The sequence below is a fragment of the Histomonas meleagridis genome (genome assembly GCF_020186115.1).
Source record: "Histomonas meleagridis strain 2922-C6/04-10x chromosome Unknown scaffold_61, whole genome shotgun sequence".
NCBI lineage: Eukaryota > Parabasalia > Tritrichomonadida > Dientamoebidae > Histomonas > Histomonas meleagridis.
In genome coordinates, this window is record NW_027150931.1 from 1 (window position 1) to 1,032,500 (window position 1,032,500).

General features: G+C 29.3%; 330 protein-coding genes across 330 annotated transcripts; 171 read left to right on the plus strand and 159 right to left on the minus strand.

Annotated features, from left to right (window-relative positions):
* Positions 1-732: 732 nt before the first annotated feature.
* Positions 733-2,076, minus strand: GO595_010046 (leucine-rich repeat protein; the record flags this gene model as incomplete). Its single annotated transcript, XM_067912682.1, has 1 exon — positions 733-2,076. One exon carries the CDS (start codon positions 2,074-2,076, stop codon positions 733-735), a length of 1,344 nt encoding a protein of 447 aa, XP_067768784.1.
* A 345-nt stretch (positions 2,077-2,421) lies between these two features.
* On the minus strand, positions 2,422-3,738 carry GO595_010047 (uncharacterized protein; the record flags this gene model as incomplete). Its single annotated transcript, XM_067912683.1, has 1 exon — positions 2,422-3,738. One exon carries the CDS (start codon positions 3,736-3,738, stop codon positions 2,422-2,424), a length of 1,317 nt encoding a protein of 438 aa, XP_067768785.1.
* Positions 3,739-5,559: 1,821 nt separating this feature from the next.
* GO595_010048 (putative basic transcription factor 3b) lies at positions 5,560-5,988 on the plus strand (the record flags this gene model as incomplete). Its single annotated transcript, XM_067912684.1, has 1 exon — positions 5,560-5,988. The coding sequence occupies one exon, from the start codon at positions 5,560-5,562 to the stop codon at positions 5,986-5,988; it is 429 nt and encodes a 142-aa protein (XP_067768786.1).
* A 29-nt stretch (positions 5,989-6,017) lies between these two features.
* Positions 6,018-6,899, minus strand: GO595_010049 (uncharacterized protein; the record flags this gene model as incomplete). The annotated part of the gene is made up of 1 exon (XM_067912685.1): positions 6,018-6,899. The coding sequence occupies one exon, from the start codon at positions 6,897-6,899 to the stop codon at positions 6,018-6,020; it is 882 nt and encodes a 293-aa protein (XP_067768787.1).
* Positions 6,900-9,697: 2,798 nt separating this feature from the next.
* Positions 9,698-10,696, minus strand: GO595_010050 (macrophage-capping protein; the record flags this gene model as incomplete). The annotated part of the gene is made up of 1 exon (XM_067912686.1): positions 9,698-10,696. The coding sequence occupies one exon, from the start codon at positions 10,694-10,696 to the stop codon at positions 9,698-9,700; it is 999 nt and encodes a 332-aa protein (XP_067768788.1).
* A 1,214-nt stretch (positions 10,697-11,910) lies between these two features.
* Positions 11,911-13,572, minus strand: GO595_010051 (TPR Domain containing protein; the record flags this gene model as incomplete). Its single annotated transcript, XM_067912687.1, has 1 exon — positions 11,911-13,572. One exon carries the CDS (start codon positions 13,570-13,572, stop codon positions 11,911-11,913), a length of 1,662 nt encoding a protein of 553 aa, XP_067768789.1.
* Positions 13,573-13,755: 183 nt separating this feature from the next.
* GO595_010052 (Prefoldin subunit 6) lies at positions 13,756-14,103 on the plus strand (the record flags this gene model as incomplete). The annotated part of the gene is made up of 1 exon (XM_067912688.1): positions 13,756-14,103. One exon carries the CDS (start codon positions 13,756-13,758, stop codon positions 14,101-14,103), a length of 348 nt encoding a protein of 115 aa, XP_067768790.1.
* A 5,464-nt stretch (positions 14,104-19,567) lies between these two features.
* On the minus strand, positions 19,568-21,709 carry GO595_010053 (Sodium:sulfate symporter transmembrane region family protein; the record flags this gene model as incomplete). The annotated part of the gene is made up of 1 exon (XM_067912689.1): positions 19,568-21,709. One exon carries the CDS (start codon positions 21,707-21,709, stop codon positions 19,568-19,570), a length of 2,142 nt encoding a protein of 713 aa, XP_067768791.1.
* Positions 21,710-22,653: 944 nt separating this feature from the next.
* On the minus strand, positions 22,654-23,040 carry GO595_010054 (Histone H2B; the record flags this gene model as incomplete). The annotated part of the gene is made up of 1 exon (XM_067912690.1): positions 22,654-23,040. One exon carries the CDS (start codon positions 23,038-23,040, stop codon positions 22,654-22,656), a length of 387 nt encoding a protein of 128 aa, XP_067768792.1.
* A 301-nt stretch (positions 23,041-23,341) lies between these two features.
* On the plus strand, positions 23,342-23,743 carry GO595_010055 (Histone H2A; the record flags this gene model as incomplete). Its single annotated transcript, XM_067912692.1, has 1 exon — positions 23,342-23,743. The coding sequence occupies one exon, from the start codon at positions 23,342-23,344 to the stop codon at positions 23,741-23,743; it is 402 nt and encodes a 133-aa protein (XP_067768793.1).
* An 898-nt stretch (positions 23,744-24,641) lies between these two features.
* GO595_010056 (uncharacterized protein) lies at positions 24,642-25,280 on the plus strand (the record flags this gene model as incomplete). Its single annotated transcript, XM_067912693.1, has 1 exon — positions 24,642-25,280. One exon carries the CDS (start codon positions 24,642-24,644, stop codon positions 25,278-25,280), a length of 639 nt encoding a protein of 212 aa, XP_067768794.1.
* A 3,346-nt stretch (positions 25,281-28,626) lies between these two features.
* Positions 28,627-29,684, minus strand: GO595_010057 (uncharacterized protein; the record flags this gene model as incomplete). Its single annotated transcript, XM_067912694.1, has 2 exons — positions 28,627-29,168; positions 29,234-29,684. 2 exons carry the CDS (start codon positions 29,682-29,684, stop codon positions 28,627-28,629), a joined length of 993 nt encoding a protein of 330 aa, XP_067768795.1.
* A 242-nt stretch (positions 29,685-29,926) lies between these two features.
* Positions 29,927-31,144, minus strand: GO595_010058 (Lecithin:cholesterol acyltransferase family protein; the record flags this gene model as incomplete). The annotated part of the gene is made up of 1 exon (XM_067912695.1): positions 29,927-31,144. The coding sequence occupies one exon, from the start codon at positions 31,142-31,144 to the stop codon at positions 29,927-29,929; it is 1,218 nt and encodes a 405-aa protein (XP_067768796.1).
* A 96-nt stretch (positions 31,145-31,240) lies between these two features.
* On the plus strand, positions 31,241-31,984 carry GO595_010059 (uncharacterized protein; the record flags this gene model as incomplete). Its single annotated transcript, XM_067912696.1, has 1 exon — positions 31,241-31,984. One exon carries the CDS (start codon positions 31,241-31,243, stop codon positions 31,982-31,984), a length of 744 nt encoding a protein of 247 aa, XP_067768797.1.
* Positions 31,985-32,080: 96 nt separating this feature from the next.
* On the plus strand, positions 32,081-32,494 carry GO595_010060 (M-phase phosphoprotein 8; the record flags this gene model as incomplete). Its single annotated transcript, XM_067912697.1, has 1 exon — positions 32,081-32,494. The coding sequence occupies one exon, from the start codon at positions 32,081-32,083 to the stop codon at positions 32,492-32,494; it is 414 nt and encodes a 137-aa protein (XP_067768798.1).
* A 534-nt stretch (positions 32,495-33,028) lies between these two features.
* GO595_010061 (Clan MH, family M18, aspartyl aminopeptidase-like metallopeptidase) lies at positions 33,029-34,285 on the minus strand (the record flags this gene model as incomplete). Its single annotated transcript, XM_067912698.1, has 1 exon — positions 33,029-34,285. The coding sequence occupies one exon, from the start codon at positions 34,283-34,285 to the stop codon at positions 33,029-33,031; it is 1,257 nt and encodes a 418-aa protein (XP_067768799.1).
* Positions 34,286-34,558: 273 nt separating this feature from the next.
* On the minus strand, positions 34,559-35,713 carry GO595_010062 (tetratricopeptide repeat protein; the record flags this gene model as incomplete). Its single annotated transcript, XM_067912699.1, has 1 exon — positions 34,559-35,713. One exon carries the CDS (start codon positions 35,711-35,713, stop codon positions 34,559-34,561), a length of 1,155 nt encoding a protein of 384 aa, XP_067768800.1.
* A 356-nt stretch (positions 35,714-36,069) lies between these two features.
* GO595_010063 (DNA polymerase delta small subunit) lies at positions 36,070-37,263 on the plus strand (the record flags this gene model as incomplete). The annotated part of the gene is made up of 1 exon (XM_067912700.1): positions 36,070-37,263. One exon carries the CDS (start codon positions 36,070-36,072, stop codon positions 37,261-37,263), a length of 1,194 nt encoding a protein of 397 aa, XP_067768801.1.
* A 3,149-nt stretch (positions 37,264-40,412) lies between these two features.
* On the plus strand, positions 40,413-41,600 carry GO595_010064 (Ser/Thr protein phosphatase; the record flags this gene model as incomplete). Its single annotated transcript, XM_067912701.1, has 1 exon — positions 40,413-41,600. The coding sequence occupies one exon, from the start codon at positions 40,413-40,415 to the stop codon at positions 41,598-41,600; it is 1,188 nt and encodes a 395-aa protein (XP_067768802.1).
* Positions 41,601-46,195: 4,595 nt separating this feature from the next.
* On the minus strand, positions 46,196-46,678 carry GO595_010065 (GNAT family N-acetyltransferase; the record flags this gene model as incomplete). The annotated part of the gene is made up of 1 exon (XM_067912703.1): positions 46,196-46,678. The coding sequence occupies one exon, from the start codon at positions 46,676-46,678 to the stop codon at positions 46,196-46,198; it is 483 nt and encodes a 160-aa protein (XP_067768803.1).
* Positions 46,679-51,575: 4,897 nt separating this feature from the next.
* On the minus strand, positions 51,576-51,941 carry GO595_010066 (uncharacterized protein; the record flags this gene model as incomplete). Its single annotated transcript, XM_067912704.1, has 1 exon — positions 51,576-51,941. The coding sequence occupies one exon, from the start codon at positions 51,939-51,941 to the stop codon at positions 51,576-51,578; it is 366 nt and encodes a 121-aa protein (XP_067768804.1).
* A 1,459-nt stretch (positions 51,942-53,400) lies between these two features.
* Positions 53,401-56,187, minus strand: GO595_010067 (eukaryotic translation initiation factor 3 subunit A; the record flags this gene model as incomplete). Its single annotated transcript, XM_067912705.1, has 1 exon — positions 53,401-56,187. One exon carries the CDS (start codon positions 56,185-56,187, stop codon positions 53,401-53,403), a length of 2,787 nt encoding a protein of 928 aa, XP_067768805.1.
* A 1,628-nt stretch (positions 56,188-57,815) lies between these two features.
* On the plus strand, positions 57,816-59,788 carry GO595_010068 (uncharacterized protein; the record flags this gene model as incomplete). Its single annotated transcript, XM_067912706.1, has 2 exons — positions 57,816-58,755; positions 59,775-59,788. 2 exons carry the CDS (start codon positions 57,816-57,818, stop codon positions 59,786-59,788), a joined length of 954 nt encoding a protein of 317 aa, XP_067768806.1.
* Positions 59,789-61,684: 1,896 nt separating this feature from the next.
* On the plus strand, positions 61,685-62,377 carry GO595_010069 (uncharacterized protein; the record flags this gene model as incomplete). Its single annotated transcript, XM_067912707.1, has 1 exon — positions 61,685-62,377. One exon carries the CDS (start codon positions 61,685-61,687, stop codon positions 62,375-62,377), a length of 693 nt encoding a protein of 230 aa, XP_067768807.1.
* A 3,332-nt stretch (positions 62,378-65,709) lies between these two features.
* On the minus strand, positions 65,710-66,306 carry GO595_010070 (Stromal cell-derived factor 2-like protein; the record flags this gene model as incomplete). Its single annotated transcript, XM_067912708.1, has 1 exon — positions 65,710-66,306. One exon carries the CDS (start codon positions 66,304-66,306, stop codon positions 65,710-65,712), a length of 597 nt encoding a protein of 198 aa, XP_067768808.1.
* A 102-nt stretch (positions 66,307-66,408) lies between these two features.
* Positions 66,409-67,011, plus strand: GO595_010071 (flagellar associated protein; the record flags this gene model as incomplete). Its single annotated transcript, XM_067912709.1, has 1 exon — positions 66,409-67,011. One exon carries the CDS (start codon positions 66,409-66,411, stop codon positions 67,009-67,011), a length of 603 nt encoding a protein of 200 aa, XP_067768809.1.
* A 295-nt stretch (positions 67,012-67,306) lies between these two features.
* Positions 67,307-68,098, minus strand: GO595_010072 (F-actin-capping protein subunit alpha; the record flags this gene model as incomplete). The annotated part of the gene is made up of 1 exon (XM_067912710.1): positions 67,307-68,098. One exon carries the CDS (start codon positions 68,096-68,098, stop codon positions 67,307-67,309), a length of 792 nt encoding a protein of 263 aa, XP_067768810.1.
* A 383-nt stretch (positions 68,099-68,481) lies between these two features.
* GO595_010073 (thioredoxin peroxidase) lies at positions 68,482-69,153 on the minus strand (the record flags this gene model as incomplete). The annotated part of the gene is made up of 1 exon (XM_067912711.1): positions 68,482-69,153. One exon carries the CDS (start codon positions 69,151-69,153, stop codon positions 68,482-68,484), a length of 672 nt encoding a protein of 223 aa, XP_067768811.1.
* Positions 69,154-72,083: 2,930 nt separating this feature from the next.
* On the minus strand, positions 72,084-72,833 carry GO595_010074 (Cyclin, N-terminal domain containing protein; the record flags this gene model as incomplete). Its single annotated transcript, XM_067912712.1, has 1 exon — positions 72,084-72,833. The coding sequence occupies one exon, from the start codon at positions 72,831-72,833 to the stop codon at positions 72,084-72,086; it is 750 nt and encodes a 249-aa protein (XP_067768812.1).
* A 4,142-nt stretch (positions 72,834-76,975) lies between these two features.
* GO595_010075 (uncharacterized protein) lies at positions 76,976-77,590 on the plus strand (the record flags this gene model as incomplete). Its single annotated transcript, XM_067912714.1, has 1 exon — positions 76,976-77,590. The coding sequence occupies one exon, from the start codon at positions 76,976-76,978 to the stop codon at positions 77,588-77,590; it is 615 nt and encodes a 204-aa protein (XP_067768813.1).
* A 3,362-nt stretch (positions 77,591-80,952) lies between these two features.
* GO595_010076 (uncharacterized protein) lies at positions 80,953-83,483 on the minus strand (the record flags this gene model as incomplete). Its single annotated transcript, XM_067912715.1, has 2 exons — positions 80,953-80,965; positions 81,388-83,483. 2 exons carry the CDS (start codon positions 83,481-83,483, stop codon positions 80,953-80,955), a joined length of 2,109 nt encoding a protein of 702 aa, XP_067768814.1.
* Positions 83,484-84,598: 1,115 nt separating this feature from the next.
* On the plus strand, positions 84,599-84,955 carry GO595_010077 (Myb-like DNA-binding domain containing protein; the record flags this gene model as incomplete). Its single annotated transcript, XM_067912716.1, has 1 exon — positions 84,599-84,955. The coding sequence occupies one exon, from the start codon at positions 84,599-84,601 to the stop codon at positions 84,953-84,955; it is 357 nt and encodes a 118-aa protein (XP_067768815.1).
* A 23,309-nt stretch (positions 84,956-108,264) lies between these two features.
* Positions 108,265-108,864, minus strand: GO595_010078 (Proteasome subunit beta type-6; the record flags this gene model as incomplete). The annotated part of the gene is made up of 1 exon (XM_067912717.1): positions 108,265-108,864. One exon carries the CDS (start codon positions 108,862-108,864, stop codon positions 108,265-108,267), a length of 600 nt encoding a protein of 199 aa, XP_067768816.1.
* Positions 108,865-115,240: 6,376 nt separating this feature from the next.
* On the plus strand, positions 115,241-116,191 carry GO595_010079 (metal-dependent protein hydrolase; the record flags this gene model as incomplete). The annotated part of the gene is made up of 1 exon (XM_067912718.1): positions 115,241-116,191. The coding sequence occupies one exon, from the start codon at positions 115,241-115,243 to the stop codon at positions 116,189-116,191; it is 951 nt and encodes a 316-aa protein (XP_067768817.1).
* Positions 116,192-116,913: 722 nt separating this feature from the next.
* GO595_010080 (Leucine Rich Repeat family protein) lies at positions 116,914-118,644 on the plus strand (the record flags this gene model as incomplete). Its single annotated transcript, XM_067912719.1, has 1 exon — positions 116,914-118,644. One exon carries the CDS (start codon positions 116,914-116,916, stop codon positions 118,642-118,644), a length of 1,731 nt encoding a protein of 576 aa, XP_067768818.1.
* A 251-nt stretch (positions 118,645-118,895) lies between these two features.
* On the minus strand, positions 118,896-120,425 carry GO595_010081 (ThiF family protein; the record flags this gene model as incomplete). Its single annotated transcript, XM_067912720.1, has 1 exon — positions 118,896-120,425. The coding sequence occupies one exon, from the start codon at positions 120,423-120,425 to the stop codon at positions 118,896-118,898; it is 1,530 nt and encodes a 509-aa protein (XP_067768819.1).
* A 1,073-nt stretch (positions 120,426-121,498) lies between these two features.
* GO595_010082 (uncharacterized protein) lies at positions 121,499-122,299 on the plus strand (the record flags this gene model as incomplete). Its single annotated transcript, XM_067912721.1, has 1 exon — positions 121,499-122,299. The coding sequence occupies one exon, from the start codon at positions 121,499-121,501 to the stop codon at positions 122,297-122,299; it is 801 nt and encodes a 266-aa protein (XP_067768820.1).
* Positions 122,300-124,653: 2,354 nt separating this feature from the next.
* Positions 124,654-128,934, minus strand: GO595_010083 (ATPase, AAA family protein; the record flags this gene model as incomplete). The annotated part of the gene is made up of 1 exon (XM_067912722.1): positions 124,654-128,934. The coding sequence occupies one exon, from the start codon at positions 128,932-128,934 to the stop codon at positions 124,654-124,656; it is 4,281 nt and encodes a 1,426-aa protein (XP_067768821.1).
* Positions 128,935-133,800: 4,866 nt separating this feature from the next.
* GO595_010084 (CCR4-NOT transcription complex subunit 10) lies at positions 133,801-135,480 on the plus strand (the record flags this gene model as incomplete). Its single annotated transcript, XM_067912723.1, has 1 exon — positions 133,801-135,480. The coding sequence occupies one exon, from the start codon at positions 133,801-133,803 to the stop codon at positions 135,478-135,480; it is 1,680 nt and encodes a 559-aa protein (XP_067768822.1).
* A 1,556-nt stretch (positions 135,481-137,036) lies between these two features.
* On the plus strand, positions 137,037-140,681 carry GO595_010085 (putative protein serine/threonine kinase; the record flags this gene model as incomplete). Its single annotated transcript, XM_067912726.1, has 1 exon — positions 137,037-140,681. The coding sequence occupies one exon, from the start codon at positions 137,037-137,039 to the stop codon at positions 140,679-140,681; it is 3,645 nt and encodes a 1,214-aa protein (XP_067768823.1).
* Positions 140,682-141,086: 405 nt separating this feature from the next.
* GO595_010086 (Auxin Efflux Carrier family protein) lies at positions 141,087-142,091 on the plus strand (the record flags this gene model as incomplete). Its single annotated transcript, XM_067912727.1, has 1 exon — positions 141,087-142,091. The coding sequence occupies one exon, from the start codon at positions 141,087-141,089 to the stop codon at positions 142,089-142,091; it is 1,005 nt and encodes a 334-aa protein (XP_067768824.1).
* Positions 142,092-142,681: 590 nt separating this feature from the next.
* On the minus strand, positions 142,682-145,993 carry GO595_010087 (TKL family protein kinase; the record flags this gene model as incomplete). The annotated part of the gene is made up of 1 exon (XM_067912728.1): positions 142,682-145,993. One exon carries the CDS (start codon positions 145,991-145,993, stop codon positions 142,682-142,684), a length of 3,312 nt encoding a protein of 1,103 aa, XP_067768825.1.
* Positions 145,994-146,559: 566 nt separating this feature from the next.
* Positions 146,560-146,952, minus strand: GO595_010088 (uncharacterized protein; the record flags this gene model as incomplete). The annotated part of the gene is made up of 1 exon (XM_067912729.1): positions 146,560-146,952. The coding sequence occupies one exon, from the start codon at positions 146,950-146,952 to the stop codon at positions 146,560-146,562; it is 393 nt and encodes a 130-aa protein (XP_067768826.1).
* Positions 146,953-149,630: 2,678 nt separating this feature from the next.
* On the minus strand, positions 149,631-150,341 carry GO595_010089 (uncharacterized protein; the record flags this gene model as incomplete). Its single annotated transcript, XM_067912730.1, has 1 exon — positions 149,631-150,341. The coding sequence occupies one exon, from the start codon at positions 150,339-150,341 to the stop codon at positions 149,631-149,633; it is 711 nt and encodes a 236-aa protein (XP_067768827.1).
* Positions 150,342-157,425: 7,084 nt separating this feature from the next.
* GO595_010090 (threonine ammonia-lyase) lies at positions 157,426-158,673 on the minus strand (the record flags this gene model as incomplete). Its single annotated transcript, XM_067912731.1, has 1 exon — positions 157,426-158,673. The coding sequence occupies one exon, from the start codon at positions 158,671-158,673 to the stop codon at positions 157,426-157,428; it is 1,248 nt and encodes a 415-aa protein (XP_067768828.1).
* A 453-nt stretch (positions 158,674-159,126) lies between these two features.
* GO595_010091 (STE family protein kinase) lies at positions 159,127-160,224 on the minus strand (the record flags this gene model as incomplete). Its single annotated transcript, XM_067912732.1, has 1 exon — positions 159,127-160,224. The coding sequence occupies one exon, from the start codon at positions 160,222-160,224 to the stop codon at positions 159,127-159,129; it is 1,098 nt and encodes a 365-aa protein (XP_067768829.1).
* A 3,662-nt stretch (positions 160,225-163,886) lies between these two features.
* Positions 163,887-164,459, plus strand: GO595_010092 (Casein kinase II regulatory subunit family protein; the record flags this gene model as incomplete). Its single annotated transcript, XM_067912733.1, has 1 exon — positions 163,887-164,459. The coding sequence occupies one exon, from the start codon at positions 163,887-163,889 to the stop codon at positions 164,457-164,459; it is 573 nt and encodes a 190-aa protein (XP_067768830.1).
* A 7,018-nt stretch (positions 164,460-171,477) lies between these two features.
* GO595_010093 (phosphoenolpyruvate carboxykinase) lies at positions 171,478-173,277 on the minus strand (the record flags this gene model as incomplete). The annotated part of the gene is made up of 1 exon (XM_067912734.1): positions 171,478-173,277. The coding sequence occupies one exon, from the start codon at positions 173,275-173,277 to the stop codon at positions 171,478-171,480; it is 1,800 nt and encodes a 599-aa protein (XP_067768831.1).
* A 3,763-nt stretch (positions 173,278-177,040) lies between these two features.
* Positions 177,041-178,234, plus strand: GO595_010094 (uncharacterized protein; the record flags this gene model as incomplete). Its single annotated transcript, XM_067912735.1, has 1 exon — positions 177,041-178,234. The coding sequence occupies one exon, from the start codon at positions 177,041-177,043 to the stop codon at positions 178,232-178,234; it is 1,194 nt and encodes a 397-aa protein (XP_067768832.1).
* Positions 178,235-183,154: 4,920 nt separating this feature from the next.
* On the plus strand, positions 183,155-184,438 carry GO595_010095 (Huwe1 protein; the record flags this gene model as incomplete). Its single annotated transcript, XM_067912737.1, has 1 exon — positions 183,155-184,438. The coding sequence occupies one exon, from the start codon at positions 183,155-183,157 to the stop codon at positions 184,436-184,438; it is 1,284 nt and encodes a 427-aa protein (XP_067768833.1).
* A 2,255-nt stretch (positions 184,439-186,693) lies between these two features.
* GO595_010096 (putative ras-related protein Rab-6) lies at positions 186,694-187,335 on the plus strand (the record flags this gene model as incomplete). The annotated part of the gene is made up of 1 exon (XM_067912738.1): positions 186,694-187,335. The coding sequence occupies one exon, from the start codon at positions 186,694-186,696 to the stop codon at positions 187,333-187,335; it is 642 nt and encodes a 213-aa protein (XP_067768834.1).
* Positions 187,336-190,115: 2,780 nt separating this feature from the next.
* On the plus strand, positions 190,116-191,185 carry GO595_010097 (uncharacterized protein; the record flags this gene model as incomplete). The annotated part of the gene is made up of 2 exons (XM_067912739.1): positions 190,116-191,105; positions 191,183-191,185. 2 exons carry the CDS (start codon positions 190,116-190,118, stop codon positions 191,183-191,185), a joined length of 993 nt encoding a protein of 330 aa, XP_067768835.1.
* Positions 191,186-192,656: 1,471 nt separating this feature from the next.
* Positions 192,657-193,316, plus strand: GO595_010098 (Synaptobrevin family protein; the record flags this gene model as incomplete). The annotated part of the gene is made up of 1 exon (XM_067912740.1): positions 192,657-193,316. One exon carries the CDS (start codon positions 192,657-192,659, stop codon positions 193,314-193,316), a length of 660 nt encoding a protein of 219 aa, XP_067768836.1.
* A 10,048-nt stretch (positions 193,317-203,364) lies between these two features.
* Positions 203,365-204,372, minus strand: GO595_010099 (tRNA (guanine-N(7)-)-methyltransferase non-catalytic subunit wuho; the record flags this gene model as incomplete). Its single annotated transcript, XM_067912741.1, has 1 exon — positions 203,365-204,372. The coding sequence occupies one exon, from the start codon at positions 204,370-204,372 to the stop codon at positions 203,365-203,367; it is 1,008 nt and encodes a 335-aa protein (XP_067768837.1).
* A 1,324-nt stretch (positions 204,373-205,696) lies between these two features.
* Positions 205,697-208,549, minus strand: GO595_010100 (uncharacterized protein; the record flags this gene model as incomplete). Its single annotated transcript, XM_067912742.1, has 1 exon — positions 205,697-208,549. The coding sequence occupies one exon, from the start codon at positions 208,547-208,549 to the stop codon at positions 205,697-205,699; it is 2,853 nt and encodes a 950-aa protein (XP_067768838.1).
* Positions 208,550-208,986: 437 nt separating this feature from the next.
* Positions 208,987-210,102, plus strand: GO595_010101 (serpin family protein; the record flags this gene model as incomplete). Its single annotated transcript, XM_067912743.1, has 1 exon — positions 208,987-210,102. The coding sequence occupies one exon, from the start codon at positions 208,987-208,989 to the stop codon at positions 210,100-210,102; it is 1,116 nt and encodes a 371-aa protein (XP_067768839.1).
* A 4,585-nt stretch (positions 210,103-214,687) lies between these two features.
* GO595_010102 (AmmeMemoRadiSam system radical SAM enzyme) lies at positions 214,688-216,238 on the minus strand (the record flags this gene model as incomplete). Its single annotated transcript, XM_067912744.1, has 1 exon — positions 214,688-216,238. One exon carries the CDS (start codon positions 216,236-216,238, stop codon positions 214,688-214,690), a length of 1,551 nt encoding a protein of 516 aa, XP_067768840.1.
* A 157-nt stretch (positions 216,239-216,395) lies between these two features.
* GO595_010103 (histone deacetylase Rpd3) lies at positions 216,396-217,658 on the plus strand (the record flags this gene model as incomplete). Its single annotated transcript, XM_067912745.1, has 1 exon — positions 216,396-217,658. One exon carries the CDS (start codon positions 216,396-216,398, stop codon positions 217,656-217,658), a length of 1,263 nt encoding a protein of 420 aa, XP_067768841.1.
* Positions 217,659-218,519: 861 nt separating this feature from the next.
* On the plus strand, positions 218,520-220,721 carry GO595_010104 (uncharacterized protein; the record flags this gene model as incomplete). Its single annotated transcript, XM_067912746.1, has 1 exon — positions 218,520-220,721. The coding sequence occupies one exon, from the start codon at positions 218,520-218,522 to the stop codon at positions 220,719-220,721; it is 2,202 nt and encodes a 733-aa protein (XP_067768842.1).
* A 378-nt stretch (positions 220,722-221,099) lies between these two features.
* On the minus strand, positions 221,100-221,516 carry GO595_010105 (histone H3.2; the record flags this gene model as incomplete). Its single annotated transcript, XM_067912748.1, has 1 exon — positions 221,100-221,516. The coding sequence occupies one exon, from the start codon at positions 221,514-221,516 to the stop codon at positions 221,100-221,102; it is 417 nt and encodes a 138-aa protein (XP_067768843.1).
* A 587-nt stretch (positions 221,517-222,103) lies between these two features.
* Positions 222,104-222,757, plus strand: GO595_010106 (putative ribose-phosphate pyrophosphokinase; the record flags this gene model as incomplete). The annotated part of the gene is made up of 1 exon (XM_067912749.1): positions 222,104-222,757. One exon carries the CDS (start codon positions 222,104-222,106, stop codon positions 222,755-222,757), a length of 654 nt encoding a protein of 217 aa, XP_067768844.1.
* Positions 222,758-228,893: 6,136 nt separating this feature from the next.
* GO595_010107 (enkurin domain-containing protein 1) lies at positions 228,894-229,346 on the minus strand (the record flags this gene model as incomplete). Its single annotated transcript, XM_067912750.1, has 1 exon — positions 228,894-229,346. The coding sequence occupies one exon, from the start codon at positions 229,344-229,346 to the stop codon at positions 228,894-228,896; it is 453 nt and encodes a 150-aa protein (XP_067768845.1).
* Positions 229,347-230,931: 1,585 nt separating this feature from the next.
* On the minus strand, positions 230,932-232,035 carry GO595_010108 (transcription initiation factor TFIID subunit 6-like; the record flags this gene model as incomplete). The annotated part of the gene is made up of 1 exon (XM_067912751.1): positions 230,932-232,035. One exon carries the CDS (start codon positions 232,033-232,035, stop codon positions 230,932-230,934), a length of 1,104 nt encoding a protein of 367 aa, XP_067768846.1.
* A 264-nt stretch (positions 232,036-232,299) lies between these two features.
* Positions 232,300-233,154, plus strand: GO595_010109 (alpha/beta hydrolase; the record flags this gene model as incomplete). The annotated part of the gene is made up of 1 exon (XM_067912752.1): positions 232,300-233,154. One exon carries the CDS (start codon positions 232,300-232,302, stop codon positions 233,152-233,154), a length of 855 nt encoding a protein of 284 aa, XP_067768847.1.
* A 495-nt stretch (positions 233,155-233,649) lies between these two features.
* GO595_010110 (small GTP-binding protein) lies at positions 233,650-234,222 on the plus strand (the record flags this gene model as incomplete). The annotated part of the gene is made up of 1 exon (XM_067912753.1): positions 233,650-234,222. One exon carries the CDS (start codon positions 233,650-233,652, stop codon positions 234,220-234,222), a length of 573 nt encoding a protein of 190 aa, XP_067768848.1.
* Positions 234,223-234,453: 231 nt separating this feature from the next.
* GO595_010111 (Pkinase-domain-containing protein) lies at positions 234,454-235,845 on the plus strand (the record flags this gene model as incomplete). Its single annotated transcript, XM_067912754.1, has 1 exon — positions 234,454-235,845. The coding sequence occupies one exon, from the start codon at positions 234,454-234,456 to the stop codon at positions 235,843-235,845; it is 1,392 nt and encodes a 463-aa protein (XP_067768849.1).
* Positions 235,846-237,053: 1,208 nt separating this feature from the next.
* On the plus strand, positions 237,054-238,697 carry GO595_010112 (protein RRNAD1; the record flags this gene model as incomplete). Its single annotated transcript, XM_067912755.1, has 1 exon — positions 237,054-238,697. One exon carries the CDS (start codon positions 237,054-237,056, stop codon positions 238,695-238,697), a length of 1,644 nt encoding a protein of 547 aa, XP_067768850.1.
* Positions 238,698-238,738: 41 nt separating this feature from the next.
* GO595_010113 (Fumble family protein) lies at positions 238,739-239,623 on the minus strand (the record flags this gene model as incomplete). Its single annotated transcript, XM_067912756.1, has 1 exon — positions 238,739-239,623. One exon carries the CDS (start codon positions 239,621-239,623, stop codon positions 238,739-238,741), a length of 885 nt encoding a protein of 294 aa, XP_067768851.1.
* A 457-nt stretch (positions 239,624-240,080) lies between these two features.
* Positions 240,081-241,010, plus strand: GO595_010114 (exosome complex component RRP45A; the record flags this gene model as incomplete). Its single annotated transcript, XM_067912757.1, has 1 exon — positions 240,081-241,010. One exon carries the CDS (start codon positions 240,081-240,083, stop codon positions 241,008-241,010), a length of 930 nt encoding a protein of 309 aa, XP_067768852.1.
* Positions 241,011-243,989: 2,979 nt separating this feature from the next.
* Positions 243,990-250,544, minus strand: GO595_010115 (GTPase-activator protein; the record flags this gene model as incomplete). Its single annotated transcript, XM_067912759.1, has 2 exons — positions 243,990-247,270; positions 247,337-250,544. The coding sequence occupies 2 exons, from the start codon at positions 250,542-250,544 to the stop codon at positions 243,990-243,992; spliced, it is 6,489 nt and encodes a 2,162-aa protein (XP_067768853.1).
* A 1,210-nt stretch (positions 250,545-251,754) lies between these two features.
* Positions 251,755-252,441, minus strand: GO595_010116 (EF hand family protein; the record flags this gene model as incomplete). The annotated part of the gene is made up of 1 exon (XM_067912760.1): positions 251,755-252,441. The coding sequence occupies one exon, from the start codon at positions 252,439-252,441 to the stop codon at positions 251,755-251,757; it is 687 nt and encodes a 228-aa protein (XP_067768854.1).
* A 2,230-nt stretch (positions 252,442-254,671) lies between these two features.
* Positions 254,672-255,793, plus strand: GO595_010117 (Kelch motif family protein; the record flags this gene model as incomplete). The annotated part of the gene is made up of 1 exon (XM_067912761.1): positions 254,672-255,793. One exon carries the CDS (start codon positions 254,672-254,674, stop codon positions 255,791-255,793), a length of 1,122 nt encoding a protein of 373 aa, XP_067768855.1.
* A 532-nt stretch (positions 255,794-256,325) lies between these two features.
* Positions 256,326-258,110, minus strand: GO595_010118 (AMP-binding enzyme family protein; the record flags this gene model as incomplete). Its single annotated transcript, XM_067912762.1, has 1 exon — positions 256,326-258,110. One exon carries the CDS (start codon positions 258,108-258,110, stop codon positions 256,326-256,328), a length of 1,785 nt encoding a protein of 594 aa, XP_067768856.1.
* A 1,575-nt stretch (positions 258,111-259,685) lies between these two features.
* On the minus strand, positions 259,686-260,069 carry GO595_010119 (40S ribosomal protein S17-B; the record flags this gene model as incomplete). The annotated part of the gene is made up of 1 exon (XM_067912763.1): positions 259,686-260,069. The coding sequence occupies one exon, from the start codon at positions 260,067-260,069 to the stop codon at positions 259,686-259,688; it is 384 nt and encodes a 127-aa protein (XP_067768857.1).
* Positions 260,070-260,269: 200 nt separating this feature from the next.
* On the minus strand, positions 260,270-261,274 carry GO595_010120 (Zn-dependent hydrolase of beta-lactamase; the record flags this gene model as incomplete). Its single annotated transcript, XM_067912764.1, has 1 exon — positions 260,270-261,274. The coding sequence occupies one exon, from the start codon at positions 261,272-261,274 to the stop codon at positions 260,270-260,272; it is 1,005 nt and encodes a 334-aa protein (XP_067768858.1).
* Positions 261,275-261,439: 165 nt separating this feature from the next.
* On the plus strand, positions 261,440-262,522 carry GO595_010121 (DegT/DnrJ/EryC1/StrS aminotransferase family protein; the record flags this gene model as incomplete). The annotated part of the gene is made up of 1 exon (XM_067912765.1): positions 261,440-262,522. One exon carries the CDS (start codon positions 261,440-261,442, stop codon positions 262,520-262,522), a length of 1,083 nt encoding a protein of 360 aa, XP_067768859.1.
* A 2,437-nt stretch (positions 262,523-264,959) lies between these two features.
* On the minus strand, positions 264,960-266,276 carry GO595_010122 (orf1ab polyprotein; the record flags this gene model as incomplete). Its single annotated transcript, XM_067912766.1, has 1 exon — positions 264,960-266,276. One exon carries the CDS (start codon positions 266,274-266,276, stop codon positions 264,960-264,962), a length of 1,317 nt encoding a protein of 438 aa, XP_067768860.1.
* Positions 266,277-266,955: 679 nt separating this feature from the next.
* GO595_010123 (26S proteasome non-ATPase regulatory subunit 2) lies at positions 266,956-269,469 on the plus strand (the record flags this gene model as incomplete). The annotated part of the gene is made up of 1 exon (XM_067912767.1): positions 266,956-269,469. One exon carries the CDS (start codon positions 266,956-266,958, stop codon positions 269,467-269,469), a length of 2,514 nt encoding a protein of 837 aa, XP_067768861.1.
* A 304-nt stretch (positions 269,470-269,773) lies between these two features.
* On the plus strand, positions 269,774-271,381 carry GO595_010124 (T-complex protein 1 subunit epsilon; the record flags this gene model as incomplete). The annotated part of the gene is made up of 1 exon (XM_067912768.1): positions 269,774-271,381. The coding sequence occupies one exon, from the start codon at positions 269,774-269,776 to the stop codon at positions 271,379-271,381; it is 1,608 nt and encodes a 535-aa protein (XP_067768862.1).
* Positions 271,382-273,712: 2,331 nt separating this feature from the next.
* Positions 273,713-275,905, minus strand: GO595_010125 (MIF4G domain containing protein; the record flags this gene model as incomplete). The annotated part of the gene is made up of 1 exon (XM_067912770.1): positions 273,713-275,905. One exon carries the CDS (start codon positions 275,903-275,905, stop codon positions 273,713-273,715), a length of 2,193 nt encoding a protein of 730 aa, XP_067768863.1.
* A 1,186-nt stretch (positions 275,906-277,091) lies between these two features.
* GO595_010126 (uncharacterized protein) lies at positions 277,092-277,556 on the plus strand (the record flags this gene model as incomplete). The annotated part of the gene is made up of 1 exon (XM_067912771.1): positions 277,092-277,556. The coding sequence occupies one exon, from the start codon at positions 277,092-277,094 to the stop codon at positions 277,554-277,556; it is 465 nt and encodes a 154-aa protein (XP_067768864.1).
* Positions 277,557-279,042: 1,486 nt separating this feature from the next.
* Positions 279,043-279,672, plus strand: GO595_010127 (haloacid dehalogenase-like hydrolase family protein; the record flags this gene model as incomplete). The annotated part of the gene is made up of 1 exon (XM_067912772.1): positions 279,043-279,672. One exon carries the CDS (start codon positions 279,043-279,045, stop codon positions 279,670-279,672), a length of 630 nt encoding a protein of 209 aa, XP_067768865.1.
* Positions 279,673-279,931: 259 nt separating this feature from the next.
* Positions 279,932-280,975, minus strand: GO595_010128 (CMGC family protein kinase; the record flags this gene model as incomplete). The annotated part of the gene is made up of 1 exon (XM_067912773.1): positions 279,932-280,975. One exon carries the CDS (start codon positions 280,973-280,975, stop codon positions 279,932-279,934), a length of 1,044 nt encoding a protein of 347 aa, XP_067768866.1.
* A 427-nt stretch (positions 280,976-281,402) lies between these two features.
* GO595_010129 (nuclear transport factor 2 family protein) lies at positions 281,403-281,771 on the plus strand (the record flags this gene model as incomplete). Its single annotated transcript, XM_067912774.1, has 1 exon — positions 281,403-281,771. One exon carries the CDS (start codon positions 281,403-281,405, stop codon positions 281,769-281,771), a length of 369 nt encoding a protein of 122 aa, XP_067768867.1.
* A 1,755-nt stretch (positions 281,772-283,526) lies between these two features.
* On the plus strand, positions 283,527-287,336 carry GO595_010130 (Adenylate and Guanylate cyclase catalytic domain containing protein; the record flags this gene model as incomplete). The annotated part of the gene is made up of 1 exon (XM_067912775.1): positions 283,527-287,336. The coding sequence occupies one exon, from the start codon at positions 283,527-283,529 to the stop codon at positions 287,334-287,336; it is 3,810 nt and encodes a 1,269-aa protein (XP_067768868.1).
* Positions 287,337-287,694: 358 nt separating this feature from the next.
* On the plus strand, positions 287,695-288,900 carry GO595_010131 (NlpC/P60 family protein; the record flags this gene model as incomplete). Its single annotated transcript, XM_067912776.1, has 1 exon — positions 287,695-288,900. One exon carries the CDS (start codon positions 287,695-287,697, stop codon positions 288,898-288,900), a length of 1,206 nt encoding a protein of 401 aa, XP_067768869.1.
* Positions 288,901-289,456: 556 nt separating this feature from the next.
* GO595_010132 (uncharacterized protein) lies at positions 289,457-289,951 on the plus strand (the record flags this gene model as incomplete). Its single annotated transcript, XM_067912777.1, has 1 exon — positions 289,457-289,951. One exon carries the CDS (start codon positions 289,457-289,459, stop codon positions 289,949-289,951), a length of 495 nt encoding a protein of 164 aa, XP_067768870.1.
* A 545-nt stretch (positions 289,952-290,496) lies between these two features.
* On the plus strand, positions 290,497-291,186 carry GO595_010133 (Polyubiquitin-B; the record flags this gene model as incomplete). The annotated part of the gene is made up of 1 exon (XM_067912778.1): positions 290,497-291,186. One exon carries the CDS (start codon positions 290,497-290,499, stop codon positions 291,184-291,186), a length of 690 nt encoding a protein of 229 aa, XP_067768871.1.
* A 317-nt stretch (positions 291,187-291,503) lies between these two features.
* On the plus strand, positions 291,504-293,240 carry GO595_010134 (Ser/Thr protein phosphatase; the record flags this gene model as incomplete). Its single annotated transcript, XM_067912779.1, has 1 exon — positions 291,504-293,240. The coding sequence occupies one exon, from the start codon at positions 291,504-291,506 to the stop codon at positions 293,238-293,240; it is 1,737 nt and encodes a 578-aa protein (XP_067768872.1).
* Positions 293,241-296,680: 3,440 nt separating this feature from the next.
* GO595_010135 (RhoGAP domain containing protein) lies at positions 296,681-297,484 on the plus strand (the record flags this gene model as incomplete). Its single annotated transcript, XM_067912781.1, has 1 exon — positions 296,681-297,484. The coding sequence occupies one exon, from the start codon at positions 296,681-296,683 to the stop codon at positions 297,482-297,484; it is 804 nt and encodes a 267-aa protein (XP_067768873.1).
* Positions 297,485-297,502: 18 nt separating this feature from the next.
* On the minus strand, positions 297,503-297,835 carry GO595_010136 (uncharacterized protein; the record flags this gene model as incomplete). Its single annotated transcript, XM_067912782.1, has 1 exon — positions 297,503-297,835. The coding sequence occupies one exon, from the start codon at positions 297,833-297,835 to the stop codon at positions 297,503-297,505; it is 333 nt and encodes a 110-aa protein (XP_067768874.1).
* Positions 297,836-303,128: 5,293 nt separating this feature from the next.
* GO595_010137 (uncharacterized protein) lies at positions 303,129-304,388 on the minus strand (the record flags this gene model as incomplete). The annotated part of the gene is made up of 1 exon (XM_067912783.1): positions 303,129-304,388. One exon carries the CDS (start codon positions 304,386-304,388, stop codon positions 303,129-303,131), a length of 1,260 nt encoding a protein of 419 aa, XP_067768875.1.
* Positions 304,389-304,463: 75 nt separating this feature from the next.
* GO595_010138 (FG-nucleoporin NUP57) lies at positions 304,464-305,222 on the plus strand (the record flags this gene model as incomplete). The annotated part of the gene is made up of 1 exon (XM_067912784.1): positions 304,464-305,222. The coding sequence occupies one exon, from the start codon at positions 304,464-304,466 to the stop codon at positions 305,220-305,222; it is 759 nt and encodes a 252-aa protein (XP_067768876.1).
* A 1,327-nt stretch (positions 305,223-306,549) lies between these two features.
* On the minus strand, positions 306,550-307,679 carry GO595_010139 (actin; the record flags this gene model as incomplete). Its single annotated transcript, XM_067912785.1, has 2 exons — positions 306,550-307,370; positions 307,457-307,679. 2 exons carry the CDS (start codon positions 307,677-307,679, stop codon positions 306,550-306,552), a joined length of 1,044 nt encoding a protein of 347 aa, XP_067768877.1.
* A 1,801-nt stretch (positions 307,680-309,480) lies between these two features.
* On the minus strand, positions 309,481-310,434 carry GO595_010140 (step II splicing factor slu7; the record flags this gene model as incomplete). The annotated part of the gene is made up of 1 exon (XM_067912786.1): positions 309,481-310,434. The coding sequence occupies one exon, from the start codon at positions 310,432-310,434 to the stop codon at positions 309,481-309,483; it is 954 nt and encodes a 317-aa protein (XP_067768878.1).
* A 316-nt stretch (positions 310,435-310,750) lies between these two features.
* On the minus strand, positions 310,751-315,595 carry GO595_010141 (uncharacterized protein; the record flags this gene model as incomplete). The annotated part of the gene is made up of 2 exons (XM_067912787.1): positions 310,751-312,942; positions 313,825-315,595. The coding sequence occupies 2 exons, from the start codon at positions 315,593-315,595 to the stop codon at positions 310,751-310,753; spliced, it is 3,963 nt and encodes a 1,320-aa protein (XP_067768879.1).
* Positions 315,596-321,407: 5,812 nt separating this feature from the next.
* GO595_010142 (uncharacterized protein) lies at positions 321,408-321,749 on the plus strand (the record flags this gene model as incomplete). The annotated part of the gene is made up of 1 exon (XM_067912788.1): positions 321,408-321,749. One exon carries the CDS (start codon positions 321,408-321,410, stop codon positions 321,747-321,749), a length of 342 nt encoding a protein of 113 aa, XP_067768880.1.
* Positions 321,750-321,858: 109 nt separating this feature from the next.
* GO595_010143 (uncharacterized protein) lies at positions 321,859-322,962 on the plus strand (the record flags this gene model as incomplete). The annotated part of the gene is made up of 1 exon (XM_067912789.1): positions 321,859-322,962. One exon carries the CDS (start codon positions 321,859-321,861, stop codon positions 322,960-322,962), a length of 1,104 nt encoding a protein of 367 aa, XP_067768881.1.
* A 119-nt stretch (positions 322,963-323,081) lies between these two features.
* GO595_010144 (actin-related protein 2/3 complex, subunit 1) lies at positions 323,082-324,176 on the minus strand (the record flags this gene model as incomplete). The annotated part of the gene is made up of 1 exon (XM_067912790.1): positions 323,082-324,176. The coding sequence occupies one exon, from the start codon at positions 324,174-324,176 to the stop codon at positions 323,082-323,084; it is 1,095 nt and encodes a 364-aa protein (XP_067768882.1).
* Positions 324,177-324,615: 439 nt separating this feature from the next.
* Positions 324,616-325,863, minus strand: GO595_010145 (uncharacterized protein; the record flags this gene model as incomplete). Its single annotated transcript, XM_067912792.1, has 1 exon — positions 324,616-325,863. The coding sequence occupies one exon, from the start codon at positions 325,861-325,863 to the stop codon at positions 324,616-324,618; it is 1,248 nt and encodes a 415-aa protein (XP_067768883.1).
* A 1,028-nt stretch (positions 325,864-326,891) lies between these two features.
* Positions 326,892-328,139, minus strand: GO595_010146 (uncharacterized protein; the record flags this gene model as incomplete). Its single annotated transcript, XM_067912793.1, has 1 exon — positions 326,892-328,139. The coding sequence occupies one exon, from the start codon at positions 328,137-328,139 to the stop codon at positions 326,892-326,894; it is 1,248 nt and encodes a 415-aa protein (XP_067768884.1).
* A 198-nt stretch (positions 328,140-328,337) lies between these two features.
* On the minus strand, positions 328,338-329,453 carry GO595_010147 (39 kDa initiator binding protein; the record flags this gene model as incomplete). The annotated part of the gene is made up of 1 exon (XM_067912794.1): positions 328,338-329,453. The coding sequence occupies one exon, from the start codon at positions 329,451-329,453 to the stop codon at positions 328,338-328,340; it is 1,116 nt and encodes a 371-aa protein (XP_067768885.1).
* A 9,448-nt stretch (positions 329,454-338,901) lies between these two features.
* GO595_010148 (putative G-protein beta WD-40 repeats containing protein) lies at positions 338,902-339,960 on the plus strand (the record flags this gene model as incomplete). Its single annotated transcript, XM_067912795.1, has 1 exon — positions 338,902-339,960. One exon carries the CDS (start codon positions 338,902-338,904, stop codon positions 339,958-339,960), a length of 1,059 nt encoding a protein of 352 aa, XP_067768886.1.
* Positions 339,961-344,187: 4,227 nt separating this feature from the next.
* On the plus strand, positions 344,188-345,192 carry GO595_010149 (malate dehydrogenase; the record flags this gene model as incomplete). The annotated part of the gene is made up of 1 exon (XM_067912796.1): positions 344,188-345,192. One exon carries the CDS (start codon positions 344,188-344,190, stop codon positions 345,190-345,192), a length of 1,005 nt encoding a protein of 334 aa, XP_067768887.1.
* Positions 345,193-345,520: 328 nt separating this feature from the next.
* GO595_010150 (ribosomal protein L21e) lies at positions 345,521-346,006 on the minus strand (the record flags this gene model as incomplete). Its single annotated transcript, XM_067912797.1, has 1 exon — positions 345,521-346,006. One exon carries the CDS (start codon positions 346,004-346,006, stop codon positions 345,521-345,523), a length of 486 nt encoding a protein of 161 aa, XP_067768888.1.
* Positions 346,007-346,704: 698 nt separating this feature from the next.
* GO595_010151 (dedicator of cytokinesis protein 9-like) lies at positions 346,705-350,868 on the minus strand (the record flags this gene model as incomplete). Its single annotated transcript, XM_067912798.1, has 2 exons — positions 346,705-348,293; positions 349,272-350,868. The coding sequence occupies 2 exons, from the start codon at positions 350,866-350,868 to the stop codon at positions 346,705-346,707; spliced, it is 3,186 nt and encodes a 1,061-aa protein (XP_067768889.1).
* A 1,004-nt stretch (positions 350,869-351,872) lies between these two features.
* GO595_010152 (Clan SC, family S28, unassigned serine peptidase) lies at positions 351,873-353,231 on the minus strand (the record flags this gene model as incomplete). Its single annotated transcript, XM_067912799.1, has 1 exon — positions 351,873-353,231. The coding sequence occupies one exon, from the start codon at positions 353,229-353,231 to the stop codon at positions 351,873-351,875; it is 1,359 nt and encodes a 452-aa protein (XP_067768890.1).
* An 873-nt stretch (positions 353,232-354,104) lies between these two features.
* GO595_010153 (uncharacterized protein) lies at positions 354,105-355,379 on the minus strand (the record flags this gene model as incomplete). Its single annotated transcript, XM_067912800.1, has 1 exon — positions 354,105-355,379. One exon carries the CDS (start codon positions 355,377-355,379, stop codon positions 354,105-354,107), a length of 1,275 nt encoding a protein of 424 aa, XP_067768891.1.
* Positions 355,380-360,480: 5,101 nt separating this feature from the next.
* On the plus strand, positions 360,481-361,257 carry GO595_010154 (uncharacterized protein; the record flags this gene model as incomplete). Its single annotated transcript, XM_067912801.1, has 1 exon — positions 360,481-361,257. One exon carries the CDS (start codon positions 360,481-360,483, stop codon positions 361,255-361,257), a length of 777 nt encoding a protein of 258 aa, XP_067768892.1.
* A 438-nt stretch (positions 361,258-361,695) lies between these two features.
* Positions 361,696-362,241, minus strand: GO595_010155 (C40 family peptidase; the record flags this gene model as incomplete). The annotated part of the gene is made up of 1 exon (XM_067912803.1): positions 361,696-362,241. One exon carries the CDS (start codon positions 362,239-362,241, stop codon positions 361,696-361,698), a length of 546 nt encoding a protein of 181 aa, XP_067768893.1.
* A 358-nt stretch (positions 362,242-362,599) lies between these two features.
* Positions 362,600-364,282, plus strand: GO595_010156 (GTPase-activator protein; the record flags this gene model as incomplete). The annotated part of the gene is made up of 1 exon (XM_067912804.1): positions 362,600-364,282. One exon carries the CDS (start codon positions 362,600-362,602, stop codon positions 364,280-364,282), a length of 1,683 nt encoding a protein of 560 aa, XP_067768894.1.
* Positions 364,283-366,316: 2,034 nt separating this feature from the next.
* GO595_010157 (uncharacterized protein) lies at positions 366,317-367,861 on the plus strand (the record flags this gene model as incomplete). Its single annotated transcript, XM_067912805.1, has 1 exon — positions 366,317-367,861. One exon carries the CDS (start codon positions 366,317-366,319, stop codon positions 367,859-367,861), a length of 1,545 nt encoding a protein of 514 aa, XP_067768895.1.
* A 4,353-nt stretch (positions 367,862-372,214) lies between these two features.
* On the minus strand, positions 372,215-373,333 carry GO595_010158 (WD40 repeat-like protein; the record flags this gene model as incomplete). The annotated part of the gene is made up of 1 exon (XM_067912806.1): positions 372,215-373,333. One exon carries the CDS (start codon positions 373,331-373,333, stop codon positions 372,215-372,217), a length of 1,119 nt encoding a protein of 372 aa, XP_067768896.1.
* A 168-nt stretch (positions 373,334-373,501) lies between these two features.
* Positions 373,502-374,419, plus strand: GO595_010159 (uncharacterized protein; the record flags this gene model as incomplete). Its single annotated transcript, XM_067912807.1, has 1 exon — positions 373,502-374,419. One exon carries the CDS (start codon positions 373,502-373,504, stop codon positions 374,417-374,419), a length of 918 nt encoding a protein of 305 aa, XP_067768897.1.
* A 464-nt stretch (positions 374,420-374,883) lies between these two features.
* Positions 374,884-375,414, minus strand: GO595_010160 (Vacuolar protein-sorting-associated protein 25; the record flags this gene model as incomplete). The annotated part of the gene is made up of 1 exon (XM_067912808.1): positions 374,884-375,414. The coding sequence occupies one exon, from the start codon at positions 375,412-375,414 to the stop codon at positions 374,884-374,886; it is 531 nt and encodes a 176-aa protein (XP_067768898.1).
* A 243-nt stretch (positions 375,415-375,657) lies between these two features.
* On the plus strand, positions 375,658-376,242 carry GO595_010161 (ankyrin domain protein; the record flags this gene model as incomplete). The annotated part of the gene is made up of 1 exon (XM_067912809.1): positions 375,658-376,242. The coding sequence occupies one exon, from the start codon at positions 375,658-375,660 to the stop codon at positions 376,240-376,242; it is 585 nt and encodes a 194-aa protein (XP_067768899.1).
* Positions 376,243-376,623: 381 nt separating this feature from the next.
* Positions 376,624-377,556, plus strand: GO595_010162 (omega gliadin; the record flags this gene model as incomplete). Its single annotated transcript, XM_067912810.1, has 1 exon — positions 376,624-377,556. One exon carries the CDS (start codon positions 376,624-376,626, stop codon positions 377,554-377,556), a length of 933 nt encoding a protein of 310 aa, XP_067768900.1.
* Positions 377,557-377,721: 165 nt separating this feature from the next.
* Positions 377,722-378,090, minus strand: GO595_010163 (uncharacterized protein; the record flags this gene model as incomplete). The annotated part of the gene is made up of 1 exon (XM_067912811.1): positions 377,722-378,090. One exon carries the CDS (start codon positions 378,088-378,090, stop codon positions 377,722-377,724), a length of 369 nt encoding a protein of 122 aa, XP_067768901.1.
* Positions 378,091-378,380: 290 nt separating this feature from the next.
* Positions 378,381-379,847, plus strand: GO595_010164 (TPR Domain containing protein; the record flags this gene model as incomplete). The annotated part of the gene is made up of 1 exon (XM_067912812.1): positions 378,381-379,847. The coding sequence occupies one exon, from the start codon at positions 378,381-378,383 to the stop codon at positions 379,845-379,847; it is 1,467 nt and encodes a 488-aa protein (XP_067768902.1).
* Positions 379,848-380,282: 435 nt separating this feature from the next.
* Positions 380,283-381,176, minus strand: GO595_010165 (uncharacterized protein; the record flags this gene model as incomplete). The annotated part of the gene is made up of 1 exon (XM_067912814.1): positions 380,283-381,176. One exon carries the CDS (start codon positions 381,174-381,176, stop codon positions 380,283-380,285), a length of 894 nt encoding a protein of 297 aa, XP_067768903.1.
* A 1,706-nt stretch (positions 381,177-382,882) lies between these two features.
* Positions 382,883-384,091, plus strand: GO595_010166 (Leucine Rich Repeat family protein; the record flags this gene model as incomplete). Its single annotated transcript, XM_067912815.1, has 1 exon — positions 382,883-384,091. The coding sequence occupies one exon, from the start codon at positions 382,883-382,885 to the stop codon at positions 384,089-384,091; it is 1,209 nt and encodes a 402-aa protein (XP_067768904.1).
* A 1,912-nt stretch (positions 384,092-386,003) lies between these two features.
* GO595_010167 (uncharacterized protein) lies at positions 386,004-387,623 on the plus strand (the record flags this gene model as incomplete). Its single annotated transcript, XM_067912816.1, has 1 exon — positions 386,004-387,623. The coding sequence occupies one exon, from the start codon at positions 386,004-386,006 to the stop codon at positions 387,621-387,623; it is 1,620 nt and encodes a 539-aa protein (XP_067768905.1).
* A 4,147-nt stretch (positions 387,624-391,770) lies between these two features.
* Positions 391,771-392,295, minus strand: GO595_010168 (uncharacterized protein; the record flags this gene model as incomplete). The annotated part of the gene is made up of 1 exon (XM_067912817.1): positions 391,771-392,295. The coding sequence occupies one exon, from the start codon at positions 392,293-392,295 to the stop codon at positions 391,771-391,773; it is 525 nt and encodes a 174-aa protein (XP_067768906.1).
* An 87-nt stretch (positions 392,296-392,382) lies between these two features.
* On the plus strand, positions 392,383-393,828 carry GO595_010169 (F-box-like/WD repeat-containing protein TBL1XR1; the record flags this gene model as incomplete). Its single annotated transcript, XM_067912818.1, has 1 exon — positions 392,383-393,828. The coding sequence occupies one exon, from the start codon at positions 392,383-392,385 to the stop codon at positions 393,826-393,828; it is 1,446 nt and encodes a 481-aa protein (XP_067768907.1).
* Positions 393,829-394,569: 741 nt separating this feature from the next.
* Positions 394,570-396,585, minus strand: GO595_010170 (uncharacterized protein; the record flags this gene model as incomplete). Its single annotated transcript, XM_067912819.1, has 1 exon — positions 394,570-396,585. One exon carries the CDS (start codon positions 396,583-396,585, stop codon positions 394,570-394,572), a length of 2,016 nt encoding a protein of 671 aa, XP_067768908.1.
* A 198-nt stretch (positions 396,586-396,783) lies between these two features.
* On the minus strand, positions 396,784-397,368 carry GO595_010171 (small GTP-binding protein; the record flags this gene model as incomplete). Its single annotated transcript, XM_067912820.1, has 1 exon — positions 396,784-397,368. One exon carries the CDS (start codon positions 397,366-397,368, stop codon positions 396,784-396,786), a length of 585 nt encoding a protein of 194 aa, XP_067768909.1.
* A 731-nt stretch (positions 397,369-398,099) lies between these two features.
* On the minus strand, positions 398,100-399,890 carry GO595_010172 (RasGEF domain containing protein; the record flags this gene model as incomplete). The annotated part of the gene is made up of 1 exon (XM_067912821.1): positions 398,100-399,890. One exon carries the CDS (start codon positions 399,888-399,890, stop codon positions 398,100-398,102), a length of 1,791 nt encoding a protein of 596 aa, XP_067768910.1.
* Positions 399,891-404,039: 4,149 nt separating this feature from the next.
* GO595_010173 (Endonuclease/Exonuclease/phosphatase family protein) lies at positions 404,040-405,998 on the minus strand (the record flags this gene model as incomplete). Its single annotated transcript, XM_067912822.1, has 1 exon — positions 404,040-405,998. The coding sequence occupies one exon, from the start codon at positions 405,996-405,998 to the stop codon at positions 404,040-404,042; it is 1,959 nt and encodes a 652-aa protein (XP_067768911.1).
* Positions 405,999-406,204: 206 nt separating this feature from the next.
* GO595_010174 (PAP2 superfamily protein) lies at positions 406,205-406,933 on the plus strand (the record flags this gene model as incomplete). The annotated part of the gene is made up of 1 exon (XM_067912823.1): positions 406,205-406,933. One exon carries the CDS (start codon positions 406,205-406,207, stop codon positions 406,931-406,933), a length of 729 nt encoding a protein of 242 aa, XP_067768912.1.
* Positions 406,934-410,794: 3,861 nt separating this feature from the next.
* GO595_010175 (60S ribosomal protein L7-2) lies at positions 410,795-411,514 on the plus strand (the record flags this gene model as incomplete). Its single annotated transcript, XM_067912825.1, has 1 exon — positions 410,795-411,514. The coding sequence occupies one exon, from the start codon at positions 410,795-410,797 to the stop codon at positions 411,512-411,514; it is 720 nt and encodes a 239-aa protein (XP_067768913.1).
* Positions 411,515-412,739: 1,225 nt separating this feature from the next.
* On the plus strand, positions 412,740-413,813 carry GO595_010176 (serine/threonine-protein phosphatase 2A 65 kDa regulatory subunit A alpha isoform; the record flags this gene model as incomplete). The annotated part of the gene is made up of 1 exon (XM_067912826.1): positions 412,740-413,813. One exon carries the CDS (start codon positions 412,740-412,742, stop codon positions 413,811-413,813), a length of 1,074 nt encoding a protein of 357 aa, XP_067768914.1.
* A 166-nt stretch (positions 413,814-413,979) lies between these two features.
* GO595_010177 (uncharacterized protein) lies at positions 413,980-414,375 on the plus strand (the record flags this gene model as incomplete). Its single annotated transcript, XM_067912827.1, has 1 exon — positions 413,980-414,375. One exon carries the CDS (start codon positions 413,980-413,982, stop codon positions 414,373-414,375), a length of 396 nt encoding a protein of 131 aa, XP_067768915.1.
* A 3,883-nt stretch (positions 414,376-418,258) lies between these two features.
* GO595_010178 (CAMK family protein kinase) lies at positions 418,259-419,242 on the plus strand (the record flags this gene model as incomplete). The annotated part of the gene is made up of 1 exon (XM_067912828.1): positions 418,259-419,242. The coding sequence occupies one exon, from the start codon at positions 418,259-418,261 to the stop codon at positions 419,240-419,242; it is 984 nt and encodes a 327-aa protein (XP_067768916.1).
* A 1,513-nt stretch (positions 419,243-420,755) lies between these two features.
* GO595_010179 (viral A-type inclusion protein) lies at positions 420,756-427,579 on the plus strand (the record flags this gene model as incomplete). Its single annotated transcript, XM_067912829.1, has 2 exons — positions 420,756-426,478; positions 427,375-427,579. 2 exons carry the CDS (start codon positions 420,756-420,758, stop codon positions 427,577-427,579), a joined length of 5,928 nt encoding a protein of 1,975 aa, XP_067768917.1.
* Positions 427,580-427,684: 105 nt separating this feature from the next.
* On the minus strand, positions 427,685-428,245 carry GO595_010180 (TM2 domain containing protein; the record flags this gene model as incomplete). Its single annotated transcript, XM_067912830.1, has 1 exon — positions 427,685-428,245. One exon carries the CDS (start codon positions 428,243-428,245, stop codon positions 427,685-427,687), a length of 561 nt encoding a protein of 186 aa, XP_067768918.1.
* Positions 428,246-432,989: 4,744 nt separating this feature from the next.
* Positions 432,990-433,640, minus strand: GO595_010181 (uncharacterized protein; the record flags this gene model as incomplete). Its single annotated transcript, XM_067912831.1, has 1 exon — positions 432,990-433,640. The coding sequence occupies one exon, from the start codon at positions 433,638-433,640 to the stop codon at positions 432,990-432,992; it is 651 nt and encodes a 216-aa protein (XP_067768919.1).
* Positions 433,641-434,221: 581 nt separating this feature from the next.
* GO595_010182 (uncharacterized protein) lies at positions 434,222-435,484 on the plus strand (the record flags this gene model as incomplete). Its single annotated transcript, XM_067912832.1, has 1 exon — positions 434,222-435,484. The coding sequence occupies one exon, from the start codon at positions 434,222-434,224 to the stop codon at positions 435,482-435,484; it is 1,263 nt and encodes a 420-aa protein (XP_067768920.1).
* Positions 435,485-435,558: 74 nt separating this feature from the next.
* On the plus strand, positions 435,559-436,284 carry GO595_010183 (putative E3 ubiquitin-protein ligase RNF5; the record flags this gene model as incomplete). Its single annotated transcript, XM_067912833.1, has 1 exon — positions 435,559-436,284. One exon carries the CDS (start codon positions 435,559-435,561, stop codon positions 436,282-436,284), a length of 726 nt encoding a protein of 241 aa, XP_067768921.1.
* Positions 436,285-436,885: 601 nt separating this feature from the next.
* GO595_010184 (60S ribosomal protein L19) lies at positions 436,886-437,422 on the minus strand (the record flags this gene model as incomplete). The annotated part of the gene is made up of 1 exon (XM_067912834.1): positions 436,886-437,422. One exon carries the CDS (start codon positions 437,420-437,422, stop codon positions 436,886-436,888), a length of 537 nt encoding a protein of 178 aa, XP_067768922.1.
* A 312-nt stretch (positions 437,423-437,734) lies between these two features.
* On the plus strand, positions 437,735-438,736 carry GO595_010185 (uncharacterized protein; the record flags this gene model as incomplete). Its single annotated transcript, XM_067912837.1, has 1 exon — positions 437,735-438,736. One exon carries the CDS (start codon positions 437,735-437,737, stop codon positions 438,734-438,736), a length of 1,002 nt encoding a protein of 333 aa, XP_067768923.1.
* A 968-nt stretch (positions 438,737-439,704) lies between these two features.
* Positions 439,705-440,163, minus strand: GO595_010186 (uncharacterized protein; the record flags this gene model as incomplete). The annotated part of the gene is made up of 1 exon (XM_067912838.1): positions 439,705-440,163. One exon carries the CDS (start codon positions 440,161-440,163, stop codon positions 439,705-439,707), a length of 459 nt encoding a protein of 152 aa, XP_067768924.1.
* A 341-nt stretch (positions 440,164-440,504) lies between these two features.
* Positions 440,505-441,965, plus strand: GO595_010187 (WD repeat-containing protein 60; the record flags this gene model as incomplete). The annotated part of the gene is made up of 1 exon (XM_067912839.1): positions 440,505-441,965. One exon carries the CDS (start codon positions 440,505-440,507, stop codon positions 441,963-441,965), a length of 1,461 nt encoding a protein of 486 aa, XP_067768925.1.
* Positions 441,966-442,231: 266 nt separating this feature from the next.
* On the minus strand, positions 442,232-442,765 carry GO595_010188 (Mitochondrial import inner membrane translocase subunit Tim17 family protein; the record flags this gene model as incomplete). Its single annotated transcript, XM_067912840.1, has 1 exon — positions 442,232-442,765. One exon carries the CDS (start codon positions 442,763-442,765, stop codon positions 442,232-442,234), a length of 534 nt encoding a protein of 177 aa, XP_067768926.1.
* A 320-nt stretch (positions 442,766-443,085) lies between these two features.
* GO595_010189 (RhoGAP domain containing protein) lies at positions 443,086-443,892 on the plus strand (the record flags this gene model as incomplete). Its single annotated transcript, XM_067912841.1, has 1 exon — positions 443,086-443,892. One exon carries the CDS (start codon positions 443,086-443,088, stop codon positions 443,890-443,892), a length of 807 nt encoding a protein of 268 aa, XP_067768927.1.
* A 1,185-nt stretch (positions 443,893-445,077) lies between these two features.
* GO595_010190 (Sodium:sulfate symporter transmembrane region family protein) lies at positions 445,078-447,192 on the minus strand (the record flags this gene model as incomplete). Its single annotated transcript, XM_067912842.1, has 1 exon — positions 445,078-447,192. The coding sequence occupies one exon, from the start codon at positions 447,190-447,192 to the stop codon at positions 445,078-445,080; it is 2,115 nt and encodes a 704-aa protein (XP_067768928.1).
* A 1,786-nt stretch (positions 447,193-448,978) lies between these two features.
* GO595_010191 (histone H4-3) lies at positions 448,979-449,284 on the plus strand (the record flags this gene model as incomplete). The annotated part of the gene is made up of 1 exon (XM_067912843.1): positions 448,979-449,284. One exon carries the CDS (start codon positions 448,979-448,981, stop codon positions 449,282-449,284), a length of 306 nt encoding a protein of 101 aa, XP_067768929.1.
* A 381-nt stretch (positions 449,285-449,665) lies between these two features.
* On the minus strand, positions 449,666-452,638 carry GO595_010192 (uncharacterized protein; the record flags this gene model as incomplete). Its single annotated transcript, XM_067912844.1, has 1 exon — positions 449,666-452,638. One exon carries the CDS (start codon positions 452,636-452,638, stop codon positions 449,666-449,668), a length of 2,973 nt encoding a protein of 990 aa, XP_067768930.1.
* Positions 452,639-452,829: 191 nt separating this feature from the next.
* On the minus strand, positions 452,830-453,921 carry GO595_010193 (radial spoke head protein 3-like; the record flags this gene model as incomplete). The annotated part of the gene is made up of 1 exon (XM_067912845.1): positions 452,830-453,921. One exon carries the CDS (start codon positions 453,919-453,921, stop codon positions 452,830-452,832), a length of 1,092 nt encoding a protein of 363 aa, XP_067768931.1.
* A 1,228-nt stretch (positions 453,922-455,149) lies between these two features.
* Positions 455,150-455,920, plus strand: GO595_010194 (GDP-fucose transporter-related protein; the record flags this gene model as incomplete). The annotated part of the gene is made up of 1 exon (XM_067912846.1): positions 455,150-455,920. One exon carries the CDS (start codon positions 455,150-455,152, stop codon positions 455,918-455,920), a length of 771 nt encoding a protein of 256 aa, XP_067768932.1.
* A 246-nt stretch (positions 455,921-456,166) lies between these two features.
* Positions 456,167-456,538, minus strand: GO595_010195 (vacuolar ATP synthase; the record flags this gene model as incomplete). Its single annotated transcript, XM_067912848.1, has 1 exon — positions 456,167-456,538. The coding sequence occupies one exon, from the start codon at positions 456,536-456,538 to the stop codon at positions 456,167-456,169; it is 372 nt and encodes a 123-aa protein (XP_067768933.1).
* Positions 456,539-457,324: 786 nt separating this feature from the next.
* GO595_010196 (CAMK family protein kinase) lies at positions 457,325-458,416 on the plus strand (the record flags this gene model as incomplete). The annotated part of the gene is made up of 1 exon (XM_067912849.1): positions 457,325-458,416. One exon carries the CDS (start codon positions 457,325-457,327, stop codon positions 458,414-458,416), a length of 1,092 nt encoding a protein of 363 aa, XP_067768934.1.
* A 3,318-nt stretch (positions 458,417-461,734) lies between these two features.
* Positions 461,735-462,664, minus strand: GO595_010197 (NAD-dependent protein deacetylase sirtuin-2; the record flags this gene model as incomplete). Its single annotated transcript, XM_067912850.1, has 1 exon — positions 461,735-462,664. The coding sequence occupies one exon, from the start codon at positions 462,662-462,664 to the stop codon at positions 461,735-461,737; it is 930 nt and encodes a 309-aa protein (XP_067768935.1).
* Positions 462,665-462,779: 115 nt separating this feature from the next.
* GO595_010198 (ADP-ribosylation factor-like protein 2-binding protein) lies at positions 462,780-463,298 on the plus strand (the record flags this gene model as incomplete). The annotated part of the gene is made up of 1 exon (XM_067912851.1): positions 462,780-463,298. The coding sequence occupies one exon, from the start codon at positions 462,780-462,782 to the stop codon at positions 463,296-463,298; it is 519 nt and encodes a 172-aa protein (XP_067768936.1).
* A 4,259-nt stretch (positions 463,299-467,557) lies between these two features.
* GO595_010199 (DnaJ domain containing protein) lies at positions 467,558-468,502 on the plus strand (the record flags this gene model as incomplete). Its single annotated transcript, XM_067912852.1, has 1 exon — positions 467,558-468,502. The coding sequence occupies one exon, from the start codon at positions 467,558-467,560 to the stop codon at positions 468,500-468,502; it is 945 nt and encodes a 314-aa protein (XP_067768937.1).
* Positions 468,503-471,323: 2,821 nt separating this feature from the next.
* On the minus strand, positions 471,324-472,232 carry GO595_010200 (uncharacterized protein; the record flags this gene model as incomplete). The annotated part of the gene is made up of 1 exon (XM_067912853.1): positions 471,324-472,232. The coding sequence occupies one exon, from the start codon at positions 472,230-472,232 to the stop codon at positions 471,324-471,326; it is 909 nt and encodes a 302-aa protein (XP_067768938.1).
* A 90-nt stretch (positions 472,233-472,322) lies between these two features.
* Positions 472,323-473,357, plus strand: GO595_010201 (L domain-like protein; the record flags this gene model as incomplete). Its single annotated transcript, XM_067912854.1, has 1 exon — positions 472,323-473,357. One exon carries the CDS (start codon positions 472,323-472,325, stop codon positions 473,355-473,357), a length of 1,035 nt encoding a protein of 344 aa, XP_067768939.1.
* Positions 473,358-473,904: 547 nt separating this feature from the next.
* On the minus strand, positions 473,905-474,966 carry GO595_010202 (uncharacterized protein; the record flags this gene model as incomplete). Its single annotated transcript, XM_067912855.1, has 1 exon — positions 473,905-474,966. One exon carries the CDS (start codon positions 474,964-474,966, stop codon positions 473,905-473,907), a length of 1,062 nt encoding a protein of 353 aa, XP_067768940.1.
* Positions 474,967-475,790: 824 nt separating this feature from the next.
* On the plus strand, positions 475,791-477,041 carry GO595_010203 (major facilitator superfamily transporter; the record flags this gene model as incomplete). The annotated part of the gene is made up of 1 exon (XM_067912856.1): positions 475,791-477,041. One exon carries the CDS (start codon positions 475,791-475,793, stop codon positions 477,039-477,041), a length of 1,251 nt encoding a protein of 416 aa, XP_067768941.1.
* Positions 477,042-477,439: 398 nt separating this feature from the next.
* GO595_010204 (uncharacterized protein) lies at positions 477,440-478,636 on the plus strand (the record flags this gene model as incomplete). The annotated part of the gene is made up of 1 exon (XM_067912857.1): positions 477,440-478,636. One exon carries the CDS (start codon positions 477,440-477,442, stop codon positions 478,634-478,636), a length of 1,197 nt encoding a protein of 398 aa, XP_067768942.1.
* A 2,960-nt stretch (positions 478,637-481,596) lies between these two features.
* Positions 481,597-482,532, plus strand: GO595_010205 (uncharacterized protein; the record flags this gene model as incomplete). Its single annotated transcript, XM_067912859.1, has 1 exon — positions 481,597-482,532. One exon carries the CDS (start codon positions 481,597-481,599, stop codon positions 482,530-482,532), a length of 936 nt encoding a protein of 311 aa, XP_067768943.1.
* Positions 482,533-482,872: 340 nt separating this feature from the next.
* Positions 482,873-485,584, plus strand: GO595_010206 (TKL family protein kinase; the record flags this gene model as incomplete). The annotated part of the gene is made up of 1 exon (XM_067912860.1): positions 482,873-485,584. One exon carries the CDS (start codon positions 482,873-482,875, stop codon positions 485,582-485,584), a length of 2,712 nt encoding a protein of 903 aa, XP_067768944.1.
* A 5,552-nt stretch (positions 485,585-491,136) lies between these two features.
* Positions 491,137-492,171, plus strand: GO595_010207 (interferon-induced, double-stranded RNA-activated protein kinase; the record flags this gene model as incomplete). Its single annotated transcript, XM_067912861.1, has 1 exon — positions 491,137-492,171. One exon carries the CDS (start codon positions 491,137-491,139, stop codon positions 492,169-492,171), a length of 1,035 nt encoding a protein of 344 aa, XP_067768945.1.
* A 2,342-nt stretch (positions 492,172-494,513) lies between these two features.
* GO595_010208 (Pkinase-domain-containing protein) lies at positions 494,514-495,515 on the plus strand (the record flags this gene model as incomplete). The annotated part of the gene is made up of 1 exon (XM_067912862.1): positions 494,514-495,515. The coding sequence occupies one exon, from the start codon at positions 494,514-494,516 to the stop codon at positions 495,513-495,515; it is 1,002 nt and encodes a 333-aa protein (XP_067768946.1).
* Positions 495,516-496,181: 666 nt separating this feature from the next.
* GO595_010209 (uncharacterized protein) lies at positions 496,182-498,920 on the plus strand (the record flags this gene model as incomplete). Its single annotated transcript, XM_067912863.1, has 1 exon — positions 496,182-498,920. The coding sequence occupies one exon, from the start codon at positions 496,182-496,184 to the stop codon at positions 498,918-498,920; it is 2,739 nt and encodes a 912-aa protein (XP_067768947.1).
* Positions 498,921-499,012: 92 nt separating this feature from the next.
* On the minus strand, positions 499,013-500,884 carry GO595_010210 (anaphase-promoting complex subunit 2; the record flags this gene model as incomplete). The annotated part of the gene is made up of 1 exon (XM_067912864.1): positions 499,013-500,884. The coding sequence occupies one exon, from the start codon at positions 500,882-500,884 to the stop codon at positions 499,013-499,015; it is 1,872 nt and encodes a 623-aa protein (XP_067768948.1).
* Positions 500,885-502,118: 1,234 nt separating this feature from the next.
* GO595_010211 (uncharacterized protein) lies at positions 502,119-503,360 on the plus strand (the record flags this gene model as incomplete). Its single annotated transcript, XM_067912865.1, has 1 exon — positions 502,119-503,360. One exon carries the CDS (start codon positions 502,119-502,121, stop codon positions 503,358-503,360), a length of 1,242 nt encoding a protein of 413 aa, XP_067768949.1.
* Positions 503,361-507,081: 3,721 nt separating this feature from the next.
* On the minus strand, positions 507,082-510,289 carry GO595_010212 (uncharacterized protein; the record flags this gene model as incomplete). The annotated part of the gene is made up of 2 exons (XM_067912866.1): positions 507,082-507,086; positions 508,192-510,289. 2 exons carry the CDS (start codon positions 510,287-510,289, stop codon positions 507,082-507,084), a joined length of 2,103 nt encoding a protein of 700 aa, XP_067768950.1.
* A 1,058-nt stretch (positions 510,290-511,347) lies between these two features.
* GO595_010213 (zinc finger protein, C2H2 type family protein) lies at positions 511,348-512,400 on the plus strand (the record flags this gene model as incomplete). Its single annotated transcript, XM_067912867.1, has 1 exon — positions 511,348-512,400. The coding sequence occupies one exon, from the start codon at positions 511,348-511,350 to the stop codon at positions 512,398-512,400; it is 1,053 nt and encodes a 350-aa protein (XP_067768951.1).
* Positions 512,401-513,999: 1,599 nt separating this feature from the next.
* GO595_010214 (HEAT repeat domain containing protein) lies at positions 514,000-516,600 on the minus strand (the record flags this gene model as incomplete). Its single annotated transcript, XM_067912868.1, has 1 exon — positions 514,000-516,600. The coding sequence occupies one exon, from the start codon at positions 516,598-516,600 to the stop codon at positions 514,000-514,002; it is 2,601 nt and encodes an 866-aa protein (XP_067768952.1).
* Positions 516,601-516,730: 130 nt separating this feature from the next.
* On the minus strand, positions 516,731-517,891 carry GO595_010215 (sugar phosphotransferase; the record flags this gene model as incomplete). Its single annotated transcript, XM_067912870.1, has 1 exon — positions 516,731-517,891. The coding sequence occupies one exon, from the start codon at positions 517,889-517,891 to the stop codon at positions 516,731-516,733; it is 1,161 nt and encodes a 386-aa protein (XP_067768953.1).
* Positions 517,892-518,202: 311 nt separating this feature from the next.
* On the plus strand, positions 518,203-518,736 carry GO595_010216 (Myb-like DNA-binding domain containing protein; the record flags this gene model as incomplete). The annotated part of the gene is made up of 1 exon (XM_067912871.1): positions 518,203-518,736. One exon carries the CDS (start codon positions 518,203-518,205, stop codon positions 518,734-518,736), a length of 534 nt encoding a protein of 177 aa, XP_067768954.1.
* Positions 518,737-518,922: 186 nt separating this feature from the next.
* GO595_010217 (UDP-glucose 6-dehydrogenase) lies at positions 518,923-520,281 on the minus strand (the record flags this gene model as incomplete). The annotated part of the gene is made up of 1 exon (XM_067912872.1): positions 518,923-520,281. The coding sequence occupies one exon, from the start codon at positions 520,279-520,281 to the stop codon at positions 518,923-518,925; it is 1,359 nt and encodes a 452-aa protein (XP_067768955.1).
* Positions 520,282-520,498: 217 nt separating this feature from the next.
* Positions 520,499-522,223, minus strand: GO595_010218 (proline-rich extensin-like protein EPR1; the record flags this gene model as incomplete). Its single annotated transcript, XM_067912873.1, has 1 exon — positions 520,499-522,223. One exon carries the CDS (start codon positions 522,221-522,223, stop codon positions 520,499-520,501), a length of 1,725 nt encoding a protein of 574 aa, XP_067768956.1.
* Positions 522,224-530,913: 8,690 nt separating this feature from the next.
* GO595_010219 (Thioredoxin family protein) lies at positions 530,914-532,158 on the plus strand (the record flags this gene model as incomplete). Its single annotated transcript, XM_067912874.1, has 1 exon — positions 530,914-532,158. The coding sequence occupies one exon, from the start codon at positions 530,914-530,916 to the stop codon at positions 532,156-532,158; it is 1,245 nt and encodes a 414-aa protein (XP_067768957.1).
* A 373-nt stretch (positions 532,159-532,531) lies between these two features.
* GO595_010220 (Profilin A) lies at positions 532,532-532,906 on the plus strand (the record flags this gene model as incomplete). Its single annotated transcript, XM_067912875.1, has 1 exon — positions 532,532-532,906. The coding sequence occupies one exon, from the start codon at positions 532,532-532,534 to the stop codon at positions 532,904-532,906; it is 375 nt and encodes a 124-aa protein (XP_067768958.1).
* A 686-nt stretch (positions 532,907-533,592) lies between these two features.
* GO595_010221 (Profilin A) lies at positions 533,593-533,967 on the plus strand (the record flags this gene model as incomplete). The annotated part of the gene is made up of 1 exon (XM_067912876.1): positions 533,593-533,967. The coding sequence occupies one exon, from the start codon at positions 533,593-533,595 to the stop codon at positions 533,965-533,967; it is 375 nt and encodes a 124-aa protein (XP_067768959.1).
* A 469-nt stretch (positions 533,968-534,436) lies between these two features.
* GO595_010222 (V-type proton ATPase proteolipid subunit) lies at positions 534,437-534,937 on the minus strand (the record flags this gene model as incomplete). Its single annotated transcript, XM_067912877.1, has 1 exon — positions 534,437-534,937. The coding sequence occupies one exon, from the start codon at positions 534,935-534,937 to the stop codon at positions 534,437-534,439; it is 501 nt and encodes a 166-aa protein (XP_067768960.1).
* A 392-nt stretch (positions 534,938-535,329) lies between these two features.
* On the plus strand, positions 535,330-536,361 carry GO595_010223 (CAMK family protein kinase; the record flags this gene model as incomplete). Its single annotated transcript, XM_067912878.1, has 1 exon — positions 535,330-536,361. One exon carries the CDS (start codon positions 535,330-535,332, stop codon positions 536,359-536,361), a length of 1,032 nt encoding a protein of 343 aa, XP_067768961.1.
* A 7,334-nt stretch (positions 536,362-543,695) lies between these two features.
* Positions 543,696-544,790, plus strand: GO595_010224 (Kelch motif family protein; the record flags this gene model as incomplete). The annotated part of the gene is made up of 1 exon (XM_067912879.1): positions 543,696-544,790. One exon carries the CDS (start codon positions 543,696-543,698, stop codon positions 544,788-544,790), a length of 1,095 nt encoding a protein of 364 aa, XP_067768962.1.
* Positions 544,791-547,369: 2,579 nt separating this feature from the next.
* GO595_010225 (Clan SC, family S9, unassigned serine peptidase) lies at positions 547,370-548,383 on the plus strand (the record flags this gene model as incomplete). The annotated part of the gene is made up of 1 exon (XM_067912881.1): positions 547,370-548,383. The coding sequence occupies one exon, from the start codon at positions 547,370-547,372 to the stop codon at positions 548,381-548,383; it is 1,014 nt and encodes a 337-aa protein (XP_067768963.1).
* Positions 548,384-548,685: 302 nt separating this feature from the next.
* Positions 548,686-549,168, minus strand: GO595_010226 (putative ribosome biogenesis protein RLP24; the record flags this gene model as incomplete). The annotated part of the gene is made up of 1 exon (XM_067912882.1): positions 548,686-549,168. One exon carries the CDS (start codon positions 549,166-549,168, stop codon positions 548,686-548,688), a length of 483 nt encoding a protein of 160 aa, XP_067768964.1.
* Positions 549,169-549,331: 163 nt separating this feature from the next.
* Positions 549,332-549,616, plus strand: GO595_010227 (uncharacterized protein; the record flags this gene model as incomplete). The annotated part of the gene is made up of 1 exon (XM_067912883.1): positions 549,332-549,616. One exon carries the CDS (start codon positions 549,332-549,334, stop codon positions 549,614-549,616), a length of 285 nt encoding a protein of 94 aa, XP_067768965.1.
* A 201-nt stretch (positions 549,617-549,817) lies between these two features.
* Positions 549,818-551,497, minus strand: GO595_010228 (uncharacterized protein; the record flags this gene model as incomplete). The annotated part of the gene is made up of 1 exon (XM_067912884.1): positions 549,818-551,497. One exon carries the CDS (start codon positions 551,495-551,497, stop codon positions 549,818-549,820), a length of 1,680 nt encoding a protein of 559 aa, XP_067768966.1.
* Positions 551,498-552,440: 943 nt separating this feature from the next.
* GO595_010229 (SEL1-like repeat protein) lies at positions 552,441-554,000 on the plus strand (the record flags this gene model as incomplete). The annotated part of the gene is made up of 1 exon (XM_067912885.1): positions 552,441-554,000. The coding sequence occupies one exon, from the start codon at positions 552,441-552,443 to the stop codon at positions 553,998-554,000; it is 1,560 nt and encodes a 519-aa protein (XP_067768967.1).
* A 1,522-nt stretch (positions 554,001-555,522) lies between these two features.
* GO595_010230 (Auxin Efflux Carrier family protein) lies at positions 555,523-556,521 on the minus strand (the record flags this gene model as incomplete). Its single annotated transcript, XM_067912886.1, has 1 exon — positions 555,523-556,521. One exon carries the CDS (start codon positions 556,519-556,521, stop codon positions 555,523-555,525), a length of 999 nt encoding a protein of 332 aa, XP_067768968.1.
* Positions 556,522-565,286: 8,765 nt separating this feature from the next.
* On the minus strand, positions 565,287-566,543 carry GO595_010231 (CAMK family protein kinase; the record flags this gene model as incomplete). Its single annotated transcript, XM_067912887.1, has 1 exon — positions 565,287-566,543. One exon carries the CDS (start codon positions 566,541-566,543, stop codon positions 565,287-565,289), a length of 1,257 nt encoding a protein of 418 aa, XP_067768969.1.
* A 1,732-nt stretch (positions 566,544-568,275) lies between these two features.
* On the plus strand, positions 568,276-569,622 carry GO595_010232 (Polynucleotide 5'-hydroxyl-kinase NOL9; the record flags this gene model as incomplete). The annotated part of the gene is made up of 1 exon (XM_067912888.1): positions 568,276-569,622. One exon carries the CDS (start codon positions 568,276-568,278, stop codon positions 569,620-569,622), a length of 1,347 nt encoding a protein of 448 aa, XP_067768970.1.
* Positions 569,623-569,758: 136 nt separating this feature from the next.
* GO595_010233 (uncharacterized protein) lies at positions 569,759-570,298 on the plus strand (the record flags this gene model as incomplete). Its single annotated transcript, XM_067912889.1, has 1 exon — positions 569,759-570,298. One exon carries the CDS (start codon positions 569,759-569,761, stop codon positions 570,296-570,298), a length of 540 nt encoding a protein of 179 aa, XP_067768971.1.
* A 161-nt stretch (positions 570,299-570,459) lies between these two features.
* Positions 570,460-571,245, plus strand: GO595_010234 (protein phosphatase 2C; the record flags this gene model as incomplete). Its single annotated transcript, XM_067912890.1, has 1 exon — positions 570,460-571,245. The coding sequence occupies one exon, from the start codon at positions 570,460-570,462 to the stop codon at positions 571,243-571,245; it is 786 nt and encodes a 261-aa protein (XP_067768972.1).
* Positions 571,246-571,583: 338 nt separating this feature from the next.
* Positions 571,584-572,471, plus strand: GO595_010235 (serpin family protein; the record flags this gene model as incomplete). The annotated part of the gene is made up of 1 exon (XM_067912892.1): positions 571,584-572,471. The coding sequence occupies one exon, from the start codon at positions 571,584-571,586 to the stop codon at positions 572,469-572,471; it is 888 nt and encodes a 295-aa protein (XP_067768973.1).
* A 355-nt stretch (positions 572,472-572,826) lies between these two features.
* GO595_010236 (ribosomal protein S19e) lies at positions 572,827-573,276 on the plus strand (the record flags this gene model as incomplete). The annotated part of the gene is made up of 1 exon (XM_067912893.1): positions 572,827-573,276. One exon carries the CDS (start codon positions 572,827-572,829, stop codon positions 573,274-573,276), a length of 450 nt encoding a protein of 149 aa, XP_067768974.1.
* Positions 573,277-573,778: 502 nt separating this feature from the next.
* On the minus strand, positions 573,779-574,675 carry GO595_010237 (cell cycle control protein; the record flags this gene model as incomplete). Its single annotated transcript, XM_067912894.1, has 1 exon — positions 573,779-574,675. The coding sequence occupies one exon, from the start codon at positions 574,673-574,675 to the stop codon at positions 573,779-573,781; it is 897 nt and encodes a 298-aa protein (XP_067768975.1).
* A 2,521-nt stretch (positions 574,676-577,196) lies between these two features.
* Positions 577,197-578,675, minus strand: GO595_010238 (TBC1 domain family member 15; the record flags this gene model as incomplete). Its single annotated transcript, XM_067912895.1, has 1 exon — positions 577,197-578,675. One exon carries the CDS (start codon positions 578,673-578,675, stop codon positions 577,197-577,199), a length of 1,479 nt encoding a protein of 492 aa, XP_067768976.1.
* Positions 578,676-582,512: 3,837 nt separating this feature from the next.
* Positions 582,513-583,067, plus strand: GO595_010239 (pre-rRNA-processing protein esf2; the record flags this gene model as incomplete). The annotated part of the gene is made up of 1 exon (XM_067912896.1): positions 582,513-583,067. One exon carries the CDS (start codon positions 582,513-582,515, stop codon positions 583,065-583,067), a length of 555 nt encoding a protein of 184 aa, XP_067768977.1.
* Positions 583,068-583,346: 279 nt separating this feature from the next.
* Positions 583,347-585,284, minus strand: GO595_010240 (AMP-binding enzyme family protein; the record flags this gene model as incomplete). Its single annotated transcript, XM_067912897.1, has 1 exon — positions 583,347-585,284. One exon carries the CDS (start codon positions 585,282-585,284, stop codon positions 583,347-583,349), a length of 1,938 nt encoding a protein of 645 aa, XP_067768978.1.
* A 4,982-nt stretch (positions 585,285-590,266) lies between these two features.
* On the minus strand, positions 590,267-592,810 carry GO595_010241 (ankyrin repeat protein; the record flags this gene model as incomplete). Its single annotated transcript, XM_067912898.1, has 1 exon — positions 590,267-592,810. The coding sequence occupies one exon, from the start codon at positions 592,808-592,810 to the stop codon at positions 590,267-590,269; it is 2,544 nt and encodes an 847-aa protein (XP_067768979.1).
* A 345-nt stretch (positions 592,811-593,155) lies between these two features.
* Positions 593,156-593,740, minus strand: GO595_010242 (small GTP-binding protein; the record flags this gene model as incomplete). Its single annotated transcript, XM_067912899.1, has 1 exon — positions 593,156-593,740. The coding sequence occupies one exon, from the start codon at positions 593,738-593,740 to the stop codon at positions 593,156-593,158; it is 585 nt and encodes a 194-aa protein (XP_067768980.1).
* An 895-nt stretch (positions 593,741-594,635) lies between these two features.
* Positions 594,636-595,820, minus strand: GO595_010243 (putative transposase; the record flags this gene model as incomplete). Its single annotated transcript, XM_067912900.1, has 1 exon — positions 594,636-595,820. The coding sequence occupies one exon, from the start codon at positions 595,818-595,820 to the stop codon at positions 594,636-594,638; it is 1,185 nt and encodes a 394-aa protein (XP_067768981.1).
* A 1,019-nt stretch (positions 595,821-596,839) lies between these two features.
* On the minus strand, positions 596,840-600,433 carry GO595_010244 (structural maintenance of chromosomes protein 1; the record flags this gene model as incomplete). The annotated part of the gene is made up of 1 exon (XM_067912901.1): positions 596,840-600,433. One exon carries the CDS (start codon positions 600,431-600,433, stop codon positions 596,840-596,842), a length of 3,594 nt encoding a protein of 1,197 aa, XP_067768982.1.
* Positions 600,434-600,907: 474 nt separating this feature from the next.
* On the plus strand, positions 600,908-602,068 carry GO595_010245 (leucine-rich repeat protein; the record flags this gene model as incomplete). Its single annotated transcript, XM_067912903.1, has 1 exon — positions 600,908-602,068. One exon carries the CDS (start codon positions 600,908-600,910, stop codon positions 602,066-602,068), a length of 1,161 nt encoding a protein of 386 aa, XP_067768983.1.
* Positions 602,069-613,458: 11,390 nt separating this feature from the next.
* On the plus strand, positions 613,459-614,622 carry GO595_010246 (Adaptor complexes medium subunit family protein; the record flags this gene model as incomplete). Its single annotated transcript, XM_067912904.1, has 1 exon — positions 613,459-614,622. The coding sequence occupies one exon, from the start codon at positions 613,459-613,461 to the stop codon at positions 614,620-614,622; it is 1,164 nt and encodes a 387-aa protein (XP_067768984.1).
* A 7,794-nt stretch (positions 614,623-622,416) lies between these two features.
* GO595_010247 (Stromal cell-derived factor 2) lies at positions 622,417-623,001 on the minus strand (the record flags this gene model as incomplete). Its single annotated transcript, XM_067912905.1, has 1 exon — positions 622,417-623,001. The coding sequence occupies one exon, from the start codon at positions 622,999-623,001 to the stop codon at positions 622,417-622,419; it is 585 nt and encodes a 194-aa protein (XP_067768985.1).
* Positions 623,002-623,077: 76 nt separating this feature from the next.
* On the plus strand, positions 623,078-623,677 carry GO595_010248 (40S ribosomal protein S8-B; the record flags this gene model as incomplete). Its single annotated transcript, XM_067912906.1, has 1 exon — positions 623,078-623,677. The coding sequence occupies one exon, from the start codon at positions 623,078-623,080 to the stop codon at positions 623,675-623,677; it is 600 nt and encodes a 199-aa protein (XP_067768986.1).
* A 218-nt stretch (positions 623,678-623,895) lies between these two features.
* On the minus strand, positions 623,896-625,236 carry GO595_010249 (uncharacterized protein; the record flags this gene model as incomplete). The annotated part of the gene is made up of 1 exon (XM_067912907.1): positions 623,896-625,236. The coding sequence occupies one exon, from the start codon at positions 625,234-625,236 to the stop codon at positions 623,896-623,898; it is 1,341 nt and encodes a 446-aa protein (XP_067768987.1).
* A 13,793-nt stretch (positions 625,237-639,029) lies between these two features.
* On the minus strand, positions 639,030-639,611 carry GO595_010250 (small GTP-binding protein; the record flags this gene model as incomplete). The annotated part of the gene is made up of 1 exon (XM_067912908.1): positions 639,030-639,611. The coding sequence occupies one exon, from the start codon at positions 639,609-639,611 to the stop codon at positions 639,030-639,032; it is 582 nt and encodes a 193-aa protein (XP_067768988.1).
* Positions 639,612-639,849: 238 nt separating this feature from the next.
* Positions 639,850-641,079, plus strand: GO595_010251 (asparagine synthetase domain-containing protein 1; the record flags this gene model as incomplete). Its single annotated transcript, XM_067912909.1, has 1 exon — positions 639,850-641,079. The coding sequence occupies one exon, from the start codon at positions 639,850-639,852 to the stop codon at positions 641,077-641,079; it is 1,230 nt and encodes a 409-aa protein (XP_067768989.1).
* Positions 641,080-644,616: 3,537 nt separating this feature from the next.
* On the plus strand, positions 644,617-645,033 carry GO595_010252 (histone H3.2; the record flags this gene model as incomplete). The annotated part of the gene is made up of 1 exon (XM_067912910.1): positions 644,617-645,033. The coding sequence occupies one exon, from the start codon at positions 644,617-644,619 to the stop codon at positions 645,031-645,033; it is 417 nt and encodes a 138-aa protein (XP_067768990.1).
* A 6,318-nt stretch (positions 645,034-651,351) lies between these two features.
* GO595_010253 (uncharacterized protein) lies at positions 651,352-651,975 on the minus strand (the record flags this gene model as incomplete). Its single annotated transcript, XM_067912911.1, has 1 exon — positions 651,352-651,975. The coding sequence occupies one exon, from the start codon at positions 651,973-651,975 to the stop codon at positions 651,352-651,354; it is 624 nt and encodes a 207-aa protein (XP_067768991.1).
* A 6,116-nt stretch (positions 651,976-658,091) lies between these two features.
* Positions 658,092-658,871, plus strand: GO595_010254 (glycosyl transferase family 2; the record flags this gene model as incomplete). The annotated part of the gene is made up of 1 exon (XM_067912912.1): positions 658,092-658,871. The coding sequence occupies one exon, from the start codon at positions 658,092-658,094 to the stop codon at positions 658,869-658,871; it is 780 nt and encodes a 259-aa protein (XP_067768992.1).
* Positions 658,872-659,091: 220 nt separating this feature from the next.
* GO595_010255 (Hsp20/alpha crystallin family protein) lies at positions 659,092-659,412 on the plus strand (the record flags this gene model as incomplete). The annotated part of the gene is made up of 1 exon (XM_067912914.1): positions 659,092-659,412. One exon carries the CDS (start codon positions 659,092-659,094, stop codon positions 659,410-659,412), a length of 321 nt encoding a protein of 106 aa, XP_067768993.1.
* Positions 659,413-659,746: 334 nt separating this feature from the next.
* GO595_010256 (uncharacterized protein) lies at positions 659,747-660,772 on the minus strand (the record flags this gene model as incomplete). The annotated part of the gene is made up of 1 exon (XM_067912915.1): positions 659,747-660,772. The coding sequence occupies one exon, from the start codon at positions 660,770-660,772 to the stop codon at positions 659,747-659,749; it is 1,026 nt and encodes a 341-aa protein (XP_067768994.1).
* A 1,417-nt stretch (positions 660,773-662,189) lies between these two features.
* Positions 662,190-662,651, plus strand: GO595_010257 (TM2 domain containing protein; the record flags this gene model as incomplete). The annotated part of the gene is made up of 1 exon (XM_067912916.1): positions 662,190-662,651. One exon carries the CDS (start codon positions 662,190-662,192, stop codon positions 662,649-662,651), a length of 462 nt encoding a protein of 153 aa, XP_067768995.1.
* Positions 662,652-663,635: 984 nt separating this feature from the next.
* On the plus strand, positions 663,636-664,097 carry GO595_010258 (uncharacterized protein; the record flags this gene model as incomplete). Its single annotated transcript, XM_067912917.1, has 1 exon — positions 663,636-664,097. One exon carries the CDS (start codon positions 663,636-663,638, stop codon positions 664,095-664,097), a length of 462 nt encoding a protein of 153 aa, XP_067768996.1.
* Positions 664,098-668,090: 3,993 nt separating this feature from the next.
* On the plus strand, positions 668,091-668,525 carry GO595_010259 (potassium/sodium hyperpolarization-activated cyclic nucleotide-gated channel 1; the record flags this gene model as incomplete). The annotated part of the gene is made up of 1 exon (XM_067912918.1): positions 668,091-668,525. One exon carries the CDS (start codon positions 668,091-668,093, stop codon positions 668,523-668,525), a length of 435 nt encoding a protein of 144 aa, XP_067768997.1.
* A 479-nt stretch (positions 668,526-669,004) lies between these two features.
* On the minus strand, positions 669,005-669,910 carry GO595_010260 (SDR family oxidoreductase; the record flags this gene model as incomplete). The annotated part of the gene is made up of 1 exon (XM_067912919.1): positions 669,005-669,910. The coding sequence occupies one exon, from the start codon at positions 669,908-669,910 to the stop codon at positions 669,005-669,007; it is 906 nt and encodes a 301-aa protein (XP_067768998.1).
* A 207-nt stretch (positions 669,911-670,117) lies between these two features.
* Positions 670,118-670,948, plus strand: GO595_010261 (putative esterase; the record flags this gene model as incomplete). Its single annotated transcript, XM_067912920.1, has 1 exon — positions 670,118-670,948. One exon carries the CDS (start codon positions 670,118-670,120, stop codon positions 670,946-670,948), a length of 831 nt encoding a protein of 276 aa, XP_067768999.1.
* A 257-nt stretch (positions 670,949-671,205) lies between these two features.
* On the minus strand, positions 671,206-672,552 carry GO595_010262 (Thioredoxin family protein; the record flags this gene model as incomplete). The annotated part of the gene is made up of 1 exon (XM_067912921.1): positions 671,206-672,552. One exon carries the CDS (start codon positions 672,550-672,552, stop codon positions 671,206-671,208), a length of 1,347 nt encoding a protein of 448 aa, XP_067769000.1.
* A 1,183-nt stretch (positions 672,553-673,735) lies between these two features.
* Positions 673,736-675,280, minus strand: GO595_010263 (cation channel family protein; the record flags this gene model as incomplete). The annotated part of the gene is made up of 1 exon (XM_067912922.1): positions 673,736-675,280. One exon carries the CDS (start codon positions 675,278-675,280, stop codon positions 673,736-673,738), a length of 1,545 nt encoding a protein of 514 aa, XP_067769001.1.
* Positions 675,281-675,971: 691 nt separating this feature from the next.
* GO595_010264 (transforming protein RhoA-like) lies at positions 675,972-676,514 on the plus strand (the record flags this gene model as incomplete). Its single annotated transcript, XM_067912923.1, has 1 exon — positions 675,972-676,514. One exon carries the CDS (start codon positions 675,972-675,974, stop codon positions 676,512-676,514), a length of 543 nt encoding a protein of 180 aa, XP_067769002.1.
* A 707-nt stretch (positions 676,515-677,221) lies between these two features.
* On the plus strand, positions 677,222-678,526 carry GO595_010265 (CK1 family protein kinase; the record flags this gene model as incomplete). Its single annotated transcript, XM_067912925.1, has 1 exon — positions 677,222-678,526. One exon carries the CDS (start codon positions 677,222-677,224, stop codon positions 678,524-678,526), a length of 1,305 nt encoding a protein of 434 aa, XP_067769003.1.
* Positions 678,527-679,831: 1,305 nt separating this feature from the next.
* On the minus strand, positions 679,832-680,494 carry GO595_010266 (IS3 family transposase; the record flags this gene model as incomplete). Its single annotated transcript, XM_067912926.1, has 1 exon — positions 679,832-680,494. The coding sequence occupies one exon, from the start codon at positions 680,492-680,494 to the stop codon at positions 679,832-679,834; it is 663 nt and encodes a 220-aa protein (XP_067769004.1).
* Positions 680,495-681,020: 526 nt separating this feature from the next.
* On the plus strand, positions 681,021-682,448 carry GO595_010267 (nuclear poly(A) polymerase 1-like; the record flags this gene model as incomplete). The annotated part of the gene is made up of 1 exon (XM_067912927.1): positions 681,021-682,448. One exon carries the CDS (start codon positions 681,021-681,023, stop codon positions 682,446-682,448), a length of 1,428 nt encoding a protein of 475 aa, XP_067769005.1.
* Positions 682,449-690,402: 7,954 nt separating this feature from the next.
* On the plus strand, positions 690,403-691,932 carry GO595_010268 (ThiF family protein; the record flags this gene model as incomplete). The annotated part of the gene is made up of 1 exon (XM_067912928.1): positions 690,403-691,932. The coding sequence occupies one exon, from the start codon at positions 690,403-690,405 to the stop codon at positions 691,930-691,932; it is 1,530 nt and encodes a 509-aa protein (XP_067769006.1).
* Positions 691,933-692,578: 646 nt separating this feature from the next.
* Positions 692,579-693,490, plus strand: GO595_010269 (Serine/threonine-protein phosphatase ppe1; the record flags this gene model as incomplete). The annotated part of the gene is made up of 1 exon (XM_067912929.1): positions 692,579-693,490. The coding sequence occupies one exon, from the start codon at positions 692,579-692,581 to the stop codon at positions 693,488-693,490; it is 912 nt and encodes a 303-aa protein (XP_067769007.1).
* Positions 693,491-694,535: 1,045 nt separating this feature from the next.
* GO595_010270 (CAMK family protein kinase) lies at positions 694,536-695,360 on the plus strand (the record flags this gene model as incomplete). The annotated part of the gene is made up of 1 exon (XM_067912930.1): positions 694,536-695,360. The coding sequence occupies one exon, from the start codon at positions 694,536-694,538 to the stop codon at positions 695,358-695,360; it is 825 nt and encodes a 274-aa protein (XP_067769008.1).
* Positions 695,361-695,649: 289 nt separating this feature from the next.
* On the minus strand, positions 695,650-696,690 carry GO595_010271 (WD repeat-containing protein 92; the record flags this gene model as incomplete). Its single annotated transcript, XM_067912931.1, has 1 exon — positions 695,650-696,690. One exon carries the CDS (start codon positions 696,688-696,690, stop codon positions 695,650-695,652), a length of 1,041 nt encoding a protein of 346 aa, XP_067769009.1.
* Positions 696,691-697,077: 387 nt separating this feature from the next.
* GO595_010272 (TKL family protein kinase) lies at positions 697,078-699,471 on the minus strand (the record flags this gene model as incomplete). Its single annotated transcript, XM_067912932.1, has 1 exon — positions 697,078-699,471. One exon carries the CDS (start codon positions 699,469-699,471, stop codon positions 697,078-697,080), a length of 2,394 nt encoding a protein of 797 aa, XP_067769010.1.
* Positions 699,472-699,561: 90 nt separating this feature from the next.
* Positions 699,562-700,500, plus strand: GO595_010273 (Cyclin, N-terminal domain containing protein; the record flags this gene model as incomplete). The annotated part of the gene is made up of 1 exon (XM_067912933.1): positions 699,562-700,500. The coding sequence occupies one exon, from the start codon at positions 699,562-699,564 to the stop codon at positions 700,498-700,500; it is 939 nt and encodes a 312-aa protein (XP_067769011.1).
* Positions 700,501-701,448: 948 nt separating this feature from the next.
* GO595_010274 (phospholipase A-2-activating protein) lies at positions 701,449-702,705 on the minus strand (the record flags this gene model as incomplete). Its single annotated transcript, XM_067912934.1, has 1 exon — positions 701,449-702,705. The coding sequence occupies one exon, from the start codon at positions 702,703-702,705 to the stop codon at positions 701,449-701,451; it is 1,257 nt and encodes a 418-aa protein (XP_067769012.1).
* Positions 702,706-703,307: 602 nt separating this feature from the next.
* Positions 703,308-703,733, plus strand: GO595_010275 (trafficking protein particle complex subunit 2-like protein; the record flags this gene model as incomplete). The annotated part of the gene is made up of 1 exon (XM_067912936.1): positions 703,308-703,733. The coding sequence occupies one exon, from the start codon at positions 703,308-703,310 to the stop codon at positions 703,731-703,733; it is 426 nt and encodes a 141-aa protein (XP_067769013.1).
* Positions 703,734-703,932: 199 nt separating this feature from the next.
* On the plus strand, positions 703,933-704,874 carry GO595_010276 (CMGC family protein kinase; the record flags this gene model as incomplete). The annotated part of the gene is made up of 1 exon (XM_067912937.1): positions 703,933-704,874. One exon carries the CDS (start codon positions 703,933-703,935, stop codon positions 704,872-704,874), a length of 942 nt encoding a protein of 313 aa, XP_067769014.1.
* Positions 704,875-706,270: 1,396 nt separating this feature from the next.
* On the minus strand, positions 706,271-707,341 carry GO595_010277 (uncharacterized protein; the record flags this gene model as incomplete). Its single annotated transcript, XM_067912938.1, has 1 exon — positions 706,271-707,341. One exon carries the CDS (start codon positions 707,339-707,341, stop codon positions 706,271-706,273), a length of 1,071 nt encoding a protein of 356 aa, XP_067769015.1.
* A 17,677-nt stretch (positions 707,342-725,018) lies between these two features.
* On the plus strand, positions 725,019-726,011 carry GO595_010278 (DHHC zinc finger domain containing protein; the record flags this gene model as incomplete). The annotated part of the gene is made up of 1 exon (XM_067912939.1): positions 725,019-726,011. One exon carries the CDS (start codon positions 725,019-725,021, stop codon positions 726,009-726,011), a length of 993 nt encoding a protein of 330 aa, XP_067769016.1.
* Positions 726,012-726,383: 372 nt separating this feature from the next.
* GO595_010279 (EF hand family protein) lies at positions 726,384-726,878 on the minus strand (the record flags this gene model as incomplete). The annotated part of the gene is made up of 1 exon (XM_067912940.1): positions 726,384-726,878. The coding sequence occupies one exon, from the start codon at positions 726,876-726,878 to the stop codon at positions 726,384-726,386; it is 495 nt and encodes a 164-aa protein (XP_067769017.1).
* Positions 726,879-727,104: 226 nt separating this feature from the next.
* Positions 727,105-728,484, minus strand: GO595_010280 (microtubule associated protein; the record flags this gene model as incomplete). Its single annotated transcript, XM_067912941.1, has 1 exon — positions 727,105-728,484. One exon carries the CDS (start codon positions 728,482-728,484, stop codon positions 727,105-727,107), a length of 1,380 nt encoding a protein of 459 aa, XP_067769018.1.
* Positions 728,485-737,856: 9,372 nt separating this feature from the next.
* On the minus strand, positions 737,857-740,064 carry GO595_010281 (Sulfatase; the record flags this gene model as incomplete). Its single annotated transcript, XM_067912942.1, has 1 exon — positions 737,857-740,064. One exon carries the CDS (start codon positions 740,062-740,064, stop codon positions 737,857-737,859), a length of 2,208 nt encoding a protein of 735 aa, XP_067769019.1.
* Positions 740,065-741,873: 1,809 nt separating this feature from the next.
* Positions 741,874-743,340, minus strand: GO595_010282 (uncharacterized protein; the record flags this gene model as incomplete). The annotated part of the gene is made up of 1 exon (XM_067912943.1): positions 741,874-743,340. The coding sequence occupies one exon, from the start codon at positions 743,338-743,340 to the stop codon at positions 741,874-741,876; it is 1,467 nt and encodes a 488-aa protein (XP_067769020.1).
* A 1,572-nt stretch (positions 743,341-744,912) lies between these two features.
* GO595_010283 (CK1 family protein kinase) lies at positions 744,913-745,782 on the plus strand (the record flags this gene model as incomplete). The annotated part of the gene is made up of 1 exon (XM_067912944.1): positions 744,913-745,782. The coding sequence occupies one exon, from the start codon at positions 744,913-744,915 to the stop codon at positions 745,780-745,782; it is 870 nt and encodes a 289-aa protein (XP_067769021.1).
* Positions 745,783-746,504: 722 nt separating this feature from the next.
* Positions 746,505-746,954, plus strand: GO595_010284 (cupin domain-containing protein; the record flags this gene model as incomplete). The annotated part of the gene is made up of 1 exon (XM_067912945.1): positions 746,505-746,954. The coding sequence occupies one exon, from the start codon at positions 746,505-746,507 to the stop codon at positions 746,952-746,954; it is 450 nt and encodes a 149-aa protein (XP_067769022.1).
* A 350-nt stretch (positions 746,955-747,304) lies between these two features.
* Positions 747,305-748,633, minus strand: GO595_010285 (eukaryotic peptide chain release factor subunit 1-2; the record flags this gene model as incomplete). Its single annotated transcript, XM_067912948.1, has 1 exon — positions 747,305-748,633. One exon carries the CDS (start codon positions 748,631-748,633, stop codon positions 747,305-747,307), a length of 1,329 nt encoding a protein of 442 aa, XP_067769023.1.
* Positions 748,634-749,025: 392 nt separating this feature from the next.
* On the minus strand, positions 749,026-749,766 carry GO595_010286 (uncharacterized protein; the record flags this gene model as incomplete). The annotated part of the gene is made up of 1 exon (XM_067912949.1): positions 749,026-749,766. One exon carries the CDS (start codon positions 749,764-749,766, stop codon positions 749,026-749,028), a length of 741 nt encoding a protein of 246 aa, XP_067769024.1.
* Positions 749,767-750,087: 321 nt separating this feature from the next.
* Positions 750,088-751,812, minus strand: GO595_010287 (dnaJ-like subfamily C member 21; the record flags this gene model as incomplete). The annotated part of the gene is made up of 1 exon (XM_067912950.1): positions 750,088-751,812. One exon carries the CDS (start codon positions 751,810-751,812, stop codon positions 750,088-750,090), a length of 1,725 nt encoding a protein of 574 aa, XP_067769025.1.
* Positions 751,813-753,460: 1,648 nt separating this feature from the next.
* Positions 753,461-756,433, minus strand: GO595_010288 (CRM1 C terminal-domain-containing protein; the record flags this gene model as incomplete). Its single annotated transcript, XM_067912951.1, has 2 exons — positions 753,461-753,602; positions 754,545-756,433. The coding sequence occupies 2 exons, from the start codon at positions 756,431-756,433 to the stop codon at positions 753,461-753,463; spliced, it is 2,031 nt and encodes a 676-aa protein (XP_067769026.1).
* A 356-nt stretch (positions 756,434-756,789) lies between these two features.
* GO595_010289 (cupin domain-containing protein) lies at positions 756,790-757,605 on the minus strand (the record flags this gene model as incomplete). Its single annotated transcript, XM_067912952.1, has 1 exon — positions 756,790-757,605. The coding sequence occupies one exon, from the start codon at positions 757,603-757,605 to the stop codon at positions 756,790-756,792; it is 816 nt and encodes a 271-aa protein (XP_067769027.1).
* A 12,814-nt stretch (positions 757,606-770,419) lies between these two features.
* On the minus strand, positions 770,420-771,745 carry GO595_010290 (AGC family protein kinase; the record flags this gene model as incomplete). Its single annotated transcript, XM_067912953.1, has 1 exon — positions 770,420-771,745. One exon carries the CDS (start codon positions 771,743-771,745, stop codon positions 770,420-770,422), a length of 1,326 nt encoding a protein of 441 aa, XP_067769028.1.
* Positions 771,746-771,940: 195 nt separating this feature from the next.
* Positions 771,941-774,211, minus strand: GO595_010291 (EF hand family protein; the record flags this gene model as incomplete). Its single annotated transcript, XM_067912954.1, has 1 exon — positions 771,941-774,211. One exon carries the CDS (start codon positions 774,209-774,211, stop codon positions 771,941-771,943), a length of 2,271 nt encoding a protein of 756 aa, XP_067769029.1.
* A 2,202-nt stretch (positions 774,212-776,413) lies between these two features.
* Positions 776,414-777,013, minus strand: GO595_010292 (uncharacterized protein; the record flags this gene model as incomplete). Its single annotated transcript, XM_067912955.1, has 1 exon — positions 776,414-777,013. One exon carries the CDS (start codon positions 777,011-777,013, stop codon positions 776,414-776,416), a length of 600 nt encoding a protein of 199 aa, XP_067769030.1.
* Positions 777,014-781,429: 4,416 nt separating this feature from the next.
* GO595_010293 (uncharacterized protein) lies at positions 781,430-782,002 on the plus strand (the record flags this gene model as incomplete). Its single annotated transcript, XM_067912956.1, has 1 exon — positions 781,430-782,002. One exon carries the CDS (start codon positions 781,430-781,432, stop codon positions 782,000-782,002), a length of 573 nt encoding a protein of 190 aa, XP_067769031.1.
* Positions 782,003-784,231: 2,229 nt separating this feature from the next.
* GO595_010294 (uncharacterized protein) lies at positions 784,232-785,242 on the plus strand (the record flags this gene model as incomplete). The annotated part of the gene is made up of 1 exon (XM_067912957.1): positions 784,232-785,242. The coding sequence occupies one exon, from the start codon at positions 784,232-784,234 to the stop codon at positions 785,240-785,242; it is 1,011 nt and encodes a 336-aa protein (XP_067769032.1).
* Positions 785,243-786,347: 1,105 nt separating this feature from the next.
* Positions 786,348-786,806, minus strand: GO595_010295 (uncharacterized protein; the record flags this gene model as incomplete). Its single annotated transcript, XM_067912959.1, has 1 exon — positions 786,348-786,806. The coding sequence occupies one exon, from the start codon at positions 786,804-786,806 to the stop codon at positions 786,348-786,350; it is 459 nt and encodes a 152-aa protein (XP_067769033.1).
* A 2,668-nt stretch (positions 786,807-789,474) lies between these two features.
* GO595_010296 (PIKK family atypical protein kinase) lies at positions 789,475-789,969 on the minus strand (the record flags this gene model as incomplete). The annotated part of the gene is made up of 1 exon (XM_067912960.1): positions 789,475-789,969. The coding sequence occupies one exon, from the start codon at positions 789,967-789,969 to the stop codon at positions 789,475-789,477; it is 495 nt and encodes a 164-aa protein (XP_067769034.1).
* A 9,355-nt stretch (positions 789,970-799,324) lies between these two features.
* On the plus strand, positions 799,325-799,714 carry GO595_010297 (intraflagellar transport protein 20-like; the record flags this gene model as incomplete). Its single annotated transcript, XM_067912961.1, has 1 exon — positions 799,325-799,714. One exon carries the CDS (start codon positions 799,325-799,327, stop codon positions 799,712-799,714), a length of 390 nt encoding a protein of 129 aa, XP_067769035.1.
* A 638-nt stretch (positions 799,715-800,352) lies between these two features.
* Positions 800,353-800,922, plus strand: GO595_010298 (Myb-like DNA-binding domain containing protein; the record flags this gene model as incomplete). Its single annotated transcript, XM_067912962.1, has 1 exon — positions 800,353-800,922. The coding sequence occupies one exon, from the start codon at positions 800,353-800,355 to the stop codon at positions 800,920-800,922; it is 570 nt and encodes a 189-aa protein (XP_067769036.1).
* Positions 800,923-801,081: 159 nt separating this feature from the next.
* Positions 801,082-801,366, plus strand: GO595_010299 (uncharacterized protein; the record flags this gene model as incomplete). Its single annotated transcript, XM_067912963.1, has 1 exon — positions 801,082-801,366. The coding sequence occupies one exon, from the start codon at positions 801,082-801,084 to the stop codon at positions 801,364-801,366; it is 285 nt and encodes a 94-aa protein (XP_067769037.1).
* Positions 801,367-801,806: 440 nt separating this feature from the next.
* Positions 801,807-802,586, minus strand: GO595_010300 (RING/U-box superfamily protein; the record flags this gene model as incomplete). Its single annotated transcript, XM_067912964.1, has 1 exon — positions 801,807-802,586. The coding sequence occupies one exon, from the start codon at positions 802,584-802,586 to the stop codon at positions 801,807-801,809; it is 780 nt and encodes a 259-aa protein (XP_067769038.1).
* Positions 802,587-803,162: 576 nt separating this feature from the next.
* GO595_010301 (NGG1p interacting factor NIF3) lies at positions 803,163-803,501 on the plus strand (the record flags this gene model as incomplete). The annotated part of the gene is made up of 1 exon (XM_067912965.1): positions 803,163-803,501. One exon carries the CDS (start codon positions 803,163-803,165, stop codon positions 803,499-803,501), a length of 339 nt encoding a protein of 112 aa, XP_067769039.1.
* Positions 803,502-806,824: 3,323 nt separating this feature from the next.
* Positions 806,825-808,427, minus strand: GO595_010302 (CAMK family protein kinase; the record flags this gene model as incomplete). Its single annotated transcript, XM_067912966.1, has 2 exons — positions 806,825-807,664; positions 807,819-808,427. The coding sequence occupies 2 exons, from the start codon at positions 808,425-808,427 to the stop codon at positions 806,825-806,827; spliced, it is 1,449 nt and encodes a 482-aa protein (XP_067769040.1).
* A 589-nt stretch (positions 808,428-809,016) lies between these two features.
* GO595_010303 (DHHC zinc finger domain containing protein) lies at positions 809,017-809,610 on the minus strand (the record flags this gene model as incomplete). The annotated part of the gene is made up of 1 exon (XM_067912967.1): positions 809,017-809,610. One exon carries the CDS (start codon positions 809,608-809,610, stop codon positions 809,017-809,019), a length of 594 nt encoding a protein of 197 aa, XP_067769041.1.
* A 2,955-nt stretch (positions 809,611-812,565) lies between these two features.
* GO595_010304 (heat shock protein 83) lies at positions 812,566-814,704 on the plus strand (the record flags this gene model as incomplete). Its single annotated transcript, XM_067912968.1, has 1 exon — positions 812,566-814,704. One exon carries the CDS (start codon positions 812,566-812,568, stop codon positions 814,702-814,704), a length of 2,139 nt encoding a protein of 712 aa, XP_067769042.1.
* A 3,022-nt stretch (positions 814,705-817,726) lies between these two features.
* On the plus strand, positions 817,727-818,728 carry GO595_010305 (Deoxyribonuclease II family protein; the record flags this gene model as incomplete). The annotated part of the gene is made up of 1 exon (XM_067912970.1): positions 817,727-818,728. The coding sequence occupies one exon, from the start codon at positions 817,727-817,729 to the stop codon at positions 818,726-818,728; it is 1,002 nt and encodes a 333-aa protein (XP_067769043.1).
* Positions 818,729-818,888: 160 nt separating this feature from the next.
* Positions 818,889-819,569, plus strand: GO595_010306 (uncharacterized protein; the record flags this gene model as incomplete). Its single annotated transcript, XM_067912971.1, has 1 exon — positions 818,889-819,569. The coding sequence occupies one exon, from the start codon at positions 818,889-818,891 to the stop codon at positions 819,567-819,569; it is 681 nt and encodes a 226-aa protein (XP_067769044.1).
* Positions 819,570-819,576: 7 nt separating this feature from the next.
* Positions 819,577-820,512, minus strand: GO595_010307 (CMGC family protein kinase; the record flags this gene model as incomplete). Its single annotated transcript, XM_067912972.1, has 1 exon — positions 819,577-820,512. The coding sequence occupies one exon, from the start codon at positions 820,510-820,512 to the stop codon at positions 819,577-819,579; it is 936 nt and encodes a 311-aa protein (XP_067769045.1).
* Positions 820,513-820,813: 301 nt separating this feature from the next.
* GO595_010308 (MIZ zinc finger family protein) lies at positions 820,814-822,025 on the minus strand (the record flags this gene model as incomplete). The annotated part of the gene is made up of 1 exon (XM_067912973.1): positions 820,814-822,025. One exon carries the CDS (start codon positions 822,023-822,025, stop codon positions 820,814-820,816), a length of 1,212 nt encoding a protein of 403 aa, XP_067769046.1.
* Positions 822,026-822,765: 740 nt separating this feature from the next.
* GO595_010309 (protein RRP6-like 2) lies at positions 822,766-824,073 on the minus strand (the record flags this gene model as incomplete). Its single annotated transcript, XM_067912974.1, has 1 exon — positions 822,766-824,073. The coding sequence occupies one exon, from the start codon at positions 824,071-824,073 to the stop codon at positions 822,766-822,768; it is 1,308 nt and encodes a 435-aa protein (XP_067769047.1).
* A 315-nt stretch (positions 824,074-824,388) lies between these two features.
* On the minus strand, positions 824,389-825,174 carry GO595_010310 (uncharacterized protein; the record flags this gene model as incomplete). Its single annotated transcript, XM_067912975.1, has 1 exon — positions 824,389-825,174. The coding sequence occupies one exon, from the start codon at positions 825,172-825,174 to the stop codon at positions 824,389-824,391; it is 786 nt and encodes a 261-aa protein (XP_067769048.1).
* Positions 825,175-832,368: 7,194 nt separating this feature from the next.
* GO595_010311 (uncharacterized protein) lies at positions 832,369-833,826 on the minus strand (the record flags this gene model as incomplete). Its single annotated transcript, XM_067912976.1, has 1 exon — positions 832,369-833,826. The coding sequence occupies one exon, from the start codon at positions 833,824-833,826 to the stop codon at positions 832,369-832,371; it is 1,458 nt and encodes a 485-aa protein (XP_067769049.1).
* An 863-nt stretch (positions 833,827-834,689) lies between these two features.
* On the plus strand, positions 834,690-835,496 carry GO595_010312 (CAMK family protein kinase; the record flags this gene model as incomplete). Its single annotated transcript, XM_067912977.1, has 1 exon — positions 834,690-835,496. The coding sequence occupies one exon, from the start codon at positions 834,690-834,692 to the stop codon at positions 835,494-835,496; it is 807 nt and encodes a 268-aa protein (XP_067769050.1).
* A 9,637-nt stretch (positions 835,497-845,133) lies between these two features.
* Positions 845,134-845,805, plus strand: GO595_010313 (uncharacterized protein; the record flags this gene model as incomplete). The annotated part of the gene is made up of 1 exon (XM_067912978.1): positions 845,134-845,805. The coding sequence occupies one exon, from the start codon at positions 845,134-845,136 to the stop codon at positions 845,803-845,805; it is 672 nt and encodes a 223-aa protein (XP_067769051.1).
* A 3,022-nt stretch (positions 845,806-848,827) lies between these two features.
* Positions 848,828-851,056, minus strand: GO595_010314 (Leucine Rich Repeat family protein; the record flags this gene model as incomplete). Its single annotated transcript, XM_067912979.1, has 1 exon — positions 848,828-851,056. One exon carries the CDS (start codon positions 851,054-851,056, stop codon positions 848,828-848,830), a length of 2,229 nt encoding a protein of 742 aa, XP_067769052.1.
* A 1,309-nt stretch (positions 851,057-852,365) lies between these two features.
* On the plus strand, positions 852,366-853,289 carry GO595_010315 (Serine/threonine-protein phosphatase PP-X isozyme 2; the record flags this gene model as incomplete). The annotated part of the gene is made up of 1 exon (XM_067912981.1): positions 852,366-853,289. The coding sequence occupies one exon, from the start codon at positions 852,366-852,368 to the stop codon at positions 853,287-853,289; it is 924 nt and encodes a 307-aa protein (XP_067769053.1).
* A 218-nt stretch (positions 853,290-853,507) lies between these two features.
* GO595_010316 (uncharacterized protein) lies at positions 853,508-855,829 on the plus strand (the record flags this gene model as incomplete). Its single annotated transcript, XM_067912982.1, has 1 exon — positions 853,508-855,829. The coding sequence occupies one exon, from the start codon at positions 853,508-853,510 to the stop codon at positions 855,827-855,829; it is 2,322 nt and encodes a 773-aa protein (XP_067769054.1).
* A 1,792-nt stretch (positions 855,830-857,621) lies between these two features.
* Positions 857,622-858,269, minus strand: GO595_010317 (uncharacterized protein; the record flags this gene model as incomplete). Its single annotated transcript, XM_067912983.1, has 1 exon — positions 857,622-858,269. One exon carries the CDS (start codon positions 858,267-858,269, stop codon positions 857,622-857,624), a length of 648 nt encoding a protein of 215 aa, XP_067769055.1.
* A 6,084-nt stretch (positions 858,270-864,353) lies between these two features.
* Positions 864,354-865,778, plus strand: GO595_010318 (serine/threonine-protein phosphatase 2A regulatory subunit B'' subunit beta; the record flags this gene model as incomplete). The annotated part of the gene is made up of 1 exon (XM_067912984.1): positions 864,354-865,778. The coding sequence occupies one exon, from the start codon at positions 864,354-864,356 to the stop codon at positions 865,776-865,778; it is 1,425 nt and encodes a 474-aa protein (XP_067769056.1).
* Positions 865,779-866,493: 715 nt separating this feature from the next.
* On the minus strand, positions 866,494-867,564 carry GO595_010319 (Pkinase-domain-containing protein; the record flags this gene model as incomplete). Its single annotated transcript, XM_067912985.1, has 1 exon — positions 866,494-867,564. The coding sequence occupies one exon, from the start codon at positions 867,562-867,564 to the stop codon at positions 866,494-866,496; it is 1,071 nt and encodes a 356-aa protein (XP_067769057.1).
* Positions 867,565-868,546: 982 nt separating this feature from the next.
* On the plus strand, positions 868,547-869,182 carry GO595_010320 (uncharacterized protein; the record flags this gene model as incomplete). Its single annotated transcript, XM_067912986.1, has 1 exon — positions 868,547-869,182. One exon carries the CDS (start codon positions 868,547-868,549, stop codon positions 869,180-869,182), a length of 636 nt encoding a protein of 211 aa, XP_067769058.1.
* A 635-nt stretch (positions 869,183-869,817) lies between these two features.
* On the plus strand, positions 869,818-871,266 carry GO595_010321 (uncharacterized protein; the record flags this gene model as incomplete). Its single annotated transcript, XM_067912987.1, has 1 exon — positions 869,818-871,266. The coding sequence occupies one exon, from the start codon at positions 869,818-869,820 to the stop codon at positions 871,264-871,266; it is 1,449 nt and encodes a 482-aa protein (XP_067769059.1).
* A 3,209-nt stretch (positions 871,267-874,475) lies between these two features.
* On the minus strand, positions 874,476-875,039 carry GO595_010322 (RAP1B, member of RAS oncogene family; the record flags this gene model as incomplete). Its single annotated transcript, XM_067912988.1, has 1 exon — positions 874,476-875,039. One exon carries the CDS (start codon positions 875,037-875,039, stop codon positions 874,476-874,478), a length of 564 nt encoding a protein of 187 aa, XP_067769060.1.
* A 598-nt stretch (positions 875,040-875,637) lies between these two features.
* On the minus strand, positions 875,638-876,597 carry GO595_010323 (TBC domain containing protein; the record flags this gene model as incomplete). The annotated part of the gene is made up of 1 exon (XM_067912989.1): positions 875,638-876,597. The coding sequence occupies one exon, from the start codon at positions 876,595-876,597 to the stop codon at positions 875,638-875,640; it is 960 nt and encodes a 319-aa protein (XP_067769061.1).
* A 7,714-nt stretch (positions 876,598-884,311) lies between these two features.
* On the plus strand, positions 884,312-884,743 carry GO595_010324 (uncharacterized protein; the record flags this gene model as incomplete). Its single annotated transcript, XM_067912990.1, has 1 exon — positions 884,312-884,743. The coding sequence occupies one exon, from the start codon at positions 884,312-884,314 to the stop codon at positions 884,741-884,743; it is 432 nt and encodes a 143-aa protein (XP_067769062.1).
* A 234-nt stretch (positions 884,744-884,977) lies between these two features.
* Positions 884,978-885,973, plus strand: GO595_010325 (putative trichohyalin; the record flags this gene model as incomplete). Its single annotated transcript, XM_067912992.1, has 1 exon — positions 884,978-885,973. The coding sequence occupies one exon, from the start codon at positions 884,978-884,980 to the stop codon at positions 885,971-885,973; it is 996 nt and encodes a 331-aa protein (XP_067769063.1).
* Positions 885,974-886,398: 425 nt separating this feature from the next.
* GO595_010326 (small GTP-binding protein) lies at positions 886,399-887,046 on the plus strand (the record flags this gene model as incomplete). The annotated part of the gene is made up of 1 exon (XM_067912993.1): positions 886,399-887,046. The coding sequence occupies one exon, from the start codon at positions 886,399-886,401 to the stop codon at positions 887,044-887,046; it is 648 nt and encodes a 215-aa protein (XP_067769064.1).
* Positions 887,047-887,379: 333 nt separating this feature from the next.
* Positions 887,380-887,922, plus strand: GO595_010327 (RhoGAP domain containing protein; the record flags this gene model as incomplete). Its single annotated transcript, XM_067912994.1, has 1 exon — positions 887,380-887,922. One exon carries the CDS (start codon positions 887,380-887,382, stop codon positions 887,920-887,922), a length of 543 nt encoding a protein of 180 aa, XP_067769065.1.
* A 6,905-nt stretch (positions 887,923-894,827) lies between these two features.
* Positions 894,828-895,694, minus strand: GO595_010328 (uncharacterized protein; the record flags this gene model as incomplete). Its single annotated transcript, XM_067912995.1, has 1 exon — positions 894,828-895,694. The coding sequence occupies one exon, from the start codon at positions 895,692-895,694 to the stop codon at positions 894,828-894,830; it is 867 nt and encodes a 288-aa protein (XP_067769066.1).
* Positions 895,695-897,926: 2,232 nt separating this feature from the next.
* Positions 897,927-898,706, plus strand: GO595_010329 (uncharacterized protein; the record flags this gene model as incomplete). The annotated part of the gene is made up of 1 exon (XM_067912996.1): positions 897,927-898,706. The coding sequence occupies one exon, from the start codon at positions 897,927-897,929 to the stop codon at positions 898,704-898,706; it is 780 nt and encodes a 259-aa protein (XP_067769067.1).
* Positions 898,707-899,121: 415 nt separating this feature from the next.
* GO595_010330 (HMG box family protein) lies at positions 899,122-899,742 on the minus strand (the record flags this gene model as incomplete). The annotated part of the gene is made up of 1 exon (XM_067912997.1): positions 899,122-899,742. One exon carries the CDS (start codon positions 899,740-899,742, stop codon positions 899,122-899,124), a length of 621 nt encoding a protein of 206 aa, XP_067769068.1.
* Positions 899,743-900,405: 663 nt separating this feature from the next.
* Positions 900,406-901,212, minus strand: GO595_010331 (RNA-binding protein; the record flags this gene model as incomplete). The annotated part of the gene is made up of 1 exon (XM_067912998.1): positions 900,406-901,212. One exon carries the CDS (start codon positions 901,210-901,212, stop codon positions 900,406-900,408), a length of 807 nt encoding a protein of 268 aa, XP_067769069.1.
* Positions 901,213-903,530: 2,318 nt separating this feature from the next.
* GO595_010332 (leucine-rich repeat domain-containing protein) lies at positions 903,531-906,221 on the minus strand (the record flags this gene model as incomplete). The annotated part of the gene is made up of 1 exon (XM_067912999.1): positions 903,531-906,221. The coding sequence occupies one exon, from the start codon at positions 906,219-906,221 to the stop codon at positions 903,531-903,533; it is 2,691 nt and encodes an 896-aa protein (XP_067769070.1).
* A 365-nt stretch (positions 906,222-906,586) lies between these two features.
* Positions 906,587-907,108, minus strand: GO595_010333 (uncharacterized protein; the record flags this gene model as incomplete). Its single annotated transcript, XM_067913000.1, has 1 exon — positions 906,587-907,108. One exon carries the CDS (start codon positions 907,106-907,108, stop codon positions 906,587-906,589), a length of 522 nt encoding a protein of 173 aa, XP_067769071.1.
* Positions 907,109-908,051: 943 nt separating this feature from the next.
* On the minus strand, positions 908,052-909,275 carry GO595_010334 (major facilitator superfamily transporter; the record flags this gene model as incomplete). Its single annotated transcript, XM_067913001.1, has 2 exons — positions 908,052-908,993; positions 909,165-909,275. 2 exons carry the CDS (start codon positions 909,273-909,275, stop codon positions 908,052-908,054), a joined length of 1,053 nt encoding a protein of 350 aa, XP_067769072.1.
* Positions 909,276-909,427: 152 nt separating this feature from the next.
* GO595_010335 (mannitol dehydrogenase family protein) lies at positions 909,428-910,867 on the plus strand (the record flags this gene model as incomplete). The annotated part of the gene is made up of 1 exon (XM_067913003.1): positions 909,428-910,867. The coding sequence occupies one exon, from the start codon at positions 909,428-909,430 to the stop codon at positions 910,865-910,867; it is 1,440 nt and encodes a 479-aa protein (XP_067769073.1).
* Positions 910,868-912,336: 1,469 nt separating this feature from the next.
* On the plus strand, positions 912,337-912,903 carry GO595_010336 (uncharacterized protein; the record flags this gene model as incomplete). The annotated part of the gene is made up of 1 exon (XM_067913004.1): positions 912,337-912,903. The coding sequence occupies one exon, from the start codon at positions 912,337-912,339 to the stop codon at positions 912,901-912,903; it is 567 nt and encodes a 188-aa protein (XP_067769074.1).
* A 6,396-nt stretch (positions 912,904-919,299) lies between these two features.
* On the plus strand, positions 919,300-919,614 carry GO595_010337 (ER lumen protein retaining receptor; the record flags this gene model as incomplete). The annotated part of the gene is made up of 1 exon (XM_067913005.1): positions 919,300-919,614. The coding sequence occupies one exon, from the start codon at positions 919,300-919,302 to the stop codon at positions 919,612-919,614; it is 315 nt and encodes a 104-aa protein (XP_067769075.1).
* Positions 919,615-919,793: 179 nt separating this feature from the next.
* On the plus strand, positions 919,794-920,723 carry GO595_010338 (uncharacterized protein; the record flags this gene model as incomplete). Its single annotated transcript, XM_067913006.1, has 1 exon — positions 919,794-920,723. The coding sequence occupies one exon, from the start codon at positions 919,794-919,796 to the stop codon at positions 920,721-920,723; it is 930 nt and encodes a 309-aa protein (XP_067769076.1).
* Positions 920,724-924,343: 3,620 nt separating this feature from the next.
* Positions 924,344-924,961, minus strand: GO595_010339 (metallophosphoesterase domain-containing protein 1; the record flags this gene model as incomplete). The annotated part of the gene is made up of 1 exon (XM_067913007.1): positions 924,344-924,961. One exon carries the CDS (start codon positions 924,959-924,961, stop codon positions 924,344-924,346), a length of 618 nt encoding a protein of 205 aa, XP_067769077.1.
* Positions 924,962-925,184: 223 nt separating this feature from the next.
* Positions 925,185-925,568, plus strand: GO595_010340 (40S ribosomal protein S17-B; the record flags this gene model as incomplete). The annotated part of the gene is made up of 1 exon (XM_067913008.1): positions 925,185-925,568. One exon carries the CDS (start codon positions 925,185-925,187, stop codon positions 925,566-925,568), a length of 384 nt encoding a protein of 127 aa, XP_067769078.1.
* Positions 925,569-931,316: 5,748 nt separating this feature from the next.
* On the minus strand, positions 931,317-932,471 carry GO595_010341 (oxidoreductase, FAD/FMN-binding family protein; the record flags this gene model as incomplete). Its single annotated transcript, XM_067913009.1, has 1 exon — positions 931,317-932,471. One exon carries the CDS (start codon positions 932,469-932,471, stop codon positions 931,317-931,319), a length of 1,155 nt encoding a protein of 384 aa, XP_067769079.1.
* Positions 932,472-933,822: 1,351 nt separating this feature from the next.
* Positions 933,823-934,791, plus strand: GO595_010342 (WD repeat domain phosphoinositide-interacting protein 3; the record flags this gene model as incomplete). Its single annotated transcript, XM_067913010.1, has 1 exon — positions 933,823-934,791. One exon carries the CDS (start codon positions 933,823-933,825, stop codon positions 934,789-934,791), a length of 969 nt encoding a protein of 322 aa, XP_067769080.1.
* Positions 934,792-935,361: 570 nt separating this feature from the next.
* GO595_010343 (DUF882 domain-containing protein) lies at positions 935,362-935,769 on the plus strand (the record flags this gene model as incomplete). Its single annotated transcript, XM_067913011.1, has 1 exon — positions 935,362-935,769. One exon carries the CDS (start codon positions 935,362-935,364, stop codon positions 935,767-935,769), a length of 408 nt encoding a protein of 135 aa, XP_067769081.1.
* A 206-nt stretch (positions 935,770-935,975) lies between these two features.
* On the plus strand, positions 935,976-937,895 carry GO595_010344 (uncharacterized protein; the record flags this gene model as incomplete). The annotated part of the gene is made up of 1 exon (XM_067913012.1): positions 935,976-937,895. One exon carries the CDS (start codon positions 935,976-935,978, stop codon positions 937,893-937,895), a length of 1,920 nt encoding a protein of 639 aa, XP_067769082.1.
* Positions 937,896-944,104: 6,209 nt separating this feature from the next.
* Positions 944,105-944,689, minus strand: GO595_010345 (small GTP-binding protein; the record flags this gene model as incomplete). Its single annotated transcript, XM_067913014.1, has 1 exon — positions 944,105-944,689. The coding sequence occupies one exon, from the start codon at positions 944,687-944,689 to the stop codon at positions 944,105-944,107; it is 585 nt and encodes a 194-aa protein (XP_067769083.1).
* A 793-nt stretch (positions 944,690-945,482) lies between these two features.
* On the plus strand, positions 945,483-946,106 carry GO595_010346 (ubiquitin domain-containing protein UBFD1; the record flags this gene model as incomplete). Its single annotated transcript, XM_067913015.1, has 1 exon — positions 945,483-946,106. One exon carries the CDS (start codon positions 945,483-945,485, stop codon positions 946,104-946,106), a length of 624 nt encoding a protein of 207 aa, XP_067769084.1.
* Positions 946,107-946,311: 205 nt separating this feature from the next.
* Positions 946,312-949,794, plus strand: GO595_010347 (DNA-directed RNA polymerase II subunit RPB2; the record flags this gene model as incomplete). The annotated part of the gene is made up of 1 exon (XM_067913016.1): positions 946,312-949,794. The coding sequence occupies one exon, from the start codon at positions 946,312-946,314 to the stop codon at positions 949,792-949,794; it is 3,483 nt and encodes a 1,160-aa protein (XP_067769085.1).
* Positions 949,795-952,447: 2,653 nt separating this feature from the next.
* GO595_010348 (Flavodoxin-like fold family protein) lies at positions 952,448-953,173 on the plus strand (the record flags this gene model as incomplete). The annotated part of the gene is made up of 1 exon (XM_067913017.1): positions 952,448-953,173. The coding sequence occupies one exon, from the start codon at positions 952,448-952,450 to the stop codon at positions 953,171-953,173; it is 726 nt and encodes a 241-aa protein (XP_067769086.1).
* A 153-nt stretch (positions 953,174-953,326) lies between these two features.
* On the minus strand, positions 953,327-953,887 carry GO595_010349 (DNA replication complex GINS protein psf1; the record flags this gene model as incomplete). Its single annotated transcript, XM_067913018.1, has 1 exon — positions 953,327-953,887. The coding sequence occupies one exon, from the start codon at positions 953,885-953,887 to the stop codon at positions 953,327-953,329; it is 561 nt and encodes a 186-aa protein (XP_067769087.1).
* A 67-nt stretch (positions 953,888-953,954) lies between these two features.
* Positions 953,955-954,611, plus strand: GO595_010350 (uncharacterized protein; the record flags this gene model as incomplete). Its single annotated transcript, XM_067913019.1, has 1 exon — positions 953,955-954,611. The coding sequence occupies one exon, from the start codon at positions 953,955-953,957 to the stop codon at positions 954,609-954,611; it is 657 nt and encodes a 218-aa protein (XP_067769088.1).
* Positions 954,612-955,174: 563 nt separating this feature from the next.
* On the plus strand, positions 955,175-957,610 carry GO595_010351 (uncharacterized protein; the record flags this gene model as incomplete). The annotated part of the gene is made up of 1 exon (XM_067913020.1): positions 955,175-957,610. One exon carries the CDS (start codon positions 955,175-955,177, stop codon positions 957,608-957,610), a length of 2,436 nt encoding a protein of 811 aa, XP_067769089.1.
* Positions 957,611-963,128: 5,518 nt separating this feature from the next.
* On the plus strand, positions 963,129-963,740 carry GO595_010352 (Bromodomain containing protein; the record flags this gene model as incomplete). Its single annotated transcript, XM_067913021.1, has 1 exon — positions 963,129-963,740. One exon carries the CDS (start codon positions 963,129-963,131, stop codon positions 963,738-963,740), a length of 612 nt encoding a protein of 203 aa, XP_067769090.1.
* An 853-nt stretch (positions 963,741-964,593) lies between these two features.
* GO595_010353 (Bromodomain containing protein) lies at positions 964,594-965,241 on the minus strand (the record flags this gene model as incomplete). The annotated part of the gene is made up of 1 exon (XM_067913022.1): positions 964,594-965,241. The coding sequence occupies one exon, from the start codon at positions 965,239-965,241 to the stop codon at positions 964,594-964,596; it is 648 nt and encodes a 215-aa protein (XP_067769091.1).
* A 7,431-nt stretch (positions 965,242-972,672) lies between these two features.
* Positions 972,673-974,712, plus strand: GO595_010354 (uncharacterized protein; the record flags this gene model as incomplete). The annotated part of the gene is made up of 1 exon (XM_067913023.1): positions 972,673-974,712. One exon carries the CDS (start codon positions 972,673-972,675, stop codon positions 974,710-974,712), a length of 2,040 nt encoding a protein of 679 aa, XP_067769092.1.
* Positions 974,713-974,951: 239 nt separating this feature from the next.
* GO595_010355 (60S ribosomal protein L6) lies at positions 974,952-975,416 on the plus strand (the record flags this gene model as incomplete). The annotated part of the gene is made up of 1 exon (XM_067913025.1): positions 974,952-975,416. The coding sequence occupies one exon, from the start codon at positions 974,952-974,954 to the stop codon at positions 975,414-975,416; it is 465 nt and encodes a 154-aa protein (XP_067769093.1).
* A 36-nt stretch (positions 975,417-975,452) lies between these two features.
* On the minus strand, positions 975,453-976,067 carry GO595_010356 (charged multivesicular body protein 6-A; the record flags this gene model as incomplete). Its single annotated transcript, XM_067913026.1, has 1 exon — positions 975,453-976,067. The coding sequence occupies one exon, from the start codon at positions 976,065-976,067 to the stop codon at positions 975,453-975,455; it is 615 nt and encodes a 204-aa protein (XP_067769094.1).
* A 387-nt stretch (positions 976,068-976,454) lies between these two features.
* On the minus strand, positions 976,455-976,913 carry GO595_010357 (Bromodomain containing protein; the record flags this gene model as incomplete). Its single annotated transcript, XM_067913027.1, has 1 exon — positions 976,455-976,913. The coding sequence occupies one exon, from the start codon at positions 976,911-976,913 to the stop codon at positions 976,455-976,457; it is 459 nt and encodes a 152-aa protein (XP_067769095.1).
* Positions 976,914-978,119: 1,206 nt separating this feature from the next.
* Positions 978,120-978,713, minus strand: GO595_010358 (ankyrin repeat protein; the record flags this gene model as incomplete). Its single annotated transcript, XM_067913028.1, has 1 exon — positions 978,120-978,713. The coding sequence occupies one exon, from the start codon at positions 978,711-978,713 to the stop codon at positions 978,120-978,122; it is 594 nt and encodes a 197-aa protein (XP_067769096.1).
* Positions 978,714-980,704: 1,991 nt separating this feature from the next.
* GO595_010359 (protein phosphatase 2C) lies at positions 980,705-981,523 on the plus strand (the record flags this gene model as incomplete). Its single annotated transcript, XM_067913029.1, has 1 exon — positions 980,705-981,523. The coding sequence occupies one exon, from the start codon at positions 980,705-980,707 to the stop codon at positions 981,521-981,523; it is 819 nt and encodes a 272-aa protein (XP_067769097.1).
* A 1,969-nt stretch (positions 981,524-983,492) lies between these two features.
* On the minus strand, positions 983,493-985,046 carry GO595_010360 (apoptosis inhibitor 5-like protein API5; the record flags this gene model as incomplete). The annotated part of the gene is made up of 1 exon (XM_067913030.1): positions 983,493-985,046. The coding sequence occupies one exon, from the start codon at positions 985,044-985,046 to the stop codon at positions 983,493-983,495; it is 1,554 nt and encodes a 517-aa protein (XP_067769098.1).
* A 748-nt stretch (positions 985,047-985,794) lies between these two features.
* On the plus strand, positions 985,795-986,298 carry GO595_010361 (ras-related protein Rab-6B; the record flags this gene model as incomplete). Its single annotated transcript, XM_067913031.1, has 1 exon — positions 985,795-986,298. One exon carries the CDS (start codon positions 985,795-985,797, stop codon positions 986,296-986,298), a length of 504 nt encoding a protein of 167 aa, XP_067769099.1.
* Positions 986,299-986,714: 416 nt separating this feature from the next.
* On the minus strand, positions 986,715-987,257 carry GO595_010362 (rho GDP-dissociation inhibitor 1; the record flags this gene model as incomplete). Its single annotated transcript, XM_067913032.1, has 1 exon — positions 986,715-987,257. One exon carries the CDS (start codon positions 987,255-987,257, stop codon positions 986,715-986,717), a length of 543 nt encoding a protein of 180 aa, XP_067769100.1.
* A 3,988-nt stretch (positions 987,258-991,245) lies between these two features.
* GO595_010363 (serine/threonine protein kinase) lies at positions 991,246-993,303 on the minus strand (the record flags this gene model as incomplete). The annotated part of the gene is made up of 1 exon (XM_067913033.1): positions 991,246-993,303. One exon carries the CDS (start codon positions 993,301-993,303, stop codon positions 991,246-991,248), a length of 2,058 nt encoding a protein of 685 aa, XP_067769101.1.
* Positions 993,304-994,051: 748 nt separating this feature from the next.
* GO595_010364 (uncharacterized protein) lies at positions 994,052-994,696 on the minus strand (the record flags this gene model as incomplete). Its single annotated transcript, XM_067913034.1, has 1 exon — positions 994,052-994,696. One exon carries the CDS (start codon positions 994,694-994,696, stop codon positions 994,052-994,054), a length of 645 nt encoding a protein of 214 aa, XP_067769102.1.
* Positions 994,697-995,540: 844 nt separating this feature from the next.
* Positions 995,541-996,233, minus strand: GO595_010365 (putative Rap/Ran GTPase-activating protein; the record flags this gene model as incomplete). The annotated part of the gene is made up of 1 exon (XM_067913036.1): positions 995,541-996,233. The coding sequence occupies one exon, from the start codon at positions 996,231-996,233 to the stop codon at positions 995,541-995,543; it is 693 nt and encodes a 230-aa protein (XP_067769103.1).
* Positions 996,234-1,001,521: 5,288 nt separating this feature from the next.
* GO595_010366 (cell surface protein) lies at positions 1,001,522-1,002,175 on the plus strand (the record flags this gene model as incomplete). Its single annotated transcript, XM_067913037.1, has 1 exon — positions 1,001,522-1,002,175. The coding sequence occupies one exon, from the start codon at positions 1,001,522-1,001,524 to the stop codon at positions 1,002,173-1,002,175; it is 654 nt and encodes a 217-aa protein (XP_067769104.1).
* Positions 1,002,176-1,002,289: 114 nt separating this feature from the next.
* Positions 1,002,290-1,002,727, plus strand: GO595_010367 (F-box only protein 10; the record flags this gene model as incomplete). The annotated part of the gene is made up of 1 exon (XM_067913038.1): positions 1,002,290-1,002,727. One exon carries the CDS (start codon positions 1,002,290-1,002,292, stop codon positions 1,002,725-1,002,727), a length of 438 nt encoding a protein of 145 aa, XP_067769105.1.
* A 106-nt stretch (positions 1,002,728-1,002,833) lies between these two features.
* Positions 1,002,834-1,003,991, plus strand: GO595_010368 (uncharacterized protein; the record flags this gene model as incomplete). Its single annotated transcript, XM_067913039.1, has 1 exon — positions 1,002,834-1,003,991. The coding sequence occupies one exon, from the start codon at positions 1,002,834-1,002,836 to the stop codon at positions 1,003,989-1,003,991; it is 1,158 nt and encodes a 385-aa protein (XP_067769106.1).
* Positions 1,003,992-1,012,210: 8,219 nt separating this feature from the next.
* GO595_010369 (uncharacterized protein) lies at positions 1,012,211-1,013,632 on the plus strand (the record flags this gene model as incomplete). The annotated part of the gene is made up of 1 exon (XM_067913040.1): positions 1,012,211-1,013,632. The coding sequence occupies one exon, from the start codon at positions 1,012,211-1,012,213 to the stop codon at positions 1,013,630-1,013,632; it is 1,422 nt and encodes a 473-aa protein (XP_067769107.1).
* Positions 1,013,633-1,016,101: 2,469 nt separating this feature from the next.
* Positions 1,016,102-1,016,941, minus strand: GO595_010370 (leucine-rich repeat domain-containing protein; the record flags this gene model as incomplete). The annotated part of the gene is made up of 1 exon (XM_067913041.1): positions 1,016,102-1,016,941. One exon carries the CDS (start codon positions 1,016,939-1,016,941, stop codon positions 1,016,102-1,016,104), a length of 840 nt encoding a protein of 279 aa, XP_067769108.1.
* Positions 1,016,942-1,021,031: 4,090 nt separating this feature from the next.
* Positions 1,021,032-1,021,709, plus strand: GO595_010371 (syntaxin-16; the record flags this gene model as incomplete). The annotated part of the gene is made up of 1 exon (XM_067913042.1): positions 1,021,032-1,021,709. One exon carries the CDS (start codon positions 1,021,032-1,021,034, stop codon positions 1,021,707-1,021,709), a length of 678 nt encoding a protein of 225 aa, XP_067769109.1.
* A 1,823-nt stretch (positions 1,021,710-1,023,532) lies between these two features.
* GO595_010372 (Tousled-like kinase 1) lies at positions 1,023,533-1,024,768 on the plus strand (the record flags this gene model as incomplete). The annotated part of the gene is made up of 1 exon (XM_067913043.1): positions 1,023,533-1,024,768. The coding sequence occupies one exon, from the start codon at positions 1,023,533-1,023,535 to the stop codon at positions 1,024,766-1,024,768; it is 1,236 nt and encodes a 411-aa protein (XP_067769110.1).
* Positions 1,024,769-1,026,392: 1,624 nt separating this feature from the next.
* GO595_010373 (uncharacterized protein) lies at positions 1,026,393-1,026,677 on the minus strand (the record flags this gene model as incomplete). The annotated part of the gene is made up of 1 exon (XM_067913044.1): positions 1,026,393-1,026,677. The coding sequence occupies one exon, from the start codon at positions 1,026,675-1,026,677 to the stop codon at positions 1,026,393-1,026,395; it is 285 nt and encodes a 94-aa protein (XP_067769111.1).
* A 1,153-nt stretch (positions 1,026,678-1,027,830) lies between these two features.
* GO595_010374 (uncharacterized protein) lies at positions 1,027,831-1,030,560 on the minus strand (the record flags this gene model as incomplete). The annotated part of the gene is made up of 1 exon (XM_067913045.1): positions 1,027,831-1,030,560. One exon carries the CDS (start codon positions 1,030,558-1,030,560, stop codon positions 1,027,831-1,027,833), a length of 2,730 nt encoding a protein of 909 aa, XP_067769112.1.
* Positions 1,030,561-1,031,729: 1,169 nt separating this feature from the next.
* GO595_010375 (uncharacterized protein) lies at positions 1,031,730-1,032,011 on the minus strand (the record flags this gene model as incomplete). The annotated part of the gene is made up of 1 exon (XM_067913047.1): positions 1,031,730-1,032,011. The coding sequence occupies one exon, from the start codon at positions 1,032,009-1,032,011 to the stop codon at positions 1,031,730-1,031,732; it is 282 nt and encodes a 93-aa protein (XP_067769113.1).
* Between the last annotated feature and the right edge of the window lie 489 nt (positions 1,032,012-1,032,500).

Consider the following 1,032,500-nt stretch of genomic DNA (forward strand, 5'->3'; position numbering starts at 1 on the left):
ATGTTAACTATTCAATAATTCATAGAACATCCGAATATAAAGAATTTTCGTCAAAAAAACACAATATTTCATCAAAGAATTGCCTCATTTATATTGATAATAATTTTTAACTTTCATTTATTATTAACTAAATTATGAAAATTATTCTTATTATTATATATTTTACATATTGTTAATGATTTTCTTTCACAAAAATCGATCGTCTATTTTAAACCATCGTATAGATATTTATCATCCTTTTTTGTTTTCTTTTCCATGATTTATTATCACATTTTTCTTTATTTTTATTCATATTAATATTTATGATATATTCATTAAAAGCATGTGACTTATTTAAAAATCAAATCAGAGTGAAAACAAATGAGAAATTTATATTCATCATATTTTTTTTAATTTATTTATTTTTCATACAATACAATTTTTTGATCGCAGTCCGCAAACAATAACGATTTAGGATTCGGATCAATTTACAATTGATTATCAAAACGATGCTATACATGTTATTATTTCAATTCCAAATTTTGAATTTTCTTAATAGAAATCATTGATAACAACTTCAATTAGTGACACCATAACTTCAATTGTTTTCTGTGCATTTTATTATTGTTATTACAGATATTGATCAATATGATTTAAATATTTTTCCTCATTAAAAAATATAACAATTGTAAATCCTCTTACAACAAATTTAGAAAACGAGTGTTTTACTACCGCAATACCAAAAAAATTAAATCAAATCCATTGGTCATCTTCGCCAAGAACCAACGTTTTGATTGAGTCATCTGCAGCTTCATTTTTCCCACCGCCACATAATGATGTTCGATGTGAACTTTTGGTAAATGATTTTGATACTGATTTTTTGTTGTTATGTCGAACTACAAATAGTATTAAACCAACTGCAATCAAAACAAATGCAATCGCTCCACATATAATGCCAACAAGTGCATTAGTGGTGAGTTCATTGACTTGTTGTTGTTCACTGTGTTTAAGCATTGTGAAGAAATCGGAATAAAAACTGATAACTGTGGAGTATTTGATGGCTTTGTAGTCATAATAAACAAATTCAGTGTTGACATATGTAAGTGTTGTCTCGTAATTAGATAAATAAAATGTGTTCGATACGTATGAATTCTGTGTGATCGTCTCAGTGATCGATACTGTGCAAGTTAATATCATAGAATGAGATATAGTTACATCAGAATCATATGTGAAAAACGTATTAGATCGTGTAAATACATTCGACTTAGTGAATGAATTACTTTGTGTAAATGAATTTGATTTAGTTAATGTATTACTTTGTGAATATGAATTTGATTTAGTGAATGTATTACTTAGTGTAAATGAATTCGATTTAGTGAATGTATTACTTTGTGTGAATGTGTTAGATTGTGAAAATGTATTACTTTGACTAAATGTATTTGATTGTGAAAATGTATTACTTTGTGTTAATGTATTTGATTTTGTAAAAGTTTGTGTTAATAATACCTTAGAAACAGTGTATCCACCAAAAGAAGTACCTTCAAATTCTGTTGTTGCATATACTGTAACATCATTGCTAGCTCCTTCGAATGCATCCTTATCAATCTGAATTTCTGATTTTCCATAAAAATAAATGCTCTCTAACCCTTTACAATCATGAAAAGCTTGTTCTCCAATATATTTTACATTACTCCCAATAGTAACTGTCTTCAATCCATAACACCTTTCAAAGGCATCTTTAATAATTGTTGTGACTGAATCTGGTATAATAATTTCTTCCAATTTTGCACAATCTTCAAACGCATCATCTCCAATTATTTCTAGGTCCTTTCCTAGAGTCACATTTTCTAAATTTTTACATCCACTAAATCCTCGTTCTCCAATTTTGGTTATACGAGGCCCAACCAATGCTGTTTGGAGGTTTTCGTTGTTTAGAAAGGCATCTTTTGGAATTACACTGAAACTTTCAGTTCCGTAAATTATTACGGATATAATATCCTCATCCGCGTTTTGGCATTCACCATCTTGTGTTATTACTAATGTACTGTTTTCGACATAACCTTGATAAGAGATTGCGAAAAATAAGGAGACAAACATGATTTTTGAAACTTTGAAACTTTCTTTTTAATTTCCCGCGTTCATTGAAAAAGTTTTTTTCAAACAACATATCACTTTTTGAACCACTTGCAAAATATGATGATTGAATGGCTGTAAACAACATTTTGAGTAGCGCAAACCGTCGTCACAAAATGATGGGTGTGAAATTATCGGATAATAAAATTAATTTTTGGACGGTGAGTACCTTATGTGCAACTTAGAGGGGTTCGGAAAGAAGAGTTGAAGGCATTCTGCCTCAATTCTCCCATATTTCATATAAAATAAAAATTTGAAAATTGTAAGATTTTTTTTAAAATAAGAACCAAAGTATAATTTATTTTTATTTTAACATCCAAATACGAAGCTTAGCATTTCTTGTGCAGCTTCAATAGTTTCGGGTTTTTCATCTTTTTCGAGCAGCGATTGCAGCGATTCTACGGCTGCCTCCTGATCGATTATGTTAACGATTGCGTTATCGTTATCGTAAAGCTCTCTAAAAGTTTTAATGAAAAAATATGTGAACGTTGAATCCTTTGCAGCCTGCAACAAATCGAACGCGTCGTCCAAATAGTCCTTAAACTTATCTTCGAACATTTCCTTTACTTCCTTTGGGAAATTTGCCAACAAATTTAATATGATTATGAATGCGTTTTCCTTTTCCGAAAGTGAATATGATGACGATTCTATGTACAAACTCGGAATAGTATTGAGTTCGAAGAAAATCTCGGAAAAGTTCGGGAAAAACGAAAAATTGGAAAGAAGAAATAATATCTCCAATTTAACCGATTTAAGTTCATTTCGATGGTCACATAAATATTCGATTATGGACTTGGGATCGAAAAAATTATCTTTCATCACAAGTAACATTCGATTTAGAACTCGTAATACTTCTTTGTAAACATTGCGATCGAATTGAAAGGGATGAAATACTAAGTACTCGACCTCGTTAAGGATATCATTCGTAAAAAATGAGTCGCATTCTTCTGGCCAATAAAATAAATACATATCATATAAACGTAAAAGTGGTATAATGATCTCTTTGGTAAAAAGCGAGTTTTGTTCTTCGCTAAAACTAAACTTTTTGAGTATTAATGGTCGAAGTTTATCTTGAATAACAACAATGAGCTCCGGTGGTATTTGTGATAAATCAATACGCCTTAAAAGTTCAATGATTAGCGTTAAAAGTATTTGAATGTATTTGGGTGCGCCAATTTCATTAGCAAGTTCACTGATTTTGACAATAAGATTTCGTTCAATAACTACATATTGAGTCATATCGGGTATAGCATCAATGGTTAACATAAGAATGGTTATAACAAACTTTTGAAGGTCTGGAGAGCGTATTAATGGAATAAAACGTTCAACATTTTCAGCAATGAATGGGAAAACAGAATTAGAATGGGTAGATATAAGTACAAGAAAAACTCTGAGTGTAAAATAACATATCTCTGTAAATTCACAAAGACCTATTAATAATATGTTTAATCCATCATTTGCACCAAGCATGTCATCAATTGGTACCCCAGCACTCTCTATTAATCTACTAAGTTCCTGTATTGGATATAAAATATTATCAACTTCTGGAATAGCGCGAAATGTTTGGTCAATCTGGTTTAAAAGATCAATATCAACGATTTTTTGGCTACTTTCAACTGACCTCATATCAACAGGTGGTTCGTCTAAAGATAATTGAAGTTGATCAATTCCTAAATTCTCTTCCTTGTATCCTTCCAAAATATTATTGTTCCATTTGAATAAATTGAATGTATAAATGGCCCGATTCCAAATGTATAAGAAGAGGCAAAGTTCAACAAAAAGTTCATATTCATACAACTTTGTTGTAAAAGATATAAACGCTAAAAAAACCACATTTTTAAATTTAGCGAATGAACAAATTGACAATTAATTGTCGATTTCTCATTAACCCAAAAATTGTATAATTTGTATTATTTTTTCTTTCCCATTCCGTTAAAAGCTAAGCTTTTTGTTGTTATAAAAAGGATTAACTCCATCTTTTTCAGAACAAAATATCATTTTTATTAAATTATTTCTAATTTGACACAGAAAAAGGTTAGTCGTTCTTTGTGTATGTATAACTCGAAGCCGTATAGGTTGTATAATAAGATTCTTCGTATTCGTATTCACTATCTTGATTATCGTCTGGCTTGTTATTTGCTTCTTTGTTATCTTCTACAACTTTTGCATTCCCTGCAGTGTTTGGAAGTTTGCCCACATCATCATTCTTGACAGAGCTTTTTCCGCAACCCATCGAATATTTGTCCGCTTTTTGACAGCTACTTCTCTATCGTTCTGATTTGACGATAGTTATTTCAAAGGTGGAGTAGTCATTTTTTCAGTGGTAAAACCTCCTTATAAATTGAAAATTTCATCGGCATTATTCCCAAAAAAACTGGTTTTGAAGGTGAAATTATTCTATGAAATTCATAAACAACTATCTAATATTAATGAAGATTAATTTGGACAGTTTTTTGTTTCACATTCATTTATAAGTGTTACATTTCTTTTTTTTTAATTCCTTTTTGTTTAAGAAGTAATTTGGTGATTTGTTTGTCACAGGTTCTATGTGATATTAAAATTGCTGAAATTATTAAATTCATTTATAATTCTATATATCACTCTGAAATTTTAAATTATTAAAATAAATATCAGATAAAACATAGAAATATTTTTTGTCTTAACATCAATTCCTTCTTGTTCAAACAAGTTCTATGGGGTGCTGGCCACATTAGTTTATTTATTGGGAAAGATGACATAGAATTGGGTTCCTACAAATTTTAAAAAGATAGCAGTACATTTTTTATCTTTGGTTTATTAATGAGAAATATAGGGGTAAATGGTGTTTTTACACTGTTTCATTATGGATAGTAAATCGAGAACTCATCCGTTACAGCTTAATACATAACAAATTATGTTAATTATTGTGATAATTTTACCAATGACATGCGTACGACAATTGGAAAGATGAGAAATTAAAACCATAAACCACTTTTCAACTTTTATTTTAGGATTTTTATTTGAACTCTTCGAATTATTAATCCAAAGTTCAATAAGAGATAAAGAGTAGTTCCGACTCAACATTTTTCAAAAGATTTCTTTATGATATTAATATAGCGATATGATGTATCGCTATATTTATTCTAGGTATTAGGAATTTTTTAAATTCTTCTGATAGATTTCAAGATATAATAATTTATTTTGAGGAACCTTTTTCCCGTTAAAAAAGATTTATTGAAACACTAAGTCTCTTTTTTTCCTTCAATAATCCAATCACTTATGAAATATCATGCAAAACATTTCTTATGGCTGTTTGATTTCTCATAAAAATAAAAAAACACATTTAAATATTTAATGGAAATGTAAGAAGAAAACGAACAAGTGCTAACTCAGGCATCATGGCACTTTTTTGAAAAGAATGGAGCACCTTTAATCAGCGGCGGTTTTGGTCTTCCTTTTTATCGGGAGATGTCACCAGGTGTGGGTATGAAAACAGGAGGCCGTGGTTCATGGCGTCGCAAAGCAAAGAAAACACAAAAGAATGGAAATCAAAATGGACTCAAAGTTTGGCTTGCAGCACAACGTCTTGGCTGCCGTGAATTTGGTGAATTAGACTCTGCATCAATTATTCTTCAAGGAAGTGAAGAAGCTCTTTCATTCCAAAAACCAGAACTTGCTTTCAACATGCATGCTAACACATATGCAATCATGGGCAAAGTTGAAAAGAAGCCAATTGTTGAAGTATTAACTGATCTTATCTCTGGAATGAATCTTTCTGGTCTCAAGAAGCCAACTGAAGAAGATAAAGATGACCTTGGAGAAGTTCCAGCAGATATCGACTTCTCTAAGACCGAAGAAGAAAAGCCAGCCGAAGAAGAAAAGCCTGCAGCAGAATAAATAAAAAATTATTAAGACCAAATTTACTTTTATATCTCATCTTCATAAAGATCATCATAAAGGCCTTCATCAACAACAATCGGTTCCTTCTTCCTCAGGTTGAGGAATGTGAAAATCCATGCTGAGAGGAGGGCAATTGGTGCAATAGAACCTAATAATGGAATCCACCAATCATTCAAATATTTCATTTCTGAAGTTGCTGTCTTAAACCTTTTAGGTTCACCTTCGAAAGCGTTCTGAAGCTGCATGTCAGATGGATCATCTGATTTGAGGTTAATTGTTATGTTTCCATAATTTTGATCAGATGAGGTTGTTGTGGTTAATCTGAAAAGTAATGGAGTGGATATTTCTGAATCGATTCCACCTGTCTTGCCATCACTGATGAATGTGTCAAAAGCATTTTCATTGATTCTTTGTTTGAAAATTGTAAGGCGTGTATTACCTTGGAGGTTATTAGATATGACATTGTACTTACGCTTTGCCTCTGATGTAGCATAGAAAATGCATAAGTCTTGATTATTTGCGCTTCCCTGCATAGTCAAATTTTTTGAATAAATGTCAACTATTGATGAAACACCCGACGAGCAGAAGCCTGAAGGGATAGTAACGGTAGAGAATTTAATAACGGAGTTTTGACTAAATTTCACCAAAATTTTGGAATTATCTGATAGGAAGAAAAGAGGGGCATTTTTATCATAATTTTGTGGATTGCTATTGACTGGGACTTCAACCTGAACTTTTGCTTTTGTTTTATCAATCTGTGTAATGGCAACAAGTATTTTCTCATTTGTTGTATAAAAACTAACGTCAGATGGCGCATTTGTTTCTGTATACGTAACTGTGTTAATTCCACTTTGGAATGCTATCAATTCCTCACAAACTATTGGAATTAAATAGACCAACGCAAACATGAGGAGTTGATCAAACGCTACTGAAAAGTGACGTTTTTTGTGAAGTGAGAATACGTTTAGTAATCGATATCATTAGCAACTTACCAATTTTTGCATAAACCTTATAACTAAAGCTATTTAGCTCTAGTATACTCACAAGTTCATGATTGTTTACTCACAATTTCCTAGTTTTGCTTTTGCAAAATGACTTTTCTATTCTGATTTCAAATAGTCAAAAATGCAAACCTTCTCTCCTTGTTGTGTGAGGGTTTTGTCTTTGAGTTATTTGTTTATACTTTGGAAATGCAGCACAATCACTGAGATTTTTATCTACAATGGAAACACCAAAATGTCACTTTTACAATAAAAGTGATGTGGGCTGCATGTTTTGAATATGTTCTCAATTAATGCGATCGTTTTCTTTACAATTCACGACAATAAGTATTCAATTTGCTACCGTCTTCTTCAATCCTTCAAAACCGAATTGAAAAATGCCGTTGTTATTGAGCGGTTGAAATACTCAATTTCTGTTTAAATAAATTCATTGGTTTTTATGGTCAAGATCTCTACATTATACAAACTAAATCTATTTCATAGTTTGCCTATTTCAAGTGCTTTAAAGTGCCTCGTTACTGTATCCTACGTTTCTAAAATAACAATTTTAAATAAAAATTGTCAGAATTTATCAAAATATTTCCTGAATGCCAACTCAACAAATGTGATGTGCATACTCCCCTGTATTCTCATTATTCTTTTTGTCCTTAATATCATTAACTTATACAAAAGAATAATCAATTTTTTCTTTCCAAAAAAATTCATATTTAAATCAATTCTTCTTGCTTTTTCCCTCTTTTTTGCATTTTCATATCAAGAATTTAATAATGGAACTCTTATTATTTCTAATTCTGAAGATTTTACAGAAGAATACAAAACAGAAACTATAAATTTAATAGTTAATCAAGTAACTTCAATTCCATCTAATGCTTTCTGTGGTTGGAATATCTTAAAATATGTTGAAATAAATGGATCAGTAACAACCATAGGAATTGCTGCATTTTCTGGTTGTATGAAATTAGAAACATTAATACTCAAAGAAGGAGTTCAGATAATAAATTCGGATGCTTTTCATTCATGCACAAGATTATATAATGTTTCCATACCAAATTCTTTAACATATATTGGTGGCTATTCATTTTATCAAGATTATAAATTGCAAACATTTAATTTCGGAGAAAATTTACAAACTATTGGAAGTTATGCATTTTGTCGATGTAATTTGACAAATGTGACAATACATAGTTCTGTTACTTCAATTGGGATTAATCCTTTTGTTCATTGTGTAAATCTTTTATATGTTAATGTATCTAAAGATAACAAATATTACTCAAATTTAGCTAATGATGGTATTCTTTATAGTAAATCTATTACTTCTATCATTTGTTATCCATTAAAATCTGAAAACAGAACATTCGAAATTCCAAGTACAGTTACATTCATTACAAGTTATGCATTTAATACATGTAGTAATTTAGAATCAATTATTATTGGAGAACAAGTTACAAGTATTGGTGATAGAGTATTTCAAAGATGTTATTCATTAAAAAGTATAATAATACCTAACACACCAACTTCGCTTCGAGAATTTTCATTTTCTGATTGTTATAATTTAACAAAAATTACAATCGGAAAAAATATCAAAAGTATTGGGTATGGCGCATTCCAAGATTGTAATAATCTTTATTGTATTTTCTTTCTTGGAGATACAGAGCCAACATTCTCAAGTTCTGTCTTTAGTGGTGTTCCAGCAACAGTTGTTATGACACTTCCAACGTATCAAAGCTCAAAATTCTATAATCGTAATGTAACTAATGGAACTATAATTGATGAATGTTTCCCAGAAACATTAACATTTACACCATCTCGTATCTTCTCTAAATCTAATGTGTTTACTCAATCAAATACTTTCTCCAAATCAAATTCTTTTACAAAGTCAAATAATTTTACAAAATCGAATACTTTTACTGAGACTTTTCGTAGTGATTTAACTTTTCTACATTCTTTTGTGTTGACTTATTACCAATCAATTACAAATTCATTAATAATAAAAAACTCGACTTTATTTGCTTCTTTTACTCTTTCTATCATTGATTCCACACTTACTTATATATATTCAGAATTCATTTATTATAATTATACTGTTGTTATATATTCAACATATTATAGTTTTTATTCTGATTTTTATAATATTATTACTACTCAAACTGAAACACCTCAAAAAGATCATAAGACAATTATAATTATAACTGTGATTTGCGTTGTGATTGTTATCATAATTATAACTTTACTCGTTATTTTGTTAATCCGGATCAGGAATAAAAATATTTTGGAAGAAAATTCTAATGATGTCGAGCAAAATGAAACAAGTTATAATAACAGTTTCATTGGAGATAAATATATGAATGATATTGATGAAGATCCTTTTGCAAATGATTTTAAAGAAAATGATTTTGTTAGTAATATGTAGATTTTAAATAATATATACTTTTCATAGTTATCCATCATTGAATTTCCGGTCTTTAAAAATTCAAATTTTGGATTTTTTACTTTAGAATTTATTATTAATAAATAGTCATATCTTAATTTATCTTTTTTTACCTTTAAAAGCATTTTTGCTTATTTCACTGTAAATAATAGATTTTTTAATAAAAATTATCCATTCTATATTTTAAAATGAAAATTTGCAACTAAAATGTAACAAATTTATTTACATATGGAAATTCCGCTGTTATAAATTTTTATTCATAAAAACATTTATTTTCTTAAGCTATCCAATTTTTTGAAAAAGATTCACCACTCCTAACAACTCTAATATGTACATTTCTTGTAATATTCATTTTGCTCATGAACACAATTCCGATTACAATACCAAATCCCATTGCCTTTTTAGGCTGATTTTTTCCGAACCATACATAAACAGAATCATTATCACATAAAATATAAGCATTTTCTTCAGAGCATGCACTTAATCTTGATGCATTACCAGTTACAACTAAATGGAACTCGATTTTTGTTCCATCCATATCCACTTGATAAATTTCTTTTTTATTTCCTTCTTTTTCAAAAATAATTCCAGCTCTTTTTGGCGTAGAAATGATCGAAGAACTTAAGTAACGAATGAAATCCGAATCATCGACACCTTCATGAACAAGTTGTATTTGATCATCTCGTCCAGTTGAAGCTCTAAATGCGCCGCATAATTCTGCTGCACGAATTTGAGAGTTATAAAGTGAGTTAGAACCAAGCCAAAGCATGAATGAATCACGCGTACGAAGTAAAAGAACATCATCAGACATTAGATATGATGAACATGCTGGTACTTCGTCCCAATGTGGAACACGTGTTGTGTTCATTCGAAAAAGAGATGAGTAACCGCGCTTAGTAACATACTCAAGACCTGGCGTGCGATGACAAACACCACCATAAGGAATGAATGTTTTAAGAAATTCTTCGCATTCGTATCCCTCATATTCATGATGAATAGATGCTGGCGGTGTTATGAGACTATGTAAAACTTGAATGAGTTCGTTTAATGGTGTTTCATCATCAGGATTGGAAAATGTACCACACCAAAGATAGATTGTGTAAATTGATGATTGATTCATTTTATATTTAACATCGAGAATTAGATAAACAAATTGAGTTAAGAAAGTTCCTAAATTTGAAACATTAAGAACTTTGCCGTTTTCAATACGCCAAACATGTGTACCGCTCTTGTTTTGGGAAAGGGTATTTGAAAACAAAGAATAGCGTTCATCCATCTTTTAGAATTAGAACCTAGTTTCAATAGTTTATCTATCATACGTTAATTTGGGGTGTCCTTAAATTCTTCATGCTTGGATCAAATATATTTTTGTTTTTTTTATCATCTTTAATCTATTCCAAAATTTCCTTCTTTTAGCGAAATGTGTTACATGACTTTTCGGATTTAAAGATAAAAAAGCATATATCTTGAACAAAATTATCTGATAACTCACTACTAAAAAATTAACATAATCAAATATTTATTTCCACACTAAAAACTCGGTGTATAATTAAAATCATCAGAAGTGTAATTCATTTTAAAATTAATTTCAGCAATGCTTTTGTTAATTTGCAACTAAATCGCACCACCAACTCTAGCATTGATTTATTTTGACCAAGTGCATTCCATTAACTGTGACTTAGTCATTATTTTGCTGAAAAAAAATTCATATTTTTATAAATAAAAATTCTTCTGTGAATTACTGTCCTCATCTTCTTGCATCTCTGGAAGTGATTTTGATCTCCTTATGAATACCTCTTGCTCTTCGCTACTCATTTCCATCCATTTTTCTCTAGCAACTTTTGATACATCATCAAACTGTGCGTGTGGATTCTCTGCTTGGACTGCTTCAAACATTTCATGAGCGAATAGAAGATATCCAAGATTTGAATCCGAATTTTTTTGTGCTTGTTGTTTTGATTGCTTAGGTGGCTTTGTATTTACTACCTGGAATTTCAATGCATAATTTAGTACATCAATTGGGTTATATTCAATATCAGCTGTTTCATTTTTGTGGTCGATTAAACATGGTTGAAAAGGAGAAAAAAACTCTGAATGATTAATTCTACTTACGGCATTTTTATCGTATGATAAACCATATTTAGGTGAATCCAAATCCATTGCAGAGAAATCAGCATCAGAAGGGTTCCACCTATACATAAAATTTCGAATTGTATACTAAACGATTATTTTGGATTCAAATAGAGAAAAAAATTTCTCACCAAATGTTTCTTCAAATCATTTTACAAATGCAATTCTTTGGCATTATTACACGCACCGTACTGAAAATTAGTATAGTTCTTATAGAGATTATGAATTCAAATGCAGATCTTCTGATCTGATGTATAACTAATTTTAGTATCATTTTCGTTGGAGTAATTCATATATTTTCTTCTCAGAAAGAACACATTAATAAAATTAATAATTTTTATTGAATGTTAACAATTCATTTCAATAATCATCAAATTCACCAGACTGTATAGCGTATTGGTGCACAACTCTTGCGACGTCAGCAGCGTCAGGTTCACTTGCCAACACGGTCAAAATTTCGGGCAACTTATCCATAGTTTCCTTTCTTGTCAGCACGCTTCTAAACACACCTGCCGCGGAAGCTATCATTCCTTGTTTCAGTTCTGGGTCCGTGTCGAACTTGGACAATACGTCGTATGCCTTCATTGCGAAATAGAACTGTCCAGCGATGTAGCAATCGCTTGCTATGATATTCAGTAATGTTTTTGATTCTTCCGTTGATGTTGAATCCTTATATAAGTTCCATGCGAGTTCTGCTTTACCGTTCTTAATATAACATCTACACAACCAAGAAATGTAAAATATCTCTTTTGTATATTTCGGGCTCTTTACGAGTAAGAGATATCTTTCAGCTTCAGCCCATCTCGATAAAGCTGCAAGTGTCATGCCCTTATTATAATTAAACTCATCACAATCGCCAACATATTCTTCAATTGTAGCTAACACTCGAAGTGTTTCATCATATTCATTATTAATGAACTTCGAACTTGCAAGCGCTTCTCGTCCTGGTACAGTATCTTTGATCAAATCCATGTTACCCACTTCGGAAAATATTTCATTCGCTTCTTCAATTGGTCCAGTGTCTGAATTAAGTTGTCCAATTGCTAATAATGTCGAAGCTTTAAGGACAGTCTCATTAAACTCAATGGGCGTATAATCTTTAAGCAAATTATACGCTTCAACTGCATTGTTCTCACGCATATATAAAATGGCTAAATTAAATCGGGCTTCAGTTAAAGATGGTACTAATTTGGGTAAAATTTCAAACCCATTTTCACCATCTTGAAAGATGCACATGTTATGTGTAACTAATAAATCAACAAAATCATATGATGCAGAGGAAAATTTCTTGATTTGTAGTAATTGTGATTGGGCAATCTCAGAATCAAAGATCTTTAAATAGTCACAGGATTTAAGGTTGAGGGCAACGGCTGAGTCGCTGTAGTCAGCGAGGTAAAGATCAACAGATTCATTGGATTCTTCATATTGATCAAGTTTGAATTGGCACATGGAAATGTATACGTTAAGGGCTAAGAAATCTGGATGCTGGAGTAAAAGACGTTGATATATTTCAATGGCATCTTGATAATTGGAACGCATGTAATGAATGGCTGCAAGTGAAAGTTGGTTTTCTAATGTGCCCATCAACTCAGAATGAGCTTGAAAAAGCTCTTCTTCGTTGTTGGTTTGATGAGCGATGTGAAAAATGAGACGTGTTTTAAAATCACCATTTGTACCTTTTAAAGCCATTTCTCGAGCTTCATCAAAATCCCTATTGTAAAAATGACAGGATGCAATATTAAGGTTAAGTGAAGTGTCTTCTGGATTATCTTTTAATAATTTTTCATAAATTTCTATTGCCTCCGAATAATGTCCTTGATGGAACAAGCTATATCCATGCCACAATCCCATTTCTTTTGTATATGGTTGCTTTAGATCATCTCTTAAAAATGTAATAAAGGTTGATGCTCCTTGATAATCACGATTTTCAATAAATTTTTGAATTGTATCATTATCAGATTCAGGTTGAGCTTCTTTTTTCGTTTCTGAACTTCTGGTTTTCTTTTTTGCACCAACAATCATTTCCGAAATAACGTTTTTATATGAAAAGTGTCAATTTCAACATCTTTTTTGACATGTTTACAAACCAAAGTTCGTAGGTTTGATATATTCTATCGGCGTTGATTTCAATTAAAATAATAATGCCAATTATTTTTATGTTCTTTTATACTTGTCAAAAGCCAGACAAAAGTGGCCAGATTTGAGATGCCTTTAGATCTCCGTGCACTCGAAGAAGCAGGAAAAAGTGTTGAAGAAGCTAAAGCAAATCTTCAGACACTCTTAGAACAATGCACTCAGCTCTTTGTTCAACAAAAAGAAAACGAAATCGTTCTTGAAGAATTCGAATTCTTAAATGAAACAGATGTCGTCATGAAACAAGTCGGCCCAACACTTATTACACAAGAATTGTCCGAAGCTAAGCAAAATGTTCAACAACGTCTTGAGTATATCAAGGGCCAAATTAAAACAATCGAAACTAAGATCGAAGAAGGTCAAAAGCGTCTTCAAGAATGTCAGCAAAAGCTCAATCAAATGCAAAGCTCCATTCAGTAAAACTCATTAAATAATTTTTAATCAATATTGAAAACATATTTTTTTTCATTTTATATAATTTAAATAGATCTAAGGTCAATAAACAACATATATACACTGTCCAGAACTAATTAATTGCTTAAAAAATATTTTAGGGCACCTCATAATTTGTTCGTTTTTTGATCCAAAATCTTTGATTTAAAATATGGATCCCAATGAAAAAAAAGATCCACAAATTTTGGAGCATCGTGGGATCCTAAGTTCATATAATCAATTTATCAGGAGGAAATCAGAAAATGCAGATATGAGGATTCCATCTGAATGGGATCCATCAACTGCTCAAGCATATCGTCTTTTAGTAGGACCAAACATAAAAAATTATATTCATGATAGTTCTACATCATATGAATCAAACGAAACAGATAATTCTTCTATTCAACAGTCAACTCAAAAGAAACATTTAAAACCATTAGAAGTATCACGTCTTAAAAAAGACCTTGAACCTGTTAATGTTACTGAAAAGAATTTAGAAGCCTTACATTTTCCAAATGATTTACTTATTCAAGTTTTTCCACCTGATTCTACTAAAAAACTTAATACTATTGTTAAGCCAAAAAAGCGTTCATCACCACGAATTGTTAAACCCAATCCTCGTGGAAATTTTGGTTCATATTCTCGACTTACATCATTTCATTCATCGTCATTTGGTTCATTTGGATCCTTTCAGATACCACCAGATGACATAACGCAACCAAGTGAAGCAACTTTATCGTCACCACAAAGCCCTAAATTATCATCTGATTCAGAAACAGATAAACAAAAACAAGAATTAGAACAAAACAAAGTCGAAAACATTAAAACAATTGTTGAAGAACCACAAAATGATGACAAAAAAGAGACAATTCCAAAACGAACTGATTTAAAGAAGTTACGTTCACTTGCGAATCTTCGGAAATATTTTTATGTTCTTCGATGTTGGGCTTCTTTTCAAATCAATGCACGTAATAAGTCAGCATTTGTTTTAGATGTACATCATTCGCGCATTGAGAAAATTGTCTTAACAAATTGGCGTTTATATTCAAAGCGCCAAATTAAAAAACGAAATTTTTTAACTAATTTTAATATTTTTTATTCGAATACAATTCAAAAAAAGTATTATGAAAAATGGAAAAAATTATCTGAAAAAGCAATAAATGATGCAGACATTATGACAAAAGCAATTAACTTTAATAATAGAAATGTCCAACTTTATTACATACGAATTTTTCATGAAATTTCACATTCAAAACGAATTTGTCGAATCGAAACTCAAAAAAATTTTCGTTTTACACCAAATGGACCATTTCCTAAACTTAATGAATATTATACGATGAAACTAAACAATAACATTAAATCATTACATTTTTATTTTATTAAAACAATTCCATTAATCTTAAACGAATGGAAATTAATAATCGAACGAACAAAACATGAAAATGAACAAATCGAAAAAGTATATTCAACAATTCAAAAACTTTATTTTTATAAATGGATTAAATATTATCAAAAACATTTTCATCAACAACAAATGATTAACATACGAATGAAATCCAAAGAAATTCTTCACGCTAATTTCGATAAAGAACGTGAAGAAAGTTCACAAATCGAAAAAATGCTTATGATACAATTATTACGAGATCGAAATATGTTCAACAGTAAAATACATCAATTCGATCGATTATCACAAAATCATAGTGAAGCAGTATTACGTCGTGATGAAATGCGAAGTAACATAAACAAAGCAATGAATGAATTCTTTATTCAACAAGAGAAAACATTTTTACCTATTTATTATTCACAATCGATAAAAATATCGAATAAATCATCTGAATTACGATTGAAACTTGCTGATGGATTTTTATATCATCTACAAAGAGCAGTCCGAAGTTATAACAATGAAATTCTTACGCGTGAATATTGTTATTCATTTCGTGTACTTTCAGATCCGATTGTTACGAAAGCTGTTGGATATTTCCATGAGAAAAATAGTATCAAAAATTTAATATCTATTGCTAATACCCAACGAAAGAACTTAAGAACGATTGTCGAATGTGTTAAGTTATATCATCAATTTGTTGGTTGGAATTATTGGAAGAAATTTATGAAAATTAAAACAAAAGAAATAACGGTCGGGTTAATGGAGAAAATTAGAAGAAGAAATTTGATAATGAAAAGATTCCCTTATTTCGATTGCCCCGAAATATTAAACGTAAGGCCGCCAAGGCCTTTGAAAGAAATAAGAATTAAATTCGCGGAATTACCAAAAGTTTCCTTGCAAAGAAAATTGGAAAAAGAAAAAGAACATCATCTGAAGGTGAAACAAATGTTAATCGAAAGAAGAATTTTAAGAGAATTCTTTAGAGCCTTCGCTTCGTACGTACAAATACAAAACGCAATAAGAGAAGTGATGATTTTGATGAGAAAAAGACAAAAATATCGAAAACTAAAAATTGCGTTTAATGCGTTGAAGGTGAACGCATTCGATAGTTTCGTCGAAGTGGGAAAAACAAAAATTGAAATAGAATTGGACGAGGACATAAGAGCGTGGTTCAAGCACTTCTTTAAAGATAGAATGAAACTTGCAAGAATTAGCGAAGAAATTCCTTTTTCGTAGAGAGGTGCTTCAAACTGGTTTGTTTATTTAATTGTTTTTAGTAAAACTTAAAATCGTTGTTTTATAAATAATGTAAATAAATTTTGTAAAAATCGAAATTCTAAAATTTGGTTATATATAGTCAAATTTAAATGGTATTTTAATCAAAAAATATATTATCCTAAATTGAGTCTTTTGCCTAATGCTACCAATAAGTAAAAAAAAAAGAAAAGAAATAATTTTCTTTGAAATGTCACCTCACCTTATTTTAAAACTAAAATATCTTTTTTAACAACCTTGATATTTACTTTGAATTCCATGAAGAGGTTTGTTATTCTAAAGGATTTTCAAAAAAGTGAAACAGATCGAAATCTCAAAATTCATCAGTCAAATTTGCCAAAAAATGTATATCTGTACTCACCAGAAGTTGTTTATATAATATAAATTTCAACAAAAAACAATAGAGGAATTTAGATAAAGCATCTTTTCACAGTTGTAAAAAATTTATTGTTTTCTGAACTTTATTATGATTTTTGAATAGTGTACTCAAAAATTGAATATGCTTCAGAATTTATTTGGAAAAATAAAAAATTAAAATGAAAAGAACTTGCCTAACTCTTAGGATTTACTGAGAGAGATCAGACATGGTCAGAATGACACTAATAAATGAAAGAAGTGAGGCTCCTACAAATGACATCCCTATCATGAAATAATATTTTTCATTTGTTAATTTCTTTAAACAAACAGCTTGATCAATGCATTCTCCTTTGGGACAACACTTTCCAATGATTTCTAAAGCTCTTTTAAGAGCTTCATATTTCGGGTCAATAAAAATTCCATTTACTGTTCGAATAACAAAATCTTTATTTGTAAGAAAAACTACTGCATTAAAAGTCATAAATGCAAATAATATTGCAAAAATTATTAAGAGATAAAATTTCCCTGTGGAATTATTAACAATCGAAGAAACTATTGATATAAGATAAATTATGAATATGAGAATTGTCATGGGTATAAGTATATAAAATAATAATGAAAATTTTTGGTATAAATCATGTTCAACAATTGCAAAAAGTATAAGCATTTTAATTCCGATGATAAACCAAAATAATTGTACTACTAATAAATAATATGATGTTTTAATACACGAAATAGTGCCCATTCTAAAAATTAGGTATTTTGTATGTATAAATATGATTACAGTTTTTTCATCAAATTGTTGAACTTGGAAATCCTTTCAAATCTTATTTTATAATATTTTTAACCAATAATTTATGCCTTCCCAATACAAAATTCAAATAATAAAAGACCTGCCACAAAACTAAAATTTCCCTTAGAATTATATTAACTTTTCATCACATATAATTGAATAAAACCTCCTACTTAATAAAAACATTTGGTTGTTTTGAAACCTTGTTTAAACAAAAAATCTTTCCAACGATTTATATAGTTCTAAACCTTGATCAACAAAAATGATAAATTTTGTAGATTTTTTTTATTATTAAAATATAATGATAACACTATAGGAAAACATTTTTTATAAGTCCAACCAAATAAAAAACTAATTATCAAAAAAGAAGAAGAATTCACCCAAGTTAATTTTAATAAACTCTGTATGTACTTCAAACTCGAATATCTAATCATTCATATACGCTCTAGCATAACTCATGTACCTAAGCCAAATGTTTCTAAATATATTTTAAAATAAATCCATATAACTCATTCAGGAATTTTTATAATTACTTTTACTCATTCCGAAAATAACTGCATAACATTTAATTCAAAATAAACACTTCCTTTTCCAAACGTCAGAGAAAGTCAATGAAAAACATTCACTTACAGCAACAAATCTCAATCCACACTCGAAAACAACAAAATAAATATTTTTAAATTTCCCTAATACACTCACTACGAAACAAATTGAAATCATTTCATTTCTCACTCCGAAACAATTTGAAATAACATCATTTCTCACTCCGAAACAATTTGAAATAACATCATTTCTCACTCAGAAACAATTTGTAATGATATTATTTCTCACTCCTAAACAAACAAACAATTTGATATGAATTCATTTCTCACTCAGAAACAATTTGTAATGATATTATTTCTCACTCCTAAACAAACAAACAATTTGATATGAATTCATTTCTCACTCAGAAACAATTTGTAATGATATCATTTCTCACTCCTAAGCAAACAAACAATTTGATATGAATTCATTTCTCACTCAGAAACAATTTGTAATGATATTATTTCTCACTCCTAAGCAAACAAACAATTTGATATGAATTCATTTCTCACTCAGAAACACTTTGTAATGATATCATTTCTCGCTCCTAAGCAAACAAACAATTTGATATGAATTCATTTCTCGCTCAGAAACACTTTGTAATGATATCATTTCTCGCTCCTAAGCAAACAAACAATTTGATATGAATTCATTTCTCGCTCAGAAACACTTTGTAATGATATCATTTCTCGCTCCTAAGCAAACAAACAATTTGATATAAATTCATTTCTCACTCAGAAACAATTTGTAATGATATTATTTCTCACTCCTAAGCAAACAAACAATTTGATATGAATTCATTTCTCACTCAGAAACACTTTGTAATGATATCATTTCTCGCTCCTAAGCAAACAAACAATTTGATATGAATTCATTTCTCACTCAGAAACACTTTGTAATGATATCATTTCTCGCTCCTAAGCAAACAAACAATTTGATATGAATTCATTTCTCGCTCAGAAACACTTTGTAATGATATCACTTCTCGCTCCTAAGCAAACAAATAATTTCATTTTCGCTCTCACTCAATGTCATATTTCATAGTTATTATTTATTTAGCTTTATAAACCATAAGCGTAACCAATTCCATATTGTATTGAAATAATACAAACGAACGATATCACCGTTGCTATTGATCCTGACTTTAGTATGTCGGCTGTCTTCAGGTACTCCTTTCCGTTTCTATCCTGCAGCGAGACGCAGCACAAGTTCGGGAACGACGACACTGGCAGTATCTGCGATGCAGTTGTTGCCATGTTTGCCTGCATTGCGAATAGTCTAAAGTGTGGTTCGTTCATTGAGAAGTCGCATATCAACGGCAACAAAATCGTTGCTGAGACAGTGTGCGATATGAAGATGTTAATGATCAAAACGAAGACGTCGATGATCAACAACGACACCCACAGCGATGTGTTACCCAACAGATCCCTCAGCAAGTTCGAGACGATTCGCAGCAGTTGCGATTGCTCCACAACAGTACCCAACGCATTACCGCCCATGACTAAGAACAATATGTTCCACGGTAACTCGCTCAGACGCGACGGAGGTAATACGCCTGTGCCGTAGAACAAGAGAAATGGTAAGAAGCCAACAATGCCATTGTCACCGAATACGTCCTCGCCGCCGAATGGTAATACGATCCAAAGAACTATCGACGCTAATGATACTATCGACACAAAGATTTGTCGCCACCCGAAGTCCGTCTTGACATCGGAAAACTTCGGCACTTCTTTGACATCAGACTTGTACACGAAGATGATAATCGCCCAATAGATAATGCAGCCAACAACTGCGGGTGGAAATGCGGTGGCAAGATATTCCACAAAGCCAAAGCTCTTCGGTTGGTAACTTGGGTCTTGTGATTGTAGTTGACTGTTAACGTTTTCGACTGCTTGAATTGCAATAGCGTTTTGTGGTGATGATAATGGTGTTGTTAAGCCTCCAAAGTTTCCACCAGCTGCAATGCCTAACAGAACTAACTTCGCAAAGGTCGATCCTTGTGGTAATTGTTGTAATGTTGGTGTTACTAATGTAACAACAATCATTGTACTTGCAACATTATTAATCCACATCGCAAAAAAGGCATTCAAGACAATAACAGAAAATACAAATAATGGAACTGATGACGTAGAGCGCTTGAGAATCATGGCAGCTATACGTTTATCCATTTCGGTTTCTTTGAATGCAGCAGCTATCGTAAAACCGCCAATAATCAAATAAACGGTCGACGACATTGTGGAATTTTGAATGAGTTTGGCAACGTTAGGTATCGTTTGGCCAGGGACTAAACGGGCGACTGTCGTAATGAACGGAATTGAGAGCGACGTAAGCCAAAGTGGCACCGCGGTTGTGACCCAGAGAACTGCGCAAAATATTAACATGGCTAAACAACGACGTGCTTCTGGCGTGGAATTCATGATCGGCAAAAACATAAATACCATCATTAAAACAAAACCAACAATGATCGGACTCCATTTAATCGGTGCAGCTGACATTTGAAATTCATTTTGTCGAAACGTATACGCACTCCATTTGTTAACAACTGTGGACTGTTTCCATAATAATGAGTTCTCAATGCTTTTATGAAGTTCAAGAATAATTTCTTGTCGTGGACGTTTGTCGCCTTTGGGATTGATTTCACGCTTAACTTTGATATATAACTCTTCAAGTTGACTCATTTGTGCATCAATTGTGGGTTGATGATCAAAGGCATCTTCACGAATGGTGTCGAATTCTTCAACGGCTCGTTCATCTTGCATCTTCTTCCTGAATTTTTTGGCAATACAAAATGTTCCTGTCTTGTTAATTGAAAGAAAAGAACGAATTTCATAAAGATTTAATACTGCAACAAAAACTTGCTTATGAAATGAAGTAGCTGTCTCTTCGTCTTTGCTTTCTTCTTCTTGGTCTTCTATTGTATGTTCAATTTCGGTTGAAAGTTTTTCAATTCTTTCAGTTGCTTCTGCCACAAGTGAACTAAAGAACTGAAGGCAATCATTTATATTATTAATGAGAGCTTCTTTGAAGTTTGCATAGCATTCATCTTTAAGTTTTTGAATGTCTGATTCTGATTGATTTTGCTCATGAGCTTCATTAAGACGTGTAGCAAATGATTTGATCATTTTTTTGAACTGTTTGTATTGAATATAATGAGGAAACCAGGCTTTCACAGCTACAAAGCGGAGCTGTTTCCCGAACTTCATCGCGATTGACTGATTGTTTTTTTCGAACTCAAATTTTTGAGAAGTGCTCGTTATAAAATCAACCGGCTACAGCGGTTTTGAATAGAAAAAGTTCGATGATTTTTTTGGCGATAAAAAAAAGAACTGTATCAAAGTCTTTCCTAAGTTTTACTATTGATGTATAAAAACAAAATCAAATTGTATTTCTAAAATATCCCTTATTTATTCATGAAATATATTAAAGATGTCATAATATTCATATTTTATGTTTTGCTTTTTTTCTATGCATTATTGGAAATAAACAATTCAATTTATGCGATAACGGTCCAGTAGAACTGTTATGGTTGTCATTTGTGATAATTTTAATCGTTTTGTCATAAACGTAAATTTACACTTAACCGTATTTAAACGGTGGTGAAACTGCAACAACAGTTTATAATATTTTTTCACATGTATAGTAGTAAAATTAGAAACCTAATGAAATGATCTTTAAATATTATGCAGGAAATCACTAGGCTTGAAATCATTTGCGAAATGATCAAATGATGGTGGGAAAAAAATGAAAATAAATATAATTAAAAAACTTTTACTTTAATAAGAGAAGGTAAATTGCAACTTCAAGATGTACATTAATAAACAAAAAGAATAATGATTTTTTATTATAACTAGTGTTTTTATTTTGGGTAGAAATTGGACAAAAAAGACAGAGTGTAAACAGTAGAAATCGAATAAGTGTCACTTTTATAATTGGCTCTCTATCGTTCAAATGCCAATATGCGAATGAAGTCTTCATAAAAACAATCACATTAAAAAAAGTTGACAACACCCATATTTGACATTACACGAGGGTCATATGGAAATAACAATTTTAATTCTTGAACAAAAAAAATGGTTTTAATATCCTTAATTAAGGTTTGTATTATATTTTATTAAATTTAATAAAAATTTTTAAATATTTAATATATTTACTCAGCGTTGAACTTAGCTACTGCTTTACCACCTTCGGAAACAGCATGTTTAGCAAGGTCACCTGGAAGAACAAGACGAACAGCTGTTTGAATTTCACGAGAGCCAAGAGTGTTACGATCATTCATATCAACAAGTCGAGCACCTTCTCTTGCAATACGTTCAAAAATATCTGTGACAAAGTTGTTCATAACTAACATTGCCTTGTTTGAAATACCAATGTCTGGATGAACTTGTTTGAGAACTTTGAAAATGTAAGATGAGAAAGATTCATTCCTCTTCTTATGGCGTTGCTTCTTTTCCTTTTCAGTTTCAGCTGGTGCTTCTCCTTCAACAGCTGGCTTCTTTTCTGTTGGTGTCTTTGAGGCTGGTTTTTTAGTTGACATTCTTTGAAAATGAACATCCTAAAAATCCCTCCAAAAATATCTAAAAATCAAAATGTCGTTTTACGGCTCATATATTTAAATATAAAAATTTAAAGGATAAATTTTGTCGATTCGCATCCAATAATTTTGAATGAATTTTTTGAATAGATCCCACACAATATTTTTGCCGTTTTGCACCCATTAATTTCTAATGAATGTCTTTGAAATAATCCCGCCTTAATAAAATGTCGTTTTGTTCCATGAATTTTTGTGATAAATAAAAGCGCCTATTTTCAGATGAATCCAAAAATCATTTTTTTAAATGCCAGCCAAGAAAGGTGTTAAGAAAACAGCTACAAAGACAGCAGTTGATGGAGAACGTGCTCATCCAAAGACAAGATCAAGTCGTGCAGGACTTCAATTCCCAGTTGGACGTCTTCATCGTTTCCTTCGTGAAGGTCGTTATGGCGATCGTGTTGGAGCAGGCGCTCCAGTTTTCATGGCAGCAGTTCTTGAATATCTTACAGTAGAAGTTTTGGAACTTGCCGGAAATGCAGCACGTGATAACAAGAAGACAAGAATTTCACCACGTCATATCATGCTTGCAATTCGTAATGATGAAGAATTGAACCAACTTCTTTCTAATATTACAATTGCATCTGCAGGTGTTGTTCCACACATTCATAAAGTTCTTCTCGGTCAAACAAAGAAGAAGGAAGAGTAAGCAATATAAATATGTAACTATCCTGAAAACCTTTATTAAAAATTAATTTGTTTTATTAATTTTTTTATAAGATATTTTCTTTAATCAACTTTTTTTGCAAATATTGGTAAAAGTAATATGTTTAAAGATAGAATATGATAAGTAACAAAATTAGATAAAAACACATGAGGCATGTCACAAAGTTTAGGTAACATACGTTACGTACATGTTTATAATTTCAAGGTACATTTTATCTTAATAAGAATCAAGTTTTTTTCACGCCAGATAATATAAATAATATTAAACATCGATTAATTGAAATTAAACTCAAAGATTTATATATGGTATTACAAAGAAATAAATATCATATTCCATGTGGTTTGGAATTTTTTTTAACTACGCAAAAAAGTTATTTAATAATATTTCCAAATCAAAATATTATGGAAATAATTATTAAAATACTTAAAAAAATTAAAATTACCTAATTTGAAATATTTACAAACATGTAATAGTTCTTTATATGAGGATATGGGGAATTTTTTTCAAATTTTTTGACACATTATGGATAATGAGATAGACTCGAAATAAAAAATTCCTGCGCAATAAACTTCAGAAAATTGAGCAGCTCTTAACGTACAGGAATTTTACAACCTGACGCTACCCTTAACATTATATCATATGTAGAAACGGAGATAAATCTAAAGAAATTGAACAACCATTGAATAGTGAAACATTAATTTTATCATTAAAGAAAATTGACTTGAAATAACTTTCGAATTTATTACTGAATTTAATTTCAAAATTTTCAAAACCCTCAAATTATCAAATATGGGGAACCCGTTTAAAAGCTATGTAAATAATTCAAAAAATTGTTTTACACAACAAATGGCGCCATTTTTGGTGTTTGACACTTTTTAAAATGGAGGACACAAACAAGCAAAACAATCTCCAGAATCAAAATGACATTCAAACAAGTGACCTTATTACTCTACAACATATGCTTACAGATAATGACTCACTAATAAACTTATATCATGAACAATGCATTGATCCGGTTGCATTACATTTCATACCTGAAAGTGCCTGGACCTCACAAAACTTATCTCTGCATAGTCTCCATGAAGATTACTTTGGAAGAAAGAACAATTTAAATCGCAGATTTGAACATAAGTTATGGAATGCTTTAAGAATAACATTAACATTTCCAGCAATGACAAAATTTGTCGGTGTTGTCTGGGTTACAGACTCAATTATTAAAGTTTATAAATATGCATTTGCTAAATTACTCAACATATCTGCAATTGACGGCGGTCTCTTTCATAAACAAGGGAACTTTACAAGACATGGTTTTGTTATGCTTTCCGACACAGAAGCTAAGTTGAAGGTTCCGGCTGAACAACTTGCTGATGTTGATTACCATGATGTTTTATTAATCACACATTCACAACATAACTTTACAATTTCATCAACAGAAGCGACAATATCCCAATGTAAATGGGATAATCCAACTGCTGCTACACGTGTTGCTTCTCTTAGAATCGATAACATTCAAAACTGAATAAACAATTTGAAATTCATTAGAAATGTTCCAGAAAATAAAGACACTATGGAATCATCAAATATTAGCAAAATCAAAAATTTTCATTTAAATAAATTTTTAAAAAAATTTCAAATTTTATTAATTGTTCTTAATATTTTCGCACTAGTTAGGCTAATGTGTCTAAAATAGAATCAACTCCATCACTTAAGCAAAGGGAAGTCAAACATTACCCATGACCGTTTAAAATATTATGTCTGATGAAGAATTTGAAACTCCCCAATTTCGTGTAAAAGGAATTCAACCTAACCAAAGAACAAAACAACTTACTTTAAAGAAAATTTCATATGGCTTCCCTCCAAGAACAGATTCTTTTTCATCATTAAATATTTCTGTACCAATCCAATCAGTCCCACGTTGTACATCTACACAACCCTTTCGAACTTCATTTCTTTCAGATTCATCTGATGAAGAATTAGATAATGATGAATTTGATATTAACCTTGTTCAAAATGAACTACAAAAGTTACACAAAGATCCACCAGGATTTGTACGTGAAATGACATTAAAAGCAGCTAACCACAGAAATCAAATAATCGTAGATGTTTTAGAAAAAATTCACTTTCTTCCAATATCCTCAATTTTACAAGCATACAAAAATAAGAAAGCATTGATTGTTGTTCCATCTGTTAAAATTGCCAATTGGATACGTGGTTTTCTTATAGATTCATCATCAATGTGTCCACAAGGACCAAAAGAGCAACAAAAAACACTAACTAATATGTCTCATTCTCGGACACAAGTTCTTTTTTGTATATCTGATAGAGTTTCCACGCTTCCTGTTAATAATTTTCATTTTGTCTATTTTGTAAAGTCAGAACTATATCCGAATGTATTTCCTTGCTTTTCTAACTACCATGGCACCATTATTGTTCATCATTCACCCGGATTCCAGCTTCGACTTCCATTTAAATGCGAAACGACCGTTAATCCCAATTTACGAATTCAATGTTCTCCTATCGGCTTTTTTGAAGTTGAATTTATTTCGCATCTTTCATCTAATATTAATCCTGATGAAAAGACATGTATTATTGCACCATTTAAAACCACTGTTGATCAGATATATAAAGCACTTAAAACAAAAACTGTTCGATATGATAATAATACCACATCTGAAGAAACTTTAGCTGTTATATCTACCACATCAATATTTTATTCGCCACTTCTTTATGATCATTATATTTTTGTAGAATTTCCACCTTCGTTATCCTATTTAAAGTATACATGTTATTTAAGTAAGAAAGTCAGTGTTTATGTGAACGTTGCTACTGCAAATAAAATTCAATCATTATCACATACTAAATCAATGGATTCGATTGTTATACAAAAACTTCTTTTATCATTATTTTGGAATGAAAATTCATTTCGAAAAAATAACGAGGTTACAATACTTAATATCTCTGGATTGGACCTTACAACTGATTCACTTTCCGAATTTATTAATGAAATTTCGATCTATGGTTATGTTGAATTAATACCATTTAAAAAAACTAATGTACAATTAAAAATCCTTTCGTTAACTAATGATACATCTCCTGTATTACAATATATAATTCAAGGCAAAAGTAATTCTCGTGGATATTATAATGCTTCGATTTTAAAAATATCTAATTCATTAAAACTTTCACCAAATGAAATTGATTCACAACTTCAAAGTTTAGAAGCTAATAAATCAATCGAATATAGTTATTCGGGCGAATCATTATATTTCCAAGTTAAACATGAGTTTAATGAAGATGATGAATTTATGGGATTCGAAAGAGAAATCATTGATAAACTTAATAAAATCGAAGATGAACGTGATAATGAATATAATATTATGTTTTCTTTATTAAAGAATAATAAATCATTTGATGAAGAAGAAAAAGATGAAAATATATTACAAATTCCACATGCAAATATAAATTATGAAGACATTAAAAGAATGATCTCAAGCTATCGAAAGGTGGAATGGACGCCAAGAGCTGTCGCACGAATATTACATGGAATTAATTCGCCCGTGTTCACTGCTCAGGAATGGTCGAGAACAAGTTTTTGGGGTTCCCAGAGCATGACATCGTTTAAGGAAATAATGAAATATTGCCAAGCTACAACGTGTAATCCAAATAGAATGTAAAAATAATTTTTTTGATAATAAATATATTATAGTGTTTGTTATTTTGGTAGCTGTGAAATTACAAATGAATCAAATTGTTTAAGAATTAAATAGAATTTTTATTGATACTTAATCTGAAAATTCAAACAGTTTGATGAGGAAGCCATCATTTTAATGAAAAGTTATATAAAATCACTAATTCCAACTTCAAACCAAACTTAAAAGTTTTGCTTGTCAGCATCTTATTTTTACAAAGCCAATTTTTTGGATTCGCAAACATGAAGATTAATGGAACAAAATGCAAAATTTGTTATTGAGGATGACTTTATTTAAATGTTTGTTGCTCGTATGAATTTAATGCTTTAAAGCATTCATCCACATCATTTTCTTTAGCGTATTTCTTTAATTTCTCCACTTTATTCTTATTACTTGAATCCTCTACCAAAAAAATGAACAAAGTTTTTCCTTGGTCCTCATTAATTGCTGCCTGGAACGCGTCGATTTTCTTGAATTGGTTCACTTTATATGATGCGTTAGGATCACCGCCATTCTTCAACAACTCTATTAAAGTTTCATCATCACCCTTAGAGGCAGCCATACATACTGTATGGGTGCACCACTCCTTCTTTACCTTTAGAGTTAAAGGTCTTTAAATTTGCACCGTATTTAAATAACATTTTTATTGACTTCGGATTACCTCCTTCAGCAGCAGCCACTGAATATTTATCCAAATCGTCTGGCGTAAAGTCGAAGCAATCATTCAAATATTTTAATCCATATTCTAATACATCAGGAGCATATACATAAGCGGCAATATCAAGATAACATAATGAAGGGAAGTCAGTGTATTTTCCATATATTATATAATACAATGTCAACAAAGTTATTCATTGTCGCAGCATTTAAAGGAGTTACTCTAAACTTGGTTTGGATTCTTGTTAATGATAAATTTAAAAATTCATAGACTGGGAGAATTAAGATCCAACCAAATGTACAAGCATTATAGACTGCATCTTTTTCTTCAGCATTAAAAATAGGATTAGCTTGCTTGGATGCTATTAAATACATTAATAAATCGCGATAGCCTTTACCTGCTAACATTGTAACTAAACATTCTCCAGTATATGGAAATGCTTTTTATGTTTTGCCATCTAATTCTTTAAAGCCAGTCAAGCGCATTGTTTTTCCTTCTTGATTTTGATACAATTTTGTTTAGCCATAGAATTTTTTTACAGTTCCAGGATCCGAATTTGGTGCACATTCTTCAAGTATTGGTTTGAAGCAAGAATAATTAGCATAGTTTGGATTCAATTGATCCAATGGATAACAATCAAAGATTACATGATAATTACGTACTTCAAACATGTACCATGTTATGTTCAAGTTATATACATGATCATTAAGATCCATTTGATGCTTTTCTTGTAAGTAATCAAACATTTCATATTCATTACTTAAAGTTGCTGCACATAAACATCCAGTAATGTCTTGTGGACACTTCGCTAAAAGACGTTCAAATAACTCTTTGTCTCCAATATAACATGCACAATGAATAGGACGCCAACCACGATCATCAGAGGCATCGATTGGAAGTTTCTTTTCTTCCAAAAAGAACTCAATACATTGTCGAGATTTGAATAAAATGGCCGCTGATAGAAGTGGTTGCCTTAATGCTCCCAAATCAGAAAATGCAACTGAAAAATTGGTGGTTTTGATATCATCTGTATATAACTTGCGAATAGTATCAATGTCATCTTTAATGATGGCAGCGTCAAAATCATTGCAACCGAAATAACGGCGCTTAAGTCGGAAAGCAGACCAATTATCTTACGAATATTTTCATAAGATTCTTCTGTTATCTCAAATTTATAAAGAGATTCTTTTTTCCCATATATTGTGTCAAATTCAGGTAGAATAAGTATTGGATATTTTTTGCCATAAACAATATTAAACATATTGATTGCTGTCTCAGGTGGAAAAACACCTGCATCACTGCAAACAAAGAAAAAGAACAGATTCCTTTGAATGCAAGAATAAGCAATTCTATCGCGGAACTCTTGACTAAAAATTTCAAATGTTAATGACGCAAGAGCTTCTGCGTTCTTTATTTTAAAGTTATTTACAGCTGGATCAAAGGTTTTGATAAATTTGACGATTTCTTCTTTCTCTTTTGGGTCACCTTCAAACTTCCTAAACCTTGCGCCAACAAAGATGCATTGCCTTAAAAACTTGATTATTGATTCATCTTCAAATGGTTGAGGAGAATCCATTTATATTTTTGGTTCACTTCACTTGGTGAACTCAAATTCAATATGAATGCATTCATTTTTGAATCTATCGGTGCGTCATTTCTGTGTGTGGCGGTTTTGTGGGCCTCCCGATGAAAAAAGTGTCGATTGACCAAATTAGGCTGACATTTGTCGCTCTTTTATCAATCGCAAATAATAATTATTATTTCATATTACAAACATTTGCCTTTTATTAACAAAAAACAATTTTTTTAAATTGGTTTTTACAGTTCATCTGAGAATTCATTTACTTTATCAAGTGAAGCGTCAAGTATCCACCGCTTTACCAACTTCGCAATTTCAGGAGACTTAATTAGATATCTATGGTAATACAATCTGTCATCAATTAGCACATCGTGACATCTGACGTTCTTCTCACTTTCTTTAGCCCATTTTCCACAAGCCCATTCAACAACTTTTGAGCCCATTAATGAGTCGCCATGGCCATAGATGGGTGTGCCCACGTCATCCCAAGTTCGTAATTTTAATCCCATTGGAGTCTTAATTCCGGAATTATATAATATGTTTAATGTAAAGTCCGGTGTCAATGGTAATGTACGCGAATGTTTAAAGTTTTGTTCTGCTAATTCGATTTCTTCAGGTGTCAATCGACCATGTTCTTTGAGGAAATCTATGAGCTCTGACCCATTATATGCACGCCCGTCTGGATCAATGAGTAATGTCGAGTTAGAAAATGCAACTGAATTTGGCATATGCGCATGAAATGCACCAAGTGATGCAACAAAACGTCGTAAAGTGTCGAAACGAATATGAATATATGGGAAACGTAAACGCCAAAGTGCATAAAATGCTTGGCCAGAGCCGGTAAATGATGGAGATATGTATGTAGCGGAATCAATATATTTGGATCGCCATTCTGAGGTTGTTTTCTCTGTAAGGTAAAGATGTAGAAGTGCTGCTCCAAGTCCGTGTGCAATAAAAGCGACTGGTGAATTATTCATATCATGTGCTTTTTCAATTAAGGCTGTAAGTTGTTGGAAAAAGGACTCTGGTTGCTCAAGGCCATAACGCCAGTCATAAGGCGCGGCAAAAAGATCTCTTGATTCTTGATAACCTGATTGTTCAAATTGTAAGATAAATTGTTCATAGTTTACGGGTAAGTATCTGCCTAAATATTCAGGGCCAACACCTCGGATGCCTGAAAGATTACCAAAGTTTTCTGTAGTGATGGTAGTATTTGGTCTTGATTTAAGTTTATGTGTTTCATTATCATATTCCAATGTTAAGTAATCTAAAAGGCAATTTATGTATGGTGGAAATAAATCACGAACTCGAATCCATGAATAAGCATTATCAAGTTTTGAAGGACAATACCAAAATGGTTTTCTAGTAGTTGTTACTCTAAGTTTACTACCAAAATGCCCTGGTATAATAATGACAGGTTTTAATGATTGAGAAAGTCCAAATAGAAATGAAAGCATTTGTAAAAAGTTTTTGGTTGAAGATTTGGGCCACCCCAAATGATATGACCATTTATTGAGCAAAGTATGACTATATAGTCATATTCAACCTCATTGATGAGGAAAAAGCACAATTGGAGGAAAAGAGCTTTAGACAGACTTGATGACATACGGCAAATTATTCAAGCACATATTCCTGCAGAGAAGTTAGAAGATATGTATAAATTTGCAGAAAAATTTGAACCATCTCAAGAAGAAATAGAGGAAACACCAACTTTAGAACCAGCTCCAGAAATTGAACACCGACATGCAGCAGCTACGCAGATCTTAACTTCAACGAATTCATTTCTACAAGTTGTCCATACAAAAGATGTTCCTTTTTATCTTCAAATCGTTGTTCCAAACACTCCAGGAACTGCAGCAACTAATCCTCAACAAACTTATGAAATTGCAGTTTGGGAACGTTCTCTTCTTCAAATTTTTTGCTCTAATGATACAGGTGCTATTTTCTTTGAATATTGTGATGGCTCAACTCCTTTAATTATTGACGTTTTTGCAGCTCCTACAGATGACACTACACCTCTTTACTGGAAAGCAGCATTTGAAGACACAGTTACAGAAGTTGGAAAAATAATTAATTTACACAGCAGATCAATGAAACATATTTTCCCACCAAACAGCGCTTACATCGCCGTAACATTCGATGAAGGCGGTGGTATCGGGAAAATATGGGAAGGAGGTCCTCAAGAACCTCGTGAAATGGCTATAGATGTTGTAGCGAATATGTGGAAATCATCAAATGAAACGCCACCGGAAAACTTAGAAGAAGCGATTAAATCATATGAAGGATGGCCAAAATAATGTAAATAAACGATATTACTTTAGATGTTATTTTGTTAACGGTCGTCGTGAAAGCAAACGTTATTAACGGTCACCTTAAACGGTCTTAGGTAATTAATGTCTTCATCATATGAAGAAGATGATAATGAAGATAATGTGTACGAAGTAGAATCAATTATTGACCATGCAGTTCAAGATGGAATAACATACTATAGGATTCGTTGGGTAGGATATCCACCATCAGAAGATTCATGGGAAACAATAGAAAACCTCAACTGTCCTGAAAAACTTCGAGAATACCAAGAAAAATTAGAAGAGAAAGAAAAAGAGAGAGAAGTTGGGTCTCTATCAATTGTAGAAACAGAGCAACAAATTATGGAAAACATACCCAAACCAAAAAAAATCATCAAATCTTTTGTTTTTGCAGAGCACCTTCACTATAGAGTTCAATTTGAAGATGGATCATATGGATCCTTCTCAGAAAAAAATATAAAATCAGATTATCCTTATTTGCTAAAAGATGAACAATGACTTGGGTATTTGTTATGTAAACATGTATTCATTTAATTCTTTGTTATGTTTTAAATAACTAATTTTATTTAAAATTTTCCTTAATTTCATAAAGAAGATGTGAATTTCTCTGTTTGTCTCTTCTTTAACTTAAAATATTTATTTTCGTTGACTTTGGAAAATGAAATTACTGTTCAATGTATGGCAATAACTGAATATGTTCTATATTTTATTTTGTGTGGTGATCAAAATACGTAATACTTTTAATTTTAGAGAAATTATTTATAAAACTGATTATTTACATAATTCCTTTCTTTATTTTTGCCTATGTTTTAAATATAATTGTGATGAAAATGAATTATTATAATTATTTCCTTATTGAAAAATTATTATTATCAAATTATAATTAGATATATTTCCTTCCGGTATAAAAATGAAACCTTTCAAATTTATTTAAAATTTATTAAATTTGTACATTTCGTGTAAAGAAACAACAATGTAATAAACATTTTTTACATTTAACCAATTTCTACAACAAAATTTTAAAACATGAATTTAATTTACATTTACTAAGTATTTCTTTGCATGGTTATACAATTCCTTTATAGTCTTATACTCATCGATCATATCGCTAATTGCACCAGTTTCTCTAATCGAATGCATTGCCAAAAGCGGAATTCCCAAATCTATTGTTCTAATTCCAGTGCCGCTTTCAGTCATTGGACCAATTGTTGAACCTGATGACAATCCATTTAATCCCGTTGTTATTTGTATCTTCGCTCCGACTTTCTTTGCAGCTCTCTTTAATATTTCAAGTGATATCATATCGCATGCAACAGAGTTATTATGATCAATTTCGACTGCAAAGCCTTTCCCGATGTTACAAACATGATTTTGCTCAGTTTTATCAGGAAAATTGGGATGCGTCGCATGGTTTGTGTCACAACTCAAAAAAATTGAATTGGCTTTCATTTGTCGAACTGTTTCATCGTCACCGATGACGCGTTTGAGGGCGGAGTTGATGAGTGAACTTCCCGCACCAGAACGGGTACTACTTCCGACTTCTTCGTTATCGAAGACAGCAAGGCCCGAAAAGACGCCAGATTTGGGGTTGGAGTCTAAAAAGGCTTTGAGAACGACGTACGTGTTGGATAAGTCATCAAGATTTTGACTAGTGATTACTTCATCTTGAAGTAATGTGGGAAGTTCTGTGTCGGAAAGACGTAAATCCCAATGACAAATGGAATCTGATGGAATGTTAAGTTTTGTGGCGACATAATCAACAAGATTTGTTGAATCTTTGAATCCAAATATCGCATTGAAGCCATCATAATCCGTGGAACAAATATAACCACAAAGACGTGGATCAAAATGATCCTCGAATGGAGGAATAAAGGCTATTGGAGCTTCAGAATTAAATAATTTGCATTTGACACCTTCAGATGTTTTGTAGAAAACACGACCTGCAAGTTTAAGATCATGGCCTACCCAAGTATAAAAAAGGCCTCCACCATATAAAGTACATTTGAGAATTTTTTGATTATTAATGGTTATTTCTTCAGAATTGGGTTTTATAAACAATGATGGGCTATCACAATGACTTCCTGCAATAACTGAGAAATCATGGCCATTGTCATTCCAAGCAAATAGAGCGCGTTCATCTCTAATGAAAAATCCTTTTTTTACTTTTGGAAAAGGTTCACTTTCAGAAACCTCCTGAAAGTTGGCTTTTTTAAGCAGCTCACGTGCATATGCACAAAAGTGGAATGGTGTAGGACACTTCTGAATAAAATTCGAAAAATCTTCAAACATCTGCATCAGAAGTCACTTTTCTTTATCTAATAAACTATTCAAAACAATTTCACACTTTTCACAAAGTAAGTATGATCAAATCTCATAAACGTTAAAGTTTTTATATGATACATAATTCATCATAGAATATGAGGAAAATATTCAAGATTTTTTTGATTTTCTCAAAGAATGTACAATTTTACATCAAAAAAATATACAGTACGTGAGTGATAAAATGATTATATTTTTCGATTTAAAAATAAAAAATTCTAAACATTTAATATTTACTTTGTTTTATTTTCTTCTAAAGAATCTTTTTGCCAAGAATATTCCTCCTGCAACGCAAGCAATGATACCCGCTGTGATCAAGTAGTCCACGAATGATGGTTCTTCTTTGTTATTTTCAGATTTAACATTTGCATTTGACATTTCAACACTTTTTTGTTTTTCTTCTTCCATGAATAATCTTTTCACATCTTCTTTTTCTATTCCAGACATCAACAAATATTTATATGCTTTCTTCGGATCTTCATCAACAATAATTCCTTTCAGATATAACTTTCCTAACATCGCAGCACAGTTCGGATCACTAAACTTATCTACACCTGCTTGGAAATATTCGATTGCCAAATTTTTATTCGGCATAAAATCGGGTATTTCCTTAAGATATAATAAGCCAAGATTATAATACGCCTCAGGAATATTACGTTTGGCAAGTGATATCATCATATTCTCAGCAAGAATAAAGTTCTCACGTGTGTCAGTCTCATACAAAAGATTAAACAAAAAAAGATATAAGTTATCGTCTTCGGTTAAAATCATAAGTCGAACAAACCAATAAAATGAGCTCAAAACATCTTCGTTCCGAGTAAAGTACATAGAGATGGTCGATGTGGCAAGAAGATGTGAGTTAATGGCGGATTTGATAACAAGTTTCTCGAATTGTGGAATCATATCTGACTTTCGGCATAGTATGGAAAGAAGGAAAATAGAATCAGGGTCCATATTGCTACCACCTTTGATAAGGATTGGCCAGTTCTCATTTCGAACTTTTAATTCAATTTGAACATCTAAATTATTTATTGTAATATTATGTGATTGAGGTTTTTCGAAAAACTCACCTGAAAGAAAAGGAGACGTTACGGTAGAGCCATCAATTTTAATGTCTTTATCTGTAATGTCGACTTTAGATTGATAAGAAATTTTGATTAAATCACCTTTCTGTTCCCATTTATAACCTGAATAAACAACATCAGCATTGTTAAACATACTTGGCGAAATTACGATTTCAGTTTTTTTGAGAGCAGCTTCAATTTTAATTAGATCTGTTTGATCAATTGGCTGAGAAGCTATTTCTTTAAATTTTGCATCTTGAGATAAATATAAAGAATTGGTTAGAACAGCTTTATTAATATCTTGAATTGGTTGTTGGGGAACAAGAAAAGTCATTTGTAATATTAACGTCCTCTTTCATTGAAATTTTTTTCGAAAAATAAAAGCGTTTTATTTTCTAATTCCTAATTTAGTTATCCTAAAAATCAATATGTAAAACTCTTGCCAAAGAACTCATAATCAAAATATTTTAAAGAAAGTGTGTTTTAAATGAGTTTTAATTTAATTTATAATGATCATCATTATTTTTCATCTACATAAAAATACCCCCAAAACTTTAGAGTATTTTCAAAAAAAAGTCTAAGATGAGTTAAAATATTGATCAAAAGTAGAAGATGGGAAGAAAGAATTTAATTCTTTCTTTCGATTGAATACTTTATTTATGTTGCCAGGAAGCCAAATAATAAACCGACATGTCTCTTGAGATTGATCACGATCTCTTTAATTATAATAGCAAATCCGCTAAAGAAATTGGTGTTGGTAAATTTGAAACACAATTTGACATGATCTATAAAAAAAGACTTGAACAAATTTCCCCATCAATTGAACCAATAATACCACAACCTTATTGCAAAATCAACTCAATTGTTCAAAGCGAAAAAGGTTGTTCACTTATTGGAATTGTTTACAAAGAACTTAAAAAGCGTCCAAATATTCTCAAAGAATACAAAGAACTCACAGGCGATACTAGTTCAGAAGAACTTTCACCATCCGAAAACGATATTATCTTTCTTGAAGATTTAACAGATCGCATTCAACTTATCGGTGTTGATCCTTCAAGATTAGTAACCGGCATAATAATAGGTGTTTATGGTCATATTGAAAGCTTCAAATTCAATGTCACTACTATTTTTGAACCTACTCCAGAAATACCACCACAAATTCATACAGCGTCCGGCAAGATTGTTTTTATTTCCGATCTTGCCTGCGATTCAGAGAATTTCCGTGTCAACAAAAACGCCGCCAAGCGACTTGGCGAGATTATGAAGCAATCTTCGCTTACAGTGTTACTTGGGAACAATTTTGATGCCCCGTCAAAACCGAATTCTGACGAACTTCTATCGTTCCAGTCAAAAATGCAATCTATCAAATCGATGCCTGTCCAAAAGCTAGAATCCTTTATAAGTGTTGCTCGTGTTAAGACCATATTAATTCCTGGGCAAAACGATCCTGTTTCTATTCGATTACCTCAATTACCATATCACAAAGTATTAATTAAATCGCCAAACATCGAATTATGCACTAATCCTGCATGGTTCACATATGAAGGAGTTACATTTCTTTGTGGCGCTGGTGAATCTGTTAAATCTATACAACAAACTTCTTCTTTGTCGTTCCATGAAGCACAGCAGTCAATATTAAAATGGCACCATTACGCTCCAACAGCGCCTGACTATTTACCTTGTATGCCCGTCACTAAAAAGGATTTGATGGTCATCGAAAAGTTACCAAATTTCTTCGTTTGTGGTTTGGCTGATAATTTTGAGGTTTCCGAAGTAAATGGAACAACAGTAATATCAGTGCCATCATTTAATAACACTTTGTCTGCTGTAACTTTGGATTTAGAAACAGGTGAAGCAATATTAGAAGAATGCAAAATTGATTAATTAATAAAAAATGTTCAAATATTTTATATGTGAATTACTCATATTATAAAAAATTATATCAAAATAATATCATTTTGCTTATTTTGAAAAAATAACATAATAAAACTTAAAAATATTTTCTGTTCATCAATGTTTCAAATATTAAAGACTCATCATTTTTTAGGCATAAAGAGATGAGTTATTATTGCATTAAGCTTAATGTAATTTTGTCATTTTCTAAAACCTTGCTAAAATTGGATAAATTTCAAAGCTGGTAATGTTAGATAGCTCTTTCAAACTATTAATATTGTAAAATATAAATTGTTATAAAAATCAAAATGTTTCGAGTAAGATTTATAGAAAAATCAGTTTGGGAGAGATATAAAATTATAATTTTATTCAAGAGGACAGGCCTTTCTTATGTTTAGATATATTACAATATAATATAGAATGTATAAAGTAGATGTTTTTTATGATATAGACATAGGCTTAAATTATTTTTTTTTACAAAGATATTCCGAGTGCATTTCGATTTTTTTGAATTGACGATATAATATATTGCTTATGGTGAAATATCAATTTGCAAAAGATGTTATAAATATTTATAAATTTTTTATCATAAAATGTGAACAATTAAATAACACGTTATATGGAATAATGTTTAAATAATTATTATTTATTCCTATCAGCCAAACTGTCACTTGTTGAAATCCTTTTGGATTAATTTGCACCCCCCCAAAAAAAAAAACTGATTTGCACTTTTTATATAATTGAATAGTTTATCATATCATCAAAACGATCGTATAAAAAATTTTTTGTTTTATGTCTTTTCCTCTTTCCCGAAAATGTCTTCAAATCAATTTACGAATTAAAGAGTTTATTTCTCCTACTTTGGTTTCACAGTTGCCGATTTTACACTTTCAAAATTTCAGAATCTTTTTGTTTATATGGTTAACGGTTAGAATGTTGGAAGGTTCACCACGAAAAAAATGAGCATCTGGAAGAGTAATCGCAATCTTGACCTTGCAGTTATGAAAATGCTACGAATGCATTGTTAGATATTTTACCATTAAAACTCAATGTAATGGATAAACTCATCATAATGTGTTCTTTCACCAAAATTTCGTAAGCAACCAAAATTGCAATTTTCCAATTTTTGTATGAAAAAAATTAAGAGGATTCAATTCGAATGAATCACAATTGTCATGCAGAAAAAAACCTCAACTCCAATACAAATTTGAATGAAAATTTAAAAATTTTTGTTAGAAATTTCAGATTCAATCGGGTTGTGAATAATTAGACGAATTCAAAGTTTTCAAATGCAATTTTGACATCTAATTGTTGGGATTTTCGGTATTTTTTTGAATAAAAATATATCAGCGTATAGATAGTATCTGACGTCTAGCACTTGTTCATCACGAAAGCTTTCTGTATTGTATTCATATATTTAATTGTGCTTTAAATCCCCTTTTTGCAGACGAAATCATCACTGTATTCATGAACGTTTTTTCCGATACAAACCATCTACCAAATTTAATTTGAATAGTTTACGACCAATGGTGTGTTTATTTGACGGTTTAAAATAGATTTTTCTTAAGGGTTTTGTTTCAAATATTTTGATAACATATACTCCACTATTCAAATTTTATTGAAATGCAATTTGACGGGGAAGTAAAAATTCAAAGCCCAACAATTCGGTTTAAAAAAATCAATGAATATCGACGATTTTGAAGAAATGATTGGTGGTGGGAGCGAGACATTTTTAGAAAATGATACATTTATTTTCGACTTTAATGACGTTGATATTATTCCCCCCTTCCATACCGTTGAAGAACAAGAATCAAAAGCTTCGAATAAAAAGAACATTAGGAAAAGGTTTCCACCTGAAACTGTTCAGGAGATCAAGCGGTGGATGTTTAGTCATGCTAGAGATCCTTATATGCCTTCAAACGTAAAGCAATATTTCGCTGATAAGTTTAAATTGACAATTAATCAAGTTTCGACCCTCTGCATGAATATACGTAGTAGGAACTTCCCAAAACCTATGTTTCGAGAGGGAAGAAAAATACATTATATACCAGATATTGTTTTCCGACCACATGGATGTAAATTTGATATTGTTGGAGACATGAGGCGTGCTGTGTTAATTGAACACAAGAAGCAAATGAAGAAAGCAAGTAATAATGGATCGTGAAACGGAAAAGAAGTGTCTTTCTTAACCTACGGTTATTTTTCGGTTTCGAAACTGGAAATAAAGTACCAAAAAATTCAATGCAATTGTTTTAAATTCCAAATTCCAAATTGAAATTTCAAAAGGGAGGATCATGATGGTTCAAATCCCTTTTTCTCGTTTTATTAGTGTTTTTTAGATTTTATGTCTGTAAATATGAATTTAACTATTGTGCTTAAATTGGAATTTAATTTTGATAAAATAATCTTTTCGTAAATCTTTATTGAAATAGATATAAATAATGATATATTTGTAAATTATATTATGGGAAATGTTAGTGTTAGTTTTAGACTTTCTTCTAATAATTTCAACTATAAAATCAAATATTTATGTTTTAAGTTAAAGATTTCGTTCTTTCAAACATGCATTGAAATCAGATTTTATTGAACGGCCTCATCAAAAAGTGACACTCTCTTATCAATAAATTCAAATTTTGAGAACCTTGACTAGCTGATTTTGATAAAAACGTTTTTATATATTCAAAAACTTGGAATTCTGAGGAGAAAGAGTCAGAAATTTAACACAAATTCGGTTTTCTATCAAACAAAACAGGTTTTACTGCGGCCAAAAAGCATATTCATTCCTTTTTGTATTGGAATTTCGAGAGCATATAATAAGTCGTGAAGGACCTTTCAGAATATTATCGAAACAATAAAAGAAAGTGCAAACAAAATCAATTTTCAGAATAGGAAAACATATAAATAGTATTAAAAACCATATCTTCAATTAGAATCAAATGTTAAAACAATATATGTTGACAAAAAAACTGATTTTTCATAGAATCATACCTTATTTGAAATTATTCATTATTTGACATTACTGTTGATGTATTCATTGTCTTCATGTTGAAATAAATGTCTTTTTAGTGTTTTTTTAAGAATGTTTTTCATCATTAGTTTGAGTAGCCAAATAGCACTTTTGCACTTTTCCCTCTTTTCATATGATAAATCATGCTAAGGAGCCAACGAAAGATGTAACCGACCAAATCATAAACAACTTAATGGGAGGCGACCCATCAAAAATCAATCTTACTGTTAAAGACATCATTTTTATCATCTCAAAGTCCAAACCACTTTTATTATTGGAGTCATCATTATTAAATCTTAAAGCTCCTCTTAACATTTGTGGGGATATCCATGGGCAATTCACAGATCTTATTCATCTATTCAAACTTGGCGGGATGCCACCGAATTCACGCTACTTATTTTTAGGTGATTATGTTGATCGAGGCAAAAACAGCATTGAATGCATTTGTCTTCTTCTTGCGCTCAAAATTAAGTATCCCGACTCCATATACTTACTCCGAGGTAACCATGAATGCGAAGAAATGACAGCTCTTTATGGCTTCTCATCGGAGTGCACGGACAGAGCCAACGAGACCGTTTACAAGGAATTTTGTCAATTATTTGACACTTTTCCTATCGCGGCCGTTATCTCAAACAAAATTTTCTGTGTGCATGGCGGTTTATCTCCTGAGCTTGAGTCGATCAACCAAATCAAAACCATTCAACGCCCGACACCAATTCCGGAAAATGGCTTATTAACTGATCTCTTATGGTCTGATCCTGATAGCAACACTGAAAATTGGGCTCCAAGTGAAAGAGGATTTACATCAGTTTGGGGACTAAGTCAAGCAAAGCGATTTATGAAGAACAATAAGTTCAATGTCCTAATCCGAGCTCATCAGATGAACATGCAAGGTATCGATTTCCCATTTTCACCTGACAAATCAGTAATTACTGTTTTCTCCGCGCCAATGTACGCTGGGGAATACACAAACAAAGGAGCGTTTCTAAAGATAAACGAAAAGCTCATCATAACAGCAGTTGCATTGCCAAGCGGTAAGGGAAGTCCAAAGAATGTAAAGAAGAAAGAGCCTTCAACAGCTTTGGCAACACATCCAAAGAAGTCAGAAACGCAAAACACGCAATCACAGCAAGACGAGACAATGAGAAATGTTGTTCCAATGAAACCTTTCTCCGAAGGGCTGCAAAAAAGACTAGCTGGGCCAACTCTACCGCCAAACTTTGAAGAGCTCAGTAGCAAAGTGCCCAAAAAAAGCACAAAACATTCGCCAAAAGTTAAGCCAAAGATCTCAAGAAATGTTCGTAACCAACATACGATGTGATATGAAGCATAAACGGGCCTTTTTCATAATGTAAATATCATTTATCTTTTTATATTTATTGTTTTTAGGAAGAAAATATCGATGTCATTGTGTATTGTTGCTTTATAAAGGAGAAGTAATTGAACATTTCCCAACGATAGAATCAAATGAATGAAAAATCATCGGATTTTTATTCAAAAACTGAAGTTGATGGTATATTATTTTACTTGTATTTTAGGGAAAGGGTTTTCCTTCACAATGTTTTCATCTTTCTAAAATAAGATTTTATGTGATTGTTTTTAGACAAATTCATTGATACTCTCCAAAATACGTATATGTTCCTGTGTAGAACAACAAAAACCCACAAGTAAACAAAGAGCAGTTCAACAAGTAAACAATACAAAAATATTTGAATTCAATAACCGCCAATCCTCGTCGCAATGATCTGGTTCCTCTTTTCTCTGCTCATATTGATAGGATTTTTATGGATTGCACGTTATGTCCTAGTGAAGTTTATTCAGAAAAAATATCCAGAATATCAACTTGAGGTAGGTAAGAATTTCTTCTCAATTTCTCACCTTTTTATTGATAATATTCACTTTAAAGTAGAGATATCAAATTTGAATGTACTCATAAATCCATTCTCTTTGTTGTACTTTACTTCAGATCCATTATTTTCTGTTTCATTTGATAAATTTCATTTAGAAATTAAAGAAATTCCGGAATTTACAAAATTGGAATCCAAACAATCGCGCCTTTCACTTGAGGTGTGGATTGTTCAACATATTATTGCATTTTTATGTGTTATTATTATTCGAAAGTTTTCTATTAACTTATCAGACATTAAAATCAAAATCAAATCTTTTGAACTTTGTATCCAGAATATCACTCAAGTATTCAAAAGAGGCAAACGAGAAACTCGTGATGAGTTTTTATTACTAAATACACTTCTTAAACATAACGATCAATCCCTTATTCGAATGCCACAACTCCGTCTATCCATCAATTCTACTTCTGATATATTCAAGAACATACTTGGTCTTTCGTTCAATTCCTTATCACTTCAAAGTGATTCTGTTAATATTATTTTTTCACCAGGTCAAACTCTTATATCAATTTCACCACTCATCATTACCGACACATTAAATCCAGATAGTAAATGCACGATCACAATCCAACCCATTCATATCAAGCAGCCTCAAATGTCACTTTCCACTAATGACCTAAACGTTCTCATAAAAGACGTTAACATGACCATCTTTGAAATTTCCTTAGGTTCAATAGAAATGCAATGTTCCAATAAGAAAATCATTGAAATTCCATCGTTATTATTTTCTAATAACAAACTTATTGTTCCATCGATTAAAGGTCGTATATCATTCTCATTAGTTGTCGATATAGCAACAATTTTACAATATGTACCATTACCACCAATGGATATTACTAATCCAATGCAAATAATAATTCCATTTACAATTAAAACGAAGATGATTGACTTATATTTCTTATTATCTGATGTAGATCGTTTCCATATCTATTTAAAGAATGGATTAAAAGCAAAAGAAAATACAATTTCTATTAAATCGGCTCAAGTTTTATTATTTGTAGAAAACAAGAAACATGATTTCGTATCAGTTTCTGATGCAAGTATCTCATTTATTAATCAAATTCATTTATCATTAAAGGCAAATGAAGCAAGAATTAATTTTTCATTTATGTATTCATTTGTTTCATTTGTAACAAACTTTGCAAAATGTATTATATACGTTGTATCATTAGTTCGTGGACCAAATTATCAACAAAATCGAAACATATCACCAACGCCAATAACATTAGATGCAAATGTTAAAACAATCAAAGTATCATTTCTTAAAAAGGATTTAGCTGATAATGTAATACGATCAAACGAAGCGAAACTAATAGCGAGCGAAGGAATGATTCAACGACAAATTAGAGCATTAGATATAATTAAATCTAATTCACAATATAAGTTTAATGAAGAAGAATTCGAAAAGCAATCAAAAATATTACGTTTTAAGTTATTTAAAGAAGCTATAAGTAAAATTCCGACAGATAAAAACTTTGCAACAATTATATTAACAAATACTGTAGCTACAATTGATGGAATTAAGTTTAAAGACTTCGAATCTTGTTTTGATTTAATTAGAGAAAGATATTATCCTATTGATTCATCTTTAATTAATAAACTTGACGCATTATATCTTACAGGATCAGTAAGTAAAATCGAAGTAATTGCCGAACGTTATGGTAAATTAGCTACTTTATTTGATATTAAATTTAATTCTAATTTAATAATTCCGATTCCAAAAGTATCAAAACGATTTGAAGTATTTCATACTAAATTAATAATTGAAGGAAATGAATTTTTAATACCTTATGAATCATTAAATAGTTTAATATTTATGACAATGGAAGGGAATATTAACAAAATTAATATCAAATTTACGCCGGCATTAATTGAGTTTTATCAAGATTTTATGTTATTAATTGATGATTTCATTGTTGATTCAACATTATTTAAAAGGCCAATTTCTATTGATAATTTACGACTAATGATTAAACTTATTTGTAATTTCGATATTAATAAAATATCAATATTAGTTAATAATTCAAGAAATGCATATTCACGTGAGAAAACTCAACCATTAAAACTTACTATATCCACAAGTAAAGTATCACTCAAAGGATTAGAAATCAAATTCTCATGTAAAAATATTTTAGGCACAATATTTAACAAACAATTTTTCAAAATTCCACCAATAGATTGTAAGTTAACATTTCATTCATTTAATAATTTATGTGAAGAGAATGAAGTTAAGTTTTATATACCTATAGATTCATCACAAATATTAAATAAATATTATGACCCTTATAGTAAATATCGATCAAGTCAAATCTCATTTGATGCTGATATTAACTTATCTGTAGATGGAAGTGACATTAAAGTTAATATTGATGTCGTCCAAAGTTTTATTGATTTATTTGTAGCTAAAGAGAATTGGACAAATGGTTTTAATTTCCCACCGAACTTTGCGAAACAATCAAAACATATGCCAGTGTTTACACATGGTACTATTAATATTATATTACCTACAATCACATTTTTGTTTTTCGATTCAAGGTTTGTTATTAAAATCACAAATGAAAGTTTTAGTATGAAATTTATTAATTCTGAATCGAGTAATATATCATTAACATCAAAGATGCTTCAAGTAATATTTACAAATTATCATCAAAACCTTGGAATGATTACTATTGTTGATTTTGTTTTAGAAACTATTGATCAATTTGTTAAAGTTAAATTTAATGAAATTTCTGCTGATGTTTCGATTAGTTTAATACCAATTTTATTAGAAATTGATATTAAGATTCCATCACAAGAAGTATTATCTAAACTTCAACCTGATTTAGAATTAGATTCTATCCTTAACATATTAAATATTAATATATTAAATATCGAAATAGAAACAGCAAGATTTAATGTGTTATTTAATACTTATCAATTCCCACCACAATTTGAATTAACGAAAGTCATATTTTCATTATCTAAATCTAACACAACTAAAGCACAATTAATTGGAATCCAATTTGCATCATTTAAGATCATTGTTAATTATTTATATGATTATCCATTATTTTATATGGAAAATCTTGATTTTTATTTAGCATTTTCAGATGATCGATTATTATTATTTATTAAATCTATAAATGGATTTTCATTAAATGTACGACCTGATATAATAAATACTATAATACCGGAAATAATACAAATTATTCCTGATAAATATAAAATCTCTACAAATAATAATGAAAAGATTAATATGTCATTAAGAATTAAAGTTAATATCGATGGAGAAATGATATTTAAATTTGTTTCGAATAATGATGATGTACTTACAAGTTTAACATCGAAACATATATTACTCGATTATTTAATCTTAGAAACAGGTGCAGCACATAACTATTTAGAAGTGAAAGATATCGAAGTTATCGATGAAAATACTCAAGATGAAAAGTTTAGGAATGTTTTAACGACTATGGCTAATAATGACTCAAACAAAATGTTCGTAATATTCGAAATGAACAAAAGAGAAACTATGATGAAATGTCCCGTCTTCGATTTAATCACGTTAAATGTTGCGCCAATTATTATTAACATCTCAAGAAGATTTATCGAAGATTTAATCGAAAATTTCCCTTCTGCAAAAGATTTGAATATTTTCGACTTGGAAACAGCGCCTGAAAAACAAACTGAGGAAATAGTGTTTAACTCAAGCTCATTAGAAAACATTGATAATGATAATAATCCAATTGGGTTTTATGGTCATGTTATTGTTTCGCCTATAAAAATGAAATTAAGTTATAAGCCTGCTTCTGGTTTCGTAAAGGAATTAAAGAATAGAGGCTTCGAATATCAAGGAACAGATTTATATGATTTGTTCGGCTCAATGGAAAAAATTAAATCGTTCGTGGTAAACCAATTGAAATGGTCAATATTAAAATCATTGCCGAAAATTGCTTTCGGAGCTTAAGCAATAATTATTATGTAAATTTTAAGTATATTTTTTTTTTAAGTAAAATGATCAATCGTTTATTCAGATCATGCGAGTGAATGAATCTCTAGTGGCAAACCGAAATGTTCCAGCGGAATCAAATCCACAGCGATCATAAAAACGTTTCCTTTCTTCATAATATGGTAACCTTTGAGGTGGCTCATTCAGTTCAACAGTCATCACGTCATTCTCTTTAGAATATTCAAATACTTTTTTCACTAATGCTCTTCCCAGTCCTTGACTACGTACATTATCATCAGTTCGTAAACTATCTAATTGAAGAACCTTACCTCCTGCTTGTAAACCACGATGGATGTTACATGCTGCAACTCCGACAAGTTTACCATTTAATTCAGCAACAAATACAGGCCCTTGATCTGGATGATCAACACAATTATTGAATTCTTTTTCAAAGTTCGGAATCACAAAAGAATTATCACCTCTTGCAGATGCAAAAAGCCTTGTAATTTGATCACGAACAAATGACATATCTGTTTTCTTGGCCAAACGTACAACAACAGACATTTATATTAGAAAATGAACAAAATTACCGTAACACTTCACTTTTATCCAATTTTGAATGAAAAGAACAAAACTGAACGAAAAGGAGAAGATTGAATGGCTGTAAAACAACATTTTGAAAGGCTCAAACCATCTTCATAAAATGGGTATTTTTGGTAGGTACTTGTGCCAAATCCGCGGTATTTATTCGGATGGTGAATACCTTATGTGTAATTTAGAGAGGTTCAGCAGAAAAAGCCTTTATTATTTTCGCACATGGAAAGGTCCTACTTGATGATAAAGACTGAGTAGGCATTACACTCCATATCGTAGCGGTTTTTCAAAATCCACAAATCCAAAACGATCAATTTGAACATAAAAACTTAAACCGTCGTTATAAAATCCAATATTCAATCTGTCGGTTAGAACCAAGTTTTGTGTAAAAACCGTTAAAGATTTTATCGTTCGACCATTGTTCAGAATGGATAAAACATCAAAAATAAATAAAATTAAATACCTTAAATATCTCCAAATAATTAATAATGCAATTTGGAACTTAAATGAAGAAAATATTGATAAATCAGTCGAAATGACTAAAAAATTATTTGATACTAATTTTCCTTATTCTGTTATGTTGATTTCAAGTCAATTGATATATTCATCTTTTATTTCTCAGAGGAAAGATTTAAATATATATTTCCAATTTTTAAAAACATTTTCTACTAATGACTCAGATAACATAATTGATGTATTTGTAAAATATCTTATTCATTTAAAGTCTCAAGAATCTTATTACATTTTAGAAAAGATGCATCAAAGAAACCTTATAGATTCCGATATTTTAAGAAAGGTAAAATCATTTTATTTCGCTCATTATAAAACATATGATGAAATTATTTCATTAGAAAATTTTGTAAGTTCTGCACAATATTTCAAGTCATTCATGGAGAATATAGAGGAACTTAAAAAAGATGATTGGAAATTACATAAACAATTAATTGAAGAAGGTTGTAATCAAGATGAAATCATGAAAATAATTCGAAATGATGAAATAGAAAAACTTCAAGAACTCACAGCACAAACAAATTTTGATTTTAATCAAAAAATTAAGCCTTCACTTTATGAACGATATTCATTTATTAATAAAGAAGATGTTACATTAATTGATTATGCTGCATTTTTTGGGTCAATTAATTGTTTTAAATTTTTATTGTTAAATGGTTCTGATATATATAACTCTGGTAAATACGCAGTTGCAAATGGAAACTTAGAAATGATTCATTTATGTCATCAAAATAATTCATCTTTTAATGGATCATATGAAGCAGCAATTGAATTCCATCAAAATGAAATATTTAAATATCTTTATGAAAATAAAATAAGTAAATTTGAAAACTTTAATGAGTTAAGAAAGAAATGTATACAATATAATAATTATAAAATTCTTTCTTTTTTCATAAAAGGAATAAGAAACCTAAATTTAATCTATAAAGCAGCTGCAGAAAATGGTAATGTTTTTATTTATAATTATTTTTATGAAGAAAATTTCCTATTTCCAGAAGATATTTTACTATTTTGTGTAAAATCAGGTAACATTGAATTTTTTAAATTCCTTCTCCTAAATAAAGATGCTAATATTAATGCTAAAGATGATTATTTGTCTTTTAGTCATATGTTTCATTTTTCATTATGGAATTAAATTTATTTATTTAATACTCCTCTTATGATTGCATGCATTGAAGGTTATTTTGATATTGTTGAGTTACTTCTTGCACAAAAAGGAATTTTACGAAATGATAAAAACAGATTTTCTTCTTATAATATGATATTTGATACATATATTTGGATTTTATTCATTATATTTATGACTCCTCTTTTATTAGCAATACAAAATGATAATAAAAAAATTGTTAAATTGCTTCTTGCAGAAAAAAGGATTAACATTAGTATGAAAAATATTTCTTTATTTAATAAAATTTTTACAAAAATATTTTGATATTTGATTTTAATCATTAATATTTATTTGATTTTTCCTGTACACCATTGATATGTGCAGCTCAAACTAACAATATCAAATTAACTAAGTTACTTCTAAAGCAAAAAAATATTGATATAAATTCCCAAGATTTTTGTTTCATTTATGTATTGTTTATTTTAAAGACTTAATAATTAAAAATCATATTTGGAATTTATTTAAAAAAATTCTTACTGCACTTATGCAAGCATCATGGAGAGGTTACATTGAAATAGTAAAAATTCTTCTTAAGCAAAAGCTTGATATAAACAAAATTGATATTTATATACTTTATATCGAAATAATTTTAATAATTTTATGTTTTAAAATTATATTTTATTTTTATTAAAATTATTTGAAACAGCTCTTATAATATCATTGAAAAATGGACAAACAGAAATTGCTAAATTACTTATTAAGCATGGAATTGATTTTAATAAAGCAGGTATTTATATTATATATTTTTTATTTATACTAATAATTTGATGTATTATACCGAAATATGAAATCTCATAAAATTTTTTGATACTCCACTTATGTTAGCAATAAAAAATGGTTATACAGAAATATATAAATTACTTCTTGAACAAAAAGGAATTGATATTGATGCTAAAGATTATTATATGTTTTATTTCAGATTTATTTCAATAATTTGATATTTCTAAATAATATTTGGAAATTATTTAAATTATTTAATACAGCACTTATTTTGGCAATAAAAAAAGGTGATGATGAAGTGTCTAAATTACTTCTTGAAAAAATCGACACCGGCATCAATGCTAAAGACATTTTTTTATTTTGTTCAAAGCTTATTATAATCATTTTATATTTCAAAATAATAATTGGAAATTATTAAAATCATTTGACACAGCACTCATATTAGCAACAGGAAAAGGTAATATTGAAATAGTTAAATTGATTCTTAAAAACTTTATAACTAATGTCAATATCAAAAATATATTTTTGCTTGATTTAATATTAACTTTAATGATTTTTTGTTTCTAAATAATATTTGGAAATCTTTCAAATTATTTAATACAGCACTCATAATTTCCGTTGGAAAATGTTATATCGAAATATTTAAATTACTTCTTGAACAAGAAGGAATTGCTATTAATGAGAAAAACATAATTTTGTTTAATTTGGGGTTGAATTTATTCAATTGATATTTAAATATAACTTTTGGTAATTATTACAATTATTTAAAACAGCGCTTATACTGTCAGTTGAAAAAGGTTATATTGATATGTGCATTTTGCTTATTCAAAAAGAAAATATTGATCTTAATATTAAAGATATTTGTTTGCTTAATTTAATTTTTCTTTTATTAATTTCATATATCAAAATATTATTTGGTGTTTATTCATAAAATTTCAAACGGCACTTATGTATGCAACTGAAAGAGGTTATATTGAAATAGTCAAAGAAATTATCTGGAAAAAAGGAATTGAAATCAATGAGCAAAATATTTCTTTGTTTTATACAATTTTTATTTCATTAATATTATATTTCATTATAATATTTAGAATTTTTTTTAATTTTTTTAAAACAGCACTTATTTTAGCATGTGAAAGAGGACATTATAAAATTGTTAAATTACTTCTTAATTATGAAGGAATTGATGTTAATATCAAAAATATATTATCATTTTATTTAATTTTTGTTTTAATAGAATATTATTTCATATTGATATTTGGAAATTGTTCAAAATAATTCAAACAGCAATTATGTTAGCAACTGAAAATGGATTTACTGAAATAGTCAAATTACTTATTAAAAAAGAAGAAATTGATATTAATGTTAAAGATGTTTATTTGTTTTGTTTATTGTTTAATATAGTGATCTAATGTATTAAAATAATGTTTGGAATTTAATTAAAATATTTCAAACAGTACTTCTATTGGCAACGCAAAAAGGTTTTACTGAAATTACTAATGTTCTTATTGAGAAAGGAACTGATATCAATGTAAAGAATATTTGTATATTTTATTCAAAGTTTATTTTACTTATAAAAAGTTTTTAAGTAAAATTTGGAATTTATTTAATATAATTTTAACACCACTCGTTTTTGCAATTAGAAAAGGTTATACTGAAATTGCACTATTACTTCTTAAACAAGAAGGAATTGATATTAGTGTTAAAGAAGTTTATTTGTTTTACCTACATTTTGTTTCAATAATATCGAATTTCAAAAAATTGTTTGGAAATTATTTAAAATACTTAATACAATGTTAATGATTGCATCTAATAGAGATCAAATTGAAATTGTTAAATTACTACTTGAAAAAAATGTAATTGATATAAATGCCAAAAATAATAAATTGTTTTATTTAAAATTTCCTGAAATAATTTGATGTTTTGTAATGTTATTAGGAAATTATTTAAAATATTTGAAACAGCTCTTATGCTAGCAGCCAAAAATTATAATACAGATATACTTAAATTACTTCTTGAACAAAAAGGAATTGATATAAATGCTAAAAATGATTATTTAATGTATTTAAAATTTATTTCAATGATTCGATGTTACTTATTAAAATTTGGAAATTAAACAAATTATTTCAAACAGCACTTATGTTAGCATCTCAAAAAGGTTACACGGAAATCATTAATATACTCAGCGGAAACAAATAATTGATATGCAACAACATGGTTTTGTCATGATTAAATATAAATTCATCAAAAATTGTAATTAATGAAAAAGTATTTAAATCTATTTAATTAACTTATGTGTGTTTCATGAAGTTAATAAAAATACCTTTTCTAAATATGATTTTACTATTATTCTTCAATTTTTTTTCTAAATATTCATATAAGTATCTATTTCCATTATATTAACAAATAAATGTAAGACAAAAAAATTATTTTGCTTACTTGTTATTGAGGAAGATATACAATGGATTTCTTTCACTTTAATTCTTTGATCTTATCGAGTCGTTGTTCCCAATTAATGTTAATTTCTAAGCCATTCTCAGCGAATGATACATCAATTATCTTCGTAATTGTTCGATGTGGTATATTTTCAAACCTTAATGAATCCCAATCAATATGAGTAAGAGATGTGTAATTACTATATGAACGAAGTTGTGGAGGGCCATACATATTGACATTTAATGCTTTGTCTTGTTTTTTGGTTCCATTATATTGGTCAGCCAAATCTAAATCGATGTCATCATCGTCACCTAAATTATTATGAATAACTTCAAGGCCATTCTCATCTAGTAATGCATCGTTACCTGAATCTGCTTCGCTCTCGTCAGATGATATATACATTAAATTGGTATCAAATGTAGATTGATAATATGCCTTGTATTTTTCTAGGGAGGCTTGATATAAATTACGTGGGCCACGAGCATAGAGATCTATGGCTTTATAATGAACTAGTGTTGTTTTCTTAGAGTTGGAACTTTGGGGTGGCCCATTAATATTCGTTTGTTTTTTTACAAAAATGGAAAATAAAAATCAAAACAATGTTTTAAAAGTCGAAAAAATAAATCCAAGCACAAAATCAGGTAAAACAATTCAAAGAATTATAAATAATCAAATGAATGAGATAGAGCAATTTAAAAATGAAATTAAAATTAAAGAAGAAAAAATGAAACAGATGCAAAAAGAAATAAATACTCTTAAAGAAAGGAACACTCATATTCATCAAGAGTATGTAAAAATGTTACATTTATATAAAACAATTGAAGAACAATTTCGGAATCAAATATCTGTTTTACAAAATAAATTAATAGCAACACAACAAAAATTTCATCAAAAGCTTGAAAATAGGTCAACAACTATTATTCATTTGCAAAATGAAAATGAAGAATTAAAATCAAAACTTAATCCATCTATTTCATACAATTATAATTTAAATGTTCAAGAGCTTGGTAAAGCAGTTAGTCACTTACAAGAAAAAGCTAAAGGATTAATGGATAAACTTGAAGATAAAACACTTCAAATTTCATTTATCAAAAACGATATTCAAAATCCAATTTTATCTCCAAAAACACAAAGTTCATTATTAAATGAATTTCATCAATTAAAGATAGAAAATGATAATCTTATAAAAGAACTTTCATTAATAAAAGAAAATAATAATAACAAAATTCTACTTAAAGAAAATGATGAACTAAAGATAAAAAATCAAAAACAAAACGAAGTAATTAAATATCTTCAACTTGAAAATATCAATTTAAAGCAAAAAATTAAAGAAGCTATTGAAGGAAATCATGAAATGATTCAAAGAAATAAAGAAATGAAAAAAGTTGTTAAAGAGCATATAAAAGATAAACAAAATTATAACAATGAAAATGTTGATCAAATTATTCATAATCTTCAAAGTGAAAATAAGAAACTGAGAGAAAATAATGTAAAATTATACAAAAAGACAATCCAATTACAAAACTCTCTTGCTTCAAATATAACAACAAATAGCTCAAGCTTTGAAAAAGAAATAATTTTATATAAAAAAGAAAATGAACAACTTAAACAAAAAATAAATTTAATGAAACAAAAATTAGAGAACAACACAAAAATGAAAGAAAATCAATTTGGATTATCAAATCAACAAAATGAGTTTAATAATATAAGCAAAAAATTGATTCATCAAATCCAATTATTAGTTTCAGAAGTTGATCATTAAAACAAATTTTGTTTCATAAACAACCGTTAAAAATATTTTTAATTTTGAATTAAACCGTTTCATTCAAATCTTGCATCAAAGTTTTGATTTATTAATTGATTATTTGCTAATTGATCCAAATCTAGAAGCAGCACTTTGTTGTTGTCTGTTTTGGCCAAAGTTATATCCACGTCCTCCTCTATTTCCTTGGTTACTTCCTCTACCACCTTGTTGTCTATCGCCTTGACCTCTGTTGAGTCCTCCAAACCTTTCATTTGGAGAGCGTCCTTCATTTTGTTGACGATTATCTCCTCCTCTTCCACCTCTGTTGTTTCTATATGGTCTATTATTATCATTGTCATCATTTCTTCTTGGTGGACCATATGGTCTTCTATCACCTGATGGTTTCCTATCAGTAGATGGTTGGTATGGAGCTGGTTTAGAAGTAGGTGGTTGGTAAGGAGCTGGTTTAGAAGTTGGTGGTTGATATGGAGCTGGTTTAGAAGTTGGTGGTTGATAAGGAGCTGGTTTAGAAGTCGGTGGTTGGTATGGAGCTGGTTTCTTCTCTTCTTCCTTCTTTTCTTCTTCTTTAACATCTTCTTTCTTCTCTTCTTCCTTCTTTTCTTCTTCTTTAACTTCATCTTCCTTCTTTTCTTCAACAGGTTGTTTCTCAACAGGAGGCTGTTGTAAGACACCCATAAGAGGCATAGCAGGTTGTAACTTTGATCCAAGTCCAGAAGCTTCTTGCATTTCTTTTCTTGTTTGGATCACGAATGCTTCATATATTGGTTGTAATTCCTTACAAACGTTACACATCTTTTCATATTCAGCCAATTCATCTGCGTTATTCTTTGCGCGTTGTTTATTTTGGAAGACAAGTAACTTTTGGATAAGTGGTGCTTCACCTTCATATCTTTGTTCAAGCATATGTTTTTGCGCAAGTCTTTCAAGGATTCTTTCTTTACCAATTTTCTCTTTAACGAGACTCATCTTCTTAGCGATTATATCACTTTCTGAACGCATTTCTTCGATAGCTTTCACTTTAATTTGATGATTCTTATATTTAATCCATTCAAGATCATCACTTTTAGATTTACCGGTATGATTTGGAGTATTTTCATCAGTTTCTTGTAAGAAGGAATCGAAATTAATTTCATTATCACGCGCTATAAGTTTTGCTTCAGTATATGCAAAGTTAAATTCAGCTTCACGTTTATCACGGATTTCTTTCTTCTTCTTTTCTTCTTCACGTTTACGTCTTTCTTCATCTTCAAGCATTTTTTGATGCTTTTCACGACGTTTATTCTCTTCAAGTTCAATTCTTTTTTGTTCCATTTTCTGTTTCAAAGTTCTTTCCTCGAGAGTCTTCTTACGTTTAATGAATTCTTCTTCAGTCATATAAATTTCGCCATTATAAAGACGACTTGATTTCTTAGTGAAATCTTCGGGAAGATTACGCTTAATCTTTTGGAATTCATCAAATATATTACAAAGTTGATCATTAAGTGGCGATAAAGAATTTTGTAAACATTGATTACCACGAGGACGGAAATCGACAGATTTATCCTTAAGATTAATATGTGCAGGTATTAATGAATGACGTGCAGCACTAATAATGATCGATTGAATCTTTTCGATTGGTAACCAAGAAATTATTGATGAAAGTTCTTCGAATTCAATTGTTAAATAATGATTACGAATACTTTGGATTGCTCTTAATGCTGCATAAGATGAAAGACTTTCTTCATATTCTTTGAAGTATTGTTCATTCGAAAATTCCTTCTTAAACTCAATGAATTTCTCACAGATTTCAAATGGATCTGAACCTGTTTCAGCAACTGATATTAATTCAATTAACAATGTGGTACATTTATCATGTGGAGAACTTAAAAGTTTTTCGATAAGACGATTAATTAAATCTGAACGTCTTGGAATATCTGATTGATTTAAGAAGTTGGTGAAACTAATCTCTGTTGGTAAGTCATAATCAGAAGCATTTAATGGTGACGTCGCTGTCTCAATGAGTATAATATTCGCCATTTGTTGGAGTGGTATTGGTGGCTCAAGTTTCGATTCCTTATAAAATGTATAAAGGTTTTCATGCTGAATGGCAGTGAAAAGTTTATACTCTCCTTTCTGTAACAGCGTATGTTTTGCAACTTCGATTTTCTCGCGAAGATCTAACGGAACATTATCTTTCTTAATGAACTCATTCGCTTCTGACAATGCTTGGAGCGCCTGGTTGAAAAGCTTAAGTTCGAACGCCGCTTTGTAACGCGCGTATTGGGAATCAATGAATTTTAATGCAGACGGACCCATCAAATCATTATAACTTCGATAATAACTTAAGTCGTTTGAAAACTTCTCTACATCTTCTGGGCGATTGTATTGGACACAGAATTGGAACGCTTGCTTAACAATCGAATGATACAAATCATCATACTTCGATACTTGCTTGACAAGCTCATTAAGGATTTGACGTATCGCATCGAAAAGGAAATCAATCACTGGTTTGACAATGGATTCACTTAAAAGGCGGGGCAAATCAACATGTGCAAGTAATGGAGACGCACATTTCTTTTCTTCGCCTTCCGCACGCGTTTGTTCCTCTTTGATTTTGGCGTTGCAGTTGTTGATGTACGATTGGAGCGATGTCGGAAGTGTATCTAAGGCATAGTCAACTGAAAGACGAATGTACGAATGAAGCGCTTTCGTCGGCTGGTGGAGTTCCGCTGAGAGCTTGAGCGCAAGTTGGGCTAATCGATCATGAACGGGATCCCAGGAACGGATACGAAGCTTTGAGAAATAATCGTTTAAAACTTCGAGCGCTTGGTCCTTGTAACCGGTGGCGTCAAGGTGCTGCGATTGGGAGAGAGCAAGTTCGCTTGGGGAATTTCTTGAGGCCATTTCAGAGATTGTGTCAGTTTTGTTATGGCCAATTAGTGACAGACATAAAACCTTTCAAATGTATTGGCATATGTCATGTCACATATTTTCTCAGAAATACCTAAACGTGTTCCCCAAATGAATAACTTTGGACCGGAAGAAATTTTTTCCCATTTCGCTATGATTTATTTATATGCGTTTTCTTCTATTTATATAGGCGATGCATTTTGAGGCTAAAGACTATGTTTGAGTTGTTGGTACATAGGAAACATATTAAAGAATCGATAAACATATTTTATATGAAAAAATATCACAAATTACGTCTAAAGGAAATATTAACGGTGCACCAATGGGTACTTTATTTGCAATGATATGCTGTTCACTATTCATATTTCTTTTAAATACCGGAAGTATTGTTTTCGTTATTCGAAAAAAAAAAAATTCTATTTCATCAAGTCAACTTGCAAACGCTCAAACTCAAAGTAAAAAAGAATTCAATGAACGCAGATGTAAATGGCCAATGGATTTAAGATTGCGCTAAACTTAACATTTCGGTTTATTATTTATTTCATATGAAATCATATTAATATTAATATATTAACTTTAAATAAAATCAATTTCATGTTAATTTTAATATTTTTATTGTATTATGTTAATTTTCAACTATTGAAATGTTTTTTATAATTTACTTGAGTGGAAGAATATATTTAATCATGCCGATGTATATCTTGTTGATTAGCTCAGCTTCAAAGAATTAGATCGTATCATCATAGATCGTAAATATTGAAAACAGTTTAGTCTCTTACATAAGGAATGCACCACATCCTTCGTATATGGGCACTAATTTTTTATAATTAATATATATTCATATTTACATCCGAACTCAATATTATTAACATTCAAATTTATCACAAGCACAAAATATAATTCATACAAAACTTACATGATCACTTAATATCTTCTATCTATTGCTAACGAATATTTTTTTGCATTAGAGCATTCTATGACAAACAACAAGAATTAAGTATTCAGAAGTCAAGCTTCCAAACATAATAAGTTCAATGTCATAATCAAATATATCGAACCATTTAATAATGCAATATTAGCTAATTCATTTCAATTTATTCACCGCCTGTTCGTTAAACAAATATCAAATTATTTATTAATTACATAGTTAAAGTTCTAATAAAATATTTAACCATATTTGCACAAATATATTAATTAATTTAACACATTAATAATTTCGGAAAGTAAAGAAATATGAAACAGATTTTTCAATAATCTGTAAATTTAATTTATCCCATTATTTTATGAATGCTGATTTGGACAGTATCACAATTGTTGTTATAGCGCATTAATTTTCAATTTTCTAAATTTGCGATTTCAATTTTTTATTTAATAAAATACGAAATTATATTTTTACTAAAGTACCTAAATAACAAATTCAATATCAGACTTGAACATATTTTTTTTCACTCTTACACAACTGTTACAATGCACAAAACGATATGTCACTTTTACTGCCTCGCGCGGTAAAACGAAAAATTTCAATTGAAAAAAACCCAAATTTTTTGACTTTTTGAAAGTCATGTTGGGGGATATTCAAAAGGATACATTTTTGCATTTGTCACTTTTGAAAAAAAAAACTGATGCAGAAAGAAGAAGAACCAGATCCCAACAGCGAAGATAAAGATATACCGCACAACAGCACGGACCCAATATTCGTTGGGGCTGATGGGCAAGTTTATTCTAAATATTTTGAGCCACTTGATATTCCCATTGAAGCGAATCCAGAAGAACTTCCCGAGGAATCAGGCTTAGAAAACACTTATGCTGTTTATAATTTTTACAAACGTTATAACAATTTAAGATCATATTTCGTATTACCAAATCCTCAATGCTTCCTTTATCCATTTCCCAAAAGAGGGCCTATGCCACCCATAGAACAGAGAAGTTTTTTTCCTATGCGTAACAGAACGAAAACAATGGCAGGAAGATATCGAAAATCTCAGCCATACAAATCGGGCTCTTCTGCGATTTTTTCGAGTTCTGTTAGTAATTCTCCATTAATTTCTGTTCTTAATTATGCTAATTCGGTTCCCTTAAATGATACAATAGATTCACTAAATGATATTCAAAATGAACATCTTTGGAGTGAAGACCTTATCCCACAATTTCCAATCCCTGAGATGTATGACTCATTTGAAGAATTTACAATTGCGGCTGAAAAATGGTATCAAATTGCTAACACAGTCGAAAAAATTCCTTATCACCCCACAGAGTTTCGGTCTATCCTTGGCTTAACAGAAGAAAACCCAAAGAAGCCGTACAAACAAAACACATCAAAAACAAAAGAAGAAGAACACCAAAAACCGTTTGGGGTCCAAACCGTCGGACCATTGAGTGCCCCAATCCTCACCAAAAGTTTATGCAGTCTTTCTGCTGGATATTCATCGACAATTCTCCGTCAGAAGTATTATCTTTTGCCAGTGTCAGCGCTTCGTAACAAAGGACAATGCGAAGTAATTATTAACGATTACATCAAATACGGATTAACGGAACCATCGTCTTACAGAATGATATTCAGAGGTATTATGAACACAAAAGCAAACGAAGTTTTGAATATAACTTCGGCGCAAATTGATGAGATCAAAATTCTGAAAGGTTTTATCCATTTGTATCAAATGACAAAAAGCTTTGATTGTCGATATCAAATATTTAATGCTTTTTATCAATTGTTTGGAAGCAAAAAAATGTTTTGTCAAGCGATTTTGGGTAACGTATCACTTTTCTATCAGGTGTATTTAGTATTTACGGATTTTTGTGATAACCAAAAGAACTTTGTTCCTTATTTCCAAATTGAATCCAAAATCTTTGGAGAAAGTTCTGGTGTTATATCTACCATTCAAAATATATTTTTGGTATTACATATTTGTATCCACTTAAGTAATTTTTATAAGGAACCATTGTTTTATTACGAAGGCGGATATGAGTTTTTTCAAAAGAGTATAGAGATGCTAGCTCAACCAGCGGAAATGTTTTTAAAGTTAAATATGACTGAAATCATCAAATCAATCAGTAGCATTGACAATGATTATGTTGTATACAATTTCGTGTATTTAATTATTTCATCAGGTGTAAACGATGTACCTGTAATGTTACGTGAAATGGAACCGTCGATTTTTGACAGACTCTCTGAATTGGCCAAACGGTCTCCGAAAGTTTTTCTTCAGTTTTCTAACAGAGTATTAGTCAGTGATCCAATCCGTATATTACTTATAGAGAATTTCGCATTATCCGTCGAAAATCTGAACTGGCATAAAGTCGATGACAATCCTGAAATGATACGATTCTTAGAGAACTTAATGTTAACTAAGATTAGAAGTAGTTCTCCAGCTAATGAACTTAATTGGTTGTTATTGTTTGTCTCGGGAATTACAAACAATGTTCAACCAAATGATGGAACTTATCGATTACTTTATTCCATTTTTAAGTTTTGTAAGAGAATCCTTAATCATAACAAGAAAAAGAATTATGAAAATCAATTGTCTCAACTGGAATCGGTGGTGTTTTCGGCTCTTTGTATATCTCAAACATCTTTAGCAAAGGTTACAATGCTTAAATGTATGAAGCAGCTTATCTTCCATCGCTCATCAGGTCTCTTTTTTAAGCAATATCAACTTATAATGGATACACTAATTCAACTTATGGGTCAATTTGGTGAATTAGATGTTCAAATTGCTGCGTTTAAAGTATTTCGAGATATCATAACACACCATCCAAAAGTGTTTTCTGCTTTAGTTCATGATCAATTTCTTTTTAGAAGAATTGCTCTATTAATTCCATCTACAAATTGGAGGAAAATTATCGAAGTTTTTAAGTTAATTTTATATTACTTTAGATATAACAAAGATCAAAGTAACCTTGAAATGCTTTTTTCAATCGCAAATTTCAAAATGAAGAAATCATTAGAAATAGCTAAAAGTGGTGCAAATAATAGACATATTCATGTTGTAACTGAAATAGAACAATTCTTAAAGAAGAAGACATCAGTGAATACAATGTTCTCTAAGATTGAGGGTGAAAAGAAGAGGTTTATGTCACTATCATTAAGAAGAAAATCACAGCTGTTGTATTGATTTTATTGTTAAATGCTTTTATCTTTCGATATTTGGAAATGATTTTATTTGATGTGTTTTTGATTGAGTGAATTCACTTTTAGGCGGAGAACGTTTACTTTCGATTTGAATTAAATTGGAATTGTCAAAATTATTCTTTGAATATAGTTTTAATTGAATGATTTGAGTTTTGTCAATTTTATCACGGATTTTGTAGTGTTTGAAAGAGATGACATTAAAACACTTGAAGAATTTATCATAGAAAATGATAATGTAAATGCAAAACTAGATTGCAATTCATGTGATTGGCCAATTTTAAAAAATAACCCACCATTGATTTCAATTGCTGCTTATTTTGCTGCAAAAAAATGTTTCAAATATCTGCTTAATAATGACGCTGATTTATTACTTGGTGATGATAAAGGAGTTTTGCCTTTTCACTTTGCGGCAGCAGGTGGTTCAATTGAAATTTGTGATTATTTTGATAGTGCTGGAATAGATTTTAATATAACAGACTCAAATGGAAAAAATTCATTACATTATGCTTGTCAATATGGAAATATTAAAATTGTTGAAAGATTTTGGAATCGTAATTTTGATTTAAACAAGTCTGATAATAAAGGATTCAAACCAATTCATTATGCATCATATCCTCAATGTACCTCAGTTATTAAATTTTTAATTCGAAACAATTGTAATATGAATGAATCTTCAGAATCAAATATAACACCCCTTTTAATAGCATTGAAAAACTCTATTCCAGTTTTAAAATATCTTGTTTCTATTGGTGCTGATACTCATATTCTTGTTGATGGTGATCGAACACCTCTTTTATACGCATCATTTTATGGTAACTCCGAAGTTATTAAAATTCTTCTCAACTCACCTCACTGCATTGCATCAATAGATCAAAGAGACCGTAGAGGCTGGACACCGCTTCATTACTCCTGTTCGAGAGGAGATTTCGAAATTTGCCAAATTTTGACAGAAAAAGGCGCCAATTTAAACGTTCTCTCATCTCATGGAATTTCTCCAGCTCAGTGCGCATTTAACAGAGGACACACAATGATTTACGATTACCTGGTAAGCCAAGGTGGAGATGTACAAATTAAATTAATTTGATGTTTATAAAATATTTTATAAATTGTTATTTCAGCAAACAGGCACAACTTTTAATTAAATTGTCTTGCGTTATTCAGACTTGTTAAAAATTTTGGATGTTGATTAAATCTTAATATTTATTAAATTTTATTTTAAATCATTTTTGTGCTCTTTTTAGAAAATACTTTCATGAACCACCAAATGTAATAATAGACATGAAATGTTGTAGAGAAGTCTTGTTTTGAACAAAAAAAAAAACGTTGGGTGGCCGTTTAATAGTAAACGGTCTTTGCTTATTCATGAAAAAATCACTTAAAGACAGATTCGAAGAATTTCAAGAAGAAACAAATCAAAAACTAGATCAAATTGAAGCTGAAATCAATTCATATTCTAAAGCTTTGGGTATTAGTTCAGAATCTAGTGTAAAATCAACATCATCAATATGTAGTGATATTGGCCCACCAAGTGAAATAGATTGGGACGTATTTAGTATTAAAGTTCAAGCAGATCCAGATGCAGCTATTACAGAAATTATTACATATCTTAGGTCCGCTTTAGCACAAAAGGCCTCTTCAAGATCAATTATTGAGAAAGCGAATTGCAAATATGTTGACAGCACATTTCAGAGAGTTTCTACACAACTTACAGCATATGTAAACCAAAAAGTTTTAAATAATCATAACCAATTGATGAGTGAAATAAACAATACTATTCACGAGATTGACTTACTAAAAGAACATATGACACATGAGTTTGCTGAAATACATGCCTTAATTAATGAATGCTTCCAAGAAAAAGAAAGAATACAACGTGAATCAGATTTAAATCCAAATTATCTTTATTACCATGAGCGCCAAAGGCACATAATTAACAGGAATCTTGTACAAAATACAATGAGAAGATATTCTGGTCCATTACTTCGAGATCGAAAAGATATCAAAAAAGAGGCAAAATCACTTTCATTTACACTCACGCCATCAAAACTCCAATAATTGTTGGAGTATAATTGTAAATAAAAAAGATATATATCATATGGTTTTTGTTTATGAATGATAATTTGATCAAAAAATTCTCATTATGCAAGGAAATAACATTACAAGAAATCGAGCTTTTGTACGCTTTGATCGAAATCGTAACTATGATTATATTGTCTTGATAAAAAATAAATCATAGTGTAAATGTATAACAAAAGAAGATGAATTTTTTGGTAATGGCTGAAAGAGATGAATCAAAAATATAGTCAACCGCGTAACTATTTTTACTCTATCTTCATAACAAAGAGGTTTGTAAAATACCTTTTGATTGATTATGTCAAATAAATTTGTGTGAAAGTAAAATCGTCAGCTCAACTTTTTGAATGAGGCCCTTTCCCCCATTAATAATTCAATACGATACGGTTATTAACCGCTCGTTTTCAATTAAAAGGCATCGTCTCCTGCTAACCTCGAAATCGCCAAAGTTGGATCTCCTGACTTGTGGAACCTGCAGTGCCAGCTCTGTTTCTGGGTCAAACATTACAACAATTATTTTCAAACATAACAAAATTATATGATTAAATTTAATTTGATTACACCAATGCAGTTAAATCAACAAAACCATTTTCAAGAAGTAGTTGCTCAAAATCCAATTTCATACGATTTCGATAATGGATCGAAATTATATGTTCTGCTTCCCTTCTTGATTCTGTCAACTCTGGCCTGCAGGTGATTAAAGAGCTGCTCTCTTCTGTCGATTCTTAGTCTGGTAATATACAAGTCATCAAACCTGTTCAATTGATGTTCAATGCAATCAGGTGGAAATTCGCTATTTTTGGACATTGTTTCAAATGTATTTTTCATCACTTGGCTTAGGTCGGCGTTGATTTGGCACTGACCAACTTTGGTTGAATGTTTCAATATGCCTATTCGTTCTAGTAAAAATGATACAAGGTATAGCCTACGAAGGATAGGCTTTATTTTATCGTCATTGTCAGAGAATAATATAGCTATGTCTTTGATATGAAAAGATGGAATTCCAAAATATAGAAATACGCCTAAGAAGCTATTGATTAAGTTACCGACTGTTGGGGACTTTGGAAGTGCAAATATGAATGTGGCATCTTCTCGGATTGCTCTGACCTCAATTTCGTGTGAGATACGAGGAAGCAATTCTTCGATTGATGATAAGCCTATCCATTGGTATGAATGGGTATTGTATTTGGAGCAGATTCCACATGCCACGAGTACGTTCATGAAGTCGTAAAGACGACGTTTTTCAATACCTGATTCCAAAGATAATTGATTGATCTGGATAATACTGTTGCTGGCTTCAGTTTCATGGGTTTGAAGAAAGCTCTTGACGAAATCGGAGAAATTACTCTTTTTTTGTGGCTTTGCTTTGCGATTCTCTTCGCCTTTCATTTTGATTCAATCAAAAATTCAAATGAAAATATTTCCTGACATTTTCAATATTAAAACTTTTAAACGAAAAGGAATAACAAATGTCGTATTTTAATCATAAAATGAATGTTAAAGCTTCAAATATCTCCATGAGAATAAGATATTTGTCGTTGAATTTAGCATTTTGATTTCTATGTTTTAACCGGCATAAACCGTGATTTATTCATTGAAAAAAATGGTCACTTGAAAAGCGATCAGCGTCTATCGTCTTTCTTTGAATTATCCTAAATTTACCATTGAAAATAATATTAGAAAATAAACTTCAAAGTTTTCTTGGCTTTTTTTAGGAATTTGCCGAATTTTAGAAATTATTATTTAATAATGATTTTAAAATGATGTAATATTTGTCAATTGTTTTGTTTCTTTGGAAATTTTTTTTTATAAAATTGCATTAAAATTATCAAAATAGTATCATATCTTAAATTTTATATATTAAAGTTAAGGAATTCTTTATGAAAAATTATGTTTAACATAATTTATATCCTTTTTGAAAAGTATGTATACATTTTGCAAAAATAGTTCTTTATTTCAATATAGCCATTAAAACAAAAATTAAAAATTTTAATAAATATGAAAATAAAAATAATAAAACAATTTCTTTACTATATTTTTTTTTATAAAATTTGTTCTTGTTTTTCAAAAAATTATACTGTTTATTAAAGCAAATAATTTATATTATCATAGCATTGTTGTGTGTCAAATAAATTATCCGATCTTTTCATGCAAGGAATAATGATTTGAAAATGATAATTGAATCAAATGAATTATTTAAATAAACAAGTAATGATTGATATTAAGAATATTATGAAAACTTTACAGTGAACATCCATTCGTTGAGCAAAGGGGTTAATTTCATCACTACAGTTAATGGCCGATAGATTTACAACAGTGTACCCCATAAAAACACAAGCTAAACCAATTATTTTGTTGCTTATTTCATTGTTTTAACAAAAATTATTTACAATTTTTTATAATCATGGAATCGTATAAATAATTAAACAAAATTTTATTTAAAATTTTCATAATTATTTAATAATAATATTTTTTCTCAAAATTATTTCATCATTTTCTTGATTAGATTTCTAAAAATTAATGTGCATTAATAAAATATTTTGTTACTAATAGCTCTTATTATAACTTATTAAAACATTTTCTTTGTATACAATATCATTTATTTACATCTTTTATTATTGATTAATGAAAGTTATTAAATATACTGCAGTACATAATTTACATAAATAAATATTTGACTTCCATCATTTCACTCACTTATTCTCAATATAACAGTAAGATGTTATATCTAAGTATAAAGACATTTTTATGATTTCGTTATAATATTTAGAAATTGTTGAAATTTAAATATTTAAAATATTACCTATTCTATTTTCAAAGCATAAAAAGAATATACAATATTATTAAAAAACTAAAACATTTTATACATTTGTGTTTGGATTTTGAAAAATGAATCTCACGTAAAAAATTTATAATAGTTGTAGGAATGCACATTTAAGTAAATGGGGAAAAGTAATGATGAAAAACCATTTTTTGCAAAAAGAAGGTTGCGGCAAGCAAAACAGGGGCAGACCGACAAAACTATTTTTCATTCAAAAAAATAACCAATAAAATGAAAATATCTTGATAAAAAATGAATTAATTTCATGAATTGAAATTTTGTTTTTTAACCACAATTTGTTGTTAACTTTAGAATGTTTTAAATATGTCATTGACCAAAATGTTCCATTTGAAATCAACCAATGATTTATCTCATAAATATTTTTTTTTATATTATTATATGAATGTTTCAAGCCTGAGTGACTTTCCTAAAGCAGAAAATCGAATTTTTATTGTAAAAACGCTTCAATAATAAACCAAAAGAATTAAAAAATTTAATTTTCATCTACAGTTATTGCGCCTGCAATGGACCACTCGTTACCTTCATCAATCTTTGAAGCATAAACTAAATGTTCGCCTGCTTGTTCTGCTGGATATTCGGAAGAACTATCAACAGCTAAATAATGGTCTGTAACAACGTGCTGAAGGCGAAAGGCGGAACCAGCAGTCCACATGTCGTTGCATTCAAGATACCATAGGTTTCCTTCATCGTCTTCATCAAAGCAAGAAACCTCAAATCCTTTGTTGTCTGGCGTCTTTACACGATGTGAGTGAAGCCATTTTTTGGTTGTAGCATGGTTCAAGCGAATTGTTGATCCACATTCAATAGGCTTTCCTTGGAGAATTTCTGTTTCGTTTGACATAGGAAAAACAGTCCAATATGTTTCTGCTAGGACTGGCTTACGAATTGCACGAGTCATCTGTTGGAATGATCCAGAAGGATAATTCAATTCAATTGATGATAAGAGTAAATCTGTTTCTGTGTGTTGAAGTTTTATCATTGAGTAATAAGAAATCAAAATGTCAGACTTCTCGCCTCCATATTCTTCGATTGCATTGGAGAAAAGAAATAAGGTAAAGAAGACATCCATTTTGTCACTTTTCTATTTTTGGCCAGATGACGCCACTTTTTATTTACTGAATAAAGTATTAAAAAAATTTCAGAGATACTGTTAAAATATTGACTCATACATATGATTGCTCTAGATAGATTCGCACTAAGGCATTTTGATGACCCTTTATATACCGGTGCAAAGATTACAAATGTATCAAAAGAAGAGTTCATGAATCGTGTCAATTCTTATATTGCTGAAAAAGGAGGATTTGATAAGTGCAGTGTTGGTGGTTATGCACCTTTCTGTCGTCACGTTTTCATACCAAACTTCACCGATGCTCGTGTAGATGTTGTTGAAATCACAGAAGAAATTCTACCTTTAATTAAATCTGGTTATCGTTCACGAAGACCAACAGAACTTGCTGTTCTTTGTCGTTGGATTGACGCTAATGATGTACCTGGAGGTGTTCCAACAGCTAAATATCTTGACTTAATTTTTTATTCTCATGAACAACTTATCAAAGAAGCAGATGCAATGAATGAAGAAGTTACACCAGGAACCTGGGATTGGGGACTCATCTCAATCAAGGCGCAACTCATTGAAACCGAAACACCAATGCAACCAATCACAGCAATGAGAAATGCACTTGGCGTTGAATATGGAGGATCATCCAATCCAATAAACCAAGAAGAATATCAGCGCTCAGTTGATTTTTGGGAACGCTATATTTCTATTCAATAAATAATTCTCCTCAAAGAGTCCTTTATTAAAATAAGTTGAACCTAAATTGGATTCTAATTCACTATTACAAAAAACTTACTAACTTTCCTGTGACATGAAGTAAAGACCAGAAACTTATGCACTGGAGTCTCTCCAATTCGCCGTACACAATTATTGCAAACTATGCAAGTGATGTTCATCTTGAGATGGAGAACGATCAAAATTCACTTAAATTGATATATAAACGTTATTAAACCAGGAAATTGTCTTTGCAAATGGTGTGAGCAAGTTTCGTTTATTTAGGGAAAACATGAGTTTATTGACTCATTCCTGCAATTCCACATAGTTCGGCTTCCCAATTAATCTTGGTTCCACTATATGGGAGTTTCCTTCTGAGCTTGTTCATTCCTTCGCTGTACATTTTCTCGAGAGCATCATAGTAAGCCTTGAGCCATTCTGCTTCAAATTTTTCAATTGTTGCAATAAGTTCCTTGATATCGTTGTGATGGATATCGTGGCTTAGTGTCGCGCCAGTATTACACATGACATTACCACTTTCGAAGAAGTGTTGAACAATGTTAATTTCGCCTTTAAGTTTACCACTTTTGTCTAATGTGTATCTTGAAACTATTCCCCCAGTTCTGTAATTATTGAGAGAAATGGATGAGCTCCTAATAACAATGGTGAAATTTCCCTTTGATTGCTCATAAACACCAATTCCAACTTGTGACTTATATGCTGTTTTAGCATACTTCTGCAATTGTTTTTGCATCTCATTTCGCTGGGAAGAACTTGATTCTTTGGGCTTGTCACTAATAGGTGTAGCTTTAAGATCATCATAATTAAACTTAAATAGAGTATAATCATTTGGATTAAGATAAACGCCATCAGAAACCTTGGCTTCATCGCAAAGAATAGCAATGTTACCGTTAATATTGACACCATAGCAGAATTTATGTAACCATTTTTCATGAGTTGAAGCTCGAGCAGCTTTAAGTGAATTTTTGTTGGTAAGGATTGAAAGATCATAAGAACATTGTTCATACTCACCTGGCGGTGCATCTAGTAGGAATTGTTCTACAACATGTGTGATTTTTTTTTCAGTCATTTTTTGCTTAAAAGTGACATAAATAACCAAAAATAAGAAATTTGAAGTGAAATTTATTTGCCATCACATAAAACCTTTTCATTTTAAAGAATGAGTTTTAAAAAATTGCACTTTATCATTGAAAAACTTATGTTGAGAAATTATTTACCTTTACATAAAATTTAAAAGCAGAATTTTTTTAAAAGATCAAAATTGCAAATTTGGAAAAGTTGATAGGAGGAAACTCTCATTTTTTGTCATCAAAATGCATATAAAAGTTATCAATAGTGAAATATATAAAACAAATAAATTGACTTTTAAATACAAATATTTTTAATTTGATGTAAAGATTTATAGTGAATAAAAACTTTGATGAAAAAAATTTGTTTTAATTGGAAGTGCTTTTACTTATGCTTTGCAAAGTATTCCTTGCTTTCCTTTGGATTTGGCTTGATTGTGTCTTGGCCTTCTTGCCATTGAGCTGGGCAAACTTCACCATGAGCAGCAGCAAATTGGTATCCCTTAACAAGACGAAGAACTTCTTCGATGTTACGACCAACATCAGGGAAGTTCATTGAGATGTGGCGGACAATACCTTCTGGGTCAATGATAACAGTTCCACGAAGATCATGGCCGGCATCGCACATGTAGAATCCGTACTTCTTGGAAATCTTAGCACCAAGATCACCAATTAATTTGATGTTGATTTCGCCAAGACCACCTTCGCTACGTGGTTGAGCGATCCAAGCAAGATGGCAGTAAACAGAATCAACGGACATACCAACAACTTCGCAGTTGATTGCCTTGAACTTTTCGGCGGCTTCGCTGAAAGCGATGATTTCTGTTGGGCAAACGAATGTGAAATCTAATGGATATGAGAAAAGAACAAGCCATTTGCCCTTGTATTGTTCAAGAGTGATTTCTTCAAAGTCAAGATCAGTGTTAACAGCAGTTCCCTTGAAGCATGGTGCCTTTTGACCGACTCTTGCTGGTCCGCGGCAGTTGCATTCTGGTGTGCACTTGCAGTCTGGTCCGCATGCGCAATCTGGTCCACAGCAGCACTTGTTGCAGCTCATTTTGAAAATGTGATATGAACACTTATAATGTTCACAAAATTTCCTTGGCAAACGGTTTTCATCGATAATAACCACCGGCGTTTTAAATTATTTTTGTATTCAATTTTATTTGCCATCCCGAACTTTTGAATGCACCAGCGTGATAACGTTGAATAAGCTTCTGCAAAATTGAGTTAGCATTCATTTCTAATCATCCTACAAGCAAATAAAAAATGAATGAGTTTTCGAAGAACAGTGGTATCTCCCATGATTTTATGGGAAATTTTTCACATCTAAAGATATAGATTTGAATAACTTGTATTACTCAGAAATTGTTAACTAAAAAATTAATGATATTTTTTTTCGAATGGGTAAATAAAAATAAATCTATAACATGGTTAAACAACATATAGAAACTCTCTTAAATGCCATATGAGCAACAATAACTGATGAAAAAAGTTTTAATAATAAAAAGATTTTTGAAAGGGAGTATCGTCATCCGATAATTTTCAATGAATATTCATTGAACACGTCACAAATAATTCAATCAACTGAATCAAACAAATTTTTCAATGTTGTGTATTGAAATTTTTGATTAAATCAAACAATTTTTTCAACGCGTTTTTTTTCGTTGTAAGTTCATAAGTGGTTGGATGATAAGTTTTCAAGTTTGTTATCGGCAACAGCAGGAACAGCATTCATAATCAATATTTTTGCTAAAAAAATTAACTTTGGCTGATTCTTTTTATGAACCTTTTGTTTTATAAAATTTTGAAAGATGTTATTTAACATATGTTAAATTACTTTTTCCAACCTTAATCAACACATGTTAATATATGTTGTTGACAAGTGTTTGATGTCTAATATGTAAATTCAATAATAAAACATCATTTCTTCTAAAAACATTTATTGTTATGTAATACCGATTGCAATCCCAAGTTATGTATCGTTAATGTGAGGTATTATATATTTATTAATTACGGGCGCAGGCTTTATTGAAATAATGCATTGTTTTGTATATGAATGAACAATATTGGTATCAAATTCCAAATGAGATGGAAGGTAATCAAAGTTAACTATTGTATCATTTACTTTGTTGTTTGTCGCTTTTATCTTTATGTAATATGTCGCTGGATATACATTCGTGATATCAAAAGATTCATTAATTGTAGGACCTAGATTTTTGATTCTATTGATGGAATTGATATAGCTATTTTCGTTTGCTGTGATTTCTACTTCAGCTTCTTTTTTCTTTTGTTCAAATTTAGGTTTTCTTTTCGAAGATGCAAGTCTTGTGAAAAGACAATAAGATGAAATTGTTCTAAAGGGAATTCCACTTGATATTGCAAGGTTAACTAAATAATGTCCGGAGACTGTAAATGGAGTGTTTTCATTTGAAAGATAAATACAAATTAATCGTTTTGCAAAAAACAAAGAAACCGATTCTAGAATAGGAAATTCAAATTTGTTATCTGGTGTTTGTTTAAATTCTATAAATTTAATACTTCCTTTGGGTTTTAAAACAAATATCATTGAACCAATTTTTTTTCCTACCATAGCACTTGGTGCCATCCATTCGGCATTGTTTTTGAGGTATGCAATAAATTCTTTAACTGATTCCCTTTGGATTCCATCTCTTTTCCTTTGGTACTTTGGTATCATTTAAGAGTAACGATCAAAAGTGATTGAAATTTAAGCTCCAAATAAACATGGAATTGCAATCTCATCTCTATACTAAAAAACAAGAATGAAAAACAAAATTTACTGGAAAGTTACAATTTATTTATCTATATGCGTTTTATTATAGTTATCGTAAGATTTTTTGATATTCTCTATAAATTTTTTGATGTCAGTCTCGTCCTTTTCAAAAAATGCTGCCAGTTCGAATTTTGGTGAAAGGTTGCTCTTTAAAAAAGCAAAATTACTTTCATCCATTTGATTCTTTATATATCCGACAACAAAAGGAGGATCATGCTCAACAAGTTGTGACTGTAGCCAATTTAATGTTTTTATGCTTAATAATGTTGCTGCATGTGAAGAAACATCAACAAAAAAATATGAGGCAATTACTCGTGGCTGAGAATACTGATTAACCCATTCCACCCTTTTTTCTCTTTGTTGCGGTGCAATAACAAAAGAGAAGTTTTCATTAAAGTAACCCATATTTCCTAAATATCTTTCCATTGCTTTTACAAAGATTGATTGTCCACATTCTGGCATTCCAAACACTAGGCACGTTAAGCATTTATTTTCTGTATTATTGTTTTTCTTTTTGACCGTCTCTTTGGATGGTCCGCAACCCATAAATGCCTTTAAAAACAAAAACCGTTAAAATCTGAACATTATATTGAACATTATTTTGTTTTTCTGATTGTTTTACCACAATAAACAATTCAAAATTAAATGGAATTGTGGCCGTTTGCACAAAAAATAAAAAGAATTGAATTGTGCTAAAACAACTTTTTCAATCAATATTATTTCAATGACGATAATACCGTAACGTTTTCCAAGTTTATTAACGGATCAAAAATTAAATATTTTTTTCTGCATATCATTTTTTATTTTAACTTATAAACTGAGCTTCCAATGAACTGGAAAAAATGTCTTGAATCTATTTTATAGTCCAGAGAATTTTATGAAAATGATTCTATGTAATTATAAGGAGAAAAAAAAATTGAATATATGTAAATATTTAGAGAATGCTTAAAAACAATATATTACTGGAATATGAAGACTTTCTTAGCTGGATAAAGAGATAATTCTATTTTGGGAAGAAAATCAACAAAGGCAATTAAGCATTCAAATTTAAGGGTATTATATAATTCTTTAATAGTATATAATTCAAAACGTTACAAAACCGTTAATAACCAATGCAAAATCTCTGAACTGAAATGATGATATAATTGTTTTCTAGAGTAATTATTCAAACAAAAGATTTACTTACAAACAAATTAGTGGCATCTTTGAAATGCAGTTTTTGTTTTTTCATTGATTAATGAATTTAGTGCAAGAGTATAAGCATCATTTCCATACTTTAGCCTTACACCTGATACCCAATTAGACACAGCTAATGGTGGCTCTTTGTTTTGGAATGTTTCTGCTGTTGCTGCTGCAACTGCTACTTCTGGTGGTACATCAAGGTAATACTCACTGCAAATGACTAAACATATGTCAACAATTGCTTCTTTGCAGAATCTGTCGTATACGTCTTTTGGAATTTCATTTTGAATTAATTCCTTAACAGTGTCAAAATATGCAAATGGAAGTTCAATGTCCATATCAAATCCAGAGGCGTTTAATAGTGAAATTTCTGCGTTTGTAACTGTTACCATATCTTTGTAATCAATTAAATCCGAGTTGATTCTGGGTCCTGGAATTGATCTGATAATTGGTGATGGAGCTGCTTTGCATATCTTTAGTAATTCTGAGTAAATTAATTGTATTGGTCTGAAAGAATCCTTTTGTTTGCAAGATGTAAAAAGTGCTGCCGCCATTAAAATAAAAAGATCGTATGTGCAATTATCGTCGCCTCTGAAGTAACGTTGTAAAGTTATAAAAGCAGTTGCTACTATGGGATTAAGTTCAACATGAATGCCTGTTCTTGCCTTGCATATCAACGTCCATACAATTCTACGTTGAGCATCAGTCCATTTATTTTTAACAACTGAAATCGAGTTTTGCTGATCTGATGAAGAGAACATAATAATTAATATGAACCAAATATCTGAACAATTATGCATTCAATATTGAGTAAACTCACACATTGACACAAAGAAAATCTTAATTCAAAATTCAATACTTTACAAAATAAAGCACTAACAAAAACAAAATCTAATAAGTGGTCCAGCTAAAATCTTCATTCAACGAAAATCTTCAGGATTAATTATTGTTCGCTACTATATCAATGAAACAAAATATAACAAGTTAGGGCTTGTTGATGATATTATTTTCACTATTTGCCGAAAATTAAATATCGCAATGATAAAATTTTTTCAAACTGATTCAAAAACTTTAAAGATTACATAAACGTTTATCAAAAATGTACTTGTATGGTTTTAGCTCTAACTTTTTTCTTTCATATATTTTTTCATTTAATCGAAGGAAAAGATTTTGATTTTTCGCAATTCAATAAACGTATTGGAACAAAAGAAATAAACTTCTAAGAAGGCAACAACCACATAAAGTATAAATAGCAAAAAATCATTTTAAATTAAGTTTTTTGTGTTTCAAACATTAATTAAGGAATTGGAAAATAAATTAAACGCGACATTAAAAAAACAAAAAAATGGTCCCGCAGGGACTTGAACCCTAGACCTTTGCGTTATCAGCACAACGCTCTACCGACTGAGCTACGAGACCGCACGATTATTTTCTTATAGATAAGTATATAAATTAATTTTATAAATTCAAGATTTGCCAATAACACATGATGACGTTTAGGGAAACTGATTTCTATATAAAAACGATCAAATTATGAAGGATAGCACATTTATAAATGCAAGCAGAAAGAAAATTTATTGATTATTTGGATGACCTTAAGTCAACAAACGCTGCTGTAAGTGAACAATCTGCTCAATGTTTATCTCAATTTATGCAATTCAATCCAAAAGAATTTTTAAATCAATTATATTTAATTTTATCCGAACAATCAGCGCCAGTCCCATATCGCTGTGTAGCCCTAATTCTTGCTTATCGAACCCTTAATTGGTTTCAAACAATTAATCCAATACATTTTCAAATTGACGAGACATTAAATAATCTTTTACTAAATCTTTGCAAACAAAGTGTATATCTCTTTACATCTTTTGGCATACATGCTACATCATTATTTGCTAAGATATGTGAGATATATCTCGACGCTCAAAATGACTCATCAATTATTGAAGCTTTATGTAACAATCTTCAAAACGCTACCGATATATCTTTTATTGAAAACTCACTTAATGCAATATATCAGATTACTGAAAAAGAAGATTTATATAAAAATCAATATGATCCAATTCTTAACATTATTTTCTTGTATCTTTCCAATAAATCTATTTCTTTGACAATTAAAGAACAATGTCTTAACATAATATCCGAAATGATTCAATCAATGACTGAACTATTTTCTGATTCCAATTCCTATGCAAAAGTTTCTTTGTTGAAATTAATTTGTGGAAGTCTTGAAATTCCAGAACTTAAACTTTCTGCATATAAATGTCTTACACAAATAGCTGGATTTTTTTATGACCAATTTCCGAATGATATATATATTATAAAAATATTAATTCATGATTTAACTCATACTAATGAAAATATTTGTGATGAGATTTTAACACTTATCAATGCAATTGCATATTCAGAAGATTTATTTAATATTAATGATGGAATAATTCATAAATATTTCGAACCAATATTTCAATGTTTAAATATGTTATTGATTAAATATTTCGATGAAATTGATGATAACAAACCAGAATCAACATGTGCATCAATTGAAGTATTACGAAATTTAGCAAAGCAATTTCCTATGTTAACATTTAATAGATATTTCCAAAAAGCAAATGAACTAATACACGAAAATCAAGATCAACATTTTATTGCACTTGCGTTATATTTACTTATGTTTATAATTGAAAATTATGAAATTAATGAACAAAATAATTTTGATTTTGAATTTATATTTAAGATTATTGATTCGATATTCTCTTGTACATCTATACAAACATATTTACTTAATGTTGCGATACTTATTTTAGGCGAAATTGCTCAAAAATCTGAAGTGTTAAACATTAAAGTTAGTAAATATGTACCAATTATTGTTTCTTCAATACAAATATCATTGACTACTGCATTTCATGCATTTTATACTTTGGATCAAATTAATTATTATCAACATATTAATCAATATTTCGTTTTTTTATTAAATTATTTTCATTTTACATATCCAACTTTTTCTTTTGCTTTAGCAAATATTATAAAACGAATGATATTAAAAACAATAAATAATGATGAAATACCTATGCTTGTTAAATGTTTTCATGAATTTTTCATCCAATCATTTAATCATCCGGAATTAATTCATAATCAAGAAGATATATTTACTGTTTATTCGATATTTTGTATTAAATGCCAAAAATTAATGCTGCAAGATTTAATAATTCAAAATCTTGAAGCTGATTTACAATTGTTTATTAATCATTTTCTCATTCATCATGATTCAATGATATTAAAAGTATTAACTACAATTATTATAACTTATAAATTAACTAATTATCTTGATGTATTAATGAAAATAATTTTCTCTGTTTTAGAACATTCATTAAATATAACAGATATAAAATATGTGTCTAATTCACTTGTAGCTTTAATGATGAATTGTTCTCCAATTTCAATATATTTACAACAATTAAAAACGCATATATCAAACATAAAAGAAAATGATTTAAATATTTACAAAAAATTGATAAAAATTGTTAAATGTTCTATTACATATTATTATTCTAATGATAATATAAACATTATAAATGAATTTGTTTCGGAAATGATACAAATAATTATAAATTTAATTGATAACTTCGATAATTTTGCATATATTAGCGATAAAATGAAATTTGCACTTAAAACATTAACTCTTATTATCAAAGTTTTCCAAAATATTGTCGATATAAATGTAAAAAGGTTATGTGTTGACATGTCTTATCATTTAATTTTTAGGATTTCTCAATTTGATGAAATTACTAAATATTACAAAGATGATGATGACCTTTTGGAGGTTCAAGATTTTTATGAGCCAATTGTTTGTGTGTTTTATTGCTTAATAAAATTCGATAAAAATCAATTTGCGGAAGTTTTGAATCAAAATAAAGACTTGCAAAGATTTATTGGTAACATGATAAAAGGAACTCAAGAAAATGCTAAGTTAATTTGTATCTTAAGGCAAATTGGTTTGAGTGAAGAAAATTTAAAACAGTTATTATGCTAAAATACTGTTAAAATGCTTATGATGAGGAAAAAATGGAAATTAACGAATTTTTGATTTATTTACATAAAACTGACATTAGATGCATTTCATGTCACATTTCAATTTGAATTGATCGTTCTCATGAGAACAATAACTAAATAATTAAATGCAAAAGTATTGAATTACTTCACATTTATGAACAAAATCATTTTATATTTTTTATGCAAAGGAAATAATATGTAAATTTCTTTGAAATCATATGTTTATATATTTTTATGAACAAATATTAAAATATTGTTAATTTGTAGTTTATGAATAAATTTATTTTCAATTTTATTTATGAAATTTTTGATAAATAAAAGATATCGATTTAACATTTTTAAGAGAAAATAATTTTTAGAAAATAATTTTGGAGGATTCCCTGTATTAATTAAAATACACTTAATATACTTGTCAAATATTTTTTTTTTAATATTACATTTGAAATGTTGTGGTTAAATTTTTTTTTAACATTGCTTACCATTGAAAGTAAAGCATTTTTGTCAATTTAAATTGGTAGTGATGAATTTATACACATTAAAATTTTTCCTTTTTGCACCTATACTGCTTGCAATTGGTCGGTTTTTACTCCCATTCATCACCATTTCACTTCACATTTAATTTCAGAGGAACGTCTTGGTCGATCAACTCAAATCGAAGAACAATTCTGTGGCATTTCGACATGTAATTAATCGCCACTTCATGTCATAGCCGTTTTACAATATTGTCAAATATTGAGAGCAAAGTAGTCAAAAAAGGGGTTGGCATTGGAAACAAGTCATTAAATGCTCAAGCAAAACTTTTTCATAGAAAACGATTTTGGCGGTATTCAAAAAAAAATTGAGTTCACTTAAATCAATGTCGAACGAAAATCAAGATAAAGAACAACCATCCTATTGGGGTTTACTATCTTCTTATGATCAAGAAGGTTATGTTAAACTCAAAGAAGAAATTGATCCATTGACCTACCGTGCAACAAAAGATAAATTGAAAAATCAATTCCAAATTATTCTTGATACAATTAAACATTATGTTTTTCAACATGATGGAAATGATTCCTTACGTTCTTTAGTTTGTGGTATTATATGGATATCAGATGGTATAGCAGTATGTAATAGAAATTTATCTAAGTTAATAGGGAAATGTAAGTCATCTATAAACAGTGGACTTCAAGCTCTTGGTTACATCAATTCATCGATCACTCCAAAACATGGAACAGAATTAGCAAAATTGTTTCCTTTTATGAAAGGAAATTGTGCTGAAATGAGACAGTGGACAAGTAGAATAAATCCAGCTGAAGCAAGTAATTGTCAAGCATTATTTGCTTCATACTTTGACATCAGAATTCCACAACAGACAGAAGAACAATATCATGAAACAGATTACTTCTTCCAGACAGATTCCCTTGATTTACAAAGTGATGATGGTTTCCCCAACTTCGGCTTTGATCTTAATTTCTTAGATGTTTATTAAAATATATATTATTCTTTCATTTAGTATTTTTTTTAGAAGAAATGAGAATTGATCAATTTTCAAAAACTCAAATTTTGATATTAAAATGTTTTAACTGTAATTGTAATAATGATTTCGATTACAGATATCATATCTTTCTTATTATTCCTATATCATATCTAAAAAATATTATGCTATTTAGGTTTTTGGTAATTATGCCAAGCTATTTTATATGGACCTGAAAAATTAAGTAAAATGGAAAATAATTATTATAGAAAACAGCTTCAAGATAACTATGAAGAACTTTCGAAGAATGATTGGGAACTTCATAAGAAGTATATTAAAGAAGGAGTTAATCCAAATGGAATTGCTAAAATAATACGAAATGACGAAATAGAAAAACTTCAAGAAATAACATCACAAGCAAATTTTAATTTTGATCAAACAATTCCAAAGTCACTTTATGAAAGATGTTCATTTATTAATGTAGAAAATGTTTCATTAATTGATTATGCAGCATTTTTCGGATCAATAAAATGTTATAAATATTTGTTATTGAATAATGCAAATATAAAACACAGTTAATTTATTTCTTTCGCTAGAAAGTATACATTAATACCAAAAATACTAAAAACAAAGTGATGTAAGTAAAGTTCAAATGCGAATAAATATTGATTTACTTTAATGTTTACATTAAAAAAAAATATTTCTTTACTTTAAATATATATATATATATATATATATATATATATTTAATGAACAAAAGTTAAATAATGTCATTGTTTTTCACACACAATGCTTTTTTGAAGAATCTATCCAAAAAGGGATTTTCATTTTTAACAACTTATCATTATATAATTTTTTCCAAGCAGCTCTTCGTAGTTGTATAAAACAGTATTAATATACATATATTTCTTGTTTTTCTTGATCAAAATTAAAATCTCTTAACAGAACATAATTTAAATTATTGAGTAAATTACATCAGTTATTTAATAATAATTATTAAAAAAATGCAAAAGATCAAATTCCATTTCATCGTATTTGTTCATCGAAACATTTTATGATTATTTATACAAACAACAATTTCCAAATATTTTTTTATTTAAAATTCATAACAAACCATTTTTTTTCTATTTTAATACGCGGAATAGTTCTGCACCACAATTGGTATTGGCACCTTTAATTCCTCGCTCAACGTTTCTCTAATTGTAGCCACGAATTGCAGCGGGCATCTGAATATTCTCATGTTCGATTCGTACTCTGGATGATCCTTTTTATTTTCGAAAAATATTAATCTTTTCTCATGTCGATCGAATATATTCTTCAACAATGCAAACGCTTCTTTCATCACGCACGAAGGTATGAACATGAACGCTGCCTTTTGTATCCTTTCCAACAAATAACATAAAGTTTCGGACATGTCGCAAAGATCAGAATAAGAAAGAATGATTAAATCATTTTGTAACTCTTTTACGTCCAAATCATTTTTCGATTTATAACTTAAGAATTTACAAAATGGATATTTCTTTACATATTTCGAATTATCATGTGACGGGTTAAACAAATTTAAAGGAAATGTTAATGATCGATAATTATTTGTTTCGGAAATGTTTGGGAAATTACATAAATTAATTCCTGATAGAGTAATTTGTAATAATTCTTTACTTTTACGAAGTTGTAAGTCATCGATTTTTTCATTTTTAATATTAGTTCTTAAACAAATACATTTCTTAGGTATTAATGATTCATTTCGTATGAAACGAATCACTGTTCGATTTGGAAAGAAATATTCGAAAGGTAAAAACTGTGTATATATATCAGAGATGATAATTAACACTTGATCAATGATATACATATTATGTAATTTACCTTTATTATATTTATCTAAGTTAGATAAATCAGGTATCGATGGTGTATTATGATCAAAGTTTATATTAGCAAAAAAGAGTTTACTATATTCGAGACAATGTTCAATGAAATTCTTATTAAATGTTGGAAAATTACAATGATCATGAGGTTGTGTAATGATTAATGATGTAATATTCTTAAGAAATATCGGATCAAATAAACCAGACTTTAAGATAATATCAAATGATTTATCAGTATAAGGTAATTGGATTTGTAATGGTTGAATTAATTCGATCTTAATAAACTTTGGGATACATTCATTAATAGTAATAATATGATTAAAGATACACATCGAAACTATAGTGTTTTGTAATGTAACTGTATGTGAAGGTGGTGAATTTAATGTAATAAATTTTTCGATTTCAACACATAAATTTGTATTTAATTCATTTAACTTTGTCTCTGTTAATTTCCCTAATGAAAATTGTTTAGAATTAGAATGAATCTTTCGATATAATGTAATAACTCGCCATTGTGATTGGAAATCTTTATTAATATTATTATTATTAGGTATAACTTTCGATCGTTTAATGATTGGTATAAAATCAGGATATAAATCATTCTTTAATTCATAAATTGATGGTTGTGGATTAATACCTGATGAAGTAATCTTAAGTTTAGGTTCATTAGTTTTATTTAATAATAAATGTCTTTTAATTATTAATAATTCATTTCGCCATTCAAATATAATTGGATATTTTTCCATTATATTCTTTGGAGTTGATATTAAATATAATATTAATAAATCAAAAATAAATATTAATTTATGAATTTCATATAATGATATTTGTTTTAATGAAAATGTTTTCCCTAAAAATAAATATTTCTTTAAATTAATTACTATAAATTCTAAATATTGTTTCGCTTCATCAATTTTCCCTTTAATCAAATTAATTATTCCTAATATTATTTCATTCCGTATTATCATTATTGGATCCATAATAATTTTACATAAGTTTTCACATGATTGTGCTTGTGTAGTTAAGATATTAATATAAGTTTCATTATTAATTATTAATGTTTCTACATTTTCAGTATTATTTGTATTATTTTTATCATTTAATGTTGTTAAATAATGTGGTTGTGATATAGTAATAGGTATAGCTTCAATGTTTTCAATAACTTTAGTCTTATAAAAATGATATATTAATACTTCACAATACATTAATGATGCATCTAAATGTTTCGGTGCATTACCTACTCGATCAAAACAAATTTTTGCGGATGATATTGAAGATAAAGTTTCATTTATAATAAATTCTTTTGTAAATAATAAATGTTCATCACATATAAATTTACCTATAGATGATTCTAATGTAGAAAGTTGATAATATATTTGTGTGCCTTCTATTTGTGATAATAATGATTGTGCACGTAATAAATGTGATACACCAATTTCATTTAATGAATTCGTGTGTGTAATTGCTGTATGACATAACATTTCAGCCCAAAATAATGACGTCGAATTTATTTGTTTAACAATACTTGCTTTTGTTAATAATTTTAATAATGCTACATTTAAATCAAATGATAAAAGGATAAATTTCCCAAAATTTGTACGATTTCGTGGTCGTATTAAATCAGAAGGTGTAATCATATTAAATAATTCATTAATTTTACCTTGGATAAATAATGTTTTAAATCTTAAATATGTAGTTAAACGTGTAATAGAATCATTAATATTTGTTGAATCAATTTTATCTAAAATTGATATTGCTGAAGTAAATTGATGCATTTTAATTAAAAATAAACATAACGTAGCACTTGTTAATATATTATTTATATTTTCTGGTTTCCGATTATTATTATTATCTAATAATGGATAAGAAGTATTTACTTGTCTTCGAGTATTTTGTTTTAATGATTTAAATTTACCACTTGAATTCTTTATTTGTTTTGTATTAATTGACGTTGTCTTTGGTTTCATTCCATTTAATATCGTATTAATTAATTTAATTCCTTCAAGATATTGTACATTCTCTCGATATATACCTGCTAATACTTGTGTTCCATATAACGCTTCATCATTTTGATCACTTTGAGTAAATAATTTTAATGCTTCTAAATAATAAAATACTGTTCGAATTGAATCATGATTCTTATGTGCAATTTGCGCAGCTTTTGATGTCATTTTACGACTTCGTATAGTTAATGGTAATGCACAATCATGACATAACGCACAATAATAATATTTACCAACTGATTCAAGTGATTCCCCTAATAAAAAATATGTAGAACGACACCAAATGGTTGTCTTTAGATTAGGAAATGGATGTAATAATAAATATAATGCTTCAAAACCTAGTCGCGATGCATATTCTGGATTAGTATCAATTAAACTATTTGCAATTGTAAACGCAGCTCGAAATGATAAATATGGAAAATATGTATTAGTAATATATAAATGATAAAGTGCTTTGGTACGCCATTCTCGATTAAAGATTGGATGTGATTGATCTGTTAATTTGGGTGCAAATGAATATTGTAATAATGTTAATGGCGAACGCATTTCAATCATTAAAAACGCATCAATTAATGCCATGAAGATTTTAGTGTCTTCATTTAACTCATCAGAATTTGAATTTGTAGGAAACTTTCGTTTTGGATTTAATGGACGAATTGCTGATTGTGGAATATCAGTAGGTATTATTTTTATGAGTTTTTCTAATGTATCAAGATATAATGATGAATCTCCTTTTTCAAATGATTTATGTGCTGAAAATTCTAACGAAAAAAAACGTGATTCCCCAAATGAATCTGGACATGGGATATCAGATCGTGAGTTAATATAATGTAAAATGGGTAACGATAGAGCAAAATCTGGATCATCTGGAATCGTCACTTTTTCACCAGGGTTATTGAAAAAACCGTAAATGTCATCGTAATTCTTTTCAAGTGAAGGAACTTGGTCAAGATGTATCGGAGGAAGTGAGTTAGTAGTTTCTTCACTGTATGAAATCAATGAACCTGTGTCTGATTCAATTGGATCAGATCTTGAAGAACAATCTTTTAACCAATTAGAAAAATGAATCCCATAGATTGATTCTTCACCATTTGCTAATAAAAAGGTAAAAGTAGTAGGCGCTTGTGGTAAGACTATACATGGAGGAGAGATTTGTCGCATCGATAAATCAAGTGGATTAGTGATACATTGATTAAAATCAATTTGGAAAAGTGGAGCAGCAGCACGTTGTACTTGAATGTCTTCAAGAAAAGAATCACTAAAATCATCATCTGAGTCAGAATCATCAACAACTTCAGTTAATTTTTCCATAAGTTTGGGATCAACATATGGTGATAACTTACCAATTGCTGATGGCATTAAAGGGTTTTTAGAAAAAAGACTGGAGAGAAGAGTACATATACGAACAGTAATGTATTTAAGATCAAAATTTGGAAAAAATAAAGATATTGGAATTACTGATGAACTTTTTGCAAATTCAAGGGCTGAGTTAAGACAAAAAGCAGCTTCAACTTCGGGTTCTTTGTCAATGGATAAAGCAAAATATAAAAGCGCTAAAACTCTTGAATCTGATTCATTTGATATTAAAGATTCAAGATCAATTTCTTTGTCATATATATGTTGTACAATTCTTAGCTGGCAGAGCTGTGTGTCATTTAATGATTGAATGTTAAAATGAACAAGAAAATCAGAAAGTGGTTGATAAGAATTTGATTCATAAGTTGAATTAATAGCGGTAACTAGATCCTCTGGGGCTGTGTTTTCTGGTACAAAGTCTATTTTTCCTTCATATTTTTCTGGAAATTTATAATCATTTAGAAGAGTTGATAAATTCGTTAACTGTGGTGCAACATCAATTAGGGATGTTACTTTGTTTGTTTTTTTGGCTACGTGTGTGATGGTTGAAAGTCCTGGGTTTGGAATGCTAATTGGCTGTTCATCACCATCACTTGAAAAAATATCATCAAAGTCAGAAGTCAGTTCAGGGGCTTCTGCTTTCATTCCAATAATAGGTTGGAGAGCAAATGGTTGCGTGCTTGCCATTGTTTTTGGACTTTCAAGCCAATAATGGACATGTTATGTAAAAAATTTAAATATTCGTTTTTTTTTTGGAAAAAAATCAAAGAATAAACTCATTTCGTCTTGAAGAAAAATTGTCATATTTATTATTTATATCAAAGAAAAGGTATTCTTTATACCATGGTTAAGTCGAAAAATATTTAACTTCCTTAAGGAAATTATCCTTACTTTAAACAACCAGAATTAGAAAGTCATTTTAAATCCTATTTTGTTTATAACTAGTACCTTATTCAACAGTTGTGACAAAAAAAAAAAAAATAAATATTTATTTTTAAATCAACTTTGTTTAATTTCAAAAAATGATAAAAAAAGTAGACATGCACGCACACATACAATAAAACATAGTAACTTAGTATTTAACATAAAGGAAACAGATTTACTTCTTTCGATTTTGTATAGTTAAAACAGAAAAAAATGCGATGGCTTTTTTTTTCTTTACTCGATCATCCAAAATCATTAAATGCTTAAATCAGACACAACAAATTTTTGTATCACTATTATATATGCAAGCAAATACAAATAAAGATCTAATGTGAAAAATGCTTCTTGATAAGTTTTATTAAATATTTTATTAACCAGAGTCAGCTTGTGAACTGCAATTAATTATATTGTTTTACTGAGTTGTTAACATTTTATTCTTGTCTAAAAAACGAAAACACAAAGTACAACAGAAACTAATCATCAGTATGTACGATAGGAAATTCAATAATTATAATATCGTTTTCACCAGAAAAGTAATTATCGTCATTCTGAAAGTTCTGTCCAAAGATTTTAAATGCCAATTGAATGAGGTCTGTCCAAAGTATAACCTCCGGTTTTCCTCTTTATCACCAACCACACGTTTAACTTAAACCCCCAACATTGATTCAAATTTTCTGTTAAAAACCGATGAATTTTGTCATTTTCCTTTTGAGTTGCATTTATCAGTGTTCGCTGTTCCTAATTCTACAAATGATGTCATGACATCTGATACTGGCAAGAAGAGCCATCGCAAAGCTTTCACCCCATCTGAAGACTTCCTTTTAACAAGACTTGTTAACCTTCATGGTGATAAAAATTGGGAGTTAATCGCAATGTTCATGAATGGGAGAAATGCACGTTCGTGCCGTGAAAGATGGCGTTCGTTCTTAAGTCCTAATCTTGTGAATGGTCCATGGTCACATGAAGAAGATCAACTTCTGGAAAAATTGGTTAAGGAATATGGACAAAAGTGGAAGCGTATATCACAAGAGTTTAAGGGCAGAAGTGAATGTAACCTTAAAAATCGGTGGATGCGGCATTTACGCCAAATGGTTCAAGAACCTACTGAAACTACAGAACCTACCAACAAAGAACCTGCACCTAATGTTACTGATGCTGAATCCTTCCCTGACTTTCCAGATGCTGAAACAAACATTTTTGATGACTTCATTACAAATGATTTTGAGTTTTGGTAAACAATTAATTTCTTAACTTTACATTTCAGCCGTTTATTTCAGATGAGCCAACAAATTAAAGAAAAATTCGAGAAACTTTCAGCAGAAGTCATCGATTGTCAAACAGAGTTAAACAGAGGAATTGTTAACTTGGAGAGATTGGCTTATCAAGCAGTTGAAAAAGGAAATAAAATTTTACAAAATGCAAATAATACATTAAATAAAATTGATGATTTTATCACAGAAAGTCTTAATACAACCCCACTAGAGAATGATGTAAACGAATTAATAATGCAATGCATTGTTTCTTTTAGGCCAAGAATTGAAAACTCGATTAATCAACTACAAAACTTAATAAATGATCCCCCACAAAAGCCAACCATAGGAATAAATGTTAAAAAATACTTAGGTTATGAAGAAGAAGAGGAAATTGCCGAAAAAACACATAATGAAATTGTCAAAAAAGACAATGATACAGTTAAATAAAAAATTAAATCGTTGTTTTAATCCAGAGCTTAGTGATAAATATTTTTTACTATAGATATTAAAATATCAATGTTAAATATCCCTATATTGATAATTTTTATATTCATGCACCACGCACAGATTTGCTTTTGCCAAGAATTTTTCCATGTAGTCATGCACCTTTTCATCCACGGTTCTGCATACTTTCATTTGTTTGTAGATTCCATTTATTATCGCTACACAATCTGCTTCAGATACCTCCGTCACATCATCCGGATAAATTTCTTTCAATATTTCAAATTTTCTTTTCTCCACAAACGCGTCAATCTTTCTTTTGATGTATTTGAACTGCGCTTTCCTTATTTTCCTTAATATATCGGAAAACTCAGTGCACTTGGCTGTGATTTCTTTGGAAATTCTCAGCTTGAATTCATTGTAGATTTCCATTTTTTTGATTGCGTTGGGAAGAGTTAAGTTAATTTGTGAAATAAGATCATTACGAATACGATCGAAAGATATTAATGGATCACTGATAACTTCTTTTTCGAGGAATTCGATTTCTAAATTTTCATGAATTTGTTGGAGATAACAAATTTTATCTTTGATGATTCCATCCACAAATTTGGATGACATGCTCACAAGTAAATTTTTGTTTTGCGCATTATGCAAATTCAGAATTGTTCCAATTTTTGTGGTTCTGATTTCGCCATATATTTGGTCGACTTTTTTCGCATCTTGAAGTGGAGCTTTGCTTACTTCTTCAACAATGCTAGCCAATAAGTCGCCAAAACTGTACCGGAATTTTTCGGATTGATTGTAAAAGATTAGATTTGAAAAATTGCAATCTTCAAAAAGAAAGTTTTTGGATGTCTTCAACCCAAAGTTAGTGCTTAGCTGATTCATTTCTTTCCTTATAGATTCATTGTTTATTTCATCTGCGATAAGATATTTTGAAATTATATTTGTTTGGTTGCCAAGTTTATAATCTTTGAAATATTGAAAATTATCAGCAATTTCAAGAATTGCTTTGGTGGCACAGATTTCTTCTTGTGTCATACTTGAATTTGCAAATGTGATAATAACTTTGGAAAGAATTATAGATGGAACTACTTCAGAGAGTGCTGCTAGATTATTGGTAGTAAAATCTTTAACAGTCTTTGTATCAACAAAAAAAATTTGTATATCATCTTCTAATGGATCCATAGATAACTCACTCCTGTATGAGTTACAAGAAAAAGGACCATAAATAAAGGTTCCTTCTGTTTCAGGTTTAATTTGTAAATCTCTATAAGCCAAATTAGCCAGAAAATTTAATGATATTGACTTCCCTGAATTAGATGGGCCCAGCAAAGTAACAAAAGCAAATTTCTTACCACTCGCTTTTATGATTGCATCATTGAAGTTGTTGCATTTTAAGCGTGTTTCCATTGGAACAAAAATGATATGCAAAACGATCAATTTCCATTCAATCATCTTTCAAAAAGTTTACACAACAAACAATTTTTGCCATTCGATTGAGAATTCTTAATAAGTGTATAAAATTAACGGCCTACTTCATTTTTTTGTATGATTTATGCAATTATTTTAATAATTTATTTCAGTTAATTAAAAAGAGAAAATCCGATATTATAATATCATATCAATTTTTATTTGATTAGCTATCCATTCAAGAATAATATATTTTTCCTTTCCACCCAAAATGTCAAGAAGATGTATGTTAAAATTGATCCGGAATGACATTTTTTCTTTCAGCATTAGTATAAATTTCACCAATGTAGGTATCTTAATATAAAGCGGGAATTGACATGTGCTTCGAACCAGTGAACAGAGTAGCTGTTTCGGCGCTTTTTGATCGCATGATGGGTTGTAAGTATGTCTGTTCTATCACAAAACGAGAACTCAAAAACATTAAGAATAAAAAATTAAATACATATTTAGTTATTATCAATATACACAGTATCAGGCAAGACGCAGAACATTGATGTACCGTTCGTTAAAAGTTCCTTAACAGGTACATCTGTTAGCATAGGTATATAGCAAATGAAATTATCAATTTCTCCATCAATTCTTTTTTGATTACGATCCAAAACAAATTCGCGTGAATCCAAAGTATTAAACAATTGACACATAAACATTTTTTCTGTTTTATTTCTTTTCTGGACAACATTACATACGATTTCAGGCATTTTTACGAACAATTTCTTATCATTATTAAATGTCAAATGATTTTTATCTTTATCAAAATCGCAATTCATTAAATATATACCATCCAAAGCAAGCGAATCCTCATTTTCTTTTCTAAAACTAAATTCATATGTTAAAGAATCGATTTTTAATTCTTTTTCAAATGCTTTTTGATATAAGAAAATGTTTAAAAATGTTTTTAATTTCGATATAAATTTCACATTAATTTTCGATGGAATTTTTTGTGATGAATTTATTTGATCCAAAAAATATTTCTTTTGATTAATGAAGTCCATAAATTTTGTTAAAGAATTTGATTCCGAATAAAACATTAAATTTTTCCATTTCTTTGGAATTATATTTAACTTTAAATTTTTTGTGATTTTTTCATTTGGATTTAATATATTTAAACGAATTATTTCAAGTGAATTATTAAAATTATTAATTTCATTTATAAAGTAAACCCAAATTGGCTCATTTTCGTTTTTAATACTTAAGTTAATGTTCGAAGGAATTAATTCATTTAAATCTATCAAATTAGTTTCTTCATTTTTTAGTATTTTTAGATCGAAAAATGGTTTACAAATCCATTTCGACATATTTATTTTATGTATTAAATCAGACGTATTTAAGTTTAACATTAAAACATCACATGATGAAAAGACAGACAAATTCTCAATGTTATTAATAATATTAACGAAAGAAGAATCAGATGAAATTAAAGTTTTCGTTATATCATAAAAAACATAATCATTTTCGATGTTTGAAGAAGAAAAAACTGAATATACAAAAGAACGAATTCTTCTTCTATCGAATGAATCAATACAACAAACTCCGAAATCGTTTTGTATTATATTTCGTATATTTCTTAATGGGAACTCATTATTATCATCATATTTATCAAAAATTTGTTTTATGTTATCAAATGATTTTATTATATTTAATTCATTTATTTGTTGTCTTTCATATAGCCCAAGTGGTGACATAAATTCACTGAAGTTAATCATTGAATATAATGTTAATAAAATACATAAAATCTTTTTCATTAATTTCGTGTTTATATTATTTTGTATAAATGTTGAAAAATGTTTATAAAATTGTATAATTTGATTTCGTATTGAGACAGAAAAATTATCATAAAAAATAACATTTGAATCTTGAAGGATATTTAATGGAAAACTTTTTAATGTTTTCGTAATGAAAACAATTCGACTATTTATAGATATTTCATTACTTATTTGTAAGTAATTATAAATATCATAAATAAACGATGAGATTTGTGTACTTAAATTATTGTTATCAATTTGGATACAAATTATTATATCATTTGATATTAATGATATTATTTTTTCATATAAAAAATTCAGTTTTTCTTCATTTTCATATAATGAAATGATTTCAAATGATTTGATTCGATTTTTATTAACGAAATGATATTCTATTAAAGATGTTATTTCATATGATTTAGTTAAAATTATTGTTGGAATTTGAGAATTCGTAGAAACGAATGAATCGATTTGAAGTATTGGATATAATTTACTGAAATTATTTCCAAAATATTTTTTAATGTAATTTATTATATTTTGATATATGTTTTCTAAATTTGATGTTGTTAATGTTTCGATTATATTTCCATTTAATGTTTTATCTATTTGAGTTTTAAATATAATTTGTTCTTGAATATGTTTTATTATATTTATTAAATCATTTTTCGTATGTTTTTCATAATGAAATGCAACTAAAAATAAGAAAACAAATGAAGAATTAAATGATAATGTTGGAAATACATTTTTAATTAATGTAAATGTTAAATCATTTTGAAACGAAAAACGATTTTCTTTATCTAATGATATCTTAGATTTTGATATATATTGTAAGAATTTTGGCAATGGAATGAAACTATAGTTAAAATATTCCAAAACAATTTCCCAAATGTTTTTACATACTTTTATTTGATTTTGAAGAATATTTTTAATTTCATTTCGTTCTTGTTCAATTGAATCAATATCAAATTTAAGTAAATTTTGTATAATTGAATATGTGTTGTTAATTGATTTGAAATAATCATTTTCAAATAAGAAATCGAAATTTTTTTTTATTTGTTTTTGTTCTAATATTTTGTTGAGTTGATCAATTAATTTTAATTTAGCTTTCATTATATTATATTCATTTTCAATGATGTTTAACTTTTTACTTTTTATGATTATGTTTTCATTATAATATTTTTTAATTAAAATGTTTAAAATTTGTTCATTAGAATATGATTTAATAGAATCAAATAAATTAATTACATTAACATTATCTAATAAATTTTTAGGTAATTGATTAATATCATTAATCGAAGTAAATAAAATTAATTTAAATTTTGGTGAAATTGTAATGTTTTCATGTTCAATTTCGATATTTTTTTGTGAGTTTAAAAATGATTTCAAAATTGGATGATAATAATTTATATCATTTACTAAAATAGTTTTTCCTTTTATCATTGAATTTACTAAATCATTAGTAAATTCACTTGATAACAACGAAGTTTTAATAAATTTTTCATTAATGTTACTAAAAAGTTCAAAAACAATTCCATTTTTATCAATTATTAATGGAGTTCGAATCGAATTTAACATATAAAAGTAATCAAATGTTAATTCATTAAAATATAATTCTTCGTTTTTTTCTGCTTTTTTAGATAAAATCTCTTTAAATATTATATCATAATAATTTTCTTGTGAAAACTGTATCGAATTTTGATTAAACATTTCGATTATATTACTCATGAAGTTTTTCTTTTGTTCTTTTTTCATAAAACCACAAAAATATAAATATATAAATGTAATTAATGAATTTCCAATGATATTTTGATGATCATTTTGTATTTCACTAATTTGATTTTGTAAATATTTATATATTTTATTTGTATCTTCTGAAAATTGTTTAAATTTTTCGAATTTATTATTCGTTTGTTCAAACTCATTAAAGAATTTTTCTTTTTCATTATCATCTTTATATAATTCCATTAAGTCATCAATTTCTTTCATTTCGATTTCTATTTTTTGTATTTCATTTTGAGTTTCATTTATATAATCATTAAATTCATTTTCTTTTACATTTAATTCGTTTTCTAAAGTTTCGATATCATTTCTTAATAATCCATATTTATAAATTGTAAATATATAATCATAAATATTACCTAAAACTGGTGAAATTTCTTCAATATTTTTTCTATTCATTTCTTCTTTATTAAAATAATTTTTCAATTCATTTATAACTTCATTTTGTATTAAATGTTCATTATCATTATTATTCGTTAACATTGTTATTAAATTCGGATCTTTTAATATATCATAATCAATTGGTTTGTTTAAAAATATGCATAAAACTTCAATAAATTTATTAAATATTTGTGAATTATCATGTTTTATGTTATTTAAATCTTCTTCTTTTATTTGTTTTACTTCTTCAAGATAGTTTTCATATTGTGATTTAAGATATTCGATATTTTCATTATATATTTGTACTAATTTTTTATCTTTATTAATTTCATTACTTTTAACATCAATGTTTGTGTTAATTTGATTTAATTTTTCGATGAGTTTTACTTTGTATTCAGGTTTAAGCATTTCAATTTTTGGTTTCATTTGTAATATATTTTGTTCGATTTGTTCTTTATTAGAATTAACTTCATCGAAAAATTTAATTGAGTTTTCTATTGTTAATTTCATTGATTCTTCTTTTTGAATATGTTTTTGTATATTTATATTAACAGAATCAACAAAATCATAAATAGAATTAATTGAAAAAATTGTATTTTCTTCAAATGCTTTTTGTATTATTGCATTAAATATATTCGAATTTAATATTTTATTTAAAAGATTTTCAATATTTTGCTGATAAAAATCTTCAAATAGAATTGTATAAACATTATTAATATTTGGTACTTTAAATTTATTATTATCAATATTAATTAATAAATGAATTTTCATTTCGAGTTTATCAAGTAAATAGTTATAACCAAATAAATTTTGATTATCATTTTTATATATTTCTTTGATTTCATCTGGTAAAAACATTGAATAATCTTTAGTTTTTAATATGAATATTATTAATTCAATGTCTTCAATTGTGTCAATATAAATTAAAATTTTCTTATTAGAGTTAAATGTGTTTGTAATAATTTCTTTCATTTTTTCCTTAAAGTTATTTGTTATATGATAAAAATCATAATTTAAACATTTAGATACAAATTTGGATATTAATAATCGTTCACAATTATTATTACCAATTAAAAACGCATTTGAATTTGGATATGAAACTGCTCTTTGTATTAATAAAAATTGTTTAATTGATGAATATGTTACATGAAAATATGTTTTAATCTTTTCGGATATTTCGTCATATGAACTTTCGATTAATTTTATTGTCATATTTTCATTTGTATAATCAATTTGATGATATAAAAATTTTGTTTTATCATTTAAATATTGCGAAAACATTTTATGATAATTTTCATCATTAAATGCATTATAAAAAGATTTTCGAATTATTTCTTTTTCTTCTTGATTCGCTTTATGATAAAAGAAAAATTCTATTTCCGATATCAAAGATTTTATCAAATTTTCTTTTTGTTCTTTAGTTTCATATGTTTTATTTTCATCAAATATTAATATTTGAAGAATTTGATCATAACTAAATTCATTAATATTTAAATTCGATAAAAATATATAAATTTGTTGAATAAATTCTTTTGAGACATTAAAATATTCCGAATAATTATTGAGTAAATGCATTTGCGTAAATTTTAATGGACAATTTAAATGAATTGGAACAAACAAATTGATTAATCGTTGTGGATATTTAAATAATGATTTCCCTGTAATCATTATTACAAAGTTTTTAAGCTTTACATATTTTAGATGTTTTGAATCTTTTTCATTGTAAATCGGAATTTTCGAGTCTGATGTTAACATCCTTATGAATTCAATAGCATACAAATTTGAAGGTGTAACGTTATCAAAAATTAGAATATGTATTGAATTTTGTGACGAAACATAATACGGTTTTTTTGAATTTGTTGAATTGAATTTTATATGTTTTAAAATTGATTTTGGAGTGGAATATTGATTAATTGGAACAATTATTGGTATATATTTAGGAAACATTGTGAAAAAGCATTGTAAAAATTTTGTTTTTCCTGAAAATGATTTCCCTGTTAAAATCACATTTTTATGATCATTCAAAATTAGATTTAATTGTTGAAATAAAGGAAGATATTGTGCAGTATAAAAAGTTATATCAGAAACAAGTTTAAACGAATCACATCTATTAATGTTTTTAATGATAGGATCACTTTTTAATATCGAAAAATCATAAGGAACAAATTGAAACTTCTCATTTAAAGTTAAACTTAATAAAGTCGGACGCTGAAAAACATCCCAAAAATGCTCATTCACATTAAAATTATTCCAATCTGATGGTATATCAAGTTCAAAATATTTTTGTAACCAAACACAAAAGTCCTCAATATATTTATCTTTAAATAAAGAAGAATAAATTGCAACTAACGCTAACGAAAATACTTTTTTCAAATCATTTATATCATTTACAGAATATTTGCTTAAATACATTAATGAATATTCTAGTGATTTTGAAGCAAAATATTCCAAAAGTTTTTGTTTTTGTTTAAAATTATTGTTCTGTTTTATGTATTCATTAATTTTATCATATGATTCAAAAAATATATTCTGAAATGTATTTAATAAATTTTCGTTAATTATATTATTAAATTTTGTTTTATCAAAAATTGAATTTGTTTTATCTATATAAAGAATTCCACATCGTGAAAATAATGAAGGTGTTATATTATTAATAGAATTTGTTTCAATTATAAAATGTAATTTTTGATCAAAAATATAATTATCAAGAAAGTTTGTTCTTAAATTATCAAATTGTAACATTTCTTCTAAATATTTAACAATTTCTTTAGTTAATGGTCCATTAAATCGAACAATACAATGTTTCTTTGGATCACGATTTAAAAAAGAATGAAAAATTCCATATTTTTGATATTCGTCATTATTTAAATCTTTTTTAATATTTCCGAAAATATTATCAATTTTATTTGATGAATGATATAAATCGAAAATTTTTAATGGTTTTATATCATTAAATTTCGTTGATAAGTTTTGATCATTTGATATATTTTTAAAGACTTTTTTCAATAAGTTAAGTATATAAGATTTACCACATTTAGAATCGCCATAAATTATTACACAATTATATTGTAACATTAAACGATATAAATTAATTGTTTTTGTTATATAATTTTCATCATTAATTTTTAAGTTATTTCTTAATTGCTCTTCAACAATTTTAATTTTTTCTGTATAATAAGTAAATGAAATATTTTTAATAAAGTCATTTATATTATTAAATAAATTAAATGAAGAATATAATATCGAATAAAATGTATTGATTTGATTCTTTGGTATTATTGGATAAAATTGATGATGAAATGAACATGCAATTACAAACTCTTCAGTTAATTTCGGATTTTCATAATAATTAACAAATGAAATTTCATTATATGAATTTTGTATAGTTTCTTTTAGATAATTATACGCATTATCAATGATTGAATATAAGTTTTTTACTTGGTTTTTATATATCATTGTATCAAATAAATTTGTAATTGAACTTAAAGTCGAAATTATTTTATTTGTTAAATTTTTAATTGATCGAAAACCATTTGATACTAATTTAACTTCAGTAATTACATGTAAATCTAAAGCAGAATAAGAAATTGGCTTTAAAAATGTTATTAACTGTTTTGGAATTGATTTATTTTTAAAGATATTCGAATTTTTAGTAAAGAAAATTCGATTATTTTTATTAACATTATAAATATTATTTTCAATATTAATTTTATTGTTCTCAGAAAACTTTTTATTTCTTAAAAACTCAAAGATTTCACTATTGTTTTCATATGATAATTTCTCAATATTAGGAAAACATAACCAATTTCCAGTAATAACACTACCAATAAATAAACGTGAAATAATATATTTCGAAATATTAGAGAAAGAAGGAACAAAATAAATGAATTTTCCAAATAAACAAGCCAAATATTTAATAATATATTTTTTCCCAATTAATTCAGAACCAAATAAAAGCGAATAATTATCATTAATAATATTATTCGTTAAATTTAATAAAGCTTTTTCAGATGATGGAAAATATATAAATTTTGGAGTTGTACCAAAAAATTCATATCCATGTTCAATTTGATTATCATTTTGTTTTAGATAAAGCAACGTTTCATTTTCATCATATATAAATTGTAATTCTTGATCCCAATTAATTTTCGGATCATAAAATTGATAATTTTCATTAAATGATTTGATTTTTTGTAACTGATGATTTAAAAGAGTTGAAACACATGATAATTTATTTAGTTCTGTTGCATTTAATGGTGTTACCATTGTTTTAGAAATTAATTGAATCTTTTGAAGTAAATTTTGACTTAAATTCGAAAACGAATTTTCTTTAAAACATAAATTTACTTCATTTGTAAATATAATTTGTAATGATAAAATTATTATATTTGTATTAAATGTTAATAACCAATCAATGAAATTGTTTGATTGATATTTCGATATTGCTAACGAAAGATTTGACTTAAAAGAAGAACGAGAATTTTCTAATAATTGAGGAAGCCAATCTTCTAATGAATTTTTACATTGAACAGGATGATCAAATGTTAAAATATCACCAGAGTCACCAACTAAACCATATATTTTCATATTAGAGAAATCTTGAATTTTTGAATTTGTTGTTTTATCTTTTTGTCTTGCGGAAGTAATTGTTTGGAAAGCTCTTGAGTCAAAATTCTTTATATTCATAAATATTTTAGCTAAATGATAAACATAAGTTGAAAAATCTAAAGTTGAAAGTATTGTTATAATTTCATTATTACTTAAGAAGAATAATCTTGGTAAGTTATTTCTTTTATAATTTATATATTTATTCAATGAAACAAAGATTTTATTACATAATTCATTATTTTCATTAAGTATTTGTAATAATGATGGATATGAACATATGTAAAAAAGATTATTATCTCCTTTGGAATATTTCATGAAATTATTCCATTTTTCTTTTATTTCTATAATATGTTTTGATTCTTGACTTAAAATTGATTTAATATCATCTTTTTCAAAAATTGGCTCTAAAACATTCCAATTTATTTGGAACTCATTCCAAATATTAATAATTTTAAATATGTTTTCAAGTTTTGTATTTAATTGATTTACATCATTTTCAATTCGTTTCATATAAGGTGATAATAACATTTCTTCTAATTTTATTTGCGTATCTTCGATTTTTTGGTTTAATTGATTTATATTTCCTAATTTTATAATTTCTTCATTAATTTCATAATTAGATTCATTTATTGGTATTAATGTTTCATTCCAATATTTTAATATATTATTAAATTCGGTTTCGATTTGCGATTCTTTTTGTGAGATTGAAGTCATATTTGAAATTTTTTCTTTTTCTTTTAATATTCCAAATGATATTAATTCCGATATTTTAATTTGCGGATAATATTTATTTGGATGTCCACATTCATCAAATAATTTATTCCAATGATGAATTTGCATTTGACCAGAAGAAAGTTGTTCAATTTGTGGTATAAAAGAGATAATATTTTCGGTATTTTCTTTTAATTCTATTAAGAGTTGATTTGATTCTTTTAGTAATGATTCTAATGAAATTATATTTGATTTAAGTACTAATAAATCCGATTTTAATTGGTTAATATCTAATTTTATTAATGAAGTTGTTGAAATTGTTTTATAAATTAAATTCCATTTAGAAATATTATTTATTATTTCATCCATAAATTGAATGTTAAATTTAATTTCATCAAATAATGAAAAATCATTAATTTTTTGATTCATTGTTATTTGAAATTCTTTTAAATTGTTAATTTTTGGTTCCATTATTTGAATTTTGTTTTTGATTTTTGTTATTGTATTAATATAATCATCAATGTTTTGTATAGAATTCGGATAATTTTTAATCATTTTCGAATATTTTTTGATTTTTTTGTGATAAAAATCAATTTCTTGCAGTAAATTAAATTTATATTTATCGAATTTAATTTCTTTTATTGAAGCTGCAGATTTTTGTAATTTTTGATAAGTTTGAAAACGCATAATTAAATTTTTGTTTTCTTCATTAATTTTTAATAAATCCTTATCAAATTCTTTCATTACTTTAATTGCATCACCAATAAAATCAATTTCAAGAGAAATTAAAGGTGTTAAATAAGATGTCTTATCAACAAAATTACAAAAATCGATATAATTATCAAGATCATTTGAATCGTTTTTAAATTTTTTAAAACAGCCATTAAAAATCATTTGTAATTTATTTATTTTATTTTTTGTTAATTCATTAATTAAATCAAATAAATCATTTAAACATTTATTTGGAATTTGTACTAAATTATTTCGAAGTTTTCTTGAATTAATATAAAGTGAACCTCTATCAGCACAAACTCTAAATTGTGTTAAAGTTTCTTTATCTTTTTTAAATTGTTTTATATCATTTTTTACTTTGTTAAAATCAAAAATTAGTTCTTTTTGTGAATCGAATTCTATTTCATCCAAATTTTCATCATTTTCAAATAATTTAATAATTTTTGTATTTCCACCTCTTTCAAATAAATAAGAATTTGGATCCCAAATTTGTCCGACATGATATATTGGATAATATTCATTATATTGTTGAGCTAAAGCTTCTGCATCTTTATAAGATATTTCAATTGTATGTAAAACATGATATTTAATACTATCGAATAAAGTATTTGATGAAACCATTTGATTGAAATTTGGTCCATTTTCAAATAAATCATTTAAATCATTTATATTTTCTTGCAGTTGATTCCTTAATTGTTGGCTTTGTATAATTCGTGGTAAATTATTTACATGAAAAATTGTTTCATCAAATGAACACCGAGTTAAATTTAATAATTCTGTTAATGACGGAGTAATAATAATTTTTCCTTCTTCATTAAAACAAACTTCGACTTCAAAAATAGAAGAAAGTTCCGCAGTTATATTATTTTCGGCTTTTTTCCAACATTCTAATAAACCTTTCGCTAAATTTTCAAGTATTGTTATATCGATCATTCTAAATAATTGGCATTCAGTAAATATTTCTTTTTTTACCACTGAATTCCGATGTAATTCTTCGGAATATTTCTTTTGCTCGAGAATTTTTAATTGTATCATATTCGGATTTCTTCTTTTAATTTCATTAAAATCGGAATCATTCACTACAACGCGTGAAGGATCACGAATACTATCATCGAGTTGAACAAGTTCATTAATAATTTTCGCAATAAATTTTGAATATAAATCATCAAATATTTCATAATATTGTTTTTTGATTTTTATAAAATGATTTAATTTATATTTCTTTTGGGGATAAAATGGAAGTAAATAATCTTTAAGTAATGTTTCACATGTAAATGAGTTCTTTAATATTTGTAACGTTGTTTGATAATATACAGAATTATTAATGATGGAATGCGAATAAACATCATTACTAACTTGCTCAAATCTTTGCTTCAATACAAAGTTTTTCCATATTCGAAATGTACGCCAATGAAATAAATGTGAAAATGTTTTGAAGTTTCGAAGGACTTCATAATTTGATGATTCATGATACCATTGATCTAATGAAAAATGTTCAGTGTTTTCATTAGGACAAACGTGTGAAATTCCACCAGCTGAAAATATAAAATGCTCCGGATTGATTTTTGAGAACGAAACTTTGATAAGTTTGTATGGATTAAAATTGGGATCATTTTTGTCATCAGCATAATTTAAATAAATAAGTTTATGTGGATCTATGTCTGGTTGTTTGGAAAAATATTCAATTGGATTTTCAATAAATTCTTCTTCTTCATTCGAAAATTGTTGTTGAAAAATATTGATTTGTTTTTGAGGTTCTTGAGAAATATATGAAATTGGTCTTTTGGATAAAAGGGAAGTGGTAACTTGAGTTGGAATTTTTGGAATTGTTGTTTTAGGTTTCGCTGTAATTGTTCTGGGTTTATTTTGTTGTCGAAGAACTACAAGACTTGGATTTTGAGTTCGAAGGAGAACGCCATCTTTTTCTAATTCAGGTGAATTCATTTCAAATTCATGAATTGATTCATCAATATCTTTTGAGTTAAATAATCCATGAGATTTTTTGATTGGGGTTGTTATCTTTTTGTGTGTTGATTTTTTTCTTTTTGGAATAATTAATTTTGTCTCTTGGATCTTGTAGTTCATTTCCCTCAATAACGAGAAATTTTGTGAAGATTACAAAAAAATTGGAATGTAAACGTTAAGAGAATGAGTACGTTAACAAAATGAACATAAATAACCAAATCGAACTAGAAATAAATGAAATTCGTTCTTTACTTCAAAAATATAGAGAATACGAAGAAAAATTAACGAAAGGAAACGAAATATTAAAAAATATTCAACAAAATTATCAAATAAAAAAATCATTAGCAGAACAAAATGCTATGTTTCTAGAAGATAAATTCCAACATCTCAAAAAAGAGATAGTTGGTTTATATTCTGAATCTATTCCGGAAATTAGTAAAGAAGAAGCTCAATCACAATTATACGAAACTTACATTAAATGGAAAAAAATAAAGCAAAATGCCATTACACAAAAAACCAACCGGGAAAATATCGATCAAATGATGAAACAGATTAGTTTTCAACAAGAATTATTAAAAAAAGAAGAAATCGCTATTACGAATCTTCGTGATCAAGAACAAAAAATAAAAAATCAAGAAGCAAAAGAATATAGTAAAATTATGGAGGAATTGCATCGTTCATCTGATGAACTTCAAAAACTTCATGAACAAAATCAAGAAAAAAAAGAAATTTTTGAACGAATCAAAAAATCGAATGAAAATCTTAAAGAATGTCTTAATGAAGTTAATAATACAATTGATAACACAAATATTTTGCTTTCAAAGTATGAACGAATTTTAATTCGTTATGCAAAGAAACAAAAAGAAAGTAAAATTGCTCCAGAAGAAGGGAAAAAAATTAAATTCCTCAAACAAGAAAATGAACATTTATTAGAAGAAGAAAACAAATTAAAACAAGAATTGGTTTTGATTGAAAAAGAAGCTGAAACAAAGAAGAAAGAACTCACCGAATTCTTTAACCAAATGGATAATTTAAATAATGAAATTGATTCAATTATTTCTTGATGAAAACAATATCTTCTAAGCATAATTAAGTATTTCTTATTCATACACGACAATGTTGAGGTTTACAAAGAAAAGTTGTATTACTCCCACAGCTCTAAAATACTTTGAGATATTTAGATAAAAGAAATTTATTGTATGATATTGTTTAATGATTTTATTATCATAACAACAATTATTGTTTCAATATATATATATATATATATATATATATATATTCTAATTATTTAATAATATATAAAAGTTTAGTAAAATGTTTAAAACGTTTCATCAGTTCCAACAAACAATGATAATAAATCCATATTTCCTTTTTCAATAGCGATCTGGTGTGCTGTTCGCAAGAATAATAAAAAATTCCAAATAAAATTTTATAATTTTAATTCAAAAATTGAAATATTAAAGATAAAAATGAAATATCTTCGATATCTATATCTTCGATATATACTTGTTTAAGTAATAATTCAACAATTTCTTGTCGGTTCTTCAGTACAGAAATAATAAGTGCTGTTTTAAATCATCTAAATAATTCCCAAATATTATTTTGAAATATTAAATAAAACATAAAAATTTTATCTTTGGCATTAATATCAATTCCTTCTTGTTCAAGAAGTAATTTAACTATTTCTGTATGACCATTCCAAGATGCCCACATAAGTGCTGTATTAAATAATTTAAATAGTTTCCAAATATTATTTTGAAATATTAAATTATTAAAATAAATATCAAAATAAACAAATAAATATCTTTAGCATTAATATCAATTCCTTCATGTTCAAGAAGTAATTTAACAATTTCAGTATTTCCTCTGAATGATGCTTTTATAAGTGCTGTATTAAATAATTTAAATAGTTTCCAAATATTATTTTGAAATATTAAATTATTAAAATAAATATCAAAAATAAACAAATAAATATCTTTAGCATTAATATCAATTCCTTCATGTTCAAGAAGTAATTTAACAATTTCAGTATTTCCTCTGAATGATGCTTTTATAAGTGCTGTATTAAATAATTTAAATAGTTTCCAAATATTATTTTGAAATATTAAATTATTAAAATAAATATCAAAATAAACAAATAAATATCTTTAGCATTAATATCAATTCCTTCATGTTCAAGAAGTAATTTAACAATTTCAGTATTTCCTCTGAATGATGCTTTTATAAGTGCTGTATTAAATAATTTAAATAGTTTCCAAATATTATTTTGAAATATTAAATTATTAAAATAAATATCAAAATAAACAAATAAATATCTTTAGCATTAATATCAATTCCTTCATGTTCAAGAAGTAATTTAACAATTTCAGTGTTCGCATTCTCAGATGCTTCCATAAGTGCTGTCCAAAATAATTTAAATAATTCCCAAACATTATTTTGAAATATTAAATTATTAAAACAATTATCAAATTAAACAAATAAATGTCTTTTGAATTCACATCAATTCCTTCTTGTTCAAGAAGTAATTTAACTATTTCTGTGTGATTATTTCTAGATGCTAATACAAGTGCTGTTGCATATAGTTTAAACTAAAAAAATTTAAAAAATAATTTCCAAATTTTTGTTTGAAAAATCATATAGATGAAATAAATATTTGCATTAATATAAACACCATTATGCTCAAGAATTGATTTGACATTTTCAAGATTTCCATTTATGCATTCATTCAAAAATTCCAATTTAATATCCTATAATTAACATCAATAAAAACTTTGAAACATAAAATCAACAAAAAAGATATTTTGAAAATATAAAATATGGATATCTTTGTGTATATTTCTATGTTTTCATGTTGAAGAAATGATAAAACGAAATCAATAATTTGATTTTGAATAAATTCTATTGAAGGAGCTTTAATTATTAAAAATTAAATTTGATAAATGGATATCTTTCTTATCGTTATTAAAATCATGATCTTCATTAAGTAATTTTAGGATAAAATCATAGCCTTTTAGTGATTTTTTATTTGTTGATTTATATATTTATAAAAAAACATCAAATTTAGAGAATAAACATTATCATTATTATAAATATTTGTTTTCAGTAAAAATTTAACTGTATCAATGATATTACACATCGAGATTTGATTAAATAACTCATCAAATATATATAAATGAAATAAACAATTTTTTCATCAAAATTATGATACCCCTCTAATTTAAGTAAATTTTTTATAATTTCGTTAAATCCATTTGCTATAATATTTTTAAATATTGCAAAAAATAATATTAAGAAATTTTATATGTAATTTAAAAATTAAAAACTTTTAATAAATATCTCATTGTTTAAATTATTTCCTTCTTCTTCATTGTATAATTCAGTGGAATCGAAAATTCCATTCAAAAATATTTTTATAATTTGTGATTTAAATTATTTGAAGAAACTTCATATATTATATTGAAATAAGAAACCAATATAAAAAACTGTTTATAAAAAAAATTAATTTTAGTATTATTCTTAATAATTCTTTCTTTTTCAGATATCAGTTGCACAATTTCATTAAAGTTTAATTCGAATGAAATCTTAAGTGCTGTTTGAAATAATTTAAATAATTTCCAAATATTATTTTGAAAATTTAAATTATTAAAACATTATTTGAATAAAACAAATAAATATCTTTAGCATTAATATCAATTCCTTCTTGTTCAAGAAGTAATTTAACTATTTCGATGTTATTCTTCATAGATGCTTTAATAAGTGCTGTCCAAAATAATTTAAATAATTCCCAAATATTATTTTAAAATAAAAAATTATTAAAACATTATTTGAATAAAACAAATAAATATTTTTAGCATTAATATCAATTCCTTCTTTCTCAAGAAGTAATTTAACGATTTCTATAAAATCTTTTGAAGATGCTTTCATAAGTGCTGTATTAAATAGCTTAAATATTTCCCAAATATTATTTTAAAATATAATAAAATTTATAGAAAATTTGAAAAAAATTTATAATCGTCTTTAGCATTAATATCAATATTTTTATTTTTAAGAAGCAAATTAACCATTCTTATTTGATTGTTTTTGATTGAGTAAAATAAGGAAGTTTTAAATAATGTATATTATCTCCAAATTTTATTTTAAAATTTTGTAAATTCAAAAGAAAAATATTTCAAATTAACATCAATTCCTTCTTTTTCAAGAAGTAATTTTACAATATCATAGTAACCTTTTTTGATTGCCCAAATAAGAGGTGTTTTAAATAATTTAGAAAGATTCCATAAATAAAAAAGAAATTTGGAATATTTAGAAAATACTTCATGCAAAACATATAAATATCTTTAACATTTACATTAATTTCTTTATGTTTTAAAAGTGATTTAACAATATCAATTAAATAATTTTTTGTTGCATACAGAAGAGGATTTACAATTATTTTAATTTAATTCCAGATTTAATTTTAAAACATTAAATATTAAAAATAAAAATAAGCAAAATCAATATATACATCATTTCTTTTAAGAATATATTTGACAATTTCATTATTACATGATAAAACTGCAAATAATAAAATATATTTCGGTAATTTATTTTCTTCAAGATATTTTTGAATAATAAATATATTACTAATTTTTGCTGATTCATAAATAATATCATCTGTAATTGTTAATCCTTCTTCTATCAAATATGAAAACATTTCATAATTACTTGATTGAATACATTTCTTACCTAATTCTTCAAAATTATTAATTTCGACAATTTTATTTTCATAAAGATATTTAAAGATATCATTTCGATGGAATTTTATTGCTGTTTCATATGCGTCTTTAAATGTTGAATGATTTTGTTCACATAAATGAATTATTTCTTCATTTCCGCCTGCAATTGCATATTTACCTGCATTAAATGCATTTGCTCCATTCATAAGTAAATATTTAAAACATTTAACTGATCCAAAAAATGCCGCATAATCTATTAATGATACATTTTTTTGATTAATAAATGTATGTATTTCATATAATGATGGTTTTATTGTTTGATTAAAATCAAAATTTGTTTGTGATGATATTTCTTGAAGTTTTTTTATTTCGTCACTTCGAATAATTTTCGCAATTTCATTCGGATTAATACCTTTATTTATTGATTCAATGTGAGATCCATAATCATAAAATATTTCATCATTAGATGGATCTTCATTATCTTTAATATGGAATTCAATTACATTGATAAATTCTTTATAAAATTGTTTTCTGGTTATTTTATCATAATTTCCATAATTTTGCTTTTTTAAATTATATGGATTACCATTTGTAATATGATGTGCAAAATATATATTATTTTTATCTTTCCCCATTTTTTGTGTGATTATTTCATTTGAAATCAACATCTCAAGAAGATAATATGATTCTTGTGATTGTTCGAAAAAAAGAAATGTTGAGAAAATAGAAATTAGATTAGATTCAAAATGATATAATTCTTTTTCTTTTTCTTCGAGTTCTTGTAAAAATTGAAAATAAATAAAGTAATCTCCACCATGTGAAATAAATGATTCATATATCATATGAATAATAACATGATTAAATGAAAAAGGATATTCAATATCAAAATAAGTAATTGCATTTTGAATAATTTCTTCAAAATTATCATAATTCAAGTTCATCAAATCTTTTTGTAATATGGTAAGCCATTCAATATTTGTTTTTTGACTTTTCTCCATTTTATATAATGTATAGTTCTATTCTTGCAAATGAAAAGTGAAATGAAATTTGGTCGGACTTCAAGAAAGTTCGAGTTTAACGTATTTTATTTATTTGACAAAGTGAGATTCCATTCAAAAAGTGGCTTTTAATTCATATTAAAACATCATGATAAAAAAACAATTTGATTATTTTTTAATTTTTTTAAAATATTTGATAAACATTTTAGATCTAAACAACCTTGTGAAAACATGGTATCATCGAGCTATCCGCTGAAATATATGTTTGGTGGTTCTTTAATGACAGATAAATCACCATTTTTGCAACATGTATTGGAGAATTGCCACATTTATTCAATAATTGGATCAATTCCATAACGTAAAATAAGTTTTTAAGGACATTAATATCATGGATATATGAACTGCTTTAGTATTATACATATGTTTAAGATTTTTGGCGTCCAGTTTCTAGAAAAACGCAACTGAATTTTGTGTATTGAGTATAAAAAAAATTAATATCGAAATAAAATTTATTAATGTACAATATCGAATTTTTTCAATGCGCTCTTTGCATACTTAGACACCATTGCAGCTCTTTGCAATGTTTCTTTGTTACAAAACACAGTCGCGTTTGAAGCCAATTTATTCTTAAGAGTTGTGTTTATGAAATTATTTATAATATTTTCAGTAATTTTGAAATTTCTTTTTATACAAATATCCACAATATCAGCGAATTCTTTTGCAATAAAATAATTTCCAGTATCAAATTGTTCGAAAATTTGATATTTTTCATTTGATTTAGCAAATTCATTTTCAATTTTTGTTGCATCAGCATTATAAAAATAATTTTTAATATTTTTCAACAAATGAACTTCAAACGAAGGGATTTGTAATGGGTAAACATTTGGGAAATTATTAATTTTCAAATTATTTTCGAACAAAACTTTAGCAGATTCTGAATTAATAAATTTTGAGTTTTTCCGCATAACTTCTATATATAAAAAAGAATGTTCATCAACTTTCTCAGGATTAATTTTATCATTTCTAATTAACATAGCATCGATTTTATCTTTTTGATTAGCTTTAAGATTAATACCAAGTCTTCCAATGAATTGATATAACCAAAGTTTTTGTGGCATTTCATTTATAAGTTTCGAAGTTGATAATGTGAAAAACTTATACATATATTTCTTACATTGACTTCTATTTCTATATAAATGTAATGCTTCATATACGGCGAAACTTAATGTTTCTTTTTTGGGAACGGGATATCGAACTCGGAAATTATTTAAAATTTGTTCAACCGAATTTGTAGGGAATATATCATGTGAAAAGTCAATGAAAAACAAAAACAAATCTTTTCGATTATTATTAATGAAAGTCGATTCTATATCATTCATTTCGACTGCTATCCAATTATCTTTACGTGTTAGAACAGGTTGACTTAAATGTAAATGTGATAAAATCCTTCGAAGGATAATATTAACATTACCTTCGAACGTTTTATCTGATTGTAATGTTTTAGGTCCATCTTTTTCGATTAATAAATGTTGTTTTTGTGGATTTTGAAATATTAAATATGCAAAATCAGGATGATATTTAAGTATTAACCTTAAATCATTATTTCGAGGCTCGAAAAAGATTACATGTTTAGTATCAGTCTTTAGAAGTTGTTCTGCTGCTACTGTAAATGAAGAGTTATCATATTTTTGTAAAAGCTTTTCAACTTCTTTAGCAAATATAAGTAAACTTTGTTTACTTAATATTTGTGCTGCTAAACAAGTTTCAGATGGACATAAAGTTAATGAACCTAATAAAGCGTTTAATATAATTTGATCTGTTTTTGTATCATTTTCTATTTTTAATTTAGATAATAACTTTAATGCTGCTGATAATGGTGGATAAGCATTCGAAAAACTAAACATTGGATTAGATATTAAATCAGCATTAATAACTTTAAAGAAATATTTCGAATTACTAAACAAATTCTTTAATGTGTTTGTAGTTAAAAATGATGGAATCTTTTCATCAAATGATGATGTAATTACTGCTAATGACATATAAAATAATTCTTTATGTCGTTGAAGTCGATAAGGTGCCATTTGAGTAAAGAAGTTAAATGAAACTTTAATCATTGTAGGTGACATTTTATACATATCAAAAGCATCAATTAATAAATCGAATACACAAGCAAAAGGTTCATAATCATTAGTAAACCTAAATATTACCACAAGTAAATGAACATATGATACAATATTCGTTATATCTTCTGTAAAGAAATCAATTTGTTGAATGAGATGATGAATTAAGATACTTAATTTAGATTCAAGTATAGGTAAAATCCCTTTTAACATTCGTAATACTTCTTTTAATATGTTCGGAACTAATATAATCCGATCTAAAAATGATAAAAAATCATTAAAAAACGTATGGATAATAATCTTTGGTGATTTAGCCATTATCTTAATACAACTTCTTGCTATAGATGGAGTAGTAAACTTCATTCGCATAATATGAAAATATATCCATGATGGTAAAAAATCCGAAATGTTAACAAGTAATTCAATGTCTTCATTTGTGACATCAAATGGAAATGGTGAATTTAATATTTGTTCAACTTCAACTGAAATTTTGTTCTCTGAATGAAATTCATTGATAATAGCATCTAAAATCCAATGCGGAATCTTCTTCCGTAATAACATTATATCTGTTTTAGGATTTTTTAATGCTGCAACGATCATTTTTAAATATGCTGTTGAGATAACTTTGTTCTCAGCTGGCTCAAATTCGGGAAATTCTTCAATACCATCAAGGAGAATCTTTTGTGAAAACCCTGAAATAGCTAAAGATTTAAGACTAACGTTCTTTAGACTTAATAATGAAAAATCAGGTTGCGCACAACCCCATGAAATCAATAAGGAAATGCACGTGAGGCCTGACTCGGTCTCATAAAATGCTTCTTCATTCTTTGCAGAGATTATTTCAGTGCATAACATTATCATTGTTTTAATCAACTCCGGAGTTTTTGGTTTTGGGAGCTGAACTTTGGTTCCAATGTAACCAAAAAGATAAAGATCTGATATTTTAAGGTTTTGTGGATCTCTTGAATCATATAATATATGTGATAATGTACTGGGATTGGTAGAAATAATAGGGTAAATAAGCTTGAATGAAGAATTTATTTCTGGATTTTTATGAAAAACTATTGCATATAAAACTTGTGGCTTGCAGGGAATTTGACTTGCACCTCCTTTCTCATAAAAATCTGAATATGAAGTGATTTGATCAGGGCTATTTGGAACCGCATGTTTAGGAAGGCATCCTGCTAGTTGTAAAGTAACCTCTTGACGTTTTTCCATGGGAAGATAATAAAAACAAAAGCAAACACAAGCCGAAAGAACAAGTGAATATTGTGGAGATGGTGGAGCACCCATTAAAAGATAGATAAGATAGCTCATAATTCCATTTGGATCTTGAATACAAGTATAATAAAATGGAAGGCCAAGTCGAGATCGAAGTTCTAAAATATTGCTAATGCTATGTTTTGTATTTGTAATAACAGCTAATGTTTCCATTACTTCGGAAAAACATTTTTCGCGTTTTAGCATTTTTTTTATTTAACGAACGTTTTTTAAATCTAACTTTGTAAAGTATAGAAATAACGTTCTAAAAATGTTACAATAAATCTTTATGCAAATTTTTTAAAAAAAATGTTCTGCGTCACATACACATTTTACGAGTAAAAATATAAGGTTTGTTTAATCAATTCATGTTCTGACAATTGATGCATTTAATGGTTGGTGTTCTGGTTTATACCATTTTCGTGTAGCGCCATCCTTAGTAATTTTAACAATATTAATTGGACCGCCAGAATAGCCATCACGTATTGTAGCATGATTAATAGCTTTAACAGCAAATTTCTCGCCTTCTTCAAGAGTCATATTGGAGTGATAGTTATTATCACAATATGATGTTATGTAAGTACTTCCTGAGCCCCCAATTGTAAAGTCACGTTTGATTGCCATTCCACTCTGCATAACCATATAAACAGATGGTCCATCATCATCTACACCACCAACAATCATTTGAGCCTGAAGCATTTCTTTATTTGCTTGAACAAGCTTTCTTAAAATTTGTGCGACTGTGCTAACTGATGGAGTTTTTTGTTCATAAACGTTAATAATGTTTTGATAATATTTTGCAAAATCAGCAAGAGCTTGAGTGTGAGAAGCACTACCAGAATGACATGCATAAATGTTTGGAGTAATTTGTGTGATTTTATTTGTATCACGAATTGCTACAAAAGCACCTATAGTAGCTCGAGAATCAGCACCTAGAATTACTCCGTCTTGGCATTGAAAACCCATAATAGTAGTTCCGTTTGAAAGTCTTTGCATTCTTATTTTTTTGCTGTTATTTGACACTTTTCTTACTCAGTCGGCCAATTATACACAGGGCACCCCATAACGACATCCAACATAAATTTGAAATTTGGAAATAAATTTTTTTTGATTTTATACAAATCTTAGTCACTGTATCCTTATATAAATATTTTTGTATGAGTTTAATATATAAAATAATTGAAAAAACATTTTTATTTGAATTTAATACTTAAAACAATATATATATATCAAGATTAAATTCCATCTTCGAAAAAAAATTGTTTATTATAAAATAGAGTTTCGTTGATATATCTCCAAAGGATTTTATAATTCTTATAATGTATTATCATAGAAATCAACATGAAATTTTTCAGGATTCTAAGGTTTTGTTAAAAAAAAATATTCGGAACCTTTTTCAAAACTATCTCCATAAAAATATATCTATTGAGTTTTTGAAAAATTAAAATAGTATGAATAATAACTCAAAAATTACAATTAACTCTCTTTTGAAGAAAACATTAAACCATCAATTTAACATTGGAATCGAAGACGCTCATTATTGTAAAAGACAATGCCATCTAACAGGCCCTGTTTTAATTATTTATGACCCACAAAAATTAGAATATCCCTTAAATATATATCTTCCTGATTGGGAATTAAGTATGAAGAAAAGTAAGAGACATAAGTCTATTATACTACAAAATTTTGAAAATGAAGGTTTTCATGTAATAAGAATAAAATCCGTGAATTCAAATGTTATTAATCAATGGGAAAAATTAATGAGAGTTAATGTTGATCAAGTTAAAGATTTAAAAATTCGAAATATAGTTTTTAAGTGTAAAATAAATTTAAAAGGTGTTTTCCTCAATGCTCACATATGTATAAATAATGATAAAATACTTATCATACAACATGAGAAAAATGTAGCTGAATTACAACGTTACCCAAACGTCAAGGCATCAATTCATATTCATGATCCAAAAAAGATTTATATTTTTAAAGATCATGTTATAAAAAATATATTATCATGCGATAATATAGAGACATCATTAAAAATCCTTCTCGCTCTGAACGCATTCCCAGAAGATTTGATTACAGTTCCTTCCTGTATGATTGAACAAATAGATGTACCATCAATTCCTGATAATGTTTTTGAAAATCTCGAAGAAAATTATATTGGAAATGCTTCTAAAGAAAAACCAAAGGTTGATAAGCATTCTCCTTCTGATTCAAGTGAAAGATCTAAAGAAAAAAATGAAGATGATGAAGAATCTTTTATTCCTGCAGATGAAAATCCATGGCCAGAAAATGAAACAAGTAATTCTTTACAAAGTAGTAATTCACATATTAATAATGTTGATCCAATAAATTTTCAAAAAAGAATGGAAGAAAGATTACAAAATCTTTTGCAATTACCAAGACTTGAAAAACCACCAAAAATTGAAGATTTATTGAAACAGAAAACAGAACAACTTGGATTTAAAATTAAAATAGGCACAAGTCCTAAAATTGATATTCCTGAAAGCGAAGATGAATTTATTGGTTTAGAACTTCCTAAAAATCCATTTACAAATGTTCTATATTCTAACTCAATATATGACCCTATACAATCAAAAATTATTTCAATACATGATACATTTGATCCAAATAATGTATTACATTCTCTCCCTAAGGAAATAATCAATAATTTTAATAATTTAGGTTATTTACCTCAATCAAATTCTGTTAATCTTTATAAAAATGTTATGAATGATGTTAAATCATTGGATCAAAGTCAAATCCCTATTGCTGTTACAGGTCTTTTTTTACAATCATGTATTAAACCAATATCTTATATAGGAAAACAACTTGAAGAAATTCGATTTCCATCAAAATTATTACATGATAAAATTGTTTCTGCAATGATTCATGATGTTGAAAGTTTAGTTAATTTCTTTATTTTATTATTTCAAACAGGATTAACAAGGTTTTTCTTTCAAACACTTTCAAATAATCATGAATTTCAAATTAATAATTACTTACCTGATGCATTCATGAGATGTGATCGATTCTTTCATGAAATATATTCAATCACTCCAAAAATTGAAAAAGAAATCATCAAAACATCTGATTTACCCTTCCAATATTTAAATTTTCCTCACGTAATTCTTTCTTTTTCAATTTCAAAATTTAATGCATCCTTATATAAAAATTTAATAAGACAAATATCAAAACAAAAAAGATCTCCTTCTTATTTATCAATTATTATTTATTCAGTTATTCTTCTACTAATGCATGCAAGTAAAAATGATTGTCAGTGCAAATGTATAGATTATGGAATTTTATGGGATAAAATCCAATTGCTTGAGAAAGTATTCCACAGACCTAATCTATACATATTTAATTTCTTAGAATCTAAAGAATTAAAAGTTATTTATTTTATTATTAGACTCATTTTTGATCATACGCTTATTGACTTTTTGTTTTTACACCTTTCGTCTGAAATTGTAGATGAAAAAATCAAGATGGAATATATGATGTCAATTAATGAACTTTTGAAGCTAAATTTTATCATGAAATCAAATTTTAACAATAAGGAGTTTGCATTAGAAACAAAAATAGATGTGGAAAGGATACTAATGAGATCAGTTCGTTAATTTGTTGAAAGGAAAAATTCTTTTGTTGGATTGAAATGTGAAATAAAAAATATGTACGTTACTTTTTGTCTTCAAAAAAATGAAAAAAAATATTTTTCTATATGCACGTGATAATGATGTTATCAATTTAAACAAAACCCTGGATTATGGAATCGATGTAAACACAAAAGTTTATTTTATATTTTCAATGAAGTTTTTTAATTAATTTTAATGTTTTTTTACTTCTATTTATGAAACACCATTACATGTAGCTGCTCTAAATAAGTCTTATGAAGCCGCTCTTACTCTCATTACTTCAGGTGCCATGGTAAATGTATTCACAAAACATTTCCATGAAAGTCCTCTTCACTTTGCTGTTCAAGAGGGACATATTCCAACTATTACACTTCTTCTTGATGCAGGTGCAGATCCCAATTCTAAAAATTGTGATGGGTTTTTTTAATCAATTTCGAAGGACCAATTTTCACGGCAGTACGATGGGACAACCCAGAAGTTATACCTATTCTTGTAAAGAGGGGTTCCAAGATTAATGAACTTAATAATAACAATCATACACCACTTTTTGTAGCAAAAAGTTTCCAAAGTCGCGAACTTGTTAAAGTTTTAATTGAAAATGGTGCAAATGAAGAAACCGATGAAATAATACCAGATGAATCAGACGTCGAAATGTTCAATCGTCCAATTACTGCAAACAATTCACGGCGATGTGAAAAAGATGTTCGAGCAACAAATGATTCAAATGATTCATATCTTTTTGATATTGTTGCTAATAATCAATCAGAAAAACTTTTAGAAGCCATAAAAAATAGTGCTAACATTCATGTTAATGCTTTATATACTAATGAAAGTCTTTTACATATTGCTGCTTCATATGGTTCAACAGAATGTGCAAAAATACTTATAAAAGAAGGCCTTAATGTTAATTCACAAACTGATATGGTTTATTTAATTATTTTTATGTTTATTTTACATTTTTGAAGAAACGCCACTTCATATTGCTATTGAAGAAGGATATTTTGATATTTTCCATGAACTTATTCGAAATGATGCGAATATCGAGTTACAAAATATTGAAGGAGAAACGCCGATTTTTTATGCTGTTAAATTTGGAAGAATAGAAATGTTTCGAGTTTTAGCTAAAAAAGGTGCAAATATAAATGTTATTAATGGTGGAGGATTAACTCCACTTCATTATGCTGTTCTTAATGAAAATCTTTTTATGACTGATTCACTTTTATACTATGGGGCTGATCCAAATTTAGGTGATTTTAATTCATATTATCATGCATTTAGACTTGGCGATGTTGAAATCACACAAAAAATCGAAACATATTCTCCACAATTAGCATTATTAACTGCATTACCACCACAAATTTTCGATATAATTAAGAATGATGATATTGAAAATTTGAAAAAATTATTAATGAAAGAAATCGATATAAACTTTGTGGATGTTTTACATGGAGCTCCACTTCATTTTGCTGTTGAACGTAATTCGATTTTATCTGTAAAATATTTAATTTCAATTGGCGCTAATATTAATATACAAAATATCCAAAAAATGGAAACACCAATTCAAATTGCTATAAGAAAACAATATAATGATATTTATAAAATACTTATGAAAAAAGGTCCAAATTTGAATTTAAGGAACAAAGATATTTTTTATTTTATTTTGGTGTTTTTTGTATTTTATTGAAACTCCAATTTTTGATGCTGTAAGACAAAATAATGAAGAAATTGTTATTGATATTCTTAATGAAAATATCGATATAAACGAACAAAATAATGAAGGATTAACTGTGTTATATATTGCTGTTTCTCTAAAATATGATAATATGGTTAAACTTCTTCTTGAAAATGGCGCTGATCCTTCACTTGAAGTTCATTCATCGCTGAAGTTAGCAAAAGATATGAATGATCAAAGAATAATTCAATTGTTAAATAAATATGATATGAATTATTCTTCAAGAAGTGCAAGAATAAGATCAAGATGTTCAAGAAGAGGTACTCCAATAAGTGGAAGAAGAACAAATCAACAAAACGAAGAAAAAGTTAAAACAAAGAAAATTATTCAACAAAGAAATGGATATTGTTTTAAATGCGGAAAGAATAAGGCAACACAAAAGTTAATTCCATGTGGTCATGTTGTATCATGTAATGCGTGCATTAAAAAGATTATCGAAAAACATGTGCCTTGCCCAATATGTAACCTGACATTTTATGCTACTTCAACAAAAAATAAACAATAAAAACATTTTTCTCTTTAAATAACAAATTTTCATGAAATGAGATTTCAAAACTAGACGAATATGTCATGAATAAGATAGTTTTAAATGTAAATTTTTCTGTGATGAAAAAATAATTTTGAATCAGACAAAAATTTCCCATTAACTAATCAAAATACTGAAAATAACTCATCAAGGTTAATCTTGATTGTTTCATTAAATTTAGATTTATTTCATTGCATTTATATTCTTTGAAATTTTGTTTAACCTTTTGGAAACACGCGTCAAAGCCCTTGTGTGCAAAAGGCAACTTTGCGAGATTTATAAACATTCTTTGGTTGTTGTTATGATCAAAGTTTTTTGGCTCCCTCAACCCATATCGTTCTTTTGACGTTTCTATGAATTCAATTCAAAAGTAATCTCAGCTCTGAAATTTGAAAGCATACCTGATCGGTTACAAATGGAGTTTGCCTCGTATGCAAATGACCTAGCTGATTTTTACAAAAATAGATACTTATGGATGGTGTCATTTTTTGTTTTAGGAGGCATATTTCTTTTAATAGCATTGGTTTATTTCATATTAACATACAAAGAATTATGTCATAAAGAAAGAAGAAAACAGATGGAATTCTTTCCTCAGATAATATTCCTTTGCGCAGTGTTTATTAAAGGCGTTGGCAATATCTTTCAGGGATTATTTTATGTAAATTTAGAGGACACCCAAAGCGCAGCAAAAAATTATGAATTATATGATCGTTACTCGGTTTTGACAAGTGGGCTCCCTGGATATGTTATTGCACTTGCTTATATTACAATTTTCTTATCATGGTGTAAGATTTGTAATAATTATCTAGAAAATGAAGCAAAATCATTTTTTAAATGGGCTGAACGTATTTGCTACATCATGATTATTGCGATTGGTATAGTTTTTGTCGGATCAACAATTGTCATTGTCTCAAATGGAAAAGGACAAACTCGAGAAGTAGCTCATAATGTCGAAGCCATTTGTGCCTGTATCAGAGACGTTTTGATTGCGCTTTGTTTTCTTGTCTACATGAAAAGTATTTCAAAATTACTTGAATGTAAATTCCCAGATATTTGGATTTCCATCAAGTGCGGACTTTTGCTTTTCGTTCTTGTTTTACGAGCAGTATCCATTACTTTGTACACATTTTATTTCGATACAAGCCGTTTTTCAAAGCAGTATTTTGTACTGTTCCTCATTGAGCAGTTCCTTAGTGAAGTACTCCCGTTGTCATTTATTGCATTTATGAGATTGGCCCCATGTACAGTGACAAATACACAAACATCACATGAGTTATATGTTGGTGATTATGCTGACTTTGAAAAATTGAATTAACATGTTGCTAAACAATACAAAAATAATTTTTTATTTTATTATTTTATGAAGAAGATAAAATAAATAAAATTCTTAAATTCCGGCACTTTTTGATGTAAAATGCCTCATTTGGAGGCCGTTTAATATCGGTTTCAAAGATGGAAAAAAGAAAGAAAACAATTGCAACCCACAGTGGAAACTTCCATGCCGATGATGCATTGTCAATTTACTTCCTTCACAATACTAATGAATTTAAAGATGCAAAAGTTGTAAGAACGCGTGATCAATCTATCATTGATAATGCAGATTGTGTTTGTGATGTTGGTCTGATTTATGACCCAGAGAAAAGAAGGTTTGACCACCATCAAGTAGGATTTAAAGAAACATTTGCAGATGGAAATTATCCAATGGCTTCATGTGGTATTGTTTACAAAGAATTCGGGAAAGAAATTAATCGAAAAATTCTGGAAAAAAATGGAAGAGATATTGGGGAACATTCTGAATACATATACAACAAAATGTATACCAAATTTGTTTTTGAAATCGATTGTATTGATAATGGTGTTCAACAAATTCCTCCAGATGCAACACCTCTTTATGAAATTCGCACAGGTATTTCAACTCGAATCTCAATGTTAAATCTTGATGGAACATTTGAAGATGCCGTCAATTTAATCGGGAAAGAATATGAAGAAAAACTTATTCGTTTATTTGATTCCGAAATCCCAGCAATTGAAATTGCTAAAGAAGCTTATGAAAGCAGATTTACTGTTGATGCGAGTGGCAAAATTGTTTTATTTAATGAGCCATGTCCTGCCGAGCCACATCTAAAGAACATAGAAAAAGAGAAAAACGTACCAAAAACTGAACAATTGTTATATATTGTTTCACCTCGTTTAAATGGGAATTGGAGCATCAAAGCGATCGGAACTGATCGTTCTTTTGTATTAAGGAAACCATTGCCATATAAAGGATTAAGAGATGAAGAATTATCTGAACAATGCGGAATCCCCGGTGGTGTATTTGTGCACAAAAATGGTTTCCTTTCTATCTTTAAAACGAAGGATCAAGCAATTCAGTTTGCGAAATTAGCTTTGAATTCTCCCTAAACTCAACAAGAATAAAAAACATTTCTCGTGTTATTTTGATGAAATTTATTTTCTAATAAATAATGAATTTTGTTGAAGTAATTTTGAGGCAATTGATTCAAGTAGAAAATGTTTTCCGATTTAAAAACGTTTCATTAATATTAAAATAAGTTTCTTAATCAGGATAAATTCATTAATGAATTCGAACTGTGGAATATGACAAAGGAATGTCAAAAAAAAATCTTTATAATTTTAACGTATAAAATGAATAGTTTACTCGGATAGATTTCAATTTTTTAATTCAATAACTGCCGGATTCTTCAGAATTTTTTCTATAGAATTTCTGTTTGAGCTACTTTTTAAAAAGCTAATTAATGACTGAGCCAGATGTAGCTGGCCCCCTAAAAGAAATAATGAGGGGTAGAACAGAAACAGTAATTGATGCTAGGTGGGCCGAAAGGTTAAATTCGCGACATCGCTCAGAAAAAAGAATTCTTGTATTAACAGAATCGTCATTTTCTCTTCATCAAACAAAAACATTTTCCAGAATACCAAAGACAGTAAAACATTACACATGGTTCGAATTAAAAAAAATAGACTACACAGCAAATAATAATTATTTAACTTTTACTTTTGAAAATGATGAAATAATTATTTTGACAGATAGTGACTTAATCCTACCAAAACTTGCAAAGCATTTTAATGATATATTTTCAAAATCTGAAATGCCTATATTAAACTTTATGCAAGCAAAATCTATTGTACAATCTCCACCATATATGCGTGGGATTGCACGTCTCAGAGCAAGGCTTTATGCAGAACGACCTACAGTTCCCGAAGATCTTATCGAAACTTATGAAGAATTTTTGAAATCTGGTAACAATAACTTAGATTTCAGTCAGATTGCTGTTCAACACTATTATGTACCACTTTTTGATTCTCTTTTAATCATTCCACATGTTACTTCAATTGAATTACCAACCACAGAAACTGCACATTGGAAAGAAGTTGGTTCATTCTTATCCAAATCCTCATATATCAGCAGCTTCACCACCTCTGAACGAATTGATGCAGAATTTCCAATATTTTTAGAAGAAATCAAAAAGTGCAGTAATAAAGTATTGAAAAGTGTCACTTTTTCATGTCCAAAAATCACAGAATCAGATATTACTACAATAGTAGGTATTGTTCAGCAATGCGAATTAAACAATCTTACAATTGTTCATAGTCTTAATCGTCATTGTATTGATATTCTTTGTGGCCATTTATCAAAAGTTAAATCACTTAAAAGTCTAACGATTGATCATGTTGAACACATTGATCCCATCAAAGTCATATGCACATTACCAGATCTTGAATACTTTGGCTGTCCACATTCAGAGTGCGAACTTTGTTCAATCTTCCAAACTCTTTCAACACTTACAGATATCTCTTTAAAGACATTAAACTTTTCCGGGAATAGTTTTAAAGAGACATTTAAGAAACAATTTACATTACCACGTAGTATCCACACTCTTATTCTTGATGACGTTGATTTCTTGGGCACTTCTTTCGAGAATTTATTCCTTAAGATGATATTAAAGAACCCAATTCCACTATCGGTAAGTATAAAACGATTTAAAATAGATAGATCTCAATGGCTAAGTTTTCAAAAGAAAATCACACAATGCGTAGAAATGGGTAATCTTCAAATGAATCTTCAAGAATTATATTGGGAAGGAAATTCACTCTATCCGAACTTTTTCAGTTTCTTAGAAAAGTGTAAACCGTTAACGTGCCTATCGTTAAACGGCTGCCTAAACGGCTCCGAAACGAAAACGATCAAAAATTTAACGGAATTCATTTCATCAACTTTATGTGTAACAGATTTACGAATTTCAGGTTCTGATAATAAAAAGATATCACCAGAATCATTAATATCAATATTAAATGCACTTAAAAACGATAATCGAACGATACGTAAATTAGACATTAGTGGGAACAAAATGGATGAAAAAGTCTTTGAAACATTAGGTGAAGTATTAATGTCTAATCGTGCAATAGAATACATTGATTTCACTAACTCTGGAGTTACTGATTCGACAATTTTCACCAAATTTTTTTCAATACTTTTACAGCGAGGTAAACCATTGAATTTTCCATTTCCGATTTCTGATATAAATAAAATGGAAAAAGATGGTTTAATAAATAAAGACACAATAAAGAAACTAAGACTTCAAGCGGACAAAATTATAAATGGTAATCCATCAGTTCAAGTTCCACTTGAATCAATTCGAATGCCTTCTACACCTATCACAGCAACTTATCAAGTGCTGCAAATGGGTTTAGGTGACCAAAGTTCGGATTCTTCTGATGACGAAGAATGGTCGATATTCCCTGCGCCTGTTCCACCTATTGATAACTATGAGATAGAATCAGTGATTTCAGATCAATTTAGTTTACAAAAAATTGTCGAAAGAATAAGAAATCATTGAAAAATTTGATGAATAAATAAATATTTATTTAATTAAACTGATGTGACACCAAATCCAACTTTTTGAATGGTATTTCTGTTAAAAACGATCAAAAGTAGTCCCCATTTTTGAACATCAGGGCAATTTCGTTTCCAACCTCTAAAAATTGGAAATTTTCACTAACGAATTTTTTCATTACACTATAAGAAATTCAAATCGAATTCTGTATTTCATTACTTAATACAAAAGCGCCAAAACTTGAATTGAATTGTTTATTGCATCATTCCAAGTAACGAATGTATTGAGTCGACAACCACTGGTTTGTCAGCAGGTGGTAATTGTCTAATAATTATTTTTGTAACTTCTTCGGCCAAAACAGCAGCAAAAGAACCCGCAACGCTTGGGATAACATCGCCATTATATCTACAAAACTCTTCTACGTACTTTGTTAGTTCATTATTATCATCTTTTGCACCGATTTCCTTCATTAACTCGAGAAGTTTAGCTTCATCACCTTTCTTTGGGGTTCTTCCTTCTTTCTCAAGGAATTGTCTTGCGGCTATAAATAACATTTGTACAATTGCAAGTGGGCTTTTGTTATTTGGTGATTTCGCGTCTATTTGTTCTTCGATTGTCTTAAATTCGATTCCTCCAACAGAATAAATGTTATGTTTAAACCTTTCGAAAATCGTTTCATCAATTTCACATCCATTACTCTTTAAGTCTTCGCGGATTTCTTTCCAGTCTTCTTCCGATTTATGTATATAGATTTCTTTTAATTGTTGATACCATTTGAAACTAGTTTCCATGTCTGGGCAGCCTCCGTAATGTGGAATGACTCCATGCTTCTTATAGAAGCGTTGTGTGGCGCGAATCATTTCCCAAAATGGTGATTTAACTTCGCCAATCTTATCACTAAGTGAAAAGCAATCTGGAAGATTGTCAGGAAGTGTTGGTGGAATAAGAATAAACATAACTTTGCTAAGAGCTTCTTTGAAACATTCCTCTTCAGTCATAGTGTTGTTTTCAGCATCTATTTTGATATGATGCATTTTCGAGATTTGGGACTGGATGGCAGAAAGATTGCTAAAACTGAGTTTATCTACGCCTAACTCTTTCTTGACAAGTTCGGCTGCTTGATATAGAATAACAGGATATGGAATGTGGCCATGTTCAGCTTCGGATAATTTATCAAAATCAAACGAATCGAAAAAGGCTTTAAGCTCAGGGAAAGGTTGTGACATACGAAGCTCTTTGGTAAATATGGGATTGTTAGGATTCTTTGTTTCTTCATAGAAATGATGAAGACCACCATCTATGTAAAAAGCACCAAAATAACCGGTGATTTGAAGATGGGCTTGGCGAATACCAATCTCACGACACTTACGAGAAAGTGTTTTGAGGAAAGTTGGGGTTTGATTTCCGGTTGTAACAATGAAGCAATCTTTATCTTGCTTTATCTCATCAAGAAAAGAGATATCATTGGGGGCCTTAAGGATAGGCTTGATTATTGCATCAGGATTCATTTCAGTAAGAAGATCAGCAACAGCTTGTGCTCGAGGCTTGCCAAGATAAGTTTCATCGACATAAAAATTGGTCCCAAGGTCGTCCTTAGTAACAAGAGCATCATCAACTATAATTACATTCTTGACGCCATGGAGTGTCATATTTTTGAGAAATTCAGATGATACACAATCAGATCCAGTAACAACCAATGTAGCGGCAACAATAGACTGTTGGCCATTGATACCCCAAAGTCGGATTTGCCTGTCGTATCTCTCGAGTGACTGGTCTTTCGACATTTTCGCCAAATATAACTAAACAAACCTTGTCAAAACAAGTGCGATAGAATGACACTTCGGTTTTTGGCAAAAATTTTAAAGCAGAGAAGGAAATTTAATTTATCTGCTTATATGTAAAAAAATAACAAGAAGAAGAAACGTGAAAATACTTTGAAAATTATTTTAAAAAAATATTCTTTTAAAAAAAATAATAATGATTTTCAAAAATTATTCTTATCTAAAGTAAGATTTAAACAACAAATGATTTTAAGCAATGTAGTGTGAAAAAGAAAAGTTATAATCTATTGTTTAAATAAAATGAGCGTTTGAGTAGAAAACATTTGGTTGATAAATGTAATTTCTTGTGTTGAGTAAAAATAAACGGTCATATTGATATGTTGAAGTTAAAATTAATCCAAAAATGATTTATCGTCTTCTTCATTACACTTTTCTAATCTATCGTATGCAATATTAATGTCAATACCTTCTTTTTCGAGAAGTAACTCAACTATTTTAGCATTTATATCAATTCCTTTTTGTCCACATATCAATTAACTTTTATTTCCAATTCTTTCTTAATAATATTTCTCGCTCGCATTCCTCCATCTCGTCAATGATTCGATGCAGTTCACCACACCGCTCTTCGTCTGTTAAATTTTCCTTTTCCTTTTCAATTTGTTCATCTTCATATTTCCATTTTCTACTTTTTCCTTAATAATGTTTTCATTTTTGTTAATACCTTTTTTCCAAATTTTCATCTCTGCCAACGTTTTCATTTTCTTATTAATGAATTAATGAATTGGTGAATTAATGAAATAATGAATAATGAAACAATGAAATAATGAATAATGGAATAATGAAATAATGATTAATGAATTAATGAAAGTATTGAATGAAAGTATTAGAACCAAAGTGAAACTATACAACAAATAATGAAACCAAATAATATTTTAATCTTATAACATAGGATATGACTTTTTCATATGATAAATTATTCAAAAAGTTCTATCGGTTGACTGTTTAAAATAAACGTTTTCCCAGACTAAAAGTGTCAATCAATGAATTTCCAAACATCAACTCAAGCCAAGCAATTTATGTTTACACCAGAACAACTCGAAGAAAAACGCAGAAAGGTATATCAGGAAGCCAGAAGTGTTTTTTCTGTTTCACTTTCATTTGAAGAAGAAATGAAATATATTTCATATTATTGCAATAAGCTTATTGATGCTGGAATTAAAATTGGGTTTAATAGGTTTGAACGATATACTGCCCTTGCGATAATGCAGCGCGTTTACTTAACAAGATCAATTTGGGAAATCCCTCCACCTCTTGCGATGATAATGTCATTATTTATAGTTTCCAAATTTAATCACGATGTAATGATTGATTCATTTATTGTTAAGTTAGGCTTTGGCTCAAATTTTGAGGAAAAATACAAAGTCCAAAGACAAATGCCACAAATTGAAATACAAGTTCTTGAAGCCATTGACTTCAAACTTAAGATACATCTTCCATTCCATCAAGTTACAGCAATTTGTGATGGGAAACCATATGCAGATAAACAAGAAGAATGTCAACAATTTTTGTTTGAATTGCTACAGACTGATGCACTATTCCTATACACGCCAGGGCAGCTGGCTGTTGCTGCTGTTGCTAAAATTGTTGGCCATGATCAAGCTTTGGAAGCTGTTAAAGATATACCTGTTCCCGAAGACGCGCCAGACCTCGCAACAATCATCGACGAAATCATTTGGTTGGAGCCAATACAAGTCACTGAAGAAGAGATACAACACTATGAAGAAGTTCTTGGCCCTGAATACGGTCTATTCCATATAATCAGTGAAGAAAAGAAGAAAAAGAAAAATTTAACAAACCCAACAACGCTTACGCCATAAATATGTTGCAAACAATTCATATATTACATTAGAAAATAAATAAAAATATTTTTTAATAGGTGTTTTTAATAAAAAATGAAAAATAGTTTTCATAATTTTTGGTAATAATAAAAAATAAACTTTGTACAATAGGAAAACATCAAAATCAAACGAATTTATTTTTAAATAAAATTTTCATCTTCAAAAAAAAATCATGATTTCAGTTAATTATAACATAAAAATTCTATCTTTTGCCATATCTTTCGGAGGCGAATAAGGTGAGATGGTCACACCAAATGGTAATGTATAGTTATGAAGATATAATTTTCTATGTTGATAAACAAAGATTCCATTTTTTAGGAATATTTTCAATTTATTCAATGTCTTCAATCTATGTTTAGAGTATCTTTTAAAAGTTGATATCAATTTTTTGATATTTTTCAAAATAGTTCCCTATACACACCTCAAAGACAAAGATGGATAATTTACCCTTTTTACCCATGATTTTCAAGATTATAATCTTGTAACCCTTTTTGGATGTCATCTTCCCCTTCGTCCCCTTGTAATCGTAGAACAACCTAAAGAAATAACTAAAACATTGGAAAAGAAGAAGAGTGAATTCACGTAAAGTAATGAATTTCCTTTAAAAAGCATTTAAGAAAGTATGTTTGTATTTTGATATAAAACCGTAAATTGTGGGTGGCCGTTAATAGAATGAAGAAGGTTAATTCACCCTTTAATACATCGTAAGACAACATTCTCCGTCAAATTTTCCTTGATACTTGGGGTAATTAATATATAGTATAATTTATGCATATATAGCTAAAAAAAGTATGGGTTTTGTCTGTATTTAAAGTGTCACCTATGTTTTTTACCGCTAATTTGTTACATAAAAGTGTCATATTTATTAACCTCAAAATAAGTTGATATTCTCTCAAAAATTCTGTGTAAAAACAATGGTATTTTCCGTCAAATTTGTCATAAACTGTGATTCAATGTTTTATTCATGACTTAAAAAGAGGAAAAAATGCAGGGAATATTTTTGTATTTCTCGCTATCTTTTTCTTTCGTGGACAATAAAAATTCGATGAACAACAACGCAGAATTGTTATTTCAAAATTATGATAAAGAAATGACAAATGTTCTTACATTCCAAAAAATCATCGAAAATTTAAAAAAATACATATCATTTATCATATCTTTAACAACCCTTCTTGTTCTTGCTTTCAAAGGTTTATTGTTTCATGTTAAAATAAAACCAAGTCTTCAAAAGATTCAATTCACTAATCATAAGCATGAAAACATTTTCTTTATGTTCATTTTTATAACTTTCTTTTCACACACATCTCAAACATTTGAAAAAACATCACGAACACTTTATATTTTTGAACCAAAAGAGTTTACACAAGAATATCAAAAAGAAACAAAAAATGTTGTAATTGGAAATGCTATTACTAAAATTCCTTCTAAAACTTTTTATCAATGGAACGTGTTAGTTTCTGTTACTATTGGTGATTCAATTACATCTATTAGTTATAAATCATTTTCTTCATGCTTACGTTTAGAAATATTAATTATTGGTGAAAATGTTGAAACAATTGGTGATTGCGCTTTTGAATTCTGTACTCTTTTATCAATAGTTAAAATACCAAATAGAGTTCAATCAATTGGCATTTCAGCATTTTATAATTGTACTAATTTACAAACAGTTATTATTGGTAAAGATGTTAAAGTAATTAATGCAAAAGCATTTTATTTATGTATTAATTTGGAAAATATTTATTTTCTTGGCGAAAATCAACCTCAAATCAAAGAAAATTCTTTTTATAAAGTTCCTGCTATAAATATAAATGTTGTTGATATGTATCAAAGTGATACATTCGCAGGAAAGAAAACACATAAAGAAATATTTGGTAATCATTCAGAAACTCAATCATTTACTGTATCAAATGCATTTACACAATCAAGTCATCAAGAAAAAGAAAAAACAAATGAAAACTTTGGACAGATTTTAGGAATCGTTGTTATTTCATGTGCTGTTGTTGCTGTTGCCATTGGAATTTTGATAATGTATTTTCGACGTTATCAAAGAGATGGATATCAAAGTATGTATAGTAAAAATTATTAATAATCAATTATTAATTTTAAAAAACATTTTATGAGGATATTATCTATTTTGTAAATAATTTATTAAATGTGACTTTAAATCTTTTAGCACAGGCAAATAGTTATACTAAAGATATATTTAAGAATTTTGTTTCATTAAAAATTAAATTTGGATACTCAAATAAATTTATTTTTACTGCATTTTTCCTTATAAATTTAATGATTTTTCATATTTAAAATTGAGAGAGCGATCAATATTCACAACTTTTTTACTTTAGTGGATCAAAATCCGAGAATGGATTACGTTGGGGCTGCTTTTGCGGTGAGTTTCCGCCAAACTGATTTCCTCCGAATCCTGAATTATTATTATTTCCGAATTGAGCATTTCCACCACCAAATGCATTTCCATTACCATATGTATTGCCACCACCGTTAGCGAATGGGTCATCATTTCCAAACCTTACGTTAGGGTTTCCACCGAACTGATTCCCTCCGAACCCGCCTTGGTTGCCTCCAAAACCGCCTTGACCGTTACTAAACGGATCATTTTGGTTGTTGCTAAACGGGGTATTTTGGTTACCCCCGAACCCACTCTGACCGTTATTTCCGAACCCACTCTGACCGTTACTAAACGGATCGTTTTGAACGTTATTTGCGTAACGGTTTTGTGGATTCTGACTTTCTTGTTGTTGATCATTTGAAAATGAGAAAAGATTTCGGGCGGAACTACCGAATGATTCATTAGCTCCGAAGTTATTTTGGTTATTACCGAATGCATTATTTTGTTGGTTTGTATTCCCAAACGTATTTTGATTATTTGCGAATGGATCATTTTGTTGATTTGGATATCTTTCGCAGTTCGTGAGCGGCCGCTGGTTACTGCCGAAGCTTTGCGAATTACCGAACGGATCATTTTGTTGATTGCCGCCGAAACTGTTTTGGTTGCCAAATGGATTTTGATTTAAATTATTCGGATTACCGAAGCTTTGGCTTGTGTTAAATGGATTGTTTTGGTTGCTGAAGCTTTGACTGTTAGCGAATGGATCGCTTTGCTGCGTTTGGGAATTAAATCGCTTCTGTCCACTGTTGAATATTTCGCTTTGCTGATTTACGTTACCAAATGCATTTTGATTGCTGCCGAATTGTTGGTTCTGATTGCCAAAGCTTTGATTGTTGGCAAATGGATCGTTTTGCTGACTTGGTGCATTAAATCGCTTTTGTCCACTGCCAAATGAATTGTTTTGTTGGTTTGCGTTGCCGAAGCTTTGGTTATTAGCGAATGGATCGTTTTGTTGATTTGGAGCATTTGCATTGCCAAAAGTATTTTGGTTGTTTGCAAACGGATCATTTTGTTGGCTTGGTGAATTAAATCGCTTCTGTCCGCTGTTGAATATTTCGTTTTGTTGATTTGCATTGCCAAATGGATCATTTTGTTGGTTTGGTGCATCAAATTGCTTTTGTCCGCTATTAAAGATTTCGTTTTGTTGATTTGCATTGCCAAACGAATTTTGGTTATTAGCAAATGGATCATTTTGTTGATTTTGTGAATTAAATCGTTTTTGTCCGCTGTTAAATATTTCGTTTTGTTGATTTGCGTTGCCAAATGGATCATTTTGTTGGTTTGGTGCATTAAATTGCTTTTGTCCACTATTGAACGAATCGTTTCCAAATCCATTGTTGTTTATTCTAAATGGATTATTGTTTTGGGCGCTGTTACTTCCAAATCCACTTTGGCTATTAGCAAATAAATCATTTTGTTTGTTTTGTTGATTCTGATTACCAAAGCTTTGATTATTTGCAAATGGATCATTTTGTTGACTTGGGGCATTAAATCCTTTTTGTCCACTTCCAAATGAATTATTTTGTTGATTTGCATTGCCAAAGCTTTGATTATTACCAAATGGATCATTTTGTTGATTTGGAGCATTCGCGTTACCAAAAGTATTTTGATTGTTTGGTTGATTCTGATTACCAAAGCTTTGGTTGTTTGCAAATGGATCATTTTGTTGACTTGGTGCATTAAATCCTTTTTGTCCACTTCCAAATGAATTATTTTGTTGATTCGCATTGCCAAAGCTTTGATTATTACCAAATGGATCATTTTGTTGATTTGCATTGCCAAATGAACTTTGATTATTACCAAAGCTTTGATTGTTTCCAAATGAATCATTTTGTTGACTTGCATTTCCAAAACTACTTTGTGTATTAAATGGATTGTTTTGTTGACCTGCATTACCAAACCCGCTTTGAGCATTACCGAATGGATCATTTTGCTTGTTTTGGGCATTTGCATTGCCAAATCCGTTTTGGTTATTTCCAAACGGATCATTTTGTTGATTTTGTGTATTCGTATTACCAAATGTATTTTGATTATTACCGAATGGATCACTTTGTTGACTTGGAGTGTTAAATCCCTTTTGACCACTGCCAAACGAATCATTTTGTTGGTTTGCATTGCCGAATCCGCTTTGAGCATTTCCGAACGAATCGTTTTGCTTATTTTGTCCGAATCCGCTTTGATTGTTTCCGAATGAATCGTTTTGCTGATTTGCATTGCCGAATCCGCTTTGAGCATTTCCAAATAGATCACTTCCAAATGAGTCGTTCTGTTGCTTTGTATTTCCAAATGATTCGCTTTGTTGACTTTGTCCAAATCCTGTTTGATTACTTCCGAACGAATCATTTTGTTGCTTTGCATTACCGAATCCATTTTGAGTATTACCGAATGGATCATTTTGATTAGTATCCATAAATCTATCATTACTACTTTTAATATTATTATTTGAACCGAATAAATCATTATTTTGATTTGCATCGACATTAAATCTATCACTACTTCTTTTGACGGCATTATTATTAAATGGATCTTCATTAAGTCCAATGTTTTTATTGAACATATCATTTTGATCTTGTTTTTGCATATTAAATGAATCATTACTTTTCTTTATATTAAATGATTCATCACTTAATTTAATATTATCATTTTGGTTATCATTACTACCAATTTGAAATCCATCATTACTTCTTTTAGTAACATTATTACTCGCAAATGGATCATTTTGATTTTGTTGTTGATTTATTCCAAATATATTATCTTTATTTTCATCAATTTTCGGACTAAACATATTATTACTTCCGAATGGATCATCATTTTTACTTTTATCTAAATCATCGAAATTATTTTGTGCTTTAGTAAACACGTCAATATTTGCTGATGAATTAATACTTTCATTAATAGTAATTGGGAAATGGTTTAATCGTAATGTAGAATTAATAGCTGATTCATGAATCTCTTTATCTGTTGGGAATGTTTTCGTTAAATTAATGTTCTCATAAATCATTGTATAAATAGCATTATCTGTAATCTCTTCAATATCTGAACATGTTTTACCTTCTGTTGATTCGCCTGAAATTATTTTTAAGTTTTGTGGATCAAAATTAATTCCATGTGTATTTAAGTCAATGATTTGTGCACGTTGTGATGATTGTGGTAATTTAAGTTCAATCTCAAAACAAAATCGTCCAAATCGTTGTAGACTTTGATCTATTTCAGATTTAGATGACGCTGAAGCTAAGATAACGATACCTGGCTCTGATAATGATCGATCTAATAATGATATAAATAATGCAATAAGTTGCCGATGACCTATGGATGTCGCAGACTTTATCCCACACATTAAATCTGTGGCATTGTCGAAGATTAAAATCGCTGGTGATCGATCAATTACATACGCAAAACTTTGTTGAAGTCGGACAAGCGCTTGATTCGTGGGTAGCTTCATTAGGTCTGTGGTGTTGATAAAAAGATATGGAACATGTGAATCTTTGGTAATCGCATTTAATAGACATGTCTTACCATAACCTTTGCCACCATAAAAAATGACGCCGTTGGAACTTCGGACACCCAATGATTGGAGGATATTTGGGTGTTGGATGGGAAGATTGATGTATTTATTAATGAGACTGAGGGTTTCCGATGAAATGGCTATGTCTGATAGATGGCGGCTTTGTGGTGGATCAATGGCATGTGAAAATACTATGCGAGTTGCACGAGTTGTAAAACAGGGTTCAGATGGAATAGTTTTCAATATCTTAAATGTTAAAATAGATCCACGAACATAAACAGAAAAAGCAACGCCAGCTTCAACTGGATGGAAATCAGTTTGAAAATATTCAATAAGGTCGGAACTATAATCTGTATTTCCTGGATCAAATAATGGAACAATTTGGATTGCTTCTGCTTGTGATTTAGCATCACAGGCAGATATTGCAACACTGTCTTGTAGTGCTAGATCAAGAGAAAAACGTAATAACTTAGGTATTTCTACTTTTCCTTGTGGACATGTTTTTGATGGAAATACTTTTACAACTGCAGTGGACCTTTTCGAACGTAGAGAAGCAAATGAATCTCCGAGATGGTTTTGCTTGATTTGAGATGGATTCATAAGAACAGAAAAATTGAGTGGAATTGCTGAACTTGCAACTTCGTACCTGATAGCTTCTGGAATTGTTTCATCATCATAATCGGAATATTCATAATCTGATGACATTTTCGAAATAACCGGCACTTTTCGGTTGTTATCAATTACGATAGAATTAAACGGTCTCGTAGATGCAACCAAAGAAATTTTTCTTTATATAGTTTCCAGTTGGTTCTTTTACTTTATATTTAGTATTGCTTTATTGCATTATTGAGTTATGCTCTGTTTTTAATCAGGATTGATTGTATTTAATAAAATCATTTTTCATTATTCATTATAATTATTTATTCACTAATTTGGTATTTCATATTTAGAATAGTCAAATAAATATATAACGTATGACATATAAGGTAATTGATAATGGACAAGCTTGATTGCATGTTTTTGCTTTTATGATTCTAAAATTGTCACTTTTCATGAAATGAGTCTTTTCCATGTTCTTTTTTTCATCATAGGATTCATATTTCTTTATCATATTTCAAGGAGACTCATTTACTTTATTACAAAGCAAACACTATCCTATTTATTTAATGCAAAAGTTACATTTACCCCAGGATATTCTTTTTTTTCAATCCAAAATATTCAAATAGAAAATCAAAATTTTAAGGCAACCTGCAAGTCTTCTAAACTTTCTTTTGGTAAAATTAAAGTACTTGAAATCATGCAAGTCAAATGTAAATCTTTTTCAATTAAAAACTTGGTTACAATATTAAAAAATGGATTTTCTATTAGACAAAAATCAATGCCTCAGATTTGGTTTTTTAAATACATAGTAAAAATTGATGATTTTTTAATACAAAATAATGAATCAACTTATCACTTAACAGGTCTTTCTGTCAATTTTTCAACATCTCTTATTACTGGTTCATTTAAATCTTTTACTTTTAATATTTCAACACTCTCTGGAAAAGTTGGAGAATCATCCATTAAAATTCATTTCAATGATCTTTTTAGCCTGACAAAAATTCAATTTATTCAGCCTAAAATCAAAGCTCATGTGCAAAATCGATGTGTTACCATTTTCCCTTGCGAAATAATTGCATTTGCACATGAGCCATCTTTAATTAAAATCATTTTTTCATGTGGTTCGATCACACTTGAATCCAAAACATTTGCTAATTATACATCTAATTTAATTTTATCATTTCCGAATGATGTTAATTTTGATTTGATCAAAAATGAAATAAAATTTGCATCTGTTTTTTGCGAAGATGTAGAAAAAACATATTCACTTTCTATAACTAATGTAAAATACACGCAAAAAAATGTATATTTCGAACAAATAATATTAAACAATTCATTTGATACATTTCAAGAACTTTTTGGTTATAAAGATTTACCATTTCAAATTAATGTAAATAACTTTGAAATCATTTGTCGGATAAATAAATTCGAAAAGATTCATTTTATTTCGAAATCATTTTGTTTAAAGAATTGTATTTTAACATATGAAAGTTGTGATATATCATTTATAACTGATAAAGAATTACTTTCTAAGTTTACACTTGGAAAAACGAAAATATTTAAAACGAATTTAATTTCGGATAAAATAAAATTCCAACTTCATCAAAATAGAAATACAAAACATCTTATATATGTATTAAAATTAATAAATTTCTTTAATTCAACAAATTTTTCGGCGGAATTAAAGAAATTAAATATTTCGATTTTAAACAACAAAATTAATTTCACAAATTCCGAAGTTAAAGCAACAAAAATTAATGAAAACATATTAAATTTAATTGAAAATATTCCCGATTTACAATATATGGATCTTGTTATGTCTTATTCATATTCACTTAAATGTGAATTAATTAAAACGGAATTTTATGAATTAAACGAAATATATTTTAATGGGAAAATACAATTTTTATCAACTTTTAATAGTTTCCAAACTTGTGGAATGGTTTTTGGTAATATTGTGTTTGGTTTATTTAAAGATCAAAATCATTTTTTCGATTGGAATTTTTGGCAAACATATTTTGAATTCGAAAACATGAAAGTTTTCGATGATAAAAACAAATATGAAGTTTTTCATTTTAAAGGAAATTCTAAAGAATTTTCATTTGATTTTATAGAAGTTGAAGAAATTTCTTCAACAACTTCTTCTGATCTAATAAATAATTTGTTGCAAATCGATAGTGATCATATAATTGCAAATAATATCAAAGGAAAACAAGGCAAATATAAGAAAGGTAATGTCTTTGTACAAAATTTATATATAAATAATTCCGAATTCCAATCTGCTACAGTTAGTTTGAAATCATTTGTTCCGACTTTTATTGAGTCTAAAAGTTATGTTAATGAAAAGATTTTAGCGAATAATATTATTTGGGATATTTGTAATCGTTCATTAACTGTTGAATATGCGTTATTTTTAGATCATTCATTACCTATAACTATACCTAAAGATAAATATCAAATAATAAATATAAAGCAATTAAATATATATAATTTCATTATAAATGACTTAAAATTAAAAATTAACAACAAGAATAAAACTATTAATTTTAAATCATCAAATTCTAAATATGAAACTGAATATCTTAAAATAGATATAAATGATATAAGCATTGATTATAATGGTGAAAACATTACAATCAAATGTAATAAGACAATTATAAATTTAGATCCATTATATCAATTTTATTCGATATCATCATATTTACCAACAATTAAAACGATTTTATTTAATTCCGAAACATTTTCTGTTATTTTAACATCGACGAATAATACACAATATTCATATCAATTTAACACTAATGATTTTGATATATATTATCAATGTGAGCATGAGAAAATCATTGACATTAATTGTATATCATTAGCTATGTATTATATAACTAATATCTCTAAAACTAAAATAATTTCATTGTCTAAAAATAGTAGTAATTGTATTTCCGTTAATTTCGCTTATATCGATAATGTAATTACATCACTTGAAATTGGATGTAATGATGTAAGTGTACAAACTAACGAAGAAATAATGAGATCTTTTGTGGATATTGTTTCGCCTTTTAAATTGTCTAATAACCTCGGAAGTGATTCTTTGTTGTTTAAACAATGGGAATTAAAGAAATTGTTGTTCCCACAGTTTAGAATTAACTTGAAATATGAATTCTTCGATCCTAATCAAAATAATAATTATGAAATAGATATACCTGAGTTTTATTGTGAGAACGTGCCGCAAACTACAATTTCATCTATCGTGGAGGCAATAGCTCAATCAATACTTGAGAAAATTAAAATGACTTTAAATCAAGAAAATAATTCCACTGCTGATGAGGAATCTGAAAATATACCAAAGGGTCAATTCAAGATGAAATTCTTGATGAAACATAAGTCGTAATGTTGAAATGTTTATGATGTTTAATAAAAATGTTTTTTGTTTTTACTTCGTTTTATAATAAATTATATAAAAATTCCTAAAAAATATTTTAAAAATTAGTGGTGTAAATATTATAAACATTGTTCTAATTGATCAAATGATTAAAAACGATTAAGTTAAATGCTAAAATATTTATTCATACACTAAAGAATTTAATTGATATATACATAAATATATATATATATAATCTGAGAAATATGATTATTAAGTTGTTTAATAAAATAAATATAAAATTTATTTAATTTACATGTTTATTTAACAATTTTATTGTTGTTCCTTTGTTTCTTTAGGTTCTTCCTTAGTTTCTTCTTTTTTCTCTGTATTTTCTGATTTAATTGCAGGTTTTTCTTCATTTTTACTACCAATAGCTTCAATACCACGTCTTAAAGACCATTCATTTTCAAATGCATCAATTTCATCTTCACCTACACTATGCCATGTTTCTTTAGTTGTTTTCTTACCTTCTTTATCTACAACTTCATCGACTTGCTGTATAAAATTATTAAAACATATTACAAATTATTGAAACATATTTTAAATTATTCAAATGAATACTTTTTGCATTAACATCAATTCCTTTTTGTTCTAAAACATATTTCACAAGTTCAATATTTCCTGATTCTGAAGCAAATGGCAAAATATCTTTTGGAATTTGATTATCTTGAAGGAAATTTTTAACGAGATACAAATTTCCATTTCTTGCTGATTCGTTTATATTACATGCATTCACAATTCCTTTTTCTTCCAAAAATGCTAAAATTTCATAATTTTCTTTTTTAATACAAAAGCTGATCAAATCATTAGTTTTATCTGCAGACATTTTAGGTATTGATTGTGTTTTTCTAATTTATTTTCATAAATATATTTAAAGATATCATTTTGATGAAATTCAATTGCAGTTTCACATGCACCTTTAAATGATGAATGATTCTTTTCACATAAATGAATGATTTCTTCATTTCCACCTGCAATTGCATATTTGCCTGCATTATTTACATTTGCATTATTCATAAGTAAATATTTAAAACATTTAACAGAAGAAAAAAAATGCTGCATAATCAATTAATGAAACATTCCAATTGTTAATAAATGAACATCTTTCATAAAGTGATTTTGGAATTGTTTGATTAAAATCAAAGTTTGTTTGTGATGATATTTCTTGAAGTTTTTCTATTTCATCATTCCGAATTATTTTCGCAATTTCATTTGGATTATGTCCTTCATTAATATACTTCTTATGTAGCTCCCAATCATTCTTTGAAAGTTCTTCATAATGATCCATAAAGTATCTTTCTATTGGATCATTTCTAGACCCATATGCGTTTGATGAAAATTGAGATTAGTTTAACAATATTTTGATTGTTCTGTCATTAAGATACTTTCATTTACAATATTGAATAGTTTACACATTCAAACTTGTCCATGAAAAAAATAATCTCTGGCGAAAAGTGCCGAAAATCGTACGTTTAAATGAGAACGAAAAATAAACGGACTCCATTCTTTCTTGAACCAAATTGTAGGGGTTTGTTTGAATACAAACCGATCAAATGGAGAAACAAGCTGATATTTTTTATCAAGAAAAATATAATGAACTTTTAGAAGCATGGAACTCTGAGCCAAGTGAGGTTCAAGACATTCAAAATTTGGCAATCGTTCGTTATCTTAATGATGGTGATTCTCCACTTACATCATTACAAAATGCTGAAGATATAATACGTAAAGAAGCACAAATTTGCGATTCCTGGGCAATGCATCCATCCTGGACACTTATTCAGTATCACAAGTGTTTATATTATTTTGAAATTGGAAGATTTGAAGAATGTTCAATAATATTAGATAAAATGTGGAAAAATCATTCATTCATTAACAAGTTGACATTAATTTGTATATCATTATTAACATATGAATTTGCAATTCAAACCAATGATTTTCATAATGTTAACAAGGCAAACTCATTTTTTACTAAAGAATTCGACAATAGCATACAAAATCTTTCTTCCTTTCTTAAAACCACTAGTGTTAATGAAAATCTTTCTCATAAAATTATCGAACGATACAGATATTCACATTTTCGACTTGAAATATCGCAAGCCATTTTTAAGCGCGACAAGAAATCACTTGATTTTCTTAGTAAATCCATAAATGATTTTGAAGAGTCGTCAGAATTTCGAAATTCACAAAAGTCCATTTCACTTTTCAAACTTATTCCATTAGCAAACGCCTCTTTATTTCTTGAGGATTACCCCAAGTATGACGCCTATATTTCACGTAGTACTGATTCCAATAATCCGATAATTCTCAATAACAAAGGTCTCTATGAAATCATTCAAAAGAAATACTCTTCGTCATTGTTACTGTTTTCCAAAGCCTTATCCATCCGTCCCACTCCCGTATTAATACAGCCTTATCCCAAAATATTATATAACATTGGCATTTCATTATTGTCCAAACAAAAGCCACGTAAAGCGTTTCATTACTTTTATTCGATCATTGATTCAGTTCCAGATTTTCCATATCTATGGATGCGTCTAGCTGAATGTTGTGTACTTTTTTTTAAGCTTCGCGTTGCAAAGATTCGAAATGCGACGCAAATGTCTGACTTAATTTCGCGACGACTTTCGACTCCTACGCGAACATATACGATATTACCGATTAGCGACGCGAAATTGTTTTCGAGATATGGCCGATATACCGAAGGCATTGACTCCAATCTAACACTTGAATTTGGAGAGAAATGTGCGCGAAATGCAATTGCTTTATGTAATGATACTCAAACTTCATTAAAAATGAGCGCGAATCTTTTGTGCCAATACATATGCTTAGAACTCGGAGATTATGAACGAACTATAGACATCGAGAAAATTATCACCGATCCGAATGCTAAAATTAGTCCGAATAATAGCATTGATACGACAACAAAGTTTTTGTCGAGAATTTACGCAGCGCAAGCGATGTATATGATTAGAGATTATAAAAACGCGTGCTCGAAATTGAAGTATAGCTTGTTCGAGGTAACGCTTAAGAAGGAGTACGGTCTGATGCTATATCAAACTGCGTGGAGAACTTTCTTGGCAAATAATGACTTGGAAAAATCATTCAAAAATATGAATAAGGCAATGGAAATAGATCCAAACGCACCTGAAATATTGTTGACTAAAGTGGCAATAGAATTGCAAAAAAAGAGAACACAACAGGCGTTGGCAATACTCGAAAGAAAACTGGAATAAAAACTAAATTAAATTAATTTTTTTTATAAAATGAATAATTCCGCATTTACATGTTGATGTGTTATAAAATTTAAGTGTTTCGTCATCATATTTTTACTATAGATTTCGTTTTTTGTGATTTAAACAATTAAGTAAAATAAATCAAACTTATGAAAAAGCTAAAACCGGTTCCAAAAGTTACAGTTAGCGGAATATTAATTTTGGTGATTTCACAAAACTAAAAATATAAATGGGGACCTTTCAAAGCCAAGCATTAAAAAAGCTTTAATATTTAGAGAAAATAATTTTTGAGCTGAAAAATAATAACATAAAGGATTCAGCTGTATCTTCCTTAAAATATTTTGGTGTAGAGCAGTCATATTCATTTAATTTAATTGTTTGTAGAATTATATACGAATATTTTGTTGCTAAAGGTCTTAATGCGTTATGCATACAATACTTAAAAGAAATTGAAGTCAAAGAATGTGAAACATATGGTGATTTAAATAACAATATTATGGATATCTTTATAAAATATTTATTATCTATTCAAACTCAAGAGTCAAATTATCTTTTTCAAAAATTAATTGAAAATTATTTAATTGATCCAAATATTTGTAAAAATAAAGCAACAACTTACTTTGCACATTATATGAAAAATGAAGAAATTAATAATTTAAAAACAAATGAACATTACAAATCCTTTTTTGAAAATTATGAAGAACTTTCAAAGAATTATTGGGAGCTTCATAAGAAATTAATTACAGAAGGAGTTAATCCGAATAAAACTGTAAAAATAATTCGAAATGATGAAATCAATATAATAATTTCGAACAGCACTTATGTGGGCATCAAATAATGGTTATATGACATAGAAATAGTTCAGTTGCTTCTAAAACAAGAGGGATATGATATTACTGTTAAAGACATTAATTTGTTTTATTTAGAATATATTTCACTAATTTTCTATTTCAAAATAAAATATGGTGGAAACCATTCACATTATTCAGTCAACATCTTTAAAATGTCATGATGAAATTGTTTCATTACTTCTTGAGCAGAAATCAATGCTCAAAAGAATTATGCTTTTTATTTTATATTTCTTTGCATAATTTGAAGTTTCAAAATAAATTTTGGAAAACATTTAAAACAGCACTAATCTTTGCGACATTAGAAGGTTATACAGAAATAGTTAAATTACTTCTTGAATAAGAATAAATTGATATTAATGCTAAAGATATTAATTCATTTTGTTTAAAATACTTTTGGAAATTATTTGAAATATTTTTTTCAGCACTTATTTTAGCATCTCGAATAGGTTATACAAAATCGCCAAATTGCTTCTTAAACAAGAAGGAATTGATATTAATTCCAATGATATTTATTAATTAAATTTAATATTTAATTATATTAATTGATGTTTAAATATAATATTTGGTATACTTGTAACTTGCAATTAAATATTATCATCCTCAATTCATCGAATTACTTTTTTTTTAAAAAAAATTCAAATAAACGTTGTTTTCAATATTGAATAATTATTCAATTTTAAATTTGCATACACGTCAATTTGACAGATGATAATTTCTTTGTTTTTATATGCGATTTCCTCTAAAAAATCAAATTGGGATCCCAATTATTGTGAAGACTGTGAACCTTGCAAAAAGGGCGAATACTGGCCATCAGGTACTGCCCATCACTGTTTGAAATGTCCAAAGGGTACATACTCTAAAATTAGAGAATCAAGATCATGCACTAGTTGCTCTGCAGGATATTACGCAGACAAAGAAGGATCTAAAGAATGTAAGCCATGCCCAGAAGGTTATTACTCTAATTCAACTGATTCTTCATCGTTTGAAGCTTGCAAGAAATGTCCAAGTGGTACTAGTAGTGAAAAACTAACAGGCTCAACTAAGTGTGTTGCTAGCCGTTGCTCAGCTGGTTATTATTATGATCGACAATATGAAAGTTGCAAGAAATGTCCGAATGGACAATATTCCAATTCTAGTGACACACCAACATTTGACTCATGTAAGAAATGTCCAAAGGGAACTACTAGTTCTAATTCAGAAGGATCAACCACCTGCGTCCTTTGTTCAGCAGGTAAATATGCAGATGAAGAAGGTTTACCATATTGTAAACAATGTCCAAGTGGCACATATTCAGCAGCAGGATCAATTAAATGTGAAAAGTGTCCAAAGGGTACATATTCAACAGGCAGTTCATGCGTAAAATGCTCAGCGGGTACTTATTCTGATTCAGAAGGTTCTGGTAGTTGCAAGAAGTGTCCGAATGGACAATATTCCAATTCTAGTGACACACCAACATTTGACTCATGTAAGAAATGTCCAAAGGGAACTACTAGTTCTAATTCAGAAGGATCAACCACCTGCGTCCTTTGTTCAGCAGGTAAATATGCAGATGAAGAAGGTTTACCATATTGTAAACAATGTCCAAGTGGCACATATTCAGCAGCAGGATCAATTAAATGTGAAAAGTGTCCAAAGGGTACATATTCAACAGGCAGTTCATGCGTAAAATGCTCAGCGGGTACTTATTCTGATTCAGAAGGTTCTGGTAGTTGCAAGAAGTGTCCGAATGGACAATATTCCAATTCTAGTGACACACCAACATTTGACTCATGTAAGAAATGTCCAAAGGGAACTACTAGTTCTAATTCAGAAGGATCAACCACCTGCGTCCTTTGTTCAGCAGGTAAATATGCAGATGAAGAAGGTTTACCATATTGTAAACAATGTCCAAGTGGCACATATTCAGCAGCAGGATCAATTAAATGTGAAAAGTGTCCAAAGGGTACATATTCAACAGGCAGTTCATGCGTAAAATGCTCAGCGGGTACTTATTCTGATTCAGAAGGTTCTGGTAGTTGCAAGAAGTGTCCGAATGGACAATATTCCAATTCTAGTGACACACCAACATTTGACTCATGTAAGAAATGTCCAAAGGGAACTACTAGTTCTAATTCAGAAGGATCAGCCACCTGCGTCCTTTGTTCAGCAGGTAAATATGCAGATGAAGAAGGTTTACCATATTGTAAACAATGTCCAAGTGGCACATATTCAGCAGCAGGATCAATTAAATGTGAAAAGTGTCCAAAGGGTACATATTCAACAGGCAGTTCATGCGTAAAATGCTCAGCGGGTACTTATTCTGATTCAGAAGGTTCTGGTAGTTGCAAGAAGTGTCCGAATGGACAATATTCCAATTCTAGTGACACACCAACATTTGACTCATGTAAGAAATGTCCAAAGGGAACTACTAGTTCTAATTCAGAAGGATCAACCACCTGCGTCCTTTGTTCAGCAGGTAAATATGCAGATGAAGAAGGTTTACCATATTGTAAACAATGTCCAAGTGGCACATATTCAGCAGCAGGATCAATTAAATGTGAAAAGTGTCCAAAGGGTACATATTCAACAGGCAGTTCATGCGTAAAATGCTCAGCGGGTACTTATTCTGATTCAGAAGGTTCTGGTAGTTGCAAGAAGTGTCCGAATGGACAATATTCCAATTCTAGTGACACACCAACATTTGACTCATGTAAGAAATGTCCAAAGGGAACTACTAGTTCTAATTCAGAAGGATCAGCCACCTGCGTCCTTTGTTCAGCAGGTAAATATGCAGATGAAGAAGGTTTACCATATTGTAAACAATGTCCAAGTGGTACATATTCAGCAGCAGGATCAATTAAATGTGAAAAGTGTCCAAAGGGTACATATTCAACAGGCAGTTCATGCGTAAAATGCTCAGCGGGTACTTATTCTGATTCAGAAGGTTCTGGTAGTTGCAAGAAGTGTCCGAATGGACAATATTCCAATTCTAGTGACACACCAACATTTGACTCATGTAAGAAATGTCCAAAGGGAACTACTAGTTCTAATTCAGAAGGATCAGCCACCTGCGTCCTTTGTTCAGCAGGTAAATATGCAGATGAAGAAGGTTTACCATATTGTAAACAATGTCCAAGTGGCACATATTCAGCAGCAGGATCAATTAAATGTGAAAAGTGTCCAAAGGGTACATATTCAACAGGCAGTTCATGCGTAAAATGCTCAGCGGGTACTTATTCTGATTCAGAAGGTTCTGGTAGTTGCAAGAAGTGTCCGAATGGACAATATTCCAATTCTAGTGACACACCAACATTTGACTCATGTAAGAAATGTCCAAAGGGAACTACTAGTTCTAATTCAGAAGGATCAACCACCTGCGTCCTTTGTTCAGCAGGTAAATATGCAGATGAAGAAGGTTTACCATATTGTAAACAATGTCCAAGTGGTACATATTCAACAGCAGGATCAATTAAATGTGAAAAGTGTCCAAAGGGTACATATTCAACAGGCAGTTCATGCGTAAAATGCTCAGCGGGTACTTATTCTGATTCAGAAGGTTCTGGTAGTTGCAAGAAGTGTCCGAATGGACAATATTCCAATTCTAGTGACACACCAACATTTGACTCATGTAAGAAATGTCCAAAGGGAACTACTAGTTCTAATTCAGAAGGATCAGCCACCTGCGTCCTTTGTTCAGCAGGTAAATATGCAGATGAAGAAGGTTTACCATATTGTAAACAATGTCCAAGTGGTACATATTCAACAGCAGGATCAATTAAATGTGAAAAGTGTCCAAAGGGTACATATTCAACAGGCAGTTCATGCGTAAAATGCTCAGCGGGTACTTATTCTGATTCAGAAGGTTCTGGTAGTTGCAAGAAGTGTCCGAATGGACAATATTCCAATTCTAGTGACACACCAACATTTGACTCATGTAAGAAATGTCCAAAGGGAACTACTAGTTCTAATTCAGAAGGATCAGCCACCTGCGTCCTTTGTTCAGCAGGTAAATATGCAGATGAAGAAGGTTTACCATATTGTAAACAATGTCCAAGTGGTACATATTCAACAGCAGGATCAGCTAAATGCGGAAAGTGTCCAAAGGGTACATATTCAACAACGTCAAGCAGTACACCATGTGCACAGTGTCCAGCGGGTACTTACTCTGATTCAGAAGGTTCTGGTAGTTGCAAGAAGTGTCCCGCAGGTACTTACGGCATTGCGGCAGGAGCTTCAACACTTAATCTTTGCTATAATTGTCCATGCGGCACCATATCAACTGAAGGAGCAACCAAATGCACGGAATGCACTCCTGGGTACTTCCCCAATAGGGAACAAACAAAATGTATGCTCATTGAAGATGATGAGTAAATACATTTTTTTTTAAATCCCCAAGAAACAGAATTCTCTAAATAACGATTTTATATTCTATGAGTTCATTGAAAAAAATTTCTGAGAAATTTTGTATGATAAATTGTGAAAACATTGAATTTATTGTCTCAACCTTTTCTATGTTTTTATTCAGAAAATTTCTATGAGTTTCATCAAAAAGTCGAGGCTTTGGGTGCGAAAGAAATTATGTGGGAAATGATCGTAGAAAATAACAGTATCGGTTCCACTTTTTAAATGTAATTCTATTAACCGATCGAAAAGTCGCCAATCGTCATAGAAAATTCTGTGAAAATTTTTTAGAATTCCCTTTTTTGTTTTCAATTCGCATTGTGTAAATCACAGAAATAACATTCCATCGGAGGGTGGGGTTGGTCGCATACAAGAATGACTGACTACACAAACATCATTTATTCAGGAGTTTCTATTATAATAGAAATCGCTATAGGATTTATTTGTTTTAAGCTAAAGTTTTTTCCTGAAGAAACAATCACAAAGTTAAATGCATTTCTTGTGAATGTTTGCTATCTTCCCCTCATTACTAGAGCTCTTGCTACACGCGACCTTGGTAGCCTCAGTTTCCTCCCATTTCTTGTGGCAATTTTGGCGGTAATTACTGTTGATATCCTTTTGCTTGTTGTGTTTTGCATTAAAAAATTTAAAAACAGATTCTATATCTACCTTAGTACATATCTTCCAAGTGTTTATGTTAACTATCTCATTATTGGATTACCAGTTTTTAAGGCTGTATGGAGTGAAAATGAAAATGCAATGGTTTCTGTACAGAATCTCTCCGGTGATTTATTTGTTGTTCCGGTTTATTTAGTGTTGACTAAATTCTATTCGATCAACCAAGCAAATATCAAGCACAAAGAAGCTAATGATGGTATTGTTGAACACGTACAAATATCTATTATTTGGATAATAATCAAAGGTATCATTACAAATAAGTTTATCATTGGTAATGCAATTGGATTTATATATGCAGCCACAGGTTGGAAGATGTGTCCATTTCTTGGCCAGCTAATGAAGTACCTTGGTGATGCTGTTCTTGCTCTAGCTTTATTTACAGTTGGTGGCTTCTTGTCTCAGCATTCCATCATTGCATGCAATTTTCTACACTTTTTGATAACGTTAATAATCCGGGCTATCGTTTTCCCATGGATAGTCGCAATGTATTGTTTCTTCATTAAAGTGTCACCTAGACTCGCTAGGCAATGCATGATCATGGCAACAATGCCTACTGCAACAGCTGCATTTTTGTTGAGCGAACAAAACAGAACTGGAGCTGGCGTAGCTTCAACAATGATTCTTTGGTCAACAATCACAGCTATACCATGTGTTGTTCTTTGGTTTTACTTACTTGATCATTTCGGTATTTTTGTAGAATAATTTTATCATGTTTTAAATAAATTGTTACAAATATCAAAAAGGAGTGTTGGGGGGGCCGTGATTTGATAACTTTATATATGTTCAAATTTGAGTATCAATGAAAAAGTTGTTGCTTGAGTTGATATTGATCGGTTGAAGACGATCAAACATTTTTCTATATTTCAACAGGATGTTTATTAAACGTATTTAAAAAAATATGGAATTTTAAGTTGATTAAATAAATACAGTCAATTATAAAATTCTAATATCTCATATTATGAAACTATATGATATAAATGCAAGCCATCCAAAAGTCGATTTTGCCTATTTTTGGAATGAAGAGACAAATTTGTCTTGTGTTATTTATAATATTATTCCTAAGTTTTTATTAATCATCGATGTAAAAGTTCTGCCTTAGATAACCAGAGTTTTTTGCAATTAACCATGATTTATAATTCTTTCTAACTTTTGAATTGTGTAATAAAAAGCTTTTTTTTAATATTTTGTTTATTGATTTTTATGATGACATATATTAAAATTATTGAAACAATTTTTTATCATTATCTCAAAATTGCAAAATAAAAATAATTTCGTATTTAATAAACACACAATTATTCGCATTTTCTTAACATTGCTCTAATTCTTATATACTTTGGTCTATTTGAATCGTTCAGCTGTGACGATGCCAATTTTTTCTCTATTACATTTAACATATTATTTTCCTTCAACAGTTTGCATACCTCTGGAGTTGCCGACATTGTTTCTATCATATTAAACAAGATCGGCGCGTGTTCGGATTCCCACATATCCTTTACTCCCACAAAGAACTGATCAATTACATCTTTTTTCTTCAATATTTCTTTTGCTTCAGGCAACGACGCTATTCTACACGCAGTTACGATTGCACGTTGTACAGCGACAGGATCTTCATTCGTGAAATGTTTAAACAATTGTGGTAAATACTCTATACATGCCTTTGCATTTATCGGGTCCACAGTAATATTCGATAAACATATAAAAGGATAAGAACTAAAAGAATAATCATAACATGCATTAAATAACAAAGGTATAGCATCGATCATTACTGTCGAATCAGGTAAAGCTGCGCTTAATGCTGTTAATGCCATTAAAGCTAAATGAGTTAATTCCTCATTTTTAGACTTTAATAATTGTACTATGTATGTCATTAAAGACCATTTCTCTAAAAGATTTACATAGTTCATGTTACTAGCTAAAACACCGACAAGTCGAATTGCTGGTGCTGTTAATTCACTTTCTAATGATAATGCATCGATTAGAAATGTTTTAAGTTGTTCACATTCATTTAAATTTATTTCTTCGATTATATCGTTCTCGGCTAATAATGCAGCAATTGAATAAGCAGATAATATTGCGGAATATGTCGAAGACTTTAATAAGTTTAATAATGTCTTTAATAATATTTGGAACTTATTAACTGTTATCGAATTAGAACAAAACGCAAAACAAATTCGAAGTGCTGAAACTTGTACTATTATATCTTCACTTTGTATACATTTCGTTAAACATAACGCAAAGTTTTTAGTTGCATATACTTCTTTATATACTAATATATTATCCATTAACATTGTTAAAGCATTTAATGCTTCTAATTGGACATCGAAATCTGCTCTTTGTAATAACGATGTAAATTGTGATAAAAATATCGAAATCGTTCGTTGCTTTGACATTATTCCATCAAATAATATTTGTAATAATCGTAATGCTGTAACTAATATATTCGAATCTTCGTTTTCTAATAAGATACAAATTCGATCTGCACCATCGACACAACGAATTTGTGCTTTAGCTCCTTCGAATGAAGCGATTTTTATTAACAAATTTAACGTAGCTAATAATAATTCAGAATTCGATTCAGGTATAGCATTACGTAAAAGGTTTTCTACAACAGTACTAAAGATTGATTCATCTTCATAAAACTCATGATCTATAATTTGATCAAGTAAATTAATTGCTTTCTTTCGAACAACGACATCAGAAGCTAATAAAAATGATGATATTCGAGAAATATGTTGTTGTGAGAATATACAACGTTGTGATCCAACAATAGCTATTAAACAACTTAATAATTTCGGTATTGTTGTAGTTACAAATCGAGTTAATACATTTAATAATGCGATATCTCCATTATTCTCTATGAATGAAGCTACCATTGATTCATCTTTTAATAATTTCTCTAATAATGATACCAACGTCGCAATGATATGTTGATCATTACTAGTTTCGAGATGTTTAACTATAAATGGGATAATATCAAATTGTGCTATCATTGATACTATATCTTGATTAGATATTAATGTTGTTAACTTTGTTATAGCAGTTTCATCTTGTTCACATTCTTCAATAATTTTTCCGATTTGTTCTTCAGTGATTGAATTAGGATCAATACCAAAAGGTCGTAAATCATTAACAAATTCATCATTATTAAATGATGGTGAACCGAATTGTTGTATATAATTCTTATACTTTTCTAAATCAGTTCCAGGAAATGTTATTGTACAACTTTCTAATGCACGTACAATAGTCTTAAAGTCAGGTCGTTTATCAGGATCTGTATGCCAACAAATCCGTATAAACTTTGCTAAATTATGTGGACAATTCTTCGGTATTTTCGGCCGATTGTTTTGATTAATTACTGTCATTGCAACTTGTATATCTCTAAGACCTCGATAAGGAACATCTCCTGTTAACATTTCCCATAATACTATTCCATAACTATAAACATCTGATTTCTCATCATAACGTTGCGAATTTAATACTTCTGGTGCCATCCATTGGGATGTACCAATTCCAACTGTTTCACTATTAGATGACTTCGTACTCGCCATTCCAAAGTCCGAAATCTTTGGGAAGTTATCAGCATCTAATAATATGTTTAATGATTTCAAATCACGATGAAGCATTTGTTGTTCATGTAAATATTTCATACCATATGCAATACCTAACGCTATGATAGATAATTGCGTTGGCGATAATCGATCTGATGCTTCTTTTGCATGTAATCGTGAAAATAATGAGCCGCCAGACATAAATTCGGTAACAATACAAAATGGTGGTTTAGTACATGCACCGACAAATGGTAATATAGCAAAATGTTTAAGGCGTGCACAAATAGCAACTTCGCGTTTAAACATTTCTAACATATGTTCATCAAATTGTTGATGATGTAGCTTTTTGACAGCAACAATGGTGCCATCACTTTTAAGATACCCTAAAAATACTTCCGCAAAGCCTCCAGAACCAATCTTTTTTTGTAAGACTAGATCATCGGGTGATATCTCCCACTTTTCAAAAGACATAAGTGACTCTTTAATGACTGATAATTCAAGGGCTTTCGGTTTTTTAGACTCAGAATCAATGCCAGCATCTTTGGCAAGTTGATTTCGATGTTGAACAATTTCATTAATTTTGGATTCTAAACCAGGAATGTTAGAATTTTCAAGTAGTTGCTGAATAATACCGAGGTCATGAACTACTTCGGTTTTAAATTGTGTTTCAGTAAATGATATTGGTGTATCACCAAGTCCTAATTTTGAACTAATATCATTAAAGAGTTGAGATAGCCTTGTAACTTCTGTTTCGGTGTAATCTAGCGGATGATCAAGAAAGAATTGTAACCATGTACTTTCATATTGTTGCTCAAATAATTCTTTTAATGAATTAATTACATTAATCATTTGTTTAAATAATTCTTCTTGAGTTTTGTCAAGATCTGTTTCATCATTTTCTCTTGATCTTAACAATTTTGAAAAAGAATGAAATTGATTACATATAAAAGTTAATAATACACGATGAACAACCATTTGCTTTGTAGACTTTGTAAGGTTTCGAATTTCGTATTGGACATGTTGAATCCATTTGCCAAAAGATAAGGATGTTTGCATATGTTAAACCGTTTGATTCTTGAAACGCCACTTTTTGATTTTTCATTGAAATGCAAAAATGTTCCAAAATATCTCACTACCAAATGTTTTTTATTTTAGAAAAGAACCATTTACAACCTCCCTAACAAAATGTATTATATCAATTCTCCCAAAGAGTAATTATCATTATTGTAATATTTTACAAAAATCTAATGAATATTATATAAAGCAAGTAACCGATAGAACTTCATCATTATAAGCGCAACTTAATTTTATTTAAATTTATTTAGATTTCTGCTTTAAACGGATAAAAATTTTTTTCTATGAATGATTCACTCCATAAGCAATTAGGGAAATATATACGAATTGTGATTAGCATTAAATAAGCCCTTATATACTGTAGTACTATTGAGTATTCGAAGGCTTATTCATTCTAATGTGATAATCAATATTATTATTAATATCATAACTGAGTGTAAAAAAATTTGAATTTCGGAATGCCCCATCTGATTCATTTCAAGCAAATGCTGTGTAAAATTCGTTTACTTTTGAAATTAATTAAAACTAAACATAGGGGTTTTAATTGTTTACTTACCATAATGTCCCCATGGCATCTCACTTCGATATTCCCAATCTCTTTGATCTCCTGAACTATATCCACTTGGTTCATCTTCTCTCATTATTTTTTGATGAAAAACTGTTGGATGAACACTTTCTCTTCTTTCTAAGCTTATTTGTATTGGGCGATGAAGTTGTGGAGGAGGGGTAGGCAAATTATTATTGTATGGTTCATAGAAATCATTCTGTTTCATTCTTTTTTGGCTAGGTGAAGGATAGGATACTCTTTCTTGATGTACTGTAGGATATGGAGTTTTACACTTTGGATATCCCTGGTCAGATGATTCATCACTTGAACCTGATAAACTTGGTTGGATCTCTATATCACTTTCATCTCCATCATCAAATATTGTTCTTCTCATGGATGGAAAAGATGGCTGAACTCTCTTTCTTCTTGTTAAATCAGATAATATATCTCGATTTAATTTTTTAAATTGTGTTATTTCGTCACCTGAGTGAACTTCGTAGTATTGTTGAGGTTTATAATCACTTAATTTTTTTGCTAACTGATTATATTTCCTTGGAAATGCTGCTTTTCTGCCGCAATTAGCATTTGGTATCAAAAAAATGAAAATTTCTATCCAATATAACATTAAAAATGATCTGATAATTTTTTGGAGAAATAATTTTATCTTTTCATAAAAATTATATTACTCTTTTTATTAAAATTTTTAAACTTTTTTAAAAGTTTAAGTATTGAGTGCTTGTTGTTATGGAAAAACAAAAAATTCATTGATATAAGTTTAATCAATCATATTTAGTCAACAATTTTTTTTTAATTCTGATTATGAATAAAATTTCTTTTTTTATCTTGGATTTTAATATGAAAAAAAAAATAATCTTAAAATATTAAAAAATAATGAGTTTGAATGGCGAAAAATATAATATCAATCTTAAAAAAAAATGTCAATTTCATAAAAGGTTCAAGAGAATATATAATAATATGTTATTAAATTTTTTTAATTGGTCGAAAAAACAAAATAAAATATTGCAATTGCTCTTAAGAAATAAGAAAAAATAATGCAAGAAATTAATTCATGATCATGTTTTATGAATTTGAGCATTTTTGTTTTTCTTCTTTTGGAGTTATTAAAGAATCAATTTTTAGCATATTAACTATTTTATCATAACCTTTTTTTGATGCTATCATTAACGCATTATTACAAAATATAAATGAACTCCAATAACAATAAGAAAATTTTAAATCAGTAAAACAAAATTTGATTAAAACAAAATAATATTTTTTAAATTTATATTAATATTTTCATGTTTAACAAGCAATGATACAATATCGGTATTTCCATTTAATGAAGCAAAAATAAGTGCTGTATCAAATAATACAAATAATTTCCAAGTTTTATTTTGAACTTTTATTTTATTAAATAAATGAATGTCAATAGCATTGACATCAATTTCTTCTTGTTCAAGAAGTAATTGAACAACTTCTTGCTGATTATTTTTTGATGCAACCATAAGTGGTGTTTCAAATAGTTTGAATAATATTGTTTTGAAATTCCAAAACATTAAAATAATTTTCAGTTTTAGCATTAACGTTAATTCCTTTTTGTTCTAGAAGTAATTTAACTATTTCAGTGTATCCTTTTTCAGATGCAATAATAAGAGCTGTCCTAAATAATTTCCAAATATTTTATTGAAATATCAAATTATTACAATAAATCATAAGTAAAAGAAATAAATAACTTTGGTATTTTTCATGTTTTTTTGTTTAAGAAACAATTTAACTATATCAACATGACCATATTCACATGCCATAAGAAAAGTCTTAATATATATAAATAATTTTTAAATATTATTTTTAAATATCATATTACCAAAATAAATTTTAAATGAAAATAGCATAAATGCTTGTAATTTAAATCAACTTCAAATTTTTCAAGAATATTGTTGTCTAATTCATCTTTTTCTGATAGACTTGATCTTGAGGGATATTTTGGATTGAGTTTTGTTTCAACAAAATTATATATTAAAAAAAACATTTCCAAATTTAATAAGTTCATTAAATATATTTTCATTAATTTTCATTCCTTCATCTATTAATAACATAAAAATATTATAATTTGCATATAAGACACAAATTTTCCCTAATTTTCCGAGTGAATAATCTTTTAACCCTTGATTTTCATAAATATATTTAAAAATATCATTTCTATGGTATTCAATTGCTGCTTCATATACACCATCAAATGATGAATTATTTTGTTCACATAAATGAATGATTTCAAGATTTCCGCCTGCTACTTAAAGGTATTATTTACATTAGCACTATTCATAAGTAAATATTTAAAACATTTAATTGAGCCAAAAAATGCTGCATAATCAATTAATGTAACATAATTTTCATTTATAAATGAACATCTTTCATAAAGTGATGGTTTGATTTTTTGATTAATATTAAATGTTGGTTGTGATGCTATTTCTTGAAGTTTATCGATTTCATCATTTCGATTTATTTTTGCAATTTCATTTGAATTATGTCCTTCTTTTATATATTTTTTATGAAGTTCCCAATTATTTTCTTCAATTTCAAGACGAATTTTACAAAATTCATCACTAAATTTATTGTATTGAACGTTAAATAATTCATTTTTTGTTAATCGATGTGCAAAATAAAACAAGTCTTTGTTTCTTATTACACGATCAGATATTATTCCCAAATCAATAAGTCTCTCTAGTATAAAATTAGATTCTTGTGAAGGCATAAAATTATAAATAATTTTTTCAAATCTTTTAAATATTTTTGCATTACCATAAATGAATTGGGTATTTTGATATATTAGTAAGTTGACGGCATAGCTTTCTATTTGCATAGCAATTCACATCATTGAAAATTGGTTATCTTTAGATATATGTAATGAGAATATATCAATTATTGGTAAAATATTTAAAATTCATAAGAAAATCAGGATAGGACTCGTTCTGTTTTCATTTTCCCTCTAAAATTGGGAAAAATTAGCATCAATAGATGTTACGTTGTTGTTTGCATAATTAAAACACTTAGAATTAGACACACAAAAATATTTTACTTTGGTATAATTTTGAAGAGAGTTCTATTTGACACATGTTGTGATTCAAGTACTTCATCTGGTTTGAGTGTACTCATTGGTCCGACCAGATCAAATTCCCCTAAGTAAAGCTTTTTTTCAATTATTTCGTCCCGTGCAGCAACCCAAACATATACATTTTCACCTAATTCATTTGGCGAAAATTTTCTTTGAAATCTTATATTTGAATCTACTGCAAGAACTGCAATGCATATACCATTTTCAGGCTCGTTACCTATTTTAGAAAATCTATCTCGAATCATTTGTGGATAATCTTCATCTGTCGTTTCTTCAATTGTCGGATTGACCTGTGGTTGTTCAGCTTGTTGCTCACGCTTTTGAGCTTCCTCTAGTGCTTCTAAGTACTCTCTATCTTGGCTTTGAATAATTTGTTGAGTTGAGTTCAGATCATCTGAAGATTTCGATTGATCAGTAGGATTTAAATCCATATCAATTAAATTTTGAAGGCGCTGTTGGGTTACCTTAACTTTTTCAAGTATTTCTAATGCTTTCCTAGCAACAGGATTATGAAATAAAGTTGAATCATCAATTCCATCAGGCAAAATTGGGACGATTGGTCTATTTATTTGATCTTCAATCGAAGCTGCTATTGCATGTCTTAGAGCTTCATCATTATCATCATCCATATATTCATTTAAATCATTTAGATCCACATTTCCGAAGCTCATAATAACTAAACGTCCATCAGCATTTACACAAAAGTGTCATCACACAACAACAACAAAAATTTTTTTTATATAAAAAAACATTTTATATATATATATAACAAATCTACCAAAGAGGTGTCCAACCATGGAACATATAAGCCAAGTTATAATTATCCGTTGCATCTTGTATTAGTAATTCCACTTGTTGTTGTACATTTAATTCCTTTTCTTTATCGAATTCTCTTCCTGTTAATTTTTCGACTATTTTATTCATTGCAGATCTAATGTTTACCTTTACGTTATCATCCTTGTTATTACTTTCTATATTTTCATACAAATGCAAAGAATTACCTGATAATTTTCCTCTTAAATTTGTATCCGGGACAGATCTTCTCTTTTTAACATTATTATTATTTTCAGTGCATTCCAAAGGAACCTTCAAAAATATGTCCAGAACAGTCATTATACTTTCTCGATGTGCTCGACATAATTTCATTGTTTGTTCACATATTATTCGAAAGTCACCTTCAATCTCCGAAGGGCCGAAAGCGTTTCTAATCATTCTTGTTAATCTAAAAGGTACAGTTTCGGGGAAACTTTTACGAATTTTACTCACTTCGAAACAATCACCGAAATCGATATGTATAATATCACTTGAAATTCGATGTAACATTATATTCGAAGGATGTCGATCACCTAAACCTAATATATAACCAATGATTGACATCACAGCGGAAGTTTGTGCGAACCTTAAAGTTCGTGAAATCCAATTCATTGAGTTACTACTTTGTAAATATATTATATCACGTAAATCATTATTAGGTATTGTGTTCGAAAACTCATTAATATATTCAAGTCGTTGAATAGGACGTAATGAGTCAATGTTTTCGATATATATTTTATTACATTCGATTTTCTCGATAAATGGATTAATGTTTCGTTGTTTTCGATATTGACATATTAATGAGAATAATGTATCTGTATTAAGTAAATATTGGATTAATCCACAATTAGTAGTTAATGGAGTTATCGAATAACAATGAAGTTTTAATGATCGATTTTCACGTGGGAAATCATTACCAATATGCATATTCATTAACTCGAAGAATTGCATTATTTGTTGATCTAATCGTAAATCTTCATGTCCTTTTAATAATGAAGTATGTTTAGAACCATCATTGCCATTAATTATTATTAATCGTGGATGTTGTTTCGATGTAATTATTTCTAATGTTGGGTTAAATGATGAAATTGTTATTAGTTCAGAACCAATAGAATATGTACCAGGTATAGCTATGATCGAATCAGTTAGTTTACTTAATTCTGGTGATACATTGTTTAATTGTAATATACGTAATTCATTAATTTCTTGTTTTAATTGATCACTTAATTTAGTGATTAAATCAACCATTCGAGAAAACTCTTTTTGAGAATAAAACATATTAAGTTGTTTAAGCTTATTTAATATTGTTAATATTTCTGTTTTATGAGAATTATCAAAACTTTTATCAAAATTACATTTGATTGGAGCCTTTAATTCAAGTTCAATTATTTCTATCATATGTTTAAAATCACGTTTTTTAATATAAATCGGTAATTTAAATAATGTTTCAAGCCATTTCTCTAATCGTGAATTAGATGCACTTATTAATCCATTATATATTATTTCGCCTTGATTTTTAGCTTTAGGATTATCTGATTCGAATCGGTATAAAATATTTTTTGCTATTTCTAATTGTGATTCATTATTTAAATCTGGTTGCGTTAAGAAGAATAAAGGATATAATAAGATATGAAAATGATTAGGTAACATTCCAGAGATTAATTCGATGATAAATTTCGATAATTTAATATTATTCGATGAAAGTTGTGAAAATAATTGTGGAATAATTTTTAATAATAAAGAATCTCCAATTAATGAAATACATTGTGAAACATTTGTAAAGTTTTCATCATCTAATTCGATCGAAAAAAATAATGAAACAAGTTGTATCAAATCAGAAAATGAATTGTTTGGATGTAATTTTACACATTTAATAAATCCATTTATTGAGTTAATACAACTATTAATGTTTTTAATATCAGAATGATATATTTGTTCTGATGCCCAAGCCCATCTATGCCAAGCTTTATAATTATCTGGGTTTAATTTTGTAGATAACACTAAATAAGGTAATGCATTATTAATAATTGTGATTGCTTTAATAGGTGGTACACTTCTAATTAAATATTGCCCATGTAAAAATGATATTTTCGATGCAATGATTTTATTCGACTCATTTTCGATATTAATTTGTTCTAAATATTCTAATGATTTCATTTTTTCCCCTCTTTCCCATATAGAACGTGCTTGAACATATTTAACTTCATTAGTAATTTCAATATTAGAAAAATGTTTATTATATACTAAATCATATAATTTCCAATCGCGAGTTTTTAATGCGCGTTTTAATAATAATATACAATCATTAATTGATTTAGAATATAAAAAACGAATCGAAAATATCGAATCATATACTAAAAAACTTTTACGACAAAATGATAATCTTTCTTTCCATATCTTTTCATCGACTTTATTATTAATTATTTCATTTAATTCTGTTAATTCCATTGATGCTAAAACAGATGAATATAACATTGATTTATCATATTTATAAATATTTTGTGCATTTTTAGCTAATTGGATAAAACCATTTTCGATAATTTCTTTTGATTTTTCTAAATTATTATTTTTATATTCTAAATATGCTTTATATATCATATGAAATATATTCTTCGAATTATTATTAATAATTAAATTCGAATCATTCTTTAATAAATCAATTTTCTCATATAGTTCTGAATGTGTATGAATTTCATTAAAATAATTCCAATTAAGTAATGAATTTAATTCATTAAAATTCTCATCTTCAATAAACTTTTGACTTAAAATATCCGAAAATTTAATTTTTAATCCAATTACTGTTTCTCTTAAGCCTAAAATAGAAGAAAGTTTAAATATTGAACATATTGATTCATTCGATTTAGTATCATCATACCATTTATTAGCTAAACAATATGCATTTGAATATTGTCCAGAATTTTGACAATTTTTACATAAAATAATTGGCGATATATTTAATGATGAATTTGCTTTTTCCATAAAATCAATTAAATTCATCAAAAAAAATTGTGTATTACCTATTAAATATTTAGAATCGAAAGCTTTAGTTAATGAATCCCTAATAATTTTACATTTATCTTCCGACATTTCTTCCCAACAACTTAAAAAAGCAGCGAAAAATAAGTTTTCACATATTTGTGGTATATCATTCACGAATTTAGATAAACTTGAAATATAAGGCTCAGGCGAATTAACGATTGAAGAATATAATACTTTTTTAAACCATTCTTTTCGACCCCAAGGAGTTTCTTCACCATTATAAATAATAGCGAAATCTAAAGGAATATTTTGAGTTTTATATATTTTATTTTTGATAGTTTTTGTAGGTTTAATACTTATATCACTTGTATCTATAAAACAAAAATCTTCAAATCGTAATGGAGGTGATTTACTCGCGATTAATTGGAAATTATTTAAAGGAATATGAAATTGCGTTAATTTCTCTGTTATCATTTGTTGATATACAGCAAAATAAGTCCCTAAAGAAACTTGTAAAGAATATAATACTTGTAATGCTACTTCTGTTATTTGAACATCTTGTAAATTAATACAATAAATAATACATCTAACTATTGACGCACTAAAATTTATACAATCACATGATTGAATATAAACTCGTAATGCATGTAATGCATCGATTCGAGTTTGTTGTAATGTTAATGAATAAGTTATAGCATTAATAATTTCGGGTATTATTAAAAATAAATAATCATTTGATATATATCTAAATGAAACTAAAGAAATTAATGCAAATTTACTTGTGATTATATTTGTCGATCGATAAGAAAATAAACAATCTAATAATAATGATATACATTGAGGTAAAAATGGGACAAATTGATCTAATAAAACATTAGCTAATGAAGATATAACTTCTAAAACATTTTTAATCACATCTGAATTCCATAATTCATATATTATACTCATAATTTCTTCAGAAAATTCGGATAACCAATGCGGAGGAATCTTTTCACAAAACATTTTCATTAAACTTAATATCTTTTTATTCCGAATTATTCGAATTTCATTAAAAAAAAATGTTGTGAATTTCAAAAATGATTGATAACAAATTTGTTCTCCACTAGAAAATACATAAATTAATTGTTCCATTACGTTTAAATGATACATACTAAAAGATTCATCGAATAATACATTTAATAAAACTTTACATACTATTTGAATATAATATTCATGATGATTATTAAAGTCAATATCGAAACTTAATTGATAAATTTTTTCATTATCATTAATAATATCTGTTAAATCTTGATCAATAGCACCAATTAGACCTAAAAGTTTTAATATTGATATATTTAATTTTGTAGAATTCCATTTTGAAGCATTTTGAATTTTCCGATAAATTTCTTTTCGATTTATTTTAAAAATATGATTATTATTTGATATTAATGATGTTAAAGTTGAGACAACAGAAATTTTTAATTTTTTCGATGTGCTTTGTTGTAATACATTTAAAAATACATCTAAAAATTCCGAATAATGAGAAATTAATTTAATATCTTTATCAGATATTATTTTAATAGCTTTTGATAAATTAATTGATATTTTGTAATAAAATTTTAAGTCAAAATCAGTTTTCTCTCTACGAGAAGGTTGAGTAAAATGTTCAAGTGTAATATTACATATTGATGAAGCATAAATTGATAAAATTGATTCTGTTGATTTCATTAATATTAATAATAATTCACTTGTTTCTTTCCGTAATAAATTTCCTTGTTGTGAATTTAATAAAAATAAATTATCTAATAATATCCTACGAATTGTTGGTAATGCTCTAAAAGGATTGAAATTCGATGCTTTAACTAATAATTTTATTGCGATTTTACGTACTGAAAAACATTCATCATTTGCAAAAGATTCTAAAAATTGTATTAATGTACTTGATGTTAAATATTGTATATACTTTTCTGGTATTGATTTTAAGATAACTTTTCGAACAATTGTTTCTTTTTCTAATAATGCATGTTTTAATAACTTATAAATCAAATCTTTACTTTCATTTAAACTTAAGAATTCTAAATGTTTAAATATTGCTGGTGGTACATTTTTCCTTATTAAATAATTATTATATTTTAATAACGACATTAAAGTATTTAATAATTCATTGTTATTAATCGATGGACATGAATTTAATAATTTTAATTGTAATGCATTTGGCGTCTTTTTGATTTCTGTTGTTATCTTCTTCGAAAATGTCTTAAGAAATTCATTCCATAAATTAGAAAATTGTATGAACAAAGAAGGAACAAATTTAACAAAATCTTTTGTTATATTTGTTGAACTTAATATAGAACAAATCATATGAATATTCTTTGTAATATATTGTGGTTGTTTCTCTGATAATACTTTTAATAACTTAAACCCTTGCTTAATACCATTTGGACATAACATTGTCCTTAAAATTTGGAAATTGTTTTCCGCTGTTGTACTTAAATATTGTGGAAAATATGTCATAACTTTAACATATGATGACGCAGAACATTTTGTAATGTTTCGGACTAAATTATCGGCCATTAAAAGTCGTATTACATTTTCTAAATAATTCTCTTGAAATAATTTTGGATTTAATGGTATCGCTAATACAAAACAATGTAATGATTCTGTATGAATTTCATGAATGTTAACATGTGAAATTGTCATTAAGTTTTTATATAAAATTTCAGGCGACTTAAAAAGGGAATATTGTTGTTGCTTAAGGAGTTCTTTATATACTAATAATGATATGTAAAGTGAAGTGTATTCATTGGATAATTTGGAATTGGCAAATTCTAATAATTGTAATGAGGTCTGTTCTAATGCAGATTGAAGTGTGCGCTTGAGAATGCCCAAGTAAATACCTAATGTTTTGGATATTATTCGTCGGATTTCAATGTTTTTGATTTCTAATGATTTAAGTAATATCTTTAGAAAAAAGGTGGAATTAATTAAAACAGATTTGGGTGAATAAATCGTAAGATAATAAAGAAAGTATGCTGACGTTATACAGTCTATCTGTGATTCTAAATTTGATGAACATTTCTCAAGTTTTGAATGTACCATAGAACTATCAACTTTGCAATATACATGTGATGCAACATATGAAAGAAAAATTTGAGCTTGTTGATTCCTTTCTATATTTATTCTATTAATTTCTAAAATGAGTTCATTTTTTCTCTCAGGACATAACTCGTTTAGACAATAAATCATATAGCAAGTTTTAATGGTTTGCTTTTGATCATTAGAAACAGTGAATTCTTTGACTCTTTTAAATGATGCATCAACAAAAGAATTTAGTTCACCAAAGGATAAATTAGAAATTCGATTAAATTCTTGTTTTTTGAATGTTTTGCATTGTTTTATCATATCATTTGCATTTGTTGGAATTGTTAGTCCTTTGGTATTAAGATGTTTCATCTGTCACTTTTTTACAACTAAAAATGTAAAAATTTAAAAAAAGCATAAAATATGACTAACAAATTTTTATATACTCTTAGTTGAAAATAATTAATGCATAATCAAAGAAAAATTACTCTTGCCAAAATGATTTTTTCTCAGATCAATTTTTAAATATAAAGAAATAAGACCATTTAATATTATAAATAAATGAACATAATGAGTAGATATTTAATATAATTATATTTTTTTATGAGTCTGACATTAACGTTAGATAAATTTATATTTTATTATATCAATTTCTTTTCTATATATCTTAAATCCTTATTAGGAATAACATTGTTAACATTAAAATGTCATTTAACTCCATACTTTTTTAACAGCTAAAATTCCGAACATTCGATAAAAATTTGCATCACTTCACTTCACTCTTTCTCATCATCTCCAAGAACAAGACTCCTGATGCTTATGTTTCAAGAAACAACAAATGATTTTCATAACCAAACAATTATTCATTTTTCTTTTTATTACCAATTAAGGTACTTCACTATTTCAATCAACTGCAGCTGAGCTAAGTTGAGTTACCACCCAACCTTTTTCAGCGCAACTTGCCTTAACATTTTCATAGGCAGTCATGTTCGGAATATCCACAGTCAAATTATAATGTTCCTTATTTGCGTACACATCAACGTGTGGTAATGATACAGCAGAAAGAACATCAATATGATTTTGGACAAGGATACTTAAGAACTTGGAATAATTGACTGTTCCATATGGAAGAACAACTTCAATCATCAATCTTGTGCTACGAAGGAACAATGCTCGATCAATACATCTTGAAAGCATCTTAAGTTCAATGTTACCACCACTAATGACGCAACAAATGTTTTCGTTTTCTTCAAAGTAAAACTTCTTCGAATAAACGGCTGCAAATGATGATGCTCCTGCACCTTCGCAGACAAGTTTTGCGCGCTCGGCTAAAAGAGCAACGGCAATTGCAACATCATCTTCAGATACAACAACAACGTCGTCAACGTAATGGTATATAATGTCAAGATTGAGATCTCCTGGACTTTTAACAGCAATGCCATCAGCAAGTGGTGTTTTGGTTTCCTTTGGGAGAGGATCTACAATCCGCTTCTTTTGCTTGTTGAAAAGTTTGTAAGTTTCAGGGCATGAAGCCATTTGAACACCAACAATTCTGACATTTGGCATAAGCTTCTTGAGTGTGAATGCAACACCACTGATAAGGCCACCACCACCAATTGGAACAACAACAGTATCAATCTTTTCAGCTTGTTCATATATTTCAAGACCAATAGTTCCTGTTCCAGCAATGATATACTTATCATTGTATGGAGGTACGAATACCCAGTCAGGGTGTTCAGCTAGAGCCTTTTCCATTTCTCTTTTGGCATCATCAAAAGTTTCACCAACTTGAACAACATTTCCACCGTAATGTTTTGTTGCATTAACTTTAGCAATCGATGCATTCTCTGGCATGTAAATGATGGATTTACACTTACATAAAGATGCAGCAAGTGCAACACCTTGAGAATGATTTCCAGCACTAACACAAACAACCGTTGTACCCTCTGGGAGTGTCCTCATCTTGTTTAAGGCACCTCTGAATTTGAATGCCTTGCATCTTTGAAGTGCTTCAACCTTTAAGTAAAGATTACATCCACACATTTTCGCAAGATTGTTTGGATGTGTTAATGGGGTAACAACTGCCTCGTCCTTGATTCTTTCTCTTGCCTCTTTAACGTCATCTAATGTTATGCAAGAATGTTCGGACATTTTTTGAAAATGAAGTATGGGCGTCAATTTCAGAGCATCGTTTTCAAGCGGTTTTTTATCATTCAAAAAGCTTCGAATGAATAGAAAACGACAACAGATATTTGAGTGAAAACATCAGGAAATAAAATAATGTAAATATTCTGTTTTGTAATTAAAATTCGAAATATTTATTTAAAGAATAGTTTTATTTTAATTTGTTCAATAGATTAATATGATGTAGTTCCGAAGGAAAAAATAATAATATTATCAAAATTCCATCAAAATTTATCCTTTTGCTCTGTTGATAAATTGGCACATTTTATAATGTACTGAAATCATGATATAAAGACGTTAACACTGCACAACAGAAAATTAAAGTGTAAATAATAATTATAAATGTTCAAAAATCACCATTTGTTCTTTTAAAAATTAATTCAAAATGAGTTTTTAGAAAAGATTGATTTCGAAATCAAATTATTTTTTGTCTAAAAGTTTAATCACAGCAATGACCAAAATAACCAATGTAATCACAGCAACTTTAAATGATGTCTGTGACCAAACTTTGCAAAATATGAAAAGTCCAATTCCGAACGAAATGATCAATTTTGCTGGACCAATTTTTCCAATTAATCTGCCTATGTGCATTTTCTGGTTCAATTCTGCAAGGTCTATTTTTGAGTTGACTAATGGTTTCATATACATCTTACGATCCATCTTTGGAACATCTTTGAGAAACGGATGCTTTAAAAGCTCGCGAAGGTTTGGCCTTTCTGTAGGATCAAACTTTGTACACTGTGAAACAAAATCAAGAAATTCTTTGGAATGCTTTTGAGTATCAAAACTTTGGTCGTTCAGTCCTTCATCTGCAATTTTTTGTGTCGCAATAATGGGAGAAAGTGTTGAATAAGGCGGGAGGAAATCTGCAAGTTCGATTGCAAGGATTCCAACGCTCCAAGTATCTGCTGAAAATGTGTATTTCTGACCATTAATCACCTCTGGGGCCATCCAATATGGAGTACCAACAACGCTTTGAGTAAATACAGTTGTTGTCAGGAATTGACGAGAAATACCAAAATCAGATACTTTAATTTCTCCATTTGATGCAAGTAAAATATTGGAAGCCTTTATATCACGATGAAGAATTTTGTACTCTTCATGAAAGTAAATGAGAGCTTTAATAACATCATAGATAACAATTTTCACTTGTTCTCTTTTAAGAGGTTTACCAGTAAAATTCATCAAATCACGAATACTACCACATTCACAAATGTCCATTAAAATCACGGTTTTGTTGTCAATGCAAACAATTCCGTAATATTTGATAGTATATGGCGATGAAATATTTTTCATAAGTTCAACTTCGTTTTTAAAAAGCTTGTCTCCAAAGTCAGAAGATGTAACTACCTTGCCAGCAAAATGTTTTCCTGAAGGAATGTGCGTTACTCGATAAACAGATCCACAACCACCTTCTCCTATTTGCTGATCGATTTTGAAGTTTGGGTTTGGTTTTGCATTTTCAAAATCCCAGGTTAGATCTTGATCAAGGAGATCCTTTCTTTCCTTTTTCTCCATTTTTCTTGTCAACAAAATTTCTTTGAAAAAGTTTTTGATTTTTTGTTTTTGGCGGCTTTTCACAACCGCACTTACGAATAGCCGCTTTCCACTTTTTGAAATATTTTCGAACGTGTTTAGATGATCAATCCAAAGACTTCACAAGGCGGTTAGTACCCCAACTGTGAATTATCGTTCTCGCCCAAAACAGCTTTCTTTCAATGGGTCAAGATGTGTGATTTAAGAATTTTTGAATGAAGTTTTGAGTAATTTTCTTAGACGAGGTTTGTGGACAAACTTCAATTAAAAGCTCCGACTTTCTCATGATATTTATCATCTTGATACATTTTACCCAAGCAAAAGATTGTGAGCTAACCAATATTTATAGGAAATTATGCATACGAAGTAAAAATGATAAATCCGAAGAAATCAGTGCCTACCTTGATGGTTTAGAATATAAGCGTAACGAAATCAACATAACCGATACTTTTAATCAGTTTCCTGATATTAACATGATTCAAATAGATCTAGTGAAATTCGTCTCATTTCCAATAATCTCACTTTATAACTTGTATTTACCAACAAGCTTGTGTAAAATAAATTCATTCAATTATTTGAATTCTAATTTTCCACAAGCGAGAAATTCTTTCAATTTCATAAAAGAACAAAAGCAAAGTAAAAAAATAAATTATATATCCAATTATAAATTTATTTGTAATTCAATTTCTTTGGTTGCAATGCTTATTTTTCTTTTTTATTTTCTTTTTATTTTTTTAAATACAAATAAAATCAAGATAAATATATCAAAAAAGTTTTGTCCTTTTGTTTTTTTACTTATTTTCGTGCATTCATTGTCAGAAACATGGGTTGAAAGCACAAAAACGCTAACAATTGGTAGTTCAGATGTTATATCAAACTTGAATAATTACGCTACTTTAGCATCTCATCTTATTATTTCAGATGGAGTTATTTCTATACCTGATTATTCATTTTCTTATTGGAAAATACTTTTAACAGCTGAACTTGGGAATACAATTTCAACAATTGGTATTTTTGCTTTTAATAATTGTACAAGTTTACAGAGCATTATAATCCCAAAATCAGTTACATTACTTGGGAGAACTTCTTTTCAATTATGTAGAAACTTAGAAACAGTTGAAATTTATGGAGATATTCCAGAAATTAGAAATTATACATTTTCAACATGTAATCAACTAAAAAGCATTATACTGCCAAATTCAATTACATCCATAGGATTTTATGCATTTATAAACTGTTATAATTTGCAATCGATTAATTTAGGAAATAATGTAGTAACAATTATGAATTACGCATTTCAAAATTGTTCAATTTTAGAAACAATCATTATTGGAGACAAATTAGAAACAATTGGAGAATTTGCATTTAATAAATGTAGAAAGTTAAAAAACTTCACAATGCCAAATTCACTTACGTCTCTTGGAAATACTGCATTTCAACAATGTAATAATTTAGAAACAGTTGAAATTTATGGAAATATCTCAGAAATTCTTGATCATACATTTTTTAATTGTAGTCAACTCAAAAGTATATTATTTCCAAATTCAATTACATCTTTAGGAAATTATTCATTTTATTCTTGTTCTAGTTTGCAATCCATTAATTTAGGGGAAAACATCGAAACAATTATGTATAGTGCATTTGGTTTTTGTAGTAATTTAGAAACAATTATTATTGGTAATAAATTAGAAACTATTGGAGAATTTACATTTAATCAATGTACAAAGTTAAAAAATTTCACAATGCCAAGATCAGTTACATCTCTCGGACGTGTAGCATTTCAACTATGCATAAATTTGGAAACATTTGAAATTTATGGAAATATCTCAGAAATTCTTGATCATACATTTTTTAATTGTAGTCAACTCAAAAGTATATTACTTCCAAATTCAATTACATCTTTAGGAAATTATTCATTTTATTCTTGTTCTAGTTTGCAATCCATTAATTTAGGGGAAAACATCGAAACAATTATGTATAGTGCATTTGGTTTTTGTAGTAATTTAGAAACAATTATTATTGGTAATAAATTAGAAACTATTGGAGAATTTACATTTAATCAATGTACAAAGTTAAAAAATTTCACAATGCCAAGATCAGTTACATCTCTCGGACGTGTAGCATTTCAACTATGCATAAATTTGGAAACATTTGAATTTAATGAAAATATCTCAGAAATTCTTGATCATACATTTATATATTGCCATAAACTGAAGAATATTACAATTCCTATTTCTGTTACATTTATTGGTAGTCTTTCATTTTATTCATGTTCGAGTTTGGAAATAGTTACTATTCAAGGAAATGTTCAAACCATTGATACATCTGCATTTCAATTTTGCGAGAATCTTAAGTGCATATATTATGATGGAGAAAATGAACCAAATATTGCATCAAATGCATTTGGAAACATTCATGCACAAACAGTTATGGTAACTTCTTCATATGAAAATGATTCATTTGGAGATTTTAGTATAAGCAACACGACAATTGATGAATGTCTTCCACCAACACTTACATTTTCACAATCAAATACATTCTCACAATCCAACAAATTCACAAGATCAAACACATTTTCGCAATCAAATACATTCAAGCAGTCGAATACGCCGTATGATTTTGCAACTACGATTTCATATTCTATGATTTTAGTACAATCACTATCAAATTCCTTGTCATTATCATTTTTAAGAACGCATTTAAATAGTACGTATATATTTTCGATGTATAATTCTATGTATACATATGTTTATACAGAATTTATTTATTATGAATATACAATTGTAATATATACAACATATTTTAGTTTTTATTCCGATTTCTTTACTATTTTGCAACAAATGGAACAAAATGAAACAAATAATACATACATTTATATTATTATCGGTGTTGTTATTGTTGTAATTATTGTCGTTGTATTGCTTGTTGTTTTATTAATACGGATTCGACGTAACAAAGCAAATAGTGAAGACGTTGTTTCAGAAAATATCGATCAAATAGGTACACAAAAAGAAAGTTCTTTTTCAGTTGTTGTACCACAATCTAATATCGAGGAAGATCCATTTGCAAAAGATTTTAATGAGGATAATTTAATCAAAAACATGGAACTATAAAAATATTTCGGGGTTTGGTATCAATAAAATGAAAAACTAAAAAATTACAGATATAGAAATAAAATTAAAATTAAAAAAAAGTGATACTTCTAAATGATTTTCATATCACTTTTGGATGATCTTATGAAGAACTACATCGATAATTGATTATCGAGAGGTATTGTTTATCAACTTTTTAATATGGTATTGACAATAAAAGTTATATAAAGTTTTTTTTTTTTGTTGCTTTAAGTTTAATTGAGAATGGGTATGACATTTCAATTACCTGATGTTTACTTGTTAATGATTTTTTTAACACAATTTTTCACTCAACTATATAAAAAAATTAACTTTTTAAAATCTTGCAATATGATTAATCATTAATTTTGTTGATTATAATAAAATTTTTAAGGTTTTAAAAAGTCATGAGAAATTGGTATACATTTATAAATGATGTTGTCATATGGTGTATGTTTTGCACAACCCGAAGTCAATTGTTTGAATTTCTCCATATTTCAATACATTACAAAACGATAGGCAGTGGCTCAAATCATGACGCGGTGGATTGAATTCTTTTCTCAACAAAAAGGTGACTTCTTAGTAGATATCGACACAGAGTTCATTAAAAAAGAAGCAGAAGAGTTTAGAAACAAGATATCTGACTTTGATTATGCTTTAAAAGTTATTTTATCACAAAACCTTAATCCAGATGAACATGACAAAGAAATGCTCGCACAAGCAGAAATTCTCTATGGCCTTATTCATCAAAAATATCTTTTAACAGAAGAAGGTCAAAAAAAAATGATAGAAAAATTTCAAAATGGAGTTTTTCCAAGATGTCCACGTTCTTTTTGCCATAACAAGTCATGCTTTCCATGTGGAATTAGTTGTGATATTGGTGTTGACAAAATGAAAATATTCTGTCCAAATTGCACAGATTTTTATGATTATGAAGGTGTTGAAGATATTGATGGAGCCTATTTTGGTGATAAATGGATTCATTTCTTAGTTCACAACCACCCTGAAATCACTCCTGCGGAACCACCAGAGGTCTATGTTCCTCTAGTTTTTGGTTTCCAGGTTTACATTCCAACCGCTTCTTGGGCACCCCAAACCACTCAATAATAAAACATGATTATATACTTTGAAATGATGAGTTTAAATCCTTAGCATGTCTTTTAAAGCATTAAAACAACTTAGTAACTAAAAACATAAGGCACTGCATTTAGCTCAAATAATTTTTTGAAAATATTTAAGAAAAAATCAAAACTAGTTTTTATATATGTGAATAATATAGTATTTCAAAATAATATTTGAAAATTATTTCAATTATTTAAAACAGCACTTATATTAGCAAGATAATGACTTTTGGAAATTATTAAAAATGTTTGAAACAGCAATTTCACTAGCAAAAAGTAATCATCATAAAAAAATCATCAAATTACTTGGTCAATAAAAAGATAAATTTTAATTTTGCCTGAGTAAAAAATGCTTTCACACTCCTATTAATATAGTCACCATCATTAATCCCTATCCTGTAGGAAACTCCCTATCTACCCCTATTTCTTGGTAAAATAAAACACAAAAAATCACCAAAATTCCAGTGATGTTAAAATTAGCCAAAGTGTTTACTTGATAATTTTATATTATAAACGCCATTATAGCCAAATTGGAAAATTAATCACAAATTTTGAAAAAATATAGGGATTAATCACTCAGAAAGAAGTGTATATAAGATAGAGAAAATAAAATTTGGTGGATGACTCTTTTTTGACAAATTTCGGATTTTAATCAAAGTTTACTTTCATTTGATGCTTTATTTTACCAATTATTAGTTGGGAATCAAAATTTATTTACTATAATGCTTTGAATTTGTTGAATATAATTCTACATTATTCTATTCCTTCTATTTTAGAAAGTAATTCGACTATTTCAGTTTTTTCATTTTCTTCTGCATAAATAAGTGCTGTATTAAGTATCACATACAACTTCCAAATAACATTTTAGAATATCAAATGATTAATATATATTCTAAATAAAACAAAAATTATCTTTGGATCCATATACCAAATTAAACGATTTCTACATACCCATTTCGAGATGCAATCATAAGCTCTGTTTTAAATTTTTTAAATAATTTCCAAATATTATTTTGAAATATAAAATTGCTGTAATAAATATGATTTTGAATATTTTAGGGATGATAAATGGTGTTGTAGACAGAAAACATTCGAAATTATTCAATTTTTATATAAAGTATTGAAATCGAGTATTAACAGTTTGTTCTTGAAAAATATTGGTCTATGTTAGTATCTAATCTTATTCATTTATTGAATAATCGAATCGCTGATAGTGTAATGGTTATCATGTAGGATTGTCGTTCCTGTGATCCGGGTTCGATTCCCGGTCAGCGAGTTTTTTTGCTAAATAATATATTTTTTATTGATAAAGATGTTTCATTAATTGATTGTATAGCATTTTTTGGATCAATTAAATGTTTTAAATATTTACTTATGAACGATCCTGATTTATTGTATACAGGCATATATGCAATTTTTGTTTGCAAACAAAATAATATATTATTTATAGTGCACATGAAACAGCAATTATATATTTTATAAAAACCACATTATCCATTAACTTTATGAAAATGAAATTGCCGAAATCACAAGTTTCGAAGAATTAAGTTGTGTAATTTATATCATAAGATTTATTATATTAAATCTTTTGAAAAAATTATTATATTTTAAAAGACACAATACAAATGATTTATTTAGCATCATGATATATAATCAGGAGCAAACAAAATTCTATATTTCGCCAATCTTTCGGCCAAACTTGGCAGCATATGATCTGAGAAATTTGTCCAAAATGTTTTAATCACATCGTTATACAACGATTTTAATTTACAATTTTTCTGTTCGATTTCATTTGATAACGTTTCGAATGCCGAAATGATTAACTCATTTTCCTTATCGAACAAACACGCTCTACTTATTACAGCAGCCGCCTCGACGCCGGACAACTTATCGAATTTATTAACATCCGATTTAATAATAAAAATTCCTAATAGTGAAATAGCTTTAATTTTTATTTCATTATTAGTTGTCACATTGATATAATCATTTAATAACTCAATATAAATACCGAAATCTTTTTCATTCACATTTTGTAAATTTGTAGAAATTATTTCATTTAAACATAACAAAATTTTTATTTGCATTGGCGTTGCTAATTTTGTCATATTTAAAAGTAATAACTTTATCACTTTATACATCATTACAGAAGAAAAAGCAAAAATCGGATGTGTTAAGAAGTCTAAAAGCGAACTTATTAAATTTTCTTCATTCGAAACATTTGCTGAATTAAGAGCTTTTAAAATCAGTTCAATATTCTTCAAAATCACATCAAATATATTCTCAATAAACACATTCGAACACATCGAAGCATTTGTTAATATTAATCCCAAAATTATTCCAACAGTTTTATTATATGGGTCCATAGAACTTATAAAAACATCAAATTCATTTATAATAAATTTTCTTTTTTCTAAAATTTCATTCGAATACATTGGCGAATAATTTGGTAAAATTGTTGATTCGATTAAAAAGAATATAATCGAAACAATTTCACTTAATAAATTTGTTGATATTTCAGTTATGTTATTTAAATAAGGTTTAACAAATTTATTATATATATCATCAAATATTACATAAAAATCAGTTGGTCGATAAAGCCAAAATGTTGTTAAAAATGATATTAAGTTATGTGATGATATAGAACTTTTAGGTGAAACTGATGAATACTCAAAACAAAACTTTAAAAGTGGTGAACATATTTCAGGATCAAGTTTCGTACTCATTAAAATAGATCCGGAAAATAATATATCAGAAAATGATGGATAACTTGAACATATTGATATAAGTGGTAATAAAATTGATTTATAATATGTTATACTATCATTTGTATCCCATAAATTCATCGAATTCATATAATTGATTGCAAAGTTAATTAAAAAAGTCATTTGTTCTTCTGTAAGTTGTTCACTTAAATATTTCATATATAACTTTTGAAGTAATGAAATAATTTTAGGCCCTGTGATATAACTTAATATTATAATAAATTGCGAATTAAAATCTTGTTCAATATCACTGTCAATTGATAACATATTCGCTTTAAAATATCCGGGAATTAAGTCAACAATTGATGAAATATCATTAAATGGTTCATATATATTAACTTCATACGATTTTATATACATATGCCATCCATTCGTATGAATATCTTCAAGTTGAGGCTTATCCCATTTAATTATAGTTTTATCAAATGATTCAAATATTTGTTCTATTTGTGAATCGATTTGTTCTTCTTCTTCTTCGTTAAGTTCTATTTCATCTTCTTGAAGATTTTCAAGTTCTTTCTCAAGTTCTAATAATGAATCATCAACATTTAAATCGAATGATTCATCGAAATTAATTTCATCTTTAAAATAAATTGGATTTTTTGGTGGTATTAATTCAACAGATGTTAAATGATTATAAAGTTCCGGTAATTTTAATTGTTTAATATTATTAATTTTAATTTTATTAACTTTTAATTTGTTTTTCATTGCAATGATAAATGAACACATTGCAATTTCTCGAATAGTTTTATCAAATGATTGTAATTGTAATAAAATATAATCGAAAATTGTTTTCGAAAAGTTTTTCTCATATAAAAAAGCTTTAGTTATCCCTAACAAAATAGTTAATATTAAAGTTCGATCTTGATTAGTTTCATTTTTTATAATAATTTCAAGATCAATTAAAAATTGTTTAAAAGGTTTATCATTATCATCAAAAGTATATTTCAAGAAACATATATTCGTTAATAAATTACGTAATTGATCAATTGATCGTTGATCTTTCATATTTAATGAATGACTTAATTGTAATAATGTTTGACATATCATTTTAGGGTTAATAGATATAATTGATATAATTCCGGGGTTATTTAAGAAGTCTATTATTTCATCAATTGGATAATTTGATAAATTACAAATTATTTGTTCTAAATTGTTTGAAAAAATCGGTAAATATAAATAAATAATTATCGAAAATAATTGTGAAACTATTAATCTAATTGATGAATAATTTGATATTCCTAATGGTAAAAGTAACTGAAAGAATTCATTAATTTGTGTTGATAATGGTATAATTAATTGTTTCTTTCGATGTCTTAATAATGTATCAATATAATATGTTAATAATGTATTATTACATGTTTCAGAGTTCTTAGAAATACCTCCCCAAATATATGAAGGTAAAGAAGGAATTAATTCATTAAATTTCTTACCAATATGTGATGAAGAATTAAAGATTCCACAACATAATAATAATATTCGTACAATAATTTGATCATTATTTGGAAAATCTTTAATTAATCGAATAGAACATTCAAGTAATTTTTCTTTAATTGGTATTGACTTCTTAAATAGAATTGGTAAATGTTGTATTGTATTAATTAATGAATCTTTACATTCATTTATAGAACCATTTATCATTTCAGTGATATTTTTAATGTATCTAAAAAGTGGTTTCATTTGTTCTTTAATAATTTTTAAGATTTCATTTTGATCATTAGAATTTAAAAGGATATTAAAAAATGGAGTAAATAATTCTAATGCATATTCAGTTGTATCAATATTTGTTATATACCATTTAACATTGAAATTCGATATTTTTGTTTTTAATGTTTTAATTTTTGTTTCATCTTTTGGATATATTTTACTATAATATCGTTTCTTTAATGCTAATGATATTGATATCCAAGCAGATTTCCTAACTTTTTTATTATCATGTTCAACAAATGTTTTAATGAAATTAATTTTTTCTTTAATTTCATTTATATTATTAGATCGTAATGTACAACATTTTCCATATATTATTAAATGATAAGGAATTGTTTCAATCATCGAATAATTCTTTAATAACATTTCTAATGTTTCTAATAATAAATTATAATCTTTATCACTTAAATAATATGTTAACATTGACGTCATCTTAGATATAATAAAACGTGCAGGGAAAAGTTGATTATCATTAAATATCTTTAAGAAAAATTGGAATATTTTAGAAATGACAAATTCATCCGAATTTAATAACAATATTTTAAAGTTATTAAAGAAATAAAATTGTGTAATTTTTTGCATTTTAATTTGTTTCCCATTTAATGAAGGCTTCATTTTAAATGAATCGAAAATAGATGTTAATAACGTTTCGATTAAATTTGGGAAATTAACTTCTTCAATACCTTTAATTGTATTATTTTTATTAAATGGAATTGTTCCAAATAAAACGCAAAAGAATTTTAATAAACAACTTTGTAATTCTTCAACTTTATAACTTAATGCTGCTTTCATAAATATATCTTCGAAATCTTTTTGTAATATTTCATTGTTTTCGATATCAACAATTAATGCGGTCATTATACTCCAACCTTTTTCGGCGACTTTTTCTAATTCGATTAATGTTATACATTCTTTAGCAAAGTCATAATAACGTTGAAACACTGTTTTATCGAAGTTAAATTGTATGGAAATATCGACAATCGAATTTATATAACTTTTATCTACATTTGTACCTATAAACATTAAATTTACTCCGACAATTGGTTCGATTATTTGATGTAATATTTCCTGTGTTGGATATGCTTCTTTTGGTAAAATCGAATTCTTCTTCTTAAATAAATGTAAATAACTTTTAAGCTTTGTTAATAAACTTGTTATATACATAATGAAATTACTGATTAATACTTCGCCTGATTTTGATGGATGACAAAAATAATTTGCAGAAATAATTATCGATTTATATCGTCGTAATGCTTCTTCACGTGTTGTTGGTGATAATATTAATTGGATAGTACATTGCCCTAAAAAATCAGATAATTTAATTTGTAGCTCTGAAAATGGCGAATTTTCTGGTAATGAATCAGAAAATAAAAATTGAGGAAGTTTACCATTCAAAATATAGGATTCAACCAAATTGAATACATGAGGAAGCTCATTTGAAAAGTCGTCATTCAAATTGTAATGGAAAATCCGTTTAAATAACGAAATTATTTCATAAATTTTGATTTTTTCAGATGTTTCTGTTAATGCTTGAAGAATATATTTAATGTATGATTTATATTTACCATCTATAACAGGTGCAAAGTTACAAAAACATGTTAAATATATTGTGCTTCCCGTTTTTACTTGAGAAATTCGTGGAATGAATTTTTGAATTAATTCTTCTGTTGATCCTTCGGGATAATATTTCGAAAGATGTGAAGCTAAAGAAAGCATGTCATCTAGATCATAACAAGGAGAGCCTAGATAAAGATCTTGACTTTTACAATACATGTATCTTATGAATCGATAAAGTGGCTTCCATGGAATTACTAAATTAGGAATGGTTTTCTTGTTTTTTGATGTCAGCTGATAAAGAAAATTAGCCGAAGTACATTGAGCATAACTTGATTGAACAGGATAGATTGACAAAATATCATACAAAAGAATAACATATTTTTTAAGAAGAGGTATATCCACGTGAATTAAAATAGTATCTGTAAATTGTATTGTGTCCTCAAGAAGAAAAGTTAGTTTTGGATAATCTTTATCTTGATAATACTTTTCTAATTTTTCATATATCTGCTCCCAATTTTTTTTGGTGTCTTCTGGTTGGACATTAAATGGATGCGGTAAATTTTGATATAGCAAATTAAGATTGAGCGCTCGATATGCCATTAATTTGATGCCACTTTTAAAATGTTGTAAAAAAATTCAATAAATCGGTGGAACGATAGAACTTGAAAAAGTCCAAATTTGAATATCGTTGGAATTAATTTACGTCACATCATGTTTTAATCAAACACAAGAATTCATTTTCAAATAAAAATTTCTCTTATATAGGTGGAAATGAAACATCAAATATCAAAAACCACAACACATGTTTAGCATTCTTGAAATGTCAACAACGAGTTCGAACAATAGACAAAAGCTCAGAATAACCCAAAATTTGTTCATCAGATATATGCATACATTAGGTTTTGTAATATGCATTTATTTTGCAATAATTAGATATTCAAAATACACCAAATTATTTGCCAGTTATTGTTTAGTCATTTAGCACTTGGCGATGATTTGTTCTGAGACAGCGAGTAATTCTGGAGCAGCGTGGCCGATTGTTTCAGAGAGGTACTTAGTGTTATCTTGAGCGAGGACCTTAACGCGTGCTGGGTCGATCTTCATAACAGCTTCGAATTGTTCCTTAGTGTAGTTGAGACCGTCCCAGTCGATATCTTCGTAGGCTGGGATGTAGCCGAGTGGTGATTCGACAGCGTGTCCTGTGCCTTCGACGCGGCGGATCATCCAAGCGAGAACGCGTGCGTTGTCACCATATCCTGGCCAGAGGAACTTGCCGTCTGCTGACTTGCGGAACCAGTTAACGTGGAAGACTGCTGGAACTTTGCCCTTTGTGATCTTCTCCATTTCGAGGTAGTGCTTGAAGTAGTCACCCATGTGGTAGCCGCAGAATGGAAGCATGGCGAATGGATCACGACGGAGTGCGCCGACTTGACCTTCAGCAGCTGCTGTTTGTTCTGAACCGACTGTAGCACCGAGGTAAACGCCGTGTGCCCAGCTTGTGGCTTGGAAGACAAGTGGGATATCGTTCATACGACGGCCACCATAGATGAAGATGCTGATTGGAACACCTTCTGGATTTTCCCATTCTGGGTCAATGCATGGGCAGTTGTGTGCTGGGGCTGTGAAACGTGAGTTTGGATGTGCTGCAAGACGTCCGCAGTCTGGTGTCCAGTCGTTACCTTGCCAGTCGATAAGATGTGCTGGCTTTTCTTTGGTCATACCTTCCCACCAAACATCGCCATCATCAGTGAGGGCAACGTTTGTGAAGATTGTGTTGTTAGCGCATGAGTCAAGTGCGTTTGGATTTGTTTCGCGGGCTGTACCTGGGGCAACACCGAAGAAACCATTTTCTGGGTTGATGGCACGAAGTTGGCCTGTTGCGTCTGGTTTGATCCATGCGATATCATCACCAACTGTGGTAACCTTCCATCCCTTGTTACGGAGTGCTTCTGGTGGGATAAGCATGGCTAAGTTTGTCTTACCGCAAGCTGATGGGAAGGCTGCTGTGACGTATTTCTTGTTGCCTTCTGGTGTTTGGATACCAAGGATAAGCATATGTTCGGCGAGCCAGCCTTCATCCTTACCAAGTTTGGAACCAATACGAAGGGCGAAGCATTTCTTACCAAGAAGTGCATTACCACCATATCCTGAACCGAAGGACCAGATTTGACGGGTTTCTGGGAAGTGTGTGATGTATGTGTTTTCTGGGTTGCATGGCCAAGCAACATCCTTAACGCCTTCCTTGAGTGGCATACCAACGGAGTGGACGCATGGGATGAATTCGTTATCCTTTTCGATGCATTCGAGAACCTTTGGTGAAACGCGGGTCATGATACGCATGTTGACAACAACATAAGCAGAGTCGGTGATTTCGATACCGTTCTTGGCAATGTTGGAACCGATTGGACCCATTGAGAATGGAATGATGTACATTGTACGGCCTTCCATGCATCCATCATAGAGAGCTGTAAGTCTCTTTTGCATGTCAGCTGGTGCTTCCCAGTTGTTTGTTGGTCCAGCGTCTTCTTGCTTTTCAGAGCAGATGAATGTACGCTTTTCTACACGAGCAACATCACGTGGATCAGAGCGGAAAAGATAGCAGCCTGGGCGCTTTTCTTGGTTGAGTTTGATGGCTGTGCCTTTGGCAACCATTTCATCGAATAATTTCTTGGCTTCTTCTTCACTTCCATCGCACCATTGGACATTCTTTGGTTTGCAGAGGTCAGTCCAGTGCTTGACGAAATCGAGAACCTTTTGGCAAGATGTCGGAGCAGACATATCTAAAAGTGATATGACCATCTTATTTCAATTCGATTTTTGTGAAAATTATTTCACTGCGGTGGCCGTTCGCATCCTATCGGCTTTTTATCACCTCATCAAAAAATAAAAATTCTTTTGTTACAGCTTGATAAAGAAATAGTTTTCCTTATAAATTCTGAAAGATGAGTTTCAAGCAACTCATCTATCTGAGAATTTATTTGTAAGTACAATTCGTGTTTTGTAAGTACATAAGGATAAAGGGAATGTGTTGAAAAAAAGAAAGATTTTATAGCCCTAAACATTTACCGAGATATTTTTGAATATTTTTTTTTTGATCAAATGTTTTCGAGATTTCGGAATGGTATGTACTGAAATCTCCTTCTATACATCAATTAAAATCAGAATCAAATTCTACTGATTTTTTAGTTATAACTAAAAAGAAAATTGTAATAACCAAAATTTTGTTTCCATTGGAGTAAGCGTTATTGTTGAATCGAGTTTTGTTCAATTGTAATCAGTATGCAATATAGATTTTTGACTTGAGAAGGAGAAGGTCCCTAGAACCTATGTTACTATTTCCTATTTTGACTGATTTAGCATTTAGTTTTTAAATACTAACAAATAACTTCGATCAAAATCTTCAACTAATTTGTTCAAAAGTTACTGCCAATTTCATTCTGTACCATAACTGTAAAAGCTGTTGATAATCTTTTTATGTTGAGTTTAAATATAAATTTTTAGGCAATTTCGACTGCTGAATTTTGAGATCTCGCTCTGATCAATTTTTCCCTTTTTTCTAAAATTTTCGAAAATCCTTTCGAATAATAAAACTCTTCAAAGTCTCCAAAGTAAATATCAAAAAATTTGCTTGGTTGTTATTCAATATTTGGAGAAAAAGTGAAAATACGTGAAAAAATCATACATTTCAATGTAAATTCAATGAATCTTTATATATATCGAATGGCGACGTGATTTTATTTTTTAGATATTAAGATTATAAGTGATATTTTTTTCATAAATACATATATGTACATTTTTTTGATTATATAGATAAACTTATTAAAAGCACCTTTATACAAAAAGTTATTTCCCTTATCAAAAAGTCATCATTTTCTGAGAATTACTCGTGAGGTATCAAAATGTATCGTATAATCAGGAAGAAGCACAAATTAAAAAATAACTAGCAGTCGGATTTAAATAAAAATATAAACAAAAATAGTAGACTCATAATATTTTACATTTCGCTTAGTCACATTAAAAATCTAATGACCAATTTTGTCCAAATATTTATCAAAAAAATGGAGAAATTTCTCGACAACAGTTTGGTATAAAACAAAATCATTATTCATATGAAAAAAAGGTTAATAGAATAACGGTGTGTTTAGATTTGAGTACATTCACCCATAATCGTTTTGATAATTGTAATAACTACTGATAAACTTGACACTACAGATACAACTAATATGTCAATTCCAAGACCTAAAGAAACTTTGGCTGCAGAAGAACAATCTGGTCTCGATGTTTTGTCACATTTAGGGTTGACCGAAAAGTATACCAACGTGCAAGAAATACATATTTCGGCAATTGTTGTAAGGCAAAAAAGAATCACAAAAATAATCATAAATATTTTTATATTCTGTAAGAATTATTCTCATTACAATAACTATAGTGGCAAATATAGTGGCTGCAGGGAGTAGTGTGCTGGTAAGTGATAATTTATAAAGAGTATCATCAACTTTTAAGTTATTTTTTTGAAATAATTACACTACCATGAATCATAGGAGCTAACCCAAATATTTCACAGATAGCTAAAGCCATGAAAAAGTAGAAACTCATTATATTCATTGTCGAAATGAATCAATGGCTTAACCATTTAAAATTAGATAGAATTGTTCCACTGTTATTTCAAAATTTTCTCTCTGTGGTTGCAAAATGACGTCATTTTTTATACAACCGTCTGATTGTGTTGGATTTTTGGGAGAACTGGATTAGTTTTCCCAAATTGAATATTTATCGTTGTCACTTGCCAACGGTTAGGGAAATTGTGTCGAAATTGATTGTTCTATCTGCACAATGATGGTGATCATCTTGTGAATTACATCTCTAAACGATATCTGAAATATATCAAAAAGGTCAGATGATTTTTTGATGGAAGAAGGTATAATTAATATATCAAAGTTAAATACATATTTATACCTTAAAAAAAATACCAAATCTAAGTATGAATTTGAAGCAATCAAATCAAAAATTCATCTTTTTTGATCAGAATATAAATGTTTAATGTTCTATTCTTAAATAATAACTTGTAATCAAATAGAATAAATTAATTTTGAACATATTTCAAAATATTATTTAGATGAAATTTGTTGTCTTGGGTTCAAAATAATAAGTACTTAAAATTTTAATATGTTGATATATTTCGTAATTAATTAAAAATTTATGAAACAATATCTTTACCAAATTTTAATTAAAATTTTACTGATTTGTTAATGTTAATTATTTTCGTTTCTGTTTTAAAAAAAAATATTATCGATTTTAATTTTATTGCAATACCAATAAATAAAGAGGAATTAAGTTCTTTCCCCAATTTGGCTGATTCTTTTCTTCTATTATCTTTAATTCTGTTCTATGTATTAGTTTTTTAATTAACTGCAAACTTCTACATAGAGAATGATCTCGAGGAATCCATTGTGCCCATCTTTGCATACTTGGCTCTAATAAAATATTTTCTTTAATAAAAATATAACCATTTTTTGAGAGATGTTTTTTGCATTTGTTTAATAATTTAACGACATCATCATCTGTTAGATACATAAGTGTCCATTGAATCCAAATGCAATCAAATTCTGTATTTTCTTCAATTTCCCAGTCTTGAGCGCCAACAACATGAGTATGGACGATTGCCTTTCCTTCTAAATTTTTTGATGCTACATCAAGAAATTTTGAAACAGGTTCGACTAAGTCTATTTCTTTGAATATATTTGACAAAACATTTAATGAAATTCGCCCAATTCCAGCACCTAATTCTACGCAACGATTTGTTCCCATACTATATTTCTTTATATAACGATCTAGCATTTTCCGTGAAAATTTTAAGTCTGGACCATTTGTTTCAATATATCCATCAAGCATCCCATTATCTGTTTCATCAACATTTTCCCAAAATTCGGCTCCTTTGCCATAAAAATTATTTCCAAAGTAGGCAAAAATTTCATCCGGTGTTACTAAACCTTCTTTATCATATTTTGTTGAACTAAAGAAAGAGCCCATTTTGTCACTTTTCACGATGTTTTTCTTTTTTTAATCATCTTTACAGATACATACTTCATGTTTTATATATAAAACAACCAACAAAAATCACAATTTTTTGATTGCATTGTTTGACTTAATTTTTAAATTTTTTTTATCATATAACGATTTAAATCATAAAAAATTTGAAACAACATAATTCTTTTTTAACATGTAAAATGAAGTTGAGTTGTGATACCAATAACAATTAGTAAAAACTTTTCTGATCAGAAAATCTTAAATTAATTAATTATGACTAAATCAAGAATAGGAGGTCGGATACCAACATTACTTCTGTTGTTTTTTATAGAACATGCCCAAATTCTTGTGAGTTGGCTTCAAAAGACCAGAAAAGAGAAATTAACGTTTTATGCCACTATCGTACTTCACCTGCATTCAAAAGTAGTTATTTTTTCAATTGGTGTCAGGCTCAACTTCAAAGCGTCGACCGTTAGTCAGCGGTTTTAGAACGGACAGTTCTTCCTGACTTGAAATGAGTTCTATCTTTCGAAGAGAATACAAGAGGAAAGACCAAGACATTGCTCTGGAAGAAGCATCAACAATTATCAGTGATTTAAACAATTGGGAATCAGAATGGCCAACACTAATTGAAAAATTATCATCTGAAAGGAGCGAACTCCGATTATCAGCCATGCAATCCATGAACAAAATTTTGACAGCTAAGTTCATTGGGGAAGAGATAATGCAATTTTTGAATAACACTGTATTGGCACTTATAGAAACAATAAAAAATCCTGCTTCCAAAAATGAACATGATGAAGCACTTGCGGTGATTTGTAATCTTTCTCTTAATGTGTTTGATGAATTTGAATCGTGTGCAATCACACTACTCAATGAGATCATGCCAAATCTAAAGAACATAACAGAAGAACAAGCATTTCAATTTTTTGCAATTGCTTTCACTTCGTCTTTTTCTATATCTCATCATGATATCACTATCAAAGTTTTTAATAAGTTGACTGATTTCATTACCAAAAAGAAATCACCTAATTTCACACCAGAGATGATTGCAAATTGCATCAGCTCTATCCGTCTAATTATATCTTCACTTCCAGTTGAACTTGTATCAACTGAGCTCTATCCAAATTTGACTTCAATTTTAGATAATGCATTTTCAACTCAAAAACATAAAATCATAATGGCTTCAATACCTCTTTTCGGAATCATCTATGAGATACTTCGTAGCTACGAGGATGAGGCAGAGGAAAAAAGTGAAGAAATCACTCCATTGTCAAAACCGTTTTTCGACCGTTATCGTCCTCGACTTCAGAATTTAAGCAAGAGCATTACAAAGAAAGATCACAAGAAGGAAATTACTAATGAAGTTGGCCAAGCTATTGCGACCATTAATGATGACTTTGATGAAGAAATAATTCTTTCTCATCAAAGTGTCCATATTATTGGTCGAAGGAATAACTTAAAAGTATCTGCAATTCGGCGTATAACACGTACGTATTTCCTACAACAAATGACACAGAATACAAGAATACATCAAATGTTCGGATTTGAGCTAATGAGTCATACTCAAGCATTAAGAATTAAGAAGGGGAAAAAAGGCGAAGTACATAGAGAGCGAATAATTAATGCAAAAGAAAGGGAAAAAGAAATTGCAAAACAGAGGAAGAGGAAAGATATTCGGGAAGGAATGTTTAATGAAGATGATTAAACCTTATATTAAGTGCAACTTTTTCGTAATTTAACTTTCTTTCAATGGCAGAAGTTCTTTGTGTTGTAAAATACGAATATAATTTTGGAATTTATGGAAAAATTATCTGAAAATAAAGCACTTGAAAAATTGTTATTGTTGCCTTTGTTGGTTAGAACTACAAATAAATCTGGCAACAAGTTCAACACATACAACAAAAAATTAACGTTAATGAAATTTTGCCACTTTTTCACTGCCAAATAAAATTGAATAAGGGAAAAAATGACAGTAATTGCAATGGATCTTCTCTTTGAGAACTCATCTATGGTTTTCGAAAACCCTACGCCAGAAGAATGCATTAGGCAGTCAATCATTGATATAGATGACGAGTGTCCACCATTAGAAGAAGTTAAAACAATTTTTCTGAGATGTTTGAAATTGTTATTAGATCCCTCTTCAACGTCTATACAATTTCATCTTGAAGCTAATACATTCTTAAGAAGATGTTATTCACATTATCCAGAAATGTTATCCATTTTTGGCGATTTTGCTCAACAAAATAATGTTACAATCACGATGGTTATTGTAGGGATGTCTTTAGTTGTAGATGCTATCAAAGCCAAAAAAGAAGTTCCACAGACAGTTATCAAATATTTTTCAGACATTGCAGAAATTCTCAAACCACAATTTCTCGACAAGACAAAAGTCGAATTAGATTGCAACGGAGTTCATTTAAGTCGGAATGTTTCTGCTAATGTTTTATCATTTATATTTCTTAATTCTAATCCAACTGAAGACATTGCAAATGAATATTTTCCACTTCTATTTGAATGTAAAATCCACAAAAACTTCAAAACAATGTTAGTTCATTATGCTACAGAACATAAATTTTTCAAATCATATCCGAAAGATTTAATTTCTAGCATGGACTTTCTTATAATCCTAGATGCTGAGTCAGAAGAACAGATATATCCATTAATTCCTAATGAAGATTTTCAAAAGCTTTATTTACTTCTTTTTAACTTCATCATCAGGGCACCCCAAAAGCATTCAATTATATCATATCTTCGAAAAACCGTTGAGTCCAAATGTGATTTATGCAAGATCAATATTTCTAGTGTATTATCTTCATGTGATCCCACATTAATCACACCTGAAATTTGGGATTATTTATCTAATTTCGATTTCACGTTAGATCCTAACACAGCCAAGAAATACATTGATTATAAAACTAATCCGAACTTTTTCATCAAATATAATCCCAATTTTATTGATGTTATACCACTTGATGAATTATTAGATTTAATTAACAAAGATAATTCTAATATTATATATGAAGCATTATTTAGGAATAATCGTTCAAACTTTAAGACACATAGTGTTGAATTTTGGAACACATTTTTACAAAACTCAACAAATTTATATCAATTAGCAGCACAATATATTAACATGACAATTACTGATGATAAAGAATTCATTAATTTAACACATGGATTATTTGATATTAACAAAGAAAATCTTTCATATGAATTATGTCGTTTATATTATGAGATCTTAAAGAATCGACGAAATGCTAATAATGTTATTAATGAACAAGGATTTAAAGATTTGATATTATTAGCTAAACAAGGTAATTCATATTATTGGGAAATGTTATCGAATCCAAATAATTTCATACCTTATTTAAGCAATAAAGAACTTGAGCCATATATTATTAATGGGTATAGTTTATTATTATATTTACGTGGATTTAAAAATGATATTCCATCAATTACAATACAAGAACAAACACCAGAATCTATTGAAGAAATTAAGAGTTATGTATTAAAACAATTTAAAGATATATATTCATTATATGATTTTAAGTTTAATACATTAAATGCTATTTCTTTAGTTGCAGCAGCAAATTTATTTACTGTTTGTGTCTTTCGTAACAAAGGTTTACCGACAATAATTAACTTAGAAGAGAATTCATTAATATTCTTCTTATTAGTATTTAAATTCTTAAGTGTTATTCGAGATATTTATTCTGGGATTTGTAACTTAGTTAATATGAACTTCTTAAATGAAGCTAATTTTGCAGTATATTTCAAAGTGAATAAGAATGTTACTGATTTCCAAACGTTTGTTATTACTGAATTTCTTAAATTATTACGACGAAATAGTTCATCAATTTTTAATGATATTAAAACTATTACTGTTATATTACAAATGGTCTTTAATTTATTTGAATTTAATGTACCAATTATAGATATGCCTTATTGTATACCATTTGCAGATTTACTTTCTTCAATTTTAAGTATTAGTTCAGGACGTAGAGAATATACACAAATAGTATCACGTCAATTCCAAAAATATTTACCAAATATTCTTGAAATATTTGTAAATTCATCAAAAGCTATAGTTGAATCTCATTCAAATATTCAAATGAATTTATCTATTTTAGGATTTGATCTTATATTACCATATTTCCAAGATTATGCTAATAATATTTCAACTAATTTTATTATATTTTATGAGAAAATTTGTATAAACCCACCACCTATAGATATAAATGATAATAAAATATTAGAAGAATTTTTAAAGAATGCAATTAATGAAAAAGATTATTTATTAGCACGACAAATCATTAAATTTATAATTAAATTTGGTGATCCTATGGTATTAGAACCATTTATTGAATCAAAAGAAAATTTATCATTTTCTTCTACATTAATACGATTATTAGGGAAAAATAATCAAAACTTAATATATGAGAAAATATCACCTAAATATTTAACTAATATTATAATGAATAAGACTAAATTAAATACAAATCATTTTTATAATATGATATTTACAATAATATTAGATGAAAATGCACGAATTAATCATTATCGAATGTTAATTGAGAAAGTATATAATCGTTTTTCATTACAAATAGATACATTATTAGATCCATTAACCGAACAATATAATCAATATCCAGATATATTATGTAAAGCTATAAATGAAATGTATGCGATTCCTTATGGAGTTCCAAATATGTTTATATCACGTGCAGAATTATATCCATTACATCCATTTTCGAAATATTTAATTGATTTTGTTAATGAGTTATTAAATGAAGCTGAAAATAATGAATCACCAAATGCGTTTTATACATTACAAATTATAGCTAATATAATACCATTTTTATTTGTTGAGTTAGATATCGAACGAATTTTAACAATTTCATTAAAAGCTTTTGAACTTATTGAGAATTATATTGGTGACATAAACATTGATCAAAATGATGATTTAAGAAAGTTAAAGAAATCTTCTTCAGCTATTGCATTAATACATTATATTTGTTATTCACCTAAATGTTTAGATAAAGTTATACCATATTTACTTACAAACATTAAAACATATTCAGATACTCAAATTTTAATAATATTATTACTTATTAAATCATTATTAACAATTCCTACTGTACAATTTGTAATGATATCATCATTAATTAAATATAACTTCTTAAGTTTTGTCCAATTTTATTTCCACAAAGAACATCCAAACAAAACTATTGATACAATTACAAAACAAATTCTATTGCAATTAACTGATTATTTCATCCAAAAGTTAAATAATATTAATGAAACTACAGCGCCAATTATCGATGAATTAACAATTGTTGAAAATCCTTATGAAGTTACATTTTCGAATAATTTAATTGTAGTTGCAGATCAACATATATTCCCATTAATATTTATCCAAAATAATATTAAAATATATCAATTAATTAAAGATATGTTTTATGATCGATTTGAAAAACTTAAAAATCGTACATTTAAATTTAATATTAATGAATATCGTACACGTCTATTAAATAATATGCCTGAACCTTTACAACATACTAAAGGTTTACCGAAAGGTATTTCAGCTAAAGGTTTTAAACATTTAACAGAAGATTTACAATCAACAATATTATATTATTCATTACCTCGAATGCCTGATGAAATTACACCAGCTATGAAACGTTACTTAACTACTAAACCTGTTTGGGTCGATTGTTGGATACAACAAAAGCCTTCATTAATATTATTACCAGAACATTATTTAATATTATATCCGATCTTAGAAACATTAAATAAAATTAAAGAAGAGAATTTGGATGATATTGGACCTGATGAATTACTTATTGATCAATTTTGTCAATATGATTTATATAAAACTTTAATCGAAATTATATTCGATAAGCATTCTATGTATAAATCACAAGTATTACAAATAATTAAAAATATTACATATAATTTCATTGGATTAAATGGTATTATCGATTTATTGAAAGAAAAAATTAGATTTAAACCTGATGATTCGAAATCTTCTTTCAATTATACATTTTATCAAGTTATCGATTTCGTAAGTTCAATGTCAACCAATGATAAATTCATTAAACAATTCGATGAAAAATGTTCGAAATTAATTCTAAATGTTTTACGTGTACCTTCATCAACTAATTCATTCAAATTCTTAATTAAAGCTTTATCGTTATTAATTAACCCTGAATTAGAGACTTTACCCAACGCTGCTTTACAATTATTAATTAGTATCCAACTTAATTCTACTAAAGAGTTACAAATGCCAATTTTAAATTTGTTATCTAAAGTACCTAAAAAGTGCATTAGTGAACTTGCTCCTTACATCAATAAGACATTTGAAAAAGTTATATCGGCATGTCAAGGCGGCAACGATCAGAACTCATTCAAAATACTTTTGACGTATTTACATGAGTTTGATTTCTTAGTGGAAACTTATAATGTTGATTTAATTACAATGTTAAAAGATATGTTAACAAATTATAAACGAGAGAACTTACCAATCATTGGAGAATTATTATCAATATTATGTCCTAAACGGAATCAATCAATGTCAATATTAGTAAACTCGGCACAAAGTATTGATACAAATCAATCATTAGATATGACATTACATATACCTAAACCATTATTAATGCAAGCGCCAGAATTTTGGCAAATCATTAGTGATAACTTAAAATTATTCACACGTATCTTAGATGAACATCCCGATGTTTTACTTAATGAATTAAAATTCCTTCAAAATTATCCCGAAATATTATTACTTAAGCCACGAATCCAAATCTTTCATCGTATCCAATTTGGTAAAATCAATCATTCCAACACAATACGTATTAAAGTACGTCGTGATCATGTTTTAGTTGATTCATTCAAAAGCTTACAACGAAAGGCTTGTGACTTACTTAGTGAATATAACATTAAGTTCATTGGTGAAGAAGGTATTGATGCAGGCGGCATTAAGCGTAGTTGGTTCTCATTATTAATCAAAGAATTATTTAATCCAAACTATGCATTATTTACTCCTTCATCAAATCTGAGAAGTTTCCAGCCATCAATTTCATCATACTTTAATCCAGATCACATCGCATACTTTCGATTTGCTGGTAAAATGCTCGCGAGAACTATCATAGAAGGTATATGTGTCGAAGCGCATTTAACAAGAGCATTTTTAAAGTCATTGTTAAAGTTACCAATGGATTTACAAGATATTGAAGACTCAGATGAACGATTATATAAGTCATTGATTTGGATTAAGAATAATAAAGTCGATGAAGATGAATTAGATATGCCTTTCACTGTAGACATCGATGATATGGGAGTACATAAAACTGTTGAATTAGTTCCTAATGGTGAAAACATTCGAATTAATGAAGAAAACAAAGAAGAGTTCATTCGATTAATGATACAAAATAGATTGGTCACTTCAATTAAGGCTCAAACTGACGCTTTTTGTGAAGGATTTTATTCTTTGATCCCAATTGAAGACTTAAAGATGTTCAAGCCAAACGAATTGGATTTGTTGATTTGCGGGTTGCCTGAAATAGATATTGAAGACTTAAAGAAAAATTGCGTGTACGATAGGCCATATCATGCCGATCATCAAATTATCGTTTGGCTGTTTAACGTTCTCGAAAGGTGTGGCCCAGAATTTAAGGCGAAATTCCTTCTGTTCTTAACTGGTTCTTCACAAATTCCTGTTGGTGGATTCCGTGCCTTAGCTGATATGGGTAGAGAAATTAGAATAGGACCTGGAGGTGGCCATGAAAGACTTCCTTGCGCTCATACTTGTAGTAATAGATTGGACCTCCCAACTTATAGTAGCGAAAAGGAATTGGAAGAGAAATTAATGATGGCAATCCAAGAATGCAATACTTTTGGATTCGCTTAAATAAAGGAAAAATAATTTATTTAAACATATTTGTGTGGCTTTCGTTGTGCTCTCCATGGGCGCTTTCACCTACGATGTGGACGTGGAAAGGTCGGAATGTCAAAGTCGTCGTCATCAAATCCGGAATTTCTTTGTTGTTCCTCAACCTTTGAAATCGCTGTCATCATTTCTTTGTATTGTTGGGACTCTTTTCGTTCTGGTGATATTGGATCATTCCAATCTTGTGGGAATAAATTATCATAATATTCACTCATTTTGATTATTTTCATATCACATGTCTATGAACAAAAACTTAAGAAAAATATTTTAATGACAAGACCTTATAAAAGAGTAACAGAAGATATTCCTTTTCCTGGATATAGTTCCGGTAAATATGAAAAACATTTCGGAATTAATTTTCTTAAAATGGATAATTCAAATTTAATTTTATTAGGTTCATGGATATTTCATCCATTAACACCATCAGCATCACCAATTATTGGTATTGGATATATATTAATTTTATTTTATTATTATACACATTATTTCAAACATTATTATCTGATATTATTTTTTGCAATTTTCATTGATTTTTTATATCTTTCATCATTTTTCCGTACTATTCATGATGGCCCTGGCTATTATCCATTTTATTGGGCATATGAACAATCTTCAGATGATATTACAAACCAAAATGAACCTACAGAACTTGATACTCTTCTACCAAAATTTGATCCTGGTCCAGAAGGGATTATAACTACGCCCGAACAACTTAAATGGGCACGTAATCAACCACGACCTCCAAGATCTATTGTCTCCAAATCTGCAGCTCGTATAGTAATTCGACCGGATCATTATTGTAATTGGACGCAAACATGGATTGGAAAGCGTAACATTAAATTTTTCATTCTTTTTACATTTTATGGCTTTTTATTTAGTATTATTATCTGTACCACATTTGTAATTCTTTGTTATCGAGATATTAAATCTAATAACTATGGGTTATTTAATTTTTCTTTTCTAATTAAAATTGCAATATTTTATTCTGCATTTCATTTGGGTTCATTTGCATTATCGTTTTCAGCATCAACATTTGCTTTTGTGTTGCTAGGAACAACTTCATGGGAAAGAACAGCAGAAATACCAAGAGAAAAATTTACAAAGCCAACAATATTGGAGAATATCGAAGATGCGTTTGGTCCAAGAAACAAATGGTACCTTTATTTGTCGCCTTTTTATTCACCTTGGAAAAATATGTCAAATGATAAACTTGTTGAAGGATATGAAAATTATTATGAATAAATATGTTTTTATTTTTTGATGATTCTTCAGCATAAAATGCTAAACATCTAAAATTTCGAATATGTGAAAAGATATGTTTTTTTAAAATTGTATATGAGATTCAAAATGAAAAGAACTTGATTTGTATTTTTACGAACTCCAATATCAGGAGATAGAACAATCAATAATCTTTATCTCTTTTGCAAAAATGGGAAATTAATTTTCAATTCTATACAAAAAATGGTCACAAAATTTCGAACCGTTCATCACATTTTTTAACGATAGACACACAAATTTTTTATCGTCATATTTTAATTAATTAAGATTTTCTCGGTAAAATTCATCATTTTTAGTTCCAAAACGTGACCACACCATCACAATCATAAATGTCAGTACATGGTATTGTTTATATAATGTATAAACATAAATTTAATCAATTAAGCAAGTAGTTATGCGATAATATGAGATTAAATAATTTACGATGCGAAAGGTTCTTAGCTCATTCGCTTTATTTTGTAATTTATTATATTTTTTATAAGATATTATTATTTTAAATATTTTTTCTAATTGAATTATTTTTGATCTAACACAATTCAAAATCAATTATAATTGATTAAACCATTAATTAAATTATAATTATAATTAAACCATTAATTAAATTATAATTATAATTAAACCATTAATTAAATTATAATTAAACCATTAATTTGAGATCTCGAAAATGTATGAAAACTTTGAAAAATTGAGCATTAGAATTATGTCATACATAGGTTTTTTATGGCTTATTATGATTATTAATCAAGTTTATTAAGTTTTAAAAAAAATTGTAGAATATTTATTGAGATAAAAGCAAAAAAATATTTCCTTCTCAATTTTTCAAAAACTGATAAAAATGCCATTCAACAACAAAGAAAGTGACTGAATGCGTCTGAAAAAAAAAAAAAAAAAAAAATTGAATTGATATTTGGTCCGAAGGAATTTTGAGAATAAGTGCTATGGAACCTGATGGTAAAATCAAGCTCAAGGTTGCAATGGTTGGAGATACAGCTGTTGGAAAAACCGCAATTGCAGTACGCTTTGCTTATAATTCATTTCAACCCAACATAGGTCATACGCCATGTGCTGAAATTTTTGAAAAAGATTTCATCATAAATGGAAAGGAAATTACCATAGAAATTGTTGATACAGCTGGGCAAGAAGTGTATAAGTCTCTTACAAAAAATTATTATCGGAATGTCCATGCAGTTATAATCGTTTTTGCTGTTGGAAGTTATAATAAAGCACAAAAGAATGGCCGCAGTTCATTTGAAAATGTTGGTGAATGGTATAGCGATGTTGTTGAGATCAACAATACTACTAATATAGCCATTTGTGGTAATATGACTGATCTTCAAAATAGAGAAGTATCATTTGAAGAAGGCCAACAGAAAGCAAGTTCCATATCAGAATCTATACCATATTTCGAAACAAGTGCACTTACGGGCGAAGGAATCGAAGCCTTATTTCAATATATTGCGAAGAAACATTTAGAATCCTACAATTCTGAGCAACCCGTTACTGTAGTCAATCCTGCACAATCAAACGAAAAAACAGATAAGAAAAAATCAGGTTGTTTTATTTTAAGGTTGTTTAATTAGTTTTTTTGAATATGAAAATAACATTTTTTTTTTGTAAAAATCATTTCTGAAATAATTATTGTAAGACTTAAGTCGATTAATTAATGTTTTAAATATGTTCTTATTTCTTCAATTGCACACATGAGACTTCTAATAAAAAAAACTGTTGTATATTGCATATAAATGAAAGTGAATTAGTGAGGAAAATATTACCAAAATGTTATATCTTGCAGTTATTTAGTTGAATTAAATAATAAAAAAAATAGATATACAATTGCAAAGTAATAATGATAATAGTAAAGATCTAATGCCATATTAATGTAATATTATCTAAATTGTGTGTTAAATGGCTACAAGATAATTTCACGAAGCTAATTGAAAAAAATTTTTGAACTTCCACGATCAATATCGATTCAAAAAATCAACTTTTTCACTAGGGTTAATCAATAGCTTATTCATAAAAGTGACATGATGAATGAAAGCAATTTCTAAAACAAAATATGAGAATGAATGGGAAACATTACGATACATTAAGTGTTTAATTTTTAATTTAAACAACGAAAGTATTTTTCAATATGCAATATCAATTATTAACAAATTTGATAATATTCATTCAAATTCTTTTAATTTAATTATCATTAAAATTGTACATGTAGCTGTGGTTATGCGAATGAATGAAGTTGATTTATATTTGGATTTTCTTAAAGAAATTAAAAAATTAGAAGTGAAAATTTATATAGAAACAAACATTTTTGATGTATATGAACATTTTCTTCATGATGAAAAGACACAAGAATCATACTATCTTCTTACGAAAATGATTGAAAGTAATTTACTTGATCAAAAAAACATAGGAAATATAAAAAATTCATATTTTATGCAATATATGTCAAATAAAGAAATAAAAAAATTAAATGATAGATTTTCGTATTATGTAAGAGAAAATTACAAAGAACTTTCAATGAATGATGGGAATTACACAAGAAATTAATTAAAGAAGGACATAATCCGAATAAAATTGCAATAATAATTCGAAATGATGAAATAGAAAAACTTCAAGAAATATCATCACAAAATGATTTTGACTTTAATCAAATAATAAAACCTTCACTTTATGAAATATGTGATTTTGTTAATAAAGAAAATGTTACATTAATTGATTATGCAGCATTTTTTTCTGATGTTAAATGTTTTAAATATTTACTTATGAATGGTGCTAATGTAGAAAACACAGGTAAATATGCAGTTGCAGGTGGAAATGAAGAAATTATTCATTTATGTGAACAAAATCATTCATCATTTAAAGGTGCATATGAAATCGCAATTGAATTACATAAAAATGATATCTTTAAATATATTTATGAAAATAAAATTGAAGAAATTCATAGCTTAGAAAAATTAGGGAAAAAATGTATTTCATATCATAATTATGATATTTTCGCATTTTTACTAAAAGAAGGAATGCACATTAATGATGATATTATTAATGAGTCAGCAAGAAATGGAAATATGTTTTTAGTAAAATATTTTATTAAATTAAAACGAATACCAAAACATATTTTGATATTTTCATCAGAATCAGGTAATTTTGAACTTGTTAAATATATTTTAAGGAAAAAATGTATTAACATTAATGAAAAAAATGTTTGAATAACAAATTCTATCTTTACTCAAATAATTTTGGATTTCAAAACAATATTTGGAAATTATTTAAAATATTTAAAACATCATTAATAAAAGCATCTGGAAAGGGTCATATTGAAATTGTTAAATTGCTTCTTAAACAAAAAGAAATTGATATTAATGATAGAGATATTCATTAGTTTTATTTTATGCTTATTTTAATGATATAATTTTTAATAATAATATACGGGAGAAATTTAATTTCTTTTGAACAGCACTTATATCGGCATCAAAAAGTAACCACAAAGAAATAGTAGAATTACTTCTTATGCAAAAAGGAATTAATATTAATAACGAAGATATTTATTTTTTTTATTTCGATTTTCTTTCAAAGATTTTATGTTTTGAGGTAATATTTGATATTTATTTAAATTAGTTAAAACAGCACTCATATATGCTTCTTTAAAAGGTTATACAGAAATTGTTAATATACTTATTGGGCAAAAAGGAATTAATATTAATGCTAAAGTTTGTATAATTCATTAACTATTTACTCAAAAAAATTTTTATTTCAAAATTTTATTTGGAAATCATCTGAAGTATTCGATACTGCTCTTATGTTAGCATCATTTAATGGAAACAAAAAAATTGTTAAATTACTTCTTGAACAAGAAGAAATTGATGTTAATGCTAAAAACATTTGTTTGTTTGGCTTCAAATATATTATAATAATTCAATAATTTCTTATAATATTTGGAAATTATTTAAATCTTGTGAAACAGCACTTATGTTTGCATCTTTAAATGGTTACAAAAAAATTGTTAAATTACTTCTTGAACACGGAGGAATTGATGTTAATGCTAAAGATATTTATTTGTTTTTATTATGATTTATAATGATTTTTTAATGTTTGATAATAGAATGTGGATATTGTTTAAATTATTTGAAACAGCACTTACAATTGCCTCTTTGTGTAATTACACAGAAATTGTTGAATTATTACAAAATTACATAGAATTTAATTCAACGTAAAAATACCAAAATGCGCAAAGCTAATAAAAAATTATATTATGGAACTTGGATCAATGTAATCTTGAAATCAGTTTACATAAACATGTAAATCATTCAATACTTTTTAACGTATTTAAACAACAAACGTTTGTTGAAAAGGAAATTTTATGGATAAGAATGGACGCCAAAAATTAGCACCTTCAAAGCGATCCCACCCTCCAAGCCATCGCCAAGAAGTCACCAAAAACAAATCAAAAAAAGAAGCAAATACTAGACCAAATTCATCAAGGATTCAAAGTGAGCAAACCAAAAAAGATTCTCCAACTCAAAGTAAAAAAAGGCGTTCTAGTTCACCCGACAAAAATCAAAAGTCACTTCTTAAAGATGAAGAATGCATATCAATGAGACATAATCTAATCAACTCCAATAAATCTCGTGACTTCGAAGATTATGATACTGACCATTTGTATTTGTTGATGGATCACTTACATGAATACTCCACATATTGTGCAATGAATCGAAAATATGATAAAGGAAAATCGTCTAGTCTTCTTTATGAGCGTGTTCGCCAAGAAATTAACAGACGCAATGAAGGTAATTTAGCTGCCAAAGGAAATAATCTTGATCAAGATTATGAGGATCTTCTTCAAAATGCTGAAGAAAATTTTCAACGGGAACTCGAAGACTATGACAGCGTTACCGAAGAGAAATCACAAGAGCTTGAAAAGAAGCACAAAAAAGAGCGAGAAGAATTTGATCATTATTGGCAAGAAGTTGCACCACGAAAATATCGTAAGCCATCGCCACGCCTCATTGATTTGATGGAGCGTGAACGTCGTATGGGCATTACTGGAGAGTTTGATCGAGCCAAAGCCACTAAAATCGAAGTTGAAAAACTTCAACGCATCGAACATTCACGTGCACAAAAACAACTTTTGTTTGATTATGAGAATGCCAAATCTAAACTTGGCAAAACACAATCCGAAGAACGAGAGTCATTTGTTAATAATCGTCAGCATGGTCGTGAGATAATTTTATCTCGTCAAAGTATTCAACTTGGTTATCTTAAGAATCGCGAAACTGTTCTTTCACAGCGAAATAAAGAAGGTAGTCCAAAGCAAGAAGCTAAACATCGTAAGTCTAATACAATGGCTATAGTTTACAGGCGAGATTTTAAAGATGATGAGCCGCGATTATTGCCGGAACTAATGCCGCCGGGAGAGATACGGAAAAGTAAAGAAAAACAACAAAGGAGGGCGGAGAGGGATGAAAACAAAAGGAAGCATATGATGTTGAATAATAAAGCTGCAACTATGAAAAGATATAAGAGAGAAAATGATGAAAATACTTCGGCAAGAAGAGAAAAACATGGACAAAGTGCAAGAATGAAAATTCCGAATTTAATAAAAGAGAAAAGAAAAGAATCACCGAGAATGAAAAGGGAAACACAAAGAAATAATAATGATAAGAAAAACGATATAAGAAAAGATAAAAAAGAAAATAAAACAAAAATAGATTTGCAGATTACAAAGCAGAAAAATAAAGAAGAAAAGAAAATGTCTAAAACAAAATCGGATAATGAAGAATCAATAATAGTAGAAATAGATTCCGATATATCAGATAAATCACAAAAGAAAAAAGAAAAACATGTGAAAAATCAAAACAAAACAACAATTAAAGATTCGGATTCATATATATCAAATAAATCAAAACAAAATTCAAACAAAACTAAAATAACAAATAAAGATTCGGATTCATTTGTTTCAGATAAATCACAAAATAAAAAAGAATCAAAATCAAAATCAAAAACAAGTGAAAACAATTCATCAATTAAAGATTTGGATTCATTTATATCAGATAAATCACAAAATAAAAAAGAATCAAAATCAAAATCAAAAACAAGTGAAAACTTTTCATCAATTAAAGATTTGGATTCATTTATATCAGATAAATCACAAAATAAAAAAGAATCAAAATCAAAGTCTGGTGAAAACAATTTATCAATTGAAGATTTGGATTCATTTATATCAGATAAGTCGCAAAAGAAAAAAGAAAAAGAATCAAAATCAAAGTCTGGTGAAAACAATATATCGATCAATGATTTAGATTCGTTTATATCAGACAAATCACAAGAAAAAGAAGAAAAGAAGGGCAAGAGTGAAACAACAGATTCTAGTTTTATATCGGATAAATCCAAACATAAAACTAAGGAAACAAATAAGGATTCTATTTCCTTATCTTCAGATGATTTTGAAAAAGATGTTTTTAGTAATGGTTCTGATTAATCATAACGACATTGTAATAATAAATTTTTGTATACATTCTATTTTGTTTAAAATTTATTATCTTTATTTGTAATAAAAAAAAAAATTAATTTTTGATCCATCCACCACAGCGATGTATAAATTTACTTTGAAATGCTTTAAGGGGTGTTAAGAAAAGACATTTTTTTATTTCATAGACATATGTCTGTGTAAAATATTTCAAAAACTGAAGTTTTCAGATGTTTATGAAGAAAAAATGATATGAATTATAATGGTTCGCGTTTATAGTGTATCAAATAATTAAAATATTGTGAATTGATACTTTTTTGAATACAGATTTCCGGTACATTTCCCGGTAAGATTTTGACTATCTTCGACCGAATAAACCATTCAAAATCGCGTAAATTATTCAAATGTATCGTAAGTCATCACATATAATTTAAGATGAGTGCTGAAAACAACTTTCAGTATGCAATGGTCGCTAATGGAATAAAACCACTTGCCGAGTATGCAATTCTCGATGGTAATCATCGAAAAATTGCAGTAAAAATGCTTGAAAATCTGGATCCAAAAACACCAAGAGCGATTATTGAACAAGGGAATTATGTGTTTATGACATTAACAGATCCAGATAAAACAACATATCTTTGTTTAACATCAAAAAATGTGAGTCCACAGGCTCGAATTTCTTTTTTACAAGACTTACAACGGAAGTGGCGTAGCAAATACGGAAACGGAGGTGCATCGTTCCCACCAAACTCAAAAGATAATGAGTTTGGTAAAACTGAAATTGCTGCTTTGATAAGAAACTTTAATTCCGAACGCAACCAGAAATTAACAACTATTAAAGAGAACATTGCGCAAGCGCAAGAGCAAATGACCCAAAACTTGACAATGGCTTTTGCTCGTGGTGAGCAACTTGAAGTTATGGAGAAAAAAGCAGAAAATATTCAAAATTCATCATCTACTTTTCACCGCGAAGCAACAAACGTAAGGAAGAAAATGTGTTTCCAAAAGTGGAAGTGGTATTTGCTTATATTCATTATCATTGTTGTTGTTATATTGGTTATTATCCTTATTGCATGTAAAGGGTTCAAATGCTAAGAATAATAAATCTCTTCACTAAAAGCATATTGTAAAATTCAATTATTTTTGTTGAGTTTAACAAGCTTGAACATTTGGTTATGACTGACATCAGTAACTTAAAACAAAACACCCCAAAAAATATTTGATAACTTTATTTTGAAATTCGGATCATTGGCACTTTTTCATTAGTTGTGTCACTTTTGCCAAAAAAAATCAAGTTATGAGCGGTTTGTTAACTTTTTCTTATAATATTGCACTTTGAGGACATGTCGGAAGGAAACAAGAATCAAGCATTAAAACAAGAACAGAACGAATGGCAGAAACTCACAGCAATTCAGAATGTGATTTTTAACTTGGATGAAGGAAATGTTGTTACATCAGCAAATTCATTAATTAAAGAATTTGATAACAATTTATCATATTCAACCAATCTAATAGTATGTCAAATAATACATACATTAGCTACTCTCAAAGATTATAAAGCTGACCTATATTTAAATTTTATGAAAGAAATTGAAACATATGAGGAAAACAATAAAATTGAATCAAGAATTTTTGATGTATTTGAAAACTATCTTTTAGACAATGAAAGTCAAATTTCGTATTATCTTCTTGAAAAAATGTTTGAACAAAAAAATCTTGATCCAAAAATTCTCCAAAATACGTATCCCAATCCATATTTTGCACACCGTATACCATTTGAGAAAATATTAGAATTAAAACATAATTCTTTTGCAAATGAAATTATAAAAAATTATGAAGAACTTTCAAAGAATGACTGGGAACTTCATAAGAAATTAATTGAAGAAGGAATTAACACAAATGAAATTGCAAAAATAATTCGAAATGATGAAATAGAAAAACTTCGAAAAATAACAACACAAACAAATTTTGATTTTAATCAAGAAGTTACACCATCACTTTATGAAAGAAATGATGTTATTAACAATCATGATATTTCTTTAATTGATTATGCAGCATATTTTGGCTCTATTAACTGTTTTAAATATTTAATGATAAATGGTTCTAATTTAAAAAATACTGGTAAATATGCAATTTTAGGTGAAAATGAAGAAATCATTCATTTATGCGAACAAAATTATTCAACATTTGAAGGGGCATATAAAACTGCGATTGAATTCCACAAAAATGATCTCTTTCATTATCTTTATGATAATAAATAATAACTGTGTAATCATAATAAATAAATTCCGTTTCGATATAAATATATGACGAATTAATCGTAATTAACGAAATTGTTTTTGTTTGTATTTCATAATAAGTAAACGAATGCGTAATTGATAATGTAAAAGTTAATAAATATGAAAAAGTTTTCGTTAAATCATTTTGAAGTGATTCAGTAAATGCAAATGACTTTGAAAATGTATTACTTTGGATAAATGTATGCGGTGCTGAATATGTATTAGAAAGAGAAAATGTGTTTGAAACAGAATATGTATCGCTTCGACTGAATGTGTGTGATGCTGAAAATGAAATTGTTGAAATTGGATTGCAATTTCCTTCTACACTTTGAACAACTTCTAAATTCCCAAATTTTTCATCTACATATGTTGGATATGTTATAACTGTTGCTGTAACATTATAAAATGCAGATTCTCCAATACTTGGTTCAGTTTCTCCATAATAATAAATGCATTGAAGATTGTAACAATTACCAAATGCTGAATTTCCAATTTCTTTAATTCCATATCCAAGTGTTAATATTATTAAATTAGAACATAATCCAAATACATAATCGCCAATTGCTGTGACTGAATTTGGGGATTGTAATGTTTTTGATTGATGAACATAACGAAAATGCTGATCCACCAATTGTTGTGACATTTTCTCCAAAAATAATTATTTCTAAACTTAAGCATGACGAAAAAGCATAACCTCCAATATCTGATACTGATTTCCCAAAATCAACTGAAACAACTGATGACCATCCTGAAAACGAACTGCCTGGAATTGAATAAATTCCTTCACCAATAATTATAAATTTTGTGTCAGTTTTATATTGGTCAATTTCATTAAAATCATTTGAGTTTATTATTGTTAATGTTGAATTATCATAAAATAATTGAAAAGAATTTACAAAAAATATTATAAAAATATTTCCAATTTTTTTGTATTCTTTTATTTTCAATTCATAATTGGTCAATTTATTTTAATTTATTTTGAAATAAATAATTATTCAAATTATTTAATTTATTACTTCTAAATGAAATTTCGAATGGTAAAGCTGTTGATATAGTTAAAGTTCTTGTTAAACAAAAAGGAATTGATGTTAATCAATGTATTTATTTTTGTGGTTTATTATTTTAATATAAAATTTTTAATCTATTAAAAATATTTTATACCCCATTAATGCTTGCATCCATTAAAGGTAACATCGATATTGTTAAAATTCTTCTTGAACAAGAAGGAATTGATATTAACAAGAAAAATATATATTTAATTTATTTCAAGTTTAATTTGATGATTTGATATCTCAAAATTATATTTGGAAATTATTTACATTATTTAGAACTGCACTTATGTGTGCATCTTCAGAGGGTCATATAGAAATAGTAAAATTCCTTCTTGCGCAAAAAGGGATTAATGTAAATGCTAAAAATGTTTATTTGTTTTATTTAATAATTATTTTAATAATAAGATATATCAAAATAATATTTGGAATTAATTTGCATTATTTAGGACAGCAATTATGAAAGCGCTTGAAAATGGTCATATAGAAATTGTTAAATTACTTCTTAAACAAGAAGGAATTGATTTTAATAATGAAGATACTTATTCTTATCATTTAAAATTCATATAAATATTTCGATGTTTTTAAATAATTTTCGGAATTAATGCAATTCGTTTAAAACATTACTCATGTATGCTTCTATTAATGGTCAATTAGAAGTAGTTAAATTACTACTTGAACAAAAAGGAATTGATATTAATGCTAAAGATGTTTATTTGTTTTATTTAAATTTTACTTTAATAAAATGATATTTCAAAATAATATTTGGAAATTATTTAAATTATTTAATACATCTCTTACACATGCATCTCAAAGTGGATACACGCAAATAGTTAAATTACTTGTTGAAAGTGAAGGAATTGATATCAATGCTAAAAACATAAATTTTTTGATTTTAAAACTTGTTTTAATAATTTGATATTTCAAAGCTAAATTTGGAATTTATATGAATTATAAAAAACAGCACTCATAATAGCAACTGAAAATGAGGACATTGAAATTGTTAAATTACTTCTTGAGCAAGAAGGAATCGACATCACTATTAAAAACAATATTAATTACAAAGATATAAAATTTCAACATAATATTTGAAATATATTTAAACTATTTAAAACAGCATTAGATATAGCTACTGAAAGAGAATATAATGAAATAATCAAAGCAATTCAAACCAAATAATATTTGAATAAAAAAGATTTTTAATGAAATTTGAAAATAAAAAAAAATTCATTAGAAACGAACTTTTATTTATTGACTTAAAACTTCATCGATGTAATTTTTTAGTTCAATAAAAGCAGGTGAATCACTATTAAATTTATTATTTTCTAATGTTACCTTTAAAATAGCTGCGTTATCAGATGGTGAACTTGACAAACCAATCGAAATTTTTGTCATTTCGCAAATTCCGTTTAAATCCACCGACGAATTTTCCTTTAAATAATTCCAAATCAAATGTATCACATTTTTCTCATTCAAGACCTCATAAAAATGAATAATTTCCTCACAATTAAAAATGTTAATGAAAGAAGTCAACATTGAAAATGTTTTTGTTCTATTATTAATTAATTCATTATATTTCATTGACTCACAAAACTCAACCGAAATTTTCCTTTGTGCGAATTCGGGGAATTTTTCATTTCTCCAAAATATTATCGAAGCGTTAAATAGAACTGCAATGAATTCGTCGATCATTTCCAATGGTAACAAATCCACGAAAACAATATTTTCATCGAAAATATCATCAAAAATATCTTTTGTTAACTTAATATATGATTGAAATGTAACAACAATTTTAGTTTTCATTTCATTTGTCATTTTGTTATTTTTGTTCTTTAATAAATTAATTAAAATCTTCAAATTCATTGGTTTGTTATAGAAATATTTTCGTATGTTATCTTTATCAAGTTCAATTATCGATAAAATTAAGTTAACACATTGAGTTCTCATTATAATATCTAAAACTTTCGGATTAGATTCGAATTGCGATGCATTTGATGCTAAAACATCCAATTTATAACTATTTAATATAATCGATATGGAATTAATATCAACGTTTTGTAACTTATTAAGTTCAGTCGAAATTAGTTTGCAGACTTTCGATGAAAATGCATAGCGATTAGAAAATGATTTGAACATTTCAATCGATGATTGCTTCGATGTCTTTAAGTTCTTTTCTTCATTCGTTAACGCAACTTTAAATATGAATTGTGTTAATGAATCATTTGGTAAAAAGGTATCAACAGAATAATTGGAATGATTAACTTGATTTATACATCCGATGAAATAATTTCGTAATGTAAAATCAAGTTGTTTATGATCAGGTATCATTTTCGTTATCGTTTTTTGGATATCTGATATAAACTGTGTCGATATAACTGTTTCTTTCATTATAATACAACCAATTTGTGCTAATGATATTGCATGTTCATCACGTTTAGAATTAATACCATTAATTGTATGTAATGTTGTTTCAATAACTTCTGCGTACGGTTTCATATCACATGTCGGCGCAATTTCAATGAGAAGCTGAAGTAGCTGTAAACCATAGAAATACTCTAACGGTATAAAATTCTGTCGGTATTCGGCCGATGAGAATAAAGTTTTCGAAAATTGAGCAACGTTTGGAATTAAAGAGAATAATAAGTCATAAATTTGTAATTTGTTAATAACTAATTGTAATTCATGAATCATATCTTCACGAATTTCTCTATGTTTACTAAATATTAATGAAACGAACAAACTTGATTGTTTATAAAATATTGCTTTGAATTCATCAGTGTTAAGTTTGAACAATTCTGTAACAGCATGAATTAGAGCTCTTTGTTTAGCAGTGTCATTAAAATATTTTGTAGTCCAAGCATTCGGATAAACGAAATCAGTTTGTTTAATCAATTCTATGATGAAATATTCCGATGGATTTGCTTTAGAGTTTTCGATAATTTTATCGAATAATGAAAATGAATTATAAGGGTTAACAAGTTTTAACATTTTCACTAAAGATTTCGCATGTTTTTCGGATGATATAAACCATTTTAATAGACTTGGATGAGTGATTTGTAAATAATGGATTTTAATCGCTTTAAAGTAATGTATTAATCCAGTCATATCTATTAATCGTGCAAATCTTTCGAACGTGATATTATTATCTTTGTTTTGGACAAATTGTGGAATTGCTTCATTCATGAATGAGATAATAGTTGTTGTTATTTCATATTCTTGTAAATATTGAACATGTTCTTCATCAATTGAAGCGAAATTAGCAAATAATTGGAATATATCAAATGAATTTCTCCAATTTGTTAATATTATTGGGATCCAATCATAAAATGAAGTTATCATTAATAAAATGATTTCATTTTCTGTTGGTATTTGTTTAAATATTTCTTTCATTACTTTCGAAAATTCTTTATGTATAAATTTGTTGTTACAATATGACATTATATCTAATAAAATATTTTGTGTTTCTATTATAAGAGCAATAAATTGATTCAAAATTTCTTCTTCTTTTATTTTAATTTTTATATTTTCGGACATTTCTTTAAACTTAGTAATATTACTTGAATGTGTTAATGTCTTTAAATAATAATTTAATGATACATTAACTCCATCTTTAATATCTAAAAGTTTGATCATGAAATCGATAAATGGTTCAGAGAAATATATACTATCTATAACTAAATGATGATTATCTTCTTTAATTTTTTCGATTAATTCTAAACTATTATTTGATAAATTACGTTGTATATTTATATTAATTGCATCAATTCGTTCATATATTAATAAATATGCAGATGAACCAGCTTGAATACCAAACGATTCACTTTCCATTATAGATTTAGTAACAACATTAACACCTCTATCATTTAAACAAATCCATTGATCATTTTCATATACATAAGAGAAATAATGTCCAACATCAGCTTCACCTTGATGAACAACTATACCCTTTAATTTATATTTAGTCTCTTGATCATTATTATCATTTGTTATGAATTCTTTGAAGTCAATTTCATATTCAAAATGATATTCTTGATCAATTTTATTCTTTCGGCCAAGTTCAATTGAATATTCGAAACGTTTTAATTGTATAAACAAATAAGGTGGTAAACTTAATAAAGTATTTCGACTATTTACATTAATAGGTTCTAAATTATCATCGATGCGATAATTTTCAATGACTTCAGGCGTTTCTAATAATAATAATGAATCTTTAATACATTTTTGATTCATTACTACTAATGATAATGAATTAAAATCAGAGTTATGACTTTGTACAAAATTATTTTCTTCATTCGATAATGTAATTTGTGATAACCCTGAGAATAATGAATGAATTTCTGGATATGGTTCTAAACGTGATAATAAAAGTAATAGAAATTCATTTGCATCTTGTTGCTCACGTGGTTGAATAGGTACTCCATCCCAATCTCTCCAATTCGATGTAAATTTGTTCATATCAATATAATTTCTATCAGTATATTCCATTTCAATAAATAAGTCATGTAATGCTATCATTGAAGGATCATCGAATTCAGTTGAAATGATTAATTCTTTTAATGGATTAATATGATATATTTGTTGAATTACTGAATTAACATAACATGTAGCACCTAAGTTACTTAAACCACAACTAATAGTCTTAAATGAATCTGTTGGTGTATAATTATATACTGAATTTGTAGGCATTGTTATAGTTATTTCATTTAATATATTTTCTCGTATTTGATCATTGTTTTGAATAATTGATAATATTAATTGAAATGGATGTTCATCTATAGTTGGTGGATGTTTATTACATTTAATATAATATTCAATTAATGTTTGTGATATTTCTTCTGATGGAAACTCATTATAATTCTTAGATATTAATGAAAATAATGATAATATTTGATTATTAAGTGTATCAAAATATGGTAAAAGTTTTTGTATTAATGATGGATAATATTTTTCAGGTATTTTAATATAATTAAAGATTTGTAAAAATGATAATGGATCATTTTGTTCATTAAATATTAACCAAATCTTTTCGAAACTTTGTGATTTAATTAAATTCGAATTTAATGCTAATTCATTAATTTCGGAATTGTTCATTTTCAAAAATGTTTCTAAAACTTCTTTTGTTAAATCTATTTCATAATTTGATACATAATTCCAAATCTTTTTAATAATATTTATTAGATATTTACTATCTTTTTGATGATATAAATTATATAATACATTTGTAACAATTTTCTCATTCTTAATTTTAGTATTATCTAATAATAATATTAATAAATATTGAGCTTCAGGTAATATTAAATCGAAAGATTCAATCAAAAATTGTTCTAATTTTTCTTCAAATTGTAATTTAATCGAACCATCCATTTCATTAAAATGTTTCGATAAGAAATGTAATTGATATAAAAACAAATAATTAAATGAAAGATTTAAATCATTTGGTGTTAATAAGTTATAAAAATCTGGTGTTGGAATTTCAATTAATATATTATAAATATATTCAGCAATATTTGATTCTAATAATTTTAAAAGTCGTTTGAAATAATTTGTCTTCATTATGATTGAAATCGGATGATTTTCTAAAGTAAAATAAGGTGATTGTTCATAAATATTTTTAATTCTTATATCAATAATTTTATCATCTGATGAAAACTCATTAACAATTGTATTATTTTGTATAACTTTATTTCCATAATATAAAACCATTGAATTAACATCAATTTCATTCATCGATGCAATTAGTGGAAATATTTCATAAACTTTTTGTTCTTTATTAACTTTTAATATTTTGATTTGATTATTAATTTGATATTTAATTGTAATAATATTTTCGGGTATTTGATATCTATGAGATTCTAAATGAAATGCAGAAAGTGAAATATATTTAAATGATAAATTTAAACATTCTTTAATGAAAATCGCTGCATTTGAATTCTCTGAATTCATTAATATATCTAAACATTTACTTATAAAGTCACATAATATTGATGGCATTAATATTGGATCAATATTTGATAATAAAAAGTTTGATATTGTTTTACGTATTTCTTCTGATATTGGATCTAATAAAATGTTCCAAAATGAATCCATAATTTCATCTCGAAGTAATGTTTCTGTTTGTGGTAATACTAAATAAAGATGTTCTAATATTTCAAGAAGTTCTAAATTTTTAGATGAAACTCGAATTAAATTAATTATAATATCATTAGAATCATTACTTATTAATATTGGCTTTGACTTTTGGAAGAAAACTTTAAATAAAAATATTAAATTATTTGTGTTTTTTGCTAAATTATAAAATAAATTAAATGCTTCACGTGACACAATTTGTTTTGTATGAAATAATATGTTCGATATTGATTGAATAATATTTTGATAATTATTTTCATTTATAATTTCCGGATTTTTAATTAATTCATTTGTAATTAATGTGATTTGAATTGTTTGTGGTGATTTACTTATAATAGAATCAACTAAATAAATATGCATTTCTAATAATGGTACACATCCAATATTTAATATTATCTCTGGTAGTATATATGATATATCAATAGTCTTTGATGCTTCTATTAAGATTTTAAGTGCTTCGAAATTTCCTTCTTCTTCACTTAATTTCAATAATTTTTGTACTGACATTTGTTCATATTGTTTTCCTTTGATTAATTTTCCTAAGATTTCAATAGAATTAGGATCATCTGATATGGTTTCAATTACAATTTGGGGATCGTTTATTTTGAGAGCAATCTCTGAAAACAGATTCAATGCTTTTGTTTGGAACGATGCGTGTTGTGACTTCACTGACTTCCATAATGAACCAATAATTGTTTTATCGCATAAATTACGCTCTGCATATTTAAGTATCGCAGGTTTTATTATTTCAAGTGATTCATAATTTGGTAAAACTTCAATGATTCGACATAATTCTTCTTTCATTGTCATATCTTCAAGTTTTGATGATGTCAAAGCTTTAGAATATATCAATGAACATATTTTTACTGCTGCAACTTTGATTTCAACAATATCAATTTCAAGAAATCTTTGACAAAAATTAATTATGAAATTAATCATTTCATTTTCTTTGCAAATTGAGATAACATTTGGAATGATATTTAGTAGTTGTTTGATTGGAATTGACCTTGGATTATCAATTAAATTAATTGTAAATTTTGATAATGCTGAAATTATATCATTTGATAGATTAATATAATCAGGAAATACATTTGATGAACCAACTAAAGAACAAGCTCTTTGTAAATAAAGTATGGAATCATTTAATTCGACAATACTAAGATTTATATGATGAAATAATGAAAGAACAAACATTGGAGTGCGATTCTTGATTGAGGTCTGAACAAAATCAATAATATGTTTAGAATAAGCAGAATTTGTATTTCTTCCATGAGAGATATAAAATACTTGTGCTGGATCAAAAATGTCACACAACAAAGAAATTGGTCTTAAACTATTTGTTTTGCACATTATTTGTTGTGTTAAAGTAATTGCTGCATTTAAGTATGATACTGCAATATTTTCTGCGGTTTTGCAATCAGAAAGAGCAAGAACTTTCCTTGTTATTTCTGGAAAACTTGTGCTGATTAAGATATCATTAATGTCGATAATTTGATAATTTGATACGTAATTTTTCATTATATTTTGAAATTGTTGAAGATATTGACTCCATCCATTCCCCTCATCTAATGCAACAATCAAAACAGCTATTAATGATTCCAAATCAACTTCCTGGGACATTGAACAACTTAAATATTTTGACACATTTACATGTATCGTCCTAAAAATGGTATTTTTTGTGTTTATTAATTATTTGCTACTTAATGAAAGTTTTTCGGGATTCCTCCATCTTTTATATTCTTCACTTCCTTTGTCACTATTTTTTAAGATCTTTTTAGATTTAACGCGTTGGTTTTCAAGTGTGAAATCTTCTAATTTCAATCCTTCACCAAATAATTCACTTGTTATTTCTGTGACTTCGCCATTCTCAAACTTAAAGACTTCTGTTAATGTGATTCCCCAAATTGCATTTTCATGAACTGTTAATGATATTGGCTGTGATTTAAGTGATATTTTTTCTTCGATTTCGAAAGTTTCTTCATTGAGCATAGTGATTGAATTATCACCTTCTGCAATAATACCAATTTTTCCGTTGTAGAAAACGATTTTACGAATGATTGTATTGCTTGGATATATTTGTTTGGAAATAATTATTTGTCCATTAATGTCCCATTTAACTAAATTACCATCACCGTCAGATGATAGAAATATTTCGTTGTTCAAAAATAAAACAGATGAAACAAATTCTTCGTGTAAAAATGCAAATGCATGAATATCATATGTATTAGGATAATTCGAGATTCTGATACGTGCATCTCTGTCTGCATTAATGATAAATTTTTCACTAAGATCAAATGCAGTTCCTGTTGCTATTGAGCCAAGTAAACATTGCGACTTTTTGTTTTCAATGTCAATACAATCTAAATCTCCCGTATTAAGTGCAATAAGTGAGTATTTGGATTTGTATTCTACAAATTTTAATTGGATTGCCTCATGAGGCAATATAAAAGGAAATAGTTCGGACTTGGTTCCATCATCATTTAACTTATAGATAAATAAATTTTCTTTACCACTTGAACCTTCTTTTTTTATTCCAACAGCTAAATATTGGTTGATTGGATCTACATCGATAGCACAAATTGGAGAATCATAATCGACTTCCGATATCTTTTGACCTGAGAAATCAATTTCAATGAGTTTGGTTTGGTTTGGTGAGTAAAAAACAGAGTTCTTGGAACAACAAATGAAGCTAGTCATTGGATTTGGTTGTGCACTTTAAAAACGTTTATCTCACAATATTTTCTATGTGATGATTCAAAATATTCATACCAGAAAAATCCAAGTTAAGTATTATGGTTATTGCCCTCTGTATCTTCGAAACATACACACAAAAGAAATATTTAAATATAAAATTATTCCATGTTTATTCATTCTCTTTTTTATAACAAACGGTTACAATTGGTGATAAGGTAAAAACGATTGAAAACCAGGCATTCGATCATGCGCAAAATTGACAACAGTTACTTTTGGAGAAAGTGTAGAAACGATTGGAAATCTAGCATTTCAAAGTTGTAACTCATTATCAGTTTTCACTATTTCTGATTCAGTTACTACGATTGGAGAAGGTGAATTTTTAATGTGTACAAGTTTGAATACATTTAATTTTGGTAAAAATTTAAATCAATCGGAAATTATATATTTGATTCTTGTTCATCATTGACAGAAATTACGATTCCGAACTCATTTACATCAATAGGAGATTATGCTTTTAATTCTTGTTCTTCATTGAAAGAAATTACGCTTTCAAACTTAATTACGTCCATTGGAGATTATTCATTTGATTCTTGTTCATCTTTAGCAACAATTACAATTCCAAAATTAGTTACATCAATCCAGTCAACTGCTTTTATAGACTGTGTGAAACTTCAAAATATCCAATGAAAATAGTTATTACTCTGGATATAATGGAATTCTTTTTGATAAAAATTATACATCCATTATTTGTTATCCAGCAGGAATTTCTAATGAAAGATATGAAATAATAAATTCAGTTTCAACAACTTCATGACGTCTGTTAAATATATATTGATTAATTATTCTCATACTTCAAATTAGCCTTAGCTATATCGGCAAGATAACAGAACTAACCATTAAGATTATTCACATATTTTCAATAGTATACTATATATTTATATATAATTTGTTTCTTCAACATTAAGTTTTGAAAAAAGAAAATTAGTAATTACATCAAGAATTTAAGATTTGATTTTATTAGTTTCATGAAATTTTTCAAATTCATTCATAAGTTTTAAATATTAAAATCATTCATTTGCATAAAAATACATGTAACGACAAAATGACTTATTACTATATTAAAAGAATATGAGTAACTATAATCAGATATTGATATAATTACTGTGCTCAAACTGAATGTGAAATATTTTCTTTATTTAAACCAAAAATGATTTGTTGGATTGACTCAATAATTTCCATTATAGGATTGCGAAAAATTTGCTGTTGTGAAATTGTATATTTAAAAGCAAAACGTATTCCAAATTCTTTTTAGACAAATACATATTCTTTAGTCTATTTTCACCTCTGAGAACGGCACCTTTACAATTTTCTTATTCACTATGTACCCGATTTTCATCTTAATCGCATTTATTTCTGCGTCATCGAATTGCTTCGGCACCAGCGACATAATCGATGTGTCTCTGAACACGTAATAAATAACTTCTCGCGCCTCATTCACATAGTCCAACTTCCCAATGAGTGTATGCGCATACAACGCGAGTTCACTTTCGAATATTTCGCTTCGTTTCGCTTTGTACGCTTTAATTAACTCTCCACTTGTACGCTTAACAAGTAATGAGTTCGAGAGATTTCTTAACCATGACGCAATTTCGTCGTAGCCGCTGATTGGAGGTATGGTCGGTAATGCCATCATTTTTGGCAAACTTCGCTTATGGAAGTTTAATGGGTCGGATGGAATTACGCATTGGTGAGGCCCAAATCTGAACAGTTCCCAGTTATACTTTTGTAATACATTTGATAAATATGGAGATTGTGCAAATAATGATAATGAAGCTATAAGAGTACCTTCAAGTACAAACGATGACCTTGACAAAGCAGATTTGATTAGTTTCCCTGCTATGTCATTACTTTCTACAACTGGCAAATTTTCTGGTACAGAAGCAAAATGAGCTAAAGCGAAGAAAGCTGCACGTCGTTCTCTGATATGTTCAGAAGTAATTTTCTTTAATAGTGTAGGTATAGTTTTTTCAAGCTTTTGTCTTCCAACTTCAACATGAGAAAGTTGTTGAAACAGATGCGGCGGCACTTTTGTGTAACCTCCGAAATTGAATATAGCCGATTGTTTTGTATTCGTAACCGACAAATCGCCAGAAAAAGTGTACTTAACCGCCTTATCGTACACTTGTAAATACATTAAATTGCCAGTGTCCATCCACCATTTGATTTCATTATCTATTGAGGGACAACATTGTAACGCTTCTTCTTTAGATAACAACAACGAGTAGATAAATCTTGAGTTATTACAAAGTACTTCATGAAGTTGCTTATCGTTTGATATTGTTAACAACGAATGTTCATCAGATGAAACAATTTCACCAAAAAAATTCATTGCTATTTGTAATCGATCATTAATATGATTTGCGGCCAATTCTTTAATATGTGGAATTAATATCCCACAAAATCCATTAATTTGAAAGTTCGGAGTTATTAATCTTTTCTTTCGTAGTTCTTCAATCGCTACTAAGTGCACTTCATTATTCTCCGATGCTAAAAAGTTCAGATACATTGGCGTGACTAAACTTGTTTCAGGATATAAGTTAACAAGTTCCAAAACCATTTGACAATTCTTAGCTGAATTACATTTCCTTCCCATGCTTGTAATTATTTCATGAAATCCCCAACGATTTAATATACTAATTCCATTCGATTCAGCCATCAATGAAGCTATGCATTTAAACAATGTTAAATGTGGTGATGGCTTATCAAGTGATACATTATCACGTATCATTTCTAACGTTTGTAACATGCCTTGTTTGATTTCGGCATTAGTTTCGATGATTTGTATTCCCCAATTTTTCGATATTAATAATTGGACTAACGCAATTAATGGCTCGTCCATTATCGAACACTTACCATGTGTTGTGGAGAGAAATTGTCCGCCGAAAAATTGTAACAAACGTAAATATAAATTCTTCGCTGTAGCGGATTGCGCTTCTTGATCATTATGTGGTAAAACTATAACTAATAATAATAATATCGTCGTCCAGTCCCATTTTTGTGGGTCTTGATGTAATGTATAACCATTTATTGTTGTGATTTGATGTTCGGGTTGCATAGCTTGTGCTAAGTCTAATAATAATAAATTCGTTGGCTTGCTTTCAATGATTTCATCTGTTTCTTTGGGTACAATGTTTATTTTACTGGTGAATGGTAATAACTCATTAAGTAATGATGAAGCAGATGAATTAGTCGCAGCAATAACACTAAGTTTCTCAATGAGATCATGCCGAAGTAATATGGATAATAATAACCCACAATATGGATCAGTAACACATGATGGGCCGCCACTAAGCTTTAATAAATTGCGTAAAATATCAATTACATTGTCCGGATCATGTGGTAAACATAAAATTAAGTCGGCGATCGCATGATGATTAATTCCAAAATAAAAAAAGCCTGGCCATGTACGTAATAAATATGTTAAAGCTGTCATAGATCCAGAATATTGAGTGTCCTTGGTGTCGGGGGGCTGAGAAAAGATGGAAAGTAATGGTGATAAAGATGAGTCATCAGTAATTAGATGATTACGTTTCTCAATCGAAAAAGAAATAAGTGAAGCAACTTCTTGGCTACCAGTTTCGCAGATATGATCAACTATGATATGACTAATTTGTTCGATTTGTAAAATGCTATCGCAAACTGTGGTGGCTTCACATAAATATCCAATAATAAGAGACTTGTAGGTGTTGTTCGGTATTGAGTAAAGAGAAATCATGGCACGTTGAACAGGAATTGGAATATGTTTACGATAACGAAGTAAAACTAATATATATTGGAAACAACATACTTTCTCCTCATCTATACGAGGCGCTGGAACCGGAGGTTTCTTATTGAGCGATTCTGCTATTAAATAATCAAAATGATATTTCTCCGTTATTGACGTTGGAGCCATTGTTTCAAGTGTACAACAAAAACGAAGAACAGAAGATTTGATATATATAGCATGATGCCGAAATAATTTGTGTAAGCATGAAGAAACAAATTCCATATCTAGATCAGAATATGTTAGATTATCTAAATCAAATTCTAAAGCCTTTAAAACTAAGTATATGTCATTTGGAGATAAATTTTGTTGAACAAGTTCTTGGAGAGCAATTTCAAAATCAGCGGCAGAAAGCATTTACTGGAAAAGTGGCAAATAACCCATTCAATTTTCGTGTGAGGAAAAACAAAAAAACAATTTATACACGAAGAATGGGAATACCACTGCTTATAAAAGAAGATATTTTACTAAAGAATAATAGAAAATTTTTATATTCTGATTATTTATGAAGAGTCCATGCTAAAGAGGAAACGCCCTGTATAAATTTCATTAAATTTGCCATGTCTGGATTTGATTAAATTTACTATGAGTTCATTAGAACTTATATAAATTATTAACTAAATAATCTCTAAGTCATGTTTGTTATATGATTGACCAATTTCTGAATGAATTCGATTTTACTTATTTCGAAAAACGAAAAAGATATTTGTGTGTGTGTCACTTTTAATTGAAAAGTGTAACGTTCTTAAATTCTTTTGCCATATCACTTCACACTCAAATCAATTGTTTAGGAAATGGGAGGATTCTTATCATTTCCTTCAGAGCCATCCAAGAACACAAGAAATTCAAACAAGCTAGCGTTTGACATGTTTAAGTTGTTGGCAGAACCTGAAAAGAATAATATTGTTTCTCCAATCAGTGTTTATATGATTTTGTTAATGATACCATCATTATTCAAGGGGCAATCCAAATCTGAAATTATTAAAGTGCTTAAACTTGACAATGACGTTTCAGATGAGGAAATTGCTTCAGAACTTCGAATAATGATTGATCAAGAAAGTATAAGTTGTGTTAATACATATAATCAAATTTGGGTCAACAAACTTTTAAATATCCCAAACTCTTTATTTAAGTGTCTTGATGATATCGGTATTAAAATTGAACAAGAAATTTTTCCACAACCAGCAACGAATATGATCAACTCAGCCGCCAAAAGAGCCACAAAAGGTGTAATTCCTGAAGTCGTTGATAACTTAAGTATTTCTACAAGTATGGTTTTAATCAATGCAATATACTTTAACTCTAAATGGAAGACAAAATTTGATATGAAAGCTCAAAGCCCAAATGACATATGGCAATTTACTAATGATGATTCAATCCCAATGAGGTACATGGTTATCGACTCTATAAACTTACCAGTAGCCTTTCTTCCTTCTTTCCAAATGGTTCGTATTCCTTACCAAGACGACTATTCGATGGTTATTTGTCTTCCATATAAAATAACACCACAAGAAATCACTGAAGAAGAATTTATGAATGGAATTAATTCGATGTCAAACATCAAAGTCAGATTAATAATGCCAAAGTTCCAATTCTCATCCGATATAAACCTTATTCCTGTTATGAACTCACTTGGAATGAAATTAATTTTCTCAGAGATTGCAGAGTGCCCTAATGAAGAATTCAAGTATTATGTTACAGGATTTTATCAGAAGTCAAACATCGATGTTTCTGAGACATCAACAGTCGCAGCTGCTGTATCAGCAATATACTATAGGGAAGGCGGCTCTAGGTTCAGGAACGAACCAGCAATAATTTGGGTAAACCACCCCTTCTTTTTCGTGATCATGAACAATACAACAAATGCAATATTGTTTGCTGGTAATGTCTATTTACCAAAATGTGAATAAATGATTAATATCTTGTAACCATAAAACTCATTCAAGCCAACGAAATGAATTCAAAATATCCCGAAATTGTCAGGACGATTTTCAAAAATAAGGAATTTTAGAAAAGAAAATTTATAGCTATAAGGTCAATAAAAGATTTCGGTACATCTTAAAAAATAAATATTGAACTCATTTCCTAAGTTGTCTGATAGTAATAATAAAGTTGACAATGAATTTATGAATTTTATTCTTAAAGATGATCAATGAGTAAAATTATTATATAAAAGCATATGTTATGTGAAATGAAAAAACTTAATTGATGAAAATTTTTATGTGATATTTTCAAATTGTTTTATAAAGATCTATTAATTATATCAAAGAATGTAATATCAAATTTTTTTATACAGCAAAATGAAATTATGTTTACTTATTAAAAATGTTTTAAAAACAATGATGTTGCTATTGAATTTTATGAAATTTCAAATTCAGGGAGAACATGAATCACCAAATTTATCATTGTAAGGAACATACAAAACAAAGAAGAAGTACGTATTTTTAATCAAATCATGAAGATATTTTTTTGGCAGTTAGGCCTATTCAATTTTTTTGTTAGGTGGCAAAAATTAACTGTGTTTAAACCGATTTTTATTTTAAAATATATTTACCTTTGGATTAACTAGTGCTCTTCAAAAAATACTGAGATACTAGCTGCGTTAAAATTTACTGGCATTGAATAAAATAAATAAACTGATGAAATTATAATAAAATAGCAAAATACACGTTTTTTTGTTGTTTTGATGTGAAATAAAAAGTGACGACAGACTTTGCTGAACAAATTTGTACTCACAAAAATCAAAACCGTAACAAAAAAAATGGAAAATTCCTACAGAACCACAAAATCGGGTGTAAAATTTGAAGACTTCAAACAAGCTGTGGCATTTCTTTTGCTTGTTGTGCTACTATTTATAAATTTAAGCAAATCTTTTTTTATAAAAAATCGCAAATCATTTATAACTTCTGTTAAAAATCAAAATAAAACAAAGGATATATGTAAACATAATGAATAAAACATTTATATTCAAAAAGATACCTCGTTTTATATATATCTAAATTCAAAATGTTTCATAATTTTATTTAAATTCTTAAAAGTATTTTTTATGATAATATTTATTTCTTTTTATTATTTCTATCAAGTAAAATTATTTTTAATAAAATCTAGATTTCAGTCATATCAGAATTTTTTTAAATTTCCATTCGTTTTCATTATATATTTTTCAACTTCATTTCAAATTTTTAATGAAAATAATAAAACATTACAAATAACAAAACATGATGACTTTAATCATATATACTTATATAAATATGAAACAGATCATATTATTATTTATAATGTTAATGAAATAAATTCTTCAGCATTTAGTAACTGGCCATCAGTAAGAAATGTTTCCATTGGCGATTCAGTTGAAACAATAAATGATAAAGCATTTTTTTCGTGTTCTAATTTAGAAAATGTTATCATTGGAAAAAATGTGAACACAATTCAAAATTCTGTTTTTTCTTTATGTTTTAAGTTAAAGAATATCACAATTCCAAACGAAGTTAAAATAATTGGAAACAAAACTTTTTCTTGTTGTACCAATCTGGAAATGATAAACATTGGCGATGCAGTAAAAACAATTGGTGATTACGCATTTCGATATTGTTCTTCATTAAAAAATATTACAATTCCTTCTTCATTACAATTTATTTCATCAAATGCATTCATATTTTGTGTTTCACTTCAATCTATTTTTGTTTCTAATAGTAACGATTCCGATTATTATAATGAAAATGGAGGAATTCTTTATAATACGAATTCCACTGTTTTAATTTGTTATCCAGCTGGAAATGAAAATGTTAGTTTTGAAATTCCTGAAAAAACAAATTCATTAGATGATTACTCATTTTATAATTGTTCATATTTGCAAAATGTTACAATTCCAAGCCAATTAAAATCAATTGGTCGTTATGTATTTTATTATTGTTTTGAATTATCAAATGTTATTTTTAAAGGAATTGCCCAAACAATTGGTGATTATTCATTTGTATTATGTTATTCATTAATTAATATAACATTTCCAGACAGTCTCACTTCAATTGGAAGTTACTCATTTCAGTCGTGCATGCACGTTTTCTAATGACAATAATTATTACTCCAATAATGAAAATGATGGAATTCTATATAATAAAAACTTAAGTTTAATTATATGTTATCCAATGGGGAATATGAATAAATCACTTACACTTCCAGTTAATACAACAAATATATCAAATTTTGCATTTTGTAATTGCACACTAGAAAATATAACCTCAAATTCATTAATTACAATTGGAAGCTATTCATTTCAGTATTGTAATGATTTAATAAATATTACATTCGGAGAATATCTTCAAACAATTGGTTATTCTGCATTTATGTATTGTAGTTCATTACAAAATATCATGATTCCAAAATCTATTATATCAATTTGTAGTTGTTCTTTTTATTGTTGTTCTAATTTAGAATTTGTAAATATATCAGGAAGCATAACTGAAATACAAATGCAAACATTTTATAAATGTTCTTCGTTAAAAAGCATTATAATACCAAACACAGTTAAAACAATTGAAAGTTATGCATTTTATCAATGTTCAAATTTAGAAACCATTGATATATGTAATAACATAAGTAATATTAATGAATATGCATTTTATGGATGTTTTAATTTAAAGGATATTAAAATTGGCGAAAATTTAACTACTATTGGTAATTATTCATTTTCTAATTGTTATTCATTGGTTAATTTCATTACTTTAGACTTTATTGTTGAAATTGGTGATAAGGCATTTAATAATTGTAATACTTTAACTAATATTAAAATTGGGAATAGTCTTCAAAAATTGGGATTTTCTGTTTTTTCATTATGTTCTTCATTAGAATCTATTGAATTACCAAATAATTTAACTTCAATTGAGAATTATTCATTCTTCTATTGCACTAAATTAAATGTTATAAAATTTGGAGAAAATATTACAGAAATTAAAACATCTGCTTTTGAATTATGTACATCTTTAACATTTATTTCACTTCCATATTTTGTTAAATTAATTGTATCGACGTCATTTAGATCATGTTATAACTTAACAAAAATTATATTACGTGAAAATGTTTTGATCATTGAATGTTATGCATTTTCTTATTGTTATTCATTAAATTATATTAACATACCAGAATCAGTTCAATTTATTGAAGAAAATCCTTTTTCTTCATGTACAAATTTGAAATATATAAATATTTCTAAAGACAACAAAAACTATTCCAATTATAATAACGATGGAATATTATATAATAAAAACACTTCAAATATTATATGTTATCCAATTGGATATGAAAGTGATAAATTTGAAATTCCAAATTCAGTAAATACAATTGGCAAATATACATTTTATAATTCATCAAAATTAGTTTCAATTATAATTCAAGAGAATGTTATAACAATTAATGATTGGGCATTTTGTAATTGTTCTTTATTACAAAATATTATAATTCCCGATTCAGTTACTTCAATTGGTTCCATTGCATTCTTTTCTTGTCCTAATCTAACCTTAGTTAAAATTGGAGAAAATGTTAATACAATTGGAAATTATGCTTTCCAAAATTGTAGTAACCTTCGGTGCGTTTATTTTTATGGACAAAAAGAACCTGAACAAATTGGAAATGACATTTTTAGTAATGTAAATAATGTGAATGTTATTACATTGAGTTCATATCAAAACGGAACATTTGCAAATATATCTGTAAACAAAGAATATGCTCAAGATAACCAATGCACTTCAATTTTAACATTTACATTTACTAAGTCAAATACATTCACTAAATCAAACACATTAACTAAATCAAACACTTTCACCAAATCAAATATATTCACCAATTCTAATACGTTCACTAACTCAAATACATTCACTGGTTCACTTCCATATGACGCTGTGTATTCGTTCAGTTGGGTTACTTCTATAACAGTTTCGTTATCTAATTCGTATAGTATACAGCGTTCTTTTGTAACTAATACTGTTTCTGTTTTGTTTATTAATTCGAAACATATTTATGTAAATTCAAATGTTATTTTCTATGAATATACTGTTATTCAATTTTCGACGTATTATTTCGTTTATTCGAATTTCTTTACAATCGTATCACACAACGCTGATGAAAATGATAATCAAATTAGCAAATCATTGGTGATTGGAATTATTTGCGTTTCAGTTGCAGTTGTTTTAATCATTACAGGAATTGTAGTGTTTATGTTTAAGCGTAATAAAAATGTGAAGAAATCTTTAATAGAATCAAGCGCTGATATCAATGATGGAACTAAAGAAATGCAAATTGATGACGAAGTAAACAAAATGGTTCTGAATGATAACGATAATTGGATATGAATTTTTAAATTAATAAATGTTAAATTACTCGACTTAAGTAATGTTTTATATGAAAGACAATTTTTTTGTAAAGACATATTTTATTAAGTCATAAAATGGAAATTTTTTTCTTGACAATTGTTGAAAAAACGCAAATTAAAATATTTATTCATTACGTGAACTTTATTTCCGACATCCACTTATTTACTTCTATTTCATCTTCTTCTTCAGACATTTCGTCATGTTTATACATTGGCATTATTTCGATGCATTTCAATTCCAATAATTTCTGCCTTAATGCCAATGCAAACCCTACAAATGTATTAGGGAATGAAGAAGAACCACATCCTAAAATAACAAACTTTAAATTTGGTAATTCGCCATCAAAACTCAACAATTCGTTCCAAAATTTCTTTGCTGAATTTGGTGGCGCACCTCTTCCATAAGTCGACACACAAAATACAACATTATTCATTTCACATAAACTCAACACATTTAAGACACTCATATCAATTAGTTCAAATCCTAATTGATTTGCAATTTTTTCAGCAAAACTTTTCGATGTTCCATTTTTCGATGCGTAAACAACAACATTTTTTTGGGCAATTAATTTCTTATTATCATCTTCAATCTTATCTAATAAGTGTTCTGGTACTAAATCGATTTTCGGGGGAAGATTATTTGCATCTTTAAATAATCCCGGAATTATTTCCCCACATTTACACATCCCTTGTTTCATTAACACATTGGCAGTGTAGTGATCCCTTTCTATAAGTAATTTCCCGCATTTTGGACATTTCGTACTTCTGACACCAGGAGCACTAACGTTCCCCAAATATATGTAACGTATTCCAAACCGTTTCCCGATTTCAAATCCTTTTTGAAGAGTTTTCAATGGAGTCCTTCCGCGACCATGGAAATTATAGTCATCATGATACGCAGATAGGTGCCAAACAATGTTTTTATCAATAGATGATATGAATCGTGCACAATCTTCAAGTTCAGAATCACTGTCATTTTCTCCTGGAATGACTAATGTTGTTATCTCGGCATGTATGCCCATTGATACACAGCGCTGAATGGTTTTACAAACACCATCAAGATGTGCACCACATATTCGTTGATAAAATGGTTCACGAAATGATTTAAGATCAATGTTCACAGCATCGAGGTATGGAGCTAGATAATTTAGTGCTTCAACACTTTCAAAACCATTTGTAACATATATTGTATAAAGATTATTCATTTTGGCAAGTTTGAAAACTTGATAAGAAAACTCGGTGGAGATTGTAGGCTCATTGTAAGTGGAAGCTATTGACTTACAACCTGATTTAATTGCTGATTTAACCATATCTTCAGGTGTGTAATACCGTAAATTGCCAACATCGTTTTGTTTAAGGCATTTTACATCTTCAATATCAAGTTTCCACATACTTAGGCTAGAGTTTTGACAAAACTGACAACTAAAATTACAACCAACAGTACCATATGAATAAACTTTAGTACCAGGCAGAAAATGATAAAGAGGTTTTTTCTCAATAGGATCAATGTGAACAGTATAACGACCCCATACAGGTGAATAAGGTTTCCTATTTACATTTCCACGAGCTCTACAATGACCAAGTTTACCTGGAGGAATAACACATTTGTGCTGACAGCAAAGACATAAAATTTCGTTGTTTGGAAGTGGTTTAAATAATGGTGATTCTTCAAACGCTTGCATTTTAAGAAAGAAAATTTTAAGTTGCCACTTTTCAAAACACAAAAGTGCTATTGTGAAGTGATAAAAATTGCCGGGAAATAAACGTTTAAAATTTATCAAAAGTGACATTGCTTCGATTTTATGTTTGAATAGGTTTGTTTGAACATATTTATGTGAAATGCCAGGTCCCAGAGTTGATTACTTTTTTGATGAAGAGATTGGTAATTATTATTATGAGGCAGGTCATCCAATGAAACCAATAAGGGTTCGAATGACACATGCATTTATCCTTTCATATGGACTTTACAAACATATGAACATTTTTCGTCCAAACAGAGCTACACCTATTGAAATGATGCGTTTCCATTCTCCTGCTTACATAAAATTTCTTATGAACGCATCTCCAGAAAGTTTTTCAGAGAATAATCCAGAATATGTTCAATATGGTTTTGGTGATGATTGTCCAGCTTTCAATAATCTTTTCGAATATTGTCAGATTTCAGCAGGAGGATCAATTTCAGCGGCACAAAGACTTAATTATGGTTTATGTGATATTGCAATAAATTGGGCAGGTGGTCTTCACCATGCTCGCCGTGAAATGGCATCAGGTTTCTGTTATGTTGCAGATTGTGTTCTTGGAATCATGGAACTTCTTAAATACCATCCAAGAGTAATGTACATTGACATTGATATTCATCATGGAGATGGTGTTGAAGAAGCATTTTATAACAGCGATAGAGTTCTCACAGTTTCATTCCACAAGTATGGTAATGATTATTTTCCTGGCACAGGCCACGTCTACGACATCGGCACTTCACTGGGGAAATACTATGCAGTTAACGTTCCCCTCAGAGATGGAATTACAGACGATTCATATCTTAGTATTTTTAAGCCAGTAATTAAGCATCTTATGGACTGGTTTCGTCCATCCGCGGTAATGCTTCAATGTGGCGCTGATTCACTCGTAGGTGATCGCCTTGGAAACTTTAATCTTTCAACATATGGACATGGAGCATGTGTTGCATATGTTAAATCATTTGGTATTCCAATGCTTGTAGTTGGTGGCGGTGGATATACAAAAACAAGTGTTGCAAGATGTTGGACATATGAAACTTCAATTTTAGTTGGAGAAGAAATATCAAATGATCTTCCAGAAACAGATTATTATAACTTCTTTAGGCCTACATATAAATTACATCTTGTTCCAGATAAAAAGAAAAACATGAACACGCCTGATTATCTCGAAAATGTACAAATGCATGTGATAGAAAACATCAGACATTTGCCTGGATCACCATCAGTTCAAATGAATGAGCTACCTCCAAGAGAAGAGGTATTTAAGGCAATTAAAGGAAGGCCTTCAAGATCATTACCAATTAGCCATGGGTTAATGAGTCATATAAAAATCGAAGAGGAAAACGGGTTCGAAACCGAGTATTAATTTGTATTTAAAAATTTATGTGTAAATTCTATCGTTTTGTTTACATAGGAGAACGTTTATTACACGAAAAACGCCAACAAAATGTGGTTTCTCGCAAAATTGACTGACAGCAACGGATAATTATGAGAAATATATTCACTTTTAGAATAGTTGTAAACGGCCGTATGATTAATCTGCCCAGCAATGAACTTTGTTTTAGATTAAATGTGCTCATCTGCTCCAGTTTTGGTACATCAAGGAATTTTAATACCGAAATAATGCATCTGAAATTATTCAAAAATCCACAAGCAAAAAGATTTGATTTTGATTCCAACGAAAAATGTCTAAAGAACATTTTGAATAGAGTTATCAGAATTAATCAACGGTAATGATCGGTTCTGACAGAAAAAATTGAAGAGATTTTCGATATCGATACGATCATCTGTAAAAAGGGGATTTACAAATTGAAAAATTGAGAACAGAATTAACTGAAACATTATTTTGGAGAATAAAATTTGGTACGAAATTCACCTCAATCAAGATAAATATAAGGAAAACAACAACATAATAAGAGCAAGAAAGATAAAAACAATTGAAGCTATCAAAAATATTTTGATATAGTTTGACATTGAAGAGAATCTATCGAAAAAACGAAAAAGAAATCCTAAAAAATTTAAATATAATGTGTAAGCAAATCATTTATATTGCTTTTAGGCCAAGAAAAAATCTGTATTTGAAGATAGAAACAAAATGAAAAATTTCCAACAACTAAAATTGCAATCCAATTTTAACGGTTATTATATATAAAAAGTACCTTTATTCGTTGTTAAAAATAGTCGGAATTTGAATGTTTTATGTAACGTGTTTTCAGATCTTGTAGAAATGGGGTGCGGGATTGGCTCGGTCCAACCACATCATCCTCGCGTCAGCCAGGGCTCATCACGGCAAGGTGCACAATCCCCCAATTCATCAGACTTTCCAGTTAAGTTTTTTAGCGAAATTGTAAATCATGTTAGGTCGATTGCTGCTCTTCCCAATATGATGCCAGTTGTTTGCTTTTCTACTAATTCTTTCCCTATTGTTACATGTTTTCTTCACATTAATGATTCAACGCCAATTGATTCAGAGATCCAACTACCAATTGTTGCTGCTTCAGTCTATGGTCGAGGTCGCGTTATCTGTTTTTCTCAAATCCAATTTCTCACGACAAAATATATGCGCGTTGGTGATACTCGACAATTCGTATCAAATTGCATAAACTGGATAACCTATGGCCAGAACACAATGACCCCCGTTCTTGGTATCGGATTCACCAAACAACAAAAACATAACATAACACATGCACTCAAAGAAATCGGAATTTTTATTGAATACGGCTCTTTCAAGGTGAACTTCACCAGCTATAAGGCGATTTTGATTCCTTCAGATATTGTGTTAGACGATCAAAAGATCGAACAACTTGTCGAATTTGTTGGAGAAGCTGGTAGAGGTCTTGCAATCTTTTATAACCATACAGAATACAGTTCATTTTCTCTTCCAATCAATGATCTACTTTCCAAATTTTCACTTTCATATACTTTTTGTTTGTTAAATGAAGATGTAGAGGTCTCAGAAAACATACAGGTACCTTCTTCATATGTATACATAAGGGATTCAAATTTTGTAACATTACTTGATAATTTCAAAAATTTGATTAAACAACCAAATATAAACACAGTTGCATTGGATGATATAGTTACTGTTTTGCGTTGTTACATAATGGTTTGTAATGACAATTATTCAAAGGAGTTAAGTGATTTAACAGATTGCGCATGGGAATTCCTTCATCGAACTAATTACCATGCAGAAAATGGTATATGCCCAGAAGAAGTTCATGGAATAGTTGTAGTATTATTAATGTATCTTTATACAATTCTTCCAGTTAATCTTGTAAAGCCAATACCAGAACATGTTGATTTCCCTGGTAAAACAGGAGACGTAGAACTATCAGATTTCCAAAAAACCTTTAAATTGCAGAGAGATGAATGGATATCAACTGGACTTTGGTTACCTGCTGGAGTACCTGCTACAGTTATATGCGAACCTATCATTCAAGGCGCTCACGTGCAGATTGGATCGCAGCATGAGTCGCTTTTAACAAAACCTGGCCCTTGGAAACGTTGGCCTTCAATCATATCAGTGAGTCTCCTCGCCGAAAAGTGCACAAAAGTTATATCGGCTTTTGGCGGCATCGTTTATGTCGGTTACGCACCAACAAATCCTATTCAAACAGAAACGCTGACGATAGACTTAACGTTCCACAACTTTTGTGAACATCCGATAGCAGATTATAAAGATCCTTCGATATGGGAACGAACTAAAAATATCCAAGTACCTTGGGGTGAGATAGTTGCTAAGGATATTACCTTTACTGTACCAACTTCAAAGATGTTAGAGTTAGATAATTTCGATAAGATCTTTGAAAAGTTTAATATTATCATACAAGAAGTTACTAACTATATAGGCTATTCTCCACCCAAACCATACAGAATTGTTTTTGATATCGAGCTTCCGGAAGATTGTCCATCATGTGGATATCCATTAGCTTTTGATTTACAAGACATTGATAATATATTATCTAACTTTGACTCTCCTACTACACAGCTCTTTACTGCTGTTACTATGTTAACAGTTGTGTCAATTCTCGAAGATTGTTTTGATCATGTAACAGAAACTGCAATTGCTACATTAGCAGCATCAGTTGTCTTCCAAAAGCTTTTTCCTGGATTTGATCCACTAGAATTTGCTGGAATTAGTTTGCCAACATTATTTCATGAGCTTTGGGAAATCCATAATTTCGATCAAACGATCATCCCAAAGACTCTTGCGAAGTTTCAAGACCCTACGCATCCAATTTCAGATGTTCCTGAAGATATGTGGATATCATTTGTTCGCGAGATCTGTCACATTGGGGGTCGGAACTTCACAAAACTACTGGAAAGAGCACGGCCTATACCATTAAATATATCAATATCACTCCAAGGATTGCCTACATATAAGTTTGGAAGTGAATGCGGGGACCATTCGTTTAGTATTGGTGAATGATTATTTTGTTTGTTTGTGTGAATTAATAAATTGTTTATTTAATGTAAATTGTTTGATGATTTTTTTAAAAATTCGAAAATTTTTATGATGATTAATCTCAATTTTTGTTTGCTTTTTGCTTCATTTTTGAACTCGAATGTCATTTTTGATGTGCTCTTTTAAAGCGTGACCAATGATTATGCAAATTAAATGTTGACTAAATTTTCAGAAATTGCTTATGTTTAGCGATAGGGTATTTATTTAAATAAATATTCTGGTTTATTTGAATTTTATGGATTGAAGTAAAACAATAAAAGAGAGATGTCAATATTTTTTTTGTTCAAAAATTTTTCATGGGTTCATCAAAAAACATAAAAATTTGGAAACACTAAACTAGTTTTAATTACGTTCACCACGAATTCTTTGTGCAAGTTGAACATCACGTTCCATAATTGTAACACGATTTGCATGAATGGCGCAAAGATTTGTATCTTCAAAGAGACCAACAAGGTAAGCTTCAGATGCTTCTTGAAGAGCTGCAATTGCTGATGATTGGAAACGAAGATCACCGCGGAATCCAGAAGCGATTTCACGAACAAGACGTTGGAATGGAAGCTTACGGATTAAAAGATCTGTGCTCTTTTGGTATTTACGAATTTCACGAAGGGCAACTGTACCTGGTCTGAAACGATGTTGCTTCTTAGCACCTTGTGAATCAACAACTGGTGTTGATTTACGAGCTGCCTTAGCACCGAGTGACTTACGTGGAGTCTTACCACCAGTAGATTTACGAGCTGTTTGTTTTGTACGAGCCATAAAAAATAATGAAGTGAAAATGGCGGTTTTTTCCTTTAAAAAAATGTCGTTTTAATCCCCGAAATTCAAACAATACCCTAACACATTGTCACTTTTTTCATTTGTGGCTAAATTGTATCAAGCAATGAGAAAAGGACAACTTCGGATGCCTTTCTCTGATAGAATCGGATAAAAATTTATTATTAAAATGCATCTAACAAAGGTTATCCCAAAATTGTTAAATTGCTTGAAAATTGAGAGCTAACTGAAAATATTTAACAGAAATACAAACAAAATACATATAAATAGGGGATAGTGTGTGTTATTGTTCGTATCAATCAAGCATATATTATAACTTTGTGTTGAGAAAATACCTGTCAAAATCAAAAAATTTATATACATTGTTATTTACATTTCTTACACATATAATGCATATTGAATACTTCTAAGTTATTTAAAAAAATATTAAAATTTATAATTGTGTGTGAGAGAAACAGAAGGCATCATTTTGATATAAGGTTCGAGGAAGTTATTTTTCAATTCTTCATCACTTAATGAACATGATAGGAAAAGTGACAACGGTACCCTTTCTTGAAGAACGTTTATTTATGCAAGAAGCAAAAGAAGAACAACAAAACTCATCTGAATTAAATTTAATCACAAACAGTGTTGAGCCAGACAGAAACACCGATAACTCTGGCCGTTTTTTATCACTCAAAGTTTCACTTCTTTTAGCATATTTAGTACCAATCCTATTTGATTTTTATCCTTCTATCAAAGTTTTCTTAACATTATTATTTTCCACCATTGAAATTTGGTTTTGCAAAAATGTTGACGGCCTTAATCTTGTAGGTATGCGTTGGTATCATGATACATCTTCAGGAGAACCCAAATGGATTTTCTATTCACGTCCAGACCCATACGTTCCAGAAGCCTATAAGTCTAATATATTTTGGGGCGGTCTTTTTGGAATTATTGTTGTATGGTTTATCATATTTATATGGTCCATTTTTTCATTCAGTTGGTTTGATACATTTATTTGTGCCTGCATTATCGGCGTGGAGTCTTTAAACCTTATTTGCTTTCTCAAATGTAGATCTGAATCTTCTCGACAAGCAGATGAAGTTGTTCGCTCTGTTCTTCTTGGTGAAATGTTTGATAGTGACGACCTTAGTGATCATGATGAAAACCAGAAAAAACAAGATGAGCCTAATGTTGGTACAGAGGAAACTCAAAATAATACAGAAACCACGCAAACGTAACTTATGTTTCATGATAAAGTAATGTGTTTTTGTAAATCATAACATTTTATTATGTATAAATTTTTATTAGATGAAATACTTCATATTATTAAATGTTATTTTCTTAATTTCTATTTGAAATACAATAAAATATTCATATTATAATTGATTATATTTTAGATAAATGTTAATCCAGTCTGAAACACAGATGACATCGAGCAACCATTAAACTCCTACACAATGAAATTAAAGATGCAATTAAAAATCAGATAAATCATTGATTGAATTTAAAAAGATAAAAAATTTAAAGAATTTTTACTTTTGGAGTCCTCTGAGGAGATTGATGAACTTAGTTGAGTTTGTCATTATTCCATGGCACGGTAGCACTTCAGCTTCGTTGGAAAAGTCGAAAAGTTTTGTTTCGTCCACATCCAACGAAGAAAACCTTTCGATATGAATGTTTTCGTTGAATGAGAACAAATTAATTTTGTTTTTATTATCATTCCCCAACTCATTTGACAAATTTTTGAATCTAGAAAACATTGTATTTGATGATAAAAGTCCGATTTTCAACTTATCGAAATAACTAATTTTATCATTATTTTTTCCACTGAACAATAATTTCATTTTATTTGAAGCTTTAGCTCTTTTCCAATATTCGATTTCATCAACTTCTAAAAATCCATTTAATGCACATTCTAAAACAAGATTTACAACTTCTTCTTCGATCTCTATCGTCTTCAAAAATTTAACGGTTATTTTAATCAATTCCCTATCGTTTGTTTGTAAAACTGCTTTTGCTATTGAAATTTTGAGTTTTTTATCCACTTTTGAATTATACAAAAATTCAAATAATTTCAAGTATGTTTCTTTGTTCTTTTCAATACAGCATTCAATAATTGAGGAAATGAATTCGTTAACACTTATCGGCTCTGTTAAAATTTTAGATAAAAATTGATTTGGATAAATATAATAAAATAATTTATTTTCGTTTGGATTCTTTGGCTCAAATTGATCCAAGAAATAATCCAACGAAGAGTTAACATTATCAGGCAAAGGAATTTCATTAATCGGTACACAAATTTGTTTTTTCAACGTATCGAAATAATTTTTATTGAAGTTCTTATTGATATAATGTAAAATATATTTAATAACATATAAATCATTTCTATTAAATAACAATGACAATGTAATAATAGCTAATTTCGGGTTAATTAAAGATAAAATTTTATTTAATATTGCTACGTGATAAATATTTTTAATTTTCTTCATTAACACATTTAAAAACGCTGATTTAATTGGCGCGAGTTTATATATTAATTCCCATAAATCAATTGATATATTACCTTGATCCAACAAACATTCTAGAAAAGAATAATTTGAATTTGCAAAGAATAATGGGAATATTTTAATAATAACATTATATTGTATAATATAATTTGGAGTCTTAAAAGTAAATGAGTTAATATTATAATCCAAAAATGGTAAATACAATTCGATTAAATGATTCGCTACAAAATAACTTAACATTGGATGAGACAAAATCGAAAACAATGCAGTCGTAATCAATTGCTTATTATTTTTGAGTAAATCAATTTGTTTTTTATCTAAATCAGGATAAGAAGGTATTATCGAACTTATGAAATTAGATAATAAAGTCGATTGTAAAGATGATGAAAAGTTTCCATCTTTTTCGAGAAGTTTCGTATAAAACAAAATATGTGTTGCATGTGAGAAATTACATCCTTGGAATATCTTTAAGAAAAATGCGCGTGATGTCCAATTGTTTTGTATCAATATATTATATGCTTCTTTAATCGAAACCATATTTAAGAATGTGAGTTTACATTTATCATTACGATATGCTGCCATATGAATTTTAAAGATATATTTCGATTGTGATTCCATTAACATTGAACTTTCAGATAAGTTATGTACAATGTTAAAGAACTCAGTTGCTTCATTATTCCATGATTGTAAATATGGTAATAAAATCGATAATATATTTAAGAATTGTATTGATATTTGTGTTTCATTAATAACTAATGAATCTTTATACGTATACAATATTGATATCGATTTATTAATTTCTTTTTGTTCAAATTTATCAGTGGTTTGAACAAAATGATATAATATATTTATAACATGTTCATTATTGATTTCAAACTTATTAATAGCTTCTTTAAATGCATCTAAAAACATTTCACGTGGTTTATGATTCTTATTATCAGATGATTTAATAAATGAAGCGATTTGTCCAAATGTATCAAATTTATATATAATTGGCATTTGTAAATATTGAATAAAATTGGTATCATTTCGAACTACAGATATGATAAATGGTATTAATGGATAATCAGTAACTTGTTTTGACATTGTTTGTGCTGTTTCCATGAATTTATCATCAGTACATCTTAAGATAGATAATAACACTCGAATTAACTTTAGAAAATTAAATTGATATATATCATTTGAATTAATTTCGCTTGGCTTTGATTGCTCAACTATTTTATCTTTGTTATTTAAAAATATCTTAAATAATGGAATATATTTATTTTTGGTTTTGTTTCCATTGTTTTCTTCATTTATTTGCCATAATATCATATTTCTTCTTAATATTTCATTGGAGTTAATTTGGATTTGTTTGGTATCTTCGCGTAATAAATAAAATAATCCAATGATATCAATTGTTAAAAAGTTTAATGTAATTGTTGATATATTTGTTTCAGATTTTTTAGTAGTACAATTTAAGACTAACGATTTCATTAATATATGAAGTAAATTAAAGATTCGATCACCAGATAAATTATCAAAATAAAACAACAAGTTTTGTGATATTGAATTTATGGTTTTAACTATTAAATCATTGGAATTCTTGAAAAATGTTCGAATTACTTGAATCGATACTCCATTTTCAGATAAATCATAAATCACTGGCAAAAAATATGGAAATGTTTCAGCATTTAAATGTGGTAATGCATAGCGTACAAGCTTCTTTTCGATAGCATAACGTAATAATTCATTTCTAAAATTGTTTGGTAAGTTTTTAACTAATAATAATGGATATGGATAACTTGAACTTAATAATTGATGGAACTGATCAAATGATTTATCTTTCATTATTTCTTCCACAATCGATATGTTCTCATAATGCAAAGGAATAGATCCGATAATTTCTTCAAAATCTTCGATTTTAACATTCTTTCTAATTAATTCGAGAGTTATTAATAAAGTGGAGTTCGTTAAGTATTGGACAGTAACGGTCTCCTTGAGAACTTGGATACGTTTATTGTTGACTTTGCCAATTTTGATAGAAACCGCTAAAATGAGGAGACTGATGTGGATGTCAGAATGCGTTTTTCCGAAATTTGAAAAGTCTTTATAATGTGATTTGAGTGCAGCTTTTGTCTCTTTAGTGATTTTACCTTTGTAGCCAAAAAGAACATCAATAAAAACACCAATATATGGATATAAATCTCCAATATTACTTTTCTTTAACTTGATAATATTATCGGCCATGACGGAAATAAGCTTATGAAAAAGATCAGGACTATTGTTATAGTTTAATTTGGGGAAAATAAAAATTTGAACATTAACATCTTTGATCGTTTCAAAAATAAAGTTCATAACAATATCAGGACTCTTTGGAAGAACAAGCTTTAATGCTTCGAGAAGATATTTTGTAGCTGATGGTTCTAATGGAATTGTATCATATAAAAATTTCAAAAAAACTTTTAATGATTTCAAGTCACCTTGCTGATACTTTATTAGGCGTATAATGAAGAGGTGGCAAAAATGTAAAGTTGTTGGTAAATAATCAGGTCCTGCATTTCCTGAAATTATTTGTTCAAAAATTTTAGGAGAAGGTGAAGGCGTTAAAATGCCATACTTAACTCTGTTCGTAAACATTGCGTATCTAAAGTAAAAATCACGACAAATTGGTTTTGTAAAATCTGTAATTTGATAACACCTAGAAAATGTGAAAGGATTATATTCTCCCAGGATTGAAACATCGTTTTCATAGGTAATATTGTCTTTTACTTTTGGCATATAAATATTTTTGATAACTTGGTTTGAAACTTGTAAATCTGATACATTACTTTCCGATAATGACTTAAGTTTTAATGTAAGTTTTCCACCCTTTATTAAAGTTTCAATTTTTATATCTTCTTGTAATTGATTATTATTAAAAAACATTTTTAATGAATTTGGATCTTTCTTTGTTTTGTACCCCATATATCTGATTACATTTTTTACTGTTGAAATTTTTGGAACAGTTATGTCGAATGTTTCGCCGCCATATTGAACGTCAATTTCCATTCCTGAAAACAGGCAATGTCACTTTTCGACAAAAATCTTTCAATCGAACAATACAAAAATTTCAATATGCCAAAAGAATTTCAAAAATTTCTTAAGAGAAAAAAAATCGGCAGTATCGGTTTCACTTTTTGAACGCAATCGAAAAGTGCTGCTAGTATGCATCTAAAGCAAACGATTTAGCACAAAAGTGGTATTTTAAATGGAATCAAGCAAAAAATTAGATTTACATATGCAATTATTATCACACATATGAAAAATATTGATAAATATTTGGATTTTCTTAAAGAAATCAAAAAACTAGAAATGAGCATTCAAAAAGAAATTGATATTTTTGATTTATGGGAACATTTTTTTGTTGGTGAAAATACACAAGAATTATATTATCTTCTTACTAAAATGATTGATTATAATTTACTTGATAAAAAAGTCATAAAAAATATAAAAAATTCGATTGCTTCTAAAATATATTTTATACAATACATGCCAAATGAAACAATTTAAGAATTAGGTGTTGATGAACTAAATTATGAAGAACTTTCAAAAAATGAATGGGCACTTCATAAGAAATTAATTAAAGAAGGACATAAACCAAATGAAATTGTAAAAATAATTCGAAATGATGAAATAGAAAAACTTTAAGAAATATCATCACAAATAAATTTTGATTTTAATCAATTCATTGAGCCATCACTTTATGAAAGATGTTCATTTATTAATCAAAATGTTACATTAATTGATTATGCAGCATTTTTTTCTTCAGTTAAATGTTTTAAATATTTACTTATGAATGGTGCTAATGTAGAAGGCACAGGCAAGAATACAGTTGCATGTGGAAAAGAAGAAATTATTCATTTATGTGAACAAAATCATTGGTCATTTAAAGATGCATATGAAACAGCAATAGAATTTCATCAAAATGATATCTTTAAATATATTTATAAAAATGAATTAGAAAAACTACAATCAATACCGAAAATGTCTGAAGATAAAGCAAATGATTTGGCAAGTTTTTATATTAAAAAAGATAATTATGATATTCTAAAATATTTTGAAGATAAAGAAATTTATGTTAATGTTGATGTTATAAATGAATCAGCACGAAATTAAAACTTATATCTCGTTAAATATTTCCTTCAAAATAATAAAATTCCATAAAATATTTTACCATTTGCTTCAAAATCACGAAATATTGAACTTATGAAATATATTTTAGAACAAAAAGAAATTGATCTAAATGCAAAAAAAATTTATTTTAATAATTTGATATATGTTAAAATGATTTGATATATGTTTTAATAATTTGAAACAGCACTTCATATAGCAGTTAGAAATAATAATATAGAAATCGTAAAATTACTTTTAGATAAAGGAATTGATGTTAATACAAAAAATATTTATTTGAATAATTTAGAATATGTTTTAATAATTTAAAATATGCTTTAACAATATTTAACATCAATTCAAATTGCACAACAAAAAGGTTATAGAGAAATAGTAAAATTTACTATATAAAAATTTATAATTCAAAGTCTTCTTCTACAAACGTCGGGTCTTCATTTTCAATAAGAAATGGAAACGAAGCATATATTTTATAAAATGATCAAAATCAACACGAAGATCAAATGTTCGCAGAAAACAACACAAAGAAAACTATCAAAACAAAAGATGATATAAAACATATAACATATGAAACCCATCAAAATCACAATATACATATAACATATATACATATAGCAAATAAATTCACAAAGCAAAATGGAAATATGAAAAGCTTTTAGCAAATAAATGACATTGATTTACTTAAAAGAAGTAAATGTTAGTTGAGAAACAAATTTATTTAAAAATGTTCATCTTCATTTACAAATACATATTTTTTCTTAAAATGTCTTAAAGTTGATTCTATCTCAGATAGCTCTTGTCGCAATTGTCTCTCGTTTCTAAGTAATTGAGGACTTTCGATTCTTAAAGGTGCTTTAGCTAATGTTGCCTCAATTTCTTGCTTTCTTTGCTGAAGAGAAAGAACAGCTTCTTGTTTTTCTTCATCTGATAATAGCCGCATTCCTTTCGGACATTTTACATCTGGAGGAGGTGCATTTTTTGCTTTTATTTCATCTTTTCTTTGTTCAAGATATTTGGGAATTTCTCCAGGTGCATGCTTAGAGTTTACGATTCTTTCTTTCATTCCTTTGGGCTTATCTGGTTTTGCTCGACTTTTTTGTTGTGATGCTGATTGGATATTTCGTTGAACAAAATTGATTCGTGGTTCATTTTTTGTTGGCTTTTTACCCATGCCAAGCCTGGGCCCTTTTTCTAGTGTTTCATTTTGAGGAGAGTTTGGTTGAGTATTAATTGTTTGATATGATGAATTCTCACGAGGAGTTTTAATTGTTTGTCTTTGTGGGATTTTTTTGATAGTGCTTTTGATACCATTTGATTTTAATTCTTTTCGATATCGAAGTTTTGCTTCCATTAGATTTGAATTAAGCAAAATTTTAGGACGTTTAAGGCTTTTGGGTAATCCTCAAAGCAAACAATTTATGTCCACCATGATTATAATGGAATCAAAAACCTTATATAAGGAACTACAATTAAAACTTAGCGATAATATAATAAGATTATTTTTCTGATAATTAATTATTAAATATTTTATGAAATATGAAAACATTTATTCAAAAGTATATCAACAAAAATATAGCTACAGATTTGGTTAGAGCCTACAAAGGAAGATTTTATTTATTATTGATATAAATTTAATTCAGTGTTGAACAAATTTTCTAAAGGATCTGAAAAGAATAATGAAGAATCATCCCCAGAGCAGCTTGGGAATGACTCAAAAATTATTTCTTCTTCTTGTTTTTTGAGATTCTTTTTCAGATGGCTATTGAACCTGTTCTTAATTCCGTTATTGGTTCTTCTGTTTTGAAAAAACTTTGCAATCAAAGCCCAGTTTGGTCCATGCTCTTTGTATAATTCTATTATTAAATTATCTTCCTCTTGAGACCAAGGTTCCTTTGATAATCCAGGTGCCAAATAATGCTGATACCTTTCTCTGCACTGCCTACAAGATTTCCCGGGAACATGCTTTGCAATTTCGTTCCAATTTGGATACTTTTGATCTCCAACCAAATTGAAAATAATCTCATCTTCCTCTGGAGAAAATTTTTGTTTTGCAGACTTTCGCTTCTTTTCTATCCGAAGCTTTCCGTTCACGATGACCAAGTCTAGTGAGTTTAATCCTTTCAGCATAGTGTATTTTGTGATCAGTTAAGAATTTTTTTTTGTTGCTTTAACAAGTCATCCGGCCAAGAAATTGATAAGAAATATGTGGGAAACATATCACATTTGTCGTTCAATTAAAAAAATCGAAATTAATTTGAATACTTTTTCTGTGAATAGAAAAAAATTCTATATCAATACAAATTTGAATTACGAAATATGTTAAAAAGTATTGGGATTTTTATTTCGTTTTCTGTTGGAAAACGATCATTTTCCGTGAAATTTTTTATAAGTGGCCGTGGCTGTGAAAAAAAACTTTTTGAATATTAACGTATCATTGAACCAAAATTTGGCCACAGTCAATCTTTTCACATCGTTTTTCATTTTTTCATTTCTGATAAATTCATCAAACATTTTTTCTTTAATTACACCTAAAATTGTGTTTCTCTAACAAATAAATTGAAAAATCATTGTTTTAAGTTGATTTTGTCACGATAAAACTAAAAAAGGAAAAAAATTTTGGAATCGATAGAAAAATTGCATTGAAATCAATAGAAAAATTCAATAACTAAAATTTTAATTCTCTCAAAAATTCTTATCATTACATTTAAAATTCAATTGTACACAAAACTATTGTTTCAAAAAATAATTACATTTATTTATATAAATAAAAATGAATCATCATTCACAATATAAGGAACAAGGTCAGAACCAAACAAATTCATTAAATTCCTGTACTGTTCTAATGATGCGCCGATAATTGGCAACTTACCTGATGCAGCCATTTTATATGTATCTGAGTAAAGGCAAAATCCGGTCGACTTTAAAATCAAATGGTAAAACATTACACATAAATTTTGTTTTTGTATGTCCAAATCTTTGGTCTCATTTTCTAGGTTTGAAAGAATCATTTGAAGCTTAGGAAGAACATAATTCGAAATCGAATCAATTCCGAAGTAAAAGAGACCGTTTAAGGCTCCATACTTTTCTGGAAGTTTTCGCTTTTGGCTGAAGAGAACATATAAAAGCTGAGCGGTGAGCTTGGGCTGAACAAACGTATATGCATGTCTGAAGGAGAAATCAATAAGAGCTTTTAACAAATCTGCCGAATATTCTCTTTGGAGTAAAAACTCACAGAAGTTGCTCGACCCAATAGAAGAACTAAGGAGGCTGGTGAGTGCCAACGTGATAAAGTGGGGTAAATAGACATCAAAAAATCGAAGATTCCGATTCGATACCATCGTCCTTGCAACACTAATGGATGTATATATTTCCCCGTAAACATGAGGGTTGTCCCGCTGTAAGGTAAAGCAAAACCGTAAATAATAAGGAAGGAGAGATTGAATGGAAGGAGACATTTGTAAATCGTAAAGACGAGATTCCTTCTTAACAGGATCGCTGTCAATAAGGTACTCACGAATTTGCTTGTAGTATAATTGTAATTCATATGAAATTAAATGTGTTGAAGATATTTCAAGGTCAGAATCTGTTTTTTGAACTTGTTGATTCAACTGAAGCATAGTTGTTGATTCTTGTGCCATTGGAGCTTCGCTTTTGCTTCTTGAGATCAACGGTTTTCCATTAATCATTAACCATTGTATATCAAACGAAATATCCCATGGATAAGGTGCTGCCTCAAATCTTGCATAAGCATCTACTGGTCTTTGTTCATCTGAATAAAAGAGAATATCTAAAGCTGATATTGTTCCAGCACTTAATAATTGAAGTTGTTTCTGATTTGAATATCCAAAGAGTGGCTCCATACTGTTTGATTGTAGTGAATCATTTATGTCAGATATTTTTAGTCTTTTTCTTTTACATGTCGACATAATTTGAAGTGAATCACTTAATATTTTTATAATTTCTTTCTGTGTATGGTTTGAAAGATCTGATAGAATGGTTTCTTTTATATGAGTAATGCCAAGAGATTCAGCAATAGATGAAATTGTAGCACGAATCGCTTGAGACATTTGTGTATAAACAAAAAAGTGACATGCGTCAGAAAAGAACCAAAAAAGTGCCAATAAATGGAATTTGTTGATACACCGCAATTTTTCCTCCCTTCTCAAAATGGGAAAATACATTACCGTGATTTTAGAAGAGAAAACGCACCAGTTGTTTGCTTGTTACCAGGATTTACAATGCCTTCAAATCTTTATTGTCCATTAGCAAATGAATTAATGAATAATGGATTTTCTGTTTTGGTTATTGACTATTGGGGAAGGGGATTTAGTGAACACCCAAATGATGGAAATTTTGGATTATCTTCATATATCACAGAAGTTTTATCCCTACTTAGCTACCTACAAGTTAAAAAATGTCACTTAATTGGCTTTTCTTATGGTGCAGTTGTTGCAGCAGGATTAGTTTCAAAATCCCCAGAATTAATTGATAAGATGATTTTTATTTCACCCTTATTTTCAAGCAACTCTCCATCTCCTCTTCAAAAATTTACGCTTGGGACACGGTTTTTAGGTCCTCTTGTTTTGAAGTTTACATATTCATTAACTATTCCTGAACAAATTTCACAACAATTTTACTCTCCGACAAGCTGTGAGGAAATTGTAAAGTCTGTTGCTAATGTTTGTATGAAACAATTCCAAACAAGTTGGTCTAACACATGTGCAATTTCGAAATCGATTGCATCTTATGACCAAAATGAAATCGACCAAACAATTACTGTTCTTGCAAATGTCAACAAACGAATGATGGTAATTCTTGGCGATCATGATAACCTTATGGATATTGATGATTCAAAGGATTGGTGGTCAAAATGGGTTCCAAACTCTGAAATAGCTATATCTGAAGAGAGCGGACATTTGTTATTCTTGGAAAAGCAAAAAGAAACAATCGATAAGATCTTGCCATTCCTTAATGCATAATTTTATAAAAATTTCTTATAACTATAAATAAATGATCATAAGTAAATATTACGTAATACTAATGCATTTTTGACTGCGTAGTTTCACATAAAAAAATGATCAACTTCATTGTAATGTATTTCATCAATTGGTTTAACTTCTTATTAATGTTTTGCCATTTATTTTAATTTATCAGCTTTAAATAAACCAAAGTATATTGCATATTTAGCTAATTAATTTAGGTTTATTCTTCATCACGATACAATTTTTTAAAAATTATTAATGGAATTTTATTTCAGTAATATTTTATCAATAACTCAAGCTCAAGTGTTCTAAATTGTTATAAAGAGCAATTTCTCCACCGCAAGAAAAAAGTTGTTTTCAATTATCTGTCACATTAATCAATTGACTTTTAGGAAGATTTACGATCTATAGAAAAAGTCATTTTTAAAGCAAAATTTATCGTCACTGCCAATTTTTCAAAAAAACTACCGGTTACATATCATCGTTTATAAAATGTTGGAGCAGGAAGAAAACATTAAAGTTGTTCTTCTTGGAGATGCTGCAGTTGGGAAAACATCAATTATAAACTACTATTTCGGAGAGAATGAAGAAATAACACCAACAATTGGTGCCGCTTCAAAGAACAAAAAAATCGAATTTAATGGTATTACTTATTCTCTAACTGTAATGGATACAGCAGGCCAAGATGCATACAGATCAGTTGTTCCGCTTTATCTTCATGGAGCAAATGCCGCAGTAATAGTCATGGATGTTTCAAAACAAGATTCTTTAGAATCAGTAGGATACTGGTACAATTTCATTAATGAAACATCATCAGATATAAGCCTGGTTGTTTTATGTTGTAATAAGGTTGACTTACCAACTCGAGTTTATGACACAAAAGATATTGATGAAAAAGCAACTGAACTAAAGCTGACATATTTTGAAACTTCAGCTGTATCTGGTATTGGAATTTACAAGCTTTTTGAATATATTGTTTCAAAAATTTCTACTTCACCATTAAACCCTGATGCCCAAAAAAACGTGCCTGTTGTAGAGAATAAAAAACAATCATGTCAATGCTAGTAAAAGGAACTCTTTCATGATATAATACTTAATTAATTTTATCACTATATTTTAACACTCTTGTTGTATATTTGAGGTAGCACTTGGGCAAAATTCATGATGTCAAAACTATTAGAAGCCTTTTTGTTGTTTGTTTGTTCCTAATGAAGTTGAAACAAAGTTAGTCAAAATATTTTTTTAAACGTACATTTAAATTGAACCAAAAAGACGTGCGTTTAAATTTTAATCGACATGAGCACAAGAAGCGCCTTGAAACAAATTTCAAGTTCAAAACTAAATGCTCAACGGAACAAAATGGACTTAGGATCGAAAATGAAAAAACCGCAAAGCAAGATTAGAACACCCAATAAAATTGGTTCAAGTAATATTCAAGATTACGTTAAAAAGCAACCAACGCCAGCCACAAATAACTTAAAGAGATTAGGTGGGATTTTTGACCAGGCACCAAAAAGAGTTCCAGTTAATCAATCAACTAATCATTCTTTATCAATTTCAAGCTCATCCTCAACAACTCAACCATTTTCAAATCAAAATACTCCTGAACAACATCATTCCAATGGTTTCTTTGAACAATATAACATTTTTACAGTTAATAATACTCCATATCTTGTCCTTAAAAAAATTGGTAAAGGTGGAAGTTCGAAAGTTTATAAAGTTATGGCTCCTGACTCCAATATTTATGCTCTTAAACGTGTTAACATTAATAATATTAATCCACAAGCACTTGAAAGCTTTGTTAATGAAATCGCTTTACTCAAAAAACTCAAAGAATACCACTCTGACCGCATTATTTCGATGATAGACAGTGAAGTTGACAACACAAGAGGTGTTATTTCAATTGTTCTTGAACTTGGAGATATTGATCTTCGATCTCTTATTGAAAAGAATCTTGCTGAAAAAGAAGAAATTGATCCCAATTTCCTTCGTTTAATGTGGCAACAAATGCTTGAAGCTGTACAAGTTGTTCATCATGCAAATGTTGTTCATGGAGATTTAAAGCCGGCTAACTTTCTCTTTGTAAAAGGGACCTTAAAGCTCATCGACTTCGGTATAGCAAAACGTATAGCAGTTGAAAATGACACAACAAATATCGAACGATCAAATCAAGTTGGAACACTTAATTATATGCCACCAGAGTCACTTAAACTTAATGAAACAAGTCAAAAGTTCAAAGTTGGTACTTCTGGTGATGTGTGGTCTTTAGGTTGTATCTTATATCAACTTGTTTATGGAAGACCTCCTTTTCCACAAACAGATTGGCTCCAAAAGATTCAAGCAATTGTTGATGACGCATACGAAATCGAGTTTCCAGAAATAATCGATCGTTTTGATTTTCCTGATTTGTTACAAACAATGAAAAGTTGCTTACAAAGAAATCCAAAGTTAAGACCAAAAATTAGTGATTTGTTAAATCACCCATACTTAACATTTAAACCAACAAGACAATTAAATAATGAAGAATTGGAAAAAGATATCCTTCTTTTGATCAATTTCATTCAAGAAGATTATCAGGACGTGCCACTAGAATCGAAAGAAATGAGTGTTTTGATAAAGGGTATTGCTTCTAACTTCGATAATTATGGAAGATTGTGGAGATCATCCCAAATGAAGGTACTGTATTGATTATTTATGTAAACATCAATTTCAAGTTAACAGTTTGAATAGATTTTTTGGAGCTAATAACTCAATATTCAAAGTTTTCCTTGAAAATGTTTGGTAAAAAAATAAATAATTTGTTATCAAATATTATAATTAAATTTTAACACGAGTGAGAAACATACCAAAAGATTAGTAATTAAGAATTTCGTTGTTAATGATTTTTTATCTCATTTTTTTGTCAGCAAAAAAATATCATTGAAATGAAAAATGTAGAAAATAAAAATTACAACAAATATTCTAGCAACCCTTCAACAAGGTTTACAGAGGTGTTGATCAAAATTGATAGTTTAATTGATGAACTTTCAATTCGAAATGAAATTACTGAAAATAATGTACAATTTCTTACAACCATGACAAGAAGATTATATTATGATGAGATGAAAAATATTGATCGGATAAAAATCGTAAATGATTTGGAAAAAGCAATCGAAAAAATAATCAGCTTTTCAACAATTGGTGATCAGATTCTACTAAAAGGTGAACAGCTTAGTAATCTATTTCCAAATGAGTTGCATAACATAACTTTTGATTTTACTAATATTAGATCATTTAAATATCCTGCAATTAAAGATTGTAAAAATGCACTCCTTTATTTGAAAGCTCATGGCCATAGATCAGAGGTAGATCTTGCCATCAAGTTAGTCGATATTAGAATAATTGAATTTAAATTGTTTTCAAATGTATTTCTTTTAAATCCTTGTATTAATGATATGATGAAAAATGAATTCCAAAGAAATGATGAAGAGAATAAAACGGATCGTTTTATACAACTAATGAATGAACTAAATGAATATAAAGAGCAAGCAGCAAAATACCAAGAAAAATACAAAAAGGCAAAAGCAGAACTAAAGAGATTTCAGTCAATGTGTGAAAACATGTGTTATAGTCTAAATGAAAATCAAAAATGTTACAATGCAAGAATCAAAGAATTAGAAACAGAAATTGCAATGCAAGACAAAGAGATAAGAAAAATGAAATACATTTTATGCATGCAACAGCAAGAGTAATCAAAATAATTCAATATAACTTAAACTTAGAACAGATTGAATTTAATGATAAACAAAAAATAGAGTTTAAATCTGGTTGCTGTTTGATGTTGGTCTATGATTAAAAAATTAAGTATATTTTATTACCAAAACATTTTTGCAGCTGGAATGAGGTGCACCCCAAAAATGTCCAAAGTCATTACTCCTCTTCCAGGAGGAGAACTATTTGTTGGCACTTTAACAGAGTTTTTAAACATAACTGAACAGATTTTCCAAAAGTTTCATGATTATTTTCAGAAATGGATTCAACTTTTTGGTCCATTTGCTTTGGATATTTATTCAGAAAACACTGGTGGTGTTTTTGACCCTGAGTGGAAAAATGATCTCCAAAGGATATTCACTGATAAAATTTTTCATGACAAAATTTTCAATGAAAATGATTTTAGTATTATTTCATCACCATCACTTTCTTCATTCTTCCAAGAATCAACTTCACTATTTCTTCCACGGGAAACTGAAAAGAGAGAGGCAATTGACGTTATGAAATATCCATCTCTACAAGGCATGTCTGGATTTGATAAATCTCAAGAGGTCATTTATCTCACTTATGCAATTGATGTTTTACTTAATCATTGTTTTTCACTTGATGAATCTATTTTTCATGGTGAAGCCTATCACAATTCACTTTCAAAAGAATTATCACATTTACAAATCACCGAAAAAACGCCACTAAAACGTTCAAATATCTCCTTTGTAGATGTTGGCGCTGGAAAAGGGTACTTTTCTGTATTCATGTCAAGCCAAATGCGAATGCGTACTTTAACAATTGAAGCAAGCTTATCACATGCATGTCACCTTCAAAACAGAATTGGATGTCTTATATCTCAAAAGCGCGTTGATCCAAATTCCTTTGATCTCATGAACATGTGTATAGGGTACATGACAACTCAAACAAATGTCGAAGCAATTTATGTAAATTCAATGAAATATGAACAGTGGTCAGCGACCGTTAAAGATTTCCAGAAGGGTAAAAAGGGTAAATCCAAAAAAAACGAAATTCAGGATGCCCCCAACGCGGTGCCGATAGAACAACTTCGTTTTTCTGAGCAAAGCAAGAAGCCACGCGTAATCCAAGGCGAACTTGCAGTTGAAATTTTAGCAGCCAACGATGTTGACCTCAAACCTATTGAATATATTACTGTCGGTCTTCATGCATGCGGTGATTTAAGCATTGTTACTCATGAAATTGCATTAAACTCACCTCAACCACGAGGCGCTATTTCTGTTCCTTGCTGCTATCAGCACCTTTCTCATTCAAGACTTCCATTGCTTCCTGAGAATCAACCAATATGCGATCTTTTATTTGGCCAAAATGAAACCAAAAGACATAACCTGCTGAACTATGCCCTCTACGAGTATAACGTCACATTCGAAACTCGTAAATCTATTCTCGAGCAATTTCTCCATCGCTCGATAATTGAATGTTTTATTCCTTCCCGACAAACAATTAAAAAGCTCAAACAAAACAAAGATGAGAACTTTGAGGACTACGTCTTACGTCTTGCGACTCATTTTGGTACTCCAACAGATGCATCGAAAGTGCATTGGAAAATTGCCGAAATTCAGAATGAAGATTGGAAAATGATGGCGCACGCAGTCGCCAGAGAATTGTTTGGGCACGTGTTCGAGAGCTTCCTTCTCATGGAGAGGCTCACTTACTTCGCGCGCATCGTCGAGGTGAAACAAGAACATTATTTAGTCGGAATGTTCGACTTGTTTAGCCATTTGTCGCCACGTGGATTCTCACTCTTTACGTTAAAACTCGACTGACTTTAGTAAATATCAATAGATTTAAGGATAGTAGTAAAATTTTACTGATTATTAATGGCAGCACCAAAAGCGCCGAAATAAAGATGATTCTTTGGAATTACGCATGTCAAACTCGGACGAAACAAGTTCACTGAGGCAATTACGTTGTTTGAAATGATGTCGTTTATGTCCATAAAACCGCCAATCAATACGCATGTGGACATTCCTTGTGAATTACAAATAGAAGCAATTTGGCTGCCAACTACAATGGAAATGGTCTTGATAAGTGATGCGGAAGTGTCAATGTCTGATGGTCGCTCTTTACTCCAAAAAGATTTCGCCATGGATGAAGCTACAACATCGGATTTCAAGCACCCTGTGTAATCCCCTCCTACAATGTCTGATATAAGTAAGTCTAAATTGTCTGGATTTCCTTCTTTTGCCATTGAGATTAACTTTTCAAAATCTGTATTTTGGAATAGTAGATTTGACATCCCAAGAAATGTCCCACCACCAATGCTGGTGCCTCCAAAGTGTTTAATTGAGGTTTGATTAGTTATGACAAAAAATGAAACACCTGTCCCAATCATTGCTACCAAGATTTTGTCATCAAACGCAGCTTTTCCGGTGCCACCCATAGTAACGTACATTTCTGGATCAGCAAATAATTTAGGAATTGCATTTAAAATTGTTTGTGAATCATTTATCTGACTTGGTACTATAGGAAAATGTTCAAAATACTCTCTGTGTCTGTGGGAACCACAACCTGTTATTGTCCATTTTTGGATCCCATTTGGAAGAAAATCATTTAATTTTTTTCCTGTTCCTTTGTTCTCTAAGAAGTTTTGGATATCTTCAAATGAAGTTTTAACAAAATAATATTTTACAGATCCATCTACGATAAAGCAAAACTTTGTTAGTGTTGCTCCTATGTCTAAGCCAAGCATTGGTTTTAAAAAAACGTTTATTTAAAAAAAATTTATTTGCTATGAAGCAAGAAATAGACCCTATATACAAAAAATATTAGTAATTTTATTTAACACATTCCTTATAAAAAGGATAAATAAATAAGAGATTACTCGTATGTATTTGTACAAAAAATATCTCTCAAGATATGTAAAATTCGAGTTGCTATTTTATCGCTTTCCATGAACACGCATAACCAGAAAAGCTTAGGTTGTGGGTCCAAGTGCCTTATAGAATAAATCAAAACACTAATTAAATTTACAAAAATTGTTATATTGATTGTAATCTATCCTTGTCGAATTTAAAATAAAAAATCAATGTTTCATTTTGTATTTTATCATCATTAACTGAGAAAATAAAATTCTTTGTAATTGTCATTTGAACACAGATAGTCAATTCAGAAGCCAAAGAAACCGTTAAGCATCGAACCAAAATTTAATGGAAAACCCTCCGCCCTTCAAAATTACACCAAATGAAATGAGAGCAATGGAAAATATTCTGCAAACAGAAAGAAGAGTTGATGGGCGGCAACCACAAGAAACGCGATATTTTAGAATTGAATTTTCAACTAATTCAGCAGTTGTTCATCTTGGCAAAACACTTGTTACTTGTACAACCACCATAAGTCAAGAAAAGCCTGACGATGACAGACCATCTGAAGGGCGTCACGTAATTTCTATATCTTCTCCTCATAAATTAGATTATTCATTTCAAGCAGATACAGTATACCAATTAAGAGCGGCTCTTCATCACACTCGTGCCCTAGATTTAGAGTCACTTGTTATTAAAATTGGTGAATTAGTATGGAATCTCAAATCAGATATTGTCATTCAAAACAATGACGGTGGCCTAATTGAAGCATGCCACCTTGCACTTGTTTCTTCCCTTCTATCAACCAAGCTACCAGGGCCTCGTGGTCTTCGCGCGATTGTTATCCATCATCTCCCCATTGCTATTACATTTGGTTTTCTTGAAGCACATCTCATTTTTGTTGATCCCACGTTGAAAGAGTCTTCTGTTCTTAAAGGTTTTCTTACTATATTTGCAAATGCTCAAGGCGAGATTTGCGCGATTCACAAAAACGGAGGTCTTCCAGTGCGCCAAAATGTGATAGACATTGCCGTAGACAAAGCGTTTGAAATTGTGCGCCTTTGGCATGCAGAGCTCATGAAGCAAATGGGTCCAAACGCGCCGCCGCTCCTCAAACAGATCATTTCGCAAAAGAGCGAAGAAATAATGGAAACGCCGAAAACAGAGGAAGAAATACAGAGAGAAGTTGTCGAGGAATTCCAAGAGGCTGCAAAGGAAGAAGACTATGAGGACGAAGATGAAGAAGTTGATCCATCTCTGCTTTCGTTACTTCAATGAACAGTTATAATAAATTATACAAAAATAGAGAAAATAAATTATATTTCATATATAGATGTGAATCACTTTCTTTTTTATTCATTTTCTAAAAAAAATTGATTTTTTATAATAATTTATTTCAAAAAAATCTTTAAAGATTAGAGATTTGATCAATTTTAAAATGGTAGTTAAATTTATCCTATATAGGAAAAAAAAGCATTGTTTATATTCCTAAAGTTTAATAAATCAAATATGATTTATTCTTTGGATGTTGTTTCATCATAGGATTCTGTTTATGATAATCTGTATGTATTGATGCTACATGATATAGGTTAAATGAAAATTTTAAATATTTCGTGTATGTATGCAAATTATATTCCAAATGGAATAAACATGTTATTATATTATAAAAAATAATTTAAATGAGAATTTGTACAGAATTGATATTTTAAATAAATTAAATAAACTAAGAATCTTTAAAAGATAAAAATAAAATTTAAAAAGAAAAGTTGATAAAATTTAATCATCTGGTGAAATTGGTAATAAAATTACGATCGATGTTTATTTCAATACAATGTCTGAAGAAGAAAGGAAACTAAACGTGGAACAAAATGAAGAAGAACAATCAAGCGAAGTAAATATTGAAAAAGAAGAAAGGCATACGTCCGAAAATGATGAACCTAAAAAAGAGGAAATCAATGAAAATACAAAAAGAAGTGAGTTAAATAAGAAGAGTGAAGATAAAAAAAAGAAATGCAATTTGATCTAAACAAATCATTTTCTGGAATTTTTTTTGTGCTTAAATTTATTTTAATTCATGATAACAAAATGTTCAAGATACAGTAATATGTGGGAAAATTGGTATTAATGTTTTTAAAATATATATTGAAAACTTTTATATGAGTCATGAATCATTTTTAAAAAAAAAATTATTGACATGCAATTAACTTAATTTTGGGATTCTGATGTGGTTAACTGTTAATTGTTTTTATTTATGATGCATAGCAACTGTTGATATAATTACCCAAAAATTTATCAACACAATAAAAATCACATGAAATATTAATAGAAATAGAAACAATTTATTTATATAATTATTATTTACAAAATGATGAAATTTAAAAATTAAATTATATGTTATCAATATTATTATCTTCGTTGAAATCTTTTGCAAATGGATCTTCTTCAACATTCGTCATCTTAATTCCTGTCGATAAATTATTTTGTGTCTCAATTTCGTCAAGATTTACACTATTCGATTCATTATCTTTTGATTCATTTTGATTATGTTTTCGATATCGAACCAAAAAAATAACAAGTAAACAAATTATAATAATTCCAACTAAAACGCAAACAACAATGATAATGATAGTATTAGTTTTGTTATCATCTTCATTATCATTAATATTATTTTCACTCATTATAAAAAAGAAATTAGAATAAAATGAATAATATGTTGTATATCGAAGAATACTATATTGATAAAATATGAATTCTGTAAAAATATGTACAAATGATGAGTTAACAAATGAGATTAAATACGTATTTGACATAAATGTATTCGCAAATATTGTTTCTGTAATATCAAATGAATAACTCAAAACTTTCGAACATGAGAAAGTTACGTGTGGAGGAATAAACGTATTCGATTTAGTGTATGTATTACTTTGAGTAAATTTATCAGACTTAGGGTATTTATTTGATTGAGAATATGTATTCGATATAGTAAATGCATTTGACAATGTAAAAGTGTTTAATTCAACAAGAGTTTCTGATTTAGTATATGTGTTTGATTGTGAATATGTATTCGATTTAGTAAACGTGTTTGATTCTGTGAATGTATATGTGCTTGGACCTTTCACACTAATAGAATAAGCGTACGACATACCGGCTGCGTACTGTGATCCAGATGCAAATGTTGCGTTGTATGCTTTTCCTTTATAAACGCAAGATAAACGCATTCCATTTTCAAGTGTTTGTGGGAATAATAATAATGTATATGTTCTTGTTCCTTCTGTCTCATCTATATCACAATAGTTGTCTGTGATATTCCAATCATCAATTGGAAGTGAATCGTTATTATTAACAGCAGCTTCTCCTGTGAATGCATTAAAAGTACCATTATGTTGAAACCCACTTATATAAAATGACCAGTCAGAGGATATTTCATCAGGTGTAAATCCAGTAGTAAGTCGAATTGTAATAATGATTTTCGTCATCTTATGTGAAAAGAGAAAATCAATTGATTCAGATGTTCTAGATGCATTAATCATGGGAGCATACAAAAAGTCCAGCTGCTTTTGTAGTTCATGAGTATTTTGAAATCTTGTGTCCTTTTTGATTTCCCAATTATTAGAATAAGAATTAGGATCGAATGGATAATAAGCAAATAAATGCAGATCATTCCCACTTTGTGGAAAGTACATTGTAGTGCCATTTGGAACAAAGGAACCTAAGGAATTATTAGGTGTGAAATAAGGAACATTAATATACAAATTATCTATAGAGCCATTAGAAAGAAGAGTAGTAATACCAATACTATCGTTAGCTTCCCACACATTATTATATGCCAGGAGACGCCTATTCAAATTATCAATAATTGCATTTATTTTTAATTCAACAGGTCCTTGATCATCATCCACATAAACTTCATCATAAACTGAATTAATGTGTGGGTTGTTTAGACAACATATTTCTTTGATCAGAAAAATTGTTTGGAACACAACAGCAGTCACAATCATTTTCAGATTTTTTGTTGCACTTCTTGTTAATTCAATAGAAATTTGTGTGTACATTTTGGCTCCTTTTAATTTTTTAACAAACGATCGAAACTGTAACATTTTTGAATGGTTTATCATCAAACGGTTCTAACAAAACTCTTTTCAATTTTCTGTCGTTGCGATACAACTTTTTGACATAATCAGTTTCACATCACCAAATTCCATTTTCACATTGTTCATCGGATTTATTTCTAAAAAAAAAAGGGTTTCCAAGAATACTTTACTTGTATATTTCATTAATTAGTTCATCAAGTGTATCCTCATCAATACCGAACTCAGTGCCCTCGATGACTGACTTCAGTATTGCAGCCAACTTGTAAGCGTTTTTCCTTCCAGTTTGAGCGCATATTAACTTCGCGACGAAGTACGGGTTGTTAATGCCAGCCAACATAGCGCTTTCATTTTTCGATTGGCACAAGTCGAAACAGCTGAACGCGTCTTTGTCCTTTTCTATCCAACTTAGTAAGTACTCTTTCAAAGCAGATTTTGGTTCGAACCTTAACATCAATATCAAAGCGGCGGCCATAGTACCATTTCTTTCACCGAAATCGAATGACAGCTCTTCCATATTATCAATTTTATCCTTAAACAACAATGAGAATACCATTGCCACTCTTTCATTTTCATTTTGTACTATAGCTTTTAATGCTGGTAACAAATCAACAGAATCAGAATAAGCACTAAATAACATTAATGTTGAGAAAATTGGTTTTTTATGGAATGGTAAACCAGAATATTTAACGATTAAATCTAATGCCTTTGAAGATATTATTTTATTAATTCTAGATTTCTTTTTAAGTTTAGAAATTGTCGAACTAATTAAATGTAATGGTGATGAATGTTTTAGATATAATAAAATTGATACACCTATGAAATATAACTTCGAAATAATTACTTCATTATTAACTGTAATCATTGATAATGCTTCACATACTAATGATAATATAGTTTCATCTTTATAATCTTTAATAATTTTAATTGCTTTGTTAATGAATTTTTCATTTTCTGTTTGACTAAATGCTGCTGCAAATATTAATGAATTACAAATTTGTGATATATCTTCAGTACTATCGATATTTTTCATACATTTATTAAATAATGATTCTTTATCAGATATTAATTCTTTAAATAATAATGCAATAGGTTTACTTTGTGAAATATCACTAGATGAAAACATTTCACATACTTTAGGATAATCTATATCATGTCTTTGTTTAGATTTAATAATTAATTCATGTATTAAATTAGAGAATAATGTAGTTAAATTAGTTAATACTTGTGGTTGATATAATAATCGTAAATTAGAAATATAAAATACTAAATCATTCATATATTCATCTGCAAATAAATGATTAACTAATAATGATGAAATAATATTAGCTACAAATATAATCTTCTCGTCAACTTTTTCAATGCATCTTTGTAACATATTTAACCAAATCTTTGAAATTTCTGATTTATTAAGTGCTGCTAATGATATAATAATTTCTATTAATGCTTCATCATTACGATTAAAGATGTTTTCAAATAATAATTCTAATGCTTTTTGATTACCTGAAAATTGATTCCATATACTATAAGAAAATATGATCGAAACTTTTGATAAAGATTTATAAATATCTAAGAATTTATCAATTAATTCTGGATGTGATTGAATATCATTTACCCAATGTTTAATCCAATGTTCTAAATAAATAAATGATATTGGTTTAATTTGTTCTTCAATATATTCATAAGTATTAAAATATTCTGTTAAGAAATCATAATAAGATTTTGGATTATTATCTGCTACATCATAAGCTAATGATTTAACATAACCTAATAAGTTTTCAGGTAATGCTTCTTTAGGTGCCTTAAATACTTTAACATTATGTTTAAATGAAAATGATGTATATACTACATGTGTTAAATCAATTGCTGCTTTCTTAAGATGATTTGAAACTTGATCATTAATCATATTAATAAATGATAAATTTAACATTAACCATTGTAATGTAGATGAATCAATTTTAACTTTATCTTTTAAGTTATCTAATGTTAAACTTCGTTGTGTAACATTTAATATCGCTTCATATAATGTAGAATTAGCAGGTTGTAAGAATGTGAATAAATGTTTCATTGTTGTACCTATTAAGAATTCATGATAACCTGCTTTAGATGTAGATTCATGTGGTCGTGTATATTTATCAATATCTTTTGTTAATAAAACTTTTCTAGTAGCAAATTCAAATGCTTTATAATGTTCTACTTCTCCTACAAATTGTATAGATCGTTGATGTAATTGTACTGTAGTCTTCTTTTCATTAACTATAGCTGTATAAACACTATCAGGTTTAGTTAATGATTCTAATGTAGAAATTGGGATATGTTCTGATGGTGGACCTAAAGCTTCATTAAATTCCATTAAATCTTTTATGAAATAAAATCGATATTGTCGATCAAATAATAAGTTTTGATTACGTGATACAAAATTAGCAAATGCTTGATTAGGTTCAAAGAAGATATAACGTGTAATCTTTAATGCAGGCTTCATTTCACTAAACGTTTTAATCATTTGTGCTGTAGGGATTTTAGTTTCATCAAATGAATCTAAAAATATTACCATTGTAACTTTAGAACCTGATTCTTCATTTAATGCTTTCATAACTACATAAGCTACAATTGTAGGGTCTGTAATCATACCAATTTTAGATGTATATAAATATATTATAGATGTACCATCATTAGCATTATGAGTTTCATGAACTAAAAATCCTGAAACTTGTTGTAATTGATCATCTGTAAATTTCATATTTAATAATGAACTTAATTTACTTGAAGCTGAATCTCGTACATTAGATACTGTAGAACATCGTGGTCGAATAGTTTCTTTAGGTTGACCCATTGATTGGATCTTACTTAATAATCCTTCAATCGAATTCTTTAATGTAGAATCATCCGACATTTCATTAGCTGCATTAGCTAATTGTTGTTGAACTGGCCAAATTTCGGCATGTAAAGTTTTACGTGCAGTAATTTCATTAACAGGAATACTTTGATCAGGTTCTGTGATTTCAATTTCAATTATATGTTTAAACATTTTAAGGAATGATTCATGTGCTTTATTTGCTATATCATTAAATATTTGATAATCTGCTCCTTTATCTCCTAAATCTCCTTTTAATGTGGCTGCCATTAAAAATGATGAAGTTTGTAATAAGACAGTACGTGAAGGTTCTGGTAAAGTTTCTGGTAAACCTATAAATTTAGGATTTGTAAATGTAGGTAATAAGAAACGTAAGAAGAAGAATCCATTTAAGATTTGATATACAAAATCACCATATTTTTCATGTACCATTTTATATATTAATTGGATTTCTTCAATAATACCTATAGGTAATTCTTTACTTGATTGAATGACTGATTCGATAATTTCATTTAATAAATTCTTAAAATTCAAACGATTTTCTTCAATGTTTTCTCCTGGAGAAAGTTTTCGAGGTTCAATTGTATAACGTTTACCTTCATTACATGATTTAATTACACCATTAAAAATCGGTCGTAATAAATTAGTCATCCATTTAGTACCTACAATACGAGGATATTGACCTACTACTCTAGAAGGTACACTATTACCTCTAAATAATGTAGTTTTAGTAGATTCTTCAACATTACGTAATTCAATTTCAATCATTTTGCTTAATAATTTATCTTGACATTTCTTATAAATTGCTGCATTTAATAATGCTGTACCAAATATTTCTGCTCTAGAAAATGGTATAATACCAGATACAAATTCAATTAATTCTAAATCTCCTTCAAATAATAAATCAATTAAATCTACATTTTGATATTTATCTGCTTCAACTATTTTAGCTTCTGGTACTTTAAAGACAGAAGCTAAAGCACTCATAAATACTGCTCGAACTTTATCTTTCTCTGCAAATCCCATTGATAAACAATGTTCCATACCTATATCCATATTTTGTTTTAATAAACTTGCTAAAACTGGTACAAGTTCTATAACATTTTGATCATTAACTGCATCTAAACGTGATTTAATAGCTACAAAATAAAACATAAATAATGAACTTGCTTGTTCTTTAGCTGGTGTAGGTAATGAACTATCAATACAATCTAATAAGTTTAAGTTATCTAACATTGAAGCTAAAGCACTTTGTACTGCTAATATATATTGTTTTGAAGGTTCTCCTGAACTTGGTAACCAACCAATTAATGTTTTACTAATACTATTACGAATATTTGGTGATAAATATACATCATTTTCTTTTAATAAATTATTTAATGCTATTAAACATTGTGCACAAGATAATCGAAATTCTTCTCCTGTAACCATATCACAAAATGAAACTAATTGTGTAGAAATATCAGAAAATGTATTAGTAATAATCATTTGTGAATCCCATAACTTTTGGATTAAGATACCTCTAAAGATTTTCATTATGTTTCTAAATATTGTTAAGTTTTGTTGACTTTGTTCTATAGAACCTTGTTCATTACGTATAGCAAAAATCCATGTAGATAAAAATGTTATAAATGGCATAAAATGATTAACATGTATAGATGTTGGGATAGCAGCTACTATAATTTGACCTAAATCTCCTGGATCACTAATTAATTCTTTTGTTAATAAATAAAGTTGAGTTTTTTCATCAGGTGATATTAATGAATATAATACACTTGAGACACCAATCCATTCATCAGTAGCTTTTTCAATAGTTAAAGGTAATGTTTGATCATTAGCTTTAGGCTTTGCTAAGTTTGGATTAATTTTATTAGTTAATGCTTTGAAATATGATAATAATCCATCAAATGCAATTTTAATACCTTCTGATGATGTAGGTAATGTTCTTAAAGAATTACGAATACATTGATGACCAGTAGTTAATATTGGGATCTTTCTAACTTCTGTAATTAATGTTTGATATACACTTACTGGGAATACTAAATCAGGTAAATTAGTATCAACAATTTCAACTAAATTTGATAATATAATTTTTGCAATATTTCGAATTTCTTTTCTAGATGAAGCGAAAAACATTAATGATATAGATTCTAAATCAGAGACAACACTATATATATCTTTTAAGTTTTGTTCTGGTATAATTCGTGCATTAGGCATTTGGAAGAATGAATGTATAAAGTTTGCTGCACTTAAAAATATCTCTGGAACTCCATTAGAAAATTGTGATGGTTTATATACTGCTGTTGTTTGATAAAACTTCAAAAGAAAATCTAAAATAGATTTAACTGATTTCCATAATGAATCACTATGTTCAGTGATATCGAATGATGAATTATCAAAGAATCCTAATAATGGATATTGTAATGGGAAATCTATATGTTTCTTAATGATATCAGTATAATAATTTAAAAATTGTTCTTGTGTAAATACTAAGTTCCTAAAGAAGGATGGATATGATCGAAATCCTTTTAATAATGGTATGATATATGTAGCACGTTGTTGATCTGAAACAGCTTTCTCAAAAATAGTTAAAATTGTTGGAGCAAAAACTTGTAAGTCATCAATCTTTAAATGTTCGATTTGTGACATATTATAAATTTGTGATATTTGACGTAATATATTACATACAATTTTACTAAAGGATAAAATTCCTTCGTTTTTACCATTTATAAATGTTGGAATAATTTTCTCGGCAAAATATGTTGAATCATAATAAAATGCACATGCTGCAAAATCAATTGATGATAATGTGTTACCTAAAATAGAATGTTTGCCTTGAATGAAATAGTTTAACATCATGTTATAAAATGGTTTCATAAATTCATTTAACGCATGATTATTATGTGATAACATTAAGAATTTGAACCCATATAATATTGTGGTGAATGCTGCATCTTTTGTGGTCCCTTTAAGATCATTGAATTTCAATAGTTTATCAACAAAAGTCTCTTGACAACCTCTAAATCGTGCTGGTTGAAGAATAAATAAGGCCATTTGTGCAGATAAAAATGATACTTTGACGTTCTTCGAGTTCTTATTCCAATCATCAATATGTGAAAAGAATATTGAGGCTTTGGTAAGATTTTGATTATTCTCAAGAAATTGTATGAAACTTGGCGTGTCTTTCTTACATGCAAAGATAATGGAATCACGAATAATTTCACAAAAATCAGTTCGCTTCTTTTTGGGAATCGATTGGATAACATGAAGTAACTCATCAATAAGTGAATCAATACGTTTGACACTGCCTGCAAGATACTTAAAAGGCATTAAGTGAACTGAAAAAGTTTTGGATGAAACCGCTGAAATCAAATCATAGCAAAATCTTCGATATAATTCATTGGAGATAGAACCTACAGTAGTAAGGAAGATTTTGAAGTACTTGCGGAGGTACTTGGCATAACCAGAAAACTCGTTTCCAAAAATAACATTTGCTTGATTGATAACAAAACGGTTTGTTGATTCTTCAGTAGCATCAGTATCACTTTTACCTTGTTTAGCAGTCTGAAAGGCTTTGCAACATTGTTCAGCCAGACAGTAATACAAAGAAAGTGTGAAAATAGTTTGGAATCTCCATTCCTTGGCGTTGTTGTTCTTTAAGATATTTTCAGTCTGAGTCAAAAAAAGCGGCAGAATGCTATCTATTCTGAACTCACTGAAATGTTTAAGGACAAATAATTCTTTTGAAAAATAATTGTCTAAATAATTTTCAGGAGTCACCTCTTTCGATCCCATGACAGATGCTTCAGTGGCTGGATGCTTTTCAACCATAGAGTTGAAGTGGAGGATGATTTCTTCAAGAGGATCCATTTGTTCTTTTGTAAATCTGTCAAAGAGGCTCAGAAAAAGTGGTATGAACCAGGTCTAAAATTTGAAAGAAAACATCCCTTTACTTTCGAAAAATGATTACATGAAATTGTGTCTTTTATAGTTCCAATGTTAAAATAAATTATATGCTTTGAAACACAAAAAATAGTGCTTTCGTTTTTATAAAAATTTTCTATTTTCCTTGACTGTGTTTCTCAAAATTTTAAGTCTTTCTTGCGGATCAATACGTCAGTAAACAATGTCAAATATTTTTTTCACACAATTTTAAGGTGGATGAAACAGAGAACACAATTATAACAGTCAATAATAAATAATATATTAATATATTGTCTTCAATAAAGGCTCTTTGATCATGTAGCTATCTATAATATATATCATTCTATGTTTCGTTAAAGCTTTTTTATTTTCATAAATTTCAATATACATGAAATTGACATAAATCTGGTATTCAGCGACTTTTCAAGCTTTTGAATGCAAGTTCTGTGAGTATTTCGGTTTCATTTAATGATTTCAATATATTTATTTAACGTTTTTGTTGTAAACGTTTAATTGTCTCAAAATACTTTTTGATAACTATTCAAATCGTTTTTTGATCATCCGCTGAATTTTGTGCTCATTGTCGTTGGGGTGCCCTGGCATGCCCGATGGATTTGAAAAATTGCAAACATTTTTGAATTTATTTCAATCTAGATTATAGTTCAATATATAAATATTATAATATATTTCTAGATTAAATTTATTTTAATGAATATGTTTGCATAAGTTTCGAATAAAATAAATTAATTCGAAAAAAAAATTTGAGTAGAATTTCGGTTAGTAGTCAAAATGAGTCAGATTTGTTATGATAAGTATTCAAAATTGATGTATTCATCGTAAAATTATTGAAATTTCATAACTCATGAATCTGCAAATGAAGTACCAAACGAAATTTCGATAAAATCAAAATAATCAATATTATAACCATAAATATGGTATTGGTTCTCTATTGCGAATATTATGCAGTATTTTCATTTTTTTATAATTTTGTCCATTGCTTTTTTTTAATTTAACGAAATTTCTATCTTTTCATTAAAATTAGAATGAAATTGAATTTCAGCCATGTATTTAATATTTATTAATACTCAAGATTTATTTGATTAAAGTTTACAAAGTATATAATATTACCAAACAAAATTATTTTAACTAAAAACATTTACTTTTCTTGTTCTTGGTTTTTCTTTTCATTTTCTATTTGGAAAATATCAATATTAAATTCCATTTTCGCAACTACAGCCATGTCAGTGATTTGTCTTACAAATGCCTCAGTAGCTCTTGAGTTAACGAACACATCTTTTGATATTCTATTAGTTGTAACCTGTAGTGTATCAAACTTTTCGCTTATGACTGATTCTGTTGGTAACATTGTTGATTCTGGAAATAGTTTAGTACATTCTTTAACTATATCTTTTTGGAAATAATTAATTTCGAATCTTGTAATATCGCCACTATTATCAATATCTATTGCATCAAAAAAGAACAGATTTGCCCATTTTGCTCCCAAATTATCCAAAGCAATTTTGAATCGAATAAACCATTCAAAATCCATCGTTCCGTTTTGGCATAAGTTTTCATAAACTGATTCAATAAATGCTTCTGTTAAACGATATCCATTCATATTTAAAAGATCTGTAGTTTTCAAAATGCCATCTTCATCTGTGTCAATAGTGTTAAAATCTAATAGAACACTCTTAAATATTTCGATATCAAATGGATTAATTTTCTCGAAATTATCCCAAGTCGTAAGTGACGCAAAACATAAATAAAGAGGTTCGTTAACGAGTCGAGAAATTGATATTAAACCTTTGTTAAGAGGATCAATTACAAGGAGAATCCGATTCATGATAAATATAATATATTTTTCAATAAAATCGGAATTTTCATCTTGCAAAAAATCAAGTTGCTTGACAAAATGTGAAATATATTTGTACACGTTTGATTTGGTAAGAAATCCAGTTCGATTAGGATCAAGTTCCATGATAAATGAATAATGTTCAACGTTATGAACAATGTTTTCAATATGTTTGATGAGGTTTTTGTAGTCACAGTTTGATATTGATGTACCACCTATTTCAATAAATAGCCTTGTGGTTAATAATAATTTAATCCTTTCAGGAAGTTTTTCTTTCATTTGTAAATATTGGGTGTATCGAATAGTTTTTGTCAATGCTGTTCTAGTCAAAGATGGGAAAGAAGGAGATCTGCTAAGAGAGTCATAAACTTCTTTGATTAAGTCTAAATCTTTTTGTGTTGGATATTCTTCTTCTAAATGTTTAACTGATTGTGAAGTAGATTTAGTGTTAATAAGATTTTTTATATTAAGTTCATTTGATGATGTTTTAAAATAAAATCGTTTAATTGTATCATCCTCTTTTTTTTGACTAACTAATTTATTGTACTCTTTGTCTACATTTGCTAGACCAAGTTGATGTAATATCTCTGTAACCCTTGAGGGATTTTCAAAGACACTCATCTAACAGCTAAACGTACTTGAAAAAGTGACAATAATAAGTTGTTTTATCATATGTGATTTCAACATTAAATATTTGAAGTTGGAATAAATCATTATTCATTTAATTTGATGAACGAATTAAATAACCTAAATGCAAATTATTTTATTATAATTTATTTCGTTAAATCAGAAGTTATAAAATGTTGATTTTTAATATATAACAAAATTTTAATATATTTATATACAAAATAACTAACAAAAAAAATTTTTATTTAAATTTAGGGAATATAAACATTTTGTTTTTACCGATTGCCAATTTTTTACTGTTTACTAACCGATTGATATAGATTCTTGTTAACTAATCTTTATTTATAAAATATTCTACTGATTTGCTTGTTTTAAGTTAAAAAAGTTTTGATTGATTCGAAATCATTGTTTATCTTCCTATCTGCAAATTCTAATTTTAGAATACAACTTTATAATGTTAACAAATGTTCAAAATAATCAAAAATTTGGATATTAACTTTTGATTTCTATCAATTTTCATTTTGTAAAGATCTTTAAATAAACGATGGTGATTTAAGTTTTCTTCAAAATTTTCAACAACAAAATGAAATCAACATCTGTTCTTCGTGAGTTTATTGATAAAGAATTAATTTTATCTTCGCCTGATCTTGATGAAGACACACATAAGAAATTATCTAAAGTTGCTAATGCTTTTCTTCAAAATCAAATATCAATGATTTCTGCTTTAACTTCTTTTTCTGAATGTTCATGTCCTCCAACAATAATAACAAAAATTGCACATATAAAATCAATTAGCGAACAGCCTCTTCCTGTTCCAGAGTGCAAAAGCGATTTACATAATTCAAGAAAAACATCCTCTTTAAGAAAGAAAGGAACTTCATGGAGTACTATAGAAGATATGAGACTTTTAATTGCAGTATCAAGATACGGATGTCATGATTGGGTAATGGTTTCAGCATTTGTTGGTGGAGGAAGAACATCTTCTCAATGCAATCAACGTTGGACAAGAGCACTTAATCCATCAATATCAAGAAAACCTTGGAGTCCTGAAGAAGATACTCTTCTTGCTAATATAGTTGAAGAGAAAGGTGAATGCGGATGGCGAAAAATTGCTACACATTTGGAAGGAAGAACTGATTTACAATGTAGACATAGATACTTGCAAATGAAAAGAGCAAAAAAAATTGGTGAAAGAAACACAAAAATAGTTTTTCCTTTTCTACTTGCATATGATGAATATAGAAATTCAATTAAATCTGCTTCATTAGAAAGCATACCTGTACAAATAGGACCCTATTCTTCTCATCTAAATATCTCTGATTGCATCGTACCTTCATTAATTGTAAAAAGAGGTAAATTATCGTTTTCATTGTTGAATATTTAATTCTCAATGAAAAGAAAAATATATTTCCTGAATTAGTAAAACAAGTATTTCCATTAATGTTTTGTAAAAAAAAGTAACGCAAACGAAATATTAATCAAAATTTAACATATTATTTCCCAACGAAAAAAAATAACATACGATAGAACTTTCAACAACCTTGAAAAATTGATATCGTTACATTGAATTTTTTCTTTTTACAACGCAGAAAAAATGAGTTTTGGCAGTTCTCCTTCTCATGATTTTCTTCCTGGTCTCGGTTCAATACCTGATGGGAGAAGAATTGAAAATGCCCGTACACCACAACCCTCTCGAAATTTATCACCAATTATTGATGGTTCATTAGATCTTCCATTTCCTAGTGTTTGGAATGTTGTTGATACATCTGGTGAATCTCCTAAAATCCGTAGTGGCCAGTCCATTAATTTTTGGCCTGAAGATAGTTCAATAATTGCATGTTATGGCCGAAATGATGATGATACCCTTAGTGATGAATTCTGGAAATTTTCTCTTGGTGAACAACAATGGATTAGGCTTGAAGTTACTGGTGCTACTCCTCGAGCTGCATGTGGTTCAGTATTAGTCGACAATAAAATCTGGTTTTATGGAGGAATTTCCACTCTTTCCTTCACCACCGAACTGCATTACCTTGATCTCGACAAACTTGAGATCGTATATCCAATAACAACAGGGGATAATCCACCACCATGTGCTCTTCCACTTATTGCCTATTACCATCCATATCTTATAATATGGTCTGGTGTCAGCTGTTCCACTCCATCTTCGTTACATGTTCTTAACACCGATGAGATGAATTGGCAACAAATCACAACCGATTACATCTGTCGTCAAGGTGCATGTGGCTCTATCATCGACTCTACGTTATATGTTTTTGGTGCCTCGTCGCCTATGTCTGTTCTCGAGCTTGATTTGGAAACATTCGAGTTTACATTAGTACCCACAACAGGCACGGAGCCGCCGCGCGGCCTCGACTCGCTCACAACGTTTGCCGCTGGCAACGTAATCATAGCTCTCGAGACGTTTGGCTTTATGTCTGAGACGAAAATTTACATCTTCGACATTGAGCACGCGAGTTGGACATGTTACGCTGTTCCAATTTGGAACGAGAATAAAGAAAATGATAGCGAAAGTGGCGACGGGGAAGCAAGAGGCCAAACGGGAATTGTCCTGTACATTCCGGACGAAAGAAAAGTCGTCGCGCTGTCGGAGGGCAACGAAAAGTTCGAGAAACCAGTGACAGAACTGTCAATTGGAAGGTCAATTGCAATGCTGAACCAGAAGCTGGACTTTCTGGCAATGCTCGATGCGATATAAAAAGTGTTAATTGTTAAATGTTGATTTGGATTTAAGGAATAAATAAAAATTATTGATCATTCGAACATGCGCTTGTTTTTCTGCTGTGTTTAATTATGGTATTATTTGTTTGAGTTGCAACCTTAGATGGGGAATATTGACAAGTAATGCGTTTGGATGTTGAATTTTGATATTTCATTTTCTTATTCTATTAAACATTTAATGTTATTTTTTTCATTTGTGACTTTTATGTACATAAACAACAATATTGTTCTTTAGCTTCTTTGAAACTTTATTATTATAATTATTTGAAAATGATTTTGTCTTCAGTTTGTTTGTCTGAATTTTGATGTACAATAATGAGTGATTTATTTATTTTATCAAAATTCGAATCTTTGAATAAATTGCAAAGATAATATGATTCTCAAACTTAATATTTCATTTGATATTTTCTTTGTTATCATTATAAAAATTATCAAAATTAAATTATAATATAAAAGATATTATCATAAGAAATAAATACAGAAGAAACTTTTACTTATAGAATCAAATTTCACATCCGCTCCATTTCCGCAATTTCTTTCTTATATTTTCTCTCTATTCCAGGTGCTGACATCTTAAGAGAAGGTGTCAAAGTACCATCTTCGGTAGAAAATGGTTGCGAGGCGATAAATACTCTTTTTATTTTTTCGAATCCGAACAAATTGTTTTGTTGCGCCAATCGATCTAATTCTTGTAACACCACTTCTTCTGTAATTAATCCTATGCCATCTTTAGGTACAACAACAGCCACTAAAAATCTGCTTTGTAATCCTGCATGGATATATATACTTTGTATTATTGTACATTTTTCATATATATCATAAAGCTTTTGCAATGATACATATTCGCCTTGTGAAAGTTTGACAAAGTCTTTACAACGAGATATCATTATAAATTGACCTTCATTTGTAAAATGAAATACATCACCAGTCTTAAAGAATCCTTCTGAGTCCAATACAGCTTTTGTGGCTTCTTCATCTTTATAATACCCTGCAAATATAGAAGGGCCACGTATATATAATTCTCCTTTCATTTCAGATGCCTCAAAACCATCGACGCTTCTCAATTTACCTTCTGCCCATGGCATGAATGCACCGCAGTTACCATCCTTTACATCAGTCCAACTTTGTACCATACAACTAGAGCAACTTTCAGTCAAGCCATACCCTTGAATAAACGAGCAACAACAGACCACCCTTAAAAACCGCTGCGTTTCGGGAGATAGAGCAGAACCGCCCGATACGAATAAACGTACGTTTCCTCCGAGGCCCTCTTTGACAGAATTGAAGATGGAATCGAGAACTGGCATGTTTTTGATCCGTAAATGCTTGTTCAAAAAGGACTTCGTATAGAAGGCTGAGTAGAAGATGTATTGAATCAACTTCGGTTGTTCACTTATCTTTTGTTTGATCCCTTGAACTATACGATCAAAGACACGAGCAACACCACCGATAATGGTTGGCTTGAAAAGTTTGATTTCTTCAACAAGACGTGGGATACTGCCAGAATAGAATCCAATCTTACCAAGACATTTCAATCCAACAACATGTTCAACGTTCTCATAGACATGAGCAAGTGGAAGATAAGAAAGGTACGAGTCATCTTTCGTGAAGACATACGCATATGTATAGATTGATGCTGCTGTTGATATGAAATTGCCTTGAGTAAGAACACAACCTTTAGGATTACCAGTAGTACCAGATGTATACATTATGAATGCAGGCGAATCAGCTTTTGGTGGTCTTTTTGGATAAACTGTTGGGAATTTGCTGACTTCATCAAACTTAAAAAAGGTTTTGATAATACAATCTTGTGGTATTTGATTGAAATCAAATGGATGTTCTTCTGCATCAATAACAATTATCATCTTTAAGGTTGTGTCTTTTTTCAAGCATTTGATTAAATCTAATATTTTTGTTGATATTGCAAAAACTACTTGGAGACCAGAATGATTAATAACATGATTGATGTTTTCTGGGTTAAATGTATCATAAATTGGAACAGGAACGTATCCATATCCATAACATGCATATTGAACTATAACCCATTCAAGTCGGCTATATGATAAAATTCCTATGTTTTGACCAAATTCAATTCCCTGTGAAACTAAAAAAGAACCAACAGCTGTTCTTAATTCGTCAAATTTGGTACGCGAAATCCAACGCCATTCTGGAAGCCACTGTCCATTTGAATATACCCTTGTACCATATAAGTCATCATGTGGTGCAATGCTTTTTGTATATTGGAACAAATCTTCCATAGTATAAACATTTGGAAGATCTGGGAATCTTGCCATTAAACGTTCCGTAGAGAAACGTGACATCATTGGAGAATTAATTATAGGTGTTTCATTCTCTTTATGAGTATTATCCACGATAACGCACGACTGATCAGAGCCCATTGTTCAATGTTCAGTACTTTACACATTTTTCAAAAAGTTATTTTTTCATGGCATGTGAAGAGCTTTCAAACCTTTTGACAGCATTCAATTGTCTTTGGATAAGCGGTTATTTTATAGTTTGAATCAATAACCGCCAAAAAAGGGAGTTTGTTATACCAGGAACCGCAAAATTAAAAGACTAAAAAATTTTTCGCTTGTTAATTTTATTATTAAAAAATAATCTTTATTTAAATATATCTTTTTAAATTTTCTAAACATTATATTTTTCGTTAAATCACCTCCAAAAATTATGAGCTCAAATCAATTGAAGAAAGAAACACACTTTTGACAAAAACAAGTTAGAAAATTAAAATCGGTTAGCTACACAAAAATGCATGCATCATTTATGTTTCTTTCCTATATACAATGCCTAATGGAAAATAATCATGAAGAAACAATTATTGAATATTATAGGATTAGTTCATTTCTGTCTTATCATATTGAACCACAATTAAAAATAGATAAGTTTAATTAGTTACATTTATTTTTAAAAATATTTATAAAGCCGAATATTTATACAATATACAATTAGTACATATGTTTGTAACTTTCTTTGATTGAGTCAGGAAGCAAAGCATCATTGCCTAAATCAGGTTCATTCAGAAAATCATCAATATTTAATGAATCCTTATGCCAAACTTTTTGGTCCTTTTTCATATTTATGAATTCTTCGATGTTTCCTAATAGCCCTTTGTCGAAAGGATTAAATTTTTTCATTGGTCTATCTTTGAAATAGGTAACCTGTTTGAATCTAGCAAGCTCCCAGACAGTGAGGTTGTTTGAAATGTAGCACGTATGATCAAAAGTCAAAACTGAAACTTGGAACATACAAAAGCCGAATGGTATAATAAGAATCAGATTACACCAAAATTGTTCAAGCCAATTAACAAATGACAACCGGACAAAGAGAGATGATATGATGTCAAAAAGTGCAATTGCTATTGTGGTTGTTTCAATGATTAACCATTTATAAAATTCTAAATGGTTATCACGCCCAATACATTGACCAGTCCATGGACAATGATGATCTCTGCGCAGCACACAATGACCACATGTTCTGCAATGTGATGCACGTAATGGAATGTGCATTTGACATCTTTGGCAATAAAAAAGTCCTTCAGTATTTTCTGGTTCTGTTGTAACAAATCCAGGACTACATGAGCATGCAATAGAATATTGCCAAACTGATAATGCGAAAAGAATTGAAATAATGTAAAAGTAGTAAGGTTGGCCGCTACTTATTGAAGAAGAAAAGCGTGATGTTGTAAAAATGTAAAGAATATAACCAAAATAATGAAGCCATATCAATAATGGACGTAAATTAATTGAAATTCTTTCTTCTTCATCCCTTTTGGCTGGTTCAACCATTACTTATCGTTAAGACGACCAAAAATTCAGTTGATTACAAAAAAGTCGATTTGAAATCAGAGTTTACTTACGACGGCGGGTATTGTCTCTGACAGCAACACCTTCCATATTGCCAAGGCCAATAGCGGTAAGCATGGCTTTGGTGTCAGCATCAATGCTGATGGTTGGTTGATCGAGTTGTGAAACCTTTGGCATCCAGTTATCACGCTTTTCACGTTCTTCTTCTTGAAGCTTGAATGAGATACCACGAACTGGTCCGCGTTCGAGACGGCGCATTAAGTGTGTAACATATCCTGCAATCTTGTTCCTCATTCTTTTTGATGGAATTGTTGCAACTTCATCACAAACACGTTTGTTGTCTTGGAAATCGAAGCTAAGTTGGCCATAGAAACGTTCTATAATGAGACGTGAAGCTCTCTTTGTTGTCTTGGTCCTGATGCGACCCATTTGAAAAGGGCACAGCCACAACGGTTTTTTCTGAACCTTTGTCACTTTTCATGTTTTTCATGTTCATAAATCCATTCTGCTATAAAACGTTTGTTTTTTTATAAGGAAAAATTAGCTCTATTGAACATGTATAAACTTGTTAAAATCGCTTTCAAATGAAATTGCATAAAAACATTGTTTAACAAAGAATGTTATTATTTTCATTCGTTAAAAGATCCGACAACAAATTCTTGACCATTCCATTCCATAAATCCTCCGACAGGCAGAATGGATAAGTTATTTTTCTTCCAAACTCTTTTCAATAATTGAATATCATCAACTTGTGGCTTTGTTCCAAGAGGAAATGTTCCATAATGAATTGGAAAAACCTTTTGTGCATCGATTTCCAAAGACATATCATAAGCATCGCTTGGATCCAAATGCACTGCCTTCATTGTGTCCACTGGTTCTTGTGGTGCAATTGGCATCATTGCTAAATGAACTGTTCCAATGGTATTTTTAATTTCTTTAAAATGTGGACCAACTGATGTATCGCCAGGAAAATATATGCTGATGTTATTATATCGAATAAGCCACGAACACCAGAGACGTGTATTGCCATCTATCATGCTCCTGCTAGAGCCGTGACGTGCTGGAAAGCAGAAAAAGTCAATGCCTTTATACGAAAGACGCTGCCGCCAGTCAAAAGTAACGCATTTTATGCCCAATAATGCTGAAATGAAGTTTGAGACACCAATAGGAGCAAAAACAATCATGTTTGGTGAATGAGACTTAAGCTTGAAGAGAGTTTCGACATCGAGGTGATCATAGTGATCATGCGAAATTAGAACTACTGAAATTTTTGGGAGATCGTTAATTTGAAATGGAACTGGAGTAACTCTTCGCAGAATAAAACGTATGGGTGCACAACTATTAGAAAATATTGGATCTGTAATAATGTATTTATCACGTATCTTAATAAGACAAGTGGAATGACCTATCCAAAAAACACGAATTGATTCATCATTTGTGAGATATCTCTTAGTGTTAACAACAGGAAGAGGCACTGTGACATCGTATTCTGCAAAGACGAAGCGTGACCAAAGTTTAATTGATACAACTTTATTTTGTGATTCATATTTTGGTGGATTTGGATCATTTTGAAATTTGAAGCCAGTGTGGTGATTTTGATTGTATGATGGAAGTAATTGTGGGGTCATATTCATTGTTTGTAGCATTTGAACTCACTTATTTTTACAACTTTACTTGAAATAAAACAAAGAAAACATAAAAATGCCAAAGCAAACAATTTTGTGAGAAGCTTCAAAAAGTTCTTTTTTGGGCTGCCCCGTATCAACACATAACAGAAAAGTGACAAACAGTTTTTATCCATGAAACAAAAGAAAAATTTAACTTATTCGCCTAATACTTTCCAATCTTATGGGGAAAAGGAAATAAATGCAGTAAAGCAATTTCTCAGCAACAATGATTTTAATGATGAAAAAATCATTGAAAAATTTGAAGAAAGAGTTGCTTCTTTGTTTGGTATGAAGTATGGAATATTTGTTAATTCAGGAAGTTCTGCAAATCTTTTAGCTTGTTTAGCCTTGGGAATTGGTCCAGATGATGAAGTTATAACACCTACTTGCACATTTCCGACAACTTTATCACCTTTAATTTTTTTAGGATCTCAAGTTATTTTTTCAGATATATGCGAAGGCCATTATGTTCCCTCTGTTGAACAAATATTATCATTGATTACACCAAAAACAACTGTTATTCTCATTCCTGATTTAGTTGGTGATAAATTTGACTTTGCTAAACTGAGGGAAGAACTCAAAAAAATCAATAGGTCTGACATTAAATTAATTGAAGATGCTTGTGATACATTCACCACATCTGTTGCAGATTTTGCTACAGTTTCATTCTATGCCTCTCATATTATTAATGCTGGAGGATGCGGTGGTATGACTCTTACGAATGATCCGAATTATGCTCAAAAGTGTAAAGAACTAAGGAGAAATTCCACATGGGACCTCTCATGTCCTTCTTATTGTGCTGCATTTGGTTATGAAAACTCGCTTAAAATCGAAGAATTTGCAGCAGCTCGCCACAAAAACCTACTTCACTATCACGAACGATTAAAAGGCTCTCAATTTTTCGAGCTTCCAGAAAACAAGGAAGCTGTTTGGCTTTCGATGGCACTTCTTGTTAAATCGAATCGCTTTGAGATTGTTGAACATCTGGAAGAAATTGGAATCCAAACAAGGTTGTGCATGGCAGGCAATATCTTAAGGCAACCATTTTACTCACACCTTTTCCCTAACATTGACCCAGAAGGATTCCCTGTCACCGAAAAAGCGTTCTCTAGAGGAATTTTGATTGGACTTCATCAAGGACTTTCCGATGAAGATATCGATTGGATATGTGATCGACTTTTGGAACTTGCTGAAAAGTACTCGGTTCAAGAATAAATAAATTTAAAAATATGCTTCAAATTATTGATTCTAAATCACCAATAAAAATTATAATTAAATTAGAAGTTGGAAATTTTGGAATTTCCGGTGTTTGAAATGATAAAAGTGATATTGCGTATGTCAAACAAAGATACAGAACCAATTTTTATTTGGTATTTATAGTCTAAAAATATTTAATACATATGTAATTGATATTAATTATAATGAGTGAACATATTTCCAAAATAATGCTTTTTAGTTATTCCTGAATTATACTAAAAAATTATAATAAATATAAATAAACATAATATGGTATTTACTCTAGAAGCATTTCTGCACGTTTTTTTAGATTTGTATTGACTGCTTTTAAGAATTTGAGTTGCTTTTTCATTTTTTGCACTCTTTTGTTTTGTGAATATTTTGGCTTTGAAAGGAGAGAGAAAATATAGTCTGTTTCTTTCATTATAATTTCAATTTGTTGGATAATTAGTTCAATATCATTTTCTTTTTTCTCTTCATCATAATCTTCCTCTTCAAGATGAGGAGATTCTTGATCTGATTCCAACAACATTTGATTTATTGACATTGAATTTACAGCATCTAATGCTTCTTTAAATTCAGAGTAGAGAGTTCTAAGTTCTTTCTGTCTATTCATAAAAGAAATGTCGCTTCTAAGATCTGTTGATATTGTCTGAGAATCAGAAAAATCCATTTTGAAAAAGAAAAACGCAACGCATTTTCCAACCGTAAAATCTGGGGCACCCCACGTTTGAATACTTTATCATAACGGTTTGGTCATTATAATTTATGGGAAAAGTCCACGGTTCTCTCGCCCAAGCTGGTAAAGTTCGTTCAAACACACCAAAGGTCCCAAAGATGGAAAAGCCAAAGCCCCTTCGTGGCCGTGCTGCTACTCGTAAGCATTATAACAAATATTTCCTTTCTGCAAATCCAGATGCTAAGCGCAAGGTTGGTCCAAACTCACAGAGTCAGTAAACGGTAACAAAGAAGTCTAAATTGTTATTTATTATGTGTGATATAATCTGAATAAGATTTCTCATAATCTTTTATCTCAAAAAAAAAAAAAAAAAAAAAATTGGAATAGAAATTATAACAGAAAATTATTTATTATTATAAATCATGTTTAAAGTGGTTTTCTGTCTGTTTTACCGCCATGATTAGCCTTAATATTCTTGGCCTTCTTTGCACCTTTTGAAAGATGCATTGGCCCCTTGTTTTTCTTTTCAGCTTTATGTACAGGTGCATCATCATTTGCATGTGCCTTTTCGTTCTTTGATCCTGGCTTACCCATTTGTTTTTGAGGTGACCAAAATCAGTTCTGAATTTTGTGTAGGCTTTGAAACCTTTCAAAATGAATATTCTTATCGTTGTGTGTGAATTGAAAAAGATTGAATTGGCCTTGTGGGCATTATCGTTTTACAGGCCTCCCCAAAAGATTGTCTATGCTCAAAGTAAACAACATTATTAAAGATTTCAATTCTTTTTTCCAAGAAGAAATTATTCGTGAAGTTCGGTGTCATTTTAAATATAGTGGATATGATGTTTTTTCCTCTGCCCAATTTGAAAAGAAAAATATAATTTTTAATGTTTCTTCAAAAATTGACTTTGGCAAAACATTATTACTAGCTTTTGCTTCTAATGTAGACCCATACAATATTACAATTTATTCTAATAATCGATTATCTGAAAAGTATGCAAAATTAAAATTTTCTGAGAATAATCTTTGTCCACTTCAAATTTCATCTTCTATACATTGGAGTCCTTGCAATATATCTGTTTGTCACAAATCATTCTTAGTTTTTAAATACTTTCCAAGAATAATTTATAATCCTTTTTTTGATATTGGGACATCAACCCGATTTTCATATCATGAAAGCTTTCTTCGTATTGATAATTCACGTCATCTAACTCGTTTTTCTCTTGAATACATTCGAAATAATCAAATTGATAAAATTTTTGGTATTAATATTATTTTTGATTTAACAAAAAAATCATATTTTCGAATAAATGCAGTCTCGAGACAATATTTTGATAGGTTATGTTTTTCTTATTTATTATCATATCCGAAAACGCTTGCAATGCTATCACTCAAATATTCCACACCAAATAAAAATAAATTTGGTGTTTTAGTTGGAACAAAAAAAGAAAACGATATCTTTAAATTTGTTGGCAAAATCGCATCAAGCTTCGACACCAACGACAACTCAACTCTGCACTTCGTTGTCGATGCAAACAATATGGCGTCAGCGTGCTACGAGATTCAATATTCGAAGATGCTGACAATGAAATTCTCCGCTTCGCACTCATTCGACAATTGGAAACCAAATTTGGATCGATTCGGATTCGTTATATCATTCGATTATTAGTAAAATAGAGTAAACATAAAAATAAAATTCTCTAATTTGTTGTCAACCATTACTTTTATTCATGATGCTTATGCGCAAACGTTGTAGCACTTTGGTGGCATTGAAAGTGTGCAGAGTCTGCGGCACATTGGGTCCTTATTTTCTTCACCATTGAAAACGGAGACGATTTTCTTGCCGATCTTAACGACCTTTGTGACAACCTTGACGACCTTTCCAATCTTCTTGAAGATCTTCTTGAGTCTGAACTTGTTTTCGCCGAGTTCTGGTGCTTCTTCAAGAACGTATTCAACTTCTAAGTCTTCTTCATCTTCATCATTGGTGATGATGTCAACGATTTGGTCAGCCTTGTCAACAACATCCTTGATTTTGTCGATTATCTTTCCGAGTTTGATCTTGTTTTCGTCTTCATCGTTTGAACCGCTGATGATATCAACAATTTTGTCGGCCTTGTCAACAATATCTACAACCTTCTTAAGGATGTCCTTGAGCTTGTTTTCGTCATCGTCGTTTGAGCCTGTGATGATGTCAACGATCTTGTCGGCCTTGTCAACAATGTCAACAACCTTCTTAAGGATGTCCTTGAGCTTGTTTTCGTCTTCATCATTTGAACCGCTGATGACATCAACAATTTTGTCAGCCTTGTCAACAATATCTACAACCTTCTTGAGGATGTCTTTGAGTTTGTTTTCGTCATCATCGTTTGAGCCTGTGATGATATCAACAATTTTGTCGGCCTTGTCAACAATGTCAACAACCTTCTTGAAGATATCCTTGAATTTGTTTTCTTCACCATCATTGTTAGAGCCTGTGATGATGTCAACGATTTGATCGGCCTTGTCAACAATGTCAACAACCTTCTTGAAGATATCCTTGAATTTGTTTTCGTCTTCGTCGTTTGAACCGCTGATGATGTCAACGATCTTGTCAGCCTTGTCAACAATATCTACAACTTTCTTGAGGATGTCCTTGAGCTTGTTTTCGTCATCGTCGTTTGAGCCTGTGATGATATCAACGATCTTGTCGGCCTTATCAACAATATCAACAACCTTCTTGAAGATATCCTTGAATTTGTTTTCGTCTTCGTCGTTTGAACCGCTGATGATATCAACGATCTTGTCAGCCTTGTCAACAATATCAACAACTTTCTTGAGGATATCTTTGAGCTTGTTTTCGTCATCGTTTGTAACTTCGTCAATTACATCAACAACTTTTTTGGTCTTGTCAACAACATCCTTGATTTTTTTGATGATCTTCTTGATCTTGATCTTGTTTTCTTCATAATCATATTCGTCATTAAGGACGTATTTTGTAGGAAGTGAGAAAGGACCAATTGGTGTTGGTCTTGGAAGCAAGATGCTTCTGATTGCAACTAATGCAAAGAACATAATGACAGAACCGTAAAACCTCCAAGCATCTGATCAGCTTCGTATTTAAATATTGAATTGTTGGTCAAAAGTTCAGAATTCCTTGTCAAATGACGGGGTATAAATGTCAAAATGACAAGTTTGAATTTTGAAATTCAAATTTCAAGTGGTTGTTGTTGATCACAAAAAATTGAATTTAACTGCTTTTTACGGTCATGCCCGATGGTTAAAACTGACCCAATAACAAAAATGGTACAAAGATTTTCTTATAGGCAAGGAACTTTGCTCATTCTAAAATACCGCTCTATTTAAAGAAATTTAATAAGATATTTAAAAATCATATTAATTATGGTGTATAATCTCTTATATATATTTTTAAATTTTTGAAAATCATATGATTTTAAAGTAAGTTTTTAAACAAACAACAAAACAAAAAAACATTAGTTCTTGTTCCATTTTATACGATTTATTAAAAATTCAACCTTCTATGATAATACATTTTATTGGAAAATTTGATTTTTTATGTTATAAAGTGCGGTAATAAAACATTTACCCAAAAATACATTATTTTTCTTCAAGAAATGAGTTCAAAAATTATAACCCAAAAAATCATAAAAAAAAAACATTCTCTAAATAAACGGGTTCTGGAATCCGTTAGAAATATGTTGCGGTTTTAGCGGTTTGTTCGACTAACTTTCAAATGCCCGACGTTGAACATGTCCAAACAACAGATGAAATTCTTGTAGGTAAGTTACGTGATAATGTTAACATATTATGCAAAGGAAATCTCGAAGAAAGACTTCAAGCCATTGATTTTCTTATTGATGAATTAAAAAAGTCAACTTCTTCAATGGCATCAGTTCCTAAACCGATGAAACACCTTGTCCCATTTCTTGATGATCTTATTAACGCTTATAATACATTTTCAAATGATGAATTTAAAAGAAAATTAGCTGATCTTCTTTCACTTCTTTCTATTATCAAAATTGATACCAGTTACGATATGCTTGTTTACCGTCTTGCAAGTCCCATTGAAAACATTGGAAGCTGGGGACATGAATATGTCAGATGTCTTACTTTAGTTTTGACCCGTGCTTTTGATCATCCTGAAGATGTACCAGCAGGTGTTGACTTAAACCCATTAATAGAACAAATTTCAAAATATTACATGGATCATAATGATGAACCAGATGCGTGTGATCTTCTTTTAAATGTTGAAAAACTCGATGACATCATTGGGCTTGTTGATGAAGAGTCTCATGTTCGTGTTTGTACCTATCTTTTACAATGTTATAATTATCTTCCAGATCCAGTTAATATTCAAGTTCTTCACACTGTTGAGAAAATTTATTCCAATCTCCACAAGACTGTTCAAAGCATGGTCATTGCCCTTAAACTTAATGATCATGAATTAATGCATGAAATATTTACCAATTGTACTGATGAAAGTGAAAAGAAGCAACTTGCATTTCTTCTTGCTCGTCAATTAATAGTCTTTGATGACATGGATAGTGAACTTGTCGACATTGCCACAAACACCGAACTCTATCGTCGCTTCATTGAAGTCTCAAACTGTTTGGGGCGGTCCAAACCGAAAACCCCCGATGATGTCCTTCAGCTTCAAGCCACCATTGGCAATCGTAATGCACGTCAAGATAAGACATGGACGATGCTTGCCAAATCATTTGTAGCAGCATTCCATAATGCTGGCATCAAAGAAGATCTTTATTATACGACTGTTCGTGGTGATGAAAGCATAATGCGTAACAGAGGAATCTATAGATCAGTTCCAGTCGCAGGCATTGGCATGTTAAATCTTTGGGATATTGAAGAAGGGCTTAATGTTCTTGATAAATATACACGATCAGATGACTTAAATATGGTAATGGGAGCATTAACAGGCATTGGCATTATATCGTCTGCAGTTCGAAGTGAATTTGATCCTGCGATTGCACTTATTGGTGATTCACTCAAACATAATGATGAAAATGTATTAGTCGGTGCAATCTTTGGTCTTGCAATGGCATATGCAGGTTCAGTCCGCCAAGACATCTTCCAGCTATTATTACCATTGTTACAATCTGATAATCACCGAATATATTCATATGCTGCATTAGCGTCTGGATTAATATTTGTTGGATCGCCAGAAGACGAAGTATTAAATACATTGTTAAATATTGTCACGAACATTGAAGATGACTCATTCCCATCGAAATACATCCCATTGTTATCGTTAGGCTTAGGCTTAATGTTTATGGGCAAGCAAAGCCAATGTAAAAGTATCATACAATGCATCCAAGCGTCAACAAAGGACACAATACTCTCCAAATTTGTACAAACCACAATCACTGCATGTGCGTATGCCGGCACAGGTAATGTCCTCATCATTCAAGAGTTGTTACGCATATGCACTGGTGAAGATTCGATACAACACTCAGCGGCAGTATTAGGAATAGCCATGATCGCATTAGGTGACTCAGTCAGTTGCCAAATGGCGCAACGAATGTTCGAACACATATTACAATACGGCAAGCCAAGCGCGCGCCTTATGGTGCCCATAGCATACGCATTGACATCTATCTCCAATCCGTTGCCTGAATTAGTCGACACATTACACCGTATCGGCCATGACACTGACACTAACATATGCTCTAACGCTGCGATAGCCATTGGCTTGTTAGCTGCTGGCACGCAAAACACAAGAGCAATTAATACACTGAGGGCGTTGGCGTCGTTCCATAAGAGTAATCAGCAAATTGTTTGCTTGTTACAAATTGCTGAAGGTTTGACACAATTAGGACAAGGATTAATGACCCTAGCACCGACTTATGGTGACTCCACTCTATTACATCCGGTTGCGTTGGGTTCATTGTTAGCTGTAGCATTCTCTTGCATTAATACGACAGAACTGGTGCTGAACCAGGACCCGTTACTGTTGTTCTTCGTTGCGCCCGCTATCGGCCAGCGGTTTTTGGTAACGTTGGATGAGGACCTTAACGTCCTCCCGCTGCAAGTTAGAGTCGGTACAGCTATTGACGTCGTGGGTCAGGCAGGAAGACCAAGGACTATTACGGGATTCCAAACATTGGATACACCTGTGATATTGGCTTCGGGTCAAAGAGCAGAATTTGTAGATTCAACATATGAACCTTTGTCCCCAATTTTAGAGGGATTTGTAATTGTTAGGAAGAAAGCAGTAACTACAAAAGAATGAATAAATGATTACAATTGATCTATTAAATAAAAATTTATGTTAAAATTTCCTCAATTGAAACTAATGTTAAACGGTCGCTGATTCCGCACTTTTTGTGAAGCAAATGATCGTTTAGTTTTTTGATGCAAAGTCATTTGTTTTTCATTATAATCAAATAAATTATAATCAAATAATAATCTATGTCTATTAAAGTATGGAATAGTTGCAAATGAATAATAAAAATTGTTTTACTTGAGGAAGAAATCGCTTTGGAACAAATGAAGTTGATCATGAGACCGTTTATTTATGTCTGGCCACTTATAAAATGTCCCTTGCTTTTGATGAGCGCGGAAACCCATTCATTGTTATCCGAGACCAAGGAACAAAGGAGCGCCTGAAGGGAATTGAAGCACTCCGTGCAAACATTCAAGCAGCAACAGCCACAACATCTGTTCTTAAAACATCACTTGGTCCAAGAGGCTTGGATAAGATTATTATTACACCACACAATGAAGTCATAGTAACCAACGATGGTGCTACAATTATGAAAGAGATGGATGTCGAACATCAAGTTGCAAAACTTCTTGTAGATTTATCAAAATCCATGGATAATGAAATTGGTGATGGTACAACATCTGTTGTTGTTCTTGCAGGATGTTTATTAGAAGCAGCACTTGGTCTTCTTGATCGTGGACTTCATCCATTACGTATAGCAGAAGGTTTTGAACGTGCATGTGATGTTGCCACAAAGCGTCTTGAAGAAATTTCCGAAACCTTAGACTTTACACCAGAAGATCACAAACTTCTTGATGAAGTCTGTCAAACCACCCTTAACAGCAAAATTGTTTCAAGGTTTAGGAATGAACTTGCAGCCATGTCTGTTGATGCTGTTCTCCGCGTTGCCGACCTTGAGCGTAAGGATGTCAACCTCGAGCGCATCAAATTAGTTGGCAGAGTCGGCGGCCGTTTAGAGGATACAAAATTACTTAACGGTCTCGTTATCGATAAGACATGGAGTCATTCACAAATGCCACGTAATCTTGAGAATGCCAAAGTCGCAATTTTAACATGCCCATTTGAGCCACCCAAACCAAAGACAAAGATTAATGTTACAATTTCAACTGCAGAAGAATATGCCCAACTTCACAAGCAAGAACAAGAATACTTTATCCAACAGATTAAGAAGCTTCAAGAAGCAGGAGCTACAGCTGTTATGTGTCAATGGGGATTTGATGATGAAGCCAATCATCTTTTATGCATGCATCATCTTCCAGCTGTTCGTTGGGTTCTTGGCGGTGATATTGAGAAGCTTGCCATTACCACAGGTGCCAGAATCATCCAACGATTTGAAGATATCGATTCCTCCAAACTTGGTACAGCCTCAAAGATCACTGAATTATCATTTGGTACCAGTGGTGAACATCTTCTTCTTATCGAAGCAGCCGAGAAAGAGCCATGTGTCACATTCTTAATCCGCGGCGGTAACAAACTTATGGTTGCCGAAGCCGAACGTTCTATCCATGACTCGTTATGTGTTGCACGTAACCTCATTCGCGATAATCGTATTGTCTATGGCGGTGGCGCAAGTGAAATTGCAGCGGCTGCAGCAGTACGTAAGGCAGCAGAGGCCGACAGCACCATACATCAATACGCAATGCGCGCGTTCGCTAATGCACTCGAAGGTATTCCACAGGCATTGGCAATGAACTCTGGACTCGCGCCAATCGAAACAGTAGAGAACGTGAAGAAGATGCAGGCGGAGACAGGAAAGACATCGCTCGGCATTGACGCACTGTTTACCGGTACAAATGATATGAAGGAGCAGAAAGTAATTGAAACATTACACGGAAAATCAGAACAATTCATTTTGGCGACACAAATAGCGAAAATGGTTCTCAAAATTGATGATGTTATCGAAGACATTCCACTCTAAACAACAAAAGTTGATGAATTTTTGGTGTGTGAGTTTTTGGTAAATTGATCATTGTAATTGGTGAAGGTAATGTGAAAAAAAATTTCAAAAGCAGTTTCTAAAGTCTATGAATTTGTAAATGTGTTGGAATGTGATCCATGTGTATAATCGAGAAAGACATTTTTGATTTTTGATTTTGATTTTAATAACATACAAACAATCATAAAGTGCTTCATTTCCTAAATCTATAACACATGATCAAACAAATAATTTACATGACAAGTGCCATGTTTTGCAAGCATTGTTTTATTTTGAATTTTTCAGCCAGTGAATGATTTCACATTGTGTGTGCTTGATAATACGATTTCTTAAAGAAATAATCCACTCTCTATATTTATGTATGCGTTAAGATTAATAAAATGTAAAACTTCTGTTGGAAAGATAAGAAACGAAAAAAAAATGTTTCATTTTCATTTGCATGCTTAACTAAATATAATATTTTAATTTTTGTTTCTTTCATAAGCTATCTCTTACATTTTCTTAGTACATTGTACGATGCCGACTCATCGTAGCTTCATTGCGGGCTCACCAAGTTAAAAGCTGTTTTCCAAGTCTACAGATTACAATTTTTCAGCAGCTTTCCTAACAAATTGATGTGGAGAATTGGACTGTTTTAGATAAAGTAGCCGTGCATTATGTACATCACGAAAATTATAAACAGTTCCATCCGCATCACTTGTTTGTGACGCATTATATAAATATCACAACTTTATTGTTAACATTTCACGCACAATGTTTGAGAACTTAAATGATGAATTATTCAGATCGACAATGACTCTATTCACACAAGTATTAGGGATGCGAACAATATGGAAATGAAGTGAAAAAAACTCAAAAAAGCATGAATATATATCAAAAGTATAATCCCAATAGTTTCAAAATTCTCACCAAAGATAATTAATTATAAAGAACACTAAAATTTAAATAATTAAACATCAATTCAATAAACAGAATAAAATTTAAAATATGCTGAAGGTGAATTGTAAAAAATTTAAATAAAACATCTAATTGATTCGCATGTACAAATTAATTGCTAAAAGGTGGCGTATAATAAGAAAATTATTGATCATATTAGTGATTTTGCAATTAAAAAAATTTTCGAGAGAGAAAATATTTATTAACATCAAACTTAAATAGTGAAAATAAACATCGACAAAGGGACAAATCCATCTGAAAGCTCGATTATTGTTGGCGGTGGAAAAGCAGGTTGCTGGCAGAAAGGGCATGTTTGCTTAATCCTCAGCCAGTGAGTCAGACAGTGATAGCAATAGATGTGGCCGCAATCAAGTAAAACAGGCTCTTTAATACCTGTTTCCAGACAGATGGTGCACAAATGATCTTTAAGAGGCCTGGAAATCTTTATCCTCCTCTTTTTGTTTTGTCTGTACAATTTTATGGTAGAAATTAAATCTATGAATAAATAAGTAATGAATATGATCTTGGAAGATATATAAAAGATAAGCATGAAAAGACGGTGGAAAGATATTTTATCAATAAATGATACCCAAATAAAAAAAGTACCAATGCTGCGAAGAATAATGAAGATCCTTTGAAAAATTGCAAAAAAGCCAAGCCTTATAGATTCTCTAGAAATGATCTTGAGCACAATAAGAAGCGATCTAATTGTTGAAGAAAGAAGAAAAGTGGATTGTGAAAATAAAAATGAGTATAAATATTTATCAAGAATTTGATCTGATTCAATAGTTAGCATAAGCAATAATGAGAGAATGCAAAATAGTCCTGCTGCACTAGAAAAATAAAATAATTTGAATGGAACCTCATCAAAGTATTGATCAGAAATGATGATTCCATGTAAAACATTATGAATTGGTTTTTCTATAATATAAAATACAACTGTTGATGTCGTTATTATTATGAAAAATGTTAAATTTTGTGATATATAATTAATGATAATAATAAAAATAACTGTAACACCTGCAATTGTTGAGTTCCGTGTAAAAATATCCATCCTGTAGTTGTAAGCATTCTTTACATCAGTAGCTGAGGGATGGAGAATGTTCTCCTCCATTTTTAGATTTTTTCAATATTTTACACATTTATGCATAACGTATAATACAAAAACTTTCATATCACTTCATTTTTAAACTTTCAACTTTTGACTAAATTGTACAAAAACACTTCAACGAAATTTTTCTTCTTTATAACAGAATATCATATCAAAGTTATGTTGATTCCATAGCAATTTTTCTTAATGAGTTAAAACATCCAAAAAAAAAAAAAATATTTTTCAATTTAATTTACCAATTTTCTCTAACTGCGATCTTATTTACATTAGTCATTCATTTTCTTTATTAAAGATATCATTTGAACATGTTCCTCGTTACCGTTACTTTCCAAATAAGGCTTCAAATCGAAAGATGCTGTTTTAGCCAATTCGAATATGAACTTTGCTGCTGCTTCTATTTCCATACTGTACGCGCATTTCTTCTCGACCCAATTCAACATATACAACGAGTTCAACTTCAATGGTTCCAAAACGTTTTTCGCTATTTTCGTTGCGTCATCTCCACTTAATATATCCTCGTTATATAAATATTCTATGATACCTTCAGCGAAAGCAGGCATCTCCACGATGTTTGTTGGGAAGTCCTCATTAATAATTGCTTTGATTTCTTCGACATTTTGTTCAGGATCAGTTACTAAGTCTTCAAGTTGTGACATGTAATCATATAATGGGAACAATTCGAACAATGAATCGGAGTTAAGATCAATTAATATATTAACGATTTCGTTTTGTGAACATTTACCAAATGGCGCCCATTCATAGTTTCTCCAATAATTTGATTCGCGCATACTTTGGATGATTACTTTACTTGACTTGATTTCCTTGAAGAATGATTCGATGACACGTGAATCATATGTTTGGAAGACCATTGAGTATTGGTTAACATTCGCAACATTAATTTTAACAAAGCGCCCGAAGATTGATCCGAAATAAAATGGTGAATCTTTGAATTGATCAATGAGTCCTTCTTTTTGATATTCTTGAACTACTTTAGAAAGACATTCAACTGCATTTTCATTGTCAAATGTGTCTTTGTCTTGAAGGATTTGGAATATGGATAATATTTTGGTCATTTCTTTAGTAGGACGTTGTGCTATAGCATATATAAGTTGTTCAGTATATTCCTTATGCCATTGTGTCGGAAGTTCATTATCAACAACAAACATTCGAACCATTTGTTCAGCATCAAATGGTTCATCACTAACATCTTCATAATCATATTCTTCATCACTGTCACTATCCAAAAGTCCGGCAAACGAATTCTTTCCTGCAGAGATAACTGGCTTATGCGCCTTCTTTTGCACTGTGGTGGATGAATCAAAGAATGATTTGTTCTCTTTGGCTCCTTTAAGTGTATAAATTTCATTAATTAATCCTTTGACATCCCAATTGTTCTTACGGGCATCAAGAAGATCAATAAGCGGGAAACGGATAAGACCGGGTAAGCCTGCTTCCTTCTTTGTCAAGTCTTGAAGCTTTTCGAAGAGATTAGCTGTCGATTCTTTGATTTGACTTTCTAACAATGAGCCACATGGAATTAATAATTGACGTACTATTTCAATGTGCGATGGAACTAATGGGTTTTCGTTGATGACTCGAAGACAAATTTCATAGATCTTATGAATATCGATAAAATGATGCATGGCTAAAAATCCAATAAAGGAGGATAAACCAATGGCACCGGAGGTGGTGTTGACTAATTCTGCATTAAGAGCTTCAAGAGATTTGTTAATAAGAGTATTAATAAATAAATTACGAAGTTGATTATATTCTTCATTGTTTAAAACTTGTGATGTGGAACGTACCAAAAGTGAATAGAGCCTGGAGAAAAGTGGTTGAATTGCTGCTTGCTCTTGAATACAACTAGCAAGCATTGATAAATATTGTTCTGTAAAGAAGTTGTGCTCATTGACTGTAAGACAATCAGCAACACTGTTAAAGTTGTCCATTGTAAGTTTGTTAAGTTCTTTGGTGATTTTGAATTTTTGATTTTGAAGTTCATCTCTGTTGACTTGTTTGGTAATTTCATAATTCCTTTGACGTCCCTTGCCTTTGTTGTTTCCTTTCTTATTACGTTGATTTGCAACTTGGAAACGCTTCAAATTTGCATGCATTTCAGCAGTTGATTCATCACTAATTTTAATCTTCAATTCCAAAATCTTTTCTCTGAATTTAAGAATTTGTTGTTTAGTATATTTACCTTTTGCATTCTTTAAGATTGTGATTTCGATTTTTGATCCTTTATTTGGCTTTTGAACTGTTATTGTTGGATTTTGAGCTTGGCGTGGTTTTGGCTTTTCGACAGTTGTTGTAGGCATTTTTACAGCAAATTCAATTTTCACATCTTTCTTTTGTTGAGGAGGGCGTGTAATATTAAAAAGACTTGCTCCTTCTCCCTTTTGACGTCGTTCAACTTTGATTTCCATGTTTTTGGGATGAGGCTGATTTGGAGAGCTCATGCCTTTTCTATTGTAACCAAACACGGCCAAAGAAAATTGACTATTTACCACAAACAAGAAAAGTGGCTTTTTTATTTGTAAAATATTCAAATTAGTAATTACTGACTAATGTTTAAACAACGATTTATGTTTTTTGACCATATCTTTATGCTTATAATTCTAATAGTGTTAATTAAAAATGTTTATTCATAAATTTTTGTTAAAAAAATGATTTATTGTTTTAATTTTAATTTAAATTTAGCATCAACATCTTGGTCAACTTAATTTTATTATGTAATAACTTCACTTAAACTCAGCACACTTTGTACCGCTGACAATATTAAAGTAAGTAATGAAGTAAGATTTTTTATACATTGCATAAAATTTTTTTTTTCAAAAAAAAAAATATATTTATAGGGTTTTCTTAAACCACAATTTGTTTTTATCAGTTATCAAATTTTTCTTCTTTCTTTAATGAAAAATAAATTGTGATTAATTGATTTTTGAAAATATTTTTTTTTTCAAAAGAAAGTTGGTGCAAATTCATTGTACTTGTTTATTACTTGGAAACTTAAAATTGATTCTCTATGCTTCGCAACGTACATTCAATTGAAGATATCGCCCGAAAAGCATCTGCAGAACAAGCACCACCAAATCAAATTCCAATAGGTCTTTATTCAAGAACTGAAAATTGGATTTATTAATGAAAAAGAAGTTGAAGAAAATCAAGGTTTTATTTAAATAAAAATTGCATGAGCAAACAATAATTATTTTAAATTAAGTCAAAAATAATGTCAATATATATGACATTTAAATAAAAAAGAATTAATAGTATACTAATGTTACAGATTCAATTAATGTATACTAAATTTATGTAACAATGAATTTTTACAAGTTCGTAAGTCATCAAATAATATTTAATAATTCAAGTAAATTTATTATTGAATATTAGAATGAATCGTAAACTTTTTAAAATTTGTTTCTGTTCACGACAAATGAATCGATTGATTAAGGTATTAACACAGTACTGTGTTAATATATAATTAACTTTTCTAGATCGGAAAATACCAAGTCATTAGTTCTCTGGATACTTGACAAGGAAAATTTTAATTCAAAATGAAAAAATTGAGATGATTTATCATGCCACATAAATATTCTCTGAAAGGTAATACACTTGAAAAAGCTAAAAACCGTTTCAAATATCAAAATGTCGCTTAACCCTGAAGAGCAAAAAGAACTCGATGAGCTCTTAGGAAATATATCATCTCTTTCAAAAGACTTAGATAACCTGGATGTATATGATGTCACAAAGGAAAGTGCAGAAATTCGAAAAGATATATATAAAATGCAGCAAGACCTTGTAGAACCAGCAAGAATGAGACACGAGGAACCAAAAATAGATAGGAAAAAAGAAAAAAGTAAAAAACATGCAAGGCGCCACATATTACCAAATGAAAGATTATTTAAAGAAAAGCCCAAGAACGATGAAGTGAAAAAGGGGCGCGTCAAATTAGTTTATGATGACGAAGAAAAGATTGCATATCCTCTTCCAAATGAAGTAATTCCAACCGAACCGAAAATGATTGTTGCGACATCACTATTTTTCGATTTCGATGGTGAAAAGTCTGACCTGAAGCAAGGAAACTTAACATTCCCAGCAATTAAAAAATAATATTTTAGAACTCTTATTTTATCAAATAATAAAAATCGAAATGTGAAGTTGTTATATTTGTAACAAATGGAAATAACTTTTTATTATTTTAAGTCATTCATTTTATTTCATGTGCTCTAGTACAAAGCGATTCTACATAAAATTAAAAGTAGGCTTTCAAAAAAACGTATGTAGACAAAATTACAGTTAATTTTAAAAATAATTATTAATATGATGAATATGATTTTTTTTATGAATTATGAAATTTTTATGAATTATGATTTTTTTGTTTCAAAACAAGAAAGTATCGATCCCACATATGAAGTCCGATTGAAAGTATTGAACATTTATTAAGAACTCATTACATAAATCAAAACTCATACAAATAGTAATTGATAATTCATATAAATCATTAATTGATTGCATTTCATATGTATCGTTAAGTTTAGTGTTGTTATTTAGTGATAAATTGTCACCATTGTTGATTAATTGTTACAAATAATTATTATATCCGTTCAATAGGATATTACAATTCGCTTTACAAGAATAGAAAGATGCTGTTTTCAAAACTTGCTATGACACTTCAGCAATTCAAAAGAAAATAGCAAAATATTGTTTAGATAATTTTTCAAAAAAAAGTTTTGTGTTGAATATCATTTCGTTTTCTCTTGTAGAAACAACTCACTGTTTTAACAATAAAAAATTCATTTGTTAATTTCACATTAATTTTCAACATTATTAAACACACAATGAGCAATAAAAATCGAAGATTTACTTTGTGAAATGCTTGGAGTATTTTTTCGTTTTTTGTCTTCGTGCTAATTTTTTCGTTGTTCAATAAATCAAGAAAAAATACACAGATGTTTCCTTTCGTTTGATTTTGGTTCTTGTTCCACAACTTGTTTTGGTTGGTTATCACTGTTAAGAATTTGAAAAATTTTTTTGATCAATGTTGCGAATGCTTCATGAACATTAATATTTTCGCGAGATGACGTTTCGTAAAAAATAAGGTTCTCGTTTTTGCTGAATTCAATTCCTTCTTCTGTTGAAACTTCTCGAATCTTTTCAAGATCACATTTTGATCCAATAAGCATAATTACAACTCTGTTATCCGAGTGTTCACGGACATTGCTTAGCCACCGTGAAACATTCTGAAAAGAGGATTTTGTGGAAATATCATAGAGAATAATTGCTCCAATTGCTTTGCGAAAATATGCAGGAGAGACAAACCAATGCTCTGAACCATTCTGGTCCCAAACATGTGCTTTAACATGTTTACCTTCAATTTCTAAGTTTTTAAATATCAAATCAATACCAATTGATATATAATCCGTATAACGTTCAAGAAGGCAGTTCATAAAAGCTGTTTTGCCTACGCCAGTTTCTCCACAAATGATAATTTTATAAACAAATGGATTTTCTGCGCCCACGAAGAATCTCCACTTTTTGAGAGCACTCCTTACAAGGAGGTTATTAATCGGCAAATTTCACTTTCTTCTTGAAAACAATGTCGAAAAAAGTTGTTATAATCGATGCAGATGGATGTATTATCAACAGCGAGTCTGTGAATAGATCTGTTCACACTAAGCTTACAGGAAGAACGCCATCTCAAGAATTAAGAAATCGAGTCAAAGGCCTAAGTAATTTTGAAGCATGGAAAATTATTTGCGCTGAGTACAAATTAAAAGAAACACCCGAAGAAATCATCCAAAAAAGAGACGAAATTTTAAAAACAATTTATCCAACAATTCCATTGAAACCAGGAGTAGAAGAATTTGTGGCTGAACTTGAAAAACGTGCGATACCATTTTGTATCACTGCAAGCTGCAATAGAGCTCATTTAAATTTAAAACTTTCTGGTCACAAAGATATCATGGCGAAAGCAAAATTCATCATAACAAATGAAGGAGACATGTCGCCAAAACCAAGCCCTGATCTATTTTCTCGTGCAGCTCAAAACTTTCCACAAATTGCCAATCAAGATTTCATTGTTATCGAAGACTCAGTCAAAGGCATTCAATCTGCTCAAAGCCTCAATATGCAGACTGTATTTGTTTCTTCAAGTCCTGCCGAAGGATGTAATGCATTGATAATAATCAATTCATTAGAACACTTTCCATATCATCTATTAGAATAAAATATCATCAATTAGATATGATTTTCTAATGTGAAAACTGAATAAAGAAAATTCAATTTAAAATAATAGCAACTCATGACTGAAAGATAGTTAACTCATTGATAATATCACCTTTTCTCTAACAAACATAAAATATATCTCATTATTAATTAAGCACTCAGTTCATAAATATATGTAAGTAAGTACACATATTTTAAAAGTTTAGTTGTAATTAATTTAAAAGTTTAACATGTTAAAAATATTTATCAAACCATAACATTTATTTATCCTTTAGATCATGTTCTCTTATCTCCTTGAAGAATGGGTGTTCCAATGCCTCTGCCGCAGAAATTCTTTCTTTGTGATCCACATTTAACATTTTATACAGTAAATCCAGTGCATCTTTATCTCTAAAAGAAGCCCTACTATATGGAATCATATTTTCGAGTGGTATTCCCTCAATTTTCTTTAACCTTTCGCTTACTTCTTCAGATATTTCGTTTCCATATTTCATTGAGCATTCAACAATTTTGGCGCCGCCGGTAACGGCCGCAATCGCATCAATTAGCCGTTCAGGATCGTCGGAATCGAAGACATGTATCCTGTTTGAGAGAATCTCAAGTAAAACTACACCAAGAGACCATATGTCAAGTGAATAATCATAATAGCAATACTCAAGAAGGATTTCGGGTGATTTGTAATATTTGGTAGCAACATGAGAACTATATCGACGAAGTGGATGGTAAAATTCCGCAAGACCCCAATCAGCAACCACCACTTTCTCACGTGGATTTTCGCATAAAATATTAAGTGGTTTAATATCACGATGCATTATACCAAGACTATGTGCATGGTTTAATGCTTGAAGAACACGATAAATATAGAACTTAGCATCAAGAAGTGTCATTGATGAAAAAAGTTTACGATATGGAACATTTGGACATAACTCTGTAACCATGGCTGGAATGGATTCTCTTTTATCAATGACAATGTCTAATAATTTGAGTATATTAGGGCCTTGAATAATAGTAAGAATTTTGAGTTCACGACGTACACGATCAGTGTTAACTGGTTTAAGAATTTTAACTACACATTCTTTGGAATCATCTTGGAGTGCAACAAACACATCGGAATAGCGGCCATCGCCAATCCATTTGCATAGTTTGTAACGTGATATGTCTCCAAAATTTGGATTCCAATACCGAAACCCCCAATGATTAATTCCAAGATCTAAGTTCGCATTGGCAAATACTCTTGAGATATTTGGATGATCTGAATTAAACCTATAATCAACGTAAGCGCCAGAAATGCATTGAACATCCATTGGCACTTTTAGCACATTAGGCAACGATAAAAATAAACAGAAAAAGTTACTTAAACACAATATGAATTTTCTACATTGATACAAATAACGAACTTTTTTATTATTTTGTTTGATAAGATCAATTATTTTTTATGACATGATAAGCTTCAAATTGAATTTGTAGCCAAACAAGCTTAATCAGGAAAGTTCGTTTATCATTTAAAAAGACTCAGTATTAGGCCCAATCGAATTTTTTTTGTTGCTTTGAACCGACATTTTTCTATTGTTTACAATATTGTTTAAATGCTATTGACAGCAACCGTTATTAACTTTACAACAAGCTATCGTGCTGCATTTTTCGAATAAACAAATGAAAAAATTATCGTATACTTCATTTTTGGTGCCTCAAAAAAGGTGAAATGTTGTTGACTTCACATATATAATTGACATGAGAGCATCAATCGACGATTTCAATGCAGTTCAAGAAGCAGCCCAAAAGTTTGCAGATGCAGTTGGTAGTGGTAAACCAGAAATATGCCAACCAGTCTTCCTTGATAACGCAGTTATGTTTGGTTTCCTCGATGGAAAACTTGAACAAGGATCTATTCAAAACTTATACAACAATATTAATGAAGTAGGTGCACCTGAAGGTTATAGATCACGCGTCGATGTTGTTTTTATTGATGGAACTGTTGCACTTGCACGCGTTCTTGAAGATAATTGGGCAGGTCATGATTTCTCCGATTATTTAATGCTGGTTAAAATGAACAATGAATGGAGAATAGTTGCAAAGGTTTATAACCAAGTTCCTAAGTAAAAAAAAAATCAATTATTTTCAAAAAAATATTATTGAATTTTAAAACAGATATTATTGTATAACTTTTACTTAGTGAATACTAAGTGTTTGTAGTATATAATTTGATTTCATTATTTTTCAAAATAATTTTTTATAAATTTCATATTTTATTATTTATATATTCGATAAACATTGTCATAAAATGGGCTTCGATAAATTAATGTCCGCATTTCTTTTAAGTATTATTGTTTAATTATCAAAATTTAATTTTTTTACGAAAATTATTGCTGCCTATCTAAGGTTTTATTTTATCTTACATATTCCTAATTTATATTCATTTTATCTCAGAGTATGATAAAATTTTATCATTGCGAAATATTTTATACACAAATTTCGTTTGCAATGAGTAAAAATTTAATTTAAAAAAAAAAAAAACGTTTAGGTGTCAGGTTTGTATATTTTGGAATTTTGTATGACTTCTCAAATTTTGGGTTTTTGATAAGAAACGGTTCCAATTATTTGGGGGTTGCAATTCAAATTGAAAAGTTCTGAACAAGTGACAGACTTGAAAACAGCCAAAACTAAATTCAAAAAGTTATATAAAACCAAATTTCATAAGTTTACATTCTTTTCACAACAAATGTCAGAAAAAATAACGGAAATATGTCGAGTGTTCAACATTCGGTAAATGCATCCTCACTACCAAGTTCATCAACAAATGGGAGACAGCTTTCACTTACCTTTGATTCTCGAACAACAACAAATCAATCTCGTTCAAGAAACATCTTCGAATTAGATATCTTTCCAGTTATAGCAGAAGCCGGAAGAACGGTTGAAGTAGGGACCATTGTACGCTTAATAGAATACATTTTTATATTTCTTCAAATTTTATTATCAGGATTAATTAGCTTTAAAGACATTCCAGACAATGGATTTGGTATATTTTATCAAGTGATATATATTGGCTTTGTAGGTGATTACAGTAGACATCTTCCATTCATCATAGCGCTTGTAGTAATTGATCTTCTTACGTGTATTATTTTTGTGGCAAAAGTTGTAGGACATTTCTCAAACCTAAAATTCGCTAACATTCATTTAAGCATTTTGCGTAATTGGCATGGGCATCTTTTCGGAATTTTTATTATTCCAAATATCATTATGATATTTTCAGGACTTGGTATCTTTACCGAAAATGGCACCATTTGGGTCATTTGTGTTATTTTTGCTGCTATTGGTGCAATTTATACTATTTGGCATTCATATTTTATTTTACCTTTATTTTCCAGTTCGTTATACCTACCTAACACACCAATCATGCTCTGGCATCCCAAGGATGTATTTATTTATGTTATTTTATTTGGTATTCCTCCTGGATTGTTTGTATTATTCAAAACATTTAACAACATTTTAAGAATTATTCCATTTCTTGTGGTTATTGCTCTTTCAGTCTTTGCGACATATCGTTTTTTGTTCTTTCCATTTAAAGGAATCATTATGAATGCAATCTCATGTGGAGGCTTAGCTTCTACCATTATTTCCTGTATTGTCTCAATTGTCGAAGTTTCAATCAACAAAGATTTTTGGTTTAAACCATTAATTTCAGTCATCGTGTTGATAATTGGTGTCATAGTTTATTGGTTTATTTTATCAAACCGCCAAAAAACCGTTGTGAAATCGTTACTTCTTTCATCTGTATCAGAAGAAGAAGTCATTACTGATGCAGTCAAATGTGAATATATTTTTGGTCTTAATATTGACACACGGCTTAAAGGGTTCATGTACTGTCAAATCGGACTTGAACGAATGTGTGATTTATTTATAGATTGGACACTTTTCCGAGTTTTTGTAGATCTTTTTGATGCGAATAATGATATATTAATATTTATATATCGACTAGTTTCACTTATTCCTTCTGAAGATCAATTTTTACATTCATTAACAACAACATTATCAAGGAAAACAACATTATCGATTGAGAACGCAGCAATTTTCTTTCAAGCGCATCGAATTCATGTTTTACGTCAGACATCTACATCACATGAAGCAAGTCGAGATTTTGATAAGATCTCCAAACAAAACAATCAAGCCATTACATCATTTTGTAAGTTTTGGAAGGACATTGCAAATCCTAATTACAAAATTACAATTAATGACTTTATATCACTTGACAAAATTCGTACTGCATCAGAATCAAATTGGAATGTTTATTTAGAAAAATATCCAAACAATCCGCGCTTCTTTAAAGAATATTGTAAGTTCTTAATCGAATGTAAATGTCGATTTAAAGAAGCAGCAAAGATATATGAACTTGCATCTAAACTTGAAGAAGGTTATAGTGCTTCACATGATAAAGTATTCCAACATTTCGTAAGAGCATTTCCATTATATCTTAAAAAAGGTTTAATTACAGCCGATGGTGTATTACAACATAATAAAAGCGTTTATCGATCACAAGAAGTTTCATCGAATACTTCAACTTTAATGACAGTAACAAATAATTCAAATAATAATTCGACATTAAGTGACTCAAGAACTTCATTAACATCAACATCTAATGATGACGATGGAACTGAAATTGATTTAGAATCATTTAGCAAAGTTATACCTCAAGCTTCATTACGAATTACATTACAAAAAGCAATTGATGAAACTAATTCAGTTGTTGTTTCGAAAATTCGTTTTTCTTCAGTTATTCGATTAGTTTTATCTATTGCTTATGTATTATTTGCTTTTATATATTTATCAACATTATTTAATAAAGCTAAAGAAGTGTTTTCTGTTAAATGTGAATTCGAAGCTATTGAACATCCATTAAATGTAATGGCATTACAATTCCCTTGGTTTTTATATGAAGGTATTACTAATGGCGAAATGAATTATCAAAAAATAATTAACATTGTTGAAAATAATGAAGTTAATCATCTTCATTCATATGTAAATATGAATTCTACGTTAGGTATAACACTTTCAAATATATCTGATATAGCATTAACAGCTATTAATGATTTAAGTACACATCTTTATGAATTAGAATCCGAAAAATATCAACAATTAACTTATTTCTTACAACTTTATCATGAAACTTCAATACAAACAATTTTATGTCAAGTTAATCCCGATAATAATAAACTTGAAATAATTGATAATAATGATACAGAAAAAATTGGATTTAATTATTTATTAAGAGTTTATTTATTAATGGTTAAATCATTAACTCAAGATGATTATGAAACAAGAAAAAATTGGGGACATGCAAGTATTGAGTTTTGTGAAGCATATAATGCAGGAAGTAGTGTCTTAAACTTAGTTAATTCTGTTTCTACTTTATTATCATCGAAATTATCTGAATATTATAAAGATAAATATTATATTTCATATGAATCAGATTTAACTAATGGTACTGAAGATAGTGTCATATTAAGTCAATTAGCTACGTTTGATGTTCCATATCGATTTTTATTATCATTTTCTCCATGTTTTATATTATTTTGTGTGATTCCTTCAATAGTATTTTCTTCAATTAGTATTGAACTCGAATGTTATTCAATTATCCAATTACTAAAAAGTTTACCACGTAATGAATGTCTTAAAGCTAGTGAACTTATTCAATCAGGTGCATTATTAAATAATCAAACTAAAGATAAAAGTAATCATATAGCATTAGATGCAAGTGGAGGATCAATACCAAGTTGGACAATTAATTTTCTGACTTCATTAATTACAATTATATTGATAATAATTGGAATTATTTATTCTGGTACTGTACGTACTAAAGTCGAAAACATTTTAGAATATTATGTATTATATTCTGCTATACGAAATAATATATATACTACTTCTAGACAACTTGAATATTATATGATCCTTAAAGAAGCTAAAGATGGATTTAGTATTGATTTCCTTTCGATTGAATCGGATCTAGAACTTGTCAAAAGTGGTTTAGAACAGTTTAATGATTTAACATTAATATTAAATGTAGGTTATGATGAATTACCAACGTCAGTAGGCTTTGATGATACACTTGATGAATTACGATTTAAACCTATTTGTGATGACTTTAATGAAACGCAATGTCAATCAGATTTTTATCAATGTTTAGCATTCGAAAATGTGATTTCATATTTAATGAGTTTAATTCATACTGAAATATATTCAAATGATACAACATTAGATATATCTACGTCATATTTACCTACAATATTACATATACTTAATACGCGTGTCTCTGATGGCTTTAAACAAATTATGAATCATTTCGAAACACTTTATGATGATACTATTTCAGGATTTCATATTATTATAATTGTTTTAATAGTTATAACTATAGTATTATCATTAATATCATTTATAATTGAAATCCTTGTGATAATACGTATCGGTAAATTATATGAAACATTTAAATCAGTTATTGCACGAATTGATCCAATTTCATTTGTATCTTATCCACAATTAGTATCATTTATATATGGAAAAGAACAAAACACAACACAAACAATTATTAGTGCATCACATGCAATTTTCCAAACATCAAATAATGCTATTATCTCATTAAATTCTGAAGGTATTATCGAATCATTAAATCCTTCAGCTTCATTAATATTTGGTTATACACCTGAACAAATGTTAGGGCAAAATCTTAAGATATTATTCCCTTCAGATACAAAAGAAAATTCGCATTTATTTTATACAATGGACTTAATGAAAAGTGGTCAATGTGGATTAACTTATGAATCACATTTAATCGGTACAAGAGATGATCAAACAGAAATACCATTAAAGATTACATTATTAGGATTTACATCTAATAACAATTTGAAAGTTGCGAATTCATTTGGTATAATGTGTCAAGATCAAACGCAAGAAGTTAAACAAAAGCAACAAGTTGAAGAAGCCAAAAAGAACAGTGATAACTTATTATTACAAATATTACCGAAAGATATAATCACAAGATTAAATAGAGGTGATAAAGATATCTCATTCACAGTCCAATCGTCAACTATCTTATTCATTGATATCGAAAAGTTTTCCGAATATTCGAAATCTTTATCAGCGTCACAAATCATGAACAACTTAGGAATGATATTTACTGCTTATGATACATTAATTAAGAATTATGATTTAATACTAAAGATTAAATTAATCGGCGATGACTATATGGCAGCTGCTGGTTTGTTTAGTCCTGACGTACAACCAAATCAACATGCAATGCAAGTCATTAAGTTTGCTTTGGATTGTTTAAATGTTATCGAAGACCTAAACGATCAATTGGATGCAAGTCTACAAGTCAGAGTCGGCATTAATACTGGAGGCCCTTTGATTGCTGGAGTGTTGGGGACTGATAAGCCATTGTTCGATATTATTGGCGACCCGATAAATGTTGCTGCAAGATTACAAAGCACTGACATTCCAGGACTGGTACAGATATCACAGGGTACTTATGAGCTGGTGTGTAATGAGGACTTGGACATAGAACAAAGAGGTAAAATAGAACTGAAAGGAAAGGGCTTGCAGATGACATATTTGGTGCACCCAAGAGAAAGAGCGCCAAGAATGGAATTCGATGATAATTCTGTGAGTGAAAATTAATTTAAGGAAATGTAATAATGTAAATCGGTTAATGTATAAATTATTTTTAAGTCGTTTGTAATTTCTCATTTTCATTAATGAAATTTTTTTTTAGATTGCATTTGATATATCAACAGTTAATTAAAATTTAAACAATTTTAATTGCTATACGTTCATGTATTGACGAATATAGTGTAATATGGTTTGGATGATTTTATACGGCCATTGTTTGTTATTCAATTAACTGTAAATTTAAATTCAATGACGGTAACACATTCAAAATTTTGGTTTCAACAATAAAAACGGTTTTATTTTAGTCAATTGATTAATTGAAATATGCATATTGAAAAAGTTTCGCTGTCAAATTGACATTAGTAAGATGCTCGCTTTTCTTCTTCTCGCTGTTGAAGCATTAAGCTTACGCGATGATTATTCACATCATCACCACCATCACCGTCACCATCGCCATCACCGTCATCATAATATGACTCGTCAATATGTAACTCCAGTTTCAAATGATGACAATGATGCAAAAATGACAGCAATGATTAACTATGGTTTAAGCATTCAAGGAACACTTGGATACACCCAAAGCTCAAAGAGGACAGAAGTTTTCTCAGTTCCAGGATATTCTGATTGCTCATCCTTCTGCTGGAAGTTATACGAAAGATACTTCGGAATCTATGTTGGTTCATGGACTGGTGAACAAATCAATTACGGAACAAAAGTTGTTGATGGTACTGGTGGATGTGTTACATCAGCACAAATGGCCAAGCTTAAGCCTGGTGACTTACTCTTCTACGGACAAGGAACACCAGCACATGTCGAAATGTACATCGGTAATGGACAACAACTTGGTCACGGATCAGGAATGGGTCCAACACTCAAGAACACACTCACATACAAGCATTCAAAGGGATTCTTCCAAGCAAGAAGATATGTTAACACAGGTACCCCATCACAAACATTCAAATCCATCGGAACATGCACATGCACAGCTGATGGCGTTCGCGTTAGATCATCCGGATCAACATCAGCATCAATCCTTACATCAGTCAACAAGGGAACAAAGATGGAATACGACGGAACTAAATCCAACGGCTGGTACCATGTAAGAGTTAATGGAATTATCGGTTACATGCACCCAGACTATGTTTCAATTTCTTCAAGTACTACATTCAAATCCATCGGAACATGCACATGCACAGCTGATGGCGTTCGCGTTAGATCATCTGGTTCAACATCTGCCACAATCCTTACATCTGTTAACAAGGGAACAAAGATGGAATATGATGGAACAAAATCCAACGGCTGGTACCATGTTAAGGTTAATGGCATTATTGGTTACATGCACCCAGACTATGTCTCAATTTCTAGCGGATCATCATTCAAATCCATCGGAACATGCACTTGCAATGCAAACGGAGTACGTGTTAGATCATCTGGTTCAACATCTGCCACAATCCTTACATCTGTTAACAAGGGAACAAAGATGGAATATGATGGAACAAAATCCAATGGCTGGTACCATGTTAAGGTTAATGGCATTATTGGTTACATGCACCCAGACTACGTAACTATCTAAAGAAGGAAAATCCAAGTTTACATGAGTAAACCATTAAAATAATTTGCGTTTTCATAAACTTCACAAAAAATAACTTTACGGACTGTTCGACTTTTTTTAACGAGCAAAATAAAAAACCAAAAAATGTTCACCGTGGGGTTCGAACCCACGCCCTCTCGGACTAGTGCCTTAAACTAGCGCCTTGGACCACTCGGCCAGATGAACTTTCGAATAAACTCAAACAGATCTATTTATATTTTATTTTAAAATTTGAAGATTCAGATAGAGGATCTTCTTCATTCCAAATTATTTTTGTATATTGATACATGTCATTTATTTGCAATGCAGTAAAAAAAATTTTGTGTAAAAAGATAAACATAAGAATTAAAAAAAGTTTCAAAAATATCTTTTTAAATTTAGTTGACAAAATTTAATTTTATTGATTTTAAAAACCAACCTCTTTATATGATGAAAAAAGACATATATACATTCTTATAAAATTGTTTTAATATCATCATCAATTATGTTGCACGATGTTGTAAAAATACGTTTTTTTGCTAAACGTGTTTTATTGGAGATGGAAGTTTCGATTGACACAAGCAGCATTGCTCGAAAAGCTATGGATGCAATTTTGAAATCAAGTGATCTACGCGATGTTGCATGGGAAGATATAATGAATTTTCTAACAGTTTTTGGAATAATTCTTGAAGGCGATGAAGAAGTAGCATTTCGCAAAAAATATAATCCCCAAAACAAAGATTACATACCTGTTGATAAAGCTCTCCTTGCTTGGACAGAGTTCATATCAAGAGATGATTTCATTTTGATGCTTCAAAGTGAAGCAAAAATTCTAAACAGAGAAAATGGGTCATCAGTACACCACGCTGAAGATTTTAGATGGATGCTTCAACAAGTTGGGGAAGAAATTCCTGACGATCTCATCAACGATTTCATAAGGGAAGCAACAGGAAAAAGTGATGACACATTTGATCTAAATGTTTACCTCCAACATGTTTGTCAGAATACAAAGGTTGTTGAAGAACCTAAAAAGGGAGTCAAAGGAAAACGCTAATTTTTAAGGTCTTCATAGAAATAAATGTAAAACTGAGATGTGACTTATGAAAACGAATTTTTAGTTTTGTATTATTACCTTAAGGTAACATATTTTAAATGTTGATATGTGAATATTCACTCTCAATGTCATTGAATACGCTGTTAAAAACATTTCTTTAAACACCTAAGGTTTCTAATATAATTTACTAAAATTTATACTTCAAAGTTAATATTCACTTAAAAAGATGATAACAAATTATATTGATATGTGCAAAAAGAAATTAAAATATTTATATAAAACTCGATGCATTATTAACACATGTGTTGGATATTATCTTTAAAAAATAAAATATAATTTTCACATTAAAAATCACAAAATTTTCCATCTGGGCACCGTTTCAAAAAGAACTTTTCGGGTTTTAACTTTTTCACCACATCCCCTGAAAAAATTGTATGTCCTTTCGGAAAAAGTTAATACGAAATCAATGGTTTTACTGGCAATATAAAACGTGTCAGACCAAAAAATTGAATGAAAATTTTGGTCTCTTTACTTCATTTCTTTAGATGCAAATCTTCGTTAAGACCCTCACAGGAAAGCACATCACACTTGAAGTTGAACCAACTGATCGCATTGAAGATGTCAAGTCCAAGATCCAAGATAAGGAAGGTATCCCACCAGACCAACAACGTTTAATTTTCGCAGGTAAACAACTTGAAGATGGCAACACACTTCAAGATTATTCCATTCAAAAGGATTCAACACTCCACTTAGTTCTCCGTCTTCGTGGTGGTATGCAAATCTTTGTTAAGACCCTCACAGGTAAGCACATCACACTTGAAGTTGAACCAACTGATCGCATTGAAGATGTCAAGTCCAAGATTCAAGATAAGGAAGGTATCCCACCAGACCAACAACGTTTAATTTTCGCAGGTAAACAACTTGAAGATGGCAACACACTTCAAGACTATTCCATCCAAAAGGATTCAACACTCCACTTAGTTCTCCGTCTTCGTGGTGGTATGCAAATCTTTGTTAAGACCCTCACAGGTAAGCACATCACACTTGAAGTTGAACCAACTGATCGCATTGAAGATGTCAAGTCCAAGATTCAAGATAAGGAAGGTATCCCACCAGACCAACAACGTTTAATTTTCGCAGGTAAACAACTTGAAGATGGCAACACACTTCAAGATTATTCCATTCAAAAGGATTCAACACTCCACTTAGTTCTTCGTCTTCGTGGTGGTTTTTAAAGTGAATTTCTAATTAAACCCCAATCAATTTTCATTTTTTTTTTTTTTGCTCTTTATTCAGGGTACCCCAAGCTGCATTGACAAAACCGTAATTTCATGGCATTTTCCAAGAAAACGGCGTCAAAAAGAGAACGTTAATAAAATCAGCTATTCAAATGGGGCTCTTAATAATTCCGTATATTCTTTCACAATATTTATGGGTAGCGATTTTTGCGTTGGTCTTTATTGCAGTTGCGCCATTTCACGATTCACATACAACTAATGATTTTTTTTCTTTAACTGGATATACATGGAATTCTTCAAAACTTCCAGTTTGGATGGCCCATATCACTGATCCTCACTTAAGTTCAGAACGTGTAGAAAGTTATGGTAACATTTATGATAGAATGTCTAAAGTTGTCAATGTCATCAAACCACATAAAATCTTAATGACAGGTGATATAACAGATGGTTCTAGGAATAGCACCACTCCCATGTATACCTCCATGGTTAAAGCTGATTGGGATTTATACCAAAAACTTCTCAATGATCTCAACATTTCATCTGATCTTATTGTTTACTGTGCAGGTAATCATGATGTATTTGATCTTTCATCAATTGATTCTGAGCATAATTATGCCAAAGGAATTATCTACGATCCTGACACTTACGAACTTAAGAAAGAAATTTTCGAGATTGAAGGATTTACTTTCAGCACCATTTCTGTTAACACATTCCAATTCCCTGCGCCCACAGAGAAATTAGAGGACTGGGCTTTTCCAAAATATGCCCTTCGTACAGCCATAATTAATGAACTCAAAAAAGCATCTGCTGATTACACAATTCTTTTATCTCATTTTCCTGTCCTTGGTTGGTATCCTAACTTTGCGTCCACCTCAAATTATGCTCTATCTGATATATTACTCCTTAATCCAACAGCGCGTTACTTCCTCGCAGGTCATCTGCATCCTCAGACAACTCAATATTACCATCACGGGGATACGTTAGAGGTTGTGGGCACCCCACTTTTCAGACACAACAGTATCGGCCTTGTCACTTTTGACAATAAACGGTCGGCATACCATGAGATAGATTTAGATCAAGAGATTATTGCTGTTATAACAAACCCAATTCCATTAAAGCAAGCAAGTGGACTTGATGTGTTTAACGAGTTAAGTACAGAAGTTCGAGTTTTAGTATTTACAAATAAACCCATAAATCTGACTGCAAGTGTAATTGATAAAACAGAAACATTAACCTGCCACTCAATTAAAGATGGTGTTCAGTTATGTTCATGTCCATTAGAAATTGGAGAAGGGAAATATGATCTTAATATTACAGGTGATTGGAACAGATCAGTTTCATTTGCTATTGGTGAAACAATCATTGGGTTCAAGGAAAAGCAGTATGACATTCCGGCTTCAATTTCATATATATTCATCTATATCTTTCTCTTAGTTGTTGTTCTTGTCTTAGCTCTTCCTGTTAGTTTCACTGGTGTCAGCGAAGCCTTCGACAGGTGGATGCGAAGCCAAGAATCAGAAAGCCATTGGGCGATAGCAATTTTTGGCGGTTTTCTGACGGTTAAGCACCGTTTAAACAATTCTCCATCATATATTCGGATTCCCATTTTTCTCTGTGCTCTTTTCTCACTTATATTGCCTACATACTTTTTTACCATTGATGGTAAAGTAGCCATTATGTGGGCGTGGGGCTATTGTTCTGTTGGGAAGAACATATTTATATTTCGAGGCCTTCGACTTAATGTCTTTTATTTAAGCTTTGTCATCATTCCGGTGATATTATTTGCTTCAGCAATTGATGCTACGAAAGTCCGAACCTCGATATTTGTGATGGACGTCATCATTTACCTTTCGTTTTATGCCGGAATTGTCATTCTCATTCGAAACATCACCGAAATGCACGGGCTTAAGACGTCGCTGACAAGCCCGGAGTTTGTGTTTGCGCCTTTGTATTTCTTGGTGGCTTTGTGTTTCTATATAAGGAGCGCATTAAAGGAAGTCAGGAATAGAAGTAGCAACAGCGATTTGATACAAGACCAGATTTTGATTTAAATAAACAGAATGTGAAATATAAAATTTTATGAATCTTCAAACTTATAAATAAAATTAATATTACCGCTTTAAATGCCGTTATGCCTTAGGGAAAGTTACGGAGCATATTTAAGTTATAACAAAATGAAAAAAAAATTTAATGAATAAATGGCTTAAATTTAAATTTTGTTGTCAAGAAGCCATTTGTCGTCTTCGTTCTTCACCAGCTCATGCACATTTTCATCGATAAGTTCTCTCTGCTCTTTCACAGAAGACGACTCGTCCTCAACCACCTCTTCAATTTGGTGAGGATTCTTCCTTTTGAGAATGAATATGATGATGCCGACCATAATCAGAACGAATGCTATGGCCCCGCAAATGATTCCAATTAGCTCGGCTTTAGTGAGAGTGCTTTCTGTTGCTTCTCTTGTGTGCATTATGGTGAAGAAATCGGTGTAAAAGCTGATGTAAAACGTAAATATGATAACTGTGTAGTCGTAGTGTATGAAATCGGTGGTAATGTATGATCAGCCGGAATGAGTAAATGAGTTATGGTGCGATATAACAAGTGATAACGTGTGAGTAATGGTGAGTGTGAATGTGAGTGTGAGATTAGTGAATTTATTTGATTGTGTGAATGTGTTCGAATGTGTAAATGTATTTGAATTTGTGAATGTGTTCGATTGTGTAAATGATTGTGTGGGCCATGCAAGACATCCTTCAATTGTAGTGCCTTTAGAAACACTCAAACCACAGAATTTATCAGATGTATATGATTTTAGTGTCATGATTATACTCGCATTAATATTAATAAATGCTTTTATATTTTCAATAATTGTATCCCCATAATAATAAATGCATTTGAGATTATTACAATTATAAAATGAATTGTCTTCAATAGTTTTCACATTTTCTTTAAGAAAAATATTTTCTAAATTATAACTGATATCAAATGAATACTCACAAATCGTAGTGATAGAAATTGGAATAAAAAATGTATTATCTAAATATCCTGTTGGATAACATATGACTTCTGAAATATTTTTATCATATAGAATTAGAGTAGAGAATCCATCATTTTCATAATTGGAATAATTCGAATTGTCTTTAGATACATTGATTGATTGAAGTTTCATACAATTATGAAATGTTCCTATTCCAATTTTTTTGATTAATTTTGGAATTACTATATTTGATAATGAAGTGCATGATTCAAATGCTGATGTTCCTATTTCTTTAACATTATCTCCAATAGTAACATTTGTCAAATTTCCACAAAGTCGAAATGCTGAATCTCCAATGATTGTAACATTATTTGGTATTATAATATTTGATAATGAAGTGCATGATTCAAATGCTGATGTTCCTATTTCTTTAACATTATCTCCAATAGTAACATTTGTCAAATTTCCACAAAGTCGAAATGCTGAATCTCCAATGATTGTAACATTATTTGGTATTATAATATTTGATAATGAAGTGCATGATTCAAATGCTGATGTTCCTATTTCTTTAACATTATCTCCAATAGTAACATTTGTCAAATTTCCACAAAGTCGAAATGATGAATCTCCAATGATTGTAACATTATTTGGAATTATAATATTTGATAATGAAATACATGATTCAAATGCTGATGTTCCTATTTCTTTAACATTATCTCCAATAGTAACATTTGTCAAATTTTCACAAAGTCGAAATGATGAATCTCCAATGATTGTAACATTATTTGGAATTATAATATTCGTTATCGATGATTGACAGAATGCCATCGAATCAATTATCGTTATAGAACTTGGAATTGTAAATGAATTTTTGTTTCCTGCTGGTTTACATATAATTCGTGTTATATCTTTATTATAAAGAACTCCATCATTTTCATAATTGGAATAATTCTGATTATCTTTAGAAACATTTATATATTGAAGATTTGTACATCCAAAAAATACATTCGTTCCAATTAATAAAACTGATTTTGGAATTATAATGTTTGTTAATGAAGCGCATGAATCAAATAAATATTTATACATATGTTCCGATTCTTTTAACATTTTCACCAATATCAACATTTAACAATTGTGTGCACAATGAAAATGCAGATGTTCCGATTATTTTAACATTTTCACCAATACTAACATTTAACAAATGTGTGCACAATGAAAATGCAGATGTTCCGATTATTTTAACATTTTCACCAATATCAACATTTAACAATTGCGCACATGATGAAAATGCACTATCTGGAATTTGAATAACATTCTCAATAATTGCATATTTGATTGAGTTCCTGTAAATTATGATATCATTAAAATCACTTTCTTGAGATATTGTAATTGTAGATGTCGCAGAATTAAATCCTTGGAACGTGAATGTGAAAAATATTATGATAAAAAATATATTATAAATTGGTTCATTCTTCATTTTAAATATGAAAAAACATTTTTGATTAAAATATTGTTTCAATGAATTGAACATTTTTTGTAGAAGAATCAAAGAAATAACCAAAGTCATGAATAAAAATAGATATATTATATACATCGTTTGTGTATCAAAAAAATATTTAAAGTAATAATAATTAAAAAAAGAATAACAACTCTTTACATCAATAGACGCAGTGAACAGCTTACTGATGTTTGCTAAACCAATGCGAAAAAAAAGAAAGAATTTGGTGATAATTCTGTAATTACTTAGAATATTTGGGGGTTGATTAACACTAGGCGAAGATTGGAAGGTATTGGCCATTAATATTAAGTTCTTCATGAGAATAAGCTATGCCAAGGAAGTAACTTTATAGCTATCGTTCAAAAGTGAACTGTTCACCGATTAAATTCTGAACGTCGTACTGAAATTTCAATGATATTGAATTTGGAACCGCTGAAAAAACGATCCAATATTCGTAATCATCATTGATTACATTTGTTTGTATTATATTTACATAAGAAATGTTTGATTTTTTTTTGTAATTCTACATGAAGGTATTGTCATCCACTTATATATGTATTAATGTGTTCTATTCAGTCCTTCATTAAGAATAATAGCAGCGTAAAACAAATTAAATCTTCTTTAAATTCAAAGCACAATTTATATAAAATAAATGATGATAAAATTTCAAATATAATTTTCATAGATCTAAAATGTTTAGTATGATAAAACTTTATAGAATACCTCACTTCTTCTTCTGTTTTAAAACATTATTTTGGTAAAAAAACAATAAACATGAAAACTGATTTTTATCTCATTTTATATATTAAATATTTTGAAATCAAAACGATAAAAATATTAAAAGCAACTATAGAGGATATAACTTGGTTATAAAAAAATTTTTAAATTATTTGGTGTTCATGTAAAATTTTCACTTAACTTTTGGCACTTTTTTTACTATTTTTTTTTGCACCAAATCTTTATCGGTTTTATGTAAAATTGTGAAAAAAGACAAAAATATAAATAAACAAAAGTGGATAATGAGCACCTTTGATTATCCTCAGTACTTTACAAGATCACCAGAGGAATTTGGAGGTAAGATACCATTCATCGTCACTGACCTTATCGAGAGAATGAGAGAGCTTAACGCTGAAAGCGTTGAAGGAATTTTTCGATTAAGTGGTCCAACTGGTGAAGTTGATAATCTTTGCTCTCGTCTTGACAATGGAAGGGCTGACCTTTCTCACATTACTGATGTTCATATACTTTCATGCGCGTTAAAGAAATATTTTCGTGATATAGTTGAAATTGATCCACTTCTTCCATTTGAATATTTTGATGATGTAATTGCAATACCAGAAATGCAAAACGTTGAAGAAGGTATTCAAAAGTTCAAGTCTTTGTTGAAAAATCTTACGTCTGTTCGTCTTCAAACATTTGCTTATCTCTTTAAGTACTTAAAAGATATCACTCAAAATCCAACATCCAAGATGAACTCCACTAACCTTGCCATTGTTTTCTCTCCCAACATAATGGCCTCCAAGAAAAAAGTTAAAAATTATGAAAAACAAATTAAAATTAACGGAATGCAAAATAAAGCAATTGCCATGTTAATAGATCAAAGTGACAAGATATTTGAAGGTGTTGAATTGTCTCCATTCATCACAGCGGAAGATATGGTAATTTTATCATCACCACCAATCAACAAAAATGATGTTCAATACTTCATCGAAACACGCAAGCTACGTCACAAATCATTAATTCCATTTGTTCCATTCCAACTTCTCGGAAGTCCTAATTTTGTCAGGCCAAATCGTGCTGTCACTCTCCGGTTGGATGAATAAATATGCGACATAGGTAGTTTACTCAACATTTTCTTTATTTTCCATTGCTGCTCTCTTCTTTCTTTTGTTCTTAGCTTTATCAATTTTCTTTTTGTTCTTCAACTTCTCATTCTTTTCCATTTTGTCCATATATCCTTGTGCACGTTCGATTCTCTTATTACGTGCAACTTTTGCTTTGTGAGATAGTTCACTTTCTTTTTTCTGTTTTTGTATATCTTTTAACTTCTGATCTGCATCGAGTTGAGGAAAAGATGTTGGTTTTGGAATTGCATAAGGGTTAAAGTTTGGGTCAGGTTGATTTTGTTTGGCAACAATTTCGTTTAGGGTTGCTGCTAAGCTGCTGAAGTCCATCTGACCATAGAAAATTCACATCACATGTCACACCAAAGAAATATCAAAACATAAAAAGAACATTTATACTCTATTTATTTAATTAAAGCCATTTTTTCTTTCATGTTTCTCAAAAATTCTTTGACATAAAACAGATATTTTTTGTAGTTTTTCTTGATCCATTTTCTGTAACATTACTGGATCCTGTGTTCCGATAATATTTAAGAATGCCCATGCATTCTTGAGGACATCAATAGTATTTAACCATTCACATTTATCTAATTCATCATCGTCCTCATCATTGTCATCGTCTTCTTCTCCATCAATCTCATTATCTTTTGCATCTTCATATAGAATATTTTCAAGCAAAACATCGATCAAATTTCTCAGAATTATTTCTTTGTTTTCAATACCTACGATAGAATACAGCATCATCGAAGTTTGAATTGAATAAGGGTAAATTGGGTTATTTAGCCAAAAACCGAACAGTTCACCGAAGACGTTTAAAATCTTATCGTTATTTGTAATCAACAAAATATTTAAAAGTTTTGGAAGTAAATCAATTTCTTCATTTAAACTCAACATTATACATTTCAAAATTAATGAAATAAATTCATTATTAATATTTTGTACTTTCATTAAAATTCCACAAATTATTGGAATTAAATTATTAAAGTTATCACCAATGCAATCATTACTTAAAATTGGAATTAAGTAATTAAATAATATTTGTAATATATCATTTGATTCCAAGAAATTTATATCTTTAAATATAAGTAATTCGATTACATAAGAAAATTCGATATTAATTGGATAACTTAAGAATTTTATTATGTTCCAAAAGTCCTTAACGAAATGATTACTTCGAATTATTTGTTTAAATAACAACAAATATGAATCAATGAATATCATATTAAACATATTCGGTAATAATTCAAGTAAATAATTATAAATCGGTACAATTAATACTAAAGAATTTTCATTTTTCGATATTATTTTTATTAGTTCTGATATTGATTGAATTATTATAATGATTTGACTTGTTGATTCATTATCATTTGTTACTTTTGGTATTATCTTTAATAACTCGACAATTAAGTTTTGTGCAATCGGTAATATTTCATCGCCGAAGAAGTACACTAATGAAAATAATGATTGAGATAAATCAGTACTATTAAATTCATTACAAAGTTGCAAATAAATGTTTAATATATTTGGTAATGAATTTATAAATTGATTTTTAATATTAATATAATTAATTGATTTCTTCTTAGCAAATATTATTGATGAACATAATGATGAATAATATCGAACAAGATGGAAATCATCAGCAATGTGTTGTATACATAATTGTATAAGTTCAATTGGTATATTAAGTTTAGTCGCATATGATAATAACATAAATGATGAAGCACGTGCAAATGAATTTTGATCTTCAAATAATGCAAATATATTACTAAAAAATGTTAACGTCGAATTGTTGTCTTTTTTAGAAGCGCTATTAATTATTGATGAAATCAAATGAAATGAACTAAATAATTCAAATGATATAACTTTCTGTGTTATATATTCTTGGAATTTATTAAATGCAAAATTTAAACAAATATTTATAACATCATTACATTGTTGTGCTAAATGATATAATATGTTTGATATACTTGTCTTAATGTCATCGAATTCTGTACTTATTTTATGATTATCTGTAATAAATTTGGGCGCATCATGTTCCGCATTAAGTATATCTTCTTCAGTAAGAGAATAAAATGGTAAAAATAAATTACTAAGAATATTTGGGAAATTTTGTATAACTAATTCAAGAAATTGAACTTTTTCAATCATTTTGTCTAAAAATTGTAATACGGAACATTTGACTTTAATATTAGAATTTGGTAAAAGAAGGAGTTGGAAAATTATTTGGAAAAATTGGGGATAATAATCAATAGGAATTAAATAATGTGAGCGAAATAAGAATTTAAAGACTTGTTGAGAATACTCATTGAAAAACGGTTCGTTTGAATATTTCAGAACTGATATTGAATTTTGAATAAAGAAATTCAATGGTTCCGTTAAAGAAGAAAAAATTGGAAGAATACGAACTTGTAAAAGCCTTGAGATACAATGATATGAATATGTTAAATAAAGAAGATCTTGGGTATTGGCAATTAGGTGGGATAGAAGATTCAAAAGTTGAATAGAAAAATCATTCGCAAATGAATATAAGTTAGATTTCGCGTTTTTAAGTGAACCACAAATACTCCGAGCTAATGTCAGAGAACTTTTTAATTGAACTTGGTTAGTAAGACCATTTTGAATAATTGCTAATAAATTTCCCCACTCATTTCTGTAAAATGCTAAAGAAACTAGTTTTCCAGAAAAATGTGCCAAACTTTTTAACATTTCATTTGGGCAATTTTCTAAAAGAGTTGGAATAGAATTAAGAATAATTTCCTTGATATTAGGATCAATATTCTCCCAAAATGGAGTTGTACATTTTTCAAGGAAATTTAGGGCAGCAAGACGAATTGATAATATGATTTGATTGCTTTGAATAAGATTTAAAATTGATGGAAAAAATAATTGATTTTTTGTTAGCTCCCATATAGCTTGCTCGGAAGCTTTCCTTTGGTCTTCGTCTGTACAATTGAATGTGTCATATAAATACCTTGCAAGTTGTTCTTCCATGATCCTAATTTCGACATGTGATATGAAAAATTTAAACGGCTTTATTTCTTTGAGTTTCAGATAAAGGCCGTTTATTTTGAAAAATTTCGCTATGGAATTCTCACAGAAAGTTTATTGGGTTCCATTTTTATCAACATTATCTTCTTTTGTTATTTGCATATTAATCGGATGCCATAAGAGAGAGATATCATATAATGTCTTACCATTTCCATTGGACGTAATCAAAAACCCTCCTCAATGTTATATTTCTGGTGCCTTTTCTTTCATTTCCTGTATTTCTATGCTCCTTTGCTTAAGCAACGTTATTATTTATTTTAATGCACCACATAGAATATACCATCGTCCAATATCCTTTTCACTTGAAGCATTATTATTTCCAATTTTTGGAATATTTTCAATCATTTTCTTCGGAACCCTTTCTATTCCTCGAATTCAAAACGTTCATCAGATAGTAGAACTTATGTTTTTTACAACACAATTCCTCTTATTTTTCATCTGCGATCACCTCTTCAGCGTAGTTGAAAAGAAAATATCAGTACCAACCTTAATTTATGATATCTTTTGTGTAATTGTATTTATTCTCTATTTTTGTCTGTCGAAAATTTGTAAAATTCATCCACTCGCATCTTCAGCTGCATACCTTCTTTACATTGTTTTGTTGATGAAATATCCTATCCAATGGAGACAAATCAATAATCAAAAACAAAAAGCTGCAAAGCAAAAAAGCAAGTTCATTTAATTTCATTTATTGGACTAGAATAGATTTATTAAAAAATTTATCGATATTTATTTTTTATTAAAAATGATTTTTTATTAAAAAGTTCATATTGTATAGCATATTTATTATAAGATTTTATTAGAATGTCTTAAGTGAATCAGGTGTAACTTTGTCTCACTTATTCTTCATGTTTAAGTAAGATATAAAATGATTATCAACTTTCCTTGTGCTAAAAAGTGTCAAAGAATTTAAAAAGTTGATTTTCAAACAATAACGTTAATAACCGTATATTTCGCAGAAAGAAATGTTTAGTGAAATATTAGGATGGAAGTTCCACAAAAAACCAGAATCTCATATAGTGAAAAAGGAAAAGTAAAAGAAGGTTGGGCAAGATTTAGAGAAGAAGAAAAAGGAAGCTATTGTTTTGAAATATTGGAATCCCAGGATTCGAGAAAAGCAAGGTATTCATATCCTTTAAAAAGTGTTATCTCAGAAATCGATCAATCAGACTATACAACTCTTTTAATCATCACTACTACTAAAGAAGTTACAATAAAATTCGATAATTTTCCTGACGTTACTGCGTTTCATGATTTCATTTGTAAAAAATCAGATGTCCATGCAGAAAACAGAGCAATAGCTAAACTTGATGATGCGATGCGAGCGATATGGCCTTTCCCAGGAGGAAGTTTCTTTTAATTTAAATATTTTTTTGAATTACTTTTGGTGTGCTCAAACGGTCGTCAAATTTTTTTTCTTGCAACTTCAAAAATTAAAATAATTTAATATTTCATAAGGTGCTTAAGATTTTGGTTTTATTTTCAGATTATCGAATGTCCTTTTTGAAACACTATGATTCTTTTATCAAATTTTAAATAAGTTATCAGATGAAGCTATAGTCTGATTAATGTCTAACTTGTTTGGAGAAAAAAAGTACAAACCACAATTCGAAAAATCAATTTGGTCTGTTTCCATGAAAAAGAAATCATGATTACAGATTTTAGTAAATGATCTCATTGGTGTTCGAATTACTTATTTCTAAAAAAACAAACAAAAGTAAAAAATTGCATTAAACATCTTTATTTATTAAGAACTTAATATTTTAAATTAATAAAATTATTTGAGTTTTTTAAATGAGGATAAAATTTCCTCTAACTTGGCCTACTTAAAGACCATCCCCATATTGAAATGGGTAATTATCATAAAAATTATTAAATTGATAATTATCAAAATTATTTTCATCAATTGCGAAACTATCACAAAATGTTTCGTTATTACAATTGAGGAAATTTAAAGGATTTTCCAAATAAAATCCTTGGATTTCAAAATCATCAAATTTTGGTTCTTCTATCTTCTCGTTTTTTACCAATGGAAATGTAGAACCTTCTCCTTGATGTATTTTGACTGGATTAAAAAGATCATTTTTACTCAATTTACCTTTAGAATCGAGTTGATATTTCTCAATCCCTTCAGGACCTTCATATGTTATATACTGTGCACGAATATGGAACTTTGGACGTCCAGTTCTTATTCCTCTTTTCATCATATGTTTTAGTGAAATAATGGTGTTGTAAAGCAAGTGAATTCACTTCGTATTGAGACATGTCATGTGAAAATCATTTGTTTACCTATTTCGTCAAAATCCAATTTAATAATTTTTAAAAAGTTTATCACACTTGTTTTATGCGTAATGTTATGATGGTTGTATTTGCCTTTTATTTCTATAGAAGGTTCGGCATAAACATTCATTCATTTTTTTTAAATTCATTTTTTTTTATAAAAACTTTTAAAAGCAGAATTTTTTTTGACTTTAGGTAATAAAGTACATCATTAATATCTCTTAAAATCATTTTTTCAATAATAATTTAATTATTTGCTAAATTTAAACAATAAAACTTTATATGTACATGAATTTCACTTCCATGAGAAGAAGTTTGCATTAGCTGAGTTTGTTCTAGAGTCGAATCCCTTATTCATCAACACCTGACTCAATGTTTCTTTTGCGCTTGCTCTTGAGGATGCCTTTTTCATTACCATTGCATCTTTTGCTATGTCTCTTATGAATTCATACGACACATCAACGAGCATTTCGAGTGCTGTCTCTGATACCGCCTTATACCCACGACAATGCGTCATTAGCTGCTTCGAAGCGAATCTTCTTATTGCAGATTTGCACATTTCAGTCTGCGATTTATATGGAACTTCAACTTGAACACCAGTGTAAGGCATAGGCACGCAGACATCATTCATGGTGCCGAAGAGAAGCTCGAAAAGCGAATTCTTTGGCGGCGAAAGGTCTGTGGTTTGACAAGCGCGCGCTTGCTTGAGATTTTGTGAAGATTCAAGACTATAACGTTCGCCAAATGGAAGAGCCATTTGCTGCACAAGGTTAGCGGTGACTCGCTGGGTCCATTCGTCATTGTGGAATGATGATATTCGGCCTTGGCGAGATTTGTGAAGATCTAATGAGAAATGCATGGCAGTAGAAAGACAAGTACATATAGAAGGAGGGATATTAAAATCATTTATGTTGTCGATTAGTTTGTGTGAAGTGAGTGAATTGATATCTTCCGAAAGTGAATCTTTTGATGCATATTCAAAGTTGCGCATCTTTTCGTATACTTTGGAAAAGTCATATTTGGTGTCTGTGTTATGTAAAATTTTGTCACATTCAATGTAGGATGAACGGATTTCGGGAATGGGACAAAATAACCATGGCTTAAGCACCATGCAATATGAATCGAACATATAGCAAAGTGATTTGATATCAAATGGAATTGATTCACAATTCCATACACCATCAATTTTTTCCCAACCATTTATTTTAGATAAAATTTCATCAACAGCTTCACCACCAAAGCTGAAGTAAGCAGAGCATGATGGTATGCTTGGTTTTTCTTCATGAGATAAAATATTTGCCATATAGAAATCTTGAAACAATGGTGAGAGTGAAGAATATGGGAAGTCATGTGTTTTGCATGGAATTGATGCCTCCAAGCTGTGTAATTCTGCGCTTAATACTAATGGAAGTTCATCAACTCTTGACCAAAATATGTCTGATTTTGTTGTAGAAACGATATATTGAAATGATTCTCTATATTGAACTTCTTCCGAAAGACGTTCAATCACTCTTTCTTGAACATTTAATGTTCGTGAAATTTGTGTTTCTTCCATTTCGAGAAATTTTGTGCTTCGAAACTGAACACTGACTGTGAAATTAGTAAACGGCTGCCCCAAATATAACATTATATGTTTGGTCAAGCAGCACCTCCTCCTCCACCATCCGATCCGCTCCTTCAAAGGCTTTATAAGATCCGTGATTCATATGATAAAAACTCCAAGTCATTTCGTTTTAAGGTAATAGTTTATGATACAAAAACAACAACATCAACAATTGGAAATCAAGCACCAGCATGCCTAACTGCCGAACAATGGGAGCAAGCCAATGCATCAGTTCCAGAGGACACAATGAAACCAAATGTTTTACAAGATTTCACTGATCTTGAAGGGCGTGTGGGAGCACAAGAAGCCATTATCAAAGAAATGCGTAATAAGCTAGATGACATGCGTACTCGAATATGCGAATTACGAGATGAATATAATGAAGAAGTTACTAATCAATTAATTCTCGTCTCTGAGAAAAATGATCAAATCAATCAACTTCTAATGGGTGTTTTGGAAGTTGAAGAAATCAATGCTCTCCAAACAAAACAATTCACTTCTGAAGAACATCAGATGTATGATCATCTCGAAGAACTTCGTTCTGAAATCGATAAGCCAAATAAATATGTTGCAGCGCTAAACACAATTCGTCTCAAGTCAAATCTACTGAGAGAATCAATGGCCGCTCACAGCGATATTGAAGTGAGTGAAACTTCACTCACTTCGGCAAAAGACGTGCTGATGATGAACACGAAGGCAATTAAAGCACTTGCTCATGCAACAAAGAAGATGAAAAACAATGCAAATAATATGCAAAAGTTGATCGATGAAATGCAAATGAGATAAATGTGACAAAATGTACAGAAAGTAAAAGTGAATATTATATAGAATCATATTTAATAAATATCATTTGTTCAAAATTTTTTAAAATCATTTTTCGTTCCAGGTTGTAATATATCAAAAAAAAAAAAAAAAAAAAAAAAAAAAAATGTATTACATAAAAGATTTTAATTATTGTCCAACAAAGTTTATGTATGTTTTAGAATCTCTTGAAGATATTATTTTTTGGTTGAAGAAGGTGAAGATAATATTTTTGAATCCGTTTTTGTTACTATGAAACTTTTAAATGGTGATAATGTTATATTAACTTATTTATTCTTGATTATTCAGTCGATTGATATATTCATCAATTGTTTCACAAATGAAAGATTTTAATTTATATGTTAAGGTTAACCGAATGATAGAAATTGAAAACATCAAAAAAAATACGTAAAAATAATTCTGAAATAATTAATATATTTAAATGTTTTCTTCTTGATATAACCCCAAAGGGATCATGTTTTATTTTTATTTTTGAAATGAAATTAATTTCAATAAAATCAATTAAAAATAAAAATTCTTTTTTATTTTTCATCTTATTTTTCAACTAAATCATTAAATAATTTAAAAAATCATTATCTTTATTAAAATTTCAAAGAATGTTTTTGAATATCATAGGTATTTAATTACAAAAGGAGTTAATCAGAATGAATTTGCAAAAATAATTTGAAATGATGAAATAGAAAAACTTCAATAAATATCATCACAGTTAAAATTTTATTTAATCAATTTATTAATCCATTGCTATATGAAAGATGTTCATTTATTAATCAAAGAAATATTACATTAATTGATTATTCAGTGTTTTTTGGATCATAAAATTATTATAAATATTTAAAACACCAGTTACATCAGAATCCGAAAATAGTTACAAAAAAATAGTTTACATGCTTCTTCATGAAAATAAAAAATAATGATACCATAACTTTACAAGAGTTGTTTTCTAATCAAAAAGTTTTTAATTAAGGTATCTTTTCTTTTAAGCTTTGCATATTTTTCAGTGATAAAATATTGACCTATATAAAGTTAATCTTATGTATAATGGAAGAAATTAAGTGGTGCCATGGTTTAAACCATACGTGTTAGTTTAAAATGTTCCCTTGAGCTTTTAAAAACAACAAATTATCATAACTCGCATATTCTCACGTGAATGAAATATCTTTTTAACAAACCATGTGCACGTGCACCAACAGAAGAGAAATTAAATAAAACAACGAAATGCATCAGATGCAAAAATACAATTCGGCTTTTGATGGTTACAAAAAATATAAAAATTTCAGCCATATCAAATTGTTTAGAAGCACTTGCGGTGGACAATTCCTGGACCAGCTTCGTTGTATTCGTCACGTGTGATAACCATTTGTGGGAATGTGGCGAGTGATGCAAGGATGGAGCCACCGATCCAAACTGCGTACTTACGTTCTGGTGGGGCGACGACTTTGATCTTCATTGTTGGTGGTGCGAGGCGGACCATTTCCTTCTCCATACGTTCTGGGAGACCTTCGAACATTGTGGTACCACCAGAGAGAACAATGTTAGCGTAGAGATCCTTACGGACATCGATATCGCATGCCATGATGGAGTTGAAGAGGGTTTGGTCAATACCTTCGAATTCGAAGCCATTGAAGTGTGGCTTGAAAAGAAGTTCTGGGCACCTGAAGCGCTCGTTGGCGATGGTGATGACGTTACCATCTGGAAGTGTGTATGAGATATCGCATTCGGATGTTGTGGCGGCCTTGTTCATTTCTTCGTCGAAATCAAGAGCAACATATGCGTGCTTCTCCTTGATATCACGAACAATTTCCTTTTCGGCGGATGTTGTGAAGGTGTAACCACGTTCGTTAAGGATCTTTTGGAGGTAGGCTGTGAGATCACGACCGGCGAGGTTGATACGCATGATGGCGTGTGGAAGGGAGTAGCCTTCGTAGATTGGAACTGTGTGGGAAACACCATCACCCGCATCGAAAACGATACCGGTTGTACGACCTGATGAGTAAAGGGAAAGAACGGCTTGGATACCAACATAGAATGCTGGAACGTTGAATGTTTCGAATTGGAGTTGGATCATCTTTTCACGGTTAGCCTTTGGGTTCATTGGGGCTTCTGTAAGAAGAACTGGATGTTCAGCTGGGTCAACACGTAATTCGTTGTAGAATGTGTGGTGCCAGATCTTTCCATATCGTCCCAGTTGGTAACGATACCGTGTTCAATTGGGTACTTGAGGATGAGGATACCTGCCTTAGCGCATGCTTCATCACCAACATATGTATCCTTATTTTGACCACCAGCGATTGTTTGGACATACTTTGGACGACCAACAATGGATGGGAAAACTGAGCGTGGTGCTTCATCACCAGCAAAACCAGCCTTGCACATACCGGAACCATTATCGATAACTAATGTTTGAACTTCGTCTTCAGCCATTAGAATAAATGTGAAGTGATAAATTTTTGGCAGTTTAGGCGGTTTTGAAGGACAATGTGAAACGAACAGGGGTGCCCTGTTTACGAATGCCTATCGTCAAAAGTGATTAATGTCGGAATATTCCTTCATTCGTGTAATTTTCTACAATGAACACATTAATACCAAAATCATTCAAAAAAAATGGATGCTTAAAATATGATGTTATCTACATAAGTAATTTCTTATTAAGATTGAACAATTTGCGTTCAATATATTGAGCTAGCAATGAATTATTTCATAACTAATTCTTTTTCTATGCGGTTAATGTTAACATAAGCAATTTTACACTCTTTAAAGCAAAACAATGATTATATTATTCCAAACATTTTATGTCCAAAAGCGAGGGAGTGACCGTTAATTTGAATATAACGGATTAACAATTGTATGGACGAAAAAATCCAAAATTTTTCCAATTCAATTGATCAGAGAATTGCAATATTGCAAGATCAATTATTTGTACTATCTCCGAAAGAGTATGGAAATTCAATAGATTCTGATGAAGTCGATAATCAAGATTTCCAAAATATTCAAGTTTCTTCAACTAAATTCGAAATTTATGACGACAACTGGAGTGATGTTTTTGATTTAATTAAAAGACATGATACAACTAATTCATATAAAGTTTTCATCGAAAAATTTAATAATCAATGCGAAAACAAAGCTCATATTCTTGATCTACCCGACAAAGCTGACAGACATTATGTTGATAATCTTCTTCAAGAAATTAATTTATCTACTAAAGTTTTTCTTGATGAAACAATTCAATCAGTTTTCACTACAACCAGGCTTGAACTTGAACAAATCAAAAGCAATGTCAGCATTATCAAAAATCAGTTTGATCAGAACATTGATTCTTTCAAGAAAGAATTAAATTTAATCAAACGATCTTTTACAAACAATGATGACTCTCATAAATCAGATCAAAAGCAAGAATCGATTCATGAGAATCCAATTGCATTGAAGCAACTTGTGCATCATAAAACTACTCGACGATTTAATCTCGATCAAGAAGCATCGGTCATCAAAAAACCGAAAGTTATGAAGTCATCATACAAACGAAAGTCAGTTCCATTCCAACCGGACTTGTCGAAAATGATTATAGAACAAATAACATTCCAAAACAAATCAAATTCACAGAGAACAATGACAAAAAAGCCAAAAACGAATCGTACGTTCGCAATGAAATCAACGCCGTACTTGTCATCAAGGCCAATCACTGAACATTGAAATTGTATGATAAATGTTAAGCAAATAATTGTATGAAATAAATTACATTTTTTAGTTTTTTTTGGTTTTAAAATGTGATTCATTTGATAAAAGTTGAATTGGCAATGTTCAACATTTTAATCAAATCTCATATGAATAACACGTGTTGTTATATAATTTTTCTATTTTTTGGAATTATTATTTCATTTTCTTTATATAAATTACTGAACTTGCTGAAAATTAAATGAAATATAAAAAATTTAAATGCAATAACATAATCAAGCAAAATCGTTGATAACACATATTGTCTAATGATTTCATATTTATTAAAGATAATGAAGAGATTCTGAAAATTCCAAAACTCGAATTTCCAAACAATTTTAATTATTATGGTATACCAAAACATATCTCAAAATAGTAACAATTTTTTCATCCATTTAACATATCCATTTATCAAAATCTTATGAAGATTTTAAATTAATAAAGTTAACATTTTTATATATAATTCAAACAGAACTTATGAAAAGAAAACCAATTAAAAAGACGTAACAATTGTTTATGCGTCCACCGGATTTGCATTTGTACAGAAGCAGTTTTTGTCTGTTTGTCTGCAGCATGCGTATCCCCATTTCCCGTTATCGAAATATGATCCATACACCGCCGTGTGCCCATTAGTGAATTTATCTTCTTCATCGCCATACTTTTCGCTCTTTGGTATTGGCGCTTCAACAATTTCGACAATTTCATTATTTGCTGATCTGGCCAATATTTCCTTGCTCTCGTAAAAGTTACGGTAATGCTGTTGTTCAATAGCGCGTTCTTCCTTCTTCTCTTTGGGCTTGTTGGTGTTGAGCTCGTAGCCTTCCCATGCCATCAATCCTTGGAATTCTTTTTCATTACTTTTACCTCCAGGTTTTACAAAAATATCATCGTTTTCAGGGGCAACGGGTTTGTTGGTTCCTATAACTGCAATATATCTTGCAATATCTTGACGATTTCTAAATCCACTATTTCCATATTTTGGTTGAATTGGATTACTTGTTTCTATTGGCTGTTGTGCTCCACTAGATACCCTTTGGGCATAGCTGTAAGAATTTCTGACATCATGCCACCACTTTTGACTTGAATAATTGGAATAATTATCTCGTTTGGCAGCATAATTAAGATCATGCTTTTCAATTTTTTCTTCTGAGGCTATGCTGTGGGTCATAACACGAGCATTTCGCTTTCGTGGTCTTTCTGTACATTCAAATTCTGTATGAGTGCTAGAACCACAATTTTTGCAGCAACCTGGCTTCCACTTAACAGCGACACGTCTGTTTGAACTTCCGTGCTCATAAAATTCGGATAAATCAGTTTTTTTTTGAGCTGCATAAGGTGCTATTCTTAAGTAACTTAAATCACCTTCTTCGGTTTTATAATACCATGGTGATTTTTTAATGTATTGAGGGAGATTAGCTCCTGAAATATCACCTTCATCTCGTAACTTTGGCAGCTCGTATTCGTCCATGTTCATTTTCTTGCCTTCAAATCTAAACAAAGACAGTCAAATAGCCAAACAGACACTTTTCATAAAGTTTTTTTTTAATCAGTTCTTTTATCAACTTTTCCATCAATTCCAAAAAAATATGCTATTCTGCTTATAATTATCAAAATATATCTTAGTAATATGCATCACGAAATCATATGAATTGAAAAATCCAATGATTTTTGAAATTATTTGATACCAAAAATAACAAAAAAATGAAAATCCATTCGAAACTGTACAATAGTTTATGCATTAGCAAAAGTTATTAAACAAAGAAAATACCAATAAAATTGTTTAGTTAGTTCAAAATGTTATTCTGAATGTACTCGCATACCTCTGATAGCGTTGGGTTCTTCTCGTTCATCAAGAATGACGGCGTTGCCTTTTGCGCAATACATCTTTTGATTTGCCCGTTTTCTTTTACGTTCTCCAAAGGTTCGACAGTATCCACCAACGAAAACTCAGCTGAATCTCCGATGACTTCGATGAACTTCTTAAACATTTCGTACAAAGTTTCTGAAGTTTCACTATCAGCTCCGATCATTGTCATCACCAACAAATTTCTAATTTTCTCTTTTTGTGGCATTAATTCTTCGTTCTTCCAATCGTTTGTTATCATCATTATCAACTTCATCAAGTTCTTTTTCAGTGAACATTTAATTATATTTGTTTTACCTATGAAATTCGCGACACATCTTAATGCGAAAGAAACGATTTTCGGCACCCATTTATCCAATATAATTTGAGAAAGTTCTTCATAAGACTTTGGAGGACTTAAACCTAAGAATGATAATGATATCATAAATTCGATTTCATTACTTTCTAACCAACGAATTGAATCAAAAATAAACAAAATGATTGATGTATAAGAAAATGTCGCATTCGATATTGATAATAAACGTGATAATTCATATATATAAGTTAAAACATTTTTCATGTCACTCGAATTAGTTTTGTCTGGGATTTGTATTAGTTTTAATATGTTTTCAACTATAGCTTCTTCACCTCCATGTTCATCAAATATAGTTAATAATGTCGATGATATAATCTCTGATGAATCTTCATTCTCGATAACAGTATCAACGAATTTTGGTAAATGTTTGTTAATAACTTTTAAGAAGTTTAAGTCATTAGTCGATGATATTATAAACACTATAACTGCTACAAATCCAGCTATATGTGAAGGGTCTGCATTTTGTTTCACCATACCAATAAGTAATGGCAACATCATTGATACTGTTTCTAAATCGACGTTTTGTGCATTAGCTATAAATGAATTTAAGAATGTCGTACTATGTATAGGTTGGAAGAAATTAGAAAACAATACCCAAAAATCAGGTGAATACTTTGCTAATGAACTTGCTTTAGCTGCAACTGTATCTAAGAATAATTCTGCTGTTAGTTTAGAAAATGATTTTAATACATCTAATAATGAAGCAATTTGTGCTGATGTTAATTCTGTTGTATGTCTAAATGGTAAATAAACTGCACGTGCTACACATTCACTTGGAGCTAATACAAATAATGGTAAACTTGAATCAGGAACAGCTGCATGCATAATAGATGTAACTAATGGTGGTAAATGATGATGTTCATATAATGGATTAAATCGTAAGAAAATAGCCCATACTAATATAAATCGAATATGATCTAAGAAACAAACAACAAAACGTTGTCGATCAGTTTCTAAATCGAAGATGAAACTTAATACTGCTGATATTACTAATTCATTTGTTGTAGGCTTAAAATTATCAAATGATAAATTAGGATCTGTAGTTACACGTAAATTTTGTAATATAAATGTAGCTGTTTGTTTAGGATATTTAAAGAATGCTCTTGAAAATGATATACAACAAGCTGTAAGTGTTTTAGCATCAGTAATAGATTTGACTTCATTTAATATCATATTTAATATGTTCTCTAATGAATCTGGTGGATTATCAAATAATTTATCCCAGATTGGTATCAATGGTTTAATAGGTGTTAAATCACTAAATTCAGTAATAGCTGTTAAATGTAATAATGTTAAAATAGCTCGATTCTTAGTGATACGATTTAATCGATTTTGTAATAAATTAAAATGTTGAACTGTCGATGGATCACTTTCTCCTGTAATTAATAATGAAGGAATTTGTAACATTAATTTACGGACACTTTCTGGTGTAAATGAAGATGCATAAAAGCCAACAATCTTCTCTTCAAATAATGGATCAATACAAGCAAGTGGTGAAAACTTTGCATTTGATGAAGTATTTGCAATTTCTGCTGAAATAGCTCGACATATCATTGAAGGTCTACCACTTAAACCTAATGATAATATAGCTAAATCAGTACTTGAAACACCAGAACTAATAATAGCAGAAGCTACATGTGCAGTAGTTAAAGAAGAAGCTCTAAAACAGTATTGCATAATTAATGGTAAAGATTGAGTATTATTTTTAACTAATGATAATACTACATCATGACATTGTAATTGTAATATTGTTGAACCTTTAGTTTTTAATGCTATATATAAAGTCCAATCTAATACACTTTCAACGGTATTATTATCAATTGATTTTGTATCTAATAAAGCATGAATTAATTCTAATAATGCAAAGACATGTGATATATCGGGTAATGTAATTGAATCTGGATTTAACCTTGAAATGATTTTATTAATTAAATTATTAAAATCATTAAATATTTGTTCATCTTTAAATTGTTTTGATATAGTACGTACAAATGTTGCACAAAATTCTGCTCCTATAACTTCAATCGATTGTTGTGATTCAGTTGTAGGTAATTCTGATTGAATAAATGCATCAAATATTATACATAAGTTCTTACGAATTTGTTCTGATTCTAATACAGTTTTAGCAAATTTAATATGTGATGAAAGTGACCAAACATATCTAAGTTTTGTAGATAAAGGAATTTGTGTATTATTTGATATTTCTTGAATAATATAATACCAAGAATCATTTTTAGATAAACAAACAAGTTTTAAAATCTCTTGTTCAGTAAAATCATTTAAAGTATGAATTAATAAACTTACAACTTGTTGATTTAAAGGTTCATTATTTTCGAAATATTTAGTTTGATATAAAGCAAATAATAATTTTGCTATAGCATTATGGAAATTCTTTGGTAATTGTCCATTAGGTCTAACGAAATAAGCAGCTAAAGATAAATAACGAACATCAAAACCATTAAAATTAGTATGTTTTGATAATTGATATATAGTATTTTCAGTAATATCTGGTATTATTGAAGCCATTGGAGGATTTTTATCTTTATAAACTATTGTATCTTTACCTAATTGTTTCCAAGTTTGTTTAACTACATTAGTGATATTATTATCAGGGAATAATGCATAAACTAAAAGTCGACTTTCACATAATGATAAAAATTGTCCCCATAAAGCTTCATTAACGATATCTCCTGCTTTTTGTGCATAATCAATAAATGCATGAACATATGATTGATATAATTTAAAGTTCTTTGTCATATTAGGTTCTGCTACACATTCATCAACTCTTCTTAAGAATTGACCAGAAAATGTTGTTAATAATTTAGCAGGCATTGAACCTACTGGATAATGTTCCATTATATCTATAAAGAATGAAGCCGCATGACCTAAGATTGTTATATCTTTAGTTTTTGAACATTTAACCATTAAATTTGTTATTTCACTATGGAAATCTGGTACGCTTTGCCATAAAACTGATAATAATGGTACTACTAATTGTAATTCTTCAGTTGGTATATCATCTTTATTAATAATTTCTTTTATTATTGGTACCATTGCAGGTGCTATCTTAGATACAAGTTGTGGATCACTTAAACCTAAAATATGTACAACTGAAAATATGAAATATAATGTTTGTGATGGTAAATTAGAATTAAGTAACTTCAAAAAGAAATCTTCAGTCTCTTTAGGTGTGACTTTAAATAATGATGAAAATACATTAATTAATAATAAACTATCATCTCGATATGGAGGATTAATTGTAATTTGTTTCCCAAAATTAAACCATGTAGTTGTAAGTAAATTAAATAAATTACCACAGCCATTTGGTCGAACTACACATCCATCAACTAATCGTGTAATGACTTGGAAATATGATGTGCTTGATATAATAGAATAGTTCTTACTTAATATTTGTAAAAGTTTGGGTAAAAGTGTCGTGAAATCTGTTTCACTAGAAAATGGTAATATGCCAATAAATGATAGCATTGACTCCATTTTGAGATTCTGTGACATATGTACAAATTGTGCCTGAACAAATGATGATAATGCTTCGGCAGAATTGGAATTAATGGACTTGCATTTCGAAAAGAAAAAGACTAATGAAGAGGAGGCAATGGGTATAATCAATGGAAAACACCATTTGCCCTTAAGTAAGATGATGTTACTGATGATTTCTAAGAGATTAAATTCTGTACTTGAAGAATCACCTGATTCAGGATAATGTCGAACAACTTTGACGCCTTCAGTAAGGTTAATAAGTTTGCCTTTGGTTTTACGATCTTCTTTCATCTTGGAGATTTGTAAAATATTATTCCAGATCTGTGAGGAATATTGTGGAATGGAAGAAAGAATGCTAAGAATAGTGCCTTCAATACCATTGGTTTGATGACGCTTTAAAAGAATGTCAAGCATTAAATCAAAAATGTCAGTTGATAGATTTGCTAAAGATTGATATGGAACTTTCTCAAAGAGCTTTTGAATGAATGAAAGAAGCATATTCAATGTGGTATAAAAACTGGATGGAATTGATAATCCAGACTTTATGGATGTACGCTGACGAATAACTTCTTTATTGGGATTAAGAATACGTGCACCTAGGACAATTGCTGATTTCAATGCTTTTGTAATCGAATTCAAAACATGTATTAATGTCGAATCATCTAATAAATCAAGAATGATATTTTCAATAGTGATTCGATAATAAGCAATATCAGAGGTTGTTATAGTTTCATATCCTGGTGATAATTTAGAAATATGTCTTGAAAAGTTGGGATCATCAATATAAGAAAGTTGGGCATTTAGATTTGAACTAAAAGTAGAATAACTTACTTTAGATTCTTTCATAAATACAAGTAGAGCAGTTACACCCCATTGGTTTGAAAGTGATGCAAGAGTTTCTTCTTGTTTCATTCTTGATTCAAAGTATTACCCTTTTTTTGCCCTTGGATCGCTTTGATTTATTGAAGTACTCAAATTTATTTCAAAAAGCTGAGACGTTGAAAGAAAATAAAAATAATATTTTCTCTGTTTATAGTCAACATATAATAATATACTACAAATATAATATGAAACATTCTATATTATATATAAATTAATCATCAGTATTCCAAAATTTATATTGATATTAAAAAAAATATAGATGCAAATTTCAATATATTGAAATCGATGACTTTTGTAAGGGAGTCATTTGGCTCATAAACCCTTTTGCAATTCAAAAAAATACGACACTTGAAAATAAAAGCAACAATAATTTTTAATGAGAGGATTTTCTAATAATCCTATAATAATAACCTTTATAAGTTTGTTCTCGAAAATCTCTTTCATTATCGAAATTTATTAATAATATTTTGTAAAAATTATGATTTATGGATTTGAATGAACGATGGAATTTTCTATTGTTTATCATATATGAGTTCATGTAACAGCTCACACGAAATTGCGGTAGACTCGTGAAAAAATAAATCAATCAAATATCGCAGAATGAATAATATAGGAAATTTAAAATTATGTAAATGAATTTCTGGAATGAATCATACAAAAACAAATATTTTTAAAATTTCTGTGTTAAGAATTACTATTATTCAAGTGGGATATATAATTAAGATGTTGCAACAAAATGAATACACAGCATGTCATAATTAGATCTTAATAATAAACATTTTATGGAAGAAAAAAGGTTTTATTGAATTTTTATAAAATTTTGGTATTAATATGGTTTACAAGGTTTCAGTAATAGTTATGGCATATCTTTTCGACTTATGAAACACACCAATAGATAGAAACATATTATTGGCTATCAAAGTTAAATACATTTATTAAATAAATTATTCCAATCATTTCAAAGTTGCATTATGCTTATATTGATATATGCTTATCAAGAATACATTATTATCTATTTTAAAAAATAAATCAAAATCATTTTCATTATTTACAAATAATTTGTTGCAATATTAATAATGAAATAATTTTTCATAATAATTATAATTATTACTTATTCAACATTGAAAAAAATAGAAATAAGTTTGAAATGTTGGAAAATGAGCATGCCCTAAGCTAATATATGATTATTTTTTCCAAAAGTTCATTTTCATCCTGAAATTCACATCCTTCTAGTAACTTTTTAACATACCCAAAGAGAAAAAAGTCCGAAGGAGCTAGATCCGGTGAGTACGGAGGATGATCAAGTCTTTTTATGCCTAAATCATTGAATTTTTGAGCAACCAAATGTGGTCTTGCATTATCTAAATGTAAAAAGTATCCTTTTGTTTTGATTTTTTGAGCTAAATCTTCAAGAACAACTTCCGCAAAAAACTCCCTATTAAATTTTCTATCGAGCGGAAGCATTGTAATTGATTTAATACCTGTTATTCCCCAAATAACAGATATCATTGCTTTTTTCGCTCCAATAGTTTGTTTGACTTTTTGCGGACAAGGCTGCCCCGATTCTAACCACATTGTATTTCTAGGGTTTACAAAGTATACCCATGTTTCATCTTGTGTAAGAATCATCCTTATCTTTCGCTCGTTTGCAGTTGTTAAAAATTCTAATAATTCCTTTGCAATATGCACCCTTTTTGCCTTAATTTCTTCAGTAAGTAAATGTGGTACCCATTTGAAATTTACCTTCCTCATTTGTAATTTGTTTATTAAAATATTTTTCACAGTTTTTATATCAGCATTTGTAATTTTAGCAATTTTTTTGGTACTTGCATAAGGGTTTGACGTTAAAAAATTTCTGATTTTTGGCTCTAAATCGGTTCTTTCTGGTCTTCCTTTTCTGGGAAGATCAAAAATCGTACATGTTCCTTCTCGTAACTTTTTTGTTCTATCTTGAATAGTTCTTAATGCGGGTGCATCATTTTTATATACATCAAGCAACTCACTATATATGATAGAATTATCTAATCCTTTCTTCCAAAGGAAGTTGATAACTGCGCGGATTTCAACCTGAGTTTCATTCATTGAAAATGTTTAACGTTTTTTCTGACAATCCACTTTTCTTGTATGAATTTCTTTTGAACTAGTAAATAAAATGCCTTAGTTTTATTTTAAAAAATAATTCATTTAGAACATGTACTATTTAATAATATATTTCAATTTCTTATTAAATAACTTCATTACATAAAAAAAAGCTCGCGCAAAGACTTTTTCCACCCCCTATATGTAAAATTTGAGTTTATTTAACTTTAATTTGGTTGCTTTCCTTAACTTATTTTTTTAATATATTGTTTTAGGTAAATTCATTTACATCAATGGCTTGTGATGTACCCAATAAAATTTTACCAAATTCTTCTTCAATGTTCATTACAGTCAAGAAATTATTTCCTAATTTTTTAACACTTTTATCCATTTTATTATAATATAATGGATTTATTTCCCAAATATTATTTTCCTTTTTCTCAGCTAATGCAAATATTGTGTTGCCTTGCTCAAAGGGTAGAACAAACATTCGAACTTTTTATCTATTAATATCCTTTATCATCAATTTTACATCCACATGTATTACGCCCCAAATGACGAATTGCTTTTTTAAGATTAGGATGTGAATAATCAAAACGTTTTGATAGATAATAATGACCATCAGGATTTACAGAATAAACAACGCATGATAAATCAATATTTCCATTTTCCCATCCAAATGAAACAGTTATTTGTTCTGGATATGCTGAAATTTTATGATATTGTAGAGCTGCCAAAAATGATACAGTTCTTTCTGGAATGATATTAGACGTTGCCAATGAGACATTCCAAGAAATAGTACTTGAGAGATTTTTGTGTTAAAATCTTCTGTTAACTCAAATGTTTGTCGATCTGTGGCGAAATTAAGGATCTTCATCTTTTTTTTGGAACAATCAATATAAAGTGGAATCGTTGATAAAACACCTGCTTTAATATTAAATGTAAATTGCTTGACAACGACGTGCTTGGAAATTTTTTCAGGGTCAAAATTTGTTATATATTTGTATTGATATATTTGATTTGAACAACTTGTTAAATCAAGATCAAAAGTTGTAGTTATATTGGGATTGATGAACATAATATAACTATAACCATTAGCAAGTTAGGACATGGTAAATGTAGGTCCAACAGAAAAATCATTTTCATAATTAGATGAAGCATTATCTTTAGCCCAATCAAGATATTTTTGAAGACGTGAATCAATAACAGTAGTTTCATGTGAATACTCAATAGTCGAAACATAGGCTACTATTCCCAACTAAAATCTTGTTCTCGTTCTACTTTGGATCAAATCCAGAAAAGTCGTCTTTCTTAATTGCCACGTTTTAACAATTTTCTGAGTTATGGTAATGTTTAATTAAAGTTCCCTAAAAAAATAATAAATACAAAAATTTTCAATGATAATTACTTGAAAAAGTTGATCCGGCATTATTTTTTAAATGTAACCGGCATTGTCAAACATTTTGACTTCACTTTTCATGGGTGTTCATATTCCTCCATTTGTTTCATGGATCATTCTTGGCCTCGCAGGTATTTTTGCCATTTTTGATATAATTGGCCATTTAGTAGTTGAAGGTATTATAGCTTCTGATCTACTATCTTATTATGTATGTATTGCCAGTAATGCTGATAACACGGATCCCGCAATTTTTGCCGTAATGAGTGTTGTTATTTCCGTATTCACTGCCCTTGCTTTACTTTTTGTTGTTATTCAACTTTTCAATCTCATTTGTAAGAATATTTCAGAATGCCTTTTAATTACAATATATACTTGTATTCTGGATTCTTAAACTTATAGTGGTTATTGTTCAATTTTCATTTGCTTTTCCATAGTATTCAAAAAGTTGGATTCTGATCGGCAATCCAAGAACGATGAACGATACTATTATATCATGATGGGCTTATATAAGTATATATTGCAATATACATTGAAATTCACAAATCATAATGATAATTAATAATTTCAAATCATAATATATATATATATATATATATCAGAAAATCGATTTTTTTTCATCTTTTACTAAACTAAATTTAAAGAAACATAAATAAATAAGTATATACATTATATTCAATAAAATTATTTTGACCAAATTTTGTTATTTTATTTTTTTATGAACAATCTCCGAAATTTCACAATGCTTTTTTTAGCTTTAGATTAAAAAACAGAAGTTCAATTTCAAATATACATATAGAACTAATAATGGTTAATATTAATTTATATAATTTATTTTCAGTTTTCATTTTATATTATGAGTTATACAAGATTTTCAATATCTAATATATATTTTCAATATCTAATATTTAATTAATACTACCAGAGCAAAAATTCAAAAATCTGTCTTTGCAATTTTTTATAATCTATTTGTTCTATAAATAGGATAATTCTTGAAATAATTTATTCATATTTGGAGGCTCTAACAAAGAAGAAAAAATAACTTTTTGAATTCATTTTGCGGTTATGATTACATCAAGAATTCGTTCCGATACGAGTGAGTGATACTCACGAAATTAAACAGAAAATAAAAATACTTCATACATTCCTTCAACAATACTTGCATATACTGGTTTAGATGTGGCTAATTGGGAAGTCCAGTCTTTGTATAAATGACTGTTCGTGTATCGTACACAAATTTAAATGGAAAGTGACTAAATTCAAAGGAAATTTTAAAAAAATTATTATATCTTCATAATAATCTATCAACTGTTATTATATGTTAAAATCTGAAAGGTATTGAAGACACTACAAATAATTTGATCATTTGGAGCAGCTTATATAGAATATTAATCCATTTTGAATATTTTTTTCTTTAACATTTAATTATTTTTTTGATCATTTTGTTCATTGTTTGAAAGATCTCTTTTTGTTCATTGAATACATCTTGTTCATTCATTTACTGTATTTTGATTAATCATATTTTATATGTCGCTTTATAATCCACATCTCATTTGATCATTTTTGTATAAAATCTTGTTATTTCATCTCATTTATTCATTATTTTAATCTCTTTTATTCTTTTTTATTTTAACCTATATCATAATTTTTTTTATCCTAGTTGAGCAACTGTACAAAAACCAACAGACTCAACCATCAAACCACTTTCCACTTTTTGAATTTAATCGAATTAAATATGGGATAAACCAATCAAATTCCGACTTTTTGAATACTATGAAGCATAACTTTTTAAAATATACTTTTTTATATTAGATCTCTTGTTTATGATAGGATTTCACTCTTGATAAAATTTAAAATCTTATAAGATGATAGGCTTAGAAATTCAGGCATTTGTTGGTATATAAAGGAAATATGATTTTTAGTTTCTCTAGAATAGAATCAAAATCCGCATTAACAATATTTAGAAAAAGGATTTTATATCAATTAAACAAGCCAAAAATAAAATTTCATGGAAAATTAAAATTAACATAATTTTACAAAACTTCAAAGTTTGAAAAATCAATGAAAACAACTTTTTGTGATTACGATAATAACTGCTCCGATAGAGTTTTTGAATAGTCACTTTTAAAAAAAAGTATTTGCCATTTTTTTTGCATATTTTTAGAATTTTAGGTGCTAATGAAACAGTTAAATTTGAAAGATCCTACAATATTTTCCTATTAAAACAAAATTTTCTCTGCATAGCATGTCAATTACTTGGCCGGCCAATTAATGAATCGACAGAATTAATTTAAAAAGTGTCAATACAACTTCGCTCCAAAATGGAAGTTCACTCTCAGAAACGATAACTTTTTGTTCATTAAAATCATGAGCGACGATGATTCATTTGGGTCAGATTTGGAACCTTCGTCAGAAGATTTTGATGATGGAAATGAAAGTGATGATTTTGAAGATGACGCTCCAAAAAAGAAAGCTGCAAAAGCAACTAAAGCACCTGCGAAAACAGCAAAAACAACAAAAGGGAAAACTACAGTAGCAGTTACTACAAAAGAATCAATTGCAACCACGATAAAGAAAACACCAACAAAATCATCAGGTGCACGAATTGTGACAACACCAGTTACACAATCTGCCTTGCTACAGCACGCTAGGGTGTGTGGACAAAGCAGAAGTTCACACCTTCCTCCTCTTCATCGTGTTAAAGCTTAAATACTTGATAATTCTGTTTTTTGTATAAATATAAAGCGATAGAGAAACTGAGGACTGCCCCTATTTTTGATCGTTGTTATGACCACCCCATATAAACGTCTTCCGTTCAATGGCGATCTCCTCTTCGGAAGTAAATGAGAGAATCGAAGAACTACGTCTACATAAAAAGGCAGCAATTCAGGCTCTCGACTTTGACGCCGCTGAGGAGTATGATAGACAAATTCAATTGCAATTCCAACAGATCAGAAATAATGAAATTGAAAAAATTTTCAAAGAAATAACAAAAGAACTCGCCACTGTGATTGCAAGATATCTTAAACTTGAAAACGATGTGGTTGTATATAAAGATAAAAAAGAAATTTCAATAAATAAAACTTACCAAGAACTTTTGAGAAAGACCAAAATCAAACAAGAAAAAGAATTAAAAGACTTAGAAAAATCTCATATGGCTGGTATGTTACGTGAAGCAGAACGCGAAGTTCCAGAACAAATCGATTTACTTGAAAAATCCAAAGAAGCAGCAACTGAAGGTGATTATGAACTTGCTAGAAGCCTCCTTACCAAGTCACGTGAAGTTGGTGAGGAAGAACTTGTTTCTCGGCAAAAAAAAATCCACAAAGAATTTAAAGAATCACAGCCTTTACTTATTTCACGACACCAAAAAGATATAGAGCAGATTAGTAAAGGTTATGAAGATGAGATGGAAGCCCTACAAACTGAATTTGAAGATCGTCATTCCTTGATAATTGAAAGGTTCCAAAGCGATATTTCTCTCCTACGCCAACGGGCCGAGGCAAGGATGGACACTATTGAAGCAGGAATTGAAACCAAAGAAGATGCACTTTTCGAACTTAATCAATTAATTTCTGATCGAGTCCGATCAGCTGAAATTGGACAAAAAAAGCCTACACTATCGCAGTCACTAGAACTTAGCATTCGATCACAGGCTTACAGTAATAGTCCTACAAATACAAAATATTCAACTCGTAGCTCCAAAACAATACAAATTAATGCATCAAAATATTCAACAAAAAGACAAACATCACCTAGAAACATTTCCCAAAGATTATCTAGTAGCACGTCAAAATCTACAAGAAATAATCAATTTATTTCGCCTAGATCAAACTCATCCTCAAACTCAAAAAAACAAAAATCTGTTGTTGTTCCAAAGCTAAACATGCCATTGTCTCTTTTTAGTCAGACGTATGAATAGAGAAAACAAATATTTGTTTGTAAAGATTGTAATTGAATTGATTTTAATCGTTTTCTTTCAAAAGCTAAAAGTGGAGAACGTTATGTTTAGGGCACCCCATTTGTGTAAAAGATGTTTACTCAGAAGAGGTTCTTTCCTTTGAAATGGTTTTTAAGGGCACTGAATGGCCAAACACCAAGCTTACCATCATTAGCGCATGTTGAGAAAGCATCCTTTGTAAGGCGAATTCCGAGAATAATATTATTGTGAATTCCTTCATTCTTTGTGACGGCCTTTCCTCCGAAAGCAGCAGCCTTTGAAGCAAAACCACTTGATGCTGCTCCAGAAGCCTTTTCACGAATCTCTGGAATATCAATCAATCCAAGATCAGCCCAGTCATCTCCTTCGAGAACAAAGAGACGTGGAGCGCAATCAAATCCACCACCAATCAAAGCGTTGTTGCTGATGAAGCAAAGTGAAAGTAATGGAAGACCATTGATATTATGTTGTCTAACTGGAGCATCTTCTTGACCTATTTCGCTTGTTCTGACAAACCTAATGTAAGAGTCTTGGGAAGTGAAAGCAATCCATTCACCATCTGGAGATCTTGCTGTTGCATTGCACCATCCTTGACATGAGTATGTTTGGAGTGCATAGTCTATCTTCTTACTCTTGCTTCCTGACTTCTTCATATGTTCCTTAGCTTCTTTATCATCAATTGTGAAATATGTCATATGACGATCAGTACATGAGCAAATAATATGAATATTGTCTGGCATGAAATCAACTGTTAGTGAAGTTGGATGCTTGTGATCAATTGTATAAGATTGCCACCAATTTTGGTTTGGATCATATGTGCAAACACGTAATTTCTTGGAACCTGTTGCACAAACAAACTTTGTGCCATCTGGAGACCACCTTACAAATGTAGCAGCTCTATCTAACTTGAGAAGAACTAATTGTTTTTTCCATTCTGTTTTATCTTCTGATAATTTCCAGACATAAGCATTACGATCATGGGAGCATGTAACAATTGAGTCATCAACTGTGTTCCAATCACAACTGCTAATGAGTTGAGTGTGTTCTTTGAGGGTATAAACAAGTTCTGTTGTCTTACCATTAACCTTATATATCAAAAGATCTGAGGTGTTAGGACAAAGAGCAACCATTGTTCCATCTTTGTTCCACGAGTGGCATGAAATTGGTGCGTCGCAGAAATCGAGGGAATAAGCCATAATCGAAATGTCTGTAGCGGTTGTAATAACTTTTTCAAATCAATGATAAAAAGTGACGTGGACTTTTTGGGCCGGATATGTGCCAAATTTCATAACTTTATTATCAGAAAGTTAATTGTTGATTTACTGGGCTGTGAATACACCAGTACAATATTCTTGTGTACAAGAATTGCAATGCTTGGCTTTTAATCCTTTAACTTTCCTTTTTTTAAGGATATTTCAAAGAAACTCTTAAGTTGTGCAGTAAATTGAATGATGGTGCTATTCTAATTATACTTAAAAATCCTAACCACTTAAAACATACTTCTCTTGAAGTGGCATGGAATATAATATTGTAAATTACTGCTAAAAAGTTTTATTTACAAACAATTCCTAACCAAGTTCGTTGGCACTTCGTTAAGCCCATCTGTTGAACTGGTTTAGAACATTGGTCTCTTTTTCAATGAATTTCAGGATCTGATTCAAATGTTATTGATGCAGATGGGAATTCATTGGAATCAGGAAAACTTGTTTCTGAATTACTGTGATGATGTATTTCAATTTGGCTATCGCTTAAATCTTCATATTTGACTTCAACTGTTGGGAAATCTTCTGTAAAACTGGAATAGGACAAATTTTTCATCTCTTGCTCAGGAAGATTTCCTCCAGTATCCTCATATAAGATGTTTAATGTTGGAAATTCTTCACTTTTTGGTGAATCGATATTAATAATTCTATTTGCATATCCTTGGCCAAAATTGTCACCAGGTGAGTCCTCGTATGTTAGGTGTACTGTAGGGATCGCATATGGCTTGGGAACGTCGGGTGTCAAATTGACATTTCCATCCATACTTTCTTCCTTGTCGAAAGGCCAATCAGTTACATTCTTCACTTTCCTTGTCCTTCGTCTGTGCATTACAATGAAAATAGAAATAACTGAAACGACGACAACGAAAGCAGATATTCCAATCAAAATAAATCTTTTTGTGTCAGGGGGTTTGTCAATCCGTGACCCATGTAGAACACTGAACTCTTTTGAATGAACATAATCTTTGATGAAAATGCCGTTGTAATTCAGCTCGGATATGAATTTCAATCCAAGCCCACTTTCAGGGCCTAAATGATTTCCGTTTCCAACAATGAAAGCACTGTTGTTTTCATGTATGATAAGCTTGGTGGAAGAGAAAATAGGCTGTGCATTGTAATCTCCATAAAAAATGATAATTGGATTGTTCGGACTGAAACTATATTTCAGCTCATATTTATTGTTTCCAGGCGCTCCGTTGAAGTAGCAATATGTTTGATCGCCTTTTGATTTTAAATAAATGGAATCTCGAAGGGAATTAGACAAATAAATCTTTTTGCAAAATTTTGGGAAGGAAGCAACACCGAATGATATTGTGTTTGCCCTTGGTTTATCATTTTTGACTATGAAAAGCCCTTCTTCATTTCCAAACCAAAATCCTCCGATATTATCGTTCATTGTGAACGTCCCTCGATGATAATATGACTCTTGCATTTTAGTGTATGTTTCAATTATAGTATTAGCGAAAGAATTTAAGAGAATAGCTGTTTTTGTTTTTGAAATATTGATACAGAGTGCTTCTTTTTTGTCAAGATTGAATGTAAATATTTGAGCTGCCTTCGTTAAGTTAGGAGAATATGTGCATTTTGGAAGAGAATTTGCAATGACAAAAAGAAGAAACATTTTGGAACCACGAAACGATATTGTAAACTATGCAAAACCTGCAGTTGAGGTTGTAAACTTAATTTCAACAATAAAATGCAAATACTACAATTTATTAGCAAAATATTAGGAAATATAAATATTATAATATATTATATAAGAAATTTAATATTGACTTATAAATAAATATTATTCAAATATTTATATAATGCAATAAATATATTTTTTCTCTAATTTTTTTCAGAAATATTGAAATAAAATTAGATGAATTAAGAACAAAGATTCTGTCTTTTTGTAATAAACTTCAAATGACAAAAATGGTGCAAAGTGACATGAAGTAATTCATTTTTCTTGTTCATCTAACAAAGGGAAACTGATAGCAATTTATAATAGAAATCAAATAATATCATGCATTAGTCAAAAAAAATTCAATGTTATAGTTTCACAAATAAGATGCTTAAGAAAAAATATATTTGCTTAATTCTAACAATTAAAGTTTCAATAATATAATAGCTAGAAAAAAGTGATTGGTATAATTTCAAGATATCAATGATATTACCAAAAATAAGGCAAATGTAAAAGGTACATCATAAATTGTTATATGTTGAAAAGATATTTTGATGTTTGCAGTCGTAAACAATCGAAACCATACGCCCCAAAATGGTCTTCTTATAGAAACACTTTGTCAAATCCTTCCATAGCGCATTAACTTGAAGCAATTTCTTCTGTTACATTTTTTTGTATTGATTTTCGTCACTTATAGACGTGTAAAATGAGCGTTTTCTAGAATTAACCACTATGTAAATATATTTAATTTAGAATTAATTACTTGATAATATTTAATTATATTGATTTTGATATGAAATTTGGAAGTTATCATTTTATTAGAGTTTTATTTTTAAAAGTGAAGGAATTCACATTGTTAATAATAACAAAGATAGACGAAAATAGTATACATTAGTATACAATGTAATAAATAATTCGCGAAATATATTGAAAAATTAAAATTTAGAAATGAGTTTTTATTGGGTAATTTGAATTAGCATAACTTAGAAAATCAAAAAAGACATTAAGAAAAGCATGACTAATCCAGACATTAATGACTTTAATTTTAAACCATTGGATGGAGTTGAAACACTTGTAGTTGCAGTACGTGTTACAGATTTGGTAGATGTTGCAGATTTGGTAGATGTTACAGATTCGGTAGATGTTGCAGATGTTGGAGTTGTTGTAGGAGAATTAGGAGATGTACTAGATGTAGGGGTTACCGGAGTTGTAGGAATTACTGAAATATTAAATAAGGGACTTGTCTTGAATGAAGGTCTCAGATTTTTAGGAAGTTTTTCTAAATCAATGAATTTTTGATTTTCTTTTGTAGCATATAATGAAATATTAACTTGAACAGTCTTATTTGTGCCAATTGTCCAATTACCCTGAGGTTCAATAATAAGGGATGCATTTCTTTCTTTATTGTTTGTAGCATAAAAGAAAGTATTGAAATAATCTTCAAATTTATAATTTGCTAACATATAAAAAGTTTCATCAAAATATAACGAAAATGGAGGAAGTTGTGTAACATTATCTTCAATTTTCAAAACAATAGTTTGGTTTTCAAATACATAAGGAGATATTATAAGATTAACACCTGCGGGTAATGTTACATTATCAACAGTAGTTTTATTTTGTCCTAAAACAATGGTATTATTATGTGGCTTGTAAAATTTATTTGTAGCTGTAAAATTAGTATTATTTAATATTTTCATATTTGATGAAATAAGATTATTTGCTGTAAATTGTCCATATGCTTCTTTTTGAATTTCAATTGTGTTATATGTGACATTTCCCTGGAATGTCGGCTTAACATCTTTTTGGAAGCTAAGAATAGGGATTGCTGTTGAAAGATTAGTTGTGTTAGATTTAATACTTAAATTAAAGCCAGATGATAATTGATCATTAAATTGATATATTTGATTTGAACAATTTGTTAAATCAAGAACAAAAGTTGATAAATTGGATTGGACGAAAATATAATTATAATTCCCAGCAAGTTGAGACATTGAAACATTAGGACCAGCAGGAAATTCATTTTTATAATTAGATGTAGCATTAGCTTTTGCCCAAGTAAGATATTGATGAAGACGTTCATCGATTTTTGTACTATTTTTCTCTTTTTCAATTTGTTGAATGTAAGCATAATCGTTATTTATATACCCAGAAGGCAGTTGAGAAGCATTACGCCCTGGCAATATATAAGCTTTTGAAATGCTATAAATTGTTTCTACCAAAAGAAAGAACATACAAATAAGTGAAATCAATCTCACACAAAATGTGTCTCCATTCAAAATCCTGTTGGGGACAGCATTTTAAACAAGACCCAAAAAGCAATCAAAGGTCTTCCATTCTGAATTGGGGAAACGCCAAAGAGGACATGTCCACCACAGTGCATCCCTTAAGGGGACTGATCTCGATATAATAAAAACGTTATTAGTATATTTTTACTCTTTTTGTTCAATGCTCTTAAAGAACTCATCCCATGAACCATATTCAACTCCGTCACTGTCAACCAGATAATTACCGTTGGTGTCCACAGCAATTCGATTGTATACATTTTTCCCATTCAGAGTGAAACAGTTCATTTCCATTAAGTCGATGTTGAATTTAGATGTCATCAGTTCATCGATGTCTGGAAATACCAAAGAATCTTTCAACTTCTCGGGACACTTCAGGAATTGCCCGAGCTTTCTGATGGCGGTGCTGCTTGGACCAAACATCGCCATAAACGCACAGAATTGCGTGAACTCTGTCTCAGGTTGAGTTTCGGGATCAAATATAAAAGCAAGAGCTTCTCGCGCATTGGATTCGATTTGGTTTGGAAGACGAAGCTTCTCAGCAAGCTTTCGGATGAAATGTGTCGTATTGACAACACACTTATTTGGATAAATATGTCGCCAAAAAGATAAGCAATCCTTCCAAAACTCACTGACTTCGTCAGAAGAAAGGCCACCACCAAGTTTAAAGGGAGGATTTTCGGTGATGTTCATCATATTATAAAATTTCATATACTCATCCATGGCTTCGTTAAGATTGTCATTCATGTATTTACGAAATGATTCAACCTCATGAATCCCATTTAACCAGCTGTTACGAACAATCTCGCGATTATCAATGACGGCAGGACGTTTGGATCGTGGTTTCTTGGATCGTTTCCTCTTCTTTTCTTCCTGGATAGGAGAGTTTTTTTCATCATTGCTACTGTATTCTTCACTTTTTTCTTCTTCTTTGATTTCATTTTCAACAGATTCTTTTTCTTCGTCATTTTCTTCCTTTTCGCGCTCTTCCTTATCTTTCATTTCTTTTTCTAATTCTTGTCGTTGTTTTAATTGAGTTTCATAAATTTGATTATTCTTTTCTGTTCTTTCAAGAAGTCTTTCGGTGGTTTTGAGTCTTTTTTCTCCTTCATCTGAGTCCTCAATCTTAATGATATGGTTAACTTTGGTGATTTTTTTGATTTTTGCTTTCCATAGATCTATTTGGTTCTTATCAATTAAATAAATATCTTCTCCTTCGGTAAATTGGTGGTCAGCTGGTGGCAGCTCGAATATTGGTTCCATTAATGTGAAGTTAACAAACAAAGACCAAAGGGGAACTTCATCCGAATTTGTAAACAATTCAAATAATTGAGAAAAATAAAATATGTCTTATATTTCTTTTCAATGAAAATATGCTGTACAAAATATCATTTGTGTTGATATTCGGTCACGTGAGTATTCAAACATACACAAGGTATATTAACAGACAGATTACCGAAAAAAAACCATGTTAAAACAATTTAGAATGTTTTTATGGAGGCGTATGAATTAAAAATCAATCTGTTTCTTTTTGAAATATCAAATGAGTGTCGCTTGGTTTCATTTTTTTGAACATTAAATTTTGTTTTTTAGACAACTACAAATTTCTTTTAATAGGTTTTATGCTTTGAACCTTAGTTTTTATTCTTGATTCGGTTATAAATTTCTTTTACTTGATAATGTGTTACGGGATCAACTTGAAGTGCTTTGATAACTCCATCAGGGCTTATAGTGTCTGCTCTTTCTGAGAGTTTTAGAGACATCTCTGTTAGGTTCTTGATGTATTCTATAACAACTTTTGTAACTTCATTGATTGTTTCATCGTATTGTAAGGTATCACCACCGCATGTGAAAATTATGTTAGAAATAACATCTTTCAGCTGAAAATCAGTTGGTTCAACCATTCAATGGCACTTTTATTTTTAAACGTACTCAAAAATTTAATTTCATGTTTCAACCAAATTGGTATCCTACTACATCAAATAAATTAGATAACATTGTTCCAACAGAGGTTATAGATTGGGAAACAGTTTCTTCTATTGATCCTGAATTAATTAAAAAAACTGGTGATTTAACTATTCTTAAACCATTTCTTTCAAAATTTGTAGGAACCAATTTAACTATGTATGATTCATTAATTTTAAGTCATCCGCTTGCAGTTCGTTTATGTTGTATTCTCCAAATTTCTTTACAATATATGAGTGATGTCCAACAACAACTTCAATCTCAAGTTGAAGAAAAAGAAAAAGAGATTACTAAAGTCACATTGATTGCTAAAAAATATAAGCAAGCATATCAAAAAGCAGATTTGATTCTTAAAAAAAGAATGAAACCATTTGAAAAATGTCCAATTTGTCTGAAAAAGTTTGAGAATTTTGATTTTTTGGATAATCACATTAAAAGAAGACATCCTGAGCATCAAGATGAATGGCTTTCTATACGAAACAAAAGGCCAGGGTTAAAACTTAATTCATATAATGGTGAATCATCACATGAAAATGTTGATATACAAGCACTAATTACTAAAATTACTGAATTACAAAACACAATTCGGAAAGACCGTCAAACAAATCAAAATAAAGTCACAAAGAATCTACAAAAGAAACTAATAAAGAAACAAGAAGAATTAATGAAAACAGAAGACTTAGAAAGTGCTAAATCAATATCACGTAGAGAAAATATGAACAATTTGTTAAACACAGCAGTTGAAGAACTTAATTCTTCTTGGATAGAATATCACAAACATAAATCACCAAAAGGAAAAGCAAATAAAAATAATGAAATATTTAAGCAAAATAAGAATTTGATACAAATTAAAGATTCTGAATTTAAAGAAATTCCAATAATTGAACGAATTGAAGAAAATCAAGAAACATCTGATGAAAGTTTCCATTTCGTGTCATATGATAATTCACAAAAATTTGATGATGAAACAAAATCAAAGACTTCAGATAATAAATACATTCAAAAATATTCTTCATTAAATTATACAAAAACTATTAATGAAGAAGCAAATTTAATACCAACTCATACAGAAAGTATTTCATCACAAAGAAATGAAGCAAAAACAGAACAAAATAATAATGAAAAAATGAGCATTTTGATTGAAGGCGATTCATCACTTAAAATAAACATAAATAATACAAACCAAAGCGCAGAAGAAGAAATAAATGAAACTCAAAATATAGAAGAACAAACAAACAAAAACACAGAAGAAAAAACAAACGAAAATGAATGCACAGAAGAAGAAATAAATGAAGATGAAAGTACAGAAGAAGAAACAAGTGAAAATGAAAGTATTGAAGAAGAAGAAGAAGAAGAAGAAACGAGTGAAAGTAAAAGTCAAATTTCATCAAATACAAAAGAAGAAAAAACAAAATTAAAATCTTTTCAGCATAATCCATCAAATCAAGAAAATAGTTATGCGAATTCAATATTAGTACCAAAAAGTATTAACAAATCGGAAACTGATAATCCAAAAACAAAGGAAACCATGAAACTTCTGAAGCACGCAAAGAAATTCATTCAATCAATTAATCAGAATGAGCATAATTTTTCAAGCACAATTATTAATGACAAAATGAAATTAATACGGAATTTAGTGCAACAAAAAGCAAAAGAATTTAACCAAAACATTAATTTAGATAAAGTTAAACATATTCAAATGAATGAATTTAATGGAAATGCAAAAGAATATCAATCAATGTATAATAAAGTTCGTAAACAAATTAATAGTAACAATGAAACGATTAAATACCAAATTGATACTATTTCTCCAATTTTAAGAAATGTAAAAATTCCATTTGTTTCTGATGAAATAAGTATCAACACTAAAATCGAATCTGATAATTCTAATAAAACATCTGATTCGGATACATTTTATTCACCGAATGAAGAAAATAACGAAAAGTTGAGTAAAGAATCAAAAATTTCATATATCTCAAGTAAAGAAGAAAAACATAATAAAAATAAAGAGGAAAATGAAAATGATTTTTATGAAATAGAAAAAGAATTTAAAAAATCTAAAATTAACATTCCAAAAGAACAAAGTACAGATTATATTTTCATGATCGAATCTTCGCCTACATTTGCTGGAGTTAATAATATCGGATTCAGAAAGCCATCAGAAAATACATATCGAAGAAGTAAATTAAAGAAAAAGCGAAATGCGCAAAACACATTTGCTGACTCTGGACTACTAATTGTCGAAGAATTTGAAGAGTTTAACAGAGGAACATCATCCGAAGCACAAGATTCCTGTCGAATAGAAGAATGCAAATAAATACCTGAAATATTATGTTTTAAATAAATAAATAAATGCGATAAATTTTGTTACTCTTCTTACTGTAAAATGTTTAAAAAGGTTTTAACCAAACCTTGATGTGATACTGTTCAATATTCAGATTAAAATCATCTCCATCATCCTCGAACATATCGAAATTGGTACTTAAATCTCTGTCCATTGCATTTCTTCGAAGGAGCTGATGATGGTAAATTTAAGTGCTTCAATATGCTGTGTGTATTCAACGAATATTTGTCCTTTTGGTCATCTACTAATATTATTAATTTCCATAAATTGCTCTTACATTACACTCAAATAACAATAATGTGCGTGATATCAACTTTATGATTCTTCTCATTGTTCCCATTTAATATTTGGAATAGAAAATGTTATTATATACATTAAAGCAAAAAGATTTTACACATATAAAAACAATATTTAATACAAACAATAATTTTTATTCCGAGTTTCTAAACAATTTTCCTGTGTTATAATCCCAAAGCGAATTATTATTATACGACAAGAAAACGTTTCGGATTTCATTTGTTTCCACGTTTTCGAACATTTTTATTTGTTTTCTATCGCAAATTTTTCTATTTTTCATTAAATCGTTTGTTGAATTACTTCTTTTGACTTTATTTTCGTTTAATTTCATTTTATTTTTCGAATACATTTCGAATGGGCCGAACAATTTCACGTTATTTGCGAGTTTCCCATTTTGTTCATTACTTTTCGTTATATCGATTGTTATATCCTGAATTAAAGGAATTTCTTTCAGTATATTTCCAAATTCTTCTTCGTCTTCAATTTCATTATTATCATTATTTACATTTATATTATTATTTATTTCTTTTTTCGGTAATTTCTTTTTGTTTGATTTTTGTTGTTTTATTTTATTATTTTGTTTATGTCTTTTTTGGATATGTAAAACATTTCTTTTACTTTTGTTGTTGTTATTATTATTATTCTCAATGTTTTTATTTGTTGTTTCTTTCGTATTCATTTCATTCGACGTATCGTTCGTTGTTACATTTGATGTCAAATTTGATGCGTCGGTTATTTGCTGAGTTTCTTTATTTTTTTGTTCATTTAATTGTTTTTCTTGAACTGTTTTTGTTCTCCTTTGAAGTGTTCTAATTCTTTGTTGCGGAGTTCTTTTAATTTTTAATGGCATTACAGAGTATTCACCTTTTTTATATTTATTATCGACTATTTCATTTCTTTTTTCGTTTTTTTCATTATTTTTATTATTATTTTTATCATTAAATTTTTTGATTTCAAATTTTGGTTTTAATTTTTTGATTTTCTTTTCATTTTCTTCTTCTTCTTCATTAACATATTCATATTCATAATCATATTCATATTCTTCTTCTTCTTCATCGACATATTCTTCTTCTTCTTCTTCATTAAATGGCTCTAATTTCGTCGGCAGATACAAACTACTGAAACTTGAAGTTCGCGACAATTTAATGTTTTGCATTATATTGTCAACGATTTCGATTGACTTTAATGAATTCGTTTTATTTTTGATTTTATGATTTTCGTTATGTATCAGTTTCTTGTTTTGTTTTATTAACTTTTTACTTGTTCCAAGTGAATTAATTTTGTTTATTTCTTTGATTCGTTTCATTAATTTCATTTCCATATTTCTCGATTTGAAGATTTTATTGTTCGGCATTATCTTCTTCAACGCGTTTTCTGTTTTCTTTTGAAGTTTTGTTAATTTATTATTATGAAAACTCTTCTTCTTCTTCTTATTATTATTATCAATGATATCATTTGAACTATTTTCATCCAAATTATTTACATTTTCATTGTCGATGTTATAACTTAAACTGTTTTCATCCAAATTATTTACATTTTCATCATTTAAGTTATTTAATGATGAAACATTTTCATTATCAATAACATAATTTAAGTTGTTGTTAATGACATTGATGTTACTGTCGTTGCTTTGCGTTATTATGGAGTCGGAGAATGCATTTGCGTCTTTCCCAAGTTCAAATGTATTAACTGAAGTTTTCGTCGATTTACTTTTGATCAGCAAAGTTGAGTTATGTTCGAGTTGATCAGTTTTTTTAATATATTTCAAACTTTTCGAGAGTTTAATTTTGTTAATTTTATTATTTTCATCATTTTCATTAATGTTTTCCGTCAACTTAAAATGATCTTTTGTTAATTCATATTTCTTACTTTGATCATAATGAAAGTTTGGTTGCCATTTAGGTAAATTAATTAAACCATTTTCATTTAATAGTCCGACTTCTAATAACAAATCCTTTAATGCGTTAAAATCATTTTTTTGGAATTGTTCTTTAATCACTGATTGATATTGATCACTTAAATTATCATTTTTCATTTGTTGTTGATTTTGATTATTTGAATTTTCCGATTTTTCTTCATCGACTTCTTCAATTATTTCTTCTTCATAAGTATTATTACTTGAATCAAATGATTCTTCTGATATCACTGGTAATAATTCATCTAATGATAATTGGCTCTTAAACAAGGCTAAGACATCTGTAGGACGTGGTGATGCAGGTCTTAAGTTTCCATCAAATTTCGGAAGTTTCGTTAAACCTTCGAATGAAAACTTATGATTGATGTTCATGTTTTCGGGTGTTTCATTTAATGTTTGATTAGTTGTCTTCCATTGATTTAGTGTTTCAACTCTTTCTTGATTAATTTGTTGTTTAAGTTCTTCTGGTGTATATGAAGGAGAATTTTGTACCAATTTTAATATTGGATTATCATCATCATCATCATTTTCATTTTCATTATTATTATTTTTAGAATCAGTGTCAAGTTCTGATAATGTTTTTAATGATGGCGTGTTATTAATTAATTCTTTGATATCAGAGTTTTTCGATTTAAAGATATCAAAGTTATCATTCGACTTAAATTTCGGTATGAAAATTTCTTCTAAATATTCATCGATTTGTTCTTCTTCTTCGAAATTAGTTTTACTTTTACTTTTAGTTTGACTTTTGTTATTATTATTATTATTTTTATTGTTTTGTTTGTTAGTGATTTTATCAAATAATATGTTTTCCCAATGTTTATATTGCTTTTGATCAAATGAATTCGTCGATTTAATTTTAGAAATGTTTTTTAACTTATCGAAATATCGCTTTGTATATTTATCAGCATTAAAGAATCGTCGGCCATTTGCGCCGATTGATATTCCTTGTGTTGTTAATGTGATAATTGGTAATCCGATTAATTCATCATCTTGAATTAGATAAGATTTATTATGTTTATTCCTTTTTGTATATAAATCATTTAATGACTTTTGAAGTAAATAATTTGCTTCTTCTGAATTAGAACTATTTTGACTTAGTTTCGAAAGTCGTTTTAATAATTCGATTGTTAATTTTGAAGTGTTTTGATTTCCATATTCGAAATTAATATCATTTTGTTTGATGAAAGTCTTACGTTGTCCAATAGGTTTAATAGCTTCTAAATTATTTGGTAAGTTTAATATTAAATTGTTTTTCTCTGAATATGATTTCTTAATTTTAGGTTTAGGTTTTGATATTTGATAATTTTTAATATTAAAATTAAATAAATTTCGTAAATATTCTTCTTCATTCATATAATTCTTTGTTTTATTATTATTTTTCGTGGTATTTTTTTGTTTATGTGAATTCTTTTGTGTTATTTCTTCATTAATGTTAAAATTGGTAATGATTTCTTGATTATGTTCAAGTGTTTCATTAAAATTTATTGGATTTCGTGTTGTTGAAGGTTCACTTTCTGATTTTTGTTGACTTTTTACATCATCATTTTGAATTTTTAGGATTTTTTTTATTGATTTATTTAAAACCGGTTTCTGTACTTTACGTTTTACGTTTTTCTTTTCTTTTTTATTTTGTGAAAAAATATTTTTATCATTTTCTTCTAAAATTTTGGAAATTATTTCATTTTGTTCTTCATCTTCTTTTGATTCCGAATTATTATTATTATTAGTTTCATCATTATTATTTAAAATATTCTCATTTTTATTTTCTTTATCGAAATTATTTTCATTTGTTTCTTTTTTATTAATATTTTCTTTATCGAAATTATTTTCATTATTAATTTCATTTAATTTTTTCCGAGTTAAATTCGGCCAATCAAATAATCGAAGGTTTTTATCAATCGACACAATTAACATTATTCTCGAATGATATATAAAAGACACCGAATGCTCAAATGAATGTTTTGGTAATTCACACGAATACATAATAATTCCAGTTAAACAATCGATTACTTTAAATGTATCATCGATAGCCAACGAACAAACAATACCATCGATATCTAAAGAATCATAAATTTTATTACATTCGATTGAATTTTTTAAATCTTTACAAGAAATAATTTTAGTGATTGAAGTATTATGTAATCTTAAAGTTTGTACTTCTTTAACTTTAAAATTTTCATCATTAAAATTCATTTTATATATAATACCTTTACCTGATTCCATTCCAACAATAATTAAATCATTTGTAGCTAACGTAAAACAAATTGCATTTTCATATTCATCGAATTCTATTTTATAAATTATTTTTAATAAATTTTCAGATGGTTTATAAAAATAAAGACTTTCATTATTTAATGTTACTAATATATCTTTAGGTTTAAGTTGTATCATTTGGATTATGTTCTTTTGTGGTAATTTCCACGATGTTATAAAGTTATAACATATCGGACAATATATAGTAAATCCGCCCATTTTATTTGTGTCGAATAATAAATAATGTGTTTCAGGACTGTTTTGGCAATATGGATGTCGCGTAGTTAAGAAATCAGTGCCTAAACATATCGATGTTATTAAGTTATTTTTATCCGATTCGGTCATTATATATAACTTTTCTGTTTCTAAATTAAACATTTTAATGTCTCCATTCTCATAACCAAAATATAAATGTTCATCTTCAAAATGAACCGATGTAATCGTAGATGGTATAATTTGATATGTCGTTGGATTTGTGATTGACATTGTATCAATATCAAATGTTTTTCCTTCTTTACCATCTGGATAAAACATATGTAATATGTTATTTATACATAAAGCAAAGATCCGATCATGACAATCAACACATAAAAATTTAACAATATCACAACAAATGGCTAATTCACGTGGTGCATATAAACATTCATACATTTTTAATGAGTTGTTTTGGCTCTGAAAAAGCCACTCTTTCGAGCGACGGTTTGTATACAAAAGTTGGGTTTTGATCGGCGCATCATTGTCTTGATGTTCGGATGGATCAATGAGATTTATATCTAAAAATCCTAATAAACTCCCCGTTAATATGTTATAACGACGAATAATCTTTTCGTTGGATAGGGAAAAAAAAGATAAGTTATCAACTTCAAGAAGAATTGGGCCAATGTGTTGTTGTTGCTTAATTATGTTAACATTGTTGGCTTTGGAATCATATATACGCCATAGTTTAACAGTGCCATCAGAAGAACTTGTAAGTAGTAATAAATTTTCATTTGAAAAGCGAACTGAGGTAATGGCTGATGAATGTTTGGTATCAAAACGTAATAGAAGCTGTCCTGTATCAATGGAAAAAACAAAGATTTCCGTTCCTGATGAACCGAGAATTTTATGTTGTTGTTCAATAATTGTCATGTGTTGAACCCATTGACCACTTTCATGATTAGTCCAAACAGGCGTCCATTCACAAGATGGGCCTGTAACTGGTACTGTGATTTTTAATTTTAAGGCACGAATCCATCCAAATTGACCTGATACATATAATATTTGTTTTTCAAATGAATAAACCATAGATAAAACAATAATGGATGTGTCAACAGTGAGTGATTTAATTGGTTTTAAATCTTCATCAAATCCACAAATAAATCTTCGATTTTTCAAGATTAAAAATAACGTTTGATTTGGAAGGGCTGGATGTTGAATTGGAATTCCAATTGAAGCGGTACTGTTTTTAACATAATTGATTTCTTTTAAGCATTGCTGTGAAATAAAATCAAATAATCGAAGCTTAACTCCATCATGTGTCAACAAATAAGATTTGTCATTAAATGAAGAAGTCATCCATAATTGTATTGGATATGGATGCTTAAAATTATTTGTAAGTACAAAAAAAGCATCCATTTTGATTGGAAATCATTTCATGTCACATGTCGGAAGAAGATTTTAAATGATTTTCATATCATAAGAGTAGTTATTACTTGATTCCATCATAAATATTGATTTACTAACTCAATAAATGTGAAAGTATATATTTTGTTTGATTTTTTTGATTAAATTAATTTGAATATATTCTGTTTATTTATTAAGAGTATAAAAAATCAAAGCAAATTAAAAATACAGAAAAAACTTTGTGAATAAATAATCATGATATTGGTGAGAAGAGAGATTTAATTGGTTCAAAGATTTCGAACGAAATAGTAAACGGCCAGAATTGAATTTAAATGAAACGTTTATTAATGTGGAAGCAAAACTTCCAAATCAAAAGACACACATCCTCAATAAATTCAATTGACGTAAGTCCAGATTTAACTCTTTTAGCAACAGGTTCATCAGATAGAAGTGTTGGATTAACAAATCTCCAAACAAAAAAAACACAATATCTTAGAGGTCATCAAGATAATATAAAGTGTGTCTCGTTTTCACCAAATGCAATGCAGCTTGCAAGTAGTTCCAATGATGGAACAACAATTTTATGGAATTCCAAAACAACAGAAAATGTTGGTATCTTAAAAGGACATCAACTTACAGTTCGTTCTATTTGCTGGTCACCAAATGGACGTTCTATTGTGACAGGTTCTAATGACAAAACAGCTGTTGTATGGTCTCTCAATCATTTTACTAAACGCCAAGTTTTAACAGGGCTTAAAGGATGGGTTCGAGATGTAAAATGGCATCAAAACACAATTGCAGTTGCTGGAAATGATAATAGAATTCTTTTATTTGATACTCGAGTACCAAAACATTTCCAATCGATTCCAACCGGCACAACCGCTGACATAACCTCCATTTCATTTCACAATTCATCTCAATGCATTGCAGGAGGATCATTTGATCAAATGATACGTATATGGGATTTACGTACTTCCACATTGCTTCAACGTCATGCTGCGCATACAGCACCAATCACAAAAGTTGCTTTTAATCCATTTAATGATACACTATTGAGTGTTGGAAATGATTGCTTTGCAAGACTTTGGGATCTTAAAGCTGCGAGTATAATGGCAACTTTTTCACATCATGATGCACCAATCCTTAGTTGCTGTTGGTATCCTTCCGGTAAAGGATTTGTTACCACAGGGGAAGACAGAAAGATTTGCTCATTCAGAAGCGAAGACGATCCAATTGATCCAATGTCACTCGAATTTGATGGAGGAGACATCGTTCAGGCAATTGATCGAATGCGCCGACAACTCGTTGCACTTGCATCAACAATGAAGTCATTAGATAAAAGGCTTTTGCTTCAGGAGGAAAAACTACAATGGCTCTCTGACATCGAATGATTATATTTGTTGAAATTGTGTATGTTTAAAAATGCTTTTAATTATACGTGTTTTGGAATTGATTTTTAAAATGCATAAAATTTATGTAAAGTTATTTTTGGTTTATTTGACAACAAATTACCTTCATGTTGATCAAACTAAAAATGTGAATTTGCATTCAAATTTTTCATCTTTTTGAATAAATTACATATTTTTGGCAAAATTATCCATTGACAAAAACAAAATACGACAACCGTCAATATAAATGTTTTAACGTTAGAAGCAATGCTTTTGCTTTTTGCATTTTTCTTTCATCTTTCTCTTCAAAAATTCATTAAAGAAAATGGAACCTTAATTGTTAATTGTTAACAATTACTAACGACCTTGAGAAAGGTACTTATAAGAATTTTAAAAGTGATACCATCACACTTCATTTTGCAGAAGATGTTGATATTGTCCCATACAAATCATTCCATTATTGGAAAAAATTAAACACAGTTGTATGCGGGCCAAAAGTTACAATAATTGGTGATTCCTCCTTTTCACTAGCCAGTTTGGTAATAGCTGATCTCCAATCAGTCATATCTATTGGCTCCAATGCATTTCACCTATGTTTTTATCTCAAAAAAGTTATATTCGGTCAAAGCTTCCAAATCATTGGTTCAAATGCTTTTTCAAATTGCGATACTTTGACGGAGATCATATTTCCGAACAGTCTAAGGACAATAGGTGCTTCTGCGTTTGAGCTTTCTCTTCTCAATTGCACAATCAATATTCCCGAAAACGTTGAAACCATTGAATCACATTTATTTTCGTTCACAGATATTCAAGAAATCCGACTTCCAAATGCATTAAAATCGATAGGCTCATCAGCTTTTGAAAAATGTAGGAAATTAACGAAAATTATATTTAAAAATCAATTAAAAACAATTAGTGAGTCAGCATTTGAATATTGCAAAATGTTAGAAAGCATAACACTTCCAGACTCGGTCACGACAATTGGAAATGCTACATTTTGTAAATCAAGTTTAAAATGTATAAAATTATCTAATTCACTTACATCTATCAGTCATTGTTTATTTGATAATTGTAACATTATTAACATTAACATTCCTGATTCAGTTAAAATGATCAATGAATATGGATTTTCTCAATGTATAAACTTAGAAACAGTTCGACTTGGAAATGGCTTAAAGACAATTAATAAATTCGCATTTACTTCATGCGTAAAATTAGAAACGGTACAATTTGGAGAATGTTTAGAAACAATTTGTGAATCTGCATTTTATTATTGTAAAAGCTTAAGTAAAGTTATAATGAATGATAATGTTAAAACAATTGGTGATTATTCATTTTATTACACTTCTAATTTGAAAGAAGTTAAATTTGGTAAAAATGTCCAAATCATTGGTAACATCTCATTTTTCTTTTCATCCAAACTAGAAAAAATTACTTTTAACGAAAATTTGCAAACAATTTGTAGCCAAGCATTTTGTAGTTGTGAAAGCTTAAAGTTATTAACATTTGGACCTAATTTACGGTATATTGGCCAACAAGCGTTTTATAAATGTCTAAACTTAACTTATGTATCGATATCGAAATCATTAACAACAATTGAAGAAAATGCATTTGAGTTATGTAATAACATATTGTCTATTAAAGTAAATAAAGAAAATCCAATTTATTCCAATTTAAATATTTAAATAACGATGATATCCTTTGGAATAAAGATAACTCAGTGATAATTCGTTATCCGCCTTCGATTAGTAATAATACATTTGTAGTTCCAACTTTCGTGAATAAAATCGAGAAAAACGCATTCGCTTACGCATATAATTTGGTTAATGTAATTATCAGAGAAAATGTTCGTTACATCGGAAGTTCTGCATTTGATAATTGCGTCAATTTAAGATGCGTGCATTACTATGGTACTAATTCACCCGGAAATAATTATGTGTTTGGTAATACGAAAGTTAAGGAAGTGATGGTGAAACATAACTATAAAGATGTGCAGTTTTGTAATGTACCAGTTGTTAAGGGTAAAATTGACGGAGAATGAATTTTAAAAGTAAAACTTTCACTTTTGTAAATATTTTGATTTTGTTAATTTTTACATTTTCGATTTAGTGTTAATTTAAGAGAATGCAATTATTATTTTGGTTTGAAGCGATTTAACTTTTTTTAATTTAACTATTTCATTTATATTTACATCTAAAACTCCATATTTCAAATAGATGTTTGGATATGGAAAGTATTCCAAGTTATAGTCCAACATGTTAGTTACTCAAAACTAAAAATTAATTCTTGAATTACGCGATTATTTAGCAAATAGCTTAAAAAAGATTATAATCTCACTCATATTCTTCATCTAACTAATTAATGAAACTTAGTCACCTTACAAAAAATAAAAATTAATCTGTAACCATATTGCATTACATATAACATCGTTTTTATTGTTCTTATATATTCTGAAAGTACTTTTTTCATCATATTATAGTTTCGGTATTAAACATAAGTAAAAAAATGTTATACACCAAAACCGAACTATTTTTACTCAATTGTCATACTGATTTCATATATAAAAAACATAATATCTATTTACTTACAAACAATTTTTATAAAATCTTCAAACAGTATTCGAACTTTTTCCTAAACAAAATGTATCCAAGCAGCATAACAATCACAAGCAACAATACTAAAGACAAAACGACGTTATTACTTTCATTCAAGTTATCCGAGTTGTTCGTTTTCAAATGCTTCAAAATTTTGTGACCCTTAATATCGAAGAAGTTGATTCCATAAAAATTCGAGTAAGACACAGTTACCTTTGATGTTTCATCGGCCTTTATATATATGTTACTATTATTTTTAAACACGCAATGAAACATATCCACAAATGCGTTATTACTTAAGTTAACATCAACATTCTTATTACCCGAAAATTTTGTTTCTTCGATCTTCAATGACGAATTAATATTTTCTAATATTGCGCCATTCATTACATCATTTGCATTAAAAATCGAATTTTGAATGTGAACATTACTATTAAAATCAAATGACATAATAAAATCATTCATTTTATTTCTAATGAATTTTACTTTCCGAATATCAATTAATGATTTAGTACCCTTTAAGTCAACAAGTGAATTTCCAATATTTCCTTTAAAAGTAGAAGTCGTGGAAACATAGAAATTACCGCCGGGTAAATAGAAAAGTGGCATTTTGCCACTGAAGTTGTTAATAATTTCGGTTTTGTTGATGGTAACAATGGAACCAATTGAAGTCGCTAAGAAAACGCCATTGTTATTCAGAACACTTGTGTTAGTGAAATTAAACTCACATGTGCCATCACACAACATAATCTCAGGATGATTATTATTCTCAAATGTACAATTCCAAAAACCAAAACATGATCGAAACTCAAATCGATGTAATGGGGAAAAAGGAGATACGTTGTTACGAATGGTCGTGTTAGTATATTCACAAACAGAATTAATGGCAAAAAGTAGAGATTGTCGAGTATTATGAAGTACATGATTTCGTTCAATAATTGTCATGTTAAGATATAAATGTGTGGAAAACATAGAAATGAGTGATGTGTTAGTGACACTGTTTTCGGAAATATAACAATTATCAAGTTTGCATTTCCCAACACCAAAGCATAAAAGACCAATACCATTTTTTACGTGATTATGTGTAAATGTTGTATCAGAAAATACACCTTTTTCAACTGTTCGAAAACATGCAATGGTTGTATGAAAACATGTAAAATGAAAATTATGGATACGAGAATTTGTTGCACCTTGTACAATAATAAAGGAAAGACTATTGGATTGATATTCTGAACCATTAATTGTTAAATTATCGCTTAGAAATGTAACACCTTTTGAAAGTCCATAATTAAACAAATCGCCAAGCATGTTTAATTCATTTGCTCCTCCAATATAATCACCTTTAATAAATACTATATCATCATTTTTAATATTTTCTTTAGCACGTGAAAATGAGCATGGCTGTAATATATGACAAAAGTCGCTTTCATCACCATTAACTTCTGTGTATATTTCTGTTGCGAATACTAAGAAAGGAAAAAAACAGATAATCATAGAAAATTTAACGTTCGCCGATAATAAAGAACGTTATTTGTGATCATCACGTTGTAAAATATTGGTCACCCAATTAATTAATTGAATTTTCAAAGGAGAACCGTCGTATACATTGATAAGAGAATGGTCATTTCACTTTGACATGTGTGACGAACCAGTCCGTGTTGTTCTTACCGGTGCTGCAGGCCAAATCGGCTATGTTCTTGCTTTCCGCATTGCAGCTGGTGATCTTTTAGGTAACAAGAAGGTTATCCTTCATCTTCTTGAAATCCCACAAGCACTTCAAAAGCTTGATGGCGTAGAAATGGAACTTACAGATTGCGCATTTCCAAACCTTGTTGGTGTTGTCAAGACAGCAGACCCAGCAGTTGCCTTCAAGGATGTTGATGTAGCATTCCTCGTTGGCGCATTCCCACGTAAGGATGGAATGGATCGTGCTGATCTCCTTAAGATCAACGGTGGCATCTTCAAGACACAAGGTGAAGCCCTTTCCAACTATGCTAAGAAGACAGTTAAGGTTATTGTTGTTGGTAACCCAGCTAACACAAACTGCCTCATCTGCCAACACTACGCCAAGAACCTTGGCCCAGAAAACTTCTGCGCCATGACCCGCCTTGATCATAACCGTATGAAGGGTGAACTTGCTGAGAAATTCGGAATTTCATATGGTGATGTTCACAAAGTTGCTGTTTGGGGTAACCACTCTAACACACAAGTTCCAGATGTTTCACATTGCGAAGTTGAATTACCAGATGGCGTTAAGAAGGCAACATCCCTCCTTGAAAAGGAATACTACGAAGGCGAATTCGTTCAAAAGATTGCTACACGTGGTGGTGCAGTTATCAAGGCTCGTGGTTCATCATCAGCTGCATCAGCTGCCAACGCTGCTATCGATTGCATGAGAGATTGGATCCACGGAACTAAGTATGGTGATTGGGTATCAATGGCCATCCCAGTTCCAGACAACGAACCATACGGCATCAAGAAGGGAATCGTTTACTCATTCCCATGCACAGTCGACAAACAAGGCCACTATCATGTTGTTGAAGGTCTTGAAATCAACAATTTCGTAAAAGAAAAGATGCTCGCTTCCGAAAAGGAACTCATCGATGAAAAGAACACAGCTTGGAAAGAGCTTGGAATCTAAATTCAATAAAATTTGGATTCAGTAATATCTTTTTTGAATTTCTTTTTTTTAATTATTCTCAGATACCGAAATCAACAATTGCCAAAGAATTGAAGTTGAATTGCGAATGACAAGTGTTTGTTCGCCAATTTACACCAAATCACCATCAAATTTGGTTGTATTGCTCAAATTCATCAGCAGATAAGTGCATTAATTAATTCGATAAAATGGGAATCTTTCAATTAATCTGATGTGATATAACATGGCAAATTAATCCGCAAATACAGTGTTTCTACATGGAGTTCTGAATAAATTTAAAGTCAAAAAATATTTTTCGAAAAATTGCTTTTTACCATGTTTCGCGGAATGGTGTGAAGCAAACTGCTTTGATGACTTCTGGCTTGACAACATGTGCTTCCTTTGGTTGTGCTGGAAGACGCTTAAGGGCAGACTTGTCAAGTTTGATTCCCTTTTCTTTGGCTTCCTTCTTAAGTTTTTGTGTTTGAGCAACACGGTTCTTGAAGTCGTCTCTGCATTTTGAGTGTTGAATATGCTCTGTACGAACGTAGATACGTTTTGGTGCAATGTGGTTATTAACACGACGATAAATTAAAAGACCAACTGCGTGTGGTGAAACATTCCAAACAGTACCTGTGCGGCCGTTATAAAGACGGTGTGGCATACCTTTCATAACAGCAGAGTTGACATGAACATCAACAATATCTCCGATTCTGAAAGTACGAAGTTGTTGTGATGGAGCTGGCATTCCATGTTTCCTGAACTTACGAGCAAAAAGATAGCGTGTTCCCCAGCGAAGACCTGCAGTGTGACCCATTTTTCAAAAGGACGACCAAAAGGAAATAACCGTTTTTATGGCGGTTTCTGGCGGTTATAGAATGTTAACGGTCGAATTTTTGTGGGTCATTGAAATATGTTGTAAAGCTTTCAAGTTTGAGACCACTTTTTTTGTGTTAAAACGTGTTATGTGACCAAATATCTTCTGTAAGCTGGAACAACTAGAATACACATGAACCAACCAAATCTTAACAGATCGTCAAATGAACTAAGGTCACGCCATAGTTCGATTTATGATGACACGGCAACAAGCGATTTTTACTCTGTTCATGATCAATTTAAGAAACGATTAGCTATTGTCACGCTTTCAGTTATATTTGCAATCTTTGGAATGGTGCAGTCTACAAGGCTATACTTATTAATGGTTGCCAAGTGGATTATTCTCCTTGGAGTTATATATCTTCTGAATTTTATCTTCTATAAAAAAGGAGGTCGAGCAATGACCGAAACATTCATAATATCCTGTGTAATTGCTGCTATTATATATTTTATTCTCCAATCTCCATTTCCATTTTTTGTAATATCTTTCTTTGTCAGCGTGTTCTTAGCAATTTTATACAGAGCCATACCATTACATTAACTTTCAATAAACCGAAATTGTATTTGAACACATCTAATTAATAATCTGTTTGATGAGAGAATTAAAAAAAATTCATTTTCCCCACGAAAAATATTTACTTATTCCAGAGATACAATTGTTATTCCAAGTCGTTTTCGGAACTCATCAAACTGATCCTGTTCACTTTTTGAGAACGCATTAATTTTTGAGATCGCCTGCATCAAAGGAATTGTTTCGATTAAAATTTGCCAAATCTCGTCACATAACTTTGCGATTTTTAGCGGCGGCTCCACATCTATTTCGCCGATATGGTATTGATATACCAGCCAATAATAAGCGTTATCATCTTCTTGTTCTGCATTAAACACATAAGACATCAATTTTAACAAAGGCGTATTACTGATTCCAAGTATATATTGTCCCCAAACTTGCGTCGATTTACCAGTAGGTACAACAGCTCGATAATTTTCTGATATTTCTTTTAGTTTGTCTCTAAATTCGGTGAGTCTTTCTTCATAGTAATCTTCTTTCGAAATTTCTTTTTTCGTAATTGATTTAACTTTCGAAAGTGATGAACATCCGGGTAAAACATTCTCGGTTTCGAATGTATAACGCGTTAGAATCGGATCATTCCAGTTCTCTGCTTTCATCATTACGTCGCGTGTGAAAGTATTTGCTTCAAGTTTTAGAAGTTGATTATGGTCTTCATTAACTTGAATAATTTGTTGATCAAAAGGGTCATTCGTTTGTTTTGTATCACTTTCCCATGGTATAACATTATGATCTGATAAAATATGAACATCATATTTTATTGTATTATTAAAATTCTGTTTCCATTTATTCACAAATGCATCAAATTCGCCTTTAGGATAACAATGAATAACATCATTAAACTTAAGCTTGTTTGCTAATGTTTTATTTAATGTTATTCTTGCGAATTGAATTTGTGTTTCTTCACTTTTTTGTAAATCGGCGTAAACCGTTGAAATTTTGTTGAACAGCTTTTTGAGAAGCGCAAATTGTCGTCGTTTTTCCAAAAAGTCAAACAAGAAAACGGTTATGTCTCCGATTATCCAATTAATTTTTGCTTTGATACATAATTCCATAGCCTTTTGTAATGACTCACTCATTGAGTCCTCGTTAAATAGCTTACTTTCCATTACTAAATAACTCGAAGTCTTCGGGTAAACAGTTATATCGATTACAGGCTCATTATTCACGTACATAAAAGCAGATATTCCTTCTGTTGGTATTCCACCGACTTTTATACCCTTCAACTTAAATACTTCTGCAATTAATGCGCAAAGTTTCCATTGCGTTACAAAAGCTGCGCAATAATCATCGTTTTCTTCATTTATCGAAACGATTTTCTGATAAATACTTGCGCGAATTGAAGGGAAGTTTTGGAATTCTTGATAAAGTTTAAGTAAATCTTCGACAGTTCGTTCATAAGTTATTTGATTACATAAAGATTTCGATATGTTGTTATATATGTTCGATAATTTCACCGGATAATCAGGCGACCAAAATGGTATAAAGCCGGAGTTCTTAAATATTGTTTCGCATAATGAAAGTTGGAATGAGATTTCACATCTGGAACAACTTTTATTGATTTTAGTTTCAGTATTAATCAGCCAATTTAATAGTGATACAGACCCAACTCTTGATTGAAGTAATTTCATTTGTGTCATTGGAAAGATTGCATTTACTAAATCATTAATAAATTTAGTTTCCTTAACAAAAAATGAATTCTTGGACTTTTCTACAAAATACGCAAACATTTTATATAATATTGATACCGTATCTGAAGAATGTTTTGGCGAATTTAATATATGAATTAATAGTCCGAGTAAAGCATTCAAAATCGTATCATCGATTTCATTGAATTCATCAAAAAGACGTAAAAACATTAAAATTCTCCATGTGCTTTCATGTATGCAATTTAATTGTATGATTTTTTGTAATGACTTAATATTAACTTGAGATAATTTCGGCGTTAAGTCTTGTTGATATATAGTATCATTTGAAAAATCGCTACTTGTCGTAATTTCATAAATGATCATTAAGAAATCAATTAAACCAATTTGATTATCTTTCGAGAGCATTTTGAAGTATGTATAAAACATATTTCCGTCACAATTCTTAAACAAAAATAACAAAATTGGAACTAATTTATGCTTTTTCTCAAGATGTGCTGATAATGAATCATAAAATGTATATATTGATGAAAATAATGGAAATAGAATTTTTGCAATGATTTGCGCTTCTTTTGGTTGCGTATATTGTTCAAGTGTTGACGCTAAAATAGATAATGAATCAGCAGTGGCTTTAATTAGATTTGAATCATTTTCCATAAAAGCATTTGTAACTGTTCGATAAAATAATGATAAAAGTGGTACATATGGTGAAAACGGTTTTTTGATTTCTTTCATCTCTTTAAGTGCTAATGATTTAACATATGAAATATCAGAGAATATATATGAAAACACAAAAAATCGTTCTTTAGTGCTCAACAACGATATGAAGTAATATGAAATTTTGTGAGCTTTTTCATCGTCAAACGCTTTTTGAAGCTGCAACAAAAAATCACTCGCAGATTTGATGATGGTTTCATTTTTAATCTTTGCTATTGCCTCAAATAATGCATACAATGGTTCCTCAATGAAATTTTTCTCATAACACATACTTTTAAAGAGTAATAAAAAAATTGGTTGCGGCCAATCAGATATTTCTAGAAGATTTTGGGTAACATATGATGCAAACGCATGTGAAAAACCTGGTTCTGGCGTGAAGAAATGCTCAATCCATGATTGAAGTCCAGACATATCAGAATATCGAAAGAACATAAACAATGCTTTAATGTCAGTAACCGGTAATGAATCAGTTCTTATTCGTTGGTTAATGACGTATGGTGCAATTGATTTAATCATTGGATCATCAATTTTAAATTCCTCTAAAGAAAAGGCACCACGTATATTTGGTGGTGGACAAACTAATGTCGGATAAATTGATGTCATTTTTAATATATTATCACCACGACTTAAAGCTGCTTTTACATTAAATCCTTTTGATTCCATTTTGTTAACGTGCTCCTCTATCGGCTTTGAAATTTGAATGTTGGACGTTAAGACATTTGTTGTTTTTCCTTTTTCGATTATATTAACATCAATTGTTAATGTAATAGATTCTAGGATTGATGGATCTAATATAAAGTTAATTGGCTCTGGTAAAACAATTTCATCAGCATATTCAATAATTGAAGAATATCCTATTTCATTTGGCTCCTTACTTGTTGGTAATATAAAGGCATTAATACCACGAGGATCTTGACACTTCGGATCAGCAAAATTTTTCTTAAGAGAAAATGAAATAAATGCTCGTGCTTTTTTCGGAAAGAGACAATGTTGAAATTTAATTCGAATGTTATGTAAAGTAAGCAGAGGTGATGGATACATCGGATCAAATGATGTAAACCTGCATGAATCATCAGGACTAAACTCATCAAGAAACTCAAAATCAATTTTGGAATCTGCATATTCCAATTTTTCTGTTTCAAAAATCTCACAAATCGTTTTTCCGTGTTGGTAATTATACCAATCTATCTTAATTTTGCTTGGATCGCCGGAAAGAGGCATTCGTCCAACAACATGCGGGCGACCGTTAGCGAGTTGGAATTCGTCAAATTTAAATAAAAGAAGAACTAAGATAGGTTCGGGGTTGGAATCAGGTGGAAATGGTAAAGTAACTGTATTGCTTTGATGTTGATATCTTGCGAATTTTGGTGAATTTATTGGAACTTCACAAAAAATAGTTTCAGTAATTGGATAACTTGTATAAACAAAAAAATTAATGAAGCAAGTCTCTGATATATCAGGAAATGTTCGATTGTTGATTTTTATGTTTTTGATTTTAATGTATTTGAATGGTTTGTCCTCAGTATATGGAAATGCAAGTGATTTTTGCTTTGCACGTGTTGCTAAATCAACAATTGGAATGGAATGGTATTTAAAAGAGATTTTTGATGCTGAATTAAGTTCTTCTGTTAATTGTCTAACTGAACATTTTCCATCATTTTTTGGTTCTGGTTCACTCAATCCTTCCTCGCAAACATAATCAAGGATAATATCAGATTCTACTTGAGGAAGAGGATCAGGGATAATTAAATTACTTGTTGGCATTTCGGAGAGATAAGAAAGCCATCCAATGTGAGAAAGTTCTTCTTTAGATAATGAATTAAATCTCTCCTTGGTACTACGATCTTTTGTTTGGATGACTTGCTTCATTTTTTTCGCTTTGTATGCTTTATAGAACGCATTTCAATGGATTACTGGACTATTTTTCGCGGTTAATAAAAAGTTACAAGGGACAAGTTTAGATAAATTTTATTATAAATTTGAATTAAATGATAAAATATTCAATGCGAATAGTTAGGACGAAAAGCCGTGAATATTATTTGGCAAATTAATATGTGCAGAAAGGTATATTTTTATTTTGTTCTTGCTTAAAAATCAATGCATTTTAATCGTAAATACATAAAGTATTGAAATAAAAAATGCTTTTCAAAATTTTTCCATTTAAAATGCATCATAACATCATGAATTTAAGTGTATAACTCTTAATTTTGAGGAATATGAATTCCTACCATTTTATTTCAAAATTTGTCTTATGAAGTATATACTTTGGTGGATTGAAATTAATTCATATCATATTTCTGATAATTATTTATTGTAATTTATCTTTTGGCAAAAGCTTAAAGAAACCAATTGGAAATTTTTAAATTCTCATTTAGCTTATCATAAAGTAATTTAGATTGTGCACAATTCAATGCATTAATATAGTTTGATTGAAATTACATAGAATGTATGAAGGGATATATTTTTATACTTTACTCTAAGCTATGAATCTTTTTTTGATAAAAATAAGTAAAATAAACAATTATCTTTAAAAATAATTTTATAAGTTACTTCAAAACCTACTCTTGGCTAAGACTACTGAAATAATTTTTAGCAAATTCTATTGTATCCTCTGGCTTTTCAGCTAATACATTTGCAATGAAATCCTGCAAAATTGTTCTAATCTCAGGATGTTCTCTTACATATTTTCTCAGCTCCACCTTTTGTGCCTGCGACACATCTTCTGTCACCGATTTTATTAATGGGTCATTGATTTCTTCGTTTTTTATGTCTTCCATTTCTCTCAATAACGTTCTTCCTTAACGTCTCCCATCACTTCACTTCATTTCAAATTTCGTTATAAAATCGCCAAACATTCAATAAAATATGAGATTTTATTCATCATTTTCAGCCATCCAAATCTTAATCACTTCTCTCATGTGATTTCTTGTTCTTACCAAATCTATTGGATCACTATCCTTTGGCAAATGCAAATCATCGCAATGTCCAACGTTGTGACCAGTGATCGTATGTGCATATGAACCTTTTGGAACGCCAGATTCCTCTGTGACGCATGTCCATGTCCATGGGTCTTGGGAGCCAGTTGTGTAGTACACTCTTGTTGCGTTTTGGCTTAGACCTCCGTACTTTTGGTTAAACTCGTCAACTTTCGGTGATATTCCTTCGCCGAAAACGTTTGTACATTGCGCTTGGAATGCTGCCTTGTCAAGTTTGGGACTACGTAATGACAATCGGCCAGATGCTGTTTGCCAATATGCTAATTCGTTACATGTCATCCAGAGCCATGAACGCGATGCTGCATTACGATTCGTGTTCGCTAATTCAATGAGAACATCATCGCTATATGTACGCGCAATGTCGCCATCACATTGTTCGGGTATAAAATATTCGCGATTGATCTTCGCAAGTGCTGCAACTGGATCATCGCCAGTCTTAAGCGCATCAACAATTGGTCCGCAAATAAGTTCGACATTATCATATTGTATGCCGATCGTAAAAAGTTCGCCAATGAGAAAACGGAAGTTCATGTCGGTAAGTAATGAAGCATTGAACATTTCTTTGACATATGCTTTGGTGCTTTCATCTTCCATAAGTTGATCAATTAAAATTCGTGTATGACGTGCGGCAGATGCACATTCTTGCCCCATTGAAACTGCTACTTGGAGATCAAAGTCTTGATAATCATCGGTGGCTAAGACAACACCTGAGGAAGAAATGGCGGCATGGAAATTTTGTGGATAAATTTCACGGGCTAAAGCTGATAGAAGGCCTGGATATGAACCTCCAACAATAAGCCATTTGGAATTTTCAATGTGATGCTCCTTGGAATATTCTTCTTGGAAATACTTTAAATCTGCTAAGGCTTGATCAACAGTTAGATATTTGTAATCTTCAACAGTGGAAGTCTCTGTTGGCCATGATTCTCCAAAATATCGGTGCTCAAGAGATAAAACAAGTGCACCAAGATCTTTTGCATATGTTGACAAAAAGTCGGTACCATTGCCGCGAATTTTGAAAACATCACTTTCACCACCAGCATATAAAATAACAGGACCACCTTCGACGTAGTTTGTAGTAACTTCATAATATCTTTGATTGAATTTTCCGCTGTTTGGATTGAAGTGGTCTGTTATTTGACTAAAATTCTTAAGCTCTTTGTCCAAGCCAAGGTTGGTGAAATCGAGTCCATGTTGAAGTCGTGAGTTTGCAAAGATAAAGAGAAAAGAAATCATCGATTTGTTTTGGCTTGGAGGGTTTCAAAAATAACCGTTTGACATATCGTTTCGGAAATAAACGTTCGTTATTATCGTTTTTATCATTGTCTTGATCTCCTTCGATAAATGATTACATATTTAGACATAAGAATGCTACTATAAAATTATATACCAAAATATAAATACATTTTATTAATGATATCATAAATATCATCTATCATCATATTTCGATAACGATTTTTTTTATATTTTTATTGTAAAGTTAGTGATATCCCTTTAGGTATTGTGTTTTGGAACATTGAAATTTTTACAGAAATATGGAATGAAAATTAATACAAATAATATCATCGCAAACACTGAAAATCTTTATCTTCTCATACATATTCTGAAAGAAAATTCAATTCCAAAAAATATTTTAGCCGATTTTATATCATTAGGAAATTTGAATTTGTTGAATATATTTTAAATCAGAAAGAATTGATATTAATATTTCTTTTATTTAATATTTTATTTAATAATTTTATATTTCAAATTAACATTTGGAAATTATTTATATCATTTGGATAGCACTTATTATTACATCTATAGAAAAGGTTATACAAAAATTGTTCAACACTACTTATACTTTCATTTTTCCTTGGATACACGGAAACAGTTAAATTACTATTTGAACATAAAGGAATTGATATTGATGCTAAATTTATTTATTTGCTTTATTTAATAATTATTTTGATAATCTTTTTATAAAAAATTGTTTTATATTTTTCTAGACATCTCTTGAAAGATGCGAAAATTAAATATTTTTTTATAAATGGCACAACAAAAAGTACATTAGACACATAAAATTTCGCAGTTATAATTCGATTTTCTACTCATTGTTTTTACTCATGGTCATAAAAATGTTACATCTGCAATAAGAACGTAACCTCTTCTGTTGAACATGTCTATGCAATATCCGTACTCTCCTTCGATTCTCTCTATCAGTATTATATCGTTTTGCTCGCATTGAATTGCGCCTGTCATTGAGCAATTCGTTCTCGCCAACTTCGGCTCAAGCTCTGGATGCCTCTCCAGGCACTCGATGTCGACCATACCAATGCGATTTCGCTTTTCGTCGAACACTTTCCACTTGTTTGACTTCGAACTGGAATCAATTACTTTCACGAGATCGCCTTTAGAGATCGAAATATCATCAGGACCTGTCGGGTTACTGTTTGTGGAGGCAATTGCATAGAATTCTTTCAGCTCTTTTTGGAAGATGACTTCGGGTTGCAAATAATCAGTAAGTTTGATCGAGAGTGGAATAGGTACAAAGTCAACAAAGACTGGCTCTTGGGTATCAATTTGATTGTTATCAGCTAAAAGAGCATTAGCTTCTCCAACGTCGATCTCTTTCACAATTTGTCCTATCGTTTCGGCTTCGGAGGTTTTGACACTCGAAATTTTTTCGATTTTGGTAACAATGTTTTCGAAGATTTGGTTCATTCGAAAGTCTCGCTCTTTATCAACACGCTCAAATTCTGTGAGACATTCTTCCATTATAATGATGTATTGTGAATATGAATCATTAAAATTAGTGTTTTCCTGTATGATATTACTTTGCACATTGCCAAATTCGTTTTTCAGACTAGTAAAATTGTCGCGTGTTTTGTTATCCGCTTTTCCTGAATTAATTTTATCATGACAATCTTGAATCGATTGACAAAATGAATAATATTTGGAATGCGCTTTTTTATAATGTGCTTCTTCTGAGACATACTTCTTTTTTGCATCAGTAATAAGTTTTTCAATTGTGTTCATTGATTCTGCATAACTTTTTCGGATTTCTTCGAGTGGTTTAATTATGTCTTCTTTGATAATTTTGCAAATTTTTTGGATATCTGATGGCTTATTCAAATATTGTGATGTTATTTTATTCCAAATATCTGTAAAAATGGGTTCCATTTTGTCAAATGGAGAAGAACCACGCGAGCGAGCAAAAAGGCGCTTTTTCTTCTTTGTTGGAAGGCTATAATTGATTGAAGAAAGTGGTTTAATAAATTTTTCATTTAGATAAGAAACGAGTTCTGTGAAAGATGAGACTGTTGTCTCTAGCATTGCTATATTAATTGATTTTGCCTTTTCAATTACTTTAAATGAATCTGCATAAGATAAGTAATTCGGCATAATAAAAGTGACACTTTTGAGTCGAATGTGGTATTCAGACGATAAAGTATTGAATTTAAAAATTGATTTGTTTGGTCATTTTATTTCGAAGTAAAATTTTAACGTTTCCAAGACAAACAATTCGATTTCAATGTAACTATATTGAATTTTCTATCGTATTTCTGGGTTCATCGGTATACCCATTTTTTCACCAAACAAAATCTTCTGTACAAAAGTAGAGGATGAAGCTATAATGTAGAGGTCACATGTGCATATTGTAAACAATTTAATTTTCTGTGTAAACACTATTTCAAATTTTTCCATTAGAATTTAAATTATTTAAATAACATAATATTATAAGCGGGACCAAATTTTCTTTGTTTTCAAAAAAAAAAAATTCAGTTAAAGAAAAACGTCAGGATGCCGAAACATTGCAAGAAAAAATCTCTCTTCTCTTGATGGGTTTATTGTCAATATTAAGAGTCTAGCTACCACCACAGCTAGTGAAAACATAGTTATTCGGATCCTTAAGTTAAGTTTTTTCATATATATTTGGAATTGAAGGATGTCAATTTTTAAATAATTACTATCTTAATCAAGATAAACGGTTTCCACGTGTATTGTCATTTGACAAATTTCTGTTTTTTGGCAAAACCGATATAAGAGGCAAATGAAATCAGCAAACAATCAAGCTCCATAACTAAATGAAATGGAAATTATTCAAACAATCCATCAAATAGTTACTGGCTTAAATAAAGAAAACATTTCTAAATCAATAAATTCAATTATTAAAATATTTGATTATAAACATCCATTTTCTTTTAACCAAGTTATTTCCTATATGATTTCAATTCTTTGTGCAACGTCAATTGATTTTGATGTATATTTGAATTTTATGAAAGAAATTGAATCATTTCAAGAAAAAAATAATATCAGTTCCAAAATTTCAGACGTTTTTTCAATAGTACTTATTTCTAACAATGATAATACGATGTATTATCCATTTATGAGAATGTATGAAGAAAAATTGGGTGATCCAAAAATTCTAAAAGAAAATCCATATCTTTTCCAATATATGTCTAAAACAGAAATACAAAAATATAAAAACAGATATGAATTTAAGGAAATTTTTGATAATTTTCAAGAACTATCAAAGAATGATTGGGCACTTCATAAGAAATATATAAAAGAAGGACATAACCCAAGTGAAATTGCTAAAATAATTCGAAATGATGACATCGAAAAACTTCAAGAAATATCATCACAAAATAATTTTGATTTTAATCAATTAATTAAACCATCGATTTATGAAAGATGTCTATTTCTTAATGAACAATATGTTACATTAATTGATTATGCAGCATTTTTTGCTGCAATAAAATGTTTTAAATATTTACTTATGAATGGCTCTAAAATAGACGACACTGGTAAATTTGCTGTTGCTGGTGGTAACATTGAGATAATTCATTTATGTGAACAAAATCACTCATCATTTATTGATGCATATGAAACAGCTATTATTTTATATAAAAATGACGTCTTTAAATATCTTTATGAAAATGAAATTGTTGAATTTAGAAGCAGAAAAGATTTAGTTATTTTAAGTATTATGAATGGGAATAATGAAATTTTTGCCTTTTTGCAAGAAAAAGGAGTAAAAATTAGTGATAGAATTATTGATATTCTTGCAAGTATTGGGAATTTCTATTTAGTAAAACATTTTATTAAAGTAAACAAAATGCCATATGATATTTTAGTATGCGCAGCAGAATCAAAAAATATTGAACTTGTTAAATATCTTCTTAAAAAGAAAGGAATTGAAATTAATGCACAAAATGTTGATTTACTTTGTTTATAATTTGTTTTAATAATTTTTTGTTATAAAATAATAAATGGTAATTATTAAAAATATTTAAAACAGCACTTATGTCAGCATCTTCTAATGGTAATATAGAAATAATTAAATTACTTCTTGAACAAGAAGGAATTGATATTAATGCTAAAAATAATTATTTGTTTTATTTAAAATTTATTTTAATAATTTTATATTTCTAAATAATATTTGGAAATTATTTCATTTATTTCAAACAGCACTTAATTTGGCAGCTTTTGATGTTAAAACTGATATAGCTAAACTTCTTTCAGCATATAAAAAGTAAGTTGACCAATCAACAAAAAAAAGGGTTTTCAAATTTCGCAAAAATTTCATCTGAAAAAAGTGAAATAAAAGACCTTTAATTTTAATATAATATTATACATTGTAATTTCATTCCAAATAATCTATATTAAAGAATAATAAATGATTATAAAATGAGATATTTTCATTTAAAAAGTGTCAGCCCCCCTGTTTTATGAGAAACTTTTTCTATGTTTGTAACGGAATGCTCTCAAAACTTGATTTCTTGTTTGCAAACAGAATTCATGTTTTTCTTCATTCTACCATTATTTCTCAATGCCCAAACACTTGTTATTGAAAATGATGATGGATTTTTGCAAGAGTACAAATACGTGACAGAATCAATTTTGATTAATGAACCAGTTCAAGAAATTCCTAATAAATCTTTTTTCAACTGGGAATTACTCAAAAGTGTTAGCATTGGAAGCTCGGTAGTATCAATTGGTGAGTATGCATTTTGCTTTTGTTCAAATCTTCAAAATGTGATTATAGGAAGTAATGTGGCTACAATTGGTAATTTTGCATTTTTTGGTTGTGGGCTCAATGAAATTGTTATCCCATCATCAATTTATTCAATTGGAACTGCAGCATTTGCCAATTGTACAAACTTAAGTTTGATTTCAGCACCAAATAATCCAATCTATAGCATTGAAGACAATGTTCTTTATAACCATAACAAGTCAGTTCTTATATGCTGGCCATCTGGTATTAACATTAACAGCCAAGAACTCTTAAGCAGCATCATAAGTATTTCAAGTTATGCTTTTTATGCTAACTCGAACATAAAAAGCATTATTGTTGGAAACAACTTTGAAGTAGTTGGTGACTATGCATTTGCATATTGTAATAATTTGGGATATTTTTTATATACACAGGATTCTAAGAGTAGCTTACGAGAAATCGGAAAATTTTCTTTTTTCGGAAGCGGTTTAATTGAAATGACAATTCCAGGAAATGTTAAAGTTATTGGAAATGGAGCATTTGCGAATTGTCCAAAGTTAAAAAGATTTTCAACATCCGATTTAAATTCGAATTTTAAAAGCGGCGAATTAAATGGCCTTTATGATAATAATGTTTCAATTCTTATACAATCTGGTTCACTCATAGATGAGAATGACAATGTCACAATTACAAGTGGAATTAGTACAATTGGTAGTTATTCTTTTTATGGGAATTCCGAAATGAAATTTATTAATTTAAGTGATAGTGTTATAACAATTGAAGATTATTCATTTGCGTATTGTAATTACCAACGTAGAAACAAATATTTTTCAATTACATTTGGGAAGAATCTAAAAACAATTGGAAATTTTGCATTTTTCGGTTCTTATTTACAAGAAGTAACAATTCCAACAAAAGTCGAAACAATTGGAAAAGCAGCGTTTGCAAATTGTCCATATTTAGTGTTGATCAATGTCGAAACAGATAATTCTAATTTCAATTCGAATGATGGAATTCTATATGACAAAAGTTATTCCAAATTAATATGTTTTCCAATTAATAAAACTGATTTAAATGTTCAAGATTCCACTCAAATCATTGATGATTATGCATTTTATTCATCTAAATTAAATACAATTAATTTCCCTAATTCTGTTACAACAATTAATAGTTTTGCATTTTCATATTCTTCTTTAACAAGTATTAAAATTGGTGAAAATATCGAAACAATTAATGAATTTGCTTTTGCTTATTGTAATCAAAACTTTGAAGTAATTCTTACTGAAAATTTAAAAGAAATTAATCAATTTGCATTTTATAATTGTTCAATTACAGAAATTATTATTCCGTCTAAAGTTAAATCAATTGGAATTTGTTCATTTTCGAATTGTTTTAATTTAGAAATTGTTATCCTTGGAAATAACATAACAGAAATCGGTGACTATTCATTTTTTAATTGCCCGAAGCTAAAGTGCCTTTGCTTCGCTGGTGAAAATGAGCCCAAAATCGGAAAAGAGGCGTTTTCAATTGTGGATGTTAATGAAGTTTTAGTTAATGGAATTTATTCAAGTCAAAAATTTGGAATGTTTAATGTTACATATAATTCATATGAATGCCACACTAAAGATTTGCCTTTTACTTTACCTTTTTCACAATCGAATACTTATTCCAATTCAAATACATTTGGTTTCTCAAATACATTTGGTGACTCAAACACATTTTCATATTTAACGCAATCACATTCAAATGATCCGTTGTCGCAAGGAGAGTTGGCTGCAATTATTTGTTGCGCTGTTGTTGCTTTGATTATTATTGTTGTCATCGTAATAATATTAATAAAGAAAAAGAAAAAAGAACAAATTGAAAATAATATAAACGTCGACGATTTGGATGATGAAAATAAACAAGAAAAGGCTGATAAGGAAAGCGCGCGTGCTCGAGACGAAAATGATTTGCTTTAAAAGAAGTTCATTCAGTGTAATAAATTTTAAAGATATAGTAAAAAATCGGTGATTTCGGAAACTGTTTTTTATGTTATACATTACATTTATTTGATTCATTTCTTATAGAATATTCATTGGATCGTAGAATTTACGCGTAGATAATGTTTTTAAATATGCTTGATATGGAATGAAGGCAAAAAACTGTTGAAGCGGATTTTGTCAACTTTTTGGCTTTGTTTTAATCAGCTTTTCTGTGAAAAAAATGTATAGTTTACTCCATTTTTGAATTGTATGGAAAAATATTTTTTTCTATGGTCAAAAACTTTCTCTAATTTTTTATTAAAAAGAGGTTTTAATATCTTATAAACAAAAGGTTCTAAACACATGTGATGCACACTTTATTTAAATTAAGTGAGGGTAATAATGTTTTCATCCAAAACATAAAAGAAAGTGAATTCACTATATGGCCATATTGTGGTTGTGAGGTACGATTATAATCAACAGTAAAAGCCAGAAAACAAATCTATCGTACTTTTTATCGGTTTTTGGCATTTTTTTATATATGCAATCAATTGCAAAAACAATTTTCCAAAAAATTGGTTATGGTGTAAGCGGTACATTATACAATGCATCATATGAATCAGGTTCTAAAGATCCAAATTACCCAGATCCTAATTTACCACATGATCGTGAACAATGTTTAAATCTTTTTGTAAACATGGTAGATATAGCATTGGAACCGATTATATGGGAAGAAGGTCATAACATCTCGAACGCCATTCGTCCCATTCGTGCACAATTAAAAGCAAACACATGTTTATTTTTTCATGCAAGCATATTTACGTATTATTCATTAAATCCGGACATCGGAGTATTGATCGAATTTGGGACTTATGATAAACATCGTGCAGGAGAATATCATAGTCGTGTTTATTACTTAAATGAAGAAGAAAATGGTCTTAGATTTGCAGTAGTTACAAAAGAACAATACATAGCGTATCGAAGCAAATCAAAAGGAACAGAATTCTTTGAATGTCACGTCAAAAATCCAATGACTGTTGGTCAGCTTTTGGGTAAAGTACAATCTAGATACTCGTGGACAAGTGATGACTACAATTTACTGTCACAAAATTGCCAAAATTTTGTAGGCCAAGCTATTAAAGAATTAGGCGCATATCGCGAGAAGAATCAAAGAAAAGGTGCTTATGATAAAACATTAATTCCTTCTCCAATCCTTTCTGAGTTGGAGAAAAACGAAAAAGATGTAACTGAAATGGATGTAAATAACGGAAATGCCATGGTATCGTTGGCTGCATCTGCATCGCATCCATTGGAGTGATAACGTGCCTGCTCTTTTTCACTTTTAAAAATGATCACAACAAGTTTATTAAATGGAACTTATCAAAAATATTTTTAATTGCTTTTAAAATTCAAATTTCATCATGCAATCCTCTAAATACTTCAAACCACCAGTAAATTTGGTTCATTAATGTATGGTTCGATCTTTAATGATTTTTTCATTGTGGAAATTCTTCAATGGAATATATCATGTTAATTATAATTGATTGGTTCTTTTGGTTAATCCCTTGTTTGTGAATTGATTAATTGGGTTTTTCTTGTTTTGTTTTCGAAGTTATTAAACACTCTATTTAGAGTTTTTCGCTGAAATAACCGAATAAAAATGAGCTTTTTATTTGCATTTTAATCGTTAAATGGATTTTGACTGTTTGGAATTGATTTTTAAGTTCAAGAATAAAATATTTCAATACAATTACGTTTAAAAATGCCTACGTGCATAGAGTTCGCGAACATAAGTCGGTGATACCTTCGATACATAATCTTGAAGAGATGGAATGTGAATAATAGCATTTCCACCAACATATATTCCACAATGTTGTCCTCCAAAAGTGAAGATGCAATTATCACCAGGTTTGAGAAAATCACGGGAAATTTTTATGCCATTTGTATCATCAGATTGTGCAGACACTGTTGAAGTTATAGATATTTCAGCTTTCTTATGGCACCTCTTAGTAAAGCCAGCTGGACCTAGATCTGATAACTTTCCATTATGAGAAAGTGCTTCTGTAGCAATTATCTGTCCTATTGTTGAGTTACTATTATAATCTTTATCAATAACTTCTACAGATTCTTTACTGATATATCCAGTATTATCTCTGTATGTAAGAACATAAAAATTTGATTCCTCGCCTTCAATTTCAAAGGTATTATTGATTAGAGAGTAATGTGGAGATTTGTACGGCTGACAACTACCATTAGTGCATGGTAAAATTTGAGGTTCGTCTATAATTATTTTTCCAATCATAGAATTCGAAAAAACAAAGAGAAGAGTTAGCATTAATTTTATAAAGTATTCAACGTATTAAATTGAATGATCGCATACAATTCTTTATATAGATCGATAGAACAGTGGTTAATCTGTGAAGATTATCGATTTTACCTGAAAAATCATCATCGTTCTATCAACATGCAATTTTTTAGAATTATCAGTGCCACCACCTGCACTTTTCATTGAATTATTTGTTGTTTGAGTCAATTTTGAAGTTCAATTTTTTTACCACATTCCGCAAGACGGTTACACAAAGGTGATGAAACATCACGAACTCTATTTTGGTCCAAATCCAAAATTGGAGGATATTCAATCCATTCTGAACCTTCCTTCAATGTCATTTAAACAACTTTCACCAGCTATCAAGCCATTTTTAAAGCCAGCTGAAACAGGATTTTTTGAAAATGAACAAAATCCTCCTTATTCGAGCTTGGCAGAACTAAAATCTGCACTTGTGTCATGCTTTGAGTTCAAAGATAAAATTGAAGGGGAATTGCCAAAACCTGCAGAATATTTTGCAAAAATAGTTTCAAATCTTCATATTCCTGATTTAATCCAAGATATTTTTGATACCACTGTTATTCAACCAGCTGATATTCTTATGCTTATGCCACGAGAAATTTGTAATGTTTTTGTTGCCATTGCTTTAATTTTTCGAGATCTTCATGGCAGTCCAGTCTTTTTATCCTGGATTACTAAGCTTATAGTACCCTCAGATTGGCATAATTATCCAACTGTACATAATTCTCATCTTATGTATCTTGATGGAGCATATCTAAAAGGACTTTTCCGCAAGCATAAAAATCCGTCATGGCTTTTATATGACAACAACAAAGTTTTACATGTTCAAGGTATTCATCATAATTTTGATGATGCAACTGTTCCATCACCAGCAGTTGAACAAGTTATACACGAAGTTGTATCAGTTACGTCAATCGACGATCCTAAAAACACCATCAAATTAGTTTTTGATTCCCAAGCTAGTGCAGAAAATTTCTCCATCAATCTCATAAATCCGCCTCCATTTCCACATACACTTGTACCATTCCATAAGCCATATCCCACCATTGTTTTAAAAGCCTTTTCCGAGGCACTTGTCTCCACTGATATGTATGTGTTACGATCCATCTTAAGTTACAATGTGATGAGTATTATGCGAGGTAAGCAATACATACCACACTTAGTCCGAGTCTTTAGTTATCATGGTCATATGCAACGATTACTCACCGCGTTTGCAGGTCTTGAATTTACTAATGAAAGCTTAACACAAAACACAGTACTTCGAGCTAATTCACATCTAACTACGTTATTTAAGTATTACTCAGAGAATTTTGGCGCAAATTATTTTAATAATGTAATTAAGCCAATTTGTTTCATCATCGATTCAGCAGGAGATATCGGATGGAAAAGCGGATCACCTAATTTGGATCTTCCGAAACTTTCGAAAATACTTTTAGCGTCATTAGAGAAAATTGTCACATCAATACAGTTCGTTCCAATCGAAATGCGCCATATGGCACATGTCCTTAAGATGGGATTACTTGCGCGATTCCAAACGCGTCGAGCAGTCTTTAATATCTTATGCGGATTCTTTTGCTTAAGGTTCATGACGGCATCATTATTAAGCCCGAGCTCATTCGAGCCTGATATGATATTACAATCGGATAAATCATTAACGTTAATACCATTTGCGCAAATATTACAAGCGTTAATGAACTTGGAAACACTTGAAAACCAATTTGATTTCGATCCACAAACTGAGAAAAACATTCGAGTAATGTTATGTCGGATATATAACTTTGTGATGGAAATACCGGAGTTAGATGGTAAAGAAATACATTATAAAGTACCTACGGAATTAGAGACAATGGAATCATTGGAAGAATTGTTGGAATTGATAGCAGACAAGAAAAATGAATTCGTGTCAAATTATAAAAACTTAATGGCAGATACAAACGATATGTCACCGGCTTGTTGGAGAATTGCCGAATTTATTGTTCATTGTTTTGATGAATAAATATTTTTGAAAGTGTTTTTGGATTATAATAATAAATCTTTAAAAAAAAAATTCCAAACGATAATTTTGATAGAATTACTTACGTCAGAAAATTGGGTGAGTAAACATCTCAAAAAGTGTTGTGTTAATCGATGTTTACAAAATTATTTGCTCTCAATTTTGAGAAAAAGTCGATTTCGATTTTTGAATTTTTTACGAAAGAAAACCGTTTGCAAAATGATGGAAGAAGACCCTTTCGCAACTCATTTCATGTTAAATTCATTGTTGGAATTCAAGCTTTTACAAGATGACTCTAAAGATTACGCATTTTTAACTTATGATCGTGAAACAATTGTAGAAGCTTCAAAAAAAGTGGTAGAATCAATAGGTAGAAATTTGGACGCCGTATGTATCGACACAAAGAAAAGAGTGAAGATTTTAATGGAATTTATGGGAGTCGCTTTGTCATTAAATGTTCATGAAAACAAATTCATGATTATCGCTAGAAACTTTTATAGAAGATGGCTCGAAGATTCATCTCTGTTCGGGGATATTAAAAGGCAAAACAAGTTTATAAGAAGAATATTAAAACAACTTTCTCAACCATTCGAAATGAAATTCGCACCAAATACTAAATTCGATAGTGATTTCTACCAACTCCTTTTAGAAATTATTAATGATTACGCTTATATGCATGTTGTGAAAGGGAAATACTTTGAAAAAGAAACATGGATAACATTATTTTACATTTTAATTGCAATTGTTGATAAACTCTTATACACAAACTTTAACAATCAAATTAATGCTGCAGAAGTATCTGTTCTTAAAAGAAATGCTATTTCTTGTTGTTTTTCAGTCATTCAATTATCAGGAATTAAAGATGATGAAGTATGGAAAATATTCCTTAACTTTTCACATAAGTGGAGCTTTGACATTGATTTTGCAAAATGTTGGAATATCTTATCAAGAACAATATTTAAATTTATGATTGAAAAATATTATAATGTTGAAATTCCAAAGCCAATTTTCACCCAAGGCGTTTATCTTGATTCAGAACCGATTGATAAGAATACAGTTGCCTTTCTTTTCCATCAAACATTATATTCACTTGATTTTAATCAAGCACATAATCATCCTGATGTAATTGAAGAGATCTATAGAGCAATATCTTCGATCACAGATCAAGCTCTTGAGATCTCAACATCAATGCAAAAAGGATTTTACCGCATTAAATTTCCTGGCCACAGTTTTCTGAAGTTATTTGGTCGCTTCATCACATTTGCCAAACCATCTGAATGTGATTCTGGTTATTCCATTAACATTAATACCATTATCAAAATCATATCATTTTTTGAATTTGATAAAATCGATGAAGAAATTATTAATTATATTTCAGCGTTTGCATCGATTACATTAGAACAAACTCAAACGGTTTTCTCATTTATTCAGAACGCTTATACAATATTTTCAGTGCAAACAACGACACTTCCATTCATATCACATATAGCACTTAACTTTATATTAAACTTTAAACCTAAAGAACTTGAAGAAAAAGATTTACAAAACATTACTACATTATATTTATCATCTGTTGAAATCTTACGTAATGATTCATATAAATCGACACAAGAAATTGTCTCGAATTGTTTCAAACAATTATGGCAATTATCAGATAAATCACCTGAAATTCGTTTTAATTTAATGATAAATCCAATTTCATATTTAAACATTAATTGTACGATATTTGACCTTATTAAATCAAGTATCACGAAACATCCTACATTCCAAAGATTCATTGATTCTAATCCAATGTTTTGTATCTCATGTATAATATATATATCATTAGTCGTTAAATATCATGGATTATCTGATATTAATCATAACTTAATTGATTTAATCTTTGATCAATTCTCAACATTAGATATGAAATATGCACGAAGTAAATCGAAAGTTTTATATTCGTCATTACATTTATTATTAAATCTTATCGAATATACTCCGAAATATTTCGATAACTCGAAAAGCGTTGATTCTGTTTTCAGTTATATTAATTTCATGTCCAATGTAATTAAAGATCAAGAATCAATTAAAAGACATAAATCAGAAAATGAACCACGTAATAAAACATCAGCAACAATAGACTTATCACAAACAAGAGAAAAGAAATCGTCGAATTCGAAGATATCGCGAAGTGCTCAACTTAAAGTTAATGATAATGAAAGTACAAATATTAATAACAACAATAATAACAACAACAATACAAATGTTCGAGTGAAGAAAACATCGAAACATATTCCAACTGATTTAAATCATTTCTTCGATTATATCAAAGCGCGAATTAATTTACATATTCCACTTAACGATGTGTACACACGACGTATCGATTCCGACAATGAAATTAATGAAGACAACTTAATACAAAAACTTTCGTTGAAGAATACAATCATTAATTATTATACAATTGGCCAATCGTTATTAATATCATTCATCGAAAACAAAGATAATGTTAATCAATATGTAATCTTTGCACGTGGACCATTTGGTAAATCGATTTGGACATTAAATGATGATTATCAAAGTGATTTAGCAACACCTAAAATATCGACAATAACTTCAACAAATACAACAAAAGAATCTAATAATGAAATAAATATAAATAATATATTGGAAAAAATAGGTGATCCAATACAAATGTTCGAATATGATAAAATGGATCCAAATGAAATCAAAGATTTAAGTAACTTAATACATAAGAAATATGAAGAATTGGCAAAGTCGAAAATCGATTGGGAAAAGTTCGGCGAATATTATCCGTTTAATTATCATGGGCCACAACAAAGATATAAAGTCATCGACTTCTTAACGACTTTGGGCATGTTCGAACATAACAACAAATATGATATCAGACAACAAAATAACTTGGAATTGGTGAAAAAGGCAATAAGCGATTTCGATAATAATAGTATTACTTCGTTAATCCCGTTGCAAATCATTCACTTGTTACCTTCTGATAATGACATCGGATATAAAGATGAACATGTAAAGAGAATGACCCCATTGATGTTGAAATTCTTAAATTCAATTGGTGAGAAAATTATGATATCGGACGAAGCGGCTAAGAAAAGAGAATTCCCTTTGATGAAATGCCCGGTCCCTGCGTTGCTATGTTCGTCTGGTTTCATTGCGTTTATTTCTCCTGCATTGACTAACGATCAAAACGCTATTGAAAAAATTGAGAAGTTGAACGCACCGATAAAAATCGTTTTCAATGAAACAAACTTCAGAATAAATTATACAAAAAGTGAAGGAGATGAGGCGGTTATAATCGTCATAAAGCCAAATGAATTAGGAATGTATAGCGTTACTGAAGTAGCTGGAAATAAGGAAATATTGTCACCATTCGCTTTGGAACAAACAATGAGCATAGAAACGTTGGCGTTTTATATTTCTTATTATGTTGAATCAATGGAGAAATTAAATAATAAAAATAAAATAAGAGAAAGAAGAGCAGCATTCGCTGAGCTGTGTAAGAAACATAGCAACCCAGAGTTGGGTCTTCTTTCATCCCGAATGTTCGATAAAAATTTCGAAGATGAATAGTTAGATCAGCGATATTCCAGTGGTTCAATAAAAATCGCGAGAATCATTCAACGTTGCATTATGTTTTTTATTATTATTATTTATTTATTTTTTTTTTCGAAATTTGTGGTAAAAATAATCGTTTTCACATTCAATTATCGATCTTTATACAAAATTGATTTGTTTAAACGTTCTTTTTTACAATATTTTCGTTTGAATTTTTATAGGCATAAAATGGCAGTATCAAAATACATACATCACGTTAAATTCTGAGTAATGACTTAAAATTTTGGATTACGGATAGATTAATTGTATTTGTTAGGATAAAAACAGTTTAAAGAATGATGAAAACATATTAATTTGATTTCATAATTAAATATGATAAAATAAATTTTATAAAAAAATATGGAAAGCATTGAACAAAAAGCAGTAATTTGTCTGTTGGTAGGCTTAATAGTTAAAGAGTTTTTGGTTATATCATGTGAGTTGCATTTGACATGTGATATAAAAATTCATGAACTGGTTCTTTGTTTCTCTTTTTTCTTGTTTATCTTTTGAATATCTTGAGTTCGAAAGACTACTTGAAGGAAATTTTGAGTGCATTTCTGCGAAGTCATATCCATCAAATACAATTCAACCATTTAATCTTTCAATCCAACAATATTCAGAAAATGCTTATTTAACAAAAATCTTTAATCATGACGTAGAAATACACTTGAACAATGATTGGGCAAGTCCCATTGGGACATTTCTTGTTTTTGGTAATAATTACTCATTTTCATTTGAAAGAGACATTCCATTCTTTAAATCCTCAATAAACATGGGTGAGCATGGTACTTTAGAAATCATTGTTGGGACACTCGTAATTCATGTTATATTTGCAAAAGATAAAAATATTTTTTCATTTACATTCAAAAAAATATTAACATTTTCGGACAAATTATATAACCTTAAATACTTCAAATTCCAATTGCTGTTCGTTGCCATAACATTACCACTAATGTTTTGGATAATAAAACTTCAATTATGTAATTCTAAAAATGTTAAAACAGAAAATAAAACTAAAAAACAAAATGTTAAAAAAGAAAGAAGACAAAAGAAAGAAGAAAAAGCAGAAGTAAAAAATGATAAAGAAAAAGAGAATACGAAAAATACTGAAAATGAAAAGCAAAAGCCAAAAACAGATTAAAAATTGTTCAATAAATATTTTAATAAAGTTTTCATTTCGTTTTTTGTTTTTCAGTAATTCATTAAACATTTATTGTTATAGTTTTGATTTATTTTATATTTGCTTCGATAGATTTTAAAGCAGATTGTATTTTACGTTTAAATTTTTTTTTCTGTATAATTACGTAGAAGATAAATTAGATAATCAATTAGAAAATAAAATTATATGCCTTAAAAAATGATTTATTTTTCATACATTTAAAAACAACAAATATTTATTTATATGTTTCCTTTCATTATTATCTTTTTACAATCTTTTCTTGAATAATCTTTAATAATGATTCAACATTCGAATCATTTATATTTTGATATCCAATTATTTGCGAAAAAAGATTTGAAATCGTTTCATAAATTTTTTCTTTTTTGCTCTGAATTTCATCGATTTTATTCTGATAATCATTTTGCGTATATTTAATTTTTGCGTTAAGTTGTGATTCGATTGACTTTTTATCTCTTTTACATTCTGATATTATTGCATTTTTTTGTGTTTCCATTTTCTGTTTTTCAAGGATTAATTCGTTGTTTTTAAATTCGAGTTTTTTATTTTCTTCTTCGATTTGTTTTATTCTCATATTTAATGTCTTTATAACATTTTGTAACTCAGAAATTTGTGTTTTAGAACTTTCATTAAGTTCATTTAATAAAATTTCATAATTATTTTTGTGTTTGCGAATTTTTTCTTTCGATTCTTCGATTTCAGATGTATTAAAACTAATTTTATTTTTATAGTTTCGAAGTTTTTGTTGAAGTTTTTTATTGTTTTCTTCCATTATATATAATTTATCTTCATTTTCTTCATTAATTGCATTTAATTCTTCGATTTTCTTCTTAAGATTTTGATTCTCATTTAAAAGCTTTTCTTGAATTGTTTTGTTTTTATTTTCTTTATACTTAAATCGTTTCAAAAGTTTTTCATTTATGTTTTGAAGTTCATTATTTGTTACATTTAATTCTTCGTTTTCTTGTTGAATATTTTCTGTTATATTTTTATTACTTAAATTTAATTTTTCATTTTTCTTTTGCAATTTTGAAATTTGCTCATTTCTATCTTTAATTATTTGTTGGAGCTCAAAAATTTTTTGCTTTATATCATTTAATGAATTAATATTTAATATTTGATATAAATCGTTTAATTGTAATTTAACATTAGCAAATTCTTTTTTCTCTTTATCAAAAATATCAATTTTCTTTAATAATAACTTTTGTGTTTTTTCATCATCAAATGAAACATTTGTATTATTTCTCGTTTCTGGGAAATAATAACATAAATGTGAAAGGAATTTATGAATTTGTTCATTTGACTTAGAATTTTCATTTTTCTCTTTTTCAAAATCATTTTTAAGAATATTATTTTGTTCATTATAAAATTTTACAATAGAATAAAATATATTTCGAATTTTATTAGGTAATAATAACATTTCATTTTTAATGATTTCTGTTATATTTTCCTTTAATTCTAATGGAAAATCAATTGATAAAATTTCATTATTTATTTCATTCATTTGTTTCATTAATTCTTTTGATTGTTCCTTTGTTATTTCCATATCTTTTTTAAGTTTTTCATTTTCATTTATTTTTATTTGAAGTTCATATTCTGTTTCATTAAGTTTATCAGATTGCTTCTTTAATGAAGAGAAAATTTCATTATTTTTCTGTTGTAATTCTTTTAATGTTTTTTCATTTTCTTTTATTTCTATATAATTTTTATCAATAGTTTCATTTAAGTTTTTGATTTCTTCATCTTTCGTCATAATTATTTCTTTATTTCTTTTATGATCAATTTCCAAATTTTTAATCTGAAGTAAACATTCATTACAATTATTTGAATTTATTTGATTTTCTTCTTCATATTTCGCATTAGTACTTCTTAACAGATGAATTTCTTTTATATAAAATTTACATTTATTTTCATAATATTCGGCTTTATCAGAAAGTGATTTAAGTTTTTTATTAAGTTTTTTATTTTGTAATGCGCTTTTATGTAATTTTCTAGTGCTTTGTATTAATTGATTTTCGATGTTGTTTTCTGTTTCTGTAATTTGTAAATTGGAATTAAGTTTTGACTTATATTCAGATATTTCATTCATTAAAGTAATGTTTTTGTTAGATAATGTATCAATTTGTTCTTCCATGTTATGATTAATGTCTTCAATTTCACTTATTTTATTTATATAATTCGTTTCTTGAGTGTTAATGGTTGTTAAAAGTTGTTTTATCTTTTCCTTATATTTTGATTTTGATTCATTTAACTCATTAATTTCAATGATACATTCTTTAAGTTTGCTCTTTAATAAACCAATACGTGAAATATTTTTGAGATTTTCTGATTTAGACTTTTTGAAATGTTGGATGAGCTGAGTATATGTTTCGATTTCTGTGTCAAAATAATCGGTGGCTTCCTTAAAAACTTGTGAAAAATTGGTATTTGACACAGTAAGTTGTGTTTTGATTTCCTGTTTTTCATTTTCTAACTGATTTAATTTATCTGATATTTCTTCAATATCTTTTCTACACTGTTGTTGTATTTGTGAAACAAGGACCTCTTGAGTAAATTTGCTTGTATCTCTTTGTGCGCTTTCTTGTTGGAATTTTGTTGCTAATTTTAATCTTTCTTGTAATTCTTGATTTTCAATTTTGAGTTTTAATACCTCCTTTTCATTTTGTGAGTTCTTAGCATGTATTTCTTCCATAGATGAAGTTATTTGAATTGCTTTTTCAAATTGATTCTTCAATAATGAAATTTGATTTTCTAGTTCATGATTTTTGGTTAATAGTTTAGAGTTTTCTTTTTTTATCTTTTTATATTTTTTGTAATAATGGTTTGGGGAAGAATTCCCTATGTCCATTTCCAGTACGTTAAAAATCTTTTGGGGCCGTTTAAAAATTAACGTGCTTTGTGTACAAATGCATAAAACAATTTATCCATTGCAGGATTATAAATTGACTAACCACAAATCTGTTTTAACAAATGATTTAAAAGAGATATCATTTTCATAATAAAAGTTAACAAATTTCATTTAAATTAGAAAAATGAGAATTTGAAAAATTTTTTTTATTCGTTTCCTAGTATCTTAAAACATAAGAAAACATCCAAAAAAAATGATTTTATTTTTACAATCATTTCTAAAAAATACATTCATTTAATTGTTAATCTTCCTCTTCTTCCTCCTCACTTGGATGTTGTGATTCGAAATAGAAAGGAAACTCTATCAACAAATCCGGGAAATTCTCATCACCTGGCATTAATTGTCTTTTTTCAGCTTCCATCACATATGAATCGGCCAGTTTTTGTGTGAAAACGGTTTCTTCTTTCAATTCTTCTGTTTCAATGTATTTGATGTCAAACTCTTCCTCCGGTTCAATGTAAGGGAAGTTCATGAACACCATATCCTTCTGGTCGATACTGTTTCTCATGTGAACACGTGCATCTAAGCTAGCTATGTATGCATATTTAGCAAATATTACATAAAAAGTAGGCTGGAGTGGATGCACAAGTATAAAAAGAGGTGTTTCTTGAGACTTAAGTCGAGGAAACTTTTGCGTAGGAAGGATTTCTTCATACAATAGATCCCAAATGTCAATTAATGTCTTTCCGGATGTTTTGTAGCCAAATACAGCAAACTTGTTTCGACGTGAAAATGAACATGTATTATATCGAACTGGATTAACTTGGTCAATAAAGGATCGTAGGTGGTTCTTTTGGAAGTGAAAGTGACGGGAATATCCATTGTTGTCTATAAAAATGATTGACTTGTCATCTGAAGATATCGAAATTTTATTAATGCGACGAATACTTCGATTCTTCTTGGAAGAAAAAGAATATGTATCAGTGACTTCTAGATTGGGTATAGAAATGATTTGACCTGATTTATCTGTTGTTGTAAAAATGGATAATTTGGTGTTAAACCATACACATGTGGAAAATTCGCCTTCAACTTCGATAGTTGTGTTGTTTTGTTGGTTAAATATTAAAAGTTTATCATCATCAAATAAAATAAAAAGATATTTCAGATCAATTGGACTATATTGTATTGATCTAATTGAGGACTCAAATTCAATGGAGTATATTGGCTGCTTTGGTTCATAAGATTCATCAATTGGATGGATCATAAAAACACCATTTTTATCGCCAGAAGCTAAAAAACGAGTATTCCTTGAAAACGCTAATGCAGTGATTGCAGAAGAATGCCCTTCGAATTTATGAACATTAGCAAAAGAAGAAGAATGGAAGACCGATATTAATCCTGTTGAATATCCAATCCCCATTATATAACCATGATGGCTTAGTGTTGCAGCGCTAACTTTTCTTTTGAAATTGTGGATCCGAGATATTGAATTTGGGAGACAGACTGAAGACTCTGCTCTGAGTTTATCAAGAGCAGACATCATTTTCTAAACGTTTTCTTTGTGTCACTTTTTGTACGTTACCAACATATGAGAAAACAACCAACTTGTTGGGAAGATATTTTAAAAGAAAGGGAAGCAGAAAGAAATCGCCCTCCACCACCTGAAGCATACATTAGACCAGAAATTCATAAATATGAAGAAGGAGGAATTTTTTCAAAAACAGAATTTGATGATAGTGATAAAAAAAATGAAGTTGATGATATTCCAATTGATCCTAGCTTTTATACAACAGCTTCTATGGAAGGTGATGATAGTCAAACAAAAAGGCGCAAATTTAAAAAAATTCAAGATCATGATGATGCCTTCCAATGGCCTAAATACACAAAATATCAAAGACAAACAGAAAAAGCTCCAACCTGTACCACAAGGCGCGATTTAGAATCCAGAGATTTTGATGTTATTTCAGGACTTTCACATAAAGAATCCAATTTCAAATCAACAATCAAACAAATTCTTGATAAAAAGGAGACATATAAGCAATTTAAACTATCAAGACAAATAGATCCAATTTCGAATACTTTTCCCACAGAAGAATTAGAATCAACTCGTAAGCAACAAGAAGAAATGTTACACACAACGAAATATATTGAACATCTTCACAAACTTTCACCTAATGAACAAAGAGCGCATTCTAATGAGTTCAACATTATCACAAGTGAATGTACAAATGATTCATATCTAAAGGTAATCAATGATTTCCCAAATTCGTCGCTACAAAAAGCGCAATTAGCAAGGAAAAGAGAAACAGAATATGTAACCAAAAGAGAAGAAGAAAAGAATAAAACGCAACAAAGAGTGTTCCAAAGGTTTACAAATGGAAGAGAAAAGGAACAAAGAGATTATAACATTATAAATGGATACACTGAATCGAGACCATTAAGTGCTAACATCAGAGAAAAGCCGTCGGTTTGGCAGTGGTGTCAATCGGAGCGACTTGATGCGTAATAATGTTGAATCTTGTTTATATATAAATATTTTATTAAATAATTATATCATTTAGCATAGATGATTATATCTTGAAGTGATAATTAACATCAAAATGGAGTGATAATTGACTGCATTGAATGAATAAGATTCTGTTAATGCATTGAAGAATAGTTTTGAAAAAAATGAAGTTTATTAATGATTTAAGAGGAAAATAGATTCTATTAATAAACTATTCAAATTTCACAGAAACTGATCCAACCCAAATGAAAATATAATCTTAATGATTTTTTGAAGATATATAAATTAAAAACCAAAATGATATCATTTTAATGTATATTGAAACAAAAACAATAATAACATTTCGCTAAATGATTGTTGCATTAATTATTTCAAACAATGAGCAAATGATTGAAAAAATTAAACAGAAAAATGTTAAAAAAATTGCGTATTTAAAGATGCTTTAATCAAATGCATTAATGATATCAAAGGAATTTAACACCACATTCATCAAGTGACTGATTGACCATGTAATTACATTTTCCTTGTGTCTGTAGAAGTTTGATAGAGTCAGTCAGAATGTTAATGTTCATCTTGTAACTGGGTGCGTCTTCGTGATCTTCAAGAAGTTCATGGACTGTAAAAACTGTTCCGATTTGTCCATTATCAAATGCCCATTTCCACATCATTTCTCCCCATTCCTTATAGGTCCTCCAAATAATGCGAACTCTTCCTTTTGTTTCTGATATCCATTGAGCATTTCCTTTTTCGACAAGATAATCAAGAATTATTATAAGTGTATCCATGGAAAGTTGCCTGCCAAGTTTGTTGTTTTTGAATAGGGGAGTTTCCAAAGCGCTCATAAGTTCAAATTCGGTAAAGTTATGATGTTTTGTAAAGGCGCAAATTAGATTTCCCCAAAGTTCGCACTGCTTTTCTCTTTCTTGGACATTTGACTGAAGTGTCCAGAATGGTGGATATGAATATACTTCTGGGAAAACCCATTTCTTACTCATTTGGGATAAATTGTCAGTTTTAAAAACCGTTGTTTTAGTGGTTGCATAAACTATTGAAATTATTGGGATTTTTTTTCCTTATTTTTAAAGAAACAAAAATAAAATAGATTAATATAAAAAAGGAAAATTTTAAATTAATTTATTTTCTACTAAATAACTGGGAATGAAATAGAAATTATTTAATTGCTTTTGCAATAATTTCATTTTTATCCAAAACGTCACTTTTTTAAATAATTGCTAGTAATGAATCTTGTGCAAAAAGCAATGAACTTTATACAATATGATAACGCTGTCGAGTTGAAGTCATTAGTTCCAACGCAGCTAAGTCCAGATACATTGACATATTCACCAACTAATCATCTCCATACATTCCTTATGTGTGCTGCTGCACATGGATCCATAAAATGTGCAGAGACGCTTCTTCTTAATGGAGCAAATCCATCAAAGAAAAATTTCACTGGGTTTACAGCTCTCCATTGGGCAGCTTATTCTGGGAGATGCGAAATTGTTGAACTTTTACTTGAAAAAAATGCTAACATAAATGCTCGTGATCAGGATGGGAAAACCCCACTCCACGTTGCTGCTTCTCGTGGTCATATTCAATTTATCAAATTTATTCACAAGTTAGGCGCTGACCTAAATGCAGTTACAAGTGACGGATGGAGTGCTGTTCATTTTGCTATAATCGGAAATCATATACCTGTTGCAAAATACTTGGTCGAGAATCATGTGGATTTTGATGGACCTGATGTTAATGGCAAAACAATCAATGACTACGTGGAAGAGTACGGAAGAAAGTGGTTTTATGGAATTGTTCCAAATCAATAAATATTTTTTCAACATATTTAAGTCAAATTTCTTCTAAATTTTATATAAAAATAATTATTAGAAATATGATAAAAATTATATAAATTTCTCTTAAACATAATGGTCACCAAGTACAGTATAAATAACTTTAAGTGCACTAATTTTTTTTAAAGGAAAATTAAGTAAATTGATGTAATTTTATTTATTGTTAATCAACCTTTAAATATAAAATTTTGTTTCCTAAATTTAGTCGTTATGAGCACTATAATATTTTTTCAGCAATATCATATGAATTAAAAATCCCAAATAAAATTAAAATTATTTTTTTAACTTTTTTATGTTTTATGTAAAAAAATAAAAAACTTTCATTTATAATTTTCAAAAATTAAAATTATAAACTAAATGCATGAGCAATCACAAAATGTGCCTCCAATCTTCCAGAAAACTGCATTTATACGGATACGTAAAGTTTTTGTTCCTGGTAGTCGTGGAAATGAAATAAAAAATCTTTTAATTCAACTTATTCCAGATGGCTCAGGCGTTGTTTCCCCTCTCATAAAATCACAAGTTCGTAATTTTTATTTTTCAACAGCCATTCCAATATTACGTTATAGTGCTCCAACTGCTGCACAAGTTTCATTCAAAATATTAGAAGTAAAAGAAAGATATGGAGAGAGAGAGGTAGCAAAACTTTTATTACCACTTATATGGTTTCCATCAAATATGGTCACTCGTTACTTCTTTCCTTTTATGACAAGAACACCTGAAAAAGGTACGCCGATGATCGAAATAGATATTCACCTTTCTGAAAATAATTCACCACCTTTTAAAGCCCCACATGGTAATTTACTTGTTACTCCAATGTGGGTAGTACCACCAGAACTAAAAATCAACATACAACAAGTTAAAAGAAAAGAAAAATATGCTATGCCAGGATATCCAGCAGGACCACAACAAGTGCAAAAGCAAAATAAAGAAGTCAAGACTCAAAAAGTTTTCAATCAAAGTGCATATATAAAAATATCCAGTGATTCTGATGACGAATATGTAGGCCAGCAAAATGTACCACCATTACAAGCTGCATATCCACCACCTCCACAATTTCAAAGTCAATATCCAACCCATCCATTTAATCAAAGTCCACAGCCAATGGTACAATTAAGTGCAATGCCGCCAGTTCAAGTTATGACATCTGATAAGCAACCAAGTACACAACAAAAAACAATGAGAACTGAAAACACATTTGAGGGCTATGGAATATACAATTTTCCACAACTTCATACTGAAGAAAATCCAAATCAATTTCAAGATGAATCAGTCCCAAAACATACATAACTTTTTTAATGAAGAAAATAAAAATTTGCTTAATAAAGAACTACTTTGGATTTACATATGAATTATAATTGGCACATTTTACAAAAATGAAAAAATTAAAAATTAAAATATATATTGTTTAGTAAAAAATGAGGATGGTTTACGATCCTCTACATCTTGGCCTTTTTAAAGACCATCCCCATATGAAAATGGGTTATTATCATAAAAATTATCAAGTTGATAATTTGCAAAATCAATTTCATCAAATGCGATGTCCTCACCAATCACTTCGTTATTTGGAGGATATTCATGAAAATATCCTTGGAATTCAAAATCATCAAAATTGGTTTCATGTCCTTCTGTCTCATCAACCTTGGTAGGTGGCGTAGAGCATTTAGCTTGAAGGACTTTGGAAGGATTAATAAGATCAGCATTGATCAATCTACCTTTGGAATCAAGTTGGTATTTCTCAATACCGTCACTACCTTCATACGTGATAAAGCGAGCACGAATGTGGAACTTAGGACGTCCAGTTCTTATGCCCCTCTTCAACATATGTTAGCTTTAGTGAATGTGACACAAGTGAGGTCACTCGCCTACATTCAAAAATCGAACAAAAATTTTTTGATTGCATAGTTTATTTTTCAACGGTTTTTTTGAAAAAGGCATTCACTTATCAAATACAAAGTAATTTTTTAAACAAAATTTCTAAAATTAGACAGGTTGCCATCGTAGCTCAATCGGCTAGAGCATAAGACTCTTAATCTTGGGGTTGCGGGTTCGAGTCCCGCCGGTGGCTTTTTTTGTTTTAAAGTTATCAGGTTCCCTAACATTTTTGCAACAATATGGAAGAAGGGGAAGTTCTCGAAGCTATAGAATTTTCACTTCGTTTCAGGTTTTTTGAAAATGCGTTACTTCTTTGTCAAGAATTTTTTCCACAATTTCCATCATCAAATTTTTTATTTCTTTATGCGAAAACATATATTGACTCAGGTTCTCCTTCCCAAGCTGTCTTATTGATTTCACGCTATCACCAATATCTTAAAGATTCACCTGATTTATATCTTATTTATTCACAATCTTATTTTGAAAGCGGTAATTATTCAGGTGCTGAATCTGTACTTAAGCAATTAGATACGACCACAATAGTTGATGAACAAAAACGAAAAGATTTTACAATAGCAAAAACATATCTTCTTGGTCTTATTAAAATACGAACTCACCGCCAATCTCAAGCTGAGACCGACTTCATTCAAACCCTTGAAATCCAACCTCTTATGCTTTCATCTACCTCACACATTTCTCATCAACGGAATTCTCCAACACCTGTTTCTCTCACCGAAACACTTTATACCAACTCACTCAATCTTCCCGATGATATTAAAAATCTTCCACCACCACAAAACTCCCTTATTGTTACACAAAAGTCACTTGCCATCCATTATTTCAAACGTTCCAAATATACCGAAGCTGCCAATGTCTTTAAGAATCTTTACGCTGCGCATCCATACTGTGTTGATGGCATTGATATTTATTCCACCACACTTTGGCAGCTTAAAGATGAATCGACACTTAGTGAACTTGTTCAACGAACGATTTCACTTGCTCCGAATCGACCTGAAGCATGGATTGCGACAGGAAACCTTTTATCACTTCGCAAGAACAGCGAAGAAGCCATTAATATGTTTAATCGCGCCGCTTCACTCGATCGAAGTTGTTCGTATGCATTAACGTTAAGTGGGCACGAATCGTTGATGATTGACATGTTAAAAGAAGCATCGATACTCTTTCGACAAGCGATTGATCGTAACCAATATGAATGGAGCGCATGGTATGGATTAGGGAATGTGTACTTTAAACAAGACGACTTTTGTTCGGCTGAATATTACACGAGAAAAGCGATCGATATTAATCCCGAATCTTCTGTATTATATTTTGTTTATGCAACGATTTTGAATAAGTGTAATAGGAAAAATAAGGCTTTGGAGGCCTTGGATAAGGCTTTAAGTCTTGACGAAAATAATTTGGTGGCGATTTATTTGAAATCTGAGATATTAAATGAGTGTGGAAAAAATTTGGAAGCGTTGCAATGTATAGATAAGGTGTCATACGCAGTGAGAAATGAGCCGGATTTCGCTTTGCTGAGAGGAAAAATCGCTCAGCAATTGGGCGATATGAGACAGTCGCTGTATTGGTTCGTGGAAGCAATCATTTGCGGATACCCAAATTATCAGGAGGTGTCGGAGTCAGTCGATGAAATGATTGATAATTTGGTGAATTCGATATTGGAACAGAAAAGTGAAAATAGTTAATTTATATATGTTAATGTTGAATAAATAAATGAATAATATTATATTGTTATAAATGATTTGCTTTGTTTTTTTAAATAGAACAACTTTAAATTAAAAATAATATTGAAACGTTTAAAAACACATATCAAAAATCTTGAATAAGGTTTTCTGCTTTTAATATTATAATGTTTAAGTTTATCTTGAATAAAAGTCTTTATAAATAAAGAGAAAAATTACTTTTATAGCTTGTATCAAGAAATCTACAATTATTGTTTAATGGATTGAAACTTTACCCTATTCATTCGTCATTATGACGCATCTGTGTAATAAAATGTCAATCGAACTCGTCGCGTTGTGTTTCATATGTACATTTGCTTATTTCTTTTTTGTGATATCGAAAAGATAAATAAAAAATATTTTGTTCATAAAAATTTTCGTTTTTTTACATAATTAAATTCATTGGCTTCTAGTACAAGTTGAGATTGCAGAGTACCATTCGTTCAATGTTTTCCTATTTTCAAATTGTATCTGAATGGTCTTATCCTTCAACTTAATTGATAACACATTGCCAGATTTATCAATACAAACACTGTTATCCAGAAACAGTATTCCCTTGATACCATCTTGCGTTTGTTCTGCTCTCCAAACGAGACATTTGTTGTGAGGATAAAACTCGAACCATTTCTTTCCAGACGATGCATGTAAGCCACCACTTCTCTTCTTTGTTGCAAATCCTTTTAGTGGTTTTATGACAGTTGGCTTTATTTCAATTAATGAATCTGATTCTGATTGTGCTAAATATTGACCTATCGAAGCTTCATCAAGGCGCATAGATAAAGTACTTCGACGTGCCTTGAGAACTGTTGTCTTTCTTGGTGTTTGTTGGACTGTGAGGAACTTCTTTGTTCCCTTCGGGTCGACGGTTTCGAACGTTTTCTGTTCAAAAACTAAACGTGCCAAATTTTTGTAAAGTTCTGGAACTTTTTGAACTTCACTTCCGCCTTTAGATGATAATAGTAATCGGTGTAGTTTTACTGCATCTTTGTTACTTTCGTAATTTGGCATCGTTAAAATAGGGCCTGCATAAGAAAACAATTTTTCAGAAATTGATGGATTTAATTGAACAACTTTGAGAGCAACAGATAAACAAAAATTGGATATTGCTGTGTTTGGAGAAAAAACAAGTTTCATTATTGAAGTAAGATCTTCATCAGATGATGTTGAAATAAAATTAGCAAATTTTTCTGTATCTGCGCTGAGTAGTTTGAGAATATTTTCACTTTCGGTAGAATATAAAACTTTTACCAAAGGAGAATAAATATTTTTGTCAGTGATTGGTGTCGAAATCATTGACAAGAGTGGAACTTCAAAATTTTGAATGCCAACCATTCCTGAAACAAAGGCATTGATTCTTCCTGGAAGATTTTGAGATGCTATACATTCTGCAATGTATGTAATTAAAGAAAGTTTTGGTTTTTTAATTTTGCTAGCTAAAATAGCAGTATACAACAAATCGTTAAACATGTAGAAAGATATTGAATCATTTGCTCTGTTTTCCATCAAGCTTTTGAAGAATGGATAAAATGAATCAAATTCATTAAAAATTGAGGTTGGGTCTGTAAGCAGTATTGAACTTAATAAAGAGATGCCCCTATACCTTGCATCATCATTTGCAGATGAAAGAAGCTCTACAAGGGGTTGCGACATATAATGGGGGCGCCCTAAAATTAAAAAATTTTATTTGCTTATCCCTGATGCAAATTTCGCATAAAATCCAATATAGTTACTAAATAATATGATATATATAAAACAAGTCTCAATATATTTAGGAATAACCTTCAAGAAAAAATTTTAGGTGATCACTAAGGGAATTACATATTTTTTTATTCATGCTAGATGATTTAATGTTTAAATTGTTTTTGCAAAAGTAAATGAAAATAAATGTTATTATTCATTAAAGCCTAATAAATGTTGATATATCTAGTCACAAATGTAAGAACTTTTGCACTTTTTAAAGTAACGAACTTCATATCACATTTCAGATGTCAACAGAAGAAGAAAATGAATTTCTCAGTAATTTAAATCCATTTTTCAGATTAAAAGATGTAAAAATATACTGGAAGGGCAGCGTATTAAAAGTTGGCCATAACAATTACCTTCATACACGAGATTTTATTGTTTGTTCTGTTGGAATTTTTCTTATTAGAAAAAAATCATTTAATTTTCAATCACACGTAACAAAATCCATTTCTTTTTGTGATTTAACTTCAATATACACCACAAGTAAGCAAGCATCTTTTAGCAGCCAAAGTTCACAAATCAGAATTAAACATAAAGATATGGAAAGCATTGTATCTCTTGTGTTTTATATCCGACAATCACAATTTCCTACTGATATTTTACCGCTTAATATTACTTGTGCTGAAGAAAATTCAACAGATCAAACCACCGCCCAAATTATTTATAATCCAAAATCTTTATTCATAGATCGTACACTTTCATGTGCAATGCATAATAACTTAATTGTTCAAGAATCATTATTAACAGAACTCAAACAAAATTCAATCAAACATTTTAAAATTACAAAGGAACGAATGGCCTCACCATTATTCCAATCTATCTTACTTTCCATCGCATTTGAACAAGAAACAAGTCATTTAATTATCGAAAAATTAAATGTTTCGAGTTTACTCAATTTATGTCTGCCACTTTTCCGTTTTAATAGGTTTATTAAGCGTATCACTTTTGATGAAGTGAATTTTGAAGGATCGGCGAAGTACCTCAAAAAATTATACCAAAAGACACACAGTTTCACACCAAAGGAATGGCGCTTTGTAAATTGTGACACCTCAACTTCGGCATTTTCTGAGTTTTTTGAAGTTATTCCATCAATAGGAAGATCGATATCAGCATTAACGTTTTCTAATTGTACATTTACAAATGAAAGCATGCTTTATTTGTTCCAAATTATTTTCTTTAACCAATGCTTTTATCAATTAGAACAAATAACATTTGAAAAAATTAATAATCAAAGTGAATACTTGTTCTTTCATATGATGGAACTATTTTGTTGTCAATGGGTTATTGAATCCAAATGTCTTCATAAAGTTGTTTTGAATGATTGCGGAATTAAAGGATCTTCATTTCTCTCTCAACTTCTTCAACGAGACATAGGCATTGAAGAAATTGTCCTTGATAATGGCGTATTTACCTCAGCTCTTTCTTTTGATGGACCAATATTAGTCAAAGAATTATCTGTTCTTAGTCTTCGTTCATGTAAGTGTAACTCAGACTTCCTTTTGTCGCTTCTTATTGTTATTCGAGAGAACAACATTTCAATTCATTCTTTAGATTTCAGTCAAATGGAAATAAGTGATAATGATTTTACATCTTTTCTTTTAGCTCTTACAAGCATTCACTTTCCATCCTTAGAGAGTTTCTATTTTGATGACAACACACTCGATTCCAATCAAACCATTCTGCTCACCACTTTTTTAGAGAAGCAACCGCAACTCCAACGGTTGTCTCTCAATTCTTCCATCAACGTTTACGATTCGCCCAACGGTTTTTTCGCTTTTTCAAAGTACATCACCGGTCGCACGTTTACTCATTTATCGTTGCGTAATGACAAGTCAATTAATTATTCATTTGGACACTTACTATTTCCAATCTTAAAATCACAACAAAACACATTAGTTTATCTTGATGTTACAAACCAAGGCATTGGACAAGATGGTATTGAGCTAATACTTCCATCAGTTTTAAATGGTACCATTAATCGTCTCTTTTTTGATGGATCTAACATCAGTTCCTTTGATTACCTATGTAAGTTTTGCACAACATTAGTTTCCACCCAAATGAAAATTGCATCATTTCCACGAAATGACTTTGAACGTTTGAGTAAACATTTGATTACTAACGAAAGTGATATAGATGGAATGATTGAAACGATGAAAAGCAAATTCGAAACGAAATTCGGAAAGAATTCCATCGACTCGAATTACATTCCGCAAATAAAGCGATCACAGATCAAAACAATTGTTCGGACGGACTCGAATAAGACTAATGTTAAGAAAGTAATGAGCAGAGCAAACAGTACATCGGTGATTAACGAAATGTACGAAAGGCTCGTCGACTACGACATCGAGAAGATGCTGATGCAATACGGCATCGAGTACGAAAGCGATCCAATCTATGGGATGCTGGCCGAAATAGAAGAAGAGTTGTCGATAGATGAACTGACAAGAAAATTAGTCAATGAATAAAGAAATAAATAGTTTTAGAAATTCCGACTTTATAATGTTTTTGCGATGTTTCTATTAAATAATAATAATAATAATAACAAAAAAGAATTAACGCGTCATAAGAACTGATTTCCAATGCAAATTCACAAAAGATATATTCCGAAAATTTATTGATATTCTCTTTGATCTGATATTGCAAATTAAATTAATGAGTTAAGTCTCTATTTGTTATCTTTTATGTAAAAATTCATAAGTCATTAAAATATAATAAAAGGAAATTTATATCGAAAAAAATTTTATATTTTTCAAAATTGAATGACGAAACTAAAATATTAATAAAAATTAATAAAAATAGATGTATTAATGATTTAATAAATAGCTTATTGAGTATATATGAAGAGGATTTGATATAACTTCTGGCTGATGATGATGACTTGGTATTTCGAATGAATTTCTTGTAGACCTACAAGCAATTCTTTGTCCCGTTTCTATAAATTGAACTTTATCATTTGGATCCATTCCAATTGATCTTGCTTTTCTTACGATTGTGTTCCATCTATTTTTTACATTATTTTGTGTTCTATTTTGAAAGTAACATACTATTGATCCCCACTTTCTTCCATATTTTTGAATTAAATCAAATAATAATCCGTCTTCTTCGGGTGTCCATGCAGTGCGATTTACTTCAGGTGATAAATATGTAAACCATCTTTCACGACATTGTCTTGCTGTTCTTCCAGGTATGTGTTGTGCTATGATTTCCCAGTCATTTGTTCCAAACTTATTTACTAACGTTTGCAATATTTGATCTTCTCTTGTTGTAAAAACATATCTATATTTTTTGCGACGCTGTTCACACCCTTTTGGAGATATCGCATTCATGATTTTGGAACAAATTTGAACCTTTCACAATTATTCTACAGGCTTATCAGTTGATAAAAATTTAGTTGCACATACTGAAAGTTTGTGATAAAAACTTTTAGTATCATTGAAATGATGCAATCGAAATTTGTAATTTTTATTGCATTTTTTCACTGAGGTATGATAGTTTTTTATCTCAAAACAAATAACTTGAGACATCATTCAGTTCAAAAGTTCCAAAATATACTTTAATTTTTGATTGAAAAGTACAATCGGAAAATCCCGATTGAAACTTTTAGAGATACATTGTGGCATAGGAACGAAATCTTCAAATTGATCATTTAAATATCCGTTCAAAAAGAGTTTTCTTTCAAATCATCCTCAAAGTTTTGTGATTTGAAAGTAAAAATAAAATATTTGAACCCTTGTAGAATTTTTTATCATTAAAATGAACTTCTTTTGTCAAAATCCTTTTAATTTATTTCAGTTGACTTTTTTGGGAGAAGACGTTTATAAAAATGAACGTTAATTTAAATAACGTTTCATTTGTAAATGAAAGAAGAAGAAGAAGTACAAAGTTATCGCTATCAAGCACCAGTTCTTCCAGCTATTGTTGCAGCAGGACTAAATTATACATTTTATTGGATGGTTCCTTTTTGGATTTTTGAATTTATTTTTTTTTGGATGAAAGATCAAATGCTAGAAAATGGAGTTGATGGTGGAGATTGGGCTGTTTTAGCCTTGTGGGCCGTATCACAAATTATATCAAATAATCTAGCAATTCGTTCAATCAAACATCCTGAATGTTCTTTATGTTCGCCAGTTTGGTTTTATATTATATTATCTATTCTTTCTATATTTTTTACAATATATTTTATTGTTTTAAATTCAACAGTTTTGTTTTTAGAAATGATTTTTTGTATCATTACTCTAATCATACAGATTGTTTTCTTCATCGGAACTGTCATTTCTTTATTTATACAAGGACGCTCAACTCAAATCAAAGCCATGTAAACATTTTTTTTTGTTCATTTTTTTCATTTTTATCCGTTTTCCCTCAAAAAGTGTCTATATGAGTTGGGACACTTTAGGACCAAGTTTCCAATCAATAAAGGATCTTGTTAAAGCGCCAGACACAAAGCTAGAGACAGTTCTCTTGGACCCGGCATTGTTTCAATCATTACGATATGAAATAGACGAAATTGTTAAGTTTTTATTAATCCCAAACAATCTAACGCGCTTGATAAAATGGAGTTTATCAGATGAACTTAGTAATGAAGCTGGTTATTTTAAATACTCCAAGATCGCTACAGGCGTTTTAACTTCTCTTTGTTATGAATTTCAAACAAACATTTTAGAATCAAAACAATTTACCGAAACTATCAGCAATTTTTTATCCACAACAGCAGCATCCTCACCTTATATATGTGGTAATTTTCAAAGAATTATTGAACATTTTTTAAAGTTCACACATGGTGATTTTCTCGAAGCATTCCCACAACTAATTCCGCAAGCAATCAGCAAGATAAACATACTTGCCATTTGGCTTCTTTTGTTTGACATATTAACTGAATTTCAAGACAACATAAAAATCCATGAAACAATCATATCACACCTATCAGAAGCTATTAGGGATGGTGGAAACTTAGCAGGTCCAGCCATTTCTCTTATTAAGAATATTTTATCAGATAAAAGGAATCCATTCAATCCAGTTAAATCCACCATCGTTTCTCTTTTTGATTCTCTTCTTCATTTTTGTGAACTTGAAGTTAGTTCTCCCTTATGTAAGACTGAATCATTTTTAACTCTTTCAATGCTTCAGACTCGATTTGGCTGTAATGAATTTCAAGATCTTCTTGACGAGTATGAACCACGTCTTAATTTTAGCTCAAGTTGCGTTGATGGAATTTTTATCTTTCGTCTTTATCCGAACAAAGTCTCTCAAATTTTGACAAAATTTTATTCTAATGCAACAAATACTTTTATAGCGCAAATAGCACTTGATTGTTTACGAAATCTTTCTCAAGATGAAATAGCGACCACAGTTGAAACGTATAATCTAATAGATCACATTATTCCACTTTATGAATCATATGGCAAATTTTCAGGTCACATTTCACAGATAATTTTACTTCTTATCAAACAGCAAGAAAACATTAAATCCCTTCAAACTGATAAATGGAAACAATTTATTACTGATACATTTTCTGAAAAGAAACAATTATTGGAATCACCTGTAAGTTATGGCGGAGAACTTCCAAATTCGAATTCACGAATTAAACCTGTAAATAGTTTCGATATATATCCACAACAATTTGGAATCAAAAGTGTAATTTCTAATTTTGATGAAGACGAATTTGATATAAAAGATGAAACGTCAAATAATAATGATACATACCGAAGTGGACAAATGCGTAAAGATGTCATTGCAAATTTTGCGTTCTTTTCTTCAGACTCCGAAGAAGAGGAAGAAGAAGAAAACGAAGAAGAAAAAGATAAAGAAGAAGAAGAAGAAGAAACGACTGACGACATGTATAGGCGTATGATGGCGCAAGTGTACGGACTAGCTGATTACAACCCAAAGCAAAGTGATGACGAAGAAGAAGAGGAGGAAGAAGAAATAAGCGAAGATCTGGAAGAAGATGATACTGATGACCAGGAAGAAGAAGAAAATGAAGAAGAAAGTAACTGATGATAAGTCTCGGAACCAAAAGCTCAGTGATCGTATTCTTTATATAGAAAATATACTTTGTATTATTTTGTTTTTTGTTTTATTTTGTTGCGTTTTTTGATTCACGTTATTTCATTAGAATTCATGTGCACACTTTATAAATTCGACTTATAAAGTATTTATAAATTATGAAGTTTACACTTTCGATCATTCAAAATTGAATACAGCAATAGCTCATTGACACTCAGGAAGCATTGAACTCTCTCTGTGTATGTGTTTATTTATATTACCAAAAAGTCTTCGTTGTGTTCATGCATATCTGGGTCTAGCCAACCATAGATTTGAAATTTGTTTAATGAGCGAATTAGACATCCACTTCAAAGAGAAATTTATGATGATTCCAATATTGCTATCACACTAATCGAGAGAATTTCATTAGAGGTCGAGAAGTTATGAAGAAATAGAAGTTTTTTGAGAAGATATTAAATATGATTTGATCGTTTTTTATTCAATTCCGTATCGGCTGATGAATGAATTTTTGGAAAAAAAAATTTTATAAACAAGTAAATAAAATAGCACTTTATGAAAGTAAAACAAATAATTCAGCAAAAAATATTATAACTTTATTTGAATTCAAATACAAAAATAAGTTTTTCATTTTCAGCTTTCTCTATCCTTGGTACTGACTTATACCCAAAGTGTAGAAGTGAGCCTTCGTAAACGCCGCAAAAGAACCAACAATAGCAATAATAATAAAATGCTTCTTTTTCATCAACTTGAAAATTGGTAAAAAAAGAAAATGGCTTTGGTATTTTGTGCTGAAATCCTATGGATAATCGATTTTCGTTGATTTTAAACCCTGCAGTAATTGATGGTATTCCAAAAATAGCAGGTGTTAATGTTTTTGCCATAAATTCTGCAACTTCATGAATGCCACGCTTGTCTGAATTATTTTTACGAATCAGTTGCGATGTCATTGCAAATCCAGGCTTTTTCCCAAATAAATAAATATTCTGTTCAACTATTTCCCTTTTGTTATGAAAATTTTCATACTTTTTTGATAATTCTCGAATCATTTCGGTAACAATAAGGTGTGACAACAAAGATGGCTGCTCCATTATAAAATTTGAGCCGTTTTCTAAACAAAATGTCACTTCACAATTCCCAATATTTTTCAAATCAAATGTCCTTATTACATTCAATTGTTTACTTTACAAGTTGCAATTAATCATTCGACAAAGTGATTTATGTATTAAATTTTTCATTATTAAACTAATGTAATTTAGAACGAATTAATTCAGCTATTTCAGTGTGTCCATTTTCCGTTGATAAAGTAAGTGCTGTATTAAATAATGAAAATAATTTTCATTTGTATTATATAAATTTCAAAATTTATTAACAAAGATCATATAAAATAAAATAAAAATCAGTGTCATTGATATTAATTTTTTCATGATTAAGAAGTAATTTAACTATTTCTGTATAACCATATTCAGATGCTTCCATGAGTGCTGTTTTAAATGATTCATAAAATTTCCAAATATAATATCAAAATATTAAATCATTAAAATAAACAACAATCTAAACAAACAAATTACTTTAGCATTAACATCAGTTTCTTTATGCTTAAGAAGTAATTCAACTATGTTCCTTTTATTGCTTAAAGTTGCAAGAAAGAGCGCTGTAAAGAATAATGAAATAATATTCCAAATATTATATTTAAACATCAAAACAATAAAACAAAATTGAAATAAAACTATTAATCATAATCTTTTACATTAACATCAATTCCTTCTTGTTCAAGAAGTAATTGAACAATTTCTAAGTTACCATTCATAGATGCAGACATAAGTGCTGTATAAAACATAATGAATAATTTCCAAATATTTTTATTATATCCAAAATTTCTTAAATAAAATCCTTCTTGAGCATTAATATCAATTTCTTTTTGTTCAAGAAGTAATTTTGTTATTTCTATTAGATTTTTTTGAGATGCAATCATAAGAGCTGTACCAAATATTTTAAATAATTCACAAACATTATTTTGGAATCTCGAAAAAAAATAATAATACTCAACTTGTACATTGATATCAACTCCTTTTTGTATAATATATTTTACTAGTTCAATATTTCCTGATTCTACTGCATAAATTAAAATTGTTTTTGGAAGTTGGTGCTCATTTAGAAAATGTTCGACAAGATATATATTTCCAATTCTTGCAAACTCATTAATAATATTGTCATTAATTTTCATTCCTTCTTTTAGTAAAAACGAAAAAAGTTCATAGTTATGAAACTGAATACATTTCTTTCCTAATTTTTCCAAATTATTTATATCAACAAATTTATTTTCATAAAAATATTTAAAGATATCGTTCCTATGATATTCAATTGCTACTTCGCATAAATTTTCAAATAATAAATAATTTTGTTCACACAAATGAATAATTTCAATATTTCCACCTGCAACTGCATATTGACCTGTGTTTTTTGTCTTGACACCATTTATAAGTAAATATTTAAAACATTTAACAGATCCAAAAAATGTTGCATAATCAATTAGTGTAACATTCCAATAGTTAATAAATGAACATCTTTCATAAAGTGATAGTTGAATTGTTTGATTAAAATCAAAATTTGTTTGTGATGATATTTCTTGAAGTTTTTCTATTTCATCATTTCGAATTATTTTTGCAAGTTCATTTGGATTATGTCCTTCTTCAACTAATTTCTTATGAAGTTCCCAATCATTCTTTGATAGCTCCTCAATCCTTTGATTCAGCCACACATTATCATTAAATTCTCTTATTTTTTCATTTTCCATATATTCTATAAAATATAAGTTATCTTTATCTTTGATGATTTTTGAATCAATGAGATTATGTTTAACCATATGATAAAGGAGATAATATGATTCATTTGTGCTATTACCAAGTAAAATATTTGTAAATACATCAAGAATTTTAGGATTGATTTTCTTCTTCTCTTCGAATTTATCCATTTCTTTTAAAAAAATTAAAATATACGTATCATAACTATTTTTTCCTATGACAAAAGTTAAGTATATGATTTGACTAACGATCATATTAAAAGATAACGGATGAATATCATCAAAATTATTTATTAGATAATCAGCTGATTGGTTAACATTTTCTTTGTTCAAGTCAAAAATTAATCGTTCAATGAACGAAATTTTTTCAAATTCATTGCTAATTTGCATGCAAATCACTATGTGATTATTGAATTGATTTTGATCGCTTTGAATTCAAAAGCGACACTTTTTATAGCTGGTTTGTTTTGCTGGTTTTTATAATATCCAAATGAATTAGACTGACATTAGAATGAAAAACAAATAACTTCACAAAAAATTGACGAATTCAATGTTTTAAAATTTCATTTTTACCAGTATTAAGATGTGTCGAATGAAATCAAAATATTTCTATAAAAAAAATTTAAATTTCCGATATTTTTTGAGAAATTGATTCAGAAAATATCTGGTCGGGTTACCATTCAAAAACAAAAATTCTAGGTTCTAAATTTTGAATGTAATTAAAATGGAAATTTCTCAAATCATTACTCCACTCGCCGGTTTTGCCTGCACCTTCCTAATTGGCTTCATTTTCTATTGTTGTAGGAAGCGCCAACAAAACAAAAAAAAATCATCATCTTCTTCTTCTTCATCACAAAAAATGGGTAATGAATACTATCCCGAAAGGATGAATAACGAAAGTACGTCGGGTGGCTCAAATATAAATTATACAAATCCATATGGAAATTATGATCAAACATACATACCACCATATGCAATGTATGGAGTTTATCCAAACAACCAACCACAAAGACCAATATATTAGAAGACATATAAAAAAACAAATAATTGATTTGATAAAGAATTCGTGAAGGATTTTTTGAATTTGCATTAAAACTAACGTTATGGCCATAACTTTTCGAGGAATTGTGAGTAATATTATAATGTTTATGTAAAGATATGTTTTGGAGAAATTAATTTATTCCTTTTCTGCGCTCATTTTGGATTTCTTTTTTGAACTTTTTGAAATCAGAAACAGCATTTTCATTCGGTAATTCCAACGAGAAATGGAGAAATTGCTACTTATGATATCGAATATCAAAAATAAAAAGGACTAATATATATTTTTTAATATACTTTCTATGTTTTCATGAATTCATAAACTTTTTGGAAGAATTGAAGTTCTGTATCTTTTTCAGTTGGAACACTGATTGTGATATTTGGTATAGTAATATTTAAAGTTTGAAGTAGTTTTTCAACTTCTACTTTTCTAATGTCTATGTATGTTGGAACAATGCATAATTTCTTTGAGTTTTTGTACGATTTGATATATTGTAACATTGCTTGATAATGACCCTTTTCTTTTGATTCCATTGATCCTATTTCATCCAAAAAAATCAACGCGGGATTTCCATTTGATACAGCCTCTGTTGCTGTTTTAAGAACAATATCAAATGTTTCTTGTTTGAATACATAAGGACAATTCCTTCCATCGATGAATCCAACTCTTTTAGCTAATTCATATGAAACAATTGTCTTTTGGTTTGTAATTAAATCCAATTTATAATAACTTCTTTCTCCATTTTCATAAATCACTGGTTGAGTAAATCCTGCAATTTGCACATCATCTTTTGTCATAAAGAACTCTATCATTTCTTTGATCATAGTAGTTTTGCCACAGGACACTTTGCCTTCAATAGGAATACAAAACAAAGGATTCATAAAATTTTTGGTTGGGCAAAAAAGTGCCAAATGATTTCTTCTGATGAAATCAATTTCTTAATTCGACGTTATCTTCAAGAAACTGGTTTTCCACACACAGCATATATATTTTCCAATGAAGCCCTTGTTGATAGAGTAAGTTATCCTGTTAGTCAATTACCTCCTCAAGCTCTTGTTACTATCTTAAAAAAAGGAATGTTATACATGCAACTTGAAAAAAGCATAAACGAAAAAGCAAAACTTGATCAATCACCAGAGAACATTGTTTCATCATTAATCGAAGCAGTACGAAATGAGGAACCAATAGTTCCACCCAAAACCCCACCCAAGCCACGTACTCAACCTACTCCACCTACTCCACCCACACCACGTCAGCCTCTTAAACAGCCTGTTCCAATAATAGTTGAACCCACAATAATACAAGACAGTTCCATTCTAACACTTCGAGGCCATTTTTCTGATGTCTACTGTGGTTCGTGGAACAAAGATGGCACATTATTTGCAAGTGGAGGCAATGATGCAACAGCCATAATTTGGGAAATTCGTGATCATACCTACAAAACACATTACATCCTTGACCATGCTACTCAGCAAAACCGAGATGGCAAAGACATCACCACCCTATCTTGGAATCCAAGCGGCACCATCTTAGCAACCGCCTGCCTTGATGGGGTTGCACGTTTATGGACGAATCATGGCGAACTCAAATTTGTTTTAAATCTTCATCACCAAGCTATATTTACCATGGAATTTTCTCCAGATGGTACGTCATTATTAACAGGGAGTTCTGATCAAAGTGTTATTGTATGGAATGTATTAAATGGCGATGTCAAACAATTTTTCCAACATCATCGCTCGCGAGTATTAGATGTTGATTGGAGAGACAATTCCATTTTTGCGTCATGCGATGGTAACGCTACCATCTTGATCTGTAAATTAGGTGAAGCAAGACCACTTTATTTATTGTATGGTCACACAAGCGAAGTTAATAAAATCGAATGGGATCCGTCACGTAACTTATTAGCTTCATGTGCTGATGACAGAACGATTCGGATTTGGTCTCCGTTTAATAGTAATAGTCAACCAATAGTTTTGACCGGTCATACTAATAATGTTTATACGATACAATGGGCCCCTAATAATAATGGGAAGATTTTGGCCTCAGGCGCTTTTGATAATACTGTGAGATTGTGGAATATAGAGAATAAAACTTGTGTGGCTGTGTTTAGAGGTTATACTCAACCTGTTTATACTGTTTGCTTTTCGCCTTTAGGTAAATATTTGGTGTCGGGTGGTGTGGACGGATTAATTAATGTGATTAGAACATCCGATTTCGCTTTGGTGGCAAGATATGCTGCAGGAAGTAGCATATATGAGGCAAAATGGGATCCAACAGGCGAAAATATCGCATTGTGCTTGGAAAATGCTTCAATTGTGGTAATTGCTGCTAAAGATATACCATATTATCAAGAATAGAAATATTTTTTGTGTGGTGTAGATAAATAAAAATCTAAAATTAAAATAGTTTTGGAAATAAAGAAAGTATTCAATGATTTGAATAGAATCAAAAAATTTACCAAAAAATGATTCTCAAAATGGTAGTATCGATGCTGATAAATAATACCTGTTGAACAAGAAGGAATTGATGTAAATACTAAAGATTTGAATATTTTTTATTTAATTTGGAAGAGATTGAAATTCAGATGTTAAATTTAAATTTGTGAGTGCGTTAAGACCTTAACTTAAGGTGATAAAATATATGATAAGGTATCAATTTATAATTTGTCGCTATATCGTTTTAATTCTTAACTGTAAAATCATGATTTTTAATATAATTTCAGCAATACTGATTTATGGAATACATAAAATTTATCATATTATAATGCAAATAGTAATAATATTTTTTGATAAAAGAAGTGAATAATTATTTTAAAAAAAACTTTAAAAAAAATTTATAAACTCGAATTTAGTTTAATTTATTTCTTAATATTATTACATTTCAAAAGTAGGTAAGGTCTATTATCACAAAAAATTTATCATCTTTGATAACTTAACACCTCTAAAAAATTCCAAAACTCCTGTTGATAAACGATAAGAAATTGAATACAAAATTATCGTTTTCTTGTGAAACTCCCATCGTCACCAATAAACTACTGAAAATACTTACACAAATTTGTGTAATCTTTCGTGCACAAGGAAAATGCTTACTGTATGTAATTACTTTTTCGCCAGTTCATGGCAAATTTGTTGATATCTTTGAGCAGACTGTAGTATTCTGTTGGCTTTTATTTCCATTTCATTTAGAACTTCTCCTCTTTTCTGTGCTGTAACCAAAATCTGTTGCATAAGTTCTGTGGTTTCAGAGAGTTTTGCTGCTTCGCGCTGAGCTCTTTTGTGTTGGAAAGCTTCATCAGCATCTTTAAGATTGGCATCTTTCTTCCCAAAGAGCTTCTGTATTGTACTCACACGAGGTACCTTAAGCTGTGGTACTTCTGGGTCATAGATAGGTTTTGATGTAGTTGCATTATTTCTGAGATATGCATATGTTTTTCCATTTTCAAATATAAAAGCTCCCTTGTGTGGAACCAAGCATGCATTGGCTTCGGCGGAGAATTTGTGGCAAAATATTGGGGAAAAAGAAGGATCGGGCAATGTTATTAATTGAACCGAATTTTCCAATCTTAACAAAAGAGATCCCCATTCAGCAACACTGGCATCAAGTATACGACCGCCAAATGATTCTTTTCTTGCTCTTTTGAATTTATTATTTTCATTTACAAAAATATAAACGTTCTCCATTGTGACGATCAAAATAAACGGTCCCTCTTTGGTCACTTTTCCTGTTTCATCAATTGGTTCAAAAAGTAATATTTTCTCTTCAGGATCACATATTTCGATTTTGGATTTTTTCATTTTTAGTTTGTTCTTGCGTGTGATTGTTATCTTTGCATCTTGATAATCTCTCCACATAATAATGTCTTCTGTTGGATAAAAGTCATCTTCGCTCTTTTCACAAACAAATTCATCCTTTGTAAGGTCAATGTGCATTAAAATATTGTCTTTACAACAGAAACTAATAATTGAGTTATATTGATTGATTAAAGAAAACTCATCGGAAAGAAGTTGTTGTTTTTCTTGTGTGTTGATATCAACAGTTGAAACAGAATTTGCTTCAGAATCAATAATAAGTAATTTTCCATTTTTCATAGCTAAAGGAATTCCAAAGCTATTTGGCATTGTACCACAAAAGCAAAGGCCATCGAAGTCAATGATTTTTTCTTGGCAAAATATATAGAAATGATCATTATCTTCGAAAATTTTTATGAATTCAATGTTCTCCGTAAAAAAACAATCTTCTTGATGCCCATCAATGAAAACAAGTTTCCCACTTTCTGTTATAAATGAAATAAATTCTGGATCATTTCTATGATAAAAATCACCATATCTGATTATACATCCAGGAACCAAACAGCTATCATTCCCTAAGGAAACTTTCTCTTTTTCCTTCAAAAAAATTTTGTCTCCTTCTTGTGTATGGACTATTGAAACCCAATTTTTTTTCGATATGATTCCTGAAAAAACTGTCAAACCACCTTCGATAGGAGTCACTTTTTGTAATGTTCTGTTTCCTTTTATCAAACAAGCATTACCATCATAATCGATAATAGCAGCACACCCATCTGATATATCCATAGTCAATGCTTTTGCTGTGCTGTAGTCATTCATACACATTGTTTGAATATCAATTGAATCAATTTTTTCATGAGAAACATAAAATTCCAGAAAAGACTCAGAAAAAATTGAAGTTGCTGGTTTACCTTCAAACTCATTAATATATAAATTTGTGAACTTGAGATCTTCAATGGAATAACCGTATAATGCTCCATTATCAGTAAGAATTAAAGCAAAGTTAGGATTTGTTGGAGAAATTGCAAAGTCTCTTACATTGAATCTTATGCTGTTAGCCCTAGGTTCAATTGCATCAGTTCGAATAACCCAATGAACGACAATTGAAGGAACTTTTTTAGGATCATATTTTTTAAACTGCGAATTTTTCCCCTTTGTCCGATAGTAAGGATGATTTTCTATCATGCAAGGACTGCATGCCGAAAAAAAAGATGATGTATTTGGAAGTGGTAAAATTTTACAAACAGGAAATTGTGTTGAAGACTCAGAAGAATAGCAGTACTTATTAGAATTCAATACGTATAATTTACCATTTGCTGTTCCCATTCCAATTAGTTGAAATCTTGGCTCAAAAGTTATTGCAGTAACTTCCGAATCAATTGAAAGTGGAAAGCTCGTCAATTTAATTGACATTTGTTCTTCATTTGGTTTTGGAAGCTTTGTCCCGAAAATTCTTGAAAACATTTTATTTAATAAACGTACTCCTTAACGTTCAAAGTTTGAAGATCCAAAAAATTTTTATTTTTAGCAACAAGACTTGCGATCCTTCTGTGGGATAGGCTTTGGTTGTTCGTATTGTGGAATATTCAGCTCATCTTCTCGACGCTTTTCGATTTCAACAGCAAGCTTCTCAAATAATTCGTGGATTCCTTGACCTGTTTTAGCAGATGTTTCAACATATGTAACCGCTTCAATTTGCTTTGAGTATCTCATCGCAGCATCATAAGTTACTTGACGATGATCATTACAATCGATTTTATTTCCGACCAAAACTTTTAAGACGTTTTCTGGTGCTCCTTGGTTAAGCAATCTAACCCAAACATCCAGATTTTGAAATGTTTCTTTTTTGGTTATATCAAAAACGATAATAGCTAACACAGCATTTTGGAAATACAATGGTACCAAAGTCCTAAACTCTTCTTGTCCGGCAGTGTCCCATATATTAAATTTTACTGTTTCAGAGTTTAATTCTAATTCTAGTGAAAATTGTGCACCTCCTACTGTAGCTGAAATGTCTGTTGGAAATTCATCACGGGCGGCTCTGATTGCAATGCATGTTTTTCCAACGTTTGAGTCACCAACGACTACAGTTTTGATCTGGTTTAACATTTGTTTATTCCATTTTTTGAGAAATTTATTCCTATTCAGTCGCCACAAAAAAACCGAAATTTCACCGAAAAATGAATTCAAAAAGTTCAAACGATTGGTTATCAACAGGCTGACCAATCATTTTGGAACGGTTTCTGTGTTAATTCAATAGTTTATTGATAGGATCTATTCCAACTTTTTAGAATATGCCAAATTAACATGAATCAAATGTTTATATATACGACACAAATAGGGAAATAATGTCTTTGAATTGCAATAATTTATTTCTATTTTAAACGATTTGAATCACTTTATTCATGTTTTTCTTTTCTCAAATATGCAAAAAATTTCAAGTTTTTTAACACTATAACTTTTGCTCCATAACAATTTTTTGTTTTATTTTAATAAAAGCTAAAAGTGATTTAAAAAAAGGACTATAATCCAGTTTCTGGAGGTAAAAGCGCCCATCAGGAAGCAGTTTACGATTCTAAGTAAGTGTGAGCAAAATGAAAGAAATAATGATGCTGCCCTTTGGCTAAAAAAAAATTACTATGAAATTAAAATAAGAACTTATATTTTAAAAAAGAAATTAGGGAAATAATAAAATATAAGTCCATAATGTCAGTAAGTATCTTGATAATTTTGCATTCATTAAACATAACAAAAAAAAACTTATCAAAGAAATATTTCGTTAAAATAAATTTTTATTCATAACTCTAAAAAAAACTCATTAATTTTATCTAAAATTCGGTTCATTGAATTCGGTTCGTTGAATCTGTACCTGATTCATCTACCAAAATCTTCAATGTTTCACAATCTAAAATTCTTGGGTGAATTAACTTTTCCAAAATTTGGTTAATTGGCAAGAAGCAATACTTCCTTTTCTTGAATTTTTCTACTTCTTTTGTCAACTTGAACAACTTTTTGCATTTTGAGAGGTTTATCAAATTGCCAAATTTGTCAGGGACGTCGTACCTCGAGATGTCCCCCAAAAGCAGAGTTAGATGAGGCAAGCATGGTTTGTCACTCTTTTCTAATGCTTCTTTATGCATTTCTCTAATTTTTGGTGAAATACTTGGATTATCTCCGATCTTATTTTGGAGATCTGCAATGAAATTCTTTTGACTTCGAGTTAACAGCGAAATAAATGGACCGATTTCAGGCCTATCAAACCCGCCAAGGAAATTAAAAAGATCAAAGTAATTATGCATCTCATTTAAAAACATCATAACTTTGACAAAGTATTGTATAACTTTGGCCTTTTGGTTTGTGGTCTTCTCCTCTATGATTGAGCTGATAACCCAACCTCGGATTAAATTGGATCGATCACTTAGGAATACAATATTTGGGGATCGATGTCGTAAACGTGGGTTCTCCCATGCATTGTTTAAAAGTTCACTTTGTTGGATGGAGTAGTATCGTGTAGATGATATATATGTAACTTGTCGTGCAATTTCTTCTGGTGGGATATCATAAATTGAGAAATCGCCAGTAAAGATATTACATTTCCCTAACATTACAAGTGGTGCTTGTGTATAATCTATGTCATTTTTATGAGTTTTTCGAACAAATAATGCGTTTGCCTCACGTGGGAATAATGGCTTGATTTCCTTTTCTGCAAATGTTTTAATGGCATCAATAATAGGAGGTTCAATTTCAGTATCTGCTTTTTTGATCCATTGTTTGAGAAATGATATCGTCCGAAGAGAGGCGTTGCGATCGTTTGCCCTAACCGTTAGACGATAGCATTCACAAATTTTTATAAATAACGTTTGTGAAGTGATAACCGATTTGTACGTTAAGCAGAACGCAGAAACGGTCTCCGGGAATTCGGGTGGTTGGTTTTCAGAAGTAATATATAGCATGAGTTGGTTGATAGTGGCTCGCCTGAGAATACCAGATTCAAAGTAAACATTATTTGGATCACCTAAAACCTCGTTTTCAAGAGGCTTGCTTTCTTCAGTAACTGCCTGAATACCACCAATTGTTCGAGAAATCTCTTGATCAAGAAGCTTTTTGTTTGCCTCGTTCATTTCAGAAGTAAACTCCCAAAACTTTTCTGCACGAAAGATTCCGCGTTGAATTATATGATTTAGTTGTGATTGTTGAATATGAGAAGGTATATCAAACGGGCCGTCCCATTCAGAGTGTAATGCGGATTGTGTTTCAATAAGACCGAGTGTACGTAGATGATGAGATATTAACGATAATAGAAGATTTTGCGAAACTAAACGATTAAATGGAAGATAGAGCTCTGCAAACTTTGCTGCGCGAGTTATTGGTAAAACCATTTCTCGATACTCTTTGATATCTGGTCTTTCATTTAAAACACGTTGAAGCCAATCTGAGCGGTCAACGTTTGCTTCGCTGTGAAAGTGTTCAAATGCTGCATCATATTCAGTCGATATTGGAAGTGGTGGTTTTGGTATCTCTGAATTTAAAGAATCACCAAAAGGGTTATAGAGAATAGATGGTTGTGAGAAAGAGTTTGATGGCGTTGATTGTAAAGAACCTGAAAGAAGAAACTCGTGCGGTGTTGACATCTTTGAAATAGGGCACCCCAAATTTGCATTTAAATTTTTTTTGTATAATTATTTTTGGCATAAAAAAATTGTGTATTTATATTTGACATTTAAACTAACGAAAAAAAAAAAAAAAAGAGCAAAATAAAGTCAAAACCAAATGAATATGGAAAAATAAATTTATTTAACATTGATCCACCATCTCTGGTAATGCCACAAATATCAAAAATTCCTCTTGAAATTTTTAATGATCCACTTCATTTAGAAACTCCAATTCCAAAATTTGATATAGATAAAAATATGGTTGGATATTCTGGTGTTCCAATGATGTTTACTGCTACACTTACCAATAACCGTTTCCAACCATTTCAAGAAGCAACATTATATGTATCTGCTAAAATTGGAACTCGTATCCTTTACCAATCGGAACCATTTATACCACAAACAGTTAACCCACAGAAATATATTTTTCACAATTTTTCATTTAAATGCCCTGTTCAAGGAACTGTTAATCTTAATTAGAGCGTCGTTTAAATTCGATAATCAGCAGCACACACTTACAAATACTGTTAAAGTTACAATCAAGTCATCAATAGAAATTATTCTCAATCTTCATCAGGTCAAACCAGATAACTTCTTATCTGTTCTTATCAAAAATTTACTCCCATTTCAAATCCGAAATGTTGCAATCCGACAACCAAAAGAAGAGTCTGTTCCAATTGCAGATTCATTAGAACCTGGAAATACATTGTCTACATTCATCCACTTAACCAAACAAATAAATGGGATAGAAATTTCATGGACATTACCAAACTTCAAAGAGTGTAAGCAAAGTTATTCTGTTAATAAGATTGTAGAAGATAAGCCAAAACCTGTTTCAATAGCATTTGAAGAATTGCCAAAAATGGTATCTGCGCTCAAGCCATTCAAAGTTGGAGTAAGGATCGAAAATAAGACGGATCGAGAATTAGTTGGATTAGGTGAATTAGAGAAGGATCAAACCATTGGCCTAATTGGAGAAACAGATTTTCAAATAAGCCTTGGACCAAATGAAAGTAAGGTTATTGAACTTGATTTAATAGCGTATTCTCAAGGTAATTTCTTAATGCCGCCTATTAATTTCACTTTTAGAGGCCTAGAAAAATTTAGTGTATTACCGAATGAAGGTATAATTGTTGTTGGTTATGAAGAGTAAGTAATTTAAGTTTTATTTCATATCACATTTCTTATTTAAACGGTCGGTAGAAAAAAATTTTTTTTTATCTAGAAACTAACATTTACACGTTTTTTTTTCTTCTTTAGGCACAATTTCATCTTGCTGAGGATTGTATGCACCTGTAGTTGTTATTTGAGTTGAAGCAAGTGTAAAAGCTTCAATAATCCCTTGACCAGAAAATGCACTCACCTCTAAATAGGTGGCATTTATTTTTTGGGCGCAAGCTTCTCCGTCATCACTAGAAATTAGGCGTTGTTCTTCTTTGTCAATTTTATTTGCTAATAAGAATAGAGCAAGGTTCTGTGGATCTAAATGGCTGCGTAAGCTTTCAAAGTAACTGTCTACACTCTGAAAAGATTTTAAGTCATCGATTGCATAAACTATGAAAGCTGCTTGTGATCCACGATAAAACATTGGCACAATAGAACGATACTTTTCGTCACCAACGGTATCCCATATTTGCAAACGGACTGTAGTATTTTCTGTTTTTATTGTTTTTAATGAATAATTTGCAGATAATGTTGGAATTATTGCTTCTTTAAATTCATTTGAAACATAACGATTGATAATACTTGTTTTTCCAACATTAGCGTCTCCAACAAGAATTAATTTTGCTTCGATTTCCATGAACGGACCTTTGTTGGTGATAAATTTATCTAGCGGTTATATATTCAATTTACACAAAAATTGAATAATAAATTCGTTCAATTTTTTTCATTTTTATTTACTGTAACGGATCCAAACAATTGGAAATATTTTGATGACAAAAAGAAATATATTTAATACAATTTACTCAATTTGAAAAATCTGTTTGTATTATTTCCTCATTTTTCTTTAGATTATGCCATACAGTAATTATCACAATAGCAAGAGCAGCTACAAATATACAGGCGCAAATAATTAAAATCGGATCTTTAGGTTGAAAATACTTTCGCCTTCTCATTATTAACTTGACATCATGAGGTACTTTGCAAACTTTTTCAGCTTGATCATATTCGCCTGTTTCAATTTCAGCAAATTTTGCTGTGTTATATTGAAATGTTACTGATATTACTTCTAGAGGTGTTAACTCAAAAGCATGTGCCCCAATTTTTGGTTCTTTTTTTCCACAAAAAATCAAATTTTCTAAACTAAAGCATGAATAAAATGCTCTTTCTCCAATTTCAGCCAAAACACTTGGAAGAACAACATCATTCAGTTTGAAACAATAAAGAAATGCATATTTATCAATTTTTTGTAAATGATTTTTTGCAATTAAAAGATGATTTAGATTTGAACAACAAGCAAAAGTTGCTTCACTAATCTGTGTAAGGCCTGCTGGGAGTTTAACATATTCTAATGACTTGCATGATGCAAATGCATATGCATCAATTTTCAAGCAAGTTTGTGGAATACTAATATTTTTTACTTTTTTAAAACTTGCAAAAGCATTTTCTCCAATTTGTTTTAATCCTTTTCCGAACATTATAGTTACTGTGGTTTCAGCATATTTGAAAGCTTCTGTATTGGTGACAACACCATCAGCCATGATGATTCCTTTTCCTTTTTTTACGACTGTCGAATGAACTAGTTGAAATAATATCCAAATCATAATAATAGAATTATCATAATTGAAAATTTCTGAACCATTGTAATAAATATTTTATGGTTATAAAATTCGAAATTAACTTCAAAAACATTTTTTTTTATCAATAAAAAACATAGAATTTAATGACTTGTAAATATCAATATTTTTTAATAGTAAAAAAGAATCTAGTTGATAATTTATTTTTTTTATAAATTTTTTAATTAATTATGAATATGTTAAAAATTCACAATAACATTTTTCATTTTATTAAAGCTAAATTCATTAATTAGTTGCTTGATCCTTCATTTTGGGTTGTTTAGCTTAATTACTACTAAGATACCAGCTGCAACAGAAAGTACAGCTAATCCACAACACAAAATGATGATAATTGTTAATTTTTTGGTTAGATAAAAGTTTCCCTGATCTGGATCATCTTCAGTTTCTTCCTCATTAAACTTAGAAGCTGGATTAGGCTTATTTACACAATAATTCTTTGTCTTTTTGAAATTACCAGTATTAAATCCACCAAAATTAGCATTGGTATAATTTTCTAGAACTCCTACTGATCTGATGGCAGTAGAAGAAAAAGCATTTTCTCCAATTTGTGGTTGATTCACTCCACAAAAATAGATTTTTTCAAGTGTAAAGCAACGGGAGAATGCATTTTTCTTAATTTCTTTTAAGCTATTTGGTAGTACAACATAATTCAAATTATTACAAAGAAGAAAAGCATTTTCACCTATTATTTTTACATTATTTTTGATATCAATAAAACGTAATTCATTACATGACTCAAATGTTCTTTCGGAAATTTCTACAAGACTTAATGGTAGAATGCAAGAAATTAAGTTTGAACATAAAGCGAATGCCGAAACTCCAATTTTTTGACAATTATCAGGTATTTTAACTTCTGTGATTCTAATAAACTTCATGAAACCTCGTTCTCCTATTTCTTTCAATTCTTCTCTGAATATGATTATTTTTGTATTTTCTGCATATTTATTACTCTCCGCATTTGTTACAATCCCATTAGCTTCAATACAAGATTCATTCTTTACAATGATTGTTGAATGCACTGATAAAATCAAAAAACAAAACATTAGGAATAATTCCACTTTCACAAAAATAAAAAAATTTTATACTTTTTTCTATTGTTCCAATATTATTTTAATTTTTTATTTTAGAAACAAGATGAAAATATTCTTCAAACATTTAATAACATAACATTATATTCTAATCAAAAGTTTGCTTTCATTCAAATTAAAATATGATTTCATGTAATCATTAAGCAAATATATAAATACTCAAAAACATAAATTTACTTAAGCAGAGCACAAAAGAAAGTTAAATATATTTTATAAGATCGGGATATATTTTATTTAAAATTTTAGCTTTTAATTCCTAACAAAATACTCAAATTCTTTGCTTTTGAAATCACATTAATTTCAAGTGTCACCAATGTACAGTTAATGTCTCCAAGCACCACAAACACTGGATTTTTGGTGACTTTGAGCCCATGGATTTCGACCGATTTAGTATCACCAGGAAGAATTACATTGGTATTTGGGGTTAACATAACTTTTAAAATGTCCCCATCACAAGGATAAATAACTTTATACCTTGCCCATGAGATCGAATTGTTCTTTAATGTGATGGTGGCAAATTTCCCTTTTTGAATGTTAATTACGGTTTTGTCAGCAATAAGCGACGGTTTTGCCAAAATTGACATTTCATCAAGTTTACGAAGACGCATGTTTTTGAATTTCTCGAGCTTGGCAGGGTCTTCATCGGGAACCCATATCCTCATCAAACATTGGACTGGACGGTGATCACTAAAACGTGTGGAATTTCTTTGGTATACTTCAATTAATGGATCATCTGGAAATGTGGGTGGGTCACTGTCGGCTGAAAAAGAATCGCTTGAATTATGAAGAATGTTGGGCGCAAAATGTTGAACAATATCAGTCTCAAATGTGAAATTAGTTGCAGATCCAATCGCAAGTCGTTTGGGACTGGTTTTAAATAAAACTCGATCAGTGTAAGATGGAGTACGATGCTTGGAAGATGTGTCATAAACATCACTCTCAGGATCAAATTTGTATGTTGGGAGAAAATTGATTTCATATTCTTTGAGTTTGTTAATTTGAGGATCATTGACTTTAGATTTATAAAATTGGTCATACTCAAGAAGAGATTTGATGTCATTCTTTTGGATATATTTCATGGCTCTTTCATATGACATATCAAGTCTGTAATTTAAATCACCACATATAAAAAGATAATCTGTATCTGAAGGAGCCCTCCGAATTAAGCTTGCAAGTTGATGATTTCTTGCTTCTACGTTTTCAGAATGAGCGGAAAGATGGCAACCCGCAAATGTCATTAAACAATGATGTCCAACTTTCACAGGATATAGTAAAGCACTCTTGTTTGCTGTCATTCCTCTATTCCCTAAACGAACAGCAAGAGGATTACTCACAGTTACATCAATTGGTATCGTCTGCTTAACAAGAACCGCTGAAAAGACCCCCCCGAGCGAATTGGGGTACTCCAAACGATAGGAAGCGAAGCACTTTTTCAATGATTCAATGATTTGTTTTTCCCATTCGGATGAAACAACACTATCAATTCCTCCAACAGTGGATTTTAAGTTCATCGATATTTCTTGTAACACAACAAATAAGATTTCTGGTTCTGCCATAAGTATAGAGTCAAATTGATCAGCTGTTTCTGAATTTGGTCTTTTACTACCAACATTCCATGTGAAACAACAAACTCTGATTTGCATAGGAATAGTAAAATATGGTGCATTAAGAAAATATGACCTTCTTTCCCATGTAGCACATGCTTCTGAATCAGTAAGAACTGGTGTACTCCCACAAACAGCAGTGGATAAATCACGAAGTTTGATTGAAGGGGGTATTTTTGAAGGATCGATTGCTATCATTGATATAAAATCATAATTTGATGATGTGAATTCATCAATAGGATTTTGAGATATTTTTGAACATATTTGAATTTGTGAAATTAACGTTTCTAGAGCTTCTGAGTTTTTTACCTTGAAAAATACGTATTTTTCATAATCAAGAAAATTTAATAATAAATGGTTCTCATTGTATTGAACATCTATGAGCTTAGAAAGCTTACAAATACATAAGCCCATAGAAGGTGATGATATTTCTAAATAAGCATTGAAAAGGGAATCACCTTGCAAGAGAATTTCGATTTCAAAAGATTCCGTTGTTTGATAAAGACTAACAGGACACTTACACCAAATTGAGCAACTTTCTTTAAGGGCTATTAGCATCTGGTGTGGTGAAAAGCCACCAGAATCGCTTTTCCTCATTTATATTTAGCACTTTTCATGCATGATAGAGAAGACGTTTAATTTATTTTTTTAATTGTGTGCCGTTAACGGCGTTTTTTTCCTAGGAAAATAAAGTAACGATAGCTTAGTGAAAAATGTCACTTTCAGCCAGAAAATATTGAATACTTTATATTTCGAAGACACCGTTTAACTGAAGAAATCATCTTAACGGCCATCGCCAAAAGATGCTGATATTGGAAATAATTGTTGCAGTAGCAATTCTTACCGTGTCATGCGTTCTCGAATTTCAGCCTATAGAACCCAAATACATTTATCAAGAAACACTTTATATGAGTGCACCAAAGAGAAGAGAATTGATTCCCTCATATGGATTACTTGCCATTATTATCATAGTACCAATAATCCTTTTACTTATTGTTTGGCTTTATTTACTTAAAGGTTCTCAATCCATCAAGTGGTATTTTGAAGCCATTTCTTATTTGGTAATTACTGTTTCACTAGCTGGATTGCTCTGCAGCTGCATCCATCTTTTAATTGGAACACCTCGCCCAGATTCTATCGTCCAATGCGGAACAGTCAATGTAACATATGCTGTATGTTCTCAAGTGTTATCTAAATATCAAACATCACAGCAATTCAAGTCATTTCCATCCTTCGAAGCAGCTATATGTATGGCTGCAGCCGTTTCACTTCTAACATTTTTTGAAATGCCTTCTACATTTTCACCATTTGTCGAAATGATCATTAAAATGATTCCAATGACATGGGCCTTATTGGTTAGTACAATAGAAATCGCCATGTCATGCTACAGAATCCAAGACACCATCGCTGGTGCTTTCATTGGTTTTATAGTTGGAATGATAACATCAAATGCATTCACAAAATCAATGAATTCGAACCCTGACAGTGAATTTACTGACTCGAGCAAAGCACTTAGTGCAAAGATATATTAGTCTGATAATATCTAAATCAATAATTTTTATTTTTTGTTTGATGAAAAATCATAAATCGATTTTTTCTTTATATATAGAAATAATAATTCCTTTTGAAGTTCTTTATTTTTTGATATAAAATAATAAGTTGAATATGGTTATCAAGAATAATTTATGAATATCATATATTAATTCAGCAGTGAATGGAGGAAAACGTTTAAGTAAAAGACCGTTTAGCTCAAATCTTGAAATCCTCAGTTGCACAACTCATTTCCATCATCTTTTTTTTGTATTTATTAATTGGTCTTATAAACATTGCACAATTTTTTGCAATCACAAATGTAGTTAACAAATCGGATACTTTTTTACAGAATCAAACAAATCATTTTCCTGTTCGAGTTGCTGGTTCTAAATTTTTATTTCAACTTCCAGACTCTGGTTCAAACTATTCTTTCCGAATTATAGCAAATGGAGGAATAGCGTATGACTCATTAAATCGGTTTTGCCTTAATCAAAAATGTTCATTACCACTAATTTTTGGTGGCTTACAAAAAATAGATATACTTTCCAATCAAACAATAATCTCATCAACTGAAATCAATTCATCTGAAAATCGTTTTTTCTGTTTTAATGGTAGCTGGGAACGTCGCATTTGTCGTTTCCACGATATTTGCTTTGATGGTGATGTTCTCACCTTTAATTCTCCATATTACATCAAAGTTGATTCACCATTTCTTGTTTTAGGAGGGCGTCCTCCACCATACGACAAGAAGCGTGATCGTGTAAACTCCATAAATATTAATGTTAGTAATATTACCATACCAAATTCACGAAATGTTATTTCGAATACCACTTTTTATTCATCCACCTATTACAACACCCATATGTTATGGCATCAGCTCTTTGATTATTTTCTCCCATTGTTTTACACGATGTTATTAATTCCAAATCAAACATCAAGCGTTAACGTTCTCATTCCCAAAACATCAGAAAATCCGAGTTCAACATTCACCAATTTAATTTCATATAAGAAGACGCGAATTCAAAGTGGCCTATGTTATAATGATTTAATTGTTGGGCTTTATAAAAACAAAGACATTTCTGGTCAAAACTATGAATTTCCACATAATTTTACTTATTTATTACAGCCGTCACTACTTAAGCAATTTAACATTAGTCAACGAGATAAAGACAAAAAGCCATTAATGTTATTTGTTGGAAGGAAAACTACTAAACGAATAATAACCAATTTTAATGATGTTTTAAAAATGCTTAAAGAAACATTTAATGAATTTGAAGTTCTTCCGATTTATTTTGAAGAACTTGAAATGAGGAAACAAATCGAAGCAGTCTTTCATTCGTCAGTTTTAATTGGTGTACATGGAAGCGGACTTGCACATTTGGCTTGGATGAGACCGAATACAAAACTTGTGGAAATATTTCCATATAAATTTCATTGTAGAGATTGGTACGAAAAGGCTTCGGTCGTTTCAGGTATAAAATATTATAAATATTTCCCTTTAAATATGAGCGAATCACCAAACGCAAATGAAAAAGTAAAAAATTGTTGGAAACAGCCAAATAAATGTAATGGGGAATGCTTGGAATGGTTGAGAGACCAAAATATAGAAATTAACATAGAGATGTTCAAAAGTTTGATAAAAAATGTTACAAGAAAATTTTGATTAACCAAAAATTATTGTTTGCTATCATGTTTTGTTTAATAAATATATATTTGTACTTATTTATATATTCTTCTCATAAAAATGAAAGATTTTCACACTCACCTTGCCTTACTTTAAAATCCAAATGCAATAAATGCTTTACGTTGTCATGCTTTAATAAAAAGAACATATCCATCAAAGCCACAAATTCTATTATACTAAAAATTAATGAATCGAATCCATTAAATATCAGCACAAGAAGATGTCATTCCCCTTTGTTGGAGTTACCGATTTCATATGTTAAACATTATTTCCAATTCTTTTCTTTAGGGTTATAGCATTCCAAATATTTCATTTTCAGGATGGCCATCAGATATTTCAGTCAATTTTGGTAATTCTATATCATATATTGGAAATTCTGTGTTTTCGTCATGTTCACATTTAAAGACGATTATTTTTGGTGGTGAAAGTGTATTCAGCATTTTCATTGTGTTCATCAATCAAAAACATCACAATTCCAAATTCAATTACAATGATTGGAAATTCAGCATTTTCGTTATGTTCTAATTTAAGGATATTAATACTTGGATATGGAATAGTTGAAATTGGAGAATCAGCATTTGGTAATTGTCATACACTTGAACGTATTTATTATTATGGAACTAAAGAACCAAATATTGGCGAAAATGCATTTTCTAATGTTACAACAACAGTTATAACATGTCCGACATATATCGGAAGTAACTTTGGGGAATTAAATGTTAACGAATCATATGTAGAAGGAAATTGCGAACCAATTTCAACACTTTCATTTTTAGCATCACATACATTCAGTCAAAGTAAAACATTTAATGAGTCATTTCAAAATGATTTAACGAAATCTTTTTCATATTTATTAACAATCACATTGTCAATTACACATTTGTTTACTTATTATGAAACACAAACAAAAACAATTACATTAATTACATTTAATTCATCGTATATTCATATCGAAACAGAACTTATTTATGATGATTACACTGTTATTATTTATTCGACATATTATAATTATTATTGGAATTTCTTTACATTGATTTATGATAATGAAATTCAACCAAAAGATAATAAAACAACAATTATCATAATAATTGTTTGCGTTATTGTGATTATTATCAAAATGATACATTTGGAAATATGAATATTACTAAGGGAACAACACTTGACGAATGTCTTTCGCCAACACTCACATTCATCATATCAAACACATTTATCAAATCAAATACATTTACGAAATCAAAAAATAATTTTAATTCAAATACTTATTTAATGAATTTTTCTTTTGTTAATACTTATACTTTAACTTATTCTTTATCTTTTATCAAAACTTTACCAATTTATCATTATACTTTCTTAAAATCTTATTTTCTCATTTTCTGTGTTGATATTGTTATCGATTTCATTTCCATTTTCTTGATAACTTAAAATACTATTTCTTTTAGTTTGATGATGGCGAATTAAAAAGAGAATAAGAAGTGAAATAAATAAAATAATTATAACACAAACAATTACAACATTAATAACTTCATTATTAATAAATGCATAAAAAGAGGAATAATATGTAATATATGATATAAACATGATAAATTTCTTTTCAATGTAAGAATCAAAAGAGTTAAACATCGAGGGAGCAATAATATTTGAAAATAGTATTGGAAATAACTGTTTGTGCAATTGTATGTGTTAAAATCAAGGTTTGAATAAATGTTACACCAAATTGTGATGATTCTGTAAATATATTTGATTTAGAAAATATATTTGATTGTGTAAATGTATGTGTTGTTCAGACATATAAAGAACATTCTTCAACTAATGTGACTTTTCGATACATTATGTTCACCAAATGTTGTTTTTCATAAAACAATGAAGAAAAAGTGCCTTTTGACCGTTAAGAACAAAAGAAAAATATTGTTTTTCTACTGAGAAAACGTGTAAACACGTGGTTGGTTTGGCTTCACAGGACCAACGCAGGTGTTGAGAACAGAATTTGATTCTATTGGTGAGGATCCATAGAACCCATTGCCATACAAAACCGTTGAGCAAAAAATAAACGTACATTAACGTGCTCTTTAAGAATGTTTAACGTTTTCCTCATGCCCAAGGTTCGGATTACAGACGCCAATTTTTTTATTTTTAGAATTTGAAAACAAATGGCGGTTTTGGCCCTTCCTTTTCATCGATGTCGAAGCCATTACCAGAGACACTTCGAAAGATTCAAGAACGCAAACAAAAAGAATCTGCCGAATATACAAAGAAACGCGATGCACTCGCTCAAGAAGCTCAAGCACGTGCTCAACGCATTTTGGAACGTTCCAAACAATACGCCCAAGAACTTGTTGATAAAGAAAAGGCCATCATCGAAGCCAAGAACAAGGCAGCTGCCGAAGGTGCTTTCTATGTTCCAGCAGAAGCCAAGGTCGCTCTTGTTATCCGTATCCGTGGTCTTAACGGAATTGATCCAAGAACACGCAAGATCCTCCAACTCTTCCGCCTTCGTCAAAGACTCAATGCTGTTTTCATTCGCATCAACAAGGCAACTCTTGAAATGCTCAAACGTGTCGAATCATATGTTGCTTATGGCTATCCATCACCAGAGGTTGTCCGCCAACTCATCTTCAAACGCGGTTATGCTGCAGTCAATGGCCAACGTCTTCCACTTACAACTAATGATATTGTTTATGCCACATTAGGAAAGTTTGGTATTGAATCAGTTGAAGATGTTGCACACGAAATCTACACATGCGGTCCAAACTTCACTGTTGCCAACAGGTTCCTTTGGCCATTCCAACTTAACACACCAAAGGGTGGATTCCGTCAACCACGTCGTCATTATGTTGAAGGTGGTGACTACGGCAACCGTGAAAACCTCATCGATAACCTCGTTCTCAGAATGATCTAAAAAATTCAAATCACACCATTTCCAACTTTTTGGAAAATTCATTTGTTTTTCCTTTCTACATCAATTTAAATTTGTCTTTTTTAATGAATTTTTTATAATGAACAAAATTTGTTGGATAAATTTATCGAAAATTTTTCTATTAAAATTCGTACAATTTATTTAAACTTTAATTATTTTTTATGTTTCAGGCAAATTAATAATTTTATATATTCCTTTTGAAATAGTTGGTTCATTCGGAATGGATATCTTGGATTTGACGACGAACTGTTTAATGTATCCATTTGCTAAAAATTAATTTATTTGTTCATTTGTGAAGTTGGATAATAACTCATGGAAAATCCGTCTTTGTTTCTTCTTGTCATTTTTGCTTATGAGCAACAAAGGAAACAACAAAAGACAAAACCAAGTGAATCAAAGTATAAACTCCATGGAGCTAATCCTCCTCAAGTTATAAATCCAGTTTTCAAGCTATGGATCCTGGTCAGATATTAGCTAATCTTAATATGGAGGTGTTCAACCTTAATTTCCAAATAATGAATCTAAATTCGCAAATAATGAGCTTCAGCCAGCAAATTATGCAGATCAACCCTCAGAATCAACAATTAGAAAATCCACAAATGCAGCAAAATCAACCAAATTTTCCTTATCAACAAATGATGTAACCAAACCAGCCAAATCTTCTTTATCAGCAACAAATGCAACAGAACCAACAGCCAAATGTTCCTTTCCAACAACAAATGAACCCTAACCAAATGCATCAAATCCAACCATCAATACCTCCACCAAGCAACAACTAAATACATCAGTAAACAAAAGATACCTAATTTTTACATGTGTTATAAATCAGAAAATTTGCTAATTTTTGAAAAATGATGAATGATAATGTTCTTATTTTTGTTTTAAAGTTGTTTACAACTTTCCTGAAATTTATCTTTTGATTAGTTAAGGAACAATTTTCATTTTGCTGTTGAAATATTTTTTCACGAAAGAAATTAACGTATGAAAGACGTTAAGTCACTTCAATTATCGTACTTTTCATCCTCCCAAATCTATATGATCTTAAAAGAATACAACATAAATTTGTTGTCTTTTATGTTCATAAATTTCTTACTTCGAATAGGTGTGTAGTTAATCAATTGTTTTAATTAATATTATCAAGAACTCTCAAGAAATGATTTTGCAAAACCATTTGAAAAAGCAGTTTATTTCAAAATTGACAAAGCAAATGTCTGAATCGATAAAAGAAGAGCTTACAAACGAAGACGTCAATGTTCGTCTCAACGCCATTTCAAAAATATCTACTATTCCAGAACCTAATCGTGCTGAGATTTTCAATCTTGTTATAAACGATTTTAATCATGAAGTTCGTGAAGCAGCAGCCAATCAAATTTGTTTATGTCCATCCTGCTACAAAATCTTCCTTTTAGATCCAGACCCAAAGGTTAGAATTGCAATCATAAAGCATTCTATAGATATTCGTAAAGCCCTCCAAAATGATGAAGAATTCTTCAAATCATTCGAAGCTCTTCAAAATGATTCAGTTGCTGATGTACGTAGGACATTTGCTTCCATTCTATCTGATCATGCAAAAGCTGATTTTGGTGATAAAGAAAAGGTTATTCCAAAGATAGTCCAACTTATTGAGCGTCTTCTTTCTGACCGCCATGATGATGTTCGTGTTGCAGCATCTTTAAATGTCAAACAACTTACCATTCAATTTGGATTTGATTTTGTATTCGAACAACTTTACAATTCCCTCCATAAGATGCTCACTGACACACAATGGCGAGTTCGAAACAACGCTGTTGAGCTTTTATTCGGTTTAGCCATAGTATGCAATTCAGATTTTTTCGATCAGAATCTTTTCCCATTTCTCATGCAATTTCTTACTGATCAATGTTACAAAGTCCGCGAGTTTGCACTTAAGGCGTTACCAACACTTGTATCACACTTTGGTGTCGAATGGCTTAAATCGAAATTAATTGTCGAACTTCAAACTCTTGCGCAATCACAGAACTTTTTGCAACGCGAAACTTATTTGTATTGCATTTCCGCCCTCGTAAGCTTCTTCCCAGTTCAATATCAATCAAATTATGTTTTTCAACCAATGATCAGAATGTTACGCGACCCCGTCCAAAACGTCGTTTTGCTTGCCATAGAGCTACTCCAGAAGCACAAAGAGTCAATACATCCATTCAGAAGGCAATATGAATTGAAACCAATTTTGGAAAATTTGGTCGAATCGTCTCCGCAAACAGTCAAAGAACACGCAAACGCTTTTCTAGCGGAATGCCAATAAAAATTAGCAAAGGATTATTTTGTGAATTTGAGGAAAATAATTGATGTTACATAGCTGCTTTTGAAGTCATTGTAAAAATTCCACTTTCGCTATGTCATTTATATTTGAAACTCTAAATTCCACTTCAGGAAATTTGGAATTGGCTGTGTTTATTAAAAAGTGACAAATGTTTCCATCCACAGCAACTTTTGGTCAAAATACAAGTCAATTGTCGAATCCGCAAAGTCAAGCGCCGCGTCCAAACGCCAATGCCTGGTATAACGGGAGTAGCAATGATCAACAATCAAACAAGATTATTTTTGGAAGTCCAAAACCAAAAGAAACTCAATTAAAAGAAGAACGATTTAATAAATTCAAGGAGATAATTCTACCTTGCCTTCAGAAAGATCTACCAGAGAATGCTCCTTTTGATGAGATTATAGAAGATCTTTATCGTTACATTCCAGAAAATCTTAAAGAGCCCAACAAAACACCTCTTATTCACACAGTGTTTGGCGAAGTCACTCCAGCAATGTATGCACAAATCCAACAATTTGTAAATAACAATAAAATTAATAAATAAAAAAGTATCTAAACATTAAACAACACCTAATTGTTTTTAGTCAATTTTTCCAAGTTAGTCAATATTATTCTTGCTATATCCACAATTTCCTTATTGTTTGACTGCTCCAAGAACTCCTGACACTTTTGCATAATGAACTCGCACTGATTGTGAAGTTTACATATCGTTCTTGAATTTACGATACAATTATATAAACCGTCAAGAAATGGCAACATGTATTGAGGGTCATCAAACTCGAACAAGTCTTGGAAAGGCATAAAGAATATATCTTCTTGAAAATAATGATCTACGATTTCGATATTAACATATCCCATGAAATTAGCGAAACAATTTATTGCTTCTCTTTTTTCCTTCAGTTTAAACTTCGGATAACCAATTAGGAACGTTTCAATCAGTTTATGGATATCAGCTGTCGAATTCATATAAAAAGAATTCGCAAACACAAAACTGATCAATGAAATAGCTTCGAATCGTGAGTCGACATGTTCTTGTGTTAACAAATATATAATTAAATTATTAATTGTCTCATAACAACAATTTGGATATTGGATTTGATTGTTCTTGAGGATGTATTCAAGTAATATAAGTACAAGTTGTGTGGATTCGTTGTTTTGTATACCTAAATAATATAAACGATTAAAGAAACTTTCGCAATCATAATCGTTGAAATACGTTAACGACTCGGGACTCTTAATAATAACCTTAATTAATGAATATAAGGATGAATATATGATGGAGGGAGACGTGTGATTGATGAAAATAGAAAAAATAGAAAACATTTCATTGATGGAATCATCATCAATTACGGGTATAAATTGCGAGGCAAGTTCAAGGTGGATACTAAGCTCTTCGCTTTGATAAAGAGTACTGGATTTGAGATATTCAAGAAAATATGGGAAAAACGTGATTCGGAAATTACTTACTGAGTCAGGTATAGCACGGACAATGTGGTATATCGTGACTGAAATTTGGTTTTTAACACCTACAGGAAAGGTTGAGTATCCTTCAAATTGAATATTCTTGATGTTTTCATAAACAACTTTAGCAAGCTTTTTGCTGTTGGTAATAAAGGAAAAAGTTTCAAAAATATTTTGATAAATTTCAAGATGCCTTTCGAATTGAGGTAAACGAGAAATAAATCGTTCAACATATTCTTTCTTGACACTGTCAATACCAACATTAATAAAGTCATCTTTTATTTTTTCGATTTCATCAAATTGAAGAATTCGAAAACTTGATAATAAATCTTTTTCCAATTCATCAAGTTCTGCTGATTTGTCAATCTCTTCAGGTGACATAGGGGAGTTTTGAACAAAGTTAGGATCCGGAAGTTCGAATGTATTGTGATATCGATTTAATTTATCGATTTTCACGAACTTGGGCACTTCCATGAATATAACCGTTGCGTTTTCGGTTATTAAACTCTCAGCGATGATCAAGAAAAGGAAAAGCTGAAAAGCAATTTAGAAAAATAAATCAAAATTGATTACGAATTGAACCATAACTCAGGCATGTTGGTTAAAAAAATTAAAGGAAGTAACATTAAAAAAATTAAAATTTAAAAAAATTAATTTTGATTATAAATTTTTTAATCAATGTAAGGAACCCTATGGTTAGTGAAAACATAAAAATACTGTTTACTTTAAGAGTTTGAATACTTTTAATTTCAAATGCAGAAGCAAATGATGATAGGATTACTTTATACAAGCAAGTATTTACAGTTGTACGTCTTCGTTGATTTTGAGATGAAAAACCAAAAATTTTTCTGGTGCATTGCATCAAATAATTCTTGAAGTAGAAGCTAGCATGAAATTTAACCAAGTACTTAAATCCTTTGGAAATTTGCAATATATCTATTACCTAGAAAAATTTGCGCATGACAAAGAAATCTTCGGAAGGACACATTTTCGTGCACTTTTTAAATTATGAGACACTTTGGATAAATTCGGCTTCCCCACAAAAATCTACAATTATTTTGACGATCAAAGTTGGTTCAAATTTAGGTTTAAATTGATAATAATCGGCTCGAAAGTGGGTTTGTTGAAAATTGAGGGAATTTTGTTATCATTAACAAAAAAGAAATAACTTTGAAACAGGATAAAAGAATGAGCAAATACCAATATTAGAAAGTGTTGTGATAGAATCAAAAACCAAATGCTTACAAAAAATTCAAAATTTGAAATAATTCAATGTAAAAGGCTCTTTTCGTTTCCTGTTATTATTGATTTCTGCGACAGTAATCCACAATTAATGTTTTCACTGTTTGTATTAATATATTCTCGAAATTTATTTGGTCTGATTTTTTCCTTTGTTTGAATTTGCTTTTTTAATAGAGACTATTTATCTGTAATAAAAATTAATTGAAAAACTTGAAGAAAATTAAAAAAAAACTTTAATTTAAGATATTCATTTTGATTAATGAGATCATTGTTTTGTGTATTCTTTGACCCTGAAACAGAATTGAATAAATTAATCATGTTTCCGCTGATAAAGCGATAAATTTTGTATGTGAAATCATGATTTTAGCGAACTTTAAATTCTTTCAAACATCCCAGAATCCCCTCATATAATTCAATGTGTGCTTTCAAACCCAAAGTACTTTTTCAATACAATCTAAAGTCGCCGATGGTCAAAATGACTTTCATTCTGGACATAGTCCATAATTTAATTCAATTTTTCTGTTCATTGAGATCATCTCTCAATTTTGTGAATGCCTCATTTCTTCGTAAATTTTTTTTCCTAAATACAGCATTCATTTTAGGAACGTTTTTCAATAGTAATTTGTTTTGGTCTACAAAATTTCAATGCATCGTGTAAAAAATTTGAATGAACATGCTGATTATATGGCTAAAGATCTGTTTGCAGAAAATCTTTTCTGGGCATTTGTTATCCTGCGAGTAAAATGCCAAACCAATATCACCACCCACTATCTCATAAACGCAGTTACGTTTGGGTCTTCAAATCACTAAGAAAACAGATATATATAAAATTATATATTCATACATTACAGATCAGTAAGATATTTGAAACTATCCGAAAATAACATAAATAGAGTTTTGATTGTTGTCAAACTAATTCTTAATGATAATATTCAGAAATTTATATATCAAAATCATTTTTGCAATATTTTGATACTGTGAATCAGAAGCTATATCAAATTTCCAACATAATATTATTCTTTAAGGATGCATTAGATTTCGATTATATATAATATTGCTTTACATTTGAACCAATGCAGAGCACATAAAAAACTGTAGAAAAGATAAACTTTGAAGCTTATCTTTCCTACATATATTAATTTATGTTTAGATATGATATGCTATCTTTGATTCTCCAAAAATATAACCCACTTTGGGTAAATTTTGGAACCAATAAGGCATCGATATTCTGGGTCTTTTTATGCGGGCATCATCGAGTTGCATCGTTTCAATTTAGTTTATTCAATTTTTTTTTAAAAACCTCGAAACAAAAAGCAATTTCACATCGATTAAAAGGAGCCTGCTGAAACAGCTGGTATTCAATAAATTGAATGGGGACAGTAGCGGTTAGATTCTGGTCGTTGTTTTTCTGCTGGAAAACAAAAGTTGAAAAAATTCATTTTTCTTGTTATGTTAATAATTTCGGATATTGTTATTAAGTATTCTTCAATGAAGTATTTATGTGATATTCATGTTGTAATTAAGTGCTATTATTTTGAAAGCATGTCACAAAAAAATCATTTTATATCTTTGGTACCCAAAACAATATTCAAAAAGTTGTTACAACCATAGAATTTCTATTGGATTTTTTCTATATAGTTTGTGTTTAAAACTTTCAAAATTGTGAAATTTGTCCAGAATACAAAATGATGCTCAAGCCGGAACAGCAAATCAGCTTACTCGAAATGCAACAAATATTGCCTGAGCATCATTACCATTTCAAAAGGGTTATAGGCGCTGGCGGTTTTGGTTCTGTTTTTCTTGTGCATTCAGATAAATATAATCAAGAATTTTGCATAAAACGAATCAATCAGCCAAAACTAAAGCACGATGAAACTAAAAATGAAGCAACAACATTGGTAAGATTATGTCATCCAAATATCATATCAATGTATGAATTCTTTTTCGATGATCCTCATTTAAACTTATACATAGTATTAGAATATTGTGGAGGAGGTTCATTAAAAGACCTTATTGAGAAAGAAGGACCAATACGTCCTCCAAAGTTATATTCTTATTGCTATCAAATAATGAAAGCACTTTTATATTGTCATGAGCAAAATGTTGCACATCGAGATATAAAACCGGAAAACATTTTGTTGGACAATTATGGAAGACCAAAGCTTGCCGATTTTGGCTTGAGTAAAAAGTTAGGGAAAGGAGAAAAAGTAAATAGTTATACAGGTTCACGTCCATTTATGGCACCTGAAATTATATCCAGACAAAATACAGATCCGTTCTTAGCAGACATATGGTCACTTGGAATCACATTTTACACAATTGCATTCGGGAAGCTTCCATGGAATGTTCGCACGAATGAGGAATTGGATGTGGCGATTCAATTAGGATCGATAGCTTTCCCTTCATATGCCGACGCAAGGTTTTGCATTTTAATCCGTTCAATGACTGCTATTAATCCGGCTAAAAGAGAGCCGTTGTCAAAGTTGATTAGATCACCATTGTTTGATGAGATTCAAAAGCATAATTATTCTGCACTTTATCCATCCAATAAAAGACCTAACAAGGACTTGTCGTATAGGAAACAATCACTATATATTCCTATGACTGCTTCCCATGGAAGATTTATTTACAGATACAACAATAACTTGTGTGTGTCAAATAAGCCAAAGCTAAAACAGGAGTCACAGCTGCAGAAAACTTTTGCTTAATAATGTTTGAATAAATATTTTTCACAAATTGCTTTAAATTTAAATTTGCATTCACCGATCGAAAGAGCCAAAGTGATTATTTTGACGTCATTTTAAACGGAATGAAAGTTCTATAAGTTTGAGATAATTTGTTTCTTCATAAATTTTTATGATAATATTTGAAACTTTTGAGTTCTTGTTACTATAAGAGAGGAGTGGCATCTAAAGAGAAGAAGTAGAAGTCTTGGGAATTTAATGTTTCACCTCTGTTTTGGCTATTGCCTACGTAATGATTCTCCGAAAGCATAAAATTGTTGTGATGATTCTCTTTGAGAGGGAAAATTGAGTCAAACCCTTACCAGAAGATTTTGAAATTTCTGAAGTATACTTCGGGTTTGAATACTATGGTGAAAAATTTAAGTGTTAACAATAAATTCAATGATGCTTTTTCAATAGGGCTTAAATCAAAGACCCTATCGTTTGTAGTAATTATGGGTATGGTTGTTTTGCTTTGGTCATGATTTTGATAATAAATTAAATGAAAGTGAACTTTTTGCGTGCGCCCACAGGCATTGCTTCAATATTGGGAGTTCAATTTATCATAAATTTTTGAAATAATTTTTCACACTTGATTTTCGTTTTATGATAATTTAATTATTTCTTATCTGCTATTAAGATTTCATGCACCAGTGTCGTAACCTGATTCTCTATTATGACTTCTTAATATAAATAGGCAATAGCGAATACTTAAAAATTTTGATAATCACCAAAAACTTTTTCTACAATATTTGATGATTCAATAATAATACTATACATTTAAATTCGTCCAATTAATTGGATTTTATAAATATATATTCGCAAGAAAGTTGATGCTTATTCTATATCAATTTTTTTTACAATATATCAAATTTACGTAGAAGATATGTTTTATTTACAAAGAAAAATATCATGCGATTATTCGATCTGCAGAAAATTCATTAATAATATCTAAACATACAAATGCTGTATACAATATAAGCTCAGTTCTTAACATAAGTTTATGATATAAATTTTTTGAGAAAGCCAAATCTTAAATAATGAAAAAAAACAAAAATTGCATCGCCCGGGAATCGGACCCGGACCCCCAGCTTGGCAAGCTGAAATTCTACCATTAGACCAGCGATGCAGTTGTAATTTAGGATTTGTTACATTAATTAAATATTTATTTCAAGAAAAAACACTAAAATTTTTCTGAAATAATTAAGGAATGCTTAACATATCCAAATTAATTATTTGAACACCAAATAAGTTGTAATTTGTTATTACTAAATAGCATCTATACTTTTCTATTTTAAAAAGAAGGTAAACTTCAATAATTTTATTGAAATATAAGAGATTGATTGTGAAAACTGTGTAATTATTTTGAATTTTTTTGGTTTAAATTAAACAACCAATTGATTAGATGCTTTTATTGTTTGAACATGAACTTCCATGCGAAATTCACATTTTAGCTTCGAAACAAACGTTTATTATTACCGTCACTTTTCATAAGCAAATGAGCTCTGCAGATGGCGAAGAAATACCACAATTAAATGAAAAGCAGAAATATGCTCTTATAACAACACAAGCAGCTAAAGCCCTCCAAGAGGTTCATACCAAATCTAATATTGCTTTAAATGAAAAGATCAACTCTTTATTAAAACAAGTAAATGAATTACAAGACACTTTGACAATGAAAGGGAAAGAAATCCAAGGACTAGAGGAAGTTGTCAATGGTTTACAACAAAAAAAAGAGCAATTATTTCAAAGTGCCGAAGATTTCCAAAATCAGTTAAAGCTCAATGAGGAAGAAAGCAAAAATATTTATGCTAAGCTAAACAACTTTTTTAATAAATTTGATGAAATAACGTCAAATTTACTTATGGAAGGCGATAATAAAATAACTAAATTTTATGATGACTATGAACGAGTGTCATCTTCAATATTATCAAGAGTTAAAGATTACAATGAACTATTTAAGGAGGCCGAAAGGATGCTTGCTGAAGTTGAAGAAAGAGAAAAACAAATTGAAGAACTCAAACAAGCAAATAATACAAAAGAAGATGAAATCAATGAATTAATGAAAGAATTTGAAGAAAGTAATACAAGTGTCACTGAGAAAGATGAAGAAATTACAAAACTTAAAGAAGAATTATCACAAGTTAAACAGGCAAATGAAGAAAGCATTAAAACAAAAGAGAATGAAATTCAAGAAATCTTTCAAGTTGTTGAAGAAAATAACAACGAAATAGAAAAACTTAAAAAAGAACTTGAACAAGCGAAAGCAGAAAACGAATCGTTAAAGAATAATAACGAAGAAAACGCATCAAGTACAAATAATGAAATCGAAAAACTTAAAGAAGAACTTGAACAAGCGAAAGCAGAAAATGAAACATTAAAAAATGCAAATGAAGAAGCATCAGCAAGCAAAGAGAATGAAATATCTCAACTCATAGAGGAACTTGAACAAGCGAAAGCAGAAAATGAAACATTAAAGAAAAACAACGAAGAAAACGCGTCAAATGCAAATAACGAAATCGAAAAACTTAAAGAAGAACTTGAACAAGCTAAAGCAGAAAATGAACAGTTAAAGAATGCAAATGAAGAGACATCAGCAAGCAAAGAGAATGAAATATCCCAACTCATAGAGGAACTTGAACAAGCGAAAGCAGAAAATGAAACATTAAAGAAAAACAACGAAGAAAACGCGTCAAATACAAATAATGAAATCGAAAAACTTAAAGAAGAACTTGAACAAGCGAAAGCAGAAAATGAAACATTAAAAAATGCAAATGAAGAAGCATCAGCAAGCAAAGAGAATGAAATATCTCAACTCATCGAAGAACTTGAAAAGGCTAAAGCAGAAAATGAAACATTAAGGAATGCAAATGAAGAAGCATCAGCAAGTAAAGATAGTGAAATTGAAAAACTTAATAAAGAATTAGAAGCAATGAAATCCGAAATGGAACAAATAAAGAATACAAATGAAGAAAATATTAAGGAAAAAGATAACGAAATTGAGAAAATTAATGGAGAGTTAGCGCAGATCAAAGCAGAAAACGAACAGTTAAAGAATGCAAATGAAAAAACTGCTTCAGACAAAGATAATGAAATTGAAAAACTCAAAGAAGAACTTGAAAAATCTAAAGCCGACAATGAAATATTAAGGAATGCAAATGAAGAAGCATCAGCAAGCAAAGAGAATGAAATATCGCAACTCATAGAAGAACTTGAAAAGGCTAAAGCAGAAAGTGAAACATTAAAGAATGCAAATGAAGAAGCATCTGCAAGTAAAGATAGTGAAATTGAAAAACTTAATAAAGAATTAGAAGCAATGAAATCCGAAATGGAACAAATAAAGAATACAAATGAAGAAAATATTAAGGAAAAAGATGATAAAATATCACAACTTGGTGAAGAACTTGAAAAAGTTAAAGCAGAAAGCGAACAGTTAAAGAATACAAATGAAGAAAATATTAAGGAAAAAGATAACGAAATTGAGAGACTTAATGAAGAATTAACACAAATCAAAGCAGAAAATGAATCATTAAAGAATACAAACAAAGAAGCATCCGCAAGTAAAGATAGCGAAATCGAAAAACTTAACGAAGAAATTACACAAATTAAATCCGAAATGGATCAAATGAGGAATTCAAACGAAGAAATAATATCGAATAAGGACAACGAAATTAATAAACTTAATACAGAAATCGAACAATTAAAGAATACAACTGAAGAAGCATCCGCAAGTAAAGATAGCGAAATCGAAAAACTTAACGAAGAAATTACACAAATTAAATCCGAAATGGAACAAATGAGGAATTCAAACGAAGAAATAATATCGAATAAGGACAACGAAATTAATAAACTAAATACAGAAATCGAACAATTAAAGAATACAACTGAAGAAGCATCTGCAAACAAAGATAACGAAATCACAAAACTTAAAGAAGAACTTGAAAAGGCTAAAGTAGAAAGCGAAACATTAAAGAATACAACTGACGAAGCATCTGCAAACAAAGATAATGAAATCACGAAACTTAAAGAAGAAATTGCACAAATCAAATCCGAAATGGAACAAGTAAAGAGTCATAATGAAGAAATAATATCGAATAAGGACAACGAAATTTCTCAACTAAACGAAGAATTGGAAAATGTTAAAAAAGCGAATGAAGAAAATATCAAAGCCAAAGAGAACGAAATCGAAGAATTCATGCGCATTGTCGAAGATAGCGATAAAGAAAATCAGAAACTTAAAGAGGAACTTGAACATGTTAAATCAGATTATGAATTATTAAAGAATAACAATGATAACAAAGAAATAATTGCAAACAAAGACAACGAAATTAGCAAACTCAATGAAGAAATTGAGCAAATTAAATCAGAAAACGAACAATTAAAGAATAATAATAACGAAATTACAGTTAACAAAGACAATGAAATTAAAAAACTTAATGAAGAACTAGAAAAAGTTAAATCAGATTATGAAACATTAAAGAGTAATAATGAAGAAATAATTACAAATAAAGATAATGAAATAACTGAACTCAAAGGAGAAATAGAACAAATTAAATCAGACAAAGAATCATTAAATAACCAATTAATGACATCAGTTAATGAAAGTTCTGAAACAATTAAAAACAAAGCTAACGAAATCGAAAAACTTAACGAAGAATTATCACAAATTAAATCAGATTATGAAACATTGAAGAATACAAATGAAGAAACAACTACGAATAAGGATAACGAAATTAGCAAACTCAACGAACAAATAACACAAATTAGAACTGAAAATGAAGAATTGAAGAATAACAATAACGAAATTACAGTTAACAAAGATAATGAAATTGAGAAACTCAAAGAAGAAATTGAGCAAATTAAATCAGAAAACGAATTACTAAAGAATAACAACGATGACAAAGAAATAATTGCAAACAAAGATAACGAAATTGAGAAACTCAAAGCAGAACTTGAGCAAATTAAATCAGAATATGAAACATCGAAGAATAATAGTGACCAAACAATTGCAAATAAAGAAGACGAAATCAAAGAACTTAAAGAAGAATTAGAACAATGTAAATCAGATTTTGAATCGTTGAATAATGAATTTAAGAAAGCGATGCAATCCACCGACGAAAGTTCTGAAACAATTAAAAACAAAGATAACGAAATCGAAAAACTTAACGAAGAGTTGTCACGAGTTAAAAGTGAAAATGAGCAATTAAAGAATAATAATGAAGAAATAATTGCAAGTCAAGACAATGAAATTGAAAAACTTAAAGAGGAACTTGAACATGTTAAATCAGATTATGAATTATTAAAGAATAACAATGACCACAAAGAAATAATTGCAAATAAAGACAGCGAAATTAGCAAACTCAATGAAGAAATTGAGCAAATTAAATCAGAAAACGAACAATTAAAGAATAATAATAACGAAATTACAGTTAACAAAGACCATGAAATTGAAAAACTCAATGAAGAAATCGAACGAATTAAATCAGATTATGAAACATTCAAGAGTAATAGTGAAGAAACAACTACGAATAAGGATAACGAAATTAGCAAACTCAACGAACAAATAACACAAATTAGAACTGAAAATGAAGAATTGAAGAATAACAATAACGAAATTACAGTTAACAAAGATAATGAAATTGAGAAACTCAAAGAAGAAATTGAGCAAATTAAATCAGAAAACGAATTACTAAAGAATAACAACGATGACAAAGATAAAATCACAAAACTTAACGAAGAAATTGCACAAATTAAATCCGAAATGGAACAGGTAAAGAGTCATAATGAAGAAATAATATCGAATAAGGACAACGAAATTAATAAACTAAATACAGAAATCGAACAATTAAAGAATACAACTGAAGAAGCATCCGCAAACAAAGATAACGAAATCACAAAACTTAAAGAAGAACTTGAAAAGGCTAAAGCAGAAAGCGAAACATTAAAGAACATAAATGAAGAAAATACTACTGATAAAGATAATGTAATCGAAAGACTTAAAGAACAATTAGAACAAGTTAAAGCAGAAATCGAACATAACAGAAGCAATGAAATAGCGCTCATTAAAGAAGAACTTGAACAAGTCAAATTAGAAAATGAATCATTAAAGAGTAATAATGATAACAATGAAATAATTACAAGAAAAGACGAAGAAATCGAAAGACTTAATGAACAATTAGAACAAATTCAAGTAGAAAACAAAGAATTAAATAATGAATTTACTGAATTAATGAATTCACTTAAAGAAAGTAGCAAAAGTATTAAAGATAAAGAAAATGAAATCGAAAAACTGAACGAAGAATTATCGCGAGTTAAAAGTGAAAATGAACTTCTACAGAGACTTAACGAAGAAGAAGATTCAAACGATGCTGTCCAAGCATTGTATCAACAAATTAAAGATAAAGATAACGAAATCGCAAAACTTAATGAACAAATCGAAACATTGAATAATAATAACAATGAAATAATGTTCAATAAGGAAAATGAAATTCGGCAAATTAATGCACAGTTCGAATCACTAAAGAATGATAGCAATGAAACAATTTCATCCAAAGATAATGAAATTGCGAAACTTAAAGGTGAAATCGAACGAATTACATCTGAATACGAATCTTTGAAGAACAACAACGAAGTAATTTCATCCAAAGATAATGAAATTGCGAAACTTAAAGAAGAAATCGAGCAAATTACATCCGAAAACGAATCATTAAAGAACAACAACGAAGTAATTTCATCCAAAGACAAAGAAATTGCGCAACTCAAGTCGCAACTGAGTACACTTAGTAGCAGCGCCGCATTTACGTCAAGAGGCGTTCCGCAACTTACTGAAATAAACAGCGAAATCTCCGACAAAGACGAAGAGATTTCGCGGCTTCGAACAGAGTTATCATTAGTTAAGTCGCAAAACGTTAATAGTAATCACACAACAGATTCGACACTTCTAATTAACACGTTAAACACTAAAGCGGAACTTCTTCAAGTTCAACTTGACGAATCACATGAAAAGAACCAAATGTTAATTACATGTTTAGATGACATTACAAAGAAACTTCAGATATTACAAAGTAATTATAACTCAAATAATTCGCAAATTGAAGAACTTAAACAACAAATTGTTATCACTAATAACGAAAACAATTCACTTAAAAATGAAAATTCACAATTACAAAACTCATTAAATGAATTCGATGTTGTTAAAAATGAAATTAAAATGTTACAAAAGTATTTCGACGATTTATGTAATAAAAGAAATACAACAAAACCAACGCTAAGTAAAATTAACATAATAAAATTCGACGAATGTTATAAATCATTAAAATTGGAAAATGATAACTTACAAAAACAAATTAACGACATAAGAAACAAAGGCGAATATATACCGGCGGAGGAAATAATTGTAAATGTGCCCGGAAAAGGCGCAAAGGCACAAATAAGAGAAACTGTGAAACATGCACAGAATAGCGTATTCACAGTCAGAATAGCGCAGCCAAGGCCAGTGATACCAAGAAATAAAAGCAAATAAAGTAAAATATTCATTTAAATAAAAAGTTATGTAAAAAAAAAAAAATTATTTTTTAACAATTATTTTTACTATATTTTACGTAATATAGTTTGTTATTATAATAACAAATCTGTTTAAATGTGCAAATAGTGTTTTTGATCATAAATAACTTATAAATATCGAAAATTTAGAGAGATGTTTGAATCACAAATGTGCTGAATTGGATATTTTTGAGTTCATATAGCTGCTGCCTCTTTTTCTTGGACTACATAAAAAATGTTATTATACTTTTTTGTCATCATAATCAGATGTGGTCAAGTGACCATTTATTAGCACAAAATTGAGTCATTGGACGTTTGTATATTTAAGTCACTTTTTTGTGTACGTTATTGCTTGAAGAGAAAAAAATGGCTAATTTCAAGATTAAAAAGCTGGCATGCACATTTAAGCCACCATCTATTGCGGTACAGTATGTTGATGATAAAGGAGAAATAAAATACAAGCAATTTCAGGTTGTTTTTGCACAATTTTCTAACTTGGATGCATTAACACAAACATTGATCACAGATTATCCTGATTTCTTTGGTGAATCTGCAATTTCCAAAGGTAAGTTAAGAAAATTTTTGAAAATTATCATTTCAAAATCACCACCAATTGACTTAAGCATTATTTCCGCTAAAGATCCAAAGTTATACCAAATGTATAAGAAACAAATGGATCGTGAGTTTGAAATGAATCAGGTTAAAGAAGGAGATCCTGGTTTCCAATATGATCTTCGAGTTGAAGTTAATCCAACAGAAGAATGCGATTGGGATGACTGAGTTATATCATAAAATTTAATGTTTTAGAAATAATTTTTTTTAAATTCAAATGAAATTCATATGAATATACCAAAGATGCTTTTTATTAAAAATCGTTAAATTTGCTTAATATGAATTTTTGTATCGATCTCCTAAGTTTGGAGGAACTTTTCCAATCGAAACTAAAATCAAATCAACAAAATACCAAACTCCAACGCCCCCTAATGTCAATAATTTGAGTACTCCTAATAATACATAGCCGAGGTAAAATCTATCTGCTCCAAAAACACCGAAGAAAAGTGAACACAAGAACGCTGTGATATATGATTTGGTTCCTTCCTTAAAGCAACGATAATCATGTGCAATCCAATACCTTTCTCCTATGCATTCTATAGAACGTAAAGGTTGACATACAGCTATTCCATATGAGTTTATGTTTTGATAATTTGATTGGCATCCATCAGCTGGTAATTCTTCTTCTAAATCTGGGAAATACTGCTGGAATTTTTTGAGGCTAGAGCTTTTACATTCCCTAAAATCCTTTGGGAGTTGAGAACATGGAATTAATGCAGATTTTCCATCCCAGTAAAGTGTGGTACAGTTTGAAATTTCGTTGTCCGTGTGATTGCAACTACGGTATGGAATTGAATCAAGTTCTTTAGAAAGAGCTAAGAGTAAAAAGAGCATTTCTCTTATTGGAAACCGTTAGCATAAGTCGGGCGGTTTTTAGCATTTTAAATATTATTTAATTATACATGGTTTTGAGAGGATATATAACGACAAAATAATAATTGTCAAATCAGAAAAATTTTAAATCTTGTTGGATCCATGAACAACAACAAAGTTCCGACATTTTTCAAAAGATTTCTTCATAACAATAATATGGTAATATACTATAGATATTTATTCCGAATATTAGGCATTTTTGAATTTCTTCTGATAAATTTCTAGATATTATAATTTTATATTTTATTTGAATTTAAATTGATTCTAATCGTTATTGTGTCAATTTATCTTATCGTTTTTTTAATGTCGATTGTGTTTTGTTTCCCTTTTTATTTATTAAATATAATAAATTTGATAATATTATGAAGTCATCATGCAATTTGCAACAATCAAAATTTCTTCAATCTCTCTCTATTACTATATTTTAAATATTTTTTACAATACTTTGTAATTATTTTTATCATTTTACCACGAATTATTGACGTTTCTTGAGAAAAAGGGATTAACCCAAAACAAAACACCCAGAATTGAAACGTTTATAATACATATCGAAAAAGTTATTTATTTCTGATATTTACATAGATTTCATAATGGAAAAAACACTATTCTTTATGATAATATTAAAACAATTTTTTCTCAAAAATTATCATAAGAAATCATTATACACCTAAAATATAGTTTGTTTAAAATTTAGTTGATAAAATTATGAAATTATAAAAAAAAATTGAAGAATTTTAAAAATTTAATTTAAGTTGTATTTAAAAAAATGAAAAATGGAAAATAGCTCCAAACCATTATATGATTTCCAAATTTCAAGCATTAGATAGTTTTTCCCATTATGTGTAAAAAAATTGACACGGCTTTATGTTATTCTTTATTTAAAAAAATTAATTAATTTCCTAAAAATAAACAATGATCTATATTTTTATATTCCTTATGATGGCTTTCATCTAACATATTAGTAATTTGTGTTATTGAATTGCAGAACATGAGATATTATATTTTTATTTTTGATGGTTATAGTTGGAACTGCTCGACAGCAATTTAATATAAAAACACAACATTTTTTTTAAAAAAATGGAAGTAATTGAACACGAAATGTTTATTAGTTTTTATAATGTTCAAGTAGATTTACTATATTTTTGTGTCCTTTTTCAGTTGCCCTCAAAAGTGCTGTTTCAAGTGAGCGAAATAATTCCCAAACAATATTTTGAAATCCAAAATCATTTAAATAAATAGTATATAAAATATATAAATATCTTTGGCTTCAATATCAATTCCTTCCTGTTCAAGAAGTAATGCTATTACTTTGATATGCCCATTTTGAGCTGCTAATTAAGCGCCGTTTGAAACAATTTGAATTATTTCCAAACATTAAAATGAAATAAAAAATTCTTAAAATAAATTTTAAAGAAAATAAATAAATATCTTTAGCATTAATATCAATTCCTTTTTGTTTAAGAAGTAATTTTGTTGTTTCTGTATTCCCTCTTAAAGCAGCATATATCAAAGCTGTTTGAAATAAATTGAATAATTCCCGAAAATTGCAAAAAAAATCCAAATAATTAAAACAAATATCAAAGAAAACATATAAATATTTTTAGCATTAACTTCAATTCCTTTTTGTTTAAGAAGCAACTCAACAATTTGATTGTTACCACAACGAGATGACATCATTAATGCTGTACGAAATAATTTGAATAATTTCCAAATATTATATTTTATTATAAAATAATTTAATTTAACATTAAAGAAAATAAATAAAAATTTTTCGCATTGAAATCAATTCCTTGGTGTTCAATAAGTAATTTTCCTATATCTGTATAGTTATTTTCAGTTGCCCAAATAAGAGCTGTATTAAGTTTTTTGATTAATTTCCATATTTTAATATGAAACATTAAATAGTTGGTTTAAATTTTAAATAATATAAAGAAATATCTTTAAGATTAACATCAATTCCTTTACAATCAACAAGTAATTTAACAATAATAATGTGACCATTTTTACTAGCTAATATAAGAGCTGTTTGAAATATTTTGAATATCTTTTATATAATATTTTAAAATATCAAATATGTGATATTTATTTCATTTAAGATATAGAAATATTTTGAGCATTGATATCAATTTCTTCATGTGCAAGAAGTAAATTTACAATCATCATATGACAATATTTACTTGCTTCCATAAGTGCTGTATCAAATAATTTGAATAATTTCCAAATAACTTTTTGCAATAAAAAATAATATAAATTAATGATGGAAAAAGATAATGAATATTCTTAGAATTAATGCAAATTTCTTTATGATCAACAAGAAAATCTACTATATTAGTATGGCCTTTTTCAGATGCCCAAATAAGTGCAGTATTATGAATTTGAAATAATTTTGAAATAAAATTTTGGAATTTTTAATTAATGAAAGAAAAATTAAATAAAAGAAATATATATCTTTAACATTAACATCGATACCTTCTTTTTTAAGAAGTAATTTAACAATTTCAGTATGGCCATTTTCTGATGCAAACATAAGTGCCGTTTTAAATATTGTGAAAGATTTCCAAATATTATTCTCAATAATAAAATTATTAATATAAACATTAAAGAAAATATAAAAACACTATCTTTAAAATTAATATCATTTCCTTCTTTAGGAAGAATTAGTTTGACTAGTTCTATATAGCCATTAGCAGACGCATTCATAAGTATTGTTTCGAACATTTTAGATAAATTCCAAATATTATTTTGATATATCAAAATCTTAAAATAAATTTTATAAAAAAGCAAATTAATATTTTTAATGTTAATATCAATTCCTTCTTGCTCTAGAAGTAATTTAACAATATTCATTTTATTCTTATCATATGCTATGATTAATGCTGAATAAAATACTTACAATAATCACCAAATAATAAAAAAAATAAATTTCAAACAAAGTAAAAAACTATTTTTAGCATTGATATCAATTCCTTTTTGTTTAAGAAGTAATTTTATCAATTCTTTATTGCCATTTTCAACTGCATACATAAGTGTTGTGTAAAATAATTTATATAATCTCCAAATGGTGCTTTGAAATCAAAAATTATTAAAATAAATATTAAAAAATTTAAATAAAAATTCTTTTCGTTGATATTAATTCCTTTTTGTTTAAGAAGTAATTTTATCATTTCGATTTGATTACTTTTTGTTGCTAATATAAGTGCTGTATTAAATATTTTAATTAATTACCAAATCATATTTTAAAATATTATATTATTTAAATGAAAATATTCTTTAGCATTTATATCAATTCCTTCTTGTTCAAGAAGTAATTTAAAAATTTCAATATGACCAAATTTTGTTTCTATCAAAAGTGCTGTATAAAGTAATTTTTATAATCACCAAATAATATTATGAAATTTTAAATTATGAATACAAATATCAATTAAAATTTTAAAACATTTTTAGTATTAACATCAATTGTTCCCTTTTTTTCGACTAAAATATGCTTCACTAGTTCAATATTTCCTGATTCAGATGAATAAATTAAAATGGTTTTTGGGATAGGATTAGATTTAAGGAAATAGTTTACAAGAAAAATATTTCCAACTTTTGCTGATTTGTTAATAATATCATCAGTAATCTTCATTCCTTCTTCTTGTAAGAATGATAAAATTTCATAATTATGATATATAATACATAACTTTCCTAATTCTTCTAATTCATTAATTTCAACAATTTTATTTTCATAAAGATAATAAAAGATATCATTTCGATGAAATTTAATTGCTATTTCATGCCCACCTTCAAATGATGAATGATATTGTTTACATAAATGAATAATTTCTAAATTTCCACCTGCAATTGCATATTTACCTGTTTTCTTTACCTTTGATTTGTTTAATAACAAATATTTAAAGCATTTAATTGATCCAAAAAATGCTGCATAATCAATTAATGTGATTTTTCTTTGATTAATAAAGGAACATCTTTCATAAAGTGATGGATAAATTATTTGATTGAAATTAAAATTTGTTTGTGATGATATTTCTTGAAGTTTTTCTATCTCATCATTTCGAATTATTTTAGCAATTTCATTTGGATTATGTCCTTCTTTAATATGTTTCTTATGAAGTTCCCAATCATTCTTTGAAAGTTCTTTTAAATTTTGTTCGATATTCTCTATAAATTCCTCATCACCATTATTGTAGATTTCATTTAATAGTTGATATGGCATATAATGTATAAAATATGATTTATTAATATTTTTGGAATGAAGAATTTCTGGATTTAGTAAATTTTGTTCAATCATTTTCTCAATTAAATAACATGATTCTTGAGAGGTTTCATTGAAAGCAACTTGAGCAAAAACTTCAGATATTTTTTGTTTAACTTTTTGTCCCTCCATTTTTTCAATTTCCTTTATAAAGTTCAGATATATATCAGTATCAATTATTCTTATAGAGGAAAGTGTGTATATCATCTTACAAATGATTAGATTAATAGAAAATATATAATTATCATCCATTATATTAATTATAGAACTTGCTGATTGTGATATATTATTCTTTTCTAAATTAAAAATTGTTTGCTTGATTTCTTTTAATGTTTCCCATTCACTTATAGTTTGATTTTGATTCATATTTTCTTGTTTTTAAAATAATTCAAACAAACATCTCAAAGTTATGGGCATATTTTGACATAAAAACGGTTATGGAGTTTTTATACTTTACATTTGGGGTGCCTCATCACCGAATATTGACTTTATGATCTCTTCAACAAGAGGAGAATCAGCTTGAAGCTTTGGAGCAAGATCTGCAGTTTGACTCTGCTCTTCAACAGCTTCCATTATTTCTTCTGAATCGTATGAACGTCTAAGCCATTCATTCTTTAAATTCTCATCCATGTCTTCAGGAAGAGGAAAGAATCGTGGTATGTGAGGTGGAATAAATTCGCTCTTAGATCTGTCTGTGTAATCTATAATTGAATTTGCTCTGAATGGGAAAAGATCACCTTCTTGTTGAACATCAGGTGAGAAAATTCTGGCTTGTGAAACAATTGGATAATCTTTTACAACAACTTCTCCTGTGTTACCACGATCAACGATAAATGAAGAAAGAGAATTCATTGATTCACGATAACGTCTGAGAACATTGAAAACGTCATATCCATTTGGTTCTGTTCTTCCACTGAGTTCAACAATATCGCGTATTTCGCGAGCTAGCTTTGTTAAGTAATATATTGCAACATCAGCTAAAATATCAAGTGTATTTTCGGAAATACTAGCAATTGCTATTTCTTGTTCGTTTCCAGAAGATAGGTTCATTGCCATTTTTGCGATGAAATATCTGAAGAAATGACGTGTAAACTCTTCGGACATATCAATCTTGTTGTACCTTTAACGGTCAACTAGGAAAAAATTATTTCTTCAGCAATAAAATTGAACACATTTATATTATTATCAAAACATTAAAACAAACAAATATTTTTATTATAAGTTATTCGAAAGCATTATGAATAAATTGATAATTTCTATCAATAATGGAAGGATACATGTAATAACTGTTGGAATCCATAAAAGCATAACATTCCAATAGTTCACGATGGCAATTATTACTAATAATATCCCTAAAGAATGGAGAATGATTAAAATAAAATGGACGCGTATTGATTGTAAAGAAAATCCGACAATACACAAAATAGCAAGAACACCAAGACACACAGCACCTGTTATGAAACATGTTTTTAATTGTCTTGAAATTTCTGAAGTTGTCATTGATGATGAGTTCACTGATAATTCTGGAACAGAATGCCATATACATGACCATACCAAAGCATGAAAAGCCATTACTGTGTATCGTATATAAAATAACTTCATATGGGGTTTTTCCTTCGCCATTTTTTCTTTAGAAAGACGTTTATTAAAAAAACACGTTACAATGCGGAAGACGTTTTTTTCAAATGGGTTCAATAGCTCCTTATGTTTTTCTTGGAATCCTAGCTTTATTTATTGTTTTATGCATTTATGTTTGGAAACACAAAGAAGAAATCCTTGAAAAAGCTGGTATTGAATTACCTCCGGCTCTTCAAGGTTTTCGAAAAAAAGAAAAAAATCAAAGAATTCATCCAAACTCAAAAGGGCTTAAAAAATTACATAAAAGTAAACCTGCTCCTAGTCAAGAAGTTAAGAAGGCTCCCAATCCAAAACCAAAAAACATTAAAAAAAATGATGAATCCAAAGAACCCAAAAACAAAGAAGATGACAGAATCTCTGATTTAACTATACAAACTCAAGATTCACCTATATCATCTTTAATGATAAATAATCCAGGGACTCTTTTGATTTGTAATACCAAATCTCATACTTCTTTTCTTTTTGCAGTTGGTAGTCTTGATTTTGGACTTTATCCATTTAAGCAACAATTCCAACTTTCTGAAGATGATATATTAGCATTAGCATCCATTCAACTTAAAGATAATTTCCAAATTTTATATGCTCTTTCAACGCAAAAATGTATCCAGAGCTCTGCAATCACGTTTAATGATGAAGCCAAAGCAGTAACATCCAAAGGTCAATTTGAAGTTAATAATGCATTTCAAAAATCAATTCAAAAATTACTAGCTACACCTGATGGTGATCATGTGTTCGCCCTAACTGACCATGAACTCTTCACCATTTATAGTAACACAGGCCAACTCCAATTCCAACAAAGTTTCCCACAGAAAAAGTGCCACGACTTTCAAGTTAGTCGCGACTTCAAAAAATTATACATATCAACAAATTGCAATATTGAGTGTTATTCTATCGAAAATATAGGTAAGCCTAACATATCATTAAAGAAAATTTCCGCAGTTACAACTAATTCAATTATTATATCACTCACATACTTCGAAAAGACAAAACAAATCACATGTGCAGCAATAGATGGAAGCATTTCAGTATTTAAGGAGAAAATGGAACAAGGAACTGCATTAAGATTTAATTCTACTGGTGTTAGAATTATTAGAGCTTCACCAACGTCCACTTTAATGGCTGTTATTTCACAAAAATCGAAGCTACAAATTGTTGATATTAAGTCTGGAACTTTACTTGCACAACTTGATGAAGTTCATAAAGGTGATGTACATTTCATTGAATGGGCTACCAAAGGAAACTGGATTTTCGTCGCAAGTAAAACGAAACCTGGAATCGAAATATTTAGTACCTCTCTCGATAAAAAGTGATGATAATAAAAAGATAATTTATAAAATGCACTTTTTGTGATAATTGTATGGATATTTGGCCAAATAAATTTGGAATGGAAGAAACTAACAAAGAAAATGATGATTTGCATGAGGAACAACATGAAAATATAAACGAAAATGACGATGATTATTATGCTCCTTTTGATCCAACGGCATTTCTTAAAAATCGGAATACAGAATCACCTAATGACTCAAACGAAACAGAAACAAATAACGACCAACAAAATAATATCCCTAGGGCTCACATTCGCTTAAGAACACCTCCACCTGAAATTGAAGAAGAAAATCAAAAAGAAGAAGATCAAACAAACGAACAAGTGAAAGAAAACCAAACAGAAGAAATTCCTGAGCCACCTAAACAGGAGCCAAAAAAGGAATCCGAGGATACTATGTCAGAAGAAGATAAATGGAAATGTCCAATTTGTCTTGAAACACTTCAACAACCTGTTGTAACCCATTGTGGCCACGTTTTTTGCTACCCATGTATTTCCGAGTGGTTGCGTCGCTCTAACAGTTGTCCCGTTTGTCATGGACAAATTGACGCCAGTCAGCTAATTCCGATTTATGGGCAAGGAAGCGAAGCTGATGTGAGCTCTCCACCGCCACCAAGGCCAGAATATCAAGAAGCAAGAAATGATTATGCATTCAATAGATTCACTCCATTTCAATACACAGTTAACATCACGATGAACAACGTTCGTAACTTCTTCCATATGACACCACAAAAGGCTCTTTTTTTGGTTTCTCTAGTTTTTTTGGTTCTAACATTTTATGTCTAAAAATCCATAAATTTTAAACTTTAAATGTTTTTTAAAATCTAACCAAATGAAGATTGCATGAAACTTTTAGTAATTTAACGAATTCATTATGCAATGTAAATAATTTGTATTTTTTAACGAATAAAGACGCCATAAAAAACAACCTGCTTTCATACTACTAGATGAAATGCTTGGAAAAAATATATAACGATCCATGTACGAGAAGATATTTATTGCCTGCAATGCAAGAAATTTTCTTACAATTGTACCAAATTGGAAGTTGTGAAAATTGAAAATCTCTTAAACAATAGATTCTTCAAATAGCATTTTGAGTGAAACATAATGATATTATTTAACATTTATTCTGAGTATATATATATAGAACTTCAAATTCATTTTCGTTAAATTTATTAAACCAAAACAACGATCAATATATTTTCCAATGTAAATTGCATAATTATCTTTAGGTTGCTCCAATGAAAGTATAACTTAGAAAGGCGCATGAAGAAATCGCATTCGGCACAAAGATAAAGTCTGTCAGTGGCTCCATATGATATTTCGAAACAAACGTATAAGATATACATTAATCGATTTGGAAAAACAAAATATCAATAAATCGTCTTTATTGAGCAGCCTTTGCCTTTTTTTCTCTCATTCTCCTGCTACGAGCGCGGCGTGCGGCGATTTGTTGTTGAAGATTCTTTTCACGTTCGTTTTCAACTTTGAGGGTGTGGATGTGTTCCATTAAAACGCGCTTGTTACGGAATTCATTACCCTTTGCTTTGAGATATAATTTGCGATATAAGTGGGAATCGATTTCTTTCTTCTGTTTGAAATCTCTGAGTGTACGACGAAGAACACGGATACGACGGATCCATTGCCACTTTGAGTTAAGACGGGCATTACGTGTACCACGGCGTTTACCATAACCCCTATGACGACCAAGACGCTTTGCAAGAACACGCTTCGTGTGGCGAGCACTTGAATGCATGGCAACTGGGCGACGAACAATGATACCATCACCAACAAGCTTTCTGATTTGTTGGCGAGAGTTTGCCATGGCAATTGTGGATATTTCTGTTTCATCCATCCAAACACGGCCAACACCGCAGTTAAGTACTGAAGCAGCTAATCTCTTTTGGAGCTTGAGGCTGGACATTAATTAAAGGATCGGCCGTGTCAAAACCGCTATCGAATCTGGGGTGATCCAAAAAGTTCGTTTAAAAATTGCGGAATGAATGGAGAGATTCCAATTGGAACATTTCTTTCTAAATTACAATACTCAGAAAATGAAGGAAAATTACCGCAAATAATTCATGATGATCCGACTATGCCATTTCATTTCGCTGTATTAAAGTTAAAAATTGAAAGTGAAGCAGACGAATTTATGATTTACCATGTTTCTTCTTTTCCACAAATACGGAGTCTATGTGGAACTTTTCACGCAATGTTTTTTCAATTCAAAGAACTAATGGATGAAGATCCATCTTCTTTTGAATCAGAAGGTGTAAGAGCTGCCTTCAAAATCAATAAGCAATGGGACGCATTACTCATATTAATGACAGCATATCGATATCCTGAATCATTCCTTGTTAATGCACTCAAACGACTTAATTTTGCCTTAACAAAACTTTTTCCTCGTCCCTCATACTCCTCAGCCGTATTTGTACAAAAGTCACTTATATGTTTTTCTAAGTATATGTCTAGCGTTGAAGGCATTTCATCAGTTCTTGCACAATTTCCAGCAACCAACCAAACATTACCAATTCTTTCCGAAACAGACACAGAATTACGTGAAGTTGGTCCAGGTCCTATTATTTCTGGTTTGATTGAAGATTCCATTAATTCCAATCAACTTTGTGTATTTGTATTTGGCCGCGTTTTATATACTACAATGACCAGTGATCAAATTGTTATATCTGAACTTCTTGTTGCTAACCTTAGTGAGACTACATCCGAATACGAAACAGTTGATGGACAACTTTATTGTTTAGCGCGACATTATCATGTTGTTATGGTATCCATTGCGAAACCCGGCGATGGCCTTAAAGTATGTTGTGCGATGCAAGTCACATTAATGAAACTTGATCATCAACAATTGATAACTAAAATGCAACAAACATTAGGAAAGAAACTGACACCTAAAAATGCATATGACGTAATGGTCGTTTCTGGTCCATTTATAGTTACACAGCCACCATTTATCGATGCGCCAATATTCCCACAAACTTCGTCTGAATATAAATTGGCATATAAAGCAAAGGCTACAGCCGCAGAAATGTACGAGAAAATGGTAAAGTCGGGATTTTATTGCTTTGTTGATTTCAGAATTGCAGACGCTGTATTTAGAGCACAGTTCAAGAAACAAGGAGACGCATTCACTTTCATGCTTTCGAATAATGAGAAAAAGGTCGATGAAAGTGTAGTAAGCTCAATTCCACATATGCTGAAATCAATTCGTGAGACTTTGTAACTGTTTAAGAATAAATATTTTGTGTTTATATTTATTTTAATATAAAGTTATTTTAATAAGTCAAATATGTAAAGGCTTTAGATTTTATTCATTTTTAAAAATATTTTTTATTTCCTCCGAATTTGCATATTCTTATGGTGTTTTTCTTGGAATAACTTTTTCATAATCCACAAGCTTTTTATTATCTCTTTCATGTAAATCAATCCCTTTTGACATAAGATACTTTGCAAGAGGAATATTATAGATTACAGCATGCAAAAGTGTTTCCCCACATTATGTATTTACAAAAGATAAATTTTCCAAAGAATTTTCGTCTGAAAAATAGAAAAAAAGCTCAGTACCAAAATATGCTATACATCATCAGTTGAAATAAAATCTTTAAGCGAATTAGCTGGATGGAAGGGTCCTTTATAAAAGTTAATTTGATCTCTGAAATTAGTGTCATCCCTTTGGAACAAGAAACCAATCTTGTTCTGTAATATAATTCCTCGAAGGTCTAATTAAATTTTCGAATTTAAGAGGGTAATACTCAAGCTGGATATCGTAGCTTGTAACCAATATATCACCTGTTAACATGAGAAGGTCTGCAAGTAATTTGGCTTATATTCAGAAACGCAAAAAATTAAAACATTGAGTCCACGTTATGTCCCATATATGGGTTCTAAACTCATTGTTAGATTTGGGAGTTCATTGAAAGAGAAGGTTTTCATAACGAATTTGAATCTTTACTTTCCTTATTCTAAATTGTTTTCCATGTGATGTGCAAGAACTTTTCCTGAGTTAAATTATCTTTATCAAATGGAAGTACAAATTACATCTATGTGATTTTATCATTAGAATATGCATATAAAACTATTAAATTGTTTCTAGTTTTAAGAAATAGAAATAATTGATTTTTTTTTTACTTATAATACAATAATACGCTTCGAAGTGCATTTACAAAAAAATCAAACAAAATTTTATTAAGACTAAAAATCAGAATTTGTAACACGTATAAAATGAAGCTTATTGGTTGGTGGCTTTGCATCAGTGATTAATCTCTTTAATCTGTTAAAGTTTGAAGTTCTAAATGTTACCATTAGTTTTGAGTCCATTGTAAGTCTTGGAATTACAGTGTCAATTGGGAACCAATATTGACCAAAGATATGATCACCGATTTCTCTGAAGCTAGTTGCATATGATTTAGCTTGTTTATCTTCATCTTTATTATTTGACTGAAATGATTCTTCTTCATCCAATTCTTTGGGAAAGATTTCATCATCTACATCACTGCCTTCATATGCAGGTGTGTTATATTCTTCAATTTCATTGTCATCTTCTTGAATATCAACAACATTTTCATCTTCAATAATATTATCAAAATTATCTTCATCCTCTGATGGTGAAATTACCTCACTTTTTGTAATAGGAGTTGAGTCTTCTGACATTTCATCTGCATTGTCTGACGTAAATAAACTTCGTGATGATTGAAACGATCGCGTTTTTATCAAACTCTGTGAGTTATTTTGAAGAGAATAAATTCTCTCTTTTAATTGTCTTACTTTTGGTGTTTTTGCTTCTTTTTTAGGTATTATAATAGCATCATCTTCAAAAAATATATTTCCACTTTCTTGAAAAAGATTTGCTGCTGTACCAAAGTATTTAGGAATAGGTGCGCCTTGATGTAATTCACTTAGTTTCTTTTGTACGTATTGATCCCATTTATCCATTTGATGTTAACGGTTTCTTTTATTAACTAAGTTTGTTCGAAAGTTCACACGTTAACTCAATGGAAGAAAATAAAGAAACAACAGAAGATTCACCAAAATCTACACCTAAAATGCGTAGATCAAGCAAGCGTCCAGGCTTATCAAAAAATGATATATCATATGCACAATCCAGAAAAAAATACATGAATTATTTAACAATGTCTCCAACTACAATGATTTTTTCGTTGGAAACAAGCCAAATTAAAATTGGTTTTTCTAATAGAAGTACTCAATATAAATTAGAATCTTTTAATGATTCAACACAGACAGAACCTATATCATATTCCGAAAACGGAATACAAATTCCCGAATTCGAAAGCAAGCCACGATTTCCATCTCTTATTCACTTCTTAAAATCAGCAAGCATGACTATTTCGACACTTCTTGAACAATCTCAATTTCAAACATCACAATCATCCAATACACCTCTCATTAGCATACACAAATTTACCACAGATACAGTTCCTTTACAAGTCGAAACCACTGCCAATCGAACATTTGCATTAATATCAGATCCTTCTCCATTAGGTAAAATTGTTGTTTGGAACGCTACAAGTGCACAAGTTTCATACAATCTGATTTCTTCTGCTTCACCATCATGTTTTACACTTCATAATGAAGGAAGATTTGTTATTTCTGGCACTGAATCTGGATCATTACTTTTATGGGACATGCATAAAATTGACGTGATTAAAGAAAAGGGAACATCATTAGTTATCCAGCCCCATTTTTCAACTGATTCCTTATATACGAAAAATCATAATTATCCAATCACATCAATTACATCATTTGGAAATATCGGTACAAGTGTGGTCTGTGCACTTGATAAATCATCCATTGTTTCATTTTGGTACATCCAAAACGAGTCTACTGATGTTTGTTTAGTTAAAGCGGAGACCGTTAAAATCAGTTCTGGATTTTTACCTTCGTTTTCCCTTTGTATGTTTCCAGATTCTGTTAATTCCTTTTTGATTGGAAGTGGAAACAGAATATTTAATTGTTGTAGATTTGGTGGTTCTACTTCACCAACTTTTTATCATTCCAATTCTATCATTAGACATATATCCTTTTGCTTAAAACTTCCAACTATTTTTGCAACAGGATGTGATAATGGTAAAATTAGTATATATAATGTACTTGAAGCAGATCCAATTTTTGAAATTCAAGTAAATTTGTCAATGGGCGAAATGTCTCCAATTTGGTCTCCAACTCGCGCTTCGGTTTTGTTTGTTGCTGATCATAACGGAATGAGAATACATATCTATGATTTCTTAAAGTCGCTGAGATTGCCTGTGTTTACTTATAAGGTCGGAAGTGCCGCAATAAGTATAAGTGTGAAGGAATCAACAAAAGGAGTAATTATGGCGGTAGCTGAGGGAGGAATGGCTGTGAACGTTTTTAGGGTGGCTGATGAACTGTCAAAGCCATTATCGGATGATGAAATGAATAAGTTCAAATTGATTGTGTTTAATGCAAAATAAAAATTATATATAATATAGATTTGATTTTTAAATACTCATAAATTTATGATTAACAAAACAAAAAAACTTCTTAGAGCTGCATGTGAGTTTTATATTCATATTAATATGTAGATTAATTTTTTATTTCAAATTACTTTTATTCATTTGAATCAAAATAATAATAAAGTAAAGAAACAAAGTTAATCTTATTTAGTAGGTATAAAAAAGCAAAATAAAAAATTAGCATAAAAGTAATAACTTTATTTATTTCACTATAAAAAGACACCTTATCCAAGTGATTGTAATGCAAGCATTCCGACTGAATACAAAGCACCTTTGGCTGCACCACTCTTGATACCTCTAAAGCCATCAGGAATACCAAGGATAGCACCAGCTGTAGTTCCTGCTATGATTTTGTCATAGAATTTTGCTTTTCCGCGATTGCATGCTAGAGTGCTTTCTATGTACTGTGTAATACCTGCTTCAATACCTAACTGAGCTCCCGTTTTAAGGCCCGTTAGAGCGCATTCTTTAAATGAGAATTTGCTTTTGTCAGTAAATAAAATTGAGGCTGCATAAGATCCTGAGCCAATTGCAAAACCAAGAGCACCCATAGAGGCTGCTGATCCTAAAGATTTTGCGAGGTTTGATTGTCCTAAATCACGATACAAAACTTCTTCAGGAGTTATTGGTAATAGAAAACGAGCAACTTGATTAACTGTCATTGGTGATATATCCATTTTGTTAGGCTCTGGTTCTTCGAATTTAATAGGCTTTCTGTCTTCTTTTAGTGGAATTGGGCGTCTTGTTTTATTGGACATAATTCAGCAAGTTCAGATATTGTAAACGGTCATTAATAAAACTTCAAGAAGCAAAGGAAGCAGAAAATGAGCTTTTTTGTTTGTTATTGACTTATTAACCTTATACATAAATGGTTTAAATTATTGCTATCAAATTATTTTTGTATTTTTTTAATCTAAAATTAATATGTATCTGATTTCAAATTCATTATAATTTACACCAAAATTCATGGATATCTTAAATAATAGAGAAGTTGGGCAACATGGATATCAAATGATTTATCTATAAAAAACTGCAAAAAAAAAAATTTTTTTATTACATTAACGGTTTTCACAATCAAATGACACTAGCAGACCCTGCGCCTGGACCGCATTTTTTCACTAAACGTCTTGTAGAATATAATGGTAAGGTTCCTTTTATAGTCACAGATCTCATCAAAGAAATGAAAGTACTTGACTCAGGGAAGATAGAAGGTATTTTTCGAATTAGTGCACAAAAGAGTACAGTTGAAAACTTGTGCTTACTTCTTGACCGTAATAGAGTTAAAAATTGGCAAGGCTATGAAGATCCTCATATCATTGCAGGTGCACTCAAACGTTATATCAGAGAATTATCTGGCTTAGACCCACTTATTGGTGAAGATATCTATGACAAGATAAATACAGCAATGCAATGTTCTACAAGTGATGAAACCCTATTCACCGAGCTTCATAATCTTGTTTCTCAAGGATGTCCAACAAGACGAAATACTCTTGCCTATCTGATGCACTACTTCAACGTCATTACAACAGAGGTAGAATTTAACAAGATGGATGCTTCTAATCTGTCAATCGTTTTTGCGCCATCCTTATATCCACGAACGGATTCTGTTGCATCTGGAAGTTCAATGAAAGCAATTGAAGTTATGATCAAAGATTTCGACAAAATTTTCGATGCTGAATGGTATGGTCCAAATGTTGAAATGACTGATGAAGATATCGAACGAAGTTCCGAACCAGAAATCGATGAATCCGATGCAGCCCTTGAATCAGTCAGAAGGCAATTGATATCAAAGTCTCTCATGAAGCTTGATAGAGAAAACTTAGTTTCGATCTTGGGCTTACAGAGACCAGATAGGAAGCCACCTCAAATTGAGATGGAAGAATAGAAAAATATGCAATTGCGCGTGATTATTCTAAAAGAACGGAATGTATTCACAAATTTAATATTTTTTATTTACAAATTTGTGAGCTTATTTTTTTCGACTGAAACAAATACAAAGCTCACTACTATTTAGATCAAATCATTAAAGCACATTTATAACACAAGTGCTGCAAAACGAATTTGGTCGTTCTTGATTTGTTTTGTTAACGGTCACCTATCCGAACAAAAAAAAATGAAATTAGAGCATATTATCTCTCTTGAAACAAGAATTCTTCGATTGTTGATTTTTTTCTACAGATTTACACATTAATATAGAATATTAAAAAAAAATCATAATTTCGAAATAATTAAGCTTTATTATAACAAAAGATAAAACAGAGAAATTTCAATTAGAAGAAGGCGTACTTGACACGTAATCATCTGTGGGAGATTCTGAATCATCTTCATTTATAATAACTTGAAATTGTAAAAAGTCTTTACTACGCATAACATCTGGGAATCTATTAGCAGGTGGTGGAAGTGATAGTTCGTCAGAAGAGCTGAGTGCAATCTCATCCAATTCGTTGCACATTTTTTTGTGATTTTTGCTGACGGCTATTTGAAAGAGATTATTTCAGGTTTTTCAATTGAAATTATTTCAGGTCACTTTTTTCCTACAGTATCCAACACAAAATTGAATGATTAATCTTGGCAATTTGACAGACAAATTAAATTTTGTGAGTACAGTTCTGACGTTTTTCTCCATTTTATCGACTCTAATTTTTGTAGCATTCCACAAAAAAATGTAAAAACCTCAAAACTTTATAAGCAACAGTACTTTTATTGAAAAAATATATCAATAACCTGTAATATTTACAAGTAATTTGCAATTCGATCACATTTTTAAATTAATTAAATCATTCATAAAAATTATGAATATAAAAGATACGCAACAAATACAAAATGTTTGCATAAATATCCTTAATATTAATTTATTGTTTAAATCAAATCATCTGTTTAAAATTCGAAAATTGAAAAATATCAAATAGCATAACTAATGTTAACGAATGTATTTTATGTGATTTTAATAATGAATAACACAAAGAACACATAATTAACCCAAAATTCTGATCTGTAAAAATTGACTAAGTCTGTTCACTCACTTTGATGTCTTTTTGATGTTCTAATTAAAGAAGGAATTTAAATTTTACTACATTCCATAAGCGAGTCCTATTCCATAGTACACACTCATGCATGCGATCAAGCATGCTATAGTTACTATTATTCCCCACACTATCATTTCTTTTGATGTCAAATAAGCCTTTCCTGAAGTATCCTGTAAAGTTACTGTACAAATGTTTGGGAATGAAGATACAGGCAATACTTGAGAAGCTGTTGTTGTCATACAAGCGCACATGGCATAAAGAGCCAAATGACCAGAATTTGCAGCGAATGTACAAACCAAGGGCAATGTAATCATTGATGAAACAGTATGCGTTAATAATATATCTATAACCAAAACGCATGCGTTTACGACCAATATTGAAACCCATAAACTTGTACCTCCCAATAAACTTTGAAGGAGGTTCTTAGCAACGTCCATTAAACCAGAATCAGTAACAATTTTACATAGTGCATTACCACCCATTAACATAAATATAATATTCCAAGGCAACTCTGTAATTTTGGAAGGATTTAATATTCCGACTCCATAAAACATTAACACTGGAATTAAACCTACAACACCATAATCCGAAAATGCCTTATTACCACCGAATGGTAATGATATCCAAATTGCTATAGTTGCGAGTGATATAATCGAAACATACCATTGCATCCAACCGAACTCAGTTTTAGAGTTTGGTACTGGTGGAACCTTATCAATATCCATTTTATATTTAATTTGTAATATTCCCCATGCAATTAAGCAACATACTAATGCATAAGGTAACGCGGTAGCAAAGAATTCAACGAAACCTACTGATACATCTAAGTTATTTTCACGTGCAGCTTGATCAACAGCTTCAACAGTAACAGCATTTTGAGGTGATGATAAAGGAGTCATCATACCTCCGAGGTTACCACCCACTGCTACAGCGAACAACATTGCCTTAATATATTCTGAATCACGTGGAATTTGTTTCATTGTTGGTACTATTAATGCTACAACAATCATTGTACTAGTAATATTTGATATCCACATAGCTATAAAAGCATTAAGTATAATCAATACCAAAAGGAAAAATCGTTTGTTACATGCAGCCTTTTGGAGAATCACTGTAGCTATACGTTTGTCAAGTTCAGTTTCACGTAAAGCTGCAGCTATTGTAAAACCACCGATTGTAAGGAAAACGGTTGATGACATTGTTGATTGATGAATAACTTTACCCACAGTTTCAAATGAGTCAGGTAATACACCACAGACTACACCGAGAAATGGAATACTTAATGAAGTTAACCATAAAGGAACTGCCCCAGTCGCCCATAGAATTGCAGCAAAGAATACAATTCCAAGACACCGCTGAGCGCTCATCTCAAATTTCAGAGTGAATTGAAAAAATTGAAAGGCAAGTAAAACCGCGAGTGAAATCACCAACGGTATGAATTTGATACTAGCTGGTGCTAAAAGAAGCTCATTATGACGAAACGTCATAGCTTCGAACTTAGAAAGAACTGTGGATTGTTTCCAAAGTAGAGCATTTTCAACTTGGGAATGTAACTGCATGATGATATCAGAGCGGGAAACATGTTCGGTGTTTGTTGAGACACGACGTTTCATCGTGACAAACAAATCTTCAAGAGAAGATATTAAAACAGAAATCTCTGAGAGAGAGCCAAATACATCACTTTCAATGGATAAGTACTCTTCTCGGAATTCTGGTTGATTTAGAAGGCGTGCAAACTTTTTTACTATCTTTTCTCCACCGGTTTTGTTTACCTCTAAAAAGGTCCTTAGCTCATAGACAGTAAGCATTTCTCCATAGATTCTCTTATGGAATGACTTTTCGGCTTCGGCGGACCTTTCATCCGTTTCAAGCTGATCTTCAAGATCCGCTCGAATCTCTTCAATCGACTTCTCGATTTCTTCATATTGCTGGGAATAAAACGTGGCAATTTGATTGATACTTTCACGAAGCGCATGAAGAAACCGATCATAACATGCGCTCTTAAATGATTCTATGCTTGATTGAGATTCAGCAATATCGACCGACTCATCAATCTGCGTTAGGAACTGCTTTATCATCTTCTTGAATTCTTTATATGGGAGATATTGATCATACCATTGCTTAACAGCGACAAATCGCAACTGTTTACCAAATTTCATTTATCTTAAATAAACTTTTTCAATACATTGTAAATCTATTTTATAAATAAACCATTGAATTAGCAATTTTGGCTATGGTCGACCAAAATTGGTATTCAATTACCAGTTTTTGAATGTTCAGCGAATTTTACTAAAAAAACATTTTTGCGATTTATATATTTCATAGCGTAACAAAAGTTACTGCAATTTGATGTCCTTATTTAAGACTTTATGATATATAAAAATAATATAAATTATCATGGACAAAGTCACAAAAGTGAATTACTTACAATTAACGGCGTGAGTTAATTTTGTTGTAAACAGATTTGTCAAATTTCATGTAAGACACTGAAATCAGTTGAAGTAGAAAACTTTTTCTTGAAGGTTTATTAGTTGTATAATAGTGTGTATGCTTATTAAATTCTATTTCATTTCATTTCATTTTTTCTCTTTTGAAAAAAATTTTGGGTGTATACCATTTTGTTAATGAGAAACATCAACAAGAAAAGGAAATGGCTTTATTTGAACGTTAAGAATAATATTATTAAAGTTATGTAACGTTTCACATAAAATGTCAGATTCGAATGAGATCCTTCAAAACATCCAAAATAAACCAGGAGTGCTCGGAACAATTATAATAACTCCTGACGGCATCCCTATCAAAACCACTTTCAGTAATACTGAAACATCTAGATATGCTGGATTTGTATCAGACTTTATAAGACAGACAAACTCAACACTTAATGCAACAAAAACCAAAGAAAAATTACAATGTGTTCGTGTACGGTCGTTTAAGAATGAAATTCTAATTTTTCCAGACAAATCATTCATTCTTATTGTAATCCAAGACACATTTACCACCAATTAAAACTATTTGTATTTATAAAAATTAAATTAGATTAATTTTTTTTTTAGTTATTTTGATCAATTTTTTTTCTAATGAAAGCAATTGATGTCAAATTCTTTTCTTCGTAATATGAATTTGCTTAGCATAGCCCTTATTTCGAATGTGTTTTTCTTTTCGAATATTTTTTTATCGCTAAATTGTTTTGGATCCAAAAAATTCAAAATTAGAAACAAGATCTGAGGATTTGGTATAGAGCTCATTAACAAAGTGCAGTGCTCGAACTTTAATTGCTTAGCCATTTGGAAATATTTTTCGTTTGGATTTATCTCATCAATAACAAGATAACGCCATTCAATTCCATTAATGAATTCATAATCAGCTAAAAATGAATCATAATCAGTAATAAGTACATCAAAGCAAACGTAAGCTGAATCTATTTTTCCATTTTCATCATAAGCATAAATTTCATTTTGTATTGTTTTGATTCCATGAGATATAACACAATTAAGTATTGAACATTTCTCAAACTCCTCCTTCCATTTTGAAAGAGATGACTCAGGAGCAATAACTAGAAATGGGCCATTGATACCATGGCTACATGAAATGTCGGATAACGTAGATGCAAGTTGAAAAGGTTTGTTAAAACACTCTCCATCAGCAAGGATTGAATTCTTTGAGTTGTACCAACAATAACGGAGCCAATTGATCCCAGAAACTTGGCATTTTAGAAGTGGTGTATCATTGTCTGTGAAAGGCAATTCTTTAAAAGAATCTGGATTGACATTTCGAGGGTTAGTTATTTTAATTGGATTTTTGTGGAGGACTTTGTTGGTCTTATTATCCATATTATGGCATATATACACTGGTGCGGTTTTTTTAAAATTCTATTAATATTAGTTGGATTAAAATGACATTAAAATAGGAAATTTCGGCGGTAAAATCAATGAATCATTTTTTTTAATGTCTGGCAGAGGAAAAGGTGGTAAAGGTCTCGGTAAGGGAGGTGCTAAGCGTCATAGGAAGGTTATGCGTGAAAACATTCAAGGTATTACAAAGCCAGCCATCAGAAGATTAGCTCGTAGAGGTGGTGTCAAACGTATTAGTGGTGATATCTATGAAGAAATTCGTGGAGTTCTTCGTCATTTCCTTGAAAATGTTATTCGTGATTCAGTTACTTATACAGAACATGCAAGAAGAAAGACAGTTACAGCAATGGATGTTGTTTATGCACTTAAGCGCCAAGGTAGAACACTATATGGTTTTTAAAGTAATTTTTTTTTTGGAAATGATTTTTATTTTAATTTAGAATAATTTTAAAATTCCAATTACCCTTAAACTAGAAATCAATACTTACCAAAGGCACCTTGTTTTAAGTTCATGTGGTTGTAGTTGTCATGATAATGAAGGGAAAATATTTTTGATCAAACATATCAAACAATTTTTATTGTGTTGTACTATGGTAAGGACAAAAAACCTCCTTTTTAATGGAGATTTAAATTTTTTTAAATTTTAAATAATTCTTCATTACCTAAAATCACAAAAATGGCCGATCATTTATCGAATTTTATAATATATTTTGTTTATCATGATAAAAAAAATGTAGTTTGATTAAAAATATAAATGTTTAACTCATATGATTTTAATTTTTTAAACTCCAAACAATTGTGACAAAAATTGGGAAACATAAGGTGGAATATTTTGCATTTGTGATGCCAAATTCCTTATTTCCGGTCCTATTGCGTTTGCCACGTTTGGAATTTGCATTCCTTGAAACAGTTTTTCTGCAATTTCCTGCACGAAAGGAGCTATATCATTATTATTTTGAGCTTGACAGAACAATTGGAACAAAAACATGTAACCAATTTGTGCTTCTTCTATATCATCTTCCGCAGGGAACATATGTATAAACTTTGAAACTGCTTCAGCTGCATTTCCGAAGTTTAATCTTTGCTTCAACAAAATCGAATATGAACTTACAGCGTTATCATTTCCAGCATAGAATGATTCATTCTCTGTTGCTTCTTCTGTATTTACTGCGTTAAATAATATATTTAATATTTCGTCAAGTTGTTGTGAATTTAAGTTTAACCTTTCGTAAATTCGTCCAACTCCAAATAAAGCCATTCTTCGAGATGAAACATCAGGAGAGTTTACAAATGTTAAAATTTGTTGTAATACATTTCCACATTGAGCTATGAATTCGATCGGACATATTATTAAGAAATCAATCCAAAGTCCTAATGAAAATTGTATTAGAAGTGGAATAGTTTCTTCGCTTAATGGTTTTAATAATGAAGTTATTTGAGTAAATATATTTAATGCTTGATCTGGGAATAAATCATATAATGGTTTAAGTGATGTTAAAAATGCCCAAAGTAAATTAAGGAACAAATCTTCTTCGCAACTTTCAAACTCATCATTTTGTATCGAAGATCGAAGAAGTTCAAATGAAACTTTAAGTAATGCAGGAACAGTTTGGAAATAAAGAAGTTTCGCCTCATTCGGACAATCAGAATTCTCAACAAGTGAAGAAATTGATTCCGCTATTTTAGCTTGAACTTCAATTTCTGGTTCTTGAGGGAATTCATTTATTAATTGTTGTAATATCTCAAAAATATGACCTTTTACAGATATTGCCAAATCTGTTAAGAGCTCAACGCCAGCCATTCTTATTTGACTATCAAAAACAATTGCGATTGAATGCATAGCTGCCTTAAAAGATTCTTCGAAATATGGAGTAAATGCTTCTTTAACAGCTAATGCATAATCACCTAAAGATTGTAATGCTGAAGTTATTTCAGCAAATTGCTCATTTCTAAATAACATCATTTTGTTTTTCCCAGGAACAAATATCGATGAATATTCAAAACTATCTTGCCAATTTGTATCATCTTTTTCTTGGACAAATACTTCGATTTCTTGATTTGATACTTCAAGTAATTTTGGTACTATAAATTGTAAAAATTGTGCAAATGGAGGACCGATTTGTTTTGCAATTATTCTTAACCCTAACCAAGTTGATACTTCAGGACGAATTTGTGTAAGTGATAATAAATGTTGAATTAATGTTCCTAAATTTTGTTCATCCATAACTTTCGCAAACTTAGATATAGCTATCATTAATGTATAACATGTATCAGCATCAGCACCTTGAACAATCATTTCAAGTGCTTTTCCAGCAAATTGCAATGCAATTGGTGGCGCTTCATCAATAATTGCTGCTGCACATCTAATTGAGTCTGATGTATTTATACTTTGTATAAGTTGTAATAGAGTTGGAGCAATTTGTTTAAGAAATCCTTTATCTATATCACTGATTTCTTCAACAAATCGAGCAAGTGGTGCAACAGCAATAATTTTCCCTTGTGAAATAAGTTGGAAAAGAAGTGTAACTATATTAGTTGGGAAACTTTTATCTTTGGATATAATTTTACTAAGTTTATGATGAATTAAATAATCAAGTGAATAAACAGCATTTTCAAATATTACTAAATCATTATGTTGTAATAACTGAATAATTTGTGGTAGAAGATCAATTTGTGGAATCCATCGAATTACTGCAGAAAGAGATTGAAGTGGAATTTGTTGTGAGTTTTGAGTAACAATTTGAAGAAGTTGTTTTCCTGATTTTGGATCTTTGGAAACAAAATCTTCAAGAAGTTGACATGTATAATTATATACAGCAGAACGTTCTCCAAATTCATCATATGGATTAGCTAATGCAACAACAATTGATTGAGCAAAATCACCAAGATGTGATGAGATAAAACGCCAAACAGGTGGCGAACGATCAAGCATTCGACTAATAGTTTCAAGTGATGAGATACGTGATGCATCATTTCTTGCGGTGTTTTGAATGATATTAAGAAGTGCTGCGGTAAATTGCTCAAGATGTGAACCTAAGATATTTCCATGAAGTTGGAAGAAATAAAGAAAATCGGATAAAGATTCAGTTACATTTTGATCAGGAAGAGAAAGAATTACTTGTGGAATGAAATTGAATAAACCAAGAAGATTGTTGTCAAGAATCATAAGATTGTATGCAAGATTAAGGGAAGCAGAACGAGCTTCGGGATATTGAGAATCAAATTGAAGTGCTGATGAAAGAGATGCTAATAATTGTTGTGGAATTTGTTCAGGATTTGCGGAACTTATATAATTTGCAAAGAAACGTATAGATTTGAAGCTAAGTGGTGTTTGAAGTAACCTGAACATGAGATCAAATATTTCTGGCCATTCAATATTGCTTGATAAAATAACGATAATTTGATCAATAATTAGAAATATATAGTTTTGTTCACGTGGATCCCTTTGAGTGCCAAAATTAAGAAGTTCACCAAATACTTGTTTTAAACATGAATAAGTATTTGGACTTAATGTTAATGTTGAATTCATTGATTCAACTCTAAAAAGATAATTCTTGATTTGAATTAAAGCTTGAATCCTACAATTAACATTTGGACTTGATTTGACGATTTCAAGAAGTATAATGATGACTTGATTTGGGTCTTGAGTAAGAAGTGTATTAAAAGTTGTTTCTGCAGCTGCTCTTTCATCATTATTTGGGTTACCGAAGTTTATAAGAAGAGAGTTTATGTAATCTACTGGAGAAGAAGACATTTTGCATCCCGCCAACCATTGAATTCAAATTTACACGAGAATTCAATGATTTATTTTTTGGCCGGGCAAAAATCTTAACGTGCATTAAGTCAAACCCTAAGACGATACAACAAATTGAACATTTTGCATCGGTTAATAGCACACAAATTTCGATTGAACGATTATAATGAATTGAATCGATCACATCACTTTTATTCATTTTTTTCTTCTTCTTCATTTGGTTCATTTTTTTTCATTTTCTTTTTTGCTTCTCTTATTTTATTTGCTGTAATATCTTCAACAAACATTCTCCTTAATATCATTCTTTTCTTTCTTTCATCATCATTAACATTTTTCATTTGACATTCCATTTTTTGTTTCTCTTCTATTTCAACAACTTTTTCATTAACTTTTTCGGTAATTTTCGCAATTAATTCGCGCGTAACTGATGCCTCTGACATCCTTTGTGCAAGATAAGGCAAAAAGTTATCTTTGATTTCTTTTTCGACTTCGTCATAGAAATATCCATTTCTTTCCAACAAATTCATTGCATCGCTTAACAAATCCGATGCAAAGAATTCGCTAAATCCACGCGCAGCAACTTTGTTCTTAAGTTCATTTTGCGCTTGTTCAACTTTAGCGCGTTCTTCAATTCGACGTTGTTTCTCTTCGAACTTTCGACGCTCAGCTTCTTCAAGCCTTTGTACATCAGCAAGTTCGACGTTCCGTTGATGTTCAATTGCTTCTTTGTGTCGGCGTATGTTCGCAAGTTCTTCTTCTTCTTGGACTTCCATGAATGATTGTTCAAGAATTTTATTTACGATTGTGGATACTATGGGTTTGACTTCAAAATCAAAGTCAAAAAGTTCGGATTCTTCAACTTGCGTTTCAATGTCAACACCTGTTTTGGGTGGAATATATGGAGGTGTTGGAGGTCTGTCTAAAAATGCATCTGTTTGTGTCATAACACTGACTTCAATTGGCTTGTCGTTGATTTCATGAAGATAGGGCTCGGTTTGAATTTCAAGATCAATTCTATCTTCCTGTTGTTGTGGAAAACCTAATGTATTTGTTCGCTCAAGAGTTCTTACACGAGGTGATGGAGTTTTATGTGGTTTTCTTGGTTTTGGCTTTTCTTCCTCTTCAAAATTTTGTTTTCTCCTTATATAAGTTGATCCACGACAAACTCGTGGATCGACTGTGATATGACAAGGTGCTTGATTGGTGTCTGATCTATATTTTGGCTTTTGTTCAATTGGGCGGGCTCCAGCTTGGAAAGTAAATCCCCCGCTCTCACCAAGCATTTTTGTAACGTTTTTTTATGTGAATATTTTTCACTAATACTGTGAAAATAATTTGAACTGAATTTGATCGGTAAAAATTTTCACAATTAAGCAAGAAGATGATTTTTTTGATAGTTCTCTATTTTTAATATTACTAAGATTATTATTAGTATCATATTTAATAATATTTTTGTATAGTTGTATTTCATCTTGTTGCAAAAGCAGGAAACAAATCTATTTTCTTTGATTCATTCGTTGTTTTTGGTTTGCGTGGATCATCAACAACAACTGAATGATAACTTTCGGCAGGGGTATTTTCTATGTATTGTGTCTGTTTTTGGATTTTGTCAGGTTTTTTGACAATTTTTGTATCCAAATCTTGTTCGATTACATTGACCTTGGGATTAATATCGTATGGTTTGGAAAGAGGATAATCCCTTATTAGTTTTTGGAGCTTTAGTCTGGTCTTTTTAAATATATTGAGCCATAATTCATCTTTTGTCCGAGGATAATTTTCTACCTTTTTTTTAAACCAATTAGATAACTCAAGGGCCATTGCATAATGAGGTGATTTTTCATTAAATAAAATTAGTGCATTTTCCCAAACCAAATTTACATCGTATTCCCATTCTCTCATGCTTGAATATTTTTTGTTTTTTATTTTTTCGATTATTGTTTCGAGATCTATTGGGTATTTTAAAATATCGTAAATATTTCTACCAGATTCAGGAGGCATAAGATTTTGTAATGAGCAAAATGGTGCAGATATTGGTATGTCCTTGATTTTTTTCATTATGTTTAGACACCATTCTTGCTGAAATTCAGTGAGCATTGATTCTTTCCTTGATTAACGGTTATTCATTTAACGTTCTACCCAAAATTCAATTTGCATAACGTCTTCTGCTTCAAAAAATTGACACCATTGCTTCATATGACCAAAGACAATGTTGTTCCTCTTGAAACCAAGCAACTCGTAAGAAAGCAACAGCTTCAGTCATTTTTAGCTGTATCATTTTACATGTCAGTGTCAATTGCTCTTGTGTTTTTAAACAAAACGATAATGAGTAATAGCAAAGAAAAAGCTGGTGCTTTTTTCGTATCATGGTATCAATTTATTGTTGCTTATGTTTTAATTCTAATCATTACCACTTTGTGTCCAAATGTTCCCTTATTAAATCTTTTCCCTCCTCTTCATTATCAAAAAGAAATATTTATCAAAGTCATTCCAGTCAGTATTTCATACCTTTTAATGATTGGTTTTAATAACAAGTGCCTTGAATTTGTTTCGGTTTCAGGTTATCAAATTGTTCGATCACTTACAATTATTTTCAGTATTATTTTGACATACATTTTCCAGAAGCAAACCACTTCATTCCGTGCCACCCTTGCTTGTTTAGGTGTTATTATTGGGTTCTGCATGGGTGTCAAAGGAGATTTAAATCTTACACTCAAAGGTTGTATTTATGGTATTTCATCATCATTCTTTGTAGCCTTATACTCCATTATGGTCAAACGCGTTATGGGTCTTCTTGACAATAATGAATATCTTCTCATCGAATACAACACACCACTTGCCATTATTATGCTAACACCTGTAGTATGGTATAATGGTGAATTTAATGTCCTTAAAGAGAGGCGATCTTTGAATTTTTGGGGCATGCAAACACTTGCTGGTGTTGTTGGGTTTATCATTAATATTGCGATTTTCTTAAACATTAAATACACGACACCACTTACACATAACTTAAGTGGTACGGTTAAGGCTTGCATACAAACATTACTCGCGTTCGTATTTTTCCCGAAACAAGAAAGCATGACAACGCAAAAGTTCATCGGAACTGTTTTAGTTATTGGCTTCTCAGCTTATTACACGTTTGTAAGAAAGGCTGAAATGAAACAAAAAATAGAACAAGAGCATATAAAGAAAATGGAAGAAAATGATCAAACAGCATTGCTTGGACAAGATGAAGAAAAAGATGAAGAAGAGGAAGAAGATGGCAACGAGAAGCCACTTCTGTAAATAAACGTAATTTGCACAAATGTGAATTCAATAAATCAAAATTTTGATATTACACTTTGTAATTAAACTCTTTTGCAATGAAATTCATTAAAATGTCTTTCAAAATATTAAACATAATCAAATCTGCAGATTATCCCAATGTGAAAATTTTTGATCAAATTAATATATTCGTAAAATAAAAAGTTGTTAAGTTGGTTCATACTGTGAAATAAATGAGAAAATAAGTTTAAATTTATTAAAAAGGTTTTAGGCCAACCCAAGTAATGCAGAAACACGTTTGAAGACTGTGTCATCTTCGGGTTTGTATGGATGATCTTTACTTGGGATTTCAAGAATGGATGGAAGTGGTTTATCATATCTTTCAATTAATGGTCTAATATCATTGGCAATGTGTTGATTTATGAGAAGAATGGCAACATCATCACGTTCGGTAAAGGTGTTGAAAGCTTTTTCGATTTCTTCAAGCTGAGTTTTAGGACGAACGACAAGGAAATTTGAAGTTCCATCTTGTTCCATTTGACCAATTCCTGTCAATAGAAATCCGGTTACTGTATCTTCGTCACCAATCATAGCTATGTAATATCCAGTTTCATTTGGGTGAATATGTCTAAAACTCATTTGAAATTAAGAATGAAATCAAACAAAGCTGCTGAAATTGATCATTTGTTAACGGCTGCTGAACATTTTGTCTTTTTTGAAAAATTCAGAAATTTTAATGTCATGAAAATTTTATACTCAATAAATCATTGAAAACTTTACTTGACATTATGGTGTTGTTTTTCTTCAATTTATTCTTGTAAGTCAATTAATGGAATTGCTTGGTAACAATATGAAGATTTAAAAGCTTATTCCCAAATTTATATTGTGTATCGATAATTAGAGTAAATAAAAATGGGTTTTAGTCAATTCAACATTATGCTTATAAATTTAAATGTTTATTTAAACTTTGTTTTTGAAAAATATTTAGAATTAGCAAAGTTAAAAAATAAGATGTATAGGGAAAATTATCTAAGATATGTTAATATATTGTCTGATTGTATTTAATAAAATCTGGATATTGAAATTAAGAGCATAACGCCACATAAATTTTATTGGCGATACATTGTAATTGTTCGGATATAGAATCTCATATTGCAAAGGTAAATTTTGATATCAATTGGAAATTAAAACATTAAAAACAAAATATACCTCAAAATCCTCCTTCTACCCGGAGACATCCTAATGCACATAAGTGAAGATTAATCAAAAACGTGGGAAACAAATAACCTTCGCGAGAACGTAATTTGCAGATTGTGAATCGCTCAACTTTTGAATACTATTGAATGAGTGCTCTGAAAAATAACCCGTTATTTATAAATTGAATGGTTTGGCTGAATCCTTAAAAATCGAAAAAGAAAATCACAAATGGGTACCTGCTCCTCATCAACAGCTAAGGTGAGAAAGTCAGGAGATAAATCAGAGACAGAAAAAACAGAATTGGAACTCCAACAAGACACAGAACTTATCACTTCCGAATTTTCAATTGCCAATGAGCAAGTGTTTAATTCTATAAACTCTACAGATTCCGGTGGAATTTCAGCGGTGCCTTCTTTTTTTAATCCGGAAATCAAGCCAACAATTTTCGAATATGAATTTATTCGACATGTTGGTCATGGAGCCACTAGCGATGTTTTCCTGGTCAAAAACACAGAAACAGGTGAGTTTTATGCAGCCAAAGTTTATGACAGAGGTTATTTATTCCGGACTTCAATAGGAGACGCAGAACAACCAATACAGAAACTCCTTCGTGAGGCACAGATCATGTCTTCTGTCCAACATGAGAATTGTCTTTCATTGATTGAAATTCTCGAGGACGATGTAACCAATTCTATTACATTAATAATTCCATTTGCAGATGCTGGATCTCTTTCAAAGTATTCATATAAAGCAGATCCCCTCCCCGAGGACGCTGCTAAGTCAATTTTCTACCAGATTGCATCAGGTCTCCAACGACTTCATTCCATGAATATAATTCATCGCGACTTGAAACCAGATAACATTCTAAAGTTCTCAGATGGTCATGTTGCGATTGCAGACTTCTCTGTATCTATTGTTCTCGAAGATGAAAATGAGTTACTTGAAGATACAGACGGAACCCCGGCTTTTTATTCTCCAGAAGAGTGTCTTGGAGGTCCATATCTCGGCAAACCTACTGATGTATGGGCTTACGGGATGATATTGTATGTGATGATTTATGGAAAATTACCATTTTTCGACCTTGACGACGAGAACATATTTTTCTCACAGTTCTTCGAAATTTCACAGAGAATAATTAACGACGAATTCACATACCCACAGACAACTCCTATTTCAGCAGAATTAAGAGATTTATTTTCTCATGTGCTCGACAAAGACCCTAAAACAAGGTACACAATCGAACAAGTTTTGGCTCATCAATGGTTCGATGATGTTCGAGTGGTCAAAGATAATAGTATTAGTGTTGGTGATTGTAAATAAAATGTTTTTTTTGCGAATAATATTTTCATAATAGAAACCGTTAATTGCTTTTTCAATACAACTTTTTGAAAGAATTTGTGATGAAAAGTTTACAGTCAAAATTGATGAGTCACTTTTGATTCAGATTTGGGTTGCGAGACCTCATAGAAAATATTGAATGAAAAATGGAGCTTTTTGGACTTTCCTGCACACATGCTTTCACTTTTGTATGCAATTGAATGCATGCTGTCAGTATGGGATAGCTTTGATATCAAAGCAAAAAATATTTTTTCACTTGCTTTAAGATAGTGTATATTCATCTTAATTTTAAATTCTTGTTTTGGAATTTACGAAAACTATTTCATACATTTCTTACATATGCAATTTCTATACAGCATTCTAAAATTGTTGAACTTCTTCAAAATCATATAAATATTAATAAATAAAACTGTATTAATTCATGATGAATTATTCATCTTTCTAATTGACTTCTCCAGAGAATTTTTCATTACTTTAGAAGAATTTATTAATTTTTAATTTTTCAGAATTAGAGTTATTGTTTCTCGTTTGTTTTTTGATTCAATTAAAGAATCAAAATTCAAAAAACATGTATGTTATAAGCTTGTTTTAATAACGCTGGATAATAATAAGTAAAATTAATCATTTTCACATTACACTTCAAATATATTAAAATGAATAATTCAATGAATAAGCAAGCTAAAGAAAGTATATTCTATATTGATCATTGTATTCTATGTATTCACATATTCATAAAAAATGTTTATAATACGCATCAGTATAACCATCTTCAACTTCATTTTATCTGATTAAAGAATAAAAATATATAAAACAAAAATAGCATCACCATATTTATCAATATAATTCTAAATTATCAACTATTTCTTTAACACATATCATAATTTGCTTTCCATGTATAGTATACATAATCAATGTCAATCAAATTTCGGCAAAATTTCATTAAAACATTAATACACAATACTCTTTATTTTGGAATTATTATGAATATTTACATATATATAAACATAAATTAAACAAAAAACTATTTACTATATCTCTATTTATAATTAAAGATAAACAAAATTCTGTTCTTCGAAATCTTTAGCGAACGGATCCTCTTTAATATCTTTCATTTCATAAACTCCATTAACTTCGTTTGTCTCATTCCAATCATTTACATTCACTTCCTGTGCCATTTCTTCTCTACATGACGAAGATGTTATTCTGTTTTTCATATATCGATTTATCAACACCAGTGCCACAACAATAATCACAACAACAATAACAACAGCAGCTACAATTGCAATTATTATTCCAATTCCGATTTCCTTTTTAGTTTCGACTTCTTTTTGTTCCCCATATGAAAAGAAAAATGAAAAATATGAAACGTAACGAACAATTGTATATTGGTAATAAATGAATTCCGTCATTAAATGTGTATAACTTGAATCAAATAGGAAAAGTGTATATGAATATATGATTGAAGAAAATGTAATTGATAATGTTTGTATCATTGTTTGCGAATTAGAAATTGTTAATAATGAATTATATGTTTCTATTTGTTGATGTTCATTTGTTTTTGTTAGTGGAACAATTGTTGTTAATGTCGATGATATTATATTACTAATTTCAATATTCGTTAATGTTATTGTGTTTATTAATGTAATCGTTTCCTTGATAGTGTTCGACAAAACATATGTTAAAGATCTTTGCATCATTATAGTTTCATCAAATAATGATACATATGTATTGATTGGCGTAAGTAATGGTGATAAAGTCATGGAATTCGTTTCGGTGAATGATTGTGTTGGTATTTGTGTTATTGATGGAATATATGATATGGAATCTGTTGTTGTGTCTGTTTCAATTGATGTTTGAGATGGAATATATGTATAGGACGTGACAAAAGATTGTTCAGTGTAATGTAATATCGATTGTACACTGGTTGTAACAAGAGTACTTAAACCAAAAAGTTGCCCATAAGTCAGGATAAAAAATGTTGAGCTGCATGTTATCGAGTATGACATTGTTTTTGTGCTTTTCTCTATATGTGTCTGAGATTTGGTAGCAGAATTAGATAATGTATTTGATGACGTTAGAGCAGATGTTGAAACTTGAACCAACGAAGGAGATGAAGTGTCTGAAGTAAGAAACGATGTGCCATAGGATTGAGACATTGTATTAGATAAAGTAAGAGATGGAGAAAGCGTAGAAGAATTACTTGGTATATCAAAATATGAGAATGTATGCTTGCTCGAATATGAAAAAGATGGTGATAATGTATATGAAGTTACATTTATTTCTGTATATGTATTTGTGATTATGTAACTTCGTGACAATTCATTGATTTTCTTGTTTCCTTTTGCAAAAACTAAATTTCCTGAATTCAACTTCAAAGAAGGCGATGGTGATATAATTGAATCTGATTCTCTTCCTAATTGAGATATTTTTTTGGTATAATCATATGGATTCGAGGACTTGCGATATATGATATTATGATTTTTTCGTTTTACATCTCCTTCGACGGTGCTTACATGATAAAAGAACTCAACTATAATAAGAACATGCATAAACCTATCTAAGCTTTTTTGTGAAACTGTAAAATCAATTTGTTGGTCCAACCAATGAATTGCTGTTTATTGAATTTGGTTGAAAAGTTCAATGTCTTTTGTGTTCATTACGATCATTTTTGACAAAGTTTCTTTGATTTTTTGTGCCAAACCAATGTTTAATTTGAATGCATAACTTTTGGTTACATTTTAACCGCATGGTCTTAACGGTTCAATTCAATTAATATTCCGGAATTTCTTGACAAAAATGATCGTCCAGCATTCAAAAAAGTATTCAAAAAACTCTTTGAAGTTTTTGCTGATTTTTTGAACGTGATTAAACATCGACTCATGTTAATGCAAAATCTGTTTGATATGACATTTGTGTTTCATTATGTACTGTGGTAAATAGAAACGATACGCCCCAAAATGGTCATTTTTTCTAAACCTTCCATAACACAATAATTTGAAGCAATTCCTTTGGTTCCATGCACCGTTTTTGATATCAACTTCAATTTAGAAGCATACGTTGAACAATTTTTGCATAAAACAATTATGTTATATCAATCTTCAGGGGTTTTACACAAAACAAACAAGCACAAAATAACATGTTACCTAAATCATAAAAACAAAAATAAGAGCTCTCAACTTACAAACCATCAAAATATTACCCGTAATCCACGTACATAAATTTGTTGATTTTATGATACTTTAGAGTGGAATGCTCTACTTGCACAATTCTAATACACAAATCAAACATTAAAAAAATTTATTAATTATCAGTTTCCAATTGAGCAGCAACAGCGATTGGATTTTTACATTGTTTTTGAGCCTTCTCCTTTAGTGCTTCGAAATCATTTCCCCAATTTAATTTTGTAACAACATTCATAATTGACTCTTGGCAATCACCTCCAATGAAGAAATCAGATCCATTTCCGTAATCGAAAACGCCGGAATAATCAGCGTAAAACAGAGTTATAGCTGATCTTATCCAATTTCCAATAGTTCCGAAGAATCCGCTTTTTCCTCGGACAGGATCCATGTTAATTACATATCGCGGGACTTTGGCTTTGACTTTATTAACTAAGCCGGCAAACGGATACACTTGAAGAGCAGTTCCAGCGACGATTAATAGGTCACATTGTTCGAAATCATCTCGAAGGTGATCATAAAAAATTTCTGGAAGATCTTCTCCAAAAAATGTAACATCTGGTTTGACGTGATTCTTGCCGCAGTTTGGACAGATGGGAACAACAGTTTCCTCAATTTGGCCTTCTAAATTTTCTCGATTTGGTGCAACTTGTCGAAGACATTCAGCAAAAGGAACTTCGGCATGGCAGTCTTGACAATGTGCTGTTGTTAGTGAGCCGTGGCATTGAATAACTTTTTCTGGTGGAAGACCTGCTTGGATTTCTAGGCTATCAACATTCTGTGTATAATTGCGGAGAAGAATACCTTTTTCGTTGAGAAGAGAGATGAAATAATGCATGTTTGTTGGTAAAGGCCAATCATCTCTAGGCCAAAGTTTATTAAAAATCCACCAGAAAGGTTTTGGATTATCCATAAAAACATCTATGTCAAAAACAAAAGTTGGACTTCTAAATTTCAAATGTGTCATCTCTTTAATTGATGCATATAAACCTATCTTTGGTGATCTAAAATCAGGAATTCCTGCAGCAGTGGAAATGCCAGCACCTGTCATTACTATAACATTTCGAAATTGCCCTGATTGAATTTTATTTACTAAATTTTCGATTGCTTCTTGTGATTCCATTTTTTTATTTGGCAAAAAATTTTGATTGACACTTTTCAATTTTATGATATGGAAATACGTTAAAATATTAAAACTTTTTGAGAGCACAAATAACCGTACAAACTGCTTCAACTCAGAGCTTATGAGCGAAGAATTTGTAGACGAAATTATTTGTGAAGATAATAATAGCAAAAAGGAACTATCAAGAGTTGATAAAATTATTAACATACTCGAAGAAACTCTGCAAACAGAAGATTTTATTCAAAGTCAAGATGAATTTATTGATAAGAACTGTGATCTATTTGATGAAGAGGGAGATTTGCCTCCACAGTGTATGTCAATTTATAAGCAATTTGCACAATTAGTCGAAGATAAATTACTTTCTTCAGTTCAAAAAGTTTTTCCTGATTTCCAATTCGAGGAACTTATGCCATGTGTTACAGCCAAAAAAGGAAGTGATTCTTTCGTGCATGCTGAAATTTTTGATCTATTGAATGCTCTTCTTGATTTCAATGAATTCCGCTCTTTTATGGCATCTTACAAGAGAGGGAAAGGCGTTAATCTTGAAATCTTGAAAGTGTGAACAATTAAACATAAAAGTTCATTTTCTGTAATTTTCAATTTTTTAATATTTCACAAATTATTGTTTGTTTACAAAGGATTGATGACCCTTGTTTCCAAGTCATGATACAATAATAAGAGTCGTCTCTAATTAATTGAATATTTCCAAATATTATAATTAAATATCATATGATATTGAATTGTTTGTGATTATTTGAGGTATGCACTTCCATTTACATTTTTTTAGCGCAAAATATCATGCAGATCAAATTAATTATTCAACAAGTTGAAATCATATGTTCAAATCATACCGAAGGTCGTGGAGGAATATATAATAAAAGCGCCTCTCAGGTTTTGTTCACGTTTTTAAAGCTAAAATTCTTTTTTCTGCTCCATTTATTGTTACAGAATTTTTCATTTATCGTTTATCCCAAAGTATACGATTTTGTAAGTTTGATCAAATTAATGAGATAGAAAACGAATTTATTAGTGAACTTAAGTTTTTAAATTATTAAATGATTAATAAACAATTTTATTATCTAAATTTAGATCTAAGCATAGAGCTTTGCTGTTGTTTCCTCTACAACCTTACCCAACGACCTTGCCAACGAGTCCAAATTCCTTTCCATCAACATTTTCAAAAATGCTGATACAGATGATCCTTCACAAGATAATAATAATGGAATCATTAATTGTTCTATCGCAGCCATACTTTCATTTCCAATCTCTTCATGATATGTTTTCATGAGCCATTTTTCGGAATATTCTGGTGGTGATATTAATAATGATATTGCGAAAAAATCACGTTTTTCTTGTTCCACAAAAAATAGTTTTAAGCTAACCTCTGTTGGAACATTTATTGTTGACACGTCAAATGTTGATTCGTCTGAGAGATACTTTTTGAAAAATATAATATATTTCGAATATTCTTGGTTATCGATGTTCAAACCCTTCTTCAATTGAGGCTTTAGTTCATTTTCAAAGAAATTAATTTCTTCTTCGGATAAGATTCTAGGAACATAAGCGATTCTATAGTAGCATAAAACCAGAAACGATAGCAGCGTCACGACCGTTTGCGCCGATACAAAATTCATATGTTTCAATTCCATGAAGATAACGTTCGCCGCCGGTTTTGCATAAAGTAAAAAAACGTTTTCGTTATCTCTTATTAATCTTTTCATTGAAGCAACTGCTAAATATCGAATAGGATCATTTACTTCAGCCTCATGTAATATGATTTCATATCTGTATACTATATTTTGAATTTTTTCTGATTTAAAATCGATAATTTTTATTTGTTCAATTTCGATTTTATTTGACTCAATTTTATCTTCAACAAAATCGAAATTATTAATTCGCATTAAATCTGGAACAACTATTTTATTAATTCGAGGCTGTGAAATATTTTTATTTTTAATTCTTTTTTGAATCACATTAAATTTTGGAAAATCGAAATCAGGCGAATAATTCATATCATATTTTGTCGTATTTAAATATTTAGATAAAGCAGGATGTTGTAAGCAATTACACAGTAAAGGTTTCTCAGTCGCGAAAGTATATAACACATTATTAGCAAATTTTGAATTATCCAAAAAGTCAATATAACTCAAAGCTATCGGTATCTCACTATCAGTAAAAAGTGCCTTTGTGATAATGTTGGCATTTTTTTGCGTATCGTTCACTGTAAAGTGTAATTTTGTATCGTCTGCGTTAATCAAAGAAATTACTAAAAACGATGAAATTCTAACCGCTCTATCGGAGCTCTCTAAGTAACCGATAAAATCTTCCGAACCTTTATTTCGATCTTCTATAGAAATATTTCTTTGTTTAATGATATTCAACCAATATTGAATATACTCATTAGGAAATATCTTTAAAAATGGATCGGAATTATTATAAGCACAATTATATATATTCACAAAAACATATTTTAAAAAACAAAATGTCGAAACATTATTAATATATTGAAATGGGATTTTCGATATCCAATTATTTTGTTCGAAGATATTTTGTTCATTAATTATCATATCTTCTAAATAATTTGGGATCTTACATTGTAAAAACGCGTTATTTGTAATGAATTTCATTTGAGCAAATTTTGTTATATATTCAAGTTGACTGTTTTCATCAATAATTTGTTGAATTCCTTCGTCGAATTCGATTTTATCATAAATTTTCTCATTAAAAGTTGCGGACAAAAACTTTAGAATTATTTCATGGCAATTATTCGTTGCAAAAATCGCTGCACCAATAGTTTCAGGTGCAATTAATATTAATAAACAAGATAAAACTAATGCTTGAGTTCTTTGGATAATATCATTTGTAAAACAAAATTGTACAATCACTAATGACATTGTAGTGTTATCAATTATTGCTTTGTTATTATTAACTGTTTGATATTTAATAGCAGAACATAAATACGTATAAGCGAAATTGAAATAAATCGGATTCGATAAAAATTTCGATAATGATTCATCATATAATGGTAACCCAACATTAACATAATAATTAGGTAATATAATGTTTGTTATTTGTATTGGTAAATTACAATTTTGACTAACAACAAATAGAATAAAATTATGTATTAATTCACATACTTTCGAAATATTGGAATCAAATTGCGTATAATTAAATACAATTAAATATAACGAAGTTAATCGTTCAACATTTTCTTGTGGTTGTTTTAAATGTATTTGTAGTTGTGTTAAATACCCTTTTAATAATTCATATGAATAAGAAAATGTCGGCTGATAATTATGTAATTGTTCTTCAAGTTTTAATATTAATGAATTAAATTCAGGTAAACTTGAATTAATAAAGGAATTAATAAGTTGTGATAATTCATTTGTGTTTTGTTTAGTGGAATTAATTGACATGCGTGAATTAAAGATAGTGACAGCATAATTTTTATCAATACTTTCAATAACATGTAAAGCTTTTTGAAAGTCATTTGAATACTTTACGGTGTTCAACGATAGGAAGCCGTTTAAAAACATTATCGTTTTTGTATCGGAAGAATTAACTGATTGGAAAAAAAATATGACTGATTGAAATAGACGTGGAATATAATGTGGTGCATTGTTTGATATATTATCAAATTCATTTAAAAATATGGTGCGGCCTTTCGGCATTTGTAAAAAATAAACTAATGACTCTAAGGCACTAACAGAATAATTACGATTCGCAATGCTTTCCATATAACTGCTGGCATGTGATTGCATTTCACCAACTACGATCGAATCATTACTATCAAATTTAAAAAATAATTCTGGAATTTGATCTTTCTTCGGATTGGAATAATGAAAAAGTTTAAGTCGGGTTTCAGCAGATAAGAGTGAGGGCTCAAAAAAATAATGTAATTGAACTCGAACAATAAATTGTGTGGTTCTTTCAAACCTACAAAATTCTCGTGCTCCTTGAACATCACGCAATAAAAGCTTGGCCATGATAATGGGTGGGCGAGGTTCTGTTAAATAACATTGACCAAAAATCATAAACATGGTGGTGGCTAATCCTTTCGGAAGTGTACCAGAATTCATAGATTCATTAAGCATATTATGTATTTCAGGGATTTTAAAAACTTCTGGTCGTCGCTTGGCGACATAAAATAATTCTAAATGTGCAGACATGAATATAAAATCATGTTTTTTCTTTAAAAATTCAAATTTTGATCCAATGTATTTGATCATTTTAGGTGTTAGACTGTTAATTGGTAAAGAAAGCATTTTTTTTAAAATCTCAAGCCTCTCTCTGTACGAGTTACCACTCATCCCAACTAACCGGTAAATGTATTGAAATTTTGATCGGTAATATATTGAAATTATCATTTAGTAAAATAAAACATTTCGCCATTAATTTCTGATTTCAATTATATTCCAAGAGTAAAACAAAATATTTTTTATTATGGGTATCATTAAAAGAATTTAAGTATCATTTGTACAGTTCTAAGGAAAATATATTCTTGAATTAATTAAAACAAGGCATTGTTTTAAAGAAAACCATTCGTGTGTAATAAACACATTACAATAAAAGCAAATAATATCAAAGAAAAAAATCAGGTATTATGTTAAAAATGTATTATTTTTCAAAAAGCAAAAAAAAGGTATTTTATTTTTCAAACATTGCGTAATATGTTTACCATATTAGTAGTAGACAATACCTCATTACCTTCAATAGAATGGAAAAAAAATTAATTAACGTACAAAAAAGACGTTAAATCACGTCATTTTACCCTTTTTAGCCAAAGAAAAAAGTGTTGGTGTAAACTATTCATTATAAAAAATGTTAGCACCACTTCTATTTGGCTTAGCAATCATAAATAGTGGTGGCAATCGTGATTTCTACTCAATATTATCTCTTAGGCATGATGCAACAGAAAGAGAAATAGAGAGAGCTTTCCAAAAATTATCTCGTAAATATCATCCAGATAAAAACAAAGGAGATAAAAAAGCTGCTGAACGATTCTCCGATATAAATGATGCATATGGAACTCTTAAAGATCCTCAAAAACGTAGAATTTATGATCTTTATGGCGAAGGTGGTGTATCTGTCTATGAAACACCTACAAATGATCTTGATGAAGTCCTTGGCTTAGGAGGTAACAATCCAAATGACAATACAGCCAAAATCATTCGTATGAAAGGAAAGAATTATCTAATCAAATTCCCAGTAGATTTACGTGATTTTTATGAATCCAAACAATATTCACTATTTATATCCAGGAAAGCAATGTGCCGTTGTCCACAAGCGGGTTATTCATGCTCAAAATGTCGTGGCCATCCAACAATTCTTGAGAACACAACTCTTTCTCTTTTTGTTGAAAAGGGAGCCGATGAAGGCACCGTAATTTTGTTTAAGAACGCTGGTGACACTACTGAACTTAATGCGCCAAGTGATATTGAAGTTGAAATTGTTAGTAAACCACATCCATTGTTCGAGCGTAAGGGCTCAGACCTTCATATGAACCTCCGCTTGACTCTTAAGGAGGCTCTCATCGGGTTCCGTAAGACATTCAAAAATTTGGATGGATCTGATCTTGTGGTCGAATCTGATAAACCACTTGGATGCGACCAGACAATAGTACTCAAGGGCAAAGGACTGCCTCTATACTTATATCCGGGTGAATTCGGTGATATTGTTATCCACCCATTACTCAAATGGCCGAAGCAATTAACGGATGAGCAAAGAGAAAAACTTGCGAATGCACTCATGACGAAAACAGATTAAATGATTTTCTAATTTTCTTTAATGATTAAACACAATTTTTGATTAATAAATATTCTTCTTTTAAAGTAACATATCTGTTTCTGTATTAATTATGAAGAGGCAATTCTATCAGCTGTTTTAAATAATTTAATTAAATTTTTATTTATAAATAAATATCATAAAAATTACTATCGGATTTATTTTGGGAGAGAAGTAATTTGACTATCTTGTTATGATCATTTTGTGATGCATGCATATGTGCTGTATTAAATAATTTAAATAATTTCCAAATATTATTTTGTAATTTCAAATCATGTAAATAAATACAAAATAAGATAAATGGTATATCTTTGGCATTAATATCAATTCTTTTTTGTTCAAGAATTAATTTAACTATGTTTGTATAGCCATTTTTAGATGCACTTATAAGTGCTGTTTTAAATAATATGAATATTTTCCAAATATTGCCTTGAAATATTAAATTCGTAAAGTAAATTTCAAACAAAGCATTTAAATACTTTTTGCATTAATATCAATTTCTTTTTGCTCAAGAAGTAATTTAACTATTTTTGTATGTCCTTTTTCAGATGCTTTTATAATTGCTGTTTCAAATAATTTAACCAGTTTCCAAAAATTATTTTGAAATTTCAAGTCATATAAATAAATACAAAATTAGATAAATGAATATCTCTAGCGTTAATATTTATTCCGTTTTGTTCAAGAAGTAATTTAACTGTTTTTGTATGGCCATTATTTGAAGCCAAAATAAGAGCTGTCCAAAATAATTTAAATAATTTTTAATATTTTTTTTTAAATATTAAGTTGATAAAATAAATAATAAAAAATAAATTTAAATTCCTATTGCATTGATATCAATTCCTTTTTGTTCAAGAAGTAATTTTACTATTTTGGCTTTTCTCTTCAAAGACGCATAAATAAGTGCTGTATTAAATATTATTTATGATTTCCATATATTATTTTAAAACATGAAAATATTAAAATAAATTTGTAATATAATAAATAAATTCCTTTTGCATTGATATCAATCCCTTTTTGTTCAAGAAGTACTTTAACAATTTTTGTATTACCTTTCAAAGATGCATAAATTAGTGCTGTATTAAATATTATATATTATTCTCAAATATTATTTTAGAACATAAAATTATTTAAATCAATTTTAAATTTTATAAAGAAATATCTTTTGCATTAATATCAATTCCTTCTTGAACTAAAAGTAAGTTAACTATATCTACATGACCATTTAAAGCAGTTAAAATAAGTGACGTTCTAAATGGTTTAAATAAACACCAAATATCATGATAAAACATCAAATTATAAAAATATATTTCAAACAAAACAAAAAAATATTTTTTACATTAATCTCATTCATTTTTTGTTTTAAAATATAATCCACAAGTTCAATATTGCTTGACTGTACTGCATATAACAAAATATTCTTTGGAGGTTGAATATTTTGAAGAAAATACAAAATAAGATATAAGTTACCATCTTTTGCAGATTCATTAATAATTGAATCATTAATTTTCATTCCTTCTTCAATCAAATACAAAAATATTTCATAATTTTGATATAAAACACATTTAATACCTAGTTTTTCTAAATGATTAATATTTTCAAAGTTATTTTCATAAATATATTTAAAAATAACGTTTCGATGAAATTCAATTGCTGTCTCATAAGAACCATCAAATGATGAATGATTTTGTTCACATAAATGAATGATTTCAAGATTTCCGCCTGCAACAGCATATTTACCTGTGTTAATAACATTTGAACCATTCATAAGTAAATATTTAAAACATTTAACAGATCTAAAAAATGCTGCAAAATCAATTAATGAAACACTTTTTTCATTAACATATGAAAACCTTTCATAGAGTGATGGTTCAATTATTTGATTAAAATCAAAATTTGTTTGCGATGATATTTTTTGAAGTTTTCTTATTTCATCATTTCGAATTATTTTTGATATTTCATTTGTGTTTATTCCTTCATAAATATATTTCCTATGTAACTCAAAATTATTTTTTGAAAGCTCTTCATATTCATCAACAATTTGTTTTTTAAACTTTACATGATGTTTTTCTTTAATATATTTTTCTGTCATATAATGTGCAAAATACGAATGCTTTTTATTTATTACAGTTTGTGATTTGATTAAATTTTGTTCAATAATTTTCTCAAGAAGATAATTTGATTCTTGTGTATTTTTATCAAGAAGAAAGTTTGTAAACACATTTAAAATATTGGGCTTGATTTTATATATTTTTTCAATTGTTTCAATTTCCTCGATTTGATTTATTAATGTGTTTGAATCATTTACTTGAACAACAAATGAAGAATACATCATAGAACTAATAAGTAAGTTAAAAGAATAAGGAAAATTTTCATCGAATATTTGGTCAATGATCATATTGATCCTTTGTGATGAGTTTTTATTGCGTAGATCAAAAATGATTTGAATTATTGATTGAAGTGTATGTACACTAATATTTTGCATTTAAATTTTTTTCCTACCTACGTTCACAAAAGTATTATCGTTTTTTAACGATAATTTTTGAAAAAAAAATTTTCTTCTATGAAAAACATGAAAATATAATAAAATGCCACAATAATCATTCATACCAAGAAATAGTATTGATCATCATAAAGAAATCATTAAATTTCCTTGAATATAAATTATTTAAGATTAATACATACATTTAACTTTTAACATAAAATGCTATTAAACAAAAGAAATCTTGTGATTTTATTAAAAAAAAAAAAAAGATGAATTTCTCCACAAGTATACGAGTCTTTTATTGAGCCAAATTTAAATGGTTTACGTTTTGATGGGGGTAGGCTGTAACGGCCACTGCGATCTTTCTTCGGGCGTTTTAGGCTTAGGCGCGAATGTTGAACCTGTTGGATCCACAACAAGCTCACATGTGTGTTGGCCTATTGCATCTGTCTTTGCAGGTGCCGATGCGCCAGCGCGTGAAAATGATTGTCGGGATTCAGTAAATGATTTCTCAAGAAATTGTTGATATCCTTTGTTTGCGCTCTTTAGTGAGCTGTCTTTTACTAGATCAAAATATGATTGACTGATTGCTTGTTCACCACATGCAGCCGCGATTCGTCCTAAATGAGAAAGTGCTTTTTCATCTTTGACAAAGGATGGTGGCAAGTGCTCGCGAAGAAATGAAATAAGAAGATCAATTTGACCTTGTGAGAAAAGGTAAGAAACGAATAATTCAGATACAAAATTAATGCGATCTTGAACAATGGTTTTGGCCTCATCAACACTAACACTAATATCACTAGATCTAGTGCGATCATTTAGATAAATATTTTGCGATGATTTTGCATTATTAAGTAATTCATTAATTTTAATATAATGTTGGAATAACAATGTATATAAAGAAGTCTTCGACGTAGATGCATTTGTAGATGACATAAATGTAAGAATGAAGAAGTCAAAAGGAGGTGTTGGAATTTCACTGAAGATGCAATTTTTATAATCAGTTGAGCGAATGATTTCAACAAGGTTTTCAATATGTGAGTTAGCTAATTCATTTAAGCGATCAAATGTGTTAGTACGGAAATAATATAGAAGTTGGATAAATTGATATCGATATAAAAGGAAAAGATCATTTTGAGGTGCAACATACTTTAATGCAAGAATGTTTTGGTAAACATTGTTCTTAATTTGATCTAAATCCGAGTTAAATTCATTTTCTGTGTAGGTCATGATAAAAGACAAATGACGGTGAACGTTAACATTTCGACCGTTAAAATATGACATTTGATATGAAAAAAATCTGATGGCTCTTTCAATTGAATGAAAGCAATTCTTCAAGAAATTATTTCAGATCAAGATCCAGAAGAAGTGCAAAAAATCGATGTTTCTAATAGAGAAATTACAAAAATATCAGGTTTATCATCATACCCAAATTTAACACAATTAAATATATCAAAAAATGCACTTACATCATTAAGAGGAATCAACAAATCTACATCTCTTACTATGCTTGATGTCAGTGAAAATCAAATTACAAGTATTCATTCAATTAAAAATTTGGTTAATCTTCATGTTTTAAAAATATCAAAGAATCAACTAACAGATCTCAATGGGGTTAACTCATTATCTCAACTTGGAGCACTTATTGCTACCGATAATAAATTTACAGAAATTCCTGATCTCACAGGTTTAATTAATTTAAATACTATTTCATTTTCACACAATTTTATAACATCTGCGATATTTACTTTTGCTCCACCTCTTCGTAAAATTACACTTTCACATAATGAGTTAACAGAATTTCCAGATTTGTCACAATTTCCAGAACTCACTGAGCTTAGACTCAATTCCAATAAAATAACATCAATTCCACCCACAATAACTGTTCTCAGCAATCTCAGACTTCTTGAAATTGGGTGTAATCTAATTGATAGCATTTCCAAAATTTCACCAGTCTTTGAAATGGAACAAATTCAACAACTTAATGTTCAAAAGAATCCATTTTCTGAGGAAAATTACATCGATATCATCAAGGAAAACATGCCGAAACTTTTGGTTTTGGATTCAAAGCGCGTGAAACCGAAGAAAAGCCACTTCACAGAGGACCATCCGAAGTACCAAATCAAGAAAGAGCAGAGGGACGAAGCTGTGCGCGAGAAGAAGAGGGAAGAGAGAAGAGAAAGAAGAAAAGCGCTGAAGAAAGCTGTTGAAGAATCGGGAAGAAAGTTCCATCCGAATGTTCCGAAGTATAAAGTCGCGGAAAGAAGAAGAGAAGAAAGGAAAAGGAAAAAGGAAATGAAAAGGGAAAAGAAGCTGAAAGAACAGAACAAACAAAAGAAAGAAAATATTGAGTAAATAGAAATTAAATTTTGTTCTTTTTGATGTTGTATGAAATGTTTCGTGCGTTTTCATCATTTTCATCTTAAATCTGTATATGTCAAACATGGAAGAATATAAAATTAAGTTCATACTATTTTACGTAAAATCTTCTTGTTGAAAAATTCTTCATATTTGAAATATAGGGGGGTAAATAAAGATTGACCCCCAAACTATCTCAACTTCTAGTGAATAAAAAAAATTTTAATAATATTGCTTTATTATATATAAGATATGTTATATAAATAAACTATGATTAAAGATTATGAAACTATAATTTTCTCAAAAAAGAAGAAAAAAAATTTAATCAAGGAATATTAAACATTCTCCATCTTTGACCAATAAATCCATTTATTAGCTTGAAAGTAATAGACCAGTATTATTCGTATTATGCCCCAACTTCATCAAAGAAATTTCTTTGATTCAACATCAAATGCGCCGGCACTCATTTGATTAACTCATTGGATCTTTTGGCTCTCCGACAATTTATATAAATTTTCTTTTATTAAACACAACATCACTTCACCTATGGTATATGCGTATATATTATTTCCGACACTGATTTATTTGCCTTAAAGTCCGCATTTATCGCAGTTATCAAGTTCGGGTCCAAGTTATCCAGCACGTCGTACGGCACGCCCTGGTCGGCCAGCGCCATGTAGTCCATCTCTCTCATTCCGTTTTTGTTTAGCTGGTTCGGGTCGTATATTCTTCTCTTGAATCGCTTTCGCGGCACCGCATCTTCATAAATATCGAAAGAGTCCGTCGTTTTGTCTTTGAACTCCTCCGGGTCAACGGAGAAATCAGTGTTCGGCTCGTTCTTAGTTTCTTCTTCGTTATGTTCATTTGCTTTAAGTAATGTTTGTGCATCGTCTTCAAAAATTGGCTTCGAAGCACAACGAAATCGATATGAATAGCGATATTCGTCGGTCTCTTCGCGAAGTAGGCTCACTAAGTACCACTTCGGCATGGAGTTGACCATCCCTGTGTGATAGTTTCGCTTGATAAGTTCTTGCTGAATAAGCTCGATCGGAAGCGCCATCAGATCGTTGATGCCCTCTTTGATGCTGTCGTCCTTGGTGAAGCCGTCAATCGTCTTCGGCTTCTTAGGCTTCTTCGGTGCTCTGGGCTTCCTTTGGGGCTTGGGGCGTGGTGGCTTCTTGGAATCATCGTCGGGTTCCGATGTGAAAGATTCATCTATAAGATCTGACTTGAGGCGTCTGCATTTTTTGGGTGCGGGTTTTATGGATTCATTCGTTTCAGTGGGAGTGTATTCGTCATCGGATTCTGATTCGGCCTTCTTTGGCTTGCGGCCTCTTTTATTCTTTGGTTGTTCTTCTTCTTCGGATTCTGATTCGATCTTCTTTGGCTTGCGGCCTCTCTTCTTCTTTGGTTGTTCTTCTTCTTCGGAATCTGATTCGATCTTTCTTATTCTCCGTGTTGTTCTAGTTTTCATTGGTTTTGTTTCATCTTCTGATTCTGACTTCCTTAGTTTCTTTGTGTTTTTTTCTTGACTTGTTTCATTATCTGCATCTGATTCTATTTCTTCATTTTTTGAGTTTGTTCTTGGTTTTCTTCTTGGTGCCATTTTGAAGGTGAGCTAACTACAGATGAAAAGTGCCAATAAAAAACTTTTGCGCAATCTATGAGCAAAGCATTATGCTAAGCATTAACAACAAAAATGAACAAAGCTAATTTAACTAATTTTTCAAGTCTAGCTCATTTAGTGCAACAAAAAAATTGTTGGAAAATAATGAAAAAAAAAAGTTAAAAACATAAAGCATAAACAATATATGTAGTTCATAAATAAATTGTTGTTTGTATAGTCTTAAATTTTTGATCATTAATTATTATTAAAAGGAATTCCTTATATGAAGATACTTAACGTGTTTTTAGACTTCAATGAAAATTTTCCAATGCTGTTATTTTTTATAGAATCTTCAAGTTAAAATGGTACTATTCAAAGTAGATTCTATGATAAAAATTGAAATATTACAACAAATACAGGAAATAATTTCAAGAATGCAATCAAAATAAGTTATTACAAATCACACACTTTCAATTTAAATTAAAACACATTAGCATTTGTTTTTTGTTTGAACATGTTGATAAAAGAACTTAGATTTAGTTTGAGTTGCATCAAAACCAAGTTTCAAAAAACCTTTTGATTATTTTACAAAAAGTGACGACAAAAATGGTCCTCGTTCTCAGAAAAAGTTGGGAAGATGGCCACTTACCGATCATTTCATTATCATTTTTTTCTCATCGTCTTTTATAAACTTTTTCATAACTTTATCGAAGATTGAGCCGCCCTGTTTTACTTCACTTTTAATTCAAAAAAAGCCGTTGGTCGTTATTTTCAGTGGCGAAAATGTATGTATATAAATAATTCATGGTCTTCATTTTCTTTAAATGAGTCCTAAGGTTCCTGAGATTAATATACCTATTATCTCTGGGATTATTCTCATGATGGGAGGTTTTGCAATGGGTCTAACACTTGCTTATTCTTCACCAACCCTTGATGAAATCCAAACACAGTTTAAACTTTCATCCATGGGAAGGTCCATGTTTGTAGCATGTAGTCCTCTTGCAGGTTTTGTTGGATCACCATTAATATCAATTTTAGTTATTAATCGATATGGTAAAAATGTTGCAGGTGTAATCGCAGGTTTTATAGGTGCATTCGCTTATATTGGCATGGGTCTTTCCCAAGTCACATGGCTTCTTTTCTTAATGCGCGTACTCACAGGTATGAGCAATTTAGGTTTTTATTCAGCCATTTGCCCTGTTTATCTTGCTGAAATTGCACCTGAAGGGAAGAGTGGTTTCTATGGATTTCTTAACCAAGTTGGACTTTGTCTTGGATTTCTATTTTCCACAATTTTTGGCTTCTTTGCCAAGCGTTCTTTATTGGCTTACATTTGTTCCATCCCATCCTTTATCTTTATGATAGGAATTATCTTTATCCCATCCAAAGACAATCAAGCCAAAATCAAAACAAAATTTTCATTAATTTTCAAGTATAAGAAGAAGCTTGTTATTGCATTTTTCTGCATGTTCTTCCTTCAGTTCTCAGGTCTCAATGCAATTTTAGGTAATCTCCAACCAATAATTGAAAGTTCAAAAGTTGGCATGGAATCTAAATATGTTGCATTAATCGCCAACATAGTGCAAGTTATTGCCACATTTGTTGCCACATTCCTTATCGACAAGTTAGGATATCGATTATGTTGGATCGTATCAACAATTGGACAATTCATTGCATTTCTCTTACTCTTCTTCCAACAACAATTCACACTTGCAGGAGCAATGTTTATGGTTGGTCTTTTCTTGGAACAGTTTGCATATGGAATCGGTACTGGACCAATACCATTTTCATATGTTTCGCAAATATTTAACTCAGAAGTGCGATCGATTGCATCTTCATTAGCTACAGCATGCAGTTGGTTGCTGTCTGCAATTGTTTGCTTCTTGTGGCCCGTGTTAGAGGACGCAATGAACAACTATTCGTACATCTTCTTCGCGGTACTTTTGTTGGCATCCGCTATTTTCGGATTCTTCGCAATTGTTAATACAAAGAAGGACGACGAAAGCTCAAGTTCAAGCGAATCAATTACCAGAAGATTGTCTAAGAGAACTGAAGATGATGATTACCAAATTTAATAAAATATAATAAAATTTTAATAAGTAGAAATAATTAATATTTTTTTTTTTTGACAAATAATCAATGTAAAATTGTTGAATAATTTATGTATTTTGAAGAAAAGTTTGAATATGTAATAAAATCAGTATTTGCAATCCGAAAGTCATTTTTCCTCATCCATCCAGTTACAACAATAAAATTTTAATTGAAAATTCTGCAGTGTAAAAAGAGTTTTGTTGTCAAAATTGAATAGGTTAAAGTTCAATGTCAAATGTTTTTAGATACTTTTTCACAGAAATTTGACAAGATTTTTCTCAATTCTCAGAAATATAGTCATTTGTGATATGCTCGAACTATAAAAACTGCCAAATTCAACGAAACCTCCATAGTGCATTCAATTTAATGTCATTTTGACATTATGTTCTTTGCATTCCTCGCTTTAAGAACTATCAAGATCCCTCCAATCAAGCCACCAACAACAATCTATAGGCCAACAATTCCTAAGCCAGTTTTTTTCAAAACAGTTAACGATGATGAAGAAGAAAACAAGATCAAGATCAAGAAGATCATCAAGAAGGTTAAGGATATCGTTGACAAGACAAAGAAGGTCGTCGATGTTGTCGATGAAATCACAAACGATGAAGAAGAAGATGATGGATACTATGTCTTAGAATACGATCCAGAAGCTGAAGGCGAAAACAAGTTCAGACTCAAGAAGATCTTCAAGGGAATCGGTAAAGCATTCAAGAAGATTGGCAAGATTTTCAAGAAGGGAAAGGAAATCTACACAAAAGGCAAAGATATCTATGAAAAGGGTAAGAAGATCTATGACATCATCAAGAACGACGAAGATGAAGATGAAGAAGCCTACTACATCGTAGAATATGACTCAGAAGCTGAAGGCGAAAACAAGTTTAAGATCAAAAAGATCATCAAGAAGGTTAAGGATATCGTTGACAAGACAAAGAAAGTCGTCGATGTTGTCGATGAAATCACAAACGATGAAGAAGATGAAGAAGCATACTATGTCTTAGAATACGATCCAGAAGCTGAAGGCGAAAACAAGTTCAGACTCAAGAAGATCTTCAAGAAGATCGGAAAGGGAATCAAGAAGATTGGCAAGATCTTCAAGAAGGGAAAGGAAATCTACGAAAAGGGCAAAGATATCTATGAAAAGGGCAAGAAGATCTATGATATCATCAAGAACGAAGACGAAGAAGAAGAAACATACTATGAACTTGAATACGATCCAGAAGCCGAAGGTGAAAACAAGATCAAGATCAAGAAGATCATCAAGAAGGTTAAGGATGTTGTTGACAAGACAAAGAAAGTCGTCGATGTAATCGATGAAGTTACAAACGATGAAGAAGACGAAGAATTCGAAATCGAATACGTCCTCGAAGAAGCACCAGAACTTGGCGAAAACAAGTTCAGACTCAAGAAGTTCTTCAAGAAGCTCGGAAAGATCGTTAAGGTAGTTGTCAAGGTCATCAAGATCGGCTCAAAGATCATCTCTGTAATCGGCAACGATGAAGAAAACACGATTATTAAGCCAGCTATCTGCTACCACTGCAAGCTCCTTGGAAGAGACTGCCCAAAAATGTGCTATGTATAAATGCAAATAGCAGGTAAATAGTTTTTAACCAAATTTTTTTTTTTGCTTCTTTTTGCTGATTTGACTGGGTTTGTTTGGATTTGGTTTCGTTTTCAGAATGATGAAATGAAAAAAACGGAATTTTCTGAGGCGTTCGGGCAGTTTAACATGTCGTACCATGGTGGGAGATGTGTACTACTTCACGCACGCCATGAGCAGCTCTGTTTGTATGATTTTTCGTCTTTAGATGAAATAGAAAGAATTAATTTCAAAATGCCAATTTACAAAATGTTAATGTTGAACACAAACAAAAGCCTAGAAATGCGTGTTGTTGTCATTACAGTTGATGGATTTGCTCATATTATTCAAAATCAGAATAATTCATTCAAAAAAACAAAATCAATTGATTTAAAGCAATCTATACAGTCTAACTATATAGCATTTATTAACTTTAAATCACGTATATATATTTTATCAGAAAATAGAATTGTTATTATAAGTTCATCTGATAAAACAAATAGAAATCAAATATCATGGCCACCTAAAACAATGACTCGTATTCAACATTTTGAAAATTACGGTCAATTTGAAGGAGAAAGAACTGTTGCACCAAATTCACATGGATTTTTTGCATACCATTACGTTGGCGAACAATGCCATATCACATCGTGGATTTACGACTTTCGCACAGACACAGTTATCAACGGACCATACTCAATCCAAGTTTCACCATTTTCAATATATTTATCACCTTTCCACTATATTCAAGGTGATAGCATATATTCTGTACGTAAAAAACAAAAAATAGGCACAATTAGTAATGTTTCATGCATTTCATCAAATGTAATTTCCGATTCTTCAAATAATTTATTTGAAATTTCGGATAATGGAATTAAACAAATAAAATTACTAACAACTTCTCCATTTCAAATATTATCAAATGAATCTGAATACCATTGTCTAAACTTTGATGGGACAATGGATAATTTAAAAATTTTTCCTCATTACTCAATATCATCATACTTATCACTTTTTGCAATTCCTTGTACTCCAAAACTTAATATTTTCCCTACTGTTGAAGCTCCAGAACAAAATCCTTGTTCACTTAATTTTACCCAAGAAATCATTACATCCAAACCAGGTGGTAAATGGGAATCTCCCCATAAAATTGTATCATATGACTCTATTCGTGTTGGTCAATATGATTTTTTTATTGCTGCTACATCAGCCACAGTCCACATCTATAAATCGCATCTTAAGAACCCATCAATTTTGCCGATAGACGAATTTAACTGGGAATCAGCGGTTTTAGCGGTTTCTCTAAATTCCAAACTTTATTCTGTATCAAGTGTTGACAAAAGAATTAAAATACAGCAATATATTGGAGATGAATATTCATTTACATTTGAGTCATCACTTTGTGTTTCTATTTCTATGTCAGAAACACTTTTAGTAAGTGGGTTTATTGATGGATCTCTAATTGCAATATCACTTACAGATAAAACATCATTATGTTCAATTCATCCATTCCGTGTTGCGATAAATTCTATTTCACGATTATCTAACGATAATTTTCTAGTTCAATGGGATAAAGTATATGGAAAATTATCAACGACAAAACTCGAATGGGTAAAATTTCCCGAATTTCCAAGTGGATATAACATTTGTTTTTCAGATTATGGCATATTAACAATCGGGAATTCTAACTCTGTAAATGTTTATTCTTTTGCTAATGGACAAATTTTAACGACAATTCCACAAAAGTCAATTTCGATTTGTTCATATCAAAGACGAATATATATATTAACAATTTATAACGAAGTCATTGTACTTTATTATCGAAATGTACTTAAATTAGAAACGCAATTTGTTATCGACGTTGATACACCTATAAATATTAAAGCGTCGAAAGAAATTATTTATATAATTACATTAAAGAATTTGATTATGTACGATAAGAAAGGTAAAAGAATTAATGAAATATCATTAAATTATAGGCCAAGAGCTATTGACTCTATTGATAATGGAATATATTTATTGTATCAAAGATATGTTTTGTTTGTTCAGTCATTAAAAGAAATGAAAAAAATCGAATTCGACTTACAAAACATTTGTTTCTTAAGTGCGATTGATGAATTAAGATTCATTATAGCATCGAATAATAGAGTGATATATTGTGAGAAAAAAGGTCAAAAAACTTCGTTTGCACCTTTAGCAAAAACAGAAAAAAATATAATTGGAATAAAATGTTTCCCAAAACTTCCAAAGGAACCATTAAATATGATAATGATTCTTTTGGAAGATGGATCAACACATCAATTGGCTATTCCTAAATATAAATGAAATTTTGTGAATAAAAAAATAGATTTAAATTATATTTTAATGTTTTGCAAAGATGAATTTATTCAAAATTTGCTGATATTTCAATAGGACAATAAAAAAAATTTGAGGGAAAACCGATATTTTTCAATAGCGATTTTATCGGGCAATACAAAAGTTCGCAAATTGACTGCTTGACGATCGTTATCTTCTTTGGAATGGGGGTTCGATTAAGGCTTCTCAGAAGAAGTAGAAATATATTGAAATGGACAGATAATAAAGACCCGATGTTAAGGTGGGCTTTAAGATATCAACCACCAATGTACATATTAACTCATTTAGTTCAAGTTATTTTATTATTCATAATTTTATTCGCATTCATAACACCAACTGTTACAGTGACATTTTTGAAGAGAGAAATGTTCAAACGTTTTTTAATTCCAGGTATAGACATTAGAACACCAATTTCACGATTTGATTTCATAATAGATTTCTTTTCAAGTTTTAAAAAAAATCTCTACAAAATTACCAATAACTCCTTTATGAATTTACAACCTTCAGATGCGCTTCCTTTTTATATTTCAACCACATGGCTTAATGGCACAATTATTAATTCATCTGATTTTTCACATGATATATCCTTATTTCTTCACATATATCAAATGAGTATTGTCACAAATCTTAACTATGCCATAGAAGGTACCACTCAACCAGGTTGTACCAAATGGATTATTGCAACAGATATCACTCTAGAGAAAAGTTCTAACTCATTTCATGCCGCACCTTCCATTTCACAAGCCACTTGTTCCCCAGATTTTATGGCACAAATGAATTTAACTTATTTACCTCAACGATATGAGATTCGCCATTACTCATTTGATCTCTTAATTGTCAGTATAATTAGCATCACTGTTATCATTGCTGATCTTTCTAATGGTTGGAAGCATCATACGATCTGGACTGCTACTGATTCCACATATAATGATTTAGACGTCTATGATCAAATCCATTTTTCTTTAGGTTTTTGGCATCCATTACAATTTGTAATGAATATTGTTTTGATAATCCTTTCGGTATTTTTAATGATCGAATCATTTACATTAACACAATATTTATCTAGTCGAACAATTAACTTATTTTCGATTGGATTCTTCTTAGTTATGATCATTATATGCCGTTGGTTTGTTTATATGAGAAATGTGTATCAAATTGTTTTGATTATTCGAGTTTCATTTGTGCGACTTGTTTCGATATTTATTGGATTTCTTCCACTTGTTTGTGCTTTAATGATGTTTGGCATATATTTATTTGGTTTAGTGTCAATGCCAAATGTGACATTTTCTTATTATCGATTCTTCCAAATGTTTATTGGTAATGTTTTCGGTGATGATAATTTCGGATTTTACCAATATTTTACTGATGGAAGTAATCTTTTCGATGTTTTATCTTTGATTTATTGTTCTTTGATTGGAATAGTTTCGGGATATGCTGTGTTCCCTGCTTTCACTGCTTCTGTAGCTAGATTAAGAGAAACCGAAGCATTAACAGTAGGGAAAAATGTGGAAGTTGATGATGATGAAGAGATTTCTTTTGATTAAACATTTTTGTTTGTTAATAAAAAATTAAAAAATATTTTTTTTATTTTTATTTTAATGAAGAATTATATATATATATATATTTGAACTGGTTATCTAAAAATATTTATGAAATGTTATAAAAACAATAAAAAATTATATTTTATTTTAGACAAAATTTATTCCTTAATAAACAGATAATGTATAATTGAACGAAGTTTTTAATGTTCGAAATAAGAATAAATTTGACAGTAAACTTCCTCAATCGAACTTTTTGAATCCGAAAGATTGTCATATTCAAAAAAGTTAACGGTTCTTCATACAAATTCTTACAAAAACAATAGTCGCAAAAGTGACAATCTGGATGGGCGACGACATCCCCTTAGCACAACAACTAGCACCGGTCTCGAGCTTCAAAGTATCATTCTCAGATTTCAAAAAACTGAAACAAATTGGAAGTGGTGCTTATTCTAATGTTTATCTTGCAATACATATACCTTCAAACTACCAAGTCGCCTTAAAAGTTTTAACATCGAAAAAACTTGAAGGAACAGCTAAGGTTTATTTTGTTCGTGAAGTTATGATTTTAGCTTCATGTAATAATCCATTTTTAATTTCATTATTAGGTTACACAGATACATATCCATATTGCATTGCAACTCCTTACGTCGATAATGGGTCACTTTATGATGCTTTAAAGCATAATCCAGGAGCTCCTGAACTCGACAATACTGATAAAACAATTATTGCAATGTGCGTTGCATATGGAATGGCATCATTACATGCATTATCTATTATCCATCGTGATTTAAAGTCACTCAATATTTTACTTGATGGAAATTGTTTACCTAAAATTATTGATTTTGGTATTTCTCGTTTTCATGGAGAACAAGGTGAACTTGTCACAGTAACCATTGGTACACCTCATTGGATGGCTCCTGAAATGTTTGATTCATCGCATTATGACAACAAAGTTGATGTATATTCATTTGCAATACTTTTATGGGAAATGTTAACAGGTGAAACTCCATTTGAAGGTATGACAGCGTTTCAGATTATGCTTGGTGTCACACAAAACAACCAACGACCACCAATACCAGAAGACACTCCAGATGGCTTAAGGACTCTCATTGAGAATTGTTGGGAGAGTAATCCGAAAGACCGTCCTACATTTGTTGAAATTTTCCAAACATTTGCTAATCATGAAGCAGAATTTGCTGATACAGATCAAAGCAAAGTTGATGCACTTGTTGGTTTTATCCAACAAGATGAACAATCGAAGTCACAACAAAGTGAAGATCAACAAGAATTATTCCAACAGCAAATACAACAAATCCAAGAAGAGAACATGAAAGAGCCAAAACTTGTCACAAAATCTGACAAACCGAAAACCGTCAGCGATACGGCATCAAACGGTCACCGCAGGACCAGCAGAAGAGAACATCACACAAAGAAGGTCAAACGCCAGTTATATGGCTCCAATGAACCTAAAACAGATGAACACGTGTACTCAAACGAAATGCATCGAAACAAACGTCTTCAAAGACAAAATCGTGATTCAGACGATATATTATCAAATCAAATTCAATTTGTTCGACATGGATCATATTCACCGCAGTTCGGAGATCTATTACATGCGAATAGTTATGCTCCTGCTGCATTTTTAGAAAATTCATTTGGAATTGATATGTCAATAATTACTGATACAACTTCTCCATCATTTGTTAGTAATATGAGATCAATAACATCTCAGTTAACCACTTATCAAGCAGAAGAGTTCTTTCAAATTACAGCAGATAATTTACGACATGACCTTGATGAAGAAACCGCAATATGTATATTTAATTGTGTTTCTAAACTCCTTAAGAAGAACCAAACATTCTTACAAAGCTTTTTAGACACAGATTGTTTGGAATATATGTCATGCTCAACATCCCAATTATGCAAATCATTGTTACGTATTGTCCTAATTATCTCCAAAGTTGAGCCTGAACTCGTTCCATTACGAATTATTAATGAATCTTTTCAATTTGCAAATGAGAATGCGCAACGACTTGTTTGTTTATTGTCATCATTCCACACCAGCTTCTCCAACAACCCTAATTTCCAAATGATAGTCCAATTATATGTTGCTAATTATGCACAATTATTAGTATCTGACGAAGCCGTTAATTTCTTATTAGTTTTATATCAAATCTATCGAAGCCAGCCAACGTTCACATTTATATCGCAAGTTTTCTCTAAATCATTATTATCTAATGTTCCCGAAGTAATTACAACAGGTTATAAATCATTATGTTCAATGCCATTTAACTTCAAACAATTGCCTTTAGAAGTTATCGTCAGTCATTTTGAATATTTCCCTCTCGAAGCCACTTCAATCATCGCTCGAATGCCGACGATACCAAACAGCACACGTTTAGTTAACGGTCTCCTCAAAGCTGTTAATACTGTCCCGTTAGCGTTATATTTGTTATGTAAGATTACGATGTCAAACAAAGGCGCAATGATATTTGTAGAAAATGGGCAATGGTTAGAACCTCAAAGAATTAATATTGACTCACAATTAAAGATATTTTTATCTATATTTCAACATCCTGAACTTCGTTTACCATTAATTCATAAGCCTTATGTCATAGATATGTTTATCGAAGTGGTCGAAAATTGTCCAATTGAGTCAATACAAGCAATTGTGACTGCGATCAGAAGAATTAGTTCTCAATCACCAGACTTCATACAGCTCTTAAGTGAAAGAGGGTTCTTAAAGGAGTTTATTCAAACTGCTTTCGTACAGCCAAGTACCGAGATGGCTAATTGTGGATTATTGTTATTTGATAATCTGGCAAGATGTGCATATGTCGATGATTACTTGGATATCATACCTTACTTCCCAACGTTGCTACAAATGAACCAACAGTTGCAAGCAAGTACTTTGTGCACAATGTTAATTTTGACAATGCATCCCCAAACTTTGCCAGTGTTTAAGGAACATAACATACCCGAAATGGTAAAGAAAATGAACGTGCCAAAAATGGAAGAATACCAAAAGGAATTCATACAGCAATTCGAAAACTGACACGAGATATCCAAATAATAATTTTTTATATATAAATGCCATGGCGAAATAAAGAATATATTTTGAATTATAAATAATCGGTTTTAACATAAAAAGTTGTGTCGTAATTGTTTATGAAGTTTCGGAATTTTCAGTGAAATATGGAAATAGTTTAATGTTTTCATTTTTCCGAACGGGTATTGTGCTTCACAACAAGAGATGTAATGAATATGTTCAAATATTTGCGAACCTTTAATCATCTGTAATTAAATTAACATTGCATTCGAGATAAAAAGAGCATGTGGTTATACATATAATGTAGTATATAAAAATGGTTACGATCTATCAAATAATGAAACATTTTTTTTTTTGATTCAATGTTATCTTGTAACAAATTGAAAATTGGGTCTTCAAAAGATAGTACTATATTTAAGTTTATTTAGTATTTTGTATATTGTTTCGTATATAAGTAATGAAATATCAAGTGAGATTTATGTGCATTTGTTGTATGGCTTGAAAAATTATTTGTTAGTATTTTAATCGTTTTAATATCAAATTCATATTTTCCCATAAATGTCTAATGAATCGATATCAGCCAGCACAAATCATTTAGGAGAAAACACTGAACCCAAAAGCGAAATAATTATTTTAGATTTACTTATTTCACTTGAACAATTAATATATAATTTAAAAGAAGAAAATCTTGTTTTATCAATTGAACAAACAATCAAACTACTTGATCTAAATTTTCCATATTCATTTAATTATATAATAAGCAATTTAGTTTACTTTGCGTCTTTTACGCAAAACAAAGATAGTTCTCTATATATCAATTATTTACAATCAATTCAAACAGAAGAAGAAATTCATAAAAACATTCCCAAAATCATTGAAATTTTTAATGCGTACATTTATGATTTCAAGTCACAAGAATCTTATTATCTGATTGAAAAAATGATTCAAAGAAATTTAATTAGGCAAAACTTTTCAAAAAAGATTCGCTCAAAATATTTTGCTCATTATAAGACTAAAAAAGAAAACACGAAAAGAATAAGTGATGATCCATTTTGCGGTACTTTTCTAAAAAATTATGAGGAGCTATCAAAGAATGATTTTGAAATTCATAAGCAATTAATTAAAGAAGGACATAATCCAAATGAAATTGCTAAAATAATTCGAAATGATGAAATCGAAAAACTTCAAGAAATATCATCACAAACAAATTTTGACTTCAATCAAAGAATTAAACCATCACTTTATGAAAGATGTTCATTTGTTAATCATGAAAATGTTAGATTAATTGATTATGCAGCATTTTTTTCTTCTTCTAAATGTTTTAAATATTTACTTATGAATGGTGCTAAAGTAAATAAAACAGGTAAATATGCAATTGCAGGTGGAAATGAAGAAATCATTCATTTATGTGAACAGAATCATTCAACATTTGAAGGTGCATATGAAGCTTCAATAGAATTTCATCGAAATAATATTTTTAAATATATTTATGAAAACAAATTAGAAAAATTGGATGATAATGATTTGATATGTTATTGTATTAGAAGTGGAAATTATGAAATTATATCATTTTTAGAAGAAAGAATGAAAATAAATGAAAAAGTTATCATTGAATCAGTAAGAATTGGTAACTTATATCTTACGAAACATTTTCTCCAAAAAAATAAAGTGCCAAGAAAAATAATGCTTTTTTGTGTTGAGTCTAAAAATAATGAACTTATTAAATATATTTTAGAACAGGATGGAATTGATGTTAATGCAAGAAATGTTTTTATATTCTAAACAAAGTTTGCATTAATATTTTGATATTTCAAAATAATATTTGGAAATTATTTAAATTATTTTGTACAGCACTTATGTTTGCAGCTAGAAATGGTTATACAGAAATAGTTAAATTACTTCTTGAACAAGAAGAAATTGAAATAAATACTAAAAATATTTTTTCGTTTTGTTTAAAATTTATAATAGTAATTTGATAATTCAAAATAATATTTGGAATTTATTCAAATTATTTTGTACAGCACTTATGTTTGCAGCTAGAAATGGTTATACAGAAATTGTTAAATTACTTCTTGAACAAGAAGAAATTGAAATAAATACTAAAAATATTTTTTCGTTTTATTTAAAATTTATAATAGTAATTTGATATTTCAAAATAATATTTGAAATTTATTCAAATTGTTTTGGACTGCACTTATATATTCATCTTTTCATTGTTACATAGAAATAGTTGAATTACTTTTAAATCAAAAAGGAATTGATGTTAATGCTAAAGATAATTATTTGTTTTATATAAATTTTATTTTAATAATTTAAAATTTCAAAATACTATTTGGAAATTATTTAGAATATTTAAAACTGCACTTATTATAGCGTCCATGAATGGTAAAATCGAAATTGTTAAATTACTTCTTAAACAAAAAGGTATTGATATTAATGCCAAAGCTAAAATTTATTCTAATAATTTTTTGATTTAAAATAATATTTGGTAATTATATCAAATATTTTGGACAGCACTTATGTTTGCATCTAAAAATGGTTGTACAAAAATAGTTAAATTACTTCTTCAACAAGAAGAAACTGATATTAATGCCAAAGATTTTTGTTTATTTTATATAGTATTTATTTGTTTAAATTAAAATTTGTTTTAATCATTTGATATTTCAACATAGTATTAGGTAATTATTTAAATTATTTAAAACAGCACTTATTTGTGCAACTGAAAATGGTTATATAGAAATAGTTCAATTACTTCTTAAACAAAAAGGAATTGAAATAAATGCTAAAAGTATTTATTTGTTTTATTCATTATTCATTTTAATGATTTTATAATATTTCAAAATAATATTTAAAAATTATAGAAATTATTTTGGACAGCACTTATGTATGCATCTGTAAAAGGTTATACAGAAATAGTTAAATTACTTCTTGAACAAGAAGGAATTGATATTAATGCTAAAAATATTTATTTGTTTTATTTAGTATTTATTTTAATAATTTAATATTTCAAAATAATATTTGGAAATTATTTAAAATATTTGATACAGCACTTATGATTGCATCCAAAAATAGCATTGAAATAGTTAAGTTACTTCTAGAACAAGAAGGAATTGATATTAATGCTAAAGATATTTATTTGTTTTATTTAATATTTATTTTAATGATTTGATATTTCAAAATAATATTTGGAAATTATTTAAATTACTTAAAACAAAACTTATTTGTGCATCTGAAAATGGTTATATAGAAATAGTTAAATTACTTCTTGAACAAGAAGGAATTGATATTAATGCTAAAGATATTTATTTGTTTTATTTAATATTTATTTTAATAATTTGGGATTTCAAAATAATATTTGGAAATTGTTTGAATAATTTAATACAGCACTTATTTGGGCATCTGTAAAAGGTAATATTGAAACAGTTAAATTACTTCTTGAACAAGAAGGAATTGATATTAATGCTAAAAATATTTGTTTATTTAAATTAAAATTTGTTTTAATAATTTGATATTTCAAAAAAATGTTTGAAAATTGTTTGAATTATTTTATACAGCGCTTATGTTGGCATGTCATAAAGGTCATACAGAAGTAGTTAAATTACTTCTTAAACAAAAAGGAATTGAGGTCAATTCCACTGATATTTTTTTAAGTTTTATAATGTTTATTTTGTTAATTTTATGTTTTAAAACAATATTTGGTTTTTATTAAAACAATTTAAAACAGCACTTATGTTGGCATGTCATAATGGTCATACAGAAATCTTTAAATTACTTCTTGAACAAGATGGAATTGATATTAATGATAAAGATAATATTTATTTTAATAATTTTCTATTTCAAAATATTATTTGGAAATTATTTAGAATATTTAAAACTGCACTTATTATGGCATCCATGAATGGTAAAATCGAAATTGTTAAATTACTTCTTAAACAAAAAGGTATTGATATTAATGCCAAAGCTAAAATTTATTCTAATAATTTTTTGATTTAAAATAATATTTGGTAATTATATCAAATATTTTGGACAGCACTTATGTTTGCATCTTTAAAAGGTTATACAGAAATCTTTAAATTACTTCTTGAACAAAAAGGTATTAATATCAATGATAAAGAATTTCATTTATTTTCTTTAAATTTTTTTAATGCGGTTTGATATTTGTAAGTTATATTTGGAAATTATTTAAATTATTTTTGACAGCACTTATGTTAGCATCGAAAAACGGTCATACAGAAATCGTCAATTTACTTCTTGAACAAGAAAATATTGATATTGATTGCAAAGATATTTATTTATTTTTCATAAAATTTATTCGAATTACTTGAACTTTCAACATAATATTTGGAAATTGGTTAATTTATTTAAAACAGCTCTTCTATGTGCAGTTTCAAATGGGAATATAGATATATATAAATTGCTTTTTGCACGCAAGAGGGCCGATATTAATGATAAAAATATATATTAAATTTGTTTAAAATTCGCTTTGATAATTTTTTGTTTCATCATAATATTTGGGATCTATTTAAAATTATTCATACGGCTCTTATCCTTGCATCCAAATTTAATCATATAGAAATAGTTAAATTCCTTCTTGAACAAAGAGGAATTGACATCAATTTAAAAGATATTAATTTGTTTTAATTAAAATTTTTAATAATGATTTAGTACTTATTAATCATATTTGGAAATTGTTCAAACTATTTAATACAGCTCTTTTTTATGCATCAGAAAAAGGAAACATAGGAGTAATTAATTTACTTCTTGAAAAAGGCGCTAAAGAAAGTTTGTGATGTTAAATGTCGCATTAAAAGATTTAATAATAAACACAATTTTTTATTATAAAAATTTATCACATGTTAGTTTATTTACAATAAATCATCTAAAATGTCATCAAATGAGTCGTTTTCTTCATGTTTCGAAAAATTGAATTCGTAACATTTTTCATACATGAATTAAATTGAAGTGTTCTAACTTGTATTTTTTCTGCTTTACAACCATCCATTTTTTGTTCTGCCTTTAGCTTAATTGGTTTTGATTCAATGTTTTCGTTAACGAAGTTGGATATTTTCAAATTGGTTCATATATTCCTTTAAAGAATGGATGTAATAATGCTCGTTTAGCACCAATTCTTTTCAAAGGGTCCATTTTTAGCATTTGGTTCAGTAGATCTAGAGCTATTCTGATGAAGAAGTTGAAAATTTCGATTTTCTTATTTTCTCTCACATGTCAAATGAAGTAACTAATCGTTTCGATGTCAAAATGAAGCAAATAATCATTAATTTATTCCCATGGTTAAAACAGATGCATAAGTCAAAAAATAATTCGTACGTTTACAATAATTGTTAGATTTACTTTGTTATAAGATGTTTTTTGCGTATAATACTTTACGATATGGTTTAATATTCAAATAAAATCTCCTGGTATTTAAACTTCGTTACAATTGAAAAATCCCGAATTCAATGTGAATTCCATTCAAACAAAAATCGAGATTTTGGTTGTTTGGTCGACGGCTGTGTAAACAATTAAAAAAACAGATCGTAAGTGAAGTCATTTTTCATATGCTTCAAGAAGCTTCCTCGTGCCCAGTTTCCACAATTCCCAATGGAGGATATTTCAGCGAGGTACAAATGAGCTCATTGTGTGAGGCATTAACTTATTTGCAATATTTCTGCAAAAGTTTATTCCCAGATAATTATGAAGAGATGGCAAAAAACATTATCCAAGAATTATTCAAGAACAGGTACTTACAGTCGCTAAGTCCAATCAAAGGGAAATCACACAATTCGAGTTCATTATCTCGTTTTCAATCAGAATTTACAATTCTTCAAAAAATTGGGGGAGGTATGGAAGGAACTGTTTACTCGGTCGTTAATAATTTCGACAGAAACAACTATGCAATCAAGCGCATAAATGGTTCATCTTTATCATTTGATAAGATCAACCGTGAAGCAGTCATAATGTCTAAGCTTTCACATCCAAACGTCATCAGATACTTTACCTCTTGGATTGAGTTCAAGTGCAATCAAAAGAATCCACAAAAAGTCAAATTTTCTCTTTTCATCCAAATGGAGTTATGTACAAACTTAACAATTATTGATGCTTGTCGTAAAGATGTATTCAGTGATAAGCTTCAAAAAGCAATTATGATTTCCAAAGGAATTAAGTATCTTCATGACAACAAAATAATACACCGCGACTTAAAACCTTCCAATATTCTTATTGGGAAAGATGGCCTTCCAAAAATTCTTGACTTTGGTATTTCATCATTTAATTCATCCATAAATGATGATGCAATTGATTCTGCAACACCACTTTATGCTTCTCCTGAACATTATGAACAGGATAAGCTCAGTCCTAAAGTTGACATTTATAGCCTTGGAATAATTTTCCTTCAAATCTTTGGATTATTTAACACGTATATGATGGAAATGAAGGCCATAAAGAAACTGAAGGAATGTGGCGAAGTAGAAGCAAAATTTGAGGCACATTCGGATGAACTTTCATCTCTTATCGTCAAAATGACAGATAAGGATCCAAGCAAAAGACCAGATGCTGCTGGTGTCATCAGCGCACTTGAGTCTTTAGCGATTTAATTTGTTTGTAAAAATTCTTAGTTTTCATAATTTTTTTTTGTATTTTGTCACTTTTTAGCTTTGGAATCTAATGGCGAAATGTTCGCTGGCAAAATTGGCTACACGACGTTTCCTAAGCGCGTGTACGACAAAATCGTAAGCTGCAAGTGTTATGTTAGAGTGAATCCGGATTCACCAAAAATCGACATTATTGATATTGGAACTAATTCACTTATCATTTCAATAGTAATGGAAGAAAACATTGAGCAACGTTGCGAGTTAATACAAACAAAAAATTCTGTAATAGACAAACAAGCAGAAATTAATTGTAATTTACACGTAGATTCTCAAACATTAACCCCAATCAAAATCCGTCAAAAAACAAATACTGTCAAAGAAAAAGTGCCATTAAAAGATTTGCCTTCTTCCACTAAGCAAGTAATAATTCCTCATCCCTTTTTTACCTTATCAAATGTTTCAGATACGCAAATTATGAAAACGAAAATCAAGCGCACATTGGAATATATAGATAATCTTAAAAATGATGAAGAAAAGAAAGGATGTATTCGCGAATTAACAAATTTTGTAATCCGTGAATATAAAAATACATCAGATCAGAAACTTAAAGTACAAGTAGAACAGCTTCAAGCTTCAAGAAGGCAAACAAATGAAACAAAGCAAAACATGTATAATTTATTAAAAAATCTATAAATAATTTTCTTTACTATTTATAAATGAGATTCTTGATTCTATAAGGGATTATTTTATTTCTGATTTCAAAATTATCCAATTATTAAAGCAGTGTTAATAATATAAAACAAATGGTTTTCCCTTATAGATTCAATTGAAAATCGGAAATGGTATTTCTATCATAAGGATAATAAATAAAATGTCAATAGTAGGATTTACCATAAGTTAAAAGACGCACGAAATTTGGTTCCGATTAGCAACACTTAAAAATAACATTGGACTTGATCGTGATGATCCAAATTGTAAAAAAAGTTTTTTTTTAGATGTCAATAACATTTTTGGGAATAACTCTAAGAAATTTCTAAAAAGCATATATATACATATTTCCAATGTACATAGTATGTAAAGACAGTTATATTATAACTAGATTCATTTGGCAAATTTATGATTAATTTATGGGAAAATTATCAAGAATATGTCTGAAGAACAATCACCATTTCTACTCCATCTGTTTTATGTGTTAAATTTTCAAGTGAACATGAAATTATTGCTATCATAAGTGGTAAAGGCAAAACTATTCATCTTTAAATAATAATTTCATGAATTGGACATATTGCATTTAGTTCTCGTGGTGTTATGAAAATAATCTTTAACTAAAAAAATTATACTTACAATTAATCACTATAATTTTAATGTACCTTCTGTTCTATTTCAAGTTACTCGTAACACAATATGGAAATCAACATTTCTTTTTGATTTAGCGAAAAATTATATAAATCATTCCAAATTAAAAAATGCAACATTTAATAATAAGGAATTTCACATACTTATTATGTGTACTTGAAAAGATAATTTGATTTAATCCACTAATAGTTCTCAAAATTTAAACTATAGATTAATATATATTAATATAAAGCAGTATGATGAAAAGTAATTTCAAGTAACTTTGATACATTAGATGACAAGAAAGAAAAGAAAATTTTAAAAATGAAAGAAAAAAACTTTAACATTAATTATTTTTTATTTATATAATTTTTCGAAACCATTTGAAGATAAAATAAATTTTTTTATGAATATAAAGTAAGTAAAACAATTTATTGCATTCAAAAATATGTGAACATCAACAAAGTAAATTGTATCATGAGAGCTATCATGCATTGGTAGATAGTCGATTTAAATCAGATTTTCAGAGTAGGTTTAGATTCAATGCTTTACTTAAATAAACATCCCAAATCTTTCGTTTGGCAGTTACATTACAGTTGTTCCCACTTCTGTGTAATTACCGACTTTGAAATCACTTCTAGTTATTGTAAACATTTTCAAATTAATGACCTTCATTAAGATATTTTTATAATTAATCATCATCATTTTGAAAAAAAGTTATTAATTAATACATGAATTGATAAAATGTTCAAAGATATTGTGAATATAGTTTGCCTTAACCTTAAATCGAGAGTGTCTTAACAATTTGAACACTGAAATAGTTTAAAATCTAATAGAAATTTCCATGAGATCTTTTGGAAATTTTGGTACAGTTACTGCATCACTATAAACGTATAAAAGTGAACATGGATTTCAAGAAGTGTGATAGTCGTATTTTATAAGAGATTTTTTCAAACAACGAAAAAACATCTTTCACATGAACATTCCACTGAAATCCACTTTTTCAAAACATGGGTATGTTACGTAATCTTCACAATTTTTTTGGGGAGGAGCGAGAAATGAACCTTTCTCTCGATCAATTTGAAATCATCAGAACCATTGGTGTTGGTTCATTCTCTCATGTCGAACTTGCTTTTCATATTCCATCTCAGATTTATTGCGTTCTTAAAATCATGAGTAAAGAAAGAATTATAGAACTCAACCAAAAAGAGCATGTTACAAATGAAGTTTACACATTACGTGATGTTCAACATCCTTTTGTTGTTACTCTCCATGGGACCTTTCAAGACGACCGGAATGTTTATTTAATGCAAGAATTTATAGCAGGTGGAGAAGTTTTCTCTCATTTACGTACTCTCCAATGTTTTGATCTTGATGTTACTCGTTTTTATGCTGCAGAGATTCTTCTTGTCTTTCAAATGCTTCATTCCAAAGGATATGTTTATCGAGACCTAAAACCAGAAAATCTTGTTTTCAATGCCGAAGGACACATCAAATTTATAGACTTTGGGTTTGCAAAACGGATTGTTGATAGAACATATACTCTTTGTGGGACCCCAGAATACCTAGCGCCTGAGATTATTCGAGGTGAAGGATCATCATTTTGTAGTGATTGGTGGGCTTATGGAATATTAATATATGAATTTTTAGTTGGCCAGACACCATTTGTTGATGAGAACGAAAACAAGATGTATCAAAAGATCTGTCGAGGGCAAGTGTATTTTCCAGATTATATCGACCCAATTACAGCAGATTTCTTGGAAGGCCTCTTAACGGTCGACGCCACACATCGTTTAGGTTGCACAGCAATTGGAGCAGAAGAGATAAAGCAGCATCAATGGTTCCAAGGAATTGACTGGAGCAAGGTCTATCATATGAGATATCAACCGCCATTGGTACCGATTGTTGAAGATGATGGCGATTCAAGTAACTTTGCAGATTATTCTGACCCTGCTACAATACAGGACGTGGTTGCTACAAGATCTGTTGACGTTTATTTCGAGGGATTCTAAGTAAAATAAATTTGAAAAAATATTTTTCATCAAAGATTTTGTATAAAATATTTTCATAACATCTTTTTTTTTTAATTATTTTTAATTCACTATGTTATAACATTACATTTTATTTATTGACAAGCGTTACAGCAATAGAACTTTGTTAAACTCAAATATTTTTAATTTTTTTTTGATGATGGTGTTATTATTATTCGTATTTTTCATTATGGGTAGATCTCTGACCATTGACATACAGTAGGTTATTTTTTTTTTTCCAATTTAAAAAATTCTATTGAAGGCAAAATGACAAAAAAATTAATTTGAAATGATGAATTTTTATGTAAGAATTCAGTTGCAACTGAAAAGTTCCCTACCTGAAAAGTTCAAATTTGTATCTAAAATGATCGAAAACCGATGCACCCCAAAGCTGGAGTTCTAATGTAAACTTCGCAAAAAAAGCGTATCGTTCAAGGAACATCCTCCAAATTTGCTATTTTTGTTTTTGTTGTGTTTAGCATTGACGCAACAAGGCTCCTTGCCGTGAGCTTTCTATTGCTCGAAATTATTTATTTTCTTTTGAAGACTCATCTTGTTGGAACAAGTCATTTTTTTGTGGGTATGACAAAACGGTTTACGATTAATATCATCTGAAAAAATCGAATAGCAGTTTCTTCAATCTACCAGATGAACTTTACAAAAGAAAATGTTTTACAAGCTATAGAAGCAGCATCAGGACAAAACCCAAATGATATACAAAATGCTTTAAACTATCTACAAGAATGGAGGGAATCACCTCAAGGAATTCAAGTAGCTGTTGATATTTTAATATCTTCTAATAATTTAAACGCAAGACTTTACTCTGCTTCCTTAGTTAATCACCAAATTCAATATGTATGGCATAATGTACAGACAGAATCAAAAGCACAAATTCGCCAAGGTTTTTATTCTCTTATTCTTTCTAATGCTCAATTTCCACCAATATCTTCACTTCTAACAGAAGCTCTATCACAGATAGCCATATTAGATTTTCCAGATGAATTTCCCGAATTTGAATCTGTAATCTTTCCAGGTAACTATGAAGAACTTGAACAAGTTCAATGTGTTACTTCCACCTCATTACTTGGTTCTTTTGGTAACATGGTTGAAGAATCCACACAGATAACAACAGCACGCAAACAATCTCTTCGAAATTATCTATTAGACAAAAACCAAGAGCTTTCAATGGCGGCCAATTTTTGTTTTGTCAGTCAAGATGTTTCCCTCAATTTAAATGGTCTTAAGATCTTCAACATATTATTACAATTATTACCCTTAAATCAAGTCATCACACTTAAACCATTTTTACAAAAGGTATGTTTTGAGTTTGTATATAAAGACGAACTTATTGATGACAGTGCCAAATGTTTACGCACATTATTTTCTAAGCGTATTGATAGTCGAGAAATGTATCCACTTGTACCATTAATTTTATTTTCATTTACATCGCCTAATGCATTATTACCGAGCGGATTACCTATTTCATCCAAGCAACAAATCATTAATATAATTATGTTATTATTATCACAATTCTTCTTAATGATTTTACCGATATTTTATACACAACAAATGGAGCCAAGTCCAACAACACAAACGATACTTAACACATTAAATGAAGAACAAATTTCGATCAATGATTTTTATGTCAATATTATGCATATTTTCGAGGTAATCATCTCATTAAGGAAAGTCGAAGAACTTTCTACTGAATATTGGGGAATGTGGACAATATTACTCCGGACAATGATTAGTGAGAAGAAGATCTCACGCGGCTTATTACATAATTTCATTGCGCCAATTATTGGTCATATCAGGGAAAGTTTATTTGAAGTTATCCCAAATGATTTAATCGATGACTTTACATGTAGTGCACGTTCTAAGAATGTATGGAATTGTTTAGCATTATATGACTTCGAATCGATGAAACAATTTTTATTAGAAAAGACGCCATCGATATCATTATGTTATGCACTTGGTAACTTAGATGATTCATTACCAATTGGCTTTGACTTTTCTATCTTCAATCAATTAATATTTGAAACATTCCAACAATTTTCGAATGAAACAAACCCTAAGTGTCATGTAAGTTTATTATATTGTTTATCACATGTTAAAACTATTTCAAATCCACAAATATTTAATATGTTTTTCGAATATGCACTTAAATGTATATCAGAGACAAGTGGAACAATATTACCAGCTGCTGTTAACGCATTATATTATGCATTTCGGAAAGACATAGAGAATAAACTTGGTACAACATATCAAAACTTACTCGAAAATGATTGCGCTAAAATGTTATGTCAGTATAGTGAGTTATACTTAAAACAACTTGACTTTAATGACGGAGTTAAAATGTATGTAATATCTATCACTTTAACTTCTTATGAAACTGATAAAGATAAAGTCATCGAATTATTGAAGTTACTCATCGACCCGTTAATGGAAGCAATTTCGGTTACTTATCAGCCTGAAAAAACATTCGAAATCATAACGCAATGTTCAATGGCTGCTGGAAGTCTTTCGAAGAAATTCTTCGAACATTTATGGGATCCGTTATTAAGCGCATTAAGTATCATGTTGAGCTCCAACCCAAACGTTCATTATCTTGAAGGCGCTCTAAAAGCTATAGCAGCTGGAATGACTCATGAGCCATTAGACCTCGCGAAGTTCGAAATGATTTGCGGTTGGATGTCAAACCACTTCACTATTCAAGACTGCTTCTTCGACTTTTTCGCTGCTTTACGTAGAGAATTCGTTGACATTAACCGATACTTGGCCCAAATTGTGAATACGTTTGTTTTGCCGCTGGCAAACTTTGAAAGGATTTGCTTCCCCTCAATTTTCAATATGTTCTCTCAATTCGGCTTCGGTTTCTTCGATTTTGAATGCTTCTTGCCGCTGGCCGATAGAGGGCTGAGTTCACTTTTCAACGATGACGTGAAAGCCGTTTGTGAATGTTTAATAACACTTATTTCTAAGATGGATAATATGCAAGCAAAAGAAACAATTTATAGGACATGGGGCACATTCATCTCAAGGATATTCGTTTCTTTAACTGATACTTTACATCAGAACGTTATTAATTCGTTAATTAATTTGTTACGATGTTTCTTCCTTAAGGCTAACAATTTACAGATTTTAAATGATGAATTATTAAATGGAGTTCTTGCTGCGTTACAAAACGTTGTGGGACAAGAACAAGAACAAGGAATGTTTATGAAATTTATATTGTATATGAAAGATGTAGTGATTTCTTCTTCAAAATTCGCTAAAGCTGTTTGCACATTTTTGATAATTATAAGAAAGCTGTCGCCAAGTGATTATGACGCATTTGAAATCAAAATAGAAAACAAACCGTTTTCTTTCTCAGGCCCATTCAAATAATACGTTAACTTCAACGGGTTTAATAAACGTCTGTCTGTAAATTATTCAATTATGCGTATCGGATCAGTTGGCAAAAACGATCGGAAATAATCTCATTCAATTATCTTTCTATGATTTTCCAAATTTTGGATATCAGTTGCAACATTTTCATCTAATAATTTCACAACTTCTTCTTCTTCATCGACAGATATCAAACCTTTCTCGACTAAGAACATTATCATTTTCATATATTGTTCATAAGTTCGATTAAACTTAGGGAACTGAATGAACTTTTTCATAAGCTCATACAATCTTTTCAATGTGATAATTTCTTTGATTCTGTTTTGTAAAATTGACACAACAAATCTGACAAACAACGCAGCGTCTCTGATGTAAGGATCCTCTTCTTCCTCTTCTTCGACCATTTCATCGTTGTTGTTATCAAATTCTTCTTCATATATGTTCTTGAACAAAGGCTTGGTTTCACTCATCATATATTCGTTGCCATCTTTCACAAATATATTATTAGAAACCCAAAAGTTTAATGCGCTTTCAGCTAACTTCCGTGTGACTTCAAGTTCTTTAATTACGATATCAGTCGTAATTTTATCATATTCGTTCATTAACAAAATTACACTTGCATACAATGGTGAAACATTAATTTTAATTGTTTCATCCTCTTCAAATTCCAACTCTAGTTCAACAGTACCAACAGTATTATGCCATTTAAGTTTTCGTGGATGCTTTAAATGTTCAAACTCTTCAGTGTATCGATGGATTTCTTCTGATATTTCATTCGGAAGTTTTAATGATTCATTTGGTATCGGAGGCCAATACATGTGCGATATGATAAGTGGTTGGACATTGTCACAATCAAATGTTATAGCAAGGTGTTTCGAGTCTGCAACATCTTTCAGTATCACTTCACATTTCATGAAGCTTTGACTTCCGAAGCGTTTCTTCAGGAGTTCAATAGCTCGAACTTCATTGTCGAATCTAAACCCTGCGGAGGTCTCAATTCGACGCGAAAGTTCTTTCTCGAGTTGTGTTATAAATGATGAGACTGATCCGTAAACATGGAGAAGTAAGGCAAGCGCATCAGAATCAGATGCGCCATGAATAAGTGATTCCGGATCTTTGATGTGTGAGTGTAATGGTTCTGGATTCCATGAGAGATCTAAATCTTTTTGTGCATTAGCTTCTCGAATAACATCGTCGTCATTAGGCTTTTGAGCTGAGATATCTGAGGCTACAAGTGTGTCGTCTTCAAGAATTCGATTGACAATTGTATCTAATAGATCATTTCGTGTTGTTAAATATTGTTGAATAGGTGGCGAAACTGCACGTGTTAAACCACCGCTTTCATCAACAATGTTTAACGCTTGGATGGCACTAATGTATTGTGTAACAATGTCAGATGTAGAAGCACCTAAATGAAGTAAACGGGTGATAAATATTTTAACGGTCGTTTCGGCGACCGTTTTGAACGCGGACGTTTGTGAACAGCACTTTTTAAGATCAATTAAAGCGGGTTCAGAATCTGGATACAATGTAACAATATCAAAGATTTGATTGGAGCGAAGGGAAATGACCTTCTTATATATGGATTGTTTTAAATGTCTTTTTTCTTTTATTATATCAGGAAATCGGTTTTGATATTTTTTAATTAAATTTGAAAGTGCTTCAAGTGACGCTGCTAAAGCTGATTCTTCATAATTATCAGAAAATTTATCAACGACTGTGAGACATTCATTTTTGATGTGCTTAACAATTAATGAACGAAATTGTGGAATCAAACCACAAAATGTGAAAGCATCATAAATTTCTTGATTCAAAGATATATCATTGTTGTTAAAAAACTTAAAGTCATTGATTCCATTTTCAAAATTGATGAGAAGAAGTGAGAGAAGAAGAGATTGAATTTCATTATCTAAATCTGGATTAAATAAAACAACTGCTGTTTTAAACTCATGAAGGTTATTCATAAGCTTGATTGCAATTTGAGTTATGCTTTGTCCTGGATTTGAATTAATGAGATTTGTTGAAAATCTTCGGATAGATGTGAGAATTAACTTACAAACCAGATTAAAATTTTCTTCAGTAATATGGCCAATTACGTTTTGCTGAAATAGATTTGTATCAAGTTTAAGAATTGGATCAACAAAAGAGAGCATTGGAAATATTAAACGTTCTTTATTTTCACAGTGTTTGTTTGGATATTTGAGGCTAAAACAATCGTTACAAAAAAAAGAATCATTTTTTGAAAACAATTTAATTACAAATATATTACGCTCCCCAATAAAATGTTCTACATGAAGACCTGGTTCTTGTGGTTATTTCAGGTGGAAGAACCCGAGAACATACATATGGTTTTTTAGGTTGTTGATTTAGATCTGGCTGTGATGACAAAAAAGAGCTTCTTTGGCTAATTATATCTTCAATAACATGGTTGTCTTTAGAACTTCTGTTCACTTTAATTCTTTCTTTCTCTTTCTTTCTTTTCCATTTTCCATAACGAATTTTATCTTCCCATTGCTTTTCTGCTTGTTTAATTGCTTCTTGGCGTTTGATTTCGTATTTAACTTCAAATGCTCTTCTTCTACCAGAGTAAATATCATCACTTGTTGGTGCCTTTTTTGTCTCATTTTGTCTGGTTAACTTTGGTGCTGTTTTTGGTCTGCGTGGGGTTTGAAAATGATTATTATTGATATTTGGAGAAAATGATTCCAATCTGATAGGTGTCTGTAAAAAGTTTGCTAAGTCTGTTTCGAATTGATCTGAAGTATTTAAATTACGTCTCGCAGATAAAGGATATTTTTTTTTCATGATTTAGAGAGAAATGTGTTTTAACGGATTAAAAAGAAATTTAAACGGTCAATAAAAAATAATGTTTTTTGAAAACATCATAATATTTAATTCATAAATGGAAATGGTTTTCTTTAGTGTTATGCTAATAGATTTGTTAATAAAACCATAGAACTTGCCAACGCATTCTAAAATTTAGTGATTGAAATTTGTCGACAAATGCAATTTTTATTAGCTTAGGAAAAATAACACATAGAAACAGCGCATGATTATTAAGTCAATGATATATGGCTGGAATTAATAAAAATTCATATGAATTAAATTTGTACTTGAAAACTTGCCATTTCATGAAATTTCTTTTTTGACAAAACCGATAATGTTTTTCAAAAGTTTATTTTGTACTTTTTCGATCAAATGTTTCGATTTCGCCCTCCTGAAAATGATAACTTATTTGAATTTGTAGGAAAGTTAGAACTACCCACAAAAGATGAACAAAATAAAATCACAATAATTTTCCCTTCAGATGGACAAGAGTACGAAGATTTCAATGATTCCATATTAAATTTAGTGTTTCCTCTACCAAATAATGTATTTATCAAAAAGGGCGACAAAACATGGATTAACCTCCTTGAGAATCAAGTTATAAATGATCTTCCACAAACTTTATTTATTTACATTCATTATCATTTCAATGAATCAGTGTTAGAAGCATATTTTCTTGTCTCAAAATATCTTCATCCCAAGCTTCTGACTAAACTTGTTGAATTAGCACCAACTGAGAATGCAAATAATATTTTTTCACAATATCGTAATATTCCATTCAAAGCAACACCATATGATGTTGTTTGTGAAAATTGTCCCGAACCTGTAATCCAAAAGCAAGGATTTTCTGGGCAATGCGAAACCACATATTTCCTTAATTTTTTCCTATCCAATTACCCACCCTTTTACATCTGTATCTTTATTTACTTCCTTTTCTTGAAGCAAAAAGTTGCTATTGTTTCTTCTTCATTTGAACTCGCATCAAAAACCGTTCTATCGATTTTAACGTTCCTCTATCCGATAGAGCTATCGTGCGTTGGGATACCCCTTCTCAGCCTCAAAGACTTAAGTCCACTCCAAACTAAAGATCCCATTGTTATTGGAATCCATTCTTCAGCACTTCTCCAATTATACTCCGATAATGCCTTCAAGGATTTTATTATTTTCAATGCTGATGATCCATACATTTTTTCAAGGGCAAGTAACAAACATCTCTTCACAAGCAAAATAACTGAATTGATCACTACCTTCCACGACAATGTTACCTCTCTCTGCATAGCCCAAAAACCAATTTTTCCTGGAATCTTCATTTTGAAAGAGATTGACATATTTGTTGTCAATATGCTAAAAGAAGTTTGTAACGCAACTCAGACAGATTACGAAAGCATTAAGTACGATTGGAACAAAGGTGTAAATCTGTTTTGTAAATCTGATGTAATGAAATCATTAATCGATCAAGCAAGCGAAACAAGCGCAAATAGAGAAGCAAGAAATGCGTTTTGGCCCGAGAGCGACGAGTACGGAAGGAACTACAAAAACGTGCGAAGAGTACCAAATCCGCCGAAAACGAAATACGAAATCACATCAAAGAAGAAGAAAGACAAGAAAAAGTAAAATGTTTGAACTGATTTTGGTGTGCACACACAATAAATAAATAATAATTCAAGCGTAAGTTCTGTATTTGAAATTGAGGTTATTTTTGAACAATACCTGATAAGTTATGTTACAATGTGTTTTTACAGTTAATAAAAGTAAATTTGAAATATCAAACATTTGAAATTTTTAGTTATTATATTAAATTGTATCATTTTTTCATCTATAAATTAAATTAATGAAGGCGTTGCTAGAATTTGTGTTTTATGTAAAAGTGTTGGCGAATATGTGAATGCATTTGATTTCAAATTTAATTTTGAATTATTTCTTAAATCAAAATTTAATCGACTCCAATTACTAAAACAATAACCTCATATTTAACAAAATTCGATTCAATAATGTACATGATGAAATTGCCAATAGATTCAATGTTTTCATCAAATATAACGTTGATCAAATTTGAAAAAAAGAAAATGCATAATTTCCAATTGAAACATCATTTGAAACATTTACTTCAATGAGTGAATTCCACTATGTAATATTCATTATTTTCGATTTTTCTTAAGTTTTGAGAAATACAAAAACATTTGATAGATTTTTTGAATTGTATTATTTTTATATTGATCAGTTACCTAAGAAATATTTCTTGTTATCATTTAGCTGTATTCGACAAGAATATTAAATAATTGATACAAAAGTGGCAATTTAAATGGAATATCAAATAAAAAGCGAAATTCATGAAAACGAATGGGAAACATTAATATATATTAAGAATTTAATTTTTAGTTTAAACAAAGAAAATATTATTCAGTCTTCAAAATCAATCATAAGTAAATATTTATCCATTCTCTTTTAATTTAATTATTGTTAGGATTACATATGCAACTACTATCATACGAATGAAAGATGTTGATTTATATTTGGATTTTCTTAAAGAAATCAAAAAACTAGAAACAAGCATTCAGAAAGATATTGATATTTTTGATTTATATGGAAATTTTCTTGTTTGTAAAAATACACAAGAATCATATTATCTTCTTGCGAAAATGATTGAAGATAATATACTCGATAAAAAAAGCATTAAAAACATAAAACACCCATTTACTTCTAAAGGATATTTTATACAGTACATGCCAAATGAAACAATTAAAGAATTAAGGGATCATAAATTTGCTGAATATAAAGAATTATGAAGAACTTAAAAAGAATGATTGGGAACTTCATAAGAAATTAATTAATGAAGGGCATAGTCCAAACGAAATTGCTGTAATAATTCGGAATGATGAAATAGAAAAACTTCAAGAAATATCATCAAACAAATTTTGATTTTAATCAATTTATTATGCCATCACTTTATGAAAGATGTGATTTTGTTAATCAAGAAAATGTTACATTAATTGATTATGCAGCATTTTTTTCTTCGATTAAATGTTTTAGATATTTACTTATGAATGGCTCTAACATAAATAATACAGGTAAATATGCAATTGCAGGTGGGAATGAAGAAATCATTCATTTATGTGAACAGAATCATTCAACATTTGAAGGTGCATATGAAGCTTCAATAGAATTTCATCGAAATGATATCTTTAAATATCTTTATGAAAACAAATTAGAAGAAATACGACCAAAGTCAATGCTTCAAACGCCTGGAGATAGAACTAATCATTTGGTAAGTTTCTGTATTCAAAAAGATAATTATGAAATTCTAAAATATTTTGAAGAAAAAGGAATTAATGTTGATGTTGATAATATAAATGAATCAGCAAGAAATGGAAATTTATATCTCGTGAAGTATTTCCTTCAAAATAATCAAATTCCAAAAAATATTTTGCCATTTGCTTCAGAATCAGGAAATATTGAACTTGTGAAATATGTTTTAGAACAAAAAGGAATTGATGTTAATGAAAAACATATTCATTTTAATAATTTTGGATTTATTTTAATAATTTTATATATGTTTTAATAAATTGGAATATGTTTTAATAATTTTATATATGTTTTAATAATTTAGAATATGTTTTAATAATTTGGAATATGTTTTAATAATATTTGACTGCAATTCAAATTGCACAACAAAAAGGTTTTAAAGAAATTGTAAATTTACTATTTGAAAAAAGTACAAATAAAAATTCTGATTGTCTTCTTCTATAAACATCAAATATTCATTTTCAATAAGAAATGATAATGGTAATGAAGCATATATTGCTAATAATCAAATCAACTCGAAGATCAAATTTTCTCAGGAAATAATAGAAAGAAAAGTATCAAAACAAAAGTTAATATAAACATTCAAACATATGAAAATCATCAAAATTACATATACATAATAATATTTTTACATATTATCAAATATATTCACAAAGCTGAATTCATGGAAATATAAAAATACAACAATATTTTTTCAATTACATTATAAGAAAAACTTCAACAAAAAATTGTTGATAACAACATAACAAAGATCAGTATAGGGGGGGGGGGGACGGAAATGTTTTATCCTAAATATATCGGAATAAAAGATTTTAATTATTTTTTTTAAATTTACTTATTGTAGTAGTTACCTTTGTTCTTTATCACCCATTGACATCTTTCAATCCATTCTTCAAAAACTTTTGCTAAAGTATCCTTTGAAATTTCCAAAATTTCAGTTATTTTATCGTGCAATTGTCGAAAATCATCAAATTTTTCTCCTTCTAGTTGATTTTTTAAAAAATCAAATAAAAAGAAATCTGAAGTAGCAAGATCTGTGAATATGATGGCTGTGGAGCTCTTTTAAAACCATTATCAACCAATAATTTAGTTGAAGCATTCGAGGTATGGGGAGATGCATTATCGAAATGTAATACATATGGGTCTTCATTGGGTTTTTTTTTTTTTGTGGGTATACAATTTGCTTCAAGGGTTTAATTATATTATTAATAAAATACTTTGAGTTAAATTTTTCACCATCTTTCATTAGATCAACTATAATAAATTGATCAATATTCCAAAAAATGATTACCATATATTTTATCGTGTCAATTTTTGTATCGATAATTTCAGGTAAATTATCTCTCGATAGTGACCACATATGCTTGTGATCAAATGATAAGAAAAACCATGATTCATCCCCAGTTATGATTCTATGGAAACCTTTTCCCTTGCTAATTTTTAAAATATCAACAAGCTAAGTTGCTTTTCGCACTCTATCATATTTCATTTCACATGACAGTTCATATGGATCAATCCTTAAATTATGATAATGGAAGCCGAATTTATTAAGGTGATCATTTATGGTGGATCGTGGTATAGACAAGGTATCGCTTAATGTATATGTTGAATGAAATGGTTCCATTTCGAGTGCAGCTAAAATTATTGAATCAATGAAATCAAGTACAGGTCTTCCTGGACTTTGAATATTCGTTATTCCAGATCTCCCTAATTTAAATTGATGCACCCAATATTTTATGGTATTAATATTGAGTGCATCTTGGTGATAAACATCATCTAATTCTTGTTTAATTTGGCTGAGTTTAAAGCCTTTTCTTTTCAGGAAAAATATGACTGCTCTTTGTTCGACTTCCATAAAAATGATAAATGTTTAAAAAGATTGACAATATGAAAGTTTATTTTTGACATTTTCTTGATATATAAAATATTTCTGATCTCAAAAATTATATCATTATTTTTACAATCTTTTATATTTTTATATATATAATTTTTATTAAAAAAAATAAAACTATCATATTTATAAAACATTTATCTACCCTATAGTAAGCACATAAAATAGACATACTATTCGTTTACTAAAATCGCTATTGAGGATATTGCGTGAAATAATAATATGGGCCTTGAAAAGGATGTAAATAAAATGATTAAGGAAGTAGCAAAACGATGACATAGTATGTGCGATATGGTTTGATTGTTATTATATCATCGAAAAACGAAGTTGTCAGTACAACAAGAAAAGAATACGCATAAATTCATGACTTTGTAGTATAAATTCATATTGTACACATGTATATATTTTAATTTTTATAAATTTTACCATAGATTTTTTTGAATAACACGATATATTATACGATATAAAATGTCTTAATATTTAATAATGAAATTATTAAAAAATTTTTACAATAATTGTTATCAAAAATATGGTAAAACAATATATAGAACTTAATTGAATGATTATCATTCAAAAAATTAAATTAAGGATATAATGAATAAGTAATCAAGATATGGAAATCATATACATGTATTTCGGTTGTTTCATTATCAAGTTAATTATATAAATATAAATTTCTATTGTAGATATTTAACATTTAATTTATTTTTTAAAATAAATGCCATGAAAAATCCATAGAGTGACAACAAAATTATAGATAAATCACAAATTTTTATATAGTTTGTTAGCAAATAGAAATTTTAACATATTTTCGGTACCAAAAACATGAATTAATTCATGTATTCTATTTAATTTACTTTTTATAAAACATATTATGAAAACCAAATAATTTACCCGATGTATCTATTTATTTAAAATAATCCTTTATCAACTTCTTAAATCTGTTTTCGATATATGTATGATAAGGCACTTGTCCTTGTTGAATCAATTTCAACAATTGCTTTGACAACTTATGAATATTTATCACAGATCCCACAATATTAAAGAACTGAATCTTTTCATTATTTGGCAAGTTACATTCAGCTATTTCAGACAAAGCTGTTGCGAAAGGCAAATAATGCATCGGTGTCACTTTTTTCAGTTGACAAATGAATTCACTTTTGAACTTTTTGTTTGATATGAATTGTTTGAATGAAGGGTCGTTGAACGTTAACCACTTTGCGAATATATTCCAGGAAGTATAAGTAATACTTTCAGAGTCAGAAAGCATCAAATTCATCAGCTTACTAAAGTTATTTTCGTTAGTGAAAAAGAATGAGCAATCGAATTTCTCGCAGAACAAATTCAAACAATTCAAAGAAAGTTGTATTGTGTCATTATTCTTTGATATATTTAACATGTTTTCGATCATCAAAAGTGTTCCAGTGAATGCATCATTTAAAGGTTCTCCCGAAATCACTTTCTCATTCATTTCTCGGTATAACAAATCGCAGAACGAATAAAACAAAAGCAATTGTGGAATCGTCGACTTTTCGGGCGAAATTTTTGGAATTTGATATATTAAGAATGACAATTGTTCAATTGGTATATAATTCTTTGAGACTTGTAACTTCAAAATAGACGTCATGAAGTTTACCATTGGTATTTGCATACAATCGATTAACGCATGACATATCAAAACGTTGTTAAACATTTTATATATAATCATTGCATTATCAACGTCATATATCAAAAGTATTGATAACGTATGGAACATATTTAAGTCAGTTTCCGAGATTTTCTTGAACATGTGAAATATCGTTTGGTTCTCCGTATTAAAGCGATTAAAAAACCCTTCTAAATAAGGAGACTTCGAATTTAATAACAACAAAAATAATGTGCCTAAGAACGTCGGATCTTTCTCTGCGACTTGTTGCATCCATGGAATGATGATTTCATGTAATTGTCCCAACAAATTCTTCAGAGCTTCTTTATGAGTAATGTCATCCATTTGTAATTGCTGTAATAAGTTGGAATATACTTTTGGTCGTTCTTGACAATAACTTTGTAATATGTTTGTTAAATGTTGTCGAACTAATGTGTGATAGAATAAGTCAATGATTTGATCCTTGTTATTAGTTGTAATCGCTTCATAACGTGTGAACATTGGATCATAGATATTACTTTTGATGTTGGAAAACATTTGGATAAGTGTAACAACTTTGTACATCGATTTGTTGTCTTTAAGTAATTGTTTCCATAAACGAATGTCATTAGAAAAGATATAGTTAATTAAGGACCATAAATAAAGAGCATTACATGCATAATGTTTCCGAACTAATGCATTAGTTTCGATTTCGTGAAGAATTAACTTAGAATTGAAATTCTTGTCTTTGAAGTCAAATAGTTGTTTGCCACTTGACTCAATGGCGCGTACTGAGTCTGAAATATGGCGTGAAACACAAGTGATATGGAACCTTTGACGAGTGGCAAAGCAGCCATATAGTTTTAATGACGCAATGAAATCATCCGGATATACTGAAAATGAAATTCCGCGGTTACGACCAAGATTTTTCGTTTCCTTGTAGAAAAAGGTGGTCGGAAGCTTTATTGTGATGAATAGTTGTTGATAAACATTTTGATGTGAGGGATCAGATGGACGATGTGGACGAGCTGAATGACGTCTATGTGTCTTACGTCGCTTGGAGTTACGATGTTTACGATTGTATTGAACTGATACGGGCGCGGTCTCACCGGTGAATCTAAATATATCAGGAACAGAATGTCCTTGATTGTCATTGATTTCTAAGTCAATCACTTGCGGGAAATGATCTGGATGTTCTGGAATTGATCTGATGTTTTTGCAAATTTTTGTCCAATTTGTAACAGCAGTAAAATAAGAAGAATAACTATCATAATTCTGAGGATCTGGTTCTGGGGGAATAGTGTAATATAGTGATTGGTGAGGTTTTGTGAAATGCTCTTTAACTGGTACTTTTTTCTTAAATCGACCTTCAACTGGGAAAAAATTGCCTGATTTATATTCCCCACCTTGAAGTACTTGTTTTTCAAGTGAAAGTTGATTCTCGGGACCAAGGAAACCATGTGGAACTCGGTTAGGATATTTTGCATCAACGTACGGTGGAAAAGGTTTTGGAACAGAACCCCAAACTGGTAACGGAAGTGTTACTTTGCATGAAAACGTTATAGCTTTTTCTTGCCATTCGAGAATTGCATTTTTATAATCTTCGAATGTATCAAAATCTTGGGGAATAGGGAACTTGAGGTCGACTTTGGGAGTTCCGATGTTTAATGGATTGTACATTATGTCATAACATCTGCTATATTTTGTATACAAATCGGATTCCATCCTGCTTCCTAAAACCTTAACCTATGAATTTTCAGAGCTAAAACAATTTTCAGAAGATTACAAGAAAATAAAGTACGTTGAATAATTTTTGACGACTTTTGATAAATCTGGGATTTTTATTCTCAAATTTATCAGAATTGTAATATCTCATATAATTTATTCTGTGCATCAAAATATTGATCATCTTATTAAAAAGTGATATGGTGATGTGGCGTATTCCAATGTCATTTTTGCATCGAAGTTATATTTTTATAAATTTATTTTGCATTTCAAGCTATACATTAAAAATTATTTAAATAATTGATTGCATAAAAATATCGTGTCAAAAATTTCATCAAATGCAAAATTTAATAAAATTACGAATAAAATGCTTCGAATATGTATTAATTTTATCTTAATTACTTCAACATGATGTCACATACTGAAATATATCATTATCCATCATATTTCACTAAAATTATGTTACCTCCATGTTGAAAACAATTAATCTCAAATTTTCAATTGAATATACAATATTGACTGTTGTAAAACGTGGTAGTTATTTTTGTTAACTTTATGGTTGGCCAACAACCGTTGGCCAGATGGTGTGAAGTGACCCATCCATTTTGTGCATTAAAGAACGGTTTGAAAAAATCTTGTAACATTCAAATTAAACGGCTAATGGGGACGTTTAATCTTTGGTCGGAAACGAAAATTTTATGAATTCAAATCCCGAATGTGAACTTTGTTCCAAACCAATAAAATATAGAATGCTCTTCCCGTGTGAGCACAACAATATTTGCCTTCCATGTTTTATTCGTTATCGAAAACTTTATAATCATAATACTTGCTATTTCTGTCAAAAAGAATTAACTGCTGATCCAATAGTAACTACTGACATGAAAATTACTTATGCCCAAGCTAAAGCAGAAAAACCATTGAGTAGTGAATATCATATATATTATTTTGATGATGAAGTTAACGATTACATAGCATCACTGTTTCTATTTCAATGCCCAGTATGTACAATGCGTTTCAGTTCTTTTGATATTTATACTCAACATATGAAGACACATAGAATGGGAACATGTTCAATCTGTTATGAATCTGGTCGATTTCTTCAAAGCGACGTTCCAACTTTACCATTTAAGAAGTTAAATGAACACATGAAACAACATCCTAGATGTATTTGCTGCAATCAAATCATTTTTGATCAAGCTTCATTAGCCAAACATATGCTTGAATATCATCACCGTTGTGACATTTGTGCCCAGAACAACAAAATTATCTGGTTTAAAGATGCTGCAGATCTTGTTGCTCATCATGAGAAATCACATTTCATCTGTCATTACCCATCATGTTCATCAGACTCTCTTATTGCCTTTGCTACACGTGGGGAACTTTTGATGCATTTACAAGCCGTCCATCACGAAAAAGCAGAGATTGATTTCCAAACAGATTTCAAGGAAAAGAAGCAAGATGACTATAAAAAGATTGCACACAAGCGAATGGTTGAACTTAATCGACGATTTACCACTAAACTTAACACAGTATTTAATGGTAACAAGAACATAATTGACAATCTAAAAGGTATTGCACGTAAATATATGAACAACGAACTCGATGCGAATGAATTCTATTCGCAATTTAGTAAAATATGCGGAAACAAAAAAGACCAAATCTTCATTGACATGGTCGCAATATTACCAGACGCAAAGAAAAGAGCAGATCTCGTGCACATACACGACTACACGTCAAGCGCGCCTTATGTTGTCGAACAACAAAGAAAAGAAGAACAAAAGAAAACTCAAAAGAAGCGAAACAACAACAAAAAGAAGAAAAATAATCCGTTTGTGTATGTTGCTGAAGAACACGAGCACGAACTCGAAAATAAACAAGAAAAAGTTCAAGTGCAGCCGCCAAACAACAAGAAAATAACAATAGAAACGGCACATAACAATAATAATAACAATGCACAGCAACAAAATAATGAAAATGAACAAAAGAAAGAACAAAATAATGAAAATAATAATAATCAAAAGAAAGAACAAAATAATGAACAACAACAGAAACCTCAAACAGATAGAAAGCCAAGGAAAAAGAAACAAAACAAAATTTTGTTGTCTTTTTAATATTGTAAGGTGAATAATAATAAAGAATAATAAATAAAATTTAACCTGGCTCAAAAAACACAAAAAGAAATTTGTAAAATTGAGAAACTTCGTTTGCCGATAGAATATTAAGGATCTACAAAAGAAAAAATAAAAAAAAAATCAGTTTAAGAAATAATTAAATCATTTAAAAAGAGTTTCAAGAGAAAGGGTACGACGGGAATGTAGAAGGCTCTACAAAAGAAGAGGAATTCTAAACTAAATTAGATTACGCCACTTTTTTTGATCATTATTGACCACAATGTTATGTTTTTGTACCCAGAATACATAACGTCATCAAAAACAGCTTTTAAAATGTTTCTGCTTCCAATGATATTTGTAACCAATGGTAAGAGTTGATCATGAATAACATTATCATCATTTTCTCCATGCCATGGAGATATGATAATTTGGTTAAATGGTTGGAAGATACCCGATCCAGGGGCATCATCAATCATTATTGTTTTCTCAACAGGAATATGAATGATATTCAGATCTTTTACAGCAAACCCTTTATGGTTAGTGATTGACTTCTTATAGAACCGATTATCTTTGGAAACAAAAGGAGCAATTTTGTCAATAATTGCATCTGCATATTCCTTTTGAGCTGCTGTAAATATGAAAACATTATAGAGCTTTGAAACCTTTTTCATAAAATCCGAAAGGCCTGGTCTTATGTGAAGAAAGAATTTCTGATTGCCCGCATAAATTTCTTCACAAGGTTCTTTTGTTTTTATTCTTGTTGTATAAACAAGCGTTTCATCAAGGTCAAGAACCAAGTTAGGCCGGTTGTCATTGAATGTCTCGGCAACACTGGGTTTCATCCTTCGACTTGATAAAATAACGATAAGCATTGAAAAAATGAAAAAAAGACAAGAACTCATTTTGCCAAGCACAGAAAAATCAGTAAGACAAAGAAAACAATTCAAAATTTGAGGTCTCAATACCACTTTTTGAATGAAAATTAAATTGTAATCGATCAAAAGCAATTTTCGATAGCATCGGAACGTTTGCCTTTCATCACACAAACGCTTCAAAAAGTGAAATTCCGTGAAACACAGCTTTTAACCGCCGAAAACGATGAACGAATTTTTTCATCTTTTGCTCAATGACTAAACAATTTCATCATCTTCTCAATATATTAAATCCAAATCTCTTAAATTTAAACCGCGGCAACAAAAAATAACTTTTGACCGCAACGCAAATTCCTCATCAAAATGTAATTCCATTCACCAAAACAACGAAAACAAAAAATAAAATTTTTCCACAACGCAAATTCCTCATCAAAATGTAATTCCATTCACCAAAACAACAAAAACAAAAAATAAAATTTTTCCACAACGCAAATTCCTCATCAAAATGTAATTCCATTCACCAAAACAACAAAAACAAAAAATAAAATTTTTCCACAACGCAAATTCCTCATCAAAATGTAATTCCATTCACCAAAACAACAAAAACAAAAAATAAAATTTTTCCACAACGCAAATTCCACATCAAAATGTAATTCCGTTCGCCAAAACAACGAAAACATTTAAAGTTTCAGTAACAAAAAGTGAATTTTACCAAATAAATTTCGCGTTACTTCTGCCCGAACATTTTGGTGAAAGCGTTTTCGGTTTTCTGCTCCACCAAATTGTACTTCTCGAGGAGCTGCTTTAGCTTTGGGTCATTTTCCGTCATTTCGCACTTCTGCACTATCTCCAGCGTCGGCGCCACGTAATCCTTTACTACTTGGTCCGGGATGTCGCTCACGTTATACAGTGTGTGTAGTATCAGCATCATCGCCTGCTCCTTCTCTCCTTGCTCGCTCCAACTCGTTGCGCTGTTTGCGATTTCCGATACTTTTGGTATCACGTACCCCAATTGGAAGTCGATGTCCACGTCGTTCACTATCACGTTAAACACACGTAAGCATTGCAGCTTCAAATTGTTTGATTTCTCGAACCAATTGTTGAACAATTCGCGTATTGACTTGAGCACATTTATATCAGATGCAAAACGTGTCATGACGCCAGTGCAATTGATCACTTCCAATTGTAATGTCTCGTCTTCATCTGTGGACAACTTAAGGATGATCGGTAATATGTTTTTGGTTATTTCGCTTTGTTCAAGTGTCGGTAATATTTCGCTGATCACTGTGACAGCACAATTACGGATTGCGACGCGTGATGACTTACTAAGTTCTTCAATTAACTTAAAGATCATTAAACGCTTCTCAGGTTCGCGACTTGAAAACAAGTTAAAGGATGGCGCAATGAAGTCTTGGATATCACGCGACTTAAAGCCTCGTAATTCATTCGTTGCATATGTTAAGAAGTTCCGAGAATGTGTATAAAAGGTTTCACGATCACATGATGGAGATACGGCAGATAGGAATAATGTAACATGTTGACCTTTGGTTTCACCTTCTGTTTTATCAATGACTGTAAGGAACTCAGGAACAATGAACTCGGACACAAATTGTTGGCCTAAGATTTTACAGCATTGGGCAACAATTCGATCGACTTCTTTACGAATATTAATTTGGACATATAACATTGGTGAGAATTTCGGTAATTGTGGAACTAATGTATTAGTAATCCATTCATATTCCGATTTGGGGATAATTATCGAATCATTCGTTGTTGTTGTACCTTCTGGGATAAGTTGTTGATCTTCTTTTGGTGGATTTGGGACAATTGCTTTCATGGCTGTCTCTAATATTATGGCGCACGTCTTAAATCGAATGGTTGCTAACATCGATGAGCCTGTAAGGCCAAAAGTAAACGCATGTTTGATCCAAAAGTCACAAAATCCATGCCCGATATTACAACGAAGTTGAGTGAATTTCACAACCGCCGGGATGAAGTAATTCAATGCCGCTGAATGAACTGATGCGTCTTGATCGAAAGCAAATAATTTGGTGAGATCAAGTAAATCAGGGAACTTATCATTAGCTTCACTTTCGTTTTGAAATGCTAAAACTAACTTAGAGCCATCAATTGCTGCTGATGATCGGACTAATGGATTACTATGTTCACTTAATTGCTTTAATATCGATAATAAAAATGAACATCGAAGCTGAATAGTACATAATGGAGCAATACTTGCGACTATTGATGAAACTAAACATAATACATTTGGATTGGTTTGGCCAAGTAAAAGTGACACAGCAGAAAGGACTTCGGACTCAATTCGCTCGGGATCTGTACAGGATTCAAGCATTGCATTAACTATTGCATTACGTTGTTCTTCATCTGGTTCATCCCATAAACTAAATAATAATGATAAACATTGAATTCGTGTTTCTTTGTTAGGATGGAACTTAATGATTGTCTCTAAGGGTTTGATTACACGTTTTCTTTCAGAAGGTTCAATGACATTTGCTAATTGCATCATATCTGAAAAGATGGAATCAAGTAATTCTACTTCTGGTGGTGCTTGTTGTATTTGAACAACAGGTGCTACAGATGGCTCTTTGTCCTTTTCCTGTGGTTTGTTAGTTTCGTACGAATTGACTAAGTTTGTCAGCTCGGCGTTTTGTTGTTTGATGTGATTAATGTCTTGAGTGAGTTGCATGATAGTGTTCTTCATCTTGATTTTGTCATTGCGGAGAGATTTGATCTCATCTGCCATTTGTGGGGAGTTTTCAAGTAGTCGGAATGATCTAAGAAGTTGAACTAAATCAACATCTTCCGAAATATTGACTTTCTTAGTTTGATTAAAATCACTAGTTTCGTTATTAAAAGCAATTGCAGAAAGTTTGTATCCTTTGCTTTGTAAATAACGACGAATTAAAATTGTGATAATTAGATCTTCATCATTTTCAGCTGGAGCTTCAAGATTAGTAGTAGAACTTTGAACAGTTTCAATTGGGGCTGTTTCTTGTTTCTTTAATTGTGCTTTTGCTTCTTCAAGAGAATCACGAAGAACTCGAATATCATGTTCTAAAACAGCAATTCTATCATCTTTAATACGAATAGCATCATTAGATGATGCAATTGGTTCACTTGTATTGGAAGAAATCTCTGAAACACTTTTCATGTCTTCAAACATTAAAAAATTTGCTGAATCTTCGAAAAATTGAGATAATTCATCTATAGTTGTGCCTGTGCGCTCGTAGTTTTCGCACATAAATTCTAATGCTGTTAAACTATAGTTATTTTCAACAAGATATTTTGAAACTGTGTGTTCATTCATTTGTAGCTAAATACGATGTCACTTTTTGATTTGGCACTTTTGAATAACACGTTATTTGTATCGTTCTAAAAAAGAGTTCTTTTGTCATTTATTTGTACAAAAATTAAAATCGCATTTATAAACAGTTTTATTACTTTATTTCAAATTCTGAAGTTTCACTTAACCAATTCATTAGGAACTTTTGTGCTTTTTCTCTATAACTATCTGTAGATTCAGCACCTGTATTAATACATAATGTCATAAAGTCCGACGAATATTTTTTCATGCCCTTAAACACGTCACCGATGACTGCTTGCTTGTTTACTACCCATGAATACCTATTAAATAATCCAACTCTAATTCTACGACATAATTTGGGGTGGGCCAAACAAGTGAATATCATCGACCGCTGATATTGTAAGTCATCTGACAGCCGAAATTGGTGATGTATTGTTTGGTTGACATAATCCCCAAACACTTCAATGCTTTTTGCCATTAATTGAAGTGAAGATGGAAATATACTATGAACATTTGTATCATGTGGTTCAATAGATGCGAGCCGACGAAAGATACTTGCTGTGAAAAATCCTGCTGCGTTAAACTGTAGACGATCAGAATCATTACGATTAGGATCTTTCCGTCGATCTATATAGTTTGATTCTGAATTTCGCCAACTTCTAAATTTTGTATATAATTTTGGTTCACCATTAAGACCAAAAAAATCCGCTTTATTTAGTGGGCGTGAAAAAAATGTGTCGTCATTAAGATAAAGAAATTGATTAGAAAGACCAGGAATGTTAGAAAGTGAAAATTCAATAGCATTGGAATTAAAAGATGGAAGTGCTGTTGGTGGGAAAATAGTGGAATGATCAACGTATACAATTTTGGGATTGCTGGAGTTAACATAAGGAATGGTTTGGTTAGCAGTAACAATGAATATTTTTCGAACCCATGGTGTGAATTTTTCAATGCTTCGGAGAGAATAACGCATTTCTCCATAGTCAACATAACGACCTGTATTGGCTTTCTTACTGATTGAAAGCATTGGATATTTTTTCTCTGCTAATTCTTTTTTAGCTAGCCATGCTGAATCGCCTCCATTAACCCAAGTATAAACAGCATCAATGGCTAAATTTTCATTTTGAAAACCTATGGTATCAGGAACTTTAATGTATGATCGAAACCAAATTAGTGCAAAACCTAAGATAAAACAAAGTGTCTGAACCCATGGAGATTCGAAGTTTGCCTTATTCATAATCCTTACTGCTTTGCTTTGTTGATGAATTTCATCTGATTGCATGCAATGGTTCATTGGTTCATTAAAATTTATATACTTTACGTATATATTCAAAGGCAATATTTGAATGCTTTACCAATGATGGTGAACGTTAATCTAATTATTCGTTTTTAAGTAAAATTCTTTGGTTTATTACACTTTTTTTGGAAAAATTTTAATTAAAATAAACATTACAAATTTCTTGATTGGGATAAACTAGTCAAAAATTGAATTGAAATCATATCGGATCAGAAATATTTCAATATCTTCGGTTAAGCACTTTTACGGAGGTTTGAGGCGTTTTTCGACGGTTATTCTGAAGTTCAGAATTCTGAGTAAATTTTTTAATGCTGAACAACGAAAATAACCAAATTCAACAACAAGAAGCTGATATCCAAAATCAATACGCAAACCTACAGATAGATCCATCTCGGATGCCTGCGCTTTTCCAAGCGTTTTTCCAAAATCAGCTTCCTCTTGATGACGCTGGAAAGATATCAATTATGGGATCACGAGGATCTTGGACACAACAAGAAGATGACCTTCTAAGAAATGCCGTGCAACAAGTTGGAACAAGAAAGTGGAATGATATAGCTAAATTTGTACCAACCAGAACTGCAAAACAATGCCGTGAAAGATGGACCAATAGGCTTTCCCCTGAGCTTAAACATGGCCCATTTGAGCAATGGGAGGATCAAGTTATTATTCAGAAACAAAAGGAAGTTGGAAATAGGTGGTCTTTAATTGCTCAACTTTTACCCGGGAGATCATCAGGTTCCATTAAAAATCGATGGTATTCAAGTTTAAAGTCAACTTCACAAGAAATGAACATAGATCCAATATCAGAAATTCCTCCTCAACAGACAATGGACCAAATTTAGCCTAGCGCATTAACTCAGCTTGCGGTTTTAAATAATTTTCAGTTTATTAAAAATCATCATGATTTACAACAATTTTTTTTCTCACACATCCAAAAGTTCGTTAAAATCACGATCAAATTCGATTCAAAAAGTTCGGAAGAAAATTTTTGTGCAAAAGTGAAATTCACCAAGTTTGATGGAGTTTTTTTAGTAATCATGTAAGCTGTCTGGTGGACAGCCAATTCCGTGTGTGCAGAATCCAATCTTTCTTAGTTCTGCTCTGTCGAGTAAGTTACGACCATCGAATATGAACGCGGGCTTAACCATTGTCTTATAAATTGATTCATAATTATATGTCTTGAACTCTGGCCATTCTGTAAGAATTACGATTGCATGAGTAGCAACAGCGCATTCTTCAGCGTTCTTAAATACCTTTACATGCTTATTGAATACTTCTCTTGTTACTGTTGTATTATATGTTGATAATTCTAAGAACATTTGTTCTTCAGTTACTTGTGGATCATAAATATGTAACATAGCGCCTTCAGTAATTAAAAAGTCGCAAACATATATTGCTGATGATTCACGTGTATCACCAGTGTCGGCCTTAAATGCAAATCCAAAGACTGCAATTCCTTTGTTAATTAATGTATCAAACATTGTATGTGCAATGTCGCGTGAAAATCGCTCTCTTTGATAATCATTAATTGTAATAACCATTTGCCAATAATCTGCAACTTGTTTAAGACCTAATGATTCGGCAATGTAAACAAGATTCAAAACATCTTTTTGGAAACAACTTCCTCCAAATCCAACGGATGCACGAAGGAAACGTTCTCCAATACGTTTATCAGCGCCAACAGCGCGTGCAACTTCATTAATGTTAGCTCCTGTTTTTTCACATATTGCAGATATCGTATTGATTGATGAAATCCTTTGTGCAAGAAATGCATTTGCTGTAAGCTTAGTAAGTTCAGAAGACCAAACGTTTGTGAAAATAATCTTTTCGCGTGGTACCCAATGTTCATAAACAGATGAAAGAGTCTCAGCTGCTTTAACACCAAGCTCAGATTCTTCGTGGCCGATGAGAATACGATCTGGGTTATGAAGGTCATCGATAGCAGTACCTTCTGCAAGAAATTCTGGATTTGATACAATTTGGAATCGAAGGCCATTAGTTGAATTTGCGTTCAAAACTGTTTGGATTGAACGTGAAACACCGACAGGAACAGTACTCTTTTCGACAATGATTGATGGCTTTGTTGCATATTGACCGATTGTTCTGGATGCTGATTCTACGTAGTCAAGAAGAGCTGTTTTACCAGCACCGAAACCTACTGCTTTCGTTGGTGTACCGACAGCAATGAAAATGATGTCAGCGTCAGCTATTGATGCCTTGAGATCAGTTGAGAAATGAAGATTTCGGTTTCTATACTTTTCGACGATCTCTTGAAGCTTTGGTTCTTTGATTGGAATTGGAGAGTTTTTCCAAGCATTAATTTTACGTTCATCAATATCAACAACTGTTACGTCTATATTGGGACATTTCTCAGCTATTACTGCCATTGTTGGACCACCGACATAACCAGCGCCTACGCAGACTATTTTGCTCACGTTTTTCATGCAAACTTAAAAGACAATGAAAAACGTTAACTTTTTGAGGGATTATTAATCACACAATAACATGACACCGACCCATTTGTCAGATTTTTTTGTGCTGTTGTATTCAATTGAATTTGATCGTTTTGTGAGATAATTACTTTTTTATTTTCATTTAATGTGTTTATTGCATTGCCCCCATTTGCCATGAAACAAGTGCGTTTTCTAACGCTTCGAGTGCTTTGACTTGATCGCCTTCTGTTAGTTTTTGTATTGCTGTTTGTAATAATCCTTGTACAGCAGAACGAGCTTCTTCACTTCGAACTTCGGGTACTTCAGTAATAATATCAACATGTAACTTCTCAAGAAGTGATAGGCCAGCGCTGAGATCAAAACCACTGTCAAAGTCATCAAGCTCTGGAATGGGTTCAATCTCCGGTATTGGCGCATGATGTTCGTTAGAAGCAAATTTGTCTGATGGTCCTGTGAAGGGACAATTGGGTGTAAACTTAGGAGGACCTTTTCTGATGGAAGGAGCGTTCGGAGTAAATTTGGGTGGACCGGTTGCAGATGGTGCATTAGGTGCGAACTTAGGAGGGCCATTGTCGACTGGGGGCGCGTTGGGTGTGAACTTGGGTGGACCGCCAACGGGAGGAGCGTTGGGTGTGAACTTGGGCGGACCGCTGACCGGTGGTGCATTTGGTGTGAATTTAGGTGGACCTCCAACGGGTGGTGCATTAGGTGTAAATTTAGGCGGACCATTGTCGACTGGAGGTGCATTAGGTGTGAACTTGGGTGGGCCTCCTGCGTTAGCATTAGATTTTCCAGGAGGAGTGAACACTGGTGGACCTGTTAGACCTGAGCTATTGCTACTTCCGCCGCTTCCAGGAGGAGTGAACACAGGAGGACCTCCTGCGTTAGAATTCGATTTACCTGGCGGCGTGAACACTGGCGGACCGGTCAGACCCGAATTATTGCTACTTCCGCCGCTTCCTGGTGGTGTAAACACAGGAGGGCCTCCTGCGTTAGCATTAGATTTTCCAGGAGGAGTGAACACTGGTGGACCTGTTAGACCTGAGCTATTGCTACTTCCGCCGCTTCCTGGTGGTGTGAACACCGGTGGGCCTCCTGCGTTAGCATTAGATATTCCTGGAGGAGTGAACACTGGTGGACCTGTTAGACCTGAGCTATTGCTACTTCCGCCGCTTCCTGGTGGTGTAAACACAGGAGGGCCTCCTGCGTTAGCATTAGATTTTCCTGGCGGCGTGAACACTGGTGGACCTGTTAGACCTGAGCTATTGCTACTTCCGCCGCTTCCTGGTGGTGTGAACACTGGTGGTCCACTTGCGCTGGATTTTCCTGGCGGCGTGAACACTGGCGGCCCTGTCAGACCCGAGCTATTGCTGCTGCTGCTTCCCGGCGGCGTGAACACTGGCGGCCCGTTCAGCTGCGGCGCGGCGCCTCCCGCTGCGTGCCCTTCCCCTGTCACGCCGGCCTTCGCGAGCATCTTTTTGGCTTTGACGGAGACGACTTTGCATATCTTCTCTCTTTCCATTGACTCTTCGTCGTCGAGTGTTGAGTACACTTGCGCGCACATGAAGAACTGGCTCGGCATGTTCGCTCTGACTCTTCCGCTTTGGAATTGATTTGATAATTTTTCAAATAGATTGTCAGCAAATTGCTTTGTCACTTCCTGCGCGTTGTCTGGCATTTCCGGCGTTGTTGCTTCGATTTGGCGAATGTAATTCACTGCCGCAGGAGAAAGAGATCCGTCGTTCATATCTTGGATGAACATTAGGAAGCAGTTTCGCATAACATTCGATACAATCGGCTGCTCGTTTTTTAGAGCGTTGGATATTTGGAGATATGACGCGTATTGCTTGAATTCTGGTGGTACTTGATTTGCCATTAAATTTCAAGTTTTTGGGGGGGACTGGTTTAACGGTTTTGTAGAAAAGGCACTTTTCCGGTGACGGTTTTGTAACACACAATTTCGGCGGTTACAGTTTTGATCGTCTGGTGAAATCCAAATGTACTTTTTTTGATTAAAGACAAGAGTATCTCCTAATAACGCATATAAGTCAATTCCTATTCTTTCGTTATTGTTTTTCAAGGGCTTTAATCCTGATCTCGTCGGGGAACGTTAGATGAATGTAATTCATCAGCGGACGTTCACTTTTTCTGTCAAAACTTCCTCGATAGACATTTTCTGAATGACATTTTGTGTTAGAAAATTGTTAAATTTATGATTTCGTATTTTATTTACGAATTGTTGTGAAAATGATTCTTTATTAAATTTCTGGTGATTGTTTTTAATTGTTTTGTGTTTTCTAATGTGAAATTGGGAAAATGCAAATCAAATTTTTTTAAACTCACAAATGTGATTCTAACTTTTTGTGTTGTTTATTTTTTAGATTGAAAGCTCCAAAATCGGAATGGCATTTTCCTAAATAAAAACCTTTGGATTCATGATTAAAAACAGTGCAACAGACACCACAAATTGCCCTAAAAACGAAAGTAATGACTTACTTAACATGGAATTTATTGTTAAACTTGAAAAAACAATATTTTATTTGAACGAAAAAAATTTTGATTATAATTATCCCTACACTTTAAATAAAGTAATATTCATTTTAGTTTATTATGCATTTGTTTCACAAAGAAATCCTTGTAATTTATATTTCAAATATTTAAAAACAATTCAAACAAAAGAATTCGAAATTAATAAAAGCAATCCTAATATTATAGATATTTTTAGTAAACATATTAACTCTAAAATTGAATCACAAGAATCGTATTATCTTCTTTCAAAAATGATTGAAGAAAATTTAGTTACGTCAAATATAACAAGAAATATTAATACTAAATATTTTGCACAATATAAGAATGAAATAGAAAACAAACGAAAAAATCACGCAGATGTGAAATTACTCTGTTGCCGAAGGCAAAAATCAAATCCAATATAAGATAAATTATTTGCTTTGCTTTTAATCTTTTTTAATAATGCATATCTTTTATTATACCAAATTCTTAATTATTAGTTTCACATAAAATTGAATATGGTTATTATTTATCTTTTTATTTTTCATTCGCTTAAAATCTTAATAACAAATTTAAGAACTTGTTCACAATGAAATTTGGGAATTATTTAATTTATATAAATCATTTATATAAAAACAGCTGCATTAGACATGCAACTCAAAACAATCACCTTGAAATCGTCGACGATTCGAAATCCTGCGTAATAAAGGAGCAATACAATAACATACATAAACTTTCCCGACTTTATAAACAAGTAATAATATTTTTTTTTTAATTCTTTTGACGTTTTGAAGTTATATTTTTTTAAAAATTAGCACCAACAAAACAAATCGCACAAAAATTGTTAGAATTGTCGTGAAAAAGCTTCATGGTTAAATTTAACGAAAGCAACAGTTTCTATACGAATTTGTAGAAAATATTTACACAAAATATAAATACCTATCAAAAATATTTAGAAATTTGTTTAATAAAAATAAAATTTCTATTTAAATTTAAAAGTCATTTTATCCACAGAATATATTTTCGCTCGAATCTTTCTTAAACAATGCACCAATATACCAACCAAAAGCTACCGCACCAAACAAAACAGTGATTTTCATCAGTTTTGTTAACAATTCGATAGTTGATCCATCGAGTACGATATCCAAATATTTATACATTTTTGTCATCCTAACGGCAATCATTCTTTTCCTCACGAATATCGACTCTTTGTGTGAAGTCTTTGTCTTTACTTCATGTAAAGTAGATAAGTATCCAGGTTTAATTTCAAACATTTCACCTAAATCACCATTACATTCGTCGATTACCTCATAAAGGAATCTATTTTTACTTTCCTCTGGTAAATTCTCTGTAATTTCTGGGTCCAACAGTTTTGAAGCTTGAGTATATTTCTCCAACATTCTTTTCCTATGTTTTTTACCATGTTTCTTCTTATCATCAGCTCTTTCATCCTCTACCTTTTCAGCGTATTCCTGTAGTGTTGGGTCATCTTCCAAGTAAGTTTTATGTGGCAAAAACACCAAGCATATAACCGCCACAAATGGCAGAACGATAAGTAAAATCGATAGGAATTTGACTACGTTATTCGGGAGATTCAATCCTCTAGCGGTGAATAACGGATATATTCCAAAGAAAAAGTTCAGGAAGTACAGAATTATATCCAATACGTTATTCAAGTTGTAAAGGTACGGCCTGAGGATGATGTTGACGACAGCGAAAACAAAATAAATGATTGGAACAGCAAAGTATATATACTTGTTAACTCTTTGAGTTAATGTAGAAAAGAATAAAATGGACAATTTAACTCCAAACAAAACTAATTTCCATTTGCCACACTTATATTTATAGACGGCAAACAAGAAAATCGCAGTGGTTTGCATCCTGTTTACCAGGGCTTTCCATTTTTGTTCATGAGTCAAACCATAAATGTTTACATTTTTGATATAATTTCTATTTCTATAAAACAAATATAAATATAACGCTGGAATTCCAATGAATATGAATACAATAGTAAATAACATAATGCCTCCAACCGGAATTAACACGTCATTAACATAATACAAATTTAAACTATCTGCCATTCGTAATTCTGTATTCCCTGAACATGCCACTGAACATACATTCGACAGGTTAATCAAATAGTCATAACATTGTCGACATTCAGTTGTATGATTAACAAAATAAAATAATGAGTCACCAACAGATGGCACACGTTCATATTGTAAATATTGTCCAGCTCCGCACGTGTACTTAGCAGGCACTAACAATGACACAAAGTTTGTTAAAATTGGAATGTATAACATTTCCAATGCCAACATCAGCAAACGTAAGCCCCAACGCTTAATAAATCGTTTTACAGCCATTATACCTGTGCGGCCGCACTCGGTGATGGACATGAACAAATAAATTAAGAGAATGATTCCAACCGGAAATCCAATATATGGCAAAAATGCAGTGATCGATGCGGGAAACTTATAGTCAAGAATCGTAAAGACATCGCATGCGTATAACGAAATTAATATTAAAATCGCGGAAATTAAAAAAATAATTATCGTCATCCAAATCGGATTTTTGGTACGTTGGATTTCAACTGTTTTGGAATAACTCGATATTTCATCTTGTAAATCTTTCTTTGTCATAGAGGTTCGTACTCCGGGAATAATACCAGTCATATAATGTGATACAATCGCTTGCGATAAATCATTAAGTTCTAAGGTTCGCTTCTTTCGTCGGGCAAAAAACATAAAAATACGCATGATAAAATAAAAGCATGATAAGGCTATGGCGAATTCAGTTCCAAGTGTAAATTCATCAAGTATTGATCGAACAATTGAAAACGATATAACAACCATAACTAAGATGTCTAATAAATGATAAAGAGTTTGAACAAAGGGTGAAATAAACCAAACACATAAGATATCTAATAAAAATGGAATTCCAAGTGATAAAAACATTAATTGGGAACGTAAATCAAACTGTGGTATTTGTGGTATAAGGCTAATAAGATATTTAAGGAATTTTAAAATTGCTGTATAAATTGTTACAATCTCGTCTGGAAGATGTAGATCTGGAAAATTAATAGATGAGCCAATGTTTTGAAGATACGTAAGAATAGAAACTAATGCACTCGATATCGCAGACGGATTAAACATTATTTTTTATTTTTGGAGAATATTTATGAAGTTTTTGAGTAAACGATTAAAACCGTTTCAATTTTATCTTCACAAAATTTGAACGGAAAAACAATTATAGGGCTGCCCCGGCAAAAACACCGCTATTTTTTCATTCAAAAAGTGACTAAATAAATGAAAATATCTCGATAAAAAATTGTTAAAATCATTGATCTTAATCTGTAATAATCACAATTCGAAGGGAATTAAATTTTTATCAATCGATTTCAAAATGTTTTTAACATATCAATGCATAAAGTCTCATTTATGAAATTTTTGATTATTTCAGAAGTACATCTACAGATTTGGATTAGATTTCAATTGTTATAAGATATTTTACTAAAGATTTTAGATCTGAATATCATCTTGCTATCCGATGCTTATTGAATTCATTATTTTATTTTGACTATTTTACAAAATATTTTGTGTGAAAATCATTCAATATTTTGAGAATAGTAATTATCTGTCTGGCCAGACACTAACAAAAAAAACAATTAGGAAAAAGTGATGTTTCGACCGTTTAAAAAAGTACAAAGATTTATCAGTAAAAAGTGTACATATGTAAGTTCGGCTCCAAAGGAAAAATTCCGGGGCTGAGAACATATGCTTGACGCCTCTTCGGACCTGGATTACCCTTAAAGATTGGAATTTTAAGATTTTTTTTTCATAAGCTATAACTTATAATTACCATCAAATATGATGAATTTTATTGACTTATAAGTAAGCAAAGGAATTACTAAATTTCATGAAACCTATGATCCATTTTTGAGAAATTGAAAATTGTTTTTATTTTACATTTGTGTATTTTCATTTCCATATTTTGATTTTGATTTGAACTCGAAACAGGTAACATATATATTATTGAAAATTAAAAGATACTTAGAATCACATTTGTACATTCTAATGTGTTTATTTTTTTCTTAAAAAATAATATTGTTCGTTATAAGACTTTCACAACCAATTGATGAAATTTGCTAAGTTCAAAAAAAGACGTTAAGTTACTTGACATGTCAATCAAAAAGTTACAAACGACTTTATTTTTTGACCTTTTTAAACTCAATTTAGTAATCATACAAAGATCATTTTTGCCAAAGCACATGTTTAATGATGATATTCATATCACAAACATTGGAGATAAAAATTTGAACAATCCATCAACCTTCTTGAAATTACTAACTGAGCTTGGGAAGGCTGTGTTCAATTTAACTGAAGAAAACTTTCAGACGTCTATTAAAAAAGTATTGGAATTATTTGATTCAAATTTTCCCATTACATTTAATATTGTTATAAGTAACATAATTTATAATGCATTCTCATCACGAAAGCATGTATTTGATATTTACATAAATTTTTTAAAAGCACTTGAAATGAAAGAAGAAGAAATTAATCAAAATATCGTTCAACTAATACCAATTTTTACCAAATGTATATCTACAACGAGCACACAAGAATCATATTATTTAATCGAGAAAATGATTGAACAAAATTTGATTGATAAAAATATCACTAAAAATATTAAATCAAAATATTTTGCTCATTATAAAACAGAAAAAGAAAATCATTTTTCATTTGGGTCTAATAGATATGATCCAATAGAAAAATACTTTTTTGATAATTATAAAGAACTTTCAAAGAATGATTGGGAACTTCATAAGAAATATATTAAAGAAGGACATAATCCAAATGAAATTGCTAAAATAATTCGAAATGATGAAATCGAAAAACTTCAAGAAATATCATCACAAGAAAATTTCGATTTTAATCAAAAAATTGAACCATCACTTTATGAAAGATGTTCATTTGTTAATCATGAAAATGTTAGATTAATTGATTATGCAGCATTTTTTGGATCTGTTAAATGTTTTAAATATTTATTTATGAATGGAGCAAATATAAATAATACAGGTAAATATGCAGTTGCAGGTGGAAACGAAGAAATTATTCATTTATGTGAACAGAATCATTCATCATTTGAAGGTGCATATGAAACAGCAATTGAATTTCATCTAAATGATATCTTTAAATATATTTATGAAAATGAATCAGAAAAAATACAATCAACGCCAAAAATGTCTGAAGAAATACGACCAAAGTCAATGCTTCAAACGCCTGGAGATAGAACTAATCATTTGGTAAGTTTTTGTATTCAAAAAGATAATTATGAAATTCTAAAATATTTTGAAGAAAAAGGAATTAATGTTGATGTTGATAATATAAATGAATCAGCAAGAAATGGAAATTTATATCTCGTGAAGTATTTCCTTCAAAATAATCAAATTCCAAAAAATATTTTGCCATTTGCTTCAGAATCAGGAAATATTGAACTTGTGAAATATGTTTTAGAACAAAAAGGAATTGATGTTAATGAAAAACATATTCATTTTAATAATTTTGGATTTATTTTAATAATTTTATATATGTTTTAATAAATTGGAATATGTTTTAATAATTTGGAATATGTTTTAATAATTTAAAATATGTTTTAATAATTTGTAATATGTTTTAATAATTTGAAACAGCACTTCATATATCAGTTAGAAATAATAATATAGAAATATTAAAATTACTTTTAGATGAAGGAATTGATGTTAATGCAAAAAATATTCATTTCAATAATTTAGAATATGTTTTAATAATTTAAAATATGTTTTAATAATTTGAAACAGCACTTCATATAGCAGTTAGAAATAATTATATAGAAATAGTAAAATTACTTTTAGATAAAGGAATTGATGTTAATGCAAAAAATATTCATTTGAATAATTTAGAATATCCTTTAATAATTTGGACTTTATTTTAATAATATTTTACTGCAATTCAAATTGCACAACAAAAAGGTTTCATAGAAATAGTAAGTTTCCTTCATGAAAAAAGAATAAATGAAAATTTTAATTCAGAATCTCCCAATAAATATTAAATCATCATTTTCAATAAGAAAAGAAGTATATTTTACTAATCATCATAAGCAACTCGAAGATCAAATGTACTCAGAAAACAATAGAAAGAAAAGTACCAAAACAAATGTTGATATAAACACTCAAGCATGTGAAAATCATTAAAATCACAATACACGAAAATATATCAGCTGAACGATGTAATATTTTACAATTTTCATTATGTTCCACTCGTAATTATAATTATTTTATAAAATCACATTTCCGTTTTCATTACCACAAGAACTTGACAAGAACTTTTTCCAGGTAAGAATAATTTTAAAATCATATATTCCATCAATCAAATCTATAGCTTCTTTAAATCACATGAACAACTCCATTTTACTCATGATTCAATAGCTAATTTGATTATTGCCTTATCGACAACATTGAAAAAGAATATATTGGCGCCAAATCCAGAGGCGTTGTTAGATGAAATCATTGAATATCTTCTTGATTCAGATAATGCAAGGTCACAACTTGAATAACATTTTCCTAATGAACTGATCCTTTACAAACACTTAAAGAAATTACTTCTTTTAATAACAAAACAGATCCAACACAAGCCAATTTCGTTTGTTGGTTTACACCAAACAATAAAATCGACACATATTTCTTGAAGGTACACTTTCGACGTGATGACCCATACAATGAGATACCCAAACTGAGAAAATAAACATATTTTGATGAATTTTTTGATTTTTATTGATTCTCTATCGTCACTTAAGTAAAAATCTGTTTTCAAATTGAGAGAAAAATATGAAGATCAAAATGGGAATTTCGAAATCAATTTTTTCAAATATATATATTTTTTGAGTCAAATATTGATGTATATTATATTTTATAAAAGGTAGTTCTTAGATCTTATCTTCAGGATGATTTTTTCATTAAATTTACTTCATTTTTTTATCAAGTGGCGATGGTCTTTTTTTTCTTGTTAAAAAATTAAAATAAGATAAATATTAATATATATATGATGATTTATCAAGAATTTAAATTTCGATGCCATAAAATTATCGTTGAAAAAGAGGATTTGAAGTAGCTCTATAAACTATTTAAATTTGGTGCAATTAAACGGAAAGAAACCACATATTGGAAAAAAAGTGAAAGAAAAAATACTCATATTATCTTGAAAGATTCTAACTATACCTCATCAGTGAAAGAAAAAATCAATCATATAAAATTACCAAAAAAATAATTCAAACATAATTGTTCAAATAATGATTTCATTGCGAGCCACATGACGGAGTTTCTTTAAGAAGGCAATCTCATGAAAAAAAAAAATAATTATTTAATTAGGGTAAGAAATAAAGAAAGAAATGAAATTAATGTGTGAGACGATCATACCTCGGACCACGAGGACACAAGGTGCTTGAGAATCACATGTGTCGGTATTGTCTTATAGAACAGAAGAACCATCTTCCATACCCCAATACAATAACATTATGGCCCAACAATTGAACAGCTCTGTTTGACATTAAAATAATCGCCATTTGAAGTCGAAATAGCCAAATAGAAGAAATATGATATACAATTACGTGCCAGCAAACAAATATAAAATTATAAAGTAACAAAATTTGATTATCATAATAAAACATGAAAAATTCTATCGATGGAATTTTTATAAAGATTTTAAAATACACATATGAGTATTCAGACAAAATTGAGCAGAATATCAAACGTAATTAATTAAAGGCTTACAAAATTCCTTTTTATATAATGTTTTGCGATTTCGAATCTTGCTCTTGATGAAAAAGTGATTGAAGTTTATCGTTTGAAAATTGACACCAATCGAGCGATAGGTTCTGATGCTTGGATTGTTTTTGTTATGCTTCAGGATAAAATTGCCTATAGGAGAGAGCACCAACATTCCTCTTTTTGATGGAAAGGAGCTTAAAGAAAAATTAAGAAAAACAAAAAGATCGATTGTATTTTTTACAGACACGACTGATAGAATGGATTTTACAGATTTTGCAATCAAAAAATTCAAAAGGCAAATTAAATTTTTCCGGTCTAATGAAGAAAATGGAAAAGAGTACAATTGTTTGATTTTCCCATGTTTTATTGCTTTTGCAAACGGAAAGAAAACTAGTGGATACTATGAACTTCCTAAGCCTACTTCATTTGCTCAATGGGTAGAGACTACTTTAACTCCAGGATATGTTAAAATCAAAACATTAGAATCACTTCGCCAAATTATGGAAGGATTTGCACCTGCTGTAATTGGTGTTGACATTGACGAGAAGCCAGAAGATTTACCAAAAGAACTTAGTTTTTATTCAGTTAATAGTGATCTATTTTCTAATTTCAATATCACTGTCGAAAAAGGATATTATTTTTATAGAACATGCGACCATGAGTTAGTTCCAGTTCAAGACATGGCAGACATCAAAAAAGCAAATGAATCAATTTATGACATGGTTTCCATTAGCATGTTAAACACAACTTTCTTTGGCGGCTATTACATTGGCTTTGTTAACGAAACATCATCACAACTTGAATTACAAATTTTGAAGAAGATTGCACCTCAATTTCCAGACGTTGCATTTTCGATTTTTTATGGAAAATATGCCCACAAACACATCCAAAGTGCAGATTTATCAAACTTAGAAGCTCCGTTTTTCTTTGTTTTGTCTAGAGAAGACACTGATGGTGGAAGATGGATTATCTACAATACCTCAAAAATTCACGACGAACAATATATTTCCGAGTTTGTCAATGGAATTGTTAATGGAACGGAACCATATTCAATAATTAGTGAACCAATTGAAAATGATTCTGATGTCGAATTCAAAAAAGTTGTTGCGCTTAATTTCCACGAGAGAGTCATAAACAACACAAACGATGTACTCATTACGTTCACTGCACCTTGGTGTCATCATTGTCAACATTTCAAGCCTATTTTGAACGAAGCTGCAAAATTGGCATCTGGAACAAATGTTAAAATCTATTGGATTGATGCAACATCAAACGATTTGCCAGAGGAAGTTCCCTCGATTGACGGATATCCAACTTCTTTCTTTTGGCCTGGTAACGATAAAAAGAATCCAATCCCTTATGACGGTGCTCGCACTGTTACAAGCATATTCGAGTTCATCAAGAAACATAGCTCATCCCCATTTGAAATACCTGAATTTGATGAAAAAGAAATTAAGAGCAAGATTAAGATGCAGCAAGAGGCCAATGAAAATGGAGAGTAGTGTGTATAAATAGTATTAAGGAAGATATTACCAATAGGACATTCTTTTATCTAACTAAAGATTTTGATAACTGTTAGCGGTGTTTCAAAACATGGATTTTGTATCATTGATTCTCTTAATAGAGCGCTGGCTCACGGGTTAAGTTATTTTTTTAATTTGAATTAAGATTATTTGCTTATTATTGAAATTTGTGTGGATGACGTCAATGGTTTTGACCATAAAATAATCGTATAATTGAATTTTCAGATACTGGACAACCAGTGTTGAATTCACTTTTTGATTATTTTCAATTCAAAAGTGTCTTTTAAAGTGAAAAATATAAATAAAATTGAGTCAGTCGGCCAAATACTTTTAGATCATATCACATCTACAAATGTCTGGTTGGAACGCATATCTTGCTGATGTTAAAGATATCTGCTCAGGCTGTGCCATTGTTTCACTTCAAGGAGCACTTTGTGGCAAAGAAGGTAAGTGGGAAGCAAAACAAGCTGAAATGCAAAACTATGCAGCATGCCTTAACAACATTTCATCAGCACAATCAAAAGGAATTACATACAATGGTAAGAAATATATCATTGTTCGTGCTGTTGATGATTCTATTCTTGCACAACTTGGAAAAGAAGCAGTTGTTCTCCAAAAGGCCAAAACAGTTTTAGTAGCAGCCAAATGTGTTGATGGTCAAGTTCCAGCAGCAGCAGCGGCGGGTGTTTCTAAATGTGTTGCTAAGTTAATGGCAGCCAATTGCTAAATTCTCTAAAGAATTTTCCCAACTTTCTTTTCTTTTATCAAAATTTTTATGTAGTTTCACTTTCGCCAAGAAATGTATACCTTCAACCTCTTAAAAGATGGATATCCACCATTTTCGTAAGTAAAACGTTTAGGTTTTATCCTGTAAAATCGGTACTTTTTGAACGTCAGTTTCTGGAAGAGAAATAATTTCCAAGTTGCCATGACTTGCTTAATATGATGACTTTACAAGAATTGTAAACAAATAGAATGTGATAATGTTGTTATATATTCATTGTTTTCAAAGAAAAAACATTAAATCATATACAATCTTTAAACAATTTTTCAAATCGAAAATTATTTTTTATAGTTATAAAAAAAATATTGTATTGTTTTGTAATGCCATATAATAATAGTATAGCTTTTTTACTTGAATATTGTAGTTTCGTTCTGATTGAAAAGAAAATCAATAAAAAAAATCAAAAAGATTAAGAGAATTTAAACATCAATGCATATCACAAAACTTAGCATCTATTACCAAGTTTTTAATATTCAAAGTTTAATAAAATGATTTTTGATAAGATTATCTCCTTCACCTTTACATTTACATTTTATTTTTATAAAACCGCTACTTTTGAATGAATTCAAATATTTGAAATAAATCTACAGAATTGAGTGGCTGACAAACCAATCATATCACATCTACAAATGTCTGGTTGGAACGCATATCTTGCTGATGTTAAAGATATCTGCTCAGGCTGTGCCATTGTTTCACTTCAAGGAGCACTTTGTGGCAAGGAAGGTAAGTGGGAAGCAAAACAAGCTGAAATGCAAAACTATGCAGCATGCCTTAACAACATTTCATCAGCACAATCAAAAGGAATTACATACAATGGTAAGAAATATATCATTGTTCGTGCTGTTGATGATTCTATTCTTGCACAACTTGGAAAAGAAGCAGTTGTTCTCCAAAAGGCCAAAACAGTTTTAGTAGCAGCCAAATGTGTTGATGGTCAAGTTCCAGCAGCAGCAGCGGCGGGTGTTTCTAAATGTGTTGCTAAGTTAATGGCAGCCAATTGCTAAATTCTCTAAAGAATTTTCCCAACTTTCTTTTCTTTTATCAAAATTTTCTATGGTGTCAAATATTTTTGAGTTGAATTTCTATTAAATATTTTACGTTTCAATAGTTGTAAAAAAATCGAAAACTTTTCCTCTATTTAAATCTCCAATTTTTTCCAAGCAAATTACGAATGAAACTTATACGCTATTCTTATGTGTCTTTAAATATATCTAAAACATTCCGTTATGATTCATCATTTTTCATTCTTATACATTCTTTATACTTAAAGCCATCAAATTTTAGACTAAATTTCATAGGATGAATATTCGTCTGCACGCTGAACTGTTAAAGAAAAACATTTAACCTAAAAATCAAATTTGATAATAAATTTGTTCTAATTTTTGAAAATAACAAAATAACCAACTTAACAATACCCTTGATTAACACAAAACAAGTGTTTGTATTTTTCATAAAAATTTATGAATGAGATATTTATGTGCAACTTCCTTTCTTTGTGTTCAAAATGATGGATACAATGAAACCGTATAGACCTAAAACTTCTCCAAAAATGAGAATAAGCATTGCACCCATAATTAATCTTGGTTGTTCTGCAAGAGCCCTTACAGCAACATTTCCTGCAACACCAATACATATACCTGACGCCAATCCTGTGAATCCAACACTTAATCCGCCAGCAAAGTTTGCATATGCATTATATGATGGATATGGGATATTGATTGTAGGTGCTATGATAACTGATGTAACAAGACCGTAAATACCTACAATACCTGCCATAATGATTGGCAATATGCATTTAAAAACCATATCTGGATGAACAGAGCAAACAGTAAAAAGACCAATTGCAGATTTATATGTACCCACAGCACTGCCAATAGATGTTAACGCGAGCGCAAAAGCAACTCCAAGATATGAAAACATTGGTGCAATTGGTGGGCAGTCAGCTGGATAAGTTGGGGCTCCTTCTCCTCCCATTTGTTGATAAAAATTTGAGATGTTTGTTTGATTTGCTTGAATCGTATCTAAACGGTCTCCATATGGACTTTTTGGTTATTCTATGAATTACATTTGGTTTTGGGGTTGGCGTGTTTACCCGATTCAAATTTCATGGGTGTGAAGATTTCGACGATAATTTTCCCCACTTTTGCATACAATTGATCCGTTTATTGGGGTTACCCTTTGCTGTATCGGCGGTATTTTTCTGTATCGTAATGACAGTATAAAGCATTCAATTTTAATTCAAAAAGTTTAAATTGTTAAACGTACACTTTAAAGTGCCATATAAACAGACCCAAAAGTGAACTTCACTTCCTTTCAATTTTGATGCCCTCTATGGTTGATGGCCAATATCCCGACCACTTTTCACAATGTGCTTTTCCTTTCGGCAGCCTTTCCAGCCAATCCAACCTAGGGTTGTGAATGATGTTGAGACTTCTCGGACTTTAAAGCTTAATCAATACCTTTTAGCTGCAAAAATTGAATCGACATCAAATGCAAAAGTATATATAGCTATTGATGTTAAAGGTTCAAAACAGTTTGCAGCAAAGGCCATAAAAATTAACCAACATATAGAATTAGGGGGCAGTACGAGTGGCTTGGAAAGAGAAATTCGATTGATGAGAGTATTAAATCATCCAAACATAGTTAAGTTGCATGAAGTCCTTTATCGTAGCGAAATAGAAACAGCTTATTTAATAATGGACTATGCAGATTGTGGATCTTTAGCTAACGCAATTAAAACTGGAACGAATTTTACAGAGGCCCAAATCTTTACTATAGCTTATCAAATAGCTCAAGGTCTTAATTATTTACATTCCAGGGAAATTGTTCATCAAGATATCAAACCTTCAAATGTATTATTGTTTAAAAACGGAACAGCTAAACTTAGTGACTTTGGAATAGGCCATTCATTCCAAAGTGCTGAAATGGTGTTTGGCACACCTGCTTATCAAGCTCCCGAATATTTCGATGAAGAATCAGAACTTGATCCTATCAAAGAAGATGTGTGGAGTTTAGGGGTTACGTTATATGAGATGTTAACACATCGCCTTCCATTTATTGGTAACTCTGCATATGAAATTGCATTTAATGCGCGTGAAAAAAAACTTGAAATTCCTCAAAATATATCACAACAACTCAAAAAACTTGTTCAAATGATGTTAGAAATTGATCCATCAAAGAGATGTACAGTTGATGAAATTATTGATTTCTTGACACCACTCGAACATAACGATTTCCCTAAGTTACCACAAATTAAGCCAAACTATAAAAACTATAAAAAGTTTACAGACGTCTCGGCCGAAATTTGTGGAGAAAATTTCTCTTTTTCAGCAGGCCATCTTCGCTTGTCCAAAGATGGCTGCTCTCCATTGGTTCGATGTAGGAACCATTCCTATTGAAAGGTGCTGCAGAAAGTGCACATTTGAAACCAATGAAAATTTTATATAGTAAATTATAATTGAATTTCGTTTATTAATAAATCTTTGAAATGAGGTTCATCGTTTTCGTTATTCATAATTTGTGATTTAACATAAAGTACGAAAAAAAAATATTTCTGAAATACATGATGTAATTTGCTGCATCAGGTCGTTCTTTTAGTCTCTGATCAGCTTTGGGCGATGTTAAAAATAAATACATATAAGAAAAGTGTTTGTTGTGATAAGGAATTGTGGAATTGGAGAAGCACTTTAATGTTTCATCATGCGTGATTTATACATTATATGAAAGTTATTACAAATGTGCACACATGATTAAATTATGAAATCTTTTTATGACTATAGTCACGCGATTTTTTCTTTTTTTAAATTGAGATTTTGATAGTTAAAGCGAATAAAAAGACTTTTACTAAAGCAATCATGAAACGTTAATGATAGCATTAAACATTCTTTTGCCAAAAAAGCATGCTTTATTTAAAGAAACCTTCATCATTAAAAGAATTTTGGAAAAAATAATTTTAAAGTTCAATTAAAACAGTAAAAATTTAGAATAGCATTTCAAATATGATAAATTCCAAAAATTGATTCAAAACTTCATTCTTGAGGGAAACTTCAGATTCGAATCGCTAGAAGAACGTTACATAAAGTATTTAAAAAAAATGAAAACTTTTTCAGGCGAAACATATCGTACCATTCAGGATTTTTTGTGCTAAATGAAGAATCTGCACACTCATATTTGTGTTCATAATTCTTTATCACAACTCCCAACAGATTTCGAATTTACTGTTCTTTGCAGAATTAGAGCATTTAAATATTTCTCAAAATATTTTTTTTCATCACCAAATATGATTGCAGCAGGTACAAAAGATGGTCCAATTGTACTATTTACAGACTCAACCCAAAAAATTGAACAAGTTTGTATTTTATGCTCTCATATTGATTCGGTAACTTCTATTGTTGAAATGCCAAATTTCGAACGTTTTGTTTCAGCATCAACTGATGGAACAATATGTGTTTGGTCATCTGTAGATTGTACGTGTTTATGTGAATATCCAAATATTGTACCTAAAGGAGAGATCCATTTGGAATTTAATAATGATGAAGTCAATACACTATTTGTTTGGACACTAGGTTACTCATTTATGTTATTAAATATTAATACAGGAGATATCATACAAAAATTACCAATATTTGGTATTACAGGATTTTCATTTTTGTCTCCAAAAACTTGTTCCTTCATTGAATCACCATCTATTATTTGTACTCAGATAAATTGCATTCGTTCATTTAATGAAAACTTTCAACAAATTAAAGCAAGGCCAACAAATTTAAAACACAAATATTATATAAATCAATATGGTATAATTAAAACCACAGCAACCACATGGAGTTTAATATCTCCAACACAATTCTTTGAAATGACAAATTATGAGCTCCAAAATCTTCGAAAAAATGACTTCATATCTGATGTAAAGTGGTCAAATCCCACATCGTTCTGCATTGGCACTTTTATGGGGACCTTTAACGTCTTTTCGTTCAATCCCCTCACATCACAAGACACTAATGTTGAATTTAAAAATGTTTTTTCTTTAAAAATTAGAGGCTCAAATTATATTCGAGCATTTTCATTTTATGATAGTAAAATTATTTATTCACCTAAACATTCAATTGTTGAATGTCAAACATTTCTCGAACCAGGTAATAAAGCAACATCAACATATACAAAGCAACAAAAAATATTTCATTCGCCTAATGATAAATATTTGGGAATTCTATTTGAAGCCGAAAATAATAATTTTTCTATAATTGATTTAGAAAATAACAAAAAAAATACATTTCAATCAGAATCAAAAATCACATCAATGACAACACGAAAGCTTAATGATAATAAAATTAATCAAATTATCATTGGATGTGAAGATGGAACTATTTCGTTTTATGCGGAAAATATGGAAAACCCATATAAAACAATTGTTGTTCTTCCTTCTCCTATTATTGGATTTGCTCATGTTCCATTTATTTATAATGGCCGTCAACTAATGTTAGCGATTGGAAGAGATGGTTCTCTTTCATTAATTAAACATAATGATGTTTTAGTGCAACTTGCAAATTCTGAATTTCCAATTACTAATATTTATTTTCATGAGTCTCTTCGTTTAATAACAATAAAACGGATTGACGGCCTTTTTATTGTATATGAATTTAATAGTACTCAACCTGTTTATAGAACAACACAGCTTCCAATTGGCTCAAAACTTATTTGGTCATTAAATGAAACAAAAATTGGACCCGATCCCATTTCACTTAACATTTCCTGTTTCAGAAGCATTCAAATTCCGTTTATTTCATTTAACATGTCTTCTTTTGAAAGCATTGAATCAAATGTTATTGAAGAAGTTGTGGAACAACTTTTTGAAGTTCCTGTTAAACATAAAAATCAAACGCACCAAAAAACTACATCTGTTATAACTCGTTTTCATGAACGAAGTAATGATAAGAAACATTCAAGTAGTATAATTTCTATGAAAGCAATTGAGGATATATTAAGTGAAGGATTTTTATCATTTGTTTTTCTTGGCATAAATCAACATCCAACATTTTTTTATCCTAATTTCTTTGTTAATTATTCTGCAACAAGTTATGCGTCACCTCTCATTGCGACGTTTCATTATTTATCTCGTTCGCTTTTTATTAGTTCTGTTAATACTGAAAAACGTTTTGAATTTCTTCCATTTTTATGTGAATATATATTTTCACCTGGTAAAATATCATATTCAGCATCACGTGAATGTGAAAACATAATCCAAACAATTCCGTCATCAATTGCTGAGACAATTGTTTCTAATATTAATTTGGAATCACAAAACATTGAGCCGAATAATATGTTTCTGTTGTCGATGATATCATTAAAACATAATTCACTTTTCACAATTAATTTCCTACAAAAAATTTATAAATTTCTTTTGGAATATACAAGTAATGAAAATGAAATTGCTTGTCTTGCAATAACAATTATAATTCAAGGAATTTCGATTTGGTCTGAAGTTATTCATTCGAAAGTTAAAGTGTTTTCTGATTTAATAAAATGTTTCGCTGGAAAAGAAAGAACTGAATCTGTTGAAGCAATTTTCTTAAAATTAGCTGCTTCACAGATTGAAACTTACTATGAGGCTACGTATGACTTAATAGTAAAAGCACATTCAGAAAATGAAATTCGTGAAATTTTAGCGCTTTCAACTAAAATCGCAATAGAAAATCCTTTAGTTAAAAGTGGATTAAATACAATTTTAATGATAAAATTGGCTGACATTAAGGCAAACTTAATAACATTCATTAACGATGAATTAGAAATGCATTCATTATTGTTCCCTTTCGTAACGAAAAAAAATGATTTCATTGCAATTGGTTTGGAAAATGGTTCTGTAAAAGTTTTTAAAAAATTTAAGCAGACATGTGATGTGAAATTGTTCAACACAACGATAACAACGGTTTCTATCGGACCTGGAGCAAAGTTTTGCACAGCTTTATCTGTTGTTGATAAAAAGGCAAAAGTGTTTGCTCTTTCGGGAAGGAATAAAGTTGTTGGTGAAATAGAATTGGCTGAGGAAGGTAAAAATTATGGGATTTATTGGGAAGGGCAAAAGCATTGTTATTGTACAGTGCTTCAGGAATAAATGTTTAGTATTAGTTTTAATGTGTTCAAATTTTCCATTTCTTTTTTATTTTTTTACATGTTAATTTTAATCACGAAAATTATTTTAATCTAGTGTATCTTTTAAATTGTACCTGCATTTAATTAAGAATTCTTTGAAAAATGTGTTGTGAACAAGAGAGGAGTTTTAGAAAAAACTTGAATTAATTTGGAATGAGAACCGCCTTTTTGAAGGAATAAAATAAAAATATATTATTCCACAACTTACTTAATTCTGTAGCCTAATATATGGAAATAGTTTTATTTAGTATAAATATATTTCCTGAATGATGGTCTAATTTTGCTGTAATAAATAAAGTTATCATAATCATTAGTTTCAAATTTTTATGTGTATGATTTGAAGTATATGCATATCTTTCACCTATTAAAATATATTGAAATCTTTTTAACATATCAATAAAAAGAGCAAATCATAATGTAGCATGTCAATAACTCAATCTGCATTGATAATATGTATATTAATTCCATGTTAAAATTGTAAAGTTAAAATGAAATTGCTGATATTGTGCATAGTTATTCCCAGGAAAATATTCTGCATTTAAAAATCTATTTCAAATTTTTAAACTTATTTGCTATAAAATTTATTGAATAAATTAAGGATGCAATAAGATTTCATTATTATAAATCTGAGTGCTGTTGCAGTTTGATTCCTCAGTTTACTTTGTTTGATGGGCTCCTTCCTCATCTTTTTATGTAAAACAAATAATTCACAATAAGCAATGATTAACAAAAACAGAAAAAATATTTTATTACATATCAATATATTATTACTCAAATCCATTGGTCCTCATCTTCTGTTATCAATTTATTAAATTCATTGGCCACTTCTTCGTGATTTCCTCCCGTAGTTGATGACGTATTATTATTTTGATTCGACAACGACTTTTTTTCTGTTGTTTGTTTCTTATTTCTCTTCAACATAATATTACGATTCCGACAATTATCAAAACTATCACAATAGAGCCGCATATAATACCAATTAACAATTCATTTGATTTCGAATTATCTTTTGGTGTAACATCAGTTACAACTAATGTATGAAAGTCATAATAATAACTATAATACGAATAATAATTTTTTAACATTAAATCATATTTTATAGGTCATTAATAATTAATCATTAACGAAAATTTATTGAACAATGAAATTTATACTTTTACAAATGTTTCTTCTTTAAAATCATTTGCAAATGGATCATCTTCGACATAGTTTGTACTAAATACAGACTCAAAATTGTTTATTGAACTTCCTTCCTCATATTGTTTTGACTCTTTATTTTCGTATTCACTTTCATCTCCTGAACTAATCGTTTTATTATTTTTATTGTGGCGAATTACATAAACAATAACAATAACAATTACTATTAAAATTAAAATACAAACTACGATAACAATTATCATATTTGTATTCATATTATTGTTATTTTGTTCCTTTAATGGATTAATTAATGTAAAGAAATTTGAATAAAAATTATAAATTGTTGAATAGTATATAACAGTATAATTATAATAAATTATATTGGTATAAATATAAGTTGCCTTTGAATTAATTATATAAAATGTAATAGTGCTAAAATAAAATGTTTTTTGAATAATTGTTTCTGTAATTGAATATGAGCTATAATAAATAATTGAATTTGTTAATATTAAACCAAATGGAAAAGAATTCGTAAATGTATTAGAATTCGTAAATGCATATGAGTTAGTAAATGAATTCGAACTTGTAAATGTATTTGATTGTGTAAATGAATTCGAAAGTGTGAATGGAATGGACTGAGTGAAAGTGAGTGTTGGCGGAAGACATTCATCAAGAATTGTTCCCTTAACAACAGCTAAATTACCAAATTTGGTACCATTATATGATTCCAGTGTCATAACATATTGAGCTTTAATACCAAAAAAACCCATTCTAATAAATGGTTCTTTTTCCCCTAAAAAATAAATACATTGAAGATTGTTACAAAATTCAAAAGCAAGATGATAAATTGCCTTAACGCTTCTTCCGATTATGATCGATTCTAATTGCGAACAAAAAGAAAAAGTAGAGATTTCAATATTACTAACTTGGTCAGGAATTGTAAAATTTAATAATGAAGTACAATAACCAAATGCACGAGAGTCAATGGATGTAACAGAGACAGGTATTATTATATATCTCAATGAAGTACATGAGCTAAAAGCACCAGAACCAATGGAATTAACGGAGTTCGGAATTATCACATTTTTTAATGAAGTGCAAGAACTAAATGCACTTGAACCAATAGAAGTTAATTGAGGTGGGATTAAAATATTTATTAAATTTGTACATGAAATAAATGCAGATGATTCAATTGATTTTACCGATATTAAAATATTAAGTGTTTCAATTGAATTTCCTGGTGGAAAGCATACGATTGAAGTAACTTCCTTATTATAAACAATTCCGTCATTTTCATAATTAGAATATTTTAGGTTTTCATCAGAAACATTAATAAACACAAGATTTTTGCAGTTTAAAAAGGCTCCGGCTCCAATTGATGTTACTGAGTATGGAATCGTGATATTTTCTAATGAAGAACAGGAAGAAAATGCTTCAAACCCAATTGATGTTACTGAGCTTGGAATTGTGATATTTTCCAATAAAGAACAGGAAGAAAATGCTTCATCCCCAACAGAAATAACTGTATTAGGAATTGTGAAATTTGTAAATGATGAGCATTACAGATTTTTTGGAACAAAGCATTACAATCGTACTTACAGATTGCATTGTTTTTATAACAGTTATCAAACATATATTTTATTTACCATAATGGGCACCATCTACTTTTGTGCTTAACATAATTCATTGGGTCCTTATCTAAAGATCTTAGATTAGCCACATGTTCCTTCACTGATGCTTCTTCCAATGCTAAAGAATTATCTCCCCATTTTACCATACATGTTACATTTTATTCTATTCAACAAATTCTTATCTCTTGTGGTTGTTATTTCATCTTTATCATAACCTTGTAAAGGATCACATAAAAACAAAGACAATTGAGCTGAAGTCATGTCATTATTATCTTAAGACCGTCACTACATTTTGAGAGAAGATAATGCTTAAGTTTCAAGTGATTTTCCAAGTATATGATCATATCATAACTTGGGATACGAAGAAGAATTTTTAACGAATTCCACATTGGTTTAAAATCCCCGTTTCATAAATTCATAACATTAATTAATTTGTTTTACATAATTAAAAATATGATCGAAAGGACATTGTAGGACAAAAGTTCTTTCATACTAATTTTCATAAAGCTTTTGATTTTATTCATTGTGATCTTCACATATAGAATGTTATGTATATTGTTGATTTTTAACATCTAAATCAACTATTTTAGAATGTACATGTTCGAGTTTTTTTATAAGTTTGAGAATGTTTTGAATCATTTTTTAAGAGATTTTAATGAATTTCTTTTTAAATTTTAATGAAGACTTCGCTTTGATAAAACTGCCAAAGTAATCATTGGCGAACGTTAATATCGTTTACACCAAAATCCAGGCAAGGAATGGGGAATGACTTGAGTTCTCCAAATATAGAGCAAAATTTCTCTGATGTTTTCATACCAATGGGTGGTGTTCGTCTTGATAACGAAAAATCGAACGGAGCATACAAGTTAACTATCCCAATTCCTAGAATTCGAAAAAATTATATCGCTAAAACTGCCTTTGCTGGTGTTTGGTCACTTGAACAAACTGAGTCTGTTTCAGTTCCACCTCCACGCACAGGTCAATTCTCTTATCATTATAAAAATAAGAATTGGGCAATCACTGGATTTGGAATTGATAGCAATGCAAACTACTACAACGACATATGGATTCTTGATATCGAATCACACCAATGGACCCAACTCAATACATTTGGCGAAATAATATCACCTCGTTCTGGTTCTCTTGTCACTATTTATGAGGACATCTTATATATATTCGGTGGCGAATCCATGTCCACCTTTTATAATGACTTCTATGCAGTTAATCTCCTAAATGGCCAAACCATCAAAATTATTTCAAATGTAATGCCTACTCCAAGGTGCTCTGGTATATTCGGTTCTTATGATGGGCAACTTTTCCTTTGGGGTGGTTTTAATGGAATTTGGCCATCAGAATTATGTGTATATGACATCGCATCCAATCAATGGAATATCATTCCACAAGAGATTGGCGGACGCTCAAATGTTGCCTACGAAATTGTAGACAATTTCATTTATGGTTATGGCTCATCTAAAACAGGCGGTTTATTAATCATTGATATGTGTGACAAAACTGTATCTATACATCCCACAACTGGTCCAGAGCCATTTCCATCCATCACAGATGGCGCTCTTGTTCATTTTGATGAATATCTAATGTTCATTGGTGGAAAAGCGCCTTCACACACAATGTTTATATATGGGTTAAACTTAAAAAGGTTCCGTTGGTTCGTTTTTCACGTTCTACCTGATGGAACATCGGTTTCGGCTGCAGACGGCACCATAAACGAACTCGGGATGTTCACTTTGCCAAGGATGTATTCAATGGGGGCCGTTTACGACAACAGGAAAAGAGAAATCTTAACGTTCATGGGACACCCCGCATATGACCGTTTAACGCTATCTGTTGTGAATGTTGCTGAGGCTTTGGGATTTTTGCATCTAAGAAGAGATATGTATGAAATTATACAATAATATAAGAAAATAATCTTTTTTATATATGAATCTTTTTGGTTTTGAAAAAAATAATAAAGAATCTGTCTTTTATATATATATTTTTATCATGTTCTTTGTGGCACTAATGATGGAATTTACACATATAAATAAAATGTTTAATTTAAAAGAACATTTTTTTAAGATAATTAAAAAAAGCTGATTCTTAATCAAAAGCGATTTTGAATTTATATCTTGGGTATTAGACCAGATATCAATAAAATTTCGAAATATAAATATCTCGATAAATAAAAAATATTTTATTCAAGTGATAGTTCAAAATATATTTATTACATCTAATTTCAAAATCCATTTTCAATAATTTGGCATATCAATTTTTTTAGAAATATTACTGAGATTAATTTTGCTCGTTCAATTTGTTCATTGTTATATGTAAAATCCTCTAATAAATATTTTTAATGATATTTCTGTTTTTTAATATCGGTTATTTAGAACGATAGCTTTGGTAGACTCTTAAAAATGAATGATAATTCCATGCAAAAAATAGGCTCTTATCAAAAATTGATTTGGAATTTACCTCAAGAAGATTTTGGCGAATTAATCCATTCAACATTAAAAATGTTCGAAGAAACAAATTTTCATTTTTCGCTTAGTATGATTATATGTCAGTTAATATATATTTCTCTATGTTCCCATATGGATAAAATTGATATATATTTCCAATTTATGTTAAAAATCGAAGAACTAAGTCAGAACAAATATAAAATTATGGATTTATTTTATAAATATGTTAAAAAAAAGGTTTCTCAAGAATCACTTTTCATTTTTAACGAAATGATTAAACAAAATATCATTGAACCAAAACATGTAAAAGAGAAGGTTAGTTTACTTTTTGCTCATTACATGAATGATATGGAACTTAAACATATTGGATGGGTATCATTCCGCAAAGAATTTTTCGATAATTATGAAGAACTTTCAAAGAATGATTGGGAACTTCATAAGAAATTAATTGAAGAAGGAGTTAATCCAAATGAAATTGCAAAAATCATTCGAAATGATGAAATCGAAAAACTTCAAGAAATATCATCACAAACGAATTTTGATTTTAATCAAGAAATTGAACCATCACTTTATGAAAGATGTTCATTTGTTAATCAAAGATATGTTACATTAATTGATTATGCAGCATTTTTTTCTGCTATTAAATGTTTTAAGTATTTACTTATGAATGGTGCAAATGTAAGGAACACAAGTAAATATGCAGTTGCAAGTGGAAACATTGAAATCATTCATTTATGTGAACAAAATTATTCACTATTTGATAGCGGACATGAAACTGCAATACAATTTCATCAAAATGATATTTTCCATTATATTTACGAAAATAAAACTAGAGAAATCAAAAATTTTGAAAAATTGGGAATGTTATGTGTTAAATATCAGAATTATGAAATTTTATTATTCCTAATTAAAGAAGGGTTGAAAATAACTGATGTTATTAATACATCAGCAAAAATCGGAAACATATTTCTTTTAAAGGATTTTCTTGAAACGAGTCAAATTCCAAAAAATATTTTGTTATTTGCATCAAAATCAGGAAATGATGAAATTGTTAAATATGTTTTACACCAACAAGGATTTGATATTAATGTTAAAAATATTTAAATATTTTGTTTAGGATTTTAATTAATAATTTGATATTCCATAATGTTATTTGGAAAATATTTTTTATATTTCGTACACCACTTATATTAGCATCATTAAATTGTTATGTTAATATCGTTAAGTTACTTCTTGAACAAGAAGGAATTGATATTAATGCTAAAGATTTTTATTTGTTTTCTTTATTATTTATTTTATTAATTATATATTTCAACGGAATATTTGGAAATTATTTGAATTATTTTTAACAACACTAATGAGAGCATCTCAATTTGGTAGTATCGAAATAGTTAAATTACTTCTCGAAAAAGATGGAATTAATATTAATGCTAAAAGTATATGTTTTCTTGTTTTGATGATTAATTCAATGTATTACTGTTTAAAAATAAAATTTAATTTTTATACAAAATATTTTCTACAGCAATTATGATCGCAGCTCAAAATAGAAATACAGAAATTGTTAAACTGCTTCTTAAACAAAAAGAAATTGATATCAATGTTATAGATGCGTTTTAATTTTATTTAAATTTTGTTTTAATAATTTTGGGATTAAAAATCATTTTTGGTGTTTATTCATTTAATAATGGACATTACTTACAATTGCTAAATCAAAGAATTTAAGTGAGATTTGTGAATTACTTACTGAATAAAAAATATATTCTGTTTTTCTTTAGTTTTAATGTTATATTGACCTTTTTATTTTTTCCTCAATACACTCCCTTTTGGATACCCTTCATTGGAAAAAGCATTCTTCTTACTAAAAGATTGTTATAAAATGATATATGAAGAGATTATTTATCAATTTACATAACATTTAGCATTCCTTTTGATACACATGATGCAAAGATGGCGCTTTGAAATTCTTTTTAAACAATAAAATAAAATTCAAATTTACCCAAAAAACGTTTAAATTTCTCAACAACTTTCCAAATTAAATGCTTGTAAATCTTTTAGATTATGCAAATTGCTCAGCAGTAAATTCAGTTATTCGTCCTCCTCGAGCTGAGTATAATTTAAGCCGTTTACCAACTCGAAGGGATATTAATGGATACGGACCAGTTTTTCGCCAAGGTGTTTCTTTCGAAAACAACAGAGGCCAAAAGATTGTTGGATCTTACTTTGCACCAAATGGAGATATTGCAAATCCTCCATGTGTAATTTATCTTCATGGAAATGCTTCATGTCAATTAGAAGGTTTCTTCCTTCTTCCAATATTTATTCCATTTGGATGCTCCGTTCTTTGCATTGATTGTTCTGGTTCCGGGAATAGTGATGGTGAAGTAATTTCACTTGGTTATTTTGAAAGTGATGATGTTCTTTGCGCAATTAAATTTCTTAGGGAGCGCTATAAAGTCGGAAAGATTGCACTTTGGGGGAGATCGATGGGTGCCGCCACATCATTATTAACAATTGCAAAAGATCCCACGATTTCAGCAGCTGTTGTTGACTCACCATTTGCCTCTCTGCATGATCTCATATATGAAATCGGATGCAATTTGCCATTTCCCAAATTCATGGTCAAAATTTATGTTAATTTTATGCGTTTTAAGATCCGAAAAATTGCTAATTTCAACATAGATGATGTTGAACCCATCAAGTATTCTCCAAATTCCACTGTTCCTCTTTTCTTAATACATGGAGCAAACGATACGTTTATTAATTGCAAACACTCAAGGCGAATTTATGAGGCTTATAGTGGTGAGAAACACATCGAAATTGTTCCTGGAAACCATAACTCAATACGGCCACAAGATGTAATGATTTTGGCCATTCTTCATATTGCAAATCAGCTCGGCATACAAATCGATATCGAAGCAATTCCACCTATAGAAGAGGAAGACAATGCAAATTATCACTTCGAAAACGCAATGGATATGGGCGCGTCAAGAGGAAATAATAATAAGGAACAACTACATGAAGTTCTCGTGAAAAGTGAAGAAATCGATTGATAATAAATGTTTTCATGGTGTGCAAACAATTTGTTTTGTATGTATTTCGTTCATTAGTAATAAAAATAACAAATTCGGTTCTTTTTTGAGATTTAATTAAATTTAATTTTTCACAAGAAAATTCAAAATTAATATATAAAAAGTTGGTAAAATGTTGTAACTCATGTAACTTAATAACATATGTACATAAATTCATATTTAAAATATACTAAATTTTATAAAATCAAGTTATAACTTGATTTTGAATTTTTTTAAAACTTCATAACATGTTCAGATTGAAAAGAATTTATACTTAAATAATTTTATTGATTATTTTGCATGTTTTCTTGCTTTTCTTGTATCCGCTTTTGTCTTCTTTCTTCTAATATCATTGCTTTATGTTCATTGATTTCAGCTTCCGCACGTTGTGTCTGTTCTCTAACAACTTCAGGAACGTGTTCGATAAGATTAATGTTCTGTGCAATATCAAATAATTTCTGTCTTGTTTCAATTGTAGCTGCCGTTCTCATTCTTCTTTCCCAATGTGCAGCTTCACGTTGCTGACGAATTTCATCAATCAAACGAATGGAACGAAGTGTTTGAGCAACAATATTACGGTCATATTTGATTGGACGATTTCTTCTTTGTTCGAAGTCAAACGTTGAATCAACAACCAAATCTTTTCCTTGTGCTGCTCTGTAAGCTTTTGTCCATTTGAATTTACGAGGATTCTTTTTTTTCATCCAAAACTTTCTGCACTTTCCTCGACAGAAACGAAAAGTTTTGCAATCATTACGAACATACATAGTGCCATGGCCCGGCCAGACAGGTCCTCCACAAAATGAGCATTTTTCTACCCTCACCATTTTGCTCGACCAAAATCGATTTTTTTCTAAGGAATCGGCGACATATTATATGAAAAATGCCATTTATTTAAACAAACATTGTCAAAATTCCATTTTGGGAAAAATGGAAAACCAACATATTGTTTTCCGAATTTACAAACCAGAAAATGAAGAGCTAAAGAAATTGTGTCAACCAATTGAAACAGAGCCACGAGAAGCTCTTGAAACAGTTGAAAGACTAATCGAGGATTCAAAAAATCAAGCACCAGACGTTGAAGGTATTGACATTCAGCTTGCTCCACCTCGCCAAGACAACGATATCAAGCGAATTATGCAACCATCAATTGATGAACTCTTAGATGAGACTAAAGCAGCACTTATTGAACTTCGTAAAAGCAAAGCAAAATGAGCCACCAATATTAGCGTCAGACTTTCCTTTCAGATATTACACTGTAAACATAGATTTGGATTTTTCTTTTTTTTCTTCATTACTTTCTGCCAGAAAAAAATTGCCATCACAAAACAACACAATTTGTAATGTCACCTCAAAGCTCCACGATATCTATCGGATAAAATAAACGTTTCTATTTTTTTACATAAACATAAATTTCTATTTCGGAATTGTTTTCATGAATTCGATCAATTCCTTTAAAGAATCCTCATCTTTTACATTCTTTATAATTGACAACAACATTTCTGTCTTCTTCGTAGCGTCGATGTTAATTGCTTTCCACATTTCCAAATAAAATATTTTAATTTCATCGATATAAGCGTAATAATCATTTTTGCAGTCGTCGAACTTCTTTTCGATGATTGCAGCGTCCAAAATAATTTGTTCAGCTTCTTCGCTACCGAATTTTGCGGTCGGCGAAGTGTTTCGTACTTCTTTCAAAGCCTTTAACTTGAAGTACAATGCTGCGTCCTTCATCACATTAATAAATTTTTTGCCCAAAGTTTCGAAAAATTTGTTAATGCAATTTTCGCCGATTTTCGTTTCGAACGAAACTTTTTGTTTTAATTTATTCATTTCTTTTATTATATAATTTCGTAACAAATTAATTATTGACAAAAAAACAGATTTCGCAATGAATTTATCACCGCAAATATTTATAGTTACATTTGAACCAATTGTTCCATATTCGAATGTTTGGATTTCATCTTCTTCAATCGGAACAGAAAAACAATTTTCAAGAATTGTTGTTGAATTAATTCCATTAATTTCAAGTACACATAAATCATTATTTTCAATGTTGTTAATTACGTCGTTATTAACTTTCTTAAATAACCCAAATGGCTTCAAGATAAAACTCTTGTTTTCCATATAATGAGAGTTCGAAAACATTATAAAACAATTTAACGTTCCGCTTTTCCCGATTTTATATGAAAAATCAAATGCGATGCGAGTCAATGAACCATTCGATGGTTGAATAACAGTAGAAAATTGCTCCGATTTATATGATTGACATGGAATTATGACGATTTGGGAATCGTTACGTGGATAATATGTTAATGAGATAGTTGATGAAATTGAAACTTTGGATATTGGATTTTGACTTTCAATAAGGAAATTGAATTTTTGGTTGTTTAAGTCATTTCGAACTTCAACATTTGTTTTCCCTGAATATGTTACCAATTGAATGTGATTCTTTTTGGCCTCGATTTCAAGTTGTTCAATGCGAGATTTTAATTGCGATATTTCGGATTCTGTGACTTTTGGAGCTTTGCCACTTAATAATGATTTGTCTGATTTAGGTTCAATAAATAGAATTCCTACTTGCCCTGTTTGGGATGTAATAAGTGCTGAAATCATATCGGATGAGTATATTAAACCAATTCCGATGTTGGATATATTAAAACCAATTTGAATTGTTGAAACAATTTTGGGAGCATCAAGTAATGCAAGAGAAATTAATACTATAGAACAATCTTCTAATGAAATTAAAAGTTCAGTAAAACCATCGTGATCAAAATCATATGATGAAATTGCTGTAGCTGATGAATCTAATGTTATTGATGAAACATTTTGATCGTCTTTGTTGTAAAGTCGAATAACGGAATCGGAGCACCCCAAAACAATAAACGTCTCCTTATCGTCTTTTGTACGTTGTATTGTGGTGATGCAATTAATAGAGGCAGAAAGACGTGTTACAAGTTGAGCGTTATTACCAATTAAAGTATAAAGGGATCCATCACTACATGAAATATATGGAATATCATTTAAACATGAGATACCTGTAATTGTGGATGAAAGATTAATAAATTGTGAATTTGGTGTAATTAATGAACACATAGAATAAGAAGCTGAAACAAGTGTGGATTTTTGATAACATAAATAAGAAATATTATTTTCAAATGGAGAATCTTTGATTTTTGTTTGTTCACCCTTCCTTGAAAAAGATAAGATTTCGCGATTATTTGACATGATAAAAGAATTCCCATTTGAAATTAAAGCCTCTGAATTACCACTCTCATTGTTACTAACAAAGCGTAGATTTAATGTTTTGTTATCATATCGATAAGATCTTAATTTTCCATCAGAACCAACAATTCCCCATTTTTGCGTTTTATGTCCTGATTTATTAAGTAATGCAAGTCCGCAAGGTTTGATTGATGGTAAATGAAGGATTGGATAATAAGAGAGATTAATTTCCATTTTTTGAAATAGGGTACCCTAATGATAAAGAAAAAATTAATTTTTCTTTAACTAATTTTTATAGAACAGGGTAAACAATCAATCATTAAATATTGAAATATTTATTTCAAATTTAATCTATAGTCTGTTAAAAAAAATCAAATTAATTATTAATATTAATTTTTTTAAACGCAAAATAAACAAATAATACACATGAACATAGGTCAGATTTAGCATGGCTTTTTAACAGTCTTGTTTTAATATTGATAATCACAGTTCAAAACGGATTAATGTATTCATCAGCAAATTGGTTATGACCAAGAAACAGGGGAGCCGTTTAATACAACGTTTGCTGGGAATGGTCGAAAACCTTTTCCATTTTCTTCCGAAGCTAATGCAAATGTTTATGACAGTCCTAAGCAACCTCATTTTTAATATAAAAAATTATATTTCGAATTTTTTGCAAATTGGAAATACATCAAATAACCAATCACAAAGTGATGAAGAAAAATCAGAAGTGCCTCCAGAAGAAATTCCGAAGCAACTTAATTTCATTAATTTTTATTTTGCAAAAATTGGTCCAGAATTCTTAAAAGATCCTATGATAAATTTCGAATCTAACGATCCGAATGATATCTTTGAATATGCGATCAATCTTCAAAGTGAAAAATCAAAAACAAGGCAAGATTTACAATTATCGGCGGAGATAATCAAATTGCTAGCTGAAAATGGCTACGGCGAAGCTCAAATTGCTTATGCCCAGATATTAGAAATTAGCCAAAAATATGAAGAATCCGACATAATTTTTGAAAATTGCAAAGATCTCTCACCAAATGGTATGTACCACTATGGGCGAATTCTCGAACTCAAAGGCAATTACAACAAAGCCCTTGAATATTATCAAAAATCGAATAATCAATTCGCAAATTATCATTACTCTCTTCTTCTCGACCAAATGGAACACAACAACGCTCAAGCCAATCCAGACAGATCTTCTTCAACACTAGTTCATTATGGCATGAATTATTTACTCATTCAAGATTATGAGTCATCTGCCAAACTTTTTAAAGCCGCTTCCGATCTTGACAATACTGAAGCACAATATCAGCTCGGCAAAATGTTATATGAAGGAACTGGTCTCAACCGCAACATCGCACAATCAGCACATTATTTCCAACTTGCAGCAACAAAACATCACACTAAAGCACTCGTATACTATGGGCAACAACTTGAACATGGCAAAGGTATTCCAGTAGATCTTGAAAATGCGGCAATATGTTATCGACAAGCCGCACTTCAAAACGATGCCAAAGCTCAAGTACTCTATGGACAAATGATCGAATATGGGAAACTTTCATCAAGTTTTAGTATTAATCGCCGTTACATTGAAGCCATTTCTAAGAACAACGAAAGCGAGATCTTTAAATGCGAAATGTATTTTGAGTTTGGTAATGATCGCCAAAGTATTATAGCTACAGCACTTAACTATAAAGAAGCGCATAAGAATAATAACATCACATTAATGAATCGATATAAAGAACAACTAATAAAAGGAGAAGAAAAACAATCATCAATATCAAATGCAGCTAAGTATTATCATCTTAGTTCATTACAAAATGATTCCGATGGATTGTTTTTGCTCGGAATGTTAAATGAGTTTGGCGACGGGGTGCCCCAAAACTTTACAAAAGCTGCAGAATGCTATCAAGCTGCTGCAAACTTAGGCCATGATGGAGCTCGGTTTAATCTGTCACGTTTAGTGAAATATGGAGATGGAATTGAGCAAGACCAAAAGAGATATCTTCAATTGATACAAAAAGATTTCGATTTTAATTGCTTTAGACCATTCATAATATACTATAGGAAAATGGCTGAAGATAACAGAAGTTGGGCATTCGCACGATATGGGATTTTACTTCAATATGGAATAGGAATCAAACAAGATGAACATTTGGCGGCTTTATATTATAAATTGGCCGCTGACGAAGGATCTGTAATAGGTTCTGTGCTGTTCGGTCACGCGTTGGAGTATGGCATTGGCGTGACAAAAAGCCAAAAGGTGGCGGAAATGTGGTATAAAAACGCAAACTATGCAAAAATGGCTGAAAGAAAAGGAATTTTGTATGCTATATACGAGTTGCTGAAAAAATACAGTGAATAAAAATATTTATTGTAAAAAATCTAGGTTTTAAAATTCGTCCTTTTTACATCTCAATATTGTCCATCAGATTTTCCTTGAGATTTGGGGTTCTTTATTTAGTATAACTCAAGCATGTGTAGCTTTAAAAAAAGCGGTATTTGAATTGTCACCGCCTGTGTTTATATTTTTTAAATTTGCTGATGAAATATATGTTAAACGGTCGCAAAAATTTACTAGTAAAAAGTGACAGAAATTTCTCTATGTGGTTCTTCCAGCCATATCCACAGAGACAACTCCAATTTAACTTCGAACCAACAATCCGCGAAATAGACGAAAATGAAGAAAGGTGCCACCAACGTTATATTGACTCTTTGACACCTGAAGAACAAGCAAATTTCCAGAAAACAGTTTGTCTTCACTGGATACGTACTTTATGCAATAAAGGTGATCATTGCAAGTTCCTTCATGAAATTGACAGAGATAAAATGACAAAATGTTGGTTTTGGGAAAAATTTCATGAATGCAGTAATTTTGAATGCATTTTCAAGCACGATGATATCGAAATGCACAATGAAAAGTGTAAGTTTTATGTACGTGGTTTTTGCAGACATGGAAATAAATGTAGAAGGAAGCATGTTATGAAGGATTCTATATGTTTGAACTACCTTGCTGGCTTCTGTCCAGATGGTCCTAATTGTATCTTCTCTCATGCCAAGTGGGTTGAAGAAGATAATTAAAATTTGTCAAAATGAACAATAAATACGATATGGATTTCACGAAACTTATTTATTCTGATTAAAGAATGAACATTCGTTATAATAAATTTTTTTTCATCATATTTTATTTTTATTATTTTTGAAATTTCAAAAAGCTTATATAAATTTGTTGTAGAGTGAAAGACTGTCTACCGTGATAAGAATGCCATTCATATAAGCTTTTTTTACAATCAAGTTTAATGAATAAATGCTAAATAATAACATCACATTTCACTAGGGTTGCTTTTGGGGAGTCTGTCGTTTGGGGAATTTTCGTTTTTCACAACTTCTGGTTTGGTACAATTGTAAAAATATTCTGTATTAAATATCTTGGTACAAGGATCATAATACATTTTTTTTTTTCAAGCAATTCTTTGTGGTTGTATGAAATTAGACAGTTTTTCAAGGTTTTATTTTTATATATAGAAAAATTTATCTTTATAGCTAATACAGAAAGCAGAATAACTCCTGGAACAAGAAAGAAAATCATTGGAACCTTGGCATTTCAAGGAGCCTTTGATAAATTTTCTAAAATATGAATTATGTTGAAACATGTTCCCAAAGGAATAGTATCAATTTTTACAAACTTTTAGTAAGCAAGCAAACAACATCATTATTTATTTAATGCATATACAATTCACTAACATATTTCTCAACAGATCAAAAATAACTCTCCCAAAATTCGTGAGCAACTAAAAGACATTTACAACAACGAAGAAAACATTATATTCAAGAGTATTATAGATTTTTATATATATTCTATTTCTAAAATTTATTTCTTTATTTTATTACTCTATAAAAATCCCAAGTGCGTCCAGCACTGCGAACCACGCGATTATAATTGGGATGAAGAAAATATTTGTCCAAAATATCATTGTCGAAGATGCTCCAGTACCAATGTTCGCATTATACGAAAGCAAATACGATGCAACAGCAGTCGGCAATGTCGTGATTACTATTGCCTGTCTCGACTGCCTTCCCGACAAACCCAAAGCTGACGAGAATAGCCCGGTCAACAGTGGCATTATAATATGTCGTGAAACTGCGCAAATGATAAATTGAACCCACGAGCAACTCAACAATGAATGATCGGCTAAAAATGATCCAACACAAAAACAAGAAAGCGCTAAAACACATTGACTCATAATGATAATTAATCGATCAATGAAATAACAAGTTGGGATCCCAACGCCTGCCCAAAAGAAGCCGATGATATAACCGATAATAATCGGATTTTTGATGATGCCAATAATTATGTTTAAGATGATTTTAAAGGAAAATTTTTCTTTTGGCTCGCCTTTTTTAACATGTTCTCGATTATTTGATAGATATGTATTAATGCCTGATAAAATAAGATATATGGGAGCCGCAATTAAATCATTGCACAATGTAATAACTGTAAGAATTTGGTTTTCTGAGGCATCCCAAATGCTATCAAAAATTGGAATACCAATGATAACATAATTAACATATGTAGATGGAAGTGTGGTGGATAGATAATATGCAAGGCGATTTTCATTCTTGAATATAAGGACAAATAACAGAAATACATGTGTGGAAATAATTGCCAACGCACATGCGCCAAATGGCCTAAAATCAATCTTGGAGAGGTCCTGGTAAACTACATTATTGGCAATTAAGGGAACAAAACAAGGTTTGAATATAAATGTATTAATTCTATCAAAAGCATAACTTTTGATAATGCGAAACTTGCGGGCAATAAACCCAATGAAGATAAGTGTAATGACTGCGCATCCAACTGAAATAACGTTGGAGTAATCAACCATTAAATTTTTTGTTTTTCAAGAACCAGAGAGAGACCGTTTAAAAATGTTGGAGGGCATTGAAAAAGTTCAGGATTTCAATCGATGATAGATTTCTTTTTCAGAATAAATGCTGATAAACCAATCATCCATTGAATCAATATCGGCTCACTGAATTTTGATAGAGCAAGTTTTGTTCAGTTTGAATTCAATAAACAAACCAAAAGTTTTGTAAAAAAATTTACAGTAAGAGCACAAACATTAAATAATCAATTAGATATTCTTCTATTGATCAGATGCTTTATGAACGCCTAAAGAAAAATGAAAAATCCAAAAGCATTAAGTTATTAAATGATGAAATAGTTTTTGAAAAAAATGGATCCATATCTACAAGTATACAAAATCCTTAAAAAAAAATTAGAACACATAAAATTATGAATACTCTAAAGATATTCATACCTTTCGATCAAGACTTTGTCAATAAAAAATATCGGTCAAAACATTGGAAATGTGAGATGATTCTTATCGTCAGATCACATGATAAACCGCCTTTTTAAAAAGTAAACTGAAAAAATAAAATTGTTGTTTATGGAGATTCTTATTCAACTTGAGCAAATTATTTTTAATTTAGACAAGGGAAATATTAATTTCTCAGTACAAATATTAAATTTATTTGATGAAAATTTGCAATACACATTTAACATAAGTTATGACTCATAAGCAATATAATTTATTAAGCATTTTGCTTACAAAGTAAAATATCTGTTTCTTTAGCTAAAGAAAGAAATGATCGAAAAATGCTCAAAAATTATTAAACTTTTTCGATGCAATTATCAAAAATTAAATCATAGGAATCATTTTGTCTTCTTGAAAAAAAATGATTGAACAAAATTTAGATGTTTCAAATAAAACAGCAAATATCACATCAAAATATTTTACGCATGACAAAAGTAAAAGCGAAAACAAATGAATACTAAATTATGATTCACTGCCAAAACCATTTTCAAATGATTTTGAAGATTCGAATAAATTTTTTTAATACATTTTGGAAAACATTGAAGAACTTTCAAGTAATGACTATGAACTTCACAAGCAATATGTTAAAGAAGGAGTTAATGCAATTGCAATTGCGAAAATAATTCGAAATGCTGGCATCGAAAACTTTCAAGAAGCATGAACGCGAAATTATTTTAATCAAAAAATTGAACCATTACTTTATGCAAGTTGTTCCTTTATAAAGGAAATCTAGAGGATATATCATTAATTAATTATACAGCATTTTTCAGATCAGTTAAATGCTTTGAACACTTACTTCTGAATGGTGTAAATGTAAATTAAACAGGTAAATATGTAGTTGCAGGTATCAGTAAATTGCAAAAGTATTCTATAACAAAAGGTGTTATATAGAACTCACTGAGTGTTCTTTATGTTCCTTGTGTAGCTTCTCCAAGTTCTACAGCGGGAACTCTTCGAATTTCTTATTATTTCTCAATTTTTTTTTTATCATAAAATCTAATAAAGCAGTCCGGTTTCGGCATAACTTCGAGCTGTGCCGCGTTTTCATATTCCACAACCAAGAATTGTGCAATTATTTCTTTGTGTTTGCAGTGTCCAAAATTGTGTATAACTCACCAACTCTTTGCCCCTCAGTCCAAAATAGTATAAAAATTCTTCCTTAATCAAACTTAAATTATTTCATCTGAAGCCACAAAAATTGAGGTGTAATTACCTTTAAAGTTTTGATGAATATTTCAAATGAATTTGGTTTCGTTGATAATATTGGTGATTGGATCAAACTTTAAACAAAAACAGACACTTTCACCAATTAAAGATAAATCCTTGTGAAGCTTGTTTTCGTCTGTACAAAGCAAAAATCCGCGCTGCTGGAATTAAGTGTTTATTCACGTATGCTAATGCTCACTAAAGAGAGTTTGCTATGTATAACGACGCGTCCGTCTGACCTTATGGCAGGTTGACCCTACTATTATTATCCATATTATTGCTGTTCTTCGGGGTGACCGTAACGGTTTTAACTGTTTGTAAAAGTCTTGACTGATGTCTAACTTTCATTTGTTTTCGTATTTCATCAATACTTTTTCTTTTAATTATTGAATTCATCTTCGTTAAGGTATCTTCTCTTTTCTTTGTTTTGTTCTTATCTAATATAAAAGATCTTTTCTTCTATTATAGATTTATGTTTATTACCTTTTTTGATTGTTTTGTTGGGTTCTGAAATATTGTACTTATTTTCTGCTTCTTTTAATGTAAATTAAACATATTCTTTTCGTTCTTCTTCATTCGTATCTGAAGGTTCTGGAATTAGAGAAAATATCTGAGAAAGGTACTTCTTCTTATGGATTATAATTATCTTCATATATAACATTAAAATCTTCTTCTTCTCTTTCTAAATTAATGTTTAAATTATTGTTAATATTCTTATTTTTATTTTTGTCTTTCTCGTATACTTTATAAAATATTGACATTGATTCTCTCAGTGCTGCAATAACACATCTTTTAGATACTAGATGTATCAACCTTTTATTTCCATTGAATGATCTTTTCGAATCTTTAGTTGTTTGATATGGGATGATACCTAATGATGAGATAATAATTATATAAAGGTCGATTTCTATATTAAGTTTACGTTTGCATAATTCAACATAATCTTTGTATATATCTTCTTTTTCTTTACTTCTAATAACTAAAGTTAATTCTGGATTGTCATCAAGATTCCAAATTGTGCCATACGGGGAATTGACTTCAACTAGAGTCAATTTATTGTTATTGATATACCATATGTCCTGTTTTAATGTTCCAATAGTTTTGTGATCTTTGTCTATTATTTTAGTATTCCTGTTGAATATTATATTATTACCTTTATAATTATTTTCTTTGATTCCTTTGATTATTTCTTCTACTATTGCATTATGTCTTTTAGTAGTTATATTTTCAATTTTAATGCAATCATTAATTCTATGCATTAATGAATCATTTTGATTTAAGTTACATCTGTTACATTTAGGATTTATATTTGGATTATTCTTATTTAGGATTTTATTTGTTGGTAAATTATTGCATCTTGCTAGAATAACGAATTTAATAATATTATTATATGTTGATGCTCTAAAATTAAATAAAAGAAGTTTGAATCCGCTGATTTATCTATTGAACAATAAGTATAAGCTTTAAATGATAATCTTTTAAGGATTGCTGAACGTTACTTTCGTATCATTTTATTTATATATTTCGTGATATTTTATTCATTGATACATTCTTCTATTTCTTCTTCTTCTTTTTTTATTTGTTTTTAACTTGATAAATAATACAATTGTTTTCTTTTTAATTTGGCTTAAAACCTACTTCTAGATTATATAATGATTTTGTTGCTCTACATTGTGTACTATTTGTTTTTTTTTTCAGGATTTCGTATGGTTTTACCTTTCTACTCAGATGGAATTCCAAAATATAGTAAGTTTTCATCTACTTGTATTTTCCTATAATCTAATTCTTTGTACATTGTCATTCTAATAAAATTCCTAATGTTTATATCATTTGATAATAATAAACCTGTAAAGGTTATTAATTGTAATACATAATTTCTTTTTTCAAGTTTTTTATATCTAATAAATTCATCAAGTTTTTTTTATTCTTTAATAATACATAAGCCATTTAACATTTCAATATCTAATTGAGGAGTAATTATTCTTTAAATTGCATCTATTATTTGATTGATTTTTATAGGATAATTGATTATTCATATTATTTTCTGTTTAATTTCATTAATTTTGATTTGTTTTGAGTGTTTTTTACTTTTACGATTTATTGCTATTAGTGTTCCTAAATATTTAATATATTCCATTATTGGATGATTTGGTATTTCTTCATCATTAATAGTAAAACATTCATTTGGAATTGGTCTTTTGTTATCGAAATTTATATAAGATAAAGTCCTATATTTTTGTAAAGCTATTCCAAGTTTAAATATTTTACAAAATTCCTCTACTGTTTTAAGCATATTTCAAGTATTGGTGATAACGGACATCCTTGCCTGACACCTCCATCAATATTAATCCAATCCAATTATTCATTTTTCGATTCTATTCGTGTTTTAATATCTGTATATAAATCTTTAATTGATTTAACAAAATAATCTGGAAATCCTAATTGTTTTAGTGACCAAGTAATAAGTTTATGATATACTGAATCAAAAGCTTTAGCAAAATCTAATGCTGTGATATTAATTGAATCTTTTGATCTGACTGATTGTGCGATTATTTCATTTATGTCAGTAATATGTTCTGTTATACCATTTATATTAGTTTTGATTAATATTCCTAATATTTTTCTATATTTTTACCTTCAAATGAATTAATTATTATTTCATTATCAATATTTTTTAAGGCATCTTTAATTGCTTTTTCTGAATAAGATATGAAATTATTTCTTGTATCTGATTCTTGTAGTTCTCTATATTTAATTATTTTCTCCATATGTGATATTATTTTAAATAATTGATTTTCTTGTATATATTTTCTTCTTAGATTAATATTTCGAATATTATCATTACTGTTTATCTTTTTGTTATTATTTGAACTCAACATATGATTTAATGGAATTTTTAAAGCTTTTCTGATTGTTTTCCTTAATATTGAATTAATCTTACATAAACAAACTTGAAATATTATAATCCATTCTTCTTCTGTTTTATCTTTAGTTTTACATTTTTTAATTGACGGTATAAATTTTATTTTCGAAAGCGTTACTTATTTGTTTGTGAATTTTATTTTTTATATTTTTATTCATCATTGGTAGTCTAATTATATGTGATTCCTGGAATTCATTCACAAATATCCATTCCTTACATTTGTTAAGTAAAATTTCTCAATCATTAATTAATTGATTTCTTGTAACTATTTTGCCTATTGTTATTAAGTTATTGTTATTATTTTTATTAATTTCATTATCTTGATTAGTTTGATTAATTTCTAATTTTTCTGTGTTATTTATATTAGCTTTTTTTAACCTTTTTTCTGATTTTTTATTTTCATGCTTTTTTCTTTTTACTATATTATTATTATTTTTAGATTCGATTTCAATTTCTCCTTTTGTTAGCTTATTTAAATTCTCTTTTATTTCTTCTTCATTACTTTTCATTTTTTCTTCAATTACTTTGATTTTATCTTTATCAGGATAATTAAATACTCTTGATTTAAATTTTACTTGATGCATAGGGATCTTAATATTTTTTTTCTTGAAATATTGTGCGCATGACTATTATGTGAAATTATGTTATTATATGTTTATGCTAATGCTTTTTTTACAAAAATCACATATATATGCTTTATTTTTTCTTAATAATATTTCTGTTGTTGGATTTATATCATACCTTTGAATATAATTTAATACAAATGCCCACATTAATCCAAAATCTATTGTATTCTCATTATAATTGGAATGTCTTTTCACTATATAATTATTAAATGTGTTCTCACAATCTGTAATATTGTTACAATTATGTAAAGCACATGCATATATAGTTTTCGATAAGTTGAAGGTTGTTTATTATCTTTGTCATATTGTTCCCAATAGGTTTTCTTTTTTAATATCAAACCTAAACAATCATAAATTATATTTCCATTTCGTCTTTTACCATTATGTGCCAAGTTTTCATGCCTTTTTTAGTCAGTGACCGCATTGAAAGCTTGATAATCACATTTGTGACAAATAAATGGACCAATGCCTGGAAATTTATGAAAGACTAACATTAAAAAAATGGTTGATATTTTGGTTTCATTCGTTTTATTCGAAAATGAATCTTTGTCAATATTATAATTTTTCTATTTATTATTGATTGTTAATTTTAATTCTGCAGTTGTTCGAACGTTTTTGAGATTTAAATAAGATTCTTCTGGTGTATGTATTATAATTTCATTGTTAATGTAAATGTTATTATTATTATTTGGTGGAATATTATCTTTATATTGATTATAGTTATCTATTTTTTAATTCGTTTGTTGTGATTCTTGTATATTTTGCTTTATTTCATCATTGTTAGCATTTTCTTTTTCATTGTTGTTTGAACCTTTATAATCTTCTTTATTTTTATCTTGAATAAAGTTATAATTTCCGTTCGATACTACTATATCTATATCTTTGTAAATTCAATTAAATTATAATGTTTAAATATTAATTGTTTCATCAGTAAATTTAATTTCTGGTTTTGGTATATTAATCTTATTTTTAAAGAATGAAAATTAGGTAATTGAATATTTGAGTCTTTATCGATTTGATTCATTCTGAAGGTTGGAATATTAATTGTTTCTTTTATAATTTTATAATTTGGTATAATAATATTTTCTTCTACATTTTGAAGATTGAATTTCGATATTAGTACATTAACTTCGGATTTCTGTATAAGATATTTGAGTAATAAAATATTGTTAATTTCTTCTTTAAAATTAAATTTTATAATCTTAACATATTGATCTTCTTGTATAAAGTTAATTTTGGGAATTGATAATTCTTCAATTTCTTTGATTGTTTCTATTTTTGATAATTGAATATTTTCTTTATATTTTTCGATATTAAATTTTGTTATTATCTATCATTTTCTTCTATTATTTTATTAAATTGCGGTATTATGTATTCTCATTAAAATATTATAAAATTTGGGATTTAAATGTTCATATCTTGTTGTGAGTTTATGTTAAAATTTGAGTCGTTGTTTGGGTGTCTTTCTTCATTATCTCCTATAATAGTTCCTAATGTTGAGAATTTATTTTTTTTTTGATTAAATAATAAGAAAACAATCAAGAAAACAGCATTTTCTAAGTATATTGTCATAGTATACATTTGAGTTTGCATGATCAGAAATATGTAGTCCATAGACATCTAAATTGTTTGATTTTATTTTTTCACGAAATGCACATATTATATTAGAAATTGTCCCAGGTTCCTCACTTATTCCTATTGCATTATAATTAATGTCAAGTAGATTAACAATGTTTATATTTTCTAAATTCATGTATGGTGCTAATTCAATTCGTTTTCCTTCGTGAAATTCGTTTAATTGTATAAATAATCCTTCTTCATTGTCATTCTGTCAAGTACAAAAAGGAAACCATAAACAAAATAATAATTTTTTTTCTCATATTATTTTGTATCTCTATCGGTAAGTTATAGATCGTGAATCTTATTTCGTTTCTCATTAGATTTATTTCATCTGCTGTAAGTGTTCTAGGTCTAAATGCTGCATCATCAACTTCTGTTTATGTACTGGTTTCTTCATCATCTGCATAATATTCCTGTTCATTATTTATTATCTTCATTGGATTTCTAATGTTATTTGAATTATGGAGTATTATTGGTGCTGGTTGTGGTTGTGTTTGGAATTTTGGTACTCGATCAAATCGAAATCTGATTTCGGGATTTTGTTCATGATCTGGACTCATATTCTCTCTGAATGGTTCTGGACTGGTGTACGTTGTTTCTGTGTTGCTTGTTGTGTCCTCCGTTGAACTTTCTTCTGCATCCGATCATGATGGCCGGACTCAAAAAATGGTCTTTGTACTATAAAAAATATATCACTGTGTCTCCTGATGTTTCTTGTTTTGAGTTTTGTTTCATATCTCGGAGAGATAATCTGATATGTTCCGAGATTCTCCGAAAATCATCGGAACTTATATGATTCTGCTCCTCTCTCCAGTGGTGCGCTTTTCTTTTGTCTAAATTGCTCAGGTGAAAAAAATAAAAAAAATCCGCGCTGCTGGAATCGAACCGGCGACCCTTTGATGACTACTTTTCTACAGTCAAATGCTCTACCACTGAGCTAAGAGCGGCGCTGAAAACTTAGAGGTATATATTATCATAATATTAAATTTGGAACGATTCGATTTTTTACAACGAGTCAAAATCGATATATATAAAAACTTACATGCATTCAATAAAATTTACATGATGAGAAATTCAAAATTTGAATAAATAAATAACGTTTTTATTTTCATGACGAACAACCAATTCCAAAAAATAGCATTAGATCGATGCTATTTTTGGCACGGAGTTCTTACTTTGAATGACGTCGTTGTGTCGTGTATATTTATTTTCTAACATACAGCTTTTTTCGATATCAGAATTCAAAGAACTGTTCAAGATTCGCCTGATTTAATCGGACTATACACAAACGATGTGCCCCCTATTCCATTTACAATATCTGATTCTATCAGAGTTAATCTATCAATAGAAAATAAAATTTTACAAGAACCTTTTAAGTATAAAGTCGTCGAAGCCTGCACTACTGGTATGGAACTTGTTTCTTTGGTTGAAGCAGATGAACAAATGCCACCAAGTTTGACTATTGAAAATGATGGCGGAAGATGGCATTTCACCTTACAAGACAAAGTTTATATATTGCGGTCTCTTTTAGTCTATGTGCCCTCAGAACAGATTAAAAAGTATGTGAAAGATTTATGATTTCCCAAATAAAAATTTGTAAATTAGAAACTTATCACATTCATCTTGTCTTCTCTCTTTTTCATGGACACTTTCTACTAAAAACTTTCGCATTTTCTAAAATAATTTCCCTATACAAGGAATTGATATTAATTTTATCCAAATTCATACAATATTTCCAAATCCTCGTCTTAGGGAAGCAAAGGTATTAAAATTCTTTTACTAATAATAATAATTTGTTTTTCATTTCAATTTCTCATTTCGAAATTTTCAATATTATGTCATAATTTGGAGGCTAAAGCAAAAACAAATGCGCACATAACAATAGTTTTATTTAAACATTAAATGCTCCAAACATTAGTATATCCTAAAGTATCACCTGACACAAATACCTTTCCACAATGCACTGCTGTTGTTACCTTTCCTTGGTGCATATGTAATGATTGGAAATTTCCCGGTTGCATTCCTAATATTTTATCATTTCTCATACAAATCAATTTTTGTCCATCATACAATGTTACTGAAGGTCTATCTTCACAAGAGTCTATATATGTCACAGCTCTATCATCAATTGCTAACACTCCACCAAAATAAGGCAAAATCTGAGTAAACCGTCCGTTGCACGTTAAGCACACCTTCGTAAACGGCTCCTTTATCAATTCCACTTTTTGATCGCTTTGCACAAAAAACGCACAAGAGCTATCGTCGTTGGTCGCAGCGGGTGAAAGGTTTACAACGGCGCTCGTTTCAGTCATATACATAGGCACGAACATTCGGATGTCAACAAATGAAACGAGGCCCTCGGAAAAGCCTATAGCTGCTAAGGGCCGATCTGACCAAAAGCAAATGTCGGAAATGTCAGAAATTTGTCGATATTGAAGTGTAGATCGACTTTCAGGTGAACGAGTATCTATAAGTGATATACTTCTATCAGATGATGAACACAGGAATGTGGAGTTTCGATCAACTGGTCGTATGTTGGTGAAATGTATGTTATTATTTTGTGGAGGAATGATAACTGTTTTCTTCTCGTTCTTAAACTCATAGCTTTCAATGGCGCCGTTCTCAAAGCCCAAGAGATAATGCGTGCTGGAAAGAATGGATGCTGATGAAATTTGGACGCGTAAGATATGAGATCGATATTGTGATGGTTGAACTAATGAGCCATTTTCATTGTAGATACTAAGCCAACGAACTCTATTGGCTTCATTGATTGTGATACACATGGTGTTGTCATTGTTTGCAAAGATATATTTGATGGGAGATAAATCAGAATGAAAGGTGGCAACAAAGCGTGGTGTTAGTCTTGAGGCTATTGATTCTTTGGGTGGTACCTTTAATTTTATAGTCCCTTGTAGCTTTGGTCGTTCAGATTTACTGTTTACTTTTGTATTCTTTCTAGGGGCAGATATGTTTTGTCTCTTGAAGAAGAAGCAATAGTCATTACATTGTCTAATTTCAGGTGGTAAATTATTGATTAATTTTTGGACGTGATAACGAATGATAGTATTTTGAGAAAACATATATTGACTTGCAAGTCTAGAAAGTAAATACATTGTATCATTTTCTAAGAAGCCATGTTCTAATAGATAATCCATTAAGATTATGGTGTGAATTAACACATTCACCGATGGGCGACCGTTTATGATTCCCTGGGGAATTGGCAAAATATTTGTAGCGGTTATTCGCTTGAATTTTTTGATTTCATCCGGTTTGGCACTTTTGAGGTAACACATGATGATTGAAATGATCTCGAGGAAGTACTCATCATTATTATGGTTTAGAGTTGCGTAAAAAATACCCAAGAAAGAAGAGAACAGTTCAAATCCCCCCTCCTTTGCAAGGTTTTTAAATGAATTTGCGAAAACTTTGAAAATCCGAAAATTTGTCGATGCGAAAACAGATGAAAATTCTGTCGAAAAATTCTTAGCTGAATCAGGCGAAAGTCTTTTAAATGGGATAAAGAAACTTGGCAATATATCAGCTAAAACTAATTTGGTTCCTTCATCACTATTATTACATAACTGTAGAATTGCTGGCTTTAAATAAAATGGTATATAATCGGAGAAATGTTGTGGAATTGATTCGATACTTTTAAGCATTTGTAATATTGATGATAATGCAGTTCGATGTAACATTGGAACTTGACAATGCAAAAAGCAAACAAAAAATGGAATAACTTTCGCAAGTTTTGTTTCATCTGAAAATAACTTTGAGAAATCGCTTAAAAAGGCAATTAATGGAAATACAACAGAATTAACATACGTGCTCTTTAATGCTTGGTCTTCAAGATAATCAAATAAAAGAATTTTATACTCAACTGGACATTGTTGTTCTAATTGTTTGAACGTTTGGAAGGCGGTTTCGGTTTCGGTTTCAAACAAGTTTCGTTTTGATGCACTTTCTTCGAACGTTAAAGATAACCGATGGAAAAATGTGTCGAACAAATTCATGATTTTTTTGGTGGATTCAAAACGTGAATTTGGATCAAGTTGTAACATGTCTTTAATGTATCCTATAATGGTTTTGTTATCAATGGGTTCAAGTGCTGCATCTAAATCAAAATTTCCATTTTTATACTGTATTAAAGTTTGGAAACTAAAAAGATGTTTACCATTTAAATAGATGAAGGCAAGTATACAACCAAGACTAAATAAATCGGAACAAATCTCATTAATATTTGTTTGATCTTTCGTAATACGTTCGGGTGCAATGTAACATCCAGAATATGAATCAGTAACAAAGTAATGATTAAAAATTTGTGGCATTGATGGGTCTACGGTTTTTGGTTTAAATGGTGCAGGATCTGTGATATAAACTAGAAGATTTCGTTTCACAAAAATATTATTGGGTTTAAGATCTCCATGTGCAAAATTACATGAATGAAGACTATTGACAGTCATAGCTATTTGAAAAAAAACAAACATTTTTTCTGCAGGATCTAATGAAGGCTGTTGAAATGCAGCAAATTGAGCTAGGCTTCTTTCTAGTCTCGGACGAATAAGGAGAGCCATATTATCTTGAACTTGAATTGTTGTAAAATTAACAATTCTTGAATTTTCAATTTGACGTTCGCTTAAATCTTTAAAATATTGTAAAGATCGTGGAACTTGTTCCAATCTCATCAAAGGTTCATGATATTGAAAAACTTTAACAATGAATTCTGTTGAATCATTAATTTTCTTACCCGTTAATGTCATAAAAAATGTACCAAATCCTTCAAAAGCTTTTGTTGTATAACCTAATTTCTTTAATGGTGCAATATAAGAGTTGTTAAAGGATGTAATTGATAAATCGCTACCCATTGAAATGTCACTTTTGCCAAATACAATGGCCGAATCTGTTCTGCTCGAATTTAATGGAGGGATCCAATCATTTTATGGCGCTATGGAAATAACAGTTAGTAGTGGTAACCCAGTAATTCATGGCGCTGCGTTATCTCAAGGTTATTCTAATCATTTTTTTGCACCAGTATATACACTTCCAATTACTTTCGAATCAAATATTCCATTTACATTAAGGATTTCTCCTATACCAAAAGAACAAATCGCACCAACAGAAAGATCATTTTATTTCCCTAGAAACACTCCAGAAGGATTTAACAAAATTTTCGAAGGTGTTTTTCACTCTCCAATTATAAAAGGTCCTACATATCCACAAGCAACAGATCGGTTTTTAAATTCATTGTCTAAAAAAAATCCTACAAAAATTTTTGTTGCGGGAAATAAGTCATCCGGAAAGTCAACTTTCTCTAAATACATTATTAACAAACTCATTAACACTCAACAAAGTGTTTATTTTCTTGACTTGGATCCTGGTCAACCAGAGCTTTTTCTTCCTGGAACAATTTCATTAACAACAATTACTAATTATTTATTTAATCCTCCTGAATTCAATTCAATGCTTGCCAAAAAAGTTTTCTTCGTTGGTACAACATCTCTCCCAGAAAACTTAGATTATTATATGACATGTGTTTCTGAACTTCTAAAAGAAATTCCAAATGATGCTTTTGTCGTGATTAATTCATTTGGGTGGGTCAAAGACCTTGGTCTTATTTTACATCAAAACCTCATAAAAATGATAAATCCTGGAGTCACCTTTATGCTTCATTCTGTAGATGAAGTACCTGCTTCAATTAATAATTTACAATTTCAAGTCGAAATTAACCCTCGATCTGGACCTCTAAAAATATCTCCAAAAGTTCATCGTGAAACAAGAATTGCCACATTCTTCAGAAGAGGATTTAATGGAATTTCTACACAACAGCCAATCGTTGTTCCACTATCAGATGTACGTATATGTTTCCTTTGTTGCGAAGTTGCACCTTGCGAAACATTAACCGCGCTTAACGGTTCCCTTGTTGCTTTGTGTAACGATACGAGACCGTTTATGCCTCCTCGGACAAAAGTGTCACTTTTAAGGATGATCCCTCCAATCGAATGCAATGGAATGGGAATTGTCAGAGCAATAGACAAAGAAAACGGAATTATATATATTATTACACCTAATCCGAATATTGAATTTAATACATTAGTACAAGGATTAATATATCTTCCATCAGAAGTATTCACAGAAACTTTAAGAGCTGATGCTAATTTTATCGGTGTAGGAATTCTTGATAAAGTAGGTGCTTCAACAGATCCACTTCAACTTAAAAACACACCTGTATTTGACTAAAAATATAGATATATTAGCAAAGATTTTTTTTAATTTTGAAAATCAAGATTTTTGATTTGAGTGTTTTATATCAAAAGTGTACAATCCCAAAAATTCGTTGTTTCAGAAAATGCATGATGCTCGACCTCATTGGTCAATGAGCAATATTTCAAGAAAGATAATAGGGCATTATAATTCACATACACCAAATTCATTTGTTAAATCTAGAATATATCTAAAACAAAAAAAGCAACGCGCACAAACACAATCAACAAAAAAACCAGTCAACGATGATTTAAATTTAGAATTTTCAGGGTACAAACCAAGTGAGTATCTTGCTCTTCCTAAACGTCAACCTTTACATGGTTCTGCTCCACCAACCGACTTTAAAAAAATTGATGATGTTTTCGCAGATATGAACACCCCTGTTCAAATTACAAAAAAATTTAATGGAGGACCAATTTTGTATGTTCCAATAAGCAAAAAAAAGAAACAACAAAACCCAAATAAAAGAATAAACCGCGTTGAAGATTCGCCACATAAATCAAATGAATCATCTATACATGAAATTCTATTTGAACAATCCATCAATCCACCAAAACCTGATCCATCAATTTCGCTTGATAAAGCAAACTCCTTTGAAACAACATACAAAGGGAAAAAGATTGTAGTTTCTCGTCTACATAATCCTAATTAATTGTTTGTTCATAAATTTGTTTGTTAAATATTTTTATCAATTCGTTAATGTTTTTAGATAACTATGGAACTAATGGGCCATCTGTATATAGTCGGATGGAATGGAAGATGATTTCGATTAAATTTTACAAACACCAAAATTTATTAAACGGTTTTTATTAAATGTTCTTTGATAAAACCCCAGCTAACAACAAAACTTTGGTGACTTCTGGGAAGCAAATGTTTTCTTGTGGTCACGCTGAAACGATTGGTGTACGTAATACAATGGAAGATGCTTCTGCAATTATTGGTGAATTTGCAGGAGTTGGAACCCAATATTTTGCTGTATTTGATGGCCATGGAGGAAGTAATGTTTCTGCCTTTTGTGCAAATAATCTTCATCTTGAGATTTCAAGAAATTTAAAAACTGAAGCTTCTGTTGAAAAGGCTATTGAAAATGCATTCAAAAGAGCTAATGATGCTGCTTCTAAGTGGCCATGTGAAGGGTGCACAGCAGCTATTGCTATTATCATTCAAAATACAATATATTGTGCAAATGTTGGAGATTCACGTGTTATTCTTGTTGAAAATGGCCATGCAACACGTATGACATATGATCATAAAGCCAGCGATCCAACTGAGAGAGATCTTGTCAATCAAAGAGGAGGCGTCGTAATAAATGGAAGAGTAAATGGAATTTTGATGGTGTCACGTGCTATTGGTGATGCTGAGCTTGGCGATGCCTGTAGTTGTCAGCCATATATCAAAAAATCTCATCGAAAAGATGGAATGAAAATGGTTATTGCTTGTGATGGCGTATTTGATGTTATGACTGATGAAGATGTTGCTCAAATTGCAAGCAGCTGTTCAAACACAGCTGAGGCAGCAAGAATAATAAAAGATGAGTCCATCAAACGCGGATCACTTGATAATGTCACATGTATTGTTATTAATCTTACTCCAAAGTAAACAAATTTTTCACTTTATGTCATTTGTTTATTGATAAAATTATTTTTTTGCTTTCGCAACATCAGAAAACGTTTATCTATTTTTGAATGTTTTCAGAAACTGAATCTGAAGGCAGAAAATGGTTAACACTTCCTGAATCTACCCAAGAATTAGCTCAAAAAATGTTAAACTTTTTTGATAATGGTTCATCGAATGTCATCCTTTCACCTTATTCAACTTTTGTGGGACTTATCATGGCATCTTCATTTTCGGGGAACATTTCAAAAATTCAAGTTCTTGAATCCTTAGGAATAGACACTGAAATTAGCACAAGCGAGTTATTAGTTTCACTAAAAAACATGATCCAATCAATTGAAAAAGAAAATGAAAGTACTTCCATTGTCAGTGTCAATTCCATCTGGCCAAATGAAAATCTGTTCAAAGATATGAGTATTTTCAAACCATTGCTTGAAGTTTTTGATTCCAAAGTTACACCAGTCACATTTCCTCAACCAGGTCTTGACCAAATTAATCAAAATGTTTTTGAGTCAACGCATGGTCATATTACTAATCTTATATCTCCCGATGCAGTTAATCCTCTCACATCTATAATAATCACAAATGCGATATATTTTCGCTCTAAATGGCGTTTAAATTTTGATCCATCGAACACATGCACTGGTTCTTTTACTTTATTTGATGATTCAATTCAGCAGATCGATTTCATGAATGAAAGTGGATATTATCCTTACACCGAAGATTCTGCTGCACAAGTTCTTTCCATTCCGTATATTGATAATAATTCATTGATCATTTTCTTGCCGAAGAGAAATGATATAGAATCATTTAAAACGTTAAGAACCAATTTCCAAAAATATATTAATCAACTTGAATTATCAGACATTAAAATATATTATACAATACCAAAGTTTACTCATGAATGGGGCTCAAAATCACTTGTTGAAATGCTTAAATCAATTGGAATCATTGATATCTTCGGGAATTCTCAAAATTTATTCTACATATCAGATATATTACATAAAACTTTTATCGATGTAAATGAAGAAGGAACTGAAGCATCTGCTGTAACTGTAGTTATAGAGGAATTAAAAGGCGAAGAAGATGACGCTGAATTAGATTTTGATTTGGAAACAATCGAGTTTAAGGCTGATCATCCATTTATATATTTGATTAGAAATGAAAATGGATCTGTTATATTTGCTGGAACATATATCATTCCTGAATAAATGTCAAAGCTTCGAGAAATTGTTTTTGAGAATGCAATTATTTTTGGTTCTTTTGTTAAATAATACCAATAAATTTTTAAGTTTTTTATGAGTAAATAATGTTTTCGAATTGCTTTTAAACAATGTTTTCTAAATGCGATTTTGAAGCAAAAGTTTAAATTAACAATTGTTAATGTTGAATTTTAAATATTGATGTGTTAATAAAATAATAAATCTTTCACATAAAAGTTATTTATAGAATAATTTCGATTTTAATCTTTAGTTTTTTTCCAGCAAATAAAAATTAACGTTCACTGCCGGAGAACGTTAATATGTTTCCAAATTGACGGGGTCCGTTTGGTCTTCCTTTTCGCACATGATTGGAGCCCTCGCTGGATCAAAAGCAGTCAACGTTCGTGATGTTGCTGCAAACCAATTCATTGAACAACTTTCCAAATATTTCGAAACAAACCACCTCATAGAAGCACCAAAATGGGCTGATTTAGTTAAAACAGGACATCTCAAACAAATGCCACCATGCTTGATCAACTGGTGGTACATCCGTGCAGCCGCTGTTGCACGTACAGTTTATCTTCACCCAGGAACAAGTGTACAATCTCTCCGAAACAAATTTGGAGGAAACAAGAACTATGGTTCAGCTCCAAGACACTTTGCACAAGCTAGTGGCAAGGTTGTTCGTACCATGCTCAAGCAATTAGAAGAAATTGGATATGTTAAGAAAGATGAAAAGGGTGGTCGTGTTATCACACCAAAGGGCCAAAAGCAGCTCGATATTATTGCTAAGGAAATTAAGTTACAACAATAAACCGATTTCTCTTCTTATTTTCAAATGTGCATTTATTTATTTTCTTTCAAATCCATGCTTTTGAAAGTTTCAGGCTTCTCTTCTTATTGACTTCAATTATTTTTTAAAAGCTTATAACGACATGTTAAATTTTTGTAAAAAGTTTTATCAGTCTGTTTCTTCTTGATGATATTTGAATCACTTTTGTCAGCAATAGAATGAATTATCTTACACTTTATTTTTTGATAAACCAATTTGTTCTAAAAATATGCATGAAATTTATGGAAATATAATGAAATTACTTTTTTTAAACATCAATTTAAACAATTTTATGGTGACTTATATTTGACACGAAGAAGCAAATACGATGATAATAAAAATGCAATTTTTTATAATACCATATACATAATAGTTATCCTGTACTATAAACTTGAACAAATGACATTTTAAACTTTGTTACTAAAATATTTAATTTTAAACATTTTTATTACTAACAATTTATCATATACTATATACGAAACAGCTATTCGCCTTGTGTTGCGAACCTGTTCACAAAAGCAGCGACAATAGATGAAATGAGCATAACGCCAGAAAACGAAACGTACAAAATGCCGAAGTTTGATGCGCCTGTTGTGTAACTTCGCTTCGATGTGAGGACGATACTCTTTTTACCTCCGAAAGAACTCACATCGAAGTTGTTCTGTATAATTATCGTAAGGTTCTGCTTGGTGAGAGTGCCTTTTTCTGTCGTAATTCCCCATATTCGGCGAAAAATTGGAAACGCAGCAGTATCCATCCACATAGAAAAACGGTATCGGACCTGATTACCATAATAGTTTTCGAGCTGCTCGAGCCATTTTTGACCAGTCTGATAAAGATTGTTGAGATTATGAGGTGATATCCCAACTTCTGGATATCCTGGTCCATCAAGAGACAAGAGACCTTTAATCTCAAATGTGTCATTAAAGAAAGTCATGGCTTGGAGGCCACATGGTAAAAGCCACTTATTTGGAGATGGATCGTCATCAATTGATCTGTATGGTTTACAGCTAACCATTTCATCATATCTGACATATGTACCCAGGAGTTGTTTGTCATTTCTAGAGCGAAATGATTTAAGGTGGTTTTGATAAAAACCTTCGATTTCGTACAAAAGAGCAATTGGATACTCAATATCTTGAGTGACTTCAATTACGATTTCGCAAGTACTGTTTTTCCCGCACTTTGAGCCATATTCTTCTTTGAATTCAATTTCATTATTATTAGTAAATAAAAAAACAACACCAATAATTGCAAAAAGTAGACTAAATACGACAAGAATAACGATAAATAGACGAACTGTAATTTCGAAAAGTTTTGATGGAAGCTGTTGAGTTAGAAACAGCGAAGGAGGGCGAACTTCGTTTCCTTCCCTGATCATTTACATTAAAAGTGTCAGCTTCATGAACCTTTTCAATAAAAAGTACGTTAAATAACCCTCAATCATGGCACTTTTATGTACCGAACATCCTCTTCGCTATAAGTATACTGGTATTTTTGAAAATTAACTTCAAAAATGCAAACAAAAAAATGCAGATAATGATTAAAAAATATTTTTTAAATGAATACAAGCCAAATATTTATTTTCAGTTCTATTTTTTTTCATTTTATGTTTTATAGATTAATAATATTATTTTATTAAAAAAGTGATTGATGACTTAGACATAAGTAATCTTAAAAAGAATAATTAAAAATCCCAATTGGGAACTTCATAAGAAGTTAATTAGAGAAGGACATGATCCGAATTAAATTATGAAAATCATTCGAAATGATGAAATAGAAAAATTTCAAGAAATATCATCACAAAGCGATTTTGATTTTAATCAAAAAGTTGAGCCATCACTTTATGAAAGATGTTCATTTATCAATCAAAGAAATGTTACATTAATTGATTATGCAGCATTTTTTTCTTCAGTTAAATGTTTTAAATATTTCCTTATGAATGATACAGATGTAAGTAATACAGGTAAATATGCAGTTGCAAGTGGAAACATTGAAATCATTCATTTATGTGAACAAAATCATTCATCATTTGAAGATACATATGAATCTGCACTTATGTTTCATCGAAATGATATTTAAATATCTATATGAAAATAAATTTAATGAAATCGATTTGAATCACTTAGGAAAGAAATGTATTTCTTTTTGTAATTATGAAATTTTATCATTTTTACTCAAAGAAGGAATGAAAATTAATGATTTTATTATAAATAAATCAGCGAAAAAAAGAAACATATTTCTTACAAAATGTTTGATTAATCTTATACCAAATGATATTTTAGTTTCTTCAGCGAGATCAGGAAATATAGAACATGTTCAATATATATTAAATCAAGAAGGAATTGATATTAATGCTAAAGATTTTTATGTGTTTTATTTCAAATCTATTTTAATAATATAGAAATTCAAAATAGTATTTGGAAATTATTTAAATTATTTCAAACAGCACTTATATGGGCATCACAAAAAGGTTATACAGAAATCGTTAAATTACTTCTTGAACAAGAAGGAATTTATATTAATGCTCAAAATATTTATATTTTTTATTTAATATTTATTAAGATAATTTGATATTTCAATATAATATTTGGAAATTATTTAAATTATTTAGGACAGTACTTATGTTAGCATAAGAAAATGGTAAATTAGAAATAGTTAAATTGCTTCTTGAACAAAAAGGAATTGATATAAATACTAAAAATATTTCTTTTATTTATTTGGAATTTTTTTTGATGATAAAATATTTTAAACTAAAATTTGGAAGTAATTTTAAATATTTGATACAGCGCTTATGTTCGCATCTCTTATAGGTAAAACAAAAGTAGTTAAATTGCTTCTTGAACAAAAGGGAATTGATATTAATTCTAAAGATATTTATTTGTTTTATTTAATATTTATTTTAATAATTTTATATTTCATAATAATATTTAGTAATTGTTTAAATTATTTAATACAGCACTTATGTATGCATCTAGAAATGGTCATACAGAAATAATTAAATTACTTCTTGAACAAGAAGGAATTGATTTAATGCTAAAGATATTTATTTGTTCTATTTAAAATTTATTTAAATATTTTGAAATTTCAAAATAATATTTGGAAATTATTTAAATTATTTGATACAGCACTTATATTACCATCTTATTTTGACATGATAAAAACAGTATCTGAAAATGATTATGGCCATACAGAAATAGTTAAATTATTTCTTGAACAAGGAATTGATATTAATGATAGCAGCAATAATACTGAAGCATAATTATGTTTCCGCATAAACAATTGAGTTAATTCGACAAAAATCGCAAGAAAATAACAAAGATATCAAAAGTAAATAGTTCTGAAATGTATATTTGATAAAATATTCGATGAAAATAAAGATAAATGAATTCCACGATTATAAATTTTTTTATATTTGTGTATTCCCTCAACGTAATAAGCCAAAATTAATTTTTTAATAATATAATTTGAACACTTGATTAATAATTCAATAAAAATAGAAGATTAATGAACAAACATAACAATATATTATTCCAATTTTATTTGATGGCATATCAAATTTTTAAAAAACTATTGTAATATTTTGTAATTAATCGAAATATTGTTATATGAAATACAAACATGTTGAATTGAAGAATTAATTTACTCTATGAAAAAAGTAAAAATAAAAAATGAAAAATTACTTCTTAAAACAATTTGTTTTACAATTACATTTTTGTATATTCTTTCCTCAAAGCTAACATTCTTTTTTCAAGTCTTTCCAAGTATTCAGGCATCCTTGTAATGTAATGTAATATATATATATATATATATATATATTCTGTTGAAAACATATTCACATTTTCTTTATTTAAATATTATTTTTAATTTGATAAACATTTATTTAATAATTATTAAACGCATCATTTCTTTTTCTTCATCAATTCTTTTGTGTTGTGCAGCAGCACGCCCAAATCCATTTCCTTCTTCACCTTCATATATCTTCTTGTGAATTCCTCGTTGTTTAGTGGGTGCATTTCGAGTAATTTCGGCGCAAGTGAATACATCATCGCCACGATAAAGCATTTCATGAACTCGCGCGAGTCACCGGACGCCAGCACAGAAACCCACAGACGCGTTAAGTCATTTTTATCCACAAAACAAGTCGAAAACAATTTTTCACAATCCTCTCTCATGAATTCAATTGAATAAACATGTTTCTGGTTAAACAGTTGGAGCAAAACTATGAAGTCTTGCTTTAAAATATCACCTACTTCTTTAAACATTTGTTTAAGAAGTGGTTGTTTAGATGGTCGTATTAAATTCGAAAAGTTATTCTTCTCATAAAAAAGATTAAAAACAGTAAAAATGTCGGCTTCGACATTCTCTAATGATAATATTTCATCATTAAGAGTTACAACATGTTCTTCATTTGCTTCTTTGATATATGTGATAATGAATGTTGATAGAAGAGTTATCAGACCTTCAACATATGATGCATTATCCCAGTTATAAAAAGAAAGAGTAAGAAGGATATTAAAGGATATGCGTTGAACTATTTGAGGATTTGGAAAAGATTCGAAAAGTGATGAATATGAGTGAAGATCACGTTCAAGTAAACGAACAATAGATCGTAAATCAGGGTTATGACGCCACTGGTTCTTTGTTGTTGTTTGCCATTGCTTTTTGACCGTTTTGTAGAGAGAACGTTTATCGGCATCGTATTGAATTCTTTCGGCGGTTGTCATTGAAGCATAACCGTCGAACAAGAGGAACTTCCACAACTGAGGCAAAAGTGTGCAATCGATATCGCGATTGTACAGCATGCTTGGGAATTCTGAGTTGGTAATACGGCCATCTGAATCAAAGAGCAAAGAAAAATCATCTTTGGTAAATTGAGAGATTTCAGATTGTGAGGTAAAAATAAGATTCTGAGATTGAAGATCAGAAAGTAAAATGACTGACTGTCTTGGAGGAACTCTAGGGAGAATAGGAACCATATATGAAATAATTTGTGATGTTTCAAGAGAATCAATAAGAAGGACATTTGGATTGAACCTAGAATGCTCGAGTCTAGCTTTTTGACAGATGCTATCAAAAAACGTACTAACATCATGGCTATTGTTGAAGTGAAAACGGCAATCAGCATTGGATCCGCGAAGAGAAATCAACAAGTCATTGTTAGAATCAACTTCTATTAAACAAAAATCACTTAGGTGGTAAACAAAATCTGGAATTTGAGCAATTTTCCGTTTTTCTTCATTTCCAACTGAAATAAGTTGTTCAGGGTAAAAAGAAACTGAAACATTTCCATTGGTAAACTGGAGCTTGAGGACCCCTGGAGTTTCTTCTGTTCCATCGGGGGCTAAACTAACATTAATTGTTGAATCAAGGAATGCCATTTTAGAAAACTGCTTCAAGAGAAAAAACGCCTGATTTCACTTTTTGATAAAACACATAGAATTTATTATATGAGATGCATCAAAAAGTGAGCTTTGTAAGGTTTACACCGGGTTTAACACGTGTTGGTAAAATTTTTCTGAGTTTATTTGGCTGGATTCCTTTTTTTTGGAATGCAAGCAAACACCATAAAATCTGATGAAATCAATAATATACAAGCTTACGATCAAAATGAAGATTATATATCAAAATTAGAGTCACTTGAAGATATTATTTTTAATATTAATACTCAAAGCATCGATGAATCTGTTTCTGAAGTCTTTGGTTTATTTGATAAAAATTATCCATACACGTTTTTTTGTATTGTTTGCCGATTATTATATTTTTCATTTTTTTCTCAAATTCGGGATTTTAATGTTGATGCTTGTTTTCTGTTTTTAAAAGAATTTGGAAGAATTTATGAAGATATACTTAATTTGCAAATAGAAACATATTTTGCTGATTATATTGTTTCAGAAAGTTCACAAGAATCAAATTATTTATTATTATTTAAATGTAGTAATTAAATTAACACAATTACCTATTTGAGTAAAACCATGAGTAAATAATAGTAAATTATTAAATGTAGCATTAATTGAAGAATCTTCTGATAATTCTTTAACTTCTTTAATTTTACGTGGATATACTTGACACTATACTAAACCATTTTGTTTAACATAAAACTTTAATTCAATATCACCAACTAATCTATTTGTGCATATGTCAAATGCTTGTAAAGCTAATATATCTTCAAATGGAAGATTCATCTCAAATTCGTTATCATGTTTATTTCCATCTGCAATTGTTTTCAAATCAACATAAGGACCACAAACAGATTGAGAATATTATGAAACATTTTCATATAGAGAATGTGTATATTTCCTAGTTTTCTTTTCAGCATTAGGTTTTATTTTATAAAATTGTTATAACAATAACCTTCACAAGAACATACAAGTCGTTGATAATTAGTAGAAATATTATTAGACATAATTTGTAATTGATCTAATAATTGATTAGAACTCTTAAAACCTATAAATATTTTAGCTATAATTACTAGAATTATAAGCTTTTGATAATTGTACAGTTATCCTAATTATATAATTAATAAAATATTCAGTTATTTGTGAAATCATATGATCATCATGTGTAATTCTTAGTCTAGTTTCTTGAGATTGATTATATCATGCATTTTGATCATGACAATCTTCAGTTCTTAGAAATAAAAAAACGAGTACCATCATTTTTAGAAATTAAGTCTTTAAGACGAACAAAATAAGCTTCAACATTACCTTGATCATTTTGTTCATTTTTAGATTGCATATTATTATAATACATTAATAAAAATGAAAATATTTTTTCATAATTTATAAATGGACTGGGGTGTTTGAAATATAATTAAAAAAGGACTGAAAAAATTTCAGTTAAGTAAAGAACAACAAGAAAAATTTAACAAAAATGTGAAAAAAATGGTTAGAACATTAAATAAATTTATAGGCTAATAAAAATAGAATTTTATAATATAAACCTAACGATAACATAATATCTAAAGATGTAACAGAAAAAGATAGGAATAAGAAAATATTACAGGATTTAATAAATAGGCTACCTACAAAATAAGAAATAAAAAATAAAAAAAAAAATAAATAATAATAATAATAATAATAATAATAATAATAATAATAATAATAATAATAATAATAATAATAATAATAATAATAATAATAATAATAATAATAATAATAATAATAATAATAATAATAATAATAATAATAATAATAATAATAATACATAATAATAATAATAATAATAATAATAATACATAATAATAATAATAATAATAATACATAATACATAATACATAATAATAATAATAATAATAATAATAATAATAATAATAATAATAACATACACATACATAATAATAATAATAATAATACATACATACATAATAATAATAATAATAATAATAATACATAATAATAATAATAATAATAATAATAATAATAATAATAATAATAATAATACACACATAATAATACAATAATAATAACATACATAATAATAATAATAATATATAATAATAATAATAATAATAATAATAATAATAATAATAATAATAATAATAATACATACATACACACACACATAATAATAATAATAATACACACACACATACACAATACATAATAATACATACATAATAATAATAATAATAATAATAATACATACACAATACATACATAATAATAATACACACACACACAATAATAATAATAATAATACACATAATACATAATAATAATACATAATAATAATAATAATAATAATAATAATAATAATAATAATACAATAATAATAATAATAATAATAATAATAATAATAATAATACATAATAATAATAATAATAATACATACATAATAATAATAATAATAATAATAATAATAATATATAATAATAATAATAATAATAATAATAATAATAATAATAATAATAATAATAATAATAATAATAATAATAATAATAATAATAATAATAATAATAATAATAATAATAATAATAATAATAATAATAATAATAATAATAATAATAATAATAATAATAATAATAAAACAATGAACATATTTTTATAATTATTTATGGCGTGAAGTCTGTGAAACAAATTCAAAAACGGAATGAAGAAAATAGGACGTTCATCGAATTTCGAATAAATAAGGTAATCAAATTATTGAGAAAATTGTATAAGTATACGAAAATCAAAAATGATTTTTGTAGCAAGCGGAGCGAGCTGATGGTGGGGTTGGACCCTAGGGTCCCTGGGATTGTCCCGACCGCATTATCATATACCTACCGCTAAGCCCCATCTTGCGGGAGACGTTAATGGTACCTCCAGCCAAGATCATACCACCCAGCCGAAACATGTTTTGTCACATAAACGGTCTCTTTGCTATTGTAATTGAATACTTTACAAATATAAATTCAATTAATTTTGATCGGTAAAAAACGATACAAGAACGATGGTTATTTCGTAACATTTTCAAAAAGTGATCGGTGCCTTAGAAACAATTAAAGGAGGTATCTTATTGAGTCAAATGAATTAATCATTGATTAATTATTGATTGTAATTTAATATAATTAGAATTTTCTATATTTAAAATTAATTTCGATAAGTTGATATATGTATAATTATAATTGCAGATTATATATATTATTATTATTTAACCACTTATGAGGGCATTAGAAATAGGTAACATAGAAATTGTTAAATTACTTATTAAACAAAAAAAAAATTATAATTAATTCTAGAAATATTCAATGATTATATTTAAATTTTATATTGAGGTATTGATATATCAAAATTTTACTTGAAAATTATTTAATTTATCAAATACAGTACTTATTTTAGCATCTCAGAAAGGTGAAATAGAAATAGTTAAATTACTTCTTGAGCAAAAAGGAATTAAAATTAATATTAAAAATATTAATATATTCAGTTTATTATTTATCTTAATAATTTGCTGTTTCGAAATAATATATGGAAATCATTTAAATTATTTAAAACAGCACTTATAGTTGCATCTGAGAATGGTCAAGAAAAGGTAGTTGAATTTATCAAAATGAAGACGCTTCACCATGAATTAGAAAACTGTTAATTCATATTTCAATAACTAAGGCCTATTTCAATCCCACTTCTACAAAATGTTTCATATTTATGAAATAAAAATCTATAGTTATTAATAATATGTTAGTTTTAGGAGATTTTTCTCTCTGACCAGAGTTTCACATCACATGTCATATACAAATGGAAGACGAACAAGAACCAAATGAAATTAAAGATAAATCAGGGCTTGTTTATCTTTCATCTATTCCACTTGGTATGAAAGCTTCCAAAGTGCGTTATATTATGAAACAATATGGACCTGTAAATAGAATTTATCTTCGAAAAGAACCTTTATGGAAGTATAAAAAACGACTGAGTAAAGGTGGAAAAAAAGGAAGAGTTTATGTTGATGGATGGATTGAATTTGAAAAAAAGTCAGATGCAAAAAATGTTGAAAAAGCATTGAATTCACAGACAACAGGTCTAAGAGGCCGATGGCAATACAATATTTGGAATGTTAAATATCTCCATGGATTTAAATGGACCCATCTTCAGGAAGCTTTGGAAAAAGAAAGAAAACAACATTTGGACAAATTCAAAGAAGAAGATCAAAAGGCGAAGGAAACAGCAAAGAAATGGCTTAAATCCACGAAGACATCATTAATTACCAAATCACATTCGAAAGCGCCAAATCTTGAATCAGATGAAACCGAAAGTGAAGAAGAGGAAGAAGAAATAGAGCAAAATGAAAACTAAATATTATTAAATATACATAATTGATATTTTAATTTTTGCAAATTGAATTCTGTTTGAAGCAATTGTACTTTTACACTGAAATGTGCTCAACAAATTAAGCAGAAATTTAAAAAAAGAAACATAATATGAAGAAATGTTATGAAATTATATCCAAAAAAACATGAATTTATGATTTCAATTTATGTGATCTTTCTTCCATTAATCTCATACATAGTGTTATGTTTCTAAGTTAAATAAAGAGAGAAATACATTAACATTTTACTAAACACATAAAAATATTTATTCGATGTTTTCTTCATCATACAATTCCAATAAGCGCGATTCATATTTTGCCCTCAGCACTTGGTTCTTATTTTGTGTTGAGTCTTCATTTTCCTTTGATACCATTTGTATCAATTCTTGGTTTTCGAGAATCAGATTCAGAATATGTTCAGAACTCCGCAAATTCATTGCAGTAGCACGTTCTTTAAGGTATCCGAGCATTTCGCGCTTTGCAATTTTACTATCGACAAAAGACGAAATTCCAAGTCGCAAATCCCAATCTTTGATACATCGTTCAGTAGGAACTACCACTGCAACAGGATGGCTATGATGAGAATCAGCATAGACAAAGATAGATTTAACCCCATAGGCCTTGGAATAAATTTCGTGAAGATTTGATAATGATATGAATTCTCCATGGCTAAGTTTAACTACTTGTCTTACTCGGTCAATGATTTGTACTTGGCCGTCGGATGTTAATATACCAATATCACCAGTGGCATACCAGCCATCAATAAAACTTTCTGATGTTTTTTGAGAATCGTGATAATACCCACTAAATAATGGTGGACCACGAAACATTAACTCGCCTGAGGGAGATTCTGATCGTGGATCATAATTCATACCTTCAACGGCTCGGAATTTCATGTCAATTGAAAGTGAAACAGGCCCTACTGAATTGTTATGTTGTGCACCTACTTCTTGAACACAACCAGATGCACATGTTTCTGTTAAGCCATAGCCCATTAATATATTGGGCGTAATAGCAGCACGAATCAAATCGAAGACTTCAGAAATCAGGGGTGCCCCGCCGCAAATTAAAAGCTTTACTCTACCGCCAAGTAAATCTTTGAAACGCTTGAGTAAAACAATATCAAGAAAGAAAGAATGTGGATCACCGCTCATTAAAGACTCGTTTTTGTATTTAAGAGTCCACGTTATGAAAGCCCTAACTAAGAAAGGTCGTTCCTTAATGAATTCATTGATGGCGTCATAAATGCGATTAAATATTCGAGGTACACCGCACATAATAGTTGGCTGAAGTTCCTTACAATCAACAAAAATCTGACTGCTGGTGCCTGTGTAGAAGCCTATGCGAGCTCCTTGAACAAACATAATAAGCTGAGCGCTATACTCAAAGATATGAGCAAGTGGTAAGTAAGAAAAGTATGTATCTTTGGTAGTAACTGAACATCGAATTGCTCCCAAGCAAGCTGAGCCTGCAATGATTGATTGATGCGTAAGGATACAACCTTTAGGTTTATCGTCCGACCCATAATTGTACATTATCATGGATGTATCTTCTGGCGATGGGTAAAATCGTTGGAAATTTTTGTTTTCAATACCCATTTGAATGATATCATCAAATGCGTAAGATTCATTTGAAAAATGAGTAAATGTTATTTTTAACTCGACATCAATTTCTGAGAAAATTTCGTTTGTTTCTTTTGCATTTATACCATCAATTATTAATGCTTTGCATGATGCATGGGATATAATGTATTTTAATGACTTTCTCAATAATCCAGGAATTACAACTGGAATTGCTCCGATGAATTGAATTCCAAATTGTGAAATTTGCCATGGGATGCAAGACTTGGAATAAATTGCAACCTTGTCTCCATTCTTTATACCAAGAGATTGAAGTCCAGCAGCAAAGTTTAAACATTTCTTGTAAAATTCATTATATGAAATCCATTTAAACTTCCCAAAAGATCCATCTTTGAATAATGTTCTTTCTCCAACACAATCACGTTCTTTATATTTAAGCGCACCACATTCTATTATTTCTGGGATTGTGCAAACAGAAGGAAGTGTTTGAAATGTTCTGATAGGTTCTCCAAAATTTTCGTTTAAACGATTAGAGTTTATGTAAATTCCACTTTCGTTTTCGTTAGTGGGAGGCGAAACTAGTGTACAATATGCATTTGGCGTTTTTGATGGTTCGCTCCCCATGGATGATTAAAACGGTTATCGTCATTTCGGTGATAAAATTTTCATGTTAAAAAAATACAATAAAAACATCATTAAGCCTAATTTCTATAGTCAACTTGATTTGGTTATAACTTCAAGAAGATCTTAATTTTTAAAATCAATGTGAGTAAAATTTCAATTGATGAATAATATTCAAAATAATTATATCAATATAAATCGTTTAGTTAACAACATTTTTTGCCATCTTTATTAACTTCCAGCTTGCTACTAATTTGTACACTTGGTTCAGACGCAAGTCTATGCATTACATTTTGAAATAATCTATCAACATTAAGCCCAGTAAGAGCTGATGTCTGGAAAAACGTAAAGTCATTTTCTTCAGCATATTTAAGAGCAGTAGCTTCATCAACTTTTGATGATCCTTGAACCAAATCAACTTTGTTTCCGACAAGATATAGGACTGAGCTTCTTCCAACAGAATTTTTGAATGCTTCAAGCCATTTTGGGATTCCTTCAAAAGTACTTATGGAATTTACATTTAATTTTGTTAGATGTTATTCATATAAACTTTTCTTCAAAAAAAATATTCCAAATTATATTCTTTTTCCAGCTACAATTTCTCAAAATATTGAATTTGTTAAATATGTTCTTGACATTAGTAAAGAAATTAAAGACTATCCGAAAGATATTTTTTTTATTTTATAAAATATTTATTTTACGAATTTATTTTAAAAAAATGCTTTATGTCTATTTATATATTTTAATTATGTTCTGCTTTTTGCTTGCTCGATGGGTAATGCAGATATTGTTAAAATGCTTCTTGAACAAGAAGGGATTGATATTAATATTAAAAATTTTTATTAGATTTATTTAAAATCTATAAAAATAACTTAATATATCATAATAATATTGGAAATTATTCTAAATATTTAAAACGCCACTCATGATGGCATCTTTTAATGGTCACATAGATGTTGTTAAATTACTTCTTGAACAAGAAAGAATTGATATAAATGCTAAAGATATTTATTTGTTTTATTTGAAATTTATTTTAATAATTTGATATTTAAAAATGATATTTCAAAATTATTTGAAATATTTTTTTCATCACTTATGATAGAATCTTTATGTGGTCACACAGAAATAGTTAAACTTTTTCTTGAGCAAAAAGGAATTGATATAAATGCTGAAGATATTTACTTGATTTTTTTAAAGTTTATTTTTGATAATTTTATGATTCAAAATATTATTTGGATTCTATTTAAATTATATTTTATTGCGTTATGTATTGCATGTTTTTATGGTCAAGCAGAAGTAGTTAAAATATTTCTCCAACAAAAAAGTAACGATATCAATTTTAAAACTGTTTATATGCTTGATTTAATATTGATTTTAATAATTTAATTTACCAAAATTTTATACGGAAATTATTTGAATTGTTTGAAACACCACTTTCAATAGCATCAGAAAATGGTTATATAGAAACAGTTAAAATACTTATTTCTCATAAAAAAATTGGGTAATTGTTTTACCCACTAGTTCATTAAAAGTTTTAAGAGTTGATCGCCCCCGTAAGGATGTACCATCATATTTAATTCACCTGCAATTAATTTTTAAGATATTATCTTTATTTTTCGGTTTTTCTGATGAAATTTTTTTTTTCTTTTCGACCCAGCCCATTAGTGATAATAGTTTATGCATAAACCTATCAAAAACTTCGTATATCCTGCACAAATTGTCCGCGGTTATTATTTGGTCGGAGGTTGAGTAGTCAAAAAGTGACGGTTATTGTTCGGTCGCATGGCAAACTTTATTTTTTATAAATGCTTAAACCTGTGACTAAAACGTATTTTCGTACTTCACAAAAAGAAAACCGTTTTTCCCCTGAATTTGTCGATTCACAAAATCCTAGATATATTGTAGTACAACAATGTAAGTGTAAATTTAAGGATTACTTAGTATCTGATGTTTCAATTCATGCTGATTTCATAGAACGTGATCATTATGAAGATTATTTTTGTATTTATACGAATGAAAATAGAACTAAATATAAGAAATATGAATATAAAAGTAGAAAACCAAATTTTAAAATATGATTTAAAGAAATGAATGGTAAAGAAATTGAACCAGAATATTTTATGTCAGAATTATTATTGATTTATTAAATTAAAATCATTTTTTATCAATGTTTAGTATTGAGAATGCTATGAAAGGTATAAAAACTAATGTTGTTACTGCTCCTGAAATTATTGATCAAGATGACTAACAAGAAGTTCCAGAAAATTATCCAACACATGATCAAATAACAGAAAAATTTGATAATTTAACTTCGATAACAATATTTCAATTATATTATAACATATCACCATCAGATGAAAATATTCTACAAAAAGTCATACTCATAACACAATAAATAATGATTTAACAGTAAATGGGGATGTACAAGTTACTTCATTATATGGATTTCAATCATCAACTGCAGATAGTGGTAAATGGGATACAAAATTATATGTACCTTCTATTATTACATTACAAGATGACGGTGTTGTAGAAGTTGGTCAATATATTGATATGCATTATAATGCAAGTTATGATAAAAATGATACATATAGAATTACTGATAATACTAATTCATTAGATTTTAAATCAAAAACTGGTCCATCATCAAGTTTTGGAAGTAACGGGAATATTCAATGTGCGACTATAAATAATGTAGATACAACTAAAATATAGGGTGTCCAACCCTAAGTGTAGCATCTCCATATGTGAGCATATTTAATTATCAATAAATATATATAAATAATATATGAATATAACATTTTATTTTTTATGAATATGAAGTTTCATAAAAAATTAGATATAATAAGATATTTGAACTTTTTCGATAGAAAATTGGCAAAAATATACGTTTAAAATTATCGAAAAGTTCAAAATGGAACTCGATCAGAAATCAATTGCGATTTTACAACACTTACAAGGGAAAAATAAAAAATCAATATATACAGAAATGAAATTGACTCTTCAAGATCAATGTATTCCATCAATGTAAGTTTTTTCCCATTGATCTGTCATACACATAGTTAGAATGATATAACAGATATTTTTACAGCATCAAATACAGAAAATATAACATGTTCAACAATTAATGGTTTTGCTTCAAATTCATATCCTTCATATTCGAATGTAGATATTAGTGTACCCTCAATTGCAGTTATTAAAAATGATGGTGTTTTAGAAACAGGTCCATATATAGATATGCACGATAAAAATTAATATGGTGCTGATTATACTTCTGATGATAATTTATTGATAAAACCAAATTAACAGATATATGGTTTCAGTTTTATTCAAGAAAAAGATATATTAGATTGTAATAGATTGAATGTCACAGAGATAACTTGTTATCACACTTATCCAAGTCTAATAGAAAAATCAGGAAATACATAAAAATTATTAGGGAGAATTTATACAGATAATACAATCAATTATACACAATATGGAAGATTATATTTTGATTCAGTGACAAAAAAGAAACAAAATGATGATACTTATGATGATATGAGTGCTTCATCATATATTATTGCAACTACATATAGTACGTATGAAGGTGATGGATATATTGAACGAATATATACAACTATTATTCATTATGCTCCTGTTACAGAAGATTTAACACAATTTCAAATTGGTTCACCAGTATTTTTAACAGGTAATGTTTATACTATAACCAATAAAGGTAAATATGTTACAAATACTACATCAACTGATTGTATTCCATCAGTTAAAACTACAGGCACTTATAAAAAATATTTATGTATTTGTGTAGCTAAACATGTAACTGGATATAAAGCTTCAATAGGTGAACTTATTAAAAGAGAAGTAGAAATTTTACAAGATACTATTGATTACGCTTCACATGGAGATTTTTATTTTAGAGTAAATAATACCGCAGATTATGAAATTGGTGATGTAATATTATTTGATGGTAATAAATTATCAGACGATTTAGTAATAACTACTAAAATATTAAATTCAATGGTTGGTAAAAAAACAGGAAAAATAGATGACCATTTATTAAGTGTATACAAATAATAAAAAATAATTTATTTCATTTTTATTCTTTTATATGATGGATCCATTCAATAAAAGATAAAGAGAGATACGAAATTTATTCGAAACAATAATTAGGAATGAATTAAATAATCAAAATTCAACATCAAAAGGTGATTTGTATCTTCAAAATTTCATTAATTTTCTAGATGAAAAATATAATGAGGAGGTTAAATTTACTCCTGAATTTAATACTGGTACAGAGCACTTATTTGATACATACAACAATATAGTTAATTATTTTATAGATAACATTTCAGAGAGAATAACAGGTTAACAATATAACAATAAAGGTTCTATAAATTATTAACGATTTGAATATAATATTATTAAAAATTATATCGAAAATGAAAAAATAACACCTATAAATGGAAAAATTGGGCGAAAATCAATCCCAGAGCATTATGAATTTTATATTAGAACGATTATTATAAAATTGAATGATGTGTTGGCACATGAAGTTTTTGAAGCTAAAAAAAAGCCTATTAAATTTAATACATATTGTAAAGAATAAAAAAAAATTTATATGGTTATGCTGAAACCACTAAAACAGATGCAAAATATTGTTATTTATTAGCAGTAGAAGTTATATCCAGATTTTTATTTGCTACTTCTACTAATATAAAAATAAATGATAAAATAACTAGAAAGAAATCAATAGAATCTATAGCTAAAGCTTAATTATAGGGCCATAACCTCATCACACCTGAAGGAAAGAACCAACTTCAGAACCAGTTTGGTGGTCATACCAATGAGTGGATTTTCATTGAGAGCTCTTGCGACATCACATCAAGATCTCGAAACCACACTAAAACTTTAACCGTTGGCAAAATCCCAACCATATTGAAGTTAGGAAATAAATAATATTTTAAAGGAAAATATTCAAAAAGATTTTAAGAAGCTTCTTTATACTTGGATAAAAGATTCTCAATATCTTTAGCAACGCTCTTGTCTGCTGTCTTTGAATGACATACTACATCAATTGGTTGCAAATCATGGTTTTTAAGGTGTGTTGTTGCCTTGTTTTGGAGTAAGTATTCAACAATATCTTTGGCACCCATAAATGAAGCATAGTATAATGGAGTTGTTCCTTCATTTGAGAGGGCATTGACATCGAGATGTTCTTGTTCAACAAGATATTGAACAATTTGCAATGACTGTGCCATTGCAGCTTCGTGAAGGAGTGTCAATCCAGTCTTTGGATCTCTTTCATTCTTATCAAAGTGTTGAACTTGCAACAGGTAATCGACAATTTGGAATTGCTTATTTTTAATTGCATTGAACAAAGGACTGTATCCATCTGGTGTTGTCGCATGTTTGTTGCATTTAGTTTTTTCACAGAGATATTTGACAACAATGATATCACCTCTTATGACAGCAGCTAGGAATGGAGTGATTCCATTTGAACCAATCTCAGTATCAATAGAATCATATTTAATAAGGAATTTAATGGTATCAATGTTTTGATCCTTGCAGGCATTTTCAAACATTGTTTCTCCATCACCCATTTTTGCATTAATGTTAGCACCATGTTTAACAAGATATATAAATGAATCAATTCGACCCAAAATATAAGCAACATGAAGAGGGGTGAATCCTTCGTCACTTAAGATTTCAGTATCTGCACCTGATTCAACAAGTATCTCAACATTATCAATATCCTCTTCGTTCTTCATGACGGCAACGTGAAGTGGTGTGTTTCCATCTTTACCGACAATATTTGGATTTGCACCATGATCAAGCAAATACTTGACCATATCATAAAGTTCAGGCTTTTGGGCTGCAAAGTGGAGGAATGTATACCCTGCGATCTCATTCTGGTAGTTAATATCTACAACCTTATTGTCAATGTAGTAAGCAAGAATTTCCATGTTTCCACTGATTGAAGCCAAAACAGGTGGGATGTTGTGATTTGCATCAGTGCAAAATGGATCACAGTGCTGCTCTTGATGAAGGTATTGAAGAACTTCGACATGGTCTGTGATAGCAGCAATCCAGAGAGGTGTCATATTCTCCCCCGATTTCTTCTCTTTGTCAACCAATTTGTTTTCAAGGAGATATTTAACGATTTTAAGTGAGCCTGATTTGCATGCAATATGGAGGCTGTTAAGACCAACTGGATTTTCAGCGTTTGGATCCATGTGAAGTTTCTCAATTAAGTATTTTGAGATCTCAGTCTTCGAATAATTGACAGCACACATAAGGGGAGTAATGGACTCAAGTATTTGAATGAATTCATAATTTTGTTGTTCAACGAAATATTTGACAATTTCAAGAGTGCCGTACATAGTTGACCACCATACTGGAGTATCGTGACTTTCACATTGAGCATTGACATCAGAATTCTTCTCTTCAACAAGGTATCTGATGCTTTCGAGCTGTCCACCCATAATGGCAGTGAAGAGTGGAGTAAATTTCTTCCCGAAAGTTGGCTCTGAAGCACTAATGTAGTCCAAATTCATGATGTACTTAACAAATTGAGGAGAGCAATATTGAGCAGCATCATGAAGGATAGTGGTAAATGATTCATCTTCGACCGCTTTGATGACAGGAACACCCTTTAAGAGCAAGAAGAAGAATGTGCGATAGTTCTGGTATTTCAAAGGAATATTGAGTAACATTATTTTTTCAGGGAGATTGTCGAAGAGAAATTGAAGTATGTTGTAACGATGGAAATGAGCTGCAACTATGAGACAAGAATGAGAAAACGGAACGCCATTTTGAGCCAAAAAAACAACAATTCCTTCATGTCCTCCTGCGCATGCATAAAGAGGAAGTTCCTCGGTCATTTTGGCGCCTTTTTGAAGAAGGTAGTTGAAGCACTTGATTGAACCATGAAATGCAGCCAAACAAATCAAACTAACTGATTCTTCATTACAAACATTATATGACGGCTTAAGAGGACCAACTTTGATACGTGCATTAGGTGGGAGGATTTTGAATATTTGATTTGTGGGATCATCAAGGAGTATGCTGTAATGAACCGTGTCTTGTGGATAGATTTGGTATACCAATTCTTTCAGAGAACTATCATATCTGCCCTCTTTTTCATCAGGGATAAGTTTTTCTTGACTAAGAATATAAAGCAAATTGTCTTCTGCTGCCAAAACCTGATCAGCAAGTGTTACAGCTTCTGGTAAAACTTTGAAAATTTCACGAATAAGTTGTGTGCAAAACTTTCGGTGGAGAGGACGAAGATCAACATAGTTTATGAGGATTTGTATGAGGTGAGGAAGCTCTTCTTTATGTGCACTGAAGTAATTAATGAAATTAGTAATGATAGTTTTCTGCGTTTCTTCATCATTGAGACCCACATTATAAAGGCTTTCAATGAGTGTAATGATATCTTTGAATTGTTCCCACTCTTTGGTCTTTTCGACGTCGGCCAAGGTGTTTATTTCAATCCCTTCTGTGGTTGGAAATGCCTTTGATTCCATTTGTTAAGTGAAATGAAAATTAACCCGAACTTCAAAAATTCACTTTTATTTTAAATTTGAGATGGTATTGAAATAACGCAAACAGCCATTGAATAAGCGCGTATGATTCTGAAAATGATTAATCAACACAAAGAATCAAGCTGAATCCTAAGCAGTTTGTGAAGGTTCGTGGGGATGAGGTTCCCACGATAAAAAAATACAATAAAAACATCATTAAGCCTAATTTCTATAGTCAACTTGATTTGGTTATAACTTCAAGAAGATCTTAATTTTTAAAATCAATGTGAGTAAAATTTCAATTGATGAATAATATTCAAAATAATTATATCAATAGAAATCGTTTAGTTAACAACATTTTTTACCATCTTTATTAACTTCCAGCTTGCTACTAATTTGTACACTTGGTTCAGACGCAAGTCTATGCATTACATTTTGAAATAATCTATCAACATTAAGCCCAGTAAGAGCTGATGTCTGGAAAAACGTAAAATCATTTTCTTCAGCATATTTAAGAGCAGTAGCTTCATCAACTTTTGATGATCCTTGAACCAAATCAACTTTGTTTCCGACAAGATATAGGACTGAGCTTCTTCCAACAGAGTTTTTGAATGCTTCAAGCCATGTTGGGATTCCTTCAAAAGTACTTACGGAATTTACATCATAAACAAATATTGCAGCTCTTGCATTTCTATAATAAATTGGTCCCAGAGACCGATACTGTTCTTGGCCTGCTGTGTCCCAAATTTGGATGCTGAATTCTTCTCCTTTAATTTTTTTTGTATAATTATAAAACGCTGCACCAATTGTTGGTTCATAATTATCCGTTGATTCTTGTTTCAGTAAACAATTAATGAGAGCAGTTTTCCCAACACTTGGGTTACCAATAAGAATAACCCGGTTTGACTCCATCCTTCTTGTAGTTCTAAGCATTCAAAAAGTCAGAATTCTAACCATATAAACTTTTTAAATTAACCTGTTGTTGGCTGAAAAAAATATATATGAAATTAAAATTTTTATTTAACAAAGAAAATATAGTATGGCTACAATATAAAATTCAATTATATGAGTAAGTATTATGATAATATTGCTTTTTTTGCCTACATCAAAAAAATTGATGATTATATGAAATTTGTTTGAATAGCGATTTACTTTGATATTGTACAACTATAATTTGCTTATCTTCAATTAATTTTTATTGTTTATGGAGATAAAGACGTTCTAAATAAAAAATACGATCGAAATGGTTTGAAATAAGAAACCGTTGAATGTTTGAAATGTTCACATATTAAACGGTTCCTCTGAACAAATGAACTATAGTAACGTCTGATTGGTGTGAAAATGTCTGAAATGAAGTGAAAATCTGTCACTCTGACATCTATCGGCCCTTCTCAAAATTGAATGAAGGTCAAACGTACGAGCAATTTTAAGCCAGTTTTCTGGGTGAAAAAAATGTAGTTATCAATGAATAAACAATATCCATTCAATACATAATTTTTTTCCTTTATGAATGTATCATGAAAACTCAAAAATCATCAAATTTTAAGAATAATTTCGATTTTGAAAATCTGTGTAAAACTCGAGTTTTTTGATATAATTCGATTGAAACATATGAGCGCATTTATAAGCATACAAAATTTTGTGGAAATTTCCTTTACTGATTCAATTTCACTTCATTTCTTGTTGATAAATTTTTAGTTATCTGCAACATATTCATGTGTTGCTTTTCTTATTCATTTATCCCTAAATTCTTCTTCGAATTCAATGTCAATTACTTGACCATTGTGAATTTTCAATTTAAATCCTGCAGCTTCCCACGAACTTCGAATCAAATTCTCATTGAGAAGGATTGGCATGCCTTTTTGATTTTTAAAAGTTTTTGAGTAAACTTGGAATATGCTTTGTCAACAAAAATTGTTGAATATTTTCTCTTCAGTGCAGAAAACAAAGACACATCAAGCATTTGAACTATATGACTTGAGTGAGACGGAATTGGGATAAATTCGATATCTCCGATTTCATTAAGTGCTTGCTCAATTTTGGGTCCAAAATGTGCCGTGCATCCATCAGCGATTATTACACAATGCTTGTTTCCTTCTATGTTATCACGAATTAATTTAACATATGGAGCAAGGTGATATTTGACCCAAAATAGCATCGAATCCTGCGTCATATATCCCTTAGGAGTATAAATGCATGTCCCCCATCGACAAAAGAAAGTTTCTTCAAGATCTTGATCAAAAGTCTTCCTGGTAGACAGTAAAAGTGGTCGTATTGATAGACATGAAGCTGTAATTGCTGCTACAAGAGATATGTGATGCTGTTCGACTGTTGCCCTCCAGTATGGTTTTATTTCACAATCATTGCATATAAAAACGCTTTTTGTTTTACCCTTATCTGGTCGCTTGCTGAAACCCGTTTCATCGAAATTCATCAATAGATGCGGATTTGGAGGGTCAATCAAAATGCGCTCGATATTGGCAATATATTGATGAACTTGAGCAATATCAATTGAAGCTCTTTCTTCATCTACGCATGAAACTTTGACTTTTGTAATTCGATCTTGATGTCTTTTACAAAAATTAAAACACCAATCTCGACTGAAATCACGATCTATACCTGTCCTTTTCTTATATACTTCAGATGCAATATCCCTGACTTCTTTTCCTGTGAGACAAGAATTGTGGCATTGTGCATTAAAAATAGAATTAATAATGAAAATTTCTTCTTCTTCAGTTAGTAATTGTGCTGGTGGTGGAATTTTTTCTTTTATAACGTTGACATCATCACCTCTATGCGCTTTATAGTATTTGCGCGGAGATATGCCGAGAATTTGGCACAATTGATTTACAGTTATTGTTGGATGAATTTTTTTGATTAAATTAATGCGAATGAGTAATGATTTTTCGGAACGAAATTCAGCACTACGACATGCAGTGTGGACCTTCATGCCATCATCAAAACCAAGAGTATTGCAGCATTGCGTCAATGTCGGAATAGAATTTGAATTCATCTTCACAAATAAAAATAAAGTGAAATTGAATCAGTAAAGGAAATTTCCACAAAATTTTGTATGCTTATAAATGCGCTCATATGTTTCAATCGAATTATATCAAAAAACTCGAGTTTTACACAGATTTTCAAAATCGAAATTATTCTTAAAATTTGATGATTTTTGAGTTTTCATGATACATTCATAAAGGAAAAAAATTATGTATTGAATGGATATTGTTTATTCATTGATAACTACATTTTTTCACCCAGAAAACTGGCTTAAAATTGCTCGTACGTTTGACCTTCATTCAATTTTGAGAAGGGCCGATAGATGTCAGAGTGACAGATTTTCACTTCATTTCAGACATTTTCACACCAATCAGACGTTAATATATAACCATAAATTCAAATTGAACAAAAGATGTAGATTTATGTTATCTATGAATTACCACAATTACAATAATAGCTACAACAACAACACATACAGCAACAGATACTCCAATTATTGTAGCCTTGTTATTATTATTGTTAGTATTTTTACCATCTTCAGCATTATTATTTTCATTTTGTGCATTAGTTAAAATATCTTCAATTTCTTCTAATGTCTTTACTTCATTTAATTGATTCTTTTGATCTTCGCTTAAATTTTGTAAAACTTTTTGTTCAATCTTTACTTTCTTTTATGCAAAAATTAAATTAAATTTTTCAATCTCATTCTCTTTTTTAGCGTCACTTAATACTTTTTAGATTGTTTCTTTATCTTGTGCTTCTTCAATTTGTTTTTTATATTTGTTCATTAATGTTTCATTTAAATGACGAAACTGCATGTAAACGAGGTACGGTTCGACGTCATAATAAAAAGAAAAAAGTGTCGTTACTATGTCTCCAAAAAATCTAAAGAATTGACTCACAATTTTTTTCGTATGCACTACTCTCCAAATACAAAATATTTACAGTATCGCATCTAATGCATTCACAAGATCTAATAAAGTAAATCGCAAGTGATGCAAAATGACAAAAATGTTTTTATCAATTTGTTTATTCAATATCTTCCATTACAAGGTTTTGCTCTACAAAATTCTTCAAATTTAATGTAACGACACCAGAAGATTGTCTATCCATATCTTTGTAAATACCAATTAACACATCAGCATGTTCAAAGAATCGATCTCTTAACGATACGCTGATGATTTGTGCTGTTGACGCCATTTCTCTTAACGCAATCGAAGCTGATTTCAGGTTTAACTTATCCAAAGAAGCGTCAGGCTCATCCATTAATATGAATGGTGCTCCAATTTCTTTTTGCAAAGCCAAGATCAATGCCAAAGAAGCCACAGCCTTTTCTCCTCCACTTAATTGTTCCAAGTCTCTAAATCTTTTATGAGGCGGCATAGCAGTGAATTTGATTCCACCCAAATAAGGCTCTTCAGTATCATCCAATACTAAATAAGCAGTACCACCTCTACTTTCATGGCCATGTGCTCTTGTTAAATTCTTATAAATCTTATCAATCGATTTATCGACAGCATCATAAAGTTTCATGAATGTATCACGTCGTTTTCGTTTGATCTCTTCTAATGCTTTATTGTTTTCATTAGCTTTCTTCTTATATTGATCTTGATCAGCGATCATTTTATTAAGTTCTTTCTCAACTTCAGTATATCGATCATCTGATTTAAGATCAGGTCGAATTTGATTTAATTCTGTATGAATCTCTGCAAGACGATTTTGATATTCAGATACTGCTTGATTATAAGCAGATTGTGAAACTGCGGCGCGTTTAGCCGCAGAAAGTTTCGAGAAATCAATTGTTTCAAGTTCTCTTTTATCGTTAATCTCTTGTGTAAATGATGATGGCGTATTAGTCATTTCGACTTCTTCTGTTTCATTTAAATGTGGTAATTGGATATTAGTTAATTTACATTGCTGTAAAATTGATGATAATGATTGCATTGCTGTTTCTTTCTCATGTTCAATTGCTGAATACGAATCATTAATTTGTTCAAGTTGTTCTATTAAGTCTTGATTCTTTCGTCTTCTGTTCTTGAGTTCTTGTCGATTAGATTCATCTTCTGCTATAAGTGATGTTCGTTGTTGTTTAATTTCTTCATATTCTTTTGTTAATTGTTCATATTGTTCATTTAATGAGGATAATGAGTTTTGTGTTTCTTCAAGTTGTGCTTCAAGTTCATCTTTTCTTGTTAATAGTAAATCAATGGATGATTGTGGATCACGTTTCTCTTCTAATGCAATAAAGTTTTCGATTTGTGATAATCGACTTTGTAATTGAAGTCTTTTCGCATAACGCTCTTCAAAATTTTGAAGTCTCGTAACTTCGAATTCACGTATATCTTGTACACCTGTTCTGAGACAAAAATCTCTAAATATTGACTTGTCAATTTCTGCTTGTTTCAAGTCCATATTTTGGACATATTCATTTTTGATATTTAATTTCGTTTGTGCAGTTTTAATCTTTGATTGTGTTGATGTAATTTGTCTTTGTGTATTTCTTAAATTAACTTCAAGTATTTTGATTCTTTCTTCAAGATCTTTCTTTCGCATTTCAATGTGTTTTTGTTGTGGTTCAAGTGATAAAAGTTGTTCTTCATCATTTTCAATTTCATTTCTTCGCTTTTCAATCTGATCACCTAAAGTCGCTAAGTTTCTTTCTAATTGTGCAATATCATTTTCAAGTGATTCTGTTGAGATATTTTCGAAATGTGGTTCTTCTTTTGTTTTACCACCAGTCAAAACACCACTTGGATCGACAATTGAACCATCCAAAGTTACTGTTTGAATGTTTTCTCTAAATGCTAATTCTCGAGCTTTTGTTAAGTTATCACATAAAGCAATAGACCCACAAACATAATCTACTGCAGGTTTATACATTTTATCAAAGCGCATTACTGCACTCAGCATTTTAACGCTTGACTTTAAATGGATTTTAGGTTGAGCAAGAGAATTTAAAGGTAAAAATAATGCTTGTCCAGCCCCTTGTTCTTTAAGATAATCAATGCATTTAATTGCGACTTCTTTATCACGAACAATAATTGAATCCGCATGTCCTCCTGCACCTGCAAACACTGCCATATTATAATTTTGATGTGCAGGTTTACATAAGTCAAAGAATCGGCCATAAACACCTTTAAATAATCGTTGCATTGATTGAATTGCTTTTTTAAGCTTTTCTTTTCTTTTATTAGTTCCTTTCGATCGACGAATTTCTTCTAATTTCTTTTGTTGATCTCTCATCCTTTGCATCATTTTATTTTGACTTTCTACATCAACTGAATCTTCATGTTGTTTCATTGATAAACCTGTTCGAACATTTTGTATTTCTTTTTTAATTTGCGCTAATCTCGATTGAGTTTTCTTTAATTCTTCTTTTGTCGAATTGATCGAATCTTGAATCTTTCGACATGATGCTTCTTCACTATCCTTTTGTGAAATAATATCATCTAATTCGCGTTGTGCCGCATTTCGTTCTTGAACAGCTGCTCTTAAGTCATTTGTTACATCACTAAACTGTTGTGATGCTCTTTCTCGAAGTGAATTATATTCATCTATTTCTTTTTCAAGCTTTTCAACAACTGGAAGTTCAGACATTTGTTGGATAATTTGTTCTCTTTCGTTTCTCATTTCATTTAAATTGTTTTCGCGTTCTGTAAGAGCATTAGAATTGGATTCGATTTTGTTCTTTGTAGATTCGAGTCTTTCAGATATAACTGTAAACTTTTCATTCTCACGAAGTCGATTTGCACGAACATTACGAAGTTGTTGCTCAATTTCTTGATAACGTGAATCAACATTAAGATATTCATCATGTGTTTTGTTGGCTTCGTTTTCCATTCGACGAAGTTTAGCACTTGCATTCTCAACTTTAGTAGTCATCTCCAATTTTTGCGCATAATGTGCATCATTCTCTTCTTCAGCTTTCGCAACACGATTTTTGCCATGATAAAGCTGGAAAAGTGCCATTTCGATTTGGAGTTTTTCTTCTTCAGATGCAAGTGATCTGTATTTAGCAGCTTCTTCTTTTCGAGCTGAAATATGTCTTTTTTCTGAAAGTGCAGCTCGACGTCTTTTATCAAGAAGACTTACAGCTTCATGTGATGATTCTGTATCTAATTTAAGTCGATCATAATCATCAGCATATTGAGCTGAACCACTCATTTCTTCGAATAATTGTGTTAACTCTAATGGGGTCTTCCTTGCAACAACATCAACATCAGCTTGTTTAACAAAAGCTAAAGGAACAATTTGAAATTCACGTATAGCTTTGATGTAGTTAGCTTCTTCAACTTCTTGGTCATTTATAAAATGTTTGCTTTCTTTGGATTTGAAATATTGACGTTCGAATATTTGATGCATTACATCTCCTTTTTCTTTGATTTCAAAGAATACTTTAACAGAACAACTTTCAATCTCTTCTTCTCCTTGATGAATATAGTTTGTGCTTCTTGGTGATGCGTCTAAATATAGAACAAAAGCAAGCGCATCCAAAACATTTGATTTTCCTGCGCCATTAGGACCGACAATCCCTGAAAAATTATCAAATGGTCCAACAATAAATTCTCCGTTGAATGATTTGAAATCGCGTACTATTAAATGATGGAGAGAAATGTTGATCATTATTTTTGCGAATGCTTTTGGCGGGCATCTTGTGTTGTGGTACAAGGTTTGACAAACTTTGTTCAAATATGAATTTTTTGCATTTAAATTTCTTGATATAAAACTAAAGATTTAAAGAATAAAAATTCCCAAAGTTTTGAAGGTTTTATGTTTATTAAAAATATTTTCTTATTTAATGAATTTAGTTTGAATGTAATGCTCAAATTTCCCGCGCATTAATAATGTACGTTTATATTTATCAAAACTGTGAGGAACGTTTATTTTCCCAAAAAAGCTGTAACATCTCCAAAAGTCAGAAGCGTTTGAGGTTACCGGGAAATGAATGCTGTTTGATCGTCTTCACATGGAAACCTTGTCAAATTGTTTGAACGATTTCGAGCGAAAACAGTATCCGAGCTGTTGAAAATTCAAAAGGAAATTGAATGAATACGGTTAACCACATCCAAAAAAACTCGTTTGTCCGCTATTTCTTTGATGGCTTCCCTTGTTTCATTTACTTGGAGACATTGCATTCCACTTATAGTTGTATTTTGTGTATTGTCACTTCAAGGTTTTGATGAATCAACTCAAACATTTACACTCACTAACAAATATGATACTTCTTATGAAACTTATATAAACAAAACTATTCATGTTATTGTTGCTGATGGAGTAGATGTAGTTTTCGGACATGCTTTTGAAGGTTCACCTAATTTAATTTCTGCAAAAATTGGTAATTCTGTAATTGAAATAAATAATTATGCATTCAACAGATGTCCAAAATTAGAGACAGTTGAAATTGGTGAAAAGGTTGAATTAATTGGCTGGTATGCTTTTAGTCAATGTAATTTAAAAGAACTTGAAATTCCAGGTTCAGTTAAAGAAATTGATTCGTCAGCATTTTTATTATGTGAGAATCTAATTAATGTTAATATTCTTGGTGAAAGTCTACAAACACTTGGTAGTTCATCATTTTCAGGTTGTTATGCATTGGAAAAGATCACAATTCCAAAATCAATTGTTACTATTAAATCCTCAGCCTTTTTTGCATGCAAAAATTTAATAACTATCAGTCTTGGTAATAATCTTGAATTGATTGGGTCGAATGCTTTTCAAGGATGTGTGAAATTAGAAGGTTTTCCACTACCAAATTCTCTTGAAGAAATTGGAAGCAGTGCATTTGAGCAATGTTATAAATTCACTAATATCACTATTCCATATAAAATCTTAACAATTCCAAGTGGAACATTTAGTTTTTGCACTGGCTTAAAAACAATTATAATTGAAGGAAATGTAAAAGAAATTGGAGATGAAGCATTTGCACATTGCGAAAATCTTAATTGCATTTACTTTTATGGATTAAATGAGCCAAAATTTGGAAAAGATGTTTTTGATGGTGTTCTTGTACAAGCAATTTTCTCTCCATACGATTATAAAAATGAATCATTTGGTGGTTTGGGTATAAGAAGAAATACAACAATTGAAGAATGTATGGGTGCTGAATGGGAAGATCCGGAAAAAACAGAAAATATTATCATTATTGTTGTGGTGGTTGTAGTTGTCGTGGTAATCATTGGTGTGATTATCGGCGTCTGTATTTGTTGCAGGCGTAAGAATAAAAAAGTTTCCAATAAGGTAAATGAACCAGAACCATGAAATAAAATAAAACAATAAATTATTAATAATTTTTTTTAATGATAATTGGTTATATATAGTATAACTAAATATAAAATATTTATTAGTTACATAAGTAGTATATTTACTTAAAATTATTAAACATATTAAGAGAAATGTAAATTATTTCAAAAGTTATTAAAAAGAAAAAACACAAAACTAAAAGCATTTACATTAAGAATTTCATTATATATATTTATATTAATTACATATGCTCAATGAATTTATCTTCTCTGAAATCATATGCAAAAGAACCTTCTTCAATATTTGAAATAGATATTCATGTTGTGAATGTATTGTAGTTTGGTTATTATCATTTTGTTGTTAATTTCTTCTTTTTTATTTTTAATTCGAATCAATAATATAATAAGTAATGAAATTATAATAACAATAACAACGATAATACATACAATTATTATGAGAATTGTTGGTTCATTATTATCATTTGTTTGCAATCCATTGCTATAAATAAATGAGAAGAAATTTTAATAATAATTATAATATGTCGAATAAATGATAACTGTGTAAACATAATAAATATATTTTGTTTCAATATAAATATATGATGAATGTAATTGTTCATAGATATGAAAAAGATTTCGTTAATTCATTTTGAAATGATTTAGTGAAGCATAGAATATATTCAATTATTAAAAACACAAAATTCTCGATCTTGAATATCATTCTCCTCAGCCATATCAAAATTATGCTGATTATACTGGAATTCAATGTTTGCAAGTTGCAATGCAATATCTCAGTATTCAAGTCGATCCAACATATTCTTAGATCAAATGAAACAAAATGGATTGATCCAAATGCAAGATTATGAATTCAAGGAGTAACAACGGATTGCAAAATTTTCATTTATCTTTATGATTCAGCAAGTATCCAACAAAAAACACAAAGAGCACAAACAAATACATCAAAGCTGGAAGCAAAACCACCAGCTGCCCAAGAACAAGAAATTGATGAATCAAAATTGACACCATTTCATCATGCAAAGCTTGCTATACAAAGAAGACAATCAAGCGCAAGTAATCTGTTACATCACCAGTAGCTGCACATAAACCAACACCACCTGCCAAACCTCAAGTAGGTGAGATAAACCTCTCTCTATTCCAGCGTGCCAAGATTGCAGCACAAAGGGGTCAACAAGCACCAGCTCCAGCATCAGCTGTAGCAAACCAACACCTGCACCTATCCAACTGCTATAGAAGAAATTGATGAATCAAAATTGACACCATTCCAACGTGCTAAACTTGCAGTACATTGCAATTCCACCTTATAAATGGAATTAATGTTATAAATGGTTCTTTTCTATACATTAGATTTTGAAAATGTATTACTTCGACTGAATGTATGCGATACTAAATTGCATTTACCTAAGAAAATGTATTAATGCGAATTAATGTATGTGATGCTAAAAATGAAATCATTGAAATTAGACTGTAATTTCCTTCTGGTGCTTGTACTGTTTGTATTGACAGCGAATGTAGTGCTTTCATATGTTGAATATGTTTTAACTGTTGTAACATTAAAAAATGGTCCAATTGGACTCTCCATAAGAATAAATACATTCAAGTGCATAACAATTACCAAATGCTGAATCTCCAATATCTCTTATTCCATTTCCAAGCGTTAATATTCTTAAATTAAAACATAATGAAAATGCTGAACAAAGATTAATTCGGTTTCAAGACGATTTTTGCATAATTTTTGCATAAGCAATATCAACATATTTATTATAGTTCATGATAAAAGTAATGCATGACTTTTTTCAAAGTGTTAAAACAAGAATTCAAATAAACACCATTTTTAAGAAAACAGAAGCCTGTAAAAATCACAGGTTGTTTGTGTGAAATGAAAAAACGTTAGTTATAGACGTTTATTATTTTTATTTTTTAACATACATTAAATGAGCACAAACAATTCTTCGCGCTCTTCCACCCCAACTCCTGTAAAAAGGAAAGAAACAAAAGCTTGGTATGAAGCTCCATTAATGATACTGAAAAACAGAAGTGTCATAAAATTTTTGTTCATCATCACATGTATTAATGTTATAGCTTTATTGGGTACTTTTATTTCAGACAAAGTTGTAGGCTATGATGAAGAAAATCCAAAATGTGTAAATAGAGGTAAGCACACTAATTCAACCAATGATATCATTCTTGATGCTTATCTAAATAAGAGTCTCGAAACAGACTTCAATGAATTTCGCGATTCATTGAATATCACAGAAAACAAAATTAAAAGAGTATTATTCAAGAAATGTAGCATCTGTGTGAAAGAAAATAAGTTTGTTCTTTGCTACATTCCCTACTCACAAACAAGATTAATATACATATTATATATTTCTCTATTTGTTTCGATTGCATTGTTGTTGATTTCATTTCTTCTCCCAAAGAACAAAACTGATTAAATAATAAACGTTTTTCTATTTTTGGCGCGCTTTTTACCTACTTTTTCAATGCAAAATGGACGTTGAATAGAAATTTCAATTAACTAACATCCAGGTATTGATGAGTTCCTCTTCTCGTTCTTCTACACCAACACCATCTAAAACACCAACCTTTAGCAAAAAAGTTTACGAAATATGGGGCGGTGCAAGGCTTCTTGAAAAAGCAATTGTCTTTAGAATCTTCCAAATAATATCCATTTTATTAGCAATTGTTCTGATTAGTAACTTGCTTCCAAATTCACCAGCTCAAATACAATTGATGAAGATGGCTGATGAACCTAAAAAATGTAAAGATGCTCTTTTGAATTTTGACGGCAAAGATTGCATTAAGCTTAATATTGAACCTTCGGAAGTTAACTATGATGATAAAAAAGCAATTATAGCAATTTACAAACAAAATAAGAATATTGAAAACTACTTAGATTTTTTAAAGTTACTCAATGAAAATCAAACAAAGATGGCGAAAGATGTTATATTTCTATACTGTGATGTTTATGTGAACGATGATGGAAATTTGGTTTCATCATATAAACCAATTTCAACAAAATCTTTTTCGATCATTGTTTTTATCTTGCTTGTTATTTCTGTCAGTTTCACGTTATTGTCTTATTTCATACGCAAGGATGCTGCTCAAGAAAAAGCCAAATAAAACATAATTTTTCGTTTACATCATTTTTTTTTACCACAGAATTAACTCATATAAACATTTTTTTTCCTGCATATGAGTATCACATCTTCTGTACATGTGTGTACTGTTGTTTCATTTATATAGATAAAATTCAAACATAATTTTCTATGAATGTATGTATCATACACACTATTCTTATTAAATGTTTCATCCTTCGAAATGTCATCATCAAAAAATAAGGCTAAGAATGAAACACAATTAAAAGAAATAATGAATTATTCAGGTTGTTTTATTGTTCCTCTCAACATAGAGTTTTCTTTACCTTATCTATCACTTCGTGTTTTATACCTAATTTTGGCAATATATTATCTATGAAGGTCGAATTTTAGTTTTTTTATCATGGAAAAAAAAATAGTTTTGGTATACTTTTTCTGTGTATTTTTGTCAAAAAATATTGAGATAATTGAAAGATATGGGATATCGTACATATTGAAAAAAATTTCAGCAAAAAAACGACATTTTGATCGTCGTGGCAACGATATGTCAAATTGATAAAAAATATTATGCCATGGATCGAATTCAAAAAGTGAAACATCAAACTAAAATTATTTAAATAAATATAGATTTTCGAATCAATATTTTTTAAAATATAATAAACAATTAGAATTGTTTTTATGATTATAAAATATTAAATGAATATTATTTCTATCTTATAAAAAAAAATATTATGAATTCAAATTTTTTTCAACATCATTATATCTGTCACGTACGATAAAAATGTTTTTTCTCAATTTTGCATATCGTTAAATGACGATCGTGTTGGCACGGTTATAAACTCAATCAGATGTTTTTGTTTTCTGGAAACAATATTTTCACAAATAAATCCATAGTTAGCGATTTCAAGAAGCTGGTTGATTCTTTAAAAGAAGCCGAAGATCCAGCACAATGCATTGAATTTTACAATTCCAATTTTTTAGATAAAAATCCAGAAAAGCTAAAAAACGAGAATTTTGTTACCTCTGTTTTACGTTTGATCCGTCATGTATGTTATAATTTTGATCAAATTTCACAAAATAATGAATATTTGACGTCGACTTTAAATTTCCTTAACTCTTCATTATTTTGGTGTGAGCTTGACCAGGCCACTAGTGTTCAACTGGCTACAATGTTTATAAAAGTTATTTCAATTACAAATAGTAATAATGCAGAATGGATTCCTCAAATTGCGCAATTAATCCTTAGCAAAGAATCAGTACTTGATTTTCTTTTTGAAGGAAACATGCTTTTAATTATTTGGAAGAAATGTTTTATTGAGTTAACAAATGAACATATAAGAAATCAAATTATTTCTATTTCCTCATTATATACATTTAAGACCTTAAAAAAAGTGGAATTATTTCTTAAAACCTTCAAAAAAGATCTTTTTGATAATCAAATAAATGAAAGCAATGCATTTTATTCATTCACATTTCATGGCTATGTCATCCGTAAACTTAAAACAGGTAATTATCTCACACAAATCTTACCCAAAATCTTTGAAATTTCGAAGAAATTAACTGATTTCAGTTTCTTCGAAATGTACATTTCATCATCAGACGAATTAATATGGATTATAATGAACGAATTTCTACAAAACGAATTTCCCATTGACTCTTTGAAAACGTTAATAATTGCAATCGAAAAGTCACATGTTACGCCACCCGAAACATTTTCATATAAACCATTTATAACTAAAGCGATGAACATCGACTTTGATACGCAAAAAATGATTTTAACATTTTGCATAAAATGTAATTATGAAACGAAGAAAGAATTCATATTAAATTCGATGCCGATTTATGAGAAAGAAATTTCTTCATTAAATCTGAAAATTATTTTAGAGACAATTGAAACAAATGAATTTATAAATTATTTTATTTTTGATCGAACTATTGAAGAAATTACAAATTGTATTAATTTTGATAATGAATTTGTTTATATTATTTTATTGATAATATTTAATTATAAAAATATTAATTCCGAATTAATACAAAAGATATTAAAAACATTTTGTAACTGGTCAAATGAAGGATTAAACAAAACTGATTTTGAGAAATTAATGAAACCATTTTTAACCAAATATTCACCTATAGATTATATGAAAGCGTTAATTGAAGAAATTATTAATAAGAAAAATGATAATATAATTGAAGTAACTACAAATATTATAAATCCGAATTTTAATAATATCTTTTTTAAGGAAAATGGTTCATTAATATTACCAGAAATAGTAAAATCTATTTCAGGATTAAACTTTTTAGCAGTTCTTTCACCACATAAAGAAATTGATGACTTTATACAAAACAATTTTTATACTTCTGAATTATGTAATTATAAAGAACAACAATTAATTAAATTAATGTGTGGTAAAAAACAAGATTCCGAAATCTGTGGAAGGATAACAATTCCATCATTATTTCAATATCTGAAAACATTTCAACTTTTAACACCTTATGATCAATATATTTGTGGTAAATATTATTCGAAAATTTATGAACCTAAAAATGAACAAATTATGCAATTTGGTTGTCGTTATTTAACAGCTAAAGAAGCATTACAAATTAAAGAAGCAGCCGAATTTTTACCGAATATTACATCACCAAGTTTTCTTCATTCGAATTTATATCAAATGGATCCAAACATAAAAAATTTAGAATTAACTTTTCCGAAATCTTTTTGTGACTCAATTTGGTTTATGATTGATACTATATATAATAAATCAACATTTGTTACGTTAAGTAATCATTTAATAGAAATTAATAAAGATTCGGAAATATTATTTGATGATCAAATATTAATTAAATGTATAAAAAAATGTTGGCATTTATTTACGTTTTTAATTGAAGAAAAAGAACAAAATCAATTTGAATTAATATTATTTTTAGATTCGAAAAATATTTATAATGGAATTATTAATAAATTCGATAATATAATCATAAGTAGTAATGATGAAACTAAAAATAATATGTTATGGTTTTTATCACCAAATATATTTTCGATTGAACAACCTATAGATAATGAAAAAATTAATTTGTTATATAAAAAAGGAAAACATCAATTTTCGAATAAACAAATTAAAGAAACGAAATATAATAAATTAGTACCTTATCATGGGATATTAAAATATTTAAATATAATTGGAGATAATCATTTTATATTTCAATTATTAATTGATACTAATTCAGAAGAGAAATGTAATTTCTTGATGAACACATGTTTTAATTTATTTGAATTAAATGTTTTCCCTAAAAAAGCATTTTTTAATTATTTACGATATGTAATTAGAAGAAAACCTTCTTTATATAATATACAATTTGAAAATATATTATTACATCAATTATCAAAAACATTTTTATTTGATAATACTTCAATTGAAGCGATTTTAGCTGATCCTTTAATATTATCTAAAATTAATGTTTCTGATTTATTTATATCAATAATTGATCAAAGTAATATAATGTCATTAAATAATAATTCTTTGTTTTCATCTATTTTAGATGCTTATTCATATTTCGAAATTAAAAATGATAAAAACATTGAAATATATTTAAAAATTATTGAACAATATATACAAAAGAAACCAAATTTCTTATTAAAAATTGCTTTAGTTATTACTGCGTTACCATTAAATTTAGATATAATTGAACAAAAACAAAATTCACTTTTAAATATTATATTAAAAGATCAAAATCTTTTTATTAAAATCTTTTCATCTGATTATATCTTTAAATTTATGTCACAATTACCATATAAATTATCATTAAAATTTTATGAATATATATCAAAAATTATTATAAATGAACCGAATTATTATAATAATGAATCATTTAATAATTCATCAATAATATTTCAACCATTAACTAAAGAATATTCATTTTGGATAAGTAGTTTAAGGATTTTAACATTAAACGATTCGGAAGATATTGAAGACTTTTTACATTATAATATAAAGAAAAAAGAAATTTTACCAAAACTTTTAGAATATATAACTATATTAATACCTAAAGATTATCAAGAAAATCAAAAGCAATCAATAACATTTCGAGTATTAAATGTAATTTTCTCATTAATCAAAAAAGATAATTTCGATTTATTAAATATAATTCCTTCATTACAATTATTATCTACTTTAGGTTATTATGGATATTTACCAACTGTTTATCCATTTGTATTTACTAATAGTCCAATAAAACAAAATAAAAGAAGAGGTACATTAGATTTAAATGTTAAACAAGTTGATAAACAACAAAATGATGATAATGAATATTTATATATTAAAAAAGTTTTTGGTGAAACGTTTTATAAAGAAATTAAAAATTATATGAAAAAACGTCAATCGAAACTTAAAGTTAAAATTGATTATAAAAATTATATAACTTCAAATCCTGATTTCCCAGAAGATGTTGAACAATTATTTGAATATCCTATTATTGATATTATTATTCATTTATCATCTAAAGCTTTAATTAAAGTTATAGAGAATAAAAACATTAATAATCATTTTATGAAATATTTAATAAATTTAACGATACCTACAGCTGATGTATATTCAGAAATTGGTTATCGAATGCATCAAAAGATTATATTAAATATGTTTCATGAAATCGAAAAAATTTCTAATGAATTAATGGTAATATTTTTAGAATTTATAATTCCTCGAATATTAGAAGGTTGGTGGGATAATAATACAATTAATTTATTTGAAGTCGTTATAAATCATATACAAATATTTAATCATTTTATTTCGAATTTTATAATTGCTTTATTAATTAGATCAAATATAAATGAAAAAACAAAAATCATTGAATTAACTTTAAATTTAAATATTTTTGATTCTTTAACGAAAAATGAAAATTTTGTTTCTTCTTTAATTAATTTATCAATAAATAGTAAAAATTTATCAATTGAAAATGCAAAAATTTTAGGGAATTTAATATGTCAAAAAATAGAATGTCCATCATTAAAAGAAGCACTTGAAAATGATACATTAAATTATTGGTTACAATGTAATAAGAATTATGAATTAACATTTTTAAGTCATTATCAATCAATAATGTCATTAGCTATGGAGCCATCACAAAAGTTATGTTTAGAACGTATTAAAAATTCACGAAGATCATATTCTATATTAGTTCGTACAACAACTAAAGAACATTATTTAGAAATTGCTTATTTACGGAAAGCAGTTTTATTTGATTTCTTTTATCGCTTAAACAAAAGTAATATCAATCAATCAATACCGATTTTAAATTTATATAAAACGCAAAAATTATTAAAATTATGTGAAAATCCACCAGATAAATACTCAATAATTTCTACATTAAATCCTTTAGTTACACCTACAAAATTAATACCATTATTATTCCCTTATGAATCAGATTATAAGAAATCATCAAAAATCATTTTACCACCAATATCAGAACATGTTATTGATTGTAATTGTATAATACCTTCATTATCACATAAATTCCAAGCACCAAAATGTTTAGAAGGTTGGAATTTACCACCATTCTTTAATGTAGCTATATTACATTTAATTAAAATTCGTTGTGGTATTAATTCGATTGTTTTTCCATGTGATATCTTAGTTAGTCATGATGTATTATCATCAGTTGGATTAATTAATGATCAAATGTTATATATATTACTTAATGCTAAATATAAAGATAATGAAATCATTTTATTAAAAATGAGTTCAATATCACATTATGCATTTATTGAAAATAGTGTTCATGGAGTATATTGTGATTCATTTTTATTCTTAAATCATATAATATTATCGATACCTATTAAAACTATAGGTTTAATTGTTCCACGTTATTATATATTCGATCCTATTTCACTCGATTTATATTTGAAAAATGGGTCACAAATTACAATTCATACTGATCCTGAAATACGAAATAAATTAATTAATTTATGTAAAAATATTTCATATAACTTTAATAAAAGAGGTTTATCATTTACATGGTATTTAACAAGGAAACCTATCGAATCGATTACAAGATTTTGGTCAAATAAATTAATGTCGAATTATGAATATTTGTTATATTTAAACTTGGTATCAAATCGTTCATTTAATGATTATTCACAATATCCAGTATTCCCATGGGTAATATCGAATTATTCGAATGATGACATTAATAGTTATCGAGATTTATCTAAACCTATAGGTCAATTAGATCCAAAACGAGCCCAAAAATTCGATGAAGTCTTTATCGAATCGAAAGAAAAGTTTTTTTATGGTTCACATTATTCAAATCCTGCATTTGTATTTCATTATATGTTACGTATAGAGCCTTATACATTATATAATATTCATATTCATAATGGTTTTGATCATCCTGATCGAACATTTGTCTCGATTGATGAAACTTGGAAATCAATAAGTTCATTAAATCAATCAGATTTAAAAGAACTAATTCCACAATTTTATATATTTCCTGAAATGTTTACGAACATTAATAAATATCATTTCCCTAATAGAACTAATGGTGTCTCAATAGATAATGTAAAATTACCTAATTGGGGTAATACACCAATTAAATTTATTTGGGAAATGAGAAATGCGCTCGAACAAAGTCAGTCAATTCAAGAATGGATTGATTTAATATTCGGTTATAAACAAAAAGGAAATGAAGCTTTATTAGCTAAAAATATATTTCATCCATTTACATATGGAAAAAATTATAAAGATCCGAAAGATAAAATTGCAGCTAATGATACGATTATTAATTTTGGACAATGTCCAATCCAATTATTTAAGACAAAACATATCCACAGAAATAATGAAGAACATTCAACAATATTAAACAAAAACATAAATATTTGTGAATTAAAACCTGTCGCCAAGAATTCATATGATATTTATATTAATAATGAAATGATTTATACTGTACCTAAGTCATTATATTATTTTAATAATAATCCACAAAATGTTATTAATATTATTAATAATAAAATTGTCATTTGTGGAATGTCATATTTAATCGATGACTTTTATGATTATTCATGTTCTGCACATTCATCAGATAATTTATATTATACAGTCGCTACTCATAATGGTATAATCTCCAACTTTTATATCGAAAAGGAGTCAATGAAAATTATTTCTAAATCAATTGTACCAAATGTTGACTTTAAAGTTTGTTCAATTTCTTCTCATTTCGGTTTAATATGTGCTGCTACGAATGATAACATTTATTTGTTTGATATGTCCACAGGTTATTTAATGAAAAAATATAATTTCATGAATACAAAATTAATAGTTTTCGATGAAACTCATAATTTTATTATCATAGCTAACAAAAATATTGTCGTTGTGTTGTTTACTGATTTACAAAAAATTGCAGAAATATGTTTCGATATTGAAATTACTGCTTTAACTGTTGGCGATTCAATTTTATGGAATTATAACCCAATGTTTTTAACGGGTCATTCCGACGGTTCAATTAACGTTAATCGGGTGGACGTTAAGGAGGAGACCGTTAGCACAAAGGAATTCTTTTGTATGGAAAATGATGTGGAAATTACTGCAATGAAAGTTTTCTCGAATAATAAGGCTGTGGTGACTGTGAATAAAGAAGGAAAGGCTTCATTAGCAGTCGTAGAATTGATACAAAAACATGTTCTGAGAATAGAATCATTTGTAAAATGTTCAAATTGTGAATGCCCATTAGATGGAGAAGTAACTATCTGCCAAATTTGTGGTTTGCCAGTGTGCCAAAAATGTTTGTATGATGACATTTTGAGAATTTGTTTGAAATGTGAAAAAAATGATTATGCAAATTCATGTAATACAAAAAAATTAATATCAAATAAATCTCTTAAAGGACTTATGCAAAGAGATTTTTCGGCTGATACTTCCTTATTATTTGACTCACCAAAGCCACCACCTAAGGAAAGACATTCATACTCCGACATTCTGGATGGAGTTAGAGAAAAATTCTAAAGTATGTATGTGCAAAAATTTTTGTTTTTAAAATACAAATGTGATTAAAATTGATTTTTATAAAAATTCAATAAATTCATTTGTAACGAAATATTTTTTTAGTTTTTACCTTTTTTTTAATAGCAAATAAAAGATCTTTTTTTGGAGTTTTGTTCCAAAAAAAAAGTTATTACATGACAATCGTTTTCTCCATCGTTTTGTCATTTGCTTTTCAAATTCGACTTTTTCTAAATACAGTTTACATGGTATTTGTGTTGTTTACATGAAATAGATTGGACGATTGACCAATACTCAATATGCTGAAAGCTATATATATAATCAATAAAGAACCGGTTCCTATTGTTGCAAAATTACAACGTGGCGATATTGAGTCTGGACTTGCGAATGAAATTTGCGAAATTATCAGTTCAAATCCAAATTTGCCAATCGCCTCTAATCCTAATCATTCTTTTTGCATCAAACCATCTGGTGAAGTGTTTTTGGCTGCTGTTGTTGATGGTGATGGTCAAGCTCTTTTATATTTGTCCATCTTAGATCAACTCGAGGAGTTACTTCATCTTTATGTAGAAAATCCTCTTACAGACTTTGGCGTCAAAGAAAACTTTTCTGTAATATATAGACTTCTTGATATATTTATTGATTGCGGTTATCCTCTTGTTGATGACTATAATGCAATGCTTCAATTCATTCCAGCAAAAGGAAAGACTGAAAAAGGCCAACCTAATCAAATATATCCATGGCGTACTAGTGGATTTACATATAAGAAACAACAAGTTCTTCTTGATGTAACTGAATACGTAGACTATATTGTTTCATCTGCTGGCAAAGTTGATCTTAATCAAATTCGTGGTGAAATTCTTGCACACAGTGAAGTTAATGGAAATCCAAAAGTTTCATTCCAATGGAAAAACTCACCATATTTCGAAGATATCGCATTTCATCGTTGTGTTGATGTAACAAACTTCCAAACAACACATCGTCTTGAAATGATACCTCCACAAGGTGATTGTCTTATTGCACAATATCGTATGCAGCAACGCTCGAAGCCGCCAATTGAAATTAAAATTGCATTAGTTCCAATGCATGGTAAAATGGACATAAGATTAACAGTTACTGCTGAAAAAGATTTATTAGAATTACAAATTAAATGGGAAATTATTTCACCAGCTGCATCAACATTAACAACGAAAAGTGGAAACATAAACATAACTGGTAATGATGTTACTTGGAATATTGGTACATTAAAATCCACGAAAGTCGCAGAATTAGGAGGTGGTATCGAATGTGATGAAGCTTGTAGACAAACTACATTTAGAGTATCATTTAAGATAGATGGACAACTTGCAAGTGAATGTGAAATTGGTTCTGTTACATTGGATGGCGCAGAAAAAGGCGCTTTCGCTGGTGCTAAATACAAAACGGTCGCGGGAAGGTACCAATTGAGAGCAGGTCTTGCATAAACAATTTAAAAATTTTTAAACGTATTTGTGAACTTAACATTTTTTGAGGAAAAATTAAATTGACAAATTTCAAAATTCGACTTTTTGAATGCGTGTCAGAGAAAAAAATCTTTTTTGGCGCAATGCAACAGAATTCATACAAACATTTAAAACCGAATAAGGATATAATGATATTTATATAATATGTTATAAAAACTTATCTTTTAGTAAAGTTAATTTTGGTAAATTAAGATCAATTAAGTATGTGTAAATATAATTTTATTACATGTAACAACAAATAAAACTTTCGTCATTATTTGGATAAAATTGTTTGAACAAAAAAGATGCAGAAGATCTTTAAGAATATAAAAAATATAAATAAAAAACCAAAATAATATCATTTGAGATATTCCATTAATAGCATCAAAAATATGTTTCATTAATTATAGCTCTAATTAATATGCCAATAAGATAAAAAGCCAACAAAAATTTTGCAGAAGAAGACGTTAAATTGTATTTTTGGCAGTTTTTGTAAAAATGTCATATTTTGGCGATGAACCCAGAAGACGATTTTGACACATGGTCTGCAATTTTTATTTCGTCAATTGAGGTTGGTGGTCAATACACCCAACTCCTCCCAGATTGTAAGCGCCTTATGATTAGTGTGCTTAATTCTTCTCATTTAAGTGGGAATTTAGAGAAAGAAACAGATCGATTTGTTAATAACATAATCCCTGTTGCTGTTCAAAAGTTTCTTGGGTTAGGGCACATTCACCCAAATGAATTAAATGAGGTTTTTAGATTTTTATTACTTGCTTCTAAATTCATTCCGTGGTGCCATCTAAATGAAAATTACCATACTGCTAATTCTATTTTGGCTATTTTAATTAAAGATAGTCTTATTTATCAAAAGAATTCCTCATATCAAGTTAACACATATTATGAATTAATTAAGCAAATTGTCAAAAGTAACACGTTTGAGCCTCTTGTGCAACGGTGCTTAGACACTACAAAGCATAAACTCGAAAACTTTGATTTATTATATGTAATTTATTACACCATATATAATAATCTTGGCTATTTTGAAACCATTGAAACTAATGCTATTTATGATACTGCTAGTTATTTTATTTTTTATTTGAAATCTGTTGGAGATAAAGTTAGAGAATTTGATATCACAATGATAACCAGAACATTTAATGCATTTAATATACTTGTTATACCAAATCAGCCTATAGCAGATCCCATTTTATTTGACCTTATGTCTTATTCCGAATTTCTTATTACAACGTCAGTTTTAAATTTACAGATAATTGGTGGCCAAACATTAGCGAAGATTTATGAATATCATGCTTATTATGAATTGAAGTTCACAAAATGGGCCAATGAGACTACAATCGGAGACAAAATTGCCGATCAATATTTACATCCGAAACTTATTGAGGTCATAAAACCGTTTCTTCACAAAATTCTGAAGCCCGATCAAGTTGAATTGTTTTGGGAGAAAGCTCAAACCGCCCATTCATCAGAGAAGAACACATTGTTATCAATTGTTGCAATGTTATTAGGACAAACAAGCAAAGAGAAAACGTTATCATTTATTGACAGGATAACCTCAAAAGATCCTATTACACCCCAAATATTTTTATTTATATCTGAAATCATCAAATTTATTGCTAAAAATGAGAAAAAATTAGATTTATCAGTTGAATTATCTATACGTCTTATTGAATTAGGTAAAACTCATCAAGATAATGAAGGATTAATACCTGCGATAACAACTATTTCTAAAATATATCGTATGCCAAAGAAAGAAATCATTGATTATTGTGCTGAAAAACTTGATGATGAAGAAAATCAATCATATTATTTAGAAACATTACGATGTATCCTTAAAAATACGTATAATGATGAAGGAGAAAACTTAACGGAGAAATTAATTGAGAAAATACCAAAGAATACGTCGAATTTAGATAACTTTTATAAACTTATGTCGATAATATTTGATCGAAATGATCTAATAATAACTACACAAACATTTAATCAATTATTAGAATTTGGTATTGATGATCATTTATGGATATTCCTTAAGAAGATATTAGATGAAAAAGGTACATTATCATTAGATCAAGAAACAGAAACTCAAATTTATGAAGTTATCTCTAAAATTGATTATGAAAAGGTAACATTTCCATTTATATATTTTTTACGTATTTTTATATTAGTTGTAAATCTTCGAGAAGGAAAAATCGAAAGTGTTTATAAAGCATTTTATCATAGTAATTATGAACATCGAAAAGTACCAAAAGATTTTGTTATCACAGTTTTACCATTAACATTTTTTGATATATTTTTTAATCTTTTATCTAATGTTAAATCAAATGATATTTCATTTGAAATCACAAAAATTTTATTATCATTATTTACTAAAGTTTATTCAACTTTAACACATAAAAGGAATCAAATATTAGTTAATTATTTCGAAGAAACATTAAAATTGAATTATGTTTCTCAAGCACGTTCATTAAGATTAATGCAAATGATAATTGATAAAGAATCGAAATTATTTGATTTAGATGATTTAGGTATTAAATTACATAAAGAAGATAAATATGATGATGATTTAATGATAAATATTAATATGAAATATAAAAATAAAGAGTATCATATGAAAGCAAGTTTATCATTAACATCATCTGAATTTAAAGAAAGAGTTGGTACAATATTAGGAATTGATCCAAATTATTTTTATATTTATCATAAAAATTATTGTATACTACAACATAAAAGTTATACATTAAGTAATTATATTGATAATATTAATGAAACTTTCGAAATAAAAATCGATTCTACAAAAGAAATTAAAAAAGATAAAACTGAATATTTAATAATTCATTTAATAGAAAATGATTTTTCAACAGAATTAATTGATTTATTAGAAAATATTAATGAAGATAATTTGTTAGCATTTCAAATATATCAAATATTAAATCGATTACCTACAAATAAAAATGTAATTCGTACATTAAAGAATTCCGAAAATTTATTAGAAATGTTTAAAGAAATTAAAAATTCTTATTTATTTGTATATAAATTACAAATATTAATTAAAGAAAATATAATAATAACTAATGATATATATAAATATCTTTTAAGTTATATGTTAAATAGAAAACCACCATTTAAAGGATTGAAACGAATTTTAAATTTAATAATATCACAAATGGATAATTCATTATTAGAAGAAAACATCGAAAATATAGTACCATATTTATTAAAGATTTTATTAAATAAACGAGTTAGTAAAAATACAATTAAATCATCATCCGATTTATTAAGTTATATAGTTCAAATTAATCCGGAAAAAGTTACAAATGTTATCGAAAATCAAATGGAATTAATTGAAAAGATAATGGAATCAATTAATAATAAGAACAATGAATTAAATTCATTCACACATTTTATATTATGTTTAGAAAACAAAAAAGAAATATTTGAAATATGTTTAAAACATATTAAATCAATTGAAAATGTGAATAATTTCTTTATTGAAATATTTTCACATACAATAACATATGTAAAAGATTTATATAATATTGAAGAATTAATAGAAAATTGTATTTCTTTATTATTAGTATCTACACAAGAAACATTAATTGGTTTATGTCAAGTTATTATATCATTAATTAAATCAGAAATTAAAATTAATGATCGATTTTTACATTATACAAATCAAATATTATCATTAGCATTTCGAATTGATGATTCTACAACACAATATAATTTATATTTATTATGTAGTTATTTAACATCAGGAGACTTTAGTGAAGAAACATTAAGTTATTTAAGAAATATATTTAATATTACTACTGATCGATGGAATTATAAACCATCTAATTTCGCTAAAAGTAAATTAGGTTATTTAGGATTACGAAATTTAGGTTCTACATGTTATATGAATTCAGTATTTCAACAACTTTATTATACATTACCATTTCGATTTTTAGTTATAACATTTAAACCTAATGATGAATCACAATCTGAAATCCAAAAAATATTTGCTAAGTTATTATTAAGTGAAAGGAAATATGTCGACACATCTGGATTTTGTTCATGTTGGAAAGGTTGGGGTAAAGTTATAGTTAATACACATGAACAACATGATGCTTTTGAGTTTTTACAATATTTTTTGGATCAATTACCTAAAGAATTATATTCGATGTTTCAAGGAGAGATTAAACATACATTTGAAGCTATTAATGATCCTTATAAATCATCTAATATTGAACCATTTTATACAATATGTTTAGAAATTAAGAATCATAAAAATGTATATGAATCATTTAATTCATATATTGAAAGTGAACAAATATCTGATTTTAATGCTATTGATCATAAAGTTACTGTTAATAGTTATGCTAAAATCTCTAAAGCACCAGAAGTATTAGTCTTACAATTAAAACGATTTGAATATAACTTAGAGACATTCCAACGATATAAAATCAATGATCGATTTGAATTTCCATATGATTTAAATATTAATGAATATTTAAGTGAGAAAACAGATGATTCTAAATATGCATTAATGGGCGTAGTATTACATGTCGGTACAGCGAATGGAGGACATTATTATTCAATTGTACGTATTAATAATAAATGGATATTATTTAATGATACTGAAGTATCTGAAATATCTCAAACGAAATTTGAAGAAGAAGCATTTGGTAAATCAGAAAAGACTTATGATACTTATGATGATTATGATAAAGCTAATCCATCCGCAGTATTATTATTTTATCGAAAGATTAATTCAAGTATTAAAGTAAATATTAATGATGAAGAAATTAAATTACGATTTGATCAAGAAATAGATAATTTATCGGATTATTGTTCACAAGAATTAATTAAAGAAATTAATGAAGATAATGAAGAATTCATGAAAATACAATCAATCTTTTCTAAATCAACATTTGATTTTATATTAAATATTAATGATTTAGAAGTTATATTAAAATATTTCTTTAATATATTTTGTCATTCAGGTTTATCATCATATTATAATCAATTCAAAACTAAAATATGTAAAGTAATGAATTCATTTGATAATTCTATAGAATTCGCAATGAATTTCATTCTTAAAAATCAAGAAAATATTAAATCTATTTTTATTAATTCAAGTTCAACAGAAATTACTGAAACATTAAATGGATTTATATGTGAAGTATTACATAAATCAAATACTACAACATCATTTAACTTTGTGAATGAAATAATTAAAATGTTAAATACACAATTAATGAAAACTTGGAGACAAATACCAAACATTACAATAATTATAAATGCTTATTTATCAACTAATAAAGAAGCTATTGAATTAGCAATAAATAATAATTGGATCCAAATATTAATGAATTTCATTACAATTGTATATTCGAATCAACGATCAACACCAATAATACAAAACATTAATTTATCATATATATTTGAATCATTAAATCTTTTAGCTCAATATTCAAATGAATCTTTAATCGGTACAGTTATATATCATACTTCATTAATATTACAATCAGTTACACAAATTAAATCATTTGCAACTTTAATCCAAACATTATATACTAAAAGAATCATTAATTTATCAACATTTATTAATGTTTTAACTAATCCTTCACAAAATGAAATTGATTTTATCTTTGCTATAATTATTCAATCATATGTAATTAATAAAAGTCAAGAAGAAATCGTAGAAATAATTAATATATTACATAATAGTAAAAATCATTCATTTACTTTAACTAATTTCTTAAGGAAACTTGACTCACAAATAATTGAAGGTAATCGAACTTTATCTAAATTAATTATCGAACAAACTCAATTATTACTTCAATTAATTACTGATCCTAATAAAGAAATTCGATGTTTAATTGAAATATTAATATATGATATATTTAAAGACATCAAATTACTTGAAGATTTACCGAAATATATTAAAAATTTAATGAATTCAATTAAACAACGAGAAAATAATAAAACAGAAAATATTACAGAAAAAGATCAAGAAATATTAGGGAACTTATTTGAACAAATTAATAATTTCTTTATTGAAAATGTTGTTGAAGCGCCCGATAATTATATTAATCATCAAAACATTAATAATGAAGATGGGTTTTATTTACTTAATTTATTTAGAATATATAAATGGATATTAATCAAGTTGAATTTATTAACACAAGATAATACACCATTAATATCATTGTTATATAATGTCTTTAAAGAAATGCAATTAAAATTTGATTATCATTTACTTGAATGTATTAATATAATATCAATATTCCCATATGAAGTTATGAATGAAACATTTAATGAAATGTTTAATGAAGTATTTGTTAATATTAATTCATTAACTTGTAATCAAATCATAGATATTCTTAATTCATTTTTACCTTATTTAGAAAAGGCACAACTTGAAGATATTCAATTTATATGTAATAATCCAATATATCAAAAGATTAATACATTAATTAATATAAAAGATGAAAAACATTCGTTAATATTTATGAAGTTCATACGAATTATTTGTAATTATATTGATCAAGATCCTAAAATCCTTGAATCATTATTGTCATTATTTAATGAAGAAATGTTTTCGAACTTTACTTATTGTGGTGAATCATATTTCATATTATTTAAATTATTATATAAACATTTAAGTGATACATTTAAAGTCAAAATTAATGACATTTGTATGCAACAAATATTTGCAATTAATACTAATACTTATACAGCTAAAGAAAAGAATACATATGAAACAACATTAAAATTCTTACAATTATTCTTATTAGATAAAGAATTAAATATAATAAATAAATATAAACAAGTGGACATTGGTAAATTAATTGATTGTTCATGTAACTCTTTAAATTGTAATGATTTATTTGCTATCATAAATGTATTATGTGCAAACTTTGATTCTAACTTTAGATTAAACTTAAAGAAATTGGTTATTTATAGAGGTAAATATTATTCCAAGTTTCAAGCAAGTAATTTCGCTAATGATTTATACGTATTATTGTTCCATATCGAATATTATAATGAAAACTTGAAAGAACGTTCTGATAGCTACGCACAAATGCTTCTAAATCCGGAATATTCTGTGGATGCTGTACCTGTATTCGAATATATGGATGACTTATTAGAAACTGAAAACGCTGTAAATGAGGCAAATTGGACCATAGATGTTATACCAAAGATATTCCATAAGGTAGAAATGAGTTACCCCGCAGTTGTAAAGTTTTTACATTTATCTTTTAAGTTGGCAGTTTTCGATAAAGTATTGAAAACGTTCAAGAATATTTGTAAATATGCAGAAATTAAAGCAAAACAATCACATGATACAACAAAATACCTTAAACAAATCGGTATATGTTTGAATGTAAATGAAAGTAAAATAGAACAATTAGTAGAGTATTTACCTGATTTGGATAAATATAATTTCCCAAAGGAATACGAAAATATTTTGAAGAAATCTTATAATATTAAAAAGGAATTATTAAAGAATAAAGAAGCCGAAAACTAAAAAAATAAAAAAAATAAAATTGTTAAAGTGACCATATATGCATTCAAAAATAATTGTTAGTTTTACTTAACGATAGAATGCGGTTATAATTTTTTATGAATTTACTTCTGATATATTGGAAATAATTTTAAGTAAAAATTGGCTTTGCATAATGAAATTTATTAAATGATATTAAAATGGTTTTGCTTTTTCGATAAATAAAAAAAAAAAAAAAAAATAATTTAAAAAATTTTAATGTAGTTTTAGAGTTCGCTGTCATAATAGTCTTCTTTAGGCTTTTCTTCATTGGGCATTATATATACTCCTTGTGAAGCTTTCCAAATTGTATCTGCTGAAAGAGAAGAGCATGTGACATTAAACTTATTAAGTAATTCCTGTCTGCCTTCTAAAGAAGTGGAAAGGAAACATTTGTGAGCGATGTTATAAAATTGTACTTTCTCACCTTTGACCCATTCTGTACCACTTGAACATATAACTTGCCATTGAGTTGATGAATCATCATTGTGAATTGATGGAACAACTTCTACACCACCGCTACTTGGCTTAGTACTTACATATAATTTTGTTAATGGATTTCGAATTGTTATATTTCCATTACATTGAACAGGTTGACCTGAAATAAAAACACTATCACTAACAGAATCAATTGACCATGTCCAGCCATCTTCAAATGGAGGACGTGAACTATAAATTGTTGGGCTTTGGAATGATCCTGTTTCTGTTGTTACTGACAATCTATTTTTAGAGTAAACATTTTTTAATTGGATAACTGATGCATATCTTACAGTTGGTTGAATTGCTGAACATAAATGTAAAAACAAAAACATTCAGATTTTTTTTTGCTTAAGTATTGAATAGTTTATGAAAACCGTTTTATGGCGGTTTGGTCGAGCCTTTCAGCAAATGGGTATTACTCGTATGGGAGATCTTAAGCGCGCAAAATCAGGCGCACGTTCAGTCGCATGGCGTAACAAGCGTAACCATGCAGTCGGTCGTCCAGCTGCTAACACACGTATCGGTGAAAAGAGAATCCATCTTGTTCGTACACGTGGTGGTAACTACAAGCGCAGGGCACTCCGTCTTGACCATGGTACATTTTCATGGGCATCAGAAAACGTTTCACGTAAAACACGTATTCTTTCAACAGTTTATCATCCATCAGATAACGAATTCGTCCGTACAAACACACTTACAAAGGGATCCATCGTTTCCATTGATTCCGCTCCATTCAAGCAATGGTACGAACGCCATTATGGAAAAGGACTTGGTCGCTCTCAATACGAAAAGCCTGCAAATGTTAGCGAAAGAGTTAAACAAAGATGGGAAAAACTTGCTAACGAAGCCCCACTTGCCAATAACTTAGTTTCACAATTTGATCAAGGTCGTGTTCTTGCAGCAATTGCATCTCGTCCAGGTCAATGCGGTCGCGCTGATGGTTACATCCTCGAAGGAGAGGAATTAGACTTCTACATGGCACGTGTCTCCAAGAAGGGCAAGAAATAAGCACATTAAAATTTAATCCTTCACCACATTAACATCTTTCTTTCAAACAAAATGAGTTTAAAATCGCCAAAGTTCACCAAATTTGGTCAAAAACATAAATCGAAGATGAAATCACCATATCGTTCATTCAAAAAAAGAATAAAACATAGAAATTCACTTTTTGAAGTGTTTACTTTTCTTTGTTTCTCTATTAAAAAAGTTATATTTCATAATTTACTTCATTCGCTTATTCCATCCAGATTCAGGTCATTATCCTGATCAAAATTATTTGCTTCCTCTACCTGGACATACTCTGAAGAATCTGTGTAAGGCTGATGGAAGTATATAGTGAATGCAGCAGCTGTGATATGTAGGAGGGTGAATACATCATACCGAATCTTTGATGACTTTAACTCGTCATCAAAAAGACAGTAAACATTTGAAAAAGCTGAAACCGCATTTGTCAAAATTAGCAAAACGGTTATGAAAATAATCTGTCTGGATTGCTTCTCAAAGTTCGTACAGTATAATATTATGAGGCTGATGACGTTGTAGAGGAAATACAAGCAGTCAAAGTATGCATTAATATTTTCAAATGATACATCTTTTGATGTTTTTGATGAAATATTGAAGGAAAAGCGCTCATTAAGTGCAAACGAACTGATGAAAAAGTTCAAGGTAAATATGACAAGGTTGAAAATTATGGAGATAAGGCCAACGGAATTATTATTACTGCGAACTTTCTTCATAAGCATCATAAGAGTAAACCGGAAGAAAGAAACAACAAGAGAAATGGATAACGGATTTACAACTACGTAGAATTGTGGACTGGAAATGAAAAATGATAATGGATTTGAAGCAACAATTGCAAAAGTACCAAGAATTAATGAAATTACTTGATAGAACTTGTTGTTTCCTTGTGTGCTCTTTGAAAAGAAAACAAAAAGAATATATCCAACAAGGATTGTATTCAATAACCCTAATGAATCATTATATCTCTTGTAATTAGGGTTGTAGTAACTTGACTTAAAAACAACACTTGAGATTTTGCTGAAGTTTGTTTCGACGTTTGTTTTAATGTTGATTTCATCAAAGCCGTCAATAACTTGATTGATAACTGGAATCAAATTACTGGCACTGGATTTGGCAGAGAATTTGGCAGTTTGGGTAGGAATAGAAGAAACATTGAAGCTTTTAACAAGTTGATGATCTTTTAACAAAAGCACTTCTAATTTTAGTGTAACGGATAACGAGTCTGGACCACTTGCCTTATTCCTGATGAGGGAAAGACTGACATCAGCGTAGCGATGTTGTCGAGTTAAAGTTGAAATAAAAATCTCGAAATCAAGTGGAATATCATTATAATATTGTGATGTAGAATATCTGCTCTCTTTGTGAATTGTTGTTGGTGGTGATATTATTGCAGAATAAATATGGAGAATTATAAAACAAAAGAACATAATATATGTTGTTTTGAGAGATTTTGATGAAGCATTTTCAAGAAGCGTAGATGGCGTTGTATCAACATCTTCAATTTCAATGCTTTGGAGATCATTATCGGATTGTGGCCCGATCGACATAGGAAATAGAGATTTGAAACCGATAAAACTTCCATATGCTTATCAAAAAGTTTACAAAAAAAAAAATGATTAACAACTCAAGTAAGGTATAACATTATATTGCACTATGAAAAATAATTCATTGGTATACGAGATAAGAAATGCCAGTGGAAATTTATTTGTTTTGTTCAAATTTAAACAAATTAAATTTGTTCCATGGATGAATTTATCCTCTTTCAAAAGGAGTTTCTTATATATTTATGATACATGTTCATATTTTGAATGTATTTATGATTTCAAGCATTTTTACTTATTGTAATTAAACAATGGATATCATTTACTATTTTGTTTCAAATTTAATGATTAAAAATGCATCATTATTATTGTTTTGTTGTGATATGAAAATTATTTCTTAATTTCTAAATCTGAAGCAACTAATTGATATTGTAAAAATCTAGCTCCTAGAGTAGATACAGGTTCATCTGGATAATTTTGACTTGCTGTAGTCAATTGAACATTATTATAAACAGGATTTTCGAAACAAGTATAATCATCTGTTTCAACTAAATTTACATATGTACCACAAAATGATTGTGAAAAATTAGATACATTTTCATATAATGAATGTGTATATTTACACGTGTTTTCTTTTCAGAATATGGTTTAATTGTAGAATAACGATAACCTTTACCACAACATTCATTTTGTTGATAACCTGTTGATATATTATTTGACATAATTTGTAATTGTTCTAATATTTAATTTGAACTCTTAAAACCAACAAATAATTTATTAATGGCTTGGGGAGTTTGGAATAAAATTCTAAATGGTATTCAAAAAGTGGGTGCTTTATTAAAACATGTTCTACCAATTCTAAAAGAAAGTGTTAAAAAAGGTTTAGAAGCAAGTTATAAAGTAATTAAAAAGAATCGAAAAACTTTACAAAATACTAAACCTTTGAAAAAAAAATACCATTAAATAAAATCTTTAATGTAACTGATGATATAATTCAACCTATATTTAAATAAAAAATATATATAAATTATTTTTGTTAATTATTAATGGTTTGGGGAGCATGGAATAAAATTAAAAATGGCTTAAAAAAACTGGTAATTGGATCAAAAATAAAATTATTAAACCTGTAGAAAAAGTAGTAGTAAAGAAAGTTATCAATAATGTTGTGAAACCGGTTACTGAAAATATAAGTAAAATACCTTTAATCGAAAAACTACCTGGACCTGAAAGAACTTAAGTCTTCTCCGAACAAACCTTTTTGTTCTTGCAACTATTTTCTCTTTATGTTGTATTTTCCATTGACAAATTATATTTTTTATATTTATATATTTCTTCCTCTCTTGAGGAATTATTTTAGTTATTTCTTCAACAATGTCAAAATATACGTTTTCTTCTTCTTCTGATAGTTCGTTGTTCATTATTTTGAGATAAAATAAATCATTTTCATCTACAATATTTAAATATTTTAATTCATTTATAATTTTTTGATATGATTCTGATTTTCTTAAATATAATTTATGAAGATAACAAAAAATATCATAAACACAATTTGTTAAATTTGATGTAGGTTCCCATGTTGTTCCAGGATATTTTTCAATATTTATAATTGGCAACCATTTAACTTTCCAATGTCGAGGAGTATTATCATGATTATATTTTGGTTTATATATATCTACGCTCTTATGCTCATTTTGATGTTAATTTCATATGTTGCTTGGTTATTATATTAGAGTTGGTATTAGATAAGTTTTTGTTTCTTTATTTATGATTATTTATTTTTAAAGGAGAAAAATTATCTAAAGTTAGGTCTAGAAATACGAAAATCAATGTATAAAAGTAATATTTACTACCTTTATTTTTACTTCGTGCAGATTGCCTTGGCCTATTTACCGATTGTTGTATAAATGCTGTTCAATCAATTCAACTATTTCATATGCTCCCTTATTAGCTGCAATTGTGGAAGCTGTATCAATAAAATTAATGAAATTCCAAATAATATTTAGAAATATCAAATAATAAATTAAAATATTTTAAATTAAAAATGAATATTTTTGATATTTACATCAATTTCTCTATTTTGAAGTAATAATTCAATAATTTCAATATGATTATTTTTAGATGCTAACATAAGTGCTGTCCAAATTATTTTGAATAAATTCCAAATTAAAAAATCATTTATCAAATTTGAAAATAAAATATTATAAATTAATAATGAATATTTTTGATATTTACATCTATTTTTTTATTTTGAAGTAATAATTGTGTAATTTCAATATTCCCATTTGCACTTGACCAACAAAGTGCTGTATCAATAAAAATTAAAGAAATTCTAAATAATAATTAGAAATATAAAATTATAAATTAAAATATTATAAATTAATAATGAATATTTTTGATATTTACATCAATTTCTCTATTTTGAAGTAATAATTTAATAATTTCAATATGATTATTTTTAGATGCTAACATAAGTGCTGTCCAAATTATTTTGAATAAATTCCAAATTAAAAAGTCATTTATCAAATTTGAAAATAAAATATTATAAATTAATAATGAATATTTTTTGATATTTACATCTATTTTTTTTATTTTGAAGTAATAATTGTGTAATTTCAATATTCCCATTTGCACTTGACCAACAAAGTGCTGTATCAATAAAATTAATGAAATTCCAAATAATATTTAGAAATATAAAATTAGAAATTTAAATTTTATGAATTAATAATGAATATTTTTGATATTTACATCAATTTCTCTATTTTGAAGTAATAATTTAATAATTTCAATATGATTATTTTTAGATGCTAACATAAGTGCTGTCCAAATTATTTTGAATAAATTCCAAATTAAAAAATCATTTATCAAATTTGAAAATAAAATATTATAAATTAATAATGAATATTTTTGATATTTACATCTATTTTTTTATTTTGAAGTAATAATTGTGTAATTTCAATATTCCCATTTGCACTTGACCAACAAAGTGCTGTATCAATAAAATTAATGAAATTCCAAATAATATTTAGAAATATAAAATTAGAAATTTAAATTTTATGAATTAATAATGAATATTTTTGATATTTACATCAATTTCTTTAAATTGAAGTAATAATTTAATAATTTCAATTTGATTATTTTTAGATGCATTCATAAGTGGTGTAAAAATTATCTTGAATAAATTCCAAATTAAAAAATCATTTCTCAAATTTGAAAATAAAATATTTTAAATTAAAAATGAATACCTTTGATATTTACATCAATTTCTTTAAATTGAAGTAATAATTTAATAATTTCAATATGATTATTTTTAGATGCATAAATAAGAGCTGTCCAAATTATTTTGAATAAATTCCAAATTAAAAAATCATTTATTAAATTTGTAAATAAAATTTTATGAATTAATAATGAATATCTTTGATATTTACATCAATTTCTCTATTTTGAAGTAATAATTCAATAATTTCAATATGATTATTTTTAGATGCTAATATAAGTGCTGTCCAAATTATTTTGAATAAATTCCAAATTAAAAAATCATTTATCAAATTTGAAAATAAAATATTATAAATTAATAATGAATATTTTTGATATTTACATCTATTTTTTTATTTTGAAGTAATAATTGTGTAATTTCAATATTCCCATTTGCACTTGACCAACAAAGTGCTGTATCAATAAAATTAATGAAATTCCAAATAATATTTAGAAATATCAAATAATAAAATAAAATATTTTAAATTAAAAATGAATATTTTTGATATTTACATCAATTTCTTTAAATTGAAGTAATAATATAACAATTTCAATATGATTATTTTTAGATGCTAACATAAGTGCTGTCCAAATTATTTTGAATAAATTCCAAATTAAAAAATCATTTATTAAATTTGAAAATAAAATATTATAAATTAATAATGAATATTTTTGATATTTACATCTATTTTTTTTTTTTTTTGTAATAATTGTGTAATTTCAATATTCCCATTTGCACTTGACCAACAAAGTGCTGTATCAATAAAATTAATGAAATTCCAAATAATATTTAGAAATATCAAATAATAAAATAAAATATTTTAAATTAAAAATGAATATTTTTGATATTTACATCAATTTCTTTAAATTGAAGTAATAATTCAATAATTTCAATATGATTATTTTTAGATGCTAATATAAGTGCTGTCCAAATTATTTTGAATAAATTCCAAATTAAAAAATCATTTATCAAATTTGAAAATAAAATATTTTAAATTAAAAATGAATATTTTTGATATTTACATTTATTCCTTTTTTTAATAATGAATGTGAAAATTTCTGAATTCAAATATTCTGATGAGAATAAAATATTTTTCGGAATTTCTATTTTTTGATTAAAGTCTTTGAAAAGAAATATATTATCTATTTGTGCAGATAAACTTAGCATTTTTGTATTGGCTTTCATTCCTTCTTCTTCTTCCAAAAAGAAAAAAATTTCATAATTGCTATACTGAATGCATTTATTTCCATAAATAGTTAAATCCTCAACTATTACAAAATCATCAATTTCACATTCTTTGTTATCAAAAAAATAATGAAAAATATCATTTCTATGAAATTTAATTGCTGTTTCATATACTTCTTCATTTTTTGCATTATTTTGTTCACATAAATGAATAATTTCTAAATTTCCTCCTGCAATTGCATATTTTAATGTATTTTTAATATTTGATCCATTAATTAATAAATATTTAAAACATTTAATTGATCCAAAAAATGCACAATAATCAATTGCTGTAACATCTTCTTGATTAATAAAAGAATATCTCTCATAAAGTGATGGTTTAATTGTTTGATTAAATTTAAAATCATTTTGTGATGAAATTTCTTGTAATTTTTCTAAATCATCATTTCGAATAATTTTGGCAATTTCATTTGGATTAACTCCTTCTTTAATTAATTCTTTATGAAGTTTCCAACCATCTTTTGAAAGTTCTTCAAGATTTGAAATAAATTCGGTTTTGAATGGAAACTCTTTTGTTTTAATTGCTTCAATTGTTTGATAATGTGCAAAATAAAAAGTTTCAATGTTTTTTATAGTGTTTATTTCGATCATTCCTTTTTCAATCATTTTTTCAAGAATATAATATGATTCTTGTGTTTTTAATCGAAGAAGATATTTGCTGAAAATATCAAATATTTCGAGACGGTTTCTTTGAATTGTTTCGTCCAACTGAAGTATTTTTAAAGCTTCAAAATAAACACCAATATCATTCGCCTGAGATATGAAAAAAGAATATATTAACCGACAAATTGTCTGAAGAAATGAAATTGGAGATTCTGGAGTAAACATTCCCATAATTGATTCAACAGACGTTCGTATGTTTTCTTCATTGAGATTTTGTATAATCTTTTCCAAATTGATGAGTAATTTCTTTGTATGAGTTTCCATTTTTGAAGTAGGGATTATGACAAATTAATTCAAATTTCCTATGTCACTTTTTTCTTCGGGGTGGCATTTCACACCAAAAAATTTAAATCACAATGTTGGCGCCAAAGAAATCAATATTTATACATTTATGTTGTTCGTACAGTCTTTCTACATTTTTAGTCTCAACAATATCGACTTTAACTCTTACAACTTGGTAGACCCTCGAACGTTTCAAACTTCTATTTTCTCAACAAAATTAAAATTCGATATTCAATTTCATTTCAATGTTAGCTCAATCTCTAAATAAACTTGAAGGTTTAATTGGATTAATTTTATCCTGGTCTAGAATTCACTTTAAAAGAAAATGCTGGTGATAATTGTGGTTGATTTAGAATAATATATAAATTTAATTAAAGAATTTACTTGTGGTTCTAAACTTAAAAATTTAAGAATTGAGTTTATGGATGTATTTTCAAAAATACTTCATTTTGAAAATTTGAAAATATTTAATAAATTTGAAATTTGTAAGATTTTGGTAGGTGATAATTAAAATTTTAATTTATTTAGAAAAATATGTTGAGGTTTTACATGGGTATCAAAAATATTCCCCACAAATTAAAATGTTGTTTGAAAAATGGTGGAAATGAAAGAAGAAGAACAAATCAATTTATTTCGGGTTATTCACAATTGCCAAATGAAGGTTTGGCTGCTCTTGAACCTAAATTAACAATTGCAATTGTTAAAAAATCTTTCGATGATGAAAAAATGATCCAAATTCACAGCTGTCTTCTGTAATAATGTGTACACATAAATTTAATAAATTATTTCAAGGTACCCATTAATACATCAAAAGAAATAATGAGAGAAAAAATCTTGTTGGCTGTTCATGAAGGATTGAATTCTTCCAACTAACATAATTTGTTTAAATATAGAAAAATAAAGTGTTTCACATAAAGTTCGAACTTTTTTATTTATTTATGTAAAAAACACAAATTTTGGCAATTTAGCTAGGGCATGTTTAAGGTTGCTATCATTTGGATATTGTCAAAAAGGTCATGAATTAGAAGAGAATATATTTTTAATCAAAAACATAATATACGATGACAACCATGATCTTTTTTTAAAATATGAAAAAAGAAATTTCAATACCCAAAGATCAAACAACTTCCGAAAAGTTTAACCAAACTTAAGAAAACAAAAGAAAAAAATCTTGCGACAACTTGTTTCAATTTAATGCCTCAATATCTTAAAATAAATGATGATTTAGGTTTATCTAAAATAGTTTCATTAATACGTATTCTGCAAAAGAACCCGAGATTAAAATATAGACGCCTTGAGATAAGAAACTCCAACTTTATTTGTTTTGTTCAAATTTAAACAAATTAAATTTGTTCCATGGATGAATTTATCCTCTTTCAAAAGGAGTTTCTTATATATTTATGATACATGTTCATATTTTGAATGTATTTATGATTTCAAGCATTTTTACTTATTGTAATTAAACAATGGATATCATTTACTATTTTGTTTCAAATTTAATGATTAAAAATGCATCATTATTATTGTTTTGTTGTGATATGAAAATTATTTCTTAATTTCTTATGAATTAGATGAATCTTTAAGCTTGGAGAAATTTTAATTGAAATTTCAGTTTTCATCATGCAAATTTTAATGGAGTGAAGTGACACTTTATTTCCAATGAAAAGAAACAGACCCAACACCACTATAGATTTTTTTTTTAGTGCACCAAAGCCAAAACCACCTCCATTGATATCAAAACTGAGTGCAGAATCTAAAAAGCAATTAGTTGTAATAAAATCTGTACCACAGACAAAAATTAAACGAATAGTTATACCATCAATTTCATCAGATGAAAATATCCAAAAAGAAAAACTTTCGAGCGTTTTGGACTATGTGGTTGATTCAATACATATTTTGTTTAATAATGGAATTGATAAAATTAATTGTTACAAAGTTTCGCAAAATGTGGAATATTATTGTCGTTTTGGTAGCGGCGAGGATATGTTCATGAAGCTAGAACAAGAACTTAAACCAATTAAAGAAAATTTTTTAAATAATTTATATCAAAATCAAATGCTTGAATATGTTTCTCAACTTATTGAAATCTTTGAAAATAATGTTAAATGTCTTCGGAAACTATTTAATTATTTTGAAAGCACGTATCTTTTTCCAAAATTTCAATCAAAATGTTTAGCTGATTTTATTTATTCTGATATAGGAAAAAAGATCGAAAGCCAAAGTTATCCTATTATGGATCTTGTTAACTCTATTATTCAAGAAATTCAACAACTTTTGCAAGAAGAATCAATCAATACCAATCAAATCCAAATTATCATTTTATTTTTAGACTTAATCAATTTATATGATAAACCATTTGAAACGCAATTTTTATCTTCCATTGATTCATTTTACTTAGAGAAAATTCAAGAATATCCATTTGAAGTATTCTTTAAATTTATTAAAAATTCCATTTTAATATGTAATGACTTAACTCACATTGGAATAAAAGACAAAACAATTTTGATCATCTTAAACAGAATTAATAAAGTTTGCTTTGAAGATAATTCACATTATATATTTTGTGATGAATTTTATAACTTAATACAGAATAAAGAATATGAAACAATTCGAACAATTTTTTCATTTTATTATCAAAACAAAAAACTTTTTTCTATTTTTATATTAAACTTTAGTAAATATTTTATTAATGATATTATTCTTAATATCCAAAACAAAAACATAAAAGAATCAATTCGGAAATATTCCGAAATGATAGAAATTATTACTGAAATATTTAATCAAAACGAAATAACACAAATAGAAAAAGAAATTAATCAAATTCTAACAGAAGAAATCAATAAAGAATCCGAAAAAGCATCGAAATTATTTGCTGTATATCTTAGTAATTATAAAAATGAAATAACAAACAACGAAAAAGAATTTTTTATATTTATTACTTCTCCAAATATTTTCGGGACTTCTTATTTCATTCTTTTAATGAAAAAAGTTTTTTCTTTTAATAAAATTGATATTGAACGTGAAGAATTTGTTTTAACATTGTTTAAGAATATTTTTGGAGGCGAATATACAGAACGTATTGAACAATTAATTCAAGACATAAAAATGTCGAATTCGATTAATATATATAACAATGAAAATAAATTTCAAGCTATTTCTATTTCAACAACAATTTTCCCATATGAAATTGACAAAAATGTTAATTTCCCAATGTTCATTAAAGAACAAATGATAAATTATGAAAATATATTTCGTAATCAAAGTAATAATGAAAGGAAAATGTTAAAATGGTCTTCAAAGTATTCATGTGTTAAAGGAACAATTGGAAATATGAGATACAAAATGAATGGAGATCAAGCATTAATATTACTTTCTTTAAATGATAATAATAAAACATTAAACGATATAAAAAATGAAATTGGAATAGAAGAAGAAATAATATTTATGAATCTTGAACTATTAATAAAAGATGAAAATGGAAAATGCGTTTTATTCGATGGTAAATATTATAAAATAAACCCAAGCCCTTTATCAATGGGTAAAAGATTTACTCTTCCAAAAATTAAAGAAAAAAATAATGAAAATGATAAACTCGATATTAAAAGTAATATCGAATATATTCGAAATAATCAACTTTCATGTAACATCATGAAAAATATTAAAAATGATAAAATTATTACAATAGAAAAGTTGTACCAAAAAGTTATGAGAGATTTGCCATTCACACCCGAAATGAATAAATTCTTGGATTGCTTGAGGACTTTGGAACAAAAAGGTTATGTAAATAAGATAAATGAAAAAACTTATAAATTTTGATATATTTGTAGAGAATATAAATAAAGAATATTTAGAAAGAATTTGTTGATTTTTTATGTTTTAAAATTAAAAAAGGAATATTACAAGTTCATAAGTTATAAAAATTTATTTTTAACTCTTAAGGAAAAAAAAAATTAAATTCTTTCCTATTTCAATTGAGATATATCTACCGTGAAATTCATGATAGCCTAAATTTTTATATTATAATCTTTAACATTACCAATGTGAATATCGACCGATAATAATTTATCATCCATTTAATACAATAACTAAATACTTTATTAATCTTGAACATTGTTTAAATTCTTTATTCGATGATGCATTTGATAAAGAATTTAAAAATATGATTGAACAAGATAAATTGAAAGAAGAAACATAGCAATTATTACAGAACTTAATCACCACAAAGATAATTTAATGAAATATTCGAAGAAATTCGTGAACAAACTAATGATGGAGAAAAGACTTATATTTCTAAAATTAAAAGAATTGGTAATCGTTGTGTTCAAGTAGATGAAGTTATAGATAAAGAAGGTAAGAAAACAATTAAAGAAACATGATATAATGTTAATGAAAATGAATATGATGCATTCGAAAATGAAAAAAACTGTAATTAAATTAGAAAACACAGAGAAAAAGGAAGAACCGAAAGAAGAAACTAAAGAAACAAAAGAACAACAAAAAAAGGTTAAAATAACCTTTAAAGAATTTATTTATTTATATAGTTTAAATAAATTATTAATAAATAAATTATAATAATTAATTGGCCGTTAATATCACATGTAAATTAATCTTTAATAAATATATTAATCTTTATTAATCCAAATTATTGCAATTTCAATATAATTTCACATAACATTTCTTACCTTGACCAAATGTTTTATGGAAAATGCGAAAATTTCATTTGAAAATCAATCTGATTTCCATCAAGACCAACTTAATGTTTCAAAACAAATTCAAGAAATTATAAATCGAGATGATACAATTCAGCCATTTAATGATTTACTATTAAATTATTGCAATATTCCCTATGAAACAAAAGATACAACTGACTTCATAACAATGAGCGATTTAATTCCTTATCCTCAAGTCATAATTGATTTAATAACACCAACAGTTGAAAGAGTTTATTTTGGTGTTTTGCCATATTCATCATTTTACTATTGTATAATTGACAATTCAATATTGTTTTGGAGTTTGAATGTAGAAAATCCAGAAATTTTTCAACAAACAGAAAATAATACCAAAAATATATTTTCAGTTACATGTGGAGCAAAAAATCCAACTATTTTCAAGAAGATAGTAACGTCTGTTATTGTTTATGCTTTTAACAAGTCAATTAAAATTATTCCAGTAATTAATTCCAAGATTAGATTCGATAATGAAATCAAAATTCGCTTATCATTTAATGTTTCTTATGTACATATTGACAATGAAGGCAATATTTTTTTAGCAGGGGATACCGGATTTATTTATATAGTAAAATTTTCTACAAGAAAATATCTCCAAACTAAAGTTGAACAACTTACTCGGCAGAGCTTTTTTTCTCCCCTTTTATATGTTTTAAACATTGATCCTGGTCAAAACAGGAGGATCACACCTATCGTCAAACTTCTTTTTGACAACGATACGCAAACGTTCGCTTCACTTCACCTCAACTCCGAAATCCGATTTTACGAATATGTAAAATCAGAATGCAAAATCAATTTTTTAAGTTCGTTAAATCCATCAGAAATTGATATTTACTCCAACCAAACAGTCATTGACATGGCAGTAGCTTCTTTAGAATCAAAATCATCAATTCGATTTATAGCATTTCTCGAATCAGGTCAAAGAATATTCTTTATTGTCGACGCTTTTTTACATACTGTTGAACCTAGCTATATTGTTCGTAATCCTCCTTCTTTTAATGGAGATGTTTTATTTTCAGCAAATTATTTTCTTTCATATACTTTTTTTCTCTGTGAAAAGTCTTTATGTATTACTAAGGGAACATATTCTTATTATTTACAGGAAAATGCGCTGAAAGAAAGCGTTTGCAACATCCCTTTTAATGAAGATTTATTAGGATTTGCTATTAACATACCAAATGTCCCCAACTCCTGTATGTTTAATAATGAGATGTTTTGGCAACATGTGATACCTGCTCCTTCTGCTTATTTGTTAACAAATCATGGAATACGTATTTTGTCATTTAAGACACCTGCCGATAAAGTCAAAGAAATTATCGAAAATGGTGCAAAAGGCAAGTTGGAATTGTCTGTTTTAGTTCGCCAAAGTTTTCAAGAAACATTTTCTTCACTCCTTTTGTTAATTTCTAAAAATCCAATATATAGTAATTCATGCTTATTGTTGTTAAAAGAGCAATCAGACATTGTTTCGACTATGAGTCCAATGTTTCAATCTCCAGCCACAACAGCCTTTTTAATCAGAATTTCAAGAATTTTGCACTCTTTTTGGAGCACCCCAATTTTTCTATTTGAAAACGATGAATACAAATTGAATGATCTTTCCGGTTTCGTAAATCTCACAAAAAGTCTTCAACAATTATATGACGCATGTAAGGGGTATACAACATATTTACCAGAAACCAAATGTACTTTTGATGTTAAATGCATTCCCAAACTTAAAATTTATATCCAAGCACTAATTGAAACCATTAATCTTATTAAGATTTTAATCAAGCTTGACAAAAACTCATCTCTTACGCCAGCATTTCTTAAGCTGGATGTTATATATCAAAACAGGCTTTCTTTTTTCCAGTTTTCCTATGAACCATCTATCTTCAAATCACTTCGAGAACTTTTATTTTCTTACTTAAGGATTGAAGGAACATTTTACGAAGCAGTTCTCAAAGAATTAGATGAAAAATGTCCTTCATACTTCTGTAAGAAAGATTTGCTCATCTTTAACTCGATACAAAACATTGAAAAATCAAAAACAATTACTCAGTTAAACAAAGAATTCGATATATTATATGAAAACATTGAACAAGAATTTGATATCGAACGAATTTGTTTATTATTTCATCAAAAAGGATTTTATTCTGCAGTAACGAAACTTTGTCTTAAGAAAGCATATTTTTATGATCCAAATGACATTGCTATTACTATTTATTTAAAAAATGATTTTAATAACTCACGTTTTAATGAAGCAAAACATGCGTTTTCTCGAAGGAGATATTGTTATGAAATTATATTTAATGAAATCGATTATGATTTCGATGCAATGATCAATTCAAGTGATCAACTTTTCCATTATTTCCTTTACACATTTATGTTTAAGAATAATAAAATTCAACTTTTAATGAAACAAAATACTCCTTTTTTATTAGATTTCCTTATGAAAAATGGAAGGAAACATGTTTGGATGTATTATTACTTTCATAAACAATATGGAATAGCGGCAAAACTGTTGTATCAATTAGCAACTGACAAAGGTGAACTGTTAATCGACGATAGAATCGATTTTTTGAATAGGGCGGTTATGTGCTCTTTTGAATGCGCATCGGAGAAAGAAAAGGCGGTTTTTGCACTGAAAGTTGCTAAAGTTCAGAAAAAGTTGAGTTCAAGGGAAACCGATGAAATATACTATTCAAATTTTTTGATACCAACAAACGATTTGGTTATAGAACTTATTGAAATTGGGTTTTGGGACTTAATTCTTGAGTTACTTGATTTTGTTCCTTTTGTTAATGGTAACTTCCAAAATGTTCTTTCAAGTGTTTGGAATAATTTGCTTATGCATCAGTTAATGGGAAATGATATCCAAAGTTCAAAGATTTTTTTGACTAATTTCTTACTGTCTTTTGATAAAAGCAGTAGAGTTCGCGACTTAAGAATATTAGTTCCTCTTTTAGAGACATTTAAAGTTAACATGAAAGGCGAAATTTTGTGGGCGCTGAATGTGCTCAGCGAGAGCGGATTCGAAAGGGAAGAGATATGCGAAGCGTATTTGGAACTTCTTGATCACGAAATTGATGGAAACGTGAAAAAAGAATTAATTTTCTGCGTTTCGAAGATGTTACCAATTGAAGGGAAAAGAGACAAGTTGTGCGAACTACAGAAATGGTTTTTGCAAAATGCAAAAGACGAACAGTACTTCGAGGAGACAAACGAATGTTTACTTGATCATATTTAATATATATTGTTTGAATAAATATAATACTTGGTAATATAACTTAATTATTACGACAAATAAATGTGATAATTCATTACTAATAACTCTTTTGACATTTATGTTAACCATTTGTGGGTCAAATTTCCTTAAAGATTCATTATCTGAATTTTCTCTAAGTAATATGAAAATTATTTTGTTTGTAATAATGTTACAATTAAAACGTTGTCTTTCTTTGTATTAAATTTTTGGTAGTTTACATATGTAAACAATATAAAAATTCAAAGAAGCCCGAAAAAACGTAATTGAATTTTACACTTTTTCTTAATATTTCGCACGGTTTGTTTCATAACGTTCTTTTCAAGGAAAACAAAAAAATTTGACTAAATTCGATAGCTGGTGAGATTTTTAATAGGATAGTATATTAGCAGCAGTGTCGTTCGCTTTCATTAACTAGGGCTGGCATAGCCGAAGCTAAATTTACACTTTTTTCTGATACAAAATCGTTTGCAACGTTTTCGAGAATTTTATCAATATCTTTAGGTTTTTCTTTAGCGCTTGTCTCATAAAATATTGCACCTATTGATTCTGCTTTTCTTGTGCCTTCATCTGTAGAAATGCATCTATCTTCTAAATCTATTTTGTTACCAATTAATATTAATTCTGGTGCCTTGCGACACACATTTAAAACGCTTTGATTCCATTGATCTATTTCTTCAAATGATGGTCTGTTATCAACAGAATAAACAATAACCACATATTCTGCATCATGAAAATAGGAAGGCGTTAAAGATCGAAACCTTTCTTGGCCAGCTGTATCCCAAACATGTAAACGAACAGTTAAACCTTTGAATTGATATTCTTTGCAAATAAAACATGCACCAATTGTTGGTAATATAGGTTCATTATTATCCACATTAGATATTGCATTTATAAGACTTGTTTTTCCTACTGATGAATTTCCAACAAAGACGACTTTAACGGAAACAGTTTCGTTTTCCGCCATTGTCGAAAAGTGCTGTCGGCGTGTCATATCGGTTTTAAGTCAACTCCTGTGCTGAATTTTTGAGGGACTTGAATACACAACAAAAAAACATGAAAATGAAATTATTGGGTTGAATATTGGATAATAAAATATGTTTTGAAGTACAAGTGGACTATTTTTCAAATGAAATACTGGACTTTAATTATTTTAAAAATAAAAAAAATTTTTTTCTGGGCTTTCTCTTCGAAAAAAAGCTCTCATGGATCACCTTCTTTCATTCAATGTTAATTTAAATCCAGAAAAATCCAACTATCCATTTCGTAACCAATATTTACACGTTTCATGTTCTACCAATAACAGTTCTTTTTTCCATTATATATCTGATAATCGTGGCTTCTTTATTTGGAAATCACCCAATGCTGATTACCAACAAACATACGAAAAGCTTCTAGAAAATAATTTTTGTGCAGAACTTCTTGACCACGTCCAAGATAATTTTGAATTTATCTTTTTTGATTTAAGCAAACAAACTCTTATCATTGGCAAGGATTCTCTTGGCCTTTATTCTCTTGTTTATACAGAGGACCCATTTATCATTTCTTCTCATGATCTTCAAGGCAATGAGCATCCACCCGGCTTCACCATTTTTAACAATAATTCTAAATCTATTATAGCATATCCCCAGTTCACACGTAATCCAGATCCATCACTTACTATTGAATCCACAATGTCTCATCTCATGAACACATTAATCCATTCAGTTATTCCAGGTTCACCTGTTCTTTTCAGTGGCGGCTTAGATTCCACTTTAATAGCAGCTGCTCTTGCACTCTCTGGTGCTCCCGAAGTTGAGTTGATTAACTTCTGTGCTCTTGATACAGCTCCTGATCGTGCGTCATCGCGCGCATCTCTTGTTGATCTTCAGCGTTCATTTCCTAACACCAAATTTACTCTTCATGAGTATACTGGGGACATTCTTGAAATGGCTAATGAACGTTCTCTCATTAAATCACTTCTTGTTCCTACGAGTGTCACTGAAATGAATCTCAACATTGCAATGACACTTTATTCTGCTCTTAAACATTCGAATTCATCCATAGTTCATAGTGGATTAGGTGCTGATGAACTTTGTTGTGGATATATGAGAATGAAAGAAGGCGCAACTGCCGATGCAGAAATTGTCGAGCATATGAACAGGCTATGGACACGAAATGGTGGAAGAGATGATAGAGTCGCAATGCATTTAGGAAAGGTTTGCATATGTCCATTCCTATCAAAGAAATTTATAGAGGCAGCAAGTAAACTGCCTGTTGAAATGCTGATAAAAGAAGACTTGCCAAGAGGCTGTGGTGAGAAATGGATATTGAGGAAAATTGCAGAGAAATATGGATTGAAGCAGGCAGCAGAAAGACCAAAACAAGCGATGCAGTTCGGGAGTAAAGTCGCAAAAGCAAAATGGAGAGGCGATGAGGAAATACCTGAGTCTTGAGCAACTAAGTGTTGATGTAAGTAATAAAATTATACTATTAAAGTCTTTTAAGATATATATATATATATATATATATATATATATATATATATATATATAACTTAAAATTTAGGATAATGCAACTTTATTCTCTAATCAATTGTACGTATTGCAATAACGGACCGATTACATCAAAGTTATCATCAAACCATTTGAAGATGTAAGACTTTTCCCTTTTAGCATCTCGGTATAAATGAATGCCTAACCTTTCTTCAAAAATTTCGGCTACTAAGAGGATATCTTTAAATACAAGTTTATCCCATCCTTTCTTTTTAAAAGCTTCCCAGGTTTGATGTGACATGTAATCATACTTTGGATGTTGCATAGGCCTTTGATCCGTTAATGCTTGGCCACATTTATGACTGCCCAAATCTTCTTGGTACATATTTTAAATGAAATGAAATTTAACGAAGTAAAAATTGAACGCAAATTTTACAACTTTTTGAGATAACTTTTATCACTGTCAGAAATTAAATAAACTGTTGTATTTTTCACACAAAATTTCACAAAGGTCTCTGGTTAAAACACAAGCTATCAATTAAGAAATTTCTTCTTCGCAAGTAAATAAAGAAGATAGCATGAAAGAATCTGCGATAAGTTTTCTTTGGAATATTCAGTTAGTTGGATTATAGCATATTTCAAGTCGCTTGGAAATATATTAATTCCAAAAATATTTACACTTCACTGTTTCCGAAAATTATAATTGAAGGTTTTCCTTTCGAGGATATCTCATTTCTTTAAAAAGTTTTTGTAAGTTATATTAATAAAAAATAAAGATGATCACTTAAATATATTTTCTCTTTATATCATCTTGGAATAGTTTTAATCAGTGTATACACTTGATTGATTTAAATATGTTTTATTTATATGCACAACAAAATAACAAAAAAGTTTGAAAAATTTCTAAGTTTTCACATTTTTAGATTTTAATATTATTGAAGAAGCATTAAATTGGTTATATTAAAATTATCATTATGCAATTGAAATGAATATAATACATTTCCGAATCTTTTTAATATAATATGTTATTTAATCTGCCTTTTTTTATAATTGATTAGAAGTATTTGCTATTTATTTCCAAGTTTCATTTTACCTTTTCATGTCTTTGCAATGAAAATGCAATTATGACCCTTTATAAAAATTAAAGAAAAATCAATTACCGATAAACAAATTTATATACATTATTTCCAGCTTCCTGATTTGTAAAAATAAAAATAATTTATATATAAATTTTTGCTGAATAACAAAATTATGAATTAAATTATGAAATTGAGTTTTATGTGTACAATGTTTGTTTTTTGGTCTCAATAAGACCGTTTTACTGCCTAGGCCAGTACAATTGATTTGGTAAATATTTTATGTAACATTGACTTAATAATTGAGTGTATATATAAAAATCATTGAATCAATGTAAAAAATTAAATATTAAAAGTCATTTGAGAACCGAATAAAAATTGAATGAAGTAAAGCATTTAATTTCCGCAAGAATTGCAGCAGGTCACTTATGAAGAAAAAAGAGGAGACTGTTTTCCCAGATCATAAACAACTTCAGTACCTACAATGGGAAAACGTCCCTCCATTCATGAAAATATTTTATAGGCCCCATCGTCTATTATTAATTATTATTGTTCTTTCAATTTTCTTATTTATTCAACCAAAAAATCCATTGTACAAAGTATATATATTTTTTGGTGTAACTACGATAATTGTCGGTTCTTCTGTTCAAGATGGGCCATTAGTTAGACCTCATCCATTTTTCTGGCGATGCGTTATAGGCTTTTGTATAGTCCAAACTATTATTCTTTTGGTTGGCTGTTTTACAGGGCGAGAATTTAATATATCATTTTTGAAGAATCTCACTCCAACCTTAGTTGACGTAGCTCCTGATCGAGATTATAGTAAGGGCTGTGCTATTTATGATCGCAGTAATCCTACAGATCCATTTCACAATGTCAAATCTGCGATCGATGTATTTATCCCAGCCCATTTCTTTGGCTGGATTGCAAAATCAATTATTCTTCGAGACCGTACAATGTGTTGGATATTATCCATTGCATTTGAGATATTTGAATTTTCATTAAAGCATTGGTTTGTTAACTTCAATGAATGCTGGTGGGACAGCATTATTCTTGACATTCTTGTGTGTAATGCTGCAGGCATTTGGATTGGGATGAAGATTGTACATTATTTTGAGATAGTTACATGGGAAAAACATTTATATAAAACATATAGCACGAGTAAAGATAAAATAATACGTATACTACAACAATTTACTCCTTACTCATATATGGAATATAAATGGAAACCATTAAAATCACCAAAACGATTTGTTGTATATTGTATAATACTTATATTTGTACTTATTATAGAATTGAATTTGTTCGGATTAAAAATGGTAATGAAAATGAAGACGACACATCCATTCGTATTAATGTATTTGGGCATGCATATCATGTTAGCATTCCCTTCAATATTAGAAATGTATCTTTACGCTACAAGCAAAAGAGATTCCGCTGGAATATGTTCAACATGTTTCATATTCTTAGGGTTCGCAGAGGCAGTGTTCATCGCAAAAAACAAAGGAGAACATTTTAAAGAACCAATCCCTTTGAGTTCTAAAATAATTTATATAACGCTTTCTGTGGCTGTAGTAACCTTTTTCTTGGTGTGGTTCGTGATATTGAAGAAACATAAAAAAATTAAAAAAGAATAGAAAATAAACACAAAGATATATATAATACTAAAATATTTAAAAGAGGTTAAATTTTTAAGTAAACGAGCTGATCGTGTGATTTTTATTCATCCATTATTCACTAATTGAGGAAAAAATTATCTTTTTTTTCCAACCTACGATTTATTTTTTGCACGATTGTACCACTTATCAGAACGAGTGACTTGTGCGTTTATCTTTTTTAGATTTTAGCAAAATTAAAATATCTCTTAATTGAGAGACGAAGTTACTCCAAAATAGGTGTATGTTTAAATTATTTTTATATGAAAAATCTATATGTAACAAATCTTATAATTTCTATTAATTTTAATAAGATAATATAACAAGAGACTTCGAAGTTAATTTACATTTTTGAATAAATCTTAATTAATTTTGAAAAACTCTTTAAAATCAGAGTTGATCCCATAACAAAATTCATTAAATGTTATCTGATTTGATTTACTTATGATCCCCTTCTGTCTGAGCTTTACATGGTTTTTCCATTGCTCTATATGATTTTTTTTAATTCGAATACAAAAAATATATACATAACACTCTTCATTGTGGTTTATTTTTGTAGTAGATTTTTACCAAGATATCTGGAAATTAATTTCCAGTAAAAGATCTTTTACTTTTTGGCGGGCTGAGTATAAATATCAAAATGTCATATTAGACTAATAAAAATAAGTAATAAAAGATATTTTTTATAATTTAAATTATATGGGTGCAAAACGACATTTCATGACCAAAATTATTAAACCGGGAAAGCAGGTTGTTCATTTTAATAAATGGCTCGTACAAAGCAAACAGCTCGTAAATCTACTGGTGGTAAGACTCCACGTAAGTCACTCGGTGCTAAGGCAGCTCGTAAATCAACACCAGTTGTTGATTCACAAGGTGCTAAGAAACAACATCGTTTCAGACCAGGTACAGTTGCTCTTCGTGAAATTCGTAAATATCAAAAGAGTACAGATCTTTTAATCAGAAAGCTTCCATTCCAACGTCTTGTTCGTGAAATTGCATCTGGTTTCCGTGGTGATCTTCGTTTCCAATCATCAGCAATTGCAGCTCTTCAAGAAGCATCTGAAGCTTACCTTGTAGGTCTCTTTGAAGATACAAACCTTTGCGCTATACATGCAAATCGTGTTACAATTATGGAACGTGATGTTCAACTCGCACAACGTATTCGTGGTGAACGTAACTAAATTTATTAAAATGTGTTTCTTTTATAACATGCATGTACATATTTGTCTTAATTTGTGTGAAATTTATAAATTCATTTTTACTAAGGTTGAAGCAAACAAAAGTTACAAAAGTTTGAAAGTTGTGTACTTGATATCCGGCGCTGTCTCTTAATGAGTATCGGTTATATGTGCAATATATTTATCGTATAATTTTTCTGACCGAACAAAACTGATATCAATCGAGTGCCCTGAGGAAGCTCTTCCCGGGCATTTTAAATAGAATTTTCGGACTCAAAAAATCAATATTCATGAAAAAATAAAAAAATATCCTCCCGTGTGGTAATATCAGGTCTTAATTTACTAAATTCACTTTGAATTGGGATGTTATTCTCTTTTTTAACTGAATTATCAATGTAAATAGTAGGTCTCAAACCTGGTTAGTCTTTAACATGTCAACTATTTCTCTAATAACTTTATCATGTCTAATCTTAAAAATATGTAATGATTTTTTACAATCATTCAACTTATGTCTAAGAGAATCTTCAGCACCGCATAATGGACAATTTGATATAATATTTCTGTTAGCTAAACGAACATTTTGTTTCGTATAGATACTGTTAGTTCTAGCTTGAGATGTAAATTTAATTAAATTATCTTCAGCTTTTGAGGTAAATTGATTCAAGAAATAATTAGATAATTTATTATTTTTCAGTGTTTTAAATGTGTGACCTCTAAGTGGAAGACTTATTAAATCATGATAATGTTTTTCTTTGTGATAATCGTTGATAGTTTTTAAGAAATCAGATTGAAGACAAACTAATTTAAGATTGATTGGAGTAATTTCAAGAGTAATTTCATTTGAGTTAATACTGTCTTCAACATTATCATTTAAGAATAAGGCATTTTCTTCATCATCCTCTAAACAATTATAAAGACATAATTTATAATTATTTCTTTTAAGTACTTGAAGAACCCGGCTAAAAAGGTTTGATGTTCCGGTATTCTTCTTTATATTATTATTCATGATATCATCGAAAATATTTTTTATCATGTGAGTTATTCTCTTCGATATCTTTAAATCTATATGATTTTTCCTCTCTACAAAGTGAGCGGAAAATATCTTTTAGAGTTGTATCTTTCGAGAACCAAAGTTTTAAAAAACAAGAAATAATTAAATCATCATGTCTTTCATATAAATTATTAATTCCTGCACCACCATCTTTCCATGCAGTATAAAAGAAATCTTTAGGTAATGAAGAAGTTTTAAGATTTGAATTTAAAGCTGATCTAATTCTTTTATCTAATTTTAATATTTCTGATTTATTTACTGCTTCATTTAAAAATATATAATCTAATGCAGGAATAATAAATCTTTTGATTGCATCAATCATTTGATTCCATTTTAAGGGTGATGAACAAATATTACCTATATCTTCTATTGCTTTAATTATTTTATATCTAGCAGCTTTAGCTTTAGTTGATTTCATTAAAGCAGAAGTAATTCCTAAATATGTAATACCTCCTCTTAAATTTAACATTGGGATTAATTCATTATTAATTTTAAAGTTAGTAATAGCCATTTCTCTTTTATTATTATTATTAATATAATTAAAAGTTCTACACTTAGAAGTATTTATTTTCATATCAGTATAAGTACAAAATCTTTCGACTGTTTTAATTAAATTTTCCATACCTTTTTCTGTATCCGATATTAATACTAAATCATCTGCATAGGCTTGTGCACAAATTGATTTACCATTAATATGAAATCCATCAATTTTTATTATTTTCTAATGTCCTAATTAAAGGATCAATACATAAATTAAAAGCTAAAGGTGAAAAAAGGACAACCTTGTTTTACTCCACAATTTATGGGTATAAAATCAGAAGTCCCTTTAACAGGAATTTGAATTTTAGTTTTAGAATTATTATAAGTTGCTTTAATTAGATCTATAAATTGTTTATCAAAACCATAATTATTTAAAGTTTTAAATAATTGAGAATGAGGTATGGAACCGAAGGCATCAGAGAAATCTATAGAGGTAATATAAATTGCTCCTTTCTTCCTAGAAACATGTTGAATAAATTCATTAATCATTATTGCATGTTCTGTAGTACCATTAGGAGTTTGCATAAAACCTTTTTTGAGATCTAGCTATAAAGCGATTATTATTATTAACATTTTGTAATGCTCTGGTAATTAATACCATCCAAATACGATAAAAAGTAGGAGTAATAGAAATAGGTCTCCAAGAATGAGGATTTTGAGCATCACCTTTTTTGTATAACATAATTGTTTTACTTAATTTAAATAATTCAGGACATTTTTTAGTTAACATAGTAATTTTAGTAGTAATTTTAATTAATTTAATAGTAGTAGTAACTCCTAATTTCCGAATATAATTAGAAATACCATCGGGACCATAAGCAGCCGCATTAGATCTAGAAAAAATTGCATGTTTAATATTATCATCATCAAAAATATAATTTAATAATAATTCATTACTATTAGGGTTCATAATATCTTTAAAATCAAATTCCTGGAAGTCATTAATAAATTTTTCTTGACTCCAATTATTACCATATTCAATCATAAAAACTTCAGGATTTAAGTTACATTCAGGAGTCGTATTATTAGTGATAAACCAACGTAAACATCTATCAGGATCTTCCATGTAAATATTTTGTACGAAACCCTCATAGTTTTGATTTTTTTTATTATTATTACTAACTTGATTTTCTTTAATTTTAGCATCAATGAACTTAATTTTATTTTCATAATAGTCTTCCGCTGATTGTATTAGATTTATAATATCTTGAGGCTCATTAATTTCAAGAATAGATTTTATTTCATCCGGGAGGAAATTGATGGTTTTAATAATCTTTTCTTGAAGTTTAGACATTGTATTAAGAATAAATTGAGATTGAGGCTTATGATATAAATCTTTAAATTTGTTTAACCAAAACGTAATTTTACATAAATTATGTGTCTCCATTTCTTTGTTACGAAGATCTATTCTATCTTCTGTGCTAGTGACTACTGTGTTCCTTCTGTTTAACATTTTATTCAACGGAATTTTTAAAATATCTCTTAATTCATCACGAATTAACATATTAATTTTAGAAAGGCAACCTTCCCAAATATAAAAATCTTCATCATTACAATTATTATAATCTTGAGGTTTACAAATTTCTATTAAAGGTTCGATTTTATATTTAAATAAATCTGGTAATTTAGCTCTAATTTTAAATTTATTTTTACCCCAAGTTTTAGGTAATGATATAAATTGAGATTCTTGTTCTTGATTATCAGAAGTCCATTTTCTAGCTAAAATTAATAATTGGTCTCTATTTAAATTTTTAATTTTATTTAAATCAAATTCATTATTAATCCAATTTAAATTTACTGGGGGATGTATTTGATCTGGAGAAATTAAATTTAATGTTCGGGAATTTTGAATTGCTTGTAATTGTAAATCTCTATTTAAATTAATACGGTCATTTTCTTCTCTTCTTTGTCTTTGTTCCATAGCATTTGTTTGTTCATTATTTAAAATGAAAGGAATTTCTCTGACCGCTAATCTTTCTCTTTCTGTGATTGTTCTACTCATAAACACTTTATCTTCATAATCTTTGATATCTTTTTTAATTACTTCTAATTCTGTTTCATTAAAAATTTAAATACATTAAAGGACAACATTTAATTCTATAATAAGGTAAATTTGTACCTTCAATAGTATTTAATGCATGATTCTTTTTACAATGATTATGTAAACCTTTAGAATCAGAAGTCCAATATGTTTCACAATATTTACAAACAAAACCTTCTTTAAGTTTAATTATATCTAAACATGAAGGAATTTTGTCGTAAGTATTAACATATTGTAACATTGTAGACCAAAACCAACCAATAGAATTCTTCATTTTCTCAAAATCTTTATGAGAATAAGTAATATGAGAGAAAAGGGATTTATTTGTATTTGAAAAATATTTACAATTAGGTATTGGACAAACGTAAACATTATTTCGATAACACTCAGGTTTATCATCTTCTTCATAAATTAATTTCCAATATAGATCATTATTGATTAAATATTCAATACAACCATATAAATGATTTTGATCAGGTTTATGATTATGAACTTTAGTCATATGACTAATCAAATCATTACCTGATTTAGTTAATTTATAACATTCACATTGACAAGGGAATTGACCTGGTGCACACCATTTATTTTCTCTAATCATAATATGAATTAATGGTTGTTTAGCTAAATTAATATCTTCATGTTTCCAACAATTTAAGTTATTTAAATTCTTCCATTTATTAATAAAATCTTTAATATCATCAGGTAATCTACAAAGTTTTAAGTCACTAATTAATTTATTATAAATAATATCATCTGGTAATAAATCACTAATATCATCAATTCCGGAATCTGAATCATCTGAACCCTCTGAATCAGAAGGATCAGGAAAAGAAGGATTATTTGATGGATCATTATTTGAAGTATCAGTAGAAGTAATATGATTAACATTATCATCTGAATAAGTATCTGAAGCATTGTAATTTGAATCATCTGAAGAAAAAGTAGATAAATTAGTAATTTTTAAAAATTTTGGAACACTAATATAATAAAAATTACAAAATTGGGACTATAACATCTATTGTTTTAGTTTCTTTGATAATATTGATTTTCATTTGAGGAATTTCAGCATCATAAGTTAAATCCACTTCATTAACAGTAACTTTTCAAACTTTCAACATTAGCTACTGAAGTTTTACAACCTTCAATAACTTTGATATCATGAGAAAGAACAGTTGGGGGTTGAAGTAACGTTTTGATACTCTGGTATAACAACATGACTTTCAGATATAGGATTTGAAGTTTTAGTTGTATATACTGGTTCATTAATATGACTTTCTACCAAAGGTTTAGAAGTTTTAGTTATATTAATTGGTTCAACTTTATGTTCTTCATTTATTGGATTAGAAATTATAGTTTTATTTAATGGTTCAACTTTGTGTTCTTCATTAATTGGTTCAGAAATTATAGTTTTGTTAATAGGTATTACTTTATGTTCTTCATTAATCGGGTTGGAAGTAATAGTATTAATAATTGGTTTATTTATTAAGTTATCTACTTTGAGCATCTTCTGTTATAATGTTATTAACTTTGCTGATATGTAATTTATCAATTCTAGGACTAGCAGTTAAAATGTTTCTCTTAGGTATAACTTCTAATGAATCTGATTCAGTTGTGATATTTCCGGGATTAAAGGATGGAGTAACTTGAAAATCTTGAGAATCAGAATTTATTGTTGGAAATTCAAGTTCGGGTTCAAATGAAGGTTCTTCTGAATCCAAATCATAAGTAATAGCCTGAGCTTGAATATCTTCTGTTTCTTCAACAAATGGTGAATTAGTAAAATTAAAAGTTGCATTATTTTTGATTAATTGATCTGTTATCTTGACCAAATGCAATAAAACCAATTTTGGTATTGTTTTGAACTGGTGAACATGAGTTTATAAAGTTTTTCGAAAAATCATAATTGCAATTAATTTGTAATAAATTCCAAGTATTATTAGAAGAATTAATATTTATCTGTTGTTGATTAAGAATATTATACACAATGATCTGAGCTTCATTCCTAATGTGAGAAATCTGTTCATCATTCCAAAATAATCTAAACGGGGATTCTCTAAGTCTGTTTGGTCCTATAATAGGACGTAAATCGAGTAGACCTCTGTCAAATTCCTCTATCGTTGTAGGAATGGGAGGATTGTGGGTATTAATTCTTAATATATCATGTTGAATAATAGCTTGTCCTCGTGCTAGAATAGCCCCATTCGAGTCATTACATTGTATAGGTAAAAAATCTGAGAATATTAATATCTGATGAAATAATCACCCAATTTGGTGGTGGAGGTAATGGTGTTCCTTCTGGGCTTGTTGGTGTTGGGTGGTAATGACGACCTCGTATTAATAAAATTTCTTGTTGAAATGGAAGTTCTTGATTAATCTCAAGAACAAAATCTTCATCATTTTCTTTTTGTTCGAGGTCTGGGGCTTCCTCTTCAATAATCGGTTCTATCCTGTGGTCTTGTGCCGTTATTTCATGAGTAGTGTCGGATTTTTTCCGCAATATATTTATCTGATAATTTTTCCGACCGAACAAAACTGGTATCAATCGAGTGCCCTGGGGGAGTTATTTCCGAAAATCGAGTTCTCGGACGCAAAAAATCAATATTCATGAAAAATCAAAAAAATCTCCTCCCGTGTGGTTTATTCATTTATAATTATCTTTGAAAGAAATTAAGATTAAGTTCAAATTAAGTTATTCATCATCTGGTGATGACGTATGCTCTGAGTTGCCATTCTCTAAGTGAGAACCATCCGAAGTAGAATGATCTCTTGAGTTTAGAATCACCAAATTTGCATAAAGCTCATTTAGTTCATCTGTTTGAACTTCATCACCTGAACCTTCGGATATAAGAGACTGGTCCGTGTTCGCTATGCTCTCGGATTCGGATTCTTCTTCTTCTGATTGTGATTCAATAATTCCATTATTATTATCCAAATTATTATAAATTAGTCGTTGTGATTCCCTTAAAGTTGCTACAGTTATTCTCTTCGCAAATCTCTTAAACAAATCTTTAGAACCTGCAAGAGTTCTCAATTCATCTAATGATTTGTTTAACCAAGCGCCTAATGATGAAATGACTATAACATAATAGTTGACTTCTAGACCGGATTGTTCTTTGATATCCTTACATAAACTTGTATATTTATCTTTCTTCTGATCGTATCTTTCATTTAAAGAATTAATGTCATTCTCATCAACATCTCCATAAGGAATTGTTACCTCGATTAAAGTGTAACCCTGATTATTACAGTACCAGATATCAGGTTTACATCTTCTGTTCTCGCCTTCAAATAAATTATTATTATTTTTGGACATTTTTTAATAGTTGAGTCGAGGTGAATAATTGGTTTGTTACCCGGGTTTGCTTTTAACATTTCACATGCTTCTCTAATAACTTCATCATTTTTTTTCTTATATGTATTAATAACTGTTTTACAATCATTTAATCTATGTCTTAAGGAATTTATTTGACCACAATAAGGACATAAACCTATGTTCTCATCATGGTTAGCAAGTCTTTGATGTTGCCCAGTATAGAAGCTATTAGTTCTAGCTTGTATACTAAATTTAATTATATTATCTTTAATTTTACATTTATAGTCATTCATGAAATAATTAGATAATTTAGATTTATAAAGGGTTTTAAAGGTATGACCTCTAAGAGGTAATTTAATCAAATTTGCATAATGGAAGTTTTTGTGATAATTGTTCATAATGTTTAGGAATTCATTTTGATCGAATGAATAAACTTCGTTCACATCTAGAAATTTTAATGTAATATATTCTTCAGGATTGTCTGGTTCAATTTCATTTCCATTGAATTCGAAAGGATCTATATCTGAGTCATCTGGATTTAATAAATTATCTGTGAGTAGATAGTTCAAGTTTAAGATTAAATTATTATCTTCAAGTGCATGAATTACCCGGCTAAAAAGGTTTGAAGTTCCAGGTGTATTTTTTCTCATGTCCTTGTTGAAAACATTTAAGAAAATATCGTTATCATTTGTGTTTTCTTCGACATTATTATATCTAAACGATTTTTCTTCCCAACATAGAGTTCGAAATAAATCTCTTAGAAACATATCTTTCGAAAACCATAACTTTAGAAAACTTGAAATAATCAAATCATTATTCCTTTCATTTAAATCTTTCAGTCCCGCTCCACCATCTTCCCATGAAGTATAATAAAATTCCTTAGGTAAAGCGGAAGTTTTTAAATTAGCATTTGATAACGCTCTGATGATAATATTTAAAAAATTCCCTACCGTTTTGTTGGTGGTACCATTAGAGAATACATAATCCAATGAAGGAATTATGAATCTTTTAATGGCATCCAACATTTGGTTCCATTTCAAGGGTGAGGAGCAAATATTACCTATGTCTTCTAATGCTTTAGATATCTTGTAATTTGCTGATTTCATTCTCGTTGTCTTCATTAATGCAGTCATTATTCCTAAATAATTAATACCTCCATTAAGATTAGTAATTGGGATATTTTCATTATTAATTTGAAATTTAGTAATTGCTGAAAATCTTCTATCATTATGATTAATATAATTAAATGTTTGACATTTATTAGGTTGAATTTTCATGTTAGCATAAATACAGAAGTCTTCAACTACTTTAATTAAATTATTCATACCTTTCTCAGTATCTGAAATAAGTACCAAGTCATCTGCATATGCTTGTGCGCAAATGATTTTATCATTTAAGTGAAATCCATCGATTTTACAATCTTCTAATTTATGTAACAAGGTATTGATGCAAATATTAAAGGCAATAGGAGAGAATGGACAACCTTGTTTAACACCACAATTAATATTTATAATGTTTGAAATTCCTTTAGTTGGAACCTGAATTCTTGTGTTTGAATTTTGATAAGTTGCTTTAATTAAATCAATTATTTTATCATCAAAACCTTGATTTTTTAAATTCTCAAAGATCAAAGGGTGAGGGACTGACCCAAAAAAAAAAAAAAAAATCAATAGTAGTAATGTAAATAGAACCTTCTCTTCTATTTACATGTTGAATTAATTCGTTAATAATCAAAGAATGTTCTGAAGTACCATTAGAACATTGCATAAAACCTTTTTGACATCTTTCTATAAAAATATGTCTGTTATTTAAATTCTGAAAGGCTCTAGCTAACACAACCATCCAAATCCTATAAAATGTTGGGGTTATTGTAATAGGACGCCAAGAATGAGGGTCTTCTTTATTACCTTTCTTAAATAACATTATAGTTTTTCCTCTTTTAAGTAATTCAGGACATTTTTTAGATTCCATAACTATTTTAGTAGTATATTTAATCATTTTAACTGTACTTTCATTACCAATTTTCCAAATAACATTTGAAATCCCATCTGGACCATAAGCAGAAATATTTGATCTTGAATAAATTGCTCGTTTAATTAAATCACTATCAAATAAATCATTAATTAAATTAATATTATCTTCTTCATTAAGTATTTTCTTAGCTAAGAATTCATTAGAATTTTCCGAATTATTTAATGTTTTATAGGTTTCCCAATTCTTCCCATATTCTTCCATAAATTCTTCCGGATTTATTTCACACTCTGGTGTAGTATTATTAGAGATATACCATTTGTAACATCTTCGCGGATCTTCCATATATAACCCTTGTATTAAATCTCTATATTTAATGTTTTTATTATTTCCAATTATTCTTTGATTTTCATTTATTTTGGTATTAATAAAATCTAATTTGTCACTTAAATTATCAATTGTATTATTTAATAAATTGATTATATCTTCTTGATTATAAATACTTAATAAGTTATTAATTTCGTCCGGGAGGATATTGACTATATTAATAACTTTCTCCAAATGTTTATTAAATAAATTTTGTATTGCCTGAGTTGGGGGTTTATGTTTGAGATCATAAAGTTTCCAAATATGTGTAACTAGTTTGCATAAATTGTGTGTTTCGATCTCTCGTTCATGAGCTCTTTCTCTTTCTTCATTACTTCTAACAATAGTATTAGATCTATGTAACATTTTATTAATTGTTATTTTAAAGACATCTCTTAATTCTTCTCTAATTAGTAAATTAATTTTTAGATAAACAACCTTCCCAAATATAATAATTTTCGTCTTTCGGTCTATTATCTAAAGGTTTACAAATATTAATTAGAGGTTCAATTTTGTCTTTAAATAAATTGTTAATCCTAGATCTAATCTTTCTACGATTTTTACCCCAAATCTTTGGTAAAGAGACAAATTGAGATTCAAATTCATTATTTAAATCTGTCCAAATTTTAGTAACCTCAAGTAAATTATCTCTGTTTAAATCTTTTAATTTATTAAGATCAAAATCATTAGCCAATGATTTTGCATCAAAATTACGAATAATTGGATTAATAAAATTATTGTCATCATTTATAATTATTGAATCTGGATTGATAATTGTATTATGATGTGTATTATTATTTTTTCTTTGTGATTCTCTTTGAATAATATTTCTCCTATTATCTTCTCTTAAATGTCTTTTTCTGATATTAATGATTTGTTCTTGATCTAAATCAATAGGATTTATTACATTAAGTCTATTTCTATCAGTTAAATTTCTTTGAGTGAAAACTAAATCTTCATAATCATTTAAATCCCTATTGATTTCTTCATCTTTATCCTGCAAGTCCATATACATTGTAGGTAAACATTTAATTCTATCATAAACTGTATGAATACCTTCAATATTAATTAATTCATGTTGTTTTTTTGCATGATTTTAAAATTCCTGTTGCATCTGAACTCCAACAGACTTTACAATGATTTACACATATAACCTTCTCTAGGTGATAATATATCTAAGCAACTAGGAATTTTATTATTAAAGCTTAGTATAAGCTATAATAGTAGACCAAAACCAACCTATAGTATTTATATTTTCATCAAATTCTTGATGTTTATGTGAAATATGAGAAATTAACGATTTATGTGCATTAGTGAAATAATCACAATTAGGGAAAGGACAAACTATAACATTGTTCCTATAAATGTCTTTCTCTAAATTATTCGAATTATTTAATATTAACCAAATTAAGTCTTTCTCTATTAAGTTTTTAATACAACCATATAAATGATTTTTATCAGGTTTTAAACCATGTATTTTGTTCATATGATTATTTAAAGCATTTCCTGTTTTAAATTCATTCTCACATTGACATTGACATGGGAATTGGCCTGGTACACACCATTTCCCTTCTCTAATCATTATATGGATTAATGGTTGTTTAGCTAATGGTAAGTTATCATATTTCCAATTATTAAGTTCTTTTGTTGGTCTCCATTTATTAATTAAATTATAAATATCTTCTTTACTGACACATTTCTTAATATCTTCAATTAATTCATCATTCATGTCTACAGTTTCTTGAACTAATTCATGTTCATCTTCTTCTTCATCATTATTAGTTAAAGTATTAATATTTCTATGAAGTGGAATATTAGTGTCTGAACTTGATTCTTCTTCACTAAGATTATCTTCCATATCTGATTTATCTGAAGTAGAAATTGTGAAATAGTTACTTAAGTTTAAGACTTTAGGAGTATGTTTATACATAATTTCAAATTCAGGAATATCAATATTTATCGTTCTTTTAATTGGGTTAAAACAAATCTCATTTTCTTCAATATTAACAATTTGAGTCTTCAACGTTTTGTTTACATCTATTTTAAGTTGTTCAATTAACGCTGTTTCTGTTTTATTCCTAAATAAACTTTCTACAAAAAGAGATTCAACAATAGGTTTTGTGGTTTTCTTAATAGCTTCTGGTATAATATGTAAAGATTCTACATCTGGGTTAATAGTTTTATTATTTAAATTCGGAATAATTTGTAATGAATCAACATTCGAATTAATAATTTTATTGTTCATAACAGGTTTAACATTTCAAAGAATCAATATTAGGATTAACTTCAACATTATTATACACAGGGTTTGCTTTTACTGAATCTATTCCTGTATTTACTTGTATGTCATTAAATTTGAGAATTGCATGTACAGAATCAATGTTAGTTGTAATTATTTTCTCATTAAATTTTGGTTCTGCTGTTAAAGAATCAATATTAGTTGAGATTATTCTTTCATTAATTATCGGATTAATTTCTAAAGAATCAACTTGAGTATCTACTGTTTTTTCATTTTGTATTTGATTTACATATAACGATTCAATAACTGGATTTGTAGTAATTGATTTCTCGATTGGTTTAACTGAATTGATTGGAGATTCACTATAATTAACTTGATTAAGTTGATTAAATTGATTCCTCGTCATATCTGTGAATTGTAACTCATTATGTATCATGTTGTGGTTAATTTGATTAATTGATCTTAAATCGATCTGACCAATGTTATAGAAATGACATGTCGCCCATATATTTTGTGTGTTGTTATTAACTATTTCAACATTTAAATTAATAGCTTTCTGGATAAGATACTTATTTGCAATATTAAATATATTTTGAACTTTTGGATTATCACTATTTAACCGAAATGGTAATTCTCTAGGTCTGGTTGGTCCTACGAAAGTTCTTAAATCAAACACACCTCTCTTAATTTCGTCGGACGATGTGAGTCTTGGTGGAAAATTAAGGTTGATTAACAGGTTTCCTTCTTGAATAATGCATTGATTTCGGCATAAAACTAACCCTCTTTCTTCGTTGATAAATATTGGTAGTAAAAACGAAATATGTGGATCTGATGAAATAATTACCCATTGAGGTGGGACTCCTTCTTCTTTATATAAATCGGGGTTTGGATTTGGATTATAATGAATACCACTAACAAGAAGGAATTCTTGTTGAAGTGGTTCACTAAAATTAAAATCAATTTCGTTATCTTTTTTCTCGCAAATCTGAGGGGTTTCAGCAGGTGAAGGACATCGTCGTAGGTGTTTCTGTATAATAGGAGATCGTTCAAGTCGTTTACGCATTTCCGAATCGTCGATATAATTTATTGATCGAAATTTCGATTCGCCAAAAAGGGTATCATTAGAGTGCCCTGGGGGAGTTATTTCCGAAAATCGAGTTCTCGGACGCAAAAAATCAATATTCATGAAAAATCAAAAAAAATCTCCTCCCGTGTGGATCGAACACACGACTTCCAGATTAACAGTCTGACACTCTAACCAACTGAGTTAGGGAGGAAGTCTGTATACAGTAAAATAAGTGATATTTTATATATATATAGGGAAGAAGAGCTGAAATAGAAAATTGAAGAGATAATAAAAATGAAGAAAATTTTTTTTCATAGAGTACCAATAGGTTTTTGGATTGTTTTATCAGCATCACTATTATCAATTTGTTTTATATTTTTTATTGTCAACATCAACATCACACAAAATCAAAATTTTCCTTGCAATTGTCCAAAATGCAATAATTTCGAATTTGAATATAATGACATTAATGAAATGACTTTTATTTCTGTAATTAAAAACAACAAAAAAATCGAAGATTATAACAAACAAGCAATTCATTCGTGGATTTCAATTTCGCCAAAAACCCATGTTATACTATTTGCTGACCAAAGCAAAGTAGACAATGATAATTTTATCCAAAATAGTTACAAAGATCAATTAAAATTTTCTCAAAAAATTCGCCATGATTTTTCAAATGTTCCTTTTGTTGATGATTTATTCAAAGAAGGTGTGCAACAATCCCGGTCCAAATATGTTACTTTTATTCGAGATGATCTTATTCTAACTAAAGACTGGTTTAATCGTGTAAACCAAATTTTCAATTTTCTTTCCACACAAAATCCAATAATTATTAGTCAGTTTGTTAATGTCAGCAACATTACTGCTATCACTGACACAACAATTGATTATACCAGCTCTAATGCAGATGAAATTGGCTCATTCACATTTCGAACAGGTCCATCTCCATTTGATATTTCCAAGGTCCCTGGCTTCGTCTATGGTCGTGGCTACTGGAGCAATTGGATGGTTGGGTGGTTGAATAGCATTGCTGATACAGTATCAATTGGTCTTCATCCACCTGCATTCCGCTTGCAACACAGCGAGAAGCCGCTAAGTGACAGCGATAACAGAGTTATAGTGAACAAATATGTTAAAGTCTCCAATGGAGATTATTGGGGAACTAACAACGACACAAAATGGAAAGTGGAAGGAAACAAGTTAGTGAATAGGAAAACTTTACAGGAAATAGAGCTCTTAGATTTAACTAAATAATAAAATTATTATTGTGATTTTCAGAAGATATTCGTCGTTTAAAAATGAGAAAAGATGAGAAACCAAGTGGCTTAATTTAAATATCTATTGGGCGATATTGTTGTTAGAAGTGATGATAAAACGATAAAATATTTTTAGAATTACTTTTGTGTAACGTATTCAATAGTTTATCAAAATAATGCTGAGCTTCGGAAAAAAATTTAGTAGAGGATTTTTCGATATGGCTTTTGGTCCTTTAGCAGATATTTTCCAAACAAAAAAGGGATATCAAATTCAAGTTGAGCTTCCAGGTGTTAAACGCGAAGATATTTCAATTGATCTTGATCAAGGTAATTTAAAAATCACTGCAACAAAGAAACAAATTAAGGGAGATAATGTAAAGCAAATTCATTCTGAAAGAGAATTTGGTACTGTTTCTCGTTCCTTTGGACTTCCAGCAAATGCACAAGTTGAACAAGTTGAAGCATCTCTCACTGACGGAGTCTTAACTCTTTCAATCCCGAAGAAAGAAAGATCAAAAATTGAAGTAAAGATTCTTTAAATTTTAAATTTATCATTTATTTTTCTTCATTTTTCCTGGCCAAATATCCATTCTCGTGCATTTTTGGATTTCCACAACACTTTTTATTGGGAAAAATATTTTCAAGAATCTGATCTACGTTAAATGGAACAAATTTCAATACACAGTCACTTAATAATATGTAGTCATTATGTAAATCGTAATGTGCTTATGTTTAAACCAAAAAATGAAGATTTCAAATTTAATCATTTTTACTCATGGAGCAATTACAGAAGAAATATTCAAACTTCATTTGATATTCGATTCCAATTCCAATCGAAGTAAACTGTTTTATATAAAACAAAATCCTTTCACTTTACATATTTTCGATTTCTTCCAGTTCCAATTCCAGCAGTTGCAGTGCCTCATTCTTATCGCACATTCTCTGTTGCAGTATTGCCACATTATCTTCGATCATTTGCTTTTCTCTTTCCGCCTCACGAATCTTATTCTTCAGCTCATCGATTAATTCACACAATTCGATGACTGAACTTATTCTGTTCGGGTCTTTCCGCATTGAAATGTGATCCACAGAGCGCGCGCGCCTCTTTTTACTTTTCGCGCTGTCGCTGTAGCTATACTTCGCATTTATACTGTCGCCGCTCTTCGAGACAATGAGTTCTAAGCCGGTGGCGCCAATGGCCTTATGCACACGACGCTCTTCGAGGCTATGGCGCACAGCTTTGTTACGCGCTTTGGGCGAAATGTTGTTTTTGTTGTCGCTCAGAAGTTTGAGACTGTTTTTGCGCATGATCGGAAGAGTCTGGAAACCAAAAAGACTGTCAAGATCAGCAAAATCTTCTTGCGGGCTGTCGAGATATTGATAGCGTGGGTCAATAGTGTTGGCACGATATGCATTGTGAACGGAATCTGTTTCACTGGGAGGAGGGGGTGGAAGTGGAGGGGGTGGAGGTGCAGATGGGGCTTGGGTGCGCTTGTGATGGCGGCGTTTGGAACGAGTTCGATGATCTGATGATGGATTGGATACTGTATGAGGATCAATGCTGGTTGACCTGGGTCGATGGTGTGACCTATGATGAGAGTGGGTCTTGCGTGGAATGACTTCTGGCGCGGGAGTTGAACTTTTTTCAGATTTTTCTGGTGTGGAATGTGACGGATTATGCCGTTTAGAGATGCCAGTAGAGACAGTACGTGTAGGAGGTGGAGGTGGCACATTGGGAGGAAGTACAAACTTGAATGTATGTAGAGCCTTTTGTGAACAAGATTTGGGACGAGTCGGAGGAGGAGGAGCAACAGAGGGCGGAGGCATAAATGGGGGCGAAGCAGTAAATTGCTTGGGAATTGTTGATAATTCAGGAACACCTGGAATTTGGGAAAGCATGTGTTTTGTTGCTAAGATTTTGGATTTTTTGTTTGCTACAGACCGAATAACCACTCAAATACCGTTGTTTTTTGTGCTAACTTTTTCTATTAATAAACTATTGTAAACTTGGTGACGATACGTTGAATTTTTTTGTGCAATTTTCTGAGATATTTCTTATTGAAATCAATAGCAAAGATAAATTCCACGTTATATGCAATTTTAACAAAGCCATCAGTACAACTGTTGCTTCAATATGAAAAAAAATCTAGATTTGATGTTTTATAGAAATAATGATTTATTAATATTAATATATTAATTTTTTTCGTTTTGAATATTTGCTATTATGGAATTCGAAACGAAAGGAACACTCTCGAATTTTTTCCAATAGTTTTCTTCTAAAATCGAAATTACATTTTCTAATTGTGGGAAAATATCAATTTTTGAGGAACCAACAATGCTCTTTAATTTTTCCAGATCATCAATTGACATACAAGAAATGCCAAACATTGATATTAATTTTAATAATTCAATCTGCTCATTGATTTCTCTTCCATCACACATTTTGATTATGAATGATGACAAATGCTTTATTGGTGGTCTACAAAAATCCTTGGTATTTAAAATAGATAAGATATCTTCTGTGCTTAATGTTGATAGATTCCGTACATTTTCGCTGTTTCTTATGATTTGTGGGAAGTTTTCAAGAATTAGAGGTTCATTTTCAATGTTACTTTTTTGAAAGTTTACGTCTTGGCCATTTACCTTCAGTAGAAGCATGCAAGAATTGGGATGCCCCTATTTTGTAGAGGTCATCTAAACGGCTTTCCAAGCAACAGCAAAATTATGTTTTCCAAATATAACTGAACGAATTGAATGTTGATATCCAATTAGCTATATATTCACACAAATGACAATCACATGTAGTGAATACGACGAAATGGTTTAAAAAATTATATGCTTTTAAATTAAACATGATCATCTTAAAAAAGACAACCCTATATCTTTTTTAACCAAAAATATTATTTTCTCTGGCGTTGAATATTTTTGCTTAAGCACGTATATTTTGTGTACAAATTAAGATATACGGAGATGATGCGTCACTTTTTTAATACAAAAATGATCTTCATCTTATTATTTTTAATAAGCTTAAATTTCAAAAATAACCATACTTCAGATTAACTTTTAGTAGTTATTCCACAAATTGTCATTAAATTTGTAAAATCATTTAAAAATTGATATAATTCATACAATCACGCAGGAATGATCTAAATGTTATCTTACCACTGAAGCAATATATGAATTCACGAGAAACCAATATGTGATTCCTTTTCATTGAAATGATATTCACAAAAAATATCACATCGACAAAAGTATAAAAAACTGACAGTTATTAAATTGAATATGCATGTTTGAATTAACCCAACTTTCAATTTACATGTTCTTCGTCAATATTTTGCTTTTGGGTACATTTTGCATAAAGAACTGCGAAGACCTTGATGAATGGCTGTTAAACTGTTCAACAGAGGTGGCAGCTTACCATGTATTTGAATGCCCGAAATCTGGATTTTATGAAATAAACTGCAGTTCTTTGGTTACTTGTAATGGAACTGGTTACACAACTAGAAGCTTTGCATGTTATCCAACATCAGGAAAGGATCCAGCCACAGCACTTGCTTTATCAATTTTCCTCGGATTTCTTGGAGCTGATAGATTTTATTTAGGGTACTACAGTATTGGAATCTTCAAGCTATTCACTGGAGGCTTTTTCAGCTTGGGGTGGTTTCTTGATATTTTCCTCATAGCATTACGTATCTTAAAGCCAGCACATGGTGATGTGTACAAATTCATGCCAGATGGAAACTTTAGAGTTAGACTTCCTGCGCCAATTTATAATTAAAAATTTTTTACAAATTTATTTCAAATTTAAAAATTAAATTGCATTTTGCCCTTTTGACAATACCTATCATAAAAATATAGTTAAAGAAGATTAAAATCAAAACCATTTTTAACTTTGATAGATTAAAATATTGATATTAATCATTTAGATTTCCACCTCATTGAAAACATTTTACACCATAGTACAATAAAGAAACAAAATTCACTTCGTCGATTAAAAAAGATCGTGCTGCTCTACATTCTGATTTTGATTTCATTACTTTTCGCGATACTTTCTTCTGCTTCCATCTAAAACCCAAGTAGTGGTGTTGAAAACATATGCACCACAATGGATAGTTTGGGCTGTCTCACCGTCCTGTTACCCAAATATTGAATTTTAAATGCCCCTGAAATTTGAATATATAACCGTTTACAATGTCAAAATATAATATCAGAAGCGATTTTAGATAAAAGTTTTTTGTTCTTTTATTAAATATTAATTTAAAGATATCAATAAAGTAAATATAATAAACAAAAAATTATACCTTAGTTTAAAAAGCGAGTTATTAAGTTAATGGTGCATTTTGAAATTTTTCAACCCCAACTCATGTTTCGTGTCACTTTTCTATGAAGGGCACTTCGAGCTTAACGGTTTCCCACCGGGATAAAAATGCAAAAACACGTTTTTGTAAAAATCGACCAAATCGATGTTTTCAAGCTTTCTCCTGTTGATAAATATAGGGTATATGTTCATTTAATTCCAACAGAAGAAGGATCTTTTGTTGATCTCCAACAAACACCAATAAATACATTAGAAACACAAAATATTTGGAAAATAAAATGCCATAACCAAGCTACCACATCTTTGAGAATTACAATTTACAAAAATGTCAATAAAATGTTTGCAAATCTTACTTTACCACTTTCCTGGTTTCCTGTTAATAAGGTCGTTTTATATGAATATCCTTTCAGAGTTTCTCCAGTATTTTCTGAAGGAAAGCCCGTCATGGGAACTATTTTGGTTCATTTGAGTGAAAATGGCGTTGGATTATTTGGAGCTCCTCATGGAACCCTTTTAAAAAGACCAGCATGGAATATTACTGAAAGAACAAAACAAATGATTCAAAATGGTTCTTACCAATTAATTGATACAAATCCATATTCTTTAATTCCTCCTTCTCAACCTATTCAGCAAACACCAAATCCTTATACATCTCCATATCCGCCAGCACAACAATATCCAACATATTACCAAGTTCCAATTCCGCAATATGCATCAACCCAAAACAATACAAATATGTGTTACCCACAAACTACAGTAACCGCTACTCCTACTGTACAACAACATTACCAACAACAATATGTTTATCCAACACAACCAAATGTTTCGTATCAATCTTCTTCGCCTACAGAAACAAATCAAGTTGGAACATATGATACGTTTCTTCCGATCTACCCTCAAAATTAGAGTGTTTATAAACTTTGATTAATTCAATATTTGAAAAATAAATAATCAACTTTGTTTCTACACCAAGTGTTAATGACTTGTAGTTGTAGTTGAGCTTTCTTTTTGTACAAAAAATATATTTGAAATTTGTATATATGATTATGTTAGGATAAAAAAAATCGTAGGGGGCGAATTTTGCATAAAAATGATTTTGACTTTTGAAATGTAAAGTATTCAAACGAACAACTTTTACAATCGTTTTTGATCGTGCATTTCACTTTTTGTATGCTTACAGAAGTGGATACAAATCATTTGTCATATCATATAACATCAATTTTTTCGTTAATGAGTTCAAATTATAAAAATATCCCTTTGCCATCTTTTTAATTTTTATTTTTCCAAATACTTAATACATAAAATCAATTCTTTTCTTTTAAAAAGAAATTGAACTTTAAAATAATGTGTTGAGAAATTGATCTGAATTTCAATACATTGATTTTTTGAAAAAATGAATTCATTCGTAAAAAAACATATTTGCCAAAAAAAAAAATAAGTCATTTCTACTTGTCACAAGAAACAAAGTCATAATATTATAAAATATTTTATTCATATAAATAAAAAAATCTTTATAGTTTATTTTCCTTTTATTTGATTTTGAACTACGGTTTAACAGTATTAACAGTATTATTTTTTAATCGATAATACATAATCATAATGTACATCATTAAAATCAAAGAAAACTTCCATATTTATCTTAATATTTATTTTCATTTTGAAGATATTTATCAGTAGTAATTTCTTTTTTGAAGTGAAATTTTTGAAATAAAGTATTTGTCTTAGAATAATACTTTTGTGTCCTATTTTTTGGACTCACATCATTTTCACTATTATTTTATTTTCGTAGTATTAAGAATGATTGCTCTGATATTTTACTATCTAATCGTACCCACATTTGGAAAATTTGATAATCAAACAAAAACACTTACAATAGAAACCATGGAAGATTTTAAAAATGCATCTACCTACAAAAAAGAAACATTAACTTTGATTATCGGTGATAATATTACTTCAACTCCACCCGATGCATTTAGTGGGTGGGGTAATCTAGCAACTGTTCGAATTGGAAATTCATTATCTCATATTGGTAATGATACATTTTTTAGTTGCACAAATTTGTCATATGTTACCTTTGGCCCAAATGTTACTACAGTTGGTGAAGGCGCATTTTTTAACTGCATTAAATTATCAAAAGTTATTTTCAATGAAAAATTGATTAAAAATTTATAATTTTTCATTTATGCAATGTTCATCACTTGGAACAATTAAATTCCCTCAATCACTGACATTTATTGGAAATCATTCGTTTTATGAATGCCACAACTTATCGGAAGTAATTTTTAACGAAAAACTGATCAGTATTGGCGCGGAAGCATTTTCAGGTTGTTCACTTGTGCAAATTAAATTACCAAATTCACTCACTACAATTGGAAGTTATGCATTTTTTCGTTGTTTTAATTTATCAGATGTCACCTTTGGAAATAACATAACTACAATTGAGAATGGTGCATTCAGCTTTTGCAAATCTCTTAAAAAGATCGAAATTCCAAATTCAATAACTATTCTCAATGGAGAAGTTTTTGCACATTGTTTTAATCTATCAGTTGTTATTATAGGTGAAAATCTGGTTTCAATTGGACATCGTGCATTCTTTGAATGTAAATCTCTAACTTGTGTTTATTATAAAGGTCACTCAGAACCTAAAATTGCTGAAGAAGCATTTGATGAAACTCCTCTCAAATATGTAATGACATTAGATTCTTATAATTCAACAAAATTCGGTAAGTTCAATGTATCAATTGGATCCACAATCGAAAAATGTGGTCCATGGCCAACACACACAATCCCTGAATCGATCACATTTACACATTCGAATACAATTACAAATGCAAATACATCTTCACCATCAACATATACAAATTCTAACATATATTCTATTTCATTCACAGATTCAAATATTACATCAAATTCTTTTCCATCAAAAGCTGCTTCAAAAACTGTCCAGCTTGCTTTTGGCGTAAGTATTTTTTCATTATTATTTTTAATTTTATTCTAATAAACATTTCTGTGTAACCTTTTCAAAATCATATAATTACTTCAATAAATAATTTTAATGATTTCAACTTTTCGATGAGTAAATAACATCAATTCTCTTTGTGATTTTTTTGCTTAAAATTTATTGTTAATGGATAAAAAAATCATCTTTTTTTACTTCTATTAATATTATAATAATATTTTGCCCATTTTAAGATGTTCATGGTTTAATATGGTGGTATACATAATAAGATATCTTATTCAACTTTAAAAAAATTCATTATTATCCATTTTAACTAAATTTTTGAGTTAAAGAGTTTTTTTATTACAATGAGAGAATCAAAACAGGAAAGGCAAGCATGCAATGGTTATGATCATCTTGATTAAATCATTAGCTCCCTTGATGGGAGAAATTTTGTGAATGACTATTGTCTATTCATAACAAATACAACACCATATTTTATTTTGGCTTCGGTTCAGTTTCAGCGCAAGTGTTAAATCTCTGATGAAAAAAGCCGATAAACACAAAAAGTTTTATTCAAACAGAGTTTTCAAATACATGTTAACGTTCACTCCAATTCGAAAAATTCGAATTTGGAATTTTCAAAATTTTCAATTTCTTCATTTCGTTCGGGATATTCATCCAATCTATAATTCACGTATATCCAATATGCAACGTCCCTTACTTCTTTTTCAGTGAACATTGCTAGATTCAAAGGGAATGAATTCATTATTTCATAATGATCTCTAAGCTATTTTTCTATTGGATCATTTCCATATGCCATCCCATGGTTTTGATTTTCTTTTTCCGTTTTATAATGAACAAAATATTTCGATTTAATATTTTTGGTGATATTTTTATCAATCAAATTTTGTTCAATTAGTTACTCCATTAGGTAATATGATTCTTGTGTGTTAATTTTAGATATACGTTTGATAAAAAATGGGGTTAGTTTAACAATATTTTGATTAATATCTTCTTCTTTGAAGTGTTTTTAAAAAAATTAAGTAAATATCAAATTCATGGTTTGATGATGAAAAGCATTATAAATGATGTTAATTAATAAGATATTAAATGTGTAAGGAAAATTTAGATCAAAAAATCCCAATACGTTTATAACTGACGCCTGAAAATTTTCTTCGGTGAAACTGAATACAGCTTTCTCAAGCTTAATTAGGAATTTCAAGCAGGATGATAAATTATTCAATTTATTATCTCCTGTGTTTGTGATAGTATCATCATTAGGCATGTGCTTTGGAGAAATCATAGTTTCAAATAAAATACAAATAAAGATACAGAGGCGAAATTCGAAAACTCAAAATCTAAAAATTATTGATTATAATTTTTTTTGGAAATTTTCAAAGACTTTAACAAGAAATGTATTTCTATCCGAATACTATTAATAAAGATCCTATATCATATACTGAAAAAAAATAGAAATCCATATTGCGTTGAACATTAAGCCCAAAATGGCAAATCAAATTGAAATCTTCACAAATTTTAGCAAAACGATCACTAGAATAACGGTCGTTTGCCAGCTGTTGTAATATGCCGATAGCTGTGTTTGAAAAGGAATTAATTCAATTTTTCGTTTACTTTTTGATTCATATTTGACATTTTATCGTGTGTAAATGAATAGATTTTGATCGTCTGACGTGATTGTATCCAATAGTGGAGTGGGAAATTCGTTTAGTATGTCACTTTTCCATTTTAAATATACAAAAAAAAAAATAATAAACAGTCAAGTGGCGGGGTTTCTGAAACTCATCATGGACATCAAGAAAACCCAATAATACAATTCAATGTATTATTTTTTTTCTATGAGAGACTAAAGTGAGGAAGATCAAAAACTATATAATGATTTAAGGTTACGAATTGCATCACAAAATCGAACTAAAAATTCATTCAAAACTAACTTAGAAATGTTTGAAAGTGTTAAAAACTATGTTTACCGGAGCAATGTAGATGACTGGAAGCGAAGTTTGGTTTGTGGATTTTGTTTATTCGATGAAAATATTTTGGCAATCAATGTCAACCAAATTATTTATGTACTTTCTAAATCTAAGTCCACAACCAACATTATGTTCCAAAGTTTAGAATATAGTGCAATTCCAACATATAAGAGATATTTAAATAAAGTTTCTAAGTATATTCCAATTATAGAAAACAATGTATCTGAACTTCGGACATGGTCAATAAGAATTAAGAATCATGATTTTAATCAAGGCGTTAATGATGAAACTGAGAAAACAACTCATGAGCCAGAAATAGTTGAAGACTTTATTGTTTATACTCCACCTGATGCAGAGAAACAAGACGCAGAGACCAAACAATCATTTGTGGCGTCAAAAGACTAAAAAATAAATTGTTGACAACAGATGGAATCAATTTCAATAAGTTAGAAAAGTACTTTGCGTAAACTGTAAACTAATTCCTTCTGAATAAAAAGAAATGTTTTATAAATAGATTTCATTTAAACATTTATAAATGTTAATAAACAGAATCAAATTTCATTTCTATAATTGAAATCTTTTCCAAAATAATTCAAACAAAATATAGAAATCAATTCTTTTCACATGTGAATTTCAACAAAATCAGAAATTATTAAAAAATCTTACTATAGGTAAAAAAAGTTAACAGTGTTTGTAAAAATTTGATGAAAGATTAAAAAAAATTCCTATAATATGCAAATTGAAATCTTCTTTTACATACAGTAAATTTTATATATTATTACAGTAAGGAGTAATTATATAACCTTAAAATCACATTAAAAAGGAGTCCTGAGCAGTAAATTCGATAATACCAAACAATATAATTCCAATCACATCATTACTCTTTAATCAGATTTTTTAAACATATCGAAAAGCTTCTTTGCCATTGATTTCAGCACTGCGTCCATCACCGGCAATGGTACCAACCAGAAAACTAATCTCATAACTATTGTGTCTGCTCCAATATCATATGATAAGCTTGTTCCATACGTCGCGAGCATTATCTCCGCAACGCGTTGTGGCGTCATCGAAACAGGCGATATCATAGCTGACTCAAATTCCTTTGGCATGCTGTCGAAAAACCGGGTATCTTTGACGTGCCCTGCATTGTAGCACTGAACAGGAATGTGAAGTTCACTTTTAAGGAGATCAGAGTATTGCGACAAAAATCTCTTGCAGCTGACATAACTTGTGAGAAATGGAGTGGTAAGAAAAGAATTAGCGGAAGAAACAAAGGATATGGATTGCCCTTTGCCTCCCTTTTGTGTAATGAAATATTTTGATAATAATACATTACTATGAATCATCATATTGTTGTTGTTGATAACTTCTTCATCAGAAAGTTCATCATATTTAGCAATTTTACCACTCCCATGACAAACAAACATGGCATCAATATGACGATTTCCAATTCTTTCAAAAATTGTTTGAACAGCCGTGACATCAATAAAATCAATGGGTATCTTTAAAAATTCGATTTTGTTGCTTTCAAGACACTTTTTTTCTAATTCTGTTAATCTTTCTTCATTTCGACCCAAGGCAACAATATTTACTCCTTGTGAAGCAATCTGGAGAGTAAGTTCGTATCCAATTCCTGATGATGCTCCTGTTATCATTGCCCATTTAACATTACGAGATTTCAAATTAATTGGCTTGGAAAGATAGGCGCGTAGTACTTTATATATGTACCAAATAAGACGGAGAAAAGTCAAAAATCCAAAAGCAATAAAAATGTTCCTTAAAAAACTCATTTTTTTTTTGAGAGAAAGTGGCAAAAATGAAAAAAACGGATTCAGTACTTTAACGGTCTCTATAAATGTGACGGTTAACAATAAATTTTGCGAGTAATGATTAATGATTAAAATAAATTGTTGCACAGAGAACGAGGAAACAAAGAAGACGATATATATCAGTCGCAAAACATTGTTAAAACAGACGTAATTCCTAATGGATATTTAATGAAAGCACAACATCAAGGAAATATTGTTCGCTTTGAATATGAAACTTATGATTACACACGCAAAAATAAGACCAAAATCATTAAGCCTGCTTACGTTTATTTGCCATATGGCTATAATGACAAAGATACAACGACAAGATATAACATCCTATATCTAATGCACGGCTGGACAATGACTGCAAGTGACTTTTTTTACGACGGCTCAAGTCATCTCTCTAATCTCCTTGATAATATGATAGAAAATGGAGATATTCAACCTTTAATTGTTGTTTGTGCCACTTTTGATGCAGAAAATCAGTCACAAGGATTTCCTCGCTCTGTCAGCGAAATTGCTGTGTTTCATAATGACTTTAGAAATGATTTAATTGTTGCTGTTGAAAAACATTTTCATACATATGCCAAAGGAACCACCGAAGCTGAGTTACAAGCATCAAGATTGCATCGTGCGTTCGCTGGGTTTTCTCTTGGTGCTGTAACAACTTGGTATCAGTTTGTTTATAATATCGATTTTATCAAATATTTTATTCCCATGAGTGGTGATTGTTGGATTCTTGGAACATATGGAGGTATGTATCACCCAGTGGAGACAACTAGGTACCTAGAAAATGTTGTTCAAAGTAATGGATTTGAAAATGATTTTTTTGTCTATTCCTTTATCGGAACCAGCGATGCAATTTGGAATCAATCTGATACCCAAATGCGAGCAATGATTAAAAGTCATATTTTCACACCAAGAACATTTAAACACGGAATCAAACTAAACGGTCGTCACACAATACCATCATGCGAAGAGTATCTGTACAACGCATTAAAAATGTTTTTTAGCTGAATAACATAAACACTTTTAAAATTTCAATTGCTTTGTGTTTTTTTTATATGTATTTTTGATCTTATTTACTTTTACGTTTCAATTTAGAATAAAGTGATAATTAATAATATTTGTTCAATCTGAATATGTTTGATATATCCGATTATTTATATTAATTTTTTCATTAAGTATAGTTCATATGTTATTAACACAACTCAATAATTAAGTGGTAATTTACAAAAAACAATAAAGTTAAATATGTTTATAACATTTACACATTACAATTCCTCGTAGAGTTTTTTCTCTTCTTTCTCTATTTCCTCTTTTACCTTATCCACATCAAACATCGGCACGTTCACTTCCATTTGTGCAGCGCACCAATTTACAATATTCTCAAACTTAAAGAAGTCCTCAAACACAAATACACTTTGATTCACATTATCATAAAATCTCAAAATTGGCATGACTTCTTCCACGTCTATATCGAATGGTAATTCATTTTCTGATACGTCGTATGTGAAGAATTTTGCTGATTTAACATTCAGCAATTGTAATGCCTTCGAAATTGTTATGTTTAACATTTCGTAGTCATTCCCATCATGATATAAAACAAAAGTAAATTTCGATTCATTTTTCGCATTTTGCAAATTATTAAATGATAACTCATTAGAAATAGAAGTAACTGATGAAAACACTGTTAATGGTTCAGTTCCATTTTCGATTCTACTAAGAAAACTACGTAGAAAATCGATGTTATGAACATTGTTAATGTCATTAACAGCCCACCGATCATTGTTTCCAATGCGGAAAACAGCAAAGAGAGGACGGCGAATGTGTGTGAAGCGTCCGATTTCGGAAAAGTGTCTTTCCGATGAGCCAACGATGGGACCGATATTAAAGTTTTGGGCGAACTCGCGACTGAGCTTGGTAAGAAGCTCCATTTCGAGAGAGCTATTAGTATCAGACAATGTATCAATGAAAAAACCTGCGAAAAATGACTTTTGGTCAAGATCAGTTAATGCAGGATCAATGACATTTGTTTGATAATAAAGCTGATAGTTGCCTGTGGCTTTGACAAGCTGCCTGTCTTGTGGGCGGTAAACATAATGGCCACGGGAAACAGTAAGGCCAAATTGAGAAAAGAGATGAGATGGAACAACATATAAAATGTCACCTTTACGCATGTGTTTGGGTTCATCAGTTGTGTCAATGCCAATTAAAACGCTAGTTTGCCCTTCAAAAAGAAGTCTGAGCTCTTCTGGATGAGTGATGAAAACTTTGGTATTCCCTAAAATCAGATTGCATAATTTATATAAAGAAAATGCAGAATCAACAGGAATTGTTTCTACTTGTTCCTCGCCTTTTTTGAAAACAAGAATACCATTAGTTTGATTATATTTTTTCCCTTCATCTGAATTAGTAACAGCAAAAGAAATTCGATTTTTAAAGGTTTTGATAACAAAATTAAAATTATCAAATGTTTGTTCTTCTGAATTTTTGACAAAAATCATAGATATTGCTTCTTTTTGAATAAAGTTTTCAAGCTCCTCTCCGGCTAGAAACGAAAGGTTTCCAAATTCACCAATAGGCAATGAAATTCTTAGGCAAAGAACAGGCAAAAGCATTTTTTCCCAAACGTTCAGTAGCTAGGGGGCCCTATGATGTAAAACATTCAAAATGATTTCTTCTTTGTGGGGTTCCTTTTGCTTTGCATTCTATTTATATCTGAAAAGGAAATCTGAATTATACCATAATTAGAAATGTTTAAAATATTTTTAACATAAAAAGAGATTACAAAAATATTTTTTAACTCAATGTAATGAGGATATAATATTTATAATTTAGAATTACTCCTATTTCTTGCGCAAAATATTTTGTGGATAAAATAGGTTATTCTTTAAGTATTATCCAAATTTTATTGATTGTATTAAGTCTATATCTTCTACTCATTGGTAAGTCATTGCATTGACTTAGGTTACCTAAAAAAAAATTTATATACTATTATTGAAGGCTTATAAAAAAGATACTAAATTCAAAAAAAGTAGTATTTATTTTTCTCTAAATTAATTGATACTCTATTTCTTGTGGAAAATAATATGTGATGAAATTTTTCAGAAATTTTTTCTATAAATCTAAGTGTGGAGAAATAATAATCCAATCCATTTTCAGTGTATAAATTAAATTTTTAGAAAATATTAAAATAAATACAGTTTTTATTTTTATTGATTTAGAGGATGCAGAGATAAGGAGGTCAGTACTCACAATAGGGATGTTTATACAAATTAAAAATATGAATATGATTCGAATGTATTATCGAGTTAATACGCAACCTAATGTTAAATAATTAACATAACAACATATTTAACACAATTGTGAAGCTCTTGCGATTTTGGATAATCATAAGAACACTAAAACTCTCTTTTCAATATCCAATGAGATTTTTCTCATATAAGTTTTTCTCAATTTCACTACCTATTCGTCAAAAAATAATACCTAAAGGATTCTCTTACGTTCATTATAAGAATTTAATAAACATTATATTTCTTTCTTTTTTCCTTTCCAACATCTTTCATAAATCCATGAAAAACAACGTTATTGATCAATTACTTTTATCATTTAAGTACACAAATTTTTATATTTGGATAAGTAATGAGAAATATTCTTCCACATTTTAATTTGTTAAACATCTCATCTGAATATAAAGAATGAATTTGATATAAACAAATTTTTTATTATTATAAAAAACAACTAACAAAATTTGCATTAAAAATCTATTTTATTAATAATAAATCACACATCAATCAAATCTTAAGTACCAAAGTCGAAATCGGAGAAAGAATTTGAGCTAAACGAATCGTCAGATTCCGAGACTTCCGAGTTGTAAGGGTCATCCTCATCATCCACGAAGAAACCTGCGTGTACATTTGTTCTATTGAAGTTGTCGGGGTATTTCTTCCTTGCGTTATTGAAGACGATACTTTGCACTTCTTGACTTTCGTGTATCATTCTTGAGAACTTTCTTCTCTTTAGTCTCCATCCCTCTATGAATGACGCTGCGATTAATGTCTTATCTCTCGGCTCGTTAAAGAATAGTTCTCTTTCTCCATCGACAAAACCTTTTTTCGCAGTTTGAGTTCCGACAACAACGTCATCGATCACTATTTTAACAGTTCCCGAATTAATGATCAACAAGTCGCTGAAGAGGTCTCCTTGTCGATATATTATTTCGTCAGGAACAAATGTAATTGTAGTTAGTTGATCCATTAACATTAATAAATGATGCTCTTGAAACCCTTTAAAGATATCAACTTCTTCAATTACATTTCGACAGAGTTCCATAACAATGGCACATCGTAAACTTTCGGGAATCTCTTTAAATAATGTGTTCCATTCAGGCGCGCCATGATATTTCTCCCACATGCCTTGGCAATAGTGGCGAACATGTTTAAGATAGCCACGTTCGACGTTTTTGCCGTGCATGTACTTTTGCATATGATCATAGCGAACAAGAAATTTGTTGCCTTCGGGGTCCGAGATGGAAGAAATCATCTTAGCAACAATTGATGACTCAAAAACAACTCCGACAATTTGGATGATGATTGCAACAACATATTCATTTGTGTTAGTGGGATGGATATCGCCATAACCAATAGTAAGAATTGTGGTAACGACAAAGTATAACGAGGTCACATAGAGTTGGAAGTTAGAAAATCCTTGATCTAAAAATCCAGATATCCATGATGTGGGGGATGAGGTATGAGTGGCTAATAAATAATAGATACAGGCAAAGGCATGGACAATAAATACATATAACGTAAAATATGGGAAAAGATTGAAAATTGGACCATTATATAATGTGGAATATTGGATAAGTTTGTACGAATTCCAAGCTTGATGTAAACGAAGAAGACGGTTGATGGAAAGAACTACATAAAGTGTGACATCTTCTTTAATTAGACCAATCCAACCTAGTGGTAAAGAAGCAAAAACATGTAAAACATAATAAAAGATACCATAATTCTTAAGAATTTCTTTGGTTGAGGTTATAAGAATGCCTCGACGAAGAAATGGAGTTTTAAGGATCACAAAGTTGTCTATGAGTTGAATGATATCAATTAGAAAAAAAATAGAATATGATTCAACGGATATGTGTTGATCAAAAACTAAAACATAGGACATTTCAATGGGAGTAATCATGGATGCAAAGAAAATTACATATTCCCAAATTCGACGTGTAACTGAAAAATGTGCCCAATGACAACCTGGTTCAATTTCATCGTAATTTGACGATGGTGTAAAAATTTTTTCTGGTGCGGTTGAATCAATAAAAGATCTAGAGTCACCAGACTTCATGAGAATATAGGGCGCCCCATTTTGACTTTGGAGTAAAAATTGTGTGGCCTATCGTTTCTATCGTTTTTTTAATATAATTTATGCACAATGAAAGAATCTGTCTTGATATATATCATATATGACGAATAAATTATAACACAATGATGTCCTCTGTACCACTTTGAACTTGGATTTATTATATTATATATCCATAAATCAATATGACTTCTTTGTTCTTGAAAATTCATAACATCAATAATATTGCAAATCCAGTGTTCTTGTGTCTATATATTTTAATTTGATGCATGTTGGCATATTATTATCGGAAAAAAATTACTACAATAAAGTTTTTTTGAAGCAATTTCTGTCGATTGACGATAGATATAATTTGAATGATTATATTCGATTCAAAATATTTTACAATCTTGTTATAAAAGTATTTTCATTCGCAATTTCCTGACGAGAATCAAACTAATTATATATAAAAAGAGAGAATTAAAGACACCAAATTATTTTATAAATATAAAACATAAAAAAGAAAAGATTAGGAGGCTCTAGAAGCAAATATTACCCCTGAAACCAGTTTCTCAAATTTTGTGTTGAGTAAAGCATTTAATATTAGCATTTTCGTCTTGTTCCGAAGATTTTTTGGTAATTGAAAAAGTTGTTTAAATTTTTGACGGTTTCTGTGAAATTTATTTTAATTCTTGAGATGGCCAAAGAACTGAAGATCGTTGCTGTTGGTGATGGTGCAGTTGGAAAGACGTCACTTCTTATGGTCCTTAATGAAAAGCCTTTCCCAGAGCGTTACGTTCCAACTATTTTTGAAAACTATACTCAAGAAGTTATGATCAACAATGAACAATACAAGCTCCATATCTGGGATACAGCAGGTCAAGATGAATACGACAGGTTACGTCCATTATCTTATCGTGCGGCTGATGTTATATTGCTTTGTTTTGCTCTTGACTTGAAACAATCATTTGTTAACTTGACTGAAAGGTGGATTGGTGAAGTTAAACATTACTGCAAAGATGCAAAGATCATTCTTGTCGGAACAAAAGCAGATTTAAGACAACCAGGAAATGCTAACCATGTTTCTGATGAAGAAGCCAAACAATTTGTAAATGAACAAAAATGCGCTGACTATGTTCCATGCTCACCAAAGACAGGTGAAGGCATTGATAAAGTTTTCCCTGCAGCTGCCAAGGCATGCAAAAATCAAAAGAAGAAGACAGTTTGCATTCTTATTTAAAGGAGAACGCTGAATAATTTTTTAAAACTGGATAACAAAAGAAATGTGTTTTCCAAGTCCATTTTTAGGTAGGTTCCTTATCCAAAACGATATGGTTATTTGAATGTGCTACTGAAAATTGAGCCAATATTTAAGATGAATTTTCAACAAAATAAAAAGCCGATACATTCAATTCCTTTCAATTCAATTTTGTTACCAAATAATTTTGGGAAAACGTTTTCCCAAGTTTAAGTTGGGGTGAAAAACCTATCGAATTTTGTGTCTTTTGCTTGCTTTAAGTGCAAACTTGAGTCAATTGTACTTCCATCTGAAATTTCAAGAAAAGAACTTTGTATTGATTATGACTCATGAATAAATATAGTCAATAATTCACAAAAAAGTACAATTAAGTACGAAATATATCAATTCTTCAACTTGTAAAGACATATAATATCATTAAATGTGATAAATAAAATTATATTATTAAAACATACATTTTGATATTTAAGAACCCAACCATCCAACCTCAATGCGAAGGACATTTTTTGACCATAAAATTGGTGTATTTGAAGAAAGGAGAAACCCGTTACGGAATGAAATTTTCTCCAAGCAAAAGAATAATTGAAAAATTTTATTGTCAGAAACTTCATCGGTTGGATATTCTGAATAATATTTAACTTTTGATATTATCGCCCTTACTTTTTAAGACGATAATTTAAAAAAATTCAATGTGCAGTTTTCAAAAAGTTTCATACGTCAGGACCGAAAAGATGATGAAAAACATCATTGTGGCCCAAAAATATGAAGTAAAAGGAAAACTTGGCGGTGGTAGTTTCGGTATCATATACAAAGGGGAAAGTATTGAAGATAAAACTCAAGTAGCAATAAAACTAGAACCATCACAATCAAAATCACCACAACTCGAAGGAGAATCAAAAATTTATAAGTTACTAGAAGGAGGTGTTGGGATTCCAAACATTTATTTTTATGGAAAAGAAAGAGGTTATAATATAATGGTTATTGATCTTCTTGGATTATCTTTAGAAGATCTTTTAGCTGCTCACGAAGGACCATTTTCACTTAAAACAGTTTTAATGCTTGCTGATCAGATGATAAGTTGTGTTGAATTTCTTCACAGAAAAAAAATAATTCACCGCGACATAAAACCAGATAATTTTATGATTGGAACACATAAAAACAAAAATCAAGTTCACATAATTGATTTCGGCCTTTCAAAATATTATATTAACCCAACAACAAATACACATGTTCCATTCTCAGAAAACAGATCTCTAACAGGCACTGCACGTTATGCTTCAATTAATGCCATGTGTCGGAAGGAACAAAGTCGGCGTGATGACATGGAATCTCTCGGGTATATATTTATGTATCTTCTTCGTGGGAATCTACCATGGCAAGGTCTTCCTGCCAAAACACAACACGAGAAGATTCGTCGTATCATTGAAGTCAAAATGATGACTTCTGTTGAGTCACTTTGTGATGGTTTCCCAAATGAATTTGCAGATTATCTTCGATCTGTTAAAGGCCTTGGCTTTTTTGAGGAACCACCTTACGCAACATATCGTAAGATGTTTCACGACCTTATGATCAGAGAAAACATCCCTTACGACTATGTTTATGATTGGTCAGATAAAATTTCGGTTTTCACTGATGAAAAACCGCCGCTATCGCTTCCTCCATGCCACAGCTCAAACACTCAGCCTAACTCACCAAGAGTTTCAGAAAACATTAGCCAGGCTGTACAGGTTGGAAGTAATATGCAGCTTAAATTAACGGAATCTCGAGCAAAGCCTCAAAATACAGGAAGATCAAGATCAAATAGTGCTATTAACAGAGATCAACCATTACCAGTGGCACCAAATAAAAATAGGAATGTAATGATATGTAACATACCAAAGCCACCGGGAAATGTATTAAAGAAGAAATTACCACCAATCGCAAAACCTAATTTAGGTTTACATGGCTTAAGTAAGAGTCAGCTTGTGTTTAGAAGTAGCAGTGGAAGAGCATAAAATGTTTTTTTAAAGAACGAGATATATTTATATTTTTTCAATTTTTTCGAAAACTAAAGAAGAAATTTTTAAACAAAACCCTAAATTAAAGGATATGTTTAACTATTTCCAAAAAATTGGTATCGAATAGAATACCCTAATTTTTTATTATTAATTAGAATTAAGGGTAAATAGCAGGCTTAATGCCAGGACAAATGGAGTGAGTTTGTTGCTTTACCCCTCTTCCTTTTTTTAATATGAAAAAAATAAGTATGTACATTACCAATTTCTAATCATGCAGACGATAGCTGTGTGTTCCAAAGTTAGCATTATACATTTCAATAAATTTAACAATTCAAAAATTATACCAATATGTCATTTTTGCGTATTAAATTTAAAATGTTTACTAACAATATTTTATTTCGTTATGTTTTTACGCGTATTTAGTTACACCTTATCTTAGCAGCTTTGTGTGATTATGAGAGAGAGAGAGTCAATTTGCTGAGAAATTTCGAGTGGCCGTTTAAAATTTCAATATAGTTTTTCGGGTATTTAAGTTTGACATGTTTAAGGTGTTCGGGTTGCATGCTGTGGTAAGAGAAAAAGCGCCTGACTTCACTTTCTCCACTTTTTGAATGATCTCATAGAATAAATTCTATTTGTTAATAGAAAAAAATATCATACGAACTTTTTGAATTGCATTTACGACAGGGGGCCCCGAAATGATTGCCGATACCACTTTTTGAGTGCCCTCAAAACGTGGTATCAGGCCCGTCCGTGCCTGTGAACGACTATTAATCCTGCTTGTAGTCGCAACTTTTTAATGATACTAACCGAATATATTATATGTGTGCATTGAAATTTAAAAATTGAATGGTTTACAAAACATGCCGATACCACTTTTTGAATAATACATTCAAAAAGTGGTATCGGCATATATTGATAATAGAAGAAAAAATACCAATATATTAATATATAGTAGCACAAGCTAGCTGGATGCATCCAGTTCGATTAAGCACATGAAAATTAAGCAATCGTTGTTCATATCAGTACTAGGCTTATATAATATAAGTAAACATAAAAAATAATAAAAATCAAATGAGATGGAATTATTTAATCATTTCAATGCAAGCATCAGTTTGACCTGTATACTTATCCATTGTGCGCCATGCTTCATAGGGTGTTAAGGATTGGTGAGTGAGTTTTCTCAAACTTCGATGCGTCCAAAAATAATTATATTCATGAATTATGCTATTAATCTTAGGAATGCTCCATGCAACATTTGGTCCTTTGGCACGTTCAATCGTCAACCAAAAACGTTCTATCTTACCATTCTCCTCTGGAGTATAGGGGGTGAGTACGGTAATCTTCAATACCATAAAGCTGGAGTATAAATTGAAATGGATTGCCGGTAAATTCTCCCCCATTATCAATAGTCAGCATTTTAGGTCGATGTACAACAGAACCTAGAGCTTTAATAAGCGCCGTGGTACAAGCTTCAGAAGTCTTACTTGATAGGACTTCATAATAGATCAGGAAGCGAGAACGATCATCAATGAATCCAAGGAGATAAAATTGTTCTCCTTCAATGGTAACATAGTGAATATCTGCATGCCATAACTGATTAGCATATTTTGCAACGAAAAGACGGAGATGTTCTTTGGGGAGCTTTTCAGGTTTCTTGTAACAAAGCAGTTTCTGTTCAGTAAATATCTTCCTAACTGACCACTCAGTAGTTGCAATGTTATGTCGCTTAGCAGACTCAGCAGTTCGTTGGTAGCCAACATGGTATTTGTCTTTGTAGTCGAGGCAAAAATTAACTTCCTCTTCTTTGATTTCCTTTGACGGTCTCCCTCGGCTAGGAATTGCTATCCCCCTCGAGTTTGCAAATTGCATGGATCTTCTCTCGACTGATATGGAATATTTTCCGTGTATCTTCGACTCCATTGTCATTAATTGATTGACGGAATGCTTGGATATCGATGCCATTTCTCGGATCGTCGTTACTTGAGTTCTTCTTCATTGAAAAATAAACCATTGAAAAAGTGGAAACGATACAATGGGGCACCCCCTCATATAAACAACAAGAAAGTGACGGAATAAACTTTTGAATTCTCATATACAAACAATTCTATGAGTTCATTCAAAAAGTGGAGAAAGTGAAGTCAGGCGCTTTTTCTTTTGCAACAGTTCGGGTTGCATGCAACTATATGATATTTGAATGTGAAATTCGTTGTGCACCCCGAAACGCTTTGAAAAATTTTAAACTGATGTTCAAAAATGGGGCTAATTTTGATCGTTTTTAACAGAAATACCATTCAAAAAGTTGGATTTGGTGTAACCATCAGTTTATTTATGGCAAAAATTAAAAAGAATAGTTTTCTCATCTAACCTTCAACGCCCATAGAAATTTGAATGCGCGTAAGCATTGAATTTAAGAAAGTGAGTTAGCAAATATCCAAACAAACCCCTGAAATAATGTGGCAAAAAAATACAAAATTTACCCTCAAACAGCATGGCAGTTCTCGGCGTTTCTACACAAAGGCTGAAGGAATTTCTCACGTATGAAAACACTTTCGATTCATTAGAAAACACAAAGATAAGAGAAAGAGTATTTGATGAAATTGAAAAGCTTTCAAACAATTTCGTCCAAAAAGTATACTCCAAGATCTATAAGAAGAGCGACACCGAGAATAGAGCCAAATTATTTGCATTTGGTTCATACAAAATTGGATGTTATGGCCCAGATTCAGATTTGGACATTCTCATAGTGTTCCCGAACTTTATTTCCAGGGACCGCGTTTTTGATGACTTTGGTCGAATGATCCAAGAAAATCGATTTTTTAACGGTCAATTCCAAAGCATTAGAGATGCCTACGTACCCATTATTCGCTTTGAATTCCAGTCCATTCGGGTTGATTGCTCTTTCGCCATATTAGATATGCCATTTATTCCACCCTCATTAGACCTAACAGACGATAGTATTCTAACCGAGATTAATACACAATACAAGCCAGAAAGTATAGCATCAATTAATGGTGTTCGTACTACTAATCTCATACTTGAACTTATTCCTAATCGGAATAACTTTAACTATGTTGTTCGGTTTCTTAAAGTATGGGCGAAGAAACGTTTTATATATGGGAATGTTTTTGGGTATTTTGGTTGTATCAATTTATTAATAATGTCAGCATATGTTTGCATCAAACATCCGGACGCAGAACCTCCACAGCTCATCGAACTCTTCTTCCAAGAGTTTGGAGATTGGCCATGGCCGAAGCCGATATTCATACAAGAAATGAAACAAGGCGATTTACGGTCATGGGAAATGAGCACATCAGAGGACTGTATGCCCATCATTACGCCTGCGTATCCATCGATAAACTCTTTGCACAATGCTAATAATTCGACCATGTTAAGAATGACAAAAGAGTTAAAACGTGGTAAGAAAATAGTGGAAAGTAACGTCGGAGACATCTCCCAAAACTTGGTTAAGTTTGTAACTCATCCAAAGTTTTTCAACAAATACAAATATTTTTTGATGATCAAAGTTCATTCTACTAACAGAAAAAATTATCAGGATGGTAAAGGAAACGTTGAGAAGATGTTAAGGAAGCTTACAGAAATGATTGAAGAAGAATCTTTCATTCGAAATGCATTTCTATTTCCACATGCATTTCCAACTTCAACCCATGATACACATTCATCAACATATTTCATTGCTTTGTCAATAAGAAATGAAGGTAATAATCAGAGGTTCTTCAATATATCAGACCCAATTGATAGATTTAGTCATATGATTAATAAGTCGAAGTTTTATAAAGTGGACTTCGCATTGGAAATAAGAGAGAAGCTTCCGAACTATGTGTTCTTTGGTGAAAGACCAAGGCCAAGGTCGCCAAGGACAAAGTACATCCCGAAGCAAAGGGCAACAAGGAACTGAATGTGTGAAAAATAAACGTATATGATCAAAAAGTGTCTTTACGATAGAAATTAGAGTGATGTGAGTTAACGTGCGTTTTCTGAGATAAAAAAATATATATTAATTTAATTAGATAAAGAAAATAATATTTGTTTTGCTGGTGAACAGATTAAATTCTTCAAAACAAAAAATGTTCTGTGGAACTTCAGTTCGGTATATACTAAATAATGATGCTAATTTTTCCCATTTCTACAGGGATAATGTAAACCCAATCCGACTCAATGGGTGATTTTTTGAATATAACTGTTTTGGGCAACGATACGGGCTAATTGAATGATATTGAAATTTACCATCATACCACCAAACGAATTACATGAAACACTCAACTTAGTATACTAATTAATTTTAACAAAACGAATGACATATGAGACTGATAGCTAACAGTCATACCAAAATTAGTATGTTTAAATCAATAAATGCACTGAAAAATTAGCAAATTTAATCATTTCATTATTATAAATTTCGGATTTGGCAACTCAAAATTTCAAAGGCCAACCCATAATTTCAAAATTACAGATTGTTAAAACGATAAAAAATCCTTTTTCTCGCAGCGAAACCTGTTTCATTAAGGTTATATATATTTGTAGTCTGATGATGTTTGATATTTTTGCGATAGTATTTTTGTTAATAACACAAATTAAAAAAAAAATAAAATAATTGAAATTAGTTTACTTAGAGGTAAACTGTTTCTTTAGCTTTGCTGTTTGGATGACTCTTCAAAACAACCACAGAAACAATAGTGCACACAGCGAAAATCCCAATTGCTGGTAAGATTTGAGCAAAACTTAACTTCCAACGAAGTGGTTTTGAAAAGTTTTCTGGAAATGAAAGATGATGACTATTGACAATTATTTTATCATTTTTGAAATTATGCTTATAGCTGATTTTGTAGGTTAGAGGCTGAACAGAATTATGGAATATCATAATGTAATTATACGGGGAATTTGTGTCAAGGTCTATTTCATAGGAAGCACCTGTCTTAAGGTTTATAGGGTAATCAAATTGATTAAATGCAAATACATTTTTATTTGATTTCCAAACTGTCATGTATAAGACTCCTTTAATTTTACGAGATGGTGGTGGAATAATTGTTAGATTTCCATAATTATCCTTACCTTTTGGTATATAGAAATATTTAATTTGGTGTTCTGAAAAGTTGACTTCATGCTCACCTTCTTTAATTTCTTCAATTAATGTTTGGCACAAATTTCCATTGTGTTTTTCATCACATTGCATTATACCATTTACACATTTTCCATTTTTAATTTGTTGAACACACTTTGTTGATGTGAAAAATGGTAAATATTTAGGATTTGTGATTGTATCATGATGTTCAAAAGGACCTGATACAACTACAGATACTTTAGCTTTGTCACAATTATCATTGCTGAAAATATGTATTTTGTATTTTCCAATTTCTAATTCTTCAGGATATATTATAATTTTTTCATTTGTTGATAAGTGTTCTTCAATATTATTTTTTTTATGATTCCCGTAAAATACTCTCCCAGATTTTGATACTACAACTAAATCTAAGTCATTATGAATTGGAATTAAAGATTCTTCTGAAATTTCAGTATCAAGATAAGACATTGTAATCTTCAAAGGTGCTTCTTTATTTGTAACTATAATTTTTGCTGTATAATGTTTTTTAGATGTCATTTCAAATAATTCACTAATTCTTAACCCAAATTTATTACTATTTTCAAAAGGTAATAATGATGATATATTAACTAATCCATATCCTGAAGAAAATTTAGGTTCTCTATCGAAGTTTTGTGCTGAATTAATTATACATGCACGTAGTAAAGTTGAATCAGGTTTGATTTTTGCACCTAAATATTTTCCTTCTTCAAAATATTGCCTAAGAAGTATAGCTAGGCCAGAAACAAATGCAGACGAGAAATCTGTATCATGATACCTATGACTATTATTGAACTGATATGTTTCATTTAGATAGAATATTCCAGGCGCTAATATGTCTGGTTTTAATATTCCTTTCATTGAGGTTCCATCATAATAATAATGATCATAATATAAGAAAGAATTACTATTTTCTTTTATAAAGGTTAAAGATGTTCCAATGTTCTTAGATGGAGTCATATCATTGCAATAAATTATAGACATTTTGTCAAGATATTCGAAAAATATTGTATCATATGTTTCTTGATAACTAGAGTTATAAAGAATAAATATGTGTTTTGAAACATCATACATATAATACGAAACTAACCAATCTGGATCAATTTTATCTAGCAAAATAATACACGGATCTTGGGTTAGATTTACACTTTTGCTCTTAATAATTTGCTTATTATGATTATCTCCGAATATAAGAGTATCTTTTTGTGGAGTACCTCTATATTGATATCCAAAAAATGTATATTTACTATTTGTTTTAATTTTTATAGTAGTATTGTGGTATATTCTTTCATTAATAGATGAACCAACAGTTAAAATATTGCTACAAGTTGCAGGCGATCCAATAAAAGGTAATTTAATATAACTATATATGTGAAGAATATCAGAATTTTTAGCTGCGAATTTGTTATATAGATTATTAATTAATATATTATTTACAAATGATACCCAATTACTTACAAGGACATATGATCCTATTTCTTTGATTTTATTTATTATTTTTTCAATATCAAATAAAAGCATATTACACATTGATAATCCACCCATATATGCAATTTTAGCATCTGGAATAATACTCTTGAAATCATCATTTGAAGGATTTTTATATTTACCTGTGAGCATATTTGCAATATAAGTACCTCTTTCTTTTTTCATTGCCTTTTGAAATATAGATTCGTTTGTAAATTCACCATCATAACAATATTTGGGATGATAAAATACAAATTTACTATGTTTTGAAGTAATGGTATCGAATGGAATTGGGTTATCATTATTAGAGAGAAATGGATGAGTCCAATCAATAGGATTACCAATAATTGAAATGACTTGATTCATGCCTTTAAGATTATGTTTCTCTAAATTATTGATACCATATATAAGATGAATTGCGTCCGAATTCCGAATGGAATGTAAAATTGCACCATTCATAAATTCACCATATTTTTCATAATTTTTTTTAGTATAACTAGTTTTAGCATCAGAAATATTACATACTTCTGGGATCCTTGAAAGAATTTCGGCTGTTTCATTAGGTGATTTAGTTTCCACATGATATAAATTATTTTTCAATTTATAAATAATAAATGCTGATGTGTTTCTAAGTTCGGCATTTTCAGAAGTTTGAACGATAATATTGTTTGATAAAATCGGTGATATCTTTTCCTTTGGTAAGATTGGACGTAATGTTGCCATATCTTTTATAGATTCACAATCAGTTTTTTTTAAATATTGTTTATATACATTCTTATAAACCATATTTGATCTTTCCAATTGATATCGAAACAAAAATTCAGAATTATAATTTTCATTAAGCCATATATAATACCATCCATTAGTCATTGGATTTGTGTTCATATTTCTTTGAATTGTAATATGACCATTTGCTGTATCAAATGATACTTTTTGCTTGAGGAATAAGTACATCAAAAGGAATGACATAATTATTTTTAAAAATTTGAATTTCCAATCCGATGTTTGATGTCGATTTTATTCGTAACACAAATCATTTATCATATCATATAACATCAATTTTTTCGTTAATGAGTTCAAATTATAAAAATATCCCTTTGCCATCTTTTTAATTTTTATTTTTCCAAATACTTAATACATAAAATCAATTCTTTTCTTTTAAAAAGAAATTGAACTTTAAAATAATGTGTTGAGAAATTGATCTGAATTTCAATACATTGATTTTTTGAAAAAATGAATTCATTCGTAAAAAAACATATTTGCCAAAAAAAAAATAAGTCATTTCTACTTTTCACTTGATACAAAGTCATAATATGATTAAATATTTTATTCATATAAATAAAAAAATCTTTATAGTTTATTTTCCTTTTATTTGATTTTTGAACTACGGTTTAACAGTATTAACAGTATTATTTTTTTAATCGATAATACATAATCATAATGTACATCATTAAAATCAAAGAAAACTTCCATATTTATCTTAATATTTATTTTCATTTTGAAGATATTTATCAGTAGTAATTTCTTTTTTTGAAGTGAAATTTTTGAAATAAAGTATTTGTCTTAGAATAATACTCTTGTGTCCTATTTTTTGGACTCACATCATTTTCACTATTATTTTATTTTCGTAGTATTAAGAATGATTGCTCTGATATTTTACTATCTAATCGTACCCACATTTGGAAAATTTGATAATCAAACAAAAACACTTACAATAGAAACCATGGAAGATTTTAAAAATGCATCTACCTACAAAAAAGAAACATTAACTTTGATTATCGGTGATAATATTACTTCAACTCCACCCGATGCATTTAGTGGGTGGGGTAATCTAGCAACTGTTCGAATTGGAAATTCATTATCTCATATTGGTAATGATACATTTTTTAGTTGCACAAATTTGTCATATGTTACCTTTGGCCCAAATGTTACTACAGTTGGTGAAGGCGCATTTTTTAACTGCATTAAATTATCAAAAGTTATTTTCAATGAAAAATTGATTAAAATTTATAATTTTTCATTTATGCAATGTTCATCACTTGGAACAATTAAATTCCCTCAATCACTGACATTTATTGGAAATCATTCGTTTTATGAATGCCACAACTTATCGGAAGTAATTTTTAACGAAAAACTGATCAGTATTGGCGCGGAAGCATTTTCAGGTTGTTCACTTGTGCAAATTAAATTACCAAATTCACTCACTACAATTGGAAGTTATGCATTTTTTCGTTGTTTTAATTTATCAGATGTCACCTTTGGAAATAACATAACTACAATTGAGGCTGGTGCATTCGGCTTTTGCAAATCTCTTAAAAAGATCGAAATTCCAAATTCAATAACTATTCTCAATGGAGAAGTTTTTGCACATTGTTTTAATCTATCAGTTGTTATTATAGGTGAAAATCTGGTTTCAATTGGACATCGTGCATTCTTTGAATGTAAATCTCTAACTTGTGTTTATTATAAAGGTCACTCAGAACCTAAAATTGCTGAAGAAGCATTTGATGAAACTCCTCTCAAATATGTAATGACATTAGATTCTTATAATTCAACAAAATTCGGTAAGTTCAATGTATCAATTGGATCCACAATCGAAAAATGTGGTCCATGGCCAACACACACAATCCCTGAATCGATCACATTTACACATTCGAATGCAAATACATCTTCACCATCAACATATACAAATTCTAACATATATTCTATTTCATTCACAGATTCAAATATTACATCAAATTCTTTTCCATCAGGAGCTACTTCAAAAACTGTCCAGCTTGCTTTTGGCGTAAGTATTTTTTCATTATTATTTTTAATTTTATTCTAATAAACATTTCTGTGTAACCTAAAAAAATCATCTTTTTTTACTTCTATTAATATAATAATAATATTTTGCCCATTTTAAGATGTTCATGGTTTAATATGGTGGTATACATAATAAGATATCTTATTCAACTTTAAAAAAATTCATTATTATCCATTTTAACTAAATTTTTTGGTTAAAGAGTTTTTTAATTACAATGAGAGAATCAAAACAGGAAAGGCAAGCATGCAATGGTTATGATCATCTTGATTAAATCATTAGCTCCCTTGATGGGAAAAATTTTGTGAATGACTATTGTCTATTCATAACAAATACAACACCATATTTTATTTTGGCTTCGGTTCAGTTTCAGCGCAAGTGTTAAATCTCTGATGAAAAAAGCCGATAAACACAAAAAGTTTTATTCAAACAGAGTTTTCAAATACATGTTAACGTTCACTCCAATTCGAAAAATTCGAATTTGGAATTTTCAAAATTTTCAATTTCTTCATTTCGTTCGGGATATTCATCCAATCTATAATTCACGTATATCCAATATGCAACGTCCCTTACTTCTTTTTCAGTGAACATTGCTAGATTCAAAGGGAATGAATTCATTATTTCAGAAATCACCAAATTTTCCAGACACACAATTTTTGGAAATACTAATAACAATGTTGCTGCTATGAAGTAAATTAACCAGTGATGAGGATCAGGTGATGTATTGAATTGAACCCAAAATTCAAATACATTATTGAATGTGCGTTTGTAAAGGAGAACAATATCAGAGTAAACCCATAACAACCCGGACAAATTGTTTTCCTTCAGCCAAATTCCGATTAATGGAGATATTTTCGAAACTAACTGGAATACAATTCTACAAATATTCTGACAATGATAAGTAATACATGAAAGAATACTCAAATGATTAGTATTATGCATCATACTATCAAAACACCAAAAGATTTTTGGCATTTGTAAAAGAGGATCCATGTCGTTTCCTTCAGAATCTTTTGGATTTCCACAATTATCCCAATACGGAAGATATATAAGAATAAAAGGCACAAATAAATCATTCATTCCTTGTAAATATCCGATTTTTTGATTATATAAGCAATATGCTCGGAGAAGATCATCAAGTACTTGAAGAGCTTTCGAGTCATCAGATTCAAAGGGCGATGTTGCACGGTCAGTACGATCAACATCATGTGAAATTACTCTGAAAAGGTTATTCAGCTTCTTGTTGCGATTCAGCTGGAGCTCTCCGACGGTTTTCACTTGCTCGAGAAACCGTTTAAAATCCTGATCGTTCTGTGCGTCAATTTTTTGTCTTTCCTCTGGTGTGCTATTGAGGCTATAGAGACCAACAATGAAAGGAACGGCTTCAGGAAGAGCGGATTCTTCGATGTTTGAGTTAAATATTAGTTCTCTAAAATGATCTGGATCTTTGATTCTTCCAGAAGAATCAAATAAAGAATGAAATTCTTCTAAAGTAATGGGCGCCCTTTGTTGTATTTTGGATGTGAACTCATTTATTTTTTCCATGATTCTACTATGAGAAGATTCAGCTGCAATATTAAGGGGAAAAGTGGGATCTGTTGTGATTGGACAACACTTTTCAATCTCTGTAAGTAGTGAATCAAAATATCCACATACTTTATTCCAAAAAATCGGTAAAGATTCATAAGAATCTACTTCAAGTCGAATAAATGAAGGACGATAAAGATAAGTTGAAGGGCTACAATGTTGATGAAAAAATAAAGAATATGGTGTTTCATCTTTCCTTTTGATAACACAAATTCCATTACTTAACAAATTTTCTATCAACGTTGTAAGACAATAAATATCTTTAGTTGGTAGAATGAACGATCGCTTAAGTTCTTTTCCTGAAATACTGATATTAAAAAAAAGTTTGTTATTTTTCTCCATAAAATAAAAATCTGATATTTCCCTACAATTAACTCGAAAAGGTCGCTTAGCTTTCCATAAGCTGCTATTTTTTTGGAAAAGTTGAAAAGCTGTAATATGTTGATCTGATGATTTGTCAAGAATATTCCAGCTTAATTCAAAAACTTTTTCGCATCGAGTTAATGTTAATGCACCAAGCAACTGGTCTTTTTCTAGAGGTGCATATTCTTTAACAGGTTCAACAAGCGCTAATTGCACAGTTTTTTCTTGATCGTCCATATTATAAGAAGAACGTTAACATATTTAGAATTTCTTAAGAAAGAGCAATTACTTTCAAGCTACAATCTCACAAACACCAGAAGAAAAAGTTTCATCATCATATTTGAAAACATTAAATGACAAAAAATTAATTTCAAAAAATCTTAATTTTTTCAAAAACTATTTCTAATAAATAAGTAAAAATATCGCATCTTTATAAACTGAATGTGGGGATTATATTATTAAAACATGAACTAATTAGTCATTTGGCTGTATTCTTAAGATTTTTAAGATTTGTTAATTTATCAAAAAAGTGCCTATAATCATTTCCTAAGAATGACAGAAGAAAGCGAAAGATATGATAGGCAAATACGCCTTTGGGGTGTACACGGTCAAAAAGATATCAACGAAGCAACAATTTTATTTGCTGGGTCAGACTGCGTTGCTTCTGAATTCTTGAAGAATATGGTTTTACATGGAGTTCAAAATGTGATAATTGTAGACGACGCAATTGTTACTGAAAATGACTTGGGGTCAAACTTTTTTGTTGACAAAGATTCACTTGGTAAACCTCGTGCTGAAACAGTTGCGAATTTACTTAACGAATTAAATCCATCCACCAAAATTGAAGCAGTCCTTAAAAGCCCAATAGATATATCATTTATGGATCATCCAAAATTAAATGAACAAGCAATAATTTTAACGTCAGGAAATCTTCCCCCTTCATTTCTGAAGCAATTATCCAAGATATGTCGCGAAAGACATATGAGGCAAGCTCATATTCAAACCACAGGCTTATTTGGTGCCTTTTATATTGATGCTGGTCTTCATCATTTCTTTGAAGGTTCTGTCAGCGAAAAGAATCCAATCTCTGAACTTCGTATTTCAAATCCATTTGAGGAACTCAAGGAATTTTGGGAATCGATTGACTTTGATTCACTTTCAGATCAAGATCATGCACATATTCCATATTGTGCAATCCTTCATCAAGCTGCTAACATACTCAAAAAGGAACTTAACACCGATACTCTTACTCGCAAAGACATGAATCAACTTCGTGAGATAATTGAGAAAATGGAAAGAAACAGTATTAATGAAGAAAACAACACAATGAACGAGGAAGAGTGTTTTGAAGAAGCCATTAACAATATGAACTATCTCCTGAACCCTCCACGTATTCCTCTTCTCACTCAAGAATGTTTTGAATTGAGCGATACGATAGGAGACGTTAACGAACCGTTTTGGCAGTTAGTGAAGTCAACTCAGCGGTTTTATCAGAAACACGGAGTGATTCCTCACTACGGGGGGTGCCCCGACATGGAAACTACACCTTATTTCTACCAGATCCAAAAGGGTATCTACCACGACAAGTCAGATAAGGACTGGAATGAAATTGCAGAAGATTTAAACAATTTAGGAATTAATATTGACCAAGAAACTTTCGATAGGTTCAGACAAAACGTTTGGAGAATAGGTGGTGTCAATTATATGCCAATCGAACAATCCATTGAGTTAAAACCAGAAATGTATTATGATGATACTTCAAGATATTTAGCTATTGTTCAACTATTGTTTGTCGCAGCACGCGAATTCGTTGAAAGTAACGGAAGAATCCCAACAAATACAAATGAGGATAAGGAATGGCTAATCAATAAGATGAAAGATCTTTCTGCACCAGAAGAAGATAGTGATAAATTTGTGGCTGAGTTTTGTAGGGCAAAAGGTGAAGTTCTTCCAAGTGTTGTTGCTTCATTTGCTGCAATTTTGGCCGAAGAAATCACAAAAATTATAATTCACCAAGCGCATCCAGTTAAGTCTGTTGTTGTATTCGATGGTGTTCATTCTATTTTAACAACACAAGGATAAAAATAAACAAAAACTTTGATTCAATTTTATTTGGGTTACGTTAATAACCGAAAGTAAAGTATTCAATTCAGTTTTATTCCCAACGATAGAATCTAATGAATGAAAAATCATCGGATTTATATTCAAAAACTGGAGTTTGGGAAACTTCTCTTCAGGAAATTGCGTATACAAATTTTCACATGAAGATAAAATGCTTTTTTTTTTAAATCTTTAAAATTAAAATATCTGAATACATTAAATTTTTGATTTACTTTTCTTCAAATATTTCAATCTAAATATATTTTAGAATCATTCATTTTCATCATAAAGGCTAAACCTATATTCGAAAACCAATTGCATTAAATAATTCAGAATAACTTTCATCAAAATTAAAAAATATAAATTTGTTGGTTGAACAACATTATTTAGATTAAGTAAATATTGTTTTTCCATTAATAAAAGTCTTTTTCATTGTAAATGCGCGTTTTCCCGTTTTTTTTTTTTTTTTTTTTTTAAAAAAAAAAAAAATTATTTAAAAACTTGTAAAATACAAATGGAAAAACAAGAAAAATGAATTCCCAATTTATTGACTTCATCTATTTTATATGTGCTATGAAAAAATGGGTTTCGTAAACTTTGGCCGTGGTGCATTTAAACGTTCTTCAATATGGACGTAGACAAAATCATCAGTAACTTAAAACAACACCTCCCTATCACCGAAAAAGAGCTTCAAATGCTTTTCGAAGTTGCAGCAGAAATTCTTTACCAAGAAGGAGCAATCATTTCATTAAATACTCCAATAACAGTTTGTGGCGATATTCATGGTCAATTCTACGACTTGCTTCGTCTTTTTGAAGTCGGTGGTGATCCATCTGAAGTACGTTATCTATTTCTTGGTGATTATGTTGATCGTGGCTATTACTCAGTTGAAACCTTTTCTCTTTTACTTGCTTACAAAGTTAAATATCCAAATAGTTTTTACATGCTTCGTGGTAACCATGAGTGTCGCCAAGTTAACCAAATGTATGGCTTCTATGATGAGATCATCAACAGATTTGGTCACCCAGGACCATACAAAATGTGCAATGAAATCTTTGACTATCTACCAATAGCAGCCCTCATTGATGGCAAGCTATTCTGCGTTCATGGAGGATTATCTCCTGATATTCGTGCGATCGAACAAATCGGAATTTACGAAAGACGAAAAGAGATTCCAAGCAGCGGACCAATTTCCGATCTTTGTTGGAGCGATCCTGATGAAATTGATGGTTGGGGAATCAGCCAACGCGGCGCAGGATATTTATTTGGCAGAAATCCGACACAAGAATTCATTCACAACAACAATTTGAAGATTATCGCCAGAGCTCATCAACTTGCGATGGAAGGCTATCAATGGCATTTTGGTGAACATCAACTTGTAACTGTTTGGTCAGCGCCAAACTACATGTACAGATCTGGTAACAAAGCGTCAGTAATGGTAGTGAATGAACAACTTGAATGTGATTTTAGGATATTTGACGCTGTTCCTGATGATCAAAGAGTGAAACCAGATGACTCTATTCCCCCTTACTTTGCTTAAGAAATAAAGATTTTTATTGAAGAACCACATGTTGATAAAAAATTTTTGAAAGGAAACAAATTCACTTTTCTTTGCTGTATCGGTACGTTCACGCTTTTGAATTTTTCTTTAAAGAAAAAATTCTATTCAACATTTTCTGTGTTGTTGATACAAAACACCATTTTCCACCTATCAAAACTTTGTGCAAGCAATATTGAAAAACTTGTTGTATTCATTTACAACGTAAATACAACGGTATTGCCCAAAACGCATAAAACTTGTTATCTTTTGAAATTACAAAAGATTTTTTGTCTATTATTTCAATAAAACAAATAAAATTTTACAAAACTATTTGTGACGATGAAAAATGATCATTTATCCTGGCTAAGTGAGGTGAATGTCCGCCACACAATATTCCAACGTTCGTATTTACCCTTATGTGAAGTGTTTTTTTTTCTTATTAAGATAAACTTATCTCATTAATTTTTCATTGAATAACTAAAAAAATTTAATTTTCCATGTAATTATTAAGAGTATACGTATTCCTTTGTTTTAAAAGAATTAAAATCTGCGGTGAAAAATTTTATGTTCGTTCGGACGAATATTACTGTCCAAGTCCATAGATTTTCGGTGCCAATTCAATTTCCTTTTACGCTATCGAGACCTCAGAAAATTGATTTTATCAACAGCGGAGAGATTTTATATTGATTCAAATGTTCCCATTGAAAAAATTTGACATATAGAATTACTAGAATACAACCGCGGTTTCAATACTTGCATTGAATATGACTATCGTCACAAAAGTCTTCAAATTTTATATTACATGACAAACACATCTACAAAGATAGCTTCAGATGAAACCCAGGAACTTCTAACCCAGCACCATTACAAGTGTATAAAGTTTCTCAGCAAAGGAAGCTTTGGAAGTGTTTTCTTGATCAGATCTCAATATTATAACCAAGATTTTTGCTTGAAAAGAATCCAAAGCCCAGACCCAAGCGTTGCTGAAGAATCAAAACGGGAAGTATCAACCCTAATTCGTTTATATCACCCAAATATAATATCCATGTACAAATTCTTTTTCGATTCATCAGGTTGTACCTTATCAATTATTCTAGAATATTGTGCTGGAGGATCACTGAAAGATGTGGTATTAAAAGAAGGACCCATAAAACCACCAAAACTATATTGGCTCTGTTATCAAATACTTGATGCACTTTCCTATTGTCATGAGAAGAACATAGCTCATAGGGACATAAAGCCAGCCAATATTCTAATCGATTCATATGGGAGACCTAAACTAGCAGATTTTGGACTTAGCAAAATCATAGAAAAAGGAGAAAGCACCACCAGCTGCACTGGGTCTCGTCCATATATGGCTCCTGAGATTATTAACAGACAGAACGCGGATCCATTCCTTGCGGATATTTGGTCTCTTGGTGTAACCTTCTACGCAATAGCACTTGGACATCTTCCATGGTGCTGTCATAGTGGCATTGAACTCGATGTCGCAATTAATATTGGGATGCTTCCATTTCCATCGAACATAGATCCCGCTTTCCGAGAACTTATTCGATCAATGGTTGTTGTAGACCCTACAAAAAGAATGTCTTTGGCTAATCTAATGAATTTACCAATTTTCGATGAATTTCGAAATCCAAATAACACACTTAATTCTCCCCATAAACCATTCATAAGAGTTCCACAAGGAAAAGGCAAAACAATGATACCACAGGTAAGGCCATTCTTCGGCCTCAAAGGCTATGCTGCAAATACGAAATCTTATCGGCCCATCACGAAACCATTTGTGACTCCACAGAAGCCAAACATAATGCAAAGTCCTCATCAGACATTTGGAAATAAGCTATTTCCAAATAAGCCTCTTGAGTGACCATGATATTATTTTGTTATTGGAATATCAAAAACAGTATATGTTTTTGGCGTTTTTGGCTTTCGGCTCTGCCAAAACAGCCAAAATGTATATTTATGTAAAGTCGAGTTATTGGTGTTAATCAGGAAACTTTTTTTTTCTTTTATTTTGGTTAACCAAATTAATATTTTTTTAAGTCTTTTTCGAAAAAGACTTTGTTATAGTTATATTTGTTCAAATGTTCCAGAAAAATAAACACAAATTTTCGAAAAGTGCATTTGGTCAAAGACCGATGAAATTTACAGAACGTTTACTTTTCATTTAAATGCGTTACATATAAAATCCTAACCGTTTGATCAAACGCTGATGTTATCGCTAAGCCTTCTTTATCTGGGTGCCAATCGAAAGAGGATATTGGCTGTGTACTTAATTGGCTTGATGCTATCTTGTCTAGTTTGATTTCTTTTTTATCTTTTTTCCATATGATTAATTCTCCACTTCCACCAGTTGTTGCAATGATATCCTTTTTTTGTGGACACCTTTGGACTACCCATACTGTCGCACTATCTTTTATCTTCTGTGTTTTAGATGCATATCCTTTTTCTTCGGAACTATTTGTCAGATCAAAAGTAACAATTTGCCCAGAAAGACAACCAGCAATGAGACCCTTAAGTGGGCCTGCGCGGTCGTATAATTGCATTGAAACAACACCATTTCGTAAATTTGTCTGCCAACTAATACTACTTGAACGAAGGTCCCAAAGCTTAACATCTCCATTGTCGAAACCAGCAGCAACAGTACGGTCTTGTGGACCAGTTGTTCCACCCATTGATACAGTCCAACAATCACGTCGATCTCCATCTGGAACTAATGAGGCAACAACAGCATTTTGACAACGGATATCAGATACATGAACGCGCCCATCTCTAGAGCCAGTGACATATTCACAGGGACCAGGAGCACCACCTCCATCAATACAATTAATGATTTCTTGATGAATTTGTTGGGTAAAGACTGGCTTGTTTGGTTTGAGTAAATCGTATACTTGAAGATATCCGTTAAAATCCCCAATTGCGCAATGTCTTTGAATTGGATCACATGCAGCAAATGTACAACATTTGATAGCATGATCTGTTTCTACATCTGATATTTTTTCCATACGCTCACTTTGCGTTTTAGCTTGTGTATTCATCTTATAAACTTGCAATGCGCCGGTAGCACGTGGTCTCGAACCGACAACTACAAATCTGCGGGATGTTGGAACCCATCTTGCATCATGCACTGTATATGGCATTGATTCGGAAAGAAGTTCAACTACGTGAGTTTTATCGAACGCAATTTTTGGAGGCATTTCACAAAGTGGCCGAAGATACGTTAAATGCAACCGTTTATTTCCACTTTTCTTTACATTTTCAAGTTTTAATCGGCATATAAATTGAGTATGTTTGTTTGGGAAATGCGTGTTTTGATCATTTCAGATACAAACTGTATAAATATGTAATTAATAATATTTTATATTTTAAATAATTCTCGAATACAACAAGTTATATGAAAATATTATAATATAATAATTATACAAATTTATTAAAAAAAAAAATATCTTTCATATAAAGTTTCATGAAATAATTATCATTATCTTCGTTTTGCTTCATCTTTAAATTCTTAAAAACAACTTTAAGTACTGTTGTACTTCGGGGATACATGTAACATAATTAAAAAAGAAGAACAAAAACTTTATTTATTTCATCAAAACATCAAATGTTTTTTCTAATTTAGGTAATCTTTTCCTTAGTCCGTATTTTTCCACAATATCCTTTACTCTGTCATTTAGTTTCTCGTGTCTTTTTGCTACCAGCAATGCCTTTATCAAGTTTTCGCACGTTTCCAAATTTTCTTCTTCTTTTTCGATCCCTTCCAAGAACAATTCCGCGATTTTCTGATCATTACAAGCAGCGATCAAAGCGTTATAAGCGAGTGACAACTTATTTTTCCTTATGAACAATTCATCGAATAATTCCTTCGACGGATAAATTCCTTCCAACGCCATTTTCGTTATTGCGATGCAAGCGCAAGCTCTTCTTTCCTTTTTATCCGATGTGACGAAAGTCTTCAAAGCGCTTAAACTAATTCGTTTAAATTCTCCCAAAGACATTAACATTCGTAAAGCCTCAGAAGATAATAAATCGTTTGATTTTCCAAGTAATTGTACGCACAAGTCAATGATAGCTGTTTTTAATTGCACGTCGACGCCTTCGTGAATTGTAACCTCGAGTGCAAACGCGACGTCTTCAGGTTTCGTTGCATATAACGCGCAAAGGTCAGAACAACCATTTAAACATGCTGCAATTACTATGTTCGTGTCAGTATCTTCAGAACCAGTTGGTAATTCCATAACAAACTTCGACATTATCGAACTATTCACTTTGTTTTTCCCAATGTTTCGTAATAGAATTGAAGCTTCGCCGATTTTCGATGACTTCAAAAACAACGAAATGAAATTAATGACATCTTGTGTATCGAATATTGTTATGTCATTAGTTATTGTTGACCATACTTTATCAACAATATCAGTTGGGATTCCATCTTTAAGGAACTCGACGAAACTCGAAAGTGGAATTTCTTTTGAGAGAACTTTCTCCATTTTACTTTTGATTTCGTCGTTAAGTTGTTCTCCAGTTGTCGCATTCGCTTTTATATATTTAAGTAACTCTTCTCTATTAGTTCCATTAAATACTGCTTCGCATGATTGGATACGTTGTACAATCTCAGCAAATGATGGACGAACTTTCGGATCGCGATCCCAACAATGCGTTATCAAGTCCCGCATTCCAGGATTGACATCGTTAGGCATTGCAGGCCGTATATCGTTTGTTACGACTTGCGAAATGATTTGCGCAGCATCCATCCCATGATATGGAACTTGACCTGATGCTAGTTCCCATAGGAGAATACCAAACGCATAAACATCAACTTTAAATGAGTAATTAGGTGTAGATGATAATAACTCAGGAGCCATCCAATGCGGCGTACCAATGTTTTGCGTCATCGTCGATTCTTCACTTGCATGTCTCGAAAACCCAAAATCACAGATTCGTATTCGATTATTTTTGTCGAGTAATACATTCAATGATTTTAAGTCACGATGAACAATTTGTTTATCATGAAGAAATTTCATCCCACGTGCAATGTCATATGCTGCGATGCTTTTGGCAGTCTGGTCTAAATGATGGTTCATGTGTAAGTCATGATATAAAGACTTGTTGGGCATCCATTCTGTGATGATACAAAACGGTAAAGAATCAGTGGCGCCGATAAGCTTCAAAAGTGTCGGGTGAATCGCAGTTGCCAAAACCGCTACTTCCCTTTGGAATGACTGAAGTTTCGACCCGTTCAACTTCTGGAACTTAAACTCTTTAATGGCAACTTCTTGGTTAGTGCGCTTGTCAATACCATAAAAAACATTGGCAGAAACACCACTTCCAACTGGATGAACTTTTAGAAAATCATCCGGATTTACTCGCCATGATTGATAATTAACTGGTATGGGTGAAAATGAACGTGGTGCAAGATCATCGGAATTCGATTCGGTAAGAATTGTATCTATCGACTTAAGACGGGTTTCAATGTTTTTGGTAAGCTCTGGATCAATGTCTTTAAGTGTGAGATATTGTGTAAATGAGGCATGGATAGCTTGAAGATCAAGAATGTGATATTGCATCCATTGTGATGAATCAGAATCAATTTGAACACTTGCTGAGGAATGAAAAATTGAGGCTGATTTCTTAAGTTCCGAAAAAATATTTTTGAGTTGATCAAGAACATAATTACATGGATTTTCAATTGTAGGTAATGACCATGTTTGAAGAAGATTTTGCATAATAAGTTGGCATAATTCTTGAAGAAGACTAATAAACTTGTTAGACGCATTTTTTTCATCTTCTGTCATTGGTTCTGTTGGTAAATTCGCATCAAATATTGATAAGAATTTTCGAAGTTGTGAAAGAGCAAACTCAAATTTCTTACGATGCACTGCTGTTTGATCGCCAAATAATGCAATCCTTCGAAGAATTTTATGTATTGCCTCACTTTGCTCTTTGAACGACATTAAGTCAATACGTTGATTGTCTGACATGTTATGTGAAACATATATGAGGTGATATATGAGTAAACTATTTAAATAAGACGTTAAATTGGAGAAAAATGACGTTAAAATCATTTTTTAATGTTTGATTTATCATCAAACTTTAATTTATACCCACAGATTTCTCAAGTTTCTCAGATACAAGTTGCTGCTTGCTTATCTGAGTTATCTTATAATCAAACAAATACACAAAATAGTATACAAAAACCTCAATTTGCAGTTGGTGATCCAAAGAATCCACAAGATGCTTATGAATATGAACAAACAATATACTATGAAATGCTTAAAGCAGAGACTTCTTTTCCAAATACAAATTTAGTTCAAACTGAAATCACAGAGAATGATTATAATATTCTAGTTGATTGGTTATGTCGTATGCATTACAAATCACACTTAAGTACAGCTTCTTTTAGTCGCTGTATTGGATTACTTGCTCGTGTTTTTGCATTGGTTAACATTGAACTTAGCAAATTCCCATTAGTTGGATGCACTTGTATGTTAATTGCATCTAAAGTTGAAGGAACAAAGCGATTAACTTATGATAAAGTTTTGGCTTTTTTCCCATCTGAACTTAAAAAAGAAGATCTAAGAATAATGGAAACCAATATTTTAACATTACTTAATTTTAATGTCAATTTTCCTTCACATTTTTTCTTCTTAACACATTTACTTCGTAATACTGATCAAAGTGCAGTTGCAGTTCTTTTTGCTAGATATATTCTTGAAATAGCTCAAACAGCAAATATTTGGTATACAAGACCATCTATAATGACAAGTGCTGTTATTGCTTTATCAAGGCTTCTTCTTGGAGGTGTTGCATGGCCTGATCAATTAAGAGAATATACTAATTATACCATTAATGATCTTTATGTTCATATGAAATTTTTGCATCAACTTCTTCTGAAATATCGAAAACAAGAAAATATGTTCATTAGAAGAAAATATTCTTCAAAAGCATTTTATGAAGTTGCACTTATACCAATTCCAGAAATCCTTCCAGATTTATCTCTTTTGATGTAAATATTTATTTAGTTTTATTAAAAATAATTTTTCAAACATTTTTATTTATTGTATCATATTTATTAGTTCTTGTAATACGACTTGCATTTGTTGGTTCATATCTCTATCCATTATTACATCTATCGCGTCAGGTCTTAATTTTAACTCATTCAATGCCTCATTTGAGAATACGCAACAATTACCCGCAGCATAAATTAATCTATAAACAGCCTCAGTATCCAATTCAGGAGCTAAAACTCGAATAATTATACTCATTAACTCTTTAGCATCATTCTTCATATCACTCAAAAACATCGAATAATTCATTATAGCTGTACTATAAGCTATTTGAGTTCTTTTATTATAACTCTTTACATTATTCATAAACATTTTTAATATTTCTTTGATTTTTACCAAATTTAAAACCTCATTTAAATAATTCTTAAACATGTTCGAAATAACTCTCATTAACATTAATACACAATTCTCATTTAAGTCATCACAACTCATGAAAACATTTAATAACTCCACAAGTTCAATCGGGAAAATAAAATCACACGAATTATCAACAGCAATTTGACTTCTTAATATATCTAAAATAGGCCATGAATCATTCGATGGCCAAAACTTAACAACGTTAAATATTACTTCGAACATTTCTTTCGATTTACTTAATTGTTCCAATAAATCGAATTCATCTTCTTTTATAACATATTCGTTATGATTATTTAATGTTTTTAACTTTCTTATAATTGGTACAACATTAATCTCTTCATAAATGTTTAAAATGGTCATTGGAAATATCGAATTCTCTTTCGGCGGAATCGTTTCAATGATTTTCGTCTTTCGTTGTTCTTCAATAAATTGGACAATTTGATTTAAATAAGTTTTATCAAGTTCATATCGATTAATAAAATCATACGCAACAGTATACGGATTAGAATCATAATTTAAATAAAGTGGTAATGTTCAGCCATTCTCTAACTGAACATTATAACAATAATCCCATTCTTTACCATTATCATCAAAAACTTTATTCGATGTGGAGCCTTCTTGTTTAATGGCAGTGCCAATCTTAAGATAACAATTATATCCATTGCTCCATGTGCAGATAACCATTTTGTCTTCATCACGACATAATATGGCTTGACCTGGAATTGGTGGTTCATCAATTATATCGGAAATATCAGGAAGATCAAGAATATTAATATGCGCAAATTCCGGGTTCGTTAAGGTTAAATTCGATAGTTGTGTAATATACGCTTGTTCCATTTCGGAATTACAACGACGTTCTTGTGATGTGGTAAATGTACGAACAAAGCCATCAGAACACGCAATAACAATATCACTATTAGATAAAACAGTGGCTGACCAAACAGAATCTGGAAGTGGAATGGCTTCAATGACTTTTTTTATTTCACTGGAAACAATATATGCACATCGATCCTCACTTGTTGTAAGATATGAATTGTCATCTAAAAGAGTAAGAGAATAAAGGAATTTATCTGTGACATTGATTGTAGAATCAATTTTTAGAGATGTGTCATTAACAAGCCATTCTTTTATAGTACCATCATTAGCCGCAGTGACAAGAATGTTACGGGATGGTATATATAAACATGCACGTGGGACATCAGAATGTGCATTCTCAATCCGATTTAGACAACGACCGTTAAGATCCCAAACACGTATCGTTTTATCGGCACCGAGAGTGACATAACCGCCAGGGACAGCGGTTGCACTCCAAATAGCATACTTCTCATGCTCAAGAGTAATACATGTGTATGGAGATGACCATACATGACAGGTAGAACCCCAGTCACATGAAATAATGAAATGATTTGGTGTTGTTGTGACATAACAAACTTGTGAATCATGTGAAAGAGTGCAGATTGGTTGAATTAGAGTTGTGGTGTGCGTGGTGATAGTTTCAAGGTTCCATGCTTTTACTTTGTTATCATGACCTCCTGTGATTAATGCACCTTCAGAAAACCATTCACATGGTTCAATTTCTGTTATTGACGATATCCAACCACTGTGTGCACAAAATGAGTTAATACATTCAAAATCATTTTCGGATTCTGACTTTTTGAAGATATGAAGATAATTATTTCTATCTCCACATGCCCAAAACTCTTTCCCATCATATGTAAACTTAGATATTGCTCTAACCTCGGAGTCAGATACAGGTGTGATTGAAGAAAGAACATATCCAAACTCATTCATTTGTTAATCAATGATTTTAGGACACCCCAAATTAACAAAAACACAAAAAAATACCAAACAATTTATACAAAACATTTAATCCCATGTCGTTGGATAGAAAAAATAGGGAGCAGCATTAACTTCGATTGGTGGGTTGTGAAGATACTCATCTTGAATTATTTCACAAATTAATTTTTCATCTGCTAAAATATTTTTTCTTGATGTCCCATCTAGGCTCCTTTCACGTGTGCCTGGATGTTCAAATGGGCTTCTTTCTCTTGGATTATAATATTGACTTTCTGAATTATCATAATACCGACCACTTTGTTGTCTTGAAGGATAATTTTGGTTGTTATAAGACGTATATCTGTCATTACTTCTTCTGTCTTCATAATGAGAATTTTCATAATAATAATCTTGTGGATCAGATCTACCATCATTATGTCTTGAACCCTCTTGTTTAAAGTTGTGTCTTGGTCTTCTTGACTCATGATATCCATCTCTTTGTGAATGCATTTTGGTTCAATTCGACACTTTTTGATATATGTGACATTTGATATGAAATCCTTATTTATTTACCCTTTTACCCTTTCATTTTTTTGGACAAAATGACATCCCAAAACATGCAAGTTGCTTGTGTTGCAATTATTGGCCCAGACGGAAACCCACTCCTGATTGAAAAGAAGTGTGAAGAAAAACAGGAACATGAAATTGATACTTTGTTGTTTTGTTCTCTTGATTATTTTGATCAACCAACTCAAAGAAAGATACCAAAATTGTCAGATAGGTTTCTTGGAAACATTCAAACATCTGAGAGATTTCAGATATGGGGCTATAAGGCAGGATTAGGTTATAAAATCATTGTCCTTACATTTCACACTGTTAATCTCCAAGATAACTACATGAAAACAGTCTGTGAAAAAATCAAGGATGTTCTTTTTGATTCCATTCTTAATCCATTTTACACACCTTTTTCAATGATTGATTCACCATCATCTTTATCTCGTATCAACGAAATTGCTTCATCTGTTCAAGCACCTCAAGTATAACCCTATAATTTCCACTATATTAAAGGCAAATTTGAATGTTATTTCTTTTGGAAATGAGATTGAATATGTCAAAATATTTTTGAACGATAGGAAATTCAATGGCAAATATCATATTTTTCTGTGAAATGTTATCGTTCTATTGAATGTTATTCTGCAGAATGTGCCAAAATTTTCCCAAAAAGAAGCACCTCATTTGCATATGGACAATAGCAAGCGCTATGTCAAGGGACAAAAACTTGGAAGTGGTTCATATGGTAGAATTCACTTAGGAACAGATACTCAAACAGGCGAAATAGTGGCAATGAAATATATCAAATTTGATCACGAGGAAAATGGAATTTCTTCTTATTCCCTCCGTGAAGCTTCAATCTTACAGTCAGTGAATCATCCAAATATTATAGCGTTTAGAGACATTGTTTTAAAAGAGAATGAATTAGTTATTATCACAGAATATTTTGGATTTAATCTCAGATATTATATTAGCAGGCTAAGAAAGCAACACGAAGGATTTGGTGGCGAAAATCATATGAAGAGAGATCTCATTCGTTCTTATTCATTCCAACTATTATGCGGAATATTTGAATTACATTCACACCGGATCATCCATAGAGACATAAAACCAGAGAACATACTCATAAACAAAGATGGCCTTCTCAAGATTTGCGACTTTGGCCTTTCTCGTTATTACACAATTCCACTCAGAACGTACTCTCCCGGTGTCATCTCAACGTGGTATCGTCCTAATGAGCTCCTTGAGTGTAATCAACCTTACGATACTTCTATAGACATATGGAGCGTTGGATGTGTTATTGCAGAAATGTCTACCCTCAAGCCACTTTTTGAAAGCGATTCGCCGGCTGAAATGATACACAAAATGGTGGGGGTTAAGGGCACCCCGAATGACGATGAACTCACATTTTTCCCAAGTTTCTACAAACCAACAGAGAAGGTACCACCCACTGAACCAAGAATTGCATATAACTCAGATGATTTCTATTTCTTAGATTTAGTTGGTAAAATGTTACAATACAACCCTGCAAAAAGAATATCAATTGTTGATGCCTTAAGACATCCTTATTTTGATAATATACCAGCTAAATTACGTGAGATGTGTTGGCCAAAAGATTTGCCCTGTAAGTGAAATGTCATGTAAATAAAGTATAAATTTTAAAGAAATTTCAATCAAAATGTAATTTTTTTTAGAATTAAACTTTCGATTAATTTGACATATTTTTAATACATGGTTTAAGATAAATAAATTAGTCAAGTGCTTAAAATATTTTCTGTGACACAATTTCATTTATAACCACGTTGGTGACAAATGCATTTCAATGGATTAATATTAACAATTCTCTTTTTGACTACAAAATCCAGTGATAATATAACGCTTTCAAATTATTTCGGTTTCAATGGTTAATAAAATGCCACTTGATAAATGTCCACAACCGTTTTTATAATTGTGAAGAACAAAATCAACAATGGGAAGAAGAGCAAGTAACACCAAAAGAATGCAACTAATCATTTTCCGACCATCTCCTTCTGAGGCAATAACTTTTGAAGTACAAAACCAAAATTTCACTGCAAATGCATTACGAAAACTTGAACAACTTCAGAGATATTCCCAAAATATACCTCAACAAAATGCTTTTCCTAACCCCTTTCAATTACCTCAGATAAATAACTTTTACAAGCCTCGTATCATGCCTTTTATTCCTGAAACAAGTTACTATTATCCTAGAAATGATGCAATTATAAAGCAACCAAACAAGATACCACCTATGCTCCGGAATAAACCACTTAGCAATGATCTTGAAGCAAATCTAAGGTTTCAAAATCCATTGCATTATAATTTCCCTCCGATTCCAAATGATAGTATGGGGTATTTTGGTCAACAAATACCAAATTTCTTTTAAAATAGAGCTTTAGTGTTTGCACATACGAGTACATGCTTGATTTTCATTTATAAATAGAACAGAATAAAATTTTATGCTTGCACTGTATGTGAACAATTAAGCGGAATTAACTAGAATAAAAGTTAATCGTAGTGTTTTTTTCTTCTTTAAACGCTCAAATCCTTTTGAAAATTCAATGAACGTTAATTTCAAAGGATCACTCAATTTTTTGGATAACCACAGAAAAGTATTTAAATAAACTTCACAATTAATTTGGCTAGCCAAATTTGAATGAATAATTGAAATTAATTAACGTACTTCGTCTTTTTTTTCATTAAATGAATAATTTTATTAATCTTTTTGAACATTATAAATATAAGTGAATAATATTAAGTAAGTTCATCAGTGACTAAGAATGAAAAGCAGTAACAATCAAAACCTAGCATAATGATTTATTTTTAAACATCATTAACAAAGAGCATAAAAAAAATAATTTTTTCATCTTAATAAGTTGTATAAAAATAGAAACAATTAATTCCATAACAAATAAAATTTAATCCGAAAGATATTTATATAATATTACAAACCGTTTTGAGCACATTATAACATAATATTAATATTTTAGTACATTAAAATAAGAAATGATTAGTGTATTCGTTTTCCACAGAGTGCTTCTCTCACTCCTCTGTGCGCTACTTTCACTGTTCCGTTTTGCGTCAAGTACAAGTGGCCCGACTTGAGCAAGTTTTCGATTGTTTTCATTTCTTCTTTCTCTCCGGCAGCGTTCATCGTTCCGTTCATATAACAAAGCTTCGCCAGCACACTTGGCACGCCGCTGGAAAGCATCTTCCGTAAGTGTGCGCTCACTGCGCTCTGCTGCGCTTCGATGGACTCGTCGATGCCAATGCCGACTTTGAGATCCTCGAAAACGCGTTCGATTGTGCCGCCGTGGCCGCCGAATCGCTCAAGAAGCTTGCGCATTTCGACAGAACTGAAGGCGCGTGTTGACACAATCCAATCATGCGTTGGATCCCGAAGTTCACGCATCTCATACAAAATTACATAAGATGGAAGAGTGGTTAAATTAAGTCGGAAGGAAGAGTCTCGAACTTCGCAGACAATGGGAACATTGTCATTGTATATAAGGCGACGCTCAACCCGTTGCAATGCGAATTTATATAAAATTGGTGCAATGGATTTGAGATTATCAAGACCATGAATGAAGAGAACGGGATTGAGTTTCCCGTAAAGTAGTTCAAGAGTGTCGAAAAAGCTTACAATTGAGTATGGGTTGATTAATGAATTATCAAGATCTTTAGCAAGAGCTGCATAAATAACACTAAGGTAAGGATCGAGAGATTCAATTTCAAGTTGACTATTTGGTGGAAAGAGTTCTGATGCTGATCGAATCTTTGAATATGAAACAAAAGAATATGCAGATGTTAACCCATTATATATGGCAGATTTAAATAACTCAATGACATCAGCTGGGCTACGAGCTGTTGTTGCATCAACGTTGATTACAAATTGCTTATTTTTGATCATAAAGTCGGCAGCTATATTCATTGCTCGAGACTTTCCGCATTGATAGGGCCCTGTGATGAGAAAGACACCTCGTGTTGGATATGTCTGTAAATATTTTGAAATAGTTTGATTGAAATCATAATTCCATACATAAGGAAGTCTTCCTTTGTAACGAACAAATGTACGCTTCATTGTAATTATTAAATAAACAAATACTGCAAGTAAGATTACAGCAAGATAAATAAATAAATTCCTTTTGACTTTCATTTTTGTGTTGCAATATAGTCAAAAAGTGTCAAGTGGATTTGAAAACGACCGTTAATCATAGCCGTTTGCAGACTCCAACCTTCTATGGACATTCCTTGCAAAAGGCTACATGAAAAATTTGGGGATTTCTCCCCAAATTTTGATGTTGCTTTTGGTGAGCCAATTGAACTTAAAACAAATATATATCCAATTATATCACAATTAAAAGAAATATACACGTATTCTTTTGAAATCGAGCCAAAAACAGAAGACACAAAGAGCATACTTGATTCTCTTCTTTTTAAAGAAGATGGCGAAAATTCCAAAAAAATGTTAATTTTATACGATAAATCAAAAATATTTTCGACTGTTTCTGATTTAGAATGTCAAAGAAAAATTCCAATTGAAGGAGATCCATCTAAAATAGTTACAATCAAAATTGATAAAATTGATAAAATCAATGAAACAGAAATATTATTTTCCCTCATAGAAGAAATTCTTCCTGATATATATAAATCAGCTGGCTATACTTTTCTTCAATCTGGTTGGTATGATCTTTCCAGTTCAATCAAACATGTTAATTCTAACATCATTTCTGGCTTTAAATCAACTGTTGTCTCATTCAACGGTTCTCCTGCAGTAAGTGTGTCAAACATAAAACTTGTTACGCAAGGGATAGCATCTGAATTTCTTCAATCTGGAGTATCAAATGTTAATCAACGAGAAGATCTTTTTGTAGCAATCAATCAAATGACATTAGTTACTAGTTTGACAGACCCTTATTCCATCATAGTCCCTTCCAGAATAGTATGGGATCCACAAGCAGAAAATCTCCAATCGAAAATATCGCCAAACTCAGAAATTTCACTTTTTGATTGCTATCAGCAAGCATTTCACTTCACAATTCAGCCAAATGAACCGTTTATTGAAACTTCTCAAAATAAAATCCAAAAATTTTATCCAACATCATCCATTACTATTGTTGGACCTACTGTAGCTGATAAAAAGTTGACAGAAAGATTATCAGAAATCAATATAAATGTTTTTGATATTGATAAATTAAATAAAATTGATTCTAAATTCGGGATTAAGTTTAATGAAAATATTATTGTTAATGGAAATGTTATTGAACCACCACAATTACAAATGAGATCACGTCAACCTGGTAATAAAGCATGTGTTATTTCTTTAAATAATAAATATTCTATTTATCAATACACTGTATCTGTTCCACCATATCTTCGAACTAATCCATTATTTATATTTTATAATTCTATCAATAATGAAACTCGAAAATCAATACTTCAAACCTTTGATAACACATCGAATAAAATTGGAATTCCAATTCCAACACCAAATTTTATTGTAATAAATGAAAGTAATGAAAAGAATTCATTTGAAGAAAACATAACGAAATATATAATCGAAAAAGGAACTCCATCATTTATAATTGTTATTTATAAAAATCAAATTATTAATCGTTCATATTTTCGATATTTACTTAATGTTGAATTTGGAATTCCATTTTTGTTTTCTACTGAAGAAGAAATATTAACAAATATAACAAAAGTTTTATTTAAAGTTACATTAATTACTGGCGGAATTCCATTTTATATTTCGCCTAATTCTCTTCCACTTAAAAGTACAATGGTAATTGGTATTAATTCATCATCTAAACAATTAAATGCTTTAACAAGTTCATACGATTTTACTTTTTCACGATATTTTTCGACTGTTATTAAGAACGAAGAAGAAAATTCATTTATTAGTTCGGAAACATTAAACAATTTTATTCAAAAAGCAATTTCTTGTTATAATGAACATTCGGAACATAAATTAACAAGAATCGTTATATATAGAGAAGGATTAAATATAGAACAAATGGATTTTATTAAAAAAGAATTTGATACAATAATCGAAACTATTAATAATAAAAATGTTTCAGTCGTTTATTGCATTGTTGAAAGTAATTCTGATTTAAAATTATTCGGTGCTAAAAATGGAACAATTGTTTTGGATAAAGTGCAGAACGAAAATTTGGAAAAATTCTTTTTGGCAATAAACGACTCTGAAGATCCAATCAAATTTACTTTGGCCCAAAGTACGGGAAATGTTTGGAAGAAAGAACATTTCGCAAAGTTAACATACTACTTAACTTATTGTTATAACAATGATGAAACAAGATGTAATGCGCCAGCGCCTTTGTTTTGTGCTTCAAAATTGATCGAATTTTGTAAAAAGGAACTGAACGGTGAAAAGCCAAATGAGCAACTTAATATATATGAACATTATTTGTAGATAAATTGTTCTTTATTATATATATTTTTATTATAATTATTGAGAACTTTTTCTGAAATTTATTTTATTTTCAAAACATTAAGCATGAAAAAGTGAAAAAAAAAATCAATTTTAATGATACTAATTCATAACTGATTTGCAACATTAACTAAATTTGAATTCTACATTTCATAGTTTTGAAGGAATGTTGCTTGTAGTTAGTAACATTATTGATAATTATAGGAAATGATATGATTATCGCTTGTTGTTAAAAATGATTTGTTGATTACGTTTTTAAAACTATTACATGTGCATGAAAAATGGTATATTGGCATTTGAAATCTCCATAGTCTTTTAAGAATTCATTTGGATTTAATAAAATGGAAAGATCTTTTATTTTTGAATATAACTAGGAACTGGTGACAGCAAATTGATATCTTTGCTACCTCATTTGTTGGTGGGTCAGTCAAACATGAATTCACATGTGAACCTCACCTAACATTTTTCAATGCTTTTAACGTTAAAAATACCTAATATTTTTCAATGCTTTTAACGTTAAAATATTTTTCTGTAATGATGGATGATACTTATAGCCCTGTTAAGTCCCCAAAGAAAAAAGTAGCTACTAAAGACCAAACAATTTGCTTAGAAACACTTCATGAGCTTGAACAAATTATATTTGATTTAACAGATCAAAATCTTGAAAATTCAATTGAAAAAATAATGAAAATATATACTTCTAATTTAGCACATTCATTAAATATTATAATAGCTCACATGGTTTACTATTCATTTTGTTCACGAAATAACGATATTAATATTTATTTTAATTTCATTAAAAAAATCCAAGAAAAAGAAAATGAAACTGATAAAAATATTGATCCGCAACTAGGTGAAATTTTTAATGATTATATAACACATATGAATTCACAAGAGTCATATTATATAATTGAGAAAATGATACAACAAAATTTAATTGATGCAAATGTAGCACAAAACAAATATTCGAATTTTTTTTCACATTATAAAACAGAAAAAGAAAATAAAAGAAGATGGAACATACCTGATAAAATAGATGAAAATGATCATTCGAATAATATCGAGCAGATAAAAGAATTGATTAAAAAGTATGAAAAACTTTCGAATAATGATTGGGAACTTCATAAGAAATTAATTGAAGAAGGAAACAATGAAAGTGAAATTGCACAAATAATTCGAAATGATGACATTAAGAAACTGAAAAAAATATCATCAAAAAATGAATTTAATTTTGATCAAAGAATTGATCAATCAATATATGAAAGAAATTCATTTCTTAATGGTTGCAATGTTACATTAATTAATTATGCAGCATATTTTTCAGCAGTTAAATGTTTTAAATATTTAATGGAAAATGGTGCTGATCTTGAAAACACAGGAAAATATGCTGTTGCTGGTGGAAGTTTAGAGATTATTCATTTATGTGAACAAAATCATTCATCATTTGAAGGTTCATATGAATGTGCAATTAAAAGACATCAAAATGATATCTTTCGTTATGTCTTTAAATATAAATTAGAAAAAATTAAAGATACATCTAAAGGAAGAAAGAAGAAAAATAATTCAATTCTTGTAGATTTAATTGATTTAGGAAATTATTGTATTAAATATGAAAATTTTGATATCTTATTATATCTGATAAAGAAAGGATTGAAGTATAGTAATATATTAGTTAATGAAGCAGCAAAAAATGGGAATTTATATCTCATCAAATATTATCTTCCAAATAGTTCTATGCCCAAAAAGATTTTGTTTAAATCAACAAAATCCGGAAATTTCGAACTTGTTAAATTTGTTCTTGAACTAAAAGGTATTGATATTAATTTGAAAAATATCATTTTACTTTATATAAAACTTGTTTTAATGTTTTAAAATTTAATAATAATGTTTAAAAATTATTAATATTATTTCAAACAGTTCTTATGTTGGCATCACAAAATGGTTTCACAAAGATTGTAAAACAATTCCTTAAACAAAAAGGAATCGATATTAATACTAAAGATATATATTTGTTTTATTTAATGTTTATTTTAATCATTTTATCCTGTTTTATAATAATATATGAAATTTATTTAAACTATTTGATACAGCACTTATAAAAGCAGCACGATCTGGTCATATAGGAACAGTAAAATTACTTCTTAAACAAAAAGATATTGATATTAATGTACAAACTATTTAAACATTTTATTTAATGTTTGTTATAATAATAATGGGTTTCAATATAATGTTTGGAACTTATTATAATGATTTAGTACAGCATTTATAGAAGCATCTTCAAATGGTCATACAGAAATAGTTGATTTACTACTGAAACAAAAAAATACTAATTATAAAATTAAGAATTTTTATTCATTTTATACAATATTTGTTTTAATAATTTAATATTTATAAATAATATTTGGAATTTATTTGATAATTTTAATACAGGGTTCATGATGGCAACTCAAAATGGTCATTTTGAAACAGTTAATTTCCTTCTTGAACAGAAAAAGATTGATATAAACGCTAAAAATATTTTTTGGTTTTATTTCAAATTCAATTTAATGATTTAATATTTTAAATTAAAATTTGGATTTTACTTAAATTATTTGATACACCATTTATGATGGCAGCTGAAAATAATCATATAGAAATAGTTAAACTATTTCTTGAACAAAAAGGAATTGATATCAATGCTAAAAATGTATATTTGTTTTGTATAAAATATAATTTTCTTATTTAGCATTTTAATATAATATTTGGAATTTCTATGTATTATTTGATACAGCACTAATGAAAGTTGCTGAAAATGGTAAACCGAAAATGTTTAAATTACTTCTTAAACAAAAAGGAATTGATATAAATGCTAAAAATATTTATTTGTTTTATTTGAGATTTATTTTTATAATTTTATATTCCAAAATAATATTTGGGAATTATATAAATTATTTGACACAGCACTTATTTATGCATCAAAAGGAAGAGGTTCTTGGCACAACGGTGTTTATGTAACAAATAAAAATCTTTTAAAAATAGTTAGTATGCTTCTTGAGCAAAAAGATATTGATGTTAATGCTGTGAATATCAATTTGTTATATTTAAAATCTATTTTATTAGTTTAGTATTTCAAAACGATATTTGGGAATTATTTCATTAATTTAATACAGCACTTGTTGCTGCATATTCAAATAGAAATACAGATATTGTTCAGTTACTTCTTCAACATGGAGGAATTGACATTAATAGAGATAATGTTTATTAATTAAATAAGATAGTATTTCAAAATAATGTTTGGAAATCATTTAATTTATATGAAACGGCACTTATTTGTGCTGCTGAAAATAGTCATGTTGATATAGTTAAGTTTCTTGTTGAGCAAGAATCATTTGATATCAATGGTGGTAATGTTTATTTATTTTATTTGGTGTTTATATTAATAAGTTCAGGTTTCAATAAAATATTTGGAAATTGTTTGTATTATTTGGAAAATCACTTGTAAAAGCATCACAAAATGGTAATATCGAAATAGTTAAATTACTTCTTGAACAAGAAGGAATTGATGTTAATTTTGTCTATGGTATTAATTCGTTTTATATTATGTTTATATTGGAAAATCGAAATTTATAAATCAAATTTAATAATTATTTATAATATTTGACACAGCTCTTTTAGCAGCATTGAAACGAGAGAAATTAGATATAGCTGAATTACTTCTTCAACATCAAGATATTTATATAAATGATAAAGATTTTTCTTTTATTTATTTAGAGTTTATATTATTAATTTAATATTTCTTAATATTATTTGGAAATCTTATAAAATATTTGATAATGCACTTATGATAGCATTAAGAAAAGGTTATATAGATATAGCAAAGAAACTTGCACAAAAAGAAGAGCTTGATTGTAATGCTCAAAATATTAATTTTTTTAACAAGATATTTGTGTTAATATTTTAATATTTAAAGATAATATTTGGAGATTATTTAAATTATTTAAAACAGCACTTATTTTAGCAACCGAAAAAGATTATACAGAAATTGCTGAAATACTTCTTGAAAAAGAGGATATTGATGTTAATATTAGAGATATTTATTTAGTTTATTAAATATTAATTATAATAATTTAATGTTTCAAAATAATATTTAAGGATAATATATAATGTTTAATACAGCACTTATTAATGCATCGAGTAAAGGTAATCTTTTAATAGTACAATTAATTATTGATGATGGAGCTAATATTAATGATGAAGATATTCAATTGATTTATATAAAATTTGCTTCAATAACTTCAAATTTCATAACAATATTTGGAAATTGTTAAAGTTATTTAATAAAGCACTCATTAAAGCAGCTCAAAACGGTCATGCAGAAATAGTTGAATTACTTCTTGATCAAGAGGGAACTGAAATCAATGCCATAGACCAAATTTATTGATTTTATTTGAAATTGGATTATATAATTTTGGAATGTTTAATAAAGAATTTCAAAAATTATTTCAAATATTTAAAACACCTCTTATTTACGCTGCTCAAAATGGTCATGCAGGAGTTGTTAAAATACTTCTTAAGGAAAAAGATATTGATGTTAATGCTCGAGATATTAAATTATTTTATATAATATTTAATATAATAATATAATATTTCAAAATAATATTTCAAAATTATTCAAAATATTTAAAACAGCACTTATGTATGCAGTTGAAAATGGTCATGAAGAAGTTGTTAAAATGCTTATTAAACATAAGAATATATACATCAATGCTAAAGATATTTGTTTGTTTTATTTGGCGTTTATTATAATAATTTTGGAACATTTTAAAATAATATTTGGAGATTATCTAAAATATTTAATACAGCTCTTACATATGCATATAGAAATGGACATATTAAAATTGCTGATATTCTTATTGAAAATGGTGTTTATAGTAATCCTGAAAACATTTAATTTATTTATTAAGAGTTAAACAATAATATTTAAAAATTATTTTAATTATTTAGTGATACATTAGTATCAGCTGCGAGAAATGGTTATATAGAAATAGTTAAATTACTCCTTTCGAAGAAGAAATTTGATATCAATCCTAAAAATATTTGTTTAATATATTTAATATATATTATAATAATTTTGTTATATTTAATAATAATATTTAATAATGCACTCGTTAGTGCAGTCGAAAATGGATGTATAGAAGTAGTTAAATTACTTCTTAAACAAAAAGAAATCGATGTAAATACTACGAATGGTATTTATTAATTATAATTCGAATATCTTTCAATGATTTTGGGATATTTCAAAGCAAATTATAAAAATCATTTAAATAATTCAAAACTCCACTTATGAAAGCATCTGAAAGTGGTTATATTGAGATAGTCAAATTACTACTTAAACAAAAGGGAATTGATGTTAATCTCAAAAATATTTATATTTTTATTACAATATTTACCTTAATAATTTAATATTTCAAAATAGCATATGAAAATTATTTAACTTATTCGAAACAGCACTCATTTTAGCACTACGAAATAATCACCTTGAAATAGTTGAATTACTTCTTGAGCAAAAAGGAATTGATGTTAATGTTAAGTATATTTATTTTGTAGTTTTCGTGTTTCAAAATAATATTTGGAAATTGTTTGATGTTTTTAATACACCACTTATTATTGCACTGAAAAAAGGTCACATTGAGATTGCTAAATTAATTCTTGGTCAAAAAGGAATTGATGTCGATATAAAAGATATTTAAATATTTTGTTTGGCATTCATTATAAAAATTTAATGTTTAATATTTTCTTTGGGAAATTATTTTAATTATTTAACACAGCAATGGATTATGCATATGATTATGGTTATGATGAAATTATCAATTTAATAAATAAAATTAAAGAAATGGAATCAATTTCTAGCAAAAAACATAAAAAAAACAAAAAATAAATAAAAATCATTTTTCATAAATATATATGTTTACCTTTTTGATACAGTTGTAAAAATATTTTATCTTTGAATGGAATAATTGATCAATATCGGTATGTTTGTTTATAATATATAAGTTGAATGTTTTCATAAAAAAAAATTATATGATCAATTGATTTAACAACACAAGAAAATGTTTAAATTAACAGTTGTCGAAACAATGATTTCCCGTATTCTTTTAATTTTACTATTTGTTATTTGATTATTACATTTTATTCACGGTTGAAGCTTTTAGTGAAATTTTTTGCGAAATTATCGAATTCTTCTTGTCAATTGAAAAATTTGAATAGTTTATTTGTGATATGGTACACACCGAAAAAACCTTAGGAACTATTTCTTGCCACATGGTGAATAATTCACATAGTTACTAAGAGCAAAGAGCAACCCAATAAATTGCATTATTGCTATAAAAAACAAAAAACAAAAAATAAATGTGGGGAAATTTTATGCAAACATTATCATTTCCTCCTGAAAAATGCAGTTGCTGTAGCTGATACTTGGTTGGCAGAAAGAGTATTGAGGAGGAATTTGATTATTTTTCTGTTGATTTGTAGAACTTGGACGTGAGTACCGCTTAAGGCGACGACCAAGCTCAGCAGAACTTCTACGAAACAATTCTACTTGAGGTTGACAGATAGGTGCATCGAAAATAGATATTGTTTCGGAGGTCGGGCTGCTGAAATCCATTTGGATCAAAAGGAAAGTCAACCGCTCGATATCTCAAATGTTCAATGCGAAATTTTGGTTTTTTGTAACGATTTAAATCAAATAAACGGCCGAAATCTAGGCCACCCCAAAAAATTGTTACCAAATGATGCCAAACATGTGGCAAAATACATTCATTAACAAGATTTTTCCGATATAAAATTTGTGAACATGAAGGTTAAAACAAGAATTTAGTTTTTAATTTACTTTTTACTTTAATTTGAAAAAATATCTTTAATTGACCAAACGTATCTTTACAAATGCCTAAGTACAAATAGCATGATCGAGTGAACAAGGCAACAAAGAAGTTGACAAAATTTCGGTTTTGAAATGAAAATTGAAACTTAAAAAATCAAAATGATTCTAAGTAACACGAGCAAAAATAAAATATTATAGTAATCCTTTGAAAATAAGAACCTTTTAGGATCACATTCATCTGAAAGATTGAGTTTGTAAATGATAGGAAACTTCCATCCTTGTTTAATAAAATATTTTGTAAATTTTGAAGTGCTCTTTAACTTTACTTATAGAATTTGACACAAATACAGACTCAAAATTGTTTATTGAATTTCCTTCTTCATATTGTTTTCGTGTTCACATTCATCTTGAACTAATCATTTTATTATTTTTATTGTGGCAAATTAAATAAATAACAATAATGACAATTACTATTAAAATTAATATAAAAACTACGATAACAATTTTTATATATTTATTCTTATTTTCTTTATTTTGTTATTTTATTGGATTAATTATTGTGAAAAAATTTGAATAAAAATCATAAATTGCTGAATAGTATACAACAGTATAATTATAATAAATAATATTGGTATAAATATAAGTTGCCTTTGAATCAATCATATAAAATGTAATAGTACTCAAATAAAATGTTTTTTTGAATAATTGTAATTGAATATAAGCCATAAAAAATATATGAATTTGTTAATATTAAACCAAATGGAAAAGAAATTGTAAATGTATTTGATCTTGTAAATGAATTTGATCCCGTTAATGCATCTGACTAAGTGCATATGTTCGATTATGAAAATGTATTTGTAGCGAAATTAAGTCGAAATCTAAATAATTTTCCTATGTTATCTGCTTTGTCAACTGGAGCAACAAGAATATATTTTTGATTGACAATATCTTCTGTATTAAATTTGATAGTATTATTAGATATTTGATTTTATTTTTTGAAACAGCATTAATGGTTGCATCTAAATTTAATTGCACTAATATTGTCAATTTCCTTCTTGAACAATGAATTAATATCAATAACAAAACATTTCATATTTGTAATAAATATATAGTATTTAAAAATTATATATGGAATTTATCCAAATTATTTAAAGCTTCACTTATATGTGCATCTATGTATTATATTTTTTGAATTTATTTTATTGATAATGAAATTTATTGTATTTCTTCTTCTAGTGCTACTATATTGTCACTTTTTGCAGTAACGTTATTATTGGCACTTTTCCCCTCAGATGTTTTATCTGCTTTTCTCTTTTTCTCTATCAATAAATTGCCCAAGTATGCATCATCTTCATGCCACTGCGACAAAAGTTACAATTCCAAGTAATGGATGGTATTATTTTTACTCTGAACATATACCATCTGGTGATGAACAAATAATCAGAGTAAATCCAACACAAAAGGTATCTGTCTATGCGGGCAAAGGACTTATGTGTCCAAATCAAACAGACACGCCAATATTATCTGCAGATCCAAACATATTTTCAAAAGTCAGTCTCAAATTGAATGACGAAATTGGTCTCCAAATTTACGGAATTTATGCCACTCAAGAAAGTGATGTGATTGTTTCTGTTGAAGGAAACAATCCCAACACAGCAGATCGCTCAGAATGGCAGCTTATATCTTCTATATTTTTTGGAAGCAGTTTGATCTTACTTGTAATGTATTTCTTACATGCCGTATTTGCTCGTAACAAAGTACACTACCAAGTTAATTTACAATAAAAATAACATATTTAGATTTTTATGACTTTTTTTTGCTTAAAACATCTTTAAACACCATTAAGCAAATTGACTTTTATTTATAAAAACTTCACCAAATTTTAAGTAGTAAAAAAAAAAAAATTGAAATTTGATCAATACGATTTAAAAATCGATTTTTATTTAAAACTATTTTACTAAAATATATATTTTATTATTTCGCCCGACAAAAATTCATCTATTAATGTGTTTAATCTTTCCTCCGACAAAAACAATTCAGTTCCATTTTCGAAGCCGATTTCCTCATTGCCCAACAAGTCCACATATACAGAAGGCACCAAAAACAAATAAAGTTTTGGATCAAATCTTTGTCTAAACACCAAAAGTATTCTTGAATGCAACAGATTTAAATCCATTGCTACGTGTAAGTCATCTTTTGAATTTTTATAATATTCAACAAGAAGTTGATCGATTACAGTTCCGTCATGAAAACTTATAACATATTCTTTTTCTCTAGTGGAAAGTTGATAACAAAGGTTATACGGTTCTTTACCGAAATACAAAAAGTTTTTCGGAAGTTCTATGAATTTAAATGGTTCGAAATTATATTCGTTACCATCATATTTTATATTATATCTTTTACATAAAGTTTCATTTAATAATTCTGTTTTCCAATCAATATATTCATCAGAATTATTATTACTTAAAGCAAAATATTCAACTAATCTTATTCGCCTTAAAAACAAATTTAATTCTTCTCCATTAATTTCATTTATATATTTATTCTTTATCTCATTAAATTTATTCTCAGGTAAATCACATTTTACCAAATCTAAAACAAAGTTCTGGAAAATCGAATATGTTTTTATATTAAACTCAGGTTTTTTCATTAAAATAACTTTCAAATTTAAAAAGAAATTTCGCGCTAAAATTATATATTTTTTCGGTTCCAAACAATATAAATTTGATCTTAATCTTAACTCATATATTATAAATATACTACAAAACGCAATTAATATTTGATTTATATCTTCAAATTCTTTTTCGAATTCATTAACAGAATTAATTACATTTTCATCATTTAGATCAGTCCTATTATCAAGTTTAGGTAAACAAATGTTTCGTAGATATCTATCAATAGGACATGATAAGTTTAAACATTTCGAATGTATTAAATGTGTACATAATGTAAAACATTTTATTTGTTCAATTGTTCCATAATTATCATACTTTAAAGGTAATGTCGAATTATACATATAAAGTGGATAACAAAGAATTTCATTATCATTAAGACAAGTTCTGCATGCAGAACATTGTTCAATTTCTTCTGCTGAATCACTTTCATCAAGATCAATGTTATTATCTTTTTTCGAATTGTTCCATTTTGGTATTAAATGATTGTAGAATAGATGACTTTAAATCTTTTAATTTATTATTCGATGTTTTAGTTTCATTTGTTTTAGGTATTTCATATGAAATATTCATTTGCACAAGTGCATTTTGTCCAATTGGACCTAATTCACTTATTAAATCGACAAATGATTTTGGTCTATAACTTTGGAATTGATATTTTTGATACATTAAAGATTCGAAATCATTTGGAATTTTCGTAATTAATTCTTTAATATCATTAACTATAATTGTATCAGTTAAAATTTTTATTCGAAGTTTTAACATAAAATTTCGATGCTGTTAATAAAAGATTTATTATAAGTTGATTTGTTTCTTGTGAATTTTGACTTAATAAAATATAATATTCGATAGCTAATAATGTTGGCGTAAATAATAACGAATGTAAATCCATTCCAAATGGTTCTTCAGTGAAAGGTTTAAAAGGCATTAACTCATTTGGATATTTAGAAATATATTTCGAATAAATCGATAAAATTTGATTTGATTTATAAAGTGGCGCTAATGGATCCCATAATGTTCTAGACTTCAACTTAAATATTACACCATTTGGTGATGGAGAAGAAGTTGAAACAGTATCCAAATGATTTTTAATAACTTTAATGTTATTTATCCTTTCATCTTTAAATATTTTTTTAAATGACTTATATAGTTTTTGTCGGAATAATAATTTTGTGATTACCATTTGATTTATTTTTTCATTTATATTTTGATTAATTTCTATTCGATCAAATATTAAAGTAGAAATAAAATGTATAAAAATAAAATGAATTAAATCACTTTCCTGTAATGTTTCATCAAATATTCCAATAGTATATGCAATAGTATTAATCATTTTTTCTTTATTTTGTGTTAATCCAAGACAAATTTGCATTAATACAAATAAATTGGAATAAACATTTGTAGAAACCAAATCAAATTTTAAGAAATATGAAAACCCAAAACAACATGTTAACATTTGATGGCAATAAAAATCTAATGAAATCAATATACGCTGTGTATTTAAAGAAGCAAGTAATAAAAAGTTATCAACATCATTAATAGTATTATTTAGAATTGCTTTAATATTTTCTTTTGGTTGCAATAATATAGATTTAAATAAGAAAAACGTTGGTTCATATAATGAAATCGAACAACCTTTAAATAATGAAACATTAATTAAATCATTAACATAAAGTGACTTTAAATAACTTTCGAATTTTATAATTGAATTTTTAATATCTAAATTTTCACATTTCTCAAATCCGTTAAATACATCCATAGCTTCTCTGTTATAATAGTTATACAACATAAATCGATTTTCTTGTGTTAGTTCCTGAATATTTGTACATAAAATTGCATCTTTATCTAAAACTAATTCAGTTAAACAATCTAATAATCGTTGATGTTCATTTTTAAAAGTTTCTTTTGTTAAAATTATTTTGATTGCTTCAAAAAATGGGAAATCATTTTCATTAAATATAGGATCTTCATATAAGTTATTATCATGTGCAAGTGCAAATTCTTTTTGTTGATATAGTTTTGTTGTGTCTAAGAAACATTTACAAAAATCAAAATGATAATGCTCAGAACAATATTGAAATATATAATCAGATGTAAAATAAAAACCTAAATTCATTAATGGATCTATTTTTCGATATGAATCATTTCCACTTTTTATCATTTCATATGTATAATTTATGAATTTCGAAAGAACATTAAAATATACATAGCCAAATGTAAACTTAAACTCGCTGTCATTAATACAACAGCCAAATAATTCAACTAGTGAATTAATAGATTCTGAATCAGCTTCAAAACAGGAATCAATAATATCAAAATATATATTCCCTTTGCTTAATGATGCAACAATCAAACTTCGATATGCATCTCCAATTTCACAAAAAGCAAAAAGCCAATCAATCAATTCAATGGCACAATCTGGATCAGTTTTAAGAAACCCGGGGAGATGTGATGCGACGGAATCAAAAATTTGTGGAAGAATGCTTGATATTGATGTTGGAATATCGGAATCCGAGATTTGGTGATTATGAAGAATGCAATTACCTGACGGCTTCCATTGAAATTGGTCGCCACAATCACAATTACCAACTGTGTCTGTTGAAATAGAAATCGAATGACCTTCATGATTGCCATTTAAAAAACACTGAAGGCAAATACAAGATTCATCTCCTGCTAAAGTGCAATCTTCACATGCAATAGATAGTTGCGGTTTAGTCCAAGTTGCTTGGCATTTACAAACATGTGTATTATCATGGAGATATTTGAGAAGGTCAGAAAAATTTGTAAACTTTGCGTGTTCGCAAAGAATTGATTCCCAAACTTGAATCATGTATTCAGCATTATTTTCCATTTAGCTTAAAAACCAAATGATAAGAACGTTTATTTTCATAGTGTGTGAAGTGATTTAACGTACCCAAAAGTGCTACATGTTTCATTTGAAAATTTCAATGTAATAATCTCCATAAGTAAATGAGAGGAAGCCCTTCATCAGCCAAATTCAAGGAAAACCTTCAAATACTACAACAACTTGAGAAGATTATTTTTGACTTAAACGAAGGTAACATAATTCAATCAGTTGAATTATCATTAAATTATTTCACAGAAGATTTTTCATATTCATTTTTTCATATTATTTGCAGAATTATTTATTCATACTTTATTTCAAAAGGTTTTGAAAAAATATGTTTTGATTATTTACAAAATCTTGAAATAAAGTCAAATAAAAATCTAAATATAATTGATATTTTTACTCAATTTCTATTTACAATTGATAGCCAAGAATCAAATTATCTTCTCGAAAAAATGATTGAAAATCAATTAATTGATACGAAAATTTTTCATGATAAAAGGTCTTTATATTTTATTCATTACTCACAAGTAAAGGAATTTGTCGAACCTCTTAAGGAAAAATATGAAGAACTTTCAAAGAACAATTGGGAACTTCATAAGAAATTAATGAAAGAAGGAGTTAATCCAAATAAAATCTCGAAAATAATTCGAAATGATGAAATCGAACAACTTCAAGAAATATCATCACGAAATGATTTTGATTTTAATCAGTGCATTAAACCATCACTTTATGAAAGATATTCATTAGTCGATGGGGGAAATGTTACATTAATTGATTATGCAGCATTTTATTCTTCTATTAAATGTTTTAAATATTTACTTATGAATGGAGCAAATGTAAATAATACAGGTAAATATGCAGCTGCAGGAGGAAGTGAAGAAATCATTCATTTATGTGAACAAAATCATTCATCATTTGAAGATGCATGTGAAACAGCAATTAAATTCCATAGAAATGATATCTTTAAATATATTTATGATAAAAAATTAGAACAAATTAAGTTAGGTATATTAGGAGAAGTATGTATTTTATATGATAATTATAATATTCTTTCATTTTTAGAAAAAGAAGGTTTAAAAATCAATAAAACTCTTATCATTGATTCGATGAAAACAGGGAATATATTTATTTTTCTCTATTTCAAAGAAAAAGCTTCTCGTTCAATTTCTTTATATTTAGGCGAAGTTCCGAGTTTTTGTGGCAATAAAGAATTTTTTGGATACCTTATTAATCTTAATTATTTTAATAATAAAAAAAATTTATTACATTTAGCATTGAATAATATAGTTGAAGAAGGTCATACAGAAGTCGCTAAATTACTTCTTGAACAAGATGGAGTTGATATAAATATTGTGGTTATTCATTAAATTTATATAAAATTTGTTAAAATATTTTGATGTTTTGAGGCATTTCAAGAAGCATTTATTGTAGCATCTAAAAATGGACGTATAGAAATAGTTGAATACTTTCTTAAACAAGAAGGAATTAATATTAATTATCAATATATTTGTAATGATAATTTTTTGTTACAAAATAATATTTGGAAATTGTTTAATATATTTGAAACAGCACTTTCGTTAGCATCTGAAAAAGGTCATACAGAAATAGTTAAATTACTTCTTGAACAAAAAGGAATTGATATTAATGCTAAAGATATTTATTTGTTTTATTTAAAATTTACTTTAGTAATTTTGGATATCAAAATTATATTTGGAAATTGTTTAATATGTTTCGAACAGCACTTATGTTAGGATCTGAAAAAGGTCAAACAGAAGTCGTTAAATTGCTTCTTGAACAAGAAGGAATTGGTATTAATGTTAAAGATATTTGTTTGTTTTGTTTACAATTTATTTTAATAATTTGATATTTCAAAATAATATTTGGAAATTGTTTAATATGTTTCGAACAGCACTTTCGTTAGCATCTGAAAAAGGTCATACAGAAATAGTTAAATTACTTCTTGAACAAAAAGGAATTGAAATTAATGCTAAAGATATTTGTTTGTTTTATTTAAAATTTACTTTAGTAATTTTGGATATCAAAATTATATTTGGAAATTGTTTAATATGTTTCGAACAGCACTTATGTTAGGATCTGAAAAAGGTCAAACAGAAGTCGTTAAATTGCTTCTTGAACAAGAAGGAATTGGTATTAATGTTAAAGATATTTGTTTGTTTTGTTTACAATTTATTTTAATAATTTGATATTTCAAAATAATATTTGGAAATTGTTTAATATGTTTCGAACAGCACTTTCGTTAGCATCTGAAAAAGGTCATACAGAAATAGTTAAATTACTTCTTGAACAAAAAGGAATTGATATTAATGCTAAAGATATTTATTTGTTTTATTTAAAATTTACTTTAGTAATTTTGGATATCAAAATTATATTTGGAAATTGTTTAATATGTTTCGAACAGCACTTGTGCTAGCATCTGAAAAAGGTCATAAAGAAATCGTTAAATTACTTCTTGAACAAGAAGGAATTGATGTTATTGCTAAAGATATTTGTTTGTTTTATTTGGTAAATATATATTTTAGTAATTTGACATTTCAAAATGATATTTGAGTTATTTGGTGGAGAGAATCTGATTTAAATGACCATACTATATTTAAATAACGTTTTCATTAAAAATTTCAGATAAAAAATGTTTTTTTATTTATTGTTTGTAAATAAGTTTTGTTGAATCATCAGATATTAAAAAAAGTGCCACTTTTTCGATTGTATCCTAGTGTATCGTTGACATAATTTTGCTTGGGTCTATCGTTACCCAGAAAAAACGATATTTCAAGAATCAAACATGGATTGACAAATATTTCTCTATACGATAGTTTTTAACAGAATTGTTATTTTCGTTTAAATCGATTTCCATTGAATAAATAAAATTGTGAAAAACTTGCATAGTCAGTATCAAAAAGTATTCAAATGGGAGATGAAATTAATCTCCAGGAATTGGATCCTCGAGAATTTCAAGGTAAAACATACCTTATTGAGGATGAAATGCAATTGGTCCCTGAATACAGCAAGTGGAATCGAGTTTGTTCCTGTTGCTGTGGAAAATGTAATCTAGTTTATTTCCCAGCTATAAAACGATATTTTTGTAACCAATGGGAATGCAACCCATTGCTTCCTATTATTGTAACAGCTTTAATCACGGTGTCTTGTGCATTTGCATTATGGGGAATTATTGATTTCTTTTCAGGTGGTGCTATGATTGCCATGCTTGTAATCACATCTTTTATTTATGTAGTTTGGTTATTTGCCTATTATGAGGCAGTTTGTTCATCGCCAGGATATTTACCATTTTATTGGTCAGTTGACAAAAGACAAATATACACTTTAGAGCAACAGTGGGATGGAGTTATTACAGATAGGAATCAATTTGACTTTGCAGCTCATAATGATAGACCAGAAAGAGGCAGCCTTAGCGTTCAAGCTCGTCGCCTTGTTCTGAAAGCAGACCACATATGTAAATGGATTGCAAACTGGGTTGGCCTCAAAAACTACCGTTATTTCTTCACCATGGTCATCTGGACATTATTATATTTCATCATGTTTTTTGCTGATTTCATTTCAGTTATGGTTAAAATGCACAGCTGGCAAACCCGTGCTAGTGTTATTGGTCTTATTGTTTGCGCAGCGCCAGTTTTGGGTTTCTCAGGATTCACAATTGTTATATTTAGGCGTCATGTTAGATATCTTTGTCGTAACACAACAACTTTACAACAGTTCAAAGTCAAGAAGATGAAGGACAAACATAACTACTATGATCTTGGATGCTGCAAAAATATAACAGCTGTAATGGGACCAACTAAGTACTGTCCAATATGGTTTTTCCCAATACCATATAAAAGGGAGTGGAATGGATTTACATGGGAAAAGAATGCGGAGAAAAAGGATGAAGACGATGAGGCATGAGCGGTTATTAAATTTAATTTGTTTGGCGTATTTGCACTTTTTATAAACCTATCAATACAAACAAATTTGAATCAAAAATGATCATTTCACCTTTGAATCGGTTTTCTTTGAATTCTAAGAACACTGCTTCATGAGTTAAAATTCTGATATTTTCATATAAAATTCTAATAATAACATGATAAATAGAAATTATAACTATTATTCGAGAAACAGACATTTTATGTTTCTAATAGTTTTCTGAATTCATAAAAACCAAAGTAATTTCAACACTGGAGTATGTGCTAATCTTACTTAATACACTAACAGCCTTGGCGTATTCCAAAGTGATGGTGTTGTCGGATTAAAGACTGATTAATAATAGTAACATTTATTTTAAGTTGCCTGTTCATGACAATTGTCTTCTTCTGATTCATCCTCTTCACTTGATATTCCATGTTGCTGTTTATACCACTTCCAGAAATCCGAAAAATTAACTTTTCCATCTCCGTTATAATCACATTGTGTCATAATCTCTTTAACCTCTTCTTCTGTTAACTTATCACCAACGAGTTCTGCAAACGAAGTTATATCTTCCAACCCTAGATTTTGATCGTTATCTCCATCAATTGCAGAAAATAAAAGTTTAAAGAACTTTTTTGTATCGCCTGACATTAAGACCTTAAAGAAATTGATCAGGTCATCAAACCTAACGCCTTCTTCATGATTTTTTCTTAGGATTCGGAGCATTGGCGGGGCAAAAGATTCGTCAATTTCGAACTCTAATAAAAGCTTGCGCAGCTCGGGTTCATCCAACACCCCATCTTGATCTACGTCGATCTCACTAAAAACTTTTTTGAGCTCATCTATTTGCTCAGGAGTGAATTCCATTTGGTGGTTTTATCCAGACGAACATTGTCAAATTTGAGTGAAGCCCAGAAAAAACCGTGATTGCGGTGGTGCGATTCAAAACAAATCTTCTAATCGTCAAAAACCACATAATCCCCAGAAATTATTCTGTTTCGAATAATGATTTCAGTAATAGTTTTTCTGAAAAGTAACTATCGTCATTTTGAATTGTCAATTTTTTATTTGGGAAAAAACAGTTTATATTTTATTAAAACAAATATTCTTGGAGTTGGAAAGGTGCTCTTTGTGATAGCTTCATTGTTCTCGTTCTGCTTGAAGTTCTTTGCTTCACATTTTTCACTTTTGATTTTAGTAATTCTGCTTCTTCTTTTTTACGCTGTTCTTTTACAATTTCCAATAAATTCTCACCATCCCAAAGAAAAGGTTCGCCAAAAGTATCTTCATATTCCATTAACATCGGAATTAACTTTTCATGAATTTTTGGTAGATCGACAGTTATCTTTTTCCGAAGCCTTTCTTCTTCCATTAAAGCAGACGCAGCATTTGCTCTTCTTGAAGTTAGTCTATTTGGGTCTGATGCAGTTTCATTAAGTTTCTTCTGTTTGGTTAATATTTCTTCTCTTTCCATAATTAAAGCAATCATTGGAGCAGAGCTTTCTTTTATGTTTTCAAGTCTCCTCACTTCGGATTCGAGTGCAATTAGAGTTCTTTTATTGTTTTGTGTTGTGTAAATAAATGGAAAATCACTTACTGTTGGAACAGGTATATGTAACTCGCCCCATAAACGAAGAAGTTGCTTTTTAGATGCCTCAATAAACTCAGGAAGCATTTTGTCTTTTTCTTTTTGAAGATTTTCTAGTTTTTCATTAAGTGATGCAATTCGTGAATCACTAACATTTTTGGTATCAGGTGAAACAGGTGGTGAGCGACGAATAACAGACTCAATTCGAGTGATTTCATGAAGAAGATCTTTGACTTTTTGCTCATTTGTATGGCAAAGATAATCCAGATTATCTCTTTCTGTCTCAAGAGATCGTATTGTGGAATCGCCCAATGTGGCAGGAATTGGCGTTTTGTTAATCCCAAGTCGTGTTTGAAAAGAATTGATTTCCTTAATTAAATCTTCAACTTGAGGACGTCTTTCTGATATGTCCGATTGGAGATCGGCTAGAAGAGATTCCATTCGATCAATTCGTTCATAACTAAAGTCATCTCCTTCAGTAGAAAATTCACCACGATCTTTAACTTCAAGAATATTAAAACATTTTTCTAATGATTCATAACTTTCTCGAAATTCTTTTTCTTGTTCACTTGTTTCTGATTGAAGTGATTTTAGTTGTTTTTTTGCATTTTTGAGTCTTGCTCGTAATGTTTGTGATGGATCAATTTGTTCATAAATTTCATCCATATCAAATCTTTTAATGTGCAATTGAATTGCTGATTCTGTTTCTTCTGTTTCTTTCTTAATTGAATTATATTGATCTGTATAATGTTGAAGAATTTCGCCAAATAAAATACGTACTTGCTCATTGATATTTTGATATTCTTGTTCAATTTCTTCATTACTTAATCCAATTTGTTTCCATAGTTCTTCAACTTGTTCCTCAATATTTACATCTATCTTCATCTGAATTGAACGTTTAATATAAACGTACAAATTTCCAAAAATAATGATTCCAGAAGAATATTTTAAAATGATGGACTTATCTACATCTGGAAATATTCAAGAGGAAAGCTATATTGCTCTTGAAAATTTCTTTTGTTCTTGTGCGACGTTTGAATATTCAATACAAATTCTTGAAAATCCACAATATTGGATTAATAATTCTAAGTATCTAACAATGGCACCAATTATACTTAAATATACATTTGAGCATAAGTGCCAAAATAATCAACTTTTTCTTCTTAAATCACAAGAAATTTATCAAGCAAATGCGCAAAATTTTACAATGCGAATTCTTAAATTATTCTTTGAAAATAAAATTCCAAATTTTATTCAAATGGCATATGATCTTAGCACTTTATTATCACAAATGTTTGTCTCATGTCCTATCCAAGTTGTGGAACAAGTCAAAGAAATGATTTTTAATTCATTTAAACAAGAACAACAAAGCATACAATACTTGTCCATTATTTCTTATTTGTTTATTCCAATTAATTATTATTTCAGAGGGAATAATTCTGATCAAAATTTTCCATATCAATATTTTAGTTTAATGAATTTAATGTTTGATCAAGAGCGATTTCTTGATGCTAATTATTCTCAATTAATTTTGATTCTTTTTCAATCATTTACGAGTATTTCACGTTTTTGGATAAGGATTTTTATTTTTGAATTTCAGCAAATTATAAAGAAATCGCTTCTGTTATTACATATATATGAACAAAATTTATGTTTGATTTCGAATTGTGAAGAAAAGTTTCCAATTTTTAAATTATTTTCGGAATTAATAAGTTTCTATATACATTTGCATGGATGGTTTAAATCAGATTTAAATATATATGTTGAAGAAAAAGAAGAATTCTTTAAAGAATTTAGTAATGAATTTTTTAATATTTGTATCAATATTTTAATTAAATCAGATCCAAATCAAATTGAAGATAAGATAAATGAAGAAATCAAATTTAATTTACTTAAATTCGTAGCTAAAAATATTAATAATTTCATTAATCCCGAAACGTTTCAAATATTTTTTAATTTAATTGTACTTAAATATATTAACTTAACAAGAGAAGATATTCAACAAAAAGAAACAAATCCATTTTATTTTTATGAATTAGCATTTGAATTTAATGGATTTTTAACTAATAATAGGCAATGTATATTATTTATATTAAATAGTCTTTTTTCATTTGATTATAATATGTTGATAAAATGTATTTTATCTGTTCCAAATATAACAGAAGGATTAATACAAATTTGTTCATATATTTCATCATTATTTAATAAAGAAAATATTTTCCCAAATATAGAATATATTAATTATATAAACACAATTATAAATGGGACTCAATTAAATATGGATTCTGAAATCCCTATTTTGTTATTATTAGGAGAATCAATTTCATTTTTTGATGATGAAACTAAAGCTCGACTTTCAATGCTATCATTAAATTATTTAAATGTAAACTTAACAAATCAATATGACCCGAATTCAGTTATTATGTTTACTTTTGGTTGTAAATTAACAAAACTGATTTTAAAATCGGGTTATTTAATGCCTTCATCAACTAATATAGAATTAATATTGAAAAATAATATATGTGTTAATAATGATGGAATTCAATCATTATTTTTATATATATCATTATCGAATGATCCAAAGTCATTAGATTTGATTTTAAGATATATTTTTAACGTTATTGAATCAATTTATCAAGAAAATTCACAAAACTTTGTAAGTGTTACTCCACAAAATCGTTATATACTAATAAATTCATTTAGAACCATAAACTTTGTAATATGTAAATATAATGTTAATTTTGATGCTTGTTTCTTTTTGCCATTAATTACTAACTTCTTAAGTATTGATGAGATCTTTGAAGAATCTCTTTTTAATGATTTAATTGAAATCATTTGTAATATAATTCAATATGATTTACCAAATTATTTAGAAGTTTTTAATATTTATTTTCAATTTTTTAAGATAACTTTAATGGATTCGACAAATCCTTTTTTGGTATATCATGGATCAATGTTAAAACCAATGATAACATTTATAATTTATCATTATGATGATTTTAATAATTGGCCAATTAAAAACGAATTTTTAAATTTTGTTTATAATTTGTTTATGCAGTTTATAATAATGGAAGATCCTGTTGAAGAAGAAGTTTTATCTGTTGTTGTTTTAATATCGATAATGATTCAAATTAACAATTATTTCCCTAATGAAATATTGATTGAAATTTATAATAAAACTTTAAACTTTTTACAGAAAAATGAATCAAATGTAATATTTTGTATTGCTGCACTTGATATAATTTGCTCGATAAAAATTATGAAAAAAGATATTATTCTTGATAATGTTGTACTAAAATGTATGCTAACTTTGATTAAGGATAAAATTATTTTAAGGAAAATTGATAAAGTTTATTATTATTTAATAATCAACTCAATGGATAATCCGCCAATTAACAAAGTTACGTTCGGAAATTATCTCTTAAGCCTTCCTTGTAATGAGTTATTTTTGAAAAAGTTTAACTGTAAATGGATAACTGAATATGATGTAAAATATCCACTTGCGCAAGGACTTGAAAAAATAGAGGAAATATCAACATGAAATACATTTTATTATGTTTATTTACGGATACAAAGTATTAAAAATTAACAAATATTTTATTAAATATAATTAAAGTGTTGCTTCTCCATGCAATAAAACATCAAATGGTTCTGATATATTTGACGTGAACTTCAATTTCCCGTAAAAATATCCAACTTTAGTTGGCTTAAATTGAATGGGAAACATTACGTAACATTTTGGCTCTATAACAAATGAAGAAATTGGTATAAAAAATGGTTCTTCGACAGTCGATACAATATGACATTGTTTATTTGATCTGTTACAAACTTTCAATCTCATTTTTTGTGTTTTCCCAAGTTTACATGGAAGGAATTCATAATTATCAGAATAAACGCCAACAATTTTTTTCTTTTCGTTTGAAATCGATTTTCCAATTGTTCGTAAAGTTTCGGTTTGGCCGTTTGTTTCAATTTTGAATGTCTCATTGAAATTGTATGGAACAAACGGCGAAAATTCAATGCTAAATTCGGTTTTTTCCATTGCGTTTATTTTTATCGAGATCGGATATTTAAAAGGGCTTTTGCCGATTTCCCAGTTTCTTTTAAGAGGCAGAAACCTTAATATTATTGGTTTGTTACATAAATTCGTTGCAATAATATTAATTTTTCTGTTTCCTCCAACTTCGCAAATTCCAAAATCAATATTTTTTTGGTTCAATTTAAACAATTTCCTTTTCTTTATACAAAAACTTGAATCATCGTCAATCACATTTATGGGTACTTTTATGATTTCATCTTCTGATTTAATTTCAATTGATGATGTAACTTTACCAAAAATTTTGACTTCTAATTCCGTTTTAGAATAAGGTTGAATGATTATATTATTTGGTTTAACTCTAATGTTTTGTGAATACGTAATAATAGAAATTGGAATTGGTATTGATGACATATTTATAACATTTAAAAAATTTGTTTCATCTCCAAAAAACCGTAATTTTGAAGGTTGAACGATAATACTTTTTGAAGAAGATTTAATCGGAAAACAAAGAAAAAGTTTTTTTATGTGGATCAACTTTTTAAATACTGAATTGAATTCCTTTTTTTCGATTAAATTTAAATATTTCGAAATCGAACTAATTTCATTGCTATCAGTCATCCATTCGAATGTTTTAGCAAAAAAGTCATTTGGATATAAAAAAGCTTTAATTTCTCTTAAGATTTCATCACCAAAATACATTGCAATTGGAATTCTTTTGCCAGGTTCATGATGAGAATTAACAACAAATTCGAATGTTGCTGAAGATTTTGGATAAACCAAAGAAGAAATTGGATTTACATTTATAATGAAATCATTTTTTGTTTCTGCAGTAAAAACTACAAAAGCTGTTCTATTACCATAATTTTTAACTTCGATTTTTGTTGAGTATTGATTAACATCTGAATAACAAAGTTGAAATGATTCATCACAATAAATATCACTTTCATATTTATATGCAATGATTGGAATATATTTAGAAAGTGATTCTTGAGAAGAAACTTCTATTTCTTGTGCTAAAACAGAACTTTGAAATGGTTCACATTCGATGTTAATAGGTAAATCGACTTCAACATTTTCACTAATCAAAAAACATTTTGGAATCTGAAGTTCAAAAGAATTAACTCCTGAAACGACAAAAGATTTTACATTAGGTTCATTATCTTTCACGTTATTAAATAAAATAAACGATGGAACCACTTTTATTATATCTTCTAATTCATTTTCTTCTTCTTCTTCGAATAAGTCATCGCTAAATAAATTATTGTCTGTTATCATTTCCTCTTCCTCTTCTTCTTCGTCAATTGTTACAGAATAAAAATCTGTCACATCAGATTTATTATCACGAATTAATGTTATATAAAATGATTTTTGATTTTGTAAAATGTTTTTTATATTAATTGTTTCTTTTGATTTAATATCAAATAAATGTTGATCATTATCAATTTTTAACAAAAGTTTTATCGACAAATTACTTATGTTTATAATAGTTGTTCCTCTAATTTCATATGGAAGTTTTACACATTCACCTAAAAGTTCAATGTCATTATCAATTCCTTTAAGTGTTGTTTTATATAATTTTTCTTCTGTTGGTTCAAATACGATTATTGAATGTGTGTTTTCTGTAGTAAGATAAAATGGTGGGAAAATTTGATTTTTAAGTAAATTCGAATTCTTGAAATCAAAAAATCTTTTGCTAATGTTACCAACGGATATTGACCCAAAATCAATGATTGTTGTTGTTCTAGATTTGATGATTTTTAGCGTTCGTGTGATAATATCTCCAGTACTTTCACATTTTAATATAAATTTTGGTTTATTAATTTCTTTTTTTGTAGAATTAAATGTTATTAAAATAGGAATTGTAGATGAAGGACCAATATCAAAAATAGTTCGATTTAAATTAAAACATGATGATTCTATTGATGCTTTAATTCGTAATGTTGAAGATCCTTTATTAAAAACAAAAATCGTATTTTGAGAAGTTACTCCTTCATAAAAAACCCAGCATTGATCATTTTGTGGAGAGAGCTCTAATGGCGAAGAAATGCATTCTCCTATAATTGGAACTGATGTTTCTGTTTTTCCTTGAATTATTAATTCTGATAAATATGTTTTTGGTACAAGTGGAGAAAAAGAAACAAGCAAAGATTTAGTACTAAAGGGTTCTACTTTAGTGCTTGTTTCTTGAATTGAAAATGAAGGATCAAATTGTATCGATAATTTTATCCATTCAGTAGAATTTCCAGAGTTAGTGATTAGAATTTTCTGGTATGCTATTGAATTAGGAAAAATTGGTGTGAACTCAATTTTCGATGGAAAACATAAAATACATGAATCATCTCTAAAGTCTGGAATGAATGATTGGGTATTTTCTATTTCAACCTGCTTATTAATTTTTTTTGAAGGAATTTCGTGTATTTCAGAAATCATATATTTTGAGTCTGCTTCCAAGTTTGAAATAAGATTCTCAATGGAATCTTTAGTAGAACCATCACTTTCAAAGACTGATATCAAATTCATTGTTTTTAGCATATCGGAATCACTTGATACATTGTCATTTTCAGGTTTTGTTTTCCCATTTTTCATATTCCATTTTTTTTCTTTGTTCTTAAAAGTAAACGAACTTTCGAATACAAAAAGTGAAAAATCCCGTTACTGTGAAGCGGTTAATCACTTTCCAAATAACTTCTCTAAATTTTTAATGGAATTACTTTTAAAATTAGATAAAATTATTTTTAATTTAAAAGAAGAAAATTTTAGTGCAACAGTTGAACAAACAATGGGGTTATTTGATTCAAACTATCCATATACATTTAATTTAATTATAAGCAATTTGATTTATTTTGTATTTTTTTCACAAAAGAATGTGAATAATATATATTTTAAATATTTAGAAACAATTCAAACAAAAGAAGAAGAAATAAACAAAAATATTCCGAAAATTATTGATATTTTTACTAACAATTTAATTGATATCAAAACACAAGAATCATTTTACATAATAGAGAAAATGATCGGAATAAATTTAATTGATAAAGATACCACAAAAAACATCAAATCAAAATATTTTGCACACTATAAAACAGAAATAGAAAACAAAACAAATCATTCTAAAAAATTTGATAATGTATTTTTAGATAATTATGAAGAACTTTCAAAAAATGATTTTGAGCTTCATAAGCAATATGTTAAAGAAGGACATAATCCGAATGAAATTGCGAAAATAATTCGAAATGATGAAATAAAAAAACTTCAAGAAATATCATCGCAATCAAATTTTGATTTTAATCAAACAATTAAACCATCGCTTTATGAAAGATGTTCATTTATTAACTATTGGAATGTTACACTAATTGATTATGCAGCATTTTTTGGATCAGTTAAATGTTTTAAATTTTTACTTATGAATGGTTCTAATGTAGAAAATACAGGTGAATATGCTATTGCAAGTGGAAATCTTGAAATCATTCATTTGTGTGAACAAAATCATTCATCATTTGAAGGTGCATATGAAACAGCAATTATGTTTCATCAAAATGATATCTTTAAATATCTTTATGAAAAGAAAATTGAAAAATTAAATGATAAATTGGGATGTTTTTGTATAGAAAAAGGAAAATATGAAATTCTTTCATTATTGGAAGAACGTCTGGATGAAAACAAAAAATTTGTAATCAATGAATCAGCAAGTAAAGGAAATTTATATCTCGTTGAATATTTTGTTCAAAAAAATACTTTGGGAATCCCAAAAGATATCTTAGTATTTTCTTCAGGATCAAAAAATTTAGAACTTATTAAATTACTTCTCAAGCAAAAATGTTTAAATATAAATACTAAAAATATTTATTTGTTTTATTTGAAATTTATTTCAATAAGTTAAGATTTCAAAATAAAATTTGGAAGTTATTTAAATTATTTGAAACAGCACTTATGAAAGCATCTGAAAACGGTAATACAGAAATAGTTAAATTACTTCTTGAACAAAAAGGAATTGGTATTAATGTTAAAGATATTTATTTGTTTTATTTGATATTTATTTTGATAATTTGATAATTCAAAATAATATTTGGAAATTATTTAAATTATTTAAAACAGCACTTATGAAAGCATCTGAAAATGGTTATGCAGAAATAGTTAAATTACTTCTTGAACAAAAAGGAATTGATATTAACGATAAAGATATTATTTATTTTAATAATTTGATATTCCAAAATAATATTTGGAAATTATTTAAATTATTTTGGACAGCACTTATTTATGCATCATCAAATGGTCATATAGAAATTGTCAAATTACTTCTTGAACAAGAAGGAATTGATATTAATGATGAAGATATTTATTCGTTTTATTTGATATTTATTTTAATAATTTTCTATTTCAAAATAATATTTGGAAATTATTTTGGACAGCACTTATTTTGGCATCATCAAATGGTCATATAGAAATTGTCAAATTACTTCTTGAACAAGAAGGAATTGATATTAATGCTAAAGATATTTATTTGTTTTATTTGAAATTTATTTTAATGGTTTGAAATTTTAAAATAATATTTGGAAATTATTTAAATTATTTTTTACAGCAATTATTATAGCATCTTTCAATGGTCATATAGAAATAGTTAAATTTCTTCTTGAACAAAAAGGAATTGATATCAATGCTGAAAATATTTATTTATTTTATTTGAAATTTATTTTAATAATTTTATATTTCAAAATAACATTTGAAAATTATTTAATTTATTTGAAACAGCACTTATAGCTGCATCTTTCAATTGTCATACAGAAATAGTTAAATTACTTCTTGAACATAAAGGAATTGATATTAATGCTGAAAATAATATTTATTTTAATAATTTGATATTCCAAAATAATATTTGGAAATTATTTAAATTATTTTGGACAGCACTTATTTATGCATCATCAAATGGTCATATAGAAATTGTCAAATTACTTCTTGAACAAGAAGGAATTGATATTAATGCTAAAGACATTTATTTGTTTTATTTGATATTTATTTTAATAATTTGATATTTCAAAATATTATTTGGAAATTATTTAAATTATTTAAAACAGCACTTACATTAGCATCTGAAAATGGTTATACAGAAATGGTTAAATTACTTCTTGAACAAGAAGGAATTGATGTTAATGCTAAAGATATTTATTCTTTTTATTTGAAATTTATTTTAATAATTTTTTATTTCAAAATTTTATTTGGAAATTGTTTAATTTATTTAAAACAGCACTTATTTATGCATCTAAGAAAGGTGAAATAGAAATAGTTAAATTACTTCTTAAACAAGAAGGAATTGATATTAATGCTAAAGATATTTATTAATTTGTTTTAATATTCATTTTAATAATTTCGGATTACAAAATAACATTTGAAAATTATTTAAATTATTTAGAACAGCACTTATGTTAGCATCTGCAAAAGGTCATACAGAAATAGTTAAATTTCTTCTTGAACAAAAAGGAATTGATATTAATGCTAAAGATATTTATTAATTTGTTTTAATATTCATTTTAATAATTTCGGATTACAAAATAACATTTGAAAATTATTTAAATTATTTAGAACAGCACTTATTTGGGCATCATATTTTGTTCGTACAGAAATAGTTAAATTACTTCTTGAACAAAAAGGAATTGATATTAATGCTAAAGATATTTATTAATTTGTTTTAATATTCATTTTAATAATTTCGGATTACAAAATAACATTTGAAAATTATTTAAATTATTTAGAACAGCACTTATGTTAGCATCTGCAAAAGGTCATACAGAAATAGTTAAATTACTTCTTAAACAAGAAGGAATTGATATTAATGCTAAAGATATTTATTTGTTTTATTTAAAATTTATTTTGATAATTTTATATTTCAAAATAATAATTGAAAATTATTTAATTTATTTAAAACAGCACTTATTTTAGCATCTCAAAAAGGTCACACAGAAATAGTTAAATTACTTAGTAAAAAAGGTGTTCATAAAAATACAACAAATATATCAGATTTACCCAAAATAAGCATAAGCACAACACCAAAAATTAAAAACTCAATTAGTTTATCACATTCTCATTATATGACTAAAATTTATTATGTATGAATCGAACTCATTTTTATGATAAAAAGAGTTTAATATTTTTACTCATATTTGAAGTTGTCTAAGAAAAAACATATTTTAGGGAAAGAATTATTTATTAATTTATCGAAAGTTTTATACTTTATAGTTACCTTCGATTTCATGTTGAGACGAATCTTCTTCTTCGAACAATTCGACTTCGATATCGATTTTATTCTTATTAATTTTCACAGATCCATATATTGCGATTGAAGCCTCCACCAAAATTCCAACGAGCAACATAATGAGCGCTGAAGCGCCCAACGTAATAAATATGAAATAATAATCGTAAAACTTCAACTTCTTTGGTGTTGGGAATTCACATTTTCCATTTTCGACGCAAGACATGTTTCTAAATTTATAATTATATAAACGATTATGATAATTCATAAAAGTTTCCACGTTTAAATATTTGTACATTCTCTTATACATTTCCTTACCTTCATTTGTACCTAATTTCATTGGACTTTTACTTACTTTCCTTAAACATGTTGGGAAAGAAGTATCATTATAATAATGTGAACCATTTGGATCACCGCAATGTGTTTTTAATACTTTTATACCTTCTCTATATTCCAAGTTATATGTAATTAAACTGATTGATTTCCAATTACTTTTATCTATTTTCTTCATTATATTCTCATTTGTTACATTATTATTAATATCATTATATATATCTAAAGATAAATCAATTAAGTTTCGACTTCTTCGATGTGTCGGTAATAAATTAGTTCCATTAAGTTTAGAGACAATATCTTCAATAGTATATATTAAATCAGAATGATCCGTTGGTACTTTAATAGTTTTTCCTGATAATTTATCTAATCCTAATGCTTTTTTAATGTTCGGGTCATCTCCTAAATATCCAATCATACCTGAGACTACAAATAAACTATCTGTTCCTGATGAGCCATGTACACAATCTGATGAATATACAACGTCATTAATAACTTTGGAATCTTTTTCTCGTATCGGAATATCACGTGTACCATGATCACCTGTGATAATGAATATTGTATTATTATCATTTTCTTTAAGATATTTAATGACATCGCCAACTGACCATTTACTTGCGAATTTATTTACATTCTTAAATCGTTCACGTCGTAATTCTTCTTGATTTAATTCTTTGGAATTATTAATCGAATCATAATATTCTGGTTTATCATACCCTACATAAGGTAAATGTGAATCAATAGTTAACAAAACTCCAAAAATTGGAATATTACTTTTGTTTTCGCGTACAAGAAAATCTTTTTGTTGTCCCCAATGTAATTGGAATTCTTTAGATAACAATCGATCACTTGGCCATGTTGCACCTTTAGTACGTATCGAACCTTCTTCAATGTTAAGTAATTTCTCCATTCCTTGTTTCGGATAATATGCTTGTGCATAATCAAACCATTCCGGCATATCGAATCCTTTTTCAATCATTTTCATCGTAAGTGAATTAATTTCTTCTTCTTTACAATTGAAGTTAAGTTGAGGCCAACTCGAATTAGGTATTAATAAATGTTGAATAGGATCATTATACATATCGCCATAACTTTCATTACATTTAAGACGTACTTTTGCTTCTTCTTTGGCTGGTCGTCTAAAGACCCAATAGTTTTGGCCATCGAAATTAAATTCGGATGCACTAATGAATAATGTGCGATAACCAATTTGTTTCATATGACTTGAAACATCATCAGATTGGATTAATGCGCCATCCAATATGTTTAAATATGTTTGAGCTGGTGTTAAGCCTGTTAATAATGAACTAAACCCTGAATTAGTAGGTAACCCAAATGATGATACACCTGCAAATGTAATTGATATGTTTTGTATTTCGGCAAGTTCTTTAACTATTTCTGAATTATAATATTGTCGATCTGTAATTAAGCGACGGGGATCTTCTTCTGTTATATTAGAATGCTCAATGATAAATGAATTATTGATTAAATAATATGATGGTGTTAAACTTTCATATGCTATTAAAACAACATTTGGCATTTTGCTAATATTGGGTTTAACGGTCGTCGGCGGTTTGAAATTTTTACATTCGGAATGATTTTGGTTGTAGGCACAAAATGCTGCTTTGTCACCATGGACAGCAGGAAATATGGGAGGATCACGATTATCTAACCAATAACGATTAGGTGGTAAATATGATCGAGTAAGATTTACAAATTGTGAATTTGTTTCTGGGGTTAATGTCTTTTCATAGTGCGTTAATGATAAAGCTACTGACTCTAAATAGGTTAAATATGAATATGATGAAAGTTTTTGGTCGGATGTAAAAAATAAGGTTTGGATGATCATGAATAAATGAAATATAGAAAGAGTATGATAGATTATAAATATGGTGTCTGTCTTTTGGATATGAAAGATTTTGGGTTCTTTGTTCTTCTCACAGCGATATGATATGATCGTGGAAAATAAACTGTTTTCAAAGATTTGATCCCAATTTTTGATAACGATGTAGATAACAAAGCCAATCCATATTAATAGAAATACTAATAATGTAATCCAAAATTTAGGATAATCCCAAATTACGCCTAAAACAGAATCAATTGTTGATGAATCTTGCTCTCCACTACCTGGTATTTGGTTTAATGCTGGAGAAAAACTGTCAATTGGAAAAATAAAGTCTAGACTTTTTCCAACATATGTCATAAAATGTGAAGGATTACCATTTTGCATATTGTTGTGCATGAACTCAAAGTCATAGATGCTAAAGGCAAACATTAGGAAGTAAATAATAAAAAAGAAAATATTTAAAGGAATTATTGGAAAACGTATCTTTTGAATAAGAAATGAAAGCCAATAATGTAATGTCCCCATGAACCCAAGTTGACAAATTTGTCTTAGAAACATATATACACAATTACTTGCCTTTCCAAGCATTTTTAATTTCCCTGTTGTTTCGAAAATTCCTTTGCATACAATAATATATAAAATTGGAATTCCACATAAGATTGGTAAGAAGTAACAACAAGGAATGTTGAGTTTAAATCTGTTCATTGTTTTGTTCCTAAAAACAACTTTTATAAAAAAGTGACAAGAAAATTTTCATCAGAAAAAATGTTATCAAAGGGGTCTTATTTGAATAGCTTATCGATGAGTATACTAACAAAAAGTGGATGAACTTATTTGAAAAAGTTGGAACCGACCATAGGTTTTCGTGTAAAGCACCGAAACTCCATGGACGATACATCCCACAAAGATTGAGTATTGTAAGATAATCAAACTTTTTAATAAAATTTAACGGGGATCACTTCATCGCTGTAAATCATCCTATTCAAAATAATATTACCTCACAAAAACGATGGAATAATCACCGAGCCACCGGCTAATAATGTTATCATCCAAGCATCTGATAAAATCCAACTCTTATGGATAAAAAATAAAATTCCATCTTCAAAATTTAGTGAAAAGAAAATTGTCAATTAAATTTTTTAACAACTGTTAGATCAAATACCATTAATCATTTAATTTTGGTTATTTTACATCCAAGAAAATCTCCAAATTTTTCAAGTCATTTCATTTCTTGAAATTTCATGGTGTCTAATGTTATAAATTAATATATTTTATGAATGTTATTTCTTTAAATGATTATTGGAAAATTCTACACTCTTTAACTTTTAATATTAAAGGGAATTAAATTCTATCAAAAAATAAAGATCTTTATTTTGATCATCAAAGAAAGTGTTTCGAATAAAATGCTTTTATGGCTAATTTTAAATTTTAAATATTCACTAAGTCATTAAAGTGGGGCAATTTTAAAAAATTCAAAGTAAAATTGCTTTTTAAAAAAAATACAAAAAAGAGCACCGGGAAGACTCGAACTTCCAACCTTGAGGTTATGAGCCTCACGAACTAAACCAATTGTTCCACGGTGCTATTCATTTATTAAATTTTAGTAACCTTTTTAAGTTAACTTCATAAAATTTAATAATTCATTAAATTATATCTTAAGGTTATAATTACATGTATTATTATTATGGTCCCAAAAAATAATGGAAAAGATTCTCTCCACAAACTATTCAATTTTCACAGAAGCTTTTCCATCTGTATAAAACCAAATCAATCTTACAGTTCATTTAATAATCAAACATAATTATGTTATTCTTAGCTTTTCATTTTTTGTGCGCTCTTTAACTTATTTACAATTGGTAACCACGCTCCACTAAACGCGCCTATTTCCACTGTTACGTTTTGATCTCTTAATACGTCGTGGCACAGCGCCATTGTGCATAATTCTCCGTGGTCCCAGCAGTAGTTCATTTGCCATTTATATTGTTCTGTTGCATTTACTGGAAGCGCGTTTCTTTTCGCGAACACTTTATAGTAATCAACGCCCGCGACGTTTGCGGCTGTTTCGAACCAGTTCCGGCATACATATCCGTGCGGAAACAGTTCCACTAACGACGTTGGGTTATCCTTTGTTGATCTTTTCATCCATATCACATGCGAAAGGCCCGAGCCATGCACGCCGACGACCACAGACGCGTTTGCAGCCATTTCGATTTGCTCCTTAATTTTTAGCTTCGCGAAATCGATTCGTTTTACGCTACAAAAGTCGCATTTGCTCAATATGTAATCTTCGATTGCATCGACGTTGACGAATTTACGACTTTTCGTCTTACGCTCGATGATAAGTATTAATGGGTTATCGACGTCAAGTTTATGTTTTGGTATTTGAAGTTCTTTAAATACTTCGCTTTGAAGTTCCATCTGCGAACTGTTTCGGAACTTAAACTGCGCGCCAAGCATTCGCTGGACGGAATTTCCATTTGTACTTATTTCGGTCTTTTCTAAGCCGACAATTAAACGATTAAATATTCGTGTGTCCGAATCGTGTAACACATTTTTGATGGGATACTTCGAAATTGCTTTGTAGAAGTCTTTGTGAACAAATGGCTCAATATCTTTGATGAAGATGTTTCGTTCTCTGTTTGTCGTGTCGCCTTCAATACGTTCAATGGTTTGGAATACCGGTAATAGGAAATCATAGATCATATGCCACAACATTAATGTGTTCCAAAATCGGGAAATTAAATATGAAATTTGTGGATAAAATATTGAACTTGAATTAAGTTGCATCAGCGTATTATGAATTACTACTGGTTCATGTTGAAGTCGGCTCTCTGGGCGATCATTAGGAAATGATCGAGCGCTACTTGAGATAAATGGTTCTGGAAATATAAAATCGGCTGGAGTAGAAAAGACTAATAGACCTTTATGAAGTGCAACATGACGCATGTCACAAAAGCGGGTTTCAAGTGTGTTGCCAAAACATTGCATTTGGGACCAGTTGAAGGAATTTGAAAATTTATTGATTTGCAGATTAAGTGGAACATAGTTTTCTGTTTGAGCTAGAAGACTCTTTGGAACATGGAAGTTGGATCCCTTGAAATGATTGGGATCAACGCAAAATAAAGTTCCGGTATAATTTTGTATGAATGGTAAGGGAAGCTCAAATTCAAGTGAATACTGTGTAAACGATTTAAGGACAAATGTTTTTGGTTGTAACACAAGTGGAAGATCAAAAGATTTGGTTTGATAGCCAAAATAATTTATCATGGAATTTTTCATATGATGTGGAATAGGTGTATTAAAAGTAAGAAATATGTTGTATCCATTGGTGGTTATAGATTTGTTATAATGTTCACATGGATTGTAAGATTGGAAATTAGGAATTGTCTGTCGATAATTTCTAGCTACTGTGATAACGAAAATTAGTATGGTAGTGACTTCGAAAGCAAGCATTGCTTTCAGAATTTGTGAGAATTTGGTAGGAGGAAAAAATCGCATTGATCAAAACAGACTTTGTCAAAATGAAACAAATAAATTTCATAGATCTAATGAGACAGATTAGAAATCTCATTGGATCTCTTAACCATCACGAGCACAACTATGAAATAATCAAATTATTTTTGTTTATAAATAAAAAGTTAAAATATTTTTAAAATGGATAATGCAAAAAATATGTCAGCTTTCTTTAAAAACCATTTATGTTTTGTGTGATGAACTCTTTCTAGGTGGTTACATGAATTCAATTTTATTGCTTAAATATATGGGATGATCCAACTTGGATCATATGATATCAAAGAAGATAAAAATATTTTATCAGTTTTAGTAATGGTACTTGTATATTGCAAATTCAAAAAACCATTAATCACGATTGATGCAATTCAAACAATTTTTTAATTATAAAAAAGTGGTGTTATGAGTATTAAAAAATCATGCAGTTGTGTATGTTTAGTGTGCAAAGTTGTTTTTCCAGTTTTGTGTTATTCATGGAAAGAAATCAATTTTATCAGATAAATATAAGAAACAATTTTCGAATGATTTTAATCGAAATAACTTCTTAATACAGATTATTTAAGAATTTGCAGTTAATTTTATTTTAAAAATTTGTAAATAATATTTATTTCAATATTTCGGTATAAAAGTGTATCCATGATAACGTAATGTTAGCCTGCACATGGCTTTAGAAAAATCTAATGAATTTAAGCTCTTACGATTAATACCAAATTTCAAAAAATATTTTTGATTACGTGATTACGCTATTTAGCGTTTTGCAAAAATGTCAATATTTTGAAAGCATTTAACTTATTCTTTACCTAAAGTTTATTAGTTAGCCGGAAATTTGCTGTAATCTATAGATTTTGCTTAAAATGCAAAGCCACTTATACAAGTATTCCACAAACTATAAATGTTGGCAAACATCTTATTTCTTTTGGATGATTGTTGTGGAAAAAAATTCAAAGGAAAGTTTCTGGATAATTTGTGATTGTGTTTTTTTTCCAATATCAATTTCTTTGAAAAATATTCAACACAATTCTTGATCGTAAATCCGTTAGTCGATTTTCAGAGCAGGAACGTTATGGCCAAATTGAAACGCTTTACAATTTACGTAAAAATAACTTATTCAAAAATTCAGGATAACGAACGTTACTTCAGATTGAGTAACAAAGCATGCAAAGTGGTAACCACGATTTGGTTGGACAAAAAATCATAAATCGATTTATAATTCGTAGACACTTAGGTGGGGGAAGTTTTGGTGATGTTTATGAAGCAGAAGATATACAAACACAAAGGATTATTGCATTAAAGTTCGAAACAGGAAATGCAACAAATCCTCAACTCCCTAACGAATACAAAATGTACAAGATTCTTGAGGGAATGTCAGGAATCCCCAACACTTATGGACTTCTTGATTATAATAATAAAAGTCGTATTTTAGTTATGGACAAAATGGGGCCATCACTCGAAACTCTTTTTAAGCGTTGCGGCCGACGTTTTTCCTTGAAAACTGTTCTCATGATTGTTGATCAAATGCTTCGTATCATTGAGTATGTACATAACTGTGGTATATTACATCGTGACATCAAACCACAGAACTTCTTAATTGGTCGCAGTGAGCTTCACAATCGAATTTATCTCATTGATTATGGCGTTTCCACATTTTATATTGACCCACGAACACACGAGCACGTAATGTATACCAGCAACAACGGCCTCATCGGTACAGCATATTATGTTTCTATTAATACTCATCTTGGTGATCAACAAAGTCGTCGTGATGATCTTGAAAGCATTGCGTACGTCTTAATTCGCTTCCTCAAAGGCTCTTTACCATGGCAGAACTTCAAAGCCAAGAACGTTGACGAGCGTAATGAGAAAATCACGCAAAACAAAATCCAGACCACGCCGGATATGCTGTGCTCCGGCCTCCCGAAGGAGTTCAAAATCTTCCTCGAGCACATCCGAAAGCTTAAATACGACGAAACGCCGAAGTACCATACAATGCGACAGCTCTTCATGAACTTGTTCATCAAGAAGGGATATGTCTACGACGGACTATTCGACTGGGACGAGGAGGCGACGATCCATAGGCCGCTGCCGATTGTGTACTTGAACAGCAGCGCGTCACGCTGCCAGAGACACAACGAGAGACAGATATGCAACAGAAAGAGCAAAGTGCAGTTCCCTGAGCCAAGGTCGATATTCTTGTTCGGATGGAGGAAGTAACGAGAAATTGTGTTGTAAATGTAAATTTAATGTATTTGATGATGAAATATTAACATGTGCGTATTTCAGGAAAGAGAATGAGCCCTTGAAAGAAGACGCCTTCAGATGAGATTTTGTGAATTGGTTTACCAATATGTACATTTGCAATGACTTTCTTAGACTTTTGTTATTTTTCTATTGTTTTGTTGTGCAGTTATTGTTTTAACTTGAGAACTGTGCTAAATAACTAGAATATAAGTGATAGAAATCGATATTTTTTAAATATTCGGAAATTTTATATATAACATATTGATTATTTACAAAAAACACAAAAAATTCCAGATCACATACATTTCGTAGTGCTAGGACATGAAAAACATATGATCGAATATAAAAATTAAAATCATGAATATGATTTGAATTTCAAAAGACGATTCCAATAACAAAAATGTCACAAATACGCTCGATTATCGTTATAAATTATGGTACATATAATAGGGGATGATATCCCTATGTTATCATATTCATTAGTTTTTCGGTATTGAAAAAACCTCATCAGCACTTAAAAAATTGAAAAATGATCATTCAATTCAATTCAGTCGAACGGTTATTACGCAAACATTACAACGCACTTAAGTGTTCAAAAATGGTTGCTCGGCCAATTGTAAATTTCTGAAATTTTTTTGTTGTTTTTCCAAAAACGGTTTGTCAAATGAACACTGAGTTCATTTCACTTTAGTTTTATGTCCATCAAAACAATCTCTGAAGGAAGCAACTACACAGCAATCAATGTTGGTCCAGCATCAGGCATTTCAGATTATGTTTTAGAAGCCCATGGCCAAAAAATGCAAGGAAAAGTTTTCATCCAAAATGCACTCCACTTAACTGGATCTGAAATTTCATACGGATCAATCCCACCAGGCGCACAATTTCCATTCTTCCATTCACACAAAGAAAATGAAGAAGTTTACATCGTCATCAAAGGAAAAGGTGAATACCAAGTTGATGATAATGTTTTCCCAATCGAAGAAGGATCTGTTATCCGTGTTGGTACTGGAGCCAGCCGTTGCTACAAGAACACAGGCACTGAACCACTTGTCATAATTTGCATCCAAACAATTGAAAACAAGGAGCCACTCAAGACTGGCCATGATGCCGAGTTCCTTCAAACAGAACCAAAGTTTACTAAGTAAAGGAAATTTACTTAATTTTTTTTTGTTTTTTATATTGATGCTGGCATCAATACTTCCAGCGATTCAATTTTGGCATTTATCACCTACACAATTAGGCAGTGTGCACGTGTTCGTGATATTTGTTTGAGAGGAGCTTTGATTTGAATAAAATCTGATAAATTCATTATGTAATATAATTTCTTCAAATTTTCAGATTTCATTGGATAAAAAATGCTGTATCCTTTTCACAAATTACATGTTTCCGACAAAATAAAACAGAAAATTAAATAAATTTTTATATACAACAAATTACTTCTAAGTAATTAGCTCAAACAAATCGCGATTTTCATCTTCGTATATTTTATTTATCATCAAACGATAGTTTCAAAATCATCGAAATCGGAGTCAAAGCCGTTATCGAAGTCGTCGTTGTCCTTATACTCTTCGAATCCCATTTGGTACCTGAGCAACGCGCCTACGCCGCCGAGTCCCTTCACGAACTGTGCGCCTTCTGAAGATTTGTTGGTTACGAATTCCAACTTCACGCCCTTTGACTTATGGTTTTCGGCCATCCAATCTGTAAGTAACACTTTGTCGACAAGTTCTTCGTGAGCTTTGTCTTTCAAGTGCTCATTCTTCTCGAGCTGATATTCGGAGAAATACTGAATGATTTCATTACCTTCAGCGTCATGTAATGTGCAACGATATTCCTTTAATTCATCCCAAAGAATGATTGTTTCAATTGCGCCTGCTTCGAATGCTAACATTGTTTCACGTACACCAAATGCGCATGCTCCACCTGTAGAAATACTTTCGAATAACTTATTAAGTAATTCTTGTTCACGAACTAAACGGACATCTTTCATTAAATCAGCGGCCATTTTAATGGTTTGATTAAAACCATCTTCACCACCATAACAAATATCATAAATACCTAATATAATGTTACGTAAACGAGGATCTAAGATATCGGATTGACTAAGTTGGTTCTTGAAATCTGCTGCGCCCGATAGGATCAAACCGGTGACGATAGGTTCGGCCGTTTGGGGGTCGATGAAAACCGTCGTGGCGGTTTCGGCTACTTTACGCACATAGTTATGACGTGCTTCGACTCGGAGACGTGCGAAACGAATAGATGACTGACCACCTTTGGAGTGTTTCTTGGGAAGGTCGACACTGAACCTGTGTAAGATGGTACGAGAATCTCCTGCAACCATACCATAAAGGCATCCTTGACCATCCATAATGATAAAGCCGAACTTTTCGTTGGTTTCTAAAAGTTCGTATAATGGTTCAACATGGAAACGACGATCACAAATGTAAAGTGATTGATGTAACGGACGAACTGGCTCGAAATCCATCATGAGCTTCTTCTCTTTGCCTTCGTCATCAATTATGGTACCACAGAATAAACAAAGGCCATTTGGCGGTGTGGTTTGATACTGACCAAGTTTTTGAATGGATGAAGTAATGGCAGCTTCAACGGATTGACGATTCACACGGTTCTTGATGTTGGATGCTGTGCCAAGTTCATCGGTTAATTTTTGACGCATTCTATAGACTTGGTCATGAGGTGGGATAAGGATTGTAACCATTGAAGTTCCATCACCGCGTGCATCACGAAGGAAGTTGATTGTTTTCTTGAGCTTGTACATTTCGATAGGGTCGATTTCTGCTTCTTTCCTTGCTTTTGGAGGCATCTTAAAAATGGGTCTGTGGTCGAGGCCAACCGATAGTAAAAAGTGACAAAATTTTAACTTTCTTTTTCATTGAGATCTTGTTTTATAGAGTACAAGTTAATTTCTGGTGTGTAACTTGAAAATTATTGATCACATTAGTGATTTTGCAATTAACGATAAAATATTTATTAACATCAAAATTAAATAGGGAAAATAAACATCAACAAAGGGATAAATCCATCTTAGTGTAATACTTCTCTTGAAAATCATATTTAAACTATCTTGGAAAAGCAAAAGAATCAAATATGACTTGATGTCGTTTTAGTTTGCATGCAATGATTAACATTTTTTAGCATAAATAGAACTTCAGTTTTTTATTGATAAGACAAAGGAAATCTTTATACAAAACATCGTTACATACCACCATAGATGAAGCCTAAACCAAATAATGTACCAAAAAATGGAATTTTTTCAACTCCATGAATGATTTTTGTAGTGGTACTTCGATTATCCTCATTTTTTTCCAGACAATTAAGAATTTTAAATGGAATGAATACTTTGCTCAATGTTCTTGCTTGGATTTGTGTGCGATATGCGCCAAGGACTTGAACGCATTTTGATACAAATGTTTGACAATTATGGAAAATCATATCATAATTTCCTTTTTTCCATTCATAACAACTAGTTTGTCTTAAAAGTTCACCAACTGTCATTGGATTCATAATTTCGCAAGGAATTTTTAAACCATCATATCCCTTTGTTTTAAGTGTGGATAATTGATCAGCTGTCATCCTCATAAATCTTAATCCATCAGTCCCACTATAATAATGAACTTGATCTTCATAATCGCCTTCTCTACGCTCATCATATCCTCCATATTCTATGCAAATTCCTTTTCTTGAACCAAAACTATTTTCTTTTGGAACCCAAATACTTGCATGAGCAACGCTTGCGGTAGAAACAGCAGCAGGAAGAAATTGTGTAATTCCTGCTGTTGCTATTTGAACAACGCCATTGCCAAATGGTTCAATTACAATAAAAATTTTTGTAATTGGTGTATTTAACAGTTTGTTGCGATTGCTTTTCCTCGGGCGGTATGCATATTTGCATGAAATGCAGTTAGCTGATTCAACAATTGATGATGAGAAACTCATGGAAGAAATAATGAAGTGATCATTTCTGGATTATCTGAATAATATTCAATTTTATATCGGTTCTGCAGAAATTATTTATCAAAATAAATTAGATTTCCACAGAAAATGTAGAGGATGTTTTGTTAATAACGTGTTGGTGTCAGAATATTCACTTCGAAATTGAATTAGAAGTGGAAATTAATAGCTTTACAAATTATTTTATATTGAACAGTGTAATCTATAGAAATTCGGTGCTTTTTCTTATCCAACGATAGAGTCAAATGAATGAAAAATCATCGTATTTATATTCAAAATAAAAATCGATTTATTCAATGAAAATTTTCATCTTGCTGTTGCATGATTAGTTGCCTCAAGATGAGCAAACAATTTTGTCCTCGAATCAAACAATTGCCTACATTTTCTACACATGAACTTTCCAGGCGGCGGGTTTTTCATTCCCTTTGGCAGGAACACTTTTGCATTTTTATCATTTCCGTCAGCCGCCGCATTGTTCATTTCTTCTTCCAATAACTTCTGTTGTTGTTTTAACTTTAATTTTCTTTTTTCTTTTTTAGAAAGTTGCTGTTGCTGTTGTTGCTGTTTTTGAGTTTGTTCATTAGTTTCTTCTTCTTCATTTTGCGTTTGGTTTTCGTTTTCTTGCTTTTGTTGTCTCATCATGTTCTTCATTTGTTTCATTTGTCGCTTTGCTTCAAGTTCTTCTTGTTCTTGTTGAAGCTTTTTCTCTTTTGCCATTTTTATTTGCATTTTTCTCTTTTCTTTCTTGGACATATTTGCCATGTTTGGCGGATTCTTTTGGTTCTTATTCATTTTTTCTTCTTTTTCTTCTTCGTTTCTCATTGCCTTATTTTTGAGTCTTCTTTTTTCCTTTTTCGAAAGTGGTCTTTTTTGTTTTTGTATTTCTTCTTCTTCTTCATTTTCCTCTTCGTTATTTTCTTCTTCTTCGTTCTTATTGTTCTGTTTAACATCATCATCATCTAATAATATTTCCGCTGTTTCAATGTTAATGTTTTCACCTGTTGCCTTAAATATCTCTTGATTAGTTAGGCCTAACAATATATAGTTATACACGCAATGCTCCATGCACGTCGGATCATTAAGGAATTTCCTTTTCTCGGGTAACGCTGTCTTCAGGTGTTTCTTCGTTCGACAATGCGCTCGAAATGCTGCTTCTTTAGTTAATGTCTTATTACATAAGCGACATGACCATGGACTATCATCGCTATCTTCTTTCTTATCGAATTGATGAAGATATATCAAATCTTCTTCCGTGTATTCGATCTTTGGCTCGTTGTCAAGCTTGTCGAGTTCTTCTTGGATTTTTTGCTTTTGCGCAATTCGCTTTTGCTCTTCAGCTGCTTGGCGTCGTTGTTTTTCTTCCTCTACTTCGGCTAAATGCTTCTTGACACGAGGATCTCGTTTTTTAACATAGTTCGCAAGTTCACGAACAGAGAGAACAAATTCTTTTTCGGCTTTTTTACGAAGTTTCTCGTTCTCTTTACTCATATATCGGCGATACATGGCATTTGGTGCATCGCGAAGATGATAAATATCATTAAATGAAAAGCTTCGCTTGGTTGTGAAACATGTCCAAAATGAATAAAAATTGTTAACTTCTTCCCACGGAGTGTCAGCATAGCCAAAGCCTGGTATGGGAGTCTTGGAATGTTCTTCTTCTGCTAAAGTGGCAAAAGCTTTACGGAAAACTGGATAAAATCCAGCTTTGGTTTCACCAAAGCCCATGTACGCACATGCATGGAACAAAGACATGATATCAACTGAAGTGGCTGTAAATTCACCAGTTTCATCACGCGCCATATTCCGATGTCCATCATACCAAGCTCGTTCATGATCATCAGTAAGAATAGAATATGCATGTTCTATAAGTTGAAATACACGTGTTGCTTCTTCTTCTCTGCCATGGTTTCGATCTGGATGCCATTTCAATGCTGCACGGCGATATGCTTTTTTTAATTCTTCTGGTGATGCATCTGGTTCACACTCCAAAAGTTCGTAGTAATCAGTTGTCTCGCTGAAGTGTTCTGACATAAATGAATAGCTTGTTTTAAAATTTTTGGTTGGACTCTAGTTTTGATTTGAATAGTTTATATAATGTAGAAAACGCCAAATTGGCGATCCTCAAGATATTATGACTCTTTTGTTTATTTTATGTCAAGGTTGTTGAAAATAAGGAGGCTTTTTTAAGTAACACAAACTTAAATTTGATTAATTAACATAAAATTCAGTATTTAAAAATTTTCAATTTTTATACAACATATTATAGATACACAAAAGTAAAAACAGTTCAGATATTTTTTGATTTAAGTCATCTTGTTTCATACAAATATAATTTTAAAAACATATTATAAAATATGATTATTAACTTTTCCATTTTCCAATCACTGGTTGTGGTTCTGGGATCATTTCTTAAGTAACTTCAACCACTGATATAAATTAATTAACCATTACTTAAAGTCGGATGAAGACTTATAGGAATCGTTCCGTGTGACAATTCGCTCTCGGGCGCTGAATGAGGTTATGGTTCGGTTCCATTCTGATGGCTTTTTTTGTTTTTTTTTAATTTCTAAAATAAAGATCTTTATTTAATTTCTTTTCCAATTCTCTCTTTTTCGGACTCCAAATGAATGAGGTGGTAAGTGAATGTCTTTCTTTTAATTTTTAGAGAAATTATTATAAATCAATTTTCTGATTTTATAATCAATACTTTCGAATTTGGAATATTTTTTCCTTGTCATGTTTACTCCTTTCTTCTTTATGCTTCAGCTGTAATTTTTTACTAATAAATCATTATTTAGTTCCAATTCCTTTGCATAAGTCAACCTTTATGTGAAGTTTTATGGCCAATTTTGGGCAGGAATATCGTTTTTCGATGTCAAGTAGATAATTTTATAACATTTCTATCATGTTTTGAACATCTATAAATATTAGCATCAAATGGCATTAATATTTTTTACCAGCTAACTCTATTTTCAAGAGAATGCATTCCACCAGTAAAAGTATGGATGAATTCGATATATTCTATGTACTATCCCAACAAGATTTATGAAACAATGTAATACAGTTAAAATGAACTGAATAAGGGCACTTTACAAACTTGAAACCATTTTTCCAATAACAAAAAACTTTATCTTCCAATTTCTTATTCAATTCATTTATTGAAAATTCTGTTCTGACTTCAAAAGATATTCATAAATATTTTTTTATTGAGAATTATTTCAAAGACAAAATGATAATGTATCCATACTACCTATTGTTTATAATATCTTCGTTATCTCATTAAAAATGTACTTGTAATCATTTAGCAATTATGAAACAAGTTTTAATCGATGTTCGTCTTCCATTTTTTATTTGATGCATGATGAAAGCAAAATGTTAACTATTTTTGTAACAATTGTTCATGATTACAACCACCATATCATTATCATCAAATAAAAATTATTTAAATTTTGATTCATTGTTTATCTCTAATGATTTAGCAGTGCAAATTTCTACATCAATGTAGATTTTGAACTAAGATGTTCACTTATTTTGATTAATTAATATGAATTTGTTTTGAGAATTTCAACATTCCCAATCAAATACACTCACTAAACGCGCACTATTCACAGCGAATTTATACTTCAGACAAAACACCGCTCAAAATCATAAAAAGTGAATGAATTCTTTAGTGTTTACATTAGATCTGCTTCTCTCCGAACGCCTCCTGCACGTTTTTAGCGAGTTCGCTCTTTTCCCTCTCCACGAGGTCAGGGTCGTGCGGGAGGAGGTGCCTGACGTCCACCACGAAGTCCTTCAGGATTGCTCTAAATCTGAACGACCTTTCAGCGAATGTCTGGTACAGCCTGTGTATGAACTCGAGCAGCTCCTGGGGGGACTTCATTGGGAACATTTCGAACATTTGTTGTATTATTACTTCACCCATATTATTAATACCAGGTAACATCATCACTGCTCTAATTAATTCTACGTGTAAATTAAATGCGAATTTTAATGAAGTATTTGTTAATAATTTAAATGCGAATAAGAATAACATAATGAAATATTGTTGTGAAAATGTAATTATTTGTTCTTCTGATAATTTTGTTCGAATATTTCCAAGTAAATTAATTAATAAATTTGTAGCCTTTTCACATATATTATTTTGTAAATGTTCAGTACCAAATTTAATACTTTCCAAAAATGTATTAAATTCATTTGCTGGTAAATTAATAATTAATTGGAAACATGAATTAATTAAATGACTTAACATGTTATAAAACTCAATTCGTATTAGTGGATAATCATCAAAATTATTTTTGATCATTTCTAAAATAGGATAATAAATTTTTTGGAATATTAATTCTCCATTAGCAATAATTTCATTTGGACATTTGATCATTAATGTACCAAACAATGTAAGAATTTGTGGTGATTTAGCCATAGGTGGCGTTTGATAAAAATGTTCTAAAATCGTTGTGATACATATTGGAAAGATATTTGTTTTAATATATTCTATGTTATAACAATAAAAAATGGATTTCTCCATTAATGAAATAATAGAATTAGAACACATTTCCATGGAATTAATTTGTAATTGTGCTTGTGGATTATTTGGTGTCATTTGTGTTATAGTAGTAATAATTGTATTAAATAAATTCATTAATGGTTCAAAAATGGTCATGAAATACATTAAATATAAATTATTATCAATCGCAAATGAAATATTACATTTACAAACAAATGTTAAGCGATGACATATTTCTGGATTTAAACAATTGAACTCGGGTAATAATGACTTGAAATATTTGTCTAAAAATGATATAATAATTCGAAACATTTGATTTTGGACTTCATTTGAATTAATATTCTGTATTAATGAACCTGTAAATCGAAAAACTGAGATGATTGATTCTTCATCTAATGATGTTATGATTTGTTGGAAATTACTAAGGATTTGTTCAAGTTTAGAAAAGCCTTGTTGTGGCTTCTTGATCATTTGATCACTATTTGAAGCTGACAAACTTTTAATGCAATAGATCGAAGTGGATTTAATGTCATAATCATTCTCTTGTAATAAACCAAATAACCAATTAACAATGTTATCAAATAAGACATCGTCACGTAATAAAAATTTTCCGGATTGACTTACGACAAAACAAATTCCTATTCCTAAAATATGATGTAAATCTGGACTTGGTGAAGAATTAAAGATTTGGATAAGCCATTCTATCCATCGGTTAACTTGGACTCTGTCATTTTGTTCATTTAAACTTGGAATAACTGCGCCTAATGACCAACACATGGTTGTGATCGCATGTTCTGTAATTTCACCAGACATGATTGAATTTTGTTTCTCATTAAGAGCTGCTATTGTATCTTGTGGTTGAATTTCTACCAAATAATATAATGTATTTTTAATATTTGTATAAAGATCATCAAAGTTACTAAGACTTCGGATAGAACGTGTGATTGAGCCATCTTCTTCTGTGGTACTCGAAATTTCAAATGGTGATACAATTCGATTCATTAAAACTCGTCGAACTTGTGGTGCAAAAGGACCATAAATTGCTGTTGTAATCTGTGGGTTTTTAGATTCGGAGTATACCTTTTGGAATGTTTTGTAAAAGAATTCAACACATGCTTCTAAGACACCTTGCTCACAACAATCAGCAAGGAAAAGTGTCCATTGAAAAACTTGTTGAACATCAGCGGCACTTTGGGGGGTCTCAATAACCTCCGAATACTGTTCAAAAAATGAGGGAAGTGTGTCTGAAAGTAATGGGATGAGGTCGCTAACCGCCATGAAATCTGGCTCAGGACCAAGAATTGACCTTAAGGCATTAACAATAGAGGAAAAGAGAGGTACTAAGTTCGGTTGATATTCATCTGGGATAAAGTTCATACTGATAACTTCTCCAAATATTTTAATGACATATTTGGTATACTGAGGATTTGGAAGAAATTCAGTGGCAAGTAAATTGAGAAGATTCGTTTGGAAGAAAAAAACGGAATCAATCCATTTAACTAAGGTTCCTAAGGCACCAAATGAACTTTCGATTAATTGTGGATTACCTGAATGTAAACAATGATCAATTAACTGCATAACACCACTGATTTCATTTGAGAAAACACTGACAATTTCACCTGCTCGTGCTGATGTTAAAGAGTTATCAGCAAAATCAGAAACTTCTTCTGAAAAAAGTTGAAATATATGGAGAACATTGGAACATATTTCTGGCGTGCTTGTTGAAAGTGATAAGAGATCTTGAACAAATGAACTCCATATTTCTGGGTATTCGTAAGTAGCAATTGATACAATAATCAGATCAATTCGGCTGAGAATATCACTTGGAAGACCTTCTTGTTGTGCGTAATTCCACATGAATTTCTTAATTTCCTCTCTTTGTTCGGGTGGAATAATAAGCCAGGACTTGGAAACATACTTTACAAATCCATCTGCTGCAATAAATTTTGAAAGGTTGCCACAATTTGATTCAAGAATTGGTTGAATATATTGTGGCAAATCTTCTCTGTTAATAAATTGTGTACAAATCTGATTTAAATCATCACGTTCTTTTGGGGTGATTGTAGGATCATAAAATCTATGTACTGCTCTGTCATATAATTCAATATTAAGTGGTACACCTGTTTGCGCTATGGAGTGGAACATTCTGTTCAACCATAGATAATTCAATGCATTTCGATCGGCAAATTTAATGACATGATTTTGTACAAACTTCATCAAAACACACATAGAATTGATTACAAAAAGTATTTCATTATTTGAAATTAGGAGCTTTTAGAAAAAAAATCTATACTAAAATTTTTTTAAGATGGAATATTGAAATCCAAATTTAATGTAAATTTTGAAATTATTTTATGATATTTCTCTTTTTACAAGAAATAAATCAAAGAGTGAATACATTAATAAAATAATTTATTAATCAATTTATGAGATTTATAAAAATTAGTTTGTGTAATGATTGTCACTTTTAAATAAAGTTAAAAAACGTTAAATTTTTTAGTTCACTTTGGTTGAGCACTCTTGTATTGCTCATCATCAACAGGTTCTAACCAAGTATTCTTTCCTCCTGGATTAGTTTCAATTGCAACATGTGAAAACCATGAGTCAGCAGTTGCACCATGCCAATGTTCAACATTTGGTGGGATTTCGATAACTGTTCCTGGAGTCATTAATTGAGCAGGCTTATTTCTTTCTTGATACAAGCCACGGCCTGCAACGCAAAGAAGAATTTGACCTCCTGTATGAATATGCCAATTATTACGACAGCCTGGTTCAAATGAAACATTAAATGTTGGACAATTTAATTCTTTGTTCGTGGATAATGGACAAAGATATGATTGTCCAATGAAAAACTTTGAATATTGTGGAAGATTTTTCTCACCCATTGGGAAAAGAGTTGAAACTGGTTCACGTGTAACAGGAGTCTTTGGTTGTGCTTGTGCATATTCATCATCTGTAACAGGTTGAAGCCATTCTGTGTGATTTTCATGACAATGAGTTGTAATAGCAAGATGAGTGAACTCGCTATCTGCTTGAGCTCCATGCCAATGCTCAACATTTGGAAGAATTTCAACTACATCACCAGGCAATAAAACTCTTGCTTCTTTTCCTTTTTCTTGGTATAGACCACGTCCTGTGATGCAAAGAAGTATTTGACCGTGAGAGTGTTTATGCCAATTATTTCTGCATCCTGGTTCAAATGTGACATTTGAGATTGGACAATTTAAGTCTTGACGTGTGATCAATCGTTTCACGTATGCTTGGCCAACGAAATTTTTAGCATTTTCTGGTGGCATAGGATCTCCTTTCTCGAACATTTACACAAGTGAATTGTGAAATTTTCCCATAAAAATTCAATACCAAATTCTTTGTGACGATAATTCAATTTGAGAGATCAATATACAATAAAAATTGAATTGATAAACTACTTAAAAAATATCGTGTTGTTCCACTTTTGTGACTATTCGATTTATTCAAAATATTCTATGAGTACACAGAATTAAGATGTGAAGCAAATGGCAAATTCTCAAAATAAATGGAAAATTGCAAAATGAAGGCAATATAAGTGACTCAATAAAAACGTGGGAATCAGTCATTTGCCAACATACAACATGCAAACTTACCAAATTTTAATGAGCTCATCAAATATCTTCATTCAATTTCTAATGTATGTAAATGTCAGGAAGCTTGGACACAATTTCAATTGACATTTTTTTGCGAAGAGTGTTCAGTTCTTAAGAATAGTTGTATTTGTTTAAAATGTTTTTTAAATGGTAATCATCAAGGTCATTCATTTTATGTTTTTAATGACATAGCTGGAAGTTGTGACTGTGGTGATTTTGATCTATGGAAACCGGAAGGTACATGTAAACTTCATAAATGTAAGAAACTGAAATACCTAATTCAATTTCAGAAATTCTTCCAAAAAATTTTGATTCTGCTGCACACCAACTTTTAAATCTTATAAGATCCAAGTCATGTGAAGTAATTCAATTAATACAATGGCTTGTAAAATTCTGTGAAATTGGTGATAAATATCGAAATTTAATTATCACATCTATATGCAAAGATAAAATATTATTTGAACTTATTGGTTCATGTATTGTGTTAAACGTGGAGACTGTTCAAGCACTTTTGGATTTATTTAGTCATTGTATCAATAACGTATTTTTTTAGATTAGAATTTGGTTATGCATTTATAAATAAGATTAATGAAATTTCTAACTATAAATACGAAATGGAGGTTCTTCGAGATAATGAGTGCCAAAAAGTATTCTTTTTAATAGAGCTAAAACATCTTTTTTTGTTTAATTATAATATGATACATATTCATAAAAAGTATTCATTTGATTTTTGTCAATATATTTTGGATTCTACAAAGCAATATCAAAAGCATCAATTAGCATTTTCACTTGATCCAAAATTAAAAGATAGCGGCATTGCATTTTCTTACACATATTCTGATGCTTTTGCTCTCCAACAATTTCAAGTGATTATTTTAGTAATGATTATCAACGAATTATGGATGGACTTGTTGATATATTTTTAGACGAAGACGCAATTTTATTCACAAGTATAAAACAATTTTCACAAGAAATGGATTTTAACTCATATATTTATTATGGAAAAGTACCGAATATTGATTCTGATTTTAAAGAATGTATAGAAAAAATACAAAAATTGAATATTGTAAATGCACTTGTTATATACTATAAATATTTTAAATCAATTTATAGCGATAAAACTGAAAATCAAATTTTAAATGTTCATTATTTGATGGCGCTTTAAAAATCATTTGGATACTGTTTCAACTTCTTCTCCATCACCAAATGGTGTAATATTTAAGTTGAAGTCTAGAACATTATGGGATCCATTAGCGCCACTTTATAAATCAAATCAAATTTTATCGATTTATTCGAAATATATTTCTAAATATCCAAATGAGTTAATGCCTTTTAAACCTTTTTACTGAAGAACCATTTGGAATGGATTTACATTCGTTATTATTTACGCCAACATTATTAGCTATCGAATATTATATTTTATTAAGTCAAAATTCACAAGAAACAAATCAACTTATAATAAATCTTTTATTAACAGCATCGAAATTTTATGTTAAAACTTCGAATAAAATTTTAACTGATACAATTATAGTTAATGATATTAAAGAATTAATTACGAAAATTCCAAATGATTTCGAATCTTTAATGTATCAAAAATATCAATTCCAAAGTTATAGACCAAAATCATTTGTCGATTTAATAAGTGAATTAGGTCCAATTGGACAAAATGCACTTGTGCAAATGAATATTTCATATGAAATACCTAAAACAAATGAAACTAAAACATCGAATAATAAATTAAAAGATTTAAAGTCATCTATTCTACAATCATTTAATACCAAAATGGAACAATTCGAAAAAGATAATAACATTGATCTTGATGAAAGTGATTCAGCAGAAGAAATTGAACAATGTTCTGCATGCAGAACTTGTCTTAATGATAATGAAATTCTTTGTTATCCACTTTATATGTATAATTCGACATTACCTTTAAAGTATGATAATTATGGAACAATTGAACAAATAAAATGTTTTACATTATGTACACATTTAATACATTCGAAATGTTTAAACTTATCATGTCCTATTGATAGATATCTACGAAACATTTGTTTACCTAAACTTGATAATAGGACTGATCTAAATGATGAAAATGTAATTAATTCTGTTAATGAATTCGAAAAAGAATTTGAAGATATAAATCAAATATTAATTGCGTTTTGTAGTATATTTATAATATATGAGTTAAGATTAAGATCAAATTCATTATGTTTAGAGCCTAAAAAATATTATTATTTAACACGAAACTTATTTTTAATTTTAAGAATTATTTATCAAAAAAGTTCCAATTTTGAAATCGAAACAAATTCAGATTTTCAATAATATGTTCATGATTTAATTCTTTGTGATTCACCTGAAACGAAACTTAATGAAATTATCAATAAATACACAACTCAACTTAATGGAGAAGAATTAAATTTGTTTTTAAGGCGCGTTCGATTGACTGAATATTTCAGCTTAAATAATGACAATGAAGAATACATTAAATGGGAAAAAGAATTAACAAATGAAAATTTATGTAAAAGATATAATATAAAATATAATGGAAATGAATATACATTTGAAAAATTCGAATTTATTAAGTTACCAAAGAATTTCTTACATTTCGGATCTGAGCCGTATTATTTAAGTAAGGAAATTTTATCCAGTAGTATGGAATACTTATTAAGTCTACATGACGGCGCTGTAATGGATAATAATTTTAGAAGATATTACTTGAACTCTAAAGATGATTTCCATCTAGTAATGAACTTAAACTTAAGACACACAAGACTTTTGTTGATAGCTAAAAATAAACAAAATCTTTGGATCGCTTTGGTACCAACTGTGTACTTGGATGTGCTCGGTAATGAAAACATAGGATATGATAATGGATTCGAAGTGTTTTTGTCTGACGAAAGATTGGAGAAATTAACTGATGACTATTTGTCTGGTGAAGTAATGAAATATATTACGAGTTAAGTAAAATTTTAAAAAATGATTTTGTAAAGATCTAAAGTTTAAAGTTTTTAAGTTTTCTTATACAATATTCTTATCTGATCCCATTAAAATCAGATTTTAACTGCAGTGTATTGAATGCGTTGTATCCCAGCACCAAACTTAATTTCACAAACTTATATACTTTTTAGTAATTCAAATGCATTTTGTTATACAATTAGACAATCATTCAAATTATCATTAACTATGGCAAAAATGCATTTTCTTTAACTTATTTTTTTAGTTATTATTATGATACAATTATATAACGCATATTTAATTGGTATTTTATACCATTTTCATATGAGTTCAAGATTTAAAAAACCGAATTTTTTTGAGTAAATTTAAATAATTTTTTCATAAAATTTTTTTTTACAGTACAGGACAGATATCTGTCCAACGGCCTGAAATTTCTGTCCACTTCATTTAGGAAATAAAAAATCTTTATTTAATTTTATTTATTTCTATAAATATAATAATTAAAACTAATTTTGTCATCCATCATATACAATACTTAATTATGTTTATCTTGAAATAAAAAATTAAATTATATTCAGTCTCAATGATAAATTTTTTTCCGCCTATGACGTAGACCATGCACCACCTAATATGGCAAGTAACACACAAGGGAGAGAAAATATCCTATTTCTAATCGATCGATAGATGCTGCTCAAGTAAATGCAGAAATTCAAAATCAATCAGATTAGATTCATAGTTATCACAATCAAAACTTTCATTAAGGGGATTTGTTCACATTTTAGCATGTTGGGTAGAAGGTTTTGATATAAGAACTACATCTAAAATTACAGATGTATGTGAACGATCAGTAATAACATGGTTTCAAACTTTTCGATCTATTGCAGAAAAAAAATATCGAAAAGATATAGCTCAAAATTTACTTGGTGATGGAATGATCGAAATTGATGAAAGCCTTTATTTCGGTGCTAAATATAACAAAGGAAGTGTATTGGAAAAAGAAGAGATTTGGGTTTTTGGCGAAATAGACAGTAAAACAATGAAAGTTGTTACTGAGATTTGCGAAAATAGATCGAAAGAAGTTTTCATTCCAATTATTTTTTCAACAGTTAGACTCAATTCAGAAATTTAGTCTGATGAATGGATGGCATATAATACTCTTAGTAGTGATATAGGTTATGTACACAAAACAGTAAATCACTCAGTAAATTTCGTAGATCCAATTACCGAGGCAAATACTCAAAAAATAGAAGGTACATGGAATCTAATAAAAGGATATTTCATAAAAAATGGATTCAGAGATGAATATTATCTCGAATCATATATCCATCATGAATGGTGCTTCCGAAGAAATATATAAAATACATTTGAAAAATGCTGGAAAGCATTAATTGGTGAAATTTATTAATAAATTATTTTTATTGCGTTTTTTCCCCTTTCAAATTTCCTATCGTTCAAAAATTGCATAAAGGAGGGTATATACCTACCGAGGGGCGTTTTGCATCGTAACCGCGTATGTAAACTTGAAAGAATAAAATAGACTAACCTATACCCCCGGTAAAAATAGGTTATTTACGATAGAACACGATAGACATTTTATGGTAAAAATGATCGTTCGAAAAAATTCTAAAGAAATGGTTTTTGGCAGACGTTGTAAAATTTTGTATTCAATACAACCGTTTACATTAATTTTACAATCACGTAAAACCGGCATAGTTCACCATTATTTTAGCCTAAAATAATTCCAAATTTTCTGAAGGGACATCTCCAAGAGTCGGAACCACTCTACTTGAGGCTTAAGGCAGAACAGATACCAAAAATTCTTTCTATTAGGTCTTTTCTAAAATTAAAAAACATTTTCAATAATCTTATATTTGGCAAGACATTATTTCACGTGGGCTTAAAAACCTGTATTTATGTCATTAATGGACTTCCTTATTAAAAGTGTATGACATATTAAATTTAATGAAAAACAATTGTTTTTCGAAATTGTTTGTAATCTCATCAGCAAATTTTTTAAAAATACTTTGAATAATCAAAGTATGATTATTTTCATGATTGTAAAATAATTTTTTTTAGTTTTTTTATTTTGGTCAAAAATAGATCAATCTTGATCAAGATGAAAAACCGTAATTTGAAACATATTATGCTTAGTGAAACTATTTCATGTTTTACTGAAAATGGAGTCTCCTTAATTAAGCTAAAAGTGCCTTTAACTTGCTTTGAAATTGTGGTGCAAACGATGATTTTCTAAAAGTAATTTTATGACTCCTATATTATTCTTTTCGACTGCTATATGAAGTGCTGTTTCAAATTATTAAAACATATTACAAATTATTAAAACATATATCAAATTATTAAAACATATTCTAAATTATCCAAATGAATATTTTTTGCATTAACATCAATTCCTTCTTTATCTAAAAGCAATTTTACTATTTCTATATTATTATTTCTAACTGCTATATGAAGTGCTGTTTCAAATTATTAAAACATATATAAAATTATTAAAACATATTCCAAATTATTAAAATGGATAATTTTTGCATTAACATCAATTCCTTTATCTAAAAGCAATTTTACTATTTCTATATTTCCTGATTTAACTGAATATGGTAAAATTGTATTTGGAATTTGTTGACTTTCTATATCAATTTCTATTATGAATGTATTTCCTTTTGATGCTATTTTTTCTATAATTTTATTATTCATTTTCATTCCTTCTTTTTCTAAAAACATGAAGATTTCATAATTATTAAACTTTATACATTTTTTCCCAAGATATACCAAATTTTCTTTACTTAAATTACATTTATCTTGATTTTCGATATTGGAATTCGATTTTGTAAAAGAAAACATTGAAAATGAATTTTTTCTGTCATTAGAAATTTTCCCAATTTTATTTTCATAAAAATAACAAAAAATTTCATTTTGATGAAATTCTATTGCTGTTTCATATGCTTCTGTAAATGATGAATTATTTTGTTCACATAAATGAATAATTTCTAAGTTTCCACCTGCAATTGCATATTTACCTGTATTTTCTACACTTGCACCATTCATAAGTAAATATTTAAAACATTTGATTGATCCAAAAAATGCTGCATAATCAATTAATGAAACATTTCTTTGATTAATAAATGAACATCTTTCATAAAGTGAAGGTTCAATTGTTTGATTAAAATCGAAGTTTGTTTGTGATGATATTTCTTGAAGTTTTTCTACTTCATCGTTTCTAATTATCTCCGCAATTTCGTTTGGATTTTGTCCTTCTTCATTTAAATTCTTCAGATTAGCAAAATCATTATTTATAACCAATTCACAATTTTTCTTATTGTTTTATACTTCTACAAGATCTATTTCGAATAATCCTTGTTCGATTATCTTTTGAAGAAGAAAATACGATTCTTTTGTTTTCATTTGGAATAAATGTTGATTAAATATATGAATTAGGCTTTTTGTATTTTTATTAGTTTTTTCTTCTTCCAAATTTAACATCAATAAGTATTTAAAGATTGGAAAATTAACTTTTACTCGGGAAACAAATGTTGAATATATTAACCTAGAAATAAGAAGGTTAAACGTGTATGGTCGATTGTAAGTGAATAATTCTATTGTTGATTGAATTGACGATTTAATATTTTCTTCGTTGAGATTAAGGATGATTGATTGCAATGATTTTGCTTCTTCAAGGATTGTTTTAATGTATAAAATTCTCAACCTGTCACTTTTTTCAAATTTTTTAACATGAAAACCGATGAATTCATTCAAAAAGTGTACTATTTGAACATCTTGAAGATTGACGATATAAAACGGTTTGCCATACTGAAACGGAAAATAGAATCGAATTGAATGAAAAATCATCGTATTATAATCAAAAAAACTAAATCAATCCACATTAATGAATATAAGTCATTTGTGGTTTTCGTGGCAAAGCTTCAATACTAAGACAACCTATCCAAGACCCCCATGCTCTTTTCCCTGATGGTTACGTTGAACATACTTATCAGTTGATGGTATAAGTACAACACTTCACATTTACATACAAGATGGTGGTGGCGATGTTTGTCTCATAAGGGAAACACGTTTAACGGAGGCAAATGGTATCATCATTGTTTACCCCACAACTTCCAAATCGTATTTTGCAGTTGCAAAAAAAAGATGCGAGGAAACCGTCAAATATAAAATTAAGGCCCCAATTATTTAATGTGGAACGGTGTGTGATCTCGAAGATCAAAGGGAAGTTAGCCAATTCGAAGGAGAAGCACTTGCTAAAGAATATGGTGCAGCTTTCATTGAGACATCAGCAGTTGAAAACATAAACATTATGAAATATCCTATGATCTCATCAGAACGATAAGAACCACTCAAGAAAGCAAAAAGAAAAAAGAAATTTGTTTAACATATTAAACATGTAAAACTGAATAACTAAAAAAATTTTTGACAAAAAATATTAAATTGAATTTGAAGTTAATCCTCTCTGATGGATGAGCGTTTCACCGCAGATGAATAAAAATTAAAGTCTGAACAAGAACTTCTTATGCTTAAATGGAAAAATTCTCAAAAATGTTCTAAAATATTTTGTTTAAGCCTATATACATGTAAAATGTTTATTAAATTCTGTTTAGTACCATATCAAATTTAAAATCCATTGTAAATTTTTTATCACAAAAAAATCGATATAGTGATAAGAAAAAAAATTTAAAATGATGAAAAATTTTATATTTATATTATTTCACATTAATCTTAATATCACATGATAGCATTTCCCAAAATATTCGAATATGAAAAAAATAAGGTTCATCTTTTTGTGGAGTTTTTTTAGGAGAATCGTATTTCCAGGGCATAACGGTCGTCATAAACGGTCTAATCCGTGGTAAAACCCCGCCGAAAATTGGAAAACCCGCCAATAATATTATCCCTGCCAAAATTGATATCACAAAACAATTATTTGAATCTCTTATATCAGACACAGATAATCTTAAATCACAATGGATCGTAATCGCGCTATTACTCTTCAAGATTTAGAAGAGATAGGATATATTTCACTTCAACGAATTAATTATGATATTCCACCGATTATTGCAGAATATAGTAATGTTGATGAGATCAAAACTCTTCATGACGCTATGCATTCTTTTGGTATTTATACAACGATATTATCATCCTTTCTTCAATATCTCCAAATTACGAGATCATCCGAATGTGAAAACTTAACAAACAATTTCCCTCATTATTATGAATAATTTAACCTTGAAAGCTTTCCAATTTATTAATATTTTTTTCTATGAAATAACGATAATTTATATGTTTCCCCTTTCTAATGGAAATCAACACTTATATTTATTCTAAAACATATTTTTCATCTATAATTTTTTTCATTGCCAAAGTTTCGGGCAAAAATAATTAATACATAATTATCAGATATTAAAGAAAGTTAAAACACAATGGTTTTTTAAAATTATTTTTTCAATTCTGGTGGCTATATTTGTGAACTTATGTACTTTATTTCAAATCAAAAATTAATATTTGTACAAAATTTTTTTTTATTAAGCAATTTGTTTATCGCATATAACTTTTTTTATAGATAAGAATTTTTTCTCAATTTTTGATATTTTATTCCTTCTCGAGAGTCTTAAAATTTTTTCAAATTAAATCAATAAATCAACTTGGATAATATATCCATTGCTTGGCCGCTGAAATAACGTTTGAACACGAATAAACAATTGAAAAGATAATAAAAATTTGGTTATCAACTAGATGAGTATACAAGTTTTAGAAATTATCTTTATTAATATGGCACAAGACCAAATGTTCAGCAATATTGCTTGATTTCAAAGACCATGATCGATCAATTTTTTTATAATTGATATCAAAGATGTTTTTCATTATAAGGGCATGTTGCACAAAAATGACATATTCCATGACAATTGCTACAATGTATTACCCTTTTTCTTTTTTTATAATATTTTTCAGCAACTGCTGATGGAACTGTTGGTTGGGCCCCTGGGATAAAAAGAACATCATTGGCATTTGGGTTAATTGATATTTTTGATTCCTCGGCTTCATCAAAAAAGTTTTTAATTAGATTCCGTGCAGTTTCCGAACGTTGTGCTGCATCTGCTAAATATTGCATTTTGACACATGATGAAGTTGTAGCTCCAATTTTCTTCTTTATTAGATTGTACAGTAATTGTCGAATTAAATGATCGTTTATTTTCAGAAATCTCATGAAAGAAGTATATATCTTCAATTTCTTCTTCTCAGATTAAATGATCATTTTCATTTTTTGTATGAAACCTTTCATTAATAATGTGAATACATGGTAAATCTTTTCTACAGTCACATTTTTCTAATTTATAATATGCAGATTGTGCAATGCTTGCATCTATGTGTGACGCTTTAATTATTAATTTCTCACATTTATTTATCCTCTTTTGAATTTTATTAATGGCATATAATCCAAGCTTCTTACCATTATAAATTTTTTTTATCTAACTGATTATACTTTAATTTGCAATGATTATTCATCATAATTTTAGATTCATTTATGAACATTGATAAAATTTCTTTTAGTGGAAGCAACTCATGATTTGTCCACTTTTTCAAATTACCAAAACTACCTTCAGCAGCATTAGTTGTAAAATGACCTATTATACCTATTTTTTTTATATAATAAGGATTATAATGTTGAAGGTCATCAAGTAAATTTTGGAGATGTCTTAAATGATGGAATTGAATTCAATTTTGTAATTTGTTTAAATATGCATCTTCAGTTATTATTTTATCGACAAATTTCCAGAACAAATTTTTAATCATTGAATTCCTACCCATTTTATGTTCAATATTACTAGAAATATGAATTACAATAAACCAGAATTGAATTCGAATATACTTTTATGATTGCCTCTATTTGAGCAATCAATCTATCAACAATAAAGATTCTAATAGAAGTAATAATCAATTTTAAAGAATTCATGACTTCAGTGAAACTTTTTTCTTCTATTGATGTCATGATTGATATAGAAAGCATTTGAACTTTGTTATTCTCATCGAATACATAAAAGAGTAAAAAGGGATAATGAAATCTATTGGTGCATTCAGTATCATCTATTACAACAATATCTCTTGCATAAGAAAAGTATTTTATTCTCGAATTTATCATTAATAGACTATCAAATTAATTATTATTATCATTTTTCCAAATAATGTCATATTCTCCCTTACATTTTTGTGTATATTGATAAAGGTTTTCAATTTCATTTTCGAATTGTTTATTTTTATCATTTTTAATAATATTATACAATTGTCCAGGCAATACATTGAGTGCATTAAAATGGCGAATGAGATTTGTTGGCATTCCAATTCTTGCTTCTTTTTTCATTTTTTCTTTTTGATTTGAAGTTAAAAGGGGAAACTTGCTTTCTACGAAAGGATTATCGGAGACTATGACAATGATAAAGGTTTTCATAGTTAATCGAAAAAATTATATTTTTTCGTATTTCTATTGTAAAAGTCGCAGGACATTCATATAATTTCTTTGTATGAAACCTGCATACGAATTTCATATAATATACATTGACATTTTTCTTATATAGATTCGAATCGCTACATGAAAATGGGCAAATATTTTTGATTGATTCATCTTTTATTGTTGTCTTTAAATCATTAAATTCAGTGGTGTTTCTTCCTTTCAAGGTATTTTAAATAGTTAATGAAATTGGATGGTGTTTCATAGCATTCGTCATTTTTGGGCGATGGATTTGTAAGTCCTAAACTTTTTAATTCGTAATTTATTTTGTCTGAAATGCTTAATAGAGCATAAGAATCAAAATGGTTATCATTTGAAGTTTCTTCTGATGGGATGCTCACTATTTTGTTGTTCATTTCTGTGCATTCAACAAATGCTTCCATGAGCCTATCCATTATTAATGTTTGGGTGCATGGTTTCTTCTTCATTAATATTAATAAACGTCTTTTGATTTTATTTTAAAATAACGTTCTAATTTTATGTATATAAATATTTGTAACCACTCTGAACTTTAACAACATATAAGGTTAATATAATGTACTAAAAATAAATATACATATTAAATAAAGAATTCAAAAATAAAGTTCCTCATCTATTATGTAGATATTGATATTTGGTTTTTTATATAATGAATAAATAACCATAATACGAATTTCTAATGTATTGTACGTACACTACTACGTAGTATTTATACTATATATAATATGATAGTTTTAATATACACATAATAGTTATAATATATATAATAGTAATAATATATATAATAGTAATAATATATATAATAGTAAAAATATATATAATAGTAATAATATATATAATCGTAATAATATATATAATAGTAATAATATATATAATAGTAATAATATATATAATAGTATCAATATATATAATAGTATTGATATATTATTATGATACTGATATTAGCATATATCATATTAAAAGCTAATCAAAAATTCATTTACTTTATTTTATTCACTGATAAAAAAATATAATTTACACCATCATTTATTTATTTTTTGATATTGTTCACACGATAATAAATAGTAGTTTGGTGTTGTTCACACAACTATATAAAAAATCAAAATAATATCAGAAATGTAGATGTTGATATTTGCTAATGTGATAATTATATTAATTTTTTATTTGCTATATAAGTTAACGAAAACCAAAGTGATAATATTATATATTATAATTACATATAGTTAATCTTTCAATTTATTAATATATATACTGATATATATACATTTATTTGATGAATAACTATTTCATCATATTTATTTTTTATAGGAATTACTATTTATTTGACAACGTAATTGTTGATATTAATTTTTTTTTCATATAAGATACAATTCATAATCATGTGATATCACATATGCTATGTATTTCATTAATAATATATATATATTATTAATATATATAATTAATTCAAATAAAAAAAAAAAAAAAAAAAATATCTATTATACGATACATACATATATTTAATGATACGAATTAATATCCAACATTATTTTCATTATATTATATTTCATCTGTATTCATTAACAATTTTTTGCTGCATTCATATATTAATATTGAATTTTGATAACACGAAAAAGTTCACATGTTTATGATTGTAACAATAATAAAATTCTTTCAATTTTAAATATATACAAATTCGAGTAAAATGACATTTCTGAAATTCAATTTTTTTATTCAATTTTGATCAATGCAAAACGGCACATATTGTATTCAATTTTATTGATTTAATTTCATTTGGCGTAAAAAGTCACTTATCAAAATAAAACTAAAGAATTTGAAAGCATAAACTATACAATAATTAAATGGAAACGACCGTTATGCTATGGAAATACATAACGTTTAGGAATCGCTTCCTAAGTTTTTTTCTCATAAATTTATTGTTTAATCGTTCACATTTCAAAATTTGAATACAATTTGTGTTGTTTACAGTATTTGACACAATTTTCAATGAGCCGATATTACAACAAAATTTTGTCGAAAAACGTTTTATTGTCAGAAGACTAACAATTAATCGAAAGCGTTTTCTTGTGTGCAAGTGAATTCCAAGAAAGCACTTTGAGTTTCTGCCTCAATCAGTGACTCATCTTCTATTGATACCATAGCCTCTTCTCTTGTATATTCCGGCTCGAAGTTTGAAGTATCTGTTTCCGACTTAATCTGCGGTATCCACTCAGGCTTGTAACCCTTCTTTAAGACCTTATCGAAGTCCAATGGTGCGAAAAATGGGTGTTTCTTAATCTCATCAGCATCATTATTTGCGCCTAATCTAGTGGCAGGGTTCTTATCAAGGAGGTGCTCGATGAGGTCTTTAGCTTCAGGGGAGACGAATTGAGGAAAACTTACAGGATTATTCAAAATGGATCGATACAAACGATTTGCGTTCTCATCAAAGAATGGAGGCAACCCAGTGATCATTTCATAAAGAAGAACTCCAAAGCACCACCAATCGACATTTTTGTTATATGGTTGTTGAAGTAACATTTCAGGGGCTAAATACTCAGCAGTGCCACAGAATGTGGTCGTAGTATCCTCAGCTTTCATGTTAGTTTTGACAAGACCAAAATCTGTGATTTTGATATGACCATCAGCATCAACTAAAACATTCTCTGGTTTAAGATCTCGGTATAATATACCAAGGGAATGAAGGTGTCCAAGTCCTAGAAGGATTTCGGCGGCATAAAGTCGAGCACGTGATTCAACAAATTTGCCTTCTTCTTTTAGACGATTAAAAAGTTCACCTCCTGGAACATAGTCAAGGATCATGAAGATTTTGGTCTCGGTTTGGAAGGTGAAATGTGCGCAAACAAGAAATGGATATTGAGATTTGAGAAGCACTTCTTTTTCTTTAAGAGTTTGTTGTACTTGTTCATATTCTGCTAAAAGACGCTTGCTCATTGATTTCATTGCGTAAAGACGCTTATCAAATTTTCCTCTAACTAATTGAACTTTTCCAGATGTACCTCGACCAATTACTCTAATTATTTCAAAATCGTTGATAGACACCTTCTTGTTTGAAGTTTGTTTCGGAGCGGAAGCAGTTGTTGGACTCGAAACCTTTAAAGCAGATATCCATTCGTTAACTTCAGCGTCTGAATTTCCTGCCAGTATAAAAGAACGACCAGGGAAATCCACTTTAAAAGTATGATGTTTTTTATCTACGTGAATTGTATTAACTTGAGCTTGTTGAATATCAAAAGAACCCTTTTCTTTCCCATCTTGCTTGGTATAGAAATAAAGCTTCTTTCCCTTTATAACGAAGTATCTTTTTTTCCAACTTTTAAGCAAGCCACCTTGTTTTGAGAGGTATCCTTTTTTCACAACCTGCTCGCTCATATGCACCAAACGGTTTGTTTACAAGCGAAATAACACCGTAAACCACACAAAATCGGAAATATCGATATTCAATAGAATCCGATCGTCGCGCATAGAAAAATTGTCATAATTTCGAGTTTTATCCTAAAGGAACAAAATCCAAAATCAACGTTTCCAAGGGAACAAAACAGTTTTAAAAGAAATGTTTAAGTCAAATCAAATTGTTTTACTTTGGTTAACGTCATTACAAAAAGCTTTCCAATCAATTGAATCATTCATATCGACTCTATATTTCCTTACAAGTGCTTGTATTTGAGTCGCTCTTAAGACCACGTCTATTGACAATAGTCTTTTTTGGAAGTCACTTGAAGGGATTAACCGACTATTTACATCCTTGAATATCATTTCGATATTCCTATGTCTTGCCAACAACTTTTCTCTAATTTGGCAACATGCGATTATTGCTATACTATTAATATCCGCCGATATTGGGTTATTAGTTAGAGTTGCCTTACTTTCTTCACTTGTAATATCTTCTTCTTCATAAGCTTTTAAGAACAATTTATAATTAAATAATTCATTTTTCTTAATATCTTGAAACGCCGAAATTAATTCTTCGATTTCATTATGAGAGAATTCGAAGTTTACTGACGAGAAACAATTAAACACTTTGAACTTTAATATTGTACCATTTTTATATATGTCATAAGGATAAAATATAGTGATTGGATCTAACATTATTTGATGTGCAAAGTTCTTAAAACGTTTAATGAATTGATGTATAATTGGCTTTAATTCCGGCGTTTTGATTTCAGTTGATTTAATCTTTCGTTGTTCGATTTCTTTTTCTTTTTGATTCTTCCTAATCTCAGTCACTCTTGATAAGTCATAAATGAAATGTTCATAATTAATTTCGGGATTTCCTGAATCGCGATAATACGATACTAATGAACGTAATTCATTTGAAGGGATTTGTATTTGTAATGAGAAAATGAAGTTCAAAAAGTTTTGTTGGTTAATTGTACCTCTTCGATATTTATCATGAATTCTAATTTCCGAATATACGTCAATACTTTTCGCGTCAATAACATCATAAAGTTTATATAAGATTTGTAAGATGTTATCAGGTGGTTGTGTGTATAACTTTTGTTTATATAATTTCTCTGATTCTTCAAATTGGTTTTTAGTGTTTGGCTTAATTTGTTCGATATTTGGATCGCATTTGTTACATAATAATTTCCAATTTATATTACCGCGAACATTACTTGAAAAAGCATCTCGTAATGCCGCGATTTCTTGTGATGTAATTTCGAAATTTATGAATTTTAGAGATGAAATAAGTTGTTGCACTGATACTGTACCACTTCCTTCACGATCAAATCGTCGAATTGATGGTGATAATTGTTGCTTAGTTTCATATAAATACTTACGTAAGCGTTCAAGAACTTCATCAACATTAACTTCCTCCATTTTTCGTGGTGGATTTACCGAATTTATGAAATCATTGATCCGAATGTTTCCATATTTGCCTTTAAATTGGTTCGAAATGATTTCGATTTCTTCAGGTTGTAAGTCTAATTTCATCGAAGTTATTCCACGTGAAAATTGATTAAATGTAATCTCGTCTTCATTATCATTAATAACAAAATATGAACGTGCATCAATACGACGGCTATGAATGATCTCGCGGATGTTACGTAATAACGTTTCGGGACTTTCGGCCTCGCGCAATTCTTGTGGTACTTCGCCCCGGGCACGAACTGTACGTGGAGGAGGTGGTTGGAACTGTTCTACGGCTTGAATAAAGAGTTTATAGTTACACATTCCGTTCTCTTCAAAACTTTGAGCAATTTCTTTGTAGCCTGATGGTGGAATTCGTGCGCCCATGGATGATATGGTGGAATAAAATTGACGTTTGGACATACGGCCTGTGTTAAGTCGATCAACTTCGGAAAATACGATATGTGGATCTATCTCATGTGTCTTAATAAAGGTGGCTAATGATACAAATGCATCTGTGGGTTCAGGAATGGATAGTTTGACGGTGTCAATGTGTTTGGATGCTTCTTGGAGATCACGTTCTAATTTGAAATAATTGACATCTGTGCCATCTGAATAACAATTGACAATGGAACGTGTTGAAGGGCTTTCTCCAAGACATCGATAAAAGTTAAAGATAGTAACTTTACCGACATTTCGTCGATCGTATGGACCTAATATATCACGAAGATTTTGACGACGTCGTGCAAGTTCTTGAACTATCTCTTTAAGATCTTTGGAACAATCTGCTTGTCTGGTTTGAATATTAGATTCACTGGAATTTGCTATACCATCAATTAAACCACGAACATCAACTCCATTGCCTTTCTTAAAAGTTACCATTAAAAGTTGAATGCTACGATTTGTAAGATTGATTCCAATTGAAGCAATCCATCTATGTAAAGAAACAGTAGAAATCGTTTGATCTTTACTTCGATCGTATGTCATGAGTTCACTCTCGAAGTCAATTGAACGAGAAATACAGAATTCTTTGATCCTTAAGAGAACATCTTCAACACCAGTCATTCAAAATTAAAGTAAACGTATCTTAGAGAGCCGTTTAAAGTTACAACCACTTTTTATCAACTTTACACGACGGTTAGTACCGACGTTTTATATAAAACAGAATATTATTCATTCTTTTTTATTTATTACATGTTCTCATCTAAAATAACATCAATATCAGAATCAGTTATACCAGAAAAACTATTCTTTTTGTATTGTAAATCTGAGTTACCCAAAAAACTTCGATGAGATCTACTGTTAACATCAAAACTAATGCTTTTTTCTTCTTCAAATAAACCTTTATCAGTTGGAAATTCTTCTTCATTGCGTATTAAATTAAGATTTCTGTTATTTTTGTGAAGAAGATTCTTTAAAGTTATAAACTCACTAACATTGTCATCAATTAAATCACTTTCGTTTTCGGTATCATAAAACTTTTCTTCTTTTGAAATGACTGAAGAAGTAGTACTAGCTTCATCATCAAACCTGAAATTGATTTCAGAAGCATCGTCTTCTTCATATCCAATATCTTCCAATGAAGATGTTCCATATTTATTGAGTATATAAGATAAATCTTTGTTTTGTATATTTGATTTTTGTTTTTCTTTTAGTGAAACATTTGGAATATCACTAAGTGAGGAAATGTTTTCAAGTTTTAATTGATGGTGTATTCCAAAAGGAAGTGAAATTTCAAGTTTTTTATTCTTTGGAATAATTTTTTCATTTGATGATTTCGAGGTATCGTTTGATGCAATTTTTGGTTCTTGATGAATATCGTTTTTAGTAATATCATTCAAGATATTGTTTCTTTTAATATCAGTAGTTGGATGTGTATCATTTTTGTAAAATGTCTGAATATGAATTACTGTATCTTGATTTGGATTTTTATTTTGCTTTTGAGAATCAATAATTTGTTGGTTTTGAATGTTATCATTTTTAATTCGTTTTTTATTGCTCTCAAAAATTTCTTTATTTTTGATTTCATATGGTTTTATTGGCGTATCATTTTTCTCTAAATGATGTGAAGCAACAGAAGAACAAGCTTCAACAATACATTCAGAGAAATTAAATGAAAATGCTTCTACGTTTTGGATAACTCTTTGATGTACAGCTTCTTTTATTTTTTTGCATGAGTTTAAAGCTTCTTTCTTAACTAAATTCTTAATAAACCCAATATAAGGTGTTGTTATGTTTTGGACGACAATTTCGGATCTTTTTTGTACCATTATATAATTGAAAAAGTTGGAAATAGAATTCATTGCTTTTAATTCTCTTAACATTTCAATTACTTCTTTTTGCGCTTTTAGTTTCATGGAAAATCGTTTCCAAAAATTCTTAAGATCATATTCTGTTTTGAAATTAATCCTTTTCCAATTATTATATGCAAGTATTTCATTTTGGTGATTTTTGATATGAATCAGTTTACTCGAAAAATATATCCATTGATCACGAACGAATTGATATTGTTGAAAAGAATCTTTGAGAAGTGAGAGTTTATATTGATGCAAAAGTTTATTCACAATGTGATTCCATTGTGATTTTGCACGATCATTACGTGCTTTAAGCTTCAATAAGAAAGAAGAATATGCTTTGTTAAGATTTTTAAAACGAGTTTGACGACAATATCTTAAGAGCATTGATTTAAACCTTTGCTTGTTTTGATTGAAATCATTTGATATTTCGTTATTTGATTGTGTTGTTGAGCTATAACTAGATTCTAGATTTTTGGAATCATTTGAAATAGTTATTTGATTTTCTTTTTCTTTTGTTCTACTTTCTTCATGGGACTTGAGCTTTGCTTGAATAAGGCTTTCACTGGCTAGTTTGAATATTTGCTTTCTATAATTTTGAATTGCATTTGTAATCATATTTATCCATAAATTACGCATTGAACTTATATGTTGTTGATGATTTAAATCCATTTGTTTCTTGAAATTTTGTAAGTTTTCAATTCTTTTTTTATTTTGATAATGATAAATTAATAATTCCCATTTGAGCAATAATTTAATTCTTTTAATAGAATCTAATGTATTTGAAAACCATTTGGATGCCTCGAAAGCTGTGTCTTGCTGAGCTATTTCAAAGATTTCATTTGGTTTCATGAATTGATTTTTAACGTACGCAAAAAAATCAAAAGGAAAAATTTTATTTAAATGTTGTATTACCTTGTATTGTTACATTAACCATAACTTGACCAGAAAGTTTTTGCGAAGCTAGCGTCTTTGCATTATCTCTTGGTATTAATTGATTGGGGAACATTTTCCTGATCTCAAAACTTCCCACAGAATCAAAAACTTCTTTCTCCAAAAATTCATACAGCGCTGATAGTTTTTCGCTTGTTTGAAATTTGGCTTCAATTTTTCTGATATTGTTTCCATCTTGGATTTGAAATCTGATGTTAGCAATAAGTGAAGGAGCTCGTGTCTGCTTTGCGTTAACACTTGCAAAAGTTTTTGGTGCAACATTAGCACCAACCCTTAATCCTTTAACATCGCTACGACTCATTTCATAATCATCATCTGGTATTGTAGAAGGTGTTACAGCTGCTTTGTTCTCATAGCTTGTTGCTTTAATCGAACGGTTTTCTGGTCCTGGTGGAGGAGCTTCAGGTTCCTTTTTTTGTGGGGGAGGTACTGGTGCTGTTTCTTGAGCTGGAATTTTTGGCTGTGGTGGTGCTTTTTTTTCAGGTTTTGGGTCATTTAATGTCCGAGGTTTGCCTTGAAATTTGCTTTTCTTTCCAAACATTAATATTAAACGGTCATTATAAATGTTTGGGTTTAAATGGTCACTTTTTATTGGCCGGCCAATTTAAGATGTTTACATAAAGATTGAGTAATAACATTTTATATTTTCTATCTTTTAAACAAATGAATTACACTTTATACCCATTCAAAACTAAAGGAAAAAAGCAATAACAACATTTTATATTGCTGGGTTTAAAATATAACTTTCTCTAAAATATTTATAAAATTTATTTAATTGAGCTCAAAAAGGTTTTTATTGAACCGCCAAATCCACCCAACGTTAACCTGTATAAGTTTCACTTATTAATTTATGCCATTGAAAAGCATTGAAATGATTAATTTAATTGTCTACAATATCTTTATGTTTGCGAAGCATTTTAACAATTTCTTTATAACCTTTTAGAGATGCAATCAAAAGCGGTGTTCGAAATAACCAAAACAATTTCCAAAAATTATTTTGAAACATAAAATTATTAAAATAAATCTTAAATGGAATAAACAAATATCTTTTGCATTAACGTCGATACCTTTTCGTTCTAGAAGTAATTTTTACTATTTCTGTATAATCATTAGAACATGCAATCATAAGTGCTGTAAAAAATAATTTAAATAATTTCCAAAAAAGAATTTGAAAAATGAAATCATAGAAATAAATATCAAATTAAATGATTTAATAGTTCTATCATTAAATTTAATTCCTTCTTGTTCAAGAAGCAATTTAACTATTTCTGTATGACCATTTTGAGATGCCATCATAAGTGCTGTGTAAAGTAATTTTGATAATTTCCAAAAAAGAATTTGAAATATGAAATCATAGAAATAAATATCAAATGAAATGATTTAATAGTTTTATCATTAAAATTGATTCCTTCTTGTTCAAGAAGCAATTTAACTATTTCTGTATGACCATTTTGAGATGCCATCATAAGTGCTGTGTAAAGTAATTTAAATAATTTCCAAATATCTTGTTAAAATATTAAAATACTAAAACAAATCTCAAATTATACAAACGAACTGCATTGGTATTAATATTAATTCCTTTTTGTTTAAGAAGTAAATTAACTATTTCTGTATGACCATTTTGAGATGCTATTATAAGTGCTGTTTCAAATTGTTTCTATAATTTTTATTAATTTTTTTTAAAATTTTAAATGATTTAATTAAAATTTATACAAAATAAATAAACAGCTTGGATATTAATATCAATTCCTTCTTGTTCAAGTAGTAATTTGACTATATCTGTATGACCATTATAAGAAGCATTCATAAGTTCTGTTCTAAAACATTTAAATAAATTCCAAATAATTGTTTAAAATTTTAAATTAAACAAACGAATTGTAAATAAAACAAATAAATATCTTTGATATTAATACGAATTCCCTTTTGTGCAATAAGTAATTTCGCAATATCTATATATCCATTAGAAGATGCCCAAATAAGTGCTGTATTAAATAATTCGAATAATTTCCAAATGTTATTTTGAAATTAAAAGTTATGAAGATAAATTCTAAATAACACATATAAATATCTTGAGCATTAATATCAACTCCTTGTTCAAGTAGTAATTTAACTATTTCGATGTGATTAAAATGAGTTGCTATTATAAGTGGTGTTTCAAATACTTTGAATAATTTCCAAATATTGTTTTAAAGTTAAAAATCTTTGAAGAAAAATCCGATCAAAATAAAACAACATTTTTAATATTTATATCAATATCTTTTCGTTCTAGAAGTAATTTATAGGTATCTACAAAACCATTAGCGCATGCTAACATAAGTGCTGTCATGAATAATTTAAATAATTTCCAATTATTTTAATCATATTTTAAAATATTGAAACAAATAATAAATAAAATAAACAAATATCAACATCATTAATCTTTAATTCTTTTCGTTCTAAAAGTAACTTAACGATATCATTATGCTCGTAAAAAGTTGCTAACATAATTGCTGTCCGAAGTAATCAAACCAAATTCCATATATTCCTATGAAATAACAAATTTTTGGAACATAATATAAATAAAACACATAAATATCTTTAGCATTAGCATTAACTCCTTCTTGTTTAAGAAGTAATTTAACTATTTCAACAGAACCTTTACTAGCTGCATACATAAGAGCTGTAACAAATAATTTGAATAATTTCTAAGCATTTATATAAAATATTAAATAAATTAAAGAAAGTCTATACAAAATAATTAAATTTCATCTTGAACATTAATGTTAATTTCTTTTTGTTCAAGAAGTAATTTAACTATTTCTGTATGACCATTTGAAGATGCAGAAATAAGTGGTGTAACAAACGATTTAAACAAATCCCATATCAACAATTAAAATAAGAAATTATTCAAACAATCTTGAAATAAAACAAAGAAAAATCATCTTTAACATTGACATCAATTTTTTTATGATTAAGAAGTAATTTAACCGTTTCTACTTGTCCTTTAGAACAAGCGCATAATAGTGCATTATAAAGTAATATTAAAAAATCCCAAATATTATACTAAAATTCTAAATTTTTAGAAATAACATTAAATAAAACAAAAATTTATCTTTAACATTAACATCAATTTCTTCTCTTTCAAGAAGTAATTTTACAATTTCATCAAATCCCATAGAAGCTGCATAAACAAGTGCTATATGAAACTTTCAATAAGAATTCCGAAAATTATTTTTATATATCAAATTAACGAAGCAAAATTTATGTAAAACAAAAAAATACTTTTAGCATTTACATTAATTCCTTTTTGTTGAAGTATATATTTTGCAAGTTCAATATTTTTAGATTTAACAGCATATGGTAAAATATCTTTTGGAGCTTGATGATTTTTGAGAAAATATTGAACAAGGAACAAGTTTCCAGTGTTTGCAGTAATATTAATTATATTATCATTAACTTTCATTCCTTCTTTTTCTAAAAATGAAAGAATTTCATAATTTCCATATTTAACACATGTTTCCCCTAACTTTATCATAAATTTAGATTTCATTTCAGCATGAGATAATTTATTACGTTGAAATAAATATGAATTTGATTTTTGTTCTTTAGATTCATCAAGTTTTTTCTCATAAATATATTTAAAGATATCATTTCGATGAAACTTAATTGCAGCTTGACATGCATTATGAAAAGATGAATGATTTTGTTCACACAAATGAATGATTTCCTCATTTCCACCTGCAACTGCATATTTACCTGTATTTTTTACATTAGCATTATTCATAAGTAAATATTTAAAACATTTAACTGAAGAAAAAAATGCTGCATAATCAATTAATGTAACATTTTTATGATTAATATATGAACACCTTTCATAAAGTGATGGTTGAATTTTTTGATTGAAATAAAAATTTGTTTGTGATGATATTTCTTGAAGTTTTTCTATTTCATCGTTTCGAATTATTTTCGTAATTTCATTTGGATTTACTCCTTCTTTAACATACTTCTTATGAAGTTCCCAATCATTCTTTTTAAGTTCTTCATAATTATCATAAAAAGACTTGTCTATTTGATTAGTTCTATCCCACCCAAATGCATTATTGGTTTGTTCTTCATGGTGAATTTCTTTTTCTAAATTGTAATGCAAAAAATATTTCGAAATAATATTTTTTGTAATGTCAGAATCAATTTGTTTTCGTTCAATCATTTTCTCAATTAAATAATTTGCTTCTTGAGATTCGATTCCTAAAATGAAATGACTAAAAACATCTATAATTTTGATGTTGTTCTTATTTATTTTTTCTTCTTTTATTTGAACCATTTGTAAATAATTTAAGTATAAATCAACAAAATTGTTGTGAGAGACAAATGCTGAGTACACTAAATTACATATGACGAAGTTAAATGAATACAAGAAATTTGATTTAATTAAATTTATTGATTTTTGCGTAGAAGATTCAAGATTTTGCTCATTTAAATTAAATATGATTTGGACAAGCTCATTTAATATATTCATATTGCTAACTTCATCATTGCCATTTTCATCTTTTGATGAGATAAATGTTTGAATTTTTAGATTTTCATCCATGAAAATAAGCCTATAAACTGATTTCTATACCGATACGAAATTTTGTATCAAACGGTCGTCATATATTGTCTTAGGCAATCGTAATTTCAAAAAAACAGATTTTCAATTATTCATATTAATAAACTAAGTATCCATTTTATAAGAAATATAATAAGCCACGTTTGAAATGTGTTTTATTTATTAGAAAAAAGCCAAAATATTTTTTTTTTTTAGATTGATTAGAAAAAATTTAATAAATCAGTTAATGAAGTTTCATCACATGAAAAAAGCGTACTAGATGAACTCCAAGGAAATTTTATATTAAGGATATTAGATCAAGAATTTTTTTGGTTTTCATGATTTAAACGGTCTCATTGAAATGGTTTCACATGGTCTGTTCGCTAAAGTTAAATGTCAAGAAACATTAAATCATCAGCTGAATTAGTGACTTTCCTTTTTCACAATATTGTTCTTGACAATGTCCCATTTTGCCACAGAACACTTTCTCTTAAGTTCCATTTTCGACTCAATAATTTCCCAACAGATCCAACCCCTGTTGAAAATTTCCTTGTAAAATGGACTCGTGTGATTGAAATGGAAAGAACAATTTCTAGAGATTCTTCAGGCAAACCAACGCCTTCAATTGTTGATGTTACTGTTTATACTCATAGCGTCAAGGGAAGTGGAAAGGAAGAAATTGCGCATGGTAAGCTCGATTTAGCACAGATTGTACGTCGTGGAAATGGTTCCACTTCAATTCAACTGCAAAGCAATATTCTTGAAAGTGTTTTGAGATTTGATGTAGAAATTCGAGGAGGCGAATCTTTCAAAGAAGTTTCGAATGAATCTAAACAAGTTAGCTCTACCCCACTTCCAGAAATTCATTTATATACCAAAAATAGCTGGTTTAATTTCAAACATAATCCAGATCAAATCGAAGCTGATGCAAATATTCTGGTAGAAGCTGCAACTAAATCAAACTAATAAACAGTACTTGTTCTCACTTATTTTTATTTTTGTCTGAATAGCACTTACTCCAAAACATCAAAACAAGCACCAACTGATTAAAAATATTTATCATTTCCCAATACACAAAAAGACTTTTGATTTTCATGTGAATTTTATTCTATTATTAATAAAACAATCTGAATCAATGAAACACAATGAATTGGCTAAATTTATTTAAAATTGATTATCATTTAGAAAAATGACTTAAAATAAAATTTTTCATATACCTCATAATAAGAATTAAATTTCCTTAATAAAAAAAAGAGGAGAAAAAACAAGTCTTCACCATTCCCAAGTTGTATCGGGCTTAAATTTGAATATAATAACCTCCGTTTTTGAATGAAAATAGTTTCAGTTTGATTGAAAATTGCCACTTTTACCCTTCGAAAGCTTTTTTAATTCAATTAAGTAACCTTTTTTTATTTGGTCGGGTAAAATCAACCACCAGTTTTGACTCAATAACCGAATAACTCTGCTGAATTGTTTGAATAAAACATTGAAATAACCGTAATAACATCAATTAGCACCAGTTTTTGATAAAAATTTTCCAGAATCCGGAACGTCAATATAGCGCAGAATGAGCGATGAGTTTAAAATCAAGGTGCAGTGGCTACCTGGTGCTATTCTTCCTGTCCTCACTCGGCGATCATCAACTGCATCTGAGCTCTCTGATCTTTTACAATTTTCATGTTTTGAAAATGAAAAAGTTTACTTATTTCATAATGGAGAGGTTTTAAACCCTTGTATGACACTAGAGAGCCAAGGTGTTAGGATGAGTGATATTGTAGAATGCAAAATTGTTAGTCAAACAGATAATTTACCTGAAGACCAATCATTTGCGAGAGAAAAAGCACGTGTTATGGATATGCAAACAGATGATGCATACAATAGTAGAGAAATTGAAGAGGTGGATTCTTCTTCAGATTCGGATTATTACCAATTTTTAATGACAGAGGAAAATGATTTAACAGCTTCAAACGACATATCAACAGAACCACTTCCGATCATGTGGCAAAGCGAAACAATTAATTATTATAATGATGAAAATAAAACATTAATCCAAAATAATCATCAAGGAGCATCTACCTCAAAAAACGAAATGAAAGAAAGCTTTTCTTGGTGACAAAGATATTCTCGATACGAAATAAACTGTATTTTTATGGCAAACTATCTCGAAAAAATCCTTTACAGAAAAAAAATACTTTTCAAAATACTATTGAAAAATTCAATGTAATTATTATAAAACGGTTATTCTATCCGCCCACATTCAAATCACAAAAATTTAATTCAAAACATAAAATAGGAATATCTCGAAAATCATTAATTAAATTTATATCAGTCGTGAATAATTGATATAACTTTTATTTTGAGCAAAATTAATAAAAATTTTAATAAAATTAACTTTAAAATTATGCTTATACGATCAAATGTTTCCAGTAAAAAATTGAATATTTTACGCATTGTAAAGTATTGTAATAATGAAACTGAAAATATCCCTAAATTCACTTGACATATTTTTGTGCTTCTATTAAAGTTTCATTTTCTTTATATTTTTGTCATTATATGAAAAAAATTGGGGATTAGGCCTTTTTTTAGGAATCGACCCTATGTTAAAAGTGACATTGAATGAGCAACCCACAAGAACACTTTAATATCCTTCAGTTTCAATCACCAACGAAAATTCCTGAAGGCAAAGCTCTTACCACTGGCAAAGAACTTTGGGTTGTTCATAAGGATTTTCAAAATATTTCTTATTTCAATTCTTTAAATCCAAAAATCATTTCAATATCAGATTTCAAATTAACCGAAAGAGATTCCGTTTATTGGGTTGGATATGTTATAAATGAATCAGCTATTTTTGTTTACGCAACAAGAAATTTAATTCCAACTGGTTTCATTCTTGTTTTAGACGAAAACATTTTTGATTTTCCTGTTCCAAAAGTTTTATCTTTTGCGTTAAACTCTTTATTATTTCATAGACAAATTTTGGAAGCATATTCACCTGTTGATAATTGTTTATGTATTATTTCAAAAGAAGGTTTCAGTCTTCATGATTCTCACTTGAGGACAACTTTTTCTGCTATTATTCCAATTTCATCCTATTGTGTATTTGGCTCATATGCATTGATTTGCAGCACAAACGGAATTACTATTTATCATTTTTCTAGTTGTACAACTCGAAGAACTGTATATACATCGAACGACATGCCATTTGGCGCTCCAAAACAAATGGTTGTTCTTTCAGATTTCATCATTCTTTTATTTGCTGATGGCAACAAAGTCCCTCAAATCGAAAAAATATCAAGCAGTGGCACAGTCCAAAAGTTTCCTTTACAAATATTTAATATTGACATCAATATTGATAATTTGAATTTTTCAGTTTTTGATAATGCAATTCTTGTAACAGACACTAAGAAGAATCGTTCTGCGCTTCTTGATTTCCAAGACACTGAGAAGTATAAAGTTGTTGGTGATGTTTTTGACATCAAAAAAGGGTTCAAGTGCATTTTCGATGACACTTTTTCACTTTTTGATAACGAAATCTATGAAATCAAAACAAACTATGAAGCAATCGCTCAAATGAAAATATCCAAGCACCTAATTGCGTATCTTTTTAGACGTCGTAATGGTATTACATCAGCTGTTAATATGCTAATAAGAAGACTTAAAGAAACATGTACCTCATATCAAATGAAAAAACTTGTGAAAAAAATCGCACCTTCTCTTACTTCTCCAGTCACACAAATTCGTTTTGTTAGAGCTCTTCAGTTTTGTGGTATTTTAAATCCACAGCTTCTCATGATTGGGATGATCGAATTCTATTCAATTATCGGAAGTGAAATGACATGTGAAGTGAAAGAGGCGGTTTTTGATATTTTTACACATAATTCATGTAGAAATGCTCTTATTGATTTATTTAATTGCAGACCTTCACTGATAAAACTTGATGAAGAAGCTTTAAGATTATTAATGAGAAAATGTGGTACTGATATGATAATACAACCAAGAAATGTCGATAATTTATACGAATATGCAAAAGTATGTATTGAGTTTGGAATGCAAAAAGAAGCAAAGAAACTCATTTTGAGGGTAATTTTGGACCAAAACGAAATATCTCCTGATAAGAATATGCTTGATGAAATTGAAGATTTGAAAGAAAAATATCAAAAGCGTTTTCAAAGTGATATTACTTATTGGTCAAAAACAACTTCATAATTGAAAAATATATATTATCTGTGTTTTTTTAGCAAAATAATCGAAACTTTCTGTTTGCCGATAGAGACTTTTCAGGTAAAAACGATCGAAATTAATAGTCAATTCTCTATCGTCCGCGCAGAATTTTTATGGGTTAGCCCACCATAAGCGGTTGTGAACTCCGAATTCTCAAAATTTCAATAAAAAATTCTATAAGGTTTCACAAAAAGGGAGAAAGATGTTTTGATTAGTTTACACGATTTTTTCTATGGTTATTAACGGTTTTGGGAAGGAAAATGAGTGAGACAAAAACCACACAAAACATTCCAATGTACTGGGAATTAATAAATGATGTTGATAAGGCGTCATACCTTAATATTCAAAAAATGTTGTCGTCATCTGAATGCAAACATAGAAGGCATCATTCAAAGGCTATCAATAATGATATTTTGTCAACGATTAAAGCATTCATAACAAAGAATGATGCAGATGATTGGAAAAGATCAATTGTTTGTGGGATCGGATGGATTGATAATGCAATAATTATTAATACACGACAATTAAGAATTTTGACTTCAAAATGTAAGTCTTCGATAAATGCAATGCTTCAAGGTATTGGTTATATGACAGTTCCAACAAGCAATGATTTTTCTTGCAACGTAACAATATCATCATATTATCCAATTATCAAAGATAATTTTGCTGAGTTAAGAAAATGGACAATACGATGCCCGAAGCCACTTGGAACAATTTTTTTAGCCGCTTCAACTCCTATTACAAATGTTGGCGTTCCAATTATTTCAGAACAAATCACAAAAGAACAAGTAAGAACGCAATAGATAACCATCGCAATTGCATTAAACTATCTTTTATCTTTTCCGAAATATTAATTTTAAATTTTGTTGCATCAGCAAATAATTTTTTCACCAGAAAATCATGTTATTAATAACTAAACATTCCTAAAACTAGTTATTTTTTAAGTTTTAAAGGAAGTAAAGCAACAAAATTCAAGAAAAGAAATGGCTCACAATTGACCAGTTAATAATACAAAAAGTTTGTAAATAAACGTTCGCTTTTAGAATCTAGAATCTAAAACTTTTTATTTATTGAAGAATTATATCATTAATTACATTTCTAAAACATCACTTCCATCTATCACAAATTCACTGAATTCCTTCTTCTTGGTCTTTTTCTTAATAAATAGGTAAGCGCCGAAGGCGATTCCTGCAACAACAATTATTGAAACAATAACAATTGCAGCAATAGCACCTTTCGAAAGTCCGCTTTGAGGAGTTATTTCCTTCATTAGTGTATCTACAGCTAAACAAGTTTGAGTATCATTGAAATCACATCTCCAATTAAAGTTATCCTTATTCACAAAAGAATTCCTAACAAATCCATCACAATCGAAGTTACCGCAGATGATATATTTCCATATTGATTCATTCTCATTAGATTCTAATGTAAGTTTTGTTGCATCAAAATCTTGGAAACCACTAATAAGTGGAAATCCTTTTTCATTTATTTCCATGTTAACATTTTTCAATATAGATTCATGAGTATTAATTGAAGATTCACCAACCATTGTAACATTGCTAACGGTCGACTCGTAGACCGTTAAATCGCGACCGTTACTGATCTTAACGTTCTCCAAATTAACATCACCGTTAACTGACAAATTTTCTTTATCGATTGTAATGTTTGAAATCTTAATTTTTAATTTCGGATTAATTTTACCAATTTTTATATTATGAATATTATTTAAAAGTAGTTCAGGTAATTCAATTTCATTTGAATCAGAATCCAAATAAATATTTTTACCATCGAAAATTTCGTTTGAATATTTCATTGGAATTAACTTTGAAGTTTTAAATATAATTTCATCATTTATAATATTATCCAAAATTACAGCTTCATCATTATTATTCCAATCACCGATGAAATTAATTTGCTTTACATTTCTTACATGAATTGGTAACATATTTATATTTTCATTTGACTTTTGTATATTTAAAATCGGATTAATACTTCCATCAATTATTGTTTTATCTTTCATATCGAATGGAATTTTCACATTGTTAATAATCCAATTATCATTATCTACAACAATTAAATCATTATTATCGAAGTTTGGCATTAAAATTATTTTTTCTTTAGTTTCATTTAAGTTAGATAATGAATTAATTGAGTCGAATGTCATCTTAATTCCATTAATATTTCTTGCTGATATTTGTTTCGTTAATGAAGAATTGATTAATGTCATTGTATGAATGATTCCATTAATTGTTGTGTCTTCATCAAGAATATTAATCACTAAGTTTTCAACATAGAAATTACGTGGAAAGTTTTTGATGTTTTTAATATTTATATTTAACTTTTCGGATGATATAAACTTCATTCTCGTTACTTTGTTTTCGTTTTCGATTGATATTGATTGACTTGTCGAATTCATCGATTCTTCAATGATAAATGTTACATCTTTAGTAATCGACTTAACATATGTCGTCCATTCATTCTCATAATATCCTTCGTAATCAGGATATGGTATACTTATTGAGATATCTGATAATTCAGGATCATGAACAAAATATAATTTATTTGCTTCATATGATAATGATATGTTATAACGTGATATAAAATTATCTTCATAAAGTGTAAATAAACTTTCATTAAAATCGTTGCTTTGTGAATATATTAATTTGTTTTCTGTTGTGGAAAAGACATGAATTCGTTGGAAATCAAAATTTGTTGTAGGAATATAAAACTTAAAGCCATATTTGATAATGGTACTTCCTAAATATGAATTAGAATAAACTGTTTGCATAGTTATTGGTGAAAAGTCTTCTTCAATTGGAATAATAATTCCTTCAAATGTGGAATTAACATCAAAATCAGTAAGTGATAAATCACCTTGTGATAATTGGATAATATCATATATTGTTGTAACACTTTCATCATTGATATAAAATGTTTTGACTGGATCATCACACATACTGCGGAGGACGTTTACGCGGAGTCCGTTTACGTGTATCGTCGAGTTGCCGCCCGTTAAGTTTTTGACAAAAAGTGACGAGGGAAGTGAGATTTTTTGGTTGTCGCCAATGATGATAGAGTCAATCGTAGGTGTTTTAGAGTCAATGGAAATCTTAGATTCTGTTTCTGCTTCATAAAGAAGGCTATTAAATGAAAAAATACAATTTGGACAATTATTTGTAAAATGAGCATTGATATAATCCATATAAAAATTAATAGATGGAACAATGTCATTAGAAGTTGAATCAACTTTTAGATATTGAGAATATATTTGAATATCATTATCTTGATTTTGAAGTAATAAGGAATTTGTTATTGATACATTTGTATCACCATTGATGTTATTATAGTAAAAGTCAAGTGGTGCCAATTTTGGAAAAGAAAATGTTAATTTTTGATTATGAAGAATTTCAATTTGTGAATCCAAAAAATTAAGTTGGAATTTACCATTGTCAGCTTCAATTGAGATTTTGTTTTTATAAGTTGATATCATTTTTATTTCTTGTGATGATTTTAATTCTGATTTAAGTGAAAAATCAGATACTAAAATAGAATCAAACATATCTAAATTCGAACCATCAGTTGTAAATGAAATTGTTGAAAGAGAAATTTTCTTTGTTGGCTTAGAATTTGTTAATGATAATGATTTCACCTTAATATAATCAATTTCATTATTTCCATCTGTTGGAACAATGTTTAATGTATCGAATGAATAATATAAATCATATTTTAATTTGATTCTCAATGTAGGATTAAGTGATGAATTTCCAACAAATTCTAATATTGTTCCAGTCGGGAAAATATTTGTATCAACGGATGCTGGCGAATTTGTATTTCCTTGAATATAAATTCTATAATTGTCATATCCTTCATGTTCTTTAAATTGATTCCAATCAGTTATTGTGTCCATACCGCTTGGACAATAACCCCCTGATGTTTTAAAGCAAACATCATAGAACACAGAAGCACATCTTGCAAATCCAAGTAACAAAATCATTGGGATTTGCTTTAGGAATGGAGAACCTTGTATTTTCAATGCGCCTTATTGTATATCATTCAATCTGAAGGAGGTTATTATTTACACCGTTCAAAACCATTATCGGTTCTTTTATCATTCTCCAAAAAATATCCAAAATATATTACTATAGTTTTTTTTTTAAGCCTTAAAATCATTTTGTAAAATATAAAATTCACTTAAAAAACAATTTTATTATCTGTAATTACCAATAAGGGCACCAACCTGCATAATGTCTTATATAATTTTCAGGGTTAATTGCCTCTTTTATTAGCATGTCCACTTGAGTTTCTACGTTCATATCTTTTTTATCTTCGATTTCTTTGCCCATTAATTTTAATGAAACTCTTTCTAAGATATAATTTGGAGATTGATGATACTTTTCTTCATATAAAACATCTTCCAAAGGTTCATGAATGAAAATTTCGAGTAAAGCAACAAGTGAACCTCGATTATCTCTTAAAACCCACATTATATCTTCACAAGCCTTCCTAAACAAACCATATCCAGGTCCATCCAAAGCATTAACAATCATTCTAGTTAATCTAAATGGAACTTTTTCGGGATAATTTTCTCTATTGATAGCTACTTCAAAAGAGTCTCCAAAATCAATATGAATGACTTTACCGGTTTCTCTTTGTATCATTATATTAGAAGGATGTCTATCACCTAAACCTATAATGTAACCTATCATTGACATTAATGCAGTAGTTATACAAAATAAAGAACATCTATGAAACCATACGGCTGCATTTGGTGCTCTAGTCCAAAGGAAATCTCTAATTTCAGTTGCTTTAATTTTTTCATCCACCACATAAAACGCCTCCAGTTTTTGTAAATTATTCAAACAGCTTGATAAACCTCCGTTGAATTCAGAAAGTATATCAAATTCAGCGGTTTGACTTATATCTTTCAAATCTCTCATTTCACAAATTATCTGATGCAATGTATCGGCCCCAGTAATCCATTGAATTATTCCAACGTTCGGTGCTATCGGCACTATTGAATATTCTACTATCGTTGCTTCATATTCTCTTGTAATTCTTGTATGATTTAACAATGAATTAATTAACGTAAAGAATTGCATTACTCTTTTATCAAGTCTTAAATCTTCATTACCCTTTAATAAGAATTTCATTTTTTGGCCAGTGTTTGTAACTATTATTATACATCTTGGATGTTGTTGAGTATTTAACACTTGTAAAGCAGATTCGATGTAATCGATTTTTTCATTTGTGTCTTCCATTCCAGGGATACATATTGCGAAACCTCTTTTTTTTGCAAGTTCATTACTAACTTTTGGTAATAATATTAAGTCAAGTCTTTTAATTTGTTCAGATAATAATTCATAAAGTTCCTTAAAAATTTTCCACATTTTGTTCATTGATTCGGTGCTATTTTCAACAAATAAATTATAACATTCATTAATACGTTTTCCATGAATTCGTATAAATAATTTATCAAGATCGTTTTGAGGGTTTTGATATTTAATGAATTGAGTTTCTAATATATTATTCATTAAATCAATTTGACCTTCGTTTTGTGCATGTAAAGCATTATGTAAAGTATTTATCCATTGTTCGAAACATGTAATTGCAGCTTTCATCATTCCATCGACGAATATTTCGGCATCTTTTTTGATTTCTTCATTACCATAAGCCAAATTCTCGATTAATTCATTTGAGAATTTTGCTTTTTCGACATTTTTACTAAATTTATAGATATTAATTTGGAAGAATAAATGTTGGAAATGATCTTTTCCATAATTATATAATATCTTATGTACAATATCTTTAAATCGAGGATCAGGATGATTTATGTGGACAATTATTTGAGGAATAATTTGTTTTAATATATTCGAAGGTAATGAAAATAATTCTTTAATAAGTTGTGTTGGAATATTAGAACTATCATGAATCCTAAAAAATATTGCAAACATTTGACATAAATATTCAAGTGTACTTGTAGTTCTAATTTTTGCTCCTTTAAGAAATCCATCAACAGCATTAAATGAATATTTATCTTCATGTGTAAGCTCAGATAAAACTGCATTAGAATGTGCCCAACCTAACCATACTTTAGCATCAGATTCATTATTTTCTTGTGATAATTTAAATAATTTTGTGATTTTTATTAATGACTTTATTTTTGTTGGAGCATTTGATAATAAGATTGATCCTAAAGTTCGATACATTTTAGATTTAAATCGTTTATTAATTTGATTAATATTTAACATATTTTTTATTATGTCTAATATTTCATTTGAAAATGAATTCTTTTGTAATAAAAATTTCTTCATTTCTTGAATCGAATTAAATTTATTTTCTTTAGGAAATATTGTTTTAAATTTTTCTTGATTAATTAAATTAGAATAAAATAATGGAAATATAGTATCAGGTATCGAATTAACAAACAGATTTAAATTGTTCGATTGTAATGAATTTAACATAGTAATAATCGAACGTATAATATTCGCTGCATTTTCATGTTTACCTTGAGCCCATTTAATTTTAGCTCTCGAAAACTCAACATCAAATGAAAATATTTTTGAAAAAAATCGTTCGAAATATATATCTAAAAGACTCCATTTTCTTTCATTCCTTAATACAGATATCATTTTTAAATACGCTTCTAAATTAGAATCAGTTGGGAATAATGCTACGTTTCTAATTTGCATTAATTTTATCCAATTATCAGAGTTTCGTTTAAATCCTTTTAATCTTTTATTTAAGAATTCATTATGATTAATTTCATTTGGATTCTTTTTCATTTGTAATGTTTCCTTTAATTCAACAAATAATTGTGCATAAGATAAATTAACATTCGCACGATTAATATCACCAGAAGAGAATTCAGTTTTAGCTCTAGCTAATATTGAAAAACCAGAATCAATAATTTCTTTAGCTTCGTCGAATTTACAAGTAAATATTTTAAATACAGCATTAAATATCGCATCATTTAAAGATAATTGTTTTGGGAATTTCGATACAATTTCTTCTGCTTTTTCATATTCACCTGAATTATAAAATGCCCAAGCAAAATATCGCGCTGTAGAAGCTCGATCTTTATCAGACATTTTATAAAACTCAGGTTCAAACTTTTTAATTATTGACCATTGTTCTAAATGTGCATGACAACGAATTCGTCCTACTAAAGTTGAATCATTAACTTCATAATATTTTAATGCTTTAACCCAATCACGAAGTAACTCATGCCATTTAGCTTTATTATTACGATCTAATGAATAAAAATTTAACATTCCTTCAGCTGTAGCTATTTGACCTAACGAAGTATTTAATGAAAGTAATTTCTCAATTACTTTATGATCTGTTGGATTATTTCGTAATTCTTTTTGTAATAAATATAATGAAAATGGTCTAGATTCAAAACAATTTGCTAAATCATAATTCGAAATATATAATGGTATAAAAGCTCGATCTGCAATTTCAGCTAATGATAAAATTGTTTGATCAATATGTGTATGATTCTTTAATATAGATTCAATAATATTCGAAAACTTTTTTCGATCATTTTCATTCGATTCTTTATAACATGATAAAAATGCTATAGGAAATAATATATTACGAAAATTACTTTGTGAATTAGCAAAATGGATACATGATCGAATTACTGGTGAAGGTGATTGTTTAATTAATTTACGTGATAAATTATCTAACCATTGTACCATGTTTAATTCAGAAGGGATTTCTAAATCATTAAAAAACTCATGTTTAATAGGGATTTCAATATTTTCATTTATCGATGGCTTAAATTTCGGTGGTCTTAATTTAATAAATTTCGCATCAGATAAACTTCGAATATTGGAACTCATTAATTTATTTAATTCATTAATATGTGGAGATTTAAACTTTGTAGAAGTAAAATAATTATTAATCACAGAAAAAGGTATCGATGTACAAATTGCTAAATTATAAATTAATTCAATGATTTTATTACCTTTATCTATTTGAAATAATCGAAATGTTAAATGTGAAATTCTTGATTGATAAGCTCTTAAATCCATAGATTGCATTAAACAAATCAATGCGTTAGCTACAAATTTAACTTGCATTGGTTGAATTTTTTGTGTTTCGAATGCATCTATAAATTGACAAAATGGTTGACTTTGAAATATAACTGCAAATGTACAAAACTTCATTAAATATTTAAAATACATTGAATCATCAGTATTAAAATGATTTAAAGCTGGTAAATATAATGATGAAACAAATGGTATAAATGATCCCATAAAACAATAAGAAAAAGAAGCATATAATTTAATACATGAAGTTTCTGAAATATGTTTAACTAAAGTTTTAATGATTGATGGCATAAATTGTAATGTTTCTATTGGACATTTAATCGATATTAATTCAAGTTGTCCAAATAATTTCTCGCGAATTTTCCCTTTATTAGATTCAATACCACGTAAAAACATTGGTATTATTTTATCCATAAATTTACCAGCACTTTTAGGTGAACAAGAAAAAACTTTTGTAATTGTATCATATAAATGGATTGAAGGTGTCGATAAATAAGGTAATAAATGAGATAAAACAAAATTTGTAAAAAATGAAGGATTTTTTAAGTCAACTGATAACTCATTTAAATTAATATCATTTTTTGTTATTAAGTTATTCTTTGTAAATGATAATGTATCACAAGAAGTACCTAATAATTCTATAATAGATACAGCCACATCTTTTGATTGAGTTTTTTTCAAATGGTTTAATAAAACGGGTATAATCTCAGGATAATATAATCTAAGGTTTAATCCAGGTGTTAAAGAAGATACAATTTTAGTTAATGAATTCGCTGCAGTTATTAATAATTGTGGGGAATTTCTAGCCGAAAATATATTATAAAAAGCTAATAAAACATAATCTAAATAAGGTATAATTAATTGTCCTAAACATGCAAATGTTTGTAATAGATATCCATCTCTCGAATTAACATATTTCTCATTTTGGACTTGAAACACCATATATCGTTTGGGCTCATTAATTTTCCGTTCATTTAGATTAAATAAAAATGAATTTGGATCTCGATAATTATCACGATGTTTAATCGATGATATATCAAATACTTGACTCGTTAAGAATGAAGGTCGATTAGTTTTTATAGGTTTTGTAGCTTTAAGTTGATCTAAACATATTACTACAATGTTTGGAATAAATTCTTTTAATAAGTCGGAATAATGTGTAACAATTACTGGTAATAAAGAAGCAATTTTCGACCGAATTTTAGCATTAGATAATGATTGAATTGAAGATAATACATGTTCAACACATGCAGTAATTTCAGTATAAAAATCTAATGGATTACATTTAATAGCATCCGAAAATACTTCTAATGCATATCGACGTACTTTAAATGATGAATCATTTAAAGTTTGATTAATATCAGGCATAAAAGCTAATGCTTTTGTATGTGATATTGCATTTAATGCTTCATAGCGAACTCGTGGCCAAGGATCATATTGAGTCAAAAACACTAAAAAATGTAATGATTCACTTGTATCGACATGTGCTAAACATTTTACTAAATGAAGTTTAACATTTTCTTCAGTCACTTCTTTTAATGGTATAACTTTTTCATATAATTCTTTTGATGAAGAAAATAATGTCGTTGCAAATTCATTTATAAATTTTAATGCCCAAATATTATCATTTGATGAACTTTCAGGTGATAAGTTTTTATCAATAAATTTATGTAACTCTTCAATCGTTTGTTTAGGAATTGGTTTAAGTCGATGTAAGAATTGTATATATTCATCAAATGAAAATACTTTTGTAAAAATCGTCGTCGATATTTCAGTATTTGGACATTCATCTAATATATGTGTTAATATACAAAACGAAAATTGGCATTGATCCATTGAATTCGAAGTGTTAATTTGTTTCTCACAAAATTGTACTAATGGAATTATGTTTATATCTGAATGAAATACATGAATAAATTTACCTAAAATATGATAATATGGATGCGGATTATTTGGATTAGGACATTTTAAAATTAATTCCTCAATGATTTGATTTATTTGGTGATGATTAAAAATGATTTTAAAGGCTTTTGCGATATTAAATAAAAATTTGAAAGATTCAATGGATAACGGTTGATAATCGTTAACCGCATGTTCAATTAAAAGGTTTATTAAATTTTGATTCAATGTAAAGAGTTTGTATTGGATGTGAAATAAAAAACGTAGAAAACGCATAGGACCATGACAATTAATGTTATTATTGGATTTGACATATGAGAGACATGAGTTGTAAGCTTTGGAGAGAATAATTTTATTGGAATATTCAGAAATATATCGAAATTGAAATTCAAGAATTTTTGTTGAGAGAATTCGTATGTCATAATCTGAATTACAACAAAGGGAAAATAAGGACGGGAAAACATTTGCTGTATTATGCGTAATATCAATTGTTGGATAAAACCGTTTTGCTTGATTTAAAATTAAAAGACTACTAAACCAATGTTGTTCATAGCCTTCTTCTTGAACCCATTGAAATGCAATTTGTACCGGAGTTTTAAATAATGAGGCTCCTTCTGAATTTTCTTGTGCAATCCATCTTAAAACTTGCGTTGTAGCTTTTAATATTATGGCTTCCCCTGATTGAAGATCAATCATTGGATCCCAAAGTGACTTTATTTGATCAATGTCTCTTTGAAAAAAATGCAAAAGTGAAATCATCATAAGCATATTCATTCGACTTTTTATTGAAGAAGATGCTTGGTATGTTTTGATTTGTAGCTCCCATGATTCAAATGTAGTTTGAAGTTCTTGTTCTGTTTGAAGAAATAATTTGGGTCCCAATGCTGAAATTAATGGATTACGATTTTTTTTCCAAGTTGAGTAACCAAGGTTTATATCGTAATCAATTGAAGAAACAATGGTTCTAACTTGTTGCATTTTAAAATTTTATATTTTTGGTGACTTGACGAAACAAACTTTATAAAACGGTCGCTTAGAAATTTAATCAACATTCAAAAGTGTCAAAAATAACCGGTTGAATTTGTTTTTATAAGACGCTATAAAAAGGTTTATAGATAGTGTACAGTTTCTTATATGAACTTTTATTAAAACTCTTTCATGAAATATATAATTGCTCATTTGGAACCGTTTTAATAATTAAGCAAATAAATTCATCAAATCATAAAAAATAAACAAGGTGTGCTTCATCCAAACTTAGGAATATCTTCAACACCACTAACAAAACATTTATACATGGTTTATCATGTGGTAATTTGTTTCTGAATGAAAAATGCATATTCGAGAAGCTATTTAGGAGGTTCAAGCTTAGAGGCTTTTATACTTATTTACCATTTATCTATTTAAAATGATATTACTATTTAAACTAAAAACTTCAAGGATATCATTTTCCTTCCAATAACAATTTTTGAATTTTTCTTAATAGGAAACGCTCAGAAAGTGGCATATTAACGTACTTCCAATAAGTGACAAGTTTTGTAAGCTTTACATAATACTAGAAACGATAACAGCCCAAAGAACGTTTATATGATAATTTTTATAAACAAATCAATTATAGGACCTTGGCAGGGTTCTTTATCGGTTTGTGAAACAAAAATATGAAACATTTTTCATTACAAGCAAAATAGGCAATTAATAAATTTATTTTTGTTTAAAAATTACTTTCAGTGAAATGATATTAATTTTTTTGGTATATATATATAGATAACAATATGTTCACTTATAGATGCTTAGAGCATTTCCAAGCTGTGTAATTGATTTATAATTAATACATGTGTATATTTTCATTTTTGCATAAAAAACTATTTGTGTTAATTTTGCTCCAAAATTATTTATGATTTTTATATTTGAATTTATATACAATAAAAGAATATTATATGTAAAAGCATTTTCTTGAGCGTGCTTCACGACAAAACATTCAAATTTGTGTTATAGTTGCTGAATTCTTCATATTGGATATTGAGCTGGATCCTATCAGAACATTATCGAATATAAATTAACGTAGGCGTAAATTTTTGTTTTTATTGTTTCCATTTTTCAGCTTTAAAGCGCTTTCCTGAATATGTAAATCAAACAGGAGGATCATGGATGCCAGATGGGAATCGTTTTATTAGTAACTCGCGTGTTCTAGCAGTGATTCTTCATTTAAAAGCAAATTCAATCAACACAAATTTTCGAGATCAAGGATTTGGTATTCATCCAAACACTATTGAAGAAATGCTATAATCCTTTCCTGATATTCCCGATGTTAGTCATTGGAAGATCCGTTATCATTTAACAGTAGACTTTTCTGATCAAACTACTTTTGCAGAAGCAAAAAAGTTTAAATTATCAATTTTTTCTGCGCCAAGCCCTCAAGTATCGTTTTTATTTTACATCTCACACATCCTTTACAGGTCATTCTTTCGTACTGGCAACAGTGGATATGAAACAATATCAAACAATCAAACTCGATTCACATATTAATGACAAGTCAGAATGGTTCACAAGTTTAATCACATCATTAGCGATCACATGGAAAAATGATATATCACAACAACCTAAAGTTTCATTAGATGTATTTATCAAATATTTATTTGATGGTCAAACGATGTTAACAGATGAAGAGAAAATGCAAATCAAAATGAATCTTTTATACATCTTTAAATCGAACAAAAACATATATCAAAACAACGATCGCTTTATGTTTTCATCGTTTGTATATTTCTTTTTATGCTATGGATGTGTTGAAGATTTATTACAAATGTTAAAAGAAGTCACATCATTTATTACAAAATGATACGACGAAAATCAAATTTGTTCATTGGTTTTCACCCTGTCAAAACATTGATTCAAGAATTAAAAATGCCGACAATTGTCATTGATATCATTGGATGATATGTGTTACTGATATCCCAAACATATATTCATTACATTATAAAACTGATAACATATACATATATATATATCATAACCCAATGACATCAAATCAACTCGAGTTTAAAGAAGGCTTTAAATACCCACCAACTTTGCATTACTTGTTGAAAAACATTTTGCTTTTGGATTTGGAACAGAAGAAATCAATGGAAGCGCAAAAAAGACCAGTCATGTTGAAATTCGCAGATGATAAAGCAATGCGTAACATGAAATGCTCAGGTGATATAAGAGTGGACGGTATCTTTCGTGAAAGTAGTAAATATAATACAAAGTGGTTCAAGTTTTTCGATAATTCATTTGTATTTTGATCTAAAAGTTTTCTCTTTTTTGTATGACTTTATTAAAAATATAAATAAAAATGAGTTCAACAATATGAATACTAAAAATATTTAATTATTTTATTTGAGATTTATTTTATTAGTTCGATGTTTCAAAATAACTTTTGAAAATTATTTTGGGCAACACTAATAATAGCATCTAAATATATTTATACAGAAATAGTTAAATTACTTCTTGAACAAAAAGAAATTGATGTTAATGCTAAAAATAAAATTTATTTTGATAATTTTATATTTCAAGATAATGTTTGGAAATTATTCAAATAATTTGAAACAGCCCTTATGCATGCATCCGAAAATGGTTATACATAAATAGTTAAATTACTTCTTGAACATGAAAGAATAGATATTTATGCTAAAGATATTTATTAGCTCTATATTTTATTTATTTTGAAAATTTTGTACTTCATAAAAAAATTGGAAATTATTTAAATTATTATTTTTCAGAACTTGTTTGGGCATCCGAAGAATCAGCTAATTTGATTATACAGAAAAGTAAACAGTGTGATGTTGAATGAAAAAGCATGTATTGTATCATAAAGAATTAGTTTGTTTATTAAATTTTTGTCGTTTTCTTTTTATAAAACATTAAAAATAAAGTAAAAATTTGATGTAAAACCAAATTGGTTATTGGTTAGTATTTATAACTTAATTATTATCAAAAATAAAGTTGAATTTACCTTGAAGAATACAAACGAAAAAAGAACGATAGTAAATTTAGTAAATGTTTTAGTAAATTAATAGAACGATATAAACCGCTCACGACCGTTTAATTCATGAAAAAAATTCGTTAATTAGAAAAAATGGATGCAGGACAAAAAGTTCTCTTTGATCAAGAAAATAATTATAGGCTAAAAGTAATTGAACCTGAACAATTCAAAGAAACACTTAAGCTTAAAGATGTCTGCGATAAGTTTCCAGGAGAAGTAAATGAATTTATGAATTCAGTTAAAGAATTTTTGGCTTTTATGGAAACGCAAAGCAAAAGAGTAGAAGATCAAAAGCTCTTGTCTATTGCATTACGAAACCTTGTGAACGAAGAAATTGAATCTCGAAAGCAAAAGAAGATCGATCTTCAAAGTGAGATCGAATCAAAACAAAAATATCTTGAACGGCTCAATTCAGAAATACATAGCTTTGAAGAGTACGATCGACAATTGGCTGAAAATACAGAAAAATTATCAATGATTTAATAAACATTTAAATAAAAAGTTAACCATTTGTTCCGCAATTTATATTGTTTTTCTCTTATGTTTTTTCATGAAAAAAGTTATGTATATATACAATAGTCAAATAAATTTAATTAAAGGAAACCCATCTTAAAAACAAAATTGAGTTCAGTGGCTAAAATAAGGGATAATGTGAGTAACAAATCAAGTATTTGAGCAAAAGACAGACAAGGTGAGACGTTCCGGATGACGCTGGGTTTCACTTACCAAAATTCTTTTCATACACAATTTTCCGATTGTTTCAACCTACTTTTGATTCAAAAAGTTTTTTTCAATAGTGTTGTGTTCATTAACGTTTTTTAACATCTGCACTTTATTGAAAAATTTGAACAATGAAATCTTTATTTCAACGTTTTTTTTTGGAATAAAATTTGTTTCTGAATTGCCTTGTCCTTTGAATGAATGTTGTTCAGAAAGTTTCATGGATATGTTCATAGCGATGCCTCCCAAAAAAAAATTCTGTGAAGAGCATTGAAACAGTTTGGAAGGTATTCACTGAAGGGTATTGAAAAAATATCTTTACCTAACACAATAATCTGACTTTTTCAGAAGGAGCCGGTTCCCACTTTCTTCTTATCCGATTGTTTCCTAAAATCTCACTTATGCTCCAGATCAAAAAAACGCATGAGCCACAAAAAGTAAGGTGGACTGAGGAAGAGGATGAAATGTTAAGAAGGAGTGTACAAAAACATGGTCCAACAAATTGGAAACGAATAGCTGAAGAACTTCCCAATCGAAATGGAAAGCAATGCAGAGAAAGGTGGGTTAACCAAATCACACCTGGTATCAACAAAAATGATTGGAATTACCAAGAAGATTTGTTGCTTGTCAAAATGTCAAATATTTATGGACATAAATGGTCCACCATCTCAAAGTATTTTTCAGGAAGGTCAGTTAACGCAATAAAAAATAGATGGACTTGGATTAATAGACATTCTGGATACGTCATCAGTTTGTATCATGCTATTAATACTGGCACTGCTATTCAAGCAGGTAACCAGATCGTTTTAAATTCGTTTAACCCTGAACAAGAATTAATTTTCAGAGAAATCCAAAATGAGAATGAACAAACTCTTTCATTAAAACCAGGAAGAATAATATTTCCACAACTTGCAGACAAAATAGATTTCAAGCCAGATCAATTCCAAAAATTATTAGAAAATGTCAACTAGAGTTTCACCCCTAACATTTCTAGATAATAAAAAATGATAAAGCATACAATAGCTGTTTCTTCTTTAGCTGTGGATTTGATTATTTTCCGTCGTGTTGGAAGTCGGACTTTCGTTCGACCAAAATTTGAGCTTTCATACAAAAGTGCCACTTTTTGACAAATGGAAGAAAAGAAAAACAAGAAAGAATTCCCAGCATTTCTTGCTGCTATAGGGATTCCTTTGTTATGGGTAATTTTGTATGCTTTTTCAAGAAGGAAAAGATCTATTTGTATCCAACAATACGGAATCGATGAATGCAAACCTTCAAGAATATCATACATCTTCCTTTGTTTCGCAATTTGCATTGCACTTTACGGAATCATCAAAATCCGCAATGGAAAAGAAAAGGAAGAGGAAAAGAAAGAAGAAAAGCCAAAGGAAGAGGAAAAGGAAAAAGCAGAATAAATTCAAAGAGCCTTTTAAAGAAGAAGGAAACCACATCTTAGCAGTAAGGAACTAAACAGTCTATGTATATCTTTATTTTGGTTTTCAGAATTCATTAAATTGACTTCCAAAATTGGAAAAAATATTTCAAGAATTTTTCTAATTTATTAGTTTTTCACAATTACATTATAAAACTCTTTTTTACATATAGAGGAAAATATTCAATTTAATGTGAATCATGGAATTGTAAAATACCAAAAGTTGTACTGGCTATAACCAATCCAAACAAAATAAGTTAGCCTTTCATCAATGATAATTTGACTTAGTTCTTCTTTCATTTGCTGAATTTTTTGATTATACAAAAATCATGATCAAAATATTTTAACCGATTTTTACACTGAAAATTCGTTATCGTTCATTGAAATCAAAAGTCACTTCATTTTCCTCTATTATACAATGTTTTATTGAATTTTTTCTTTGCATTTAGGACACTCTTCATTTTGGGAAAGATATCGTGTTATACAATTTGAGTGGAAAAGATGTTGGCACTTTAACTTAACGATTTTTTGGTTAGGTCGCATTGGCAATTTGCAAATACAGCAGATGTGCTTTTTAGCAAGTTCTGGCATAGAAAATGTGTAAAGCGATAAGTAGATGATATCTGGACTGTGCGTACTTGGAATTTGTTCAGGTTTTGCACATATAATTCTCTTCTTACGATTCTTTGGAGATGGTGGAGTTGTTATTTTGGTTGTGTGTCCTGCTTTTTCAAGTTGCTCTTCAAGCATTTTATCAAGTTTCTGATCAATTAATCCTGTTCGTGGATCAACGCCTTCATCTATCATCTTCATAGCTTCTATCCAAGGATCCATTAGATCTTTTGTTGGACGAGCTGGCATGAGATATGTATGACATTTTGGACATTGACCTGGATAATCTGCTAACCAAAATTCTGCACAATAAGGACACTGCCAAACAGTGCGGTGATCATTTGGGTCATTGGGGTTCCTTCTTGGGCCCTTATATTCTGGGTCATCTTCTGGATGTACATATTGAGATAATTTTGGCCTTGGTTTTGCATTAGGCATTCGAACAATTTCTTGTGCCCATACTGGAGACTCAAATTCTGGTTCTGGTTTTTCATCTAACCCTTGCCATTCAGGGCGATTTTGGATTCTTTTGTTTTTTCTCATGTGACATGTGATATGAATTCCCAAATGGAGAAGCAACTTAAAAAACATTTAAAAAAATTTTTTTACAAGTGATCATCCCCAAAAATTTTCTTATCTCTATTGATTTGAATGTAAGTAAGTGTTAACACTTAATTTTTATAAAAATGAGATGATTATTTTTTGATCTTTTTTTAAAATCTAAAGGGAAATAAGTATAGAATAGATCATGTGATATAGCAACGAATTGCTGCTTGATATGAGACATTTAAATTAAACTGAATGAAAGTATGTATGATACATTTAAAAATACATCTATTTAGCGTCTTCATTAAATTTTTGAACAGTGAGTAATATTCGACATTTTGTTTTGGAAATTGATTTAATTTTTTTAAAAAAAAAATATTATTATTTTGAGTTTTATATATTTTTTTTTAAAAAAATAAATAAAATTGTAATAACTACAATTTTTTGTATTATATAATTTTTAAATTTCTTCAACTCGAGAAGATATTTCCATTTTAAACTTGATCGTTATAAAATTCATAAACTTAATGACAGACACTCAATTTTACCTTTTCCACAGAAATTTCAAATGCATGGTCAATCTTTTTCAATTGTCCGACCAAAAGGTAATCACATCTTTTCATGCAAGAAGGAGAAGCCGTCTACAAACTTGATCTTTATGTTCCCACAACACACATCAAACAAGTCAAAGATGCTCTTGCTGCTGCTGGAGCTGGTAAAATCGGTAAATATGATTCATGCATGTGGACTACAAATGGACTTGGTCAATTCCGCGCTCAAGTTGGCTCCCAACCATTCATCGGTGGAATTGGTGCTATTCACCATGTCGAAGAAGCTAAAATCGAATGCATTATCTACGAGTCAAACCTTAAGGATGCTATTAACGCAATGATCAAGGCTCATCCATATGAATGTCCATCCTTCCAATACTGGAAAATCAATGTTCAACCACCACAATAAATTTTAATAAAAATTTTGGAAACGAACAATCTCAAAAAAATTCTTTATTTATCCATTTTTGCTATAATAGGATAAATTTTTTTTTTTTTTAGATTCCAAAGTTGGGTAAATAAATCGACAATTCCGCACAGGTCTTATTTTTGACGGTTAGAGCCTGAACCAGTTTATGCCGATAAAAATACTTTCATCAGGAACTGTCCTTTGGTAAAGTAGCATAAAAACAATTATTGATGGAACGTTTTATGATGTGTCTGAGTATCATTTTGTTGATACTTATTCTTTAAAAGTTAAAATCAATAATAAAGAAATACCATTCGAAATTTCTGTAATTCCAGGTCAAGATGAATACTCAGCATTAATCCCAGGGCATGCAAAAAAAGCAAATGGATTCATAATATGTACTCTATAATTGATTATTTATCTTTTCAATTTGTAGAAGACTTTATAATACAATAAAAAGAATAAAAGGAACAACCAATATACCACTTTTAATTTGTGGCAATAAGCGTGACCTTTCAGATCAAAGACGAGCAAGTAAATCCGAAGGAGAAGAACTTGCAAAAAGACTTGGCGCGGAATTTTTAGAAACATCAGCTAAAGATAACATAAATATTAAAGAAATGTTCGAAACAATTGTTAATCTTGTACTTCAAAATCCAGAAGCAATTGACAAATAAGAGGATTCAAATACTCAAAGAAAACACAAGAATAAAGAAGTGTGTTTTATTAGTTAATATCGTACAAAAAATAAATTCTCTAAATTTTATCTTTTAAACAATAAACTTTGTAAACATCAAAATATATAATTTTAAGATATGAATGTATATATATAGATATATATATCTATTTGAAAATAAGTTATTTTATGTTTATAAAATTATGCAGTGAAAAACTGAAATCTTCTGCCTACATTCAAGATGATATGAGGTATAGAAATCTTGTTAATGCTTTTATTAGCTAGGTCAAAAGAAACCAAGTTCTATTTTAGACTTATGATAATTTAAAAAAAGATTATTAACAAGATTATAATTATCCAAAAGAAAAATCTTAGGTGATAGAGCTACATGAAATAATGAAAAATTGTAGGTCTTACATTGTTGGATTTATAAATTTATTTAATACTTTTTCAAAAAATAACTCAAAAAAGCCACCGGCGGGACTCGAACCCGCAACCCCAAGATTAAGAGTCTTATGCTCTAGCCGATTGAGCTACGATGGCACACATTTTCATAAAAATATCAAGTTTTTTTTCCTAATATGAATTAATACTTTTTTATTCATTCAATTGAATAAAACTTTCGAAAGTTATATCCATTGATCATATTCATTTTTTTCATAATTTTTAAGTTCTTTACCAAAAACTTCGATATGTCCTGAGTTTGATTCACCTACCGAAGAATTTTGAGATGATTCTGATAATTTCATATTAATTCTTTTCATTAAAAAAATTATGGTTCCTATTACTACAAGAACAATTGCAATTGAACAACATATAATACTGACAATAACTTTTCTTGAAATTTTATTTGGGTTGTTATTTATGTTAATATTTAATAATGTAAAGAAATTACTATAAATTTGAAAATATGTTGAATAAATAATATTTGTGTATTCATAATGAACAAATATAGTAATAGAATAAGTATATGATGAACTGATATTCGAAATAATAAATAAATTTGATGTAAATGAGTTATATATTGAAAGGGAATTTGTGAAAGTCAAAATATTTGTTAAAGTAAAAGTAATAGTTAAAAGTGGATTATATGAAATCGTATTTGATTTTAATAAAGTAAATGTATTTGATTTTGTAAACTTGTTTGATTGTTCAAATGTTTGGGTTGAAATTGGTTCACATGCAGCAATGGTCCCTTTAGTTACATTTAATTCTCCGAATTTTTCATCTTTATATGATTGATTTACCATAACACATGTTATAAAAGTAGCAAAAAAACAATTGTCACCTATCACTGGAGAAGTATCACCATAAAAATATACACATTTTAATGAAGCACAAAACCAAAATGTGTTATCTCCAATATATTTCACGTTTTTTCCTATGACAATTGTATCTAATTGTCTACATATGTAAAAAACTGCAGATTGAATAACAGTAACAGATTCTGGAATTATTATATTTGTAAATGCACATCTGTAGAATGCAAAATATTTAATAATATTTAATTTCGAACCAAATAAAATTGATGCTAAATTGGCGCATGAATTAAATGCATTATTCTCAATTGAAGTTATTGTGTCTGGAATTTTAAATGTTTCAGTTTTATTTCCTGGTGGATAACATAGTAGTATTGTAATTTCTTTATCATATAGAACTCCATCGTTTTCATTATTAGAATAATTAGTGTTTTTGTTTGATATTTTTATGAATGGAAGACTGAAACATTGAAGAAATGGGTTGCCTATCGATATTGATGAAATTGAACTCGGAATTGTTACATTTTTAAGATTATAGCATTTTCGAAACATAAGACACCCAATTGAGCAAACACCCTCATAGAAAAATACAGTTTCAAGATTAGTACATACACAGAATACATTTTGTCCGACTGTTGTAAGAGGACATTTAAATGTTAAATTTTTTAATGCTGTGCAATATCCAAATGCATAATCTCCAATAGTTAATATGCCTTCTCCGAATGAAATATTTTCTAAACGATAGCAATATTCAAACGCTTTATCTCCAATTGAAGTGACAGTTTTATTAATCACAACAGTACTTAATAAAGGCCATTCATAGAATGCTTCTTTGGGAATTTGAGTTATTTCACTTGTAATTACAACATGTTTTGTAACATCATGATATTCAAATGAAAATTCTTGTTGATTGTTAATAGTTAGTGTTGATGTTGTATTGTCAAAAGTTTGTATCGAAAGTGAAAAAAATAATGTAAATATTATTGTATTAATTATAATATTTGTCTTACCTTTTATTTCATAAATAATTTAAGTTATGCTTATAAAAGAATAATTTATTTTCTTTAGAAATTAACAGTATTAAATGGGATGTCTTCTACATCATGTCTCTAAAAACTATTTTGATGGAATATATTTAAATAAATATTATAGAAAAATAATATTTTGAAATACCTATAAAGAAAAAACAATTAAAACCAATTTTTTTTTTGATTATCAAATATGAAAAATATTATATTGAAAGATAAGTAATCATTCTCTTATATAAATGAATATGAAATTTATTTTTAAATTTTCAAAAAGATTAATAATCATTTCGATAATAAAATGTTAATTCCAATGATATTAAATTTTTTTTTCCAGATATATTTGAATTTATTGACAATATATCAATTTTGGAATCCGACAACGCATTTCCCGATTACCGCCAACAATTCCTGGTATTCGTTTGCGTACTGTCCGACTGCGCTTACGTTGAGCATCATTTTGCACGCCTCCATGTTCCCCTCCGTGAATCTTCCCTCGAAAATCACGTACAGTCCTAAGTCGACTCTTCTCGTTATCATTTGTATTTGGTTCGGATACAATATTTCGTATCCTCTTTGTCGCACAATATTTTGCAACACGAAAAACAAATCTTCCGGCGTTTGGAAGTCAGTTTCGAATTGCACCGAATCATTACTATTAAATTCGGGTATTGTGACGTTGCCCCAATCGGCCTTTTGCGCTAACGAGAACATTTCAGGTGACGACATCGAGTCTAATGGACTTCGACGTGCCCAACTATCGAATCCCTGCGTCGTTTGCGGTGATTGATAGAACGCTTCGTTCGGCATAGTGATGAACTCGTTAATGCACTGCTCGGATGGCCACGGCAATGCTTCGGGATTCATTCCCCGCTTATGCATCAAGAAGAAGACCTTAGCCATCGAATGTTGCGGTGACGAAAGTTCGCTGGCAATTTCTTCCCGACTTTTATAACCAATGTTTAGTAAAATGTTAATGATCTCTTCATCGACTTCATTAAGTTCAATCGGATCGGGCAGATATGGGATTGCTAAGGGAGTGGGAATGATGTACCCTTCTTTTAGACCAATGTGGAACGCTGGATGTTGCTTGATCTCGCTAATCGTGATCCGCGAATTGACATCGACAACTAACATGCGACGTATTAGGTCTTGGAATATGGCTGGAATGGTGTCCGGCATTATGTATTTGCCGCTTTTGACCTTGTTTAATAAGACTCGAATTGATTGATCATCAAATGGTAATCTTCCCTGGGGTTAGATGTTTAGAATATATTAATTATATTCTTTGAATTAATCACTTTTTTATGTAAAAAAATGATTAACTCAAAAAAATATAATTAAAAAAAATACATACTGCTAAAAGTGCATATAAAATAACACCGCAGCTCCATACATCAGCACAGCGGCCATCATATTGAACACCACGAATGACTTCAGGTGCAGCATAATGCGGTGAGCCACATGATGTATCAGCAATGTTGCTTTTCATCCATCGAGCAAAACCAAAATCGGCTATCTTGATGTTGTAATAACGATCAAGAAGGATGTTTTCGGGTTTAAGATCTCGATGACAAATGGCATGAGAATGAAGATATTCAAGACCGTAGATAATTTGGCGAAAGAAATTAATGGCAACTTGAGGTTCAAGACGACGCCTTGATATGAGGAAATCAAATAGTTCTCCATTTTCTGCATACTCAAGAACCATATATAAATGTCGCTTACTTTCACATACTTCCATGAGGTTTAATAAACTGGGATGAACAAGTAATCGCATTAATGCAATTTCACGATGGATTTTTTGCTCTAAACTTGGTTTTGAATCAAATGAACTTTTCTTAATTATTTTTATGGCAACTTGAGTTCCATTTGTTTTCTTTACTGCAAGTTTCACTTTCCCAGTTGTTCCACTGCCTAGAACTTTCGTAATTACGAAATCTCCAATCTCCTGCTGTTTGTACATTTGGCTATCGTAGTATTGAAAAAGTTGTAATAATCGAAATAAATTAGGGAAAATTATTTATTGCTGTATTTTTAGCTGTACCTATTCAATATAATAAAATGAAATATAATAGAACGAGGCCGATACATGTTGCGATTTGTTTCATAATATATACTTCGTCAAATGAAAAAAATTTTTAGAATTTTTCGTTTCTAATGTCGCTATTTTAATTCAATATGCTTTTATCTGGAGGATTTCGTGCTCTGAAACTCATAGAAAAATTGATAAAGTCAAAATTCTATTTGAATTATATGTAAAATGTTCTGCAACATTTTGGCATAAGAATCTCAAACACAGATTTTGAGATTTTGATTATATCATAATTACTTTTCTTATGGTAATATATTTTAGATGTTAATAGGTAACTTATCATTTTAATCTTCTCGAACTATCTCTGTCAGAATGAATTAATAACATGTTCCAAAATTATCCAAACGATAATTTTCCTGAACAGTTTCATGAAACATTCCTGAACAGTTTAATGATTAAACTCTAATTAAATATATTTTTTTAAACAAAAAATTCACTATTTCTTTAATCACACAAACATTTATTCAAGAGTATTTTCATCATCATCATTATATGAGATTCTTAAATCATCGCCGAATGCAGGCGTTGGTATTGCCCAAGCAAACCTTGGTCCATCACCACAAATTTCTTTTAAGTTTTCACAACATCCTTTGTTCGTAAGGTTTTGGTTTTTCCATCTCTGTAATTGTGTTTTACCCATTCGCAAATTATAGAGATTGCTTGCAAGCATTATGAGCATTCCTGAGCCAAACGATAGCTCAAACATCATCGCGACAAGGGTGAATAGGAAAAGTGTCGTTTGGGTTTTGATTGATGGAAACAAATAAACTCCCCACAAAATCAGAGCAAGACAATACAAAACACCATATATTAACATAAGCGTGAATTGCTTGTGGTTCCTTTTACCGATCCAATTGGAAACCCAAACACAAATATGATCAGCACGAATCACATAACGACCTGATCGATGTGAAAAAGATGCAAACGGAGGCTTGTGAGTCTCAGCAAATCGGAATTGATCTTCTCGGATAGCAAGACCAGAAAGTTGTTCTTCATACGAATATTTGAACTTTTTGGTCTTGACCCAGTCATACGGAAGAAAACCTGGATCCATAAACATTGCTGCACCAAGGGACCATAAAAAAAGAGCAAAGAAAAATAAAATTATGATAACAGCAATTATTTTTACACCAATTGGTGCTTTCTGAATAAATACGTTGACAAAAAACATCGCTGTACACACGAGAATAAAGAATATTTCTAGTAAGGGAAAAACAATAGAAACTTCCCAATGCTCTATAAAAACTCGATCTTGAGGCATTACTAATAAAACAGGTAAACCGCAAATGCTAGTACATTTTTTCCACCTTGTTTCTTCAGGAACTTCAATTTCGGTGTTATTTTCCAAAGAATGATTGCAGAGTGGTTCCTCTAGTTCTTCTGTGTTCTCCATTGAATCAGGGCATCCCGAAGCCGTTTAAATCCGTTATGGCCCACCCCAAACGTTGTGTGTATCGTTCGAACGAAGCATTAGAAAAAAAGTTCTTTTTCTTGACGAGCCGATATTTAAATTATTTTAGAAGTTAATTCAGGAAATAGAAAGACTTTTAATTTAAATTTTTAACGAAATATCAACAACAATGAAAATCTCAAAAACATCGGTTCGTTAAAATATTCTTCAATTTCTCGAGCTGATTCAGATGACATTAGCTTTTGGTAACAAATTAAAATGATGTCCAAGTGTTTCATATTTTGGTAGTAACATTTTTTCATTTTTTTTAACTATTTAAACTTTGTGATTAAGACACCACATAAATTATACAATGGTAAATATTTTATTATAACAAATTAACATTTTATTTATTAATAATTATCAAAGTACATAGTTTTGGATGTTTTTTCTCTGAACAATTCTTTCCAAAGCAAGAATTTCTTTTATTTTTGTTTGGTTTCCATATGTAAGCGTAGTTATTTGTCCTTTCAATTCCATAATTTCTTTCTTTGCTTTATTCAAAGCTGCTTGCAAATGTTTATTATTTGTTTCTTTATCTTCTAACTCTATATTTGTTTTCTTAATTTTATGATTTAATGCTTTAATTTCATCTTCTTTTAATTCTATTTGTTCTTGAGCTTCAACAAGTTTGGTTTTTACTTCATGATTTTTTTGCTTTAAATTCTTCTGTATTTCTTTTGGAACAGATTTTTCAAGTTTCTGATTTAATTCATTTATTGCATATTCCAAATTTGAAATTTTATTATCTTTTTCTTTATTTTGTTCTTCTGCATTTTCAAAATTCTTTTTTGATATTTTTAGTTCATTTTCATTTTCTATTATTTTCTCTTGAAGAAGTTTATTTGATTCTATAACTTTTTCTAAATTATTTGATAATTTAGTAAAAACTTTTTTAACATTTTCTTCAACATTATTAAAACTATTTGTAACCCACCACCAATTTCTACAGTCATTTTCGTATTCAACATTTGTACCACTAAGTTTTTTCCATCTATTTATAATGATTACCATAGTAATTATAGGTTTAATCATATGTGAATCAACATTAATTGCAACAGAAGAAATTGATTTGATTTTATTATGGAGAAAAGATATAACATTTTCATAAATGGGAATTATTTTCATCCGCATTTCATTCTTTTCAATTTGCTCTTTTTGTTTTTCGATTTCTTGTTTTAACTTAGAATTATATGAATTTGATTCTAATATCTTTTCTTTTAATTGTTTCATAAATGATTTGTAATGTTTGGTTTTCTCAAAGTATTCTCTAAATGCATAATTTATTTGATTATAATTATTTTTAAGTTGATTATTTTTTACTTTTAATTGTTGAAAGTAATCAACTACCTTTGGAATTGTATCAAGTCCTTTGTTAATCGAAAGAATTGTTTTGATTTCTTCATTTGCTTCAAATAATTTTTGATTTTTTTCATCAATTATTTTCTTTAGTCTCATTTCATTATCTTTATAAATTTCAATTTTATCTTCAGATTGGATATTTAATAGCTCTAATTTATGATTCTCTTCAATTTGTGTTTTAAGATCTTTTTGTATTGCTTGTATAATATTTTTAAATTTTGCATTATTTGCCTTGCATTGCTCAATGTATTTTAAATTTTTTTGATTTTGCTGAACAAGATCATTTTTTTCTTGTATGTGTGCTTTTATTTCTTTGTTGGATTTCAATAATTCTTCCTTTAAAGTATTGTTTTGTTCTTGGATTGTATCAATTGATTTTTGGAAATAGATTTTTTGCTTTTCAAATTTTTCATTGAAAGTGTTTAAATTTGATTCGTTGGCTTGTTTTAAGCTTTCTTCCATCTCCTTCATTTCACTTACTAATTTTTCATTAGCATCATGAGCTTCTTGAAGATTTTTATTTAGTGTTTTTATGTTTTCTTCGTATTTTTGGATTTGATATTCATAATCTTTAATTTGTTTTTCCATCTTTTGTTTCTCATTATCAAAATGCTCAGCTTGTTCAGCTAATTTTTCGTTTAGTTGTTCAACTTGGTTTTTTGTAGTATAAAGTTCTTGATTAATTTTTAATAATTCACCGATTTTGCTTTGTAATTCATCAATTATTGAATCCTTTTCACTAACATCAGATAATTCACTTATTGTAGAAAAAAGAGATTTCTGAATATTGGATTTTGTTTGCAAATTCTTCTCCATTATTTGGAGAATTTTTAAACGTACAAAAATTTTACCAATTCAAAATCAAAAAAAAAAAAATAATAATAATTGCAATAAACATATTCACCTTAATATTTCGTGTTGAAGAATCATTTATTCTTGTCTTCATAAGAATTTATAAATTGATAATCATTTAGATTTTATAATTGAAATGATTTGCCTCATTCAATTATAAAAACAACTCTTCATATTTATATATCATTATAAAATTCATCAAGACAAATTATTATTAGTTAAACATGAAAAAATTATCCTAGGAATTATTGGGGCACTCCACAGTTCGTTTACAATTCCATAAATGGCCGGACACCTTATTTCAGAGGGTTAAAGTGGCCGAGTAAACCGTTTTCACTTTATTTCATGAGTGAACAAGTTGAAAGCTTTGAGTTTCAAGCTGAAATCAACCAATTGATGAGCCTTATCATCAATGCATTCTACACAAACAAAGAAATCTTTTTACGTGAATTGATTTCTAACGCATCCGATGCTTGCGACAAGATCCGTTATGAATCCCTCAAGAACCCAGAACGCCTTGGTAACCAAAAGGAACTTTTCATCAAGATTCTCCCAGACAAAGAAAACCGTGTTCTTTCAATCATTGATTCTGGTGTTGGTATGACCAAATCACACTTAATCAACAACCTTGGTACAATCGCACGCTCTGGTACACGTCAATTCATGCAAGCCATTGAAGAAGGTGCTGATCTTTCCCTCATCGGTCAATTCGGTGTCGGTTTCTTCTCCGCCTTCCTTGTTGCAGATCGTGTTGTTGTTACATCACACCACACAGATGATGACCAATACATTTGGGAATCAGAAGCAGGCCAAAACTTCACAATCAGACGTGATACAACTGGTGAAGATCTTATCCGTGGTACACGTATTGATCTTTATCTTAAGGAAGATATGACCGAATTCCTTGAAGAAAAGCGTCTTAAGGACCTTATCAAGAAGCATTCCGAATTTATCGGATATCCAATTTATCTCTATGTTGAGAAGACAAAGGAAGAAGAAGTCACTGACGATGATGACGAAGGCGAAAAGAAGGTTGAAGAAGAAGGTGAAAAGAAAGATGAAGATAAGATCGAAGAAGTTGAAGATGAAAGCAAGAAATCCGAGAAAAAGAAGAAGAAGATCACCACAGTCGAACACGAATGGGAAGTTGTCAACAAGAACAAACCACTTTGGCTTCGTAACCCATCTGAAATCACCGATGATGAGTATGCCGAATTCTACAAATCCATTTCCAATGACTGGGAGAAGCATCTTGCAGTCAAACACTTCAAGACAGAAGGTGACGTTAACTTCACAGTTCTCTTATTTGTTCCACGTCGTGCACCATATGACTTATTTGAGCCAAAGAAGAAGCTCAACAACATCAAATTATATGTCCGTCGTGTCTTTGTTATGGACAACTGCGAAGACCTCATTCCAGAGTACCTTAACTTCCTCAAAGGTATTGTTGATTCTGATGACTTACCACTTAACATTTCACGTGAAACACTCCAACAGAACCGTATCATCAAGCTCATCAAGAAGAACATTGTAAAGCGTGCAATCGAATTATTCAACCAAATCGCAGAGAACAAAGAAGACTTCAAGATCTTCTACGAGCAATTCTCCAAGAACATCAAACTCGGCATTCACGAAGACTCACAAAACCGCGCCAAGCTTGCCAAGTTATTACGCTTCAACTCAACACAATCACCAGAAGAACTCACATCATTCGACGAATACATCGAAAGAATGAAAGAGAACCAAAAGGGCATCTATTGGATCTCCGGCGAATCCAAAGAAGCAGTCATGAACTCGCCAATGCTTGAGTACTTCAGACATAAGGGAATTGAAGTGTTATTCTTAACTGACCCAATCGATGAGTATTGCTTCCAACAATTACGTGAATACTCCGACCATAAGTTGATTTGCATCACAAAGGAAAACTGCGAAATCGATGAAACAGAAGAAGAAAAGGCCGAATTCGAAGAGTTGAAGAAGAAGTTCGAGCCAACATGCACAAAGATTAAGGAGATCATCGGCTCCGACTGCGAGAAAGTCGTCGTGTCAAAGCGCCTCGTCGTCACACCATGCGTAATCGTTACCGGCGAGTTCGGATGGACAGCAAACTTCCAAAGGCTTATGAACGCACAAGCGCTCAGAGATAACACAATGTCGTCGTACATGACACCGAAGAAGACATTGGAAATCAACGCAAAGCACCCAGTCATTGTGAAGTTGGCAAACCAATTGGAGAACGAATCAGAAGAAAAGGTCAAGGACATGCTGTCAATGCTTTGGGACACAGCGCTCTTGTCGTCTGGCTTCACGCTCGCTAACCCAGCAGGATTCAGCGCAAGAATCAATAGAATGGTCGCAGTCGCACTCGACGTAGCTGACCAACTCGAAGAATTACCACCAATTGTTGAACCAGAAGCCGAAAAGAAGGACGATGGCGAATCAGCCGATGCTGCTGATGTTGATAAGTTTAATGATGTCGACTAAACAAAACACAACTGAATAATTATTATGTTTTTACATTTTACGGTTGGCTGCTCGATTGTGAGCTTTACTCATACGATGTGTAATTTGATCGGCATATGAATTGTTTGTGAATTCAGCGCTTTTTGGTCATTTCAGAGCTGTGTGGATGTGGAATTAATAATAGTTCATGTTTTAAATGATTATCAATACAATAAGTTATATAAAAATATTATAATATTATAATTATAGAATTATACAAATTTATTAAAAAAAAATCTTTCATCTAATTTCATATAAAAATTATCAATGTCTTCATTTTGCTTGATCGTTAAATTCTTCAAAACAACTTTAAGTACTGTTGTACTTCGTGGATACTTGTTTTTGATGCAATCGATTGCATTTTATGTTGTGTTTAACTCAATAAATCTGTTTGTGCTGATGATGCAATACAAAAAGAATTTCTAAGTAAAAATTTATTTGTTTCATTTGAGCCATTGTTCGAATCTTTTTGCCTCATCTTCATTCAAAGAGGCGTGGACTTTATCCAGTGTGCTCTTCACATCAGAAATTCCAACTTTGGGCATTACAATGGACTCAAGACTTAGCTTGTCAAATGTCATTTCGACTGATCCTTCTTCATCTTGATTGCAAATTTCCACTTATTTCCGACAACTTTTTTGAAATACTTCGCTTCTTGAACACGAGAAACAGGTATCATTTAAATAGATTTGATTAAAAACAATAAATCTGAAAATGAAAATAAATTCGGTATTTTTCGAGATTTCTTCAAGTTCGTGATTCGAAAGTATTATGTTGTCCTTGCTAAGGTATTTTTGAAGAATTTGGAGATGAATATTTTCATTTGGCAAAGAAAAGAATATTTTCTTGGAAAATGGCTTGATTAGATTCGCATCTAAATTCCATGGTGCGTTGGTGGTTCCAATATTGCAATATTACAGAAAATTAATTTTTTTAGACTTTTTTATGATTTTGTGAATATTAATTCCTTATGAATCCATCTTTTAGAAGAGATTTAAATTTATTAAAATATTTTATATACAGGTATGCATATAATAAATAAATATTTGCGAAATTACTTCTGAAAAATAAATCACAATATAATATCTGATATCTAAATAAGATCTACGTGGTAAAAAAATTTGAGAAATCCGAAAAATTTCCTTAAATTTATAAATTATTATCTGTGTTAGAAGAAATTTATTATTCCAAAAGGATTTGAATTCATATGAAAAACATATTTCATAATAAATGTTTATTATAATTTACAATATTTTTGTTAATATTTATTGTGAAATTTGGTTCTTAAACAGCATAATAACTTCTGCTAGATCGTCATCAATCTTTGAAAGGTCTAATTCATCAATATATTTAATGAAATAGCTTGAAAACAATTTTTCATCTAACATTTCTTTTTTATTATTTTTTTGGCTTATTTCGTTCAACATAACTATTATATTCATATATTCGCAAGCCATTTCTTTATCACTTTCCAAATATTCGATTCCGAATTTGAACAAATCATAATCAAAAATGTATTTATTCAATTCGTCGTCATTCATTTCGAGCAATTTTTTTAACAACTCTAAAGAAGCCTTTTTCATATGGAAGTCGCCATTTTCCATTCCCTCATAAAGAACAACACAAATAATATCAAGATCGAATAAATCTCTAATCAAATCTAAATATTTCGGAATTAAAACACATAAAAATTCCATCGAAAATGTCGATTCCAAAATATTTTCGGAATTAAAATATTCCATTAAAATTCTTAATGTATTATCAATGTCAATTTCAAAATCAGGAAAATGTTTTACTAAAGCAAATTCAAAGCGTAAAACTGAATCATTTATATATTTAGAATGGAAATTAAATGAGCTGAAAATATTTCGAATTAAATCCCTTTCAATGATTTTTTGGATAAGTTCGGAATTATTTTCAATTATTATAGTAAATAATTTAATTAATTTAAGAATAGAATGAAGATCAAGATTATCAAAATTTAATATGTCGAGCATTTGTTCATAATAAATATTGGCTGATTCTGAATAAGAAGAAAGTGCAAAATAAAGTGAAATTAAGTCTTGATTGGTAAATAATTGTTTTGAAGATTCAAATAGATTATGATAGCCAGGATCAAATTTTTCTTGGAACGGAATAAGTGATGTTATGGTGTCAATGACCATTTCCATTGAAATTGAATTGTGATAACATTGAACAAGAAATGGAATGACAGAAAAATTTGATAAAATACTGGGGCTAATTTGTGTTACATGATAAAGAAAAGGCACAAAGCTGCGAATAAGGTTTTCATCAAATTCATTCTTTATAATTATGGATATAATTAAATCAATTTGATGTTGACTGAAAGTTTGTAACAGCGTGTCTGTTTCAACTTTATAATATTGAATGAAAGTCGCATTATTGTGGATTACTTCTGATGACTTAGAAAATAAAATTGAACATTCTTCGTACAAATTATTCAAAAAACAATAACGTAATCTATCAAATATATCATTTAATTCACCAAGAATAGAAGTACATAAATCACTATCATCTGCTTTATCCTCAGAACCGATTTGAGTTTGTTTTTTTTTCTTTTCTTGCTTTTTGTAGTGCAATTTTCTAAGATGAAATATTAAATGGTTTACAAACAAGGACACCCCTAAAAGGATGTAATTAAAAGTGGCAATTGTGTGTAACAACCTCCGATGATCGTTTTCGAAATTACAACGATGTAATTCTCATTCAAATCAGAACGATGTACATCGTCATTCAAATCAATCATGTGACGTTTTCAAGGTGTATTTGGGATTCTTAAAGTATTTAACCAATATATTCAAAATATTTAAATAATATATGAATAATATTATTAATATCTTTGGTAAAATAATCATAATATTATGTTTTTAAAAAGATATTATTATTTTTTTACAAAAATTTTGGGCTTAAATATATTTCAAATTCAATATAAATTTAAATTTATTTAAAAAGTTTTTAATTTCAATGTTCCCTGAACCGCAAAATGTTGTTTTCTTTCCTGCTTTGCTCTGCAGTCTCGAAGCTTTCATGTAAGAACATTAAAAATCAAAATGTTAACTGGTTTGCAGCATTTAAGGTACCAAAAGTATCCGATGGAGTTTCCGCACACGAATCAGGTCTTGGGTACTTTTATAGAGACTCCTCAACAACATTACAAGAAGGACCATCCGACCTTTCATCCAAAACATCCAACCCAATATATTATTCAATAGCTTCATTGTACAGTGGGTCATCTGACATTGGTTACGTACTCATTAGCGACCAACCACCAAGCGGAAAATCCGTTTCTGGTTCTCGTGCACACATGAAAGGTGTTTTCTTGTTTGATTCCTCTAACGGTATTTATCTTCTTCATAGTGTTCCAAAGTTCCCACCAGAACCATCATCAGGTTATAGTTTCCCAGCTAGCGGTACAACATATGGACAATCTTTCCTTTGCTTAACCTTATCCCATTCCGATATGGATAAGATAATGGAAATTTTGTTAGTTGATTTTCCATATCCATATGCTTCTAGCATACCAAGCTATGCATATTCTTCAATGCCAACACTTCAGAAATTCATGAATGAAAAATGGAACAATAATGATATGACATTAGTAAGAACCGTCAAAGCCGGAACAACACAGTTTACATTATATGGCAAGCATAGAAAGTGGGGCAAAGATCTTTACCATGATTTACTTGCTACCTCTTATCAAGATAATATCTATGCAAACACATGGTCAAATGGAGTTGGTACAAATCCAAGCGATTGCAGTGGTCTCTTTGCAGCATACAATGTTCTTAATTTGAACTGGGGGTCAATCTCATGGAAGCGATCCAAAGATCATTCAAAGTGGGGTGTTATTGGATCAAATGTTTGCATTGGAGATATCAACCGTCAAGAATCCCAAAAGTCACGTGGCGGTGGTGCATTTTGCATTAATGATATTCAATTTTCCAATGAAATCCATCTCCTTATTGATGATTACGAAACATGCTAAAGCATTTTTCTCGAATTAAAGTTCGTTTAGCTGAGTTATTTTAGTTTTCTTTCCGTAAATTTCATGTTTCGCTTTTAAACGGTTTCTATGTTTATAATAAAACCGCCAATTTCCAGTCAAATAAAATCTGGATTTGGCGGTTTTTGTGAAAGAACTGTCAATGAATAACAACGAAATTCTTTCTTACGTCGATTCGCTAATAAATGAAGAAGAAAGCAAAAGTAAAAAGCTTCAAGTGCAATTAGATGCATTATCGCCATCTCAGAAAACTGGTCACAATGATGTTGTTTTTAGACAAGATGTAAAATTTAATATTGGCGTTTCAAGATATGAACGTCATATTTCATGTAACTGTTGTTATGAAGAACTGTTCAAGCAGGTTGCTGAAAAAGAAGGTAAAACAGCAGTTTTTGGATACGAAGATAAATCACGGTTCAAAATTTGGATTAGAAATGATCGAGATGTCATGTGTTGCTTCAGAGAGTATTTTGGCAGTAACCTTGGGTCAATCAATTTTCTCATTCTTAAAAATGCAGAACTTAGTGGATTTACAAAACTCAATTTGATTGAAGAAATCCAAAAATCAGATGATACATTCCAATTCAAACTTGCACCATACACACGAGACTATGCAATGTTCACATCTCTCCCAAAAGGCATTACATATGAAGCAGCACTTGATTATTTCAACAAATTTGCTCCAAATCATAAACGCCTTAGTGTTATTGATCTCGAGAATGACACTATACAGATCACTTCTGATTTAGAATGGGGATATTTTCTAAATGAGTGTGAAATGTTATATCCGAAAGGTAAATATCCAATTTTATTAGTTGAATAAACAATTTTTAAGTAAAAATAGTTTCGTTAAAATCCTTAAAGTATGGGTGATGTAATGCTTCCGCTGCAGTTATCCGTTTGCTTGGATCTAGATTTAGCATCTTTTGAACCAAGTCAAGAATTAACGGATTTATTAAACGTTCGTTTCCGGGAACGATGAACTCAAAAATGTCACCAGTGGTATCAGACGCAACAACAAATTCGTCATTATAAACAGAAGCAAAATTGTTCCAGCTTTTGCTGCCAAATGTACGAATAATAAGTTGCATGATTTTGTCTTTGGAATTCCCTTCCCAATATGAGCCTAAACCAAACATAATATCAAGGCAGGCAATCCCTGCGGCCCAAACATCAGAAGAACAGTCAAAGTATGGATAACCAACAGTGATTTCTGGTGATTTAAGACGAATGCAACCAGGTTTGGGATTGCGGGGCTCAGAATGACGGTTGAATTCTGCAAGACCAAAGTCAATAAGGGTAAGTTGGTGTCTTTCAAAGTCAACAAGAATATTACCAAGCTTGACATCTCGATGTAAAACTCCACGCTCATGAATACCAGCAAGTGTAACAAGGAGCTCATGAAGCCACCACTTGAAGTTTGCTTCTGTGATATTTTCATATGCATTTTTTGTGGATGTATGATAACTATATATAACTGAGGGAAGTTTTTCATCTCCTGTAAGCCCTACGAGCTTGAGTGTATTTGGAACGTTTTCTATGGCTTTAAGAACTTGAAGTTCACGAATGAGATTTTTCTTGTTAAATATTTTGAACTCTTTAATGGCGACTTGGCGTCCATCCTTAAGCTTGCATTTTCTGACAAATGAAAAATGTCCCTTTCCGGCATAGCCATCATCTTCTAATTCAAATTTGCGAAAAGGTTCTGGATATTTATTGTAGTCAAATTGGTGTTTTGGGTATAAAAGATCTGCATCCTTACACATCGAAGTTTCTTTTAAGGGAACCTCGAATTTCTTTGAGAGGGATAAAAAAAGGAAAAGACTAATCAACATTGTCAGATGATTAACGGTCGTGAATAAACGGTTTTCAACCATCTTCTCTATCTTCTTAATTTACCTTAGGTAACAAGAACTTGAGATTTGAAGAAGGTGCTTACCAAAGGCCTTCAAGCCTCGAAACTAAAAATTATTTAATAGAAATAGATTTAATTTTTTTTATACAATAACAAATTGTTGATACAATTTCACACAATGTAGTAAAAACAAAATTCTCATTCACACAAATTTACTCTAAATCGTACAAGTTTCCATCAAACTCGTCTGAGAAATGTTCCTCTGACGCATCGAAACTGAATATGTTTTTCTGTAGCATCTGCGAGATGTATGCTTCTGTTTCCCTCGAATGTGCCAACTCGTTTAGTGGAACTTTTCCCATGCAAATTGGACACATCGGATTTTTTGTTAGATTTGTTTTTATCAAATACTGTTTTAAATCAAAGCATTGCTTATGCATACATCGGATACCTCTTCCTGGATGTTGCATAACTTGTCCTGAGAGTGGATCAAATATGCAAATTTCATCTTTGTTCAAGTTTTCATTTGGTATTGCCGATGTTTGGATAATGCGGTCAACAATCTGGTCGTATGATTCATATTTTGATTTTTTTATGTATAAGTAAAGACCTGCAGCTCGAACTTCACAGACGATACGGACGGTTTTTGCATTGAATTGTGTAATGTCGATGAAATCACTGCGAACGTTTATGTTTGACAGCAAAATCGTTCCATTAATGATTATCTTTATGCTTTGGGGCCAGGCTAATGGCTGGATTTGGTTCGGAATGCATTGGATAATGATTCTTCCAAAGGGCTCAAGATCATTAGGAATTGTGATTGTGTTGTCAATTGCACCTTTGACAACAATTGCACTGAGAATTTCAATAGAATTATACCGAAAATCACTTTCAAAATATGGTTGGATAGGCGAAGTAGTGGGCGTCTGAGGAGATGAGTTTGCTCGTTGAATCTGAAGGCGAACTTGTTCAACTGATGGGAAGCTATTGGCGTCGTGACAGTTGTCTATTATTTTCATGGCTTGATGAACGGAATTGGCAAGTTCATGATCTGTTGCTTTAATTGACAAAAGAAAATTTTGGAAATTTGCATGATCTTGTGGGAAAACATTGAACAACTGGCATAGAAATTGGATTTGTAATATATCCATAGACATAGCGCGTTGGAGATGATGAGCCTCAATTGATTCAACAGTAGCTTCTTTGAACCACTTTGAATGAGTTTTCCTACTATCGCTTTTTGGTGTGAAAAACGCAGTCCCTTTCTTTTTTTGGTTTGATTTTCTTTTGGACGATATATTTATCACAGTAAATCTTGAATTTGGGTGATTCCATTGTGTTGGAACTTGGCAATTAGGTTCAAGCCCTTCCTTATTGGGCGGTAACGCAGATGAGGTAGAAATTTGGGGCTCGTTTGGGTTCATCTGTGCCCAAGATGTTTGAGAGGAAAGCCTTAGTCAAATATCGAACTTTTTAAATGCTTTATGAATTTTATTGCCAACAAAATAACAAATCTTAATCATTTTTGAAATATCTTTAAATATATATATTCCTTACTTTAGAATGCAAGTTTTTGTTCAGAATAAATAAGCAAGTCAAGCAAATACTTTAATTTTCAATAAATTCAGTATTTAAATATAAAAAGCCTAAAATTTTAACAAATAAAATTATCATTCATGTATAGTTTCTTAGGTTAATTTGTTTCAAAAACGTAGGGCTGTTATGTTTAACCAAGTTCTTTTTCAATTATTGAAATTCTACTTCTTCAATTTGCAGTTGTTCATTCATTATTTTTATTGCTTCTTTGACATCAATCTCGCCAACTTTATTTGCGTGCCTGTTTTTTGCATTGGTAACTGCAATATCTTTACATAAACTTAATTCTCTCATCGTAGCAACGCCCAAAGTAAGAGCTCTTACTTCTTTGTACCACTCTATAAGCATTTTCTTTGCTTCTTCTGTTATTATAGGTTCTGAGTCTTCTTTTTCACACATTTTCCCCTATTTGACCAAATAACAATTCAAATGTTTAGATGGTGAAATGATGTAAAACATTGAAAAACGTTTTTTTGCCAATTACTTTAATTAATTTTTTGTTGCACATTGTTTCATTTTTGTAAAATAAGAAATGGATATTTATTTCTATTTACATAAAATTTTTTATTTACATTTCCAAAATGGAGTTGATTGCTGACACATCTTCAGTATTTGCCTTTATCATCAAAATTATATCGGACAAATAAGTCATTAAATAAGGCGTCATATCATCGCCAATACATTCCAACAGTTGCGCATCATTCGAAGTCTGTGCCAATACAATCTTTAACAAAGCATTATCCTTTACAATGAAGTTTGGTGCTTCGTCTTCAATTTCTGCCACTGAATTTCTCCATTTTATTAATTCGAACAAAATTTTCATTTGTTTCTCATCTAAATTTTCTGATTTCGAAGCAACATATTGTAATAAAGCATTTGCTTCATCATCAGTAAATGTATATGGTACTAAAGGCATTTCAAAATAATTATTTAAAGTTATTTCTAATGAACCTTCTAACGCATCTTTATATAGTAATGGAAGATACCAAATTGAATTAGATGCAATTTGAATAAGTTCTGTTGTTAGTGGACGAATTCGCCAATCAACAACACATTTAGAAAGTGAATATTTGGAAAGAACTTCTTCAATTGGAACATCGTTTGATCCAATAGTTGTTAAATTAGATAGATAAAAACCATGAGTTTCTGCAAGGATCTGAAGATCAAATCGATTATTATACATAATTTTGGGAATCTCCGAGTATAATAATGTTCGAAGGTCAGAAAGATCATTGATTTTGATAAGATCAATGATAAATAATTCGTAGTTAATGGTGAGAAGAAGTGCAACGCATGGAAATGGTCGATATGTGCGAACTCGATGTGATAGAAATGAAACAAAAAGAGGTCCACCATAATTTTGGGAAAGAAATACACACATTTCGGTAAGACTGTTTGGGTCTGCGATTATTTTGAATGAAGATGATGAAAAAGGTGGAGGGTTTTGAATTGGAAATTCTGGAGCACTGGTTAACTGTGGAACAGCTGGTGGTGGTTCAATCGTGCAAACTCGTTTGGATGGTTTCGGAATTTGTTTGGAATAAATGAATTGAATGCCATTAATAACTTTGCTTTCAACAGGAATTTCAACTTGCCTAGGCTTAGGCGGCTTGTCAAGGTAAAGCATTTCTCTTGAGTTTAATAAGTTAACAACCGCTCTATCAAGATCAAAAAGAATTGTATCTTCGTTTTCTGGAATATCTTCTCCAAGAACAAAAGACGAAAGTTTGGAACAAAGTGAAACTGTTTTTTGTACGTTAATGTCTGCTTTTTCTTGAAATGCTGGATTTAGCATATTAAATCGAAATTCAAATGATTCTGGGATTTCTTTTGCAATTATTGTTAAATCTATTAGTGCAGAAAGAGCTTCGTCCATCCCAGTTTCGTCAATCATGCTGTTGGTCAAGCAAATTGAACTGCCCCAAAAAATAAAGCTAACAATTCTTGAAGGAAAACAAAAATGAGCACATTATTCCATAAGTATCAATTTCAAAGAAACGAAACAATGTGAATGATCGCTTGCAACATTTTATATCAAATTTTATTTTTTACTAAAGAACAAAATAATTTCTTATCGCGATTAATTTCATAATCTTATTATTTAAAGTTATTGTTTATTTTTTAATCCTTTCGTAGCCACTTATTAAATACATAAAATACAAAACATGTTTACATACAAAAAATAATGAAATTATTGCATCAATTCTTCAATTTTCTTTTTCAAATTTTTGATTATCGGATCGTTCTCATTATAATTTCCTGTAGACAGTAGTGTTTGAATGTTTTCTTCTAGCATTTGAATTTTTCTATTTTTTCCTCCAATTTCGTTTCGTCCATAAAACACAACTTCATTTGTATTATTACTGACATTCACCGGTCCGATGTCATCTGATGAATCGATGTGTTCTTCGTTTTCTTTTGCAGTTTTAATATTTTGTACATCTTCTCTCATTTTACGCAAAGTTTCGATGTCTTTATCGAGGTTCTTTTGTTCGTCATTAATACAGCAAAGAAAATCAGCAAAGTAACGTTTGAAATCAGTTCTCACCTCGTTGAGACGATTTAGATCCTTTTTGCGTTCACGGATATTACGCTGTTTTCCTACTGCTGCAAGATAAAGCTGCTTATAACGGTTTGACTTTTCTGTGTTAAGACGAATTTCTTTTTGTGAATTATCAATCTTTTGTTTGAGAACTTCTAATTGGTGCTTAAGTGTGATTTCAGTTTCTTTTTCGGAGTTTTCGTCGTTGGCTTGTTGCTCTTGCACTGATTGAGCTCGTAAAATTGACCTATGAATTGAATCTATTTCTGTTTTATGATTGTTGATTAATTGTTTGGAAATCAATATTTTTGGTTCAATGGAACTGATGATATTATCAAGGCGTGCAAGCAAAGAATCATATTGAACATTTACTATTTCTTTTGATCTATTGAAAACTGCTAAATGTTCTTTCCAGCTTTTTCTCAACTCATCCATTTGTTGTTTATGTTTTTCTTCAAGAATCTGAGAAAAACGATTTTCTTCATCCATTTATTATATCTAAAAATAGCGCTTTAGATATACAAAAAGTGCTGTTTTAACGTATTTTTTACCTAAAAATTGATTTACTTCGATTAGTCTTTTTACACCCCAAAATGTATTTTAAATTATAATGATGAATTTTTTCTAATACATAATATCTAACATATTATTTTAATAGCAAAACAAAACATTCCAAACATTTTACAAATATAATTCACATTCAGCGTTTTAAATAATATTTTATTTTAAATTTAAATTTTATTAATTTATATAACAAAGATAAATATTATTTATTTAATAAACTTTTTGAAGAACGCGTCTATGTCAGAAGATTTCATATCAACATTCATAGATAATAACTTCTTTGCGAAATCGGCATATTCCTTCGGGATAATATTCTTTAGTTCCGCTTTGTCTTTATCATTGTCTGTCCGCAGCATTCCATTGATGTCCATCATCATCAAACTTGTGCACGAATGAATCGCTTCAATTTCTTCATTTAATTCTTTGATTTGGAACAATTCGAAAACATTTTTATATTCATTCGTATCGATATTTAATATCAATATACCAAATGAATTATATTTAAACTGCAAAAGATGTTCTCGAATTACATTAATTAAACGACGTCCGACTGCTGTGTAGAAACTAATTTTGTTTTCGCCTGCAATGTTCGAGCGCGTTTCATTAATTAAATTACGAAGGAATTCGACAAATGATTGGCATGCATTCGTGCGAAGTGGTTCGATCTCTTTCGCTGGTAAAAAGTCGATTTTCTTTTGTAAGTTCAGTAATATATTTTTTCGCATTAATCGCTATGACTTCGACGCAATTACTTAATCCTTCGCTAATTTCCATTTCAAGTTTACGAATAAATTCTTTACGTGAAACATTAAATTTAGAATGCGCTATCGAATGATGAAACAAAATACCTTTAAGTGATTTAGTGTATTTGTCATCAAGTGTTAATATCGATGAATTAACCATCAAAAGCATTTTAAGAAACATTCCAACGTAATTACAATCTTCTGAAATACTTAAATATTGCGAACAACATTTAATAAATCGAATGTTATATACATAAAATGTGTTATTTAAGAAACACTCCATAATGTTTTGTAAGTCTTCTTCAATGTTCTCAGGTAATGATAATAATGCGCATCGTTCCCATGTGCTGCTCGCGATGGATAATATTTGCGAACAAATCGTTTCATCAAATATTTTAAATGGATCAATGCTTTCTTCATTCTTCTGTAAGATTCGCGTAAGTAAATTTTGACTTTCGAATTTATCTAATAATGAAATCGGCCCGCGAATTAATTGTTTCATGGAATCATTTAATACAAATCGTTCTTGAATACTGTACTCTGATTGATATTCACGAAAAACTCGATCCATTAAATTTAATGTCGCATATTGTTGACTGTCTAAGCGAAATATACTTTCTAACATAACTGTGGTGCGTCGATAAAATTTCTCAAGCATTAAACAAAAGTCTAATGGCTTATTATGTGCATAAAATGATAATACTTCTGATACAAATGTACTTAAAAGCCGATCGAAAATAGATTGAAGTAACTTAAGTTTAACTTGTTGCGTCGGGTCAAAGATAATATCAATTTTGTTCCATACTTTAGTGCATTCATCTGAAATTGATCCACAAAATTTATCATAATGGTCATAAATTTCATTAAATGAATGTTTTAATATTTCTTCATTAAAATGTAAATTAATACATCGCTCTTCTGTAAAAACTGGTGACATATCAATGTACGCACGAATGGTTTCATGCCCAAGTTGAAGATACGAAAGTGAGCGCGCATAGTTATGCAATTCTTCTGGCGTGCTGTGCGCACTCGTAAGTTTGTCTTTGAATGTTCGCAATAATTCTTGTGATAAACGCGTGCGATATGACTCTAAATTTATGCGCGCGCACTCAATGTTCGCCTTCTTCTCTGAAATATCAATGATTTTAATAAGTTTGGATAAATATTCGGCAGTCTTAAATTGATCATTTAATGGAAATGTGGTGTTCTTTAATTTGGTTAAAACTGAATCTAAATCACTGTCTGACCCAAAAATTTGTATGTTTTGTATATACGTTGAAATAGTGTCTGCTTTACGAACTAATGATGTGGCTACATCTAAACGATCTGTAATTTGTGTAAAATCGACTGAAAGTTTGGAACAACTTTCTGATAAATCTTTTGACTGTGAATGAACTTCACTAAGTTCTTCGTCAATTAAACGTAAATCTGTGCAAAATTTAATTTTAAGTGATTTAACTTCTTTGGTAGATTGTTTAAGTTGCGCAATACTTCTTTCACGTTGTTCTAATAACTCTTTTTGTGAGTCAATTAAAGTAGAATAAACATGACGAAATTGAAAAAATAAATTACTACTACTCTTCATCTTGTCATCTTCTTGATGAGGTCGTGATAATAATTTATCAATCTCTCGTACTACAAAATCTGTTGAAGAAGACATTTAGATGGGGTACTCCAATGGCACTTTTATTTCAATGATTCAAATTTTTGAACGTGGAACGTTAATCTTATTTTTTTTGTTTTTATTAAGAATGGCAACATATAATGATATTTAAAATTAGAATTCTTTAACAATGATGAATTAATAATTTCATTTAGTTAAATTTCTTATTTGTCTTTTATATTTAGATAGATTAATGATAACAACAAAATGAATGTTAACATAATGAAATAGATTAAAATTATAAAAAAAGAACGTTAAAAAATGCTTATAGAGAACGTTAATAATTTATATCACATTTTTTTTTCCTTAAATTTTGGAATGGATGAAATCGAAAACAGAATTATTACATGTTTTATGAATTTGAATAATCCATTCCAAATTGATCCTATGCAAAGTACACGAGAACTTCAAATTTTATATGAAAACCCAAGTTCAATTCCAGTTTTATTTAATATTTATTCGAAGAATGAATCCATTTTTTTAAAGAAGAGTACAGCGATTGGACTTAAACGATGTATTTCACATTGTTCAGAAAAAATTTGTCAAGAAGATTTAACCATAATTTTTTTACGAATTTTAAATATTATTTATTTAGAAGGTAATTCAGAGATTATTAATACACTTCTTTTACCATTAGAAAAGATGTATGAAATTTGTGGAGGTAAATATGAATTTATCGAAAATTTTATAAATTTATTAATCCAAAACAATCAAATTGATAAATGTATTACTATATTAATTACTATTATACCTATTACAAAAGATATTGAAGGTAATATTGAAAAAATTAATCAATATTTTAATTTTTTGTTTAGGGACACCTTTAAATGTTAATATTATTTATAAATATTTTCAAGTTTATTTATCATTAATTAATTATTTAAATTTTTTACATATTGAACTTCCAGGGAACATTTTAAATAATTTATTAATAATATTTTCTAATTTATATTTAGAAACATTAAAACAAGGATCGACAGAAGAAATAGAAAAAGTTTGTAATATTATAATTAAAACATATGAAAATGATATTGAACCAATTTTATTTGACCGAATATTTGAAATGAGTATTTTATATTTACAATCACAATATAATATTATACAAAACAAAATTAATGTTATTGAAGTATTAGGTTATTCATTATTTAATACTAATATTGAACTTAATAATGAAATTCTTATTAATTTATTAGATTTAATTCTAAATTTAACTATTATATCATTTAATGAATTTATTATTAAAGAAATTGAATATATTCCGACTAAATTCATTTTGATAGCTATTTTACAACGAATTCCTAATATAATATTTCATGATGTTATTGAAGAACGAATTGAAAAAATTAATTCAACCTACGAATCCATCTACATATTTTACTGGGATATTATTAATCCAAATTTCATTACGAACACATTCTAATTTAATCATTGATTTAAAAGAACGACTTTTATTTTATTGTATTTCATCTTTTAATATTAATAATGAATTAATACGAAGTCTTTCATGTCATACTATTAAAACATGTTATTTTTCATTAAGTGAACAAATTAATTCTAAATTAGAAGATATTATTATTAAAATTATTGACATGATTCAACGAGAACATTTTGTAGAAGGTTTAATCTTAATTCCGAATATTCTTTATGATATTGAAGATATTGATCCAATATTTGAAATCTTAATAAATATTTGTAATTTATATATTAATGATCTTGAAATTTGTACTAATAGTTGGTTAATTTTAACTATTCTTACTATTCGATCAAGAAATAAAATTTGTGAATATTTTGAAGAAATTTATCGAATTTCATATGAATTTTTACAAAAAGATAATGAAATTCAACGTGGTAATGCATTACGAGTTATTTGTTCATTAAGTCGAAATTGTCACGAATTATTTCAAGATAAAATACATGAAATTAAGAATATATTAATTAAATGGTATTTAAGTGAAGATATTATTTTAGAACAAGATTCAATTTTTGGTTTTATTAAATTAATAAAATATTATCCTACAGAAATAGAAGAATTATTACCAAATATTTTACCCAAAATATTTCATAATTGTTCACAAGATTATACCGAAGAATTAATTCTAAAACTTCAAAATGAAGAAAATATTAATGAAATTTGTAATTATATTGATTATATTATTAAAAATGATCTTAAATTATTAAGTATAATCATTAAAAAATATCCACCATATTTTTTAAAACAAGAAAACATAATAATTGTTTTTTCATGTTTATTTAAAAGTTATAAAAGTATTTTTAATAATATTTTTATTGAATCTAATAAATTATTTTGTTCAATTATTCGATTAAATATTCCAAATTTTACACATATTTATGTTAATATGTTATTAAGTAATTTAAAATTTTTAGAAGAATCAGAAGATATTTTATTAGAAACGTCAAGTATTAAAACATTTAATGTTTCATATCAATATTTAGGGAAAATTATATTTAATAATAAAGAGAAATATTTTTTAGAATTAATATTTCTTTTATTAGAACAACAACGAAATAATATTATTGATGAATATTTAATTATTAAATTTCATCAAGAAATTAATGAAATTCTTAATAATATTCTTCGAAGTATTGAAATTAATGAAACATTTTTTGAACATTTCATCCCAAAACTTTATGAATTAATTCATAGTAAATATGAAACAGAACAAATTATTTGTTTTAATATTAGTATGAATATTATTAAATATTTACCAACCCCTTTTCTTGACGAACTTTATCATATTTCAATACGAAATATTTCGAGTGATGAAATTAAATATTGTCAAACATATGTAACATTTTTTAATGAAATTAATTGAAACATTTCCGAATGGATTTCAACATAATAATGAAATCCTTCAAATTATTGTTCAACGTATTAATAATTTAAAAGGAATGAATAAAACAGAAATTATCATTCGTGAATATCTTTTAGCATTATTTTCACGTATTGATGAAATTGTAAATATTACTAATGAACAAATCATTTTATGGTATTCGAACTTTTTGCCTATTACGATCACATTTGAAGTCAGTCATATTATTTATGGTTATATTATCCGACATTTTCCAGAATATAAAACGCAACTTTTCCATACGATTGTAGAACCTTTTTATCCGAATAATATTCAACTTTTGAAACATTTAATGGAATCACCACAATTAATGAAAGAAATGTATCAATACGTCTGCAACTTTATCACAGAAATATCTTCAACGGAACTTTTAAATTTGTTTAATGGTTCAATAGAAACTATTTCGAAACTTCAGAACATATTAAATGAAATTGGTCAAATTCTGACTCAACAATTAACGCAAAATATACCAATATAAACAAATAAACAAATTTGTTATTAATAAATAAAAATATTTTTTTATTTATTTATTTATTTTTATTCTTCTGTTAAAAGTCTCGTTGCTGTCTCATCAAACGTTTTCAACATTTCTTGAATCTTTTCGTTATAATTATTTCGATAATTCTTAATAAGCGATAATTGCGTATTTAATTGTTCGATGAATGATGAATGACTCAACGACACTGCGTAATTGATGCCGACGCTTTCGTCATTTGGAAATTGTTCACTCGCTGTCAAAATGCAATTTCGACCGTTCTCCCATTCTCCAATATAAAAATGACAAACACTAATTAAATTCATTAAAATTGGTGACGTTTCAAATCGTTCTGATAAATCAAGAAGTGAAAATAATGAATTTTTAACTTCGTCTTCACCCTTAAAAAATGAAATAAGTGCGCAATTAATACTATATAATATAGAATCTTTGATTTGTATAAGTTCTGTTTCTGCTAAATCAATGCGATGAATATTTAAATACATTTGAACTCTTAAAGATGAAACTTCAATATCTTCAAAATTTTGTAAAATTTCTAACCCTATTAAATATTCTTCAATCATATTATAAATAATACTGACACAAATTACATAATGTTTCGATTTTTGTATCAATGTTTGATCAAGACTTTTTAAAAGTTGTAAAATATCGTCTTTATTGTTTTGTTTAAGACTTTGTGATAAAAGATAAAGACCTTTATACATTCCTGTGTTTTGTGTTTTAGTTAAATTTAAAACAAAGTCAACTTGATTTAAAAAAAGACGTGAACGTAAAACTAAGAATTCAACTTCTTCATCCCCTTTATCGAATGTTGTCGACATTTCGATGACTTTATTGTAATATCCAAGATAGAAATATTCTTTAAGTTCAGAAAGACTCATTCCTTAATTTAAATATTTTTCAATAGAAAATAATCGTCAAATAAATTATTCATTTATTCAAACAATAATTTCTTGAAGTTGTTTCCGAAAATGTTCTTTTTCTCGTTCAATAGTTCGCTTAATTTGTGATAACGTTTCTTGATGTTCTGAAATAAGTTCAATAGTTTCATTAAAAAATAAATTTAATTTGTTTTCATCTTTCATTTCATTAATTTTGTCTTCGCACTCTTCGTAAAGTTCGCCGCACTTCTTGGTGAGCTCCTTCCATCGACTGAACATAGAAGGTTTACTTTGTCGCTTCTCTTCTTCTTCAAGTTCATGCAATTTATGTTTTAATGTCGTTATTTCATTTCGTCGCAAATTAGATTTCGTGTTATTGCGAATTCGTTCTTGTTCAATTCGTTGTTCTGTTTCAAAAATATTTTTCTTTCGTTCGTTCGTATTGATATTTAATGTCATACGTTTTACTTTGATATTCTTCAATAATTCCTTTCATCGTTTCAATGTTATTTCGATGTGTTTGAATTTCTTCTTCAAGTGAATGATATAAAATTTGAAGGCGACGTTTCTCTGAATTAATTTCTTCAAGTTCGCGCGAAATGTCTTTCTTCGCATTTTCTTGTGCTTCGTGCTGTTCTTCAAGTTCTTTGTATTCCGTTGTAAGACGTTCAAGAACTGACATTTCAATACTTTCATTCGTAGCATAAACACTTTTAAATGATTCAATTTGCGTTTGCAATGGTTCAATTAATTGTGGAATTGAACTTTTAATATTATTATAACGAAGTAAAAGTTCCCGATGCTCTGTCTTACTCGAACTGATCATAAGTTGAATATTATGATGCTCTCGTTCAAATGCGTTTTGATTAAATGTCTTCTTTTCATTTAATTTATCACGTTCATGAATAAGTTCATTTCGTTCTTTTTCTTTACTTTGAAGAATCCCATTCGCAAGTTGTCGAATTGATTCACTTCGCATTTTACGTCGCTTTTCTTTGTAATTCTGTTGATGTTGATCAATGTTATAAAGTTCTGTTTTACTTCGTTCAATGTCTTTATGAAGTTTTTCTTCTTCTTGATGAACGTTTTCATATATTTTCCGTTGTTCTTCATATTCTTGATAATATTTATCATTTTGAATAGAGAGTTCAATGATTTCTTTCTTGTTTTGTTCAAATTGCCTTTTAGAAATTTGATATTTCCGTTCTTCTTCTTGAATGTTTTGATTCGTGTCTTTAATGTCATTCTTAACATTTTGAAGTTCTTTTTCTGTAGTTAAAAGTTCTTCATCAAGTCGTTTTTCTTCTTTTTGAAGCGTTTCTTCTTGAATTTGAATGTTTTTGTATTCTTCTTGAATAAGTCCCGACTTTTCTCGTGCACTTGAAAGTTCTTCTTCAACTTTTCGTAATATTTCATTGTTGTTCGAGAATTGTTCAATTTCTTCTTTGATTTGTTCAATGTTTCGTTGTAATTTTTCTTTTTGTTCTGTAATTTTTCTGTTTCGTTCTTGATATTCTTGAATTAATAATGTCCAATTTGGATCAACTGTATTAAGAATGTTTTGATAATTTTCAATGGTTTTGGTGTTTTCTTCAACTTCAAGTTCAAAATCTGCAACTTTGTTTTGTAACTCTTGAATTCGTGTTGAATAATCAATATCTTCTTCTTCTCTTCCTTTTATTATATCTTTTGCTTTGTCATTTTTCGTGTCTTCTTCTTGAACATTTTTGTTTCCTTCTGAAATTTGTCGTTCTTCTTTTCCTTGTTGATTCTCTTCTTTACGTTCAACATTGTTTCGCTCTGCAAAATCTTTATCAATGGATTTCTCGAAATCTGAAACAAATCCCCAAAAAGACTTGAAGAGACTCATTTAATTTTCAATAACTTTGTTTATTGATCCCATTTTTTTTATTGTTTATTTAAAAATTGACATCAAAAAAAAAGTAAGAAAAAAATATTTGCCTTCTATATTAATATTCATATAAAATCCTAATTTGATGTCTGATAAATCAAACAATAAAAAAAATACTAAGATCAAATATATAAATAATCATCAATAGGAAGTTTTACTTAAAATTTGTCTTTTATTGATCCAAGTAACAAGGGTGGATAGGGGTTTTTCTGACTGATAGGGATGGGTGAATATAATATAAAATGTGATGTCGGCATTAAATTTTTTGACAAAGCAATAATCCCAGGTTTTCTGGACGACTCTTGATTCTGGTTTAATATGATCTATATTATTAAATTTACGATGGAATGATCCATTCAAGGATCCCTTGCAGCGAACGAGCGTGTTTTGGAATAGAAAAATGTGACACTTGAAACCACTTTTTATATAAATATTACAAAACACTTTTTTTGGTGGATGATAAATTCTGTACGTTAAAGCACAACATGAGCAGCGATCATGATTTACAAGACTATAAAATAAAAAAATTAATATCAAAAGGAACTTACCTCAAAACTTTTGAGGCAGAACATCAGTTTTTATCTCGAACAGTCGCAATCAAATTCATAGAAAAAGATGAAGCTAATCCATCATTTAAACATTTTAAAAATGAAATTCAAATTCTACCAAACATTCATCATCCTTTCATAGCAGAATGTTTTCAAATCATTGAACGGGGAAATAAGTATTTTTTAGTAATAGAATATGCCGAAAATGGAAGTCTTTTGGAATATATCCAAAAGAAAGGAAAACTTTCTGAGCACGAAGCAAAGCGATTGTTTATGCAATTGGTAACAGTTCTCCAATATCTTCATCATGATGCAATGGTTGCGCATCGTGATCTTAAACTAGAAAACATTCTCCTTGACAAATACAACAACATTAAACTCATTGATTTTGGATTTTCTAAGTCTTTTGCAGAGTCACATCAATTCACTTCTCTGATTGGTTCTCCAGCATATGTATCTCCAGAAATTATAACAAGAAAAACATATTCAGAAAAAACTGATATTTGGAGTTTAGGGATTATTCTTTATGTTATGACAACAGGAACATTTCCTTTTAATGGTACCACAACGCAAATGCAAATGCAACGAATTGCTTTTGTTGATCCGTTTATTCCGCATTACCTTTCTCATGAACTCAGAGTTTTATTAAAAGGAATGCTAACAAAAGATTTTACAAATAGAATTACATTGGATGAAATTCTTGATTCTAAATGGCTTCAAGGATATAAAGAGTCATCTGAAGCAGTTACAAAATTACATAATAATCTTACAAATGGTATTGACAAGCAAATTGTAGAATATATGAAAAGCCTTTCTTTGGATTGCGAACAATTGAATGAAAATTGGATCAATGTAACAAATAGCAAAGTTGTTGCAATATATAAAATAATTTTGTGCTCAAAAATATCGAGAATTGTTGCAACAGAATTAAATAAACATAAAGAAAACAACGCACAAATACAAAAACACAATTTTAGGTCATTAACAAGCTACAACAGGGAAAACAGAGAAATTAATGATGAACAACAACAATGTGTAAAAGTTTCTAAACAAGGATTCTTAGGGAAAGCAAAAATATAATATAGAAAATAAAGAAAAATAGAATATTATATTTCATTAAACATTTAGCGTGGACATTTAACTATTTTAAAATGAATTAATAATTAAAGAGATTGATGCAATTTTTCACTCGATGTGAATTAATCTCTTCATAAAAGCAGTTATCATGCAATTAAACATGAGAGAAAAATTTAACTTTGAGATTTTTGCTTTCTTTTGATTGGGAATTGTAAAATTTTTGTAATTACTTCACATATTAAAAAGATATCTTTTTAATCATTAAACACAAATAAAAAGTTTACTCTTTAATGCCTAATGCATACTGTACATTAAATTTTATACAAATAAAATTAAAACAATGCAAAACATTTGGATATGTAATTATTATTCTCGAATTTACATTTGGCCTTTTTCCATGTGTAATATTCAAACTTTATCATCTTTAGATGTAAAAAGTCCTTTAAAATTATTACAAAATACATTTTGGAATTTGAAAGGAACTTTTCCTTGTGGTTTAATCCCTATCGTTTTTATTCGTTTGTAACCGGTAACGGAAATGAACAAACCGAAAACGAAATAGTAATTTTACCACAATTTCTGAAACCAAAAGGTGACAGTTTTCATTCAAATTTCAGATTTGACAGGAGTTGTCAGCTCAAAATTTGTTGTTGACTTTGCCCAAAGAAAATCTTTCCCAATGCTTGGATGTTTTTGGGTACTGTTAAAAAATCATTTTTTGTCACCATGCTTTTTTAGTGCAAATAGTAAAAAATTATTGATTAATTACAAATTAGAAATTTTTCCAAAAAATAAAAACAATCAATTTCCCTCCAAAGAACGTTTTGATTTTACTCAGTACCAAATGAATTTTATATGTAATAACCTAACAATTATGAATTTATTTGTTGTTAGTTCATATTTTTATGTATATTTAATGGTGCTACATATTCTTAAGAAACTGTTTTCAACAAAGCTCAATTTCAGTAATATTCATATAAAAGAAATTGTAAATAGCAATTTAATTTTGGTAATTTTTGCTTGTTTTTTTAATTATTCAATGCAAACATTTGACAATACAACAGCAACTTTAATTGTAACAAGTTCAAATGATTTTACAAATGAACATAAAGACTTTACTAATAGTGTTATCATTTCTGATGGGGTTACAGAAATTCCTATGAAAGCATTTTCTTTGTGGAAATTTTTAAAAACTGTGGAAATTGGAAATTCAGTTACAACAATTGGAGATTCAGCGTTTGAATATTGTTCTTTATTAGAATCAGTTTCATTCGGTGAAAGTATTACAAAGATTGATGAATATGCATTTTCATATTGCGTTGTATTAAAAGAAGTAAAATTAAAAAGTCCTCTTAAAACAGTTGGACAAAATATTTTTATTGGGTGTAATGCACTTTCTTCAGTAACACTTGATGAAGGCGTGGAAACAATTGGGAACTTTATGTTTCAAAATTGTTATAATCTTATAGATGTTACAATTTCAAGTACAGTATCATCAATTTTATCAAATCCATTTCTTCGTTGTAAGAGTCTTCAATTTATAAAAATTTCAAATGAAAATCAATATTTCTCTAACTATGAAAATGATGGCATTTTATATACAAGTGATAATACAGAACTTATCAGTTATTTACCGGGACTTAAATCAAATAGATTTCAAATTCCAGATTCAGTCACTTATATTAGGGACCATGCATTTGAATCATGCAGTAATTTATCATCAATTTCAATTGGAGATAATGTAAAAACAATCGGAAGCTTTGCATTCTATAATTGTATATTTACAAATGTAATATTACCAAAATATTTAACAGTTATTAATCCAAGTACTTTTAATATATGTACTAAATTATTAACAATTGTAATTGGAGAAAATGTAAAAAGTATTAAAACAAACGCATTTTCATCATGTACATCACTCAAATGCATTTATTTTTATGGCCAAACTCCTCCAACGTTTGGAAGTGGCGCATTTGAAGGTGTTTCAGCATCAGTTATGACATATAAAACATACCAAGGAGATACATTTGGAGAATTAAATGTCTCTAAAGGAATAACAATTGATGGCTGTACACCAATGCCAACTCTAACATTTACGCCAACTCAATCGAATACATTTACTCAATCAAAAACTTTTACGCAAAGTAATGCATTCACTAAATCGAATTCGTTTACTCAATCAAACTTTTTTTCAAATTCAAATTCATTTACGCGAAGTAATACATTGACTAAATCGAATATATTTACAAAAAGTAATACATTTAGTAAATCAAATGAATTTACTCAATCGAATACATTTACAAAAAGTAATGAATTCACTAAATCAAATGTTTTTACGCAGACATTATCACAAAATATAAGTATAACACATTCATTTGTTTTATCACATATTTTGACATTTTCAAAATCATTAACTTTATATAATTCATATTTAATAGATTCGTATTCATTTATAATCATAAATTCAATTCCTACATATTTACAAACATCTGTTATTTATTATGAATATTCAATTATCTATTATTCTAAATATTATAGTATTTATTCCGATTTTTATATTATATTTCAAGATGAAGAAATAAATAATAATAATGATAAAAATTATATTTATATTATTATTGGCGTTGTAATTGGAATAGTAATAATCATTGTAATAATATTAATAGTGATATTAAAACGTATTCGAAATAAAAAAGAATATATCGAAGAAGAAACAAATAATAATCAAGAAAAAGAAGCAGAAATTAATGATTTTACAATTGGATTTTCACCAGCAAATACTAAAGAAGATCCATTTGCAGAAGACTTTAAAGAAGATAATTTTAATGTTCACATATAAAAAAATTAATATCAAAATAAAGCTCATTTTTGAATAATATCTCATTAATTAGTTTTTCAAACTGTTTGATAAAAAAATTGTTTTATATTTTATGATAGATATCTATTTCTGCTACTGTAAGACAACATGTAACTTTAAAAAAAAATTTTTTATGATGCAATATGTTTATTATTATTTGACTCCATTTATTTTTCAAATAAATAAGAAGTGAATAAAAAATTATTTTTAAAACAATTTTATTCTTATTTGATATAAATTGTTTTTGTATTTCATTTTAAGTTTATCAAATTTTTCACTTGTTTTGAACCTTCATTAAAATATTGCATAAATATTTGATTATAATGGATTTTGATATTGATATTAAATAAGATTATCTGAAACTAATGTTACTCATAGTTTCAAAATGAATGTTTTGCTTAAATAAATTTATCAAATTAGACTTCCTTTTATTGTTTGATTTATCAGACATCAAATTAGGATTTTATATGAATATTAATATAGAAGGCAAATATTTTTTTCTTACTTTTTTTTTGATGTCAATTTTTAAATAAACAATAAAAAAAATGGGATCAATAAACAAAGTTATTGAAAATTAAATGAGTCTCTTCAAGTCTTTTTGGGGATTTGTTTCAGATTTCGAGAAATCCATTGATAAAGATTTTGCAGAGCGAAACAATGTTGAACGTAAAGAAGAGAATCAACAAGGAAAAGAAGAACGACAAATTTCAGAAGGAAACAAAAATGTTCAAGAAGAAGACACGAAAAATGACAAAGCAAAAGATATAATAAAAGGAAGAGAAGAAGAAGATATTGATTATTCAACACGAATTCAAGAGTTACAAAACAAAGTTGCAGATTTTGAACTTGAAGTTGAAGAAAACACCAAAACCATTGAAAATTATCAAAACATTCTTAATACAGTTGATCCAAATTGGACATTATTAATTCAAGAATATCAAGAACGAAACAGAAAAAATTACAGAACAAAAAGAAAAAATTACAACGAAACATTGAACAAATCAAAGAAGAAATTGAACAATTCTCGAACAACAATGAAATATTACGAAAAGTTGAAGAAGAACTTTCAAGTGCACGAGAAAAGTCGGGACTTATTCAAGAAGAATACAAAAACATTCAAATTCAAGAAGAAACGCTTCAAAAAGAAGAAAAACGACTTGATGAAGAACTTTTAACTACAGAAAAAGAACTTCAAAATGTTAAGAATGACATTAAAGACACGAATCAAAACATTCAAGAAGAAGAACGGAAATATCAAATTTCTAAAAGGCAATTTGAACAAAACAAGAAAGAAATCATTGAACTCTCTATTCAAAATGATAAATATTATCAAGAATATGAAGAACAACGGAAAATATATGAAAACGTTCATCAAGAAGAAGAAAAAACTTCATAAAGACATTGAACGAAGTAAAACAGAACTTTATAACATTGATCAACATCAACAGAATTACAAAGAAAAGCGACGTAAAATGCGAAGTGAATCAATTCGACAACTTGCGAATGGGATTCTTCAAAGTAAAGAAAAAGAACGAAATGAACTTATTCATGAACGTGATAAATTAAATGAAAAGAAGACATTTAATCAAAACGCATTTGAACGAGAGCATCATAATATTCAACTTATGATCAGTTCGAGTAAGACAGAGCATCGGGAACTTTTACTTCGTTATAATAATATTAAAAGTTCAATTCCACAATTAATTGAACCATTGCAAACGCAAATTGAATCATTTAAAAGTGTTTATGCTACGAATGAAAGTATTGAAATGTCAGTTCTTGAACGTCTTACAACGGAATACAAAGAACTTGAAGAACAGCACGAAGCACAAGAAAATGCGAAGAAAGACATTTCGCGCGAACTTGAAGAAATTAATTCAGAGAAACGTCGCCTTCAAATTTTATATCATTCACTTGAAGAAGAAATTCAAACACATCGAAATAACATTGAAACGATGAAAGGAATTATTGAAGAATATCAAAGTAAAACGTATGACATTAAATATCAATACGAACGAACGAAAGAAAAATATTTTGAAACAGAACAACGAATTGAACAAGAACGAATTCGCAATAACACGAAATCTAATTTGCGACGAAATGAAATAACGACATTAAAACATAAATTGCATGAACTTGAAGAAGAAGAGAAGCGACAAAGTAAACCTTCTATGTTCAGTCGATGGAAGGAGCTCACCAAGAAGTGCGGCGAACTTTACGAAGAGTGCGAAGACAAAATTAATGAAATGAAAGATGAAAACAAATTAAATTTATTTTTTTAATGAAACTATTGAACTTATTTCAGAACATCAAGAAACGTTATCACAAATTAAGCGAACTATTGAACGAGAAAAAGAACATTTTTCGGAAACAACTTCAAGAAATTATTGTTTGAATAAATGAATAATTTATTTGACGATTATTTTCTATTGAAAAATATTTAAATTAAGGAATGAGTCTTTCTGAACTTAAAGAATATTTCTATCTTGGATATTACAATAAAGTCATCGAAATGTCGACAACATTCGATAAAGGGGATGAAGAAGTTGAATTCTTAGTTTTACGTTCACGTCTTTTTTTAAATCAAGTTGACTTTGTTTTAAATTTAACTAAAACACAAAACACAGGAATGTATAAAGGTCTTTATCTTTTATCACAAAGTCTTAAACAAAACAATAAAGACGATATTTTACAACTTTTAAAAAGTCTTGATCAAACATTGATACAAAAATCGAAACATTATGTAATTTGTGTCAGTATTATTTATAATATGATTGAAGAATATTTAATAGGGTTAGAAATTTTACAAAATTTTGAAGATATTGAAGTTTCATCTTTAAGAGTTCAAATGTATTTAAATATTCATCGCATTGATTTAGCAGAAACAGAACTTATACAAATCAAAGATTCTATATTATATAGTATTAATTGCGCACTTATTTCATTTTTTAAGGGTGAAGACGAAGTTAAAAATTCATTATTTTCACTTCTTGATTTATCAGAACGATTTGAAACGTCACCAATTTTAATGAATTTAATTAGTGTTTGTCATTTTTATATTGGAGAATGGGAGAACGGTCGAAATTGCATTTTGACAGCGAGTGAACAATTTCCAAATGACGAAAGCGTCGGCATCAATTACGCAGTGTCGTTGAGTCATTCATCATTCATCGAACAATTAAATACGCAATTATCGCTTATTAAGAATTATCGAAATAATTATAACGAAAAGATTCAAGAAATGTTGAAAACGTTTGATGAGACAGCAACGAGACTTTTAACAGAAGAATAAAAATAAATAAATAAATAAAAAATATTTTTATTTATTAATAACAAATTTGTTTATTTGTTTATATTGGTATATTTTGCGTTAATTGTTGAGTCAGAATTTGACCAATTTCATTTAATATGTTCTGAAGTTTCGAAATAGTTTCTATTGAACCATTAAACAAATTTAAAAGTTCCGTTGAAGATATTTCTGTGATAAAGTTGCAGACGTATTGATACATTTCTTTCATTAATTGTGGTGATTCCATTAAATGTTTCAAAAGTTGAATATTATTCGGATAAAAAGGTTCTACAATCGTATGGGAAAAAGTTGCGTTTTATATTCTGGAAAATGTCGGATAATATAACCATAAATAATATGACTGACTTCAAATGTGATCGTAATAGGCAAAAAGTTCGAATACCATAAAATGATTTGTTCATTAGTAATATTTACAATTTCATCAATACGTGAAAATAATGCTAAAAGATATTCACGAATGATAATTTCTGTTTTATTCATTCCTTTTAAATTATTAATACGTTGAACAATAATTTGAAGGATTTCATTATTATGTTGAAATCCATTCGGAAATGTTTCAATTAATTTCATTAAAAATGTTACATATGTTTGACAATATTTAATTTCATCACTCGAAATATTTCGTATTGAAATATGATAAAGTTCGTCAAGAAAAGGGGTTGGTAAATATTTAATAATATTCATACTAATATTAAAACAAATAATTTGTTCTGTTTCATATTTACTATGAATTAATTCATAAAGTTTTGGGATGAAATGTTCAAAAAATGTTTCATTAATTTCAATACTTCGAAGAATATTATTAAGAATTTCATTAATTTCTTGATGAAATTTAATAATTAAATATTCATCAATAATATTATTTCGTTGTTGTTCTAATAAAAGAAATATTAATTCTAAAAAATATTTCTCTTTATTATTAAATATAATTTTCCCTAAATATTGATATGAAACATTAAATGTTTTAATACTTGACGTTTCTAATAAAATATCTTCTGATTCTTCTAAAAATTTTAAATTACTTAATAACATATTAACATAAATATGTGTAAAATTTGGAATATTTAATCGAATAATTGAACAAAATAATTTATTAGATTCAATAAAAATATTATTAAAAATACTTTTATAACTTTTAAATAAACATGAAAAAACAATTATTATGTTTTCTTGTTTTAAAAAATATGGTGGATATTTTTTAATGATTATACTTAATAATTTAAGATCATTTTTAATAATATAATCAATATAATTACAAATTTCATTAATATTTTCTTCATTTTGAAGTTTTAGAATTAATTCTTCGGTATAATCTTGTGAACAATTATGAAATATTTTGGGTAAAATATTTGGTAATAATTCTTCTATTTCTGTAGGATAATATTTTATTAATTTAATAAAACCAAAAATTGAATCTTGTTCTAAAATAATATCTTCACTTAAATACCATTTAATTAATATATTCTTAATTTCATGTATTTTATCTTGAAATAATTCGTGACAATTTCGACTTAATGAACAAATAACTCGTAATGCATTACCACGTTGAATTTCATTATCTTTTTTGTAAAAAATTCATATGAAATTCGATAAATTTCTTCAAAATATTCACAAATTTTATTTCTTGATCGAATAGTAAGAATAGTTAAAATTAACCAACTATTAGTACAAATTTCAAGATCATTAATATATAAATTACAAATATTTATTAAGATTTCAAATATTGGATCAATATCTTCAATATCATAAAGAATATTCGGAATTAAGATTAAACCTTCTACAAAAATGTTCTCGTTGAATCATGTCAATAATTTTAATAATAATATCTTCTAATTTAGAATTAATTTGTTCACTTAATGAAAAATAACATGTTTTAATAGTATGACATGAAAGACTTCGTATTAATTCATTATTAATATTAAAAGATGAAATACAATAAAATAAAAGTCGTTCTTTTAAATCAATGATTAAATTAGAATGTGTTCGTAATGAAATTTGGATTAATAATATCCCAGTAAAATATGTAGATGGATTCGTAGGTTGAATTAATTTTTCAATTCGTTCTTCAATAACATCATGAAATATTATATTAGGAATTCGTTGTAAAATAGCTATCAAAATGAATTTAGTCGGAATATATTCAATTTCTTTAATAATAAATTCATTAAATGATATAATAGTTAAATTTAGAATTAAATCTAATAAATTAATAAGAATTTCATTATTAAGTTCAATATTAGTATTAAATAATGAATAACCTAATACTTCAATAACATTAATTTTGTTTTGTATAATATTATATTGTGATTGTAAATATAAAATACTCATTTCAAATATTCGGTCAAATAAAATTGGTTCAATATCATTTTCATATGTTTTAATTATAATATTACAAACTTTTTCTATTTCTTCTGTCGATCCTTGTTTTAATGTTTCTAAATATAAATTAGAAAATATTATTAATAAATTATTTAAAATGTTCCCTGGAAGTTCAATATGTAAAAAATTTAAATAATTAATTAATGATAAATAAACTTGAAAATATTTATAAATAATATTAACATTTAAAGGTGTCCCTAAACAAAAAATTAAAATATTGATTAATTTTTCAATATTACCTTCAATATCTTTTGTAATAGGTATAATAGTAATTAATATAGTAATACATTTATCAATTTGATTGTTTTGGATTAATAAATTTATAAAATTTTCGATAAATTCATATTTACCTCCACAAATTTCATACATCTTTTCTAATGGTAAAAGAAGTGTATTAATAATCTCTGAATTACCTTCTAAATAAATAATATTTAAAATTCGTAAAAAAAATTATGGTTAAATCTTCTTGACAAAATTTTTTTCTGAACAATGTGAAATACATCGTTTAAGTCCAATCGCTGTACTCTTCTTTTAAAAAAATGGATTCATTCTTCGAATAAATATTAAATAAAACTGAGATTGAACTTGGGTTTTCATATAAAATTTGAAGTTCTCGTGTACTTTGCATAGGATCAATTTGGAATGGATTATTCAAATTCATAAAACATGTAATAATTCTGTTTTCGATTTCATCCATTCCAAAATTTAAGGAAAAAAAAATGTGATATAAATTATTAACGTTCTCTATAAGCATTTTTTAACGTTCTTTTTTTTATAATTTTAATCTATTTCATTATGTTAACATTCATTTTGTTGTTATCATTAATCTATCTAAATATAAAAGACAAATAAGAAATTTAACTAAATGAAATTATTAATTCATCATTGTTAAAGAATTCTAATTTTAAATATCATTATATGTTGCCATTCTTAATAAAAACAAAAAAAATAAGATTAACGTTCCACGTTCAAAAATTTGAATCATTGAAATAAAAGTGCCATTGGAGTACCCCATCTAAATGTCTTCTTCAACAGATTTTGTAGTACGAGAGATTGATAAATTATTATCACGACCTCATCAAGAAGATGACAAGATGAAGAGTAGTAGTAATTTATTTTTTCAATTTCGTCATGTTTATTCTACTTTAATTGACTCACAAAAAGAGTTATTAGAACAACGTGAAAGAAGTATTGCGCAACTTAAACAATCTACCAAAGAAGTTAAATCACTTAAAATTAAATTTTGCACAGATTTACGTTTAATTGACGAAGAACTTAGTGAAGTTCATTCACAGTCAAAAGATTTATCAGAAAGTTGTTCCAAACTTTCAGTCGATTTTACACAAATTACAGATCGTTTAGATGTAGCCACATCATTAGTTCGTAAAGCAGACACTATTTCAACGTATATACAAAACATACAAATTTTTGGGTCAGACAGTGATTTAGATTCAGTTTTAACCAAATTAAAGAACACCACATTTCCATTAAATGATCAATTTAAGACTGCCGAATATTTATCCAAACTTATTAAAATCATTGATATTTCAGAGAAGAAGGCGAACATTGAGTGCGCGCGCATAAATTTAGAGTCATATCGCACGCGTTTATCACAAGAATTATTGCGAACATTCAAAGACAAACTTACGAGTGCGCACAGCACGCCAGAAGAATTGCATAACTATGCGCGCTCACTTTCGTATCTTCAACTTGGGCATGAAACCATTCGTGCGTACATTGATATGTCACCAGTTTTTTCTTTTTAGCGATGTATTAATTTACATTTTAATGAAGAAATATTAAAACATTCATTTAATGAAATTTATGACCATTATGATAAATTTTGTGGATCAATTTCAGATGAACGCACTAAAGTATGGAACAAAAATTGATATTATCTTTGACCCGACGCAACAAGTTAAACTTAAGTTACTTCAATCTATTTTCGATCGGCTTTTTAAGTACATTTGTATCAGAAGTATTATCATTTTATGCACATAATAAGCCATTAGACTTTTGTTTAATGCTTGAGAAATTTTATCGACGCACCACAGTTATGTTAGAAAGTATATTTCGCTTAGACAGTCAACAATATGCGACATTAAATTTAATGGATCGAGTTTTTTCGTGAATATCAATCAGAGTACAGTATTCAAGAACGATTTGTATTAAATGATTCCATGAAACAATTAATTCGCGGGCCGATTTCATTATTAGATAAATTCGAAAGTCAAAATTTACTTACGCGAATCTTACAGAAGAATGAAGAAAGCATTGATCCATTTAAAATATTTGATGAAACGATTTGTTCGCAAATATTATCCATCGCGAGCAGCACATGGGAACGATGCGCATTATTATCATTACCTGAGAACATTGAAGAAGACTTACAAAACATTATGGAGTGTTTCTTAAATAACACATTTTATGTATATAACATTCGATTTATTAAATGTTGTTCGCAATATTTAAGTATTTCAGAAGATTGTAATTACGTTGGAATGTTTCTTAAAATGCTTTTGATGGTTAATTCATCGATATTAACACTTGATGACAAATACACTAAATCACTTAAAGGTATTTTGTTTCATCATTCGATAGCGCATTCTAAATTTAATGTTTCACGTAAAGAATTTATTCGTAAACTTGAAATGGAAATTAGCGAAGGATTAAGTAATTGCGTCGAAGTCATAGCGATTAATGCGAAAAATATATTACTGAACTTACAAAAGAAAATCGACTTTTTACCAGCGAAAGAGATCGAACCACTTCGCACGAATGCATGCCAATCATTTGTCGAATTCCTTCGTAATTTAATTAATGAAACGCGCTCGAACATTGCAGGCGAAAACAAAATTAGTTTCTATACAGCAGTCGGACGTCGTTTAATTAATGTAATTCGAGAACATCTTTGCAGTTTAAATATAATTCATTTGGTATATTGATATTAAATATCGATACGAATGAATATAAAAATGTTTTCGAATTGTTCCAAATCGAAGAATTAAATGAAGAAATTGAAGCGATTCATTCGTGCACAAGTTTGATGATGATGGACATCAATGGAATGCTGCGGACAGACAATGATAAAGACAAAGCGGAACTAAAGAATATTATCCCGAAGGAATATGCCGATTTCGCAAAGAAGTTATTATCTATGAATGTTGATATGAAATCTTCTGACATAGACGCGTTCTTCAAAAAGTTTATTAAATAAATAATATTTATCTTTGTTATATAAATTAATAAAATTTAAATTTAAAATAAAATATTATTTAAAACGCTGAATGTGAATTATATTTGTAAAATATTTGGAATGATCTGTTTTGCTATTAAAATAATATGTTAGATATTATGTATTAGAAAAAATTCATCATTATAATTTAAAATACATTTTGGGGTGTAAAAAGACTAATCGAAGTAAATCAATTTTTAGGTAAAAAATACGTTAAAACAGCACTTTTTATATGTTTGTTTTTTGATATGCTGAAAACAAATTTTTTCTACCAGCTCATAGTTCAAAACAAAATTCATCCACTCTTCATTTAGAATCTCAAACAATAGCAAAAGAGAATTTAAATAATCAAATTGAAAAATCGTTGCGTTACTCCAATGGAATGAAATAGATTGGAAAATTAACTCAAGCATTGCATTACAATTTTGTAATAAACAAAATAGACCATTTATTAAATTTTAATTTTAACATAATAATGAAGATATAATATTTATACATATGCATTATGTAATTTAAAAAAATTTCATAAAGTTGAGAAAAAATTTCGATTTTTTATAAGGGATCATTTTTTCTAGACACTATTTTGTTTCTTCAATGTAATACATTTTTTGTGTGTATTTTATAAATATGGACGAAAATTACACATTTAGGATAAAGATAAATTCGTTTTAAAAATGGGGAACGTTAAGTTAATTCACGTTCATCAAGTCTTAATAACCAAAAAAAGTTTTATTTTTAAGGATTAAGGAAATCTGTTCACCATTGTTTTGAATGAAAACAAAAGTTGGAGCTTCGAGATCCTTTTCGCCATACCCAGCTCTGTATATTGACACTATGTCGGCTATTTTAGTTGATTTTACATTATCACTTCGCAAATAGAGAAGAATATCAATTATATTAAAAATTACGTAAATACTTTCATATGAAACCATTTTGACAACAACTTAATAACAAAAAGAACATCATTGCCAGCAATCATAGGCTCCAATTCGCATTCTTATCAAGGTAGACAATTTTCGTGAGGTAGACAGGTTTTCACTAAGTCTATATAATCATTGAATGTAAAATTTTTTTGTCTAACAAATAAATACCTTTCATATAGTGATAATTCAATAATTTAAATAAAAACAAAATCTTATTGATATTTCTTGATGCTTTTTAATTCATCGTTTCGAATTATTTGTCCAACTTCATGTGGGGAACTTGTTCCTCTTTCACATATTCTTTATAAAATCCAAAATCAAACAGCGAAAACTTCTGTAAGCTGCCATAAAACCATGATTAAGGCAAATGCAAAAAAACTATTTGCCAATTTGGTGGTTCATACGAAGAAAATAAAAACAAAAAAATTTTCTTTCTTTGTGCCTAAACATTTTCCATCAAATTATTTCGTTTATGAAATGAATGATGTAAAAATAAATTTACTTGCAGCTACTCTATATGCACATAAACATCGAAAACCATAAAACCATTAGAAAATTTGCCAAATTTTATTCATTTGACTTCGTTTGGAATTCTAATTTCAAGAACAAGTGCTAAAATAACATTATGGCTCATACCTGCCTCATTCTCTTCAGCAGCACATTGATGTTGTATGCAGCGTCGATTGCTTTCACCTGTTCATTTATGTCTGGAACAGGGATTTCTGGCAATGTGAATTTCCATTGATCCTGATTTGTCTCAGAACCCTCAGAAATCTGAAGAGGATCAAACGAGGAAGAAGACTTATCCGATGCCAATGGTCTATCTTCGTTAACCAGTGAACTTGTTCTGGATCTATGTTTTGATCTGTGGTGTTTATGTCCTATGGAAGGAGACCTTGAACGAGACCCGCTGTGTCTCATCTTTGGCCCTTCATTAAACAAATTTGAAGCATCATCAGTTGCATCATCAGTAACTTTGGCTTTAAGGTTTCCGTTGATAATGATAGCATAACAATCCATCATATGGTTAACTGATTTGCCCTTAAGAAGCTTAGCCTTATGCATATCAGTAATTTCTTTGTCAGGCCATTCCATTACAAGCTTAGGACCACGGTTCATTACTGTATCAAAGAACGTTTCATAAGCTTCTCCTGTTTCGATGTTATTGTTAGCAAAGACAATTTCGCGGAGTTTCTTATTCGCAACAAGAAATTCTCCAAGTGATAAAAGACCTTGTGAGCCAAAGTCATTATTACTAACGTCAAGGTACTTTAGGTTTTGATTCTTCTTTAATCTAGAGAATAGAATTGGAGCAGAATCGCCAAGTTGCGCTCTTTTTGTACCCTTTATAGTAACCGATTCGATAGACGGTTTTGCATTCAAAAACTCGGTTAAAACGCCGATGATTGAACTGGAGTTTGATGAGAAGCAGCCGTTAAAGACGATTGTATTAAGTTGAGGACAACTTAACAAGTACTGGAATAAAGGCGCTTGAACCTCATTCTCAGACCATGTAAGACTTGTAAGATATTGGCAAGGGGGAGTGTTTTGTACTTCGCGATAAAATTGAGACCAATGTTCGGTTTTGATCCGCGCCGATGACAAAGAGACCGTTAACTTCTTTGATGTTGGTTGGTGAGTCATAATGGCGTTCCAAACTATAGTGAACGATTGGCCTTCCCAAGTTATGTCTTCGAACGTGAATGAACTTAATTGAGGAGGTATTTTTGAAACTTGGATGCTGTTTTGCGCATATCCACCTTTAATTTCAATACTTTCAAGTCTTAACTTGGACATTAAATGACATATCTTGCCAATGTTGATATCACATTCTATAAGAGAAATCCGTTTCAGTGATGGAAGCATTTGGAAAATGATCTCCAAATTTAATTCTCTTGTCTTTTTGAGTATAAGCGATTGCAAAGATGTTAAAGCAAGTCCCATTGATTCGCTCAATAGAAGCTGTTGGAAAATTGGTCCGTTCATTGAATTATCAAATTCAAGTTCCTCGAATGGAATTGATCTAAACAATTTCTCGAGGATTGAGAAATGTTCGATTTGGAAGTTTGCGTTACGGAAAGTAAATTTGTTGAGCTTACCTTGTTGATTTGATGCTAATGCTTCTGCTACTCGTTCAATTTCATTTGATGCAGGATCATTTGTTACTACGTGGTTTAGTGTTGTGTTTCTTCTCAAGCAGTTTGCTAAAGATGTCCAGTAAGGGTTTTTAAGCCCTCTTGGAAGTATCACTGTAATTATTGTTGGCTCGATTTGGAGGCAATCAAGTAGTACATCTGTAAAACTATCAGATCCTGGTAATGCAGTTATATCTAATGTGTGTGTTCTGCATATAATTTTTGATAATTTTTTCTCCAGTTCTGATGGAAACTTTCTAACATTCAACAAACGAAGTTGGAACCTAAAACGATTCACAAAAGCTTCATGTTGATGTTCAACATTTGTAAAGGAATCATCTAAATTGACAAATTCTGGATATTCTGATGGAATTAAAACATTCTTAATATGCTTGATTATAAGCTTAAGAAGATAATTTGCACCATGATGTGTAATTCTGTGTGAACTAAGGGTAGCTCCTCCTGTGAATATGAATGTTTCATTATCGACAAGTTCAATCTTTTTGAGACTGTTCCAGAAGAATTGCCCTACTATAGAGTAGTTCTTAGAAAATATGCCTTTTTCAAGAACATAAAAGCCAAATTCTGTAGCAAGCATGCCAGCACCAGCTTTCTTTGATTTCCTTCCTGCATGAGTCACTTTAACGCAACATATAACTTTTTCGTTTTCAAGCATGCCTACAATTGGGGCAATCGCATCTAAAAGGTCCTTTTCTATTTCCATTTCCCAATAAACTTTTTAAAAGGATTATTTGATTATGTGATGTTTGACAAACAAACTTACTCAATTTTATTTTTTTTATGTTTACAACGCAGAAGATATCTCCAGGCTAATATCAAATTTAAATTCATCAGTATCTTTCTTTTGACATTTCATTGTAAAAATATTTTTATTTTCAATAAATAATATTCATTTTATGAAGATCTTCAGAAATTTAATTTGATTCTTGACTATTAATTACGAATACAAAGTAATCAATAAAATGCTTTATTGTGTTGTCTTATGTTAGTTTAATCGATTGTTCCCTTGCGTATTTTGCATACGCGAAGTTCAAGAATTGTGGCCGTTTAATTGTATGTTTGATTCAAATTTCACAGTTTCAAATTAACAGTATTGTGAATTTTTGCAAACACGAAAACATCTAAAGACAAAATGCATCACAAAAAATCAAATAATAACGTCCAGCAACCTGCCTCAAAGCAAGCAAAAAATTTTTCAAAAGCTTCACAAAAGTCCCAAGCAATTGCACAGAAAACAATAAATAATCATCTCGAAAAGATGTCAAACGTACAATCGACTTCGAATCCCCAACAGAATTTTAACCAAATCAACGAAATTAAAAGATATGTTTTTACATTTAAACCAGAAGAAATTGCTCGTCTTCCTCAAGAAACCCAATTAGCTGTTGCAAATGCTTGGATATCTTATCAACTTGGGGCAAACAAAGAAAGAGAAAATCAATTCAATATTTCATACGGAAAAGCAATGCGTTCAATTAACATGAAAATTATACGTGATCAGGGGAAAATTAATGCCACAAAGAACTCTTCAAATGTAAAACAAACAATATAAAATAAATGTGTTTCTTTCTTATTGTTTTAATTTATTTGTTATTTTTCTTTTGTTTAATTTGTCAACATTAATCAATATTCTGTTATGTTAATGACAATAAAATTGACAATAAAATTAATGTAAAGAAGAGAACAAATAAATTTAGAAATCATTAGTAGTCTATGTATTGGTTGATTATTGAAGTAGCATGAGATTTCAGATAAAGTTAAAAATGATATCGGATAACTTTTAACCAAGCACTTAAATAACAATAATATTATTGGAAACTAATATATAATTGAATTAGGGAAAATTGAACAATTAAAAAAAATAATATTTTAAAATTTTTAAATGCTAAAAGTTGGTCTTTATTACAAATAAGAAATGTTTTTCGATTAATCTAAGTCTAATTTTTTGTTTAAACAAAATTTTTTCTTTTGCACCAAAGCATCGCTGTCACTTTTCGGCTATCCGGTTTAAAATGTCTTGGCTTTCTGATCTTGATCAACTGATTGAGAAACTTCGTCGTTGTGAATATCCATCTGAGGGCGAAGTTCAAATCCTTTGTCAAAAAGCAATTGAGGTTCTTGCTGATGAACCTACAGTGAAAATGGTCCCTGCGCCAGTTACAATTTGCGGAGATATTCATGGACAGTTTTACGATTTACGCGAACTATTCTTTGTTGGCGGAAATCCTCCAGAAACAAATTATCTATTTATGGGCGATTATGTTGATAGAGGATTTTATTCATTAGAAACTTTTCTTCTTCTTCTCGCATTAAAGGTAAGATATCCATCAAGGATGACAATGTTAAGAGGAAACCATGAATCACGTCAAACAACTCAAGCATATGGTTTTTATGATGAATGTCTTAGAAAATATGGTAATCCAAATGTTTGGAAGATGTGCACAGATGTATTTGATTGTCTCACATTATCAGCCGTTGTTGAAGGTCGTATATTTTGTGTTCATGGAGGATTATCACCATCCATAACCTCATTAGATCAACTTAAAGCTCTTGAAAGAAGGCAAGAAATCCCACATACTGGAGCCATTAGTGATCTTCTATGGAGTGATCCTGAGGATATTGAAGGATTCTCAATTTCACCAAGAGGAGCAGGATATATATTCGGGCCTGATGTAGTCATGCATTTTAACCAACAAAACAACCTTGAACTTGTCGCCCGTTCCCACCAGCTTGTGATGGAAGGGTTCAAGTTGATGTTCAACGATCAACTTGTGACGGTTTGGAGTGCCCCAAATTATTGCTATCGTTCTGGGAACGTTGCTTCAATTTTAGAAGTTGATGATACAATGGCAAAGAGCTTTAAAATATTCGAGGCAGCTCCTCAAAGCGAACGAGGCGGAGTCCCAGAAAGAACTCTTCCAGATTACTTCTTATAAATGTTCATCTTTTATGAAATATACATATTTAAATAGTTCTTGCATCCATAATTCTGAAGTTTTTGTTTTACTTATATAGATAATACGTGATATGAGTTATAATTTCATAATTTTTTTTGTAGTCAACTGAATTTGACAATGTTTGTTTGCCATTAAAACTTTGTGACGTCACTTTTCTATTTTTATTTGGAATACGTTTATTCTTCTTCACTAAATTTATGGCGTCATGGAACTTGAGTCATCAATGCTTTAGAAAAATATCCATGACCCAAATAAGTTTTACTACAGCAGAGACAGATGAAAGTAATACCAAAGAACTCAGGCTTTTAGTCTTATCTCATCAGATTGCTAACTTTGGAATTCCTGCTTTTTATCTCGACTCATCTCCAGATTACTTACCAAAACGGCTAGGCCCTGTTGTTCTAGTTTTTGATATTTTTGATAAGATAAATAATTTTGAGTTCCCATTCTGGGGCGAAGTAGACAATTGGGAATGGGATGCTTCAAACTATTTTTCTTATGAAATTGCAGAAGCATTTTCAAGAGCATATACATTATACTTTTATTACCAAAATCTCCATTTAAGGCCTTTATACTTTACTTCTTACTTACTATTTCCACAAGGCGTTTCAGTTATTGAATCATTTCTTTTTCAACCAGTTGTTATCCGGAAAGATAATACCATATATTTTCGAACTATTCTTCAAGGAGGGCTTGAATGCTCGATTATTAGGAAACCGAATACTGTTGGAGCATACGTTTTAGTTCCTCCATATGAGCATCCTTTTAAAGTTACACAGATTTCAAATGATTCATTTACTGTTTTGTCAATTGAGAAAAAATTTCAAACATTTACCACTAACATACCAATAGTTAATCTCACTAATCCATCCACATTCTTACCAAGTCTTTTTGCTAGTCCACAAACGCAACCCTGTACAAATGCAAAATTCCATATTCAAAACATTGGAATTGATGAATATGATCTCTTCTCTTTTACATATGATGACATATACAATTTCTTTCGTAACAGAGAAAATGAGAAGAACAAACCCAAAGTTTTTAATGAGAATCAATCAATTGTCATTATTGAGGAGAAAGAACCAACAGTAACTCAAATACTTTCAGAACAGATTCTTGACAAAGATGTTCGCCTAATAATCTCTAAAACGCTTGGGAAAGAAGCATATTTCCCATCAAAAAGACTTGACACCCGCTGTATCGTTGCCAATTTTCTGTCGTTTTTCCGGTTTGATTTCGGTTTTTCTATCGTAGAACCGCCGCGATCGGCCTATCGTTTTCTTAATAACACTCCGATTACATATGAGCGCCTCGGGATCCCAGACATCCTTGTAAGTTGTAATGGAATCACCTGCAAAGTTAAGGCAGATGTAGTCATTGATAATTGGCTTGCAGAAAGATACCTTCCAATTTCTGGTGAGAAATCATGTCATTTTGTAGTTTTTTCATCCGATAAAATGCCAGATGTATGCGTGAAAGCCTTTATGTCACACATCTCACACATGTATCGGATGTATGGTTTTGGAGTTCTTAAACCATTTCAAGCAGGTGCATTTCATTTTGTTCCTCAAAGTAAGATGGGGAGTACCATTACAAGCTTTTTCAAGAAATATTCGCTTACCGAATTCCAACAATACCCAGTTATTTCCTTTATTATAGGTCCACCCATACATTCTCCAGATTTCTATCCTCATTCAATTCTAACGTACATTAGATCTGATTCAATTCTAAGTGCTGGTGAAGAAGAGATGAAAACCCTAACGTTTGTTATTTATTCGAGGATTCGCTTGTTTTCACCATCAGCAACAGGAATGATTAACGTTCACCCAAACAATTCGTCACCGTTTGTTTTCGGTTTCCGATACCAACCGCCGATTTTACTTCCTCGTCCATTTGAGAACTCTACACGGATATCGTTCCATTATGCGTGGGATCTTGAAACGAAGAAATTTGCCATTGTTGACGATATTGGCTCCATCCTACACGTCATAAAGATATTCACAGTTGATGAGCTTTCGGCCTTTATTCGAGATTGTTATAATTTGGTTGAAAATAATGTATCCAAGACAACTTTATCCATCTTAGCCGAAGGCATTTCGAAACAATTCCTTGATGAATGTCAGGAAAAGCTTGATCCAAGCATTTTGATCTTATCAGTATATCCATCACCATCAACACAAGCTGTCCTTAATGAAAGTATTGATGATGATGTCGTTGTCTTTGATAGCGCAGAACAAACATTTTCTTGCGATGAAGATTTTATTCAGCCAATATCAACATGTTATGTAATGTCAAGAATTCAACCATCATATAAAGCATCAATCTACAGAGGAGACAAAGGAGACCTTCTTGATTATGTTCGACTGATGTCTCACCTTTCTTGGCTATCTGTAAAGCCCGGCCAAGAAAAAAGAACAAATTCATATCCGCCACATATTTGTGTTTTACTTCGAAAGAACGAATGTAAAACAATTGTTGTGTCAAGGTTTGAGTTCCTTCCATCAACGGAACCAATCTAATCAATGAATAAACAATAGATTATTAGCGATTTTTCATAACAAAATGTTTCGAATCAATATTAATCAAAAAAAAAAAAAAATGAAGTTACGAAACTTCTTATGTAAATGTGTTAAAAGAAATTTATTTATAACGACGTTTCTTGTTTTTCGATTATATCTAACTTTAATATTTTCGAATTTTTGTCAACCTTTTCTATTCTTTCGAAATTAACCTCTGTTTTACTGAAAGCAAATTTGAAATTGTTGAAAATTCGAATGAAGCTGTTTTACAAAGGATATCATCTCACGACACGAGTGATAAATCATAGATCGCATATATTGCCATAGGAATTGGCACACAACAAATTAAGACCGCCTCTACAACACATGGAGAACCTTTTGAAAAGATCACACATCTTCTTCAAATTTACGAATATCTTAAGGAACACGACATGCTCGAGGAATAAAGATAAACATTTTGATTAAGTAAAAATTTTATGTATATATAAAACTTTGAGCTGGCAGATGAAAGCATTTATTAGACACACCATGCTTTAATAATTTCTTTATGCGAAATGTCTCATTGGAATATATATACATTTAAAATCGAACACTTGGTTTTTATCACATAAGATGGCATTGTAATACCAATTAATGAAATACATAATCGAAAAGCACTACTTCCGATTATTATTTATATTAAATTCTTAGATAATAATGAATCTGAAATTAATCACATATTTCATGTGTTTAAATCACTGTGTTGATGTTTTCTCATTTATTTTAATTCCTTCTTGCTTAAGAAGTATTTGAAATATATCTTTATGATTGTTTTGAATTGCTGAATCAAGTGCTGTATCAAATAATTTGAATAATTTCTAAATATTATTTTAAAATATCAAATTGCTAAATTAAATATCAAATAAAACAAATAAATATCTCAAGCATTAATATCAATTACTTTTTGCTCTAAAATATATTCGACAAGTTCAATATTTCCCGAATATGAAGAATATGATAAAATATTTTTTGGGATTTTATAATTTAGAAGAAAATATTCGACTAAAAATATGTTACCGATCCTTGCTGATTCATTTATAATATCATAATCAATTTTCATTCCATTTTCAAGTAAAAACAAAAAGATATCATAGTTATGATTTAAAATACAAAATTTTCCTAATTTTTCTAAATTTTACTCATATAAATTATACGCATTAAAACCCAAATCTTTACTATCTTCACTATAACCATTATCACTGTTAGAACTTTGAAGCTGATCATTTTCTTCTAATTTCTTTTCAAAAAGATATTTAAAAACAACATTTTGATGAAATATTATCGATAATATTTGCTGCTTCATTAATAATATCATCATTTACCTTCATTCCCTCTTTGAGTAAAAATGAAAATATTTCATTATTATAATATAAAATACAAAGCTTTCCTAATTCTTCTAAATTATTAATTTCTTTTAATTTATTATCATAAAAATATTTAAAGATAACATTTCGTTGAAACTCAATTGCTGCTTCATATGCATCTTTAAATGATGCATGATTTCTTCATTTCCACCTCTATTGCATATTTACCGTATTTTCTATATTAGAATCATTTAATAACAAATATTTAAAATATTTAACTGCTGTAAAAAATGCTGCATAATCAATTAATGAAACATACCAGTGATTAATAAATGAACATCTTTCATAAAATCTACCTATACGAAACAAATGGTACAAACTAAGCGGATCTCTAAGTGATGAAGATACACAAAGTAAAACTTGATTAAAATAATTAAAAACAAAATATTTTAGTCAGAATCTGATTGATTCATTTCGTCAAGTTGATTTTCAAGTCGCTTTAACAAAAGTGACAGATCGTGCATTCTTTCCTGTAGTGCCTTTTCCTCGATTCGCTCTCCAGATGACTGTGTTGTACTGATACGTGTACTTGATTTATGAGGTTTTGGTGTAGTAATGTTTATTGAATCTGAAAATTGTTGGTTTGAATTTCGTTTTGGCTTTTTATCTGTTTTCTTTGCAATGGTCATTGAGTCAGATGAATCGTTAATTGATATCTCTGTAGATTCTGACGAACTAAAATATGTTTGCTTTGGTGATGATTTTTCTACTTCTGTTTGTGTTTGCGCATTTTTTAGTTTCGCTGTATTTGACTTCTTTGATGCTTCGATTTTATCTATAATTGATATCGCATGTAATAAAGTATTTTTTAATTCATTAAGATCTGAGTCTGTTTGAGCAAATTCTTGTTTTTCTTCAGGAGAATCTATGATATCATGATCAGCACTTGAGTGGCTTTTATTTAAAACAGGTGTTGCCAAATCTCCTAATTTAAGTAAGTGGAATGGAGTATCTGCTGGCCTTGCAGTTTTGTGGGTCATAGGCGTGAATGGTTGATTTGCTGTAGCTAAAGGAGGCTTTGGTTTATTGTTTCTCATTTTTAGAAATTCGTTTACTATTGAAATATGATATGAAATTGTATCGAAGAGAATTGAAAAAAATTATTCAACACTATTTCTTTCTTCTCATTGGATTAAATATATATCTGTTATATTTAATCTCTAGAACAAATTTGTCTAATTTGTGCATTTTTCATACAATGATTTAATTGCACTTCCCGATCATTTTCCAAAACCTTTCATTTCTTTTCAACATTTTAAAATTTGAATATTCAATATATATATATATATATATATATATATATATATATACACGAAAAAAAAGAAACCCAAATCACAATTTGACATAACAAAAGTGTAAAACAACTAAACATGACACTTTTCCCAAGAGTGGACACATTGTAAAAGGTGCTTCTAATATTAATTTTAGGGTTGAATGCTCCCAACAACAGAACCCAATGAAAAATTACAGGAACACCACTTTCAGAATGAATGGAAGATGTTAATATTGATCAAGAAGTTAATTTTCAGTTTGAATGAAGAAAATATTACACAAACAGCACAAGCAATAATTGACAAATTTGATAACAATCACCCTATTTCTTTTAATTTAATAATTATCCAAATGATAAACATTATGTTAATACTTAAGAACAACAATTTTGATATATATTCGAAGTTTTTAAAAGAAATTAAAATGTTTGAAGATAAAACGAAAATATATGATCTTATTAATTGTTTAATTCTTGATAATTTTGTACGAGTAAAATATCTTATTTATAAATTACTCGAATATAATTTTATTGAATTAGATACCATAAAAAAATTTTGTGATATTTCATGTGATCCATATTTTATTCAGTATTTGTCAGAAAAAGAAACTGAAAACTTGGATCTTTCTGATCTCATTAATCAAACAAAATATTCATATTTTAAAGAAAACTTTGGACAACTTCCAAAGAATTATTGGGAACTTCATAAGAAATATGTTAAAGAAGGACATAATTAAAATGAAATTGCAAAAGTAATTCGAAATGATGAAATAGAAAAACTTCAAGAAATATCATCACAAACAAATTTTGATTTTAATCAAACAATTGAACCATCACTTTATGAAAGATGTTCATTTATTAATCAAAACAATGTTTCATTAATTGATTATGCAGCATTTTTTTCTTCAGTTAAATGTTTTAAATTTTTACTTATGAATGATGCAAATACAGAAAACACAGGTAAATATGCAGTTGCAGGCGGAAACTTAGAGATAATTCATTTATGTGAACAAAATCATTCAAAATTTGAATGTGCTTATGAAACAGCAATTAAATTTCATCAAAATGAAATCTTTCATTATCTTTATGATAAAAAATTAGAAAAAATGGATGAAAATATAATTATTAATTTAGGAAAGTTTTGCATTTTATGTCATAATTATGAAATATTTGCCTTTTTACTCAAAGAAGGAATGGAAATCAATGATTTTATTATAAATGAATCAGTAATGTGTGGTAATATTTTTCTTACAAAATATTTTCGAGGAAAAAATCCAATTCCAAAAAATATTTTAGTTAGTGCGGTAATGTCAAGAAGTATTGAACTTGTTAAATATATTTTAGATCAAGAAGGAATTGATATTAATGCTAAAAATATTTATTTGTTTTATCTAATATTTATTTCAATAATTTTATATTTCAAAATAATATTTGGGAAATATTTAAAATATTTTGGACAGCACTTTTTTTAGCATCTTCAAAAGGTTATATAGAAATAGTTAAATTACTTCTTGAACAAGAAGGAATTGATATTAATGCTAAAGATATTTATTTGTTTTATTTGATATTTCAAAATAATATTTGGAAATTATTTAAATTATTTGAAACAGCACTTATTTCAGCATCTAGAAATGGTTATACAGAAATAGTTAAATTATTTCTTAAACAAGAAGGAATTGATATTAATGCTAAAGATATTTATTTGTTTTATTTGAAATTTATTTTAATAATTTTATATTTCAAAATAATATTTGGAAGTGATTAAAAATATTTAATACAGCACTTATTTGGGCATCTTGGAATGGTCATATAGAAATAGTTAAATTACTTCTTAAACAAGAAGGAATTGATATTAATGATAAAAATATTTATTTGTTTTATTTTATATTTACATTAATAATTTGATATTTATTAATAATATTTGGAAATTATTTTGATTAGTTGAGACAGCACTTATAGAAGCATCTAAAAATGGTTATACAGAAATAGTTAAATTACTTCTTGAACAAAAAGGAATTGATACTAATGCTAAAGATATTTATTTGTTTTATTTGATATTTATTTTTGTAATTTAATATTTCAAAATAATATTTGAAAATTATTTAAATTATTTGATACAGCACTTATGTATGCATCTGATAAAGGTCATACAGAAATAGTTAAATTACTTCTAGAACAAGAAGGAATTGATATTAATGCTAAAGATATTTATTTGTTTTATATATTATTTATTTTAATATTTTTATATTTTAAAATAATATTTGGAAATTTTTTAAATTATTTTATACAGCACTTATGTGGGCATCTGAAAATGGTCATACAGAAATAGTTAAATTACTTCTTAAACAAAAAGAAATTGATTTTTATTAAAACTGTTTTATTCAATTCAAATATTGACTATACTTGTTAAACTTTTCAAGGGCACCCTGAAGCCATGAACAATATTTTTTTTAATAAAACCCGATGAGTTTGTTCAAAACACCATAAATTCAGAACGTTAATCACATCAAAATCTACTAATTTTTTTGGTTTTTATTTAAAAAAATTTAATTACAAACAGATTATATGACAAATCAGTTCGTGAACACTTTGGCAAATTTATGACGAAACTTTGCAGGACATGGAAAAGATAAAATTGTTTTGTTCTCTTCTTTTAAAGGAGTCTGCTCTTTATGAGAATTAAACTCTGATTGAATATTTGGTAGAATTGGAACAGGCAAATCTTTTCTATATTCACGGTAGCACCAAAACTTTAACTCTTCAGGGCTGTTCCGGTATACTGGTATTTTTTGGTAGAACTGATTTAATACATTTTCTGACCAAGGTTGAATGAAATATTTTAAATGTTGGAAAGAAGAATTGATAAATGAGCGAGATTCACCAATTACGTAACTTAGTGTTTGCATTTTGTAAGCAATTCCTTTTGGTAAAAAAACGATTCCACAAAATATTGAACGAATTGCTTCATTTTTTAAATGAACAAAATCTTTAATGGTTTGTAGCTTGTTTGAAAAACTAATTATAATTTCTTTTGGGTTAGCATTATCATAAGATTTATTTTTTGCTGAGATCAATCCCTTTAACTTTAAAAATTCTTCCAGTTCATCTGGCGCTATACCCCATAATGTTGGGGTTTGAAATGGAGGAACCATCACCTGACTACGATATTGAAACATTGATTATGAAGTGACTTCTTGACCGAAATAAAATCTCCTCTGAATTTTATCCGTTTATTTTTCTCAAAAAGAAAATTTACGGTTGATTTTTCAGTTTTTGAATACATCACATCACCATGATTTTGCGAAAACTTTCGCCCAATTAAAAACTTCAAATGTTTTTTAATCCTTTTGAGTGAGCCAAAACAATGAGAGGAACATGAGACTTTATGTCTAATATCATGAACCAGTCATTTTTTCTTATGTGTGTTGTGGTAGGTATTAAATTATTTGAGTTGGAACTTGTAAAATTTGTAAATTTTTGTGGACATTGTTCGCTTTAAAATTTGCCATATAGGTGTGATCAAAAGATAAAATTTGAAGCAGTTATTCCTTCTGGACAATTTTGTCATAAAACATCACAAAAAGTTGATTTTCAATACAACAAAATCAGTTTTGATTAAAAATAAGTATCGTCTTCACTTTTTGAACATGATCTACGATAAAAATCAAATCACATTTATTTTATTTTTGGAATTTATCAATGAGATGTTAGAAGAAACCAAACTTTAGAACTTTGCTACAAACACTAACAAATAGATTATAAAAATTGAATAAAAATATAATTTTATTGCAATTTAAAACCGGGAGAGAATGATAAAATAAATATATATTGAGCATATAATAAGTATTTCAAGTAATAAACAGAATATGTTGCAATTATCATGTAATCTTTGATATGAGTTGATACATATAATGAATAAAAGATGAAGTATAATAAAAACACTGTATTCAAATATTTATAATGACGCCTGAAAAGCATTGTTATAAGCAACACAATGAATAAACCCAGGAATAAAACTTTTGAAAAAAGAAAAGATGAATTTTTGTAGGAATCGTCATTGGTGAGTTCAACTTCTTTTACCTTTAAAATTTGATCTAAGTCAAGTTTCTCTCCATTTGCTGTAATTGAAAATTTGTAACCAATACTTTTATGATCAAATAAATCTGAATAAAAAATCATATCTCGAAGTTCCCGAACAGTAATTTCTTCCGAAACTCCTGTCAATACATATTTGGTATCATTTTGTGTTTTAATTACAAGCTCATCTGCTTCAGCCATTTACTGACAAATTATAAAATCTTTCAAAAAAAAATGACAGAATGAATCTCCGAATTCCAGATGAAAGAAAAAATAATCCTTTTAAGATATCAACGCAAGTGAGTCATCAAAACAAAGATGCGAAATTACTTTATGAGTTAGACAAGCTTTTAAAAAATCAATTTTCAAATATTTTTGAAATTCGAAATTCTTTATTAAATTTGGTTAGTTCCATTAGCTATTTCCCTGAAATATATCTACGTAGTTCGTTTGTGATCAAAAATATTTATTCTTTAATTAATCCAAATGTTGATGAATCTGACTTATTTCTTTTTTTAAGTGCTTTAAAAATAATTATAGAAAAATCTGCTATTGCCAAAATCCAATTAATTTATCTCAATCCATTACAGCTTTTTATTAATTTAATTAATTTCCAATCTGTTCGCGTCCAATTAATTAACTATGAAATCATAAAATGCGTGTGTCAATCAGAGGAAGGCTCTAGACTAATATTTACATCTCCACTTTTCGATCAAATTGGTGAAATGATCATTAATCTCATAAAATTTATAGAGCAATCAACAGAACCTCCAAACCATGAGATTAATGTCCTTTGTTTATTATTTTCTATTCTTAAATCTATTGTATATTTTCAAAAAACAGAACAATATGTCGATCAAATTCTTTCTTTTGTATCTCACATTTTCTCTTCAAAAGTCCGTCAGTTTTTATTATTTGACAGTATTGAAATTCTTTATTTTTTGACTACACACGAAAGAAAAGAATTCAGAACAACAATCGAACAAAAAGTTTACCAATCGCCTGCGTTCAATTATACCGTTGCACTTTTTGGCTCAAAAGAAAATAAACCGTTTTTTGCTACAATCCTCAATATTATCTCTGAAATTGTTACTTCTTATGATGATAATATTGTACTAAATTGTTTAGATAATCTTAATATTGAGAATTATATAGGTTTGTTTATTGAGAATAAAGATGATAATGAAATTTGCATTGCTATTTTGCTATTACTTTCAAATATAGTAATAACATCCAGCGACTTGGTACAACCATTTCTGTGTGATGCGTTCTTTAATGCATTAAAATTTGTATTGGAAAATTGTAATATAGAAGCTCGAAAAAACGCACAATTACTCTTATGGAATATGTTGTACATAGGGATTAGAGAGCAAAAAGAAGCGATTTTGAGTCAAACTTTCATATTGGATGAATTTGCTGATAGTTTTCAAAACGATGATGAAGATTTTTTGGAAAAATCACTTAAAGCTTCATTCAGAGTGTTAGAGACAATACGAAAATATGGGTTAAATGATGTATTCCCATATTGTAAATTCATTGAAATGATTGTTCCTGTAATTCATGAGTTTAAGAATTATCCTATCAAGAAAGTTGCCGAAGAAGCATTCATTTGTATGAGAATCTTTGAAACACAATAAAATGTTCATAAAAAGATTTTTTACATTATTCTTAAAGAAAATCATGAAAACCGTTTTTTTATACTCTGTTTCATACAAATATTGTTAATAAATAAACGTTTGTTTCAATTTTTCAATGAAATTCGGCTAGGTCAGAAATGGAAGTCGACTACGGAATCCAATTCGATGAATGCTTTGCTGGTTGGCTAACTGATCCATTCAACCAACCAATCTTCGATGCAATTAGAAAGGCAGCTGATGATCTTGATAAAGGAATCGAAGTTAATTTCGATTTTTCTGTTTTCGAACAAACAGCTAAGAATGCGAATCTTCAAAAGCGTAGAGTTCCTGCTCTTCGTCAATCTTCCCCAAGTCGTGGACTTCTTGAGCCAAATACCAAAAAAGAATCCACAGCTTCAACAGAATTTCTTGCTTCATTGGTCGGAGAGAAAATTGCTACTTTCTATGGTCCTAAGGAATCTAATGAAGAAAAGACAGCTGCAGAATCCCTTAAATCGCCAAATGAAAAAGAACTTGGACTCTTTTTACAAAGACATTGCAGACTTCCAAAGTGCTTTGCTCCTTTACTCCTTAAAACTCATGACTTTTCAGGAGACAAATTCCAAAAGTTCTGGAAAGATAATCTTTATGGCAGAGATCCTAATGAACGATTTTTCCGACTTGTCCGCAAGAAGAATCGAAACTATGTTGTTCCCAATGATCTTGCACCATTTGTTCGTACGATTGTTGAAACCCATAAATCATTAGAATTTCTATTGGACGAAGAATTATTCCTTGAGAAGTTCATTGACTTTATTGTCACCCGCTGCTTCTATATTATGGATACTGAGCTTCGAGGAACTGTCAGTCTCCAACAATTCCGAAAGATGGACATTGCAGGTGTCTTTTATAATGCCGAAAGGATGCAAGATGTCAACGACTCCCATCATATCTTCAATTACCAACACTTCTATGTTGCCTTTTGCAAATTCTGGGATCTTGATGCCGATAGTGATTCATACATCTCGAAAAGTGACTTGATGAAGTTCAACGACTCCTCCATCTCACCCATCATCATTGAGCGCTTTGTTGACGCCAAATTCTTCCCACTTACAGCAAATCCTAAGAAAGGATATGTTGACTTCACATCCTTTGTTTACTTCCTTATGAGCACTGAAGACAAGAGCAACCTCACCTCTATCAACTTTTGGTACAAGATTTGTGATCTTGATGATGATGGATTATTATCTATCAAAGAGGTCGAACAGCTTTATTCGGTCCAATATGAGCGAATGCGTATCACTGGTAATGAAACGATCCCATTTTCTGACATTTTGCGTCAACTAATTGATGTCGTAAATGCAGGTGTCAAAGAAAACACATCATACGTGGCCGTCCATGACTTGGAGAAGTCGAAGATGGCGGACGTGTTCTTTAACACACTATTTGACCTACAAAAATTCCTTGTCAGAGAATACCAATTCCCTGTCATCAACTCTAATGACGAAGTAACAAAGAATTTGACTCCTTGGGAATTGTACGTATTAATAGAATACGACCAGCTCGTGAACGATGATGAGTAAAGCATCAAATTGAATCTTTTGTACTTGTTCCGTTTGATTTAATTTCGGTTTTATCGACGTGTCCACACTTTAAATATATCAAATTGTAAATAGTTTTGTGGCTGTGTAGAAAGTGATTATCAATTGATTCATGTTGTCTTTAGGCGGCAGAAGAACATAATTTCTATAAATGTGAACTCAGCGTGCAGCGTCAAGTCCCTGCGTCAGACGGAAAAAGACATTGCTCAACACATCGTTCATGGAGCGAATCGCTCATATCTGCGGCACTTAAGTCGTACACATTAACCAACATAAAAAGTCTAAAATTCAGATTATTTTATTCAGTATAAAAACAGCAAAACATTTCCCATTTATCGTTTATTGACATCTAATTGTAATTTTTCTATAAACTTTAACCCATTCAAATATAATTCTTTTAAAACAAAAAAGTAAAAATGCTAAAAACAGCAAAACATTTCCCATTCATCGTTTATTGACATCTAATTGTAATTTTTCTATAAACTTTAACCCATTCAAATATAATTCTTTTAAAACAAAAAAGTAAAAATGCTAAAAACAGCAAAACATTTCCCATTCATCGTTTATTGACATCTAATTGTAATTTTTCTATAAACTTTAACCCATTCAAATTTAATTCTTTTAAAACATAAAAAGTTTAAAACATTTTTAAGTTAATTATCCGATATTATTTCATGGCATTGTAACACATATACACTTATGCAAAAATTGTTTTCGGCACTATCTTCGCTGGCCTCAGCATTGAGATATCATTCTCTGATATCGAAGACCGTATTGTGCCGGATGCCCTCTCTTGGTGCGACTCGTGTAAGCTTAGCTCGGGCAGCTGTGCCTCGTTGGCAAACATCTCAATAAAGGGATGCCCCAGTGCACGTTTAGCTTTGATACGTTTTGATGGGTTAAACGAAATAAGTTTCATAATTAAATCAATAGCAGCATCACACTCTGCCTGCGTGGACCCAGGTATTGTGCCGGGATTGATCGTGGATGTAAGAAATGGATGCATAGTATTGGGCGCAGAATATTTAGAAATCTGGAGAATTTTGGAATGTGGCAGCTTTAAATCTTCTGCTGTTGGGAAACCAATACGTTGACGAATACATAGAAGAGCTGAACTGATGTCACTACTAGAAACCAATGGCTTGTGCGTGATCATCTCATATAATGTGACCCCGGCACTCCAGAGATCATTGGCTTGTGACATTGGTAAACAGTTCAAAAGAGCTTCAGGTGGCATATATATAACAGTACCACCTTTGTTAGGTTGATTTGGTTCGTCTTCGCGTTGAGATATACCAAAATCAATAATTTTAACTTGATTTTGGGGTGTAACCAATATGTTACCAGGTTTGATATCAAGGTGAATGACGTGGCTTTCGTGGATGTCTCTTAATCCCATTAAGATCTGTGAAAATAAATATGAAATATGTGCCATTGATAAAAAGCCTGGTGCTGTACTTCGTATAATTCCTTGTAAATCAAATTCTAAATAAGGGTAAACAAAGTAAAGCTTTTTCCCTAATTTTGTGTAAAAAACATCATTTAAATGAGCTACGTAATCAGAATTAATGCTGTTTGCGATATCTATTTCTCTTTGACATTCTTCTGTGTTATTGCGTTGAGATGAATATTTATAATAATTTTTAATTGCTACAATAGATTTTGTAGGGATGTGAATAGCTTTGTACACATGACAACATGCGCCAACTCCAACCTGTGACAACAAAATGTATTCCTTTTCAAGATTTATCTGTCTTGAGGAATTCATTCTGCTAATTGCTTGATGCGCTATTCAATCTATCAAATGGTCAATCAAATTCCACCGTTTATTGTTTACGACCATTTGACGGAGAACGTTAACGAAAGCTTTGCCTCCCAAGAAAAGGTGATGAAATCATGCGTAATATGATGCATGTTCTCATAACTATCGTTCTGACTTCAGATTAAATACAATTGTATTTAACAGTTGATTTTCATCAAGGAATTCGTTATTTTAGTTTCAGCAATTATTGTATTTAATTTTATCTAAAATTTTAAATTTTTTCTGTGGACAAAAATAAAAAATATGTTCGCTGCTATTTTAAAATTACATATTAAATTTATGATCGGTAGGGGCCCTTACTAGTTAATACTTCAAAATTTCAAATGGGAAATAATCAAACACAAATCATGAGAAAACAAATGAATTATTAGAAACATTGTACCAAATAGAATCCCATATCTTTCAAATGAATGAAAATAATATCTCAGAAACAGTTGAAACAACAAAAAAATTTATCAACCAACAAAATCAGTTTTCATTCCAACTTATTGGTCAAATAATTTATTCATATTTTAAAACACAAAAACAAATATAGAAATAATTTTTGAATTTTTTTAACAGTTTCAAAACGCAGAAGGAAATGAAGATACACAAAATAATATCATTAATATTTTTGCAAATTTTCTTATCATTAAACCAAAAGATCTAGAGAAACTTTCTTCATTCAAACTAAAAATTGCTTGATTTATTGATAGAAGTGTTTCCCAGTCGCAATGTTCCTTCGGTCTCATGTGGAAAATGGACAGTTTGAATGCCTAAAAAACGATCAGATTTTGTGTTAAAAAGTGACAATTTTTAGCTTAATTAATCTCGACAAGGGTAAAAAAGGCTAAAATGCGGCGGTTTATTATAATTATTTGAAAAAAAAATTGCTTATAACCGTCTTTTATATAAAAATGCCACCTCATTCTGTAATCTAAATAACTCTATGCTCCCACATCACAAGACAACAATATGCGATGGCAAAGGAGAAAACAGGAAATTCAAGCATGTTCTCAAAGAATTCAAAGATGCAATGATGGAAGCACAAGGAAAGCCAATTATTTTTGTAACAATTTTTGGTTCATACCAAATTGGTAAGTCCAGTACATTAAAATTACTTACCGGCGATAAGAGTATTGCTGTTGGTAATGGGAGGGATGAAGAAACTACTGGCGCTTTTATTTATGGGCCTCTTCCTTATAATGATTTTAGGAAAAAGTTTGGAATGGAAATAATTCCAAACAACGAAACTCAAATATTTTTTATTGATACAGAAGGGTCTGATGGTTTTAATGCTGGCGATGGTCAAATTCAGGCCGGTCACTATCTTATGAGCCAACTTATTTATCCATATGCTGCATTATCCAGTGTTATTATATCTATGTTAGAAACAAACTTTTCAAATGGCGTAGCAGATACAATTAAAGAAATTCTCAAAACAATTGATCTTATAATTCGCGGAACGTTAAAAAGTGATTTAAGCAAAAATTTAATTGCACTTGTAAGAAATGTCCCTAAATATCAACCAAGTAAAGGCAAATTTGATAAATATCAGAAAAAAATCAAAAAAAAGTATCTATAGAAAGATACAAAATACGATTCAATATAATGATTTTATTCCACTTTATCCAATTGATATAAATGCGGATATAATGGCACAAGGGTTTGAATTTAATCTTGGGTTCAAAATCTTTGCGCAAAGACTTATAAATCATATTGAAGAAGCTACGAAAAGAATTCACATTTGATTGGGAAAGCGCATGTGAAATGTTTGAAAATTTAATTAATTTACCTGAACAACAAGACATCATTCAGGTTATTATTCAAATTTTTCAAGATACGCAAAATAAAAATTATGAGAACAAATATAAACCAATTGTTGAAGAAATCATTAAAAAGAAAATTCAAGAACTTGATAATAAAATTAATGAAATCGAATCATCAATTAAAGAAGGAACAATTATTGAATTACCAATTATAGATTCCGTAAAAATTATTAAAGAATTAACAGAAGAATTCGATAGTAAAATCGAAGAAGGGAAAGTTAAAGATTCAAATGTATATAAAGAATTAAAACGAAAAATTTCTGATGAAATATCAACAAAATGTAAAGTATTTAATGAACTTAGAGATCAAATGAAACAATTACAACATAAACATTTACAAGATGAAATTAATTCGTATATCGAAACAAAGAAAAAACAATCAGAACAAACTATGACTAATAGTAAATCATCAGATTTAGGTGAACTTTTAAGGTCATGTTCATTAGATTCTGATGATTGTATTAATGAATTAAATCGAATTGGATCCGAAGAAAAAATTGATTTTTCAATCATTATGGAAATACAAGAAAACATTAATACTGAAATACATCAAATAAATGATGAAATTAAACAAGAAGCGAAAAAAGTTGTTGAGAATAATAAGAAAGAATTAATTATAGAACTTAAGAAACAAGCCGATGTTATTATAGAAGAAGAAATTGAACAACAAAAAGCTGATATCCAAAACAGTGATATTTCGAAATATACACAAATATCAATTAGTTTATTAAGTAGTATTAAGCGCAAAATCTTAACAACACTTAAGAATGAATCCAAAGAAAAAATACCGAAAGAAATACGCAATAAAATTGACAATTATATATATAATAAGTTAATAGGTAAAATGGATGAATTAAACACAGTAATTAAACAAGAAAAAGAAACGCGAATTAAGAAAACTACAAAAGATTTAGAAGACAAAATGTTATCTTTTATATCCGAAAGAATGGCAATAGCACAAGAGAAAATTAATAACATATTATCGACTGATGAATCCGCAATATTAAATGAAAGTCGTATTCGTAACTTAGAAAATGAATGTCAACTTGAACTCGATCGAATATGTCTTCAATCTAATATCAATCAAACTGCACGACAACAAGTTGAAGATTTCATACTTTCACAAGCTAAAAGTATATTAATCGAAATGGGACAAAACGCGCATAAAATAGCTGGAGAAAACACAGAGAAAGTAATCGAAAGCTTGAAACAAATTGCGGAATCTATAATGAAGAATGAAGTCACAGCACAAGAATATAATATCAAACGAAGTGACTTCGAAAAGTTAAATCGAATCTCACGAAATTTAAATGATATGATAACTAATAATTGCATTAATGAATTTAAATCACGTTATTCAGGTAGTGTTAATGAAAGTATTAATAAGAAACTTGAAGATTATATCACAAGTCAAATTCAAACACATATGAAAAGTTTAAATCAACTTTCTGAAGAAGAAAGGAACAAAAGATTAATTCAACTCAAAAGCGACTTCAAGGAAAAGATTCGAATGGAATTAGAAAGAGAAAAAATGTCAATAAGAACTGAAATGCAAAATAGGTCAGGAAGTCCTTCGGATGTATTACCATGTAATGTTGTAAGTAGACTTAATCGGAAATGTGATTACGTTATATCAGATGCAAATGAAAGCATTAGAAGTGAGTTAAAGGCATACAGCGCTTCATTGTTAAGTGAATGCGTGGAAGAATTAAAAAATGAGGCAAAAGTAATCTCAAAGAAGAGCCAAAAATTTAAGAAGGGCGTAGGAAAGTTCTTCAAGACATTAGGAAAAGTTGCATCATATACTTTACCAAACATAGGTAAGATCATTTTGAAATAAGTAAAAACGAAATCAAATTGAACTTTTGTTGAAAAATTATCTGACCAAATAAGCACAGAAATACGCAAAATAGAAATGTCAAATAAGCAAAAGACAAAGAGAATAATAGAAATATAACAAAAAAAAAAATGATATTCATAATTTTTTTCAGAAAGAAAAATATAAACTAGAAATTGTGCTTCGTTTTCTATAGCATTAAATGAATTATTGATACTATATATTAAACTCAATCTGATAAACATGACTTCTCAATACATCAAAAATATTGGATCTGACCACCAAGTATATATAATATATGTACATAATTGATGATTTAATTTAATATAAATAGTATGTTATATTATAGTGAAGATGAAATAAATTTATTTCAAAATCCGAGAAGGTGGCAAAAATAGACTTTTGTGTTGTTTACTTTTTGCTATTGTTCTATATCGTTGTAACGATAGGTAGACGAACATAAAAATATTCGTACATTTCTTTATTAATCCAATTTCTCTAAAATCTTTTCGAAATTTCAACTGTTTCAAGGAATAAAGAACTTTATAATTATTTAATTACTGAAAATATTATTAAAATCAATAAGAAAAAAATTTGTTGCTATTATTTTCTATTTATTTTGATAATTAATAATTTCAAAATAACATTTGGAATTTATTCAAAATATGTAAAACAACGCTCATGGATTCTTCTGAAGGAAATAAAAGAGATATAACTAAAATACTTCTTGAACTAAGAGAGGTTGATGTTAATGATAAAGGTATTTATTTATTTTATTTGATATTTATCTTAATAATTTGAAATTTTAAAATAATATTTGGAAATTATTTTAATTATTTTGGACACTTATGTATGCATCTATCAATGGTTGTATAGAAAATGTTAAATTACTTCTTGAACAAGAAAAAATAGATGTTAATGCTAAAGATATTTATTTGTTTTATTTGATATTTATTTTAATTGTTTAGCATTTTGAAATAATATTTGGAAATTTTTAAATTATTTGAAACAGCACATATGAAAGCATCTCAAAATGGCCACTTCGAAATAGTTAAATTATTTACTAAACAAAAAGGAATTAATATTAATGAAAAAGGTATTTATTTACCTTGTTTAAAATTTAATATAATTATTTTATTTTTCAAAATAATATTTTGAAATTATTTAAATAATTTAGAACAGCACTTAATATTGCTTCTCAAAAAGGTTATACAGAAATAGCTAAATTACTTCGAGGTCATATTTTAATAAAAATTTCTATTTATATATTTAATGTTACTTCATTGGTGTTATCGTGCAAACTCATCCAAAACAATTTGTAACATATGAATTGCATGTTTCATATAAAAAATCGAAAGTAATTTACATATAATAAATTAGCATTCACATTATTTAACAAACTAAAGAAAAAAGTTTAAATTTTATTTAATAATTTGTTGAAAAAAGATCTTTTTTTGCAACCTATAATAATTAACCTAAAACAAATTTAAAATAAATTTGTTAAACACCTTTTTGATTAGACCAAGCTGACAATTCCGTGACATAAGTTGATGTTTTTTATTTTTTATGATGAAACACTCTCAAAAATTGATTTTATTTTTGTACACATAATGTCACAAAAACCCCCTTCAAAGACGTTGAGGAATGCTATGTGTTTGTCTTTGTGAGACTATTTGAATCATACACTTTTTGTAAACCTTGCAAAGAAGACACTTTTTTGGTGATGTGATATGGGCTCAAACGGAGAATATTGAGCTGGCACTTTTTCAGATGGGAGTAAAAAAGAAAGAGCTTAAATACCCAGAGGTAGGTTATCATATATTTACAACAATGCTTGCATTGGGTGCAATAATTTTATCGAAATTTGCAGAAGGTAAGCTTCCGATGTTGCTATGTGATGCATTTCTAATCTTGCTTTTTTTTAGAAGATTGAATAGCATCACAAAGCAAGTTGAAACTGTTAGTAAAGGGGAAATAGAGTATCCTTCACTTGTAAGCATTCTCGATTCTTTAATGATACCAGAAATTAGTTGTTCAATATGGGGCCTTTGGCTTTTATTTTCTTATGCAGTTTTTCAAAAGCAAAAAATGGACTTTTCTGAAGCAATTATTATTACCATTCTTATTTCACAAATAATGTTTATGATAATGATAATTGTTCAACAGATTTTTCTCTCATTTTTCTTTACTACTTGTGTTGGTCATGGGTTCTTTTTGTTTTCATTACTTCCTCGGATTATTGCTGGCATAAGATCATTTTTAACATCTTTCATTTGGTTTCAAGCCATATCAAATTTCACCATCTGTACGAAGGAGATACAAATTTCTTATTTACTTACCAAAACTATAATCTCTTTAGTATGGGTTTATGATTTTATACGCTTACTCCATTCGAAGGATTTTCCACCAGAGTTTGGTACTAAACACGAAAGTGAAGGATTTCAGTGTCCTGTTTGCTTAGAAACTGTTTTCTTCTACGTGACACTTCCATGTTCTCATCACTTTTGTTTATCTTGCTTTTGCAAATGGGGATCAATACAAAATACGTGCCCTGTTTGCAGAAAGAAATTTTTGTCATGGATACACCAAGCAAAATTCAAGAAACTTTTTCCAATATCTTTGGTGATTATGTAATTGTTAGTAAATATGTTTGTTAATTTAATCTTTCTTTAAATGATAAAGTAAAAAGAGCTTTTTGCATTTTCTAAAATGATTCGAATTATGATAATTTGATGAAACTAATTTTGTTCAACAAAAAAACGATTTTTTGCCGGGGAAATGAGTAAACAATTCAAAAGAAATCTTGATTTTGGTCATATCACAGCGCGCCTGACAAAAAATGACACACAGCGGTTATTTTTCGTTTTTGGAACGCATTAATTCGAATTAACAAAGTTTGTTTGATGATGAAATCTTGAAACTAAAGATAACATCAAGTTCAAAGCAAGTTGAATCTTGTTATCAATCGAAGATGATTTTTACAAAAAATTTCTATTTAGTTCAATATGAAAGACTGTAGAGATGAATTTTTGATCGTAATCTAACCGCTGTTCAAAGTTAAATTATTTTACTTTTTGGTGTAAAAAAACAACATCCTGATTTGAATATAAAAAAACGACACACGACTCAAAAAGTTACCATTACACGAACGATAGATTGGAAGTTTGCACAGAAATTTCTAAAAAGTAAAATGAAATCATTGCGTGCAAAATTTATTGTATTTGGCAGCTACACCCAGGTTCTGCATCCTTTTTAGTTGTTTTCTTTTCTTTGTTCTTAGAAAGTAAAAGTTTGAGAATTCCTTCATATAGTTCCTGAATATTTATATTTTCTTTTGCAGATGTTTCATAAATTTGGCAGCCGATTTCTTTTGCAAGATTTTCACCATCAGCAACAGGAACCGAATCTGGACCACGTAAGTCACATTTGTTTGCAGCAATGATGCAAGGGATAGAATCAGTACCTTTAGCAAGTAAAGCCTCACCGTGGATTTCTTTTAATGAACTAACAGAAACCGGATCCAAAATTGAATATACTAATATAAAACCTTCAACCGAGCTCATATTACGGAAACGCATTGACTGGAAGTCATCTTGACCAGCAGTATCTATAATTTCAATTGACAATGTTTCACCTTCAAAATCTATGGTTTTAATGAATTCATCTTCAATTGTTGGAATATAACCATCAGTGAACTCTCCTTTTACGAACTGAAGTGTGATAGATGTCTTCCCAACGCCGCCTCCGCCAAACATGCCGATTTTGATGGTTTTCATTGTAGGATATAAAAGCTTTTTTCAAATATTCTGTTGAATAGGAAGTTTTTGTCAAAAAGTTAAGTTTCCATTGATATTCGTTACGGTTTTATTCCAACCGTTGTGGTTATCATACTTTTATTCCATACAAATTTGAGATAAAACTCCCAAGAAACTATTGGGCGTAAACCTATGAAACTCAATCTTGTTCGGCTGAATTATTTATTCAATGACACCGAAAGTTTTTTACAAAACATCAGCACGGAACTCAAAAACACCATGCCCACTTTGATTCCACTATCACATTAATATTATCTTCTTATGTGGCAGATTATTTCTAGAATTTTTTTAAATTTGTTTTGGAAATTATTGTAAGTAATCTCTTTGTTAACGAAATTTTTATGTATATATATTGAACGAATCTCCAAAAAAGTTTTTTCTTATGAAATAGTTTTGAACATCAAAAATAAACCAAAAGATTTATGTCTTTTTTTTGGCAAAAATTTTTCTTTCAAAGGCGCTATTAAAACTTTAAAAGAGTAACGTAAATTATTTTAAACTGTTTGTAAAAACAATAAAAATAACAAAAGTCTTTATACATTTAAAAACAATTTACTTTCTAAAATTTTTTGGGTGAAAAAAATGCTTTTTCATAAACAAAGGATTGAGCAAGAATGATTTCAATAATGTCGTTTGTCCAATAATCAGGTGGTATATTTTTAAGTTTGTCAAGTAAATCACATTGCTTCAACTTCATTAGTTCTGGTGATATGTATGTCATCATTGAAGCACAAATATATACCTGTGTCATTGCAATTTTTGAGGGTTCACTCACATACAAATCCCAAATACGAAGTAACACAGAAATTGAAAATTCACGTACAAGCATACAGTTCATCCATCGAATAGCAAAGGAAGTGTATTGAACGTTCTCTTGCTCTAGATAATTATATAATTCTGGATCAACTTTCCCAATAACACGATGTAACTGATCAATCATCTTATACATCCCAGGCTGATCTTTCGTATAAAAGTCTTGAACTCCATCTAAAAACTTGTTGAAGCACCAAAAAGAATCTGCTTCAACTTCATTTAATTCTGTTGCCGATAGGCTATCGACGTCGGTTTTCAACACAATATCTTCTATCGTCATCGTTTTGAAGTGTTGTGATAAGAAAACAATAAAAAATGGAAATAAAACATCATTCATTCCTTGAACATAACCTGATGCTGGATGCCTTACTGCATACGTGAATAAAACATGTTGAAATATTGTGCTAACTTTTTCATTTCGTAATAAAGGTGATTGCATACGTGGTAAATCACGTAATATTTGTGATAATATGTCTCGCTGTGATGAGGTCCATAAAATTTGTTGTTGAGGATCAAAAAATCTATTTAAACAATCAAAATAGTCTTTACGCTTATGCTGTAATGTTGAAAATGATTGATCTGATATTATAGGTTCATAATCTAAAAAAATCCGCCACGCGCGGGGGCGATATTGTCGTGGAATTCCTGACCAAGCAATTTTTCTCATAATTTCAACATCTACAATTTGTGATGAAAGCGCCACCATGATTTGTTTATGTTGCTTAATATGTTCACTATTAACAAGTGATTCATCTGATAATTCATTGGGAGTGAATTGATTGTTGTCTTGATTACTTGTTAAATTCGTCTTTTTTTGAATGATGTACGATAGGAACCATTCAATTGACTAAAAAGAAAAAAATAACATATTTTATTTCTGCCTTCTAAATTCATTTAAACACCAAAATTAACAAAATTGAATAGCTACATGACTTTGTCCAGTCATGACCGACATGATAATTGGATGAAGTATAAATCCTTTTGTTGGGAATGCCTGACATGTGATTTGATAAACTTTTAATATGCTAACAGACTAAGTAAATTTTGACTTCAAGTTGGATTAAATAATGATTGTGTGATAAAACGATTAAATGTCTATCATTTTGTGGTCAGGTAATATGTTCGCTATTTTCAAAATTTCATGAGATTTTTTTAGAAATTTTAGTATCAGTGCAACCCCAAAAGGAAACTAAAGAAATACAACTATGATTTATTGAATAAAAAAAAATTTAATAACAAATTCTTTTATAAAATCAATTTTCACAAAAGCTTAGACTATTTAAATAATTAAAAATTTCTGACGTATTTTGCATATAAATGTTTATTATGTATGTCACATAAATTTTATTACTGAGAAAAAGAATTTTTTCGAAAAATGTGTACGTTTATTTTTGAACTTCAATGGAAGGAAGTGATTGGAAAGTTCGTCAATCCAAATATGAAAAAATTCTTGAGCAGATGAAAGATCCAGAACCAGATTTATTAAGAAACCTTCACTCCGACCTTCCAAAGTTTTTAAGTGATGATAATCCAAATTGCCTTAAAACAGTTCTTTCAGTGTGTACTGTATATTTCGAAAAAGCATCAAATATTGATTATTTTCAAATTGCAAATGTTCTCGCTGAAAAAGCATTCTCAACAAATAAACAAGCAAATTCAGATGTTGCAGCGACACTTATGATTCAATGTCTCAACTCATGCCATGATCAAGTCTTAGAGAAAATATATGAAAAACTTTCATCTAAATCACCAAAAATTGTGAAAGCAATGATTTCCATTCTTAAAACACATTTAGAACAAAATGGAGCAAACGATGCTGAGAGCATAATTGAGAACTTGAAGCCACTCACAACAAACAGAGATCAAAGCATTCGAAAGGATGCCACAAATGTGATAACAATTGCAAAAACAAAAGCCAACATATCAACTCCACCGCCAGCTACCACAAAACCTCGGCCGAAAAAGTCACCTGTAGCTCGGTCAAAACCAACAACAACAATATCATCAAAACCTCCAGTTTCACAAACCTCGCCTAGAGAGTCACCAAAACCACGAGCTCGTACTGTTAATCTTCAAAATGCCTCTTCTGTATGGGATGAATGGGTTCCTCCTGATATATTAAGTAATTTAATGCATCATAAATGGAACTGTGTTTTTGAAGGCCTTGAACTGCTTAAGAAATATTATAATGAAGACGCAAACAAAAATCCCACAGTTTGTGCGTATGGATTATCAAAAGTATTTCTTGGTCGAACATTTACACCAAAAGTAATGAACAGTATAACATCTGATATTATGTTTTATCTTAAAGAGTCAGGTGGTAATTTAACAGAAGACACCATCTCCGCCACTTTACATTATGTTTCGGACAAAATTAACGATAAGAAACTGGAGTCACTTTTATTTGAAATTTCAGACTACATCAGTGAAGTGACGTCAATATCAAATGTATTGAATACTTTTTACAACCAATTAACGGTCAAAAGCACATCTGTGCTCACCAACACATTACATTATATTAAACATTGTTATGAGCGATGTAAAAACGATAAAAGCAAAATTGATTCTGAAGAAGCAATTGAACAGATAAACCCGTTAACAACACATGCAGATCCAACAGTACGAAGAGCTGCATCAGATTGTATTTCATTTTTACAATCTACATTTGGTGTTGAAGTACCAAAAAACACAACAAAAAACGAACCTAAAAAGGCCACTAATAACATACAGAACAAAACAATTAAAAAACGACAATCAATTTCAACAGTTCCCAAACAAAATCAAAATCATGAAAATTATAATGAACAAAACAATTTAGTATCAAAACTTCCACCAAAAGTTAATCGTAGGGAAACAATTCAACCCAAGAACACAATGCAAATTGCCAAGACATTCAATGATAATAACAATATATTAATACCTAATTCATTAATCACAACATTATTAAATGATGGATCAATTCTTGAATGTCGAAAGTCATTAAATGAAATCACGAAAATATTATTAAATCAATTAGAAGCGAATAATCAAACAATGTTATCATATACAAACTTTGAACAATTATTTAAAGCAATACAACATTTATTTCATGAAAACAATTCGACAATATTAAATACATTAATACAAGTTTTAGATTATTCATTTCAACTTATTAAAGTTAATGACATATCATTAATACCTTCGAATTTCTTAAGTGAAATGTTTTTATTATTTAATTATTCCAATACAAACATTAAAACAATTTTAACTAAAATATTAACAAATATTGGTACATTATATCCGAATTTTATAGAAAGAATATATTTACCAATATTTAATCAAATTGAAGATGATAATAAAAAATCGACTTTTTTAATACTTAAGTCATTAAATATTAAAGTCACGTTACAATACATTGATATAATTCTTTATATATTAAATGATGAAACAAATGAATTTGATGAAATTTCGGAATATTTTATAAATAAATTCTTCGAAATCCCAAATTCTATTAACATAATAAAAGAAATAATTGAAACATATCCAATATCCAAAAGAGAATTTATATTAACGAAACTTTCATTAATTACAAACACAAAGAATGTATCAATAATCCAAAAATATCCAACGAAAGAAGATCAACATAACATTGATCAACAAATTGATCCATTACTTATAGTTAAAATCATAAACACTAAAACATCAATTCTCGAAATCACAAAAATCATTGAACATTATGGACAACAATTTTTTATAATTCCAATTATACAAACTCCAAATGAAACAGATTTTGATGAAATCTTTAATGCGTTAATATATACTATTAAAGAAGAGTTTAATAATGTGAATTATATCTTAAATATTATCTTTTTATATTGGGCACGTATTACAATATGTATTAAGAACATTGAAATATTTCCGAAAATATTTAATTTCATACGTGAAATATTACAAATATTAAAATATAATAAACGAAAGTTAACACAAACAGAACTCCAAATTATATTTCCAATAATCATTGAATGTTATGGCCGTAACTTTAAAGAATGTAATGATTTACCAATACAAATATTAAATTTAAGTATCATTGACATATTAAATATTGTAATATTAAATATATTTGAAAACATTGAATCAATTGATTCTATTAAAGGTATTATAATATTTTTAACAACAAATTATAATAACTTAAAAATAGATAAATTAAAAGATAAAATTTTTGGTATATTAAATAAATATCAAAATATTAATGAACTTAAAGAATTAATACAAAATCTTAAAAACAAATTCAACAACACTTTGTCAAAATGTTCAATACATCCACTTTTGAAGTTAAGCATTCAAAATCCGGAGATAATGATATATCAATGGATATCATCAATACCGAATGAAAACATTGAGTTAAGTATTCATTCATTAAAATCAATTTCATGTCAATTACAAAGTAATCCGAAAATCATTGAGAAACATAACAAAGCGTTGTTAAACAATTTGATATTTACTATTCATAGTTCATTTAAAACGAATCAAATTCGACATTCGAAATATTTATCATTTTGTTTGTTGACTTTATTTAATGAGACTTCATTATATAAAACAATTAATGAGATAGAAGTACAACAAATTATATATGAAATGATAACATATTTAAGTAATGGAATTAATGAACAAATTCTAAATCAAATGTTAAATGCAATTGTCGTGAAACTAATCGATATAACAACACTTTTAGCATTTAAATGTTTCATTAATAGTTTTAATGAATATAATAACACAAATTATAATGGAAAATGGTTAAAGTTAATGTTGAAGTGTTTCGAGGCGTGTTGGATACAGTTATGTGATAATGGAAATAGAAACGAAATCGCTGATGCGGTCGATGTCTGTGACGAATTCGCTCAATCAGTAACAATGCAAAGTCTGAGGAACGTAGAAATAGGAAAACAAATCATTGGCGGAATTAGAAGTTATCTGACGCACGTGAAGGAGAAGTTTAAGGAAATAAAAGTGGACAAATGTCTGATGAACTACGTGCAGTAATGTTATGTGAAAAATAAAATATGAAAATGTTTTGGAATTAATAAAACAAAATGTAATATGAAATGTTATAATGTAATTGTGAATTGAATGAATGAAAATGTTTTGGAATTAATGGAACGAAATGTAATATGAAATGTTATAATGTAATTGTGAATCGAATGAATGAAAATGTTTTGGAATTAATGGAACGAAATGTAATATGAAATGTTATAATGTAATTGTGAATTGAATGAATGAAAATGTTTTGGAATTAATGGAACGAAATGTAATATGAAATGTTATAATGTAATTGTGAATCGAATGAATGAAAATGTTTTGGAATTAATGGAACGAAATGTAATATGAAATGTTATAATGTAATTGTGAATTGAATGAATGAAAATGTTTTGGAATTAATGGAACGAAATGTAATATGAAATGTTATAATGTAATTGTGAATCGAATGAATGAAAATGTTTTGGAATTAATGGAACGAAATGTAATATGAAATGTTATAATGTAATTGTTAATTGAATGAATGAAAATGTTTTGGAATTAATAAAACAAAATGTGGACATGAAATGTTATAATGTAATTGTTAATTGAATGAATGAAAATGTTTTGGAATTAATAAAACAAAATGTGGACATGAAATGTTTGCAAATCTATCATGAAATAATTAATGAGTGGGAAGGAAAGAATGAATCATTTCCAAATATTTTGCTTGTATTAACAATTAATATATAAAATTAATATATTATATATTAATGAAAACATGATGAAATTTTTAAATGAAAAAAATTGAGTCATTAATAAATACAAAATATGAAATGTCATTATGAATGCAAAATCTGGATTTGAAAAAATCAAAGGAATGACCAAAAAAGAATTCTATGATTGTCACAAGATGAAATGCCAAAAACACAATAAATCTGATATAACTATGAAAAAAAATTTATTATTTTTATTAAAATTTTATTTACTTTAATCTATAATTATATTTTATAATGAATTTCTTTAAGTAGCTTTAATTTTAAGACATTTTTATTTGATATTTTTCTTCTTTCATATAAATTCCAAACAATTTATCCATTTTTCTATTTAATTAAGAATTACTTAATATAAAAACAAACTTATTTCATTACCAATATCCAATGGTATATCAGGCGATTCATCGATAATTATCTTATCCAAATCCTTCAACTTAAATTTATAAGTTGCTTGTTCTTCAATTAACCATAATGGCAATATTACTCTTCGATTATTTTGTTCTTCTTTATCAAGTGGATAAAAATCTTCATTAAGAATTTCATCACTATTAACGATAGACAAAATCGAGCCATTATTATTACATCCACAATAATCACAATTACTAAAAACTGTATAACAAATTTTGCTTTGAAATGGAAAGTCAATTCCCTTTTCACACATTTGGTGTGACCTGATCAAAGTTTTTAATGAATTTTCCCTCAAAAACATCTGAAGAACATCTTCACCAAAAAAAGAACCTGCTCCACGTGTGTTTGGTACGAAACCATTAATTGATGAATTAGGATCACTCCAAAGTAAATCGTTTATTATTTTATCGTTTTCAATGTCTTCTATTTTTGATTTTTTTGAAAGATCTGTTAATGAATGTAAATCTTCTGATATACCTCCATGAACACAAAAAATAGTTTCGTTAACAACTGCTGCAATCGAGAGATATTGAAATGTATCAATAAATTCATGATAAAGAATTCCATTATATTTTGAACAACATTCTTTAAAAAAACCATAAAATTTTGGTAGCAATGAGGTTTCATGATTCCCTCTAAGAAGAAAAATGTCATTAGGATACTTTGCTTTGAGTGAGTATAATAATATTAAAACTTCAACTCCAAATTTTCCTCGATCAATGTAATCACCTAAAAATAAATACTTGGTATATGGTGGATACCCTGATTTCTCAAATATACGAAGAACGTCATCAATGTTCCCATGAATGTCACCAACAATTTTAAGATTGGCTTTAATGTTTAATATGATTGGTTCATCTTTTAAAATTGGTTTAACAATGTAAATTAAATCTATAATTTTATCGTAACTAATTAGCTTGCTTATAGATTTACAACATCCTGTTCTCGATTGAAGAATTTGGCAAATCAAATCATTCATTTTGTTGTTCATCACATTTCTGATCGCAGAAATTTGAAACACAATTATTTGAATTTTCTGAAGCAAAGAATTATTTTCTGAATAAACATTGTTTTCTTCGTGTTTTCACAAAACCTCAGGACGAATAACCGTCACTGTTTCTTTGACATAGAATCAAGAAAACTTGTGGTGATTGGAAATTAATTTCGTCTTTGAGTCAAAAATGCAAACATGAAATTAATGGAGGGGTTCAGTGCGTATTAAGTTCATTTCGTAAAATTTTCATCATGCAAATTTTGAATTATTCACAATTATGCTATAATACACTTTCCTCATATCTGTTACAGCTGTTTGATCTTTTCACATGAAAAAAACATTATAAATATTGAATATTTTTTTGGATTGACTGTCGAAAGGTAAAACAACGATCAATAAAGTATACAACATGGCATAATGCGGACAAATAAATTAAGAAAACATTTTCAATTGATTATGATCAAAATATGCAGTTTTATAAAACGACCAGGGTTATCCTGGCCGGCCAAACAAGATCGTGTCATATAAATAAACGGTCGTTTAAAAATAAAATTATTTTTTTCATTTTCCTCTGAGTTAAATTTCATGAAATTAAAGTGAATTATCTGCGCACGATTGAGGGGAAGAATTTGCTTTTTGTCTAAATTAACTGGTTGTATAGTAATCGTATATATATTGTTAAATTACTTCTTAAACAAGAAGAAATTGATATGAATGCCAAAAATATTTATTTGTTTTGTTTGATATTTATTTTTATTATTTTGGACTTCAAAATAATGAATCAATTACACAACTGCAGACCGATTCCATAATATTCAAATTTCATGTAAAAGGACGTAAATCATCATTTGAGATTTGACTAACACATCGAGTGATTAAAAAAGATTTTTTTTTTTTTTTTTTTTGTAATTTCATTGGTAGCCGTTAACAGTAATGCGAGAAAAGCAAATTAACATGTCACAATCTGCAAAATTGAATGTATGGTCTCTATCGTACAATCAGCCATAAACTTTCAGATGATCAAAACAACAAATCTTACAGAAAACGAAGAAAAAATTTGTAAAATGGTGCGTACGCACTTCAATGCATTACGGCAAAGACAAAAGCAAAGTCAGGACTTAATGGCGCTTACAGACGATTTAAAATTTACGTTAAATTTTATTAATGATTCTTCAACAAGACCAGTTCCAATTTTAAGATCTATGGGAATAATTATTTTAAAAAAACGAAAAATCGCTCTTAATTTAAATATGTTACAATTACAATTAATGATCCCAAGAAATAGAACTATTAGCTCACTTCACCGAGAAGGATGGAAAGATGCCCAAGAAAAATATCAAAACTTGGTTGTTCCTCTTGTTGGTGAAAATACTGCAAAAGATTGGTTAATACTTGTTTATCCAGAAGATACAGAAATTGCAATGTACATATCACAGACCCCGCGACTTATAGCAACAGAAGCCAATATACGCCGCTCAGATATTAATATCCAAGAAGCTCCAAAACAACAACAAAATCAAAACAAAGAATCATTGTTTCCGCTCGTTTCCATACAATACGAAAGGGAACTATTCAACACTGAAGTTGTTGACTTTATTCCATTGGAAGAAGCAGTTAAAACGACAAAACCAAAGATGGAAATTGTAATGTGCCAAAGCTATGATTTTCGAACTGCGAAATGATTACTTGCGATTTGTGTTAGTAGAAAAATATGTGTGTGTTCAGATCAATATTGAAAAATAAAATTTATTTTTTTGGTAATTATTACTCAAAAAATATATAAAAATTGCAAATTCTTTTTTTAATCTTTTGTGTCCGTAAAATTATTTATGGTTGAAAACAAGAAAAAAGAAAATTATGTTGAGAAAAAACATGTCATATATTTTTGTGAGAAAATATTTTTGGCATTTGGTTTTATGGAAAATTTATCTGAATCTGCTCTCACACCATCAAAGGTAATTTCCATTGCCAACGAGTTAAGTGAGCTAATGAAAAAAGCTGATCTTGAAGGGCTTTATCGGGAAAAAGTGAGCTTTATTCAATTTTATTCATTTTTAAATAAACTAGATATTCCAGAAACCGAACTTCACTCGTACGAAACCATATGTCCGTATCGAGATTCTATCAACTGGGTATGGGAATTAAGCACAGAAAAATCAAAAATCACAGTCATTTTGAAAAATGTTGAGCCATCCAATGTATCTGTTACTGAAAACACAATCAGCTCACCAAAGCTTTCGGGTGAATGGTGGGCTCCAATTGAAGACATTGATATTTCGTTCAAAGACAATTCAACAATTCTCACATTTCATCCAACAGCTCATTTTCCTTTGCTCATTAGAGGAGGAAGTAACGTAGATCCACACTCGATGTTTTTCTTAGCAATGTTTTCGATCCGTCACTCACGACTCGATTTCTTTAAACAATGGGGAACAATGTCTGCTTTTGAAGGCGAACCAAATGCGCAATACTTCATGGGGAAATATTTCTTGAACGTCCAAGATTATCCAAATGCTGTTTTTTGGCTTTCACATTCTGTTTTGGATCATGGAAATGAAGATTGCACATCAGAGTTAGCAAAATTTCTTTGGACAGTTGAATCTAACTATAGAAATCCAGTCCTTGCAGAGAATCTTCTTTGCGGTCTTTGTAGAAATGGTAATCCAAATTCTTTTTTGGAACTTGGGAAAATGTATTTGCATGGATGTAAAGGATTTAAGTCACAGCCAAAGAAAGGAAAGATCCTGCTAAAGTTTGTGGTTGATGTGTACAAGAGTCAAGAAGCAAAGAAGCTCCTTGACGAATTTGACGACACGAGTCTTGTTGACTATGCCATAGCAACGGTTGCGGTTTTGGCGGTTGCCGCTTGTGGTTATTTCGGATGGAAAAAATTCATTACAAGAAGAAAGTGATTTATCATTCGAATAATTTTTTTATGTGTTTTCAATTTTAAGTAAATATTTATTTGTTTTTAAATTTGAATTAAGGTTCAATTATATTTGTTGATCATTATGATTTAATTATTGGTAACTTTTCAATTAACAATAAAAAAAAGAGAACAAAAAAGTTTACAAAACTTTAACCTCAAAATATAATAAAATTTAAGAAAAGAGCATCGATTTAATTACCAAAAGGGAAAAGAAAACGAACTTTTTTATGATAAAAATAAACGTATAGTCATTGAAATTGGAGGTTATTCTGACCATTTAAAAAGAGCTAAACAGTTGTAAAGCACGATACATTCAAAATTGAGATGTTTTTTTCTTTTTCTGAACGAAATTGTTCTTGTTGTCAAAATCTTCTGTGGATTTGGCTTGGTTTGCCTATCGTGGCGGTTATGTCGAGTTTTAGCGGTTTTTACGAAGCAAAATATATTTTTCCCATGTCAACTGTTGGAGCCCAAGAACCAGGTTCATTTAAAGTGATTTTGGTAGGATCCAGTGGCGTAGGTAAAACATCTCTCATTAGAGTTTTTTTCGGGACTGCTTTTGAAAATCAGGAATCGTCAACTGTTGCTCCAGCTTCTTTCATAACATCAATAAATTTGGCAGGTGAAAAAATTAACCTTCATATATGGGATACTGCAGGACAAGAATGTTATCAATCACTTTCTCGAACATTTTATCGAAATTCAAACGTCGCTTTGGTTTGTTATGATACACAAAGAGAAGACACTATTGAAATGTGGATATCAAGAGTTAGAGAACAAGTTCCTGATTGTAAGATATTACTTGTTACAACAAAAGTAGATATGCTTACGCAAGATCAACAAATTGACTGTGTTGCCAGAGGAAACCAACATGTTACTGAGTTTAATTGTTCAACTCATTCCATGACCTCGGCCAGCTCCGGATATGGTGTTAGAGAAATTTTCTATGAGGCTGCGAAAGTATGCAGCAGCTTAGAAAAGCCTAAAAACGAAGAACAAACAGTAAATTTGGAAAACAAAGAAAATAATAATGAAGAAAAGAAGTCTTGTTGCTAGAAATGGTTTTTGAATAAAAGTTTACAATTGTCACTTTTTATTTAAAACGTATTTTAACGGTCAACAGACTTTTGTTTTTAATTCAAAAAGTTATTCAAACTTCAGCAAAGATGTCACCATGACTACCTTTTAAAATTATTTTATATGAGAATTGATGAAATGTTAAACCTAATCTTACGATATTTCATTTCTTTACAAAAGTTTATCATTGATTAATGTTATTCCTTTTGACGGTTTTGAAATTCTAAAACTTATTTTATATATATAATAGAACCGTTATTTTAATAACCAATGGAGCAACCTGAATGCATTGAAGTACCAACTCTTTTTAAGATGCCGATTGAGCAACTCCTTCTCAACGATGATGACTTACCTGTTTTCATTCCAGTTGTATGCGAATATTTAATGAATTTTTCGCATTGTGTCGGAATTTTTAGATTATGCGGAAATCACACAATGGTACAAGATCTTGGTATAATATTCAATCTTCCTGAATGTGCTGTACCACCTTGTGCTTCAGTTCATGATGTTTCTTCATTTCTCAAGCAATGGCTTCGCGACCTTCCTGTTCCACTTATCCCTCCAAATCTCCTGAATGACATTTACAATCCGGACGATGAAGGTTCAATTGTTACACTTTTAAAGAATCTTCCTGTAACAAATCGAAAATGTCTTGCTTCAATTTTTGCAGTTATCCAGCTTGTTTTTGACCAAGCAGCAGTTAATCAAATGGGTCCAGCAAACATTGCGACATGTTTTGTAGGATCTTTTTTGCAAAACTCAAAAGGTTTAACAAAGCACTTGCCTTTCATGACGTTTTTTAACAGTGCAATGATGTATTTGAATGATGAAGGAAATGATTTTATTCTTCCATAAATTTTTCGGGTTGAATTTTTGTATTAAACGATAGAAATTTGTTGTTTTGTATAAACTGCAATAGCCAATTGATGTAACGGTTAAACCCATCCGATACGTATTCAAAAATAACACTTTTTTGGAAAACTATTGAAACTTTATAAATTAATTTATTAATCACACGAAGCATCAAACGAAATTTTGAAAATCTCAAAAAAATTAATTACATTTCGAAAATTTTACAAAGACATATCTTTGAAATTTTGCGTATATATCGTAATTCCATTAAAAAAAATCCCTCTTATGAAATTTCATATAACTTTGTTGAAATATGCTAGAACCAATGTAGGTCATATTTATGAAAAAATAAATTGATAAAATTAATTTTTGATGGAAATATAAAGTGATCAATAAAGAGAAGGAAAAATTAAAAATTGAATATTTTCATCTAAAACTTACCTTAAACATGCACACTTAAAACATGGATTTATGTAATGTATCATTTTATTTCAAGTCTTGAAAAGGCATGGAGAAAAATTAGTTTATTTTTATGATATTAACGTACAATTTTCGACCGTTTATTTATCGGAGCATGTCCTTTTCGAAAACGAAGCACAATTTCTAGTTTAAATTTTTCTTTATGAAAAAAAAAATTATGAATATCATTTTTATTTCTTATATTTCTATTATTCTCTTTGTCTTTTGTTTCATAATTTATATATTGATTTTTAATATTTATGAATTATTCTCTTAACGAATTTTTTTATGTACGCTCTTCTTCTTTGGTGACAGGTCCATGCATTGATAAAAACATTCTTTCAGAATATATGAAATGTGGAAGATTAAAATGCTTATAATCATCATCACCTGCATACCTTCTATTTGGGTCAAAACCACCAAAGAGACCTTGAATTTTGAGAATTACGATAGAAAACGGTTGGCCAACTTGAAACGGAAAATGGCCAATATGATGTGAAATGAACATCACGAATTCAAAAAGTGAGTACGATAAATTGTGATATGAAACAATTCATTGCCACTTTTGTAATATGTTTTAATGAAAAAAACTGAGCAAAAGATAAATCAAAAATCTCAAAAATTGGAAATACTTCAATATATTAAGCAAATATTTTTTAGCTTGAACGAAGGAAATATCGTTAAATTAGCGAGTTTATTAATTAACAAGTTTGATGAAAAACATTATTTTTCTTTTGATTTAATTATTAGTCAATTGGTATACACATTGTTTGTTTTGAAAATGAATGAACCTGATACATATATAAATTTTTTGAAGCAAATTCGAATATTTGAAGAAAACAACAAAAGCAAATCAAATATATTTGATGTATTTTCACGATTTCTTGTTAGAAAAGCTTCTAGTGAAGCAAATTATATGCTATTTAATATGCTAGAAGATAAAATTATTGAGCCCGAACTTATCAGACCTATGAATAATCCATATTTTGTTCAATATATGTCTGAAAAAAAATTTGCATCCATTAAATATTCTAAATATATTAAACAAATCAAAGAAAACTATGAAGAACTTTCAAAGAATGATTGGGAACTTCATAAACAATTAATTAAAGAAGGAGTTAATCAAAATGAAATTTCAAAAATCATTCGAAATGATGAAATCGAAAAACTTCAAGAAATATCATCAGAAACAAACTTCGATTTTAATCAAACAATTGAACCATCACTTTATGAAAGATATTCATTTATTAATCAATATAATGTATCATTAATTGATTATGCAGCATTCTTTTCTTCTGTTAAATGTTTTAAATATTTACTTATGAATGGTGCAAATGTAAATAATACAGGAAAATATGCAATTATAGGTGGAAATGAAGAAATTATTCATTTATGTGAACAAAATCATTCATCATTTCAAAATGCATATGAAGCAGCAATTGAATTCCATAAAAATGATCTTTTTCATTATCTTTATGAAAATAAAATAGGAGAAATCAAAAACTTAGAACAATTAGGAAAAAAATGTATTACACATTATAACTATGAAATTTTTCTGTTTTTAATTGAAAATGGTTTAACAATAACTAAAAATGTCATTAATGAAACAGCACGAATTGGAAATTTATATCTTACAAAACATTTTCTAAAAGAATATCCAATTCGGAAAGATATTTTATTCTTTTCATCTCAATCCGGAAACATTGAATTAGTAAAATATATTTTAAATCAAGAAGGAATCGATATCACTTTTATAGATATTAATTTGTTTTGTTTTCTGTTATTTTTTATGATTTGATATTTAATAATTATATTTGGTATTTATTTAAGTTATTTAAAACAGTACTTATGTTGCCATCCATGTTTGGTTACACAGAAATAGTTAAATTGTTACTTGAACAAAATAAAATTGATATTAATGCTAGAGATATTTTTTCGTATAATTTGATTTTTGTTTTGATCATTTATTATTATAATTGAATATATGGAAATTGTTATTAATATGTGAAACAGCTCTTATGTATGCAACTTGTGGAAGACAAATAGAAACAGTCAAATTACTTCTTGAACATGAAGGAATTGATGTATTTGCACAAAATTTTTGTTTTTTATGTTTATTATTTACTTTAATAATATTTTGTTTTTATTTAATATTTGGGATTTTTTCAATTTTTTTAAATCTGCACTTCTTTCTGCATATAATAGTGGTTTCACTGAAGGTGTCAACTTACTTATTGATAAGGGAGCAACTTTATAATTTTCATAAATAATGTTTTAAATATATAAAATTATCAATTTTTTTTCGAGTTAAATATATTTCATCATCACATAAATATCATCGAAACATTTCAAAAACAAAAAAAAAGTTTTTACATAATAATATATTTTATAAAACAAAATAAATCCATTTTAAGATATCAATGTAATTACGTTATTTAAATTTGTTATATTTACAGCCTTTACATTAAAGAACACTGGCGGCTCTTGTAATGATTCGCTAATTTTGTCATAACACGAATCATAACATTCGCATTCATGAGCCGCTCTTACAGTCATATTATGGAACTGTATTCGATTCTCACCTCTCAACTGATATACCACTAAACATTGGAAAACGGAATTTTTCGGTGCATGTAAACATTCGCCGAAACCGAATTCCTGCAAAGTTTTCATATGAAAGAACAACGAATATTTCATGAACAAACTTAATCCATCGAACTCATCGAAAGTTAATCTAAAGTTACCTAAAGGCGTCACAAAGTCATAATCATCCTCAGATCTCATTATCACATTAATAAAAAACAAAGGCAACAAAAAATATTCTTTTGCAGTTGCGATTAAAAAGTATTCATCAATAACATATACATGTACATGTTCTTGATTAATGAAAGGTATAGTTCTTGGCATTTCGAAGTTATTTGAGAACGATTTTAATACATTTAAATAATTTTGAGGCGAAAATATAAATTTATAAATTCGATTAATATTTGTTATGTTACAATCGTTTTTAATTGTTATATATTTGTTCAATTTCGTTATAATTAATTTCTCGTTTTGTGATGGTAATAATTCCAAAAGTTTTTCTTGTACTAATTTAATGATCGGATCAATCATTTGAATCTTTTGTAAGAAATTCGATTGGATTCGATCGAATTGTTCGAAGTCATCGATATCATTTATTAACAAAGGGAAAATTTTCTTTAAAAACTTTCCGATATAAATATACCATTGTAAAGGTAACAAAAATATGAAATATGATTGGAAATGTGTTAATTTGATTATGTTATTATTAGCTAAGTTATCAACAGATATAAATATATATTGTTGGAATTGTTCTATATAAATATCAATATCGATAACCAAATTATTTAATATATTATGTATAGATGTCATGAAATTATATTCATTATTATTCTTCATTGATCGAAAATTAGTTGAAGCTGATTCAATAGTATTTATAGCTTTAATAAATGATTGTATAAATTGATAATATTTTTGAGTAGTGTCATTAATACGTATTAATTCTGATAAACTTAACTTAATTGTACCACTTACATGTTGTGTTATGAAACAAAACTCATTTAAATCATTAATAATAATTTGACGTTTCCAATAATGTAATAATAAATCATAAACTTTTTGTTCTGTTGATAATAAATATGGTTGTTCATTAGGTTTTTTATCAATTAAATCAATTCCTTTATTTAACAATAAACAACACATTTCATAATTATTATTTTGCGCTGCTAAATGTAATGGCGTTAAACCATTCGCTGATACTTTATTAATATCTGCACCTTTATCTAATAAAAATTTTACAATTTCTGGAGAGCCAATATTAATAGCTGTATGTAATGGTGTGAAAAGTAATTTATTTGATGAATTGACTGAATATCCTTTTTCAATAAGTTTCGTAGCAATTTGCATTTTCTTGTTTTCTATTGCTGTTATTAATTTATTTTCGACTCCTAATGAATGTAAAAATTCCATACATTCGAAAGAATTCGATTTTAATGCATAATCAATAGGTGTTAATCCTTCTTTATTCGGTAATGATAATATTGAATAATCATCGATAATCGAAATAATTAATTTTAATGCTTGAATAGAACCATTTTTACAATATATATGTATAGGTGTTTCACCTTTATTATTAACATAATCAGAATTAATATGTATATTATTCGGCAAATCTTGTATACTTTTAAAGACTATAGGATCATCAACATAATGAAACAAAGAATTACCTGAATTATCTTTACAATAGATAGATGCATTCCGATTAATTAATAATGCAACAAAATTAGCTCTTCGTAACATAGACGCAAATAATATTGGAGTCCTTCCTTCTTCATCAGGAACATCAATTAATTCATTTGCATATTTTAATAATTCCGCAAATTTCCCACTTGTTAATGTGAATAATATTGCGACATGTAATATTGTAGCGCCTTTTAATACGCCATTAGTTTTCTTTAAGAATAGTTCAACAAATTGTGATGTTAATGAATCGAGATAATTCGGTGAATATAATTGAAGTTTCTTATCAAATTCAATTTCTTTCTTTTCATTAATTTTATAATCGAAATATGTTAATTTCGATTCAATTAAATGTCGCGATTCATATAATAATTTAACATTAATATTATATCGCATTTCTTTCGATTTATCATCAATCTTTAATAAGTTACTACTCATAAATGAATATAAAATCGGCGTCATACCAAAAATATCTACACAATTCGAATCCGATTTAGTTTTAATGCTTTCAACTGATGTTTGACTATCAGCTCGAATCGCATATGATAGTGGGATTAATCCTTCATTATCTTTACCATTATAATCGAAGTCTTTCTTTAATATACTAACAATATTCGATGATGAACTTGCAGCGTAATGAAATATACTTGCGCCAATTGAATCCTTTATAGTTAATATCGGATATTCTTTTAATAACGCTGGAAATAATTCATCAGATTTACGTTTTATTAAATGGACAATGATATTATCACCATCGGAATTAATATACTCGAAATCTAACGTAAAATGAAATAAACGCTCTAAATATTTGGGTCGATAAAAATCAGAAGCTAAGAAACACGCTTTAGAAGCAGTACGTGAATCAGAATGTTTTAATAAAATCACAAATGATTTATATGAATCAAAAATTACACTATAATCTAATGGCGTATGACGATATTTGTCTTCAATGTTGGGACTAGCTCCATATTGTAATAATATATGACATAAGGAATAATTGTCTTGACATGCAGATATATGCAATACTGTACATTGATTAACTTCATCAGTAACATTGGTGTTCTGATAAAATGGGGAATTTTTGTTGTATAAATGATATGAAATTGCCCGAAAATCATTGGAAAATACAGCGGAATGAAATGATGGTAAGGCATTATATTGGAGTAATAAGTTGATAATGTCGCTATTGCCGGTGTGCTTGGCTATGTCTAACGAAGAATAAAATTGAAACGTGTCTTGATAATCTGGAATTCCAATTACGGGATCACAACTAAGAACAATGGAATTAACATATGGGAAATTTTGTTCTAAAAGAAATTTTACAGTGTCAACATGTTCATAATATATGGCAAAATGAAGATTGTTCCAATTTTTCAGAGATAAATCTTCCATCATAACATCTGATTTCATAAGAATTTCAATCATGTTGGGATCCCCTTTAATTGAGGCTATGTGGCTGGGTGTAAGAAAATCATGATTATAAAAATGAAGAGATCGAAATGCGCCAACAATGAATCTCGCTGAAAACGTAGAAGAATTTGCAGCAGCATAATGAAGTGCTGAGTTTCCATAAGTGTCAATCTCCATAAGTGAGTTTGGCCCTGAATCTGCCATACGATCCATTAACTTTTCATTTCGATCTTGAAAAGCCCATAAATGGATTAACTTGGCTCCATTATTACGCTGTTTTGTTTCTTTTTCAATTTTGTAAAATGATATTATTTTTTCTCGATTGTTCATTTTTGCGCTTTCAAATCTGTTGGAATGTCAAAAAGTTGAATGGAATTTCTGGGTGACCGTTAATTTTATATCATTTATTATTCAGTATCATATTCATATAATTAATCGATTTTAGTCAATATGTTAGGACACCAATATGATATATTCTAATATATGTTTGATTCATTTTATATAAAATATTGCAGGGTAATATCGATATCATGCAAAAAAAAATGTTTTTTTGATATGAAATTTTTTTTGTAATGAACGATAATATTTTCAATACAGCGATAAGTGTGTTTCAATATAAGACATAGAAAAATCGATTTTCGATAAAAAAAAATTTTAGTTGTAACACTGTTATTCATGTGTAAACTTCAGATTTCCAATAAGACAAACAATTATCGACCAGATTTCTATATAAAAAAATTGAAGCCGTCAATTATACATTTTCATACAAAAACATTTTATTAAAATATATCAACAATTGCAAACACTCTTCCGCTTATATTTTGTTCTTCTAAAGTTTGTTCTTTCTCAATTTTTTTAGCCGAAACAGATAACTTTACATCAAATGAATCCAAAGACAATTTCTCGTCCGGAGTATTTTCATTTATTTGCATTAATACCCATACATAAACATAAATTCCTTTTGACTTAGGATCGAATCTTCGCATTACTCTTTTACCATTCTTTAATAGAACGGCAATTGTGACGCCAATTGCTGGCTCAGGCGGAAGTGAATTTATTAATTTTTGCATTTCTTCTTCTTCGTTTGCTTTTTCTTCAGCAGTTTGCTTTTCGAGTTCAGTGCGAATTTGCGCCTCTTTAAGTGCTTCGTTGTATTCGATGTTTTGCAATTGAACAATTTCTTGTGTACTCGAAAGTTCTTTTTCGATTGCTGAAGTTTTCGCTTGGCGTTCTGTAGAATTATGTTCATTATGAGAAGGAATTGCTTTGGCTGCGTTTGTGCTATCTGTTTTTCTGTCGAATTTATTGATATTTGCGGAAATTGGATTTTCAGATTCTTTCAATTTGTTTTCTGTTTCTGTTTTCTTAACAATATTTATGTTACTTCTGATATTTGAATCATTTGTTCTTCTTTCTGATATTAGTGTATTATGTTCATTTGCTTTAGCTTCTATATCAGAAATTTTATTTTTATTATTTACATTATTGATTGCTATTTTTCTTCCTGATGTTGGCGCGTTATGCTCATTTGCTTTCTTTTCGAAATTAGAAATTTTATTATTATTTGTATTTGATACATTTGTTCGTCTTCCTGAAGTTGGTGTTTTGGTTTCTGTTAATTTGTTTATTTTTTCTATTTTATCCATATGCGGAATTTCAAATTCCTTTAAATTCGTTCTAACATTTGAACTATTTGTTGTTCGTCTTCCTGAAGTTGGTGTTTTGGTTTCTGTTACTTTGTTTACTGTTTTCTTTTCAACACCAGAAATTTTATTGTTATTTATATTTGAATTATTTATATTTCTTGTGGTGGATTTTGTTGGATTATATTCATTTGATTTATTCAATGTTTTCTTTTCAGTATCAGAAATTTTATTTTTATTGTTTACATTATTGTTTGCTGTTCGTCTTCCTGAAGTTGGCACATTATGTTCATTTGTTTTTTTTTCAATATTAGAAATTTTTTTGTTATTATTTATATTTGATATATTTGTTCGTCTCCCTGAAGTTGGCGTTTTAGTTTCTGTTAATTTGTTTTCTCTTTCAGTTTTATCTGTATGCAGAATTTTATATTCCATTAAATTAGTTCTAACATTTGAACTATTTGTTGTTCGTCTTCCTGAAGTTGTTGCTTTGGTTTCTGTTACTTTGTTTACTGTTTTCTTTTCGACACGAGAAATTTTATTGTTATTTATATTTCTTTTACTATAAATTGCATTATTTGATTTTAATTCTTTTTCAAAATCCTTTTTAAAATTCAAATCATTTGTATTTTTAGTAATAGATTTTGCTGAGCCAAATTCTTTTATTTTATTATTTTCTGTTTTATTTGCGATATCAGAAGTTTTATTATTTGTATTTTTTGTTGTTGATTTTAATGGCTCTCTATTTTGAATATGATTTTGTTTAACTGATCGAACACTTGCGCTTCGCATTCGACTTCTTTCGTTTCCTTTTTCCTGCACTGTTTTTGTTGTTGATTTTTTTTGAGTTGGCTTTGATGCGTTATGAAGCAAAAATTGTGGATCTGGTATGGCTTCGAGAATTCGATTAGAACGCTTTGGTGCAGATGGATATCTTTTCTTTGAAGAATTATTATTATTGGTATCTCGAAGTAAAGATTTTTTAGTGGCTGAAATACCAACTTCATTCTGCGGAGAAGGTTTTGGTCTTAGGTGTGGTGGAATAAGCTGATCATCAAGAGATTTTTCAATCGCAATTCGAACAGCTTCATCTTCATTAAAATTTCCATTACCGAAATCCTTGTCATATGCTGTAGTACTGTTTTTCATTTGACGAGAAATCTGATTTTTATCTTGATTTGATTGGGAATCTAAAAACCCCAAAAGAGTAGCTTGGAATTCAGTATCACTCATTTCATTTATTTCTTTATCAGAAATTCCATGACTTATAAAAAGGCTGCGAAAATCTTTTCTGAAATCCATTTTTGGGTTGGATTCATCTTTTAACGTTCTCCTTTTGCTTGCAAATTTAATGGTCATAATGTTAGTTGGTTTTTCACAACAATAGGAGTTTCAATAACCCAACAAAATTTGAGAGAGAATTTGAATACATTCCAAATTTCAGAGCGCCTGTTACTAAGTATTGAAATTTTTTGGGTTCACACTGAATTGAAATGGCAGGATACGGTAACCCCAATTTTTGTTTGTTTTCGAGAGATAATTTTCGAAAATTGAGTTCCATCTGATGTTCTAAGAAAAAGTTATTGTTTTTCTTTGCACAAATAATGAATTGTATGATTTACATTTTTCTGGCTGCCAAATTTTGCTTGGTTGGAAATGAGCCTTATCCTTTATTTTTTTAGACTTTCAGCTCAATATTATGAAGAAGAAAATCAAACATTGATTATAACAAATACAAGTGAGCTAAGTAGCCGGAATGTTTATAAATCAAACACCTTGCATCTTCAGATTTATGGAATTGATAATATATCAGAAAATAATGCATTTGAAGATTGGAACATTTTATCTCTCATCATTGGGGGTGGCGTTGTAACTATTGGGCAGTCTACATTCAGAAATTGCGATAAATTAATCAAAATAAATTTTGGTCCAAATTTAAATATAATCGGACGATATGCATTCTATAGTTGTGATAGTCTTACAAGTATATTTCTCCCTGATTCAGTAACTCAAATATTAGAAAGATCATTTAGAGAATGTTATAACTTAAATACTGTTATTCTTGGAAAAAATGTGAATGTAATTGATAGTAATGCGTTCACTAATTGCAACATTAGTTGTCTATTTTACACTGGAATTACAGAGCCAGCTTCGATCTCATCATCTGCTTTTCGAAATATTAACACAAGCCTCGTTTTGGTAACTCCTGAATATGAGGGAACAACATTTGGTGGAATGCTTGTAGTCAGTGGTACTTCCATTGAAGATTGTCCTCCACCACCCACCCACACATATTCACAATCTGATACATTTTCCCAATCTGATACATTTTCCCAATCAAACACACTTTCTGATACATTTTCTCAATCAAATACATATTCACAATCGAACACATATTCACTGTCGAATACATTTTCTCAATCAAATGCATTTACGCGATCATTAATTCCTGATGCCTCACTAACAGTCAGTTATGTTCTTGTAAGTGTAATAGTTCCATCAGCAACCAAAACTTATTCATACAATTCATACATTTCCGACACTATCACATTTTCATTTATTAATTCTGTTTACACCAACACAATTTCCAAATTTATATATTATGACTATACTGTAGTGTATTATACAGTAAATGTTGTTTCATTCTCAGGTTATTACTATGTAATTGATTATCCACAAGTCGAAGCAGACAAAGACCAAACAAAAACAATAATTATTATTGTTGTTATAGCTGTTGTAGCAATAGTAATTGTCGTTCTGTTGATTGTTTTGTTGGTTAAACTTAAAAACAGAAAACCTGAAACTCAAAAATCTCAAAGTACAGAAATTGTTAATCAAGAAGAACCTGTAGAAATTTTAGAATACACAAACGATTCTAAAATAAGTTATATTAAAGAATTAGAAGAAGATCCTTTCGGCCACGATTTCGATGAAGAAATTTATTTCGATAACATGGCCAATGAAAATAAGAGTGGATCAGAGGAAGAGAGTAATTCCGATGAGTCCAAATCTTAAGATTCTATTAAGCTTAATAGAATCAATAAATGTTTATAATATGCGTACTATCAATTTATTGATTTTGTTTTGATACTAAAATAGTATTTTAAGAAATTTTTTATGTTTTCGTACCTATAAAACTTTGAAACTAATGCATTTAATGAGTTATTTCCATTTGTTGCACTTGATTAGAACGATGAGTTTTTCCAATTTGACAATTGAAAAAAACGATCGTAAAACACTCAATATAAATTTTTGTGGAGGTGTTGTGTTAATAACCGCTTGATCGTATGAATTTCTACAGTCCAATTGAAAGTTTTCAATGCTTGAAGCCGCGGTTCTTTTCGGGTTACAGGTCTGGTTTCGATTAAAAGAATAATTTTTTCAAGACTTTTATCAATAAGATTTACTCCCTTTGGCATGTTTATTTCAACTAGCTTTGTCCCATTGTGTATTGACCTATTTGATAGGAATTTTGTTGACCGACTTGCTGTGGATAGGACATTTGTTGATACTGAACCTGTGTTGGCTGTTGCGACATTTGTCCTCCCTGAACTTGTGGATTCATTAACGTCTGATTTTGTTGCATTGGATACCCAGGAATCATTTGTTGATAAAACGGCATTCCTCCAACCTGTTGATAGGCTGCGAGATTTGGGTCTATTTGATAAGGAGCCATTGGGAATACTTGAGCATTCTTAGTGAGCAATTCATTCAAAGCCCTCTTCCTACGTGCCTTACGGTATGTGTAATTTGGATGATTTTTCTTAAAATCTTCCTGTAAAGCTTGTGCCTTTTGTTTATATGCTATTTTTTGATTACTTGGTACCTCTTTCCACATCTTTCCAAGAAGCTTTGATACTTCTATATTTGACATCGTTGGGTTTTCTTGCTGAACCTTTGAACGCATTTCTTGGGAATATAAAATAAAGGCATTTGGTGGTCTGCGAGAGTTATCCGCCTCAGGATCTTGCTGTGCAACATCAACAGCTTCCTGAGGGAATTGTTGTTGAGGGATCCATGCTCCTTTACTGTTGGCGCCAACGTCGTACATTTGCTAGATTTATATGGTCAGAAAATTGAATGCGAAGTTCTGTTTCTCAATTTTTGAGTACATTGAAAATTGCTTTATAAAACAGCAATATCTTGTTTTTTATATTGATAATTTTTATATAATTAAAATCAAAGATTATCAATTTAAAAATAAATAAAATATCAAAACTATTAGAGCTATTATTCATATTCACTTAAATACAAATCAATGGTTTTAGAAATTAATTGATTAACTATTTGATTATTATTTGATAAATAAATTGTGTATTTGATATAATTATGTTGTAGCAGGTTAAAATGCATATTTAGAAAGATATTTGTATTTTTGTATTCACTACATTCAATTTTCAGAGTTATTGATTTCGATTGACAAGTTTAAATCGAGTCTTTCTCGTTATCTTTCATTTTATTGAAATGTTTTGAGATCCAACACAAAGATTGTGTGAATTGTTTTTTTTGGTTTGTTACCTGCAAACTCAATTGATCTCAAAAAAATTGCGGTCGAATTATTTCCATTAACCAAATTTTTTCGTGAGTTTTAAAATAAAACTTTCAATTTTTTTCGTGAACATCATCGAAAAAAATCCCAAATGAATAGATACAATTAAAAAAACAAAATTTATAGCAAAAAATAATTACTTAAACGCTTTTATGATAATCCGAGTTATTTTTGGAAAGCATTTCTTACAAATGGTTCAAATTTTTGTGCATTTCTCCTAAATCCACCAGGCAGGGAAAATTCAATGGATACGCGAGAACCCATAACATACTTGCCATTTAATCCATTCAAAGCAGCTTCTGATGATCTTGTGTCGAAATATTCGATGAATCTTTGGCTAGGCTTTGTTGGGGTGCCCCGAATTTGTCTGATTTCGCCAAATTGCGAAAACGAAGATTCTATATGTTGGTCATTAATTCCACTTGGTAAATTAAAGACAACAATAGTTCCATTATTTGGTGGTTTTTTCGGATCTTCAATCTTTGGAAGTGGTGCATAAACAACCATTATCACGTTCCCATGCAACATTGAGCCATTCTTCATTTTCTTAAACTGTATTGAACTTCGCAAATCATAGTATTCAATAGTAACAATGCCTTTTGATAATTTTGAGAAATTAATTGATTTAATTCCATTTTTAACAAAAAATGTATTTTCGAATTCTGCGTGACTCGTGTGTGGATTAACGTTGCTAACAATTAGGGTTCGATTTTCAATTTCATAAAAATCATTATAAGATGAATAAGATGATGGATATTGTAAGGATGGAGGATAAAGAGTAGAAGAAACAGATGTTTGTTGCGTTGCTGTGTTTATTGGTGTTTCAAAAATTTTTGCTGATTTTTCTTCTGAGATTAGAGGATATGGAGGTGGTTGAAGATAGGAATCGAAGTACTCGATAAAAGGTCTTTCTGAAGGTGATCCTGAAAAATTTGGTGGCGTCGAAACAAAATCGCTCCAATTTGATTCCATGAATCTGACTTTTGGGAAACGTTCAAACAAAGTGCCTTAAATTTTGAGTCTTAAAAATACGATAGATGAGCTTTTTATTCAAAGAAAAGAGGAACACAATTTTATTGAAATCTAAAGTTTCTGGATCTGCCATTAACCGTTGTTTCACAATTGTACACAATCTTAGCATTTCCTTCAGAAACCTTCCAAAACCATTTGAAAAACTGTTGGACACCTAAATATGACTCTAAATCATTGCAATCGAAATTTTGTGAAATCTTTTGAGGATCAAAAATATTTAATCTCGTATAAGATAATTTTTTTGATTTACAAAAAGTAGATTTAAAAATAAAATACTTTTTTTAAGTAATATTAAAGAGTTCTTATTTATTTTGTTGAAAAAATTTTATTTGTCCAATTTCCCTTCTTTAAAGTCATCTACAAACGGATCTTCTTTAATTTTGGCATATTAATTTTTAAATCAAAGAAATTTTCTTCTAAATTTTAAGGAATATTTACATTTTGTTTTTTAATAATGATAGATGGTGTCAATATTTTGCTTATCCTTTCTTATTTGACAATCATTAGTAGAAGGATTCAAGATCAATGTTGTATGAAAATCAACACTCATATTAAGGCATTGACAGAACTTTGAAGAAAATTTCTTTTTTTGATGAGCATTCAACATAACGTAAGTAAATTCCTTCTTTCTGATAAAATTCCAAATAATTTTAGATACACATAACCTCCAGTTTCAATCTGGTTAAAAATTAAGACAAAGTTAGTCATAAATATTTCAATTTTTAGTTAATATTTATTATATTATACAATGTCATTTGAAAGAACTAACAATGGATAGTAAAAGAAATTAAAAGAAATGAAATTTATCAAATTTTATCGAGATGATATAAGAATATGATAAAGTTAATTTTATCACAAATAATCACACAATTGTACGTTAAAAAACACGTTATATGCATACGATAGGTTGGTTTTTTTTACCATCGTTATAGGGTACCCTCAAATGCCACTTTTCTTAAACTAGTTAAAAAAAATTTTTGTTCCAATCCATAAATTAAAAAATTTTGGAAGAAAATTTATGAATAAATATAATTAATAGCTATTATTATACACATAAATGCAGAAATATCTTTAGAATGACATGAAATTGCATATTGTCAAATAATAAATTTAAACTTTTTCATTATACATTATAATAATATAGATGGCATTTTAAAATATTATATGAGAAATATAAACAATTGCTAAATGTTTGTTTAATTACGATATTGAACATTGAACAAGGTAATGAATACGCAAAAGTCAATATTAGTTTACTTTTTATTAGCTCAGTAAATAAACTTGATTTAGAAAATGTATTATGATTTAGTGAATGAATTTGACTTCGTAAATGAAGTAAATACATTTTAAATTGTTGTAGCAATGCAATTTTCTTATTTGAATTTATATTTACACAAATAACCATTGTTTCTTATTTCCAATTTTCAAATGCATAGCTTTCATTTGGTGGAACATTATTTGGAATAATAAATGTTTCAATAGAAAAACCATATGACATATAAATTTATTATAAAGAATTCCACTTTTAAAGTGGGTTTAACTTAAAATAGAAATTATAATATTATCTAACGATCATGAGTTGTGATAGTGTTGAATCAATAAAGTTTTGGCACAAGCGATAAATGAACTTTTCACAACGCTTTCAAATGTGCCAAAATTGTATTCAAAACAGGTTTTGTTAGCTATTTAAACGATGTATTCAAATACTTTGATCGTACGATTAACATCATTGAAATATCGAATGTAAAGTAGTCAACTATCGTTTAACATGTTACGAGATCTGTCAGATCTGCCATTTTTTTAATATGAGTTCTTCATCATCTTGCTGCTCAAGTTCTTGCTGCCACTGCTGCTGCTGCAAATGCAATTTACTATGACATCATCAATTTAATAAAAATCACTAACATGAATTTCTATATTTATTTTCTTTCAATCATTTTTAATTAATTATTTATTTATTCAAAGTTATTATTTAATGACAAACAAAATTTCTTTAAACAGAACTCAATATTCTTAATGCTTATATTAATATATCAATTTACTTAATAATCAAAAAATCTGATCAATCTTATTTATTCAATTTTAATCTTATTTCAGATTTTGTGGTGGATAAAAATAATGGTGAATACAATTGTTGTATACTTATGCACGAAAATATTATCTGATATACCCAAATACTAAATAATTTAATTCTAAAATTTTAGTTTTAATCAAAAATCGTTCAAATATTCATTAATTCTTTACAATTTACTTTGGTTTTAAATTTCAAATGCATCTTCATCAATTTCTTGTTTTTGTGTTGTCAAACTTTGTTTCTCACCCTGTGCGTTAGCTAGAGCCAAATTTCTATTTCTAAAGTATGTAAACAAGATTACAGCCACACACACGAGTACGACAACAATAGTTACTACGATTATAACTATTTCTGTTGAGCCAATTCCAGACTTTTTAACATTCTTTGCACCATAATTAGCAGGTACAAACGAATATTGATACATTGTCACGGAAACATAGTTTTCTTTTACACTATATTCATACGTTTGTGAATCAACACTTACATAAGTTTGTTTATCATCAATTAATGTAAAACTAATTGTTTGTGTAGTAAATGAATTTTTGATTTCTAAATATTTTGTAAATGTAACAGTTGAATAAGGTATAGCTGTGAGTTCCCAATTTTCTGGGGCTGAGGCAGTAAATGAACATGATGGAATAAATGTTTGCGATTTTGTAAATGTTGAGGTTGCTTGAATGCATTCTGATAATGAACCAACATGAACATTTAAATTGCAAAATGTATCTCCGTTATATTCATTTAAACATTGTACAGTTGGATTTGCTATATATGAAAATACTTCGGTTCCAAAAGATGGTTGTGATGTACCGGGATAAAATAAACATTTAAGTACAGTACAATAATAAAATGCATAATCATCAATCTTTTGAAGTTTTGAGCCTAAATAAAGTGTATTCATTAAATTACAATTTTCAAATGCATGTTTCCCGATAGTTTGAACTGAATTTGGAAGTGTAATATTAATAAAGCTTGCATAATTAAATGCATAATCTTCAATAGTTTTTAAACTTACTCCACATTCAAATTGTGTAATTCCTTTATTATATTGAAATGCATATGCTTTGATTGTTGTAACTGTATCAGGGATATAACATACGCCATTTTTTGAACCTGGATATGAAATAAGTTCTGTTATATCAGAATTATAAAGTGCTCCGTCATTATTATAATTACAATAAATTTGATTACCTGAATCAACAATTATTGTTTGCAATGATGGTGTATTAGCAAATGCTGATTCTCCTATTGATGTTGTCGATGTAGGAATATGTATAGATGTTAATGCTTTACATTCTTTAAATGCAGAATTTCCAATAGTTTTAAGTTTATCTCCAATTTTACATGTTATTAATGACGAACAATCCAAAAATGCATTCTCTAAAATCTCGTTGACATTTGTAAGATCAATTGATATCAATGATGAACATAAATAAAATGCATTTTTCCCAATCGTTTGAATATTTTGACCGGCATTGATTGTTTTAAGCCCAGTTGAATAAAATGCATAATCTGATATAGTTTTAACTGATGAAGGTAATGTAATTGTTTCAAGTGTATTGCAAGCATAAAACGAATAACTACCAATTTCAGTTATTTTTTCATTTAATGTAACTAATGATAATTTTTTGCAATTTTGAAATAAACTGGATTCAATTTTTGTAACTTCTCCGATATTAACTGTTGTTAATTGATTACAACTTTCGAATGCATTATATAAAATCGAAGTAACTGTTGGTGGTAATGTAATTTGTGTTATTGATGTATATGAAAATGCATAAGTTCCAATTGTAGTTAATTTGCTTCCACTTGATATTGTAAATGATGTAAGTGAATAACAATAACTAAAAGCATAAGAACTAATCGTTTCTGTTTTTACTGGAAGTTGAATTGATGTGATTCCAGAATATTGAAATGCATTATTTCCAATACTTGTAATTCCTGTTCCAATTGTAACTGTTGTTAATAATTCACAATTAATAAAAGCTTTTTCACCAATTGATGTTGCTGTATTAGGAATTATAATATTTTTCAAAGATGAACATCGCGCAAATAATTGCTCTGAAATAGATTGAAGTTTTTCATTCATTTGTATTTCTTGCAATTTTATACAGTCTGAAAATGCATTTGCACCAATGTCTATTGTAGATGTTGGTATCTTGAATGTTGTTATACTCGTTCTTACAAATGCTTGACTTCCAATATTTGTTACTCCTTCTGGTAAACTTATGGATTGTAAACTTACGCATGAATAAAATGCTTCCATATCGATCATTGTAACAGTTTCAGGAATATTTATTGATGTCAAATTCCCACAAGCATAAAAACAACTTGCTGGAATAGTTTTGATTTTTATATCGTCTTCGAATTTAACAGTTTTCAAATTTATACATGTTCCAAATGCTGTTCCACCTAATGAAAAAAGGTCAGCTGGAATTGTTATAGAAGTTAATGAATAACATTGAGCAAATGCATTTTGACCAAGTGTAAGATTTTTTGTAGGCAAAGAGATTGTAGCAAGTAACTCACATGCTTGAAACGCACAATTAAGGATTTCACATAACGCTGTCCCAAATGTAACAGATGTTAAATTTTTACAATCACGGAAAGCACTTTCATCAATTTTTGTTACAGAATTTCCTAATGTAACTGTTTTAAGGTATTCTGCTGCATTAAATTGACCAGCCGGAATATATGTTACACTTCCTGTAATATCGAGAGTAATAATTTCATTTTTTATTTCTATCAATATTTCATCAGAAAAATCATTTTGTTCATTGATAGTAAGTTTTTTTGAATTCTTGTCCCATTGATTATCTTGAAATGTTTGGACAGAATTTTGAAATAGTGTAATGATAGCAGGTAAAAAGATCATGAATAATATTAAGTGAAGAGAAGGGATTTTTAAATAGATAGAAAATTTCTGTATGATTCAATGTTGATAAAAATAAACCATTTATATCTTCTTATTTTGATATGTAAAGGTGTAAAAAAGTTAGAAATACCGCAGAATATAAAAATATTTGTGTGTAACTTTGAAATTTATTAAGATTATTAGACATACGACGTTGCATGACTTTAGGTTGAAGAACGATTTTTTTGTTTGTAATAACACTTTTATTATATAATAATTAAGTCACATATATAAATATTAAACTTAAAATTATTTTTATTTATTAGATAAGAAAAACATTTCATTTTACATCAAATAAAAAAAATAATTGGAAAGAAAGTATATTTTTATTCGTACACTTCAACAGCAACTTGAAATGTCTGTATCAAAAGCCGAATTAAATCATCAATGTTTTTACATGATGAATTAGAAAGCCGAACTCTTAATAGAGCTAGTGCTTGAAATGACACAAATTCGAGAGAGATAAATTTTGATGGTATATTACATCTTTTTATGAAAATTGGAACCAACGATGTGGCAATCTGTCGTTGTCCCATAATGTAATCAGAAACATTACTATGTTTATCAAGAGAAATAATCCGCCGTGATGAAGGATCTTCAATATCTGTTTTAACTTCTTCAACAATTACACCAAACCGAATGTATTGACCATCTGTTATTTCAACTTCAATATCATCTGTTACATATGCTTTAACTGTTGTATCAACTAACGCAACTTTAAATGTTCGAATAGGACGTTGTTGAACTTGAGTTGAAATAGTTTGATTAAATGGATTATAAAACATTGTTGAATATCTACGTTGTGAGTGTAACTCTGATGGGCTTGCGAAAAAAACAGGTTCTGTCATTCTTCTTTTGATTGGTGAATTATGCTGTGGAAATAAATATTGATCTGGATCCAAACCCACAAGGTTTATAAAATCTGTTGGAAGCAAGTCACTAAGTCGATGTCTTCGAATGTTTCTTCAGGTTCTTGTTCAGCCTGAGAAAATCTTCTGTCGATCATCGATTTAGTAAAATTTTGCTCATTTATTTTCTTTTAAAAAGCGTTAATTTGAAAGAAAACAAAAATGTCAGTAACGAATATTTATTTATCACATCTCGACAAGGTTTATATTTTCATTCGTTTAGATAACGTAGAAGTAATTAAAGAAAGCATAGAACATACACTACAAAAACATTACATGAAACATTCAATATGATCGTAATCATATTCAAAATAGTAAGATCATTACTATTATTTTTTTGGAAATCGCTTTCAAAACCCTATGCATACAAATGTATAATTTGTTTTGGAAATTATGTAATTAGAATTGGTTTAATGATTTTTTTTACGTTGTTTAAGCAAAAAAAATAAATTTTATGTTGGACAGTTACTATTACGAATGCTTGTCTTCATTTACAGCATAAATATTCCAAATGCATTGAACAGTCAAATCGATGAGATTTTGCACAATTTTTGTTGTTGCGAGGGGTGCACCAATTTGAATTAAATTGTTTGTGGAAAATAAGTAGCACTTTTCGATCGGTTTGAATAATATATTACGTTCAAAAAGTGGAATCTACAGTTGGTTATTTCATGGAACTCTCACATTTCTTTAATGCAAGAAAAAGTCAAAGCAATCCGCTCAAATTTGAGGTTAAAATTTGTGCAATCTTTGAATTTGTCATTTGACAGGTTATTTCCATTGTTTGGAGCGAAGGGTCGCAGTGCCACTTCAGCAGACTTAAGACATCCGACGGCCATATGAAACGAATACAATTCCACAATAAATTTTTATCTTTATTAACTTAAGCTTCTTCATCAGCCTCGTCGTCATCATTATTCTGATTTTCTGGTTCCTTAACAACAAAAATACCAAAGATGAGGCCGACGATTGAAATGGCCATGTAGAAAAGCATAGAGCCGTACATGCCCATTTTAGAGTTTCTCATTGGTGGCCATATGAAAACGATACAGAACACCAAGAGCCAATTTGCGGTGCAGTTGATTGAAGCCGCTGTACCACGGACTGAGTCTGGGAAATACTCTGGCACAATGAACCATGGGATCGGCCCAAGACCAATACCGAATCCAAGCATATACAAGAAGATGCAAATCAGAGAAAGGATGTTGGTCCAACCCAAGTAACCATTCAATGCGAATATCAACAGCGAGACGACAACAATACCTTCACTGATAATCCAAATAATTCTTCTGCCAAATTTGTTCATCAAAAATCCACCAATGATACATGTGATGATTTGCGCACTGGTACCAATACCTGCTTGATAGTTACCATCTATATCGATACCACTGTCATTCATAATCGTTGCGAGATTTGACAAAAGCGCATTAACACCACAAAATTGTTGGAAGAACATAAGGAGAACACCAATGATGAGATATTTGATATGTCTTTTCTGGCAAATTGATTCTTTTGGTTTATCATCATCTTCATCCTCATCTTTCATGTTTTCACAAGCAGGGCTTTCCATTATAAACCACACTGTGATTGATTGCAGAAGCATAATAGCAGCAGCGATGTAACATAATATCATGAAATCAACAGATGGCGCAACAAAGTCAAAAATGAGAACGCCAATTACATTAAAAATCTGATTAAGTGAGCCGAAGAGTGCAGAGTAACCCTCAGGAGCAATTTCTACAAGATACATTGGACAGATAGTTGAAAATCCACCAGTCATTAACCCTTGAAGAAACCTCGCAACAACACCAGCCCAAATGTGAACCTTTGTAAGTAAGACCAATAGCCAAGATACAAGACCAAATGCGGCGATACAAAATAGCACTTTCTTTCTTGATTGTTTAAATAGTTTAAACAATCCGCTTGTTATAAATGTCCCAAAAATAGCGGCAATGTAAGTACAAGAACTATAAAAAGCCCATGTAGTATCATCGACGTTATGCATTGCACGAATTTCTTTTTCAGTTGGTGAAGGAAACACAACAACTTGACCTAACTGTGTTGACCCTAACAGGATAACGAGAGCAGACAATAATTCTTTCTTCATACAAACTTAAAAATGAATTTGTGCACATAATCTAGCGACTTGAACTTTTTCTAAAACTTCTATAGAATTTTTTCTGAGAATGTTCCAAATTTTCTGTGAAAAATAACGCTGGAGATTTTTCATCTCATTTTTCTTGAAGGATATCATTCGCTATGAGCTCTGTCAAGTCATTTAATTATGATCGATCCAACCTCAAGGCAGGAATCGCTCACATCGGAGTTGGGAACTTCCATAGGGCACATCAGGAATTTTACATCAGCAAGTTAATGGAACAGTGTCCTGACCAACAAAATTGGGCTTACATAGGAATAGCACTTCTTCCTTTCGATGAAGCTCTTGTTAAGGCTCTCAAGTCACAAAACTGTGAATATACTTGCACGGTTTGTAGTCGGGATGGAACTAATGAAACTTATAAAATTGGTTCTCTCCTTGATATCAAATATGCTATTGATGATCCAAAAGGAGTTATTGAAACTCTTGCATCTAAAGATATCAAAATTATTTCAATGACTATAACTGAGGGTGGTTATAACATGGATAAGAAGACAGGAGAATTCGTATTAACAGAACCTAATGTAGCTCATGATATCAAAGAAAAAGATTCTCCGGAAACTGTATTCGGTTATATCGCTGCTGGCCTTCGCCTTCGTAAAGAACTTGGAAATGGCCCAGTGACCATTTTATCATGTGATAACTTGCAACATAATGGAAACACTTGTAAGAGAGCGATCACATCTTTCATATCTGCTCAAGATCCAGAACTTGCTAAATGGGTCGAAACAAATGTCACTTTCCCCAATTCAATGGTTGATCGCATCACACCAGCAGTACGTCCTGAAGATAGGGAAAGACTGAATCGTGAAAACGGTACTAATTGCGCTGCTCCAATTTATACCGAAGATTTCATCCAATGGATCATCGAGGATAACTTCATCGCAGGTCGTCCAACTTGGGAAAAGGTTGGCGTTGAGTTTTGTAATGATGTAACACCATATGAAAACATGAAGCTTAGTTTGTTAAATGCTTCACATAGTCTCCTTTCATATCCTTCATTCCTGAGTGGTTATCGATATGTTGATAAGGCTATGAGTGATCCAAGGATCCAAAAGTTCGTGAAGGACTTCATGGAAATCGATATCACTCCATATGTACCAGCGCCTGGTAATATCGATCTCGACTTATACAAGAAGACACTCATAGAGAGATTCGGTAATAAGACAATTTCTGATCAAGTAGCTCGTCTTTGTTTCGATGGAGCATCTAAGATTCCTGTTTACATTGTTCCGAACCTAAAGAAGATGGTGGCAGATAAACATGACCTTACACGTGTTGCTTACTTCGCTGCTGTGTATAGGAAATACCTGAGAAGTACGAAGGATGATAATGGAGATGAATATAAAGTGAACGATCCTTGGGTGACTGAAGATGATAAGAAACTTCTGTATGATGAAGACCCAGTTAAGTTCTTATCAGCATCAATGTGGAAGGGAGCTGACATAGAGGAGTGCGATGATTTCAAGAAATTATACCTTGACTTTGCCAGTCGTCTTGAAAAGGAATCAGCCATGAAGGTGCTCGAGACAATAATTTAAATAGTAAAGCTGAATATTATTTTTATTTTTATGCTTTAGAAAAAATTAATCAACATCACATCAAAAATACTGGAATTGGAATTTCACTTTTTGTGTTCGTTCAAAGGTTTTTGGCATTTTCTGTGCGATAGTTTACAACGATATCGGTGACGATATTTGTTTGATTGAGATTTTGTTTCAAAATGCTCTGAAAAAATTGAGTGATTATGACGTATCGGCGTGAAAAGACCGAAAATCAATTGAAATTTGAACGATATACAGAAGTTGCTCAGAAATAGAAAATGTTCATTAATGCTTGAATACGGAAACAAAATTTCGTATCAATTATTCTGATGTGTTGTGAAGAAATGTCTATCAACTCTCGATTGCGAGCATTAAAATTCAAGTTATTATTTAATATAGGAAATATATTTTTCACATCATAAGATAACTTAAAACGATTATTCAAAATATGAAAAAATAAATATTTATTAAATTGTTCATGTGCTCGTGTGGTTGGTTTCATTAAAATAAATTACTTATTTTTTTTAATTTTTTTTTTTGATTTTAGTGGGGTATTTTTGTCGATAATAAATTTATTTTTTTGCATAATTTCATCATGAAAGCATTCAATATAATGTTTTCTGGGTGTTGAAGAATGATATAACACAGAGATCTAATGTAAACAATTTGGTTTGCAAATAGTTTAATAATTATATGTTCAGACGGTCGTTGAGGTGAGGCTTTTGGAAGTATAAAGGACCTACTCACATAACCCCACAAATAGGAAGAAATTTTGAAGAATTCATGAAGAGATTAATGATATTTTTTCCATCAAAATTTACTCGAAATCGGTATATATGTATGAAAAGAAGGTGATAATTAATTTTAAAAGCAAGCATCTATTTGAAACGAAAAACACAAAACATTGTACTTGACAAAGTCTCTTAAGAACAAAAGCTTATTAACAAATTAATTATCATTTTAATGGTTAATGGAAATCTTCATTCTCATTTTCAAATTCACTTCTTTCTTTATCTTCCACATAACAAGAATAAATAAGTACAGTGATAACAAATAATAAAAACTTCCTCCAAGTATCACAGAAACTATTCTAATTTGATACTAACCACACGTACTTATGAATTTCAATATGACAATCAAAATTAGTATTAACACCATGCCAGAAAGTAAGGTGAGTTCGAACACGGAATAACTTGATTCACCTAAACCAATTGTTACCTAAAATAATGTGTATTACTTTTGAAATGAAGCAAATTTCGGATGAAAAAGAAATAATAATAGAGGTTATCAAAGTTCCAATAAAAACATAAAAGAGCATATCCCGTACATCTAATTTTTTATGAGATTCATCAGAATAATCGTCACTTTCATTTAAAACTTTACTTTTATGGGGTGGACCAAAATAAACGTTTTCTTTAACGGCTTTTGTTTCACAAATGAATTTCACTAACCGCCAATCATTTTTGATGTCTTCTCTTCTTGATTTCTTGCTTAATTGTGATTCTCCAATGACTGTCGATGGAATCGTAGAAAAAACATCACTGCCAAAAGAAGAAATTGAAAAACAATTAAATCAACTTTTAAATGATGGATCAATTCGTTCAAGAACTTTTAACAGAGATCCACCAGTCTCTGTTTTTTGGCCTTCATCACTTATTCCATTCATAGAACAAAACCCTATCATAACAAATCCATTTAATTCACCATTTGATCATCAAGAAATCCTTGAAAGATTAACTGACTCACAATTGCAACATGAAAAAACTTGGCTACAAACAAAACTCCGAAAGTTAAATTCAGAATTTGAAAATCTTCAACATTTAGCTAAAACCAAAATTACCGATGAAGAAGAAGCTAATTTAGAATCTCTAGCATCCAAATGGATGAGTGCCATCCATGAAATGCTCTGGAATCTTGAAAGTAAGATGAAGAAAATGAATCCAGATATAAACATGACAAAATTACTCAACGAACTTCGAATTGATCCAAAGTCAGTTAATTGGGATCCAGATGAAGAAGATTTCATAGAGTAACAGATTTTTCTAGATCTGATATTAATGTGTAACTTCTTTGTTTTCTCAATTTTTTTGAAACTATTTTTAATAAAGCAAATATATGTCATTCTATATATGTTTCATATTTTATTTTATTTGTATAACAAAATTTTGAGTTTTGTTATTGTGTTTTTAACGGACCGTTAAAGATTTTCTATGGTTTATATATAACAATAGCTTAGCAACATGTTTTTCAGCTCACTCCCACTCATATCAGATACTATTTGCGATTTTACAAATGTTCAAGGGACTGATAAAGAAAGTGAATTCATTCAAGATCTTATGAAAAAAATTCAATCTAATATTAATGTTAAAGATATCAAAAAGAAAATTAATTGTGTGCAGCATCTAATTTTTCTCAACACACTAGGTTATGATGTATCTTGGGCTGATTTTGCTCTTCTTGGAATAATGGCAAATGATGATCCTTCAACTAAACAAATATTTTATACGGCAGCTTCACAAATATGGAATCCTAGCTCAGAAGTGGTTATTATGGCTACAAATTGTTTTTTAAAAGATTTGGAATCAACTTCTCCAAAAATTGTTTTATGTGTTTTATCAGCTCTTCCATCATTTTTAACACCATTAATTGCTGAAACAACGTCTGAATCTGTTATCAAGCTCATGAAGTCAAATGATTCCACAATTCGACAAAAAGCAATCACAACATTTTATTTTATTTGTTTAAACTCTCCAAATTCCATTAAGACTGGATTCCAAGCATTACGTTCATGTCTTGATGATGATAATACCAGTGTTATTTACTCAACCTTAACTGTAATTTATGAATTATGTTTAACTAATCCCAGCACATTTATTCCATTAATACCCAAGATTTACAAAATGGTTGATATTTATTCCAAACATAAATATATTCTTATTCGTCTTGTCCAAATTTTAACACTTTTAGCATCAGTTGAAGCACGTTTATCCAAGAAACTTATTCAATTGTTTACAAATCTTATCGTCTCCACCGATGACGATTCACTTTTATATCAACTTGTTTATTCCATTATTGAAATCCCATTACTTAATCCGACGCTTCATAATGCAGCCATTAGTTCTGTTACTTCCCGACTTAATTCTTCTGATCAAACGATAAAAACTTTATTCACCGGATTATTCTTACGACTTCTCAAACTTAATCCGAAATTATGTAAACAACACAAAGAATTAATCAATCAAAGTCTTAATAGTTATAATTATGAAGAACAATGTATTGCCATTGATTTATTATCCACAATAACAACGACTAAAACATTAGATTCAATCATTAATAAACTTTTCGACATCTTTAAGCAAACAATTCAAGTTGATTTACGTGATCAAATCTTAACTAAAGTTATATCCATTTGTAGTACTAATGATTATACATATATCACTGACTTTAATTGGTACATAACAATATTAAATGAGTTTTTAAACATTAATGGAATTACATGTTATCAAATTGTCGCTGATCAATTTTTAGATTTATTTATTCGAGTTCCATCAACACGAAAACGAATATCGAAAGAAATGCCGAACATTATATTAAAGAATTATATATATAATGATTCTATTCCATTGTTAATAGCTGCTTCTTATATCTTAGGCGAAGAACATGAATTAAACAATAAAATATATGAAATTATTCCAAAAATTATAAATTGTAATGAAAGAGTTCAACTTTCATTTATATTATCATTAATTAAAATGTATATTAAATCAAATAATAAACCAAATGATTTTGATGATAAGTTAAAAATGTTTTTACAAAACGATTCGAAGTTCATACAAAACGAAATAAATTCAATGATTTCATTTGTTAATATAATTAAGAATAACAATGAATTTATTAATGAGTTTAATAATAATAAAATCGAATTTAATGAAGAAGAAATTAAAGTTCCTGATGAAGTTAATGATGTAATTCCATTATTTGATATGAAAACTGAAGAAGTTAATAAGAAAAATGAAATAATTAAAAGTAAAAAATCGAAAATTAATAAAAATAAAAAGAAATTAAAATCAAAACATATCCAATTAATTGGACAAAATGAATTTTATATAATCGAAACAAATAAATTCGAACCAAATAATAAACAAATTAATATTGGAATAACAATAAAAAGTAAAACAGAAAATTATAAAATTAATAACTTAAATATCGAAGTAATGAAGAAAAAAGGAATTAAACGAATTAACTCAAATGAAAACGAAAAATTCGAAAACGTAAATGAAATTAAAACTAATTTAATCATTGAACTTGAAACACCAGAATTACCACAAATTATACATTTGATATTTACTTTAAATTTCGATAACATCATCGAAAGTAAAATTAAAGTGTTTCCTTCATTCTTCTTAAGGCCAATATCGAAAATAGATAAGAACGAATTAGAAAATTGTAACAAAAATCAAAAAATCGCTTTAAAGGCAAAAATTAAAATCGAAAAATTGTTGAACTGTATAAAGGATATAATGAATTGTTTGAAAATCAATAAGAAAGATGAAAATGTTTACGAGTTCGTCGCAAAGACAACGTACGGAGTGTGCGTGGTTGCATTGTTTAACGTGAGTGATGTTGACGACTTGTTGAATTTGGAAGTGAAATCGTCAGATGAAAAATTGTTGGATTCTGTGATGAAGGAAATGAAAGTGAATTTATCTTCTTTATAAAATATCAATAAATGAATGTTTTGGTTAAATTTATCGTAGTATTTGTAGGTATAACAAATTAATGTCTTTAGTTCGAAATTGATTTTTGATATTATGTTTTAAGCATTTTTCAGGAAAACACAACAAAATTAATGTAGGACACCGTTTACTTAAATAACGTTATTTTTTACTAAAAGTGCAACGATTAGACTTCAGAAAATTGAATATATGACAAACAATTATCTCGGTTTAACACAAATTTTGATAAGCCATAAAAGCACGTTTAAAAATGTCATTTTTACACGACGATTATATATTGTCATCGGCATTGAAAAATTTCAACTCTGTTACAGTCATCCTGCGTGAGCTTGATTGATTTTTTCTATCGTTGATTGAAATAACGAAATTCTCAGAATTATTTTTCTTGTTTTGAAATTCGAAATATCAGCGAACACACTCAGGAAAAACCACAATTATATTCTTAAAAAACAATAGTATTTACCAATGATATATTTGATTCTCGCCACATTAAGCAAACACACACTCCTGCATCACTCTATATCAACTAAATACCATTTCATTGATCAGAAATTGAATTTCATTATAGAGAACTTATATGCTTTTGCACATAATTGTGATCTCATACTTCCATATTCTTGTTATTCTTCTACTGAATCAAATTTATTTCCTTATATTTCACAAAGCACTATAAATTATCCCTCGCTAATTTATTCTTTTAATAAGATTTTTTTATTCATTCTTTTTATTATGTTGATATTATTGACAAAACTTAATTTAAATAATGCTTTTTCCATATATTATAGGCAAGCATTTAAATTTATTCCAATCTTCTTTTTTACTATACTTGTAGCACACTCTGCTGAGGAATTTAATGCTACATCAGCTACACTTTTTATTTATAATTCAAATGATTATAACCAAAGAAAAACATATCAAGACGTAGCAAAGCACATTGTGATTGTTGAAGGAATTATGGATTTAGGATCATCAGCTTTTGAGAGATGGGATTCATTAGTTACTGTTAAAATTGGTAATTCGGTTTATTCAATTGGGGATTATGCATTTTCAGTATGTAGTAACATAGAAAATGTTACTTTAGGTGGATATGTGCAATCAATTGGAATTAGTGCTTTTTCTTCATGCAAAAATATGAAAACAATTTTAATTCAAGAAAATTTAACTTCAATTAAAAATAATGCATTTCGTTCCTGTACATCATTAATCAATATAATTATTCCAAATTCTGTTACATCAATTGGATCAAATGTATTTTATTTATGTACTAGTCTTCAAAATATAAAAGTATTAAAACAAAATTTATACTATACTAATTATAATAATGATGGAGTTTTATATAATAATATTATGAACAATCTTATTTGTTATCCTGCTGGAAGCACAAATGAAAGATTTGAAATACCATCTTCAATTACAACAATTTCAGATTATGCATTTTATAACTGTTCTTCATTAAAAAATGTCGAAATCCCAACTGGGATAAATTACATTGGAAATTATGCATTTTCTTATTGTTCGTTTTTGGAAAAACTTCAAATACCTAGAACTGCTACATCAATTGGTTATATTGCTTTTACTTCATGTTCAAGCCTACTACTTATTGAAGTAGACAGTTTGAATCAATTTTATTCCAATTATAATAATGATGGAATTTTTTATAACTATGGGGAAACTCAACTTCTTTGTTATCCAGCAGGAAATCCAAGAGAGTCATTTCAAGTTCCATCCACAGTAACTATGATTTATACTTATGCATTTCAAGGAAGTTCTTTTTTAAAGAATATTATTATACCAAATAATGTAAATTCAATTCAATCTTGCGCATTTATGAATTGTATATCACTTAAAAGCATAATAATTCCAAGTAGTGTGAATACAATTGCAGGATCTTTATTTCAAGAATGCAGTTCATTAACAAATATTACAATTCCAAATAGTATTACACAATTTGAAAGGTTTTCTTTTTCTTCATGTACTTCATTAGAAAGTATTGAAATTCCGAGTAATTTAACAACAATTGATATTTATGCATTTTCATTTTGTTCTTCATTGAAAAACATAACAATTCCTAAATCTGTTTCAACAATTGGACAATGCGCTTTTGAAGCATGCACAAGTCTTCGCTTTATCGATATATCTTCTGAAAATTTGGTTTATTCCAATTTTGAAAATGATGGAATAGTTTATGATAAAAATATAACAAAAATAATTTGTTATCCAGCAGGCTATTTAAATACATTTTATTTTCCACCTTCAGTAAGTTCAATTGAACTTTATTCATTTGAAAGTTGCGATTTTATTAACTTTACAATTCCAAACAATATAAAATCAATTGGTATATATTCATTTTTCAATTGCTCAAAATTGGAAACAATTATAATTGGTGAAAATGTAACAGAAATATTGAGTGGAGCTTTTTCTTCTTGCATTTGTCTCAAATGTATATATTATTATGGAAAATCGGCTCCAAGTATCGTTTCAAATGCATTTACAGATGTTCCAGCTAAAAGTATTATGACAACAACTTCATATGAAAATAATAATTTTGGAACATTTAATGTTTCAAAAGGAATCATATTAGATGAATGTCTTCCTCCAACAAGCACATTCACTCAATCACAAACATATTCACAATCAAATACATTTACAAAATCAAATACATTCACTTCTATTAATGAATTTGAAAGTATAACATCTTTTTCAAGTGGTATAACTATAACTCATTCATATATATTAACAAGATCAATATCATTCACGCATACAATATCTATTTATAGTGTAACTTATTCAAATTCTTTTACAATAACTTTTCTTCATTCTAAGGAAACATATATTGACACATTACTTCTTTTTTATGAGTATACATTTATTACATATTCATTTTTTGGAAGTTTTTATTCAGATTTCTATACTATTTTGTATTTAACAAGTTCACCACCAAACGAAAACAAAACAATAATCATAATTATTGTTTGTGTTGTGGTGGTTATCATTGTCATTGTGTTAATTGTTATTACTTTGATGATTATTCGAAACAAAAAGAGAATGAATGATGAAAATGATTTGAATAGCATTGAAGAAAATGAGATTAAGAACACTAATAATTTCATTGCAGGAATGGAAATTGCAAATTCCAAAGAAGATCCATTTGCAGATGACTTTAAAGAAGATAACCACATTGAACAAATCTAATTTTTAATTAATAAATATGAACTATCATTTTTTAGGCAACTTTATAAAATATTTTGCTTCATAAAATAATTTTTTGTTGTTCCGCTGAAATTAAACCGTTTTTCGACCGTTTTCCATTTGACAGAGATTGACTAAGTTTGTCAGACTATTTTATTAAGAAAAATGGTTCTTCAATGGAACATTTTCAGGTACTTAGCAGATTTTTCCCATCTAATTTCAGTCTGCATCCTTTTATACAAAATGCTTTCTAAGAGGACATGCAATGGTGTTTCACTTAAAACACATATCCTTTATTTAATCGTATTCATGACAAGATACGTCAACAAATACTTCTTTTATCCACCCCTCTATAACATCCTTTTCAAAATTTTCTACATATTTTCCGAAGCGTTAATTGTTATTTTAATGCTCACAAAATTGTCAAGAACATATGAAAAAAGGCATGATACTTTTCGTATAGTTTTCATAATTGTTATTTGCATTCCTTTGTCTTTGATTTCTATGCCAACCAAATCATTCGAAAGCTTCTTATTTGCTTTTTCACTCTGGGTCGAAAGCTTTGCCATTTTCCCACAGTTGCTCTTGCTCAAGAGGTCCTTTAAGCTTGATGTTATCAACCTTGAATACATTTTCTTCCTTGGAATTTATCGCTTGTTCTATCTTTTGAACTGGATCTACAAGCTTGTCAAAGACACTGGATCAACGCCAAAGGTTGTTTGGATTACAGGCATTTTACAAACACTTATTTATAGTGATTTTATTTATCAATATCTGAAGATGAAGATCACCGGAACTGATGTCGACTTGCCTCTTTAAAAAAGAAAACCACTAAACAATCATATGCTTTTAAAATGATTTTTCAATTTCTGTGTTTCTCCAAATTTTCGTGCAGCACTGAAAATCGAAATAAAGTATAGAATTTATTTGAACCCCTTCTGAAATTTCAATGAAACTGCTTTTAATCGGCTTTTCGTTCCATAAGTTGAAATATTAAAATGAACCAACCTCTCAAAGCAGATTCCGACGACTTTGAAACAGATTCTTCTTCAGGAACATCCAGTGTTCCACCTGAAATTGAAAATGCACGAAATAAATGGAATCAAATTGAACAACAACAACAAGAATTAAAAATGTCAATTCCAACAGAGATGGGTGTAGGTGGCACCGAGGTAGATAGGGCACGTCCAATTACATTTTTTGATGCTCGTGCCGAACTTGTTAATAATATAAAGAATAATCCAAGTCCAATTGAAAACATTCCCACTTTAACAGCCGAGACAGTATGCTTTTGTTGTATCAAAAATCTACCGACTGATATTATGATAGAAACTTGGAAAATAATATATCTTTTATCAAGAACACCATTTGAAGAAGACAATTTACTTCATCACAGAATCCTCAATACCCTTCACATGCTTATCACAGGGTGTCAGACACCACCTTTACGATATGGAAATCATTGGCAAACAATTGGGTTTCAGTCAAACAATCCTATTACAGATCTTCGAGGCGCGGGCATCCTTGGCCTTTTGCTTCCAATGCAACTTTTTGCCAAGTACAAATCCATGGGTCAAAAAGTGATTGAAACATCTCGATTGCCAGGACAAAATTTTCCATTAATGACAGTACTTATTGTGTATACATCAGCTGCTATCCAAGCAGCGCAGACTAAGCATATACTTAGTGGGAATAGTTTTGAAAGTTGTTGGGATAAAATGACAATGTTTTACATCGGAGCGATCGAAACGTTATGTAAAGAATGGAAAAACGAATACTGCGACATTGAACATGACTATCTAAAGTTCGACAGTGTGAAAGATAATTGTATTGCAAATGCAGAAGCGACTTGTAGAATAGGAAACGCAATAATAAAAGAAGAAGAAAAAGAAGAAGAAATTAAACAAAATGCAAATAATGATAAATAAATTTGAAATATAGAATAAATTATTATTCGAATTTTAATTTGAGAAGAAAAGTTATTATTTCTTGTGAATATATTTTAAATAAATAAAATTTAATATATTTTTATTTTTTGATTATCTTTTTCTAAAAATTTTATTTATAAATCCTAACAAATAGTCCGAAATCTCTAGGGGGTTTGTATCCCTATCACCATTTGATTTCAATAGCGTTAACTATTCTTTCTAAAAAACATTGCAATTCAATAGGAACTTTTTACATTATATTAAGTAAGATTGCATATTCTATAAAATTTGGAATGTAATGTGTATGTATATTATTATTATTCCTTCTTACGAACGTGATTCAAGCAATTTAGCTATTTCAGTGTGCCCATTTTCTAATGCATAAATATATGCTGTTTTAAATGATTTGAATAATTTCCAAATATTATTTTGAAATTTCAAATTATTAAAGTAAATTTTAAATAAAATTAATAAATATCCTTAGCATTAATATCTATTCCTTTATGTTCAAGAAGTAATTTGACTATTTCTATGTAACCTTTTTCAGATGCAAACATAAGAGCTGTTTTAAATATTTTAAATAATTATCAAATATTATTTTGAAATATCATATTATTAAAATAAACATAAAACAAAATAAATATATATCATTTTAATTAATATCAATTCCTTTTTGTTCAAGAAGTATTTTAACAATTTCTGTATAACCATTTTCAGATGCAATCGTTAGAACTGTTCTAAATATTTAAAACAATTACCATATAATATTTTAAAATATAAAATCATTAAAATAAACATATTTATCATTAACATCAATTCCCTCTTGTTTAAGAAGTAATTTAACTATTTCTATATAACCATTTTCAGATGCAATCATTAGAGCTGTTTTATATAATTTAAATAATTTCCATATAATATTTTGAGATATGAAATTAAATAAATAAATATATTTCGCATTAATATCAATTCCTTTTTGTTTAAGAAGTAATTTAACTATTTCTGTTTGATTATTTTCTGTTGCAATCATAAGTGCTGTATAAAATATTTTAAATAATTTCCAAATATTATTTTGAAATAAAAAATTAATAGAACAAATTTTGTTGGCATTAATATCAATTCCTTTTTGTTTAAGAAGTAATTTAACTATTTCAGCATGACCATTTTGAGATGCTAAAATAAGTGTGATATAAAATAATTTAAACAATTTCCAAATATTATTTTAAAACACAAAGTTATAAAAATAAATATTATTAGTTTTTATATCATTTTCTTTTTGTTCCAGAAGTAATTGTACGATTTCTATGTGGCCATTTTGAGATGCTTTCATAATTGATGTATAAAACAATTTAAATAATTTCCGGGTGTTATTTAGAAATATTAAATTATTAAAATTAATATTATCATTAGCATTGATATCAATCCCTTTTTGTTCAAGAAGTATTTCAACAATTTCTGTTTGATTATTTTCTGTTGCAATCATAAGTGCTGTATAAAATATTTTAAATAATTTCCAAATATTGTTTTAAAATAGCAAAATATAAAAATATGTCCAAAGAAAAACAAATAAATATCTTTAGCATTAATATCAATTCCTTTTTGTTCAAGAAGTAATTTTACTATTTCTGTATGACCATTTTTAGATGCAAACATAAGTGCTGTATAAAATATTTTAAATAATTTCCAAATTTTATTTTTAAACAAGAAATTAATAAAATAAATCCAATATAAAATAAATATATGCCTTTAGCATTAATATCTATTCCTTTTTGTTCAAGAAGTAGTTGAACGATTTCCGTATAACCATTTTCAGATGCAATCATAAGTGCTGTTTTAAATATTTTAAACATTTTCCAAATATTACTTTGAATTTCTATATTATTTAAATAAATATATTCAGCATTAATATCAATTTCTTCTTTTTCTAAAATATATTTTACGAGTTCGATATTTTCTGAGGATAATGAAACATATAAGACATTGTTTGGAATTTGGTTGTTTTGAAGAAAATATTTCACAAGATATAAATTTCCAATTTCAGCTGATTTATTAATAATAACATCATTGATGTTTATACTTTCTTTTAGTAAAAATGAAAATAATTCATAATTATCATATAAAATGCATGTTTTCCCTAATTTTCCCAAACTAATACTTGGTTCCATTCTATTTTCATACAAATAATTAAAAATATTATTTCGATGAAACATAATTGCTGCTTTATAAGAACCTTTAAATGATGTATGATTTTGTTCACATAAATGAATGATTTCTTCATTTCCACTTGCAATTGCATATTTTCCTGTATGATTTCCTTTTGCTCCATTCATAAGTAAATATTTAAAACATTTTACTGATCCAAAAAATGCTGCATAATCAATTAATGTAACATTTATTTGATTAATAAATGAACACCTTTCATAAAGTGATGGTTCAATTGTTTGATTGATATCAAATTTTGTTTGTGATGATATTTTTTGAAGATTTTCTATATCATCATTTCGAATTATTTTGGCAATTTCATTCGGATTAACTCCATCTTCAATTAATTTCTTATGAAGTTCCCAATCATTCTTTGAAAGTTCTTCAATATTTTTAATAATATCATCAGTAAATATATCTTGTTTAATTTCTTCTTTGGAATTATAATGGACAAAATATGGATTTCTTTTAATTTGAAAATTTGGTTCAATAAACCCATGTTCAATCATTTTATGAATAAGATAAAATGACTCCATTGTGCGCTCATTAAGTAAAAAGCGTGCGACTAAATTAAAACTCATGAATTTTCTTTTGTTATTTTCTTCCATTGTTTCAATTTCCTTAAAAAAATTCAAAAAAATATTAACATCTATCCTTTTTAAACAAAATAATATATAAACCATATGAATGATATTTCTACTAAAAGTTATTGGATAAATATTATCAAATTTATTAAATATTATTTTGATTGATTGAGTTATATTTTCTTTGTTTAAATTAAATATTATTTGATTTATCAAATATAGCGTTTCTAAATCATTTTGGGTTTGGTTTGTCATTTATTTTGTTTTTGTTTCCGGAAGAATGCGTTTTGTTTTTTTACCTAAAATATGAGTCTATGATCGTTTTTAAATCAATTTTCAATGATCGGATAAATAAACGGTCGGATTGATTTCAAAAAAGAGAGTTAACTAACAATGGGCAATGATTATGATTAATAATGGATTTGGTATATCGCATCATAATATAATTTTCATTGATTAAACTAGACTCTTTCGACAAGGGGCAATCGTGCCATATTGCCATTTTCAAAATCTATATAATATGGATTTGAAAGATTACAGTTATTTTTGAATAAAAACATGAGATTACCAATTTTCTAGAAATGAAATTTTTTTCAGCATATTAATGTTTCTAGGAGAATTGTTGAATGAAACATATTGCAGTAAGTTATTTATGTTGTTTGCTGTTTGAACTTTTTGTAAAAAATTTCAACTCTTTATGTGTTTTTCGAAGACACGACAAAATACACCGTAAGAGAAAAAAAATGTTCAGCCTATTTAATCATCTAATATTTTTATCTGATTTTTTTTTTTACTAAGCAGTGCATAAAGCGTAAAATTAATAAAAAAATCAATTTTTTATTTTGGTATATGATCAAATACCAAAGGTTGATTAACAACCTGATAAGAACGATTCATCACAGAAACATTTGCAAACACAATAGAGTCATGGACTTGAATTCCATAGGATTCATGTATATGACCAAAGATATGTATTGCTGGACGAATTTCAAAAACTTTTTTTTTGAGAAATTCATCACCTTCTCTTGGAACAGGTCCATCAAGTTCTCGCGAAACAGTGTCTAATATTCCGATTGGTGGACCATGTGTCACAATAATATCTGTTTGTGGTTGAATTGATTTCCATACTGTTCCTTCAAGATCAGGAAGTGGAAACGCCCAGTTGTAAAAAAATGGAGTATAAGGTGAGCAGAATATTTTTAACCCCATCAATTCAATTGTATCATGCTCAACATAAATTATTCCATCATGATAAATGTGAGATTTAATTGTTTCAACAGGAACTTTAAAATATGGCAGATACCGTTGAATTATATCATCACGATTTACTTCATCAAATGTAAGTTCATGATTTCCAGCAATAACCACTCTATATTTAAATGGTTGTTGCAAGTACCAATCGCGAAAGCTATCTACATCATCTACATTCCCATAAGCCGTAAAATCGCCGCACATGATTCCAATATCGGCAGGAACAATATATTCTTTTGGGATTTCGAAATGTTTTCCATGACTATCTGAAAAACAAAAAATACGTATTGCGTTTTCTGGTTTTGGTTGCGAAAAATCAACTACTTGCACCGCATTGAATTTGGAACTCATATTACATGTAAATTATTCAAACAAGTAAAAGTGACAAAAGTTCACAAAAAACCGTTGTGGCTGTGCCTTTTGCAAAATGGGTCGTATCAGAACAAAGACAACAAAAAGAGCTTCTCGTCTTATTATCGAACGTTTTTATGGTCAACTTAGCTTTGACTTTCAAGACAACAAACGTGTTTGTGATGAAGTCGCAACAATTCCATCAAAAAGAATGAGGAACAAGATTGCAGGATATGTTACACACTTAATGCGCCGTCTTGAACGTGGACCAGTTCGTGGTATTTCATTCAAGCTTCAAGAAGAAGAACGTGAAAAGCGTGATAACTGGATGCCAAAGGTTTCACAACTCGATCAACCAACAATCAGCGTTGATGCTGACACCAAAGCTATGCTTGCTGCTATTGGCCTTGACAATATGGAAGGTGTTGTTTTAAGAGACAACGTTCGCCGCCGAAAGTAAACTTCTGATTTTTACGCACTTTTTGTAAATCTTTTGCTGAAATTGAATTAAAATTGCGGTTTGGTCCTTCCTTTTGGAGAATGACTGCACACAAGACATTGCGCATGAAGCGAATTCTCGCAAAAAAGATCAAGCAAAATCGCCCAATGCCACAATTCATTAGACAAATGACTGGTGTTCGCCATGTTCAAAACCCAATGCGCCGTCATTGGAGACGTAGGAAGCTTAATATTTAAAATGACTAAACATGCATCCTTTGGGCTATCTTAATTACCATTTTCAAAAGTGTTTTATTTTTTTATTAATAATTAAAAAACAAAGATGAAAATTCTTTAAAAAATATAGCAAAATATCCTATCTGTGAAACCATCTTTAATCATTTTTTAAATTCTCTTGAAAAATAGTTTTTCATAAAAAAATAATTATTATTATATTTAAAATCATTTGCTTCAAAGACATTTACAACTTGAAACATATCAACAATGCTTTCATTATGAAAATCTTTCAAACATTTGATAATTAATTTTTGGCTTCATAAGAATTTTTTTTCTAATATAAGAAACATTTATTATGGTTTTTTATCATTAGTATTTTAAAATTTATTTTAATTTAACAAAAGAAGTATTAAATTAAATCGACAAATAATTACTTTTTTATATCGTTTTCATTTCTAAATATTTTCCTAACAAAAGATGATAGTAACTAAAGTTTATTTAAGAATATTCGAAAGGTTCATTTGTTTCATCAGTATCGATTATTAATTTAAAATCATCTGTTCTTTTTCTACATAAAGAAGCCAAGTATGGAATAAATATTATTACTGGAATAAGTGACACACCAATTAAAAATTCCATTCCATTTTTTAAATTAATTACCACAACATCAATTTTACAATGGAAATTTTCATCTTTTTTATCTATACTTTTCACAATTTCATTTTCACTTATAACATCAGCAGTAACGAAAACAAAAGATAATTTATTAATAACGTTAATATTATTTCCATTATAATAAATGCAATGTAGATTAAAATCTTGATAAAACGCCAAATATTTTATAGTTTTAATATTATCATTAATTCGAATAGATTCCAAATTATAACAAGAATAAAAAGCCTCAGACTCAATTACCTCAATTGTATTTGGCACAACATAATCTTTTAATGTATTACCACAAGGATAACTTATTAACATTGTTATATTTTTATCATAAAGAACTCCATCGTCTTTATAATTAGAATAAAACTCATTTTCTTTTGATACAAAAATGTTTTCAATTCTTTGACAATTTTGAAATGGATTAATCGAAATATTTTTCACCGATTTCGGAATGATTAAATTCTTTAAATTTTCACATGAAGAAAACACATTTTTACCAATTTTTTGTACATTTTCTCCAAGTAAAACATCTTCAAGATTCTTCATACATGAAAAAGAATATCCTTCAATAGTTATAACTGATGAAGGAATTGTAACTTTTCTAATTTTATTACAAAGATAAAACGAAGATGCGCCAATTGTTTGAATGTTATTATTAAAATCAATATACATTAAATTATTACATGTAGAAAATGAATAATTTCCTATTTTAGTAATCGAATTTGGGATTTTATAAATATTATTAATTCTTCCAATTGGATAAAAAAAGATTGTTGTAATGTTTTTATCATAAACAATTCCATCATTTTCATAATTCGTGTAAATTTTATTATTTTTAGAGACTTTAATATAATTTAATTTATTACAAAATAGAAAAGAATTTGATGCAATCGATGTAACTGAACTTGGAATTGTTATGTTACATAATGAAGTACAATTATTAAATGCCGATTCACCAATAGTTGTTACATTTTCACCTAAAATAACATTTGTTAAATTTTGGCATTCATAAAATACTCTTGATCCAATATAAGTAACTGAATTAGGTATAATAATATTTATAATTGATGACGAACGAAATGCTTCATCTTGAATTGATTTTATGTTTTTACCTAATGTAATATTTCGTAATGATTTACATCCTGAAAATGATAAGTTATAAAGTGTTATAGTAGAATCAGGAATTTTAACATTATTAAGTTTAGCACACTCACGAAATGCTTCTATGCCAATGATTGTTATTCCTTCGCTAATTATAACTTTCTCAAGACTTATACACTTATAAAATGCACAGACACCAATGATTCGAACACCACTTTCAATTATAACTGTTGTTAAATTCGTGCATAAACTAAACGCAAAATTAGATAGAACATCGATCGATGATGGAATGGTAATTTCTTTCAACGAAATACAGCTCCCAAATACTTCATCACCAATGCCTGTAACAGAGTGTGGAATTATAATTTTTGCTAATGATGAACATTTATAAAATGCATTTGTGCTTATATACTTAACACCCTCCCCAAGAAAAACACTAACTAAATTATGGCACCGTGAAAAACAACCCCTGTCTAGTAAATTTACTGTATTGCTAATATTTACAGATATTAATGACGGCCAACCTTTGAAAGACAGCATGGGAATTTCTTTGATGCTAATTATAATATGCTTGGTAATATTTTTATATTTGTTTCTTATATCACTCTGTGCTGAGATTTTAAGTATTCCTGTTTCAAAATTAAATGGCTCTGTTTTTTTGGAATTTTTATCATCTGAAGGATTTTTATCATCTGCGTGTGCAAAAATTGCTTGAAAAGCAAAGATCAAAGCGATTATAGACATCTTTTCCGCTATTTGGTCGTTTGTTAGTAAAAACAACAAAAAATTGAATGGTTGTAAAATATTTTTGATGGTGATTTGAATCGAACGGTTCGATTAAACTGGAAAAATCGGAAGTATCGGTTTCACTTTTTGAATATTATTTAAAGTTATTGATTCAAATATCGACATAAATAAAATGCATGACTTCCAATTGAATTCACATCTGTTATTGAAAGTGTTTCTAAGCTATCACATTGTGCAAATGCATATATTCCAATTGTTTTAACATTGTTAAATGTAACTGTACGTAAACCTAATTGATATAATGCATAATCTCCAAATGAACCAACATCTATTGAAAGATTGTATATACTAGCTTCATAAAATGAACGTTCGATATTTGAAACGTTGAAAATAATAAGTCTGCTTATTCTTGCATGATTTATAGATTCAGTATAAAAATTAGTTAAATTAATATTTGATATTGAAATGCCCAATTGTATTAATATTTGGCAATGAACGACATCCATGAAATGCTTCTGAACCTATTGATGTGATATAGCTAAAACTAATCGAATTTAAAGAAGAACAGTCATAAAATGCACTAGAACCAATTTGGATTACATACGTTGATAGAGCTATATAAGTCATATCATCAAACCCTAAAAATGCTAGATCTGGAATTGAAGTAATTCCGCTCGTTTGTGAGAAAGCTCAAGATGTCTTCCATGAGTAACATTTATCTTTGATAATGATTATCATGTGTTGAAGCTGGATTTACGTAGGTTTATTTCATTTTACTCATTCTTTTCTAACATTATCATCAACTTGGCATTATTTTTTCAGAAAGTTATTTATTTATATATTTATATTTTCAGCTGCAATTAGATACATTCATAAGTTTTGCACTAATCAAATATATAGAAACTTGGCATTAATTCATTTTCTTTTGTGAACACAAAGGAATTTAACTATTTCTGTATATCCTTCTTTCGATGCAATATTAATTGTTGCTCTAAATTATTTAAATAACATCCAAATATTATTTCGAAAAACGAAATAATTAAAAATTAAATAAAACAAATAAATACCTTTTTCATTAATATTAACTCCTTTCTGTTGAAGAAGTAATTTAACTATTTCTAAGTGTCCATTTTGAGATGCACATATAAGTGCTGTTTCAAATGATCTAATAATATTTTTTGAAGTTTTTTGATTTCATTGTTTCGAATTATTTTTGCAAGTTCATTGTTAACTCCTTCTTTAATATATTCTTTGTTAGTTCCTCATAATTATATGTGTTTTGTTTCGGAAATAAAGCATTAATATTGTCTTCTATTTTGTTTTGAAGTTTTGGATTCATTCGAAATATTTCATCTTTTGTTTTATATTGAATAAATTGTATTGAATTTTTATTTGTAATCATATTTTCTTCATTTAACTTATTTTCATATAATTTTGAAAAAATATATTTTGATTCTTGTGTTTCCAAATAAATAAGAAAATTTTCAAAAATGTCAATGATATTATTTTGTCTCTCTTTATTTTTTTCTGCTTTTTGGAATTGCTCAAAAAATCCAAAAATTATTTCTAAATTTTGTTTTAGTGTTTTAAAATAACAATAAATTATTTGACCAGAAATAAGTCGAAATGAAAACAGATTTTGTTGTTTCAGCTGTTTCTGAAATATTATTTTTATTCAATTTAAATAAAAGAGATTCTATTCGTTGCAATGTTTTCTAAGACATCATTTGTTTTTTTTATAATTTGTGTTTAATTATTTCTCATTAAAAACATTATTTATTTCATTTTGTAAATGCTTTCACTTATAACAAATAATTAAGCGATCTCCACAAAATATTTTTTATATGTATTAGACTTAAAACATTATGCCTAAAGTTGAAAAATAATAATTGTTTATTGATAATATTTTTTCAATATCGAAATAATAATCGAAATATGATACTCAGTGTTAAAAATAGAATAAATCGTGATTTACTCAACTCTTTAATCCAAGTAACATCGAAGTGGGCATTTACCGCGTTCTTTATCGCAAGTTTGACATTCATTTGAATAGGTAGACATTGTTCCATCACTATTTTGTTGGTTATCGTACACCAAAGCCCAGCATCTTCAAAATTATGTTCTAAATCGTGATTTTCTTCTTCATCTTCGGGAGCTAATTTGGTGCCATCTTTCAATAGTTGGCGCTTGCGTGCTTGTTCAATCGGAGGTAAAAGATAGCAATAGTTATAAACGAATAAAACGAACAGCATACAAGCGGTGTCAATTTGACATTAAACTCCATCGAAATTTTTCTGTCGGAATTCAATTGAAACAGATCGTATTTTTATGACGACGATTTTCCTTTTGTGTTAAGATTGATCGTTTTGAATTGAGATCGGTTTCAATGAACCACCGCGATTTCTAAGATTTATAAAAAATTTGGAAAACAGCAAATTTTCATTTTTTTTGCTTGTCAAACGGAATCACGAGGTTACCGTTTTGTAAATTTTTATAAATTCATCATTTTTTACGAGCCTTTCACATATATGTATGATACTTTTCATATAGTTTCAAATTAATTTTACCTTGGGAAATCATTTGAACTTTCCAAAAGTTTATATTTTTGATGTTATTTCGACATATAAATGAAAATTTGAAAAAAATGAGGAAAAGAACGAAGCACTCCACAATATATCGAATATATTAACATAATTTTTATATCATGTTATTTGATATTAATAGAGAAAACGAGAGACAAAATGTTCGTCCCAACCTTTTTTGATAATAATCATCATATTTTAAAACAAGGTTTTTATAATTACATTGTAAATTTTATGAATAGCTCAGATTTTTGCTAGTTTTTTTGAAATTTTTCCTACATCTTTTAGAAAATTTAAAAATAAATTTTTCTCCTCGATAAAAAATTCAATAACCCCCACAAATTTTACAATGGAGTCAACCCTTAAATCAGTTTTAACGGTTTCGAGACATTTTTTGTAAATAACAGAAAATCTTTTAAAAAAATTTCGGAAGTTGGTTTTTACTTGCGAGGTAAGTGGCAATAGATGCCCTTCTCCACATTGAAAAGACATGACCCACAGCTTATGCATTCCGATTTGTCAATCTTGTTATCCCTAAAATCATTTACAAGATTAGGATTGCATATAAATGGTCTTGCCATTGATACTACATCAACGCCTTCTCTTTCAACCAAGTGTTCCATATCGCTAAATACTCTATTTCCACCAACAAGTGCAAAATGTACTTCAGGATGATCCTTTCTTAAAACTTTATAACCTTCAAAGTTATATATTTCATGGAATGATACTCCTGAGTATGCTGCCATTATTTGTTGTTTGATCATTTCTCGATCAGATTTCTTGACACCACGAACAGCTATATCTTCATTGTAGTTTGAACGCATGATATATTTGGCTTCCATTCCACATGAAATTTCAAAGAAATCAAGCTTTGATTTGAGTGCACCTACATATTGAGATGCAAGATGTGGAGTAATACCGCCGGGAACGCAGTCATTGACATTAAACTTGATCGAAAATGAGAAAGATTCTGGAACACGTGCACGAGTTGTTGATATAATTTCTTCAAGAATTCTGAGACGATTTTCTCCCCATTTGTCCTTACGGTGGTTGGTTGCCGGTGACATGAAGGATGAAAGAAGATAGCCATGAGCACAATGGAATTGAACTCCATCGGCACCTGCAAGATATGAGAGTTTGGCTGAATTGGCAAAGTTCTCTATGAGTTCTTCGATCTCAGCGTTAGTTAGTTCGTGCTGTTCTTTGGTGAAGGCTGTTGGGACAAATGGTGGATTATTACCATTCAATGATCGATCAGTGCAAGCTGCACCACCATGAATGACCTGGAAGACAACCTTGGACCCATTTTTATGCATCTTTTCAACAACAGGTTTCCAGTCTTCAGAATGTTTGGTAGTATACATGCCAGATTGATGAATTAAACCAAAACCACTCTTTGTGCAACAAACAGCACCGGGGACAATAAGGCCAACACCACCTTTGGATAAGTTTTCCATCAGATCAAAGAGCTTTTTGGATCCATTTCCATCGGAATCAGCAAGAGCTTCCCAAGTTGCAGAGCGCATAAAGCGATTTGCAATGGTGAATTTTCCCAGGCGCTTTGGAGTAAAGAGGATTGAGCCTTGGTTCGACATATGTGAAAATGACATCGCAAATACCGTACACTTCACCTAATAACTTTTTGAAATGCAATTGACTGAATTTAAAATCTGGACTTTTTACAAATAAATTCTGCGGAAATTGATCCTCATTGTTTCTGTGATAAACGGTTATTGTATCGTTCTTGCTTTTTGACTGAATTATGATCGATCATTTTTAACGGACTTGTTGGAAATGACGATGGGTTTTTTTCTGTGGAAAACAGTTTTTTACCATTGAATTTGCTTATCGATAAGCAACGAAATATTCCTCTAAAATTGTTTTCTGGATTTAGCAATCTGTATATAATTTTTAATTTAAAAACTACAGCCATATTTCAACAGCAAAATAGATGAATGCTTCAGCACATTTTGTTATGTTTAATGCTTTATCAGGTCAAACAATAACTACAATCATTACTCAACTTATTTTTATTCTGAACCTTTCCTTATTTTTCATTTTTACTTTAATCACCATAAACAAATTTGTTTTGTATACTCATACCATAATTTAATATAGACTCACGAACATAACATAAATTTAATGGCTTTTTTATCTAATTCGTACAATTTTGAAATCATGTCGATCAACAAATTATTTCTTTCGTATCAAATTTTTTATAGTTAATGAACTTCAATAAATTTTAAAATTTTAGTCAATCGCCACTTAAATTTCGAAATCTGATATGCCAAAGATTTCACTCAAAAACTCTTTGAATTTGAACATGAAACTTGACAAGAAGAAAGTGAAAATATTATACATCCAAGTAATTGTGCATATACACCAATTTTCCATATTTTCAATCAATGTTAATATTTTTTTGGAAAGGATTTTTATAGGGATGAAATGAATATTATTTTAAAATAAAAATAAAACATGAACCAATTATTATATAAAGTAAACTAGAATTTTTTTTGTATTTCGTTTTATGCATTTAAATGCATAAAAATTTGTTAAAAAAATAAAAGATTTCGTGCAAATGTAATTTTGGAATAAATTTGTTGTTTTCGATGAGTCAAATTCACCTGTGGTGTGGTAAATCAATTTTTAATTAAATTCATGGAAAAAATTTGTAGTGCAATGTTATAAAAAAAACGAAGTTTGATTGTATTTTTATTAAACATTATTTACAAGTTTAAATATTAATTATTAATATGAAATGAATTATCTTAAGATTATCATTTGAGTTGAACGCCTCAATTCTCATTATCAACAAATAATCGTAAATAATTTCATAAAATAGTGAGAAAATATAAATATCTTCATTCATTTATGAATGAATTCTTCATCTGATATTTGGATAAATTAACGGATAATGACGGTTATATTAAAAAGTGGCAAATATAAATGAATCTTGGAAGCGATATTCGAAACGTAGTTTTTGAAAATGATGCAAACATAATAGCGTGTGCAACTTCATACGGATTTTCGCTTTTTGATGCTGGAACATCTCAAAATATTTCAACATGTCGAATTAAGTCAATGTCAAATGGAACACGTCTAATTTCTGTTCTTGGAAACTCTAACATTGTTGCTATTACCGCAAGCACAGATCCCTCTCAAAATGTATACATATGGGACATTGCAAATAATACTGCACTCTCCACAATTACTTATAATGATTCTATCTGGGGCATACGCCTTAGACCCGACATTCTTGTTGCTGCAACTTCAAAGAGCATTTTTGTTAATTCTCTTTCTGATTCATCAATAATCACAACATTCAATACTGCATTTAACAAAGATGGTATATTTGACATCCCAGCCACAATTTCCTCTTCTCTCATTGCTTATCCATCACCTGATATTGGTGTTGTTACAATATGTGATTATTTAGATCCATCATTTACTCCCCTAAATGTACATGCATTCAAGACACCAGTTTCATTCATAAAGTTTAGTGACAATGGAAGGCTTTTAGCTGTTGCTGGTGATGATGGTAAAAATATCATTGTATATAGTGTCCCATCAATGAAAAAGATTGCATTCCTCAAAAGGACCACTGCGAGCTCCCGTATTCTATCCATGTCTTTTGAACCACATGGCACACAATTGGCCGTCTCATCTGCAAATGGAATGACGCACGTCTTCTTTATTGCATGGGCTGACTCGAGCGCTGAACAAGATCCAAAAGCGGCAAGAAATACCATGCGTATTAAAGACGCTGAAAATCATATTTCATGGTTATATTTTTCTGCGAAAACATTGAAACTGTGCGGAATCACATCAAATGGCCAACACTTCCGTATTGTGTTTGATGATCAAATGAAACAAGCAACACTTGACATGTCTCAAACCCCGCTAAACATAAAATAAAATCAACTATTTTACGTATTCGTTGTTAGATTTTTTTCTTTAATATATTTGACATTTGATGATTATTGATATGAAGATACTTAAAGTTGAGATGATTAACAGATATAAATTTATTAATTTAATAAATTAATTAGGAAAATGTTATTTCCATGTCTATGATTTAATTGATTTAAAATTATTATTTCTAAGTCAGTTCTATTTTATAGTCAACTTGGCCAAATTAGTGGAGTTAAAATATAAACTACTCAAAAACTGTACAGTTACTTCTATGGCACAAAATTCTGAGCAAAATGGTGAAGTATTGAAAAATAATTTTCAAAAAAAAACAAAAATTTTGGATTATCCTATGGGAATATTTATAATTTAAGCATGACACTAAGCGAAATTATTTTTTGTTTTATAAAATTATTAATAAAAAATCAAAAATATAAAAGAGTTGATGAGTTACAGATAAATCAAAAATTTAAAATCGTGATAATAATTGAATAGTGTGCGCACAAAAGTTTTCCTTGATCAAATAACTCAAAAATTGAATGCGCATTAGAATTTCCGTTACGGTTGTTCATTTTCATGTTCTTCCTTTTCACAACAGTTGCCCTTTCTGCAACATACTCTCTTGCCAAGGATGGTAACAAGTACTTAAGCAGCCACTTCAAAGTTCGTGAATTCCGTTGCAAGGATGGTTCCGATAAGATCATCATTTCATCTGACCTCGTTAATCTCCTCGAAAAGATCCGTAACCACTTCGGCAAGGCTGTCACAATCAACTCTGCTTACCGTACAGCTTCATACAACAAGAAGGTTGGTGGTGCTACAAACTCACAACACGTCAAAGGAACTGCTGCTGATATTGTTGTTTCTGGTGTTTCCCCATCCACTGTTTACAACTATGCTAACTCAATCAATCCAAATGGTGGTGTTGGTAAATACAACTCATTCACCCACGTTGATACTCGTGGATACCGTGCACGTTGGTAAACTCTTCGGTGCTTAAGCTTATTTTTGTTTTAACTTGACCTTTTATGATGTGATAATCAAATCTTGATATTGATAATTAATTTAAAATGTGATTATATATTTAAGTGAATTGTACTTTCTAAAATTAGATTCCTCGAATTTCATCTGTATTTGTGTAACATTTTATTTCGCATTTCTTATTTGACAAGGTTTGTTTGAACACTGCAATGGAGGGTTTCGAAGAGGTTGACATTTCAATTTTTTCTCGATGCACTGAGCAACTTCATTATGATGAGTTTATCTTTAATGATAATTTTAGTTCTAAAAATGCAATGATGTCTCTCGAAGTTTCAGGTAAAAGACTTGATTCTCACTTTATTGCAAATGGACATCATTCTGTCAAGGATTCTATCGAATCTGGAACTAAGGCACCAACAGATAACCTTACAAATGAAGAAATCTTAGGCATTTGTGGTAAATTTATTGATCTTCAAGCATCCAGAATTGATGGTAATGATGCATATACCAACATATTAACATCACTCTACATACAAAAAGATTGTGAAATCACAAATCCTATTCTTAAATTCATGTTCAAATGTTTTTCAACTGCTTGTTATCAAATTGAAGATTTTGTCCACAAGCTTCTTTTTAGCACAACATTCTGGCGTCACAATGTCAAATACACAACATCCCTTGTCAAGTATGATATAAATGAGTTATCCACCGAATTAGAAAAAATTGAAATGCCAGAAGTTCTTAAATCCTTAGCGCGATTTGAAATCAGTCTTTCCAATTTCCTAAATGATCCATATTCCGAGACACTTATTGAAGATTTTGACATTCCCATCGAAACCAACGAATTAGGCATTGATAAATTCCTTCACTATCGCGATTCGCCTCCATCCAATGCGCCAGCCAAGCCTCATATTCCCAATCATGAAGATGCCATTCAAATGCTTAAACGTTTTTCTTCCGAAACTCAAGAAGCCCAAAAGCTTTTCAAGCATGAATTTGATATTTCCACTCTTATATCCACACTCTCCAACTGGAATGAATCCAATACTCATTTAGGCTTAACACGGTATATTGTTTACTGGATCTTATTTGAGAAGCCCGAACCAACCGAATACTTCCATAGCATCAAACCAGAACTATATATCCGCAAAGAATTACGTCGATATTACATCAACGAGAAATTCTTTAAACATTCGACATTCACTGACTTTGTTAATTATTTCAATGTTGTCATTGCCACTATTGTACAACGGTTAATTGGTCCCATTTCGTCAGCGCATTTATACTTTTCAGATACTGGTGCTTCTAGTTGGAGCATTGTACAATATAAAGGATTCGAATTACAAAGCGAAGCAGTTCAACAAAAAGAATTTCCACGTTGTGTATCTAAAGAACAACAAATGGCTGCCGAAAATGTATTCCCATTATGGAGCACTCATATTGGCTCACAGTTATTATTCCTTACGTATAAATGGGGATTTATGTCTGATGTCTATTCGTTACGTGATATCCATATCTTAACATATTGTATGCATGTCATTACAAAGACGTCAATGTTATCAATGTCACAATTCCGAGTTGCTTCTGCTGTATATAGAACAGTTAATAATAATAAGTCTAAGACGTGGGTTCGGAATGAGAAAGATGTTAATCGAAAGATTCAAAACAAAACAAATGATGAGATATATTTGAGTGGTTTGAGTGAGTTTTATAATGGTTGTTTTAACTTCTTAAAGTTATTATCGTTTTGGAAATGTTATGAGGTGAAAAATGGCGATTTCTTTAATGAGGAATTTGTGTTTAATAATCGCGTCTTACCAATTAATAAAATGGTCCACTTCCCGAAGTTGGATTATGAAAAGTTTAAACTAGAGTTCTCGATCGAGAAGTATAAAGGATACGAAATTATATTTAAGAAAGAAATACAAATGTATTTCAATAAGGCAAAAAGTGAGATTTTAACATACATTAAAGAAAATGGGAAATCAGAAGATGCGAGCGATCTGCTGAAAAGTATCTTAAATAATTTGATCACATTAAGTAGAATAAATGAGAATTCAAAGGTCAAAATTTCCTATTTGCATAAAATGTATCCGTACATTCAAATAATACAAAATGAGGAAAAATAAAATTCTTTCGATTTAAATAATAAAAACAATTTTGATAATTTTTTTTTTTTTTTTTTTTTTTTTTTGCAAATTTTTCTTAAAAAAATTGTTATTATGGTTAATCAAAAAAAAATTACAGATTTGAATAAAAAGGTACTAACCCCTTTTGCACTTTTTCAGAAATATACATAAAAAAAATTAAAATATCTTTTGATAGACTAAATATAAGAAAAAATGCTTAATAAATATATAAAATATATGCAATTTAATTATTATGAATAAATTTTAAGCTTGAGAATTTAATCAGGTGAGATTTTATGAGCACTTTTTCAAATTTCAATTTTTTTCATTTCTTTCATTAAATTTCAAATATTTTTTAAATTTTTGGTGTTTACTCAAAGATACCTTCTGGGAAGTATTCTTTGTTAATAAAACCCCAGTTCGTGTTTAATCTTCTTTGTGATAAATTGGATTTATCAAAATTTATATTCAAGATCTCAGAAAACTCGAATGAATTCCGAACCTTTTCCTCATCAAAAATTATTCTCCTTTTATCTTCATTAAGATCAGTAGATATGCCAGCTCTTTCAAAGCTAGAACGAACGTTAATACTGGTCGTAACTTGTTCATATGTTATAAAAATTTTTTCAGTCAATGCTGCAACATCATTCAAGGTTTGTTTTGATGTGAGACCTTTTTTAACATTTTTAAGTGCACCAAATATCACCAAATCAAGCATTTGAATAAGGTTAGATGTATGCGGAGGAAATGTTATAACAATTACTCGATTTTCGGCAAGAATTTTCAAAATTTCAGGATCCCAATGTGAAGAATGATTGTCCATGAATAAAACAGCAAACTCATCCGAAAACCCCTTAATACTTCGCTGATTATTAACATATAAAATAAATACATTTGTAATATAATCATAAAATATATCTTTTTTCACGTATGGAGGATTTGATATTGAGATTTTCAGGTCGATTCCATTTCTTATACCTGTACGATAGATATCATAAACTCGTAGGCTAGAAGCAATTGTCATTGGAGTTATTGCATCACCTGCTGCGCTAATACAAGAAATTAATGTTTGATGCCTAATTGAACGTTTTACAGGTACCATATCAGGTGCTTGACACATATTTCTTGGTGCTATAACCGATTTTATTTTTTTATCTTTTCATTCGCTTGTACCCATTTCATCTATGTTGAAAACCAGTTCGGCTGCTTTCCCATCAACATATTCCTTTATATTTTCAATGTGCTTATCTAGAAATCTTCTATACACATTCAATCTTGTGTTCTCTTGAGGAATAGCTTTGATGAATCCGATTTGATCTTTGTAATTCTCAAAAAATCCAGCAAGCCATTCTTTTGTAACTTCTTTGCCAAATTTTGTTTTTATGTACAGCAATAATTCTTGTTTCGTTAGGAATTCGTTTTTTCCTGCCATTTCAATTATATACTCAATTATTTGATTTTCTTCTTCATCATTAAAAATTCTGGGGAGCCCTATTTCATTTTTTGCATTTTTTGCTTTTTTCTAATATTTGCTATAACCCCATGACTTACATCGAATATTTCTTCAAGTTTTTTGTTGTTAAGCAAAATATGACACACATTTTCACAATATTCACGGAGAAAAAGTACTTGGTCATTTCGAAATTGTGATGATTGAAATTCCGGATTTCTTAATAATGCCCTTATATCTACATCGCTTAAAATAGTTCCCTTTAGTCGTTCTTTAAATTCATCAATTGGAATTGCAGGTGTCTTGAACGCATCGCTTGATTTTATCATTTTTCAAAATAAAAAGTGACAAAAAAGTGCAAAAGGGGTTAGTACCTTTTTATTCAAATCTGTATATACTAAAGAGTACTTGGCGCTTTTCTAAAAAAGTTTACTGAAGACGGTGTCAACCGACTTTCCTTCTAATAGATTGTTAAAAAAATTGGTATTATTCATGTTGTACCAATTTGATTTCAATTAATCGCATGTGAAGACATAATGATCTTCAAGTAGGAAGTTTTTTTGAATTCAAATTAAATCGATAAACATTCCCTTAACGTACAGGTTTTTGACCGTTTAAAATCCCACCACTTCCTAATTGAAATTTGAATTGATATATCTGTTATTAATATTTTCAACATGAGACCAAAGGAACATTGCGACTGGGAAACATTTCTATCAATAAATCAAGCAATTTTTAGTTTGAATGAAGAAAATTTCTCTCGATCTTTAGGTTTAATAATAAGCAAATTTGATGAAAATCATCCTTTATCTTATGATTTAATTATTATTCAAATGATATATTATTCCTTTGTAATTAAAAATAATAATGCAGATTTATTTTTGAATATTATAAAAGAAATAAGAGCATTTGAAGAGAGTAATAAAATCAAATCCAATATATTTAATGTATTTTATCGGTTTCTTTGTAATGAATATACAAATGAATCATATTATCTTCTTGAAGCTATGATTAAACATAATTTTCTTGACCCAAACATTGTAAAAAACAACCAAAGTGCTTATTTTGCACATTATATGTCTAAAGAAGAATTAGCAATCTATTTAAGGGAACATGATTTTGTAAATTATGAAGAACTTTCAAAGAATGATTGAGAACTTCATAAGAAATTAATTAGCGAAGGAAATAATCCAAATGAAATTACAAAAATAATTCGAAATGATGAAATAGAAAAACTTCAAGAAATATCATCACAAACAAATTTTGATTTTAACCAGAAAATTCGAAAATCAATTTATGAAAGATATTCATTCATTAATCAAAGAAATGTTACATTAATTGATTATGCAGCATTCTTTGGATCTATTAAATGTTTTAAATATTTACTTATGAATTCTGCTAATACCGAAAATACAGGTGGGAATGAAGAAATTATTCATTTATGTGAACAAAATCATTCATCATTTAACAATGCATATGAAGTAGCAATTATGTTTCATCAAAATGATATCTTTAAATATCTTTATGATAACAAATCAAAAGAAACCAATAATTTAGAAGAATTAGGAGTTAAATGTATTTCATATCATAACTATGAAATATTTTCATTTTTACTTAAAGAAGGAATGAAAATCAATGATGATATTATTATTGAAGCAGCAACTAATGGAAATATTTTTTTAGTTAAATATTTTCTTAAAGTGCATTCAATTCCACATGATATTTTGGTATTTTCATCTGGATCAGGAAATATTGAACTTGTTGAATACGTTATAAAACAAGAAGGAATTGATATTAATGCTAAAGATATTTATTTGTTTTATTTAAAATTTATTTCAATAATTTAGAATTTCAAAATAAAATTTGGAAATTATTTAAAATATTTTATACAGCACTTATTTTTGCATCTTTAAATGGTCATACAGAAATAGTTAAATTACTTCTTGAACAAGAAGGAATTGATATTAATGCTAAAAATATTTATTTGTTTTATTTAAAATTTATTTCAATAATTTAGAATTTCAAAATAAAATTTGGAAATTATTTAAAATATTTTATACAGCACTTATTTTTGCATCTTTAAATGGTCATACAGAAATAGTTAAATTACTTCTTGAACTAAAAGGAATTGATGTTAGTACTAAAGGTTTTTATTTGTTTTATTTGATTTTTATTTTAATAATTTTATTATATTTCAAAATAATATTTAGAAACAATTTAGATTATTTGAAACAGCATTTATGATAGCATCAGAAAATGGTAAATTAGAAGTAGTTAAATTACTTCTTGAACAAGAAGGAATTGATATTAATGCTAAAAATATTTATTTGTTTTATTTAATATTTAATTTAATAATTTTATATTTCAAAATAATATTTGGAAATTATTCAAATTATTTTGGACAGCACTTATGTTAGCATCTTCAAATGGTCATACAGAAATAGTTAAATTACTTCTTGAACAAGAAGGAATTGATGTTAATGATAAAGATAATATTTATTTTTAGAATTTAATATTTCAAAATAAAATTTGGAAATTATTTAAATTATTTAAAACAGCACTTATATTAGCATCTTATAATGGTAATAAAGAAATAGTTAAATTCCTTCTTGAACAAGAAGGAATTGATATTACTGATGAAAATATTAATTCGTTTCATTTAAAATTTATTTTAATGATTTTATATTTCCATTATATAATGGAAACAAAACAATAAACCGGTTCATTGTGCTACTATTAATTTAAAATCCAGTAATATTAACCCAGAATATAGGGGGGGGGGTAAATAAGATTGACCCCACCTATTTCGACTTCTAGTGAATAAAAAAAATTTTGTGAAGGTGACGAGATAATTTTGTGAAGGTGACGAGATAATTTTGTTTGAAATTTTGGTGGTGTCAAAAACGTCATTATATAAGTTCACAAAAATTATGGAAACATTCGAGCAAAAGTTTGTTCTCAAATTTCTCTTCCTAAGTGGTAAAGTTTACAAACCATATACATAGAACTATAGAACACGCTTCATGAAGATATTGTAAATATAAGCACAGTTAAGAGACTGTGTCAAAAATTTAATACGGGGAATTTAACATGCCTATCCAATAACATCCCCGGTGGACACAAGAGTGACTTAGTTGGACCGATTACAAAAATCCTTGAGGAATATCCATTCTCAAGTGACAAAAGCACGAAACTCAATGTAATACGATAAACTATATCAACATTTCTTAAAGATGATGTGGATTTAAAAAAATATGCCAGAAAGTGGATCCCCCATGAATTAACGGTCCAGCAGAAGGAAGAAAGGGTACAACGTTCAATTGGAATTTTAGAAATATTGAAGCAAGCTGCAAAAAAGAGTTTTATTAATATTATGACCGATGATGAGTCCTGGTTCTATTTGATATATGAAAGTCCTTATATATATGCTTCACCACCTGTAAAAGTGCCTCACCGTACCTCAATGACAATTTGTTTCAAAAAAATTATGGTAACAATGTTTTTTAATGGAAATTGTCTTCTATGCTGTGACATGCTTCCAAATGGACGTAAATATAATCAGCGGTATTTCATTGATCACATCATCCCGAAAATTCAATTAAATTCTGATGAAATAGAGGATGAACTCGACTTAGAAAATATGATATTTCATATGGACAATTGTAGAGTTCACAAAGGCAAACTTGTAACCAATAAATTGGAGAATCTAAAAGTCAAATCAATATCACACCCACCTTATTCTTCTGACATCAGCCCATGCGACTTTTGGTTATTCGGAAGAATGAAAAAATATTTAGAGGAGATAAAATATGAACATGACCTAAAAACATGCATTGTAACCTGTTGGGAAACCGTAAGTTTTGAAGAGCTTCAATATGTCTTTAGAAAATGGATGGAGAGGTTAAACTGGGTAATTGAGCACAATGGGGAATACTTTATCAAATAGATAAAAATCAGAAAAAAATCCTTTTATTGAGTGAAATCGGAGAGGGGTAATAATTTATTTACTTCTCATTATATTTTTCAAATGAGAGAATCAAAAAAATTGTACATTGTAAAATATTGCATCATTTTTTATTCGAATATTTTCCTTCCTCAACCAATCAATGAATTTTATCTAAATTCAATCCCGAGTTTATTCAATGTTTTATATAGATATATTTTGCTTTGTTTTCTGGGATTTTGTTATTATATAATGAATTTGACAAATTGAAGCTCAGCAAAATTGAAATTCAATATTGAACAGTTTGAATTCTCGATACCACTTTAATAACTGGTTGGATAAATTGAAAATCTATATTGGACAAAATGAAGTGTAAAAAGTATACTAAAATTGACGAGGTTCGTCTTTGACGCGAAACGATTGATCAAAAAAACAAGAGTTCACCACCGCATTTTGAATTTATTTTGATCACACAACGATTAAATATATCATAATTTTGAAAGTGTTTTCAATTGCGTTCGATCAAATATTTAAAATAAAATATAATTATTTCATTTAGTTATAAGAAAATTAATAATATTTATTTTTGTAAATCCTCTAAAAACCTATTGAATATCATTTTTATGAGAGAATTAATGAATTGTATAATGTGTTATAAATTTGAATTTCACTTCACTTTTATTAAATCTTTCCATATTCAAAAATTTGGTCAATAGCAATTATTTGCTGTTAAATTTATTATATTAATATAAATTTAGATTAATTGAAACAAGCGCATGAACAAAATTTTCAAAATTGGCAAATATATTTTAAGACTCAACAATTGCATTTTTTAGTTTCCTGTTTCGTAGTTAAATCAATCTCAGTTGTTGGTTGGTTAGAAACATAGATTTGATTGACAAATTGAGCAGCTGATCGGAATAACTCTTTAATTCCGGTTCCTTTACTTGATGACGTAAAAGCGTGAAGCTTTGCACCAAACCTTTTTATCATTTCTGCACCCTTTTCTTCAAGTTCTGTCCTTTCAGTATCAACTAGTAAATCAGATTTGGTAGTAACCAAAAAAATAGCGCATTCAGGGACTTCAGCGCGAACTCTCCCAATCCATATTTCAACAGAGTCAACAGATTCTTTGTCAAAGCAAACAAAAGCTATATGAGAATCACGATAAAACATATGTGAAATTGATTGGAATCGTTCTTGACCAGCTGTATCCCAAATTTGAAGTTCCACAGATACATTATTATCTAATGGAATGATTGCACTACATGATGCAGGAGCAATTGTTGGTAATGACTGTGTTTCAAAAGGATTTTCAAAAAATGCACTTACGAGACTGGTTTTTCCCACACCACTGTTTCCAACAAGGATGACCTTGAGGGAAAACTTCTTACCCGACATTTCTTAGTAAAGAAATCAACGTTATTCCATTCAAAAAGGCCACAACCGTTTATTTCAGGTTAAAGTGGTGTTTTATATCACAGTGTCCGAGCAAGACACTGTCGACCAACTTTCCCTCTTATAGATTTCTTTTAATATTGGCTATTATTAGTTCTATATATTTATTGAATTTGAACTTCTGTATTTAATCCTAAAGCCCAAAAAAGCATTTTGAAATTTTGGAGATTGCTCATAAAAAAATAAGATAACAAAATTTAGTTAGATAATTTTATTGAATAGTATGTGTATACTTATTTATTTATATTTCTTTAAATTTAGTTCAGTGGAAAATGAAAAAAATTGATTTTCTGATTTGAAACGACCGTTTATTTGGTTGACGGCGTCTTGTATGAGCTCATTCATAAACAATTAATTTATCAAGAAAATTTTGATCAAAACCTTTATGTCACTTCTCTTGTGTTCTATTTTTTATCTTGTAAAAATATTTTTCATTAATTAAGAATTCAATATAACATTTTAATAAATATTTATCTCATAAACCCTGAGACAAAAGAAGACGTTTATCAATCGTCTGTCCCAAGAAGCAATGAAACGCCATTCAGAATCCGCAAGTGTATTCTTATGCCACGTCGTAAAAAACCAATTCTTAACCCAAAGATAAATTTATTCCATTATGAAGTTTTTTGGTCATTTTTTCAATTTCAGAGGTTTATTTTTATGTTTACAAATTCTCCGAACTTTTTGAGCCGCGGGGTGAAGTGACCACATATAAGATTTTCCTCATTTTTTTTTCATGCAAGTGCATTTAAAGTTCCAAAGTTCGACACACGACATTCTCCTCCCAGAGAAAGCCGACGTGCGTTACCTTCAGGATGAGATTGCGAAACTTTTGCGTATTCCTATTCAACGACAAAAGATCATTTTCAGGGGGAAGCCATTAAACAAATCAACAGAAGAACTTTCAACACTTAATGTACCTAACGGAGCAAAACTTCTTCTCCTCGAAACTAAGGATTGTACAACAAATCAACAGAAGTCATCGCCATCAGTTTACGTATTCACTCCTCCTTCAACAAAATTGGATGAAGAAATACTTAAAATGGGTCCGCCGAAAGATGCAATCAAAAGTTTCTCGAACGTAAATTGCGAAACATTACCAAAGGAACCATTTCATATCAGAACAAAAAATGGCGACGCATTGTTGTCTTTCGAAACAGAAGCACTGTTCATAAGATGTGGTGACAGCTACGAAAGGATATTCTACAGTGATATAGTGGGATGTCGATGTATAAAATCTAATGAAAATAATTACTTTGCATTATGTATCGCTACGAAGGATGAAGCCTACGAGTTCTATTTCTTGCCTAACCAATACTTAAATGTGATTTCCAGAATTGTTCAAAGTAGAGGTTACTAATTAAAATAATAAATCAAAATATTGTTTTTTTTTTTTTTTGTTTTTCTAGAAAATCCATAACTTCAAAACAAATTTGTCTTATATAAAATCTAATTAAATTTTGGTGGAAAATATGAAAAATGTTGTCACCAAGTAAAAACTTTCAGAAAGTGCCACTTTTCGTAAAGTCAATAAAATTCGGCGGTTAATTTGGACCAAATCGTTAATGAGTTTCAATGACATCGATCCCTATAGCGACGCACTTACACAAAACGATATCTGGAAAATCGCTAGTAGCTTTTTCGCATCCAACGGCCTTGTTACTCAGCAATTACGATCATATGAATCATTGATTGATCAACAAATCGATCAAATCATCGCAGATAACGGAGAAATCGAGTTCAAGAGCAAAGACCTCGACACAGAGAAGTTACGTGCCCTTGAAGGCCAAGCCGAGGAGACTGCATCGCGTGTTTTCATTCGTTTCGGAGAAATTAACATCGTCCAGCCCACATGTAAAGAGGCTGGCGAGAATGAGAGTTCTCTTATGTTTCCAATGACAGCACGTTTGCGTCAACTTACGTATGCGATTACGTTATGTTGTGATATTGAAACAACGATCATATCAATCGATGGACCCGAAAGTGAACCAACAGAGAAGTCATTCGTTGATGGCAAAGTTCAGCTAGCGAAAATCCCAGTTATGGTACGATCCAAATATTGTCATCTTCATAACTCCGAGTCAGCACTTAACGAGTGTGAGTTTGACCCCGGAGGTTACTTCATCATCAAAGGCTCCGAGAAAGTCATCATCGGACAAGAGCATATGGTTATCAATAAGCCAATTGTATATTCTCGTAAGTCATTACCTAAGTATGACTACTTGGCAGAGATTCGTTCGCAGCCATTAATATGCGGAGACATCAGTCAGAAGTTCCAACTCGCGTTATTAGCTCCATCTGCATCGAATCCAAATCGTCCAATTCATGCGAAGCTTCCAAAGATGGAGAAAGAAGTTCCATTGATGATATTGTTCAGAGCTTTTGGTATTGTTTCTGATGAAGAAATCTTGTCACACATTTGTTATGATTTGGAAGATTCCGAATTTATGGATATGTTACGTCCTACGATTGAAGAGTCATCATCAATTCATGACGAAAGTATTGCGTTAGATTTCATTGGTAAGAGATCGACAGTTGCAGGTGTTGAGAAAGAACGTCGATCGAAGAAAGCGCGAGAAATATTGGATCAATATGTGTTACCACATTTAGGGCAAAAGGAAACGGATATCACCAAGAAAGCGTTCTACATTGGATATATGACACATCAATTAATACAAACAGCATTAAAACGTCGTGATGAAGATGACCGCGATCATTATAGTAATAAGCGTTTGGATTTAGCCGGGCCATTAATTGCGAGTTTGTTTGCAAACTTATTTCGATCAATGCGTGATACATTACGAAAGAATATTAAGCGCTCTGCTAAAGCAGATTTTAGTAACATTAATATTCCACAACAAATTAATGAATCTGAACGAAGTACAAACATTACAAAAGGATTAGAATATTGTATAGCAACTGGTAATTGGAATGCACGACGTGAAGTAGGAGGAGCTAAAGTAGGTGTATCACAAGCATTAAATCGTTTGACTTATATGGCGACATTATCTAACTTAAGAAGAACTAATACACCTATTGGTAAAGATGCAAAACTTACAAAGCCACGTTTCTTACATAATACACATTGGGGGTATATATGTCCAGTCGAAACACCAGAAGGTCAAGCATGTGGATTAGTTAAGAATCTCGCATTATTAACTTCAATTACTGTTGATCGAGGAGAGAATGAAATTGCAAAGATTACAAATATGTTAGATGATATCGGTATTCGACGTATTGAAGAAGCTACTACAGCACATATTAATCGTTCAACAAAGATTTTTGTTAATGGTGCATGGTATGGAGTATATACAGAACCTAATGAAATTGTCCGTGAATTATTAGAAAGGAGAAGACAAATTGATATTTCTAGTGATGTATCTATTGTTCATAATATTGCAGATCAAGAAATTTATATTTGGTGTGATGGAGGTCGAGTTTCTAGACCATTATTAATTGTAGAAGATAATCAATTACGATTAAAACATAGTATGATGGATCAATTAAATGATTGGGAAGATTTCTTAGCACATGGATTCATTGAATATCTTGATATTGATGAAGAAGAAAATCAAATGATTGCAATGACACAAAAGAAATTACAAAAGGCATTTAAACCTAATGCTTATTCTAAGACTTATACACATTGTGAAATTCATCCTGCATTAGTATTAGGTGTTTGTGGTTCAATTATACCTTTCCCTGATCATAATCAAAGCCCTAGAAATACTTATCAATGTGCTATGGGTAAACAAGCATTAGGTTTATATTCAACGAACTTCCAAGTTAGAATGGATTCTTCTTCACATGTTTTATGGTATCCTCAAAAACCTCTTGTAACTACTCGATCAATGCAATATTTACATTTTAAAGAATTACCTGCAGGTATTAATTGTTGTGTAGCTATAGCTTGTTATACAGGTTATAATCAAGAAGATTCTTTAATGTTAAATCAATCTTCAATTGATCGAGGATTATTTAGATCATTTTATTATAGAACTTATAAAGATGTTGCTACTGATGGTCAACAATTTAGAATCCCTACAACTGATTTTTGTAGATCTATACGTAATGAAGATCATTCTCATATTGATGAAGATGGTATAGCTATTATAGGGAAACATGTTAGTGGTGAAGATATAATTATCGGTAAAACTGTTCAAGATAAATCTGATTTAAGTGGTAATACTTGTAAAGATGAATCAACTGAAATTAGACTTGGTGAAAAAGGTATCATCGATTTAGTTATGAGATCAAGGAAACTAAATGGTGATGATTTAGTTAAAGTTCGTTCAAGAACTATACGTATTCCAAGAGTTGGTGATAAGTTTTCTTCTCGTCATGGTCAAAAAGGTGTTTGTGGTATGACTTATCGACAAGAAGATATGCCTTTCACTAGAGAAGGTATAGTTCCAGATATTATTATGAATCCGCATGCTATACCTTCTCGAATGACTATTGGTCAATTAATGGAATGTTTACTTGGTAAAGTCGCAGCATTAAAAGGTATTGAAGGTGATTCAACTCCATTTTCAACTGTTAAAGTGGAAGAAATTGCTTCAGAATTACAAAGTTTGGGTTATGAAAGATATGGTAATGAAATATTTACAAATGGTAGAACTGGTAAAAGATTAAGGGCTAAATTATTCTTCGGACCAACTTATTATCAAAGATTAAAACATATGGTTTTGGATAAAGTTCATGGGAGAGCTAGAGGACCAAAGAATCAATTGTTAAGACAACCTCTTGAAGGTAGAAGTAGAAATGGTGGTTTAAGATTCGGTGAAATGGAAAGAGATTGCTTGATAGCTCATGGTGTGGCAGCTTTATTAAGAGATAGATTATTAGAAAATTCAGATAGATATACTGTTTGTGTTTGTAGAAGATGTGGGTTAATTGCCATTGAAACTCCTGAAAAAAGAAGATCTTGTAAAGGCTGTAAAGAAAATGCAGAGTTCGCAATTGTAGAAATGCCTTATGCATTTAAATTAGTTTTACAAGAATTAATGTCAATGTGCATTGCTCCAAGATTAAAATTAACTGATTAAAATAAAAAAAATTTGATTTTAAAATTATGTTTTGATGTGTGACACTTTTGGGTTGATGTGTTTTATATAACGTATTTAAATTATGGAAAATGATATCGAAAATGCTTTTAAGGCTTGTGAAGAAAGAAAAATTGATATTCTACGCGATGTCGTACCTCAAGTAATTGACCCTAATATAAAAATAGATTTGTTCATTTTTTATTTATATGGGATAAAAATGGAATAAAAATTGTAAAGGCAAATTTACTTCATGTAGCAGCTTTTTCGGGATCTGATGATTGCGTAAAATACTTGGTTCAATGTGGTGCTGATGTTTCAATTTTAGATATTCATTTGAATTTTTTGATATTTCTTAAAAAATTATGAAAGAATTGGTTTAGTGTTTTTAGAACGCCTTTGCACTTTGCAGTAATTACAGGGAATAATAAAATCGTTAAATTTCTTTTAGAAAAAGGTGCTGATCCAAATTGTAGAGATATTATTTCATTTTTATATTTCATGTAATTTTAACAAATTTGGCGTTTTTGTAATAATTAATGGACTCCATTACATAGAGCAGCATTATGGAATTATACAAATATCATATCTTTACTAATTGATAAAGGAGCAAATGTGAATGCAACAGATGAAAATAATCTTTACCTAAATTTGATTGGACACCATTACATGTTGCTGTAAAATGGAATCGAATAGAATCTGTTGAACTACTTATTGAACAAAAAGCTGATGTAAGTATTAAGGTTTGATCTATTCTTTGAATGATGTTTGTGTGGCGATTTTTCTGTTTATTTTTTTATATTTGGTGATCTTATTTTATTTATAAATTACCACTTCACATAGCACAAATGTTGCATTTACCAAAGATGTCGAACATACTTCGTAAAGCTCAAGGTGAACAAGCAATTAGAACTGCATTACTAGAATATGAATAAATAATTATTTTTATGAAACAAAATTCCTTGGATTTATATAGCAAAACAAATGTTGTTTTAAAGTTTTATACATAATGATATGCAAAAATTCTAGGATTTTTAAGGAATTTTAGAAAGAATACGTTAAAAATATTTTCATGTTCAAGGCAGAAAAGACTATAACTGATCCAAAAATAACACGACATTGTAATTATGGAACATTTGTTTCTAGAGTTGATAAAAGATCAATTAATTTTACCGGATTAGCAATTCATTCAAATCCATCACCTGCATTTTCTCCAAAAAAAAGATCTCCACCAAAACACTTCCCAAAATCAAGCTTTCACATTCAAGTAGAAAAGGAATTAGAAGAAAGAAACAAACAACAAAAGCAAATGGAAAAAAATTTAGCAGCAAAAAAAGCATATGCAAAAGAGTTAAATAAAAGACTAAAAACATACCAAAGCAATAGAGCATTTCTAACATCAGGATATAAACTTTGTTCAAACTTGGAGATAATTGATATCCCACCTGATTATGAGCAAATGGCTTTATTCAGATATTGTTTTTTAAATGATGAAACAAACGAAAGCGTATTATCTGATATGTAACACATATTTTTTATATATTTTTGTAATAAATTGTTTTTAATTTTTCATTATTTTAATTTACTTAATGAGAAATTTGTCATACTGTAGTTGAATCTAATAGAAAAGAAATATTGTTCTATATGAAAAATAAAAATGTAATTAAATAGAAGAATTTTACAATTATATGAAAGATATGTCACATAACATGTCCTTGTAATGCCAACACAAGAACCATTTTTTACAAAATATTTTCCAACTTTATTTATACTTGGAATCGGTCTTTCGCTTGGCTTTTGTGACTTCTTTTTTTTCTACCCTCATATATTCGAAGTTACAGATAATAAGATATTATATGCATTGAATTTCATAATTTCCTTTTTATTCCTTTGCCTTTGGATTTGGTGCTGGATTGCTACTGCAGCTAATGATGCAGGAAGTGTTAAAGGCTTTCTTAAATCACGTCAATTATTAAGCGATATTCAAGATGGCTTTATACCAGAGTCACTTCGCCATCTTCAGATTTGTCCAGAATGTATGCTTCCTAAGCCTCCTCATGCAAAACATTGCGATATATGCGGAACATGTCAACTCAGATATGATCATCATTGCGGTGTTTTTGGCAATTGTATAGCAGATAAAAATTTCAAGTCATTTATACTCAGCTTTTGGTACGGTGCATTATTTTGTTTTTCCATCGTCCCATCATCAGTCGAAATTTATAAAATGCCCAAATACAAACATAAAACCCTCCATGTACTCTCAATTATACTTCTCTTATATGGAGGGATTTTAGGAGTTTTCTTAATATATTCAATGTTTAGTTTTTTAATTGGCAATTTAGAAACATTTTCAGTTGCATATAGATTCGATAAAAACAATCCAAAAAAGAGGTTCAGGATGTTGTTTAAGACTTTTGGAAATCATTGGTATGAATATTTTATACCCACACAAAAATATTCAAAATATGGATGGCCTGGTGTTATTTGGGACCAGGGAGAATATTTATTGTAATTAAAATAGAAATATTTGGTTTTAATTTTTTTTAGCGCTCAAAAATTTTTCTATGATTTTTGAGTCAAATTTTATCGTCATATATTCAAATTTTATTGTCATCCATTCAATTTATTCAACAATTTCATTTCACTTTTAAAAATGCCTAAATACCTTCTAATCATTGCAAATGCTTGCCCTGGGAATACATCACACTCTCATCGTCTAGCTGAAGCATCAAAGGAAGTTCTTACAGCAGCTGGAAATGAAGTAAAGATTGTTGATCTCATTAAAGTTGGATTTGGTGTTACAGCATCACAAGATGATTTCCTTGATAAGGGTGGCGATCCATTTGATTATGCAGCAGCACAAACTCCATCAAATCTTTGTGAAGCAATCATTGAACAACAAAAACTTATAGAATGGTGCACACACATCATAGTTTTTGCACCTGTTTGGTACTATCGCATTCCATCATGCTTCCAAGCATGGCAAGAACGTGTTTGGACTAAAGGTTGGGCATATAGCAAACCGGTTGAAACACTTGGAACATATGGAAAGAAGGCAATGTTCGTTCTTACTGCTGGCGCAGGCGAATCTTATTATACACATGGAAATTCTCTCACAAGTATTGATGGGTTAATGTATTTTTATACATTTTCAATGGCAAGGTGTGGAATGACTGTGTATGAGACACAACTTCTTGGCAATGTATCATACAAAAACGAGGAAACATTTGCTCATCAACTTGAGTTATGGAAGAAAGCTGTGCTCAAGATGGAAAAGAGGAAGATACTTCCTCATGACAAAGTGGTTGAAGGAAAAGATAATGTGCAAATATTTGCAGAATTCCCTGTCTTCCCACTTGAACAAGCAGCTGAACTCTAAACAAAATTCTATGTCATAATTTTTAGTGTTAAACTATCAGATTTATATAAATAATATGAATACATCGAACAATGGAACAAATCATTAATAAAATTATGTTTTTGATGAAAATCATATGAAAAAATATGCTTAGTTATAACGTAGTATAATTATTTATTTTAAATATTCAATAATTTCAACAAACCCATTTCGTTCAAGTTCTTGGGCAACATTTGTCCTTAATGTTAAAACATCATTCTTATTTAAAGAGAGGAAACTATCACCAACAAATATGGATCCTGCTTCCCTTAAAACTTTAACTTCTGCATTTAGTCCAAGCGGTGGTTTGAATGGGGCAAAGGCTTCAAACTTAGTTTCCCTTTTGAAAGCTGCCAATTTTTGTTGATATGAATTAACAAATTCAACTTCTGATGGAGAAAGAGCTTTTCTTGATTCTTGATCAAGCGGTGCTCTTGATTTATTCATTACTTCAAGAATTCTCTGTAATCTTGCACGATGATAAAGATCAATTCCTTCTTGTAACCGTGCTGCATGCTGTTTTAAAATGATTGCCCTTACCTGTAATGATTCATCTGTTTGTGCTACTTCTTGAAGAATACTTGAAATAATTTCTCTTGTTTTATGAACTGAATTCGAATCATACGGAGGAATAATACCTGTTGAGTCCTGGAGTGACCTGAGAGAAGAACAAATATCTGCTGACCAAATCGACATGGGAACTCCTTCTTATTTTACCGCCAATTTTTCTGAAACAACTTAATATTAAACGTACAACATTGAAATGATCCCACGCCAAAAAAAAGTTCCACAAGTTAGTCGAATTGCAGGTGCAATTGATGGAAGTCCTTTGGGTGTTCTCGATAATCCGGCTTTACCTCAAGATGGTGGAGTAAATCATGTAATTTTTTATCCATTTGAAAGTGGCATTGGAACAACAACTATTGTTCAACGCCTTTGTGGCTCAAATCCAACAGATCCAAATCCGTCATCCGGAATTAATGGTTATAGAGCAGTTTGGAGCCTTGAACTTGATTCTGTAGGATCAATATTATATGAAAATATTTTTTTATGGGATGTTTGTTATGAAACAATTTTATCAAGTCAAGAACAAGCAGAGTCATTACTTAACACAGCAAAATTAATTGTAATGGTGATCCCATCTGAAAACCGTTCAATTATACAGCGTGTTATCGGTTGGTATCAAGAACACATACAAGAATCACAAAGAGCTGTTGCTGTTATTACGAGATGTGATCGAGTTGAATCAGCACAAATTCGCCCTTCAGATGTAGAAAACCTCTCACGTGCTTTAAACATTAGTGTTGTCCAAGTTTCAGGAGCTAATATTGATTCTTCCAAATTAAAAGAAAACAGAAAAGAATCAATCCATCCCTCTATCAGAAAACTAGCTCTAGCTATCAAAGACAATCTTCAATGAATGTTTAAACTATGAATTGTTTAAAAGAATAGAAACATATGAGATTTTAAAAAAAAAACTTTCGACCAGAATTTTTGCGGCCTGACAAAATTGAATGGATGATTTTTGAATACTTTACGAATATTCATTCAATTTGGAGTTTTCAATTCAATCGTTCTACTTGATATTTCACACGAATAATTGTTTCGAAAGATCTGTACGTTTATTTGATTCAAAAAGTTCTTACGAACAAATTTAACCTCAAACAAAAAAATCTTGTTATATATATATGGAATCACATTAATAGCTATAAATATCATATCACTGACCTATGTTCTAATGTTTTTAAATATATATTTATATTTTTTTTTTATTTTATAAATCTTGATAAAAATAATGTTTCATGTTTTCTAAAATGAACTGAATATTATAAGATAATTAATAATTCATACTCGTGTATATAATTTTCGACTCAAAAAATTAATTTTTCATCCCAAAAAAATTATTCGTATTTCTGACTTTATGACACTCAGAATGACGCTAATTGGTGTAATATTTTCACATTTAATTTTACCTGAGAAGGAATGTTCCTTTTTTTGGTGATTGCAGTTGCCCCAATATCAAAAGTAGGCGACGGCATGTCAGACCTTCGTGACTCCGTTATTATTGATGCACTCAGATTTTTATTAACAGAATTTATTGGAATGACTGGTCCATTAAACATAAATTCTCTTATGAACAGATTTACAAATTCAACAGGTAGCTTTGATTTAATCCCAGTTTTAGAATATTTCGGACTCAAAACCCCACTTACAATATCAACAAATCTCACAAATGGAACACTTGATGTCATTTTCAATAGCATCGGTCTTTCTGGAATGAATACATTTAATGAATTTTCTTTATTTGTTCCAACATCTAGTTATATATTAGATAATCATATTGCACTTGATTCACTTGGTGTTACTCTTAATATATCACTCAACATTACCTCTACTGATGGTGTTGTTCATACCAATGGAATTCCTGTTCTCAAAACATTTGATTTTGATCTCCTCACAAATGATGATTCAATAGATTTTGAACTTCAAATTGCATCTCCCAAAGGACAAGGCAATAATTATACTAATCCAATGTGTCTTAACATGGCCTGTCTTTCCAAAATGATTTATCCAAATCAAACCGGAATATATGATTTAACTATTGGAACCGAACTCTTAAACACTACTCTTAATCTTGATCCTCCACTTGATACAAACAAGCCACTTGAAGCCGAAGTTCTTCAACTTCTATCGAATGTTCGCTCATATTTATCATATAGTGTTCATGGGTTACTTAATCCACTTTTAAACTTTGCGATGAAGAACATTGGCAACGATGCCATTAACAAAGCACTTTCCAATGCATTAATGAATGCAGACGATTGTGAATCCCTTCCAGAATATCCATATGATCAATTTGATTTAACGTCAACACTTGCAGCAGTGTGTACATTCATTGGCGTAACTATTATAATTTTAATTATAGTTGTAATCATGCAAAAGAGGAATTCATGTTCATTCTTTAGAACAGATTCGAAAGCAAGTTTATTAATGACTCCCAAACTTCCATTGTTTGTTCGTATCTTAATGCCATTTTTAATCTTTATGAATGTTAGTTTATTCATTTCATCTAACACAGGTATTGGTGCATCTGTCTTCATTAAGTTAAACATTGGCGATAAGATTGTTAGTTTCCCATCAATGTTCGATTTCGGATTAATTAATTCCATTAAAGAAATGTGGGTTGGAAATGCCATTTTCTTATCCATTTTAATTGCAGTAATGTCATGCATTTGGCCATATACCAAATTAATATTAATGACATTGATCTGGATATTACCAACGAATATATTATCTGAAAGAAGACGTAAATCATTTTTACATATGTTAGATGTATTAGGTAAATGGTCATTAGTTGACTCATATGTTATGATCTTAATGTTAGTTGCATTTCATTTTGCTATTGATATACCCAACATTAGTACAACAGTCGGCGAACAATTTGTAGCAAATCTTTGGGTTTATCCTGCGTATGGATTTGTTACATTATTACTTGCTACAGTATTCTCATTAGCACTTTCACATATCATTATCGGTATAGTTCGACATGTCGATGATGAAAAAGATCCACATGAAGAAGAGAAACCTAAATCATTATTCCAAATGTGTGATAATAAGTTCCAAGCAATTATTGTACCTATTGTAATGTTAGTTGCTTTAGTATTAGTTATAGTCGGAGTATGTTTGAAGTCATTTTCATTTGATTTCGTTGGATTGTTAGGTTGGGCAATGAATTTATTAGGAAAGCCAAATTATAACGAATATTCTGTTATTGATTTAGCACTTGATGTCCCTTCTGCAGCAGAATACCCGAACACATTTAATGTCCGTTTCACTCAAGCATTATATTTCCTCGTAAGTATCTTAGTACCTATGATACATATTGTCTGTTCGATACTTTTATGGTTTATACCCATGAAATATAAATTGATGAAATTGTTGTTTGAAATCGTCGAAACGATTTACGCTTGGAGTTGTTTGGATGTGTTCGTCATTAGTATCATCGCTGCTGTTTTGGAAATTTCTCAATTCGCTGGTTTTATGGTCGGAGATAAATGCGAAATGATCGATCCAATTGTCGAAATGTTCTTTAGTGATGAAGATATAATTCATGGGCATGAAAAATGCTTTAGCGTGATCACAAGATTATTGTCCGGCTCTTATTTGTTACTTGTGGCAGCAGTGTTTCATGACGCAGCTACAATCGCTTATAATAGAATTATTAGAAAGAAATTGGAAAGCACAATTGACTCAGGCGAAAAGGAATTACTTTCGGCGAATGAAGATGACGAAGATAAATCTGATATAGAGGAAACAAGTCAAAAGTCTGCGGGCGAAATTAGTATTAGTGAAGAAAGTTCAAGTCATGATAAAAGCAGCAGCAGTAGCAGTAGCAAAGAAAGTGAAAGTAGTAGCTGAAGATGATAATAATAATAACTATTTGATTTATAAATCTATCCTTAGATTGATTTTATTTATGTAATTTCATTTTGTCAAAAATGAGAAAAGATTGACGTACTTTGTCCCCCGTTCTTTGCATTTAAATTAAATATTATACATAACATTTGGTGTTATGAATTTCTGAGTATAAAAATATTTTTCTGTATATTGTTATCTTTATGATATAATAAATGAACTATAAACTGAGTTAGAGTAGTGTAAACAAAATTAATTTCACATTTTCTCTAAATGTGAATTAATAAAATATATTTGTGTAAATGTAAAGATTATAAGAGAGAGTGTAAACCATATATAAAACAAAAAATACCCCAAGAAAAAAATTTAATATGATATTGAAAATAAATATAATCATGAACATATCATTAAAATATTGTTTTTATTACCATGTGCATGAAAAAATATTTAAAAAAAACAAATATTTGCGGAAATTGCATAATTTATTAAATTTCCCTCATTTCCGAACCAATGATAAATTAACCTCGACATATATACAAATAGATTTTATAAATTTTGAAATGATTTTATTAATTTATATTTAAAAAAAAAATTATTTTAAATGATACAACTTTTTTGCCTATGTTTGTTTGCATATTTTCTATCAAAATATCTATCGTCATTGAATTTTCACATTACGAAAATAAAAATATTTTTTTTTTCTGTAATTGTTTTCGACAAATTCTTACATTTTCGAACTGTATTTATTTTTTTCAGAAAATTAAAAGAATTAATTTCTAATTTTTTTTTTCGTTAACACCTGCTGAGTTATAGTCTAATTTAAGGGATTCTGGAGGTTTTTTAAACAAAAAGTTCGTTGTATAGCACCCTTATTCAAGTATTCAATGGAGACGAACCAAGAAGCAAGTGAAAAAAGCCCTAAAGAAGAAATCAAATATCTTCAGGATCTTAGTAATTTGGTTTTTGATTTAGATCAAGGAAATCTTCAAACTATTGTTGATTCAACGATGAATTTATTTGATAATAATTTTCCAATTTCTTTTAACATAGTTCTTATCAAAAATATATTTTCGTCATATCTTTCACAACGTAAAGACGTCAATGTATATTTACAATATCTACAATCCCTAGAGAAAAAAGAAGAAGAAATTCTCAAAGTAAATCCACAAATATTTGAATTATTCAAAAAAGAACTTCTTATGTCAATTTCCATAGAGTCAAATTATTTTATGTACAAACTAATTGAAAACAATTTAGTTAGTTCGGAAAATAGCTTTTCAACTAGTGATCGATATTTTGTACATTTATTTACAGAAGCACAAGTTAAACAAATTAAAAAAATGGGGGAAGAAACCAATTTTTCAAGATCATATCATCAACAAAACAATCATATCTCCCCTTTATTACTCTTTTATGCTAAAAACAAAGAGGATAATTTTGAACAACATAAGAAGAATATTATCGAAGGGAATACATCAAAATTATCAATTATCATACGTAATGATGATGTTGAACAACTCCAAGAGATATCATCTAACAAAGAATTTGATTTTAATCAGGTAATCTCTTCAAATATTTATGAGAAATTTTCGAAATGTTCTAAAGGTAATGTCACATTAATAAATTATTCAGCATTTTATGGATCAATTAAATGTTTTAAATATTTATTATTAAATAATGCAGACTTAAATCATACAGGTAAATATGCTGTAGCAGGTGGAAACATAGAAATAATTCATTTATGTGAACAAAATGGTGCAAAATTTAATTGTTCATATAAAGCAGCAATTAAATTTCATCGAAATAATATTTTTTATTATCTTTATGAAAATAATTTATTTAAATATGAACCATCAAATTTAAGATTTCGAAGAAGAAAATATTTTTGTTTTCATTCTCTACCAAATGATAAGTTTATTAATCCAACTGCAGATCAACAAAATGAAACCGAAGAAGAAAATAAAAATAAATTATTAACTTCAATTGCTACCAAATCTATTCAATATAATAATTTCGAAATATTTTCATTCATTGAAAAAGAAGGACTTGAAATTAATGATGAAATTATAGAAGAAGCTTTTATGAGTGGTAACATATTTTTTGTGAAATATCTTTTTGATGAGAAAAAAATTTCAAGTGAAGCATTTGCTTATTCAGTTTCTTCACATAACATTGAACTTGTTAAATATGTTTTAGATCATAATGAAATAAATGTTAATATTTGCGACGTATAGTTTTGTATTTTTAAAGTTTATTGATAATATTCAAAAATGTTTTTTGAAATTTATATTATACTCCATTATTTTTTGCCTGTTATTCAAATGATTATGATATAGTAAAATTACTTCTCGACCAAAAAGGAATTAATGTTAATCATAAATCTATTTATTTGTTTTATTTGATATTTGTTTTAATTATTTCATTTTTTAAATTAGCATTTTATAATTCTATAAATTATTTCAAAATGGACTTATGATTACATCTTTGAATGGTCATACAGAAATAGTTAAATTACTTCTTGAACAAGAAGGAATTGAAATTAATGCTAAAGATATTTATTTGTTTTATTTAAATTTTATTTTAATAATTTTCTATTTCAAAATAAAATTTGGAAATTATTTAAAATATTTTATACAGCACTTATTTTTGCATCTTTAAATGGTCATACAGAAATAGTTAAATTACTTCTTGAACAAAGAGGAATTGAAATTAATGCTAAAGATAATATTTATTTCAATAATTTTATATTTCAAAATAATATTTGGAAATTATTTAAATTATTTCAAACAGCACTTATAATTGCATCTGAAAAAGGTCACACAGAAATAGTGAAATTACTACTTGAACAAGAAGGAATTAATATTTCCCAGCAAAATAATAGAGGTAAGTGTGCATTAACATTATCATTAGAAAATAATTATATAGAAATAGTTAAACTACTTCTAAAATATAAGGATATAGATATAAATATAGAAAGTGTTATAGATTTTTATTTATTGTTTATTTCTCTAATTTTCTATTTTATTCTAAAATTTGGAATTAATAAAATATTTTTTCAACGCCATTATTATACGCATGTTCGAATAGTAATGTTGAAGTTGTAAAACTTCTTATTAATTATAAAGGAATTGATATTAATAAATGTAACATATATTTAAAATATAATTTTTTAGAAATTATTTTAATTTTTCGAAACTCCATTAATGTATGCAACAATGAAAGGTAATTTAGAAATTGTTAAATTGCTTCTTGAACAAAAAGATATTAATATTAATGCAAAAACTATTTAATGATTAATTATAAAATTTATTATAATTATTTGATATATATAGGGTATATTTAGGATTTTATTAAATTATTTGATACAGCTTTAACTATTGCAGTACGAAATAATTATATTGAAATAGTTAAATTACTTCTAGAAAGAAAAGATATTAAAATTAATGTTGTAGATATTAATTATATTAATTTAATATTCAGATAAAATTTTTCTAATTTCAATATAATATTTGAAATATATTTAAATTATTTGGTACACCATTAATGTATGCAACACTTGAAGGTTTAATAGAAATTGCAAAATTACTTATAGAACAAAAAAATATCGATTTTAATGTTAGGAACATAATTTATTATAATTTTTTTTCGTATCAAAGTAACATTTGGAATTTATTTAATATATTTGAGACTGTACTTCATAAAATTGTATGTAATTTTAATGGAAGACCTTATGAAATGCAAGATTGTAATGATATTCAATTTATATTTTTGATGTTTATTTATTTTATTTCTTCGTTATACTACTAAAATCGATCAAGAAAAATTCTACCAAAAATATAACAATTCAAGTTTAGAGATTCAAAATTATATTTATTTCATACATTTAAAGTTTATTAAATTTTTTTGGAAATATTTTTTTATTTAATGACGAACAAAATGAGATCAATCTAATTCATAAAAATCAATTTGAAATTTTTAAGTTAATTCTTGATAAAAAAGGAGTTAATGTAAATATAACATCTGTTTATTTCTTTTACTTTATAATTATTTCAAAATATTTTAATCTTAAAATAAAATTTGGAATTAAATTAAAATATTTTACACCCCATTAATGACCGCTTGCACCCACGGAAGAACAGATATTGTTAAATTGTTACTTGAACAGAAAGAAATTGATGTTAACTTCTGTGGCGTTTATTATGTATATTTTATATTTATTTATATAAAATGGTAATTAAAAATATCATTTGGAATATAATTAAATGTTTTGGTAATGCTTTTATGATAGCTTGTTTTAACAATCATTTGGAAACTGCTAAGTTATTACTTGAATTGCATAAAGAAATTGATATCAACCAAAAAAATAATGGTTGTTATAATTAATTGAAATTTTTTTGCATAATTCGGAATTTTGTTATAATATTTATGAATTCTTTAATGGGTGCCGCTCAAAATGGTCATTATGATGTCGTGGAATTTCTTGTTCAACAGAAAGGAATCAAATTAAATGAAGTAAATAATTGGGGAAGAACAGCAATTGAACTTGCATCTGAATTTTCAAAAAAAGATGTAAAGGAATTGCTTAAGAAACAAAAAGATATTATCTTTGATGACAAAATGCCTGAAACTGAAACAAAGCAAACTTTCGGCAGATATATACCTGGTACAATTTATCGAGTAAATGCAAATCCAATTCAACCCAATAAATTCGGAATAAGTTAAAAATTATTTGAATTAATTATTACTTAATTTTATATTTATTTTCAACTTCATGCATACATATATATAATTGTAAAGTTACAATTATTTTCTATTCATTTCTGATCATAATTATATTCGATTTATTCTTACTTTTTTTATGTAATTCATAAATGAAAAAAAAAAATACTTAACATATGTAATTTATAAAAAAAAAGTTTGATTGTAAGAAAGAATTATATAAATATTTTTTCAAAAATTACATAGAAAATAATATATATTAAATATACATTCTAATTGATCTAATTTATGAACATTTTTTTTTACAAAGTTGAATAATACATTAGAGACCTAATTTAGTCATGTGAGAAAAATGCTGTTTTACAAATAACCCAAAAAATTCAACATTCATTGATTTTCTTCAAGTGTGATGAAAATCTAAATTTATTATGATTAATTTATATAAATTATTTTATGAATACAGCTATATAATAATTAATGTTTCTCAGAATATTTTTGTTTTGAATAATTTTATGGTTTCTATGAATGTATCGATACATACACTGAAATAGTTGAACGTTAAATTTGACGTAGTTTGTTTTGTTTTGAATGGAAAATGATCGTTTAACGATCCAACGAGTTTTTGAATATTTTCTGTTTTGACACAATCCATTTTGTTATGTCAATTTCTGAACCAAAGAAAAAACAATGTTTGGCGGTAATTAACAAATTACTTTCATACTCATGTTCTCGAATGTTTTCTCAACCAGTCGATCCTGTACGGGATCAGTGTCCAACATATTTTAAAACAATTCACAAACCAATGGATCTTGGAACCGTTAAGCATAAACTAGAGGAAAATGAATACAGCTCTGTTGCTCAATGGAAATCAGATGTTGACCTTATTTGGGAAAACACTTATACATTCAACGGAAAACAAAGTTTAATTTCATGTCTTGCCCGTTTTCTCCAAAATGAAGCTAAAGAACTAACTGAGTTCATAAGCGATAATGACAAAACAGATTGGGCAAATAAATTAACAGACCTCAAACAAAAATTTAATTCATTAATGAACGATTCTCCAAAAGGATATCAAATTCCAAAACCAAAGCCTAAAGCAGAAGAACCTGCGCCAAAGCCTGAGGTAAAAAAGACAACAACAAAATCAAAGAAACAAGCAAAAGCTTCTCCTTCAACGCCATCAAAGCGTTACCAACCACCCCCACCACAGAATCTTTCATCTGAAGAAATTCAGATTTTAACATCGAAAGTTAATGAGTTATCAGACGACAAACATATTGCCCAAGTATTTGAGCTTATCAAAAGAAACCAACCAGACCTAATTACAGGTGATGATGTAGAGATAGAAATAGATAAAATGTTACCAAAAACTCTTGTAGCGCTACAGAGACTTGTAAATTCCTTTGAATACTAACTCCGATAAATATTTGTAAACTATTGATTTGAATTTTTCTAAGGTTTAAACGGCCGCGATTTTACATTTTTTATGAACAATTGTAAAATTTAAATGTATAATGCATCTAAAATCGAAATTTTTATACATTTTTACTGTATGAACTACTTATTGATCAAGAAGGCCTTAATGTTAATCAAAAAAATATATTTTATTAATTCTATGTATTTTGTAATAGATGGCAAGAGCACTAGAAATTCATTTCTCAATATTGGTATATATGTATACCTTGAATTTTGTCTATATCAAAGTGAAAGACTGCATCAACTAATTATTCTTTCATTATAATTCTTTATTTTTTTATCATCCATTTTAATGGTTTAACGAATCTGAGAAGATATCTTCATATGATTCATTACCTTAGGTGTATGAGAAACATTTGACTTCTGAGACATCACCAGTGTTCATGCTTTGCGCTTTCTGTGGTGGACCTGTGTTGAGCTATTTCACTATCAACTCCTTGGATCAGTTTAAAATGAACATAAACTCTAATGCATACAAGCTTTCTTCATAATATGCATTGAGAATGACCCGACTTATCTCTTGGCTGTATACTTTATTAAATATTTTTAATAATATAATTTATCATTCTAATCACAAAATAAATTAATTTAAGAAAAAACTTCAAATCATCCCAACTATTTTTTGAAAAAGATAAAACAAAAATCCTAAAAAATATTATGCTATCAATTTTATGTATATATATTCCATACATTCTATTTGATAGTGATGTTTATTTTAACATTACACTTATATGCTCCCAGAAATAAACCATACAAAAATTCAATACAAACGATCATTTTCATATGAAAAGTCATTTCTTGAAGCTATCAACGAGCTTCCTCAAAGCAGTTAATGTGTTTTTGCTTAATTTGCTGACGTCTATCTCTATTTCGCCGTTACTTAGACGTAACCGTGGTTCCTTTTCTTTAATCAGATCAACAACTTTGTTAATATGTTCGGCATTTTCGAGATTATTGACATCACTAATCAGTCTGGTAACCTCTTCTTCATCCGGGACATCTGGCTTGGGAGTTTTTTTGGATTTTGATGGTGATGGAGATGGAGGACGTTCTCTGGTTTGGATCTCAGATTGCCTCCTTGTAACCTTCCGTTGTTGAATGATATCTTTAGGAGCATTTTTATACATTTGGTTTAATTCTGTTTTTAATTGATCAAGTTTAATAAGCCAATCCATTTTGGGATTGGATGTTATGGTTTCTGTAAGTTCATTGAATATTTGCTGAAGTTGTTTTGCAAGAGTAGATATTAAAGATTGTCGAGTATTAAATTTATAAGAATTTTCGAAAATAAGATGAACATCTTCTTTCCATTGCTCAACTGACTTGTATTGATCGCTTTCGAGTTTGCTCCGAACTGTACCAAAATCCATTGGGTGTTCAATGATTTTGAAATATGAGAGACAATTATCTCTTTCTGGATCGACTGGAGATGCAAACATCGCTGATATGTGATAGCTTAAAAGTTTATCCAATACATCTCGACAACGATTTTTTTGGTATTCATCAAGCACAGACATACAAAGTAGTAATATTTTCTTCTTCTGAAGTCTCTATTTAAATTATATTGGAGCAAAATGGCATATTAAGAAAATCCTCTGAAGCGGTTTATCCCGTTTAATTTTTTTTAAACGAACTTGATCTCCCAGACTGAACCAATCAGTCATGTATGTAAATTTTATCAAATCGATGTCCTGAATCTTTTTAAACACCATCAGAACGAGCTCATTTTAAAAGAAAATATTTTAAATTTATGAAATTGCATTAAAGTTGAAAATAATTTTTGATAGTAAAAATTAAAAAATATTTAAGAGCATAGGATAATCGAAGTGAGTAGACTCAAAATTAATTATAAATTTAGATATGTCAATCAGACTCACAAAACATAATGAATAACAACCAAAATTGTTTCAAAAATTATTTAATAACTATATGATTAAAAGAAAAATAACAAGGTCTCGTAGCTCAGTCGGTAGAGCGTTGTGCTGATAACGCAAAGGTCTAGGGTTCAAGTCCCTGCGGGACCATGTTTTTTCATTTTTTGAATCGAGCTTATTTTTACCCCAGGTTGCAGATTTAGAAAGATTACCTGGAGTAGATCACAATGATACTAGTCTCGCGTCTCAACTCAAAACTTTCATTTTACAAATTGCATATCGGCCGGAAGACACCCACCCAGAACAGCTCAGAAACTACGCACGACACCACCTTACAACACAAAACAAGATAGATATTAAATTTTTACAAAATATTGAAGAAAATTTAAGCATCACAAAATATGATCTCGGTGAATATGATGTCCTTCCCATTTCACTGTTGATCTTTCCGTTTGAACTATGGGATAACATATTAATGAAACCAATTACGAAACCGGTCTCCCTGGACTTCTTTCAAGCTCTTTTTCCTGACTCTTCGACACCCAACATCCAAACAGACCTAGTTAATTTTGAGTGTCATTTTAAGAATTTAGTTGACCACCAACTACAAGATCTCTCAAATTTATTAACTTTACTTTTTATCGACTATTACATTTTAACTCTAGGAAAAAGTGCGTATCTGCAGGAATTTGTTAAAAATGCGGTCATCCAACTATACGAATTCTCTAACTTATTACTTACGAAACCCTACAAATTCACCTTCAATCTTAATAATGAAAGACACTTTGTTCCAGTAGAGTTACGTAATAAATATTTATTAACATCTCCAAACATTAATCTACTATTCAGAAGAATGGGTCTCATGTTTGCATTCTATGTCATTAGCATATCGAATTCAGGTATTTCACCCCGAATCTTTGAAGACAATTTTAGTGATTTATTAATGCGAAACAACTTTGATCTAAATTACTTAAGAAACCCAGAAACAGAGAATTCGGTAGTTCCTACGCAAAATAGTATCCAAAATCCAGTCATAAACAATAATCTCGAATTTAATTTTTTCATTAATCAAACTTTCGATCAAAATTTATTAAATAGTATTCATTACGCTCTAGCAACAATGGAAAACTATCATCAGGTAACTTTTGACCAATTCCTAAAATTACAACAAGAACAAGATATCAAAATATTTAACCTACAGAATAAACTAGAGGTACAAAACGAAATCATGAATAGTATAATCTATCAAATTAAAAACATAGAAAATACCAAGATCAAAGAAAATAAAAATACTACTGATCTAATTAAGAATTTCGTCTCCAGTCAAAATATATTTAATAAAGATTTAATTCAAAATTTAATTAAAATTAAATTAGATCCAAATGATGATTATAAAATATTACTACAGAATCAAAATCAAGTAATTAATACTTATAGCCAAAACATCATAGACAATATCAATAAAAATTATAACCTTATAATTTCAGTTTTTAAAGAAGCTCAAGATTTAAATTCAACTAATTTGATCAAAATATTTGAAAATAATAACACTTTAATTGATAAATGGAGTGAAAATATTAATTCGTTAATTACTTCTAAAAATTCAGAATTAATAGCACAATCAAACCTGTATAAAGAGCATTTAGATAAAATTATGACTTATAACCAAGAACTAATGGAAATCAATCGAAATTTCATTTTGGAACAAAAAGAAAATCGAGAGATGGCAGACTTGGCTATAGTCAATGTTCTAACTCATCAAACTGAGAATCTTAATCAACAAAATGATTTATTTAATAAATTTATGGAAAATGTACAATATATTTTAACCAACTTATTGAAGGTAACTACAAATTCCATTATGAATATTTAAAATCAAAATAACAATACACAAAATCGTCATAACAATAACATTCAGCAAAATGAACAACCCCAAAATACAATAAATATTATAATTAATAATGATCATAACAACATTAATAATCATAATAATCAACAAGATAATCAACAGAATTTAGTTTTCAATAATGATCCTCAACAGATTATATATATAGAAGATAAGATTGCTAATATTAATAATAGAACAGAATTAGATAAACTAATTGAAGAACTAAAAGAAACGAATGAGGAAGAGATATTATATAGATCTAACTATACTTCTTTACTTATTCAACTTATTGTCAAAAAACAATTTCCATCAATTGGAATGTTTGCATGTACACACCCAAATTGTTTATCACTTAAACATGCTAACAGCAGGAAGAAACACCTATTAGAGAAACATAATGAAAATGATCTAGATAGTGAAATATGTTTATTGATTGAAGCAATACATAATAAAAAGATTATTTGGAAAACTAAAGATACAAACTTCAGACCTTTCTTTTGTTTATTATGTGATTATATTTCAGATAAAAGAGATCCATTTAGAAACCATCTAGCAAAATATCACCATGATGCATCATTGTTAATTAAAGAATTCGGAGTAATTTGGGCTCAATTAATCTATATTTGTAGAAAAAATCTTAACATTAAAGATTTATCCTATTTTACTAACACACAAAATATTGTTATTTGTAAAGAATTAGATTGTATCACTAGAGATAAACATGCACTATCAATACATATCTCTCGAACTCATCAAGAAGCTAGAACTCAAGGAGCAGAATCTTACATTCTGGAAACACAATTAAAATCAGATTTACTGAATAAAATCGACTCAGATAACTCTTCAAACGATGATGAAGACTTAGTAGAAGTTAATTGGAATGAGATGTTCTCAGATAACTCTGATAATGGAAATTCGATAAATAGAAATACTAACCCTGAAATAACTACACAGGAAGATTCGAACGAAATTCCCCAACAAAATACTCAACAAGATCTTCAAGAACACAATGAAAATGAAGTAATTAACTACTCTTTAAACACTGAACTTAAAAAATTAGAAAAATGGTACAACAAATATAGCATTCTTATTGATCAAGGTATACTAACTTTGCCGAAAGTTACATATTCCCAAAAAAAGAAATTATCCAGAGACTTAAATGAATTATTCGAGAATAAGATTTATCCAATCATAAGGAGATATTTGCCTTATGATAAAGATCAATTTCATTATTTTGAAGGAGCCCTATTAAAATGTGAACATGATCTTTTTAAATTCCTAAAAAAAAAATTTAAAGTTAAACAAATTGATAAGAATAAAATTAATCAAAGGCTCTATGAGAGAATTAATAAAAGAGAATCAGAAGAAAAAGCTCTCAAGAATTCATCCGATCTAACATTATAACTTCTAGAATTTAAACAACTCAAAAATATAGATATCAAATTAAGAGATGACACATGGAACAATAATATGACAAAAATTAAAGAACAATTATTAACAATTTATCAAAACTCAAATGATGAAATTATACAAAACACATTTGGCACTAGATCCGCTGCTAGTCTTAATAATTTGGAAAACCAACAAGATGATTGGTTTGATAACTTAATTAACTGGCTAGATTCTTATATTACTAGAATTAATCAAAATAAAAATGACAGAAGAAAGAAACAAATTATTAAGATACAAGAACTTTATAATGATGACCCTATAAAATGTTTAGAAAGAAACATATTCCCCAATCTCTCTCCTTGCTATAATATTTCACAAAAAGATACAGAAAGATATTTTAATGATACTTGGTCTAAAATTTCAGATTTCCAGGAAAGTGAAAAATCTATCTGGAACCCTCTGAAACTGATAAATGAAGAGGATTTAGACTTATAAATGTAATGAACAGAAAACATTTAAAATCAATTATTAAAACAAGAAAGTTAAGCTCAGCTCACGGTTTAGATGGATTATCTAATGCAGTATTTTCTGCATGCCCAAAATGGGCTTCAAAATATTTTAAAGTCATCCTAAAAGCTATTAAAAATACTAAATGTTTTCCAACTCATTGGAAAACTTCCAAAGTAGTTCTAATTTACAAGCATGATGATCCTAAAAACTGTAGTAATTGGAGGCCAATTACAATTACTACAACCAGTTATAGGATCATCATGATGCGATTTGCTTTTGCTTTACAACAACTTAATTCGAAATTAAATATCATCTCTAACTATCAAAAAGGTTTCATTAATGGTTATAATGGGTGCTTACAACATACAGCTACAGTTCAAGAACTTATCAACTACGTTAGCAAAACAAAAGAAGATATTTATATAACATCTATTGATCTATCAAATGCTTTTGGTGAAATCCCACATAAATTAATATTCAATAATTTAAAACATCTAGGTTTCGATGAAACTTTTATTAAAATTCTTAAAAATTGTTATACTGATTCCTCGAATATTATCCAAACAATGGAATTTAAATCAAAGAAAATCATCCTTAGAAAAGGTGTTAAACAAGGATGTCCAATTTCTCCTCTATTATTTGATATAGCAATAGACCCTCTATTGAGAATGGTCAATTCGAGACATAAATATGAAGGAGTCAATGGTATAGTTATTCAAGCTTACGCAGATGATATTCTGTTGATTAGTAAATCGGAGAATGGTATGAAGAATATTTTAGAAACGGTAGACAATTTTTGTATTTATGCAAAACTTAAAATTAATGTTAAAAAATGTGGTTTATATTCATATTTATTAGATAATAATAGAAGAGTATCTTCTAACTCCAGTTTTAAATCAAATAACCAAGAGATCCCTAAAATTAAATTATTAACGTTAAAAGAATATTTAGGTGCACCAATAGCCAGATCTCATGTAACAAAAATGCTTCACTCAGATACTTTAATCAAAGACATTAAAAACAAAATAAAATTAATTGGCATGTCCCAATTAAGACTAAATCAAAAGATTGATGCTATTAAAAGATTTATCATTCCAGCCCTAGATTATGAACTAACTTGTAGTAACTGTAGGATAAATAAGTTAGAACTTATTAACAAAGAAATTAGAAAGACTTTAAATCTACATCTTCAAGCTATAGCTACACCAATTCCAATATTTCATACTAATTGGAAAAATGGTGGTTTAGGTATTCAAGATTTAACAGAAAGAGCAAGAGCTTTGAATATTAAAAATTTCTTTGAGCTAAATTATTGGTCTAATCAAAACATTATAAACTTCTTTAAAGAAACAACTAAATGTGAAAGAGAATTTAGGAAAATCAATGAAGATGATGAAAATTCTGTATTCTTTAACTGGAACTTAAATAATATGAAACAAGGAACCCAATCACTTTGTATAAAAGCTATTAAGGCAATTAAAAAATTAAAAATTGAAATCAAAGAAGAAGAAGATGAAAATACATTCAGGTTAAGAGATTTGATATTAGAAGAAAATTATAATAATATTGCTAATCCTAAATCTCTATTAGAATCATTAAACAAAATGTTCAATAATAGGTGGACAAAAAACTTAATTTCGATGCCACTTAAAGGACATACATTTAACACTTTAATTAAATCCCCGTGTAGCTCATTCTTCTTAAACCCTTTAATGACAAAGGCTAATGATAACATTATAAAATTTGCAATAAATGCTAGATGCAATAATTTACCTACTGGTGAAATTCTAGCTCATGGTAAGGAAACGCCAAAATGTACAATATGTAACAATGGTAATGATAATCTAAAACATCGGTTAAATGGTTGCCTACCAAGGAAATCTTATTACAAAATTAGACATAATTACATTGTCGAAGAAATCATTAATTCAATTGATAAAAGTACTAATCAAAATTTATTATTTCACAGATCCACTACGATTAAATTATCAAATATGCGTCCTCTAGAACCCGAAAATAGTAGATTGATGCCGGATATTTGGTTCGTAGATAATATTAAAAATCAATTAACGATAATCGAAGTAAGTGTTCCGTATGGTGACTTAAAGAATTTAAATGATGAAACAATATCTTCTTTAGATTACTGTATAAATACCAAAACTCAAAAATACCAAAGTTTATGCGATGATCTTAGAGATAAAACTCAACTAAACATTAAGTTTTACCCAATTATTATTAGTTCTCTCGGCGCTATACCTAAGAAAACGTTTAATAATATTAAAGCCCTATTAAACAGTGATTCAAAGCAAACAAAGAAATGTGCAAGATCATTATCATATAATGCTATCAGAGGATCAGCCTTAATATATTGGAATATGTTAAATCATAAACATGAAGAAAACAACCTAATTATTGAAAGTAATGAAAATCTAAACATAAACCCTGAATTAATCCAACAAAATCCCGCAGTTTAATGTGAAGATGTACTGAAAAGTACATTTTCAAGAAAACCGTTTGACACTTGCTTTTTCACAGGTTTATCTCAAGCAATGCCGCGAATATTGCTTGGATTCGTCTTTTTAGGAAGGACAAAACAATTTAAGCACTAGTGGTAGTTGCTTATCGCAAGCTCTAAGAACATGAGACTTAGCCCATTGTAAGTCTTGATGAGTAAACAATCCCTGCGGGACCATTTTTTTAATTTTTTTGAATCCATTAATAAACTCCAGAATAAATTTGGAGATCTCTAAATTAAATTTTTGATTTCTGCATAAATTTTAAGGGCATTGTTAAAGTCTTTATCTTGGCCTGAAATTTTGATAAAAATTGTTCTCTAAATTTAATTGTATTTATATTTTTTTGAGCCAATTTAATAATCTCAAGATCATAACCATGAAAAATGTGCCTAAGTTTAATGTAATTACATTAAAAAAGAAAATTTTCTTTATATTTGTTTGTGTTTAATGGAAATATTTTGTTTCTTTTGAAGGATCTTACCATATAATCTTCATTTTTGGAAAATTTATTTTTTTTTTACCACAAAACATAGAAATAATTAATCTTATAAAAAATATCCACTATTTTTATTATTCTTTGCATTTATCATTCTGTGATCCCAAAAGGCATTGAAACTTTTTTTGAAAACTTTACACAGAATTTAGTGAAGCGTTTTACCTCCTTCTACCTGAAACACAGTTCACATAACAATGAATAAAACACTCATCAAGGTGAACAACGACAAGCTCAATATGATGAAAAGTAAATGCTGGTGCAACCTTGAAATTCCAATAATCGCAATTCCAGTTGATTACCAATTAAAGCATGATGATCCATTTACATCAGGATGCATCATGCTTACAAAAGGTGCTTTTTATATTTTTAAGACAAAAGTTTTTGGGAAACTAGAATATATATCAAAATTTAGTTATCTTAGTATTAAAACTCTTATTGTAAAATCAGACTTATTATCAGTGGAACTTAACGAAGTAGCATCCTTCAAAACTTCTGATGCAGTAAAAGTTGCAAAAACAATATTAAAAATATTAGATAAGGCAACTTTTGGAATTAGAGACATTCACATCTGCAAAATCAAAGCTCATGTTCCTTTCCCTGCTTCTAAAGTATCTAAGAGGCCAAAATCAGCATTGAAATATCGAGCTTTATTATTAGCACATTTTTACAACATCAAAGGTGAACAACTATACTCGATAGATTACCTTGACAAATGGGAAAACGACAAGAAGCCTTATATTACTATTGGACCATCTTTACATCCTGGAAACTTTGCAGCAGCAATTGGTCACGCTATTGCATGGGAACCTTTAATTAATTCTATTATTTTAAAATCTTTTGCACCCACCAAATTTTCCAAGTTTCTTCATGCCCTTCTTGAAAACTCAATAAAGATCACAAGCATCTCGTTCAATGATTATAATGATCAATGCACTCTAAAATTTGATCTTGAAGTTAAAAAGACCACAATAAGGGATTGGTATTTTATCAAATGTACTGATAGAATTCTCCTTAACTTTGCAGAAAACACAAAAAAGTTGCCTGCTGGCATATCGTCCATAAACTTCAGAAAATGCATATTAAAAAGTGGCAGCTTCAATAGCTTTGTCACTTTCTTGACAGAGAGCACCCCGGCTTGTCAAATCACACAAATTGAAATGAAGGAGACCGTTATCCCCGATATTGAAATTTTTGACATTTCGAGATTACTTTGCAGTGCAAAAAATCTCGAATGCCTTTCGTTTGATGGGATGAGTATTGATGCATCAATCATTGTAGACATCGTTTGCAATTTACAAATACAGATTAAGATTTTAAAACTTAAAAATATGAAATTTAGTAATGCAATATCCGCAAAAAAAACATTTCATGATTCAATTGTATTTATTGACATTTCGAAGTCTTCATTTTCTAATGAAGCTTTCTCTTCATTCTTTAAGTTGGTCACATCTAGTGGGTTAAAAGTTCCAATAACTCTGAGAGCAAATAATTTATCAATAAGTAATGACGCTTATGAATCATTAACAGGAATTGATCACAACACGTGTAAGTGTAGCTTGCTTGAGCTCGAGTGGAATGGCAATTCATTCCCAAAAGGGAGTTCAAAATTATTTTTTGATTTATTATTCACACAAAAGAAACTGAGATTTTTGAGTTTAGTATCTATCAATACCGAATGTGAAGATGAGTTCCTTCAAAGTGTAGTTTGGTTTGGGAAATCACTTCCTTTGATTGGACTCGATATTAATGGAAGTTTTAACCCAAATTTTTTTGTTAATTTCATCAACGAGGCTTCGAATTTTACAGGCTTAAGGCGCTTAGGCTTAAAGAACTCTCGATCAGGGGACAAAGGCTTGGAAGAGCTCAGTGAGCTGGCAAAAAAACTTCCCGATTTGAATGAAATAACCGCCGACGGTTTTGAGCCATCGTCGCCTCAGCCTTTTTTAAGCTTTTGGACTACAATAAGCAATCATCCTGGAATAAGATCATGTGACTTGCCTGGTCGTGATTTAAAAAAGCTTGGATTGGATTTGAATGCATTGGATCAAAATTCCTTTAAAGCAATGTCATTAATTCAAGGCAAGCCAAGGCCTACAACAACTTTACAAAGAGTGGGGTACCTGTTGAATCAGGTAAGAGATGGCAGAGAACCAGAAATATCAGGAGATATTTTTTCTCTTGCGGCATCAATGGATTGGATTTTACCAAATGGAAAGCAGACTATAGACGAGTGATTATCCAACCCATTACTCTAACCGATAGTGTTTAAAAAAGAAAAAAAGTAATTCAATTTTTCTATCATCTTTAATATCTTTTATTGAGTCAAAATCTTTTGAATCTAATTTTTAATGAAATTACTTAAACTATTACAATTTGTTAATAACTTCGTAACCAGATGAATAATTATTTGTGTTTTGAGATTTTTGTCGCACGTTATAAAAGTGACAGGAGTTATGGTCTTTCCTTTTGCAAAATGGCTGAACTCCTCTTCATTGCACCAATACAAAAGAAAGATCCAAGGAAGCCAACATGGCACGGAATTCCACGTGTTGCCTTAACACGTCCAGCTGTTGCAGCAGAAATTGACCCAATCAAACCAGAAGAAATCCCTGTTCCAGAAAGGAAAACACGTTCTTCCATCCAAATTGGTACTATTGTTATTATTCTTGATGGTGAATTCAAAGGAAAACGTGGTGTTGTTATTGCTGATAACGGAAACGGTATTGTTAAAATTAATGGACCAGCTATAAAGCCAGTTGAAGTTGATCAAGACTTCTTGATTGCCACATCAACCAAGCTCGAAATTGGCAATGTTGATGAAGCTGGTTCAGCTGCTGCCATCGATGCTGCTGCACAAAAGATTCCAGAGATGACCGAGTACCTCAAATCTACCTTCACACTTAAGCCAGGAGATCGTCCACACCTTATGAAGTTCTAAAGAAAACTTAAATTAAATTTTTTAATATCAAATTTGCTAAGCCATCATAGCAACTCTCTGTGGTTGTTCCGATTCTTCCTCTTCGGGTTCTTCTTGTTCTTGCTCTGTTTGTTCTTGTTCTGTTTGTTCTTCGCCACCCATCATTTCTCTGTACATTTTCTCATATTCTGCTTCGCATTCATCTTCATCAACTTTAGACATGTTCTGTGTTAAAAGTCCAGTGATTTCATTGAGGCGTTCTGTTTGTTCTTCATTCTCATCCATAATAGCTTCAACTTCTTCTATTGGCATAAGATCATTCATTTGCTTAAGAATTGCATTAGTTTCTTTGATGTTATTCATAACGTCCATTTGAATTTGCTTCGTTTCAACATTATTGATTTGATTTTCAACATTTGCGAGCATCTTTTCTGCATTCATTATTAAGGTTTCGCGTTGCTTCCTTTGTCTAAGAACAAGCTTAGCACGTTCAATCGACTTCTTTGCTATAAGTTCCTTAGCTTTTTGAAGTTCAAGTTCAGAGGTTCTTTCTTGTTGATTTTGATATTTTTTAAGTCTATCACGAGCTACTTTTAGGTCCAACACACATTGATCTATCTTGGCTTGGTCAACTGCTTCTTTGTTTGCAACTCTGGCTGATCCACATCCCATTCTTAGGAGAAAGCGATTTTTTCTGGGTATTTTCATAGCTTTACATGTTATAAAAGTGCTTTTCATAACTTTTTGACCAATTAGCTGAACGTTTTACGTGGGCTCTTTCTCAATCAGATGAGTGCAGGTAAATTATCTTCATTCTAATTTCTCAATTATTTTTCGAAAACGGAAATTACTGAAATTTAATATTTTAGAATAATTTTCTCATTTTATGAAAATAACATGTTATTAAACTTAAATTCTACCTATTTTGATACTTGAAAATAAAATATTTCACAATATGTAATTACATACATGAATTTATTGTGCACAGTTTTTGAAGAGAACGAACAATGTTGAATCATTCTATAGATTAAAAATTAATTTAGTGTTAATTTAAACATTTTATTGTTTAAGAGCGAGCTCTTTTTTCCGAGGGAGAATGCTTTCTTCTGGTGGTGGTTCACTTAAGAAAGCTTTGAGCTTTTGATTAATCTTGGCAACCCGTAACGACCATAATTCTGGTTCTGTCTTTGGAATTACTTTAAGCATTTTATCGCATTTATTTTTTAATTTATCAGCAGCCTGATGAATGAGTGTTTTCTTATCATTATATAATTTTGCGTTATCCCAAACTAATCGAATATCCTTACTCCATGCTGTTGAATTTGCATAAACGTTATTGTCCAAATTTGCTTTTATTGTACCGAGGTCCATTGGATGTTGAATCTTTTGGAAATAATTCGGTGCGTCATCTACTTGTGGATTGACTGGGCGAAGGAATGCAATTGCTAGTGGATGTTTAAAGAGCTTCTCTGTAACTTCTTTGCAAAATTCAAGTTCAACTCTTGTGAAACTATCCATTCGCTAATGAAAAACGATTTTGCAAAGGTATATTCAAACACGCTTAGTGAAATTGTGCGTTGGCGCCTATCGTATTATTTGAACTATAGTTGCTATGGCAACATTCCAAGGATTCACCTTTCATATGCCGACATCCACAATTACAGCGTCAAAGGAAGATATGCCTGAACTTGACATGGACCTTGATGAAATTGTGAAAGCACGAATGAAAACTAATAAACCAAAAAATGAAAAACACAACCTAAATGAACGCAGAAATAGAAAAGAGCCTCAACAAAAAAAATTCAAGACTTCCAACAACAAGAAAACAGACAGAAATGTGTTCAATAAAAGGAGATATTATCCTATCGAAGTTCCAGAAGCCGCACTTCGCGAAATTCTTCTCCACGCTGGCATAAAAACAGAAAATTACAATATCAAGTTAATCGCAGAAAGAAAATAATAAACAAGGAATATATTCACTTTATTAATGCACGATACACGTTTTTTCTACAAAACAATGAGTATAAATGATTAAGGCTGTTGGAGCAGTTGTTATTGTTAACAGTATAAGTGGATTTAAAATATAATTTTTTGAATGTATACGTTCCTTAAACAATCATGGCAATAAAAATTAAAGCGTGCAGCTATTTTTCTTCACTAAGCATATAAAGAAATAGTCTTTTATTTTTTTTTAAATGAAAAATTTGAAATAGAGTTTTGAATGCTTTCTTTTTTCTTTTGATTTTCTGTATATTTTTCCTTTAGCCTTTGTTTTCTTTGATATTGAAATATTTCCAGCATTTTCTTGCATTTGTTTAATTCATTTTCAACATTTTCTTGGGTTTTTTGAAGCATTCTTTCTTCCATTTTTAACACTTTTATAAGTTCCTTTTCTTCTTGTAGTAATTTAAGCTCTTCATCAGATATAAAATTTGGATTATCTAAAACTTTTTTTGTGCTTTTTGTTTTATTTTCCAAATAATTATTAAAGTGTAGAAAGTTAAGTCTTCTTTGGTGTGCATTTTGCATTTCCCAAAAATCATTCTGATATGAATCAAACATTTTTCGTTGGATATTTTGTACGTTAAAATTTTCTTGAAGCAAAAAAAAGTAAAAAGCAATTCAAATTGTATATTTTAAGAACTTTTATACAAAATATGATCTAATAAATTAATTGATAATGATTTCTGTTGATATATTAAATTTTTTTAAAATCATATTTATTCACATCTCTGGACTAAACCATGTGCGACCATACTGTGCTGCAATCAAAGAAGCTGTTGCTTTATCTGCGTTCATATGGTAAGGATCAGCTTTATTTTCTAATAATAATTTTGCAACGTTTTGGTGGTTACCAATAATTGCATGAAAAAGGGGCGTTGCTCCTTCACAATCGCATGCATTGACTTTTGCCTTACAAGTGATTAATTGCTTGGCTGCTGCATAATGACCTCGAGCAGAAGCAATATGTAATGGTGTTTTTCCATCAATTGTCCTACATTCTACATTAGCAAAGTTTGAAGCTAATACTTGAATTGCTTCAACGCTTCCGGTATAAGCAGCAAAATGAAGAGCTGTATATCCGTTAAAATTACGTTGTTCAACATTAGCACCTTGAGAAATGAGATATTCAATGCAGCTTACAGCATTGGAAAAAGAAGCAATTTGAAGAAGTGTTTGAGGGTCAATTCCATCTTCATAAATTCGTGCATTTGGATCGATAGATGAACTTTTGGAAACTATTTTTTGAAGATTTTCAAGGTCATTAAAGCGGGCCATATCCCATGCTGCTTTGATTTGTTTTCTTTGCTCTTCCATTGGAAGCTGTCAGTATTTAACTTTTTGTTAGGTTTATAACACAAAAAATTTTTTCTGTGGGCTAATTAGATGATCGTTTTTTCTTGAATATTTGAGAAATTAATAAAAATTCTTTTCAGAAATTTGTTTTAAAATACGTTAACACCCAGTCAAAAATGAGCAAACCAAAGATTTTACCCATCGATTTCTTCGAAAAAACAAAACTTTCTTGTTTTGATTTCGTGAATTATCAAATGGACAAAATACCAGTAAAAGAAGATTTGATTCCGCAAATTTCAAAAGCAAAATTTTGTCAATGCCAATTAAAATCTCTTCCTATAGGTTTATCATCTTATAAAAATATCAACTCATTAGATTTATCCAACAATGTTTTCGAGGATATTGACAAAGAAAACATATCGAACTATCCAAACCTTCAAACTTTAGATCTTAGTTTTAACAAGATTGAACGTATTGGATGTCAGCTCCCGAATATACTAACCACATTAGATTTATCATTTAACATTGGAATTGATATAGAATCAATTTGGAATTTAAAATGTCCAAGATTAGAAATACTCAAGCTTGCTAATTGCAAAATCGAAAAGATACCAGAAAGAGAACCGTCTTGGAAAAGTACAATCCGAATCATTTCATTAGAATGCAATTTTATTCAATCCATTCCAAAATCATTTTCATGTTTCCAAAAGCTAGAAGAAGTTTCATTATTTGGAAACGATCTTACAGAGATTGATTTTCCACAACTTTCTCATCCACTACGTATTTTAAATTTAGGAATGAACAATGCTGAATCTATTTGTAATTTAACTCCATCACAAACTCTTATGTTAAATTCTTGTTTATTTAAAGATTTCCCTCTTAGTGTTATTGAATTTGAAAGTTTTAGGTATATATCTCTTATTAATAATAACATTTCTGAAATTGATTTTGTAATTCCTTCTAATCTTTCAATTCTTGATCTTTCTAAGAATAAAATTACAAAGTTATCACATAAGTTCATTTCTTCTTGTCAAAATCTAACAATAATAAATTTATCTCATAATCAAATCCAAAGTATTGAAAATTGTTTTCCTGATAATCTTCACTTTACCCAAATAATATTATCCAATAATAAGCTTGAATCTTTGCCACCAAGTATGTTGAAATCTAAAACACTTGAAAAACTAATATTAAATAATAACAAACTTAAGTCAATACCCGAGTTTAATTCACATTTGATCCGTGAACTTAACTTATCATTTAATGAGCTTGATGAACTTCCTGATTGTTTTGCAAACTGCTCGTTTTTGGTGACCGTTAACCTATCGTCGAATAATTTGAAAGATTTACCTCACTCTCTATCATCTGCAAGACGAATTCAAGATTTATATTTAAACAACAACAAATTTGAAAAAGTACCCAAAGTTGTTATGTCTTTTCCATCCATCCGTACATTATGTCTCTCAGGGAATAATTTAACATCACTTCCAGCATGTTTATCATCATTTTTCTTTTTGAAGACAATTGATGTCTCTAATAATCATTTAGAATCATTACCTACAGCTATTCAAGACATTAGTACATTACGTTTTTTAAACTTATCACATAATTTAATTAATGAAATTCCGATTAATTATAAGTTTCCTAAATCACTTTATTTATTAGATTTATCATATAATTTACTTAAAAAGTTCGAAAGCATTGAATTGCCATCAATAATATCATTAATATTAGATAATAATTTACTTGAAACGTTTTCAATCATTAATATTAATTCGACATTACATTTTTTATCATTATCAACAAATAAATTAACATGTTCATTAGAAACAATTATAAATCCATTTGAAAACTTTCTGAATTTTGAATTTTTAGAAATATTTAATAATTCATTATCATCATTTAATATAACAAATAAAAATAATCGACTTAAAGTCATAACAAATGAAAATATAATTACAAAAGGTTCTTATGGAATTGGTTATTCATCAACAGTTGGCTTACGTCAAACAATGGAAGATAACTTCACAATATATAATGATAACAACTTTTCACTCTTCGGTATATTCGATGGTCATGCAGGCTCTAACACGTCATATTTAGCCAGCGAAATGATGTTAACAGAAGTCAAAAGTTTAATCCGCACCAAAAATGAACAAAAGTTTTCCGATTGTTTCGAACATATTCAAAACGAAGTTAAATCACAAAATTTAATCGATGGATGTACAGCAGCAGTAACATTTGTATATGATAACATATGTTATATAGGTTCAATTGGTGATTCCCGAATTTTACGGATAAAGAAAAATGGTTTTGAACAAATAACTAAAGATCAAAAGGCAACAATTAAACATGAATATAATCGATTAAAACGATTATTATTGGGTGTAATCGATGGAAGAGTTAAACGGAAATTAGCTTTGTCAAGAGCAATTGGTGACTTATGGTGTGGCGATGGATTATTCATTAAGCCGAAAGTGAAAAGTTATCAAATCGATGATGAAGAAATTGGTTTAATCGTAGCATGCGATGGAGTTTGGGATGTGTTAACAAATGAAGAAGCATATAAAATATTTGTGAACGCAAAAAGTCCTCAAGACGCTGCAACGTCATTAAAGAATGCTGCAATTGCTAATGGAAGTATGGATAACGTGAGCGTTATAGTGGTGTTCTTCCATCCTGAAGCAAAGTATTCGGGTGTATGCTATTGCAATGAAATAGAAAAATTGCCGCTGGTGCCAGAAATAGAATCAAATGATGACGAGCCATTTCATACAAATAGAAGCGCTACAATTGGTGTGGCAACTTTACAGAGAAGAAGAAGAAGATAACAATTGGATACTTCTGAAAAATTTGCGTGTGATGTTGTTAATAAATTTGTTGGTATTATATTTTGTTTGTTCTAAATTTAAATGTCTGAAAAAAATTTATCACAAACATTTGATATCTGAATTCTTCAAGAATTAATATTTTTCAACATTTGATATCTGAAAAAAAGAAAATGAATTTTTGAAAAAATTGCATCGCCCGGGAATCGGACCCGGACCCCCAGCTTGGCAAGCTGAAATTCTACCATTAGACCAGCGATGCTTACACTAACAAAAATTTTTGAATATACAAAATTATACAATAATAAATAATATGAACGTTTAAAATTTATCCATTTTAAATGGAAGCAAATACAAAAAAAAAAGTAATTTCTAAAATGAAGGAAAATGGAATAATTAATCATATAAGAGCACATTATATTTCTTTGATCTCGCAAGCTTCACAAGGTGAAGATAATATTCTTAAATCATATCCTAACTTAAAGAAAACAATTTCATATAAAATTGCAACAATGATTGTTTTTCAATATTTAAAAGAAAAATCAATGAAATTTTCACTTAATTCAGCGGAATCAGAGATTAATAATTCAACTGATTTTAAAAATGAATCTATAATAAAACAATTGGGAATAAACACAGAAGGCGTATGGGTCCATGAGCTAATTACTGATTGCAACCTAAACAAATCAGAAATATTAGAGAAAAATCAATCATTTAATGATGAAAAAATTAATGAATTTAATGATGAATCATTAAACTCAATGTCTTCTGACGAGTTCGCTTTTGAAACAGATCAAATAGAGTTTTCGGATATATCTTCTAATGAAACAAAAATGGATTCCATCTGAATGATAATATTACTGTTATGAATAAATAATGAAACTAAATTAAACCCAAAGCATTTAAATGTGCTGTTATCTGTATTGTTTTTTGTGTTTGGTTTATAATTGAAAAAGTGTATAAAGCAGATGCTGAATTAAAAGTTTTTCTTGTTTTTTGACATATTTTAAGCTTAACTTACTACAATAAATAACCCATTAACATTTTTGCAAATTTTCATTTATTTACAAACACAAGAATCTAATTGTGTTCTTTCACAATCCTATAAAAATAAGTACTTGAAGAAAATAATTAAAAATAAAAATAAAAATTCGATTTATTTTATTCATCATAATACATAAGATGAAATATTTGGAAATATTTGAATTAGAAACTTTAAAACAAAATAAAAGACAGTGTTGATGCTTTATTTCGGAATAATTCACTGATATTTATGAGGAGCTATCAAAGAATATATTAAAGAAGTAGTTAACAAATGAATCTGCTAAAATAATTCCAAATGATGAAATCAAAAAACTTCAAGAAAGATCATCACAAGCAGATTTTAATTTTAATCAAAAAATTAAACCATCACTTTATTAAAGACATGAATTTATCAATCAATGTAACATTTCATTAATTGGTTATGCTGCATTTTTTGGATTAGTTAAATGTTATAAGCATTTACTTATGAACAAAGCAGAAGAATTTATATACAAAAAAATATGCAGTTGCTGTAGGAAATGAAGAAATCAATCAGAATTTAGAGATGCGTATGAAACAGCGAATGAATTCCATCGAAATGATGTTTATTTTTTTTTTATGAAAAAATCATAAAAGTTGGGTGTATTTCAACAAAGATGTGATTATTATTACATCTATCAAAACAGGAAATATTTTCATTTCCTGTTGTTTTTATAAAATTAATCCAAATTCATTAAATCTTTTCGAAATTCCGACTGTTTCACGTAATAAAGAACCTTTAAATATTTAATTACAGAAAATATTATTAAAATCAATAAGAAAAGAAGCAAATGTCCAATGGAATTTGTTGCTATTTTCCATTTATATCAAAAATTATACTCAAAACCTTTTAAATAAAACAAATTTAATTATAACTTATTTTGTTTATGAAACCATTTTAAAATATCTTTTAGTTTCTCCTTTCGCGATAGTTTCTTTGGACATTTCTGTTAGTCCTGAATCTAAAATTGTTTCTTCCGCCATTATTCCTATTGTTATAGTTATTGTTTCTATTGTTACCATTATAAGTGTTATAATTGTTTCTATTACCATTATTCCTATTGTAATTGTTGTAGTTATTTCGATTGCTTTCTCTCCTTCCGTTATATGGCCGAGTGAACTTTTTCACATTCTTCTTAACCCATGAAGGCCTTGCCTTAAATTTCGTTGTCAGTGGATTTGTTCCTAACAATAAATGACAAATCTTATTAATATTCGCACCAGTTTTCTGTGCACGAATACAATTCTTCATATCTTTACGTTTTTGTTCTGATTCTTCTTCATTTGTCGTTTTCCTACTTCTGATCTCATTGAACCTAATACCATATTGATCACCGAATGCGACTGCCAACTGGAGTAAGTTCTCAAGACGTTCACGAAATTCGTTTTGCTTTTCTTGATCTTCGTTTACATCATCGGCTTCATCAGGCTGCCCCGTCCTAACAAGAACGGTTCCTATCAATTTTGAGGCAGCACTACTGAATTTTTGAGCAAGACGATAGAAAGCAAACAAAGTCGCTTCAGCAAGAGTGAAATTCACCGCTTCATCGGTGCTCTTTGGTAATTTCAGGAAAACCCTGTTGTAAACTTCGTTGATGAGTTCCTCACCTTCAACGTCACGCGCGACGTCAGCAATCTTCTGAATAACGGCAATTTTGACCTCGATTGGAAGAGACTCATATTTGGGCATGACGCGCTTCGTAAGAATGTTTAATAATTTGGTAGTGGAATAATTGCCAATTGTACGAGTGAAATGAAGAATTTGAACCATAAGATTGTTAACAACTTCATCAAAATTGGATTCAAGTGAGTTGTCGAGAAGCTCAAGAAGCTCATCAATTAATGGTTGAGATTGCTCTTCAGAAATTAATTTCTTATTCTTACCATACAATCTTAAACCTTCAACAACACAAGACTTGAGCGCAATTTGAATTACTTCAAGAAGCTCTGGAACTGTTTCTTCTGTGAATTTGATTTTATCACGGATATAACCAACCATTTTACATTGAGACTCTGGTTTTAGTTTTGATAGAGATTTGGAAAAGATTGATTTGAATTCTTCGTCTGTTTCTAAGCGCTCTATGACAACAGGTTCAACAAATTCAACAATTTTCTCATTAGTATCGCCAAGCGCATTTAATAAAACCGAAATTACTGCCGCTTTGTCATCATTATAGAATTTAACAATTCCTTTTATAGCCGTTAACCTAACATTGTCATCATCATCTTTTGAAAGCTCAACCATTGATGAAACGGCAACATTTATTTGTTTTGGGAATTTTTCTGCAAACCTAGGGATAAGCTGTGCTGAAAGACGCCTTACTTGAATATCTGATTTTGCTGAAGCACCTGCAAGCAAGAGCTTGAAATCATTTTCAGCAGGAGAATCTGTTCCACCCATTTTTTCATTACAATCAATAAGCATATTAGCAGTCACATTGACAGCTTTCCCTTTTGGCGGCATTAAATTGGTCACATTTGGCGGTTAATCGTTTAAACGGCTTAGTGGCGGGGATACACATTTCGAAATTATAATTATTAATTATTATAATATCATTTATCAATTTTTAATTACATGACTTTTTATGAAGGACTTTACTTATAACTTCTTAAATTTAATACTAATCACTTCAAATTATTTATAATACATTTGTCATTGACTCATTGGACATAACTGAGACATCCTTACATGGTTGAGTGTTTGGTGATTTTTTGCTGATTTTCTTTGTAAAAAGTGGGATTTAATTTTTTAACTTTTTTGCTTGCATAATTGCAAGATAAATAATACTGAGAAAATTACAGAAATATTTAACATGTTGTGAGAGAGCGAAAGTCGTTTGTGAAGATATTCATGTAATAAGAATTATCAAAAGATGATTTTGCATTATCATTTTCTTACACTCATATAACTTTTGTTTCTTAATGTCAAATAATATAAAAAACTACAAATGTTGTGATAATGTTAAAATTCACATTATTATTCATTTGATTAAAATAATAATATTTATTGAGGGGTACAAGCTTAGCATAGGTCGTTAATGAGTGCAAAGTAAATTACGTACTTATAAGTTTTTTTAAAAAAATTACTGCCCAAAACATTTTTTCTTGTTTGCATACGACATGTGATGTTAAATATATTCATGATAACGAAGTGTAAAGTTGTATTTCTTGGTGCAGCTGGCACAGGTAAAACTTCACTTATCAGTAGGTTTATGACCAGTAGCTTCGATAAAGATTATTCATCAACTGTTGGTATCGATTTTTTTGCAAAACCTATTCAAATCAGAGATCATACTGTTGATCTTCAAATATGGGATACTGCTGGTCAGGAAAGATTTAAGTCTTTAATACCTTCTTATATCAGAGATTCAAATATTGCTGTTATTGTATACGACGTATCCGATCCAAACACATTTGAGGAAGCGAAAGTGTGGCATAAAACAGTTATTAGTGAACGTGGTAATGATGCAATATGTATATTTGTTGGAAATAAAAACGATCTCGAAAGCAAAGTTCTACATGAAAAAGTTACAGAATTTACAAAGCCGTTGTCAATCCAAACAATAGAAACATCTGCAAAAACTGGCCAAAATGTGACCAGACTTTTTAAGTTGATATGCGAATCGATTCCAGATATCTCGCGCCCTCAATCTGATCCAATCGTTGTTGTTGATGATGCAAAAGTACCTGCAAATTCAAATCAGTGCAGTTGTTAAAGTATTTATAGATTTTTTTTTTATCTTTTTAATTAAAATTTCGCTATTTTATCCCCTATTCCAATGTTTATTGCAGATTTGCACACCTTTAGCCATTTAATAAAAACAAATATTTGTTGAATTAATATTGAGCAATTCATGTATTTTTATTTAATATTTATTCTGTTTAGCTATAAGCAGAGCATAAGTATTTATGTGGTATTCTTTTGTGATTCTTTATGCTTAATGAGATAGCTTGAACTTAAACGTCATCATCAAGACGAAACGAATTCCACTTTTTGAGCTAATAAACGCAATTATTTATTTGAAAAAAATGACATTTACGGTTTACGTTCATAACCGAAATTTAAGTTTCAAAGTTGAAAAAAATCTCATGCAAAGGAATTAACAAAAGCTATGAGAGGCACCATTCTTTTTTATGCTTTTTCGATCTTAAACTTGGAATCAAATGAAAAGTATTTGTTATCCCTTTCATCTTTGATGGTGTTAACAACCTTGTATTCACCACGTGTCATCTTGCCAACAGGGACTTCACATTCGTCAAGAACCTTAGTGATTGGAGCAATTGTTGGTGGGTATGAACCAATTTCGAAACTTGCCTCTTGCTTGGCCAACATCTTCTTAGCCTTTGTCTCAAATGTAATACCAAGAACAATATCGTGGTGAACAAGGATTGTGACTTCATAGTGGAAAGTTTGGCCTTCTTTGAGGACATATCCATTCTTTTTAAGATCATTTAATTGGTCCTTGTCTTCTAAGTTGTATGTATAGGTATTTCCACCGTGGATAACAACTTTGAATTCTTTTGCAATGACAAGACGTGGATCATCTTTTGGAGAAGCAAGAGATAAATCGCCACCAGCAGCATCACCGAGGAGAGATTCCTTCCATTTACGAACACTTTCATCCTCATCTTCGCGATCAAGGAATTTTTGGACGGAGTTTTCTTGTTCAGTCATCACAAATGAAAAACGGTTATTAATTGATTCAAAAAGTGGTGGTTATTAGACACAGAAAACAATATTAACCGTTTCGAATGTCATTTTGCCAGAATTCTGGCTGAAAAAATAGAAAGGGGTGCCCCAATAGTTCTTTATTATTATAAACGACCGTTAAGAGGGACTAAAAGATTCTATTGTCGATGCACAGCAATTCCGACAACATTTAAACTTCCCAAAAAGACATAATTACACATAGCATAGAAATATATGTTTTGGTATAAATTTCGTATAAAATATATTATGGGATTCGAGTTCCTTTTTATCGAGTTTATTCATATGCTTTGTTACATATTAAATAATGATTTCTCCAAGATCGTTCTAAATCAGAATTAAGAATCATTTTGTCAAAGCCTTAGAAATCGGGATCAACTTAAGTATGTTTGTGAAGTAAGTCTAGTATTTCTTTGAAATTTTTATTCGTTTCTGCTATTTTAAGTGCTGTCCAAAATATTTTAAATAATTTCCAAATATTATTTTGAGATTCTAAATTATTAAAATAAATTTTAAATAAAACTTATAAATATTTTTGGCATTAATATCAATTCCTTCTTGTTCAAGAAGTAATTGAGCTGTTTCTTTGTGAAAGAATGATAAAGCTGTTAGAAGAGCTGTATTAAACAAATAAAATAATTACCAAATATAACTTTGAAATGTCAAATTATACAAACAAATTTCAAAAAAATAATAAAAATATCTTGTACATTAATATCAATTCCTTTTTGTTTAAGAAGTAATTTAACTATTTCGTTATATCCTCTGTTAGATGCCCAAATAAGTGCTGTTTTAAATAATTTAAATAATTTCCAAATATTATTTTGAAACAGAAAATTATTAAAATAAAATATAAATCAATCAAATAAATATCTTTAGCATTAACATCAATTCTTTCTTGTTCAAGAAGTAACTTAACTATTTCTGTGTGACCCTCCATAGTTGCTTTCATAAGTGCTGTCCAAAATAATTTAAATAATTTCCAAATATTATTTTGAAATACAAAATTATTAAAATAAATTTGAAATAAAATAAATAAATACCTTTTGCGTTAATATCAGTTTTTTCATATTCAATAAGTAGTTTGGCTATTTCTGTGTTACCTCTATTTGACATCATTATAAGTGCCGTATTAAATAATAGTAATAATTTTCAAATGTTTTTTTGGAATAAAAAACTATGAGAATAAGTATCAAATAAAATTATTAAATATTTCTTTCATTAACATTAATTTCTTCTTTTTCAAGAAGTAACTTAACTATTTCCGCGTTTTCTCTGTTAATAGCAATGTCAAACGCGGAGTCAAATAAATTAATTAAATTTTAAATATAATTTTAAAATATAAAAATATTAAAATAGATTTTAAATCATTTAAATAAATATCTTTAGCATTAATATCAATTCCTTCTTGTTCAAGAAGTAATTTAACTATTTCTGAGTGTTTATTTATAACTGCAATCATAAGTGCTGTATTAAATAAATTAAATAATTTCTAAATATCACTAAAAATTATCATATAAATAAAACAAATTTTAAACAAAATAAAACAACATTTTTGAGGTTAACATTTATTCCTTCATGTTCAAGAAGTAATTTAACTATTTCTATATTACCTTGTCTAGAAGCTAAAAAAAGTGCTGTATTAAATAATTTTTATGTTTTCCAAATATTATTCCAAAATATCAAACAAACAAAACAAATAATATTTATATAAAATAAAAATTTTTAATATTAACATCAATATCTTTTTGATTTAAAAGTAAATTTACAATTTCTATATCATCATTTTTAACTGCATAAAAAAGTGCTGTATTATTAAGTTTAATCAAATTCCAAATATTTTATTAAAATTTCAAATAATTAAATCAATTTTTAAGAATTAATAATTATCATCTTTAATATTGATTTTAATGTTATTTTGTTGAAGTAAAAAGTTAACAATTTCATAATTTTCATTTGATGATGCAACAATAAGTGGTGTTTGAAATATTAAATTTAAATTCCATTTTAAAAATTGAATCATCAAATAATTAATTCAAATTCTTTTTAATTTGAAAAAAAATCTTTCGCATTTATATTAGCTTTTTTTTCAAGAAGGTATTGAATAATATCAATGCTGTCATTAAAAGTTGCTAATATAATTGGAATGTCTTTTAATTTAAATAAATGCCTATTAATATCTTAATAAACATTTAAAAAGAATGAAATTCTAAATTAAAATTTTAAATATTTTTCATCTTGACATTAATTTTCATTTGTTCTACTAAATATTTAACTATTTCTAGATTTCCTGAATACATAGATTCAAATATTATATCTTTTGGCGGATTTTTATTTTTCTCAATATTATAATGCAAAAATAAATATAAATTTCCAATTCTTACTGTCTTAAATAAAAGTTCTTCAGAAAATTTCATTCCTTTTTCGAATAAAAATGATAAAATTTCATAATTAAAACTTGAAATACATTTTAAACCATATGAATTAAGATTTGATACATCAAACATTTCTTTTTTATTTTCATAAAGATAATAAAAGATATCATTTCGATGAAACATAATTGCTGTTTCAAATCCATTTTCAAATGATAAATGTTTTTGTTCACATAAACGAATAATTCCTTCATTTCCACCTGCAATTGCATATCTACTTGCATTATTTGCATTTGCATCATTTATTAGTAAATATTTAAAACATTTAGTTGAACCAAAAAATGCTGCATAATCAATTAATGAAACATTATTATGATTAATGTATGAACATCTTTCATAAATTGATTTTGGAATTGTTTGATCAAAATCAAAATTTGTTTGAGATGATATTTCTTGAAGTTTTTCTATTTCATCATTTCGAATAATTTTTGCAATTTCATTCGGATTATTTCCTTCTTTAATTAATTGCTTATGTAATTCCCAATCATTATTTGAAAGTTCTTCAATATTTTTTCTAAATAACATTATATCATTAAATTTAGAATATTCTTTTTCTTTAAAATAATGTGCAAAATAACATGTTTTAAACTTTTTAACATATTTTGGATTTATCATTTTCTCTTCAATCATTTTGTTAATAAGGTAATATGATGTTTGATATTTAGAACTAAGTCTTATTGCTGATAATATTTCTTTAATTAAATCATTATTATTAAATAAAGTTTCCTTTTTTGCTTGAATTGCTTTTAAAAAAGTTAGAATCAAATCACCCTTATAATTTCGAGAAATAAGAGATGAGCAAACTGACATTTGAATTATAACATGAAGAAATGTTTTTGAATATTCATCATCAAAATTATTTAAAATATTTTCTACCGATGATTCTATGTTTCCTTCGTTCAAACCATAGATAATGTGATCAGATAATTCAAGGTATTTTAAGTAATTTTTATTATTTTTTTCCATTAAAAATTATAATTATAAACTTGACCAATGAAGCTTCATTTTGTATAGTTTATAGACATTATCGACTTTTTATATAAAATTCATAAAAAAATTTAAACTAATTTACCAATTTATTATAATGAATTTCGTGAAAGAATTCACTAAAGTGCATTTTCAATTTATTATAATGAATTTAGTGAAAAGAATTCACAAAGTGCATTTTCAATTTATTATAATGAATTTAGTGAAAAGAATTCACAAAGTGCATTTTCAATTTATTATAATGAATTTAGTGAAAGAATTCACCAAAGTGCATTTTCAATTTATTATAATGAATTTAGTGAAAGAATTCACAAAGTGCATTTTCAATTTATTATAATGAATTTAGTGAAAAGAATTCACCAAAGTGCATTTTCAATTTATTATAATGAATTTAGTGAAAGAATTCATCAAAGTGCATTTTCAATTTATTATAATGAATTTCGTGAAAGAATTCACCAAAGTGCATTTTCAATTTATTATAATGAATTTAGTGAAAACTTATTTGAACTTTTATTGAAATGCATTTCATTCAATTGCTATGCGATTGGTTCACCATTTTCATTCACGTTATCCTTCGCATCGTATCGCGAGTTGGCTGCAACTTGCACAAAACTTCCTTTCTCGCGCATTTCTCCAATAACATTTTCACTAATTTTCGCGTAACTGTTATTCGACAAGTTGACTGCGTAAATATGCCCTGCGCCAATAGTGTTCCGCGTGATATCTGCTTTACTTCCATTCGTAACGCGAATCGCCGAACGGCCGCATGACTGAAACTTCGAGTTGTTAATCTTAAGGAGTCCCTGGTGATCGACTTCGATGCCGTAGTACGGAAAGTTCATGAAGATGCACGAATCAATAACAACATTCAACGATGTGATCTTAATCGCTATTTGCGACGTCTGAAGAATTTTCTTCGAATCGTTGTTCCGCGTCGCACCAACAAATGTACTTCCGCTAAATTTACTGCTGCGGCACTTTTGGATGTAAACAGAAAAACTTTTGCCGCACGTGTAGAAGTTGCTGTCGCTGACGTTCAGTTCGACGCCTTGGCCGTCGGTCAGAATGGCGCGTTCGCTGCATTTAGTAAAGATGCATTTGTTAACATTAAAAATAGAACTTTGCGTACATTCAATCGCGGAGTAACACTCTTGGCAACTAATCCCATTAATATTAAAATTACTATGCTCAAGACCCATAACACAAAATTGCGCATTGTCATTAAAGTCAACTTGTTCTATATTGATATTACTATGATCACTTCCAACAATACATTGCGTGTTACGGCGAAAATGACAATTATTTAATGTAATGTTCGCGTTGCCTAACGCTTTCAATGATAACTGATTGAACTCCCACGTGCAGTTCGTGAAGCGGCCTTGGCTGTCTTCATTAAATAGAAGCGCCTGTTGCTCTGCTTTGTAGAAGTGCGACCCTGTGGCTTCAAATATGCTATGATTAATAGAATGAATTTGTAACGATTTGTTCCCATAAACATTCGAATCTTGCAAACGAATCAAACACGTTTCCTTGTTAAAGATGCCGAACTTTTCATTGTTATAAATGCTCGTTCGAATCGCATGAACTTCTGAGCCTTCCATGCAATAAATACCAAATTGCTTGTTCCCGAAGATTTCTGAATCAATAATTCGAACTAATGAAATACGGTCTGGAACTTGTTGAACATTATGCATGACGCAAAGTCCGTTTTGTTTGTTGTTACATATGTTACATCGACGAATGTTTAAGCGACAGTTGGTTTCAACCACAACGCCATTGTCATTATCTTTAATCAAATTATTAATTAATGTCCCAATGCTTCCTTGCGACACGCGAACCCCGCCTTTGTTGTTATATATTTCATTGTTATTTAATACAAATTTTTCTGCTGAACGTGCATTAAATCCAAATTCTTTGTTGTTAATGATCTTGTTGCCTGTGATAACACCTTTGCTTCCCGCTTGTAAGATGATGCCACTCGTTTTACACCCATTAATTTGCGACGATTGAATAAGCGGAGTGGCGCCTTCGTGAATAATAACGCCAGAGCCAACTTCAGACTTAATGTTGCATCGTAAAATCATTCCGTGCGAATGAGGACGAAAGACAATCGTAGAATCAATTTGCTTACAGTCAACAATTAAACACGTCGCATCACTCCCAACAACAATAGCATTGTTCTCATTCGTTGGCTTATGAAAGATGCACGAATCAAACAAACTCCGACTGAATGGCATCAGCGATGTCGTGGTGTAATTAGTCGCAAAGAATTGGCATTGCCGTGACGTAATACGCGCATTGTTCTCTGCTCGAACGCATCCTGCACATGATGAACGTAATATACAATTGTCTAACTCTAAAACACCAAATGATGAACGCGCACAATATGAATCCCCTGGCGTATTACATGTTAAAGTAATACCAACAATACGACAACAATTCGCTTTAAGAATAACACAATCAAAAATAACGGCTTCGATGACTGTGTCTTGCGGATTGGACCGCTCTTCAAATGATCGAATTTCTAAAGAACGATCTAATATAATGGACTCTTTATAAACACCACGATGGAGAATAATGCTTTCACCGGGCATAGATAATGAAATAGCTTCAGAAATGGTTTTGACACTATCAGGAAATTCGCCTGTGCAATCAACATGTCGAACTTTTTCAGAACGAATTTCTTCAAATGTGGATCGATATGAAATAGAATAAATTTGTTCATTGATAGATGCCATTAAATTAGTGTCATCTTCTTCTTCGTTTGTAACAACAAACTTACTAGGTCGAACTGTACATTGATATTCACCTCCAGATACTTTAGTAATAATTTGTTGTGTTGACACTTGATCATAATTGTTATAAACTGCTCCCCATCTTTAAAGACTTACTAATAAGTTCAGAATATTTTGGAACACCAATAAGTTCATCATCTTCTTCTTGAACAAATGTTTCTTGAATAATGGAATCAAAAAATTTTTCTGCTTCTCCTACTGCATCAGTCATTTTTTTTTAATTTTTAAAACTATTTTGGCAAAAAACGGTTTCTCTTCATTGTCACTTTTATGTTTATTTCTTTATCATTTTTTATTTCGCCATTAAAAATATTATTTATAATATTTCTTTATTATTTGTTCATAAGAAACATTTCAAATGGTGTAAATTTTATAACATTTTTGATATTAATTCTTTCTTTATTTTGCATAATACAAATTTGAAGTTTGAGGATAATTTTGATGTATTTTTAACAAAAGGAAATTGTTTTAAAAAATTTTTAGTATGCCATATACATTTTTATTAAACATTCATTAATACAAACCAGAAAAAACATTACAATAATTTTCATTCAATGTCAGTATGTTCACACTGGGAAATATTGAGCTTCTTTCTGTTTTTAACTGCATTCTCTAGTGGATCAAATGTAGCGATTGTGTGAGTTTCAAATGTCCATTCGTATTGTATGGTAACAAGTGGAAAATGAGGCTCTGTAAGGACATCTTGAGGAGGCATCCCGGGCCCTATAAGGATCTCATCTGGTGTGTGATCGAGACCAAAACTCTGTTCCGTTGCAATTAATCGTGGATTTTCATTTATCAGTTTTGTAAGATTTGATTGTTGAGGAATTTTTAAAACAATCCAGTTTTTAACCTGATTGGCTCCAACCACGGCGGATAAATTAGTGTCTTTACTTTCAACATCTGTCCATCCTTCTTGATAAAACGCAGAAAGAACAACTGCACGACAACAAATTACTTGGGATTGAAGAAGTGAAAGATTAAATGCAGCCGTTGGTCCAAAAAATATGATTCCCATTGATTTTAATACGGAAACAGGATCATTGACATTTATATTAAGGAATGAAGCAGTATATGAAATATCTTCGGTAAGTGAAGACTTATTGTTTTCTGTTTGCCTAAGTCTTAGAAAGTGATGCTGTATTATTGATATTGCTTGATTTTCTTGCGTCATGGGGCTCACAGTCTCCATTTCGGAATAAAGTATTCAATATTGCAATAAATTTGAATCAAAAGCGGTTATTTCATTGCTTTACACACATCACACAAAGTTGTTTTCCAATAAATTTCATCACAAAGTAATTTTGGTTTTAATCAAAAGATTGAACCATCACTTTATGAAAGATGTTCAAATGTTAATCAGAGAAATGTTTCATTAATGGATTATGCTGCATGCTTTGGATCAATTAAATATTTTAAATATTTACTTATAAATGGTGCTAAAATAAAGAATACATGGAAATATGCAATTGTAGGCGGAAACTTAAAAATCATTCATTTATGTGAACAAAATTTATCAAAATTTGGGAAATTGTATGAAACTGCAATAGAATTTCATCAAAATGATATCTTTAAATATCTTTATAAAAATAATGCTGATAATGAAATTAAAGCAGAAAATGAATGATATTAAATATGTTTGTATTTTAAAAGGAAATTTTGAAATTTTATCTTTTTTAGAAGAAAAATTTAATAAAACATAAGAAAATATAATTAATGATACTGCGGAAATTGGAAATTTGTATCTTATTAAACATTTTCTTCAAAAAAATCAGATTCCAAAAGTAATTACTATATCCTTTAAATTCAAAAAATTTTGAACCTGTTCAACCGGTTCAATAAACATATTATTGAGCAAGAAGGATATCAATTGATATTAATGCTAAAGATAATATTTGTTTTAATAATTTTATATTTGAAAATAATATTTAGAAATAATTTAAATTATTTGAAAACAAAAGGTCAATCTCAAAAATAAACGAAAGATATTGACCACTCATCAAAAAAACAAAATTACTCACTTTAAAACGACACTTTTACTCTTTCTTTTTAGTTCTACTCTTTTTCTGATCACATGAATTCAAATTAGAATTATACTGCATCAACGAACGCTGCAAACCTTCATTTTCATTGGCGCTCCGCTTTCTCACAGGTGATCCGTATTCATATGACCCGGATATTTTGTTGACCAATTTTGAAAATCTTGATTGCATATAAATTGCCTTATTCGTTCCGTCATTAATTTTTGTTGCATAGTACGCGTTCATTGCGCATATTACAGTCTGTCGTACCAAAACAGGTAAAACCTTCTTGGAGACAATCATCTGATCAGAAAGAGGGCCAACCCAAAACGCGTCGTCCTTTTTCTTCACAGAGATTCTGAACAAACATGTTTTAAGTGGATATATAATGATATGTACATTGTTAAATTGAGATGTAATTATTTGATGATTATATTCTTTGGTATTTTCACACCAAATTATATGGATGTGGTCATTGCCAATGTGTTTCTTTTTCTTGATTTGCTGAACATCTTTTTCATCTGTTTCCATAATTGGCGCAATATGAAACATCACTTCGTTAAGAAGATCTGCATAGTAAACAGAGGCCTTACAGCTTTCTAAATTGTTCATATTTAGCCCAGCATCATATCCATGGTGAGTGGCCAAATCAATTGTCCATCCAAGTGTTGAAATAAATTCTTGGAAAGAGGGCGAAGTTTCCTCCATTGTTGTTGACAACAACTTTGCCTGGATTTCTTTTTCATTTGTTGAGAACAAAACTCCGAATTTAAGTTCGTTAAGTGGATTTAAAGAAAATATATCAGACAACAGTAAGTTGTTATCATTTGGAACAAGTTGTCCATTATATTGTTGGAATTGACTTGTTATACCTATTAATTCTGCAGCTCCAGCAACAGTTGTTGGGTTCGATAACGGTTGCCTAAGCTGGGGCGGGTCGGGACCGTTTATTGCGCTATCGTTGAATTTTGAATAGTTAAAATCTTCTTCCAATTTTTCCAAATCGATTTCATATTCTGCATTAAAATCTTTAAACAATGACTGGAATTTTCTTGATAAATCACCATTTTCTTCTTTCTGCTTATTTTCACAATTTTCCAAATCTTTTGCGAATTCGAAAGGTTTAATATTTTGATCATTTATGAAAGTTTTTGTAATATTTTCCAATTTCACAGTATATCTTTGAGTTTGCGTTTGCGAAGTCATTATCAAAGACTTATCGAAGTCATCGAATTTAAACTTAATGAAATTATTTGCTGAAGTTAAAATAGGTAAATCACCATAAGAATATTTATCAGTCGAAACAGGGAAACATGGGCCATTTGTGAATGGATAACTTAAGAAATTTGTTGAAATGAAATCGATTACATGTTCAGTGAATTGTATCATTTTCTCATTTGTTTTATATACTGAAGAAATCTTTGAAATCGTATCAATGAATTTCGATAAATCAAAATGGTTTACAAGTGGTGAAGAATACACAATTAAATGTGACGTATATTGTATTATTTCATAACTCCATTTAGAACTCTCAGGTTTTAAAGTTGAGACGTATTCTATTATAGATGAAACATAATTCTGTAATAGACTTGGAAATTCTTTTTTAAGTTTTTCGCAATATGAAAATATAACAGTATCAAGCATTACTGCTTCAAATGTTTGTAATTTTATAAGTTTAAGGAAAATATCTAAAATGATTTGGATGTGATTCTCTTCGATTTTCTCTTGCGTCATTTCATCCGCAAGCATTGACGAAATTAGATTTAATAATAATGGAATATCATTAAATTCAGTCTTTTCGATATAATTAAAAATAAATTCCCTAAAATTAGTCGGAAATGGTTTTAATAATTCATTTGTATTTGATATAAAATGTTGTGGATATTTATTCTTAAGTTCATTTATAGCATTAATAATGATTGGATTAATTTCATTGTTTCGATTAAATAAAGATAATGAAGAAACAAATGCAAATATTTCATTGTCAAGTTGAACATTAAATGTAAAAATAGCATTCATTAATAAAGGTATTAACATCGTAGTAAAAGGAAGACCAAAACATATCGAACGAATTCCTTGTCGAATAGCAAAAACTCTATTATCTTGATTATTAGATAATATCATCATCGATACACAAATTATCCATTTATATAACGCATTTTGTGATAAACAATATCGAATATCAAATCGATTAATAATTTTTGATAATAATTGAAATGAATGATTTCGAATATCTAGATCACTTTGATTTAATATTGCATAAAATAATCGCTTCTTACAATATTTAAATAAAACAATTTGATCGCAATTTAATTCAGGTGGGAAATTATTCATTTCATTAAGGACATAATATAAAGAATAAATAGGTGCAAATGCAGATTGTCTTTGAATTGTCGATTCTAATTTATCATAACAATCAAAAACAGATAAAAATATATTAATTCGATCATATAAAATCGATTTATCATTAATATGGATTTGTGGTATAGATAAAAGTTTAAATGAATCAACATGTTCTTCATATTTTTCCCATGATGGCCCTAGTTCTGCTGCATAAGTAGTTGGGCTTTGAATCATTAATAATAATTGTTGCGGATCAAATGTTGAATCTTGTCCAGTCCGAAGTTTTTTACGCATTGCTGTGTCACAAGCTTGAATTAATGGTGCGTCTTCAAAGTTAAACAAATAAGGACATAACTCTACTGCCAAATATTGTGCATAACGTGATGCAACAGCAGATAATAATTCTGATTCTGTAACAAGATTTGTTAAACAATTCCATAGTATAGAATTATCATTACCATAAGAAATTAATGAATTTAAGAAGTTATATAATATGAAAATTGATGTAAATTTCTCATAATGTTGTTTGTGAAAGACATCTGCAATATGTTTCGATGCTTTTTCTGGTTCATAAAATCTAAAAATCGATTTGAAATAATCCTTAAAGAAGACATCAATCTTCAATAAAACGGGATGATTCTGACTCGGATTCTTTTTGGATATTCTTGTTATCATGTTACAAACCGTAAACGCAAGCTCATTAAAGCCTTTCCGCGCTTTCTTTATGATCGGCTCTGTTATGGATGGAATGGTTATAATTTGTTGCATTAAATCTAATAATATTAATTGATCTTCTTCAAATGTATCACTTTCCCCAATATATACTAATACACTTAAAAAGAATTTTGCTCGTGGTTCTTCAACTTGATTACGTGGATCAGATGAAAACAAATACGATATATAACATTCGTTTTGGATAAAGTGCTTGAAGAAATATAAAATTTCTTTCTCTAAGGTTTCTGGTGGTGTCTCTGTAAAATATTGTGGATTACTATTTCCAAATGTTTGCCTATAAACATTTGAATACATGTAATAAAGAACATTGCTGAAAAAAATTAATGAACAACGTTTTGGCATTTCATTCCAATTTTTAAGAAGAAATTGCATGAGGCTTTGAAAAAGCTTAACACCATCTTCTTTGTTGCAACATTCAACGTTGTTGTCAGAGAGTGGAAATACACCGGGTGGAATTGGATGAATGAAAATTTCGCGATTATTTGAAAAACAATAAAAAGGTATAATGATATGTGGCATCTCTATTTCAATGTAATCATCTTTTATAAGTAGAAAAAGATCAAATAATAAGGATTGAGCTGGGATTTGAATTGTCTTTGAAGTATCGGGATGAAGGAAAAAATAAAACACTAAGCATAAATCAGCAAGAATTTCTGGGCGGAGTAGGTTGCGAAAGTTGGGTATTTGGAAAAAACGTCGGAGTATTTGAAAAATTGATTTAACATCTGGATCCTTCCTTCGCTTGAAAAATGAACTGTCTTTGCCTTGTTTTTGAAATAATAATAAATATTCTCTGATCGATTTTAGAAAAGTTATTACACGTTGTTCATCTTCAATTATAGTTCCTGTTGAGAACTTTTTGTCACTAATAATGTTCTTCATGTCTAATTCGAAAGTCTTTGTATTTTTTATCTCTATTTCTTGCATTTTTGTTTCCCTTTCCGCCAGAGAAAAAAATTGTGATGATCGTTTTTTTGACAATTATTAAACGGTCGTTCATTTGAACATGTTCAATAACTTGCTTAAAGCAAGATTAAGATTTATTGTGAATATATAAAGTGAGAATGATCCATCTCTGAATGATCCACAAAATGATTTGCATTATTAAATAATAAAAATTTAATTATTTCATTGGATTCTTGGATAGAATTATCTGAATAATCTTCAAATGAGTAATACTCATGTTGCTTATTTCATGAAATTTTGTATTGATAAATCTCATAGAATATATTGAATGAGAACAAAAGCCGATAGAAGTGAAAGGTTACTCACAAAGTTACCCAACCTCGATCGAAAAAATGGTTGGTTACTTACTCTTTGAATACTTTTGATCGGTAAGTGAGTTTAATTATACACAAATATCTTGGACAAAATTAGAATTTAATAATAAAACTTGATCTGTTTTGTTTTAATATTCATATCCGCGCCGATAGTGAAACGCTTCGATCATTTAAAATATTTTATAAAGAAAAAGAGACTCTTTCTTCAATTAGATATAATGCATTTTATGTGTGTAGATCATTAAAAATTTTACAATTCCAGATTTAGTTACATCAATTAAAGATAATAAATTTAGTTATTGTTCATCATTCATTGATATTACAATTCCAAATTTAGTTACTTTAATTGGAAGTTCTGTATTTCAAAATTGTAAAAATTTAAACTGTATTTATTTCAAAGGTATCATGTCACCAACAGGTATAAGTTCTGATGCATTTTCAGGTGTTTCAGCAAAATATGCTATGACATCAGATTTGTATGAAGATGAAACATTTGGTCCAATTAATGTATCAAAAGGTTCATCTATTGAAGAATGTGTTCAATATAATTGGCTAACACATACATTTACACAATCAAATACATTTTCACAAACAAATTCATTTTCACAATCCAATACATTCACTAAATCCAATGTATTTTCTCAAAGTATTGTATTTACTAAATGCATTTACAGCTTCATTGCAAATTGGTGTAACATTCATTCAAACATAAATTTCAAAACATTCTATTACACAAGCAATTATTTCCAAATCAATTTTTACGAATACAATTAGTGTTACATGCTTTAATTCGTCATATCCTTATGTTTATTCTAATTTTATTTCATGTGAATATATAATTCATCAATATTCGACTTATTACATGTATTATAGTAATTTCTTCACTATACTTGAAAATGAATCAGATGAAAATAATAGTGAAATATCAAATAATCTTTTAATTGGTATAATAAGTGGTTCAATATTAGTATAAACAACTAGTTGAAACTAAATGTTATACTCCGATTTATTATCACAATGGAAGCGTCCGAGTCGAGGTTCTCTTCCAAATTTCAACATAAATGAAAATCAAAAAGGAAGTTATGGCCGAAATATGATGTTTCTGCCAATACGAATTTACCCAAAATTTTGCGAGTAATGATTTATTTTGTGGACATGCTTGGATTTTCTTATAATTCTTAAAATATTTTAAGAAATTATAATATACTGGTTCTTGACTGTTATTGGTGATTCATAATTGTTGTAAGTAGACAACAGAAAGAAGCTTAATATTTCCCAGTGTGAACATACTGACATTGAATGAAAATTATTGTAATGTTTTTTCTGGTTTGTATTAATGAATGTTTAATAAAAATGTATATGGCATACTAAAAATTTTTTAAAACAATTTCCTTTTGTTAAAAATACATCAAAATTATCCTCAAACTTCAAATTTGTATTATGCAAAATAAAGAAAGAATTAATATCAAAAATGTTATAAAATTTACACCATTTGAAATGTTTCTTATGAACAAATAATAAAGAAATATTATAAATAATATTTTTAATGGCGAAATAAAAAATGATAAAGAAATAAACATAAAAGTGACAATGAAGAGAAACCGTTTTTTGCCAAAATAGTTTTAAAAATTAAAAAAAATGACTGATGCAGTAGGAGAAGCAGAAAAATTTTTTGATTCCATTATTCAAGAAACATTTGTTCAAGAAGAAGATGATGAACTTATTGGTGTTCCAAAATATTCTGAACTTATTAGTAAGTCTTTAAAGATGGGAGCAGTTTATAACAATTATGATCAAGTGTCAACACAACAAATTATTACTAAAGTATCTGGAGGTGAATATCAATGTACAGTTCGACCTAGTAAGTTTGTTGTTACAAACGAAGAAGAAGATGACACTAATTTAATGGCATCTATCAATGAACAAATTTATTCTATTTCATATCGATCCACATTTGAAGAAATTCGTTCTGAAAAAGTTCGACATGTTGATTGCACAGGCGAATTTCCTGATAGTGTCAAAACCATTTCTGAAGCTATTTCATTATCTATGCCCGGTGAAAGCATTATTCTCCATCGTGGTGTTTATAAAGAGTCCATTATATTAGATCGTTCTTTAGAAATTCGATCATTTGAAGAGCGGTCCAATCCGCAAGACACAGTCATCGAAGCCGTTATTTTTGATTGTGTTATTCTTAAAGCGAATTGTTGTCGTATTGTTGGTATTACTTTAACATGTAATACGCCAGGGATTCATATTGTGCGCGTTCATCATTTGGTGTTTCAGAGTTAGACAATTGTATATTACGTTCATCATGTGCAGGATGCGTTCGAGCAGAGAACAATGCGCGTATTCCGTCACGGCAATGCCAATTCTTTTGCGACTAATTACACCACGACATCGCTGATGCCATTCAGTCGGAGTTTGTTTGATTCGTGCATCTTTCATAAGCCAACGAATGAGAACAATGCTATTGTTGTTGGGAGTGATGCGACGTGTTTAATTGTTGACTGTAAGCAAATTGATTCTACGATTGTCTTTCGTCCTCATTCACACGGAATGATTTTACGATGCAACATTAAGTCTGAAGTTGGCTCTGGTGTTATTATTCACGAAGGCGCCACTCCGCTTATTCAATCGTCGCAAATTAATGGGTGTAAAACGAGTGGTATCATCTTACAAGCGGGAAGCAAAGGTGTTATCACAGGCAACAAGATCATTAACAACAAAGAATTTGGATTTAATGCACGTTCAGCAGAAAAATTTGTATTAAATAACAATGAAATATATAACAACAAAGGCGGGGGTTCGCGTGTCGCAAGGAAGCATTGGGACATTAATTAATAATTTGATTAAAGATAATGACAATGGCGTTGTGGTTGAAACCAACTGTCGCTTAAACATTCGTCGATGTAACATATGTAACAACAAACAAAACGGACTTTGCGTCATGCATAATGTTCAACAAGTTCCAGACCGTATTTCATTAGTTCGAATTATTGATTCAGAAATCTTCGGGAACAAGCAATTTGGTATTTATTGCATGGAAGGGTCAGAAGTTCATGCGATTCGAACGAGCATTTATAACAATGAAAAGTTTGGTATCTTTAACAAGGAAACGTGTTTGATTCGTTTGCAAGATTCGAATGTTTATGGGAACAAATCGTTACAAATTCATTCTATTAATCATAGCATATTTGAAGCCACAGGGTCGCACTTCTACAAAGCAGAGCAACAGGCGCTTCTATTTAATGAAGACAGCCAAGGCCGCTTCACGAACTGCACGTGGGAGTTCAATCAGTTATCATTGAAAGCGTTAGGCAACGCGAACATTACATTAAATAATTGTCATTTTCGCCGTAACACGCAATGTATTGTTGGAAGTGATCATAGTAATATCAATATAGAACAAGTTGACTTTAATGACAATGCGCAATTTTGTGTTATGGGTCTTGAGCATAGTAATTTTAATATTAATGGGATTAGTTGCCAAGAGTGTTACTCCGCGATTGAATGTACGCAAAGTTCTATTTTTAATGTTAACAAATGCATCTTTACTAAATGCAGCGAACGCGCCATTCTGACCGACGGTCAAGGCGTCGAACTGAACGTCAGCGACAGCAACTTCTACACGTGCGGCAAAAGTTTTTCTGTTTACATCCAAAAGTGCCGCAGCAGTAAATTTAGCGGAAGTACATTTGTTGGTGCGACGCGGAACAACGATTCGAAGAAAATTCTTCAGACGTCGCAAATAGCGATTAAGATCACATCGTTGAATGTTGTTATTGATTCGTGCATCTTCATGAACTTTCCGTACTACGGCATCGAAGTCGATCACCAGGGACTCCTCAAGATCAACAACTCGAAGTTTCAGTCATGCGGCCGTTCGGCGATTCGCGTTACGAATGGAAGTAAAGCAGATATCACGCGGAACACTATTGGCGCAGGGCATATTTACGCAGTCAACTTGTCGAATAACAGTTACGCGAAAATTAGTGAAAATGTTATTGGAGAAATGCGCGAGAAAGGAAGTTTTGTGCAAGTTGCAGCCAACTCGCGATACGATGCGAAGGATAACGTGAATGAAAATGGTGAACCAATCGCATAGCAATCGAATGAAATGCATTTCAATAAAAGTTCAAATAAGTTTTCACTAAATTCATTATAATAAATTGAAAATGCACTTTGGTGAATTCTTTTCACTAAATTCATTATAATAAATTACAATTGCATTTTGGTGAATTCTTTTCACTAAATTCATTATAATAAATTGAAAATGCACTTTGGTGAATTCTTTTCACTAAATTCATTATAATAAATTGAAAATGCACTTTGATGAATTCTTTTCACTAAATTCATTATAATAAATTGAAAATGCATTTTGGTGAATTCTTTTCACTAAATTCATTATAATAAATTGAAAATGCATTTTGGTGAATTCTTTTCACTAAATTCATTATAATAAATTGAAAATGCACTTTGTGAATTCTTTCACTAAATTCATTATAATAAATTGAAAATGCACTTTGTGAATTCTTTCACTAAATTCATTATAATAAATTGAAAATGCACTTTGATGAATTCTTTTCACTAAATTCATTATAATAAATTGAAAATGCACTTTGATGAATTCTTTTCACTAAATTCATTATAATAAATTGAAAATGCACTTTGGTGAATTCTTTTCACTAAATTCATTATAATAAATTGAAAATGCATTTTGGTGAATTCTTTTCACTAAATTCATTATAATAAATTACAATTGCATTTTGGTGAATTCTTTTCACTAAATTCATTATAATAAATTGAAAATGCACTTTGGTGAATTCTTTTCACTAAATTCATTATAATAAATTGAAAATGCACTTTGGTGAATTCTTTTTCACTAAATTCATTATAATAAATTGAAAATGCACTTTGGTGAATTCTTTTCACTAAATTCATTATAATATATTACAATTGCATTTTGGTGAATTCTTTTCACTAAATTCATTATAATAAATTACAATTGCATTTTGGTGAATTCTTTTCACTAAATTCATTATAATAAATTGAAAATGCACTTTGGTGAATTCTTTTCACTAAATTCATTATAATAAATTGAAAATGCACTTTGGTGAATTCTTTTCACTAAATTCATTATAATAAATTGAAAATGCACTTTGGTGAATTCTTTTCACTAAATTCATTATAATATATTACAATTGCATTTTGGTGAATTCTTTTCACTAAATTCATTATAATAAATTACAATTGCATTTTTGGTGAATTCTTTTCACTAAATTCATTATAATAAATTGAAAATGCACTTTGGTGAATTCTTTTCACTAAATTCATTATAATAAATTGAAAATGCATTTTGGTGAATTCTTTTCACTAAATTCATTATAATAAATTGAAAATGCACTTTGGTGAATTCTTTTCACTAAATTCATTATAATAAATTGAAAATGCACTTTGGTGAATTCTTTTCACTAAATTCATTATAATAAATTGAAAATGCACTTTGGTGAATTCTTTTCACTAAATTCATTATAATAAATTGAAAATGCACTTTGGTGAATTCTTTTCACTAAATTCATTATAATATATTACAATTGCATTTTTGGTGAATTCTTTTTCACTAAATTCATTATAATAAATTACAATTGCATTTTGGTGAATTCTTTTCACTAAATTCATTATAATAAATTGAAAATGCACTTTGGTGAATTCTTTTCACTAAATTCATTATAATAAATTGAAAATGCACTTTGGTGAATTCTTTTCACTAAATTCATTATAATAAATTGAAAATGCACTTTGGTGAATTCTTTTCACTAAATTCATTATAATATATTACAATTGCATTTTGGTGAATTCTTTTCACTAAATTCATTATAATAAATTACAATTGCATTTTGGTGAATTCTTTTCACTAAATTCATTATAATAAATTGAAAATGCACTTTGTGAATTCTTTCACTAAATTCATTATAATAAATTGAAAATGCACTTTGGTGAATTCTTTTCACTAAATTCATTATAATAAATTGAAAATGCACTTTGGTGAATTCTTTCACTAAATTCATTATAATAAATTGAAAATGCACTTTGGTGAATTCTTTCACTAAATTCATTATAATAAATTGAAAATGCACTTTGGTGAATTCTTTCACGAAATTCATTATCATCCAAAAATTATCTTGTGGGATTAAGTTTGCTCGTTTTGAAGAAAAAACGTTTCGATATCGGCGGTTTTTTCCATTGGCAAACAGTAAAATTTGAAGGGTACCCCAAACGATAGGATCAAACAACTGTCACTTTTGAAATTAGTTATCTTTTTGAAAAAAATATAAACAAGAAAGATAATATTTTATTAATTCTTTGACAGTGTCCTGATTACTTCATTCACCACCACGCCCATATTTAATGATTGTGCAATATGACCAATCAATGGTAATAAATGTGTAATTTTTTCCTCTTTTGCCAATTGGAATGCCTTTTCGACATCCATAAATTGCAACAGTAACCTACATTCGAAGTCTTTATCTTTGATTGCATTATCAATAATTTCATTTGTCAATTTTATATTTTGTAAATCATAATATAATCTCATTAACATTGTACTAATTATAGGTTCAAAAACATTTTTATTTGCTTCATCGTCTAATTTCTTGACAAAATTTAAAATTGTATCTGTTTCCTCATTAAATAAAACGTCGGCCAATTTATTCGCAATAGAATGTAATGACAACTTAAATCTGTCACATATTCTAAATGCAAGTTTAAATTGGAATTGTTTCAACAGGAACACGACGATCGTTTCGATATACAATTTTGACTGAAACATTTTCATTGATAATTCAATGATATCGTTTTGTTTACAATACCTACAAAATTCAATGTATAATTCGTTATCGCTTTTCAATTTCATCAAATCTTCTTTTGAAAATATTTTATTTGGCGGTTTTTTGATGTTAGAATTCTTTTGACTGCTGTCAGCGTTTAATTCTGATTTAATTGCGTCAGCCATTATGTTCAAAAATGTTAAAGATTCATGAGGCGTTAAAGAATTCATCGCTAATTTATAAGCAGTTTGTATCACTATTTCATTCCTTTCTAATATTAATTCTATTTCAAGTTGCAAATGTAACAAATCATATTTGATTGCAAATTGTAAAAGTCGTTCGAAATATGAACCATATAAACTTAAGTTTGGGTCATCTTTTCTTATACGGAATTTCATTCTCGATTGATAATTATACGAATAAGTTGGGATGATAATCGATTCGAAAAATATATTCCATTTTGCTTGTACTGATGTTTGCAAGTTCATATACTTAAAAGCCTTTTGAAAGTTACCACAAGATACGAAATAAGTCACTTGATCATTCACTTTCGAATGAGTTCTTAAGAAATGTCTTAAAATTTTTGCATGTTGTGGGTTCGGACATTCCAAACCTTTACTTACAGACACAATTCTTAAATAGAAATGTGGTGTATAAAAGTCATATTCCTTTAGTGGTAATGGATTTAATGAAATTTTTGATACGTTATCAATATTTACATTATTTTCCAATTTAAAATGTACACGAGGTCGATCATTATCATTATTATTTTTATTTTTCTTATTATCTAAGATATTTTGAGAACTTTTATTTAAGTTTTTATAATTTATATGTTTGTTTTTGTTGATATAATTATGATGATAAGATTTAAGTTTCGATGAATCAGTAAACTCTAATAAAAATGGTTGAATTCGAAATGTCTTACTAAGTGTTGCGATGAATTCATCTTCATATATAAATGAACATGAGAATAATGAAATGATTTTATGTGATAAATTCGATGATTGTTGTGCACTAACTTTCGAAGTAGTTCTTTTTCGATTTGGTGCATATAATAAACCTTCTTCATTTTTGCCTAACTTGAAACATATCAATGAATACTTTTCACGTGTTTCATTATCTTTTATATGCCAACAATTTGCTATTTTTGATGCTAATTCAGGTAAATCATATTTATAACATATGAAATTTAAGTTCTCCGCGAAGTTTTTTGTTTGGAAATCTTTAAATGTATATTCATAATGATAATGACAACATAAATAATTCGTAATAAATTCAGTGAGACATATTATCATTTGATATATTTCATTAAATATATTAATATGATATGAATTTAATATCATTTTATATTCTTCATATGAATTTCGAATTAATATCATTTCATTACAGATTCGAATTTCATTATTCGAATTGTTTATGTTCATATTTTCGATAAAGTTTATCATTATGTTATTAAAACATTGAAATACTTTTTCATGATTCCGAAATACAGTATGAAAGTTATGAATAATTTTATGTATCTCTATAACATTCATTGATATTGAGTCATTCTTTGTTATTCCATAAGTTTTGATCATATTAATGAATTCGATATCGAAATCAATTGTTTCATTTAATGTTAAAAAAGTTTTAACATTAGTAATATCATTAATGTTCTTCTTGATTAATAATATTGGATTAGCCGTGAATATATCCCATGTGTTGGGCACTTTGTATTCATGACTTAATTGGTTTTGTTCTAATAACGTTTGATATTTAATGGGTAATGTTTGGATTAATTCGTTTTGATGATTTCTAATTAATTCAAATAATTCTTTGGGATAATTGTCACTTTTTAACTCGTTTAATATCTCTTTTCGTATAATTGTTATCGTGTCGATTTCATAATAATAATATTTAAGAAATTCTTTGGCTTCATTATAATGTTGATTTGTAATTAACGTCTTCAGACATTCTGAGGGAGGAAACGGTTTAATGTGAAGTCGTTCTATCGTTCCTAACGTGTTCACTTTTTCATAGAATGTCACATCACAATAACAATTGACTAAACATTTATCAATAAACTCTAAAATATCAATTTCTGGTAAATATTTTGTAACTATTGAAACAAAATCATTTTCATTAATAATATAACTAATATCTATAATTGTTTCATAATCAATTTGAGTAAGATCTTTAAAACAATTTTCTAATTTATCATTTAGATTCATTTCGTTTGTTGTTGTTTCTGTGTTTTGAATAAATTTATCAAAATAATTCGAAATTATTTTTGATACGTTTTGTGGTTTCTTCTTTTCTATCAAAATTGAATACGTTACATTCAAAAGTGGATAATCTTTAAACAAATTATAAACAAAATCTTTTTCATTGATAGATGTCTGTAATACAAAATCAATAATATTAATGTTATATAATTTAGAGATAATTTGTGCTTCCTCAAATTTGTTTTTCTTTAATAAATTTATAATTATGTCTTTATGTTGTAATGTTAATGCGTCAAAAATTGTATTCGATATTCCTGAATTTAATAAAAATGGTATTAACTTATTTAAATAATCTAAAAATGTTGATAACATTTTATCATTTTTGTTTTTATAATTTATTGGCTCAAATTCACATGACGTAAAATGTGTAATTTGTTTGGTGATCTCTTTGAGCTTTGTAAACTTTGGAATTATTTTCAATATATCGTTCTTATCGTTTTTCATTCGATTTTGAATGAGAACGTTAACTTCTTTTGACAAATTTGTTTCATTAATTAAATTTAATGATTCTTTATTAGAAAATGATAAACCAATTTCACAATATGATATTGGTGGTTGTGATGATTCTAAAATTTTTGTGTTTTTATAATTGTTTACAATTTTATATAAATTTAGTAATGATTGTAATTCACTATTTATTGATGCTACAGAATCTGCAATTAATGTATCGCCTTGTAATAATGCTTTAACTAATAGAGAACTCATTGAAATTGTGACTGATTCTAATGAATCTTCAGTTGTAACACATCGTAAAATTTGCATCTTCTTTAATGCTTCTTTAAGAACTTTATTAAGAACTGGTTCTTGTGAATATAATAAAATCGTAGATAATAATTTTTGTGCTTTTGTTAATGTAAAAATAAATTTTCCATCTTCTTGAAGAAAGACGATAGAAAATAAACTTGTCAAAATTGACTGCTTTGTCGGTTTTTTCTTGATGGCTAAAATGATTTCGTTTATTTCATTTAGAAGAACATTTATCTCATTTTCGTCATCAATATGGATCAAATCTAATGCATCTTTGATAGCATAATAAGAATTCATGAAATCACAATCAATAAATCGATGATCATCTGATATCATTGATAATTGAGTTTTAGATAAATTCGCAAAAAATTGCGGATTAAAAGGACTAAGAAGGTTAGATGAAATCAAATAAAAAGGTAATGAACAATCTTGTAAGTTTGACCATTCAATAATACTTCCTGTTATATCATTTAATTGTTTCATAAAAATAAGGTCATTATTCATTCTAACAAGAAAATTAGAAGCAATTGAGCTATCTTGGTCGATATATTTTACAATTTCTGGGAGAATTGATGAAATATTATTATTTATTCTTTTGGAAATAACAGCTACAAGTATCCACGGATAAAGATGTGGGAAATTACTGTTGATTGGAAGGCTTTTTAAATGTTCATTACTCATGAAAAAAGAAAAAATTGATTTATAGATAATATCTATAAAATGTTTGTTTAAAATACATGATCCATTGGCAAGGCAAGAAACATAATCTTCGCTGCTGACGTCTGAAAACAGTTTAGATACAACTAATGAATTTTGATAATTTTTTGATAAATCTGTACATATGTAAGAAATATGGTTTTCAAATAAAACTGAGGGTGTAATTTTGGAAAGATCTGTAGGAATAATCCGATTAATAAATTCATGGTCTAGTAAAGGAAATGATTGAATACCAAATTTTTGGAAAATTAAATCATATCCAGTAGACCTTATGGAAGATGAAAATATATGAATCATAGCTTCAAATAACGGATGATTCTGTTTGGAAAATGAGATAAAAAACTCAATTTCTTTCATTGAAAAATGTTTGGAATGTCTTATTTGTTCAACACTTTTGGGATCTGTATTTTTCTTGAGTTCTTCAATATATAATTGATCTATATTTAAAGTTGTTGAAATTCCATATGTATTCAATAAACAATGAACCATCCATTGAAATCCGGTTAGAGTGGTTCTATTGCCTAAGAATGGTGGAGTTGAATTAAACAAGCTTAATAAAATTTCTTTTGTTTTAGAAATATCTAGTGTATTATAAAATAATAAAGCTTGCATAGGCCGAATTAGCATAGTTTGTCGAACAGCAGAAGCCCCATAAAACTTTTCTTTGTCTCTCTGTTTTATAAATGTTTGAGGATGACCCAGCTTTTCATCCATATTGCTTTACAGAGCTTAGCTGATTTTTGAATAAAACCGTTGTATCGTCGTTATGACAAAATCAAAAATTGAATGGCGATAAATAGTAACGATCAAAAAGCATTCAATTCAATCACAAAACGACTTTTAAGAACTTTCAAAATCTTTTATGTTTCTTGAGATAAATTTTTATTAATACATATATTTTAAACCATGTTTATCAATGCCTTTGATGATAAAATGTTATATTATTCTTTAATAGTTTTTGATCGGAAAACATTAGATCAAATCTTCATGGTAAACTAAAATGTTCCATTAATTTACTTTCTTCTGATTTTATAAATGATTGTAAATCTTGATAATAATTGGGTTTATTTGTATTATATGTTGGCTCAATGCATGATTTTCCTGTGTGACCGTTAACAATGTTGAAATATGAAACAGAATAAAAATCGAGAATTATATATCTGTATGGTAAATCTTCGTGAGAACAATTGACCCACGAAATGGCTTCTTCTTTATCCATTGCAATCGGTAGGTAACTTTTGAAATAGTTTTCATTATAATTAAGATTGTCTAAAATAATTTGTAATTTATTATCTGGAGAAAGAATAGCTTGTAGATACAATATTGGGAAACTTGATTTAAAAAAGTAAAATGCTCTATGATTATGGATTCTAAAAAATCCATCGACAGGAATAAGACATCTCCTTAACTCAGTCTTTGGAATTTGACAAAAATCAGATGAGTTTATGAATTCTTCTTTTAAAAATGAAATTTCAATTTGATTATTTATGATGAATGGAATAGGAACATTTCCATCAATATTCCACGAAGGATGAAATGCAACAGCATTTGGTGCTGGTGCTTCAATTATTTTTTCTAATTCTTTTATTGAATGATTAATTGCAAGCCTATAAAAATACGATTTCGCATTAATCATTTTATAAACTCTTTGAATAGTTTACTTAATCTCAAACATGTCCAAATTATCTCACACAAACTTTCCATCTTTATCTCATTTAATTAAGCGAACAATTGATGAAATTTCATCCCATAACTCAAACCAAAATTCGATGGAAAATCTTTTAAAGACAGCAGATAATTCAGAAAAATGTCAATTTGTCGTAACACACTTAATAAATACAATTGATAATTTTGGTAATGATGATTCGGTTGTGTTCAGGTGTTTAAAAGTTCTTTATGCTTGCCTTGAACTTGCACATGATAAATACTTATCTTACGCACAATCATTTATTCCTGAAATAGAAACAATTTCTCTTTTGTATTTCGGTGGGTCCAAATCAAAACATAGAAAAGAAGTTCATTTATTAGCAAATTCAATTTACAATCATTTAGTATCAAATACACAGCTTGTTCTACCATCTGCAGTTGGACTTGAAAAGGTTATTCCTAACCCTTTAAAAGTTGTTTCCAAAGAACAACAAAAAGATTTATCATTTAATATGTCAGAAGACTTAATAGAATGGAATGAAAACCCACAAAAGCAAGCAAAGTCAACAGATTTACTAGAGCTTGATGATTCACAATTTTTATCTGGATTGATTTATCCAAATTTTGATGACTTAAGAGCAAAACCACCTTCTTCAACCGTAAACACTTTGGACCAATTCCCGTTCAATCAGAACTTTAACAAAGCCGTAAACAGTACAAATAATGTTGATGATTTAATACAATTTTCTCCACCAAAAAACATGTCACCTATAACAAGCCCAACGTGTAACAGTGACACTGGATTTGCAAAGCTTCCTGCAGGAAATCCTAGGCAAAAAGTTGATTTTGAATTGATATCTTTGGAACCACAAAACAAGCCACTTGTTGAGTTTAGTCCCATTGACCATGGTGACTTCATGTTTGGTCAACAGCAGGGCAATCCTAAAGTTGAATTTAGTCCAATTGATGGTCGAGATTTCATCTTGTCGCAAACGCAACCAGAATTTGAACCAATCTCGCCACAGTACAATCAGGATCCTCAACTATATGATGAATTTGAGCCAATAACACCCATAGAAGGAGCTGATTTTTCCGTAATCAATAATTCGAACGAAGATAGTGAAATCAAAGATAGGGGAATTTTCATTGATCAAAACAATGATGAAATGTTTGAACCAATTTCAAACAGTCCTCATATTTGTGATGTTTCACATCGAAGAGAAAATTCTGGATCCGATTTATTTGAACCAATCAGTGAAAATAATTCTCCAAAAATTCAATCGCCAATAGAACTTTTTAGTCCTGTTAAAACAAAAACAGATCAAAAAATTAATAAAAGAAACAGTGATATGTTCGAACCAATTTCAGTTCCACAAAATGAAATGTTCGAACCCATTGATGATCAGCAATTAATTGACCTACCAATGCTAGATGCAACAAACACGAACAATGGGAACAATTTAAATTTGGAAAGAACGCCTGAAAAAAATACAAATAATAATCAAAATACTGATTCGAATAATATTGTTTTTGATTTGATCTAGAAGATGCCAATACGGTTGATTTGTATTCTGCCTATGAACTTTGCTCTGCAATGCGGAGTGTTTTATATATAAACATGTGTTTAAACGTAAAGTGATGTATTTGACTGAATTTTTTCAATTGAATTTTTTGGGCCGCCCCAAAATTCAAAAGTTTGCACAGAGAAAACATCGTTTATGGATAACTGTTATTTGCTTTCAAAATTCAATGTTCATCGTTTTAAAAAGTGGAAATGCTTGATAAGATAGAAGAACTTGGATTTGGGCAATATTTCATACCATCAACAATTTTATTGATAGCAAATTTTTTAATTATGTCAGCTAATCTTATACGTGGAAAGGGTGCTATTTTTGGAAAAAATTTCACTGTTTTTATCATAACAAAATTATTAATTGTTCCTTCAGTGTTCCTTGTAGCAACCCAGTTGAATGGAGTGTTTACGTGGCAAGTGTACGCATATACATTATTTACATGGTTAGGTGATGCATTCCTTATTCCTAGACCTTTTATTTTCCAATTTTTAGGTGCACTTTCTTTTGCTATTGGTCATGTAGCATTAAATATTTTCTTTGATATTCATTGGCTCCAGATTCCTAAGATCTTATTCTTATATATTCTTCCAATACCAATTCTTTATCTCCTTTGTTTTGTTCCTCACTTCAGGTTCGAAAAGATACGTGAATATTTTGCTGTTCTTTATTTCATCATTTTAATTTACAATTCCATATGTTCAGCTGCACGAATATATACATATCCCATCAACCACCCATCGTTCATAATGTGTCTTGTCGGATATGTATTCTTCGTAATATCTGATTCAATTCTTCTTGCTTCAGTGTTTGATATGGGATTCAAGAGACCACATAGATTTGGCACTCTATCCACATATTATATTGCGCAAGTACTGATCATCTTTGGATCAGTTTATGCTTTATGATTAAACAACCTCTTAGTTAAACTATTTTATGAAAATTCATTCTTCCAGTTTTTGAATATAAATACGATGGTTTTCCATTCATTTTACTCTATCGTTGAAAAACATTTCTTCAAAAGATTTAGCTAAATATCCTTAGCAACCATTAAAGTATAAAATAATTATTAAAATTTGCATTTAAATAAATAAAATATTTTATTCATATTTCATTTTTTTCACATTTTTGTTTTTCGGGCTGTTCCGCTTTTTTTGATTATTTTGCTTTGTTACTCTTTTATGTACCTCTTTATCTTCTTCTTTTAATTTTTCTTTATATTCTTTTTCACTATTTTCATTTTCTTCATTTTCTTCAATTTTTTCTTTTGGTTTAACATAAATTACATTTCCGCAGTTTCCATAATAACAAATGAATTTACTAATGAAACCACAAATGATGTTACCGAAATGAATTAATGTGTTTTCTTTTAATATCATTTTAATGACTTCAAATACCAAAAATCCGCAAATTACAAAAAGTCGCATTTCTTCTCTATCGAACCAAATTTCGTTCGAAATATGGCCATAATCTGTGAACCAATAATATGAAAATGCTCCAATTATGCTCGAAAATAATGAAAGGCTAATGTTATTTACTTTTTGCATTGAATATTGACAAATGAGTCCGACGATAATTCGTTTTGTGATTATTGTTAATATGCTAATTAATATGACGATTATCCATGAATTAGGAAATAAGTTAATGGACAAGTCAATGCAGGTTGTAAGATTATAAGCATCATTGAAAGCATTAAACAAATTAAGTATCGGTTTAAGAATTAATAATGTTTTATAAATAATATCACGTGGTGAAAAATTTAAGAAAAGCCATATAAATGTAATCGTAGGTGCTTCTTTTGGGTTTTCAAAAATGGCGAAATTTCGATTTCTAAGAATAGAAAAAATATTTGGAATCAGTGTAGATATGAACAAAGAAAGTAGTAGAGAAAAAATTGGCTTTTTGATTTTTAATGAAGATCTTACAAAAAAGCAAGATGAAATTCGAGAAATCCAAAAATATGTTTTAGTTTTTGGGATTATTGATAAAAGAAAAATCCAATCAGATGTAGATTTTGGCAAATAGTGTGATAATGTCGAGAAGCTATTGCCAAAGAATTCCATTTTATTGGTGATGAGGAATTTGGGGCACACCAAACGAAACTTAATCGCTAAATAATCCGCTGATCAGCCAACATAAGATCACAATAATCATCTTCGAATACTAAACTAAGATTGTTTTCATATGTATTTTAAAAAAGCGAAGTTTCAAATTTTAAATTAATCCAATCCATTGTATCCTCTAAAAAAAACAATATAACCATCATAAATACCATGAGGTTAATCTAAAGCTTAATAATCAATAAAATACTTTCAAAACCAAAATTTTAAATTAAAAAATTAGTAAATCGCGAAACCTTTTCTAACTATTTTTTACACAGTAAAAACACAATTTTAAAGAAAACTCTAACTAATCCATTTTACTATATCTTTACTTCTTAATTTATAATATTCCATCATAAATCGAAATTTTCACTCGCGGTATTTTTTCGATATTTTCTTTTTCTCTCTTATTCTTCCTATACAAGTAACACGTGTATAATATAATTGGAGTCACCACCACCACTAAACACACGACAACAGACACGACAATAATAACTATCTTATTATCATTATCATTATTGAAATTTGTCAAACCTTTGCATTTATCTCTTAACGTGTTATCTTCTACATTAATTTTAATACCATTCCAATAATTATCGCAATCTGTTCCATTATTTTGTCTGCAGTTATCTGAATATACTGCGTATTGATTTTCTTCTTTCAAGCACAAATAAATATTTTGAGACAAATTCCAAAATGATGTTTTGTCAAATTCCATTACGATTGAAGAGAATTGTAACACTTCCAATTTTTCACATCCCGCGAAGACGAAAGAACAATTACGGACAGTATGTAAAATCGGCAAAATTATACATTCTAAGTTAACACATCCGAAGAAATTCTTTCCGCCTTCAAGTGTCGTCACTGCCAAAAATGTTAAATTTGTTAATGATGTACAACCCATAAAAGATCCTCCGCCAATAGTGTTCAAACTTACTGCGCTAACATTCTTTAATGAAGTACATCCAGAGAATGTATATTCCCCAATTCGAATACAACAACTAAGTTCAACATGTACTAAACTCGTACAATAAGCAAAGAAGCTTTCGCCTAATGCACGATATACTTCTGGGAAAGAAACTGATTCAAGACTAAAGCATGCATAGAAGTCATAATCTGCTAAGTTACCTAACGTTGGAATATTAACTGTTTTAAGATTAGAACATCCGGAAAATGTCATACCATTTGAAGTATGACAAATTGGTAAATCAACTTCGACTAAACTATCAACTAAAGCGAATAAACCTGTCGGAGAAGTTTCGAGATTTCGTAATACAACTTTACGTAATGAGATGCAATCTTTGATTATAGGCCCATCACCTTTAACTTCATCAGCTTCTAATATTAATTCGCTTAACTTTGAGCAATTTTCAAAACAGACTCCTTGGATAGTCTCAAGTTTCGGTAATGAAATGTTAACCAAATTTGGACATGAATGTACGAAATGTTCATTGATACTTGTTAAATTAGGGAAATAAATTTCTGTTATTGATTTACATGTACATAGGAAATGCGCAGATACAGCTGATATTTTCGGAAAACTAATTGTCTCTAAGCGTTCACAATATTCAAATGCATGTTGTCCAATAGATTCCAAAATTGGAAATGTAATATTTTTAATATAATGTGAATTCATTAAGAAATCATTTCCAATACTTTTGACGTTTGGTAAAAGTATTTCTTTAATATTAACTGTATTATTAAATATATTATTTCCAACGATTTCAAGATTTGGTAAATATATAGTTTCGAGTTTCTCTAAATTAGAAAACGCTGAGTCACTACAATCTTTTAACTTAGGTAACAAAATTTGTGTTATGTTATAACAATTTTCAAATGCTGCTTCTCCGATATATACAACTTCTTGAAAATTAATGATATCCAAATTAATACAATTTTGGAATGAATAACTTCCACATCTTTCTAATTGGGGAAATGAAACTATTTTTAAGGAATAACAACTCCTAAATGAATAATCTGATATGTTCTTGATTATAGGTAATGATATGTTATATAATCGAGTACAAGAATCAAATGAATTATCTCCACAATTCGTTAGATTTGGTAATTCTAAGTTTACCAAACGATAACAATTAGCAAATGCATAAGAACCACAATGTTTTAACTTAGGAAGATGAACATCTGTCAAAAAATGACAATCATTAAACACATCGTTTCCAATATCAACACAATTCTCAAATATTATACTCCTCAAATTAGAACTATTGTTAAATACAAAGTCTTTCATTTGCTCAACTTTTGAGTGAATAAATGGATCATATAATAAATTACTAAAACTTCCAGAACCAAATATAGTCGCATTAGGGACATAAATGTATTCGATGTTTGTTAAGCCACTAAATGCATTATCGGGAATCTCCTTCAAGCTTGGAAATGTTAAGTTAAATAATGAAACACAATCTGTGTCCAAGAATGCGCCGGAAGCATATTCTAACTTTGGTAAATCAATCCATTGCAAACTACGTGCTCCAAAAAAAGCATAAGATGAAATGTTTTGAACCTCGGAAAAATTGGCATATTCAAGGGAAAGACAATTTTGAAATGCCCTTTGTCCAATGGATAGAATATTTGGTAAATATGCAATTTCTAATGATGAGCATCCATAAAACATTCGATCAGGAACTTGAGTAAGACACTCAAATGACACATTTATAAGGCGTTGGCAATATATAAATGTGTCATATTCACATGTTTCAAGTTTTGGAATTCGAATATGGAGAAGTTTAAAACAATCTGAAAATGCACTGTGACCAACAGTGGTAACATTAGGTAAGTTAACAACTAGAAGGTTTTTGGATGAGGCAAAACATGAATTTCCTATGTAATTTGGTTGAGCTAAAATAACCACAAGAAGATTTGGACAATTTGAAAGGAAATTTGAAGGTACTGAGGAAACTTGACATCTTATTTCGACATTTCTCAGTTTTTGAGAAGCATTTAAAAATGGATATTGAAACGTTTGGTTTGGAACTATAACATCTTCTTCAATCAAAAAGTTAACAATCTTATTCGTATATTCTGAAAGATTCTTATAAGTTTCATTCAAAATTTTAAATTCTCCTCCGAATATGTTCACATCGAATTTTTCAAATTCTCTGAGTTCTGCCTGTTTAAATGCATCATAGAGGTCATTTCCAGTAACTTTTGTTTCATTATTAATCGAAATTTGAATCAAGGAAAAAGATAAAAAAGGCAGAAGAAACAGCATTTGCTTTTGAGACCAAAAGCGGTTAGATTGAAATTCAATCTTAAGTAAACTTTTTAAAAGAATTTTGGATTCCAAAGGTTTATCTGCCACATTCGGAAAGTGTCTTTTATCGTTGATATGGTGAAAGCGTTCAATTTTTCTGATAAAAGTTTATATGAATAAGCGTTCTGTTTATTTTTTTCTTAATATCAAAAATAAACATTTCAATATTGAATCAAACTCTTTGTGATCGGAAAAGCGTTAAAAGTGTCATTTGAGGTTAAAATTGAAGCAAAAAAAAATCAATTTTTTTTATTAAGTTGAAAACAAATAAACCATAGTACACAATGAGATAATCCTTCATGTTTTTTAGTATTCGTAATGTACATAAAAATATATACTTTTCAATTACGTTATATTAGATCCATAAATCTTTTTCATTTTCTAATAATCCTCCAATTGCTTAATCGGGTCTTTCTGTACTTTCTATAACAAGTTCATTATCATCTTCAAGACTTCTTGATGATTGTTCTACAGTTTTAATATTTTTGTTTCTTATAAGGAAAAATATAATTCCAATGATAATAAAAACAATTACCACAGCGCCACATATAATACCAATCAAGATACTTTTGTTAATTGTATTATCATTTATTTCGTCCTGCACATAAGAAACAAAGAATCAAGAATAAAAGCTTAAATAAGTAGAAAACTTAATTACTGAAAAATTATAAAAAATATATTTCGAGAGTAATATAGTAATATCAGAATTTAATCTTGATAAAACAAATGAATTTGTTGACAATGAAATTAAGGTGATTGTTTCTGTAAATGACAAGAAATAAATCAATGTATATGAAAATGTTAATGAATCTTTTATTCGTGAATATGATTCTGTTAATGAATTTGAGGAAATATTTGAATTTGTTAATGTTATTGAATTAGATAAAGTAATAATGGTCGAAATGGTTAATGAATTTGTTAATGTTAAAGAACTTGAAATAGTTAATGAATTTGATAAAGTAAATTCTGGATATAAAGTAAAATGATTCGATTTGGTGAGTGTAATTGATGATACAAATGTTGTCTTTGGTATCATTGTTTCTGATAATGTGTTGGAATATGTTGGAGATGGCACATTTGTTATAATTTGTGTTGATATTTGTTTATATGTAAGTGATGAAGTTGATGAAACTTCTGTTGTAACAGATTGATATGAACTTTGAATATAAGAAGGAGAAACTGTTTGTATTTGAATTCTTGAGTGTGTATATGTCGATGTTTTAGTTGTAATAAGAATATTAATCATATCGTAACATTTTTTAACAGACATACTAGGAGAACATTTTATTTCTGTCGTTGTGTATGAATATGTTGTCGATTTTGTTGATGTTAAAGTACTTTTATATGAATAGTAATAAGAAGAAACATATGTACGCGAACTTGTATACACTGTAGTTGAAATTATAATATTTGTGTTCACTTGTGTATATGAAGATGATGATGTATATGAAGATGATGAAAATAACCAGTGTATTTTGGCAGAAAAGACTCTCAATTTTGATACAAAAATTGTTGATTGTGTAAATGATGAAACAAGATTGTTCACAAGAATAAATAAAGCAAAAAAGTGACAAATCTGAACAAGTTGGGAGTTTGGAAAAAAATATTTCATCAAATTAATTTGCATAAATTGCAAGATTAGATAATGAAAAATAAATATCAATTTTCTTTTGTCATACAAATTAATAATTATATTTCGATATTTCTTTTATGTTGTGTATAAATGAATTAAGATATTTTCGTTCTATGCCAAAATATTTTCAATACATATTTGGTCGTACTGTGCCCTTAACGTCTGTCGTTTTTGAATGAATTTTATATTGAATTATTTGGGTTGTATCTTCAAACAATTGGAGCAAACAGAGACCAAACAAGTTATTTTAAAAACTTTAAGTCAAAAACCATTTTAAACGCAAATGCTAATGGAGAAGAATCATTTCCTCTCATTTCAAAATCTTCAAAAATTTCAAATGAATCTATCCTCAATCCTTACTTTCAAATGGCAAGAAACATAAAATATGAAATAGAACACCTACAGGTTGAAGAGGATAATTTAAGTAAGTTACAAAAACAATTTCTTCGTCCAACGTTTATAGTTGATGATACCAATGAAAAGATAAGTTCATTAACCGCTACCATAAATAACAAAATTGTAGAACTTAAGAAAACGTGTGAAATGTTAGAACTTGATTCGTCTGAAAATGAAGACTGTAAAATTATTATTCAAAATCTTCAATTTTCTCTAAAAGAAAAACTCAACAAATTTTCTTTCAAGCATAATATTGCTCAGCAAACATTTTCAGCCAGTGTGCAAAAGAATATTGCACAACATGAATCAAACGATACAACTATTGAAAACTATGATTTCACTTTGGCTGACAACGTAGATCAAGAACGAATAACTCTTCATGATGACGAACAAGAAATCGAGGAACTTGCACGGAGAGCTGCAGTTGTTCACGATCTGTTTGCTGAACTTGGTAACATCATTGCAATGCACTCGGAACTCACAGACAGAATCGATTTCTGCATCGAAACGGCATTAAATAATGCAGTTGTGGCGCACAACGATATTGTCAAAGCTGCATCTTATCAGAAAAAGTCGCGCATGTGGATATGCGCAATTGTGCTTTTAGTTTTAGTGATTATATTACTAATATTTGCAATTCTTAAATAAAAATATCATATATCTCAATGAATGATGTTTGATAAATTCAAAATTATCATTATAATTGTGGCAAGCCTAAACCATGGACAAGATTGAAAGGAATCCTCTCGATGCTCAATCCTGGAATTGTCCATAATTGAAAAATGTGGGGCGACACGAAATTGGAAATTGACCAATTTCATCCAACACCAAAATCCAAGAAGGGATTTTTATTTAAAATGTTATCTCTATACAAGGAGTTCAAAAGATTTTTTATATGTTAAGCTGTTAAGAAATGTAAGTGATAAAGTGGCACAACTTAATTAATGGAAAGCAATTTCAATCGAAAGTTACAAGCATATTTATGTAACATAAAATATCTGGAATTAATTAGTAATTAAAATACACTTAAACATCACAAGAACAGTCAAAATTATTAATTATTAATTGTTTTCTCAATAAATAATAAGCCTATCTAGGCTCCCATGAAAAACCTTTATACGGGAAAAAAAACTGCAAACATACACCTTAATATAGTTTAAGCTAATACTGTAGCATTTTTCATAGAGAACATATTTAATTGTATATATCTAATAATTTTTTCGATTTAAATTTGTAATTTTCGTAATATTCCTATTTTTCACTCACTTCACTTAGGAGAAATTTTATTCTCGATTTTCTAATCAAATATAAATTAAGTAATATTTTTGGGGCTGAAAATATATTAAAATTTCTATTTGCTAATAAACGATATAATTAATGATTTATTTGAGTTTTTGTTGTATGTCTACATGTTTTTCATTGCCTTCTTTTTTTTTTTAAATATTTACGTTAACGTAACTATAGAGTAAGCATATTTATCAGTATCAAACTGAAATTATATACATGAATACCAAAGACAACATTTGTACCATCATTTTATCAGATCAACTTTGTTAATTAAACAAAATTTTGTTTAATTTATTTTTTTATTTATAAAATAATATATAAATGATTAATCCAGTTACCATGTAAAAGTAATAATATGGTAATAAAATAATGTATTGTTAATTTGAGTAATCTAGGTGCAAACACTAAGATGATCTTAAAGAAACAATTTTAATTTAACATACTTTTCCTTCAGTATTCGCTTTTTACTCAGATATAAAATAAAATTAAATTTTCCTTGAGTATTTCCATATGTAATTCAACATGAATTTGATTGCATTTTATAATACAACCTAAGCATTATAGTGTATAAAATATTTAATTAAAGGAAAACTAATAAAAAGATATATTATTAAAAATTCTTTTTATAATAAAAATATTTTATATATTTCATGTTCAATCAATACAAATTTTAATTATAAATATGTCATTATAATAATTATTTATTGCAATACATATTTACAATAATTATTCTTTGCCATATACATAATAGCTTTATAAAGACAACATAAATCTATAATAGCATAAATTCACAAATGAATAAAAACCTGTCGAAATTGAATTCAAATATCCGTTAGATTTCTTCAAGGAATTAAACGAAAATGAGTTCAAAGGGAATTGACTACTCACCAAAAGACAGAATCAATTTACTAAAGCTTAGGCTTGCTGGCAATGATAACTTTGATAGCAATGCATCAAATCAGCAACATGATTCAAATTCAAGTCATGCGACTACTTCTGACTCAATTAAATTTCATAGATCTCAATCTGAAATTAATATAGAGTCACAAATTCCAAACAAATTATTAAAAAACATACAAAGAAATAATAAAACAAATGAGGACCATAAAAAAATTGATGAAATAGCAATTCGCTCTCAGGTTGAAAAAGAACTTCGTGAAGAGTATGAAAATAAGTTTACTCGAATGAAGGATTGCCTTGTACAATATGTTTCGAAATATACTACATTAAATGAAGAAATAACTTCGATGGAATTAATTCAACGTCAACAAAAACTTGGAAGTATTACAACATATTTAAATGGAACAGCTCGATGGCATGGTGGTATAGATTTCATGCGAACCGAACGTGAAATTGAACTCATTAATCGACAAATCAAAGAAATCGACGATATCAAGAAAACAGAAAAAACCATATCACAGAATCTCCAACAAAAAAAGTCTAATCTTATGGCAAGTCTCAAAGAAAAGAAACAAATACTTCGCCAACTTGAAGAAGAACGAAAGAATTATGCCTATCAAATTAGGCTTGAAAATGACAAGTCCCTTTCAGAGTTCCATCCAAACCAGTACCTTGACGACGGAAGATACCTTCTTGTAGAGTACATTGGTCGCGGCGGATTCTCCGAAGTTTGGCTCGGATTGGACATCAAAGACGTCAAAACCGTCGCCGTCAAAATTCAGAGGATGGACCCGCAGTGGTCCCAAAGCGCGAAAGCAAATTTTATTCGTCACAGCGGCCGTGAAATCGAAATCCTTCGTTCTACACAGCATGAAAATGTTGTTTCTTATTATGGCTACTTTTATATAGGAAATGATACAGTTGCTCTTGTTATGGAATATTGTTCAGGTGGAGATCTTGCAGAGTTAATAAGAAAACGTGGGAAAATTCCAGAGAAAGAAGCAAAGTCTATTCTTGTTCAGGTAATTCAAGGACTTTTGGCACTACGGGCAAAAGAAAATTCAGTTATCCATTATGACCTTAAACCTGGAAATATCATCTTCAATAGTGATGGTGTTGCCAAGATAACAGATTTTGGTCTTTCAAAGGTTCGCGAACATGATGAAAGTGCAATTGAACTTACATCACAAGGAACAGGAACATATTATTATGCAGCGCCAGAAACATTCCAAAAGGGGAAATCGGTGCTTATAACGTCAGCAGTTGATACTTGGTCACTTGGAATCATTTTCTATGAAATGTTATATGGACAGAGGCCATTCGGAGAAGAAGTATCACAACAGACATTTGCTGCACAAATGGATAGAATGAGCGGGAAAGTTGTGTTTCCACAAGGTACAAAAGTATCCGATGCAGCAAAAAATTTTATTACGCTGTGCTTGGAGAGGGATCCTGGAGCAAGGCCTGTTTTGGATGAGATTGCAAAGAATGACTACATTAAGGCTATGATTGCGGGTTAGAGCTAATTGTCAGAATTTTTTGTTGTTTTGTTGTGTAAAATATTTTTAATGTTTGGGTTTATAGGCAGTTTAAAATTTTAAAGTATTTGTCGCTATAGAGAATTTTAAAAATTTCATTTTAGAGAATTTGTTGTTTTCAATTGAAAACGATTAGATTTTGAGTTCAATTGGGGTATCCTCGAAACCGTTAAATCTTCATCAAGGCCTGTAGGTATACAATAAATGCTTCCAAAAGAAAATTATACACAATTAAAGAATCTACATATTGCAAGTCGAGTGCTACAAGCTTCCACTGTTCCTCAAGCATTTATTTTACCTTTTGAAAAATTTCATAAGTATGCCAAAATTTTAGCAGAAACACCACAAAATGTAACCACTGATATGCTAAGTGTCCTACATATTCATTTTGCATTTGCTCATATTACTTTTACATCTAATGATGAAATTTCAATATTTCATTCTTTATTAAACATCTTGATCAATTCTCAAAGTGAAGAAATAACTCTCGGAGTAATGAGGTGTTTATTTCCTATAGTTTATTTTTCAGATTCTTCCAAATCAAGTTACTTAATGGAACTGGTGAACATTCTTGCACAATTTATTACAACAAACAACCTTCATATTTTATCACACTTACTTAATCTTCTAACTGAGCTTACTACCAAATCCAAGCGATTTACTCTTTCTATTTTCAGTAATATCAATTATAAATATTTAATTCAAATCATTACCACTCTTAATATTGAACAAATTCAACAGCAATGCTTTAATTGTCTTACTAACCTCACATATTCTATCAAAACTCTTAATCAAGAATATGCTGAAGATATAATATCATTAACAATAAAAGTTTTCCATTACAAAATACGATATCTTTACGAACGATCTCTACGTTGTATTCGTTACATTGCCATTAAAGGTTCTATTTGGCCCAGATTTATCTCAAGTCATCAAATAATTCCACATCTTAATTTTTTTCTTTCTAATGATTCCCCAACCATAGTTTTTGACACTTTGTGTGTTCTTGAGCAACTTTTGTATGGTAATGAGATATGCGATAATGTTGATATCCTTTCTATCATCGATTTAATGGGAACATATAGCTGTGCTCAGCTAAAATCAGCGCAATTTATAAGCGCATATTTGAATAAGTTTCCAGAAAGTGCTGAAGTTTTAATCAATCTTGGAAATTTGGTTCAATACTTAAGAAATGCACTCGAAAATGCTTCGTTTGAAATGAAGCTACAATGTGTTGGAATTTTACGGTCTTTAATATGCAATTGTTCAATTAAAGAAAAGTATGAAATTATCAAACAAATTGATATCATTTTATTGGTACAAATGCAACCAAATGTGGCTGCACCAATTTGTTTGTTGATATTTTCAATATTAAAAATGTATTGTATAACCTTGCAGGTTGTGGGCGATTCAGAAACTTTCAGAAGTATGTTCTTGAACGATATGGTACAGAAAACGTTTGAAGAATTGTCAAGTTTACAAAACGAACAAATTTCAAATTTGGCTATTGAATTCCTTCAAATGGAAAATTAATGGTTTATGTATGTAAAATATTGAATTTTTATTTATTTTTTTTTATTGTTGAAATCAAAGAAACCACTAAAAACTAAGCGGAATCAATACCACCATCGTATGGTTGAGACTTCGCAACATCCCACCAATCATATCCGAGTTTCCACGGATATACTTTAATTTTAGGATCAGATTTAAGTGGTTCCCAATTACTTTCTTTTGTTGATGGAGTAATTCCCTTTACCCAAACTGTTTTTCCTTTATACTTTTCACTATTTCCACCATCCATAACTAAATCTTCTATATAGAAATCAGCATATAGTGTTATGTCACTGTTTAGTGTGTTCTTTGGCATAGACATAGTTGGTGAGTGCTCCATTCTCGAAATTGTGCTTTAGGTTTTGTAATTGTGAAATTCCTAATTGAGGACTAATGGAGGCCATTGTGCGTATAAATATAATATTTGATTAGTGATTTTCCAGGAATTTAATGAACATTGTTGGAAATACGAATATAAGAAATATCTTTCTGATTTAGAGGTCGACCATTAAATAAATGCTTTCTTATTAGGCATGAATAAGTTTGGAGGTTGTTAAAGATATACAAAGTTATTGTCACCAATTGTTCCTAATTGTCCTTCTAATTTTCCTTCTTCACCATTTAAGTCATAAACAATTAAACATTTTCCTTCTGGATGAAATCATTATATTTCTTATTTGTATTTTCATCAAATGTTTTGATTTTTTCCTTTTTTCATCTTTAATTATAGTTTTGAAATCATTTGAATATTTTTTAATTTCTTTGTTAAAAATTTCCTTTATTTTTTGTTTGGCTTTTTGTTTAAATATTTCATACAATATAAATTGTTTCATTTAGCTTTGATGAAATTGATTAATATCATATATTATGATTTCTTATGTTAAGTCTGTTAAGTTTGATAATCTTTGGAACATTTCATAAGAACTTTCCGCGCTTAATACAAATTCTTTTCGTGATTCTTCAATAATGATATATATTGCTTTGTGCAAATAATTTAAATCCGTAATTAAATAAATCGCTTTGCTCATGGGGGTCTTTATTGAGCCATACTGTGGAAGTGGATTTGCTTCTTTAATTCCATCGTCTGATACTATTTTTATATCAATATTTTATCTTTGCATTTATTTTGAAATTCAGCAAAGTTATATTTTTTAACGTTTGTGATCAAAGATACTATATGTGTCGTAACTTTATCTTTGTATAAACATTTATAAACTTTATTGACAATATAAAAAAATTTTCTAATTGTTATGGCAGTAGAGAAATCCAGAGTAATACTTGGTGAAATTAATGGAATAGCAACATTCCTAAATGCATCATAATGTGCAATGTGTTGACAAAGAAGTTAGCGATGAACTTCCAGAATCTGTAAATAATCCATCACAACATTGAGTGTAACAAAACCGCCTGAAAATCATTTGAAAAAAAGTCAATTCATTCTAATTACGCGTAAGAATTTACTTCTCAGATAGTTTACTAAATTAACGCTTAGCTCAGACTAATTTTTGTTCATTGTCTTGATTAGCAAGTAACGAATTGTTATTAATTTCTTCAAATTGTTCTTCGTTATTCTTCTTCCTCCTAATTACAGCAATTACAATGACTGCAATAACTACGACGAAAGCTGAAGCAACAGAGCCGATAATGATATAAATCTTATTATTATCATTTTTGTCGCCATATTTCAAACCTAATGCACTTGCCACTTTTCTCATAATTCTTTGAATTACATTATCGTTTGTGTAATGAACGACTTCGAAATTGCATTCTTCAGTCGCTGGCTTGTATTCTGGATCAGGATCACGCGTTTCCTTATCGTCAGGTAAGGAGAAGTCAATGTCCTTTTGGTTAGCAGCACTATCGAATGCAACATGAGCTCGACCTATCCATTGATCCCAAAATGCTCCATCGAAAGTCAAATAATTTAATACGTTTTCGATGAAGTTACGGCATGAAGTCTTATCCAAAAGGTTGATAGTGTAAGTGATAAGTTTAACAAATGAGAGATCATAATTTAATGCTAATCCAAATTGACATAATTCGATTTCGTCTGCGATTGATGGATTGTTGAAGGCTGATAAAGCATAAGAAGCATCGAATATGCGGTAAACTGGAACTAATTCAGAAGCTCTAAGCTTAATATCAGTTGCTTTATCGCCAGAATCAATGAGACATTGTGATCCATGATATACAGAAAGTACTTTAGTGTTGATAAATTGTTTAAATGATTCTTCAATGTTAATGAAATCAACTGGAATTGCTTTAAGGATTTGCATTATTGGTGATTGGTTAGATAATTCAACAACAACTGGGGAAATGATATCTAAGATGTCACCTAAGTTATTATAATATAAATTCAATGCTTCTTTAAGGTTAAAGTCTGTGTCCTTAAGTAATTTACCAACTTCTTGTAATTTCAATACATCATCTAAAACATATTTGGTCAATAATTCAACTTTGAATGTCTTTGAAATATTAATGATAAATGGATAAACATAATTTAATATAACTTCGCCACTTTTTGTAACCTCTTCAACTTCAGCGGTTTTGCCGATTTCTTTAAGATATTGTTTAACTGATTTAGTTCTGAATCCATCGATATAAGGAATTGCTTCCTTTAAGAAGTTAACAATACCTTCATTAAGTTGGATCTTTGTAGTGTTAGTTAAGAGTTGTTCAGCACGCTTTTGACCATAAGCTATAGTTGAATCATTGAAATCTTTCGTATGATTAATGAATGATACTAATGATAATTGACCAATAGACTTTTCAGGGTTAGCGAATTCTTTAATAGTATTAACAATTAAGTTATAATATTGTAATGATTTCTCGTCATGATATTTCTCTTGAATTAAGTTGAATATTTGTTTAAGGTTATAGTTCAAGTCATAATTTGGTGCAATTGCACGTGCTTCATTAATGTAATTAGAAATATCAATTAATGTTTGATTCTTTAAGAATATTGCGAATCCTTGGAATATATCTAAGACTCCAACCTTATTAGATGTACAATTCTTGATTAAGTTAATGTAAAATGTAACTTCTTCAACTGGAACTTCGAAATGCTTGGAAACTAATTCGATTAAATTCTTTGTGTTTGTTGAAAACTCTTGGAAGAATGGCTTAAGCTTGTTCTTAATGAAGATTGTAGCATTATGATAAAATGGATTATCAAACAATTGATAAACAACTTTACTTGGATCGCTTTCAATGTTTGTGAACAAGTCTAAGAAAGCAATTAAGTTTGTGCATGTTGTAGCAATTGGAACTTTACGTAATCCATTAAGTGAATCGATATGATATTGGAATAAGTTCTTAAAGTTAACGCCTAATAATGTGTCCTTAACATAGAAGTATAAATCCTTAAGATAATCAATGCCTGTGAATAATCCATCCCAAAGTAATGATGCTTCAAATTTGGTTGAATCAACTTGACTGAATTTTTGATATATTTCGAATAAGTGTGTAAGCTTTGATGAATCTTTAGAAATGAATTTCTCATGAATGTACTTGGGTGTGATTTGTTCTGAATAATGTGATCCTTCAAAGACATGTAATACTAAACAAATGTGATCATAAATATTACTTAAATCAAGTTGTAAATTGTCTTTGAGTAATGAATGGAAATTCCATCCTCCATCAATGATTTGATTATAAAGATTTAATAAGGAGCATTTGTTCATGTTAAGTGCTTTGAATAATGAATCAACAAGTGGGATAATATCCTTTTCAAGCATATCAAAATATTTATCAAGATCACTAAAGGCTCCTAATAAATCTTTGATTGCACTAAGACCAATGCTAAACTCTGCATCAAAACCACCTAAATCAATCTCATCACCATTGATATATGGAAGTTTAGTCGAGATTGATCCTCCAAGAAATGCAAGTGCTAATTTTCCATATGTTACTTTCTTGTTGTTATTTGAAAAGAGTAATCTTTCAACACCTTTAATTAATATACGATAATTATCATCAAGTTCAACTAATGAGCCTAAATTAGCATCTATCTTGAGATAATTTGCATAGTATGTAATATTACTTAAGATAAATTGAGTTTCCTCAGCTGGAAGCTCTAATGCCTTGATGAATTCAGATACAGTGTATTTCTTTCCTAAGACACCTGATATGATTGTTAAAATCTTAGCTGCTGCTTCTTGAGGATTAACATTTACATTAGCGAGCTCAATCGTATAAGCAAAAGCTAAGAATGAGAGAAACATTCTAAAAAATGAAGCGATTACTTCAAAAAAATTGTTGCCATTCAATTTTTCAATGGGAACAATGATGCTATTTCTCGTCACATGTAATTGAATGTCACTCAATTTTCTTAGAATATTCTCGAAAAAAAATCTTTTTTCTTTTCCAAAACTCCCCAAAATACCGCAGAACAAATTTATCGTTCTTAAGAACTTACTTTTATCTCGACTTTTTCTGTAGTTTAGTGGTCGTTGTAAACCTCATTGTTTTTGGCTGCCAAATAACGGTTTCTGATGGATTTCATCCAATAAAATTTTCTTCGAAACCAGAGGTAAATCATTTATTTATCTCATTTAAAAAAATTTGCATTCAGTAAGGCTTTTAAACTTTTTGAAAAAATTTAGAAATAAACTACAAATAATTCAAATATTTCCGAACATTAAATATTTTTATATACTTCAAGTGTTTTATTTTTCTTATGATAAGGTAAAGATTATTGTTATATCTGTTTTTTTGAAAAATATATTTATTTTACAATATCCATCAATTTAATTTCAATAATTTTCTCAAATATCATATTAATATATACTAACATTCTTTAACAAACTAGAAATAATCCCTATTGTAATTATTTTTTTTTACTAAATTTGCAATTCTGTATAATGTTCAATATCTAAATTTTTTATTCTTTTCACCTGATTTTCATTTTCAACAATTACTTGCTTGGATGTATTATGTAATAGAAACATTTTAATGTTTTTTAAAGTAATTTACTCAAAGAAAACTTATTTCATGAGGAAAAAGGAACTCCACCAAAAGCCATATTGAGGGAAAGTTGTATTGGCATTTAATAGTTTCAACAAAAAGGTGATCTTCAAATTGAAATTTTCTTCCTTTATTAACACTTTTAGACATTATCGGCGATTTTAAAATAGCCATCTGAAGAATGTTCTGTTGAAATGTTGTATGTTTTTAAATTTTATGATAATAATATTTTTTTCTGAATCACAAATATTTCTAGATAAATAATTTTCCCTTAAACAAAGTATTATTTTTGTTACAAGATGTTTTCCTTTAAGGATATATTGTTATAAAAATTCGCAATTTTGATTCGAAACTTTAAAAAATAAACTTTTGTTGCTGAAAAAAAAATATTCTCCACAGCTTTCATTTATTTAATATAATAACATTTTCAAATAGGTGGTGGGCGTTGCATTTGATGTCTGATAATTGGACGAGGTGTATTTCCTGGGGGAAGGTTTGCAACAAACTCTATAAACTCATCACCAAGGATTTTTCCATGACAAGGTTGGTCATCATCTTCATTTAAAGCTTCAATTAAAGAACCAATTTTTCCCCAATTTTTAACTTCGTCAACTGTAAATCCAGTCCCGTAAAGATATTTGCAAATTGTGTCGTTGCCCCCTTCGTTCTGATCCTTTTGAGCAAATGCAAGAAGAGCTGGAGAAGACATTGAAACGCTTTAAAACAAAAATTATCGTTAGCCGCCAAATGTGCACTTTTTGAATCAAGGCAAAATATAATTTCTCCACATGCGTCTGCAAGGAATATTTCATAATAATGCAATGAATAATCATAGCATATTAAAAAACAATCTGTAGCGATTTTTGTTTAATTAAAAATGAGTATTTTTAATTTGCAATATTGAATAAGAATGATAAAGATGGTGTCATAATCTTTCTAAGTTTATCTCCATAAAGAGAATTCATGATATATTTCGAATAAAAATTATCTTTAGTGCAAGCTCATAAAGCAAATATCATGTCAAATGGTCATTTGTTCATTTTATGATTGCAATAAAGGATAGAAATCCCTTTGTTATGATTCAAAATGGTAATTTCTATCTTGAAGAGTAACAACAATGAGCTTTGTTAAGAAAGACACTGCTAAATCGTTTGAATGGCTTGAGGAAACTGCTAAATCAGTACATCCAATTAAATAA